This window comes from Lepus europaeus, chromosome 13 (assembly GCF_033115175.1).
Source record: "Lepus europaeus isolate LE1 chromosome 13, mLepTim1.pri, whole genome shotgun sequence".
NCBI lineage: Eukaryota > Metazoa > Chordata > Mammalia > Lagomorpha > Leporidae > Lepus > Lepus europaeus.
The window spans coordinates 48352836-49506268 of NC_084839.1; the positions used below are offsets into that span (position 1 = coordinate 48352836).

General features: G+C 37.8%; 1 long non-coding RNA gene and 5 pseudogenes across 1 annotated transcript; 3 read left to right on the forward strand and 3 right to left on the reverse strand.

The window, feature by feature from the left end:
* Positions 1–11065: 11065 nt before the first annotated feature.
* LOC133773066 (large ribosomal subunit protein eL29-like) lies at positions 11066–11888 on the reverse strand (annotated as a pseudogene).
* A 102299-nt stretch (positions 11889–114187) lies between these two features.
* LOC133772179 (uncharacterized) lies at positions 114188–600346 on the reverse strand. The gene is made up of 4 exons (XR_009867760.1): positions 600295–600346; positions 461933–462101; positions 241679–241764; positions 114188–114397 (listed from the first exon to the last, which is right to left on the reverse strand). It is a non-coding gene; the product is annotated as an uncharacterized LOC133772179 (long non-coding RNA).
* Positions 600347–605947: 5601 nt separating this feature from the next.
* On the forward strand, positions 605948–606363 carry LOC133772326 (TP53-regulated inhibitor of apoptosis 1-like; annotated as a pseudogene).
* Positions 606364–1099260: 492897 nt separating this feature from the next.
* Positions 1099261–1101670, reverse strand: LOC133773067 (serine/arginine repetitive matrix protein 1-like; annotated as a pseudogene).
* Positions 1101671–1106723: 5053 nt separating this feature from the next.
* LOC133772327 (transcription factor IIIA-like) lies at positions 1106724–1120687 on the forward strand (annotated as a pseudogene).
* Positions 1120688–1151926: 31239 nt separating this feature from the next.
* LOC133772328 (centromere protein H-like) overlaps positions 1151927–1153433 on the forward strand; it is a 9701-nt pseudogene continuing 8194 nt past the window's right edge.

Genomic DNA, 1153433 nt, shown 5'->3' on the forward strand with positions numbered 1-1153433 from the left:
ATTAAGCTCTCAATGACATTTAGAAAGTAGATATGCTTCCTTTTTACTATTTTGGCTGATAGGCAAGGTGGTAGAGTTGAGAACGCCAAGACACTATTCAAGAGATCAAACTGCATTTCACATTCTACTTTCTAGTTTTGCAGATGTCAGAGGTAGTTATGGTGCAATAGCAGCTCTTGAATGCAAGTTAGCAACACTGGAGGGTTCTTGAACACGACGGTTCCAGTAATAGGCCTCTGACTTTCATTTATCCATCCTTTCAAACAATTGTGTACTGCATTTCTCTATTAATTCTGTTTCAAACCTCTTTTTTTTATATTCCCTAAAATGTTTTCCTTAACAGCACTAAATGTTGATCAAGTTAACATGCAGATCTTATTTGTTTATGTGCATACTGTTTACTTTGTGTCTGTAACCTTTAGAATGTAAGCTCCTAGAGGACAAGGGCATGTCTTATTCAGCATCATACAATTGTTCAACTCTAAACAATTATTACCATGAAGTAGGGCTAATGGAGCTTGATAGAACACACAAGTGACAAATTTATGCAAATAGACTAAATTTAATCCATTCAGGAAAGAGGCCAGAGGTGTCGAGACTACAATATTTTTGGTGTTGATCTTTGTGTGCTTACTTTGGATTTATGGAGCTTTAGGGAAAGGAACTGTTTTCGAAGCCAAAAGCATGATGCCTACATTTTCATTTTTTGGAATACATAAATGTTAACAGTTTCTGCTGAGTAGGTTTTCATTTAGGTGTCAACGAATCCTTATGAAAAATATGAGAGCTGGATTAGAAGCTTTCATCCATAGCAATGGTTTTCAATAAAGTTATTGCTTTTGTGACAATCTGCATATTCATCCTGGTGAATCAAATCCTATTTTTCTAACTTGTTTTTTTGCATGAACAGTGTGGAGAAACTTACATTTTTGGCAATTCTGCAATCTTCTAAGTTGCTCCAGCTCGAGCATGAACCTTCCTTCTAAGAATGCTTGCCTCTCCTCTCATTTCTTTCTTTTCAAATTATGAATTAATATCACGCAACAGGATAGGTAATTCTCATTATGCTATCATCATTCACAGAATGAGCTTACATTTTTCACTAAACTACTTTCTTGCAGAAGTCAGCTTCAGAAAAATACTTCAGTCGAGTATTTTGAAATACTTGACTTCATCAGATGGAAAGGATCGTTCTAATCCAAAGATTGTTGCTCTTCCCTTTCCCCTGCAATACTTAATCAGGTCGCTGAGGCCTTTTTGTATTCTTTTCTTCTTTTTTTTTTTAATAATGTATATGATGCCCCATCATGAATGTATACATTCTGAGGGTTTGGGAGTTGCTGCTGTTATGCATGGCTTATGATGTTCTGTTGTCCTTTCAATTTTTCTTCCATTTATAAAAAAATAAAGTAACATAATTACGTAGTATCCATATAGATATTATAATGGTATTTCTGAAAGTCCATAAAAGTGGAATTAAAAGATTAGTGTGTTTTGGTGAAAACTTTTAGAAATCCATAATTTTTTTCATATGTATTTCTCATGAATTTTTCAACTAACCTCATATACATTTTAACTGCTTTTCTTCATAAATTAGAGATAAAACCAGGGCTGGGTATTTGATGTAGTAATTAACAAGCCACTTGGATTGCCTACATTTCATACCAGAGTGCCTGGGTTCAAACCCTGACTCTGCTCCTAATTCTAGCTTCTTGCTAATGTGCACCCTGGGAGGGAGGGGTGATGGCTTAAGTGGGTAGGTCCCTGCTACCCATATGGAATCCTAAATTGAGTTCTGGCTTCTGGCTTCTCCCTAGCTCAGTCCTGGTTGTTGAGAGCATTTGGAGAATAAACCAAGAGATGGGAGGTTTCTCTGTCTCCATTTCAAATTAATTAATTAATTAACTTTTGAAAACTGAAAAAAAAAAAAATTCTGTTTGGCTGTTCCAAAAGCTGAATGAAATAGAAAACAATCAAATTAATCTTTCCCTTCCTAAGGCAATTTTGTGAGCTCTAGAACAAAGAACAGTTTTAGCCAATAAAACCTGACTCTCTCAAGTGCAGCAGCCATATGTGGGTCATTGCAATAGACGGGGAAGCTGGAAATTAGAGGATTGATGTTATCCATGTCCATAGGCTTTCATGAACTCACTCAGTGCTTCTGTGATGAGTAGCATATAGAGTACAACATGCTAAATACACACAACATGTGAATTTTGGTGAGCATAACACTTGGTATTCACCAAACACAGCTCTCTGGGTACTTCTTTTATGTTGGGAAAAAAGAGAATATAAGAATACGTGTTTAAGAGTTCTCTATTTATATTGGAAGAAATAGAGAAAGGAGACTGTGACCAAAGATTAAAATAAACCACCCAAAGAAGGGCAAAAGGAGAAAAGGATAGAACCTAAGGCAGGCAGTGCATTTCCAAAACACTGATGAAATTTTCACATTATGTTCTTTTTTCCAAAGAAATAAAAATTCCTTAGTAGTAAAAGAAGATTGATTTATCATTACAGATATGGAAGAAAAAGCAGAAGAAGCAATTGGTTTCTTCTGGTACATCTAATTCTTTTTTAAAATATTTATTTATTTATTTGAAAGTCAGAGTTACACAGAGAGAGGAGAGGCAGAGAGAGAGAGAGGTCTTCTATCCGCTGGTTCACTCCCCAGATGGCCTCAATGGATGGAGCTGCGCCGATCCAAAGCCAGGAGCCAGAAGCTTCTTCCAGGTCTCCCATGTGGGTGTAGGGTCCCAAGGACTTGGGCCATCTTCCACTGCTTTCCCAGGCCATAGCAGAGAGCTGGATCAGAAGAGGAGCAACCGGGACTAGAACTGGCGCCCATATGGGATGCCGGCGCTGCAGGCAGAGGATTTTTTTTTTTTAAATAAAAACTAAAAATCTGTATTGTATTGCAATGTGAAAATAGCCAAATTATATTTTCTGTTGTCAGGAACACTGTGATAGTCCATGTGGGGCAAAGATCAAATAGAAAATTCTTAACCATATGAAGTAAAATCCATTCTGTCTTATATTTCTTAAGTTCAAAAGGGAAGAAAGGAACTATTGCAACCTTTTACAGTTGCTGCTAAGTGGCCATGTATATGTTCCAGTTAAAGTTCTTGTTAAACTTGAAGAAATTGGTAGATTGTAGATATAAGGAATTGAGGAAGTGATGGTGAATAGGATTATCTTGTATCAGGCCACTGGGAGTCTTTTTTGGAAAAAAAAATGCTATTATAAAAGATTGCTTCCTAAAACAGGGGCTATTCTACAACATACAAGGTGATTAAAATGGTATATTAGAGCAATGATCTTGATACCTCAGGTCAAATAACTATGTGTTTTCCTTTAGAGAGAAATTGACCCAAGAATGTAAGTTAAACCCTGTTCTTCAATCAACATGTCAGAAAACTGATAAAATAACAAGAAAAAAATCACAACTTTTTAAAATTCATAAAATAGATTAATGCAGCAAAAGGAAAAGCCAGAAGGGATCATGAAAATCATGTAATTCAGCCCTTTAATTTGGTAAGAAAGAAAATTAAACCTGGAGAGTAACATGCATCACAAATATGTTAATTGACTTACATAGTTCTAAAATAGTCATTTTCAAAATTCAGACTAAAAATCAATTCAACTATTTTTACCCCATAACACTAGATACTAGCAATAGGCAGAATAATTCTGAAGAGTCACAGATTCATGGCAAATGGTCTTTTGATCCACATGTATAATAAGCCTGTGTATAAGTTTGGATAATAAGTTTTCACTTACATAAATACTACATTTTGTATCTATTTAGATACTAGTGTAATTTACTGGAAAGCATTTATAATTATTGTCCAATGACTAACAGTTTTTCTCATTTTTTTAAGTTCATAAGTGATCGATTAATTTCCCATTCTGAGCAACTAATATCATTTGGCTTTCTCTCAGTATTTTTGATACATAAAAGAGCCTTCCTCCTTGGAAACATTAGGAAACGCTGTTCCTCTATGTGGATGAATTATCCTAGATACATGAGCCTTCAATGTTAGAATCTGGGTTCTGGGCTACAGTAAATTTAAAACTATGTAGAGGCCGGTGCCGTGGCTTAACAGGCTGGTCCTCCACCTTGCGGTGCCGGCACACCGGGTTCTAGTCCCGGTTGGGGCGCCAGATTCTGTCCTGGCTGCCCCTCTCCCAGGCCAGCCCTCTGCTGTGGCCCGGGAAGGCAGTGGAGGATGGCCCAAGTGCTTGGGCCCTGCACCCATATGGGAGACCAGGAGAAGCACCTGGCTCCTGGCTTCGGATCAGCGCGATGCGCCGGTCGCGGTGGCCATTGGAAGGTGAACCAACGGCAAAAAGGAAGACCTTTCTCTCTGTCTCTCTCTCTCACTGTCCACTCTGCCTCTCAAAAAGAAAAACAAAAACAAAACAAACAAACAAAAACTATGTAGAGATATTCCTTATTATCAACCAAGTTTCTACTCTTCATGCATTGCCATTCCAAAATTACTGTTTCTCTGTATTTACATGTATTACTAGGGAAAAACTGGTAAGATGAGTACAGGTTGGTGTGCTAGCGTCAATGAAAATTTATGAGACTGTGCACAATGCTGAGAAAAGAAGAAGCAAAGTCTATTTGAGCAGAAGACAGGGCAGCTCTGAGCAAACAGAGGGGCTGATAGAGACAGCGAGACCAAACTGCTGAGGTCTCACAGTTTTGGGGTATTTGTATGTCTTTGATGCATCATCTCCAAGGAGTAAATGTAGTCGTTATGTATTAGCTATTGTGAAGGCAGGGACAGTCTTAATGGAGCCTTTTCCAGCTGGCTTTTTGTTGCAACCTAAATCTTTTTTTTTTTTTTTTTTTTTTGACAGGCAGACTGGATAGTGAGAGAGAGAGAGACAGAGAGAAAGCTCTTCCTTTTTGCCGTTGGTTCACCCTCCAATGGCCGCTGCAGCCGGCGCATCGCGCTGATCCCAAGCCAGGAGCCAGGCGCTTCTCCTGGTCTCCCATGCGTGTGCAGGGCCCAAGGACTTGGGCCATCCTCCACTGCCTTCCCGGGCCATAGCAGAGAGCTGGCCTGGAAGAGGGGCAACTGGGATAGAATCCGGCGCCCTAACCGGGACTAGAACCCGGTGTGCCGGTGCCGCAAGGCGGAGGATTAGCCTGTTGAGCCACAGCGCCGGCCACAACCTAAATCTTGTTAGTTTGCAAATATTTGTTAGACTGAGTTCCATTATGTTTTGTTTAGTTTGTGTGCTAGCAAAGAGCTGCAATTTGTACGTGGGGCCAGGAGCTGTGGGAGGGAGTTAATCTGGCCCACTTCTAGTCCCAGGCTCCCACAATATTCTTTTAGAAACAGAAAAATACAATGAAATATGTTTATATTTAGTCAAACTCAATAATCCTTTTATCCACTTGTAATTTTTATTTTCAAGTCAACCCTTCTGTGAAATGTATTTTTTTTTGCCTGAATTCCTAGATATTCTAGAAAATGAGGATTCTTAAATTTCATGGAAAATGTTAGTGGCCATTTTAGCCTAGCAGTCAGGAAGTCTGTATACTGCAGAATAAGGCTTGATTTTGGTCTTTTTTTTTTTATTTTTTTTTTAGATTTTATGTAGGGTATACAAATTTCAGGCATTTCATATATACAGATTCAGGAACATAGTGATTTTTCCCACCAAATCCTCCCTCCCACTCACGTTCCCACCCTTCTTCCTTTTCTTTCTCCTATTCTCACTCTCAATTTTTGAAAAGATCTATTTTTAGTTTACTTTAAATTTTTTAAAGTGTAGAGGAAATAGGGCTGCAACCAGAGACAAAGAAAGAAAAGTGGACCCCTCCTCCCAACACAGACCTTGAAAGGTGGCTGCTCACAATTAACTAGTGAAACAGCTGCCCACTGATATACCTTGTCCAGGGGGAAGAAGTCCTAAGTTCTGCTTCTGTAAACTTCAGTCATAAATCTGTCCTAATAAATCTGCCCCTGGTATATTTCTTACAAGCATACTGGGCCCACCGACCATTGGAAGTGTGGTCCTAAATCACGTAGGCTGCAATTTAAACCTACCAATACTGCAACAGCTAAGGTATGACACTGATGAACTTATAAATATTGTTAGAAACTTGGGATTGTTGCTCAGTTCTCAGGAAATGATTCCAGCTGAGCCTGCTGGCATATTAAACAGTGGATCCTCCACTGTCTTTGGTGCTTATTTGAATGGATTTCTGTAACAAAAAGGCTATTCATTCATTTGAAAGGCAGAGTTATGGAGGGGCAGAGGCAGAGAGAGAGAGAGAGATCTTCCATCTGCTGGTTCACTCCCCAAATGGCCATAACAGCCAATCGGAAGCCAGGAGCCAATAGCTTCCTCTGGGTCTCCCATGCGGGTGCAAGAACCCAAGAACTTGGGCCATTTTCTACGGCATTCTCAGGCCATAGCAGAGAGCTGGATCAGAAATGGAGCAGCCATGTCTCGAACCAGTGCCTATGTGGGATGCTGGCACTGCAGGTTATGGCTTTACCCACTATGCCACAGCTCCGGCTCCAAGATTACTTTGTATTCATAAGATCATTCCTACAGTAAGTAAGAGTCTAAGATTTCAGTTCCTGACTCCAGCTTCCCACCAGTGCAGACTAGGAGAGACAAAAGTGATAACTCATGTAATTAAGTTTCTCTCATGCTTGTGGAAGACCTGGGTTGAGTTCCCAGCTCTTGACTCCCTCCCTGTCTATTGTCTGCATTTAGGAAGTGAACCAGTGGATGGGAGTGCTCTGTCTACCTCTCCTAAATAAGAGGGGTGGGGAGGGCAAAATATATATTATAGAAAAACTGTGCATGGATTTCAAAGTTTTGCACCAAAATGAGCTTTGAATTCTATTTTCCCATGAACTTTTTGAAGTACCCATGTATTTAGTGTGCTGTAAGTAGCTAACAGTATTGTTCAATGAGACTCACAATGTCACAGGAGGTAGTTTGAAAGCTTAGTTTTGTATAATGTTAAACTGGGTCATTGAATTATGAATCCAGGATTCTCCTGGAAAGTTTTCTGATAACATTGTCCCCTGGAACTTGGAAGTTCCTAAGCCTTGGACTGTAAGGACACATGGTTGTCTAGGATTGTATTTGTTGAGGTTTCACAATAGTACCCAAATCACTTCAAAGTGACTCATCAAAAGTCAAGTTTGACTAGAGTGAGAAGATTTTCAAAGGACTTTGATCACCTTAATTAACCAAGCCACAGGGATTCAAAATAAAGCAATTAGCAGACTTATGATACAGGATGGTGGAAGGCGAATATTATTTTGCCTTTCATAATAGAATTTTTTTAAATTATTGATTGAGAGTGACATGCTGCTTCTATCAAGTTACATATAAAAAGAGCCAATGGTGGGCCGGCGCCGTGGCTCACTAGGCTAATCCTCCGCCTTGCGGCGCCGGCACACCGGGTTCTAGTCCCGGTCGGGGCACCGATCCTGTCCTGGTTGCCCTTCTTCCAGGCCAGCTCTCTGCTGTGGCCAGGGAGTGCAGTGGAGGATGGCCCAAGTACTTGGGTCCTGCACCCCATGGGAGACCAGGAGAAGCCCCTGGCTCCTGCCATCGGATCAGCGCGGTGCGCCGGCCGCAGCGCGCCAACCGCGGCGGCCATTGGAGAGTGAACCAACGGCAAAAGGAAGACCTTTCTCTATCTCTCACTGTCCATTCTGTCTGTCAAAAAATAAAATAATAATAATAATAAAAAAAAAGAGCCAATGGAACGTAGCACTTTTTAAAAGGCCTCCTGGTAATCGCTTTTACAATCTTGGCACATTACAATTTTTCAGTATATTTTATTTACCTGAATAAACATTTTCATGTAATTGGGGGGTCCAAAAAGTGTTTCTGACACGATGATGGAGGAGCAATTTACAGTAATACTCTGAAGAGAAACACACCAGTTAGGTCAGGTAGGGCATTTCAGGAAACAGCTGACTCAGACTAGAGTTTATTTATTCATTTTTTTCCAGATGAACGTGGGCATTCTTCTCTTTCCCCTTCCCTTCTGAGATATTTCAGAGTGGACTGCTTCCTAGACTTGGAAATCCTGAAATTTCTTCCAGAACTTCATCAGCACAGTTTTATGGGTCCCAATAGCCTCCTTAGGGCAGAGCAGGGAAGATTCTTCTAAATTGCCCCTGTGAGAGGACTAGGACCATCTTAATAAGCTTATTAGATAAGGGCAAGACTATATTTTTTAAAAGATTTATTCGAAAGAGAGAGAGAAGAGACCTTCCATTCACTGATTCCCTCCCCTAGTGGCCACCAATGGCTTGGGTATAATAAAGCCAAAGCCAGGAACCAAGAGCTTCACCTGGATCTCACACAAGCATGGCACGGGCCCACGTATTTTGGACATCTGCTGCTGCTTCTACCAGGCCATTATCAGGAAGTTGGGTCATAAGTGGAGCTGTTGAGACTCAAACCACTGCCCATATGATATGATGGGATTGCAAGTGGTAGCTTAACGCATTGTATAACATTCCAGTTTCAGCAACATTTTCAATTAAACATAACTGTTACTTACAATTTTTTGTCTTAAAATCATCCCCAAATGAGACATAATTTAAGCTTGGATTGGAGTTTCTTTCTACTAACATCTATTGACTACATTCATGTCCTGAACCATGAGAGAAATTCCATGCTATCAATTTTGCAGACCAGAAAGGAGAAACAAAAGTGTACAATGCAAACCAAACATTCCACATGTAATAGTTAAAAACAACTGTATGATTTGAACTTATGAAAAACATTAAAGGTCAGACGAGATCGGGCACGTTCAGGGTGGGAGGGGGAAGCCATTGTAATCCATAAGCTGTACACTGGAAATTTATATTCATTAAATAAAAGTTAAAAAAAAATTAAAAATTAAAAAAAAAAAGAAAAACATTAAAGGTCAATGGTTAGTACAAGTTCTGGAATCAGAATGTCTGAGTCCAAATTCCTTTTTCATCATTTACTGTTTGACCTTAGATACATCATATCATCAGTAGAAATCTCATTTGTAATAACATCTATATATCTATACATCTATACAACTTTAAGGAAAGCTGTTATGAGAATAAAATGTATTGATTTCTGTAAAATTCCTGGAGGACTACTTGGTCCATTGTATTGAATCATTAATGGCTATCATCACAATGGGCCAGTGCTGAGCTAGGTGTTAGGAATGCAATCAAGAACAAAACCCTTCTGATTCCAGCCTTGTGAAATATAAAATCAATTGTTTTGGAAAAAAAATCATTTATATGCAAATGATAAATCCTTAATCACAGAACAGCTAGATAAAACAATAATATAAATTTATTGCTTTTGGTAAGTTCTAAAATATGGGTGACTGTATGATCTTTCCAGAGTAACCTGTTTGGTTTTCCATTGTGATTTCATTAGCTGGGATACATACAATGATCTCACATTGTTTTCCTTGACAGGCCTTCCTTTGGTTACTCATATTTTAAAAATTATTTAATGTGGCCCAGTTTTGAAATTGTGTAGGTAGTTGCTTTAGAAAAAATCTTTTTTCCTTCATTTGTGGAAATGAATTTCTTATTTAATAGAATTTTGTATTATTTATATAGTGTTTTATTCCAAAATGTATATTTACTACTGTTGAATTTGTGCTTGGAATCTACTAAGAAATTTTTATGGATATTTTCACTCTCTATGATTTATGAACATGGCAGACATTTTTAATATATTTACTAATATGTAATCCTCTCAGAAGAATTCTTACTTTGTCATAGTCCTAGCTCTGTTCTAGAAAACAATGCATGAACCTAAAAAGTACATTCAGTAATATGTTATTGGGCAATGCAGTCCCAAGGTGGCAGAAATCAAGAAAGCATAAATGATGTAAAACAAATATAAAGGTATATGTTCCTGTGTAGCTTCAGCTTATTGACAAATAAGGCTAATTCTTGGTTCTGCAAAGCATCTTCAGAAGCTGTATGGAGTATGGCATCCAAGAGAAAGGAAGGGAAAATATATCCTTTACCTCTTCCTGTCACCCATATCTTATCAGAAAAGTTGACTCCAAAGGACTTTAAGTATTGTGCACTTTCAAGTTATGGAACCTAACCTCTCCAGGTAACCACTAGTGTAAGCCAGGGCCCTGGGTGGCAGTGCTCCAACCTGCCATGGCAGCACTTACCCTCCTTTCTGGGTAGTACCATAAACCTATGGGGTTTCTTCACCTGTAACCACTGTAATCAGCGGTCATTGCATTTAGGAAACAAGATCAATGATCATCATCTCGCATTTTCTTTAGAACCTTTGGGAAGGGGACTTGCTGTCTTTGGCCTTCCTTTGCCTTACTATTCTCAAACCGTCTTCCTCATTTTTTTTTTCTCCAACCATTCCCCACAACTCAGAGCAGGCAGTAGGTTCAGAGCAGGGAAACAGGATGAGACTAAACCTGTGGTATTTGTATTTTTCACTTCTCAGTTAAATAACCTGCTTATGGCAAGCATACCTATGCCATCTCATTTGAGGGGATTATTACTGTTTGATGTTCGGAGATCTCCGGAGGTGTTTTCACTCTGTAAAATTATTTGAGGTACATAAAACCTGAGATGGGATTGCACCTGAGTCTGCAGCTGTTCCCTCTATCCATCGTCCCCACCTGCATTAGTCCCTATGCCCAGCTTGTCTCCTGCCTCCAGATTTTCCCGAGTAAGAGGCAGCCATGACCCTCAATATGTTTAAACTCCAGAGTATTGCTCTCAAACTTTTCTAGGAATTCTATGACACACTGCTTGGGTGCACAAGATGGTCTGAAATTTTCTTCATGTCAATGAATGTAGCTAGGGAGTACACAGGAGGCTCTTTAATCACTTACAGGAGTTTTTTCTCCAGCTCCTATCTAACATGCATGAAAGGCTGTTCCTCCATGAGTCTCCTTGCCTGCACATTTTTCCAAAAACATCTACGATCTCTAAAAAAATTTGAGCCTTAAAAAAAAATGCTGAAGTAGAATGAGGGGAATAGATCAGCTTAGTCTTCTTCTTCTTCTTCTTTTTTTTTTATCCTGTCTCGGGTTTATTTGTACAAACAGCACAGGAGGACACTAGCCCCACGCAGACAGCAGCCCAGGGGTCACACCAGTCCTTCTGCCCTTGCATTGGCAGGCATAGGCTGTTACTAGGGAGCCTTTGCGGGGGGCTGGGCACCTTTGGGAGGAGCCTGAGCCGGAACTGGGGCTGCAGGTGTGGCCTGGGCCTTGGCCTTGGTTTGGGCCTGAGCCTTGGGTTTGGCTTGGGCCTGGGCCTTGGGCTTGGCTTGGGCCTGGGCCTTGGGCTTGATTTTAGCCTGGGCCTTGGGCTTGGCTTGGGCCTGGGCCTTGGGCTTGGTTTTAGCCTGGGCCTTGGGCTTGGTTTCAGCCTGGGCCTTGCCCTTGCCCTTGCTCTTGATTTGAGCTTGAGCTTGGGCCTTGATTTGAGCCTTGACCTTGCCCTTGATTTGGGGCTCAGTCCTGGCCTTTGCCTTGGTCTGTGGCTGGGACAGCCTGAGACCCCTAGCAATGAGGGCACGGCACGCCTTCCAAGCTTGGGGTGGGCAATGTAGGCAAGTCGATCAAGCTTCCAGCTGACACCCTTCGGGATCGTGGGCTTTACTTCCTTAGGCTTGACCAGGGCCTTGATAGCTTCAGCACGTGCAGCCATAGCCTTGGCGTTGTTGGCCTGCATCTTCTTCAGGCCCTTCTTGTTGTGCTTCTTGGCAAAACGCATGTTCCTCAGGAACTTGGGGTCCACCCCTTTCAGAGACTCGTATCTTTGTGATTGTGGTTTCTTGATGTAATTTCTGTGCCATTTTCGGGACTGGTTGTGCATGGTGTGGTTCTTGGACTTGGCCATGTCAGCACTGTAACCCGCAGCTGCCGAAGCGCCTGGGACCGGAAAAGCTTAGTCTTCTATAAATATCAAGCTGTTCTGTTGAACATAGAGTTTCATATCCATAGTGGGTATGAAGTTTAGGATCCTGAGACAACAGGAACAGTTTCTTCCATTTCATATTGTAATTATTACAAATTAATTGATACATGCTGCTTCACTATGATGTAATCTATGATTGCATGACATAGATCCATAGACTGTCTTTTATTTTCTTACTATACAAAGATGTCACTTGGTTCCTGTAGCTAAAGAACAAGTAACTATCTGTGACTATTTTCTAGATAATGGTTTGCATGTGCAGGAAGAGGTGCCACCTTTGTTTACCCATCATAAAGGTCAGGCCAACACCCTTTAACAAAAGACAAGTTAACAGGAAAAGTATATAATATTATTATTTAATGATTGCTTTACATGACACAGGAGACTTCAGAATGAAGACCTAAAGCCCCAGGGAAAACTATTGTCATGGTTAAATTAAAGGGGGAGTAGTCAGCTGTGTAGAAATGTGATTGGGAAGAAAATCTGTGACCAGATAATAGACTGAGGGGGAACATAGCAGGGCCCATCTGTTCAAATTCTTCTGGGCCTCTGTTTAGCTTTCCTCCCTCTTGGGTACAGAGTTGATTTTTTTTTTTTTTTCTTAAATGGGAGTCTCAGATCTATGGTAAAACAAGATAGGTCAAGGAATTTCTTTATGGCCAGGTCTTACAAAAAAGGTTGGGGAAAGTTGGAGAGTTGGAGTCATAATTCTAGTTTTTATGGCTGGCTTTGGGCAAAACGGATTTCAGTTCTTATGGCACATCTTGGGGAAGAGCAATTCTCATTTCTAGGGCTTACCACTGGGGAAGCGAGGGAAAAGAAGAGGGCAGGAAGAGATAGAGACTGTGCTTCTGATGCCTTCCCTTGGGCATGTCATTTTCTGAGTCCAAACGGGTAATATAGTAACCACTTTCGCTGATCTCTCTGTGCAATCTTCAAAATAATATTATGAAGTAGAAATAATAGTATTATTTTCATCCTGCTGTATTAGAGTCAACTGAAAACAAATTAATTACTTATAGTTGCGCAGTAAGCCAGTGGCTGAGCTAAGATATAGACCCAAAGTGACTTGACTATTGAATCTGTTGTCTTAAAAATCATAGTGGACTATGATGGCTTGTGGCTATATGATTTTTTTGGATCAAGTTCTAGTATTTTTGTTGCACTTCAGAAGTTCTTAATCTGAGCATTATTCACACTCTTACAGAAAAATAAGAATTTTCCAATTCCCTGCATTTTTAATATTTTAAAATATGTATCACATTTTTTTCTTATGTGCAGGCTAATAGATTTCATTACATTCTTAAAAGTACATTTGATGGATTACTTTTCCATTTTGAACTCCTATTCCAAGAGAGTTTTCTATGATTCTTATTTCTTATATTTTCAGCAGTAAACATTTACATAGAAATTCTTGTTTACAGGACACTATACTAATTTCCAGAATGCAAGTAAGTTCATGAAATGATCTCTGACTCCATAGAGTTCACAATCTCATTAAAAATGCCATAATCTTTATCTATATAAAGATAGATATTATATATAGAGAGAAGAAAGAAGGGGTTAAAAGCATAATTAGCCTAAAATAATGTAGCTTACAAGAAAGCCAGTAAATGCCTTAAGAATTCAAGTATTGAATCAGTACGGGCTTCTGACTGGGAAAACATCTTGATCAGGATGCTTATGATTGGCTATTATCTAAAAGAATAATGGCCAGGAGAGAAAAAAAGCACTGCAGAAAAAGGAGACAATGTGTTCTATGTAAAGGAGGTATTTTTGCACAAATATCATTGAAGAAAGCCTTGGCATGTCCTTGTGGTAATGTGGTGAAGAGGAGTTCAATAAATTCAGTTAGGATCTAGGTTTTAAACGTCTTAACTTCTTAAAATTTAGAAAAATTCAAGATTTAGTGTGATAAGATTAGGCCAGTAGCTGGTGAGAGAAAAGAACTGGGAAGAGAAAAACAATTATGAAACTAAATAAAGAAAAATAGTGCAATTATTAGCACTTTCTGTTTATCTCTTTGACAAACCTTATCCTCATTTCCATTTCTGTTACTCTTACCTCATAAGGAAGAACATAATGATGACTGTCAGTAAATACATGAGAGTCAGGTGGTCTGGTTTGAATCTCTGCAACCTAAGAGTAATAGTATTATTTGATCCGGTTGGTTTGCGGGTTAAATTGAGTTAATATGTGTTCTTAGCCAATGGTAATTATGTGTTAGGCATCTCAAAGAGTGCCCAGCTCAGAGAAAATGTTCATTTAGAGTAAGCAATCATAATTATTTCTCAAGTAACCTTCAGAGGCTTCAAGACTTACAGCAGATAATGAATTAGTTGAGATTTTTGCTGTTATCATCTCATTCCAGTGTTTTCCAATTATAGCAATGTATTCAATACCCATAATCTTAAAACTCTTTCTCCATTAAAAGGGAATAGTAAAATAACTGTTGGAGAAAATTTTGAAAAGTAAGTAATGGGCCGGTGCCGTGGCTCAACAGGCTAATCCTCCGCCTTGCGGCACCAGCACACCAGGTTCTAGTCCTGGTCGGGGCACCGGATTCTGTCCCGGTTGCCCCTCTTCCAGGCCAGCTCTCTGCTGTGGCCAGGGAGTGCAGTGGAGGATGGCCCAAGTGCTTGGGCCCTGCACCCCATGGGAGACCAGGATAAGCACCTGGCTCCTGCCTTTGGATCAGTGTGGTGCGCTGGCCGCAGAGCGCCGGCCGCGGCGGCCATTGGAGGGTGAACCAATGGCAAAAAGAAGACCTTTCTCTCTGTCTCTCTCTCTCACTGTCCACTCTGCCTGTCCAAAAAAAAAAAAAAGTTAAATTAAATTTTAAAAAAAAGTAAGTAATGTATCAGCGAGGGCTAACATCTGGTAGTTCCCCTGTCATTATCAAGTTTTTATTTCTATATCTGTCAAGGTTCAGTCAGAAAAATAGAAAGGGTAGCAGTTATTATAGCAATGTTGCTACTAATATTTATTTAATCACATACAGAAAACCAAGCATAAAAGTAGAAACAATGACTTTTTCTAGAAATTTTAAATACAGGAAACAGCTACACATTCTCAGGGTGGGGGAAACAAAGAAGCATTCTGGGATTATTGAATCCTGGAGGAAGATTCGCCAGACCCAGTCCTCTGAGGAGGGTGTTTTCCTGCTGGGGCTGGGACCTCAGGAATTAGGCAACTGACTCAGACCTTCTCCATATCCCAGACTTCTGAGAAAGTTAGGGGGAGGTCTTAGGATGTTCCTTTCTCCAAGTACATACAATGCAGCTGTCACCAAGTGGTAGAAATCCTAATAACTAATTAATTGCTATAATGGGAACCAATTGTCTTTGGACAACTAGAGGAAGAACCACTAATAGGGTTATTTTAGCAAGAACCAAAAACAAACAGAAAAGAGCAAATCTGACACCCCTTCAATCCTCTTCTGGCCATCTGGTCTCTCTCTATATACAGGATTCAAGGTAAGGGGGGCATTTGGTATCCCCTCCACACATTAACATCAAAAGCAGAATGTAGACAGGTGGCTTTGACTTTGAGAAAGAGTAGCTTACTAATCCCCACATCAGTTTTGCCTCTTGATCTAATAATTCGTCACATGATAGTTATATAAGTAAATAAACAAATAGGAGTATATGTGCATGAGTGTGTGTTATGAATGCTTTGGTTTACAATATTCTAAATGTTTTTGAGATATAAAAACACTCTGAAATTTACAGATTTTTTAAAGATTTATTTATTTATTTGAAAGTCAGAGTTACAGAGAGAGATGGAGAGACAGAGAAGATACCTAAAAAATTATTTGTAAAGGTCAGATGTGTGTCAAGACCAAAGCTGAATAACATCTTCTGCTGTCCTGATGTTTTATGGTCTGTACTTGCACGTATTTCCTTAAAGATCACCCATTTCAGACAAAACACAAATGGGGAATTTCCTTATCAAGGATTAAATAAAACACTTCAAAAGTTGGCATAGATGTTAAGACACCACTTGACAGGCCTGCATCCTGTACTGACAAGTCTGGGTTCCAGTTCCAACTCCACTCCTGATTCTAGCTTCATGCTAATGTGTACCCTGAGAGGCAGCAAGTGTTGGTTCAAGTAGTTAGGTCCTTGCCACCTGGGTGGGAAACCCAGCTCCAGTTCTCTACTGGCTTAGTCTGGTACCTACCCTGCTATTGTGGGCATTTGAGGAGTTAACCAGCGAATTGGAGTTTTTCTTTCTTTCTTTCTTTCTTTCTTTCTTTCTTTCTTTCTTTCTTTCTTTCTTTCTCTCTCTCTCTCTCTCTCTCTCTTTCTTCCTTTCATTCTTCTTCCCTTCCTCCCTTTCCCTTCCTCTTTCCCTTTCTCTTTCTCTGCCTCTCAAATATCTAAATAAAAATTCTAATATATTATTAATGTAAGTTTTGGGGGGTATATGTCTGGAGATAAGCAATAATTCCAATTAAAATACCTTCACATTTTCCCCCCAATCTATGTTAAGTGATTGGAGCAAACCTACACTTCCCCTCAATTTTATTCTGTTGATAATAAGACATTTAATTCCATGGATGGAGAATCATACCATATAAATTGCTCAGAGACTAGTGTACTATTTATAATATATATTGTAATAGCATGAATTTCTTATCTATATATCCAGAACTATTAAAGAAATACACAACACATTCAAAACCTAAAATGATTTACAATAATACAATTACCCTGTTCTTTTGCTCAGAGTATATGAGCTGTGATATGACACGTATGTTACTTATACATTGTCTTTCCTACTTTCTGGATGATTCTCTGCTTTTAAATGGTATCTAATGCTTTAAAACCACTGCATATCCTAGTTTGCTTTTCATCTAGTCTGACTGCAGATTGAGTTGTTTTAGTAAAAGAAAGAATGTGACCACAAGTTATGGCTGGTGATAATACATCACTCGTTGAATTACACAGTATTTAAATAGGGGTAGGCATTTGGTGTAGCAGTCAAAGATGTTCTTTGGGATACCCTCATCCCATACCATAGTGGCTGGGTCCAAGTCAGTTCTGGTCCCAATTACAAATCCCTGCTAGCACACATCCTGGGAAGCAACAAGCTATGGCTCAAGAAGTTGAGCCTCCCACATGGGAGACCCAGGCTGAGATCTCGGCCACTGGTTTCAGACTGGCCCAGCCTCCTGCAGGCATTTGGGGAGTAAACCCAAGCGGAAAATCAGTGTGCCTCTCTCTCCCTCCCTTGCCTTCTCCCTTTCACCCCCTTTCCCTGCCTTCCAAATAAATAAAATATTAAATGTATTTTCTACATACACAGTTTATAGAGTTTAAGTGAAACATGAAGGGGCAAGGAAGTCATTTTGACAGGGTGAAAGGTGTACACTGTGAAAAGTTTGGGGACAGATGAGTGCTTACACATTTACACATCAACAAAATATGAGTAATATGAGTGGACAATGGAAAAACTAACAAAAGCATACAAAGCAATCAACAAGAAAGTCAACTACACTGACTCAAGGCTATAGTTGTTACCTTTCTAATTGCAATTTTAGTTCAATGCTTTCAACACTCTTAATTTGACATATAATGGGTATGATGATGTGTCAAGCTTTTGTATAAAACTAACATTGTGATATGTCATATTCCTCATACATTTGAAAAGCATTAATTATGACCTAGGCACCACCCTATTTATCAGGGAGATAACACAGAAAGTAAACCAGACTCCTTGGTTAAGTAATAAGTATTCTATCATGTTAAGGCAACTTATTAAAGCATAATGAGGGTATACAAACTACAGAGTTCTGTGGAGAAAGCTACAAGACTAGGGTTTGGAAATAGCTGACAGTCACATTTCCCAGGGTAATGTGAGAATTGTAGAACAGTTCACAGCAGAGAATATAGTCGCTGAAGATAAACTTTCAAATATTAAAAAAGAGCAAGAAAGTGCAGATGGAAGTATTCTCTCTGTATCCACTAAAATCTTAACATAAAAGGGTTGCCACATACTTTGTACCATGCAGCTTCTAAATTTGATATTTTTAATAAGATGAGAACAGAAACTGTTTTTCAAGTTTCACTATTTAGAACTTGGTACATTATCCTAATGGAACGATGTTAAAATGGAATCTTCTTTCAAGAAAAACAAATCCCATAGTTCAGCTGCTTTGGAAGTTAATGTCTTCAGTCAGTGAATGATTAGAGGCATTAACTCACTAGTGACTGAGGAGTTCTGCACTGACTAAACTCACAGTATGGATTATTTTTGGTGCATCAGGCAGGAGTATTTACAGAATCATCTGAGAACAATGTGTTCCCTATACCATATTTTTAGTTTTTTAGAGTTTACACACACACACACACACACTGCATATACAATGTCGGTCACTTAAAATTATAATGGAGCTAGAAATCCCTATGGTCTGGCTACACTGTAGCTGTGACAACGTTGTCCTGCAATCCATTGTTCACATTTGTGATGATGTGGCTGTACAGAATCCTGTTACTGTCAGTCTTATAGAAGTATAGCGATACAATTATAGATGTGCATAATACATGATAATAAGCAACTATGCTGTGGTTTAGCTATTTAGTGTACTATGCTTTGCATTAATATGTTCAAGTATATTCCTACCATTTACTAAGTCTCCAGTAAAACATTTTGCTGTATTATGACAGAAGCAGCCTTGCATAGCTATCTCATGTTCACCATTTTTACTTCATCTCTTTATTGCATCATTTTCTTTTGCATTTGATTTGATCTTATGTTGTTTGGCTCAATAAGGCCCTAGGGGGGCCGGCACTGTGGCTAACTTGGTTAATCCTCTGCCTGCGGCGCCAGCACCCCAGGTTCTAGACCCAGTTGCTCCTCTTCTAGTCCAACTCTCTTCTGTGGCCCGGGAGGGCAGTGGAGGATGGCCCAAGTGCTTGGGCCCTGCACCCGCATAGGAGACCAGGAGGAAGCACCTAGCTCCTGGCTTCAGATCAGCGCAGCACAGCCATTTGGGGAGTGAACCAGTGGAGGGAAGACCTTTCTCTCTGTCTCTCTCTCTCTCTCTCTGTAACTCTACCTGTCAAATAAAAAAAAATGCGCTAGGAACTATAAGTTATATTAATATAAATATATCATATAGCCTAGGTGTATAGTAGAATACACCATCTACATCTTATAAGCATATTCTAGGATGTTGGCACAATGATTTAATTGAAGAATATATCCCTGTAATTGATACATATGTGTATATGTAAATGTATGTCATACATATATATGGTTAATTTTGGTTGAGGAGCTGGTTCATTTCATTGTGATTAGATCATTTATGTTAAACTTTAGTAAGTTTAACTACACTTTGATTTAAGCTGCATTTCCAAAGAACCTTAAAATGAACAATGCACCTTATTAACTTTTTCTTAGAAAAATTCTTCATGTCTTTAATTACCATCCTGGTAACACTACACTTCTTTCAGTTCATAGAAGGGTGGTAAATTTGTGGTAAATTTGAAGTTTGAAAATGACTAGTTTCTGCAGCATATGCACTTAAAATTTAATTTGCTTCCTTAAACTGTTACATTCTTGGAGAACAGCTTTTATGTTATTTGCATTCTTCTGAACAATAAATTGCCATGTCCTTTACTAAATAGTGGCAAGAACTGAAAAATTCAGAAAGTATTAGAAAATTTAGAACAAGTGCTTTCCACTCCAGGATAAATAAGTATACTGCCTCATCTTAGTGACAGGCCCATAAGGAAGCTTGGATTAGTAATGGATTATTCAGAACATTTAGAATCTCCAGGACGAAGAGCTCTCCCAATGGTCATCATCAAGAATGAAATACTAAGATACATCTCTAGAAAAAAAAATCCCTGGATGTATATATGCACTCTTGAATTAGGGACAGTTTGACAAATTTTACTATCATATAGGAAATATAGATTCAAATTCTGTGTTTAAACATGTTTATCAACACTTCTCAATTTCTGTGGTTCTGTTTAAGAAATTCCATTTATTTTAAATCATAATTATTCTATTTCTCAGATCGAATTTTTAAATTGCCTCAGTAGAAGAATTAAGGCATAATAATCAAAGAAATTAAGAAAAACTACCAAAAAAAAACCAAAAAAAAAAAAAAAAACAAGCAATTCTGGCTTCATTCCTGACAAGATGAGCATAAAAAGCTGGCTACTTTCCCAAGGCTTAACCCTGGAGATACCACAAAAACAGGAGGGAAGCTGACAAATTTCAGAACATGAAATCCTCGAGAGGGACAGAAGCTGGAAGATCCCTGCTGCCAGATTAGAAGAGAGCCTGAGGCACAAACGGAGAACAGAAGAAGAATATTCATCCTTTTTCTCTTTCTCTAGATGTTGATGATGTCTCTGCTCATGTATCACCACTTCAAAAATACACAAAATAAAAATAAACAACAACAACAACAACAACAAAAGACTAACTACCAAATTAGAGGAGAGAAAGAGTTGTGGGATTGCCAAACTAGGTATGCTGATGGGCAAACAAGAAATGGTAGGGTTAGAGTGTTCAGCCTCAAATATTTCATTCCTGTCCGTAATTCCTTCTGCCCTTAGTGTCAAGGTGATTTGAACCCAGATATATGATCCTGGATGTCAGAGTGCCTAGGGATATACTGGAAATCTGCTGGTTGAGCATGTGTTGAATGCAGGAAAATGGTTTGATGGCTTGAGTTGATGATCTCAGATTGTGATAAAAGAGAACCTCCACATTGAGGAAACCACCACCCATCCCACTTCCTAAAATCACATTAGCATATATAATTTGGAATATGGATGATGCTTTTTTTCTGAACTACACATTTCTAATCAATTCCCTAAAGGACTATGGACTCACAGGATAATATCATCAGTTTGTAGAATCTAAAGCATAAATCAGTCAATAAATAAATAATGCTAAAAGAAAAAGAGAAGGAATAAGACAAATGCCAAAATTAAATCATCATATTTCCATCAAATCAAAATAAATTATATATATATATCAAATAGATTCATAAGAATAATAGAATATGAATCAGAGATAAGCTATCATAAGAATTAACTAAATTAATATACGTAATATATGAAAATGTCAGAAGATTTCTAGCAAAAAGATAAGATGGATGATAATGTAATACTGAATGTTAAGCCAAGATCTTTGTACTGGTGAGTTTCAGAAACTTTCAAGGAAGAGATAATCCCATTCCCTTACATATTATGCCAGAAAGAAGTTGTATTAGTCAGGGTTCTCCAGGGAAGCAGATCCAATATGATCTACATAAATGTACAAATTTATGACAAGAAGTTGTTTAATGCAAATATGGTGGCAGGCATGTCCAAAATCTGCAGTGTGGGCTGGCAAACTAGAGACCCAGAAAAGCAGATGATATAGGTGATACCCAAAGTAAGTCGGGATAATTCTCTTTTGTGTGAGAGCTGGCTTCATGGGATATGTTTTTTTATTTTGTTCTGTTCAAGCCTTCAACAAGTTGGTGAAAACTCAAATACAGCATAACGAACAATCTGCTTTTCCTGAAATCCACTGTTAAATGTTAATTTCATTCCAAAATACCATCCAATGGTAGACATTTGATACAGAGTTTAAGACATGCTTGAGACACCCACACGTGGTATAGGAGTGCCTGAGTATAGTACCCAGTTCAGCTTCCTATTCCAGCTTTCTGCTGATGTAGACTCCAAGGCAGCTATCAAAGCCCAAGTACCTTAAGTCCCTGCCACCTACGTGGAGTTTTCAGTGTTTGACTTCAGCCTGTCTTGGCTTTGGCTATTGAAGCATTTGGGAGTGAACTAGCAGATGGGTATGCTGTTCTCTTTCTCTCCCTCCATGCCATTCAATAAATTTTTAAATTAGACATACCCTCCAAATTGATGTACAGGATTAACTTTCACAACAGAAAAAGATCATAATTGAAAACATAATTTTAAACACATTTGCAGTCAAATTTCTAAATGATGAGGAGACTATGTCACATGCAAAGTATATTTTTTTTTCTACACTGGCAAAGCATATGCGAAGAATCGAAGTCATTCTTTCACATAAGGGTTAGATTGCAGGTGCTTTTTGACACCTACACATGGAAAGCATTTTAACATTTTCTTTTTGCATTAATTAGAAACTGCCAATAAGCTGAATATTTTTTTTGAAAATTTTGATATAAAAAAGAGATCTCCCTTCACATGATTAATAAGCTACTCAAAGATCTTTCCTCAGTTTTAATTTGATTTAAATTAACTCTGTAAATGGAGATAAATATACTTCTTACTTGATATTTTCTTTAAAAGTGTTTACACAATATTTGAGTCTAAAGGGTTATTAAAATTTATCAAGTACCAGTATTTTTTAACCCAAGTCTAATTAGCTTTACAAATTATAGAAATACAGTATACAAATCAAGAAATGCACTAAAATGTATAGGTCAATGAGTTTGGCATCTGATCATCCTCATAACTAACACTCAATGTACTACTCTGACTTTCCCTAATATTCCTCCCTCTCCATTTTTTTTACTGTATGAGACAGGAGTATGTTATTTACAATGTATTATTTAGCAAAGCATTATTTATAAACTTTATATCAAATGATCTGACATTTATACAATTTTTATTCTCTCTATATTAATCACTAAAATAAGAGAAGAAGCATGTCACATATTTCTTCAGGGGTCTTGCTTATTACACTTAACATAATGGTCTTGTTGCACCCATTTTGTTGCAAATGTCAATTCCATCCTTTTTTATGGCTAATATTATATTTTGTATGTATGCCATATTTTCTTTATCCAGTCATCAATTGATGGACATTGATGGTAATTCCATATCTTAGTTATTGTAAATTGAGTTTCTATAAACATGGGGATACAGAAAACTCTTTCATATGTTGCTTTCATTTCTTTTGCATATTCCCAAAAGTGCGACAGCTGGGTTATATGATGGATCTATTTTTAGTTCTCTTAAAAATCTCTATACATTCTTCCATAATGGTTTTACTATTTTATATTTCCACCAACAGTATATTAGGATAATTTTTTTCTCTAGATCTTCACCAGCATTTGTTATTTTTTGATTTTGGGGTGATACCCATCCTAATTGGGGTAATGTATGTTTTTTACTTGGATTTCCCTGATGGCTAATGATCCTAAGCACTTTTTCATATGTCTATTGGCCATTTGTATTTTCTCCTTTGAAAAGTGCTCGTTCATGTCCTTTTCTCATTTCTTAACTGGGTTGTTTGTCTTGTTACTGAGTTTATTGAGGTCTCCATATATTCTAGATATAAATCCTTTATCACTTGCATAGTTTGCATATATTTATTCCAATTTTGTTGGTTTCTTTTTTGTTGATTATTTCCTATGCTGTGCAGAAGCTTCTTAGCTTGATGCAATATCATTTGTCCATTTTTGCTTTTGTTACCTGTGTTTCTGGGGTCTCATCCAAGAAGTCTTTCCTTAAGCCAATGTATTGTAGAATTTCTCTGTTTTCCTCAGGTAATTTTATGGCTTTAGGTCTTTAGATTTTTGATCCATTGTAGGTTGATTTTTGTATGGGATGTAAGATAGGAGTCTTTTTTCAAGCTTCTGCATGTAGAAATCCCGTTTTCCCTTCATCATTTGCTAAAGAGACCTGTCCTTTCTCCATGGAGTGATTTTAGGTCATTCACCAAAAATTAGTTGATTTTGGATGTGTGTGTTAATTTCTAGGGTTTCTATTCTGCTCCAATGGTCTACCTGTCTATTTTTGTGCCAGTATCAAGCTCTTTTGAATATAACAGCCTTCTAGTATGTCTTAAATCTGGTACTTGCTGCTTCTGGCTTTGTTTTTTCTGTTTGAGATTGCTTTGGCTATGTAGAATTTTTGTGTTTCCATATGAATTTTGGATTGTTTTTCTAGCTCTGTGAAAAATGTCCTGGGTATTTTGATTGGGATCAATTGTATCTATAAATAGCTTTTGGAAGTATGAACAATTTGATATTAATTCTTCCAGTCTATGAACATTTTTGTACCTTCTATCATTAATATTTTATAATTTTATTGTAGAAATATTTCACAACCTTGGTTATCCCTAGAAAACTAACATTATTTAATGCTATGAAATACAGTAATATAATGTGCTGCAAAAATTGTCTAAGGAGAAAAGTCACGTGCCTTTCCCAAGTGCAACAGAATTCAACAAATTCTGCTGTTTATGGTTAAAAAATATCAGCCAAAATTGAGCAACTCATCTTGTTGAGGTTTTCTACCAAAGTGTATGTATGTGTGTGTGTTTGTGTGTGTGTGTCATATAAACTAGAAGCCTAATAGTTAAGTTGAAAAAGATTGCTCAAGATTTATTACCTCTAAGAGAAAAATTATCCATCATTCTCATTATATCCAGGAAACTGTAGCCAAAGTAATAAATTAGAAGAAATAAGAAACAAAAGCATAAGATCCAAATTAGAGTTGATTGCTTTTGCTTATAAAATATACTAATGATTACATATATAGTCCCTAAATTCATCATATATGTTATTCAACAATAAATTTAAAAAATCCGCAGTCTGAGAATTTTATTTCTTGTATATCCATGATTTCACATCAGACAAACTGTCTCTGACAACTAAAAGTAGCAGGCAATAAATAAAAAAATTCTACTAGACAGTATTGTGAGTGACTATAGATATTGAAAGAAAGGAGGGGTCTAAATATTTTGAAGAAGGAAATTGTCCTGAGTCAGTCTCCCATGCCTGAAGCTTTTAGTCTAGGGAGAGGTTTTACAGTTCCAATATAAAATGTGTTGATTTATTGGACCACATATTTCTTGTGGAAACCAGAGCATCTTGAAACTAAAGTGGTAACACCCAAGAAAAAAGAGAGTCTGAAAGTGAAAACCTCAATTCTTTGATGTAAATTTTTGTGAAACTTTGGTTAAGACATGAACTAGAAGTTAATTTGGGAGATACCACAAAATTCAGGCAAGCTTAAACAGACCCCACCCTCCATATGCACACAACCACTCACTCACACATACATACACACACACAGTTTGGAGGAATTTTTAACATAAGGTCATAGTGTGTGCAATTTATCCACATTATCTACTTTTGAAGAAAAAACAAAGCAAAAAAAAAAGATACACTCATCAGAACACAATAGAATTTAGAGCTTCTAAAATACATTATAGATAATGTACAGAATGTAATTTAAAATTTCTCAACATATGCAAAATGAGAACATAACTATTCATAAGAGAAAGGCAATCCATGAAGACAGTCCCTAACATGAGTCAGATGTTGGAACTAATAGAGAAGAGTTTTATAGTAAATAGTGTAATTATGCACATTGAAGTGTGGAAAAATATGATTATAATAAATAAAAACTAGCAAAAACCTCAACAGAGAAATGGAAAATATAAAAAAGAACTAAATGGAAGTCCTAGAAATACCAATTTTCTATACCATCTTCCAGATAATAGAGACCAAGAGAAATTAGTTTCTATGAAATCAGTGTTAGACCAAACTAATTAAAGTCCTTATTACATTCAATGAAAGGAACATTATAGAACATTAATGAAACTACATGTAATGAATGGAACATTATAGAACCAACATATCTCATATACCCATTTGCAAAACTGCCAACAAAATATTATAAAATTGAATCAAATTTCAGCTTTGCAACCATACTCCTCCCAGAACCCAAAGACTTTGGATTCCCAGAAGCTGCCTGGCAGGTCACAGGAATAATGCCGCTGCATCACCAGTCGGCTTCATTTATGGTCGGAACTACGACGGTATCTGATCGTCTTCGAACCTCCAACTTTCGTTCTTAACTAATGAAAACATTCTTGGCAAATGCTTTTGCTCTGGTCCGTCTTGCGCCGGTCCAAGAATTTCACCTCTAGCGGCACAATACAAATGCCCCAGCCGTCCCTCTTAATCATAGCCTCAGTTCCAAAAACCAACAAAATAGAACCGCGGTCCTATTCCATTATTCCAAAAAAAAAAAAAAAAAAAGAAATTGAATCCATAAAATGTACAAAAATAATTATTTGACATATTGAAGTGGGAGGGATCCCACTAATAGAAGAGTGTTTCAGCGTTTAACAACCACATGATTCAATGCATCATATCAACCGATTGAAAAAAAAACTCATGTTAATAATATTTGTATCCCATATTGAAACACTGATTTGAACTTCAGCTGCTTGGTATCTGAAAAAACTCACTAATGTACTTGGGAAGGCTCACATTGGCAACCTGCCTGGCCCAGTTCAAGCTGTTGTGACCAAGGAGAGACACCTGCTAAGAGAGTTGCAAGTGCTGTGGCAGGCCACCCTGGGAAAGCTGCAGGCATCAGCATGGAGTCTCACAGAAGAGCTTTTTGGGCAAAGTTCAAAAGACCCTTGAGGCTTGGAGACAGTTACCTGGATTTCTAAGGGTGTTTTGGACAAACTAGCACTCATAAAGATTGGTCGTGGAGCAATGTCACTTCAAAGAACCTCTACTAAGCCAATACTTAGTGGAAAGGTGGGGTTGGAGATGCTGCAGAGAGCCCTCACCAGGGCAATACCTAGTGGAGCTGCAGGAATAGGATGTCCAACTGTGAGAACTAAAGCACTGACTATGACAAGCAAAGCTGCAGGGGCAAGGATGCCCAAGTTGTGGGAACCCAACACCACCACAGTGTGCTCAGAATTCCAGATGTGGAATTTTCGAATGTCATATTTGATTGAGTTTGTGGAGTCAGGGCAGAATGTTATGGAATGAACAGAACTTAATTTTCCAAACTCATGGTGATGCTTAACCTCTAAAGTTTTTTGTTAAGAGATAGCAGGGGGGCTGGTGCTGTGGCTTAGTAGGCTAAGCCTCTGACTGTGGCACCACTATCCCTATGGGCACTGGTTGATGTCCTGGCTGCTCCTTTTCTGATCCAGCTCTCTGCTTATGGCTTGGGAAAGCAGTGGAAGATGGACCAAGTTCTTAAGCCCCTGTACCCATGTGGGAGATCTGGAAGAAGCTCCTGGCTCCTGGCTCCTGGCTTCTGGCTTCAGATCAGCCCAGCTCTTGCCCTTGCAGCTATTTAGGGAGTCAACACTCAATAGAACTTTCTCTCTGTTCCTCCCTCTCTCTGTAACTCTGCCTCTCAAATAAATATTTTAAAAAATTTAATAGGGATAAGGGTAGAGACTTGATCTAACTATGTTGTATGGGAGGTTCGTGTCTTGGGAGTCTTCACATCACTGGGTCTAGCCCTCAGAAGGTAGTTACTTGTGATAAGGTTAATTATTAGGTTCAGCCTAGTTTCTCCTTCTGCTTCCTGGTTCACCATATGATGGTCACTCTGCATGCACTCTACCAGAGCCAACTTCTACCAGATGCCAGAGCAATGGAGCCACCTGATCCTGAACAGTGAACCTCCAAAATGTAAGACAACATGAACTTTTTCCTTTCCATAAGACTCCTCCTGGGTATTTTAATTAAAGTAATGAAAGTTAACTAATCTAGTAAGGAATGGATATGATTCCTCTTGATTCTAGAACTCTGTAATAGTGATGCCCCTGCCTTGCTACAATTCATAACAGTTTTATAATTTATTTATAATAAAAGCATTCCCTGTGTTTAATACTTTACATATGCAATATTGTCTATGTACATAAGAGTTTGTGAGCTAAGTACACATATTATCCCTTTACATCTAAGAACACACAGAGAATTAGTTTGAGAAAATAGGTCTCTCCTCTTTCTGTCTCCCTGTCTCTGTCTCTCTATAAGTATTTTTACATTATACTCTCTACTGTATTTAATATAGCTCCTGTATGTTGCTGGGAAATATATAAATAAAAATAAAATCTTTGTCATCCAAGAAAACAGTAAAACTCCTACAAAAAGGTATCTGAGAAAGAAAATAGTTTTATTATTCTATATCAAACCTGAGTTAGAGGTACATCATAGATAATCCATTAGAGAGATTGCAAAAACAGAAATTTCACTCTGTTATTACTAAGCAGATACTACCCATTACCTGTCTGTTTTCAAAATAAATAATTAGTCTTCGAGTAAAAAAGATTTGATAGTAACATTTTTCATGCATGGTTTATCCTAGATTCACATGGTATTTAGGGTAGTCATTTGTGTTAATTGGCTTTAAGGAAAAATAAACATATTATGACAGAAGGCCATTTTTCAATTTGGAGCAAGGCTCCTATCCTCTTATAGAAAGGGGTGGGCAGTGGTGGGTAGGGATGCTATCTTTTTGAGAATTACATTTTAAAGAGATGATTCATTGGTTCTTGAGAAAGACATTCCTTGTGTGTTAAAGCCAGCAAGATCCCTATTTTGCTCTTCAAAAGATTGCACATATTTCAAAGAGACAGAGAAAGAACTTAGAATTACTAGTTTTCTAAAGAAAAATTTCTCAGAAAGAAATGAGAGGAGACTTTTTCCCTTTTTGTACTAGGAATTTTCTTTTCCTTTTTAAAATTTGAATATACCTTTATATAGTCTATAGCTTGTAGAATACAAGTTACTATATATTATATACTACTGCACAGATTAATTCATATAGTCTAAATTAATGTGCATCTAGACACAAGTGAATTGCATCTTTGGGGGAGTCAGGGTAGATATGCACTACTTAATTTGTTTTGATGGATTTTATTAAGAATTACAGGAGAGTAAAATAGAGAGAGCTGAGAGATTTCTACCCTTTAAGTACTAAAGCATGTAAAAAGCTACTACAGTGACATAGTTTCCTAAAATTGGAGGTGTGGTGGTAGATTGGAACATATTTTTTAAAAAAAAAAATCTTGGTGTGGGAGAGGAGAGGCATAAACTAAAGAAGAAAAACGTTATACAGTGAGTGTATTCAAAGGCTGATCAACAGTAGTGAGAAATTAGAATGAGTGTTTCTAAACAAGGTTTAAAAATGTGTGTTGGTGAAGAACAGAAAATTCATAAGGATGGAGAGAAAAAGAGGAAAAAACTCTTTAAGAAAGTAGTAGCTTCTTTGTCATTTTTAAAATGACTTAAAATAAATCACAGTAATTAGGATAGCTTGTTGGTACCAGATTCCTAGGAAATTTATTTTATTTTACTTATTGATTGATTTTTAAAGATTTATTTATTTATTTGAGAGGCAGATTTACAGAAAGGCAGAAGCAGAGAGAGAGAGAGAGAGAAAGAGAGAGAAAGAGAGAGATAGGTCTTCCAGCCACATGTTCACTCCCGATATGGCCACAATGGCCGGAGCTGTGTCAATCCAAAACCAAGAGCCAGGGACTTCTTTGCAGTCTCCCATGTGGGTGTAGGAGCCCAAGGACTTAGGCCATCTTCTTCAACTTTCCCAGGCCATAGCAGAAAGCTGGATCAGAAGTGGAGCAGCTGGGACTCAAACTGGTGCCCATATGGGGTACCAGCACTGCAGATGGCAGCTTTAATAGCTGTGCCACAGCACTGGCCCCAGAAACTTATCTTAAATATCCAGGGGATGGGTGAGTTTTGAAGATGAAAAACAAATGCATTCAAGGATACATTTTATAAATAACAAGGTGCAGTAAGCATATAGCCATAATACTCTTCTTCATAGCAGCTTTTTTTTTTAAAGATTTATTTTATTTATTTGAAAGACAGAGATACAGAGAGAGGTAGAGACAGAGACAGAGGTCTTCCATCCACTGGTTCACTCCTCAAATGGCCGCAATGGCCAGAGCTGCGCCAATCCGAAGCCAGGAGCTTCTCCCCGGGCTCTCATGTGGGTGCAGGTGCCCAAGGACGTGGGCCATCTTCTACTGCTTTCCCAGGCCATAGCAGAGAGCTGGTTTGGAAGAGGAGCAGCCAGGACTAGAACTGGCGCCCATATGGGATGCTGGCGCTTCACCCAGGGCTTTAACCCTCTGCGCCACAGCACTGGCCCCCATAGCAACTTTTAAAAAATGGAATATTGTTAGTCTTTGAAAAACCATCTACTTGCCTATTTCATGCTCCTGAACTTATTTCTAGTTCCTTTCAGATAGATAACTTATTATACAAGAAAGTGGAAACATGGATGAGACATGAGCAGATATGCTTTGGAGAATATTTGGGTAGTATTGTCTAAGTGTTTAAACAACTTATTCTATGGTTTGATGGGATTAGTTAAAAACCAAATCATGTTGGTAAGTGAAAATGTGATGGGACTTATTTTCTTTTAGTTGGTAGTTTCTCATGTGAGGGAAGTTGTGGGGTTCTTGTCTTTACACAAGAAAGAATTCAGGAGTGAGACAGAGAGCAAAGTAATAAGGTTTTATTGGGGATAGGGCATCCATCAGAACGGAACGTATGGAGAGAGAGTGCCCAGTCACTTGGACTGGGGGAAAGCAAGTTTGCATGGTTGAATGCAGAGAATACACCTCGCAGGCCAGGTGGGTGCTCAGCAGAGAGCTTAGAGGGCAGTTTTGTTCAGACTCCAGGTTTTTAGGGGAGTTTCTTTACACCCTCCCCGCTTTCCACCAGAACGAAGGGTTTGTTAAGAGCAATTAGTGAATTCCTTCCCAGGTTTGCTGGCACTGGGCAGAAGGGCAGAGCAGAGTGACGTCCCCCAGAGCATCTCTGAGGGTTTTCGGGACTCATGTTATCAAGCAGGTAACCCACTTGGTCCTGAGGAGAGAGAATTCTCCTGGGAGCTTTCCTTGGGAGAAGGGCTGGGACCACCTGGAAGGTTCTCAGGGTCTGGGCAGGACTTTGCAGAGCAGAGCTGGACTGCCATAGATGTCAGCAATGCAGATGCTGGACTCCTGCAGATGTCGGTTTCCTAGGGCCCTTTCCACACACACATAGGCTCATTTCTAACTTCCTACCTAAAAGTTTGAAAGTTGAAGTTTTCTATGGTTTAATACTCCTAATGCTATATAACTCTAACTGAAAATAAAGCTGAAGAAATTTTTTTATAACTTGGCTTCTATAGAAGCTGAAGAAAACTGGGGAAAAAAAGATCAAGAGCAGGAACACAAGCTGCAGTGAGTGTTATTTATTTATCTATTTTTGGTTCAGATTATGGCTAAGGAGGTTTTTTGCAGCCTCAATTGATTTAGGGAGAAAAAGCACTAATGATTATAGACTCTGATGATAGGAGAAAAACCTAACACATTAAGGAAGTCTCATATTTTCCGAGACTGCATGACAAACGCTGTAATGAGTAAGTCCAATAAAAGTACTTTAGCCATCTTTTATGTTTCAATTTTAGTATTAATAATTCAATTCCAAATATATGTATTACCCCCTACTGTTTATATTTTTATTAAAATAGTAATCTAAATAGATTATAAGTGACAATAGATATGAGATAGCTTTTCAAAATAGGAAGTGAAAGATAAGAGTTCACCCACATAACCATCAAATGAAGCAGTCATTATTGCTAAAAGGAAAAAAAGAAAAATTGACCATAGTATTGAACCTTTTTTAATTAGTCCAAAACAGTTTCCCTCAATCTTTGGTTTACAAATATTTAACAAATATTTTTACAATATATTTAACAAATAATATATGGCAAAGTCAAAAGATAGAAAATACAGCAATACAAAAAAATTAACACAGAACTCAAAGCAATAAAAGAATTAAAAAGAATATAGGATTAAAGAGTATAGCACTATCTTTGTGTGCTGTTTTAAACCAAGCAAGATGTTTAACCTAAAACAGTATCAATAAAATCCATCTTCTCCAGGGTAGGATGATAAAACAGATCAAGAAATGTTTGTAAAGATAAGATTGGTCTTAAAAAGACTAGCACAGTGCCCGAGGGGATTTCTCTCACTCTAGCACTGACCAGCATACAAATGGTTCAACTAGCTAAGGGGGAGTTTCACATCCAGAGAATGAATTGTTTCCAGGCAGAAATCTGTATATGAGCAAAAAAAAAGAGGGCTTTAGGAAATGAGCCAATGATATTCCAAACAGCTTTAGCCTTAGTGAGAAAAACAGACATATGTTACCCTTTCCATGGCCTGAAGTATGAGGACTCTATAGAGCCTCTACACATTCTTTCATTGCAAATATATTTGAAAAGCAATTTATAAATGCTAACCTTCTGAGTTCAAATATTTCATGTAAATTCCTCAGGATTTGAAACGCCCTTAATGTGTTAGGCTTTTCTCTTCTCATCATAGTCTTTGAGACATTAGTGTTTTTCCTTCCTAAATCAATAAATCAACTCATATTTTCTGAGACTGCATGACAAATGCTGTAATGAGTAAGTAAAATAAAAGTATTTTAGCAATCTTTTATGTTTCAGTTTTAATATTGATGCTATTGTACCCTACTCTTATATGAACTTGAGTTAAATATAGGCTGTTACAATATCTGGTCCACTCTCGTACTCTGAATTTCCATTTTTGGATTTTATAACAAAAATGTACTAGAAAAGGAAAAAAAAAAACAAAAACAAACTCAAATTAGAATTTGGTTATATTTTTTAATCACAAATAAAAAGTTCTTTAAGAATTATATATGCTTAATGTCTATATTTCTCACACCTTCTTGAAGTTATTTGTGCCTTTATGGAATGCTTTGGCCAATGGGAAATAAGCTGATGTTATTAGGATGGGAGTGTAAGCCATTACTGTGCTTTTTCTCACATTTCAAGAAATTCAGTTCCTGACTGATAAAACACAATACTGCACAGGTTGGCAGAACAGGGTCCATGGGCCACATCTGGCCAAGTGTCTAATAAATCAAGTTACAACAGAGCAGAATTCCATCCATTCCTTTAGGTGTCTGTGCTGCTTTCATGCTACAATGATGTAGCTGAGTAGTTGTAACAAAAATCATAAGGCCACAAAGCCACAATCATTGTCTTCCCTTTGGCCTGAAAGATGCTTTCTGACTCCAGCTCTAGAGAAATTTTCACACAAACTTCAGGAGAAATATTTAGAGGTGACCAAGTGTTCACAACTGCCACTTCTTGCCCTCTACTTTGTCTGGACTGTACTCCTGGCAGGCTTTTCTCCTGTTTTTGCACAGGTCTCCCTTTTTGCAGGCTCACTGCAACTATTATGAAAAGACTGGATTCACTTTCCGAGAAAGAGAGCATTTATTATTAACTACAGGCATATGGGAGGAAGGAGCAAGTCATGTCGAGGCCCAAATCAATCTCTTCTTACTGAAAAAGGTTGGGGATTTATGGAGGTAGGGCAGTTGGGCTGAACTGGGTGAAACAGTATAACAGACCTGACAGGTACCAGGAAAGGAGTAGGGAAAATCCTGTGAGCATGAGCCTTAACAAATCATCTTCAAAGATGCTACTAAAACACCCTTGGAGAAGAGTCACTTAATATGATAATGAACCTCACTTAACATGATAATGAACCTGAGCATAACTCCTCCCTCCCTCTGAGCTGGTCTGCGCAGGCTCCAGTTATAGATTGACTACAGCTGGTCCTGTTCTGTTTTGTCAGGAGAGAGCTCCGCAGATTTCTTTCCTCCCTACAAAGGGATTGTTGTCCCTTTCAACATTACTGCACAACAGGTAGGCAAAAAACTATGACGGGCTGTTAGTTTGTTGGGCAGCCAGGGGAAGCTTGCTTTTCAGCTGGAGAGAGGGCTCCTTTGCTGTCGAAGTATTCACTTTCTACTGGCTCCTGAACTCTGCGGAAGTCTGAGCAACAAAATGTGTAACTATGCTAATCCCGCATTGGACCTGAAGCTGGAGTAAGTACCAAGTGAAATAGACCTGTCTCTCATCTTTAGCTTCTTCTGAAAATCAGCTGGCTACAGAAAGACCCTTTCATGTCACTGTTACTCTTGGAAGTAGAATTTGCTCTTTAAAAATTCTGCTGAACTCCACTTGTCCCTCTGAACGCCTTAAGCAAAAAAAAAAAAAAAAAAGCCTTTGCTATTTAATTTTTATATGTGTTCGAATTTTTCAGATGTGGGCCTTCTCCTTATTGTAATAATTTCTTCCAATTAAAGCCTCTAAGTTCAGATTTGGTTTTATTGACAGCTTCTGGTGCCATGGCTTAGATGGAGTGCTGATGGACCCTCACGCTCCACTGCTTTTACTCGATCACTCCTGTGAGCTTCTTTCCTGGCTGGATAAATTGTGATCCGTGGTGGTGACTCAAATCTTAATCTAGTGCTCTGACCACTTGTGCAAAGTAGCTTTATAGGGAGTTGCTTGAATTCCTTTATATTGGGATTTTCCTGGTTTCTTTGTGGTTAAGCACGGTTTGTCCTAGCTCTCTTCTGTTCTAGTGAGACTCTTGATGGATGGAACTATTGTTGGCTTATTTAAATAGGGATTTAATATCTGACCCTCTGATAACCAAGGAGATGCTTCCTGGACAGAAGTGTTCTTGAATTTTCGGAGTGGGCATTTACAACATGGCTCTCCAGTGAAATATTCTCACTTATTTTGTGAATCTCCTTTACTTTTTCATGGTTTGTTGCATAAGAATTGCGCAGAAAAATCCCTTTAGCTCTTTAGCAAAGCTTGCATGTGGGACCCTTTGGCTCTCTAATGAGGAATGTATGTGAAAGTAATTTGTTACTCCTGGATCCTTTCTCCATTTGATTCTGCTTCTTCCATGGGTAACCTACTGAGATTGAAAGTAGATTAACTGCTGCTGATCATGTGCTTTAGAAGTATGGCTTTAATTTGGCCCAGTGCTTTCAAAAATAGTTAAATTTTACTAAGGTAACTTGGAATTGCAATGGCCAGTTCGAAGCTTTTGGGACCCACTGAGTTCATCCACTTTTCAGATAGCTCTTGAATCCTAAGAATATTGACTTATTTGTTTTTGATATGAAGCAGGTGTAGCACTGTTCTCCCAATCAAATCGCAATCAGGCCTTCAATAGTCTCGGTCTACCTTATTGGGGGCTATGCTATTTAGTCACTCAAGGGCCACCTGTTCCTCAATGCTACTCTGTTTCTTCCCCTGACTCTGATGCCGTTATTCTCAACATATGGGTCTTTTCCTTCTCTTAAATTACCTGCCTGTGTTTCTCTTCCATTCCCCTCAACCCCAGGCACTTCCAACTTCTCAGTTCCCCTTTGTGACCCATGATCTCAATCTTCCTTCTTGAGTGTTAGGACTCTGAAGACGAGAGGCTTTTGGGACCCAACCACCACTCTCCAGGTGATAATTTTTAAATGTTTGTCTCAATCTAGACCAAATTCTGCAATTATTTCCCCAAGCTTCATATAATTTCTACATAATGTAGGTTAATTTTAGTGGCACACTCTCTGGAGGTGTCATATCTCTATTAATTGGTTCAACCACTAATAAGGCCTGGAAATACTGCCGAATTGTTTTTAAAAAGCTAAATTTGTCATATTTAAGAGAACTTAGAAAAGACCCCTGAGGCTTATTAACAAAGGTAAAGAGATTAATGAAAAGCTCTTAGACTCCTAATAAATGTTTAGAAACATGATTTGAGTCAAACTCTAGATGACCGCATGGTGTCTACTTTGGTTATCGGCCTTATTAATGGACTTTATATAGAACAGAGAGGCAATTTACACACATCACATAACTGTTCCAGTGTTTCCACTCTGAAGTTCCTGCTTTAGCATAGCACTATGAGAATACACAGGCTGATAAAGATACATCTGCACAATGCAGACTCGTGACTTTTTTAGTTAAAACAACTTTAGGGAAATTGTTCTAAGAAAATATGGTAACCCTCACCTTCACCAAAATCTTTAACAGAGACACATAAGCATATTGTGTCAAAAGAAATGATAAAACATACCTCCTGCAGCAAAAAAAAAAAAAAAATGATAAAACATTTTGGCTAAGATCAAGTATAGAAAGAAATGATAATGGGCTAAAGAATACTGAAGGGCAGAGAGATAACCACAAATCTGAGTCTCAGGAAGATCTGCTCCTGATTGAATGATCTGCTCCTGACTGGCCTCAGATAATACCACCAGTGAATGGGCACCTACTATCTCTCTGATAGACACCAAAGCTACCTACTCTATTCTCAGAACCTCACAATTTTCCACCATAATACCTGAGACTGTGCAAATATTCCCTATGTTACAATTAGATAATTTTCTGCATGTTTTCCCATTTTAAAGCTCATTTCTGTGTCTCTTGGGCCTCATAATGCCCAAAATAACTTTTTATTAAGTTCAACAGTTGAGTTCATCTACCTTCTAACTGGAATGTAAGCATTTCATGTTTATTCCAGGAAACCACAAACTTAATTCAAACCACAGTTGTATTTGTGCTATGCCATATCTTGAACATTTACTTTATGTATTACTCAAGAAATTTTTCTTTCTTATGTATATAGCACATTTTGGTTTCTCAGTTCTACTCTTAGGAAATTCTTTTAGTCATTTTTATGTCACTAGCCATCATGTCAAAATCTCACTCCTCCCATTCGCCTCCCTTTCCCAGGTGAAGGGCAACAGCATGATTGTCTTACAACCACTCAATGCTCTCTGAGCACAACCTTTCAGAATCCTACTTGCAAATCCAGATATTACCATCTTTGTTAACAGTGTATATCTTATCGTTTCAGAGGGAAATTCTTAGGTATAATAAATAGGTACAGATTTTAAAGCTCCCATAGAATATAAGCAAAGTCTAAAGTCAGCTAAAGTTACCGAACTTGTGGTTTTCAGAAGAGCCTGATTTTGGCTATTTTGGCTAAAGACAAAAGATTTAACTTTTGTGTAAAATGTAGATATGATTTCAACATAGGATATGATTTTAATATATTACTAAAAGCCAGAATATTTAAGACAACAGCTAGGACACTAATTAAAAATGGATCTTATATCTGATCTTCTGAAAGCTTTGTTGTGGCCAGAAGAAATAGTGATATTTAAGATAGAGAATTGGATGAGTGATAAGGAAAACAACTAGACTCATTGATATGCTGGGCTGTTGGCTCATAAAGCTCTTCCACTATCACCATAATCAGATAAGATCTTGAATACACTCCTGATTAGACTCAATCTTCTAATTTAAGTAATTAAAACCTTCTTCAAAGCCCCATGAACATGCAAAGACTGGCTGGAAACAAGTTGGGTATCCTATCCAACTGGATGGTATTTAAAAACATCTAGATAGCTCCTTGAACTCACTCAGTCTCTCAGGTATGGCCTTCATAATATCACTCACCATGGAGGCTAGAATTAAATCATCATCTTTGCCAATTGGGAAACCTCAGTCCCTTTTGGGAGTAAGTTGTGACTCTTGGCCCCATCTGTCAAAAACATTGCCCTACTGAAGCTGAGAAGCTATAGCAAGGAAAATAACCCTTCTAAATGGATGTTTCCTTCACTGGTAATTACATTTATTTATCTCCCTAAATTTCATGAATGGGAATATGTTTTTCTAAAAATTTATTTATTTATTTGAAAGGCAGAGTTACACACACAGAAGTATCTTCCATCCAGTGATTCACTCCCCAGATGGCCACCATAGTTGGAGCTGGGCCCATCCAAGCTAGGAGCAGGAACTTTATTTGGATCTCCTAGTTGGTGCAGAGGCTTAAGTACTTAAGCCATCCTTCACTGTTTTCCCAGGCACATTAGCAGGGAGCTGGATCGGAAGTGGAACAGCTGGTGCTCAAACTGGCACCCATATGGACTGTGAGTCACAGCAGGTGGTGGCTTTACCTGCTAAGCCACAGCACTGGCCCCTAGAACATGTTCTTACTATTATATGTAAATTATCTTATCAGTTTGACACTTTCCCTTGCTCAGTAGACTGAATATTTGTGTCATCCACAAAATTCACCTGTTTAAATTGTATCCCCCAAGGTGTGGGGTGGCTTTTGGGAGGTGACTAGGTTATACAGGCAGAATTCCAATGAAGACAGTGTTATGAAATAGGCCCAAGGAGTCTCCTGGCCAAGAATATTGGAAATATCCAAAAAGACTTGACTGCTGCAGCAGATGATGTGGGTCACCTTCATGCTTGGAACTTTGCCTTGTGAGCCACACAGGAATTTATTAGAACCCTGCATCTTCCACAATCTGGTCCAGGAAGTATCTCTGATTGTCAACAGTCTTACCAAAATTATAAAATTGCTAAGGAACTACAGCACTGCAGTTAGGCATTCTTCACAATTATCTGGGATTGTACACAATCCTAGCTCCCCAAGATGGTACCTGCACAGTGCTTGAAAAAAAAGACTTCTGTGCACGCTCATCTCTTGAATCTATGCTGTCACCAAAAATACTCAAACTGCAAACTGAAATTTGTCAGATTGCCACTGTTTATCTTCACTCTACTAACTGAATTAAGATGCTAATGGCCCAACATCTTAGAATTTTGGTCGGCCTCTTCCAAATCTCAGATCTTGGTTTGAATGATGTATTCTTAATTTATTATCTGTTCTTTTAATTTTATTCTTTTTAAATACCTATCACTAAGACCCCTTAATAGCTATCAATCTGAAAACATGCTCAATATATAATACAAGGAAAAAGAGTCCTTTAGGGTCAATGAGAATGTGAAAGTCTTTCCACCCCTGAAAACTATTTGAACTCACTTCAATCCTTTAATGGCTCTTATTTAATTTGTTGTAGTTTTTAAAAATAGACTTTGTCTCTTAAACAACAGAGGGGATTGGCCAAGTGTTCACAATGATCATTTCTTACCCTCTGTTTTGTTTCATTCGAATGTTAGGTTTCTCTCCAAGTCCTGAGATTGTGGTTAGTGCTCTGGAATTGTTCAAGGACAAAAGAGTGGAATTTCTTTCTTGATCAGCGTCTCCAAAGAATGGATTTCCACAGTGATACCTTCTCTTTATAAGACACTATGGGCCATTTCTCACTGTGCAGTTTCCCCTTAAAAATTCTGTGTATCCTTAATCTATAAAATGGGAAACTTTCTGTCTGAGACGTTTGAAGATTTCTTTTTTCTTTCATATTTATTTATTTGAAAACAGAGTGATGTGGCAGGGAGACAGAGATGCAGAGAGAGAGAGAGTGCTGCCATTGGCTTGTTCACTCCTGAAATGGCCACAAAAGCTGAGGTGAGGCCAGGCCCGGCTGAAGTAAGGAACCAGAAATTCTATCTGGGTCTTCCATGTGGGTGCCAGAGACTCAACTTCTTGAGCCATCATCTGCTGCCTGTCAAGGGCATTCCCAGAAAGCTAGAACAGAAATAGAGTAGCCAGGACTCAAAGTTGGATTCTGACAAGGGATGCTGGTTTGATAAGCAGCACTTAACTTGCTGTGCTACAACACCAGATCCCACTAGCAGATTTCTGAAATCAGTGTTTTCCCTATCACAATGGTCTTTCTTGTAAATAAAACTTCTCCTTTCTGGTTTTGTTTTTCTTTGACAGCAGTATTCATTCCTACACAATTTGTAATATAAAATTTTAAAAATTGTAAGGTGAAGCAATGGATAATATAAATATAAAGAAGAACAATATAAAAATAAGATTATGGTTTATTAATTCTTAAAATGGAATAATATCTAGGAAATAAAGTGAACTAGAACCATACCTATTGTAAAACAATAGTTCTTGAATGAAAATTGTTAAAGACACACCATGTGGAAAATGCATACCGTGATTTAATTCATGCAAAGTTTAAACTCGCCAAAATACTCCAAATATAAATGTATATTCATATTCACACATGAAGTAATGTATAACACATATCAGCTTTGAGGAGAAAGAGTAGGACATGTTCAGAGAGAAAAGTAGTTATAAGTTTCAGTGAATATTTCTGCAAATAAATAAATACAAGAAAATGTAAATATTTCTTTCACATGGAATCCAGGCACATGCAAATTTCTTATGTTCTTTGTTTTGGGTGTTTCAAATATTTTGTGATAAATCAAAACAAGAAGACACTCTAGTGCACGGATTGCTGACAGGTAGAAAGTTTTCTCTGAAACAAATGCAAGTGCACGATTTGACCTGCAGCTGTAGCCCTGTATCTGGAGAAGAGATCCACAGACAAGTTCCCAATTCCTTGCAGTCAGTTCTCAGGAAAAATAAGCTAGTTTTTTAATCAATTTGGTGCATTTATTAAAGGCAGAAACTATACATCCATGGATTTTTCCAATAACAATTTCTATTTTATTGAAATGTAAAAATCCAACTTGTTTTGTTTTAAACTAGATGATGATTTAAGAGAGGAATTTTTGTGTTTCCTTTAGTTCTATTTGGTTTTCCTGGCTAAGAAAAATCAGTATGTAGTAGTGAAACCTTTAAATGTTTTGATCATATACATCTTGGAATATTATTTTAAAGATATATACTTTCTCACATATTTTAAAATTTGATGTAGTTTCTAAAAATCACAAATTAAGTAAATGTTAAGAATATATTTTCTGCAACCAATATATTCTATGAGTATCTCATTTAATTTATAGGCTTTCACCCATTTGCACAAGTGAATGACTTAGATGGAGGTAGCAATGATTACAAGTGGAATTAGTTGTGTTGGGATTCACGCGATGATACCCCAAAACATATCACCTAGGCAACCCGAGTATTGTAAAGTGAAAGAGATTGAGAAAAATCACAGGAGGAGGAAGGTTTCTTTGACCTTCTGCTGCTTCCTCTCTCCTGAAGCAGGCATAGAAAATCTGCCCTCGGCCTTCTCTACTCAAATGCACAGTAAAATGTAGTAGACCTTCCCCTGAAGTAGGTATAAGACCCTCATTCCAAAGAGACCCTCCTGTTACACAGGCGGAAAGAATACCTTACCCCTGAGGACTCAGATCACAGAAAAGAATCTGAATAAACAGGCTTTGTTGTTCTCCAGTCACTACCCCTTTGTGATCCAAACATGTTTCTCCATGACTATCCACTTTTCATCAGACTTGGCATACAATATATGCAGATTCTCCTGGTTTTTTTTTTTTTTTTTTGGACAGGCAGAGTTAGACAATGAGAGAGAGTGAGACAGAGAGAAAGGTCTTCTTTCCGTTGGTTCACCCCCGAAACGGCTGCTGTGGCCAGCACACTGCACCGATCCGAAGCCAGGAGCCAGGTGCATCCTCCTGGTCTCCCATGTGGGTGCAGGGCCCAAGCACTTGGGCCATCCTCCACTACCTTCCTGGGCCACAGCAGGGAGCTGGACTGGAAGAGGAGCAACCGGAACGAACAGAATCCGGTGCCCCGACCTGGACTAGAACCCCGAGTGCCGGCACTGCAGGTGGAGGATTAGTCTAGTTAGCCGCAGTGCCGGCCATCCCCTGTTTCTTTTGATCTTCATTTCCTTATGGACACTTCTTGTCTCCTAAACCTCCTAAATAAATTTGTGTGGTTTTCTCCTGTTTATCTTTGTTTTATTTCCAGATCCAGTCAAGAAACCAAAGAAAGTTAATGAAAACTTTCTTCTCTTCAGTAGAAAGTCTTTGTTTTGTTTTATAGTAGAGGAAAAAACCAACTTTGTAAAAAGGAAATCAGATTGTTTTCTTTTTATGGAGTACTTTGAGTTTCTTGCTGATTTTGGATATGAACTCCTTTTCTGGTATATAATTTACAAATGTTTTCCCAATCTCTGCATTTTCTATTCACTCTGTTAATTGTTTCCTTTGATGTGCAGAGCTTTTTAGTTTGATACAATTCCATTTGTCTATTTTTGCTTTTGTTGCCAGTTAGAGACAATATGTTTGTTAACTGGCACAGCTCATTCCTTTGGCTGCTCACTTTCTATGCACACCCTGCTTCTATATTTGAACTCCTTTATAACAACTAAAGCATTGTTTTCTACTAGCAAGATATATTTATTTTTGCACATTTCACATAGTTTTCGAACTTTCTCCAAAAGGCATGTTCTCAATAGTCACTATATCCATTAATTAAGTTGCAGAAAAGCTAGCTTCCAAAAATGCTGTATAAAATCATAATGGAAGTAAAATGAGAAATAAAATAGCATATAAATAAACACACACACATATTGTAAGCAAAGAGAAAATAAGCAGAGCTATTGCTGTCCTCATTTTCATGGGTGGTCAAAAGACCTAGTTGATTTTGGAGGTTTCATTCTTCTGCTACCTTTTCCTTGTTATCCTCAGTATAAGCCAGGACCTAAGGTGGTTGGTGTTTTTTACCTAACTAAATGACTCAGAACTTTATTCCAAGGATCTTTATACTCAATTATTATACCCCCAGACCCAGTTATGGTAGTTTTTCCTTCGCTTTACTATTGGAAATAGAACTATTAAGAGAGACCAGAGAGTCCTCCACAGATGGTATTGTGGCAGATGGTATTGCCACCATGGTATAGCAGTGATCTCATGTTTCCTTTGTAATTGGGGTCAAGTATTCTGACATTAGATTACTTAGTATCATAGTTCATAGGGTCAGACCCACTTCTTGATTCCCAGGCCATGTATGCTATGAGAAATTAGCAACATAATTGTCTAGGATTCAAAGCATGCACTGTCTTGCATACTATAAGACAGAAACTGATCTTTTCAGGAGGCTGTCTATGAAATGGTACTATATCAATAAGCTATTTCATCTTTGCAACCAGTTCAACTCCTTTCTAGTGATGTGGAATGTTTTAAATTTGCTTGATTACAAGGACATCAGCACATTGCTGCACTGGTTGTGGTGAAATAAAGTTCTTGTCCAGGAGAAATGATGTATGTAGTGTCATGATGGTTTACAAGGCATTCTCTGAGTTTTAAGAGGGGCTTCTGCCAGAAACATTACGAGAAGAAAAAGCCATATTCAGAATATGTGTCTTTGTTATAGTTTGGATATTTGTTTTAATTTTTCACAAAGACTCATGTGCTAAAGGTTTGGTCTCCAGAGTCTTTTAATTGTATCAATAGGGTACAAACTTAATCCAAATATATTATGTAAAAGTGGTACCCTTGACAGATGATTGAAGTTGATGGTGCTGGAGTCCAGCTCCAACAGGTCCAGGGGTCCCTGAAGGCGGGAGGTGTCAGTGCAGGAAGCAATGAGATACACACTCACAGCAAGGCTGATGGCATGGCTCTGGCTCTTTAGTACCAGACTTTATCTTTATATCATGTCACATAATGATGCTTTTTACAATAACAAGTCTGTTGTCCATTTTTATCTAATTACAATTTCTTTGGTTTTCAAGGGTGTATTTAGAGCATGAGTTACAATCACCGACAAGTATGAGACACTGATTTCCAAGGACATATTCAGAGCATGGGTTACAATCATAGACAAGTGCAAGATAACAGGCAGCCTACACAAGCCAAGGCCTGGAGTGCTGTTGAGCTAGGCAGAAATTGGCTACACAAACTATAGTATTATCTTCCTAATCTGATCTTCACTAGAACCCCCAAGTTCAAAGCAGGTCCATTTTTAAATGTATCCCCTCTTGTGCAGTCCTTTCAATAACACTTTTTTTCATTTATTAAACTTTTATTTAATGAATATAAATTTCCAAAGTACAGCTTATGGATTACAATGGCTTACAATGGCCTCCCATAACTTCCCCCCCACCTGCAACCCTCCCCTTTCCCGCTCCCTCTCCCCTTCCATTCACATCATGATTCATTTTCAATTCTCTTTATATACAGAAGATCAGTTTAGTATATATTAAGTAAAGATTTCAACAGTTTGCCCCCACATAGCAACACAAAGTGAAAAAAATACTGTTGGAGTACTAGTTATAGCATTAAATAACAGTGTACAGCACATTAAAGACAGAGATTCTACATAATATTTTTTTAAAAATTAATTAATTTTCTATGCCATTTCCAATTTAACACCAGATTTTTTTTTTCATTTCCAATTATCTTTATATACAGAAGGTCAATTCTGTATATAATTAGTAAAGATTTCATCAGTGTGCATCCACACAGAAACACAAAGTGTAAAAATACTGTTTCAGTACTAGTTATAGCATCACTGCACATTAGACAACACATTAAGGACAGATCCCACATGGGATATAAGTACACAGTGACTCCTGTTGCTGACTTAACAATTTGACACTCCTGTTCATGGCGTCAGTAATCTCCCTAGGCTCTAGTCATGAGTTGCCAGGGCTATGGAAGCCTTTTGAGTTCGCTGACTTTGATCTTATTCCGATAGGGTCATAGTCAAAGTGGAAGTAGACAGAATTGGTGAGGATTCCCTCCCTTTAAGTTCTTTTGAATAGTTTGAGGAGAATTGGTACTATTTCTTCTTTAAAAGTCTAATAAAATCCTGCTGTGAACCCATTCAGTCCTGGGCTTTTCTTTGTCAGGAGGGTCTTTATTACTGATTCAAACTCTGTTTTGATTATTGATCTGTTTAGCTTTTCTATGTATTCATGTCTCAATTTTGGTAGATTATGTGTCCAGGGATATATCAATTTCTTCTGGATTCTGTTTGTAGTAATTTCTGATGATTCTTTTTATTTCTGTGGTATCCATTGTTACATCTCTTTTTCATCTCTGATTTTATTGATTTGGGTCTTCTCTCTATTTGTGAGGCTTATTGGGCCTATGGTGAATAAACTTTGTTTATTTTTTCAAAAAGCCACTCTTCATTTCACTGATCTTTTGATTTCACTTTTTGTTTCGCTTTTGTTTATTTTCTAATTTTAATTATTTTTCCTCCTACTAATTTTGAGTTTAGCTTGATGTTGCTTTTCTAGGTCCTTGAGATACACTGATAACTTATTTATTTGATGTCTTTTCAATTTTTTGGTGTAGGCATCAACTTTTATAAACTTTCCTCTTAACACTACTTTTGCTGTATCCCGTAAGTTTTGACATGTTGTATTGTCATCTTCATTCATTTCCAGGAATTTTAAATTTTTCCTTTTGCTATCTTCTTTGACACACTGATAATGTAGGAGTGTGTTGTTGAATATCCATGTGTTTTCATTAATTTATTGAGAGTTGCTTGATGGCCTATCATATGGCCTATCTTAGAAAAAGTTCTAAGTACTGATGAAATGAATGTGTATTCTTCAAATATTGAATGAAATGTTCTGTAAATATCAGTTAGGTCTACTTGGTTGATAGTGTCCATTAGCACTGTTTTTTCTTTCTTGATTCTCTGAGTGTCCATTGTTGAAAGTGGGAATATGAAGTCCCCCATTACTATTGTATTACAGTCTATGTCTCCCTATAGATCCATTAACATTTGTTTTAAATAGTGAGGCACCTTGGCATTGGCTGCATATAAATTTATTAAAGTGACATCTTCCTGTTGAATTGATTTCTTAATGATTACACACTTCCCTTCTTTGTCTCTTCTCAATTTGTTCATGTTAAAAATTATTTTGTCTGATATTAGGATAACTACTACTGCACATTTTTACTTTCCATTAGCATGGAATATCTTTTTCAATCTGTGTGTCTTCGTTATTGAGGTGTGTTTATTTTAGGCAGCAAATAGGAGATTCTTGTTTTTTTAATTCATTCAGCCAGTCTGTAAATTGGAGAATTTAGGCCAGTTACATTCAAGGCTCTTATTGATGTCACAATTTGGTCTTAACATTTTCTGTAAATATTCCTATTTTTTTACTTGAATTTCATTTATACTTTTAGTAGGAGATTTTCTGATTTCATATCCTTTCAAAACGATGACTGTCATTCTGTTTCCATGTGTAGTATATCCATAAGAATCTTTGGTAAAGCTGGGCAACTGGTGACAAATTTTTTTGCATTTCTTGTTGTTTTAGAAGGTCTTTATTTCACCTTCATTCATAAAGGAGATCTTTACAAAGTACAGTGTTCTGGATTGACTTTTTTTTTTTTTTTTTTTGTCTTCTCTTATGTCTCTCCATTCTCTCCTAGCCTGATGGTTTCTGATGAGAAAACCGCTCTTAATCTAACTGGGGCTCCTCTGAAGGTAATCTGACATTTCTTTCATGCACATTTTAGATTCTTATCTTTGTTTTATTGTTGGACGTTTGACTATAATATGCTGTTGTGAAGATCTTTTCTGTCATATCTATTAGGAGTTCTATGTGATCCCTGTATTGAACGTCCTTTTATTTTTCCAAATTAGGGAAGTTTCTTACTCTTATTGCCATGAATAGGACTTCTAATCCATTCTCTTTCTATACCTTCAAGATCCGTTAAGACATGTATGTCTGGAGGTTTGATAGTATCCCATAAATCTATAAGGCTATTTTCAGTTTTTCTATTTTCTTTTTTCCTATTTCCAAAGATTTATCTTCTTTATTATTTATATTTTATTTGAGAGATAGAGTTACAGATAGAGGGAGAGACAGAGAAAAGTCTTCTATTTGCTGGTTCATGACCCATATGGCCATAACGGCTGGAGCTGAGCTTGTCCAAAGCCAGGAATCAGCATCTTCTCTCAGGTCTCCCACACAGCAAGCACTTGGGGCATCTTCCACTGCTACTCAGTCCATAAGCAGAGAACTGGATTGGAAGAGACACAGCTGAGACATGAACCAGTGCCCATATGGTATACAGATGCTGCAGACAGAGGCTTAGCCTACTATGCAACAGTGCTGGCCCCAAAGATTTGTCTTCTATCAGATATTCTTTCTTATGCCTCAAAAAGTCTGTTGTTGAAGCTTTCCACTATAATTTCTATTTGACATATTGAATTCTTCATTACTAATATTTCAGCTTGATTTCTTCAATGTATCACTCTCAGCAAAATTTTCATTCATATTATATATGGATTTCTTTATCTTATGAATGTGTTTCTTTGTGTTTCTGAGTAATCTTATGATCATTCTTTTCAATTCTTGTTTCTTCTATCTCTACATTTATTTTTAGATGTTTATGGAAACATTTGTTGGTTTCCCCACCTAATATGTTTCATCATTTAAAGATGCCCCGTGGCTTTGTGGTGTGTCTGTTATTTTGATGAATACCTAGAGATGTGTGTTTGCTGGTGCCAGGGAGCTCTGGTCTGTGTTCAACAGTGGGGAGAGAATCTAGGGTGACTTCCAAATTGAGTGTGTTAGATCTTCTCTATTGTCAATAGGAATGAAGGTATGATCACACTTGTTGGCATAATCACTACATCATCTCCTCTCTTCCAAGGTCATCAATGCCTATACCATAGTGGGCACAACCCCCACCCACACTGGTGCATGAAACACACAAAAGATCTGTGTATTCCTCAGTGGGAGCATGGAACCCTCTGCAGTGACCCACCCCAGGCAGCGGGAATTCTGAACTCTGATACCAGAAAGTGATTGCCCAGGGACTCAGCTACCCCTAAGCCCTTTCATGCTTTCACAGAATTTCCAGTCACAGCATGCATGAATCCTACAGTCAACGTGTGTAGATGATCTGCTCTCAGCTCTGCAATCCTGCCCGTCCATGAAGAGAGCAGAGACATTCCCAGAGTCAGCTGCCTGTGGATGCTTCCCCTTGGCAGTATGAACCCCGGATTCTGTGGTAAATTGAGAGAATGGGATCACCTCACAGTACTAGGTGGTTGCCCAACTCCCTGTCAACCTTCCCACTCAAATTCAATGTCAGTAGGGAATGCGAATTTTTCCCTTTGGTAAATTGCCTGGTTTTGCATATGTGAGAGCTGCCACAGCCTCTACTGATGCCAAGATTGGGCCTTCTCCCCCCCAGTTGCTGAATGCCCTTGTATGGGAATGGCAAGAATAAAATATGCTTTCCTTTCACTGGATTATGTGGGTACCCTGCCTTTGTCAGTGTGGTTCACAAGGTTCTCCCTCAAGCAATATCACCAGTGACATGGGCTGCCTCAGTCTGCTCTCACCTCATTCTCAGAAGCTGGTGTCTCCTCCAGTCCCCAGCTGTGGGAATCATGGGTGGTTTCCCACTCACTTCTGTGTGTCTACACTTTGTATGCTGCTCCATGGCATCCTTCTTCTTTCTGTAGAAATTTGACTGCAATCTTCTCTCCAACTCTCCCCTGGGGATGCCCTTTCTCTGCTTTTATTCTGCTATGTTCCTCTCGTCAAAATTAGTATGTCTTTTTCCTATTCATCCACTTATTCATAAGATTTTTTTATCAGTAGATCTTTGAAACATTTCTCTTTTTTGATGTAAGCACTTAATGCTATAAAATCCCCTCTTAATACTGCTTTTGATGTATCCCACAGGTTTTGATAGGTTGTTTTTGTTTTAAATGATTTCAAGAAAGTTATTGATTTTTATTTTAATTTCTTCAATGACCCACTGATCATTCAGTACCATGTTGTTTAATTTCCAACTATTTATGAGTGTGCTCTTGTTCTTATTGTTGATTTTTAGTTCTATTCCTTTATGGCCTGAGAAGATACATGGTATGATTACAAACTTTTTAAATTTGCCAATATGATTGCAAGCTTTTTAAATTTGCCAATACTTAATATATAACCTAATCTGTGGTCTATCCTAGAAAATCTTCCATGTGCTGATGAGAAGAATGTGCATTTTGTTGCTGTTGGGTGAAAAATCCTTTAAATGTTTCTTACATCCATTTGTTTGATAATATTTTTGAACTCTGATATTTCTTTATTGATTTTCTGTCCATTGATGATAGTGTGGTATTGAAATCACCACTATTATTGTATTGGAATCTATCTCTGCCTTTATGTCAAGTAGTATTTTCTGTATATACTTGGTGTTCTTGTATAAGGTACATTATATTTATGATTATTATGTCTATTGCTGAATTTAAACTTTTATCAAAATATGATGACCTTTTTTATCTCTTTTACAGGTTATATTTTAAAGTCTGTTTTATCTGATATCAGGATATTTATGCATGCATGCTTTTGTTTCCAATTGCTTGGTATATACTTTTCCAAGTCTGCACTTTCTATATCTGTTATTTCATAGATTTTCTTCAGTTCAGGATCTAATTCTGTAGGAGTATTGTGTTCTTTTGGAGGTGACATAGTACTTTGCTCCTTCATGCCTCCTGTGTCCCTACATTGATGTCTGCTCATCTGGTGTGTTCGTCTCTTCTTCTTATGGAGTAGGTTTTATTATAAAAGACTTTATGGGTTAGCTGGAATTCAGGGTATCACTTGGATTACTGCTTTGGCTTTCATTCCAGGTTTCGGAGTGATTTCTTTTGTCTTAATCAATGAATATTGTGTCTATAGGTGATACAGTGGACTATTCTGCTACAGTTTGTAGGGATAGAAGGGTGGGTCTGAGATGAATAAAGGTTTTCTTGGATGTGTAGCTTTGGTACATAGAGAGTTCAGTGTCAATTTCCCTGGCAAATATGATAGCCAGGGCCTTCTTCTGGATAGCCTTAATGATGCTGGGGCTTGGGGCACTGATTGCTGTGGCTCTAGAACACGTAGTACTGTTGGACCCTTCCTCAGGTCCTGCTGAGGCTAATAATACAAACAGCCCAAGTACTAGGCTAGGATATGTAGACTCTTTTCAAGTCCTACAGGCTGACTACAAAGTATACAGGAGATTTTACTCTGGAGGGTATGAGCCCAGAGAGGTGGAAGGCAGGTAGGTTCTTCACTATTGTCCATCAGGTAGATTCTAGTGCCACTGAGAAATTCAGAATGAATTGTTCAAGTCTTGCTGTTGCAGGGAATAGTGGGTCATTACCTAAATCTTCCAGGGCAGAAGCATATTTTTAATGGACTGGTTCTGGTGTTAACCCCCAGAACCTAAGGTGAATCTCCACTTGCTCACATAGAGTGTGTGAGCATAGCTCAGGGGATAATGCAAAAAAAAAAAAAAAAAAAAAAAAAAAAAAAAAAAAAACCAACAACAACAAACCACAAAACCTCACCATTGCAGGATGCAGGGGATCTATCCTTTGCCCCAAATGTTGCCCTAACTCTGACTGTGATGCTGGTAGGAGAACAGAGGCCTCTGTTCTCTTTTTGCAAATGAGTATAGCACTCTGTGGGAATAGCAGAGGGAAGGAAGGTGGCTTCCCTGCTCCAAGTCAACTCCCCAGGCTGAGGTAAAAGTCAATGGGTGACTGTGGAATTTCCTCTCAACTAACACAGAGTTGGAGGGCGCACAATGAATTCTTCCTACCTTAAGGTGGTAAGAGGGCGGCTCACAGGTGGCAGCAGACTGCACCATGTGGCTGGGTGAAGCCACGTCTCTGACTTCTCTCCTCTTCATATTTTTCATGTACCATTAAAACATATCACGTGAGGAGATATCCTAATGTTCATGGAATGCAGATTAAAGGGTATTATCTTGGTCCGAAAGTTAGTGAAATCCATGGTAGTATTTTCAGAGTGTACATTTTCCATTAACTTTTTGAAGACCACTTATATTTTTCCATTAATACCTCTCAGGTCTAGTTGCATACCGAAAAAAAAAATATGATTAGATTAGTTCTCTCTGCTTAATAAAAGACTTATTAATGTTTATGCAGTATTTTACCTAGAGGCTGAATTTTAATTTTTTAAATATAACCCTATGTTAAATAACAAATAGTAATAAAAGAATGTTTTTGTTGTCTAGTTACCTTAAGAATCCATGCACTGTGCCAAAGAGAGATGGGTTTAAGACAGAGGGAAGAGAACTAAATTTTTTAAACCTTGCTATTTTTCCAGTTTTTGTTCCATGTAATCATTTTGTTTACTCTTGTTACCTATTTTAATTCTCATAACTGCCCTATTTAATTTACAAAATATACAAATATAAGTAAATAAATAACCTTTATTGTTAGAAGTTTATGAATGAGCAATCTATTACTTAGAGACATTTAATAATTTTCTCTAGTAAATTAAATTGGGGGGGGTGGGGTAACTGGGACTGATATCCAACCCTGCCTGACATATACACTGTTTAAAACTCTATGGCAAAATGAAATTAATTTCATTTCCCCTATCACCCTTCAGTGCAAATTAATCTTCTCTTTGGCAATTTATTCTATATTGTGAATATCAGGAATGCTTACCTATGGGGTTTTTAATTTGCTATATATCGCGTATATGATTTTCACAGAGAAACAACTGGATTTTCTAAGTGGGTTATATCATGTTGATTGTGACTCAGTTATACTCTTTGGTAAATATTATTTATGGATTTTCCCTTTGCCCTGCAAATTGAGCCATACGCCATGCACTCTAAAGTGCTTGCCCTAGAGGAACAAAAGTAGGGCAGCTTTAATAGTGTATTTTGTTTTTTAAAGTGTTGGTGTTCAGCTTATTGGAAGGCACATGACAGAACAATGCTCCCCCTTTTTCAGTAAATGATGCTACGTTTCTTGTTGTTTTCCAATTTTCTGGACCTCTGTACAGCTCCATGACTTTCCAGCTACAATTGTTACTGTGCGTGGAAGTTCATTAGTCAGTTCTCTGAATGCCCAAGGATCCATTTTATTTGGTCCTGCTGGTTTATGTATGTTCACAGTTTTAAAAAAAGTATTCCCTGGAGAGTTTTAGTCAGGAGTTATTTTTTCATTTTTTTTCCAGTTCTGTAAACTTCATTTTCTTTGCCAGCACTGCTTTCTTAAGGTGTTATACCATCTCCAGTTTTGATTTTCTTCATGTTTCCTGTAAATACAGGTTTTAAAAATTTGCTAATTTTTCTTATCTCTTCAGAGAAACTGCTCATTTGTATGCTTTTTAGTATCACTCTGACTTCTATTACTGTATGTGCCCCTTTGCCCTTATCCTAGGTTTCACATTAGAATTCACCTATGCTCACTAGCATATGAATACTTGAGCTTACATTTTTTGTCCTTCATTCTACTAAACTGTGTTATGGAATAACATCCACAGAGAGAGAATAAAAGACATTGGGGTTTATGCTTGTGTGTATATGTGTGTATGTATGTGTATGTGATTAACATGGGGAATACAAATCATGAAAGAAATTTATGTTACATACCACAGGTCCATGAGTCATTTGCCTATGCTTATAATTCATGAATAATGATCCATAAGAATTAAGCAAATCTTTATTTTTATATTAGGACTCTTTCACACAAACCTTATTCTAAAAAAGCAAAAGAGATACTGGTAGAGAGAGAACTAACTGAACCAGAGATAGCTTGGTTTCTACTGAGCTGTATTTCTGGCCTCATATATTGGCAATTACCTTTCTTTCAAAAGAAATAAAGATCTTTTTGGAAACCTACCAAAGATAATTCCATCTGCAGGTAACAAAAGCATTGGACAGTTGTAAGGTTCTTGAGAAGTCTGTAGTTACCCTCATAGTTACCTAATCTGCATGTTTTTTTCTCTGCACCTGAAGGTGCTTGTACTGTTTGCCTTTCAAATGATATTCATGTCTTTTATCAGTCTTAACGTGTCAGAGTCTTTGCTCAATACTGAATACATGGCAGGATGAGTGCTTACAATGAGATAAGCCATATCCATTTTAGAGCACACACTCAAAGAGGATATTATATGAAGTGCTTATTGGCAAAGAACATCTCAACATAGGGTATTAGCATTTATTTACTAAGAGTCTACAGTATGATCTATTTTTTTAAAAGATTTTATTTATTTACTTGAGGGGTACAGTTACTGAGAGAGAGAGACAAACAGAGAAAAAGGTCTTTCATCCACTGGTTCACCCCCTAAATGGCTGCAGTGGCCAGAATTGGATCGATCTGAAGCTGGGAGTGAGGAGCTTCTTTCAGGTCTCCCAAGTGGATGCAGGGGCCCAACAACTTGGGCCATTTTCTACTGCTTTTCCAGGCCATAGCTGAGAGCTGGATGGGAAGAGGAGCAGCCAGGACATCAACTGGTGCACATATGGGATACCGGCACCACAGGTGGAGGCTTACCCCATTATGACACAGTGTTGGCTGCTACAGTATGATCTATTAAACTACCTGTAATTGATATGAGTGAAAGATTACAATCAAAACACAGGGAGATTACATACTGGTATTTTATCATTGTTTAGGGGCATTTATATGTGTATATATATTTGATCATATATACATACATACAGAGAGAAGGGGGGAACTTAAGTATTATGTTGGAACTAATTTATAGACAAATAGCATTATATTTATACACAGCAGGGCTGTTAAATATGGTACGCATATTTTTGTTCACTAACTCAATTAGCATTGGATATCTAATCTATGTAATTTGAATCATATATGTTGTCTTTCTTAGTAAGAGTAGATAGAAAATACAGACATATCAGCAGGGAAGATAGTAGTACAAAATGGAATAAAACAGAGAATATTAGCAATGCTTTAAGTTACCACAAAAGAAAAGTAACTTTTGAGATATTTAAAACATTTTTCAAAAGATAAATGAAATACTCACCAGTATTCAGGATAAGTAAAAGAAAAACACATACACAGTTTGATAAAATGAGCATTAGACATTGCATTATGGCATAGTGGGTAAAGCTGGCATCTCATATGGAAGATGGTTTGTGTCCCAGCTGTTCCACTTCTGATCTAGCTTGCTGCTATTGGCCTGGGGAAAGCAGCAGAAGATGGCCCAAGTGCTTGGGCCCCTGCCACCCACGTGGGAAACCCAGATGAGGCTCCCAACTTCTGGCTTTAGAATTGGCCCAGTGCTGGCTGTTGTGGCCAACTGGAGAATGAACCAGCAGAGGGAGGATCTTATTTACTCTCTGTCTCTCCTCTCTCTGAAACTCTGACCTTCAATGAATAAATAAATCTTAAAAAAAAGAGATAGTACTCATGTCTGAAGTTCAAGATTAAAAAGTAAATTTTGAAATAAGGAGATAGAAAACTAAAAACTATTAAAATAAAATAAATGATAATGTTTGAGAATTGAAGAAAAATTAATATCCCCAGATAATAATGAAAAAGGCCACACTTCAGCAAGTTATTCTGGATCATAAACAAGGAAACAAAATACTATCAGTTAACTATCAACAAATACCTAAATTCAAATGCATTTTTATAAAGAGAAAAAAAATAGGCCACCATAAACGTATTACCAGCAGTACCAGGAGCTAGAAATTTCCATGTGAATAGTAAAATAATAAAGTTTCTAAATGATACAATGAGTAATAGTTTCAGGAGCTTTGAAAAGGAAAGGATTATTTAATTAAGATATAAATAACACCGGCCAGCGCTGCTGCTCACTAGGCTAATCCTCCGCCTTGTGGCGCCGGCACTCCGGGTTCTAGTCCTGGTCGGGGCACCGATCCTATCCCAGTTGCCCCTCTTCCAGGCCAGCTCTCTGCTGTGGCTAGGGAGTGCAGTGGAGGATGGCCCAAAGTCCTTGGGCCCTGCACCCCATGGGAGATCAGGATAAGCACCTGGCTCCTGCCATCGGATCAGCGCGGTGCGCCGGCCGCAGCGCGTTACCGCGGCGGCCATTGGAGGGTGAACCAACAGCAAAAGGAAGACCTTTCTCTCTGTCTCCCTCTACTGTCCACTCTGCCTGTCCAAAAAAAAAAAAAAAAAAGAGATATAAATAACACCAATCATTTAAAAATGATAAGTTGAGCTTACTTAAAGTTCAGAAGTCTTGCTAATAGAAAGACCCTTTAATCAGGTAAAAATATATATATATAAATACGAAGGAAGATGTTTGTTATGAGCTGAATTGTGTCTTGCCCAAATTTGTATGTTGAAGTACTGAACCCCAATATGATTATATTTAGAGACATGGCTTTTGAAGAGGTAATTAAGGTTAAATGAGGTCATGAAAGTGGGGGCCCATTATGAGAGAGTCAGTGTCTTTTTGGGAGGTAGAATGAGGAGTGTGCTAGCACAGCAGCAAGGCCGTGTGAGGGTGCAGTGAGGAGGTGTCCACCTGCTAGAGAGGAGGAAAGAGCATACCAGCACGTTGGCCTCAAACTTCCAGCCTCCAAAACTATGAGAACAGGGATTTCTGCTGTTTATACCAGCAAGTCTCTGTTATCCATTATGGGAGTCCAAGTGGACTGATACAATCTGCATACTACAATCTCCTGACAGAAGAGTTGTACTCAGAATGTAGAAGATAAACTCTTACATGTCAAAAAAGTCAAAGATCAACAACTTCACTTAATGTGTGATTAAGACAATCTACTAAAGAAAATATCTAAACGATAATAGGTATATGAAGACATACCCAGCATAGTTCGTTTTTTTTTGACTCTGTATTTATTTATTTTTTTATTAAACTTTTATTTAATGAATATAAATTTCCAAAGTAAAGCTTATGGGTTACAATGGCTTCCCCCTCCCAAAACTTCCCTCCCACCCACAACCCTCCCCTTTCCCGCTCCCTCTCCCCTTCCAATCACATCATGATTCATTTTCAATTCTCTTCATATACAGAAGATCAGTTTAGTATATATTAGGTAACGATTTCAACAGTTTGCCCCCATATAGCAACACAAAGTGAAAAAAAAATACTGTTGGAGTACTAGTTATAGCATTAAATAAGGGGGTATAGCACATTAAAGACAGAGATCCTACATAATATTTTTTTAAAAATTAATCAATTTTCTATGCCATTTCCAATTTAACACCAGATTTTTTTCATTTCCAATTATCTTTATATACAGAAGGTCGATTCTGTATATAATTAGAAAAAGATTTCATCAGTGTGCACCCACACAGAAACACAAAGTGTAAAAATACTGTTTCAGTACTAGTTATAGCATCACTGCACATTAGACAACACATTAAGGACAGATCCCACATGGGATGTAAGTACACAGTGACTCCTGTTGCTGACTTAACAATTTGACACTCCTGTTCATGGCGTCAGTAATCTCCCTAGGCTCTAGTCATGAGTTGCCAGGGCTATGGAAGCCTTTAGAGTTCGCTGACTTTGATCTTATTCCGATAGGGTCATAGTCAAAGTGGAAGTTCTCTCCTCCCTTCAGAGAAAGGTACCTCCTTCTTTGATGGCCCCGTTCTTTCCACTGGGATCTCACTCACAGAGATCTTTCATTTAGGTCTTCTTCTTTTTTTTCTTTTCCATGGTATCTTGGCTTTCCATGCCTACAATACTCTCATGGGCTCTTCCGCCAGATCCGAATGCCTTAAGGGCTGATTCTGAGGCCAGAGTGTTGTTTAGGACGTCTGACATTCTATGAGTCTGCTGTGTATCCCGCTTCCCATGTTGGATCTTTCTTTCCCTTTTTGATTCTATCAGTTAGTATTAGCAGACACTTGTTTTGTGTGTGTGATCCCTTTGATTGTTAGACCTATCAGAGCCATCGAATGTGAACTGACAACTTCACTTAAAATGTGCATAAGACAATCTACTAAAGAAAATATCTAAACGATGATAGGTATATGAAGACATACCCAGCATAGTTAGTTTTGAAGAAAATTCAAACTAAAAACATTGATACAACATTCTGTATCCACTAGAATAGCTAAAATTTCAAAGTCAGCCAATATCAAACCTTGCCCAGCATTTGGAGTAACTGTAACTTGAATATGCTACTGATTAAATTGTAGATTGTTTCATTGCTTTTCATTATTGTGTAACACTATCAAAGTAAACGATGTAGTTTATTCATAATTTACCAGTTCTACTTCTAGACATATGCCTGTGTCCACCAAAGAGCACATAACAGAGTGTTAATAACACTTTGAGTCATAACAGGCAAACACTGAAAAGTACACATATGTTCATCAGGCTGAATATATACATTCTGCCATTGCCACACAATGGGATGATACTTAGGGATTAAAAGAACAAATTGCTGTTAATCGTAACAACATGGGTGGACCTCACATCCACAACAATGAGAGAAAGTATTGGACCCAAAGAGTGCATAGTACAGGTTTTTATTTCTTTGGAAATTCAAGAAGAAGCATAAAGTGACAAAAGTTAGGGTATTAGGGCTATTACTGATTGAGAAGGGATTTAAGTGGTGTATGTATAATAAACTTTGATATTAGTAATTGTTATACATATGATTTTCATATATGTATAGATATATAAATATGTGCAACAATGAATTTTTAAATTTATTTGACAGAGTTATAGACAGAGAAACAGAGAGAAAGGTCTTTCCTCCATTGGTTCAATCCCAAAATGGCTGTGCCAATCTGAAGCCAGGAGCCAGGTGCTTCCTCCTGGTCTCCCATACGGGTGCAGGGCCCAAGCACTTGGGCCATCCTCCACTGCCTTCCCGGGCCACAGCAGAGAGCTAGACTGGAAGAGGAGCAACCAGGACCAGAACTCAGCACTCATATGGGATGCCCGTGCTGCAGGTGGAAGATTAATCAAGTAAGCCACGGTGCTTTTATTATAGTATTTATAGTATATTATATATACTATAAATTATATATACTATATATATACTATATATAGTATATGTAGTATTTATAGTATGACTTTTATTATAGTATTTTATAATGTGCATATGCCATCATAATTAATGAAAATAATGGGACATCAATATGACATTGGCCCCATAGACTTATAGTGGAACTGAAAAAATCTTGTTCCCTAGAGACATTATTGTCATCCTAATTGCAGTGCATTGCATTAGTCAGGTGTCTGTAGAGATGATGCTGTAAACAAACCTGCACCAGCAGTCATGTAAAAGTATAGCACTTATAATTATGTAGAGTACATAAAATGAGAGTGCATTTAAAAGTGTGGAAAATAGAATTAAAAGGTGAATTTATTTTGGTGTGAAAAAAATTTTGAAAATCCTTCTTTGATGAAATGCATTCCCCATTCATTTTTTAAGACCTTTCACATGTGAAGTTAAATGGATATGTACTGGCTTATGTATTTATTATCATTCTTAGTTATAGGGTGCTAAATGAAATGTTTCAGTTGAGATAGAGAGCCCTAGCCTATGTTACCCAAACAAAGTCTTCTAAACTTAGGCTGCAGAATTCAGCAGTGATTTCTTGTTTAACATCAGTTTACTGAAATAGCAGCTAACCAACTTTAAGTGCCTTGAGAAATAATTGAAAGGATGACCAGAGTCCTTGTTAGAGAGTAAGTGTCTATGAACTTCATTGTAATTAGGTTTAATTAGGCTATTTCTGCCCTCTGTCTACACTAACATTATTGGTCAAAGTATACCAAGGCTGGTGTAGTTCTGCTCAATTTGAATCAAAATTGCTCTTTTCTAGTTAGGAATTTCATTAAGGTCAGAAACATAATGGGAAGGACATAACCGTTGAAAAGAACTGTGTTAGTGCCCCCTCCTCTTCCCTTTTCCCAAGCCAAATGGCCATCTGTGATCATTTCTCTCCATATTCCTTGGGGCCATTTCTCTCCATATTCCCTAAGAAATTGGACCAGTTCATCTTTGCTGTATTAAACACCTGGCTTACAAGATAACTCCTGAGCCTAATACAGTTACCTATTTCAGAGCCAAAATGAGATCGTAGCCTGAACTATAAATGGTAGTAGGGCAGTGGTTAAGAGTGTGAGTTTTGTTCACAGTTTGATGACCTAGTTTTGAATTTTAGCTCCATCAGTTACCAGCTGAGAATCTTTGGGCAAGGTATTTAACCTCACTGAGCTTTCATTCACTCATTTGTGGAATGTTGATAATGCCTAGACAATAAAGTTGTGAAAAAAAAATATAGATTTCAGGATCATGCCTGCAGAGTGTTTTAAAATAGTAGTGTATATAAAATGAAATGAGGACATAAAAAGGGAACAAATCAAAATACACACTCATATCTTCTCCTGGCTAAGTGATATTTTCAGCATTAAATGAGGCCAGCATGGTGATCTTTTTATAGAAGAATCATTATATGTTTTGGATAGAGGTTAGCTGTTCTATAATAATATCTAGAAAGAATATTGAAGATCCCAAAAGAACACTTGGATTTGTTAGATTATACATTCTTCCCTGTGCCTGACAAGTACATATATTGTTAAAAATATACAAATTAGAGAAAATACCTAAGACTGTCAAACTATAAAGAAATAAAAATATTAATGACCACATTTTCTTGGGAAGCTTGCCTCCAAAGTATCAATCTTGTGATCTTATGAATTGATTCAAATATACGATAAAAACAATTCTAATTTGCTTGTGGATTTTGTGACTGCTACATTCACTAACTCAAAAAAACATTTACTAATCACTTATTTTATGCTAAATTTTTAAAAGGAAAACACAGGTGATTTTTTAAAAGATTGTTTGAAGGGCAGAGTGATAAAGGGAGAAGGAAGGGATGAGACATCTTCCATCTGCTGGTTCATTACTCAAATGATCACCAAAAGCCAGCGCTGGGCCAGGTAGAAGCCAGGAGCCAGGAATTCCACCTTGGTCTCCCACATGGGTGGCAGAGATCCAAGCACTTGGGCTGTTTGCTACTGCTATGTGAGGCCCATTAGCAGGGAGCTGGATTGAAAGCAGAGCAGCTGAGTCTCAAACTAGTGCTCTAACATGGGATGCCTAAGACACAGGCTGCAGACTAAACTGCTCTGCCCCATGCTGGCCCCTGATTTTTAGCATCATGCAGCTTTCTCCTGAGAAAGAAAGATGACACACAGGCAAACATACAAATGAATACACAAAGATTAATTTAAATACATACATGAGATCAAAATTTAGGGAACAATGGTGCACCATGACAGCTGTAGTGGGGTTTATTCTTATTTGTATAAATGTTTTAAATGAAGACATTTGGAAGAGAGAACAATTAATTCTTTTAGTATCTGGCAAAAATTACAAATATCTCAACTTCCAAAATATACTAGCAAACACCAAATCATTTTGTAATGATTCATTATTATAATAAAGGTAATTTTCAATCCAACTTTTCAAATTCTTATTTATAATCACTGAACTTAAAATTCATTGTACCTAAAGGACTCAGCTCTCTTTCACTGTGAACAATTGAAGTTCCATCTGTCACTATGGTGTCACTGATTTCATTTTAAATCCTCACATAATGACAAAAAGCCAAGATCGTTCATCTAATGACATCATAAAAATAAAAGCAAATGTTAGAAGCAATTATACAATACTAATTTATTTATGCTTTTACTAGAAAGTTTGATGCTAGATCCTTTAGTAGCAAGCAGGAAAAAAATAAGCAATCACAATAACAAATTTATATCCAAAGAATTGAAACTGGTCACCTAATTGCTGTAGAACCCCTGAACGCCGTATGGTAACTTGTAGCCATTTTATAGAATCCCTCAGCTGGTTCATTACACACTGCAAGCCAAGGTATAAATTCTGATTTTCTTTGTCAAGTCCTATGTTATGTTACTGTGACCCTTTTAAAAAACTTACTTAAAAGAACAGAAATGTGGAGGCCAAATGAAAGGTAACATGCTGTTTAATTAGCACTGATCCCCTCCTACAAGAAATTAGTTAAGCTCAATGAGTCATTGAATAAGCACTAAATAAATAGTGTTTCCTTGTATTCATTTCTTTTTCTCTTCATCTTTTCACTGATTTAAGGAAATCAATTCTTTGAGCATTAATTCCCTCTTCACCAAAAAAAACTCATCTTTTAATTTCACCCATCACCCCTCCCTCAAAGACCATAGGTACAGTTATTTATCATCTGTTGCTTTGTGGTTGTCTATGGTTTATGGGTTTGCAAATTTTCGTTGTACATTTTTTCTGATGGTTCCTATCCAAGTCTGTCATTTTCATTCAGTTGTGCTGAAGCTTTGTAGGAGTAAATAGTATTGTTAGTAGCATAAGCTTGAAGGCTTTTGAAAGACTTGTTCCAAAGTAGTCAAATCCATTTTAGTATTCAATTGCTCTAACTTCCAAGGTTAAAGTCCCATTTTTCACAGGCACAATTTTAAATGCTACAAAAGAACATGCTGGCCTGAGAAGCAGCAAGTGACTGATGATGCTATTGATTTTAGCCTTGGTTGGCTTTCTATGCGGATCTTCACAGTACTCGCCAAGCATATGAAAGGCAATCAAAATAAACTTGCTAGAGCAACAATAAAAATTAAACAGTGCTTTTAATAAACCTTGGAACTTCAGACATTTTGCATTTCCTTATTAATGTTGTAAAAATGGGTTAAACTTCCTAGAACCTCAAATTAGTGATATACAGATGGTGAAATGGCATTTTCAAGTTTGATTTCATGTAACCTATAAAGTATTCTTTTATCATTGTTATATGTTGGCATATTTAACATCCAACTGTATACAAGAGACAAGTGGCTGAGATTGAAGTCATTTATGTTTATTATTTTTATTGTAGCAAATATCTGATGTTTTTCCAGCATGAGATATTTACTTAGGTAAAAACTTTCAAAGATAAAGTATTGCTCTTTCTGTTTTCTTTAAGATTTATTTATTTATTTGAAAGGCAGAGTCAAAGATGCAGAGACACAGGCAGACACAGAGAGTTAGAGAGAGGTCGTCCATCTGCTGGTTCACTCCCCAAATGACTGCAACTGCCAGAGCTGAGCTGATCTGAAACCAGAATCCAGGAGCTTTTTCCTGGTCTCCCACTTGGATGCCGGGGCCCAAGCACTTGGGCCAGCTTCTACTGATTTCCCAGGCCATTGCAGAGAGCTGGAATTGAAGTAAAGCAGCCGGACTCAAACCGGCACCCATATGGGATGCCAGCACTGCAGGCAGTGGCTTTACCTGCTATGCCACAGCACCAGCCCTTTTCTGATTTCTATGCTGTTTGTTTATTTTAGTTTATATATTCTGTACATACAGATGCAGTAGTATTTCTATTTAGGTCACATTTCATTGTTTTAAATTCATTTTTGAATATATAATTCATATAGATATCAAATGAATATAAAAATATATTGAAGTACTGTTCTAATTTTCATTTTCTTTCATCCTATACTGTTCTAATTTTCATTTTCTTTCATCTTATCCACTCCTTTTATGTCTATTTTTATTTAGTCTCTTGTATATTATTCTTATTGTTTGTTTATGCAAATTCTAGGAAATATTTATATTTTCTCCTCCTCCTTTTCATTTATTGTCCTGAAACCCTTTTTTTTTTTTTGACAGGCAGAGTGGATAGAGAGAGAGACAGAGAGAAAGGTCTTCCTTTGCCGTTGGTTCACCCTCCAATGGCTGCTGCGGACGGCGCATCTCGCTGATCCGAAGCCAGGAACCAGGTGCTTCTCCTGGTCTCCCATGCAGGTGCAGGGCCCAAGGACTTGGGCCATCCTCCACTGCACTCCCTAGCCACAGCAGAGAGCTGGCCTGGAAGAGGGGCAACCGGGATAGAATCCGGCGCCCTAACCGGGACTAGAACCCGGTGTGCCAGCGCCGCAAGGCGGAGGATTAGCCTGTTAAGCCATGGCTCCGGCCCTGAAACCCTTTTTTTAAAAGAACATATTCCAGAGATAATTTGAGATCTTGAAAGAGTTAATCATTTTCTTAATTGTTCCATTTTATTTCCATGTACAGGTATACCCTAGATGATTGTTTCCAAATGCTGGGAAATGCAGATATCCAGCAAAGACAAAAGATGCTGCAATAACTAACCTTATATATTTGTTATTTGCACAAGTTCATGTATGTCTACAGGATAGATTCCTAAAAGTGGGTTTGCAGAATCAAAGGATGATGAAGTCCAAACATTGTTGCCAAATTTCCTATAAAGAAGTTGTCTCTCTTCATGCCGTTGCCAACAATTTAGGACAATGTCTTTTCTGTTTTGTCCTACCAAGAGATATGTTCAACCTTTTGGATTTTTGCATTTTACTTTCTTTTTAAGATTTATTTATTTATTAAAAGAGGGAGGGAGGGGGAGAGAAAGAGAGAGAGAGAGGAGAGAGAGAGAGAGATTGATCGTCTGTTTTCTAGTTCATTTCCCCAGATGGCCATAATGGCCAAGGCTAGACCAGGTCAGACTGAAGCCAAGATCTGGGAGCTTCATCCTGGTCTCATAGGTAGGTGGCAGAGGCCCACACTCTTGAGCCATTTTCCATTGTCTTTCCCAGCCAATTAACAGGGAGCTGGATCAGAAATGCATCAGCCTGAACACAAACTGGTGCCAATTTGGAATATGGCCTTTCAGGCAGTGACTTTATCTGCTACACCACAACACCAGCCCCTACCTTTTTTCTTAGAAGTAAAACATCATTCATCTGCTAAGGACTGTTTATATATGCTTATCTATGCATGATGTATATACTTTATTCATCTAAAGAACTATTAGTCTTTTTTATTGATTTCTTGGTGATCTCTCTGTAAATGTATGAAACTTTTTTTTAAATTATTTTACTATGTAGTGATACTTTTGCCATATAGAAGTATTTTTGATATATTTATGGTTGATTTTGATACTTCTTAAAATTATTTCTTGGTTTTAAGGTAAGCTCAGTTAGGAGTTAATTACTATAAAGTTATAAAGTTACCCATATTTTCTTTGTGTACATGTGTGACCTTTACATATTATATTTAAATCCTTTATTATATTTGAGATTATGTATGCCAGGAGATATGGATCTAAGTTATCTAACCTAGTTGACTCTATTTTTTTTTTATAACTTCAGTAATTTTAAATTTGTGTCAACACATGATATGAACACCAACTTTGGCCACTTGTATATATTGAAAGACTGGTAGTTTTGAAGCCATTTTCTATGTATGTTCTAAGTTCTCAATGTAACCACATAATTTGTTATGCCTAAATAATATAAGACCATAAGATTGACAAAGCCTAAGTACATGACTAAAAATTAAATCTCACACAGAGAGACCTACTTAGCAGGTCAAATAGAGTACTTCCAGCAATAAATTCTGATAGACTAGGATTGGTTGTGTGAGTTCAGTGGAAAAAGGCACTTCTGAGCATGACATTTAAGTCATCAGGCACAAAGGAACCATTTGATAGATTTTTACACATGCAATAAAAATATTTGTGTCAAAAATATAATCTTGCTTTGAGATTTAGAGAGAAAATACAAGATGATAAAATATTGACATACTTATCTAAATAACTAATGATAATGAAAATTATTTTCTAAATCAGTAATGATAATATAATGGGCATAGGTCATTCCAAAAAAAATGTATAAATGACTAAATTGTACCTGCAACAAAAAATGCACAAAACAAAAAATATTGTAAGATTAAAAATATAGATTAACTTCTTTCTTTATAACTAACAGTTTTCTCACAATTGATTGAGTGCTAGAGGAATTTTAACTTTTTAATGAACAGTTTTGTAATTTTTTTTTTTCCTGGCGAAAGTCTCCTTAGAAGTCTTCCTCTGTGGCCCTATCTTACTGAAACTAACTTCTATTCATCTATTCATCCTTCAAGTATTTGCTTGAATGTCAGCTCTTCAGAGAAATAGATCTTGTCCCTTGACTAGGTAAGGTTTCACTGCTAAATATCCTTATGCTGTCCTCCACTGTGTTTTTTTTTTTTTTATGGTTTATTTTTAAGACGACAGGATATAAAGAGAAAGTGAGAGCAAGTGAGCAGGAAACCATTCAGGTTTCCCATGTGGGTGGCAGGGATCCAAGTACTTGGGCTATCATCTGCTGCGTTCCACAATGCATATTATCAGTAAGTTGGATTGGAATTAGTGGAGATGTGACTCAAATTAGGCAATCCGATATGGGAAATGAGCTTCCCAGGCACCGACTTAACAACAGAATCAAATACTTGCCACATCTTTACATTGTTTCTATAGTACTTAGTAGTACTGTTGTGCCCAGATCGTTGGATCCCCAATTGCCGCCAGAGACTTGAACACACTGAAATGCAAGAGCAAGGTTTATTTTGGAGCACAAGCTGCAGCAGGGACCCTGTCTACTCAACCGCGCAGTGGAGGGCAGAGGAAGGCCCCAAGCTGTGCTTGGGAGCCTCTTTTAAAGCCTGGTTACGTCATCAAGGGGTGTGGGGTAACAGTGGATTGGTTGGGGTCACCTCTGGTACTTCCTGATCAAACGCGGTTGTTCTTGATTGGGGCAGACCCAAGGGATTTCCTTATATGGTGAACGCTAGCGAGTTGTTCCATTGTAACTTTTGGTTTCCCCAGAGTGAGGCTGCTTTTATGGCAATTGGGGCCTGCCTCTCCGAATGGAGGCACTTTTTCGAAACATAGCTAATTCGGCCCTTCAGTACACTATCGACTTCAGTAGCCAAGGTAGTGCCTGGCACAGAATTAGTATCCATTAAACATGTTTCAAGAACAATGAAAGATTAGGTAGCATAAAATTGTAGGTAGAGTAGACAATTAGATTGGCAGTTACGACACTCATGACCCACATCACAGTAACTTAGTTCAGTTCCTGGCTCCAACTCCTCACTCCAGCTTCCTGCTAATGCAGACTTAGGCAGTCAGAAATGATTGTTTTAATAAGTGACTGGGTACATGCCACTCACTTAGGAGACATGGCTTGAGTTGATGCCTCTTGGTCTCAGCCTGACCTACCAGCCTTCCTGGAATAAGCCAGCAGATGGGAGCGCTCTCTCTCGCTCGCTCTCTCTCGCTCAAAAAATTGTTGAAGGTAATAGTGAGTATACCTGGGCCAGTGCTGTGGCACAGTGGGTAAAGCCGCCATCTGCAGTGATGGCATCCCATATGGGAGTCAGTTCAAGTCCTGGCTGCTCCTCTTGTGATCCAGCTCTCTGTTATGCCCTGGGAAAGTGTATAAAATGGGCAAAGTCCTTGGGCTTCTGCACCTGCATGGGAGACCCAGAATAAGATCCTGGCTCCTGGCTTCAGATCAGCCCAGTTCTGGCCATTGTGGCCATATGAGGAATGAACCAGCGGATGGAAGACCTCTCTCTGTGCCTCTGTCTCTGCCTCTGCCTCTCTGTAACTCTCCCTTTCAGATAAATGAATAAATCTTTTTTTTAAAAAAAAGTGTGTATACTTTCAACTTAACACTCAGCCATAACAATTCATTCTGAGCTGTGCAAGGATAAATAGTCAACAACCTTTGACTATAACAGTGGAAAATCAAACTACCGAATGTTTAACAACAGAGAATTGTTAAATTATTGCATTATAATGGAATTCTCAGAAACTTTCAACTGTAAAGTAATAATTGTAAATATAGGAAGATAATTGTAATCTATGATAATTGTAAACTATGCAGACACCCAGATTTTATACATGATGCTTCTAGTTTTGGGAAAGAAATTCACACATAAAATGCACAGACATACATATACAAATATTTTAAAGCAATTCTGGGTGAATTTCTTGTCTGGATGATTGCTTCCTTTTTTGTTTTTGTTAATTTGCTCCACAGATCATGTGTTTATTTTCAAACAATATTTTATCTTGAATAGGGAAAATTCAAGATAGTAGTATGTCAGATGGTGGGAAATTGTAGGATATAAAAAAAATTGCACTATCATTTAAAACCCAGTTGACAGTATTGTATTATTAAAAATAGCGAGCCAAAATTTGGCACAAAGAAGGGAAAAAAGCCATGTGTTTCAGAATTACTGCATTTAGTGCTAAAATTTCAGAAATATCTTTATTTTTTTCCCTGAGGCAATGAACTCATAAAAAATCATCTTAGAGTTTTGAAAGGTGAATGCATTTTCAAAAGCTTCCTCTAATACAGAGGTTACATCAGATAATTCTTTAGTAAAGACAAATCAGTCCTTTGTGTCAAAGTTGGATTAGAGAATTTGGGGAATGATATTGTTGTCCTAGCTCAGAACTGGCAATCTGCATCCGCTGTCAGTGATCCAGAGGGTACAGTGATCAGCAACCCTGGGTCCTGATAAAAGCACCCAGTTTCTAATAGGGCAACTTTGAGAACCAAAGCTGTTGGGTTCCCTCCTACATTTGCTCCTCTTCCTGCCGAGCTGCTCCTCTTCAAGGCTCACCACAGTGGATGACTGAGCGCTGCAGCCCTGAGGGTAGCAGGAAAGGCATGTGGCTGATTGCCTGCAGGTGTCTGACTGCAGGATGTCTTCACAGTTCATTGAAAAGCAAGGCAGGTATCCTAGTGGAGCAAACCAAACACAAGGCCCTTGTCACTTCAGTCAATTTTTAGATATGTCATGGTAGGTAGTAAAATTTGCCTGATACAAAAGTTAATGAAATGGGATGGGGACAAAAGGAGGCAAGTTCGTGTTTTGAGAGATTTTGGAGAAAATCTTACAAACCAGCTGGATTGTATCTCTTACAGGAACTGGCTGCATGATGCGGGCTCATCACTGAAGAGACCTGGGTGTCCTTTTCTGTTTAAAGTAATAAATTACATATATTTGCTAATGCCTCTTCCATTGAATAAGACATACAATATCTGGTTTATTTGTAGATTTATTAATCTCCAATGTAATGCATTCATTGCTAGATTGTATAACTATCATCTCTCAATGCCTCCAAACTTACAGGAAATATCTCACCTTGAGGGGCTGGCACCGTGGCGCAGTAGGTTAATCCTCTGCCTGCGGTGCCAGCATCCCATATGGGCGCTGGTTTGAGACTCGGCTGCTCCACTTGAGATCCAGTTCTCTGGTATGGCCTGGGAAAGCAGTAGAAGATGGTCCATATGCTTGGGTCCCTGCACTTATGTGGGAGACCAGAAGGAAGCTCCTGGCTTCAGATCAGCGCAGCTCCAGCTATTGCAACCATTTGGGGAGTGAACCAAAGGAAGGAAGACCTTTATCTCTGTTTCTCCCTCTCACTGTCTATAACTCTACCTCTCAAATAAATAAATAAATAAATCTTAAAAAAAAATCCCACCTTGAAGGAAAAAAAATAACCTTTTATACTCTAATATCATCATAGGTTCATTTTATTGATACTAACTGTAATAAAGCACAAATTTTTAAAGATTTTTTATTTATTTGAAAGAGTAATATAAAGAGAGGAAGTGACAGAGAGAAGGTGCTGGGGAGAGCTAGAGAGAGAGAGAGAAAGATTTTCCCATCCACTGGCTCACTCCACAAATGGCCATAATGACCAGGTCTAGGCCAGGCTGAAACCAGGAGCTTCTTCCGAGTATCCCAAGTGGGTGGCAGGAACCCAAGCAGTTAGGACATCCTCTGATGCTTTCCCAGGCATATTATCAAGGGCCTGGTTCAGAAGTGCAACAGCCAGGCCTCGAACTGGTGCCCAAATTGATTGCTAGTGTCACAGGTAGCAGCTTAATCTGCCATGCCACAATTTGTGCTTTAGTTGATTTTTATCTTTATGGAATAAACAAGAAACTTTAAATTCTTGACTCTGAAAAGAAGTTTCTGAATTGGTTGTAACCCTAGAGGTTAGACAAGAAGGATTAAAAGCCCAAGATCTGGGGGCCGGTGACCCAGAAGAAGTCCTGGTTTCTGGCTTCCAATTGGTGCAGCTCCAGCCATTGTGGCCAATTGGGGAGTGAACAAGTGGATGTAAGACTCTCTCTTTCTCTCTCTTTGCTTCTCATCTCTCTGTGTAATTCTGATTTTCAAATAAATTTTAAAAATCTTAAAAGCCCAAGATCTGAAGTCACCATTTCAAATTAATATATGACACTATCAGCTTATTAATCATCATAGAGAAATAAAATGTGAAAGAACTGAAGAGAAATCAATTATAAACAATTGTACCTACTGGACTATTATATAGAAGTAGAAGTACAGAGCAAAGCACACAAAACATAGGCTGTCTTTTTGCTATATAAGATCATAAAAAACAATGTGATGTCAGAAACAAGAGAGGAAACATAAGTATTCTTGTTCTGATGTCGTCATGACTACAGCCAGAATTCTTTTGTCCTCCAAGAGCTGACAGTGGAATGACCAGATGTGATGACTTTTGCTTGGAAGGAGTGTCACAGGGAAAACAAATTTACTCCTTTACTTAAGTCTAAATTTACATTAAATGCTGGTGCTGGCACAGAATGAAGAAGGGGACTCAATTATGTGAATTAAAAAGTCCTACGTTAAAGTAATAGTTTTAGTGATACACAACTAATTTTATTTAATTTATTTTTAAGACATTTAGTCTTTTTTAAAAAGATTTTATTCATTTGAGGGTAGAATTACAGACAGTGAGGGGAGAGAGAAAGGGCTTCCTTTCATTAGTTCACTTCCCAAATATCCACAACAGCCAGAGCTGCGCCGATCCAAAGCCAGGAGCCAGGAGCTTCTTCCAGGTCTCCCACCTGGGAACAGGGGCCCAAGGACCTGGGCCATCTTCTACTGCTTTCCCAGGCCATAGCAGAGAGCTGGACTGGAAGAGGAACAGCTGGGACTTGAACTGGCATATGGGATGCTGGTGCTGCAGGTGGAAGATTAACCTACTGTGCCACGGTGCCGGCCCCCCACACAACTAATTTTAGATAATGTTCTCTAATAAATTCCTATGAAATTTGAGTAATTCCTACTTTGACTGCCGAGTAATACATATTATATTACAGACAAATTACTGGGCATTTAGTATTTCTTAGTTATTTTTTCTTTCTTTATTAGCCCTATTATGATGATAAATAGATATGTAGATAGATGATAGAACAAAAGTAGATAATCTTAAGCTAAAATATCAGCAAAGTCAAAGGAAGAAGTAGTCATTTTTTTTTCATTTTTTTATTTCTTGGAAATAAATATAGCTCTGGAGCTACACATCTAATGCATTTCACGACCTGCAATGTTTTTCTTCACTGGAATCCCCCATGTAGGTTCCAGTAAAAAAGTTTATCCACAACTGATAATTGATGGATAAGATTATAAATGCAGGCCGGCGCCGCGGCTCACTAGGCTAATCCTCCGCCTTGCGGCGCCGGCACACCAGGTTCTAGACCCGGTCGGGGCACCGGATTCTGTCCCGGTTGCCCCTCTTCCAGGCCAGCTCTCTGCTGTGGCCAGGGAGTGCAGTGGAGGATGGCTCAAGTACTTGGGCCCTGCACCCCATGGGAGACCAGGAGAAGCCCCTGGCTCCTGCCATCGGATCAGCGCGGTGCGCCGGCCGCAGTGCGCCAACCGCGGCGGCCATTGGAGGGTGAACCAACGGCAAAAGGAAGACCTTTCTCTCTCTCTCTCTCTGTCCACTCTGCCTGTCAAAAAAAAAAAAAAAAGATTATAAATGCAAACACTGGGAATAATTAGGAGAGTTAAAATGTTAAATTGAAAGTTAATCTTTGGCTGGCACTGTGGCAGAACCGGTTAAAACCCCAGCCTGAAGTGCCAGCACCCCATATGTGTGCTGAGTCAAGTCCTGGCTTCTCCTCTTCCAATCTCTCTCTGCACCCACGTAGGAGACTTGAAAGAAGATCCTGGCTTTGAATTGGCTCAGCTGTGGATGTTGTGGCCATTTGGGGAGTGAACCAGCAGATGGAAGACATCTCTCTCTCTCTCTCTCTCTCTCTCTCTCTCTCTCAAATAAATAAATAAATAAATAAATCTTTAAAAATATAAGAAGTTAACCTGATACAGAATAATCAGAATATTAAAGGTCTCCGGGGCTAGAAGCACAAGGTTCCCCAGTTGAGGGTGATTTCAACAGGACTGGGAGCTGAAGAGACAGATGAACAGTGACTTAGCAATATCTCATGCTGACGTCCTTATTCCCTTTTACATCTGTGAAGTTAAGACCATTTGCAGGAAGGCAGGCATTCATCATTTCTGAGAGATCAAAGCTGTTAGACAAGGTAGCGTTGAAAGTAGCCACCCCAATGCATAGCTAAATATGGCAAAAGTGGAACACTTTAATTTGAGAATGTGAAAAGCTATGATTTGGCAGCTAGTAAATGTCCAATTTCATAAATTTTTGAAGCTCTCATCACTTGAGGCTGTATTAAATGATTGAAATGTGAGTACAGGGACAACAAGGCAGAGGCTGCTACCTTGTGCAGAGTAGGTATATTCTCAGGGAGGGAGGATCTGTTTAGAGATGTGGAGTTGAACTGCCTCTTCTGTGGCACTGTTAGCTTTCCTGCCACTTGTGCTTAGTATCTCTCAAGCCCTAACTGCCTTGAAGCTAAACAACTGGCAAGAAGCCTTGGCTTGTTTATGGTATGAGGGTGTGAATGCAGATGAGGTGTGCCTTTTTGGACACTCTGTACAACTTAAACTTCCCTTCTGACAAGGGATTTCTGTTTTAATTCATCATTGCCACTTTCTCTTACATTTCTACCTAATAAAATGGATTTTGATTTAGATCTCACAACCTTGGAAAGATTTCTAACAGCTGGAATGGTTAGTCGTTATGCTTTTCAAACAATATCCTTGTTAAACCTGCAGGGCAATCTTGGAAACATTTTTATTCATGAACTATGGCAGTGGGAAGTATTGTGAATTAGTGCTTGGTTTTGGGTGAGACCCAGATTTTGTAAGTGGAAATTTTATTTATTTCACTGTAAACGATGTGGTCTATGCTTGCCTTGATATTGGTAATTATTAGTAAATAATCAAAATTCCACCAACTGAAGATAATTCATCTGCTCCTTTTTATTAAGCATGAATTGAGAATAATAATATGAGTTGTGTTTGAAGATCAAAGAAGTGCGGCCAGCACTGTGGCCTAGCAGGTAAAGCTGATGCCTGCAGTGCTGGCATCCCATATGGGTGCTGGTTCGAGTCTGCACTGCTCCACTTGTGATCTAGCTCTCTGCTATGGTCTGGGAAAGCAGTAGAAAATGGCCCAAGTCCTTGGGCCTCTGCACCCACATAGGAGACCCAGAAGAAACTCCTGGCTTCAGATTGGCCCAGCTCCGGCCATTGCAGCCAATTGGGGAGTGAACCAGCAGATGGAAGACTGACACTCATTTACTCTCTCTCTCTCTCTCTTGGACAACATCTACTCCCTATTCTTTTCTGTTACATGTTACTCTTTATTAGTCTTCATATATATTTTTTATGCTTTATGATTTACTATTTAGTTTTTTTTCTGTTTACCCAAGCTTCATAAGAGATTTTTGTTGTGTCATTTACTGCTTGTTCTCAAGCAAATAGACAATATCTGGCATAGTGTAGGTAGGTGATAGTTTTGGAATATACACATTAATAGAATTACTAAAACTGTAAATGATATCAATAATTGATATTTAGTGCCAGGTGATTAAGATGCCAAATCAGATGACTATCTTCTACATTGTAGTATCTAAGTTCAATTCCTGATTCTGGTTCCTAATTTCAGCTTCCTGCTAACATAGTCTGTGATAAACAGAGGTAATGGGTTGAATAGTTGAGTTCCTGCCATGCATGTGGGAGATGTGGATCAAGTTCTTAACTCTCAGCTTCAGCCTGGCCAAGCTCCAGCTATTGTGGGCATTTGGAAACTGAAATAGCAGATAAGAACTATTTGTCTCTTTCTGTCTGACTCTGAAATGAATAAGTAAATCTATATCTGTCTATATATATATATTTAGAAAAATTTCAATAGTACTATACATATATAACATAAAATATTAAGCTGTGATATATAAAAGATAACTATCTCAAGATAACAAGCTAGTATTTACTTTGCCAAAGATCTATGTTCTACCATTTTATTATAAACTCTTGCTTTGGAGAGTCCATTGTTTTCTATCTTCATTGAAGCGTAAAATAAGTGCCTTGTGGTAGGTGTTTGACTTGGAGGTTACAATGTTGCCTAGGATGTTGCAGCCCATATAAGAGTGCCTTCTTCTGGTCCTGGCTACTCTGTTTCTATCCAGCTCCCTATGAATGCACATCCACAGAGGCTGCAGATGATGGACCCTGTGGCCAGAGTCCACATGGGAGATCAGGACTGACTTCTGAGCTCCTAGCTTTGGCTTGGCCCCGCCTGGCTTTTGCAGGCATTTGAGGAGTGAACCCATACGTAGAAGATCTCTCCCTCTTTGTATTTCTGTCTCTCTGGCTTTCAACTAAAATGAAAATAAAAGAATGGAATTTAAAAATATGAAATAACTATCTGTATTCATGTATTTCAGAGAAGTGTTATTTAAGTGAAATTTGGACATATAAAGAGCAAACACTTCTTTGCTGTTATTATCAAATAATTTAATATTTTAGTTTTGCATTTTAAGCCTAATGATCTTGATTAGTATCAAAGCAATGGGATCTAGGAAATGATGCTTGATTATGGCTGCCATCCTTGCCTTTCAAACTTTAATGTGCATTTGAATCAACTGACTTACTGTTAACTTGCAGATTCTAGTTCAGTAGATCCATGGTGGGACCCAAAATTCTGCTCTTCTAGGGAACTTCCAGTTGATACTGTCGAGGTTTCCAGATCATGAACAGTGACGACCTACACAACATTACAGTCCTTAAGCAATGATCATTACCAAAAATAGGCTTGAAAACAAAAGACTTATAGAAAACTGATTTTACTTCATTTTATAGTTTGAAAAGTGACACCTAATGTTACAATTAAGCACCAGTTTCATTGTGCTTTTCAGAAAACTCTTACTGATATCAGTATGAGAACATCATATGATTAAACATTTTTACTGCTGTAGTGCTTCCTGATATGTTCATTATCTTGAAATAACACAAGGTACTGCATTCACTTGCAGCACCAGGTATTGTACAAAAGAGAATTCACCAGTAACACCTCCTTTCCTATATCTGGCCAATCATTCTCCACCCAAGACACTCAGTTGTAAAACTTGATAATATTTTAAGTAAACCTAAGGTCCTTTTGAACAACTTTGATGGTCTACTTTAAGTATGTTGAAAGATTTTTCAAAGGTAATTCTTTGTGAAGTCTCATTTTCAACCTGATCTTTTAGTAAATCCCTGCTAGTGATGCCATTGAAAATGAAAAGATTTCAAAATTTGAGAGAGCAAAATTTATTTTGTGAACTTTAGAAAAAATGAATGCAAATGTGAATAAAGGTGGTATTTTTATTCAATTTATAATAGACGTTGTTCACCAAGACCATAAACAAAGTCAAGGCATTTATGGTTTAGGAAAATTAACTGGCTCCTCCATAGGCCCATCTTAATTTTAATTGACACATAATATAATTCTATGAGGTACAATGTGTTACTTTGATGAATATATGTAGATGGCGATAATCAAGTAAGTATAATTAGAAATTTCATCTCCTCAAACAGTTATCATTTCTTTCTACTGGGAACTTTTGAACTCATCTCTAATAATTCTTTTTTTATTATTTTTTTATTTTATTTAAAAAAAAATTTTTTTTGACAGGCAGAGTGGACAGTGAGAGAGAGAGGCAGAGAAAAAGGTTTTCCTTTGCTGTTGGTTCACCCTCCAATGGCCGCCACAGCCCGCGCGCTGCGGCAGGCGCACCACGCTGATCCAAAGCCAGGAGCCAGGTGCTTCTCCTGGTCTCCCATGGGGTGCAGGGCCCAAGCAATTGGGCCATCCTCCACTGCACTCCCTGGCCACAGCAGAGAGCTGGCCTGGAAGAGGGGCAGCCGGGACAGAATCCGGCACCCCGCCCAAGACTAGAACCCGGTGTGCCGGTGCCGCAAGGCGGAGGATTAGCCTATTGAGCCGTGGCGCCAGCCTCTGGTAATTCTTTTTATAATTTATTGTGAAAAATAGTTTCTCTAGTGTGCTACAGAAGAATACAAACTAACCTTTTAGGAAGGACTCAAAGTATGTTCTTGATTGTGATATAATATAAAGCATGCTATAAAATTGAGAATCAATGTGTGACTTCTTATGAGGACAACTATCTTTATCTTGAGTTTCACAGCAAAATCCCAGAACATTTTATATATGTACATGAAATTTCAAACACACACACAGCACTAGAAGAGGTGATACAGAAATTGGAGAAGTAATATCTAATAAAAATTTTCATGAGAAAATCATTATAGAGGGAAAGGATAACCTTTGCTAGACATAGCATGTCCAAAAGAGCAGGAATAGTAAGGGGTAGGTGGAGTAGAAGTTTGCTTTTATGTGGAGCAAATTGAGAATGAATGGAGGGGAACAGGCAGAAGATACTGATTTGTGAGCCCCCTCAGGTGGTTAGCAAATCTTGCATTCACTTTCTGTCAGGAGTTGGGGATTTATTTTATAAACAAAAAAGAATCTGTAAAAAAATTAACATTGGTAGCAAGATAGAAGAGGGGCTAGCCAAAGACTTTCCAGAAATGCTGAGTCTAAGCCAATATATTAGCAGCAAAAATACAGAGGAGGCAAAGAACACATGGGACAGATGAGGAACACACAAAGGTTCTTCAACAAGTTCATGGAAATTTTAATTGTGAAAAAAGTATGCATGGATTTTGGAATGTTTTGCACAAAAATAAAATTTCAGTTACAGTATCCACAAAATTTTGGAGTACCAGTGTGCACATATGGTTTCTTTATAAGATTTATGTACTTATATTCAAGGGAAAATAGCAAAGTAGAGAGAGACAGAGACAGAGAGAGAGAAAGAGAGAGAGAGACATTGATTTTCCTTCCACTGGTTCACTCCCAAAATGGCCACAGTGATCAAGGCTGAGCTAGACCAAAGCCAGGAGCCTGGCACTTCTGTTAAGTCTCCCATGTGGGTGTATGGCTCAGCAAATTAGCCGGGTATTGGATCAGAAGTGGAGCAGTCGGGAACTCAAACCCATGCCCATGTGGGATGCTAGCATTACAGGGGGCAGCTTTACCTACAATGCCAGCCCCCACCCTGTGTGTGTATGTGTTTAATTGATTAATTGGTCTATGTGAGACTTCATAGGGTTTCAATTTTGTAAATTGAAATTTACTTCAAATGTAAAATGATGAAAATTGTTAATATGTGTGTGACTCAAGAAGATCTCTGTGTGACATAATTTTGAGTGTTTCTTCTTGGAAACACTTACAGTTTTGGGAGAGATTGATGAGAATGGGTTTGTCTTTCCCTTATTTATGGAAATCTCTAATATATGCCAACAATATTTTGGAACATTTTATATAAAAGTTACAAAATGGCTTTTGGGTGCATTAGCCTACTTCTGCTTTCCATAGTTTATAAATGTAATTAATATCAGCATATGTGTTATATAAATTTTACAGTGTTTTATAACTATATATCAAAAACTAACTTGTGACTATATATTGTCTCAAAAATATACTGTTAATCAGAAAGCAATCTGGATAAGAGAATAAGGATCATCCAACACAATGAAACTAGTTGTAGAAAGTTAACACAAGACATTTACTTCCATTATGCTGGCTTACTAGCGGAACATTAACATAAAAATGTGACCACATTAATTTTAGGATATTGCCGTTAATGGGAAATGCTTAAATCTTTCAATGGCAGTGAACAGGGTAAGAAAAGATTTAGTATGGTCTCAGAGAAGACAATAATGGATACCACATGTATGTTCTGATACATTTCAAATCTTCAATATGGTTGTCATAGCCTATGGCTTTTCACATACACTTATGACCTCACATCCAGTGTATATAGGTGTATTGCTACTTGTTGTTTTGCTTTTCTTTTCAATATGCTGTAAATTTATATCATATTGGTAAAACCTTATGGTTTCCTCTTTAAAAAAAAACAACTATAATAGATTTAGGCCACAATATTGTCTCTTTCCATTACTCGATGCAAGTTTCTTGATTTTCAAACTCCATATTTGTTCAATGTTGAAAAGCTTATGAGCAGAAAATCTGTACTTCATTATTGTGTCACTAATTGTATTTTTCCTCTAAATGAACACTAGTACATTCCTTAAAATCTTGAGGGTTAAGCCAAGGATGATAGACATTAACGTCATAAGAATTTTAAATAGTGAAGGAGAGAGACTGTTGAAAAACAGTTGGAAAGAACAAATGAATATTCTACAAAGTGATTTCTTTTTCTTTTTTAAAGAGTTAAAGATTTATTTATTTATTTGAAAGGCAGAGTTAGAGAAAATGTCTTCCATCTGATAGTTCACTCCTCAAATGGCCACAATGGCCAGAGCTGGGCCACTCTGAAGACAGAAGCCTCGAGTTTCTTCCATGTCTCCCACACAGGTGCAGGGGCTCAAAGACTTAAACCATCTTGTACTGCTTTCCCAGGCCATAGCAGAGAGCTGGATCAGAAGTGGAGCTGCCAGAACTCAAACCAGTGACCATATGGGGTGCCGGCACTACAAGCCGTGGTATTACCTGTTGCTCCACAGCACTGGCCCCTAAAGTGATTTCTTACCAATGAATGTGGGTTATTATTTTTTATAATGTCTCTGTGTGAATCTGGTAGTAAGATTTTTAGCTCATTACTATTTTATGAATGCAAAACAAGTTGAATTCATCTCATTATCTCATACAACAGGGATACCATCATTCCATTTTCTAGCCCCATATGTAAAATAGCAGCTTATCCTGCATGCCTCAATAAATTTAGAATTCAAATTAGGTCATGAATGTAAGTAGAGAGGAAAAAAATGCCAACATTTTTCAATGTTTATTACCTTCACTTTAAAATTCCTCTAACTGAATCACAAACTTCTCTAAAATTAAAGGTAGACACAACCCCAAAATTGGATTTTTAACTATTCAAGCCAGATGCACAAGTATTTTTTTCAACTCCAATTTTTGCTATTCTTCTAGTTTTAAATTCTCAATGATGTAGAAGGAGAAGACATGATTTATGTAGCTCTCCGTGAAATGTCTTCAATATATATTTATTACCTGGTTGAGTCTACTTAAGAGATTATTATAGTTCTATTTTGTCTCCCTGGAAAAATTCAAGATCTCAAAACTCTATAATTTTCACAATATAACTCCTTAACTGACATTGTTACTATTGTAAACAACATGAGGAGGGATCTTAAGATATTGATAGCATCAATTGACCATTCCTATTCTGTTTCCTAAGCAATTATTCTCTACATAAATTTAGATAACGCCATGTAATTACTTAAAAATTGATTTAATCTAGAATAATCCTTCCAACAACTCTATGAAGTAGGAGTTAATGTAATAGAAATTTTGTAGCTGGCAAAATTGGAGATATATAAATAATTAAATCCAAGTAAGAAGGTAAAAAGATTAGAGTTCAAATTCAAGTACATCAGCTTTCAGTAAAGTTCATAGCTATTTTTGTTATTTATCCCACTTTTTAATGAATAGGTAGAAACATGGCTATGAGTTATATTTTCCTAAGGGAATAATTCTAATTCATGTCAACCAGTTTATGACATGTCAACATGTCAACCAGTTTATTAATGATTGTTTACTATTTTTTCCTATGGATCTGGAGTCTTATTGTCAAGAAAATCCAACCCAAGTATTGATCATTATGAATTTCAGAAATGATTTACTTTTCTTAGACCATTACTATCAGCTTAATACTGCTCTGCATTTTGTCTGAATTTCATCCATTAATTCTTATAACAATCCAAAGACATAGGCACTGCTATTACCCCAACATTGAAGATAAGAAAGTGAGGCTCATTCATTTTTTAATTTTAGTAATAACATGTTTTTAATTTACATTAGAGTCAAGGGCTTAATGCTCCACTAAATAAATAATTCAACAGATAATAACTAAAAATACCCTAGTTCAATGAAAGAAGAGAAACCAAAAGAAATCATTATATCCCTAGAATTGTAAAAATAAATAGATAAATGTATATAGAGATAGATAAATGATAGATAGAGATAATTGAAAAGAAAGTGAAGCTTAGAGAAGTTGTAAGTTATATAACTAAGTTCAATTGTTTGTAAGACATGACTTGTCTGGAATACATGTTATTAACCTCATTACTTCTATTTTATACTAATATTCAGAAAATTTATGTAATAGTTCATTATTAACATCAGATTTTATTCTACAATATGAAGTAGCTGAACATTGCATCCCAAGCTAGGATTATAATCAAATTCAACTTTTTCTTAATTCTGATCACCTTCTAGATATCCATATATACATCCACTCAAGGGAAATATTAAAAGGTGAAAATACAGGCACTCACCTAAAACACAAAATTTTCCCTCACCCCAGTAACTGCATCCAAATACTGCCTAACTTGTACATAAATTATGTAAAGCAATTTGTTGTTCCCCACATAATCTTGTCTACCTGATCACAGATCCCTGACTCATTTTTAATCCTATATCTCTGCTCATCGGTTGTTGTCTCTGCTGGAAGCTCTCTGTTCTCCTGGACTTGTTCATCAGAACCCTCTCTGTTGCCATCATGGTGGGACAGTCAACTTGAATATTCAAAGTTTTCTTTTCTTTTTTTCTTTTTTTTTAACTTTTATTTAATGAATATAAATTTCCAAAGTACAGCTTATGGATTACAATGGCTTCCCCCTCCTACAACTTTCCCCACACCCGCAACCCTCCCCTCTCCCACTCCCTCTCCCTTTCCACTCACATCAAGATTGATTTTCAACTCCCTTTATATTCAGAAGATCAGTTTAGTATATATTAAGTAAAGATTTCAACAGTTTGCACCCACATAGAAACACAAAGTGAAACATACTGTTTGAGTACTAGTTATAGCATTAAATCACAATGTACAGCACATTAAGGACAGAGATCCCACATGAGGAGCAAGTGCACAGAGACTCCTGTTGTTGACCCAACAAATTGACACTAGTTTATGTCTCCAGCAACCACCCTAGGCTGTCGTCATGAGTTACCAAGGCTATGGAAGCCTTCCAAGTTCGCTGACTCTGATCATATTTAGACAAGGTCATAAAAGACAGAGTGAGGATAGTAACCAATGATCCTAAGAGTGGCATTAACCAGGTTTGAACATTATACAGCATTAAGTGGGGAAGAGGACCATCAGTACACACAGGTTGGGAGTAGAGCCATTGGAGGTAGAGTAGAAGTTATGATTATGAAGGAATGAGGCCCAAGTGCGCTAGACAGGGTCTAGAACAAAGGACAGAGTCATTATTAAAGGAGCTAAGAAAGGTGCTGTCTAAGCTACAAGTAATTTTTCTGATTGAGAGGCAAATAGAACCTGATAGAAGGGGCTTGATAATAATCTGGTGGGCTTTAGGCCTTGTAAGTTAGAGGCCCAGACCTATCTATCTCTTCACATGGGGTACATCCTAAGGGAGGTGTGAACCTCCTAGGGGAAGGCACTCTGTTGACTTTCATTACTTAGCTGGCCTGGGAGGAGAGCTGGCCAGGTAAAGGCAGGTGGCATCTTTAACAAGAAATTTACAGTTCTGCCTGCAATGTTGCTGACCCTACTTGGCTGTCCCCTCAGCTGCAGTGGTCACTTTGGAAGTACATTTTTAATTACATGTTTGACAAATGCAGCGAACAAAATATGGCTGTTTCTATTTTTATTTTTCTTTGAATAGTGTAATAAGTCTTCTGGACCCACTAGTATATATTATGCATTTCTAAGGGATTGGGAGTATCTCTGGAACAGAGGTAGAAAATGGAATCCTCATTGCTATATCAAATGCCATGTTTGAACATGGATAAATTTCTCTAAATAGGAATTTTTTTATCCATTAAATGATCTTTAAATTCTCTTTTCATTTTTATTTTAATTAATCTTAACAGTTTCAATACGTTTTGTAAATATATATCTAACAGCATAATGATAATCCCTTTCTCCATTTCTCCCTTCCTCCCTCCCACCTACATTCTTTCCTTCTACCATCCTCTGTCTTTTTAAAATTTTTGAGGCAAAAGATTTTGAATTCACATATTAAAAAGGCTTAATTCTTCACCAAATAAGTTTAAAAAGTAAAAAAAATAAAAAAGACCCTAGTTTAGTGGGTATATAGCTAATGGTTATAAATAATAATTGAATGGAAAAATAATCATTTCATAATTTCTGTCAATTGGTCATTTATAATTTTTATTAGTCATAATTTCTTTCAGTTAAATAGAACCATTGTTAATCTAACATCTAAATATTTCTTATGTGGTTACAAGATAATAAATATGTTCATTTATACTTTAAGCCATTTCCTCTCAGCAGTTTATGCACAGGAATAATTTAATGCAGACTGCAATGCAAATAATTATATACTACATTGTTTTGTGCTATATTTGTTACCAGAAATCAGGAAAAACACATGATATTTGTCTTTTTGGGATTGGTTTATTTCACTATGTATAATGGTTTCCAGTTGTATTTATTTTGTTGCAAAAGACAGGATTACATTGTTTTTTAAGGCTGAGTAGTATTCCATAGAGTGTGTGTGTGTAGCATGTTTTCTTTATCCAGTCATCAGTTGATGGGCATCTGGGTCTATTCCATGTCTTAGCAATTGTAAATTGAACTGCAATAAACATGGGAGTACAGATAACTCTTTCATGTGCTGATTTCATTCCCTTTGAGCAAATTCTCAAGAGTGGCATGGCTAGATCATATGATAGACATTTTCAGATTTGTGAAGAATCTCCATAATGTCTTTCACAATGGCTGTAATAGTTTGCATTCCTACAAATAGTGGTTTCCTTTTCCCCCACATCCTTGCCAGCATTTACTGTTTATAGATTTCTGTAGGAAAGCCATCCTAACTGGAGTGAAGTGAAATCTCACTGTGGCTTTTATTTGCATGACCCTGATGGCTAGTGATCCTGAAAATTTTTCATGTGTCTGTTGGCCATTTAAATTTCCTCTTTTGAAGAATACATTTTGAAGTCCTTTGCCCATTTCTTAAATAAATTGAGCTTATTATTGCCTTGATTATTTTGAGGATTATTCATTCTATACCCAATTTGCTTAAGGTTCTTATAATGTAAGGATATTGTATTTTATCAGATGCTTTCTCTGCATCTATTGAAATAATCATATCATTTTTATTAATTTGTTAAGTTAATGTATCATATTTATTGATTTATGTATGTTGAACCATCCATGCATAACATCAATATATCCCATTTGGTCCAGGTGAATGATCTTTCTGATGTGTTAATAAAATCCCCTGGTCACACTCTCAAGAGCCACAGTCTCTACTTGTGTTAAGATGGCACCTTATCCCTGCTTGTTGCATGGCACCCTTTTAGGGGTATAGGGAGAAAGAAACATGATCTTCCTTCTCTGGATTAGGTGGGTACCCTGCCTCCAGTTAGGACTCTAGGCTGGTCTCAAAGACAATGCAGTTCACAAGGTTCTCATGCAATATCAGCAGAATCACAGGCTGCCAACTTTGCTATCAAAACCTGGTGTCTCCTACAGCCTCTGGCTGTGGGAGTCATGGGTGGTATCATACACATTGCTGCGCTTCCATACTTTCAGTGCTGCTTTGTGATATTCCTCTTCCTTCTGTAGAATTTCCACTCCAAATGGCTCTCTAACTCTCCCTTGGGAATACACCCTTTCCTCATTTCTTCTGCTATCATCCCCTGCTCAGTATCAGCACATCTTCTCCTATTCAGCCACCTTGGAGTCCATCGTTCTTAAAACTCTTGACAGGTTATTTTCTACATTATTATCCATTATTTGCTTAACCATGCATTTTTATTTTAAAAACATCATTAAGGGACTGTCAAATCATTAGCAAGTAGTTGTTGGTAATTTTTTTCTCCTTTAGAAACATAAGATGTGGTTACTGAATTTGTGATTTTTGTCTATTTTTATCAAATTGAACCTAGAAATAATGAGAAAATGTCTTTTAAATTAACAAAACGCACAGTGCCATTGAGAGTTGATGCTTACATTTTAGAAAAAGACACTTTACTGCTAAATTAAATTGTTTGTATAGAAACAACATATTGCACTACTCTTCATGTTTTCCCTAATAATAGAATGATTTTTTGTCTGTGAAGAGTATTAGAAAATCAAGATCTGGTGACTGAGTTGAAGTAGAGGTTAAGTTCTAAATGAAAACAAATGAGAAAAGTTTGGTCAGGAATTAGGAAGACCTGAATTCTCAGTTCTACCACTAATTAGTTTGTTATTCTAGTCATTTAACTTTTTTCTGCCTAAATATCACGTTTTCTTTAAAGAGTGAGAAGTTAGTGATGCAAAGTCTTTAAAAAACATTTCAATTTTATCAGTAGTTTAAACTTACCTTGGAATTAGATTTGTGTGTATGCATGTGTAACAATATGTTGCTTATTTCATTCTCAGAAAATTCAACTGTATTAACTGTTCATACCAAGGATGAACTTGGTTATTGCATGAGCTTATAGTATTTACCTAGAGATTCTGACATTTCTATAGACTTAAGCTAGAGGTTGGAACAAAAGGCTGGATTTCACAGATTCTTAGTTTTCTTAACTACAAATTGGAGAGATTAATGTTTGCTTACCCATGAAATTGTTGTATGAATTATCTAACAGAGGAATAGCACACACTTTGGAGATCCACAATTTCTATTATTCCTCCTTGATTACTTAGATTTTTTCTATTGTGAAAGTGCTTTGTCTTTTATCACTAAGATTGCTTATCTCACAGCTTTTTGTCTTTTTACTTTGATAACTTGGAAGGTCCAATTTAGCCACTGAACAGCCTCTTTACTCATGCTCCTGCTGTTTTATTGCTTGAGAACAGGATATCTATTAACCTGCTTTAATGATCATTCCAAATACCTCTAGTTGTTTTCTTTTATTTTGAGTCCTTTTGTTTGCTTAAAAAATACTCAACAGAAATTGTAGGAAAAATTTAAGTTTTCCTGGATTTTTTAATGATCATATGTAAAATAGCATGATTAGCTGGTAGTTGATGTAAAATGAGCAATTAGATCAATTATGTATGTGTTTCTGTGATGATCTGTTTTAGTCTAATGAACATTCAAGGTTAAATAGCACAGACACAAGAAAAACCTAGAGCATATGTTCTGATTAAGCTGAAACATTTCCAAATTTGGTATGTCCCTTCCTATTGTATAATCTTGGGTAAGAATCTTTGGTTTTCTAGGCAAGACTCTATGTTATATGCAGATACTAATAATTTTCTACATATAGATATTAGATACATTAAGTAAAATAAATGTTAAGCATCATACACATGTGTGGTGCATAGTAGTTCTTCAGTAATTGTCAGTGTCTAATACTATTGCTATTTTATTGTTGTCATTATAACCTTACAAGAAATATTTCATTGTAAGAAAATTAATTTGAAGTTTAAAATGATGCTCCTATGCTTCATAGTATTCAGCATCCTTCCTAGATTCAACTTCATAAATTGACTTGGTCTTGGACACAATAGTGTTAGCATGTAATCAGGCAAAGAGACAGTGTCTGGAATGGGATGCTGTCCAGTCTAGACCATCACCTAATGATGTTGGTTTTACTGATACAGAATACGCTTGCCATATATAATTCCCCAAGTATCATAAACCAACATTTTTCACATAGTTATGCAGCAAATTTATTTGATGGCAAACTTTGAAATGAAAATGTGAGAATTTAGTCTTTATTTTTCCTGATCAGTGGAACCGTTTCCCTGCAGCAATATGGTGGAATTTGATGACAGTGCTGTTGTAGATCCTACTGAGAATATTATATAATGCACAATATATGCATGAAATGATCATTTTCAAATCTGAAAATTCTGAATATTTGTTAAGTATCTGACTGTAAATATTTTGGTGATAGTATTTGAACCTCTAGAAAGGATCACACTATGATAGTATTAAAGAGAAATAACCAGTGCCATTAGAATAAAAAAAAAAATTCAAGTGTTAAATATCTGCTTTACTTGTATGTCCTTTGTCTCATGCCTCCAGAAGCCATATGTTTTGAACAATAGAAGACTTGATTCTACCTGTGTAGATTTATTAAAATGACCAAAATTTGTTGGTATTCACAGCATTTTCTGATTACATCTAGTGTAAAGTTAACTTCCTCATTTCATAGCTTCTAGCACTTTGCTAAGAAGCTTGCCAATCCTTTATTGATAAAAACCATAGCTGTCACTATTATTTCTTTCATGTATCAAGATTAAGTCCAAAGGGCACTACTTACTCAAAACAAAACAAACATGAGACTGTTCCTTCCTGATGATTTATCTTACTCTTGCTTTCTGGCCATGTGGATTTTCCTACGTGCCTAAGGAAATGATACATAAAACTGTAAATGATGTGTGTAGACATCTTAGTTGTCATGACCATTTATCACAATCTTCCTAGGAAAGATATAATATATATTAATATCATCAATACTTTCTTCCCAAATAAATTGTATTGGCAGTTAGGAAGCTTGTGCTTGTTTTTCTTTTCCGTTTTTATTTTAAAAAGAAATGTATCTAAGAGGCAGAGTTACACAAAGAGACAGAGAGATAGCTCCCATCCACTGGTTCACTCCACTAATGCCTGCAATGGCTGGGGTCAGGCAGGGCCAAAGCGAGGCACTGCATGGCAATCCACGTCTTCTATTGGGCTGGCAGGAACCCAAACGCTTGAACCAGCAATGCTGCCTCCAAGGGTTTACATTGCAGGAAGCTGGAATCAGGAGCCACAACTGGGAAATGGAGTCAGGGAATCCTATGTGGGAGGCAGATATTTTAATTGTTAGGTCTACCACATGCCCCTGTATGATTATTTTTAAATTATCTAATATCGAAACTTCGCTGACCTTTATTATTGTTCAATGAGTCACTGTTGAGGTATATTTAATGTTAAAAGTTAATATACTCCCAGGGTTAGAATAAGCCTCTGCCGCTTCATATGGGGTAGTTTAGGTTCACATAGACTTCAGTAGGTAAATTAAAAGCCATGGTTGGAGGATTAAAACATCCATGTGTCTAATATTAGGACATTAGATAAATAAGTAATGATTATTCATAGGATATAACAATATAAAATTAGGGGGGCTGGCTCCATGGCACAGTGGGGTAACCCCCTGGGCCTGAGGCGCCGGCATCCCATTTGAGTGCTGGTTCAAGTCCCAGCTGCTCCGCTTCTGATCTGGCTCTCTGCTGTGGCTTGGGAGGGCAGTGAAAGATGGCCCAAGTCCTGGGGCCCCTGCACCCACGTGGGAGACCTTGAAGAGGCTCCTGGCTCCTGGCTTCAGGTCTGCGCGGTTCCGGCCATTGTGGCTAATTGGGGAGTGAACCATTGGATGGAGGACCTCCCTCTCTCTCTGCCTCTCCTCTCTCTGTGTAACTCTGACTTTCAAATAAATAAATAAATCTTTTTAAAAAATATAAAAGCAGAAAATACATTAAAAGCAATATATTGGCCGGCGCCGCGGCTCACTAGGCTAATCCTCCGCCTTGCAGCGCCGGCACACCGGGTTCTAGTCCCGGTCAGGGCACTGGATTCTGTCCCGGTTGCTCCTCTTCCAGGCCAGCTCTCTGCTGTGGCCAGGGAGTGCAGTGGAGGATGGCCCAAGTGCTTGGGCCCTGCACCCCATGGGAGACCAGGAGAAGCACCTGGCTCCTGCCATTGGATCAGCGTGGTGCGTCGGCTGCAGCGCGCTGGCCGCGGCGGCCATTGGAGGGTGAACCAATGGCAAAGGAAGACCTTTCTCTCTGTCTCTCGCTCTCTCACTGTCCACTCTGCCTGTTAAAAAAAAAAAAAAAGCAATATATTAAAGATGATTTTGTGTTGTCCAATGTGAAGTAATGCTATGACTAGTACTGAAACAGTATTTTACACTTTGTGTTTCTGTGTGGGTGCAAACTGATGAAATCTTTACTTAATATATACTAAATTGATCTTCTGTATATAAAGATAGTTGAAAATGAATCTTGAAGTGAATGGAATGGGAGAGGGAGCGGGAGATGGGAGGGGTTAAGTGGGAGGGAAATATGGGGGGGGGAGCCATTGTAATCCATAAACTATAATTTGGAAATTTATATTTACTAAATAAAAAATAAATTTTAAAAAAAACCATGGTACATATTTATAGAACTACCTTTTTACATTTAAGAAACATGGATTTATCTGATAACATTGTGTTATGATTTGCCTTAACAGTGTTCTGTTAAGTGTTCTTTTACTATGTACCTGGTATTACATTTTAATACTAAATAAAACAATGTATTTTGAGTACTAAAAAAATAAAAAAAATCAGAAAAAAAAATTTTAAATCAGTGTGAAAGTGTGATACCAACTTTTCAATATGTTTAAGTATGTATAAATATATAGACAGAATATAATTATTTTCAGATATGGAAGATCATAAAATAATTTGACTTTAAAAGGTTTCTGATAATGATTCTAATGGAATTGAGTTATTTGTGATTTTCATTTTTTACTATTTGCTTTCTTTATATTAGATATTTTAGAATAATGTACATATTATATTCGCTGAATTTACCAAAATGGCATGAAATGAAATTTTATCCCAAACCAGAAGCCCCATATTTGAGACTCAGTTGCATTCCTCTCCTCCATACCAGACATTTACAAGAAAGGTGAAGAGTCAGAGTTTTTACTCTGTTTGCCGGCTACAGATCTGCTACGCAAGTCCCACAGGTGTGATGTCTGTGCTGGAGAAAAGTTTCATCTAATGGGGGTTTGCCTAAGAGCTGAGGAATTTTGAGCTCAAAAAACCATAATATTTTGAGGGAGTTGGAGGAAAATCTCTAATTCTTTGTCCCAGAAAAGGATATCATCTTGATTACTTTTGATAGCAAGCAGACTAGTCCTCATCTCCAGGGGAGGTACTTGCCTCTATCTTTCAAGGCTGATTTCTGCACGAAGAACTTTGAAAACATACTACACAACACAAGTTGTTGATGTTTCTTGCTTAGATGTGGAGAAACCAGAAAGATACTAGTCTTCCAAAATCACTACACTAAATTTTGTTGTTTTCCTACTTTATTTTAATCTGTAAGCACAATTTGTGTTGCTATAAATAATAAAAGATTTCTGATTTAGAAATTAAAATAGAACATCCAGTTTTTAAATTTTTATTAACATAAACATTTTATGCATTCTATAGTTGTCAAGAAGACAACTACATTTCCCTCATTTCCTAGCTCCCCTTTCCAATCCTAAAAATGATATTTTAAATTTACCAAAGTTTGGAATTCATGCATGCCAATAAATATAGCTACAGCTATCCATTTTCATGACTCTAAAATATTCCATTGTCTGAATGTATAATAACTCAGTCACCCATTGCATTTATTCATGTAGGTTATTTTCAGATTTTTGTTTGTGTGAAAACCTGCCATAAAGACAGGTTTTCATTAATATGTCACTTAGGGCATATATTCAACAAGAGTTGTCTAGGGCATTTTAATAGTGGGATCGCAGACCATTTAAACACATGATGAACATTATTAGATACTGCAGTGACTTTTCCAGGTTGGTTGAGTTTTGCAAGCATTTTTATTTTCTATGAATGCTCATTATGTGACCTGCAGTGTATGAAAGCTTCACGGCTTGTTGTCCTTGCCAAACCCTGGTATTCCTGCTGTCTTTTTCTGCTCATTTTTCTGTATTGTTCTATTAATGATTCATGAGAGTTCTTCTTGTTTTCTTGGTACTGATTAATAATGTGTTATAATCATTTTCCCGAGTTCATGGCATGCTTTCATTCTAATTTTATTTTCGTTACTTTCATTTGGTGTATTTTCAGGATCATAATTTTCTTACATTAAAGTCAAATTTATCATTGAATTATTGTTCTGATTCATGCCTCATTATCAGTATATCATTAAGATTTTTTTTTTTTTAATTTTTAAATTTTTTTTTTTTGACAGCGCAGAGTGGACAGTAGAGGGAGACAGAGAAAAAGGTCTTCCTTTTTGCCGTTGGTTCACCCTCCAATGGCTGCCGCGGTAGGCGCACTGCAGCCTGCGCACCGCGCTGTTCCGATGGCAGGAGCCAGGTGCTTCTGGTCTCCCATGGGGTGCAGGGCCCAAGCACTTGGGCCATCCTCCACTGCACTCCCTTGCCACAGCAGAGAGCTGGCCTGGTAGAGGGGCAACCGGGACAGGATCGGTGCCCCGACCGGGACTAGAACCCGGTGTGCCGGCGCCACAAGGCGGAGGATTAGCCTAGTGAGCCACGGCGCCGGCCCTACAGTGTGGTATTTCAACACATGTATACAATATGTACAGATCAAACAGGATAATCATGACTTCTCCTTCTTTGATGTTACTTTATGATAGAAGCTTCATTTTTTTCTTACAATATATACTAGGTTATCATGAACTATAGTCTCTCCACTATGTGGTGTAACAGTAGAAACTTATACTTTTGATATAACTCTGATTTGGTACCCAATATCCAAACTCTCTTTATTCCACTTACATTTCTAAACTTCTAGTAATCACCATTCTGTGTTTAAATTTTTTTTTTTAAGCTTGCACATGGGAGGGAGAGCATGTGGTATTTGTCTTGTGTCCGGTCTATTTCACATAACATGATGTCTTTTTCCCATTCCATTCAGTTTGTGCAGTGCAGATCATAGTATTTTTTTGGACAGGCAGAGTGGAGAGTGAGAGAGAGAAAGGTCTTCCTTTTTGCCATTGGTTCACCCTCCAATGGCCGCTGCGGCCGGCGCATCGCGCTGATCCGAAGCCAGGAGCCAGGTGCTTCTCCTGGTCTCCCATGCGGGTGCAGGGCCCAAGGACTTGGGCCATCCTCCACTGCACTCCCAGGCCACAGCAGAGAGCTGGACTAGAAGAGGGGCAACCGGGATAGAATCCGGCGCCCTGACTGGGACTAGAACCTGGTGTGCCGGTGCCGCAAGGCGGAGGATTAGCCTGTTGAGCCACGGCGCCGGCCGTAGATCATAGTATTTATTTTTAATGGCTAAATAATATCCATCATGTATAAATTAATTTTTGAGGTAAATTATTTTTAATTTCCATTATAGTCAAAGGCTTAATGCTCTGCTATATAAAGAGTTCAGCAAGTAAAAAATTCAGCAGGAATTTAGGTAAGAGCTATATAAAATAATCAAATGAAAAAGTGGCTGCTCATATACAATAAATTTTAAAATAACCATAGATCATTAAACATATAGGAATATAACATTAATCATTGGTTTCATACATCAAGATATAAAACTATATTTCAATAATGTTTATACACAAAAACATTCCTTTTTCAGATTTTTTAAAAAAATTTTTCCCCTTACTATTAGTTCCCTCATATGAAGGAGAACATGTGGTATTTGTCCTTCTGTGTCAGGTTTATTTCATTCAAACTGATGTCCTCTGGCTGCAATTATTTCTGTGTAAAAGGTAGAATATAATTTGTTTTATTAGCAGAATAACATTTTGAGGTATGTGTGTATACGTGTATTTCACATTTTTAGAAGAGATTAATTTTATTTATTTGAAAGGCAAGGTAGGGAGAGACAGAGAGTGAGAGCCTATATCCACTGATTCATTCCCCAAATGGCTCCCATCGTCAGAGTGAGGCCAGGCTGAGGCCAGGAGCCAGACACTTCCTACACATCTCCCACATGGATGCAGGGACCCAAGCACCTGGACCATCTTCCACTGCTTTCCCTGGCACATTAGTGGTGAGCTGGATTGTAAGTGGAGCAGCTGGGACTTGAACCACTGGGATGCTGGTGTCACAAGTGGCAGATTTATCCACTATCCCACAATACCGACCCTTCTCACGGTTTCTTTATCCATTCATCTGTGGGCACCTTGGTTGCTTTTGTTTCTTGGCTGTTGTGGAACTGATGTAATAAACATGATAAAACAAATATGTGTTTGATAAAATGATTTCCTGTCTTTTTGATATATGCATCATAGTGGAATTGCTGGATCTTGGCTGATGCCATCCATCTCTCATTAGCCTCCAGCCTGCTGTCTCCACAAGTCCAAACACTGTGCCTTCAATTAAGTTGCAGAGTTCTCCCATCCAAGTACTAACCAGGCCCGATCCTGCTTAGTTTCCAAGATCAAATGAGATTCAAGGTGGGCTGGAGAGATGCTTGAAGTTGATGCGGAAATTGCCAATCAATCTGTGATTTTCAGAAACATTTTGGAAGATTTGGGAAAAGATGAAGGAGATGACGACCCAGTTCTTCTACCAAATGTTAATGCAGTGGTATTAAGAATGATCATTCATTGGTGTAAGTGGTGTACCCACTGCAAAGCTGACCTCCTCCTGAAGACAATGAAAACAAAGAACACCAACAGATGATATCACTGTTTGGGACTGCAAATTCCTGATAGTTGACCAAGGAACACTTTGTGAGCTTATTCTGTGTGAAAAATACTTAGCAAAGATTTGCTTAATGTTACATGAAAAACTGGTGCCAATATGATCAAGGGAAAAACTCCAGAGTTGGTTTGCAAGCGCTTCAACATAAACAATGAGTTTGCTGAAGAAGAGGAAGCCCAGGTTCACAAAGAGAATCAGTGATGTGAAGAGAAGTGAAACATGCCAGGCTCTGAACTCTGTAAGGATCATTCCCAATACTAGTTTCACGGCTCTGTTAATTTATAATTGTTAATATTAGGCAATGAGCAGGCAAATGCAGCAGTAAAGCAACTGTTTTAGCAGAATATTGTCCTCACTGCATATGTAATTCAAGCATAGATTCCAAACCTGAGTTTATTTCACTCTGATGAAAAGTTCTCTTTTCTTTGAGTAAAACTGACCTGTGGGTTCTTGATAGAAAGTGGCACTTTGGGCTTTCCCTTTCTTCTTGTAAAGTGATTTCTGCCTAGTTTATTGTCCAGTTAACTTGGGTGATCTTTTAAAAGTTGGCATTGTAAATAAAGTGACTTTCAAAAAGTTTTCTCAAAAAGAAATTAAGAAAATACTATCTTTATTCATGAGTTAGAAACTGGAAAGAGGCTACTTGAAGTAGATGCTCTGAGTGGGGCCATAAGGATGTCCTCCAACTGCGAAGGCAGTACCACTGGTATTGATTAGCCTGTGTATAATAGTGCTCCCTTAATTGCATCTAAGGACTTGTTCTTATTTTTAATCCTCTCAGCTTGAAGTACATTGCCTAGAAGTCTTAGTTGTTACCTAATATGTGAGTGTGTGAGTGTGTGTGTTTTGTGAGAAAGAAATTTAATTAGACAGTTTGTTAACTTTTCAATTAAAAAAGACACTCCATACTGCTTTCCATAGTAGCTGCACTAATATATATAGTGCCATCAGCAGTCTATAGAGTTGCCCTTTCTCCACATCCTGTCCAGCACTTGTTACTTTTTGATAATAGCTATTCTAACAAGAGTGAGATTGCATTTTATCATATTTTTGATTTGCATTTCACTGACAGCGATACTGAGCATTTTGTCCTGTATTTATTAGCCATTTGTGTTTCTTCTCTTGAAACTTGTCTAGTTATATCATTTGCCCACTTCTTAAACTGTTTTTACTTTTGTTGTTGTAGAGGTTTTTATTTTTTGAGTTCATGATATTTCTAGATATTAATCTTTTGTCGAGTAAGTGGATTTGCAGATGTTTTCTCCTCCTGTCAGCTTTCTCTTCATTCTACTGATTTCTTCCTTTGTTGTACAAAAGCTTATGGATTGAACATAATCCTGTTTGTCTAGTTTCATTTTTGGTGACTGTGCTTTTGATTTTCCTCCAAAAAATCCCTGTCTACATAATTTGCTGAAGATGTTTCCTACTAACAATTTCATAATTTCAGTCCATGAATTTATGTCTCTGCTATATTCTCAGTTGATTTTTGTGTGTATTGAGAGGTAAGGATCTAATTTCATTTATATATATATATATATGTGTGTGTGTGTGTGTGTGTATGTCATTTATATATATATACACACAAACTATCTACACACACACACACACACACATATATATATATAATCAATTTTTGCCAGCACTCATTTCTTTAAATTACTTTCCTTTCGCAATGTATATTCTTTGTAACTTTGCAAAACTCAGTTGACTTAATTTCTGGGCCCTCTATTCTGTTTCAATGATATATGAATAAGATTTTATGCCAGTATCATGCTATTTTAATTATTATAGCCTTGTAAGATGCTTTAATTATATGTCATGATGTTTTTACTTTGATTTTTTCCCTCTCAAGATTGCTCTGCTTATTCTGGGTCTTTTGTGGTTCTATATGAACTTTAGGTTTTTATTTTTTAAATTTGTAACTAATGCCATTGATATTTTGATGGTGATCATATTGGCTTTATAGATTATTTTAAGTAGTACAGACATTTTAACAATGTTCTTCCAAACCATGAACAAAATATACACTTCCAATTTTGTGTGTCTTTAATGATTTCCTTCTTGAGTATTTTATAATTTTCAGCATAGATAGCTTTCATTTCTTCTTTAAATTTTTTCCTACATAGCTAATTATTATAGATATTTTCAGTGTAATTTCTTTCTTGATTCCCTTTCAGAAGAACATTATTTATTATTTTTAAGATTAGTTTTTAAGATTTATTTATTTTGAAAATCATAGTTAAGGAGTAAGAGAGAGCAAGCGGGCAATCAAGCTTCCATATGCTGCTTTAATCCCCAGATGGCCACAATGGCCAGCGTTGGGCGAGGCTGAAGCCAGAAACCTGGAGCTTCATCCATATGAGTGGAAGGGGTTGGAACATTTGGGCCATCTTCTTCTGCTTTACCCAGGCCATTAGCAGAAGTAGAGCAGCTGGGACATGAGCTGGTGCCCATATGTGATGTTGGTGTTGCAGGCAGCAGCCTTACCCACTATTCCACAATGCTAGCCCCCACAAGAATATTATCTGTATATAAAAATGCTAGTGTTTTTTGTACGTTGATTTTGTATCTTATGAAAATATTGAATTGGTCTATCAGTTATAATAGCTTTTTGATGCAATGTCTAGGTTTTCACATATATAAAATCACATCTTCTGCAAACATAGATATTTTGACTTTCATCTTCCAATTTTGATACCCTTCATTTCTTTATCTTCCCTAATTGTTAATTCTTTCAATATTATATTGAATAAGAGTGGTGAAATGAACATCCTTTTCTTGTTCCAGAACACAGAGGAAATCCTTTTAAGTTTTTTTTTTTTTTTCTGAATTCAGTATAATATTGGCTATAGGTTTCTCAAATAAAGTCATTATAATTTTAGGTACATTCCTCCTATATTTAATTTGCTTAGGAGTTTTTATCATGAAAAGATATTGAATCTTATGAAATGCTATTTATGCAGATAAGAGTCCTCCACATGTCCCACTCAGGTTATTCTGTGAAATATAGCTCCTACAATCCCAGTATTAAAGCTGCAGATTTCAGAGTAGCTTACCTATGTCCTGTAGGTTGATCACAGATTAAATCAGGGATAGTACCAAAGCAGTTGCAAACTACTATCACTGAGATTTAGAGAAGTCCTTCCCCAGGTGCCACAGTGAGCACAGGTGTCCCTGGGCCTTAAAGAACAAATCAACCTAGAATTGTAGGATGCAGTGGGGCCTTTCCAGGTCCTTTGGGGTAAACTAAGGGGACTGTGGAATATAACTCCAACAATCACAGTTCCTGAGCTGTAAGACTCAATGGGTAACTTACTCATTTCTCACAGTTATAGTAGGGACTATGTATTAATGAGTACAGACCTAAAAAACAGAAATGCAGATAGGGCATTCTCTAGACTCTGCAGGAGAAGTGTATATGTCCTCAGGACTTCTAGAACTAAGAGACATAGTCCCAGAGCTGGAGGATGCAGGGAGGTCTGTACCCAGGGCTCACAGGATGAGACAGGCTTATACTAAGGATTGTGGACAAGCAGCCACCTACCTGAACAGAAGAACATACATAGGACCCTCCACGTCTAACCACTGAGCATGAGTTACTTGAGGAATGATGGCAACCACAGTTTCAAGCTGTAGAACACAAGAAAGGATTGAATTTAATTCCCACAGGGTATTCAAGGGTCCATTGTGGCCTGTGTCCTGGCCACTCAGAGCCTTGTGCTTAGAGATGTAAAAAGGGACATGCAGAGGTGTTTTCTTCTGGGCTTGCACACTGACTGCTCTGTTGTTGAGCCGCCAGAACCAAGTGGAACCTACCCAATTTGTACAGAGCCACTAAGCATGGCTCTGGGGCTTGTGACATACAGGATACAGAAGGGACACTTTGCCAAGTGAAGCATCATGGCTCCCTCCAGATCTGGGAACTTCTGATATCAAAGGGGCTTCTTACTGTCCCTTAAAGCAGAATGGAGTTTAGCAGCAACTGTGCCACTGCGCTTTGGGGGAGGAATAAGATGATGTGGGTTCATTTTCTGGAGCAAAACAGTTTCAAATCAGTGTGACCACTGGACCTGACGTAAGGTCACTGAGGGCTGTGGATTTCTCCTGTAGTTAGAGCTGTTGGTCCTTGGAGATGGTAGAGGGTCAAGGAATTTCTCCTTACCTTCTCCTTGTAAGATGCGTCCACCTTGGCTGAGGTACTGGGGTAGGAAGTGTGGTGTGCTTTCTTCCTCTGTGTTGGCTGTCTGAACCTTTGTGATGTTTAGAATTCCTATTATCTCTTTACTGAGGTTTTCCCTTAGTTTCCTGGATATAGGAAACTATATATATATATATAATATATATATTATATATATTTATTTATATATAATTATATATATTATATATTTATTATATTATATATTATATTATATATATTTATATATAAAATATATATAATTATATATATATTATATATATATTCCTCCTTTGTGTGGTGGAAGAGAGTGCAGGGCCTCTCTATTCAGGCATCTACAGTCTGAACCCTGTAACTGAGTTTCATATATTGCTTTTGCACTTATCAAATGTTATTTTGTCTGTTTACCAGTAGTTCCTTCTGTATTTTCTGCATACTTATAATGTCATATATGAATATTGACAGCTTTTTTCTCTATTTATTTTATAGTTCTGTTTCTTATGCTTTCATTATTAGTCTGATTTGCCTTTTCTGGACAGTGCGTGAAACAGAAGCAGTGTTTCTGCTTTACTTGATTTTGAAGAAAATGATTCTAGTATTCAAACTAAATATTGTGATTTTACTAGTTTTTAATGAATAAAAAATTAAATTGTATGTTAAATTTTATACACTTTTTCTTGCACTTTTGGCTATTATGCAATTCTTCACATTAATGTAATAAGTTACGTTAATATATTTTCATATGCTAAACCAGAAATGCATTTCTAAATTTTCTTATTGGATGGCGGATGTCAAGAGTCATGGCAAATACTAATGAGGCTATGAAATTATATAGAAAAATTTATTTTCATAACCAAGAATTTGTGACATCAAGCTGGAACTATTATTTTAAGGATTCAGCTATATTTTCTTAGTTTTTCTCCTCCCTCCTCAAATCTGAAAAGTAGAAGATGAAGCAGGTTTTTATACAAAATAAAAATGTGTGTTTATGATCTTCTAAGTTTTAGATTCAAATTTAATGTGTGAAAAGATGAGTTTCTAGGATGAAGCTGATGGCAGAAATCTAATCAATAGGTAGAGCCTGCTGTGATACAGGTCTGTTACACAGTATCTGTGGGAAACTCAGTGGTAAAGACTACGTTAATAGGAGGTACATTAGATCATCTTAATTTTATTTTTTACCTATTCATTCAATTTACATTAAATATATTTATGCATTTTTCAGGTGAATAAATTTCATGTGTAAGTATATACAGATTTCGGAGCATGGTAATACTTTCTAGCCTACCTTCCCTCTTGCCCATGCTCCAACCCTCCCTCCTCCTTCCTTATTCATAATTTGAATTATAATGATCTGTGTTTATTTTATATTAATACTATTGTATACTATTATATACTATATATTGTTAACTATTTTATAAGGTTAACTCTAAAGTAAGTAAATAATTCAACAAATAATAAGAATAAAAATATGCTGTTTCTCAAGAGTAGAGACAAGAGCTTTAAACAATCATCAAATCTCAAAATGTCCATTTCAGTCATACACATAACCTTTTTGATACTCCATTAGTTTCCATAGATTGGAAAAAAGACGGTATTTGTCTTTTGGGAGTGGCTTATTTCACTAAGTATAATGGTTTTCAGTTGCAACCAGTTTGTTGCAGGTGACATTTCATTTTTCTACCTCTGTGTACCATTCCATAGTGTATATATACACCATAATATTTTACCCAGTTTATTCCAGTTGATGGAATTGAGCAGCCATAAACATGGGGATAACAGGTAACTCTTTTATATAATGATTTAATTTTCCCTGGGTAAATTCCCAGGAGTGGGATTGCTTGGTCATATGGTAGATCTATTTTCAGATTTCTGAGGTCTCTCCATACTATCTTCCAGAATATCTGTACTAGTTTATATTTCCGCCAATAGCAGACTAGGGACCTCTTTCTTTACATCCTCAGCAACAATTACTGTTTTTTGATTTCTGTATGAGAGCCTTCTATCTAGGGTAAGGTAAAACCTCATGGTGGTTTTGATTTGCATTTTTCTGATGGCTAATGATCCTGAGCATTTTTTCATGTCTCCATTGGTCATTTGATTTTTCTCTTTTATCATTTGAATTTCCTCTTTTGAAGAAAGCCTGATAAAGGCCTTTGCCCTTTTCTAAATTGGAATGTTTGGTTTTTGTTTTTGAGTTTCTTGGGCTATTTGTAGTTTCTGAATATTAATCATTTATCAGTTGCATACTTTGCCAGTATCTTCTCCCATTCTGTTGGTTGCCTCTTCAATTTACTGAGTATGTCCTTTGCAGTGCAAGAGCTTCTTAGCTTTATGCAATCCTATTTGTCTATTTTTTACTTTATTACTTGTGCTTCTGGGGTCTTTACCAAGAAATTTATGCATATGCAAATGTTTTACAGAGTTTCCCCAATGTTCTCCTCTAGTAACTTGATAGTATCAGCTCATATATTGAGATCCTTGATCCATTTTGTGTTGATTTTTATATAAATGTAAGGTAGGGGTCTTTTTTTATACTTCAGCATGAGGAGATCCAATTTTCCCTGCACCATTTATTGAAGAGACTGTCCTTTCTCCAAAGATTGATTTTAGCTCCTTTGTCAAAGTTGATTGCAAGTGTATGGATTGACTTCTGGAGATTCTATTCTGTTCTGTAGGTCTACATGTTTATTTTTGTGCCAGTACCAGGCTGTAAATCCTACTTTGTCCAGTTGAATGACCATTCTGTGGTAGGTCTTGAAATCAGATATTGAGATGTATTTGACTTTTGTTTGTTGTTTAAGATTGTTTTATCTATTTGAGACCTCTTGTGTCTCCATATGAATTTTTGCGTCATTATTTCTAAATCTGAGAAGAATTTCCTTGGTATTTTTATTGGAATTGCAGTGAAACTTTAAAGTGCTTTTGGTGGAATGGACATTTTGAAGATATTAATTCTTTCTTTCTTTCTAAATGTTTTTCTGATTTTCATTGTAGGGATATTTTACCTCCTTCATTAAATGCATTCCAAGGTATTTTAATTTTTGTAGCAATTATAAATAGAACTGATCTTACAAGTTGTTTCGCAGCCATGATATTGTTTATATACAAAGGCTAGTAACATAGTAGCACTTCTCCCCCACCCTCCCTCTTGCCCTCCAACACTTCCTCCCCTCCTCTCAATTCCCACTCTTAATTTTTATAATGGTCTATTTTGAGTCCACTTAATGATCTTTTGTGTGTTGATATTATATCCTGCAACTTTACCAAACTCTCTTATATTTCCAATAGTCTCTCACTGAAGTCTCTTGGTTCTCCTATATATAGAATCATGTCATCTGCAAACAGATATAATTTGACTTGCTCCATTCCAAAATGTATCCCTTTGATTTATTAATCCAGCACAATGGCTGTGGCTAAAACATCCAGAACTATATTGAATACCAATGGTGAAAATGTGTATCCTTTCCTGATTCTGGATCTTAGTGGAAATGTTTCCAACTTTTCTCCATTCAATATAATGCTGACTATGGATTTGTCATATGTTGCCTTGATTGTTTTGAGGAATATTCCTTTTATACCCAATTTGTTTAAAGTTTTGTCATGAAAATATATTGTATTTTATCTAATGATTTCTCTGTATCTGTTGAGATAATCATATATTTTATGTTTATCAATTTGTTGATGTGATGTATCACATTTATTGAAATTTGTATGTTGAACCACTTCTACATACTGGGGGCAAATCCTACTTTGTCCAGTTGAATGATCTTTCTGATATGTTGTTAGATTCAATTAGCTATTTTTTTGCTGTGGATTTTTGCATCTATGTTCATCAGTGATATTGGTCTATAGTTTTTAGTTCTCTTTCTTTGTTGTGTCTATTTCTGATTTAGGAATTAAGGTGATGCTAGCCTCATAAAAGGAGTTTTGGGAGGATTCTACCACTTTCAATTGTTTTGAATAGTTTGAAAAGAATTGGAATTAGGTCTTCAGGATTCACCATATTTTATATTATAATATCAACATGTAAATTCTCATAATAACCTATTTTGTAAGTATGGGTTTGGGATTCTTCTGAACATATTGCTAAACACATATACTAGAAATGTTTTGTTTGTTTATTTATTTTTGAAAACATTCATTATTAACTTGATGGAGGTTCTTCCTGAAAGATACAAATTCTATATTCGATATATGTAACTAACTCAATCATTAATCTTCCTTTTGTTCTTGTTCTGCACATGTGCCTAACAGAATGTGAATCATGAGTATAAATCTTGGAGCACTTTTGAAAATTGCTTTTAATGTGGGGACAATGGTTTTGTTTTAACTTGTTCACAAATTTCTCAGATTTGAATGCCTTTTCAATTCTATCTTTCATGCCTGATTAAAGTGCCAACATTCTCCTAATGGCTTTTTGTATCAATGATTGTTCTTTCTAAATATGAATTTAGCAATATGTACCAGACCTTGGGAAACTCAGTTCTTTCTAATTACTTCATGAAAGTTATCTTCTTTTTTTTTTTTTTTTTTTTTTTTTTTTTTTTTTTAGTTTTTGACAGGCAGAGTGGACAGTGAGAGATAGAAAGGTCTTCCTTTTTGCCGTTGGTTCACCCTCCAATGGCCACCGCTGTTGGTGCGCTGCGGCCGGCGCACCGCGCTGATCCGATGGCAGGAGCCAGGTGCTTCTCTTGGTCTCCCATGGGGTGCAGGGCCCAAGTACTTGGGCCATCCTCCACTGCACTCCCGGGCCACAGCAGAGAGCTGGCCTGGAAGAGGGGCAACTGGGACAGAATCCGGTGCCCCGACCCGGACTAGAACCCGGTGTGCCGGCACCACAAGGCGGAGGATTAGCCTATTGAGCCGCGGCGCCGGCCCGAAAGTTATCTTCTTATTCTAAACAGACTCATATCTGGGAATCTATCTGAGATACTCTGTAAATCCTATTGTTTACCTTACTATCAAAAGTTATAACATACTTGTGAAGTAATATCTTTGATGTTTAATTAAATCTAATTAATTAAATGGGGGACATATCTTAGAAATGTGTATTTCATTCCTGTGTATATGGCATTTAGGTTTACCAAGAATAAAAATATTCATTTGGTCTTTGGTATTATTATTATTTAGTGGTAAACTCTTATGTTGGAAAGTATTTAGTGACAACTCAGGGCTCAGTAGTGCCTTCATTGATTAGCAGTCCCTTTCTTAAGCACAGGAGTAGAACTGGAGTGGAGGTGGCTAATATGGGCATGTTTTTAATATTTTATCTTTAGTTTCTGAATTACTTGCCTAATTTTCTTGCTGGTTTTTATGCAGAGAGTTAAATTTATTAGTTGAATGAATAGAATAAAAAAAAGCAAATATAAGTGAATTATATCCAAGGACCACATTTGTTGATAAATGTGACTGATTACTTTTGAAAACCATGTACCTGTTATAGCCAGAATCAAATGCTAAAATAAGGCCAGCGCCGTGGCTCACTAGGCTAATCCTCCGCCTGCAGCGCCAGCACCCGGGATTCTAGTCCTGGTTGGGGCACCAGTTCTGTCCTGGTTGCTCCTCTTCCAGGCCAGCTCTCTGCTGTGGCCCTTGAAGGCAGTGGAGGATGGCCCAAGTGCTTGGGCCCTGCACCTGCATGGGAGACCAGGAGAAGCACCTGGCTCCTGGCTTCAGATTGGCCAGCACGCTGGCTGTGGCAGCCATTTGGGGGGTGAACCAACGGAAGGAAGGTCTCTCTCTCTCTCACTGTCTAACTCTGCCTGTTCAGGAAAAAATGCTAAGATATGAGGTCATACATATGGTTTAAATATTGATATCAATATTCTTTTCTGATCCATGAGAATGATAATATTTTGGGATACCATTGAGAAGAAAACCATTCTTTGTTTCTATTGCATAGTTTCTTTTCCTTTCTTAGGCTTATGATTGATTGATGCATTTTATAATTTTGGATAAGGTAACTCAGTAACTCATTTTCCTATGAGAATTTTAAAGTTTTATACACACACACAAACACACACACAGAACTTCCCTTTTCTCTCTGTTATTCACTGATATATTACCTTTGGGGATCCTTTCTTGTTTTTTCATGAAATGGCTTAAGAGATAACAAATAATCACAGAAATCTTCTAGTGACCACAAATGTTTACTAATCTAGTTATTGAGTCTTTCTTTGGTTATATATTCTGTTTTCCTTAATTTTGCATTCCATTCTTGGCTCTGTTTTTCAATGTTTATTTATTCATTTGATTTTATTTGAAGGGCAGAGTGTCACACACATACACACACACAGGGAGGCAGAGAGGGTGAAAAAGGGACAGGGAGGGAGGGACGGAGGAGAGAGAGAGAGGAAGGGAGGAAGGGAGATAGGGAGGGAGGGAAAGAGATCAGTTCTCCTTGCAATGGTTCCTTCCCCAAATGCCTGGAATATTTTGGTCCACTACAGACTGAAGTCAGGAGCTAGGGACCCTATCCAGATCTTCCAGATCTGAGAGGCAGAACTCAAATTCCTGGGCCAGCATCTTCCTCCTCCTAGAATATGCTTTGGCAGGAATCTGGATCAGAAATGAAGGTGGGACTTTACCCCAGGCACTTTGATATGGAGTACAGGCAACACAAGAGGCAAATAACAGCATGTGCGGTAACACTTGCTGCAATTCTCCATTATTCGTAATGGCAGTGAAAGCACAGGATGCATTCTAGAGAATGTTTCCCAGTATTACTGTCAGTTAAATGGGAAATTTTCTTATATATTTTTCTCAAAAAGAGTGGAAGCCAAAAAGTGAATTAGGAAAACAGGAAAGATATGGATCAGAATCTTTTCCTTAAGGATTCAGCTTGATATCCCTTCTTGCAAAAACTCTGTATTTAACTTTACCAACTCCTGAGTTTGTACAATTTTCTGCTCTTACATGCTTTCAAAATATTGTACACTTACCTGAATCAGCATGTTTAATATATTTGTGTTCATCAGCTTATGAATTAGCTCTAGATACAGGGAAAAAGTCTCATTCATTGTTGAATTTCTAGTAACTGCCAAGTATCTAGTATATAGTCGGTTCTATCTTTGTGGTGGCAGAATAATGTTGTAATAACAAGCAAATGAAAGATACTTTTGATAACATAGTAAATAAACAGATAATAAATTTTATATTACTGAAATAATTTTATTTTTATTTCAAGATCCAGTTTTGTTTTAACTTTGGATATATACCAATACTCTATAAACCAGCACTTTCATTTTTACAATGATAATAAAAATTTTTTACAACCAAAGACTACTTTGCATTGCTAGAATACTTTTTCTTTATAAAGCCCCAAAGTGCTTTATAGTGAATGATGTAGCATTGCAATTACAATGTTTTGAGGGACAAATAAGTTACTAGCAATTTCTTACAGTTCATTAGCATCCTGCACAGATAGAGTATTGAAGATTTTTGACATTATGTGGACCCACCACTAGCAGATGAGGCAATGAAATCCCAGAGTAGTGGTATGACCTACTAAGCTATCACAGCTGATTACTTACATTGTCAGTGCCAAAATGTATGATTTTAGATATAATGGATGAACATGGAATCACTAACTGCTTGCCTTGCCTCTGTCTCTGTCAAAACAAATTGATGACAGGAAGAGTATATGAATGAAGTAGGATGATCATTGATAAGGAATTTACTACCCCATCTATAGCAGAATGTGCTGGAAGTCGCCTATTAACAAAAGGTGGAATTTGGAAGGCAAGATAGTTCCATGCCTGTGGGAGGGATTGCTTCCATATTATTCACAATTGTGGAACATTAAAATGAAATTTGCCTTCTCTTAGGTTCCCTAATGAATGTGAATAAGAAATGAACATTGGGAGGGTAACAGGAAAGGTGTAATGAGTAGTTGCTTCTCAGTAATATCATTCATTTAACTCATCTAAATTGAGGACTTTTGATGTGTCAAGCATTATGCCAGTAGTTGAGCAAATACTAACATGACTCTGATATTCGTGGTCTTAGAGATTGTGAAGGAAAATGTACATTGCTCAAATTATAAGCAAAGAATTATAAACTTAAAAAGATCTTAACTTTATTGACACAGAGATGTGTGTTCTTTAAAACTTATTACACAAAGATTTCCTTTTATCAAGGAGATTAAGAAAGGTTTTCTTTCATAAATGAGCTAAATTTGAAGTCTGAAAACTAGTATTAAGATAGAAGGAAAGACTATTCAGACAAGAAAGAATATTATGTTCAAAGACTTGGGCAGAGAAATAACTTTTTTAAAGATTTATTTATTTATTTGAAAGAGAGAAGGACAGGCAGAGAGAGAGGAGAGGCAGCGGGTGTGGGGGGGTGGTCTTCCATCCGCTAGTTCACTCCCCAATTTCTGCAAGGGCTGGAACTATGATGATCTGAAAGCAGGAGCCAGGAGCTTCTTCCAGTCTACTACATGAGTGCAGGGGCCCGAGGACTCAGGCCATATTCTACTGCTTTCCCAGGCCATAGCAGAGAACTGGATTGGAAGTGGAGCAGCTGGGACTCGAATTGTCGCCCATAAGGGATGCTGGCACTGCAGGCAGCAGCTTTACCTGCTACACCACAGTGCTGGCCCTGAAATAATTGTTTTTATCTTAAAATTTCTAATATTTATTTATGAGAGAGAGTGTGACAGACAGACAGACACCCCTCATCTTCTAGTTTACAAATGGCCAGAACAGCTTCAGAAGCAAGGTGTGGGTTGGGTAGAAGCCAGGTGCTAGGAATATGAGAATAATATAGGTCTCCCATGTGGAGGTCACAAAACCTAGTACTTAAACCATCACCAATGCCTCTCAGGGTCTGTATTAGCAGAAAGGTAACTGATAGCCAAAGCTGGAAATGGGACCCAGGCACTTCATGTGGGACATGGACATCTTAGTGGTTAGGCCAATCCAATCTGAAAGAGTAGTTTTATGTGGCTGAAAGTAGGACAGTCAAGCTAGACAGATGTGAGATGACTATGGAGAAAGAAAGAGATCATCTCGGCAGAGATAGAGTATGTTAGGTCATTTTGCTTTTACCTAAGTAGTAAGAAACATTTGAATGGTTTGGAAACCTGTCACCTACAATGTACATGGACTGTTTAGATGGAGTTCAGTCTGGATGAAATGATGACAGCCTAGGGTGGTTACTGGCACCATAAACTAGAGTGTCAATTTGTTGGGTCAACAACCGGAGCCACTGTGCACTTGCTCCTCATGTGGGATCTCTGTCCTTAATGTGCTGTACATTGTGATTTAATGCTAAAACTAGTACTCAAACAGTATGTTTCACTTTGTGTTTCTATGTGGGTGCAAACTGTTGAAATCTTTATACTAAATTGATCTTCTGTATATAAAGAGAATTGAAAATGAATCTTGATGCAAATGGAAGGGGAGAGGGAGCGGGAGAGGGGAGGGTTGCAGGTGGGAGGGAAGTTATGGGGGGGGGAAGCCATTGTAATCCATAAGCTGTACACTGGTAATTTATATTCATTAAATAAAAGTTAAAAAAAAGAAAAATAAATAAAAATAAAAAAATAAATAGGTAAGTTCTTCTCCGTGCTTTCAATGTGATTATATTAATCATTAGTAGTATATTTCTTTGTTACAGTTTATATTACATTTAGAATTCTCCCCTCATACTCTTTATTTCCTTTGTAAATCTTTCATGCTGTAATTCCAATTTTGTGGTGAATAGTTTTATGAGTTTTATCCATAGAATTTTCTTTCTTCTGCCCATTACCAGAGTTGGAATATAGAATCCTTACATTAGCCCCAAAGTTCCCCCTCCATTCTCTAATTTATAGATTACATTTATTCCTACCCCCAGTCCCTGGTACCCATGATCTCTTTTCTATTTGGACATTTTGTCTTTTTACCAGATTAGTTTTTCTTCATATTCCAAAATGTCATATAAACTGAATTATAGGATAGAAAATCTTCTTGGTCAACTGCAGTTAAATTACTTCCATGTTTTGCAGCAGTCAACTATTCATTCTTAAATCTCTCAGCAGTATTCCATTGTGTGTATATAGCACAATATGTTTATCCACCTAACCAAAGAAACCAGTTGAACTAGATGCTGGTTTAAGGATAAACAGATGTTATAAATTTTAATGTGAAGTTTTTATTTTTTTTTGTAAGTTTTCATATCTTTTGTAAAAAATCTGTAAATATGAGGGCTGAGTTATGTGGCAAATATATATTGAAATTAAAGAAACGTCTACAATGTTTTCCAAAGTGGCTATAGTCTTTTCCATTCATATCAGCAACATATTAGAGTTTGAATTGTTATGAACCATTTTAACACATTGTAGTGATTGTATACGTAGGTAACAACCATTTTAATATGTATGTGGTGGTATTCCTTTCAGTTTTAATTTGTATTTCTCAAATAACATATTAAGCACCTTTTTATGTGTTTAGTTGCCACCTATATGTATTCATTGTGAATATATCCTTTTTAGATTTTTTTTTCATTTAATGTTTCAGTTGATTCTATTCTGTTGAGTTTTGAAGACTATTTGGATGATTTTTTGCATCCACATTTATGAAAGATATTGGTCTGTTGCCTTCTTTGAATGATACTTGTTTTGGGGTTAATGTAGTGTTCTCACAAAAGAAGTGGAGAAGTATTATTTTTCTGGAGAAGATTTTGCAATACTGACGTGAATTCTTCCTTAAGTGTTTGGTAGATTTTACAGTGAAAGATACTAGATACAAAGTTCTAATTGGATATTTTTTTCAGTCTAGGTTCAGTATCTTTAATGGGCATAAAATTATTTAGATTGTCTATATGATACCAAGTGTGCATTGACAATATGTGTCAGGCAATTGGTGCATTTCATTTAAGCTGAATTTAGGGTTGTGGATTGCCACTTCTAGCCATTCTTATTTTAATATAAAGTCAGCAGGAATTCTCTGTCTTATTCATATTATTTATAAATTATGTATTATTATTTTCTGGATCATTATGGCTGAGGGGATTTTCATTTTTGTTGATTTTTATCAAGAACTAGCCTTATGTTTTCTTTACTGTCTCTACCACTGTGTTGCATATTATTGATCTCTGCTCTTTAATATTTGCTTTCTCTGCTTGCTTTTGGATTTATTTTCTTTTTTTATCTTCATGGTATATTTATTTGTTTGAAAGGCAGAACAACAGAGAGAGTAAAGAGAGAGACAGGGAAAGAGGGGCCAGGGGAGAGAGAGAGAGATCTTGCATCCTGTGGTTTACTTCCCAAATAGTGACAATAGACAGATCTGGCCACGTTGAATCCAGGAGCCAGAACTCCGTCCTGGTCTCCCATATGGGTGGTAGGAGCTCAAGACTTCATCTACTGATTCCTGGGTGAATTGGCAGGGAGCTGTTTCAGAATCTGATCTGGGTCAAAAGTAAAGCAGCTGGGTTTTGAATTGGTACATGTTCCATAATTTCTTTATCCAGTCTACTGTTGATGGGCATTTGGGTTGGTTCCAGGACTTAGCTATTGTGAATTGAGCTGCAATAAACATTAATGTGCAGATGCCTTTTTTGTTTGCCAATTTAATTTCCTTTGGGTAAATTCCAAGGAGTGGGATGGCTGGGTTGTATGGTAGGGTTATATTCAGGTTTCTGAGGAATCTCCTGACTGACTTCCATAGTGGCTTAACCAGTTTGCATTCCCACCAACAGTGGGTTAGTGTCCCTTTTTCTCCACATTCTCTCCAGCATCTGTGGTTGGTAGATTTCTGAATGTGAGCCATTCTATCTGGGGTGAGGTGAAACCTCATTGTGGTTTTGATTTGCATTTCCCTGATTGCTAGTGATCTTGAACATTTTTTCATGTGTCTGTTGGCCATTTGGATTTCCTCTTTCGAAAAATGTCTATTGAGGTCCTTGGCCCATCTCTTAAGTGGGTTGTTTGTTTTGTTGTTGTGGAGTTTCTTGGTTTCTTTGTAGATTCTGGTTATCAACCCTTTATCTGTTGCGTAGTTTGCAAATATTTTTTCCCATTCTGTCGGTTGCCTCTTCACTTTCCTGACTGTTTCTTTTGAAGTACAGAAACTTCTCAATTTGATGAAATCCCAAATGTCAAATTTGGCTTTGACTGCCTGTGCTTCTGGGGTCTTTTCCAAGAAGTCTTTGCCAGTACCTATATCTTGCAGGGTTTCTCCAATGCTCTCTAATAATTTGATGGTGTCGGGTCATAGATTTAGATCTTTAATCCATGTTGAGTGAATTTTTGTGTAAGGTGACAGGTAGGGGTCTTGCTTCATGATTCTGCACATGGAAATCCAATTTTCCCAGCACCATTTATTGAATAGACTGTCCTTACTCCAGGGATTGTTTTTGGATCCTTGATCAAATATAAGTTGGCTGTAGATGTTTGGATTGATTTCTGGTGTTTCTATTCTGTTCCATTGGTCTATCCATCTGTTTCTGTACCAGTACCATGCTGTTTTGATAACAACTGCCCTGTAGTATGTCCTGAAATCTGGTATTGTGATGCCTCTGGCTTTGTTTTTGTTGTACAGGATTGCTTTAGCTATTCGAGGTCTCCTGTGTCTCCATATGAATTTCAGCATCATTTTTTCCAGATCTGAGAAGAATGCCTTTGGTATCTTGATTGGTATTGCATTGAATGTATAAATTGCTTTTAGGAGAATGGACATTTTGATGATATTAATTCTTCCAATCCATGAGCATGGAAGATTTTTCCATTTTTTGGTATCCTCTTCTATTTCTTTCTTTAAGGTTTTGTAATTTTCATTGTAGAGATCTTTAACGTCCTTGGTTAAGTTTATTCCAAAATATTTGATTGTTTTTGTAGCTATTGAGAATGGGATAGTTCTTAGAAGTTCTTCCTCAGCCATGGCATTGCCTGTGTATATAAAAGCTGTTGACTTTTGTGCATTGATTTTATGTCCTGCTACTTTGCCAAACTCTTCTATGAGTTCCAATAGTCTCTTAGTAGAGTTCTTTGGGTCCCCTAAATAAAGAATCATATCATCTGCAAAGAGAGATAGTTTGAGTTCTTCCTTCCCAATTTGTATTCCTTTAATTTTTTTTTCTTGCCTAATAGCTCTAGCTAAAACTTCCAGAACTATATTGAATAGCAGTTGTGAGAGTGGGCTCTCAGACACAGGATTCTGGCATCCAAAGCAGCAGCTTTATCATCAGTGCCACAATGCTGGCCTTCTATTTTCTATTTTTTTCAGTTCTTAAGGTAGATTGGTTACTAATTCTTTTTTTTATTTTTTTAAAGATTTTTAAAATTTATTTGAAACAGTTACACAGAGAGGAGGAGATGCAGAGAGAGAGAGAGAGAGAGAGAGGTCTTTCTTCTACTGGTTCACTCTGCAATTGGCTGCAACGGCCGGAGCTGTGCTGATCTGAAGCCAGGAGCTTCTTCTAGGTCTCCCACGCAGGTGCAGGGGCCCAAGGACCTGGGCCATCTTCTACTGCTTTCCCTGTCATAGTATGGAGCTGGATCGGAAGTGGAGCAGCCAGGACTCAAACTGGCGCCCATATGGGATGCTGGTATTGCAGGCAGAAGCGTTAATTGCTACACCACAGTGCCAGCCCCAATATATTTTTCTTTTCTAATATAACCATCTAATACAATAAATTTCCCTCTCAGTACTACCTTATTTGATAGATCTTTGTTTATATCAGTTAAAACTTTCTAATTTTAACTTCATGATTTTCTCTTTGACCCATGAAATATTTAGAAATATGTTGAACATGAAATAATTGGAGATTTTGAAGGTATCTTTTTTCACATTTATAATTTAATTCTTAGTGCTGTTACCAGCACAAATGCGTGACACTAGGTAATTTCTAAAGAACAGAAATTTATTTGTCACAGTTCAGAGGCTGGGAAGTATAAGATTCAAGGTACCAGCATATTCAGTGGTAAAGCCCACTCTCTGCTTCTAAGATGATTCATTCTTGCTATGTCCTCCCATGGCAAAAGGAATAAATACTCCATGTCTTCACATGGAAATGGTCTCACAAAGCCTCTTTATTCTTTTCATTTTTTTTTTTTTGGTGGGGGGAGGCCTTAATCCCATTCACAATGGCAGAGCCTTCTTGACTTAATTTATACCACCACAATGGGGATTCAGTTTCTTCATGAATTTGGGAGGGATGCAAGCACTCAATTCTGGGGTACCCTAAAACCATACCACATTATTATTTGACAGAAGTAACATACATTATGTGATTTCTAACTTTTTTATTTGTGAAGATATGTTTATGCTCCAGAAAATATACTATATATAGGAATATTCCACGTGAAAAACTGTATTGTCCTAAAATGGAGTAGAGTATTTTAAATATATAATTGGGTCAAATTGACCGGTACTAATGTTCAACTTTACATCTGTTATAAGCATTTATTTTTTTCAAAATCGGTTTGCATAGCATAGTTGTTTTCCTATTAAGTCACAAGACTCATGAATGGCTACTAGCCTAATAGGATGTGTTAGATGTTATATGATGATATCTGTACTTCAAAGAAACTTGAGAGGCCAGTGTATGGCTCAGTGGGAAAAAACCCAAGCCTGCAGCACAGGCATCCCATTTGAACACTGGTTCCAGTTCCAGCTGCTCCACTTCCAATGCACCTTCCTGCTAATGTACCTGGGAAAGCAGCGGAGGATGGAACAAGTGCTTGGGCCCCTGTACCCATGTGGGAGACACAGAAGAAGCTCCTGGCTTTCACCTGGCTCAGCCCTGGCTGTTGCTACCATTTGGGAGTGAGTCAGTGGATGGAGGATCTCTCTCCTTCTGTCTCTCCTCCTCTCTGTCTATAACTCTGGTTTCAAATGCATAAGTAAATCTTTAAAAAAAAGAAACTTAAGAAAGAGGATAATATTAAAAAAGAATTGATAATTTTACATGAACTCATATTTTCAGAAAGCTTAAGTTTAATCTATTTTTTAAATATCTTTGTAACACTCCTGTTATTCATTTCATTGTAATCATATGGTTGGATTTTGCTGGTAGTTTTAAGAATAGGTTTTCTGTTTATTTTCTTTTTTTTTTAAAGGTTTATTTATTTTGGAAGTCAGAGTTACACAGAGAGAGAAGGAGAGGCAGAGAGAGAGAGAGAGAGAGAGAGAGAGAGAGAGAGAGAGAGAGACAGGTCTTCCATCCACTGGTTCACTCCCCAATTAGCTTCAACGGCTGGAGCTGCACCGATCCAAAGCCAGGAGCCAGGGGATTCTTCCAGGTCTCCCACGCAGGTGCAGGATTCCAAGGACTTGGGCCATCTTCCACTGCTTTCCCAGGCCATAGCAGAGAGCTGGATTGGAAGTGCAGCAGCCGAGACTCAAACCAGCGCCTATATGGGATGCCAGCACCGCAGACAGCAGCCTTATCCGCTATGGCACAGCGGTGGTGCCAAGAATAGGTTTTCTTATACATGATGCTATCAGAATAAATTCATACGTTTTAGGGAATTGAAAAGCATTCTGAATATTTTTGAAATAGATTTGGACTTGGATCATCATTGTGGAATAAGTTAAGACCCCACCTGCAATGCCAGCATCCCATATGGGCACTGGTTCAAATCCCAGCTACTCCATTTCTTATTCAGCTCTCTGCTAATGTCCCTGGGATAGCAGCAGAAAGTGGCCAGGTACTTGGGTCCCTGCACCCAATGGGAGACCTGGAAGAGGCTTCAGGCTTGTGGCTTCAGCCTGGCCCAGTCCCCACCATTGCAGCCATCTGGGAAGTGAATCAATGGATGGAAGAGCCCTCTCTCTGTCTCTCCTCCTCTCTCTGTAACTCTGCCTTGCAAATATATAGATCTTATTTAAATAAATAAATCTTACTTGCAAGGCAGAGTTGAAGAGAGAGAGAAGGAGAGAGAGAGAACCTCTATTCATAGGTTCACTCCTCAAATGACCATGCCAGCTGGAGCTGTGCTGATCTGAATTCAGGAGTCAGGAACTTCCTTCAGGTCTCCCATGTCAGTACAGGGGCACAAGCACTTAGCAATCCTTTGCTGCTTTCCCAGGCACACTAGCATGGAGTTGGATTGGAAGTGGAGCTGCTGGAACTCAAGCCAGAAACCACATAGGATGCTGGCACTGCAGGTAGCAGCTTCACCCACTGTTCCACAGTGCCACCCAATAATAAATAAATCTTTAACAGGCCATCGAGGAAGGAGGTATGGCCTTGTCTAAATAAGATCAGAGTTGGTGAACTCAAAAGGCTTCCGTAGCCCTGGCGACTCATGACAAGAGCCTTGGGTGATTACTGACAGCATAAACAAGAGTGTCAACTGTTAATTCAACAACAGGAGTCACTGTGCACTTACTTCCCATGTAGGATCTCTGTACTTAATGTGTTTTACAATGTGAATTAATGCTATAACTAGTACTCAAACAGTACTTTATACTTTGTGTTTCTGTGTGGGTGCAAACTGTTGAAATCTTTACTTAATATATACTAAATTGACCTTCTGTATATAAAGATTGAGGCCAGTGCCACGGCTCAATGGGCTAATCCTCCGCCTGCGGAGGGTTCTAGTCCCGGTCGGGGCACCGGATTCTGTCCTGGTTGCCCCTCTTCCAGGCCAGCTCTCTGCTGTGGCCTGGGAATGCAGTGGAGGATGGCCCAAGTGCTTGGGCCCTGCACCGGCATGGGAGACTAGGAGAAGCACCTGGCTCCTGCCTTCAGATCAGCGCGGTGCGCTGGCTGCAGTGCACCGGCCGTGGCGGCCATTGGAGGGTGAACCAACAGCAAAGGAAGACCTTTCTCTCTCTGTCTCTCTCTCTCTCACTGTCCACTCTGCCTGTCAAAAAAAAAAAAAAAGATAATTGAAAATGAATCTTGATGTGAATGGAATGGGAGAGGGAGTGGGAGATGGGAGGGTTGCAGGTGGGAGGGATGTTATGGGGGGAAAAAGCCACTGTCATCCAAAAGCTGTAGTTTGGAAATTTATATTTATTAAATAAAAGTTAAAAAAATAAAAATAATACTTTAAAACTGGAAAAAAAGAAATTAGTCATCACATAATTTTAAAAAAAATCCTTAAAAAAGAAAAAGGTTTGGTTTTCTAGTCTTAGTTATTTGTCAGTATCCTTGTTCCTGTGAAGGATTACCAAATCCTAATGTATTTTTTCCTTATTAAGTGGTTGCTTTCATCATTAATTATTTTGGGTTCAAATACTCTTTTATCAGACAGTTGTATCAATGTCCAGTGGGATACATTTTGAGATTGGTATGATCTGTAGAAAGAATATTCACACCCTATGAATTCCAAGTTTTATTTTCCTTCTTGATGGTACATATGTGAGACTTAGAAACTTTTAACAAAAATGAATGTGATTTAATACAACCAATAGTTTAAACACATTTTATTTCATGCAGCTAAGTTCTTGTTCTTGATTCTGTTCCCTTAGTAGTTACATATTTCTTTGCATTCAGAAATTGCTTTGAATCCTAATTTCTTTTTTTTTTTTTTTTTGACAGGCAGAGTGGACAGTGAGAGAGAGAGACAGTGAGAAAGGTCTTCCTTTTGCCGTTGGTTCACCCTCCAATGGCCGCCGCGGTAGGCGCGCTGCGGCCAGCGCACCGCGCTGTTCCGATGGCAGGAGCCAGGTGCTTCTCCTGGTCTCCCATGGGGTGCAGGGCCCAAGCACTTGGGCCATCCTCCACTGCACTCCCTGGCCACAGCAGAGAGCTAGCCTGGAAGAGGGGCAACCGGGACAGGACCGGTGCCCCGACCGGGACTAGAACCCAGTGTGCCGGCGCCGCAAGGCGGAGGATTAGCCTAGTGAGCCGCGGCGCCGGCTTGAATCCTAATTTCTATAAACTAAAAGCAAAGACTCTATTTTTCTCTAAAAATTCTTCTTGAATTGAATATTCATTTTGTTATTATGTTAAACTTTTTCAAAAGAAAATAAATGCAGATTTACGATACCATTTTATAGAAGATGTAAATATTTCACAACTATATAATTTTTGTTTAAATAATATTTATGGCTTAGTATGTGTGATACACCATTATAAATTCCATCATTATGCACAATAAATAATTGAGGTCAGCTTTTCTATGCCTCTCTCTCTCTCTATATATATATATTTTTATTTTTGACAGGCAGAGTGGACAGTGAGAGAGAGACAGAGAGAAAGGTCTTCCTTTTGCCGTTGGTTCACCCTCCAATGGCCGCCGCGGTAGGCGCGCTGCGGCCGGCGCACCGCGCTGATCCGAGGGCAGGAGCCAGGTGCTTCTCCTGGTCTCCCATGGGGTGCAGAGCCCAAGCACTTGGGCCATCCTCCACTGCACTCCCTGGCCACAGCAGAGAGCTGGCCTGGAAGAGGGGCAACCGGGACAGGATCGGTGCCCTGACCGGGACTAGAACCTGGTGTGCCGGCGCCGCAAGGCGGAGGATTAGCCTGTTGAGCCACGGCGCCGGCCCTATGCCTCTATATATTTGAGAAAATAGTTAAATAAATAAACAAACATGGTTACTGGTATTCTATTTATGCTCTTTTCATTCAGTGTATAAATGTGAATTTAATAATTAAAAATGAAATCTGTTGATAATTGACTAGAAAACTAAAAGTTCTTTAAGTGTGAATTTGTCATGGTTTTGAGAACATTTTAGCACATCACAAGTATTCTTCCTTGAAATCCTAGTTTAATTGGTATTTGTATCTCAAGGGGAAGCTATTTTATCTGAATAAGAAGAAGGAATAATAGGTTATACCTTATCACTATGTAGTAAGTATGAGGTGCTTCCTCTATATGGAACAGAATGTGAGAAAATTGAGAATACAATTAACTTTCTAAAAGAATACTTTTTAGGCAAGCATTGCCTACAACACAGGAAAACCTAGAAAAGATTACTAAATATTTGATGTGTCAGAGATGAAATTATAATGGAATGTATAAAATATTTAGAATTGATGACAAAAATGTATTTCATATAGACTTATTGGTTTTTACTAAGAAACACTTAGATGATTTTCTGACCTTAAAAATGTATAATAGAAAGGATAATAAATTAACATTGAAATAGATATTGATGTAAAAACAAATGTCATGATATGCAATTTATAAAAAATAGAGATTAAGCTAAAAGATATAACTTAATGAAAAGAGAAAATAAAACAATGAAGACAGACCAAAAACTAAAGACTCCAAAGTAATTGATCTTTGATTGATAAAGGAAACACATCGAGAAGGTATTCAGTATTAAAATGAAAAGGAGAACATGTATCATTGTAAAGCAGAGATTAGAAGTTGAACATAGATGAAAAAATTACTTACCAGAAACATATTGTTCAAAATCATCTCAAGAAGAAATTAAAAGTTAAATAAACACATTCAACAAGGAAATGAAATGTTTTAAAAACCCACACAAAACAAAACCACCAGTTTCAAAGAATTTCAGTCAAGTTTGACCAAAGATCAAAAATACTTTAGTTTCTAATTTATGTAAGTGATTCCAGACAATTGAAAAAGAAATAATCTCATATCATTCTAAGGAGTTTATCAATTTTATTCATTTGAAATACGAAGAGGCAGAGAGGCTGACAGATAGGTTTCCCATTTGCTGGTTCACTCTCCAGATGTCGTCAACAAGCAGATTTGGGCCATGGTAACTCACGACCTGGGAAGTCAATCTGGTCTTCTCCCATGAGTGGCAGGAACCCAATTGCATTAACTATCACCTTGTCCATTTCAGAGTTCACATAATCAGGAAACTGAAATCATGAGCAGAGCCAAGACTTGAACCCCGGCATTTTCTTAACTGCAGAATCTAACAAGGCTAGAAACAGAAGAAAATCAAAGCTCAATCCCTCTAATGTAAGTAGTGGCAAAAAGTATAAGGTAAATAATAATAATTATTATAAGGTAAATAATAATAGAATATAATAATAGAATATAATAATTATAAGGTAAATAATAATAATAGTAAGCAAAATAATGCAATATATAAAGTATATTTGATCAGAAATTTTTACAGGCAAGCGAATATATTTAAAGTAAGTATATTTATTAATATAATTCATCACCCACAGAAGAAAGAGAAACCTATAATCATTACAATAGGTACAAAGATGCATTTCATATTAGTTATTATCTGTTATGTTAAAAGTTAGAACAAAGGGGTGTTGTTAAAGTGTTTTGGCATAGAGGGTTAAACCACTGCCTGCATTAGCAACATCCCAAGTGGGCACCGATTCAAGTCCCAGCTGTTCACTTTCAACCCAATTTCTTGCTGATGCAACTGGGAAGGCAATAGAAGATGGCCCAGGTGTTTGGGCCCCTGTACCCATGGGGGAGACCTGGAAGAAGCTCCTGGCTTTGGTCTGACCCTGCCCCAGCCACTGTGGCTGTCTTATCTCAGGAGTGAACCAGTGGATGGACATTGATCTTTCTTTCTCTGTCTTTTCCTCCTTCTCTGTAACTCTACCTTTCAAATACATAAAATACATCTTTTAAAAAATTAGAACAAAATAACCATGTTTCTTAAGTAACAGATTTTTTCAGCCTGTGACATACATATTATTAGTGAAATATTAGATACTTTGCTATGAATGTCATCAAATTTAAGTTTAAACTTTTTTATTTACCATGCAGTGAAATGCTGACCACAATGTGAAAGATCTGGATCACCATAAAAGAAAGAAAAGTGTGAAGACTAACAGAAATTATCACTAACAGAAATTGTCTATATCAAATGTAAAAGAATATAAAGCAATCGGTTAAAATTAATAGACATGTGCTAGACCATTGAATATATAATTTTGGTAAAGCATCATGCATTTCCTGTATGCTAGAAATTATAAACCAGAATAATAATTACAAATCTACAGAGAATATTTCATTCATAATTCTAAAAACATATAAATTACCTATGGGGATGGATGTTTTGCCTAGCAGTTAAGATGCCTAGCATCCCATATCACAGTGCCTGGGTTTGAGTCCTGGCTCTGTTCCTGACTCCAGTTTCTGGCTGTTGCAGCTCTGGGAGGTAATGGTGATGGGCCAAGTAATTTTGTCCCTACCACCCATGAGGGAGACCTTGATCGGGTTCCCAGCTCCCAGCTTTAGCCTGGCCCAACCCTGTTAATTGTGTGGATTTTGGAGTGAACCTATGGAAGGGATATACTTTCTGTCTCTCTGTCTCTCCACTTCTCAGCTAAGATGTATTTTAGATACTCATGTGCTACATTAGCTTTGTTTTAATACCTATTATGGTTGCTGAATCCAGCTTCCTGCCAATGCAGACCCTGGGAAGAAGCAGTAATGCTCAACCAGATGTGTCCCTGCCAGCCACATGTCAGAGCTGCATTGAGTACCCAGCTGCCAGCTTTGAAGAAACCCAGCCCCAGCTCCTGAGGGCATTTGGGGAGTGAACAAGCAGATGGAAGCCATCTCTCTTTCTCACATAAATAAGTAAATTTTAAAATAATGAATCATATATGTTAAAATCTAGGGCCGGCGCCGCGGCGCAATAGGCTAATCCTCCGCCTTGCGGCGCCGGCACACCGGGTTCTAGTCCCGGTCGGGGCACCGATCCTGTCCCGGTTGCTCCTCTTCCAGGCCAGCTCTCTGCTGTGGCCAGGGAGTGCAGTGGAGGATGGCCCAAGTGCTTGGGCCCTGCACCCCATGGGAGACCAGGAGAAGCACCTGGCTCCTGCCATCGGATCAGCGCGGTGCGCCGGCCGCAGCGCGCCTACCGCGGCGGCCATTGGAGGGTGAACCAACGGCAAAAGGAAGACCTTTCTCTCTGTCTCTCTCTCTCACTGTCCACTCTGCCTGTCAAAAAAAAAAAAAATCTATATAGAGAATAAACAAAATATTATTCAAATGATGAATGACAAACAACAAAATGGCTAACTATGTTTACCAGTGGGATGAATTATGAATTTTATAAAATATCTAAAAATTCATATTGAAAGATAAAGAACGAAGAAAAAAAGAATTTGAAGAATAAGGAGAATAGCTTTCCTACACATATTTAGATTATAATTTAATAGTAAACTTAAAGAATATAATATGGCATGAGATGGAAATATCAAAAGAAGAGATTGTGTAAACAAATCTATACAGATATTAGATAAACCACAGAAGTATAATTAAATATGTTAAAGAAATAATAAATTGTGCAGTTTTGAATCAGTAAATATATCTTCCAATACAATATTTGATGGCAGTTTGAATCCATAAGCAAATGACTCAAACATAATTGTAAATATTTATATGTGATAAATGTATTTACCAGGTCTGTAACTAAAGGTTAGTCTTTTATCTTTTTGTTGATACAATAGTAGACAGTCACACTAGGAAAAAGCTATCTGGAATTTTCAGAATACTTTAATCCTAATAATGAGAAGGTAATTAAATCATATTGATAATTTATTTAAATTAGTCAATTGAAAACAAATTAAAAATACCCCACCCTACATATTAACGGAGACAATGGTAAAAGTGAATTTTCTTTACTGGTGGCAGCAGTAGAATTTGATACAACCAATTTGGGGAGTTGAGCAGCAAATCCAGAAGAGTAAATATGTACATATTTACCACAACCTTGAAATTTTTAAAAAAATATAACCAGAATAACATCTACAATGCACACAAGAAATTACTACCAGATCTTCATTATATAATTGCTCCTAATAATGAAAACAATCCATGTAAGGGGGATCAATGATTTTAGTACACATATTCAATGAAAAATACACAGTGTTGAAATATATAAATTAAAGCTAAAAATATCAACATGAAAAATATTGAGTTAAATAAAATCACCAAATACATATAAAATAATCCCTTTTATATAAAGTTTATCAAATAAAATAATACTAAAATTATTTATGAGTATACACATAGGAAATAAAAATATAATAATGGATTGAGGAAGTTATTTTTTACATCTGAAGGATGATTTAACTCCTAGAAAGACATAAACCAGGGGGCTGACATTGTGGCATAGTCAGTAAAGCTATCGCATGCAATGCTAGCATCCCATATGGGTGCAGGTTTGAGTCCTGGCTATTCCATTTCCAATCTAATTCCTTGCTAATATGCCTAGGAAAAGAGCAAAAGATGGCTCAAATACTTGTGCTCCTGCACTGATAGGAGAGACCTGGAAGAAGCCTCTGGCTCTTGCTTCTGATCTGGCCCAACTTTGGCCACTGAGGCCATTTGGGGAATGAACCAGCAGTTAGAAGATTTGTCTCTGTTTCTCCTTCTCTCTGTAACTCTTTCAAATAAATAAATCTTTAGAAAAAGAAAAGGGGCCAGCACCGTGGCTCACTTGGTTAATCCTCCGCCTGCAGCGCCGGCATCCCATGTGGGCACCGGGTTCTAGTCCCGGTTGCCCCTCTTCCAGGCCAGCTCTTTGCTGTGTCCCGGGAGGGCAGTGGAGGATGGCCCAAGTGCTTGGGGCCCTGCACCCGCGTGGGAGACCAGGAAGAGGCACCTGGCTCCTGGCTTCGGATCAGCACAGTGTTAGCCGTAGCGGCCATTTGGGGAGTGATCCAGCGGAAGAAAGACCTCTCTCTCTCTCTCTCACTGTCTATATCTCTACCTGATAAATAAAAAAAAGAAAGAAAGAAAAAAAGAAAGAAGCCAGGATCAGCTGCTGAAATGGCAGTATTGTTGCCATAAAAATATAAACCTCAAACATGGCAAAATAACTTTGGATCATTTGTAGTGAATTGGTGTTTGTTTATATATTCTCTATTTCTTATGTATGAGGTTTTTAAAAAAAAATAAGTGATACATAAAAATTGTTTTGTGGAATTACCATGTGACAATTCATTACATGTATTTTTTAAAAAGCAAAAATTACTATATTTTCCTAAATGGCCATTTTTGTTTGTACATTTAAGATAGAATTATACATTTAAATCATATTATGTTTTTAAAATGAATTATGTCAATAGTGTTGTGAGAAAGTGATTCCCTCCAGTTTTTGAAACCTATTCAAATCATTAATGATTTATTTTCTCCACTGATTGACTAAAAATAAAATCTTTCCATGTTTGCTATTCTTGTTACAGTTGGAGAAAACAGAATATTTTTGATTCCTGACATAGAGAAAGAGTTTAGATTTACTTTGAGGAAGTAAATATGTAATCTATGTTTATATATACTATAAACATATGAATTATTGTTTATAAATAATAAAGTAGCTTATTGTAATTTTACTTTGAAACTTCTGAACACTCTTCTCACCCAATTCAATATGTAGTGACAGATTTTACTCTTTTAAAATGTAGACTATGTTCTTGATAATCAAACCAGCAAACTGGGTTACATATGTTAATTTATATATATTTAAGTAAAAAAAATAAGTACCTCATCATGGTATTTAAATACTTGCCAATTTTGATTTAAGTTATAAAAGAGTTTGATGCATGAAATCAAATGTAACATAATTACAGACAACCTCTTTATACTGTCTTGTTTGTCCTGTAGTCTTACTATTCAGAACTTCATTATTTTAAATGGAAACATCCTGAAATAACAACGTAGAGGTTGAAACACAAATATATATTTCATCTATAAAATTCTGTAGAGACTGTTTATACTGACATTCATTAGTGTGACATTATTAAGAATGTTGGGAACAGACAGCCTGTGCATTTTTTTTTTCTGAAAATAATGTCTGGGAACCTTAGATCAATTAAAGATGGTTCCAATAAGAAAAAAGAATCTTGTATCTATTTATTAAGGATTAGCTATGAGGGAAAACTGTTTACTTTTTCATTAATATAAAATTCTTATAAAATCAGACATTACTATAAATCTATATAATGAAATTTTCATTTTGAGTTGCTGGTGAAGATTTGAACAATTAGATATTTTAACAATTGGAGTATGGGACAAACATTGAGTCCAACAGTTAACGCCCACACCACACAACTGGGTACCTCTGTTAAGTGTCTAACACTGACTCCTGACTACAGGTTCTTACCATGCAAATCCTGGGAATCAGCACTGACAGTTCAAGTAGCTGGATCCCTGCAGACAAGGTGGAAGACTTGGATTGAGTTCATTGTAGGCATATAAGTAGTGAACTAGTGGATGGGAGCTTTCTTTTTCCCTCTTTATTTCCCTCCTTTTGCCCCTCCCTCCTTTGCAAATAAAACAAACAAAACAATATCAGGAAAAATTGAATACAGAATTTATTAATTTTTTTCTATGTGATTATCATTTGAATTTCTTTTTTTTAAGATTTATTTATTTATTTATTTGAAAGTCAGAGTTAAACGAGAGAGAAGGAGAGGCAGAGAGAGAGGTCTTCCATCTGCTGGTTCACTCCCCAATTGGCTGCAATGGCCAGAGCTGTGTTGATCCAAAGCTAGGAGCCAGGTGCTTCTTCGGGGTTCCCATGTGGGTGCAGAGGCCCAAGGACTTGGGTCATCTTCTTCTGCTTTCCCAGGCCATAGCAGAGAGCTGAATTCGAAGTGAAGCTGCTGGGATTTGAATCAGCACCCACATGGGTTGCCTGCACTGCAGGAAGCGACTTTACCTGCTACACCAGAGCACAGGCTCCCCACTTGACTTTCTAATGTACTTAGGGGAATTTTATTCTTTAAGTTTGCACAAATGTATCAAGCATGTTTTTAACAATCTTGTATGGGTTTATGAAGTGTTGATTATAACTGAAAATCCATTGGCAAATGATGGGCAAATAAACTATAGTTCTTCTTCATTGAACAGAAATATTTTTACTCAAGGGAAGGTATGTTCAAAATGCAATAAATGAAAAAAGTAAGGAGGCTCTAGACCAGGGGCAGGTGTTCTGACGAAGCACTTAAGCCACCACAACAGGTCATGGCCCAAATATTTGGGTTCCTGCTTCCCATGTTGGACATCTAAATGGAGTTCCAAGCTCCTGGCTTTGGCCTGGCCTAGCCATAGCTATTGTAGGCATTTGAGGGGGTGAGCCATGGGATGGAAGATTGCTCTTTCTCTCCCTCTATCGCTAACACTGTGCCTTTCAAATAAATAAATCTTTTTTTAAAAATGGCATGCTTAGGCCCTAAAATAGGATCCCATATTTAATAAAAATCAATCCCTCAATAAAATAAATAAAACTAGATTATTTAATATCAAAAATCAAGTGAGTAAAGGATGAGTTTTCATCAGATCCCAGGTTATCCTATCAGCAACCATCATCATCCTAATTGACAAATTTATTCTTAATAATCTTAGTTAATGACAGTAATAGTCATGGTAAAAACACAAGATACTAATGACATGGTGTGAAAAACACATTTCTAGATATCTGAATTTCCTTTCATTTATAAAATATGAAAAAGTCTTAATTATTTACTTTATTAAAATATGAATGACACAAAAGTTTGTGGCATAGAAAATGAAAATATGTAAATTCTAGATTTTAGATATAGCTATTGTTTTTTTTTCCCCAGAGACCTTTTGTTTAAGGAATATAAACTTCACAGATTTCATAACTACAGCTTTAGGAACATGGCGATTCTTCTCTCTGTACCAATCTCCCACCAACTCTCCCACCACTCTTGCTCCTCCTTTTCCTATTCCCATTCTTATTTTTTACTAAGATCTATTTTCAAGTAAGTTTATACAGACATGATTAACTCTATACTAAGTAAAGATTCAACAAATAGTATGGGAAAAATGTTCTTCAGCATTCAAGTTAAGGGCTGTTAAAAGTCATTGCTTCTGAAAATGTCAATTTTACTTCTATAGGTTACCCTTTAGGTGTTCTATTATCACAGGTCAGAGAGAACATATGGTATTTGTCATTTTTGGACTAGCTTATTTCAGTATATTTTTCAGTTTCATCCATTTTGTTGCAAACAACTGGATTTTCTTTGTTTTTTTTTTTAACCACTGTGGATTATTCCATGATGTACATATCCCATAATTTCTTTTTTTTTTTTTTTTTTTGCCAGGCAGAGTTAGACAGTGAGAGAGAGAGAGAGAGAGAGACAGAGAGAAAGGTTTTCCTTCTGTTGGTTCACCCCCCTCCCCAATGGCTGCTATGGCCAGCGCGCTGTGCCGATCCAAATCCAGGAGCCAGGTGCTTCCCCCTGGTCTACCATGCAGGTACAGGGCCCAAGCACTTGGGCCATCCTCCACTGCCTTCCCAGGCCACAGCAGAGAGCTGGACTGGAAGAGGAGCAACGTGGACAGAATCTGGCGTCCCAACCTGGACTAGAACCCGGGGTGCTGGCATTGCAGGCGGAGTATTAGCCTAGTTAGTTGACAGGCATTTGGGTTGGTTGCATATCTTAGCTATTGTGACTTGAGCTGTAGTAAATATGGGGGTACAGACAACTCTTTCATATGCTGATTTCCTTTCCCTTAAGTAAATACCCAGGAGTGGGATGACTTGGTCATATAGTAGTTCTATATTCAGATTTCTGATCTATCTTCATACTGTTTTCCACAGTGGCTGCACCAGTTTACATTTCCACCAACAGATTAGGGAACCTTTTATCCCACATTCTTATGGGCATTCGTTGTTTGTTTATTTCTGTATGAAAGCCATTTCAATGAGGGTGAGGTGAAACCTTATTGTGGTTTTGATTTGCATTTCCTTGATGGATAGTGAATCTGAGCATTTTTTCATGTGTCTGTTGGCCATTTGGATTTCTTCTTTTTAGGATTTCCACTTTTGAAAAATATCTGTTTAAGCCCCTTGCCCATTTCTTAACTGGGTTGTTTGTTTTGTTGCTGTTGAATTTCTTGATCTCTTTAAATATTCTGTTTATTAATCCTTTGCCAATTGAATAGTTTGCAAATAATTTCTTCCATTCTGTCAGTGGCCTTGTCACTTTGCTGAGTGCTTCTTTTGAGTACAGAAGCTTCTCCATTTGATATAATCCCATTTGTCAATTTTGGCATTGATGCCTGTGCCTCTGGGGGCTTTTCCAAGAACTCTTTGCTTATCTTGCAGGGTTTCTCCAATGTTTCCTAATAATTTGATGGTATTGGGTTGTAGACTTAGGTTTTTAATCCATTTTGAGAGGATATTTGTATAAGGTATAAGTTAGAGGTCTTGCTTCATACTTCTGCATGTGGTGGTACAGTTTTCCCAGCACCAGTTGCTCAAGAGACTGCCTTTGCTCCAGGGATTGATTTTAGCTCTGTTGTCAAAGATAAGTTGGTTGTCAAAGATACATAGATTAATTTCTGGCATTTCTATTCTGTCCATTGGTCCATCCATCTGTTTTTGTACCAGTACCAGTTTTCTCTGTGGTATGTGTTGAAATCTGGTATTGTGATGTCTCCAGTTTTGTTTTTGTTGTATAAGATTGCTTTAGCTATTTGGGGTTTCTTGTTTTTCCATATGAATTTCAGCATCAGTTTTTCTATATATAAGAAGAGTATAGTTGGTATTTTGATTGGTAACATATTGAATCTGTAAATTGCTTCTGGTAATATGGACATTTTGTTGATGTTGATTCTTCCAATCCAGAAACATGAATATTTTTCCATTTTTTTGTATCTTCTTTTATTTCTTTCTTTAATATTTTATAATTCTCATTGTAGAGATTTTGACATAGTTAATTTTATTCTGAGGTATTCACTTTTTTTGTAGCTATTAAGAATAAGATTCATTTTAGAAATTCTTTCTCAGCCGTGGCATTCTCGTGTTTACAAAGGCTGTTGATTTTTGTGTGTTGATTTTATATGCTGCCCCTTTACCAAACCCTTCTAGTTCCAATAGTCTCCTAGTAGAGTCTTTTGGACTAGATATAGAATCATGTCATCTGAAATAGGGATAGTTTGCTTTCTTCCTTCCCAATTTGTATCCCTTTGATTTCTTTTTCTTGCCTAATGGCTCTGGCTAAAACTTTCAGGATTATGTTGAATAGCAGTCGTGAGAGTGGGCATCCTTGTCTGGTTCCAGATCTTTGTGGAAATGCTTCCAACTTTTCCCCATTCAATAGGATGTTGACTGTGGGCTTGTCATAAATTGCTTTCATTGTGTTGAGGAATGTTCCTTCTATACCCAGCATGCTTAGAGCTTTCATCATGAATGGGTGTTGTATTTTTGCAAATGTTACCTCTGCATCTAATGAGATAATCATATGGTTTTTGTTCTTCAATTTTTCAATGTAATTTATCACATTGATTTGTTAACGTTGAGCCATCTTGGCATACCAGGAATAAATCCCACATGGTCCGGCTGGATGATCTTTCTGATGTGTTGATAGATTTGAATGCTAGTATTTTTTTGAGCATCTCTGTGCCTATGTCTTTCAGGGAAACTGGTCTGAGTTTCTCTTTCTCTGTTGTATCTCTTTCTGACTTGGGATTTAAGGTGATTCTGGCTTTGTAGAAAGAATTTGGGAATGTTCCCTCCCTTTCAATTGTTTTTAATAGCTTGAGAAGAATTGGAGTTCGTTCTTTAAATGTCTGGTAGAATTCAGCTGTGAAGTCATCCAGTCCTGGGCTTTTCTTTGCTAGGTGGATTTTTATTACTGATCCAATTTTTGTCTTGGTCATTGGTCTGGTCAGGTTTTGTGTCTTCACGGCTCAGTTTAGGTAGTATGTGTCCAGGAATTTGGTTCTTCTAGGTTTCTCAGTTTGTTGGCATATAGTTCTTTGTAGTAATTTCTGATGATTCTTTTTATTTATGTGATGTTATATGTTATATTTCCTTTTTCATCTCTAATTTTATTGACTTAGGTCTTCTCTTTTCCTTTTTTTTTTTTTGGTAAGTTGGACCAATGGTGTATCAATTTTGTTTCTTTTTCTAAAAAAAAAAATAGCCCTTCATTTTGGTGATATTTTGTATAGATTTTTCTTGGCTTCAATTCAATTCAATTTGATTCCAGTTGAATTCTCTAATTTTAATTATTTTTTTTTCCTCATAGATTTGGATTTGGTTTGCTGCTGTTTTTCTAGGTCCTTTGAGATGCACTGATAGCTCATTTATATGGTGCTTCTGCAATTTCTTGATGTAGGCATCAATTGCTATAAACCTTCCTCTTGACACTGCTTTTCCAGTATTCCATAAAATTTGATATGTTGTATTGTCATCTTCATTTATTTCCAGAAATTTTTTGATTTCTCTTGATTTCTTCATTGACCCACCACTCATTCTGGAGCATGCTGTTCAGTCTCCATGTGTTTGCATATGTTCTAGATATCCCTGAGTTGTTGATTTCCAACTTCATTCCATTGTTGTCAGAGAAGATGCATGGTATAATTTCATTTTTTTTTTAATTTATTGAGACTGGCTTTATGGCCTAGCATGTGGTCAATTCTAGAGAAAATTCCATGTACTGATGTTAAGAATGTTAACAATATTCTGTGACTGTAGGATGGGAAGTTCTATAGACATTTATTAGGTCCATTTGGTCTGTAGTGTTGATTAACTGTTGTTTCCCTGCTAATTTTCTGTCTGGTTGATCTTTCTTTCTGAAAGTGGTGTCTATGTCTTCCATTAGATCACTTAACATTTCTTTTAAGTAGCCAGGTGCTCTGTAATTAGGTACATATACCTTTATATTTTTTAAGATTTATTTATTTATTTGAAAGTCAGAGCCACAGAGAGAGAGAGAGGTCCTCCATCTGCTAATTCACTCTCCAACTCTTGCAATGGCCAGAGCTGAGCTGATCTGAATCCAGGAGCCAGGAGCCTCCTCCAGATCTTCCCACATAGGTGCAGGGGCCCAAGTACCTGGGCCAACTTCTACTGCTCTCCCAGGCCACAGCAGAGGGCTGGATCTGAAGTGGAGCAGCCAGGACTCAAACCGGCACCCACATATGATATTGGCATTGCAGACAATTGCCTCATGCTTTGCCACAGAGCTGGCCACATATACATTTATAATAGTTAGATCTCTCTATGTAATTTAGTCCATAATCATTACATAACACCCATTTTTGTCTCTTTTAAATGTTTATGTGTTAAAGTCTATTTTGTCTGATATTAGGATGGCTACACCAGCTCTTTTTTAGCATGGAATATCTTTTTCCATCCTTTCACTTTCAGTCTGAGTATTTTTTCTTGATGAGATCTGTTTCTTACGGCAACCAATAGATGGGTTTTCTTTTTGAATCCACTCAGCCAGTCTGTGCCTTTTAACTGGAGAGATGAGGGCATTTACATTCAAGGTGACTATTGATAAGTAATGATTGACCCTGCCATTTTCCCATAAATGTTCTTATTGTTTACTTTGGATTTCCTTTGTACTTTTACTGGGAAATTTTCTGCCTTCACCGTCTTAGGTAGTGATGACCATGTTTCTGTTTTGCTGTGTGTAGCACATCCTTAAGTATCTTTTGTAAAGCTGGATTACTACTGACACATTCTTTCAATTTCTGTTTGTTATGGAAGGTCTTTATTTCATCTTCATTCATAAACTGGAGCTTTGCTGGTACAGTATTCTGGGTTGACAGTTTTTTCTCTTAAGTCTTAAGATTCTCTTTAAGTCTCTTAAGATTGCCCACCTCTGTAAGAGTCAAGATTCTGGACTTCTAAACTATATCACGATAGTCTGGCCAAGATAGGAACTGACCTTCTCTTGCACTACAGAAAGTGATACTTTTCCAAAATTACATAATGGGTTTGATTGAAAGAGGGAGAAAATAGTCAAATTCCAACAACATTCAATTATAATTCTCCATATAGGTTTTGTACCCCATGCAAATTCAGGCTTACATTCTGCATGTGATGTCTCAAAACTTGCATTCTAGCCCATTGATCGTTTCCCTAACAATTCTCACTTACTCATCTAACCTATTTCAGGCAGTCTAGATATAATAACCATGCATCATATAGCTAAAATTAAATGATGAAATCATCTCCAAAATACTAAACCTTGAGATCAATATGGATTGAAATAGTATTGCTCAGTATCCATTTAAATTTGTAACATACAAGAGGTTCAAATATTAGAAAAGTATTTATAAAGATAACTTCATTAATAGCAGCCATATTATTCCCTGAGGAAGTCTGAGCAAAATTTCTGCTTAGTCTTGTTATTAGGAAGCCAAAGGCTCACACTCTAGGTTAAATTGCTTGTATATACACTGCAGATGGAAACTGACAGGACTATTCTTCTTCAGTCACGATTCTTTATTATCTTTCCCTAAAGATCAGCATCACTGTTTCCTGTGTTATTAAAGACATTAATCTAAAAATACTTGAAATGATTGTAACAATTGACTTGCTAGTGTGATCATTGGCCCAGCCGACTGACCGTGTTAATTAGATTGGTGAGCTACAGGGAATACCCTCAGTTTGACTGTGATACTGTAAACCGGACGGTCTGCATTCCTCAGACAATGTTTGCAGTGAGGGAAAATGGGACATCTTTAGAATCAAAATCACAGAAGCTAATATTAAACTGAATAAAGTATTATCATCCATGGAGCTCTTTGTGGGCATAAATACAAATTTTAGGAAGAATTTTAAATGGAATATAATATTACTCTGAAATCATTGGACATATTTTTTAGAATGCTTTTTGCTTTGTGATTTGGATTGCGGGGGCAAGGAAAACAAGAACATAACTTCAGAATCAACATTTTACCCCTTTATTATCAGATGTTACATCCTCTGAAGTGAAAGATGGAGCTCTATGTGAACTGCTATTCATGCATGCTCTTAGAGCACAATGGTGATCATCTACAGGGGTAGTTTAATAGAAACAGTGCCTGAAGCTTTGAAGAATGATTCCATTTAGGAAAGGGAATATCAGAAACTTAATTAATGTCACTGACAACAGCAATTTTATAGAATAATATTGGTAATTCCAGGTAAGTCCCTAAAAGAAATCATGTATTATTGAATGGAAGTGTTTGTAGCACTTTAGGACATATCAGGCATGTAAGAAATTTTTGGGGGTGATTGCAGTATTTTACAAAATTCAAGTCTTCCAAATGTGAAATTTTCACATATAATCTGCTATGAAGCCTGTAGTGGGGGAAAGTACCATGATTTCTCACTGAAAATACTTCTAACAGTTCTTACTTCCACTTGGGTTCCATGCCATGTACATTCCATAGCTCAAAAGCTATATAACAGGCCGGCGCTGTGGCTTAACAGGCTAATCCTCCACCTGCGGCGCCAGTACTCCGGGTTCTAGTCCCGGTTGGGGCGCTGGATTCTGTCCTAGTTGCTCCTCTTCCAGGCCAGCTCTCTGCTGTGTCCTGGGAAGGCAGTGGAGGATGACCCAAGTGCTTGGGCCCTGTACCCGCATGGGAGACCAGGAGAAGCACCTGGCTCCTGGCTTCAGATCAGCATGGTGCGCCAGCTGCGGCAGCCATTGGAGGGTGAACCAACGGCAAAGGAAGACCTTTCTCTCTGTCTCTCTCTCTCTCATTGTCCACTCTGCCTGTAAAAAAAAAAAAAAAAAAAAAAAAAAAAAGAAAGAAAAAAAAGCTATATAACAGAAATAAAATGCCATTCTTTTGCTTACCTTTGAGTAAATTCCAATGTTTTGAGATATCCCTGGCCTACCTGGTACATTATTTGTCAGACTTAGCTATTAGCAGACATAAGGTGTCCATTTGGTTGGGGTGTCACCAAATAATCAGCTCATGAAAAAGTTGTTCAGGGGAAGGCTTTATTTACCTTTATTTACTGGAAACAATAAAGAGACAGTGGTAAGTTCCCTGAAGAAACTGCCTACCTGAAAAGCAGTTTGCTAGAGCGTTTGTGGAGAGTGTTAATAAAGTGACCAGTTTTTAGCAAAAGGGAGAGTGGGAGTGCCGTTCCTGCTTATAATATATACCTTTATTCACTGAATGTTCAGAAATATAACTTGTTCTGACTTCTCGGAGCTTTCCTTGTTTGTGATAATCTTTGGGCTCTCTGAGTACAATGTTGCAATATAAGCTTTTCTCGAACATTCTCTGAAAAACAAGTTCAAGTTAATAGACTTTGAAATTCTCTGCTCATGTTCTAGAGTTGCTCTTTTGCCAAAAGCTCATGCTCTTGGTTACAGATTGGACTCTAGGGATTGCTAAACCTCCCTACCCTTTTCTGCTGCATGAGCTACACATATCCATCCTCATAATCCGCTACTTCCTGTGATTCAGAGGTTAGCTTCAGCTTAGTTTCTCAGAGCGGCTCTCAGAAACTACCTAATCTTAATAGGTGCTGCTTGTTATTTTTCTCTTAAGCACTGTGTTCTTCATAACAATACAGTTAAAAGTTATATATTTTTAATTATAATATAGGGTAAGCTGCTATGAAAAATAATAATGAAAAGTTGACCCAATAACACAATAGCTTAAATAAGGTAGAATTTTTTTCTCTTTCCATTAACAGTCCAAAGTATGATGTTAGTTTGGAAGAGATACTGTGCAATCTTCATCATATGGCTGTTAATCTTTGAGTTCAAGACAGTTTCATTTTTCAGCAATATATTAACAAGTAGGAGGAAGGAAAAAAAGATGGAAACAGAGTTTAATACTGGAAGCTGTAGGCAATAATTCTATTTTTTTGTCCAAATGTAAATATTTGGTCACACTTAGTTGAGCAAGAGGCTAACAAATGTAGTCTAGCATGTTGGCCACACACCAGACTAACTCAAAGGCAAGAAAGAAAGGTGGAATAAGCAGTGGAGGACAAATAACAATTTGTCACAAGTTATTTTTTAAGAAATGTTTAATATTTGTATTTTCTACTAGAGTGTAAATTCACAGCAGAAACTTAACTCTTTGGTCGACGTCTATAGTTCTCCTTCTGAAACATAGAAGCTCGTTAATAACAGTACTTCAACTGAGTAAATAAAATGAATTCATGACATTTAAAACAGCTTGTCACATTCTTTCTTACAATCCTCATAAGTATTTGATGGTTTGAAACTGAGATACGGGTTTATATACGGATTTTTTTCTTCTTCTTGTTGTGAGATCCAAAAAAGAGTATGAACCTTTACAAGTTACTTCAAAGCTATGTTCCTAGTATATATAGCATACATTGGGCATTACATGAGTGAGAGCTGAATTAACAAAGTATTTTTAAAGTGCAACCAACCATTATTCATATTACAGGAATTTTGATAAGATTGGGCAACTGACACATTTTTACAGTTTTCTTGTTGTATTTTCTTTTTTAGTGTAAAGAACAGATTTCATGTGTTTTAATGACATACTGCTCTCTCCCTGCCTCCATGCTCCTTTTCTATCTTTTAATTTTTGCAGTAACATACTTTGAATTTACTTTATAATCACCGGCTGAATACTCCACTATGTGTAGTGTTCAACAATTAAAAAGTAGAAAGACCATTGTTCCACAGGAGTATTGCTATGGAATATAAGCAATAAAAGATATCAGTTTCACTCTTACATATTCAGTTGGTTTTGTGTATGTGTGCATGTGTCTGTATGTGTGTTTTCTTGGTGGTCTATTTATTAGCTACCTCAAACCAAAGAGGAGAATAACTTGCCCAAGATCACAGATCTGAAAAATAGTGAAGAAGAGATAATCATCATTTATAAGGTAAATAGTAAGCAGACACACTAGTCAGTTTTTGAGTATCATTATCATAAATGCTACTCTTCTTTTAGAGAATGTCAGAAGCCCAAACAATATAAATTTCTATAGTCAATGCCCATAATCGTATAAAATTATAAAACACATTTTTATTCAATATTTTAACTGACTTATCAGCCAACTCATCATGTTTCACAACACTTTGTTTAATTAAGAATGTTCTTTTTAAGGTGGGCATTTGGGCCTGTTAGTCTACCTGAGTTTGAATCCTGATTTTACCTCCTTATTCCAGTTTCCTGCCAATGTAGATACTAGGAGACAACAGTGATGATTCAATAATTGGATTTCTGCCACCCAAGTAGAAGACATAGATGGCATTCCTGGCTCCTGTGTTAGGTCATGGCCCAGGTCTGACTGTAACTTTTGGGAAGGGAACCACTGGATAGGAACTCTTTCTAGATCTGTCTCTTCCTCTGCCATGCAAATAACTTTTTAAAATTAAAATCAGTATAATTTTCTTCAGATATTGTGTTTTTAGAAATATTAAATTGCCAGTATATTTTGTTTTAGCTCTGGTGGTGATTTATAGTCAATTGAATTTTTATTAAATTATTACCATAAGCAAGAGCATTAACATGGCTGGGGGAAGTACTGCAGATGTGTCATTCCTTCTTTTAGGTAAAACGAATTATTGTTGAATGACTTCTGAAAATGAATGGAAAAGAATATGCTAGTGAAATAAAGTAGCTTGTACGATCTTCCTCTGCCTTTGCTAAATTTCATCTCCCATAGTGACTGAGAGTGATGTGATTAGGGATTGCCTTGTGGGTCTGCAAGACCATCAGTTGTTGATTTACTGGCCAGACAGGTCTATTATATCATGAATTTGAAGGTATCGATGCACCTGTATACATCATTTCTTTCATCAAAGAATCCAATATCCTCTTGTACTCCAAGGAGTTTGAGCTATTGGAATTTTATCACTGCTCTCTACTTCAATAATTCTACAGGTTCTCTATTAGCATGTCCAATTAAGACTTGGTTAAATGAAGATTTTTATATACCTTGGCTACTTGAGCAGTAGTGATTATCTTTCTTATTCACTCACAGTGCTTCTTTCACTGATGTGTTCTAATAACAGAATAAGAATCATTTCTAAAAACAGATAATATTACCAATATTTATATTACCACCATTCTTCCTCTTTATTGTTGTATTCTCTTATTCTGTCAAAAATGCTATATAGTGTTTGTTAGCAGTATCAAAGGATTCGTGATACTGAGTGTCTGGAAGTACAGGAATACATTGCTTTCCCCCTAAGCCTTTTATACTATTAAATCAACACATGGCTTTTGAATTCTCACAGGAGGTTTGTAAGATTGCATGTTCTGCCATCAATTGCCATTTTTATCCCTCTTTTGGGATTGATTTTCTTATAGAAGAAGTCGAAACTCTACTCCTTTTGTTGGCCTTTAAATATCCAAATATTTTGTCTTGCCCTAATCTAATTGTTAAAATTAGATTAAATGCTGCCAAAAAGTTTCAGGCAAAATAGTCTTTACAGTCATAGAATTCTCACTCTGTAACTAATCACATAGCAGCACTAGCATATTGCAGACTTGATCTTTGCTATTTTGTCTTCCATTTCATATGGAAAACAGTTATTAAATAAATTTAGTTTTAAACTGTTCTTTTCATCCTCTAAACCTTACTGTAATCTTTTCTCCCTAAATTTTCTTTTTCTTCATTTGCTATATCAGTTACTTTCATGTATTGAAAAATGTTTCCTCCTCCGCCTTGTGGCGCCGGCACACCGGGTTCTAGTCCCGGTCGGGGCACTGATCCTGTCCCGGTTGCCCCTCTTCCAGGCCAGCTCTCTGCTGTGGCCAGGGAGTGCAGTGGAGGATGGCCCAAGTGCTTGGGCCCTGCACCCCATGGGAGACCAGGATCAGCACCTGGCTCCTGCCATCGGATCAGCGCGGTGCGCCGGCCGCAGCGTGCCTACCGCGGCGGCCATTGGAGGGTGAACCAACGGCAAAAGGAAGACCTTTCTCTCTATCTCTCTCTCTCACTGTCCACTCTGCCTGTCAAAAAAAAAAAATAGAAAAATGTTTCCAACACCTATTTTAAAATGATGATTCGAGTGTCCATTTCTTTGTGAGATGAGCCCAGGACACATAAATTAAACTATGGAAAAAGTGAGACAGAAAAGAAAGAAACACTAAAAAACAGCATGTTAATGAGCATGGTAGAGGGTTCATAGATAAAATAGAGGTTACCTAATTAAATTGGAATTTCAGGTATACAAGAAATTCCTTATTTTATATATATATATATATATGTATGTATGTATATGCTAAATTTTACAAAGTTCATACTTAGATTAAGAAAATATTTTGTTTATCTAAAATTAAAATTTATCTGGATATCTTATACTTTTTTTTGTTCAGTCTGTCATATACAATGTGGAACCACCATGACATGTTTAGCATAATCTTGAGAAACCATTTGGAACTTGTCCCAACGTCTTCTCGGAGAACAGGCTGACTCCTTTCACATTATTGTTACGGTCGCTTTAATTATATTATATATTAAGATGTTCCCTAACTTTCTTCCCAGCTTCATTCATCTTTGCTTGTTTCAGCAAGCTCCAGTATGTAGAACTTAACAAAATCCTCATTGAGAAGGTCGACACTTGCACCTGAAGAAACAATATCCATCTCTAACCATGGCGCCATTTCCTTGCGACTACAGATCACAAGGAAGCACTGTCTCCATGGCTCTGTCTCCCAGTGAGTTCCATATTCATGGCATGTTTCTTACGCTTTGTTAAGTCCAAGGGCTGGCAATTCTTTTTTTTTTTTAAAGATTTATTTGTTTATTTCAGAGGCAGAATTACAGACAGGCAGAGGCAGAGAGAGAGAAAGGTCTCCCATCTAATGGTTCACTCCCCAAGTGGCCTCAATGGCCAGGGCTGGGCTGATCAGAAGCCAGGAGCCAAGAGCCAGGAGCTTCCTCTGGGTCTCCTACACAGGCTCAGGGCCCAAGGACCAGAGGCATCCTCTACTGCTTTCCCAGACCATAGCAGAGAGATGATTCGAAAGTGGAGCAGCCGGAACTCAAACTGGCACCCGTATGAGATGCCGGCTCTGCAGGCAGCAGCTTTACCCGCTATACACACGGGGCCGGCCCTGGCAATTATTTTCAACACATTTTGATCCCTAGGCCTCTTAACATCATTGATTTATCCCTTTAAATCTTCATCCTTCAGTAAATCATTTGTTGAAATATTTTCATTTGAATTATAATGAAGTAAAATTAATTTCATTGAAGACTTTGTGTGACATTGTATGGAAGTTTTTGTATTTTTCTGAGTATACATTTTATCATTTATCAAAATCAGGCAAATGGAAGACATAGAGCATACACACACACAAACACGCACACACACACACAAACACACACGTTGGGGAGGTGGAGAGAAAGGGGGAGAGGAAGAGGGAGAGATTGGTTTCCGATTAGTTGTGGCAAAGACCCTATTCTTTGACAAAAACTTGAGTCAGGATACTGAGCCCTCTTTTTCTGAGTAGGTCCAGGCCATGAGCTCTATTCTAAGCCCTGTGGTCTGCCTATTTAGCACAGTTTTCATGAGAGACCTACTAGAGAGTTTAGGGAAAATCTTCTATTCTTGATATCTGACCATCCTAGAAATATGACCACATTTCTTATCCTGCACCTTGGACATTTTTTAAGGGCTTGGTTCCAGCAATATCTCATCAAGTTGTTATCCCAAAAACCTCTTATTCATGATGTTTCCTCTTAATAATTTTCCATCCACCAACACCCACTTTGCCTCTCTCACCCTGCTCCTTGGCAGAGAGAGAGAGAGACAGAGAGAGAGAGAGACAGAGACAAACAGAGGTGTTCCATCTATGGTTCACTCTCCAATTGGCCGCAACTGCCGGAGCTGGACTGATCTGAAGCCAGGAGCCAAGAGCTTCCTCCAGGACTCCCACGTGGGTGCAGGGGCCCAAGGACTTGGGCCGTCCTCTACTGCTTTCCCAGGCTATAGCAGAGAGCTGGATGGGAAGAGGAGCAGCCAGGTCTTGAACCTGCACCCGTATGGGATGCAGGTTAACCAGGGTGTTAACCCGCTGTGCCACAGTGCCAGCCCCTAAAATCTACTTTTCTAACTTCATCTTTTCTTGACTTTGTATATCTTCTGTGGAGAAATGGCTATTAAACTCCTTTGCCCATTTTTATCAAGTTTTTTTTTGTCTCCATAATATTTCAAATATTAATTCCAATCAAACATATAAGTGGCAAATATTTTATTTTTGTGGGTTACTTTTTGCTGTGTTGTTAGTCATTTAATGCAAAGATTTTTAAAATTTAAAATTTCCCTATAATCTATTTGCTATTTTTTTCTTTTGTTGCCTGTGCCTTTGGTATCATATCCAGGAAATTATTGCTTGATCATGAATCTTTGTCCTGTATTTTCTTCAAAAATTTTTATAACTCTAGGTATAAAATTCACATCTTTGATCTATTTTGAATTAATTTTTATGGTGTTATGTAAGCATTAGACTTCATTATTTTGCATGTGAATATCAAATTTTATAGGAAAATGTCATTATTTCCTACCAAATACAGTACTACTTTGACCACAGCTTTTCTTCTCAGAGACAAGGCTAAAAGGCTATTAAACCACACACTCTTCTTTAGCATGTGGATGTCCTGTTTTCCCATTAACATTTCTTGAATAGACTTTCCCCATTGAATGGTCTGGGCACCCTTGATGAAAACCACTTGGCCATATGTATAAGGCTTTATTTCTGGGCTCCCTGTTGTGATCCAGTGATCCATATGTCTGTCTTTATGCTAGTATCACACTGTTTGATTACTGTACCTTTGTAATAAGTTGTGAAATCAGGAATTGAGTCATATAGCTTTGTATTTCTTTTTCAAGATTACTTTGGCTATTCAAGCTCCTCTGAGACTTCATTTGAATTTCAGTACTCATTTTGTTTCTACAAATGACATCATTGGTACTTTGGGAGATAATGTATTGAATAATAATTTTGGGTGGTACTGGCATCTTAACACTATTGTCTTCCATTCCATGAATATGATCTGGTTTTCCATTTATTATATCATCTTTACTTTTTTTTTTTTTTGACAGGCAGAATGGACAGAGAGAGAGAGAGATAGAGAGAAAGGTCTTCCTTTGCCATTGGTTCACCCTCCAATGGCCGCCACGGCCAGCGTACTGCGCTGATCCGAAGGCAGGAGCCAGGTGCTTCTCCTGGTCTCCCATGGGGTGCAGGGCCCAAGCACTTGGGCCATCCTCCACTGCACTCCCTGGCCACAGCAGAGAGCTGGCCTGGAAGAGGGGCAACCGGGACAGAATCCGGCACCCCGACTGGGACTAGAACCCGGCGTGCCGGTGCCACAGGCGGAGGATTAGCCTATTGAGCCGCGGCGCCAGCCCCTCATCTTTACTTTTTTAAAGATGAGGAGTGTTTTGTATTTTCATCATACACACTTTACACTTACATTGTTGATTTCTAAGTATTTCATTCTTTTTGATGCTAATGTAAATTGAAATATTTTCTTAATTTTCTTTAGAAATCCTTCATTATTAGCATAATATAATGCAACTGGTAGGTGTGTCAACTTTGTATACTGATACTTTCCTGCATTCATCCTCAGAGATTGGCTTTTAAATACAGCAAAGGATTTTAATCAATTTTACTTGATACTAAAATACAAACTACATAGTACTTGGTTGGTATGACAGTAAAGATAAACATGAAATAAATAGATGAAAAAAATGAAGTAAATCTTGCACTAATTGTATCATAAAGAAAAAGTATTCATAGTGTATCTTTTAGATAAGATTATATTTGATATAGATATGGGAGAAACACCAAGTCATGTTCTTAGAATTATAATTTCAATTGTATAAGGAAATTTGTCGTAACTTCTAACCAAATATTGACCTACTCTGACCAAACTTCTATTTCTTTGAGACCAGGATAAAAGATTATTGCATCAATGCCATAAAGATGCAGTGAAATTTAATCCAGTCAACTCATTGAGAATGAGTACATAATTTATAAAATCTTTTCTAAATATAAATCAAACATCTATTTGAACTAAAATGTTTAGATATAACCTTCATTTATTTTGATATGCTTTATGCTCTGATAACACTGTATTGATTATTCTTCGGCAGTAAATTATTTACTGCCAAGTTTAGCATTGGTATATGAAGAATTTAACCATTTATGTATAGTTCGCACTCTAACTCACACATCCTTAAGTTGTGTGTTAGAAGTTTTATAAAATGGCAAAAAGCCTTCAATATGGAATTATAGATTGAAGTTGCTCCATTGGCATTCAAATTGATATACTATGCAATGTCACTTATCCTAATATTTTTCAGTATTTGTTCCAAAAATGACATTTACTTGCTCCTGGTTCAGGTGCTTAAAGAAGTAAAATTTGTTTCAATGAGATAATGAGATATCATATACTCTGATATATGATATATATATATCATATACTCTTTCTATATTTTAGTACATTGTGAAGATGAAGTTTGTAATTCCATTATTAACTTCCTGGAGCATATAATTTCTAAATTGAAAAAAATGCACATATTTTCATATTTTATGTATACAATATGAAGTATCTAGTGGTACACACATAAGATATTTAATTATACCTTTGAACAGTTTGTGTCACTATCTAAGATTTCATATTTTATCCTACATGGTAGATTTGGTAAATATGGAGAGAAAAATAACAAAGTATATTGTTCACAGTAAGTAAATTATCTGTTAATTATATTCTATCCTGGTAGTTCCATCCCTAAGAAGCTGTCTCGACAAATGAAGAAATTTTAAAAATAAGTAGAAATTATCTATTTCATTCTCCCTATTCTTAGTAGTTACCCTAAGACATGCCTACATGCATGACTGCAGATTAAGGGGTATGTGGGCTTCCATTGTTATACTGATAACAAATTTACATGCAGTCAACAGAATGGTCTATGTGACAGTTGCCTTGATGGATCACTCACTGTGATTACTTAGTGTTTGATGGTTTCTTAATATTGATAGATATATTGATATTTAATGACTGTTAAGCATGAGGTAAACTGTCATAGAAATTTCATCCATTTAATTATTTTTAATTAATTTGAGAGGTAGAGAGCTAGAAGATGAGTGAAAGAAAAAGACCTTCCATTCCTTGATTCACTCCCAGATGCCCCCAGTTTAGGAGATTGGAACTCAATCCAGGTCCCCCTTGTGGTTGCCAGGGACCCAGCCATCTGAGCCATGATCTGCTGGTTCTCAGGGTTCACATTAGAATCAGGAGTGGAGCCAGAATGCTTACCCAGGCACTCTAAATGGGATGCAGGCATTCCAGGCTGCATCTTCATTACCTTGCCAAATGCCAGACCCCATGTGTATTCTTTATGCCAGGTAGAACCTAGGCATTATACAAGTAACCAGATACTTGCTCTCATGATAAAAGTTTTACTATTTTCACAATTTTAGTAATCTAGTGTTTCTACTATATCTGGCAAAGTATAATTATGAATGACAATACCAAGAATAATAGAATTAAACGATAAATTTCTATTTGTTTCAATACTAGACCATGTTGAAATAGCATATAGTGGGTGAATTTACAAGGTCTGTTTTTAAAACAGTGTGGGCCCCACAAATATATTTATTTTATTTGAAAGGCAGAGTTACAGAGAGAAAGAGACATGGGGGGAGGAGAGAGAAACGGATAGGGAAACCAGATTGATTGATTCCATCCACTGGCTCACTTCCTAAATGACTGAAAAATCTAAGGCTGGACCAGACTGAAACCAGGATTCAGGAGCTTCAGCAGGGTCTCACATGCAGGAGACAAGTGCCCAAATTCTAAGGCCATCTTGCACTGCTTTAAGTTGGTAATAATCAAACCTGTGAGAAATAGAAATATGTTATTGATTTTAAAAGGAATGCAGTGTTTTCTTTTTATTTTTATTTTTTATTTATTTGACAGAGTTAAATAGTGAGAGAGAGAGAGAAGGGTCTTCCTTCCCGTTGGTTCACTCCCCAGGTGCCTCTCCCTAGTCTCCCATGTGGGTGCAGGGGCCCAAGCAAGCACTTGGGCCATCTTCCACTGCACTCCCCGGCCACAGCAGAGAGCTGGCCTGGAAGAGGAGCAACCAGGACTAGAACCTGGCGCCCATATGGGATGCCAGCGCCGCAAGGTGGAGGATTAACCAAGTGAGCCACAGCGCCGGCTGCATGAATGCAGTGTTTTCTCAATTAGATTTTAGTTTCCTTTCAGTAATGAATTGATGTATCCTTAACCAATGCAGATATGGGGATAATCTGGATTTACTTTGATCCTCTGTCAGCTTGACTGATAATTTCTTTGTCCCAATAACTCTTTAATCTTGCACTTATCAAATCAGATCTTACATTTATCAAATGATGAAGAGGTCCATGAGCTTGTGCTGTGGTCTATATCAGTTGCTGTGGTGTGACTGGCCACTACAGCTCTCTCTCTTCAGCAGAGAGCTCTGTTTGAATATGTTTCAAGTACTCACAGGTACTTCTCTCAGCACTCTTCCAACCACAGCAACAAATAAAGGAGATTATGTTCAGGAGGTCATATGGGATATCAGGCTGTTTCTTTCCATTTGTCAAGGGAGGTATCTGTATGTATTACAGTGACAAGAACACACGTCCTTTACTGCATAAATGAATGCATGGGTGTACTCATTAGTCATATCTAATCCTAAATAATCCTAAATCTAATCCTAAACAACTACCAGTCTTTTTGTTGAATCTTCATGTTGATCACAATGTGGTTTAGATGTGTTAAAGTAACTAAATGCAACAGTTTTAAAGTATTTTTATATTGAAAACTTAAAAACTGTGGTAAACTGTTGCAGTTGATTTCTCAACAATGTTGCAGTGGATTCATTTCTGAGAGGAGCAGCATGGTGGGGGCAAGAGGCACGGAGTCACCACACAGACCCCGGGAATCGGGTGAAAGCAGGCTTGAGGCGAGCAGCCGGCAGGCTCGTTTATTACAGTTGGAACAACATCTTATATAGCCAAGACCAGCCAATCTGGTCAAGGGGCGGTCTGTGCCCCAACTAATCACAGCCTGTTGCCAGGCAGGCTCCGTTGCCAGGTGGGTTTCAAAGCCATTCCTGAGTAACTGACACTCGCTTGCCAGTGGCCACCTTGGCATGGCCTTCTCGTTCCACCACAGTAAACTACATTTTTTTTTAACTTTTATTTAATGAATAGAAATTTCCAGTGTACAGCTTATGGATTACAATGGCTTCCCCCCCCCCATAACTTCCCTCCCACCCGCAACCCTCCCCTCTCCCGCTCCCTCTCCCCTTCCATTTGCATCAAGATTCATTTTCAATTCTATTTATATACAGAAGATCAATTTAGTATAAAGATTTCAACAGTTTGCACCCACATAGAAACACAAAGTGAAACATACTGTTTGAGTACTAGTTATAGCATTAAATCACAATAGACAGCACATTAAGGACAGAGATCCCACATGAGGAGCAAGTGCACAGTGGCTCCTGTTGTTGACCCAACAAATTGACACTCTAGTTTATGGCGCCAGTAACCATCCTAGGCTGTCATCATGAGTTGCCAAGGCTATGGAAGCCTTCCAAGTTTGCCGACTCTGATCATATTTAGACAAGGTCATAAAAGACAGAGTGAGGATAGTAACCAATGATCCTAAGAGTGGCATTTACCAGGTTTGAACAATTGTACAGCATTAAGTGGGGAAGAGGACCATCAGTACACACAGGTTGGGAGTAGAGCCATTGGTGGTAGAGTAGAGGTTATGATTACAAAGGAATGAGGCCCAAGTACGCTAGACAGGGTCTAGAACAAAGGACAGAGTCATTATTAGAGGAGCTAAGAAAGGTGCTGTCTAAGCGACAATTAAGTTTTCTGATTGAGAGGCAAATAGAACCTGATAGAAGGGGCTTGATAATAATCTGGTGGGCTTTAGGCCTTGTAAGAGGCCCAGACCTACCTAACTCTTCACATGGGGTATATCCTAAGGGAGGTGTGAACCTCCTAGGGGAATGTACTCTGTTGACTCTCATTACTTGGCTGGCCTGGGAGGAGAGCTCTCCAGGTAAAGGCAGGTGGCATCTCTAACAAGCAATTTACAGTTCTGCCTGCAATGTTGCTGACCCTACTTGGCCGTCCGCTCAGCTGCAGTGGTCACTTTGGAAGCTGGGCTGAGTGAAGGGCTTTTCAGCTTAGAGCCAATAAGATCTGTGGCTCTGACCTGGGCATTCTTCGACTCCAGGGCAGGTCCATTTCCAGTGATCCAACTCTTGGCAGAGCTGCCAGGGCTCTTCACAAGCTGACTTCTGCTGAAGCCCAGGCTTACCACATTGAAAGCCACTGCAGTGGACTGGCCTGTTGGGTCTCCTTGAGGGCAGATCACTGTACAGAACAGCCATTAATAGGCCTGCCACCCATTGCTTCTGATGCCTAGCTTTCTTTTCCTCCTGGTTTGTGTTAAAGCAGACCAGAGGATGCAAGTCAAGGGAGTGCCCAAGTCCCATCTCTAATCTTCGGTGGCCTGAACTACAAGTCTACAGTCACAGGCATGTTCTGTAGTAGTTTTTCTAAGGTAGACAATGCCCATGAGGAAAATTATATTTTCACTTTAAAACTTTCTTTCCCTTTGGTCTGAAAGGGAGGTTGAAACAGTTTGCTAAGTATTCATATGATATTGCTGTTGTCAGCAAGTGATCTAGGACTTGCTCCCTCATTTCTCTATTCTAAGCCCAACTTGTTCTTTCATTTCTCTATTCTCTTCAAGGTAGGAAACTAATTCTATTATGAAGGAATCTGTAGGATGCACAATTTAATCTTAAGACCTTATAAAAGAGATGGCTAACATTTTTCTGTAATAGCATAGCCAAAATAAGAACTTAAATAATAATCTCATAGCTAGATTCACTTCGCCATCAGCGAAGTATACAGTAAGTAGTAAACTACAATTAACATTTCATACAAACACCATTTTATATGATGGGAATAAAGCTATCTGCTTTAAAAAGCAAAAGAGAGAAAGACTTCTCACTCACTTTTCCTATGCAGAGATCTGTCTTGCTAAAGCCCTTGGTCATCCTGAAGGCAAAAGAGTACGTCTTTGGGGCTGGCATTTTGGCACTGCAGGTTAAACTGCTTGTAATGCTGAATCCCATATTGAAGTGCTGGTTTGAGTTCTGGCCCTCCGCTTCCAATCCAGCTTCCTGCTAATGTGCCTATAAAGGTAGCAGAAGATGTTCAAGTCCTTTGGCCCCTGCAACCCATGTGGGAGACCTAGATGAAGCTCTTGGTTTATGGTTTTGACCTCGCTCAGAACTGGCTATTGTGGCCATTTGATCAATGCACCAATGGATGGAAGGTTCATCTCTCTTCTACGCTCTCTATTGTCTAGGTTTTCAAATAAATAATAAAAAACTAACCTTTATTGATGAGGTCTATTTTGCCACAAATGACATAAAATGTACTTAATAATTTGGTTATATTTAAAGAAAAACATTCTCAAAGCAGCTTTTGTGTGTCAGATTTTTCCTTTGTTAAGCAGATTAAAACAATACTGAAAATTAGTTTTTGTAACACTTAAGAATTATAGACTTATCGGTCAAAAATAATACTGATAAGTATATTTTAGTGAAACAATGCTGACATCCAGTGACTACTTAAGCTAGTACATAGATCATAAATAGCATAGCACATGAGAAATAGTCTTCATTTATTTAAAGGTCTAGATCAGGTGAAATACTACTATTATCTCCCTGGCTGATCAATGTAACTAGTTCAGAATCTAGGAATTATCTCAATAGTTACCATTTCTGAAGTCTGCATTATCAATGGCTGCTATTCAATAAGTGCCTATAAAATAATTTATGTTAATGTACCTACCATGATGTGCTGAAATATTTCCAAATGTAGAGTGGATTCAAAAATATATAAACAGGAAATGTGGGGAAATAGACACTTTCTCTTTGTGAGAAAAAAAGAATAATAATTTGTGTTATACTCCTTTATAAATATATATCCATATATGTGTGTATTAACAACTCCTATCAGTGAGATAATTTCACTTGATAAAATAATGCTTTAAAAGCTATGTTCATACATAAACAAATATAGTAAATAGTAAAATTTAATAGACATTCACTTCTGGTGTAGCAGTTTTTCATAACTCATCAAGTTCTAACATATTATTTTAAATAGTTGAAAAATAGCAAGCCAATGACAATTATTTTTAAAATTTTATTTAGATGAAAAAGTTACAGAGATAGAGGGGGAGGGAGACAGAAGAGGAGAGAGAAAGAAAGAGAGATGTGGGGCATTTTCCATCTGCTGGTTCATTTTCCAAATGGCCACAAAGGCTGGAGCTAGGCCAGGCCAAAGCCAAGTGTATGAAACTATCCGGGTCTCCCACATGAGAAGCAGGGCCCAAGTATTTATGCCTTCTTCTACTTTCCCAGGTGTATTAATAGGAATTTGGACTGGAAGTAGAGCAGCCAGGGCTCCAACAAAGGTCTCATATGGGTTGCTGGCATCAGAGATGGCAACTCAAACTGTTGGATCAAAACACCAGCTTTGATAATTATTCTTGAAATAAAATTAGAGCTTATTTTTAACTTTCAGTTTCTGGTATGGGTATAAAAACACAATTTCTCTAGATCTACTCAATGGTTAGTTAAAAATACAAAAACGGGGGACCAGCGCTGTGGTGCTGTAGGCTAAGCTTCCAAACTGTGACAATGGGAACCCATATGGGCGGTGGTCCATGTCCTGGCTGTTCCTCTTCCAATCCAGCTCTCTGCTGTGGCCTGGGAAGGAGTAGAAGGTGGTCCAAGTTCTTGGGCCCCTTTGCCCACATGGGAGACCCAGAAGCTCTTAGGTCCTGTTTTCAGATCTCTGCAGCTCTGGCGATTGTGGGCATATGGGGAGTGGAACCACGGATGGAAGACTTTTCTGTTGATGGTAACAACTTATTAGTATCTTACTAGTCAAAAATGTGTCATTCCAAATTTTAAAGTTGTAAGATAGCTAACTATTGATATTTGCCACTTTCAGCAGTACCTATTTTCTTTGACTTTGAGGCTGGGAGAGAGATGTGAAAAGTCTTTTATGTCTTTTAAATATTTAACTTATTGTTGTAAAGTAACTGGCTAGAGTTTAAAAATGGAAAAAAAAGCATTTTTAAAAGATTATTTATTTATTTGAAGGGCACAATTACACAGAGAGAGAAAGAGAGTGAGAGATCTTCCATCCAATGGTTCACTCCCTAATTGGCCACAACAGCCAGAGCTGCACCAATCTGAAGCCAGGAGCTTCCTCTGGGAGTTCCCATGTGGGTGCATTGGCCCAAGAACTCTCTAGTCAATAAAACAAAGCAAAAACCTTTCTTTATTACTTACATTAAGAAATTTCATAAAGATGCATTTTAAATCATCCTTATTCACCTCGTCAGTAGGGTTGAAAAGAGTTCATGAAAATTAATTTTAACAAAAATTATGTCATAGAAAGTAGCATAGGAAAAATATAAGACTACGACAGAAATATAATTGTCTTCATTCCAATCCATTGTGCTATTATCTAGATTCCTGCAGCCTACGTATCACCTTTGTATGATAGAGCCAAGGGTTGGGACTTCCCATTTTACCTAAATGGAGTCATTCAAGTGTCCAGAGATTTAAAACTAGTCAACATTCAATCAGTATTAATTCCTTAATAGGTCATGCTCTATTGAACAACATTAAAAAGAAAGATTGACTGCTAGTTTCTGATTCAAGAGTATTAGGTGTACTGGATTATTTGCCTTGTCTTCATTTGGGTAGAACCCTTATTTCTCAACTGGAATTATGGCTATCTAAATCAAAGAACCATGTTTTCCCCCAGTCACTTTTTTATAGCAAAAATGTACATGTTATCTGTTCAATAATTATTTAGCTGAATAATCAAATGATTTTTCTAAAGAGAAAAGTAATTTTGCACATACCTCCTGTAGATGAGCCTCAAGAGAAATGATTTAATGAATAATAAATCATAATAGAGTATTTACTTGCTATTTATTATGCAATTCATATACAAAGACACTGTATAAAATATGTATTTTGCATACTAAGTTAGATGGATTGTTTCTGTGCTTAATATTCTCTAATTTCCAATTAAATTTTCACTACACATTTAATTATATCACAGGTCATTTTAATTATTTAGGAGTAGCAATAGATTACCTGTTTTCATGGTACATCCTCAGGAATTACTTATGATAAAGACCACATAAAGCGTAATTGTCTATATTTTCCTGTTCAGAATGATCTCTCATAATATACATTGTTTTCTTAATCTAAGACAATCACCTTTTTCAAATATTTTAAGAATTGCCTTTATCTTGATAATGGAAAACACCCAAGATGCTGAAATTCACTAATGAAGTAATTTATGACACAGACTAATCTGACCCTGTGTTGTTGATGAGCTTACCAATATTTTTAAGAATACATTAGCTGGGTTGAATGGTAGGGATATATTCAGGTTTCCGAGGAATCTCCAGACTGACTTGCATAGTGGCTTAACCAGTTTGCATTCCCACCAACAGTGGGTTAGTGTCCCTTTTTCCCCACATTCTCTCCAGCATCTGTGGTTGGTAGATTTCTGAATGTGAGCCATTCGAACCGGGGTGAGGTGAAACCTCATTGTGGTTTTGATTTGCATTTCTCTGATTGCTAGTGACCCTGAACATTGTTTCATGTGTCTGTTGGCCATTTGGATTCCCTCTTTTGAAAAATGTCTATTGAGGTCCTTGGCCCATCTCTTAAGTGGGTTGTTTGTTTTGTTGTTTTGGAGTTTCTTGATCTCTTTGTAGATTCTGATTATTAAACCTTTATTGGTGGCATAGTTTGCATATATTTTTTCCCATTCTGTCAGTTGCCTCTTTACTTTCCTCACTGTTTTTTTTTTTTTTTTGCCATACAGAAACTTCTCAATTTGATGCAATCCCAATTGTTTATTTTGGCTTTGACTGCCTGTGCCTCCAGGATCTTTTCCAAGAAGTCTTTTCCTGTGCCTATATCTTGCAGGGTTTCTCTGATGTTCTCTAATAATTTGATGGTGTGGGGTTGTAGATTTAGATCTTTAATCCATGGTGAGTGGAACCTGGATATAACCCTACCATACAACCCAGCCATCCCAATCCTTGGAATTTACCCAAAGGAAATTAAATTGACAAATAAAAGAGCTGTCTGCAACTCGGTGTTTATTACAGCTCAGTTCACAATAGCTAAGACCTAAATGCCTTTCAACAGAAGACTGGATAAAGAAATTATGGGATATGTATTTTATAGAATACTATACATCAGTAAAAAAAAATGAAATCCGATCATTTGCAACATAATGGAGGAATCTGGAAAACATTATGCTGAGTGAATTAAGCCAGTCCCAAAGGGACAAATATCATATGTTCTCCATGATTGTTGACAACTATCTGAGCACCTAAAAGGAAACCTGTTGAAGTGAAATGGACAATATGAGAAACAATGACTTGATCAGCCCTTGTCCTGACTGTCGAGGAACAACTTACTGCTTTATTCCTTTTAGTATTTTTTTTTCATTCTATTTAATACCATTGGTTTAACTCTTTAATTAACACACCATTATTCTTAAGTGTTGAAATTTAACTGAAAAGTGATCCCTGTTAAATATAAGAATGGGAATAAAAGAGGGAGGAGATGTACTGTTTGGCCCATGCTCAATCAGATTTACTTCTAATGGTATAGTAGGAAACATGCCAGAGGATTCCAAGTCAATCCCATCAAAATGGCAGGTACCAAGGCCATCTCACTAGTCAAAGTGATCAGTTTCAGTTCATAATTGATCATACTGATATGATTAAGAGTCAAAGGGATCACATAAACAAGACTAATGTCTGCTAATGCACTAGAATTAAAAAGAAGAGAATGATCCAACATGGGAACTGGGATACACAGCAGACTCATAGAATGGCAGATGTCCTAAACAGCACTCTGGCCTCAGAATCAGCCCTTAAGGCATTCAGATCTGTTTAAAAAGCCCATGAGAGTATTTCAGGCATGGAAAGCCAAGACACTCTGGCAAAAAAAATAAAATGGCTTAAATGAAATATCTCTGCGAGTGAGATCCCAGTGGAAAGAATGGGCCATCAAAGAAGGAGGTACCTTTCTCTGAAGGGAAGAGAGAACTTCCACTTTGATTATGGCCTTGTCTAAATAGGATCGGAGTTGGCGAGCCCAAAAGGTTTCCATAGCCTTGGCAGCTCATGACAAGAGCCTCGGGTGACTACTGACGTCATAAATAAGAGTGTCAATTGTGCACTTACTGCCCATGTAGGATCTCTGCCCTTAATGTGTTGTACTATGTGAATTAATGGTAAAACTACCACTCAAACAGTACTTTATACTTTGTGTTTCTGTGTGGGTGCAAATTGTTGAAATCTTTACTTAGTATATACTAAATTGATCTTCTGTGTATAAAGAGAATTGAAAATGAATCTTGATGTGAATGGGATGGGAGAGGGAGTGGGAGATGGGATGGTTGTGGGTGGGAGGGAGGTTATGGGGGGAAAAAGGCTCTATAATCCAAAAGTTGTACTTTGGAAATTTATATGTATTAAATGAAAGTTAAAAATAAAGTACATTAGTAAACAATTTAACTCTATGTCTAGGGACAGAGGAAACTGAATTTAGAGATTGACATGGCATCTTTCTAAGATAAGTCCTTGTCTATGTGGCAAATAGATGAATCTATAGCTCTCTTGAGGTTAATTTGCATATTATCTAATATTTCTATGCTGAGAAAGGACAGACATCATCCTAATTTAGAGATACTTAAAAGTTTCTACATGCAAGACCAAATATACAGGCACATGATCATTGCTTTTGTCTTAGATTGCATCTTGAGACTTAGATTTGAATTGTATTTGTGCTACTTATTATTAATAAAAGTTGTCTGACTAAATACTACCAGAACACAGAAGAAATAAACACATGTTCCTTAAATGTTTATTCAAAATAATACAATTTAATATAGTAGTATATATTACAGGTTTTGTTTTTAAAGTGATTATAGGAAAGAATCAAGTATTTGTTTAAATCCTGTATGTATTTAAACACCATAGATGTTTACACAGTGACTCCTGTTGCTGACTTAACAATTTGACACTCCTGTTCATGGCGTCAGTAATCTCCCTAGGCTCTAGTCATGAGTTGCCATGGCTATGGAAGCCTTTAGAGTTCGCTGACTTTAATCTTATTCCGATAGGGTCATAGTCAAAGTGGAAGTTCTCTCATCCCTTCGGAGAAAGGTACCTCCTTCTTTGATGGCCCCGTTCTTTCCACTGGGATCTCACTCACAGAGATCTTTCATTTAGGTCTTTTTTTTTCCATGATATCTTGGCTTTCCATGCCTACAATACTCTCATGGGCTCTTCAGCCAGATCCGAATGCCTTGAGGGTTGATTCTGAGGCCAGAGTGTTGCTTAGGACCTCTGCCATTCTACGAGTCTGCTGTGTATCCCGCTTCCCATGTTGGATCTTTCTCTCCCTTTTTGATTCTATCAGTTAGTATTAGCAGACACTTGTCTTGTTTGTGTGATCCCTTTGACTCTTAGACCTATCAGAGCCATCAATTGTGAGCTGAAATTGATCACTTGGACTAGTGCAATGGCATTGGTACATGCCACCTTGATGGGATTGTGTTGGAATGCCCTGGCACATTTCTAACTCCACCATTTGCGGCAAGTCAGATTGAGCATCTTCCAAATTGTACATCTCCTCCCTCTGTTTTTCCACTCTTAAATTTAACAGGGATCACTTTTCAGTTAAAATTTAAACACCTAAGAATAATTGTGTGTTAATTACAGAGTTCAACCACTAGTACTAGAACAACAACAACAACAACAACAAATACTAAAAAGGATAAAGTATTACATTGTACATCTAGAGTCAGGACAAGAGCTGATCAGGTCATTGTTTCTTATAGTGTCCATTTCACTTAACAGGTTTCCCCTTTGGTGCTCAGTTAGTTGTCACCGATCAGGGAAAACAAATGATATTTTTCTCTTTGGGACTGGCTTAATTCACTCAGCATGATGTTTTCCAGATTGCTCCATCTTGTTGAAAATGACCGGGTTTCGTTGTTTCTTACTGCTGTATAGTATTCTACAGAGTACATGTCCCATAATTTCTTTATCCAGTCTACTGTTGATGGGCATTTGGGTTGGTTCCAGGTCTTAGCTATTGTGAATTGAGCTGCAATAAACATTCATGTGCAGATGGCATTTTTATTTGCCAATTTAATTGCCTTTGGGTAAATTCCAAGGAGTGGGATGGCTGGGTTGTATGGTAGGGTTATGTTCAGGTTTCTGAGGAATCTCCAGACTGACCTCCATAGTGGCTTAACCAGTTTGCATTCCCACCAACAGTGGGTTAGTGTCCCTTTTTCCCCACATCCTCTCCAGCATCTGTTGTTGGTAGATTTCTGAATGTGAGCCATTCGAACCGGGGTGAGGTGAAACCTCATTGTGGTTTTGATTTGCATTTCTCTGATTGCTAGTGATCTTGAACATTTTTTCATGTGTCTGTTGGCCATTTGGATTTCCTCTTTCGAAAAATGTTTATTGAGGTCCTTGGCCCATCTCTTAAGTGGGTTGTTTGTTTTGTTGTTGTGGAGTTTCTTGATTTCTTTGTGGATTCTGGTTATCAATCCTTTATCTGTAGTATAGTTTGCAAATATTTTTTCCCATTCTGTCGGTTGCCTCTTCACTTTCCTGACTGTTTCTTTTGAAGTACAGAAACTTCTCAATTTGATGCAATCCCAAATGTTAATTTTGGTTTTGACTGCCTGTGCTGCTGGAGTATTTTCCAAGAAGTCTTTTCCTGTGCCTATATCTTGCAGGGTTTCTCCAATGCTCTCTAATAATTTGATGGTTTCGGATCGTAGATTTAAGTCTTTAATCCATGTTGAGTGAATTTTTGTGTAAGGTGATAGGTATGGGTCTTGCTTCAAGCTTCTGCACGTGAAAATCCAATTTTCCCAGCACCATTTATTGAATAGACTGTCCTTATTCCAGGGATTAGATTTGGATCTTTGGTCAAATATAAGTTGGCTGTAGATGTTTGGATTGATTTCTGGTGTTTCTATTCTGTTCCATTGGTCTATCCATCTGTTTCTGTACCAGCACCATGCTGTTTTGATAACAACTGCCCTGTAGTATGTCCTGAAATCAGGTATTGTGATGCCTCTGGCTTTGTTTTTATTGTACAGGATTGCTTTGGCTATTCGAGGTCTCCTGTGTCTCCATATGAATTTCAGCATCATTTTTTCCAGATCTGAGAAGAATGCCTTTGGTATCTTGATTGGTATTGCACTGAATGTATAAATTGCTTTTGGGAGAATAGACATTTTGATGATATTGATTCTTCCAATCCATGAGCATGGAAGATTTCTCCATTTTTTGGTATCCTCTTCTATTTCTTTCTGTAAGGTTTTGTAGTTTTCATCGTAGAGATCTTTAACGTCTTTGGTTAAGTTTATTCCAAGGTATTTGATTGTTTTTGTAGCTATTGTGAATGGGATTGATCTTAGAAGTTCTTCCTCAGCCGTGGCATTGCCTGTGTATACAAAGGCTGTTGATTTTTATGCATTGATTTTATATCCTGCTACTTTGCCAAACTCTTTGATGAGTTCCAGCAGTCTCTTAGTAGAGTTCTTTGGGTCCCCTAAATAAAGAATCATATCATCTGCAAAGAGGGATAGTTTGAGTTCTTCCTTCCCGATTTGTATCCCTTTAATTTATTTTTCTTGCCTAATACCTCTGGCCAAAACTTCCAGAACTATATTGAATAGCAGTGGTGAGAGAGGGCATCCCTGTCTGGTACCAGATTTCAGTGGAAATGCTTCCAACTTTTCCCCATTCAATAGGATGTTGGCCGTGGGTTTTTCATATATTGCTTTGATTGTATTGAGGAATGTTCCTTCCATACCCAGTTTGCTTAGAGTTTTCATCATGAAAGGGTGTTGTATTTTATCAAATGCTTTCTCTGCGTCTATTGAGAAAATCATATGGTTTTTCTTCTGCAGTCTGTTAATGTAGTGTATTACGTTGATTGTTTTGCGAATGTTGAACCATCCCTGCATACCGGGGATAAATCCCACTTGGTCTGGGTGGATGATCTTTCTGATGTGTTGTTGCATTCTATTGGCCAGAATTTTATTGAGGATTTTTGCATCTATGTTCATCAGGGATATTGGTCTGTAATTGTCTTTCAATGTTGCGTCTCTTTCTGGCTTAGGAATTAAGGTGATGGTGGCTTCATAGAAAGAATTTGGGAGGATTCCCTCTTTTTCGATTGCTCTGAATAGTTTGAGAAGAATTGGAGTTAGTTCTTCTCTAAATGTCTGGTAGAACTCAGCAGTGAATCCATCTGGCCCTGGGCTTTTCTTTGTTGGGAGGGCCTTTTTACTGTTTCAATTTCTGTGTCAGTTATGGGTCTGTTTAGGTTTTCTATGTCTTCCTGGCTCAATTTAGGTAGGTTGTATGTGTCCAAGAATCTGTCCATTTCTGATAGATTTCCCTGTTTGCTGGCATACAAGTCCTTGTAGTAATTTCTGATGATTCTTTTTATTTCTGCGGCGTCTGTTGTTACGTTTCCCATTTCATCTCTGATCCTATTGATTTGGGTCTTTTCTCTTCTTTTTTTAGTTAGTTGGGCCAATGGGGATGTTTAATGAATAATTGTTGGACAAAATAAAATTTTAATTCTGACCATATATGTAAACTGAGCCATATATTTTCAAATGTACAACATATGTCTGGTGTTCAAAAACAGCTTCAGAAGGAGATCACTTGGAGCAATGGTTGAATTGTCACTGGGGATGCCTACATCCCATATCAGAGTGTTACATTCAAGTTCCAGCTTCATTCTCAACTCCAGTTTCTTGACAATGTGCACTAAATTAATGGCTTTAGTATTTGGATTCCTGCCACCCATATGGGAAATGGGGGTATAGTTTCTGACCCCCCCCCCCATCTGCAGGATGTCTAAACTCTAGATATTGCAGATATTTCAAGAGTGATCCAGCAGACGGGTCCTTTCTCTATCCCTCTGCTTTTTCAAATACATAGATAAATATTAACAATAAAAACAGATAAAGACAAACTGTAATATAAAGGATAGAACCAATGAGACTGTTGAGTATCAATAGATTCAACAAGATTAGGATATAATCATAATGACTATTGGCTATACATTTTTATTCTTAAATGATTTTTCCAAGATCCTGTTCTTATTAACTCATTTAATGTCAAACAATTTTAAATTTTTTGGTATACTGAACAAATGGCTGCTCCCACCTTACTATGTATTATTACATATCACCCATGTATATGTTAATGTCTTTTGTGAGTATATTTGTCCCATTTCTTTAGATTACATGTTATAATTTTTTGGTAAATCTCTGTATTATGGATTTTGAAATTCATGCATACAAGAGGATCTTCAAAGAGTTTATGGAAAATGAGAATCATGAAAAAACTTTCTATGGATTTCCAAATTTTTTGCACCAAAATAACTTAACTTTACAATCTCACTTTTTCATGAACTGTTAAAGTATTCTTGCAAAATGAGGCTTTGTGAGCAATAAAGTCACTATCCTGAATTCCTCAGCTTCATTGTATAAGTAGGCATAAACATTATCTAAGCAATTGTGTGGCTGTGTTGCAATAAAACTTTATCAAGACAGATAGGAATAATTATAACTATTGTTATAGTTTGTCAGTTTCTAACTTCAGTAATATTGGTTTAAGCATGATAGATACAGAGATGTTAGTTAAGTATTTATTATGTTTTCAGACTCTATAACCAGCATGCAGCCATGAATACACATTATGTTGAATCTTATCTCTAATATATTTCTCATAGTATCTTCTTTGACCAGAGACAGCTGCATTGTACTCTAGTAGCTTTCTAGCATAGTTTCCTCATGAGATTCTGATTGTATTTCAACTATCTGAGAAACTCAAATGGCAAACAAACATTATATTTCTGAATCCCAAATGAGTAAAGATGTTGACATCTTAGTTAATATTTAGATGAACAAAGCTATTTTCACATATACTTTCCAGGCACCCACTTTACCTTGTACATGAGACAAGTGGAAGATGGAAATTTTATACAGAATGTCAAGAACCACTTTAGAAAATGTGATTCTATGTGAAAGTGAATTCTGGGAGAGTCTCTATTATATTTAACTGGCAGCTTGACTGCTGAGCAGATGATACTAATACAGAAGGTGCTGCATAAATTTCTCATTAAAACAGAAACATGGGCTTTTTATGTGAAAGCAATTTAATTCCCTATGCCAGTGTCTGCAGTTGGTTTCTCAGTGAACATCAAGTTTGAAAAGAGAAACTATATATGTACTTTTACTGTTATGATTAAAAAGCTTAAATTATATCTTTGGGAAAATACATAAAAATAATATGTTTTCACATGCAAGATGATACTTGATGACAACATTTACCTCTATTTCTACCTTCAAAATGTAGATATAATTTCATTCTTTATAGGTTAATTTATTTATTTGAAAGGCAGAGTTAGAGAGAAAGAGAGAGAATTTCTTTTATTTGAGGGTTCATTCCCCAGATGGCTGCAATGGCCAGGATGGGGCCAGGCCAAACCCAGCAGTCTGGAAATCCATCTGTGTCTCATACCTGGGTGGCAGTTTCTCAAATACTTGGGCCATCTACTGTTGCTTTCACAGGGTGCATTAGCAGGGAGTTAGATAGGTGGTAGGATAGCTAGAACTCAAAGTGGTGCTCACATGGGATGGCAACTTTGCAGGTAAGGACTTAACCTACCACATCACAACAGTGGACCCTAATTTCATTAGAATGTTTTGTTGCAATATATTGAGTAGTTTGGGATTTTCATTAATGCTGGTAAAATTCAAACTTTGGTCTTTCATACTTAAATATGAACTCACATTTGCCAAATTCACAGACAGATTAATTTTCTTTCCTGCCACTATACAACAGAAACTCATGAACACACATATGCAAACACACATTCACTGTGAAAATGGGCATCCATCCCAGTCTTGGATCATAACCTACACCCCCCCCCCCCCGCCGGAAAGCACACAACTTTTCATGTGGAAATAATTCCTCTACATTCTACCATCCCGTCCCTGAATCTTCTAAGGGCATGATCCTCTCATGCGCTTTCTGAATCCTCAGTCTCCGTCTCCATCTCTATTTACCTCTTCATGTCTGTCTGAAAATCTAATAATTAACTAGGAATTTCTGCCTAACACATTGAATCTTCTTTAGTCATTGTCTTAATTTTATCCTTTCTTTCCTTACTGAAAAAAAAATAGTCTGTATTTGCTATTCCTGTTTTCTTTTAAAATAATCAAGATTCTGTCATTAGTTGGACCTTACATATCTGTGTGATAGTTTGTTTAGATATTTCAGGACCATTAATCCTTTAAAAATCTCATGAAACCTCCAAATAATGTATATTCTTAAAGAATTCTTTGCGTATGTTTAGTTATCAGACCCCTTGACATTCTCCTATCACCAAAAGTGATACATCATCTTAAGCTGAGGACCCTTTCATTCATTGACTCCCTAGATTAAGACACAGTCTGAGGCCGGCGCCGTGGCTTAACAGGCTTATCCTCCGCCTTGCAGCGCCGGCACACCGAGTTCTAGTCCCGGTTGGGGCGCCGGATTCTATCCCGGTTGCCCCTCTTCCAGGCCAGCTCTCTGCTATGGCCTGGGAAGGCAGTGGAGGATGGCCCAAGTCCTTGGGCCCTGCACCTGCATGGGAGACCAGGAGAAGCACCTGGCTCCTGGCTTCGGATCAGCGAGATGTGCTGGCCGCAGCGGCCATTGGAGGGTGAACCAACGGCAAAAAGGAAGACCTTCTCTCTGTCTCTCTCTCTCACTATCCACTCTGCCTGTCAAAAAAAAAAAAAAAAAAAAAAAAAAAAAAGACACAGTCTGAGTCATCCTGAGTCATTAGTCAGTAGCCTATCATTTTATGACTCACTGATCTTCAACTGGACATCTTTACTTAGGTGTTGAATATTCAATATGTCCTGGATAACTCATCATATTCCTTCTAAAACTGTCTCTTCTCTTATTTCCTACATTACTATGGGCAAAAACACTGGGAGTCATCCATACTACTTTTATTCTCTGCATATGATCTGTGAGGAAGCCATTTTGAACACACTCCTAAGTATCTCAAGTCATTATGACCTTTTTTACCTATTGCTACAATTTCCAAGAGTATCATTCTCACCCACATGATCATAACTGACTGTCATTATTACTTTATACAGTTTTCATTCTAAAATCATTCTCAAAAGTATCAAGTATTCAAGTATCCCACATTTAAAGTAATACAATCAGCTTAGCTTAGCTGTAAGGGTATTTTAAGTCCTACCAATAGTTTCAGCCTCTTGTTCTGTCATTCTATTAGACCTACCCTACCTTTTAGTGAACTGTGTATCATTCATGAAAGATAAAATGTTATTTCTTTTATTTATCTGGATTTTCCCTTTTCCCTGACCACCAAAAAACTAAATATTGAATGTTGGTGACCAGCAAAGGATGGCAAGGGAAAATAGAAAAAAAAATTCTCTTAAAATTTCTGGAATCAGATGATAAATATTTAAGGACATAAATATATTTATCATGAATTACATTATACAATGTATAGATACATTGAACCATAGCATGGCATGCCATATACACATAAAATTTTTATGTATCAGTTAAAAATAGAAAAAAAAGTAAACAAGTGACACATACTTACCAAAATCCTGACATTTGAACTTCTGTTATTACAAATTACAATACTTCAAAAAGTTTGTGGAAAATGAAATTAAAAGATAAATTCACTTTGGTAAAAAGATTTTTAAAATCCTTATAGTATTTTTCATCATATGTGGTTTTGACAACCTTTCTCAAGTTCCATTGTACAAAATTATTGAAAATATGCTATTAGAGAATTGGTAAGAACAGCAAGCAAATTAAATTTTAGGAAGTCAAACTGTAGAATGTAAAAAAAGGAAAAATAACAGGAAGTTTTAGTTTTTAATAAAATGAAAAAAAGATTTTATAATGTGTCTATAAAGACAAAATTATTATTAAATATTCAAAGAAATCTTCCAATAGCTGAAACAGTTTCTTCTATTTTTCTTTAAAATTCATAAATAAGTAAAAGAGACCATTCTTTGGATTGATGTATTAGGTTAAAGTAAAATAATAAGGTCGGATTTACTTCTCTTTTTTTTTTTTTTTGACAGGCAGAGTGGACAGAGAGAGAGAGAGAGAGAGAAAGGTCTTCCTTTTTGCTGTTGGTTCACCCTCCAATGGCTGCCGCAGCCCACGTGCTGCGGCCAGCGCATCACGCTGATCTGAAGGCAGGAGCCAGGTACTTCTCCTGGTCTCCCATGCGGGTGCAGGGCCCAAGGACCTGGGCCATCCTCCACTGCATTCCTGGGCCACAGCAGAGAGCTGGCCTGGAAGAGGGGCAAACGGGATAGAATCCGGCGCCCCAACAGGGACTAGAACCTGGTGTGCCGGCGCCGTGGTGGAGGATTAGCCTGTTGAGCCATGGCGCCGGGGATTTACTTTTCAAAGTATTTCATTTCAATTTTTTTTTAGTTTCTCTTTCTCTCTCTCTCTCTCTCTCTCTCTCATCTCTCTCTCATCTCTCTCTGAATCTGTGAATATCCTAAAGGGAACAGTATGCATTTAATGCCTCATATTCTTGTTAGGCCGGCGCTGCAGCTCAATAGGCTAATCCTCCACCTTGCAGGGCCGGCACACCGGGTTCTAGTCCCAGTCGGGGCGCCGGATTCTGTCCCGGTTGCCCCTCTTCCAGGCCAGCTCTCTGCTGTGGCCTGGGAAGGCAGTGGAGGATGGCCCAGGTCCTTGGGCCCTGCACCCCATGGGAGACCAGGAGAAGCACCTGGCTCCTGGCTTTGGATCAGTGCGATGTGCCAGCCGCGGCGTACATGCCGCGGCGGCCATTGGAGGGTGAACCAACGGCAAAGGAAGACCTTTCTCCCTGTCTCTCTCTCTCACTGTCCACTCTGCCTGTCAAAAAAAAAAAAAAATTAATGCCTCATATTCTTGTCAAAAGGCTGTTAGTTTCTTTAAGCCCTAGACATGGACATTTCATGTGGGAAATGTTGCCTGCTTCTGTCAGATATCCTTGGGGAAACATAGGCTGCAGGTATCACTTATTTAATACAATTTATTCTGTCTGAATTCCTTTTTAGAAAAAGTTTATTTTCATCTACTTGAAAGGCAGAGGAGGGGAGAGGGAGAGGGAGAGGAAGAGGGAAAGTATAAGTGTGTGATCTGCCATCTAGTGGTTCACTCCCCAAATACCCACAACAGCCAGGGCTGGGCCAGGCTGAAGCCAGGAGCCCAGAAGTCCATCTGGGTTTCCCACACCTGAACTCATGCACTTAAGCCATGATCTGCTGCTGCCTCCTAGGACGCATTAGCAGAATGCTAGGTTAGAAGTGATACAGCAAAGACTCAAATATGGTGTTCCAATACAGGATGTATATGTCCCAAGTGGCAGTTTAATACACTGTGCCACAATGCCTGCCTCCTGCTGCTGAATTCAACTCTCCACTTTCTCAGCATATATTTGAAGCTTCATGGCAGACATTTCTCTATTTTTTCTGTTTTTATGGATTTGGTAGGGGCACTGGTTTTCAATTATTCCACCATATATAAAAGCAAAAACAGCTCTGACTTCAATTTTTTCTTTAATTTTATCTGATGACAGTTCTTCTTTGTCATTCCCTAATCCTTACACTGGAAAACTGATAAACTGGGAAACTTAACGAAGATAGACTTGGGTAGGGGAGAGTAAAAACAGATGGCAGAGATACATTTCATTTTGAATTGTGACCTTTTCATATAATTTTTCTAATTTTGCATAAACCCTGTTGTTTATATGCATTATGGATTAATTTTCACAACTTTATATGCTCTCTATTAATGAGAACCTTGTGAACTCAGTCTTCAGGTTTCTATTGTCTCCAATCAAAAGCTACACTGATTTCCCTTCTAACTCAGAGAAATATAATTGAAGATTAAGACGGCCAGTGAAAAAGAGAAGTCCCAGGACAATAGGATTAACCACAAAATAATTTTAAGTTAAAGTTTCTTGAAAAACAAGAAGCACTATATCTTCTTATCAGTTATTCTACAATATTTTTTTAAAAGCCAGTGAACCTTTAAATAGTTTTAGTTTCTAAATACAATCATATTGGCAAAATCTCTGATATGAGATTCATTGAGAAAAGCAAATACTTTTGAGTATTTATCATGTGTGTGGAATTCAATTCTGATTTTGTCATTTTCTATTTTATGCCTAAGCAAATTTCTAATCTTTTTTCTGTCTCATTTTCTACTTATTTAGAGAAAATACTAATCTCTACCTCATAAAAGAATTAAATAAGATACTACAACTTAAAGTACCTGTAGGTCTTTTCTGATAGATTGTAAGGCTTATATAAATGTTAGCTGTAATTATTGTTCTTTTAAATTGTTATCTTTTACGCACTGTTTTGGTGAACAAAATTGACCAACATCCTGAATGAATGGAGCCTACTCCCACTTAGGAATGACAGACAATAAACAAGTAAACAGATAAATCAAATTATACTATGATGTAGAAGTACTATGCAGCGTGTATGGAGTAGTAGACTCAGTCTGCATGGAGGGTAACAGGGTGTTTAAGCCCCATTCAGGTACAGTATTTGGGGAAGCCCTCTTTGAAGGCTTGATATTTGAGCTTGGATATAAAAGTGCTGGCATTGTGAGGATGAGACGTGTAATATTTCAGGTAGAGAAATGAGTAGGGATAAACAGTATCCGATGGTAATGAGTTAGATGTTTCATGTAGCAAAAAAAAAATATGGAAGCATGGGCTAAAAAAATAGTTTGAAAAAGTGGGATAAGAAAGGGGATATGCAAAATATAGACAGAATGTCTGTTGTTGATGATAATATAGTGCAGTCTTCCCCCTTCCCCAACGTCTTCACATTATGTGATCTGTTACCCATTACTTGCCACAACCATTATATGTGGTGAAATAAGCCAGCCCCAAAAAGACAAATACCACATGTTTTCCCTGACCAGTCGTAACTAATAAAATACCAAAAATGTAATATATAGGAGAGAAATTGATAATTGTTGGCAGCCCTTAATCTACTGATGAGGAACAATGTTTTTTTTTTTTCTTACTATTCGTTGAACTCTTTACTTGGTGTGTAGGGTTAATCTCATGAGCATAAAGTAAACTGAAAGTAGATCATTGTAAAAATTAAGAGAGGAATAAGAGAGGAAGGAGGAGGAAGGGTGGGATTATACACAGGTGGAATAGTAGCATGGGAAATATCACTGTGTTCCTAAATCTGTATATATGAATTACATGAAATTTGTATACCTTAAATAAGAAAAAAATATAAAATGGCTATTGAGACAGAAAAAGAGAGATCTCAATTTCAGTTAATTTTCATTACAGTATATTGCTATACTTGTTCTGCTTGTTATTAACTTACTATTGTTAATATCATACTGTGCCTAATTTATAAATTGAACTTTGTGTATGTGCATAGCAAACCATATAGCAGATGTGGAGTTCAAGACTGTTGTGCTGTGCTTAGGATTTGTCCCCAGTGTTTCACATGTGTGAGTCTGGTCCTCACTGCCACAGCATTGTGTAGTACGGCCTTTAAGAGATGAAGATTAGGTCCTGAAGAGGAGTGGATGCTTTTCTCCTGAGTTAGGTCTCACTTTTGGGACTGGAGTGTTACTGAAGTTACAAAGAAAGTTTGGCTTCCTCAACTTGTTCTCTTCTTCCTTCCTTGTCATGCAATCAACCCCCCTCTCTTCCTTCTCTCTCTTGCTTCTTGTGCATGTGATTTTGTCTTCCATCAGGTCCTCAACAGAAGCTTGCGCTGGCACCATGGTTTTGAACTTCCAGAACTATGACCTAAGTAAACCTCTTTTATTTATGTATTTTCTTATATCAATTATTTCTATTATAGCAACCTAAAAATGGACTGACAGGTACTGTCAGCATTTCCAGGTATCCATTGGAGGTCTTAAAACATACCCCACACAGTCAGGTGAGATTATTATAACTAATACTGGACTTGCCCTCCTAATACTCACAGCTCATAAACTTGACAAGCTTATAATACCTTTGGTTTTTGGGAAGCAGCCAAAATATGTTGTGTCTGGTGATTATATAGCAGGTCTTGCTATTGCAATTCCACTAGTGCAGTGCAGGGAGGTGGGAGCCAAGCAGCCAAATTGAGGAGGTCATCTTACTGAGCTAAGGCAGAGATGATGGTTCAGGGCTTCCCAAAAGGCTGATAAATGCAAGGGCCAAAAAGTAGCATCTGTGCCAGGGAGTAAGGAAAGGTGGAAGGGTGACTAAAGCTGCATCTGAGATCCGATGACAGATTTTTGGCAGAGAGCTGGGCATCATATACACTACATAAGAATCCATTAAGCCTAGCAGAGAGTAGCTGCTTTGGGGCTGCAAACTGAAGAGAGATTCCAGAGGTCATATATTTTAGAGAAACTTTGTGTGCTGGGTTCGTGGAGTCTCTTGAGCCTTCAGAGAAGACAGAAAGACCTGGGCATTGATACTATAGAAAGGGCTGATCCCCAGAATAAGATTTAGAAAAGATTTTCTGCAAAGATACAGATAGTAAATATTTTTTCCTGTGTTTGTCAACTATCTTCCACCAAACATTCATCAATGTAAAACACATGCTAAGCTGTGGGTGTGTAGAAATGGGCCATGAGATTTTGACATCTGGTCATAGTTTGCTAACCTGTACTATAAGGTATGAATTACTGTCTAAAAGCAAAACAAAAATAGTGCACATGTTTAAGAGTACCACTGTCTGAATGAGCATTAAGATCACAACATAATTTAACTGCTTCTGAGGGCAAAGTCAATATTCTCTAATGTAAAATCATATATTTTATAACTCACTATAGTATATAATCAACAGTGTGAATCATGGACTAGAAAATATGTATAAAAGCAGAAAAATGTGATCCATAATAAAGAAAAAAAAGGAGTCAATATAAACAGATGTTAAAATTAGCCAGATGTTGAAGTTAGCAGACAGGAATTTTAAGCATCTATTATAAACATGTTCAAGGACTTAAGAAAGAGAATGATCATATCGAGTGAACATATGGGAACCCTCAGCAGAGAAATAAAAACTATTAAAAAGGTACCACGTTGATATTTGAGAACTGAAATATAAAACATAGGAAAGGAAAAATTCACTTAATGAGCTAACAATGCGCTGGAGATGCTAGAATACAGAGTCAGTGGCTGGAATATAGATTGGTACAAACGATGGACTATGAATAACAGAGAACACACACTAAAATTAACCAAACACAGTCACTGTAACAGGCAGGGTAGTAATGACCAGACAGTACAATTATATGAAATGAGAGTTTTTGAAAAATAGAGTTGCTTAATGGGGCAGAAAAGTATTAAAGAACTAATGAGAGAAAAACTCAAACACAGTGACAGATATTTGCAAGTTTAAGATACGTAGATCTTAGTTAATGTCAGATAACGAAGAAGAACACTCATAAAAATCAGAGGACATGTTATGAAAGCAAAAGTATGATCTAAATCTAGCTGATTTATTTTCAGAACCAATGGACTAAATATAACAGATGACAGCTTCAAAAAGATGAAGAAAAAAAGTTATCAAACCAAAATCCTACAAATGAGGTAGAACTCCTTTAAAATGAGGTAAAATAATTTTTAAAAATTGAGATAAAACTAAAAGAATTCAGGGCCAAAGGTCTACACTGTAAGAAATGTCAAAGGATGTTCTTCAGGATAAAAGCTAATGAAAATTCCTACGCTTAGGAATAAAGAGCAATGAATATGGAAAGTGGAAAACACATTTTCAACTATAAGTAAGTCACTGTGTCTTTCACCTTTTTGATATTTAAAAAATAGAGCACCATCAATCATATTAGGTTGGAGAAAATCTATAAGAGCCTACATAGAAAAATCCAAGGAAATCTGTAAAAATAGCTACTAGAATAGATTAGTTCAAATCTTTGTAGGACACAAGTAAATATTCTGAAATCTATATTTCTATATCTCAGCAATAGAAAATTGGTAGTTTAATATTAAATGTATATTTTCATTCAATTATATAATTTAATAGTTATTTCAATTAAAGCCCCTTCCAAATATGAGATCATTAAATAACACACACATAGTATTAGTTCTAAAGAAACTATCAACCATGCTAAAAAACAAAAGAAAGAAAGGATGAAATAGAAGAGATATTCCATATCTATCCAAAGACTCAACTAAATTCCAATCAAATTTCAGTTGAATAGTATGTTGATATCTGTTACTTAATTCTGATATTAATGTGACAAAGGAATTAGAGTAAGCCAAATGAATTATAAAATAAAGCTGGAGGATTCATACTATTAAATTCCCATATTTATTATAAAGCAACAGTGATCAGGACACTATTATTTCAGAGAAACAAAATATATATTGGTCAACAGCACAGATTGGAGAGTCCTGAAACAGGTCCACATTTGGATTCTTACATTGTCAATTTTTTTTTTTTTATAAAGTGTAAAAGTGACACCAGTAAACACAGGTAGTCTTTCCAATGGTGCTGGAAAAACTATATGAAAGAGATGTAGGATATCAGCTTTGTAAATGAAAAAGCAAAAATAATTATTAAAAACTGATAAACCTAAAACCAAATTTAACATTTGCTTTATGAAAAGTCACAAACTGGCAGGAAAATCTTTGCAGATCACTTATTTGACAAAAACTCTTATCCAGGATATATGAGGAACATTCAAATCTTAATAATATGGTAAACAATATTTCCATTAAAATAAAACCAGTGTACATAAATATGTCATCAAAAAGAATTAGAAGTGAAAATATGTCTTTGCAGAGATGAATAATATCAAAGTAAAACCTAAGGATTCCAAGTGCTGATAAGGATGTAGAGTAGTGATAAATTTCATAAATTGTGACTAGATAAAGAAAGTGGTACAGCTACTCTGGAAAAAATTTAGATAATTTGTTTTACATTTAAACATAAACCTATTTATAGCTGAGAAATTCCATTCCCAGTTATTCATCCTAACTAAATTGAAGCTTATCTTTATCCAAAAATTTTACATGTGTGTTCATTGAAATTTTATTCAATATTGTCCAAACTGGCAATAACCCAAGTGTCCTTCCTCAGGTAAATGGATTTCTGGTGCATGCATATACCATAGTCTCAGCAATAGAAAGGAACAAACTTGTAAGACAGGTAACTTGCCAGATTATCAAAGGTATTTTGTTAAATCAAAGAAGAAATAATCGAAAGTATAATTCTGTATGATTCATTTATATGACATTCTGGAAAAAATTTAATTATAGAATATTAAAATGTCAGTTGTTACCAGAGACTCAGGATGGGATGAATGACTACAAATATGCATGAGGGAATTTAAGATTTATTTATTTATTTGTATTTATTTATTTGAAAGGCAGAGCAAGAGAGGCACACACAGAGATTAAAATAGTGTTAAGTGTGGAGAGAGAGAGAGAGAGAGACAGGGATCATCCATTCTTCCATTTGCTCATTCACCATCACTACTCTCCTCCAAATGGCTGAAACAATTAAGGTTGGGCCAGGCAAAAGCCAGGAGCCAAGAGCTCCTTCCTGATTTCCCAGCTGGGTGGGAAGGGCTCAGGTACGTGAGCCATCATCCACTTCTTTCCCAGGCACATTAGCAGAATGATAAGTCAAAAATGGAGTAGCTGGACTTGAACTGACACTCTGATATGGGATGCTGGTGTTGTAAGCTGCAGGAGAACCTGCTGTGTCACAATTCTGTCCCCAATATGAGGAATTTATGAGGTGTGATGGTACTACTTTAAGTATTTATTACTGTGGTGATGACTGGATCGTATGAATTTGTCAAAGGCATAAAACCATATATCCAACAATGACTCTATTACTGTAGTATGAATAAAAATGACTGATTCACATTTCTCTATTAAGAAATCAGTAAAAAGACCATAGTTCAGCAGAAATATAGGCAAGGACTATAAACAATAATAAAATGAGGGATCCAGCATTGTGTCACGGCAGGTAAAGCCACCATCTATGACCAACATCTTGTATGGTCATCAGTTTTTATCTCGGTTGCTCCACTTCTAATCCAGCTCCCTGCTAATGTCCTGGGAAAAACAGCAGAAGTTTGGAGGTTTGGGCTCCTGTCATTCACATGGAAGACCTGGCTAAAGCTCCTGGATTCTGGCTTTGGCCTGGCCCAGCCCTGTCCATTAAGCCCATCTAGGGAGTGAAGCAGTGGATGGAATCTCTCTCTCTCTTCCTCTCTCCTCTGTAATTCTGACTTTCAAAAAAAAACTTTAAAAAAATCAAATGAAAAGATGTCTACTTCATTCATACACAGTTAATTTCAAAGTATTCATTGATCATTTAAACTTTAGTAGTATATTTATGTAAATTACCACAAATTTAAGAAAATGATATCTGTATATCCATATATTTTAACTACTACAAATATAATAAAATGATGTTTTTCTTTGCACTTTGGCTTATTTCACTTAGCATAAGTGAAATCCACTTTATTGCAAAAGTCAGGATTTTATTCATTTTTATGCCTGAATAATACTCCATTTTGCATATGCAACATATTCTTTATCAAATCATCAGTTGATGGTAATATAGGTTTGCTGCATTTCTTAGCTATTGTGAATTGAGCTGCTATATACATGGGAGTGTGAGTAACTGTTTCATATGCTTCTATCATTTTCTTTGTATTCATTTTTAGGAGTGGAATAGCTAAGTCATATGGAAGATCTATTTTTAGACTTCTGAGGAATCTCCATAGTGTTTTCCATTATGATTGCTATAGTTCACATTCCCATGAACAGTGTATTAGGGTATCTTTTTCTCCATATGGTCATTATCATTTTTTATTTTTTTATTTTGGGTTAATAGCCATTCAAACTGGAGGGAGTTTATATCTCATTGAAGTTTTTATTTGCATTTCCCTAAAAGCTACAGATCCTGAGCATTGTTTAATTTTGTTTGTCGACCATTTGTATTTTATCCTTTGAAAAATATTGACTAATGGCCTTTGCCCATTTCTTAACTGGGTTTTTTGTTTGTTTTGTTGGCAAATTTCTTGAGCTCCATATATATTCTGTATGCATAGCTTCCAAAATATTTTCTCCCATTCTGTCAGTTTCCTCTTCACCTTCTTGGTTGTTTCCTTTGCTGTGCAGATGTTTCTTAGCTCAATGTAATTCTATTTGTCCATTTTTGCCTTTGTTTCTTGGGTATTATCCAAGAAGTCTTTGCCTAGGCCAAATCTTATGGCATTTCCCCTATGTTTTCCTGTAGTATTTTGGTCATAGTATTAGATCCTTGATCCATTGTGGGTTGATTTTAGTACTAGTTGTCAGCTAGTGGACTTATTTCAAGCTGCTTCATGTAGAAATCCAGTTTTCCCAATATCATTTGTTGAAGAGAATGTCCTTTTTCTGGGCAATGATTATCATTCTTTGGCTGCAGATGTGTAGATTAATTTCTGGGTTTTTCCAATCTGTTCCATATCCATTTTTGTGCCAGTACCAGGCTGTTTTGCTTGAATACTGGTGTCCTGATGCCTCTAGCTTTGTTTTTATTGTTTAAGATTGTTTTGGCTATTTGGATTTTTCTGTGTTTCCATGTGAATTTTAGTATTTATTTTCCAGATCTGTGATGAATGACCTTGATATTTTGATTTGGATTGCAGTTAATCTAAATTGCTTTGGGTAGGAATTTTATCAAACATTTATCTGAGACATAGTCACAATGATACTGTATACTATATTTTAGAAAATAAAGGAATAATTACTTTATGATTTGTTTTATGCAATTAATAACCATGATGCAAAACATGCCCATGAAATATTTAAATCAGTAAAACATAATACTATCGAAGTAAATACCCTTAATAAAATGAATGCATGATAATAGTAATAAAAATGAATGCATTCTTCAATAACATTATCATGCAAAGAGTGTAATGTTAAAAAAGGAGAAGATATAATGACAAAATGAAATTAATCCCTGGAATAAATATTAATTTAAAATTTGAAATAATTGATATAATTTAGTATAATAAAATATATCAAATAAAGAGCTTAAAAAGATTCAGTAATAGCTTTTCAATCACACTTAAAATTCTGATTTGACTTGCACTATACAGCTCGAATTTCAAATTGTTTAACAGTAGCATTTTCATAGATGTCCTTTGTCTCATTTGGAAAGTTTATTCCACCTAGTTTTCAAAGATTTATTATGTATATGTGTTCATTTAGTAAAATTATTTTATTGGTACACCTCCCAAAATAAGCCCTTATGAATGAAAAGCAACAGGAATAAAAAATGTCCAAATTTCTGAAAAACTTCATTTCACATTGTAAATTTAGCACTACCCAGTAGAATATTCTGCAGTGATGTAACAGCTACAATAAGCACTGGTCAATACAGTGGTTGCTAGCCATTTGGGAAAGTTAAGCCCTTTTAATGTGGCTAGTGTCTTTAAGACATACAATTTTTCATTTAATTTGATTTAGTTTATTTTTCAGTATTTCAAGGTTAAGAAAGTTAAAATATGTCCTTATTTTTTCCTAACTTCCCATTTCTCAAAAATAGTTCACACAGGTTTTGTTGTATCACCATGACATAGGCCACAACAAACAATAAAAAGAATAAGTGAAGTGATATTTGTCACACATATCACACATGGCTGATGTTGAAGTGTTAGGTGCTTTGCTTCTTTACATTCAACTGAACTTATTCAAAATATTTCATTTACATTTGACCAAATGAAGGTAAAATATTCCATAAAGTTTGCTTTACAGAGTACTTTTCTGTAATGTCTGGTGTACCCATATTCTTATTGATCTTGCTGAAGAACAATAAAATTGTCTAAATAGAATGGCATTTCAGGAAAAATGTCTTGTAAATCCCGTATATCACTGATGGGACCTTCTGTGTTAATCCGTATAGTAGAAATTTTGTTATGTAAAAATAGAGATGAATAAAGTAAATGAATCAACAATGTTCTGCTATAGCTATTTTTTAATTTTAGTTTTTTAAAACATTATAATATGTCTGTAAGTTGAGGAACTCTGTAAAATATATAAATTTTCTTTCCTTGCTTAGAGTATAAAGCAAGCTATTGCTTCAAAACATGTTGCACTGCGCAATCCCCAGATGCTTCTCTCAATGCATCCTGGCTTTAGAAAGGTCATCGGTCTACAAGAAGTCAAGAAAGCCCGGGCGAGTTTCCTGTCTTGACTTGGCGTTAGTAGTCACACTGTCAAACGTGGCCTTTAGAGAGAGTATTGACCTGGTGGGAAACAGGCAGTATAGCTGGAGTCTCTGTGGAGGAAGTCACTACATGAAAAAAAAAAAAAAATCCTTTGACTGCCTGTCTGCCTGCATCTCAGAAAGATTCTTTACATGTCAGATTTTTTTACTTTCATTTAGAAAAAAAAAAGAATAAAGAAGCAAATAGATTCACTCAGCAATATGCTCATTATGCGAACTCATAAATGTAAAATCTTTAGAATGTACCTCTCAGTTTAGCCTACTCTATTGTTCATGAATTTGAAGGTGATAAAAAAGGAAGCACTGGAATGTGGAAACAGACAAGTTGAACACCAATTTCACATTCTGTGTTCTCCATTCATAGTAAAGATGAGATCATCACTATTTTGGAAAGTCTTAGTTTTTAAAAATTTTTTTTTTAATTTTTATTTTGACAGTTACAGATAGTGAGAGAGACAGAGAGAAAGGTCTTCCTTCCATTGGTTCACCCCTCTAATGGCCACTATGGCCAGCGCTGCGCTGATCTGAAGCCAGGAGCCGGGTGCTTCTTCTGGTCTCCCATGCTGGTACAGGGACCCAAGCACTTGGGCCATCCTCTGCTGCCCTCCCGGGCCACAGCAGAGAGCTGAACTAGAAGAGGAGCAACTGGGACAGAATCCAGTGCCCCAACTGGGACTAGAACCTGGGGTGCTGGGGCCACAGAGGATTAGCCAAGTGAGCCACAGCACCAGCCAAAAATCTTAGTTTTCAAAAGACATGTATAAAAAAAATCACTGGTGAAAATTGTTAGGAAAATATTTTCTGTATAAAACTAGTACCTTGATAAACACTTTTTATCATGCTTATTTCTGATTTGCTTTCTGCAAATGGAGTGTTTTTTTCTAAATATGTTTTTATCCTTAGTTTCATATTAAAAATCCATAAATATATTAAAAATTATGAATTTTTCTATATTTTCTGAGTGTCTATTATATTTACAGAAATAAAGTTGAAACTAAACTAATGAGGATATAATAGAAGAGAGGCAGTTATTTCTGTACTGGCCAGTTGAATGTCTTTTCATATTTCATCCTTTTTCGCTGCTCTAAATAAAATGACACAATTAAGTGGACTCAAGAACACATTTTTTTGTTTGTTTGTTTTTTTTTTTGACAGGCAGAGTGGACAGTGAGAGAGAGAGACAGAGAGAAAGGTCTTCCTTTTGCCGTTGGTTCACCCTCCAATGGCCGCCGCGGTAGCGCGCTGCGGCCGGCGCACCACGCTGATCCGATGGCAGGAGCCAGGTGCTTCTCCTGGTCTCCCGTGGGGTACAGGGCCCAAGCACTTGGGCCATCCTCCACTGTACTCCCTAGCCACAGCAGAGAGCTGGCCTGGAAGAGGGGCAACCGGGACAGGATCGGTGCCCCGACCCGGACTAGAACCGGGTGTGCCGGCGCCGCAAGGCGGAGGATTAGCCTGTTGAGCCACGGCGCCGGCCTAAGAACACATTGTTTTATCTCCATTTCCTCCATCTAGCATACACTTTTGCCTTATATTTTCATGACGTGCTGTCCCTTGGCTGGTCAGTTTCTTTCTCAAGGACCCCCTTAACCCAACTCTGTAATTAATTGTTAAGAAATAATCCCCTCAGGCCAAGTGTCATTCTTATTCCATTTTATAGCCTATATTTCATTTGCTTTTTACTTAAAGCATTTTTAAAGATTTATTTATTTATTTGAAAGAGTTACAGAGAGTGGAGAGGCAGAGAGAGAGGTCTTCCATCCGATGGTTCACTCTCCAATTGGCTGCAATGGCCGGAGCTGAGCCAATCCAAAGCCAGGAGCCAGGAGCTTCTTCCATGCCTCCCACACGGGTGCAGGGGCCCAAGAATTTAGGCCGTCTTCTACTGCTTTCCCAGGCCATAGCAGAGAGCTGGATCAGTAGTGGAGCAGCCGGGTCTCAAACCAGCGCCCATATGGGATGCTGGCGCCTCAGGCCAAGGCATTAGCCCGCTGTGCCACAATGCTGGCCTCTTTAAGCATTTAATATCTTCTGGTATATTACACTTACCAAGTCTCTACACTAGAAAGTAGATAAAAAGATGGAAGGGATTGTCTGCTTTTCATTCATTTCTGTATCTTCTAAAATTTTACAAATAGTGGGGTCTCAAATATTCTTATGAAATGAATATATTTTACCAGCTTTATTATTTGTTTTGCAAATAAAATACCTATGCTGTCTTATTTGATTTTTCTATAGTGTATATATGTACATACACACTAGTAATTTGAGACTTGATAGATTTTATTAAAAACTGAATAAAATGGGCTTAATAGGAACTTAAAAGCCTCAGGTGATGGATTGTTCATACACTTTTATTCAACATTATTATCTTTCACTATAAAATGATAATATATTTTCAGATCCACTCTTGGCAAAGGCTTTGTATGCCATTTGAATAAATGTGGTATATATGATTTTATGTTACATTATTCAAATTTCTGAATTTCGAAAATTTTATTTGTATATTCTAATATGGATACATATACATGTATTTATTTGGAAAAGTCATACATTTAGAGATGCTGATAGTTGATGGTCGTTATCATTGCACATAGTATTCATAGCAATTACTCTTTATAGGAAAAGCTATTATAAGATTACATGTTGGGGTGGGGTGTTTGGTGTGTTAAGATGCCACCTGGAACTCCTGACCCATATAGGAGTGCCTGTGTTACATTCTGTCTCCGTTCTGATTCCAGGCTCCTTCTCATGTACACCCTAGAAGGCTGCAGGTGATGGGCCAGGAGCTCAGGTTCCAGTCACCTACATAACAGACACATAATGAGTTCCCAACTTCTGGCTTTGACCTGGCTCAGCCCTGGCTATTGTTGGCATTTGGGGAGTGAACTTGTATATGGCAGATCTTCTTCTGTCTGCCTCTCTTTCCTTGTATGTATGTCTCTGTTTTCTAGGTAGGTAGCTAGGTTGCTAGGTAGCTAGGTAGCTAGCTAGATGGATAGATGGATAGATGGAAAGATGATAGATATAATATATCAGCTAAAGTCTAGTGCCTGGCTTCAATATATGTCTGGTATTTTTCATGAAAGGAGAGAGAAGAGGGCTGAGAGAGTGCAACATTAGATATGTATTGAATGCAATGGCGAATATGTTTTAGATCTCAGCTGGTATAAATTTTATAATTTCTTCCTTCAATAATTTTGGCATAAATATGTGCTATATTATAGTTTTTTAATTAAATAAAGTTCACCAAAATTCTGTTTTATTCTTGTTCTTCATCCCTTTAATAATTATGTTATTTTAGTATCATCTACATTATTCAGTTTTAAAGATGGATTATTTTTCATTCTAATAGTGTATACACCTTAAATATATTACATACTTTTCTGTGTAATAGGTTAGAATTTTTTCATTTTCAAATATTTTACAATTTTTTGAGAACATATCTGGCTTGTTCTTGCAAAAACCATCAAAGCTCTCAGTATTCACCCTGCTTACAAGCTAAGAAGCTAATCTGCAACAGTTCCTGACCCAAAAGACTCCCGAGGGATGAAAAAAAAGAATTGCATAAGATGGATTATCAGCATTTTTTGCCTGTTACGTGAGCCTTGACTCCCACAGGGCAACCCAAAGATGGGTTACACTTGCACATGCAGTGAGTTATGTTAAAAGAGAGAAGCACCAAGATTAACATTTTAAAACTCAGGTTGGGAATATTCTGGGGTGGTTGTGATATGTTGGAAAGCCCATCTTCCATATTGAAATTTCATACTGAAATTCCTGGTTTGTGTCCTGGCTCTGCTCATAAGCCTCACTTCCTGCTAAGGTACATCATGGAAAGCAGCAGGTGATGAAGTGACTGGTTTTTGCCACACACTTAGGAGACTCAGATTGAGGATACTGAAAACAGCAGATGAGATATCTGTCTCCTCCCACTCTCCTGTTTCTGTCTAGCTGTCTTTCAAGTAAATAAAGTTTTATAAAATAACTCAAAATTACTATAATTATTTTTTCATGTATTTCTTTGAAACACAGGGAGAGCGAGAGAAAGAGAAAGACCGACTGAGACCCTCTGCTGGTTCACTCTCCAATTAGCCAGGTTTGAGCTAGTCAAAGTCACGAGGGAACTCATTTCAAGTTTCCTATGTGGATATTAGGAACCAAATTATTTGATCTCTGACCTTCTGCCTACCTGGGTGCTTATAGGGAGGAAGCTGTAATTGGGAGCAGAGCCAGGATTTAAACATTGGCACTCCTGTAAGAGATGCAGCTTACCAAAGTTATCTTAAAAGGTACCAAATGTGCTTGCCCAGAACTCAAAATTTTCACTATGGGCAGTAAATATGGAGAAAGACACAATCTCTATTTCCGGTGTTGTGAGAAAATCCACCTTTAGCTCTGGAGAGACTTTTTTAATGTTAATCCATTCTATATTCACAGGCTTAATTCACTACAAACTATAAAATTCAAAAGTAGAAAAACCACACTTCTACAGGAATATAATTAAAGGTAAAAATGGAAATTATATCAGAAAATGTTTCATTTGTACACATTTTTATATTCTATATTAACTGCTACATATCAGAGAAAACATGGTATTTACCTCATGAGACGAGCTTATTTCACTAAACATAATATTTTTAGATTTATTTATTTATTTGAAAAGCAGAGTTAGAGAGAGACAGAGGCAGGGATAGAGGGATGTTTTCCATCTGCTGGTTCACTTCCCAAATGGCTACAATGGCCAGAGTGGGGCCAATCCTAAGCCTGGAGCCTGGACCTCCCTCTGGGTCTCCCATGTGGGTCAAGGGTCCAAGGACTTGGGCCATCTTCCACTGCTTTCCCAGGCACATTAGCAGGGAGCTGTACAGGAAGTGGAGCAACTGAGACTTGAACAGGTGCCCATAGGATACCGACACTGCAGGCAGTGGCTTTACACACTGCATCACAGTGCTGACCCCAAGCATAGTGTTTTCCAGTTACATCCATTTTGTTGCAAAAGACAGGATTTCATTCTTTTTTATGGCTGAGTAGTATTCTGTAGTGTGTGTATATATACCACATTGTCTTTATCCAGTTATCTGTTGATAGACATCTGGGTTAATTCCATATCTTAGTTACTATGAATTGAGCTGCAGTAAACACAGGGGTGCAAATAGCTCTTTCATATGCTGAAATCTTTTACTTTATGGAAATTCCCAAAAGGGGATGACTGGCATATTGTACATATTTTCAGATTTCTAAAACACCTCCATATGATCATCCATAATGGCTTACATTTCCACCAACAGTGGATTAGGATACCTTTTCTTCCTCACATCCTCACCAGCATTTATTGTTTGTTGATTTCTGTATGGGAGCCATTCTAACTGGGGTGAGGTAAAACTTCATTGTGTTTTGATTTGCATTTTCTTGATGGCTAGTGATCTTGAGCATTTCGTGTGTCTTTTTTTATTTGACTTTTTGAAAAATGCCCATTCATGTCCTTTGCCCATTTCCTAACTGAGTTTTTCATCTTGTTATTAATGAGTTTCTTGAACTCTTTATGGATCCTGGATATTAATCCTTTGTCAGGTGCATAGTTTGCAGATATTTTCTCCCATTCTATCACTTGCCCCTTAACTTTGCTCAGTGCTTTCTTTGTATTACAGAAGCTTCTTTATGTAATCCCTTTTCTATATTTTGGCTTTGATTTCCTGTGTGTCTGAGTTCTGTTTGAGAAATCTTTGACTATGCCTACATGTTGCAGAAATTTTTGCCTATGCCTACATGTTGCACAGTTGCCCTGTTATTTTCCTCTAGTAATTTGATGCTATAAGGTCTTATATTTAGATTCTTGATCCATTTTCAGTTTTTTTTCTATAAAGTGTAAAGTAAGAATCCTGTTTCATACTTCTGCATATGGATATTGAGTTTTCCAAGCACCGTTTGTTGAAGAGGCTGTCCTTTCTCCAGTGATTGATTTTAGTTTCTTGGAACAAGTCAGATATTCCTTGGTTGTGGATGTGTGGACTATTTTCTGAGGTTTCTATTCTGTTCCATTGTTCTATATGTCTATTTTTGTGCCAACATGAGGCATTTTTGATTGTATTTCCCTGTAGTATATCTTGAAATCTGCTATTGTGATGCCACAGGCTTTGTCATTGTTGTTTAAGATTGCCTTAGCTAGGCAGGGTCTCATGTATTTCCATATGAATTATAGCATCATTTTTTCAAAATTGGAGAAGATTGTCATTGGTATTTTGATTACAGTCTCATTGAACCTGTAAGTTACTTTGGGTAGTATGAACTTTATTTATTTATTTATTTATTTATTTATTTATTTATTTGACAGGCAGAGTTAGTGAGAGAGACAGAAAGGTCTTCCTTCCGTTGGTTCACTCCCCAAAATGCCGCTACAGCTGCCACGCTGTGGCCAGCGCACTGCACTGATCTGAAGCCAGGAGCCAGGAGCTTCCTCCTGGTCTCCCATGGGAGTGAAGGGCCCAAGTACTTGGGCCATCCTCCACTACCTTCCTATGGCCACAGCAGAGAGCTGAACTGGAAGAGGAGCAACTGGGACAGAGTCCAGTGCCCCAACCGGGATTAGAACCCCGAGGATGCTGGCGCCGCAGGCAGAGGATTCACCTAGTGAGCAGTGGTGCCAGCCAAGTATGAACATTTTGATGATTTTAATTCTTCCAATTCATAAATAAAAAATTTCTTCCATTTTATTTGTATCTTCTTTAATTTCATTCTTTAATGTGTTGTACTTTTCATTGTAGAGATCTTTCACATTCTTGGTAAAATGTATTCTGTAGCATTAAAATTCCAAAGAAGTAAAATCTTTTGTACCTGTTGTGAATTGTACAATCTTAGAAGTAGGTCATAAAAATTATTAATTAAATTAAAAATTGACTTGTTCAAGATTTATTGAATTTCAAGTCCCACTGGCAGTTGCCTTGGCAGGCCAGAACACATGATTTTTGCTGGGTTTATAAGGCCAATGAGCTGGGACTTTGTCTATCAGTGAAAAGAGCATGCTTAGCAATCATTTGTTTACAAGTAAACATAGTGGTTTGTAGGGAGGGAGATGGGTACTGACTGGAAAGGGGGCATGAGGAAGTGCTTATGTTATTTTTTGGTTTTATTTTTTATCAAGATGATGACAAAATGAGTATGCTGAGTTTCTGAATAGTCATTGCATTGTAAAAATATGTGTACTTTTCAAAATATATCATGGTTCAATAAAAATGTGTAAAGATACATACTTTATTTGCATTTCCCTGATAGCTGGTACTGTTGAGCTTTTTTCATATATTTGTTGCTCATTTGTGTTTCACCTTTTGAGAACTTCTGTATTGACGTCCTTTGCCCATTTTTCAAAAGGACCGATTATTTTATTGTTAGAGTTTTTAAGATGCTGATATATTGGGGTTATTAATCCTTTGTCAGGTGGTTTGCAAATGTTTTCTCCCATTCTTTTGGCTGTCTCTTCACTCTATTGATAATTTTGCTTTGTATCTTTGTCAAACCAAAATGTTTATAGTAGCATAACGAATGTTATGCTACTATAGTTTTCTTTCTTTCTGTTTGTTTGTTTTACAGGCAAAGTTAGAGAGACAGAGAGAAAGGTCTTCCTTTTCTGTTGGTTCACCCCCCAAGTGGCCGCTATGGCCTGTGTGCTACGTACTACACGGATCCGAAGGCAGGAGCCAGGTGCTTCTCCTGGTCTCCTATGCGGGTGCAGGGCCCAAGCACCTGGGCCATCCTCCACTGCACTCCCAGGCCACAGTAGAGAGCTAGACTGGAAGAGGAGCAACCAGGACAGAATCTGGCGCCCTGACCGGGACTAGAATCCGGGGTGCCTGTACCACAGGCAGAGGATTAGCCAAGTGAGCCGCGGTGCCTGCCTCTACTATAGTTTTCCTTGGTGATTACTTTAAAATTTACTCTATGTGGGTGAAATGGTTATTTTTCTATTCAAATAATGTTACAACCATTATCTATATTCCCAATAAATTAGGGTCTTTTTGCTTTTTACTTGTTAAACTTATTATTCTGTAAAGTATTAAGTCTTCACTGTAATGTAATTTAAAAATATCTGATCTCAAAAACTAGAAAAAAGAAAAAGAGAAGGAAAGAAGGTGAAAGGGGGAAAGGGACAGGGAAGGAGGAAGGGAGTATCATTATGTTTTTAGAATTGTATCTACACACCAGAGTCAATCTGTTAAAAGCTAATTAAAATTAAAATTTTAAAAGGTAAAAATATTAAAATTAAAAATACTTTAAGTTTTTAAAAGATTTATTTATGTATTTGAGAGGCGGTGTTACGGAGACAGAGGGAGATAGAGAGAGAGATCTTCCATCTGCTGATTACTCCCCAAATGGCCACAACAGCTGCCATAATCAGCTGCGCTGATCTGAAGCTAGGAGCCAGGAGCTTCTTCCGGGTTGCCTACATTGGTGCAGAGGCCCAGAAATTGGGCTATCTTGCACTGCTTTCCCAAGTGCATTAGCTGCGAGCTGGATAAGAAGTAGAGCAGCCAGGACTCAAACAGGAGCCCATTGGAATGCTAGTGGCCTCAGGCGGTGGCTTTACCCAGTAAGCCACATGGTTGGCCTACTTGCTTTAATTTGAAACAATGTATTCATATTAATTTCTAAATATTTAGGGGTTTCTACAGTTTCTGTCTGCTGTCAGTTTCTAATTCAATTTTTTTCCAAAGCAATTATTTGGTTTGATTTATTTTAAAATTTAATCCTCTTAAATTTATTGAGACTTGTTTTATAGCCAAGAGTATTTTAGAGTATGGATGCAGCTGTTGAGTTACATATTTAATATAAGTCAATTTAGTTGACTTGGTTAATAGTGTTATTCTGTACCTCTGCTGATTTTCTGGCTAGTTATTCTTCACCATGAAGAGTAGATTTGTAGTTAAGTCTCCAATTATTCTATAATTTTATTTCTATCAGATTTTATAAGGTTTTTCTTGTGTATTTTGAGACTCTATTGTTAACATAGCAGAAGACATACAAATTATAATAATATATGTGACTATTTTATCAATTACAGGATGTTTATGTCTCAAATTATTGTCATAAAGCTTATTTTGTCTGATTCCAATAGAACCACTTCTGTTCTTTCATACTTACAGTTTAATCAATTTATCAGTTTCAGTTCTTTTACCTTTTTTTTCTTTTTAACTTTTAAAAATTTTTATAAAGGGAACAAATGTCATGTATTTCACATACACAGTTTTGGGAAGACAGTGATTTTCTACTCTACATTCCTCTCTTCCCTCCCTCCCTCATTGCCACTCTCCTTTTTCCCTTTTTTTTTTTTTTAATCTTTGCATTGACATAGCTTCAATTTACTTTGTGACATGGGCTTGGCCCTCCATTGTGTTTTAGTTCAACAAACACTAAGTAGATAGACTATTGTTCTTCAAGAGTATAGAAAAGGCCGGAAACAGTAATCAGCCCCAGCCACTGTGGGCATTTGGAGAGTAAACCAGTGGATGGGAGATCTTTGCCTATTTCTCGTTCTCTCTCAAATAAAAAGCTATTTTAAGTATATCTCCTGTAGACAGCATAGGGATATCTTGCTCTTTAATCTGGTCTTAGAATCTCCATCTTTTGATTGTGTTGTGCAGATAAATAACATTTACTATAATTATTGATATGCTGGATTACATGTGCCATTTTGTATCTCTTGTCTCTGTGCCTCCTGTCTTTGTTCCTCGACTTCTTCTTTACTGCTTTCTTTTGTTTTAAATAAAATTTTTCTCTAACCATTTAAAAAAAAAAGATATTGAATGACTCATCAATTCCCACATTTAGGTGGGAAATACTGTAGTTTGAGTCCAGCAAACATTAAAAGATGACACTTGTTTTTTTCTTCCCTTGGTGGCCACTGCATTTTTTTATGATTTATTCTGACATCATAAAGTTTTCAAAAGCATAAATTGTTCCTTCAGAAGACAATGAGAATTAACGATTCCTGCTTGATATTATGTATTTTAACATCTAATAGATGTAGTAGAGGAGAGAGTGAGAAAAAGAGAACTTTCATGTGCTGGTTCACTCTCCAAATGCCTATGATGACTGGGTCTGGGCTAAGCCAATGCCAGGAGCTGGTTTCTTAAATGGGTGATAAGGACACAACTTCCTGAGCCATCACCACCACCTAACGTGGTGTGCATTAAAAGGAAACTAAGTCAGGAGCTGGAGTGTAGTAACCAACCCAGGTGCTCTGACATGGGACATGGGTCTCTTCACCACTAGACTATTCTATCTATTCCCCTATCTTTATTTTATGACAACAGACTTCTCAGGCAGATTACACATCAATCTCTTAGGGGAAAAAAGGCTACCACTAAACATACCAAACAATGTGTTAAAGAAAAAATTTTATTGTCGGGAGCCGGGTACATGAGAGAATAGCAGCCTGTGCTGGAAAAACAGGTCTTAGTATAGCCTTGCAAAGATAAGCAAGTGGGAGCAGCAAATTATGTCAGGGTAGGGGATGGAGCTGACGCTTGTGATTGGGCCATCTGGACACCTGATTTCTGAGAAACCAAAACTTATCTCTGAGAGACCATAATCTATTTTATAGGATAAGAAAGTGCCAATCTTGCCAATGCCCCCCCCCCCATTCCTTTTGTGTTTTATAAGGCAAGGGTTGTATGGTAATATACCAGCCCCAAAGAAGCCCAGAGGGGTGGAGGGATGGCATTCTATCTTCTGAAGCTACTTCTTGATGGCATGGGGTAGATTCTCAAGTCATAATCTCCTGGGTAGGGAGCTGGGCATGTTCTTGTAACAGCATCTGGTTGACTGCCTTATTGCTGGAGGCTTTGGTTTGTTCCATTATTCCTGTAAGCATTTAAACAGACAAGGTACTAAAAAGGCCAGATTAAGTATAGCAGCAAGTGGCCCTAGGAGGGGCATCAACCAAGTAATGAGAGGATTCCATAGAAGAGAGGAAATTAGGGGATTGCTGAACCCTAGTAAAGACTGATATATGTGGCGATTTGTTGAAGAGTTTTAACATTTCCTTTCACCTAGAACTGTTGGTTAACATAATAACACTGTTCTCCAAGAAAGATGCAATTTTCTCCTTTTTCAGCTGTTGTAAGGTCTGAAGCCCATCTGCTACGTATTACCATGCCTGCTAGTGAAGTGATTTGGCTTTGGAGACCTCAGATGGTGTTGTCAATGGACCTGGTGACCTCCTCTTATACAGGTTGGAGTTGTTTTTGGATTTGGTTGGTTGAGACAATGTTCTGGCCCAAAGCTGTTCCTGAAATCACTATTGAGGAGAGGCAGATTGCAAAGCTGGTCCCAACCGAAACTTGGAGAAAGGCTGCCTGTCTCTAGTGGGTAGAAGGGTTTGTCTGTAGAAAAAAAATTCAATAATCTCACAACATTAAGTGAGAAACCATAATCTATTTTACAGGGTGGCACCTTAGGATGAGAAAGTGCCAATCTTGCCAATCTTGCCACCAATACACATGGGCCAGGAGAGAGTCATGTTTGTAAGAGTATGTGGTATGATTACAAAGGATTGATGCCCCAAGTGGGCTAGACAGGGAATTAGTGGAATTGATGGCTGTTTAGGTAACATAAGGAATGTTGTGCTGTAGAAGTTCATTATGATCTGTGGCTACATTAGTCACCAAACATGTTGCATTTTGTCTTTCTGAATGTAAACAAAGATGACTGACAACCCTCTGAGGATATGGAGTGGCAGTAATGGAAGGTCCCTGAATGGGAGCATACAAAAACACTGTTGGTAGAGGGCAGAAGGCAAGAATTGGTTAGCTGATGAAGTAAACTATGTGATAGATTAATGAGCTATAGCCACATTAGAGGAGGTTTAACAGGATTAATTAACTGGGATAAGTGTTTAGAAGATTCCTTTACTTTATCAGCTACCACATGTATGGTGGCTGTTGGGAGCTGAGTGTAAATCCTGATGATTTTTATAGTTTCATGTAGCTCTCCCATGTTGAAACCAGCATATATGTTTATTGACCCCTCAATCCCATTATGACAGTCCTAAAGGTAATACTTGGTTATGGTGACGGTTAAAAGGGATTGAGTGCATTGGGAGGTTATAGAGCTGTGGGTGAGCATTGAGTACCTAGTACATTCTGGTGGTATGATTTTGGAGAGTTGTTTTCTGGGGAGGCCATAACCATGGTCTATGTTAGTAGTATTTACAGGACTGTGATGGACAGCACTTTCAGTAAGTGTCCACACATGACCCCTTATTGTCTTTGGGCAGGCAAAGATACACCCATTCTATCTCCTGTGGGATAATGGGTACTTGGTCCAGTCAAAACAGTTGCAGGAGCAGGCCAGAGCAAAGTCAAAGTACAAAGTGATAAGGCCTGCATAGCCTATAATGGGGCAGAATTTAAAGGTAAGTAGTTTAGAAGGAGTGGAAGTAGAAGGAATTTTGAATTGTTATACATGATATGTCCCAGGGCAGGTCTTGGTTCAGAGTAAATGCAAAACAGTAAGAGGGAGAGGGTTACCAGGAGTTTCATTGTGTGATATGGAAGAGGGGATGGGATAATAAGAGGAGATAGGGAAAAGTGTAGATCTCAAGAGTATTAAAGTCTGGGCCGGCGCCGTGGCTCAACAGGCTAATCCTCCGCCTCGCGGCGCCGGCACACCGGGTTCTAGTCCCGGTCGGGGCACCGATCCTGTCCCGGTTGCCCCTCTTCCAGGCCAGCTCTCTGCTGTGGCCAGGGAGTGCAGTGGAGGATGGCCCAAGTGTTTGGGCTCTGCACCCCAGGGGAGACCAGGATAAGCACCTGGCTCCTGCCATCGGAACAGCGCGGTGCGCCGGCCGCAGCGCGCTACCGCGGCGGCCATTGGAGGGTGAACCAACGGCAAAAGGAAGACCTTTCTCTCTGTCTCTCTCTCACTGTCCACTCTGCCTGTCAAAAAAAAAAAAAGAGTATTAAAGTCTGAGAAGGTTTCTTAGAGGTGTGAGTCTTTAATATCTGAAAGGAGCTGGGATGGGGATATGGGTAAGGAGTGTGATATTTTTCCACAGAAGAGTTGGTAGTGATATAAAAGATAATTAGTACTTCCTGATTTGATTATTCCTGTATTAAGTGGAACAATTTATGAAAGTAGGCATGAAGGAGTTACAGATGCAAGTTGTAAAGCAAGATGTAACAATGTTTAAAACTATAAAATAGACATAATTAATAAGCCAAGTTGACATACTTGATGAATTTTACAAAATGAAAGGCAAAATGAAACCAGAAACACCTTCAAAAAACTAATTTTAAAAAAGTACAACCATTTTGTATCTCTGAAAATTGTCTTAAGGGCATAATTCAAATGATGAAACATTAATAAACTTAACTGAAATCCAGTAGAAATCATTTAGGACAGCGAGCATCTGAGGCATTTGAGGTATAACCCTCAGCTTGGTGAAAGCTCCAACAGAATGAAATTAACTAAGATTAGTTACTGGAAAGACTAGAAAATCGTATTTCTCATCCAGCAAATTCCATATTGAAGAGCTGAAGAGACAGAGGCTCCTTTCCTCTAGCCAGAATGTACACATCTACTCTAAATTCTACTCCACTGCAGGAGAATGAATGTCCTGGGACCACAGTGGCCACCATCACAGGCTGAGGGTCAACTCAAAGATGGGGTTGATGAAAAGATTAGAGAAGAACTCACTTCCCATGGCCCAGAGTTTTATAGCTCAGAATTTCATTCTGAGAGACAGGCAGTGCATAAGAAAGAGGATTTCAAAGTTCTGTTTAAATGAACTTTTAAATGAACTGAAACATAGTATAGGAATTTCAAGCTCACCTATGGTATCAGAGACAATGCCTCCTATTTTTTAAGAACAGTCAAGTTAAAAAAAAAAAAAAGACATCTAGTTTACCAGGGAGAACTAAGGTAAGATCCTGAACAAATTCAGAATGGCCTGAGAAACTACCACTTACATCATTTAATTGTATCAGATTTCTGTACAATTTTTGCCCCAGTATATTTTGGAAAAATCAGATCAGCTGGTAATTAATAGATATTAACCAGTAGTGTAATGTCAGAAGAGATACACAGCTTATTAGGGAGATCCTGCAAAGTGACACCCAAAGAGAACCCTACAAAAACCACTGCCTCCCTGGGTGGTTGTGTCTATTCCAAAGGCCGCACACTCTAAGAATCAACATGAAAGATGGCACACTGCAGGGAAAATAGGACTTATCAAGATACTAAACAAAGGAGAAAAGAAAAACAACAAAAACAAGCAAAAGAGAACAGGAAGTAATTCTTACCAAGTGTTGTTATAATGTATTACATTTCTGATTTTTAACAAAAAATTGGAAGCCAGGTATGGCTGAAGAAAGAATCACTGAGCTCAAGAATACATCAATAGAAATAGCTAAAACTAAAAAGTAGAGGAAAAGACTAACTTGAAAAGCAGAACAGAATATACAACAATTTTGGGAAAACTATGGATGGTACTACATGAATAATGTGAATACCAAAAGAAAGTAGAAAAAGAAATATAAAAATATTTGAGACAATAATTTGAGAATTTCCCTGAATTAATATCAATACCAAAACACAGGTCCAAGAAATTCAGAGAACATTAGTCAGAATAAATGCCAGAAAAATTTCATCTAGCCATATTGTTTTCAAATTACAAAGCATTGAAATAAATTTTAAAAAATCCTGAAAAACAAAACAAAAGGAAAATTCTTATTTAGGAGCAAAAATAAAAGTTAAAGCCAACTTCATTTCAGAAACATGAAAGCAAGAGAGTAGAATATTAGAATGAGATATTTAAAGTATTGAAATAATAAAAAAAAAAACCTAGAATTTTAATCCTAATCCTGAAAAAGTAAATATTTTGGTTACTAAATAATTCTTTTTTTCTTATAAGTCCCCACCACATGTCCTTATGAAACTCCTAGCAAAGTTCTGCTGCAGGTGAACCCTTAATTTTTTAAATTACTAATTTATTCATGGTGGTGTCAATTGAAAAATAATAAGAATGCTTAATTGAATTTAAATTTTACAGTATATTCTCCTATTTCTCAGGGGTTACTCCCTTTAAAAAATTACATTTTAAAGAAATACTAATATTTTCCAAACCCTGTGAATGTTTAAAATAATATAATTTAAAGCCTCTTAATTATTCACAATATCTATAATATAGTAAAAATTACCTCTCCACCCAAAATAATATCATGTGACCAAAACTGACATAAAAAATAATAAAAACACATTAGTGATAGTGGAATCAGATGACCGAATGTTAATATTTCTTAAATAAGGGAGAAAGTATTGCAAATAGGCCAAATAATAAATTCTAACAAGGAATTTATAACTGTATATATCAAAGAATATGGAACTTAGAAATGTTATGTATGAGGGAAAGAACTCATACAGGTTTAATCACAGGACAAATACAGCAAAATATTAAATAAAGACATATCAATGAATGATTCTGAAATTGAAGTAAAAAAATAAAATATACCAAAGGCTACTAGCAGTATATGACCTCAGTAAAATAGTCTAATGCAGGTTTAATTGTAGTAAGAGAAAGAAGAGGTGATAGATATGGTGAGTCAACAATATTAAAAGAAATAGATAATAATAATAGGTGGGTATATCAACTCACAAATGCATAAAGCTATAAATAACCCAATCATAAACAATAAAAATCATTATAGATAAACACCACCTTGTAAAACCATGGAAAACAGAACAAAACCAGAAACACTGATAAATCTCTGGAAAAGATCTTCTCAATGAAAGGGATGAAGTTTATGAAAGTTAGGAAAAAAATGGAAGAAAATGCCTATAAAATGAAAATCATTGTCAGTTTAGAAGTTCATGCTGAGAAAACAAGAGCCTGAAACATCAATAGATACATTCACTGATACAGAAAAAGAATTTCTTCTGAGAAAAATAATCACATAAACACAGGAAATATTAAAAATCACAAGAAATAATGAGTATGAGTAAATAAAAGAGTAAATATGAATAAGGGTTGTCTTACCAATTAATAGTTAGAATGCTTTGTGGATAAAAAGACATAAAACAAAAATGTTAACAATGCAAAGTTTGGGGATAAGTAATTAAAGTAAACTTTTCAAAGGGTATAGCAATTCCATTGGAATTATAAAATTAATAGGTTGCATATGATTATAACAAGTTAAACAATATTTTAAGATTAAAGCATGAATCTTTAAGTATTAATACAAAAATAGTAGAAGTATTAATACAAAAATAGTAAAAGGAAAATTAAATAACAAGTTATATTTATTTTACCTAGAAGACAATAACAAGGCAAGAATGATATATTGAGAAACACAAAATAAACATAGTAGATATAAATTCAAATAATCTGTATATTCTCAAAGTATCAAATACTCACTGAAAGACTATGACTGTGAACTGCTTAAAAATATTTGTTTCTTGGTTCTAGCATTGTGGTGTAGCAAGTAAAGCTGCCAGCTTTCACAGCAGTGTCTATATGAACACCAGTTCAAGTCCTGGTTGTCCACTTCTGATCCAGCTCCCTGCTAACATTCTTTGGAGAGTGGTGGAAGATGGTTCAAGTAACTGGGCCCTTGCTACCCATGTTGGAAACCCAGATCAAGATTATGGCTCCTGGCTTCTGACTGGCCCAGCCCTGGTCATTGCAGCCATTTAGGGAGTGAATCTGAGGATGGAAACTCTCTGCCTCTCCCTCTCACTCTGCCTTTCAAAAAAGATAAAATCCTTAAAAAGTAATTAATAAAGATATAAATAATCTCTTTGTAACTGAATTACAATAAATAAATCTTTTTATAAAGTATTTCTTTGCAAAGCATATGTTATATACAATAATGGAGAATGTTTGAAAATGCAAAGGATTTAATAATATACAATAAAAGGAGAAAATTAAAACTTGGTTTTGCTCTCTGGTATCAAATAATGTAATCATTTATGTAAGAAGCACTAGAGATGAAGATACATTTTATGAGAAAGGGATCAATAATCTAGGTGTATATGATGATTTTACCTGAATATGCCCTGGTAATTTAATATAGATAAGCAATATTTAACATAAATAAAGAAAATGAAGACGGTAGTCACATATATAAATCCTGTGGGAGATAACAAGTTACAGAAAATTCACATAAGTAAAAAAAGAGATGCAGTAAGAAAAGATAAAATAGAAAATAAACACAGTTGAAAACGTGAACTAACAATATGTAAAACAACTATTCAAAACATTTATTCAATGAGTACATTATATATATATATATATTTGTATGTCTTAGATCATAAAGGAAATTGGAACAAAATTTAGAGAATGAAATAATTTATTTTCTTACAGAAAGTTCAGCTAGAAATAAATGATAAAAAGATAATTAGAAAGTCTCCAATTGTTTGTAATTAAGCAACATAATCTCAAGCAACCTACTAGTCAGAGAAGAAATAAAAATAGAAAATATGAAGTATTTTAAATAGAAAAATAATAAAAAGTACAGCAGTGAATGACTTGGGGGAATGGCAGAAATGATGCCTAAGGAGAATTTATAGTCTTAAATGTACATATTACAAAAAAAAAAAAAAAGCAAACCAACAATCTACTAATGATGCTATGAAACATGAAAAATCCAAGAAAATGAACAGCAGAAAAATTATATTAAAATGAGAGAGTCTTTGAAAAAGTAGGCAATGCTAACAGAATGCTGGCAAGAAGGATCAAGGAAAATACAGAACATTCACAAGTTATCAAATTGGAAATACGAAGTAAGAACACTCCAGACCCTGCAGACATGAAAATGAACATGAGTAGATATTATTAACACTTTACCTTGACACATTTGACAATTTTTGAGGGAAAAATATTCCTTGAAAAGTATATTTCAAAATTGATACAAGGATATTTCAATAGCCCTGAGTACATATTAAAAGTACAACCCTGTTACTAAAATCCTCCCCAGGAAGATTGCTTCACAAGAATATTCTATCAAACATTTAAGAAAGAAAAAGAACATCTAGGTGGAACTAGTAAGAATTTACATGGGGTAGCTAGTCTAACTGTCAGAAAGCTTCAAACGCTGCCTCATTTCTCCTTCTCCTCCCTGTCTTCCCCTGCCTCCTCCCTGGATTGGTTGGCCAACTCAATGACTTGATGTACATATCCTTCCTCCTTTAACCTTATAAGGTAGGGATTGCCCCTGGCTTTACCTCTTCTTTGTGCCTTTTGCCTGAGGTGTATCTCCTCCTTTCTCTCCATGTGGCTTTCTTTACCTCTTCAGTCTCATTTCATGATTCACAAATTATAATTTGTTGCTTTCTTTCCCACTATTGGCACTAAATAGCAGAAAGGAGAGAAATGACCTAGAGAACCTCAGATTCTCAATTGTGAATTGATATAGCTTTATATTTCAGCCATTCAGATTTTGGTTCATAAGTGTATGCTTTGGATTTTACAAAAATCCCATTCTGATAAACCTCAATGAAGTTAATGGAAGGAGAGAGTAGTGTGACTCTTACTTCTTTTTTGGCCACAATTTCCCATAATCTCTTAAGGAGTTTAGGGTAGTCATCTTTTCCAGATTTCCACCTTACCTCTAATATTGTACCATTTCACTTTATGTATATTAGAAACTGGGGTGGGAGAATCAGCTATGTGGGTTATTATTATTTTTTTTACATTTTTACTTATTTGCCTTATACCCCTTAATCTAAAAGCTCTGTTCAATGCAGCTGGAATTCCTTATCCCTCTCTTCCTTTTCCCTTATATATTGAAGATATCGAGTAGGAGAAAATTACACAACCCCCAATCTCTTTCACTAGGCATTAAAATTCCTTATTTACCTTACCCACTTCATTTCTTCTCTCTACATCTACTTTTTACCCTTAGTGACCCAGGAGCATAATGCACAGGGGAAGCTACTCAATCTCGACTTGGCTCCACACTTGGTTTCTCTTGCCATCATCTGCTTTATTCTTGTTTTTCTCTCTTCCTCAGATGTGAGTAATAGAACAGTCACATGCTTCGGGGGACCTTTAACTGTATTATTCCTTTCATTTATAAAAAACACTAAACATTTGATTCCAGAGAACCAAAAATACCAAACACTATAATGATCATGCCTTCTGCTCATACTTTTTCTCATTTTCTCTCTGTCTTGCTAATGCTTTTAGGAAAAAAAAAAGTTTTTTATATAAATTAAGTTTTTAAAGTGCAATAAAAATGAAATCAAGCAAAATTTCAATAGTAATTCTAATTTTATGAGTGTATGTTTGTATGTACATGCATATGTGTGTAGTCATTTCATGTAACTGCGTAACTTTGATACTAAAAATCTCACGTGGAACTTTTTTTTTTTAAATTTTGTGTTTCATTTATGTGAAAGGCAAAATATGGAGTAAGGTACCCAGAAGACAGCAGGGAGGAAGCACCATCTTAATAAGGTGAGTAGATCCTGCTGTGACCTCTGGGAAACTGGGATTTTATCAGATTGATTATCTACAGTCCACCATGACTTTGAGTCTGGCATGGAGGGTTGGTAGGGGCAGGGCACCCACTTAGGACCTTGAAGTGCTCTACTCCCTCACTCCATCATGGTACCTGGACTCGACCTATCAACAACCCCTATCTGTTAGGCAGGTGGCTCTGGGAACACCATGGTTCTTTCTCTGGATACAGGAGGCTTGTGGGGTTGAGAGTGGACCTCTGCTCCCTGTGACTGCAGGTGACTTGCTCCCTGTGACTGTTGGAATTCTGTGACTATGCATAGGACATTCAATAGTGTGTGGCTGGTTCTGTGGGCAGTTGTCTGGCTTCAGAGATTCAGTTTTCCATACTCACACTAGGCATATGCAGATCCTTTGTGTCATTCATGTGCCTGCATGGATAAGGTTCCTAAGCACTGTGGACTCTAGTATGGCTGGTCCACCTTGGCAGAGAGAGGCTGACACTATGATCATGCCAGCTGATACAATCATACACTCCCAATACTGAAGATGGAAGAAAACTACCATGACCAGTTTGGGTGTTACCCTGGACTCTTGCCCCACTTTCAAGCACTGGCTGAAGCACCCAGACCCTCCCTGTTCATGCCTCTGTATATACACTGATGGAGCAGATACTCCACTAAGCCACAGAGTACGTTTCATATATAAAAGCCAACAAAAGAGAAAACCAACAAGTCTTTCCATAAATGCCTAAAAATAAATGTAGAAATATAAGAAATATAAACAAGGAAGACAACATGACTCCTCAAATGAAGCATAACAAGATTTCAATATTAGAATGTGAGGATGAACACATTGATGAAATCCCTGAAAAAAAAATTCAAAGGGATGATCATAGGATTACTTAAAAACACAGAGAAGCAAATGCATGAGTTGAAGATACTGAACAGAAATCAGACTGAAATACTGGAAATGAAGAATTCAATATGTCAAAGTGAAAATATAGTTGAAAGTTTTAACAGTTGCCTCAGAGGGGCAGAAGAAAGAATATCCAAACAAGAACAGATATCCTAGGAAATAACTGTCAGACCAAAAAGGAAAAATTAGAAAAACTGAAAATAGTGTTTTAAGAATTATGGGATACTATCAAACATGCATGTGCTAGAAATTCCTGAAGGTGTGTAAAGATAATGGATTAGAAGACCTATTCTGTGAAATAATTGCATATAACATCCCTTATTTGGATACAGGGACATCCAAGTAAAGGAAGCATATAAAACTCCTAATAGACATGACTGGAAAAAATCTTCACCATGACACATCATTGTCAAACATTCAATAGTCAAACATAAAGAATATACCCTAACATGTGTGTTAGAGGAATGCTAGATTACTTTCAGAAGATCTCCAGAGAGCTGATTTCTCATAAGAAACCCTACAGGATGGGAGACAATGGGGAGACATAGTCCAAGTGCTAAGAAAAAAAACTGTCAACCCAGAATACCGTACCTAGCAACCTATCATTTATAAATGAGGGTGAAATAAAGACCTTCCAAAACAAACAAATTGAAAGAATATGTCAGTACTCATCCAGCTTTAAAAATGATACAAAAAGATGTGATACACAGATACATAGAAAGATAATAATCATCATCATAAAAGAATGTGAAGGCAGAAAATCTCCTAGTGGAAAGTACTAGTAAATCCAGAAAATAAATGGGAATGTTTATGGAAAAATGTCAGGACCAAGTCATTATTTGTCAATAATAATCTTGGATATAAATGGCCTAAATTATTCAATTAAAAGATACACACAGGCTAAATGGATTTAAAAAAAAAAGAGCCACATAGTTTCTGCCTACAAGAAATATGCGCCTTCAGCAAATACATGCACAGACTGAAAGTGAAAGAATGAAAAAGATAAACCACGCTAACAGAAAGCAAAACAGTTTTTGAATTGAATTTGTTACATTAAACAAAATAGACCTTAACACAAAAACTATTAAAAGAAACAAAGGCATGTTTCAATCATTAACAGATCATTTCAAAAGGAAGATGTGACTATAGTAAATATATGTGCACCCAATACCATTGTGCCTGGCTATATAAAACAAATGCTAATGGATTGAAAGGGAAAATAGGTTCCTATACAATAATAATGTGGGACTTCACAACACTCCACAGATCAACTAGACTGAAAAAAAAAAAAAAAGAAAGACAACGGAACTAATTTACACTATGGACAAAATGGACCTAACTGGTATCTTCAGTACATTTGATCCCACAGCCACAGAACACACATTCTTTTCACCCAGACATGGGACTTTCTCTAGGATAGATCACATGCTAAGTCATAAAGCAAGTCTTAACAAATTAAAAAAAAATTGAAATCATACCATGTACCTTTCCAGACACAATGGAATCAAGCTAGAATTAAGAACTTAAGAAACTATGGAAAATATGCACACACATGGAGACCAAGTAGCATGCTCCTGAATGAATAGTGGTCCATAGAAAAAATCATAAGGGAAAACAAAAAACTCATAGCAATGAATAAAGATGACAACATGGCACATTAAAATGTATGGAGGACAGCAAAATCAGTATTAAGAGGGATGTTTGTAGTAACTAGTACCTACATCAAGAACTTGGAAAGGCATCAAATATATGTTCTAAAAAGTTATCTTAAGGACTTAGGAAACAAGCCATACTTAAGTTAGTAGGAGTAAAGAAATAATTAAAATTAGAGAAGAAATAAACAACCTTCCTTTCAGATGAATTTCTCATTTACGTCATGTTGTTCTTGACTATGATCATTATTTTATGATCATTCTTTTGAATCCTTTTCAGGCATTTCATTAATCTGTTTCACCTTCACATTCCATCATTGAAGTCTTGTTGTGTTCCATTTAGGGAGTCATATTATCTTCCTGGATCATGTCTCTTGTATTTGTTTCTTTTTAGGCATTTGTGGAAACATTTGTTGGTTCTCTTTTCAGAGGTCTTTAATATTTGAAATATGCCTCCATGATTGGTGGAGGATCTGATCCTTCACTGGATATCCAGAGGGGTGTGCCGGGTGGGTCCAGGGAACTCTAGCCAGTGCTTGAGGGTGAGGCAGCATCCTGAGTGACACCCTAGTTGTGTGATACGCCTCTTCTATCAGTAGCAGAAAGAAGGGTATGATTGTTTTGGGTGTATAATCACAACCTGACCCTCTCTTTGCCATGATGAATCAACTTCCTAGAGTTAGACCACTGTGGTTACATATCCCATGCAGGTACATGAGCCACACAAATGATCAGAGTGCTCCTAGGGTGACCCACCCCAGGTATTCAGACAGCTCAGAGCCCCTGAAGCCAGATAGTAATTGCCCAGACACACAACCACATTGCATGCCTATCATAGTCACAGAATTCCTGCAGTCATAGCACACAGGGCTACCCCAGTCACAATGAGCAGGGTATCCTCTGTCAGCCCTGAGACTCCTCCAGTCACATGTAGGCTGGGACAGCCTTGACTCACCTTAATAAGATGGTGCTTCCTCACTGCTAGTCAATGGGCACTCTTGGGAGTATCAGAAGAAAGCAATGTGCTCTCTTTCACAGGGTTAGGTGGGCACAATGCCCCCAGCTAGCACTCCAAGATGGGCTCTAAGTCAGTTTAGTCCATGAAGTTCTCCCTCAGGCAATATCATCAGTGACATGGGCTGCTACCGGCTCTTCTCACCTTGCTCCAAGAAGATGGTATCTCTTCCAGCCACCAGCTACAGGGGTCACCAATGGTGTCCTGCTCAATGCTGTGTCATTGTACTATCCCCACTCTTGAAATAGTTCTTTAAAAGTCTGGCAGAATTCAGTAGTGAAGCCATACATTTTTCAGCTTCTCTTTGTTGGGAGAGTCATTATTACTGATTCAATCTCTGTTTTGGTTATAGGTATACTTAAATTTCCTAAGTTTTCATGACTCATTTTTGGTAGATTGTAATGTCTAGAAATCAAATCATTTTTCCCTAGATTTTCCAATTTATTGGCACATAGCTATTTGTAGTTAATTCCTGATAATCCTTTTTAATTCTGTGTCATCTGTCATAACATTTGATCTTTCATCACAGGTTTTAGTAATTTGTGTCTTCTCCCCCTACCCCACTTTTTTTGTTTAGTTGGGCCCATAGTGTATAAAATTTGTCTCTTTTTTTAAAAATCAGCTCTTCATTTCTCTCATCTTTTTTTATCTTGTCTCAACTTTGTTTATCCTCTAATGTTAATTATTCCCTTCCTTCTACTAATTGGGGTTTGAGTTGTTATTGTTTTTCTAGGTCCTTGAGATGTATTGATCATTATTTGATGCCTTTCCAATTTCATGTTGGCACTAATTGCTATAAACTTCCCTCTTACCTCTACTTTTATTGTATCTTAGGTTTTGGTATGTTGTGTTGACATCTTCATTCATTTGTGGGAATTTTTGTATTTCTTCTGATTTCTTCTTTTTCTCATTGTACATTCAAGAGCATATTGTTCAGTTTCCATGAGATTGTACATTTTCTATTGCTTCTTAAGTTGTTAATTTCCAGCTTCACTCCATTTTGGTCAGAAAATGTACTTGATAAGATTTTAATTTTTTTTTAATTTTTGAGACTTGCTTTATGGCCTAGCATATGCTCTATCCTAGAGAAATTTCCATGCTCTGATGAAGAGAATGTGAATTCTGTGACTATGGCATAAAATGATCTGCAGATATAAATTAGGCCCATTTAGGCCGGCGCCGTGGCTCAATAGGCTAATCCTCCGCCTAGCGGCGCCGGCACACCGGGTTCTAGTCCCGGTCGGGGCACCGATCCTGTCCCGGTTGCCCCTCTTCCAGGCCAGCTCTCTGCTGTGGCCAGGGAGTGCAGTGGAGGATGGCCCAAGCCCTTGGGCCCTGCACCCCATGGGAGACCAGGATAAACACCTGGCTCCTGCCATCAGATCAAGCGCGGTGCGCCGGCCGCAGAGCGCGGGCCGCGGCGGCCATTGGAGGGTGAACCAACGGCAAAAGGAAGACCTTTCTCTCTGTCTCTGTCTCTCACTGTCCACTCTGCCTGTCAAAAAAATAAATAAATAAATAAATAAATAAATTAGGCCCATTTAGTCCATAGTTTAGATTAGCTTTGCTGTTTCTTTGTTGATTTTCTGTCTAGGTAAGCTGTCCATTGATGAAAGTGGGGTGTTGAAGTCCCCTATTACTATTGTATTGGAGTCTTTCACTCCCTTAAGGTTTATTATCATTTGTTTTAAATAGCCAGGTACCCTGACATTAGGTGCATATACGTGTACTATGACCACATCTTCCTGTTGAATTAAACTCTTACTCATTAAATAATGCCCTTCTATGTCCCTTTTAACAGCTTTTGTGTTAAAGTTTATTTTTTTTCTGAAATTAGGTTGGCTACACCTGCTAATTTTTGCTATCCATTAGCATCAAATATCTTTCTCCATCCTTTCACTTTTAATATCGTGTATCTTTGTTGGTGAGGTGTGTTTCTTGCATATAGATGGGTCTTATTTTTTTTTAATCCATTCATCCAGTCTGTATGTTTAATTGGAGAATATATGTCATCTACATTTGAGGATATTATTGAGAAGCAACAAGATGGTCCTGCCATTTTTCCATAAATATTCACGCTATTTAATTTGGATTTCATTTGTATTTTACTTGGTCATTTTCTGCCTTCACATTCTTTCATAATAACTGTATTTTTCTGTGTAGCACATCCTTAAGCATCATTTGTAAGGATGAAGAGTGTTGACAAATTCTTGCAATTTCTGTTTTGCAAGGTTTTTATTTCACCTTCATTCAAAAATGAGAACTTTGCATGGTACAATATTCTGCATTTTTTTTAAGACTTGGACCATCTGTCTCCATTGTCTCTAGCCTGCTGAGTTTCTGATGAGAAATCAGCTGTCAGTCTAATTGGAAATCCTCTGAAAGTAATCTGGCATTTCTCTCATGCACATTTTAGAATCTTTTCTTTATGTTCTACAGTTGAATGTTTGACTACAATGTGCATGAAGATCATTTCTGATAATATCTGTTAGGAGTTCCATGTGCTTGCTGTACTTAGATGTCTCTCTTACTTTCTCCAAATTAGGTAAGTTTTCTGTACTTCATTGAATAGGCATTCTAATCCATTCTCTTTTAACACCTTCTGAAACTCCTAAGACATATATTTTAGGTTGTTTGATAGTATCCCATAAATCATGAACACTATTTTCAGATTTTCTCCTTCTCCTTCTTCTCTTTCTTTTCTTTGTCTGAGATATTTCCAAATATTTGTCTTCTAGCTTGGATACTCTTTCTTCTGCCTCACAAGGTCTGTTGTTAGGGCTTTCAACTGTATTTTATATTTGACATGTTGAATTCATTCATAATATTCCAGTTTTATTTCAATATTTCTATAACACAGAAAATTTTTTTTATCCATGTCATGTATGGGTTTCATTGTCATTAATTTGCTTCTCATTGCTTTTGAGTAATCTTATGAGCATTCTGTTGAATTACTTTTCAGGAATTTCATCAATCTCTTCTTTACATTATAATATTGAAATGTTGTATTTTTTGAAGAGTCATATTGACTTCCTTATTAATATTTCTCACTTTTCTACATTTTTAGGCATTTGTGAAACCACTTGTAGGTTTTCTCCTCTGATGGCTTTTAACTTGGAAATGTGCTTCTTTGGCTTAGTAAAGTGTCTGCTCCTTCAGGGGAAATATAGAGGTGTGTGCTTGGTGGGGCCTAGGAGCTCTGGTCAGTGCTCAGGAGTGGTACAGTAGTCCAGGGTGACACCTTGGGCATGTTAGATCTCATCCATTGTCAGCAGAGGGGAGAGTATGATCACATCAGCTGTTGTGGTCATTGCCTCACCTCCTCTGTACCAAGGTGATCAGTGCCCAGGTTGAACATACAGTGGCTACATATCACACACACACACACACACAAAGAATCTGTACAGTCCTTAATGTGAGCACAGAACCCCCCCATGCAATGACCCACCCCAGACACTCAGGGAACTGTGAGCCTCTGAAACCAGACACAGTGATTGCTCAGAGATCCAGAGATGCAACTACACTCTACACCCTAATGTACAGTCACAGAATTCCCACAGTCATATAACACAGGGCTGCCACAATCACAGGGAACAGGGGATTCACTCTCAGCATTACAAGTCTGCTCTATCTATGGAGAGATCCAAGGTGTTCCCAAAGCCAGCTGCCTGCTGGAGTTTTTCCTTGGCAGTTTGAATACAGCTATCAGTGATATACAGAGAAGGGGGCTCACCTCACTGGCTTAAGTGGGTGCCCTTCCACCTGTCAACCCTCCAGGCCTGACTCAAAGTCAGCAAGGAACATGGATTTACACCTCAGATGAAATCCTTTAGTTACATGTATATGAGCCATGCAGCTCGTCCTCACCTGTTAAGAGGGTGCTTCCTCCTTAGAATTTGCTGGGAGCCCTTGTTAGGGTGATGGCAGGCAGGCAATGTCCTCTTGCTTTACTGGGATATGTGGGCATCCTACCCCCTAACAGTGCTTCAGGCCAGACTCCAATTCTATGTGGTCTACAAGGTGCTCACTCCTTCAGGCAATGCTACCAGTGACACAGGCTGCCAGAGTCTCCTCTTAGTTTTTTAGAAGATGGCATCTCCTCCTGATGCTGACTCCGATACTAGGAGGGGCAGAACAGAGGAGCACTGCCCGACTTTTGCTGCTGAGTATGGTTCTCTGCAGGAGTGCGGGTTAGGAAGGAAGGGAGCGAGCTGCACTGCTCCAAGGCTGGCAGTTGCTCAGACCCCAGTCAACTCCCCAGGCTGAAGTGAAAGTAAGTGGGTGACTGTGGCATTCCCTATGAGCGAAGACTGTGAACAGTGGGGCACACAGCTAATTCTTCCTACCCTGGTGTGGAATGATGGCAGGTCACAGCCAGCAGTGGCTGCAGCAGTGTCTCTCTCATCTCTCCTGTTGTCCTATGGATTCCGTTGTTTTTTGCAGTTCTCTGCTGAAAATTTGTTAGTCACGACCCTGGAAATGCAGTCCTTCCTCTGTTCTTCTCATATCCCAGAGCAGCTGGCGTCGGTGGGGATATACTCTATTCAGCCATCTTGGATTGCTGTAACTTTCAAAAACCAAATGTACATGTATGTGTTTCAATATCCTCATATGGGACCTCAGATATGCCATATTGGGAAAATAACAAATTCCTTGAATGATAATGATAATTCCTTTATTGATATTTCAAAATGATTTCACACTTAATTGAATTTAACCATAGTAGTTGAGTAACAGGATAAATAAACAGAAAACCAAAACCATTAAAATTCCTAATAAACTTACAACTTAATTCAGCAAATTACAGTTCCAACATTTTCCCCTTTCACTGTATAGCTGAAGAAAGTAGGTGCATGAAATATCACTGGTACTGGTATCTTTATTAAGACCCAACACCAAAAACAGGCAAGAGGCAGAAAGGAAAGCAGAAAAAGAAGAATGAAATCAAGAAAAGGAAAAGCATGAAAAGTAGATGGCTCTTTCATGTATCATTGATTTAATTATTATTGATTTAATTATTAGGTTATGCTTGCCAGGCTATCCTACACGAATTTGAGGTTCAGAGAAACTCAGAACTGTATTTTACAACATCTGTCCTGAAAGCTGTGGTACTAGCATATGAAAATATGGCAACTAAATATAGTAATCTTTGCTAAAGTAGAGTACTCTGGTCAGACTCTTAATTCCCTAACAGAAAATAGGTGAGAGAATGCTCAGTGTTCTATTTTTCTGATTCTCCACTTTACCTCATATAAGCCATCAGTGTGGCAGAAAATTAAACACTTATTTCTTTTTAATTAAAACACAGCGTCCAGATATTTCAAAGCTTTTTTTTTTAAAAAAAAATTACTCCTATATAGGCTAAAACCTATATAGGCTAAACACCCTAGTATTAATATTTCCCACTAACTTTTCCATCAAATGTTATCAAAATTGATTTGGTATAATTACCAGTAGCTTGTTTTAAAATGTCTAATACAAATGGAGTCTAATTGTTGGTAAATTGCTAAAGCTGGGCATTTGAACATCATTTTTATGTTTTAGCAATGCATAAAGTTCAAAAACATATAAGGCCCTGTTTTAAAGATTTTAATTTTCAACCACTTCCATTTATTCTCTTTTGAGAGAAGCGACATTTACTGTGCAGTTGAAGACTCTCCACTGGTTCTTTTTAAGACCTTGTGAAATCTCAGCCCAGTTAGTCTCTTAAACAATGTCCGAAATTGAACGGGAAAAAGTATTTACTACACATCTAGTTACAAAGTTGTTATGAGAGGGCCAGCATCGCGGCTCACTAGGCTAATCCTCTGCCTTGCAGCGCCAGCACACCGGGTTCTAGTCCCGGGTCGGGGCACCGATTATGTCCCGGTTGCCCCTCTTCCAGGCCAGCTCTCTGCTGTGGCCAGGGAGTGCAGTGGAGGATGGCCCAAGTGCTTGGGCCCTGTACCCGCAAGGGAGACCAGGAGAAGCACTTGGCTCCTGCCATTGGATCAGCGCAGTGCGCCGGCTGCAGTGTGCCAGCCGTGGCGGCCATTGGAGGGTGAACCAAGGGCGAAAGGAAGACCTTTCTCTCTGTCTCTCTCACTGTCCACTCTGCCTGTCAAAAAAAAAAAAAAAGTTATGAGAGCAGAGTTAATATTGAATGCTTTGAAATTATGAAACCAGAGATGCTTATGTTGCAAATGTAGTCCATCCTGAAATGAATGTAAAAGATGGAATTGGATTTGACCCAATGAGTGAAACAAATGAGCATATGATTCAAACTCATGGTATTTTTTTTTTTTGGACCAGGGTATGAATAAGAACAAAATTTAAATCAAGTAAATATCTACTAATTACCAAAATTCAATCATTAAAGTCAAATTTTACACTTCCACGCTATTTTGCAATTTCATTAGCATTCATTTCCACTATTTCTGTAAGTAGAAGAACCTATCTTCACTTCTCTGTCTCTCCACAAGATATTTTATAAGAAATTGTATTGGGAAAATAGCATAAATTAGCACATAGTTTGACACTTTTCCTTTTATAATAGAAAATAAGTAAACTTTAGTCCCCAGTACATAAAGGTGCATAAGCCTCTGGTAAACACAAGTTCATGTTATTTCCTGTTTCTTGGGAATAAGGCAAAGTAGAAGTGTTAGTTATTTGAGTGTTTTATTGATGTGTTTGTTTTATAATTATATAGTCTTAAAATCAGATATATTGATGGTCAATATTCATAGGATGGTTACTTTCATGAGTCAGAAATCTGTTAAAGGTTTTCTATTTATTTCCCACCTAGTTCTCTTAATAGTACCTGTGGGGCACATGTTACTGTTGGCCCTATTTTGTGAATGGTACAAGTGAGACTTAGAGTGACTTACTCAAGGTTGTAGAGGTAGAGAACTGTCAAATCAGGGTTGAGTTTGGGCAAGCTGACTCTATGTGCCAGAAACATAATCATCTTATCTCCTCATCATAATATCTAATGATAATGGCAAAGAAAAAGGAAATAATTTAAGTATTCTTATACACTAAAGAAACATATGTCTTGTCAGTAGCTCTCAAATGTGTTCCAAACTAATTTCACAAGAAGAAGAAGAAGAGATTGGGGAAAGAGGAGGAAGAAAAAAATGAAATGGTATGCCTTTTTCATTCTCATTGACTCCGGAGTTTACTCTGTGATAATACAAAAGAGCAAATGCCAAAAAAGATGTAAGAACCCATCTGTCTTCTATTAAGTCAAATATTGAAGAGAATTTTAAAATATAAAAGAATGCCACATTTCACTTATTTTTGTTTATGAAAATATAGCTTTTTTTAATAAAATATGACACCTACTTTAAGATTTTAAATAAATAAATATAAAAATTTTAAGGAGGCTGCACAATGGGTGAAGTCACTGCCTATGACACTGGCATCCCATCTGAGTGCCAATTCAAGTCCTAGCTGCTCTACTTCCATTCCAGCTCCCTGCATATGCACCTGGGAAAGTGGCGGGGGAAGGCCCAAGTTCTCGGGCCACTACTACCCAAATAAAAGACTTGGGTGATAGACTTCCTGGCCCCCGGCTTCAGCCTGGCCCAGCTCCAGTGTTGCTGCCATTTTGTGAACCAGTTGATGAAAGATAATCTATCTTACAAATAATAAATAATATAAATGTTTAATTTTTTAAAAAAATAAACATTTTAAGTATTAATTTTTTTTTGACAGGCAGAGTTAGACAGAGAGAGAGAGACAGAGATGTCTTCCTTTTCCATTGGTTCACTCCCCAAGTGGCCGCTACGTCCAGCGCATTGTGGCCAGCGTGCTGTGCCGATCCGAAGCCAGGAGCCAGGTGCTTATCCTGGTCTCCCATGGGGTGCAGGGCCCAAGCACTTGGGCCATCCTCCACTGCCTTCCCGGGCCATAGCAGAGAGCTGGAGTGGAAGAGGAGCAACCGGAACAGAATCCGGCATCCCAACCAGGACTAGAACCCAGGGTGCCGGCGCCACAGGTGGAGGATTAGCCTAGTGAGCCACAGTGCTGGCCTTAAGTTTTAATTTCTAATGCAATAACTGTTGATACATATGATCCATAAAAACAATTGTTCTTTGGGAAGTCCAAATATTCTATCTAAAAATTTCATTTATTTATTTGAGAGGCAGAAAGAGAGAGCTCTCCTATCTATGGTTCACTCCCCACGTGCTTGCAGCAGACAAGGCTGGACCAGATCAAAGGTAGGAACCAAACACTCAATTCAGATCTACCCTGTGGGTGGCAGGAAGCCAATCTTGTAGGCCATCATTGCTCCTTCCCAGAATTTCTTTTAACAGAAAGCTGGAGTAGGAGCTGGATTCAGGTGTTGAAACCAGGTGCTTCAATTTGGGTGTGGGAGTTTTAGCTTGCATTTTAACTGCTAAGCTAAACACCCACTTTGCAAGACTTTTTATTAAAGTAGAGGAGTTCTGATTGCAACAGCTTTGATAGCCAGTATTGCAGAGCATTTCAGCGAAACATCATTTCCTCTGCCTGGGTTAAGTTAGATAGATTTATGACCTACCTTTATTATGTTTCTAGAAAGGCCTTCCCAAATTTTATTCTGAAAAATCTTCATTTAAAGTAGTGTAAGGAGCCTGCTTTTGTCTGCTCAAGGTTTGAAGAGGTCACAAATTTAAAATCAATGGGGCAGTTTTTCATATTTGTTAATCCAGGATCACTTTAGTTTGATTTGGTACTAAGTATTTTATAATAACTCATGGAGAAACTAATTGGGAGAAACCTCATTGACTGAACTGATGCTTTTAAAGTTCCACAACTTTTTGTTGCTAGGAAACAACTTTACTATCAGCTCCGAGTTTAAACATGGAGCATCTGCTTCATTTAAAGTCTGGCTTCCAGGCAGCATAGATTGCATTGAGCATTGCGAGGGGGAAAAAGCAAAGGGAAAACCAATTACTTTCTTAGAACAACAACAATGTTAAAAGTCTTGGAAGTGGAGTCTTATGCTGTATTTGTAATTATATCCTCTGGAAAGTGTTGCTGGAGGGGTTGTCTCTCTGCTAACTCATAAAGCTGAAGTCCAGGCTAGCGATCAGGATCACTCAGGTTCGAAGTGTTAAGAAAAATAGAGAACTGAATGATGGTACCTCAGCCTTGGAGAAAGGAGTAAGAGTAGAAATATACTCCATACAAGTTGACCAGTACTTTAATTCTCTTTTCTCTGAGAAAATTAGTAGTTGCTAGAAATATTCGATGCATAAAATCTATATAATATAACTTTCCTCCTGCCCCTTCTCTTATTGTTTCATATTTTAGCACCTGATGATCAGACAGTACCAGGAGAAAACAATATATGGTGGCTAATTATGTGTACTTTTTATAGAAACCACTGCAGTATCCTAGTGCCTTGTTTTGAAGAACATGCTTATATAATTACTACTGATCTTTCTATTGTTGTACAAGCAGAAACATATTTTTGCCAGTGAATGAAAAGTCCCATGACACTTCTCAAAAGCAAGGTGTGCTACTATTTTATCTTAACAAGTCAGATCCTAAAAAGCTGAATGATCTCCTCTCCTTGTTTCACAGTAATTGCACATTTGCACTCCTGAGAAGATTGCAAAGTTGTGAGAGACTTGAAGGAGAAAGTGTTTCTTCAGTATAAAAGAATAAAAACAGAAGGATGTGCAGGAAGGGTATTTTAGTTTCTCAGGAAATGTAACCCTTCTAAAAGAAGGAAACCATTTTTAATATATAGATGGTTTGCATTTTTTGGTTCCTCTGGTTCCATTTAACTGTAAAAAATCTAAACCAGTCCTCTATGACTAAACCTTTATCCATATTGCCTTACTTATGACTTTGGCCCAGCTTAAAATCTAGTGTCTGACATTTTCTCCAATTTGGATTTTCACATGAATTAAAATTTACTATTTTTACTGACAACATATAATTTATATATTATATAACATATCCTATATTTCAGAGCCAATCCATACATTTGGCTCTCCTGCTAAATCTGTTACATTTTTTATGTAGTTTTCATTTGAAATATTTACCCTTGATTTGTGCTACCATCCTATTTAAAGTTCATATAACACAGAGTTTTTGGATTTTTCTGTTATGCTTTTTGATTTTTAAGTTTCCATCTTTCTTTACTTGGATATATTTTGTTTCAGTCTCAATACATTATTAAAATTGCTTCAGTTCTCTCAGGGCAATATTATATTGATTGAATTACAATCCTGCTAATGTTGTTCTACCTAATGCAGTGTTTAATTAAAGCCTAATACATTCACATAAAAATTACACACTTTCTTTAATTTCAAAGTTTGTAATGTGAACAAAAATTTCAATCAGAAAAAATGTAGTACTCAATCTGCCTTTGGTTAATTGATAAGATTTTAAAATCTGACTTTTAATGTTAGAACTGTTCTTGGAGAATAGTTTTGTTAATAGTATAGACATATACAAAATGATAGACTCACATGAACAGTTTCACCATTTGTGTTTGATAGTCCTGGAATATGACTGATATTCTTTTTCCTAAAATAATTTTTGGAACCTTTTGAAAGAGGTTATGATATTTTGGCTTACAGCTTATCTCCCACAGGAAGCCTTCAAGATGTATCTATTTTTAAAGACATTTTTCTTTCATTTTTTATTGCTTTTCATTTCCACTACATCATGCTTTTAAATCTTACTAATTGCTTTTATAATCTTTCATAAGTTCTGTAATGTTTACATACTCTCTGAAAATTCTCTTTGGGTCATGCAGATAAGAAATTTATATTGTGGAGAGAACCAAGATGATGGCTCAGGAAGGTGCTGTGGCGCCACCGCCCCACAGAGACATGGATGTGAGCAAGTATTTGCACCAAGTCCCATTCACAAGGGCTACAGAATCCAGGTGAGGGCCGGCACTGTGGTACAGCGGGTTAACACCCTGGCCTGAAGCGCTGGCATCTCATACGGGCATCGGTTCTAATCCGGGCTGCTCCTCTTCCAATCCAGATCTCTGCTGGCCTGGGATAGCAGTGGAAGATGGCCCAAGTCCTTGGGCCCCTGCACCCATGTGGGAGACCCGGAGGAAGCTCCTGGCTCCTGGCTTCAGATTCACACAGCTCTGGCCATTGCGGCCATTTGGGGAGTGAACCAATGGATGGAAGACGTCTCTCTCTCTACCTCTCTCTGTAACTCTGTCTTTCAAATAAATAAAAATAAATCTTTTTTAAAAAAAGAATCCAGGTGAGAGACCACAGTCTCTCATTTTAATATAGTAGTAAGTGAACTAAGCAGGAAGGAAAGAGTGACACATGTCACCCTGTGAGCTCTGAGGAGCGGGGTATAGAAACAATTCCTGCTTGCAGGAGGGAGAAGGAATTGAATTTCAGTACCAGAACCACTGGGAAAAAATTCAAAGTCAGACTAAGCCCCATGCTATCAATGCCTGCCTCCATGCTATATTTGTAGATTGAGCATCCGGTGCCTGTTCCCACCCCCAGCCAGGCAGCCATCATCCCCCTTCCCCTCTTCACCAACCATGTGAAGAAAGCAGAGTGAAATGCCAGTCATGTGGTGAGGCCACCAGAACGGGTTTAGGACAGTGCCTTGGAGTTCAATCCCTGGCCTGCTGCTGCCCTGATATCTAGCACCTTATAAAGAGCATAGGCTTCTATCTTCCAGATGGTCCTCCTGGATTAAGCCTCTGAATCATCAAGTGGTGATCTACAATCCAGTGGGAGGGACTTGTTGTGGACTGCATCACTGCTGCCTTTGGGCAGGCTTGGCAGACACTCCTATGACATCACGTGGTCCAGTACCTGTAGCAAACTGTTGAAGTCAAAATGACCAGGGACCTGCCTTTGTAACTTTCTCTCAACCTCAGGCAGGCAACTGGGAGCCTTAAAATTGTGACTAGGGTCTCAGTACTAAGCTGATAAAGCCCAACACTGGGTAGATCCAAGCAGATTTCATCCCTAGGAAGCTGCCTATGGATAGTCTCTAGATTTGCCCTAGTATTCGGCAATGACTTGCTCACATATGTCTTTGAGATATTTTTTCATAGACCACCATCAGCTTCACCTGGGCCTGTGCAGATCCTGATGGTCTCTGTCCCCAGGCCAGTGCCTGCAGAGCCTCTGGACATGTTTTAGTGCCAAGTGGAGTTCTGTGGTCCTAGTTAAGCAGTCCTGTATTCCACTAAGCATCTAAAATGTGGGAGGAATGGGACACAAGGGTAGACATTTTTAAAATTAATAATCCTAGTCTCTTTTTTGTTCTCTATCTTTATAATCAATGTTAAGTTGTTATCAGTTCAAAGTATCTCATAACCAAAGGGAGTTTTTGCAAATCCCATGGTAACCACAAAGCAAAATCTGTAATAAAATTATCAATAATACTAAGCAAGGAATTAAAGTTTACTAGTAGAGAAAATCAGTTTACAATAAATTAAGACCATAGAAAAGGAAGGAAGGAAGGAAGGAAGGAAGGAAGGAGGGAGGGAGGGAGGGAGGGAGGGAGGGAGGGAAGGAAGGAAGGAAGGAAGGAAGGAAGGAAGGAAGGAAATTACAAAACAAGGATAAAACAGGCAGTAGTAAGACTTCACAAATCAACAATTACTTTAAATACCAATGGACTATATTCTCCAATTAAAATATATGCAGTGACCAAATTCATAATGAAAATGAGACCCAACTATATGCTGCTTACAAGAAACTCACTTCTCTAAGGACAAACGTAGATTGAAAGTGAAAGAATAGAATAAGATTTTTCATGTAAATAGAATCCAAAAGAAAGCAGGAGGAGCCATATATCTATCAACTAAAGTCAAATTTAAATCAAAATCATTAGGAAGAGACCAGAATTGTCATTATATAATAATAAAGGGTTCCATCCAGCAAGAAGAAATAACAATTATAAATATATCTAGTAACAGAGCAGCACAAATACATATACCAATTTTCAGACTAATAGGAAATGTTTAATACACCATTTTCAGAAATGAACAGATCATTGATAAGGAAAAATTAACAAAGAAACAACAGTTAAATTGTATCCTAGATCATTTGGACCTGACAGTCATTTATTGAACATTTTATCCCACAATTGCAGGATACACATTCTTCTCTATAGCTCATGAATCATTATATAGAATAGATAATATCTTAGGTCAAAAAACAAGTCTCAACACATTTAAAAGAATAGTAACCAAGGGTCTGGCACTGTGGTGCAGTGTGATAAGCCATGGCTTGAGAAAATGGCATTCCAATTCATGTGCCAGCTGAAGGCCCTTCTTCTTCCAATGAAACTTTACTAATTCACCTGCTAAGGCAACAGGTGACAGCTCAAGCATTTGGACTCCTACCACCATTGTAGGAGATCTGGATGAAGTTCCTGCTCCTGCCTTCAGCCTGGCCTATCCCTGGCTACTGCGACAATTGGGGAGTGAGCCAGCAGATGGAAGAACTCTCTCTCTCTATCCCTCTTTTCCTCTCTTACTCTGCCTTTCAATTAAATAAACCTTTTACAAAACATAACTCACACTAAGTATTTTTCTGATCACAATGTAATAAAATGAGAAAGCAATAACAAGAGAAACCATGGAAACTACGTAAAGACATGAAAGAACAACTCGCTCTTGAACAACCACTGGATCAAGGAAGAAATCAGAGGAAATTTAAAAATTTCTTCAAATGAATTTCAATGTAAACAGAAGAAAACATAGCCTATAAAATGCATCAAGAGCAGTACTAGAACAAAGAATTCAACAGCAGTTAAGAATGTACCACCCAAAATCAAACAACTTATCACTGCCCCTCAAAGAATAGAAAAATGAGAGCAAATCAAATATAAAATTAGTAGAAAGAAATAATGAGAACAAAAATAAATGGCATAAAACCTAAAAAATACCAAAAATTGGTGAAATGAGAAGCTGATTCTTTGAACAGATAAATAAAATTGATAACCCTTTTATAAGATTAAATATAAAAGCAAGAGAACATATGATATTTAATATTGTGTTCTCCCTGATTGGTGACAACTAACTGAGCACCTAAAAGGAAACCTGTTGAAGTGAAATGGACACTATGAGAAACAATGACTTGATCAGCTCTTGTCCTGACTGTTGATGAACTTAATACTTTATCCATTTTAGTTTTTATTCTACTTAATACTGTTGGTTGAACTCTGTAATTAACACACAATTATACTTAGGTGTTTAAATTTAACTGAAAAGTGATCCCAGTTAAATATAAGAGTGGGAATTAGGGAGGAGATGTATAATTTGGGACATGGTCAATTGGACTTGCCCCAAATAGTTGAGTTAGAAATGTGCCAGGGGATTCCAACACAATCCCATTAAGGTTGCATGTACCAATGCCATCTCACTAGTCCAAGTGATCAATTTCAGTTCACAATTGATCATACTCATAGGTCCAAGAGTCAAAGGGATCACACAAACAAGACTAGTATCTGCTAATACTAACTGATAGAATAAAAAAGGTAGAGAACGATCCAACATGGGAAGCGGGATACACAGCAGACTCATAGAATGGCAGATGTCCTAAACAGCACTCTGGCCTCAGAATCAGCCCTTAAGGCATTCAGATCTGGCTGAAGAGCCCATGAGAGTATTTTAGGCATGGAAAGCCAAGACACTCTGGCAAAAAACAAACAAACAAAAAACAACAACCTAAATGAAAGATCTCTGTGAGTGAGATCCCAGTGGAAAGAATAGGGCCATCAAAGAAGGAGGTACCTTTCTCTGAAGGGAGGATAGAACTTCCACTTTGACTATGACCTTGTCTAAATAACTAAATAAGATCAAAGTCGGCGAACTCAAAAGGCTTCCATAGCCTTGGCAATTCATGACCAGAGCCTAGGGAGATTACTGATGCCATAAACAAGAGTGTCATATTGTTAAGTCAACAACAGGAGTCACTGTGTACTTACTCCTCATGTAGGATCTCTGTCCTTAATGTGTTGTCCAATGTGAATGAATGCTATAACTAGTACTCAAACAGTATTTTACACTTTATGTTCTGTGTGGGTCCAAAGTGATGAAATCTTTACTTAATATATACTAAATCAATCTTCTGTATATAAAGATAATTGAAAATGAATCTTGATGTGAATGGAAGGGGAGCGGGAGACAGGAGGGTTGCAGGTTGGAGGGAAGTTATGGGGTGGGGGGAGCCATTTTAATCCAAAAGCTGTACTTTGGAAATTTATATTTACTAAATAAAAGTTTAAAAAATAAATGCAGAGAAAGAAACATAGAAAAAAGCACACACACACAGACAGACAGCAGATCTGCCATAGGCTAATTTATTTCCCAAACACCTGCAACAGCTAATGATGGGCCAAGCTAAAAGCAGGAGTCCAGAACTCAATCCAGAACTTTCAGATGTGGGTAGCATGGTAGCAATACCAGAGTTATCACCTTTTATAGTGTGTATTAGCAGGAAGTTAGAATGGAACCATAGCCACAGCTTGAACCCTGGCACTCTGACATGGGTTGTGGGCTTCCCAAGTTGCATTCTAACTCTGTGCCAAAGGTCTGCTCCAAGAGTATCACAACATGAATCACAGATAGGAGGAAACTAGAGAAGTTTATTAGTGTTTGTGTATCATCATTATACTGTCACCATAGTCATTTATACAATCTGTTACTATTTGTGTTCATTATCTACTACTAAATTGAAAATCACCATAAAATTAGTGGTTTAAAATAAAAAAAAAAGCAAGAGAACAGACTCAACTACATAAAATCAGAGATGAAAAGTAGACATTATCAGATACCACAAAAATACAAAGAATTGTTAGAGATTACTAGAACAACTCTATATGACAACAAATTACATAAAATAGAAGAAATGAACAATTTCTTGGGCATGTGCAACTTACCATGACTAAATCCTCAAGAAATAGGACACCTAAATACACCAATAAGAAGCAGCAAGATGGAATGAGTAACAAAAATTCCCCTAAAAGAAAAGCCCAGAACCAGACGGTACCACTCCTGAAATCTACAAAACATTTAAAGAATTAACACCAATCCTTCTTCAATTATTTCAAAAAAAATAGAAGGAGGAATTCTTCCAAACTAATTCTGTGAGGTCAGCTTACCCTGATACCAAAACCAGTCAAGGACACAACAAAAAAAGAAAGCTACCAGCCAGGATCCTTGATGAATATGGATGCAAAAATCTTCAACAAAATACTAGCAAATTGAATACAACACATTAAAAAGATTATTCATTGTGATCATTAAGGATTCATTCCAGGCATGCAAAGATTGTACAACACACATAAATGAATAAATATGATACTGCATCAACAGAATGAAGGACAAGAATCATATGATCATCTCAATAGTTACAGAAAAGGCATATGATAAAATTCAACATCCCTTCATGATAAAAACTTTAAACAAATTAAGTCCAGAAGCACTGGCATCCCATATGGGCACTGGTTCAAGTCCCAGGTGCTCCACTTCTGATGCAACTCCCTGCTAAGGACCTGGGAAAACAGTGGAACATAGCCCAAATGCTTAGGCCCCTGCACTCATATGGGGGATCTGGATGAAGCTCCTGGCCCCTGGCTTTGGATTGGCTCAGCTCTGGCCATTGTGGCCATTTGGGAAATGAATGAATGGATGAAGACCTCTCTCTCTGTCCCTCTCTCTGTAACTCTGCTTCTCAAATAAATAAATCTTTAAAAACAAAATTTGTATTCAGTTGGGAAAAAATTTAAGACTTTTTCTTTAATGTCTAGAACAATATAGGGATCCCTGCTTTCACTACTTTCATTCAACATAATATTGTAAGTCCTAGCCAGAGCAATTATATAAGAGAGATACAATGGTCATCCCAATCAGAAAAGAGGCAGTTAAATTGTCACTGTTTGCAGATAACATGATCTTGTATATAGAAAATCTCCAACACTACACTAAAAAGCTAATAAAATAAAAAAATGAGTCACAGGATAAAAAGTGTGCAAAAATCAGCAGCATTGTTATATATCAATAGTTAACCATCAAAAAAAAATAAAGAAATCTCATTACCAACCCTCCAAAAATAATACCCAGGAATAAATGTAATAAAAGACGTTAAACAGCTCTACAATGAAAAATGGAAATCACTGATAACTGAAATTAAAGAGAATACAAGAAGTGCAAGGAAATTTTGTTTTAATGGACAGAAGAATGATCACTGTGAAAACATGTATACTGCCCAAAACAATTTACAGCTTCCATTCAATTCCTATCGAAATTCCAATGACATTTTCACAGAAATATTTTTAAAAAGTTACCAAAATTTGTATGGAATAACAAAAGATACTGAAAGATACTGAGCACAAAGAACCAAGAAAGTGGCATTACACTATCTGACTTTAAAATATATTATAGCTATAGTAATTAAAACAGTATGGATTCAGCATGCCAATAGATTCATAGGCCATAGGAACAGAACAGAGACCTCAGATGTAAACATTTATATATACAGCAATTGCTATTTGACAAAGGTATAAAGAACATGTATTCAAAAATGGATAGCCTTTCCAATAAATAGATCTGGGGAAACTAGTTATCTACATGCAGAAGAATGAAGCTATACTCTTATGTCTTTCCATGTATAAAATTCGACTCAAAATGGACTGAAGATCTAAATGTCAGACTTAAACTCTGAAACTACCTGAAGAAAATATAAGGGGAACTCATCAGGATATGGGAATGGATAAGGACAGTTTGAACCAGATCTCCAACAATGGAAACAAAATTAAAAATAGATTTCATCAAACTATAGATCTTCTACATGGTAAAAAAAAAAAACAGATTGAAGAAAGAATCTGCAGGATACAGAAAATATTTCAAGCTATACTTCTGACAATGGGTTAATATCCATACTATATAAGAAACCCAAACAATTGAATATCAATAATAATAATAATTGAAAATGGGTAGATCTTAACACACATTTCTCTCTCAATGATATACAAATGGTTAACAGACATGAAAACAGTGCTCAACATTATTAATAATTTGGGAAATACAGCTGAAAACCACAGTGAGATATAATCTCACTCCAATAAGATTAGCTACTACAAAAAAGACAAATGATGACAAGTTTTGGCACTTTTACACTGTGGAGAGAATGTGAATTAGTACAGCTATTGTAGAAAAGAGTATGGAAGGTCTTCAAAAATCTAAAAATAGAATTACCATAGGATTCAACAATCCAAGTACTGAGTATATATGCACAGGAAATGAAACCAGTCTGTCAAAGACCCAGTTGCACTCCCATGTTTATTGCAGCACTATTCCCTTCCCAATAGCCCAGAAATGGAAAACCAATCTAAAAGGCCATCCACTGATAAACAGATAAACAAAATGTAGAATATAAATATCATGAAATGTAATCTGCCATAAAAAAGATTAAAGCTTGTCATTTGCAACCACATGGATGCAGTGGAAGATTATAAGTGAAAGAATTCAAGCACAACATAAAAAATGCCACATGATCTCATTCATATGTGGAACCTAAAAGAAAGTGATCTCACAGACATTAAAAATATTATGTTGGTTACTAGAACTGGGAAGGGAAGGGAAGGAGAGAAGTAGGAGTGGAGAAATATAGATTAACAAGTACTAGGCTAGAGTTAGGCAAGAGTAAGAAGTTCTGAGATTCTAGTGCACTAGGATATTTATAGATAATTCTAGTATACTGTATCTTCTTAAAAAGAAATATGTTTTTTATCATAAGGAAATATAAAATGTTTGAAAAGATAAAATTTAATTTGAACACATTACAGTGTATACTTGTATCAAAACATCATAGCAGAGCAGACTTCATTAATACATGTACTTTTTAATGTCATTTAAAAAAAAATAAATATTTGTTAACCTTAAAGAAAGAAGTAGAAGAGGATACCAAAAAATGGAAAAATCTTCCATGCTCATGGATTGGAAGAATCAATATCATCAAAATGTCCATTCTCCCAAAAGCAATTTACAGATTCAATGCAATACCAATCAAAATACCAAAGGCATTCTTCTCAGATCTGGAAAAAAATGATGCTGAAATTCATATGGAGACAAAGGAGACCTCCAATAGCTAAAGCTATCTTGTACAACAAAGACAAAGCCGGAGGCATCACAATACCAGATTTCAGGACATACTACAGGGCAGTAGTTATCAAAACAGCATGGTACTAGTACAGAAACAGATGGATAGACCAATGGAACAGAATAGAAACCAGAAATCAATCTAAACATCTACAGCCAACTTATATTTGATCAAGGATCCAAAACCAATCCCAGGAGTAAGGACAGTCTATTCAATAAATGGTGCTGGGAAAACTGGATTTGCACGTGCAGAATCATGAAGCAAGATCCCTACCATTCACCTTACACAAAATTTCACTCAACATGGATTAAAGACTTAAATCTACGAGCCGACACCATCAAATTATTAGAGAGCATTGGAGAAACCCTGCAAGATATAGGTACTGGCAAAGACTTCTTGGAAAAGACCCCAGGAGCACAGGCAGTCAAAACCAAAATTAACAATTGGGATTGCATCAAATTGAGAAGTTTTTGTACTGCAAAAGAAACAGTCAGGAAAGTGAATAGGAAACCGACAGAATGGGATAAAATATCTGCAAACTACGCAACAGATAAAGGGTTGATAACTAGAATCTACAAAGAAACCAAGAAACTCCACAACAACAAAACAAACCACTTAAGAGATGGGCCAAAGACCTCAACAGACATCTTTCCAAGGAGGAAATCCAAATGGCCAACAGACACATGAAAAAATGTTCAAGATCACTAGCAGTCAGGGAAATGCAAATCAAAACCACTATGAGGTTTCACCTCACCCCACATAGAATGGCTCACATTCAGAAATCTACCAACAACAGATGCTGGAGAGGATGTGGGGAAAAAGGGATACTAACCCACTGTTGGTGGGAATGCAAACTGGTTAAGCCACTATGGAAGTCAGTCAGGAGATTCCTCAGAAACCTGAATATAACCCTACCATACAACCCAGCCATCCCACTCCTTGGAATTTACCCAAAGGAAATTAAATTGGCAAACAAAAAAGCGGTCTGCACATTAATGTTTATTGCAGCTCAATTCACAATAGCTAAGTCCTGGAACCAACCCAAATGCCCATCAACAGTAGACTGGAAAAAGAAATTATGGGACATGTGCTCTATAGAATACTATACAGCAGTAAAAAACAATGAAACCCGGACATTTGCAACAAGATGGAGGAATCTGAAAAACATCATGCTGAGTGAATTAAGCTAGTCCCAAAGAGACAAATTTCATTTGTTTTCCCTGATCGGTGACAACTAACTGAGCACCAAAGGGGAAACCTGTGGAAGTGAAACTGACACTATGAGAAACAGTAACTTGATCAGCTCTTGTGCTGACTGTTGTTGTATAATGTAATACTTTATCCATTTTAGTATTTTTTTGTTCTAGTACTAGTGGTTGAACTCTGTAATTACACACAATTATTCTTAGGTGTTTAAATTTAACTGAAAAGTGATCCCTGTTAAATATAAGAGTGGGAAAAAGAGAGGGAGGAGATGTACAATTTGGGACATGCTCAATTGGACTTGCCCCAAATGATGGAGTTAGAAATGTGCCAGGGGATTCCAACACAATCCCATCAAGGTGGCACGTACCAATGCCATCTCACTAGTCCAAGTGATCAATTTCAGTTCACAATTGATCACACTGATAGGTCTAAGAGTCAAAGGGATCACACAAATAATGCTAATGTCTGCTAATACTAACTGATAAAATCAAAAAGGGAGAGAACGATCCAATATGGGAAGTGGGATACACAGCAGACTCATAGAATGGCAGATGTCCTAAACAGCACTCTGGCCTCAGAATCAGCCCTTAAGGCATTCAGATCTGGCTGAAGAGTCCATGAGAGTATTTTAGGCATGGAAAGCCAAGACACTCTGGCAGAAAAAAAAAAAAGAAGACCTACATGAAAGATCTCAGCGAGTGTGATCCCATTGGAAAGAACGGGGCCATCAAAGTAGGACGTACCTTTCTCTGAAGGGAGGAGAGAGGAGAGAACTTCCACTTTGACTATGACCCTATCGGAAGAAGATCAAAGTCGGCGAACCCTAAAGGCTTCCATAGCCTCGGAAACTCATGACTAGAGCCTAGGGAGATTACTGACGCCATAAACAAGAGTGTTAAATTATTAAATCAACATCAAGAGTCACTGTGTACTTACGTTCCATGTGGGATCTGTCCTTAATGGGTTGTCCAATGTGAAGTAATGATATAGCCAGTACTGAAACAGTATTTTTACACTTTGTGTTTCTGTGTGGGTACAAACTGATGAAATCTTTACTTAGTATATACTGAATCGATCTGTATATAAAGATAATTGAAAATGAAAAAAAAAAAAAACAAAAACTTGGGGTTAAATTGGAAATAATATAGAAAATTAATCAATTTTTTTAAAAAATCATGTAGGATCTCTGTCATTAATTTGCTGTACACTGTGATTTAATGCTATAACTAGTACTCCAACAGTACTTTTCACTTTGTGTTGCTATGTGAGGGCAAACTGTTGAAATCTTTACTTTATATATACTAAGCCGATTTTCTGTATATAAAGAGAATTGAAAATGAATCTTGATGTGAATGGAAGGGGAGAGCGATTGGGAAAGGGGAGGGTTGCGGGTAGAAGGGAAGTTATGGGGGGGGGGCATTGTAATCCATAAGCTGTACTTTGGAAATTTATATTCATTAAATAAAAGATAAAAAAATTTTTAAAAAAAGATAAAAAGAAAAAAAAATAAATATTTGTTGATACCAAAAGAAACCCTGTCAACCATATTGTGTTAAGCTTGGACAAAGCATTCAGTACACAATAAATGTGCAAAGATATTGATAGGATTATGTTTCTATGACTCTTAAAGTGATCTAAAATCCTGGGAAAGAGTTGGTATAAAAAAAGTGTACAATGGGTTAGCATTTACAAAGTCTCGAGACACCAGTTGGGATACTACATCCCACATCTGATTATTTAACTTAAATTCCGAACTAAGGCTTCTGATTCCAACTTCTTAGTAATGTAGACTCTGGAAACTGGCTGTGATGGTTCAATTGACTGGGTTCCTGTCCTCCCAAGTGTTCAACTTGGGTTGAATTCCTGTGTTCTGGCTTTAGCCCAAGGCAGCCTTTGACCATTTTAGATACGTGGAGAGTAGGTTAGTGGATGAGAGCTCTGTCTCTTTCTTTGCTTCTCCCTCTCTTTGCTTCTCAACAATAATGTGCAAAAACATTTTAAAAGTTTATTTATTCCTTATAAATAACATTACTGGAGGACTAGGTTGAAGAAAATAAAAGTAATTAGCTTAATCTCAAATTATGATTTTAAATTTCTTGTGTTCTCACTCAAATATTTTGGTTTCATTTAAAGGATTAATGTTGTAATTGAGAGGAAACCAGTTTAATTAAGATCCTTTATCCTGTGCACACACTTCTGTTATCTTTCATTACATAGCCCAAATTTTAAATTATCTTATGAGATATGAAATACTCTCTCCTGCAGACAATTTGAAATCTCAGATTTTTATTTTTATTTTACTAACAATGATATTATTGAGGATTGATACAAATCTTAACTTTTAAAAATCCACAGTTTTTGCATGTTTCTCACATATTTCATTTTACCTGAGCAATGTGTAAAAATAACACATTTTTAAGTAAGAAGTTCAAATGAAGAAATTGAACAAGATTTTGTTGCACAAATAATTAGTCACTCTGTTAAGCTCTTCCTTCTCAATCACTAAATGTTAATAAAAATATCTCTAATTCCAAAGTACCTTATTGATTTTCCTTAAATTATTTGAATTATTTCACGACATGTAATCAAACAAGTTATTTTTACATAGTAGTGATCTGGTGGCCAGATTTCTTCTTCTTCAATTCCTTTTTTAATGTAGATCTACCTTTTGACCATTATCATTTTTCTACTTCCTGGAGAATATCTTTTCACATTTCCTGCAGAGTAAATTGGCTCAAAATAAATTCCCTCAGTTAATGTTTACTCAAGAAACTTTCTTCTTCTGTCTTTATTTTTAAAAATACTTTTACTAGATACTAAATTCTAGTTACTGAAGATTTTTCTTTCAGTACTTTAAATTTGTCACTACATTCTCTTCTTGCATATATAGTTCCTGGTAAGAAGTATACTTTAATTCTTATCATTGCTGCTGAGTAAGTAACAAGGTTCATTCTCTAGCTTCTTTCATGATTTTCTCTGTGCCTGTTTTCCCACACTTTGGGAAATTGGCTAAATGTAGTTTTTTCCTGCCATCCTATGTGGTATTGTCTGAGCTTCCTGGATTATTGCTAATTTCCATTAAATTTAAAATGTCCTTGCTCATTATTTCTTCTATTGATCATTACTATTTCAGTAATACTACCTTTAAATTCAAATATTTATTTTCCCTATGCATCATTTTTTTTGTAACACACATTCTGCAAACTTTTTTCTGTGCACCAGTTTGAAGATTTTTTGGCATATAAATAAGCTTACCTTTTAACTCCATTTGTCATGAATTTTTATTTCTTTTTTCTTTTATTTTTCATTTCGGGAAGATTTCACTAACCTATCTTCAGGCTTGCTGATTCTTCCCCTCAGCTGTGTCTGAATCTGCTGATGACTCCATGAAAGAAAGACATTGTGCTGGAGAGGGTTTGATTTCTAGCATATTTTAATTCTTTATTTTCTTCTCTCAGCTTATAATACACTTCAGTTATGAATGTTGTCTTTTCCACGAGGATATTGTCATATTAATCACAGTCACTGTAAATTTCCTGTCTGAGAATTCTGGCATTTGTGTCATAAACTGAGTCTGGTTCTGATGCTTGCTTTGTCTCTTTAGAGTGGTTTTCTTGTATTTCTGGATACTTTTAAATTTTTGTTGAAAGCTAAACATATATTATCAAGTAGTGACTACTGAGGTTAATAGTTCTGTAGTGTGAGGACCTATGCAAGTTTGGCCAGAGTTGGGTTTTGTTTAACATGGTTGTAGTTGTGAGTACCAAAGGTTTCAAATTCCTCTAGAATCCTGGACTTTTGGGCCCCTGTGTACTTCTCCTCAGAGACAGCCTGTACCATGGAGCTGTCTCAGCAATAGTACATTACTGTTACTCTGCAGTCCCATGGTAGAGTTGGTGAGGTGTGGGAGAGGGAAAGTTCTGTTCTTTCATTCAGTTTCTCTTTTAGTAGAAAGAGCCTCTAACTTGTGACCTTCCCAGGTGTTTGTGAATAGTGTCTCAACCCCTAGCATATCAGGTAACACAGGAAGACCAGAGGCCACTGGGTGAATGGAATGCTCTTCCTTGGGATTTCTGGGACAAGACTCTTGCACAAGGTTGTGGTTCTCTACCACAGCCTTGAGGGAATGTTTCTCAAATGTTCACAGTAAGACCATGTAGTTTCTGGAGTTACAGCCCACAAAATATGGGGGTTCTCCTGAAGCTGAAGCCCCACAAGCTTTCTTGCTCTTCTGCTATTCCATACTCAGCCTCCAGAAAGTCATCAAAGTCGCCATTTAAGTGTTCCTGTGAGTGTGTGTCTCTAGCAGTTTCTGCTCAAAGTAAGCAGATCTTGGCCACAACTCTCCAGATTTGCCTTCTCTCCAGATGTCAAGGAGGGCTGTTCTTTATCCAACAAAACCCAGTTCTCAGATGATTCCAATAAATCTGAGTTTCAGTTTGTCCAGCTTTTTCTTTTGGTTGCTGTAAGGACTGGGATGATGACTCTCACACTCGTTATGTAGAGTTGTTACTGACTTTTAACAACACACATTCATTTGAAAGAATACCTATTAATTTGCTCAGCAAACAATTATTGAATACCTACTGTATTCAGGCATTATATTAAGTAAGTACAATGGTCATCAAGAGAGGGCTATGGGAGGATTTCTCTGTAACTCCTTTCTACCAGCAAAGCAGATGGTGACTTTATTGCTGTCCTACTTATTTGAAGAAGTGCCAGGATCATCTAAAATATAAACTATGTTCTCCCATTTCAGCACGGCTGACACACTGTCAGATGTGTAAATTCCACGCAGAGGTATTTGTTTCCTCCTCCAGGTGTCAGGCTGTTGAGTGTGATTTGTACTTCCTGCTGCTTTGCTTCAGGCAAGAGAGGAGGTGACAGCTCCAATTTGAAGACATGGACTAATTGCAGCACACAGCCAAGGTTTTCAAGGAATGTGCAAATATCGAAACTCAGTTTCATAGTATTATTATCCAATTATACGGTGTGTATTTATGAAGCTTTATCATCAAAAATAGAAATAAAGATGATGAACATAAACAAAAATAAAACCAAAGTAGGCACCATGCCCAGAGAGCCAATGCAATAAAGTAAATTCAGCAGGAAAATACTGCCAGTGAGAAAGAAATGTCACACACACACACACACACACACTGTGAGGAAATACTTTCTCACAAATTAAAAAAGGATCAAACCTCTTAGCTAAGAATTTCCACAGAAAAAGACCTTAACAAATATCTGCACAGACCCTCTTAATTTTGAGATTATAAAACTGATAATTAGAAATTACATTATACTTGGTTCAAGGTCTGAACAAGCACTTAGGTTTCTTGACTGACAGTTTGTGATTTTGTTAGGTAGGAAGTCAGATATGAGCTTATGTGTGCATGACAAAGGCCTAAAGAGAAGACATCTATGTCCAGCATATGAATCTCAAAGTTATCCTGATAATGTTTCAGGGGCAGCCCAGTATTTGCATCCTGCCCTGCCCCTTCTACCCAATAACCTGCCAGGTGGGGGTCCCGCCCCTTCTGCCTGATAATCTTCCAGATGCAGCCCAGTATCTGCATTTCAAATACCCTGTTCCCATCCTGATTCTCCAGGGGATCTTACTCACCCTTCCTCTAACTCAGGGTGGTGCCAACCAGGATTCTTCCTGTCTGATACCTTCAGGGGGAAACCCAGATAGGAGTTTTTTAGTACTTACATCCATAAAGTCTTTTGTTTCAGGAGGAGATGTGTGAAGACAAAGACCCATCTCCTTAAAAACCCCCTCCCTCAACCGGACTGCGTGCTCAGTCCTCTGCCTCCATGCTGAGCTGCCCGCTTGGCCTGGCCAGGTACATCCCACTCAAGCATGTAACCTCGTTCTTCCCCCAGTCTGAACAACTGGGCACTCTTTCTCAGGTTCTGTCTGGAGAGGTGCCCATCCGTTCTTATGGATGTCTCTTCCCTAATAAACTTTGCTATTTTACTTTCCACTACTCTCTGTCTCACACCTGACTTCTTGTGTGAAGACAAGAACCCTGCCATTCACCGGTAACAATTTCATCTACACAAATATATGGTTTTATGTTCTTCTTAGATGAATCATATTTGTAATTCTTTAGGAACCTAGAAGCCATGGGATTGATTAAGATAAAATAATTAAGAAATTAAAATAATCCAGGGAAAAAGTGCAGACATCAATAGAAGTAACTAAGGTAGATTCAAAAGAGTATTAAACATGCTTCAGAAGGCTACTTAGATAGAGAGCTTTCATTGTATGATCATATTTTTCATAACTAAGGTAAAAGTGAGTTTGTAATATCTTGTTCAGGTATATAACCCCATTAATTCAAATTTCAAAAAAATCTAGATACTACATTAAAAGAACACACAAATCAATAAAAATTCTTCTCTCCCAATTAAAGTTCTTTTAAATAGAATGATTTGTGGTTTGATATACATGTTACTAATAACTGTTGATAAATAGCTTTGAAAGAGTATTTGCTTTGGTTTCACTCCCAGCAGTACTCATCTGCCAAGTTTTGAAAATGCCAGAGACAGAAACACTAAGTATTCCTGACCAACTAACACTGATTTTTCTAATCATGAAATTTTTCTCAACTATGAAATTCTGGGATGACTCTTCATTTTAAATACCCACATTTTGTCTCTGAAGAGATTCTATGTGTATTTCAGCTTCTAAACTGACGATTTAAAATCCTTGGGATGGCAAAGAAATCTGGGTACTTTATATTACTAGGTAAACATGAGATATTTATTTCTTGCATGTATTTTTCCTTTTTCTGATTATGAATTGAGTATTTCAATAGATTTAAATATAATAAAAATTGGGATACATGGGTGTATGCAAACAATGGAGAAACCACAGAGGAGTGGGAGGTAGGGAAGACAAACCAAGGGAAGCCAGTAAAAAGTAGGATGAGGGGTAGGTGTTGTGGCTTAGCAGGTTAAGCCTTCACCCATGATGCTGGTATTCCATATGGGTGCTGATTCAAGACCTGGATGCTTGATTTCTGATCCAGCTCCCTGCTAATGTACCTGGGAGGACAGCAGAAGATGGCCTAAGTGCTTGAGTCCCTGCCCCAAAATGGGAGAGCCAGAAGAAACTCCAGGCTCCTAGCTTTAGCCTGGTCCAACCATGGCCATTGAGGCATTTTGGGAGTGAACCAGGAGATGGAAGATCTCTCTTTCTCTTTCTTTCTCTTTCTTCTCTCTCTCTCCCTCTCACTCCCTCTTTCTATCCCTCCCTTCCCTTTCTCCTCCTCCATCTCCTCCTCCTTTCTCTATAAATCTGCCTTTCAAATAAATAAAAAGTCTTATAAAAAGGAATGGAGAGTGGTTATGGACCCCACAGAAGGACAGGATAATTGGCGAGTGAACCCACAGAGTTAATTGATAGGGAAGAGAATTATGACAAATAAACAGACCCAGGCAACTTTTGTAAACAGGAGATCAATGTCATAAACTAGGGGCTTCAGGGGTGAAATGTAGACTTGGCAGAACCTTGCAGTAGAATAAAATGACAGACCCAACAAGGTGGTGGAACAGAGAAGGGCATAGTGCTCTAGGCTAGGGTACAGATAAAAAAAAAGCATATGAAGATAGGAAGTATATTCTCTGGGTAGAGTTAGAGAGAAAACCACAGTGGAAACTATGGAAAGAAGAGGGACACCATGATTTGGTGTGGAAGGTATGGACATGCAGCATGAACCCAGACACAACACTTGACCCCAACAGCCAAGAGCAGGAGAAAGCACCAGCTTTGGTGAGTGTGGTATAGCAGCCTGCACCACTAATGATATAGATGGAGAGAAAACTGTAGAATGATTCTGGCCTGGAGCCCTAAGAGTGATAGGGTGCCCACTGACCCCATGAAAAAAAAAGGGAGCACATTTCTTTCTCCCCATCCACCCATAAAGGCACCCCATAACCAGCTGAGAGAGGGCAGGTGCCATTTTCGGCATAAGCAGCAGTTGCAGAAGCTCTTGTGTGCACACACAGCAACTGGGTGGGACAAGACATCATCTTGTACCTCCAACAACAGCTCAGGATTGTGCACCCATCAATGGGCAGCATTCAGCCAGTGGCTAATGAGTGTACATATGACCAGAGAGTCTAGGACAGGGGAAAACCTATGTTCCCCACTGACTTTGAGTCTGGCTGGGAAAACTGACAGGGGGCTAAGTACCCATGTAGGACTGTGAGGTCCCCCTTGCCTCAACATATCACAGGCTCTGGGGCTCAAGCTACCCAGGCAGAGCACCCACAGGTAGCTGGCTCTGGGAGCGTCTCTGTCTCTCTGTAGATGGGACAGGCTAGTGTGGTGGAGCAGATCCTCTGCACCCCATGATGGTGGGAGCCTTGTGTACTGAGATTTCACTGTGACTGCATGAGAGTGTACAAGGTGTAGTTAGGTCTCTGGACAATCAATGTGAGCAGTTTCACAAGCTCAGAACTCCCTGATTGCCTGGGGTGGGTCATTGCAATGGAATCCATTCTCACACTGAGGACAGCAAAGATCATTTCTGTGGTTCATAAGACATGGATGAAGGTTGCACCCACTGTGGGCTAACATCCAGGCATTGATCACCGCAAAAGAGAGGAGGTGAAGGAGTGATTACACCAGCAGATGTTATCATATTCTTTTTTTGTGCTAAAAAGAGGAGATCTACCATGCCCAACTTGGGTGTCAACCTGGATACTCACCTTACCCTGAAGCAATGACCAGAGCTCCCTGGCCACCCAGCAAATGCCTCTGGGTATTCACGGAAAGACCAGAGACCCCCACTAAGCCACAGGGGCATAGTTCAAAATAAAAGCCCACAGAAGAAAAAACCAATAAGTATTTGCAAAAATGCCTAAAAATAAATGCAGAAATAAAAAAAAAAAACAAAAAACAAGAATTAGGACAACAACATGACCCTCCCATAGGAACACAACCACACTTTGATATTAGAATGTGAAAAGATTGATGAATGAGCCAGCGCTGTGGCACAGTAGGTTAATTCTCCACCTGTGGCACCGGAATCCCATGTGGGTACTGGTTATAGTCTCGGCTGCTTCTCTTCCGATCCAGCTCTCTTCTGTGGCCTGGGAAAGCAGTGGAAGATGGCTCAAATCCCTGGGGCCCTGCACCCTCATGGGAGACTGGGAGGAAGCACCTGACTCCTGGCTTTGGATTGGCACAGCTCCAGCCATTGTGGTTATTTGGGGAGTGAACCAATGGAAGGAAGACCTTTCTGTCTCTCCCTCTCACTGTCTGTAACTCTACCTCTCAAATAAATAAAATAAATCTTTAAAAAAAAAGGTTTTTTGAAATGCCAGAAATGGAATTCAAAAGATTAATCATAGTGTTAGGTAGGTAGTCAGAAATTTAGCCTATATGTGTTTGAGAAAAGCCTGAAGACCAGCACCTACTGTGGAAGCTCCAGAAGCCCAGCATTTTGCACTTCCAATTCCTGCTCAGACCCTGATAACCCTCCAGGTTGTCCCAGCTCATCCTCCAAGGAAAGCTCCCAGGAGCATTTTCTCTCAGGACCAAATGGGTTACCTGATAACATGGGGCAATGACACCTTCACAGATGCCCTGAGGGAAGCCCCTCTACTCTGCCTTGGTGCAGATGGACTCCCCATCCTTTGTCTTGGAGGAGAGGGGGAAGTGGGTAAACAGACTCCCTTAAAAACCTAGGGAGTCCAACAGACTGTGCTCAGCCCTCTGCTCTCTTTGCTGAGTTTCCCGCCTGGTGTGCCCACGTGTATCCTCTCCATTCAGACATGTAAATCTGTCCCTTCCATTCTGACAGATGCCCTATCCCCAATAAAGCCTTAGCACTTTGCTGTCTGACTCATTCCTGAATTCTTTCTTGAGTGAAGACAAGAACACCACAGCTTCCACGGCCTTTTCTATGGTGACAATAGGATTACTCAGAAGCAACAAGAAGCAAATTCACAAATTTACAAGATCCATACATGACAAGAATGAAAAAATCTCCCATGAAATTGAGATTTTGAAGAGAAATCAAAATGAAATATTAGAAATGAAGAATTCAATATGTTAAAAAAAATACAAAGGAAAGCCTTAACAATAGACTTGATGAGGCAGAAGAAAGAATATATGAATAGAAGACAAAACTTTGGAACAAATAGGTCTTAGGAGTTTTTGAAGGTGTGGAAAGAGAAAATGGTTTGAAAGATGTATTTAGTTAAATAATTACTGAAAGCTTCCCTAATTTGAAGAATGAAAAGGATGTCCAAGTATACGAGGCACATAGACCTCCTTATAGACATGATCAGAAAAGATCTTCACCGCAACCCATTGTAATCAAACTTTCAACAGTAAAACATAAGGAAAAGATTCTAAAACGTGCATGAGAGAAATGCCAGACTACTGTCAGAGGATCTCCAATTAGGCTTACAGCTGACTTCACATCAAAAACACTACAGGCTAGCACAGAACGGCAAGATATAGTCCAAGTCTTAAGAGAAAAAAAAAAAAAAACTGTCAACCCAGAATATTGTACCCTGCAAAGCTCTCATTTATGAATGAAGGTGTAATAAAGACCTTCCACGGCCTCCGCCGTTGCTTAACAGGCTAATCCTCCCGCCTTGTGGCACCGGCACACCAGGTTCTAGTCCCAGTTGGGGCGCCGGATTCTGTCCCGGTTGCCCTTCTTCCAGGCCAGCTCTCTGCTATGGCCCGGGAAGGCAGTGGAGGATGGCCCAAGTCCTTGGGCCCTGCACCCACATGGGAGACCAGGAGAGGCACCTGGCTCCTGGCTTCGGATCAGCGAGATGTGCCGGCCGCAGTGGCCATTGGAGGGTGAACCAACGGCAAAAAGGAAGACCTTTCTCTCTGTCTCTCTCTCTCACTATCCACTCTGCCTGTCAAAAAAAATAAAAACAAAAAAAAGACCTTCCATAACAAACAGAAATTGAGTTTGTCACCACTTGTCCAGTCTTACAAAAGATGCTTTAGGATATTCTACACACAGAAGCACAGCAAGATAATCATCATTATGAAAGAAAGTGATGGCAGAAAATCTTCCAGTAATATACAAAGGAAAACCAAAGCAACTGAAAGGAATATTAAATACCTTCAAAATGAAATATTAGAAATGCATAATTAAATATGTAAAAAAAAATACAAAGGAAAGCCTTAACAATAGAAACAAATTTAACCAAGGAAGTAAAAAGTCTCTACTATGAAAATTACAAAACATTAAAGATATTGAGGAGGACACAAATAAATGGAAAATTATTTCATGTTTATGGATTGGAAGAATTAATATCATCAAAATGTCCATATTACCCAAAGTCATTTATAGATTCACTGTGATCCCATTCAAAATACCAATGACATTCTTCTGAGATCCAGAATAAATGATGCCAAAGTTCATATGGAAACACAAGAGATACAGAATAAAGAAAGCAATCTTTAAAAAAAAAAAAACAGATGGAGGCATTACAGTAACAGACTTCAAGATGTACTACAGGAAAGTAATGATAAGATAGAATTGTACTGGCAGAAAAATAGAAGTGTGGACCAATGGAACAGAATAAAACTCCAGAATTCAACCCACACATCTACAACCAACTGTCCTTGACAAAGGAGCTAAAAATTAATCTGTGGAGCAAGGGCAGTCTCTTCAACAAATCGTGCTCAAAAAACTGGATCTCCACATGCCAAAGTATGAAACAAGACCCCTACCTTACATCTTACACAAAAATCCACTCAAAATGGATCATACACCGAAATTTATGTCCCAGGTTATCAAGATACTAGAGAACATCAAGAAGACTTTGGAAGACATTGGCATAGGTAAAAAGTTATTGGACAAGACCCCAGAAGCACAGGTGATCAAAACCAAAATTGACAAATGAGGTTGCATCAAATTGAGAAGCTTCTGAACTACAAAAGAAACACTGAGCAAATGAAGAGGCAACCAAAATAATGGGAGAAAATATATGTGAAATATGACACTGATAAAAGATTAATATCCAGAACCTCTAAAGAGCTCAAGAAACTCATCAACAATAAACAATCTAGTTAAGAAATGGGCTAAGGATTTGAACAGGCATTTTTCAAAAGAGGAAATTCAAATGGACAACAGACACATAAGATAATGCTCAGGATCACTAGCCATCAGAGAAATGTAAATCCAAACCACAGTGAGGTTTCACCTCACCCAAGTTACAATGACTCTAATATAGAAATCAACAAACAATAAATGTTGAAAAGGATGTGGGAGAAAAGGTACCCTAATCCACTGTTGGTAGGAACATAACCTGGTGCAGCCATTATGAAAGACAGAATGGAGATACCTTAGAAAACTGAAAATTGATCTCTCATTTGACCCAGCAATCCCACTCCTGGCAATTTACCCAAGGAAAATGAAATCAGCATATTAATGAGTTATCTGTACCCTCATGTTCATTGCGTCTCAATTCACAATAGCTAAAATATGGAATCAACCCAAATGTCCATCAACTGAAGACTAGACTAAGAGATTATGGCATATATGCACTATGGAATACACTTATTTTATGTTAACACTAGCAACATTCACCAAAATGTGAAGGAACTCCCAAAAATAATTTTGCTATGCTAGTGATCATAATTGATCGATAACCTGTAGGTGGTGTTAAAATCCATTGATTTGGAGCCTGCGCTGTGGTGTAGCAGGTGGGGTTGCTGCCTGCAGTGCCAGCATCCCATATGGACACTGGCACATGTCCCAGCTGCTCCACCTCTGATCCAGCTCTCTGTTATGGCCTGGGAAAGCAGCAGAAGACGGTCCAAGTGCTTCGCCCCTGCACCCGTGTAGGAGACCTGGATGAAGCTCCTGGCTCCCAGCTTCAGATCAGCTCAGCTCTGACTCACGAGGCCAATGGGGGAGTGAACCAGTGGATGGAAGATCTCTCTCTCTCTCTCTTTCTCTGCCTCTCCTCTCTCTGTGACTCTGGCTTTCAAATAAATAAATCAATCTTTTAAAAAAAATCCATTGATTTAAGTTCTCCACCCTTGGCATTTGGTACTTTATGTATGGGTTGTGGTTTTTACTTTGATTTCTGTAGTTACTAATATTGTAGAAAGGAAAGTTTCTGTGAGGGTGAGTGACTGGGTAGTTTTGTGGCTTGCTGTATCCAGTTAGCTACATCATTGTATATAGGATTTGATTTATTATGTATAAACAGTAAATGCTGTAGTCCCCAGGGACTTTATATTCTTAAAATTACTCTTGCTGAAGATTTTACTATGGCCCTGCCAAATACCTAGTACCTCTACTCCCATCTCACCAAGAGAAACCCTATCAAAAAAAAAAAAAAGCCACAAAACCCACAGGTGTTCTGAAGCCATTTGTCCTCTCTCCCCTCATTAGCCATGTATCAGCATCTCTGATTCCTTAGCAGATTTCACAAAGCGCTGCCCACCAGGAGAGGGAAAGGTAATGATATGTGTTTGTCTTAATGTTTTGCTCACATTTCAAACTTGTCCTCAATTCCAATAGGTAAAAGGAATTGTTAAAGCATAACAAAAGCAAAGTAGAAAGAAATGTTAAATGGTAAAATGAATAAAAAAAAGTCATTAGGTGTAAAAAAAAAAAAAAAGTGGGAAAGATTCCCAGTGCTGAATTACATCATAAGTCTTTTGGTTTCCTAATGATATTAAAATGTCAATAACGATGCTATAAAGAAGAATCAAAGAATGAAAGATGAAAATAAACTAACATATATTGAAAATATATCTACAATGGTTTACACAATTGCATGAGACACTAATTTTAGTTGCTGAATTATAGGATAGAATATCTTGTAACTACTTTCAATTACACAGTCAATGTTGATAGTTTATTGAGTTATTGAATGATTACCAAGAATGCCAAGATAATTACTCAAGGCTTGATTCAGACTCAAAATGTCTCTGCAGCTGTAGAGGCTTCTACAGCCTGTGGATTTTTCTTTCAATTGCCAGCTGCACAGACTTTCCTCCAATTTCAATTCCTAAGCCTGATTCTGTTCATATTCTGTACCTACATCCCCATAAGTGGATTCATAAGTGGAAATAGAATTCTTGATTCTCCTAGAAAAGAATTATTTGGCATTCTGTCATCTACCTCTAGAGTGGCCTCTCTTCTCAGCATTATCTTCCTTTTTTCTTGACTCTTCAACCACGTATGGAATGGTTGTATTCTCTTTTGTGTCAGTTCTCCCTCCCAAGACAGCCTTCTCAAAGTATAATGGTTCTGGGTTACTCTTTCCAGTCAAAGAACACATTAAAGTGAATCTTAGACAAAGAGAGGAACAGAAAAATTCATTCCTATCATTAAAGGAAAAAGGTATAATAACGCCCCTAATGGACTGAATCCTCAGGACTTTGCCACAGGAGGTGATAGGTTGAGCCAAGGAGGAAACAGGCCACCATGAATGATAGCAGAAACAAAACAATAGGATTTGATAGACTCTCATGCCCCTAAAATATCATATAGAAACCATTACAACAAATGCTTAAAAGTATTAAAATATGAGAAAAGAAATAAACTGAAAAACAGATACTTAAAAAATAACAAACCAAGCAGGTTAGTAAAACAACAAAATAGAACCCTATGGATATATTAAAAATAAAAAGGAATCATTGATGTTTAATGTAGGAGCTAACCAGAAGATTAGATAACACTGGACAGAAAATGCAAATCCATATAACAAATCTCACAGTACCAAGAAAAAAAATAAGCATACATATAAAAATAGACTGTATCTTGCACATCTTATGTGAAAGTATTTGCAGATTAATCTAGATTTATGTCAAGAAATTTCATGTGAAATTTCATTTAATTGATAAATGCCAAAACGATATGTTAATTTGATATCCATTTGTGATAAATGTATTTATTGTCAAAGGGATAAAACGAAATTTTCAAAATGATAAACTTAATTTTGTATTTAGAAATAGCTTCCTATATAATAAAACAAATATATAACAAAGCTGGCATTTCCTACAAATATAAAGAATATTTAAGAGGCTGGCACTTTGGTGTAGTAAGTCAAGCCTCCGCCTGAAGTGCTAGCATCCCATATGGGCACCAGTTCCAGTCACAGCTGCTCCACTTCTGATCTAGCTCCCTGCTGATAGCCTCAGAAAGCAGTGGAAAATTGCCTAAGAGCTTAGGCCCCTGTGTGGGAGATTTGCAAGAAGCTCTTGGATCCTGGCTTTGGCCCAGCTCTGGCTGTTCAGCCATCTGGAGAATGAACCAGCAGATAGAAGACCTTTATCTCTGCAACTCCCTCTCTGTCTGTAACTCTGCCTCTCAAACTAATAAATAAAATATTTTTTAAAAAAACAATATTTGAAAAAACAATGTTGCAAAACATGATGCAATGTTTGTCTAGCCATGTGGAACAAAATATTAATAGACTCCCTACTTTTGCCCAATATAAAGAAAACTCATACGCTGAAGTCTAAATATATTGGTTAAAAACACATAAGTCTTAAAAAGTATGATTTAATGTTTTTATTTATTCATTTGAGAGTCAGAAAGCAACAGACAGATACACAGAAAGTGAGTTACCATCCATTGATTCACTCTCCAAATGTCTGCAACAGCAGATCACAGTTGGGAGCCAGGAACTCAATCCAGGTCTCTCTCATCTGGGTGGCAGGGACCCAACTACTGGGGCCATCACTGCTGCCTCTCAGTATCAGCAGTAGCCAGAAGCTAGAAATGGTATATGGAGCCAAGGACCCAGGCCACTTCACTGCTAAGCCATACCCACTCCAGAAAATAAGATTCTTCTAAGTAATAATCATTGTAAGGCTAGGTGTCCCTAACAAAGCAGGAAAAAATACCAAACAGAAACCAAGACAGGAAACATGGTTTGGCTACTTAAAAACATAAATTTTCTTTATTTCAAGAGATACTGCAAAGTTTAAATCAAATGAAAATGAGTTATTTTCAAATCACTCAAGTTAAGGTCATTAATGTTAGCAACATATTAATTGTCTGTAACACTGACAACAAACTCCAAAATGGCATCATACAAAGCCTGGGTAACTCAAAATTAACAGATGGCAATAACCACAGAAAATGTATCTAATCTATCTACTACGCATGCAAAGACTAATTTTAAGTCAATATATCTTTCTCCATTAAACGTATGTATATAAAATTAATTTAAAATAGATCTTAGTTAAAATAAGAATGGGAATAGGTGAGAGAGGAGGCAGAAGAGTGGGAGTGTGGGTGGGAGGGTAGATACAGTGATAAGAACCATTACGTTTCTAAAGTTGTATTTATGAAATGCATGAAGTTTGTGTACCTTGAATAAAAGGTTTTGGGAAAAAAGAAAGCAACAGAGGATGGTGCAAGTGCTTGTGTTTCTGTACCCACATGGGGAGACCCGAAGCTCCTGCCTCCTGGCTTCTGCCTGGCCCTTTCCCTGCTACTGTGGCCATTTGAGGAGTGAACCAGAAGATGGAAGCCGCCCTGCCCCCCATCTCTCTGTCTCCTCTTCCTCATTCTGTATAATTCTGACTTTCAAATAAACAAATAAATCTTAAAAAAAAAAATTGTGTAAGTTAAACATATTGTTAGCATCCAGTACTGGGAAGAGTGAAATTAAATTAAATGGGCTTTTTCATCCACTATTGGTAGGTACATAAACAAATGCTTAGTTGGGCAATTAGAAATATCTATTAAAATTTAAAATATATAAAATTTGAGATTATACTCATTTTCTATAATGCACCATATCCAATTTATTATTTAAAAAAGTAAAACCCATCTGCTCACCTTGAAAATATATCCTTGTGCCAGTCAGACATACTGTAATCTGCAGCTTGCACTAATGACAAATACATTGAATCCCTAGAGTCTCTGTGTCCAATCTCTCTCGCTGGGGTATGTTCTCATCAGAGAACCCAAATCAGACCATGCCACCGTGCTCCCCTCATGACCCTAACTTCCCTTTAAAATCTTCCTGTATCTTCTTTCACACCTAACCATAAGATCTAATGTCCTTTTTCCATGAACTACAGGATCTCTCATTATACAGTCCTTTGTAATTGTCTGATTTTACTGACTCTAAGTTTTATCTACTCTTCTCTTTTCCCTTGCTCATTGCAGTCTATTCATATTAACTGAAAAAAGCCAGTTACTATCTTTGATGTTTATTGTCTGTGTTACTCATAATCATGCATATAGTTTTACATTTGGGGGAGTTGCTACAATAATCTATTAACTTTCTTTAATTCACATATCCCAAAGGTATTTTGCTATTGGATCCATCTTACCTGAATATTATATTAACTTTATAAGGAACATAATAGTAAAGAAAGTAGAATGGTTCTTCATTTTATGTTTTAAGCAATATGAATCATCATCTTTTTTATTTTTATTTTTATTTTATTTTTTTGACAGGCAGAGTTAGATGGTGGGAGAGAGAGAGACAGAGACAGAGAGAGAGAGAAAAAGGTCTTCCTTTTTCCATTGGTTCACCCCCTAAGTGGCCGCTATGGTTTGGTGCATTGCGGCTGGCGCGCTGCACCGATCTGAAGCCAGGAGCCAGGTGCTTCCTCCTGGTCTCCCATGCGGGTGCAGGGCCCAAGGACCTGGGCCATTATCCACTGCACTCCCGGGCCACAGCAGAGAGCTGAACTGGAAGAGGAGCAACCGGGACAGAACTGTCGCCCCAACCGGGACTAGAACCCGGGGTGCCAGCACCGCAAGCAGAGGATTAGCCTAGTGGGCAGCAACGCCGGCCTCATCATCTTTTTAAAAATATTTATTTGTTTACCTGAAAGAATTACTTAGAGAAAGGTAGAGAGAGATCAATCTTCTATCTGCTGATTCGTCAAATGATTCACAATGGCCAGGGCTGGGCTATAATAAAGTAGGAGCCAGGAGATATATTTGGTTCTCTCACATGGGTGGCAAGGGTTCAAACACTCAGGCCATTTTCCACTAATTTTTACAGGCCATAAGCATGGTGTTAAGTTAAAAGTGGAGCGCCAAGACATGAACCATTGCCCATATCAGATACAGGTATCACAGGTGGCAGCTTTACCTGTTATGCCACCACATCCAGTAGTTCTGAATCTTCATGTGTGGAAATTCAAATTTGGAACAACCAAAAAGGAAAAGCAATGGGCTCCTTCTATTAATATAATTTTGAATTCTTTTCTGACACCTTCCTATTGTGGGACATATACAAATGTACAGTAGCCTATTGTCCAGGATTTCAACAATTACAACAATATTGCATATTGCTTCAAGAAAAGACAGAACAAAACAAGAGAAAAATAAAATTAGAATTCATTGAATGTGCCAGCAGAAAATTCTATTTTCTGTTTATTTGACCCATCACCACTTTCATGTACTATTTTGCTTAGCTTTTTGGGAGCATTGGAGATTAGTTTATCCACAGAATGTAGTAGCTAAAAATATGCACAGTGATTTTATTCTAACAATTTCAAAGGGGTTGGCCTTCAGAATTATAGGAACAATCCACTATCAGAATTTTGCTTTCTATTTAATAAATTTGTTTACCAAGTGTTTGCACAAAAATAAGTTTACTATGTGTGATGTATTGAGGAAATCATGGAAGTGAACATTATTTAACACTAGTTAAAATAATTTTAAGAGTGTCAAATATCTTTCCCCTGCCAAGTTAATACACTTATTTTTAAATTATAGCTAATATAAAGTGATATTAGATTTAAGACTCTATGAACAATCAGCTGTGTTAGAATCAATCTTTTCTTCATTGGCAAAATTATTTGTATTCATTAAAAATGATATGTGATTTCTTCTAAAGATGTGATTAGTATTTAATCTCATTTTCCTGATAAAAGTTTCTTGCTCTATCTTATTAGTCTCCATTGATTCTGAACTATTTTGTTGAATTTAACCTCTGTGTACATTTACAGATTATAATACTTAGAAATCCCTGCTCAAAGTGAATCAGATTTTCAAAACATAGCCAAACAAAGTATTCATTATTGGTAGAGTCAATATTTTTAGGTTAACACAATTCTCTGGACATAATAAATTCATTGCCAAATGATCTAGTGGTTTTTAGTTCAGATCATGTGCTTCAGCAAGGGGTAGCACAGCCATAACAAGAGAACAGCATTTCTAGTTGCTTTTTTTCTTTCTGGAGCTAGAGATACTATCATAAGATATGGGCAGAAAGAATGCTAATTGATTACCAGGAGCAGGCAGAAGAGAGCAGGTCTTATCCTGTGCCTCATTTATTTACCTGATCCCTTAATGAGACCAGGAAGTCCTCAGGGTAAAGACCCTATACCATTCCTCTCCACATTCAGTCAGCAATGTGTCTGGCCTAGTGTGAGAATTGGTGAATGAATTAATTGCTACTTAGGATGATCTGAATTATTGCAGTACTTGGAAATAAAGATTATGGTTAAGGAAAAACCCATGATGATGCATTGCAGTCTAAAATCAATGTTTATCACGGCTTATTAAAACTGCATAGCCCCCATAGTCCTATTTAAGTTTCACTGAGGTAAGTGTTATTATAACTCATAATGAATGGGTTCTGTTTCTATGTATCTGTGCATAGGAAAGAACCTATGGCTATAGATAAATTAAGCAATGCCAACTAGGAAGTGTTTTTGTGTGGGGAAGGAGAGAGGGAGAGGGAGAGGTTGGGAGGGGAAAGAGAGAGAGAGAGAAAGAGAGAGTGAGAGAGCGAGAGAGTGAGAGAGCGAGAGAGCGAGAGAGTGAGAGAGCGAGAGAGAGAATCTGTCCATTTGAATTGGCAATGGCCCTACTAAGGATATGTCTTTGTTTTTCACTGAAGTTTTTTTAAGCCCATCTTTCTCTGATTGCCTGATTAGGTTGACTGCCTACCAGGTGTCCCTTGAAAGGGTTTATATTTTGAATTCTGTATTATCCTCCCAATATGAAAGGCCTATAGCTCTCTCATTGTTTAACTTTTCTATCTTAGTTTCAAATAATTGATGTAACTTTGAGAGAGTTTGCCAGCAAGTTCCAGAACTAACCTCCCAGGATACTGAAATGAAAGGAAAGGGGCCATGGAAGAGCATTTGGGATTTCATGAAAACTCTAAAATGTTATATTTTTATCCTGGAAAGTAAGTCTATAGCTCTTTATTACCTTTACAGTGGAAATCTGTGACTGCTTCAAACAATTTAGAAACATTTTTACCTTATTATCTGTGCTGTTACAATTACCTGCTCTCAAAGTGCCCAATTTCTCTATTTTTTTCACTACCTAACCAAATTCTAAGCTTTAATCTAGTATTACATCTATGAGCATTTACCCACAGGTGTCTTAACAATCCCTGAAAAGCAATAGCTCCTATTATTTACTTATATGATCTTACATTGTCACAACATTTTTGTGTAGACATCTCTCCAGTTAGATATCAAGTTTTGTTAAAAAAAAAAACAAACTGGACATTCTCTGTCTCAAAAAATGAGCCACAGTGAACCAATATATACTAACAAGTACTTTACAAATAATGAAATCTCTTTAGAAATTTTAAGATAGGATAAAATAGTACTTTATTTACTCATATAGCATTTTAACAATTTACATAAATCATTAAGTATATGGAAATTAAACCTTAAGCCTATGAAAAGAAATTTGAATGGGAGGTGCTCCAAGATGGTGAAATAGGGAGGAGTTCACTGATAGTCCAGGAAAAGATAGTTTAATAAAAGTGGAAATAGCGAAGTCTCAGGGAAGAGTTAGGGAAAAAACTGCAGAGGGACATGGTGGATCTACGTGGAGGACATGGGCACTCACAGCTCAGGAGCCCAGCTACCAAGCATCTTCTCCCCTGCACTAGCACTAGAAATGGAGGTGAGGCAAAACCACAGTAGCCCGAGATACTGGCAGAAAAGCAGCAGAAATAACCTAGAGGGAACCAGGCTTGAAGCCCTGTAGGGGAAAGTACACCAGCCTAACTAGAGGAGAGAAAAAAACAAAACAGATGGTAGGGCACGATTCTCTCTCTCTCCACGCACCTTACAAAGCTGAGTGAGACAATAGAGCAGGCACCATTTTGGACATATGTAACAGCTGCACCAGCTCGGGGCTGCACCCACCCTCAACCAAATAAAAAAAAAAACCTTGACTCTGGCTGTGAGTAATAACAGGAGACTAGGACCTAGTGAATGTGTGGAGCTTATGAGGCAGGACTGTGAAAAAAAAAATGAGGGTGTGTGGGAGAACTCACAGTGTGGCTGAGACATGAGTAGTTTCAGTGTGAGATGCACAAACTTGGTAGCCTTGGCTACCTGGTGAGAGACATTACAGAGGAATTTGAGTTTACACTGAGGACTGCACAGATCCTTTGTGTGGTCCTTGGGACAGAGCAGACAAATATTACAAATATTAGCGCTCAGGCACTGATTGCCTTCAAGGAGAAGAGCTCAGCTGAGTGGAATTACTTCCCTTCTGAATAAAAAATGAAAAGAGGGAAAGAAGATTTACCACACCAAACCTGGGTGTGTCACCTTTGGCACGCCCTTAACCCTGAAGAATAGAACAGAGCTCTCTGGCTACATGCACCACAAGCCTCTAGAGATTCACCAAAAGCAGACACTCCACTTAATCTAGTGTCAGAGAATAACAAGAAAAGCCACCACAGCGAGAAAAAAAAAAGATGAAGAAGTCAAAGAATATCTCCACAATGCCAAAAAACAAATGCAAAAACTGAAGAAACAAGAAAAAGAAAGACATCATGACGCTCCCAAATGAACATGACACTCCAATAAAAAAATTATAAAGATGATAAGATAGAAGAAATGCAAGATATGGAATTCAAAAAATTTGTGATAAGAACATTTAGAAGGTATCAAAAACAAATGCATGAACTACAGAAATCCATACAGGACAGGATAGAAAATCTCTCTCATGAAAATGAAATCTTAAGGAGGAATCAAAATGAAATGAGGAATTAAGTAGAACATGAAATTGAGATATTGAAGATGAATCAAAATGAAATGAAGAATTCAATAGAACAAATAAAAAACACATTTGAGAGCCTTAAAAACAGAATCAGTGAGGTAGAAGAGAGAATATTGGACTTAGAAGACAGAGAACAGGAAAGTATACAGTCAAACCAAGGAAAAGAAGAGGATATTAGAAATCTAAAAAACAGGGAGCGGGAAAGGGGAGGGTTGTGGGTGGGAGGGAAGTTTTGGGAGGGGGAAGCCATTGTAACCCATAAGCTGTATTTTGGAAATTTATATTCATTAAATAAAAGTTTAATAAAAAAAATTGCTTCAGGGCAAGATGGTGGAATAGGAAGGGAGCACACTATTAGTCAGGGGGAAGAGACAGGTTAATAAAAGTGGAGATACCGCAGGGTCAAGGAAGACTAGGGGAAGAAACTGCAGAGGAAACTCTTCTGGAACTAGTGATTCACAGTGGACCTGCGTGGAGAGCATGGGAGCCCAAGTTCGGGACACCAGCGGCGGACTCAACGCACCAGCGCTGGAACGCGAGGTTAGCCAAACCTCAATAGCCCGAGACACCAGCGGGAAAGCGGAAAGAGGAGACTAGAGGGAACGAGGCTTGAAACTCCATGGGGAAAAGTTCACCAGGCTAACTAGAAGAGAGAGAGGAAAAAAAAAAAGTGACCGATACGGACACGAGTTTCTCTCCTTCCACTCACCCCTCAAAGGCGACCAAGACAAAGAGCAGGCGCCATTTTGGACATACGTCATAAGCAGGGCGACCTCAGGTCTGCACCAGCCCTGAGCCTAGCAGAAAAACCTGACTCTGGGGGGAGGGGTGACATAACAGGAGATTAGGATCTAACTTGGCAACCCAGTGGCAGACTGCAGGAGAATTGGAGCCCACACTGAGGGCAGCAGAGATTCCCTGTGTGGTCCTTGGGAACGAGCTTCCAATCTCTGGCTCCTGTGGGTATATCATTTGCCTGTTAACTACCTCCAATTACATTCAGCTGTGCGGAATTACTTCCCTTTTGAATCAAAAACAGAGAAAGAAAGATATTTACCACACCTAACCTGGGAGTGTCATCTTTGACACACCTTCAACCCTGAGGAACCAAACACAGCTCTCAGTCCACACTCATCTCAAGCCTCTAAGGCTCCACTGAAAGCAGACAGTCCACTTAATATAGAGCCATAGTGTAAAAAGAAAAAACACCACAGTGAAGAAACCAAATATCTCCAACATGCCAAACAACAAACGCAAAAACCGAGGAAACAAGAACAAGGAAGACACTATGATGCCCCCAAATGAAAAAGACACCCCAATTCAAGATTATGAAGATGATGAGATCGAAGAAATGCAAGAAGTGGATCTCAAAAAATTGATAAGAACATTAAGAAGTTCTCAAAAACAAATTCTTGAACTACAGAAATCCTTAATGGACAAGATAGAAAATCTCTCTCATGAAAATGAAATATTAAGGAGGAATCAAAATGAAATGAAACAACTAGTAGAACAAGAAACTGTGATAGTGATGAGAAATCATAATGAAATGAAGAATTCAATAGATCAAATGGCAAACACATTAGAGAGCCTTAAAAACAGAATGGGCAAAGCAGAAGAGAGAATATCAGACTTAGAAGACAGAGAACAGGAAAGGAAACAGGCAAACCAAAGAAAAGAAGAAGAAATTAGAAATCTAAAAAATATTGTCAGGAATCTACAGGATCCTATTAAAAAACCCAACATTCGGGTTCTAGGAGTTCCTGAAGGCATGGAGAGAGAGAAAGGATTAGAAGGCCTAAAAGTGAGATACTAGCAGAAAATTTCCCAGGTTTGGAGAAGGACAGAGACATCCTAGTACAGGAAGCTCATAGAACCCCTAATAAACATGACCAAAAGAGATCATCACCACGACATGTTGTAATCAAACTCACCACAGTAAAACATAAAGAAAAGATCCCAAAATGTGCAAGAGAGAAACGTCAGATTACTCTCAGAGGATCTCCAATTAGACTCACAGCAGACTTCTCATCAGAAACCCTACAAGCTAGAAGGGAATGGCGAGACATAGCCCAGGTACTAAGAGAGAAAAACTGCCAGCCCAGAATATTATATCCTGCAAAGCTCTCATTTGTGAATGAAGGTGAAATTAAGACTTTTCATAGCAAACAGAAACTGAAAGAATTTGTTGCCACTCATCCAGCCCTGCAAAAGATGCTTAAAGATGTGCTACACACAGAAACACAGAAACATGGTCACCAATATGAAAGAAGGTAAAGGAAGGAAACCTCACAGCAAAAGATCACAGGAAGCTCAATTTCTCTTTGACATAGAATTAAACTCTGATGCTCTGTTAAAGCAATGTGTTAAAGTAATCTATTATGGGTTATTAAAATATGTGCTTATTTTCAAAGATTTGAATAATCACCTTGTAACAATGATCAAATTTGGTCTATGTTATGTCATGATTTTAAGGAATCTTATTTCAACCAGATATTTTGGATTTTGAGCCTTCTTGGCATTCTTGACAGGCATTCAAAAAATCAAAGTTTCAAACAATCTGGTCTCTAAAATTTCCAGTAAATCCTGGACTTTGGTTTTTCCATTTTGGGCCCAACTGAAAAAATCGAAGGACCTATGTCTCTCATCTTATAGAGACACCAACTAATCAGGTTATTGGGATTATATTAGAAGTACTGTCAAGATGTGATGTGGTACCAAACTTTAAGTTTCTATAATGGAAAATGCTATTAATAGAAATGTTTGAGAATTAAAAAGTCTAATGATCTTGCGTTACTAGACATGATAGTTATCTTAATGAGAAAGCTCCAGAGGCCTAAAAAGGGTTAGATACTTGTAAAATCCTACAGGTGCTTTCAAAAATACTGTGAAGTAAGCAAGTGCCTCTTGTTGGTGGATGAGTTTATAATTTTAAACATGGCGACTTAAAGTCTTTTGTCATCCACAGTTATATATGATTTGCTGCTCATAAAACTAAAGTGTTGTTGGTTCTGTGTTTAGCTGTCCTCCTATAGGTTGCTATGGACTTTTTCCAGCCACTTCTATTGTATTCAGTACTTTGGGATGGCTCTGTAAACAGATGAAGCCAATAATGTATTAACAGTACCAACTCAGAGAAAGTATGGTTAACTGAGGTTACTAAAAACAAAAAGCAATTCAAATCAATTGGCAATCTACAAAAAGAGTTAAAGATTTTAAAAGCTATTATTAAAATTGCTATATTGGTCTATTATGCTATGTTATATGTGTGTACATATTGTATGTCCACATGGGGAAATTTTATTAAGAGTTTTATTTTAAATGGCTTATAGATAAGATTGTCCATAAATTTAAGCTGCTAAAATCAATCAAAGATACATTTTAATTTGTGTGACCTGAATCTGTGTACCATATGTTTTAAACTTGTTGGTAGAAAGAAACTAAAAACACGTTATACGGTTGTGCTTAAGTTTACTGGTTAAACAAACTACACCATGTTAGATATTTAAGAGGTGTTTTCAAATACATGATTCTTAAAATTTATAGAAGGCATTGGACCTTCTGGTAAATGTTTTCTTAAGTTGTTATCTAATGGTTGAAACGGTTTGCTAAGTATTCATGTAATATTGCTAATGTCAGCAAGCGATCTAGGACTTGCTCCCTCATTTCTCTATTCTAAGCCCAACTTGTTCTTTCATTTCTCTATTCTCTTCAAGGTAGGAAACTAATTCTATTATGAAGGAATCTGTAGGATGCACAATTTAATCATTAGACCTTATAAAAGAGATGGCTAACATTTTTCTGCAATAGCATAGCCAAAATAAGAACTTAAATAATAATCTCATAGCTAGATTCACGTCGCCCTCAGCGAAGTAAACAGTAAGTAGGAAAAAACCTCCCTTTCAGACCAAAGGGAAAGGAAGTTTTTAAGTGATAATATAATTTTCCTCATGGGCATTGTCTACCTTAGAAAAACTACTACAGAACATGCCTGTGACTATAGACTTGTAGTTCAGGCCACCAAAGATTAGAGATGGGACACGGGCACTCCCTTGACTTGCATCCTCTGGTCTGCTTGAACACAAACCAGGAGGAAAAGAAAGCTAGGCATCAGAAGCAATGGGTGGCAGGCCTATTCATGGCTGATCTGTACAGTGATCTGCCCTCAAGGAGACCCAACAGGCCAGTCCACTGCAGTTTCTTACAATGTGGTAAGCCTGGGCTTCAGCAGAAGTCAGCTTGTGAAGAGCCCTAGCAGCTCTGCCAAGAGTTGGATCACTGGAAATGGACCTGCCCTGGAGTCGAAGGATGCCCAGGTCAGAGCCTCAGATCTTATTGGCTCTAAGCTGAAAAGCCCTTCACTCAGCCCAACTTCCAAAGTGACCACTGCAGCTGAGGGGACGGCCAAGTAGGGTCAGCATCATTGCAGGCAGAACTGTAAATTTCTTGTTAGAGATGACCCCTGCCTTTACCTGGCCAGCTCTCCTCCCAGGCCAGCCAAGTAATGAAAGTCAACAGAGTGCCTTCCCCCAGGAGGTTCACACCTCCCTTAGGATATACCCCATGTGAAGAGATAGATAGGTCTGGGCCTCTTAACTTACAAGGCCTAAAGCCCACCAGATTATTATCAAGCCCCTTCTGTGAGGTTCTATTTGCCTCTCAGTCAGAAAACTTAATTGTAACTTAGACAGCTCCTCTAATAATGACTCTGTCCTTTGTTCTAGACCCTGTCCAGCGTACTTGGGCCTCATTCCTTTGTAATCATAACCTCTACCACCAATGGCTCTACTCCCAACCTGTGTGTACTGATGATCCTCTTCCCCACTTAATGCTATAGAATTGTTCAAACCTGGTAAATGCCACTCTTAGGATCATTGGTTACTATCCTCACTCTGTCTTTTATGACCTTGTCTAAGTATGATCAGAGTCGGCAAACTTGGAAGGCTTCCATAGCCTTGGCAACTCATGACGACAGCCTAGGGTGGTTACTGGCGCCATAAACTAGAGTGTCAATTTGTTGGGTCAACAACAGGAGCCACTGTGCACTTGCTCCTCATGTGGAATCTCTGTCCTTAATGTGCTGTACATTTTGATTTAATGCTATAACTAGTACTCCAACAGTATGTTTCACTTTGTGTTTCTATGTGGGTGCAAACTGTTGAAATCTTTATACTAAATTGATCTTCTGTATATAAAGAGAATTGAAAATGAATCTTGATGTGAATGGAAGGGGAGAGGGAGCAGGAGAGGGGAGGGTTGCGGGTGGGAGGGAAGTTATGGGAGAGGGAAGCCATTGTAATCTATAAGCTATACATTGGAAATTTATATTCATTAAATAAAATTTTAAAAAAATTGAAAAAAAAAGAAATCTAAAAAACATTGTTGGAAATATACAGGATACTATTAAAAAAAACCAACATTCAGGTTCTAGGAGTTCCTGAAGGCATGGAGAGGGAGAAAGGATTAGAAGGCCTGAAAGTGAGATACTAGCAGAAAATTTCCCAGGTTTGAAGGAGAGACACATCTTAGTAGAGGAAGCTCATAGAAACCCTAATAAACATGACCAAAAGAGATCCTCACCATGACATGTTGTAATCAAACTCACCACAGTGAAACATAAAGATTCTAAAATGTACAAGAGAGAAACGTCAGATTACTCTCAGAGGATCTCCAATTAGACTCACAGCAGACTTCTCATCAGAAACCCTACAAGCTAGAAGGGAATGGCGAGACATAGCCCAGGTACTAAGAGAGAAAAACTGCCAGCCCAGAATATTATATCCTGCAAAGCTCTCATTTGTGAATGAAGGTGAAATAAAGACCTTTCATAGCAAACAGAAATTGAAAGAATTTGTTGCCACTCATCCAGCCCTGCAAAAGATGCTTAAAGATGTGTTACACACAGAAACACAGAAACATGGTCATCAATATGAAAGAAGGTAAAGGAAGGAAACCTCACAGCAAAAGATCACAGGAAGCTCAATTTCTCTTTGACATAGAATTAAACTCTGATGCTCTGTTAAAGCAATGTGTTAAAGTAATCTATTATGTTCTCTTGATGGCTGTTAAATTCTAATTGTTCAAAACAGCTGAATTTTTATTAACAGCTATGGATTATTTAAATATGTGCTTATTTTCAAAGATTTGAATAATCACCTTGTAACAATGATCAAATTTGGTCTATGTTATGTCATGATTTTAAGGAATCTTATTTCAACCAGATATTTTGGATTTTGAGCCTTCTTGGCATTCTTAACAGGCATTCAAAAAATCAAAGTTTCAAACAATCTGGACTCTAAAATTTCCAGTAAATCTTGGACTTTGGTTTTCCATTTTGGGCCCAACTGAAAAAATCGAAGGACCTATGTCTCTCATCTTATAGACACACAAACTAATCAGTCTATTTGGAGTATATTAGAAGGACTGTCAAGATGTGATGTGGTACCAGACTTTAAGTTTCTATAATGGAAAATGATATTAATACAAATGTTTGAGAATTAGAAAGTCCAATGATCTTGTGTTACTAGACATGCTAGTTATCTTAATGAGAAAGCTCCAGAGGCCTAAAGGGTTAAACATTTGTAAAATCCTACAGGTACTTTCAAAAATACTGTGAAGTAAGCAAGTGCCTCTTGTTGGTGGATGAGTTTATAATTTTAAACATGGCAACTTAAAATCTTTTGTCATCCACAGTTACATATGATTTGCTGCTCATAAAACTAAAGTGTTGTTGGTTCTGTGTTTAGCTGTCCTCCTATAGGTTCCTATGGACTTTTTCCAGCCACTTCTATTGTATTCAGTACTTTGGGATGGCTCTGTAAGCAGATGAAGCCAATAATGTATTAACAGTACCAACTCAGAGAAAGTATGGTTAACTGAGGTTACTAAAAACAAAAAGCAATTCAAATCAATTGGCAATCTACAAAAAGAGTTAAAGATTTTAAAAGCTATTATTAAAATTGCTATATTGGTCTATTATGCTATGTTATATGTGTGTACATATTGTATGTCCACATGGGGAAATTTTATTAAGAGTCTTATTTTAAATGGCTTATAGATAAGATTGTCCATAAATTTAAGCTGCTAAAATCAATCAAAGATACATTTTAATTCATGTGACCTGAATCTGTGTATCATATGTTTTAAACTTGTTGGTAGAAAGAAACTAAAAACATTTTATATGGTTGTGCTTAAGTTTACTGGTTAAACAAACTATACCATGTTTGATATTTAAGAGGTGTTTCCAAATACATGATTCTTAAAATTTAAAAAAAAATAAAAAATAAAATAAAAAGATAGAGAAGAGAATATGGACTCTGCAGCCAAACACCTTGGTTCAAACCCTGGTTAAGACACTTATTACCTGTGCAACCTTCCAATTTCCTCGCTCATAAAATGGAGGAAATAGCAACGACTAGTTCATTGAGTTGTTTTGAGGATTGAATATGATGAATTTTCTTACTGGTTTAAAAAAACACATATTATTGACTACAAACCTGTTTACTGTTTTTGGGGTGGGGTGGGATAGCAGTCACTTCTTAAGAGCCTGCTAGAATTAGGAAGGAAAGCCTAACAGTCTTTAGGGAATAGCAGTTTTAATGGAAAAGAAAACTTCTCAGAAAAGTAGATCATTCAGCATGGATGAACTAAGTCAAAATTCAAAATGAAAGTTGTATTCACCTAACTTATGTGGGAAAGTTGAAATGATATTGAAAGTTGAGGCAGGAGTTCTATTTATGTCTGTTTGTGGAGATAGAGAAGTGAAAAGATGGGGAGTTTTATGGTGCATTTGCCAGGATAAACATGTTTACCAGGCAATTAGATCCATATTTTCTAACACTGGGTAAACTGAAATTATCAGCATTTACAATCCAATTAAGTAACCTTATGATACTTTTCTGGCACGAAAGTATTGCTATTTTCACTTCCCAATCTCAAGTTATACAGAAGTTAACATTTTAGACGTAAAATTGAAGAAGGAAAATCTAATCACGCTGAGATTTCAATCTCATAGCTGATATTCAAGAGAGAAAGAACAAAACACCATTATTTATGTTATCTATTTTCTTTCTACCCTGCCCAAGCAATATTCACAGGGTTCATAATGGCAAAAAAAAAAAGTGTGGAGAGAAATTTAGACTTATTCAGAATCTGGTTCTATTATTTTAGTTGTGTGTGTGTGACTATGAGTAAATCAGCTCTGAGTTACATCTTTCCAATTACACCTACGGCATAAAGTTTTCTGAGAATAATGAAGATAAAATATATCTGACATTGCACAATACCTGGCTCCTACTAGGTAATGAAGCATAAACCAAAGGTAGCAGTAATGTTTTCCATTTAAAAAAAGCAAAGAAAATTTATTTCCAAGATCCATACCTCAAAATCTATAGGAAATATATCAGACCCTTGGAAGATTGGTATTTCTATGCTATTTGTACAAAGAAAGCCATCAAAAATATATGCCCAGTTTAGTTAAATTACATGCCTCATTATCTGATTTATTAAACATTCATATTGATTTTTTTCTGTTTTATTCTTTTTGGGTTAATAAGTATTCATTCCTAAATCCAAACAATAGGGGTCTGCAATGGGTGCAAGGTGGGTGGAAAGACTATCAATAATATTGAAACTTAAAAGTACAGGCTGCATGCATTGTGAAGGTTTTGGGGCTACCCTGAGATACCAAACTTTCTTTGTTTATGATTTTAGGGAGGCAGATAATATATATTTAAGCTAATGGTAGTGAGTTACAGCAGAAGAAAAGTAATCACCTGAACCAGAAACATTGTCTGTAGGGAAAAATGCATTACCGTGAAAGTTAATTTTAATCATTCTTTTCTGCTAGGATTCAGGTTATGATTTACTAAGGATCCCAATATGGCATAATGATATATTTAGCAGCAATCATATTTCCAGAAGATAATCTTTCAAAGCAAGGCAGTATAACCAGCATTCATGCTGTAAGAAACTACAGAGTTAAATACCGCTTGGAAAGTCATAGATCACACTAACTCAGACTTCAGCAGGTAGGACTGAGTATTTCTTTGTTTAAGAGTGAAGAGAGACAACTGAGACAAATATATTGAAGTGCCCATATTACTTTCCAATATCTATCAGATAGTGAAGACATATGCTCTTTCCTGGAGGTAGTTATAGTTAACCTTCATGGAATAGAATAGCAACAAGTATACCCATTGAATACACTGAAAAATGTAGTTCCTAACTGAGCATATAACAAGCACTAAAATAGGCCAAGTATTACTGGAACAGGGCCCCTTATATTGAAATTTCTATGCATTCAAATGATTTTCCCATATTTAAAAAATAAAATTATGTTCTATATGAAAAAATTCCACTAGTGTTAATAATTTCCAACATCCCAGAGTTTAATCTGTTATTTGAACTATTTCTATATATGGATAAACAAAGCAATAGTATACTACTTAACTAAAGATATATACTATACTAGTCAGTTATGCTATCATAACAAGCAATCTCAAAATTTCATAGACTTACAAAAACAGACATTGATTGCTATTTATATCACACTATGGTTGCTGTGAATATGCTATTCCATATGTGTTTTAATTCCAGGATCTAAGAGAAGCCTCTGGAACATAATACTCCTATAGCATAAGGAAATGAACAAATGGATTGATGGAAAACACAGTAACTTTTAAAGACCCACTCAAATGTAGCACAGGTCATACCTGCTCACATTCCATTGGCCATGATTCATCATTTGGTCAGGTGTAACATCATGGAGATATGGAGTCCTCCACTGAAGATTCTTATACTGTAATACAAAAGGCAAAAGGTGAGAATGCATATGCCTCTTACAGGAAAAAAAATAATTGGAAATAATATAACATACTGAACATATATTTTCTAGTAATCAGTGGTGTCAGCCTTGTCATAAGTCTTCATTTCTAAAGGACACAAATGGGTAAACAATTAGAGATCATAGTTTTTATTGAAATTATTCAGACTGTGGGGTAAAAGAGAACTCAGATGACCAAACTGACCAACACAGACTTAATATAATTCTTTCTGTATATAAAATAGTTAAAAAGATTTATCTTAAAGGGTTAAGAGATTTGTAAACAGCCTAAGAGAAGCTTTAATATATTTGATACATAGTACTATATATGTCAATAAATTTTATTTTCCATCTGATTCTCTATAGAAAGCCCATTAAACAAAGATTTCTTATCCCTGAAATAATCAATATAAATCAGAAACACTTGAATACATTTTATTGGGCTGTAACAGTGGAGATAAACCCTAAAATAATACAACATCTTTTAAAAATCCACATATATGGCCTTTGGGGATTTTTTTCTCACACAAGAGAATAAAAAAAAAAAGGACAATGGAGAATGCAATGCTAAAGGCTAGGATGAGTAAATCTCATCCACAGTATGTTATCTAAGTTCTTTTTTCAAGCAAATGATTTAATGACTAGCAAATAACTTCTTAAAACTGTATTTCTTGATGTGATTGGAAGGAGAGAGGGAGAGGGAAAGGGGAGGGTTGCGGGTGGGAGGGAAGTTATGGGAGGGGGGAAGCCATTGTAGCCCATAAGCTGTACTTTGGAAATTTATATTCATTAAATAAAAGTTTAATAAATGAAAAAAAAAGAAATGGTACTGTTAAAAAAACTGTATTTAACATAATATCATTACTAATGAAAGGCTGAATAAATAAATATAGCAACAATAATATTGAATTAAACATTTCTTTTTACCTCTGTAGCTCTTTCTCTAAGCTACATTCTACAAAAAAATTATTTAGCATGATCTAGTTAAGATTCAGGATGTTAAATTGTCTAAAACCAAAATGATAAGATCGATTCAGTTGTCCACATTGTTAACTGTCTGACACATTTATTTTATATTAAACCTTCTCTCTGTGTTTCCAAACTTGTAGAAAAGAATTGGTGTAGAAATTTAAAAAAAAATCTGGTCTTGGAAGCGATAGGTCAAGTCATTATGCAAAGGATTATAGGCTACTTCATGAAAGATAGTGACTTAAGATTCCCCTCAGTTTGACTAAGCCTGAGACAGGCTTCTTTGTAACTATAGGCTCCTGACCTCCCTTGTCCTAGAGCATTTACTTTAGAAAATTTGCAATTGTAAATCCTTTCTCTGATCCTTTGAGGTGTAAATCTTCCTCCAACCTCATGCCAGTTTTACAACCTAGGAATATCTTTCTTAAAGACCTTGGAGGCATTCTTTTGAAATGCAATCATCAGGAAAGGTAAGGACTCCTATTCTCCAGTCTTGATGGGAGGCTAGGATCCTAACATTGATAAGTACCAATTAGCAAACACAGATGGCATAATCACACTGAAGAAGTCTACCCCATTCTTGTCCTGAAGCATGTGTCCACTAGCTCACCCCAGGGCTTAACACTCTCCAGATTTCTGTCTCTAAATGGTTGAATTCAATCTCACTTCCTACAATACTCTTGACCTCTGTTTCAACAGTCTTGAATAAAATCTTCTTTGCATATTTCACTCCCTTAAGTATTGTTTTTCTTTGACAACAGAAATAATTCCTTTACAGGTTGTTGTAAATATAGGCCTAAATATAAAAGTAGGAAAATATAGTAAAACACCTTTTGAAGTTTTAATTTCATCAATGGGGAGACAGAGTAGAATGACTTTTAAGATATTTGAAAATGTCATAAGATAATACCTGCTCCAAAACAATAAAATTTACTCATGAGGACTGCAAGATGTCCAGCGCATAACAAATCTTCCCAGGCAAACGAATCAATTAATTCACAAGCTTTTATTGGGATTCTGCTCCCGGGCAAGGTTCCCCAGTCCCAACAGAGCAATGGGGGGGGGGGGGGAATCGCACATCAGAGGTTGGGAGGGCTCCTTTTATAGACACAGGGAGTGGGGGTTAAGGGTCGAGGCAGGTCTGATCCTCATTGGTTGACCTTTAGGCACCCCACCCATGGGGACCTTGACAAGGACTTTTCTTCCCCGGAAGTACAGGTAGGGACTCTCCATTCCCGGAAGTATAGGCCTTCTCTCCTTGCAGATCCCAAAGCTACCAAGGACTTTACCTCACATCCCACCCCTCCCCCCACCTTCCAAAAATATACAAACTTTGAAAGTGACATCCTTTGCTGGACAATGGCTCACACTTCAAAAAGCAGCCAAAGAAAATTAAGTTTACTAGAGGCCACCCAAATGTTGTTCACTCAATTGGTGTGTGTCAGTAAGAGCACCGAGGTGTAAATCCTTTTCCCATTTCAGAAAGACAGGACTTCTATACTGAGATGGAGTGCCAAGAGCAGCATGATCGTATGTTGTCACCTGGTAGTTTTGCCCCCAAAAAAGTAAACTGAGATAGGAAATAAAACAGATGCTACTGTAGACAGAGTTGGTGAAGATGCATCATCTGAAATGTGTGACTTGCTTAACAAACTGTTGGTTCCCTGCTTGATGGGAAGTCAGATAACATCTTTGGAAGTCCCACATTTAAGGTGTTTATGACCTAATTCAATGAGAGATTCACTTCAGTGCTACTGTTACAATCTATAATCAAGAAGCAATTAGTGCATGGAAATAAAGGGTCTTATTATTGCTGGGCTATTGAAACAAAGGTCCTATAATTGAGAGTGGAACAGAGTGGGAGTTGTAAACTTTTCTCATTTTATGGTAAATTGCAAACTCTATCAAGCTGTGTGGATTGTTTTGAAGTTGTTGAGAAGAAGTCCACTGGGGTTGAGAGATATGCTCAGTGCCCACATAACCTTTTGCTTGTACCATGTATAAATAAGTAAATAAATCTTTCCAAATCATATATAGTCTTGATATTCCTTTAGTGTCTCAAAAATGGAAAACAACAAGCTTAGGGTCAGAAGGGACCACTACTTTCAGTCAAAAGAGGAACCATGAAACTAGAAAAACTTTGCTTTTCATCTTATGCTGCTGACAAATTAAAAATGGAATGGTTTCTTATGAAAAATGTCTATCTCTTCTATATCGCCTTCCATTTATCTACAAGTTTATAGTGTTTCTATTATATGCTTATTATCTTCAGTTGGAATACAGCTATAGTGTAGCTATTATAGTTGTGGGATTCAACAGATACACAGATACAAAAAGCAACATACAGTTCAACCAAAATTTTTGTTTCAGGTTTTTATGCCAAAAAAACCATTCCTCTATATCAAAGAATATTATATGCATTTTCTTCAAAATATTTACCTTCTTCAAAAAGTCCTATCTTATGAAAGGAAAGAATGAGAATTGAATGTTAGAGGAAACTTGAGTCACCCTACAGAGACAAATCCGGGCTACTCTTTGCATCTGCAAGTCCTTCAGCAATGGTATGAAACTCTTTGGGAAGCAGTTTCTACAAGGTTAGAGCCAATTTCCAGGAGAAAAATTATATCTAACAAAGTAAATAAGAATATGAAAGCTTTTAGTATTTAAACTTTGCATCAGTTCATGAGAATTAAATTGTTAATAATATAATTATTAGTCTTTTTAGAGAACTAAGAATGAATACCTTTTAGGTACCCTTAATAAGAAGATAAATTGTATAAAGTAAAAATGACAGTATATGAGTGGTCTTCAAAAAATTCATGGAAAATGAAAACTATGAAAAAACTGCATGGATTTTTTTTTAAATTTGCACCAAAATATATTTATTTTTTAATTCTATCTTTCCATGAACTTTTTATGTATTTATTTTTAATTTTTTTTTACAGGCAGAGTTAGACAGTGAGAGAGAGAGAGACAGAGAGAAAGGTCTTCCTTCTGTTGGGTCACCCCCCCAAATGGCCTCTATGGCTTGTGTGCTGCGCTGATCTGAAGCCAGGAGCCAGGTGCTTCCTCCTGGTCTCCCATGCAGGTACAGGGCCCAAGCACTTGAGCCATCCTCCACTGCCTTCCCAGGCCACAGCAGAGAGCTGGACTGGAAGAGGAGCAACTGGGACTAGGACCCGGGATGTCAACACCGCAGGCAGAGGATTAGCCAAGTGAGCCAAGGCGCCGGCCTCCATGAACTTTTTTTTAAGATGTAGAGAGGACAGACAGAAAGCTCTCTTTTGCTGGTTCACTCACTGATTTTTGAAATTTCCAGTGCCAAGACCCAAAATGCAATCCAAGTCTCCCACATGGGAACCAAGAACCCTATTAGTTGGGCCATCACTACTGCCTCCCAAGGTCTGCACTGGCAAGAAGCTGCAATCAGGAGCCAGTGCTGGAAACTGAACTCAGGCACACCCATGTAGTATGTCAGCATCTTAACTATTAGGTTAAATATCCATTTTCTCAATGAGTTTCTTGAGTACCCTCATTACCAAAGCTATCTGGTTCTGAGATTGTATTTATGGAAAGCTTTTTAAAATTACTGATTGTATATTTTTACATGTTATAGGCACATTAATATGCCTATATTATAGGGAAGGAAAGAGAAGGGAAGGGGAGGGGAAGTGGGGGGAGAGGAGGGGAAAGGGAGTGGAGAGGAAGGAGAGGGGAGGGGAAGAGAAGGGGAAGACAGGAGAGGGGAGAGGAGGGGAGGGGAGAATCCTCTATATTTTCATTAATACAGAGGGAACTGAAAATCTACAAATGTTGACTCCATAAAAGTTGACAGTTACCACAAGATGGCTAGGGGGATGGAAGGACAGTAAGTGTTGATTAATAGATATTAATTTATAGTTTGATGTGAGAGGTTCTGGTGTTCTATTGCATAGCAGGTTAACAGTAGATGATAACATAATACAGGAATAATATAGTTATGTATTATAATTATATATTGCATTAAAATGTATACTCTATAATATATATAATTATACATAATAGTACATATATTACACACATAATGTAATATGTATATTAAATATATATAACTAAATGAAAAGATTTTCTATGTTTTCAATACAAACAAGAGATAACAGTTTGAGGAGATTTGTTTACCCTGATTCATACATTGTATAATGTATACGTGGGTCTAGTCATCACATGGTAATCCTTAACATGTTCACTTATAATGTAGTAGGTAAAAGTTACAATAAGACAATAAAGTCAATTATTACTAACAATTATCTATTATTTTTCCAATTACATCAGTTTTTGTTCCATGAATTTGGTGGTGTTTCTTATCTAAGTGTATGTATTTATAATTTTTTAATCTCCATAATTCACTGATAATTTTATCATTATAAAGTTCCAATTTTCTCAGAGCTACATTTTTATATTAAATTCTATTTTCAAAAATATAAGAAAATTCTATTTTGTCTAATATTAGTATAACCATTATAATTGTCATATTCTTGCTTTTTGATGATATATGTTTTTATTTTTACTGTTTCTAAAAGATTTATTAATGTCAGGGCCGGCGCCATGGTTCACTTGGTTAATCCTCCACCTGTGGTGCTGGCATCCCATATGGGTGCTGGGTTCTAGTCCCAGCTGCTCCTCTTCCAGTCCAGCTCTCTGCTGTGGCCCAGGAAGGCAGTGGAGGATGGCCCAAGTGCTTGGGCCCCTGCACCTGCATGGGAGACCAGGAGGAAGCACTTGACTCCTGGCTTCGGATTGGCACAGTGCACCGGCCGGCCGTATACGCCATTAGGGGAATGAACCAACGGAGGAAAGACCTTTCTCTCTGTCTCTCACTGTCTGTGACTCTACCTGTTAAATATATATATATATATATATATATATTTAACATTTATATATATATACATATATATATATATGATTTATTAATGTCTTTGAAAGAGAGAGAGAGAGACAAAGAATAAGAACAACAGATCATTTGCTGCTTCACTCACTAAATGGCCATAACTGCCAGAAGGTCTGGGCCAGGCTGAAACCAGAAGCTAGAAATTTCACCTTGTTCTCCTACATGGGTGGCAAGCGCCCACGTACTTGGCCATCATCTGCTGCCTTTCCAGGTTCATTAGCACAAAAAATCAGCAAGTGCTGGCTAGCTTGCTGTATTGCAGTATCAGTCTCCATCCTTTCACTTCTTGTCTTTATGTATCTTTGAACTTACTGTGTTTCTATACAGTTGAATTTAAAAAAAAAAAATACAATCTTATAACCTCTGACATTTGATTAGCTATTTTATGTATTTACATTGAGTTTTGTGTTGATATTTCTGATTTTGTCTACTATCTTTTGTTTTCTATATATCTCATTTTAAAACAATTTTTCTGGCCGGCGCCACAGATCAATAGGCTAATCCTCCGCCTGCGGCGCCGGCACACCTGGTTCTAGTCCCGGTCGGGGTGCCGATTCTGTCCCGGTTGCTCCTCTTCCAGTCCAGCTCTCTGCTGTCGCCCGGGAGTGCAGTGGCACATGGCCCAAGTCCTTGGGCCCTGCACCTGCATGGGAGACCAGGAGAAGCACCTTGCTCCTGGCTTGAGATCAGCGCAGTGTGCTGGCCACAGTGGCCATTAGGGAGTGAACCAACGGAAAAGGAAGACCTTTTTCTCTGTCTCTGTCTCTGTCTCTCTCTCTCTCTCACTGTCCACTCTGCCTGTCAAAAAAACAAAACAAAACAAAACAAAACAAAAAAACCTAATTGTCCTATTCCTTCTTCACTCATCTCTTTCTCATTAAGTGAATCCAGTGGAATCTTTTGAAGTCTTTCTAATCTTAGGTTAAATTCTGACTAAATATGTTAAATAAATAATTTTTATTAGTCACATCTTCATGCCTAGATTTTGCCAAATTATCAACAATACATGTTAATTAGAGATTACTGTATTAACTTTCTAAGAGTTGAGTCAAAACAACACTTAATTCAGAGTGGCCTACTCAGAATTCCACATCATATAAGACTTTGTCTACATTTCATTTGTATATTTAATAGATTATTTCTTATTTTATAAGATTTCTCCAGTTTTCCTAACCATTATCAAAGGAAAAACACAAATAAACATCACATAAGATAAATATCTGATAGTATCAGTGGTTGTAATTTTTGATCATTATGTACTTAGAATCACTTATGCATAATAAGAAAAGGTAAGATTCCCTCTATGTGCAATTGGTTGATTACATCTTGTGTTTGGATGAATTTACAGTGATGTCTCAATTATAGTTTGAGTCCATGAATATTCACCTTGTTTCTGTCTACCAAAGTTCAATTTATTTGGATCACTAAGAGGCATCACCTCATTTTTATTTCATTTCAAGAAAAAAGTTAAACTTAGTTTGTGATTCTAAAAGGCACTGATTTTCTAAATGTCTCATTCTTACAGTCTAACAAAATGTGTAGAAACACTGCCCACATATAAAGACACACATGCAGGTGATCATTTCTAAGATCAAACAGTTTTCTTCTTTCCACAGTGGCATACACTAACACAGTTGGAAAATTAAGCCTATGGTACAATATATTCCCTATTATTCATTTTAACAATGAGATTATGAATTCAACTGTAATATAAGTGGGACTGAAATAATAAAAACATGTTAGCTATCTTGTTGCTATTTTAAAGTCAAACTATATTCACAGGTTACAAATAAACTATCTCCTAAAATTTACACTTACAGAGATGGAGAAAATAAGATGAATTTCATATGCTCTGCCAAGTTACAAAATCGAAACTAGAGGATCCAAGATGGCTGAATAGGTATAACCACACTTACTTAAGCTGCTCTGGGAAATGCAAGGAAGGACTATATTTCCAGGGGGTTGACTGATAGAAATATTCAGTGCAGAAGTGAAAAAAACAAAACAAAACACACTGTGGGGCAAGAGGAGAGAAGGCAGACACTGCTGCAGCCTGCCACAGAGCACACCCAGCTGCCAGCAGTGAACCCCCATCTTACTATACCAAGGAGGAAAAATTTGCCTTGCAGCCCAGTGCTCATAGTTTTAGGGAATTCCACAATCACCCACTGACTTGCACCTCAACATGGAGAGCTGATTGGGGTCTGAGTAAATGCTGGGCTTCGAGCAGTGTAGCTACCTTGCTTCCTTGATCTTCCTGACTCCTGTAAAGCATTATGCTCTGAGGCAGAACATCACACAGTGTGACTCTCTTCTCCTACCAGCATCATAGTCAGAGTTAAGGCAAAGGACAGATCTCTTGCATGCTGCAACATTAGCCCCAGAGATATGCCCATGAACTCTACATGAACAAGGATTACCTTGGTTTCTGGGGGCTAACTCGGGAAGCAGTCCATTACAAAATCCACTCCCACCCTGGGAGATTTGGGTAATTATTCCACTATCCCATGGAACACTAGAACAGTAAGAATTCACTCTAAATTTCTCAGTGCCAATGGAGTCTACCCAGTGGCCATAGGGAAGCGCATACCTGTTTCCCACTCTCGGGATTCATACTCTCCAGAGTAAAATCTCCTGTATTCTTTGTAGTCACCCTATAGGACTGGAACAGAGTTCAAATCACATCCCCTAGCACTAGAACTAGGGCTAATTGGTATTATAAGCAACAGCAACAGCTGGCCACTCCTAGCAGGATCTGAGGAAAAGTCCATTCATATCAAACAGTCCTAGAGCCAAAACAATTGGTTCCTCAAGCCCTAGTATTATTCTGGCTTGCAAGTAGGATAAGAAGCCAACCCTCCTTGTCTCCCTCAGCACTAACAATAAGGCCCTGGCTATCACATTTGTCAGGGAGTCTGATACTGGACTCTTGATTGACCAAAGATACACAACCAGGGCCTGGCACTATGGCATTGCAGGTAAACCCGCTGCCTGCAGGGCTGGCATCCGATATGGGTTCCAGCTCAAATCCCAGCTACTCCACTTTCTATCTAGCTCCCTGTTAAAGCACCTGGGAAAGCAGCAGATCATGGCCCAAGTGCCTGGGCCCCTGTATCCACATGGGAGACCTGGACGAAGCGCCCGTCTCCTGATTGCAGACCAGACCAGCTCCAGATGTTGAGGCATTTGGAGAGTAGACCAGCTGGTGGCAGATCTCCCTCTCCCTCTCCCTCTCTCTCTCTGCCTCTGCTTCCCACTTTTTCTATCTCTGACTTTCAAATAAATAATTCTTAACAAAATACACAACCAAGGAAATCCTTATTCATCTCAAACCAACCCTCTATCCTATGAACTTCAACACACTGTGTCATAGACATAGCTGACATTGATAAATATAAAAGGACTCACTCATAGGCTGCAATCCTGGTAACCTACAACCAAACCATCAAGCTAAGTGATACCCTGAATTCCAGCTAAGCCATAAACTCTTTTAAAATAAAACCTACTCCGTGAAGAAGAAGGGAACAATACTAGATGGGCAGACATCAGAGACATGAAGAAGCAAGGTAGCCCGAGACCTCCAAAATAACACAATAAATGAAAAGAAAATTATGACTGAGATCTCTAACAGCAGGATAGATCAACTGTAGGAAAAATTTCTAACCTTGAGGGTAAGAATTCTTAAATAACCCAATTGGACAAAAACAAAGAGAAAAGAGTTAGAGAGAATGCAGAAAGTCTACACAAAATATGAGATATTATTAAATGACCAAATATCCATATTATAGGTATTCCTGCATGAAAGAAATGGAAAATGGCATTGAGAATCTGGAAATGAAATCCTTGAAAATTTCACATGACTTGACACTTTGAGAAGGGATGACTTGAGCTGAACTTGTCTTGACTGTCAAGGAACAGGTTTTTTTTGTTGTTGTTGTTGTTTTTTTTTCCTCTTCATGCTATTTGTTGAACTCTTTACTTAACATAGAGTTAATCATATGTGTAGAAAGTAAATAGAAATTGTAAATAGAAATGTGTAGAATGTAAATAGAAATTGAGGATGGCTGTCAATAAAAATAAGAGTGGGAATAAGAGAGGGAGGAGGAAGTTTGTAACTGTAAAACTGCATAGTTCTGTATACATTCCTAAGGACTAACTTCTAAGGATACAGTTTAAAAATGTGTCATGGGACCCCAACTCCCATTGAGCTGGGTGATAAAAATGTCACCTTAAATGTTAAAGTGATCATATTAAGTGTTAAAGTGAACATACAGGTAAGAGTAATTGTTAAAATAACCATATAAATAGGATCAAGTGTGTGGTAATTATATTAGATAGAATTAAAAAGGAGAGAATGTTCCAACATGAGAAGCAGTCCACACAGCAGACTCATAGAATGATAATTGCTTTAGGTAACACTCTGACCTCAGAATCAGCCTTTAAGGCTTCCTGGTCTGGCTGAAAAGCCCATGAGAGCATTTCAAGCATGGAAAGCCAAGACACTGTGGCAAAAATGTTCCACATGAAGGATTTCTGTGAGTGAGATCCCAATGTAAAGACATGGCCATCAAAGAAGGATGTAATTTTCTCTAAAGGGAGGAGATAGCTTCCACTTTGCTAATGGCTTGTCTAAATACTTACTGAGTTTTTGGATTCAAAAGGTTTCAATACCCTAGGCAGCTCATGTGAAGAGCCTAGAGTGGCCACTGATGTCATACATAAGAGTGTTAATTGTTAAATTAACAACAGGATCACTGTGCACTAACTCCCCATGCAGAACCTCTGTCTTCAATGAGTTGTATTATGAAAGTTAAATCTGATACTTGTTCCCAAACAGTTCTTGTGTGTGTGTATGTGTGTGTGTGCAAATTGTTGAAACCTTTACTTAGTATAGAGTTGGTTTTCTGTGTAGAGAGTTAATTGAAAATGAATCTTAATGGTAAATGGGACTGGGAAAGGGAGAGGGAGGAGGAGGAGGGGTGAGAATGTGGATGGGAGGGTGAGCATGGTGGGGAAAATAACTATTTTCCTAAAATTGTACATATGAAATTTGTATTCCTTAAAAATAAATTAATATTTTTAAAAAGGAAAGAGACATAGACATCCAGATACAAGAATCTCAAAGAACCTCAAGAAGACTCAACCAAAAAGGGTCTTCTCCAAGGCATATTTTCATCAAATTGTAAAAGTTAAAGACAAGGAGAGAATCCTAAAGATAGTAGGAGAAAAGTGTCAAGTTGAATGTAAAAGGAAAATCAATTAGATTAACAGCAGACTTATCAGCAAACATGCTACAGGCCAGAAGAGAGTGGGATAATATATTCAAGGCCAAAAAACAACCAAACAAACAAACATGGGGCCCCCTGTGGCACAGTGGATAAAGCCACTGCCTGCAGTGCAGTATTCCATATGGGTGCCAGTTTGAGTCCTAGCTGCACCACTTCTGATCCAACTCTCTGCTGTGGCCTGGGAAAGCACAAGATGGCCCAAGTCCTTGGGCCCCTGCACCCAGATGGGAGACCCAGAAGAAGCTCATGGCTCCTGGCTTCAGACCAGCACCGCTCTGGCTGTTGTGGCCAATTAGGGAGTGAACCAGCTGAAGGAAGACCTCTCTATCTCTGACTCTCCTCTCTGTGCAGCTATGCCTTTCAAATAAATAAATAAATAAATCTCTTTACAAAAAATAAAAAACTTCCAACCAATGTTATATCCAGCAAAACTATCCTTTATAAGTGAAGGGGAAATAAGTTATTTTCCTAAGCAAAAACAGAGAAGTCACCACCACCAGACCAGCCTTCCAAGAAATTCTGAAGGGAGTCCTGCATGAGAATTAAACATTATGAATATGCATGATACCACCAAATTCACTAACAAAGCAGATAGAAGCAGCATACAATCAACAAATGACAGGTCTTAATTTTTATTTATCAGTACTAACCTTGACAGTAAATGGATTAAATTCATCAACCCAAAGATTTAGGTTGGCTGATTGGTAAATAATAATAATAATAATTTAAAAATAAAATAAATAAAATATGACTCCAGTATATGATGCCTACAAGAAACTCACTTCACAAACAAGGATACAAACAGACTGAAAGTGAAGGGTTAGAAAAATATATCAAAGGCAAATGGAACCAAAAGCAAGCAGGCAGACATAGCTATCCTGATATCAGATAAAAAAGAGAAATATCTCAAATTAAAGATCTGATGATGCATCTTGAAGATTTAGAAAAACAAGAACAAACCAAACCCTGTTTTGGAAGTAGGTAAGAAAAAATAAGGATCAGAGCAGAAATAAATGACATTAAAACAAAAAAAAAACATTAAAAAAAATAAAGATCAAGAAAACAAAACATTTATTTTTTGAGAAGATAAAAAAATAGATAAATCTTAGCCAAACTAACAAGGAAAACAGGTTAAAAAACAACTCAAATAAAATAAGAGATGAAAAAGGAGACACTACAAATGACACCACTGAAATACAAAGGATCAATAGAATGAAGAGACATCCAACAGACTGGGAAAAATATTTGGAAACCACCTACCTGGAAAAGGATTAATATCCCAAATATATCAGCAACTTAAAAAACTCAACAACAATAACAACAAAAAACAATTGATCAGGTTCAGAAATGGACAATAGACTTCAATAGGCAGTTCTCAAAATAAGAAATACAAATGACCAATAAATGTATGAAAAAAATGCTCAGTATCACCAGCCATCAGGGAAATGAAAATCAAAACCACCATGAGATATCACCTCACCTCTGTCAGAATGGCCAAACTCAAAAACAGAGAGTAACAAAAAAAAAAAAAAAAAAAAAAAAAAAACAGAGTAAAAACAGAGAGTAACAGAGAGTAGCAATGATGTAGAGAAAGGGGAACACTTATACACTGTTTATGGGAGTGTAAATTAGTGAAGCCACTGTGGAAAACTAGGTGGAGATTTCTTTAAAAACTAGAAACACACTTGCCATGTGATTTAGCAATCCTGTTAATGGGTATATAACACAAAAGACTTGAACACTATGTATCAAAGAGATACCTGCACTATCACGTTTATGGCAGCACAGTTCAAAATAGACAAAATATGGAACCAACCCAGGTTTCCATCATCTCATATATGCATAAAGAAAATGTGGTATATATACACAATGGAATATTATTCAGCTATAAAAAAGGATTAAATTCTATCATTTGCAGAAAAGTGGATGCATGTTGAGTCAAACAAGCGGGACCCAGAAAGACAAATACTGCATGATCTCCCTTATATGTGGGAGTTCAAATTTAAAAAAGAAATAGAAAGGTATCATTTATCATACTGCTGCACATATTGTTTTGTAAAACTTTCTTTTATAACTTTGTCAAACCAATGCTTAAGAATTGTATACTATTATAGTTTTAATAATTTGTGATTACTTTAAAATTTATTGTATATGGGTTAAATGGTAATTTTTCCATTCAATTATTCTAATAGTCATTATCTATATTCCCACTAAACTTTTGCTATTTATTTGTTAAACTTCTTATCTTGTAAAGTATTAAGCCTTTTTACTGTAATGTAAATTTAAAATCTGTTATCTCAGAAACTGAAAAAGAAAACACAGAAAGAAAGGAGAAGCAAGGGGAGAGATAGTGGGAAGGAAGAGAGGGAAAGAATATCGTTATCTTCTTAGAATTGTATATACAAATCACATTGAATCTGTTAACGAATTAAAAATTAAAATTAAAATGAAGAAATTTTTTGACATTTTAGCTTTTTGAGATAGTATGCTGTTTATTAATGTGCTTTTCTATATAGCTATTTTTATTTTCAGAACTGTATCAAAATTATAATATCTTGCAATATATGACATTCAGACATCATATTCAATCTGTTTCCAATCAACACTGAAGTAAAGGGGGAGATCAGAATGGCTGAATAGGGAAAAGGCATACGGATTCTGACCACAGGATGATAACAGGAAAAAAGAGGAGGAGCAACAGCCATCGGGGACAGTTGCAGAGAAGTCTGCAGTGGAAATTATACGAAATGAAGAGAGATGCTGTGAAACAGCAGGGACAGAACAATTAAGCAGCAGTAGGACACCACCAGTGATTCCAGCAGCTGGTGGGCAGAGGGGACACCATCTTCTTGCAGCCAGACACCCAGGAATCAGCAGGGAGGAAACACGGTTTAAACAGGGTGAGTAGAGGCAGCTGAAGTCCGGCATGTGACAGAGGGATTTTATCAGAGGGATAAATCCACAGTCCCTACTGACTTTGAGTCTGGCCTGGAAGGTTGGGAGGGGCAGAGTACCCTGAATTCCTCCCTCCCCCTCACTGTATCAACATAGCAGGACTTGCCAAGGCACAGCATAGACCAACTTCTATAGTTAGGCAGCTGGTTCTCTGAACACTGCAGCTCTTTCTGGGGATGACGGAGGCTTGTGCGGCTGAGGCTGAATACACTACTCCCTGTGACTATAGGGATTTTGACAGCAACATGGTATGGCTGGGGTTTGGGGCAACCACTGCATATTGCTTCAGAGGTTACAGGTTCTTCTTTTTTTTTAAGATTTATTTTATTTATTTGAAAGACAGAGTTACAGAGAGAGGTAAAGACATAGAGAAAGGTCTTCCATCCACTGGTTTACTACCCAGATGGCTACAATGGCCAGAGCTGCGCCAATCCGAAGCCAGGAGCCAGGAGCTTCTGGGTCTCCCACGTGGGTGCAGGGCCCAAGGACTTGGGCCATCTCTACTGCTATCCCAGGACATAACTGAGAGCTGGTTCAGAAGAGGAGCAATTGGGACAAGAACCGGTGGCCATATCGGATGCCGGTGCTTCAGGCCAGGGCTTTAACCCACTGTGCCACAGAGCCGGCCTCCCCAGGTTCTGAACTTACACTGAGGAACACACTGATGATCTGTGTGGTTCATGAGCCAGCATGGATGAGGTGCCTTGGTGCTTGGGACTCACCCTGGGTTATTGGTTCACTTTGGCAGAGACCTCTCTGATCATGCTAACCAAAGTGCTAATACCCTCCCTCTACTGGCAATAAAGGAGATCTATCACACCCAACTTGGGTGTAACCCTGGACACTTGTCCCACCCTTGACTACTAGCCAGAACTCATTGGCTACACACACCATATGCCTCTGGGTATCCACTGAAGGTGAAAACATTCTACAAAACGACGGAGACATATTTAAAATATAAAAGATATCAGAGGAGAAAACTAATAATTATTTAAACACATGCCTAAAAATAAATGTAGAAATATAAGAAACATGAACAAGGGAGACAATATAACTCCCCAAAAGGAACACAACAAAAGTTCAGTATTAGAATGTTTTTTTTTTTTTTGACAGGCAGAGTGGACAGTGAGAGAGAGACAGAGAGAAAGGTCTTCCTTTTGCCGTTGGTTCACCCTCCAATGGCCGCCGCGGTAGCGCGCTGCGGCCGGCGCACCGCGCTGTTCTGATGGCAGGAGCCAGGTGCTTCTCCTGGTCTCCCATGGGGTGCAGGACCCAAGGACTTGGGCCATCCTCCACTGCACTCCCTAGCCACAGCAGAGAGCTGGCCTGGAAGAGGGGCAACCGGGACAGGATCGGTGCCCCAACCGGGACTAGAACCCGGTGTGCCGGCGCCGCAAGGCGGAGGATTAGCCTGTTGAGCCACGGCGCCGGCTAGAAATATAAGAAACATGAACAAGGGAGACAATATAACTCCCCAAAAGGAACACAACAAAAGTTCAGTATTAGAATGTTAAGAAGAGATTGATGAAATGCCTGAAAAGGAATTTTTTTTAAATTATCATAAAATTACTCAAAAAAGAAAATGCATGAGTTATAGACATCCATAAATGACATACATGAAAAATTCTGCTGGTAGATAGAGATACTAAAGAGAAAACAAATAATAGAAATGAAAAATTCAATGTCAGATGAAAAATACAGTGGAAAGCCTTAATAACAGATGGGTCAGGAAAAGAAAGGATATCCTAGCTAGTAGACAAATATTTGGAAATGTCTCATTCATACAAAAAGGAGGAAGAAGATAAGGAAAAATTAGAAAAATTAAAAATAGTTTTTGAGATTTATGGGATATTATTCAGTAGCCAAAATACATGTCTTAGGAGTTCCTGAAGTGTGGAAAGATAGAATAGATTAGAAGATATATTAGTGAAATAATAGAAAACCTCACTAGTTTGGAAAATGTTAGGGACATCAATGTAAAAGAAGTTTATGGAACTCCTAATAGACTTTATCAGAAAAAATCTTGACCAACATATACTACAGTCAAATTTTCAACAGGATGACCTAAAGAAAAGATTCTAGAAGGTGCTTGAGAGAAACACCAGATAGCCTTCAAAGGATCTCCAAGTAGACTGAAAGCTGATTTCTCATCAGAAACCATACAGAATAGGAGAGAATGGAGAGAAATTGTCCAAGTCCTAAAAGAACAAATACTGTCAATCCAGAACACTGCACACAGAACTCTCACTTATAAATGAAGGTGTAACAAAAGCCATCCAAAACAAAAAGAAACTGAAGGAATTTGTCATGAATTATCCAGCCTTACAAATGATATTTAAGTGTGTGCTACACAAAGATCGTCATCATCATGAAAGAATGTGAAGGCAGAAAATTTAATAGTAAAAGTAAAAAAGGGAATCTAAAACAAACATTATGAATACTTATGGAAAAATAGCTGGAACAAGCTGTTACTTATCAATAATGACCTTAAATATAAATACCATTACTACTCCAATTAAAAGATACAGTCTGATTGAATGGATTGAAAAGCAAGACACATCTCACCAACAAAGATACTCACAGACTGAAAGTCAAAGGATGGAAAAATATATTCCATACCGATGGAAAGCAAAAAAATTTCAGTAAAATAAACTTTACACAAAAACTGTTAAAAGGGACATAGAAGGACATTATGTAACAATTAAGGGACAACTCAACAGGAAGATGTGAGTAACATATATGGAACCAATGCCAGAGTACCTGGCTATTTAAAACAAACGTTAATGGATCTAGAGGGAGACACAGACAACAATCCAATAATAATGGGGGACTTATCCCACTTGCTCCAATGGACAGATCAACTATACAAAAAATTCAATAAATAAACAACAGAAATAAACTACACTATGGACTAAGTGGACCTACCTGATATCTACAGAGCTTTCCAAACTGGAGCTGCAGAATACACAGTCTTTTCAACAGTGCATGGAACTTTCTCTATAATAGACTATATTCTAGGCCATAAAGCAAATCTCAGAACATTCAAAGAATATTTAAATCATACCATAATCTTTTCTTCTCAAACTATTCAAAAACATTGAAGGGGGGGGTCATCCCAAACACCTTCTATGAGGCCAGTATCACTTTAATTCCAAAACCAGAAAATGATAAAGAAAGAGAATTATCCACAATGTCCCTGATGAACATAGATTCAAAAAAGTTCCACAACATTCTAGCTAATTGAATCCAACAATACATCAGGAAAATCATTCCTTCAGACTGAGTAGGATTTATCCTTGGTATGCAGGGATGGATCTACATATGCACATCAAAAATATGATATGTCACATTAACAAATTAAAGAATAAAAACAATATGATCATCTCAATAGATACATAGAAAGCATTTTAAAATACAACATTTTTTTCATCATAATAACCTTAAACAGCATGTGTATAGAAGGAACATTTCTCAACACAATCAAGGTAATATATGAAAAAAACACAGCCAGCATCTTACTGAATGGGGAAAATTTGAATGCATTTCCACTAAGAATCGGAACCCAACACAGTTGCCTTCTTTCACCATTCCTGTCTAAGATAATTCTTGAAGTTTTAGCCAGAGCGATTAGGCAAGAAAATAAAATCAAAGGGATACTAACAGGAAAGGAGGAAATAAAATTATCCCTGTTTGCAGATGACATGATACTTTATATAGGAAACAAAAGATCCTATTAAGAGACTACAGGAACACATTAGGTGGTTTGGTAAAGTTGCAGGATAAAAAAAATCAACACTCAAAAATAAATAGCTTTTGTATATGCAAATAATGCCTTGTCTGATAAAGAGGTTGTATGATCAGTCCCATTAATGACAGCTACAAAAATTATAATTACTTGAAATAAATTTAACCAAGGATGTAAAAGTTCTCTATGATGAAAATACACAAAATAAAATTAATAGAAGACATAAAAAATAAAAAATAAAAAATCCCCATGGGTTCATACTACTCACTTTACACATTCGATATGATCCCCTAAAAGTACCAAGGACGTTCTTCTCAGATCTAAACAAAACAATGCTAAAATTCATATGGAAACACAAGAGACCTGAAAAGATATTGTAATCTTAAACAACAAAAACAAAATCAGAGGCACCACAATACCATATTTCAACAATACTATTGGGCAGTTATACTCAAAACAACCAGCTTCTGGCAGATAAACAGAAATTTAGACCAATGGAACAGAATAGAAACCCTAGAAATTAATCCATGCATCTATAATGAACTAATCTTTGACAAAGATCAATTCCTGGATAAAGGATAGTCTCTTTAAAAAATGGTGTTGTTAAAATTGGATCTATACATACAAACATGTGAAACAAGACCCTGCCTTACACTTTATACAAAAAGCAGTCACAATGGATAAGGGATCTCCATATATAACCAGATATCATCAAATTACTAGAGGGAAACATTGAGGAAAGTCTATATGACATTGGCATAGGCACAAACTTCTTGGAAAAGACATCAGAAGCATAGGCAATCAAAGCAAAAAGGAACAAATGAGATCACATTAAGCTAAGAAGCTTCTCACTGCAAAGGAAACACCCAGCAAAGTGAAGAGGCAGCCGACAGAATAGCAAAAACTATTTGTTAACTATGAAACTGAAAAACGGTAAATATCTACATCTATAAGGAGCTCAAACAATCCAGTTAAGAAAGGGGCAAAGTACATGAACAGGCATTTTTCAAAGGAAGAAATATATAAATATATATAATGAATAAATACTCAGGATCACTAGCCATCAGGGAAATGAAAATAAAAACCACAATGAGGTTTCACCTCACCCCAGTTAGAATCATTATCATCCAAAAATAAAAAAATAATAAATGTTGTTGAGAATGTGGAACAATGTGTGCTCTAGTACACTGTGGGCATGTAAAACAATGCAACCATTATGGAAGACAGTATGGAGATTCCTCAGAAAGCTGAAAATAGATCAATTGTTTGACCTGTCCATTCAACTCCTGGGAATTTATGCAAATGAAATAAAATCAGCCTATGAAAGAGTTATCTGTATCCCCATGTTTATTACAGCTCAATTTCAATAGCTAAGAAATAAAATCAATCACAATATCCAACAACTGGATAATGAAAATGTTACACACACACACACACACACATATATATATAAATAAACATACACACACACACACACACTATGGAATACTACTCAGCCACAAAGAATGAAATCCTATCTTTTGCAAGAAAATGGATACAACTAGAAACTATTATGCTTAGTGAAATAAGCCAGTCCCAAAAGACAGATATCATATTTTATCTCTGGTATGTGGTGGTTAGTAGAGAATACAAATAGTGTATAGGAATTAAATGGATAACATGTAATTTGATCATTATATTTAGCCCCTGTTTATACTTCTGTGAAACTCTGGTCTTTCTACTTTTTACTTTTTGAGTATTATGGTTAGTGGTGCATTAAGCCTGTGTTTTGATTTTGGATTTAAATTATGATTTTGCATAAAATAAAGGGGAAAATAGGGAAAGAAGTGGATTGAAGGTTGAAGACAATGATGGAGGGTAGTATGGTTATCTTGGAATTCTACCTATGAAACATCTGTAATCTTGTCATCTTTATATTAATAAAAACTTAAAAATAAATAAAAACTTAAAAATTAATACAAGCTTAAAAATACCATAGACTATTTCTTAGTGCTATATGAGCAAAGTGTTAAGGTATAAAGAACAAGGAGGAAATTAATTTTGCAAATTTGAGATAGTACCAAAGAGGATGTGAAATAAGTTTCTATTTTAAATATAAGCAGATGAGAAACAGGTAAATAAAACAGCACAGAATATTAAAGTTCATATCAATATTCGAAACAAAAAACAAGAGGAATTTAAGCTCATATTAAGTGAATGAAATGAGGCAAAATCTTGCAAAGAGAAAGATTTAAGAAGATTTTGAATGTTATTAAAGTTAGACTTCACTCTGTTAGCCCCAGGAAGTGTATTTGCAATTTTTCTACTTGTTACACTATGTGAAATTACCTGAAACAGGACAGTGAGAAGTGGAAACAGAAATCATGATGCAAAGGGTATTTTAGAATTAGACTCAATAGCACCTGGCAATCTTCCAAGTATCACACTGTCCCTCATTTACAATGCTGCTCTCATCATTCCTCCAAGCATTGCTAAGGAGAAATCTCCTAACACGCAGCTTTCACTATGTTATTCTCTTATGCAAAACTACACTTGTCTCTCTATAATGGAAGGCAACGTCATCCTGTCTTCTTCAATTGGCATCCAAGAACTAGAATTACCTAGCCACATTACTTTTTAGTCCTGCTAAATCTCTAAGTTTACCTGTATTTCAATAAAATGGCCTCTCCCTCTCTCTGAAATTACACTTTACATTCTGCCTCTTCTCCACTCAGTGAAGTATTTCTAATGCATACAAACTCAAACCAAATGTGACTTCTTTAATAAAGGTGCATCCAAAATATTCAACTAAATATGCTTTCTCCTAAATTCCCATGATATTCTGCTCATTTTTTCTTATGAAAGAATTACTTCATATATCATCTCTCTTATAGAATCTTCATATAACAATGTCTTCATTTTATATCTAAGACTCAGTATCAGGCATAGAATAGTTGCTTATAAATGCTTATTTTTTAATCTTTCTCCAATCTTTTTGTATTTTTAAAATTTTTATTTACTAAATATAAATTTCCAAAGTACAGTTTATGGATTACAATGGCTTCCCCTCCCCATAACTTCCCTACCATCTGCAACCCTCCCATCTCTCACTCCCTTTCCCATTCCATTTTAAATGTTTATTGAATTAATAAATGAATGCACCTGTTTGTGTCCCATTAAACTCAATATAAAATCCAAACTTCTATATTTACCTAAAAGGCTTTGCCTGAACTGGACTGCTTATCTTTCTAAACTTGTATACTGCAAGCTACCTTTGAATTGGCTGTCAAATCCAACCTGTGCTCACGTTATGTCTTTTGTATTTCTTGACCCTTTCTATAGGGATGTTCAACTATCCAGGGAATACTCAACCACTGCTCCATGTCATTCAGACTTCAGCTTCTTCCAGTGAGGCTTTTGGTAACTGTGACAATCGCACCCAATTACATAATTTTGTCTTTTTTTTTTTGTATTACCACTACCTACCTTATAAACTCCTAAATTATTATTTGTTTTCTCCCTAGTTTCTCTGAAATCTATGCTCCACTACAACAGAGGTCATGTCTTTCTTGTCATTTGTGTACCCCTCCAGCCCATCATTTCTAAATCTCACTACTCAACCTATATGTGTTGGTTGAATGCATTAGATGTGTTATACCTTACAAATTCTTTCAGCTAAATCTAAATTAATAAAGTAAATTGGGTAACCTAGAGATGGAAATACAAAAAGTTACTTAATGGTTTCCCTTCTCCGACGCATGCCTTAGGGTATCAGTTGATTGAATAATTTTAGAAGACTATTTTGTTGAAGGTTTCCTGAAATATCCAAAGGGAACAGTGATCAAATCAGAACTTCCCAGTTGCAATCAACCAATGGTCTGAAATTCCCAAATCAATGATCTCTCCCTTTGAGAGGAGAGATCACTAACATGACTTGATAATCAGTCCCAGGAATTGGTTTCCATGTCATGTCAAAATTTTATACACTAAATATAGTATGTTTCTGTAATTGTGTTATTTCTTATCCATTTAATGCTGCTATCCTTTTAATTTAATTTTCAAATTAATTATTTTTAATGTTCTGTATGTATCTTACTGTATTTGAGTCCTATAGTGGCTTACATTCTTATGAGTGTTAGTCAAAAGATGGAATTACAACTCATATGCAAAGAGCTGGACTGAATTAGATGATAATATCTATGATTAATGACTTCAAAAAAAGGTGAAGAACATCCTGTCATTTTTAATCCCTCTGGAGTTACCTCTATAAAAGCAATAATGTATATATTCTTTAGCCTTCTCTATTTTTTTTTTTTTGCAGGCAGAGTGGACAGTGTGAGAGAGGGACAGAGAGAAAGGTCTTCCTTTGCTGTTGGTTCACCCTCCAATGGCCGCTGCGGCCAGCGCACCATGCTGATCTGATGGCAGGAGCCAGGTGCTTATCCTGGTCTCCCATGGGGTGCAGGACCCAAGTACTTGGGCCATCCTCCACTGCATTCCCTGGCCACAGCAGAGAGCTGGCCTGGAAGAGGGGCAACCGGGACAGAATCCAGTGCCCCGACTGGGACTAGAACCCAGTGTGCTGGCGCTGCAGAGGCGGAGGATTAGCCTAATGAGCCGCAGCGCCGGCCTAGACTTCTCTATTTTAAACCAAGATAAATGTAGTGCAAAATAGAAGGTGTCTAGACAACTGCACAAAGGTTAATAATTTAGTAACAATAGGTACATATAATAATCACTAACAATGTTATATACTTTGTACATTTTTTATTTAATTTTCACAATATCTTGATGAATGCATATTATTAACATTCTATTAACACTTCAGGGAAGTAAGGCATAGAAAGGTCTAAAAAATTACTGAGATCCTACAACTAATATTTGGCAACTTTTCTTACATTCAAAGATAGGTCTTTTTTAAGTGCATTACACTGTAGTGTAATGATCAGTTCTATTCATTGAGGAACATTCCAAACATTCTACAAATGACCTAAGAGCCCACAGGATCAGGACTCAATTTATTTTATTATTCCAACACAGTTTATTATGTTTCTATGTCATGTTTTACATATATTCTCTTTTTATATAATTATGTAAAATTTGCACCAATTTCCAAATTTTACTCAGAATACCTCAACACTCAGTGCTAAATGACTGGTCATGAGTTTGTGATATAGAAAAGGGAAATGGTATATGCTAGCTCACATTGAAGCAAAATAAAGGTAAATAATATACAGCAGACACACATACACACATATTAAAAACTGACAAAAGCAATGGAATCTTGATATGATTGTTTCTATTTTACAAAGTCAAGTGAGAAATAACCACCAATATGTAGTATAGGCCTTCAACAAAGGCCAATCAAAAGCCTATAATAAACGATTCATAGCAGGATGCAAAGAGATCATTCCTACTGAGGTAAACAGAGAAGCTTCCCTCTGTGTATGGTATTTTAGCTGGGTCTGAAAAGGCCATTTCGGCATCAAGCACAGTTGCAAAAGCAGGTGAAGAGCAGGGAAGTACTAGCATATCACACAGTCAGCTGCTTTTGAGAGGGCAATAGTACAAGTAAATGCAGCTGAAATATACAGTCTCTTTCACCATTTAAATCATTTTGATCTTTTCTTTTTAGCAGTTTGTGTTTTTAAATAAGGACATTTAATACTTTTCATATTTGATGACTAGAAATAAATATCAATCTCACTTTTAGTTTATGCAAAACCATCCTTCCTCTGAAACATCTTTCCACAGATTTTAAATAAACCAAATAAAACTACATGTTAATATATTGACTCTGCAAGATCTTAAACCTCAGTTTTTTCTCCTTTTAATTGTTGAATTGATCAAGTATTTTGAAAAATAATATGGTGAAATAAGCAAAAGTGGATATAAAATTGTCTCTTATTTTTAGGGAAAATGAGCTGCTATATATTTTTTTATTTGACAGGTGGAGTTATAGACAGAGAGACAGAGAGAAAGGTCTTCCTTCCATTGGTTCACTCCCCTAATGGCCGCCACAGCCGGCTCTGTGCCAATCCGAAGTCAGGAGCCAGGCGCTTCCTCCTGGTCTCCCATGCAGGTGCAGGGCCCAAGCACTTGGGCTATCCTCCACTGCCCTCCCGGGCCACAGCAGAGAGCTGGAATGGAAGAGGAGCAGCCGGGACTAGAACCCGGCACCCATATGGGATGCCGACACCACAGGTGGAGGATTAACCAAGTGAGCCACAGCGCCAGCCCTGCTATATGTTTTATCTCTGTCATTTGATATAGTGGCCTGAGATAGAATTTCCTTGTACTACTACGAGCTTTATGGATTAAATATATAATGAAATACAGTACAGCTTGGGATGCATTTAATAGCAAATTGGATAAATACTAAAACTACTGTGGTAAGATATATTGGATTTTTCTCCTCTGTTCCTGGCACAGAGTTCCTGAAACTCTTGGAATTCCTAAATAATAGGAGTGTCTTGTGTTGAGATCCTCTGATCACATCAGAGTTTGAACTAATGAGGTGACAAGAAATAGGACCCCAAGATAGACTAAGGATGTGACCAGTCACCACAAAGACCAAAGGATTACACAACTGGAACTTGGCAGTCCAACCCAAGAATTAATGGGAAGAAGGGAGAAGGGACTGGAGATAAGACACCATGAAAAATTCTTGAGCAATGGAATTTTGTGGCCTTCCAGGTCAGTGTTCACATGGGAAGGTGGGGCCAGCCTATATGGGAGCTCCTCACCATCTCCCATCTCAATACCTTCCCTATATATCCCTTCCATCTCAGTATTTCTTAGAAGTACCTTTCATAATAAATGAGGAAGTATAAACAAACTGTATCTCTGAACGTCACTAGCCACTCTACTGAGTTATCAAGTCCAAAGAAGGGGAAGTGGAACCTCCAATGTTTAGCCAGTCGGTCAGATGCACCAGAGGCTCTGACTTGTTATTGATATCTCAAAAGGAGGCAGCCATTTGGGACTAGCTTGTGAACTGTGATGCAAACTCCGAGTAGATTTTATCACAACTGAATCGACTTGCAGCATACCCAGCTAATGGAGAACTGCTTACTACAGGAAAAAATAAACCACTTCTTTCCGAAGTGTCCTGTATGAGAAGGTGGAAAGAAAGCTGTGTGCCCTCAGAGCTGCTGCCATGATTTAAATGTCGTTTGCGTACCAAGAGTTCCTGTGCTGGAAGCTTGGCCCTCAGAATGAAGATGACAAGAAGTGATTGACAGCTTAAGAGGTGGAGCCTGGTGGGCGGTGTCTAAACCTCCAGAGGATTAACGCTCTTCTCTCTGCTTTTCTCCTCCGAGTGCTTTTTTGTTCTCTCAGGAAGGCAGAGCAGCCTATTGTAGGAGAACCTGACACTTCCCTCCTCTTTTGCTTTCTTACTTACATGCATGCCCCATCTTCATAGAACTGGTTTCTTTTTGCTTCTCTGCCACGTTGTTAATGTGCCAGGGAAGCCTTCTTGAGATGGCAATGCCATGCGGTTTGCACCCTTCAGCCACCAGAATGCAAGCCAAATAAATGTATTTTGTTGTCAAGTATCTAGACTTGAGGATGTAGTTATAGCAACACAAAACACATTAGATAGATACTAATTAACACTTAGCACTGGAATAAAATGCCAATCAATTGAACAAAAATTTTTCATAATTTAACTGTTGTTTGGCAACACTATGGGCATACACTTAAAATTCATCTTGAAGAGCCACTTTCAGAAAAGGTAGAAGACTGAACGAAGCTCCTGGCTCATAGTTTGGGATTGGTCCATTGCGCCCATTTGAGGGGTGAACCAGAGATGGAATACCTCTCTCTCTTTCTCTATCTCTCTCCCTCTCCCTCTCCTCTCTCTGCAACTCTTTCAAATAAATAGAATAAATCTTTAAAAAACAAAAAAAAAAAAAAAACCCAAAAAAGAATGTGTAAATAGGGGAAGATACAGCAGACTCCTGTTCTCATGTTTCACTTGTTTCAGTTATCTATAGTCAAGTGCAGTCTGCAATGTTAAATGAAAATTCAGAGATTTTCAATAGTATAGGAGTCTGAGTAGCATGACATCTCCCATTGTCCTGCTCTGACTTGCCAGGACATGAATCATCCTTTTGTTCAGTACGTTCACACCACATATGCCTCCTGCCGATTAGTAACTATCTCCGTAATCAGATAGTATCACAGTGTTTATATTCAGGTAACCTTTATTTTACTGAGTAATGGTCTTGAAGTTTAAGAGTATTAATACTGGAAGTTTTATTACAGTTCATTTCTTATAACTTTTCCATTTATTATTAGGCATTACTATTCATTTCTTTCTATGCCTAATTTGTAAATTAAATTTTATCATACATATGTATGTATGGGAACAAATGCAATATATAGAGTTTGTTACTATCTATACATTTGATACGTACTGGGAATCTTGGACCTTATATTCCTTGGATGAGGAAGGGCTGCTGTATACAGCAAAACACAAGATAAAATTTGTCACCACACAATTCGAAAAATGTAGTTTGTAGTATTAGGCATTTACAGAACACGTTTAAAAGAAACATAGCTTTCCTATTAATAAAATAGATAAAGATCATATATAAATTTAACTTCGCAAGGCCAGTGCTGTGGTATAGTAAGTTAAACCTCCACCTGTGGCACCGGCATCCCATATGAGTACCAGGTCGTGTCCCAGCTGCTCCACTTCTGATCCAGCTCTCTGCTTATGGCCTAGGAAAGAGTTGAAGTCGGCCCAAGTGGTTAGGCCCCTGCACTCACTTGGGAGACCCTTAAGAATCTCCTGGCAACTGGCTTTGGCCCGACTCTGGTGGTTAGGCCATTTGGGGAATGAACCAGTGGTTGGAAGACCTCCCTCTCTCTCTGTATCTCTGTGTCTGTGCCTCTCAAATAAACAAATAAATCTCTTAATACAGATTATAAAAGAAAACAGCAAATGACATGTAGATGAGAAGCAGGAGACCCTGAGAAATAAAAATGCAAATGTTGGAACAAAACACAAAAGAAAAAATCTCCAAATGATTTTGGTCAAGTGTTCCCGATGACTTGTAATATATATTATCAAAAGTAGTATAAGTACTACGTTGCATATTAATTTAATTTTTAGTGTGTATATAGTATGCTTTAACATTTTCTTGAGCAGCTTATCTTCCTGCATTGAAAAAAGCAACAAAGCCCATTTGGAACAAACCATCTCCTGCCGCACTCCTGTCATTGGGAACAGCTAATTTTCCCACAGTGGTGACAACTGAGAGCAGCACAAGTTAATGTACATCCCACAGCACCTTTGCTTACAGACTGCTGACGATGGCAATGTGAATTCTACAATGGGACCATCTCGTGCTGCACACTTGCAACAATGGCAGTGCATCTATCACAGGAGCAGGGTAAGCCGCATTCTGTCCCAGAGGATCAAGGTACTGAAGGTACTGGAGGATGGTCCTGGTTTGCTTCAGTGTCAGTGTGAGCAAGGCCCCTGACCCATGCCTATGACATCAGGTAGGACAACCAGAGTCTAGCAGAGTCTAGGTGGGGATCCATCACCAGCTCTTTCCCACTGGAAACCCACTTGCAACTTCAGAAAGCACAGAAGAGCAGAACACAACAGTATCATTGCCAATGTTCTGAAAACTATTATTTAAATTTGAATGGATTTACATGCTAAGCTCTGTAGCATAACTGCTTGCTAGAACAGAAGTTTTAAATAGCATCAAGAGTCCCCCACGATAATGTGCAAAATGTGAAGGTTCAATTGAAAACCTCTTATAATGCCAAGAACTAAGAAAAAATAACTTGAAAGAGAAAAGACAATCCATTGACATCACCACAGAGATTATTCACATGTTAAAATGTTTGTGACAAGGATTTCAAAGCAGTCATCATACAAGTGCTTTAGGAAGCAGTCACAAATTATCTTGAAACAAATGAAGAAATAGATAGTCTTATATAAGAAATAGAATTCTAATGGCAGGTATTGTGGCATAGTGGGTAGAGCCACTACTTGCCATGCTGGCATCCCTTATAAGCATCAGTTTTTGTCCTGCCTGCTCCACTTCCAATCCAGCTCCCTGCTAATGACAGGAAAAGCAGCAGAAGATGGTCCAAGTGTTTGAACCAGTTGATAGAAGATCTTTGTGTGTGTGTTCCTCTTTTTCTGTAATTCTGACTTTCAAATAAATGAATTTTAGAATTGTAAAAATAATCACAAATTTTAGCATCAAAAAATACAACAACCAAATACCTCATTGGATGTTGTCAAAAGTGAAGTAGAGATGACATGGGAGAAAATCATTAACTTTAAGCAAAGATCAATAGCTGACTCAACCTGAACTGTCCTATCATCATAAAACAAATTTATTTTCCAATTACAAAGCACCTTCCAAGTCCCCCAAAGATTCTAGGCATAGGTATTTTCACTGGAGAACTTAAAGTATTAGCACAAATTCATTCATTCTTTCAGAGGGGATACATTGATATAACAAAATAATATTTTATTTCAATTTATTAAAAACATGACTTTTAAAATCACAACTAAAAATATAGTTATCTCCAAGGATTATCATACTGTCAAAAATTTCTTAAGTTGTGACCTCAGTTTTCTCATCTGAAACTAAAAAGGATTAAAATTCTCAAGACCTTGAATCTTTATTATTATATGAGCACAAAGCACAGGTGGTAATGGCTGATGGAACGAAAAAGTCAGAAAGGCATCTAAGAGTGTAGAAGGAAAGAAATGAGTCATTTGGAATTCTTGATTCTTGGAGAAACAATGTACATTATCTAAGACAAAGTGTTCACATGCCATCTTTCCAAATATGAACATATTTCTCTTGCCCTGAAATATGTGTAGTAGGTCAATCTGAAAACAAAAGAAGTTTGCTGCTGATCTGTCAAATTAGTCTTTGAGTGCAATAGAAGAACCAAGGGGATTCTCAGGGCTTGGCAGCTGGGTCCTTGTCAGCAAGCCACCTCTCGCTTGGTTGGCAAGATTAAAAATGGTTATTGCCTTAGGAAGTCAAGGGTGGCCTGGAGGAAACAGCCTGAAGGAAGCAAAAATGCAGCACCATGAAATCAACAACATGGCACAAAGAAGGTTCTTTGGTTTGTAGAGGACCTTGGAAATTTTGTTTTGTTCAGAAGGTGCTATATCTAAAGTGACAAGTTATAAAGTAAACAAGCTCACCAAAATTTCAGGAAATATTTTGAATGTCAGTGTTTGTTTTGTGTGTTGTCACTATAACATCTTAAGAAATAAAGACTTGTGTCTTTCTTTGACTCAGTCTTAATATTTCTTTTATGTTAAAACATCTATAACTAAAGCGATGATTAGCACAGTAAGTTTCCATCTGCGGGGCTTCATTATGCAAGAGGACACATTTGTTGCACTGACTAGGATTTTATATCTATTTAACATAAATCTTCACTTCAGCTGTAATTTAAAAACGCAAATGCGGGGCGGGGGGGAGGCACAATGGACAGGCGTGTGGCACAGCAGTTAGTTCACCACTTGGGATACCCACATCTCATGTCAGAGTGCCAAGTTGGAGTTCTGGCTACTCCACTTCAGGCTCCAGCTTCATGATAACGTGTACCCTGAGAGACAGCAGCTGATGGTTCCATTACTCGGGGTCCTGACCCTGTGACTTCAGCTTGTCCCCAACCTGGGTGTGAACCAGCAGATGGAAGAGATTCATTCTCATCCTCATCCTCATCCTCATTCTCATCATTCTCTCTCCCTCTCTCCCTCCCTCCCTCTCTCCCTCTCTCCCTCCCTCCCTCTCTCCCTCCCCACTTCCCTTTCAAATAAAATGAAAATGAAAATTTGAAAGAAGGGCAATGATCAAAAAAATATTTCATTTGTTAGAGAATCTGTCTACAGTGAATAAATCAGTTCTCCCACATATATCTATCCATGAATGTACATGGATGAAGCATTGAGACAAACTAAGCTGTAAAAGATACAAATGTAGGCTGGTGCTGTGGCTCACTTGGCTAATCTCCCACCTATGGCGCCAGTACCCCTGGTTCTAGTTCCAGTTGGGGCACCAGATTCTGTCCCGGTTGCTCCTCTTCCAGTCCAGCTCTCTGCTGTGGCCTGGGAAGGCAGTGGAGAATGACCCAAGTCCTTGGGCCCTGCACCCACATGGGAGACCAGGAGAAGCACCTGGCTCCCAGCTTTGGATCAGCACAGTGTGCTGGCCGCAGCGTGCCGGCCATAGTGGCCATTTGGGGGATGAACCAACAGAAGGACGAGACCTTTCTCTTTGTCTCTCTCTCTCTCTCTGTCTAACTCTGCCTGTCAAAAAAAAAAAAAAAAGGATACAAATGTAAAGGACAGTAAGCAAGCATTCCATTTGGAATAAGAAGGGTGTTTCTGATTAGAAGATATGTACTCTGATAGGCCTGTTGAAATAGATGTGGGAGAATATCATGGGATCTGGTTAATGGTGGGAAAAATAAAGCCTCATGAAGACTTGCAAAAATAAACTCAAATTTTATGAACTGCAATGACTGAATAATTAAAATCATCAGTCTGCATGAGAATCATCTCCACACACCACTACTGTATCCTTACAAAGGAGCTATTTTAAACAGGATATAGAAATAGCATACATACCAATAAATGTGGTTATATGTAAAGAAATAACAAGACCCATTTGATTGATAACAGACTTAGAATATTTCTCTCCCTTGTAATCTGTTTTTGTTGTTGTTGAAATATCTTTCTTAAAGATTTATTATTTGTTTGCAAGTATAGGCTATGGTGGCTCATGAGCACATACACCCAGGGGATTTTAACACATGGACAAATCTGTGGTACTCATTGACTTTTGAGTCTGGCCTGGAGGGTTGGCAAGAGACTGAGTGTCCACTTAGGACTGTGAGGTACTCCTCCACCCCAATTGTACCAGAGTCATACAGACTGAAACTACCACAGTAGAGCAGAAACAGGCAGCTGGTTCTGGGAACTCCTCTTCTCTCTTGATGGACAGGGCTGGCTCACAGGGCTAAGAGTGGATCTGTTGCATGCTGTGGCTGTGGGATCCTTGTGTGCTATGACTATGGGACTGTACGATATGGCATTGGGTGTAACTGTTTCTGGATAGTTTCTCTGTCATGATTCAGCAACTCAGAGTTCCCAAAGGCCCATGCACTTGGGCCATCTTCCACTGCTTTCCCAGACCATAGTTGAGAGCTGGATTGGAAGAACAGATTGCAGAGGGTCCCATGCTCACACTGAGGACCAACACACAAAATCAATTGCTTTTATATACCCAGGCAAAGCCACGGTTGAAAATGAACTTGTCAATCAGAACCATTCACAATAGCTTACAAACACTCAAGTACTTTGGAATAAATTTAACCAAGGATGAGAAAGATTTCTACAATGAAAAGTAAAAACCATTTTAAAAAGAAATAGAAGACACACAAAAAAAGTTGAAAAATCTTCCATGTTTGTGATTTGGAAGAATTATTTTCATAAAAATATCTACACTACCCAAAGCAATTTACAGATTCAATATGATCCCAATTAAAACACCAATGAAATTCTTCTAAGATCTAGATAAAAAAAATGCTAAAATTCATGGGGAAACACAAGAGAACATGAATAGCTAAAGAAATTCCAAACAAGGAAAACAAAGCCAGAGAAATCACAATACCAGATTTCAAGACACAATACAGGGCAGTTATAATCAAAACAGCCGGTAATGGCACAAAAATAGATGTGTAGACAAATGGAAGAGAACAGACACTCAGAAATTAATCCACCCATCTACAACCAACTAATCTTGGACAACGGAGCTAAAATCACTCCCTGGAGAAAGGACAGTTTCCTCAACTAAATGGTACTATGAAAACTGGATCTACATGTGCAAAAATATGAAACAAGAACCCTATCTTACACCTAATACAAAAGTCAATTCAAAATGCATTAGATGTCTACATTTATGATTGTTACCAACAATTTCCTAGAGAAAAACATCAAGGAAACTTTTTAAGACATTGGCATAGGCAAAGACTTCTTGGAAAAGATCCCAGAAACACAGGCAATGAAAACAAAAATAGACAAATGGGATTACAACCAATCAAAGAACCTTCTGCACTGCAAAGGAGACACAATAAAGTGGAGATGCATGTGAAAGAATAGTGGAAATATTTGCAAACTGTAGAACTGATAAAGGATTAATACTTGAGATCTTTAAAAAGATCAAGAAACATAGCAACAAAACAAAATCCAGTTAAGAAACGGGCAAAGCACATGAACCAGGATTTTTCAAAGGGAGAAATCCAAATGGCCAACAGACACATGAAAAAATGTTCAGGATCACTAGCCATCAGGAAAATGCAAATAAAAACCACAATGAAGTTTCATTTTACCCCAATTAGAGTGGCTATCATCCAAAAATAAAAAAATAATAAACATTTTAAAGATATAGGAGAAAAAGTACCTTAATACGCTGTTGGTAGGAATGAAAAGCTGTACAGCCATTATGGAAGACAGTATAAAGATTCATCAGAAATCTAAAAATAGATCTTCCATATGTCCCAGCCATCCCACTCCAGGGTTTTTTCCAAACAAAATGAAATCAGAATATGAATGAGTTTTCTGTACTTCAATGTTTATTGCAGCTCAATTCACAATAGTTATGATATTGACCCAACCCTGCTATCCATCAACTAATGACTGGATAAAGAAAATATGGTGTTATATACACTATGGAATGCTACTAAACCATAAAAACAATGAAATCCTGTCTTTTGCAACAAAATGGTTGCAACTGGAAACCATTATGATTAGTGAAACAAGCCAGTCTCAAAAAGACAATATCATTTGTTTTCTCTGACATATGGTAGTTAATATAGAATATAAAAAGTAAGGAATTGAAATAGACATTTTGTGATATTATTTTTACCTCTTATTTATAGTCCTGTTTAAACGTAATCTTTCTACTTTTTAATTATTGAATATTATGGCTAGTGGTGAATTAAGCCTGTGATGGTAGGATGGTTTAAAATTATGTCTTTGCCAATAGACTTTAACACAAAACTATTAAAGACACAAAAAAGAGCACTTTATAATGATTAAGGGATCAATTCAACAGAAAGATGTCCCTAATATAAATGCATATGCACCTAATCACAGGGCACTTGGCTTTTTTAAAGAACTGTTAATGGATTTAAAGGAAGCCAGGAAGCGTAGACTCAAATACAATAGTAATGGGGAACTTCAATACCCAACTTTAAGCAATGGACAGATCATCAGCAAGGAAACAACAGACTTAATGAACACTATATACCAAATAGACCTAACAAGTATCTACCGAGCTTTCCATAATATAGCCAAAGAATACACATTTTTCTCACCAGTGCATGAAACTTTCTCTAGGACCGACCACATGGAGGCCCTAAAGCAAGTCTCAGCAAATTCAAAAAAATCAAAATCCTACCATGCATATTCTATGCCACAATGTAATGATGTTGGTATTCAACAACTCAGGAATCTCCAGAACATATGCAAACACATGGGGACTAAACAGCATGCCCCAAAATGAGCAGTGGGTCATCAAAGAAATCAAAAGGGAAAGAAAACATTTCTGGAAATGAATATTTCAATACAACGTATCAAAACTTATGGGATACAGCAAAAGCAGTGTTAAGAGGAAAGTTGATTGCAGTTGGAGCCTATAACAAGAAATTGGAAAGGCACCAGATAAATGAGCTCTAAATGCATGTCAAGGACTTGGAAAAACAACAGGAAATCAAACCCAAAATAAGAAGAAAATTAATTAAAATTAGAGAAGAAATCAACAAAATCAAAACCAATAAACCTATACAAAAGATCAGCAAAGAAAAAGCTGGTTTTTCAAAATAAATAAATAAATAAATAGAACTGACACACCATTGGCCCAACTAACCAAAAAAAAAAAAAAAAAAAAAAAAAAAAAGGAGGAAGAAGACTCAAATCAATAAAATCAGAGATGAAAAAAGAAATGTAACAACAGACAACATAGAAATAAAAATCATCAGAAATTACCAAAAAGAGCTGTACACCAAAAAAGGGATAGAAGAAATAGATAGATTCCTGGGCACATAGGTTGAAATAGATTAGGTTTGTGAGCTGGAAGACCACACCTTCACCACGCCCCTGTGTGTCCTCATCCCCCTACCTGGGTGCCAACCAGCCAATCAGGTTAATTAACCACTCCCCTTTGGAAGTGGGTTAAAAGCCTGGGGCACAGTGTGTTTAGCCTGGCTCTTTTTCCCTGGCCTCTTGCTAGGAAGGGGGCTTGCTGTAACCCCATGCCTCCAGGGCACATTGCCTTTGGGCCATGTGCTCTAGGCTTCCTGGCCTAGATGCTCTTCCACCCGGCTGCTTCCTGGTGCTTGGTATTGACCCCTAATTACCTCTCACTCTCCTATGCATCTTTCTCACTAAATAAAAGCTTAAAATGTACCATGCTGCCTCGATTATCTGTGCTGGTAGTTAGAATTCTTCTCTAAATATTAGGCAAGAACACTCTTGCGCTTATTAATATCGGGGATTTAGTAATAAGCCCATGGTGAAATCGTAAGGCACCCCAAATTCCGGTAGTGCATGTGGCACCCCGGATAGCATTTCTAGGGAACTTTAAGGGGCCACATTTCAGGGTAAATTTTAGGGGGGTCTTCTCCAATTTCAATAAGACCTACCTAAACTGAGCCATGAAGACATAGAAAACTTAAACCAACCCGTAACTAATACAGAAATTGAATCAATAGTAAAAACTCTCCCAGCAAAGAAAAGCCCAAGACCAGATGGCTTCACTGCTAAATTCTACCAAACATTTAAAGAACTAACTCCAATTCTTCTCAAGAATTCAAAACAATTGAAATGGAGGGAATTCTCCCAAATTCTTTCTATGAAGCCAGCATCACCTGGATTCCTAAACCTGAAAAAGATACAACAGAGAAAGAAAACTATAGACCAATTTCCCTGATGAACATAGATGCAAAAATCTATAACAAAATACTAGTCAATCGAATTCAAAAACACATCAGAAAGATCATCTACCCAGACCAAGTGGGATTCCTTCCTGGTATGCAGGGATGTTTCAACATTTGCAAATCCATCAAAGTGATACATCACATGAACAAACAGAATAACAAAAATCATAAGATAATCTCAATAGATGCAGAAAAAGCATTTCACAAAATACAACACCATTTCATTACGAAAATTTTAAGCAAACTGGGAATGGAAAGAATATTTCTCAATGCAATCAAGGCAATTTATGACAAACCCATGGTCAGCATCTTATTGAATGGAGAAAAGTTGGAAGCATTCCACTGAGGTTCAGAACCCAACAAGCATAGCTTCTTTCACCATTGCTTTTCAGGATAGTCTTGGAAGTTCTAGCCAGAGCCATTAGACAAGAAAAATAAATCAAAGGAGTACAGATCGGGAAGAAGGAAGTCAAACTAGTGCTATTTGCAGATGACATGATCCTATACTTAGAGAATACAAAAAAATCCATGAAGAGGCTACAAGAACTCACAGAAGAGTTTGGAAAGGTAGCAGGATACGAAATCAACACACAAACATCAACAGCCTTTGTATACATAGACAATGCCACAGCTGAGAAAGAGCTTCTACAATCCATCCCATTCACAATAGCTACGCAAAATATCAAATATCTTGGAATAAATTGAACCAAGGGTATCAAAGATTTCTACGAGAATTACAAAACATTAAAGAATGAAAGCGAGGAAGATACAAAAAAATACAAAAAAAATGGTATTTCAACGTGATACCAATCCAAATACCAAAGACATTCTTCTAAGATATAGAAAAAAATTATGCTGAAATTCATATGGAAACACAGGAGACCCTGGATAGCTAAAGCAATCATATACAACAAAAATAAAGAAGGAGGCATCACAATACCAGATTTCAAGACATACTACAGGGCGATTATAATCAAAACAGCCTGTACTGGTACAAAAACAGATGGATAGACCAATAGAACAGAAAGAAATGCCAAAATCAATCCAAGCATCTACAACCAACTTATCTTTGACAAAGGAGCTAAAATCAACCCCTGGAACAAGGACAGTCTCTTTGACAAATGGTGCTGAGAAAACTGTATCGCCACATGCAGAAGCATGAAGCAAGACCTGTACCTGATACCTTTCACCAACATCCACTCAAAATGGACTATGGATCTAAATCTATGTCCCAACACCATGAAATTGTTAGCGAACACTGGGGAAACCCTAAAAGTCATCGGAGTTCTTGAAAAAGACCCCAGAGTCATAGGCAATCAAAGCCAAAATCAACAAATGAGGTTACATCAAACTGAAAAGCATCTGCATTGCAAAAAACAAACAAACAAACAAACAAAAACAAAACAAAACCAAAACTTAGCAAAGTGAAGAGAAAACTGACAGAATAGGAGAAAATATTTGCAAACTACACAACTGATAAAGGTTTAATATTCAGAATATATAAAGACCTCAAGAATATCAACAACAACAAAACAAAAAACCCAGTTAAGAAATGGGCAAAGGACTTAAACAGATGTTTTTTCAAAAGGGGAATCCAAATGGCCAACAGACACATGAAAAAAAAATGCTTAGGATTAATAGTGGTAAGAGAAATGCAGATCAAAACCACCATGAGGTTTTACCTCACCCCAGTTAGAATGGCTTTCATACAGAAATCAACAAATGGCAAATGCTGGTGAGGATGTGTAAAAAAAACGTATCCTAATCCACTGTTGGTGGGAATGTAAACTGGTAAAGCCACTATGGAAGTGTGGAGGTTCCTCAGAGTTCTGAATATAGATCTTGCACATGACCCAGTCATCCCATTCCTGGAAATATAGCCAAAGGACATGAAAGCACCATATGAAAGAGCTATTTCTACTTCCATGTTTATTGCAGCTCAGTTCACAATAGCAAAGCCATGGAATCAACCCAAATGCCTGTCCACTGAGGACTGGATAAAGAAATTATGGACTATGTACACAATGGAATACTACACAGTAGTAAAAAAGAAATCAAGTCCAGTTATTTGCAAAAAAATGGATGAAACTGGAAAACAGCATACTTAGTGAAATAAGTCACAAAGGAACAAATTCTTTATGTTCTCCCTGACATGTGATAACTAATAGAGCACCTAAAAGACAACACATAAAATAAAATTGATACTTTGAGAAGCAATGATTATGAAAAACCCTTCTCTTTTCGAGGAACAGTTTCTTATTCTATGTCTTAGCTTATATTTTCCTTTATAATATTTTCCTTATCTTTTTGTCTTTCATATGATTCATTGAATGCTGTACTTAACATAGAGTTAATCATATATGTAAAAAGTTAATTGAAAAAAGATCTTAATAAAGAATAAGAGTAAGAATAAGAAAGGGACCAGGAAGGGAGTGGGAGTGAGGGTGAGAGGGGAGGCACAGTGGGAAGAATGACCAAGATCATAAAGTTGTATTTGTGAAATGTATAAACGACACAACCACAAAAACAGCATAGTCCTGCATACATTCATACAGACTTACTTCTTAGGGTAGAACCTAATAACTAGTCATAAGACCCCCCAAATCCCTCAAGCTGGCTGATAAAAATAGCAACTTAAGTGTTATAAAGGTCAAATGGATAGGAACAAGCAGTAAAGTGGTCATGTGGATACAATCAAGAGCTAAAGAGTTCATATTAATAGGACTAAGTATTTGGAAAAAAGAACAGACAGAATTAAAAAGGAATGAAGGCTCCAACATGGGAAGCAGTCCATACCGCAGACTCGTAGAATGACAATCACTTTAAGTAGCACTCCAACTTCAGAATCAGCCCTTAAGATATTCTAGTCTGGTTGGAAAGCCCAGGAGGATCATTTCAGGCATGCAAAGCCAAGACACTCTGGGAAAAAATGTCCTACATAAAGAACCCCTGTGGGTGAGACCCCAGTGGAAAGAGTGGCCACTGAAGAAGAAGGTACTTTTCTCTGAAGGAAGGAGAGAACTTTCACTTTGCTTATGGCCTTGTTGAGCTACTGTACCAAATGGCTTCCATAGCCAAGGAATCTCACGTCAAGAGCCTTGGATGATCACTTATTTGTTAAATAAACAAACAGTAAGAGTCATGCTACACTAACTACCCACACAGGATGTCTGTCCAAAAAGAGTAGTATCATGAGACTTAATAGTAAAACTTGCTCTCAAGAATCACTTTTTTTTAGTGTATTAGAAGGAGGATATTATTGTGTCTCATAAGCTATCATGTATAAGAGCTCACAAAGTATATATCACCCTTGGGTTCATTTTTAAATACAATTACATTTCAAAAAAGGAAGAATGGGAAGAAAGGAAGGGGAAAGAGTAAGGAAAACACCATCAAAAAGCAATATCCAAGAACAGCCCTTGTTTAAACTGTTGAGGAACAGTTCTGTTAGTTTTTTTAATTCAATTCTTTCTTTTTTTATTTCTTTTTCTTTACTTTCTTGGACCAAACAAGAGAAGGGGAGGGAGAGTGGGTAGGAAGTCAGAGGCAGTGGGAAGAAATACCATTATCCTAATGTTATATTTACCAAATATATACAAATAAAAAATTATGTCTTTGCATAAATTAATGAAAGGAAAAGAACGGTGGGAAGCAGGAGAATTGAGGAGGGAGGAGAGAATGAGAGAAGTATGGTTATCTTCTTAGAATTGTGCCTATGAAGCAAAAAAATTGTTGTCATTACAGTAATAAAAACAGATCAAAGAACAAAAATAGGAAAAAATAGTAAAAGGCAAGAATTTCAACTCAAAAATGAGCAAAGGATCTGAATAGGTTTTCTCCAAAAAAGGTATCCAAATGACCAATAAGAGTGGAAAAAATACTCAACATCATTAGTCAGGGAAATCCAAGTCAAAACTATGATTAGATAGATTCCATAAGACACTTACCAAAAAGTTATAATTAAAAAGGTATACAGTAGGGGCCAGTGCAGTGGTACAAAAGGATAAACCCCCTCCTGCAGTGCTGGAATCCCATATGGGTGCCAGTTATAGTTCTGGCTGTTCCACTTCCAATCTAGCTTCCTGTTAATGTACCTGAGAAAGCAGTGGAGGATAACCCAAGTACTTGGGCCCCTGCACCCACGTGGGAGACCCAGAGGATACTCTGGACTCCTGGCTTTGATTTGGCCCAAACTTGGCCATTCTGGCCATTTGAGGAGTGACAAAGCTTATGGAAGATCTTTATCTCTCCATCTCTCTCTTTGAAATAAATATAGATTTTATCTCTATATATTAATTATATGAAACTTACATAACAAATAAAAATTTAAAAAAGAAAGTTCTATGCATGATCAACATTTTTGCACCAAAATAAATGTCTATTCAATTTTTTCTTTAAACAAATACATAAATATTTACAACAGTTATGCAGTAATAAATATTAAAGGGGGTGTATATAAGTCAGAACCCATTTGCACTGATGATAGGAATTTAAAATCGTGGACCATTTTGGAAAACACTGTGACATTTCCTCAAAATATAAAAATAGTGTTAGTATTTGTTACAGAATCTTTACTCACAGATCTATACTCATGAGAAATTACAAAGATTTCCAAATAAAACTAAGAAACGAATAGGTATTGCAGGCATTATTCATAATAGTAAAAAGGTGAAAATTATGCAAATGTCTATCAAATGACAAATGGATAAAGAAACTTTGGTCTATCCTTATAATTAATTCAGTTTGTCATGAAAAGGAATAAAATAATAATGTGTATTGCAATCTGAATAGTCCTTACAAACATTATTCTAAGTAGAAGAAGCCAGTCACAAAAGATCATATATTACATCATTCCAGCCATATAAAATATCCAGAAAAAGAAGCCTATGGAGACAGAAAACTAGACTAGTGGTTGCTTAGGGCTGCAAGGGAGCTGATAGGTTAGATGAAGAAATGGGAGTAAAGAATAAATGATATGGAGTTTCTTTCTGACTGGAGTGATGGTTTCACATATCTGTTTTCACACTAAAACCCATTGAACTGCATGTACACTTATATGTAAGGCATAGGAGTTATATCTCAAAAGCAAAGCAAGTAAAAAAATGAACTGTAGCCACTCAGTTAATTCCTAACATTTTCTTCATACATGGCTGAGATAGGGACTTATTGGGATGGAGATGGAGAAATCATTTTACCCAGTCAGGCGAAAGCATGAATATACAGAAAAGTGAAATAAGTAACAGATGTGACTTCCCTTTAGAAATTAAAAGTGACTCACTGACAAGAGCTAATGTGATAATGCTTTATATCAGATAATAAACGACAGGGAAGAAATAGGATGTGAAGTATTTGATAAAGCTTTGAACTCTAAAATACATAAAGATGTTTAGCATCAGAGATATGCAATACAGAAAACTGTTGAATGCTACTGATTCATCAAGCTTCTGTAAGCAGTTTCAATTGCAATGCTACACTAATTTTTTGTTTTGATTCATTAATATGTTTTATACACTGTTAGGTTTTCAATGAATATATTACAAAGTAATAATTCTAAGATGATAAACATTAAATGAGTTAATTCCTAGTTAATTACAATAGAGGTATAACAATTTATTGGGAGACGAGATAATATAGATGTATTGAAACATAATGGATACTTCTCTGAACTTCATTCATTAGGCTTTCATATACTCATTTCTATTTAATTACAACTAAATCACCACCATTTATTGCCAAGTGGATTCACTTTCAAATAATAGCCTGGTTAATACTGAATTAAAGTGCAATCCTATGGAAGTCCCTACATAAAAACAAATGAATTAACTAGGAATAAATTTGTCACTATAAGTACTAGCAGAGTTACAATTAAATCATTATTTCAACATATATGCAAAAACATTTTAGGGATGTGTGCTCAAAAATGATGTATTTAAAAAGTTAATTTTGCTTCCCTAAGTGATTTTTCATATTAGCACATTTCTCTAGACCATTTGTCATCTGATCCATTTTCTATTGAATTCTCTTGCCCCTGAATGAAAGATATTTCAAGTCATAGATGAAAATGAAGTATAAGTAATTCAAAGTGATTGGAGCAAAAGCATCCATCACTATAATGAAAATCACATATGCCAAACTCAACTGAAGAACATTTGAAATTCTTTTTCTTCATTCAAAAATGTTGCATTTGTAATGGATTTATTTATTTAAGATTTAAAGTTTCTGAGAAATGCATGAATAAAAATTTATTGTAAATTAGGGAGTTATTGTTTTTTTTTTAAATGTGGTATCTTTTATATTTAACCACACTTACTGTAGTGCAATAAACACACTGCTGATTTCCAAGGATAACATTTTGTATGGTGATTTTCCTTCCTAAGTATTTTGAGAAATATTTTGGCAAATTGGCTGTAGTTTGCAACTAAATCATATATTTGAACACAGACATAGATTGGAATTCTGGTTTCTTCATTTTTCCCCAAATCTTAGTACAGTGTTGGACAGATTAGATCTAAAACTTATGTGTGACTTAATTGGTGAGGTTTCAGTTATCAACAACTAGGGTTTGGGAATATTCATAAAGAGGTACAGTTTCAAACTTAGCTGAAATTTCTGGGAAACAGCAAAGCTCTCATCACCTGAGGTCTCTTTGGGTGCCCAGCTGGCACATTGGATATGAGGATTTCTCTTTCTTCCTTGATGTCTAGCAACTGAAGACTTCTGCTTGTCATTGCTATCATCTGAAATGGATGTGCTTTCTTTTCCTCTTTGAAGGCTTCCAGTTTTCTATTCTAATTAACTTCTTGGTTGGTAATTAACTGTGACCAATGTTGAGAAACACAGACTCTTCCTGCATTGCAATCTTATTTAGAGATCAACTGCCTCCTCTAGATAGGGTCATTTCCACTGGCATATTTCTCCAATTCTAGGTCTTGACTATCTACTCTGCACTAAGCCAGATCCCACTTAACAGCCAAACACAACTATTCCCTTGCCTCTGTATGTTGTATCTTACTGCACTTCAAAATAAAAGCAAGCCCATTTCACACAATGTTATAATATACGGTATGAATCCTCTCAACTGGACCATGAGGTTTACCCAGCTCAGTCTTTGTGTTTGATCATTAGGCATTACCAAGCAATTTCAGATGAGCTTGAATTGCATACAGAGGGGAAAATGTGAGACAGAAGCAGTTTGAAAGCTTGGAAAAGTGCCCCCCCCCCCAAAAAAAAGAATGGTTCTGAAAGCTTCCTTTTACCTTATAAGTTTGATTGAATATAATAAGATGAAACATAAAGGAATAAAGGAGACAAGAAGAACATTAGATATTAATGTGTTATTAATGCATAAGGTGACTTACTGTATTTACAGGATGATCCCTCCAGCTTACAATGAAAACAATTCCAACATACAGTAAAAAGCAAGTATAATTGCTAGTAACATGCATGAAAACTTATTTTTTCCCACCATTTCCTTAGTTATAAGTCAGATTTGCTCTTTCTGGTAATTTACACAAGTTTCATAAACAATTGCCTTTCCCATGGAACATTTCCTCGTTCTTGATTAAATGCATCTTTCAGACATCATATACAGCTTTATTTTCCTATGATGTTTATTTGTAGCTACTAGAACATTTATTTTATTCAGATCTAAATAATGAATTGATGTACTAGTGTGCGATTACTCATCCATTTGGCACTACATACTTGCTAGGAAATGCAGCAAAAAAGTTGGAAGTTACCAATTCTATCCAATATTGTGCCATTTGAAGGTAGTTCTCCACACACTTGAGGCACTGAGGGATCAATTTCATGGACACTTCCTAAAACATTGCCATTTTTATATTTCAGCTGTAGATCATCCTGCTTTACTTTCTTGACAAAAGTAAATAAATAAAATTTAAATTTCAGAAGATAACTCTGTTATCACCTATGGTTTTCTAAATTTCTCAGCAGCAGAATTTTAAGATATACCTACTACTTAATAGTTTTTACTTAAGTACATGCCTTTTCTATATTTGATCTACAAATGTAATTTTGTTGTCTTCAACAACAACAAAATTCTACCATGGTGGAAAAAGTAAACCAATTCTAGAAGGAAACTATGGGTGAATCATTGTCATTATGAGCTGCACATTAGAATTCAAATCTTTCTGTCACTCTGATTCAGTGATCTGTGGAAAATTATTTCACCTCTTTTAAATCCTTCTGTAATATCAAGGTAATAATACTGTTATCAAAATGTTGTGGGAATTACATACTGCAAATAAAAGAACACTGCAACTGCTGGGTTGGAAGCCCTAGATTATTTTATTCTGAATGGTTCTCAGGGACAGACAACCGCAATAGTATCATCACATTTGTTGCTAACAAGAAACACTTGTATACTAGAAAACACAGGCCAGGGAATATTAACCATGTTCCATTTATCAAAATATAATTTGTGTTACAGATAATTTGCAAAAACATTGCAAAGCATAATTATGAATGCTTTACCTAGATGCAACAGTTGTGCACTTTGCCTGCTTGTCTTAATGATTCTGTGTGTTTGTGTGTATATTATGAATTATACATAATTTATGTAATACTGATATAATTATATATTTATCTGAAATACTACTTTAGGAAAGGATTATATAATTTATTTTTTTAAAGATTGATTTATTTACTTGAAGGTCAGAGTTACACACCAAGAGAAGGAGAGGCAGAGGAAGAGAAGGGGAGGCAGAGCAAGAGAGAGGAGAGAGGGAGAGGGAGAGGGAGAGGGAGAGAGAGAGAGAGAGAGAGAGAGAGAGAGAGGGGTCTTCTATCCGCTGGTTCACTCCCCAGATGGCTGCAATGGCCGGAGCTGCACTGATCCGAAGCCAGGAGCCAAGAGCTTCTTCTGAGTCTCCCACATGGGTGCAGAGGCCCAAGGACTTGGGTAACCCTCTACTGCTTTCCCAGGCCATACCAGAGAGCTGGATTGGAAGTGGAGCAGCCAGGACTCCGACTGATGCCCATATGGGATGCTGGCACTCAGGTGGTGGCTTTACCCATTACGCCACAGCGCTGGCCCCAGGATTATATAATTTAATATACACAATTATTTCTTAAACATTTTGAAAATCGGATTGTGATATGCAAGGGTCTATAATGTATATACTAGGGATCTGAGTGTTCTTTTCTGTAACCAACCACTGCACAACTGATATTATCAGGTGGTTTGTCATTTACACAATGTTATTATATAACTCACAAACCATATTCGAATTGTATGCAGTGTTCCAAAAATGCCCTTTGTAACAGTTCTTTTTTTTTTTATCATTTTACCCTGTGTTTTAGCCTTAGTTTGGTTTTAAGGACAGTGACATTTTTGACACAGACTATTTGTAGAATTTGGCTTCTGTTGTTTCTGCATGACTAATGTTATGCACTTTGACCAAAAATAACCATATAAATAATGCTATTCCTTTTTAATGCATGACATCAAAAAGTATATGATGCTGGTATATTACCTTTGATCATAATGGTAAGTTGGTGTCTACCAGATCTCTTCACTCTTGAACTACTATTTTTATTATGTTGTAATTAGTAAGTCATTTGTGGGGAAATAGTTTAAAAATCTTATTTATCACCAAACTTGCTTCTAGTTTTAACATCCACTGATGAGTTTTATCTAGATAATAATTCTGATAATTACCAATCTATGTTATTCTTTCTAATTGTATCATATGAGCTTTCTATCTTCCTTCATGGGTTTAGCCCCCTTTCATTTATATATTTATAACTGGACAGAGGCATCAATCAATTATAATCTATTACTGTAAGTATTAATTTTAATGTTCAAGTTATCTTAATTTTGTCCAATCTGAGCTTTTTAAACTAAGGTTTATAAATTTTTGACATATTTTCACATCCTATTAGTATTTTCTTGTTTTCTGAATCAAAAAGATGTTTCCACTTTTTCTTGTATTGTACTTTCATATCCAAGCTCTGGAATTGGGGAGTATTCTGCAAAGATCAGATTCCTTTTAGGGCAGACTGATATTTTGTGACCACAATCAGGGCTCTCTGTCCTGATTACTAGAGTGCTATTTTATCTCACCTCTCTCAGTAGCAGGGCTAGAAAGTATCTGTATGTGAATACAATATAGATATATCCATGTATCTTCTTCTACAGCTGAGCTGATACAATGTCTATAATTCCAGTTCAGCACCATAGGGTGCATTTTACCTTTTCTCCTTTCTGTGTTTATAACTTCCATTCCGAACAGTGAGACTTTGGTTCCTGTTACGCTTAATACATGTACTTATTTTCTCTATTGTGAAAAACAGAAAATAATTCCAGTATTGCTATATCATACCACAAACATATAACTATAGAGTTTAACATTTACTCTTTGAGACCAGCATTATTGTATAGCAGGTAAAGTCACTGCATACAATGCCAGCATTACATATTGGCATCTGTTTCATGTTCTTGCTGCTCCAATTCCTACCCAGGTCCCTTCTAATGGCCTGGGATAAGTAGTACAAGATGGCCCAAGTGCTTAGGCCCTGGCCACTTAATGGCAGACCTGGAAGAAGCTCCTGGCTCCTGACTTTAGCCTGGTCCAGTCCCAGCCATTCTGCCAATAGGGGACTGAGCTAGTGGGTGGAATTTCTCTACCCCGTGTGTGTGTGTGTTTGTGTGTGTGTGTTCCTCTCTCTCTCTGTAACCCTTTCAAATAAATAAATCGTTTTTTAAAATTTACTCATTAAGACAGTGTGAGGGTACTTCAAAAAGTTTGTGGATAAAATGGAATTAAAAGATAAGATTATTTTGATAAAATAAGTTTGAAATATATGCATCAGTTGTTCATAATAGGCATTTCCATGAAATTTTTGAAGACTATATATATATATATATATATATATATATATATATATATATATGATGGAAGGACACATAAAAATTAAAAATAAGAAGATGGGACCAGCGCCATGGCCACTTGGTTAATTCTCTGCCTGTAGCGCCAGCATCCCATATGGGTTCCGGGTTCTGGTCCCAGTTACTCCTCTTCCAGTCCAGCTCTCTGCTGTGGCTGGGGAGGGGGGCAGTGAGGGATGGCCTGGGTGTTTGGGCCCCTGCGTCCGCATGGGAGACCAGGAAGAAGCACCTGGCTCCTGGCTTCAGATTGGAGCAGCACCAGCCATGGCAGCCATCTGGGGAGTGCATCAACAGAAGGAAGACCTTACTCTGTCTCTCTCTCTCACTGTCTATAACTCTACCTGACAAATAAAAAAAAATTAAAAAAAGAAGATAAAATAGGAAGTAAAAACAACATCAGAAATAACTTCATCTCTTTTCTTACACATTTTCTTTGGTAAATTTGTAAATATTTGAAATGTTGTTTTTTTAAAAAAAGTTTCTTGCTGGTTTTATAAATCAGGAAAGTATTTCTTAAGGACTTTGGAACCATCCCTTTGAAAGTTAAACATCAAGAAACCAGGGCCCTGGGTTCTGTGGGAGACAAGGAACATAACTGGATCTGGCACCTTCCCAGGATGCAAAGCTATCCCTTTCATAAGGATAGGAGAAGTTAATTTTTTCTTTCTATAAAGTCAATTAACTGACACTATTATGAGGATGGGGAATAGGGAGAGTATAGAGGAAAGTATACCTATGAAATACATGAAATCTGTCCTTGTTATATTAGTAATTTTTTAAAAAAAATTAACACAGATGATCACCCAAATACTAGGTAAATTTAAGATGTTCTAAATGTGAAAAATACTATTATCAAGTCCTCTTGTAGATTATTGTTTAACTTAAGGACATATTCATAATAGGTTATATCTGTCTGGTTATATGAATAGGTGAGATTTCTTTATTTCTCTAAAAAATTACTCACCATTTATTTTATTTGAAAAAAAAAATAGACCACAGACAGAGAGAAAGTGAGGGCCAGATCTCCCATTCACTAATTACTCCTTGACTGCCCAAAATAATTGGTGCTGGGCTGGGCCAACACCAGGAGATGGGAACTCAGCTATATTTGTTCAACAGTGTTAAAACTGTGTTCAAAAGCTTCTTGAGTTAGTATTTATACACTTAAGATGGTTATGCATAATTTTGAAATATAAATAATTTGTTTTGGTTTGTATTCTATTTTAATTGTTTGATTTCCTAAGTTTTTTGGTATTCTTATTTAAACATTTTATTTAAGGTATACTAACTTCATGCATTTCATATACACAAATTCAGGAATGTAGTAATTCTTCCCATCCTTCCTTCCCTCACACCCCCACTCCCACCTTTCTTTGTCCTCCCTCTCTTATTCTCATTCTTTCTTTTTACAAAGATCTATTTTCAGTTAACTTTACACTCATAATATTAACCCTACACTAAGTATAGAGTTTAGCAAATAGTATGAAGAAAAAAAACATTATCTCTCAACAGTCAAAACAACTGCTGTTCAAAATCATTGCATCTCAAAGTGTCAATTTCACTCCTATAGATTACCTTTTAGGTACTCTATTTGTTACCACAGATGAAGGAGGACATGTGATATTTGCCTTTTTGGGACTGGCTTGTGGTAGAATGAGAAGGCCATGCCAAGATGGCCACTGGCAAACGAGCGTCAGGTACTCAGGAGTAGCTTCGGAAACCCCTTGGGAAACCACCTGGCAACAGAGCCTGCCTGGCAACAGGCTGTGATTGGATGGCTTTGGAAACCACATGGCAAATGAAGCCTGCCTGACAACAGGCTGTGATTGGATGGCTTTGGTTACTGCCTGGCAACAGGCTGTGATTGGTTAGGGTATAAACCGCCCCTTGACTGGATTGGCTGCCTTGGCTATATAAGCTGTTGTACCAACTGAAATAAATGAGTCTGTGGGCTGCTTGCCTCTTGCCCACTTTCAACTGACTCCCGGGGTCTGTGTGGTGATTCTGTGCCTCTTGCCCCCACCACATTCCTCCTCTCAGAACGAATCCACTTCAACACTGGCTTATTTCACTAAGTATAAGAGTTTCCAGTTTTATCCATTTTGTTGCAAACAACAGAATTTCATTTTTCTAACCACTGTGTAGTATTCCACTGTGTGTATGTATATCACAATTTCTTTATCCAGTCTTCAGTTGATGTACATCTGGGTTGATTCTATATCTTAGCTACTGTGAATTGAACTGCAATAAACATGGGGGTACAGATTGCTCTTCCATATGCTGATTTCATTTCATTTTGGAAAATTCCCAGAGATTGCTGAGTCATATGGTAGGTCTACATTAATATTTTTGAGATACCTCCACACTTTTTCCACAGTGGTTTCATCATTTTACATTCACACCAACAGTGGATTAGGGTATCCTTTTCCACACATCTTATCTAGCATTTGCTTGTTGATTTCTGTATGAGAGCCATTCTTATTGGGGTGAGGTAATACCTCACTGTGGCTTTGATTTGAATTTCCATGATGCTAGTGATCCTGAGCATTTTTTCAAGTGTCTATTGGCCATTTGAATTTCTTCTCTTGAAAAATGCCTGAAGTCCTTTGCCCATTTCTTAACTGGATTTGTTTGTTTTGTTGTTGTTGAATTTTTTGAGGTCTTTATAGAATCTGGACTTAAACCCTTTATCAGTTGCATAGTTTGCAGATATTTTCTCTCATTCTGTCCATTGTCTCTTTACTCTGCTGAATGTTTCTTTTTTTACGCAGGACCTTCTCATCTCATTTGTCAATTTTTGCTTTGATAATCCGTGCTTCTGAGGTCTTTTCCAAGAAGTCTTTGTCTATGCCAATTATTTTCTAGAGTTTCTCCAATGCTCTCTAGTAATTTGATTGCATCAGGTTGTAGATTTAGGTTTTTGATCTATTTTGAGTGGTTTTTTTTTTTTGTTTGTTTGTTTGTTTGTTTAAGATGTAAGGTATGGGTCTAGTTTCATACTTTTGCACATGGAGATCCAGTTTTCTGAGCACCACTGGTTGAAGAGACTCTCTTTTATCCAGGAATTGATTTTAGCTCCTTTGCAAAAGATAAGTTGATTGTAGATGTGTGGATTGATTTCTACCAAAACTGAATCATGAAGACATAGAAAACCTAAACTGACCAGTAATCAAGATGGAGACTGAATCAGTAATAAAGACCATTCCAACAACAACAACAACAAATTCCTGGACTGGATGGCTTCACTGCTGAATCTATCACACATTTGATGAAGAATTAATACCAATTATTCTCAAGTTATACAAAATCACGGAAAGAGAGGGAATCCTCCCAAACTCCTTCTGTGAAACCAGAAAAAGATACAATAGAAACAGACAACTATAGACCAATTTCCCTGATGAGCATAGATGCAAAAAATCATCAACAAAATGATAGCTTATCAAATCCAACAACACATCAGAAAGATCATTTACCCGGACCTAGTGGGATTTACCCCTGGTATGCAAGGATGGTTCAACATTCATAAATCAATAAATTTGATCATCCAATAAGAAACAGAAGAACAAATACTACATGATTACCTCAATAGTTGCAGGGAAAGTATTTGATAAAATACAACATCTTTTCCTGATGAAAACTTTAAGCAAATTGGATATAGAAGGAACATTCCTCAACACAATTAAGGCAATATGACAAACCCACAGCTAACATCTTACTAAATGGGGAAATAGTGGATGCATCCCCACTAAGATCTGGAACCAGACAAGGATGCCCACTAGCTATTCAATAAAGTCCTGGAGGTTGTAGCCAGAGACATTAGGCAAGAAAAAGAAATCAAAGGGATGCAAATTAGGAAGGAGAAAGTCAAACTCTCCCTATTTGCAGATGACATGATTCTATACAAATGGGATCCAAAATACTCCGCCAAAAGACTATTGGAACTCATAAAAAAGTTTGGCAAAATTGAAGGATATAAAATTACCATACAAAAATCAATTAGCTTTTGTATACACAGACAATGCCATGGCTGAGAAAGAACTTCTCAGATCAGTCCTATTCACAATAGTTCCAAAATATTAAATACCTCAGAAAAAATTTAACCAAGGATGTCAAAGATCTGTATGATGAAAATTATAAAGCATTAAATAAAGAAATAAAAGATAGGGCCGGCACTGTGGCATAGTGGGTCAAAGCCCTTGCCTGAAGTGCTGGCATCCCATATGGATGCCAGGTCTAGTCCTGGCTGTTCTTCTTCTGATCCAGCTCTCTGCTATGGCCTGGAATGGCAAAGGAGAATGGCCCAAGTCCTTGGGCCCCTGCACCCATGTGGGAGACCTCAAGGAAGCTCCTGGCTTCTGGCTTCAGATCGGCTCAGCTGTGACCATTGCGGCCATCTGGGGAGTGAACCAGTGGATGGAAGACCTCTCTCTCTGTCTCTTCCTCTTCCTGTAAATCTGTCTTTCAAATAAATAAAATAAATCTTAAAAAAAGAAAAGATGACACATAAAATGGAAAAATCTTCTATGTTCATGGATTGGAATAATTAGTATAAAAATATCCATACTACCAAAAGCAATTTACAAATTCAATTTAATCTCAACCAACATACTAAGGACATTTTTCTCAGATCTAGAGAAAAAGATGCTGAAATCCATATGGAAATACAAGAGACTCAGAATAGCTAATGTAATCTTAAACAACTTATAGCAGGAAGCATCACAATTCTAGATTTCAAAACTTACTACAGGGCAGTTATAATCAAAGCAGCCTAGTACAGATAATAAAATATACGTGTAAACCAATGGAACACAATAGAAATTCTAGAAGTCAATCTACACATCTACAACCAACTTATCTTTGACTAAGTTTATTTCTGAGTATATGGGGCTTCAGTGACTCCTCCATCAAAGCTATAGAAAAAGTTATATGGAAATAAATGCAATCTTAACCCCCAAAACCTTCAACTTTATTTCTATCCACCCCTATAGTTTACCAATTTCTTTAATATATTCTTTACATATTCTGAGCTTTTGCACAAATCAGAAAATACATGCATATATTTTTGTTTTCCCTTCTTACAAAAATATTAGCATACTTTATGTGCTCTTTTGTACTTTGCATTTTGTACTTACTATATAGATATTATTACAAACCAGTCTATTGATACTTCCTCAATTTATTCTTACAACTACACTGTAGCATGCTCTATGAATATACTATATTTAATCATTCTCATATATAAGCATATAGACTATCTACAACATTTTACAATTACAAACAGTGCTAGGAAAAGTAAATTTGTGCATAAGCATGCCCATGTTTGTTAGATTGTAACTTCATTCTAAATTCCTAGAATGGGATTGCTAAGTCAAAAATTAAACAAATATATTTTTATTTAGATATTGCAATAGTGCTCTCCATAATGGTTATAAGAATTTGTATATCACAATCAATATATGAGTTTAAGTTTGCCAATTTTCCAACAGCTTCACCAGTATAATGTATTATTAAACTTTCAATTTGTGTCAATATGATAGTTTAGAAAACATCTTTTTTTTTTTTTTGGACAGGCAGAGTGGACAGTAGAGGGAGACAGAGAGAAAGGTCTTCCTTTTGCCGTTGGTTCACTCTCCAATGGCCGCCGCGGTAGGCGCGCTGTGGCCGGCGCACTGCGCTGTTCTGATGGCAGGAGCCAGGTGCTTCTCCTGGTCTCCCATGGGGTGCAGGGCCCAAGCACTTGGGCCATCCTCCACTGCACTCCCTAGCCACAGCAGAGAGCTGGCCTGGAAGAGGGGCAACAGGGACAGGATCAGTGCCCAGACCGGGACTAGAACCCGGTGTGCCGGCGCCGCAAGGCGGAGGATTAGCCTGTTAAGCCACGGCGCCGGCTTTAGAAAACATCTTGACATAGTTTTAATTTATATTTGTCTTTTAATGAGTAAAGTTTAACATCTTGCAAGAGGCTTAGAATCATTTCTATATATTTTATATAAATTACCTCTTTATTTCTATTGTTTTTTTCCTACATGGTTTTTCTTTTTTAAAATATCTATTTAAAATTGCATATTGGCCCTTTGAGATAAATACTGTAAATATTATTTTCTAGGTTGCTATTTGCTTTTTAACATTGCTTAACATATCTTTCAGATTGGGTTCCTCAGGAAGCATACAGAGATTCAAATATAAACTGGCCCATAGAAGATTTATTACTGAGGGCTCTTTGAATTTGGAGAATGAAGAGAGGCAATTGTTATGGTGTCTCTTCTCCTATTCCTACATGTTTCTTAGTATAGATCACATCCATTATTTTAAGAGAAAAATGATAATAACAATAAATATAAAACAAAAAAAGGATGCACGTTCTGTTAAGCATGCCTCTATACTCATTAACATCACTATAAATAAATGGCAAAAATAGCTAAAACATCAACACTTGAAGTCATCTTAGATTAATTAAAAAAAAAATCATCAGAGGCCAGGACTGTGTCCTAGTAGGCTAAGCCTCTGCCTATGATTCCAGCATGCTATAAAGGAACCAATTCATGTCCTGGCTTCACCTTTTCCAATCCAGCTCTCTACTGATGGTCTAGGAGAGCAGCAGAGGACAATACAAGTGCTGGGCCCCTGAACCCACATGGGAGACCTGGAAGAAGTTCCTACCTCCTGGCTTCAGATAGGCCCAGCTCTAGCCCTTGGAGCCATTTGGGGAGAACCAGTGGATGGAAGACCTTTCTCTCTCTCATTTATCTCTAACTCTACCTCTCAAATAAAGAATAAAAAATTTCATAAAATATTTTGGATGGTCTTGCATCAGAAACACTAAGAAAGTTAAAAACACTTGTCAAACTTAAGAAAATCAGGAAAAAATTAATATATATAATATATATATATACACACATGCATATTCCTGAGAGTTTCTATATTTTAAAGAGTTGAATCAGTAAACAAAAACTTCCACTTTCTACTGTTTCTCTCAAGGATCCAGAAATATTTATAACAACTCCTTTGCAGGTAATAAACTGTCTAATAACAACTACAAGCTGTCCTTGACTGTTGACAACCTTGTGCTCACTTTATTCTGGTAGAAAACCCTGATTATCATATAGGTTGCTAGACTATCATGGTATTACTCACATATTTATACATGAAATGCATTCAGTTTGAGAACAACAGGAATACCCATAAAAAGAAGGAAGCCATCACAAAACCCTCCAAAATCGAGAATTAAATGGCTTCTATCTTTTCCCTTTTCTAAATATCTTCAAGCAGACCAGAAATCACTGTTAAGACCTGGGATTTGAAGTCCCCCAGTACTATTGTATTGGGGTCTAAGTCTCCCTTTAAGTCCCTTAACAAGTCTTTTAAATAAGCTGGTGCCCTGTAATTAGGTGCATATACGTTGATAATCGTTATATCTTCCTGTTGAATGGATCCCTTAATCATTATATAGTGCCCCTCTTTGTCTCTCCTAACAGTTTTTGTGGTGAAGTTTATGTTGTCCGATATTAAGATGGCTACGCCCGCTCTCTTTTCATTTCTGTTGGCGTGGTATATCTTTTTCCAGCCTTTCACTCTCAGCTTGTATGGATCATTGTTGGATAGATGGGTTTCTTGTAAGCAGCAAAAGGATGGGTTTTGTTCCTTAACCCAATCAGCCAAGCGGTGTCTTTTAACTGGACAGTTCAAGCCATTAACATTCAATGAGACTATTGAGAAGGAGTAACTTTGCCCTGCCATTAGCCAAAGATACTTTCTAATATATGGTTTGAGATTCCTGTGATCTTTTGCTGTGAGGTTTCCTTCCTTTAACTTCTTTCATATTGGTGACCGTGTTTCTGTGTTTCTGTATGTAACACATCTTTAAGCATCTTTTGCAGGGCTGGACGAGTGGCGACAAATTCTTTCAATGTCTGTTTGCTGTGAAAGGTCTTTATTTCACCTTCATTCATAAATGAGAGCTTTGCAGGATATAATATTCTGGGCTGGCAGTTTTTCTCTCTTAGCACCTGGGCTATGTCTCGCCATTCTCTCCTAGCTTGCAGGGTTTCTGAAGAGAAGTCAGCTGTGAGTCTGATTGGAGATCCTCTGAGAGTAATCTGGCATTTCTCTCTTGCACATTTTAGGATCTTTTCTTTGTGTTTCACTGTGGTGAGTTTGATTACGACGTGTCGTGGTGAGGATCTCTTTTGGTCATGTTTATTAGGGGTTCTATGAGCTTCCTGTATTAGGATGTCTCTGTCTTTCTCCAAACCTGGGAAATTTTCTGCTAGTATCTCACTAAAAAGGCCTTCTAATCCTTTCTCTCTCTCCATGCCTTCAGGTACTCCTAGAACCCGAATGTTGGGTTTTTTAAGAGTATCCTGTAGATTCCTGACAGTATTTTTTAGATTTCTGATTTCTTCTTCTTTTCTTTGGTTTGCCTGTTTCCTTTCCTGTTCTCTGTCTTCTAAGTCTGATATTCTCTCTTCTGCTTCGTCCATTCTGTTTTTAAGACTCTCTAATGTGTTTGTCATTTGATCTATTGAATTCTTCATTTCATTATGATTTCTCATCACTATCACCATTTCTTGTTCCACTAGTTTTTTCATTTCATTTTGATTCCTCCTTAATATTTCATTTTCACGAGAGAGATTTTCTATCTTGTCCATGAAGGATTTCTGTAGTTCAAGAATTTGTTTTTGAGAACTTCTTAATGTTATTATCAATTTTTTGAGATCTGCTTAGAGACTGCTGGAACTCATCGAAGAGTTTGGCAAAGTAGCAGGATATAAAATCAATGCACAAAAATCAACAGCCTTTGTATACACAGGCAATGCCACGGCTGAGGAAGAACTTCTAAAATCAATCCCATTCACAATAGCTACAAAAACAATCAAATACCTTGGAATAAACTTAACCAAGGATGTTAAAGATCTCTACGATGAAAACTACAAAACCTTACAGAAAGAAATAGAAGAGGATACCAAAAAATGGAGAAATCTTCCATGCTCATGGATTGGAAGAATCAATATCATCAAAATGTCTATTCTCCCAAAAGCAATTTATACATTCAATGCAATACCCATCAAGATCCCGAAGACCTTCTTCTCAGATCTGGAAAAAATGATGCTGAAATTCATATGGAGACACAGAAGACCTCGAATAGCCAAAGCAATCCTGTACAACAAAAACAAAGCCGGAGGCATCACAATACCTGATTTTAGGACATACTACAGGGCAGTTGTTATCAAAACAGCATGGTACTGGTACAGAAACAGATGGATAGACCAATGGAACAGAATAGAAACACCAGAAATCAATCCAAACATCTACAGCCAACTTATATTTGACCAAAGATCCAAATCTAATCCCTGGAATAAGGACAGTCTATTCAATAAATGGTGCTGGGAAAATTGGATTTCCACATGCAGAAGCTTGAAGCAAGACCCGTACCTATCACCTTACACAAAAATTCACTCAACATGGATTAAAGACTTAAATCTACGACCCGAAACCATCAAATTATTAGAGAGCATTGGAGAAACCCTGCAAGATATAGGCACAGGCAAAGACTTCCTGGAAAATACTCCAACAGCACAGGCAGTCAAAACCAAAATTAACATTTGGGATTGCATCAAATTGAGAAGTTTCTGTACTTCAAAAGAAACAGTCAGGAAAGTGAAGAGGCAACCAACAGAATGGGAAAAAATATTCGCAAACTATACTACAGATAAAGGATTGATAACCAGAATCTACACAGAAATCAAGAAAATCCACAACAACAAAACAAACAACCCACTTAAGAGATGGGCCAAGGACCTCAATAGACATTTTTCGAAAGAGGAAATCCAAATGGCCAACAGACACATGAAAAAATGTTCAAGATCACTAGCAATCAGAGAAATGCAAATCAAAACCACAATGAGGTTCCATCTCACCCCGGTGAGAATGGCTCACATTCAGAAATCTACCAACAACAGATGCTGGAGAGGATGTGGGGAAAAAGGGACACTAACCCACTGTTGGTGGGAATGCAAACTGGTTAAGCCACTATGGAAGTCTGTCTGGAGATTCCTCAGAAACCTGTACATAACCCTACCATACAACCCAGCCATCCCACTCCTTGGAATTTACCCAAAGGAAATTAATTTGGCTAATAAAAAAGCCATCTGCACATTAATGTTTATTGCAGCTCAATTCACAATAGCTAAGACCTGGAACCAACCCAAATGCCCATCAACAGTAGACTGGATAAAGAAATTATGGGACATGTACTCCATAGAATACTATACAGCAGTAAGAAACAACGAAACCCAGTCATTTGCAACAAGATGGAGCAATCTGGAAAACATCATGCTGAGTGAATTAAGCCAGTCCCAAAGAGAAAAATATCATTTGTTTTCCCTGATCGGTGACAACTGAGCGCTAAAGGGGAAACCTGTTAAGTGAAATGGACACTATAAGCAACAATGAACTGATCAGCTCCTGTCCTGACTTTAGATGTACAATGTAATACTTTATCCTTTTTAGTATTTGTTGTTGTTGTTGTTCTAGTACTATTGGTTGAACTCAGTAATTAACACACAATTATTCTTAGGTGTTTAAATTTTAACTGAAAAGTGATCCCTGTTAAATCTAAGAGTGGAAAAAGAGAGGGAGGAGATGAACAATTTGGAACATGCTCAATCGGACTGGCCGCAAATGGTGGAGTTAGAAATGTGCCAGGGGATTCCAACACAATCCCATCAAGATGGCATGTACCAATGCCATCGCACTAGTCCAAGTGATCAATTTCAGCTCACAATTGATAGCTCTGATAGGTCTAAGAGTCAAAGAGATCACACAAACAAGACAAGTATCTACTAATACTAACTGATAGAATCAAAAAGGGAGAGAAAGATCCAACATGGGAAGTGGGATACACAGCAGACTCATAGGATGGCAGATGTCCTAAACAACACTCTGGCCTCAGAATCAGCCCTCAAGGCATTCAGATCTGGCTGAAGAGCCCATGAGAGTATAGCAGGCATGGAAAGCCAAGATATCATGGAAAAAAAAAAAAAGACCTAAATGAATGATCTCTGTGAGTGAGATCCCAGTGGAAAGAACGGGGCCATCAAAGAAGGAGGTACCCTTCTCCGAAGGGAGGAGAGAACTTCCACTTTGACTATGACCCTATCGGAATAAGTTCAAAGTCAACGAACTCTAAAGGCTTCCATAGCCCTGGCAACTCATGACTAGAGCCTAGGGAGATTACTGACGCCATGAACAGGAGTGTCAAATTGTTAAATCAGCAACAGGAGTCACTGTGTAGTTACACCCCATGTGGGATCTGTCCCTAATGTGTCGTCTAAAGCCAAGTGATGCTATAACTAGTACTGAAACAGTATTTTTATACTTTGCGTTTCTGTGTGGGCACAAACTGATGAGGTCTCTACTAATTATATACTGAAGTGATCTTCTGTATATAAAGAGAATTGGAAATGAAAAAAAAAAAAAACAACCTGGTGTTCAAATGGAAATGGCATAGAAAATTAATTAATTTGAAAAAAAAATTATGTAGGATCTCTGTCTTTAATGTGCTGTACATTGCTATTTAATGCTATAATTAGTAATCCAATGGTAGTTTTTTCACTTTATGTTGCTATATGGGCAAAATGTTGAAATCTTTACCTAATATATACTAAACTGATCTTCTGTATACAAAGAGAATTGAAAATGAATCTTTACATGAATGGAAGGGGAAAGGGAGCGGGAAAGGGGAGGGTTGCAGGCGGGAGGGAAGTTATGCGAGGGGGGAAGCCATTGTAACCCATAAGCTATACTTTGGAAATTTATATTCATTAAATAAAAGTTTAATAAAAAAAAAAGAAAAAAAAAAAGACCTGGGATTTGAGAGGAAAGTGGAGAAGATATAACTATACTCTTAGTATTTTCCAAGCATAGGATTCTGCCAAAGTGCAATCTGGGGATTACCTACCCACTGGCTGGTAGCAAGTGTGATAGTGCACAAAAAGACTCCTTTGAAATATCTTTCGTTTTACTTTTTTTTTTCTCATAAGTAAAGGAAACTAAAATACTCATTGACCCCCTTTCTTCAATCTTGATATCCCTACTTCCGCTATTTATTACCATATTGGATATATCATTTCAGACCTTGTTCTGTGCACTAAACATATGCACATACATGTCCACTCCAATATTTTTTCATTATCTAGGTCACCTACTGAAAGCCTGCCTTGGGCAATTCAAATTGTACACCCAGTCACATACTCATTTTAACCCAGTTGAAGTGAAACAATACAGTTCAATGGAAATGAAAAGTTATAGAGAGTTTCTCAGTAGTTCACAATGTGAGAATGTGGAAAGAATATTATGCTTTACCTTCCCAAATGGTGAGAGTAGTTGAAGTGAAAAGGAAAGAGGTTGATATATGTAATTCTTTCCTTTCCTCTTTCTGTTTCCTTTTGCTGTCTTAATCAGATGTCTTCAAAAAGTTCATGGAAAATTCACATTAAGAACACTGTGCAGTTGAAAGAACAAGCCATCAAAGAAGGAGGTACCTTTCTCTGAAGGGAGGAGAGAACTTCCACTTTGACTATGGCCTTGCCTAAAGAAGATCGGAGTTGGCGAACTCAAAAAGCTTCCATCGCCTTGGCAGCTCATGACAAGAGCCTCAGGTGATTACTGACGCCATAAACAAGAGTGTCAATTGTTAAAGCAACAACAGGAGTCACTGTGCACTTACTCCCCATGTAGGATCTGTCTTTAATGTGTTGTACCATGTGAATTAATGGTATGCCTTGTACTCAAACAGTACTTTATACTTTGTGTTTCTATGTGGGTGCAAACTGCTGAAATCTTTACTTCGTATATACTAAATTGATCTTCTCTACATAAAGATAACTGAAAATGAATCTTGATGAAGAATGGGATGGGAGAAGGAGTGGGAGATGGGATGGTTGTGGGCGGGAGGGTGGTTATGAGGGAAAAAAGCCAGTATAATCTAAAAGTTGTACTTTGGAAATTTATATATTTTTTTCATTTTCAATTATTTTTATATACAGAAGATCAATTTAGTATATATTAAGTAAAGATTTCATCAGTTTGCACCCACACAGAACATAAAGTGTAAAATACTGTTTCAGTACTAGTTATAGCATTCATTCACATTGTACAACACATTAAGGACAGAGATCCTACATGAGGAGTAAGTACACAGTGACTCCTATTGTTGACTTAACAATTTGACACTCTTGTTTATGGTGTCAGGAATCTCCCTAGGCTCTAGTCATGAGTTGCCAAGGCTTTTGAGTTCGCCAACTCTGATCTTATTTAGACAATGTCATAGTCAAAGTGGAAGTTCTATCCTCCCTTCAGAGAAAGGTACCTCCTTCTTTGATGGTCTGCTCTTTCTAGTAAGATCTCACTCACAGAGATCTTTCATTTAGGGTTTTTTTTTTTTTTTCCCAGAGTGTCTTGGCTTTCCATGCCTAAAATACTCTCATGGGCTTTTCAGCCAGATCCGAATGCCTTAAGGGCTGATTCTGAGGTCAGAGTGCTGTTTAGAACATCTGCCATTTTATGAGTCTGCTCTGTATCCCACTTCCCATGTTGGATTGTTCTCTCCCTTTTTTTATTCTATCAGTTAGTATTAGCAGACACTAGTCTTTTTTATGTGATCCCTTTGACTCTTAGACCTATCAGTATGATCAATTGTGAATTGAAATTGATCACATGGACTAGTGAGATGGCATTGGTTCATGCAACCTTGATGGGATTGTATTGGAATCCCCTGGCACATTTCTAACTCCACCATTTGGGGCAAGTCCGATTGAGCATGTCCCAAATTGTACATCTCCTCCCTCTCTTATTCCCACTCTTATATATATATATTTTTTTTAATTTTTGACAGGCAGAGTGGACAGTGAGAGAGAGAGACAGAGAGAAAGGTCTTCCTTTTGCCGTTGGTTCACCCTCCAATGGCCGCCGCAGTAGCGCGCTGCGGCCGGCGCACCGCGCTGTTCCGATGGCAGGAGCCAGGGGCTTATCCTGGTCTCCCATGGGGTGCAGGACCCAAGCACTTGGGCCATCCTCCACTGCACTCCCTGGCCACAGCAGAGAGCTGGCCTGGAAGAGGGGCAACCGGGACAGGATCGGTGCCCCGACCGGAACTAGAACCCGGTGTGCCGGCGCCGCAAGGTGGAGGATTAGCCTGTTGAGCCACGGCGCCGGCCCCCACTCTTATATTTAACAGGGATCACTTTTCAGTTAAATTTAAACACCTAAGAATAACTGTGTATTAATTACAGAGTTCAACCAATAGTATTAAGTAGAACAAAAAAATTCTAAAAGGGATGTAGTATTAAATTGTACATCAACAGTGAGGACAAGGGCTGATCAAGTCACTGTTTCTCATAGTGTCCATTTCATTTCAACAGATTTCCTTTTTGGTGCTTGGTTAGTTGTCACCGATTTTTCATTTCAATTCACAATAGCTAAGACCTGGAATCAACCCAAATGTGCATCAACAGTAGACTGGATAAAGAAATTATGGAGCATGTACTCTATCTAATACTAAAAGCAGTAAAAAAAAAAAAACAAAAAAACAATGAAATCTGGTCATTTGCAACAAAATGGAGAAATCTGGAAAGCATCATACTTTGGAAATTTATTAAATAAAAGTTAAAAATAATAACAAAAAGAAAATAAACAAAAAAGAGTGCTGTACAAAGGAACCAGTGTTGTGGTTCAGAGTTAAGCTGCTGCTCATGGCACTAGCATCCCATATCACGGTGCTGATTTGAGTCCCAGCTTCTCCACTTCCAATCCAGTTTCCTGATAACATGCCTGGGAAAACATCAGTGATGCCCTAGTAGTTCGGTGCCTGCCACTGATGTGGTAAACCTTGATGGAGTTTCTGACTCCAGAGTTTGGCATGGCAAACTTGGCTGTTGATGTCATGGGGAGTGAGCCAGGAAATGGAAGACTGACCTCTCTCTCCTCCCCCCACCCCCCGCAACCCATGTGTGTGTGTGTGTTTGTGTGTGTGGTATCACTTTGCAAGTGTGCCTTCCAAATACATAATTCTTTTTTGAAAAAAAATTGTATATGACTTTCAAAATTTTCTGCACCCAAATAAACTTATTTTTAAGCTCTTTCTCATGAATTTTCTTAAGTATACTTGTATGAAATAGTCCTGATAGATAGGCCTTCAGGAAGTCAAGATACTACCTGAATTTGATCTAAAGACAAAAATAATTCCAAAATAGGAGATGACAGTGTTTGTCCTTCCGTTGGATGTCTGACATTATTATCTCAAGCAGCAATATTATGTTCCTGGGACTTCAGTGAGTAATACTGTCCAAAGTCATTGTTAGAACACTTTTTGTAAAATACTTGAGCCCAGCATTAAACTAGAACGTCACCAGTCCCTACATATATTTCCAACATAGAGAGCATTAGACATAATCAAATCTCCCCTGGATATTGCAAGCACATACCTCAAATAATAATACAAGAAGATATCAGAAGTGCCATTGGATTCAAGTTGAGATCATAACACCTACCTTCATCTCACAGATGTAGGAGCCCAAGGATTTTACTTCAGATTTGAGCAACAGTTAGGGTCTTTCCCACTGGCTGTCTAAAGGGATAGTAGAGTTGTGATAAAATGGTTATCCTATATTTTGGCATCTTTGTTCACATCTCAGCACTGAATGCTTAAAGCCATTTTGTATTTTATTCAGAAAAGAAAAAAGACAGATGAAGTCATCTCCGAAAGGCCCAGCACTCAAGGACAGGGGAAGGTGCCAGAATCCACAGAGGGCTTAGCACAGCTCTCTTTTGCTACAATTGGCCTGGAACAACACAGATGGGTTGTGTGCGAGGTGATGAAATGCCTGGGAAGGTGAAATGACTCCTGAGGAGAAGAGCTGGCAATAACAAACAAGGCATTAAGTTGGCAAAGGAAGTGAAAATTAAAACTCACAAACTCTAACTGGAGCCACTGAGTATATACAGCTCCCAAGTGTCCAACAATTTTAGTTGGCTTAAATAGTTTTAATAATTTACAAAAAGAGGTAAATGTACTTACATGAATCAGTACTTAAATCATTTTACTTTATCCTTTTCAGTTAATTTTATTAAAGATCATTTTATCTACACTTACTTCTTCAATTCATGTAAAACAAAAGTGGCACCCCTACCACAATAAATGCTCCAAATAACTCTAACTAACCTGCAATCTAGTTTTAATTAAGTTTTATCTTGTGATAATTTTACATTTAAATGCAATTTTAGGAAATAATCTAAAGAGATCCTTTGTATATTTTACCAGTCTCTCCAAATGCTAAAATTTACCTTTTAGGCATTAAACATTTTTATATTATAATTTAATTTCAACTATTTCTTTTTAAAAGATTTATGTATGTATTAATTTATTCATATGAAATGCAGAGTGGCAGAGAGACAAACAGTGAAGGAGAGAGATCTTCCATCACTTGGCTTCCTTCCTATATGGGCACAAAAGCTGGGACTGGACTAGGTTGAAGCCTAGAGCCAGGAACTACATTCAGGGCTTGTACTAGGGTGGCAGGAACTCAAGTACTTAAGCCATCATCCTCTACTTCCTAGGCATGCTAACAGGGAACTCGATCAGAAGCAGAGTAGCCCAGGCTCCAACCAGGACTCCAGTATGGGATGCACATGTCCTGAGCACAGGTTTAGCCAGCTGGGTCACAATAGCCACCCATCTTGAGATAGGTATAAATGTTATCCCCATTTTATGGGTAAACAAAATGAAATTCTTAAGCTAGTAATACATGATCTAGAATTGAAAGCTATCTAGATAATATGTACCAAATAGATTTGAAGTGGGAGAGATCTCTGGGAAGCCCTCATAATGGATATCCAAAAATTGTGAAATACTGGTATCCAAAATAGTGCTCAACTGAAAGAAAAAGGGAGTGGAAATGCGTAAAGAATCATCAGGTGATGATGCTTAGAAGACTTTTTCTAGTGCGTTGTGCAGCTTGGTAGGGTTACAATGTATAGGAAGAAAGAAAAAGACTGTGGCTGGTGCTGCGGCACAGTGGGTTAAAGCACTGCCCTGAAGTGCCGGTATCCAATACGGACGCTGGTTCTAGTCCAGGCTCTTCCTTTTCCGATCCAGCTCTCTGCTTTGACCTGGGATAGCCAAGTCCTTGGGCCCCTGCACCCACATGGGAGACCCAGAAGCTCCTGGCTTTGGACTGGTCCAGCTCCAGCTGTTGCAGCCATCTGGGGAGTGAACCAGCAGACGGAAGACCTCTCTCTCTGTCTCGACCTCTCTCTGTAACTCTGTCTTTCAAATAAATGAAATAAATCTTTAAAAAAGAAAGAAAGAAAGAAAAAGACTATTTACATTGATTCTATGAGATTTGAGGAGCCGTTATAACAAAATGGTGTGATTTTAATAAATATAATGAATAACATAATAACAATTTATATTGCATCAGTCAATGGGCTTAATAATCATTGAATACTTCAGAAAGTCTGTGGAAAGATGGAATTAAAAGATGGTGATTTATTTTGGTGTAAAATATTTTGAAATCCATGCAGTATTTTAATAATATAAATTTTCCATGAATTTTTTTAAAAACCCCTCATAGGCATTGATTTCAAAAATTTTTGCAACTAATTAAACTTTATCCTAATTTTCCATGAATTTTATGAAATCCCTTCATATTACCTCTTTTATATTACATAATAACCCTTTTTTATAAATCCCAGGAATATGCTGATTGTGAAAAATACTGTTACTACAATTAGTAAAGTAGGTCTTTAGGCTTAATTGAAATGGGTAAATAGTGAGGGAAGCACAAGGAAAAATTGTCAACTCTCAGTGACTTTATCCATGAACGGGCTGACTTATAAGCAACAGAAATTTACTTCTCGCATTTCTAGAGACCGGACCAGGGTCACAGAAAGGGCCTGCTGTGGGCCTGCTTCCTCATTCCCAGATGCCCCTCTTCTCGCTGTGTCCTCACGTAACCTCACGTAACATTAACTAATTGCTCCATGAAGCCTGCACTTTCATGATTTAATTGCCTTCCAAAGGCCTCAACCCCAAACGCCATCACGTTGGGGATTTGGTTCCAACACTAGAATTTGTGCGGGGTGATAAAAACTCAGTCAATAGGACTTAGTTATTCATGATTTGATTTTTCATATTCTTGGCATTCTTGCCCCCAGATTTCAGTTGACCACCTGTAGATGGAAAATTTAACATAGGGGCTTACAGAGAATTATGTGAATATGTGAATATGCTTGTGGTCTTTGCTAGTATTAACACGTGGGCATTGATTTTTTAATTGCTCCCTTTGTTATATATTTGCTGTAGGCAAAAATAGTAATGTTTGGTTTAAAATGACTTTTTTTCCTAGTAGACACTTAGATGCAATTTCTTGATGTACAAAGGTGTCAAAGCAGGCGTTTTATACTACTAAGACACAACTGTCACCTTGGCAGCTACAATTTTAAGGCTGCATAGATTTCAAGATATACCGGAATTTCAGACAGGCTTAAGTGTGGAGAAAAGATCCTCTCGGGATTCAGTGAAAGTGAAGAATCATACATTGTAATTATTAACCTATCAAATCTTTTAAGTCAGGAGATGAACTAAGCAGAGCGAATACACTATCTCAATTAATTCTGTACACCAGATAGTTTTATGTTCATTTTCTTATCTAATTATTGAAGTTTGGAGTTAACCTTCCTCAAAAAATCAAAGAAATGGTCTTGGTACAGACTTTCCTGAATAGCTGACCTAGCCCTTCACCTCCCCTCCAGACATTTCTCCTTCTGCACATAAATCATTTCTCCTCAAATTCATTCACACACGTCTCCTTAGAGCAACTTTTTAAAACTACTTCCTTAAAGTTTGATTCCCTAGATGCCGGCTTCTGTTCTGGTGTGTCTTTAAAGTTGCTCATGTAGTCTAAACTTTGCTGTGTTCATGGAATATAGCCTTAGGGGCAAGTTGTGCTACTTCTCGGAGTCAAATTTTGTCCTTCATCAAAAGTCAACAGGTACTTCCTACAGACACCTCAGGACACACGTTAGCAAGTTAAATTTTCTCTAGCACATTGTGGGTAACTTTAACTGTAGTTTTAAAGCCATGGCTTTCACATAAAAGAACAGAAGTTAGAAATTAAAAAGTAGCAAATGTCTTTCTTCAATGGCCCAAGACAGGGGCCACTGGTTACAGAAGAATTACCCTGGGGGGAAAATATTTTCCCAGACAAAGGCAAATTTATGAGAGCATCGATTAGAGAATGGAAATAATCATTACTGTGCTCACCAACACCCTTTTCCTTCAAGGGAGGGCTATAAGAGAAAACACAGGATGTCCAGATGAATTTTAATTTCAGATAAGCAATAGATACTTCAGTATAAATGAATTATTGTTTATCTGAAATTCAAATTCACCTGATTATTTGCATGTTTATTTACTAAATCTACCAACTCTAACCTGGATATAAGAATGATACGCTTCTCAGCCCCAGAAATCAACAGACAGGTGACCAATTTTAAAATGTGAACAGAAATAGTGCGTCAGTCCCTCGTAGCAGTTGGGAAAGCTTCTTCACAACTTTCCAGTGTCGCTCTTTCTCTTCCAGGGCTAATGTGGATGTGTCATAACATTTCTTACCATGGACAGAGCAGAAAATTGTTCGAATCATTAAGCATCTTTCTCTCTTAAAAATACATAGAGCATTAAAGAATTGAAAAAAAGCCAACTTATCTAATTTTCCCCTTAATATTTGTTTAATTTATGTTTAGTATCTTGAATTTTCTGAATTCCCACTTACAGGCTTTAGCCTACTGGTCTAATGCTAATCTCTCAGTAAGAAAGTCAAAGAATTTGTAACTCCATCCGAGGAAAACAGGGGAAGCATGGTGCATTAAAAGTAATAACTCTGGTTTACAGATACAGCCTCCTCAGAGTGATGTAAACTAACTTTCTTACATGTTTATAAGTGTTTAATATATATTTTATATAAAATACAAGTCACTAAAATGAAATTAATACTTTAGGTGCAGGATGAGTATAATACAAAATAAATAAGAAATGTGAACCACACTTGGCATAGAGTATATCAAATATATTTTCCTCGACTAAGTGTCTTACTGAAAAACATGAATGAACCTTGAATTAAATAATCAAGTAAAAAATATAACTCCTAGAATTATCAGTTCCAGGCCTCAGTTCTTAGTTTCTATAGAATATCATTAAGCAAATGCTATACAATCATCCTTTGTTCACCTGCTGAAGAACAAATGCTAGGAATATGGAATATAATTTAAAAATTAGCAACTTGAAATAACACAACATGCTAAGCTTTCTCCTGCCGAGGGATGGATAGATATTATGAGAGCTTTAGAGATCACAACAGAGAAATCACAGCTTGTTTTATAGTTAAAAGTATATCAATTTTCAGGGACAATATTTTCTTTCTTGCACACGTAGTATCAGAATCTGAAGTATGACCTATTCCTGAAAAGCTGATATGGCCTGGGTGTTAATCCAAGCATAAGCATATACTATACAATTTCTCTAGAAAGGAATTTCTGAGAATTGGGCTTTGCTTTCCAACCTGAAGATCAGACCTCTAACTTGAAAATGCAAATTTGGAGTGAAGAAAAGCCAGCAAATTCAAACTGATGTGGAAAACTCAGCATATCGATTGCCAGGTTTCTAAGCCCAGGTTCAGGACAGAAGGCATGAGGCAGAGCCATGCTCAGGTGCATAGGACAGAAAGAGGCAGCGCCTGACTGGGAATCAGAGGGTCTGTAGCTTTCTGGACGGATGATTTTTGCCAAGTGATCGCACATCATACCTGCATCCCGAGGTGTGTGACTGCCTGCTTTCTTGATGGGCTTTAAGGAAGTTACACTTTGAAGGGACACAGATGGAAGAGCTTTCTTAGAAACCTTGAAAATGTGTTTCAAACATAAAACATATACTGAGTTCAGAGTCATATTTTAGCTTAAATGGTCCTATGGAATGTTTGCTTTCTAGGACGACTACCTCCAGTAAGTTATTTTTTATAATACTGGCATAAATAATATATTCATCTTGTAGATTAAAACATTAATAATATGTATTAAAGCATGTTCAGTTTTTTCATTTTAATATAAATGAAAACATCTTATAAAATCTTGAAATATGAGAATTGCAGGATTTCAACACAGCATCCATGATGCCTGATGGATCTCAGTCCTGATTGTTACTGCCTGACAACATTCCTTTTCTTGATGATTTTTACCTAAATCAGCACACTTTTTGCATTCCAAAGAGTCAATCAAATAGTTTTTTCAACATACAGAGAAATGTCATTGGCAATGATGGAGCTTTAATGGTTAGTAAGGGAGGAGTGACTGCTAATGAAAATCAGTGCATTTAATGAGTTGGTTTCTAATTTGAGACCAAGACTTATGCATTAGCATATACTCAATATAGTGCTGGATTACTACATTTGAAGAGAATATTAAAATATAAACCCTGCTCCTAATTACAAGACTTTAAATATCTTTCATATTGACCATAATCATGCATTATTATAATGGGGAAATATGCTGAGCAACTGAAATTCAAAATTTCTTATAAAGAACTATAATCCTATAAATTCCAATCAATGTTGTTGGGTTGGTAATCTACCTAGTAAAGCTAATCTCTACTGCCATAAGCAAATGTTTACTGATTTCTTTCATGAAAGTTGAAAAGCAGCACAAGGAATACAACTGGCCATGACCCCCACTACAAAAGTGTAGCTCCCCTGTTCCGGATTGTAATTAGGATTATCTTTGCATTGGCTCCTTATCTCTCAGCACAGACTCTTCTTAAATGGGAAATTCAGCTATCTGGAGACGAACAACTGGCTAAGTCATTACTCAAAATTTTTTGTCCATCCCTAGCTAATTCCCTGATTAGACAGTTGGCCAAATGCCAGCTGGTTTTGACCTGAGTTTACCTGAGAACTTATTCTTTCCTCAGAATCCTTAAGAGTCTTATTTGAGATCAAGTTGGTAGGCTAGATTTGCTAATGGTTCTTATCAGGCTTAGATTTTGGAACTGCAGGCAGACATAGTTCTATATTGGTTTTTGGAATTCTTCTCTGGCCCAAATATCTACACTGTATCTAACAAATAACAGGGTGGATATGAGTGGAAAGGGATCCAGTATGTATCAATTTATTTGTAAGAATTTTACAATTCCTATTATTCCCAGCATATTTCTATGAGGCAGTTCCTCCTTTTCTGCTAACAAAAGGACTGAGGTTGAATGCATTTGTGGACCATGCTCCAAATCACGTATTAAGTAATAGAGTTGGGTATTGATCTAAATTTAAGAGTTAAGAGGGGTGCTGATGCTGTGGCACAGTGGGTTAAAGCCCTGGCCTGAAGCACAGGCATCCCATATGGGTGCCAGTTCTAGTCCCGGCTGCTCCTCTTCTGATCCAGCTCTCTGCTATGGCCTGGGATAGCAGTAGAAGATGGCCCAAGTGCTTAGGTCTCTACACCCACTTGGGAAACCTGAAAGAAGCTCCTGGCTCCTGGCTCCTGGCTTCAAATTGGCTCAGCTCCAGCTGTTGCGGCCATCTGGAGAGTGAACCTGCTGATGGAAGATCTCTCTTTCTGTCTCTACCTCTTTCTGTAACTCTGTATTTAAAATAAATAAAATAAATCTTAAAAAGAGAAAGTTAAGAGCACATACTTAAGACCATACTTTGTGGGTACCTATTCCCATCTTAGTCTTTCTAATACATTAACATACCTGCTGCTTTTTATTTCCGTCTTAGCTGTTTGCACTTTCTGTTCCCTCCTCCTAGAACAAGCTGTCTGTAAATGTCCTCATGATTTAAATTTTGTCACTTTTATGCCTTTGCTTACATGTCAACTTCAATTTGTCCATCAATAAATATCTACAGAGTACTACTATGAGGTAAGCACTATTCTAGGAACTTCCAATAAACCAGGGAACAAAACAACAACAACAACAAATGCCCCTGCTCTGATAAAGTTTATATTTAGCAGTGAAAAGGAAAAAACAGATAATTTAAAACCAAGTCAATTATATAATATTAGAAGTTGATGGTCTTATTTTGGAAAAAAAAAAAAAAAGAAAAAAAAGGACCATGCGGATTCAGGAAGATGCAGTTTTAAATCAGGCAGTATGATGGGGTTTATGTAACTATCAACATATCAACACAATTTGGATATGGAGCATGAAGGGAAAATATAACAGGAATGAGAAATTCAAAGTTTTTGGCCAAACTACTGGAATTATGAAATTTTCAATGACATCTCTTGATTCCTAACTCCCTACCTACCTTCCTATCTTCCTACCTCCCCACCCAGGTCACCCAACCTACAGGATTTTCCGGAGAGGGGATTCAGTTGTCTTTTTATCTGTCACAAAGGCTTAAATGAAGAGTAATAGAAATAATATTATGCATGGTTTGATTCCATCTGAATCAGAAAAAAATAAGAAAAAAATGCAAAGACTCTTTCTTCACTGAGTTGTAAATATTTAAAAACTTATCCACAAACTAGTAGTTAAGCTGTGGTTTCCTGTAAAGTGTGAGCACAAAAGCTGCTCTCTGATGGTAGGAACAGTTAATGCGAGCTTTCTACTACTCCATAAGGCTTCCCCTTCCTATGTCTGGGCATTTGTGTGTAAAGGAAGAGCAAGCAAGCAAAACTGAATATTCTGGTGTCACATATTGGTAAGCATTAAAGTACAGTCATTCTTGCTAAAATAGGTTAATGCCTTTGTAGTAATTTGTCCCCAAACGAATATGAATACCTAACATCCAGTATCTGCAACTAATTAGGGCTAAAATACATTTCTGAATGCTTAATCCAGTTATACCTATATTACATTCTGTTCTGCTTGAATAGTTTCATTCTGCTGTGATATAGCAAGGGATATATGAAAAGAATTATAAAGCAGGGGAAAAGTGTGAAAATTACCCAGCATAGTTAGCTTATCTTACACAGTATTTAGTTCCTTATAAATGAATTTTTGGAATGAATTATTCTTCATTAACTACATTGCAGCAGAAATGGCAAAGGACTCTCTCTTTTTCCACTTAAAACACTAATTAATACTTGTACCACTACTCTAAACTAGTTTAATGCAAATTCTGTATTGTAATATCCTACCAATATGTGTTAATAATTCCATCATTCTTATTCCTTTATCAGAAAATTTCACATTATCAGCCTGTCCCTACATTCAAACAAAAGAGTAGAGATACTGTTTAACTCCATTCCTCTCTTTTAGTATTCATGTCCCCTGACTTCAATGCCCCATTTTCTTTTCTAGTATTCTTCCTCCAGCCCAATCAATCAGCCTGAAAGAAGTTATATATCCAGGTGCATGTTCTACATTATGACAAATGTTGGGGGAAAAATATATATACATATATTTGATTAACTTATTTGTTGGAAAGACAGAGTGACCGAAGGAGAAAGAGAGAGAGAGAGAGAGAGAGAGAAAGAGAGAAAGACATCATCCATTTGCTTGTTCAATCCCCAAATGGACACAAACACCAGAAACTGGCAGGCCAAAGTTAGGAGTCTGGAACTCCACCTGGGTCTCACACATGGGCAGGGCAAGCATTTGGGCTATCTTGCCCTGCTTTCTTAGGTGTATTAGCAAAAGATGAATCTGAACTGGAGCAGCAAGGACTGGGACCAGAGGCCATCTGGGATGCTGGCCTCACTAACAATGGCTGTGCCACATGCTGCCTTGAGTGAGCTAGTTTTCTATCTTGATTGGATACTGGTGATGTGATCTGTTGATTTTGAAGCATTTATGGAACATCCAGAAGGAGATGTCGAATGACCTTGATGCTTGAGAAGAGGTTGGGGTTAGATATACTGATGTGAGCTCATCAGTAAATAAAAACATGGAAATTGTTGAAATGAGCTAGGGATGTGATATTATAGAATGAGGAGAGAAAATCACTACAGATGGAGTGAGGAAGATACTAGCCTCTATTGGCAGCAAAGAAAGGTTTGTAAAGGATTCAAAGAGAAGAATCAGCAGAGGCAAAGTGGAATATATTTTTCATTATTTGTCAAGCAATAGATAACTGTAGAAAATTGAGTTTATCTGGTGTGTAAGCTTTGTCGATATAATTATGAACAACAGAAAGGAATGATTTCCATTTAAATTAATCCGATATTTAGGCAAATTGTGTAAAGAATTACATAAAAGCTTCTGAGGGTATTTTTCTTTCCAGATATTTACTCTGTACAGCAGTCTGTCCATGCCATCTCCAAAGATAGCACAATTTTCTTGTCCCTCCAAATTTCTAAAGATTTTTGGACAATTTTGTGAAAAGAATTTTCTTCCTCATTGTGTCAACATAACATTCTGTCCACGTATCTATTAAGGTCTAGATTATGCAGTTTGAGATCTTTGGAGTCAGAACTCAATATTTTATGTTGATATAACCAATGCCTTTGAAAGTGCATGCCACAGACAAGAGATGCAAAAAAAGAGGTCTGTTAAAAAATTGGTATCCTTGAGAACTATATCCAACTGTTTCCTGCATTTTACATTGATCTCCATCTCTGGAAAGACAAAATCAATGCAGTGCTCATTTGTGCAAATCAAGATTGAGTGGTGAGAGAAGACTGGTTCCTGTTGGCTTTGTTCAAGTCCTTGATCATCTCTCTGAGGCATCAGGCAATTCTTTTTTCAGTTTTAGAGATCTCAGTGGCATTTATGTCAGGCTTAGCCATATATGTTGCCTTGTATTTTTATTCATATTCATAGGAAATCCTAAAAAAACAATTTTGAGTAGGTGGGTGGTATTATGGGTATAACATAATGGAATCAAGAAATGGAAAAAGCGACATAAGGTCTTGCAAAGGCTAAATCTTTCTATAATTGTGTTGTCACAAAGTGTGTTTCCAAAGGCCATCCATGGTCTCTGAAATCAACTTTTTCTCTTGTAGCTCAGAGTTTCAAATGTACAATATCCTAGTAATGTGGTTTCAAAGCCTCAAGATCTGAAACTATTGTCTTCCAGTTCCCAAACCGCTCTCAGATACTTCCAAAAGGACAGCCTGGGATTTGAGTGGCAGCCATGTCCTATTATCTTTTGTCATATACTAAAAACAAAATTCTAAATTGAAAGAATTTAAATATGAACACTTGGAAAAAAATGAGTGGACAATGAACAAACTCAGATTATTTCCTCCCACTTCAGTGTATTAGTGATTGAATCTGAAAATCACTTAGCATAATTTTAGGGGAAAATTATGCATTTCAAACTCAAATTTTATAGAAAGTTTTTCATAGAGAGTTGTAGAAGAAGACAAAATGGAAGAAAGCAATATTTACTGTCATCACAGTTAGTATAAACAACCAAATAAATAAGCTTAGACATGGCCACACCCTTATCTTTAGGCATGAAATGGTCAACCATTTTTCTCTGAGCTGTTATCAACCACAGATGAATTGCCCCAGTTGCATACATCTGTCCTTGGGTATTTATTTTTATAGTCTACTCAGTCAGACTGACAGATTCCTGAGAGTTGTGGGTAACACAAAGATCTGGAAAGCTGGATAAAACAACAAGCAATTGTTCGTTTTAATTGACAGACTATAGACAAAATACAAATAAACTAGCCTAGAATTATAGTTAAAAGATTTTAACGTACCTCTTGTTAATATAGATCTGCATTTTTTTCCTTACTTCTACAAATACAATCACCCATAATTCTATGCCCAAAATTTTTAGTAGATCTCCTGTAATATACTGCCAGATAGTTTTCCTTAGCACAATTCAAATCCGATTCCTTTTGAGAACGTAGGATTAGCTTGACCACTATATCCACTCTGTTCTCCAGGGTGAGATAATATTGGAAAGAATTTTTCTAAATATACTCCTTCCAAAAAGAGAAGAAAACTTTTTTGAGTTTTAAAGATAGAAAAAGGCTTTTCCTAATTCTACCTCCCTTTGGCACTTAGTTCACTGAGTTCCATCCCTAATATAAACCAGCTTGTGTAGAAGTTAAGTCTTCTCTGAGCTGGTATTGTGGCATCACCAGTAAAACCATCTCCTTTAATGCCAGCATCTCATATAGACTCCAGTTCAAATCCCAGCTGCTTGCTTGGAATCCAGCTTGCTGTCTCTCCCTCTCTCTGTAACTCTGACTTCCAAATGAAATTAAATAATCTCACAAAAAGATTAACCAAAAAAAAAAAAAAAAAGAAGTTAAACTTTCTCTCTAAATTCTTCTCATGCAGACGAATTCCCTGTCCCAAAGCTTACACTTAGGGAACTGTATTAAGAAATACAATTTAGACAGAGCTCTAACCCTTGTTACTCCATGATCTTTCTTTTTTAATTGAGGTTATTTTTTATTTCCATCCTTATGAAACTTGTATCTGATTCTCAGTTGTTTTGGAACTCAGAAGGTAAGAAAGATGCTTATAAGTATCATCCACAACAGCAACTGGAAAAAGTTATTTCATAAACCTTAAAATTCTCATAATTAAAGTATACGTGCACTACCATTGCAGAGAGGGGCATCACATGTTCTTAATGAATTTGCATAGAACAGTGCTGTCCAATATGGTAAATATGGTAACCACCAGCCACACATGTCTACTAAGCATTTGAAATTTACATAATATGAATTGGGAGGCACTATAACAAACACATCAAGTTACAAAATATTGGTTAATAAAAAGTAAAATGTCTCAGAAATTTTTATTGAATACATGCTGAAATGGCAATATTTTAAGTACATTGGACAAAATAAAATAAAAATAATTTTATCTATTTCTCTTTAACATGGCTGCTAAATACCCCAAATTCACACTTTATTTCTACAGGACAGCTCTGTATTAGAATAATCAAGAAAGTACAGGGTTGGCGCTGTGGCTCAGTAGGCTAATCCTCCACCTGCGGCATAGGCAACCCATATGGGCACCAAGTTGAGTATTGGCTGCTCCTCTTCCAATCCAGCTCTCTGCTATGGCCTGGGAACACAGTGGAAGGTGGTCCAAGTGTTTGGGCCCCTGCACCTGTGTGGGAGACCCAGAAGCAGCTCCTGGCTCCTGGCTTCAGATTGGCTCAGCTTCAACAATTGTGGCCATTTGGAGAGTGAACCAGTGGAACAACTCTCTGTCTCTCCCTCTCACTGTCTAACTCTACCTCTCAAATAAATAAAGAAAATCTTAAAAAAAGAAAGAAAGTGCCATTCTGTTCCAACCTGAGGATGATTATCAATATCTGGCAGATCCTAGACAAATATAATTAAAATAAAATTTAAAAAAGCAAAGAATGGTAATCAGTGGCATCATTGTACATTACCTAAAATTGATTTCTTCTGGGGGACTCTTCTGTTTGGGTTTATTACCATTAATGTACTTGATTCTTTGTGACTATGCATAGCATTTCTACTAAAATTCCAGTCATAAAATGAATCTATGTTTGTCTCTTGTTGTTGCTGTTATTGTTGAGGCCAAAGTAATTAAACCCATATGATGTTCTTTACTGTGGAAAATAATTTCTCTGTTTAAAAGGGCAAATGGAACAATTTCCCCCATTCTTTTCTCAGAGCATTTCCTTGGAAACAGTAAATTTGAGTTTTTATGATAATCTCTAAAATAAAGATAATCTCTCTAGGATTAAGCCAAGTCTCCAGTTTTCACAATATAGAAATACTTCTAAAGCTGTGGGCCACTTAACCTCCATTTATGCCAAAATTCACCTAAAGAAGTAGCTCCAGGGTTTTCATTATATGTGCTGTAGACAGGTCAGAAGGTGCAGCCTTTGTCTCTTTGGTGGATAAAACAACTCCTTTCTTTTTCTTTACTTTATAAAATGTATGAGATTTTGCCCCAACTTTGCATTCACTGCTCCATTTCCTTGTATACATATACATCTATTCATACTTACTCTGTCATATGTTCTAATCTTCCACATTGGCACGGACAGAGATTTTTGTTGCCAGGATTACTTCCTAACATTATTTAATCTATGATGATCTGAGTCAGGGTAGACAAGTTCCTACTAAATAACCCAGCACTAAGGAATTAGGGTAGGAGTGAGGGATGGAGGGAAGGGATATCATTATGGTCTTAGAACTGTATCTACAAGTCACATTGAAGCTGTTGGAAACTAATTAAAATAAAGAACCAGTGAGAAAAATATATCAGATCCCCAACTCAGAGAAATATCTGACATTCTTTGATATTCCGGATACAATGCTCTCAGTCAACTAGCTTCATTGGAATTCAACAAAAGTATTTGAGTAGATGAAAATTATTAAAAAAAAAAAAGGGAAAGGGAGCATATTCTCAATGTATTTAGAGACTAAAAAAAAAAAAAAAGCAAAACAAACAAACAAAAAAATCAAACAGCTGTACAGGTAGGTTTCTCCCAGGATGCAATATCTACTTCTTTGAAAGGGATAAAAGATGTCTACTTTACAAACTAAAATTTCCTTACAGTATAATAAGTCTGCTGATCCTGTATCAGGGCAGTTTTAAATATAACTATTTCCATTAGTATTTGCCTTTCTGTTCATGGGATGAAAAAGGACCGAAAGGACCAAATGAATTAGTGTCCAAATGCTAAGATTTCTACTGTCTTATCTGACCAATGTGGGAAGAACTCATTTGACATAGCCTCAATTTTAATGATTCATTCAGAAAAGCAGGCAAATGTCTGTTCAAGGAACTTGATTGTTATTTACCTATCTGGAATTTACTTCCAGACACTGATTTAGAAATAGTTCATACTTACCCCATATGCTAGATGTATTTAGGACTGGGCTATATTTCTATCATGACTCATTCAAACAAAATTTCTGGGTACCTTGAATACAATGAAGCATCCAAAATTCTCTGGGATAGAAAAGAATTTAATATAGCACTGAGTCAAGGTACATCAAAAGTTACGTTTGTTTTTCCTCACCTCGGTCACCTCAGGCCATTCTCTTGGTGTCTATCTACTTATTACCTCTTCCAGGATAATATTGCCAATCCATTGCCAGAACCAGGTTCTCAGAGTAGGTGGTAGAAATTTTAATTACTGTTTCAGCTACTTAAAGAAAACTTGGGGCCTGCACTGTGGAGTAGCAAGTACAGCCGCCGTCTGAAGTGCTGGCATCTCATATGGGCACCGGCTTGAGGCCTGGCTGCTCCACTCCAATCCAGCTCTCTGCTATGGCCTGGGAAAGCAGTAGAAGATGGCCCAAGGACTTGGTCCCATGTGGGAGACCTGGAAGAAGCTCCTGGCTCGTGGCTTGGATTGGTGCCGCTCCAGCCATTGCGGCCAAAAGGGGAGTGAACATCTCTCTCTCTCTCTCTCTCTCTCTCTCTCTCTCTCTCTCTGTGTGTGTGTGTAAAACTCTGGCTTTCAAAGAACAAAAAATAAATAAATCTTAAAAAAATAAAACTTTATATTTCATTCATATTTTTGTAGGTTAAATAAAATAATCATATTTAAACCATGATATTTTTCAAAACAAGTCTTCCACTTTTCCCTCATTCTGTTTTGTTATTTTTTTGGCTACTTTAGTTGCAAGAATTCATTATTTTAAATACCTCTGCATATGTTCATGGAGACAAAAACATTAACCTGTCAACTTCACTGGACCACAGGGTTCATTGGCTAAGCATTATTTGTGAGTGTTTCTGGCTGAGACTAGGATCAGAATTGATACACTGACGAAAGCAAACCCCTCCCCCCATCATTCATCCTCTCAATCCCTGCCTTAAAGAGATGGGAATCACTCAGTTCATTGGGGGCCTGAATAGAACAAAAAGGCAGAAGGGGGAACTTGCTTTCTCCCTTTCTCCCCAGCTGCTTGAGCTGCATATTGGTCTTCTCCTGCTCTCAGACTGGGGCTTACATCAACAGGTCTCCTGATTCTCAGGCCCTAGGGCTTGGATTAGAATCTGTATCTTCAGCTCTCCTGTTCTTGATCTTATTTGCTGATACTAAAATAAAAAACTGGTAAGTATCGTTAGCATCTTAGAACTGGCAGCCCTAACAGCCCATATGGGCAGTGGCTTGAGTCCAGGCTGTACCACTATGAACTCAATTCCCTGCCAATGCACCTGGGAAAGCAGCAGAGGATGGCCCGAGTGCTTGTGTCCCTGAATCCACGTGGGAGACCTACAATAATCTCCTATCTCCTAGCTCAGGCCTGGCCCGGCTCCAGCTATTGTAGCCATTTTGGGAGTGAACCAGCAGATGACAGACCTCTCTCTCTATCTATTCCCAACACCCCAGCTAACTCTGCCTTCCAAATAATTGTGTTTAAAAATTTTTTAAAGATTTAAAAAAATCTTATTTTAAATAATTATATCTATGAACTAGGTCAAATCTTTTTGCTTTGTATTTGTATTATATCACATTAACATGAGGGTTGATGAGAACTATGTTGTAGTAACTATCATGCACTTGCTAAGACCCTGAGAATCTAATATACGAATAAATATATTTTAAAAAACATAACTTTGAAATTAAAACTAAATAGATAATAATTAAAAGCATATGAGGAAGTACCTACAGTATGTGTGGTTTTAACAAAACACTGGCTAAGGATGGAGTTTCAGGGCGGGGCTTTATTATTGTCCAATTCCTTGACTTTTTTGGAAATATCAGAGGTATCTTGACTTCAGAGCAGCAGTGCCAGTCATAGTAATTTTACTACAGTGAACCAGTGGTCACCACAGCTTATAGCCTGCAGCCATTGTTTTGAAGAGGTTGGGCTTTTGCAGTGCATGGAGAGGGAAGGGGATGGGCCATGCCTGGGAACTTACAGGGCAGGCTAATGAGGTCAGCTCCTCCTTGCTAGCTACCTCTCCCTCATATCAGTTTCAGATATTAATTAAAGTTTTTAATTCACTTTGAGCTTGTTACAGTGTGTGTGAAGGGTACAACTGCATTGTTTTACATTTGGATCTCTGGTTTTCTCAGCACCATTTATTGAAGGGCCTTTCTTTACACTATTGTATGGTCATGATACCCTTGTTGAAATTTAGATCAGATATAATGGGTTGTTTCAGGGACCCCATTTTATTTCTACATCTATATATGATATTCTATATATGTTCTACATGTATGATGTTCTATGTAATCTACTATTTGAATACGTGGCTTTGTAATGTTTTTTGAAACCAAACAGTGTGATAACTTAGATTTGTTCTCTCTTAATTTTGTTTTGGCTCCTCAAGGTGTTTCATTGTGATTTTTACTTCTGTAAAAAATACCATTGGGATTTTGAGTGAAAATTCAACTGAATTTATAGATCATGTGGTAGTATGTTCACCTAAAAATGTTAATTATTTCACTCTTGGATCCCAGTACATCTTTAATGTATTTATTTCTGTATTATTTTATTTTTCAGTATTTTTGAGTTTTCTCCTAGATGTTGGATTTTCTTACTTCATTACTTTAGAAACTTACTCATCTCTATGTGGTGAGCAAGCCAGCAGAAGCCCTTGGGAATTTAATATATAGAAATTCATGTTCCACCTTTACACTGACAGATCATAATCTGATGTGACAAGATTCCCAAATGATTCCTTTACACATAGATGTTTCATCAACACTATTCTGGAACAGTAGTAAAGAAGCTTTTAAATGCTTCCACTGAAAAACAAAATGCTAAGTTTTGAAGTGATGGGTTTGTCAATTAGCTTCATATAATTACTTTACAATATAAATATATTAAAACATATTATAGTACATAAATATATAATATATGCAAGTATTACTTCTCAACAGGAACTGGCTTTAAGAATGGAAGATGATTTGATATTTAAGGAGCCTCAAACCAAGTAAACTTCTATCTAAAGTTTATGAAGCAAAAATGGAAACCTGAAAAATGTACCCATAAGGAATTCTAATAATCTTTTATTTTTTAAAATGAATATAAGATTCCTGTCTTTCTTAGCTTTCACTTAACTGTATCATATAGTGACTTTGTAATACTTTCTAAACTTTCAATATTTTCTTATAGGTACATTTTCTGATCTGGAATATTATACAGAGGGTCACATAGATGAGGTAGTTAATGACATGTGTGGCCGAGTACCACGGTTATTGGAAAGGGCTTCTGCACCTACTGACTGAACAGTGCAGCTCAAAAGGGAAGAGTGTGGGCTTTGGATGTGATGCTAACAACCCCAGATCCCACTGCTTCTCTTACTGACTGTACAATCTTGGGAAATTATCTTAGATTTCTGAGCCTTTATCTTCTTATGTAAAATTGGAAAAAAATATAACAACATCACAGCTTGTTTTGAGAGTTTAACACATGTAAGATGCTTTAAATGTGGCAATTATATGGCAAGTCCTTTTTAGGTGATTCTGTTTATTTTGATAAATCTTCACTAGTGACAAATATTTCATGACAATTAACTTTGAATTAGGGTTTTCCTGGTAAATATTGTCTCTCCACAACCCTCACTTAACAATTTAAATTATTACATTGTATCTTTATAGGTGAACAAAAGCAAAACCCCCCAAATTTAATATGCAATGCTATAAATATGGAACAGATGTGTAAAGTGTCCGAGAATAAATAGAGAAGAGCAGCACACTAAAGACCAAATTAAAAATGCTTCCTTCAAGATCCAGTTCAAACTGCATCCCTTCTATAAAGTCATCCTCTTCTGAATGGCTAGAGTGGACTCGGAGGCAGTAATTCCATATATATTATCTCACAGAAAGAAAGAAGAGAAGTGGAGTAGAAGAATGTGAGCCATAAAGTACACATATCCAAGAGGCTGGGCCATGTCAAGTGGCCACGCACTGAGCCAAAAATGGGGGTGTTCAGTACAAAAAGGCAAAAGAGATAATGGACAAAGACAATGGCATACAATATTACCAATGCTGAATAATGCTAATTTTTCACAATGTAAGTATAGTTGGAGTCAAAAGGATGGAGACAGAGAAGTTAGTAATGGAAAAAAGGGAAGGGAAAAACAATAAGGGGTGTGTTTGCCAGATCTTACCTAAAAGTTCTTCTATTTATAGTCATTTAGGGTAAGCATATCAATTATGGAATATTTTGTGGAAAAAAAAGCAAACACAAAAAAGATAAAAACTCACAAGAAGTAGGAATTGTCAGGGGTTTGACATGGCATCAGATTTGGCAAAAAAAGACAAATAGAAAGAGGCAGTAAAAAACAATGTAAAAACAAACAGCGAATAAACGTGTACAGGTGCTTGGATGAAAGAGACATTCATGTAGTTATACTGAAAGGGAGATATTTCAATTAACATAGAGAAGTTTAGACTAAACATGAAATGAATTGGAAATGAAACATAAAGTATGATGTTCTTAAAACAGAATATTTTTAATGTTTATTTATTTTTATCTACTTAAAAGGGAAGAGAGAGAGAGAGAGAGAGAAATCTTCCATCCCCAGATGCTCACAATACTTGGGGCTGGACCAGTCTTAAGCCAAGAGTCAGACTCTTCATATAGGTCTCCTACATGGGTGGCAGGGGCCCAAGCACTTGAGCTGCCTTCCTAGTGTTTGTATCATCAGGAAGCTGGATGGGACTCACAAGATTAACTGAGACATGAACCAGGTCCTCTGACACAGAATGCAGGTATTCCAAGTTTAAGCCAAAACAGTCACCCAAAGACAGAGGAATTTAAGCACAGCATTGATTAGGAAGATCCTAAGGCAAACAAATTTAGGATTGACTTGGAGAAGACAAGGATAATCACAAAGGAGACCCACAATGGGCACTGAAGACAAAGCAAGGGGGGAGGAGTGGAGAAAAAGGTATGTTGCCAGGGATGTTCTTAGTAGCAGATGGAGAGGGAGAGGGAAAGGAAGAGACAGAGGGAGATGGAGAGGGATAATTAGCAGGCCTTGGGTACCAGATATTTTGAAGCTATAGATCTACTGTGTCCATACATTTATCGGTTCTAAGAAGGAGTGGACAGAGGCCCACAATCCCAATAGAATCATACAATGCACCTTATCAGACCACAGTGGAATGAAGCTGGAAACTAGCAACTCAGGAATCCCTAGAGCATATGCAAACACATGCAGACTGAACAATATGACCCTGAATGAACACTGGGTCATAGAAGAAATCAAAAGAGAAATCAAAAACTTTCTGGAAGTAAATGAGGATAACAACATCACATATCAAAACTTATGGAATAAGCAAAAGCAGTGTTAAGAGGAAAGTTTATAGCAATAGGTGTCTATATCAAGAAATTAGAAAGGCACCAAATACATGAGGTTTCAAAGCATCTCAAGGATCTAGAAAAACTACAGCAAACCAGACTCAAAACTTGTAGGAGAAGAGAAATAATCAAAATCAGAAAAGAAATAAACAGAATTGAATTAAAAAATCACAAAAAATCAGACAAAGATCTGGTTTTATGAAAAAATAAACAAAATTGACACACCATTGGCCCAACTAACTAAAAAAAGAAAAGACCCAAATCAATAAAATCAGAGATGAAAAAGGGAATGTAACAGACACCACAGAAATAAAAAAGAGTCATCAGAAATTACTACAAAGAGTTGTATGCCAGCAAACAGGGAAATCTATCAGAAATGGATAGATTCCTGGCACATGCAACCTACCTAAATTGAACCAAGAAGACATAGAAAACATAAACAGAGCCATAATTGAGACAGAAACTGAATCAGTAATAAAGGCCCTCCCAACAAAGAAAAGCCCAGGTCTGGATGGATTCACCCCTGAATTCTACCAGACATTTAAAGAAGAACTAACTCCAAATCTTCTCAAACTATTCAGAACAATTGAAAAAGAGGGAATACACCCAAATTCTTTCTATGAAGCCAGCATCACCTTAATTTCTAAGCCTGAAAAAGATGCAGCATTGAAATAAAATTATAGACCATTATCCCTGATGAACATAGACACAAAAATTTTATTTTATTAATTCTGGTTAATAGAATGCAACAACACATCAGAACCATCCACCCAGACCAAGTGGGATTTATCCCTGGTATGAAGGGATGGTTCAATGTTTGCAAATCAATCAATCATTGTGATACACCATATTTACAAACTCCAAAAAACAATCAAATACCTTGGTATAAACTTAATCAAGGACGTTAAAGATCTCTATGATGAGAATTACAAAATTTTAGGGAAAGAAATAGAAGAGGATACCAAAAAATGGAAAAACCTTCCATGCTCATGGATTGGAAGAATCAATATCATTAAAATGTCCATTCTCCCAAAAGCAATTTATACATTCAATGCAATACCAATCAAGATACCAAAGACATTCTCAGATCTGGAAAAAATGATGCTGAAATTCATATGGAGACACAGGAGACCTTGAATAGCTAAAGCAATCTTGTACAACAAAAACAAAGCTGGAGGCATCAAATAACAGATTTCAGGACATGCTACAGGGCAGTTGTTATCAAAACAGCATGGTACTGGTACAGAAACAGATGGATAGACCAATGGAACAGCATAGAAACAACAGAATTCAATCAAAACATCTACAGTCAACATATATTTGATCAAGGAGCTAAAACCAATTCCTGGAGCAAAGACAGTCTATTCAACAAATGGTTCTTGGAAAACTGGATTTCCACATGTAGAAGCATGAAGCAATACCCTTACCTTACACCTTACACAAAAATCCACTCAACATGGATTAAAGATCTCAAACTATGACCTGACACCATTCAAATTATTAGAGAATATTGGAGAAACCCTTCAAGATATAGGCACAGGCAAAGACTTCTTGGAAAAGACCCCGGAGACACGGGCAGCCAAAGCCAAAATCAACAATTGGGATTACATCAAATTGAGAAGTTTCTGTACTGCAAAAGAAACAGGAAAGTGAAGAGGCAACCAACATAATGGGAAAAATATTTGCAAACTATGAAACAGATAAAGGATTAATAACCAGCATCTACAAAGAGATCAAGAAACTTCACAACAACAAAACAAAAAACCAACTTACAAGATAGGCCAAGAACTTTAAAGACATTTTTCAAAAGAGGAAATCCAAATGGCCAACAGGCACATGAAAAATTGTTCAGGATCACTAGCAATCATGGAAATGCAAATCAAAACCACAATAAGGTTTCACCTCACCCTGGTTTAGAATGGCTCACATACAGAAATCCAACAACAGATGCTGGCAAGGATGTGGGGGAAAAGGGACACTAACCAACCATAGGTGGGAATGCAAACTGGTAAAGCCACCATGTATGTCACTTAGGAGATTCCTCAGAAACCTGAATATAACCCTACCATACAACCCAGCCATTCCAATTCTTGGAATAACTAAAGGGAGTTTAATATGCAAATAAAATAGCTGTCTGTACCTCAATGTTTATTGCATCTCAATTCACAATAGCTAAGACATGGAATCAACCTAAATGCCTTTCAATAGAAGACTGGATAAAGAAATTATGGGATATGTACTTTATAGAATACAGCAGTAAAAAAAACAATGTAATCTGATCATTTGCAACAAAATGGAGGAATCTGGAAACATCATGCTGAGTGAAATAAGCCAGTCCCATAGGGACAAATACCATATGTTATCCCTGATCAGTGACAACTAATGAGCACCTAAAAGTAAACCTGTTGAAGTGAAATGGACACTATGAGAAACAGTGACTTAATTAGCCCTTGTCCTGACTGTCAAGGAACAACTTACTGCTTTATCCCTTTTAGTATTTCTTTTGTTCTACTTAATATTATTGGTTGAACTCTTTAATTAACACAAAATTATGCTTAGGTGTTTAAATTTAACTGAAAAGTAATCCCTGTTAAATATAAGAGTGGGAATAAGAGAAGGAGGAGATGTAGAGTTTGGGACATGCTCAATCGGACTTGCCCCAAACAGTAGAGTTAGAAACATGCCAGGGTATTCCAATTCAATCCCATCAAGGTGGCATGTACCAATGCCATCTCACTAGTCCAAGTGAGCAGTTTCAGTTCATAATTGATCATAATGATAGGATTAAGAGTCAAAGGGATCACATAAACAAGACTAGTGTCTGCTAATACTAACTGAAAGAATTAAAAAGGAGAGAATGATCCAACATGGGAAGCTGGATACACAGCAGACTCATAGAATGACAGATATCCTAGCACTCTGGCCTCAGAATCAGCCCTTCAGGCATTCAGATCTGGCTAAAGAGCCCATGAGAGTATTTTAGGCACGGAAAGCCAAGACATTCTGACAAAACAAACAAACAAACAAACAAACAACAAAAAAAAACAAACCTAAATGAAAGATCTCTGTGAGTGAGAACCCAGTGGAAAGAACTGGCCATCAAAGAATGAGGTACCTTTCTCTGAAGGGAGGAGAGAACTTCCACTTTGACTATGACCTTGTCTAAATAAGATTGGAGTTGGCGAACTCAAAAGGCCTTGGCAACAAACGACAAGAGCCTAGGTTGATTACTGATGCCATAAACAAGAGTGTCAATTATTAAGTCAACAACATGAGTCACTGTGCACTTACTCCCCATGTAGGATCTCTGTCCTTAATGTGCTGTACAAAGTAAATTAATGCTATAACTAGTACTCAAACAGTACTTTACACTTTGTGTTTCTGTGTGGGTACAAACTGTTGAAATCTTAATATATACTAAATTGATCTTCTGTATATAACAATAATTGAAAAAGAATCTTGATGTGAATGGAATGGGAGAGGGAGTGGGAGAGATGAGAGGGGTGCAGGTGGTAGGGAATTTATGGGGGGGGGGGAAGCCACTGTAATCCAAAACTGTACTTTGGAAATTTATATTTATTAAATAAAAGTTAAAAAACAGAGTGTTTAAAATATTTCTTTAGGAATGTGTTGTGGTGCAGCTGGTTAAGTTGTTGTTTGGGATGCCAGCATCCCATACCAGAGTGCCTGGTTCAAGTCCTGGCTACTCTACTTCCAATCCAGCTTCCTCCTAATGTGCTTGAGAAGGCAGCAAAGGATTACTTGTGACCCTGATACCCATGTGATAGCTACAAATGGAATTCTAGGTTTCTGACTTCTCCCAGGCCTATTTCCAGCTGTTGTGGGCAGTTGCAGAGTGAAACAACAGATCTCTCTCTCTTTCTCTGCCTCTCTCTTCTCCCCTCCCCAATTTCCTGATTGTCCCTCTTTCTCTCTGTCACTCTGCATTTCCTATAATTTTGCTGAAGGACAATGCCATCAGTATCTGCTATTTTAATGGCACTTCCCTCTGGCTGAGGAATATTTTCTTAACATCTCATGACAAGAGTGAGTCCGAGTCCATTGAAGTTTTATTAAACAAGTGACTCAGTATTAAAAATAGCTTCTTCATTGAAATTCAGGATTTCATCATTCCCAATGCACTTAGATGAGAACTTGGTCTTTCTTCTTTAAAAAAAAAGCAATCAATTTTTTTTCAAATTACAAAGAAATTAAAATATAAACTTAACCTATGAAATTACTCTGTGAGAATATTATTCCAACATGTTGAGCTGAATCACAACTCTAATTTAAAGTAAAACATCTGGCATTAATTTTTTGCAACAAAATATTCTTTCTTTTGTTTGAGAAGAAAAGGATTCTAAATATATTCTGAATATTAAGTAGAGTAGCTCTGCCATAGAACTACATTAATGAATTAAAATTTAATTATTGTATTTTTAAAAATATATACAATTACAGCATTCTTCCCTTTGAAGCTTTCAGCATTTCACTACCTTTAGAATTCAGTTAATTAGAAGTCTAAAATTAAAATTATTGCATTAATGGAGGTTTCATTATTTTTCAAAGGGGAATTCTTAGATCTTTTATTGATACTGTTGCTTGTGAATAACCTATCAGAATAAATTACTTTTCCTCTTTGAGATTTTTGAAACCAACTAATGACCTTAATTTGTCCTGGGGTTTAACCATCTGATGGCAAAACAAAGAGAAAAAAGTGCATTTAAGATTGAAGACTAGATAGAAAGACAGGGAGAAAAAAGAAAGGAAGCAGAGAAGGAACAATACAGGGATGAGTATCAACTTATCTGAATGATTTCAAATCAGTGAGAGGAAAAAAAAGTTAGGTAAACACCTCACTGGAAACATCAGGCCCAGGAAAGACAAGGTGGAAAAGGCACTTTACCTGAAATGGGTTTATATGAGAGTACAAATATGAAACAAACAGTGAGAACTTCACAGCATATTTTACTACTGCTATTCTAGGACACCAGGTGCCAGGATTTTCTCAAAAGATAACTGGGTCAAGAGAAAAATTCTATAGAGATTAAAATTCAGGGGTCAGCCAGAAAACAGCGGAGTCTGATCCAGTTACTCTGCTGTGAAAGCCAAACCTTTCATCTAGAACTTCTAGTCGGCTCTGTGCTTCACTCTTAAATGGGAATTAGTGTCCCAAGGCCACCAAAGTGCAGAACAACAAGCAACCAGGATAGCACACTGACCCAAATATACTCATAAATCAAGAAGCAGGATGGCGTGTGTTAAGGAAATACTCTAGGTGATAACACAGGTGTCACGGGCAAATAGGGCACATCAGTTTGTCCTACAGCCATAGAACTAGGGGCCCACTATGCCTGAAACAAAACCACAACATCACAAAAGTGTTGTATTGGTCCATGTTGAAAGCAGGTGCACAATACCATCACTAGATATGAAGAAGAAATACTTAAATAGAAATTATATGTCAGTAACAAAATAAGTAAAAATGAGGCAAATTTCCAACTTTGGAAAAGAAAAATTGTTGAATAATAGGACATGCTATTGTAGTTCACCAAATGGCCCTACTCTGATACATACTTAGAAAATTGTAATAGCCTAGGGTTAATTAATTTAACCACATTAGATAATATGACTTTTAAATTGGCTCCTAAGGAGTGAGCAGAAGGAATTTGATAATGTGGCTATATTGGGGTTGGGTCCTATGGACAAAGATATTATACTAGACCTTCCAAATTCAATAGTTGAAACCTAAATATTTAAAAAATGAAAAGATCAATTTGGTATGGATTTAACAGGATTTGGCCTTGCAAACCCATGCAGATGTTTCAACTCCAGTGTTTTTTATGCAGGGTGGATGCTTGCTCTAATTTTGGCATCTGAGCAGTGGGCCTGTTGGGAGGCTTTTAGGTCACTGGGACTTGATCTCAAAATGTAGCTCTTATGAGTGGGCTGGGAGCATAAGCCAAGCATGTTTCCAGCTTCTGCCTCTGCTTCCTGGCTCACCCAGTGACTGCTCCTCCATGTATGCCCTGGCCCTGCCAGTTTCCACCAGACACCAGCCAGTGGGGCTGCCAATCCTGGACTGTTACCCTCCAAATTGTAAGCCAAAATAAGACTTTTCCTTCTCAAAAGGCTCCCAAAAATATTTCCGTTAAAGTTTCAGAAAGCTAATTAATATACAGCATAAGCAAGTGATTCAAAACTGTAAAATAAAAGATGGATTTGAGGAGGAGGAGGAAGGGAGGGAGAAAGGAATATTATTATGTTCCTAGAATTGTTATCTACATACCACATTGAGCCTGCTAAAAGCTAACTAAAATTAAAAATTTAAAAAGAAACATTTTAAAGAACAGAAAGTTGTAGCAGAGAAAAAGCATGGAAGGGGCATTCAATCTTCTATATTAACCTGAGAGTCCCCTTCCACTTGTTAAAGAAGTATGTGTGCTGCTTTGATTTAAAAAAATATAATGGAGACCAACTTCTGGTGTATGGCTCAGCAAATGAGGAGCCTAGAAGTCATCATTCAGTCCTAACAAGTAAAAAGATGAACAGACTGAAAAATCAACAGCTCATCTTAGCTCTATCAGAGATGTAAGGTCACAGGACCAACTCTGGCTCCCCAAATTGGAATGTGACAGTTGAATACAGAGATGCATCACTTATTAGAGCAAAAACCTGGGGGAATCAATACTAAATAGCAGAAATTCAAATTGTGACTGGCAGATTGCTGGAGGCTCAATGTGGACAAATCTGAGAGTTTAAGAACCCCTGGAAGGCCCAGTCTTAGGTGAGCACACCCACACTTTTGTCAGTTTTACCTATCGGATCTCTATCAGCATCTCAAACTGATTGGAGAAAAATCCCCTCTTGTTTCGGCCAGGGGGAAGTACAAATATAAACATTTTGAAACATTCCAGAACATTCTGTGGTTAACAAAGCTTGCGCTTAAGAGGGACTATTTTATCAGAAGCAGAATGAACCATTGGGGTTTTCTCAGATTCTAATTCACTTACTGAAAGAGAAACACCAAACTCTAGTCTGCTCTAGCCACCTTGTCCCACCTAAGGCGGAGAAACACTGTGAAGTACCTGTGAAATTCACAGTGCAGGGCCACAGACCCACCAAAGTTAGAGACTTAGTCATAGGCCTAACAGAAGGTTTCCCCTCCACCACACCACTAAAGGCCCATTTACTGTGGCTACTTCTACCCAGTATATCATGCTCAGCTTTTAACAAAAAATTATCAGACATTCCAAATGCAAAAAGGAATGAGTAGAATACTTTTATCAAAATTGCAGAAAGTCTTTCTTTGTGCATAATTTTAAAGCTCATGATAAGTATCTAATCCAGCAATGAGAAGACAAAGCAAAACCAGACATGTCATCAATTTGGTATCTGCTGGATCACAAAAAAAAAAAAAAAAAGATAAAGGATAGCCAATGATTACTAAGGAATATAACAGACAATTAAATAATATAGTATATCACCGTATCACTTTAACTCGTTAATGACAAGCTGACACAATATCAAAGAAATATTTGTTTCTAGTCAACATTATCTAAAAGTGGTATACAATGAAAACACATACAGAGCAGTACCACCACCTGTAATATCCTTAATCAAAGATGTTCATACTTAATAATTTTCCTGTTACATGCCTCAGCATATTAGGAACAATTTTGGTCTTTACAGAAAGAAAGTAATTTTTAAGACTCAAAGAAAAATGTTTGTATATGAATCTATTTACCAGGATCCTAGTCAATTCTTAAAATATAACAGAAGTGATAATTATGGAATATAGGCTACCAACAGGAATGAATCAATATTTTATCCCCATTTCAGATTCACAAATTAAGGCATTCAGACCTTGGCTCAAGTTGTGAGTGAGCATGAAATCACTAAGTGGACTATTCACAGTTCCAAAAATCAGGTTATTTCTAGTTTTCTCCATTTTCTCTTTTGGGCATCATGCCTCACAAATCAGGAATCCATTACATAGTATATTGCCAAACAAACAGGGGTCTGTCAAATGGGTGCCGATCTGGAACCCCGCTGCTCCACTTCCTGTTCAGTTCCCTGCTAATGTGCCTGAGAAAGCAGTGGAGGATGGCCCAAGTGCTTGGGCCCCTGCACCCATGTGGGAGACCTAGAAAAACTCCAGGCTCCTGGCTTCAGCCTGGCCCAGCCCTAGCCATTACAGCCATCTGAGGAGTGAACAGAGGGTGGAAGATCTCTTTCTGTTTCTCCTTCTCTGTCTGTACCTCTGCCTTTCAAGTAAATAAATCTTAAAAAAAAAAAAAAATTGTAGATTCTTTTTCTTCTTTCTGAAGTCACATAGGAATTATGAACACCATCTTCATAGGATACTTTGCTGCTCACAAATATAGCTTCCAGTTGGATGATTTCTTTTTTCTAAAATTTTTTTGACAGGCAGAGTGGACAGTGAGAGAGAGAAAGTTCTTCCTTTTTCCGTTGGTTCACCCCCCAATGGCCGCTCCTGTGGTGCACTGCAGCCAGCGCACCACGCTGATCTGAAGCCAGGAGCCAGGTGCTTCTCCTGGTCTCCCTTGCGGGTGCAGGGCCCAAGGACTTGGGCCATCCTCCACTGCACTCCCTGGCCACAGCAGAGAACTGACCTGGAAGAGGGGCAACCGGGACAGAATCCGGTGCCCCGACCAGGACTAGAACCCGGTGTGCCGGTGCCACAAGGCAGAGGATTAGCCTAGTGAGCCGTGGCGCCGGCTGGATGATTTCTAACGATTGTTAATAAACCATCATGACCATCACCCCTTAAGTCTAAGGCTACAGCTATACTTTTGCTTTACACAGGAACAAAGCTTTGCATTTAGGAGTGCTCCTAGCAGAGGTTTTAAAATCTGTGTTGTATTGTCTAGTTTCCCTGAAATTTAAGATACAGTGATTTGTTTCAGATTTGGAAATGTACATATTTTTATTACTAAGCAAAGATATATTATTTTAAAGTAATTATTTCTAAATAGCTAACATTTATTTTATTTTTTTAAAGATTTATTTATTTATTTATTTGAAAGTCAGAGTTATACAAAGAGAGAAGGAAAGGCAGAGAGAGAGAGAAAGAAGTCTTCCATTGGATGGTTCACTCCTCAATTGGCCGGAGCTACACCAATCCAAAGCCAGGAGCCAGGAGTTTCTTCTGGGTCTCTCACATGGGTGCAGGGGCCCAAGGAGTTAGGCCATCTTGTACTGCTTTCCCAGGCCATAGTAGAGAGCTGGATCTGAAGTGGAGCAGCGGGGACTCGAACTGGTGCCCACATGGGATGCCAGTGCTGCAGGCGGTGGCTTACCCACTATGCCACAATGTCGGCCCCAATAGCTAACATTTATTAAACATGGTATATGTCATTATAAGTGACCTACAGATACCATCTTATTTTCACACAGCCATGCTATTGGAATATTAGTATTGTCACTATAAAAATAAGGAAATGATGATTGTTCCAATCATTAAAGTAGCAGGAGAGTGATCTAGGATTCAAGACAGTCATTTTAACTCTGAAGCTTGAGATTTCCTTTATTTTATTTTAGTATAAATTCTTAGCATCAGAATGCTCTTCTTCAAAAATTTAATATGTTAATACAGGTTGCTTGTTATAAGAACAATGTACATCAGATCTTTAGAAATTATTCATCTGCTTAAGGCACATCTTATGCCCAAACTATCAACTGTTATACTGGAAGACCAGTTCAGTGTATTATATTTGGAAAATATAGAAAATATTAGAAAAATACAGTTAACACCACACTTAAATTTTCCATCTAAAACTAACAACTATAATGCTTAAGTGGATTTTTCTTCTTATCTTTATACTGTGCATGTCTGAAAACCAGAATCACAGGAATAGAGTTTTAACGCTCTGTTAGTTTTAACTAACAGAGGTTTTGTTTGTTTGTTTCATTTTAAATTACCCAGTCTTCCTATTCATTTAATAGTCTTTGGAAACATAAATGTAATAGCTACAAGAAAAATTATTTTTCACTGAAGTAAGCACAGGAATTGTCACACAATTCTTTATGTCACTCAGCATGTGGAAACACAGTCTTCTATCACTTTTTTCCTCATTTTAGGAATTTAAAAAAATTTTTATTTCCTCTTAAGTAACCAAATATATCAGTGGAGCTGTACTTTGCATTCCATCTGTGGTCTTTCATTTGAAGTAGTTCCTAAGCAGGAGGAAACATTTAGCTCAATTTAGGGAATCTAACACCATCTTTTGCTGAAATTCCCAAGCGTATAGCCTAGGGAATGGCCCTTGCCCTGTGAAAGCAAACAGCTGCAGACTGGAGAGCTTCAGGAGGGATCCTCTAAGCAAACGGTAGGATCTTCTTTCTAAAGGGCAACTTCCCACCCCACCCTTTCGGCTCCAAATGATAATTTTACTCATTCATACTCCACTGGGAAAGGTATGGCTGGAGACCAAGACGAATACAGCACCAGAGAAGAGAGCATTCGTTCCATTTGACACTGAAGGAGTTCTGGGTGGCACACTTCTGACCAGAATACTGAATAGATTCTCTCTCAAAACCTAAGCTATTTTTGAACACTTGCTGCTCATTTTCTTGATCAATATTTCCTCCTTGGGGCAATGTAGATCTCTACGGTGCCAAGAGTACAATCAAAATCAAGAATTTATTTTATTTTCCTGTTTAATTTTTTTCCCTGTGCAGAAAATACTGTGACTTATATGGATTTCAGTAAAAATAATCCAATAACAAATCACTGGAGGAACAAATGCTAAATTATACTCTCTCTACATTGAATATGATGGCAGTTGATTAAGATCATCCATGGGACATTCTAAAAATGCATATGAAATAAGCTGGTGGTGGTGAATTTTAAGGGCTAAAGAACAAGACAAGGAAAAGTCATCAGTCAGTCAGATGTTCAAAAATACACAATAGAGAAGCCTAATTTAATAAATTTAGTCAAAACCCATATCCGATTTTCATGTACTGTGAGGTATAGTGATACTTAAAAGCAATATAATCCTTTCCACATATGGCATAATACTGAATGTAATAAAAGATATAAGCACAAAAGGAAAGATGCTTATGTTACATTCTTAAAAAATAGTATGGGCTTAATTTAGACCAGTGTTCTGCCCCTCTGATTCCCTCCATGAAAACTGTGTTTTACTACACTCTTTTTGTCCTTCCCTTTGCAGAATGTTCCACATGGAAATAACCCTCTTACATGAGGCTACTTCCTTGACTTTAGTCATTCCACTGAATGACAAATAGATTTTTGACTATAGCCAGACAGTCATAGAACCCTCCTGCAGGCCACAGTAATTAGTGCAACCTGGTCCTTCCTCAATAGATCTCATTAGAATTATTCCCCCTTTCTTTTTAAAATTTGAAATATTAAGCTGTTTGTAGCCTTGCTTCAAAGTTCTAAGTTACAAATGGGAAACAATGAAGCCAACAGGTAAATTAAGGAAATTTAAATTAAAGAGACTGGAGTGTAACTATAAAGGCTTCTAAAAAGAGGTGTTCAGTATTTAGGAAGTATGGAGTAGTAGGAAAAGAGAGATTTCAAAGGGGAAAAAATGATCTGATGCAAAGACCACCTAAACAATTCAATAGACAGTCAATTAAAATGAGTAATTAGAACACAGGTGTTAAAATATCATCACTTTTAGTTCCTTCACAGTAGAAATATGGCAGGTTAGTTCTAAGCACAGTTCTGGATTTGAATGCCTAGTACCCAAACCAAGATTCTGGGACTTGCTAGCTTTTTTCATTATGCCAAGCTGGTTTAATTTTTTCTGACTCAGTTTTCTCGTTGGCAAAATGGGAGAAATAACAACACCTCATAAAATCAGTCACGAGCTTAAAAATGTATAAGTGATCATAGGTAAGTGCCTGGTGCATAGTTTTCTCAATAGGATGTACTGAATGATTGTGTTATTTTTATGTATGGCTACTGTTCCTGTTGTCCACTACAAATGTCTTTGTTCTTGAAAAAATATTTCTATTTGGGCCATTAGTAGAATTTGATCTGAAAATAATGATCATGGATGATTTAGCATATTCTTTTAAGACTCTGACAGGTTTAAAAATGATTTATTGTATATTCACTGTGTAGTAGGCACCTTTCTAGAGATTCAAATACCAAATAAAAATTATACCATTATATAGGAGGAGTCTAATAGTGATTCAGAACAACAGTTCTACCAGCAAACAGCCTAGGTTCAAATGCTGGCTGCTATTCTTCCTTCACATTCAACTTCAGAAAGTTATACATCTGTTTTTATTTCCTCTCTGTAAAGTTTAAAAAGCAACTATAGAATGAGTGTGAAACTGATTTAAGATAAAATTTAAAGAATTTAAAAGAGTATCTGACATATGAATATACTTCAAAAAGTTTTGGGAATGGAATTAAAGATAAATTTGTTTTTGCACAATAAAATCAATGTACAGTTTTTTTTCATAATTAGCATTTTCCATGAGTTTTTTTTTTTTTGGGGGGGTGAACATATATTTCACATAGCTAAGGTAAAAAACTGTTTAGCATTATTATAACTAATATATGGAAAGAATTAAAAATAGCCCAAAACAAATAGTAGTATTGATTAGCAATTTAATTTACTGAATAAATGGACTGGGGAAAATACCTCTATTCACATGATAAAATGGAACCGCAAAATACTAGACAATCAATGACAAATTATATGCTTCTATACTTTCAGTTCAATAGCTTTTTAATGGTCTGAGGTGAAGCTGGAAAAGATACTGTATGAAAAATATCATGATAGAAGGAATGGAACATTTTGATTGAGGCATACTTTATCATTTATATTAAAAGGAAGAAATAAGAAAAAGCAGAAAACATATGAGGTAATTGATAAGAGATCCACATTGCATAATAGCCTGCTGTGGCATCTTTTATAAAGAGTCTCCTATGAAATCATTCTGAAGCTGTAGGAAGACTATCTGTTGGGTTTTTTTGTTTTTTGTTGTTTGTTTGTTTTATGTTTCTGTAATTCTTTCCTTTACAAATAAAAAAAAAAAACACCAGGTTTGTTTATTTATTTATTTATTTATTTATTTGAAAGGCAGAATTACAGAAATAGAAGGAGACAGGAGGGGAAGGAATCTTCTATTCACTGGTTCACTCCCTGGGTGGCTGCAATGGCCTACATTTGGCCAGGCCAAAGCCAGAATCCTGGAACTCTGTGCAGGTCTCTCAAATGGGTGCAAGGACCCAAAGACTTCAACCATCCTCCGCTGCTTTCCCAGGCACATTAGCAGGGAGTTGGTTCAGAAGTGCAGCAGGCAGTACTCTTAGTAGGCGCCCATATGGAATACCAGCATTGCAAGCCCTCACTTATCTCACTGCACAACAATGCTGGCCCCTGAATCTCTTTCTTATGTAGCAAGACTAACCACTCCTGATCTATTACATTTAACACATTGTGTTACAATATGAAAATTAGCAGGTAAAGTTTGAAAGGTTGGCCTTGAATATTTTCCATTTTACATATTACGTTGTTTTATAATCTAAATAAATATATTGAATCTCAGCATTTGAAGATTATAGTAGCATTTCCAATTTTCTAGGTCCTTACAATGGATTTATATTAATAATTCACAACGGTATGCTAAATAATGAAAGCTCTGCCAAAGTGTCTGTCATGTCATCCAACCTAGACCCTTCCTGAAACCTGGCCTTGTTTGTTGTACACAAATGTTATTGGCAGAACTCCATGGGAAAACATGTTTCTGCCAATCAAACCCCAGGAGGCGGGGGCAGCCTGCTGATGGATCTACACTAAAGATTCAATTTTGCAAAACATAAAATTCTGTGATAAATATCTTCTGAAACAAACTGCGGTAGCCCAATATTGAAATGTTAGTAGAAAATGAATTAACTATACAGGCATGAATGTTAAAAAGTGTGAGGTGAGTTGGACGACACATAGAATTACATGTATATAGCTGGTTATGGAATAGTTTTAATAGTATACTCTCATTTGTTAACAATATATATATATATATATATATATATATATATATATATATATATATCTGAAAAGGAGCTGGGGAAATGGGCACCAAAGCCTGACAGTTTGGAGGGCAGTAGTCTTGAAAGTGGAACGTCTCTGGGAGGGTGGGTAAGATGATCCATTAGGGTATGAGAAGAAAAGCACTTGAACTTGTCTTATTTATTTTATTTCATCTTTCAAAAGCAATTTTGGTAGATATTCTTTAGCAATTTGACACAGTTCTTCTCTATTCCTGGTGTACTTAGAGTTTTTATCCTAAGTGGGTATTGAATTTTGTCAAATGGCTTTTCTGAATCCATTGCTATGGTTTGTGATTTGTTCCTTCTTATCCTATTGATGTGATACATTAAATTAACTGATTCTTAACAAAAAAGTGTGGAGTGTGGGGAGGCAGAAACTTTACTTAAGAAGGAGAAGAATTTACAGAGAAAATATATATTACCCCCTAGAATCAGGGCTATATGAAGTATGATTTTGTGATTCTTAATACATTCCTAGAATCAGTGAATGACTAATTAGGAGATATTAAAAACAGGAAGAGAGGGACATCAGCAAGATGGGAGAAGAGGAAGTTTTGGTTTTTCAGCTCTACACAAAAATATTGATTTTGGCACATACCCATCAACAAGAATACTTTGGTGGGAATCTCAAAGTCTACTTGAGACTTTAACACCCCACTGGAACAAAAAATCCAAGAGTGTACACATTTAAGAGGATAAGCAGAGCAGTTTCCATTTACCTCATCACCCTTCCCCCAAAGCAGCACAACAGTGTTCTAATCATTTCTCCCCCAGAGGAAAGTGAGAAAGAGGCGATAAACCTGCTTCCTGAGCCTTGCAGGACACCCAAAATTTCATATCTTCCCAACACTGAGGGGGATCAGCACTGACGAATCACCAGGGACAGCCAGGAGCAGAGAGTGGGGAGGCAGCACCCAGAAATCAGTGTGCCATATTCAGTAGCTGGCTATAGATCCTGCTCTCCACCAAAATGCCAGACGACAGAGGAAAGATAAACAAACTGGCAAATCTTTAATTTTATGGACTAAAAAAAAAATAGGAAGACAGATAACTCAAATTATAAATGACAAGGGGATATTATAAATGATACTATAGAAATACAAAGGACTTAAGAAAATATTAGGAACCATTATGCACCCAGATTGGATAATCTAGAAAAAAATAGATAAATTCCTAGAAACATATAACCTACCAAGAATGAACCATGCTCAGATAGAAAATGTAAGTGTGAAGAGGGATTCAGTTGGGTCAGTCACACCAAGGAATGACTGCAATTCCAAGAGTGGCTGCAGGACAAGGAAGGAATTCAGGAAATGAGTAAACGGGATCCCTAAATGGTGTGAACCCTGGAGATGGCAGCGTCCACACACAGGAACAAGCTGCATTGGAATTGTACCCCCGTCTTCTTGGTGGGACTCCACATTGCTGGGGAAAGGTAAACAGGAAACCTCATTGTACACTATCAGTTCCAGCTACAAGAGAATCCCACGTCCTCACAGGCTTACGTTAAACCAAGCTAGAGGAGTTGCATGGCCCCTGCACAACTGCTACTCTTCAGGATAGGAAGCCATACCAAGCATTCCCAAATCTCACGTCCCGAGCTACAACAGCATGCTGCCACCTTGAAAACAGAGCCGCAGATAGAGTTCCTCCTGCCCTAGGGACCAGGAGAGAGTGACAGCCACAGCCAAAAGCCCTAATATGAGTTGTGCTTGCCTCCTGGGGCCTGCAGACAGAATCTTTCCTGGTCCATACCTCAGGCACTGAGGCTGCCACCATCATCGTAACCACTGCCCCATGCAGGCCTGTGTTCACGTACCTCAGGAAGACCACGTCCACTACAAAGTCACAGCATTATCTCTATACAAACACTTGCAGTAGTCCATCGAAGTTTTCAATACCACTGAGTTTGACTGCAACTGAATAAAGTATCTGGAGGGTACACTTCTGTGCTCAATCAGAGCGAAAGCCAAAGCACATGTCCAAATGACACTCGATGGCTGAACTAAATAAATAAGAAACATCCAAATAAGAAAAGAAGTAAAGTTGTCTCTTGCTTCCCAAAGACATTATCTTATATATAGAAAACTCTAAAGATCTCATCAAAAAACTACTAGAATGAATGAATTCAGTAAAGTTTCAGAATATAGAATCAAAATACAAAATCAATCACATTTCTAGACACTAAGAAAGAGCTGCCTGCAAATCAAGTTAAGAAAGCAGTACTCATTTACTGTAGCATCCAAAAGAATGAAATACTGAGGCGTAAGGTTAGCCAGGTTGAAAAAGATCTTTCTATGGTTTGAATATTTGTCCTCCTAAACTCATGCAAGATTTTAGTCCTCTAAGTCTTCTAGGTGCCAGCACTGTGACATAGTGGGTGAAGCCTCAGCCTGCAGTACTGGCATCCCATATGGGTACTGGTTCAAGTACAGGCTGCTCCCCTTCAGATCCAGCTGTCTGCTATGGCCTGAAAAAGCAGAAGCTGGCCCAAGTCCTTGGGTCCCTGCACCCTCGTGGGAGACCGAGAAGAAGCTCTTGGCTCCTGGCTTCAGATTGCTGCAGCTCCAGCCATTGCAGCCATTTGGGGAGTGAACCAGAGGATGGAAGATGTCTCCCCCTCTTTCTCTGCCTCTGCCTCTCTGTAACTCTGCCTTTCAAATAAATAAATAAATCTTCAAACAAAAGTCTTCTATTAATGGTATGAAAAAGGTAGAAAGTTAATTAAATTATAATTTTCAGGGATGAGACCTTTCGGAAGTGATTACTTTGGATTAGTTTATTAGGGTGGGATCATGATTGAATTTTGGTGGCTTTATAAGGACATAAAGATGCCTCAACACCTGCTGTGCTGTGATGTAGCAAAGAGGGACTCTAGCGAAAGCCTAACTCATGCTGTTTGGACTTGTGAGCTAAAATAAACTATTAAACATTGATGAAAAATAAAGAAGTCAAAATTTATGAAAGCACATTCTATGTTCATCTATAAAGAGTTAATATTGTTGAAATATCCATGACCAGCGCTGTGGCTCAATAGGCTAATCCTCCACCTACAGCGCCAGCACACGGAGTTCTAGTCCCAGTCGGGGTGCCGGATTCTGTCCCTTTTGCTCCTCTTCCAAGCCATCTCTCTGCTGTGGCCCAGAAGTGCAGTGGAGGATGGCCCAGGTCCTTGGGCCCTGCACCCCATGGGAGACCAGGAGAAGCACCTGGCTCCTGGCTTCGGATCAGCGTGGTGCGCTGGCTGTGGCAGCCATTGGAGGGTGAACCAATGGTAAAGGAAGACCTTTCTCTGTCTCTCTCTTTCTCACTGTCCACTCTGCTTGTCAAAAAAAGGAAAAGAAATGTCCATAATTTCCAGAGCAATCTGTATTTTCAAAGTTAGGAGTTTTAAGACATGCTACCTCTAATTATGACACCATGGCACCTGAAAACAGAAAAATCAGAAAGGTCTCTTTGACCTTCTCATACCACTCTTTCCTAACCTTCCTCTGAATTTAGCAATAAGACTGTTTTCCAGAGGGCTTATCCCTAAATGCAGAGGAAAGGAATAAAGATACAAGGTACCAAGAAAAATCGGACCAAATAGGCCTTGTTAAGTTCATCCCAGTTTATTATCATTAGATTATTCCCTCCTGTCCTCCAATCATGCTTGTTCATGACTGTTCATAAAAATGTAGAGTTTTCACTGAATTGAATGCTCATGTGTCACATAAAATGTCTATTAAATAATTTTGCTATGGTCTTCCTTGGTTAATCTCCCTTTTGTTATAGAGGTTCTGTCATGAAACCTAGTGACCGGTGAGTAAAGAAATTTCTCCTACAAATGCTATCCCTGTTAAAATTCTAATGTAATTTTTATAGTTGTAGAAAAAGTTCCTAAAATTTATCTGGAATAATACAAATCCTTCCAAATCTCCAGCAAGAAAAATGACGTTGGACGAATCACACTTCCTGACTTCAAATCACATTACAAAGCCACAGCAATTGAATAGCAGGATGCTAGCATAAAAATATAACATACGAAAAGACCAGTGAAGCAGAAGAGGAGGTCAGATATAAATCCAAACACGTGTGGTCAACCAACTTTTGGCAGAAGTGCCAAAGACAAACAATGGGGAAGGTACAATGTCTTCAATAAATGGTGTTGAGAAAACTGGATATTTACATGCGAAAGAATGGAATTGGACTCTTATGCCATACACAAAAGTCAGCTCAAAATTGATTAAAGATTTAGCATAAGACCTGCAATCATAAAATTTCTAGAAGGCAAAATGGGAAAAGGCTCCTTGTCATTGGTCTTATTAATGAGTTTGTTTTTAATATGACACCTTAAGCACAGGCAAATGTACCATAAATGTACCAGTAGGGTGATTCCAAACTAGAAAACTTCTGTACATTAAAAGAATCAACAAAATTAATAAACCTTGTAATTAAAATATTTACAAACCATTTAATATCATATATATGTGATAAGGGATGAGTAACCAAAACGCATAAGGAATTCGTTATAACCAAATAGCAAAAAACAAAACAAACCAAAATAGAATTTCAAATAACCAGAATTAAAATAGGTAAAGATATGAGTAAATATTTTTTTCAAAGAATATATGTAAGTGGCTAATAGGGATATGAAAAATGTCTAACACTAATCATTGTAGAACTCAGAGAACTCAAAATCAAAACCATAATAATTTGTCACATCACAATAGTTAGGATGGAATCTAAAGAAGAAAGAAAGAAAGATAGAGAGAAAGAAAGAGAGAAAGAGAGAAGCAGGGAGGGAGGTAGGGAGGGAGGGGGGAGAGAGAGAAATAGAGAGGAGGGAAGGAGGGAGGGAGGGAGGGAACATATTTTTGAACAGAACATGGAGAGAAAAGGAAACCCTAATACAATATTGGTGAAAATGTGTTGGTACAGCCATATTGAAAACAATACAAAATTTCTTCAAATAGTTAGAAATAGAACCACCACATGATTCAACAACCCTATCTCTGGGTATGTATAAAAAGGAATTGAAATCAAGATTTTGAATTGATATCTAAAATCCGCTGTTCATTGTAATATTATTCTGAACAGCAAATGAAATATTGAATGTCCACTAACAGGTGAGTCAATAGTTTGGCATATATAATACAGAATATTATTTAACGTTAAAAAATAGGAAATCCTGCCATTTGTGAAAACATGGATGATAATGAAGATATTATGTTAGGTAAAATAAGCCAATCATAGAAAAACAAATACTACTTGATCTCACTGCTATGTCGGTCTTTGTGAGTTCCCGCTGCTATAATAAAATATCATAGACTGGACAACTTATAACCAACAGGAATTCAGTCATCTGGGAAGTTTATGATCAGAGCATGGCAGATGAGTGTGAGGGGAGGACCCGCGTCCTGGTTTCTAGATGGCATCTTTGCACTGTGTCCTCTCCTGGGGGAAGGAATTAGCCAGTACTCTTGGTATCTCTTTTATGAAAGTATTAATTCCAATCACAGGAGCCCTAACCTTATAACCTAATCATATCCCAAGGCCCCAACTTATAATAAAACTACCTTAGGGGTTATGAATTTTGAGAGAACAAAAGCAGGGATTGGGAAATTTTTGGGGGCCAAGTGTTATTTACATATTTAAAACACCATTCATGTACCAAATGAAATTATCAACTTAAAAATTATCCAGCTATAGATTTATTTAATTTTGAGGCCCATGTGCTGTTGCCTTGGCAGGGCCAGACCAAATGATTTTGCAGGCCTTATATGGCCTAAGCGTTGGATATTCCCCACCTGCAATAAGTTATAGGCATGTGGACTCTACAACAAACTCACACAAGGCAAAGTAGAATTGTGGACAAGTAGGGCTCAAGTGAATGGGAAGTGAAGAGGCGAGGTTTAAAGAGAAGAGGTGATGCTCAAGGCTTCACTTACTCAAGATAAGCAAGTTCTCATAGCTAGCAATACTGTATGGTATACTTAAAAGTGTTCACAGGGTAGATTATATGGGAAGTGCTCTTACCAAAAAACGAAGCTAAAGCTAAAACTTCAGTAATGAAGGGGGCAAGCAGAAACTTTGGGAAGTGACAGCTACGTTCATGTCCTGGGTTACAGTGATTGTTTCATGGGTGTATACTTATCCCCAAAGTCAGCCAAATGTATTCTTTAATGTGTCTGCCTTTTATATGCCAACTATAAGTTAATTATGTGGTCAGAGAAATCATTTACTTTAAAAATAATAATTAAAAAATAATAGACAGAAAGGAGCTGTATATGTTTCCTGAATGGTAGTTCCTTAAAGCCATGGTTTTCCACCTCTGCTCACACATCAATATCCTCTGGGAAGCAGTTTTAAAATTCCAAGATTATCTGCTGCAATGCCTTTAGGGGGAGGAAAGGCTGTGGCATGAGCATCCAAATTTTTCTTTTATCTCATCTAATGTGATTCAAATGTGATTGAAACCACTACTTTGCCATTGAATTCTCAACAATATGGATTAAGGAGTAAGTAAAAGGTAAGTGGGTTTGTGACTTTTCAAACCCAACCAAATGAAAAGGATTGACCTGGATATTTATCTAGAATTTCTAACAGAAGAAAGGTTTAGGATGCTGACTGACAGGTTCATTTCTCTAATTGACTGAATTAAAAGTCTTCATGTTATGAAGGCACAGCAGAGTGTATAAATGTGTCTTTGATGAGAAAATGATCCTGTTTCATCTAGGCAATCTTTAATTCATGTTTCTAGTTCTTAAAGGCACAATCCTTGACACCAGAATTTTTATGAATAGAAACACTGAAATTTTCATATTTAATTCTGCCATGAATAAACTTCAGATCCAGGACAATAATCTCATACTCTTCAAATTTCAAATACTGAGATGCAAAATGTTATTTCCCTATGAGCTCAAAGAATCCAGCACCAAGCTTTTCCCTGACATGGACTACCATAGTAGTCCATGGAAAAAATATTCTCCAGTTTCCCAGCTCTTAAAAGTATGTTCTTTAACTTTTCCAGATACAAACCTCCTAATTAATTATATCATTCTGTCTCCTCCCAACAATTAATCTGCCATCAAATCCCATTATGTCTTCCTGAGAGCTATCACTTAGGTTCTATATGTACTTCTCTTTCCACAAACCTCTTCAGTTCCTTGTTGGAAATAACATTCATCTTCTATAGGTAAAGAGTTTTACAAGCTAAATGTCATCCAAGTCTCCTTTTAAGAGTATATAATTTTTTCTATATCGCTGATTAAGGCAAATTTCAAACTCTAACATGCTGCTTTTTAGCCATGGAGAGAAAGTCAAACAGTATCTCAGCTTCTAATATTTACTCACTGTCCTGGAAAATCACCCAAAGGAAAATGAAGTCATTGAGTGATCTGAAGTCTGAACTCTGTCCTAGACCCTATTCTGTTTTGTTACCACATGGATAGCTGGAAGGACAGGATGTTTGGGTGAAGTACATCTAAGTACAAACGATGGCTTTGTTAATTACTGTGTGACCATGCACACATTGCTAAGATGTTCTATGTTCAGTTTGTTTTCAGTGTGAAATGTAGACTAATAAAACTCAACTTGTTAAATTTTAAGAGTTTTAGGGGCTTATCTATCACCTATTTTTATACACATTTGCTGTACATGTGTCTTAAACATAATAGGTCCTCAGTAAATGGAAGCTCTGGTTACTTCATTTTCTCTCTCTGATTTTAACATGCCTTAAAAATCATTCTTATTTCTCAACAATGAAAAATCTGCACTTAGGAGAAAATGGAAGTTTTTCTTCAAAGGGGTTAATTTCCTTTTATGAGATTCAACAACTGATGGCTGAGGTGTTACTTCTTGTTTGCAGCATAAGTTTAAACCACAGAAAACATCAAAACCTAGCCTGGCTTTGTTTAGTATGTGTCATAGCTCAGAGATTCAAAGGATCTTTGCTTTTTAGCTTCCAAGTGAAAGGGGTTTGTTTATGATGCCTACAAAGGTAAGAACAAAATTTGCTAATTAGAAATTGAAAAATTTAAGTCAATCAGCAGGCCTTTGTTGTTCGGTTTTGATCATGGCAAAAGGAGGAGTTTTGCATTTGCCTAGACACATACAAAAGGCAATTTGTTAAAATAGCAAAAGAGCAGCAAAGGCTGTCTGTTTTTCAGCTTACTCTGAATACATTGTAGGTAGAAAATGGAGGCTTTTTACGAGCTCAACTAATCATATTTTGGGGACAAAGGGAGAATCTGAAAACGCAAAACTTATTTAGGCTTTACAAACATCTGTGTTCCTTCTCCTAATAAAAACAGCACCGGGGACAAATTCTTTGCCTCTCAGTAAGGGACAGTGTTAATTGGTATTGGGGGCAGAACCCATTTGTAAGTGGAAGGAACTCCAGTGACACTTCCTCCTCTTTCCTGGAGACCTTTCTGTATGTGAGGCATCAGGGAAGTCGGTACTGCTGACAGGTAAGGAGGACAGACTGCAGGCAAAGAGGCAGAAAGTGCAAGACAGCTGTGTGACAAAACAGAGTTCAGGAAAACCACATTTGCCTTTTAATTGTATTTCATGTACCTGAATATCAGGAATACATATATTCATCATTTAAATAGATTGGAATAACTGATGACATGAAATTACTGAATAGGAAAGGTGAGAGGGAAAGACGTACCTCCCCTGCACCCCCCTAGAAACTGCAGCAGCTGGAATCTGCAGGGGCCACATGTGTCCCAGAGAATGGGAGAGAAGGTAAACATGAGGCTCCTTTCCAGGTTACACACTGAATTGTTTCAACTCATTTGTCATTTAAAAGAGAAAACTGAAGATTTGCCAACACTGTTCCACGTCTTGTTTTCCAATGTTTTCCTATTCTGACCCAGATGTATTCAAATTTTCCATTGCGGACGTACAGACACAGAATTCTCTCCCTTCTCCAACTTAGGATCCTCCTTTGTGGAGGGAGGCTCTTTCACACTCTGGCTCAGCATTGCCCAGGGAAAACTTTCAACAGCGCAATTTAAAAATATGTATGCATGTACCAGGAGTTTCTCTGATATAATTAGTGGAAAGTGATCAGATGTGTGTATAAAAATATCAACTGAAATGCTAATTACAAACTAAGAAAAAGGAGAAAGATATCCTAATGTCCAACAACATGAGATTGGATAATAAAAAAAAATCAAAAGAATGGGTGTTATACAGCAATTCTAGGAGAACATATATAGAAATGAATAATAGGAGAACATATATAAAAATGATTAATAAGCATTAACGTGAATTATATAATGTGTGTGTTGGATGAAGCCATATTGAGATAACTATATATTTATTTATAGATATAGTATATAATGAATAACTATATGTAATTGCAAAGATAAACACACACTCAGTTTGTTATTAGTAGTTGTATCTTTATAAATAGAGTCTCAATAATTAAAATAATTTTTCTTCAAATGTTAAATATTATTTTACAGTGACTATGCTCTACTCAGTGAGTAAAGAAGCATTTTAATGGTTAAATATGCATACCAATAATATATATTTTGTGTTTCTTTAGCCACATTGTAAGTTCCACAGTGGTAACATCTTTTATGTCTTGGTATCACTCCAGCCCTCTTTACCCTCATAATTTTTTTTAAGCTTTATTTATGTATTTGGAAGGCAGAGTTACAGAAAGAGAAGGAGAGAGAGAGACAGACACACACACACACAGACAAAGAGAGAGGGTGGAGAGGGAGAGGGAGAGGAGAGAGAGGAGAGAGGAGAGAGGAGAGAGGGAGAGAGGGGGAGAGGGAGAGAGGGAGAGAGGGGGAGAGAGAGAGAGAGAGAGAGAGAGAGATTGATTGATTGATTTTCATCCAATAATTCATTCCACATGGCCACAACAGCCATGGTTCAGCCAAGCCAAAGCCAGGAGCTGAAATTCCAGCCGAGTCTCCCACATGGACGCAGGGGCCCACTCCCTGGGGCATTCCTCCTCTGCTTTCCCAAGCACATTAGCAGGGAGCTGGGTCTCAAATGGAATAGCCAAGACTAAAGCCTGTGTCCATATGAGATGCGGCTGTTGCAGGCAGTGGGCTAATCCACTATGCTACAACCCCAGCATCTCATCCTTATATTGGTAATCACAGCTTCAGATAATCACATCATAGTCTAAGACATTTCAAGCTGAGTTTTGAATTATTTCTAAGAAAGAATATTCCCAGGACATCCTTCCAATTCTTATATGAAATCCCAAAAGAAATAACTCTGGGAACGCTGCAGAGTTTCTAAATTGCACAAAGATAAAGCAATAAGTCCCCCGAAGCTGAACTTCCAGTTCTAAGGGAACTCTGGTTCTGAGAACAGGTGCTGGGAAGCTCTGGAGGCCATTTTTTGGCTGTCCTGTACTTTGCCTCTACTAAAGACATTCTCCTTGTCATTATTTTTCTGATTCAGGCTTACAAATGCCACGCAGGAATCAGAGTCACTAGATAGTCTGCACACATCTCCCAGGAGAGAGAGCAGAGGCGAGAGCTCAGGCAGGGCACACCTGCTAATGAAGCCTGGCTTTTAACCCCTGATGAGGAGCTGCATGACCCGCATCCAGCAGAGCGGACTCGGCTTTGAGGTGAGCACCAGCAGCCCTGTGAACATCTTAAGAGCAAGCCTGCCCAAATTAGATCTGGAGTCTGCTCCTAGTAGCGATATTGTATAAGCTGGACATAATGTGTGAGTATTCACATCTCATCATTTGAAAGAAGAAATAACTTCCCTCCAGTCAGGTGCTTGTGTTGAAATAAAGGATGGTAGCTCTCCTCCATGCAGCATCGTGCTATTGAATGAGATGTGGAGTCGCACTATACCTTCCAGGGAATTCTTATCTTGTATGCTTTGTTTTGTTTTCTTCTAGACCTTCATATCAGGCAGCACAACAGTTGTACATTTCCAAACTGATTTGGAGGCTGACATATTTAGATTCTCAGAGGCAGGCCTCATAAAACAAATATTCATCAAGCATCTATGAAAGGCTATGTGCCCTGCCTAAGGGAGATAGGGAACAAATGACATGGTGTTAACCTTAATCAGTCTTCAGAGAAGATGAGGGGACAAAACATTATGACTAAAAGAAAAACTTAAACAAACAGTTTCTGGGATACCTCTATCAAGGATTATAATTGGCAGGTATAGCACATAAAACTATAGGCTATCTAATTAAATTTGCATTCCAGGTATATAAATGAGTTATTTCGAGTGTAAATATGTTCCAACTATTTTATGGAATGGACTTAAACTAAAAACATTATTTGTTATTAATCTGGAATTCAAATTTAAATAACTACTCAATATTTTATACAACAAGTCTACCAAGACTGATTTCTAAACCATTTCTGAATAGAAATTATAATTAAACAGAATTAAGAATAATAATAGAAAGTATAGAAAATTAGTTTAAGATTCATTCAGGTAATAAAGAGATCAATTTAGTGCAATAAAAATGGGTAAAAAGAATAACAACAGAGTAGATGTGAAACTAATCCCTTATTAAAATCTTGGTTTGGAATTCCCTCTTGACAATGTAGTCAGGATTCCATTATAAAAGGAACTGAATGTATTCATGTGAGCTGAAGGAAACTGCATTATGTACTGTTCAGCCCAGGTTATAAATGGAAGCACCTGGTTTATTGATATTGCCGCAACTGGCCCAATGTGTTACCCTGTAATTTTCAGCTTGCTCTATTTGGTTAAAAAAAAAAAGAGGATATAATTAGTATACAAATGATGAACTAATCAAAACCGAAAGCATTATCTTTTAGAAAAACTAATGGTATCATTTATTCATTAATATACTTGTGAAAGATTAAGAGTTTTCTTCAAACAAATTTAGTTCTTTCAGTTGCAATTTGTAAGATATAAGAGAATTTGACTGTATGGATTCACTCTATTTAAAAGAGTAAGAGAAACTACTGCCTTTATGAATTTGAGTTATTAGGGTCACAAGAGATATTTAAGGCATAGGGGTATATAAGACATAGGAGATAGTTAAGACATAAGGAGATATTTAAGACATATTAAGACTTGCTTGTTAGGGTGTTAGGGCTGTTCTCTCTGTCATTTTAAATGCTTTAAAGACATCAGATGGGTAAAATCTATAATGCTGTTTTTAAATGCTCAATAAATGTAACTAAATTTGTAAATGAGATTTCTTTTAAGGAATCTTAATCTATTTAAGAAATAATACGTAAAAAGTATTTCTTTTTTATACAACAGTGACTACGTATGTGAATGGAACAAAATAATAAGTTAAACTTAAGTACTAATAATAATAAATTAGAGCATAAGCTCATTTAGGTTTATAATTTAAGTATATTGGAGACAAACTAAACCCAAGCAACTTTAATAGTAGTTTCCATGTACATTCTATGGATATTAAGCACTCAAGTGGCAATAAACATTATTTTTATTCCTAGATCTCTTAATACTCAAATCAGTTCTACTATGTTTTAAGAATAAATCTGATAGCTGGCACTCAATAATTAAGGGTAATTCCCAAACCTCTGATTAACATCTTTCGCTTTTTGATATCCAGAATAATTACTGTAGGATAAATTAGACAATCTTTTTCAGAATTTCTTAAATTAAACTACTATCAATGAATTAAACTCCAATTTTCCCCAAATCATTTCTTTTATATACCTGTTATACTGATGTATCAAAAACAACATTATCCACCAAATAAGCAGAAAAAAAATTCGCTTAGTGGAACAGAAGAAGCAATATGTGGCTTCAGAAAATAACCTAATCCTTCAAATCCTCAGGTTCTTCCTCAACAGACTTAGGTGACCAAATTTGACCCATAAATCTTTCTGCCAAATTTACTGGGAACTATTTAGAACTTCAGATGTCTAGGCCTCAATAATTAGTGTGTGTGTGTGGGGGAGGAGAGACAGGAATATGAATTTTCAAAAGTCTCTCTAATAAATTGTTTTAAATTTTTAAAAAAGTTTTAGGGCCAGGCATTTGGTCCAGTAGTTACAATGCTTCACTGAAGCTCACATTGCATCTCAGCATGCTTGGTTTGAGTCCTAGCCACTCTACTTCCAATCTAGCTTCCTGCTAATGTGCACAATACAAAATAGCAGATTATGCCTTAAATACTTGGGTCCTTGCCATCCATGTGGGAGGTCCAGGTTGAATTCTGGGCTCTTGATTTCAGTATGGCCCAGCTCTGGCCATTGCAAGAATTTGGGGAGTGAACCAGCAGATAGAATTTTGTCTCACAGTTTTTCAAATATAATGAAAATAAATCATTTTGCTAATTTTATTTCTTTAAGGGACAGATAAAGACAGTGACACAAAGACAAGGAGATAAAGAAAACTAACATCTACTGGTTTACTCCCTGGATGTCCCCAATGACTGTGACTAGACCAGGGCCAAGGTAAGAGCCAGGATGTAGGAACATAATACAGTGCCTCCCCACCACCACTGTGGATGGCAAGACCCCAAATACTTCAGTCACCACTGCTGCATTCCAGGCTCTGCGTTGGCAGCAGCTAAGTTCAGGAGTCAGGGTTGGGAGGTGAACCCATCCACTCCAATATGAGATGTGGGAATATTAACTGCTAGGATCTACACTCCCTCCTCTCCAGCTAATTCTAACAATTAGCCAGACAAGAATGAGGAATGTTAGCTTCCAAAACCCAGTGCTGCTCATCTAGTTTTATAAACCATATGTTAATAGGTCTAAAGGAGATACAAGTGCTAATACAATATCTGGGGACTTCAATACCCCACTTTCATCAACTATCAGAATAACCAGACAAAAAATCAACACAGAAAAAATACAGTAATCTATACCTTGACTAAACGGACCTAATAGGCCTTTAAAGAACATTTGATACCATAGCTGCAGACTGCACATTTTTCTCATCAGTACATGGTTCATTCTCTAGAAGACACCATACACTAGGCCACAAAACAAATCTCAACATATTTTTAAAAAATGAAATTATAGCATGTGTCTTTTCTGATCACAATGGATTATAACTGAAAATTAATTAAAAAAAATAGATTGACACACTCCTGAATGAATAATGGGTCACTGAGGAAATCAAAAGGGAAATTTAAAAACTCCTTGAAACTCATGAAAATGGAAAAATAGCATATTGAAATTTATGGGATACAGGAAAGGCAGTACTAGAGAGAGGTTTATAGCAATAAGCGCTTTATCAAAAAAGGAAAGCTATCAAATAAACAACACTGCATCTCAAGGACCTGTGGCAACAAGAACAAAGCCAATGAGTAGAAGTAATGAAATAATAAAAATTAAAGGAGAAGGCCAGCGCAGTGGCTCAACAGGCTAATCCTCAGCCTTGCGGCGCCGGCACACCGGGGTTCTAGTCCCAGTCAGGGTGCCGGATTCTGTCCCGGTTGCCCCTCTTCCAGGCCAGCTCTCTGCTATGGCCTGGGAGTGCAGTGGAGGATGGCCCAGGTGCTTGGGCCCTGCACCCCATGGGAGACCAGGAGAAGCACCTGGCTCCTGCCTTCGGATCAGCGTGGTGCACCGGCCGCAGCGCGCCAGCCGCAGCAGCCATTGGAGGGTGAACCAATGGCAAAGGAAGAACTTTCTCTCTGTCTCTCTCTCACTGTCCACTCTGCCTGTCAAAAAATAAATAAATAAATAAAATTTTTTAAAAATAAATATAAAAAAATAAAGGAGAAATAAGCAAAACAGAAAATTTAAAAGTATACAAAATATTAATTTGAAAAAGAGTTGATTCTTTGAAGAGATAAACAAAATTGATAAACAATTAGCTAAACTAAGAAAAATAGAAGACATGTCAATAAAATCAGAGATGAATAGGGAGATTTAGAACTGATTACATAAAAAATACAAATAATAAGTATGATGAAGGATTATAACCAACAATATGCAACAAGTAGAAAACTTAAAGGAAACAGTCACATTTATTGGATATAACTTAACAAAATTGAATCATGAAGACATTTTGAAAACCTGAACAAATCAACAAACAATGATGAGACTAAATCAATAATAAAGAGTGGCCCAATGAAGAAAGGCTCAGGAATAGATGGCTTCACTGCTGAATTTAACTTTTAAAAAGAATTAACATCGGCCAGCGCCGTGGCTTAACAGGCTAATCTTCCGCCTTATGGCGCCAGCACACCGGGTTCTGGTCCTGGTTGGGGCACCGGATTCTATCCCGGTTGCCCCTCTTCCAGGCCAGCTCTCTGCTATGGCCCGGGAAGGCAGTGGAGGATGGCCCAAGTCCTTGGGCCCTGCACCCGCAAGGGAGACCAGGAGAAGCACCTGGCTCCTGGCTTCGGATCAGCGCGATGCACCGGCCACAGCGGCCATTGGAGGGTGAACCAACGGCAAAAAGGAAGACCTTTCTCTCTGTCTCTCTCTCTCACTATCCACTCTGCCTGTCAAAAAAAAAAAAATTAACATCAATTCTTATCTAGTCCAAGAAATTGGAAGAGAGGGGACCCTTCCAAATATTCTACAAGGCCAATATTATCTGAATTCCAAAATCAGGTATGAAACAACAAAAAACTTAACTATAGACAAGTAGCTCCAATGTAACAAAATACTAGCAAACATGTCAAAAAGATCATTTACTACAACAACACATCAAAAAGAGCATTCACTCTGAACAAGTGAGATTTATCCCAGGAAGGCAGTGACGCCTCAGCATAAGCAAATTGACAAATGTAACGCATCACTTTAACAAAATAAAGGATCAAAATTATGTGATAATCTCCATAGATGCAGAATAAGCACTTGGTAAAAGATGACATCCATTAATAAGAAAAACTTTGAAAACATTGATATAGAAGGAACATATCTCAACATAATAAAGGCTACATATGACAATACAATACTGAATTGGGAAAAGTTGGAAACACTTTCACTAAGAGTTAGAATCAGTTTGGATATTCACTCTCACTATTCTTATTAAACACAGTGCTGGAAGATTTATCCAGGGTCATTAGGCAAGACAAAAAAACAAGAAGCATATTGATGGGAAAGGAGGAAGTCAAATTATCCTGTGTGTAGATGGAATGATTCTTTTAAAAAGGAACCAAATACTCCACCTAGACATTAGTAGAACTATTAATGAATTCAGCGAAGTTTCAGGATAGAAAATCAACACACAAAAATCAGTAGAATTTCAGTATATCAACAATGATCTCATTGAGAACTTATAAGCATATACCCAAGAGCTATACTAAATTAAGTATCTTGATGCAACTGGAAACTTTATACTTGGTAAAATAAGCTAGTCTCAAAAAGACAAATATATTTTCCCTGATCTGTTGTAACTAATAGAGAAACAAAAATGTAATGTATAGGAGTGAAACTAAATTTTTGAGCTTCAGTGATTGTTTATAACCCTGAACAGTGTTTTTCTTTGTTTTCTTACTACTTGTTGAACACTTTATTTAGTGTAGGGTTAATTTTATGAGTATAAAGTAAACTGAAAATAGATCATTGTAAAAATTAAGAGAGATTAGGAGAGGAAGGAAGAGGAAGGGTGGGAGCGTGGGAGGGAGAAGAGGGTAGGGTGGGAAGTACCACTGTGTTCCTAAATCTGTATACATGAGGCTGGCACCATGGCGCACTTGGCTAATTCTCTGCCTGCAGCACCAGCACCCTGGGTTTTAGTCCTGGTCGGGGCGCTGGATTCTGTCCCGGTTGCTCCTCTTCCAGTCCAGCTCTCTGCTGTGGTCTGGGACGCAGTGGAGGATGGCTCAAGTGCTTGGGCCCTGCACCTGCGTGGAGACCAGGAGGAAGCACGTAGCTCCTGGCTTCGGTGCAGCACGCCAGCCATAGCTGCTATTTGGGGGGTGAACCAACAGAAAAGGAAGACCTTTGTCTCTCTCTCACTGTCTAAATCTGCCTGTCAAAAAAAAAAATCTGTGTACATGAAATACATGAAATTTGTATACCTTAAAAAATTTTTAAAAACAGTTAGTATCTTTGGATATATTTTCCCAATGATATGAAAGACTACTACAATGAAAACTACAAATCATAAATGAAAGAAACTAAAGAAGCCACAAAAAATGATGCCACTCATGTTCTCAAATTAATATCAAAATGTCCATAGTAAACAAACTGATTTTTATATTCAAATACGAATGACATTCTTCACAGAATTAGAAAAAAATCCTAAAATTCATATGGAAACACGAAGAAATGTGAATAGCTCAAGAAATCTTCAAAGATGAAAATAACGCCAGAGGCATCAAAATACCAAATTTCAGCACATAAATAGAAATATTGTAAAGAAAAGAGCATAGTGTTGAAATAAAAATAAACACATAGGCCAATAAAATTCATGAGAATCTCCAGAAATAAATACATGCATTTTCAACCACCTATTTCTTATACCAGTGCTAAAATCAGCCCCTGGAGAAAGGGCAGGGATGTTAGGAAAACTGGATTTCCACATGCAGAAATGTGAAACAAGACCTCAACCTCCTATATGCATGGATAAAACATCAATATTCAGAATACAAAAGGAAGTCAAGAAATTCAACCAAAACAAAACAATAAATCCAGTTCAGAAATGGGCAAATAATCTGAGTAGACATGATTTTCTGAAAGAAATATAGATGGCCAAACACAAGAAAAAGTGTTCAATATCACTGGCCATTAGGTTGAATGGAAATAAAAACCACAGTAAGGTATTATATCACTCCAGCTAGAATGGCTATTTTTGACAAGAGAAAAACTAGCAAATGCTGGTGAGATTGTGGAAAAAAGCAAACCTTAAAATACTATTGGTGGGAACATGAGTTAGTAGAGCCAATATAAAATTTCCTCAAAAACTAAAAATAGATCTACAATATGATCCATCTATCTAACTTCTAGAAATATTTCCAATGTAAATGAAGTCAGCATATGAAAGACATCTGTACTGCCTTGTTTATTTCAACTCTATTCACAATTGCAAAGATCCAGAATCAAGCTGTATTGCCATCAATGAATGAATGGATAAAGAAAATGCGATGTACATACATAATGTGATACTACTCAGCCACAAAAAGAATGAAATACTGACATTTACAACAAGATTGATATAACTGTAGATCATTATGCTAAGTGAAGTAAATCAGATACAGAAAGACAAATACCACATTCTTTCTCTTACATATGGAAGCTAATATATATTAATTATTATAGCAAAATACATTAATATATATTAGTTCATATATGCTAAAGACTTATGGATGCCAATCTATTTGGATATTTAAATGTTTTCTTCAATTAATTATGCTCCTTATATAATGGTATATCCTTCTTCTTCATTTTATGACCTTTATCAGGAATTCCAATTATATGATAATGCTATATCCATCCCTACTTTCATAAAAAGAAACAGCATGTATGTGTATACAATGTTTGCAAATGAAGCAAACACAGCAAAAATGTTAGAAGTTGTTGAATTTGTTTGTTCATTGACCTCTGTGCTTTTCTGTATTACTTAAGAGACATTCGATAAAAGGAGAAAAAATTCCAAATTTCCACATTCCAAATTGAACATAGTCATTTAAAAAGGAAGTCATAAGCTAATGAACCTGGAAAAGTATCATTTAAATTGACAGTGTAAGAGAATGCCTGTTAAAACACATATTTTATTAATGCATAGAGTCACATTTTTGCTATGACAACTCACAGAGCATTCCATGGCGGATGTTCTACAAAGTTAACTCATCATAGATATCTATCTTATGCCAATGAGGCATTTAAAGGAAAGACCTTGGAGTCTTTAATAAATGTTATTATGGCTTCTCAACTATGTTCTATTATTTCCAGAGAACGTGGGAAGTATTTAGAAATTTAACATTCATTGAATGGTATCATTTCCGTAAGTTTCCAACCACTGGGGCAAAAGACCTGTCTACAAAAGTATGCCTCTAATGTATTTTTCACCAAAACATGAAGAGAAATAAAATAGAATGAAGGTATCCCCCACATTAAGAAGTCCAGAACAAAGGCAAACTTATTTCAAACACAACTGATTCTTAAAGTAAATACTGTACAATGATGCCTAAGATGCTAAGTAAACATTGTGTGGGAGCAGGTAGGAGAGCCTGGGTAAGTCCAATAACTTTATCCTAGTATTTTAGAAATATGCCTGTTCTTAATGAAAAATGATCAACCACAGCTTCATTTCAGTTTATTACCACCCTCTACAACCCTACCCCCACCACACACACACACACACACACACTGGAAAATGGATCAGTGCTTTACGGAAGCTGGCTAATTTTATCTTAAACTGAGAACAGATCCACTCTGTACTAGAAAACAGAAATTTCTATTTCTCAAACTGTGGCATATTAAAAGCCTAGAAGACTTGCCTGCTAAAAACAAACAGTAGTGTTGGAATGTGTGTTTTAGACACACACATACAGATGTACACTGGCAAGTTGTAAGATGGGTTTAGAGGCTAAAACTCACCAGAAGAGGAACGAAAAACAGAAATGGATCTTCTTCTGGAGGGCATTTTGGCATTTGCTAAACCTGGGAAGATAAGCAGTGTTCTTCATTTCTTCTGGAGGAGCACAGAAACAGTCAATGTCCAGGACTTTAAGTAGGTTGGTAAAGAAAAATGAAAAAGAAACTCATGCCTTCCCTCAAATGAGGAAATCCCTGTGTTGGTGCTCAGTAGAGAGAAAACATACATTTCCTTGAATATTTGTAGCTGTACTCTGAACTTCAAGTATATTATAGCCCATTTTCACTTTTCCCAGATGTCCAGAAGGGCTTTAGGTAGGAAATTTGTTGGAAGTGGTTTCCAACTGGTGGTCATCCAGACAGAAGCAGACATGCTCTCCTTCTGTGCAGAACTCCATAATTCCCACAGAGATTCAAAATACATGAAACTGTGCTGGAAATCACAACAAAACGTGGAAATAAGACATCATGACTTAAAAAAAAACAAAAAAACTGCAAACAGTAGTGTCCATGAAGACTACTCATAATGCAAGACTACTCATATAGGAATCATAAGACAAAGTTGTAAAACTAGTATGTTCAATATTTACAAGAAGATATTGAAAACATAAGTGAATTTTGAGAAATCGTTTTTATTTTTAAAGATTTATTTATTTATTTGAAAGTCAGTGTTACATACAGAGACAGAGAACTAGAAATATGAATAAAGGAAGATAGTGAAATGTATTATTCCTTTGAGAAAGACAGCAACATGGCACAAGAGACGTACAGGTATAAGAAATGTTTTGGGGAGAAAATGTCTGTGAGATAAAGAAGGAGCAAGAAAAGGTTAAAAAGAGCCATGATGCCAATCTGATACCAGCAAAGGATGGGGGAAAGGGGGAGAAATGGGTGGGGAAGATCTTAGCTTGAAACACAGTTTGAAAATCCTTTGTCCAGGCTTATGGGGATTCCCTGAGTCTTGTCTCCTATTAGCGTACTCCTGTGCCCCAAAGAAACTGGCTGAGAGTTGCACCCAGCCAAACCCAGGCATTGACTAGTAGCAGCCCTGGGGAAGCACTACTAGAGAAGTGCTTTTGGACAAATGTAGTAGAGTTGATGCAGAAGGAAAGCACCCATGGCCTCAATTTAGTGGCAAGCGATTCAGCTCATCAGGTCTAGGTAGTAATTATGTACTCAGATGCATTAAATGATATTGTGAAATATGCATAAAATTTGGTAAAACTAGTAAAAGTACATCTGCATAAAGGGATATTTTTACTAAGTTCACCCTATAGTTCATAGATACTAAAGAAAATTAAATCAGTAAGAGTTTAGGATATATGAATAAGGCAAAACAGAATTAAAAACTGTATAAAAACTGAATGCATGAAAATAAACTCATTTTTCAAAGCAACTCATGGAGAAAAGAAAAATAACAGAGTGATAGAAAATATTTTAATAGAAAAAGGAAAATAAAACATGTTAAATTTGTAGAAATCTACAAAAAACTAGTATAAGGATGAAAATATCAACCTATATGTTTATTAGAAAAGTTAAAAAATATAATAAGTTTAACATCCAAGTAATGAAGTTAGAGTAAACAACTGTAAAATAAATTTGAAAATTTAGAAAGGAAAAATATTGACTGTCAAACATTAATAAAATAGAGTGCAAATATAAAATGGCTAATTAGCAAAGACAATCTACAGGACCAATGAAAACCAATAAAATTGACAAACTTCATTAAGGTTGTTTTAGAAGGAGAAACAGCAAAAATAATATTAGAATAAAAAGGGGAGACAGGCAGCATTAGAAATATAGGAAGATATTATGGAAATATGCCAATATACATGACAACAAACAGAAATGGAGGTTTTTATTTATGATAAATCATTATGATGGACAATTTGAATAACAAAGAAATTAAAGCAGTGTCTTCAAATATCTCTCAAGAGAAACATTTCTGCATGGGAGACCAGGATGGTCAGCCTTGGCTGTTGCAGTCATTTGGGGAATGAACCAGCATAAGGAATATCTCTTTCTTTCTATCTCAGTTGTGAACATATTACTCTGTCTTTTCAGTATTATTCATCACACAGTAAATAAAGTCTATGTTCTTTATCAAATATAATGTTAATGTTAGTCATAAACTCATGTTAAAAATTCATAGCATTAAATGATTCTATATTCTCAGTTCCCTTCTAAATGCTACACATGTAGGATCTCATTTCATCTCCACAGCAGCCCTATGAAGCTTTATCAATCTTTTATCAACAAGAAAAGTAGGTCAGTTATTTGAATCCAAGATACTTGTATTCTTTTTAGTTAATGTGTTTGATGTTATCAATCATGATATATTTTTATATCCATCTATTATCTATATATCACTGGTCAATGCTACAAGAAAAAATAATTTTTAAGAAGATTTATTTATTTATTTGAAAGGTAGAATTACAGAGAGGCAGAGGCAAAGGAAGGGAGGGAAGAGGAGGAAAAGGAGGTGGAGGAGGGGGAGGAGAGAGAAATGATCTTCTGTCCATTGGTTCACTCTCCACATGGCCACAATGGCTAGGGCTAGGTCAGGCCAAAGCCAGGAGCCGGGAGTTTCTTCCAGGTCTCTCACATGGATGCAGGGGTCCAAGTTCTTGGGCCATCTTCTTCTGCTTTCCCAGGTGCATTAACAGAGAGTTGGATTGGAAATGGAGCTGCTAAGACTTGAACCTGTGCCGATATGGGATGCTGGCACTGTGGACAGCAGCTTAACCTGCTGTGCCACAGAGCACCAGCCCCAAAAGAAATGATTTTATAGATACCTCACTCAAGGAAGTCAAACTGTAAAGTGATGTGATGATGTAAACACACATAGACATACTAGAAAATAATGAAAATTGAAAATGCTATACATATTCTCAGAGGTTTATTACTGCGATTTGTGTTTTCAGAATTTACACAGTGAAACAAAAATAAACTCAAACAAAACTGTGAACTTCAGAGGTAAGGGAGGATTGGTCTTCATGAGTTGAAAATTGTTAAAATCAAGGAAGATGTTCTAGTTAACTTTGTTGCTATCTTGTCTTTGTACACAGTAGGGATTCAATTACAAAAAGATTAAGAACTCGTGAAGAAAAATAAGAACTTCATGATGAAAAAAAGTCTCAATTGAATTGGATATAAGTTGCTACTAAAATGTGTGAACTCCTCAGACATTAGAATTTGATAAGTATAGATTGAGCTGTTGGGGACTTGAAATTTCTTTCACTTTCCTTCTTGCTTTTGTTCTTGAAGAATGCATTGCCTCACAGAAGACCAATGCATGAAATAAGGTACTTCTTTATTTACATTATTCTATATACATTTTCTAATTTCAAAGAAATATATGAAAACATCTCAAGAAAACCACCCTATTAGAAAATATTAGAAAATTTCATCATGAAAGCTTGAAGAGAAATCAGTTCTCATATCTAAAATTTTATTTAAAAATGTAGTTGTAGGCCTGCGCCGTGGCTCAATAGGCTAATCCTCTGCCTGTGGCGCCCGGCACACCGGGTTCTAGTCCTGGTCAGGGCGCCGGATTCTGTCCTGGTTGCTCCTCTTCCAGGCCAGCTCTCTGCTGTGGCCAGGGAGTGCAGTGGAGGATGGCCCAGGTGCTTGGGCCCTTCACCCAATGGGAGACCAGGAGAGGCACCTGGCTCCTGCCATCGGATCAGCGCGGTGCGCCGGCCACAGTGGCCACTGGAGGGTGAACCTACGGAAAAAGGAAGACCTTTCTCTCTGTCTCTCTCTCTCTCACTGTCCACTCTGCCTGTCAAAAAAAATGTAGTTGTTATACTGGAATAAGCAGACAAATACTCTAGGAAAAGTGGTTTATGTGGGGGCTGAGGTAGAGAAAATGTAATATAATGCTAAGAGAAGGCCCGGCGCTGCGGCTCACTTGGCTAATCCTCCACCTGCGGCGCCAGCACCCCGGGTTCTAGTCCTAGTTGGGGTGCCAGATTCTGTCCCAGTTGCTCCTCTTGCAGTCCAGATCAATGCTGTGGCCTGGGAAGGCAGTGGAGGATGGCCCAAGTGCTTGGGCCCAGCACCTGCATGGGAAACCAGGAGGAAGCACTTGGCTCCTGGCTTCGGATCAGTGCAGCACGCCGGCCATGATGGCTATTTCAGGTGTGAACCAATGGAAGGAAGACCTTTCTCTCTGTCTCTCTCACTGTCTAACTCTGTCTGTCAAAAAAAAAAAAAAAGTACAGAGAAGCCCCTTCCCCCCAAAAAAGTAGTACAGGAATCAACATGATGGCCAAAGCTTGGCTCATCAGGCAATAAAATAAAGTTTGACATTACTAGATTTTAACTAAGAAATAATTCGTAAATAACAGAGTAAATACATAAATGGATGACAAAGGGCAACCCTCAGAGGAAAATTCCAATTAACATGTACAGAAAGAATAAGGGAAAGAGAAAGTCTTCATTAGAAATCCTCATCAATGATAACTGCAAGAAAAATACATCAATGAGTGCTAAAAATACTGGAGCGATATTGAATGAGAAACAGGATATTTCTCTTAAAATAACTATCCCTAAATCAAAGAGAGAAAATCTTAGTAAGCAGTGAAGATACCTAGCAGGTAGTAATAGCACCTGTAAGAAGAATCATCATCTTGGATTTCCTGATAGTGAACTGAGGTCATAGAAACTGGATGGCATTCTACCCAATAGGACATTGCAGTGTATAGGTATTGAGCCAATTGTGAGAAAATATTGCATAATCACAAATTGAAGGGCAATTATAAAACACTGACCAGTAATCTTCAAAAGTAGTTAGATCTTGAAAGACAAACTGAGTAACTGTCATAATAAGGAGGAAACTAAGGAATTATAGCATCTAAATGCAATGTGATATCTGAATTGGATAAGGAATAAACAATATTAGTGAAAGAAACTGCTAAAATATGACCAAAGTCAATAACAGTTTTCTGGTTGCTATTTTAATTTTTGAAAATAGTTATTGTTATGCTGCTATTGTTTTACATTGTATCTTTATGTATATTTGAATTTTGATATTTAATTATATATCTCATAATTGCATAAAGGCTTTCTCACCTTATTTTCATGTTCTGAACAAATTTTTGTGGAAAATATCATAGCTTTCTACTTAAGGGAACTCGGGATAAAGAACTTCATAAATTTCTGGAGGTACATTTGCTTTTGGCACAATTCGCAGCCAGCAACATAAACCTGCTTAGCCGTTGTTCAAATATACTAATGCCAGCATGAGTATGACTCATGAGACCAAGACATTCTACACACTGGTTCCATTCAGACTCCTTAAAAAAGTGTGGTAACAAAAGTTCAATTCTTTATGTTACAAATCTAAAACCTTTATTATTCTATTATACAGTGGAAAAGGTTGGTCATAGTTACAGTTTCTTTTGTATACCTCACCACATGCTTTTTTCCAATACCATGGAAATGTTACAAAATCTGAAACCCATGCTAAAATGTAGAATACAGAATATTCTAAGTATTCCCATGATTTTAAATATCCTGTGATCTATAAGCTTATAAAATCTAAAATAAAATAAAAAGTGGGATGTCCAAATTATGAAAATACACAAGTGCATTCAGAAACACACATGCACACACGCAAACACACACACAGACATACACAGGGAGTTCCGGCATACTTCAGTATGATAAAGAAACATGACTAGTAAAAAGGCATGTTATTTTAAAGCAAGCTACGATCATAACTCTGATAAACTATAAAGTGAGTATGTGTTTGGGATTTTATCTAACATATTAATTAATAGTGGAGCTAATAAGTTATTTAAACCATTTCAAAAGTAAATCCAAATAACACATGTATATACTTAGGCAAATATATTGCAGGCAATTTAGTAAACCTACTACAATGCTGACATGAATTTACAAAGAGATGTAAAACAGATCAATATCCAGAGTGAAATTCATTTGATTTTTCTCTGAATACAGAATCATTTGGATTGCTATCAGTTTTCTGCACAGAATTGTAAATAGCATAAAGAAAAAAAAGTAGATAGCCAAGTCATCTTTTTGGTTGGTTTCATTCTAATTCACAATTTTATAATACCAGGTGAGTCGATGAAGTCTTCCAGCTTTCTGCAACTGGTTCAATCTTTCATTCATTTAGTACATGTGAGAGACTATGCCAAGCCATGAACTTAGAAAGTGAGGAGGGTTTAAGTTTTACCCTGCTGCAAGCTAACATGTTAGCCTGACACAGCTTCACCTATATATTGAGAAATACCAGGTCCTAGGTCAAAAACACAGCTAACTTATCACAGAAAAAAAGCAGCTGAGAGAACAGTATCTTTGTCCCAGTTCTCAGTGCTCCTTTCCCAGAACAAGGGGAGAAAAGCAGGTGCTTACCAGGGCAGGGACTCAGCATTATAAACTGCTGATGCATATGGCCACCCTGTCCTCCAGAGGGAGGGATTACTCCTTTAACAAATCTCTGTGGGAGGAAGAAAAGCTATCTACATGGAAAGAGATTTTCAGAAGACATGATTTCTCGCTTCCAAGGCTTTCAGTTATACAAATATCCTTATCAGCATCCTTTGTTCCAAAGGCTAGAATATAATAAAATCATAGAGAATCATCTCATATAATAGCTAGAAATAAGGATTTTCAATATCTGTGTACTATAGTATAACAATCACAAAAGATATATACCTTTGGAATCTGTGGTAGATTGGTTCCAGAATCCCCACAGGTACCAAAATCTATGGATGATCAAGACCCTGATATGAAATGGTATAGTACCTGCATCTAACAACAAAATCTTCATTGTGCTTTAAGTTATCTCTAGATTAATTATATTACTAACATGTAAATACTATGCAAATAGTTGTGCTATAGTATTTAGGGAATAGTGACATGTTTGGTATGGTTGCAACCATCTTAAACGTAATTATATAACACACAACCCTTAGTTGAATATTCAGATGTCTGACAACCTGCAGATATGGAAAGCCAACTATACTTACTTTTTTTTTTTTTTTTTGGACAGGCAGAGTGGACAGTGAGAGAAAGAGACAGAGAGAAAGGTCTTCCTTTGCCGTTGGTTCACCCTCAAATGGCCGCTGCGGCCGGCGCAACTCGCTGATCCAAAGCCAGGAGCCAGGTGCTTCTCCTGGTCTCCCATGGGGTGCAGGGCCCAAGGACTTGGGCCATCCTCCACTGCACTCCTGGGCCACAGCAGAGAGCTGGCCTGGAAGAGGGGCAACCAGGACAGAATCCGGCACCCCGACCGGGACTAGAACCCAGTGTGCCGGCGCCGCAAGGAGGAAGATTAGCCTATTGAGCTGGGGCGCCGTATACTTACTTCTAATGTCCCTTTGTACTAGGGTTATGGGAGCCAAGAAGAAAACAAACACCTAATCTATCAGTGGGAATCTGAGGCTCTCCCAAAGAAGCCAAAACATTTGAGCTGAAATGGAAAGAATGGTTTAAGAAATGGCTAAGCAGTCTCCAAAAGACAAATATCATATATTTTCCCTTGTCTGTGGTAATGAATAAAAAATGTAATGCATATGAGCAAGATTGACATTTTGAGATTTGATTATTGTTTACAGCCCTCGTCTCTACTGTTGAGGAACATTTTTATTTTCTTCTGTTTGTTGACTTCTTTACTTAGTAAGGTGTTACACTAATGATAATAAAGTAAATCGAAAGTGTGTCATTATAAAAATTAAAAGAAATAAGAAAGGAAGGAAGTGGGAAGGTAGGAGCGTGGGCAGGAGGGAGGGTTGGGTGGGAAGAACCACTATGCTCCTAAATCTGTATATATGAAATTTATTCACCCTATATAAATAAAAAATGGAAAAAAAGAAATGGCTAAGATGGTCAACATAGAAAGCATTACCAGTGCAAGAAACATTATGGTCATTAGAAAAGAATATGGAAAGATCTTGTGAATGAGAAGCAGTTCAATGTCCATTCGTGAGGTACCAGGAGACAGAAAATGGTGGGAGAAGAGTATGAACACAGAAGTGTAATGCATATGGTGAAGTATGTTGTGAAATATGGGAAGTAATAGTGTATTATCACTCTGCCAATGTGCAAACACCAAAGAATATTGGTCAGGAGATAAAAAAAAAATCATGTTTTCAGGTGTAAAGAATTTCCTATCGGCCGGCGCCGTAGATCAACAGGCTAATCCTCCGCCTTGCGGCGCCGGCACACCAGGTTCTAGTCCCGGTCGGGGCACCGATCCTGTCCCGGTTGCCCCTCTTCCAGGCCAGCTCTCTGCTGTGGCCAGGGAATGCAGTGGAGGATGGCCCAAGTGTTTGGGCTCTGCACCCCAGGGGAGACCAGGATAAGCACCTGGCTCCTGCCATCGGAACAGCGCGGTGCGCCGGCCGCAGCGCGCTACCGCGGCGGCCATTGGAGGGTGAACCAACGGCAAAAGGAAGACCTTTCTCTCTGTCTCTCTCTCTCTCACTGTCCACTCTGCCTGTCAAAAAAAAAAAAAAAGATAAAAAAAAGAATTTCCTATCAAAAAAATTATTGAGATTAGGGGAAGGCAGGCTGGCAAATAGTTCCTTTTTCTGATGAATACTATTAAAATCTATAATATATTGGTGCTTTGGTTGATGTATTGTTATTATTTGCACTGATTATATTGAGAAATACTCAATATTCTTAGATTTAAACCTATATTTGATTATGCCAGCTTCTAGAACTAAAATTTCAGTCTCTTATAGCTGGGAAAATAAATGATATGTATAATAAGTTCATATTTTTATCAGTAATAGATTTGTATACTAAACTCAAGATTTTTGTCATCTAATGAAAATATTATCACATTTTCCCCATTGTGAAAAAATATATAAAGAATCAAATGTAATTACCATGAAGCATGAAAACATATTCCTGTTTGAACTGGATTACCAGACATGGAGGCCTCCTTTTCAGTGTATTTCTTAATGGAAACTACTGCAACAGATACTTAAATTTTGTGATGGAGGAATAATCCCTGGAGAAAATTAAGTCGGACTGATGGTCCTATGTTTCACATAGAAGATAACAATAAGTTTAGGCCAAACCCAAAGCAAAAATCAAGAATATATTTGACTGAGATGAAATGGAAAATGGCATCTTTCAGCAAACTTTAATTCACTATAGTTTTAAGTTAATTTTTAAAATCTGACCAAGATGGGTTTCATGATCAGATCAAGATGTGTGTGTGTGTGTGTACACACAAACCTTTAATATATATATATATATATATATATATATATATATATATATTTTAATGCTTAACACTGCCTCTCATTCCACCAAAGTTGTAAATGTCTTTAATGATTCAGAAGAGAAACGTATTTTCTTGCCTCTTTGAGGAAAGGGTGTATAGACAATAAAGTGTCTTCTCTACTAAGTGAGGTCTAATAATCAACAAGGTTATATTAAAATGATGATGATTCCCAGAGCACCCAGTTCTGACTATTCTTCATAACTCACAGGACCCCCTCAATACCATTTATTTCCTTGCAAATATTAACCCTTCCGTGTTGTATGAGTAATGGTGGAGGCATACAGGAGCAACGCCTATAATGAATCCAACAGATGCATCCTCATTCCTAATTCCATTGTCTATACCCTGATAATAATGTAGCAGAGAAGTTCCAATTCTCTCTTGCTAAATGCTGGTTCCATGTCTGTGTGTCTGTTCTGTCGATGAAACTCCATATGCCTGTGCTTTCTCAACCAGTCTATACTTCAGTCTCAGCAAGACCATCTCTGAAGCACAGACTCAAATCCTCCCTATGGAATGGCAGGTTAAGCTGCCTGCAGTGCCAGCATCCATTATAGGTGCTTATTTGAGACCCAGCAGCTCTATTTCTGATCCAGCTCCCAGCTAATACACCTGGGAAAGCAACTGAAGATGGTCTAAATGCTTGGGGCCCTGCAGCCACATGAGAGACCCAGAAAATTTTCTGCACTCCTGGCTACAGCCTGGTATAACCCTGGGCATTCTGTTATTCCTGTTATTTCTGCTTCTTGTTTTAATGCCAATGGTGTTTTTCCTTCTCAGGTTTTTAATATCACTGCTTACTCATAGTTGGTTTTATTTAAATTAAGGAAACTATACTCTAAATCTTAATCTCTACTTGTTTAAAAAGAAAAGCTTTATTTACTTATTTATCTGAAAGGCAGAGTTACACAGAGGTAGAGGCAGAGAGAGAAAGGTCTTCCGTTCGCTGGGTCACTCCCCAGATGGCTGCAATGGCCAGAACTGGGCTGATCTAAAGCCAGGAGCCAAGAGTCTCTTCCAGGTTTCCCATGCAAGTGCAGGGACCCAAGGACTTAGGCCATCCTCTACTGCTTTCCCAGGCCATAGCAGAGAGCTGGATCAGAAGTGGAGCAGCCAAGACTTAAATTAGTGCCCATATGGGATGCCAGCACTGCAGGTGGTGGCTTTTCCCACTATGCCCCATCGCTGGCCCCTATCTATTTCTTTTGTTGCTGTTAAAAATTTGTTTATTTGCAAGTCAGAATTACAGAGAGAGAGAGGGAAAGACACACAGGGAAGAGAAAGATCTTCCATCTGATAGTGCATGGCCTCAATGGCCAGGGCAGAGTCAGGTCAAAGCCAGGAGCCAACAGCTTCATCCAGGTCTCCCACATGGGTAACTAGGATCAAGTTCTTGGGCCATCTTCTGCCATTTTCCCAGGCCATTATCAGGGAGCTGGATCAGAAGAGGAGCAGCTGGGACATGAACAAGCACCCATATAGTTTGGTGACATCGCAGGCAGATACTTGTACAGGCTATGCCACAATAGCACCGCCCTCACTCGCCAGCCACCACAATCACTATCTCTATGGAAAGCAACTGTCATGTAGCTTTTGGTTACCATTAACTATATTATTGTTAGCAATTAATAAATAATAAAATAATGTTATTTTCTGACATATATTCTATCTGCTTGGAACAATTGTAGTAATTAATCGTCTATCATTCACTATCTTTTCTCCAGACTTGATTTATAATCAAGTGGACAGTGGAATATACAACAGTAGAATATAAGTCACTGTCTATAGTGGAAAAGTATTTAAAATTCTCTTGCATTAAATGCTGCAATTTGCATGAAGAGTGAGTTAAATGTATAAATGCTTATGTTTTTAAGAGAGAAATGAATCTGTAGGCAGTGAGCAAAGATCAAGTCACAAAATCATAGAATGTTTCCTCCTAGAGAAGAACTCAGAATTTTTCTAGTCCAATCTATTTCATTCACAAATGAAAACTATATGATTATTGATTAGAAAACTATAGCCTATGGAAAAATTATAACCAGCTATGATTTTATAAATAAAGTTGTATTTATTTTGTATTTTATTGTATATTCTTTTATATGTTGATGTCTGTTTTGTACTACAATGGTGATATTGAGTAGTTTGAACAAAGATCATATAACACACAGAGCCTAAAACATTTGTTTACTTTCTGGCTTTTTCAGAAATAGTTGGCAATTGTTCTAGTTAGCATGTATTACTTGTTCCTGATCACACATAAAATAAGGGGAAAAAATGGATCTTGATTATACTTCCTTACTCCTAAACTATGCTTTCTATTTTACCGTAGTGCCTCACTATGTCCAATATTTCAGTGTTTCAATGAAGAACTTAGAAACTACATCCAAAAGTGGTAACAAGTCAGAAAGTAATTGTAAGTGCAAATGGAATTTATCCTATGCCATTTTAAGAGCTTGAATAAGTTCAACATAAATACTGATCTTCCATTTGACTTTCAGAGAAAACACCATAGATCTCATATGTTTATAACTTTTTGTCCAATTTCAAAATTCATTTTATAAAGTTATAATATCATGTATTGGTAGTAACAAATAAGACAGTTATAGTTTGTAGACTGTACTAATACAGGATATATCTATGCTAGAAAAATATCATAACTCCTTGGGTTAAAGTGTCATTAAGTTATCTTTGCCATTTTAATATAAAGCTCAAACTCACTATCCAAAAATTTTCCAAGAACAAATACTCTCAAAGGGATCATACACTAGAAGTCAAAATTATTAAATCTTAAAAACTCCGAAGTAGACATTTCAAAAAGTGTGGCCAATGAACCAACAATCTGAGCATCACACTAATTCTTGAACTCTACCTCCGAGCTCCTAAAATCAGAAATTCTGGAAATAGGATCTAGTTATCTACATTTTAAGAATATTTTCAAATAATTTTGCAGGCATGCATAAAATTTAAAAATTCCATATTGAAATAGGAAATATAGATTCAAGAATTTTAAAAAATTAAAATTAAAGCAGTAGGCTAGTAATCATGATTACAGATAATAATTTGCACATCATTTATTTCTAGCTCATAGCCATGTTAGTTAACATACTTTTTTTAATGCTTTTTTCACTTGAGGGAGACAAATTTCATGTATTTCAAATATACAGATTTAGGAATATAGTGATACTCCTACACTATTCTCTCTCTCCCACCCATGCGCCCACCCTTCTTCCTCCTTCTTCTCTTATTCCCTCTTTTAATTTTTACAATAATGTACTTTCAGTTTACTTTATGTTCATCATATTAACCCTACACTAAGTAAGGAGTTAAACAAATGGTGTGAAGAAAAACAATACTACTTCTCAACAGTATACACAAGGGCTATAAACACACCTTTTTTAAAAGTTTCAGTTCAAGGGGCCAGCATTGTGGTGTAGAGGGTTAAGTCATGGCCTGCAGCACCTGCATCCCATATGGGCTCCAGTTCAAGTCTTGGGTACACCACTTCCAATGTAGCTCCAAGCTAATGTGCTTAGGAAAGCCCCTGCCACTCATGTGGGAGACCCAGAAGACGCTCCTGGCTCTTGGCTTTGGCTTGACCCTGGTTGATGATGCCATTTGGACAGTGAACCAGTGGATGGATAACATTCTCTGTCTCTGTAACTCTATTTTTCCAATAAATAAGTAAATCATTTTTTTAAAGATTTTATTTTATTTATTTGAGAGGTAGAGGTACAGTGAGAGGTAGAGACAGAGAGAAAGGCCTTCCTTTCGCTGGTTCACTCCCCAAAGGGCCGCAATGGCCAGAGCTGCATCTACCTGAAGCCAGGAGCCAGGTGCTTCTTCCTGGTCTCCCATGTGGGTGCAGGGCCCAAGCTCTTGGGCCATCTTCTACTGATTTCCCAGGCCACAGCAGAGAGCTGGACTGGAAGCTGGGAATAGAACCTGAGCCCATATGGGATGCCAGCATCGCAGGCTAATGATTAATCCACTGTGCCAGGGCGCCGGCCCCAGTAAATCATTTTAAAAGTAAACACCCCATGGGAGACCAGGATAAGTACCTGGCTCCTGCCTTCGGATCAGCGCGGTGTGCCGGCCGTGGCGGCCATTTGAGGGTAAACCAACGGCAAAGGAAGACCTTTCTTTTTCTTTTTATTTTTTTTAATTTTTTTTTTTTTTTTGACAGGCAGAGTGCACAGTGAGAGACAGAGACAGAGAGAAAGGTCTTCCTTTGCCGTTGGTTCACCCTCCAATGGCCGCCGCGGTAGGCGGGCTGCGGCGCTGATCCGATGGCAGGAGCCAGGTGCTTCTCCTGGTCTCCCATGGGGTGCAGGGCCCAAGTATTTGGGCCATCCTCCACTGCACTCCCTGGCCACAGCAGAGAGCTGGCCTGGAAGAGGGGCAACCGGGACAGGATCGGTGCCCCGACCGGGCCTAGAACCCGGTGTGCCGGCGCCGCTAGGCGGAGGATTAGCCTATTGAGCCGCGGCGCCGGCCAGGAAGACCTTTCTCTCTGACCCTCTCTCTCTCTCACTATCCACTCTGCCTGTCAAAAAAAAAAAAAAAAAAAAAGTAAACACAAACATCAGTTTTAGTCAACAACTGATAACATTCAAAGAACCTTGTAAATGATGATCAGCATGTTGATACCAAATAACCATTAGTAGGGAATGATACAAGCAAATTGCATTAAAGGGTCGTCGGATTCAGTTTGATAGCTGAAGTGTTTAACTTTCACTCTCCCCTCTTCTACTTCTGCCCCCCATTTGGACAAGTTGATGGAGAACACTTGTGTTTCTTCTGTTAGGCTTGGTAAGAAGAAGAAACCACAAAAGCCCCTCTAGCATATGCTCTCAGCCAAATCCATCAGCCTTAATCCATGTGTCAACTCAAAGCTAATGCCATGATCTTGTTCTCTTGAGTCATTATGGACCTGCTTAAGAGCTTCTGTTTTCCCAAGGAGATTTATTTTGTGAGTACTAAACTTCTTCATATCTTGTTGGTGCATGTATAGCAGTGCCAGTATTGACATCTGAACTAAAGTGGGTGGTGGAAAATCTAATTTTGCAGGGTAACTAGGACACAAATTCAAACTTATTTTCCTTCAACTAAAAATAAATTCACAGACACAACTTGAAAAGTCCCATCAAGAATTATAAACTTCTCTTGTAGCTTTCAGGCATAATATATTATATATATATTACACACACACACACACACACATATATATATATATGGAATTTTTGCCTTTATTTTAAAAGCATGCTCAGAAGCCGTATTCTCCCAGCAAGGAGATTCTAGCACCTCAAGACCACTTTATTAAATATTTGTGCCACAGGGACTGAGAAATGACTGCATGCACTATAGAAGAAGTTACTGCTCTGGTATCCATGATGCTATGAAACAACTGGGAGAAAACTAGTGCTAGCGGCAACATTCAGTAGCTAATTGTTCAACTCTCCAGTTCACATTGCTTATAGACATTGCATCTGCTTATGGGGTAAATCAAAATGAATAAAGCTCAGCTGGGATTTTCATACTAGCAATGTATTTTTTTTTCCTTTTGTGATGCTTCCTGGAAAAATGTTAAAAATAACTCAAAATCCACAAAATGCCAAGGGAAAAACAAAATACCAAAATGAAAACTACACACAAAATAACTCATTTCAGAATGCCTCACATTATGGATATTTTGTTGCGCTTTTCAACTGTTAGTTTTAATTGACTTTAAAACAAAAACCTCAGAAGAGAAATAGCATAGAAACCAATCCTCTGATGAGAACCAGACAACAATTTCAGACCTTATAGATAATAAAATATTTTATTACCTCTTCCGTTGTTTTTCAATATATTTTCTTTGCATTAATGGTGGTATAGTAGATTCAAAGTGATTCATTTCCATTGTTTCTAACAAGGCAAGGTAGCTGTTCAAGTTTTACCATTGAAACCAAATTCTGAAAATTAAGCAGTAGGGTGTTTGAGTGCTATGAAACTCGTATCACAACACAGAGCCTAGATTCTTCAGATAGGCAATATGTACTTCCATGAACACCTGGAAACCAGAAACTTAGCACTTGGACTTAGATTCCACTGAAGAAAATTAGACATCAAATTGTTCTTTCATTCTTTGATTAACTCAAATCATAAAACAGAATATAGTTTGCTTAAAGATAATTTACCTAGGGGCCAGCATTGTGGCATAGCAGGTAAAACTCCCTAACACTCCTGCCTGCTACATTTGATGGAACAAAGACATATGCCTCAGCCATTCTTGCTCATTGCCCAAAAGGTAGATAATCATTGAAATGTATTTCTTGCCCTTGAAACTCAGTTGGGTCTCACACCCTATTGCCTTCATACCCTACCCTCTACAGCCACCTGAAAGACCACTTGCTCGGAACACCTGAAAGATCAGTTCTAGGAATTCCCCTCTGCCTGCTGCCTCCTACCCCATCCCCATCACCAGCCCTCCTAAAATATAAAACTGCCCAGCCTCTGGGGTCAGGGCCTTCTGCCACGTGTTCCATCAATGTGCATGCCAGCAGTTGGTCACCTACCTTTATGAGTTTATTTTCTCGGAATAAATTCAATCTGGCTATACTCATACACTGCCTCCTCTCTATTCTGTGCCTCTTTTCCTGACATTTTGGTGTCCCATGTGAGGAGGCACCAATCTGCAATACTTTTCCTAACAACACTGGCATCCCATTTTGGCGCTTGTTCATTATCTGGATGCTCCACTTATGATCCAGCTCCCTGCTAGAGGCCTGGGAAAAGCAGCAGAAGATGACTCTAGCATTTAGGCCCCAATCACCAATGTGATAAACAGGGTTGAAGCTCCTGCTTCCTGGCTTCTTTCTGACCCAGCCTACTGGGGAGTCAATCACCAAATGAAGACTCTCTCTGTCCCTTCCACTCTATCACTCTGACGTTCAAAATATATAAATAAGTCTTAAAAAGAAATAATTCTCCCAAGTGTCTAAGATAAATTCTGTATCAATGAGCTAGAAAAGACAACATTTTAGATATAGCAAAGCTTATATGTTTATAGTCAGCAGTATCATTCAGGCATGTTAATTCACATTTATGTCTAAATTATTCAGAAACTGAAGAAAGAGTCAAGAGAATTAAGTTAGTTTAGGAGAGCTCTGTGTCATTCTAAAGAAAAATAGAACTGTGTTTAATCCACTATGTTTATTCTGAAATAGTCCATCAAAAATCAGCTTACAGGAAATTTTTCAGCAAAGGATTAAGGAGTTGAAGTTAGAGAGGTGTGAGTGGTAATGATAGAACTATCAAAACCAAAGGATTTCCAGGAAGTAAGGGTGCTTAACAAAAAGAAAAGAGAAGAGAAGCTGCTTCAAAGGGCTCTAAATATTGTTGGAGAAAATATGATGTTTGCTTTAGAAGGAAGCTCTTAATAGATAATAAGCTCCTTAACAATTGCTTGATGTTTGAATACACAAGAAAGTACATACAGACCTAATTTAATAAACATGAAAGAGAAGTAATTTATCTCTCATTTTCTTGATAAGTAAATAAAGTAAGATCTTATTTCAGCATTGCTATCACAGCAGTTGAGACAATTATTTTAGAGGAGACCAATTTCTTAATTTTTATTATAATAGTCTATACATAAATGAATATATGAATTACAACTATTTTGATGTTTTATTCTGCCATCTACCTTGCTTCTGCTGCAATGGTTTCTTTGTTTTTCCATTACGTTTATTGGTGTCTGTCTTCTATGCTAGTGTCATTCCTCAAAATGTCAAGTTGTCCTTGGCTTTTTATTCATTTTTAAGAAATTAAGGTACTGTGGAAATTATTGGGAGCTTTTTGTGCAGAGGCTTTTACTGAGAATCATTCAGCAAATAACTCACTATTTTATTGGGTTTCTCTAAATTTCATTGCACTTTTATCTTGGGATAAAAGATTTAAAGAGAAGTCATCCACATTTTTTTTTCCAAGTGCTGAGGAGGAACATACTGGAAATCTTGGAGCTTCACTGGAGAAAGGGATGAGAAGGTGAGTGTAATTTGGTTGTTTGGACAACCGCTTATTAACTATGTGATTATTCCCATCATTTCTACTATCTGGCAACCATGGGCATTGTGCGTCTTTGGTTTCATTTACCTCAAGTCACAGGGTGGGCAGTTGACACAGAAGTTGAGACTGCTTAGGATGCCCACATCCCATATAGGAGTGCCCTGGTTAGAGTCACAGCTCCATTCCCACTCCTGTCTTTCTGCTAATGTGCACCTGGGAATCAGCCCCTGATGCCCCAAGTGGTTGGGTCTCTGACACCCATTTGGAAGACCAGGACAGAGTCCCTTCCTGTCATCCTTTTTAATAAATTAAATGAAATTAATCCAGTTTTTTCTCCACCTCAGATTGGGGAGGAGAGTGGGGAGGCAGTGACTTGGAAGGCAAGGGCTTGGGGGAGGGGAGGTGTTACCTGAGGCATCCTATTGTTCCTGATTCAGAACTTAATCCAATACTGCAGTGTGAAGCTCCTCTCCTCTGGGTATCTATTCCTCCAACTCCATCTTTAGTATGAGTCAACTTGTTTCTTATTTTTTGCCTAGGGTCAGCAGGCAAATTTTATTTTATCTCCATTCTGTCCATTCAGAATTTATGGATTCATCTATCCTCTATTTCCAAAATTTTCCAATGGCTCTCCCTTCTCCCATTCTCCTTCTCCTTTTAAATTCATATATTTTCAGTTTGGTGAGTTAAAGTACACTAGAAATAAACATGTGTTCAATTTTCCAAATTAATTAGAAATCATCAAATTACCTTTAATTCCTTAGCTTCTATCTCTCCCCTACAGATATCATTTTTATTCACTTTCCTAAACTCATGAAATCCAAACCATGCTTTTATCTCTTAATTTTTGCTACCCACTTTCCTCCGTTCTTCCAGAATGGTCTTTCTTCTTATAGCTCAATATTCTGTTCATACTTAAAAGCCAAACTACACTGACATTTTGTGAAGCTACTATCTGTCTTGAATTAACTTCTATTTATTCTGTGTTTAGCCTCCAACAGTGCCTGTAATAAAACCACAATTATTTTGTCTGAATACAGGCTTTATTTTCCTTTTAGATTTTATTCTTGAAAACTAAAACCAATTCATCTCAGTCATCTCTGTAAAGTTTAAATAGCATAAGTTCTACAATCCAGTTATCTAAAATTAAATTAAATTGAATTAAAACAAGTTCTAGGGGCAAATGTGGTTGCACGCAGGACTTAGTAGCAGCTTGGGATACCTATATCCTATATTGGAGTGCCTGCTTCAAATTCTGCCTCCACTTCCAATCCAACTTTCAGGAATATGCACCCTGGGAAGCAGCAGATGATGGCCCAAGTACTTGGATCCCTGCCAGGCATGTGTTCTCAAGTTCTGAACTTGGCCTGGCCCTGCCCTGACTGTTGCGAACATTTGGTGAGCAAACTAGCAATAGATCTATTCATTCATTCTCATTCTCTCTCTCTCTCTCTCTCTCTCTCTCTCTCTCTCTCTCTCTCTCTCTCCTCCCCTCCCTCCCACTCTATGCCTTTCAAATACATAAAAATGACCATTTCAAAAAAATTGAACTCTAAACCTTTACAAGATACAGCATTTCTTTTTTTTTTTTTTACAATTATATTTATTTATTTGAAAAGCAAAGTTACACAGATAGAAAGAAAACACATAGAGATCTTCCATCTGTTTGGTTACTCCCCAGATGTCCATGATGCCTAGGGCTGGGACGGGCAGAGGCCCGAAGCCTGGAACTGCGTCCTGATTTCCTACATGGGTGACATGGGCCCAGCTGCTTGGGCCACCTTCCACTGCTTTAGCAGGCACATTAGCAGGGAGTTGGATCACAAGATTAGCAGCTGGGACTCAAGTAAGCCCCCATATAGGATGTCAGCATGGCAGGCAGTAGCTTAATCTGCTGAGCCAAAATGCTGGCCCCGAGATGGAGCATTCCTTCTGCTTCTTCATTTTTTTCTAGAAGCTTGAAATTTAAGCACTTTGTGCAGTGACAACTAAAGTCAGAACCTCATCACAACTTCTGCTTTTGATAAAAATCAAATAATAAGTATTTACTGAGACTTTACTATTGAGTGAAATTAAATTCACATTATGTGAATGTCACCTAATACTTGGCGTTCTTTTTGGAGTTGAGAAAGTATATAATTAAGGTAAGGTTTTAAATTTATTTTCTTTAACTTACAGTAGAATTGGGAATAGAAGACCCAAACACAGTTCGGCACATGCTCAATCACACTTGCCCCTAAAAGTAGAGTTAGAAACATGCAAGGGGATTCCAATTCAATCCCATCAAGGTGGTATGTACCACTGCCAGCTCACTAATCAAAGTGATCAGTTTCAGTTCATAATTGATCATGATGATAGGATTAAGAGTCAAAGGGATCACATAAACAAGACTAGTGTCTGCTAATACTAACTGATAGAATTAAAAAGGAGACAACGATCCAACATGAGAAGTGGGATACACAGCAGACTCATAGAATGGCAGATGTCCTAGACAGCACTCTGGTCTCAGAATCAGCCCTTAAGGCATTTGGATACGGCTGAAGAGCCCATGAGGCATGGAAAGCCAAGACACTCTGGCAAAAAAAAAAAAAAAAAACCACAACAACAACCAACTAAATGAAAGATCTCTGCGAGTGAAACCCCAGTGGAAAGAACGGGCCATCAAAGAAGGAGGTACCTTTCTCTGAAGGGAGGAGAGAACTTCTACTTCGACTATGGCCTTGTCTAATTAAGATCAGAGCTGGCAAACTCAAGAGGCTTCCATAGCCTTGGCAACTCATGACAAGAGCCTCGGGTGATTACTGACTCCATAAATAAGAGTGTTAATCGTTAAGTCAACAACAGGAGTCACTGTGCATTTATTCCCCATGTAGGATCTCTGTCTTTAATGTGTTGTACTATGTGAATTAACAGTATAACTAGTACTCAAACAGTACTTTCTACTTTGTGTTTCTGTGTGGGTGCAAACTGTTGAAATCTTTATTTAGTTTATACTAAGTTGATCTTATGTATATAAAGATAATTGAAAATGAATTTTCATGTGAATGGGATGGGAGAGGGAGCAGGAGATGGGATAGTTGTGGGTGAGAGGGAGGTTGGGGGGGGGGAAGCAGCTATAATCCAAAAGCTGTACTTTAGAAATTTATATTTATTGAATAACATTTTAAAAAAAGGAAGACCCAGACACAGAAATTCAAGGCAGTAAATAAAAACTCAAATATTGGAGGGCGCAGATAAACTGAGAAAATGGTATGAGTATAATCCTTCTTAATAAATGGAGAATGGGGCCAGCGCCCTGGCACACTAGGTTTATCTTCCTCCTGCAGTGTTGGCATCCCATATGGGCACTGGTTCTAGGCCCAGCTGTTCCTCTTCCAATCCAGTACTCTGCCATGGCCTGGGAAAGCAGTAGAAGATGGCCCAAGTCCTTGGGCCCCCGCACCCACATAGGAGACCTGGAAGAAGCTGCTGGCTCCTTGCTCTTGGCTTCCGATTGGTGCAGCTCTGGCCATTGCAGTCATTTGGACACTGAACCAATGGAAGGAAGACCTTTCTCTCTGTCTCTCCCTCTGTCTGTAACTCTACCTCTCAAATAAATAAATAAAAAAAATCTTTTTTAAAATTTCAATAAATGGAGAAGAACAAAATAAGGAGAATGAAATCCGGGGAAAATAGAATATTTGAATTCCTAGAGGAACTCTGAGATTTCATGGGGGGATTCTTCTGACCAGAGAAGCAATGGGTAAATTTTGGAGAGTTGTAGAGAAATATAAATTAGCTAAGAACATTTACATTATCATCAGAAGAGAGGAAAACATGGACTCACAGGCATTCATGACTAAGGAAACAGAGAATTGCTAGTCAGAGGAATATGATGATATTGATACTTGAGAAAATTCACACCAAGCTTTCTAAAGAGTGACTATGTAGGCAGAGCATGACTGGAAAACAGTCTCAGGCCAGGCATTAGAGATCTCAGACTGAATCCCAGAAGACAGTATTGGTACGACAGCCAGAACAGGACTGAGAAGCACATGCCACCGAACATGCTTTCAATTGTTCACACCAACTAGATGTGCTCTGTAAAGGAGCTACCTTGTCAAGTTGCTTGCTGATGAAGTTCTATAGGATGGGCTCAATGACATCAGTTTAAGAATGGCGGAAGGAATTTGATCAAGCCCTGGGCTGAGTGCTAACCTTTTGTGCTAAGGCACTAATTTTTTTAAAAATTTGGCTTCCTATTGTTCTTTGCTTTACCTAACATATTTGATTTCCAAATTAAATGATATCTTTCTATGGAATTTCATCACATTTTAAGGTACTAGGGAGCTAAAAATATCAATACTAATAATCATCTTTTATTCATAAGACTAACTTTTCCTTTTCTTAAAAGATCATGCCTGATGTTTTAAGATCATGGCTGATTATCCATACTGTATGAAGCATCCATATAGGCTCTGAGTAAAGCCTGTGTCTGCTTCTCTTACAGTTCTACCAGCTCACATATTTGTCTTTTCTTAAAGTTTTACCTTTTGTTTCAGTGAAAATGACCCGGGGGATGTGATATATTTCAATTTGATTTTAACTCAAAATGGCTAAGGGTAAGTAGGTGTTTGGGGAGTGTAGGTTTCAATAGGAGAAATGTGATGAAAATAAAATAAAAATCGGGACTTGGATAGCTGGCACAGGCACCAAGGAAAAAAGGCAAACAGTACACAAAGCAAAAAAGTAGCAGTATTTCTGCCAAAATCTAACTTTCTTCAATTTGCAGTTCCAGGTGGATCCAGTCAGAAGTTAATTACAAGACCAGATACTAGCCCATAATGATGGTAGCATTTTATAAGGATATCTTCCTGAAACAGGAGATCCACTGCTTGTGTTCTTAACAGTTTTGTCCTTTCTCTCACTTCCACTCAATTTGATAATTTCATGTAAGCCTGCTAGGGACGGCCAGGCTAAATCTCTCCTGACATCCTCCATGACTCAGAGATCATCATTCCCTGTCTCTGGGATCAGTGGTCTAGGATGACCTGTGATGTTAAAAATGAGACATTGTGCCAATTCCAAAGTTCAAGCAGAGGTTCACCTCTAAATCTATTTCAAAAGAAGCTTTTGATACTGGGGATATGATGTATCCTGAGTCCATTGCTTTTAATAATTACCCCATCTGCCTTAATCTCAATTCCCTTTATCACTATCAGTGAAAAAAGTCACACACTGGAAATGAGATCTGTCAGGTTGGAGGTCGTAACCAAGTGAACCCTTATCACATCTTTAGGTTGGAATTACATTTCTTTAAATATTGCTTCAGGAGGGAATCAATAGGTATAAATAGAAAATGCTAAAGTATGAGAGAAACAGACTTTGAGTGAAGTCTTAAAGTATACAGATCATAGAGAAAACCTTTCCAGCGGCCTTATTTCTGCTTCTGGGGACTGAAAAATATGAGCCATGAAGTTTAATTGCTTTATAGGAACATTTGCTTACATCTTCTTACATCCATAATTGCTTTAGCTAATGCAAGCGTTAAAATCTTAATGTGATTAGACATTTGTTTGGATGAACTGAAAAATGTGATATAAAGAAATGATAACACAAGGGTGCAAGAAATGTACTAGTTTAGAAATGACATCAAGAGTTATACATTCCAGCAGTGCTGGGTCCTGTGATCCTTAATTTGCATGTTAATAATTAATATGCATGCCCTAATAAAGCCAGCTTCTATGTACCACATTCAGTATGAATTATGCAGAAATACTTCAAAAATGTCATTAATAGCAAAGGGAATCACCACCCTCCCAAGATCATAGAAAATAAAAGTCATTTGCTTCAAAAATGAAAGAAAATAGAAGATCTGATTAAAAAGTTTAGGAAAGTTTTTTTTATCAACTATTTTGTTTTTTACCTTCTAGGGACAATATTAGCCTTTAAGAATATGAAAATGCATATCAGTCCATGGAAAAAGAACACTGAGAAGTCACACAAGTATCAGAACTGTCAAACAGGAAGTTGTAAGGGGCAAACTCAATGAGTCATACAGCTCCAAAAAAGGAACACTTTAATAAAGAAGTTAAGTAAGTACATCAAGAGAGGAAAATGGTCCGGTGTTGTGACTTAGCAAATAAAGTCACTGCCTACAATGCCAGCATCCCATGTTCATGTCCCAGCTGCTCCACTTCTGATCTACCTCCCTGCCAATGGCCTAGGAAAAGCAGCAGAAGATGGCCCATGTTGGGCCTTTGCCAGCCATGTGGGTGACCTAGATAAAGCTCCTGGCTTCCAGCTCTTGGCTGTCGTGGCCATCTGGGGAGTGAACCAGCAGATGGACAATCTCTCTCCCTCTAACTCTTTCAAATAAATAAAGAAATCTTAAAAAGAAAAGATGACAAGTGTGTCAAATCATAGAGAAAGAGTATTATGGTTTGAATAATGCCTGGGTATACCCCCAAAGGCCCTGAGAAGGCACCTGCACAACCAGCTTTTACTATGCCTTTATTATCCATTGTACTAGTGCTATCATTATTTCAATGTAACCTAAAGTGTAACCACGTTAGCTTGTTAGGCAACCATTAGTAAAAAGAAGCAATGCTAGACTTTATAATATGTATTATGTTAGATGATGAGCTAAGAAATCCAGTAACTATATTAAGTTGATTATTGTACGACCTGAACCACTGCCCATTCCTGGCACTCGTTATTGTACACTCCCCTTCCCTCCATCTGGCCATATGTGACCCTACCCTGACCCAGGCCCAGGAATGTAAAGTAATTATCTATACCTATAGGGTTCAAAGCTTTAGATAACAACCAGCCACTACCCCCGGAGCCACTACCCCCGGAGTGAGCAGCTGCAATGCCGGGACTTATCAGAAGTGTCAACTTGATCTACAGCATCCCCTTAACACTTGCTTGTAAGGGATAATAAAAACTCTGTAACAATTAGGCTTGGGGCTTCTCGGAGGGCTTCCTCTCCTGGAGGCACTGAGAGGCCCGAGTTCGAACTCAATAAAAACGACCCTGCTTATTAGCTTCAACTTCAGTCTCTGGTAGTGTGACTTTCGGGGGACCAGGGACTTGGGGGCATAACAGCCCACATATTAAAGGTATGGTCTACAGAGTCTTACATTAATGGCTAACACAATAATGTATTAATGTTTAAAAGATCAATATACTTAATTCCATGTTTGTGTCTAGGAAATGAGCCCAGTAAAAAATCATTAGGTCGTTAAGGGCAAGCCTTTGGAAAGCAGCTGCTGTGAGATGGTTGGCTATATAGGCTCACTTGGCCCTAACGGGTCCCTGTCTGCTTCCTGGCTCACCTCATGATCATGTGTCCACCACTCTCTAGAATCATCATATGCTGAAACCAATGTGATTACCCAATCCAGACTCAAAATCCTAAGAAGATAAACCATTTTATTATATTTATTAGTGAGTTGTGTTCATTTTAAGCATGTAGAACTAAATTTTCACAGCAAAAATAATAATAATGTTGATTCTGAAGCTTTGCTTGGCATGACCACATGATTCTGGGAAAAATATGTATTTTTATTAATTAAATATGCATGTAAAGAGACACTTAGAAAAAAAGTTATCCTACTGGCACTATGAGTTTGCTTCAAGGGGAGCAAATACCTTGAAAACTCAGATCCTTGACAGACATGCAGAATGCAAAGGTAATCTCTCTACTGTATTGAAGACTGCAGTTAGTCAATCCATAACATTTATGCCTTGATATAACCTGCCAGATAGTGATCAATTTCAACATATGGAGGCAAAATCAAATCATTAAAGGTTCCTCCAGGTTTCATCTAGTGAATTAATGATAATGGATGAGGTGCCAGTTAACGATTCATACCAACAAGATTAGTCCCACTATGTTCTCAGCATACGAAAAATTGCATTAAAGCAAAAAATGCTTATTTAGCACAAACAAGATAAAGATGTAGCGCATATTGATTATCCTTTCCCAAAAAACTTAAAACCATGAGTGTTTTGATTTTTTTTCAGATTTGGAAATACCTGCATATACGTATTGAGATACCTTGGAGATGAGATCCTTGTCTACATAGAAAATTCATTTATGTTTAGCTTTCATCTCATAAACACCATCTGAATGTAATTCTGTAGCCTATTTTAGTGTTTCTGTGTTTTGACAACAATCCATCAGATGAGGCCTCTTTGACATTATGTTAATGGTCAAAAAGATTAGGACTTTTAAGCATTTCAGGTTTTGGATTTTTGGGTTAGGGATGTACAACCTGTATAAGATTTCTAGTTTTCATATAAACAATATAAACTTCTGATATCTTCATTATTTTAGTAGATTATACAATGGCAAACACAACTACCCCAGAAGAATAGTAGTTTATTCATTATCTTATCATCACCTAACATCTAATCACTACCTAATAGTATGTTCATTATCTAATAATCACCTAATGGGAAGTACTGAAGGGTCATAGAATTGTATGATTGCATCTGCAGTTGATTACTATGTAGAGAAAGATACTAAATAATCTTTTACTCACAACCAGTGTGGACCTCCTACTGTATTGTCATAATCATAATATCATTTCAGCAACTCTCTTCTCATCATGTTTTTGGAAGAACTTTTGCATCAGCCTGAATGAACTACTTAAACATGCTATGTGCAGTTTCCTATGTTTATGAAGTAATAATATATATTCCCTGTTAGTACATGATTCGGTTTTTAAATTGAATTTTTTAAAGTCAACCCAAAGGCCTCATGTGTATCTCAATTTTCTACATGAGGCTTCTTTCAACAACATCCCATAATTTTTATTCCTCATGGAAACCCATCCAATATTAAATGGTAGAAGATGAATAACATTCAATAATCAAATGACACTTCTACTTCTTTCTTTATCACTGAAAACTGAGGCAAGGCAAAGAGATATCCTTGCCCTTTTTGCTTCTTACATATTAAACCTAAAGGAAAACCCTTTAAAATAGTAGATGGCAAACATACAGTTACCAGGCAGGAACAAACAACCATCAAAAGACTTCATTTACAATCTCCATCCTGTCTGGGCTGCTAAGGGTGGGAGCTCAGGAGGAGCTCCCTTGCTATTCTCATGGTAAACTGGAGATTCCTAAGGAAGGAGGGCAGCCTATTTGTTCTTGTTAATATTTTACACCCCAAGTTCCATCATGATCCCCTATCTATGAACCCATCTGACTCTTCACATTCCCTCTTCTTGGAGATGGAAGCCCTAACATCTGTTGGAGGGAACTGGGCAATGATTGCTCTGGCTGCTTCATGCTGAAAAGGGGCATCTGGGAAGGGGAGTCAAGACAGGGTTGCAGCAGGAGGTGGCTTCTCCAGGGGGATATGATATTGATTTTAATAGGCAATTTATTATGTTAAAAGTCAGGAGAAGGTCATGTGCCATGTTTTTTGTTTTGCTCATCTCTGTTCTGAGCACACAAATGAATACACACACATACTTCTTCTATGTTTAAACTTCTATGTTTGACCACCATAGAAAACATCAGCATTTGAGCCTCATTTACTCAATATCATCAAGGAATGAAATAAAGGTAAGTGGTCTAGAATGAGGTGAAAGAGGAACCATATTAAAAGGAAAGATGTTCCTCCCCATACCACACCTTCCCCAGTCTATTAAGTTATCAGAAGTAGAAGAGAGCTGGTATCACCAGGTAGCTAGTGGCCTTCTCTTTTTTTTCTTCTTCTTAAATTAATTAATATATTTGAGATGCAGTGTTACAGAGAGTGAGAGGGAGACAGTGGGGTAGGGGAGAAAGAGGAGGAGAGAAGGAGACGGAAGGAGAGAGAGAGAGAGATCTTCTATCTGCTGGTTCACTTCCCAAATGGCCATAATGGTTGGTTCTGGGCTTGACCAAAGCCAGGAGTTAGGAAATACAGAACTGTGTCCAGCTATCCCACCATATGGGTGGCAGGGGCCCAGGTTCCTGGGCCATCTTCTTCTGCTTTCCAGGGAACTTTATCTGGAAGCTGGATCAAAAGTGGAAAAGTGACTAGCATTGTGGCATAGCTGGTAGGACCACAACATCTGATGCCAAAATCCCATATGGGCACTGATTTGAGCCCCAGCTGCTCCACTTCTGAACCAGCTCCCTGATGGTGTGCCGGGGAAGGCAGTGGAGGATGGTCCAGGTACTGGGACCCCTGCCACCCATCTGGGAGATCCTGATGGAGCAACTGGTTTCAACCTGGCCCAGCCATGGCTGTTGTGGCCACTAGGAGAATGAACCAGTAGATACAGGATTTCTCTTTGTCTCTCCCTTTCTCTGTAACTCTGTCAAATAAATAAATATGTTTTTTAAGTGGAACAGCCAGGACTTACACCAGTGCTCACATGGGATGGTGGCATCTGAGGTGGCAACTTAACCCACTGTACTACAATGCTGGCCCTGGGCCACTTGTTTCTATTTAGAAGAAATTTCCTGCATCTTAGGACAAATATGCAAAATGGTCTCACTGCTGAGAAATCTGCAAAGCAATCTAATAAGCCTAAAAGCATAAAGAAAAAAAAACTATCAGAGCATACTGAGATGCAGATAAACAGGGGCAAGTACTTAAACTTCTCAAAGCCATCATTTCCTTACTTGTGAAATCAGGAAAACAGTATGTGCCTTGGCAAGTAGATTTAATGATATAATACACATTGAATACCTATCCAATACCTGGGGATAAAGCATGGCTGCTTTTGTTATTAATATAGCAGTATAAACTCATATTTTATAATTACTTGAAAGGGTAAATTTTAAAGACATATTAATTATTTTATTTGGCTTCTTAAATCTTTGTGATCATTAGTATCACATAGTCTGATGCCACTAAGATTTCTGAAAATCCTAAACAAGTGTTTGCCTAACATTTTGGTCCATAGCTCTGTCCAGAAGTGTGAAGCTCCCAGAAACCTAACTTCCAAAGTAAGTAACCCTGATTTCGCTTCTTAGTGCTGATCTACATTTAGAGATGGATAAGGCAAAGTAATTACTATTCTACAGCCTAAGTAGTGGAATATATTTATTCTGATAACTCCAATAAAAGATAAAAAGTGACAACACTGGGAATAGAGAAACAATCATGAAGAAATAGTGCAAGAAAGAAAACTCAAATCCTGAGTTTCAATAAAAATATCGATCAGCCTGGGTAATAAGAGGTAGCCAGCAGCAAGTGACGTTGTTCAGCATATAAGGTTAACTGAAAAAAAATATAGGGGTCATAGACAAAACATCTGAGTTAAAGGCAGGAGATGTCAACCCTCCAGAAAGCACTTCAGACAATAGATTTAATAGCTAGAAGGACAATGTATCAGAAGGATTCAAAGCTGTTAGAAGGATAAAAGCCCCCAAGTAATGTATTTTGGGCTCAAACTTCAGAAATTTCTTAGTTTGGGAGAAGAATTTAAACTAAGTGGAGTCAGACAACATTAGCATTAAATATGGTATCATACTAGAAAAAACAAACTAATCCTACAGTCTGGTTTCACATGGAGACATCTGGCAGGGAGTTCCCTCTCCTTCCTAATGTCAAGATGATAGAGCCATGAGGAAAGGGGAGAAAGGAAGCTCACATTTCAGTGGGAGGCAAGAGATTAAAAACATCTCAGGGAGCTTTACGCTTCCAACTGTTCGGAAAGAGGGCGGCAGGATTCAGGGTAAGGTGAAACTGCAGGACCATTTTCCACAGATCACTGCAACAGGTTAATGCTGTCTGTTTTACCTAGCAAGAAGAGAGTGCTCAACTATCTTTAGAATCTGGTGGCAAAATAACTGTTCCAATGATAAAAACAGAATATGTCTGGCTAACCTAGAGCTTTGCATTAAAAAAAAAAAATTCGTACCAAATTAACATTGTATTAAAAACAACTTGAAGAAATCCTTAAAAATAATCACAGTCAGCATATATGTTACAACGAGTGCTTGGAGACCAAGGTAGAAACAGCATCATGCAAAAGTTTGCTTAGATTTAATGCTGGAGGAAGTGAGGGAACAAGTGAAATCCTCAGGAGTGAAACGTTCAGGCAATGATTTATAATAATTACAGAGAAGACGAGCTCTGAGTGCTTAAATTATGAGTGTGTTCATCTCCTTGAATCTGTAAAGCAGTTTTCAGATAAAATAAGCCATTTAATTTCTCATAGACAACACTCTTACATTACACAGGAAAGATTCTCTATCAACAGGTATTTCTACAACTTTGTTTATGTGCCTGGACCCAAGATAAACAACAGGAGAGGTAAAGGATAACTGAGAAATAATGACCTCTGAATTTGAATTGCTTATGGTCTGGCTGAGGAGTCAAAACTGGTGTTAGAAAATTATTGGAATGCAGTAAAAATAACAAATAAATTCCAGTGGGTAACAGGTTATAAACCCAGAAGAAATTATAAACAAGAGTACATACAGGAGGCAGGAGTAGGCAGAGAGGGAAGACCTGCCTCCATTGAAGAGGTAGACTTTGACTTGAGTGTTGTTGGCAGAGATATTCTAAGCAAAACTGGCATTGTGTGGAATGAGAAAATATGTTGGAGAGGCCATAGGCAAAATAGAAGAACCTAACTAGAAATGCTATATAGAGTGATGACATGTAATGCAGTCCATAGGCAAAATAAGAATGAAATGAAAATGGAATATATTGGGAAATGATTCTGAGTCTGCTACAGAAATCATTAGCGGGAAATGTGCACTTTTTTTTTTTTTTTTGACAGGCAGAGTGGACAGTGAGAGAGAGAGACAGAGAGAAAGGTCTTCCTTTGCTGTTGGTTCACCCTCCAATGGCTGCTGCGGCTGGCGCACCGCGCTGATCCGAAGGCAGGAGCCAGATGCTTCTCCTGGTCTCCCATGGGGTGCAGGGCCCAAGCACCTGGGCCATCCTCCACTGCACTCCCGGGCCATAGCAGAGAGCTGGCCTGGAAGAGGGGCAACTGGGACAGAATCCAGCGCCCTGACCGGGACTAGAACCTGGTGTGCCGGCGCCGCTAGGCGGATGATTAGCCTGTTGAGCTACGGTGCCAGCTGAAATGTGCACTCTTAATATTAAAATATAAATTCATTCAAAAAATGTAGTTAGAGCCAGTATTATGTCCAAAACATAAGTTCAAAATCTGTGCTTCATCTTTACTTTCCTGGTAATTTTCTTAATTCAGGTAGGAGTGGCTGTTCCATTACCGAGGGGCATAGTGAATGCTTTTTCCCAACAATTTTCCTTTTGAGTTATATGGAAAGGATTTCTGGATCATTGCTTTTTCAAAGTTTTCAAGTAGAGTCAATTCACAAATAGTGAACTGACAGATTCTTGAATAATCATATTCACTCCCTCTTTCTGCCCTCCACATCCCCAGCATCATTTCAACCCTCTGTAGAACACCTACTCTATTGCCTTCCAGAGAGCCAGTCAGTTATCTGTGACCACTGAACTCTTTCAATTGACTGCAGATTATTTACTTTATCTGTCACTTCTCAGCCTGCCCTCAATTCAGATTATAAAAGTTCTGATCTGTTGTCCTCCAGTTAGAATGTCCAGTTCAGTCCTTATAGAGTGTGGTTACAAAGAAGCACTATTAAGTTTACTATTCTCCTAGCTTTGATCCTGAGGGTGTTTTTCTTACATCACACACTCCTCTGATATATTTCTTGGCTATTCAGTTAGGGTGGGCACTACTGGAGAAGAAAAGGAGGCAGAAAGCAGAAGGGGAACGGGAGATGGGAGGAGAGGCAATGAGATGGAAAGAGATCTCAACTGCTAAAATGAACAATTCAGAAAGTGTGCAAGACCACTGAGGCAGCCACATGTTTTACAGCCATCTCTGACACATCAGAGTGTGCAAAGAATGGCACAACTCCTAGTTTAAGGTTAAGCATACCAAAACATATCGGGGACAGATATTCTTATAAATGAAATACTTATAAAGTGAGACTATATTTATACACTTCTAAACCATTTTACAGAATATTATAATACAAATCATAAGAAATTATTAATGGAAAAATAGTTTAGGAAGCAACTTCAAAAATTACAATTTATAGACTATATCCAAGTGGCATTAAATTTATTCTAAAAAATATTTTCACATGTCAGATGAGATAGGAGGATATTTTCAAGATTGTCTGAGACATTATTCCAAAGACCAATGTCCTTTTGGCTTGGGAATTGTATCAGATCTGTAAGAATTTTATATCAATTTTAAAAAAAATAAAAATAAAAAACTTTTTTTTTTGTAATTCTCTCTGCTAGTCCTAATTACATAAAATGTTGAAATAATTTCTACAAAGGTTATACCTTTCTCACTAAATGAATTTTTTTTTTTTTTTGACAGGCAGAGTGGATAGTGAGAGAGAGAGACAGAGAGAAAGGTCTTCCTTTTTGCCGTTGGTTCGCCCTCCAATGGCCGCTGCGGCCAGCGCAACTCGTTGATCCGAAGCCAGGAGCCAGGTGCTTCTCCTGGTCTCCCATGTGGGTGCAGGGCCCAAGGACTTGGGCCATCCTCCACTGCCTTCCCGGGCCATAGCAGAGAGCTGGCCTGGAAGAGGGGCAACCGGGATAGAATCCGGTGCCCCGACCGGGACTAGAACCTGGTGTGCCGGTGCCGCTAGGCGGAGAATTAGCCTGTTAAGCCACAGCACCGGCCTAAATGAATATTTTTATGTCTCAAATATTTACTGAGCATTTGCACTGCTTCAGAAATTGCTATTCAATACCCTAAGATATTTCTTTTGACATGAAATGTATGTGGGTAGATCAAGGTAAGTTCCCAGCAAGGTGGATTTCAATCATGTGGATTTTGTCCCAGCTCTATCACAGAGTAACCTATAATCCTGGACAAGCTACACAACTTTTAGGAGTCTTTTCCCAAAGGAACATGTAGAGCTAATTGACAGTAAGAAAAATCAGTACATGGATCTTTTTAAATTGATTTGATATTTCTACTCAAGTAAATTAACATCTTAGTGCTGCATCATTGTTTTGAAATAAGTTCAACTCTGAATTCTTAAAGGTAACCACAAAATCCATCCATTGAGGAAAAAAAATAAGCAAAACATACTAATATTTTTGTATTTCAAAGCACAAAAGAGCACTAAAAGTTAAAAAGTGGGAATATCTATTATATCACACCTGTAATTTGTTCAAAATGCTTACAAGAGATCACATAAGGTCATGGGAGTAGAGGACAGTGTTAGGAGGTTTAGAAAGTATGTGTTACTCACTGTTAATCTAAAGTGTTCATCAAAATGGTTAATAAATCTGGAAACAATGAAAAGTATGTAAGTTAAAATATTAAAATAAGAAGAATAAGATCCAGAGCAAAAGCCTATATCAGAACAGAAAATGATTAACTTCAAAACAGAGGAATAATTGGGGCCTATACAGGCACATTAATTCAAGATGAGTTGATGAGTGAGCTCACAAAATGCCAGATATGATTTGGCTTGGAAATGCAGAAAGAATATTAATACATGGGAAGAAAAATCATTCTGAAAGGAGATACCATATTCTGTTGACAGTGGGAGGAAAATGAGCAACAGTGTTTTGGTAGGTTATGTAAGTCATTTCTGTTTTCCTCAGCAGTTAGAGTCAGCGTACAGGAGTGCCTCTCTGTTTACCAACAAAGGACCACGTGCTGGAAACAGTCAAGGGGCTCCCGGGTTATCTCAGACCAAGTGAATAAGAGCCATACTCTGCACGCTCCTCCTCTACCACAAAAGGACACAGGGATCTCCTTCACTGCCAATGGAAATTGCCTGTGAGCCCAGAAAACTGGAGTGGAGAGAAACTATGGCTCCCTGCACCTTTGTTGTTCTCCTTCCACCTGCTATTTACCAGGAAATCGTTAGCACTCTCAGAATCAGTGCAATGTTCAAGCCTCCAGCTCTCTTGAATAGCTCACTGTTGCAAACAAGGGAATGCAGCCTCTCAGGGGCTATCTGCCTGTAAGTTTAATAAGTTTAATGCCCTGAGACTTGCTCTGGGACACCAGTAGGGAGGCAGGTAAATTGACCTGACTTTAACCCCTAGCTTTTAACAGAGGCCACAATCCAGGTGGCACTCTTCACTTGCGGACTCAACAGCCTAAATACCTTTGTTTTCTTATTAAGATAACACATTAAGGTATTGTGATAACTTAATGGGATTTAGTACTCTATTCATTCCAGTGCAGATGCACTTAACTAAACATATCTGCAAGTAATTATTTTAAAGGATAAGTGAGTGTTTTGACAACAATAAGGCAAAGCTTTCCATAGTAGAGCAGCATTAAACTTGGGGTTTGTAAAATGACTAAATGGGGCTTTGAAAGTGCCTATGGTATTCAAGTCTACTACTGAAATGCTCGCATGCCAAGTGGATTATTATTTTCACTACTGAAGACACAGGGGTCAGATCAGCTCTTGCTTCATATGCTCATTTTAGTGGCATCATCCAGCACTACCACGGCTAATTTCCTGGGCTTATCTCCCTCTAGTCACTGCAGGAATCTCTGTGAGAAATGTCAATTCTTTCAGAAAGTGAAACAGTTATGAATATTTTTATGTGTAGATCCTTGTATAAATGCCTTTCAAGAAAACAGATAAAAATCAACTCTAAGGAAAAGACATCTCATTCCATGGCCTTTCCAAGGCCAGCTGTGTAGCATGACCCACACAGCAATTCTGTTAGTGAGGAAGATGACTTAGGACAAAATGCATTCTGATAACTATTCTAAGCTAAGAGTAGCAAACACAGTGTCGAGATGGTATCCACAAAGAATTATCACTTCTGCTCCTTCCCTCCAGGCTTCCTCTGATGCCTGCTGTCCTATAAAGGAGTGTCCCTGCCTACTGCAACAACTAAGGGAGGACATGTTTATGAAACTCAGTCCTTTTTTTAGCTCAGTTACCATTTTGGAAAATCTAGGGCAGTCTATGCTTGGAACAGGGCCCATGTTAACTGCTTTTCTGTGACTCACTAGCCAAGATGAAACGAAAGGATGTACCTTAAATCTTACTATGTCTGTCATGGGATGGGAAAGAATGACAGTGATAACAGTGTTAGCTGTAGAAACACCAGCTCTTATGGTGTTGGGAGATGTTACAGACTGTCTAACTATGCCCTCTTCAAATCCACCATAGTATGATGGTCAAGGGTTAAGGCTTCAACATAAGAATTTGGGGAGTATAAATTTGAAGATGTGGCCTGTGGGAGGTAACTAGGATTTTACTAGGTTGTGAGGACAAGATCTTCATGATGGGATTACTGACCTTATAAGACGAAGATCTCTATCTCTATCTCTGTCTATCCTCCCCATACCCCCACCTTCATCTCTCTGCACATTGAGGTAAGGCCATGTGAGGACACACGGAGAGGGTAGCCTTATGCAAGTCATGAAGTGAACCTTCACCAAGGATGGAACAGGTCAGCAACTTCATCAGGGACTTCAGCCTTCAGAACTGCAAGAAATACATTTCTGCTGTTTACTGTGATTTTTTTTTTATAGCAGCCCAAGTAGACTAAGACAGGGAAGGAAGAATCCTGGCCTTCATTTTCTAATAAAGAGATATCAGCTGATACTTGTGGCCTTTCTCCATGACCTTCATTCCTCCCCAAAGGAAAATCTTTGCTGACCGAAGTCTGGAGAAGGAACTGAGCAGGTGTGATTGGCAAATACCCGGGCTCCTTTCTTCAGAGCCTGCCCATTCACATAATAAGCACAGTCTAGTTCCATCTCTGCTCCGTGGTAGGAGACTGCCCCTTTGAAGGAACTCTGAGGTCCACAGTTCTAGGTGGGGAATCAAATTAAATCAGGAATAAAATTGTACCACTATCACTTAGCCACAACTATAAAGCTATGTCTCCAATCAGTGTTTAATAATATTCACATCTGTGTCTGATACGCACACTTACCATGTAATTGATTCAGAAATCATGAGGGGAACAGGGTTATTATTTATGGACCTGAAAAGGCTTACCAATTATGGCAACCAATTCTCACATTTATGACTCGTTTACTATATTATGGATACCGTATTGAATTCTCAGTATTATAGTATACCCAAACTCTGAAAACAGAATTTTGGGGTTCAATTCTGATATGCCACATGTTATATAATTTAGGACAAATTACTTAACCTCTCCGCCCCTCACTTTCATGATCTCAAACAGGAATTATACTAGCTCCTACATCACAAGATTATTCTCAAAATTAAATGTGTTATAGGTAATATGCTTAAAACATTTTCCATTACACCTTATATACCTGATACATATTAACCATAACTCCTTACTCTATGCAAAAAAGAATTTACTTTATCTTAATGATAGAACTTTAACATAGAAAAATTAAGTATATTTTTCAGGAAGTTCTCAGAGTTGGCAAATCACTGAAGCAGGATTTGAATCCAGATCTAGCTGTCTTTTCTTCCCAGATAGGATGTCTATCATGATGGACTTCTAGAGAATTAAAGGAAAAGGGGGAAAGGTAGCTGACGTCCCTCATCTGCTTGATTCGTCCTCACAGGAATACATGTCCTGTGTGTCATATTGTAACAACTTTCCTCCGCTCTCTTTAATGAATGCCTCTCCTTTCTTATCATCAATAAGCAAATACCCATAATTATGTTTCAAAATTACTCCCTTCAAGGTTGTCTCTGAAGTTAGATCTGAGTTGCCCTTCATATATTTACCAAATGTTTCCATTCTTAACATAAAGACCTTTACTCCTCCCTTTCCTGTCAGTATGAGATAACTCATAAAGGCATTCTTTGTAGTTGGAAATTTTTGATTATGGTATTGCTATTTTAATGACAAATTTGAGTAATTTAAAATAAATCTTGGTGAACACAAGTATGGAATTTTCCCTGTGAACCTAAAGATCCTGTTGGGTCAGATTCCTTGGCAATGAGGGCATGTTCTGCCCGGCTTTACTTCTTGCTGGATCATTCTTTCAGTTTAGTGACATGCTTTAAGACTAAAATCAATCCATAGTGAAAGGAAATATCATAGGGATATGAAAAATTGAGGTACGTACTCTTTCACTACATATTCTCTGTGTCCAACCCTGATTGACAATTTAATAGTTGGATTTACTATCAGTTTGCTGATTTGTACAACCAATAAAGAAAATTAAGAAAAGCTATATAATGCCTGGCAGCAAATTCGTCACCCAGCAATCAGAGGAAAAAATATATAGGTTGGCCTATGAAAGAAAGTACTGGTCTACTTCAGTCATAAGAAAACTCCTTGGAGTGGAAGGGACCAGGTACATACAGGTTAAGAAAATCAATTCAAAAAGATGAGATACCAGTAATCCCAATAACTCATGATTTGTCTTTGGTCTTGTGGGACATTTTGCCAACCCATTTACCAATGCATGTAAAAGACTTCACTTCCCCTCTTACATTTCCAGTAGTTTTATGTAGCCCCTTCAAAAACAGAGAAGAATGAGGCCAACAAAGTTGCCTTGCTAAGGAAGGGCTTGGCAGAAAGCAACAGCTCTCCTAATTCTTGATGCTAACTTTCACCTGCATGAAAATTCTGAAGCTAAAAGTAGAAGATTGTCACCAAGAGTAGACAGGTAGGTTGTCCAAGGTTATTAAATATGTCTACATGTGACAGTAATTGTTCCTATTATTTATCCTTACCTGAGTGATAAGGACTTCTTAATTAGTGCCTGAGAAAGTAAATGAGGATTTAACTGACAGCAATGGTGTGCATGCTTTGCTATAGTGAAGTCAGTCATATAATGAGGCATAAGCAATTTATTACTTTACTCAAACACAAACTATTAGATTGTTACAACACATACTCAGAATATCACCTATCTCCATTAAAAACAATGTGGGCCGTCAGCAGGCATGTGATATATGAAATTTCCTTGACACATCCTTACTTTCAGTTTATGCTTTCTTTTAATAAAGTTTTATGTAAGGTAACACTAAAAATGTCAATGAATAGGGAAAGAAATGTGCCTCCCTGCATCTAAAATGATTTTAATTCTTCCTTAAGGAAATACAGCGGGCAATACAGGTTATGCTGCAGTTTTGAAAGACTATAAACCATGTTATGGAAGAGAGTAAGTGGGAGAAAAATAATAAATGTAAAATGGCAGCTACTAGAGAAGAAAATATTTAAAGAAAAAAACAACAGTGGGGGCCAGCGCTGTGGCATAGAGGGTAAAGCCGCTGCCTATACGGGTGACAGTTCAAGTTTAGGCTGCTCCACTTCTGATCCAGCTCTCTTCTATGGCCTAGGAAAGCAGTAGAAGATGGCCCAAGTCCTTGGGCCCCTGCACCCATGTGGGAGACCCAGAAGAAGCTCCTGGCTCCTGGCTTTGGATTGGCACAGCTCCAGCAATTGTGGCCATTTGAGGAGTAAACCAGTGGACGAAAGACCTCTCTCTCTCTTCCTCTCTCTCTCCCTGCTTCTCTATAACTCTGCCTTTCAAATAAATAAATCTTAAAAAAAAAGACCAACAATGAAGGTTTTCTGTTTCAGTTCCAAGAAGCTCTCATTTCTTTGACAGAATTGTCTTCTTTCAACTTTCCTGCTCGAAGGCAAATTAAAACCAAACTGTCTCTATCATCCTAATTTCTCCAAACAATAAAGAATAAGATGGGCAGTTTCTCTCTTGATCCTTTTGAATGGAATGAGGAGAAAAAAGTCAAGACATCTTAAGTAATCATGTCTATGAAACAGAATTTCATTAAGAAAATGTGTTATGTGGAACAACTATTTTAACATTGGGATTGGTAGGCATATACCCCATGTGTGTTCCTGAACAATTTTTATTTAGTGATATTACTGGAGGAACAATCATTAAAAGTATCCACTTTAAAAATATATATAATCATTTAAATATTTATTTATGTCTTATATTCAAGTCATTGAAAGAAAAAGGCAGAGAGAGAGAGAGAGAGAGAGAGAATTTTATTCCATCTGCTGGTTCACTCCCCAAATGGTTACAACATCCAAGGCTGGGCCAAGCCAAAGTTAGGAGCCTGGAATTCCATGCGGATGGCAGGGACCCAAGTAACTTTGCAATGAACTTCTGCCTCTGAGGATGCATTAGCAAGAAGCTGGATTGGAAGTAGAGTAGCCAGGACTGGAACCAGTATCACAATGCCTGCCTCACCACATTTTTTTTCCAATATCCACTCCTAAAACTTAATAGATAGACATTTGTTCTTGGGCAGAGAGTAAATGCTTTTATATATTTTTCCTACTTATTGACATAATTAGCCTTATTTTTATCCTGTTTTCTCATCTACATCATAATATAGAATACTATTTTCAACTCTATTATTGCATTTATGATTTCTTATTAATTTGGTAGCATGACTTCTATCTAAATTTATTATAAATTGCTTGTAGAGAAGTCCATATTACATTTATTTTGTACCACCAAGTGGACAGGACAACACTGAGCCCACAGAAGTCCTATTAATATATCTGTACATTGATTGATTTATATTCAGAAATCTAGAACTAAGGGATCACATGATACCTGCTTTATAGAGGATGATTGATCTTCCAAATGCTGTTGTAGAGGAATACATATTTGACACAACTGAATATGAATGTTTCCACATTTTTACTAATATGATAGCATTCAAAACCTTTATCTAGAGGCCAACTTATAAATTTCTTACACTAAATATCTCAGGTATTTGAAAATCATAGATATTTGGCGACTAAATCTCTTTCACTGCGCATTTCTCTTTTTTTTCAAAGATTTATTTATTTACAGCTGTGCAGAATTACTTCCCTTCTGAATCCAAAAGAGAGAGAGAGAGAGAGAGATTGATTTACCACACCTAACCTGGGTGTGTCACCATTGGAACAACCTTAACCCTGAAGAACCAAACAGAGCTCTCTGGCCACATCCATCTCAAAAAGCTCTATAAAAGCAGACAGTCCACTTAATACAGTCATAGTATAACAAGAAAAAAAAAAAAAGCACAGAGAGGGAAGAAGAATCCAAAGAATATCTCCACAACGCCAAGCAACAAACACAGAAATTGAGGAAACAAGAACAAGGAAGACATGATGCTCCCAAATGAACAAGACACCCCAAGCCACGATTATGAAGATGATGAGATAAAAGAAATGCAAGATACGGATTTCAAAAATTTTATGATAAGAACATTTAGAAATTTTCAAAAACAAATGCTTGAACTACAGAAATCCTTACTGGACAAGATAGAAAATCTCTCTTGTGAAAAAGAAATCTTAAGGAGGAATCAAAATGAAATGCAGAAACTAGTAGAACATGAAAGTGTGATAGTGAAGAGAAATCAAAGTGAAATAAGAACTCAATAGATCAAATGACAAACACATTAGAGAGCCTTAAAAAGAGTCAGTGAAACAGAAGAGAGAATATCAGAAGACAGAGCACAGGAAAGCATACAGTCAAACCAAAGAAAAGAAGAAGAAATTAGAAATCTAAAAAATATTGTAGGGAATCCACAGGATATTATTAAAAAGCCCAACATTCGGGTTCTAGGAGTTCCTGAAGGCATGGAGAGAGAGAAAGAATTAGAAGGCCTTTTTAGTGAGATACTAGCAGAGAACTTCCCGGGTTTGGAGAAGGACAGAGACATCCTAGTACAAGAAGCTCATAGAACCCCTAATAAACATGACCAAAAGAGATCCTCACCACGACATGTTGTAATCAAACTCACCACAGTGAAACATAAAGAAAAGATTCTAAAATGTGCAAGAGAGAAACGTCAGATTACTCTCAGAGGATCTCCAATTAGACTCACAGCTGACTTCTCATCAGAAACGCTACAGGCTAGGAGGGCATGGCGAGACATATCCCAGGTACTAAGAGAGATAAACTGCCAGCCCAGAATATTATATCCTGCAAAGCTCTCATTTGTGAATGAAGGTGAAATAAAGACCTTTCATAGCAAACAGAAATTGAAAGAATTTGTCACCACTTTTCCAGCCCAGCAAAAGATGCTTAAAGATGTGTTACACACAGAAACACGGTCATCAATGTGAAAGCAGGTAAAGGAAGGAAACCTCACAGCAAAGGATCACAGGAATCTCAAACCATATATTAGAAAATATCTTTGGGAAAATGGCAGAGCAAAGTCACTACTTATCAATAGTCACATTGAACATTTATGGCCTCAACTCTCCAGTTAAAAGACACAGATTGACTGAACGGGTTAAGGAACAAAACCCATCTATTTGCTGGTTACAAGAAACACATCTTTCCAACAAAGATGCATGCAGACCGAAAGTGAAAGGCTGAAAAAAGATATTCCATGCCAACAGAAATGAAAAAAGAGGTGTGTAGCCATCTTAATATCAGACAACATAAACTTTAACACAAAAACTGTTGAGAGAGACAAAGAGGGGCACTATATAATGATTAAGGGATCAATTCAACAGGAAGATATAATGATTAACAATGTATATGCACCTAATTACAGGTCACCAGTTTTTTTAAAAGATATGTTAAGAGGCTTAAAGGGAGACTTACCCTCCAATACAATAGTACTGGGGGACTTCAATGCTCCACTCTCAGAAATAGACAGATCAACCGGACAGAAGATGAACAAGGAAACAGCATTTTAATTGACACTATAGCCCAAGTGGATCTAACAAATATCTACAGAACTTTCAATCCTACACATAAAGAATTTACATTCTTCTCAGCAGTACATGGAACCTAAACTAAGATTGACCACATACTAGCCCATAAAGCAAGTCTCAGAAAATTCAAAAGAATTAGAATCATACCATGCAGCTTCTCAGACCACAGTGGAATGAAGCTGGAAATGAGCAACTCAGGAATCCCTAGAGCATATGCAAACACATGGAGACTGAACAACATGCTCCTGAATGAACACTGGGTCATAGAAGAAATCAAAAGAGAAATCAAAAACTTTCTGGAAGTAAATGAGGACAACAGCAAAACATATCAAAACTTATGTGATATGGCAAAAGCAGCATTGAGAGGAAAGTTTATACCAATAGGTGCCTACATCAAGAAATTGGAAAGGCACCAAATAAATGAGCTTTCAATGCATCTCAAGGATCTAGAAAAAATGCAGCAAACCAGACCCAAAACTTGTAGGAGAAGAGAAATAATTAAAATCAGAGAAGAAATCAATATGATTGAATCAAAAAATACAAAAAATCAGCCAACAAGGAGCTGTTTTTTTTAAAAAATAAGCAAAATTGACACACCATTGGCCCAACTAACTAAAAAATGAAAAGACCCAAATCAATAAAATCAGAGATGAGAAAGGAAACGTAACAACAGACAACACAGAAATAAAAAGAGTCATCAGAAATTACTATGAGGACTTGTATGCCAGCAAACAGGGAAATCTATCAGAAATGGATAGATTCCTGGACACATGCAACCTACCGAAATTGAACCATGAAGACATAGAAAAACATAAACAGACCCAAAACTGAGACAGAAATTGAATCAGTAATAAAGGCCCTCCCAACAAAGAAAAGCCCAGGACCAGATGGATTCACTGCTGAACTCTACCAGACATTTAAAGAAGAACTAACTCCAATTCTTCTCAAACTATTCAGAACAATTGAAAAAGAAAGAATCCTCCCAAATTCTTTCTATGAAGCCAGCATCACCTTAATTCCTAAGCTCTAAAAGGATGCAGCACTGAAAGAGAATTACAGACCAATATACCTGATGAACATAGACGCAATAATCCTCGATAAAATTCTGGCCAATAGAATGCAACAACACATCAGCAAGATCATCCACCCAGACCAAGTGGGATTTATCCCTGGTTTGAAGGGATGGTTCAATGTTTGCACATCAATGAACGTGATACGCCACATTAACAAACTGCAGAAGAAAAACCATATGATCATCTCATAGATGCAGAGAAAGCATTTGATAAAATACAACACCCTTTCATGATGAAAACTCTAAGCAAACTGGGTATAGAAGGAACATTCCTCAATATAATCAAAACAATTTATGAAAAACCCACGGCCAACATCCTATTGAATAGGGAAAAGTTGGAAGCATTTCCACTGAGATCAGATACCAGACAGGGATGCCCCCTCTCACCATTGCTATTCAATATAGTTCTGGAAGTTTTGGCCAGAGCCATCAGGCAAGAAAAGAAATTAAAGGGATACAAATTGGGGAGGAAGAAGTCAAACTATCCCTCTTTGCAGATGATATGATTCTTTATTTAGGGGATCCCAAGAACTCCACTAAGATACTATTAGAACTCATAGAAGAGTTTGGCAAAGTAGCAGGATATAAAATCAATGCACAAAAATAAATAGCCGTTGGATACACAGGCAATGCCAAGGCTGAGAAAGAACTGCTAAGATCAATCCCATTCACAAGAGCTACAAAAACAATCAAATACCTTGGAATAAACTTAACCAAGGACATTAAAGATCTCTACGATGAAATTACAAAACCTTAAAGAAAGAAATAGAAGAGGATACCAAAAAATGGAAAAACCTTCCATGCTCATGGATTGGAAGAATTAATATCATCAAAATGTCCATTCTCCCAAAAGCAATTTATACATTCAATGCAATACCAATCAAAATACCGAAGACATTCATCTCAGATCTGGAAAAAATGATGCTGAAGTTCATATGGAGACACAGGAGACCTTGAATAGCCAAAGCAATCTTGTACAACAAAAACAAAGGCGGAGGCATCACAATTCCAGATTTCAGGACATGCTACAGGGCAGGTGTTATCAAAACAGCATGGTACTGGTACAGAAACATATGGATAGACCAATGGAACAGAATAGAAACACCAGAAATCAATCCAAACATCTACAGCCAACTTATATTTGATCAAGGATCCAAAACTAATCCCTGGAGTAAGGACAGTCTATTCAATAAATGGTGCTGGGAAAATTTGATTTCCACGTGCAGAAACAATAAGCAAGACCCCTACCTTACACCTTACACAAAAATCCACTCAACATGGATTAAAGACTTAAATCTATGACCTAACACCATCAAATTATTAGAGAACATTGGAGAAACCCTGCAAGATATTGGCACAGGCAAAGACTCCTTGGAAAAGACCCTGGAACCACAGGCAGCCAAAGCCAAAATTAACATTTGGGATTGCATCAAATTAAGAAGTTTCTGTACTGCAAAAGAAACAGTCAGGAAAGTGAAGAGGCAACAGACAGAAAGGGAAAAAATATTTGCAAACCATACAACAGATAAAGGGTTAATAACTAGAACTACAAAGAGATCAAGAAACTCCACAACATCAAAACAAAGAACCCACTTAAGAGATTGGCCAAGGACCTCAATAGACATTTTTCAAAAGAGGAAATCCAAATGGCCAACAGACACATGAAAAAATATTCAGGATCACCAGCAATCAGGGAATGCTAATTAAAACCACAATGAGGTTTCACCTCACCCCGGTTAGAATGGCTCACATTTAGAAATCTACCAACAACAGATACTGGTGAGGATGTGGGGGAAAAGGGACACTAACCAACCATAGGTGGGAATGCAAATTGGTAAAGCCACCATGGATGTCACTTTGGAGATTCCTCAGAAACCTGAATATAACCCTACCATACAACCCAGCCATCCCACACCTTGGAATATCCAAAGGAAGTTAAATATGCAAATAAAATAGCTGTCTGTACCTCAATGTTTATTGCATCACAATTTACAATAGCTAAGACCTGGAATCAACCCAAATGCTCATCAACAGTAGACTGGATAAAGAAATTATGGGACATGTACTCTGTAGAATACTATGCAGCAGTAAAAAGCAATGAAATCCGGTCATTTGCAACAAAATGGAGGAATCAGGAAAACATCATGCTGAGTGAATTAAGTCAGTTGCAAAGTGACAAATATCATATGTTATCCCTGATCTGTGACAACTAACCGAGCACCAAAAATGAAACCTGTTGAAGTGAAATGGACACTATGAGAAACAGTGACTTGATCAGCCCTTGTCCTGACTGTTGATGTACAATTTAATACTTTAACCTTTTTAGAATTTTTTTTTGTTCTACTTAATACTATTGGTTGAACTCTGTAATTAACACACAATTATTCGTAGGTCTTTAAATTTAACTGAAAAGTAATCCCTGTTAAATATAAGAGTGGGGCCGGCGCCGTGGCTCACTAGGCTAATCCTCCACCTTGCAGCACTGGCACACCGGGTTCTAGTCCCAGTCGGGGCACCGATCCTGTCCCGGTTGCCCCTCTTCCAGGCCAGCTCTCTGCTGTGGCCAGGGAGTGCAGTGGAGGATGGCCCAAGTGCTTGGGTCCTGCACCTGCAAGGGAGACCAGGAGAAGCACCTGGCTCCTGCCATTGGATCAGCGCGGTGCGCCGGCCGCAGCGCGCCGGCTGCGGCGGCCATTGGAGGGTGAACCAACGGCAAAGGAAGACCTTTCTCTCTGTCTCTCTCTCACTGTCCACTCTGCCTGTCAAAAAAAAATACATATATAAGAGTGGGAAAAAGAGAGGGAGGAGATGCACAATTTGAGACATGCTCAATCGGACTTGCCCCAAATGATGGAGTTAGAAATGTCCCAGAGGATTCCAATACAATCCCATCAAGGTGGCATGTACCAACGCCATCTCACTAGTCCAAGTGATTGATTTCAGTTCACAATTGATCATACTGATAGGTCTGAGTCAAAGGGATCACATAAACAAGACTAGTGTCTGCTAATACTAACTAGTAGAATAAAAGAGAGAGAACGATCCAACATGGGAAGCGGGATACACAGCAGACTCATAGAATGGCAGATGTCCTAAACAACACTCTGGCCTCAGAATCAGCCCTTAAGGCATTCGGATCTGGCTGAAGAGCCCATGAGAGTATTTTAGGCATGGAAAGCCAAGATACCATGGAAAAGAAAAAAAAGAAGAAGACCTAAATGAAAGATCTCTGTGAGTGAGATCCCAGTGGAAAGAACAGGGCCATCAAAGAAGGAGGTACCTTTCTCTGAAGGGAGCAGTGAACTTCCACTTTGACTATGACCCTATCAGAATAAGATCAAAGTCAGCGAACCCTAAAGGCTTCCATAGTCTTGGCAACTCATGATAGGGCTTCGGGTGATTACTGACTCCATAAACAAGAGTGTCAAATTGTTAAGTCAACAACAGGAGTCACTGTGTACTTACTTCTCATGAAGGATCTCTGTCCTTAATGTGTTGTTCAATGTGAATTAATGTTATAACTAGTACTCAAACAGTATTTTACACTTCATGTTCTGTGTGGGTGCAAACTGATGAAATCTTTACTTAATATATACTAAATCGATCTTCTGTATATAAAGGTAATTGAAAATTAATCTTAATGTGAATGGAATGGGAGAGGGAACAGGAGATGGGAGGGGTGCGGGTGGGAGGGAAGTTATGGAGAGGAAACAGCCATAGTAATCTATAAACTGTACTTTGGAAATTTATATTTACTAAATAAGAGTTTTTAAAAAAAGAGTTATACAGAGAGAGGAGAGGCAGAAAGAGAGAGAGAGAGAGAGAGAGAGAGAGAGAGAGAGAGAGAGAGAGAGAGGTCTTCCATCCACTGGTTCACTCCCTATTTGGCTGCAATGGCCTGAGCTGCGCTGATCAGAAGCCAGGAGCCAGGAGCTTCTTTCAGGTCTTCTATGCAGGTGCAGGGACCCAAGGACTTGGGCCATCTTCCACTGCTTTCCCAGGCCATAGCAGAGAGCTGGATAAGAAGGGGAGCAGCCAGGTCTCAAACTGGCACCCATGTGGGATGCTGGCACTTCAGGCCAGGGCATTAACCCGCTGTGCCACAGCACTGGCCCCCATCTGTGCCTTTCAAATAAATAAATACAAAAAGGAAAAACTTATTTTAAAAAGAAATATTACATAAAAATATTCAAATAATGTTGCAATATTGTATTTTCTTAATTGGAAACTGAAGATATTTCATAGATTCAAGAACTGCTCTAACCTGAGCAGAAATGAGAAGTTTTGACCTCCACCCACTGCCACCTCTCACACTGAGCCATCAAAAACATTTTAGAGTGACTCTGGGCTGTGGAAATTTGGTTTAAAAGCCTTTACTTCACAGGGGTCTGTAGTTGATGCACTGTTCTGACCTTCTTCGGAGAGTTTCTCTCTTTCACTAGACTCACTTCACGAGAAAAGGTGCTGCTAAAGCAGAGGTTGGCCGGTAGCCACAGTGTTCTGTTGCCAAGGACAGTGAGGCAGTCTCGCCCTCAGGGTGTGTGGCAGTTACAGAGAGAAAAAAAGAGGTTTCTGTGCAAGTAAATCCTTCTGAGATAAAAGATGGAAAATTCCACAGTTTTACCTGAAGTACTTCGCCATGGCATTCCATAAGATTTATAAAACAAAATGAAACATTTCACAGCCACTTCTGCCTGTCCTTAAAAATGGCATGGCCCTACAATGGATATGACAATAATTAATTATATCTTAATTAAATATTATAGTATAATTATATATTAATATTACATAAAAATAAACTGGATACAAATGATAAATATAAATAATACATTATATATAAAATGTAATTATAACTAACCAATTATATCTTAAACCAAAGGTATTTAATGCTAAGATCTTCCTTCACAAAATATTTAGAATATTTCCAGCAACAAATTATTTTTAAAAATACTTAAATCTTGCTCTTGTTCTCTTGTTCTCATATCTATTTCTTTAATATCTTTTCCATGAACTACTATTGCCTGATCAATACAGTTCAATATATGTAATTAAAATCAAGAAAGAGTTCAAATCTAGGCTACCAAATTCCTTTCTGGCCATTAATCAAGAGTCATGGCCATTAATCAATTTTAAATTAAATACATTGATAATAAAACATATTTAAATTAAAAATCAACTTATAACTCTATTAGGGAAATAGATTCTATAGAACTGAGAGGTAAATAACATTTTTTAGGTGCTGGCATTGTGGTACAGGTGATTAAGCTACTGCTTTGGAAGTCCACATTGCACTTCTGAGTGCCTGGAGTTGAGTCCTGCCTCTGCTTCCCATCCAGCTTCCTGGGATGCAGCAGATGACGCCCCAAGTTCTTGGGTTCTGACCAACCAAAAGGGAGACCTGGATGAATTCCTAACTCTTGGCTTTGGGCTGGTCCAGCCTTGGCAGCTGTGGGCATTTGGACAGTGAACCAGTAGATGAAAAATGCATATTCTCATTCATTCTCCCTCTCTCTCTCCCCCTCTCTCTCCATCAGCTGGTTCACTTCCCAAATGGCTATAATGGCCAGAGATAGGCCAGGACAAAGCCAGGGCTTCATCTGCTATCCTACATGGGTGGCAGGGACCCAAACACATGGGCCATCTCACACAGCTTTGCCCAGACCATTAGCAGGGAGCTGAAAGAGAAACAGCTGAGAAATGACCAGCACCCCTAGGGGATGCCAGGGTCTTGGCTGCAGCTTTATATATATATCTTTTAAACAAATATATATATATATATCTTTTATGTATATATATATCTTTTATGTATATATATATATCTTTTAAATATATATATATCTTTTAAGCAAAACATTATTTAACTATGGAAGTAATCAATCAGTTTAGGTTAATGAAAGAAATTCTATATCTCAGGATGAAGGTACATATCTGTATGTAACATTTAGGTTAGGAAACAAAGAAAAAAGTATCTCTATAAAGATTCTGTGACTGACTCAACCAGTGTACTGATAATCTGACTTCCTTCTGAGAAAGTAAATACCTTGCTAACTTTATTTTATTTTATTTTATTTTTAGAGGCAGAGTGGATAGTGAGAGAGAGAGACAGAGAGACAGGTCTTCCTTTGCCATTGGTTCACCCTCCAATGGCCGCTGCGGACGGCGCATCTCGCTGATCTGAAGGCAGGAGCCAGGTGCTTCTCCTGGTCTCCCTTGCAGGTGCAGGGCCCAAGCACTTGGGCCATCCTCCACTGCCTTCCTGGGCCATAGCAGAGAGCTGGCCTGGAAGAGGGGCAACCGGGATAGAATCCGGCTCCCCAACCTGGACTAGAACCCGGTGTGCCGGCGCTGCAAGGCAGAGGATTAGCCTGTTAAGCCACGGCGCCGGCGCTAACTTTATTCTAAACTCACCATCAAACCAAAGAGGAAAGATGCCTCTTAAATGAAGAAATTAGTGACTGCGAAGACTCTAGAATAAAAATCATACATTATAAATCCAAGTAATTCTTAATAGACTTTTTCACACTACCTAAACCATCTAAACATCTTGAATCAAAAAAAGAAGATGTTAAAAAGCAATTGCAATTGAAATCCTCTCTCTCTCTCTCTCATAACTCTGTCAAAAAAAAAAAAAAGCAACTGAAAGTGGGGGTTGGGCTTAAAAGTCAGGATACAACTTGGGACACCAGCATCCTGTATCAGAGTGCCTGGGTTTGAATCCTGGCTCTGTTCCTTATTCCACCTGCACCCTGAGAGGCAGATGATGGCTCAAGTAACTACATCTTGGCCACTCAAATGGGAGATCACGATAGAGTCCTCAGTTTCTTGTTTTGTCTTGGTTCAGTCATGTCTCTCCAGCTGGCTTTGAAATAAGTGATATATATTTCAAAATTTAAAGTATCAATTGGTTCAAAATAATGAGATATGACTTATATTTTTAACATGTCTTTCATAATTAAAAAATCATATGTATTTGAAACTTTGCAAAATTTTTAAAACTAAAATATAAACTACTGGTCATAATAACCTCTAAAATAACTGTAATCAAAATGGCAAACAAAAACAAATGTTGGCAAGGCTCTGCAGAAATTTGAATCCTCATATATTGCTGGTAGAATTGAAAATGGTATAGCTGCTTTAGATATTGGTATCTACAAATGTAAAAAGAGAATGAGTGGAAGACTCACCAATCCATTCCAATATATGAGTATACTCAGGAGAAATGAAAACATACCTTTACATAAAATCTTACACACAAATGTTCAAAGCAATATGATACATTATAGCTAAAAGAGTGAAAACCACCCACTGTTGATCAATGAAAGTGGTATATCTATACACTGGAATATTATTCAGACATACAAAGGAGTGGAGTGCTGAAACATGCCACAACACAGACAAACCTTTGAAACATTCTACTAAGTCAATAAAGACCACATGTGTTTCCATTTATGTGATAAATTCAAAATAGGAAATTCTGTACAGACAAAATATTAGCATTTGCCTGGGCCTGGAAGAGTTAGGGGAAAATGGAAAGTGATTGCTAATGCACATGGATATATTTTGAGGGAAATAAAAATATCATAAAATGGATTGTCGTGGGGCCAGTACTGCAGTGGAGCTAGTAACGCTGCAGCCAAGATCCTGGCATCCCCTATGGGTGCTGGTCATTTCTCAGCTGTTTCTCTTTCAGCTCCCTGCTAATGGTCTGGGCAAAGCTGTGTGAGATGGCCCATGTGTTTGGGTCCCTGCCACCCATGTAGGATAGCAGATGAAGCCCTGGCTTTGTCCTGGCCCATCTCTGGCCATTATAGCCATTTGGGAAGTGAACCAGCTGATGGAAGATCAATCTCTCTCTCTATCTCTCTTTCTCAATCTCTCTGTAGCTCTTTCATATAAATCAATAAATCTTTAAAAAGTGCATAATGGTAATGACTATACTACTCTGAATGACCCCAAAAATCCACTAAAATGCATATTTTGACCAGGGACAATGTACAGAAAATCTAAACTTCATCAATTCTAAAGAGTCTCTGATAAAACTTTCATGTTCTTTACTTTGTCCCTAGTTATTGTCAAAACACTTGGAATTAAAAGACACCAATTTTATCAATCCATCAGATTGATCCAGAAATTAACATGGTCACTATTTTGTGAATAAAATGAAGAAATAAACTGAACGATTGCATGGGCTGTTTATATATCCCAATGGCTTAATGTCTACTACCATAAGGAATTAACAGGAATATTTTACAGAAATATAATGCAGATTTTTGTTTCTAAACTAGCATCAGAACCTGAGATAGTTTGTGTGTTATATAATATTTAGGAGATATTTTTCTTTCCCAAGTCCTTTAAAGGAAATCCAACAAGAAGGAAAACGAAGCTATTTTGTTAGATGCCTGATTGATTTGTACATAACCTTTAGACCATCTCCAAGGCTACACACTTGGGATTTAAAGTCCAAGTGCTTTGTGATTCAAAAGCCAAGTTTTCTTCTATATCCAGAGTCCATTGTCAATTTCTTTAAATAGCTGGAATATTTGAATTCATTAGGAGTTCTTCACAACAAATTATCACCAAAATCCTTTTGGAAAATGAGTCATTGTTGGTTGGAACAACAATACAATAATTATTTTGTGAGTTCTTATCTGACTATTTTAAAATCATATGTACTCTTATTTGACCTGAAGTTGAAAGTTAGCCACTGGTAAAGATATATTTCATTTTTCTATTGGGTTGAATGAAATAAACTCATGGAATTTTTGAGAGGTCACAGATTCATATTTTTTAAAAAAGAAGTATAAAAGTAAATAGCACAGGGTTTGAATATCAATTTTTGCCTTTTCGACCTTGGACAAAGTAATCTTTATCCTAATCTTCACTTAAAAGAACAGGATTACTTACTGATAGAATGCCAAATGAAACTCAACCATCAATGTTAAATCTCTGTGATGGTCACTGAGACGAGTCCACCTGCTTCCAGATTACACCAATGGTATCTGAGAAGGTTGGAGCTAATCAAATGGTACCTCGAGGACAGGCACTTTACCTGCTGACAGGCCTGTGCACCTACCACAGGATCAAGCTCCCTCTGACCTTCCCTTATTCCTCCTCCAGTTCCAGGGGTGGTTTTCTGCAAAGTCCCCTTATCTGCCTCAATGTCAGATCTGCCAAATGATTCATCAGTTACCTCTGGTCCCTCCCCTGAGTTTCCATGAACTAAATCCATATTGCAGGAAGAAGAATGAAGTGTGTCAACACCTAAAGGTATGTGCTTGTCACATGTCATTGTCCTCTTTTTCAATTTCAAAGAGAATCATTTGGCATTGGTCATTCCGCTGCTCCAACAGACTTTATCTCAGGCAATTGTATGTTCCCCAAACCCACTGAGTTTCTTCCAAAATCATTTCCTATTTCCTTAACAGTTGCTATCCCTTATTTTATTTTTATTTGATAGCAAAAGAGTCATGTAAGTGTCTGCATAATTTTGGACTGGTGGGTAATCACACATCACTGATTTTTCCCTAGTGCTGTGAACCTGCCCCTTTTGCCTGTCAATAAATGCATGTGCCTTTTCTCCTACCTACTCTCTTTGTGAGTTTATTCTAGTGAACTTTCAAAAGGTGAAGGGGCCATTTTTCTTTGATCTTTCAAAAGCAATGGTTGGGGACTGGCATGGTGGCATAACAGGTAAAGCTGTCGTCACTTGTGTTGCCAGCATCCTGTATGGAGTCCATGCTGCTCTACTTCTGATCCTGCTCCCTGATAATGGCCTAGAAAAGCAGCAAAAGATGTCCCAAGTTTTTAGGACTCCTGCCACCCACGTGGGAGATGTGCAAGAGACTTCTGGCTTTGGCCTGAACAGTCCTGGCTGTTATGGCCATCTGGGAAGTGAACCAATAGATGGAAGATCTCTGTCTCTCCCTCTCTCTCTGTAACGCATTCAAATAAATAAATAAATCTTTTTTAAAAAAGTTTGCTTTTCTTTTCATTGTAACATTAAAAGTTTGAAATAATAAGCTGAATTAAAAGAAAAATATCACAATTTAGAAAAATAAAGACAATCTTAACAGTGTTAGATTAATATGAAAATGCAAAAAGTAGAAATGTTCATATCAATAACGGTCAAAAGTTTGTTGGGATACATTGACAGTTCATAATGATGGTAGGTAAACTACTTCTTTTAAATCCTACTTAGTCCTTTAGATACAATTTTTAATGGCAACAGAGTTGTAAAAGGATAACTTAAGGTCAGAGAACAGACTTTGAAGAAAATTAAATTCAAAACCAAGACTGGTATTAAATACATTCACTCGAAATGGACATTTTGATATTCAATGACTGCTACAGCCCTTGTCTCTTCTGTTGGGAAATAGTGTTTTTTTCCTTCATACTATTTGTTGAACTCTTTTACTGAGTGTAGGGTTAACCTTCTATCATTAAACAAAATGAAAATGTACCTTTGTAAAAATTAAGAGCTGGAATAGGAAAGGGAGGAGGAAGAAGGGTTGGAGTGTGGACAGGAAGGATGGTGGTAGGGTGTGAAGTGTCACTATGTTCCTAGATAGATAGATAGATAGATAGATGAAACACATGAAGCTTATATAACTCAACATTTAAAAAAAGAAAAAAGTACATTCACTCAAAACAATATACAGTGCCTCCCAATTGTGTGTTTTTCTATCAAATAACATGTGCCAATATTTTCATTGTGTAAATGACGCTTTGGCAAGAATTGTTGATGACCAACAGTAAAAGAAAGACAATAAGATGAGTTACAAGACATAGACTATATAAACAAAGTTTTCAAGTGTAGTTTTGATGAAAAAAAGGTACATCATCATCAAAATAAAATTTCAGTTTGTATTGTCAATTTTTATTTTCTACCTTAGAAATAACTGAAAGAAAATGTAGACACATATTAAAGGTATATAAAAATCCTTTCTAAAAAGATAACAACATTTTACAAAAGATATTTTACTAATACATTTTCCATCTCTATAGATGACTCCATCCTGCACTTTCATATGAATGGAATCATGTAAGGTGGAGTCTTACTGAGATGGTTTTTTTTAGCTAGCATAAGGTTTTCAAGGTTCAACCACTTTGTAGCATGTATCAGTACTTCACTCCTTTTAATGGCAGAATAATATGAATCCTAAGAATATACTGCATTCATTTGTTGTGAAACATTTTTGCTGTATTGTCTCCCTTAATTCTTTTTTTTTTTTTATTGATAGGCAGAGTGGACAGTGAGAGAGAGAGAGAGACAGAGAGAAAGGTCTTCCTTTTGCTGTTGGTTCACCCTCCAATGGCCACCGCGGCCAGTGCATTGTGCTGATCCGAAGCCAGGAGTCAGGTGCTTCTCCTGGTCTCCCTTAATTCTTTAACCTTTATAGGAATCTCCAATTCATTCATTGGAAAATTAAAATAACTTGATACATCACAATTGATTATTAAATGGAATCTCTGGGACTTAAATATTGAACCTGTATCCCATAATAGTAAGCTTCACTACTTTAAACATGTTTACTATATGTCAACCAAAAATTTCACTTTCAGGAATTTCTAAGAAATAAGCAGATATTTACGAAAAATAATGGTATGTAATGATTATTTACTATATCATTTACAGAGGTAAAATTTTTAACATAACTTTACTAAACGTTAATTGTGGTTTTGCTTAAAAAATTATGGGACACAAATGTCAGAGAATATTGCAGAAATTACTGCTAGCAATTTGCTGTTTGATACACTCTCCTGATGTTGAGAGCAAGATGCAGCTCCCAGTCTACCACAAACCCACAAGGAGAAACAACTTATACTTGATAGTGCACCATGTTGCTAAGCTAGGATGTTCAGAAGGTTATGTGTATTTGATGAATTGTCAACTCACAATATTTTCAACTTACAAGGGGTTTTTCTGGGTATAACTTCACTACAAGCTAAGAAGCAACTGCGTACACACAAATATATCAACATATAGATAGATATACATAAAACTAATGGCAGAAATATTTTGGGTGTTCTTTATACTGTTTCAAAGTTTTCTCTGTATTTTACACCTATCTTACAAGAAAACCAAAAAGGTTAAAGTATGTGGAAATAAATGCTTTAAAAGAAAACAGTGACACAACAACACAAAGAGGAATGTTTTGTCAAGCTTTATTTCCGTGGGATTGTGGAGCAGTTGGAATCAGAGTAACCATTTCAGATTTATCCTGGAATGTGAGGCTGGTGACCTAAAAATCATTCTAAAACTCTATCTACTGAGTGTGAAAAAGTGATTTCTGTTTATAGACCTCGGCCTACTTTGAAAAGAAGAAAACCAAAATCATCCTAGAAAGAACCAGATGCTTAGCAATATTGAAATGTGATTGCTGGATATGGGTCAGAATCCTTTTTCCACTTTCAGGTACTTATTTAACCCCCTCTCCACACACACACACACCTAGTTGAGCACATAATTAGAGTTCGGAAAGCCTGCAAAAACCACTCTCTTCCCAGGGGACAATTCATGGACACATCAGTTGCACAGTATTTCAAAATCACTCATATTGCACCTTCTTTGTAATAGCCTATACTTACTTAACAGTCCTTGTCCCCCAACTCTAGACAAAGTGAGACAATTATCAGGAGCTGACTTAACTTTCCATAAGCAATATTTCAGATTTATCCTGGAATGTGAGGCTGGTGACCTAAAACCCCAGGATGCAACACGGGCTACCACGTCGTGCCCTGTCGTACCACAAAGGGCAGCTATGCTAAATGCAATTCTTCATTCAGCGTATAGTGAAATATTTCTTCTGCCTTACTTGAAAGACATCCCAGCACAACATGTCACTCTGTTTCTCCAGTATTTGTATTTTCTTTATCTGAAGTGTAGCAAAAATGCTACAATGACGCTTCCTGGAATACACCCTCCAACTCTAAGCCAGATTATGGACTGGATATGCCTGCTACTAGATGCTAACTTCACTGTTGTGGTAATGATGCCAGAAGCAAAGAGGCTACTGATGAATCTGTACAAGTTTGTAAAATCCCAGATCTCTGTTTATTCCGAGCTTAACAAGATAGAAGTAAGTTTCCGGGAGCTACAGAAATTAAATCAGGAAAAGCATAATAGAGGACTGTATTCAATCGAAGTACTGGAACTCTTCTGATACACCAGCTTTCCTTCATGTGACTTCGTAGTCATCTGAACAAAGTGCTGTTTGGTTTGTGAGCATCTCACAGCATCACAAATCCCTGGACCGTCACTTCCTGATGCTCCTAGGTAGGACTGCAGGCTTCACTGAACCTGTTCTAGATTGTGGACATTACGGGCTTGAACTTCTGAGTATTTTTTAAATATGTGACTGAACTGCTTTTAGGTAAACTTATTTCTGTATTGATAAAAGTTTAATTTTTTATCATGTAAAAAAAAAAAAAACTAAAAGCTTCTGGTGGTAAAAATGCCATGTTCATTGTTAAAGTGATCATATTAAGTGCTAAAGTGAACATAAAGATGGGATTGTTAAAGTGATCACATAAATAGGATCAAGTGCCTGCTAATAATAATAGAGAGAATTAAAAAGGAGAGAATGTTCCAATACAGGAAGTAGTCCACACACATATTCATAGAATGACAATTGTTTTAATAACACTCTGACCTCAGAATCAGTGCTTAAAGCTTCCTGGTCTGGCTGAAAGGCTCTTGAGAGCATTTCAGGTATGGAAAGCCAAGACACTATGGCAAAAAGTGTTCTACATGAAGGCTCTCTGTGAAAGAGACCCCAGCAGGAAGAAGTGGCCATCAAAGAAGGATGTAGCTTTCTCTAAAGTGAGAACTTCCACTCTGCTTATGACCTTGTCCAAATACTGACGGAGTTTGTGGACTCAAAAGGCTTCCATAGCCTAGGCAGCTCATGTCAAGAGCCTTGAGTGGTCACTGATGTTATACATAAGAGTGTTAATTGTTAAATTAACAACAGGAGTCACTGTGCACTAACTTCCCATGCAGGACCTCTGTCCTCAATGAGCTGTATTATGAGAGTTAACCGTAAAACTAGTTCTCAAACTGTTTTGTGTGTGTGCGTGTGTGATGGCGGAATAGGAAGGGAGCACACTATTAGTCCGGGGGTCGAGACAGGTTAATAAAAGTGGAGATACCGCAGGGTCAAGGAAGAGTAGGGGAAGAAACAGCAGAGGAAACTCTTCTGGAACTAGTGATTCACAGTGGACCTGCCTGGAGAGCGTGGGAGCCCAAGTTCGGGACACCAGCGGTGGACTCAACGCACCAGCGCTGGAACGTGAGGTGAGCCAAACCTCAATAGCCCGAGACACCAGCAGGCAAGCAGAAAGAGGAGACTAGAGGGAACGAGGCTTGAAACTCCGTGGGGAAAAGTTCACCAGGATAACTAGAAGAGAGAGAGGAAAAAAAAAAGTGACTGATACGGACACGAGTTTCTCTCCCTCCACTCACCCCTCAAAGGCGAGCAAGACAAAGAGCAGGCGCCATTTTGGACATACGTCATAAGCTGGGCAACCTCAGGTCTGCACCAGCCCTGAGCCTAGCAGAAAAACCTAACTCTGGGGGGAGGGGTGAAATAACAGGAGATTAGCATCTAACTTGGCAACCCAGTGGGAGACTGCAGGAGAATTGGAGCCCACACTGAGGGCAGCAGAGATTCCCTGTGTGGTCCTTGGGAAAGAGCTTCTGATCTCAGGCTCCTGTGGGTATATCATTTGCCTGCTAACTACCTCCAATTACGTTCAGCTGTGCAGAATTACTTCCCTTTTGAATCAAAAAAAGAAATAAAGAAAGAGATTTACCACACCTAACCTGGGAGTGTCATCTTTGACACACCCTCAACCCTGAGGAACCAAACACAACTCTCAGTCCACACTCATCTCAAGCCTCTAAGGCTCCACCGAAAGCAGATAGTCCACTTAATATAGAGCCATAGTATAAAAAGAAAAAACACCACAGTGAAGAAACCAAATATCTCCAACATGCCAAACAACAAACGCAAAAACCGAGGTAACAAGAACAAGGAAGACACTATGACGCCCCCAAATGAAAAAGACACCCCAATTCAAGATTATGAAGATGATGAGATAGAAGAAATGCAAGAAGCAGATCTCAAAAAATTGATAAGAACATTAAGAAGTTCTCAAAAACAAATTCTTGGACTACAAATTGTTGAAATCTTTACTTAGTATAGAGTTGGTCTTTGGTGTACAAAGTTAATTGAAAATGAATCTTAATGGAGAGTGAGACTAGGAAGGGGAGAGGGAGGAAGAGGAGGAGGGGTGGGAGTGTGTCTGGGAGGGCATATAATGTAGGAAGAATTAATATATTCCTAAAGTTGTACTTAAGAAATTTGTATTCCTTAAAAAATAAATTAAAAAAGAATGTATTAGATATTAAGAAAAGGGACTAAAGCTTCTATATCACTTCTGAATCATGCAGATACAGAAAAAGAGAAAGAACATCTCTAAGACAACTTCATTTTCACTTAGCAACCTCCTTATCGACTGGCATGCCACCGTTAGCAAGGGACTCACTTTAAAGATTCAGACCTAGAGCGACAGATTCCAGTGCTTATAAAGATATATATTATAGAATATCCTACAGATTATAAAATTAACACAATATATGGTTCTTCATCTGAAATTCTAAGAACTGACCCATCTCTGAAAATGAAGACATTCTGCAACCACTCCTTTTGTAAGAAAAGCTAACTTGGCCCAAACTGACATGGAGCTATATTAAAAATACTTATTAGGAACATCCCAGCCAAACAGTATTGTGCTCGCTTTCAGGAGGCTGTCTCAGATGCCACTGAAGCTGGAACCTGATGTAAAGAATACCTATTATGTAACCTCAAATAGAAAAGTTTTCTAATCCAAAAAATATTTGGTCATATTGTTTTTGTTTTAATTCTTATTTTCATTTTACTTGAAAGGCAGAAAGACAGATGAAGAGAGATCTTCTATTTGGTGGTTCACTTCCCAAATGCCAGCAATGGCCAGATAAGGGCCAGGAGAAAGAATCCCAGAACTCACACTCTCAGTCTCCCACATCGGTGGCAGGTACACAAATACTTGATCCATCACCCGCTTCCTCCCCTGGTAAGCATTAGTGGAAAAGTGGATGGGAAGCAGAATAGCCAGGATTCAAACCAGACACTTTAATATGGGATGTGGGCAACCCAAGTAGTAGTTTATACTGTTGCACCAAATGCCTGTCATGGTCGCATTTGTTTTGAAAAGGGAAATGAAGATTTGGGTATTCTAAATTCAAAAATGCTAAACAAAAATATGAAAAATAAAAGCAAGGTGTTATACCACTAACCAGAACAAGTGTGAACATTTTGATGTACAATTTTTACTAATTTTCCTATAGTTACACATGTCTAAAGAATATATAAACATATATAATTTTTTACTTCATTTAAGACTGTATTATGAACCTCTTTAGTTATAAATATAGAGCTATCTTATTATAATGAAATGTAAATTTATGACATATTTAACCAAACCTCTACTTTTTACAATATCAAGGTTGATTCAAAGAAGTTACTGCTTTAGACAACATTGTAATCAATACATTTCTTAAATACAAATTATTTCAATAGGATAGATTTCAAGTGAGGTTGCTAGGAAAGAAAACATGACTGTATTAAATTTTGACACATTTTTTTTCAAATTGCATTTCAGAAGCACAAAACCAATTTATGTCACCATATTCAGTATGAAACAGTGTTCATTTCCCCACAGTATCATCAGCACTGATCACCTATTAAATAATTTTTTAAAAGATTTATTTATTTATTTGAAAGTCACAGTTACACAGAGAGAGAGGTCTTCTATATGCTGGTTCACTCCCCAATTGGCCACAAAGGCCAGAGCTATGCAGATCTGACGCCAGGAGCCAGGAGCTTCCTCTAGGTCTCCCATGTAGGTTCAGGGGCCCAAGCACTTGGACCATCTTCCACTGCCTTCCCAGGCCAGAGCAGAGAACTGGATCAGAAGTGGAGCAGTCATGTCTCGAACTGGTACCCATATAGGATGCTAGCACTGCAGACAGCAGCTTTACCTGCTACACCACAGTGCCAGACCCCATATTAAATAATTAACATAAGCCAAACACACTGTGAAAAATTCAGCTTTAACTATACTGTTATCTACAGAGCTTAAATATGTTAGAAAACCAAGAAACCCAAGGAAAGAAATTTACTGAGATGACAACATGGCTTATTTCCTTTTGTGCCTTTTATTTCCAAACAGAGACTACTTTAACAGATTATTAAAGAGCACGTTACTTTCTACTGCCTTTTTTTCAAGTGAGAAAGCACTAAGAAATATTTGTGTGTCTAAACACTTTAAATAGCCAGGCTTCAGAATGAATTAATCTGGAAGTGTTTTATCAGATATAGTAAAAATACCACCTCCCTCCCCAGTCTTTTTAAAATGAAATTAATTTATTTTCTAAGACACAAAAGAATACAAAACTCACAGGAAAGGTACACAGAACTGTGTGTGTTCTGCGATGAGCTGTAGTGTACTCAAAGGAGGGAGGACCAAGGGGTTAAAGAAACATCTGAAGAAGCTTGGTACCTAATTTTCCTATTATTTGATCTTGGTATATTTGCTTGACTCGTTCTGTGCTTCAGAGCATCTACAAGTAACATGATAGTAATTTAATCACCATCACAATGAATTGTGAAGATTAAGTGAATCAGGTAAGAAGATAATCAGGGGCTGGTGCTGTGGGTAAAGCCACCACCTGCAGTGCTGGCATCCCATATGGGTGCTGGTTTGAGCCCCAGCTGCTCCACTTCCCATCCAGCTCTCTTCTATGGCCTGGGAAAGCAGTAGCGGATGGCCTGCATCCTTGACCTCTTACACCTTCATGGGAGAGCTGGAAAAAGCTCCCAGCACTTAGCTTCAGATAGGCACAGCGCCAGGCATTGTGGCCATCTAGGGAATGAACCAGCGGATGAAAGACCTCTCTCTCTCTCTGTCTCTCTCTATAACTCTGCTTTTCAAATAAATAAATAATTATTTTAAAAAAATAATCAGTAAGCTCCTAAAAAACACATGATCACTATTAGTTGATTGAGAATAAGGTGAGTTCTAACGATTTTACCCTAATCTTTCTGTATGTGTACTTATTACTGTTGTAGTATTCATCTCATTTGATTCTGTTCTGCAAAAGCATTTGGACAAAAACAGGTTCTGTTCAAATTGCTGCTCTGTAACTTAATGGTCTGTCCATCCTTTAAATTTCTCATGTGTAAAAGGCAGATTTTTATGTCTACTTCACTGCGTGGTTTTAAGAGTTAAATGATGGAATTTAACATACTGAGCATGGCTCCCAGACCCACTGTTCACTCTTCTCAGTATTGCTGATGTTGTGCAAAGTTTCTAACCACTGCCTCACATGCAGATGAAACCATTCAGTGCCAATTACTGTTTTGCTCTTTCTCACCAGCTCATGGTTACCTTAACTGGTCAGCTATTGCAAGAGGACTGGACCTAGTAGAAATCTCAAAGGACAAAGTGGCAATTAGTCAGCCAGACTAGACTACAAGCACATACAAACTTTTAAAAAATATGTATCCTGGGGCAGGCATTGTGGAACAGCACACTAAGACACTGTCTGTCATGCCAGCATCCCATAGGGCTCTGGCTAGAGTCCCAACTTCCAATCCAGCTACCTGTTAATGTGCCTGGGAAAGCAGCAGAAGATGACCCAGGCATTCATACAGCTGCTTCTGGATTGAATTCCAGACTCCTATCTTTGGCCTGGCCCAGCCCTGGCTGTTGCAGTCAACTGAAGGTCAACCACTGGATGGAAGACCTCTTTCCCCCATCTCTGTCTCTCCCACTAGCTCTTTAAGCCTACTTTTTAGATAAATGAAGAAATCTTTTAAAAAGTGTTTCTTACTGAGAACAATCTACTCCTAAGATACCTGCTAAACATACAGAATACAGCAGAATATAAATAGACTATTACAGAATTGCCACAATTATCAGGAAACCCCAAACAGAAATCTCAATGGAGTAATAAAGCAATTATTTCCAAATTAGCTAATGCTCACACCTACAAAAAAGGAATTTTAAAAGTCCATACTTTCAATAAAGTGCTTTACTCCCCAATGGAAATATAAGATTCATAATTAAATAGTTATAATCTTGTTACTGTAAGTTCAAACCCATCAATTTCAAACATAATAAATATATAGCAATTTTATGCCTTTGCATCTCCTATGCATAATTACTATATATTTGCCAAACATTATTTGATACTCCAAAAGCACGGCCATTGATATTTAAAGAGCCATGACTGTATCATCAAATAAATCACACTTGTATTTGCTCAATTACCTGGAAAGCTTGAGTGCACAATGACATTCAATCTAAGTCATTACAGCAAAAGAACATTAAAGTGATTCTAGCATTCAAATATCTTTAAAGTTTGGATTAACTGTCTTCATGGAAAGGAAAAACAAAGCTCCAATTTATTTATGGAAATATTGCCCTTGTAAAAGTCAGGGGTGAATCTCTGAGGAATCAGTTTCTTAGCTAGTCCAATAAACCGTTTGCACCCTTTTACTTTCTCAGTCTGAATCACAATGGCATGGGTGCATAGGACAAAAAGGCACCAGTGAGCACTGTCTGTGTGCTTTAGTAGAAGACAGACAGATGACAGAGCAGAGCAGCAGTGGCATCACGAGCATTAACCAAACTGCGTTGTGGATCATGCTCCTACTTATAAGAATTGTTCCTGAGAAGGAAAGAGGTTTATTTTTCTGGACATAAAGACCTCAGGTTTGCTTTGGTATAGATGGTCTCCCATGCCCTCTCCTGACATTTTACCATTTGGATTTGCTCATGTAACAGTGCTATGATTTGTATGAAAAAAATGCATTCTGAGTGACTGCTGAGTGTGATAAACAGCTTCAGTATTTTAAGACTATTAAGGAAGGAGTACTCAATTATTTCATCTAAGACATCAGTATGCAAAAGAATACCATGTAGTTACTATATTTGCTAAACTGGATAGAATACAAAATAAATTTTTTAGTTTATGAATATGAGGTCAACACCTCTTTCCAATTTCTGCAGAACAGTTTTGGAGCATGTTGTAAATGTAAGGATTCAGGAAGAGCTCAATTCATCATTAATACTCTATTGTTAAAGGAGGGAATTTAACATAGGCATATAAGTAAAGCTTCATGTTTTCAAAAATGTTTCCTAATGTGAAACTGAAAACATTCAGCCCTAACTTCTTTCACTTGGATCACTAGACTTATTCATAGCATCCAAATTATTAGGGATTCAGATTAGGGACAAGTGGGTTTACTCTAATTTCTCTGTTATGGTTCTCTTAACACAGCCATAGGCAGAAAGTAAGGCAAGGAAATGGGCTGGCATGTGAGGTTAGTGCTAGAGGCTATTCAGTGTCTGCATGGGCAAGGCTGGCTGTTTAAGTAAGAGGAAAGAACAGAGAGGATCAGGCTAAAAGCAAGTAGAGATCAAGGGCTGAGACAAAGATCTGCTTGCCTCCGAGTGGAAGGGAATAGTCCAGTACCCTGCATAATACTGGGTGGTAGTGGAAGTGTGGGTGTGGATGAGGTAGCAGGAGTATAAAAATATGATCCTCACACTTAAAGGAAAAATCCATTTCTGCTAAGTGCAAAAGACCCACACCCACATTTTGTTATGTAGCAGAAAATGATTTTTATTATCTTTTAATTTTCTGAACTGAATAGGTTTACAAACCTCATTGCTTGGGGCTTTGTAGCTCATTCTTTTTCCTAGGAACTCCAGAATACTATTTGAGGGAAGGGTTCACTTTCCTCTTTATGTTAACACTGATTTTCTAAGAGACTCTCTCTCCAGTGTTGAAGTGAGGCACAACTAGGTAAGCTTTGTAATACACCACAAAATAATAGATCTTCCTACAATAGCATAAGAGACTAAAAATCATGATATAACTGAAAAGAAATTGCATCCCAGTATTAGTAACTAGCCATCCTCCTCCCATCAACATGCTATCTCTTATGAGCTATCCAAAACAATTGTTTCTAACATATGCTACTGAAGTAGGAAGAACTTCATTACTTCAAATTCAAAAAGATACTTATAAGATCTAGGAGCAACTTACTATATTATTACTTTTAGTATTTTTTGTTCTACTTAATACTATTGGTTGAACTCTGTAACACATAATTATTCTTAGTGAATTATTCTTAGTGAAAAGTGATCCCTGTTAAATATGAGTGGGAATAAGAAGGGAGGAGATGTACAATTTGGGACATGCTCAGACTTACTCCTAATGGTAAGGGGTAGAAATGTGCCAGGGGATTCCAATTCAATCCCATCAAGATGGCATGTACCAATGCCATCTCACTAATCAAAGTGATCAGTTTCAGTTAACAATCGATCATGATGATAGGATTAAGAGTCAAAGGAATCACATAAACAAGACTAGTGTCTGCTAATACTAACTGATAGAATTAAAAAGGAGAGAACAATCCAACATGAGAAGTGGGATACACAGCAGATTCATAGATGTTCTAAACAGCACTCTGGTGTCAGAATCAGCCCTTCAGGCATTTGGATCTGGCTAAAAAGCCCATGAGAGTATTTGAAAGTATTTCAGGCATGGAAAGCCAAAACACTGTGGCCAAAAAACAAACAAACAAACAAACAAACAACAAACAAAACACCTAAATGAAAGATCTCTGTGAGTGAGATCCTAGTGGGAAGAATGGGCCATCAAACAAGGAGGTACCTTTCTCTGAAGGGAGGAGAGAACTTTTGATTACGGCCTTGTCTAAATAAGGTCAGGTTCTGTGAACTCAAGAGGCTTCCACAGCCTTGGCAACTCATGACAAGAGCCACGAGTGATTACTGACATCATAAATAGGAGTGTCAATTGTTAAATCAACTATGGGATTCACTGTGCACTTGCTCCCCATGTAGGATCTCTGTCCTTAATGTATTATACTATGGGAATTAACGGTAAAACTAGTCTTCAAACAGTACTTTATACTGTGTTTCTGTGTGGGTACAAACTCTTGAAATCTTTACTTAGTATATACCTAGTAGATCTTCTGTATATAGAGATAATTGAAAATAAATCTTGATGTGAATGGGATGGGAGAAGGAGTGGGAGATGGGATGGTTGCAGGTAGGAGGGAGGTTATGGGGGGAAAAGCCATTGTGATGCAAAAGTTGTACTTTGGAAATTTACATTTATTAAACAAAAGTTTAAAAAAAGATACTTATAACAAAGGAAATAGTACATAGACAGCAAAGCTAGATAGGAGCCTATAGTTGTGTGACAACATTGCCAGTTTGCAATCGTGTTCTTACCCCTTGCATTCGTGTTCTTACCAACCCAGTTTGTCATCAACAGTCTGACTTCTGAGCTTTGAGATAGAATTAAGAATTAGGAAGGTGTTTCTTCTTCTTCTTCTTTTTTTTTTTTTTTTTTTTTGACAGGCAGAGTGGACAGTGAGAGGGAGAGACAGAGAGAAAGGTCTTCCTTTGCCGTTGGTTCACCCTCCAATGGCCACCGCAGCAGGCACACCGCGCTGATCCAAAGGCAGGAGCCAGGTGCTTCTCCTGGTCTCCCACGCGGGTGCAGGGCCTAAGCACTTGGGCCATCCTCCACTGCACTCCCTGGCCACAGCAGAGAGCTGGCCTGGAAGAGGGGCAACCATGACAGAATCCGGCGCCCCGACCAGGACTAGACCCTGGTATGCTGGCGCCGCAAGGCAGAGGATTAGCCTATTGAGCCGCGGCTCTGGCCAAGAAGGTGTTTCTTTCATGAGACATAAAATACATCCAAACACCCAACTCTGGCAATGTGCATTATTTATTTGATTAGATCAGTGTTAGAATTTTTAGGCAGCAAAGGATCCCTGTACCTTCAACTCCCTGGATCAAAGCACATGATAACTTCTTCATCTGCAGCTGTTAAGTAATAGGGGAGTAATGAATGGTTGGATGACAGGCCGAGAGGGAATTCTGGGATTAGCTGTTGCTACTGTTGGCAACTGATATCAGGGACCAATCATTGGAGGTAGGCAGTTAGAATAACCAAGAAGAGGATGGTCTGTGCAGAGCAAGAGACCTCATTTGTTACAAATACACCACAAGAAGCAGGGCCCTTTATCTGCTGGCGGATATGTCTCCCTAGTCATTTGCAACAAAATAATGGAAATATGTCTTCCTAGTCATTTACAACAAAATAATGGAAAGTGCTTGTATTTCTGCAGCTTCTCAGGTGAGTTTGAAGAAAACTATACCAAGGCAATGACTGCCAAATCGGAATGATGATTCTACTTCAACTTGATTAACCAGTGATAGTAGGAATTACCAAATTTTACATGACATGACTGTTTGATAGTTTTAACACAGATAGCTTGTTCCTAGATGGATATAACAATGCATAGCGGGGATTATATCTCACAAGCAGCAATCACTTTAATTCTAGCTCTGTTTCCCCATTTCACTGCCCTCAAATCACAGTCTTCCGTTCTGAACACAGCATGTTTCTTTTGCCATAGAATATGTCAGAAGCTTTTAGCCCAGGCAGTTACTGTTGTAGTATCAAGATCCCTTGCTGCCCATAATCCTTCCTTGTCTTTTTGTAATTTCTCATTAACCAGTCTTCCATTTCATATTTGTAACTGACTACTCTCAATTTGCTTACCTGAGACTTAGATCCCTAGTCATCTGCTCTCATGTCTGACCTTTCCAATTTGTCTACTTGGCTGTGCTGCTTCTTTCAAAGAAATTCAATATTCAGTATTTCTGCTAATTGAAGGAAGAATAAAGAAGTCTGATCAAGCAGTCCCTTCCTATGATCTACTTCCATCAGTGTTTCAGGAATTTGACTACTCAAAATGAGATTAAAGATTTTAAGTATATTTGTTTAAAATATACTTAAATATATTTATTTGGGTAGGAGAACATGAACTTAGTTATTGGTGAAATTTGTCACCTAAACTCCAGAATTTCAAGAAAATAAGAGGTCAGCAAATTCCTGAAATAGTCTATGGCTTTTATACTTTCATAATACCACAAGCATCTAGTCTCCCTATAGTATTACATAAGTACATGAGAGAGTGTTTTCTGAATCTCTGTGTTACCACTTTCTCACAGGTAATTGAAATGGACAGTTAAAAATTATTATGATAAGAACTCAAGTATTCTTTAAAGTCTTTTTTATTAAAAAGAATGAAAATCTCACTATGGTTTAGGTCAAAAGCTAAAAATTACTTGAGGAAAAATTAGAACAATATATCTTTTCTTCTTATTTAAACAAAATAATTGTTAAACAGACATACATAGACACAAACAAATATTCATGTGCATCCTTTCTTTAAGGCAAATCTTAACCTGAGATTTCTATGTAACATTTCCATTTAATACCCACACTCCAGGTCTACCCTTTTTCAGTGGAGTTTTCATGTATTGTATAATCTCACACTAGTACAGATCATTGGCCTGAATCCTCAGAAAAATGTATACCACCACCACCAGCTAGAAGAACTCCCTAAGCTTCTAGAAGTTGTCCATTGGAGCATACTTCAAAAAGGCATTTGAATGCATTATTCCAGAGCCAGCACCACCAGCATCCAGTTTGAATGTCAATGTGTTCTATCTGTCACTGTCACTGTCACCTTCATCTAGGTATCCATTTTCTCCTTCACCAGTATTTTTGTTTTTATTAAACTTATGTCTTCTTTTATATAGCCTTCTGGGGACCTTATTTATACATGACTTTTTGTTACTGTTGTTGTAGTACACAAGGTGAAAATAAACTAAGTGCAAATAGTAAATTATCATACACCCTCATTTATACAAAGTTATGCAAGGTGACAAAAAATCAGCAGACACAAAGAATGATTTTATAAACTTTCAAACTCAAAGTTAAAATGGAAAAATGTTAGGTTTACACTCTAGCTCAAAGCTACATATTCCTTTAAACAACCGAGGCTTAGGGAGCTTCTACAGGAACATGGTTTTAATTTTGAAATCAAATATTTCCCTCTCCTCCAAAATCACTTAACTCCTACCCTTTTATGTCTTCTTTCAGTTAAGAACAACATAATTCTCCCAGTCACTCAGGATTGAAAACTACAGACTTAAATTTGAGTGCTAGTTTCTTGCCCCTCAATAGCTTGTCAAGTCCAATCAATTCTACGTCTAAGAAATACATCCTACAATGTCCTCCTCTTTATTCCTTCTGCCCTATTTCAGGTTTCCCCAAATCTTCAGAACATGTCTAAAATTTAAGTGGCATCCCGTGTTTTCTCTTCCAGTCCTGCCCTTCCAATCTATTTGGCAAGCAAATGACAGTGTCATTTCTCTCACCTGGGCCTTTGTTCAACCTTGTACCCAGGGTAGACTCCCATCTTTTCTGTTTCTGTTTCACAATCATCCTTCAGATGGGATTACAGATACCACTATGTTAGTAGCCTTCCCCAATTTCCACAAGTGACAATCACTTACTCCTCTGAGTTTCTCTGTACTTAATCATCATAGAAGGTTGGTGTCTCTCTTTCTGTCTCTCATTATTCATGTTTTTTTTTTCCTGGTAGACTGTAATACCCATGAAGGCAAAAACAATGATTAATCCAACTTGATTTTCCATCATGTTATGGAATATAACTGGATACCTAATACATTTAAGTTAAAAAAAATACATAACAAATTGGCACCAACACTTTAATAGATCAATTTGTCCTTGGTGCGGTCTAAGTAACAAATAGGTCCACATGAATAGGGAATGAATCAGCAGAGCCATGTGAGAGGATTTTTTTTAACCCTGTTTTACATTATTGCCATTACCTGGTCACCTTTGTCATAAATGCTCTTGGCTCCACTCTGAATGGATCAGAAAGATGTATTCCCTCTGTTTAAATCCCTCTGTTTAAAAGGGACATTTAAAAAGAGTCTGGCCTTGTATGAAATTCTAATAGGGTAAGGTGGCAGGGAAGGAAGCTTATTTCTTGTTCCACAAGTCTAGTCAATATGACAGTCCCATTAATGCAGTAAGTTAGCTTGAAACTGCTTTTTCAAGTGGAATGTTATTCACTACAGACCTTCAAAATCAGTATTCAAGTAGCCTGTTCACACACCTAGTTCACACCTGATGCAGCTTAGAAATAACCGGACAATTTAGCAGTGCATTAATAAACTAAGAGTTTAGCAGATTTTTACATTCATTTGCAAGTTCAATGAAATCTGAAAAATCAATTACAGAAAAAAGAACTTAAAGCAAAATTGGGGGTGGGAGGAGTGCAGAATGGAGCCTTTCCTACTACATGCACATGAAAGCAGGGTTTAGGAAGCCAGCCCTTCACATGAGGCAGGCGCTGCTCCTCTGCTAGCCCTGGGTTCTCAACCGCAGAACTTCCAATGGCTTGTTGACAAAGAAAACAGGAAAAGTGGCTTTTTCATGGGGAAAAGCAAAATTTATAAAGCACAGTTTATTAACCAATGTAATTTCCAGATGACTGCCTTAGGCAGAGGAATACAAATGGTTTAAAAAATAAAACAGAAACCTTGTATAGAGATATTAGACCTTTCTGTGGAGGCAAACTATCAAGAATCAGGGTTCACTTTCTCTAGGAGACAATCTGAGGAAAACAAGAACCGCAGGAGAATTAAAAATATCAAAGCTCAGTGATTTCAGTGTCAAATACTGGAGGTTTAATGAGTACATGTTTGCGAATAATGAGTCAACAAGAATTTCTGAATCTTGCTTATATTTTTACACTTTTGTTGCCATCCTGCATGAGAACTTTAAATTCAAAGAAAACAACAGTGTTTAGAAAAGATTTTTATTTTCCTGAAAACTAAACACTAAGGAAGAAAGGAGGGAGAATCCATAGTGTAGCCCCAGTGAAAATTCTCTCTTATCAACTTGTTTGTTCACAGAAGAGGAAAGCGAAAAATGCAGAGTGAAAGTGAACATCTGATGGAAGCCACTGAGAAAACTTCAGGTCAAACAAGTTGAATTGAGTGGTACGGACTGAATTGTGCCCTTCCTCCTCACCTCTCAATTCACAGGATGAAGCTCCAGCTCCCAATGACTGTTCTGGGAGATAGGACTGGTGAGGCAGTGACAAAGATCAAATGAGTTCATAATGGAGGTCCCTGATCCAACAGGATTCATGACAATGGTGGTTAATTTTCCATGTCAACTTGACTGGCTAAGACAATCTCAGATGACTGGTAAACAATATCTCAGAGTGTCTGTAAAGACAGTGTTCGAAGACTCTGGTATTTGAATTCATGAACTGAATAGAGCGAAGGCCAACACTTACATGGATGGAAATTATCCAATCAATTCAGAGTCCAAACAGAAAAAAATGCTGAGAGGGGAACTTCCCTTGCTCTGTTGGAGCCGGGATATCCATCATTTCCTACACTGTGACATCAGCACTCTTGATCTGAAGCATCGTGGTCTCAGCCTGTGTCCCCTAGTTTTATGGCCTTTGGCCTGGGAATTACGTAGTTGGCTTCACTGGTTTTCACGTCTTTGGGCTCACACTAAATTACACTGGTGACCTTCCTAGTTCACTAGCTTACAGATAGCAGTTCATGGGGGCTTTTCAGCTTCTAAAATCATGTTCGCCATTACTATTATATAGATACAATATATTACATATTAAATTATTATTAAACATATATATCTTCTATTGATACTGTTTCTGTGGGGGAATACCAACTGTTATTGTGGCCTTTTAAGAGAGAAGGCATTTGGTACAGTAATTAAGACCCTGCCTGGGACGCCCACTTCCTATATCATAATGTCTGCAGTTGAGTCATGACTATATTCCCGATTCCAGCATCTTTTTTTAAAAAAAAGATTTAGTAAGTTATTTGAAAGGTAGAGCTACAGAGATGCAGAGGAAGAGAGAGAAAAGTCTTCCATCCGCTGGTTCACTTCCCAAATGGCCACAATGGCCAGAGGTGGGGTGACCCAAAGCCAGGAGCAGCCCCTCATTCCAGCTTCGTGCTAATGTACATCCTGGGAGGCAGCAGGGATGACTCAAGTACTTGGGTCCCTACCATCCACATGGAAGACCTGGATTGAGTTCCTGGTTCCTGGCTTTGGCCTGGTCCAGCCTCAACTGTCATGGGCATTTTGGGAGTGAACAAACAGAAAAGATATCTTTCATCATCATCTCTCTATTTTAAATAAAGAATTAAAGGAAGAGGAAGAGAGATCACCCCTATTCTTCCACCATGTGAGGGCACAGTAAAAAGAAAGCCATCTTGAAAGTACCTACTATCTTCCTCCAGCTTGTATCTTTGACTGAAGATGAACCATGTCTTGCAGTCTATAAGTCAGAAATAGAGCCCTCATCAGGAACTGTATAAGCTTGCATGCTGATCTTGGACTTCTTAACTTCTAGAACTGTGAGACATAAATTCATGTTGTTCTAGGCATCCAGTCTATGGAATTGCATTATGGGATTTTTTTTTTTTGACAAGCAGAGTTAGACAGTGAGAGAGAGAGAGACAGAGAGACAGAGAGAAAGGTCTTCCTTCAATGGTTTACCCCCAAAATGGCCGCTATGGCTGGCGCTGTGCCGATCCAAAGCCAGGAGCCAGGTGCTTCCTCCTGGTCTCCATGCTGGTGCAGGGCCCAAGCACTTGGGTCATCCTCCACTACTTTCCCAGGCCACAGAAGAGAGCTAGACTGGAAGAGGAGCAATCGGGACAGAATCCGGTGCCCCAACTGGGACTAGAACCCAGGGGCTGGCACCAAAGGCGGAGGATTAGCCAAGTGAGCTGTGGCACCAGCCGCATTATGGGATCTCAAGCAGTCTAATGCACCCAGATAAACTGACAATTTGATTCCAGCTTAAGGAGAGAGAAATTAAAGATTCTTCCATTGCTCAAATAAATAAATATTTATCAAAGCTCTTACCTGTCAGTCATTGTGTTAAGTACTAGAATTCAAATGATAAGCCACAAGCCAGTTTCCTTATCTTTAGGAGGTCAGAGACCGGTTAGGAAAAAATCAACTATTATTTAAGCAATCACAATGCAATACAATTAGCAGCTACAACAAATGCTTTGAAGAAGAATTAAAAGGAATTGTTGGCTGGCGCTGTGGCTTAACAGGCTAATCCTCCGCCTTGCGGCGCCAGCACACCAAGTTCTAGTCCCGGTTGGGGCGCCGGATTCTATCCCGGTTGCCCCTCTTCCAGGCCAGCTCTCTGCTATGGCCCGGGAAGGCAGTGGAGGATGGCCCAAGAGCTTGGGCCCTGCACCCGCATGGGAGACCAGGAGAAGCACCTGGCTCCTGGCTTTGGATCAGCAAGATGCGCCGGCCACAGCAGCCATTGGAGGGTGAACCAATGGCAAAAGGAAGACCTTTTTCTCTGTCTCTCTCTCTCACTATCCACTCTGCCTGTCAAAAAAAAAAAAAAAAAAAAAAAAGGAATTGTGGGTGGATAAAGCCAGCGGGGTCTAATCCAGTGTGAATTCTCAGGCAGGACTGTGAGGAAGGAAAAAAGGAGCAATCAGTATGAGCTGACATGGCTGCAGAAATGGAGACAAGCAAGAACAGTGCCAGACAGAGCGCAAGCTGCAAAATTGGGGAAAAGACACATGTAAAGGTCCTATGGAGGGAACACTGCAGTCCAATCAATTCTCATCATCCAAGATTTTGTAATTGACTATCATGAACCCTAGCATGTGAAACAAAGGCTTCTTGAACCAGCATTTTGGCATAGCAGGTAAAGCTGCCATCTGTGAGCCCGGCATCCCATATGAGTGAAAGTTTGTGTCCTGGCTGTGCCATTTCTGATCCAGCTCCCTGCTAACTGCCTGGGAAAAGCAGTCAAGTGTTTGGGCTCCTGTCACCCATGTGGGAGACCCAGATGAAGCACCTGGATCCTGGCTTTGGCATGGGCCAGTCTTGGCTGTTGCAGCCACCTAGGGAGCGAATCAGCTGATGAAAGATCTATCTGTACCTTTCTCTAACTCTTTCAAGTAAATAAATCAATCTTTTTGAAAAAAATTAAAAGCTTTTGAGAAAATAAAATGATTTCCTATATCAGGAAAAAAAGTGCCTTTTGTTACCAAAAAAATAAAATTATATTAAAATTTATCAGAGGCATCCCAAAGACTCAAAGACTCAAAGCCAGTGTGGCACAGGAGACAGTGACTAGCATCTGAAAAAATTACCAAGCAGAGATAAAAGCAAAGTGGATCCCCTCAACTTTTATTGAGGTCCTGAGCTTCCTAACCTAAGTGACTTGTGTTGTCATGGGAACAAATCTAGTGAATAAATCAAGGAGTTAAAAATAAGCATGAGAATGGTGATAACAAACTTGACTTGCTAAAGAAAGGGACCAGTGTCAGGTTTCCTGGGACAGGTCTCTGTATTGCTGGAGGAAGTGAGAGAAGTGTCCTCCCCCAGAAAGGAATCTGCTTGTCTCAGCTCAATCTAGCTCACCAGGCCATACAGGCTGTTGTTGCTGCCACCCTAATAAATGAAGTCTTGGAGCACTTCCCTTCCCAGGATTCAATTGGCTGTGATTACAGAGTGTAGTGGAATCATGCACTGGTTTCTTTGGTGAATGAAGAAGACATCACCAGAACAATTTGTCAGGAAAAGCAACGATTCAAGTCCAGCAGTTTTTCACGAAAGCAACCATATGATTTTCGGGACCTCTTAAGAAATTCTGCCAAGTGGTGATTTAAAAATAGAGCTCTGGCTAGACCACTGAAGCATCATTCACTTAGCCCAAGGTTTTGTCTGTCATTCAAGATCAGACAGACCAAAGGGTTAACATTAACAATCTGATCAGTCATTTAAATACTGATATAAGTTCTTAGATCCTTTAGTAAAAAGAGATTTTGAAGGGAATGTGGTAATTTGCAGGTCTGTGGCTAATGAGATTTAAAGGTATAAAATAAGAGGAGGCTGGTGAGGTGTAGCATATCGTACGTTAAATGACTATAGATAGTCTTGATTCCATCCCTCAATATTCTCATTTTTTCCCATTTCTCATCTTCCTTACATATTCTTTAAACAGCAATCACAAAGCAGTTTTCACAGTAGATTTTGTTTTCAGAGACCTACTTTGAAATGTTAACTTCCTTTATTTCCAGCAGCAGGACTACAGTTCCTTTTTTAAAAAAAATCAAAATCATTCTCATTGGAAACTCCAGTGCCTCTGAATCTGAAGCATCCGAGGAAGTGGTCTGGGAGAGAAATCAGGTTTCAGGAGTTTTGTTTACAGTTTATTGATTAACAGTAAAAAACAGAAGTGAACTGGGACCCTGTCTCTGAAAAAGGACACCCAAGGAAAGCCAAGCAGAGGAGCTCCTGTTCACTAACACGGAGCGGCAACTCTGAGTGGAAAATCTGTTCCACAGTCCACTCTTTTCTGCCTGTGCAGCACAGAATGAGAAAATGAACTTTTCTTTCCTCCAACCCAATAGCCAGAAGATATTCACAAAGGCCTCTTCATTAGTACCAATGTATTAACTACCCGAAAAATAGGTCACCAAGCTAAAGCAAATCACAACGGCCTGGCAAACAGACGAGAACTACAAATGCAGATCTTAGACTTGACTTCTTACTAACACAAAGGTAACTCATTTCTTCTGAGAAGCCTTCAGCTGCCTGCTGGAAAAGAGTTAAGGAGAAGCGCCTGATCAGTGTGCGGGCATCATCCCAGGGGCCACTCTGCTCTGGGGCTCTGGTGTCCCTTCCTTGCCCTGCGTTAGGCCACCGACATCAGCAGGTGACAGATTTCCTGTAGGGGTTACTGAGCGTCCTATCTTACCTACTTAGAATATGACAATATTCCCCTTTTACAAGAGATCATTCCTTAAGGTCTGGCTAATTCTTGACCTAGTAAATAGATCTTGATTTTTATAAACACTCTGAGCCGTCAGTCCTCAGAGTTGTTTGTAGAAAAACCATCTAAATGCCTTGGGACTCTGTAACCATGAAAGGGGAACAGCATCCTTTCAGCCATAATGAGATGGAGATTGTGAGAAGTCCAGAAGCAGCTGACACGTACAGAATGAATACTGGGTTTACTGCACCCACCCTGTGAGAGGTGTCCCCTTATTATTCTGGCTTGTCAGATGAGAACATGAGGTTCAGAGATGTGATTGGTTTATCCACAGTCACACAACCAGTCAGAGGAAAAGACACAATTTGCTTTTGTCTACTTCTACTGCGTTCTTACAGGAGAATTCCTATAGGGGAACAGGGAATGACTTACTGGAATCAGACTGTACTAGAAAGAATAAATTAGGATTCAGTCATGCAGAGGTGGCTGAAGAAACAGTTTCTCGTTTCACATCAATTTAACATGACGGAAAGCAAATTGGCTTTGGAAATAGGAACTCTTCATTCAAATTTCAGTTCTGCAAGAAGCCACTCAAAGCGAAGTCAAAGAGAAGAGAAAGGAAAATGTTATTTCCTTTTATCCTTACCACCCAATATCTAAAGCAGGAGATAATCAATTAATGTTACACAAGCACTGGAATAAGTACTTGAATTTTCTGGAAAACATAACACTCAGACATATAATGTCTCAGGTCTACTTTACATAAAGTATGGCCAACTTGCCTTTGAATCACAGCAAAGAAAGAGGTGGTAGTTGGTTACTGTGAAGAGTATAGTTTGTGACGCCTAATCTTTTCCTATGTATAAGTGCAATTGTTACCATCAGAATCTACTTAGACCGAGCCTTTATTTTTCATAATACTTACCAACATCTCAAACGTATTATGTATATTTGGTAAATTAGCTTTTGGAACAGATAAAAATTCACTTACACTAGCTCTAAAATAGTTTTGGGAATTAATTATGATAATCACACATTGAATCTCCCCATGAACAGCATAAATATTTGCACTTAGCTCACTTTTGCTGTTTTCTTTGATACCGACATCATGAAGGAAAATGAAAGTACACAGAGTTATCAAGAGTTTTTCTGAGGCCGGCACTGTGGTGCAGCAGGTTAAAGCCCTGGCCAGAAGCACTGGCATCCCATATGGGTGCCGGTTCCAGACCCAGCTGCTCCACTTCCGATCCAGCTCTCTGCTATGGCCTGGGAAGGCAGTAGAAGGTGGCCCAGGTCCTTGGGCCCTGCACCCACCTGGGAGACCCAGAAGAAGCTCCTGGCTCCCAGCTTTGGATTGACGCAGCTGCAACTGTTGCGGCCAATTGGGGAGTGAACCAGTGGATGGAAGACTTTCTCCCTCCCACCCTCCCTCTCTCTCTCTCTTTCTCTCTGCCTCTCCTCTCTCTCTCTGTGTTACTCTTTCAAATAAATAAATCTTTAAAAAAAGTTTTTCTTCAGAATGAATGTTTCTTGGCCATAAAAGAAATTACCCATCAGAAATAAAATTACAGTTTTAGAAAAAACGTTATGAGAGCCTATTTTTTTGAAGATTCTATTTTTATTTACTTGAGAAGTAGATTTACAGACACTAAGAGGGAGAGACACAGAGAGAGATATTCCATCTGCTGGTTCACTCCTCAAATGGCTGCAACAGCCAGAGCCTATTAGAGGTCAGGAGCCAGGAGCTTATTCCTGGTCTCCCACGTGGGTGCAAGGGTCCAAGTGTTCAGACCATTTTCTACTTCTTCCCAGGCCATAGAGGAGAGCTGGATTGGAAAAGGAGCAGCCGGTACTAGAAACAGAGAGCCTATTTAATCATGCCTCCTTTTCCCTCACAGAGAGGAAAGAATTGATGTCTAGACAGGACAGAGGGTGGGAGGTAGGGAGGAAGAAGGCAGACATGAATTTATTATTATTCAAGTAAGTTACTTTGGGAGCTGATAAACTGCTGCCTGCCACCACAGCATACCATTTGACCACCAGTTTGCGTTCAGGCTGCTCCACTTCTGACCCAGATTCTTGCTGATGTGCCTGAGCAGGCACTGGAAGATGGCCCAAGTATTTGGGCCCCTGTCACCCACATGGGAGATCCAAATGGAGTTAAGGGCTCTTGGCTTCAGCCTGGCCATGTCCTGGCCATTGTAGACATTTGGGAAGTGAACCATTGGATGGAAGAGCCATGGACTGCTCATTTTCTCTCTCTCTCTCTCCATTTACATATCTCTACCTTTCAAATAAGTAAGTCTTTTTGAAAAATAAGTTCATTTGTACGTAAAAAGGGTGATTCTACAGTACCGAGGTTAAAAAAAGAAACACAAATCTTATTTTGAAACAATGTTCCAGATCTAAGAGAATAAATGCACGTCATTGCATGCATCCAACTGAGGACTCTAAAAAACAAGTGCAGCAGGCAAACTGGGGAAGTAATTTAAAACTCAAAATACAAACATCCTGGTGTCATGTCTGTATTTTACTTTTACTTTCATTCTTCCAAGGCAATTTTCAAGGGCAATCAATATCTTAGAAATATGCATGGACAGTAAGCAGAATTTCTAAGAGGTAATCTCATCTAGGTTGTAACAAGTGTGTATTTTGTGTGTGAGGGGAGGGGGAGGAGTGGCGGTGGAAAACAACGTGTAGGGAACATGCATTATTTCTTTTTTCTTTTCTTTCCAGCTCCTGTTACAAGAAGTGCACAGAGAGTGGGGAGAAAGTTGGAACGTGGATCCAAACCAAGAAGGGAGAGAGGATCTTAGAGATGGGGAGTGTTCAGAGAACAGCAAGGAAGAGGAGACTCAAGAAAGGGAGCCCATGAAATGATGATGAATTCATGATCCCAGCACTGAGCTAATACACATGAGTCTGATCTTTAGGAGGCACACAGAAGTCTAAGAACAGAACCATGGGATGCATAACTCTTCCTGTCTAAGACTTGCCTCGAGTTGCATTCATTTTGGAACAGACATCGTCAACATGGGAAAAGTTTTGAAAACAACTAACAGTGGAGTCAAAGTTCACAGAATGCACTTGGGAACTTCTAGCCTGAACCTAACTAGGCCAACTACTTACTATTAAAAAAAAAAAAAAAAACAAAAAAAAAACAAAAACAAAAAAAAAAAACAAAACAAAAACACAAACTATATTCTCAATAGGATTTAAACAAGATCCACATCTCATAACAAAATATTCAAAGTACCTGAGAAAACCAAGAAAGCCCAACAAATAAAAAAGCAATCCATGAACAAAGAACAAGGAAATACAAACAGAGTCTCACAGGAAATGACACTGACATTAGTCAACCCCAACCAGTTCTCCTAACCATTGTCCATGAATGAAGGGCAAACACCCTGGAAACAAAGAGAAAGAAAAATTCTATATTAAAGATAATCATTTTAGAACTGAACAATGTGATAAACAGAATGAAAAATTCACTGGATGAGCTCAGTGGTAAAACCAATCTGTAAATGAAGTTGAAGACAGATCAACAAAAATTCCTGAATCTTAACAGGAGAGAAAAAGTAATTTAAGAAAAAATCTGTTACCTTTTGGAAAATATAATCTGGTCAAATTTTTGAGTAGATTTATTAGACTTACTCCCCACCATAAATTCATTAAGTTAAACATCATAGCACAAAACTAAAATTGGAGTGTTATGTGGCGGGATGTCTAATGCATATATTTGTAATTCGTGTTAAAAGAAGGGGGAGGTAAAGAAACATGATTTTAAGGCATCCACATTCTATTTTAACTGATAAAACATTAAGTTAAAGTAGACTCTGAAGAGTTTAAGTATGCATTTGGTAATGCCTTGACTAGCCACCTGAAAAACAAAATTATATAAAAACATAGCTCATAAACTTAATAAACAATATATGCAGAAAATTTGATTTTACAAATAAAACAAGTACGTAAAACCAAGAGAAAGGTGGCTATAGCTCTAAACACGGTTTATTAGTTTCAGATAAATGAAAATATTTAAAATTATTTTACTTCTAAATTACTAGCTATTCAAATTGCAAACATAATTTCAGTTATGTTTTTGATATTGAAAATAAATGCAGAATGAATTGTTTTATACCCTTTGTAAAAGCTCCAAAAGTTGGACATGGGTTTGTGAGATAGTGGGCTAATCTGCCCCTTGGTGATTCCAGCATTCCATATCAGAATGAGTCCCACTGCTATGCTTCTGATCCAGATCCCTGCTAATGCACCTGGGAAAACAGCAGATGTTAGCCTGAGTACTTGGGCCCCTGCCACCCATGTGGGAGACCCTGATGGATTTCCCAACTCCAGGATGTGGTCTGGACCAACTCCATCCTTTTCTGACATTTAGGAAGTGAGCCAGTGGATGGGGGAGGGGAGGAGGACTCAAGCAAGCAAGCAAGCTCGCTCTCTCATCGGTTTCTCCTGTCACTCTTCCTGTCAAATTAAGTAATTAATTAATCTATCATCCATCTATCTTAAGAAGCTCCAAAAGTGTTCTTTATCTTCTTTATCTTCCTTTAATATGACTTTTCCAGTTAGGAAAGCTAGATCTATTCAAAACAGTTTGAGTACCTAAAAACAGCAAAACAAAATGCTTTGGGTGATGCTTAAACTATTAAAATTTATTCTAATCTTTAGTAGCCTACAATGAATTTCAGATTTATGGTACGTGCATATTAGACATAAAAATAATAATTAAGAATTTCAAACTACAAATAAATAGAATGGCACGGACTGAGAGTTTGCTGTTTAGCTAGGAAAAATCAGTGCGTTTAGAATGGAGTAACAGAAGAGGCTACAAGGAGTTGTGTGGGCAGAGGCAAAGTGCCAGTGACGACACGGAAGTATTCTGGAGTCTCGGAAGAACTGTGACCAGAACTGAGTGTATAAAGCTTCCCAGACTGACAAAAAAGGAAAGACACCATCCTCTGAGCTTAGCAAAGGGAATCAAAATAATAACATTTGATGCAGCCAAACCATCTTCCATCCACTTCAAAATTGAAACCTGTATACCTTTAACTAAAAGTGATGACAAAGAACCCAAAATAAATTCAAAGATTTTTTTATTGGATTCTATTCCATTACTACTATAGCACCTCCGGGACTGAAGAAAACCTGTTTGTTGAGGATTTCTTGAAAAAATAAAGGCTCCTTTCTAATGCTACAATGCATAATGCAGGGGATGGGGATTATTTTGGCTTTCTTTCACTCTCATGTGCAACAAAACAATTCCATGATATTAGCAAATGAATAATTTATTTAATGTAAATGCGCACACCTGTTCTCAGAGTAAAGCTGACATTTTCACTTACTGTGAAGTAAAGGCTTATAAACTAAATCTCCATAGATATCCCTAGCCCATGGGCTTTTTGTTTTGTTTCTGTTTAATTGAAAATGTCTATTTATTCATCAGTCCACTATGTAAAATTATTGCTTATATGTAAATTTAAAATGTAATATAATAAGACTAGAGGAAGAAATGGAGTTTCTGAGGGTTGATCCCTTCCCTTTACCCCAAATCCAAATTAGTACCCTTTTTTACCACTGGTTTCTGAACATACTAAGATGTAAAACAGAATGGCATCTGGAGGCCAAGATACTGCTAATTTTAATTTCAGTGCCAAGTTAAGGTTACAGCTTAGCTATAAGAACTAAGCAGACTTCCAACTTTGAAACTGAAAATTAGACAAACTGACCCACCCAGTCTCTATTGTGGTCTAGGGAAGCAGAAAATCTCTTTGGAAAAACCGAACATGTGCAGTTAGTGGCCAGCTGACTTCAATCATCAGAGGAGACAAAAGTGATAGATCTGAGCTGAGCAATCCCATTTCTTTCTTCCTAATTTCATCAATCATGTATGTTATTCTACTGCCACTAGTAACTATAAGTGAAGGGACAGCCAGATTTCATAGACAGGAAACATGAAGAGTGAGCATTAAGTTTTCTCCCATAAAATTCTCTCTGTATTTTCTTCAAAACAAACATGCTCCTCCATAAAGGCCGAAGTCAAGCAGGAGGAATTCGGTGTCCCATTTGGAAGGCAGAATCCACAGCCTATCAGGAAATCCTGGACAACATTCATTAGCCTGCATCCTCACTGCCAACCACCCTCTTTGGAAATCATCCTAGAAACACTGGTCGTCACTTTAGATTCTGCTACAATGGACAGGAATAATGTATTTTTCCAAATCAGCTCCAAGGTCACTCTGTACCCAAGAGGGAAAATCCATTTCCTAGTCAATTTGCCATCCCAAATCGCAGCCAACCAATTAACCATGTAGTATTGCAGTTAGTCTGCTCTGACATTAAACACATTCCAATAATAAAAATACAACGTCCCCAAGGAGGTAAAAAACACACACTTCATTATCCAATTTCAAGGGAAAATGAATACATCCTTTTGCAAGTCAAAGTCCCCAAAACATTAACACTCAAATGCCTAAGGCTTAGACATTAATATAAACATGAGTTTATATTAATCATTTGAGTAAAAAGTATAAAACTCCAAGTTTGTAAAAGTGCAAACCCCATCTTTTATAGCAAAATTTTGGCCATGTGGAATTGGGGTTCTTCAAGCAACCTCAGAAAGGGGTGTATTTTCTTTGGGATCATAGTTTGCAATGCCTATTCTGATATACTCCAACTTTAAGCATCCCAATGAGGAAATAGGATATGCATGACTAGTAAGCACCATTACCACAACTGCCAAATAGACAAAGCCAGTACTCGGGCCATAAGGACATTGTGCCAGGTAGCACCTTGTTCTCAGAACTTAGTGCGGAAAGGCCACATAGCAAAGGGAGATGAGGTCTGTCCAGGTTCAGCCTATTTGAGATTGTGGGTCAATATCTAAATGTCTAGACTCCAAAAGTCCCAGGATATAGGTTGGTCAGTGGCAGTGGACCTGGCACTCAGCACCTGCCTCCCTGCTACTTGAAGCCCTAGAGCTGGTCATGATGACCCCATTGCTCCAGTGCTCCGCAGCACCACCAAATGCCCCGGAGGAAGCCCCACTCCGCCTGCCCATACACAATGCCTTGGCTGCAAGGCTATGGCTTCCAAGATTCTCTTCCTGCATCTCATGAGGAAAAGGAACATACTGCAAAATTAGCAAAGCTGCAGAACCCAGGAAGTGACTGAATCAGGAAAAAGCAGCCTGCTAGGACAGCTGGGTCACACAGGGCAGTCGTGTGAACTGCTATGGTCACCAGTGTAGGACAAGGATGGGGGCTTGCCTCTTCTTCCGGTAAGTTGAACCAGATCATCCCTTAATGTTCTGTCATTAGTATATACCATTCCTTCAGATGAAATACTTTGCTACCTCTCCCCTGACCTAAATAAACAGATTGAGAACACGATTTATTATTTCCCTATGTGTATGCCATAAGGTGGGCAGGTGGAGAGGGGTGGGATAAGAAAGATGGAGGAATGTTTCTTTCCCATGGAGTATTTATCTTAAATTTCTTAACATCCATTTCTTCGTGGAGTCAAATGACTTCTGAATCCTAGTACTTGAATATGAACATGACACGCTGGTGTATTGTGTTCTGTTTTCTGCTCTTTCTTTTTGTTTTTTGTCACCACTGCTTGTGACAGATACTGAGGCCTAAGGCTTTCTCCTCATCTCCACACTTGATTTAACTGTAAATCACTTTTAGTGAACTACAAAAATTACTGTTGTTGCTTCTGAAGCTTGCACCTAGGGAAATGGTTCTCAGAGTGGGGTCCTCATAACAGCAGCACCAGCAGCACTGGAACTCTGTTAGAAATGCAGAGGATTAGACCCTACTGAGACATCTGGATCAGAAACTTTGGGGATGTGGCCTAATAATTGATATGTTAACAAGCTCTCCAGATAATTCTAATGCATGGGCACGTTTGAGAATCATTACGCACTCTGCAAGAGGAGCTGACAAACTTTTCCTATGAAAATCTAGAGGGCCATATGGTCTTTGTCACAACCACTCAAGTCTACAACTGTGGAGAGAAAATGACCTTAGACAAATGGGTGTAGCTGTGTTCCAATAAAACTTTATTTACTAGAATAGCCAGCAGGTAGATTTGCTCTGCTGACTCTAGTTTGCTGACCTCCACCCTAGGGAATTAGAATAGAACAATACTTCTGCCTGTGTCACTCAACACACTGTCTTTATTCTACTTTTCAATACCATGAACTTGTGAAACATGTTCTCTCAGGGCAGAGACATGCCACCGATAATAACTCAATCATCTTGACATAAATCTGTGAATTCTTTCAGAATTATTCATTCTTATTATATAAAAAAGCTACATTAAAGATAAGATTAATTCCTTCCACAGTTTTTCCTTGGCTCTATCATGGAATTTGGAGCAGTCATCTGGCAGTGGCTATTTGTGCCTGGCCCTAAGACTTGAAACTAGATTCTATGAACTATACATCATAGCACTATACGAACTTGGGTTCTATAATGTTTAGTCTTTTTTCTATCATATAATTTTTGCCACAGATAAAACTGTTATGAAAAGTCCAGCCTATGCATTAAGCTGTGGTTATACACACCTGTTGAAATCCAATGAGGATCCAGTGTTTTGGCCCAGTGGTCACGCCACTGTCTGTGATGCTTATATCACATATCAGAGAGCTGGTTCAAGTCTTAGCTGCATTGTTTCTGATTCAGCTCCCTGCTAATGAGCCTAGAAAGTAGGGGAAGATGGCCCAAGTACTTGGGTCTCTGTCGCCCATTTGTGAGACCAGAATGGAGTTCCTGGCTCTTGACTTTGGCCTGGCCCAGCCCAGGCCATTGTAGTCATTTAGAGAGTGTACCAGAGGATGGAAGATCTCTTTCTCTCTGTCTCTTCCTTTTTCTCTGTAACTCTGCCTTTCAAAAAAATTTAATCTTAAAAAAGAAACCTATTCAGCCATTGGTACAACTGAAAAATTTTGTAATTCCTGTACACCTTTGCTGATGCCAGCCATGTGAGTCATGTGCCTCTGCTGGGACACTCTTGGTTTTGCTAGATTCTTTCATGTCCTTGTCTGAGGCCTTCATAGCCTTATAAAATTGAGCCGCCCTTAGAATACCCTACAACGCAAATCAAGCTATAGCAGTTAAAAACTGTTTATCTATAAACCTCTAAAAACTTCCAAATCAGAACACCCTGAAAGTCTGAAGTCCAAAACATAGTCATGATACCATCAAAATTGTTTCAATATATCCTTCCCTTTTTGAGATGTGGAGAGACACAGAGATAAAGACAGACACCTCCTATTCATGAGTTACTCTCTAAATACCCACACTGGCAGGGAGCTGGGCTGAATCAAGGAACAAGGAAATCAGTTTGAGTCTCCCAGATGTGAGGCAGTAACCTGACCACTTCAGCCATTATCTGCTGCCTCCTGGGGTCCATATGAGCAGGAAACTGGGATGGGAAGTGGAGACAGGACTCAATCCCAGGTACTCTGATATGGGACACTGGTGGTCCTATTCAGTTTCTTAAACATTAGACCAAATGCCTGCCCTACTATGTAATTTTTTTCTCTAAAATCCAACTTACTTAATTCTCGATGGCTGAAGCAATGTACCGAGTATTAAATTCTCTTGAGAGATTTAATAAATGGCTTGCTTCTTTCATATGCATGATGTAAATGTATTGAAAATTAAAAGAGTAGCTATCAATTTTATTGACAGAGTAGCTATCAAACTTATTGCTTATAAATTCCAAATTAGAAGAAATAATTTAAGTGTAAGAGCATAGTGGGCTAACAATCCCAAAAATGGGTGGAATTATACAGTCTTAAGACCCAAAGACTCAGACCCTTCTAGACTCACACCAACTCCCTACAAAGGCAGAACCCCCCCTTGGTGAACATTAGGAGATGCAGTCCCTCCAAAAGCCTCCTCTAAACAGAAGCTCAAAGCTAAACTGTGTGTAGCTTGTTTACATTCCAAGTTAACCTAACAAGCAAATCATTGCATGCCATTGGGACAGACTGAGTAAACGGATAGAGTAGAAAGAGATAGTATCAGCTGAGCTCTTTCTACATTGGAAAAAAAAGAATATATTAGGAGCAAGAAGTAATTGTCCAGATCTTGTTTATACATTCACCTTTTGGGTTTTCTTAAAACATTTTTATTTATACTATTTATATTTCATATAAACAGTTTTAACAGCATAATGATATTTACTACTCTACCCTCCCTCCCTCCTTCACTCCCACACCCATCCTCCTTTATTTCTTAGTTTTCTTTTAATTTTTACAATGATGTGCATTCAATGGATTTTATAATCACAAGCTTAACCCTCCACTAAATAAAGAATTCAATAAATAGTAAGTAGAAAAACCCCTGATGAGCATTTTAGTTGGTTTTATTTTTTGTTGCTGTTATGACTAAAGCTGCTATGAACAAATGTCTAATAGTTTTGTGGACATACTCTCTTGTGTAAATAACCAAGAGTAGAATGTTGGATAATAGCATTAGTATTTGTTTAACTTTGTAGAATAATTTTTTAAAAAAATGGTCAACATAATGAAGACATAACTGAGAGAACAGGAGAAAATTCTGCAAACTGTGCATCTGATAAAGGATTAATATCTGGAATATGTAAGAGGCTGTAGAAATGTAACAATAAAACAAACAATCCTGATAAAGAAATGGGTAAAGGATCTGAACGGACATTTTTCAGAGGAAATATACACAAGCACATGGACAAATGCTCACTATAAGTAGCCATCAGGGAAATAAATGCCAATCAACACCACAATAAGGTATCATCTCATTCTAGTTAGAATGGCTATTATTAAAGGTCAAAACCAGCAAATTCTGGCAAGGATGTGGAGATAAGGGAACTCTAACCTGTTAGTGGGAAGGCAAATTAGTACAGCCATTATGGAAAAGAGATGGATATTCTTCAACAAACTAAAAACAGATCTACCGTATGACCCAACTATCTCACTTCTGGGAATATATCGATAGGATGAAGTCACCATACAAAAGAGATACCTGAACTCTCATGTTTATCGTAGCATTATTCACAAAGGTCAACCTAGATGCCTATGAGTGGGTGAAAGTATAAAGAAAATATGATATAACATACACAGTGGAACACTAGTCAGTCATAGAAAGAATGAAATTCTGATATTTACAACAAAATAGGTAGAACTGAAGATCATTATGCTAAATAAATTAAGCCAGACACAAAAGAAAAAAATGTTTTCTTTCATATATGGAACTTAATATCTATATCTGCATATAAATATCTATCCAACATGATTGTATTATTTTACTCTTTCGTTAGTACTAGATATGTGTGCCATTTATAAATGACTTTGTTTATCCATTTGTCTATTTTTACATTATCAACATACTATCTTGTCATTTTACCATGTCGTGAAATAAGTTAGTATAGTTTCCCTAACTTCAATCTTTATTTTCAAGTTTGTTTTGGCTATATGAATCCTTTGTATTGATCTATAAATTTTAGAATCAATATCAATTTCTGCTGAAACATGGTGTGAGCTTCCTATTGGGGCTTAATAATATTTATAAGTCAATTTGAACAAAGCTGACTTTTTAACACTTTTCAGTATTATAAACAACAAACATGGTATTTCACTCCAGTTTTTAAATCTTATTTAATCTCTTGGAAGAAATGTTTTATAGCTTTCAATGTAGATGTTTGTAGAATTCATACAGAATTTATCTCTCTATATTTTGTGACTTTTCCATGCTGGTATAAATCAGATATCTTTCACCACTTATATAAAAGTCCAATTATCTTTGTATATTTGTATTCCAACAATTTGTTAATATAACTAATCATTCTGGATTTTAACCAATTGCCTAACATTTTCTACATAGATAAGTGTTGTCTCTACAAACAATTGGTTTTAATTTTCCTTTTTAGCTTCTATGGCTTATTTTACTTGCATTGTACCTCTAGTGCATTGATGACTAAAAGGGATGAGAATGGTTAAATCTTGCTTATTTTGAAAATTTCCAACTTCAAAGGAAACATGAGTTTTTCCTCTACTGATTTTAACTTAACTTTTAGTTTTACAAATAAATCTTATTTAATTTGTGTAAAATTTTTCACTCACATTTCTAGCTTGGTATGACTATGGATCACAAATACTGACATTTATGATCAATTTGCTTCTGTTGAAACCAGCTTTTCTGCCTGTTTATCTATTTACCTACCTAGCTATCATATGGAGAGTGTTCCTCTTCTAATACCTGCAATACCTGGAAAAGAGCTGGGCCAAAGCCAGAAGTCAAGAACACAATCCAGTCTCCCATAGGTGTGGCAGGAGCCCATCACTTGAGCCATCACTGCTCCTTCCAAGGGTCTACATCAGCAGAAAGCCAGACTCAGGAGCTGGAGCTGAGATGAAACCCAGGTACTCAGATGAAGGGCAGGGGCATCCTAACAAGAGTCTAATCACTAGGGCAAATGAACACCATGAGAGAGCTTTCTTAGCATGGTAAACACTGCTCTTAGTATAGATATAAGAAGAATAAATTCAGACTTACTATTTTTATGCATATTTTTATAGACTTCATTTTTTTTCCAAATTGAGTTTTGAGACTTCTTGCATTTAAATGGAACTTGTTGATAAGTTAAAGGCCTTAGAATTGGAAAAGCAGTCAAATCAGAAAGAACGAAGCAAAATTGTGAAGTGTTAACACTCTATATGGAACAAATGACTAATCTTTTAAATGACATATTCTTAATGTCAAATTTACATCACTTATAATCAGTCACTCATTTCTTTATTCATTTTTTATTGAAGATAAGTATACCCAGTACTTGTTATATTTTAGGACTCAATAAGTTCAGTTGTACATTAATAGATGCATGTAGAGAAAAAAAAATCCCAGAATATGAAATGAAACAATAATAATTTTCTCTAAATAGTATGACTAGATATGGCTTATTTTATTTTCTAAATAACTGTGTTTTATGAATTTTCTTCAAGAGACTCTAATATTGTTTTAACCCAGGGAAACTATATTTAAAATCATGCTAAGATAAAGACAGTAGAACCCCTGAGTCGTCACTTGCCTGAGACAGGAGTTCATGTACAGTTTGGCACATTGCCCTGTACTGATGCATAGTCTCTGTACTCTCTGGTCCAGTATCATCTGGAGCATCATCCATAATGTTTCTGCTGGTTAGCAGACAATAGTTTTCTCCCCTTTTAGCATTATACAAAGTAGTAAATTATACTAGGTATAACTGTATCATACATAGTACTTCAGCATATGACAAAACACGTCGGGGGATGGGAATTTGTTTCTACACTTGATCTTAGCCAAAAGGCCGAGAAGTGATTGGGAATTTGTTTCTAAGGACTAAAGCCAATTCCACTGAACACTTATCCTAAAGCACATTCAATCTTATATATTCCAAAGCCAAAATGACTTCCAGTAGAGAACATCAGAATACCTGTTTACTAATTTCTAATTTTTCTAAACAGATTGCTTCTTTCTTCCTTAGCGCCCTGCTCATTGGCTCAGTCCATTGGATCCACTGATGGTATTAGAAGGACCAGGGATATGTGATAATCATACATTCCTTTCCCAAGGATTTAACATCTAACCTGATGAAATTCCAAGTACTGAGCATATACTGGGAAATGGCAAAGCAAAGACTTGCTTCTATAGTTTCCTTTCTAGTTGAGGGGAGAGATAGAAAATAAACAAAGGAATACCTTGTAATTTATTTTAAGTACCCAAAAGGAGATCAAACAAACATGTACCAGAAAGTACTGTCCACCCACGAAGGGGTAGAGAACTTATACTAAAGTTAAATAATAATTATTAGAAAAACCTGGGCAAGAGAAATCTGGGCTAATGCAACATTAGGTAAGAAAGCTTTTTTTGAGGGGGATGGCACTGTGGCACAGTGGGTTAAAGCCCCAGCCTGCAGCGCCAGCATCCCGTATGGGTGCCGGTTCGAGTCCCGGCTGCTCCACTTCCAACCCAGCTCTCTGCTATGGCCTGGGAAAGCAGTGAAAGATGGCCCAAGTGCTTGGGCCCCTGCACCCACATGGGAGACCTGGAAGAAGCTCCTGGCTCCTGGCTTCAGATCAGCTTAGCTCTGGCCGTTGTGTCCATTTGGGTAGTGAGCCAGCTGTTGGAAGACCTCTCTCTCTCTCTCTCTCTCTCTGTTCTCTCTCTCAGGCTCTACCTCTCTATGTAAGTCTGTCTTTCAAATAAATAAATCTTTAAAAAACAAAAAAAAGAAAGCGCTGAGATAAGTAATAGCTCAGTGGGTCAAGACACAGAAATCGGCTGGTAGAGTGAAACACAATGGCAAAAGAAGAATAAGAGGAAATGTTTTAGAAGTAGACAATGGTGACCCTTGTATGACTTGCAAAAATACTGTAGCACTTGGTATATTATTAATTTCCTTTTCCAGCTTTTAACATTCCTTATTGACATATCATCTTATACCTTCTAACTATAACTCATAATTATGGGAATAAATTTTGGGAATAAGTATACAATTGTGGGAATAAATATACAGTAGAATAAAAATATGACAGAGGGCTATATTCATTCTAAGGTGGGTTAAAGGGCAAATGACATTTGAGATTCCAGGAATTTGTTTCATTTCTTCCTGCTCTCAGTTTCAGACTGCACTATGTCTCCTCTACTGGGTCATGAGTACAAGCTATTGACTCCCTATACCTTCATTTGCTCATCAGTTAAATACAAATAGCAGGAGTGGACATTTGATCTAGTGGTCAAAATCCTAGTTAAAACACCCATATCTCCTATGATCTAGGTTAGAAACCTGGCTGACTCCTGACCCCACTTTCCTGCTAATGCAGACCTGAGGAGGCAGTGCTGATGACTCAAGTATTCGGCTTTCTGTCACCCACATGTGTGACCTGATTGAGTCTGCAGCTTCAGCCCAGATCAGGCCTGGCTGGTATTTGGATATATGTAGGTACTTGAAGAGCGAACCAATGGATGGGAGTGGTGTCTGTCTATTTCTCTTTGTTGCTCAAATAAATTTAAATAAATAAATATAGATAGTGACCCATGGAATAGCAACTGGGCAATCATGATGTGAAGCTTTAGTGGAATAAAGGATGTCAAAGAAGGTTAAAGATGTAGAAGTGCTAACGTGAGAATGAGGAGCTGGTGCCTACATAGGCGATGCTAACCTACCAAAGACCTGTTACAAAACAGAAACTTGAGGTTTTTTTTTTTTTTTTTTTTTTTTCCAGTTAGGAGACTGTCCAAAGTATCAGTGATCTTACCATCTTTATTAGCTTCTAATTACTGCTGTGCCAATTACCACATACTTAGTGACTTAAAATAACACAAACGTATACTCTGACAGTTCTGGAGGTCACAAACCAGACAATCTCAGAGAGTTAAGATGATGGCGTTGGCAGGGCCATGTTTCATCCAAGATGCATCCGAGGGCAACTTACTGCCTTGCTTCTTCCGGCTTCTGGTGACAGGCAATAGTCCTTGACAAGAATGATTCCTTCACCTTCAAAACCAGCAACAGCAGGGTGGAACTTCCCCAAGTTCCCAACTCTCTGGATCTCTCTCTTCTGCCTCCTTTATTCGCCTACAAGTATTCTTGTGATTTATATTAGGCCCACCCAAATAAACCCGATCAACTTTTCATCTCAAGATTGACTGATAAGCAACCTTAATTCTAACTCCAGTGTTAACTCCCCCTTTCAATGTCACCTAATACAATCACAAGTTTCAGGGATTAGAATGTAGACATTACTGGGAAGCCATTATTTCACATATCACAACACACTAGAATGGTTTATTAAGGAATTCTTACATAGGCACTCATAGATAAAATAGAGCAACTGAGATTATCATGTCAAAGGAGAGAATATTCCATTTAAGCCTGATATGTATACATAGAGAAATAAATTGCCCCAAGGTGAAAAAGATCTACTCTTTCTGAGAACAGCACAAACCTTTCAGTATTTAAGACCTCCTGAAAAAGCACACATAAGGTGAGAGTTAAAAACAAGAAAGCCTGAATTCTATCAATTAGAGGTTTTTCTTCATAGGATTTTCCAGTTTCTTGCTCTCCTACAATTGTTCTATAGCCTGAACCCAACCAAGTCCCACTGTTTTTATCAGTTCATTGTAAGAAAAATTATTTTGGACCAAATATCTACAGTTGCTTTGCCTATGCTAACATATAGTCATGACAAATAAAAATCACTCCCTAATGCCAAGAGTGTGACAGATCAGGGACTTAAGTGTAACGTATGATCTCTGCATAACTAAAATTTATTAAAATCATCAGCATCAAATATTAATCATAAGCACACTACCCACAGGGCTTTCTATTTTAGGCAATGAAGATAAATGGATACAAGACATGGTTTCTGCTCTTAAAGGCCCGACAAGCTCTTTGGGGTGACAGGATCCATACATAAAATGATAAGTAAAAGTGCAAGGCAAAATGCCAAGATAGTGGCTGAGGTAGTGCATGCTACAGAGAAGGCACAATTTCAGGGAAGGCAAAAATGTCACTGAAACAGAGGGCATTCATTGCAGGCTTTAGGGAGCTTCAGCTCTGTTCCTCTCCTATATGTAAAGAGAAGCAAGTAAGTAATTCCAAACAAGAACAGAGTGATGGGCAAAAAGGAAACTGGGTAAAATAGATTCTTCAGAGGGACAATGAGAGATCCATGTTGACCAGCACAGGTGATATATGTAGACAACAGAAGGAGGTCAGCTTGAAGCTGGACTGCACAAGTATCCACCTCAGAGTGATGAACTTGACCCTTAGGCTGTAGAGAGGAAAGAACTTTGAGTAAGGATATCAGTGAAGAACCAGTCCAGGAGGAAAAGCCAACAAAACACATCAGTGTGAGGTTATGACTATACAGATATCCCTAATTATATTACTATCTATTTCATTATCCTGATCTAAATTTCTATATCTATCCTATATATGAAGAACTGTATAATTTGACCTATTTCCCCTATTAAACAATAACCCCTTTGGTCTAGAGGATGATGCTACTTCATGATTATGAAGATGAACCATAACACCAAAAGATACCAATAAAAAAACGCTGGCTTTTAATGTGTGAGCATATCGTCTTATACTGCTACAATTGAAAACAGAAAGAAAGAATGCCTTTTTAAGCCGACTGCCTTCCTGTAAAACAAATACTCTAGTTAACACATTTCATGAACAGCTGTCTCCTGGGAGTGAGTGGGATACATATCCTTCATGCAGATTTCCGCTGGCTCCTGGACACCTGCACTGCACTCCCGTGACGTCTGCCCTTCGCCATCTTCCTAGTCCTCATGGGCTTGTGTGGTATGAGGGTGTGGGTTTTAGTGCTTCCCAAATGCCGTCAGCTCTGGTGGTTTATCTCTAAAAAAGGCAGGGTTATAGCTCAAACTAATGAATGTGGTAAGAATCAAGTTAATATTCAATAGTGACTGAAAACACAACCTGAAAGTGAATGGAGTTTATGAATAAACAAGACAATAAAGGAAAAAAAAAAACCCATTACCAATACATGTGAGGCTTTCTATAGCTTCCCACTGGAGGATGATTATTTTGTTCTTACATGTGTCTTTTAACAGTACTGATGGCAACATAGATACAGAGAATGAAAGAAACCGTAAGTGCATTTACAAAAATACTTTGAAGAGAAGCATCTCATTTCTAACTCAAAACAAAAGTTCTTATGTCTTCTTGTAGCTAAGACACAATTTCAAAACACAGTGATACACTGTACGTATATCAAATGTTAGGGTGCTGGGCCAGTGCCGTGGCTCACTTGGTTAATCCTCCGCCTGTGCCGCCGGCGTCCCATATGGGTGCCGGGTTCTAGCCCTGGTTGTTCCTCTTCTAGTCCAGCTCTCTGCTGTGGCCCCGGGAAGGCAGTGGAGGATGGCCCAAGTGCTTGGGCCACTGCACCTATATGGGAGACCGGGAGGAGGCACCTGGCTCCTGGTTTTGGATCGGCCATTTGGGGAGTGAATTAATTGAAGGAAGACCTTTCTCTCTGTCTCTCTCTCCCACTGTCCACTCTGCCTGTCAAAAAAACAAAACAAAAAAAACAACACTGTACTTTATATTGCCCTACTAAAAATGAATTTGGGGCCAGTGCTGTGATGTAGTAGGTTAAGCATAGGCCTGCAGTGCCGGCATCCTAAATGGGCACCAGTTCGAGTCCATGATGCTCCACTTCTAATCCAGCTCCTGCTAATGACCTGGGAAAGCAGTAGTAGATGGCCCAAGTGCTTGGGCCCCTGTACCCATATGAGAGACCCAGAAGAAGCTCCTGGGTCCTGGCTCCTGGCTCCTGGCTTCGGGTTGGCCCTGCTCTGGCCATTGTGGCCATTTGGGGAGGAAAACAGCACATCAAAGACCTCTCTGTCTCTCCCTCTGTCTGTAACTCTGCCTCTCAAGTAAATAAATAAATCTTTAAGAAAACAAATTTGTAAGTTAAAAACCTTCCCACAAAGATAACTCCAGACATAATGCTACATTGAAGCATTCTATTAAACATTTAGGGAAGAAATAATAATAATTATATATAGTCTGTATAAGAAAAATTAAGAATATGAAAATTTTTCAGCTAATTCTGTGGGACCAGACTTTTATACGGAAACAGAAATGGTGTAGATCCATAATCCTAATGAAAATAGACGTAAACCTTCTACACAAATGTTAACATTACACAAAAAATAGAGAATGAGCAAGCAAGTTTTACCAGAAAAGCAATGTTGATTTAACATTCAAAAATATTAGTCACTATATCATGTTAGCAAATTAAAAAGGTACAACCATATAATCTCAATAGACAAGAAGAATTCATCAAAATTCAACAGGTGATACTGATAAAAATTAAAAATGGAACAACATAAAAAACTTCTCAGCAAAACTAGACCTTCTTGACTTGCTAAAGAACATCTACAGAAACCCCACACTACAATGATGCTTTAGAGGCAGGCCTGTAGCTTACTTAGCATGCATACAATGTCAGAGTGCCTAGACTTCATTTCTCACTCCAGCTCCCCACTAATGCAGATCCTAGGAGAACAGTGGAGATGGCTTTAGTAATTGGGTTCCTGCAACCCACAAAGGAGGTCTGAATTGAGTTTCCCAATCCAAATGCACCCCAATGTAGCCCCCGCCCTTGCCAATGTAGGCATTTGGGAATTGAACCAGCATATAAGAATTTTGTCTCTCTGTCTCTGTCTTTGTCTCTATCCTTCTCTCTGTGTTTCAAATAAGTTAAAATTTAATTTTAAAATATAATTTAAAAATTATATTTTACAGTAGAAAACGAAATTATTTCCCCCAAGAAAATAACAAGGGAAGCCAGCATTATGGCATAGGAGGTTGAACCACCACCTGCAATGTTAACATTACATTCTGGTGCTGTTTCCTGTCCCAGCTGCTCTGCTTCTGATCCAGTTCCCTGCTAATCCTATTGGGAAAACAAGGGAAGATGGCCTAAGTGCTTGGGCCCCTGATACCCAGGTGGGAGACTTGGAATAAACTCCTGGCTACTGGCTTCAGCCTGACCGGGCTCTGGCTACTGCAGCCATCTGGGGAAAGGGACATAGATGGAAGATTTCTTCCTCTCCTCTCCTCTCCTCCCCCTCCCATCTCCACATCTCCCCATCCCCTAACATCCTAACTTTGACTTCAAAAAAATAAATATTTTTTTCTAAGGATGACAAGGATGTCCAAGAAAATCACAAGAATGTCAAATCACCCCACTTCTATTCAATATTCTTGTGGAGGATTTATACATCATAATAAAGAAAGAATAAAGAGCATCCATACAGAAAAAAAGACGCCAAAGAGTTTTAATTAACAGACAATATGAAGAAAATCACTTAGGGTCTACAGAAATTATTAGAATTAATGAATTTAACAGTTCACTAGAATACAAGAAAAAGAACAAAAATCAATTTTATGTTTCTGTACTTCAAAGAACAATTAGAAATTAAATTTTAAGTACTTTCACAGACAATATGAAAGCCCATGAAATTTTACATTCATCCAATTTCATCAAATACTTGTAGCTTATTGTCTATCAATTAAACTTCAAAAACTGTAAAAAAAATAAGCTACAGAAATTAGACATGCACATTTAGGGATTAAGACAATAAGCTAAATTGTGATCATCTCCATAGAAAACAACGTGTTGATTATCCTTACAGGGAGAGAGTTATTTGACTGGGACATAGTTGATGGCTTCAAGAATTGCTGATAAATTTCTGTTTCTTAACAAAGTAGTGGCCACTTAGGTGTTTGTTTTATTTTAGTTCATGCAGCTGTGTACTTTAGATTAATTGTTGGTGCTATAAATATTTTAAAAATTCAAAATATGCAGAAATTGAATAAAACCAAAAGCATATTTTGGAACTTCGGTAGGAATTCAACCTAGGCCTTATTTTTCAGGTATTTTAAGAACACAACTTTCCCTCACAGCTATCTCAATATTTATACTATTCACATCTCTATGGTTTATTAAATTCACCATACTGTGAGGAACTCCAGTATCATGGGATATAATTTGCTTTGTTTAGAAACTTGGATTTAGATAAGATATCTTATTTGTTTTTTCTCTATACTGCTTGCAATTTCTTTTAATTATGTTTGTTCTAGAGTCAATATTTTCTATTTAATTAAAAACTTTACTATGTCACCAATAGTGGTTGAGTCAAAATAGAACTGTTTTTGATGTAGTATTTTATTTTTTCTTAACGGTTTTCACTGTTTAATTTAAAAACCACAAAAATATCAGTTTTCCTAAAATTAATTAACTAATAACAAAATAAATCTTTCTTTGTAACTTTGAAATTTTCTACAGAGTATAACATTAAAAATAATATTTTAAGGATGGTCACTATGGAATATTATGTAGTTTTCTAAAGACTACCAGTTGCTGACTACAAGTTAGATCTGTGCTATGACAACAACTGTGTGCTGTGGAAGAAAAGCTTAGTCATTCTTATGGCTCCACATAAAGGAGCAGAGTTGGGGGAGATGAAGACAATTCAGACACCATTGGATGTCCAGCAAAATACGCTAACCTTTAGTCCACAGCACGGAGCTGAGGCTGTGCTATGGCTGACTGTTTTTGCACCAGAACTAATAGCGCCGATAGCGGAGAAGCAAGGAGCTACATTCCCCCATAATCTCTAATTCCCCCACATCCAGAAATTTCCCTCAGAGCTTACTAGTAAGTTTCCCACAGCTTCTGTCACCCCAATCATAACCATAACCAATCCTTTCCTGGTCTCTCCAAAAATGGTGGAAAGCAGAAAAACAGGAATGGGTGGAGTTGTAAGAAACACACTTAGGATCTTCCTCTTATTAGGAGAATACCCCCAAGCTCAACACTACCACCAAGTCAGTTCAGAAGGGTGTCTAAGAAAATAATTTGTGCAGATTGGAGCTACTTATGAGATAAGGAGACAGACTCACTGCACCTGGCAGGCTCTCCCTAAGCTGAGATCCGCAGGCCTAACCTGGAATGCTGTGCTGTAACCCTGGGGTCAGACAGGGGGATGTTATCAGTGTTGTTCAAAGAACCTGACAGATGTTTTCAGAAATTTAGGGTTATATCTGAAGTTACAGTGTGGAACCTATTTCCTATCTGGAGATTTCTAAAGTTGAGAGAGGTTTAAGAAAGCAGCTCAGTGCATAGGGTCAAAAAGAGACACAGTATCGTGCGTCCTCATATCCCGTGGAGGATATGGAAGAGGAGCTAAGTCATTCTCATGGCCCCACGTAAACAAGCACAGTGTTTTGGAGATGAAGACAATTGGAAGACGCCATTGGGCATACAGAAAAATATGCCTGCATTTAGTGTATAGCACAGAACTCAGGCTTCGATAGGGCTGACGCATTGTGGCTGGATTTTCTAACTGCCCCTGAAGTAACCAGATAATCTTGTCAAAATCTATGCCATAGAAATGAAGTCATAGCAATAAGGAATATTAGAAATAAGTCATAGAAATAAGTCAAAGTGTGCAACCTCTGCCCAAGGCCCTTAAGAAGTTTCTGAGACTAGTCCACGATTTTGTCCTTCTTGCTAATGATAAAGTGACAATGCACAGAAAAACCTTAGGTCAAATACAGGTAAGACATCAATCAGCTTGTCTAAATGACTATGTGGAGTTAATCTATGCGACCTATATGGGACTACTGGGTAAGAGGTAAATGAATTTCTGTTTGAACTATTTAATCTGGATTTTTCCTCATTAGAGCACATTTTAGCATTTGTCCACTTTAATTCAGACAGCGTAAACTGTAGGTCCAAATTTTGATATGATAATTGTAATTAGCAGGACACCAAAAAGCTATAACCAGTATCTCAAAGTGAGACACACTTTGCTATTCCTAACAAAGTGAAATTAAACCCTAAGATACACATTTCCTTTTGAATATTCAAGTACGCTTTTGCCTCCAATTGACAAGATCATTATAAAATACATCAAACTCTTTAGAGAAATGCATACCAAGTTCTCACTTGATTTGCTCCACAAGGTTGTGGAGAATTCTAGAGCAGAGCAAGGAGGAGAATGAAAATCTCTAGGGAGGATACCAATCATTAAACTGAGATTTTGTGTTTGCAGAGCCAAGACATAGCTACAGGGGAATACCACCGAGGAACATTAAAGAAACATCAGGCTGACTAATAATAAGAATTTCCATCGAAATCCATCTAGCAAATCAAGTGAATCTGCAATAAATATAAACCCACATGCAGCAGTCTCTCTCCAGGGAAATCTAGCATTTTCCCACCAGACAGGATTGTTCTGCATAGCAGCTCTTTTGCAGGAAGGATGACAGCTTGTCTGTTTTGCCTACTGGGATCAGATCAGAATGTCAGCTATGCTACCAGTCAAGGTTCCTCTTCACGATAACTGAGGTGACAATTTGCCAAAAGGGAACATTCACTCAGCTGTACCTTCGAAGGACTGGTCATTACTGGTCATGTATGGTGTATAATTCGTTGCCTCATAATCCTAGCTAACTTATGACCTACAGGCAATAAGTAATATGTTGATTCCTGAATAGAAACTGAGAGAATTGAATGACATGAGCCCTAAAGACTTTGTCCAGTACAAAATAACATAGCTGTCTACTTCAATTCCTCTGTAAACCTATTATTCCGTCTCCGAAGTTTTCGTTTTCTCTTTATATTATTTTGATTGGACTGTCCTAGTGAAATGAGAAATGTGGGGTCTAAGAAACTAAATTGCATAGCATGCAGGGTCCTGTCATTTTCAAGAGAAATGAAGAAATTAAGTAATTTGAGCAGTTCTATTAAGCACATTACACACACACACACAATCTGAACAAACTATTTGAACTACCCTTGTACTGATGGAAAGGCCAGCCTTCCACTTCCTTGCTTCCAAAGATAGGGTTATCTTCTTTCTCTTGGCTAGTGTCACATTTTACTCCATGCCCTTTCCTAGCACATGTAAAATATATATTTTAACACACTTTAGTTTAATGTAGGAGCTTGGCAGAGGCTGGGAGCTACCAAAGAAAAATTGCCTAGGACAAAGTTAAACAGGCAAGGACGATCTTATTCAAGACTATTGTAATAGAGGGGAGATGGGGCCGGCACTGTGGCGTAGTGGGTAAAGCCGCCACCTTCAGTGCCAGCATCCCATATGGGCACTAATTTGAGTCCTGGCAGCTCCACTTCTGATCCAGCTCTCTGCTATGGCCTGGGAAAGCAGCAGAAGATGGCCCAAGTCCTTGGACCCCTGCACTCTTGTGGGAGACACAGAAGAAGCTCTTGGCTCCTGGCTTTGGATCTGCACAGCTCCAGCCGCTGCGGCCATCTGGCGAGTGAGCCAGCAGATGGAAGACTTTTCTTTCCCTTTCTCTGTCTCTGTCTCTCTGCCTCTGCCTCTCTGTAACTCTGTCTTTCAAGCAAATAAATAAATCTTTAAAAAAAATAGAGGGGAGAGTTGGAACTGAACTCGATCAGTGGGAAAAAGGACATAAAGATGCTGAAACTCTGGAGTGGACCAATGGCAAGGTCCTGGAAGACACTGGAAAACGCTGGGAGCTGTTGATCAATAGGATGCGTTGACTGTATTGCTTTATTCCTACATTTGCAAATGCTTTTCTCTATTAATAGGCCACCTGTGTTTACTAATTACCTCTTATACAGGCTAGACTTTTATCTTCTTTGAGATAATGTCTCTATCTTCCTTGATGATGATGTTTCAAAGGCATAGCTCCCTGGTCCTTGAGAAAAACATTCCTGGGTTGTAAAATTAGCTAGGGGCCTGGAAAAGATTTATACACATTTCAAAGGGTCTTAGAGAATGAATTTGCAATTTAAGTTTTCCAGAATAAATGGTCTTAGAAAAAGGAAGTATTAGAATTAAAAAGAAGGCTTTATTGTTTAGCCAAGCTGAGGAAAATATTAAAGCTCTCTTGACCAAATTATATTTCCACTTATTACTTCATGAGGAGTTATTAGGGCTTTACCATACATGCAATTCTCAGTGTGGAATTTATGTTTGTTATTTAGAAAAACAAACAAAATAGCCGTGTAACATGCTTTACATGTATTTTACCATAATCCACTGGTGATATTATCATTTCCATTTTTCAGAAGCAAGATGTGAGGAACAAAAGCAAACGTCTCAAACTACAGAGCAAATAAATGGAAAAATCAAACTTTTAACCAGATATAATTCCATGTCTTCTCTCTTCACTACACTAAGCCATTTCTCATGGTAAAAAACAATCCTTGTGTTCTTCTAGAAAATAAAAATCATATTATTGTAAAATCGATATTTTCCGGCTCTTCTGAAGAAAATTTAGAACTGTTACGAAAATCATAACTCTGTTGTAGAACTGGGTTTTTCAGGCATGGCACTATCGACATTCTGGGGCAGGTAATTTGTGTTATATGGGACTTTCATGGCCTGTGTATTGAAGGATGATTAAAGGATCCCTGACCTCTACCAACCATATGCTGATAGCACCCCTAACAAGTGATGAGCAAAAAATGTCTCCAATTAGTATCAACGTCACTTGCAGGGTAAAATAGCCCCTACTGAGAACCAGTGGTTTAAAGGAATGGATTTGCACAATATTCTCAGTGGCAAAGCACTCAAAAGAGAAATATTTTATAGGACATGATTTTTAGAACCTGGATGAAGGTCAGCCTTAGGTACTAGAGCTACACCCACTTGATCTTGTCCCCTCATCTATCTCTTCCTTATGCTTATACCAATCTCTAGGATTCCAGCATTTCTATGTAGAAATGGCTGCTTAAACAGAACTTAGATCCTTCTCTCCAGATGTTGCCAAACATGGTTTACAATGCATTTCATTTGCCCTTCCTCTCATTAAACATAGACTTCACAGTTGTATTTTTGTTAAGGTAGGTAGGCAGAGCTATTATCAGGGTTTTTTTTTGTTTGTTTGTTTGTCTGCTTGCTGGCTTGCTTTTGTTTTTAAAACCTCATTCAGGCCAGCAAAGGGACTCCCACGGTTCAGCAAAATGGCTGTTAGATCCACTGGGGTAAATCCAGTAACTCATTTACCACAGAGCTATCTCCAGCATCCAGCAGTGATGCTCCCAGCATGCAATGGATTTGGCGCAGATTTCATTAATGGCAAGATGGACCGTTGGCTTGACTGTTCCCTAAATTAGTGTGCAGATTGTAATCATGCTAGAAGAAAAAGCTATCTTTTCTTTGGGGTTATTATTCTATAATGGCTATTTCTTTTATTATAATTGTAATAGTCCATCACTTCCTGGTTTACAAAGGTAAAAAATTCACAGGGTAGGTTAGTCCCTGTGGAGAGCATGTTTTATATTTCACCATGCTTCAGGAATATTGGCATAAATTAAATTTCATACTGATTGGCTAAATTCAGAAGGTTTGGTTATTTTTTTTTCAAAGTTTATTTACATTAGTACATCCATTTTGAATGCTCCTGTTTTAAGAATAGATTACTTTTAAAACCTTGTATATAACAATAAATGAATGTTGTTAGTATATACTCCAGGCAGTGTATACTGCAAAGGATAAAATGCAGTGTATGTTGGTATAACTTGGAGGTTAATGAAATGTCTGTGTTAATCCTCCAAAACAGCTCTTAACTGTCAAAGTACTTGAAACCTCATCATTATTCATTAAGTTTCCTTTCTGGAATTCACAATATCTTTAGTCACTAACAATCCATAGAGAATGAATTTACTAGTTTTTCGGTTTGGCTTTAAATTTATGCAATACTTGAAAGAATACAACAAAGTCTGAAATCGGGTAATTTGGGGAATAAAGGGATATTATTAAGTTGTTTCAAAGCTTAAGTGCTTATATTGAATAAAATTTTAAATACTAGACTATCCTCTTCTAAATTGAACAATATTTAAAAGGAAAACTTCAGCCAATTTTCCTTTATCTTTTTTTTTTTCATTTAAAAACAATGCCAACTCTTAAAACACAAAAGTTCTCAAGAATTTTTGTTGGTGTTGCTGTTAATATAGAAAAGAAGCAGTGGGAGAAATAGAGAATGATGTTCACCTGAACTTATGCATATTTATTGGTAAGTTGTTGTTATTATTTCTATTTGTTTAAATTCTAGATTTGAATTAATCAATGAAATACACTCTGATCATAACTCAATAGAATCAATTACTGTTTTGTTAATATTAGTGAAGCAGACTCCTGGTAAGGTAAATTCAGATTCACAATCAAAATTGTTATTTTTCCTAATGACCTTTACTTCTTATTTCAAATTTCAGGTGAATAAACTAAGAGTAACTTGGGCTATAATCATGACTCATACAACTATAAAATTAACACATCAAAGATTTTGTTTAACCTATGAATTAAGGAGTGAACCAATAAGTAAACTAATTTCAAACAAGAATTCAAATTCCCATATATATTGGCAGATAAAGAATGATAAAAAGGAGCATTTAATGGATTTAAAACAGATACATTACACAGTGGGGCAAGGAAGTTTGTCCATTGTATTTCCATCAAGCATAATTTATTTGTACATCTGTGGACCCAGAGTTCCTGAACCCTGGCTTTGGCCTGGTCCAGCCCAGACTACTGCAAGCATTTGCAGAGTAACCTATGATTGGGAGATCTCTCTCTCTCAGTCCCTCTTACTCTCTGCCTTTCAAAAAGATTAGAAAAATTTTAAATGCTAGGTGATAGCTATTGACTTCAATGTGTAGCCAAGTTTAAGAGTCTGAGGTGTCTTGGTGAGCAAAGTTCTCCCATTATTGTACAACATGGATCCGGAGGTGACGGATGTCATAATCCAGCTCTGGTCAGAGAGATGAAAAGTTAATTCTTCTAAGAGAAAGATTCTGGGGAAACCATTGCTTTCCTCCAGAAGGATATCAGACACGGTTGGTATTGCTCCTTAATCTCTTTCCTCTGCCTTAAATGCAGATGTAAGGGCTGAAGCTTTTGTAGCCATCTTGTCATTGTGATGAGACAAGCACAAGGTAGAAACTAACAATGACAATGTAGATATATCAAAGAACAGTAGCCTGACTGCATTGTTCAAAAGCCCAATCAATGCAGAAATAATTGCCTTGCTAATTTTTTTCTTAAAGGAAACATTTTATTAAGCTATGTTTCTTTTGAGTTTAAATCACTAAGACCCACAACTTAACACATTGCTAGGTGTTTTCTACAATATAACTTTTTGTTCTCATTCTTACATGATAAAGTAAAAATCTGCAACCCAGTATTCTCTCTCTCTCTCTCTCTATATATATATATATGCATGTATACATATATATGTATATATATACGCACATATATACACACATATATATACATATATATGTATATATATATAGAGAGAGAGAGAGACACACACAGATATACATATATATACACACACATACATAATAAATATTTACACACAGGGAAATCATATTGATAGTCAAATTTTAAGTATTAGCCTGCAACTTGTTCTTTTTACCTTACATTTGTTATTTTTCTATAGTTACTTAAATTCTAAAATATAATTGTTTTTAAAGATTTATTTCATTTATTTAAAGGACAGAGGTGAGAGAGAGAGAGAGAGAGAGAGAGAGAGAGAGAAAATTTCTTCTCTCTTCTGGTCCACTCCCCAAATGGGTGCAATGGCTTGGGATAGGCTATGCAGAAGCCAAGATCCTGGAATTCCATCCAGATCTCCCATTTGGGTGGCAGGGGCCCCAAGTACTTTGGCCATCTTCTGCTGCCTTCCCTGAAGGCAGTAGCGAGGAGCTGGATCAGTAGTAGAGCAGCCAAGACTCAACAGGAATTCACATGGGATGCCAGCATCTGCATCACAGTAAGTGGCTAAACTTGCTGCACCACAAAAAGCTCAAAGTATGCAATTCTCAGATGTCAATTAAAAATGTCAATTATGTGGCCAGTGTTGCAGCATAGCAAGTAAAGTTGCTGCCTGTGACACCAGCATCCTATATGGGTGCCAGTTAATGTTCTGGCTGCAACTTCTAATCTAGCTGGGAAAAGCAGCAGCAGAAGGCCTAAGTGTTTGGGCCCTGCCACCCATGTTAGAGAGGTGGAAGAAGCTCCTGGATCCAGCCTGGCCCATCCTTGGCCATTTCAGCCATCTGGGGAGTGAACCAGTGGATGGAAGATGCAAGGTGTCCAGCACGTAACAAATCTTCCTAGGCAGACGAATCAATTAATTCACAAGCTTTTATTGGGATTCCGCTCCCGGACTTGGTTCCCTGTCCCAACAGAGCAGGGGCCAGGGAAGTCGCACATCAGAGATTGGGAGTGTTCCTTTTATAGATACAGGGCATGGGGGTTAAAGGTCGAGGCAGGTCCGATCCTCACTGGTTGACCTTTAGGCACCCGTGGGGACCTTGACAAGGACTTTTCTTCCCCGGAAGTGCGGGTAGGGACTTCCCATTCCCGGAAGTATAGGCCTTCCCTCCTTGCGTATCCCAAAGCTACCAGAAGATCTCTGTGTGTCTCCCCCTCTTTCTGTGACTTTAATTTTCAAATAAATAAACAAATCTTAAAACAAAAACACCAATCGTGAGCATCATGGCCATTTCACCAGTCAATACCCTTCATACTCCAGGGATAAAGCCTGAAACCAGGGAAAAGGATGGCCATCTCTCCTCTCAACTGGCCCCTTCTTCCTGTGGAATCCACATTAAAAAACTTTGCTTTACCCTGCCCATTTTTGTCTCTGAACTGTAATTCATAACCCATCAGCATAAAAGAATTCAGGCAATCTGGTGGCTGTCAGTGACATCTTTTATCCTTCTGTCTTATTTTATACTTCAGCATAAACTGTGTTTTGACATGAGCACTGATTTCTTCAATACCTTCCTATTTTCAAAAAACAGCCTCAGTCTTCCCTCTGATTGGCAACACAGGAGTTACTCTCCTGAATCTGCTTTCATATCTTATAAGAGAGGATTGATAATGTAAATTCAAAATGACTGCACTTGATAGCATTTGTAGACATCACAGTCTCACCAGAAATAACTCTCACCACTGTCTGGTCTTCATGATTTGTCTTCCACTTCTCCTTTGTATTATGAAGCCATTACATTTGAAATATCTTTTAATAAATTTGTTTGCTTGTTTGATCTTTAATAATAATGGGTCTCTACTCCTAAGGATGTGTCCATCCCCTAAGCTCCCTAGATGAAGGTCAATGCCTGGTCTTTGTTTTCGGAAATGAGATCTGTCACCAGAGGCTGAGCTGGACATGCTTGTTAACTTATTGTATACTTCAAGTCACTATAAATTTTCAGAAAGTTTGCCTATGTCGAGGCTCTAGTCTCTGTGCCCTTTCCCAAGCTAAGTAGTTTCTTATAATTTAGGTTTTATCTTTAACATTATTGATAGAAGTGTTCTCTCACAACAAACCCTCATGAATATTTAGCATGGCTGATATTGTAATGGAAATTGACACTAGTGACTTGTCATCTACTTAACAGAGCTCACTTTAGGGCATTCCTCTAAGAAAACATTCTCTACTGGCATAAAAATAGGGTAGATAGAGAGGTTGATTCATTTGGGATTATTTTGATTTTTGTTTGTGTTACTGGATTTGAAACTAAAGCAAATATGACTGGGCATTGTGTAGTCCCATTTTTGATCTTCCTCTTTATATTTACCGGTAAATTCAACTACAGCTAACACAGAGCAAATATGGAGTCAGCTTTTTGATAGTTGGGTACTTTCCTCAATTTCTGCCATCAATCACCACAGTAAAAGTTGATGGTGATAATTAACTGCCCCATAAGCACCTCTACATTTACAAAACACTTAATAAAGAAGTATTTAACTACACTTTGCCTTGCCAGATTGCCTTGATTCTGAGCACAATGCTTGCAAGCTGTACCTTTTCTGGGTAACAAACCTGCAGTCCAAGATAGATTATCTCTGTCTATGCTAAAGCAAATTGGAAAGAAGTTGGTACTAACCAAGTTTCATAGATGCTTATCAGCTAATTGTTGGTCAAGGTGTTTGCTGATTATCTCTCATGGAGTTTAGGCTCCTGTCCTCTTTCAGAGACTGGGACATAACAGACCCTTTCTTGGTGATCACATTTCAAAGAGATGGCTCCCAGGGCTTTGAGAAAGATATTCTTTGTTGGAGATTTATAATTCAAGGGGCAGAGAAGAGATTTACAACCACTTACTAGTTTTTGTTTGTTCTTGTTTTAAATAACTGGGGCAAGGAAAGAATAGAAGCCTATAGTTCCAGAGAAACCTGTTAACTTATTCTAACTGAAGGGAATGTTATGGCTTTCTTGGACACCCTCATGATTTCTATAATTCATTCTAGTCATATTCTTGAACAAATAGAAGTTGGCAATGACAGTACTGAATAAGTGAGAGAAGTTATGTTGATGTCCAGAAACAAAACTAAGTGCAATTTGAACCACTATCAATATCCTCCAATCTCAGGACCCCGAATTTCCATGAGTAAAAGAATGCAAGGAGGAAGACTTAGGAAACTAGCAGAGATATCTTTATTAAGTGATGGTAATGAACTAGCTTCCAGTTGATCTTTTAATGAATAGCAAGTAATGACTCTTAGGCAAGAGACCTTACCCTATGTTTTCATTCTACTTATACAAGGAAAGCAGTTCATACTTGGCCAAGGCAGGATTTCCCTCAGAACTCACTAGGTCCACATAACAAATTATTCATCACTTTTAAATGAGTCTGTCAGATATCAATGGTGTAGTTTCAGTAGTTGGCAAATAGCTGCTAAAGTAATCTTCCGTACAGACTTACTTTACAATAAGTTCCTCAAATACATGATTGCCTGCTATGTAACAAAGACAGTCACCTCAAAGAATGAACAGTCACTGATAAGCTACCATATGCATGTTACTATGCTGTTAGGAATGCGAAGAAGAAAAAGATGTCTTAACAACTCTCAATTAACCTACAGCTCCTAAAGAGGTTGCATGTATTACCTTGGTGAGGCAATATACAATATATGCCATGTGTTCCCCTGGAATTGGGAATGGGAAAATAGATGCCCTCTGTGTTGATCAGAAAAGTCACAGAGGCAATCATCCTTAAGTGAGACTTTAAGGAAAGTACTCAAGAAGGATATAAGCAAAGGCAAATAGTCAGAGTTCATTTAGTTCAAGCAAAATTAATGGAAAATTTCCTCAACTACATCACAGGGTGTTATCTTAGTCAGCTCAGGTTATTGGGACAGAACACCAGATTCTGGGTACCTTAAAAAACAAGAATTTCATTCTCACCATTCTGGATGATGCAAAGGTGAATATCAAGGTGCAGGTGGATCCAGTGTCTGTTGAAGGCCTTTCTGGTTTGAGATACAAATCCCACTAAGATTTAGGGTTGCACACTCATGACATTATTGCTTCCTGAGGATCTTCTCTCCAGATCTTTAGGGATTTAGGCTTCAACCTATGAATTTCGAGGAGACACAAACATTCAGTCTATAGCAGGTATAGATAGATGAGATGTGCAAGGCAAAGGGTCACAGATGGGTACCTCTACACACAGAGCACCAAATGCAAGAAAAAAATGGGTGCAGAACAGAGAGGAGACAAACTCAAAGCCAGACCGAATTTATTCAGAGTAAATAAGCTTGTAGAGGTTGGACACCTGCCAGTGTGTACACAGATAGACCATGTGGCAGAGGGCCCAGACCCCAGAAAGCTGGGCCTTTTTATATCTTAGGTGGGCTAGAGGTGTGGGTCAGGGGCAGTAGGCTGAGGTGACCTCCATACTAGGTCTTCAAGTTTGGCCCACTGACTTCCAAACCTAGGGAAGAATGCAGGGGTGGGGTGGGGAGCAATACAGGGTGTGAGACTGAGTTGGTCTCTTGAAAGAAGACAGGGGTAAGGAGAACCTAAAATGGCTGAGGCTGAGTCCTTGTTCCATCAGGATGTAAGGGAATAAAATTAGAAAAATACATAGAACAAAAATGTTAAAGATTGTGCTGTCAAGGTAAGAATTAGATGGATTTTTTTGTTTGTTTCTTTGTTCAATTATTCTTTCTTTACAAATAATAGGAAGTCTTTGAAGGCTTCTGACTGATGGTGCTAAAATAATTAACAATGTATTTTTTTAAATTTATTTATTTATTTAAAAGTCAGAGTTACACAGAGAGACAAGGAGAGGCACAGAGAGAGAGGCAGAGACAGAGAGAGGTCTTCCATCTGCTGGTTCACTCCCCAGTTGGCCCAATGGCCAGAGCTGCGCCGATCCGAAGCCAGGAGCTTCTTCCGGGTCTTTCTCATGGATGCAGGGGCACAAGGAATTGGACCATCTTCTACTACTTTTCCAGGCCATAGCAGAGTTGGACCGGAAGTGTAGCAGCTGGGTCTTGAACCAGTGCCCATATGGGATGCCAGCACTACAGGCAGTGGCTATACCCACTGCACCACAGCGCCGGCCTCAATGATGTATTTCAAATTATCTGTTTGGGGCCAATGTTGTGGCATAGCAGGTAAAGCCATCTCCTATAATGCTGGCATCCCATATGGGAACTTGCTCATAGCCTGGCTAAACATTTCCAGTCCAGACCCCCACTGATGGCCTGGGAAAAGAAACACAGGATGTTCCAAGTGTTTGGGACCCTGCTATCCATTTGGGAAGCCTGCAAGAAGCTCCTGGCTTTAGCCTAGTCCACCCATGGCCATTGTAGCCAACTGCGGAGTAAACCAGCAGATGGAAGATCTTTCTCTGTCTCTTCCCCTCTCTAACTCTGATTTTCAAATAAATGAATAAATATTTTAAAATTTATCTGTTTTGCATATGAAAAAGTGGATTATATGAGGCAATAAGGACCTTGTAGCATTAAAATTAAAAGGAGTAGACAAGTTATTTGAAAGCTAGAATCCTCATGACCAAGGATAATCAAGTAGAAAACAGATCTTGAACTACAGAAAAATTGTATTTCATCATAAATGATTGCTAACAAAGGTTTCTAGTAAATTGAACTGCTTTGAAAAGTGATATAATTAGAACTTTGCATGACAATGTTTCCATAACTTTATGTGAAATAATATTGACAAATCTTAAAAATCCTGTGTTTTAGGGGCGGGGCCAAGATGGCGGATAGTGAGGACGTGCGCCTTAGTTTGGGAAAATAAAGTTTCATAAAAGTGGAATTACTGTAGCCTCAGGAAAAGACTCAAGAAAAAAACTGCAGAGGAAACACTTCCGGATCTAGTGGATGTGAAACAGAGGACTTACAGGGAGCCCACCGCGTGGAAAACCAACCGAGATGAGCCGAGTGGCGGGAGATGAGCCAGAGCCACAGAATCTTGCCAGCGCGGGAACCGGAGGAGGGTAAGACAAAGACCTCAGAAACCCGAGACATTGGGGGGGGGGGACAGAGGCCTCTGCCTTCACTCACCAAGCAAAACAAAGAGCACCGCGATTTTACATATGTAAAGTGCAGTCAAACTCAGTAACTTTAGCAAAAACAGGGAAATCTATCAGAAATGGACAGATTCTTGGACACATACAACCTACCTAAATTGAGCCAGGAAGACATAGAAAACCTAAACAGACCCATAACTGACACAGAAATTGAAACAGTAATAAAGGCCCTCCCAACAAAGAAAAGCCCAGGACCAGATGGATTCACTGCTGAGTTCTACCAGACATTTAGAGAAGAACTAACTCCAATTCTTCTCAAACTATTCAGAACAATCAAAAAAGAGGGAATCCTCCCAAATTCTTTCTATGAAGCCAGCATCACCTTAATTCCTAAGCCGGAAAAAGATGCAGCATTGAAAGAGAATTATAGACCAATATCCCTGATGAACATAGATGCAAAAATACTCAATAAAATTCTGGCCAATAGAATGCAACAACACATCAGAAAGATCATCCACCCAGACCAAGTGGGATTTATCCCTGGTATGCAAGGATGGTTCAACGTCCACAAAAAATCAACGTAATACACTACATTAACAGGCTGCAGAAGAAAAACCATATGATTCTCTCAATAGACGCAGAGAAAGCATTTGATAAAATACAACACCCTTTCATGATGAAAACTCTAAGCAAACTGGGTATGGAAGGAACATTCCTCAATACAATCAAAGCAATATATGAAAAACCCACGGCCAACATCCTATTGAATAGGGAAAAGTTGGAAGCATTTCCGCTGAGATCTGGTACCAGACAGGGATGCCCACTCTCACCACTGCTATTCAATATAGTTCTGGAAGTTTTAGCCAGAGCTATTAGGCAAGAAAAAGAAATTAAAGGGATACAAATCGGGAAGGAAGAACTCAAACTATCCCTCTTTGCAGATGATATGATTCTTTATTTAGGGGACCCAAAGAACTCTACTAAGAGACTACTGGAACTCATCGAAGAGTTTGGCAAAGTAGCAGGATATAAAATCAATGCACAAAAATCAACAGCCTTTGTATACACAGGCAATACCACGGCTGAGGAAGAACTTCTAAGATCAATCCCATTCACAATAGCTACAAAAACAATCAAATACCTTGGAATAAACTTAACCAAGGACGTTAAAGATCTCTACGATGAAAACTACAAAACCTTACAGAAAGAAATAGAAGAGGATACCCAAAAATGGAGAAATCTTCCATGCTCATGGATTGGAAGAATCAATATCATCAAAATGTCCATTCTCCCAAAAGCAATTTATACATTCAATGCAATACCAATCAAGATACCGAAGACATTCTTCTCAGATCTGGAAAAAATGATGCTGAAATTCATATGGAGACACAGAAGACCTCGAATAGCCAAAGCAATCTTGTACAACAAAAACAAAGCCGGGGGCATCACAATACCAGATTTCAGGGCATACTACAGGGCAGTTGTCATCAAAACAGCATGGTACTGGTACAGAAACAGATGGATAGACCAATGGAACAGAATAGAAACACCAGAAATCAATCCAAACATCTACAGCCAACTTATATTTGATCAAGGATCCAAAACTAATCCCTGGAATAAGGACAGCCTACTCAATAAATGGTACTGGGAAAATTGGATTTCCATGTGCAGAAGCTTGAAGCAAGACCCATACCTTTCACCTTACACAAAAATTCACTCAACTTGGATTAAAGACTTAAATCTACGACCCGAAACCATCAAATTATTAGAGAGCATTGGAGAAACCCTGCAAGATATAGGTACAGGCAAAGACTTCTTGGAAAAGACCCCAGGAGCACAGGCAGTCAAAACCAAAATTAACATTTGGGATTGCATCAAATTGAGAAGTTTCTGTACTGCAAAAGAAACAGTCAGGAAAGTGAAGAGGCAACCGACAGAATGGGAAAAAATATTTGCAAACTATACTACAGATAAAGGGTTGATAACCAGAATCTACAAAGAAATCAAGAAAATCCACAACAACAAAACAAACAACCCACTGAAGAGATGGGCCAAGGACCTCAATAGACATTTTTCAAAAGAGGAAATCCAAATGGCCAACAGACACATGAAAAAATGTTCAAGATCACTAGCAATCAGAGAAATGCAAATCAAAACCACAATGAGGTTTCACCTCACCCCAGATAGAATGGCTCACATCCAGAAATCTACCAACAATAGATGCTGGCGAGGATGTGGGGAAAAAGGGACACTAACCCACTGTTGGTGGGAATGCAAACTGGTTAAGCCACTATGGAAGTCAGTCTGGAGATTCCTCAGAAACCTGAACATAACCCTACCATACAACCCAGCCATCCCACTCCTTGGAATTTACCCAAAGGAAATTAATTTGGCTAATAAAAAAGCCATCTGCACATTAATGTTTATTGCAGCTCAATTCACAATAGCTAAGACCTGGAACCAACCCAAATGCCCATCAACAGTAGACTGGATAAAGAAATTATGGGACATGTACTCCATAGAATACTATACAGCAGTAAGGAACAATGAAACCCAGTCATTTGCAACAAGATGGAGGGATCTGGAAAACATCATTCTGAGTGAATTAAGCCAGTCCCAAAGAGACAAATATCATTTGTTTTCCCTGATCAGCGACAACTGAACACCAAAGGGGAAACCTGTTGAAGTGAAATGGACACTATAAGAAACAATGACCTGATCAGGTTTTGTCCTGACTCTAGATGTACAATGTAATACTTTATCCTTTTTAGTATTTGTTGTTGTTGTTGTTGTTCTAGTACTAGTGGTTGAACTCTGTAATTAACACACAATTATTCTTAGGTGTTTAAATTTTAACTGAAAAGTGATCCCTGTTAAATTTCAGAGTGGAAAAAGAGAGGGAGGAGATGTACAATTTGGGACATGCACAATCAGTCTTGCCCCAAATGATAGAGTTAGAAATGTGCCAGGGGATTCCAATACAATCCCATCAAGGTGGCATGTACCAATGCCATCTCACTAGTCCAAGTGATCAATTTCAGTTCACATTCGATGGCTTGGATAGGTCTAAGAAACAAAGGGATCACACAAACAAGTGTCTGCTAATACTAACTGATAGAATCAAAAAGGGAGAGAAAGATCCAGCATGGGAAGTGGGATACACAGCAGACTCATAGAATGGCAGATGTCCTAAACAACACTCTGGCCTCAGAATCAGCCCTTAAGGCATTCGGACCTGGCTGAAGAGCCCATGAGAGTATTGTAGGCATGGAAAGCCAAGATACCATGGAAAAGAAAAAAAGAAGAAGACCTAAATGAAAGATCTCTGTTAGTGAGATCCCAGTGGAAAGAACAGGTCCATCAAAGAAGGAGGTACCTTTCTCTGAAGGGAGGAGAGAACTTCCACTTTGATTCTGACCCTATCGGAATAAGATCAAAGTCAGCGAACCCTAAAGGCTTCCATAGCCCTGGCAACTCATGACTAGAGCCTAGGGAGATTACTGACGCCATGAACAGGAGTGTCAAATTGTTAAGTCAGCAACAGGAGTCATGTGTACTTACATCCCATGTGGGATCTGTCCTTAATGTGTTGTCTAATGTGCAGTGATGCTATAACTAGTACTGAAACAGTATTTTTACACTTTGTGTTTCTGCGTGGGTACAAACTGATGAGATCTTTACTAATTATATACTGAATCGATCTTCTGTATATAAAGATAATTGGAAATGAAAAAAAAAACCTGGTGTTAAATTGGAAACGGCATAGAAAATTAATTTTTAAAAAATATTATGTAGGATCTCTGCCTTTAATATGCTGTACACTCTTATTTAATGCTATAACTAGTACTCCAAAAGTATTTTTTTTTCACTTTGTGTTGCTATATGGGGGCAAACTGTTGAAATCGTTACCTAATATATACTAAACTGATCTTTTGTATATAAAGAGAATTGAAAATGAATCATGATGTGATTGGAAGGGGAGAGGGAGCGGGAAAGGGGAGGGTTGTGGGTGGGAGGGAAGTTTTGGGAGGGGGAAGCCATTGTAACCCATAAGCTGTACTTTGGAAATTTATATTCATTAAATAAAAGTTTAATAAAAAAAAATCCTGTGTTTTAGATTCCAAACAAATATGGCTCTTTTTATTTACTGTTTTAGAAAATAAGAAAAACTAAGATATTCTTTCAAATAATACCAAGTCTTAAAATAATGAAACAATAATCCACATTTCAAATTTGATGTTTCCATATTTTGAAGACTCTTACAACTAACTTAAATGTCTCCATTTTAATACTGTCATCTGTTAAACTCTCTATATTTTGAACTTTTTCATATCCTGCACAGGAAAGAAAAATGGATTTTGAAAAACATGAACTTTAGAAGAAAAATGAGACATTAAAGAGTTTGCCATGTGCTCTGCTTGGTGCAACATATTCAAACACAAATATAGATATATACTTTGTCTACATGCAAACATCTCCAAAATTCCAGCAAAGAGGTTTCAAGAAAAGAAATGAGACAAGCAGACCTATCTACTGGAGTATCAGTCTATTTACAGCATGCACATGAAAAGTAGCCTGCTGTGGAATATTTTCAGGATATACTTGAACTGGAATAATGAATGACTATGAGCAGTCTTTGTCCTTAGAAAGATTGAATCACTATGCTCTGTGAGCTTTTGTTACTTAAAATCAACAATTTTTGCTCTGAATTACATCCTAAAATTATGACACCAATCTAATGTAAAATTCAATTGGTTCAGCTAGCAGAAGTTTCAACAATTATCTATGTATCAGCTAAAAGCTTACAGGGATGTGCAGTAGCTAGAACAATCTTCTGATCAAATCAAGCAATAATCTGCTGAAAACCAAAAATAACCAAGTAGGCAATCATATAAATTGCAAAATTGTCTTTCTTTGCACCGTGATGCTGATGCTTTTCCCAAAATGATTTGAAGTCCATGTCCCACCTCTTGAATGTCGCTTGTTGTTGGCATTTGCATTGGCCTTAAGAATACCACAGATCTGAAGGTGAACCATTTCTGAGTCTATGATTCTACACAACTTGTATGCATCCTCTTTTTTACCCTCCCCCAACCAAAGATATGAGAGCAATCCCAGCCTGGCTTCAGAAGATAAGAGACCATGTGGAACTAAGGTCAATATGGATCAGCCATTCTTAGACTGCTAGCTGAATGCTGAAGTTTAAGTTAACTCAAGCAGACACCAGAAGAAATCCAGGGCTGGATGTAGCCTAATTCACTAATTTACAAAACTGTGAGATATATAAATAGTTGTCTTAAACCAATAGGTTTGGGAATGGTTTCTTAGACAGTAATAGTTGAATATAAAAGATACATATTTAAGTAAGTATAGATTTTTAAAAATACAGTATTTTAAGATCCAAAATCTTCAACTTCGCTAGTAACTAGAACAGCATTATAAATATACCTTGTAAATTTTACTAAGATTCCCTGCAACCCTCCAAAAAAACCACTGGAGCCATCTTGCTAAGTAACCTCAAAGTTATATTCACTGAAAATTATATTTTTTCTGATTTCTTATTTTCATAGCAAAATTTCCATGTAAAACATTTTTTACATCTCAGTATTGATGGTTATTGATCTTGCATTAGTAGTTTAAGATTAAATAAATTAAGAATATATTTTTAAAGTCACATAAACATGCAGACAGATTTTTTTTCTTCATGTTAAATTTTCTTCAACTTTTGTTTAGAACAAATGACAAATTCTTTCTTCACTTTAGATAACTTCACTTAATCAAGTAGTATATAAGAGAAGTAATATTGGGATAAAATAGAAGGTTGTAATCCTAGTCCTAGAAGACAAATTTTGAAATAATTATCAACTCACTTCCCTGCTATTGTCCCATTCATGAAGGAAAGAGATCAGTGTACCCAACCACTTTTGAGGTTCATAACGTAAGTCGACACGTCTGTAAGTACATCATGAAGTATACAGTATTACATAAATACCAGGCAATACCATCATCACATTAAGGGAGAGACTCTTATAATTACTCTCATAAATAGAGAAACAGGACAAAGATTTACCTCCTAGTTAAAATGAATCACTTTACTTTTTGAGATACAGAAAGCACTTTCTTGCCCTCCCCTGAGAAGCTGAGGGGAGGTCACTGGTGGGCCCTCCACGTATTGCATTGTCAAGCCCACAGTCCATTAATCAACTATGAAATTTAAAAAGGCCACCTTTCCTCTTAGAGATGTTTTTTAAAATGAAAACTGCTGCCCTGGGTGACTATTTTCTGGTTAATCTGAATATTTACTGCACTATTTCTTACACTGTCATCAATCTTCCACAAATATATGAAGTCAAGAGAGGCTTATAATTATATTAGTTTCAGTAAAACCAACAAGGAAGAAAGGAGGGAAATACAGTGTGGGAGAGACGGTGTGTGTGTGTGGGGAGGGAGAGAGAGAGCGAGCGAGAGAGAGCAGTAAAAGGATAGATAAGTATCCTACAGCAATAAAACCTTATAATGCATTTTTTTCTGATAAATTGTGTTTAAGTTTAAAAAAAAACACAGATGGTAACCCTTTATTAACTTTGTAGACTTATAATTACTGGATTTATATTTATTCTTTAGTAGAAGTACTTTCCTTAGAATAAAGACTGACAAAATCAGAGCTTTCGTTTCTATGTTCACACTGGTCATTTTTCTCTAGGGTGGTTGTATGCTGAGCCAAGCCTCTAATCCCAACTATCTATAATGAAACTACGTGTTATGTTATGAATCCTAGTAGGAAAGTAGAGAATTAAGCTGTCACATAAACAGCTCAGCAGCCTGCAAGCTCACGAAGTTGCACTCTCATTCCTACTTTCTCGCACTCTCCGGCTTCCCACAACCTCCTTTCCCTCCCTCCCAGCTCAATTATGATCAAAACTTTTTCATTTCTTTAATAGAGCTAAACTTTTGAGAGGCAGTTAACAACAACACTTCAATTAAAATGCTCAGGGGCTGGTGGTATGACATCACGGGTAAAGTTGTAGCCTGTGATGCTGCCATCCCATGTGGGTACCAGTTCAAGTCCCAGATGCTCCACTTCCAATCCAGTTCTCTGCTAATGTGCCTAGGAAAGCAGTGGAAAATGCACCCATATAGGTGGCTCAGAAGACCCTGGCTCCTGGCTTTGGCTTGGCCCAACCCTGGCCATTGTGGCCATTTGAGGAGTGAACCAGTGGGTGGAAGATCTCTTTTTCTGTTTCCCCTTCTGTCTGTGACTCTTTCAAATAAATAAAATAAATCTTAAAAAAATTAAAATGTCGGCCGGCACCGCAGCTCACTAGGCTAATCCTCTGCGGCGCTGGCAACCGGGTTCTAGTCCTGGTTGGGGTGCCGGATTCTGTCCTGGTTGCTCCTCTTCCAGGCCAGCTCTCTGCTGTGGCCCGGGAGTGCAGTGGAGGATGGCCCAAGTGCTTGGGCCCTGCACCTGTATGGGAGACCAGGAGAAGCACCTGGCTCCTGCCTTGGGATCAGCGTGGTGCGCCGGCTGCAGTGCACCACAGGAGCGGCCATTGGGGGGTGAACCAACGGAAAAAGGAAGACCTTTCTCTCTCTTTCTCACTGTCCACTCTGCCTGTCAAAAAAAAAAAAAATTAAAATGTCCCTAAGAAAATTCATAGAAACTCTAACAGTTCCTTAAGTGACAGCTAACAAATCCTTTCTGAAAGCAGCATGTCATAGACAAGAAGCAAGCTGATGAGATCATTAGGCATCTTGATGGATAACTGAGAAGGACAATGATAGTAATATAATGCCACTGGTTTTGATTTCAAAGATGGATTTGATGGACTTCATAGTTTTGGCAAGGAGTTTCCATACTTCCCAGGTAATGTGGTTAAATTAAATAAAACAGTTTGCAATATAGCATCAAGTTCACAATCCAAAAGGAATAAGCTTTTATTAGTAAATTTGTCAACCATTTTTGTGGGGAGTACAATGTGGAGCTTAGTAACTTCTAGAATGTTCTTTATATCCCAGACATTGCATGGCATAAGCCTAGTCCTCAACCTTCAAACCCAATGGATTAAAAGTTTGCCTTCATATACATAGAGTATTTTTAATTTATTTCACAAAGATCAGAATTGGGGAAAGGAAAAGTCAAATTATAAATTGGTCTAAAAGGCTGAATCACCAGCAAAAGATTAAAAGGCAATAGAAAAGAAGGTCCTGGGAGGACAGTTGGTGTGAAATGACCTGGAACAGATCTTCTTACCCACAACAACCAATTACTGTCTACACTGCACTTTTCTAGCACATACCTTAAGCACTTGCAGTTCTTGATAGATTCAATCATTTCAGTGAGACACCAGGATGTGCAATGGATGCTAATTATGGCTGGCCTGGGAACCGAACATTATTCTCACACACATATGAAGACAAATTCTACATTCAAGGTCCACAGAAATAAGTCAAAACCAAACAAAAATTTCCATTTCTGTTCAAATTTTGATAACTCGACCGTACTTATCCTTTCATGCGGCAGCTCTAATAGCAGCCAATTAGAAGCCAACTCTAGCTTCCCTATTGTATCTGAGCAGCAATCCACAGGGTAATTACATGAGCCCTGTGGTGAGAGTTTAGCTAACAAGCTTCTGTAGGGTGAAAATTTTATTATTTTGCTTGTGGCAAGGTCTCAATATGAAATCAAAAAAATGAATCTCATTTTTTTGTGGTTGAATTAATATAACCATTTGAAACTATAACTCTGCCATGTGAAAGAATTAGACCCATTTTATTCATATTTTGTGATGTTTTGCCAGTTTTTCATTTAATTCACGCTACAATTTTATGTAAAGAAGAGACTTTATGGTAATATATTGACAGCCATTGCACTTCAGAAAGGAATGATTAAAACAGTCCTGAAATAATTAATCATCTCTTTAATAAAACCTTACATATACTGCTCGGGGTATAACAGACATACATTGAACCACAGCAGAGTTCACCAGGCAGAAAATAATACTTCTCATTAAATCAGTTTTTGAAAAACTTTGGGAGATGAAAATGGGTTTACTTCATGCTTAGCCACTTTGATTCCACTACTTACTCTTCCTTATAATTCATAGGAAAAAATGGCTTACTGTTTGATACATGGGTAACACTACTATCTGAACAGTTTTATGGCTTGACTGAAAGGTAAGCCAGAGGTTAAATACAAAGTTTTAATTTAAATTAACACAAGGGGACAGCGCTGTGGCATAGTGGGTAAAGCTTCCCTCAGCACCAGCATCCCATACGGGTGCTGGTTTGAGACTCGGCTGCTCCACTTTCAATCCAGCTGTCTGCTGGCCTGGGAAAGCAGTGGAGGATAGCCCACGTCCTTGGGCCCCTTACCCACGTGGGAGACCTGAAAGAAGCTCCTGGCTCCTGGCTTCAAAAAAACATAGCATATCACAGAACATATCCAAATCAATCTGACTGCACAAATTCTGCACTAACCCTTTGTTCGTCATTGATGTGTATCCTTCCTTTCCATATATTTAACAATAATCCCCATAAATTGAGGCAGTGTTACTATTCTTTCCAATCTCCAAATTCTTAGGTTGGTATAAGAGAAACTGGACAGTGACATTCACGTTCCTTAGCTCTGAATAGAATTCATTCATAAATGACTCACGCATCAGTGTGCAGCTTTTCCAAGACACTTATATATTTTCAGTTAAATTTAAAAATGTAATTGTAATCTTAAATTTCTAATTTAATAATATTTACTCTCAAATTCAGGTTAAGGTCCTGGCTCTTATTTTCTTTATTTTTCTATAAATTGAAGCCAGTCTACTATAAAGAGTGGCAGAACCAAACCAAAAGATCTAAGATTAAATCCAATTCCCTGTGCCATCAAGTTGACAATTATTCAGAAGTAGTTTTCTTAGGGGCTTGAAACGGGCACCCAGGGAGAGGAAGATCGTGGATTGTATCTTTAAGCTATTCTACTGTTTAACCATTCACACACACACACCATATGCATGCTCACACACGCATTATTTTACCACATTTTAAACCACCAAAGCGACAAATTGGGTTGCCTTTATTATCTGTTTTCAAATGTAGACTGCTGAGAGGAGGTTTAAATTTTTCATTCAAGATCCTGGAACAAGTCAGAAGAAGTGAAACTAAAATCTAGGTCTCTGAACTTGCAGTCCATTCCCCTTCATGTGGTAACACATCAGTCATGCCTGTAACAGCCATGAGAGCTTTGGAAGGATTTCAAATGTTACTAGTGGCAGTATGCTTGGGATTTTGGAAGACAAGTGAGCATATACTCAACAGAAGATGTCAGAAAGCGTGCTGCTCCCTGGGGAAGGAGATAAAAGGTTGTGGCCCCTTTGTAACACCTATTATGCTGTGGGCTGTCCATTCTTTAATGGATTAACCATCTAATTCTCAAAGGTTGTGGCCTTAATCTCAAGGCAGTTAATTTCTGGGCTAGAAACCCTCTCCTCTCTCCCAGTGCTGGCTCCCCATGGGCAGGAAAAGAAAACACTTTCATTCTCTTAATGAAAAGAGAATGGATGTTTTCTTTTCAAAAAGATATAACTGTGTAGATGTGGAACACTGCCCAGGAATCACAAGTAACTCATGTGAACTCATGATGAGAAACCTTATGAATCAAAATAAAATGCTAAGCTTACCATTCTAGGAGGAAAAAAAAATCACAGAATAGTTTTTTTTTTTTTTAAATAGCCACCATGCATGAATTTTTCATTACTTTTGAAAGCATCTGTATAGATTTTTTTTTTTTAGCAGAGAAATTCTATTGTGATCATTTTGGTGTCTCAGATACATGAATGCAGTAAAGATTTCATATTTTGTAGCAGAATGGTAAGCTCATATGAGATTACTACATGAACATTTGAATTCTAAAGATACCAGATCTTGAAATATTCCTCAAAATCAATGTGTGGTATGATGAACCTTTATTGAAACATACATGATCTTCAAATGTTTGTCCAGTAGAATTGATTACTCTCCAGATATGCTATAAAGCTAATTTCAATATTCCTTCATTATCAACTTCAAATCTGCCTTCATCTCTTTGTGGTATTGGATCCTGGTCCTTTTCTTTCATGGTTATTAACTTTTTAACTAAATAGTTTCTGAAATAAGATTCATAGAAGGTATGTTTTTAGATTTTTCACACCTGAAAATGCTTCTTTTTTTTTAGCAACCATTGCTATTGGTAAGCATAGGCTACATATGTTAAGCTGCTACATGACAACAAAGTCTATTTAGATGTGGGCATTCCTACAGTGATTCTCTATTTTTTCTTCTGTTTCTTTGCCTTTATCTACTACTTTCTTGGAGATTCCAAATTTATTTTCACACCATTAAATACTGCATGTTTATTAGTCTATTTTTATTCTTTTTAGACCTTTTTATTTTCTCATCAATACTGCTTACTAGCTGCATATCAACCTATTCTTATTTCATGGATATACTATCTTCATTGCTCTGAGGATATTAATAAGTTTTTCTAAGTCATCTTACTGTGTTTCTTTTAACTGATGTACTACTCTTCATGTTTGTTTTGGTATCCATGTGCATTTAATATTCCTTAATATTTTGTGATCCTTGGCTGCCTTGAAATTTAAAAGTTAACTAGAAATCAGTAGTGGCCCATACATTTTGTCAACTGTATGTCTTTAGAGAGCAGAATTGAACTTTCAGGTTGGAAAAACATTATATGAGAAAACTTTGAAGTTTGTGGAAGCATAGAATTAACAAATAAAATATACAAATTTTATTTCTCAACATAAACCATATTGAAGTTCAAGAAACTCTTTTAAAAATAATGGGTATCGGCTATTTAGTCTAGCCCTAAAAAAAAAGTGCGGTCCTGAAAATTAATCACGTTAGTATAGTCTTTTTGTACATTATTAACCAAAATGAAAAGGATTGCCTTTAAACACTTTTTTAAGATTAGGAAGCCACAAGATGTTAGGAGGAGACAACTCCGGACTGAAGAGTGGATGCCCAATAATTTTGCCATTGTTGATGTCAGAAATAAGCAAGAGCAGTGTTGTGGTGGGGGACTTTCTGGAGAAGTTTTCCCAGATGTTGTGTTGCTAGAGCTTAACTAAGTTGCTCAAACACCTTTGTAACAAACACTTGTTATCCGTGTCAGAAAGTCAACGAGTGACACATCTTGTGTATCCCAAAAAGCTGTTGCCATGACCTTTGCTTTTGACCGGTGTGCTTTGGTTTGGGCTGGATGAATTCTACCTCCTGGTATCCATCACTTTCATTGAGATTTGCTTTCAGGATCAAACTGGTAAACCCATGTTTACATTCTTGTTACAGTTCTTCACATAAATGCTTTGGGATCTTCATCTCACCAGTTTAAAATTTCCATTGAAAGTTCTGTTTCTTTCAGCTGCTCTGGGTAGGACACTTTCGGCATCCGCCAAGCAGAAAGTTTGGTAGATTTTAATTTCTCAGTTGAAATGTCTGTGATATTGGCTATGGTTTTGCTGTTAATATTTAGTTTTCTTTAATTAGGACAGGAAAGAATATATTTTCCCTTGTCAACTGGTATGGATGGACTGTTGCTGTGGACTTCATCTTCCTAAAATCTGCTATCCCTTGGTAAACTGCCCATTTCTTTGGGGCATTGTCTCCATCAACGATTAGCCAATCATAAATGATTTCACCATTCTTTCACCAAAGCTTCATCATAAATTTGATGTTTTTCCTGTTTCAGTTTTAGCAGAATTCATGTTACTTTGACAGAGGCTCTTATCTTTCTACATGCCTTGAACCAGATCCTGTTCAGTCATGTGTTATAACAAGTTAGAAAGAGCATATCTTGGTGCTAAATTCTTTGAAACCTATGCATAGCTTTTTTTTTTCTATGAACTTTTTGAAGAACATTCATGCATATATTTAGGTTCTTTTCCTTGGGCTTATCTGATTGAAAATGATAATAATTATAATAAACATTTATCTAAGGCTTATACCAATGAGTTGTAAGTACTTAGAAGGTAATATTTTAATTCATTTTTATGACCCCATAAGAAAGGTATTATTTTTAAACCTAGTATTACCAATGAGAAACTAAGTAACTTGCGCTAGGTCACACAGCACTGGTAGTGTGCAAAAGGCAGCCTGGCCCCAGTGTTCCCTACAGCATGTTGCCTCTTGATTTCCCACGGAGAAGGGAACTTACCCAGACATTTACTGATGACAGGGCTAGGATTTTACCATTCTCTGTGAGGGCAGGTTTTCACTTAATTTCCCTGCTTTTTATAAAGTAATCCAACATTGGTTGGAATTATCTCCTGTACTCACCTGGTTCAGAGATGTTATGTTTTATTCTTTCTAGGGAATGGATCTTGAAGTTTCTGCAGGAATACAGGAATGCAAGAATACTGCTTGAAAAGGAGGGAAGATATCGGATCAAAGGCTCCTTAAATATAGTTTCAAATAACCCTTTCAGGATTACTCCTCTCTTATCCTCACTTCCAGTAGTGCTGGTCCCCAGTTCATGACAGTTGGTGCATGTGTGTGCGACAGTGCTCCTGAGCATTCATCATTCACAGCTCAGACTTCAGTTTTTTTTCTAAGTTGCTAAAATATTTACCATATGTCATTTTGGTTTACAGTTCCTCAATTTTATTGTTATCATCTCCTTTCCCATTCTTGGCAATTTATGCTTTAAAACAATCTCTACTTTTTAAAATGGAGTTTTAGTAGGGAGAAGGAGCAAATATGATTTCAAATAGTTAATGTCAACTGGAACTTATTTATGTTTTTCTCATTCAAAAGCACCTATTTTATTTTACTTAATGATTTATGTATGTATTTATTTGAAAGGCAGAGTGATAGAGAAGCAAAGCAAGAATACACCACACACTCTCCACACAGATACACACACACACAGACACGGACACGGACACGGACACGGACACGGACACGGACACGGAGAGGGAGAGGGAGAGGGAGAGGGAGAGGGAGACGGAGAGATCTTCCATCTGCTGGTTTACTCCCCAGATGTGTCAGGGCTGAGCCAGGAACTACATCTGGATCCCCCACAAGGATGCAGTACTTGTGCATTATCCTCTGCCTTCCTAGGCACATTAGCAGGGAGCTACATCAGCAGCAGACCAGCTGGGCCCCAGATGTGATCATTGCAAGGGGTGGTGCAATGGTGGCCCTCCAAATCACCTATTTTAGATGAACAGTATTCCTAAAGCAAGCATTGGAACTAATCTTATATAAGGAAAATTTAGTATAAGCTGCCACACATGGAATTTAGAAGGGAGAATTTTATTCACTGAACAGTCATGTCCTACTAGGCAATGGGATAGGCAATTTAATCAATTTCACTTTTTAATTTGTTCACTCAATAAATATTTATATACCAATCTTTACGCAGAGGTTCAATTAAGCAGGAGTTTCAATCATGGGAGGTCTTATTCTCAGGGAGCACTGACAACATTTGGATAAGTTTTGACTGTCACACTTGGTGGAAAGAGGTGCTCCTGGCATCTAGTGGGTACAGGCTAGAGATGATACCAAACATCCCACAATGCACAGAACAGTCCCTACAACAGAAAGTTATCTAGCTCAAAGTGTCAATAAGACAAATGTTAAGAACAAAGTTTCCCAAAAATGAAAACCCTTTGAAATTATAAAGATCTGGTTGCTCATAGCAGCACTTCTTCAGCTCCTCTGATATTTGATTTCATCAAAAACAGTCTCAGATGCATTCCTTTGAACACTTCTCAATATTTGCTTTGTGTCAGAATATTGTAGATGATAGGAGTCATCTGCCACAGCAGCTGCAGTGAAGATCCACAAGGACAAGCCAGGTAATCTTCCCCATCCTTGAGAAAGAGTTATCAGAATGACTATGGTCAGCTCACTTCAGCTTGCAAAGCAGGAGGTAGGTTATTCTTCTAACAAAAGCTAGCTCACCATGGGAACCTGAAAGCCCACTCCATCTTTTGTGAATTAAATAACTGTCCTAAGGAACAGCATCAAGGCACAGCAGGCCAGCACCCCCTATCAGAAATCAGTTCCTGGCTGGGGCTGTGGCTCACTAGGCTAATCCTCCACCTGCGGCGCTGGCACCCTGGGTTCTAGTCCCGGTTGGGGCTCTGGTTCTATCCCCGTTGCTCCTCTTCCAGTCCAGCTCTCTGCTGTGGCCCGGGAGTGCAGTGGAGGATGGTCCAAGTGCTTGGGCCCTGCACCCGCATGGGAGACCAGGAGGAAGCACCTGGCTCCTGGCTTCTGATCAGCACAGCGTGCCGGCCGCAATGTGCCAGCTGTAGTGGCCACTTAGGGGGTGAAACAATGGAAAAAGGAAGACTTTTCTCTCTGTCTCTCTTTCACTGTCTAACTCTGCCTGTTAAAGAAAGAAAGAGAGAGAGAGAGAGAGAGAGAGAGAGAGAGAGAGAAAGAGAAAGAGAGAGAGAAAGAGAGAGAGAGCGAGAGAGAGAGAGAGAGAGAGAGAGAATGAATATCAGTTCCTGAGAGAGAGATCAGCTCCTGTTCTGACTGCCCTGCCTCTGATCCAGTTCCCTGCTAATGTTCTGGGAAAATCAGCGGAAGTTGACCCAAGTGTTTAGGTTCCTGCCATGCATGTGGGAGACACAGATGGAGTTTTGGGTTCCTGACTTTGGCCTGAACCAGCTCTGGCCATTGTGGTCACTTGGGGAGTGAATAGCAGATGGTGGAACTCTCCCAGCCCCTTCTCTCTCTCTCCCACACTCCTTCATTCTATCTCTGTTGCTCTGCCTTTCAAATACATCAGTCTTACAAAAAGAGACTCAGCCTCATTATGCTGAAAAAATGCCACAACTGAAGGTTTCTAAAGTTGTGATACTTTCAGAAGAATGCCTCAGAAAAACAAAGTTTATTTAGAGAAGAACATATAGTTTTCTTGAGTCATAAAAGATTTATTGTGTGAGGGATTTGTTATACCAGAGACCAGAAATACTATAACAGAATCCATCTGCCATAAAATTGTACAACTACTTTCAAATATAATGAAAAATTCATAGCTCAGTGTTTTGTGGGTTTGTTTTTTTTAGCAGAGTTGGTATCATTCTCAAACAGAGTGAGAAGTCATAAGTTCCAACATTTTTTAGGATTAATGTGAACAAAAAGACATTTTATTTTCCTGTGAAACCTATGATTGTGTAATTTTACATAGGTATCTTTACTGCTCATTCCTGACCATCCTCATCCTCCTAGTTTACGTGAGTCCCAAGACACTTTCACTGTTTTCCTATTATGCCCTTTAGGTTATGGGTCTTCATCACAAGCCGTGTATGTGTATGTGTGTGTGTGTGTGTGTACACACATGCACATGTGTACGGATACTGGGGTAAGAAAAGGGATGTATTATTTCTCAGATTTTAAAAGAACCAGGAACTAAGTACTGAAATTTCAGCCTTGTCCAAGTTGCCCTATTTCTATTAGATTTTAAAATACAGGCTCATTAAATTGACCAATTTTCACAAAACTGCCAGCAATTTTGAGAATAGTATGATCACTTTTTTTAGGAGACCTCAATTAAAGTCAATACTTCTATAATTATGTCATTCGCATTTTGGCCCATTTTCCAACATAACTATAAAAATGAACATGAAATTACCTTCTACTATCTTGTCTAAATCTTTATCTTTCCCTCCTGAATATTCGACTAATATAGTAAGTCCTATGGCACATCAAAATATGATAAAAAGGAGTTGATTTCTCCTCCTCAGAATAGAAATTCAAAACAACACAATGGTTACTTGTGCAAAACCTGTAATTTTCTCCAAGCTGAACTAGAATAAGTGTTGCCAGGCCAAGAAGGAAACAAGATTGGTAGGTATTTGTGGCTCAATTCAGAAATACTTAATCATTGCAAAAATTTTAGCTAATCCTTTGAAAAGGAAATCAATTTCCTGGGAAATTTTATAATTCAGGCTGTACACTTTTACTTAAGTCCATTTCATCCTTAAATGAACATGAATCTTTTTCTCAAACATATTGTACATTTCCATAAGATTCAGTTAAAACTTTCTATAAAATTAATGAAAATGTGATTCTAAGAGGTCCATCTAATATAATCAAAGCAGTTTGCACTCAGCTTTGAATGACAAGATATCTCACTTTATCTTTCCCAGAAAGTCTTCATCACTTCTCATCCCCGCTCAGGTGGCAGGCACGCCAATTGCCTTAAAATTCACAGGGACCATGACTTGAGAATTGAACTGCTGATCATGGCTTTGGTCTGATTAGTTTTTATAACTCTTTATTCCTTCTCCAGGTTTTGTGATGTTGACTCTGCATTTGTGAATACTCTATTTATTTAAGGGGGATTCTATAATATACCCTTTGCGAACTCAGACAAAAACCAAAAAACTGCACAAGTATTCTGAAACAGAAACAAGATTTCAAGCTGAATTTTATCTTTCTCTGGAGATATAGTTCACTAAGTAAAAAGGAGAAGAAAATACATTTCCAAGGGTGATGATTTGAGCTGGCAGCAAAAGCTCTGTGATACAGCCCAGGGCTCTGCAAGAAATAACATGGAAGAAAGAGGGCCGTGCTTTCCTGCTAGCAATAGTGTAATGCTTCGCATTCCGGGCTCAGGAACCAGATTTCCAGCCTCAAATTCCAGCCCTACCATGCAACCAACTGTATAAAATAAGGTTATTTATTTAATGGCTCTTAGCTCAATTTCCTTATATGAAATAGAGGAAAATAACTAACTCCTTCAGAGGTTCTAATGAGAATTAAATGAGTTAAGATGTGTTAAGTACATAGCATCAGGACTGACACCAGCATGTGTCCTGTGGCTGTTTTCTGTCATTGTTATATCAGTGGAAAAGGCCTAAGCTGAGTGTAAAACACAAAAGGATCAAGTTCCTGGCTTATGCAGTCTATACTTGACAGACCTGGAAATTTTAACCATCTGAAAAGTTTTCCAACTATCATGAGGGTAAAACAAAGAAATAAGAAGAGCAGGCACTGTGGTGCAAAAGGTTGAGCCGCTGCTTAGGACTCCCATACCCTGCATTAGGGTACCACTTCAAGTCCTCACTCATGCACATGCATTCCAGCTTCCTGCTAATATGTCTGGTAAGGAAGTAGATGATGTCTCAAATACTTGAGTTCCATGCTGCCCATGTGGGAGACCCTGATGGAGTTCCTGGGTCCTTGGCTTTGGCCTGGCCCAGCCCCAGTTATTGCAGGCCTTTGGGAAATGAGCTAGTGAATTGAAAATCTCTCTCTGGAATGTCTCTCTTTCTTTCTCTATATATCTATATCTCTATTTATAATATATGGCATATCTATCTATCTATATAGATGAATTATGTCTCATATATATATGTGTATATATATACATACATACATACATACATATATATATATATATATATATATTCTGCTTTTTAAGTAAATAAATAAATCTTGAAAAGAAAGCAACATGAAGCCAATAGAGATTTGGAGAGCTGGAGATGTGTCCATTGTTGAATCCTATCAAGGAGATGGCTTCTCCAAGAACAACATCCATTTCCAGCAAATCAATACTTCACCTTCCTCTGTCTCAAGTCTGCATATATCTAAATGCCTTACCAACTTTCCTTAAACATGTGAGACTCTAGAAACTTGATTAATTCAATTTAGGTAGTGGGCTTTGGGGAATATTTTTGTTATTTATTTATTTAAGCAGCAGAAATTAAACATGCCAATTGAAAAAAAATCAGACCATATTGGTCATAATTTCAGATTTGCCCTCGATTTTTGTGACCCAGGATAGTTACTTATTCTTGTTGAATATCTCTAGCACCTGTTTCATAGTTTTGTTTGTGTATAGGATTAAATGATTTTCTCAATGTGAAATGCTTACTGTTTCTTTATAGTGCGCAGCACATGGGAAGTACTCAAATTATTGTTTGGTGTTTTTATTTTGGATCATTGTTGCTGTTGTTTTTCACTTCACTTATATCATGCCACAATGATAAAAGTATGCAAAATATCAACATGTAGCCACCAGAAATAATCCCACGACATGACTTGAACTTTTCTTTGGCAGTTCCTCCCCATTAACGAGAAATGTAAGAAAACTTTGAAAATTATTTCCTACACTGTGCTGAGCAGACTATGTTTGCAGGTCTATGTATGCTTGATAAACTACGTGATTTTGCATATAGTATCCCACAATGTCTCAGAATAATCTGATGTGACATAGGTACCATTCTTCCCATTTGTGTAGACCAAGAAAAGTCACCTCTCTAAAATCATAGAGCTAGTCAAGGTTAGAACAGAGATTTCAAACTAAGGCTCTATGGCCCCAAATTTATTCTTTTTTAAGGTATAAATTTTGAGGCATTTAAAAACAAACTCTCTGTTCAAACCTATTATCATTCCTCATATTCTCTAAATTGTTTATACTATACACACATGCACATACATAACATACATAAAATCTATGTATATTAGTACATAACATCTTTGTACATTTACCCAGTTGCTATTTTTTTTAATTTTCTCTAAATTGTCACATAAGCCTCAAAGCACAAAAGCAAAGGCATTTGTCCACAAATTGTACAAAGATCAGCTTTGAAAAATTTCAGAAATGTACCAGATATCAAGTCTAGTGCATCGTCACTCCTCTCAGTACATATGAGGCACTGAGGTAGCACTTGGAGGAGAGAAAAAAGCAAGAATTACTCTGAAGAAAATTTTCTCATGCTAAATACAGAGTTTTGTCCCACTTTCCTCACCTTGAACTAAATGACACAGCCCTTAAAATACTCTCCTGAAAAGTCTGAGTTGTAATCCCTTAGCTTTGCAAATTATAGCAACAAATTCCTGATCTTTATAGAAAATATCTAAAGGAAAGACTTGGGGTTGTCCACAATATCAGAGGCCAGAGATGGATGCCTCAGGGGTAGCCTGCGTGTTCCGGATTTAGCATCTGTCATCTGGTAGTTTCCCGCAGCCCAGAATAAACAGCATGGAAGTTTGTGAGGTTAGAGTCATCTAAAAAGATTATGCCTAATAGGTCTGCTAGTCAAGGAGCTACAACAACTGAGAGTGTCCTCCAGAGGAATTTCAGAGGAGTTGAAGACTGAGTAGCAAAAACAGCCTGCAGAATGTATTTCTGTATCAGACACCATTGCAGTAGGAATTCAGAAAAGGAAAGCATTAGTTTCCAAAATGCCAAAATGACCCATGAAATGCCGTTGAAAAGAAATATAGCATTTGAAATTATTATGATCAAGGGCAGATTATGGTCACCCTAGCCATTAAATGGTTATTGGGAGACAATTCTTCCAGGCTTCTGTCGTGGCTATGTGAACTTTGAAAAGCAGCACTGACAACCTTTCATTCCAAATTATCTTTTCAAGGATACTTATAAAGTAAGAGCATGTAGAGAGAGAGAGAAACTGTTTCTTTGGAGCATAGGGCATGTTTATTGACTGCCCAACAAGATGGAGATAATCTCTTTGTTCAGAAAATAGGTCAGGCAGGTTTGTGTGTAGCTCATTAGAAAAGATGGAGTTCCATAAAGTCTGCACTTCTTAACTGTGAACCTGCTTCCTGGAACAGCATCCCTTTTATTCCACTCTTTTTCACTCTTCTGGAAATTGGAGGTCAGGGAGAATCACCACAAACATGAAGTTCATGCTCATTGTTGTTCTGGCAATAATATGATACTTTGTTTCCAACACAGGCATTGCACCTCTTCTGAGAGTATCCATGAAGCCGTGGCAATCTAACTCCTTACATCTCAGTGCACAGTCTTTGACCATCCACAGTTCTTGACAAAAATCTTCCCCTTGCTTCCCCAGAGCCCATCTGAGAGGAGACTGAAAACAGCTCCCAGTCCCCGAGAGAAGGAAAAGGATAAATAAATGAAGGGGAAGAAAACTATCTTGTCTACTGTGAAGCTAAAAGCCTCAACCAAGCAGGGAGAAATTTTGGGTAGGGATACAATATTGATGTTGTGGCATTACATGGAAATTCCTTTTTTTCTTAAATATTTATTTATTTCATTTGAAAAGCAGAGTTACTGAGAGAGTAGGAGAGACAGAGAGAGATCTTCCATCCTCTGGTTCATTTGCCAAATTGTCACAATGCCCAGGGCTGGACCAGGGTGAGACCAGGAGCTGGAACACCGTCTGATTGTTCCACTTGGGTCATCTTCCTCTGCTTTCTGAGGCACAGAAGCAGGGAGTTGGATTGGAAGTAGAGCAGCCAGGACTCAAAATGACGCTCATATGCAATGTCTGAGTCATAAGTGGCTTGACCAACTGTGCCACAATAATTTCACTTTTTAATACATTAGAAAATTTAGTACATTAATTTTTAATGTATTACAATTGTCACAGGAAACTAGTGAATCTGCCAGATATTCCAAGGGCAAGAAAGGGAGATTTGACTCATGATCATTGAAATCTATGCCAGGAAGCTGAGAGAGCAGGCACATGTTAGCTCTCTATCAAGTTCAGTTTGTTCCAGATGGTAACACAAACTGATAAGTACAGATATATGTAGAAATATTTAATATTTGTTGAATGAATAAAATATAGTAGGTACTCTTCTAAGACTTTTGTACTTGATGATTCATTTAATACAACCGAAGAAGCTTGGTATCAATGAGGCACAGTGCAGTTAAAATAGGTGATCACAGTTACACAACGAATAGAAAATGGAGTCAGGGTTTGAACAACTCTATTAAAAATATTTTGTTCTACATACGTGACTCTACAATCAAGACATTTTCACTTTAAAGAATTACAACCCATCATCATTAAAAATACTGTAGCATCCATTGTCAAATTATGATTTTCACTTCTAATATTTTTTGTCTAACCCACTCCCCAAGGATTTAAAAAAAAGCAATTGACCTGGGAGGGGCTCCCCAAAATTCTCCCTGCAAAACTGTACATAGTATCCTAAATAATACATTACAAAATACTCAATAAATTGTGGATAAATGAATGAATGTTTCAGTTATCTATTGTTGCCTAACAAATTATTCCAAAGTTGGTGGCCTAACATAATACTTTATGACTATCTTATACAGTTCTGACTAGGATAAGTTTGGAAGACATTCCTTGATTTCTATCATATGTTTGTGATTCGATAATGGCTAAAGTCACCTGCAGGTTCAACTAGTTTAAGTATTCAAAATAGGTCACACACATGGCTGCCAATTAATGCTAAGTGTTATCTAGAGATCATCTGGGGATGCTGAACAGAATGACCTATCCATGTAGTCTGGATTTTTGCAGCCTGATGGATGAATTCTGAGAGAGAATAAAACAAGAGCCAGTTTCTCAAAGAGTAGGAAGCAGAAGCTGTCTGGCCAGTTAGAACTAAAACTATGTTACTTCCTCCAGGCCTAGTTATAGTCAGGAGCACTGGGCACTTCTGCTTTCATGGTCCCTTCCTTAATCAAATAAGTGAGTAAATAGATAAGTAAACCCAATAAACACATAAACTTAACTATACATTACGTGACAGTACTGATGCATACATTCAAACGTATTTTAAAACTCAACATTCATTTTTTCTTCTGATTTTAGAATAAATGAGAACATTTTCATGGGTCCCTAAAAATATCACAGGTCTTAGGCGAGATGCTAGCTGTATCTGATGGATTAAGTTGGCCCTGATCTTTGCCACAGTCTATTGCTCAAAGCAATCACAGGGTCCACTAGATTCAATAGGGTGGTGAGATAAACTCCAGTTTCTGATGGGAAGGACAAGGTAACCCTGCAAGTAGTATATGGATGGGAAATACTGTCATAATAATTTCTGGAAAATAAGTCTATCGAAATGAACATGCTTCTGAAAACACATGCCCTTTTGCCATCCTCTTGGAATGTATGTACAGCAACCTAAGACCTACTATATCAAAAGGCACTGAGAACTCTTAAAATAATATTCATGAATATTCAGGGTTCTCAGAAATTCTGTAAATCAAACATTCCATTTTCAAAATTCTCATATGCAAAGATATAAACACATAAAACTGCTAAGTTTTTTATTATTAAGTAAACTGAAAATATGTCATTGCAAAAATTAAAAGGAGGGAAGGAGGGGGGAGGAGGGAGATACTATTATATTCTTAAAACTGTGAATAGGAACACATGATATTTGTTTCTTTATATAAATAAAATATTTTAAAATACTGTTATTGAAGCACCCATAACTTCACAGATATGTTCAAGAAATTTAAATGGGTTCATGAAGAAATATTCACCTCCACGTGCAAGTCAAAAAACAACAAAGTAATTGATGTTATGCTAGATTGTTTCAATTTCAATGCAACATAGAAACTTAATGGGGTAAACATGTGTTCATACCATCAAAGAAAAGTTTCTGGTGACTATCAATGTTGTTTAATGGACCTGTTTTGTTCTACCTCAAAGACTGAAGACAATCCTTTCCATGTCCTCAGAAATTTAATTCTCTCTCTCTCTCTCTCTCTCGCTCTCTCTCTCCCCACCCCCCTCCAATACACATGAGTACTGTGTCCAGTTTGAGCTTCAGAAACATTTTCTAAATAATACCAGATGAAGGTGACAAAGTAGAAATTCAGTGCATTAAAGATTCAATACATTAAATGTATTTTTCTCTTTTCCTTAGATATACAAGGCCTTATTATTTCTTTTTTATTGGTTAATATACTAGACTGTAATCTATCTTGTAAGTTTACATACCCATGTTATTTCAAAAATACCAATTATAATAGCACAGGGTATATTGGAAGGCTACAAGAAACAAATTGACTGGTCTGTGGAAGTCTGGCTTTACAAGTATGAAACGAAAGCTATCGGACTGGCACAGTGGGTTAAATCCCTGGCCTGCATCACTGGCATTTCATATGGGTGATGGTTTGTGTCCAGATGCTCCACTTCCAATCCAGCTCCCTGCTAATGAGCCTGGTTATGTAGCAGAGGATGGCCCAAGTTCTTGAGCCCCTGCACCCTCATTGGAAATCCAGAGGAAGCCCCTGGCTCCTGGCTTTGGATTGACTCAGTTCTGCCATTGTGGCCATTTGAAGAGTCAACCAGTTGATGGAAGACCTCTTTCTCTGTCTCTATCTCTCTTATCTTTCCAATAAATAAAATAAGTATTTAAAAAAATCTATTTGAGACAAAGACAGCAAAAAAAAAAATCATACAAAATAGTCATTTCCAAATTAGCATTAAAATGGAAGAGGCTTCTAAACAATTTCCAAAACATCACAGAAGTTAGACTAATGCTTAAGATGATAGCAAAAATTTCAACACTAATTTTGATATTCCAACTGTAGAAGAAATTAGTCTTCTATCCATCTAGTGTATATCCTTTCAGAAAACTTATTCCCACCATTGTTTGGGTGAAAGTGACATCTCTACCAACTCCCTCACTCTCAAGATATGGTTCAGACTTCCATTTCCATCTTATCACCTTACCTCTACTGTCATAGATTCAATTTGTGTGTGGCTTTCATCAACTGATTAGACTCAGGGATTTTTCTGAAATAATTCTAAGAAACAGGTAATAACAGCAGATATTTAGTGAGTACTTCATTATGTATTAAGCACTTTCTAAGCATTTCACATGTATAAAATCATTTAATTTTCCAAAAATCCCTAAAAAGGAGTAACATTATTAGCCACATTTTGTATATGAGGCAATTGAGGCACAAAGTGTTTATCTATTTTATCTACTAAGTATAGTTCTCTACTGGAATGAAAGCATTCTACCAACAGAGCCTGTGGACTTAACCATTATGCTTTCCCATCTTTGGGGCATCAAAACACAGAGTCACAGGAAAACTCTAAGGCGATCACCAGAAATGATTACTTTCAATTTGTCTAGGATGGCTAAGTTCATTATCAAAGATACAAACTTAATACTTACTATGATTAAGTCCATATAATTACAGATATATTAATAAATTGCGAAGTTCATCTTTTCAAATATTTAAAGACACACATTATACTGGTTTGAAGCTATTACCATATGCAAGCCCTAAGAACTTTTGAATTAGACATTTACCCACTAAAAACCATCTTTTCATTTTACTGGAATTAGGAAAGGGATCAGTTTCTCTCAGCTAATGAGAAATTTGTTTCTTCCCGGTATGAAAGTAACAAAACACAACTCACTGTGCATTAGCGCAGACCTCTCTGTTTCCAGCGCTCACTCTGCTCTAGGATTTAGAGAATCGGCATGCTCAATGATCCTCAAGGTTCTCCAGAGAAGCAAACTCTGGTTTTTAAAGGTGTCACATTGAGAGTGGCTGAAAACCTATACTTGTTTTGTCAATAAATCAAAAGCTTCAGTCTCTTGGGCTGTCAGTCCTATCCCTTTCTTAGCTACTATATTCACCCTAAATGATAAATCGATAGGCCAATTCAAAAAGGTGTTGGCAGTTACAAAGAGCGGTATATTTGTTGGTGCTAAACTTTGCACTTCTTGTGGGCTCTCTGGGCACAAATGATAGTGCTCTCACAGATCTGTACAGTTAAGAGAGACTACTTTATAAGTGCATATGACACATCAGGGTCTGTAAACAAAAGTTGCTTCTTTTCTTGAAATCAATCCTAAAACTCAAGTTGTGAAGTCACAGTGTAGAATGGTGTGGATCTTGAAGAGCCCAAGGTTGGTGCCGCCTTTGATCTTTTTATTTCAGAAGGCTACTTATATTTTGTATTTCACCTCCCATTTCCATTAAGGTCAAATTTTTAACTCTCAGGTAAGCTCTAAAGGTACTGACTAGGTTAAAAAAAATATTTCATTGACAGCATTCCTCTACATAGGCTTGTCACCTTTTAGTCCCTCCATGTACGCACTCCCCTTCTGCAGTCTCTTGTTATCTAAAATTACTAATGTCTCCACAAATACTCTTTTTCCTGTGATATCTGTACATGGAAGAAACAAGGAATTGTTATTCCTGCAAGGAATTGATAGTCACCTGAAACTTTTCTTTGATGTTTGTTAGAACTGTGTTCTAACAGTCTGGTTTCCTATTAAATGTTCACTTCCTTTCTGGCTGTAACATGTAGAGCTAAATACTCAAACCACCATAACAAGTACCAGGAGGAGGTAGCGATGCAGCATCAACACAGAAGCATCTTTGACCAGCATCTTAGGTTTGCATTTACTAATGAATGACAGTTCCTTGCTAACATTTATTTTTCCTCAGCTGTATTCACACATTTCCTAAGCTTTTTTGTAAAATTTTTAGCTTCTGTTGTTCACCCCTCACTAGCCCCAACTTTAAGATTCATTTTTCTAATTATTGGTATGGAGTGCTGTGTGTAATTCTTTTTCTGAATAACATGAGGTTTTGACATCTCAAAATCATTTCTGAGAAAAGATGCTCAGGCATAGTCAACTGTTAGATGGCAGAGGGAGCATGACTTTGATATGCAGACAAATCACTCCAGAACCATGCTTCCTCTAGATGGCCCTTGCTGTCCAAGAGGTAGCATTTTTCTACTTAATTATCTCAGCACCAGGAATCTGGCAACTCGGAACAATCCTGTAGCTTAGAGCCTGCTGAAATTATTCTACGCCGCCAGTTCTACACTGTGTCCTCTGTCCTGCCTCATGTTTCCTATGGAAACCTAGTAAAAGCTTTGGCCAAGGCTTTCCTGCCTTGCTCCAGCCTCTTCTGCCTCCTGACCACACTGTTCCTTTTGCATGAGGCCCACTCAGCTTGCTGTGCCTCCTGTGTCTAGGATCTGTGAGTATAATACATTTTGTTTTCCCAGATCTCTTCTCTTTCCTCTTGTGGTAGAACCTGACTGGCCATCATATAAAAGGACACAAAGCAATTTCCACTGAAACTAATTTTCTCTTAGCTACCAGAAACGTTACTTAAAAATAAGTACAGACTTCTATACTAAATGAAACTGACATTGGGGAGAATTGTTGTAATTGTAGCAAATAATGCTAAGTATTGTAATAAAATTATGTTCAAATGAAGAAGATCCATCCCTGTGTCCAAAGAAAGCTTCCTGAAATTGATGCTATGTCAAGTTCACAGATTGGAGGAAAGACATTTTACATAAAGACAACACAGTAAGCAAAGCATGGAAACACAAAAGAATGCTTGCCATTTGTGGACATTAGTAATTTTAGATGGCAAGAGACTGCAGTAGGGGAGTATATACAAGGAGGGACTAAAAGGGTATGTAGAGAAATGCTGTCATTCAAGCCTTTTTTTTTTTTTTTTTTTAAGCAGACTGAGAGGGGTCAGGGGAAGGAGGGAGAAAAAAAGAGACAGAGAGAGATCTTTCATCCGCTGGTTCTCTCCCGAAATGGCTGTAACAGCTATGTAAGGGTTAGGTTGAAGCCAGGAGCCAGGAACTTTATCCTGGTCTTTGTTATGGATGACAAAGACGGTCCAGGTACTTGGGCCATCAATCCATTGCCTTCACAGGCACAATAGCAGGGAGCTGCACTGGAAGTGAGGTAGCTGGGATGTGGGTGGGTACTCTAATATGCTATGCTGGTGTCCCCAGCAGTAACTAAACCCACAGTGCTGCAAGGTCAGTCCCTCAAGTCTGTCTCTTGCTTTTTCCATCATAAGGACATGAGTGCTCATACCATGGTGATCAGTCTTTTTCTGCTGTAACACATATGGTAGATCAAGTTCTCTTGAAAGAAAAAAATCTGGGAGCCAGTGCTGTGGCACAATAGGTAAACTGTCACATGAGATGCCAGCATCCCATATGGGCACTATTTGCAGCCTGGGTGCTCTACTTCCTATCTAGCTCCCTGTTAATGGCCTGAAAATCAGGGAAAGATGGCCCCTAGACCCATGTGGAAGACTGGGATGAAGCTCCTGGCTCCTGGCTTCAGCCTTACCCAGCCCTTGCCCTTGCAGCCACCTGACGGGGGGGAGGGGAGTGAAGCAGCAAATAGATTTTTCTCTCATGCTCTGTGTCTCTCCCTCTTTTTCTATGACTCTTTCAGATAAATAAATCAATCTTAAAAAAAGAAAAACATCCCATGAAAATATTTAATACTATTATGATGCTAGCTAAATTTAACCCTTTCCAATGCATAAAAATACTGTAATGAATGTTGCGAAGCAAAACAGTATTAAAGAATTATTTTAGAATCTTTTTTCTTATGCTAAGCATACAAATCATCCAAAAACTTTAAACCTTGTTTTGAAATAAAGATCGAGAATGCCTAGAAAAAAATGTGGGTTTGGGATAGGCAGCACATTTAAGGTAGACTACCAGCAGAAAATTATTTAAATTGTTCAACTGAGATTGTATGAATATCAGTGGCAAGGGAGACAGAAAAAGGCTAAATACACTTTGGAGGCTAAGGTTTGTTCATGTGGAAGGAGAAGAACGAAATCATAAGATTATAAAGTTTAAGCTGCTGTTTTGATGATTAAGTCATTGTTTCTTGAGAAATAGTGTAAATATGAAGGGACTTAGAAAAGTTAATGGGGAGAATGGAATTAAAAAATAACACACATTTTCCATGAGCTGTTTGAAGATGCTTTACATCAATGGCAGATTTAGAGGTGGAAGACGACTATGGTAAGAGGTAGATAAATGTATCACTTCGGAATGCATTTTGCTGCAACTCATGCTCTCCAGACTAACAGTAAGTTAAGAAAATGTGAGTTTATTTTGCTTTCATAGTGAAGTCTGGATGCCGGCAGATGTTGGAGTTGGTCCTCTTCTCAATGATACCTTCAGAGATGCAGGCTCTTTTCTTTTTCTCTTATGATTAAAAATTTTTGAATAACATTTTAATTTATATTATAGCCAAAGGCTTAATGCTCCACTGAATAAAAAGCTCAACAAATAAGAAATAAGAAGACCATTGTGTACCAGAAGTGCAGGCAAAGGCAACAAACAATAGTCAAATAAAAAGACATTCAGGGCCGGCGCCGTGGCTCAATAGGCTAATCCTCCGCCTTGCGGCGCCAGCACACCGGGTTCTAGTCCCGGTCGGGGCACCGATCCTGTCCCGGTTGCCCCTCTTCCAGGCCAGCTCTCTGCTGTGGCCAGGGAGTGCAGTGGAGGATGGCCCAAGTGCTTGGGCCCTGCACCCGCATGGGAGACCAGGAGAAGCACCTGGCTCCTGGCTTTGGATCAGCGCGGTGCGCCGACCGCAGTGCGCCTACCGCGGCAGCCATTGGAGGGTGAACCAATGGCAAAGGAAGACCTTTCTCTCTATCTCTCTCTCTCACTGTCCACTCTGCCTGTCAAAAATAAAAAAATAAAAAATAAAAAAAAAGTTCAGCTTCACCCATATGAATTTTATAATAGTCACAGATCATTACAACTATAGTAATATTTAAATTTTAACAATTTGACAAAGATTTAAAACAAAACACTGTACTTGCAGCAAAATTGATATACAAAGGTATTTCTTTCTTTTTTATTTTGGGCTTTTAATTTTTTTTTTTAATTTTACCTCCCACATACAAGGGAGACGCTGTGGTATTTAAACCCATTATCCTTATTATGATTGTCTTTGATCAAAATATAGCAACTACATCTCCAGATAATCTTTCCCTTTTCAAAGCAAGAAGAAAGAAAAATGAGTTAGGATGGGTATTTGGAAAAGGAAGCTTAGAATGAACCAAAATAAAAATAATATGTTGGGAACATTAAGCATATGAGCTGTTCATTAAAAATCCACATAAGAAATGTGTCTTTTCTAAGAGAATTCCAGTATAAAGAAGGATGTTGGAGATGAGAGCCATGGATGACATCAGGTGGAGTGAGACTCTGGAGATAAGAAAGGTGAAATGAGAGAACAAGAGGATGTACAAATGGATATTTGCTCAGAAAAGGACCCAAGATTTGGGGACAAGTATCAGCGTTGGATGTTTTGGAAGGAAAGCTAGAATAAAGTGGAATGCAGAACCTCAAGGGAAATTTTCTCAGAACAAATTGGTCAAGAGTATCACAGGCCAATAAGGGGCAAAGTAGGAGAGTGACCAACAGCTTAGCAGCAGTTCCACAGACTGGTGGTTTCATAAGAACAATTTTCATGGAATTTGAAACAAGTACTAGCTTTCTATGTATTGAGACATATATGAGAAGTATTAAATCAAAACCAGTGTAGGAAACAACCTCCAAAACCTGATGAGAAAGCAAAAGAAGGAAAAATTCAGAGTCAATATGGGCTTTTTAAACATGAAAGAACAAACTACTCTAGTTGGGAGATTAGAGAACAACTACAGATGAGGGGGTAAAGGAGTAAAAATCAATGATTGAATCTAGAAAAGAGATTGATTTATCCAAGTCCCATTAGAAGTGACTATTTGGATCGAGAGCACAAGTGGGTTCAGAGTTTCAGAAAAAGCTTATTTTCTTTTTTTAAAATAATTTCTGAATTAATCTTCCTTAAATGATCACATATCACAATTATAATAGAAAAACAAACTGTCTTTGTGTTTAGCTCATGTGAATCTCAGAATCAAGTACAGACAATGCCTGCCAAGGAGCCAAGTGCAGTGTCTGGCGTGCATTCACTTGCATGGCTCCTCTGAGATAAGAGGTAAGAATACAGGGTTGGGGATTGATTTAGCTACATTTAGAAATAAGCACAAAGAAATCTAAATGAATTCATTCATAAATTATTGAAGTGCTATCTCTCAAAATGATACTAGCTTTAGAATAACTTTAGGTAAAATGAAATAAAAAATTAATGCATTCTCTGATCCCTCTAAAGTGGGGGTGTATCTACAGAGTAACTTAAAGTAATGCATAATATCTAGATCTTATGAAAGAATAGCTCATTTCAAAACATGAGGTGCTAGAAGTTCTGGTACATGGCTGAAATGGGAGTTTTCATCAACACTGCTCAGCCCCCAGCTTTGGAAGCCCAGAAATTACCATTTGAGAAGAGTGGCAAAGGCACTCATTTATTGTTTATTATCCTTCAACAGGACAAAAAATGAAAGTAACACTAAAATACTTTTTCTCTAGTGATACCATTTTCCCTGTTAGTCTGAGAGATACCATCTCTGGATTCCTGGCAGGGAAAAAAAATAACTTCTAAATTTTCTAACTGTAGGTTTATTAAATTCTAAAAGCAAGTTTACACAAAAGATTTCAGAACATAAAAAATGTCATCACATATATAGTGCAAAATCCAGCCCAACCATTTCAAAATGACTCAATAGCCTTCCATTATACTTTATACTTCGGACTCCAATTATCGTTTCATAGCTGCATGGGATAAGATAAGTGTCCATTTACTTGAGAGGTATGAAACCTTTACATTACTCACATAATGCTATCCCTCAAGTGTGCTATAGGATTGCTAGCTGAAAATAGCTTTCTTTTAGCAAAAGAGGAGATAAATTTTCTTTCATTTTTCTACTTTGTAGGTATCTATTAAATAGACCAGGAAGGAAGATCCAAGTTTTGTCTTGGCCTTTACTATATCAAATCTGTAGAGTACCAGTCCCTAAGTTGCTGGATGATGAGGCATCTTTCATGAAAAAAAAATCCAAGTCTGATCTATTGCTTCCCCAGAAGTAATATCTTCACATCCTGGATGAACTTACCCATACTACTCACACATCCCTCCTGTCTTCCTCTATTTCAAAATAAAAGAACCCCCATCTTTTCAATTATAACTTAAGCAATTTCCCAAGACATTAAAGAATTTGACACCACTAATGTGTATGTGATGAAATAAGTCTGAAAACATCACCCATTTCACCTATTCTGGCACTCTGTATTCAAGACCAGCTAGAAAATCCAACAGCAACAGTGACCTCTACTAGAAAGGATTTCCTGAGAGACACTGAAATGTAAAATAAATATCCACCTGTAACAGAAAGCTTTATGGACATTTTCTAATTATAAATATAACCAAAAATACTGATGTAAATATATATAGAAAATAAATGAGTAGGACAATATAATTGTCTCTTCACATTGGCTATACTGAGAAAAATAGAAGTAGTGACATCTTAATACAGTTATACTTTATCACAGGTTCAAGCTGAGCCTTTTGGGTAGCTACTTTAATAAAACCAAATTATTTGCGAAGATAATGAGGAAAACATTATTTGAGAATAACGTGCACATATTTCTCAGGATAGCCATGAGGACAGCCCCAAATCCTGTGACCATCCCTGCCCAACCCTGGTGGCTCTCCATTTTCATAAACATATCTTTCCTTAAGTACAATCCCTAGAGTATAATTCCCAGGACTCCTTGACATCAGGTGTAGCTTCCAACAGGAATGTTCATGTGCAGGTGACGTGAAAAACTAAAGATTGTGTGACTGGGGAAGTTCTTATGTTCTTTAGGTTTTGGGGTTTGCTGCACCAGTTATAGAAAAAGGGCTAGCTTTTGGTTCTTGACTTCATGGATTCAATTGACTAGCAAAAGTAGCAAGAAGTTTCCACTAAAGCAGTTTGGGGCTTTGATAGGCATTGCTCTTATTTCAAGTTGAATGTCATCCAGGCTTAGTACTGGATCTTCTCAGGAATTATGTAGGGTACCAAATACTCTCTTCCATTTTCCACTTTAACTGTCTGGAATGGATTTTCTCATTTGAACAAAACACTGCTTGTACATCTGTAATTTCTAGATGGAAAATTGAAGACAAAATTGAGAAGTACTTACTTGATGGACATAGCTTACTACAGAAGTCCTTTACTATTTCAGAATTTATAAATTTGGCAATGAATTTTGCTGTTTTGTCAATATTATCTTGACATCATTTGATTTGCCAACTGTGAGTAGACTTGTTTTTCATAATAAAAATGTATTAGTGTAAGGCCAGCATTGTGGTGTAGTGGGAAAAGACGCCATCTGCAATACCAACATCCCACATTGGCTCCAGTTCATGATCTGGCTGCTCCACTTCTGTTCCTGCTCCCTACTAATGGCCTGGGAAAGCAGCAGATGGCCCAAGTGCTAAGGCCCCATACCACTGGGAGACCTGGATGGAGCGACTGGCTCCTAGCTTGGATGTGACTGGAGAGTGAATCTGCAGATCTCTCTCTCTCTCTCTCTCTAACTCTGCCTTTAAAAATAAATAAATAAATATTTTAAATATGTATTAGCATAAATATCAAAGCATGTGATTTTTTATTTGTCAATCTATTTTTCTCAGAGATATATTACCTCTGGATAATTTTATTATTATTAATTTATGTTCAACGACCTTCTAAGATAATTTATATCCATTTCTATAATGATTTTATATCTCTAAAATTTTAATATTCTGAGCCTATATGAGCAGTTTCTCTGATTTCACTTCTAACACCACACTACCACCAAATGAAATTTAGAGTACCATAAGTGATAACCCCTCATACAGACCTAAATACCCCCTAAAAATTTATAGGGAAAGGCAAAACAGAGAAGTCCAAATTACCTTCCATATTACAATTCTACTTACAATTTGATTGATTACTTATGATGCTTAATTTCTGCCTCAGAAAAATGTAATTGCCACGAGGATGGGAGTCTTTTGTTTTGATCACTGATGTAACCCAAGCACCTCAAGCAGTACTGGAACACCTTTAAATTAATATTAATTGAATGAAAATTGTTGGCTGCACCAACCTTCCAAATAAGCGGAGAGCTGCTATCTCTGTGACTTACTTCTAGGTCATAATCTTCCACTTGATAAATCTTTTTTTTTTTTTTTTTTTTTTTTTGGCCAGGCAGAGTTAGACAGTGAGAGGGAGAGACAGAGAAATCTTAATAAAAATTGATCTCTTATCCATGTAACATGAACAATGCTGAGTTTTCTCTCATTTTTAACCAATAAACTTTTACTTCCAAAATACTCAAAATAGTAGCTTTTGCTATTTATTTCCATTTTAATTTTTCCCCATATCCCTCCCCTTCAACTGTATTTCAACTGAACTAGGGGAAAAAGGCCAAGTAAAAAGAGAAAGAAGTCCATACACTCAATAAGCACTTCAGGATATTTTGCCCATCTAAAATATTTTCTGATAGAGAAGCTTCTATTACTAGTGTATGATGCCCCCCTTATCCATTGTGGTGAAGTCTACGTAATGCCTGGCTTATTCTGCAGCCTGCAAGGCAAACTGTGGCAGAGTCAGAAGTGGGGCTGATACATAAACACATACACACATACACACATACAAACACAGGCATGTTAAGTGCTTATAGCAGTCCACTGGTATGGGTGTTAAAAGCCACACTTTAGGAGATACAAATGGCAGCCCATCTTCCATTTTTAGATAACATTTTAAATTATATGTATTCTGGCCGGCGCCGCGGCTCAATAGGCTAATCTCCGCCTGCGGCGCCAGCACCCCAGGTTCTAGTCCCAGTCGGGGCATCGGATTCTGTCCCGGTTGCCCCTCTTCCAGGCCAGCTCTCTGCTGTGGCCTGGGAGGGCAGTGGAGGATGGCCCAAGTCCTTGGGCCCTGCACCCACAGGGGAGACCAGGAGAAGCACCTGGCTCCTGGCTTTGGATCAGCGCGATGCGTCAGCCGCAGTGCGCCGGCCACAGCGGCCAATGGAGGGTGAACCAATGGCAAAAGGAAGACTTTTCTCTCTGTCTCTCACTATCCACTCTGCCTGTCAAAAAATAAAAAATAAAAATAAAAAAATTAAAAATTACATGTATTCTAAAAAATAAGACCTTAATAGCAATATGGCATTTTATTTGCACTATATTTGAATTAACTATCATTCACTGGTTTTGCAATCATAAAGCCAAATTACAGTATTTCATGTGGCTTCATCAGAATGAGCAAACTAGAACAGCTAATGAGAGATGACCCCAGCAAGATGGAAATTTTTTTTCATTGTGAACTTAATCACAGAAGTGGCATTCTATCACTTTTGCCACAATCAATTAATTAGAAGTGAGTCACTAGGTCTTGCTCATGCCCAGGAGAAAACTATACAGAATTTAATATCAGGAGCTGGGGCCACTGGGAGCATTGGAGAAGATCCTAGGACCCTGTGGGTGCTGCAGAGACGTGAAGTAGTATTTCAACTGTGGGTGACTATGTTCACAATCTACTTTAATCTCCTGCCTCTTAACGGGAAATGCCAGAAGTGGAGCACAAATAAGATGCTTCCTATCATGACCTCATGGCATTAACATGCATCTGTTTCTTATGTTTATTCCATTTCTTATTGCTCTACATCTTCTCATTTTTAGAGGGGTTAGTGTTGGAATAGATGCTTCTACTTTGTACTCTACTCTCTACCCCATCTTGGGCCATTTATTCTTGTCTTTCATAGAACTATATTAAGGAACTGAGTCACAAGAGAGACTCACATTCTTCCACGTAGTATTTTTTTTGTCACGTGTCCTGGAGCTATTATTTAACGTGATACTCACAACCACTAATGGAAGTAGGGGTCAATCTCATTTCACAGACCAGAAAGCTGAGTCTCATAAAATGTAGATGAATGCCAACATCATGCAGCTACTGAGTGAAAAACCTGAATTTAATCTCATACCTATGGGAATTCAAAACTCAGGCCCTTAAGTTCAGCCTTCTCAGAAAATCTTGACCTTGATACAATTTTCATATGTTCTTATTACATCTGACACACTGGAATATATGATTCACTTCTCTTGTATTAAAAACAATCCCACTTTGGTAATAACTTCTACCAAGATTTGAGTAATTCTTTATTTCTGACTCTGTATTATATTTGGTATGGTAAAATCTTTACTTACAAATGAGAGAAAGGAAGACACAGAGTGGATAATTAGTCTATCTTTACATAGTCATTTTTGAGTAAACTGTCAGACTTTATTCATTTGCTCTTTCCACTAACATATGCTACCTCTTGATTAGTTTCTTCTTGCCTGTGAAATATCTGTGATTAAATGACACAGGATAACTGTGGCAACTCTGACGTGTCACCTTCCAATCCATCCTTCATTCATTATCTCTTTAATTTGCTAAGCAGTCACATATTTTCACTTACAACGTGGCAACATAATTCATGCCAACTTCTCTCCTTAGGGCTGATATGACCTCAGTGCTTAATACAGCTTCCATCTGTTACATTTTACATTTCACCCACTATTCTCCAGACCAAAACCTCCTCAGCTATTACTGGCTGACCTCAGGGCTCCTCACATAGGCCGTTTGCCGCGTGCATTACCCACAAAGTCAAGGTTTGAAGTCTATGTCCAGTACTGTCCTTCACCGGTGCTCTAACACGTCACTATTGCCTGGTAGTCAGGGACTCTCTTATCTCTGAAATGTGAATGTCCAGAACAGAGGGTAAACCATGCCTTCTCACTCTAGCTAGTCTTCCAGGGCCCAGTTTCAAGTCATTAAAAACTCAGGTTCATCTATTGAATCTTTAGGCATAAGGCACAGTGGGAATCTTCAGAGAACATCTCACATTGACTCATCTGCTCCCCAGGCATCCAAAGAACGAGGGCAAAGTTACATATTATCACGGCATTTATTGAGCCTGAATCGGTCCTCTGTTTGTGGGAGAGTATCATCTATGGTTAAGTTGCCATTTATCTTATCCTTTCTCTAAGAAGTCTCATTGCTTCTGCTGGAGTTTTGTGAAATTGTTACACTCTTTAAAAATCATTCCCAACTCTCCTGCATCTCCTTTGATTTTGTACATCCACTGTTAATCACCAATTAGAACTGCACCCAGCACATCCAGGGCAACTGAGAAACACAGCTACTGCCAAATGTGTCGTTCTGCAGCTAGCCATGCACACCTGAAATTCGGATTTATTGTCCTATTATTTCTTTATTCTGCTAACATTTAGCTTTATGTTTTAATAATATTCACGCTATCAATTCAGATAAAAGCTTGTGTAGTCACAGTTTTGTTTTTATTGTCAAGGAACAAATTTATAAAGAGCTATATCCTCACATGGCTATTTCTTAGGACAATAAGCAGAGCACATAAACTCCTTTTAAGTAAAAGATTCTATTTACTTCCATAAAGGAAGATGCTCATACGATTCAATCATTATCATGTTCACCTGTAAATGCAAACTGCTATGTTTTCCTGAAGTGCAATGTAGAATAACTAGAAACAGCACATGTTCCCAACAGTGTCTACTGCAAGAGGTCTTCAAAAAATTCACAGGAAATGTAGATTATGAAAAAAAAAGCCAAGTATTTAAAAACATTTGTACCAAAATAATATGTTTTAATTATTTTTTCATGAACTCTTTGAAGTACCCTAATGTTGATTGCCATCAACTTCATCAATTGATTTAATTTCATTTTCTCTCTGATTTATTGTCATTCTATTGATGAAATAGCCAATGAAGCTTCTTGGGCAGAAGAGCAGATGGGAAGACTATCTAGGTTTTCATATCTGGAATGGAATATCTTACTTCTTACTAGAAGCCATGGGTAAATTGAATAGTTTTCTCTGACCTTCAGTTTACTCATGCAAGAAAACCATAATAATAACAATAATTTTCTCACATTGTTATTGGGAAGATTAAATGAACCAAATTGAACAAAGTGCCAGATAACATCTCTAACACTAGAATGTGCCCCTGTGTGGGCCAGCGCTGTGACATAGTAGACTATGCCTCCACCTGTGGCGTCAGCATCCCATATGGATGCAGGTTGCTGTCCTGGCTGCTTCTCTTCGGATCCAGATCTCTGCTAGTGCACCTGGAAAATCAGTGGAAGATAGTCCTAGTGCTTGGGCCCCTACATCTGCATAGGAGACACAGAGCTCCTGGTTCCTGACTTCTGATTGGCCCAGCTCTAGCCATTGTGGCCATTTGAGGGGTGAACCAGCAGATGGAAGACATTCTCTCTCTCCTTTTGTCTTTAACTCTACCTTTCAAATAAATAATTAAATATTTTAGAAAAAAATAATATTCTCCTGTGGCATTATGCTGAGACATCATCTCTACCTGCCCATGTCTGGGCACAACTCAGACTCTGCCTGTCAGCTTCTTTTTTCAGCCATGGGAGCAGACCCGCAAGTATAGAACACACTAGAAGAGACTGAGTTAACATCCCTGGATCAGTTCATGACAAATTAAAGAGAGGCTATAATGAATAAATCTTCCAGCTTCACCACCATTAGGTGAGTTAGTTCTGAGGCATGTTCTGTACCAAACCCCAGGATTCCTCAGTGGGATTAAGTTCCATTTGTCCTCAATAGTAACTTTGTGGATGAACAATATCATCTCATTCTTTGTTTCACTTTTCCCCTCCCAAATGCTGTTTTCCTGGATCACCTCCTAAATGGGCAACTGTCACAATATTTGCTACCAGGAAAACCCTTATGTAGACAACCACCTGCTATGATCAATGATGTCCCCATAATATACTGCTCTATTTATAGAGGTATGCAAAAATAAGTCTGGAATATCCTGAGATTATAAAGTTAGTTCAAATTCAGTTCCCACAATACCCAGTACCACCAGCATTACAACAAATTAATGTTAGTAAAAAGAAAATTTCCTTGTCAATTTTCTAAGTATCCTCTCAAACTCATGGGTCCTAAAAAAGCATGTAGCTGATGCTATGTGATAGTATTACCACATGTCTGATACTTCTGCTGCTCATGAGTATACCCAGATATTGGAGAGAGGTTGTAAAGTGAATTACAACATTCTGATCAGAGTGGAATTCACTGAAGGCAATGCCATAAAGACAGAAAGATGAGAATAACAATTGTCTCATCTTTTTAACATAGATAATCATATGGAAGACAGCCTTTAATGTCACTTATATTCCATTAATGTTAATAAGAACCTGATATCAAGAGCGGCAAGATGGCGGAATAGGAAGGGAGCACATTGATAGTTCAGCAAGACACACAGGTAAATAAAAGTGGAGATACTGCAGGGTCAAGGAAGAGTAGGGGAAGAAACAGCAGCGGAAACTCTTCCGGAACTAGTGATTCACAGTGGACCTGCGTGGAGAGCGTGGAACCCCAAGTTCGGGACACCAGTGGCAGACTCAACACACCAGCGCTGGAACGCGAGGTGAGCCAAACCTCAATAGCCTGAGACACCAGCGGGCAAGCGGAAAGAGGAGACTAGAGGGAACGAGGCTTGAAACTCCGTGGGGAAAAGTTCACCAGGCTGACTAGAAGAGAGAGAGGAAAAAAAAAAAAGTGACCAATACGGACACGAGTTTCTCTCTCTCCGCTCAACCCTCAAAGGTGAGCAAGACAGAGCACGCGCCATTTTGGACATACGTCATAAGCAGGGCAACCTCAGGTCTGCACCGGCCCTGAGCCTAGCAGAAAAACCTGACTCTGGGGGGAGGGGTGAAATAACAGGAGATTAGCATCTAACTTGGCAACCCAGTGGGAGACTGCAAGAGAATTGGAGCCCACACTGAGGGCAGCACAGATCCCTGTGTGGTCCTTGGGAAAGAGCTTCTGATCTCAGGCTCCTGTGGGTATATCATTCGCCTGCTAACTACCTCCAATTACCTTCAGCTGTGCGGAATTACTTCCCTTTTGAATCAAAAAAAAAAAAAAAAGAGAGAGAGAGAGATTTACCACGCCTAACCTGGGAGTGTCATCTTTGACACACCCTCAACCCTGAGGAACCAAACACAGCTCTCAGTCCACACTTATCTCAAACCTCTAAGGCTCCACTGAAAGCAGACAGTCCACTTAATATAGAGCCATAGTGTAACAAGAAAAAACACCACAGTGAAGAAACCAAATATCTCCAACATGCCATACAACAAACGCAAAAACCGAGGTAACAAGAACAAGGAAGACACTATGACGCCCCCAAATGAAAAAGACACCCCAATTCAAGATTACAAAGATGATGAGATAGAAGAAATGCAAGAAGAGGATCTCAAAAAATTGATAAGAACATTAAGAAGTTCTCAAAAACAAATTCTTGAACTACAGAAATCCTTAATGGACAAGATAGAAAATCTCTCTCAGGAAAATGAAATATTAAGGAGGAATCAAAATGAAATGAAACAACTAGTAGAACATGAAACTGTGATAGTGACAAAAAACCACAATGAAATGAAGAACTCAATAGATCAAATGACAAACACATTAGAGAGCCTTAAAAACAGAATGGGTGAAGCAGAAGAGAGAATATCGGAATTAGAAGACAGAGAACAGGAAAGGAAACAGGCAAACCAAAGAAAAGAAGAAGAAATTAGAAATCTAAAAAATATTGTTGGGAATCTACAGGATACTATTAAAAAACCTAATATTCGGGTTCTAGGAGTTCCTGAAGGCACGGAGAGGGAGAAAGGATTAGAAGGCATTTTCAGTGAGATACTAGCAGAAAATTTCCCAGGTTTGGAGAAGGACAGAGACATCCTAGTACAAGAAGCTTATAGAACCCCTAATAAACATGACCAAAAGAGATCCTCACCACGACACGTTGTAATCAAACTCACCACAGTGAAACATAAAGAAAAGATCCTAAAAGGTGCAAGAGAGAAACGTCAGATTACTCTTAGAGGATCTCCAATTAGACTCACAGCAGACTTCTCATCAGAAACCCTACAAGCTAGAAGGGAATGGCGAGACATAGCCCAGGTACTAAGAGAGAAAAACTGCCAGTCCTGAATATTATATCCTGCAAAGCTCTCATTTGTGAATGAAGGTGAAATTAAGACTTTTCATAGCAAACAGAAACTGAAAGAATTTGTTGCCACTCATCCTGCCCTGCAAAAGATGCTTAAAGATTGTTACATACAGAAACACAGAAACATGGTCATCAATATGAAAGAAGGTAAAGGAGGGAAACCTCACAGCAAAAGATCACAGGGAGCTCAATTTCTCTTTGACATAGAATTAAACTCTGATACTCTGTTAAAGCAATGTGTAAAGTAATCTAAAAACAAAAAGCAATTCAAATCAATTGGCAATCTACAAAAAGAGTTAAAGATTTTAAAAGCTATTAAAATTGCTATATTGGTCTATTATGCTATGTTATATGTGTGTACATATTGTATGTCCACATAGGAAATTTTATTAAGAGTTTTATTTTAAATGGCTTATAGATAAGATTGTCCATAAATTTAAGCTGCTAAAATCAATCAAAGATATATTTTAATTTGTGTGACCTGAATCTGTGTATCATATGTTTTAAACTTGTTGGTAGAAAGAAACTAAAAACATTTTATATGGTTGTGCTTAAGTTTACTGGTTAAACAAACTACACCATGTTAGATATTTAAGAGGTGTTTTCAAATACATGATTCTTAAAATTTATAGAAGGCATTGGACCTTCTGGTAAATGTTTTCTTAAGTTGTTATCTAATGGTTGAAACGGTTTGCTAAGTATTCATGTGATATTGCTATTGTCAGCAAGCGATCTAGGACTTGCTCCCTCATTTCTCTATTCTAAGCCCAACTTCTTCTTTAATTTCTCTATTCTCTTCAAGGTAGGAAACTAATTCTATTATGAAGGAATCTGTAGGACGCACAATTTAATCTTTAGACCTTATAAAAGAGATGGCTAACATTTTTCTGCAATAGCATAGCCAAAATAAGAACTCAAATAATAATCTCATAGCTAGATTCACTTCGCCATCAGCGAAGTATACAGTAAGTAGAAAAAACTTCCCTTTCAGACAAAAGGGAAAGAAAGTTTTAAAGTGAGAATATAATTTTCCTCATGGGCATTGTCTACCTTAGAAAAACTACTACAGAACATGCCTGTGACTATAGACTTGTAGTTCAGGCCACCGAAGATTAGAGATGGGACTTGAGCACTCCCTTGTCTTGCATCCTCTGGTCTGCTTTAACACAAACCAGGAGGAAAAGAAAGCTAGGCATCAGAAGCAATGGGTGGCAGGCCTATTAATGGCTGATCTGGACAGTGATCTGCCCTCAAGGAGACCCAACAGGCCAGTCCACTGCAGTGGCTTTCAAAGTGGTAAGCCTGGGCTTCAGCAGAAGTCAGCTTGTGAAGAGCCCTGGCAGCTCTGCCAAGAGTTGGATCACTGGAAATGGACCTGCCCTGGAGTCGAAGGATGCCCAGGTCAGAGCCACAGATCTTATTGGCTTGAAGCTGAAAAGCCCTTCACTCAGCCCAACTTCCAAAGTGACCACTGCAGCTGAGGGGACGGCCAAGTAGGGTCAGCAACATTGCAGGCAGAACTGTAAATTTCTTGTTAGAGATGCCACCTGCCTTTACCTGGCCAGCTCTCCTCCCAGGCCAGCCAAGTAATGAAAGTCAACAGAGTGCCTTCCCCTAGGAGGTTCACACCTCCCTTAGGATATACCCCATGTGAAGAGATAGATAGGTCTGGGCCTCTTAATTTACAAAGCCTAAAGCCCAACAGATTATTATCAAGCCCCTTCTATCAGGTTCTATTTGCCTCTCAATCAGAAAACTTAATTGTAGCTTAGACAGCACCTTTCTTAGCTCCTCTAATAATGACTCTGTCCTTTGTTCTAGACCCTGTCTATCACTTGGGCCTCATTCCTTTGTAATCATAACCTCTACTCTATCACCAATGGCTCTACTCCCAACCTGTGTGTACTGATGGTCCTCTTCCCCACTTAATGCTGTATAATTGTTCAAACCTGGTAAATGCCACTCTTAGGATCATTGGTTACTATCCTCACTCTGTCTTTTATGACCTTGTCTAAATATGATCAAAGTCAGCAAATTGGAAGGCTTCCATAGCCTTGGCAACTCATGACGACAGCCTAGGGTGGTTACTGGCGCCACAAACTAGAATGTCAATTTGTTGGGTAAACAACAGGAGCCACTGTGTAGTTGCTCCTCATGTGGGATCTCTGTCCTTAATGTGCTGTACATTGTGATTTAATGCTATAACTAGTACTCAAACAGTATGTTTCATTTTGTGTTTCTATGTGGGTGCAAACTGTTGAAATCTTTATACTAAATTGATCTTCTGTATATAAAGAGAATTGAAAATGAATCTTGATGTGAATGGAAGGGGAGAGGGAGTGGGAGAGTGGGAGAGTGGGTGGGAGGGAAGTTATGGGAGGGGGAAGCCATTGTAATCCATAAGCTGTACACTGGAAATTTATATTCATTAAATAAAAGTTAAAAAAATTAAAAAAAAAGAACCTGATATCAATTATTATAGATAATGACACAGAAGCTATTATTCTGAAGATAAGGACATTATAATCCACAGGTCACAGAAGTTACTTGGCTTGAAGATATCAATATTGGAAGCATAGTATCAGAGAGTTAGAAGACTCTGACCAATACTTCCACACTAGGACCTACGCATCCTAAAGTCAGCTTTTGGAGAATATCTGGAGCCATGAAGAGCTCACCGTTTCACTACTTCAGACACAATCTGCCTTTCTCCCTCTTCATTGGTTCTTACTCTACACTATAGCTAGAGATACAGTCAGTGATCTTTTATACAACTGCTTCCACATAAACAGGGTAAAGTAGCATCCTTCTATTTTAATAACCTGCTTCAAATTATAATTGCTGACCAAATAAGTCTAGTTCTGTTCTTATATTAAGACTACTATTTCCTACTTTTTCCTAAATAAAAAGTAATATTTAATGGATAGCTTATTGTAATTTATGATTGCTGGTAGTATAATTTTAAATTATCATAGTGATTGGCACCCAATTTAAAGATTCCTAGAAAGACAAAGATATCCTACAAATTCACTTAGTCACAGATTCTTAAGGAACTTAACTGAACTATAGGAAGATAAGTTTTCTGTAATTACCTAATTCAATAATTTGAAAATTAGGATTCTAACTAGGATATGGGAATTTTCACTTAGAGCTTATTGAAATTGAATCTGCAGAATGTTAACTAGGCATTTAACACAGAAGAGCTGACCCTCCACAAATTCTTTACTTAATTATGACCTTGATCCTGTAAGTTCCAATATACTAGGAAACATCGGTGCCAAGTATTGTGAGCAGGGGCATGGGAAGATCAGTCAAACAGGCAATGACTCAATGTCCCTGATTCATAGATTTGAGCCAATAGTATATGAAATAAAGAGTACATATTTTGTGGAAAGAATTTAAAGACAGAAAACTTGGTTTTCATTTATAATATTACCCTTCAAAATATAAGTGATTTTGGAGGGAAAAAAGTGGCATTTCAGTTTCCAGATTTGTAAAATAAAACAAGCCTTAAAATTATTCTTATTATCTCAAAGCAATTTTTAATGCCTAAGTCACACAGAATATTTTAAAATCTTCTGTTCTGAAATGCTGTGCAAACTTGAGGAATCTTCAAAAAATACACAGAAAAAATTACACATGGATTTCAAAATGATTTTGCACCAAAATAATTTTACCTTTTAATTTTATATTAAAGGGACACAAATGTCATAACAATGGAGTAGAGAATGAAGAGGGAACCATTAGTAGAGGATATTTCAACATATTTTCAGATAGTAATGATCAGATGGGAAAAGGTAGCTGCTAAAGGAGGTATAGGAAGATAAGCCCACACAGTAATTGTAGGAAGAATCAGTGGAAGACATAATCAGACTACTAAAACCATGGAGATGACTGATACTCATAAGTGTAAGGTGATTTGAAAGATTGGAGTAAAAATTGGTTTCTATGAAAAATTTGGTTCTACTGAAAATAAAGTATGCTATTAAAACTGAAAAGAGGACAGATCCCACATGGGACGTAATTTTTCTTAACTTAGTATATACTGAATCGATCTTCTGTATATAAAGATAATTGAAAATGAAAAAAAAAACTTGGTGTTAAATTGGAAATTACATAGAAAATTAATCAATTTTTTAAAAAAATATCATGTAGGATCTCTGTCTTTAATGTGCTGTACACTGTTATTTAATGCTATAACTAGTACTCCAACAGTATTTTTTCACTTTGTGTTGCTATGTGAGGGCAAACTGTTGAAATCTTTATATATACTAAACTGATTTTCTGTATATAAAGAGAATTGAAAATGAAAAAAAAAAAACTGAAAAGAGGGATTGCTATCAATTCAACCACAATTAAATACCTTAATTCTGCAGAAATTTCTCACAGCTGTCTTCTAAGACAGGAAGCAAGGAAGAATAGAAGGAGGGAGGGAACAAAATTTTAAGGCATTAGGATTGGCCTATAAAGGAAACAATCTAGTACTGTTGGGTTTTATATCATAATTAACAGCTCCTAGCTGCACATACACCAAGACAAACTTAGCAAATGTAGAAACAACATTCAGTCAGCTTCTATTTTTATTGTCTACTCCTAAAATATAAATAGACAAATGAGTATTCTCTGTAATTTGATGAAAGCCTATGTCTTAAAATATTTGGGATGAATAAAAAGAAAAAAAAATCCTTCAGAGAACTTAGACATAAAAATATCTAATGCAGAGGAGAGCGGTTTGAGAAGATACTTCCTCAATAAATTAAGTTCATGTTGCCATGTCCCATAAACAAGAAAATATTAAGAGTTTGTGTAAAAACAAAAATATTCACCAGTACAGCAAATTCATCACAGAGAATCAAGTAAGGCTAATTACTGAAAGGTTTGTAAGTTTTTTATTTTTGTATTTTTAGGCTTTAAGATTTATTTATTTATTTGAAAGTCAGAGTTACACACAGAAAGGACTTGGGCCATCCTCTACTGCTTTCCCAGGCCACAGTAGAGAGCTGGATCACAAGTGGAGCAGCCGGGCTTCAAACTGGCACCCATAGGGGATGCCAGAGCTTCAGGCCAGGGCGTTAACCCACTGCACCTTGGTGCTGGGCCTGGAAGTTTTTTTTAAAAAAAGATATACAGTAGCATTCTAAGAGTTAACAGTTTCTACTAGGAATTCTAAAAAGGAGAACTAAAAGAAAAATGGAGATGAATATTATCATAGAAATAATGAGAGAACATTCTTTTCCAGATTAAAAGATTAGAAATGCCAAACATAATTAAAAATATGCATATGCGAAAGACTATTAACAATTTGGTCATCCAAAGAAACTCTTAACTTTGGAGGTGGAGAAGGTTAAGGCATAGAAGTTCATTTCTTAAAAGTAAAAATGGTGGTAACAATGTAACCATTTCTTCAAAGTACTAAGGAAGGAAATACTCTCCAACTATAATTTTATTTCTGTTCAAATTATTACTGAGTTGTACTGTTAGGAGATTCTGGAGTAAGTGGATTCAATGCAGAATACAGGGAGAAGAATTGGGAAGACATTTCTCAGGGAAGAGAATTTTAGGGCAGGTCTGGAGAGAAACCAGGGCAGATCATGGCAGGAAGATTAATAGCTCTGAGGCAGTGGTCTCCAGAGTAAAGAGAGGGAAGATAAAGCCATATAGCTGTGTTTGAGGGAGTATGGGGTGTTAAACAACTGAGGATAAGATGTAAGAAAAAATAAAAGCATATATATCATCTAGCAAAAACAAAAACTATAAAGGGGAAGGAAGGACAGGAGAGGAGAGAGGAGTGAGGATAGAGGAGAAAAGAGAGAGGAGAGGAGATGAGGGCTCTTGATTTAACCCTGAAGTGAACCACATAATCAGATAATATTCTTACCATGTTCATTGACTGAACTAGACAGGGACTTAATCCTTTTGGAATATAGAGGACAGTATTTAAAAAGCTAAAAGAAATCTGTTTATCAAGGTAATGAGCTGAAAGATCTTTTGTAAAACCACTGCAATAAATATAGCTTAAGACTTAGTATTTATGGCTAAGAAGGGACTACCTGTAGTAAGTTTAATAATAGTTAAAATGATTACATTTGAAAATAAAATCTAGGGAATCAATGAAACTGAGAGGAAGGCTGTTATCTTTTCATGAAAAGTCTCCAGTAGCCCTCAATTTTTAAAAATTATATGTATTTTAATCACAGTTTAAAAAATACACTGTGAGAGTATCAAGTATATATGCAAACTCTAAAGAGTAGAGATGTTAAAATGCTTCCAGAAGCTATGCAGGCATAGGAGGAATGGAGTTTTGGCATTAACACATGACAGATTTTTAAACATCATTAAAATCACACTTCCTCCCAACATTTCAGAAATATTCATTTCAGTTACACAATATATAATTTCTTTGTTTAGCCATGAAATTTATCTCTTTCTTATTTAGAAATAATTTTAGGTTTACAAAAATGATAAAACATACTACAGAGTCCCCACATATACTTCACCTAGCTTCTCTATATGTTAACATCTTATTTGACCACCATAAAATCATCAAAACCAGAAAACTAACATTGACTCAATAAAATATAATCCATAAATCTTATTTGAGTTTCACCAATCTTCTCACTGATACATATGTATTTTCATAATTGCGATGCATCTAGTTTTCCAGTTACATTTAGCTGTCATAGCTCCCTGTGCTTTCTTTTTGTTTGATACTTTCTCAGTCGTCTTCCTTTCGTATTTCATGAGCCTGAGTCTCTTGAAAAGTCAGCTGTTCTCTACAATGTCCCTGAATGTGCGTTTGCTGGAGGTAATTGCAGGACTAGACTGAGATTATGCGTTTTTGGTAAGAGCACCCCAATAGTTCTATTTGTTGCCTTTTCAGTGTGTCATATTGCACACTGCATCTCTACGTCTCCTGCATAGTGACTTTACTTGGATAGATTAGTATCTGTTAGGTTTTCCACAACAAGATCTAATTACTCCTTGCGTGATTCATGAACATTTGGAAGACAGTGGTCCTCAGCCTTTCTGAAATACAACATTTGAACTGTTATTAAATGTGTGCCATGCATAAAGTGATATTTATTTCTAAATTGAAGTATTTTGCAATCTTTTCTTAACACTTCTTCATTCACTAAGTATCTTTTCAAACATTTAGGATACTCTCCATAAAATCCTACCTTCAGTATGGTGGTCAATTATGTCGTTAACTGTAGGCTCACCGAAGCTAATATAAACCTGACCCCATCCTGCATAATATCTGCAGATAGGAATAGTTAGCCCTAAAGGCCATTTGGCCTTCAACAAAATAGAGGATTTAGTTGATCTTCTTAGTTCTCACTGGTGACTACTGGGGAGACGGGGAGCATTTTGCTGCCCTCTGAGTGAGCTCTACATTATGAAATCTGTGCACAACAGAGCGGGCCAGAGATGTGCAAACTCTCCTTAGACAAAATATTCTCAGATCAGCCTTCCATAACTGCAAATTGATTGAATTTATTAACATACTTAAAGGAAGACTGTGTCAATCAGAAAGGGTCTAACAGTCTATGGAAGCACAGAGAAGAGTCACTTTGCAAACATTAGCAGCCTCAACCCAAGCAGCATCCAATAGAGAGTCTTGATCTCCTTCAGAATGGCTGCAACAGGCTTGTTATAATCAAAACTCCAAGTACTAGAATTAATTCCTCTTGCTTGAGCCTAGAGGGTAAATTGTGTATTTAGGACACAAATAAAGCAAATTGGAAAAAAAAAAAAGGTGTTGAAAGACTACTAGTTTGCTATTTGATGTTTCAGTAAATGTTTAAAAGTATGCAACTTGGGAAAAATAAAAACTGGTTTGGGCTTTCATATTTTTGTGGCTTTTATTTTCTACATTTTGAATAAGATAAGGGCAGTTAGGAGGCACTTGAAAATGCTTATGGCCTCTAAAGGTCTTAATGTTGCCCTCCTCTGATCCCATGTTCACTAAGCCATCTTGGTGTTGTAATTTAGCTTGCTATGTAGGAGTTGTTATACTGTACCTGGAATAGAAAGTTGACATTAGTATTCTCGTCCATGTTGTAGCTATTTTTCCTCATTGTAAATCACTAAGCAGGCATTCTGATGTTATGCATTTGTCAGTGCGCTTGTTTCATTTGAGCCTGCCCCCTGAGAGATGGGGTGCTCTCAGTGAATGGCAATAGCAGGTCTCCAGGTCTGTCAATCTGAAATCCAGAGTCCAGTCAATGTAATAAACAAAGGGAGAATTGCTGCAGAAGTGTCATATTCTTCCTCTTGGACACACTTTATAATTCAAATTTTATTTTTAGCGTCTATCTATGTTTGGGGCTTACCTCTTCGAAATCAAAACTCTTTATCAAGAAAGTACCATATGTTCATCTCTGAGGAAATAGAAGAAATACGAATGCCTAGCAAAACAAAACAATGTGGATTTCAAGTCCACATCTGCAAGGATGGATGTAGTCTTAACTAACCTCTGAGGAATAAGCTAAATGAGGAAAACCGGCTTGGAAACAAACAACATAGTTACTAAAGTTAAAACTCAGACTCATTCCCTGAATACCAATATGTAGCGGTCTTTCTGTATTTAATAATCTCTTATTATAAGGAGTTTAACTTAGAGTTTTGCACATATGGTTATCTGGTTCACGATAACTGCAGAAATATTTTCTTATCCATTATGAACTACAGGCTAGGAGGTGTTAATTTCATGTAAAATAAGTTTCTTAATAGTAATATAGATATAAAGCAGAGTCAAGGTTTTTAAAGAAAGAGAGTTTAGTCAGAAAGAGTGACAGAACAGACTTGGAAAATACAGTTCAGAAATGGGGTGAAATGTAGAAATGACCAAATGAAATTTGTATGTGAGAAAGCAAGAGATTGCAAACCCGGCAATAATCGACAGGTAGATAATGAATAGCCTTGAAGTCACTTTTGTGATCTTGACATTTCTCAGCAGAGGTAAGTAGGGGACCTATAATTTTCAAGATAATGGATGCTTGATGTATCATAGGTACTGCCATCTTTTTCACAAAGAAGTGAATGGTTTCTACTGTCTCAGAACAGAGGAGATTCTGAGGATACGGAGGCAAACTGAAGTTTGGTAGGTTTTAAAAAAAATTTTAATAAGTCTTATTTGTTTTCCTGAGTGTCCCAAATTCCCCTTTAAGGGAAATGTAATCCATTAAAAAAAAGTCACTTTGTTAATCAACCTACAACCATATATTGAGAACCTATTATCAGGGAAATTAGTCAAGATTGGAGAGGGGGAAGTAGAACTCAACAAAATGGGAGTCGGTCTTTATCCTGGTTATAATCTAGTTACAGAGACAAGACTTTCTCACATGAAACTCCACCTACAAGTGGATGACAGAAAGCTGAAAGCCCTCAGCAAGAGATTGCATCTCTCTAGGTCCTTTTTTCTTAAACTCTAACCCTAGAGACTTACATATAAGTGGAAAGTTTCTGAAATATGGAAGGAGTGTGTCACGCAATTGGAAATTCAAAGAGAAGTCAGTTCCATGTGGGATACTCAGGGAAAACTTGAATGGACTAAGCCCTTAAGAACAAACAAGTGCCCCAATATTAAGGAAAATCAGGTGACCAGCACAGAGTTCAGCACAGTGCATAACAATAATCTTTTCTCCTCCTAAAAAAATGCAATGGCTTTTTCAGCTTCACTCGTGTCATCTCTTGAACATCCTTTTTAAAGTAAACTTATGTCCACCACCTACTTTTCAAAAGCAGATGGGTCTTCAGGGTCACCTTCTGCAATTTCTCTCTTATCTACTTATTTCCTAAACTTCCTCTGCTCCTGCCATATTAAACTGTTCACTCTGTCTTGAACTCCAGATCTTTTCTGGTGCATCCATAGCTCTTCCTTTTGTGCTTTGAACGTCTTGTCACTTCACCTTGCTTGTCTGGCAAACATGTCAGAATCATCCTCCAGGTGACCAGCTTCCTCTATGGAGTCTTTAATACCTTTTCTGTGGCTCCTTGGAAGCTTGATTACTTCTTCTTTGGACCATGACCATTTGGTGCACATACATATCTCTGTGGTCACCTTTCTCATGCTGCATCCCAATCACTTCCTTGCATAGCTGCTTTCTTGTTTTCCTGTGGGTTTTCTGTGAATTAGGTGTTCTAGATTTCATCTTTCATCATCCCATGAGTACTCGGCAAATAATAGATGCTCACCAAAGCCAATGAATACCCACAAGTGAATAAGTTAGGTGACTCCTTAAGGTGCCTATTATTTATCCCTCTCTCTTGCATTCAAAATTAAGACTGAGGGCTCATGCAGAGTGATGCTCTTCTTTTGTTTGCTAAACTTACATATCTAGACACTATATTTGCCTTCAAAAACACGGTTCAATAATAGATTGCTAAGTAGGCATAAATGAAAGCAAAATGAGAGCTCCATGAAACCATGGCCTTTTTACAAGAAACACATTTTATGAATCATTGCCGTTTTGAATTTCTAGCCTGGCATTTTGTCCTAAGGGCTGTCGCTCACTAATGACTTGGATAAAATATGCAAAAAGGAAGTTATCAGATCTATCAATTGTGCTTACCATGAAAGCTATTGTCACTTCCCCCCACCACTAACGTTAAATAAAGGCCAAGTCAGATTATGATTTTGTTAACATTTTTCCTTTTAGAATAAGCAAAACAGTTGCCAAGTAGAGCAGAAAGTATTGCTTTTCACACTACTTAATGGCCTGATGACTGCCTGGGAGGGACAGACCAGCTTTTTGGAATCGACAGCCTTCTCACTGCCCAGGACATGTCAGGCTTGATGCCATCCCTGCCATTTGAGAATAATGAAACTGCATCATTCGTTGGAAATAAGAAGTCACTTAATGAATAGGAAAGTGGGCAATCATAACCAAGAAAAGTGCTTCTGTAGCATTTCACAACATTAAAACACATCTAACTGGATTCCTTCTTGTCCTTTTGTTACATTCTTGCCATTTCTCTAAAGTTCGTAACTGACACTTCTTATTTCAGTAAAAAAAATTTCATTTGCACAGTCATCTCATAGTCTCTCTCGGTCTATTTTAACTTCTCAACCATTATAATATCCATAATTATATGCATATGCACAGTATTCTAAACATTGGAATAAAGGCCATTTTAATCTCCTAAGTGGTCTATGCAATGATCTTAAAATTAATTTGAAAACAGTATTTTAAAATTGTTTTACATAAATTCTATTATCCTTAAAGAAGCAGTATAACTCCAACATTCGGATATCATTTTGAAACTTTTCCCTATCTAATTATCACTACTTACAGATAAAAGTACTGACATTTTATCAGGATCTATTCATTAAAATGTTGAACAAAAACTTAAGGTAGGAAACCAAAAAGGGGGGGGGGGAGATTGGAGAGAAATTAGTATATAACTTAAAGGTTTTGAATTGTGGATTTTAGTATGACTTTATGTAATAATTTTTTTGTAATCTAAATGGATTGTGATTGTTTACATAATTAGTATTTTAAATGAACAATGCACCAGCATACTTCCAAAGTACTGAAAGAATTGAAATCAAATCCAAGATTCACTACTCTTTAGATCCTAGATTTTAATTTATTCATCTAAGGAAGAGAACAAAATATTTGAAGCCAATTAGCTATAGAAGGGTATCTCATTTTTTAAAGAAAATTCTCAGCCATATTTACCTAAAATAATGCCTTTACCCTATTTATTTTTTCTTTCTGGTACTCAAATATACATACAGTGGATCTTTTCACTTTATGCTCCATTTGTTTGAATACGTCTTACATTTTTTCTATCTTTGTGTCCCTCTATTCTCCATTCTAGAGTTCAAACTGAAATTACATGTAAATTACTTATAACCTTGTAAAATATAAATTCTGTCTTAGGTCTGGGGTGAGGCCTGCATTTCTGCCTCTTTGACAAAGCCATCCGTTTGTGCTGCTGATCAATGAAACTTTGAGTAGCAAGATTCTAAGTAACTACCTGATTTGTCTTTCTACTTGCTAAAGCTCTTTTCAGCAGTGTTTAATTTCATGGTAAATCCATCTACTAAGTTCTGAATTTTATCTTTGTTTTTTGGTTTTAGAATCTCCACTTCATTATTTTCCAAAATTGGTATTTTATTTTTTATAGTTTCATGCAGATACTTAAAAATGTGTACCTTATTTCTCTAAATGCATGAGTAGCATTATTACTTTAATAGTTGGCTCATCTTGGCCAGCGCCGTGGCTTAACAGGCTAATCCTCTGCCTAGCGGCACCGGCACACTGGGTTCTAGTCCCAGTTGGGGCGCCGGATTCTATCCCGGCTGCCCCTCTTCCAGGCCAGCTCTCTGCTATGGCCCGGGAAGGCAGTGGAGGATGGCCCAAGTCCTTGGGCCCTGCACCCGCATGGGAGACCAGGAGAAGCACCTGGCTCCTGGTTTCAGATCAGCGCAGTGCGCCGGCTGCAGCGGCCATTGGAGGGTGAACCAACGGCAAAAAGGAAGACCTTTCTCTCTGTCTCTTTCTCTCACTATCCACTCTGCCTGTCAAAAAAAATAGTTGGCTCATCTTTCCATTATGTTTCTCTTATTTTTGTTGCTTATCTTTTTTGTTTGTTATCTTAGTATTTGGAAAATTAAAGGAATAATTTGAGGCAGAATAAATCTCCATTTTACAAAGCCTGGCAGATTTACTGCTTATTTCTATGATATTTGACTGCCACTCCTTGCTATTTTCAGAGAATTTCCCAAATGAGCATCCTGGCTACACCCATATAAAAGGAAGTGTACTCCAATTCATCTCTCCTGGAAGTGTAAAGTGCAGTCATTCAAAGGCACTTAACTTTCATCCTCTTAGTCCCATTAAACTACAAAAATGAAGTCTTAATTTCTCAGCCTCCTCTTTACAAAATGGGAAAATGTTCAAATAAGACTTGACCATATCATTCTCTTAGCTGAAAAATTCCGTGCCTTTTTTTTCCTCTCATGATTTTTTCAGTTTTCCTGAACAGATGTTATAAATTTCATTATGTAAGAAGCAGAAATTTCAGCTCTATACACTTTATCTATTTTTTTTAAAAGTTCAGTATTACCTTCCCCTTAGAAATACACCATATTTTCCTTAAATATGTATCACTGGTGCTTTGCATTCAAAGAAGCTGCAAGCACATGGTAACAGTTAGCTTTTTATCACTACAACAAAATACCTGAAACAACATACTTAACAAAGAAAGAGGCTTATTTTGGCAATCAATTTTGTAGATTCACAGTTCAAGATCAGGCATTCACTACTGATCCAACTTCTCGTGAAAGCTTGAAGTGTGAGCACGAATGTCAGTCTATGTCTTTCCGTATACAGCCACTGTGACTTGATGGCTCCACCCTAACAACCTAATCAATTGAGTCACTTCCTAAAGTCTTACATTCAAATACCTTAATTGGTTAAGTTTCTACCCTCTTTGTACCATTAACATGAGACTATAGAAACTGAACCTTTACAACATCAGCAAAGGCATTCAACAACTAAGCCAACATCCAAACCACAGCAGACCTCCCCCGCACTTCAGTGCCTTGGCCCTTTTCTAGCTACTCCATACATTTTTGACCTGTTCATTCATGGTCAACTTGCAAGCATACTTGATACTATTTAACAAGGATTTACTGGACTGTAACACTGTGCTCAGAGTACTGGAAATAAAGAAAAACACAAATGCCATAGTTACTGTCTTTAAAAGGTAAAATATTATTCATAATGACATCAGAAATGGAGAAGAAATTCATGAAAAATAATTTCACAGAAGGAGCCTCAGTAGTTGCTGGATTTTGAACATAGAGAGAGTTAGAGTGAGAGAAAATAAGGCAGGAAGGGGTTAAAATGGAGTCGCTTGGCTAACTGCATATTGTTCTGCTTTTGTATAAAATAGCTGGGCTTGCAAAATGCTTTTTTTAAGATGACTAAACTTTAGCTGAACTTGTAGCATGTGATGTGTTAATGCCTTTATGAGATAATTGAGCATGTGACAATTATTTTAGGAGCTATGTTGAGTTTTTGGTCATGATGACCCCGTGTTTATGCTTGCTCAAGGTCTTTTGTCCCCTTACTCTGGAAAAACCCATTATCTTATGATAATTCGTCATGCTGCGGTTTATCTTGTGATTCTCTGTAATGCTATGGAGATATGCTAATGTTGTGGTTTTAAGCCTTAAATACTTTGAGCGGTTGATGATCGGGGCCTCTCTTCTCGCACTGCACTAGAGGGTGCTGTTGTGCTTAGAGTTGGCCCATCTGCGCAGATGTAATAAACTTCCTCATGCACTTGCAGCGATTGGACTGGAATTCGTGTTTCTGGGGTCGGTAGAAGTGTGAGATACCTTTCGGGGGTCTTACAAGAGAATGAGAGAGAAAAAGTACCATATTAAATATGACTTTGAAATTGATACCTAACAAGCAGACAACAAATGCTGATTAACTCAATCAATGTCTTTAACATTTTCAAGTTGAACCTCAGTAATATAAGGAAGAATTGAAGGAACTCAGGGTATTAGTCCTTCAACATATAGAGAAAATGTGAAAGAACAAAGTTACAACGGAATACCAAACTCCCAACTTCCCCTATGATGACTGGTAACTTAATTATCCCTAGTAATCAGCTTCATAGAAAAAAAATACACAATCAGGTAGAAACTAATCACATCTAATTTCCTTAGGTGCACAGTTAAAGAAGACATAGCCAGGTAATATTATCAAGTAGAAATTACACCTAGCCTGATTTTTGAAAGGTAATGTTCGCTTTCTAGAGGCAGTCTTTAGCTGTGTTAATCTTCAAAATGGGTCAGTTCTGGAAGCAGTGAAAGTAAATAGAAAAATCCACGTGTAGAACATGACCATAATACAGAGCACTCTGTTTTATTAACTCCTGAGTGAAATCCTTGATTGGAATGAGAAAGGAATATATGAATACAACCTCACTGGGTCGCCCCAAGCATGTCTCTATTCTTCCTCGGTATGTTTCTTTGCCTATAAAGTCAAGAAATTTGATTTAATAATCTCTACATCTATTCTGGTTCTAACCTTGCTTTGTATTTTTTTTTTTTTAATTTTTTGACAGGCAGAGTGGACAGTGAGAGAGAGAGACAGAGAGAAAGGTCTTCCTTTGCCGTTGGTTCACCCTCCAATGGCGGCCGCGGCTGGCGCAGTGTGGCCGGTGCGCTGCGCTGATCCGAAATGCAGGAGCCAGGTGCTTCTCCTGGTCTCCCATGGGATGCAGGGCCCAAGTACTTGGGCCATCCTCCACTGCACTCCCTGGCCACAGCAGAGAGCTGGCCTGGAAGAGGGGCAACCAGGACAGAATCCAGCGCCCTGACCGGGACTAGAACCCAGTGTGCCGGCGCCGCAAGGCGGAGGATTAGCCTGTTGAGCCACGGCGCCGGCCCGCTTTGTATTTTTTTTTTTTAATGAGATAATCAGTCAGGAGCAGCCAAGAGAGAAAATCTCCGGAAAACAAAATTTATGATACTCACCAATCCTCCAGACAATAAGCACAGCAGGCCTCAGAGGGCCACGGGGGAATCACTATGGTGGTCAGGAGGCAGTAGAGATGTGAGGAGGAATTTGATGCAAGAGTTTTTATTTGGGGGCCAGTGCTGTGGCACAGCAGGTTAAGCCATGGCCTACAGTTCTAGCATCCCATATGTGCGCCAGTTCATGTCCCTGCTGCACCGCTTCAAATCTAGTTCTCTGCTAACTTGCCTGGGTAAGCAGCTGAACATGGTCCAAGTCTTTGGGCCCCTGCACCTACGTGGGAGACCCAGAAGAAGCTCCTGGCTCCTTACTTTGGTCTGGTCCAGCCCTGGTCTTTGCAGCCTTTTGGGGAGTGAATCAGTAGATGGAAGATTTCTCTCTCTGTTGCTCCTTCTTTCTGTAACTCTCAATTTCAGATAAATAAATAAATATATTTTTAAAAGAGTTTCTATTTGGATACTTCTGGAAAGGCAAAGCAAAGAAGGTCAAACAATTTAGGATTGGCTAGTTTGGAAACATTCAGTGAGCTCTAAACCATAAGGGTGGTTCTTAGTTACCTGATACCTGGGGCTGGGATGACTAAAACAGAGAAATACCACCTCTTGGGTGTGAGGGTCAAATTCAGGAAGTGTGGCTGTGGGGCAGTTTATTTTGCACATCAAAGGAACACTCCCATCTGAGCCTTTGCTATGTCCAAGAACTGGTTATTCTGGGAGGGGCAGTCTTCTCCAGAAAGGTTTCTTTAGATATTGAAATATATTACCTTAAAGAATACACACACAGGGATCTTCAAAAAGTTCAAGGAAGAGGTGTATTATGAAAAATCTATGCATAAATTTACCAAATAAACAACTACAAATTCTATTTTTCATGAAGTTTTATAAAAACGATTTATTTATTTATTTGAAAGACAGAGTTTCCAAGAGCAAGAGAAAGAGACAGAGACAGAGATAGAGAGAGAGAGACCTTCCATCCTTTTGTTCAATCCCCAAATAGCAGTATTGGCCAGGGTTTGTACAGTCGGAAGCCAGGTCTTCTACATGGGTGCAGGATCCCAAGTACTTGAACCATCTTCTACTGCTTCTCCCAGGTGCATTAGCAGGAAGGTGGTTTAAATATGGTGCTGTTAAATCAATGCTCACATGGCATGCTGGTGTCATAAGTGGCCTAATGAGCTCCACCACAATGTGGGCCCCTCCATAACTTAGAAGCCCCCTTGTATATACAAAATATAACTTATTCATTCAGTATCTGTACCAAATTATTAGTCAGATATTATAGGGAAATTCTATACCTGAGAAATCCCTACATTTCAAAAGTTGTTCATGTTAATGAAACTTACATTATTTTTATTTTTTAATTTTAAAAAATATTTATTAATTATGAAATTAATTATTAATATGAAAATATTATTAATTAATTATTAATATGAAAAGAATTATTAATTATGAAAGTCAGAGTTACAGAAAGAAAGGGAGAGGCAGAGGGAGAGAGCTTCCATCTACTGGTTCTCTCCCCAGGATGCATCGTCCCACACTGGACAAAGCTGAAGCCAAGATCCAGGAGGCAGGAGCTTCTTTTGGGTCTCCCTTTAGGTGGCAAGAGCCCAAGCATGTGACCCACCTTCTACTGCTTTCTGCAGGCTATTAATAGGGAGCTGGATTGGAAGTGGGACATGAACTGGCATGCATATGGAATGATGGTTTTGCTGGTTCACTCCCCACATGGCCCCATGGCCCCAAAGCTTGCAGCTGGACTGCTCTGAAACCAGAAGTCTGGGGCTTCCTTCAGGTCTCCAATGTAGGTGCAGGGACCTAAGGCCTTTGGCCATTCTCTGCTGCTTTCCCAGGTGCGTTAACAGGAAGCTGGATTAGAAGTAGAGCGTTTAGGACTCAAACCAGTGTCCATAACGGATGTTGGCAATGTGGGCAGAGTCTTAACCTGCTGTTCCACAGCACCAGCTCCATTTTACCTGGATTATTTAATGCAATCTCAAGATTCAATGTTCTCGCTTCTGTGGAATGGGAATTGTCATTATTTTCTCAGGAAGTGTTTTAGTCCATTTAATGCTGCTGTGCCACAGTCCCTGAGGCTGCATAATTCATAAAGAAAAGAGATGTGCTTCTTACATCTCTGCAGGCTGGTAAGTGCAATGGTGAGGAGTCTATCTGTCAAGGAGTTCCTCATTACATTATCCCATGGCAGATGGGAGGGCAAAGAGAAAGCAAGGGATGAAACTCATAGCCTCCAACCCTTTAAAAATAACCATTGATCCATTCATGAGGCTGGAGCACTCGTGGCCTAACAACCTTCCATTAAGCCACATCTCCCTATACTGCTGGATGGGAATTAAGTTTCAAACACTAGCCTTTTGGGGAAAAAATTCAACTCAGAGCAATATGGAACCTGAAATGCTAGGAAATAATTTGCCCAAGACCACAGAGTTGCTAAGTGTGGAGATGAGATGTAAACGTGCACATCTTCAAGTTATGAGTCATGTTTATAATATCATACTGCCTTGACAGTCAATTGTTACCACTTCAAGTGAGAGCAGACATAAGAACTATCCCCCCAATGCCACCACTTTTGTCTGCAGGTCATACAGACCAAAGTAAATGCATTCTTTTATTTTTTTCCAATTTCTTTTCCTCATTGTCCCTGTTATGTCTGTTCCTCCAGTACACAATGAGTGTGATTGTGCATTGTATACTTAAAATGGCTCAGGCAGCAAGGTCAATGCTGGAGAAAGTAAATATACAATTATTTCATTGGAAAAGATTCAAATTGTCCATATTTAACAAGAGTCCTCTGTTTGCCATTATCTATTGCTGTTCCAAGACACCTGGCAGACATTTTGTACCTGAAAATCACTCTTAATTCCTTCTAAAGGAGCTCCCAGGGCCATGGAATAAAATTGTCTGTTTTACAAGTAGTGTCCTTTTCAAATAGCAGGTAATCCAGGAAGCAGTATGCTATACAACTTTATTACTCAACTCTTCCTCATACACACACCTAGGCACACTCTTGCCACTATTGCTACCACTCCAAACTAGAGCAGAAGCTAACATCAAGTGACCTAAAAGATGACATAATCCCATAATATGGCTCTCTGACACCATTTGCCCAAGGCCCAAAGCCTTGACAGGAAGGACACCCCATCATCTCAAGTCTTTTCTACCATATATGACTTTGGTGAGAACAATTGCACCCATCTTTGCTGTTGTTAGTTTGCCAGTTTCTCTGGGTTCATTAAGATTACAGAAGATAAACTTCTACTTTTTGCAGTATATGTAAATCTTACAGGGAAAAGGAATTAAGGAAATGCAAATCAAACCACAGTATAACGGTTTTCATTTTGCATCCTCCATTTCTCCTCAGTAAACACTAATACTTTCATCATATATGAATTTTTAATTGAGGTAAGTGGGTGAATTAGAGTGCTATCTGCTACTTTATGTTGGAAATTGCTTCACACTCAGTGTGCATATCAATTATGAGAATAATAAGCTCCCTGTTTACTTGCAAAAGAACAAAATGAAATGTCAGTTTGCAGTTCAGAGGTGGTTTTGCCATTGGCTGCTGCCATATTCTTTTTTTAAGCTTTTTTAAAAAGTTATTTATATATTTATTTTTGTATCTGACATGCAGAGTTATAGACAGTGAGAGAGAGAGAGACAGAGAGAAAGGTCTTCCTTCTGTTGGTTCACTCCCCAAATGGCTGCCATGGCCAGAACTGCGCCGATCCAAAGCCAGGAGCCAGGTGCTTCTTCCTGGTATCCCATGCGGGTGCAGGTCCCAAGCACTTGGGCCATCCTCCACTGCCTTCCCAGGCCACAACAGAGAGCTGGACTGGAAGAGGAGCAACCAGGACTAGAACCCAGCGCCCATATGGGATGCCAGTGCCGCAGGCAGATGATTAACCTAGTGTGCTATGGCACCGGCCCCTGGCTGCTGCCATATTCTTGAGTGGCATTGATGTATTAGAGAAGTTACTGATGCCTTGTTTCATGCACTTATGAATCTTTAACATGTGAGTTGCATATATTGTCAGGAAAAACCTCTTAAACACAAGGTAATAAAAATTTTGATATTGTTTTATTTATGATTGGGCAAGGCAATAAGGCTCTTTTATTACTTTCCCAAATTCTGTGTTAACTATTCCAACTATGTATGTTTTAGGTAAAAGACTACTACAGTATTTTCTTTTGAAAGGAATAGTTTCAAAAGTTATAGAATAGATCAAGATTTACAGTTACCGAAAGGAGGGTGTTTTAAGTGCAATGCTGTTACTATAATCAGTAGCATGCAAATTGTGTACTCCAGGGACCTGAAGGTACAACTCTAATTTTAGAGATTTCCAAGTAAAGGAATAGAGCTATCCATTTGCTAAGGTTTACAGATAATATTACATAAAATTTTGAATAGTTTGTGATAGCACCAAATCCAAACTAGTAGCAAAGATATTGGAACATTGCTTTCTATTGTTAATAGAAAATATGTCTGTCTTAATGAGATATAGTCCAGTATTGCTCGTAACAACATATCCCACTCTACATTCTAAATGCACTCATTATATTTTTAGAGCATTTTGTTTGTATTTTTTTCCTCTTCTGTCTTTGATATCCCTAAAGTAAATCATTTAGTGGATGGGCATTTGATCTAATGGTTAGGATACCTGTGTCCCATATCAAGTGCCTGGATTTGACTCTAAGCTCTGGTTCCTGATTCCAGCTTCTTGCTTATGCAGACCATGGGAGGCAATAGTGATGCAGCTCAAGTAATAAAGTCCCTGCCTCCCACATGAGAGACCTGGATTGAGTCCTTGCCTCTCAGTGTCAACTTTTGGCCCAGATATGTTGCAAACATTTGGAGAATAACCCCATGAATGGGAGCATGCTCTTTAATAATTTCTTAAAAACTTTTTAAAAAATTTGGATAAATTAAGCTCTCAGGACAACAGAAATCATTCTAGTGAATGTGGCTTACAGACCATTTTCATTATATATGCTACAAGACATTCTATTTTAGGTATATGGTAATGGGCAGTGCTGAATGCCAGGTAGTGTTCCAGGAGCTTTACATATTTTTGGTGACCTTTGTAGGTAGATATTATTACCACCCACATTTAAAAAATTAGGAAACAGAGGCATGGACAAGAAAAATTACTCCTTCACACAGATAGCAAATAGGAAACATTCATTTTGATCCACAGAGTCCAAGGTTAGAGACTGTGTACTTTTAACTATGGTGGCCATATATAATGTAATACTGAAACTAAGATAATTTTAAGAGTTAAAGGGAACCATTTTCATAATTATATTGGACAATGGGTCATAAGAGGAATGATTCTAGACACACTGGAATATTGACAATGTCAATCTTTCTTCTACGCTGACCCAAATTTATTACCACATTTATTATGTTGCAAGATGGGACATACAAGTAGGGAATTATAACCCTGTGGTAAATATAGACATTTTATCACTTAGGAAAGCAGGATACAGATAATCAGTAAGTGCATCCAGTAGTAATGAACCCATTTCTCAGTTTCTACCACAATGCAGAATACAAGATCCTGTGATGCATGCCAGGTTAATTACATATTTTCGAATGTCCCCTAACTTCTTTGTTAGAGAGAATTAGTTATATCCCACACACTTAGAAGCAATTTACTGCTGTGGAAATGAAAATCAACTTCACAAATTCCTGTGCCACAGTTGCCCATTACAATAAAAAGTTAATGGTGACAAATCAAAACAAATTAAGCAGTGTCAGCTTTGTTACCCTTCCACCATATCAGCATTGTTTCCAGAATGCAAAAAAGGCTAAATGATCTTTAAGGTAACACCACAATGGTTCTTTTGATGAAAATATATCTAAAACTTATTTCTAGCTCATTGAATAGAGTTACATGCTAAGAGACTGATGGAGTTGTTTCCAAGGACAATGAGAATTTAACTGAGAAAAATCTCATTTATAGTGAATAACTAAATCTCAGTTGATGCCTGCAGAATTTAACTACTCAAGAATCAGAGCATTTCTCACACATGGGAAATTTTCTTTAAAGGAAACATACGAAGCAGCCATAAGTCAAATGTAGGGTCATTATGTGTGCAAATGAGCTCTTGTAATAAATGAGCTTAAAGAGACTGAGCTTTAAACAAGCCACTTGCAATAAATAGGAACATGAAAGGGCTGTAAGACTAATCAGAATGAAGGCTCTATACTAACCTACCCAAGTGCCCCTCTAAAAACCCATGTAAATTCAGTCATCCTTTGAGCTTGCATGTCATGGACTATCATGTATCCTAGGTGAACTATAAAAAGTAGTCATTTCAGTAACTTTGCCACTCGACAAAGGGAGGAAGGAAATATTGTTATTTTCTTAAGCAATTATGTGCACATAGTCCTTTAATTAAAGGTAAATATTGAATAGGAGAGGATATCAGAAGGATTGGCAGCACAGAGATCCGTGAAAATCTCTCCATGAAATCAAAGGGAAAACTGATTTAAAAAAAATGTCCAAATTAACTGGAGATTGAGATACCCATAACAGGATTTTAAAAGCTCTGAACTAAACTTGAGAGAATAGAGGACCATATGACAAGACAAGGGGGAATGTCCACAAAAAATGAAAGATTCTACCTTCAACTCTTCCCTAACCATCAGACTTGTGCAAGTGTTGAAATCATGCCCCATTAATGTCCAGGACTTTATGTTCAGATTATCACAAATTACACCTATATGAATCCTCTGTGACTATCAACACAGATTTATAATTATAACCTTAAATAATTTTATTTTAAATCAATGAGAGAAATAAGAATTACAACCAAAATATATACTTACGCTGTCTTTTATAGTACAAACTTAATTGCTATACGTTAAGTATTAATTATAATCTTCTAGACAACTGCTAAAGAAATAATTATTTTAAATGTAGCAAAATGAACAAGGAAATTTAAATGATGCACTAAAAAGTATGTAACATAAATAAAAGCATTAACAGAGGAGTTCAAAAACAAAACTTCATATTAGACAACAAGGTCCATGATGCAAGTTCTATCTTATCAATGACTACTTTAAATAGAAATGGATTAAGTACTCCAATAAAAGGGCAGGGATAAGAAGAATGGAGTAAAAATGCACCCAACTGTAAATGAGTGAAAACTATACCAAATAAATAAATAAAGAGAGCAGGACTATTATAATACCAGACAAAACAGACCTTAAGATAAAACATTCCACTGGAGATAAAGGATATTTCCTGATCACCAAAGTGTTAATCCATCAAGAAAACCTAATAGTTACAAACACACACGAGCTCCACAAAATAGCTTCCAGACACATGCGGCAATATTTGGCAGAATTGCAGGGAGAAAAAAAAATAATAGTATTTTGAGAAGTCAATATCTTATATTAACTAATGGATTGAACCACTAACCAGAAGGTCAACAACTTAAACAACAGTATTAGAAACATACAGTATTAGACATATAAAGACATCTACACAACATTCCACAAACAAAAAATATATTTATGTATTTATAAATACATAATACTTAAATGCATGTGAAATACTTAGATTCTTAGATCCTAAATTATCCCATGAAATAAGTCAAGCATATTTTAGAATATTTTAAATAATAAAGTGTTGTCTAATAAAAGTGCGAAGATTCTAGATACAGTATCAGAAGGAAATTGAACATATTAAAAATATGTGGAAATGACGTAACAGACTCCTAAATAATAATTAGTTTAGGAGAAAATTGCCAGGAAAAGTAGAAATTACTTCAAGATAAATGAAAATAAGTTAACAATAGTTGCACTTATAAAATATAACAAAAAGCTCCCTGCCCACAAACAGCTTTGATCTCAACAGATGAGACAAACAAAAACACCATCAATTTTCATACAAGCCAGTTCCCTTAGGGGTCACTACTCTTGGGAAAAATGCATTTCATCAGTGTCAAAAACTGCCTTTCATTACAGTTCAGGACAATTTTTGTATCATCATGTGATACAGTTTGACCAATAAACCATTTGAGAAAGGAAACGTGCAAAACTGTCAGCAAAACAATAGATGCACTAGTTCTGCAGGCTCCCTCCTATACAGAGGCAGACTGGGGCAACTTATTATGCTGGACCTAAAGGATGCACCATATTCCGGGTGAAGAATGCTCCCCCTTGTTGTTGTTTTGTGTTTGTTTATGTTTTTAATTTTAATGTGAGGAGACAGAGAGGAAATGAGGAAGAAAGGGAAAGACAGTGCTCCCATTTGCTGGCTTGCTCCCCAAATGCTTTCAATGGAGCAGAGCCAGGTTGGGGTGGAGATGACGGGCAAGGCTGGGATCTGGAAACCTAAACACAATATCCCATGTGGGTGGCGGGGACCCGAGTACTTGAGCCATCCCTGCTACCTCCCGGGGTCCACAGCAGCAGGAAGCGAGAATCAGGAGCAGAGCTGGAACCTGAACCCAGGTACTGTGACATGGGATTTGGGTAGCTTAACTACTAGGCCAAACACCTGCCTTACAATTCTTTCTTTTTCATAAATGTGTGTGTGCATACATATGTGTGTGTGTGTAAAGTAATTGTTAGTGAAGGAATACTTAGAACACTTTGAGCAAAGACAATATGCTTTGAGCCAAGAAAATCCACATTTTTGTACTTCCAGTACTGGGAACCCAGAGTCCTTGCCTGGTGCTAGGCCCATGGTCCCAGATAATCAGGATTTCTAACTGCACCACTCCTTTCTTCCTTTTCCTATCTGAAAGAGGAAGTAATTTCACCCTGGGAGGCTGTCATGGGTATAAGGTCCAAGACTGGATTCTGCTAGCTCATTGTTTAGGCAACATGGTGAGTAACTGTGTGTTTAGCTCCATCCCAGATTTGATTCAAAGGATTTTTATTATTCACCAAGTTTATATTCTCCATTTCATTTTTACTTGTATCTATACACTATTCTTTTCAGTGTATAACAAAGACTCCGGGTATTGTATTTTAAAACAAGGGGAAAATGTGGATGATTGTCCATGATGACGACCACATACTGGCAGGCTAAATAGATGCCATCCTCCGACTCTCAGTCTCTCTGGAAACACTATTTTCATGGTACATTTAGCAAATGCTTTATTATAATTGAACTTCTATGAAACTACATATTATGCAAATAAATTAATTATCATTTGTAGCATTACAATGGCTAGTAAATCAATTCATAATTATATGACACTTAAAATAAATAGAATAACACTCTTTAAATTTCCCTGCTGAAGTACTAATGCATAATATGCTCAGTAGCACAGCAATAAAACAGTAAAAGGCGAAGCAGCATCACACACTGGATCCCGAGTACTGAGCATAAAATGAAACCACTGTGACTACAAGCTTTGTTCTCTGTCCCCTTACACAAAAGCCTTTTGAACACAGAGGCACTACCTACGAATCCATCCAATACACTTTTATTTTCATAATCAGTAGCTACTATCTGAACATGGAAAGAAAAATCTTTCTTGACATTCATGATTCTCTGGTCTGGAATGTTGTTTCCACGAAGCCTTCTGCACTGAGACTGGTTTGCCAAACAAGAATAATTGCTATGGTAAAATAAAAACAACAATAATGGAAACTTCTATCCTACATTGCACTTCCAAAACACATAAGTGGCATACAATACTGTTAGTGACACTTTCCTAGACATATCAATGGAGAAAGCCTCTTCAGAAATCAAGAAATAATGCAATTCTGTAGATAGATGAACTGGGACCTTTGAGAGATAGGTAGCAAAAGCATCAATATGGAACCATTCTCTATTTCATATTTCTTTATTCCCCTGTCAATATCTAAAGATCTTATAACCCAAAGAATTCCTGCAATCCAAATGTCCAGGGAAGCATTTGACCTACCCCAGATGGTCATGAATTCAAAGGCCTTCAGTAAGTAAAAGAGCAAGTTTGGCTTATTTTATTTTATTGCTACAATAGAGATTGCACATGTACATGTACACGAGGAGCAATGCTCCAAAGAGCAAATGGAATGCACAGTGAGATGTGGTTTTGTCATGCTTGGTTGGCAATGTTTTCTCTATTCCATAGTAAATCATAAGAATGGCAGCAACATGCTGTCAGAATGCAAGGTAAATAATATTTTTTCTAAGTCCCAGGCACTCTAAACCTCTAGATGAGAAGAAAACCAATTTAGAAGCAGTTTTATTTTGTAGAATGTGGTCACAAGTGCACAGAACTAACAACAGGGGGCTAGGCTCTTCAAACTGCTTATCTGTGGCCCTGGAAAATTCATTTAAATCTTCCAGTTCTAAAATCTGTGGAATAGAATGTATTGGGAGCCTATTGGTCTACTTCTGATAAAATCTGTCAGTTTAACATTAAACATTAACATAAATAATTATTAAATTTCAAATGCAGTGAAGTTATGAATAGAAATTTTATTTGTGAAATTTCCTATGTGATTTATGCATTTTCTAATTTAGGAGCACCAAAGGGCAGTCATTGCTGACACCTTATAATATTTGTCAAATACCAATCAATAATATGAACACTATAAACACTTTTCTGAACTAATACAAAATATACTAGGCAATACAAATTTTCATTCAATCATTCTTTCATTCAAAATATTTTGGGGGTCTGGGCTAAACTCTATGCTAAGTATTGGGAAATATAAGAAGGTGTGTATATTGCTTTCTGATAACATATTCTCATTAAGTTATTATAAACCAAAAGTAATTTGACTACTTTGCTTTCTAGTATGTCTCTAAATCATATCAGGATGATGTTTAAAATGGGCTCATATTACCAGGAATTGCCATATTCTTTTTTAAAAGATTTACTTATATATTTGTTTGAGAGACAGAGCATCAGAGAGAAAGGGAAACAGGGAGACAGGGAGGGAAGGAGAGACACGTCTTCTATCTGCTGATTCACTCCCCAGATGGTCAAAACATCTACGGCTGGGCCAGGCTGAAGCCCCAACGCGAGGATTCCATCCAGATCTCATGGAGTTCTTGGGCTATCTTCCACTGCCTTCCCAGGCATGTTAGAAGGAAGCTAGATTAGAAGTGGAACACATAGGACTTGAACTGGCACTCTGATATGGGATGCCAGCAGCTTAACCCACTGCACTGCAACACTAGTCCTTTACATGCATTTTTATTATTTTAAAATTTATTTTATTATTTTTTAGCATATAATACTTTGTTTTTTCAAGTTAATGGGGTATTAATACAAACAGAAGAGACTCAATGTAGTTCATAGATACAGTGTCAAGAATATAATGATATATTTCCCCATCTCCCTTTCTCTCTCCTGTAACAGAGAAAATCTTAGTGACAGAAATATCCAGAATTTTAGATTCTTGGAATGAGGAGTGTAAATATTCCATTATTCTGTATTTCTGAGAGTCAGAAGGGGTAAACTATTTAAATAGCAAATTGCAGAGAATCCTAGATTTGTCACTGAATTTACTGTCCAAAGCCATGTCTCCTAGTGAGTAGGCTTTATTATCATGAATGCTATTTCTCAAATAGCTCCACTTCGGGACAGGGATGAAAAGAGTATGCTTTGTTTGGTTCATTTGTTCTGGTGGTTCATAGAGAGCCATGAGGTGAGGTTGGTGTGTTCAAAGTGGAAAGGTAAAAATCCTTTCTAAAACAATAACCCCAGGGTTAACATTTCTTAGTCAGTAGAGTAAAAGTATTATAGAAAGAATATGCTTTCTTCATGTGAAACCAGATTATGGTCTTGGGGTGAAGTGTGGCCTAGAATTAAAGTGCTCATCATATTTGTGATTTCTCTGATAAATGGAGTCCATTCCTTTCTTCTTTAGAGGAAAATGTCTAACATAGTGCTTTTAATCCTAAAGCAAAAAGGTTAGTAAAATAACAAAGGACCATGGACTAATTATTGGATGAAAAATGGCAGAGTTTCTCAAGGAAGAGGCACATGGTCATGTAAGAGGAGACAAGGATTAAAAGAAAATTTGAAAGAAAAATGGCAGATGATTAAGGAGATTGACAGCAAGGTGGGGGTCCATATGAGGCACACTGAAGACTTACCATCCACTGAGAAATATGCATGAACAAGTGAGTTAGATCCAGGGTATACACACTCTTTATTATTTTGTGGATATTGGCTTGGACATTGTGTACCATCTGAGGAATTCAGGCACATACATTCTTGGGAAGTTTGAAGCTCTGATCTCCAGGTGGTACATTCGGTGGAAATGAGCCTGGACAATCCTTGGCCCTCATCTAATGGAATATTAAGCATGGAAGTCAAAACACCGGAAGAAAATTCCTAGAACATGATAGAAACATTGATTGAAAGGGCAGCTCTTCCCATCTCTGACTAGTGAGATTTCACTTTCACTTACCCTGGCCTAAAGGGGAAGGTTTAAAGGCAGAACTGGGAAAATAGCACTAAAATATCTATCCAAGAACCTAGTTGTGGAGAACCTTTTATGTTTTTAAAGATTATTCATGGAAGTGACTAGAGCCTATTTTGAGAATACTGTCTAGGGAACTACGCCAAGGAAAACCTGATAAAAGAGGCTCAGGAAGGGAAAAAACAGGATTTTAAAAATGTAGTCTCAAAAAGACAAATGTTCAAAAAACTTAAAATACCAAGAATTTGCATGGGTCAAGGAATCAAATGTCAATAACCTAATCCCTTTTACAAGCAACGCCAGGTAGAATGGCCAAAAAGAATATGTAGAAAAGGTGCTGTCTATGGAGTAAAACAAGAGTCCCTGAACTCCCAGCTACTGGTTCCATTACCTTGACTTCCCAGGCAAGGTAACTTGAGCTTACTGTATCCAATGTAAACCACTGTCCAGGCTATTTCTGTTTGGTCCATGATTTCTCCTCTGGGATAATCTATTTACATTTAAGTTAGTTATAAAAACATTTTTAAAGTTTCATTTATAAATGAGTGAGCAAGGATCAAAAGGTCATTTTTTAAATTCTGGTGTTTTGTTTGATAAAATGCAACTGACTTTATAAAAAGGTGATACCATGTTTTTCTAACCTAATCTTAGAGCTAGGGGATTTTTGGCATGTGGTAAGATGACAGAGTTGCAAGCCTTAAAGTTGATCAGGTAAGTATGCAGAACTCAGTTTACTTGTGAGTTGTGAATATATCATTTTCTCTAAGTCCCAATACTCAACTTCTATTAGAAATAAAGAGTGTCTTCTCGGATAAACCTCTAGGGTTCTCCTCACCTCTCCATTTATAGGGCACTAGTTTTCATTCCTGCATTTAAGCTAGAATACAGATGTAAACGCCAAGGCCTGTGGCTAACTTACCACTTGGCAGTCATCTATGAGGGGCAGTGACTTCCTAACTTTATTCTTTTCAATGGATAGGATACTAAGCAAACAAATATAGCCAAAGCTCTGTTCCAGTTGAACTCAAGAGCTTGAACATGTTCCAGTTGCTTAACTATCAGGAATCTCATCTATCTATTCTTTCTTTCTGCAAGGAGCAACTGTAAATGGGTCACACTTTTGTTGGTTTTGTATATTATTCTCCCAGGAAAGGTTTAATATTACTAACAGTTCTTTATTTTTTTATTTGACACATAGAGTTAGACAGTGAGAGAGACAGAGAGAAAGGTCTTCCTTCCATTGGTTCACCCCCACAAATGGCTGCTATAGCTGGAGCTACGCCAATCCGAAGCCAGGAACCAGGTGCTTCCTCCCAGTCTCCCATGCAGGTGCAGGGGCCAAAGCACTTGGGCCCTTCCTCCACTGCCTTCCCCGGCCACAGCAGAGAGCTGGACTGGAAGAGGAGCAACCGGGACTAGGACCTGGCACCCATATGGGATGCTGGCGCCAGAGGGGGAGGATTAACCAGGTGAGCCATGGCGCCAGCCCCAACAGCTGTTTATTTAATGGAGGTGGGACCACCACTTGTTCAACTCACCATTGGAAGTAGTCACGAGAAAGTAAGTAAATAGCCAATAATTGTGTTCAGGGCAAGTTGTCATATCTGCCTCTTTGCAAACATTCTCACTTTTTGCTCTTAGAGGTGAATTTTCCTTTTCAGCACATTAACTTGCTGCTGGATCCAAAATAAATAAATAAATATCATGTAATAAATTGTTTAATAATATTGTAGAGAAAACCATACTATCTAGGAAACCCTGTGTGTTTTCTCTCTACCAGAGAGAGACTCTAATGAAGAACTGATATTCTGTTTTTTTTCTTTGCTAGTCTGGCTACAGGTTTATCTATTTTTATCTTCTCAAAAAGCGTTTTGTTTGCTTGATCTTTTCTATTTTTTTTTTTAGTTTCAATTTCATTTGCTTGATACTTAATATTTCTCATCTATTGATTTTGGTTTTTTCTTTAAGTCTTCAAGTTGTGTCATTACATTTTTAATGAGATAGTTCTCTTTTTTATGTAAGAACTTTATGCTATAAACTTTCCTATTACTACTATTTTACTGCATCCCTCAGTTTTGTTATGTTCTGTTTTCATTCTCTCTTATTTCAAGAAAGGTTTTGATTCCCATTTCCATTTCTTCAATGACCCATTGACCATTCAGTAGCATGTTGTTTAATTTCCAAGTATTTATGAATGTTCTACTGTTATTCTTGTTGTTTATTTCTAGTTTTATTCCTTTATATTCTTAGAAGATACATGGTATAGTTTCAGTCTTTTTAAATTTACTGAGACTTGGGGCCAGCGCTCTGGCTCACTTGGTTAATCCTCCACCTCCGGCACCGGCATTTGAGTCCCGGTTGCTCCTCTTCCAGCCCAGCTCTCTGCTGTGGCCCGGGAGGGCAGCGGAGGATGGCCAAAGTGCTTGGGCTCTGCACCTGCATGGGAGACCAGGAGGAAGCACCCAGCTCCTGGCTTCGGATTGGCGTAGCTCCGACCGTAGCAGCCATTTGGGGGATGAACCAATGGAAGGAAGACCTTTCCTCTGTCTCTCTAATAAATACAAATTAAAATAAATATACTGAAACTTGTATTGTGGCCTAGTACTTTGTCTATCCTAGAAAATGTTCCACGTGCTGATAAGAATATGTATTCCATAGCTATTGTGTGAAATGTCCTGTAAATGTCTGCTTTATCCATTTGCTCAAAAGTATGTTTCAACTCCAATGTATTTTTCTTGACTTTCTGTATGGATAATCTATCTGCTGATGAGAGTGGGGTTGAAGTCACCATTATTGTATTGGAGTCTATCTCTCCCATTAAGTCTAATAGTGTTTGCTGGATATATCTGGATGGTCTTTTGTTGAGTGCATATATATTTATGATAAGTTTTATCTCTTTTTACAGTTTTTGATTTAAAGTCTGTTTTACATGACCTCAGGATAGCTATCCCTGCTCATTTTTTGGTTTCTATTTGCTGGTATTTATTTTTTTCAGCTCTTCACTTTCAGTCTGTGTGTATGTTTGTTTATGAAATGAGTTTCTTGTAGGCAGCATATAGTGGTGTCTTGGTTTTTTTATCCTAAGTCTTTTAGATGGAGAATTTAATTAATTTACATTCAAGGTTAATATTGATAGATACAACAACATCTGTAATTTTCTGATTTGATACTGATTATACCTGCTCTTAGGTGAATTTTGTGTTTTCATGATGTTTATTTCCAATAAAGGATGCCATTAAGAATTTCTTACAAGGTCTGGTGGTGGTGAATTCTCTCAGTTTTTGCTTATTTGTAAAACAGTTTATTTCTCCTTCACTTAAAGATTTATTTATTTTATTTGAAATAGTTACACAGAGAAAGAAAGAGAAGCAGAGAGGGAGAGAGAGCGCTTCCATCTGCTGGTTCACTCCTCAATTGGCCACAATGGCCAAAGCCAGGAGCTTCTTCCAAGTCTTCCACACAGGTGCAGGGGCCCAAGGACTTGGGCCATCTTCTGCTTTCCCAGGCCATAGCAGAAAGCTGGATGGGAAGTGGAGCAGCTGGGATTTAAACTGGCGCCCCCATGGGATGCCGACCCTGTAGGTGGCAGCTTTACCTGCTACACTATAGCACAGGCCCTTCTCCCTCACTTTTAAAGGATATCTTCACTGGATATTATATTCTTGGTAGGAAGTCTCTTTTTTTGAAGTCTTTGAATATATTATCCACTTCTGGACTGTAGGGTTTCTGCTCAAAAGTTTGATGTTATTGCAGTTGGTTTTCCTTCACGTGTAACTTCATGCTTTTTTCTTATTGTCTTTATAACTCTCTCCTTGTCCTTAACTCATGACAATTTGACAACGATATGCCTTGGAGATTTTAGGTCAAATCTGCTTGGGGTCTTTTGAATTTCTTGTATCTGGATGTCCACGATTCTTTGAAGACTTGGGAAACGTTCAACTACCATTTCATTTAGTAGGTTGTCAATGGCTTTTTCCTTTTCTTCTTCTTTAGGAACACTGATGACATGAATATTTGGTCATTTAATGTTATCCCATATTTCACATATATTTTCTTCTTGTTTGTAATTCTTTTCTCTTTATTTTATTTTTGTCTGGTTTATTTCAAAAGGCTTGCCCTTGAAGTCAGAAATTCTTTCTCCACTTGGTCTATTCTGTTAAAGCTCTCCTTCATAATTTTATTTAATTGATATTGAATATTACCTCCAAATATTCTATTTGGTTCTTCTTAGTGATTTCTATTTCCTTAGTAACATTTTCATTCATGTCACTCATTTATTTCCTCATTTCTTTAATCTGTTTTCTCTTGCCTCTCATTCATTTTCCTTACAATAATTATTTTGAATTCTATGTCTTTCATTTCATACACTTCATTCAGTTCATGATCTAATTCTGGAGAAATATCATGTTCTTTTGGAGGCATCATGCTACCTTGCTTCTTCATGTCTCCTGTGTCCCTATGTTGATGTCTGCCCATCTCTTGCAATTATCCCTTCTTTAAGGAGTTGATTTAATTGGAAAAGAGTTTATGATTTAGCTTGAAAGCAGGCTATCACTTGGACTGTTGCTTCGGCTTTGATTCCAGGTGAAACAGGAGTGAACTCTGAATGATTTGTTTTGTCTTAATCAATGTCATTTTGGTCTAAATGTGACACGTTGGCCAAGTCTGCTGCAGTTCAAAGGGATAGAAGTGTGGCTTTGAGATGAATATAGCTATGCTAGATCCACAGAGAATTTGGTTTCAGTATCCCAGAGGGTTTTTTAAAACATTGTTTAAAGAGTACTGAGCCTATTACTACAATGCTTAAATCTTTCTGTTGCTTTCTCATTGTTCCTAAAACACCAGCCTGAAATCTCCACTACAGTCTACATCAATGGCCTTGCCTGGAATGTTTTTCTGTTACCTTCTCACCTTAATTCCAGGCCTCAATCTCCTTGGTTTGCTGCAGCTAAGGGGCACAGCTTTCTTTTGTTTTCCAAAAATGTCAGGCACATGTAATCTTTCAAGGCTCTCTGCATACTTTCTTTGGTTCCAATCATCTCCTTCACCTCATTTACATTCTTCTGATGTAAGGTTAAAGGACCCTTTCTCAAAGACCTTTCCATTGTTCAAATTAAAGTTATCTACATCGCCTTGTTGCTCTGAAAACATCATGGCATGTAACATAATTATTAATTAATTTGTTTTGTTTTTGACACGCAGAGTTGGACAGTGAGAGAGAGAGAGAGAGAGAGAGAGAGAGAGAGAGAAGGTCTTCCTTCCATTGGTTCACCCCCCAAATGGACACTACGGCCGGCATGCTGCTCCGATCCGAAGCCAGGAACCAGGTGCTTCCTCCTGGTCTCCCATGGGCTGCAGGGCCCAAGCACTTGGGCCATCCTCCACTGCCTTCCCAGGCCACAGCAGAGAGCTGGACTGGAAGAGGAGCAACTGGGACAGAGTCCGGCACCCCAATCCAAACTAGAACCCGGAGTGCCAGCGCCGCAGGCAGAGGATTAGCCTAGTGAACCACGGTGCCAGCCTCATTAATTAATTTGTATAATATGCACTTACATGTTTATCTTTTTATCCATTCTATTTGTTACCACCTTGAGATCAAGGATCTTATCGTTTCAGGTAACACTGAATCTGAGAATCTAGAATAAAACTTGGCACACAGAAGACTCAATATTTGTTGCATGAATGGAGTTTCACTAAACTCTGTAATGATTTTAGTACTGAAGTCACATTAGTGAGAGGGCTATGCATGTCATAGAGTTTAGAGACAGAAGACCTTTGTCACCTAATCTTATTTCAGTAGGGAAAAAAACTGAGAGTTGATATGTACAAGAAATCTGACTAAAGCTGCCTACATCACAGTTACATGGATGTCCCCGGGCAAAATTACAAGTCCCCATGGACTTCTGAGCTAAGCAATTTGTCAGTGTGTTAAGTTTTTTGTATCACACTCATTTTCAAAAGTTAAGCATGATCTAAATTGAAAAACTAGCTTTGGGTCTGTATTCTTTCGAGAAACAGAGTAATTTTTTTTCAAATGGTATCAACAATTAGATAAGAAGGCCACATTTCTTCCCAAATCACCCCTGGAAGAATTATCCAAGAAACCACGAAACTCCAGAGCAACTATGAAACAACAGAAGACTTGGCTTATCCTGTGGGGTATACATCTACAGTTTTCTATATATTTTCTACATTTACCAGGTAGAAAGAAGTAACCCAGGGTACACATTTACAAGCCTATAATTCTGGGAGCATGAGTAGAGAATAGAATTGTCATCCTGATGTAATTCTGAATGCCATAAATATTCAGAGTTTGATATTTACCTTTGGTAACATAGGACTAAAATTCTCAGTTGAATTTCCATCTTTTCCTAAGAATTCTTCTGAGAAAGGCCCAGAATAGGAAGAATGAATGAGGATATTATATACTGTCTATGTATTTTATAATATATTATTTACAGGTAAACTAATAGATGGCACAAAACCAATTCACCATTAAGTCATATCAGTATTTCTGGATCATCAACATACTTTAGTCAAATACAGGTATACTTATGGTTTATCAATAACCTCCTCTTATCCCTTTATTTTTATAATCTGTCATTGAACTTTTTCATTATGGCTCCATAATGCATTTCTCAGCTCACAGTACTAGGAGGGATTTTGTTTATATTAACATCCAACAGGGAAAATACTATTATACAATCTAATATTTTGTTGAAATTAAATTTAATCACTTTCTTCATCAAAATAACTATTTGCTGCATAATGAAATTACACAAATGCCACCTCAGCTGCATTATAAAGACAAGCATAAATCAAGAAAATGACATCAAATTTGTGCAGATTAAAATAATTATTGTGAAAATTTTGAAGTACTTAATGTCATTAGAACACAATCAGGTTTTTCTTAGAAACATTTTTCAGCAGAAAGACATATCTGGAGGTGAGCTAAGCCATCTTGTTGCCTCAGATAACATTTCAGAGATCACAACATCCATCAAAAAAGTCAAGAAATATGCCTGGAAACTTAAAGAGAAGCCAAAGGAACATAAGTTTATTAAACCCATAACCTTCTAGAATAGTCAAGCCTCAATTTCTGCCAATATAGCCCTTCTTTGAGGTTGTTTCTATTTTGTTTGTTGGTTGTGTTGAGAACCTTTCACTCACTAACATCACATAAATCCTGAATTGAAATCAGGAAGGGAAATCGAGTCTTTAAACTTTAAATGTGGGTAATTGAATTATAAGAACAAAAAAGGGAAAAATTGGAAGAATTGATATCATCAAAATGTCCATACTATCAAAAATAATTTACAGGTTCAATGCAATATCAATTAAGACAATAATGGCATTCTTCTCAGACACAGACAAAAGGTTGCTAAAATTCATATGGAGACGCAAGAGATCCTGAATACCTAAAGCAATTTAAACAACAAAAACAAAGCTGGAGGCATCAAAATACCAGTCTTTAAGATATAATACAGGGCAGTAATAATCAAAATAGCATTGTACTGGCACAGAAATATACATAAACCAATAGAACAGAATAGAAACCCTAGAAATTACTCCACGTATCTACAATCAAGTCATCTTTGACAAAGGAACTAAAATCAAATCCCTGAAGAAAGGATAGTTTCTTCAACAAATGATGCTGGAAAAACTGGATCTATACATGCAGAAGTATGAAACAAGACCCTTACCTTATACCTTATACAAAAATCCACTTAAAATGGATCAAGGAACTACATCTATGACCTGACACTATCAAATTACTACAAGAAAACTTCAGGGAAACTCTGTAAGACATTGGCATAAGCAAAGATTTCCTGGCTGATACAGAAGAAACACATCCACTTAAAGCAAAAATAGACAAATGGGATTATATCAAGCTAAGATACTTCTGCACTGCAATGAAAACATTCTACAAAGTGGAGAGGCAACTGAAAGAATGGGAGAAAATACTTGCAAACTATAAATCCGATAAATGATTACAGTTATCCAGGATAAATAAGGAGCTCAAAAAACTCATACAACAACAAAAAAATCCAGTCATGAAATGGGCAAAGGATATGAATAGGCATTTTTTCAAAGGATGAAATTCAACTGGCCAACAGACACATGAAAAAATGCTCAGGATCACTAGCAATCAGGGAAATGCAAATAAAAATCGCAATGAGATTTTACTTCACCCAACTTAACATGGCTACCATTCAAAAAATCACAAAAAATTAAATGCTGGTGAGGATCTGGGGGAAAATGTACCTTAATCCAATGCCGGTGGGAATGTAAAGAAGTGCAATCATTATGGAAGACAGTATGGAAATTTCTCAGAGATCTGAAAATAGATCTATAATTTCACACAGCCATTTTGCTCCTGGGGATCTACCCAAATGAAATGAAAGCAGCACATGAAAAAGTCATCTGTACCATCATGTTTATTGCAGCTCAAGTTACAATAGCTCAGATGTAATCAAACCAGATGTCAATCATTTGATGAATGGATAAAGAAAATGTGGTGTATACACATACTATGAAATACTACTCAGCAAAAAAAAAGAGATTCTGTATTTTGCAACAAAATGAATACAAACAGAAACCATTATGTTCAGTGAAATAAGCCAGTGCCCAAAAGAAAAATAGCATAGCTTTTCCCTAATTTGTAATAACTAATATACAGAATACAAAAATGAAATATATATGAGTAAAATTAACATTTTGAGATCTGACTATTGTTTATAACCTTTGGCTATAATCTTGAGGAACAGAAGTTTTTCTAGTTACTACTTGCTGAATTCTCTATTTAGTGGAGGGTTAAGCTTGTGATTATAAAATAAATTCAGAGTATGTCCTTGTAAAAATTAAAAAAAAAATAAGAAAGGGAGACTGCAAGCATCAGTGGGTAGGAGGATGGGGTGGGAAGCATCATTGTGCTCTTAAATATATATATATATATATATATATATATATATATATATATATATATGAAATGTATTTATAAGAGAAATAAGGCATTCAATAAATATTAACTATTTAAAACATTATAAGCACTGCTGAAAAATAAAAGTACCAAATGATATTCTGAATAAAGGAACACTTTTATAAGGTAAAGTGGGAAATTAATGAATCTAAACAGAAAAAGTAAATAAAGTACCAATGAGTTCTATGCACTTGGTTGCTGCCCAACAGCTAGTGTTCTAGCCCACTGTTTGATATTCTATAAAACTGTCTCCACATAAATAAATATGCTCAGTGGAAGAATTTCAAACAGAGCAGAGATCTTGAGAGGAATAAGCAATTTAGCATATCAATTACTCACTGACACAAAATGGTTGATAATGTTTCATATCTGTGTGTGTGCTTATGTGTATAATACAAAATGACAAATAATTTTAACTTGTTTTATTTTAATTTATAAATCATTTTGCAGCATTAATGATAGATGAAAGTCATGTCACAGTGGGCACTGCAGTGTAGCAGCATAAGCTGCTACATGGGACACCTGCATCCAATGTCAAAGTGTCTGGTATCAGCTATTCCACGCCTCTAATCCACCTTCCTGCTAATCACTTGGCGTGTAATGAATGCCAGTCCAAGTACATGGTTTCCTGTAACCCATGTATAAGACCTGGATGGAGTTCCTAGTTCTAGTCTTTTGCATAGCCTAATCCTGACAGTTTTGGTCATTTGAGAAATGAATCAAAGAATGAAAGATATTTTGGAAGATTCTCTCTTTCTCTTTCTCTCCTTTTCTAACTTTAAATTATAAATAAATATAAATGTCATGTCTTGGATAGCATCATCATTCAGGTCATAGGGAAAAACCTGCACTATCTTGCAAGGTTATTCTGAACTTGAATGACAAATAGGTAAGATCTAGTCTTCCCCTTGGTCATTAAAATAACACTTTGACCTTTGTCAATAAATCACAATGTATTTTATTTTGAACCATCTCTCTACCATCATTAGCACTTTAGCCTGCGATGAACATTTGGCCACAGTGTTTTTAAAAGAAGGCTAGTCTGAGGCCAGAGTGTTGTTTAGGACATCTGCCATTCTATGAGTCTGCTGTGTATCCTGCTTCCCATGTTGGATCCTTCTCTCCCTTTTTGATTCTATCAGTTAGTATTAGCAGACACTTGTCTTGTTTGTGTGATCCCTTTGACTCTTAGACCTATCAGAGCCATCGATTGTGAGCTGAAATTGATCACTTGGACTAGTGAGATGGCATTGGTACATGCCACCTTGATGGGATTGTGTTGGAATCCCCTGGCACATTTCTAACTCCACCATTTGCGGCAAGTCCCAAATTGTACATCTCCTCCCTCTCTTTTTTGCACTCTTAAATTTAACAGGGATCACTTTTCAGTTAAAATTTAAACACCTAAGAATAATTGTGTGTTAATTACAGAGTTCAACCACTAGTACTAGAACAACAACAACAACAACAAATACTAAAAAGGATAAAGTATTACATTGTACATCTAGAGTCAGGACAAGAGCTGATCAGGTCATTGTTTCTTATAGTGTCCATTTCACTTAACAGGTTTCCCCTTTGGTGCTCAGTTGTCACCGATCAGGGAAAACAAATGATATTTGTCTCTTTGGGTCTGGCTTAATTCACTCAGCATGATGTTTTCCAGATTGCTCCATCTTGTTGCAAATGACCGGGTTTCCTTGTTTCAGCCCTTAAGGCATTCGGATCTGGTTAAGAGCCCATGAGACTATTGTAGGCATGGAAAGCCAAGATACCATGGAAAAAAAAAAAAGACCTAAATGAAAGATCTCTGTGAGTGAGATCCCAGTGGAAAGAACGGGGCCATCAAAGAAGGAGGTACTTTTCTCCGAAGGGAGGAGAGAACTTCCACTTTGACTATGACCCTATCGGAATAAGATCAAAGTCAGCGAACTCTAAAGGCTTCCATAGCCCTGGCAACTCATGACTAGAGCCTAGGGAGATTACTGACGCCATGAACAGGAGTGTCAAACTGTTAATCAGCAACAGGAGTCACTGTGTACTTACACCCCATGTGGGATCTGTCCTTAATGTGTTGTCTAATGTGAAGTGATGCTATAACTAGTACTGAAACAGTATTTTTATACTTTGTGTTTCTGTGTGGGTACAAACTGATGAGGTCTTTACTAATTATATACTGAATCGATCTTCTGTATATAAAAATAATTGGAAATGAAAAAAAAAACCTGGTGTTAAATTGGAAATGGCATAGAAAACTAATTAATTTAAAAAAAATTATGTAGGATCTCTGTCTTAAATGCGCTGTACACTGTTATTTAATGCTATAACTAGTACTCCAACGGTAGTTTTTTCACTTTGTGTTGCTATATGGGGCAAACTGTTGAAATCTTTACCTAATATATACTAAACTGATCTTCTGTATATAAAGAGAATTGAAAATGAATCTTGATGTGAATGGAAGGGAAGAGGGAGCGGGAAAGGGGAGGGTTGCAGGCGGGAGGGAAGTTATGGGAGGGGGGAAGCCATTGTAATCCATAAGCTGTACTTTGGAAATTTATATTCATTAAATAAAAGTTTAATAAATGAAAAAAATAATAAACAACCCCATTATAGAATGCATTAAACATTTGAGCAATGTCAAAAAAAAAAGGCTAGTCTACATTGAAGTGTGCCAAAATCTATGTCCTTTCCTACTTATTCTTCATAAGAGTGATGATAAAAAAAAGATTGAGAATAAATATCTAGAATGCCCACTCTCCACTTTAATGTGAACTCTACAATTCAGAATGTAGCCAGTAACATTTGAGAGAATCAAGCCAATGTTCGCATTTTTCTCTCACAATTTGGCTATCCAAATGAGATGAAAAGAACTATTTGCCTTGGGAGAAGTCCACTGAGAGCATGGACAATGTGGTTGTTCCAAATATATTTTCAGCTGCTAAACATATCATTACTCAGCTTCAATATAAAAATGTCTACAGGGAAATGTGGTTCCAGCAGTTGCTGATGGACAGAATAGAGAACAAAACCAACTTTGTATTTCAGAGGAAAAAGTAAAGGGGTTGAAGTCGAGAACATTTATTGGTATCAGGTTGCATAAACAGAGCTGAATTTCAGGAACTAATTCCAGGCATTTCTCATCTCTGGAGGCTCTGTACCTTCAATTCTTCGCTTTTTACTTCAAAGAAGACTGCTCCCAGTAGTCCAATGTGAGAAATTCTCACTTACTAGCCCAGATTTCTAATCTCCCCTCCCTCAATGTTCCTTTGCACTCAATTCTCCTCCCTAAAGAATTCTCCTTTATTGTTATTACTGCAGTTCATTTGGGTTTATAAGACATTTTTTAGAATGTATTTTATTACAAAGAGATAGAAATGCAATAAACCCTTAGCCATTCTGGTAAATGACTATTACACTCCCTGTATGGTCAATTTTGTCAACGTGTAACTCAAGATAACAGTGTCAAAGGAACACTCTGTTTTTAAAGACATTGATTAGAAATTAGCAAAGTCATCATTTCACTTCTAATAAATCCAGACGCTGCTCTGTCATCCTTTTTCTTCCAAAATGTCAAACTCCCCTAAAAGAAAAAGAATTTTTCTTCCCTTTTAAGAATTCCAATCTCACTTGTTATATGAGCCAGTTAGCCCTGAGCGTATGCTGTCTTAACCCAGTTCATCTTTTTTAAAATTGTTCTTATTTGATGTTTCCAATTCAATTATAAGGTACTCGATGGTAGATATTTTCTGTACTCTTTACAGCATCTTTCAGCATAAACTAGATGACTTTATCAATAACTATTATTTAATTAAAAACTACTATTTAATTAATTACTATTAATTAATTATACTATTAACTGATTTATTCCACTATTCTCTATTGTCTTACTCTCATTCCAAGTTTGAGGTAACTTATGTCCTTCTTTCCATTTATGGTGTTTACAAAATATCAGTATGGGTAATAAAAAATTTTCCCTCCTTCAGTCATTGCCATCTTCTGTATTGGAGCTGATCATATAAATATAACTGTAACTCAATACTTTATTTTTCAAATATAACAAAAGTTTAATAAATACTAAACTCTAGGGGCCAGCACTGTGACATTGTGGGTAAAGCCACGGCTGGCAGTGCCAGGATCCCATGTGGGCGCCGGTTCGAGTCCCAGCTGCTCCACTTCCGATCCAGCTCTCTGCTATGGCCTGGGAAAGCAGTGGAATCTGGCCCAAGTCCTTGGGTCCCTGCACCCTTGTGGGAGACCCAGAGAAAGCTCCTGGCTTCGGATTGGCCTTGCTCCAGGCATTGCGGCCATTTGGGGAGTGAACCAACGGTTGGAAGACCTTTCCCTCTCTCTGCCTCTCCTTCTCTCAGTGTAATTCTGACTCTCAAATAAATAAATAAATCTTTCAAAAAAACCTCTATGTGAGGCATGAAAATAAACAATTATTTTAACACAACACTCACATTACTGTATGAAAAGGACACCAATATTTAACTAACTTGAAAATTCAATTTTGATATGTTCTTGTGGTAATTTATACTGTTGATTCTCTCTTTATGATTGTGCAAAAACAATCCTTTTACAATAAAATTCATCTTTTAAAATCCATGATTTGACATATTTTACAAGGGAAAAAATGGATGAAAAAGTGCTTCTATGACAATTCCAGTGGTATGAGCTGCTCCTCAATCCCCCAGGAAGGGCTCAGGTTTGGGAGGGAGACAAAACACAAGTACAACTAACGATGATGATGTGGGCAGGAAGGTGGCTAGCAAGGATGAACTGAGATCTCCAGCCCTTCTCTGTATGATCTGCAGCCTCACCTGCATGGTCCAAACCACACTGCCTTCCATGCAGTGGAAAACTGAAGCTTTGAGGTTTCGTTACTCAGAGCTGGTACTAGCCAACAGTTAAGAGCATGGCTGTCAGCTGCATCACTGTGATGCTCTTTAGCTCATTATAAATTCACTTTAATAAGGTTCCATTGCTGACACAGCTACCTCTATTGCACAACTGATACCAGGATACTTCTGAGTTAAAAAAAAAAAAAAAAAGGCAAGGAAATGGGCAGTACTCGAGTCCCACCCAACACTCAGCCTATTAAACCCTGTCACAAACTCCATCCCCTATACCTTAAAAACAGACAGGGGTCTTAAACACTATTGAGTGGATTGCAGTTGTCTCTCTTAAACATGCCCACACTCCTTTATGGGTGTACACTTTCATTTCATTTTTCATTTTCATTTCTGTGCTAGAAAACTTTTATGCTTACGTTTATTCTAAGATTCTATAAAGTCTGTTTTCCAAGGCAACTGCAAACTAAAATTCTGAGAAGCAAAATCTCAATACTTTGCTCCTAGTGTCTGGAGTCAAACTGCCAGATAAGCACACTGACTGTCCTTACTTGGGCTTAGCCAACAACAGAGCAAGTAATAAATGGCCCAGATAGAAGGTTTGGGGTCTTTCCAAGTGACACCAACACTGGTTTTGTAATCACCACTTATCCTCTGTGACCTAAAATACATGGATTTTGTTGCCAGGGCTCTCTTAATTCAACAAACATAAATTGAATCTCTGCTACATGCTAACATTTTGTAATAAAGAGTAGACATTTCCGACATGAGCAGACGTGACACCACTTCCAAATAACAGAAAATACAGTGTAAAAGATATATACACCCATTAATTGTTTCACAGTTTGTTCCTCAATAAAGTGAAATACCAGCTAAGACAATCAAAGACCAAGGCAGGCCTGAGAGTGAGGCTAGTGTTTCAGTTTCAAATGGCACAGCATGGTGGAAGGTGATGAACTGATAAGCAAGTCTATGCACTATGTAAAACATCTATGTAAAAAGGCACTGCTGAATTAACCTAACAAATTTATAGTATGGGCTAGGATTTTTCATGCTCTTATTCTTATTGGAATTTAACTGCTGACAGCTGTGAAATAAAAAGAAACCAAAAAGTTAAACTTTTTGAAAACATTTTGGAGGGTCAGGTCATGTCCTCAGACTTCAAAAAAATCAAGTTTGTGCTGAGTCTTGAGGGAAAAGGTTTCAAGTAACATGCCTAAGTTAAAGAAAGCCTCCTCATCTTAGCCTGCTTATGGGAGTGCTAAGGAATTGTACAAGTATTTTACAGACAGAGTAAAAAAAAAATTAAGGCAGTAATATTAAACCTATTTCAGTGTGATACCCCAGTATTTGAGAATGTTCCATTTTTGTGTGAGATAGAAGCTGGTTTCTGTCATCTTACTACAGACTAAATTATGAGCAATATCTTCAATTAAAAGGAAAAAAAACCAGCTCTCTGACAAACTCCTGTTGCATTTTATTCTCAATTCAGAGACAAAGAAATAAGATGATGGATTATAGTTCAAGAAATTAATACTATTGAGAGTTAATAAAATAACAAATAATAGAATTCAATGAATAGTTACAATTCTCTGAAGGACATATATATGTATGTGCATATGTATATAATGTGAGTCCACAGAATAATGTTATTTTGATATACATTTTGATATAGTTGTTACTGATTTTTAACAGTTTGTAAAACTTTTCTTTTAAAGGATTTCTTAAGACAATAATAATTTCATATTTGTAAAATTACTATCACTTGAAACTTTATGATCCAACTCAAAGTGACTATGACAGAGAGAATACTATATAGAAAGCACAGCATGTCTTTAAAAAGACAGTCATAGGGATGACTTTGACAATTTTAAAACAAAGTCAGACTTTCTTTTAATAGCTACTTGTTTTCAAGAAATAAGTCCCGGGTTAGAAACAAGGATGCACAGTGAAAGAAAGTGCTGAGGGTTCAATCCTTAATGGCAGACTGTCTGACTTTAAATACTATATCCCTCCCTTATCACCCACATGACCATGGATGCCACGTTTCTGTACAATGCTTCACTTCTGAAAAACAGGGACAATCATAGTACTTACCTTGTAGGGTCATTGTAATGTTATAATAAATTAATGTGAATAAAGTGCTTATCAAAGTGTCCAATACATAGCAAATAATAATATTCATGTTTTCTAGCATCATTAAAACTGGTTTCAACCAGAAACAAAATGGTTACCCGTGGAAGATCAAATTTTCATGTAACTTTAGCTACCCAACATAAACTGAGTGTTATCTGATACACCTAAATGCTAAATCCAGTTCAACAGAACTCCATCAGCAGGTGGCTACAGTACAACCACAATCAGTTTCAATTAAACCCTAAGGAAGGCACCTCCAAGTGTTAATTTGTATTCCTGGTATACCTACTCTTGCTGCATTGATAAAAAAAAAAAAACACTGAACTAAAATTGGCATATTTGACCCTGTTTTAAAGAAAAGTGCTCATGATAATCTGGTGCTACCTGGAAGTGGGGGACTGTAATGTGTTTCACTATTTTCTTTGACAAAGGTTATTCAAGGACTTGAAATGCATAAGGTAGAAGACTGTGGCAGAAATCACAAGTATCTCTTATATACTATGCAAAATTTTATTCCAAAGTGTGTTTCATACATCACTGTTCCCTCACAATTTAATAAATTGTAAAATTATTTTGGAAAATTTGGGAATAAACAAGGTTAAGTAGGTTTCTTTATTATAGAGCTTTTCAAAGTCTACAATACATTGGGGTGCTTTCTGAATTTCCAAAAGGACTATGTAGCAACAGCATATCCCAAATTTATTTGATCATGAAAACCTATGTATTTTGTCTGAATTACTTTTCTTTTATTATTGTGCTACAGGGAAACATTCAATGGAAAATTTGAGCAGATGTTTTGAATACAAGTATCTAGACAGGAATCAATCATGTAACTAGTGATGATAAAACTGTTGCTATTATGGTTATAAAGAAATTGAAAATTCTTAAATCAAAGGAGGCCCTGGATAAATAGATTTGTTAGCTTTGATGTAAATATATTGTTTGTTAGAATCCTTAGCTTCAGGAGAGCTAGTTTATAGAGGAAACAAATTATCAACCAAAGAGTACTTATATTCCCATATTCTCAGTATCTCTATTTACTAGTGTTCAGTTCAAAACAGTTAAAAAAAAATGCTGTTTGCTGGACACATAGTTCTAAGGAAATAGTGAAAGTCTATTCCGTCTTACAGTCAGGCATATGAATATGCCATTAACTTATTCTAAATTCTGGGAAAAGTAACAGTTTTATCAAATACACTACATATATGAACATCTGCAAAGTAAAGGCACATTTTTTTTTGTTTTCAGAACATTTTAAACAAGGAGATGGCATTTAGTTCATAGAAAGTGACAAGTTACCAGGTAAAGAAATGGAACTGTCAATCTGTAACCTGTACCTGAAGATACAAAAGTAGCTAATTGAACAGTCTTGATTGATTTGGTTTGTTTCCATAGTTTTAGGGTTAGGGGAAAACAGGGAAATCTGAATGATAGGCATGGCATATTACTTACAAATAAGCAAGTGCTTTGGATCTAGGCAATAATGGGAAATTAGATTTTTTCTTCAGAAGAAAATCATTAAACTGTTAACTGTATTATTTCAGAGCTCACAAAATCTGCCATTTTAACAAGTAGTTCTTGTGTAGTCTATCCTATGACAAAAGTATTACTCACTTCATACTTCTAGTATCTCCTCTCCTTTGTCTGTATATGTCTTTCTAAATTGTACCAGAGACATCTTTTTTTTTTTTTTTTTTTTTTTTTTTGGACAGGTAGAGTTAGACAGTGAGAGAGAGAGACAGAAAGAAAGGTCTTCCTTTTCCATTGGTTCAGCCCCCAAATGGCCACCATGGCCAGCACACTGTGCCAATCCGAAGCCAAGAGCCAGGTACTTCCTCCTGGTCTTCCATGTGGGTGCTGGGCCCAAGCACTTGGGCCATCCTTCACTGCCTTCCTGGGTCACAGCGAAGAGCTGGACTGGAAGAGGAGCAACCGGGACAGAATCCGGCACCCCAACCAGGACTAGAACCCGGGGTGCTGGCACCACAGGGGGAGGATTAGCCAAGTGAGCTGTGGTGCTGGCCACCATAGATATCTTAAGAATTAAAAATCATAATCTCTAAACTAAGCTTTCACAAATGGAAAGAAAGTAAACTTCTGGACTGAAAGAGATATCCTTTAAAATAGGCTAAAAGGGCCATCACTTAGTCTAAAAATTAGGGAACTGGTTGAGATAGAATAGCTCAATTTGATATCCAGTTCCAACTGCTGACTCCTTCTACCAATGCAGACCCCTGGAGTCAGTAGTGATAGCTGAAGTCATGGGTTCCTGACACCCAAATGAGAGACCCAGATTGAGTTGTGAGCTTCTGGTTTGGTGCAGCCTAACCCCAGTGATCACACACATTTAGAAAGTAAAGTAAACTAGAAGGTGGTATCCCTGTTTCTCTCTCACACTATTATTCTGATTTTCAAATGAACAAATAAAATTGTAAAAGACCATAAGCTAGTAAAAACATTTTTTTTTTTTAACAACCAACATTGTTGTCTGATACAGGCAGTTATATGAGGTTTTTTGTCCCAATACTAAACTTAAATTTTTGATCAGCCTACAGCTGTTCATCTGTTACTAGTTAACTGACCATTATAGAACATGTTTAGCAAAGATTAAAAAATGTATTTGCTCAATGGATATAGTAAAAGCGGAACCATATAGCTTCTAAAATTTTAACTTTGTGTGTGCTACATTAAATAAATATATGCAATCACTTCACTATTTAGGCATTATAGGTAGCAAACCTGCAAATTCCAGCTACAGGAAAGGGAGTCACATAATCAGATTATACTCAGCACCTCATAAACTAGGAAGTCTACCTTCTGATTCATACAGAAACATTTATTTTTAGAACTTTTTATAATTAAGAACTGTAAACACATCAATGGGCCAAAGTTTTGCATATGAGTGCTATAACATCAGAATGATTATAGACATCGTTAACATAAAGAGTAATAATTCATTGATCAACGTCAGTGAAAACCAGAAATCCATGTATACAAGTATACATACACAAGCACACTACATACATACACAACCATGTGTGCCTTAATAATGAGAATATGTTCTGAAAATGCAAAACTAGGCAATTTTATTATGTGAATACTGTACAATGTATTCAGATAAAGGCTACATAATTTAACCTACTACACACCTACGCTATAAACTTACACAGAATGTTACTATTCTGAATACTGTAGGCAACTGAATACAATACTAAACATGGTGTATCTAAACATAGAAAAATTATGAAAGATACCAGCTGATGGGAATTTTTTAGCTCCATTATTATCTTTTGAAAACACTGTCTTACATGTGGCCCATTGTTAACCAAACCACTGTAGTGCAGCACATGATAATGACTTTTTATTTTCAGTCAAAAATTGTTAAACCTGAAATAGTAGAAAGCATTGGTAGAATTTCTTGATTAAAATATTCAGTGCTCATAATAATAAACACATACAACAAGGCTTAGCTAAGGCAAATATTCAAAATATGCTAGTTCTTGATGGCAATAATACTTGCTTTCATTTACTAAGTTCTTGTTTTCAGTCAGTGTCAATGCTAAGCACTTTAGGTAATTTTATCAACCCTCACAACAAATCCTTAAGATGCACCTAACAATTATTACAAACAAGACTTAAACTCCAGAGCTTGTCCATGGTTAACAAAGCACAGTTAACAAGGTGGCAGAGCGAGGATGAAAACACTCTTTTCTTAGGCAGCAGTTCTTTAATCTTTATACTCTATTGCTGAGAGAACACTGATTTGTGCCTTTCTAATAGTACTTGTCACAAATACACATCAATATAAAATTACTCATGAATAAGTCATCATAAACAGATCAAAAATGCCTTAAAAAATCAGGAAAAATGTCTTTTTCTTTATAATTTCTGCCACAGATCTGCAGAGTACCCCTTTTCTATAGTTAATATTCTAATGATGGCTAAATTAATGTTTGTTCCAAAAATGTTTCAAATGATTTTACAATTGCTCAGTCAGATAAAAATGATGGAGACTAAAAAAATTATAGAAAGAATTTACTATTCATTTCCTTCTATTTCCATCCTGCTGACCTTAAAGTTTTAGGGCTTCTTTGAGTTATTAAGTGACTGAGATTATAAATCAAAATAAAGTGAGTTCAGAAAGAAGAAACAGAGAGAGAAAGGGAGTTACATGATAATCTGTTAAAGATTTTTAACACGTAGTCTTATTTTATAGTTTTTATACACTCACTTTATATTAATTCTGTACTCTCTTAGGTTTGCAAAAATAATAAAATTTAATAAATAATAAAATATTATTAATAAATAATAAAAAATAATAAAAATTAATATGTTCTTTTCCTACTCCACGTGACATTTTAGGAATCATTCCACAGTACTTATCACATTGTTATTGGAGACACCTGTATAATTTCCTGCCTCTGGAGCTCTTTGAGAGCAGATCTCTGCTGTATCTTTACATAACTTCAATATAGTCACTGTATATGAATACGTGAATTAATGAATCAATAAATAAATTTATTTTTATTGTGCTAAGTACCATGAACAAAAAGTGGTTAAAATACAGTCTCAGCTACTGAGACTTTATAATCCACTATGAAAGTGTAAGATATAAAGAAATAATTATTTTAAAAATAGCTGTAATCCTAGAGTCATGCAAATAGGAACAAAGAGAAGGAATACCTAATAACAAAATGGGATCCTTATGAAGTTTTTGTGTGTGGGGTGGGGAGTCTTGAGAGACTTCCTATTGAATATTGCCTGAGTAGACCTTTGATAGATAAAGGAAAGAGTGTGGTGACAAAGAGAAAACTTAGAGAAGAAAACAGGAGCTGGCCATAAACTTGAGAAATGATATTTCTCATCATATTTGGTGGTATTGCATATGGCAGATTATAAATAGTCATGCTTTTGGGAACCTTAGAGAAAAGTGTGCTTAGAGGAGAGGTTGGACAAAGGATCAGGTTGACCTCTTGAACAGGAGCTCACATGTCATCATTTCAGTGCTAGGAAATCACTCAACCATTGAAGACATTGTCAGATTCATGTGTGAGTGAGCTATTGTTGAATGGAGCTCCTCTACTAATTTTAGTAACAATGGTGACAGCCTACACTAGGGTAAACATAGGAAAGAAGAGGTAAGAGCCATATAGGAGAAAAGTCATTCGATTCTGTGAGACATACTCGTGCAGTTATTTTAGGATATTTACCACATCACACTACAGTCAACCATACTTGACTCAAGTGAAAATTAAAATTTGGTCAGGTGTGGGAGCTGTATGAACAGGAAAAGCAAGCAGGAACACATGCCAGGCTTGTGGTTTGGCTTATTGGGAGGACAGTGATATTGACAGAGAAAATATAGAGGGATAATTGACATTTGGACAAGGAAAAGGTTCATATTCTAACAGTTTTTTTTTTAATTCTTACTTATTTGGAGGGCAGATAAAAAGAGAAAGATCTTCCATCTGCTGCTTTATTCTCCAAATTCCCACTAAGGCCGGGGCCAGATCTAGGAACCAGAATGGCATTCCAATTCTCCCACATTAGAGGCAAAATCCAACTACTTGAGCCATCGCTACTGCCTCCCATGATTTTCATCGTCAGGAAGCTGGAGTCAGGAGCTGGTGTTGGGAGCTGAACCCAGGCAAACGGATGAGGGTCACAAGCATTGTGACTGTTAGGCTAAATCCTATTCTTAGGGACTGCTTACTGATCATTTTTTTTTTTAATGTTGACTTCTAGATTTCTACACCATGTCAAGATAGCAATGTTCCACAAGTAGCTGGTTATGAAGCTCAGCATGAGTGTGAAAATCAGCCCAGATGTCTGGAAGCAAGATAAAGATCCTACTGGCATCTGAGTGTTGAAATTCCAGTAGATGAGAAAATGCAATGGAGTGTAGAACAAGAACAAAAGCGGTATGAGGAGGTAGCCTTGAGGAATAACTAGTTACTAGGGGACACAAGAAGAGCTCATGAAGAAGATACACATGAAAAGATATGATAAAGGGCCGGCGCTGTGGCACAGTGGGTAAAGCCGCCTCCTGCAATGCCTGCATCCCAAATGGGTGTTGGTTCAGGTGCCAGCTGCTACACTTCTGATCCAGCTCTCTGCTGTAGCCCGGAAAAGTGGTAGAGGATGGCCCAAGTCCTTGGGGTCTTGCACTCGTGTGGGAGTCCCGGAGGAAGCTCTTGGCGCCTGGCTCTTGGAGCTGGCCAGCTCTGGCCATTGCAGCCATCTGGTGAGTGAATCAGTGCATGAAAGATCTCTATTTTCTCTCTGCATCTGCCTCTCTGTAACTCTGCCTTTCAAATAAACGAATATTTAAAAAATATGATAATACATGGTATGGTAATATATGCACTAGAATCAGAAGAATTTTATGAACCAATAGAGTAGAAACTTTTAATATTAGAGAATATCAAATGGTGTCAAAATTAAATAGAAATCCAATAATATTATCTTAAAAATTTTGCTCCAGATTTGAAAGGTTGAGAACCACAGATGGCCTTGCCAAGAAGAGTTTCAGGAGAAAGCGTAGGCAAAGTCAGGTTACCATGGTAAGGAGATAAACCTCTTGAAGATTCTTACTATTGTCTAGGATATTAAAGTCTCAGGAAGTACTGCAAGTGAAAATAATGTTTATACTCATTTGTTTATTCTTAATCTGGCCCTTTACACATTACTGATATACATTGTTTTAAAATTCCATGAATATAATGAGATCTGTGTTCATTAGGACACTTTTTTTAAAAAATATGGATTATATACACAGTTAACTATACTTAAAATTAAAATGACAGGTGGAAAGAAATCATCTTAGAGGGAGGGTAATGGAGATTTTTGTAATGAAGAATAAATTATTCCTAGAAATTCATCAGTGACAGCTTTAACATTTCCCCAATTTGCAGTGATGCCTTGACAATTGGCTCAAATGTATATAGCAAAAAGAAAAAAAAATCATTGAAAAGAGGATTAAAACAATATTTCTTTGGGGAGAACATTTAGATTCACTTACTGCTATAGTTTGGCTACTAGTTTAGGCGTTTCCCAAAGTCCTAAGCATTAAATTCTTCATTCCCAAAGTCTTAAGTTAATGGTTAATGGATTAATGTTAATGATTAATGAAAAAGGCATAGAAACTTAATCCAATAATGAAGTTTGGAGTTAGGGCCTTTAGGGAAGTATTCAGATGGGACTAGGTTGCAGAAGTGGAGCCCAAGATCACGTCATGGTGACTTTACGAGGAGAGACCACATAGGAATACTTGAGTCTTCTCCCTGTCCCTGGTTCACCCCGTGAATCTTCTTCCACATGTTCTCCACTATCTACTACACATATCAAATGCCTGATCAATGGGCCTGCCAACTTTTGAACTGCAGACCTACAAAATCATTATCCAAAATGAATTTCTTTCACAATTAACCTGTGTTGGGTGTTATAGTAACCAAAAGGTGAGTAATACACTTATCTAAGTTTAAGTAGAAATTAAATAATGTCATATTCTATTACTACGAGCCATACAATGAAAATGCTAATGTAAGAAGAGCAAAACACTTCTATCATTCATTGACAGCCTACTACAACTTGCTGGAAACAGCTGTTTTTTCTTGTGAAATATCTTTTATTGGACTAGAAAATACAATATCACTAAGTAGCTAGACACCAGTACACTTAGAGTCCATTAGTTAACAAGAATATTAGTTACTTTTCATCTCTACTCTCTTTTCCTCCAATTATTTATGTATTTATGTGTGTTCGCATATGGGATACAAAATAATTTTGTTTTTCTTATTCAGGAGCAAAATAATTTGCTGGGATGAGAAAAATATGGGAAAATACAACACACATCAGAACAAAACAGATAATGTTAGAAACACCTAAATAGCACGAATTGATCCATCACCAAAAGGCATTTTTTAGTGTTATCAGACACTACAGACTCTCTATGAACCACCATCGCCCATTTTGTCATAAAGAACATTAAATCTAAATAATTTTCCATTAGTTCCTGGGAGAACTTAAAGCACCAGTTTGGAAACCTCTGAAACAAGACTGGATTGTTTTCTTATAATTTGCATTTATCAGTTCCTAGGCACTGATTTAATCCATCCTTACTCATCATTAAAGCCAGAAAACACAAGACATAAATGAGCCAATGTGACTTCTTTAGCTAACAGATAAAATGTTGATTTAAAAGGTTGTTTAACTTCCATCTACATCTCCAGAGATGCACAACCCTAGAAATTAGCTACCTTGTTGTGGAGAAGTCAAGAGCCAGATGAAAAGGAACAATTGTGGGTGTTTTGGCCACAGCCTCATCTAAGGTAATAGCTACCTTCTAGCACTGGCCATCAGAATAATAAATGAGTATGATTACATTCCCTGGCATTTGAGTTGTCCCAGAAGATGGGTTTTATCATCAGCTGTTAAACAGATGTTAAAACAGAGAGGGGAAGACAGAGATCTCCTGTCCAGTTGTTCACTCACTCCCCAGATGCCCTCAATAGTCATGGTTGAACCAGATGAAAATCAAGAGCCGGTCTCCTGTGCGGGTAGCAGGTACCTAAGTACTTAAACCGTCACCTGCTGCCTCCCAATGTATGCATTATCAGGAAGCTGGAACTTTGAGTGGATGTGGGGCTTGAAACCAGACTTCCAGCATGGGATTCAGGATCCCAGGAATGTTCTAACCACTAAGCCAATGCCTGCCCCTTAGAAGATATTTGATGGAGCCCAAACTACCTTTACTAAATTGTGTTCAAATCTCAGATCTTCAAGTGAAACAGTTATGTCAATACTTTATTTTAAGTCATTAAATTTGGGGTATTTTCCACAGCAATAGACAGCCATAACATCTGTTTTACTTCAAAATATTACATGCTACAAAAGAGATAACACTTTAAAAATACTGCAAAAAGGGGCAGGTATCATGGTATAGCTCGTAAGCCCTCCATCTACAATGTCTGCATCCCACATAGGTGCTGGTTCATGTTCAGGTTGCTCTAATTTTGATCCAAATCCCTGCTCCTATTCCTGGGAAAAGCAATGAAAGATGGCCCAACTGTTTAGGACCCTGCACCCCTGTGAGAGAACAGACAAAGCTCCTGGTTCTTGGCTTTTGCCTGACCCAGACCTGGCCATTGTGGTCATCTGAGTTGTGAACCGGTGGGTAGAAGATCTCTCTGTGTCTCTTCCTCTAACTCTTTAAAAATAAATAACTATGAGAAACAGTGACTTGATCAGCCCTTATCCTAACTGTTGGTGAACTTAATACTTTATCCATTTTAGTATTTTTTTTTGTTCTACTTAATACGATTGGTTGAATTCTTTAATTAACACACAATTATTCTTAGGTGTTTAAATTTAACTGAAAAGTGATCCCTGTTAAATATAAGAGTGGGAATAAGAGAGGGAGGAGATGTACAATTTGGGGCATGCTCAATCGGACTTGCCCCAATTGGTAGAGTTAGAAACGTGCCAGGGGATTCCAATTCAATCTCATCAAGGTGGCATGTACCAATGCAATCTCACTAGTCCAAGTGACCAGTTTCAGTTCACGATTGATCATAATGAAAGGATTAAGAGTCAAAAGGATCACATTAAAAAGACTACTGTCTGCTCATACTAACTGATAGAATTAAAAAGGAAAGAATGAGGCCGGCGCCGCGGCTCAATAGGCTAATCCTCCGCCTTGCGGCACTGGCACACCGGGTTCTAGTCCTGGTCGGGGCGTCGGATTCTGTCCTGGTTGCCCCTCTTCCAGGCCAGCTCTCTGCTGTGGCCAGGGAGTGCAGTGGAGGATGGCCCAAGTTCTTGGGCCTTGCACCCCATGGGAGACCAGGAGAAGCACCTGGCTCCTGCCATCGGAACAGTGTAGTGCGCCGGCCGCAGCGCGCCAACCGCGGCGGCCATTGGAGGGTGAACCAATGGCAAAAGGAAGACCTTTCTCTCTGTCTCTCTCTCACTGTCCACTCTGCCTGTCAAAAATAAAAATAAAAAAAAAAAAAGGAAAGAACGATCCAACATGGGAAGCAGGATACATAGCAGACTCATAGAATGGCAGATGTCCTAAACAAAAATCTGGCCTCAGAATCAGCCCTTAAGGCATTCGGATCTGGCTGAAGAGCCCATGAGAGTATTTTAGGCATGCAAAGCCAAGACATTCTGGCAAAAAAATAAAAAAATAAAAAAAAAAAAAAACTAAAGAAGATCTCTGCGAGTAAGATCCTAGTGGAAAGAACGGGGCCATCAAAGGAGGAGGTACCTTTCTCTGAAAGGAGGAGAGAACTTCCACTTTGACTATGGCCTTGTCTAAATAAGGTCAGAGTCAGCGAACTCAAAAGGCTTCCATAGCTTTGGCAACTCATGACAAGAGCCTACGGTGATTACTGACGTCATAAACAAGAGTTCAATTTGTTAGGTCAACAGCAGGAGTCACTGTGCACTTACTCCCCATGTAGGATCTCTGTCCTTAATGTGTTGTACAATGTGAATTAATGCTATGACTAGTACTCAAACAGTACTTTACACTTTGTGTTTCTGTGTGGGTGCAAACTGATAAAATCTTTACTTAATATATACTAAATTGATCAACTGTATATAAAGAGAATTGAAAATGTTTCTTGATATGAATGGAATGGGAGAGGGAGTGGGAGATTGGAAGGATGTGGGTGGGAGGGAAGTTATGGGGGGAAATGCCACTGTAATCCAAAAGCTGTACTTTGGAAATTTATATGTATTAAATAAAAGTTTAAAAAAATAAAATATTTTAAAATATATACTTCAAAAATAAAAATAAAAATAAATATTTTTAAAAAATACTGCAAAGAGTTGAAATAATTATATGATTATTGTTACTTTTCCTTACAGTGACTGAGCAAGCACTCCAAATAATTTGTTACCATATCCCCAATCCTTGCCACAAGAATAAGGTCCACAAACCTGCAGCATCAATTTCACCTCAGAGATTATTAGAAATGTAGAATCTGAAGTCCTACCACAGACCTAACAAATCAGAATCCAAGATCTCTGGGCGATTCTTCAGCATATCAAAGTTTGAGAAACATTACAGAGGAGCACCTGAACCCCTCCATGATTGTTTTACAGTACCAGTGGGTCCATGATCAGTAATATCCATTTGGTTAGCCTAAGGAGGTTACCATCTGTGAACAGACACTAGTTCCTGGTCTTCTACACAGACAGAAATGTTGATCCAATAAGAAACTCTGCATTTTCATAGGGGGAATTTGTGAGAAATAAAAGCCTTCAAAAGCTCTGTCTCTCTTTCAAGATGAGTGGAAGACTGACAGAGGCGACTCAGCATGATCTGACAGATGGTATATGTCAGATGGATGAGTGAAAAAAAAAGAAAAGGAGCCTTTCATAGTACCTGATTGTAGTTTCACCAAAAAGCTGTCTTTCAAGCAATTTACTAGTCTGCCAGTCTCCAAATATTTTGGATCAAAGGTTCACAATTCCACTATTTTGCCCATAATTGGTTAGCAGCATTGCCAAATGCTGGCATGGTTAAAAGTGAGCATCCCTATATATGCATGTTCCTAATTAAAATGGCTGGTTTCAGAAATGAAAACAAACCACAAATAAGGTACTGTAAGATCACAGGCTCTTCAAGTTCAAGTTAACCTTGTATGCACATCTCAAGATTACTAATTAAATATTAATTTTTAACTCTGGCCCTTACCCTTAATCTAAAAAATAGTTTAAATAGTTTTACTTGGAAAAGTAAATTAAATAGGTTTGTGCCAATGTTTAGATACTCTAAACATTAATAAAGTTTTTACAAATATGATTAGGATTTTATAATATACATACACACATATATATTTATATGATAACTAGCAGTCAGGTATGGTTATTAAATGTTTGGAATATAGCTATTGTGATGAAGAAACTGAAACTTGGGGTTTATTCAATTTTATGTATTTAAATATTTTCAATAGTATTATTATTCAATTTTATGTATTTAAATTAAATTTAACTTTGCTTCAAAGAGTGTAAGCATGATGGGCTGAGAGTCAGGCTCTGGAAAATCCACCCTCCAATAATGATGTTTAGGAATCTTCTTTCACAGGGCAACTTATTCCCATCTCCAGATACACCAGGACAAAACGCAAGATGATGGAGTGACTAGAGGCCAATGAGAAGTCAGGGAAGCCAGATTAGGATCTTGAACACTGATCTCTCATTTGAAAAAATAGAACATTGACATTTTCCAAGTTCTAAAGCACGTTCCAGTTATAAAATTATTGTTTTGCCCCTTTTCTGTACCCTATTTTTTCGCAATTTAGTAGCATCTTGAAGTTTCTTCTAACCTTGCCAAATTCAAAAACACCATTTCCAATCTGCAATTTCGTGTTCCCTCTCATAAGCCAATTAAGGATAATTTTCTTGTAGTTGTCATTTTCTCCTTAAAAGAGACAGGTAGAATACTTTTCTAGTTGCTGATATTAATTGCTAAATTAATTTGAATTAATTGCAAAATCAACTCAAAGCATGACTCTGTTCTTTGTATTCTAATGTTTTCATTCATGGACATTTTGCCTTAGGATGTTCCAATATTCTCCTTTTTTTTTAATAATAGTTGCTTCCACAGCTATATTAACAAATACTCTCTATGCCACAGGCAGCTGTCCTTGCTACTTCACACTGCATGTGAATGGGAAATAGTGATGTAAAATCCTCCAGTTTCTGATAATTTCTCTTTAGTTCTCTACTCTTCAATTTTACTAGGGCTACTTTTATGAGTGGTACAAATACACTTGCAATATCTTTTTTTTTTTTAAGAAGAATCAAGTCTGAATGACATATATTTCTTTCCCATTCCTAATTATCTTTTTAACATGTTTCTATTCACTCTCAATCAATCTCTTTTCCTATTAAGCTTCTTAGATTAAAAATAAGACAGTTATTCATCAATTTCCTTTGGATTATTTTAGTTCTCCATGCTCTTCTGCTAACATTCAGATTAAACCCAATTTAAGAAAATTTGTATCCCTTCCAGTTTAAGAAATGTGCTTAGGGATTTAAGCGATTTGAAGATGTTCCACTTTTTGAAACAGATTTCCTACAAGGTATCAAATCCACTGAAACATACTTAGAGCATTAATTTTCTGAAAGTCAATACTAATCTGCTTCCTACAAATATTGTATTTTAAAAATCTTGGTCTAACAACAGGGAGCAGAAAAGAAAATATCAAGAATAATACACAGGTTCCTGATAATAAATAATAGAATAAAAGCATCTAAGTCCAACCTACTGTTTTAGTCTGAATGTTTGTTTCCCCCCAGAAATTTTTTTTTAACTTTTATATAATGAATATACATTTCCAAAGTACAGCTTATGGATTACAATGGCCTCCCCCCCATAACTTCTCTCCCACCCGCAACCCTCCCCTTTCCCACTCCCTCTCCCCTTCCAATCACATCAAGATACATTTTCAATTCTCTTTATATACAGAAGATCAGTTTAGTATATATTAAGTAAACATTTCAACAGTTTGCCCCCACATAGTAACACAAAGTGAAAAATACTGCTGGAGTACTAGTTATAGCATTAAATAACAGTGTACAGCGCATTAAAGACAGAGATCCTACATGATATTTTTTAAAAATTGATTAATTTTCTATGTAATTTCCAATTTAACACCAAGTTTTTTTTTTCATTTTCAATTATCTTTATATACAGAAGATCGATTCAGTATATACTAAGTAAAGATTTCATCAGTTTGTACCCACATAGAAACACAAAGTGTAAAAATACTGTTTCAGTACTAGTTATAGCATCACTTCACATTGGACAACACATTAAGGACAGATCCCACATGAGATGTAAGTACACAGTGACTCCTGTTGCTGACTTAACAATTTGACACTCTTGTTTATGGCATCAGTAATCTCCCTAGGCTCTAGTCATGAGTTGCCAAGGCTATGGAAGCCTTTTGAGTTCGCCGACTTTGATCTTATTCTGATAGGGTCATAGTCAAAGTGGAAGTTCTCCCCTCCCTTCAGAGAAAGGAACCTCCTTCGTTGATGGCCCCGTTCTTTCCACTGGGATCTCACTCGCAGAGATCTTTCATTTAGGTCTTCTTTATTTTTTTTTCCCCCCCAGAGTGTCTTGGCTTTCCATGCCTGAAATACTCTCATAGGCTCTTCAGCCAGATCCGAACGCCTTAAGGGCTGATTCTGAGGCCAGAGTGCTATTTAGGCCATCTGCCATTCTATGAGTCTGCTATGTATCCCGCTTTCCATGTTGGATCGTTTTCCCCCCAGAAATTTAATATTAAATTGTGAAGCTATTTGAAGGGGATGAGATCATGAGGGCTTCCATCTCCTAGATGGAATTAGTATCCTTTTTATTATTTTTTTTTATTTTTGACAGGCAGAGTGGACAGTGAGAGAGAGACAGAGAGAAAGGTCTTCCTTTTGCCATTGGTTCACCCTCCAATGGCCGCCGCGGTTGGTGCGCTGCGGTCGGTGCACCACACTGATCCGATGGCAGGAGCCAGGTGCTTCTCCTGGTCTCCCATGGGGTGCAGGGCCCAAGAACTTGGGCCATCCTCCACTGCACTCCCTGGCCAGAGCAGAGAGCTGGCCTGGAAGAGGGGCAACCAGGACAGAATCCGACACCCCGACCAGGACTAGAACCCGGTGTGCCAGTGCCGCAAGGCGGAGGATTAGCCTAGTGAGTCGCGGCACCGGCTGGAATTAGTATCCTTTTAAGAGAACTCATGCTTGGGGGTTTCTTGAGACCCTCCACATCCCGTATCAGTATCAGCTTCTCTGCTTCTGATCCAGCTTCCTGCAAATGCACTCCCTGAGAGGCAGTAGGTGATGGTTCAAATACTTGGATCCTTGCCATCCATGTGAGAGACCCAGATTAAATCCCAGCTCCTTGCTTCACCCTGCTTCCTTCCTGGGTATTTCAGGCATTTGGGTAGTGATTCAGACAATGAAAATCTGTCTTTCTTTCTTTGCCTGTCTGCCTTTCAAATAAAAGTATGAAAAGGCCTGCAGGAGCTTAACCTGTTTGTTCCTTCCACCAAACGGAACCACATCCATAAGGTGCAATCTGTGAAAGAAAGAATGATTTCCCACCAAACACTAACCTGCCAGAGCTTTTATTTTGGATTTCCAAGCCTCAAGAACGATGTGCAGTACATTTCTATTATTTTTTTATAACAGCTCAAGTGGAGGATGGCCCAAGTACTTGAGCCTCTGCACACACATGAGGAACCCAGAAGAAGCTCTGGGCTCCTGGCTTCAGACTGGCCCAGCCCCGGCTGTTTCAGCCATTTGTCAAGTGAACCAGTGAATGGAAGATTCATTCATTCTCTCTCTCTCTCTTCTTCTCTATCTCCCCTTCTCTGTATCTTTACCTTTCAAATAAATATATAAATCTTTTAAAAAATGAACATAATGATACTTCCCACCCTTCCTCCTCTTTTTGTTATTTTTCTTCTAATTTTTGTAATGACACACTTTCATTTACTTTATAATCACAAGCTTAATCCTCCACTAAATAAAGAATTCAATAAGTAGTAAATAGAAAGACCACTATTCTTCAGAAGTATAGCCAAAGGCTATAAACAATAATCCAATTTCAAGATGTCAAGTTCACTCATGTGCCTTACTTTTTTTGTATTCTATATATTAGTTACCACAAATCATAATTCTACATACTGTTTACCACAAATCATAGAAAAATAATATTTTTTTGTCTTTTGGGGAATGGATTATTTCACTTAGCATAATAGTCTCCAATTATACCCATTTTGTTGTGAAAGACAGGATTATATTCTTTTTTTTATGGCTGAGTAGCATTCCTTCATGTCTATATATCACAGTTTTTGAGTCATTAGTTGATGGACATCTGGGTTGTTCCGTATCTTAGCTATCATTAACTAAGTTGCTATAAACCCAGAGAATTTAGTTCAAAATGCTGGGGAGCTCAGAAATCCTCTGAAAACTGTTTCAAGCTTGTGTAAGCCACATCTATGTTGCTGTGCTCTCCTACCTCACCCTGACAAGAATTCTAGCTGTATCGGGACTTTTTTTTTCATTCTGTTTATCAACCTTGCTCTCATTCTTTCTGAATAATTAACAAACCTGTGTACTCGTATTTGCTCTTATTATTTCTTTTCAAATGATAGTCTCTGCCACTAGTGTGAACAGCTGCTTTTTTTTTTTTTTTTTTTTTTTTTTGGACCGGCAGAGTGGACAGTGAGAGAGAGAGAGAGAGAGGTAGAGAGGTCTTCCTTTTTCCATTGATTCAACCCCCAATGGCCGCTGCGGCCGGTGCACTGCACTGATCTGAAGCCAGGAGCCAGGTGCTTCTCCTGGTCTCCCATGCGGGTGCAGGGCCCAAGGACTTGGGCCATCCTCCACTGCCTTCCCGGGCCATAGCAGAGAGCTGGATGAACAGCTGCTTTTACAGTTTTACCTGTAGCTCAGCTCTTCTTAGTCAGACAAAATATATGCATCCCTTTAACTCTGCCCTTTCAATATTTGATTTTTCAAAGTTATCACCTCTATCTTTACCGTCCTCCACGCAGAACCTGTGGGAGTAGCCAGAGTTCCCATTGCACTAGGCGTAAGGAATCTAGCTGCTTCCATCTCACTGAACACAGGAATCTGGATCCACTCTCCAGGAGTAACTGTCCACTCTGCTTCAAGTTCCTCTAATTATTCTTCTCATTCCACAGCAATCTGTTTTCATGAATCACCACACAATGACCAAGCTTCATGGGTCATACAGCGTCCTCCAAACTCATCCTATGCTGATTCTCACGCCCTCCAACCAGAGCCAACCCCTTACACTCGCCTACCTCACTCCCAGATGTCTTATTCAGGCTTCAGGAACTCATTGTTCCTGATCAGTGACATTTGGTACAATTTCATGATTTTTCCTCAATTTAATGTTCATTATGAACTCTCAAGAGAAATCTGTCTAACCTCTGAAAATGTTTCCTGTTTTACATTTTAGGTGAGTACTAGTTTTGCTTCTAGGCAGTTGACAAGATTTCATTCTTTAACTCCATCCAGTCATTGCTCTTTTTGCCTCTTGCCACATCATCTGTGAAACATTCTACTACAAGGTCCAGCTCCAAAGTCCAACTGCAGAGGTTCAAATGTCAACTCAACCCATTTTCTAGCATTTCACCCTTGGACACTTATTTTAACTCATTCTGCTCAGCTCAGCTGCTTAATTTTTAAAATAAAATGACAAAAGCATCTTATTTAGAATGATATTAAATCATCAATAAAGATAAGTAAGTTAACATAAACAAGGTACTTAGCAGTGTTACAGATATCAAATTTTATAAATCTAATTTTGTTACTGATTTAACCTTTAAAAAAGAACTGAAACTGAATGAGAACATAATTTTCTTTTACTCATTCCTTAAAATTTTTTCATTTTCAATTGTTAAATAAAATGCATACGTATTAATTGTGTACATGTATTAAGAAATATGTGCATGTTATGAATAAATTGAGCTTACTATCAAACGTAATCTTTGTTTTCATGGTGAGGACATATAAAATCTACTTTTAGCAATTTTTAAAAATATACTTTATGAGCTTATTTTGAGTCACCATGTTATACAAAAGTTCTCAAATTTATTTTTGCTATCTAACTGAAATGTTATAGCCTTTGACCAACACCTTCAAATGTATTTCACTCCAAAGCACTCCTTGTCTTTTTGTCAAAATAACTACATCTTCTTAATATTCCTGTTGCATAGAACTCTCCTTGGGAAACCATGATCCTGAATTTTTCATAAAAACAAAAGTTCAAGAAAAGTGAAATGCACTAAGATTACCATGGCTAGTAGAGAAAATCCTAAAAAGAATTCAGGTCTCCTAGGACATGAGGATACTAGAATTTGATACAGAAAAATGAAACTCATTTTTTTGTTATATGTCCTAAGTGAAAGCTCTTTCCAAATTAATCAATGCTCCACAAATGCTATTTCATATCATTGTTCAAGAAAGCAATCATTGACTACTGTTTGCTTTCTCTGGTTTAAGTTATTAGCCTTTTGTATTGCAACTAATATTTAAACTTATAATATGTAAATATTAAATGACATTGGACAAACACAAATACATGTAAGTATAATGCATATCCCCATCAAAATATAGGGCATATTAATCACTCATACCATTTTCCTGTCAATTTTTCCAACTCAGAGGAGCAACAATTTTCCTAATTTTTGCTTATTTGAATATAGCTTAGTTTTCTTCTCATAAAACTTTATACAAAAGGCATCAGTTTTATACATATTTTCAGCTTCTTTGAATCAGAATATTATGAAATTTATTCACATTATAGTCAACATCAGTACTTTATTTCATTTTATTGGTGAGCAGTATCCCATGATATGAATATATCATGATTTTTAACAAATTCTCTGTCAATAGTTCTTTGAATTTTCTCAGGATATCATTATAGGTTCTTCAGAGAAACAGAACCAGTAGAAGAGTGTGTGTGTGTGCATGTGTGTGTACATGTGTTCATGTGTGTAGAGAGATTTATGGTGTATTATATGGAACTGCCTCTTGTTCACACAGTTATAGAGGCTGATAAGTCCCACGATCTACTATCAGGGAGGCAGAGACTAAGCAGACTGCTAGCCCTGTCTGAATGTTTATACTCCCCACACCACCAAATTCATATGTTGAAATTTCATTGTCCAAGGTGATGGTATTAAGAGGCAAGGCTTGTGGGAAGTGATTACGTCATAAAGGTGAACCTTCATGAATGGGACAAGTTGAGGCCTCACAGAGGCCTCATAAAAGATGTGTGGCCAATTCCCTCACGTAAATAACTTATAAAAGAGACTTAGATCATTCTCCTATATAACGACACAACCAGACGTCATCATCTGTGAACCAGAGAGCAGGTCCCCACAAGACACATCTGTGCGCACCTTGATCTGGAACTTCCCAGATCCTCAAACTCAGAAATAAATATATGCTGTGAGTGTGCTACTCAGTTTAGGATTATTTTGTTCTATTGGCCCAAATACACAGCACAGTGATAGTGTAGTTACACTTCTAAATCCTAAGCCCGAGAACCAGAAGAGTTGATGGTGTAAGTTTCAGTCTAAATTCAAGCCCAAAGGCAGGACAAGACCAATGCCCTAGCCTGGAGGTAATCATAGAAAGTGAACTACTCTCTGCTGAGACTTTTGTTCTACTTGGGCCTACAACAAACTGGATGAAGGCTTCTCATGTTAGGGAAGGGAATTTGATTTGTTCAGTCTACAGATTCAAACATTGATATCATTTGAAAATTCCCTTACTGGGGTCTGCGTTGTGGCATAGCCAATAAAGCTGCTACCTGTGGACACCAGTATCTTCTTTAGGTACTAGTTAACCTCCTAGTTGCTCCACTTCAAATCAAGTTCCCTGCTAATGGCCTGAGAAAATCAGCAGAGGATGGACCAAGTGTTTGGGCTCCTGTGTCCCACATGCAAGATCCAGATAAAGCTACTGACTTTGGCCTGGCCCAGCCCTGGCCATTGCAGCCATCTGGGGAGTGAATGAGCTGATGAAAGCTCTCTCTCTCTTTCTCCCCTTCTCTCTCCTCCCCTATCCCCACACTGCAAATCAATCGATCAATCTTTCAAAAAAATGCCTTCATCACCACACTCAAATAATGTTTAACTTATTACCTAGGCACCCTGTGAGTCTGTCAATTGACAAAACAATAAACCATCAAATTTATTTTGAAGCTACTATAAATTACACTGCTTTAAAATGCTGTCAAAGTATTTTTATCGATATATGTTTTCATTTCTCACCAGCAAATTTTTATAAGGGAAATTGCTAGGTTGATTCCCTTTCCACTTTTAGATGTTATAATGCACATTTACTCTTATTGTGCTTTTAATCTTAACTTTATTAAATTTCATTTTCTTGATGTCAAATGCAGGTGAACTTTTTTTAATAAATGGATTGGCTGTTCAAATATGCTGATTAATGAAGTATTTCCTCCAGTTTTTGTTTTTCATTGGGTTATGTTTTTCATTTTAATTGAATGTGTTTTATTTAAAACACTGTGTTTTATTTCATTTTATATTCTGGGTACAAAATATAAAAATAAAGGTTTTACTAATATAATCTACCATAGCTTGCCTATTTATTATTTAATGAGGTGTTTTGATGGGGACGCATTTTAAAAATTTACATGAACTCTAATTTTTTCCCCTGTGTTTTGTATTTTCTGAGTCTTGCTTAAAAATCTTTGCCTACTCTCAGGTTCTAACAATATTCTCCTCTATGTTCTTCAATGAACTAAAGAGTTTAGTTTTTAAATTTAGCATTATACTACATATCAAACTGAATTCTCCATATAGGATGAAGTACAGGTTAAAGTTTTTTCCATATGACTATCTCATTCAGCACCATTTGTTGAAAATTCTTTCCCTATTTGTTTTATCTTCATGAGAATTTATCTATTAATTAATTATAAAGTTAAGAAAATATTCAATGGTACTTGTGGAATTATTTATTTAGCTTTAGTTTTAAAGATTTTTTTTTTTTACTTGAAAGACACAGGGGCTGATGCCATGCATAGTGGGTAAAGCTGCTGCCTGTGGTGCCAGCATCCCCTTTGGGCACCAGTTCAAGTCCTGGCTGCTTCACTTCCAATCCAGGTCCCTCCTAATGTGCCTGGGAAAGTGGTTGAAGATGACCCAAGTGCTTGGGTCCCTGCGTCCAGGTCGGAGACTTGGAGGAAGCTCCTGGCTGCTGGCTTCGGACTGGCCCAGCTCTGGCTGCAACAGCCATTTGGGAAGTGAACCAGAGGATGGAAGACCTCCCTTTCTCTCTGCCTTCCCTTCTAACTCTTTCAAATAAATAAATAAATATTTATTTAAAAGGGGGGGGGGGAGTTGGGGTAGTCCTAGCTACAGAGAGAGATTTTCCATCTGTTGGTTCACTCCCCAAATGGCCACAATGACCAGGGCTAGATGAGGCTGAAGACAGGAGCCAGGAGCTTTATCCAGGTCTCCCACATGGGTGGCAGGGGCCCAAGCACTTGAGCATCTTCTGCTGCTTTCCCCGGGCCATTAGCAGGGAGGTGGATCAGAAATGGAACAGATGGGACACAAACCAGCGCCCATATGGCATGCTCATGTTGCAGGTGACAGCTTTTCCTGGCTACACCACAATGCCAGCTCCTCTCTATTAGTTTTTACATGTATTTTGCAGCAAGATTTATTTTCTGAATTTATTTTTATGTATTTAAAAGATAGAACATAGAGATAAAGAGAGTGCACAAGCACATGAGTACTGTCTTCCACCTTCTAGTCCACTCCTCAAATACCTGCAACAACTAAGGCTGTGCCAAGATAAAGCCAGGAGACAGGAATTCCATTTGGGTCTTCCAAATAGATGGCATGAACTCAAGGACTTGAGCCATTATCTGCGCCTCTGAGGGTGTACAACGGCAGGAAGTCAGACTGGAAACAGAAGCATGACTTGATCTCTATCATTCTTATATGGATGATGTGGGCATCCCAGAGGTTTAACCCATGGTACCACAACGTATATTTCCTTTTGTCTTCTTGAAGTCTAATGTTCCTTTTGGCATTGTAAAATGTCCTATTTCTGATAATACCCCTTACCTTGAAGATTATTAGTTTGACATGAATATAGTCAGCTGGCTTCTTATTACTAATCTTGGTATGGACCAAGTATTTCATCCATTTAGTTTTAACATATGTGTGACTCTTTACATGTAAAGTGAATTTCCTTAACTAACATTTAATAATATCTTGGATTTTCTAAACCAGCTTGACAAATTTCCCATTATTTACTTTTAATTGTGACTTTTTATTTCAGAATATTTTCCCTTTAGAAAATGAAATTATAGAGTTGCACAGTGTTCTCATATACCACCCACCCAGCTTACCTTATTAACATTATATCTTAATATACCTGCCAGAATCTAGAAATCACAAACAATGTTCCCTGATAAATTTCTCTTTAACTGGGGTGTTTTTTTCTTAATATTTTAAGAAATATTTTTAAGAAACCTTTTTTGGGGGTGCAAATATTTTAGTGATTCATTTTTTCTTTTGATATTCCAAACTTTAGAAAGTTTTAGGAAACACTTTCTACTACTTTCTAAAACAGTCACTGCAGAAATTAGAGTAAACATCCTTATTGTAACATCTTAGGTAAAATATAAAAATTTTCCAATCATGCTTCCTTTTATCCATTGTATTTTATTCTACTGCTATGTCTAAATACCTTACAAATCCAAAAAGACTCTATTAGTAGTAGTATTAATTTAAATAGTTATATATATTAGGAAAAAATTAACAAAGTCTCATGAATTCAATTTTCTTGCAGTTCACCACCTCTGCCAAGAGTCACCTTCTTTGCAGTGTACGTCCATTTTCAGTTTTTGTCTACTACTTTCAGGCCAACTGTTTCTAAATGCTTTCCCAGAGTATGAAAATTTTATCTTCAGAGGAATACATTTAATATAAGCTCTTCTGCCATTACTAAAATTAGAATATTTCTTTGTTTTATTTTAAAAGTTGAGTATTTGTGCTTAAAAAGTTAGTCAACTGAAATATTTTTCTCCTTTGTTTCCCTATATAGTGTGTGATTGTGAGTAGTACAAGAAATACTATCAATGTTACCAGTGAACAAAACTACTGTATTGTCTATCAGTGAGGTTAGAATTGCTTGGAAAGTGTACTGAGGTTCCATGTGTGCTGTCATTGTTGGATCAACAAATGATCCTATTACCAAGGACAGTAACTCTTCATAGATATTCTTTTGTTAGTTTTCACATTAATGAAGTTTCTTGGTTAGCCCTGTGACTTAACTAAAAAAAGATACATCAGTGAATCTTTGGAACCCAAATACAATGTGGATTTCCTTTAACAGATAACAATTGTCCAGCTAGCCTCCCCTTTTTCTTACAGCTTCATGGTTTTCCTTTATTCAATATAAAAATAATGAAACGTGTACATGCATTTATATGATGGAAGTTGATGAATTAGCAGTGAAATGATCAGATATCCCCGAGTCCCTAGAAGGAGAATCACTGGGCCAGTGTACAGTAAAATGACTCCATACAAAATGTACAATTATTTCTGACTCTTTGCTACATTTACTTTTCCTTTATTATTTAGCTATGGAAACATGACATTTTTATTTCCTCATTTTATGAACTGTAGATATGCAGCCCTGCTAGAGCTCCAGATAGACTAGAAAACTCTTACCCATCACAAGAGTTTATCAGCTACTTTCCTGTATACTCACTGTTCTGCCCTTTACATTAAGTCTTCCACATTGTGTTAGCCAATCGAAGTTTGTCATGCCTATATGTTGACCACTGGTGTAGGCTTCCAAGAAACCTATGTGCTTTATATAAGTCTATTCACACATGTATTACTTGCCCTCTGTCTAAACACTTGCCTGACTATTGACCTTTCCTAGCAATATTTTTTTTTCCCTTAGGGATGTCATTCCCAATGTTATGGAACTAAAGTATAATATAGTGCAAAGAAGAAGTGTGTGATATTTTCCCAACCAACAAATAAATCACCAAACATGGTTCAGAATCACAGCATTAGGTATATTCACTTGGATATTGTAATAGTTTACCTTGTGTCCTCATGTGTTTCTCTATTGATGTACATCCTTGGTGTCTTTTTGTATTTCAGATTTCCTCTATTTGTAGGTAGACCAATGCATTGGATTAAGGCTCAACCCAAGGGTCCAATTTAATTTAATCATTTTTCAAGATGCTATCTTCAAATATGGTCATATTCTAAGATATTGATGGTTAGAACTTCAAGATATGAATTTAAGAGGACACAACTGAGTGAATAGAAGATATCATCGAACCTAAGCAAAATATCATCTCCTTTCTTTAAGCCTTAATTTTCAGAGTAATTATGTTAGGACAAGAATGAGCAACCTTCTGTAAAGATGGAGTGCAGGCATAGAGTAGAACAAAGCAGCATGATTAACTATGATTACATATAAGAATCAAATTGATGTTGTATTTATCATTTCTGTTTAGTAGAAGAGGAGGCTACATTTCCAAGTCACCATTGGCCAGAAGTGGAGAACCAATGTGGTCTTTGCAGATATGTCTTTGTGATCGATGTTCATCACTTTTTTAAGGGCCAGAATCTTCACAGCTTTCTTGTATTTAGAAAATTTATCATCATACGACTTTTGGCAAAAGACAGAGTCTGCCTATAATCACAAATGTTAAAATGAGCCAGAATTTCAAAGGCATGAGCACAATGCCTAAAATCTATTTACTCTGAAGTTAGAACAGGGAGATGGTAAGCAGGAGAACCAATCATGGAGAGTACATTTGATCAGGTGACAATAGCATCAGCCGTACCAAGCAAGTTTCCAAGGGCAGTAGCGGCAGCTTGCAGAGCCAAGCACTAACATATGGCAACTCTACAAGCTGAGTCTTAGGTTAAACAGCAGCAGTGTGCATATCCAACTGGCTTTTGGACATGATTTTGACTTTATTCTAGTTATTGCATATCTCCCCCCACCACCTATTCTACAAGTCAGCTTTAGCCATCTTTATGACAATTATTTAAATAAATTCCTTGTTTTAAATTAACCAAATTAGTTTCTGTTACTTAACAATAACAATTCAAATAAAGCTCAGTCTTAAATGAGTCAACATCTTACAACAGTGGAATGTGTGAAGATGGAGAGAAAGACGACCTTCTAAAGTCTTTGAAGTAAGTCTTTAAGGCATATTGCTGTATAAAATGCGCACACAAAACAAGCCCAAATTCATCACCATTGCTTAAAATGGTAGAATTTCTTCCATTTTTAAGACTACGTAGTACTCCACTGTGCTTATATACTACATGTTCTTTACCTATACACCTATTTAAAAATGATTAGGTTGATTTCATATCATGGTTATTGAGAATAATGCTACAATGAATGAGATAGTGAATTTATCCCTTCAGTATATTGAATTTGGTTCATTTACACATGCACACACATCCAGAAGTTGGATTATGTGACAAAAGTACATGATCTCACTTAAGGGTAGAACCTAATAAGGTTGAACTCACAGATGTACAGAGTAGAATCCACAGGGACTAAGAGTTAGGGAACGTGGTTGATCAAAGGACACAAAATTTCAGATACACAGGATAGAAAGGTTTTGAAATCTTTTGCACAATAGTGCAATCAAAGTCAATAAATGTATTGCACATTTCAAAATAACTGAAAGAACATATTTCAAATTTTACCTTAAAATAATAGGTTAGCAATTCAATGATATACTGAACTTGATTTAATCATCTTACACTCTATACATGTATCAAAAAAATTAAAAAACACCACACTGTGCCCCATAAATGCATAGTCATGATTCATCCATTAAAACTGATAAGAAATCATACCATAATTTAAAAAATTTTAAAAGCTAAAGCAATAAATTATTTGTAAGTAGAAAAATTGTTATTAATGTCTTCATTCTAAAAATAAAAGACAGGCTCCAGCTTTTTCATTGTTATTTTTAGTTCAGATTAAACTCTACATTTATCTAGTAGGAATCAAAATCAACTATCTTCAGTCAGCAGTGCATCTACTTTTCAGTACAAAACAAAAATTTCCAGAAAATATGAGAACAAACAGCATTAAGGTAATTCAATTTATAAAAGATGGTAAATCAGGGCCAGCACCGTGGCTCACTAGGTTAATCCTCCACCTGTGGCGCCAGCATCCCATATGGGCACCAGGTTCTAGTCCTGGTTGCTCCTTTTCTAGTCCAGCTCTCTGCTGTGGCCCGGGAAGGCAGTGGAGGATGGCGCAAGTCCTTGGGCCCTGTACCCATATGGGAGACCAGGGAGAATTGCCTGGCTCCTGGCTTTGGATCGGCGCAGCGCCAGCCGTAGCAGCTATTTGAGGGGTGAACCAACGGAAGGAAGACCTTTCTTTCTATCTCTCTCTCACACTAAGTCTATCTGTCAAATAAAAAAAAAAAAGATGGTAAATCCAAAAGTATGTGGAAAATATAATTAAAAGAACTTTAATGTGGTGCAAAAATTTTTGGAATGCATACCAAGGGTTTCTCGATATACAGTTTTTGAAAACTCCTAAGATACAGGGTTAAAAATTTTTTCACCAAACCAATTTTCTTTAATTTCATTAGAGTAAATGTAAAGTACACATACACACACACACATACTTCCACAGAAATATATACATATATAAAATGTCTGTAAATTATTTTAACTTAATACTGTATATATTTTATTTATTATTTTTGAGATAACATTTTAATGTTCCACTAAGTAGAGTCCAACAAATAGGAAGTTAAAGAATAGTTTTATTTCAGCAGAAATATAGGCAAGGGCTATGAACAGCAATTAAATTAACATATGCTGAACTTTATTCATACACAGTGCTTGAAGATTTTTCAAAAGTAAAGTACCTTAGTAAAACTGATTACCAATATCATCCTTTCTACTCAGCATCTCCATCAGAATTCTCTGTGTTCTTTGACTTTGGAGTAGTCACAGGTGCTTTTGTGATTTGGTTATAAGAAAGTTCAATAAATGATAGAGAGATACTTTTGGTTTGGATTTAACAGGATATATTTTTGTGGTGTGCAGCCATGTCATTATACAGTTAAGTTCTTACTGGTAATTGCATTATTGTTTGGGACTTGAGGAGTGCCTGTATCTACAATGGATTAACTCACATGGTATTGGGACAGGGAGGTGCAAGGCCAGTGGCCATTCTACAAAAAGAAAGCCATGACAGTGTTTGGCAAGAAAAGCATATATTTATTTGAGTAGAAAAAGATTTTAAATTGATAAGCATAGGGGCTGGCGCCGCAGGTCAATAGGCTAATCCTCCGCCTGAGGTGCCGACACACTGGGTTCTAGTCCCAGTTGGGGCCCCGGATTCTGTCCTGGTTGCCCCTCTTCCAGTTCAGCTCTCTGCTGTGGCCCGGGAAGGCAGTGGAGGATGGCCCAAGTGCTTGGGCCCTGCACCCACATGGGAGACCAGGAGAAGCACCTGGCTCCTGGCTTCAGATCAGCGCGGTGTGCTGGCCACAGCGCGCTGGCCACAGCGGCCATTGGAGGATGAACTAACGGTAAAGGAAGACCTTTCTCTCTGTCTCTCTCTCTCTCTCACTGTCCACTCAGCCTGTCAAAAAATAAATAAATAGATAGATAGATGGAGAAGCATAGTAACTTACATTCTAGGGGGGATTTTTTCTTGCAATCAGATGTGTGAAACTAGAAGGAAATATCCAAAGTATCTCTCCAGTATTCCTCATCAATATCCAGTCAAAATTGGAATTCTCTTCTGTTATATATGCAAAATTTAGTAAAGGGAATTTTAATGTACCACTTTATTTTTTGATTGTTTTCAGAACTCCTGGTTTTATAGGTCACAATGCCATATGTCAATAAGACTGCATTAGCAAAATGCCAATAGGTCTACATTAGGTAATATATGAACAACATTTGAGTATTTTTTCTTCAAACCTTGCCAACTAATCTAAAATATGGGAGTAATTAGATATGAGGTTCAAATAAATTATTTTTCACTATCAATATCACTATTCTGATTAATGATCCCAGAGAAAGTGCTTTACATTTTCCCTGTAAAGTAGAATTACAAAATTGTAATCATATGGAAAGGAGATGAAAAGAACAGCCACTGAGGAAAACAATACGTTTCCTCAAAAAACTAAACATAGAACTACCGTGTCATCCAGCCATCCTACTTCTGGATATTTATCTAAGGGAAATGAAATCAGTCTATTGACAAGACATCTACACTCTAGTGTTTACTGCAGCATGATTCAAAGTAGCCAAGAAATGGAAGCAACTTTAGTGTCTGTTCACTGCCGAATAAAGAGAACGTGGCACATATACACAAAGGAATACTCCTCAGCTATAACGGAAGACCATCCTTTTGTCATCTGCAACACCACAAATGGAACTGGAGGTCATTGTGTTAAGTGAAATAATCCAAGCGCACAAGGCAAGTGTCAGATGATTTTACTCACATGAGGAGTCAAAAAAGGGGTGGGAGTTAACAACAGGAATCACTGTGCATTTACTCCTCATGTAGGATCTCTGTCCTTAATGTGTTGTTCAATGTGAATTAATGCTATAACTAGTACTCAAACAGTATTTTACACTTTATGTTCTGTGTGGGTGCAAACTGATGAAATCTTTACTTAATATATACTAAATTGATCTTCTGTATATAAAGATAATTGAAAACGAATCTTGATGTGAATGGAATGGGAGAGGGAGCAGGAGATGGGAGGGTTGCGGGTGGGAGGGAAGTTATGGGGGGGGGGGAAGCCATTGTAATCCATAAACTGTACTTTGGAAATTTATATTTACTAAACAGAAGTTTAAAAAAAGGGGGGGGGGGGTTGGGGTATGTCATAGAAATTAAAAGTCCAAAGGTAAATAGCAGAAATGGAAGGGAAGGAAGATGGAGAAAGATGAAAGGTTGATTAGCAGGTACTATGTTATAGACAGATAGGATTAAATGTCCTGGGCTTCTGTTGCACAGAACCGTGACTGTAATTCACTGTGTATCTATAACAAACAAGCAAAACAAAATCACGGATTTAGGGTGTTTTCACCATAGAAACATGTTAAATGCTTGAAGAGATATCTACCCTGACACAACACTACACAAAATACATGTACTAAAACATCACATGATTCCCCATTAGTATGTACAATTTTCATATATTTGTAAAAAAAATTTTAAAGTTTTAAAAAGATTATCAGACAAATATGTAAGAAAAAACAAATCATTTCAGTTAGTTAAGAAATAATAGTATTCTGATAGGTGGTAGACACCGGACACAATGGTTGGGGTGCCACTTGGGGCACTCGCATTCCTGGTTCAAGTCTAGGCTCCTCTGCTCCTGATCTGGCTTCCTGCTAATGCACACTCTAGGAGGCAACAGGTGATGATTCAGGTGCTTGTGTCCCTGTCTCCTCTATGAGAGACCCAGATTGTGTTCCACTTTGTGCTCCGTGCTTTGGCCTAACCTAAGCTTGGCTGCTCAGGCATTTGGGGAATGCACCAGCAGATGGAAGACCTCTCTCTACCTCCTTCCTTCTTCCTCTCTCTATCTATATTTCTCTAAGTCCCTCTGTCTTTCAAATAGTATAAAATTAAATAAATTTTCAAATATCCGAATTATTTTTGAATTTGTAATAACTGTGCTATTTCTCAATTTCATTTTAAATTTTTTGGGTAATAACTGAGTATAATAAAGTACAATATAAAATGGAATACAATAAAGTGTCATCGGTTTTGGAATACTATACACCATAAAATAATAATCACCACAACCAAAATAATAAACATTTCCATGATGTTCAATGTTTTCTCAATGATCGTTTTCAATTCAGTAGCTGACCAGGCAGCTACTGGTCAGACATTATCACTTAGTTCATATTATCTAAAATTTTGAGTAGAGATAGTCCTCAAACAATTTAGCTTGACTTAATGATTTTCAGCTTTAAACAGTAATAAAATGATGTGCATTCAGTAGAAATCTCACTTCGGGTGCTGATCTTTTCCCCAGCATAGTAACACACAGCATGAGATTCTCACGAATCTGAGGAATAGCAATGAGCAGCAGCTCCCAGTCAGGCACACAACCACAAGGTTAAACAATTAATGCTCTAAGTTTTGATCAGTAGGTTAGAGATATAAAGTGCACTTAAACTTAGGATGAGTTTATGGGGATGTAAATGCATTGTAAGTAATGAAGCTTCTGTAAATGCAGTTTATATCTTTTTTTGCATGGTTTCTTTCATTTAGCATAATGACTTTGAACATGCATGGTTTCACCTGGATCAATGGTTGGTTCTTTATTGTTGCAGAGTGGTATCCTATTACACAAATAGACCACATTTCATTTCCCTACTTATCCATTCACTTACTAATGGACATCCAGATATTCTGGTTTTTGGATTTGCAAATAAAGCTACTCTGAACTTTTGGGTATGGTAAGTGTGTGCAAATACATTGTAATTTCAATTGCAGAGCCACTTAAAAGTAGAAACGGAAATCATATGAACTGTGTATGATTATATTTTAAGAAACTAACAAACTGAACCAGAATATTTATACCATTTTTCCATTCCCACTAGCAGTAAATGTGAATGTCAGTCACTCCACCTTCTCAACAGCACTTGGTATGGGCAGATTTTCTTGAATTTTTGCAAATTGAATTAGTGTGTAACAGAACTTTATCAGGGTTTTATTTTGAACTTTCTTGTTGATTAGTGATATTGAGCATTGTTTCATGTGCTTGTTATCTATATATTTTCATTTTCAAATTACATGTTCAAGTCTTTTAAATTTTTATAAAGTGAGTTGTTTTATTTACACTATACATTCTGAGTGCAAGTTTCATTTGATATATAAATACTAGCCTCATGATTTTTTCCCCTCACTGTGGGGACTAATGGAGTTCTCCTTTGAGAACTATAACCTCTATATGTCTGGAGCACAGATATCTCCTTCTCACATCCTTTGTAATCTGAGGGAGAAATCCTACGGTGATGTGGGGGTGGACACATGGCAATCTGGGATATGTATTCATGTAACTTTGTTTCTGTTGTATTGGACATGTTCAATCCCAAATGTATCACTTTTATTGTATAATGGATTTTTCCTGGATCCAACTGGCATTATGAATTGGTAGTTCCGACAAACACAATTTGAAATGGACAGCTGTGACTGCCAGGCCTCTTGATGGACCCAGATTAGGAATTCCATCGCTAGCAGGACTATTATTCTCTTCTGTACATGGCATCGTCTGTGTAGATTCTTTCTGTTATAAGCTAATTTTAAATGTGGCTGGCGTTTGTGGCATGGTGACTAAAGTCACCACCTGAGATGCCAGAAACCCTCCTGGACCTTGGTTTGTGTTCTGGTTGCTCAGCTTCAGATGCAGCCTCTGCTAATGGCCAGGGAAAAGCAGCAGAAGATGGTCCAAGTGCTTGACCCTCTGCCACCCCAATGCAAGACTCCGATGAAGCTCCTGGATTCATTTGGCTCATCCTGGACATTGTAGACATTTGGGGATTGAACCAGCAGACAGAAGACCTCTTTCTGTGTCTGTCCCTCTCTCTCTGTAATTTCAAGTTTCAATCAAATAAATAAATCTTTAAGTTTTTGTTTTTATTTTGGGGAAAAAAAACTAATCTTGACTTCTTTTCCTATCACTAACACTATCAATATTATCATGTCTGTTTGGTCTTCTTTCCCATGAAGCCAGGCTATTGCATCACAAATCTGGCCTTACCAAAGTGATTTCATTTTATGCAACCAAAGCAACTTTGGGACAACAGTTCTTGATGTAGAATTTTCTCCCTGCATTATAGAAGAGGCCCACAGACATTATGCTTTCCTTGTTGTGATTTAAAGTAAAATATGCAATAGTGTCCTTCATTTGGGATAGGAGATTCCAGGATGCTCTTGATGACTGGCCAAGGAAGCCTTATTAGGTTTATCATCCAATCTTTGAAGAACTGTGTGTTTTATGAAGACTTGCAAAATAGCAACCACTTATTGATCATTCCACTTGAATAGGTGATATACTGAATCCACGGGTTGTTCTACAGGGTAACAGGAGAGCACTATGCCTCTTTAGAGTCTATTTTGAAACAGAGATTGAGTTGTAGTTTTTTGGAAAACCCATGAAGGGATATTGTCCATTAAAGTGAATACCACTAACTTACGATTCTCTTTTCTGATAAGAAAGGAAAATTGGATTCATCAAGCCAGAGGTAGCATATTACATACTGGTAACTATGTTTGATCAAAGCATATCTTACATGGGGACTACAATTAGGACCACTAGCTGATTGATTTGTGGAAATCTACAACCACTCTCCAGAATCCATTAACTTTATTCAAAAGTTAAAGTGGTAAATTAAACAGAGTTCTGATGAGCAGCACCAGACTTGAACCCTTTAGGTCTGTAGGAATGGTACTAATTTCTGCCATCTTCTTATGCCCTAATTTACTGTTTTTTATTTCTTTTGTCTTTTTTGGGAGAAAAGGACAGCAGGGGAGAAATTTCACTTGATCTTTGCTACTAGAGCAACTTCTGTCCCAAAGACCAAGGATCCTATGTGAGGCCGACAAACTATTAAATATGCTCATATTCATTATACATTCAGAGAACAGAGAAACACTATCTGCTAGGACTTCATTTGTTCCTTACTCCACTCTGTAATCCCCCGCTGTAATTGAGAGTCATAACGTTACATCAGTCTTCTAAGTAACAATATTAACATGGACCTTGTATCCAAGAATCTTTGAATGTTTAGAAATTTCTCTTTACTTTGTGCATATTTATTGGGGAGTATCTCTAAAAACTTTTTTAGGCCAAGTACCAGAGGAAGCCATTGCTGTGTATAGCTACTACAGTGTTGCTATGTACTTCCTACTGAGGACCTGGTCCCTTTGATCAATATATTCTATATGGGGCCAGTGCTGTGGCACAGCCAGTGAAGCTGCTGCCTTCAGTGCCGGCATACCGTATGGCGCTGGTTCAAGTCCCAGCTGCTCCACTTCAGATCCAGCTCTCTGCTGTGGCCAGGGAAAGCAGAAGACGGCCCAAGTCCTTGGGCCCCTGCATCCATGTGGGAGACCCAGAAGAAGCTCCTGCACCCTGGATTTGGATCGGCACAGCTCTGACTGTTGCAGCCAATTGGGGAGTGAACCAGCGGATCAAAGACTCTCTCTCTCTCTCTCTCTCTCTCTCTCCCCCCCCCCCACCTGTGTAACTCTGACTTCCAAATAAATCAATCTTAAAAAAAAGAAAAACTTAAGACCTTATTGCTCAATATAGTGAATGGGGTTTAGAGCTTCAAAATAAGAATTTAAAACATTTATATTATATATACTATATGCAAAAACTAGAAGCTGGTTCAGTTACATTGGAGAAGGAATTATTATTTTTTATTTGGATTAAGTTCATTCAAATACTTAGTCATCCACTACAGGTTTGTTTTTGATGGTATAAGTAAAGTAATTACTCTTTTGAATGCCTTTCTATTTTGATCAAAAATTTCTTCATAATGCAGATACTTCTTTCCCTAGCCCAGCAATGATGGCATCTCAACTTCTTTTACTGTCAGTCACCACTTTTCCATGCTTCTAAATCCTTGCTAGTAGAGTTTTTTAACATTTACAGAGGCTCTTATTAGGAAATTAAATCTTTATGCCTAAGAAAACGCTCCCTAATTGATAAATTGCCTTTCACTCAAACTTTGATCAAAGCACTTTCAATAACCAATCTCACCAGTATGTACTGGCTATATCTGGTAACACCTTTGGGTATAGTACTTTCTTTCCAAAAGCACATGCAGAACGTCTCAGCTGTGTTTTTTGTTAAATACTTTAGTTAATGATAAAGACATTATATACATATATATATATATATATATATATATAGACTCCTAAAAGACAGATACATTTTAAAATTTTTGTTTAGTTTTGGAGTATACGTGTGTGTGTGTGTGTGTGTGAAAAAGAGAGAGAGCAAGTGGACCTCTACCTCATCTCCAAGCTGTGGGTAGGTAATAAAATCTGGAAGAATTAGACAGTAGGATTTAACATTTTCAAGGGAATCAATTTAGATAACTCTCACATGTATCATGGCCATTTTGTTCTAAATCAGGATTTTGATCTTAGCATATCAGATTGGATTTTGTTGGGAGTTTTATATTTTTGAACCCAATTACTCGCACATTTAGGTCCTGGGCTTGATCCTTAGATCTCCCTACTTATCTGAAGCAGATGTTATATAGGCTATCTTCTGGATTACATAGTTTAATTAAAGATAAATGCTTCACAGATTTTCCTAATTTATTGCAAATACTCAAATGAGTATAGAAAACTTACTAAATTCTACTCCATTAATATTTACTATTCTCCTCATATTTCTAAAACTCCTCAAACATCACAGTTCCTTTCTTGCAGAGTATTATCCCAATTTATTATTCATTTACAGGCTAATTTTACCCACACCTTCATCAGTAACTATATACCACCAATAGTCAGCTGAGGAGAACTTAATTTCAAACACAGATAGGAGTGATAGAGTTCCCAAACCCCCATCTTAGCACATATTTTCTCAGACTACACCTGGGACCACCTATTACAAGTTTAATCATCCAGGAATCAGATCATGAGATAAATTGAGTAAAGAGGACATTAAGAATAACCCATAACCCTTAAGAGTGATACTTATGGTACAGAGAAGAAGGCGCATCAGGATCTAAATTTAAAACCAGATACCATCAAATTACTAGAGGAACACATTGAGGAAATTATGCAATTCATTGGCATAGGCAAAGACTTGTTGCAGAAGACTCCAAAAGCACACAAAATTAAAGCAAAAATAGACAAATGGGATTATATAAAGATAAGAAACTTCTGAACTGCAAAGGAAACACTTAACAAAGTTAAGAGGCAACACTTAACAAAGAGGCAGAAAAGGAGAAAATATTTGCAAGGATTAACAGCTAGAACCTATAAAGAAATCACGAAATCCAACAACAAAACAAGTGATTCAGTCAAGAAATGGACAAAAGAAATGAACAGATGTTTTTCAAAGGATGAAATTCAAATGACCAACAGATACATGAAAAAATGCTCAGGACCACTTGCCATCAGGGCAATGCAAATAGAAACCACAATGAAGATTCACCTCACCCTAGATTAGCTATTATTGAAAAATCAAAAAACAATAGATGCTGGTGATGATGTGGGGGAAAATGTACCATGACACACTGCTCGTAAGAATATAAATTAGTATAGCCATTATGGAAGACAGTACAGAGAATCTGAAAGTAGATCTACCATATGATCCAGCATTCCCACTCTGAGAATGCACCTAAATGAGATGAAATCAGCATATGAGCTATTTGTACTCTCATGTGTATTGCAGGTCAATTCACAATAGCTAAGATATAGACTTGACCCAGATGTCCATCAAGTAATGATTGGATAAAGACAGTGTGATATATATTTGTGCTATGGAATACTACTCAGCCATAAAAGGAATGAAATCATGGCTTTTGCAAAAAAAAATGAATGCAAATCTAAACTATTATGCTTAAGCCAGTCCCCAAAAGAGAAATTTCATATATTTTCCCTGATTTGTGGTAAAATATAGAGCACAAAAATGCAATATTTATGGCAAAATTGACATTCTGAGATTTGATCATTGATTACAGCCCTTGTCTATACTTTTGAGAACCAGTGGTTTTTCAACTTCTTATTAAATTATTTATTTGGTAGAGAGTTAAAATTGTGATTATATAATAAAACTGAAATTATGTCATTGCACAATTTTTTAAAAGTTCGCCTCAAATAATCTATTTAAAAGACAGTTAGAAGTACAAAATTGTTAATTCATAAAAAAGATAATTTACAAAAATAAAAATATTATTCAAACTTTACCAAGACATACTTTTCATAAATCGACTGAGTATCTGCATAAACCAAAGAATTTTTGGATGAAGATTATGTACTTATAAATTACATGTCTTCAGATTGTAAAGTACTCCTTCAGATATTAGATGCCAAATTCCATGCAATAAAATACCATGTCCTAAATTCCTGTTTATGAAAATTATTTAGTTGGTGTTTTGCACTGAAGAAATGTATGCATACTATTTTAATTAAGCATTTAATGGTTTTAATTTTAATTGTTTTAATTACATATGGGAATAGTATCATTAATACAATAAAAAACTATAAAAAAAGATCAGGTCAAAGATGGCATTGATAAGAAGGTGCATGTTTTTCCATAAATTAAATTCTATCTGTTCTTCTTGAGTCTGATTTGTTTCTTCTTCACTGAAGTGGCAGATTAAACTTGGCCACAAATTTAAGAGGTAGGTGGAATTCCCTCCAGTTATTTATAATATCCTGCAACTTAAAGAATATGGTACAAGTAACACTGAGCCAATTAGGGTGCCAGATTTGGGGAGGTCTGTCAGCTTCCACCAGGGTCTTTTGAAGCACTAAAGCATGTAAGAAGTCTCACCATCTCCTGGGGAGGTCTTATGAAAACACAAGTACATGAAAAGACTGTATCAGCTGCTGAGCTCTTTCAACATGTCACCCTTATAACCTCACAAGTCAAGTCATCTTGTTTCTTAATATCAGCCTAATTTCCAGCTATCATCCAATGACCTTGGTGGTGAATGAATATAATGCAACACTCAGTGAGGTGAGAATTCACTGCTCAAATCCCAGACCTACAAATTAATGAAATTTCATAAATGTTTTTATTGAAAGACATAATTTTTGTGGATAGCTTTGTTTTTAAGAGATTTATTTATTTGAAAGTCAGAGTTACAGAGAGAGAGAAGGAGCGGCAGAGAGAGAGAGAGAAAGAGAGAGAGAGAGAGTTTTCCATGTACTAGTTCACTCACCAATGGGCTGCAATGGCTGCAGCTGTGCCAATTCAAAGTCAGGAGGCAGGAGTTCCTTCCAGGTCTCCCATGTGGGTACAGAGGCCCACGTACTTGGGGGCCATCTTCTGCTTCCCCAGGCCATAGCAGAGAGCTGGATCAGAAGTGGAACAGCTGGGACTCGAACCAGCACTCATATGGGATGTGGGCACTGCAGGCCATGGCTTTACCTGCTACATCACAGCGCCAGCCCCAATGGGTAGCTTTTTTTATACAGCAGTGTATCCCTGGTTATATATCATTTGTGTCTCAGTCACAAAAGTTACTCAGATATTTTGTATCATAAATGGTTGCTAAGAAATAGATTTACTTGTATTTTATCTATCATTTATTATGTATATTCCATATTCTAGAGATGATACTTTGTATATGTTGTCTTATTCAATCCTGAAAACATAAGTTAAAAACAATGTCAATTAGAGAGAGAGCGGCAAGATGGCGGAATAGGCAGGGAGCACACTATTAGCCCGGGGAAGAGACAGGTTAATATAAGTGGAGATACTGCAGGGTCAAGGAAGAGTAGGGGAAGAAACAGCAGAGGAAACTCTTCCGGAACTAGTGATTCACAGTGGACCTGCGTGGAGAGCGTGGGAGCCCAAGTTCGGGACACCAGCGGCAGAATCAACACACCAGCGCTGGAACACGAGGTGAGCCGAACATCAATAGCCCGAGACACCAGCGGAAAAGCAGAAAGAGGAGACTAGAGGGAACGAGGCTTGAAACTCCGTGGGGAAAAGTTCACCAGGCTAACTAGAAGAGAGAGAGGAAAAAAAAAAAGTGACCGATACGGACCCGAGTTTCTCTCTCTCTGCTCACCCTTCAAAGGCGAGCAAGACAAAGAGCAGGCACCATTTTGGAGATACGTCATAAGCAGGGCGACCTCAGGTCTGCACCAGCCCTGAGCCTAGCAGAAAAACCTGACTCTGGGGGGAGGGGTGAAATAACAGGAGATTAGCATCTAACTTGGCAACCCAGTGGGAGACTGCAGGAGAATTGGAGCCCACACTGAGGGCAGCACAGATTCCCTGTGTGGTCCTTGGGAAAGAGCTTCTGTGGGTATATCATTTGCCTAACTACCTCCAATTACCTTCAGCTGTGCGGAATTACTTCCCTTTTGAATCAAAAAAAGAGAGATTTACCACACCTAACCTGGGAGTGTCATCTTTCACACACCCTCAGCTCTCAGTCCACACTCATCTCAAGCCTCTAAGGCGCCACCGAAAGCAGACAGTCCACTTAATCTAGAGCCATAGTGTAACAAGAAACAACACCACAGTGAAGAAACCAAATATCTCCAACATGCCAAACAACAAACGCAAAAACCGAGGTAACAAGAACAAGGAAGACACTATGACGCCCCCAAATGAAAAAGATACCCCAATTCAAGATTATGAAGATGATGAGATAGAAGAAATGCAAGAAGAGGATCTCAAAAATTTGATAAGAACATTAAGAAGTTCTCAAAAACAAATTCTTGAAATACAGAAATCCATAATGGACAAGATAGAAAATCTCTCTCGTGAAAATGAAATATTAAGGAGGAATCAAAATGAAATGAAACAACTAGTAGAACAAGAAACGGTGATAGTGACGAGAAATCATAATGAAATGAAGAATTCAATAGATCAAATGACAAACACATTAGAGAGCCTTAAAAACAGAATGGGCGAAGCAGAGGAGAGAATATCAGACTTAGAAGACAGAAAACAGGAAAGGAAACAGGCAAACCAAAGAAAAGAAGAAGAAATTAGAAATCTAAAAAATATTGTCGGGAATCTACAGGATACTATTAAAAAACCCAACATTTGGGTTCTAGGAGTTCCTGAAGGCATGGAGAGGGAGAAAGGATTAGAAGGCATTTTCAGTGACATACTAGCAGAAAATTTCCCAGGTTTGGAGAAGGACAGAGGCATCTTAGTACAGGAAGCTTATAGAACCCCTAATAAACATGACCAAAAGAGATCCTCACCACGACATGTTGTAATCAAACTCACCACAGTGAAACATAAAGAAAAGATCCTAAAATGTGCAAGAGAGAAACGCCAGATTACTCTCAGAGGATCTCCAATTAGACTCACAGCAGACTTCTCATCAGAAACCCTACAAGCTAGAAGGGAATGGCGAGACATATCCCAGGTACTAAGAGAGAAAAACTGCCAGCCCAGAATATTATATCCTGCAAAGCTCTCATTTGTGAATGAAGGTGAAATTAAGACTTTTCATAGCAAACAGAAACTGAAAGAATTTGTTGCCACTCATCCTGCCCTGCAAAAGATGCTTAAAGATGTGTTACACACAGAAACACAGAAACTTGGTCACCAATATGAAAGAAGGTAAAGGAAGGAAACCTCATAGCAAAAGATCACAGGAAGCTCAATTTCTCTTTGACATAGAATTAAACTCTGATGCTCTGTTAAAGCAATGTGTTAAAGTAATCTATTATGTTCTCTTGATGTCTGTTAAATTCTAATTGTTCAAAAACAGATGAATTTTTATTAAGAGCTATGGGTTATTTAAATATGTGCTTATTTTCAAAGATTTGAATAATCACCTGTGACAATGATCAAATTTGGTCTATATTATGTCATGATTTTAAGGAATCTTATTTCAACCAGATATTTTGGATTTTGAGCCTTCTTGGCATTCTTGACAGGCATTCAAAAAATCAAAGTTTCAAACATCTGGTCTCTAAAATTTCCAGTAAATCCTGGACTTTGGTTTTTCCAATTTGGGCTCAACTGAAAAAATCGAAGGACCTATGTCTCTCATCTTATAGAGACACCAACTAATCAGTCTATTTGGAGTATATTAGAAGTACTGTCAAAATGTGATGTGGTACCAAACTTTAAGTTTCTATAATGGAAAATGCTATTAATACAAATGTTTGAGAATTAAAAAGTCTAATGATCTTGTGTTACTAGACATGATAGTTATATTAATGAGAAAGCCCCAGAGGCCTAAAGGGTTAAATAATTGTAAAATCCTACAGGTGCTTTCAAAAATACTGTGAAGTAAGCAAGTGCCTCTTGTTGGTTGATGAGTTTATAATTTTAAACATGGCGACTTAAAGTCTTTTGTCATCCACAGTTATATATGATTTGCTGCTCATAAAACTAAAACGTTGTTGGTTCTGTGTTTGGCTGTCCTCCTATAGGTTCCTATGGACTTTTTCCAGCCACTTCTATTGTATTCAGTACTTTGGGATGGCTCTGTAAACAGATGAAGCCAATAATGTATTAACAGTACCAACTCAGAAGAAGTATGGTTAACTGAGGTTACCAAAAACAAAAAGCAATTCAAATCAATTGGCAATCTACAAAAAGAGTTAAAGATTTTAAAAGCTATTATTAAAATTGCTATATTGGTCTATTATGCTATGTTATATGTGTGTACATATTGTATGTCCACATGGGGAAATTTTATTAAGAGTTTTATTTTAAATGGCTTATAGATAAGATTGTCCATAAATTTAAGCTGCTAAAATCATTCAAAGATACATTTTAATTTGTGTGACCTGAATCTGTGTATCATATGTTTTACTTGTTGGTAGAAAGAAACTAAAAACATTTTATATGGTTGTGCTTAAGTTTACTGGTTAAACAAACTATACCATGTTAGATATTTAAGAGGTGTTTTCAAATACATGATTCTTAAAATTTATAGAAGGCATTGGACCTTCTGGTAAATGTTTTCTTAAGTTGTTATCTAATGGTTGAAACTGTTTGCTAAGTATTCATGTGATATTGCTATTGTCAGCAAGCGATCTAGGACTTGCTCCCTCATTTCTCTATTCTAAGCCCAACTTGTTCTTTCATTTCTCTATTCTCTTCAAGGTAGGAAACTAATTCTATTATGAAGGAATCTGTAGGACGCACAATTTAATCTTTAGACCTTATAAAAGAGATGGCTAACATTTTTCTGTAATAGCATAGCCAAAATAAGAACTTAAATAATAATCTCATAGCTAGATGCACTTCGCCTTCAGCGAAGTATACAGTAAGTAGAAAAAAACCTCCCTTTCAGACCAAAGGGAAAGAAAGTTTTAAAGTGAGAATATAATTTTCCTCATGGGCATTGTCTACCTTAGAAAAACTACTACAGAACATGCCTGTGACTGTAGACTTGTAGTTCAGGCCACCGAAGATTAGAGATGGGACACGGGCATTCCCTTGACTTGCATCCTCTGGTCTGCTTTAACACAAACCAGGAGGAAAAGAAAGCTAGGCATCAGAAGCAATGGGTGGCAGGCCTATTAATGGCTGATCTGTACAGTGATCTGCCCTCAAGGAGACCCAACAGGCCAGTCCACTGCAGTGGCTTTCAAAGTGGTAAGCCTGGGCTTCAGCAGAAGTCAGCTTGTGAAGAGCCCTGGCAGCTCTGCCAAGAGTTGGATCACTGGAAATGGACCTGCCCTGGAGTCGAAGGATGCCCAGGTCAGAGCCACAGATCTTATTGGCTCTAAGCTGAAAAGCCCTTCACTCAGCCCAGCTTCCAAAGTGACCACTGCAGCTGAGAGGATGGTCAAGTAGGGTCAGCAACATTGCAGGCTGAACTGTAAATTTCTTGTTAGAGATGCCACCTGCCTTTACCTGGCCAGCTCTCCTCCCAGGCCAGCCAAGTAATGAAAGTCAACAGAGTGCCTTCCCCTAGGAGGTTCACACCTCCCTTAGGATATACCCCATGTAAAGAGATAGATAAGTCTTGGCCTCTGAACTTACAAGGCCTAAAGCCCACCAGATTATTATCAAGCCCCTTCTATCGGGTTCTATTTGCCTCTCAATCAGAAAAATTACTTGTAGCTTAGACAGCACCTTTCTTAGCTCCTCTAATAATGACTCTGTCCTTTGTTCTAGGCCCTGTCTAGCGTACTTGGGCCTCATTCCTTTGTAATCATAACCTCTACTCTACCACCAATGGCTCTACTCCCAACCTGTGTGTACTGATGGTCCTCTTCCCCACTTAATGCTGTATAATTGTTCAAACCTGGTAAATGCCACTCTTAGGATCATTGGTTACTATCCTCACTCTGTCTTTTATGACCTTGTCTAAATATGATCAGAGTCAGCGAACTTGGAAGGCAGCCTAGGGTGGTTACTGGCGCCATAACTAGAGTGTCAATTTGTTGGGTCAACAACAGGAGCCACTGTGCACTTGCTCCTCATGTGGGATCTCTGTCCTTAATGTGCTGTACATTTTGATTTAATGCTATAACTAGTACTCAAACAGGATGTTTCACTTTGTGTTTCTATGTGGGTGCAAACTGTTGAAATCTTTATGCTAAATTGATCTTCTGTATATAAAGAGAATTGAAAATGAATCTTGATGCAAATGGAAGGGGAGAGGGAGTGGGAGAGGGGAGGGTTGCGGGTGGGAGGGAAGTTATGGGAGGGGGAAGCCATTGTAATCCATAAGCTGTACACTGGAAATTTATATTCATTAAATAAAATTTAAAAAAAAATAAATAAAAATAAAAAAGAAAACAATGTCAATTAATTATCAATGTTTCGTGGTGACAAATGTGTCTTCCATACTCTGTGATTCTAGGCATGGGACTTGGTGAATCACATTTTCAGACTCACTTTCTAGTTGGATTGTGATTAGGTTTTGCCATTAGGAGGCACAAGAGAGAGACCACAAGGTAGGAAAAGGAAAGGAGTATGGATTTGTCGAGAGTATGAATTTCAGAATTTCCAAAATGAGCCTCAGAATACTCTTGGAAATATCAGAAGGGGCAATCACCTGTGCACGTCCTCAATGTTTTTAGTACTAACCCTATAGGGACCCTCAATGTTTTTATCACTAGCTCTATAGAGATCCTCATCCAAGCTCCAAAGATGTGCTTTGTAAATATGCATGTCAAGATACTTAACAAATACATGATACACTACAGGTAAACTTCAATTTCTTCTCTTTCCAGTAAAGATTCTTGCCCTCCAAAGGAACCCCTTCCATAAGGCTAGTAGACATTTCTTATTTAAGAGCTATTATTAAGGCCTATTTTATCAAAAATTATATATAAATATCGATAAAAGCATCATAATGCACCATGTTTGTCCAATGATTTAACTGGCTCATTGTACCCACAATTTCTCTCATCATCTTAAACCTATCAGTTAGAATGTAAACTTATGAACTGTTTCTTTTATCTGATATATAGAATTCCATTATATATACGTGCATATATATATACATGTGCATATATATAGATATATATTCAAATTATTGCTTCTGCCGGTTTTCATTTCAGAAATCCTGTCATTTACTAGGTTGAAGAAAAATAATTCACTTTTCTGAGACCAATGTTTTTATTTAATTGAAAAATACATTTTTCTGTTTTCTTTTTGCTATGTAATCATTTTCTAGGAGTGATAAGAAACTGTCATAGCCAAAGGTTCCAAATGTCAAGTTTCCATTAAAGCAAAACATATATCCCCCGAAGAAGACCTTCTTGTATAGTGCCCTGAGGATTTTGTGTCTTGAGGTCATTGTGCCACCTCTAAAGTCACTGGCTCAGATATAGCAAGAAAAGTGTTCAACACAACTGAAAATTTCACCTCTGAAACAGATATGTCAACTGATTGCTTGCAGTGTCTTTTCCAGCCTTGGCTAATAACACTTTACTTACCCTAAATAGAAACCATACAAAACATCGACTGCAAGATCTCCTGATACCAAATTCTACCTCTTTTGAGAAGGAACAGCTGCAAAATGGTTGCATTGGATTGAAATATAACACGCGGCTTTCAACATTGATCAAATTCTAAATATTGGCAGAAGTAAATGAACACGCTAGTCTTAGCAAATGTATTTCCTTTCAGGTAGCTATTTAGCCCAGTTTGTCCATGACAATCATAGTTCCCTTGGGCTTTGACTTTGGAAGTGTGAGACGAAAAAAAAAATCCAAATTGGAATAATGAATAAAAATATTGTTTCAAGCACAAATTATTTAATCCCAGTGTTACAATGTATTACACAGTTGCCTTCTCTATGTCGTGGTAAAAAACTATTGAATAGTTGACTACGGCACCATTCCCATAAAACTTACAAAAAGCTTTAGAGTTCACTGATACTGCAAAGTGATCACAAAATCAATTGTTCAAATCAGGGCATTTTAATAGTGATAAGGGAATACTACAAATAATTGTACCAAGAAAATGAAAATGGAATGTGCTTCTGATAGCTTGAAAATATTGAACATTCCTCTCTGTGCTAGAACAAGTTTATACTGTACATTAATGTAAGTCAATTAATCCTCACAAGAGCACTATATTGTTGATGCCATCATTTCCATTTTACAGACAAAAAAATGAATAGCAAAGAGGTTGAATGGCTTACTTTAAATATACCACATACCTGATCATTAATGTTTGTGGTTTAAATCTAAAGTTTCTAATTCTTGATCATAAGTTTTAACTGCTTCATTCTATTTTCACTCTAGATCAATAACATATCCTACCAAAGAATAAATAACAAAGCACTTACAGGATGATTTTAGTGGTTTTAAGGGATTTAACTACTAAAAAACTTTTCTCCCACCTGTTTAAAATGGTGCAATCTTCATTTTGCATAGAGAAAATTTTAAAGGAAGTAAAAACAACAACAACTAACTGGGGGTAAGAGAAAACACAAGTACTTTCTCCAAAGTGGTTCAATTAAAATATATTTATTGAACAAAAGTAATCCCTCATAATTCAAGATTACATATTTACAAATTTTCCTAGTAGATCAACATATTTGTAAACTTCAAACTAACTATTTGGGGGGCCCAGCACTGTGGCACAGCGGGTAAAGCCGCCACCTGCAGTACTGGCCTCCCACATGTGCGCCGCCTTAAGTCCTGGCTGCTCCATTTCTGATCCAGCTCTCTGCTATGGCCTGGGATAGCAGTAGAAGATGGCCCAAGTCCTTGGGCCCCTGCACCCATGTGGGAGACCTGGAGGAAGCTCCTGGCTTCTGGCTTCAGATCTGTGCAGCTCTGTCCATTGTGGCCATCTGGGGAGCAAACCAGCAGTAGGAAGGCCTTTCTCTCTCTGCCTCTCCTTCTCTGTGTAACTCAAAAAAATAATAAATCTTTAAATAAATATGGGTGCACATTTGTAATCATTTGTGGAAATGAACTGAGCAGTGAAAAATGTGTTGCTTGCTATGCATGTTCCCAGAGGAGATCAAATCAAGCAGCAATGGTCTCTTCTTGCTTCCTCTGTCAGTGCACACGTCCTTCCAGTGGTCTGTTTAGTGTGCAGCATTCTCACATTGTCATATTTTGGTCAAAACAAAAAAAAGAGGGTTTCCCTGCTCTTTCCTGATACTTCAATGGTATAAGTAATGAACCTCTATAAACCCTCTAGGTTTTGTTATGTGGTATAATCTGTTCTAATACCCAAGACAGTTTTTAGTGGGAGTTCCATCTGTCTCTGCAGGTAGTCCTAACGTTAATATACATTTTGTCCTTCAATGATATTATGTACTTTATATAGCAGATCTACCCTAATTTTGAGGAATAAGGTACACAAAAGACAGATTTCAGAAAAGGAATAAGAATGGTGTGTGCTGAGCTAAGTTTCTGAGCTAAAGATTGTACTGTGGCCTTTAGCTAGTTGAGGTATATTTACCCAACATGCTAGTAAAACACTGTGTACATAACATTAGAATGATAGGTTGCATTTTACTTCTGTCTTTAACTACTGCTCTATATTTCTTCAGTCTCTGATTCCTTTCTTTTTCCTGCTGAGAAGATAGGTAGAATTTATAGACATTTTGCAACTTTTCCAGAACAACAAGAATTTATCAAAACGAAAACCTGGCATATAGCCAGAGTGCTTCTTTCAAACCACAAAACATCCAAATCTGCAGGGGTTAGAATCTAAACTCTTGATCTAAACACATGTAGGTCTTTGTAATGCTCTTTAAGTAACACACTGTTAACTAGCCCTAGGCATGAATTTTTACCAGGCCTAAAAACACACACAGATACACAGAGGCATCAGTCATCCTGGAACTCTTTCTAGTTTACAGGTCAATCCCTTAGGTCTCTCCAGACCATTAAGGCAAGTCTAACACTTACATCTCACTCTAAATTACAAAACCACCCACTACAAAATGGAACAGATGCCACCATCAAAACGTGTGTAAATCCCCCAATATCATCCAGAATTTCTCTACAATTTCTATTTTGATCAAAAAAGCTGGCACATGCCCTTGCTCCCATTATAAAGTTTGTTAAATGGGGTTCAAAAAAAAAACCTTTCCAGACATAACTTAAAATGCTTGAATTAAGAGCATCATTACCCAATATTTTTAGATCGAAGACTTGCTCAGATTCAACATTCAATTCAATATTGCTCACAGAAGTAGGTAGAGAGGCCTCCACTGCCATACTGTTTATGTATAATAAGGCATAGATTTATTTTCTGTAGCATATCTTCACAGAAAAAGTTTAACTTGTTAAATATAAAGCGTTTAACATTAAATATGCATTCATGATATTTTTGGTTTCTTTATGTAAGTAGCAATAGAGAAAAGCAAAAAGGAATGTGATATATGGGATAAGAAATATCAAGTGAGTACTTTAATTTTTGATATTTGAAATACTGAATCAGACAAGTTACAGAATTTAAAATCAACAACAGAGGATTCATTACAATATATTAGCTATTACTTGCTAGGTGACCTTGGGCAAGTTGCTAAGGATTTCTAAGTTTTGACTGCCTCATCTGTAAGATGCACCTTATTGAATATAGTATATTTCTAATATTATGCATAGTGTCATATACATGAACAATCTTCAATAAAGAAGAATTGTTATCATCATTCAATAATGATAATAATCCCAAAATGTCAAAATTTCCTGGTAAAAACATTGTGTGAATCCTTAAAGTGATAAAGGTAGATGACTGTTTTCTCTATTTTGTGTAAAAGCTATATGATAGGAGAATTTGTCACTGGATATATTCATTTACTTGACTACTTTCTAATTTTAAGATTACTTCAAATTTAAACTACTTTTTAACTTTAATAAATGAGAAAAAAAAAACAATGTGTAACTTATGGCCTGAGCTAGTAATGTGAATCTTAAGAAAATGTCTATTCTCTCCCAAAAGTTAAAGTATATGGCAACAATTCTACTTGAAAAAAAAAAATCCAGTGCATGTAAGTTGCAAACTTTCAAAAGAAATTAGGATCTACAGAGAATATTTGTTCTTTGTATAAACTACTTTTAATTCCATGTTTTATCCTGCTAAAATAAGGGTTATTCTAACCCCAATGGAGTACAAAGAGATTCAGATGGTTTTATCATCTCTTTTAAATTATCTTTCTCTGCTTTTATACAATGGGATAAAATTTGCTCCTTAAATGAATAAGACATCAAATTGGAACTTGATAAAATAGTTTGAGCCATTGGATACAGGCTATATAAAATTATTTGACCCTTGTCTTTTTTTTTTTTTTTTTTTTAGCTTACTTTAGTTTCAGTAGTATTTTACATTACTTGTGTTTCAAATCAGGTATTTTTTTGCAACTTCACAATTTATGTAGAGCAATTCTCCTACTGCTCTTATGAAATGTTGCTAATTTCAAGGTAGGATCAAGTCTATATTAATCCTTATTTTGAATTTGCATAATTTAGTGGGCTGGGCACTTAGAAATCCAGCTTTAATACCAGACATAACCTTCCACCCTGATCACTGCCATAAATCACACATCTTTGAGTTTTTATTTGCAACTGTTGCTCTGTCATGTAGGAAGTGCTAATGTAGTTGAATTGAAAGACAATGAGTTTGGACTTTAGAAATATTAAGCCTCAATCCCAAAACAATACTGTATTTTTTATGTTAACTTCATTGTCCCAATTAGTAAATGTGGAAATGCCTCTCTTGCATAACTGTTATCATTATGAAGTAATGTTATCAATGGAAAGTGAGTCTTGCTAAACTGAACATATTTTTAAATTCTCCAGAATTTCAGTACATTTTCTATCTTTACTTGTACATGTATTACTCACATAGATTTAGATAAAAAATATCTTCCACATGAAAGTTTTCATTAAAATACAGTATTAGTGAAAGCTAAATAAAAAAATATTATTCAAGAGTAAATTAAACCACACTGGTACAACTAATGTGCTCAACAATATGTTATATTAGCTGATGATTGACATCTTTATATTGTTCTAGACTTCTTCATTGAAGTCCTTTCTGGTATAGCTTAATATTGTTTAAATATGTTAGATACTTTTTCTCTTGAGGTCAAGTAATATATATTTTTCTTCTTTTGAATCCTTAAAGTATCTGGTTCAGTATGGGGAATAACAAGAGAATAGGCATTAGTTAAGTAGTTCAAATTCTAACACTCCTATTAAACTCAAAATGTTAGATTTAACATAAAACTTATATAATCATTATGCTTAGTGAAATAAGCCAGTCCCAAAAAGACAAATACCCTATGTTTTCCCTGATCTGAGGTAACTGATACAGAATACCAGAAATGTAAAGGAATGCATGAAACAGATATTTTGAGATCATCTCTTCCGTTGAAGAACAATGTCTTCTTTTAAATTTCTTCATAGTATTTGTTGAACACTTTTATTTAAGGTAGGGTTAACTAAAAATAGATATTTGTAAAAATTAGGAGTGAGAATGTGAGAGGGAGGAGGAGGAAGGGTTGGAGTGTGAGCAGGAGGGAAGGAAGGGGGCGAAGTGTCACTATGCTCCTAAAGCTGTATATATGGAACACATGAAACTTGTATGACTGAAATAAAAATCTTAAAAAGCAGGAATTTAAAAAAAATAATAATTTATCTCTTTCTTGGAAATATTCTACACTTAAGATGCCAGTTTTTATACTGTAAAGGTTGAACTGGGATGCAATTTCCTTCTCTTACTATGCCTTATCTTACTTTCCTTATCTTACTATGCCTTTTCTTGAACTTCTGACATTAGCTGTCACTCACTGTCTGAAGAGCTGACTCTAAGAATGAACCAATATTTCAGATCAGGACAAATATAAGTTGTGTTGCACGAGGTAATGTGGCTCTTTACCTCCCAAAAGGTTACCTTTCCATGAGCTCACTCTTTAGGAGAAGAGAGATTTCCCTGAAAGAGCATTTTACTAGTCAACACCATTTTGCATTTCAGTTTTCAATACACTGAAAATTCATGTAGTCACACCAGAAAGCATAAAACTAGTTCTCTTGGAATCTCAAACACAGCAGTGAAAAACAAAAGTGTTATTCCAGGTTTGAACTTCTTGTGAGAAAAGGGAAAAAGGAAAAGTGAAAAATGAAGAATTTTAAAAGATGGCATCAAGAGAAAGAGGAATTATTGTGAAACTTGAGGAAATAGCATATTTCCAGAGTATAAAGCACAACTGTTTATAGCCTTAATGACAGGATTTTTCAGAGTTGCTTATAATGTCTAATATTGACAAAGTATATATTAAATGAGTCCTTTTAAGTCAGGGAATCACAGTCATATAGAATTTATTAGCCTTAAAGCAATCTATTTTTCCAATGGAAGTAAGAAAGTGGGACCTAGACGTCCTAACTGAAGTGCACCTTCTAGATCCTCTCCATGTTCTTTTTCCTTTTGACAGTACACAACTGAGTCACATATTAATCAGGATGGTGAGGCTAATCATAAGTTTTTGTTAAAAATATGAATTTTATGTAAAAAAATCAACAAAAATGACCTATTGTGCAATAAAAACAAATAATTAAGCCACTTACTTTTAGGCTTGAAAATTCCATAATTCCCAGTGCTGAATCTTCAACCAGAATTGACTAAATCTAGCCCAACTGGACTAAAGTAAACCATAACTTCCACCTTCTAAGAATAAAAGAAATAGTGACTTTCTAGAGTATTTCATCTGAGTAAGACAGAATTCTGCTGAACTAAGAAGCAGGGCATGGATTACAACTATAAGCAGGTAAGAGTGAAATTAGATTGATCTCCACCTGAGAACAGACAACCATGCCCCTGTCCCAAATGCACACAGTTGGATAAGAGGTAGAAGGAAAATTATCGAAGGCAGGATGATTCCTTGCACATCTTGGTAAACTCTTACACTTTACCTCACATCTCTTCTTGATGAAGAGTTACTGTATGTTGTGTATCTCCCTGTGTAAAATGAAGATCCTTTTGCTTAATTTGCAATGGACTAAAAGGGAGCATTCAATTCTTACTAACCAATGAACCAGTGCAGAAACTTAAGTCCATCATGCTTTTTTTGACATTTAAATGATCATCAGTTTAGTTTTAGCCTAATATTTATAAGAGCAATCTGAAAATGGAGTATCTTCACAGGACAACGTAGAGGAAAGAGAAGAGGCTCTCACAGAGAGAAAACTGAGGTTTTCTATTTTCATAAAAATAATATTATCTTCATTAATACAATATTGTAAGTAGTAAACTGAATAAAATTTGAATTCTTTTAAAAGTTTGCATTCAAGGGCCACAGTGATGGCATAGCAGATAAAGTCACCATCTTTGATGCCAGCATCTGTTCATGTCACGGCTGCTCTACTTCTCGTCCAGCTCCCTGCTATTGTCTGGGAAAAGCAGCAGAAATAGGTCCAAGTGCTTGGGTCCTTGCCATACATGTGGGAGACCCAGATGAAGCTCTTGAATCCTGGCTTCAATCTAGCTCAGCTCTGACCCTTGCAACCATCTAGGGAGTGAATCAGCAGATGGAAGCTCTCTCTGTCTCTCCCTCTCTCTAACTTTTACTTTCAAATAAATAAATGAGTCTTTTAAAAATTTTGCATTTGGAAGTCATTCAAAATGTGTAGGAAATTTTCAATAGTTGAGGCAGAGTTGGAACAGACACAGAACAGACAAAATATCCAGCCTGAGACTTTAGCATATGCTTTGTTTTTGAAATCTTTTAACCATCTGGATCTGATCTATGTAGTACAAATGACTTGGGAAAATTAATACTACATAAATTCAACCTCTAACATGTTCCATTTTTGAGCTTTACATTATTTAACAGAGTCCTAAATTTTAGGTAAAAAAACAATCCTTGTCAAAAAGTTGAATATGAATATGCATTATAAGTTTTTGTTCGCCCCCTGGTATCTATCTGCCTTCCTGATGTGTAATCACATCTCCTCCAAGGAACAAAATTGGCAATACGTTCTGCTGAAAACTTCATTTCCCTTGATTTATGACTAGTAAGACAACCTGCCATTGGCAGCTAAGGTTAGTGTCCTCACTTCTATCTAAATGAGACATAGTTGGCAGCAAATGCAGATGAAGACTGAGATGGGGGCAGGGAACTAAAAAGGGATACAGTAAAGGCTGGAAAGAGAGAACATAGAGATAGAGGGAATAATGAATAAATAAAGAGAAAATAAAACAAGAAGTTTGGTGTAACAGGAAAAAAAAAAAAAACCACAGGCTCTCTGCTCCTCACCTCAGGATAATTTAGAAATAATATTTAATCTCATTGTCCTCATGTGTAATTCCAAGATTAGACCCTACCTGACCGAATTCCTAGGATTGCTCTAAGAACCAAATGTGTCAAAACACCATAAATATACATACTCAAACATTTTAATCTCTATTACACGCAATTTCTTTTGAGTCTCAGACTGGATTCCAGTTTCTCAATCAATTTGCTTTCACAAAACCATGCTCGTAAGTAAATATACACGTACATATACAGATGAATATGAAAATAAGGCATTAACAGCTTCACTCTGATTTCCAAGGAGCAGGTAGGAAGAAATAAGAATCTTAAAAAAAAAAAAAAAAAGACATAGCCTAGCATCTTAACCACTGAAGCCCATGCTGTATATGCGCCCCCTGCAGAAATTCTCCTAAGCTGTGAGTTCCAGAGAGGACTCCCAATGCCCTTAGAGTAAAAGACAAACTGAAAGCCAATGGCAGAATTTAGTAGAGAAATAATTATCTGGACAGTGAATGTCTCTAAGCAGGTGTGCAAACATTCAGCTGACACTGTCTTATTACTGTCTTTCACCCATCTATCATATATGCCTGAACTCCAAAACAATCAAACTTTAGATGCTGGTCACAAGAATATTCCAAATGACTGTACTGCACAGCTGGATAGTCTGAGTAGTTTTTTTTTTTTTTTTTTTATGTTTGACTAAAGCAAGGTAAGAATGTTTCAACACCACAGTTGTATTGCTGACTTAAATTTCATGGCTGGTCCCAGTCTCCATTCAGTTGAAGGATGGCCATTGAGAAAATGTAATTTCTTTCACTTGGTACAGAAAACTATGAAAGGATACATGTGGCATCATAAAAGTAAAAAAATAGCATATCAAAAACAAATTTTACCTACTTGGAATCTCCATCCCTCTTGTTCCAGAGCTTCTTGTCCAGGGGTGACGAACCTGGAAGAGAACATGAGGGATTATACATGGATTGTAAAAGGAAAAAAAACAATGTCTATACCTTCCCACTCCTTGTAATTTATTTCAACTTTAGCCTTCAGTTCAATATATGGAAATTACAGGTTTTTTAGAGTACATTGTCTTTGAGCTTTCTAAGTTGGAGAAAAACTAGAGAATAAAACATGGTAAAATTTTTTAGGACCACACTAATTCAGATTAGAGTCAATGTTGGCATAAACAGAAACAGACATATCCCTAATTATATACAGCTCTTAATTTTGGGGGGGGTTAATGTTTGACAGAAAAATCACTTTATAATAATAGGCATTTAAAAAAAATCATTAAAGTAACAATGTCTTTTTACCTGCATTCATTTTGCTTATCCAACAATTCTTTCTCTAAGATTGAATTGCTTTTATATTTGAATTATTATATAAAGGGGTTATATTTCAAATCCTATTTTCTCAATAACTTGTCTCACTTATTAGAATACAGTTATGTGTACTATGTGTGAGAAAATTATAAAACTGACATTGCAAACAAATATTATCATTGCTAGATTTTCACTAAGTCACTATGAACTTCCCAATTAATGAAGACTCAAATCCTTAACACATAATTTGTTGGACTTTCAGAGCGCTTCCATTTTCTGGCTACAGGAAAAATCCTTTATGCCACTACTTTTCTCTAGAGCTGTACTGTTAACTCTAGGTGTGCAATGAACAAAGAGTTTTGACAAGTCCATGGCTTTGCATAGCCTGTTTCTTGGCCTGGAATGCTGGATTCCAAATCCTTGTCTTTTCCAGTAAGGCTATTGCTCATTTTCTTCTCTCTAGTGGCAGCAACTTTTCCTTTGAAGCCTTGCCCAGTCTCTGAGAGAAAGAGAACTGTCAGTATTCTGGTCACACACCACATCTGTCTATTATAGTACTCCGTATGGTTCCCTGTGATTAGTTTCCCTGTGTCTGTTTCACGCAGCAACTGAGCTTAACAAGGACAAACAGACTCTCCAGCTTTTTAGCCTATGACAAACACCAAGACTAAACTCCCGATAGTATACTTTGGAGAATTATGATTTTAAGATTTTTAAATTGAAACCTCAATTACAATGTCATTCATGACTCTAAATTATAGGTGACTAGTGAGGATGAATGCTATATCTGCATTTTACACAAAGATGGTTGGATTCTGAAGAAGAGTTCAAAATAGTAGGGATTTCTCTATAGTGAGAATCTACCCATTAGAAGCACCCCTTGGGTAGCTATCTGTGCCCTTCCAATTTTACCTCCACCAAAGGTAGCATTTGACAAAGGACTACATTACTTGGAAAGATAAATTAGGAGGAAGAACAGAATTTTGAGATCAAAAGAGAAATATATAATGGGAAAATTTACTGTATATTACCATTTCCAAAGATAGTCTATAATAGGAGAAAAACCTTCTGCAGTGATATATTTAGAGGGTGAAATAAAATGCTTGGGGCATTGAAGATAAATGTTTTAATAGGAAGCAGAGAGACTATGTAAAATAGTTTAGAGATTAAGCATATATTAAAACTCCTTTTGTGGACAATAGAAGCCAAAAACAAACCACAGACTCTAATTAGATGGAAGTCAACAGAGATTCTAGTTCTTGAATCACCAAAGCCTCTTGAATCTTCCAGTGCTATCCATTGGAGCATTACTTTTTTTTTTAATCAAAAATGGCTCAAAATGCTCAGCCTGGCTGAAAACCCTGGGTTTCTAGGCAGGTTGCCAAATCTGTCTTTCATCTCAGCCACACACATACATCCCACTTTTGGTTTCCCATCTCTTGCTGTTGAGGCTGTTTTCTTTGACTAGCCCCTCATTTTTTAATCAAAGTTAAAGTGGCACTGTAGTTCCAAAATTCAGCTTTCAAAACCATTATAGAGATAAAAACACACACACAGCTGGGCTGTCAGATTTCTCAAGAGGAATCTTTTGTACTCTTCAATGAAATGAAATGCCACTCTCCTTTTTTCCTTCCACAGTTAATTGATGAAAAGGTTTGACCAATTATAGAGAGTCATATAACTGAATACTCACTATTCATCTGTTCATCACATAACCTAATCAGTCATTGGGAAATGTTGACCTACCCACCATCTTATTATATTGACTGTATGTACTTACAAACCATTATCATGCTATATCATATACTTGAATTAAGAAATAATTCATTAATTCTGTCCTCGATCATGAGTCTATACATAAATAATAATCAGCACCACTTCACAGCAAGTGTTGGGTTTTAATTTTGGACTCCAAAATCTTCTCAAGATTTTTATAATCTTGTATTCAGATTATTTTTATAATCTAGATTTTTATAATCTAGTATTCAGAAGCTATTTAAGAATCTGAAGTCATGGATATGAAAAAATCATTTATAAAGATAAAACTTTGCCCCCAAAATGAAACAAACACACCACCTAAAGCCAATTAAATCATTTAAAATATAAACAATGATTCTAGTGGTAAATTTAAAAATTAAAATTAAATCATTTAAAATTTTAAATTTTAGTGGTAAATTTAAAAATTAAAATTAAATCATTTAAAATTTTAAATTTTAAAATTAAATCATTTAAAATATAAACAATGATTCTAGTGGTAAATTTAAAACCAAAAGCTATTATTTATGAATATGAAATATGAGACTTTTTCTGCTAGCATTATATAATAAGAATTGATTTAGAACATATAATTAAATATTGTTAGGGCTTTACAAACAATGTGATCACTTGTAAAACAGGACACACTTTTATTAAGTGCTAAAATACAGGAATGAGTATACAAAAGCCCAATAATAATTTCTTTAACTATTTCCTCAAAATAAAATTCAATATACCTACACTAAAAACAGTTGCAGTTATATCTATGCTATCTAAAAACACTTGACATGCACACTCCTTAAAACAATGTGTTTTGGGCATCAAACAAAAGGCAATGATGCCTTCAGTGTTTAAAGCAATAGAATATTAAGATGAAAGGAAATCCTCTAAACAAGAGGTTAATTTCTTCACTCAGGAACTTAACTGAGTTCAGGATGGGAAGTGCTTCAGTCAAAGTGTACCCCTCAGTATACTGAAAGAGAGGGGGGAAAAGTAAGTAGGAAAGATCATTGACTAGCAGCTATGTTCCAGAAATGGGGCCCAGGTAGACCTTCTACTGCCTCTGTTTTTATGTGATACTCTAGCCACATAACCCTGGCTATGGTAGACTTAGTAAAACGTGCTACTCTGTGAACATATGACATTTACATACTAGTTATTTTGCTACCTTTCCCCCAGCTTCCTTTGTCTGATTGGTTAGCTTATCTTTAATACACAGATCAGTCTTCATCTTTTGTAGAAAGCGTGCCAGGTGCTCCTGAGCATTTGGCCACTCTCCATGCAGATATTTCTCCCACCACACTCTCAACATGGGTCATGTGCCCATCTCTTCCAAGAGACTGTGATCTCCTTGGTAGCGGAATCTACATTATTTACTGCCAATTTCTAGACTCATTAAGTGACATTCACCAAAAAGTTAGCATACAAGAAAAACTCTGGTTTAGTTTTCATCTGCGAATGTCACCTCAGAATGCCTAGGATCTACCTTCAAGGCTAACTTAGTGGGTATATTATTTTCTAAAATGTCTGATACTTAAAAGTACAGATTTTGCACATCAATCAAAACATTCTAGCTTTGGAGTGGTACTTTTTTCATTTTCAATACTGTGGTGTCTTGTGGTATGAAAACTAACAACTTGGCCAGCGCCGTGGTTTAACAGGCTAATCCTCCGCCTTGCGGCGCTGGCACACCGGGTTCTAGTCCCGGTTGGGGTGCCGGATTCTATCCCGGTTGCCCCTCTTGCAGGCCAGCTCTCTGCTATGGCCCGGGAAGGCAGTGGAGGATGGCCCAAGTGCTTGGGCCCTGCACCCGCATAGAAGACCAGGAGAAGCACCTGGCTCCTGGCTTCGGATCAGCAAGATGCGCTGGCCGCAGCGGCCATTGGAGGGTGAACCAATGGCAAAAAGGAAGCCCTTTCTCTCTGTCTCTCTCTCACTATCCACTCTGTCTGTCAAAAAAAGAAAAAAAAAAACTAACAACTAAAATTAATGTAAGAGCCACTTCTCTTTAAGAGGAAGAGAGTAACAGGAGTCATCTCATGTCAAGCTTTTCCTCTAGCCCCTTCAAATACAAGTTCTCATTTCATCTTTGTAACCACTTTTCATTTATCCAACGCATATTATCAACTTTTCCACAACAATACAATTTTCTTCGACAGTAGAGCTATATGTACAAGATATTTAATGTCCCAGGGCCGGTGCTGTGACATAGCAGGTAAACCTGCTGCCTGCAGTGCCAGCATCCCATATTGGCACTGGTTTGAGTGACAGCTGCTCCACTTCTGATCCAGCTCTCTGCTAATGTACCAGGGAAACCAGCAGAGGATGGTCTGAGTGCTTGGGCCACTGCACCCACATGGGAGACTCAGAAGAAGCTCCTGGCTGCTGGCTTCAGATTGGCTCAGCTCTGACCATTTTGGCCATTTGGGAAATGCCCCAGCGGATGGAAGATCTCTCTCTGTAACTCCCTCTGTCTGTAACTCTACCTTTCAAAATAAATAAATAGTAAAAAAAGATTTTTAATGTACTGAACATCACAATGTTTACATTAATGTAGTCTACACATATTTAAGCACAAATATTTTTTAAAATTGTGTAAGTAATGCTAAGTACCATTAAGAGTAGAAAGCAGTGTTGGGAGATAGACAAAAAGAAGTTCCTTTTTTTAACGTTGTCAAGAAAATGTCTCCAGATTAGATAACATTTGATTATACCTGAATTATAAGAAGGGGATAAGTATAAAAGCATATTAGTGAAGGATATGACAGGTTGAGAAACCAGTGTAATGGCTCACTATGTTTAAAAAATAATGAAGAGCATAGTTATAAATAGAATGACATGGGAAAAGTAGGCAAGGACCAGATCATGGAGGCCCTTGTAGATAATTATACAGTGTTTGATAAAACTCATTTTTCAAAGTCCATTGCTGCTGCAGAGTGGAAAGTAGGCTTTATGGGGACAAGGGTGGAAACATTAGGGCAGTGAAGCTGTTACATAAACAAATAAGAAGTTATGGAGCCACTAATTAAAATCAAAGATTCTGGTGCCAGTGCTATGGCATAGTGGGTAAAGCCACCTCCTGCAGTGCCGGCATCTCATATGGGTGCCGGTTCGAATCTTGGCTACTCCACTTCCAATCCACATCTCTGCTGTGTCCTGGGAAATCAGTAGAAGACAGCCCAAGTCCTTGGACCCCTGTACTTGTGTGAGAGACCTGTAAGAAGCTCCTGGCTCCTGGCTTCAGATCGGCCCAGCTCTGGCTGTTGCAGCCATCTGGGGAGTGAACCAGCGGATGGAAGACCCCTCTCTTCCTCTCTGTCTCTCTGCCTCTGCTTCTCTGTAGCTCTGCCTCTCAAATAAATAAGTATTTTTTTAAAATTGAAAGGTTCAAGGTATTTGAGAGATGCTGAAAGATCATATTGGAAGTTAAAGCTAACCTGTTAATGAACTGGATATGAGGAGTGGAATGGAACATGTTAGGGAAAACCAAGGATAACTCCCAGTACTTTGGCCTGATAACTGGTAGGATCATAAAATGACTTTACAAACCAGAGAAAGAAAATGTTAATGAGGAGAGCCAAGAACAGAGTGGCCAAACTGTTGGATGGATGACCTGTGTTAAGTCACCAAGACTAAAAAGAGATACTGGGCAGCCAGTGCCTTGAACAGCATTGGGGAGGCTTGTACAGACATGCAGTGGTGAGTATGACCAGTGCTTCAGTCACTGGTTTGCTGAGAAGTTCCTCGAGGAGGGCGGCTCTGGGGATCCATGCACCAACCTCTTCAACCGTTACCAGCAGTGCGTTCACAAAGCAATAAAGGAGAGATTCTTATTGAAGGACTGGAGTTCATGCGCCATAGCAAGGAACAGCCTGAAAACCCTTCTTGACCTTGCAGTGGTACCCCTCCAATCAGGAAACTGAGGGCCCTGCAGTGTGTCCACTTAGATTGTGAAATAGCCCCTGGGCTTGATGCAGAGTTTAGGAAAGAGTGCTTTCCTCCCTTTGTTATCTTCCTCACTTGTAAAAGATGACGAACCAACCGCCACTCTGCTTTGAGATGATCTTTCACTTGCTCCAGCATCTTGCAGGAACTCACAATTTATTGGGACTACGGGAGCAAGAGTTGGCCTAGCATCATCTTTAAATGTGCCTTGTAGGGAAATAATGATAAACTAGTCAGATGCTCAAGGTTGCCTGCCCTCTTGAGTTTTGTTGTGAATGATATGACATACCCTGTACTGGGGTCACTCTTCATCAGAGCAATTGGCTAGGGTGTCTCTTTCTCTCAGGAAGCTAGTACTCTAACAAGCAATCTGGGCACAATGGTTTGATCAATGCTTTGGGTATAGAGGAACAGTTCCCTGCCTTAACAAAAGATGTCAGAGTGAGAGGTGAAACCTTCAGGAATGTGGCAGTGATCACCATTTCAGAGCTCACACTCTATCTCAGAAATGAAGATATGTGGCATAGTCATGAAAGAGGAACCTAAATTGCAGATTTGCTCTGGCCAGCGTTCAACCCGAGTCATTAAATTAAGCCAACTACAGAACCTAAAAATGCCACATGCTGCTTCTGGTTATATAAGGGGGAAAGGTATTTGCTTTTTTGGGCCTTGTTTACCTGCGCTGCGCTGTAATGTCTGTAATCATTAAGATGGAATAAATTGTAACATTTAGGATCTCGAAAAGAGAGAGAGAGATACTGGTAGAGATCAAAAAGGCAAGCATTTTTTCAGTTTTCAATAATGGCAGGTTTTGTGCAAGTGGTCAGTATGCGGCAACAATGAGGCCTATTAAACAGTAGAATGCAAACTCAGCAGCTCCGAGAAGCTGGGGATTTCACGTACAAGGTAGAAAATTTGTTAGAAAAAGCCACTTGGGGCCAGGAGCAAAATTACCCTTCTAGAGTGTTGTGGATGATGCACACCTAAGAAAGAGACAGACCAAAACCATTTTGACTTAAATAGGCTACAGGGGAAAGCTGGCACACACGGCGCATTTTCAAAGTTCTTCTGGGTCAAGGGGGTTTTCTGGTGGTAAATTTCAAAGAGCACTGTGGGTGCAGGGTGGACGTAGTGGAACAGCACCTTAAGCCATCCCATATCAGATTTCCTGGGCTTGTGTCCCAGCGCCACTTTCCCATCCAGCTTCCTACTGCTGTACACACTGGGAGACAGCAGGTGGTGACTCAAGTAACTGCATCGCTGCCAACTATGCAAGAGACCCAGATGGAATTCCAGGTTTTTGTCTTTTGTCTGACTTTGCCCTGGCTGTTGAGGGAATTTGGGGAGTGAAACAGTAGAAAGAAGATTCTCTACCCCCCCCCCCCCCGCTGTTCTGCCTTTCAACTAAATGAAAATAAATATATTATTTGAAATTTTGGGAGTAACTAGGGCCAGCATTGTGATATATTCAGTAAAGTTTCTGTCTTTGTTGCCAGGTATCCCACATCCATTGGTTTGTTTCCTGGATACCCCACTTTCAATCCAACTTCCTGCTAATAGCCTGGGAAAACAGTGGAAGATAGCCTAAGTTTTTGGGTCCTTGCCACAGACATGGGAGACCCAGATGAAGCTCCCGGTTTCAGCCTGGCCCAGTGCTGATTGCTGTGGCCATCTGGAAAACAAACCAGCAGATAGAAGATCTCTATCTTTCCCTCTCTGTAGTTCCAACTTTCAAATAAATACATAATTTTTTTAAAAACTTTGGGAGTCAGAGAGGATCAAAAAATGAGGTCAGATTAAATTATAAACAAATTCATGTGTTGATAAAAATGTGATTATTACAAACAGTTCGCAAGACGTGTTTTTGGTATGGCCTTTCAGAATGCTCATCCTAATTGCTAACAGGCTGAAATAGTTCCACATTTTGTAAATAGTCATTACCCTGAGCTCCCACAGTGTCCTCTGTGGTCCCTTTTCTCACACTCTCAACCTCCCCATGATTTTCCCTGAGACTTCATTGCTTTTTGGATTTAGCAAACATAAAAGGGCATCATGAGGCACAACAGGCTTCCAGGACTCCTTCCAGGGCAATGTCTGACATCTCTCTTGATTCATTAGTACATGTAGGCTTAATATTTTGAATACCTCACTTTTTACCTGGCACACTCATTATGGCGTCTGGGTGATAACTGAGGTGAATTGCATTATGATTAATGATAGAATTGATCTTACTGTTCTCTTAAGTGAAGGAACATAGTCTTTTCACATAAGAACATTTACAAAAGATTTATTCTTTCAGCCAAAGTGATGAGGGTAATAGTATGGAAAACAAGAGGAAGCATACTCATTTGTTTTTTAGAGAAAGAGATGACAAGAGAGAGGGGACAGGGAGAGAGAGATAGAGTGAGAGATAGAGAAAGAGATCTTTCATCTGCTGGTTCACTCCCCCAATGACCACAATGCTGAGGCTGAGCTGGGCCAAAGCCAGGAGACAGGAGCTTCTTCTAGGTCTCCCACATTGAGTTGGGCCATCCTCTGCTGCTTTCCCAAGCCATTAGCGTTAGCAGAGAGCTGGATTAGAAGTGGAGCAATAGGGGCTCTAACAACACCCACATAAAATGTGGGCACAAGAGGCAGAGGCTTAACCTTTTACACCACAGCACCGACACTGTAAACACACTGTTAATGAAAGCACTGGAAGAATCATATTCCTTCATGGTAACAGCAACCACAACACATAATAACTAAATCCCGAAAGATGAGGTAGTTTCATTAAGATAACCAATGCTTACTACCAAGACTCCATAGTACAAGTGTTAATAGCTCTTGTTAGACACAAGGGCCCAAGAGCTTATGAGCTACCTCAAAAAATTCATAGAAAATTGAGTTAAAAGATACTTTTAATTGCAAAATACTTTTGAAATTCACATATATAAATCGTCTGTAAAAAGTTAAAAAAATATGTATTAAAAAACTACCCATGGCTTTTAAAAGATGTTGAACCAAAATAAACTTAATTTTTAAAATTTCATTTTACACAAACTTTCATAGTCCTTTGTCTTGTATCGAGGAATTGATCTGAAATACCAATGTAAAGCCTTTGAATTTCCTTCAACATGCACAGCAAGCCTGCATGTTCAATAGCATGGTACTATAACATGAATATTCACTAAAATTATAGAATACAAAGGAACCTTAAAAACACCATATATGACAACCTTGCTGAACAGCGGTATCCCACAGATAGATTGCAATACAGAATTTGCAAACTGAAATGAAAGAGAAACAAATTTAATAAATCCCACAGAACACGTAAACACTCAACATAATAAACACAAGCTTTATTAACATGCTATGAAGTGGTCAAACAGATTTTATAAGCTTCACTTCTTACGACTATCTTGTAGAAAATAGAACCTGATTTTGCAAAATAACTACTTATATTAAGCAAATTACCTATATACTGGATTACAGCACGGAATGGAAATTTTTCCAAAATATCTTCCTCACTCAATTGAGTTCGATTCAAAATACGAAGAAAAAAAGGCAGTGGAATAAATCCATTGAAAGAGATAATGATACTTAATGGTAGATTTTTTTAGCAAGTGCTCTAACCACAAAACATACAAGTCAAAATACATCTTAAAAAGCATATAATTAATGCTTTGGCCTTCTTAGAGCTACTTCAAGGAATCAGAATCATTTTATATAGATATCTTCAATATTAAAGTGGAGCCTTCAAGATGAGACTAAGGTGATAAAAGAGATTGAGCCACATGATTTCTGTGAAAGGTTCTAATTAATACTCAAAACAATTTTTGGGGGCCAATAAGGAACACTAGTTATGTAAAAGATGGATGCTACTGTTCACAGATGCTATGAAAATAATGTCTATTTCTCCTAGACAAAGTATTCTTTGAAGTTCTAAACTCACAAACATCAATCATCCCAACTGAATCTTTATCATACTATATACATGTAACAGCTCTGGGTATTAGAATTTAAGCAAGCTGTTTTGAACTCTACCGTTTGGGGCAAGTCCAAATGAGCATGCCCCAAGCTTTACATCTCCTCCATCTCTTATTCCCACTCTTATATTTAACAGGGATCACTTTTCAGTTAAATTTAAACACCTGAGAAAAATTGTGTGTTAATTAAAGAGTTCAATCAATAGTATTAAGTAGAACAAAAAAAAATATTAAAAGGGATAAAGTATTAAGTTGTTCCTCGACAGTCAGGACACGGGCTGATCAAGTCATTGTTTCTCATAGTGTCCATTTCACTTCAACAGGTTTCATTTTAGGTGCTCGGTTAGTTGTCACCAATCGGGGAGAACATATGATATTTGTCCCTTTGGACTGGCTTAATTCACTCAGCAGATTCCTCCATTTTGTTGCAAATGACCAGACTTCATTTTTTTGTTACTGCTGAATAGTATTCTATAGCGTTTACTGTTGATGGGCATTTAGGTTGATTCCAGTCTTAGCTATTGTGAACTGAGCTGCAATAAACATTTAGGTGCAGACAGCTCTTTTATTTGCCAATTTAATTTCCTTCGGGTAAATTCCAAGGAGTAGGATGGCTGGGTTGTATGGTAGGGTTATGTTCAGGTTTCTGAGGAATCTCCAGACTGACTTCCATAGTGGCTTTACCAGTTTGCAGTCCCACCAACAGTGGGTTAGTGTTCCTTTTTCCCCACATCCTCACCAGCAACTCTTGGTAGATTTCTGTATGTGAGCCATTCTAAACGGGTGAGGTGAAACCTCATTGTGGTTTTGATTTGCATTTCCCTGATTGCTAGTGATCCTGAACATTTTTTCATGTGTCTGTTGGCCCTTTGGATTTCCTCTTTTGAAAAATGTCTATTGAGGTCCCTGGCCCATCTCTTAAGTGGGTTGTTTGTTTTGTTGTTGTGGAGTTTCTTGATCTCTTTGTAGATTCTAGTTATTAATCCTTTATCAGTTGCTTAGTTAGAGTTAGAAATGTGCCAGGGGTTCCAATTCAATCCCATCAACGTGGCATGTACCAATGCCATCTCACTAGTCAAAGTGATCAGTTTCAGTTCATAATTGATCATAATGAAAGGATTAAGAGTCAAAGGGATCACATAAACAAGACTAGTGTCTGCTAATACTATCTGAAAGAATTAAAAAGGAGAAAATGATCCAACTTGGGAAGCGGTATACACAGCAGACTCATAGAATGGCAGATGTCCTAGACAGCACTCTGGCCTCAGAATCATCCCTTAAGGCATTCAGATCCAGCTAAAAAGCCCATGAGAGTATTTAAGGCATGGAAAGCCAACACAGTCTGGCAAAAAAAGAGACCTACATGAGAGATTTTTGTGAGTGAGATCCCAATGGAAAGAACGGGCCATGAAAGAAGGAGGTACCTTTCTTTGAAGGGAAGAGAGAACTTCCACTTTCACTATGACCTTGTCTAAATAAGGTCAGAGTTGGCAAACTCAAAAGGCTTCCATAGCCTTGGCAACTTATGACAAGATCCTCGGGTGATTACTGACGCCTTAACAAGAGTGTCAATTGTTAAATCAACAAGAGTCACTGTGCACTTACTCCCCATGTAGGATCTCTGTCCTTCATGTGTTGTACTATGTGAATTAATGGTATAACTAGTACTCAAACAATACTTTACACTTTGTGTTTCTGTGTGGGTGCAAACTGTTGAAATCTTTTTTAGTATATACTAAATTGATCAACTGTATATAAAGATAATTGAAAATGAATCTTGATGTGGATGGGTGGGAGAGGTAGTGGGAGATGGGGTGGTTGTGGGTGGGAGGGAGGTTATGGGGGGAAAAGCCTCTGTAATCTAGAAGTTGTACTTTGGAAATTTATATTTATTAAATAAAAGTTAAAAAAGAATTTAAGCAAACTGTGATTGAGGCACTCTTGACTTATTTCATTTTAGTTTAATTTGCACTAATGTGCCCTGTTTTGCTTTCAAAATTGTCCTGATTTGGAAAATAAAGTACATAGATAGGCCAATTAAAAATGATATGTGGATCACCTTGCCAATTAAAGACAAAGAATCAACTTTTGAATAAAAAATGAAGGCATCTCAAATGCCAAAAAATACATCAGCACAGAGAATTTAATATGATTCTTCTGAATATATACTCACTTTCTAAATAAGAAAAAATAACCTGGAAAAGCGTTTTAAACTTATCCATTCTTTTGTCTCTCAGGAATGAGGATGCTTTCCAACTGCCCCATCTACCTGTATGGTTGATTTGTGATGGGTGATGCATTTTAGTGATTAAGGCAAAGGCAACAACATCAGGGAGATCAGAGTTCAAAACCATGGCTATGTGAAATTGGACAATTGAGTTAACGTCTCCTAAGCCTCAGTTTCCCATTTGCAAGTTGGGAATGATAATATCTTCTCCTTATAAGTGAGTAGATAGAGTTCCACAAATGAGAACTGACAACATAATTATCATTATCATATGGGCATCATCATCCCATCCAAACCAACTCACGCATGCGGTCCCTGTAGTTACTCCCTCCCCTATTAAAATCAACTACTTCCCACTCATACCTAGATCTTTTGTTATTTCTTTTTAATTTTTTTATTTGACAGGTAGAGTTATAGACAGTGAGAGAGAGAGACAGAGAGAAAGGTCCTCCTTCCATTGGTTCACTCCCCAATGGCCACTAAGGCCAGCACTGTGCTGATCCTAAGCCAGGAGCCAGGTGTTTCTTCCCGGTCTCCCATGTGGGTGCAGGAGCCCAAGCACTTGGGCCATCCTCCACTGCCTTCCCGGGCTACAGCAGAGAGCTGGACTGGAAGAGAAGCAACCGGGACTAGAACTGGTGCCCATATGGTGGAGGATTAACCAAGTGAGCCACGGAGCCAGCCCCCGATCTTTTGTTATTTCTAACCTAACCCCCCCAAAAAAGAAAGAAAGAAAGAAAGAAAGAAAGAAAGAAAGAAAGAAAGAAAGAAAGAAAGAAAGAAAGGATGGAAGGAAGGAAGGAAGGAAGGAAGGAAGGAAGGAAGGAAGGAAGGAAGGAAGGAAGGAAGGAAGGAAGGAAGGAAGAATCTGATAGACTTTCCTTCTACCAGCAGGAAATCAACCATAGAAGATGGTCATCGCAGGATTCCAAGATGGCTGAATAGGGGAAAGTTAGGATGATTTTTAGGAGAGGAAGACAGCGGGAAAACAGGGGACTGTATTTCCAGAAAAGAATTGGAGAGAAGTTTGAAGTAGAAATTCTATAGAAAAAAAAAAAAAAAACACCATGGAGCAGGGTGGAAAGTGTGGATGTGCACAGCAAGCAGGGATTCCACACAGGAACTCCGCAGCAAGGGCTGGAGGAGTTACCAGGTTCTGAGGCGGAGGTGAGGGCAGCCTGCATTAGCCCATGCCAGTAGTGATACTGCATGAAGGAGAACCTCACAGACTCTGAGTCCAGCCTGGAGCCCTAGCAGGGGGCAGGGTTCCCAACTAATCTAGAGCAGGAAAAGCACATTTCTTCCTCCCACTTCCTCAGAAAAGGGCACCTGGCAACAGACAATAAGAAGGCATCATCTTGGTGCTGGAACAGGCTGTAGTAGCACTCCTGTGCTTGACCTGGGGATCTTACCAAGGGAAAAAACAGTGTCTTCCACTGACATTGAGTCTGACTGGGAGGGCTGAAGGGGACTGGGCACTCAGGTAGGATTGAGAGGTGCCCTCATACTTTCAACCTACCACAGGTTCCAGGTACCAAACTGCCACAGGCAACTGGCTCTGGAAATGACTCTGCTTTCTCTGTGGATCGGGTGGGCTCATGGGGTGGAGAGAGGGTCCTCTGTACCCGATGACTGTTGAAGCCTAGTGTTGTGACTGTAGAACACCTGTGACAATATGATAGGGCATGTGCAGCATCTGGGAAATCATTGTGTCTGGCTCCAGAGGCTCTTAGTTGCCTCTGCCTTTGAACTGCCTTTCAGTTGAGAATATGAAATATTTCAACAAATACCTAAAAATAAATCAGAAATAAGAAATAATAGCAAGGAAGACTACATGACTCCCTCAAAAGAACACAACAATACTTTGATATTAGAATGTGAAGATGAAGAGATTGATAAAATGCCTGAAGAAAATTCAAAAGAGGGATCATAGGGCTACTTAGAAGCAATGAGATGCAGATCATGAGTTAAAGAAACCCGTACATGACATTGATGAAAAACGTTCCTGTGGGACAGACATTTTGATGACAATACAAACTGAAATATCACAAATGAAGAATTCAATCTGTCAACTGAAAAATACAGTAGGAAGCCTTAACAACAGATTTGGTGAAGCAGAAGAAAGAATATCCAATTAAAAGACAAATATTTGGAAGTATTTCAGGCAGACAAAAGAAGAAATTAGAAAATTAAAAAAGTGTTGGATATTTATGGAGTACTTTAAAAAGACCTAACATACATATTTTAAGAATTCCTGAAGGTGTGGAGAGTGGATTAGAAGGCCTACTCTGTTAAATAATAACAGAAAACTTTCCTAATTCAGAGAAACAATAAGACATCCAAGTCTAGGAGGCAGAAAGAACTAATAGAAATGACCAGAAAAGATCTTCACCACAACACATTGTAGTTAAACTTTCCACAGTAAAACATAATGGAAAGATTCTAAAATGTGCATGAGAGAAACTCCAGATTACCTTTAGTTAGACAGGCAGTTAGACTGATGGCTGTCACATCAGAAACCCTTAGGCTAGGAGAGAATGGAGAGATGTGGTCCAAGTCTTAGAAAAAATAAAAACTGTCAACCTAGACGCTTACCCTGCAATGTTTTCATTTATGAAGGTGAAACAAGAGCTCCCATTACAAATAGAAACTGAAAGAGTTTGTCACCACTAGTCCAGCCTTAGAAATTTTTTTAAGACTATGCTACACAAAGAAAAACATATAGTCATCATTTTGAATGAATGTTAAAGTGAAAAACCTCCTGGTAAAAATACAGAGGATGGGTTCTTGCTGTGGTGTAGTGGGTTAAGCCACCGGTTGTGGTGCCATCATCCAACATGGGCGCCCATGCAAGTGCCAACTGCTTTTCTTCTGATCCAGCTCCTTGCAAATGCACCTGAGAAACCAGTCAAAGATGGCTGTAGAACTTGGGCCCCTGCAACTGCATAGAAGACCTAGAAAATCTTAGCTCCTGAAGCCCAAATTCAGCCATCATGGCCATTTGGGGAGTGAACTAGCAAATGGAAGATCTCTCTTTTGCTTTCTCGCTCTCTCTCTCTCTCTCTCTCTCTCTAATTAAGCCTTTTAAATAAATAAATAAATAGTTTCAAAAATTCAAAGGAAATCCAAAACAAATAATAGGAAGATTGCAGAAAAATGGCAGGGCCAAGTCATTACATATCAATAGTAAACTTCAATGTAAACGGTCTAACTTCTCCATTAAAAGATACAAATTGGCTGGATGGATGGAAAAACAAGATCCACCTATTTGCTGCCAAAAGGAAACACATCTCACCAACAAAGATAGATGAAATTTAAAATGAAAGGATGGAAAAAATATCTCATGCTAGTGAAAAGCAAAAGCAAGCAGGTGTATCCTTCCTAATATCAGACAAAATAGATTTTAACACAAAAACTGTTAGATAATACAAAGAAGGGCATTATGTAATGATTAAGGGATCACTACAACAAAATGTGAGTATAATAAATGTATGTGCGCCCAATACCAGGGCACCTGGCTATTTAAAACAAATGTTAATGGGAGAATTCAATACCCCAATTTCATTAATGGACAGATCGACTAAACAGAAAGTCAACAAAGAAACAACAGAACCAATTGACACTATGGACCAAATGGACTTAATGGATATCTACATAACTTTTCACCCACCCCCCCCCAGTTGAAAAATACATTCTTTTCATCAGTGCATGGAACTTTCCTTAAGATAGATCATATGCTAGGCCATAAAGCAAGTCTTAGCAATTTTAAAAAAATCAAAATCATGCCATGGATCATTTCTTAAATAATGGAATTAAACTGGAAATTAACTCAAGAATTTCTAGAAACTATGCAAACACATTAAGACTGAACAACATGTTCCTGAATGAACAGTGAGTCACAGAAGAAATCAAAAGGGAAATAAAAAATTTTCTGATATCAAATGAGATGACAATACAGCATATTAAAAAAATGAGATAACCTGGTTGCTCCTCTTCCAGTCCAGCTCTCTGCTGTTGCCTGGGAGGGCAGTGCAGGACGGCCCAAGTCCTTGGGCACTGTGCCCGCATGGGAGACCAGGAGAAGCACCTGGCTCCTGGCTTCGGATCAGCGTACATGTTTCATACATGTAACAGGATTACAAACAGTAGAGACTAAATCAGAGTGAACCAATGTTATCACAGATTATAGTGTTTCTAAGATATTTTGAATATTAGGGCAGTTGTTGGTTTTCAATAGGTAGAAGGATACTTACGTTTTGACACTATATGATATGGGAAAAGGACTTTAAAGCCAGTGTTTGTGTGTGACATGCATTGTATGTTCTGACTTTTCATCTACAGGTTAACATTTGAACTACTTCAGTAATTGGACTTCTGCAGTTCAGAGGTCTTAGAAGGGAAGCTCTAGGGCCCAATGTTTGGAGGGAACTCTGCTGTTACATTTTATATACCTGTTTTGGTCCATAATTTAGTTTTAACTTGTACAGATTTATTCTAGTTAAGCCGTAAGTGTCAATGTGTAAATTTGTTTTGATTAAAGAATTTTTCTATCAAACTACTAATAAATTACCTCTTTGCCACTTTCCAAGAAGGTATGGAATCTTGGATTTGCTGCTAAGGAAACAATTTCTTAATTAACTGGTCATAGAAATTAATCAACCCTGTATCCCCAAACAATTCAAACAGTAAACTCAAACTGGTAAAAATGAAGGAAATGTTATTTAAAAAAATAATAAAATAAAAATTGAAATAAATTTAAGGAGGTGAACAATTTAAATAATGAAAATTATAAAACATTAAGGAAAGAAATAGAAGACACAAAATAAATGTAAAAATGCTTCATGTTTGTGGATTCGAAGAATTAATGTCATCAAAAATATCAATACTACTGAAAGCAATTTACAGATTCAATGCAATCCCAATAAAAACACCAATGGTAAAATTCTTATGGAAATAAAGGAGACCCAGATAGCTAACGAAATCTTAAATAACAAAAACAAAGCCAGATGTATCATAATATCAGATTTGAAGGCATACTACAGGGCACGTATAATCAACACAACCTGGTACTGGCACAAGAGTAGACATGTAGACCAATGGAATAGAACATAATCCCCCAAAATCAATCCACACATGTATAATCAAGTAATCTGTGATTAAGGAGCTAAAATCAACCCCTGGAAAATTCACAGTCTTCAAAAAAAAGTGTTGTGAGAATTGGATTGCTATATATAGAAGTAGGAAATCATAGGGCCGGCACCGTGGCTTAACAGGCTAATCCTCCACCTTGCGGCACCGACGCACCGGGTTCTAGTCCGGTTGGGGTGCTGGATTCTATCCCGGTTGCCCCTCTTCCAGGCCACCTCTCTGCTGTGGCCCGGGAAGGCAGTGGCCCTTGGGCTCTGCACCCGCATGGGAGACCAGGAGAAGCACCTGGCTCCTGGCTTTGGATCAGCGCAGTGCGCCGGCCACAGTGGCCATTGGAGGGTGAACCAACGGCAAAAAGGAAGACCTTTCTCTCTGTCTCTCTCTCTCTCACTATCCACTCTGCCTGTCAAAAAAAAAAAAAAAAAAAGAAGTAGGAAATCATACCCCTATCTTACGGCTTAAAAAAATCAACTCAAAATGATCAAGGATCCAAATCTATAACCTGATATGATCAAATTTCTAGAAGGGAGTCGTGGAGAAACTGTATGACATTTACAGAGTCAAAGACTTCCTGGAAAACACCCCAGAAGCAAAGGCAAATGAAGAAAAAATCAAATGGGATTATAGCATGCTAAGAAGCTTCTGCACCACAAAGGAAACACTCAATAAAGTTAAGAGGCAATTGACAGAATGGGAGAAAATATCTGCAAACTATGAAACTGATAAAGGACTAATATCCATAAACTATAAAGAGCTCAAGAAACTCAACAAAAAATAAACAATCCAGTTAAGAAATGGGCAAATACTTGCACAGGCATTTTCAAAAGATGAAATTCAAATGGCTGACACATGAAAAAATGCTCAGGATTACTAACCAGCAGACTAATGCAAATCAAAGCCACAATGACATTTCACTTCACTCCTGTTAGAATGGTTCTTATACAGTAATTGTAACAATAAATACCAGCAAGGTTAACAGAAAAAGGTTTCCTAATTCACTGCTGGTAGCAATGCAAACTAGTACATTGCGGAATACAGCATAGAGATTTCTCAAGAAATCTGAAAATACATCTACCATATGACCCAGCCATCCTACTCCTGAAATTTACCCAACAGAAAAGTAAGCAGCCTAAGAAAGAGTTATCTGTACCCCCATGTTTGTTGCTACCCAATTCACAAAAACTAACGTATGAAATTAACCAAGATTTCCATCAACTGAAACTGGATCAAGAAAATATGACACATATACACTATAGAATATTACTCAGCCAAGAAAATGATGAAACCTTGTCTTTTTCCAACAATATGGATGTAACTAGAAACCATTATACTTAGTAAAATAAGCCAATCCCAAAAAGACAAATATCATATGATGTCCCTGATCTGCAGTATTTAATAGTGTATAAAAAGTGTAATGTATAGTTATTTGCATTAGAGTCTGCAAAAATTTATTCCTGTGCATGAACATTTGAGAGTTAATGTCTTAACACCTAAATTAACTTAATTATTATCTTGTAAAAACTCAGGAAATATTTAGATGCTACATTGTAATGGGTAATATCTTATCAAAATATATTTTGAATGACAAATTGAAATAAAACCCTGTATATGCTTGAAATGGTAATTTTTCCATTCAACTATAGTTTATAGACATTGCCTATGTTCCCACTAAACTAGGATCTTTTTTCTTTTTACTTGTTAAACTTATTTGGTGAAGTATTAAACCTTACGCTGCAATGTAAATTTACAATACATTATCTCAGAAGCAAAAACAAATAGAAATAAATGCAGAAAGGAGTGTGAGAGGGGGTTAAGGAAGTATGAAGGAAGGGAATATCATTATGTTCTTAGGCTTGTATCTACAGATAATATTGAATCTGTTAAAAAATTTATAAAATTAAAAAAATAGAAAAGAACATAGTCATGCCTTATTACCTCATCTTTTCCATCAATTCCCCACCAAGTGAAATTTTTTATTCCTTCTATTACAATGCAATAGTTCCTCAAAGAACCAATTTTTTCAAAACTTAGAAGCCAGTTCAAAAATCTTTGCACGTCCTCCAAGAAGAGCTGTCATTGATCACAGAGATATTTGGAAAAGACTGACCTTCATGATATCTTTTTAGAGGATACTCATGTTTCGTAGCCAAATCAAGCCTATGCTTTGACTCTTAGGAATCAAGAGGAGCCACTGGTGCTTAAATCATGTTCCTTTCTGGGCCATGAACTTCCCAGAGGAGCTTTTTAGGACCCTAAGTAGCAGCAATTAGGAACACATGTACACATATATTCACACACTCTTCTGCTCCCACCCCCAGTTGGGATACCAACAAGCATATTACTTAGCAAATCTAACATTCTATACACAACCCTATGCACTGTACTTATAGATAAGATGATTGCATAATATTTGTGGAAGAGAAATCAGGCATCCAAGAATGACAGTGAGTAAAATAAACTTTACACTCAGGAAAGTACACAGCAGCACCCACTTACGTAAGACTATTTGTGTCTTCATGTACTCTTTTGAGCTTAGGCATGGCTAGCCTTAAGTGCTGTAGATGATACAGCTATACATCCACAGTATGAACAGGATACACTTACACAACCCACAAACTGAACATCCAAATTGATGACCCTAAGATTCTCTGTTGCCTAGGTCCTATCATTCCCTCCATTTTCTCCACTACTTGCCACCTTGTAATTTATACTCTAGTATTACCAAACTGTCTGTATGAGTGGGTTTTTTAAATGTTCTTGGAAAACATTCATTATCTTTTAATCCCATTTCAAAAATCTTTGGATATTATGAAAGCAAATTTTTAGGAGGAGAAAAAAACATAGAACATATACCAGTAGTTAACTTTTGTATAAAGTATGGACTTTGATAATGATGTATCAATGTAGGTTCACTGTTAATATTTTCGTTTACATTTAAAAAACCAAGCTTAATTCCACAGACTTTTAGTTTCATATCAAAGTTGCTCAAAATACAAAATAGCAATAATTGTACATACTTATGAGTACAATGTAACATTTTAGTATATGTACACTATGTGTTCTGATCAAATCAGATTAATTAATATTTCTACTTTTTTGCAATTAGTTTATGTTGGAGTATTAGGGCTCTTCTTTTATATTAGCTCAGAAAATACTTACTGTGAACTGTAGTCACCCCACTGTGCTGTATAACACTAGACATGTACTCCTTTTATCTAGCTCTGGCTTGATACAAGAGCTCCAATTATAGCCCTGTTATTCTTCCTAAACACATAGTCACTATTCTATGTTTATATCGAGTTACTTTTAGATTCCACATTTGAAGGAGAACATGTGGTGTTTATTTATGTTTCTGTCTTGTTTCACTTAACATAATGATTGCCAGTTCCATGCATTTTGGTAGAAATGACAGGGTTTCATTCTTTTTATGGTTGAATAATATCCGTTATATAACTAAACCATATTTTCTTTTGCCATCCACATTATGTAGACACCTTGGTTGATTCCATATCTTGGTTTTGTGAATAGTGTTACAACAAACATGGTAATGCAGGTAACTCTTTGGTTTAATGATTTTATAGCCTTTAGATATATGCCAAGTAGTGGGATTCCTGCTTCATATGAATATTCTGTAGCTTTGAAAGCTATATCCTTACAGTTTACCATGGTGGCTATACTAAATCACATTCCCAATAATATGCTTAGAATTTATCTTTATACACATCCTTGTCAGTAATTATTACATTTTCTCTTTTTAATAATAGTCATCCTAAACAGCGTAAAGTATTATCTCATCATGGTTTTCATTTACAGTCATCTGATGGCTAATGATGTATATGAGCACTTTTTTCATATATTTGTTGGCCATTTGTATATATTATTTTAAGGAATGTGTATTCACATCTTTGCCTATTTCTTAACTAGATTGGTTGTTTTTTACTGTCGAATTTCAGTTCTTTATATATCCTGGATATTTTTTGTTGGGCAAGCACCTTGAAAATATGTTCTCCCATTCTGTCATTTGTCTCTTTTTTGGTTTCCTTTGAAGAGCTTCTTAATTTGATTTAATCTCATTTGTCTGCTTTATGTTTAGTTGCCTGTGCTTTGTGTTCTTATCCCCCCCCACCACCAAAAAAAAAAAATTACCTACAACAAAGTCTTCAAGTGTTTACTCTAAATTTTCTTCTTGCAATTTTGTATTTTCAGGATGTACATGCATGTCTTTGATCCATCCTGAGTTTATTTTATATGCTGATGTAGGAATCTAGCTTCATTTTTCTGTAAATGAATATTCAGTTTGCCAGTACTATTCATTTAAGAGCTCCTTCTTTCTCTAATGTACATTATTGGCAGCTTTATAAAAAAGTTGACTTTGTATATTGATTAATTTCTTGTCTCACTATTCTATTCCATTGATCTGTGAGGTGTTTTTTTTTTTAATGCCAGTATTATTCTGTTTTAATTACTGTGGATTGACAGTAGGCTTTCAAGTCAGGTATTGTGATGCCTCCAGATTTTTTACGTATTTTTTCTCAATATTACCTTGGCCATTTTAGGTCTTTTGCAGTTCCATGTGAATTTGGAGACTGTCTTCTATTTCTGTAAACAATGTCATTGGTATTTTGATGGGGATTGCACTAAATCCATATGTTGTTTTGGCTAATATGAACATTTCAACAAAACTTATTCCATTCCAGGAACATGGAATGTTTGATTGTTATGTCCTCCGATTTATTTCTTTGGTGCTTCATAATTTTTACTGCAGATTTTTTTACTCTTTTGGTTAAATTTATTCCTAAATATTTTTTGGTAACTATTGCGAGTAGGATTGCTTTCTTACTTTCCCATTTAGCAAGATATTATTTGTGTATTAAAACGCAACATTTTGTAGGTTGATTTTTGTATCCTTCAATTTCACTGAATTGGCTTATCAGTTTTAACACTTTTTGGTGGAGTCTTTTTCTCATGTATCAAGTCATGTCTTCTACAGCCATGTATATTTTGACTTCCTTCTTTCCAGTTTAGATGCCCTTTATTTTTTTTCTTCCCTGATTATTCTTGTGAGACTTCTAATACTACAATGAGTAAGAGTTGTGAAAGTAGATTCATATCTTCTCTAAATCTTAGGGGAAACAATTTTTGCTTTTCCTCATTCAGTATGATACTGGCTGTGGATATTATTGGTTATGGCCTTCATTATACTGAGATATGTTCTTCTGCCTCTAACTTACTGAGTTTGTCATGAAAAGACATTGTCTTATAAACCAATAATTTTCTGTACATATTGACTATATATTACATTTATTTATATTTCAATGTCAAACCATCCTTACATCTTAGGAATAAATTCCACTTGATCATTAATGTGATCATTTTGATGTATTCTTGGATTTGGCTTATAAATATTTTGTTGAGAATTTTCAATCTATGTTCTTTATTAATATTTAATTTTCTTATTTTACTTTTTCTTTGGTTTTTGGTAGCGGAATAATATTGATCTAATAAAGAGTTTGCAGTATATTCATTTTAAATTTTTTGTAATACTCAGAAAAGTGTTCTAGTTCATTCTTTTTGCATGTTCTATGGAATTTACAATGGCTCTGGACTTTTATTTGATGGAACACTTTTAATTGCTGATTTAACCTTGTTGCTTTTTATTTTTCTATATATAGCTCTTCCGGCTTTAATTATAGTAAGTTGTGTGTGTTCTGGTATTCAGTCATTTCTTCAAAATTTTCCAATTTTTTAGCATATAGCTGTTTCTTAGCATTCTTTATATATTTCTATGATATCAATTGCAACACCTCCTTTTCTATCTCTACTTTATTAGTGCTTTCTCTCCCTTTTTTTGTTACTCTAGCCATAAGTTTTTCTATTTGGGTTATGTTTTCAAAAAACACCTTTTCATTTTGTATATCTTTCCTGATTTTTTTTAAAATTTTGTTTCATTTATTTCTGCTCAGATCATATTTATTTTTTGACTCCTACTAGCTCAGAGTTTGGTTTGTTCTTATTTGTCAGTTCCATGAAGTCCATCGTTAGATTTGAAATCTCGCTTTTTTAATGAATGCATTTACTGGTATGAATACTATTCTTCATAATTCCTTTCCTATATCACAGGTTTTCCTTGTACCACAGATTTTCATAGTTTGCATTTTCATTTTTATTATTTTTTAACTTATTTGTTAATTGATTCAGGGATCCATTGGTCATTTGGGAGCATGTGGGTTAATTTCTATTTTTTTTTTTTTTTATATTTTCGATTGTTGTTGCCAATTTCTAGCTTAATTCTGTCATGGTGAGAAGATATTTTCAATTTTTTTAAAAAAATTGAGATTTGTTTTATGGCATAATATATAACCTATTCTGAAAAATATTCTATGTAGTGTTGAGAAGTATGTGTACTCTGCAGGGATTGGATGCAATGTCATATAAATGTCTGTTAGGTACAAATAATCTATAGTATCTTCTAAGAATATTTGTTGATTTTCTATATGGAAAATCTATCTGTTAATAACAGTGGTGGCTGAAAGCCCATGACTGTTTTTGTATGGGAGTCTACCTCTCCCTTTAGATTTAGTAATATTTACTTTATGTATGTGGGTACTTTGATGTTGGGTGCATGTGTATTTATAACTACTACATATTCTCTTACAGAACCGATCTTTTTATCAATATATAATGGCCTTCTTTATCTCTTTTTATAATTGTTGCTTTAAAATAAGTTTTATCTGATGTTAGTATAGCAACTCTTACTTATTTTGCATTTCCATTCAATCTTTTCCATATCCTCACTTTCAGCCTATGTAGATTTTTACCTCTGAAATGAATTTCTTGTAGGCAGCATATAGTTGGGTCTTTTACTTCATAATCCACTTAGCCAGCCGATTTCTTGACTAGGGGATTTGATCCACTTACATTCAAGGTTAATTTATCTCTCATGCACCAAATTATTATTTTATGGATTTCAAATTTATTAATATAAAGAATATATTTCATATATTCTATAGATATGATTCTAAGCATATAATGGTATTTTCTTCTCTCCTTCCCTCCTCCTTCCTTTTTGCTTGTAATTTTTTGCAATAACATACTTTCAATTTACTTTAAAGTAAATTCAAAGTTAATATTCCTAGGTAAGAACTAACTCCTAGCATTTGTTACTTGCTTACTGATTATTTTACATATTCTTTGTTTCTATCTGCTTTTTATTATTATTCTTAGTATCTTGGTAACTATGTCACGATAAGTTTAATTGTTTCCTTTATCTTTTGTGTATCTGATCTCAGTGAGTTTTTGAACTGTTGTGTGTTTTTGTAATGGTTGTTATGATCCTTGTACTTCTACTCCAGAATCCCCTGAAGGATTTCTCACAGGACAGGTCTGGTAATGATAAGCTCCCTCAGTTTTTGCCTAACTGAAAAGGCATTATTTATTCTTTGTTTGTACGACAGCATCATTAGATACAGTATTATTGGTTGGCAGTTTTGATCAGGACCTTAAATAAACATTGCATTCTCTTCTCCACTGTTAAGGTTTCTATGGCGAAGTCTGCTATGTATCTAATGTGTTTTCCTTTATATGTCACTTGATGCTTTTCTGCATCTTTAGAATGCTCTCATGCTGTACCTTGGAGAAGGTCTTTCTTCGCTGCAGAGGTCCTTTGAGCTTTCCTGAATCTGGACGTCCATCTCTCTTTCAAAAGTTAGGAAGTTATTATCTGGTATCATCTTATTAAACAGATTCTCAGCGTGTTTTCCATCTATTCACCTTTCTTTGTTTCCAGAATATGAATATTTACTTGCCTAATAGTATTCCATATGTTTCTCAGTCTCTTTTCTTCTTATTTTTTTTTCCTCTGACTGGCTTATGTCAAAAGATTTGTCCTCAAAGAATTTCTCTCTTCTTCTTGGCGAAGTCTATTGTTGAAGTTCTCAATCATATTTCTATTTCATTGATTGAAGTCTTCAGCTCCAAAATTTGTAATACATTGTAATGATTTCTAGCTCTTTGTTGAATTTCTCATTCATACTATGCATTGTTTTCCTTTTTATTTGAACTAAATATTAAATTCTCTTGCACTTCATTGAGTTCTCTTAGCATATTGTTTTGAATTCTTTTTTTATCCTCTCAAATTCCTTTAAATCAAGATTTACCTCTAGAGAAATATTCACCTTGGGAATCATGTTTCATTGGTTCTTCATGTTTCCTGAGTCCCCTCATAGCTGTCTGCACATCTGGTGTAGGGGTTGCTTCTAGTAATGGGCGTGCTTCCCTGGAAAGTTTGTTGTTTTTTGTTTTGTTTTGTTTGTTTTTACAGGATGTGAGCTGCCAGTTCTTTGGCTTTCGTTCTAGCTGTACTCAGACATGCAGCCCCAGCGTCCTCTATTTAGCTGTTATCAACAATAGCACTTTCTATGACTGTTGCCGTTATCTAGTCTGCAGCAATTTTTGGCAGTAGTGATGTGACCCTGTAGTCAATGTAGGCTTCCAGAAATGGCTTTTCTCAGGGCATATGGAGTTACATTTCATGCTGAAATGTGTGATGGATATAGAAACATGGCACTATGGGACACAGAGGGTACCATTCCTGGGCTCTGGTAGTGAGTATACAAGATACCAGGACTACAGCATTAATGGCCATGGCTTGGGACTCTGTGCTCTGGATATGACCTACCCCACATGCTGTTATGTTAGCTTGAGTGATTCTGAGTCTTATAACACCAATATCCAGCCAGTGTTGCAGCTTACTAGGCTAATCCTCCGCCTGTGGCGCCCACACCCAGGGTTCTAGTCCCTGTTGGGATGCCGGATTCTGTCCCAATTACTCCTCTTCCAGCCCAGCTCTCTGCTGTGGCCTGGGAGGGCAGTGGAGGATGGCCCAAGTGCTTGGGCCCTGCACCCGCATGGGAGACCAGGAGAAGCACCTGGCTCCTGGCTTCGGATCAGCGCAGCGTGCCAGCCGTAGCGGCCATTTGAGGGGTGAACCAACGCAAGGAAGACCTTTCTGTCTCTCTCTGTCTAACTCTGCCTGTCAAAAATAAACAAACAAAACAAACAAATAACACCAATATCCATTGTTCCAGTACAGAGGAATATGGAGAAGACCTCACACCGCCCTCACAGTGTAAACAAACTTACGCTTGGGTCTATGCACTGTATGTGATCTTGGAGCACTGAAACAAAGACTGTCCTTTCTTTAAGTCCTGTGAAGTGAGCTCCGGTGCCCCTGGGCCTTATAGGATCAACAGTCAAAATCCTCGAAATTCAGGATGTAGTGGGGGTAGTTTCCAAGGCTCCAAGTGCAGCCCATGCTGGGGATTATGCACTAGGAGGTATATTTACAGAGCTGCGAAAAGCAGATAGGGCCTCCTAATGTCCTACAGGCTATGATCAGGTGACTCTGAGGACTACAGCACCACCAATCACATTCAGAAATTCTGGGTGCAGTGGCCACTTTACCAAGATTTTATACAGTGTGCACCAGTTATGCTGGGGACTGACCTGGCTACTACAGGTCTGGGGCAGTGGAACACAGAAAGGACCTTTGCCAGATTACATGAGCCAAGCAGGGATATCAAAAGGCTTATGGAATCAATAGCACAGTCCCTGAAATGCAGGACATGGCAGGGTCCTTACATAGCTCCCACGGTATAGGTGTGGGTTAGCCTGCAGGTTGTGCATTGGCAGGTAGAGCCTTGGAATAGCAGAACAGATGCAGCATTTCCCAGATCCCTTGGGAGTGAGCTCAGATGACTCCACTGAATACAGCTCCAACAGTCAGAATCCCAGAGCTGCAGGCTTGGAAATACGTTACTTAGCTCCCACAGGATGAACGCAGGCAATGCTGGGGATTGTGCACTGACATCCTTGAGTTTGGAGCAGAGGAATACAGAAAGGATTTCCCCAGGCTCCCTAATTTAGTGCAGGTACTTCAGGGATAGTTATTACCAGTAACTACAGACCCAGAGACCCAGACCTGCAGAACACAGAAAGACATCACATAGAGGTGCAAACGTAATGTTGGGGTTTCTACCCTGGCCTCCCAGAGCCCTGAGGGACTCTGTCAGGTCCTGCTTGGGTTGTGTACTTGCATTGACTGCTACAGGTAATGAACCCCAAGAAGCAAAGCAGAACTTTCCTAGAGATCACGCAGCAAACAAGATTCAGGGGTTTGCACACAGCCATCCCAGCTGCGGGATTCAGAGGCCTCCCTCTGCCATGCGCAGAGCACTGGTTCCAGTGGGGCTGCCTACTGGCATTGAAGACAGAAAGGAATCCAGCAGTGGCTTTGCTGTAGCAGCTCTGGTCCAGGGCTTACAGAGGGGTGGAGATAACGATATAGGTCCTCTTTTTGGAGCAAAGCAGTTGCTCGGCCCCAGCCAGCTTCCAGACTTGATTTGAAGCCTTTGGAGACTTTTCCTATAATTTGGGCTTCCTGTCTACAGCAGTAGGGACCCAGCCAGGTGAGGTACCCGCTCCTGCCCCACCAGGAACTAGGGTAGGAGTTGCAGTGTGTTTTATTCCTCTCTCAGTGCTTTTTTTTTTTTTTATTTGACAGGCAGAGTTAGACAGAGAGAGAGAGAGAGAGAGAGAAAGGTCTTCCTTCCGTTGGTTCACCCCGCAAATAGCCGCAACAGCTGGAGCTACGCCGATCTGAAGCCAGAGCCAGGTGCTTCCTCCTGGTCTCCCATGCAGGTGCAGGGCCCAAGCACTTGGGTCATCCTCCTCTGCACTCCCGGGCCACAGCAGAGAACTGGACTGGAAGAGGAGCAACCGGGACTAGGACCCAGCGCTCATATGGGATGTCGGCGCTGCAGGCGGAGGATTAACCAAGTGAGCCATGGCACTGGCCCCATCATCTCTCAGTGCTTTCTGAGTCCCGGTGCCATTGAGGGTTCCATAAGATTTTTAACCTTTTTATTTTACTTATTATATAAAGGCAGAGGCCAAGGCAGAGAAACAGAGGGACAGAGACAGAGACATTCCATTCACTCCTTAAATGCCCACATCGGCTGGGTCTGGACCTGGCTGAAGTTGTCTTCCACATGGGTGGCGGGGACCCAAGTCCTTGAGTCGTCACTGGCTTCCTCCCAGAGTGTGCACTGGCAGAAAGGTGGATGGGAAGCAGATGTGGAACGTCAACCCAGGGCCTCCAGTATGGGATTCGGTGTCCTGAGTAGTGACTTCACCATCATGCCAAATACCCATCGCCCCCTCTTCAGTTCTAATGAAGTTTTCCTTCAGTCTACATTCTGGAGACCTGTCCCGTCCTTTCTTCCTCTGGTCCTTCTCTGTGGCGATGGAGAGTGCAGATGCCTCCATTCAGCAACCCTGAAACCCTCTCTCCTCCATTTTTATTAACGTACTGCCTCTCTCAGAGCAGTTTAAGCTCACAGCACAGCAGAGAACAAAGTCCAGAGATTTCCCATATATCTGTTGCCCTACATAGGAACAGTTTCTTTCACAATCAAAATCCTGTACCACAGTGGTACATTTGTTACAAGGGATGTTGTCAGTTTTTAATTTATCCATTTTGGTGTAAACATTTCAAACTATTTTTGATTTTTTTGAGGCTATGATTTTATCTGTTTCCTGACCATTTTACATGCTCTTTTGTGACATACCTATTCAATTCTCTTGCTCAAAGCATTAGTTGAGTGATTTTTCCATATTGGTTTATGGATATTATTTCTATTATCTGGATATGGATTTTTAAAATATATGTAATGGAAATATTTTCTCTAGGCTATACATGTTATCCCATCATCCAAAGCACATGGCTCATTTGCAGGCTATTACTATAATATATGCTTTTTGTGTTTGTTTTATGTATCACCTGGCCTTTGATGGTATGGCTAATAACTCTATTGAAGGCTGCATACTATGTATGAAAAAATATAGCAACTCTATATGGTTGTTAGCATTCTCTAGAGAAGGCTTAATTTTCTCCTCAATTGCAGACAGAAAATGAGCAGATCACTTTAATTTTGGGAAATCCGAACTATTTCTGTTTTGTATTTTGTTTTCTACTGGAGCATGGTACTTTTGGGATTTTAATTGAATGCTTCGGGTGTTTATACTAGAGTTTTTGCCCCTGATAGGTCCCCTCTCTGCTCCATTTTTTGCCTCCCCAGCTCAATGAGACTGGTAAATTCTCTGCTTACATATTTAGCCTCTTCACAATTGCTTTCTACTCAATTTCTCTGAGTATCATTCTGTGCATGTGTAACCTTGGAGTATAAAATTGCCTTGAGAAGAAATTGTCTGCTGAACTTTAGGCTCACTTTTCACTCTGTCCTTTTCTATAGGATTGTGTCTTCTTAAATCCTTGCTATGTGAGAGTCATACACTATTTTTTTAAATCTCTGCAGTACAAGAAAAAGCTGCAATTCCTAGGGCTGTACATTCAGTTCAGTATCTGGCCATACAACAAATCAACAAATATCCTTCAGGGAAATATGAAAAAAATTATAGCACACTGCATATCCTGCACATCACCTTCTTGATTAAGAAGCTGAATTATATTTAATGTTTCTACATCTTAAAAGCAAAGGAATTAAAAACATGAAAGATTTTTTAATGTGCTTGATGTGTTTAACATGGAAGCATAATCTAATACATATGAAACACTTCTACACAGTCTGCCCTTCCATTAACTCAGTTTATATTCTCCCCTTAATTTTTTTTTGACAGGCAGAGTTAAACAGTGAGACAGAGAAAGACAGAGAAAGGTCTTCCTTTGCCGTTGGTTCACCCTCCAATGGCCGCTGCAGCCGGCGCACTGCACCAATCTGAAGCCAGGAGCCAGGTGCTTCTCCTGGTCTCCCATGCGGGTGCAGGGCCCAAGCACTTGGTCATCCTCCACTGCCCTCCTGGGCCACAGCAGAGAGCTGGACTGGAAGAGGAGCAAGCAGGACAGAATCTGGCACCCCAACTGGGACTAGAACCTGGGGTACTGGTGCTGCAGGAGGAGGATTGGCCTAGTGAGCTGCGGTGCCGGCCTCCCCTTCATTTTAGATTCAAATCAAATGCCACATTTTCTATGATTTCCTTTCACACACCAGTAGTCAGAATTAGACATTCTGTTCTCCCTGTTCATTATTATTCTAGATATAGACCTATGAAATAAAAGACATCCTCCCCTAGGGGTGGGGTGGTGAGGGGAACAGTCATCAGAATGTGCACCCATGACCCTGAACTTTGGCTAATAGGCAAATATTTGTAGGTAGGGTTGACAGGGTAAATAAAGGATACCAAGTTACATTTGAATTTCAGCTAAACAAGAAAATGGTGCATAGGATATATTTTTACAAAAAAAAAAAAACTTGTTTTATACCTGAAATTAATATTTAACTGGGCATCTATAGTTTTATTTGCTAAATCAGGCAATCCTACTTGCAAGAGATATCAACAAAATATACCGGCCAGTGCCGCAGCTCACTAAGCTAATTCTCCACCTGTGGCGCCGGTACCCCGGGTTCTAGTCCCGGTCAGGGTGCCGGATTCTGTCTTGCTTGCTCCTCTTCCAGTCCAGCTTTCTGCTGTGGCCCAGGAGGGCAGTGGAGGATGGCCCAAGTGCTTGGGTCCTGCACCCGCATGGGAGACCAAGAGGAGGAACCTGGCTCCTGGCTTCGGATTGGTGCAGCATGCCAGCCGTAGTGGCCATTAGAGGGTGAACCAATGGAAGAAAGACCTTTGTCTCTCTCTCTCTCTAACTCTGCCTGTCAAAATACCTTTTGTGGGATACAGTGTTTATCCTGGGCATCCAAGTTCCTTCGTAGTCCAGGACAGCAATAGGAATGTAAAGAAAAGTAGGTCTGGCCGGCGCCACAGCTCAATAGGCTAATCCTCCGCCATGCAGCGCCAGCACACCATGTTCTAGTCCCGGTCAGGGCGCCGGATACTATCCCCATTGCCCCCCTTCCAGGCCAGCTCTCTGCTATGGCCCGGGAATGCAGTGGAGGATGGCCCAAGTGCTTGGGCCCTGCACTCGCATGGGAGACCAGGAGAAGCACCTGGCTCCTGCCTTTGGATCAGCACAGTGTGCCTGCTGCGGTGGCCATTGGAGGGTGAACCAACGGCAAAGGAAGACCTTTCTCTCTATCCTTCTCTCTCTCTCACTGTCCACTCTGGCTGTCAATAAATAAATAAATAAATAAATAAGAAAAGAAAAGTAGGTCAACCTTGGAACCAGGGCATGGGTGAAGAACTCAGCAACCAAGGCTGTCCTTCATTACCCATGCTTGACATTAAACTAAGAGGTCTGAACATTTAATATTGAGTTTGTTCCCCTGAATTGTTATGGACGTACATCAAGATAGCAGGGTAAACTAAACTTTAATTATTTTGAACCATAAATCTTAGCACATAGAGTCTAGATTTGTGATGTTTGCCTCCAGTTTTATTTTTGTCCAACCCTGAGAATATTAGACCAAGACTATTGCCTCTATTACAGGATTTAATCCATATTAATTTATGTTAGTTTACTTATTTAGTTGTGTTTTCTTTATGAAATCATATAGAAACATTAAATTCCTCGACGGCTAAATGACACTCCTTTCTATACAGTGAGATGCCTGGAATTTTATACTCAGGAAATTGAGGGCAGGGAAATGAAATAGCTGAGGACACCTGTCATGTGTTACCAGCCCACTTCAAGGTGAAGAGTACACAGCAGATTCTAGAGGGATTTTATACATAATTCCTATGCCTCAGTTACCTAATCTGTAAAATCAGAGTAGTACAGGACATCTTGTCAGTTAGCAAAAAGATCAAATGAGTCAATGCATGTAGAGCAATGAGAAAACTGTTTGGAATTCATTTAGTAGAGGATAAAACTTACAGTTCAACCTCTGGCCTTTGGGAGTAACACAGACCCCCTGCTGAGATCATCCTGACTTGCCGGTACAGCTCCTACTGTCAAAAATGTTGATCATTCAAAATCCAGGCCCCTTTCTGTGAAAGTCTGGAATTCCTTATCTGTGAGTCTGCAAATGTGTTGTGTTCACCAACACCTCGGAAACATTACCTGGTTTCTAGTTCTAAACCGAGAACTGCCTGAAAGCAAGTTAGAGGCACAAAGTTTCACAGCAAGCGAATATAAAGAAGTTTGAAAAGTTTGCATTGCTATAATGTAGCTGAGGAATGTGACAAGGGAATTAATTTAAAAGTAAGAAATATGCCTGCTTCACAGAAAATCGCTTGCCACCCCAGGCTGTGTTCTTGCTTATAATAACTGTACGTAGTCTTCCTAATAGGTTTCTTTGTACCTTGGCTACAGCAGATTTCTAAATAGATAAAGCACTCCTTTAAAGAGACAAATGGAAATTACTCTTTTAATAGTTTCTCCAAAGACGCTGATAAAAGTTATGGGCGGCTGCTGTCTGCTGGGTCTGAGACTCCTCATTCATCTGGCATCTGGACCAGCTCCAGTCCTGTTCTTATCCAGTCTGCTGTCAGTCAGGATCCCTCTTTGACCCTGGCAGCCATTTACCCAATTCCCTGAGGCGGTAACTATTTTGCAGATTCCAGTTATTCTGAGACTACTATCCATGGGGAATTTGCCTTTTCTAAAGTCTGCTGCCCTCCTTGTGGCCAGCACTATCTTATGTGTCAAGCAATGAGAACGGGAGATAAAAGAGTATAGGAAACTGTATCGTCCTCAGGGACCTTATGGTCTAAATGAAGACTCAAAATATTTACACTTGAAAACAATTTCAGCTGAATGTATGAAGCTCTATACCGTCAGTCTTCAGTGTGAAAAAGCAGTATCAAAACAGTAATAACGACGGTGGCAGTGCTACATAGCGAAGCCCAACACGTCAGCACTTACGACATGCCAGGGATTACTGCAAGCGTTTTACATGCATCAAGGCCAAGGAAGGTCTATCAGCTTCCTAGGGTCACTGTAACAAATTACCACAAAACCGGTGGTTTGAAACGACAGAGACATATTCTCTCCTAGATCTGGAGGGCAGGCACTGAAATCCAGGATTGACAAGTCCGTGCTTTTGAGAGCTCCAGAGAATTCCTCCTTGCCTCCTCATAGCTCATGGGGCCTCCTGTAATCCTGGGCTTCCCCCTGACTTGTAGCTGTGCTACTCCAGTCTCTGGCCTAGACATCAGATACCTTCTTCCTACCACTTTCTCCCACCTTATTATACAGAGACACCAATTATAAGATTTAGGGTCTTCTTTCAACCACTATGACCTTGTCTTATCTAATTCACCTCTGTACAAAGTCCTATTTCAAAATGAGGTCATATTCTGAGGTGCTGGGTAGGTGTGAGTTTTGCAGGGATAGTACTCAACTCTTCACAGAAGCTTAGACTGAGCCTAATTAGGAAAAAATGATCATAAACTTCTCCTGAAGATATCGATCCTGAGACATGAGTGCCGGTAATGGAGCCAATACTCTGTGCCATGCACCCTGCCAGGAGCCAAGGGAGATTCAGTACTCCGCCTGTGTTAGTATCTGTTAGACATGGCTTTATAGATATGAAAAAGGGCAGGTATTAAGAGGCTTAAGTAAGATAGACTTTTATTGTTTTCTTTCCCTTTTAATTAAAAGTGGCTTTCAGGAGGAGGCTATTGAGGGTAGAGCTAGTGGCTCTGCAGCTCCATCCAAGCACCTATCTCTGAAGACAGTCATCATCAGAGCTGGCTGAGTGCAGGTGGCTGAGGGAGCGCCACTAATCCAGTAGCATAAAGGGGCAGAAGACACATAAAGGTCACTTTTCTCAGGGGAGTTCTCCCATAGCACTTCCCTTTGGTAACTTAGTTACGGGGCCAGACGGGGCCAGAGTTAACTGCAAGGGAAGTGCGGCCTACTGCACTGCCTAAAACAATGTTGGGATTGTGTCAACAAGAAGGGTGGGAGTGCAGATGGGAGGGCGGGCAGGATGGGAAGAATCACTTTGTTCCTAAATTAGTATGCATGAAGTTTGTATACCTTAAATATAAGGTTTCTAGGTAAAAATAAAAATTAAAAAAAAGACGAGAAGTAAAAGGAATATTAGAACTCTACTCATCAGTACTGACTTCAAGGAACAAAAAGTCCATTTGGGAAAGAAACTAAGTTAATGGAGGTACTAGCTTCCTATTGCAGCTTTAATAAATTGCAGTAAAGTTAAAATACTATGAAGTTATCACCTTACAGTTCTGGTGTCCAGATCCTGAAATGAGTCCCACTGGGTTAAATCAATATGTTAGCAGGGCTGCATCCCTTCTGGGAGCTCAAGAAGGAACCCATTTCATTACCTCTTCAGCATCTGGGGTTTGCCTGCATTCCTTCCCTTTTGGCCCTAGTTTTCCTCCCTTGAGGCCAGAAAGCTTGCATCTCTGACATTGCTCCATAGTCATATCTCCTTCTGACTTCAGCTACCAAGAGTTCTCTTTCAAGGACCCATATGGTTATATTGCATTCACTTGGATAATGCACCCATCTCAAGGTTCATAACATAACCACATCTTTTGCCATATAAAGTAGCATCCAAACAAGTTCCAGGAATTAGGTTATGGGCATATATGGGAGAGCATTTTTCAGTCCACCACAATAGTCAATTTAAATATCATAAAATTGGAAAAAAGTTGAAGTAAGTATAGGTATATATGCAATGGAATCCAGCTTCATCAATAAGCATGATCAGCTTGGGTAGAAATACTCCAATATAGAATAGAGGCTTCATAAAAGGATTTAAAACAAATTTATATTTGAAGGGAAGAGAAGGGAAACTTAAGTTCTTACGCATCAGACCTACATATTAGACATTCACTTATACACAATAGAGAAGTATAGGCAATTCTTGATTAAAGGATTAGCAATCTAGGGATAGATAAAGATAAATCTGCAAAAGAGATTATAAAAGAGAACTGTTAACAGATTAGCAGGCTACTATAGAATTTATGCTTAACTGAGAGCATCCCCAATTAGGCTATAGAGAAGAAAGAGACTTTTCTTCCTGTCTTTCACAACAAAATGGATGCAATTCAAAACCACTGTACTCAGTGAAAACAGCCAGTCCCTAAAAGACAAATACCATACATTCTCCCTGATCGGTAGTATCTAATAGAGTACAAAAAAATGTAATGTATGTGAGCAAAATTAACATTTTTGAGAAATGAGTATTATTTATAGCCCTCATCTCTATTGTTGTAAAAAGGTGGGTTTTTTTCTCTCTTCTTACTATTTGTTGAATTGGAGGATTAATCTTGTGATTACAAAATAAACTGAAAGTTTGCCATTGTAAAAATGCAAAGAAAAAGAAAGGAAGGAGGCAAGTGGGAGGGAGTATGGGTGGGAAGTATCATTATACTCCTAAATCTGTATATGTGAAATACATTGAATTTGTTGACCTTATACAAAAAAAAATTGTTTAAAAAGATTAAACAACACTTTACAATTTATCTAAATGGTAGCAATAAAAAAGGAGGTGACAGATAAGAAAAAGTAAGGCAACTCAAAATTGACTCTGAGGTCTTAAACATATGCTAACAGGGAGAATTGCATTGAGAAATAGTTCATAAGAAAAGAGGGAAAGCAACTTGTTATCATGAACAACCATTTCCTCATCAGCTAAGCTTCATATTAAAGAGCTGTCAGAGATATTTGTAAGTGAAAAACCAAAGCTTTGTCTTTTCACATCTAGATAATGGAGAACAGTTATAGTTTGCATTTCGGTTTGTTATTTGAGTTTGCTTCACTCCTCATATTGGGTTCCTTGCTTTCTTTTTTCCTTAAGATGAGTCTTCCCATCAACAACAAAGATATATTGCTATGGACTGGATGCATTTTGTCTCTGAAGCGACCATGTGTTAGATGCTTGGCTTTTAATGGGGTGGCATTGAGATGGTGTAGAATTTAAGCAGTGGGGCTTAGAACAATATAATTAGGCTATTGGGCATTGCTGGCCCTGGAATGGGATTAACATAGTCTTCATGTAACCCCAGTTAGTTCCTGGAAGAGAAGACTGCTACAAAATAATGAGCCTGAACCTGTATCTGGCTTCTTGTCTTGCCATTTGATCTCACATTCTCTCACAGGTTCCTGCCACTGTCATACCATCCACTAGAGGTCCTCACTACAGCTGAGACAGTGATAGCACCATGACCTTGAACCCCCTAAACTGTCAGCTAAATAAACCTCTTTTCTTTACTCATTACTGAGCCTCTAGTGGTTTGTTTTAGCAATGGAAAAGGGACTAATACCGAAACCCTCATTTGGCACATGAAAAAATGCAGGTAAAGCAGGAAATAATTGCAAAATCTGGCCTGTAAAATAATGCATGACTAGAATAATTGCCAAGACTATCATTAAAATAGTTTTTAAAGATACATTCTATTTATTTTGAAAGAGTTACAGAGATAAAGAGAGGGAGACACAGAGAGGTTCTCGATCTGCAGGTTCACTTCCCAAATGGACACAACATCTGGGGCTGGGACAGGCTGAAGCTAGGAGCTTCTTCTGGGTCTCCCACATGGGTAGAGGGGCCCAAGGACTTGGGGATCTTCTGCTGCTTTCCCAAGAGCATTAGCAAGGAGCTGGATCAGAAGTGGAGGAGCTGAACTCGAACTGGTACCATAGGGATGCAGGCACTGCAGACTTATCTTAACCCTCTATGCCACAGTGCTGGCTTCAAAATACTTTCTCTTTGGCTACAGAATATTAATAACTCAACTGCAAGAAGCATTTATATCAAGGATAAACCACAAATTCTTTATTGGATAAGCCCTTGAAAAAATTACTGAATTAAACTGCACTTTGTGAAAAATGTTGTTTCCAGAAAGAATTTTAGTATAATCAAATTTTTGTGATTTTTCAAGTTAATTATTTCCATAATTATCTTAAAAACATGCTGCATCTGTCATGTTTTAAACTTTATGTGGATTTTCAGACACATTTAAGGGAACATGCCTAAGAATATCTCTTAGTGTTGACACAAGGCATTGATTTTAGGTTCACAACTACAGAATAAACAAGGACTCCGATTCTCCAACAGCTTCTCTTTTTTCCTAACTTTGCAGGGTGAAAGTGCTCATGGTGGCACCTAAGGAATATGCAATGATTAGCAGAAAGCATGTGAGGTGTTTATAGTGCAAAGAGAAAGTTATTTACCTGGAGGAGGAAAAATGGAGTCACCAAATACCCAGGCATGTTGGTAAGCTCACCTGAAACATCAAGGACTTCTAGAACAGTTGAGAAGAAATTGGCATGAAACTAAAGTCTATTTTACATAGATAGAGATCACAAGCTTGAAGAATTTATTTGACCTATATTACCTTTAACAGAGTTGTTTACACTCCAGGATAACATACTATGAAAAAATTAAGTATTTGTGCACAAATGACAATAAAATGAGTTATGTCTTTAGGGCATGCTACCTACGGGCTTTTGAATGTGCAAGCTGAGCTTCCTGCACCCACTCCCCAACAAGATGGCTTCTTTCCTATTTTAAATGGAAAGCTCTAGAATTAGACATTTCTGCTTCAAACACAAGCTCTTCTATCAGAATCATAAATTTGGGCAAGTTATTATACTTCTTTTGGTCTCAGTGTCCTCATTTTTAAAATTAAAATAATAAGAATATGTTCTCCACGGGATTTGGAGAAGACTTAAAGAGAATACATACAAAACATTTGGTAGAAGCTTCAAAGACAGTACTCAACAAATGCTGGGGAATTATGACATGGAACCTTAAGACAAAGCTTACCAAAGTCACCTCCTCCTACTATTCCAACATTTAAAAAGAGAGAGAGAAAGAGAGGTAGAGACTTAGAGAAACACACAGAAGAAAGTAAAAATAAACTAAATTTCTGTTCTCCTTTTATAGCATTATTTCATTCAATAGAAATATCTCCATGCCCAGGCAGGAGCCTTCAGCATTCTAACAGTTTACCACCAGGCTGACAGCTGGGTGACTGTGGATATAGAGATCTGTGAAAAATGTTTTTGCTGTCAGTGTAAATTAATATTTACCAGCTTATGTCTGTGGCAGCCCTTTGGCAGGGGGCATGCAGGGGTAAATATTGGTTTTACTTTCTAAAACCAGAGGCTCTAATTATAAACCAAGAACCCACATACCTTAAATGAATAGATTAATTAATCATAGAGCCTCGTTAAAAGTCAAGCTATCCATTAGTTTAAATAGCTATCATATGAACTCATAATTTATCAGAGCTCAGTCATTCTAACAGGACTTTTTTTTTTCAAAGTTACAATCAAATGACTAATTACTACCTAAGTCCAGATTATTCATTCAGGCTCTTAAACATTAGACAATTTGCCACTGGTCAAGAAGAGGAGAGTGAATGTTTTATTCTTATGATTGGTGTCATGTTATAGATTCAACATCTCCTCAGTGTTGGTAACCACACAATCCCATCACAATGAATCATTTTTATTTTTAATGAACCACTAGAACATTAATAATTTTATGATCAGTGAAATATTCCAAAAAGTGAGGCCAAGGCCCTTTATCTTTGGTGAAATGAAAAAATGTGGGATTCATTTCAGTGATCCAAAAGCCATGCAAAAAAGATATTGGAAAGTCTAATAAGCTAGCAAGTCAAAGAATTAACTGAATAGAAGCACAGAAGGAGAGCCAACAAGAATCTCAAAACACTGTAATATGCAATTTATTTATTTGACAGAGTTAGTGTTAGTGAGAGAAAGAAAGAGAGGTCTTCCTTCCATTGGTTCACTCCCCAATTGGCCACTACGACTGGCATGCTACACCTATCGGAAGCCAGGAGCCAGGTGCTGCCTCCTGGTCTCCACAGGGGTGCAGGCGCCCAAGCACTTGGGCCACCCTCCTCTGCCTTCCCGGGCCACAGCAGAGAGCTGGATTGGAAGAGGAGCAACCGGGACTGGAACCCAGTGCCCATATGGGATGTTGGCGCCGCAGGCAGAGGATTAGCCAAGTGAGCCACAGCGCCGGCCCCAATGTTGCATGCAGTTACCAACCTTTAAGGAAGGAATGGTCATTTGGAAAATCTGTAGAAAAAAAACTAGTGTGCTTTTGGAAGACTTATTCTGTCTGTCCTAAAGGAGTGAACTGTAATGGAACATAGACATAGCTATCTTCAACAACCACAACAAGATGAAAAGGTAAGAGCTGAAAATAGTAAAGGATGGGGGCCAGTGCTGTGGCACAGCCAGTTAAAGCCCCAGCCTGCAGTGCCAACAACCCATATGGGCACCAGTTCAAGTCCTGGCTGTTCCACTTCTGATCTAGCTCTCTGCTATGGCCTGGGAAAGCAGTAGAAAATGGCCCAGATCCTTGGGCCCCTGCACCTGCATGGGAGATCCAGGAGAAGCTCCTGGTTCCTGGTTTTAAATCAGCTCAGCTCTGGCCATTGTCATCATTTGGAGAATGAACCAGCAGATGGTAGGCCTCTCTCTCTCTGGCTCTCTTTTTAACTCTTTCAAATAAATAAAATAAGTCTTTTAAAAAAATAGTAAAGGATGTCCATCTCATTCCATTGGAAACTACTTGGAGGCAGGTCATCAAGATGCATTTCTTGATGCAAAGATTTAATTTTGATAAATATTTATAAATGTAAAAACTACAATGAATCAAAAAAGTTAGTCAAAGTTGTAGGTGAATTGGCCAACATATAAACCTTGCCTATTACTCTGTAACAAATTATTTCTTAAAAAGTGGTTTAAACAATAATTATTGCTAATTCTAGCCATTTGGGGAGTTGGAAATCTGAGTAAGGCACAGCTGAGTGCCTCTTCCTCACATTCTCTTCACAAGATGCAGCAAAACTGTTGGCCAAGGTTATGGTCTCATCTGAAGTCCTTGTTGTGCAGTATCTGGAATACTGATAGTTAAGGCTCTGATGTTTTAGCCTACAAGCCATTTTGTATTAATGGTTGCATTTGGTAGGTTAACTTGAAGGCTAATTTTTTTTTTTTTTTTTGGTACATGGCTATCTCATGGTGTCATCAAAACTTGTTAGAGAGAGAGCGAGCAAGCGAGCACGAGAGAGTGAGAGCGAGAGCGAGAGAGCAAGAGAGATTATGTATTCCCCAGGGACTTATCTTAGTAATGTTATTGAAAATAAATTGACAATGTTTGCGAGCGAGGTCTCTTCTAGACCCTCTTATTTTTGACCATTCATATGCACTTTATCTTCAAATCTACACCACACTGCTTTGATTCTGTAGCTTTGAAACTAAATTATTGAAAAGTCTTGAAATAATTGATATAAGTTCTGTGACTGTTCTTTTTTCAAAACTGTTTTAGTTATTCTATGTCTTTTGCATTCTGATCTTTTAAGTTTAGCTTGTCAATTACTGCAAAAACTGTTGAGGTCCCACATGGGATTGAATTGTACCACTAAATTATTTGATGTTTAACTCATATTTTAACTGCATTAACTATTCCTATCCATGAACATAGTGCACCTCTGTATTTATTTAGGTCTCTGTTAAATTCTCTCAGTTATATTTAATCATTTCAGTCTATAGTTCTTGAACACCATTTATTAAAGATATTCCTAAAGATTTCATAATTCTGATGTTTGGTTTTTAATAAAGTCTCAATTTCTATCCAATTGTCTAATGTTTGAGTGTAGAAATAAAATTTGTGCTTTGATTGATAGTCTCTGAAATTGTTCCTGGGTCTGGTGTTGAGGTCTAGTGGATTAAGATGCTCCCTGCAATATCGACATACCATGTGAGTAGCAGTTCAGTCTCTGCTGCTCCACTTTCTGTCTAACTACCTGGTGCTACACCTGGGAAAGCAGCAGAAGGTGGTCCAAGTACTCCAGCCCCTGTCACCCAAGAGAGAGATCCAAATAAATTTCCTTGTTCCTGGCTTCAGTCTGACCTAGTTCCAGTCTTTGTGCCCATTTGGGGATTGAACCAGAGGATGAAAATCTGTTTCTATTTGCCCTCCTCTCTAACTTTGCCTTTCGAATAAATGAATCTGTGAAAAAAGATAAAACAATTATAAATTATTCTAATGTCCAGGTATTCATGATTTTGTGTTTAGCTGGTTACAGAAGCTTGGTTCTAAAGAACAGAAAGTGGAAAAAAAATTAACTATGCTTTACCCAGATTCCTAGCTCACTGAATGATTAGCTAACAAATGTTTATTGTTCAAACCACTATATTTTTAAATAACTCACTATACAATAATAGCTAATGTTTATATATTAGCCAATTAACCTCTTGTTCTAGATACTTTGTAGAGTCCTGATGATTTTCTGCCTGTGTGATGATGGCATTTATAAATACACACTATTCAATTTCTTTCCAATTTGTATGAGTTTTATTTTTCTTCCTCTATTGTACAGGATAACACAGTGAAACTGACACCACAGTCACTTGTATAACCCTTCATCACCTCAAGAAGAAAACTCATGTTCTTTTTTACCCTAATCTTTCTGTTCATTCCTAACCACTAATCTATTCTTTCTCTATAAATTTACAAATTATGGACTTTACTATTAATGTAATCATATAATAAGTGATCTTTGGTTAAGTGTCTTTTCACAGCACAATATTTTCAATGTTAGTTCATGTTGTAGCATGTATCAGTGCTTTATTCATTTTATTGGTTCAGTGATATTCCATCCTAAGGACACAACATGTTTTGTTTAGCCATTAATCTGTTGATGTATATTTAAGTTTTCCCTTCCCTTTGGCTATTATGACTAATGCTGCTATGAATCTCTGGGCACAAGTTGTTATATAATATATTTTTGATTCTTTTCAATATACACTTGGAAATAGAACTTCTGGGCCATATATCAACTCTGTCTAACCATTTATGGAATTACCAGGTTTCCAAAATATCTTGACAATTTTTCATTTCTATCAGTAGTGTATGAGGGTTTTGATTTCTCCACATCCTAGATAAGACTTGTTATTCAGCCCTGTATTTTAGACTCTCCAGAGAATATGAACACCTTAGAATTCCGGGCAGGCAGTTGTTGAGGACTGCACTTTCTCAACTCAGCCTCTTTATTTTCATACATGTGTTCTCATCACCCATTTTTCCAGAGTACCTGGTGCTACATTGTTAAGTGTGTATTAAGTACTGTGCATTATGACCATTTTTTAATACTTTTATCTGGAATGTGGCTGTCAAAAGTCTGCTTTCCAGATTACAGTATTTGTTGGTGATGTCACTTTGCTCGTTAGAAAATGTTGCATCACAAAATTAGGCCTTTCTTATTAAAAAATTATTTGTTCAAAAGGTAGAGTGACACAAAGAGAGAGAGAGAGATCTTTCATATGCTAGTTCATTCCTCTAAATGGCCACAACAACCAAGGGTAGGCGAGGCCAAAGTCAGGAGCAAAGAATTTCAGCAGGGTCTCCTACATGGATCACACGAACTCAAGTACTTGGGCCAATACCCACTGTGACCCAGCCATAGTAGTGGAAATCTAGTTAGGAAGTAGAGAGTGTCAAGGACTTTAGGCACTTGAGTATGGGATGCTGACAACTCAAGCAGTGGCTAAACCCACTAGGCCATGCACTTATACCACTTTTTCTTTAAAAATCTATCTATTCACTTTGGTTTGATATATAGTCAAATTGGCATATGTATGGAAATAATTTAATTTAGCACAAATTTTTCTTCATAATATCAATTCAAATCTATAAGTCAAAGTACTAAGGAAAAAAATAACCAAATATATTTTCTTTCTTTCTTTTTTTTTTTTTTTTTTTTACAGGCAGAGTGGACAGTGTGAGAGAGAGACAGAGAGAAAGGTCTTCCTTTTTGCCGTTGGTTCACCCTCCAATGGCTGCCACGGCCAGAGCATCATGCTGATCTGAAACCAGGAGCAATGTGCTTCCCCTGGTCTCCCATGCGGGTGCAGGGCCCAAGGACTGGGGCCATCCTGCACTGCCTTCCCGGGCCATAGCAGAGAGCTGGCCTGGAAGAGGGGCAACCGGGATAGAATCCGGCGCCCCAACCGGGACTAGAACCCGGTGTGCCGGTGCCGCAAGGCAGAGGATTAGCCTGTTAAGCCACAGAGCCAGCCATATTTTCATGTTCTTTAGGGCCAATACTTAAAACACTAATATTATTGGGTTAGAAAGTTAGACTATACATGGTTTCTTATTTTACAGATAACAAACTCAAGACCAAGGATGTGGAGAAAAAATACCCTAGTATAGGAATGTAATCTAGTACAAACATTGTGGAAGACAGCATATGGAGGTTCTTCAGAAATCTAACAATAGATCTGCCATATGATCTAGCCACCCCACTACTGGGATTTTTACACAAAGGTAATGAAATCAGCACATTAAATAGTTATTTGTGCCCACATGTTTATAGCAGCTCAATTTACAATAGCTAAGACATGGAATCAACACAGATGTGTCTCAACTAACAACTGGAAAAAGAAAATGTGATACACACACACACACGCACACTCATGCACGATGGAGTAATACTCAGCCATAAACAATGAAATGCTGTCTTTTGCAACAAAGTGAATGCAACTGGAGACCATTATGCTCAGTGAAAAAGCCATTTCCAAAATGTTATTTTTCATGTTTTCTCTGATATGTGGTACTTTATATAGAATATACAGAAAAATTGAAACTGCTATCTTATGATTTGGTTATTTCTGACAGCCCTTGTCTATATTCCTATGGAACAGTGGTCTTGCTACTATTTAATTGTTGTACATTATGCTTCATGCAAAGCCTGTGATTGTCAAGTAAACTGAAAATATACTATTCTAAAAATAAAGGAAAAAAGGAAAGAAAGGCAGGAGGTGGTTCCAGGAGGAATGGGGCTAGAGACGTATTGTTATCTTCTTGGAATTTTGTCTGAAGTACATGAAATGTGCTCTCTTGATATTAATAAAAATTTAAAACAAATAAATACATAGCAACAAAATTACTCTGCCATGGAAAACCCACAAACAACAACAACAAAAAATGTGTGGATGTGTTGTCATGGGGTTTGTGCTACAAACCTCTGGAACTGATGAGTCCTTGGCAGAATATAGCAATACACATGCAGACATGTGTAGGTTGAAGGAGAGTTAGCCATGTCTATATAGACAAGCTCATAGGCAGCAGATAAAAACATGCAAAAAACAATAAATGAAAGAGCTTTTAAATTTTTAGCAAGATATTTTCCCCCGCTGGGGGAAAAAGGAGTAAGAAAATGGAGAAATGTGCTCCCAGTGACCCTAGTTAAGCCACAATTTATGCTGATCTGCACATTTTAAGCATCTGGATCATAACTACACATATAGGAAAGCACTTTTCATCATGGACTCTTCAAGTATCTACAAAATTGCTAGTAAGAAAGTAAAATTAAATTATTACTTCTTAAATATCTTTGCTCTTCAAGGTACTACATTACATCTTTTCATTGTCCACACAAAATTTTCAAGATTAAACAAAAGGAAATTGCATCTAACCCATCCACTTATAGGGCAAAACACACAGGGAAGAAATGACTATTTTATGGAACTGTTAATCTATTTTGTTGTAGAAACTGTCATATTAAATTGTGGGATACTGTCCCAGATACTACAGGAGTCATTATGCAATATGTAGCTTATGCCCATAAGTGATTCAAAAATTGAAATTTTCTGATTTTTGAAATGTATTTGGCCCCTAAAGATTAAGATGAAGGATTTTGCATTAATAGTACACATGACTGGGAACTCTTGAACTCCATTTAATTAATAACAATTTCTAAAAATGCAAGTGTTCAGAAAAAATGTTGAACAAAATCCATGTTAGATTTTAAATTATCTTTGTTAAACAAGCTGTATTCCAGAGACAATTTATCCTGTCAAATCTTTTATAATTTCTTGTCAATCTACCAAAATATTATTCACAAATTCAGACCACATCATGTTCTTAATAGTTATTTGTAGTTTCTGATTTCGGATGGCATGTGTTGAACTGGTTTATTATCAATAGCTGATTGTTTTTTGTTATGTGGCAAATAGTCATTTTGTAGAATTGTTATTTATTTTCTCCAGGATGTAGGCACACAGGAACCAGAAGCTAAATGATTCTTAGACCAGGAATTATACTTCTCCCTTAGACACTTTGACAATGAGACAGTCTCTGATGCAGTACTACAGACTGGCTCTGTGGGCCTTGAAGAAAGCAAATGAATATCGACTGTGGTGATGGAAATGACACATTTCAGGAGAAGCCCCAGTGTTCACAGAAGGCAGAAACTGAGCAGGGATGACACTGGCATCACGCTGTGAATACAAAAGGAGCTGCGAGCTGTCAGGGAGAACAGGAGTTTTAATTCTCAAATACTCTTAATGACTGACTTTTTCAGAGATAGCATGGCTCGTTTTGCAACTGCAACTTAGGTAAAAAGACAACACAGGTCTCTGTTTTCCTGTGTATCCTTTCCTTGAAGTGTCAACAGCAATTACTATTCTCCATACCGAACTGATGAAATGTGAATCTCGTGGCACAGCTGGTAAAGCCACGACCTGAAGCACAGGCATCCCACATGGGTGCCGAATTGGAGTCCCAGGGCTCCACTTCCAATCCAGCTCCCTGCTAATGCACCTGCGGTAGCAGTGCAAGATGGCCCAAGTGCTTGGACCCCTGCACCTCTGTGGAAGACCAGGAAGAATCTCTTGGCTTCAGACCTGCACAGCTCCAACAGCTGCAGCCATTTAGAGAGTAAAGCAGTGGATGGACAATCTCCCCCCTCCCTCCTTGCCACCCCGTCAACCTCTCTAAGTCTTTCAAATAAAATAAATGAATCTTTTTTAAAAATCTGAGTCCCAATAAAGTAGGTCACTGTAACTGATACTTCTATTCTTTGACAGCAACCCTGTGGATACTGAATAAAAAAAATGAGAAAAAAAATTTCCCAGAAGCACTGTTTGTGTTGAACAAAAGAACTGAGTAGCATAACAGACTTATCTCTACATTATAATATCAGATGCTAATATTTTCAAATAGCTTGATATTTTGGTTTATGTTGCCTAAGTAAATCTATTTTTCAATCAAAATCTTCAAGACAGTTGCAAAGTACCAGTGATGCCACTCTACTGCAAACTCAATAAAGAAATGAATTACTTTTTGTGATTTCTTGTGCGGTTCTTAAATTAGCCACAGTAGCAGTGCCTGGGAATTTGTTAGAACTGCCCAGTTCTATCAGAGTCACCCCTATCTGCGGGACATGGATTTTTGAGCTGGACAAGCCCCTGCAGGTGAATGTAGCAAGCTGAAGTTCAACAACCATTGACTTGTACTATCAAGGTATAGAGGAGTAACTCAACTGGACTGAGAATTCTTGGCTAGATTGGAGTTCTCTCCAATGTATTGCACAATGTATTATATGCACAATGTATTGATATATAAACTGAAGCCACCACGCCATCCTGGTTGGACCCTTTCAGTGAACAAGGAACAGGGCCCTCACAGAACCTCCTGGCTATACTTCTCAAAATGATCAAGTTCCAGAAAGGACAAGAACTCTGGAAAAGTGCTCCATGGCATTAGGAAACAGATGACCCATTTCTTAAAAGCCACGAGGGTCTGTAGCTCTGGAGGACAAAGTAATTAGGGGGAATCAAGTCTCTTTAATTTGCATAGTAGGTAATTATCATCTGTGTTAATTTTACATTTACCTCCATGAAAGAGTACATTGGTACTTACAATATTATTTTGAAAGTTTTAGCCAGTCTTTAGCATGTCAAGGGGAACCAAGAACCACGATATAATAAAGATTCTCACTACCTGGGGCCAGCGTGGTAGTCAAAGGCAAACAGTGTCACTAAACCTCAAGATTAAGTAAAATTCAAGACGGCAGGTGTCACCAAGTGAGTGACCTTGGTTATTGGATATTTAATCCTGTGCCCAACCTTGTCTGTTCTAAGTTTTCTCTTATTTAGAGAGCAACATTCCTTTACACCTGACAAGATCCAACAAACCTGTATTCGACAATGATGAGGGTCAAATCAGCTTTTCACTTCCAATGAAGAAGTCCAATTCAGGGTAAAAGAACTCAGAGAGAAGTAGTATGTGTGTCCTCAGGCACAAGCAATGAGAAGGTCAGATTCCCACAGATCACCACGAACTTATTCCAGCACAGGTACATGGGTACCTGATGGATTGCAGACCCTTCCTAGATGCTGCCTGGTTACAACTGACTGAAGAAAGAAGTGAGACTGAATAAGCCCTAAAGGTGAGTACCGAAAAACACAAGCAAAAGGAAGATTCAATTCAAAAGAAAAGCAGCAGTGGACCATTTCATTTCCGAATAGCACTTCATCCAAAGAAGCTGAGGATACTATGTTATTTCAAAACAGAAAAGTAAAACTGTGATAATAATGAGACTTATAAATAAGATAAGGAGGGATAATTATTTGAAATTAGAATGGAGTATTCAAATGTGGGATCCGAGTCAACTTACATTTTCAAAAACTTAGGTTGCAAACTTTTTACAACATAAGCAGGGTCTTGGTATACATTGTATATTTACATTGAGAATTTCATATATTTATAATAAATTATAAATGTCAATATGAAATCATGACTTAAAGGGAAATATTTTAATTATATCATTAAATTTGCCAGCATCACAATATTTTGTCTAGCACCAACATTCATACATACTGCTACAAAGCTTTGTTCTCTGTTTTCTATTAAAAGAAAGCAGTGGTCTTTGGAGAGCAGTTTGTTTCCATGCCCTAGTAAGGAGAAAAATCAAAATGATTGGAATATCTTATTATTGTCATAAAGCAAAGGAAGTAGGATCTGAAATATGCTTGGAAAGGAACCAAAGAGAGAAAGAACCCTAAATACATGAACACCAACTCCACTTGCCAACATGACAATTGAACATACAATTAGAGTAGTAACCTGGGAAAAGGCTATTTTAGTGAAAATGATAAAGTATATATGTGACATGAGAGAGAAGAAGGTTAAAGTTCCCAAGGAACACACAGAAAAAGCTACAGGATATGCAATTCATGCTATAAGTATCTCCTGTTCACTTTTGGTTATTATCTAGGTCTATAATCTTAAAGGACTATAATCCAAACTGGACATTTTTAAAATAAGCTTCAAAAACAAGGTCATATTTTTACATAAATAAGACCCTAAGCCATGAAATCCTAATGAAATAAAACCTAAAGCTATATCATTTTAAGAAAGAGAAATTTATGTGATTGGCTGAGACAGGAAGCTTCAACAAAAGGTCATCAACACAAAACTCAGCTTTTCAAACTAAATCATCTTGCTAAAAGTAGAGAGACCAGCCCTATAATCAATCACGTTAGAATCATCCTTGAGCTAACATCAGCCAGATTAAATAAAGAGTGTTCTTTCTCTTTGGGGATAAGACTACTATAACAGTAAGCTTACACACGTACACACACAGTAATTCAATCTGATAGCAGTATTTTGGCTCATTCTTTTAAAATTATTATCAAATTTATGTTTTGCTCTCAGGTATTTATGATACTTAAAAACACATCATTTACTAGCTTGTATAAGACCAAGCTATCAACTTTAAGAAATAAATTTAGGTACTCGCAGTTAATTTTAATTGATAGTTTTACAAATTCATGCTGAAGGTTTTTAAGAGTTAACGAGATTTTGACAGATTGTGGTTGTAGTTTAGCAGTGTTTATTCAGTGAGCCAATTTAATACTCAGAGTCTGAATAGGGAAAAAATGATTCATTGGCCATATAATTAGTATATTTGAATTATTAATCTATTGTTTACTACAACTACAAAGCCCAACTCATTGAGCATAAATCAAGACACAAGGAGTCTGGAAAGTTCTCAAGGCAAGAAAGTCCTTGGAGAAAAAATAGCTTTCAGCAGATCTGAATCAGGAAGAGAAGTTTACATGGCCTTGTAACTTATTTTTTAAAGAAGATAGCAATATAGAATAAGGTTTTAAAAAATAATTCCTTAAAGGTGATAAAGCAGATCTTTTGGTTCTTAGAGGAAAGTGTCAATTCTTTGAAAAATGCATGTATGTGAAACATTTCACTCCCTAACAATATGAGACAAATGAAGTGTTGCTACACTTGCTGGTTGGTTTATTGAAGACATCCATCACATAATGATGGTTTAATAGATTTGCACATCTGAAATAACAACTTGATACTTTCATAACAATGTTCAGGTATAGCCTAAATTTGCAGACAATATGAATCAACCTGAAAAGCACAAATAAACTTCCTCTTGAGAAAGCTAGAAGAAATATCAGAAAATATAGTAGTCTGTTATTTTACAGACAAGAGAGCTAACTGAAACAAATTTAGTGATGTATCCATGTTCTCACAGCTACTTAATAACAGACAAGACCACATCAAAAATGTATGACTCCCTGTGTTATGGTCTTTCTCCACCAATTCTCATTTTAGTTTAAAAGTTTCTACTTGGCTCTATTGATAAGGTGAGGGGGAAAGGACCACTGTGAGAAATTGTCTGCTTTGAAAGAAACTGGAAATTTTTAGTCTTATTATATGTACACCCTTTACAGCTCTTGCCCCCTAAATCACATGAAAGATTTCTCTAGAAAAGTAAATGATCATAATGGAAATAATCTACAGATACAGTGACACTGAGGTTCCTCCATGCACCAGGCCTCTGGTGCATCATTTGATTTTAGTCGTCAAAATATCTCATAAAATTGCTAGAATAAGGCCATATCACCCCTAACTTTTTAAAGGACACTGAGGTGGGTTGGCCTCCCTGATGGAGTTTACAAATTCAAATGTCTGCAGGGTCACAGAATTCAAAATAAATATGCAGCAAAGTCCATTTAAAGAAGGACGAAGTGGTGGGACCTTGGCATTTGAAAAGTTAAGCTCGGGCCAGCACCGTGGCTCAACAGGCTAATCCTCCGCCTTGCGGCGCCGGCACACCGGGTTCTAGTCCCGGTCGGGGCACCGATCCTGTCCTGGTTGCCCCTCTTCCAGGCCAGCTCTCTGCTCTGGCCAGGGAGTGCAGTGGAGGATGGCCCAAGTGTTTGGGCTCTGCACCCCATGGGAGACCAGGATAAGCACCTGGCTCCTGCCATCGGAACAGCGCGGTGTGCCGGCCGCAGCGCGCTACCGCGGCGGCCATTGGAGGGTGAACCAACGGAAAAAGGAAGACCTTTCTCTCTGTCTCTCTCTCACTGTCCACTCTGCCTGTCAAAAAGAAAAGAAAAGAAAAGTTAAGCTCGTGTGAAATGCATTTTCAACTTATTAAACATACATATGTGAATGGGTAAATACATATGTAGTCATTAGATGCAGATTAGATAGACAGACTATATATTCTATTCAAGCCAAACACTGTTGTTAGCCTTTTCACAGCAGGATTATCCTGTCTGCTTCAGCATTCAATCTGTTGTTTTGATTGATGTATATGGAAAAAAAAAATGGGCTTTTATAGTAGCACTAAAAAAGGGAGGGACTTCATGGATACACTGAAATTGCTTCAGCCCCTGGCGTCCACAAATCACACTCTAAGAGCTATGGTCTGTGCTCCCATCATAAGAAAGGAAACTGGAGTAGAACTTGTTAGCTCAGATCAGCTTCAGATGCTCATCAAAACTTCTGGAATAATCCAGATCAAAACAGCAACGGATTTATCACCACATGTGACTGTCTTTGGTTCCCTCCTTTGTGCATAGATCTGCCATCGCCCTTCTTGCTCCTGTCAGACATCCATATAACTTGTTGTTTTTCTTCTGTTTCATGCTGCAATAACCAACATCCATGGCTACTTACCCATTTTCATTACCTGAATCAGAATGTCTCTCTTTATTTCTATGCGTATCTCTCTTTTTTTGCCTATCTGTATAAAACCAGTGGCTGCAAACAGTATAATGTAATTTATGAATTTTTTTCCATATCTTTAAAATAAGAGGCCATTGTAAAACACATTCTGATTTGCTCACAAGTGATAATCCTACTGAAGTGAAGAGATAGCCAAAAACAAAGAGTTGAAGAATGACAGAATAAGTACAGGTCAACAATGAAGGCAAATATTAGTCTTTGCTCATCAAAATCCTACACTTTGTTTAGGCTGATGGAACAAGACTATGAATACATGATAGAAAGAGTTGGCAACCATGTCAAAAAGCAGGCAGGCTCATAGACTTGCTCATTCCTTTAGGGCTTTATTATGACAACCACAATTACATGCTTTCTAGGTCTCAGTCAAGGCTGTAAGCCTTACTGTAAAGATGAACTATGAAAAAAAAATCTAAGGCTGCTGAAAGATTCTAACAGATTGTTCCAATTCCCTCCCACCCTCAATAGATCATGCTTGACAGAGAATAGGATACTGGTATCTTTCCAAACCATGCACACGTACACATGTACACATATGTACACATACACATAGACTCAAACTATATGCATACACACACATTCTTACACAAAAACAATCTTTTGTCTTAAGCTATCAGTTCCTTAAATATTTTTAAAAATTCTCTTGATGATGCTCTTTAAAATTTGAACTACACCAGCTGTCAAGAATTTAAAAACAAAGTGTGTTTATCATTGTCAAACTTGTTTACATGAATCAAACAACAATGTTACCACAGAAGGAACATTATCATCTTTTTTTTTTCTCTTCCCTCCCTTTTCCTTCCCAAGTTTGAAAACAAGGTCTATGATATTGAAGATGCATCAATTTGCTGAAACAGGATTTTTTTCTAAAAAGAAGGTAGGATGTTATGACAGCTCTCCACTTGGAAAATTTCAGGTCTGTGAGAGGGATAATGTGCCTCCATAAACTGAGGTGAGAAGGGAAGGAATGACCAGGGTGCTTGAAGAGGATTATCTGTATTTTTTTTTAGAATGGTTGACTTGTCACATTTTTATTTACTTAATGTTTCTTTCTGCATCTTTTAAAAAGCACAAATAAATCATATATGCCAATTTTACAAACCACTGCAAGCTGGCAGTTATTAATTTATTATATCTTAAGAAAGATACTTTTCAGCAGCATTGGATGATATAGAAGACCTGTTCTGCCACGCCCCAGTCTTTCTGCAGTTTTTGTAACACCTCTGATAATAATCAAGAGAAGATTCCAAACAGATTTCTCTACGATAAAGTTTGTGTAGCCTGTAGTATGCAGAATGACCTCTTTAAGGCCAATGATACATACCAGAATTTACCATTAAATAATGATGTGGATGCTCCACTTCCAATCCAGCTCTCTGCTATGGCCTGGGAAAGCAGTAGAAGACGGCCCAAATCCTTGGGCCCCTGCACCCATGTGAGAGACCTGGAGGAAGCTCCTGGCTCCTGGCTTCGGACTGGCACAGCTCTGCCTGTTGCGGCCAATTGGGGAGTGAACTAGCAGATGGAAGACGGCTTGTTCTTTCTCTCTCTGTCTGTCTGTCTGTCTCTCTCTCTCTCTCTCTGCCTCTCCTTTCTCTGTGTAACTCTGACTTGCAAATAAATAAATAAATCTTTAAAAATAAATAGATAAGCTTCAGAAAGAAACATATATATTTTGTTGAGTTTTATCAATATCAGGTTAATTTTGTACTCCTGAAGAGATCTAAGTACTCCTGAAGAGATCTACGGGGAAAAAGTTAGATGGGGCTGAAAATAACTCAGGCTTTTTTCAAAATGTCTTTATTTCCAACTTAAAATGCTGCATAGTTCTAAACTCTGAGTCGTCTGCCACAACTTCTCTATTCTCGTTCAGATGGAGAACTGACCATCATTACAACATGATTCACCACTAGGATGTCTTCTCAAGAACTGGTCACTGTTTCACTCCCTGGCTTTAAAAGAAGAAACAGCTCATTTCCCTTTATAACATCACCTAGCCACATTATAAATTAGGTAACCAGGAAGACTGGTCAGAAACCAGGGTTTTATTTATAATCCTAATTTATAGCTGGCTAGGTCTCCTGTAGGCATGGTAAAGGGTCAGAGGTCCCTTATTTACAGGGATTCATGGCAGTAAGAGGAAATCATGAATTCTGTAAAAACTGCAAACCAGACTCAGCTATGCCAGCCTTACCTATCACTATGAAGAACCAACTGTGAGGCAAGACGAAAAGAACTGCCACACAGAATAGCACCCCCTGTAAACTACAAAGAAGTCCCTACCCATCCATTTCCTGACAATTAAACTGCTTTCCTTTGCTTGGAAAATCAGCCTTCAGCCCAGAACATGGAAGCCATTGGACTGTACCCTGACAGGAGACAGCATGACCCAAACACGCATCAGGATAGGAGACCTTTTACAATGCAAAACTTTAATCAGGTATAAAGGGAGATGGGAAGCTTTACTGTGAACCCTATAAGTGGACAGATAAATGATATAAGGTGACTGACATGTTTGATCTTCCCTGGAAGGACATACTTCTCATCGGTACCATCTCCGATCACAGGAGAAAACAGTGTCAGACTATGCCCATGACCATGGATTTCTAACTCAAAACACCCCTGACATTAGAAACAAGCTTTAAAAATTAGAGATGAGGCCAAGCACCCCCCTGGCTGACATTCTCAAGGCTGCTTCTGCCTCTATGGCCTATTTTAACAAAGACCAAGAGAAAGAGGAGCAATCTATACAGATGGAATAATATAAGGATAAGCAGCAGGCTCAGCTGCTTTAAGCAGTGATTTGTCATTAAAGGAATCAAAAAAACCAGTTCAACCCCCAAATAGCATCTGTTATTGACATGGAAAGCTAAGTCATTGGGCAAGCAGCTGTTATGACAGAAGCCAACCTCTTTTTTTTTTTTTTTTTTTGACAGGCAGAGTTGACAGAGAGACAGAGAGAGAAAGGTCTTCCTTTTTCTGTTGGTTCACCCCGCAATGGCCGCCGTGGCCGGCGCACCACACTGATCCGAAGCCAGGAGCCAGGTGCTTCTCCTGGTTTCCCTTGGGGTGCAGGGCCCAAGCACTTGGGCCATCCTCCACTGCACTCCCAGGCCACAGCAGAGAGCTGGACTGGAAGAGGGGCAACTGGAACAGAATCCGGCGCTGCAACTGGGACTAGAACCCTGGGTGCCGGCGCCACAGGCGGAGCATTAGCCTATTGAGCAGCGGCACTGGCCAGAAGCCAACCTCTTAAAGAGTCAAAAATCAGATAACTGGAAATGGAATTATCCTGACGCTCAAAGGACTTCCACGTCAGAAGAGAGATCCTGCTGGCTCTGAACTGAGAAAATCCTATGCTCTTGCCTGGCTCTCAAGCTGACCATTTCTATTCAAAGGACAGAGCCTAGAGTCATTGTTGATGTAGCAGGTAGGACGATGATTTTTTTTTTTTTTTTTTAAGATACAGTAGCCACCTACACTGCTACCTTCCTACTCAGGCCAGCTCTCTACCAAGCACAGGTCAGGTCATGAAGTTAATGGCGTGTCTTTGCTAAGGAGGTTCAAATAGCTTATATGATAACTCTTCTAGTACTCCACGTGCAGAGATAAACCTACGGGTTAATCTCACATGGACCTGACCAGGCTTTATAGCCCACTTAATTATCACGAAGCTAAAAATCTCTCCTATCAATTCCTTTCTGCCTTTAAAAGACTTAGCAAACAGAACATCAAGTAACAGCTAACCTGGACACTGCTATCACAGACATAGACAGCCCCACATATTTGGACAGGCCCTGGCCAAGGACCAATCTCTTAAGGGGTGGGGGATGAATGTCATCAAAGAAGGAGGTATTTTTCTCTCAAGGAAGGAAAGACCTTTCACTTTGCTTATGAAGGAGTTTGTGGATTCAAAAGGCTTCCATAGCATAGGTAGCTCATGTCAAGAGCCTTGGGTGATCACTGACATCATATATAAGAGTGTTAATTGTTAAATTAACAACAGGAGTCACTGTGCACTAACTCCCCATGCAGAACCTCTATCTTCAAAGAGTTGTGTTATGAGAGTTAATAGTAAAAGTTGTTCAAAAAATTTACTGTGTTTTAGTGTATTAAGTGGAGGATATTCTAATGTAAGTTTTAGTTATGTCTAAGTGCTCACTGGGTTCTTCTTTAAAGTTAATTAAGTTTCTCAAAAAAAAAATGCTTAAAAAAAAGAAGTGAAACTAAGATGAAATGACTTTGAAAGCCCTTGTCTCAATTACTGAGGAACAGTTTTTTTTTTTTTCATACAATTTGTTGAACTCTTTACTTAGTATAGAGTTAATCTTCTGCGTATAAAGTAATTCAAAATAGATCTTAGTTAAAAATAAGACTGAGAATAGGACGAGGAGGAGAAACAGGGGTGGAAGTGTGGGTGGGAGGGCGTGTACAGTGAGAAGAATCACTATGTTCCTAAAGTTGTGTTTATGAAATGCATTAAGTTTGTCTTCCTAAAATAAAGGTTTCTTTGGGAAAAAAAGGGAAATGTTCTAAAAAACAGATGATTTGCTAGTCTGTTCCCTGACCAACGACCAGTTTTAGTCAACTAACTAGTGCTCTTAACTTCCTAACAGAATGCTACTGTTGAGTACCCAGGAAAAAACAACTGATCTGTTAGGAGGTAAACTATTTAGGGCTCATCCTCACCTGGGGAACAGAGTCTGACTACAGAGGCATTGTTATGCAGCGATTGCTATACTTACAACCTTAAGATAGTTCCAGCATTTCTCTGATAAGTTATGAATCCCTATGTATGTAGAGAGAGTGAAGCCCATTTATCAGACTCTAAAGACAAAGCCCGAACAGGAGCCCCTCCTTTGGGAAAGAGACTAAAACACAGCCACCACCCAGTGAAAAGCTGCCTTGACTAGGGCCCCCACAGTAGGGTTGCTAAACCCAGTTCTTCAAAACATGCAGGCAGTTAGTTATGTGAACTGTAGCCCAAGTGAGTATCTTTGCCATGCTGCAAGAAAAATGTTGGTTTCAGGTCCAACTGTCAGGTGCAAAACCATATTCACCATTTCTTGGATGAGGCCAAAAAATCCCAAGACTAGACCAAATAGGGTTGAAATTTCAGCATTAGGTTATGGAAACCCAAGGTGTTGCCTCTCCTTGGCCTTATAGCTCTTTTACTTTTACAGCTTCCTTTTAGACCATGTGTTTTAACTACTCTCATTCAATTTGTCTCTAACGAAATATAGGTGATCAAGCCCCAGGTGGTCATGAGGCAGGGCTTCTGGCCTATCCCATCTATCCCATCAAATGATGTAACCAGCTCTCTGGATCATGCATTTCTTAGGACACCTCCAAACACCACATGATAGATAGCAGGTGAAAATGACCCTAAAGCAACTCTCTACCTATAGACCAGCTTGAAGAAAATACAGAAGACAGGCCTTCACCCATGTCATCCCCAAAAGATTATGAGTTACTTCTTTTGATAGGAGGAAAGTTAGATAGCTGGGAAGACATTGGCGTATATGTGTAGGAGGGGCTGAAGAAAATGGAAATTTTGTGTAATGGAAATGAGGACATAAGCCTTGACAGGGGACAAGCAATTTCATACCTAAACTGTTGCCTTTTTAAATAACCTTGTTAGATAGGTTCCAGCACTCTCCCAGGGGCTGCTTAGAGGAATTTTCCCTGCCAGGCACCAAGGGGGTTATTAGGTCCAATAACCCTATGCTGATGAGGCCCTGGGAGGATTGTCAGGAACTCCACACCCAGATAACCCTCGATCCAGCAATTTCCCAGAGGAGGAAGAGGGGAGGAGAAATGGGGGGACCATACTCATATCCATAAAAACACCTGTCTGAATCCAGACTGGGCTAGCAATTCTTTCCTGAAATGCTGACCTGGTCTGTCAGTGTATTCTCATCATTAAACGTGGCTAGAGTACTTAATGCAAAGAAGTTCATCTATTTCAATTTGGATATAAAAGGTAGAGAATAGTTTTGCAATCTTTCTCTTTTTGACCAGAAAAAAGACTTTTTACACGAATAGATAAAGCCATGCAGATTTCCCCAGTTAATAAATTCTTCCTTTTGGTAGATCTGATTCAGTGAGAGGGACCTCTATCCATTTCCTTATAAATTATTGTGATAACTGAATTCCTTTGACAGTTGAAAATCTCAAATTATGCGCAATCAAGTCACCAAAGCAGCACCATCCCTATCTGCAACAAAATTTTCACATTCTTGTTTTCTTCTTCAGGTAGAAAATAAAATATGTTAAAAACTATTTAAACCAAATTTTCCTGCTCATTTGTATTAAGCATTCCTTGAGGAAAAGTACAAGAAAATTCACTTGAAGCACTTTTATTTCCAAATATAATCTTCAATATAAAATTCTGTATTGAAGGCAAAAGAAGCTAATAGAAATCACTAGATTTTAATTTGTGAAAGAAAGTATGTTTCTAACTATCCAGTTTCTAGCAGGAACAATTGTTGGAAAGATTATACATACACTGACAGCATGTGTGATCAGCACCCAATGCAATTCTTTCTGGTGGCTCCTGAGTCACTGTCTCTGGTCCATTTATGTTTATAATAATCTGAAAATGTCAGTGGATATCTTTGTATACCTCACTTGGATAGCTTTTCGTTACTACAGTGAAATACGTGGGGTGAGCTGCTTACCAGAGTTTTATTTAGCTCACAGTTTTGGAGGTTCACAATCCAAATGGTGTGACTAGGCTTTGGCTCTGATAAGGGGCCCCAAGTGCATAGAGGAAGGATTTCATGCAGAGCCATGAAGTAGAGAGAGAGAGATTTGGCCCGAACTCAGGCTTTTAAACAATGCACTTGTGGAATTACCTTCGGAGGGCACGTTCTCACATTGCCCCACACCTCTCACTGCCCAAAGCCTACACTAGGCCCAACCTCCTAAAGTGTCCATCACAATCCAACAACCAAGTCCTCAGGACCAAGCAACCATAGCATATGGACCATTTGAAATCCATCATCCAAATATTCAGACCATAGCAGTATAGTATTTTTTCTTTTCTTTTTTTTTAAACTTTTATTTAGTAAATATAAATTTCCAAAGTACAGTTTATGGATTACAATGGCTTCCCCCCTATAATTTCCCTCCTAGTCACACCCCTCCCATCTCCCTCTCCCTCTCCCAACCATTCACATCAAGATTCATTTTCAGTTATCTCTATATACAGAAGATCGATTCAGTATATATTAAGTAAAGATTTCATCAGTTTGCACCCACACAGAAACACAAAGTGTAAAATACTGTTTCAATACTAGTTATAGCATTACTTCACATTGGACATCACATTAAGGACAGATCCCACATGAGATGTAAGTACACAGTGACTCCTGTTGTTGACTTAACAATTGACACTCTTGTTTATGGCATCAGGAATCTCCCTGGGCTCTAGTCATGAGTTGCCAAGGCTATGGAAGCCTTTTGAGTTCGCCGACTTCAATCTTATCCAGACAGGGTCATAGTCAAAGTGGAAGTTCTCTCCTCCCTTCAGAGAAAGGTACCTCCTTTTTTGATGGTCCCATTCTTTCCACTGGGATCTCACTTGCAGAGATCTTTCAGTTAGATCTTCTTCTTCTTTTTTTCTTTTGCCAGAGTGTCTTGGCTTTCCATGCCTAAAATACTCTCATGGGCTCTTCAGCCATATCTGAATGCCTTAAGGGCTGATTCTGAGGCCAGAGTGCTATTTAGGACATCTGCCATTCTATGAGTCTGCTGTGTATCCCGCTTCCCATGATGGATCGTCCTCTCCCTTTTGGATTCTATCAGTTAGTATTAGCAGACACTAGTCTTGTTTGTGTGATCCCTTTGACTCTTAGACCTATCAGTGTGATCAACTGTGAACTAAAATTGATCATGTGGACTAGTGAGATAGCATTGGTACATGCCACCTTGATGGGATTGTATTGGAATCCCCTGGAATATTTCTAACTCCACCATCCCATATGGGCACCGGGTTCTAGTCCTAGCTGCTCCTTTGATCCAAAACCAATCCCTGTAGTAAGGACAGTCTATTCAATAAATGGTGCTGGGAAAATTGGATTTCCACGTGCAGAATCATGAAGCAAGACCCCTACCTTACACCTTACACAAAAATTCACTCAACATGGATTAAAGACTTAAATCTATGACCCGACACCATCAAATTATTTGAGAACATTGGAGAAACCCTGCAAGATATAGAAACCGGCAAAGACTTCTTGGAAATAAACCCCAGAAGCACAGGCAGTCAAAGCCAAAATTAACTATTGGGATTGCATCAAATTGAGAAGTTTCTGCACTTCAAAAGAAACAGTCAGGAAAGTGAAGAGGCAACCGACAGAATGGGAAAAAATATTTGCAAACTATGCTACAGATAAAGGATTGATAACCAGAATCTACAAAGAAATCAAGAAACTCTACAACATCAAAACAAACAACCCACTTAAGAGATGGGCCAAGGACCTCAATAGACATTTTTCCAAAGAAGAAATCCAAAGGGCCAACAGGCACATGGAAAAATGTTCAGGATCACTAGCCATCAGGGAAATGCAAATCAAAACCACAATGAGGTTTCACCTCACCCCGGTGAGAATGGCTCACATTCAGAAATCTACCAACAATAGATGCTGGAGAGGATGTGGGGAAAAAGGGACACTAACCCACTGTTCGTGGGAATGCAAACTGGTAAAGCCACTATGGAAGTCAGTCTGGAGATTCCTCAGAAACCTGAACATAACCCTACCATATAACCCAGCCATCCGACTCCTTGGAATTTACCCAAAGGAAATTAATTTGGCAAACAAAAAAGCTGTCTGCACATTAATGTTTATTGCAGCTCAATTCACAATAGCTAAGACCTGGAACCAATCCAAATGCCCATCAACAGTAGACTGGATAAAGAAACTATCGGACATGTACTGTATAGAATACTATACAGCAGTCAAAAACAATGAAATCCGGTCATTTGCAACAAAATGGAGGAATCTGGACAACATTATGCTGAGTGAATTAAGCCAGTCCCAAAGGGACAAATATCATATGTTCTCCCTGATCGGTGACAACTAACTGAGCATCAAAGTAAAACCTATTGAATTGAAATGGACACTATGAGAAACAGTGACTTGATCAGCCCTTGTCCTGACTGTTGATGTACAATGTAATACTTTTTCCCTTTTAGTATTTTTTTGTTCTAGTACTATTGGTTGAACTCTGTAATTAACACACAATTATTCTTAGGTGTTTAAATTTTAACTGAAAAGTGATCCCTGTTAAATATGAGTGGGAATAAGAGAGGGAGGAGATGTACAATTTGGGACATGCTCAAGCAGTATAGTATTTAGTCTTCACTTTTTTTTTTTTTAATTTGACAGATAGTGTTAGACAGTGATAGAGAAAGGGAGAGAAAGAAAGGTCTTCCTTCCACTGGTTCACTCCCCAAATGGCCACCACAGCCGGCACTGTGTTTATCTGAAGCCAGGAGCCAGGTGCCTCCTCCTGGTCACCCATGCAGGTGCAGGGCCCAAGCACTTGGGCCATCCTCCACTGTCCTCCCGGGCCACAGCAGAGAGCTGGACTGAAAGAGGAGCAACCGGGACTAGAACCCGGCGCCCATATGGGATGCCGGCGCCACAGGGGGAAGATTAACCAATTGAGCCACGGCGCCTGCCCCTAGTCTTCATTTCTGAATACATTTGCTCCAAAGGAGAAACTTGAAATCATCGGTTCTGTGTATGAAACCAAGTAGAATTTTATGAAGTAAATGTCCTCAGTTCCATTTCTATAATGTAATACCAGAAACTACCTACACTGATGTACTTATAGCTAATAATTTTGACATCGCTGTACTTTCAACAAAATATCCAAAATTTCTCCGAAAGCAATTAAAGACATGATCTAATCAGTGATACCTGTCAGTATTTCATAATTTGTGACAATTATTTGTCTCAGGAAACTCGTTTCTGTTCAAGGAGCAAGAACAGGAATAAGGTCACCACATACTCTAATATATAGTGACAGTTAACAAATCTAAAACATAATGAAGAGGCACCGGGGATAAAATTCAATATTGGTACAACATCCCATTTTGAAAACTTGACATCTTGTTTGAACTTTTTAAAAGCTTTACCATTAATGACTTTTCTAAGTAATTATAACAGGTGGGATATTTTGTTCTGATTATTAAACACTGAGTTCAAAATATATTAGCATCCAAATGCTTTGTTTTCCTTAAACATTCTAAAGAAAATGATGCTACACAAAAGATTAAGAGTGTAAACAATATGCTTTGTGACCAAAGGGTATACAGGGCACATAGGAGCACACAGAAATGTGTAGTCTGTTTTCTGTACCCAACACACCCATAAAGGACAGGCAAAATCTGTTTGATTTTTAAGTTCAAAGTAACGATTTCTTGGGGCTCTCAGTCATTTGTCTAACTATCCTGGCTGCTGTTTATCATCTTGCTGGAAGCAGAAGACCTGATTGAATGTGTTTTTCTGAAAGCTCCAGAGATTATTAAAGTCCAATTGTCAGCCCCATAAATCATCCTAAGTTTTTATATTACGTGACTCTGAAGCATCCATGCTATTAATTGCAGATTTTCTTCTAAAGCTTTTAAAAAAGCCACAGTGCAATTCTCAATCCCTCTGTGACTTTGCCTGCCATTCATAGATTGAGTAATATCCCTAGCAAGGCTATAGAAGTTTAAATTTTATTAGAAATCTAGCCAAATAGTGGCTGACTGAATAATTTGCCATCTGATTTCCCAATGATTGACAATATTATCTATATAATTGCAAACCTTATGACACTCTCCCCTTCTCTTTTACTTATTTATTTCCAAGGTTTTTACATTTTTCATTTTTGCCCTAAAATATTTATCAATACAATGTCATGTTATTCAAGATAACAGAGATTCAAATCAGCAAACATTAATTAAGGTACTACTATACTCTGGGCTCTATCCTACATTATCAATATTTGCAAAACAAAAAAGTTTGAAAAAGCTCTTCCTAGAACACGATGACAATACATTTTTCTACAAAACATCAGGGTTCCAATAAATGTACAGGGGGTTACAAAACCACATAAACCACCCTAGAATCCCCATTGTGATACAAGAAATATAAAAGTACTCAAAGGGAGCATAAGCAAAATATAGAAGAGAGAATGATCTTTTGTGGGAATGATAGCAAAAACAACCATATAGGAAAGGATATTCCATACTAGAGGCTTAAAAAGAACCGTAGGATTACTTTCAGCCAATTACAGGATCTCCCATTTGAAATTTTCTCCCTCCCAACTTTCCCCACCCCAAAACTGAGAAGGGCAATATCAGTTCCCAGATTGCCTTTCTGATTGGCTTTCTGGTCTCAATACTAGACATCTGCTTGCTTCCTTTTTTTTTTTTTTTTTTTTTTTGCCTCACCTTACTCAGTCTTCTAATCTACTCCATCACAAAGTGATACACTACAATGAAAATCTGATCATGACACTCAGAATCCCTGTAGCGCCCATGGCCTGTAGCCCAGGAACTTCAGCATCCTACGATAGTACAGAGATCTGGCCGTGGCTTTCTTTCCAAATCCATATCAAGGGGATCCCCAGCAAGCAGCCTCTGAAGTCAGCATGCTCTCATTCCTCCACATCTTACATGCATTGCTTCTCTGAACTTGTACATCTTTCCTCTCACCTCTGTGTCTCCCTGAAAATCATCACTGTTCTTTAAAGACTCATCTCCAAAGGTCTCCTTCCTGTCTTTTTAAAAACCTCTCCTCTTGACACACATGATCAGCATCTCCTGCCTACCAGCTCCATAGCACTCTGCATGTAACTCAGTGGAAGCACTTACTGCATTGATCATAATTTCCATCCTTTCTTATAAATCTTAGTTCTAAATATTCTACCTAGTTATCATTAAGCCATCAAGTCCTACCAATGGTTCAACACATTAATAAATGAATGAAGAAAGAATTTCAAGAATATGGGGGCTAGGTCAATAGTCATTTATATAGAAAGGTAATCAGAACCAAAGTAGACACTATTAATGATCTTCATAATAGTAATTTTTCAGAAGAATATAGTGGATTGAGAAGTGAGTCCTAATGAGGAAATATTGGGACAGTGTTGTGTGTAGCAGGTTAAGCCACCACATGCAATACCAACATCTCATATCTGAGTGCCAATTTGAGTCCTGGTTGCTCTGCTCCTGATCCAGAATTCCTGCTAATGTGCCTGGGAAGGCAATGGAAGATGGCCCAAATATTTAAGTTCCTACCACTCAAGTGGGAGACCAAGATGGACTTTCTGGCTCCTAGGATTCAGCCTGGCCCAGCTCTGGCTTTTGTAGTCATTTGGAGAATACACCAGCAGATGGAAAGTCAGTCGGTGTCTGTCTGTTTCTGTCTCTCACTCTCTATCTCTGCCATTCGAATAAATAACAATCTTTATTCAAAATCAAGATGGAAGGAAGGAAGGAAAGAAGGGAGAAAGAAACAGAGGGAGGGTAATATCATTATAGAAAGTATTATATTTTATAATTATATCTATGGACTACATAGAATCTGTTTTCTTTGTATTAACATCGTGTTAACATGAGAACTGAAAAAAAATTAAAAAAGAAAAATTTTCCAAATGTTAAGGCTATAGAAAGGCAAATGATAACACAACAACTTGTATTAGTAAATAAATAAGTTTCAAAAAGTGAAAACAAAATGAGTAAATAACAAAAGGATATCTTTTGGTCATATCTGTAAAAACAAGAAGAATGGAATAGAAAGAAAAATATTGAAAATATAATAAAATCTTGGAAAAACATATGGAAAAAGAAATCAAAGGAGATAAAGACCAGGCACAAACCACATGAGGAGATTAGACTTGGATAGCAGGGATATTTCCTTATAGACAGGTGCTATGGATTCCATCACATGGTGAAGAAACAGATAAATTCAGAATCAGAAGAAACAGGATTTGGGCATTCAGACATTTATCCCTGATGGTCCTACTGTTTATTTGATTCCCTGGCATATTAGAGTGCAATAAATACTTCTTGAATGAATGATAACTACCTTTCAAGAGGGAAGGGTTGACTATTAAAGTATAAGAATCTGAGAGAATCATAAAGCTTTGGGAGAATTTAGAATAATGCTGACAAGAAATAGATTGGGTGGAATCAAGTTTAGAGCTCCAGGATATCCATTAGGTAACCCCCTAAAAGTTTAAGTATCAATAATAAGGACTATAACTGTAAATCATATGATAGACCATGAATGAGAGTACCTATAGAAACATTTGCTATTTTCCTGAATCTGTAATATACAATCTCAATAAAAAAAAATACTACAGTACAAATGCAAATTCAAGGCAAATCTTCTAGGCTCCCTTTCCACCCAGATAACCAATCTTAAGATCTTCCTACGTGGGAATGCTGGAATTGCCCACAGACATCAACCATGCAGAATGAAAAAAGAGAATAAACTAAACTAGAGCAAAAAAAAAAAATTAAAAGCATAGCACACAGGCCAAGTTGAAGGTGAAGTTCTTTAATATTTAGTGGTATCAATTGGTACGGTTTTAGAATTGCCAAGTTTGGGCGCTGGTAAGGCAAACGCAAAGGCCTGAAGGATTTGAGGATTCTGACAAGATTGGCTTTAGCAATGTTTGAAAAGAAGTCAAAAGCCTTAGAGGATACAGCAGAATGGCCAGTTGGGGACCCAGAAAAGCACAATTTATTCTATTAAATGGGGAATTAATGCTATGGAGTTTTTTTTATCAGATTTTTAATGGGCAGGTTGGAAGATCTGAACAAGATTAAAAGAGTCAGGTAACTTTGGAAGGGGAAAAGCTAATGATTAGAAACCGATACAAGCAGCTGAAATGAGTTTTAGAAGTTTAAGGATAATTGCTCCATGACTTTTTCTTTGCTGATATTTTTCCTAACTCACGTATTACATCACACTTTGATTCAGCAAATATTTTTTCAGTGCTGACTCTGTGACATACTCGGTTAAATGTGTTGGGATGCCACATTGCACAAAGGAATAAGATGCCTGCTCCTTTAGGACTTAGTATTCCAGCCTGCAGAAGAGAGATCATATATGACAGAACACAGACACAAGGAGAAAAGATCATTGAAAAAAAAATTATGAAGCGGGAGATCAATAAAGACCACTCTGACAAGTTCCAATGTGACTGAGCACTAATGGATATCAAGGAATCAGTCAGTGTCCAAATAAACGTAGAAACAGAGATAATAACAGGAACAAAGATCGCAAAGCAGGAATGAACTTGCAATGTGTCTATGGCACAGAAAAGAGGTTGAAAGAAAGGTAATGTGCTCAAGGAGAAAGGAACGAGATGGAAAGGAGTACCAGGCAAGAGAGAAAAGAGTACAAGAGAGAAAATTAGTTTTGAGAGACTGTCCAGTCTAATGACAATATAAACATTACCCTATCTGAAATAAGAAGCTACTGAAGGAGTGGGATAATCTGAATTATATTTCCAATAGTACTTTGAGCTTTCTTTGAAAAAAGGGATTAAAAAAATAGGAAGGTAATTGTTAGATAATATTGTACTATTCTGAAAGATGGTTCCACTGTCTACAATGGTAGAGTCAAAATAAAGAAGTTGATGAACTCCAAATATTTTTTACAGATAAAACGAATGAACAACGTGTTTAATTTGATGCATTTGTTGTAGATATGATAGAAAATGAGAAATAAAGAATCACCTTCAAGTTTCAACCTTGACTATCTAAGTAGACAAAAGATGCAATTTATTGAAAAGGGAGACAACTGATTCAGTTCTACTGGGCTAGGATTGAGTCCAAAAGACAGAGTCGTCAATCTATGCCTAAGCCACAAAGGATGCAAATAATGATTGTAAATTGAAGCCCCTTTTGAAGCTCTTTCTCTGCTTCTTACCCCTATAGCATGACTTATGACCTAACTCCCAGTTATCCAAGTTGGAAAATTGTTATCAACAGTGACTTTTCCATTTCTTTAACATACGACATCTAGTCTGATACCAACTGATATGGATTTTATGTAGTTTTAAAAAGTTATTTAGATTTTTTAAATCTATTATTATTTGAAGGCACAGGGAAACAGACAGTTTCAGAGATTTTCTATCCCCTGCCAATGCAACAGCCAGGACTGGGGCAGGCTGAAGCCAAGAGTTTAGAACTCAATCAATGGTTCAGGACCTTTCAGTCTTTAGCAGGTCATTGCTTAGCACCCCAATTTTTTGTCTAATTCTAGATTTCACCTTTTCTGTCCTTGTCTTGTAAACTACATGCTAGTGCCAAAGTTGTCTTTTTAAGTCAAGTCTAGAAGTATTTACATACTAACATGGAACTGAAATCAGCCAAGCATTATGATGACTTCAAATTACTATGAGTTAATGTTAAAATCCACAGCATGTAAAATAATGGACTATTCCAAGGGTCTATTATTAAGGCAATGGCAATTGGTGATACATTTTAACTACTATGAGATAGAATGAGAGAAATAGGCTAATACTATTTTTACATATACATGCATAGGTTTTTGTATTTAGCTATATGCATTTGCCAGTTATTCTTTACTGAAAAGGACTAAAGAGTATTTTTAAAGATTCATTTATTTATTTGAAAGGTGAAGTCACAGAGAAAGAAGGAGAGACAGAGAAAATCTTCCCTCTATCAGCTGGTTTACGTCTCAAATGGCTGGCATTGAGCCAGGGCAAAACAAGGAGCCTGAAACTCCATCCAGGTCTCTCATGTGGGTGGCAGGGGCCTAAGAACTTGGGCCATCTTCTGCTGCTTTCCCATGTGTATTAGCAGGAAGATGGACTGGAAGCAGAGCAGCTGGGACTCGAACCAGCACCTAAATGGGCTGTTGGCATTGCAGGTAGCAGCTTAAACTGCTGTGCCACAGTTCTGGTGCCAAGGCTAAAGATTATTTTGATATTAGGTCCTTAAAATCTGTTTAAAGATTTACAGTTAAGAGTTAGACATCTAGGATAACAGCTGGGCTGGGTCATCTGTGACAATGCCAACCATAACAACTTCAGTCATAATTATGGATAGAGAAGATGTTTCCAATCAGCAGAGAAATCTTCATCCAGAGATTGTACATAATGCTGAAAAGGACTCCTTGTGAGAAAATGAAAGATTTTATATATCGTATTCCAGATCATTAGATATGTCTGCTTTAGAGATCTAACATCATGTGAGGTTCTGTTTTAATAAAACTTTACTTTGCCAAAACCTTGTCAGAGCCTTATCCATCCAAGGGATACTTGGGTGTTCTGTTGGATGTTGGAGCAGAATATGCAATCACTGTAAAACAACCAGTATAATCTATTAAACAAGTAACTGAGTTGTACAGTTTTATCACACTCAATAATATTTTTGCATTTTCATATACTTTTTCCCAAATATGCTAGTTCTCATTCCAAATAGTTTATAAATGTGTTTTTATACCAGGAAGTTTGTCAGTCACCTATTTTTTTTTACAAACATCCAGAAGATAAATAAGAGCTATTTTGAATATGTTTAAAATTAAAACAATTGTTTCCAGGGTCAACCCCTAAATTAGTATCAGCTACTCTGAAATTAGAAGAAGGAATACCAGAAGGAGGTAGAAAGCAGACTTCGGGGTTGCAAGGAGGAGATATAGTAGGAAGAGAACATATTAGAAATAAATTTGTCATGCTGAACAAAGTAGTAAAGGATGAGCCTTAAGAAGAGAGATACTGCCAGAGCTTTCTGAGATGATATAGAACCTCATAAGGCTTACAAATCAGAAACCCATAAGACATTATAGAAGCAGCCTTCTAAATATAAAGCAAAACACTTTGAGTTCTCCTGAATTTGCTTCTAAGTTAACCTCATAAAATTACCCTTAATTTAAAATTTCACAGTTGCTCCCCCAATCAGTGAACATTAGAGGTGCATCCAGTCATTACTATCTCTCAGCATTACATACAATTTAGATCTGACTTAGGCAATGCAGTGTAAATTCTTTCTCTTGAATCTTACCTACAGATTCTAATTATCCAACCAGAGTGGTTAACAGGGCAGAGAGAACTTACTATCGAAAGAAGGTTTCTGCCAGTTGCCAATTCACTCACCATATACCAGCTAAAAAGGAATCTAATATTTGATATAAAATAATTTTTTCTAAATTCTTCCCGGGATTCAGTAAATCCACTGAAAATTTCGTGGTAGTTGAGACTATGAGCACCAAGCATGTTTCCAAATACAGTCTGACATGACAGTGCAGAAAGCATTTCCCATTTTAATATTCTGATGCCAGCAATGACTGCGGAGGTGTAGTTTGCATTCAGAATGTGCAGTCACAGAAGCAATGTGATCTAAAGGCTTGTCATGTGTTAAATGGCTCACAGTGTTTTGCAGACAACAGAAAGGTTTACTTGCACAAAGTACTAGAATTAATGCATCAAGGTAGGTGACAAGTTCTTCAGCTGATACATACATCAAGGAACTGAGTTCCTCATAACCAACCTGTCATACTTGATTATGTTCCAGGAAAATGTCCCAAGTACAAATGTGACTTTGTTTATTAACTCTAACATATTAAATGCAGTTTGCTGCTAAAAATCATTCACTTTGTTATATAAGAGAATGTATCTCCATAAAGTATATAATGAGAATAATTTAAACAACATTAACCATAAAGAGTCTGGAGAAAATATTGCAATAGTTTACATTAAAATGTCATGAGATCAGAGAGGCTTAGAACACATTATTTGATGAAGTCTCCTTTTATAAGTCCATTATATTTGTAGCAGGGTAAACTCTGCCCTAAAATATTCTCTCATAAGCAGATCAATGCAATCTTAAGAATTCTTAATGCAGACATTCTGAAATGGTTCATTTGGGCTAATGACAAAGAACAACAAAGGAGCGGAATCGTGTCTTCCTGAAGCAGAAGAAATTGCCAGGTGCTTGCTGAGAAGCTGGTTATGAAAACCAGTGGGACAGTGTGACCTTGCCAAGCTTTTGTGAATGGTGCATATTCACACAAAGGCAGTAACAAAGGCCCCAGGATGGCGTTAGCCAATGTCAGCAATAGGTTCAGTGTCCTGTGACATTTCCAAAGGAATGGGGGCTAACTCATGAAAGCTGAGTAAACTATGAATAGCCAAGGTTAAAGATCAAATATCGACCCCTCATCTGAGTGTGCAAGGACAAATGCAGCTAGCATGGTTGTACCATGGTCCTAGTAGGCCCCAGCTATCTTTACCTGTGGGTTGACTTGCACCATGGTCCTAGTAGGCCCCAGCTATCTTTACCTGTGGGTTGACTTGCACCGTGGTCTTAGTAGGCCCCAGCTATCTTTACCTGTGGGTTGACTTGCACCGTGGTCTTAGTAGGCCCCAGCTATCTTTACCTGTGGGTTGACTTGCACCATGGTCTTAGTAGGCCCCAGCTATCTTTACCTGTGGGTTGACTTGCCCAGGGAGATGTTAGCTGCAGTCTTTCTAGATCCAAGCTACTCCTTCTTGGCTGTATTTCATAGACACTTGGAGAACTTTCTAACAACTAATGCTTTGGTCCCAATCTCAGAGTCTGAATGAATAATGTGAGTTGTGATCAGGAATTTAAAAATTTCCCTGTCTATGTGATTCTAATGTGATAGGAAGGCTCATGTCACTATCTTGGAGACCAGGCCACAGTGAGTGGAAGGGCATCCGAATGACTAATGATTTCCCTAGTAGAGGGAAATAAACATAAACACAGCTTTGGGGGGGGGGGCTTAATACATTTTTATTTCATTTAAGGTATACAAATTTCATATAGTTGATATATACAGATTGAAGAACAAAGTGATACTTTCCACCCTATGTTCCCTCCTGCCCACACTTACACCATTCCTCTTCCTTCCTCTCTTATTCCCTCTTGAATTTTCTTTCTTTCTCTTTCTCTCTCTCTCTCTTTCTCTGCTTCTCTCTTTTTTTCTTTTTTTGACAGATAGAGTTAGACAGTAGAGAGACAGAGAGAAAGGTCTTCAATCTGTTGGTTCACCCCCTAAATGGCTGCTACGGCTGGAGCTACGCCAATCCGAAGCCAGGAGCCAGGCGCTCCCTCCTGGTCTCCCATGTGGGTACAGGACCCAAGCACTTGGGCCATCCTCCACTGCCTTCCTGGGACACAGTAGAGAGCTGGACTGGAAGAGGAGCAACCGGGACTAGAACCTGGCACTCATATGGGATGCTGGCGCAGCAGGAGGAGGATTAACCAAGTGAGCCATGGCACCAGCATTCCTCTCTTTAATTTTTACAATGAGCTACTTTTAGTTTATACACATAAGATTAACCCTACACTAAGTAGAGAGTTCTAAAACCACTCCATCAGAGGGACAAGAACTTAGAATTGATTGTAAATTAAATAGACAAGGAAGGAAACAAGAGAAAGTAGCATATTATTATTAATTGGGAAGTTTCTTCCCAACATCCAGTGGGGTGGTGGCTAAAAAACAAGTAATATCAGTTTTAGAATGTGTTAAGACTAGGATTTTCTATGAGTACCTGTCAAGTTGTATATTGAGAGTAAGAATGTGATAAAGACAGAGAGATAAAGATTAAAGACAGGAGCAGATAGGGACAGGGAAATAGAGATAGAAAGGCAGCAGGGGCTTTGGACAGGAAAAACGCAGAGGTGTGGCTGAAGTTAGGGATGTGCCTATGAGGGGCTGTGGATGTTGTGATGCATGTAGCTGTGATGTAAATGTAGCTGTGGTTGTCAACAGGGACAGAATCAGAGAAGGTCACCAGGTCTTGAAGAACAGCCTTAAGAACATGTCATTTCTCCCTTCACCAAACATTTCAAGCTATGTTGATGAACTATACTCCAGTCCTGAATATCACTGTGATTTAAAACGGAAGTTTTACCATGACACACTTGGAGAAAAAAGAAAAACTTTAAAAATAAAAGAATGATTCTTCGAAGCAACAAAACAACACAGCATCAACAACACTGACCATGATAGCAGATACGTTAAGCAATGGGAAAAAATAAAAGAGTTGACAATAGAGTGTCAAAAGAAGTAAACTTAATATTGTAGATGGAAGCATAGAAAACAGGGTAGTAAATATCAGTCTCAGTAGGAAATCACTCTTCTTGCTTTGGGATGAGATTCTGATTCTAATGGGAAGGCTGCCCTCTCTCCTTGCTGACAGGCCAGTGCTACTAACACAAGTGTCTTCTCCATCATTAGCAGATGGCAGGAGAATTAGATATCCATTCCACAAATTTTTGTCTTTGAGTCTCCAGCCACAGCATTGATGTATGAGACAGTGATCAACTACAAGCTAATGGGTGAATGCTCCCGTAAGAGAAAGTAGAAGGGCAGAACCTGGGCCTCAATTTTCAAAGAAAGAAATCTACTCACTTAGATTCTGATTTTTACAGCCAGGATCTGTTCTCCCAGTAAATTCTTCTACAGATCTCAGAGCTATAAACCTTAAATTGCTAACAACAGCCGTGCTTGGCAGTCCATCTTTATAGCACCAAGGTCACATGAGATTTGCATAATTAACAGTTCTAATTTATTTTTTTCTTCAAAAATCAGAGTTCTGATTGAAATAGAAGTATAATATTCTTGTTCTTCAAATGGTTTCATTCTGGTTTGCAATTGTTTTTAGGTACTAGAAAAGTGTAATAATTAGGATCCATTATCAAGATGATTGGAACACTGAATCACTATAATGGCCTCTGTCTATATAAATCAAGGTGTCAGGCACATACAAATGATACTTTTATAGCCATTGCTGGAATCCAAATTCAAGGAAACCAAATGAAGCTCTTTTCTCAAGCAGTTCACACCTCCAAGAATATTAAGTGAACTTGTCTTTTGTAGAGAGAAAGCTGCAAGCATTTTTCTCTAGAGTAGCAAGTGGAGGGTGATCACACTCAAACGGGGCCAGCAGATGGTGGGGCTCCCCCTGCCAGATGCTCCAAACCCCCAGGCACCTATTGAGCAGGGAGAGGATCAGCTGTGTGCTCAGTTTACCAACTTCTCCACGAAATCACAGCACAGTCTCTCACTCTAGGGAGCAAGCAATAAAAGCAAGCTTTGATAAGGGAAGATTTTCCTGAATTCTTTTTGGAGAGTGAGTCGCTATACCAAAACCCGAGGGTTTCCATGCGATCATTTCTTTCTGACTTAACAGTTATGTCCCTATCGCTTATTTCAGTGTTTTTACCACACCCATTTCCTTTACAATACACACACAAGTGACTTCCCTGGAAGATATTTGGGGATGATGCAAGAGGATGAATGAATGAGCCCATATAGGACCACAGTACTGGGTCCTTTGCAGGGCTGTACTTTTTGTCAACACAGGTCAGAAATGCTATAAACAAGTGGGTCAGGACCAACCACTAAACAACATCTCTATTCTGTTACAGCTCTTGGCTCAGCCACAGATACTTGCTTCATCGTTGGCCATAGCCTAGAACTCAAAGACTCTTCCTCTTTGCACACAATGCATCAAAGGCCTCTGCAGCTCTGGATTCCCAAACAAGCAAGCCTCCTCGCTACAAAGACTGTACATACTAGTTGACCTGAGATGATCTGTTTTTGTAAATTGTCCTTGCATATGTATCAATTGTACCTCTTTCACCCTGTAAAATTATCCCTACTTGGAAAGTATATAATCATCCTATTTTATAATTTTTCTTTATAAAACCATCCCTCACTTCTGCTGACAACATCATCACACAAATCTGTATGATATAGATCTCACTGACATAGTGAAAAATTTTTAAAACAACAAAGAATTTTAAATGAAAATCTTTAGGCTTTTCTTATAGTCCAGGGGGGGAAAATGTTACATTTTTAAGGGTGTCCCTTAGTTCCTAGTTTTGCTCCCCTGTACTTAAGACCACACTATGTGGTTCACACCAGTGGTTAACTGCACATATGTAGTATAATGGTGTCAGTCTCCATCAATTCCTCTAAGTCATTCTAAACAGATACACAATCTTAATGAAAATATCTTCCTTATCATGTAGGGAAGGCAAACAACTTAGAGACAGGTCCCCTCTTTTTCCAACATGTTGCCATAATGAGACTCTTGTGCACAGAAACCCTGTACCCTCCACCTTCCATATCTCCTGTGAGAGCACCTTGAGCTCTCTACACAGCCAGATTCCATACACCTGTTCAAGGAGATAATCTCACTCTTCTCTTTTCTGTACTGAAGAGAGTAATTCCCATTTGTACATTTTTTTTTCAAATCCAATTTATCTAATATATTACAAAATTATCCTTTGAGAATAAAGCAAACAGTGTGCTATGGAAGCATCAACTAAACAGTTCAGCAAGGATTTAAGTGTGCTAAGTCCAATCTTCCTTGAAGTTTTCTTATCAATATTAGTCTATCACTTCTTTAAGCACCTAGCAAATAATTATCAGAATACCTCTCCACAAACATATGAACACAACAGTATCCCAAGGTAACTACCATTTTCCAGAAATAGCAGAATCTAAAATCAAAAGGAGAGAGAACTGTTTTTCAACTCCCCTTTAATTGGCTATGTCCCTGATGTCCACAGTGGAGGTAGCATGCTATATATCTCATGTTGATTCACATCAGTTGTATTTTCCTATCCTGCCAGGTTTCAAAATGTGTCCCCTTAAAATTGTGAAGAATGAGAAGTAAACAAGAAATATCACAGAGCCTACCAATATTTCCTTCATTAGAATCACAAAGATGCAGCTAATGATTAAGTACTCCTTGAATACTGGAAAAGTGTATATACAAAGTACACTCTTACTCTCTAGCCATGTTAAGGAGGGGCGATTTCATATGCTTTGTTATAATTTTGAAGAAAAAAAGTGAAAAGGCTAAGATGTACTTCTCCTTCTATTTTTTTCTTCGAGTTTTGTAATTTCCTCCTCCACTTAAACATTTGCACATTTATACTGCACAGGATCTTACATGCAGTTAACGGGCAATGCCATGAAAAATAGGAGAATGTCTTAGAGTAACTATTTTCAGAGCAAACATATCATAAAATATATAAGAGGTCTTGATAAAGTTCATAGAAATGCATATAAGAAAACAATGCATGGATTTCACAATGTTGCTGCACCAAAATGAACTTATCTATTTTAGGAAAACTTTTGAAAGTCACGTGGTATGCTGAATCAGGTGAGTCGTTACACTTATTAACACACACACTTCATTTCTATGAAAAATACGCCATTAGGGCAGCATGAATGAGATACAAACAAGGAGATATAAATTTAAATTTTGGATCCGCCATTTTTTTTCTGTAATATTGGATAAGTTACTTAAACTCAATTGTTTCAGTTTATAATAGATCTAATACTCTTTTTCTTGTCATGTTCTTAAGAGAATTAAATGGGACAGCAAATCAAAGCATCTAACATCATGAGTATTCATGGTGTCCGCTACTGGGCACTTAACCACATTCAAACTCTACCTAAATATAAACCCTCCTGCTTTCTTCCCATCCACTTCCTGAGAAAAATACCTCAGGACCAGCCTCTGTGAATCACAAGTGGTTGCTCCCTCTCCCTTGGTTGCCTACAATAGCCACTGAAATGTCAGGGGTCTGCTTCAGAACGACCCTCGTGCTTCTCTCTCCGCCATTCCTTTGATGACTGCCTTGTTCCCTTCTCTATTATTGCTCTTCTGGATTCTTAGGATTTTCACTGGTCTTTACTCGCCTCAATACATCGTCCTTCCCAATTCTCATAAAAATGTCTCTTGGGACTATAAATATAGTCACATATTTGACCTCCTTGCTCCTTGACATAATTCTATAGGCTTTTTCCTTTATTTATTTATTTATTTTTTTGTTGGCTGCAGAGTTACTTTAGTTCATTAGCATGACATACAGGTTTTTTTTCCCCCCCTCGTTGATTCTTGTTCTTCTGCCACTTTTCAAGAAGCACTCCTCAGGCAGCTACTAGACGCTCTGCCCTACATGTGCCATACTTTTTCAAGCCTCTGGGCCTTTTCACATGCCATTTCCTTTGAAATAATTTATTTAAAAATTAATTATTATTAACCCTAAATCATTCATTTGACTCAACTGAAAATACTGCATTGGGGTTGATTTCTCAGATGTTTATATTCAGAAGCTACTTTCAATAAGTTTATTAAAGCAGTACATGGGGAACTATTTAAATGTTTATTGCTTGAGGCCAGCGCTGTGATGTAGCGGGTAAAGCCGCCATCTGCAGTGCTGGAATCCCATGAGGGAGTCGGTTCAGGACCCAACTGCTCCACTTCTGGTCTAGCTCTCTGCTGTGACCTGGGAAAGCAATACAAGGTGACACAGGTCCTTGGGCCCCTGCACCCGCATGGGAGACCTGGAGGGGGCTCCTGGCTCCTGGATTCGGATCCGCGCAGCTCCAGCCATTTCAGCCAACTGGGGAGTGAACCAGTGGATGGAAGACCCCCCCCCCTCTGTCATTCCTTCTTTCTCTGTGTAACTCTGACTTTCAAATAAATAAATCTTAAAAAAATGTCTATTGCTTAACTAAATCAAGAGCACAGGTTCTTTTTTTTCTCTTTGAATCTTCTGTACCTAACACAGCTTCTGGCACCCTGCCTAGCTCACCTCCTGTGCAGAATGAATACATGAGTGAATGAGCAAGTGGAAATGAAATATTTATTTATTTGAACTGACATGTGTCACAGCATCATTGTAAAAGAAGGGCTGGTGGTTGTGAAGTGAAAATTCTGTGGACACTTAAACCTAAAGAGTGGATATGTTGATAACTACCATACCAGAAAAGAAATGTCAAAATGAGTATGCAATTTATTTTAAATGTGCCCAGCTTGTTTCAGTTTTAGGAGGTATTGCTACTGTGTTTATCAACATGCTTACATCTAATGAAGAATAAAGACTCACTGGTTACCCTGAGGTGACCTTCTAGAAAGCAATGTGTTAGTGTGAAGGAATACACCAATGAGCCAAAGGCTAGGATGATCATCCCTGATTCCTTCAACAAATATTTTTGTGAGAACCTAATATAAACAGGCACTGATTTTCCGTAAAAATATATTCAGAAGCTACTTGTAAACAAGTTTATTATAGCAGTATATGGTGACCTATTTAAATGCCTACTGCCTAATTCAAGAGTACTTTTTTTTTAATCTTTGAATGTTCTGTACCCTAGCACAGCACCTGACACCCTGCCAAGCTCACAGCCTGTGCTGAATGAACACATAAGTGTTCATTTAATGGGACCAATGACAGTTGACATACTGCAACAGCAAAAAGAACCCCAAAAGTGATGTATCATAGGAGAGCATTGGCGTGTTTACTTCCTACATAAATTAATTTTCCCACTGCCCTGAGCATACATCATCTTCCCAGGCAAGATTTCACTGTGGCAAGACCTTCCTCTAATTTAGCTTCATACATAAAGAATGTAAAGTATATCCAGGTGATATAATGTGGTGGGGAGTTCCCAAGATCACTCCTGTCATTCATACATTCATAAATTCTACCCTTGTAGAAATGACTGCCATCTACTACAGACGACCCCTTACATGAATAACTGGCTCGTGGACAACAGACACTATCTGAGTCCTGTCAAGGCAATAAACTCTAAACAACTACAGTAGGGAGAAGCAAACCAGAGTGCATTTTTGTAAATAAAGGTTTATTAGAACACAGGACAAGTCCATTTATCTGTGTCTTGCTCCTGCTTCCTTCCCCAGGGCAAGCTGAGTAGCCTGTCAGAGGCTGTATGGCTCCCAAACCTGAAATATTTACTATATGGACCTTTACAAAAATCTGTGGACTCTTCTACTATAGAAACTAGGCTATCAATGGAGCTCTATTTCTAGAATTTTCATAATATAAACATACTAAAACAGAGCAAGGGCTGGTGTTGTGGCACATCAGGTTGAGCTGCTGCCTGTGAAGTCACCATCCTGTATGAACACTGGTTCGAGTCCTGGCTTCTCTGCTTCTGATCTAGCTCTCTGGAAATGTGCCCACAAAACAAGAAGGCCCAAATTCCTGGATTCCCCACCACCACCACCACCTATGTAGAAGACCTGAATGGAAGTCCTGGGCTCTTGGCTTTTGCCTGTCCCAGACCTTTCTGTTGTGGCCATTTGGGGATTGAACCAGTGGCTGGGAGACTCTCTGTCCCGCTCCCCCTGTAACTGTCTTTCAAATAAATAATATTGCTTAAAAATAGATCACATCAACAGGCTGAAAGAAAATTTAAATATATACAATGATACTTCAAAAAGTTTGTGGAGAAGAGAGCATTGTGACAAAGCAGGTGAAGCCTCGGACTGCAATGCCAGCATCCCTTATCAGAGCACCACATTGCATCCTATCTGCTCTGCTTCTGATTCAACTTCCTGTGACTGTGCCTTGGAATGCAACAGCAGATGGCCTCTGCTACTCATGTGTGATAACAGGATGGAGTTCTGGCTTCTGGTTGGCCTAGACCTATCTGTTGCTGCCGTTTGGAAAGTGAACCAGTGGACGGAACATCTCTCTGTCCCTCTCTCCCTCTCCATCACTCTGCCTTTCAAATAAATAAATAGATAAATAAATACATGCATCTTTAAAAATTTTTGTGAAAAATGCCATTAAGATAATTTTATTATTTCAAAAAATTTTGAAATTCAGTTTTTTAATAAGCATTTTCCACAATCTTCCTTAAGATCCTTCATATGCATAGATTTTACACTATTTGGAGGAAAAATAAACTTATTTAATTCAATTTTCACAATCTTTTGGAATAAAATTTATTTATCTCATATACACATAAGATGTACAGATATGGTATATACACACATATATAAAAGATATATAAACTTTACTTAATGTGTCAAAATTAAACACAACTTAAGAGCTACAACTCCCTTTTGGGTAGTAGCTTTCTTAATGAACAAGGGCCCAGGTTGATAAAGACCCATTAAACATGAACATCTTCTTTTCTGAAATTGTGTAGTAAGCAGAGCCTTCCCTCTTTGCTTTAAAAAAATTTTTCAAGGTGCATTAAAAATTACCACTTTCTTCTAAAAAATATCATTTTGTGACTTGAGGTTTGTTAATGACTTTGCAAAGTTTTGAAGTGCTAAGTCCAGAGACGGTTCCTTGCTGTTGTCTTTATGCCGTGGCTGAAGCATTAGAGCAGTTTGAAGGTCACAGACTGACTTTGTGCCGATATCAATATTGCAGTCATTTTGCAGACACATAATGACGGACATCATTTTGGAGACCTGATAAGGAATTATGATTATCCTAAGGATACACAGGAACAAGTCCAACCATGGGACAAACAAGCAGACTTCAAATGCCCACAGTGACTTTAACTTTTCAAGCATCCTTATCTATGACCTAAATTCTTCTTCCTAGAGCCAGACTTTCAATATTCCGTATATAGCCTATTAATTTTTTATTGTAATACTAGCACATCAGAAATGCTGTATCATAAAATACACACTATGGAAAATTCTATTTGTCCTAAAGGATAATTCAGACATAGCTCTAACACATTTTTGCAATCGCCCACACATTTTTAGTCTGCCCTATATTTGGGTCTCTGGAGATTAAGATCCCCACATTGATCCTGCCCACACACACACTTCTACACTGCCTCTCTGGCCCCTCACTGACAGATCTGGGTTGGTGTTTCTTTGTATTGGCTGTACAAGCTTATGGTGTTATTTTCATGAAGGCAGCACAGAAGTTTTGTTTTACACATTCCACACCTCTGATCTTGGGCAAGTGCTGGGTGTTGAGACCCTTTCTTAGGGATTTATGAAACCTCCAATACTGTCCCAGGATTTTTTGTCCTTCAAAGGGGACCTATATATCTACTTTAGGATGCCTCTCGAATTCTTTAAGGGGGACTACCCAGAAGGGCAGGGGGAAAATTAACTTATAAGTAGTAGTAAGGATAAGTATAAGTAGTAGTAAGGAAATACCAGGATATAAAAAAAGTTTAATTTAAAAAACAACTAATTTAAAAAATAACTAATAACTAATTTAAAAATAACTAATAATTTAATTTAAAAATAACTTCTATTTACATCCAAAAAGCCCTTTGTTCCAAGAGGAGCAGAGGTGGGGAAGCCAGACCCATCTCCTTAAAAAACCCCAGCCTCAACTGGACTGGGCGCTCAGCTCTCTGCATCTTTGCTGAGCCGCCCACCTGGCCTAGTCAGGTGTAATCTCTCCATTCAACAGATATCCCTTCCCTAGTAAACCTTGCTATTTTACCTCCCACTAAAAAAAAAAATTCATCAATTGGTTTTCATTATTCATAAACTAGTAATGATAAAATGATGGTAATAACAATAAAGTCAAAATAAATGTATTACAATGCTTACTCTCAGGCCAGCACAGCAGCTCACTAGCTTAATCCTCTGCCTGCGGCACCAGCATCCCAAATGGGGGCCCGGTTCTGGTCCCAGTTGCTCCTCTTCCAGTCCAGCTCTCTGCTGTGGCCCAGGAAAGCAGTGGAGGATGATGACCCAAGTGCTTGGACCCTGCACCTGCATGGGAGACCAGGAGGAAGCTCCCGGCTTCAGATCGGCGCAGCACGCCGGCCATAGCAGCCATTTGGGGGGTGAACCAACAGAAGGAAGACCTTTCTCTCTCTCTCTCTCTCTCTCTCTCTCTCTCTCACTAACTCTGTCAAATAAATAAAAAATTAAATTCTTACTCTCTTCAAGTCATTATATTAAATTTTATTGGTCAGGGGATGATCTACAGTCTATGGACCAATGTTCCTTTTTTGTAAATAAAGTTCTATTGAAACACAGGCACAATCATTAGTTTATGTGTCAACTATGTCAGCTTTCATGCTTCAATGACATAGATGTATAATTTCAACAAAGACCATAAAGCTCAAACTTACTCAAACACTTACTACCTGGCTTTAAAAAAAAAAAAAAAGTTTTGATGGCTCTTGTATTATCTCTATTAATTACTGCACAGATTGTGTACTCTAAGAACCACTATTATTCTTATATATATGAGAAAACTGAATTCAGAATTTTTCCATAGTCACAAAGTAGGTGGCAGGGCCTAGGCTTTGGAATGTGTTTGTACCTCAACCCTCTGAAGCCCTGCAAGGTTTTACTGCTCCCTTCACAAATCATTTCCTTCTCTGATCCTCAGCTCCCCTCCTGTGCAAATGACGGCTTTGGATTAGATGGCAGCCACGGTGTTTCCCATCTACAGCACTGAGTATGTCCAGCCTGTTGTGCTATTTCTAACAAAGACAGAGTCAGTTTATGACAGGAAGCAAGCTATTCATGTATGCCAAAGGAAGTTTTCCAAATGCCTCTAAGGAAACAGACTTCACATTAATAACTAGAGAAGCAAAATTAAATCATCACTGACTGGTTTGCCAAGAAATAATATCAGATGACAGTTCTCTATTATTAAATCAAATGAATGCTTTGTATTCTCTACTACCATGAATGTAATTAGTAGTTCCTGGGGTCATCAAAGAAGGAGTTACCTTTCTCTGAAGGGAGGAGAGAACTTCCACTTTGACTATCACCTTGTCTAAATAAGATCAGAGTCGGCAAACTCAAAGGCCTCCATAGCCATGGCAACACATACAAGAGCCTAGGGAGATGACTGACGCCATAAACAAGAGTGTCAATTTGTTAAGTCAACAACAGGAGTCACTGTGCACTTACTCCTCATGTAGGATCTCTGTCCTTAATGTGTTGTACATTGCGATTTAATGCTATAACTAGTACTCAAACAGTATTTTACACTTTGTGTTTCTGTGTGGGTGCAAACTGTTGAAATCTTTACTTAGTAAATACTAAGTTGATCTTCTGTACATAAAGAGAATTGAAAATGATTCTTGATGTGAATGGAAGGGGAGAGAGAGTGGGAGAGGGGAAGGTTGCAGGTGGGAGGGAAGTTATGGGGGGGAAAAGCCATTGTAATCCATAAGCTGTACTTTGGAAATTTATATTCATTAAATAAAAGTTAAAAAAAAAAAACTGTAAAAAAAGTAATTAGTAGTTCCTGGAAAACAGGTCCTATCAACACATAAAATTTTTAAAAGTTATTGTTGAATATCACGAGGTATCTTTAAAAACCAGAAAACACTTCACTTCTTGGCCTTTTGGCTAAGATCAAGTGTAAAAACCAATAAACACAATAGAAAATCCTCTGACCTGCCCAGCTCTCCAGTACCTTCTGATGTGACCAGGTTTAATTTCCTAAGAGTTCCTATCCCTTCCAGTCATGGGAATTCACGTAGAGCCATTTACGCTGCTCTTTGGTTCAACTGTTGTAAGATTCATTTCTTGCTCTACCTCTGCTATGCTCCATATCACACAGAGGCTAACTCCTGCAAACTCTATTGCCTGGGACCCACATAATTGCTACTGGATGGGTTCTTCTAGTGGAAGGCACTACCTAGGGCAGCACCTCTGACAATGATTGTTTCTTCTTTATGACTTCAACTTAGTTCCTCAGTGTTTACCTGTCAAAAAAAAAAAAAAAAAAAAAACCAGAGTGGACAGTGAGAGAGAGACAGAGAGAAAGGTCTTCCTTTGCCATTAGTTCACCCTTCAATGGCCACCACAGCTGGCGTGCTGTGGCCGGCACACCAGGCTGATCCGAAGCCAGAAGCCTGGTCGCCCATGGGGTGCAGGGCCCAAGCACTTGGGCCATCCTCCACTGCCTTCTCAGGCCACAGCAGAGAGCTGGCCTGGAAGAGGGGCAACTGGGACAGAATCCGGCGCCCCGACCGGGACTAGAACCTGGTATGCCAGCGCCGCAGGCGGAGGATTAGCCTAGTGAGCTGCGGCGCCAGCCTCCCAGCTCCTTTTCAGTTTCTTGGTGCTTATCTCAAAATCTGCATAATTGGTCACTGCATTAAATAGCTTAAAAAAAAAAAAAAAACCACTTACAGGGTCTTGTGTCTTTCTATATTTCCCCAAATACATTCATGACCATTGATCAGATTTAAATTATGCCGGATTTTATAACAAACATCAGCCTCAACAGGCAAACCTCAAAATGTACAAATGTCTCCAGTCTAAACTCAAAGCATCCTGAGGCTTCTTCAGGGGGAGCCCCGTTTCTCCTAGTAGTTAAAATACCGATGACCACTCGCACATTTTTCTAAACTATTAAACTCAGAGGAAAGTTATCTGGTGAAGACTTATTGTCATAATATAATGTAATATAGAAGAAAATTATGCACACAATACTCATTATGCAGGAATTTATAAGTGGCTCTGGGCAGATAGTCATGAAATTATTAAGTGACATGCTGAAGTGTGAGATTATGCAATGACTATTATTATAATCTGAAAGGAAATAAATCACTATAGGTGAAAACAGGAAAGATTTTAGGTCATGAACCAGGTCAAAGTTGAATGCCTCAGATGGACAATGAATAGAAGAAAGAGTATTCTTATGGGGGGGGGGGGTATATACAACAGTACAGCCCAAATCTAAGCTAATAATTACTCATTTACATGTGAGTAGCAAGTATGCTGAAGTTAGAGATAATGATTAGACACTTATTGATGGAGAAGAGAGAAAAGTCCACTTATAAAAACAGCATTGCACAAAGAAGTACTGATTTTGAAGTCAGGCTGAGCTAAGTTTGGATCCTGCCTCTGAATTTACTATTGTCATGACCAAGCATCCATTTCTTATTTTAATCCTGTCTATCTCTCAGATTTTAATTTGTCTATCAAATGTGAAATAAGAATTCCTTATAAGATTTATATTAACATGAGAAAAAGCAGCGTTCATAAAATATTTAACAGGGTATCTAATTGACCATGGAAACTCAATTAATGATAGTTGGTGTTGGTATCACTATAGTCATGTTTGAGTGTCATCCAGTAAGTCACCAAGTCATCTCCTAAGGGGATAAACAACAGATGACCTACAAGGATCCAAGAATTATTGTGAGGGCTAAATGAGTCACTGTTATAAAAGCATTCATGAGAACTGCCTGGAATAGAAATGTTTCATTAGGTATTTATCGCTGATATTTATCACATATATGTGATCTCAGGGGTATTATAAAAACATATGATCTCTGCTCTAAAGAAGTGTGCTGTTTAATATAAGAACCTAATGAGCAAAAAGGAAAGAAAAGCTAGCAGCAAAACTGTGTGTGTGTGAGAGAGAGAGAGAGAAACAGAGAGAGAGAGAGAGAGAGACTGCCAACAAAGTCCTATGCTGAAGTAGGCTCAGCAATGCTGCCTAGATTGGGCTGGGTGTCTAGTGAAGACAGATAGGAGAAGGTTCAAACCAGAATTGGGGAAGAAACTCTTAAGAAACAGTACCAATGCCTGGTCTACTATGATACGGAACTCGAACCAGGTACGACTTAAGTGGAACATAGCCTGGTTGGAATGGCTGTTGTATATTGCTGAGTTTACATTTTTCTGTATGTAAACAGTACAAAGTCTATAGCTGATGGTGAAAGGGACTGGGTTCAGAGAAGTTGCCCGAAAGCTTTAGGCATGTGTGGACAATTATTAAAGAACTTAAAACAGCCATTATTTGAGTGGTGTTATCACAAGTTGGGCATTTACCCAAAGACTTCCAAAGATAATTGGCCTTGTACGAGCTTTGTGGCTGTGAACAGCTTACAATCAAACCTCATTCTCAAGTTATGAACAGAATATGTGGACCAGGTCCTAAACATGAAGACCTACTCCAGCATTTTCAAGGCAACTATTAGATGGAGGCAAGAGGTCTGCCTCTGCTAAGCTATCCCTCTCCCAGGTGCAGTAGACTGCAACTGCATCACTGGGAACCTTGCAAAGGGAGGACAGTATTTACAAGTTACCCTGCCCCTTGTGCTTTTACCATACTTAAATGATCCTTAAGATTATAGCTACTTTCATTTTTCTTTTTATTAAACCAATTACCATGACTTAGTGATACAACTAAAGACAAGATGACACTATTTTATGAAGGGCATATATTTTTAAGAATAATAATTGAGGGGGCCAGCGCTGTGGCACAGCGGGTTAACACCCTGGCCTGAAGCGCCGGCATCCCATATGGACACCAGTTCAATCCCCGCTGCTTCACTTATGATCCAGCTCACTGCTATGGCCTGGGATAGCAGAAGATGGCCCAAGTCCTTGGGCCCCTGGACCCACGTGGGAGATCCAGAAGAAACTCTTGGCTTCAGATCGGTGTAGCTCCAGCCATTACGGCCATCTGGGGAGTGAACCAGCGGATGGAAAACATCTTTCTCTGTCTCTACCTCTCTCTATAACTCCGTGTTTCAAATAAATAAAATAAATCTTTACTAAAAATAATTGAACCAATTCCTGTCTATGAACAAAATTAGTGGTACACAGAAGACTAAGATAAGACCATTTTAGAATGTTGTCCTATGGGAAGATTTATTTAGATATTGTTTTAAGAATACTATGATATGGCCGGCGCCGTGGCTCAACAGGCTAATCCTCCGCCTTGCGGCGCCGGCACACCGGGTTCTAGTCCCGGTCGGGGCACCGATCCTGTCCCGGTTGCCCCTCTTCCAGGCCAGCTCTCTGCTGTGGCCAGGGAGTGCAGTGGAGGAAAGCCCAAGTGTTTGGGCTCTGCACCCCATGGGAGACCAGGAGAAGCACCTGGCTCCTGCCATCGGAACAGCGCGGTGCGCCGGCCGCAACGCGCTACCGCGGCGGCCATTGGAGGGTAAACCAACGGCAAAAGGAAGACCTTTCTCTCTGTCTCTCTCTCACTGTCCACTCTGCCTGTCAAAAAAAAAAAAAAAAAAAAAAAAGAATACTATGATATAAATGGAGTATACCTGCAGGAAGCCTATCTGAAGGCATTTTTTTCAGTTATTAGTCATTTTGCTTTGTCATTTATAAATGGATAAAATTATGAGTTGTCTTAGTATGGCATAAAAAGAACAGTAAGTTACATAAGCAGCTGAGGTCAGACTGACTCCTTAAACCTGTGGAGCCTGAACTTAACCAGGTAGATAATTACAGTCTGTAGTCGGATTTTATGAAATTCAGTTGATATCAGAATTGGTATTAGGAGGAAAAATAATCTCTCAAAGAGTCAAAAAATATATAGTCTGCTCCTCTCCCCATATAAGCACAGTTAGAGCGATAGATAAAAATACATTTACTAAATAGTCATATTCACAGACAAGCAGATTTATAAATGATCATGTTGTATGCTTTATGTCATTGTCAATTAATAGTCATTGGTAGGATCTAGTTCTACTTTATGTGAACTCTAAGACTACTGTCATTGAATTCTTTATTTTCTAGCTTCTCTAGCTTCTTATCTATAAAAAAAAGAATTTCAATAAATAATTGATATCAGCTCTTCAAGTCCTCAATTTCTTGATTATAAGAATAGCCCCATTGTACAAATATATAAAGGCAATTCTACTACCTGAAATGTCATTCAAATGGAAATCTAAACATTTTGAAATTATTTTATTATTCTACTCTATACTTTGGTATTTATTCATTTATTCATTCAATATTTGGGTCAATCTAAAATGCTTTCTGAACGCTACTTATGTTAATAACTTTTTGCTTACTGTTGTGAAATGGAATTTTTTCAGGAAAACATCTTAGATTCAAAGATTTTCATTTTATTCATGAACTGTATTACTGTTAGGATATAGATGTAAATGTGAACGGTATCAACCATTTATTAACAATGAAAAAGACACAAACGATATGTCCCTTGTAGTACAGAGCCAAGCTATGAGAATACAATCATGGCTTTATAGGCAAATATCTCTTACTCTTTTCCCAGAAAATACCTCATTAAATATGTCTCCTCTATAAACTGTGAACTGCTTTGAAGCTTTGAATTTTTTAGTTGATTGTCCAGAATATATGGAGCTCATTAAAACTGAGGGGTCAAATATATGAGCAACAGTGCAACTTAAAAAAAAAAAAAAAAAAGGATGGTTAGAAAAATGTTATCCAGTAAGTTGCAGGAGAGTATTATTACTTTCTCCAAACTCTCTGTAGAAAATACACATATCAAACTATAAGTTTCCAATAAGCAATTTGTTCACTGAATATAATAGAGTAAAAAACTACTAGTATATATTTAAAACAAAAAGTTATAAAAGATAAATAAAAACAAAATTGGGCGTACATTAACAATAATTCAGATTGATTGATGGGTTCCTGGGTTATTTTATACCATTCTCTCTACTTTTGCATATGTTGAAAAATCCCCATTGCAAGTAATTAGAAATAAATAGGTAGGCTGTGTAGGAATTATTTATGATAGCTGCCAAGCTTTGCCTTGGTGATCACATACCCTGTGGCATAGGAAGTATAAAATAGAAAATTAATTAGTAGTGACATTCAAGCATAAGATTATCTTAGACCTAGGCAGTATCACATCACATATTGATACTATTTTAATTGAAATGATATGGGTAGTACAATCAGGTTCTCACAAGGACATGTGTGGAGACCACCAGTCACAGCACAAATTCCAGTTGAACTTATGGTATGTTGATAAGGAACTAGCTATAGTGGAGAGAGGGAGATATGAAGGGAGAGCTGTGGAGCCATTTCATGGACTTTTGGCTGAGATACTTACTGTATGACCCCTTTTTGATGTGAGGAATGTTTGCTATCTACCAATAACCAGTATTAAAGGAGCCGTACTGAAGTAAGGCATTGAAAACCCCATGAAATATAAAACTTTTTAAAAGCTGCCTACTGTATATGTATTTCCCACCCCTATAAAATTCTCAATCTAGTAAGGTGCCAGTCTTCTTACCTGCAACATACACAGCCTGTAGAAGCTCCTATAGTCTGAAATGTACAGGATTCACGTGAAATACCACAATTTACCCTACCAAGAAACTTTACTGATTAAGTCCCTGTTGACTATTTGGCTTCCTACTGGATTTCAATCCACTATTTGAATTGGACAAATTGCATCAGACAATACCTGATATTACTCAACCAGATAGGATCTCAAAGTATACACAATAAAAAAGCAAGCAGCTCTCATGGTTTTGTTCCCTTGAGTTCACAAACATATGGAAATAAAACATCCAACAATCATTTTAGCTTGACTTCCTGGGCTTTATCTCCAGTTGGGATGCTTGCCTACTTGTAATTTTTTTTTTCCCTCTTAGGTTGCCCTTGTTCTCGATTTGAAGCTTCTGTTCACCTGGATACAGAGGATGGATACCCATAGACTTTATCTGCTCCCAACACTAATCATGACAGCCATAAAGGTAGATAAACTAGTGTCAGAGTATTTTAGAAAATATTTTCTAATGTCACATATACAATTTTTTAAAATGATTTGGTATTCTAAATTCAAAGAAACAAAATACTAAGAATAAAGGATGATTAAAAGTGTGAGAGTTCGTGTTTATATATAGCAAAGAACTAAATCGCACCTTACATAACAAGACTTTGATATTAGAAAGATTAATTTCCTGGAGTCACATTAAGAGGTTTCCTCCTGACAGACTTTTCAAATGGCACAGAATTAACTTCAGGGAGAAACTCTATGAGAACCCAGCTCTACCTACTAAGGGAGGTCTTTTCTCTTTTTCTCTTTGAATTGATTCTTTGGTGAGATGGCAAGAAAAAAGATCTTTAAAATAATTCATTTGAAAATGAAACCATATCAGAAATTCTGACTTTGTGCCATTTCATTTACAACTTGGTATAATAATTCCCCTTCCAAATGTGTCCGTTTCTAGCCTCTCCTCACTCCATCTGTCTGGATCAGAACTGCCAAACCACTACCCCACTTCTATACTCTTCACTAGCTAACCTCAGTGTATTCTCAGTTTTCTGTCCTGTGGACTTTCGTAGGTGTGGCCATTTAACATTCACCTATCAGATTAGTTCCTTTCCAGAGTGTAGGATTAGGTACAAATATTCATAGAAATAAATACTCATAGAAAGATTAAAATTAAAAAGGTCTGTTCAGAGATGGGCATTTGGCCAAGTGGTTGAGATGCAAACCAGAATGCCCATATCCCACATTGGAATACTTGGATCAAATTCCTGGATCCTGAAACCAATTTCTGCTAATGCAAACCCTGGGAGGCAGCAGTGAAGGATCAAATAATTGGGTCACTGCCTGATTGTAACAAATTTGGTTTGAGTTCTTGGCTCCCGTATTTGGCTTGATTCAGCTATTTCCATTGCAGGCATTGAGGTGTGAATCAGTTGGAGGGATATATATCTCTTGCATGTCTCCCTTTTTCTGTTTCCGCCTCTCAAATATTTTAACAAAATATCTGTTCAACAGGATTTGCTTATCGATTGTATTTGGAGAGTGAGAACAAATATGAGATGACACTTAGTCCCGGGCATCTCAATAGGTGACTGGGTCTTCATTAGCTCTTTGGAGTTTTAGGTGCATATGAGACACACACTTTTAAAAAGAAAAAAAGTGGGCCGGCACCGTGGCTCACTTGGTTAATCCACTGCCTCTGGCGCCAGCATCCCATGTGGGCACTGGGTTCTAGTCCCAGTTGCTCCTCTTCCAGTCCAGCTCTCTGCTGTGGCCCAGGAGGGCAGTGGAGGATGGCCCAAGTGCTTAGGCCCCTGCACTCACATGGGAGACCAGGAAAAAGCACCTAGATCCTGGCTTCGGATCGGTCCAGCGCTGGCTGTATTGGCCATTTGGGGAGTGAACCAATGGGAGGAAGACCTTTCTATCTGTCTCTCTCACTGTCTGTAACTCTACCTGTCAAATAATTTTTTTTTTTTTTTAAAAAAGAGCAAAGCTGGCTATTGAATATGTAGAATTAGATACTGAGGATTTGTAATTTAAGTTTTTTGGTAAGATTTATTTATTTGAAAGGCAAAGGTAAAGAGAGAGAAAAAGAGAATGAGAGGGAGAGATAGAGCTTCTATCTGCTGGTTCGCTCCCCAAATGGCCACAACCACTGGACTAGGCCATGCCAAGGCCAGGAGCAAGGACTTTCTTCTGGGTCTCCCATGTGGATGCCAGGACCCAAAGTCCTGGACCATCATCCACTGCTTTCCCAGCTGCGTTAGCAGGTAGTTGGATTAGAAGTGGAGCAGCTGGGACTCCAACTGGAACCCATATGGATTGTACCTCTGTAGGCCATGGTTTTAACCCACAGCACTACAGCACTGGTTGCTAAGTTCTTAAGTATATATATCCCATACGATTGTTTTCTGTCTTATTAGCTAGTATATTCATAGAAACCAGCACAAGCCTGAAATTATGTTGAATGAGTGAACAAACAAATTCTGGACTCTCCAGATGCCAAAACACCACTTACCTAAATACACTCATGCTCTTCTCAGCTTCTACTAAACATGATTTGTTGATAATGTTGCATTGCTTCATATATAATTAAAGGTGCCTTCAAGCTACAAAATCAAGTTATACTTAAACTAGCACTTATATTCCTATGCCGCCTGACCCTAAAATTCTGATTTCTGTTGTCATTCTTACTGTTTTCCAATATAAGCCATGGAGTCCATCTAGGCTGGTTCATTCTTTCACCAAAGAGGCCTTATGGTTTCTGACTACCAAGGCCCTTCACAGAGGTAACAGCCACCTGGGCTGAGTTCTTCTCCTTCTTTACGCTGATGTGCCCATTGAGGGCAGCCCACAACTCTTCTAGAACATTTCCAGACCAATCAGGTCTCAATGATCACATCTTTGAAGTAACTGTTAGGACTGGAGTACTCTTGTGCTCTTCTGGAGATGTCTCCTTCTACTTTGTATCAAGCTATTGTTGTTGTTGATGTTGTAATGCTATTGAAAATACCCTTCTCTTTGTTTCTCCACAAATTCTTGCATCTTGAAAATAATTCTTTCTGTTTGCCTTTGTTTCCTCTAAATGTCTTGTATACTGCAGTTCAAGAATGTCTAGTGTCTATGTAACTGATTTCCTCATTCCCATGAAAACACTTTGATAGCACTATTAGAAAATTGGTTTAAGTAAGAGCAGAAAAATTAGGAAATTTGTTATATATGGTCATATTTTATATTTGAAAATATTTTGGTTAACTTAAAAACTATAAAAGAATACATAAATTTGTCTTAATTGCTACCAAATACCCTTACACACATATATTTGTTTTGCTTTATAATGTAGAAAAAAATAAATTTCTACATACTATCAAATTCATTAAATGTAAAGGAACAGTTATGGTTGCCATGTGAACAGCTGTCCTTTGGGACTGAGGTAATATCCTGGGAGATGTCTCAAAGCTGTCCCACTTATCTAGCATTATAGCCTGTTGCCTGGAAATCAGTCTATGAAAAATTCCAAGCTGAATTAATTGAGTGAACAGTACACAGTGAGATTAGTGAACTTTGAATTACAGAGGAACAATAAATTTATTGTTTCTAAAATAACATAATTGAATATTTTAATTATTTGAATTTACTTATGGATAATAAAAAATCTAACAGATAAGTTCACATATCAACTTTCTCATATAGAAAAAACATAGATCTCAAAGTCTAAATTTCAGAATTGCTGATAGATCTCTGTATTATCCAGTTTATATATAGCGACTAGAATTACTAGTAGATACAGAAATTACTACAGAATACTTCTCATTGGATTCACAGGACAAAATAAAAAAGTGATTTGAAAATCTGAGAACAAAATATACTTCCAGTTCAACATGGTACTCTGTCCTATTGCCTTGCCAGACCCTCCAAAATGTCCGGCAATTTATTAAAATGAGTATTCTCTTGTATATAATAATACCCACAGAGGAGAAAGAAACCCGAAACTTTGGGAAGCCTCTAAAAGACACAAAGCAAATGGGATGAGTATAAAGAAGGAGACTATAACCTGAAATATAATGTGCCCCATTCCCAGAAGTGGTAAACCCTGAAATTAGGTACTCAAGGTTCTTCAACAACAAAATTTAATGAAAATAAACCACAAAAATTACTACAAGGAAGGTCTGCATCTTGGAATCTTCTTCTCTGGGGTAAAGCAACAATCAGTATACTTAACTTCACTCAGATGGAAATCAGGAAGTATGAGAACTGTGACACTATGGAGTACTCATAGCAAAAGCAGTGGCTGTGCAAATATCTCACCTCTCTACAAACCTCATCTCACCTCAGATCAGGGCACAGTGCCAGCTAGAAAGATATTGCTAAGCAAGGTGCACATCTATAACAAATCTCTTAAAGGAACTATTCTTAAAAATGAATATATAATCCAATGTCTAGATATCTTAATATAATCAATGACAATAAGATGGACAAAAATTTAAATAAAATTCAATTGATAGTAAATAAAATACACTTAGAATGTCTAAAGACTATTATAGTAATAACCAAAGAAGAGGTAATGCTAAGTGCAACGAGTAAAATTTATAGGAACTGAAAAAGGCCTATGTGGTTGGGACACAATACAGCCAAGGAGGTAAATCAGGTAAGAGTTTGCATTTCATTCTGAATGTAATGGGAAATCACTGGATGGTCTAAGTGAAGGCTGGAAGGAGAATTAATATATTTTATAGTTTTGAAAACTTTTTTTTACTATTTTTTTATTTAGTAAATATAAATATCCAAAGTACAGTTTATGGATTACAATGGCTTTCCCTCCCCCCCCATAATTTCCCTCCTGCTTGCACCCCTCCCATCTCCCGCTCCCTCTCCCATTCCATTCACATCAAGATTCATTTTCAATTCTCTTTATATACAGAAGATTGATCCAGTATATATTAAGTAAAGATTTCATCAGTTTGCATCTACACAGAAACACAAAGTGTAAAAATACTGTTTCAGTACTAGTTATAGCATTACTTCACATTGGACAACACATTAAGGACAGATCCCACATGAGGAGTAAGTAGACAGTGACTCCTGTTGTTGACTTAACAATTTGACACTCTTGTTTATGGCATCAGGAATCTCCCTAGGCTCTTGTCATGAGTTGCCAAGGCTATGGAAGCCTCTTGAGTTCCCCGACTTTGATCTTATTCAGACAGGGTCATAGCCAAAGTGGAAGTTCTCTCCTCCCTTCAGAGAAAGGTACCTCCTTTTTTGATGGCTCTGTTCTTTCCACTGGGATCTCACTCGCAGAGATCTTTCAGTTAGATTTTTTTTTTTTTTTGCCAGAGTGTCTTGGCTTTGCATGCCTAAAATACTCTTATGGGCTCTTCAGCCAGATCTGAATGCCTTAAGGGCTGATTCTGAGGCCAGAGTGCTATTTAGGACATCTGCCATTCTATGAGTCTGCTGTGTATCCCGCTTCCCATGTTGGATCGTTCTCTCCCTTTTTGATTCTATCAGTTAGTATTAGCAGACACTAGTCTTGTTTACGTGATCCCTTTGACTCTTAGACCTATCAGTGTGATCAATTGTGAACTAAAATTGATCATGTGGACTAGTGAGATGGCATTGGTACATGCCACCTTGATGGGATTGTATTGGAATCTTTATGCTGTTATTTACAGAGAAATCATTTGACAAAATACAACTCTTTCATTATAAAATCCTTTAATAATTGGGTGTAAGAGAACCATACCCCAACACAATAAAGACATTATGTGACAACCCATAGCCAGCATCACACTGAACAGGTAAAAGCTGAAAGCATTCCCACTAAGATCCAGAACAAGATGAGGATGTCCACTCTCATCACTATTATCAACATACTTCTGGAAGTTTTAGTTAGAGCCATCAGAAAGAAATCAAAGGCATACAAATTGGAATGGAGGTCAAATTATCCCTGTTTACAGATGACATAATTTTTCATATAGGGGAATGAAAACACTCCACTAAGAGACTATTAGAACTTATAAGATAATTCAACCCAGCTGCAAGTTAAAAAAAAATCAAAACACAAAAATAAATACCATTTGTTCATACCAGGAATTCTGTGGCTGACATAGAACACAATAGCCATAAAAAATCAAACACCTGGGAAAATTTACCAAGGATGTGAAAGATATTCACAATAAAATTCCAACACATTAATGAAAGAAACAGAAGACAAAGGAAAAGAAAAATCTTTTCATGTTCGTTCATTTGAAGAGTATCATGAAAATGCCACTGCTACACAAAGCCATTTACAGAGTCACTGTGATTCCAATCTAAATATCAAGGATTTTCTTCACAGAACTAGAAAAAAAATCCTAAAACTCATGTGGAAACACAAAAAAATGTTGGATAGCCACAGAAATCTTAATAAAAAGAAAGCTGGGAGGGATTATAATATCATATTTCAAGATACATTACCACCAAATTGCCCTGGTACTGGCATAAAAACAGACATGTAGACCAAAGGAACACAACAGAAACCCCAGAAATTAACCCATGCCATTAGAACCAACTACGGTTTGACAAATGAGCTAAAATCATTCCCTGAAGAAAGGACAGTCTATTCAACAAATGCTGTCAGCAGACTAGGATTGTCACATGCAGAAGTTTGCAACAAGATTCCTCCCGTACATGCTAGATGAAAATCAACTCAAAATGGATCAAGGTTTAAACTCCAGGAAAAAAAAACAACATCTAACAACTAAAGGAAAACATAGGGGAAATACTACCACACATTGGCCTACGCAAATACTTCTTGGGTAGGATCCCAAAAGCATTGGGAATAACTAAATACCAATACATGAGATTACACCAAGCTAAAAAGTTTCTATACAGCAAAGAAAATAAAATGAAAAGACAACCAACAGAATGGGAGAAAATATTTGCAATCTATGCATTACACAAAGGGCTAATACAAAGATTATATATGGAACTCAAAAAAAAAACTCAACAAAATAAAAAATACAGTTAAGAAATTGGCAAGTTAAATGACTACACATTTTTCAGTGGAAGAAGCAAAAATGCCCAACAGTCAATGAAAAAATGCTTAGGATCAGTAGCCATCAGGGAAATCTGAACAAAAACCATAAAGAGATATCATCTTATTCCAGTCAGAATGACTATTATCCAAACATCATAAAGAATGCTGGAGAGTATGTGAAGAAAAGGCACCCCAATAAACTGTTAGTAGGAATGCAAAGTGGCACAACTACTGTAGGAAACAGTACGGGGATTCCTCAGAAAACTAAAAATTTGTCTTTCATACAACCCAGCTCTCCCATCTCCCAGAATATATCCAAAGTAAGTGAAATCTGCATGAGAAAGCGATACTTGCACTCTCATGTTTATAGCAGCTCAACTCATAATAGCAAGAATACAGAATCAGCCCACATGTCTATCAACTGATGAATGGATAAAGAAAATCTGTTATTTATACATGAAGGAATATTACCAATAACAAGAATGAAATACTGATCTTTGCAACAAAATAGATTGAACTGGAGATCAGTATGCTGGCTGAACTAAGCCAGCCACAAAAATTAAAATATCACGTTTTCTGTTATTTGTAGAAGTTAACACAGATAGAGCATGGGTAGGAAGGCTATGTTACTAGCTTCCTACTCTCTGTCTGGTAAAGTGAGATGGGTCAATTCCTACATGCTTAAGCCATTTATAAAATAAATGTATATATGTCATAGATATGTGTCATATAAACATATATATACACACAGTATAATAGATAAATTCACAGAAAATGAATAATATGAAAACACTATGGATGGATTTCCAAGATTTTGGCTCCCAAATAAACATATTTTTAAATATAATGTTCCATGAGCTTTTTGAATGGTACACATTTACACATATATTTATGTGTGTGCATGAATATAAACATTAAATCCTATAGAGTAGTGTGTTTTATGCAACTGAAGAAAATAAAGAGTTCATAATAGGTGGGAATATTTGGATAAGACATAGAGAAAGACCATAGGATTTGAATTGCCTGTGAAAAATACAAATATCGTCCATTGGAGGAATCTGGAAAACATCATGCTGAGTGAATTAAGCCAGTTCCAAAGGGACAATATCATATGTTCTCGCTGATCGGTGATAACTAACCGAGCACCTAAAAGTAAACCTGTTGAAGCGAAGTGGACACTATGAGAAACAATGACTTGATCAGCCCTTGTCCTGACTCTTCAGGAGCAACTTAATACTTTATCCCTTTTAGTGTTTTTGTTGTTGTTGAGGTTGTTCTACTTAATACTATTGGTTGAACTCTTTAATTAACACACAATTATTCTTAGGTGTTTAAATTTAACTGAAAAGTAATCCATGTGAAATATAAGAATGGGAGTCAGAGAGGGAGGAGATGTACAATTTGGGACAAGCTCAAGCTGTTGCCCCAAATAGTGGAGTTAGAAATGTGCCTGGGGATTCCGATTCAATCCCATCAAGGTTGCATGTACCAATGCCATCTCACTAGTCAAAGTGATCAGTTTCAGTTTACAATTGATCATACTGATAGGTCTAAGAGTCAAAGGGATCACATAAACAAGACTAGTGTCTGCTAATACTAACTGATAGAATTAAAAAGGAGAAAAGGATCCAACATGGGAAGTGGGAAACACAGCAGACTCATAGAATGGCAGATGTCCTAAACAGCACTCTGGCCTCAGAATCAGTCCTTAAGGCATTCAGATCTGGCTAAAAAGCCCATGAGAGTATTTTAGGCATGGAAAGCCTAGACACTCTGTCAAAAAAAAAAGACCTAAATGTAAGAACTCTGCAAGTGAGATCCCAGTAGAAAGAACGGGGCCATGAAAGAAGGAGGTACCTTTGGTACCTTTCTCCGAAGGAAGGAGAGTACTTCCACTTTGACTCTGACCTTGTTTAAATAAGATTGGAGCTGGCAAACTCAAGAGGCTTTCATAGCCTTGGCAACTCATGACAAAAGCCTCAGGTGATTACTGACACCATACAGAAGAGTGTCAATTGTTAAATCAACAACAGGAGTCACTGTGCACTTACTCCTCATGTAGGAACTCTGTCCTTAATGTGTTATACTATGTGAATTAATGCTATAACTAGTATTCAGACAGTACTTTACACTTTGTGTTTCTGTGTGGGTACAAACTGTTTAAATCTTAGTAAGTACTAGTAGATCTTCTGTATATAAAGATAATTGAAAATTCATCTTGATGTGAATGGAATGGGAGAGGGAGTGGGAAATGGGATGGTTGTGAGTGGGAGGGAGGTTATGGGGGAAAAAGCCGCTATAATCCAAAAGTTGTATTTTGGAAATTTATATTTATTAAATGAAAGTTAAAAAAGAGATAGTTCTTCATCTCATTCAAATTATGTTCCTACCCCTAACTCACAGTCAATACTTAACTCATAAATATTTGCTCTTTTACAAGTATTCACAGATTTCATTTTTTCAACCTTTTGCCACGTGCTATATTCCACTTCTCAGCATATTCTTCATGACCGGTTCCTGGCAATTGTCTGTAGCCCATGGTTTAACCCTCTCTCCTAAGACCTAATGTTCATTATTAATCTTATCCTATGCTCTTTTTAAAGCACACTTATGGTCAATGTTGCTGTTTACTCTTCTATGTTCCCATGCTTATTAAAATGGAAATTTTGCATGTAGTCAAGTAGACAGTAAAAAGAAAGAATTCTGTTTTCTGATGGTCCAGGAGTCCCTGTTTTGTCTGTAATAAATCAGAAAGACACTTAAACAGAGGGAGTACTTTTAAGAAAGCAGAGAGTTATAATTTCTTTTGCTTCTAACTTAGAGTTAGGAATCAATAAAGAGTATAATAGCTGTCTGAATATTTCTGCAGTAGCTAGTAGTTAAATACAGACGAAAGTGGCCAGTAGATTTTCATGTTTTATAAAGCAGAAAAATATTATCAAGTCAGCACTTCATATGTGGTTTTTAGACATACCCTTTCTATCATTAAACCCTAAAATGTCCATGAAATGGGCATTTAAAATGTTTATATTGGGGCCAGTGCTGTGCCATAGCAGGTAAAGCCACTGCCTGCAGTGTTGGCATTCCATATGGGCAATGGTTTGCTACTCCACTGCTCCACTTCCATTCCAGCTCTCTGCTATGGCCAGGGAAAGCCCTAGAAGATGGCCCAAGTCCTTGGGCTCCTGCATCTGTGTGGGGAAGAAGTTCCTGGTTCCTGGCTTCGAATTGGCCCAGCTCTGGCTGATGCGGCCATTTGAGGAGTGAAACAATGGTGGAATGATCTCTCTCTCTTCCTTTTCCTCTGCCTCTCTGTAACTCAGCCTCCCAAATAAATAAATCTTTTTAAAAAAAATTTTTTGTGTGATCTAAGGAATAAAGTAGCCTCTCTAAGTTTACTTAATTTAGAAAGAGGTGGACTTGAATTCAAACTTAATGTCTGTGATATTTTTCTTGATCTTACCATCATTATATTTGGAAACAAGCCACAATTGGCAGTTAAAAGATTGTCATTTATTTTGCAAAACTTATTTTAATAATTTCCTCTTCTAAATTTGAATGTCTAAGTAGAAGAAACAAGGTATTTTTCTGTATAAGCAGAAAACAACTAAATATTGATATAAAATTTGTTATTAGCATTTTATCTCTAGTTCAGAATCATATCAGAAAAGAGCTTGTTCTTATTGTTGATAGGAATGGAAGGAAACATTTGGTTTGGTGGTTATTAGGACTGTTCAGACAGGGGAAAACTAATGACATGGAGGATTGTGTCTTAGAATAAGAAAACCTCTTAGATCAGGAACTCTGGCTATGTTACTAGCATTTATTCAACTGCTAATCAATATCAGTGCCAACATTTTATCAGTCATCTTAGTCTTTCTATATACTCACAGGGTAACTTCTATAGGTCCAGCTACCCCAACCTGATGGATAAAGGACAGTTGCAACTATGTCTGCCCATTTCTGATGACAATAGTTAAGTATTACCCTTGTCCCACTTTGTTCTTTGTTTTGGGATATCTAGTTTTCTATCATCTTTTTTTAAATAAACTGTCTTTTCCCCATTATATGGTGTTAGTATCCTTGTCAAAGATCATTTGAAAATATATGTGAGTCAGAACAATGTCCATCTGTTATTTTTCCAGCCTGTCTAGTATAGGCAGTTGCAGGGTCTTAGTCCACCCATACAGGATGGACAGGGTCTGAGGAAAGGTAAGTGCACCGCTAACCCGTTCCCCAGCCTCCCGATCCCAGAGACAATCAGACACAGTGGGGAGCCAAGTCTAGTAGCAAGGACTCATTTACTTTTTGCATAATAGTACCTTTTATAGCACAAAACTGCAGAGTCATTGGGGCAGGGCTAAGGACCAACCAATCAATTAAAAAAATCACCTTATGGGGGAATTTCTATAGGACTAGCCCTATGTCTATACACTTGTTACTAGTTTTGTTACCTCCCCTGATGTTGCGCAGCCAATTAGTTTTAGTGGTAAACAACTTTGGATTCCGCCCATCTTACTTCCTCTGGGCGCCATCTTACTTGGCTCCACGTGGCTCTGTTCCACGCAGCTCGGGCGGGGGCACCTGGGGGCAGCTGCGCATGCAGAGCCCCCCGGGCCGGGCCTGGCCTGGCTGCGCCATGGCCGCGCTCATGCCCCACAGGCAGTCAAAGAGGAGGAGACTGAAAATATCCTTGATGTATTGTAAAAACATTCTAGAGTCTACTGTTATTTATATAAAAATCCTGATGGCAAATAGCACATGTAAGGAACAATTGAGTTAAGAAAGGGACAAATAGCTTCAATAAACACTTCTCATAAGAAGAAATACAGAGGTCAATGAATATACAAAAAATGCTCAACAAATCATAATCACAGTGATACATCACCTCACCTCTGCCAGAATGGCCAAAATCTAAAACAGGAAAAGTAAATGCTGGCAAGGATGTGGAGAAAAGTGAACACAGAGACACTGTGGGTGGGAATGTAAATTAGTGCAGCCACCATCGAAAAGAGTGTGGATATTTATTTTTTAAAAAATCTGGAAATGGTCCTGCCATATGATCCAGCAATCCTACTACTGGGTATATACACAAAAGATTTGAACATAACGATTTTTTTTTCTTTTTTGACAGGCATAGTGGACAGTGAGAGAGAGACAGAGAGAAAGGTCTTCCTTTACCATTGGTTCACCCTCCAATGGCCGCCGCGGTAGGTGCGCTGCGGCCGGCGCACCGCGTTGATCCAATGGCAGGAGCCAGGTGCTTCTCCTGGTCTCCCATGGGGTGCAGGGCCCAAGCACTTGGGCCATCCTCCACTGCACTCCCTGGCCACAGCAGAGAGCTGGCCTGGAAGAGGGGCAACCGGGACAGAATCCAGTGCCCCGACCAGGACTAGAACCCGGTGTGCCGGCGCAGCTAGGTGGAGGATTAGCCTATTGAGCCGCGGCACTGGCCGAAAATCATGATTCAAAGAGATACCTGCACCACCGTGTTTACAGCAGCACTGTTCCCATTAGCCAAAACATGGAATCAACCAATGTATTCATCTGATGATGAATAAAGAAAATATGGTATATATACACAATAGATTATTATTCAGCTGTAAAAAAGAATGAAATTCTACCCTTTGCCATACAATAGACGCAATTGGAGGACAGCATGCTGACTGAAATAGGCCAGACATAGAGAAACAAATGCCACATTTTCTCCCATGTACGTGGGAAGTAAAATTTAAAAAGAAAGAAAAAAGTAAAGAAATACTTGTGTGTATCAGTATGCTGCAAGTATAATTTTGTCAAACATTGTTTAAATATTTCTCAAATATATAAAATATATAGTTTTAATGGTCTGTAACTTCATTAAAATTTACTGTCGCAGGGTAAAATGGTCATCATTCCATTTGATTTTTGTTCATAGTCCTTTCTCATCTTCCCACTGAAGTAGGACCTTTTACTTTTTATTTATTGAATTATTTATTTGGTGGATGATTAAACTATTAACTATAATGTAAATTAAAAATATGTTAACTCAAAAACTAAAAGAGATAGGAGAGATATGAAGGGATAGAATATTACTATATTAGGATTATATTTATGAACTAATTTGGATTAGTTCTTTTTGTAATAATATCACATTTACATGAAAAGTAAAGTATCAGTGATAAAAATAAGAATCAAAACAAAGCAAAATTAAAGCAGTGAAGTGGCTAAATCTTCATTTTTGTTACCATCTCTGAAAGATAAATCTAATCCCCTAAATGGGGTGAATGACAGGACAACAAAAACATCATCACCATGGTATTGTTGCTGACCAAATTTTAGATTTTCAACTATTTGATTTCTCTTTCTAGGTATTTTTCATTAATTAAAATAAGATGGAGTAGTAGCAAAATCTCAGGATTGGCTTGCAGGACCACTCTGTTAAACTGTTAAGATGAAAGTAGACTGTGAGGTGAGGGTGCCTCTGTGTTAGGAGATTCGTGAACAGAGGATGAAGGACTGATGATGTACATGCCACATAAATGTCAATCATAAATCAAAAGGGGTAATTTTCCTCCTGATTTCCCTCATTATTTTAGCAAGCAATTCTTATAAATTTGTTTCAGATAGAAAGGAACCATCACAATATAATGAAGGACCATATAAGATTATGAAATATGAAATTACAGAAAAAAATGAGGTTTTGTGTTCTTACAGTATTTATCTACCCCAAAATCTTATATCTCTGTGCTTTTACTTATTACTAAGATACATACAAAAATGTTTGGACCAGTAACTTTTTTTTTTGACAGGCATAGTGGACAGTGAGACAGAGAGACAGAGAGAAAGGTCTTCCTTTTCTGTTGGTTCACTGCCCCCCCAGTGGCCGCTGCAGCCGGCATGCTGCAGCTGGCGCACCGCGCTGATCTGAAGCCAGGAGCCAGGTGCTTCTCCTGGTCTCCCATGTGGGTGCAGGACCCAAGGACTTGGGCCATCCTCCACTGCACTCCCGGGCCATAGCAGAGAGCTGGACTGGAAGAGGAGCAACGGGGACAGAATCTGGCGCCCCAACCGGGACTAGAACCTGGTGTGCCAGCACTGCAGGTGGAGGATTAGCTTACTGAGCCATGGTGCCAGCCAAAGACCAGTAACTTCTAATAGTATTCTGGCTCTGTTTTCTTCAATAAACCATAGACATTCTTAAAACACATCTGTTCACCTATTATTATTATCATCCAACACCCTAAATGACAACTTCCCCGCATCTGGTACATAATTATTAATTTTGTTGCAATTTTAAGAGAATACAGTAATTTTAAGCACATACAGTAGTTTTAAGCATCAACTCTTATTACTGCACCACATAAATATATGCACCTCTAGCATCAGATTACAGAACACAGGACACTTCCTTTCTCTGTTTACTGAGTAGCCTAGTCAGGCCATATGAAGTCAATCGTTGCTATGACAACGTATTAAGCAGTGAGAAGATAACATATCTGAATACAGAAAATTTATTTACTCATGGTCCTTTTCATTTGAAAGGATGCATAGTCTTACTTAGAAAGGATATATGTGCATATTTTAATTACCAGATATCAATTTTAAATATTTTTACTAAGGAGTTAGCTTATCATATTCACTCATTAGGAAGTAAAAACATCAGCCAATCTACTTATTCTCCAAGAGGTTGTATTCACCTCTTCATTTATTTTGCTTTGTGATTAAAATTGACATGGGTAAATAACACATCTTTATGGATTCTCTTACTTCTGTCAGAATGTGAAATAGACCCATATGTTAAGAATGTAAATAAGTTTTCACTATGACATATTGCAATAAACATTTTATTATTCAATAGTCAGGGGAAGCTGAAACATGGTAATATAAACCAGGGAATATAAAAACAACACAAACCCATATTCCCAAATGTTATAAGCCAACCATTCAAATTTGTCCTGGATTGAAGCCACGTGTACAGAATACCTGGCACACAGAAATCTATTTTTGATCAATTTCTCAGAAACTACAGCTTTTTTTTTTCATTTTAAAACTGCAAGTCATCAATATAGCTGATAGATGGTTAATTCCTCTTTGCTCATATAATAGTTGGCTTTTTTACATTAGTTGCAATACACGAACTATGTCTACTGGTCAGTTAAAAATTTTGAGGTAAATATTTGGATATATTTATTGACCATCTTTACTATTCCACAATGAAGCACACAGCTCTGAAAGTGCAATGTTTAATTCTCCCCTTATTATAAGAGTTCACAAACTAGGAATACATTGTAAGCACTGATAATAGTAGATACTCAGAGCAGCTTGGGAAAAACATGGATTCCTTAGCATAAAATAATGAATGATATATGAAATGTGCTGTTTTCAAATTCAAAATAAGCTAATTATTTATAGTTAAGTTGAGGCAAAATATCTAATTTCTAGAGATAGTTGATTATTAGTTAAGTAGGGATGATTTTAATATACATGCAATTATTTATATGAGCACACTGCCTGATAAAAATTGATTAAACAAAAGAGGAATTTAAGGGAAATTCTGAAAGTCTGATTTTTTAAATGTCCGATTTACCAATTTCAACTGAGTAAGCAAAGAAGTGGGAAGAAGTGGTGGTAGTGGTGGTAGCTAAAGAATTTTTGGCCTGATAACAGTAGCATTCCCAGAGAATTCAGTGAGAAGACTGCTCTAAATCAAATCATGTAGGTGTCATTTAAGGATGTGTATCTTCCAAATTGGAACTACATACGTCAATCATCTTCAACTATATGTTAATTCAGCAGTAAACACATAAGCACAGGGCACATAGTATTTCCCATATATTTAAAACAAAATTTCGGCAATAGGCAAGATGGCGAAATAGGAAGGGAACACAGTGATAGTCTGGGAAAAGACAGTTTAATAAAAATGGAGATACTGCAGGTTCAAGGAAGAGTTAGGGAAGAAACAACAGAGGAAACTCTTTGGGAACTACCGGTTCACAGTGGACCTACGTGGAGGGCATGGCCACCCATGGTTTGGGACCCTAGCCATGGGATCTAGGCACAAGCACTGGAAAGGGAGGAGCCAGAGATCAGAAACTGACTGCCTTCAATTCTGCTCAGCTATGGGGAATTATTTCCCTTCTGAACCAGAGAGAGAGAGAGAGAGAGAGAGAGAGAGAGAGATTGATTGATTTACCACTCCTAACCTGGGTGTATTGATTTGGCATACCCTTAACCCTGAAGAACCAAACAGAGCTCTCTGGTGACACCCATCACAAGCCTCTAATGATCCATCAAAAGCAGACAGTCCACTTAATCTAGAGTAATAGTATAATAAGAAAAACACCACAGTGAGGGAAGAAGAAACCAAAGAATATCTTCACAATGCCAAGCAACAAATGCAGAAACCAAGGAAAAAAGAACAAGGAAGACATTATGATGTCCTCAAATTAACAAGACACCCCAATCCAAGATTATGAAGATGATGAGATGGAAGAAATGTGAGATATGGATTTCAAAATATTTATGATAAGAACATTTAGAAGTTTTCAAAAACAAATGCTTGAACTACAGAAATCCTTATTAGACAGGATAGAAAATATCATTCGTGAAAATGAAATCTTAACGAAGAATCTAAATGAAATGCAGAAACTAGTAGAACATGAAATTGTGATAGTGACGAGAAACCAAAATGAAATGAAATAAAGAATTCAGTAGATCAAATAACAAACACATTAGAGAGCCTTAAAAACAGAATCAGTGACGCAGAAGAGAGAATATTGGACTTAGAAGCCAGAGCACAGGAAAGTATACAGTCAAACCAAAGAAAAGAGGAATTTAGAAATCGAGAAAATATTGTTGGGAACTTACAGGATACTATTAAAAAACCTAATATTCGGGTTCTGGGAGTTCCTCAAGGCATGGAGAGAGAGAGAGAATTAGAAGGCCTTTTTAGTGAAATATTTGCAGAGAACTTCCCGGGTCTGGAGAAGGACAGAGACATCCTAGTAAGGGAAGCTCATAGAACCCCTAATAAACATGACCAGAAGAGATCCTCACTATAAAACGTTGTAATCAAACTCACAGTGAAACATAAAGATTCTAAAATGTGCAAGACAGAAACGTCAGATCACTCTTAGAGGATCTCCAATTAGACTCACAGCAGACTTCTCATCAGAAACGCTACAGGCTAGAAGGGCATGGCAAGATATAGCCCAGGTACTAAGAGAGAAAAACTGCCAGCCCAGAATATTATATCCTGCAAAGCTCTCATTTGTGAATGAAGGTGAAATAAAGACCTTTCATAGCAAACAGAAAGATTAAAGAATTTGTAGACACTTGTGCAGCCCTACAAAAGATGCTTAAAGATGTGTAACACACAGAAACACAGAAACATGGTCATCAATATGAAAGACGGTAAAGGAAGAAAACCTCCCAGTAAAAGATCACACAAAGTTCAAAGCATATACTAGAAAATATCTTTGGGAAAATGGCAGGGCAAAGTTACTACTTATCAATAGCCACATTGAATGTAAACGGCCTCAACTCTCCAGTTAAAAGACATAGGTTGGCTGAATGGGATAAGGAACAAAATCCATCTTTTTGCTGCTTAAAAGAAACACATCTTTCCAACAAAGATGCATGCAGACTGAAAGTGAAAGGCTGGAAAAATATATTCCATTCCAACAGAAATGAAAAAAGAGCGTGTGTAGCCATCTTAATATCAGACAAAATAAACTTTAACACAAAAACTGTTAAGAGAGACAAAGAAGGGCAATATATAATGATTAAGGGATCAATTCAACAGGAAGATACAATGATTATCAATGTATATGCACCTAATTACAGGGCACCGGTTTATTTAAAGGAACTTAAAGGGAGACTTAGACTCCAATACAATAATACTGGGGGACTTCAATACTCCACTCTCAGAAATAGACAGATCAACAGGACAGAATTTCAACAAGGAAACAGATGTAAATGACACTATAGACCAAATGGATCTAACAGATATCTACAGAACATTTCATCCTACATCTAAGGACTTTACATTCTTCTCAGCAGTACATGGAACCTTCTCTAGGATTGACCACATACTAGGCCATAAAGCAAGTCTCAGCAAATTCAAAAGGATTAGAATCATACCATGCAGCTTCTCAGACCATAGGGGAATGAAGTTGGAAATTAGCAACTCAGGAATCCATAGAGCATATGCAAACACATGGAGAATGAACAACATGCTCCTGAATGAAAACTGGGTCATAGGAGAAATAAAAAGAGAAATAAACTTTCTGGAAGTAAATGAGGATAACAGCACAACATACCAAAACTTATGGGCTATGACAAAAGCAGTGTTAAGAGAAAAGTTTATACCAATAGGTGCCTACATCAAGAAATTGGAAAGGCACAAAATAAATGAGCTTTCAAGTCATCTCAAGGATCTAGAAAATCTGCAACAAACCAGACCCAAATCTAGTAGGAGAAGAGAAATAATTAAGATCGGAGAAGAAATCAACAGGATTGAATCCAAAAGAAATTACAAAAAAATCAGCAAAACAAGGAGCTGTTTTTTTGAAAAAATAAACAAAACTGACACCCCAGTGGCCCAACTAACTAAAAAAAGAAGAGAAAAGACTCAAATCAATACAATCAGAGATGAAAAAGGGAATGTAACAACAGAAATAAAAAGAATCATCAGAAATTACTACAAGGACTTGTATGCCAGCAAACAGGGAAATCTATCAGAAATGGATAGATTCCTGGACACATGGAACCTGCTTAAACTGAACCATGAAGACATAGAAAACATAAACAGACCCATAACTGACACAGAAATTGAATCAGTAATAAAGGCCCTCCCAACAAAGAAAAGCCCAGGACCAGATGGATTCACTGTTGAGTTCTACCAGACATTTAAAGAAGAACTAACTCCAATTCTTCTCAAACTATTCAGATCAATCGAAAAAGAGGGAATCCTCCCAAATTCTTTCTATGAAGCCAGCATCACCTTAATCCCTTAGCTGGAAAAAGATGCAGCATTGAAAGAGAATTAGAGACCAATATCCCTGATGAACATAGACGCAAAAATCCTCAATAAAATTCTGGCCAATAGGATGCAACAACACATTAGAAAGATCATCCACTCAGATCAAGTGGGATTTATCCCTGGTATACAGGGATGGTTCAATGTACGCAAAACAATCAACATGATACACCACATTAACAGACTGCGGAAGAAAAACCATATGATTCTCTCAATAGATGCAGAGAAAGCATTTGATAAAATTCAACACCCTTTCATGATGAAAACTCTAAGCAAACTGGGTATAGAAGGAACATTCCTCAATACAATCAAAGCAATTCATGAAAACCCATGGCCACCATCCTATTGAATGGGGAAAAGTTGGAAGCATTTCCACTGAGATCAGATACCAGACAGGGATGCCCCCTCTCACCACTGCTATTCAATATAGTTTTGAACATTTTAGCTAGAGCTATTAGGCAAGAAAAAGAAATTTAAGGGATACAAATCGGGAAGGAAGAACTCAAACTATCCCTCTTTGCAGATGATATGATTCTTTACTTAGGGAATCCAAAGAACTCTACTAAGAGACTATTGGAACTCATAGAAGAATTTGGAAAACTAGCAGGATATAAAATCAATGTACAAAAATCAACAGCTTTTGTATAACAGGCAATGCCATGGCTAAGAAAGAACTTCTAAGATCAATGCCATTCACAATAGCCACAAAAACAATCAAATACCTTGGCATAAACTTAACCAAGGACGTTAAAGATCTCTATGATGAAAACTACAAAACCTTAAAGAAAGAAATAGAAGAGGATACCAAAAAATGGAAGAATCTTCCATGTTCATGGATTAGAAGAATCAATATCATCAAAATGTCTATTCTCCCAAAAGCAATTTATACATTCAATGCATTACCAATCAAGATACCAAAGTCCTTCTTCTCAGATTTAGAAAAAATGATGCTGAAATTCATATGGAGACAAAGCAGACTTCGAATAGCTAAAGCAATATTGTACAACAAAAACAAAGCCAGAGGCATCACAATACCAAATTTCAGGACTTACTACAGGGCAGTAGTTATCAAAACAGCATGGTTCTGGTACAGAAACAGATGGATAGACCAATGGAACAGAATAGAAACATCAGAAATCAATCCAAACATCTACAGCCAACTTATATTTGATCAAATATCCAAAACTAATCCCTGGAATAAGGACAGTCTATTCAATAAATGGTGCTGGGAAAATTGGATTTCCACGTGCAGAAGCTTGAAGCAAGACCCATACCTTTCACCTTACACAAAAATTCACTCAACATGGATTAAAGACGTAAATCTATGACCCAAAACCATCAAATTATGAGAGAGCATTGGAGAAACCCTGCAAGATATAGGTACAGGCAAAGACTTCTTGGAAAAGACCCCAGAAGCACAGGCAGTCAAAGCCAAAATTAACATGTGGGATGCAACAAATTGAGAAGTTTCTGTACTCCAAAGGAACTGTCAGGAAAGTGAAGAGGCAACCGACAGAATGGGAAAAAATATTTGCAAACTATGCGACAGATAAAGGGTTGATAACCAGAATCTGCAAAGAGATCAAGAAACTCCACAACATCAAAACAAACAACCCACTCAAGAGATGGGCAAAGGACCTCAATAGACATTTTTCGGATCTGGCTAAAAAGCCCATGAGAGTATCTTATGCATGGAAAGCCAAGACACTCTGGCAAAAAAACAAACAAATCTAAAAGAAAGATCTCTGCAAGTGAGATCCAAGTAAAAAGAACAGGCCATCAAAGAAGGAGGTACCTTTTTCTGAAGGGAGGAGAGAACTTCACTTTGACTATGACCTTGTCTAAATAAGATCGATGTCCTCAAACTCAGAAGGCTTGCCTAGCCTTGACAATTCATTACAAGAGCCTAGGGTGATTACTGATGCCATAAACAAGAGTGTCAATTTGTTAAGTCAACAACAGGAGTCACTGTGCACTTACTCCTCATGTAGGATCTCTGTCCTTAATGTGTTGTACTATGTGAATGGTATAACTAGTACTGAAACAGTATTTTACACTTTATGTTCTGTGTGGGTGCAAACTGTTGAAATCTTTACTTAATATATACTAAATTGATCATCTGTATATAAAGATAATTGAAAATGAATCTTGATGAAAATGGAATGGGAGAGGGAGCAGGATTTGGGAGGGTTGTTGGTGGGAGGGACGTTATGGAGGGGTGAATCCATTGTAATTCATAAGTGGTACTTTGGAAATTTATATTTACTAAATAAAAGTTTAAAAATGAAACAAAATTTACTAGCATAGGTGACACTTATTAACTTAGATAATAATGATTAAAGAATGGAATAGAAACATTTTTGAAATCAGAAACATTTTGGTGGGATGCAAGAAATAGTTGAAGTTTATGGTGAAAAATGAAAACCAAATGATCATATTGGTGTCTTCCTGGCCATAATGAAATAATGGGGAATGTGTGTATTAAAGGATAAGCCCACAGGAAAACAAAGAGCAATGGCACAAGTTGAAGAGAACGTTAAGAACATTGTAGGTCAGCAAAGGTACTTCAAAAAGTTCATGGAAAAAAGATGTTTATTTTGCTTGGCACACACAAAAAATTGAAATCAAAGCATACAATAGATCTTCAAAAAGTTCATAGAAATATATATTATTTAGAAACTACAAATGGATTTCAAAAGTAAAGGAAATTATATCAACAGTTGACACAAAACAGTTAATAAACCTCAATATAAAATAATGAAAAATGAAGGTAATTATGCTAAATGAAACAAGCCAGCCTCAAAGATAAATGATGCTTGTTACTTATATGCTCAATCTAAAGAAGTCAAACTCATAAAAACAGAATAGAATGGTGGATACGAAGGCTGAGGGATGGAAAAAATTGGCAAATATGAGCAAGCATTGAAAATACGTAAAATCTGGATGTCTAATTATAACATGTTGACTATAACAACATCTTCATACACTTAAGTTCTACTTGTACAGAATATTTCAAGCGTTGTCCCCACATTCTTTTGTGACAATGGGTTGTTTGGTGTAATATGTAAGATCCTGGGTATGATGCTCATATCCCATATCAGGGTACCTGGTTTCAAGTCAAGATTCTGGCTCTTGACTCCAGCTCTCTGCTAATGCAGACCCTGGGAGGTAGTAGGTGATGGCTCAAATAATAGAGTCTTGTCATCCATATGGGATACATGGATTGAGTTCCTCACACTTAGTTTCAGCCTAACCAATGGAGGCTTTTGGAACATGACCCAGCAAATGGAGGAGTTGTCTTTCTCTCCTTCCTTCTCTCCCTCCCTTCCTCTCTCTCCATCTCTTAAATAATAAACTGAGAGCACAACCACATGAGGTGTTGAATGTGTTAAATACCTCGATTGTGGTAATCTTTTCACAATGTATTTGTATATGAAATCATCACACTGAATACCTTAAATATATACAATTTTCAATCAGGGTAGTGAAAAAGATAAAAAGAGAAAAGGCAAGAGCTACAAAAAATGAAAAAAAAAATGCTCAAAATTTATTTGTTCCCAACAGAAACCTGGAATTATCCCAACCAGATGCACTAGACGCTATGTGCTAGAGCTGAATGGTCAGTGAGTTAACTGATTCACAATCTGTGGAACACATCTCAATAGTGTCCTACATTCTGTACTGCTGGCACTGATGTGTTTCTTCAAGCTAAAGAAAAAATTTCTAGAATATAGTAGTGAATCTGCTGTGGGATATTCTCAAATTGAATTCTGGAGTCAATCTTAAGATTTGTCTCAGATTGAGAAGATATTAGACTGATTGTATACCTGAAAAGAAAGAGAGGGCCATCACATGTCCCAAATCTGTACTTTCACATAAGCTCAAAATCTATCAGATTCTGAATTTGCTGCCAGGAAAACAGAGTATTTATTAATGATGAAAAATATATTCTAGAAAATTATACCACTCTTTTAAGAACCTTACACTGTGAACAGATCACTAAGATATTTCATGGGACAAAGAAAACAGCCTGAGAGAAAGACTTAAGAATGAAAACAACACCAAGATTAACCCTCAAGACAAAAGCAGGTAGGGAGAAAGCCAGTAGGACTTTTTACATAGTTATCAAGAGTATCCTCATCAATACACATAACCATAAACAGGCTGCTATAAGTAAGAAGTAGATTTCTTGGAAATTATGATTCTAAAATTAGGATATCAAGGAATAAATGGAATAAGTAGTATAATTAAGGAGAAAAAAAGCACTAGAAATGTAGAGATATTCCCAAAATTCCATGCAAAAATGCAAAGCTATTAATGTTCTGAAAGCAATTAAGAGATATGGAAGATGCAAAAAATTAAAAATGAAAAATCAAATAATCCAATACCAAATTCAAAAATAAGAAACAAAAAGAAAAATGAGACAGACCTTGCCTTCAAACAGAAGTGTACATTTCATTTAAATAAAATCCACTTGTCTTCTTACAATACTCATAAATACATCTTCAAGATGTGATATTGTACCCCTGATTCAGAAAAGATTATCACAGAATAAATAGTACATTTTTGTAAAGTTTGCTTATTTCAGGAATTTAATCCATTCATTGTATCGCTGTCACCATTACATCAAGTTTATTTCATCTAGTTTTTACATCTAGTTATATTGGTATTTATTACAATACCGATCTATATGTGAAATAGAAACAAAGAGCACATAATGATTTAAATGTACTAAAAGTTTTATAATGGATTTGTGTCTCCTCCAAAATACATATTGAGGATTAATTTTCAGTGTGGTGTCATTAAGAAGTGGGATCTTTTGTGAAATAGCTAAATTACAAGAGCTCCACCAATATGAATGGATTAAAGCCATCCTTAAAGAGGCTTTATAGGAAGTTCACTCCTTTTGCACTTTTGCCTTCCGTTATAAAAGGATGTAGCATTCCTCCCCACTAAAGAATACAGAAACCACGTAATGTTTGGAAGAAGAGAGCAGACCAGAAATTAATGCAAATAGCTTCATCTTAGACCTCAATCTCTAGAACAGTGAGAAAATAAATTTCAATTATTTATAAATTATCTAATCAGTATTTTTAAAGTAGCTCCAGAGAACTAAGTTATCTGGAAGTAGTGAGTAGTCTAGACTAGTTAGGAGCAGAAGCTTGCTCTGTAACATCACTGAAAGACATATTAACAAAGCTTTTGCCATCTTCAAGGAATCCAATTCAAGTCCATCATAGACATCTCCAAATTTCCAGTCAGAGGAAACAAAACGAACATCTAGGAGCCTCCACAAGAGGACTGTAGGGGCCAGTCTTGGAAGTGACACATACCCCTTTTCCCATGCCCTCTTGGCTAGAAGTCATATGACTAAAGTTAACCACGCAGACATGTGTGGATTTTCATTAGATTCTAGACTCATTTTTTTTTAAGATTTATTTTGTTTGAGTGTCAGAACTACAGAAAAAGAGGGAGAGATAGAGAAAGGGAAGAGAGAGAGAGAGAGAGATCCTCCATCTGCTGGTTCACTCCCCAAATGGCCGCAATGGCCAGGGTGAACCAGGCTGATGCTGGGATCCAGGAGCCTCCTCTAGGTCTCCCACTTGGGTGGTAGTAGCCCAAGCACTTAGGCCATCTTCTACTGCTCTCCCAGGCACATCAGCAAGAAGCTGGATCAAAAGTGGAGCAGCTGGGACTTGAATCAGTACGCATATGTGATGCCAGCACTGCAAGTGGTAGCTTTATCCATTACTACACAATGTGGTCCTATCTTATTTTTCAATATCTATATATTTTGTTCTTTTATCCTCTATTATCTATGCTAATCATATTATTGGCTTTTCTCCTACTATGTCAGATGTTTTAATTTTATATTTTACTAATGCTTATACTAAAATTTATATCTAACATATAAAAAGGCAGTTGCATATTAATATCACAAATTAATAGCAATCTAGAGCCCCATCTTCATTTAACACAGATCATTAGCATTAATTATTTTCTCCTCCTCCAAGTTTTTATTTAATTATCCAGTAGTCTTACTTTGTGTCACTTATAAACTATGTCTACTTACTTATTTAACCTAATAATTTCATAACCTCATTGTTTATTTATCATTTATCTTCTCCTCCAATGATTACTCATCTTCTGTTTGCTGTACTATTTTATGAATAATTTACTTTTCAAAGACTAGTTGATGATAAATTTCTAGGGACTTATGTACAAAAATGTCTTTTTCTCATAAATGGAGGATATCTGGACTGCCTTAGTAATCTTAAAGCCAAAATCTGTTATGTGAAATGAAAGTAACATAGTAGTCAGAGACAAAACACCAACAGAGAAAAGTGCCATCAAACAGAAAAAAAAAATTCTTCTCTGTAATTGAGATAGTCCCATTTCACAGATATACAAATATAGAGTATATGGGTACCTGGTATGACAAATTCAAGAGCTTATCCTGTGATAAGTGCACAGAAATAGCTGAAGAAAAATTTACAGGAACTAGTAACTAGTGTGTATTATATATTATGTATTCATTTTTGCACTTAAAAAGAAAATACATCATTATTAATCACAAACTACTGAAAAGGTTAAAATATATATTAATAATTACTAATTTTTAACATGGCAAAGATCCATAGTCTTCACTGAGTTCAGACCCTGTAAGAAATATTTTCTATATATTATTTCTAAGATAATCAACAATCCAGCAGGGTCTGGATGATTAATTCTACTTTACCCATGAGGAAACAGATACATTATGATTATCGCCATCATAGTTATGTGGCCAATAAAGAGAATCCCAAACTAGCTATGTCTAACTTCCATGTTCTTCCCAATAAAACATTTGTCTTATTTCAAATTTGATTGTACTTTACCTGATTGTCCTTGAATCAGGTTTGACTACTTCATTGATTCATTATCCAATGTGCTACTGACATTGAACACTTAAAATTCAGTCATTTCAATATATTGTAAATGTAAAATACAAAATGGATTTTAAAAGAGTACAAAGTGTAAAAACACTCATGAGTAGTTATTGATTACTTATTGAAATAATATTTTGGGTAACTGGAAAAATATAGAACTATTTTAACTATCTTTTTAATTTTTTGAATGTGATTGCAAGGAAATTTTCAATTACACATGTGGTTCACATTGTATTTCTCTTTGATAGTGCTATTCTACAAAGAGCTAGATTTTTAAAAATATAAATTAACTACAGGATAACCTAATTGGTCATTACCTATGGTAATTGCTTAACTAATCCATTTATTCATTATTTCTCAAGAATATTCAGCAAATGGGGCCTATCTTGTGGCACAGCAGGTTAAGCTGCTATGACAGCATCTTATTAAGGATGCCCATCAAGTCTCGGCTGCTCTGCTTCTGATCCAGCTCCTACTAAAGTGCCAGGGAAGGCAATGGGTGATGCCAACTACATGGGTTCTTTCTATCATGTGGGAGACCCTAGATGGACTTCCTACTTGTTGACTTTGGCCTGACCCACAAATGGCTGCTGAAGCTATATGATGAATAAACCAGCAGATGAAAAATCTTTCTCTTTCAATCGTTTTTTCTTTTTGTTTCAGCTAGGCACTGCGCTCATGCTTTTGTTTTTATATTATTGTGATTATTCTAGGATTAAAAGCAAACTCGTGGTTCCAGATGCTAAATATATTGCTCTAATTTCACATAGGGATAAGCACAGAAATAGAATTTAAACCTGCCTTTTTATATTTCTTTCTCTTTGTTATGTCAAGTATTCCATGTTTTGAAAACTAACTCCAGGAGTTTTATATGGTCAGGTAGCCTAAGCTCTTTCCCTATTATTTCTTGGTTTCTATTCCTTTTTAGTTTTCATATATTTTGGTCTTCAAAATCTTACCTGTATATTTAAAACAATCTAATTACTGGTTTAATCCCCACACTTAGAATATGCTAAGGGCAAGTAACAGACTAGCTGCTAAAAATGCCACTAGTAACTCGCACATCTCATATTGAAATTTTTTGTGGTTGAAGAGTTGGTTCTGTTGATTCCAGCTTCCTGTTAATACATATTTTGAGAGGCAACAAGTGACAGCTCTACTGATTGGGTCCCTGTCACCCGTGTGTCAGGTCTGGATTGAGTCTGTAACTCCTGGCTTTAGCCTGGCCCAGTCCTGGATATTCTAGGCATTTGGGGACTGAACAAGGAATGGTAGCGCTCTCTTGTGCTTCCTCATGGCTCGCTCACTCTCTCTCTCTCTCTCTCTGGATAAAAATAATAAAATATAATCCAACTAATAGATAAATGAGAACTTCAGTTTTTCAAATAATTAGTACTATGTTCTAGGGTTTACATGGTAATATCGAAAGTATTAGCAGTCAAAATCGAAGAAAAAGAAAAAACTAAGATACTCTAAAATCTAAACACTAATTACTCTTTTACTACATCTTTCTGTTTCTAAATTTTATTATCCAATCAAACCAATCTAGCACATATGCCAAAACTGCATTTATTCCTTTATATCACATAAATTTATTTGGATAAAACATTCAACTAACAACTGTTTTACTAATACAGTCCTGTATCTCGTTTCTGAAAGAAATTGTCCTTCTTCCCAACCCTCCATTTTTTGTATTTATACTGTGGCATTTGTGAGCATTTGTTTCCAATGAGACAGTTGAGTTTATGATATTACAACTTAAAAGGACAATTGTCAATATTAGTTTGCAACAAAATAATAAGATTTGCTGATATGTAATCTACAACACACCAACATATACATACACTCACATATATGAAAAGCAAAAATAAAAGGAAGAAAAAATGCTTAAAAACAATAATGGAGTTTTCAGTTGTTCCTTACTTTGTAAAGTCATCCACAGCCAAGAAATATAAAATTCAGAACTTGGGGCTTGCATGCAGAATCAGCAACCCATTACAATTCTAGGCTTCAGATCAGCTACACACCCTGTCACCAACCACCTGTCTGGACTATGAGAGTTCTGGCAGGTTATTTTCTCAGTGTGGATGAGTCAGGATTTAAAGTGACCTTGACAAAATGAGACGAGCAGTCTACACATCAGATAAAATGTCTAATGAAATGAATACATTGTTCAATAGGAAAAAAATATACAGACCATTAACCAACCAGCCGTACACCTTTATTGTCCTTCTCAATTGCATCTCCCCCTCATTTAGATTAATGTACAAAATGTTTTTAAATAAAAGCTTTACATGTAACTCTATTCCACAAAATATACAAATGCATGTCATTTTCAGTAATTGTCCTTATTTCTGCAACTTCTTAAGTTATAGAGATGCTCTTCTCTAAAACACATATTGAAAATATGGATGAGAATGATGTATCATCTCTCACTATTACTTTTTCTTATTCAACATGGCCATGAATGAATATTTAATGAATATTCAAACTTTGTCCAAGATTTATGTCAAACATGTTAAATACATATAGAATAAGTTTGTTTTGAACAAAAAGCATGGTCCTGCTTTCTAATATGTTAAAATCAAATTAATATGAAAATATCAAATCAATCCAAGTAACACAATAAAAATACACATAAGCATAAAGTTAAATAATTGTTGGGCATGAAGTTACCACTCAAGTATACCATTGTTAATCTTTTACTAATTATATTTCTGCATAACACAGCCAGGATTTTGTATGTGTTATCTATCATCCATTTTCTTTGAGAAGTACATTGTATCTTTCTTATTCAATATAGACTCCCATATTTAACGTAATACTTTTTTTATCAGGGCATTTGATGTACACCCAATTTATTTTACCAGCCAATTCAATGGGCATGTAGATGTCAGCAAACTTCTGAAATGATAAATACTACTAACAAAAAATTGCATGCAACTATATATTGCTCAAGAATCATAACATAGGTTTCTACTCCAGCAGCACATACACTATTTAAGCTTCTAAAAGTTTTTAACTTGGGCCTGTCTTCTGGTGTAACAGGATAAGCCAAAGCCTGTGATGCTGGCATCTCATATGGATGCCAGTTTGAGTCTCAGCTGCTCCACTTGCAATCCAGCTTTCTACTAATGTGCTTCAGAAAGCAACAAAAGATGGCCCAGGTAGTTGTTCCCAAAGGAAGCTCCTGGCTCCCAGCTAGCCCAGCCCTGGCTGTTGTTGTGGCCAATTCAGGAGTGAACCAGTAGATGGAGGATCTCTGTCTCTATCTCTATCTCTAACTACCTTTCAAATAAATAAATTTTTAAAAGTCTTAATGTGTTATGTATATGTAGAAATATGCATATGTAACTATAATGGATTTTCACATAGAGACTACCCACATGAACAAATTCACTTCAAGAAGTGCAAAATGGAGAGGAATCTAAGATAGCTGAATAGGGAAAAGACACACCGATTTTGAACTGGGAATACCAAACAGGCAAGGATTTGTGTTCTTGGAAGATAATTAGAGAGAAGTGTTCAATAACACATCAACCGAAATAAGAATCTGTGGAACAGAAAAGTTTGTACAGACATGCAGCAGCTGGCAGATACCACCATCTCCCGAAAACAGAAGCTGGCAGAGGCCATCCTCACAGAGCAAGGGGAGAGGAGTCTGCAGAAGCTTGTGTGCTGCTGATGCTCTTGTCTGAAAAAGGAACTCACAGTCCCCACTGACTGCATCCAAGTGGATGAGCTGGTGGGGTTGACAGTGTGCCCATTTCAGCAGAGGGCATGTTGCTTCCCTCCCCTGCCCCACTCTGGTGCCTGGCAACCAGTGGAAGAAGCACCACTTTCTCAGAAGACAAGCGGAGTCTGGCCTGTAGATTCAGCAGAGAGCAGGGTGCTCATTTGGTACTTTGCACCTCTCCCAACAAAGCACCACACTCAGGCACAGGGTGGCTCTCTCTCTGTCAGTGGGGAGGTTTGCAGAGCAAAGCATATCCCCTGCAGCCTGTGACCTTGGGAATCTTGTTTGTGTGATAGATAGAAAAGATGCTAAAAAGTGCAAAAGACAAACGCCATGGTACCTTTAAAAGATCTCCTATTAGATAGCAGATTTCTCATCAGAAATCCTATATACTGAGAGAGAATGCAGAGATATAGCCCAAGTCCTTAAAGAAATAAAAAAAAAAACCTGTTAGCCCAGAAAACTGTATACAATGTAGCAATATTTTATAAATGAAGGTGAAATAAAGACCTTTTAAAACAAAAATTGAAAGAATCTGTCACCACCCAGCCAGCCTTGCCAATGATACTTAACTGTATACTACACACAGAAACAGAGAATGATAACCAGCATCATGAGAGAATGTAAAGGCAGAAAGCTTCTAGTGATAGTACAAAGGAGATCAAAACAAACAGTAGGAACATCTATGGAAGAATGGCAAGACCAAATAATTACTTATTAGTAATAACCTTGAATATAAATGGGCTAACCACTCCAATCAAATGATACACACTAGCCGAATGGATGAAAAAGCAAGATCCACCTATAGACTGCTTAAAATAAAAAAGCACCAAAAAAGATACACAAAGACTGAAATGAAAGAATGGAAAAATATATTCCATGCAAATGGGGAAAAAAAAGCATTGTGGCTATTCTAAAAATACCAGACAAAATAGGGGCCCATAATGTAGCATACCTTATAGGCAATGATCTATGTCCTGGCTGCTCCTCTTCTGATACAGTTCTCTGCTTATTGCCTGGGAAAGAGTGGAAGATTCCTCAAGTGCTTGGGCCCCTGTGCCCATGTGAGAGACCTGGAAGAAGCTCCTGGCTTCAGATTGGCCCAGCTCTGGCCACTGCAGCCATTTGGGGAGTGAACAAGCGGATGTAAGAATTTTCTTTCTGTCTCTTCCTCTCTGTATCTGTAACTCTACCTAGAAATAAATAAAATCTTAAAAAAATATCAGACAAAATAGTCTCCTACATAAAAGCTGCTACAAGAGACAAGGTCATTATGTAATGATTAAGGGATCAATTCACCAGGAGGGTGTGACTATAGTAACTGTATATGTACCCAATGCTAGAGTACCCAGCTGCTTAAAACAAATGTTATTGGATCTAAAGGGAGACATATGTCCCAATACAATAATAATGGAGAATTCAAGACCTCACATTAATCAATGTACAGACCAACTAGGGAAAACAGCAAAAGAGAGAAACAATAGAGCTATTCTAAAACTCCTTGAAACAAGTAAGGATAACAATATATCATATAGAAATTTAAGGAATACATCAAAAGCAGTGTTCAGAGAAAAGTTTATAGCAATTGGTGACTATATCAAGAAATTTGGAAAATTCCAAACAAATAATCCAACAATGCATCTCAGGGAACCAAAAAGAAAAAAAAAAAAAAAAGAACAAACACAATCCCAAATTGCAGGGAAAGAAACTAGAGAATAAAAGCAATTGAAACAACAACAAAAAAATACCATTAATGGCCGGCGCCGCGGCTCACTAGGCTAATCCTCTGCCTTGCGGCACCGGCACACCAGGTTCTAGTCCTGGTCGGGGCACCGATCCTGTCCCGGTTGCCCCTCTTCCAGGCCAGCTCTCTGCTGTGGCCAGGGAGTGCAGTGGAGGATGGCCCAAGTGCTTGGGCCCTGCACCCCATGGGAGACCAGGAGAAGCACCTGGCTCCTGCCATCGGATCAGCGCGGTGCGCCGGCCGCAGTGCGCCAACCACAGCGGCCATTGGAGGGTGAGCCAACGGCAAAAAGGAAGACCTTTCTCTCTCTCTCTCACTGTCCACTCTGCCTGTCAAAAAAAAAATACCATTAAAATCAGTGAAATGAAGATATTTTTAAAAATTAAACAAAATTCATAAATCATTGGCCCAACCAACCAAGAAAAATAGAGAAGACCTAAATTAATAAAATCAGAGATGAAAAAGCAGATATTACAACTGATGCCACCAAAATTTAAAAAAAAAAAATCATTAGGAACGATTACAAACAACTTTATGCCAATGAACTGGAAAATATAGAAAAAAAATGGAATAATTTCTAGAACATACAATTACCAAAATTGAACCATGAAGATACTGATAATTTAAATAGACCAATAATCAAGATGGGCATTTAATCAGTAATAAAGAAGCTCCCAACAAAGAAAAGACCAGGACCAGACGACTTCACTGATTATTTCTACCAAACTTTTAAAGACCTTATCCCAATTCTTCCTAAAGTATTGAAAACAGAAAGGAAGGGAATCCTCCCAAATTCCTTCTATGAGGTATCACCTTAATTCCAAAAGCAGAAAAAGATATAACCAAGAAAGAGAACTACAGACCAATATCCCTGACCAACATTGACATAAAAATCTTCAACAAGTTAATAGCTAAATGAAAGCAGTAACACATCAAAAAAGATCATCCAATCAGACTGAGTGGGATTTATCCCAGGGATGAAAGGATGGTTCAACATACACAAATCAATAAACGTGATAGCTCATATTAACAAACTGAATAAAAAAACATTATGATTATCTCAATAAATGCATAGAAAGTGCTTGATAAAATACAACATCCTTTCATGATAAAACCTTAAGTACACTGGGTATAGAAGGAACATGTCTCAACACAAACAAGGCAATATATGAGAAATCCTCACAGCAGCGTACTGAATGGAAAACCCCTACACACATTTACACTAAGATCTGGAACCAAACAAGAATGCCCACTTTAACCACTGCTATTCAATATAGTTTTATAAATTTTAGACAGATCCATTAGGCAAGAAAAATAAATTGAAGGGATACAAATTGTAAAGGAGGAAGTCATATTATCCCTAGTTGCAAAAGACAGTATTGTATATATAGGGAAATCAAAGGATTCCTCTAAGAGTCCATTCACAATAGCTATACAAAAATTAAATACCTTGTGATAAATTTAACCAAGGATGTGAAAGATCTTTACAATGGAAATTATAAAACATTAAAGAAAGAAATAGAAGAAGACATCAAATAATGGAAAAATCTTCTATGTTCACGGATTAGAATATAATCAAAATGTCCATATTAGCCAAAGCAATTTACAGATTCAGTGCAATCCAAATCAAAAAACCAAGGACACTTTTTTCAGATCTAAAAGAAATGCTAAAATTTATGGAAACACAAGAGACTCCAAATAAATATAATCATTTTAAACAACAAATGAATCAAGATATATCACAATATCAGACTTCAAGACACATGGCATTTATAATCAAAATAACCTGGTTCTGGAACAAAAATAGGCACATGCAACAATGAAAGAGAATAAAAAGCCTAGAAATTAATGCACACATCTACAACCAATTCATCTTTTAAAACTAGCTAAAATCAATTCCTGGAGAAAGGACAGTCTCTTCAACAAATTCTGCTGGGAAAATTGGAACTATGCATGTGGAAGTATGAAACAGGACTGCTACTCTATATGCAAATCAACTCAAAATGGATCAAGGATCTAAATCTATGACCTGATACCATCAAACTACTTGAGGGAAACTCTGCAGAACATTGCAATAGTAAAGACTCATGAAAAAGACCCCAGAAGCATAGGCAATGAAAACAACATTAGACAAATTGGCTTTATCAAGCTATGAAGCTTCTGTACTGCAAAGCAAACACAACAAAGAAGCTACCAATAGAATGAGAAAAATATCTGCAAACTATACATCTCATAATGGGATAAAGCCAGGATATATAAAGTGTTCAAGAAACTCAACAACAAAACCAACAATCCATCAAAAAGAGGATAAAGAACATAAACAGGCATTTTTCAAAGTATGAAACACAGCAGTCTCCTCAAAAAAATGTTCAGGATCATTAGACATCAGGAAAATGCAAATAAAACCTGCAACAAGGTTTACCTCACCCAAGTTAGAATAGCTATTATCAAAAAATCAAATAATAAATGCTGGCAAGGATATGGAAAGCAGAAATCAAAGTACCCCAGTACCCTAATCAGCTGTTGGTAGCAAAGTAAACTAGTGCAACCATTTGAAAGGCAGTATGGTGGGCTGGTGCCGTGGCTCAATAGGCTAATCCTCCACCTGCAGCACTGGCACACCGGGTTCTAGTCCCAGTTGGGGCACCGGATTCTGTCCCAGTTGCTCCTCTTCCAGGCCAGCTCTCTGCTGTGGCCCGGGAGTGTAGTGGAGGATGGCCCAAGTGCTTGGGCCCTGCACCCCATGGGAGACCAGGAGAAGTACCTGGCTCCTGGCTCCAGATCAGCGCGGTGCTCCAGCCGCAGCAGCCATTGTGGGGTGAACCAACAGAAAAAGGAAGACCTTTCTCTCTGTCTCTCTCCCACTATCCACTCTGCCTGTCCAAAAAAAAAAGTAAGGCAGTATGGTAATTCCTGAGAAATCTGAAATAGATCTATCATATGACCCAGCAACCCCACTCTTGGGAATATACCCAAATGAAATGAAATCACCATATGAAAGTGTTATTTGTACATCCAGGTTTATTGCAGCTCAATTCACAATAACTAAGATGAGGAATCAACCCAGATTTCCATCAACTGATGATTGGATAAAGAAAACATGGTACACATACACAATAGAAAACTACTCAGCCATAAAAACAATGAACTCCTGCCTTTTGCAGCAAAGTTAACGCAACTGGAAACCATTATGCCTCACAAAATAAACCAGTCCACAAAAGACAAATATCACGTTTATTCTGATACGTTGTAATTAATATAAATTATGAATGACTAATGGACAGAAAAGCTGTATGGGTGAAACCATTATTTTTCCATTCAATTATTGTTTATAGCTGTTTGTCTATATTCCAATTTAATTAGCGTTTATTTTTTTGCTTTTTACTTCTAAAATGTCTTATTTAGTGAAGTATTAAGTTTTTTTTAACTACAGTGTAAATTTAAACCTTGTTATCTATAAAACTAAAATAATAAAACGGTAGAATGAAGGATGGTAGAAGAGAGGGAGGGAGTGAGGAAGGGAATATCATTATATTCTTAGACTTGTATCTATAAATCATTTAATCTGTTAAAAAATAATTAAAATTAAATGAAATTAAAAGTTAAAAATAAAAATAAAAATGATTAAGAATGACTGGCAGGGCCAGTGCCGTGGTGCAGTAGGTTAATTGCCTGCATAGCTGACATCCTATATGGGATCCAGATCTAGTCCCAGCTGCCCCTCTTCTAATCCCACTCTATGCTATGGCCTGGGAAAGCAGCGGAAGATGGCCCAAGTCCTTCGGCCCCTGAAGCTGCATGGGAGACCCAGAAGAGGCTCCTGGCTCCTGGCTTCGGAGCTCCAGCCATTGTGATCATTTGAGGCGTGAACCAACCTCCTTCTCACTGTCTGTAACTCTACCTCTCAAATAAATAATCTTTAAAAAAAAAAAAAGAATGAGACTGGCATCTTAAGATTTGATTATTGTTAAAAAAAAAAAAGATTTGATTATTGTTTTAGTCCTTGTCTATACTCCTATAGAATAGTGCCTTCCTATTTTATTTGTTTAACCTTACAGATATTGGTACATTAAGCCTGTGATTATAAAGTTAAATGAATTTATGTTATTCCAAAAAATTAAAGGAATAGGTTTTGTGAGAGAGACTGAGGGACGGAAGGAGGGGTAATTATCTTCTTAGAATTATATCTACAAAATACATGAAATCTGTTCTCTTTATATTAATAAAATTTTACAAGAAACACAATATAACCCATAACACATCAGCCTCATCATCACCATCCCTTTAGAAGGCAACCATTATGTTAACATTATTGTTTTTAGAAAACAGAATGCTTTATGTAAGCCAAATGACATGGTAGATTCTCTTCTATATCCAGCTTCTTTGTGAAATATATCTATATTGTTGTATCTATGTATTGCTCGTTCTTAATGCTGTGTGGTTTCTCCATGTTGGAAGTAAAGTACAATTCGCTTACCCACTGCCTTTGGTAGACTTTAACTTAGTGAATATTTGGGAAGTTTTCGGTGCTGCCATGGACATTCCTGTGCCTATCCTTTGTGAATGTGCACATGCGCATTTCAGACAATTATGAAAAGAACGTTTAGGTGATAGGGTACATACATCCAACCTTAGTATATCCAGTCTATAGTTTTCTATTGATTTGAATTATTCCAAAATTAGTTGGTTAAAACTAATTATTATCTCAGAATTCCTTTGGGTCAGGAATCTATACACACCACATCTTACCAAAATGCCTCGACAATCAAGCTAGGTCAGGTTTGCAGTAATCTCAAGTCTCAATTAACTACCTTCACCATTTAACAATCTGTAAGATTCAGTGCATCACTGAAGAATCCAAATGGCCTGTGGTTAGAGTTCAGATTTAGATACCTAAGTACTCAATAACAATTCCTCACACTTCGTCTGATACAATATTTTCTTCATATTCTATTAGGAAACACACATGTCAAATGACTTGTACATTTCAAAAGTCAGTAAAGACATAAATTTATATATTTTTCTTGATTTCACTTAACATATCTTGTTTTTATCCTATGCCACAATTTTAGGTTACTGTAAAAGCATACTTAAAGAAATAATAGATACAATACAAGCCAAAAACATATAATGGTTCAAACACAATAGAAGTTTGTTCTTTCTTCATTACCTAAAATAGGAGTTCTCAATCAGCAGAGGATGCTTGTCTAAGTGGTGACTCGGGAACTCAGCATCCTCTTACCTTGTTGCTGTCATCTTCAGCACACAGCTCAAAGATGGTAAGGCTTGTCTTTACCCAACTAGAAAGGATCACTAATGGAAGAGCTTTGATTTTTCAGAGATTGCTTATAATAGCCAGTTTCTTATATGAAGAGCTTTAATTTCTGAGATTGTTTTTATTAGTCAGCTTCTCATATTAAAAAGTTCACATCATTGAGAGTTTTGAGTTTCAAGTCCAGGCTAGCATGGTCCCATTGAGTTGCCTTCTAATCAAAATGGTAGATGACAATGGCAGAGTATGTGTGGAGGAAGGATCACATGGTGAACCAGAAAGTAGAGAAAATGGTTGGGCCTAATTGTGGCTTTTATAACCAATCCTCTCATGAGAATTACCTTCCATGGGCACACCTTCAGTGACCTAGGGACCTAACACTAAGCCTACCTCCTAAACATCCTAATTGGACGAAGTTTCATAAGTATCATTTAACTATGGCTTTGTAATTTAAAGTCCTATAAGAATTTTGGATCCAAATTTTTTAACTTTTTTAACTTTTTTAAAAAATTTTTTAATGAATGCACTTTTCTTTTTTTTTTAAACTTTTATTTAATGAATACCTACCCTCACACCCTGACTCCCATCCCCTTCTTCATTATGGTTCATTTAGTTTATATACAGAGGATCAACTCCAAGTTAAGCACTGATTTCAACAATTTGCACCCACAAACACACACAACATATAGAATACATTTTGAAAACAAGATTTGCGGTTAATTATCACAGTACAACTCACTAAGGATTGGAGGTTCTATAAGGACAGTAAGTGCACAGTGACTTCTGTTGTTTCTTTAACAATTAACACTCTTATTTTGACAGCAGTGACCACCCAAGGCTCTTGCCATGGGCTGCCAACGCTATGGAAGCCTTTGTGACCACAGACTCCATCAGTATTTGGATACAGTCATAAGCAAAGTGGATGTTCTCTCCTCACTTCAGAGAAAAGTACATCCTTCTTTGATGAATTACCAATTCTCCACTGAGGTCTCACAGTGTCTTGGCTTTCCATGCCTGAAATACTCTCATAGGCCTTTCAGCCAGACCAGGAAGCCTTAAGGGCTGATTCTGAGGTCAGAGTGTTACCAAATGTTTTTCATAGCAGTGGCATACTTCATTTCTGCTCACATTCTATTTTTTGGAGCTTGAGATTCACATCTATTTTTAAGAAAGTTTGGAATAAGTAATAAGTTAGGAAGAAATAAGAGTAACATTTGGGAAAGAGCTAGCTAGTTCTTGAAAAAAAAACTCACTATATTGTTCATTTTGCTTTTGCTTTTCAGTTAAATCTCTTTAAGAAAAGTAACACTAACTATGATAAACTATAGAACCTGGGCAAAATGGGACAGAAGTCACCAGGGGCAAATTTCCTTCATTCTTGAGGTAACTGTGATGCCATGAGAGTAGATGTGAAGGCCAGGAGCACTGTGTGCTCACTGATTCTTGATCCCCATCCATAAAAATGTATGTTCACCCAATCACTTTTTTTAGTTTATTTAGTAGGGTTTGAGGATACTTTCAGTTTCACCAACTAACAGGAAAATCCTCTTGGTGCTCACCAAAGAAACTGAGTGATGAAGATAATTTTTTAAAACTTTTTCCCTATATAGCAACAGGTGGCTAATCATGAGCAATAACCCTGAGTAAAGGGGAAATGTGAGACTGACATTCAGCTTTTCATTTGATAACAGAATGATTGCAGCTGTCCATGGTACTTCAGAAACTTCAGTTGGAGGGAAAAAGTGGCTATTGTTCTAGCTGTCACGTTTCAAAGGAAACACAAACAAATGGTTATGTTTCTGCCTGCCTGTCTATGGATGCCTAGTTTAGACAAGCCTCAATTCTCTTTTAAAACAGACTTAGAGGAAAAAAGCCTCCTGTCGCTTTGGAGCAGTAAAGTGAAACATTTTCGAAAGTGGCCCCAAGGACACAGATAGTGCCGAAAATCCTTGAGAGTAAGATGAATTACCAATTCTCATTATTCAGTTGGCTTCCATTGAAGACTAACGGATAAGTAATTTTCCATACTTCACATTACCCAAGGTTCAAGGGATATAATGCAATGTTAGTAATCTATTGACTAAAATGTTATTTCCACAACAACTTTTCCTCTAAGTTTGAATAACAAATATGCATTAAAAGTAAGCAAACAATATTTTTCACTATGTAATTTATAACCGATGCTGCCTGAATGCAAGAAGGATAAATATATTTATCTTTTTAAAAAGATAAATCGGGTGGCATGTATATTTCCTTTATAAAACAGTACTCAACAAACTTTGAGGTAAAGTTAATGTCATTATTCCAACCAGGCTTGGTTGTCAAGAACATTTAAACAGTGATAAACAAACGTTCTAAAATATCTGTAAGGATGTGTGCAGAAAATTTCTGGAAAAAATACATTTTTTTCTTAAACAAGACCATAGAGTGGAGAAGCCTAGGAACTGCAGTGAGACTGTCCAAATGGGCCATTGAAATGCTTTCAGTGAACTTTTCCTTGTGCCTATGATGCTTGTCCACCAAAAACCATAAAAGAAACAAAGTGAAAGAATAAGAAAACCTCAACCAGATATGCTTGCCCATCTACATATACTCCTTTAGCACCAATCTTAGACAGTTTGCTACTCTACTCTAAGCAACAATTTATAGGCAATAAATTAGGGAAACATAGTCGATGACAGGTTACATCATTGTTTCCGTCTATGTTGTCCTCTCCCTGTGTTAGAATTACACAGCCATTGTTGTTTATCATTTGAGGATGCAGTGCCTCTCAGTGGATGGACAAAAACTTCTTATACCATTCATATGAGATTAACACTGTGACTTGAATGCACTTATGTCCATCTCTGTGAAGATTCATGGAATTGTATGTATTGACCTGAATTTCCATCAGGAGAAAAAAAAATAGCCAAATCAAGCTAATTAGAAAAAAGATGCTCATATGGCAGGAGGAGATGTTTGTTAACAAAAGCTGTTGAATATACAGTCTAGTTATCCATGCATTTAACAAACATTGGGTTCTTAATGTACATTTTCCTAGAAAGCACATTGGAGTACAGAACAAACCAAGATTCCATTCCTGTTTACTTAGAGCTTCAAGTTATCTTCTAATTCTTTGCTTCCTTTTCTATATGACATGACTATCTCAAGAAGTTTATCCCTGAACTAGACCCACTGAGTTGGCCAAATTTGCATACAGTGTTCTGTCTTATTGTCAAAATTTAAAACAAAAAATAAAAGTATGGTAGACAATGTTTTATGGGCATTCCCTCAGCTAGAGATGGCTGTGATGACAAAATTCGAAGATATTCCTCATGATCTATGGTTTCTGTTTTCTGGTGTTACTCCTATGACTTATTATATTATGGCAAAGATAATTTTTCAAACATAATTCAGAGTAACTGGCCCTAAAAAAATAAGGGAGATGGTCCAAGTTAATCTACACACGAGTCCTTTAAAAGCATAGAGTTTTCTCTAACTGGCAATGGAAGAGGAAGTCAGAGTTTGAAATACAAGAGACATTCAAAACTGGCTTAAAGATGGAGAGGGCTATGTGGCAAGGACCTGAGAGTGACCTCTAGGATTGGAGGACAGCCTTTAAGCAACAGCCAGCAATAAAATGGGCATCTCAGCCCCATAGCAAAGGAAATGAATTCTGCCTACAGCCAGTGAGCTTAGTGGAAAATTCTTTCTGAGAGTCTGCACGCAGGAGCAAAGCTTAGCTGACATCTCGCCTTCAGCCTTCTGAGACCTTCAGCAGAGACTCAGGCAAGCCCACAATATACTTCTCACCTACTGAACTATGAAATGATAAATGAATGTTGTTTTAAGTTGTTGAATTTATGGTAATTTGTTATACAGCAATAGGAAAGCAATAGAGTGATCAGATTTTGATTTAATATTCAAGAGTTGTCTTGATTTGAGTTAAAATTCAGTGCTAGTCTTCTAAATAAGTAGAGTTGGTAGCCACATATAAATTCAGCCACCAAATCAATATGATTTCTTGGGAACTGGAGTGGCTGTTCTGACCCTAAAGCTCCCTCATTTGTGCACCAGTGCCTGAAATCCTTCGAATTGTGAACAAAGCCTTTCATTATAAAATAAAGCTTAAATGGAAATCTTCTTCAGAAAGGAATTTCAATGACTTAAATTTATTCATACTAGATACCACAGGGAGTCCACACTGATGGCAGATGCTCTTCTGAGAGCAAGTCTTGGCCAAAGGACATGCAGAAAATCTGCTGCACAGAATACTGAGTGTGGCATTGAAGAGGGGTTACAGAGTGGATAAAGGAAGAGAAACAGCAGAACAACAAAAACAGCAACAACAAAAAACCCACTGACTACACAATTGTGACTGCCTGTCCCCCTGACTCCAGGCTGAACTTAAATTAATGAAGTGAAACTTTTTCTGCTTCCTTATGTCTATTTACATTTCATTCCTGCAGCAAATTTCATATATATATATATATATATATACACACACACACACATACACACACATATACACACATATGTATAATATGCATTCTCTTTCCTTCTCACTTGGTAACAAAACTGGATTTTGTTAAAGTAAAAGAAGTGTTGACCCCCAGGCAGAGTCGATGATGTAGCTAAACTAATCGCAACACCTCCATGCTTTTTAGCCTCCCTTGTATCTTGGATGGTTATGCATCCTCAACTGGTTCATAAGCCTGCTATTGGGCACAGCTTCCAGAACGAGAGAACCACATGCCATGGTCCTTCATCTCACCCTGAACATGGTCATATTTGTTCAAGCCACAGCAGTGTTATGAGGTGAACTATCACCCACTAAAATTCACTCTAACCCTCGGTACCTCAGAATCCAACTGTATTTGGAGAGAGGGGCTTTATAGAGACAATCAAGATTAAATGAGGCCATTAGAATAGACCCTAATACAGATTACAATTTTCCTTCTAAGATGAGATCAGGATACAGAAGCACACAGAGGGAAAACTATGTAATGACATCAGAAGTCTACAGCTATCTATAAACCAAGGAGAGACATTTAAAAGAAACCAATACTGTTGACACTTTGCTCTTAGACTTCTTGCACCCAGAACTCTGATAAATGTATGTCATTTAAGCTACTTAGTCTGTGATGTTTCGTTAGGGCAGACTTAGAAAACTAATACATATACAAGCAGTCATCTTCTGAGATGAAGAAAGGTCCAAACAATTATAAAGGTATTGGGCATGACATTGAGTGGCTCAGAGTTAGCCTTTCTCTGGACAACATCATGGGAGAAAAAGGTAAACTTGTTTCTGTAAGTCACCATGTTTAGATTTCCTGCAGCTTCCAATCAAATATATTTTCATGTGATTTAAAGGCTCATACTTTTAATCTCCTTTTATCAAAGGACATCCAAATATGAATGGTTCATAATATGCTCATTGAGATTAGGCATTCTGTGATTAGTTGGATGCAGATGTGAGTATTTTGGAAGATTGGTCTATTCGTTTTATGAATCCTACCACCAGTTTATTTTATGATACCTATTTAAACCTAATAAAAATAAATCAGGAGGCCTTTGGATAAATTGGGTGATACTGATATTTAGAAAAATCACAAAGGACTAAGTTTTCTATTGCAATAGAGTGATTCCTTCCTTGTTTCCTCAATGGTATGTGCAGAGTTAGTGACACAACAGATGCTGGGAAATGTGCTCCATTTCAAAAAACCAGGAACACACTTTGTAGCACTTTAGTGTCCCATGTTGAAAATGCTCATAACATTTATTTGGGCTTATCTGGGCATTGGAAATCTCATCAGATATAACATGCCTGAGGATTTATAGATGAAGGTTGGATGCGGTGGACCCACTCATCCAGGTAGAATGAGCTTCTGTGCTACTGCTTTTCCGGGTTCACTGATGCCATTTACCAAACCCTGGTTAAGCTTTTCATTTAAAAAACAAAATACCTATCAGAACTCAGTAAAGAAGACAGTCTTCTGTGACAGAAAACACACTTCTGAACTTAAGGTCCAACACAGTCAATTTTCATCAGATTGATGTGTCAGTGGCATTCCATAAAACATGCTTGAAATTTTGGTCATGGGTTTTAAACTGAATTTTAAAAAAGAGGGTTTGCATTTGAATATTCTTACTTGTTTTGTTCAGCTTACATCAGGAATAATAGAATTCTCCACTACAAGTTGTTTTATGCAGAAGATTGAGGAAACATGTCGTGCTTTTATGTCCCTCCTGTCTACACTAACATACTTGAGCTCAGAGGCCATCTGCAACATAGAGTTCTGGAATGCAATTGAGGTTTCCTCCTAGAAATCTATCAGTCAAGAAACTGCAAGGCAACCTCTCCCTGCCTTTCCCCAGTCTCCCTGATTTATAGAGCAACATAATTGATAGAAGAGTAGCTCCCTAAACTCAGAGATTTCTTCCCATTGACTCATTTATCACATGATCAAAGCCTTCCTTGGCTGTCAAACCAACTCTTATTTCAGATATGCTTGTTGGAGGCTTTACCTCCGTCATTTACCAAAACAGCTGTACAAGAAGCTCAAGGCTGCAACAATTCCCCTATTCAGGTGTGCAGAGAATCACTCTAAATCCTATTTAGAGGATAAGAATGTGTCTGTACTGTAACTTTGGTGGAACCAAAACGGATAGTATCCGCCCCATCACTCTCACAATGACAGAGTCATCAAATCCGTGGGTATTATTTTTGTCAGTCAACCAGTTTATCAACTTTAGCTCCTTTGTTACAGTAAACAAATTACTTGCACCTTCACACTAATTATTAGCGAACAATGGATTCTTCAAGACACCCATACCATTTTTCAGGAAAGGACTGATTTTAAACTCTTTCAGTAACCCTTGGCAGCTGGTGTCCAGTGGCCCCTGGAAAGCATCACTATTTATCTTACTCTGGCTTGTTAGGTGACCATTTGCTTTTCCATCGTTGCTTACAATCTTCTAATTAGGGAGAGCTTGATCTGAATTTGGAATTGCTATTGCTGAAGAAAGAGAAGTGGCTAATTGCTTTTCATCCAAATGCCAGAGGAATGCAATAAGGCGAAAAAGGTCAGAGCATTTTATCATCTCTCAGTCCCTAGAAGGATCAATAAACAGCTTTGAGTGACCACTCTTCTGACAGCACTTTCTCCCAAATAGACAATAACCATTGCGAACAAACAGAAACACATAGATTTTTTTTCCTTCAATGGGAGATAATAAGGAGGACACTTCATTGAATCTCTTGTTCCTATAATCTAGACATTCTAGACAGATGAAGCTTTTAAAATAAACAGGTTAATAGGAAAATAGGTTTTTATATTTTTAGCTAGGCTCTTATAAATCATCCCATCTGTCAAGTCAGACACTAAGGCAACTTAGTATCTACATTGCAGAAACATGATCAGCTCCGAACAGTTCTATTCTACCTACCTTGCCTGCCTTGGCCCTAGATGCAGCTACTATAATGTCGTCTGGACTGTGACTGTGCCTCTAGCAAAGTCTCTGTCATTTTACCTTTCAGTTGAAAGCAGAGTGAAGAGATGGCATATATAAAACTGCCACTCCTCTGCTTTGGACCTTTCTCTGACTCTCCATTTGCCTCAGAATAAATTCTGAACTCCAGAACACAGTATCTGACTGAAGTCTTTCATGAACTTACCCTACTTTTAGCCTCATCCTCCAATACGCTCCCTCAACAGCTACAGTGAGTGATATGGAACATACTGAACTCTCACCCTTTTCCAGAACCTTTATACTTGCAGCTTCCCAGGCTAGAATCTCATCCCACCTCCTTCTCCAATAGCCATTTATTTTTTCAACTAAATCTCTAACCTTTCCCTCTTAGCCTATCTCCAGAAAATTGTTGTGCCTTCATGTACTTTATTCTGTAGCAGACTATTTCTACTTGTATCATGGAAACACCACATATTAAAGTGCTCTCTTTGATTTCTACACTATAAATCCAACAGGTCAAGAGCCATGTCAATTTTCTTCACTCTTCCATTTTTAACAATAAACTCCCTGGTTGATTGCTGGACATTTTTGTTATTTTATTTTGCTATGTAGCCAAATGTTACAAACTTAGCTGCTCATAATGCATATGTTTATTATCTCAGAGTTCCTGCAGGGAAGAAATCCAGGCTCAGTATAGCTGGCTCCTTTACTCAGTGTCTTAAGATTGAAATCAAGGTGTCTGCTAAACTGCATTATAATTGGGAGCTTGGATTCCTCTTCTAAGTTAATTCAGGTTGTTGGGAACCTGCAGTCCTTTGCAGTTTAGGAATTTGGTCCTTGTTTGCTTTCTGGCTGTCTGTTGGATGCTCCTCTCAGCTCCTCCAGTCTGCTCTCCACTCCTCCTACTTGACCCTTGCAGCAGGAAAATCACCCTTCAGCCAGCTTTTTCAGACTTATGTCATGCCATAATCACCATGGTGACTATCCCATCACCTTTGCTGTACAGTACAGCATAACCTCATCTAGTTGCTATCCTTAGTATCCCAGGTCCCACTCAGACCCCCAGTCAAGCAGACGGCATCTTAGAAGGTGTGTATTTAAGCCACAAAATTTTCAGGGACATTTTAGAATTCTGACTACCAGACACATGCATGCTTAATAAATATTTACAGAATTGATCATGTAAGAAAACACACCGGGTTCTAATCCCGGTCGGGGCGCTGGATTCTGTCCTGGTTGCCCCTCTTCCAGGCCAGCTCTCTGCTGTGGCCCGGGAGTGCAGTGGAGGATGGCCCAGGTCCTTGGGCCCTGCACTCCATGGGAGACCAGGATAAGCACCTGGCTCCTGCCTTCAGATCAGCGCGGTGCGCTGGCCGCAGCACGCCTGCCACGGCGGCCATTGGAGGGTGAACCAACGGCAAAGGAAGACCTTTCTGTCTCTCTCTCTCTCACTGTCCACTCTGTCAAAAAAAAAAAAAAAAAAAAAACACACTTAAATGCTTCATGCTTCAGAGCCATCACAGACATTGGCTGTGTTTTGTTTTTTTTTTTTTTTTTTATTGCCACTCCAGTTTCCCCAGTGAGAAATAGTAGCGATCCATGCCAACACTGAGGTGTATCAAGTTAACCCTCTGCTTGTGAGGGCAGCATTCCATACAGGAGCACCAGTTTGAATCCTGGCTACTCTTACTGCATTTCTGCTCCCTGTTTAATGCACCTGGAAAAGGAGCAGAAGATTGCCCAAGCACTTGGGTTCCTGCTAACCATGTTAGAGACTGGGATGAAGTTCAAGGCTCCTGGATTCTCACTGGCCCAGCCCTAGCCACTGCAGCTAGGCGAATGAACCAGTAAATCAAAGAGCTCCTCCTCTGTCTTTCCTTCTCTCTCTGTGACTCTGCCTTTCAAATAAATAAATTAAAATAGTAATAGTAATGAAATAAATGATAAACCCTATTTACATACTTCTAATTGATTATAGGAGATACCACATAAAATGTCAATAGCTACTATTTATTGTCCACTATGTTAGATACTTTATTAATTCAATCCTCAAAATGGCCTTGAAGTGATACTATTTTTTTCATTGTATCTCAGATGGGAAAATTGAGATTGGAAAATCACCTAATTATCACTCAAAGTCACACAGCTAGAAGCAAGTCAGGCTAAGCATTGTACCCAAATTGGTCTGATCCCCTATCGTTTAATCTTAATCACTTATAAAACTATATGTTCGGCCAGTGCCGCAGCTCACTAGGCTAACCCTCACCTGTAGCGCCAGCACTCCGGCTGGTTCTGTCCCAGTTGCTCCTCTTCCAGTCTAGCTCTCTGCTGTGGCCCGGGAGTGCAGTGGAGGATGGCTCAAGTGCTTGGGCCCTGCACCTGCATGGGAGACCAGGAAGAGGCACCTGGCTCCTGGCTACATAGCGGCCATTTGGGGAGTAAATCAACAGAAGGAAGACCTTTCTCTCTGTCTCTCTCTCTAACTCTGCCTGTCCAAAAAAAAAAAAAAAAAAAAAAAAAAAAAAAAAAAAACCTATATGTGAACATCTAAAATGAACACCACTGTATGAAGATGGCTCACTGACATTATAATAGTTAATTTGACAAAGTGCTCATATTACCAGTTAAAATGTACATTAGGCAGGGGTCAGTATGCTATGTTCCACGGGCCACATCAGCTCCACTGTCTGATTTAGTACAGCCTGTAAACTAAGATTTTTTTTTTGTAGATGAACATTTACAACTCTTTTGATGATAGGGAACACTAATACTGAACCCCAATTAAATGAAACTTAGCCTTGCAAAGCAGCAGCCCATTGTGCCATTAGATTTGTATTACAAAACATTACTTAACGTTCCATGTTTAATTCACCACAAATTATACATTTTTTCTTGTCATGTAAGGGCTTACATAATATGCTTGATTTTGCTTCTTGGCCCCAAAAGTCTAAAACATTACTTAGCACATTAGAGATAAATTTTGCTGATATTTTTGAGGCAATTCAACTGGTAACAAGCATTGATAGGCAGAGTCTGGTGTCTAACAAACCCTTTCAAGTCAGGAGAGCAGCCCACTGAAAATACCTATACAAAAAGGTAAAGACTTGTATGTGTATTATTCCAAGGCTACATGTTAGCATCTGCTTCGGTAGCATAGAGCACTCCAGGCCTTTCCCTAAAGCTACTAAACTTGGCCTCACTATTTCTGTGTAATTCACATAACCCAAAACAAAGAACTGGCCCAGAAGTTCCCTTTTTTTATTTTTTTCCAAGCACAGGAGTTGGTTTCAACATGCAGACTGCATCTTTGCATAATCATTGAAACAGAAACACACAAAGCAGCAGAGGTCAGCCCATTCATATTCACTAGTGAGAATTTCTCCTACTTGGTGGATGTACCAAACTTTCCCTGTGACCTCAGCAGATTTCTCAAACACAAACCTTTATCCTGACATTTATTACATCATGTTGTCCCTTAAGACGTCAAAGCGCAACAAGAGGGTCAGTTTCCAAGGTGCCAGAATAAACAGTTGCTCTAAATGTAGCATGAGTGGTAACATCCAACACTCCGGCCGCTCAGTTTCTAGGCAGCTGAATGCCTCAGTCTGCTGCAGGAGCCTCGTATTTCACATTAACCAGTCGTTTCCTCCGGCCAATTTCCCTTCTCAGGAAGCAGAAATGTCTATGAGGCAGTTGTCAACATCTTATGATTCCTTGCCTGAGAGCTTTGTTCACACTATTCTCTCTGTACAGGAAGCTTTACATAGACTTCAAGACAGCTCAAAGGAAAATTCTGGCATGAAATTTTTCCTAGTTCTTTGAAGGAAAAAAAAGAAATAGCCCCATCTTTGAATAATCACAGCTCCTAGTTGAACATTTTGGGTTGATAGCATTATGTATATGCTGGTATTTCAAAAAGTTTGTGGAAAATTAAAAGATGTTTATTCTGTAAAAAGATGTAATTCATAAATAATTTTCCCTTTAAAAAGCTCATGAGAAATATATATTATTGGGAGAAAAAACTACATATGGATTTCAAAGTTTTGCACTAAAAGAAACCTATCTTCTCTAATTCTACTTTCCACAAACCTTTTGATGTAACCTCACAGTTTATAATTGTGTGTATCATATTGCATCTCACACAAAAACCCTGTCCATGGGGTTACCATGGCAATGGAATTAAAACCTAAATTCTCCATCAGAATCAATAGGCCTGCCCACCTCTCCTACCCCATCATACACCAAATCCCATCGCCCACTGAGCTCTGGTCCCCTGGCCTACATCAGTGCTTCCTGAGCACTCTATATTTGCTCCTGCCTCCAGGTGGTTGCATTTCTCTTTGACCCTACAAGAACACACTGCCTGCAGACATTTCTATTTACAGAAGCATATGCTGGATCAAGAGAACTTTTTTTTTTTTTTTGTAGTATCTCTGAAATGGACCAATTAATTATAGTCTGATTCCCCCTCCCCAAAAGAACATGACCTCCATGAGAGAAAGCATTTTGTCCCTGTTATATGCCAGTTACACCCAAGACCTAGTCCTGTTGACAAACTATTAATTTTTCAAAGAATCAACCAGAACTTATTTTCATTCCTTTTAAGTGATTGATTTTAAGCTCGTTCAAGTCATGAATTTTATGTATTTTTCTCACTTTTGCACTCTCTACAGGGCCCAGGAACAAGGTATTCCATCTAGTGTGTAATCTAAGTATTGGTTGCTTTGTTTTTTAAATATTTTCATTGGAAAGGCAGAGTGACAGACAGGTATCTTCCATTGGCTGGTTTACTTCGTAAATGTTCACAGTGACCCAAAGTCAGGGATACAGAATTCCATCCAGATCTCCATATGCGTGGCAGGGACCCAATTTATATGAGCCACCATCCGCTGCCTCCCAAAATGTTCATTAGCTGGAAGCTGGATGGGAAGCAGGGTTGGAGCTTGAATCCAGGCGCTCCAATAAGGGCTGCAGGAGTACCAAGCTGTGACTAAACCTGTTGCTCCACAGGCCTACTCCATGTATTGAATTTGGACTTTTGAAGTACTCATTAACACTTTAGATTAAAATACTTTAATAACATCTTTGCAACCAACTTAGGAAACCCAAGAATGATAGAGTCACTTACTATTGTCTAATCCAAAAATACAAGCCAGAGAAATCTTCTAATACTTTTTGGTAACAAGACTTGGCTCCCCAGAAAAATACTTTCATTATGCTCATTTTGCCTGATCTTCAGAGAAGTTAGTCTTTAGTAAAGACTAATTTTAATATTAGAAAGCTAAAATACTACACAAATGTTATCACTAGTTTGTATATAGGTCATTCATAATGCTTTGTCTATCACAAAATGACTTTATAACACAAAGCATTTTGAGGCAAAACCAAATTTATTTGATTTTTTTAAAGTTTTAATAACTGCCTCTCCACAAAATACAGGAAAACATTCATTATCGAACTAATTGCCTAGGATTCTGCAAACCAAACTCAAGTATTTTCTTTTCTTTTGGGATACTTCCACAATGAAAGGACAAACAGAATTTGTCATAATCATTTCCTTCACTCTTTGAACTCACCTTGGTACTCACCTAAGCATGATGCCCTGTCTAAACATGCTACTAGAAGTGGTGTGCAAATGAATCCAACCACAGTCGTCACTGAGAAACTCCCAGAATGACCCTGTTTGACATGGTTAAAGCTACCTCCTCTGAACTAAAGAAAATTTTTATGTTACTCTATGTGTATTTTTAAGAGGGGATATTTTATACAGGTTAATATACTCCATAATGATACAGAATGAATAATATGACTTGATCCTCAGTACCATGTTGTTATTGGTTCTAGGATCCCCACAGAGAACAAAATATATAAGGGTTGCTATAGTTCTTAGTTAAAATGATACTGTAATAAAGGCTATGCACACCTTCATATATGCTTCCAATTTTCTAATTATTGTATTTATTTGAGGGGCAGAGAGACAAAGAAGATGCAATTCTTTCCCACTGGTTCACTACCCGAATGCCCACAATTCCCAGGACCAACACCTGCAACTGGGAACACAATCTAAGTTTCCCACGTGGTAGCAGGAACTCAATTACTTGACTGTTCCCTGTTGGCTCGTTAAGTCTACTACTGTGGAAAGCTACAGTCAGAGGCTGTACCAAGGAACTGAACCCAGACACTGATGTGGGAAGCAGACATCTTAACTATTAAGATAAATGCTCACTCCTGCCCATATATTTTATATATGTAGATTATTTATAATATCTAATATAATTTAAACATTATATATTGTTTGGAGAAAAATGACAGGGATTTTTTGTATATTTACCACAGATGAATTTTTTTCCAAACGTTTTTGATTCCCAGTCACTTGAATTCACTGGCACAGAACCTAGAGATAAAGAGGGGCTGGAAATGTTGGCAATGTTCACAAAATCTAGGTGGTAACGAACAGTAAAGAGTTAGCATGTTGCAAAGAGAACAGTCCTGGGCATTAGACAGTTCTGGACCCAACCTGTTCTTTGCCATCTGATGGCTAACGTGATCTAAGATTAGTCAGCTGTTCCTTATGGCCATTTTTCAGATAACAATATAAATATAGCTTACTTTGAATTTTGTAATCACAGAAAGGTAATTCAAAGATTATTAAAAAGAAATTTGCTTAACTTAATCCAATGATCTCATCACTTTCTTTGACAACATTACAGGATGAGGACTGGTAATACTGAAGTATACTGAGTTCTTACTGGTTTGTTGTTCCGTGTCACATACCATTCACTCTGTACTTGCTGTATTATACCATAATTATCCATGTATGTGCTTTTCTACTAAACTACATTCCTACAGGATAAAATCCTTTATTCTTTTCTGTATCCAGCACAGTAAATGAAGTGGATCAATAGCTATAATCACCTCCTTCTGGTCTCTTCATTGTATGCATCTACATGAACTAAAGCTGTGTCCAGGTTGGGAGACTGTGTATCAGACTCCTTCCTTGCAATGAGATTCAATACTTTCTCATTTTCACTCAGAAATGAGCTAAGGCACTTTTGTGACCTTTCTGAATCAATTGACCTTGAGTGTTTTCGGGCCACAGACAATATTACTAGAGGAGAGATGAATGGGCGGAGAAGCTCCTTTTTTCCCAGTGAGTTCCTGGACTGGTGGTCTGCTGCTTTGTGGCTGGAGAAGGCAAATTAGTAATTCACACTAAGTGGAAATTTGTTATTGTCTCTGAACTGCACATTCACAAATTATCAGGAGATGACACAGACTGACTGAACAAAAGTGGGAGCTGTGTTAGTGCTTTTTTCTCAGTGTCTCTGAAATAAGTATGGATGTAAAAATGCCTGTTTTATTACAGAGGCCCCTAAGCACCCAAATCTTTAAAAAGAACTTCAATCCATCTTCTGTCTAGGATATCTCAGTTCAGATAATCAATATTTTATAGTTGAATGTGATGTCATGACAAGAGCCTAGGGTGATTACTGACGCCATAAACAAGAGTGTCAATTTGTTAAGTCAACAAAAGGAGTCACTGTGCACTTACTCCCCATGTAGGATCTCTGTCCTTAATGTGTTATACTATGTGAATTAATGCTATAATTAGTACTCAAACATCATTTTATACTTTATGTTCTGTGCGGGTTCAAACTGTTGAAATCTTTACTTAATATATACTAAATTGATCATCTGTATATAAAGATAATTGAAAATGAATCTTGAAGTGAATGGGATGAGAGACAGAGTGGGAGATGGGAGGGTTGCGAGTGAGAGGGAAGTTATGGTGTGTGTGTGTGGGGGGGGGGGAAGCCACTGTAATCCAAAAGCTGTACTTTGGAAATTTATATTTATTAAAGTTAAAAAAAAGAAAATGCAAAAATAGGATATGGTAGACTTTTTATGCTCAGCTCCAACAGGTCTGCCGCATCTGGAAGAAGTGGATGGACATCCTGACCTGAGAAGTACAAATTACTTCAAAGAAGTGGTCAATCAATTCATTTCAGAGAGCATCATGAGATGATTTGAAAAGGTTTGCCAATCTACTTCTCCTGATGCTTTCCATGAGGTCTTCCTTAGAAAAGTAAAAATGCTGAAGAATCCCAAGTTTGCAGTGGGAAGACTCATGGAACTTTTTATGGTGATAGTAGTAGTTCTGGAAAAGCCACGAGGGGCGAGACAAGTGCTCAAGTCAGGTGCACTGATGGCTATGAATCACCAGCGCAGGAATCTGCTTAAAAACTAGACTTTAATAGTGACAAATCAATTGTCTTACTGTGATGCTTCACTTTTGAAAAATTAGAAGACAGAAATAATAGGACATATGGGAACTTAAGCAGTTTCTCTGAGAAAATTAAAAACAAAATACCTTGGCAGAAATTACAGGAGTGGGCAGGGATTAGCTACTGTATAAGTACACAGGTGCTGCAACCAGGCCTGCATTTTTTCAAGGTCCATCTTGCTTCCTTTCAAAGTTAATGTAGGGACAAATTTAATGTTGACTGATTTGATGAGCCAAACTGTTCTTCTGAACTTTCCCAATATAGTATCCAATTGAGTTACAGGAATGCTACTTGAGAAGAGCAGAGAATTTATCCTAAGAGCTTCAAGGCAAGAAAGTTAATGACCACAGGAGACTCCAAAAGGAGTTTCCCTTGCTCCACAGCTTGTAACTTCATTGTCGGAGGGTTTTCCTCTCATGCACAATTTTTATAGTAGTTTTCTCTAGTCTAAGATGGAGGCAATCTAGGAAAGATTTGTGTATTTAACAGTTATCCCTTCATATATGCAAAATGGTATGTTCCTAACCTAAGAACATTCAATAATGTCATGTTACACACTTGCCAGATGTAAACTATTAACTTTTTAAGAAACCATCTGTATTCTCTCACTCTACACACACACACACACACACTCACATTTAATTGCATAAAGCCATCTTTATAGGAAAAAACAATTGCGCAGATTAACTATAAAAATGGCTTGTTTTATTCTCCTATGTGCCTTCTATCTGTCTGGAAAAAAAATCAAGTTATGAAATCAATACCTTTTGTTTCCTAAAATAATTGTTACTCAGGTTTTTTTTTTTTTTTTAAAGAGATTCACAGTATCCTTCCTGCATTTTTTTAAAGTGAACTAATTTCATGCATTTCATAAAAACACAGATTTCGGAGCACAGTGATGCTTCCCACCTTACCTTTCTGCCTACCCATGTGCCAACTCTCCCTCCTCCGTTTCTTACTCTTTTAATTTTTACAGTGATCTGTGTTCCACTAACCAAACAAATGTAACGTATTGGAGCAAAATTGACATTCTGAGATTTGGTTATTATTTATAGCCCTGTCTATACTCTTGAGAACAGTTGTTTTTATAATTACTGCTTGCTCAATTCTGTATTTAGTGGAGGGTTAAGTTTTTGATGATGAGGAAAACTGAAAGCATGTCATTGTAAACATTTTAAAAAAGCAAGAAAAGAAGGAGAGAGGATTGCAGCAAGGTAGGGAGGACTGGAGGGAGGGGTGCTTTTAAAACTGTATATAAGGGGGCTAGTGCTGTGGCGTAGCCAATAAAGCTGCCGCCTGCACTGCTGGCAGCCCATATGGGTGCCGGTTCAAATCCTGCTCGATCTCTCTATCTGCCCCTCTGTAACTCTGCCTTTCAAATAAGTAAATATCTTTTTAAAAAACTGTATATGTAAATACATGAAGTTTGTTTCCCTTTTGTAAATAAAAAAGAAAGCAAATATACAGGAAAAAAAAAAGTATAAAGAGCACTGTTCTACCGGAGTATAGACAAGGGCAAAACGTAATCCATATTAATGACAGCATACCAGAGAAAACATCTTATTTGTCTTTCTGGGACTGGCTTATTTCACTAAGTATAAAGGTCTCCAGTCACATCCATTTTGTTACAAAAGATTTCATTCATTCAAGATAATGCATCATTTTATAACATACTATATGTAATATGCCTTTAATATATATTCCATAATATAATTACACATAAGCATTAAAGCTACATTTTATATATTTTACACAATTTAGTTTTGCATTAAATTTCATCTTTTATACAGTTATCATTTTCCATGTTATTTAGCTATTATTTTCCAGCAAACAAAGTGTTTGGATTCAGTTCTTTTGTACTTCCTATAGGCTGACCCAGAGTTGTATTCAAAACAGGTGCTAATTTCATGATTTCTATTTAGTTCATTAGTGTAAAACAAGTTTGCATTATCCTATTGTATATCTACATTGTTTTCTAGGAAGATAAATGCAGTGTCTTATTTATGAGTATACCCAGATCATGGACAAAATACAGGTGAAGAGACTGAAGTCAGGAAATTTGAAGCATGGTAAGTGGGACCTTTAAGAAATGTTTTATTCATTACTAGTGGTTATACTTTTTAAAAAAAAATTAATAATTGTACATATTTCTGGGGTTAAAATGTGATGTTCTGATCATGTACACATCAACTCATCTATCATTCTTCAAAGTAAAAAATATTAACTTATCAATTTAATATATATTACTATTAATACAGCCTTTCAAAACAAGGTGATTATGATTTTTGGAAAGTGGAACATGAATCTCAGAAAAATTCTTTGAATTCTTATATTAATTTACAAAATAAAAAAAGACTTATGAATGGTGCTCATGTTCGGATGCCCTGGACAGTGAAGTTACTCCGGTCAAGTTTATCCTTTAGACAATATGAAAGACCTTTCTATCTTGGAAACTACTCCACCAGTACAATAGATCTTTTTGGAATAAGGAAATGTTAGCTATTGATTTCCTCTTAGATCCCAGACTTTCTCAGCCTTCAGTTGTATTTTCAACCACCTTTTTAAACATATGTTCATCACTTAAATAAGCCTAAATATGTTAATTTTGAAAAATGTGTATCTAAATATGGAACAGATGGATGCATTGATGATATTTTGTTGGCAAGGATTTCTCAGCATTTGTCTTCCTAGTGACCCATGCTTTATCTTCTTTGTCTGATTACATGCCAACATGGTGAAAGTTAAATGGTGGGTCAGTTTCACAGAAAATACAAACATTTACATTTTGCTGCCCTGTTCCTAGTTTCTCTATTCAGAGTATAGGCAGGTACCATTTAGCTGGCAGTGGTGCAGGGGAACGAACCAGGCTGTTGGGGCCAGAAGGCCTACATTCAGCATTGCTCCAATAATTGTTAACATCATGACCTTGATCAAGTAATTAAATCCCGTTTCATTCAATCAACAAGTCCTTCTCTTTGTAAGATAGTGTTTTAGATTCTAAGGATGGGAAATTGAGCTCAACGCTGAGCATTTCTTCATCTGTATTTTCAATTAACTGGAGAGCATAATTGCAGGATAGGAAACTAGATGTTTAATTTCATTGTTATTGTCCAATGGAATAAACACAAAAGCATCTCACTGAACTCTAAAGGAGTATATAGCTATTTTGTATTTATTACATATGCACACAATTTTCTATATTCAAAATATCTTAGATAGGCCTAAAATGTCAAAGTAAAGCTTCTGAATAATAAATCAAGTTCTATATTATAGTGCAAGAAAAATATCAAGTAGCAATCCATATAAATAATCACACTTAATACCAATTCCTTTAATCCCAAGTACAATTTTAGCTTGAAAGAGTTTTCAGTTCAGTTCCTATGCCTTGTTCACAAATATCTCTATAAAAATATATACAATAGATTGTATAGATTCCAATTATTTTCTGCCTCTCTTTCTGGGATAATTATATCTCTGTATCCCATTGATAGCAAACTTATCTCTGAATTTGATTTGATGAATAAAATGTGAGTAGAAGTGATATATTCCATTCATAAGTATTCAAGAGTCATTGTGAGTTTATCTCTTATTCTACTCTGCTAAATCATTACATCTTCTAGACTAAGAAATAAAAATTTTGCAGATGAATCAATAAAATTAGCACACTAAGTTTCTTTATATGCAACCATGTACAAAATTACATTTGTACATATCACTAAACTTATTTTTATTGTTTGTAAATTCAAAGAAAAACTGATCATTAAGACTAAATATAAGATTTAACATTTTAGGTTCCCTTTTTACCAATTAAAAATATTCCCTTCTATTCCTAGTTTATGAGATTTTTTACATTGTGAATTGATGTTGCATTTGACAAATGTTCTTTTTTCATTACGATGAATTATATTTTTATTCTTTGTTCTGTTAGTGTGATAAATTGCCTTGATTGATTCTGTGATGTTCAACCAACTATTGGAAGAATTTAGATATTCATGTAAAGAAGAGACTAACAGATTATCCTTGTTCTATGGAGGAAGAAATCATGGCACAGAGATAACAGTATATTGCTTAAGGTCACACAAAAAGTAGGTAGTTGGGGCTGGAGCTGTGGTGTACAGGGTTAAGTGTCGGCAACCCACACAGGTTCAGGTTTGAGTCTTGGATGATGCATTTCCATTCCAGCTCCCCGATAATGTGCCTGGGAAGGCAGCGGAAGATGGCCCAAGTCCTTGGCCCCTGCCATCTATGTGAGAGACTCTAGAAGTTCCTGGCTCCTTGTTTCTGCTTGGCCCAGCCCTGGCTATTGTGGCATTTGTGGAGTAAGTCAGTGAATGAAGATCAACTGATCTCTCTTTTTCTGTATCTCTGCCTTTCAAATAAATCAGTCTTTTAAGAAGTAGGTAGTGCAGTCAGAATTTAAACCCAAATAGCCTGAGCTTACAGATCTTATACTTGTCCATGGAGCTGACTAACACTTACAGTGCTGGCACCTCATGATGTGTTACCAGATAATATGAATGATGGAGCAATAAAGCTGTAACATCTGTAGTGGCCATTACAATTAAAAAACAATCACAAAGAAATCTTTGGACAAACCTGAATGAAAACATCCCAGGAATATGCTATGAATGGAAACAAAATATGTCAAATGTGCTAAATTGAACTAACTTAATTATATCTTTATGTCCTTAAAAGCTTTACCTGATGTATCAAGAGGCTACACAATTCCTTGTATTTGCAATGTATCAGCATAGAAAATGCTCTAAATATAAATCAATACCAAAGACACATTAATGCTGTGTTATACACTGCTATATAAAATCAAAGATTCTAAAATTATTAACTTAAAAACAACAAGCATTTATTAGCAGCTCCAGGAAATTGTAAAGGTCCTGAGCCAGGGAGTTTGGTTCAGGGTATCTCCTGGAGTTGGGGTTAGGTATCAGCTGGGGCTGCAGTGTATAAAGGCTAGCTTAACGCTGAAGAACCGGCTTCTAAACTGGCTGACTTAAAAATGTGATGATAGATGGCCCCAATTCCTGACTGCATGGCTATCTTCCTAGAGCTGCTTGCATATTCTCACAAAAAAGCTGCTAGCCTTCCTCAAAGATAGTGACTCATGATAGAGAACAACCAAGATGGAAGTTACTATTTGTTTCTCTGTACATGATAACCTCCACTTGGCTTTTTTTCTGCACTTGGATTCCTTTTTCTGCACATCCATCTCTGGTGTTCCTAAACTCAAGGGATGCTCCATTCTTTGAAGGGGGGAGGGGTGAGTATCAGAAGACTTATGGAAATAGTTTTCAAACCTCAACAATTGGTAAACACTTTTTAATCCTAAAATCACCCTGTCAGATTTTACTCTTAAATCACCTTTATTACTGTAACTGAGAAATCTGTACCTTTTCTAAATTATTTATTTCAGAGGCAGAAACAGTCATCTCCCATTCATTGGTTCACTACCAAAATGCTTACAAGTATTAGGGCTGAGCAAAACCAAAGACTGGGAGCAGGGAATCCAATCCATGTCTCCCATTTGGGTGGCTAAAACCCCACTACTTGAAACATCACTTAACTAGCTCCCAGGGTCTGCATTAGTAGGAAGCTGCAATCAGCAGTTGAGACTGAAAGCTAAGCACTCCCGTAAGGGATTCAGGCACCTCAACCAGAGGCTTAACCACTGTGCCAAATTCTGCTCCAGAAATCTGTGCCCTTATCATCCACAGGTATATATAGTCAGTTTCAAAAAGCCTACTATCACTTTGAGTCTCTTATTTTAAATTAGATTTTGAGAGAAAGGTACCTTGAATATATTTGGATTTAGCACAGAATAGTCCATTGCTCAATTAAATAGGGGTTATTAGTCTTACAGCCTTCTTAGTTCAGTTATATATTTTTCTCAGTTGTAGCTAAGAAACTACTAATTTGAAAAAAGATGGACTCTTATTAACCACTGCAAATGTAAACTTTCCTCCAGTTCAGCCTAAGCTGAAATAAGTTCCTTGTATCATTTTGAAAGTATTACTTTTACTTGAGAAAAATATCCATTTTCTAAACCAAAAACTATTTTTCAAAGTGATATCATATTGGAAAAAGAGGAGAATGTCAATTTCCACCTGTGAAAATTACCTGCCATTGGCATGAAGAGATATGATATTTGAACAGAAAACATTTATTTCAACATTTTCCCCAGGTAGAGAAAAATTGTTTCCTACACCATCCTTTAAACACGTAGTCCACATCAGAACTGTAGCCAGCTAGGAAATAATCTCTAGCCTATATACCCACAAATTGTTTTCATATATGCAGACTGCATCTGGTTACTGAAATCAGCTTTCTTCTGAAGGCTAACCATTCATAATGACTGTCCTCACTACAAATAGGCAGTTGAAGTTATCAAAAAATTGATAAAATATATTGTCAGGCACAATGTTAAAGGACTTTGACAAAATCTAAATCAAAGGAATAAGCCATGAATTTTTTAACTAGGTGAATAAATGAAATCTTAATTTTTACAAAAATGAATAGAATATCATGATGAAAAAGAATAGCAAAGATAAATATCCAGCTATTCAGCTTTCAGAACTTTAGCTCACATTGAACCTACTTGGTAGCCATGTTTAGGACAGAAAAAAAGAATAAAATCTAAGTAATGGAAGAGAGTGTCTGTAGTTCTCTTACTTTGCATTATGGCTAAAAGAAAAATAGTGCCTGCAGCAAAACTCTTTCAACTTCATTGTGAAATAGCATGCTGTCAACAAGATATCACAGGTATGAACTTTTGATGTGTCATAAGCATGTCTTAGAAACACAGGTTCTCTTTTTTAACTTTTATTGAATAAATATAAATTTCCAAAGTACAACTTTTGGATTATAGTGGCTTCCCCCCCCCCCATAAACTCCCTCCCACCTGCAACCATCCTTCTCCCATCCCATTCTTCATCAAGATTCATTTTTAATTATCTTTATATACAGAAGATCACCTTAGTATATACTAAGCAAAGATTTCAACAGTTTGCACCCACACAGAAACACAAGTATAGAGTACTATTTGAGTACTAGTTATACCATTAATTCACATAGTATAACACATTAAGGACAGAGATCCTACGTGGGGATTAAGTGCACAGTGACTGCTGTTGTTGATTTAACTATTGGCACTCTTGTTTATGGTGTCAGTAATCACCCCTGGCTCTTGTCATGAGTTGCCAAGGCTATGGAAGCCTCTTGAGTTCATCAACTCCGATCTTATTTAGGCAAGGCCTTAGCCAAAGTGGACGTTCTCTCCTCCCTTCAGAGAAAGGTACCTCCTTCTTTGATGGCTTGTTCTTTCCACTGGGATCTCACTCACAGAGATCTTTCATTTAGGTCATTTTTTTTTTTTTTTTTTGCCAGACTGTGTTGGCTTTCCATGCCTGAAATACTCTCATGGGCTTTTTAGCCAGATCTGACTGCCTTAAGGGCCGATTCTGAGGCCAAAGTGCTGTTTAGGACATGTGCCATTCTATGAGTCTGCTGTGTATCCCGTTTCCCATGTTGGATAGAAACACAGATTTTCTTAGCATACCTGTTCAGTCTCAAAAATAATGGAATCAGATGTGTTTCACATTACTTCTATCATTTCACCTCTGCCTCTCAGTGCTTAGTCTTTATCAGACATTACTTCAAATACAGAGTTTCAGAGATCCTTGGCTAAGAATATAATAGCATACCACTATATCATATGTGCTAACGATAAAACCACAAGACTCATATGTACAAGACTAGTACTAGTCTCCTTCTTTAATTAACTGATCTATTTATTATAAAGTGAGCAAACTTCATGTATTTCACATACACAGATCTAGGAGCATAGTGATCCTTCCCACACCACTCTCCCTCCTCCTTCCTCCTTCCTCCTTCCATCTGTTAGACAGTTGAGAACACTGCAGCAGTCTCAGCAATGGCCTTGCTGCCCCCTAGAGTGCATCTGCCTAGAGAGGTTTCCGTTGTCAAACAAGGATTTCGGGGAAGTGGGTGGGATTCTACTGGCCTTTTATGGCAGAAAGCTAGAGAATCTTATCTTTCTGAAATCTGCTATAAAGTCTCATATAAACCACAGGAAAGTACTATACAATGCTTCTGAACGCCCAGAAAAGCTACATGAAGGGAAAAAAATGCTCACAATTATCAAAACCCAGAATCTAACTTCTTAAGTAGGCAAAAAACATTTTTTGCAGCGTTTTAATACACATTGGATTTTCTAGCATTGCAACTACATTTTTGCACCAAAAAATTTTCTACATACTTTTAAGTCCACACACAGACATACACACACACAGACAGAAACACAAAAAAATTCTCTGGGAGCTAATTTTTTAGCCAGCAAAGACTAAATGTCAATATTTAATTCCAAATTCTTCCTTTTCCTGGCCTTTTAAAATATAAACCGTGACCAGATCGTTGCCAAGCCCATATCTCCCAGTCATTATTTGAATAATAAACTTGTCTAGTACTCAGGAAGCCAACAATGAGGAGCTAAATTAGTGCCTCCTAACAGATGTTTTCAGCTAGAATAGCACAAATACACTTCATGGAATCTTTTTTGGAGCAATTCATGACTTTTTCAAGCTCTGATCCATATTCACAGGCTTGGTAACTGAAATGTGAAGGAAAACAAAGCCAGGAAAAAAAGGCGCCCATTCTGCAAGTAATGTTTCAAGGCCTGGATCATAGCCAGTGAGAAAGGCAGAATATCTGCTGTCTGTTTTCCACTTCTCAGTGAGTTTCTGTGGTTTGCTTTTAATCCAAGCAGCTTCACTGAGAAATATGGAAGAGTGACTACATCCTATGGAAGCAGCAGACACGTCCTACAGGAATAGTTTATAATAGCATGCCAGTATTTAGCTTTTTTTTTCTTTTTCAAATTGTCTATTTATTTATTGACAGGCAGAGTGGACAGTGAGATAGAGAGAGACAGAAAGGTCTTCCTTTTTTGCCGTTGGTTCACCCTCCAATGGCCGCTGCGGCCGGCGCATCTCGCTGATCCGAAGCCAGGAGCCAGGTACTTCTGGTCTCCCATGCGGGTGCAGGGCCCAAGGACTTGGGCCATCCTCCACTGCCTTCCCAGGCCACAGCAGAGAGCTGGACTGGAAGAGGAGCAACCGGGATAGAATCTGGCCCCCCAACCGGGACTAGAACCCGGTGTGCTGGTGCCACAAGGCGGAGGATTAGCCTGTTAAGCCATGGCGCCGGCCAGTATTTAGCTTTTTAAGAATCCCATAGTTAATATCTACTTTAAATTCAAAAATCGGTGGACAAAGACCACAAAGATAGAATATAGAATATTCCATGGACATTATTTGGGTAGAGTTTTTTTTCTTTTTTTAAAAAAAAGCAGAACTTCACTGTGCTATTTGGTCCCATCTAAGAGGTCATAAGCTGGTGCAGATCCCTGAAACAATTCTAGCTATGTACTAATTTCTTTCTTCCTGTTTCCCATGGAGTTTATCTAGTGTTCTATCAATAAAATGTTATGCAAAAACACTAGTCTACCTGTCAAGAACTAAACTAAAACATATTTATTTAGATAGTGATCTGCTTTCCAAATTTCAGTTGTTAAAGGAAGCCATAGAAAAATACCTACAATTAGTTCCCTGTAAGAACTTCTGGAGATTTTAAAGTACCTTCCACAAATTACTTCATCAGTCTTTATAAAGTAATGTCCATTTTATAGATACATAAAACAGAAACAGGAACTGGACTGGATTTGTTACAGCAATAGTTAATCTAAGTTTTCAATTCTCAGTCATGAACCTCCAGTTTAAAAAAAAAAAAAAAATCTGTCTCCACCAGCCTATATTCTGGGAAAATCTAATACTGCTAACACTCAAACAAGCATCTCACAGAGACTTTAAAGTGACCTTTAAGCGGTGGGTGTGTGGTGCGGTGGTTAAGACACCGCTTGGGTTACCATATGCCTACCAGAGTGGCTGGGTTCAGATCTCTGCTTTACTTCTGATTCAGCATCCTGTAATGTGCATCTTACTAAGTGGCAGGTGATCATGATCGCTCATGTATTTGGGTCCCAAACAATGGTGACTTGGTTGGAGTTTTGGGCACCTGGTTTCAAGCTGGCCCAGCTCTGGCTGTTTCAGGCTTTTGGGAAATAAACCAGTGGATGGGAGACCTCTTTCTCTCATTCTGCCTTTCAAATAGAGAATATTTTTAAAATATTCTCTCAGTGTGAATTAAAATTGTTATTTTTATATCTTTCCTTTCTAGAGATCATTCAAATCCATGCCCTATGGAGTAATTTTTGGAACCTATCTTGTGTGTTCTGATAGAATGTGTTGGAATATGAAGCACACTAATTATTTCAAATTAATATATGTAAACTACCAATGTATTACTTATACCATTTCTCTCCAACTACTTCATTCCCATTCTGTAAATCCAGAGGAAGGTCAAGATAGGCAACATAGCAAACTTAAGGAGATGAACTTGGAACACACACCCAGGTCTAAGATCCATTTTCAGTATTTATCATCTCATGGCCTGCAGAAACACCACTAAAAGATTTTTGTGCTACCTGTCTAAATCTCCTCTAGCCCTCCAACGGGGTTTACTTTTAGCCATTTTTACATTAGTCAGTTACAAAATAGGTGGGGAAAGCTTGTAACAAAGAAAAATGCCACCCTGTTCCCACCATCCACTGTCAAATACACGATCTTGGTGTTCAAGACTCACCTGGGAGACTGGTTCATTTTATTGATCCTGTTTTTTTTAATCCCAAGAGAACTGATCAGATTATGTCTCAGGGTTTCATCCAAAAGGTTAATTTACCTTCTTTCAAGTGCATTTCCTCCAAAATGGCTATATCCACTGGTTTTCACTCCATGGCTTATTTTCTCCTAAGGCTTGGGCAAAGGACTGACAGTGGAGTGGAAGACATCATTTTTGTCCTACCAACTTTGTTTTATCTAGTGAGACTACAAGTGGCCACTTTAAATACCAAACTATTCTTTTGGTATTTGTGTACTTTATTATTTTAAATTAAAGCATACACCTAGCTATCAATAGATCTGTGCTATTCCTTGATTTTAATGAATGTCCAAGGTTAGCTTTCTCTGCAGCAGCAGTACCACTAAACTGGATATGTTCATTTTGCACCTCATACATATTGCCATATTTCTAAATCTTGCTTATTACACCGGAGGCTGATCTTCTGGCCTCAGGATTCTCTTTAAAATCAAGCAACACCAAAAGGAGATCAGGGGAAAGCTGCCCTGCAACTCCCTCAGAGCACTGAAAATAAACCCTTACTGGCTAATTGTTATTTAAATTGCCAGCTGTCTCTAATGGTACTCTGACTTAGAAATTAATTTTTAAGCCCTCATCTTTATCACAAAAGTTTAATGTTATAGAAGTAAAATATATACAGGTATTATCTCAATTTACAAGTTTGCATACACACATAGCATTTGGAGGCAGAGTCAAACTGAATAAAATCTGATTCTATTCAGGTTCAATTATGACATAAGTCTAAATTATGGATTTAGCCAACCAAGAAATAAAGATACTTTAGCTGATATTCCAGAAGGGTATGGTTTTCAGAGATGTTGAAGATGAGATTTAATGTAGGTCTAAAGATAAACATTCTTTTATAATGGCTTCTTTATAAATGCCTAATGGGACTATTTCCATTGTTTATTTTTGATGTATAAAACAATGGCAATTCATTCTCTCTGTATCCCACTCAAAATACAGAAATCATATACCCTCTACAATTCTGATTTTTTAGTTTTTAAATATTTTTGTTATAACATTTTTTCTAATATTTTCCTATTGATATCATTATCATTTTCTTACGTGAAAGTATCAGTCCAGGATAAAGTATCAGAGACTTGAGTTTTAATATCCATTGTTAAAGACGTGTTTCTTCAGTGGCTTTCTTATGATCTTGTGCCTCAAAAATATCCTCACCTGGTAAAGAGGAATCTGTAATTTGTGGCAATCTCCTTGGATTGTTTTAAAATTAAAACAAAATAATGTAGTTTAAAGAACTGAGAATATGTAAAGCTATATACAAATGTGAAGACTTTTAGGATAAGTATAATTTGGCAAATGAAGTTATTATTTATTTGTGTGAGCAGAGTACCTAATGCAATTTCATGCATCTGAATTAATAGGAAGAAGCAGTGACTTAAGCACTTTAAATATTTTTTTTGTCACTCACTTGGCCCATTTTTTAAAAATTAAGAGTTATCCTGTATAGCTCAAGTACTAGAGTGAATTCTCTCAATTCTTGTTTCTAGTTTCTCATGGGTCTTAAAAGACAACAGAAGAAAATATACGCAGGTTGGACTGAAAGAACATAATGGATTTTTAAAACAAGGTGGCTTGGTAGCTCAACAGAATGGAACTAAGAAGAGTTTTCTCTGTAATTTCTCCATCTGAATCACACCTTGGGAGTATAATATATTCTAGTAATCAGAATCAGAGGACAATGAGTGAAATTCTCAGAACAGAATGTGTCCAATTTTGTCTTTGCATGGACCACAAGAGATTATTCACATCAATAATGAATGTATACATTCTAAGTTCACAAAAGCAAAAACCAAATATATTTTAGTTCAAATCTTCACAAACATGTGCTATTGACCTTTGCTTGTCTCAATTTCTCATTCATTCCAAATACATTCGTTTATGTTGACTTACCATGTGCCAGGCAAAACTCTAACAGCAAGAAATTCTGTGATAAGCTTTTTATCTTTTAAAGATGTTAGACATAAAGATTTTCAAGCTCTTAGGGAAAACAAACAAACAAAAAAAAAATCAACTAAATGATGAAAAAGTGTATTTTTATTAGGGTTTAAAGTTGTAAAGAGAAATTAAGTGATTTGGTGAACAGTACCTGACTTGAGGGTCTACTCAAGTGGCCTAGTGGCCTAGCAAAGCCTTTTTCAGGATCAACATTTGATGTGAGATGTGCATGAACAGAGAGAGCCAATCCAGGGAAGAGATGAAACAGAAAGTCTCAGGCAAAGAAACAACAAAAGTAAAAACCTAGAGGCAGGGCTAAAATCAATGTGCTTTTTGAATGAAGACTAGTGATTAATGGTAAAGAGTACATTATAGGAGGTAAGAAAGGTACACAGGGGGAAGCCCATAATGAGCCTTGTGATCCATGGTGAAGACTTCATGTATTTTTCTTAAATGCAAAAATAAGCAAATAAAATGTTTTAGGGAATGACAGCTATTCAATCAACCAAAGTTTATTTTATTTTATTTTTTATTTTTATTTTTTTGACAGGCAGAGTGGACAGTGAGAGAGACAGAGAGAAAGGCCTTCCTTTGCTGTTGGTTCACCCTCCAATGGCCGCTGCGGCTGGCGCACTGCAGTGATCCGAAGCCAGGAGCCAGGTGCTTCTCCTGGTCTCCCATGGGGTGCAGGGCCCAAGGACTTGGGCCATCCTCCACTGCCTTCCCGGGCCACAGCAGAGAGCTGGCCTGGAAGGGGGGGGCAACCAGGACAGAATCCGGCACCCCATGGGGACTAGAACCCTCAACCAAAGTTTATTTAACACCATGGATATGCAAGACATTGCTCTAGGTGAGGAATTTGCATTATAAATAAAAACCCTATCCTTGACCTTTGGGATGTTCCTCTAACTGTTGTGGAGCGACTAAAATAGGAACACTATTCGAGATTACTCTGTGTTTAGATAGGAATACAGGCAAGAGTTGGTAATGATTTAACTAGTTAACAAGAGAGACACCGATTTAACTTAATCAAATCATAGTGATGTGGGCAATGACTATAGTAGCTTCCAATCCAGGTTCTTGCCTCCCATAGAGCTAGAAATACTAAGTTGAAAGTAGGATTTTATTCAAATCGGAGAATTTATTTAACATTGAGGCAATAAACACACATATACACACAAGTGTGGGCTGCCCCACAGAGAAATAAACATGAGTAGGTCAAAGAGTTGCCCACAAATGAGGGAGTGACGAAAAAAGTCGTACTCTAAGTATGGGAGAAGTCAGTCCCACACCAGCGTGCAGTAGAAAAGAGAAAAGGAAATACCCAAATGTATTCGCAGTAGAGAGAAAACCAGAATGGTACCTCTAAGTAAGGAACATGGAGAGAGGAAAGCTCTCTCTGCCACCTCTTTTTATAAGGAAGGGGGTGGTACCCGAATCAAATATACAGCCGGAGTAGAATATGAGCAAACATCCTTGTCCTGGATGTGATAGGTGGATCCTGAGAGGATGGGCATACCAAATCAACAGTTAATGAGATACCATCATTTTGCAGGGACACCAAAGTTCCAGCTCATCTGAACTTAAACTAGATATACCATGTCAGCATGGTCTTTGAAAGACCTGTTGTAAATGCTCCCAAATTATAAATACTAGTATTAACGAACAGCAGATGGATCATTTCAAATTTCACTGATTGGAGAGATGAGAGTACCATCACTCACCAGTTCCAGAATAGAGGAATAGAAGTTGCAAATAACTAGATATTTACAGATGACAACTTGTATTGCTAAGACAAGAGTAAGAACTGACAATAGGAAGTCTTTACACCCGGGTAGTGATCTCCGAGCATCTGGAGCTGATCTACTTCTGGGTCTTCAGCCAAGATCCCCAGAAGTTATCTTTACAACAAAAGCTACATGGAGATGAATTTTTGCATTTTACAATAGAACCATGCCCAGCTAATAATAGATTATATTAGGCATTTGGTCCAATCTTCTCAATTCATGGATCAAGTCGTTAAGGTCCTAGGACCAGCATTGTGGCATAGTGAGTAAAGTTGCCACCTGCAAGGCATCATCCCTTATGGGTGCTGGTTCATTTTCTGGCTGCTCCACTTCTGTTCCTGCATCCTGATACTGGCCTGGAAAAAGCAACCAAAAATGACCCATTATTTGGGCCCCTGTCACCCATGTGGGAGACTCAGATGAAGCTCCTGGCTTCTGCTTGGCCCAGCCCTGGCTGTTGCATCCATCTGGAGGGAGTGAATCAACAGATTCAGTGCTTGTGTCTCTGTCTCTCCCTCTCTAACAGACTTTCAAATAAATAAGTAAATCTTAGAAAACCAAGTTAAGCTCCAGAGAAGTTCTGATCATTGGAAGATATACAACTACTTAGTTGCAGAATTACAACTAAAAACCAGATTTCTAGGCTCTGTTTAGGGCTTTCTTATAACTCTTGAAATTTGGCTTCAAGGTATATTCTATGTGCGAATCATCAAAGCTATGCACTAGTTAGATTTTCTTAATTGTTGTGCAAGCAAATAAAAGAAGCAAACAAAAATTCTGAAAATAAAAGATCTAGATTTTGAAAATTTTAGCCTAATAGTTCTTATAAATATTTGAGCTTTTAAAAATCTTAATGACATGAAGTTCAAAATCTTCTAATCAAAAAAATGAAAACAGTACAACAATGAAATCACCTTATAATAAGTTAACTATTTTACTTTTATTTTCAATGATTGGTATATGTAAATATATTCTATTCTACAGATAATAACATGAAGTTTCTTTTTTTTACATTGAAATATTTTATTGAAATTTTGGAATACATATTAATTTTAAATTTAACAGAATCCAAATAATTTGTAAAAATAATTATGTGAACATGAAGTTTCATTAAGTTACAGTTATCTATCAACAACATAGCTGATCCAGATTTTGCTGTTAAGAAAAATTACAGTGCATTTATAAATCCCATGTCATAAAAATCTGTTCATTACAATTTTAATTCCGCAGTTATATTGCATCTTTTTCAAACCTAAGACAATTATTTTAAATACAGATTCGGTGAATCCTGAAGTCATTTTTTCTTAACTTTCATAAGAGCATGTATAAAACATAACATCCCAATGTGCACATATATACACTCTAGCAATTTGGAAATCCAGTATTTATGACAGACTTAAGAAGTAACACCATTCCTTTCTGGCTGCACTGGGGAGCAATATGAAAACGACTATTTTTCTGTTTTCCTGAGCAGGGTACCCACAGGGTACTTAAATAGTTGATTTTCTCTTTTGCCGTCTCTCTAGGTTAACAACAAAAATATATTCAGCTACCAAGAAACTAAAAAGGTTATTTATGTTTTACTTGTCAAATCTGTATTTCCCAAATAGCCCCTGAGCCAGATTTCAAGAGGAGGTAAAGGTAGGGTGGTGAATATTCCATATATACTTAATTTATAATTCTAATGAGGTACAGAGTCCTTTTTCCTGCTATGCCTAGGAGGCCTCTACAATGGCAATAATGGTGTCACTGTGCTTCAACTTCTTTCTGTGGAATCCCACAGGGTCAAATGGCCTAACTGAATGACTTTAATTTTCCAGTAGAAGACCACGGCATATTGGCTCATTCATATCATCAAAAGTCTCCACCACTGTGCCCTCACTTCCCCATCACAAGTCATGCTACATATGCTGTATCTACATGGATGACAAATCCCTGGAATAAGACCTAACCAACTCTAACTTGGATTCTTTTCCTTGTTTCTGAAAGCTGAACCAAGGAATTTTTTATCTAGCAGAAACATATTATTAGAATAGCAGAAGGATAATAAAAATTAACTCAGATTTTCTTATCTAAGTATTCAATCACCAATAACTCCATGACAATTACTTTATTTGTTCTCCACTTTCAATATAAGACAACTTCTTTATCTGTTACAATCCTATGATCTCTCACATATTCATTAACTACAGGAAAGCAGAACAAACCATTTTTTTAAAGAACATTTCTTGGTCAACAAGAACAAAGTGATCCTCTGAAGCCAAAATCTTGTTGAAAACAGAACCCAGAGAGGTAAACAGAACACCAAAACTACGTTTCATATTAGAGTCCTTGCCAGCTGCTGTTGATTTTGACCTTTAAATTCAATGGGTGGGGGCTGTCAAGGTAGTAACAGATAGAGACGGAGCCTTGGAATCTCCCCAAATGGGGAGTTGAACAGAAGACTCCCACATTTAAATGGTACCTTAAATATTCCTCAGTGTAAAGATGACCAAAATAAATTTAGGTTTCCCTTTCAGGTAAGAAGCAGAGAAAACTGCCTTTTAAAATTTTAGTTCTGGGTTGGAAAATAAATTTGTCCCTGAAAATGCAATGTCACAGCTGGCTCTCGTGATGTCAACTATCAAAAACCTCCAATCCCTGAATTTAGTTCAAATTTACTTCAAGTGCCTAATACATTGAGGAGTTTGACAAAAGCAGGAGAAAATGCACACTGAAGGACCAGCTTCTAACCCAAGTACCAAAGGATCCCAACTGATGAGTTTTTCAGGAATCTAATAAGCACAGCAAGTCATCACAGAATTCATAAAGAAATAAAACTCCATCAACAAAAACCACAACCATCAGAAACAAACTGCAAATACTCAGGGACTAAACTTATCCCAGAGTAAAAAATGAGCATGTTTAGTATGTTCCAAAAGATAAAATAGGGACCTGAAAACAATGAGCAGTAAGCATATATGAAAATAAGTCTTTAACTATAATGTGAACTAAAAATAAATTATTTCAAAAACTAAGAAGGAAAGGAGACAGGGAGGAAAATAAAATTATGTTCTTGGAATTATTCTATAGAAAAAGACATTGTGAAAAGAAAGGATATATAAAAGTTACAAGTATAATTTTAAAGTTCAATGAACATATAAACATTAGACTGGACATTGAAGAGGAAGAAAAGAGTGTTGGGGAACAAAGAATGAGCTAAACAAATTATCCAGCCCTCAGCGGGTGACAAATGTTAAAGACATGAAGTTGGAGTAAAAAAGACCTAACAAATATAAGAGTTTTAAAATGAAATATCACAGCTATGTTTCGGGAGCTCATTTTCTTTTAAAATTGATTTGGAAGGCCAAACAATAGAGAAAGAAGACAGAGATCTTTACTTCTCCAAATAGCCACAGAAGCCTGAAATCTGGGCCAGAACAAAGCCAGTAGCGAGGGGCTCCACTTGGCAGGCACCCTAGTACTCAGGCCCTATTCTACTGCTCTCCCACTTTAGCAAGAAGCTGGACCTGAAGCAGAGTATCCAGGATTCAAACTGGTACTCTGATATGGGTGACAGCACCACAAGAAGCAGCTTAACCCAATGGAACTCATTTTTTTATAAATATAATTTATACTCAAGTATAAATCTAGACGTAATGAAGTTTCCAAATAACCAAGAAAAAAATTATGAGACCAGTCTCTAGACATATAGTTAAAAACAAAAGTGTATCAGAAATAATGTGCTTCTAAATAACTTATCAGTGTGAACAAAATCATGAGAGAAATTTGAAAATATTTTAATGGAATGAAATCTGAAACTATTACACATCATATAATATACACTGGAAATAGTTTTTAGATGATTTTAATGATTATAAAATTAAATTATGACATTAAAAAGTTGAAAATCAAATAGCTAAGCCTCCCTCAAGATTTATGAAAACAATGTTTTAAATAATTAAATTCAATCACTTTTTAATTCCTCATAAGTGGGATCAGGTGGTATCTGGCTTTCTGTTCCTAGCTTGTTTCACTTAGACTAATACCCTCTAGATTCATCCACGTTGTCCCAAATAACAAAACTTTGTTTTTTGGTTTTTTTGTTTTGTTTTTTTGAAGCTAAATAGTTCCCATTGTGGAATGAATGATAAAGAGCAGAAACTAACGAAGCACAAATATACACAATTTGAAAGAGACTATCAATGAACTAAAAAAATTAATAAACTTACAACTGACATTAATCAAATTTAAAAAAAAAAAAGAAGGTACAAATATCAGCTATCCACCTTATAATGACAAATGAGACATGAGTTCAGGGATTGAAGCTTCTATTAACCACTGTCCATCAACAAACAAAAACTAAACTAGAATCCCTCAAGAAAAAAAAAATCAAAATAACTACAAAAAGAGAAAATTCAAGTGACCAATGTTAAAATACACTTATAACTTCAATAAAACATTCATAAGCAAGAACCCAAATGCAAACTAAAGGCTATTTTTAAATTTCGCTTCTCTGCCACAAGTACTCCACAATTTGGACACAAGGACACCGTGTGCTTGATAATCTGACCCAGCCCCATCTGTTCACAGCCAGGACTGGACGTAGACTGCATTCCAGTCTAAGGTGAACTACTCACAGACTGCAGATGCCAACGTCGCTTCCTGTCCTCCGCTCCCGGCCTTTGTTCCTGTCTGAAACCTGCTTTGCCTCTTCTTCCCCTCCTTCTTCTTTTGAACGCCTGCTCATCAGTCATGATGTAACTCAGGTGTCAACGAGCGCAGGCAGCCTCTGTGATTGCCCCCACTTGACAACCGTGTGGAGTAAAGTCTCTCCAGCCTTTATCCATAATGAAGTGATTCCAGGCCTCTCTGAGCGCATCTGTTACATGCATTTGGGCTGTCTACTTCTTGGCCACCTCTGTGAGCCAACGGAGAGCTTCTGAGACAGGCACTCTGACTTCTGACCTTATTATTCCATGCTGTTATTAAAGATCCACCAGAGTGTTTAAAACGTGATGGTTTATGCTAGGCTATCTGATAATTGTTTAATGAGTGCATGCTATTTGACTTGATATTAAGGTGTTGGTTTTATTATTCATCGTTTAATTTATTTATCTAATGGCTTTTATCAGCAAGCAACTTTCTGCTTGATTTCCCTGTAACATTTTGAGGAGGCAGGAATACATCCACATTAGAAGTTAAGGTCTAGTTGATCAGGCATTTCACTGTAAGCTTAAGGTTTGGCATTGGGGCTTTTATAATGATATCTTATTGGTATAGTAATAGTAGATAAGGTTTCTTGATCCAATTGCTAACAGTCAGATCCAGGACCACTGTACATTGACCAAGATACTGTTACCTTTCCAGGGTTTGAGAAGTCAGCCAGACAACATTTCTATACACAAATCTCTACACCTGGAGACCCCTTCCTTCTAAAAACATCAGTCATTACAACATTCCTCAAAACTAAACTGAAGGTGCAAAATATCATTTCTTTATTAATTTTAATTAATTTTTATAGTATTATTTGAAAGGCAGAGATACACAGAGAAAGAAATAGACATACAAAGATCTTCCATTTGCTGGTTCACTCTCCAAATGCCTACAACAGCCAGCGCTGGACCAGGCAGAAGCCATGAGCACAGAAATCAGCTAGGTCTCCCACACAGGTGACAAGGACCTAAGCACTTGAGCAGTTACGTGCTGCCTTCCAGCATCTGCCTTATCAGGAAGTTAGAGTCAGAAGCAGAGCCAGGATTTGAACTGAGGCACTCTGATACGGGATGTGGACATCCCAAGCTGCGTCATAACCACTGCTCTAAACTTCGACCTTATTTTGCAGCTTCTTAAGGTTGCAAACAGATTTTTGATTGCAAAATGACTATTATGTTCTTTATAGAATGAGAGAACAGTGCTCTACCTACAAATCACGATGCCCCCATATTTAGTTAAGCATTGAGTGAAATACAGTGAACACCTGTAATGCTTCAACAACCGGAGTCTTCAGACTACTTTAATGCACTTCCTAAATTACTTGTTCCATAATGAATCTTTCCTAGGATGTTCCTGGATCCCACATGCCATATTTGTTCAGACACATCTTAGTCTCGATGTGACTGCAGCTTAAGCCACCAGGAAGGTATCATTACTTAGAACTTAGCTATCCCTGCCTCCCAAGTTTCAGCAATAGTGAGATTTACGACTCAGTACACCTGTAGAGAAGAAACTCTCAACACTCTTCGTTGGCATGTTTCAACTCTTCTTGCAACAACTGCTCGGGTTTACAATTACAACCCGTTTTCTTTCTTTACTTTTTCTGTTAGCTATGGACTTAAACAAGCCTCCCTTTCTTTCAGGAGAGAAAAACAAGAAGGACTATCCACTCTGGGATGCAATAAATATAAAATAACAGAAGACATATCCCCTCCCCTCAAAAATGTCAACGTCTAGATGGAGAGATAGAACATAGGTGCATAGAGAAAGCACTACTTTCAATTTATAAAGGCAGGAATGCAAAAAAACAAGCCAATTATTTCACAACTAAAGTTATTTCTATTTCGAGCTTCCATTCCAGAGGGCAAAACAACATAAGTCTGAGCTGATTCAAAAAAATCCCACTGACATTACCTGGAATCAGAGGTGAACATCAAGCATATATATATATATATGTATATATATATATATACACACACACACATATATATATATATATAATTTCTCATATATAATTTCTCTAAACCCCACAAAAGGAGCTCTGGGGACTTGGCTTCCCTGAGTTGTCCGTCAGTCAACTTAGATCACTTCTGCATCACCTCTTGTTTCCAACTGCATGCCTCTCCAAGTGTAATGCTCTCATCTACTTCCGAGCTAATAGTTTTATCCATAGATATATTAATGGATGCAGTTTTCATCTATGGTAGTTTTTCTTCATGAAACTCTCTGAAACTAGACCTTGACACACCCATTGCCTTGTGGGAGGAGTGCTGCTTTAAACAGCTTCAGAGAGCACGAGTTTTGAAGCACAAGATAGAAAGATGCTGCAGGCATTAGAAGGGGAAGAGATCATTTCCAGCTGAGCAAGGCAGGGAAGGTGCTGGGGAGGAGGTGGGAATGCTGATGGACATTGACGATCGGAGAGATGGTGAAGGGTGGTAATAAGCATGGAAGTCTGAGATGATATGAGAACTTTATACAAGTGTATGGAGTACATGTTAGAATATAAAAGCAGGTTGCAGTGTCAGATAAACTTGATTAAGCTCATTTGGTCTTGACACAAGTTGGCTTAGTATTCTTGGTGATATTTCATAGTGTTTTTGAACATGCTTTTGATTTCTAAATCACACTGTTTTCCACTTCAGTGGTCCTCAGTTGACCCACTAACTTTGATGGTGGAGGCACAAGTGGGCTTTGACCTCTTCTGGTAATTTCAGTGCATGACTTTCTTCCTTGCTAAAATGTAAGTTCGGTGTGGGCAAGCATTTTATCATATTTTCACATAGGATGATCCCTTGCACTTAGTACAAATTCAACTTCTTTCCCAAGGACAGAAATCTAGGAAACTACCTTCTGATAACATAATGTTGGTTTCTAACTTAATGGTGAACACTTTGCAACCAAGTTTGCCTCAAAAACTCTGTACAGCTTGTGCTGTTTCTTGATCTTCTGTCACGGACATCTAGATTCTCAGTGCACCACTTGTGCAAATTCTCATTGAGTGCAGAACGTAAGAACTCTCTTGACTCCTGTGGCATCTGATGTTCTGCTTCATCTTCTCTCTACCTTTTCCTCAACTCATATCTACTTGGTTTTCTCCACAGAAATGGATTTTTCAATATTATCTAAATCAAATGTTATCCTCAATGGCAGCGCCTTTAGGTATGCTTAATCTGGACTTTCCTTAATCTGGGCTGCCATCTCTCCATTTCTTTGCCAGGACAATTCCTGTTCTCTTTTCAAAACTCGGCTGATTTTTTTTTCTTTTCTATGGAGTACTTTTTGACTTCCACTGGCAGTTTCTCACTTCTTTCTGGGTCTCATAGTTCCCCTATACTTTGCCATTATCTTGGATCCTATTTAAATATAATTATCAGTTTTACATCCATATCCTTACTTGCAAATAGTAGTCATATCTTATTCTCAGCAGCTCCTTGAAATAGCGCAACAAATAGCATTTGTTCTACAAATATTGAAGAAAAAAGCGAATGATTCCACCAACTGTGAAAGCTACCACTGGTCAATCTTGCCACCAGGTCCAAAAATCTTGCCCCTGCTTCTGTCCCTGTATGACTACAGACCCTCACCATGGCACTTGTGTTCACTGCATCATACCTGTCTCTCTGTTTCTCTATTCAACAATTACATAGAGTACCACCATGCCTGTAGGTATGCTATTATATGTCATGTAGCAAAACTCTTCAGTGATAAAGGAGAAGGAGGAGGAGAAAGAAAAGGTGGAAGAAGAAGAAGGGATGGACGAGGAAGAAGGAGGAAAGAAAAATAGGCCATTGAGTATACAATTTGTAAGCAGAGTGAGAAAATATCCAAAGTTCAATTATCTGCCTTTCTGGGTGCTATATTCTCACATGCTGCCTTACAGCATAGTGGTTCCTCCATTCTGAGTGTGATACAGAATCCGTGCTTATCCACTACAAAAAATAAAGGGCTCTGTTTAAGAGAGCTGTTTAAGCTTTTGTCCCGCACTGAGCACTTAATTGTACCAAGGGTTGGAGTGCAACTTCACACAGAGGGGGTTCTTTCCACTTCAGGAAAAGGAAAGCATTAAAAATGAAAAAGCAATTTAGCCTGCTTATGATTTCCTGTATTCCCCCACTGATTGCTAATTATCAGAAGATTTGTGTGCACAGAAGTTTTAACAGCCTCACTGTTTCCTGGTTCTCTGTCCTGAGGCCAAGGCATTTGTGTGACATTTCAGACATGACACCTGTTCAGGTCAAAGATAATCCAAGAGTCCTGTGTCGCATGCCAGATTTCTCTTGCCCACTCAGGTAGAACATTGTAGCAAGGAAAATCCTACATTTAGATCCAGTATTTCAGGTTGTGAGAATGGATAGGAAAAAGCCAAAGGTTCAGGAAACAGAGAGCAGAAGTGTTTGAAACCGAAAGGCTATTTATTTTTACTTGCTTTTCTGCCTCTTTTTCTCCATATTGGTTGCTAAGAGGCCACTACTCTCTTTTCACCACAGGGAAAGACCTGGGATGTGTAGTTTTTTCTCAAGAAAAGGCTTGTTGTAGAGAAGGTGGACAGGGTAAATTTTAGACTCTTCAGAAAGCCCATCCTGCTATTACAAAGACTTGCTCCTCCTCATTTAAAATGAAGAATGCTTTCTCCCACTGTGGAATATTTCCTAAAATGAAACTTCCTGAAAGAAACAATACTATAATGAATTCAACTCTCTAATGTAAACACTTGCTGACAGGGCCTTCCTCCAAAATTTGTTTTAAGGAAAGTTATTGATGACAAGGATAAGGGAATCACAGAAAACATCACATTTCTCAGAGAGGGAGCCCTCCAAAACTATACCTGATCAGCAAGCGGAGTGGCAACGAATGCTGGCAATCTTCCAAGGATGTGATGGGGGACACCATCTTCCCTGTTCCACCAATCACAGCGTTTTAAAAATAATCTTGGATTTAAGAAAAAATACACAGGGACAGTGGTTAAGACACTGCTCAGGACACTCACATCCCATAGAGGAGTGCTGCTTCCATTCCCAGCTGCTTTGTTTTGGATCCAGCTTCCTATCAGTATACACACTGGGAGGGAATCAAACATGTGGGAGACTCAGATGGGATTCCATGCTCCCAGCTTCAGCCTGGTCCTGCCCTGGCTGTTTTCAGTTTGGGGGAGTGAGCCAGTGAATGGAAGAATGGAATCTCTCTCTCTCTCTCTCTCTCTCTCCCTCTTTCCCTCCCTCCCTCTTTCTATCCCTTCTTCCATCTCACGCTCACTCTTCCTTTCAAATAAAATGAAAATAAATGAAAATATTTTTAAATAAGCAAATTTTTTAATAAAAGAAATTTTAAAGAATTTTTCTATCTTTCTCTAATTCCCACTAATCTCCCCAACTCCAATGGCAAAATAAATTTCAAATGTAGTAAGAACTTCAGAATGATTTACAAGGAGGCATTGAAAAACAGAATTGTAAGGGCCAGCACTGTGGCTTACTAAGTAAAGCTGCCACCAGCAGTGCCAGCAATCCATAAGGGCGCCAGTTCGACTCCCAGCTGCTCCACTTCCAATCCAGCGCTCTGTTATGGCATGGGAAAGCAGATTTCCCAAGTCCTTGGGCCTCTGCAATCACATGAGAGATCCAGAAGAAGCTCCAGGCTCCTGGCTTCAGCCTGGCCCACCTCTGGCCACTGTAGCCATCTGGGACTGAAGCTGCAGATGGAAGGCATCTCTCTCCCTCTCTCTCTGCTTCTGCCTATGTAAATCTGCCTTTCAAAGAAATAAACAAATCTTAAAAATAAATTGTACAATTTGATGAATTGAGAAAAATTCTGGAATTTGGAATTTTGTCAGTCGAAAATATCGAGGACAATATTCTTAGTTGATGAGGGTCTTTATGGGGGAAATACTGAACACAGGAAGGGAAATAAATTTAATCATGTAAGATTTCTTTATCAGTGCAATGCATTTTGAAAAATCTCCACCTCTGTGCTTTTGCCATTAAAAAAGAAATTAGAATTCTCCTTTCTTTTATTCAAATTTATTTTTATTACATTCTTCATAGTCTAATTTTGATTAAAAAGAATTAGTTGCCCATTGGAGAGCAGTTGTTCTTCAATTCCAATGTGTAAAAGGATTTTAGGAGCTTATTTCTTAGAGACTCTGGGGCCACATGGCTAGATAAGTTAATTTTAAAACTTTGTATAATGGTCCAGAAAGCTGTATGTCATTAATTATCAGGTGATTCTGATGCAAGCCATTATTAGGATGCCCTTTGAAATCTGATCCAAGTCTCACTAACTATAAATAGATAATCTATAAAAAAGATAGATTGATAGATAGGTAAAAAGATAGCCATATCCTAATTAAGATGAGCTTTTAAGAAGGTAAATGTCCAAGATCTAATCTCCAGATCTTCCCAATAAAAATCTCCAGAAGTGTGTTAGGTGGTGGCTGGCAGGGGGTGATACATGGGACTAGGTCATCTATTTTTGCTAATTCATATTCACCAAAGCTGGGCTGATAACCTAACATATGGACAGGAAAAAGAGATCCTACGTATTTAATGATTTTGATTAAAGGGAGACTCCCTTGAGAAAGGTATTCCTAGGTTGTACAAAGAGTATGGGGTTAAGCACAATTGCAGGTTTTCTATGGTATTTATAGCATATTATAAGAAAAGGAAGGCCAGTATGTAAAGTCATGTCTAAGCTTTTGTCAAGCTGAAGGCAATGTTGAGGCTGTCTGGGTCATGTCTGCCACCTTTCTTGTCTCTGCATTTGTCTGCTAACCCTGACAATGATCCCCCAACTCTCCCATGTGACTGGCACACTTTGATTTCTCTCCATTTTTAAGTCTCAAGTCTTAGCCTTGTGTGTCCTACCCTGATTCCTCCAACTCCCATTAATTCTCCTTAGCAGAGAAAATCTCAGAAAGTAGAATTTCCCTCCTCAAGAGTGAGGATGAATAATCACTGCTAATGATGAGTGCTTAACCAGCAGATCTTTAACCTCCATATAGTTGAGTAAATTAAACTTGGAGAGTTTCTAATGAAGAAAATTTGAAAGCTCATGTATTATATGCTGCCTAAAACTGCTGATTCTATGCCAACAGCAGATGATCATTCTCTGCCAGCACAATTTAGTGTGTGCAGTAAGACATAGAGCATGTTCTTCCTATAATCCCCAGACTGTCTAGAACAAATGGAGGCTATTGTAATGATGACAGATATAACTTTTCTCAAAGCTCTTTCAAAGAAGATCAAAGTTTTGAAATTATTACAAAATAATATTTAAATAATTATATGGCAATCTTGGTAGGGTAGTGGGTTGGAGGTAGTAGGTTTATATGCCAACTGGATGGCTCTGCTGATAGAACAAGAAAAAATTGAAATGACTATAAACCATCGAGGAAATGTTGGCTGTCAAAGAAGATTTCAGTGAGAAAAGCCCAATTTCTTGAGATATCTTTCTACTTTTTCTCCTTTTGTTGGAGGTTTTTTTCTTGCAGAAAAGTAATAAAATAATTATAATCTGAGATGGAGATGAATGATCAATTTATCATTGTGTATGTTTAATGTGATATACTTGCACTAATAGTATGTGCTTTCTAATTAGGGAGTTATTCTGAAGGCAGGAAACAATTCATTTTCTCAATAAAAATATTTTACACCAAGATATGGAACCTTAAAAAATTTAATGAGCTCTGCAGCTGACAGTACAGCAATTAAAATATGAGTGGAAAAAAATACGTCTGTCTTATTGACAATCTGGATGATTGGAGATATCTCCCTTATCATATGGAACATAGGTCACATTGTATATTAGTTGGAAGAATCTTCAATTTACCTCAAGGGGAAAGAAAGCTAATTTTTACAACGCGACAATGGTCCTCTACAGTTCTGGCTGATATACAAACGTTATATTCATTTAGAAAGTGCATATTGCTTGCAGTGGGTTAATAGGGGTTTTGAAGAAGGCTGGTGAATTTTGAGGAGGCAATTTTACAATTGAGAGTACAAGTGATTATGTCGATTTAGTGATTAATGGAGCAGAATTGACCTTTTCCAATAACTGGCCAATAGGATTATAAAGAGGGCAAGCTTTTCTCAGTGGATGATTTCACCTGAGTTTGACAGAAACTATGTAACACAAGGAATTTTCCACATCTCAATCCAATAAACATATATTAAACACTACTCTGCAAACAGCACTTCATTGAGCACAGGTATACATAGACAGGTGCTGAGATGAAAGAACTTGGATTTTATCCTAAAATGAAACTCTTGATTACCCCCAGCTCTACAACGTGCTTCTCACTTAGCTGTCTGCACCTCAGTCAATGCCACCGTCACCCACCCTGTAGCCAAAGCCAGAGCTCTGGAGTTGCCCTTAGTCCATGTTTGTCCCTGATCCTCTCTAACCCCTCACAGATATCACCAATTTCTCAGAAACCCTATTGACAGTGCCCTCAAAATGTAGCCTGAATATGTCCAGTACACTCTTGTGCAGTGCAAGCCACCACTCTTGACACATCCCACAGTTAGCAATTTCTTTAAAGATCATCCCATTTTCATTTATGTCCTTTCCTTTACAAGCCATTTTCTACCCAACAGTCAGAGTGATCATTTTAAAGACAAAAATCAGATCCTACCTCTAACAGCTTAATATCATCTAAGATTTCACCCTTGTACTTGGAAAAAAAAAGTCTAATCTTCTTATCAGGTCTGCATTATCCCACATGATCTGATCCCTACTCACTTTCCCAATCTAACACCATGCTCTTTTCATTTCTCATTTCACCTCATTCACACTGACATTTCAATGTCTGAAACATGTAAAGATGGCTTTTCTTTCAGAATTCCCACCTAGATAATTTTTAGAGCAAACCTTCCTCTTCATAAGCAGTTATTTCCTAGTCAACTTATATTCTTAAATACATATTTCAAGACACATTCCATCACTACCCATAATAACTTTGTTTCCTTTCTTCTTTGACTTTGTTAATCAGTAAATTATAGGAGCCATAGGACCAAGCAGCACCATGTTAAGATCCATCTGACAGCATAACTCCAAAAATGCCTGGTGTTGACAAGCAATAGAGAGGTTAACAAACCTTGTGCGTTTTTATTTAAGTGAAAACAAAGCAAACAAAATAAATGGGTTAAATAGCACATGTGATTTATTGCACATTCTTATGGCCTCCTTCTATATTCCCATGTGCATATAACTACACATATCATTGCTCATCAAATGCATATGAATTGCAAATTACTCTCATAGGAAAAGGCACTCATAAATTCATAGACTTTCTGCAATGACATACAAACTATACTAATTTCAGTTCTCTGTGGGTGTCAAACTAAGGATCTAGCAAGTGAAAGTTACTGATTCTTTCACTACATATTTTGATATTATTTTGTATCCTAAAACCAATGCATTATATTTTAATTTGAAACATTTAAATGGCACTGAGTCAATACTGAGCCACTTGCATCTATAACCATGCAGAATATTCTTCTACACTTTGTTGCAGGCTTCCTTCATCAAGACCAGTTTGTGAGACTCCATTAAGGAACAGCACTAGTATCACACAGCCCTTGCCTTGTGCCGGTTACCAGTCCCCACATTATGGTCTAAATGTTCATGTCCCCACAAAACACACGTGTTGAATCCCTAACCACTGATGTGATGGTATTTGTAGATGGAGCCTTTTGGAGGCAATCAGTTTTATACCTGTTCATGGGAGTGGAGCCAGCATGAAGGAATTAACACCACTGTGAAAAGAAGAGAGCAATCACTCTGTCTACCATGTAAGAACATGGCAAGAAGGTACCATCTGAGCCCTCATGCTCTCAAAAGAACCCAACAATGCTGGCACCCCTGCTCTGTAATTGCTAGTCTCTCAAACTGTATAATTATGAAAGCATAAATTCATTATATTAAAGAAAAAAACACATTGGCCCTGGAGTCAGAAAGGTTTGGGTTTGAATTCTGGTTCTGACGTGCTAGTTGTTGACTTCCAAAAATGTTATTAAAACTTTCTGGGGTTCAATAAATTCCCACATTTGTCAAGTAGAGCTGATAATATCTTTTTCATTGGATTACTGAGAATTAAAAGAACTACTGGTATATAAAGTCTCACATTAAAGCTCAGAAATTTTTATCATGTTATCATTCTACTTTTCTAATATTTTCAACATTTTTCCTGACCTTAGCCATCATTAAGCAATATTCTCTAATCTACAAGAGCTCACTGTGCATGCAACGCTGAGATAATGGTTCAGACAGGAGGAAAATTAGAGAAGAAGGATGAGAAAAGCTTTGGGAGAGCCTCACGGAGATTGTTTTAGAAACCACTGCCAGCTTTAAGGAGCTTTTGAAGGGTGGGCATCAATTCTTTACTTAAAGAAAATTTGGACAAACCTGCTGAAAGAGGTCACATGTCCCCTCAGTCTCAGCACTATGGTGAGAAAATCATCATGCCATCAATTCTCTCTTTTGATACCAACAGCTTATTGTGTGGGGTTGTTAAGGGGTAATTAATAGGGGATTCTCTCTAGTACTACCAGTAGTAATCGCTCCTCAAAACAAATAGAGGTCCATATGGACAAGCAATGAATAGAGAAAATGCTTAACAAGGTATTTTTTAAAGCAACAAAAAAATGCAAAAGACATTAAACTTTCTACTGGAAAGGATTCCAATGTTTCCCTGGCAGAAAGTGTAAGACCCCCGACAGGTGTCTCACACTTTTACCGACCCCAGAAACACGATTCCAATCCAATCGCTGCAAGTGCATGAGGAAGTTTATTACATCTGCGCAGATGGGCCATCTCTGTGCAAGAAGAGAGGCCCCAACCATCAACTGCTCAAGGTATTTAAGACTAAAAACCACAACATTAGCATATCTCCATAGCATGACACAAAGGATCACAAGATAAACCGCAGCATGACAAATTCTCATAAGATGCATGACAAATTTCCAGGGTGAGGGGACAGAAGACCTTAAGTAAGCATAAACACGGGGTCATCATGACCAAAACCTTGTCATATGCTCAGTTATCTCATAAACGCATTAGCACAATCATCACATGCTACAAATTTAACTAAAGTTCAATTAGCTCATGAAAGCATTTTGCAAGCCCAGCTATTTTGTACAAAAGCAGAACAATATGCAGTTAGCCAAGCGACTCCATTTTAAACCCAGGCTGCCTAATTTCTTTCTTTAAACCTGTCTAATTTCCTTCATTCCCCCCTTTTCTTTTTGGTCAAATTTTAATCTTAAAATTTTAGGAATTACTTTTTAAATTTTGTCCCATATTGGTAACAATTCCTTTGTTTCATAGGGGAGTCTGATCAGAAAACAGGTGCAAGGAGGGCCACCATATCCCAGAAGGGGCCACGCGGGCCACACAACCTCAGCGGTACCAGATATTACCTCCCACGTGATCTTCATTGGGATATGTGGGCTGCCCATCACCGGGGTAAAACAATACAGCCAATCTTATAAGCACAGAAGCAAATCTGCAGGGTAGGGGAAGTAGGCCCCGCAGAATACAAAGTTACAAAAAGGCATCAAAATTCAAAAACAGAAAATACAACAGAGACAAAAAAAAACAGAAAACACATTCCTAAAGAAGTCATACAAATTTGGATTAATACCTGGTGCCTGTTCAGCTGAATTGACCCAAATACTTTCTGTGACTTTCACACACCCTCTTCGACTTACTTTAAACATTTTACCATTTCCATTTCAGTCTAGAGTAAACTAGCCATCCGGATAAAGTCATTCTGACAAACCATGTCCTTTCCTTATATAAAAAGCTCTCTCTCTTTTAAACCCTTTTCACCAACAATACTCTTTTCTTTTATGTCCTTCATTTTTAAACTTTGGCACTGCTGGGTCAGGACCAAGGTATGGGTGATAAACACTTCTACTTTTAATAAACTAAAGAAGTCTATTCATTATGCAGGGTCAGCAATACTTCTTCTTTAGCAATAACAGTATCACACAGATCTATTTGGTAACTTCCAGAAAAATCTCTTAACCAGAATTATATATAAAGTAGAGCCTCTTCCACTTCTTGCTGGATGGAAAAGGTGACGTTCTGCAGCACTCTGGACGTCTTGCTCGATCCCAGTCCAGGCTGCGGCGTAGGCAAACTCACAGTCACTTATCTTCTGCTGCTCGGAGAGCAGAGCCAGGGACTGCTTCTTCAGGAAGCCCTTTAAAGCCCTAAAAGGCAAACATTTAAGCAAAGCCTGGCAAAATAGGGAAGTTGCAAAAGTGTAGCAGCATATAAAAAATATGTAGCATTATAAAAATGTGTAGCAGCAATTTGACCCAGTCTCCAGTGCCAGTCCCCACCATTAATTATATGTTTTTCCTAACTATATCCCCAGTACCTTGGCTACCGCTACCACCATCTGACTTACCCTATAAACACAATGTAACTTTCTATTTCCAACACCTGTGCCACCATCTGACTTACCCTGGAGACGAAGGCCGGCCCGGTGTCTGACCCCAGTACCTTTGGTAGTCCAAATCAGGGAAACATTGGCACAATTCTTCTTCCTGGTCGATAAAGCCTCTGTCCATTTTGAGTTCCCCGTAGGTAGTGGCGAGAGCGTACCTGCTGTTCTTGTGCATTGCCACCCGCTCCTTTTTCTTAGCTGCACGGAGTGCATGGTCCATAGCGATCAGCCCTGCCTGCCGAGCAGAGTCCTCGGGGGGTTGAAGATGGAAACCCAGACGTGTCCCAATGAGGGAGGGGCCGAGGGGCCGCTGTCGCCCAGTCTCACCACTCCGCTGCTGTCGTCTTTCCTCTCGCTGGCTTGCAGAGGCCGTTTTCGGTCAGTTCAGTCTCGTGTGGCAGTCGTACACCACTTGACTCTCGTTGTTAGTCGGACCTTAGGCAGACTTGTCCTTTTGGGCACTTTTCTGTGCTTTTGCCAGTCTCCGGGGGTCCCTGCTTACCCTGATTCTCCCTTACTCTGCTTCCTGTTAACTGTGGTGGTCAGGATCCTAGTTAGTTCCTCTTTCTTAGCCCATTTTAAACTTCCCCTTTTTTAACTAAAAAACTTTAACCCCTTCAGCTAAGCTCCTCAGGAGAGTCTGGCAGTAGAGACTGAGTCTTTTACAGAATTCCATTTAAGTAAAGTAAAATTAATGTTAATAAAACAGGCCCTGCAAGTCCTGTCAGGGCTTGTCTTCCCAGTTATGTGGAGGAGGAGGACGGCCAGTTAGAACGGGCCGGGGGTCCTCCCTCCTCTGCTTCATTCTAACTGTTACATTTTTGTAGGTTTGTACAATCTTAACTATTTATTTCCCTTTTGGCTAGACCTCCCGTTTGATCCACATTTGAACTAGCAATACATTTGAACTAGCAACGCCTGGTTGTTTAGCGTTAGCTGGACGGAGACTTCATCGGTCCCTTTTAAAGGATCTGGCTTCTGAGCCAGAGACTGGAGCAGCTAGAAAGAAACATGTTTATAGCTGAAGTTTAGCATCATTTTACATCTTGGCACCACTTTTAATTTAAACAGCCGATCAGGATGAGAGATCTCTTTTTGACATCTCCAGGGGCCCTCTGGGGGTGTCAAAAGTTCGGATAATTTAGAACTTGGATTTTTAGAAAGTCTGTTAAAGGTGCCAAGAGAACTTAGAGTATCTGGTCAAAATAGAATTCCTTAACATCCTGAAATAGTAGCCATTTATTAGTCAGGGTAATTTTTACACTTTTAAACCAGATTTGATCATAATACTTAACAATGCTTCTTATTAATTTAAACTTAACAAAAACAGTAGAGTACACAATAGATCACTTTGGTAAAACATGAATTTTATGTCTGTTGTTAAGTAAACCAGAAATAAAAACCTTGAACATAAGGGTTTACATAATTTAGAACTACCCAACAGAGTCAAAAAGAGCTTATAGGACCTAACTCTAAAAATGGCAGAATAACTGATTCAGTAGACACTGTTAAAATAGACATTACAATTTTTGCAAAAACAGATTTTAAAACTTAGACCATTTTTAGGTATTTTGTTGTAACAGAAGATCAGACTTTAACTTTAGGTCAATGTAATTTTGGCATTAGCACTTAACTTAAAGAAAGCTCTGTAAACAATTCCAAAGTTGCAAACCTTTTAAAACTTTTTATGACTTGCTTACATTTTCTGAAACTTTATACCTGTAGTTACTTTTACATAGTCTTAAATTGTTATGTATAGACAATCTATGAAAATACATGTTAACAAACTCAAACAGTCTCTCCTATCGAATTTAAGATGTAAAAAGTACAATACATTTTTTTTTTTTTTTTTACATTTTGCTTAGCATTGATGCCTAGATGGCTTAAGACACTGAGTTCTGAATTAAAAGTCAAAATTACATTTCCATGCTTTTAAGTAACATAAGAATAACTCCTCCTGAACAGCAAACATGGGCACAACTTTGAAAAGACAGCATAGGTCTGACACCATTTATAACATTTTAATATATTTTACATAATCTAAATTGACTCAAGCAGCGGTTACTTTAACAAATTTTAGAGTCTCATCCTTTGAGAGTTCCAGGGATCCGACTGGAAGCCCAAAGTTGGAAGACTCAGTTTAGAATTTAAGCTGTCAGAGTCAAGCAGTTTGGCCAACAATTAGTACACTTCTAATCAATTGGGTAATCACTCAAACACTGAAAACAGATAAACAACATAAACAACTTCGCGTTGCAGTTTTCCCAATTAAGACTCATAAAGTAAGACTCAAAGATGTAGTTAATTCCTGTCCCATATTGAAGGGGAAAGACAAATAAGGAAAGTATATTAAAACGCAGAAAACAACCACAAGACTCACAAATCACAAGACTTCACAAAGACACTGCGCACAACACTGGAACAAGACCTGCGCGCCCTAATGAGACGAGACCTGCGCGCAACAAAACTGAAACCAAAACGGGAGTGGCTGCTGCCACCAGCTCTTCTCCCGGGGAAAAAACCCTACTGAATCCTAACCAGAGCTTCCGATGAGAGCGAAGCGGCTGCCACCCGCCACGCTCCCCTGGTAAGCTTAATAATGGGAGCGAAGCGGCTGCCACCCGCCAGGCCCCCCCCAGAATACCGCCAATGGAGCGTCCTCCAAGGGCCTGAGCCAGGGGTCTTGACACGTCTGTCCTTCCTACTACTGGCTCTTTTCAGATACAGGTCCTGCAGGCACAATCTCAGTAAAACATGAACCTCCGGTACGTCAAGCGCCCCGGGAAAAAAATAAAAAATCAACAAAATCAACAGAACACAAAAAAACACTTAAAACAGCAAAAACTTACCTCCGATTGGAAAATGGAGCGTGGGTCTGGGGTCTCGAATCTCGGTGGGACCTCCAAGAATGTAAGACCCCCGACAGGTGTCTCACACTTTTACCGACCCCAGAAACACGATTCCAATCCAATCGCTGCAAGTGCATGAGGAAGTTTATTACATCTGCGCAGATGGGCCATCTCTGTGCAAGAAGAGAGGCCCCAACCATCAACTGCTCAAGGTATTTAAGACTAAAAACCACAACATTAGCATATCTCCATAGCATGACACAAAGGATCACAAGATAAACCGCAGCATGACAAATTCTCATAAGATGCATGACAAATTTCCAGGGTGAGGGGACAGAAGACCTTAAGTAAGCATAAACACGGGGTCATCATGACCAAAACCTTGTCATATGCTCAGTTATCTCATAAACGCATTAGCACAATCATCACATGCTACAAATTTAACTAAAGTTCAATTAGCTCATGAAAGCATTTTGCAAGCCCAGCTATTTTGTACAAAAGCAGAACAATATGCAGTTAGCCAAGCGACTCCATTTTAAACCCAGGCTGCCTAATTTCTTTCTTTAAACCTGTCTAATTTCCTTCAAAAGTTACTTTAAGAACCATAACCAATACCTAATCGTCCAATATTCCGATTTGGCAGTGGTAAATGGCTGATGATTTCTTCCTACCAACTTGCTGACTCCATTCCTCCAGACAGGGGATCTGTAACCTGACAGTGATGGAGGGCAAGGGCACTCAGAGCTTAGCTCTTGCAGCACTGGTTGCCATGACTACACCCTTGCCAACCCTTCACTTCACAACTAGGCAAAGTCTGCAGCTTTGAATCAAAATTAGCTTATTTCATTTTCACTGGAATCAATTCTAAACAGATTCTTACATGCCTAGTCAGAGGCAATAGTCTTGCTCTTAGTATAACACCATATTGTATTGACTATAAACACTACCCACCCACCCCCACCGACCCTGCCCCATCAAAAGAGTTTGTTATATTTCTAGGTCCACAGCACTGATGAAACACATCCCTGTTAAGACCAGCAAGGTTTCAATAGCTTAAAATCAGCTACAATTCTCAGACCAAGCTAGAAATAGGTTACCAAATCAAAAGTACAGATTTTGTACACATTACTCAAAAACTACAGATTTTGTTCTTACATTGAAAAACAACTAAATATTTTTTCCTTTACAACGTAAAGATTGTTTTTAAATATAACCTAATAAGGATAGTTTAATATTAATACTTTTCCTTGACATTAGTGTAGAAAATACTAGCCAGAATAGAAAAATATTTTAATGATTCATAAAAGTACAAACAAGCAGAAGGAATCATGCTTGCCAGCCCTTGGCCCTCACCATTCCATTTGCTGCCACTCCAGCTAGAACGTGTTGTAACTTTGTCAATCTCATAGGCAAATAAAACTAATCAATCACTAATCTCGATTTATTTCTCTTGGCACAGCATAAAAAATGGGGCATACCGCGTTATTTTAAAGCCAAAATCTACTTATCTATTTCTCCACTGATATATTTAACATTTGTTTATTGACCACCAACCATGTGTTAGGCACTGGCATATAATACATGGTTCTTTCTATAAAAAATCATACAGGGTATTGTGAAAATTCACCAGTAAGGAAACTAAAGGTTGCCTATAATTACAGCTAAATGGAGGCCTGAGGAAGGAAGGCACGGTTACTGTGTGGACACAAAAGCACCTTTACCCCTGGAATTTGCATAGGGAGTATTTGGGTTGATTTTTTTTTAAGATTTATTTTTATTTATGTGAAATACAAAGTTACAGAGGGAGGAAGATATATATATATATATATATATAGAGAGAGAGAGAGAGAGAGGTCTTCCATCCACTGATTCACTTCCCAATAGCCACAATAGCCAGAGCTGAGCTAACCTGAAGCCAGGGCCAGGAGCTTCTTCCAAGTCTTCCAGATGGGAGTTGGGATCTAAGGACTTGGGCCATTTTCTTTTGCTTTCCCAGGCCATAGCAGAGAACTGCATCAGAAGTGGAGCAGCTGGGACTAGAACTGGCACCTACATGGGATGCTGGTGCTTCAGGCTGGGGATGTAACCTGCTCTACCACAGTGCCAGCCCCTGGGCTGATTCTTAATGGAGAGTAGAAGTTTGGCAGCTTGTTGAACAATGGAGGGCTATTTGAGACAGAACAGTGTGCACAGCCAAGAGACGGGAAGCAGCACAATGCTCTTGCTTCACGGGCACTGAGTGGCATGTTTGGAAATACAACTGGACAAGAAACACCACGTCCCAGAAGGCCTGGCATGCACACAAGTATGAATGTTGTGGACCAGGCGAGGAAGAAACATAGGAAGGTCTTAAGAAGTAGAGAATAGGATTTGATTTGTGTTTTAGTCATAGTTTGTTGTTGTGGATCCTAAGATATCATATATAACAAATGGGACAGGGAAAGAATACAAATATGTGAACCTTCTAGTGAGTTATGAAGACTATGTGGGAAGGGATAGGATAAGCTCAAATGGAGATGGGGAGGTGGGGACAAATGTAACAAATATCCAAGAAATGTGCTTGAGGGAAGCCTGGTTCCAGTCCCAGCTCTTCTGCTTCTGTGTAGCTTCCTACTCGTGTACACCAGAGGATGACTCAATTAATTGGGTTCCTGCCACTACATGGGAGACACAGAATGAGTTCCAGGCTCTTGTCTTTGGTCTAATCCTGCCCTGGCTGTCGGGAGTGGACCAGCAAATGGAAGATCTTTGTCACCTCTTCTCCCCTCCCCACCCCTCCCCTTCCTTCCTCTTCCCTCCCCTCTCCACCTCTCCAGCTCTCCTTTCCCTCTCCTCTCCTCTCCTGTCCTCTCAACTAAAGCAAAAACAAACAAATAACAATTTAAGAAATAAATGTGATTGATAGGAATTATAACTATTAGCATATAGAGGAAAGGACATGGAAGAAATGGGGTCACACTTTACTGAATTTCAGTACTACAGTGAATTATGGCCCTTTAATTATGCATTTGAAGTATAATTATAAACTCATTTAGGACAACTTGAATTTGTAATATCAAGGGATTAAGGACATCTTAATTAAGTAGATCCTGAATCTAAATAGGAAAGTTTGATCCAGTGGCTGGCATTGTGGCATAATGAGTTAAGTTGCCACCTGTGACACATGCATCAAACTTGGCACCAGTTCAAGTCCTGGCCATTCCACTTCCAATCCTACTCCCTGCTAATGTGCCTTAGAAAGCGGCAGGAAATAGTCCAAGACTTGGGCCCTGCATGCATGTGGGAGATTGAGAAAGAAGCCCCTGACTCCTGGCTCCTGGCTTCAGCCTGGCCCAGCCCCAGTTATTGCAGCAATTTGAGGAATGAACAAGCAGATGGTAGATCTCTTTGCCTCTCCCTCTATCTGTAATTTTGCCTTTCAAATACTATACAAAATCTTTTTTTTTAAATGTTTGATCTAGAGACAAAGATGTAGGTGTTATCAAACATAACTAATACTAAACTGCAGGGAGAACCACTAGAGAAGGATTATGCAGTATTAGAAGAAACAAGGGCAACAAAGTGAAACACAGGGTCTGCTGACATTAAGGAAGGTAGAGAAAAAGAGGATCAAGCAAATGTTAGAAAAGGCAGTTGGGGGGATGGTTAAATAGTGAGAAAGAAAGCAGTTGGTACTCACATACAGATGATCTCAAATCTGCTATGTCACTCTTAGTAATTGAGACCCACACATATCCTCAGTGTCCCCACATTAAATACACTGCAAAGAAGCAAGTGCATTTGCCATCCAAAGAGGCAAACACAGTTTATATCTCAGCATCACACCATGGGTCTGAAATCTTTGCACAAAAATAGCAACTCCAAGCTTTACAACTGCTGAGCCAGTGTATTTTATTAGGTCCAGCAGCAGTCTAACTGTGGGCACCTGCACTCCAGTCTTTTTTATCATACTAAAACTTTTATATGAGCACACAATTTCTCTGTTACCTGCATTCTCTGTGGATAGCCTTTCCTTCTTTAAGACATCTGGAAAATAGTCATTTGGTATGGCAATAAAGACTATTATAATTCTTCTGGTAAAGTTCTAATTTAAGAATCATATGAGGTTTTGTGATTAATATAATTGTAACAGAGATAGTATGAGTCATATTTAACCACTGATAATTTGGCATGCCATTGCTCTGTTCTAACTATTCCTTTTTCCATGGACATACTTTAGAAACAACAATAATAATAATTGATAAAAGTAATAAATCTTGGGCAGGCATTACAGCACGTTAAGATGCCACTTGGGACACCCATATCTCATACAGGAATGTTGGTTTGAGTCCTGGCTACTATGTTCAGATGTAGCTCCTTGCTATTGTACCTGTGAAGGCACTGGATAATTGCCAAAATATCTAAGACCTTGCCATCAACTTCAGAGAGCCAGATGGAGTTCCAGGCTCTTGGCTTCGGTCTGGACAAGCCCTACCTGTTGCATACATTTGGGGACTGAACCAGCAGGAGATATCACATCCCCTCCAGCTATCACTGTTACTCTGCATTTCAAGTAAATAAACTTTCTTAAGAAATAAATTTATGATTAAAGGTAGAGAAATAATCTCTTAGTGTTTAAAGTGTTTAAGATAGGACCAAGCAAAGCTAACAATTTAGTATGAATTATTTGTGTTACATACTTAAAGAGTACATTTTAAAGGAATAGACAGAATACAATAGAATAAAATTATACATCTTCTTGAAAGGCAGAGCAACACAGAGAGAGATCCTCCAAACTCTGATGTACTTTCCAAATACCTGCAACAGCTTGGGTTGGGCTAGGACACAGCCAGGAGCCCAGAACTCAGTTCAGGTCTCCCATGTGGGTCACAGGGTCCCAAGAACTGTCTCCCAGCATGCAACAGCAGGAGGCTGGATCAGAAACAGAGTACTCAGGACTCAAACTGGTGCTCTCATATGGGATATGAGATATTAAGCTGATGCACAACAACACCTGCTACAAATGATACATATTAATGTGTAGGAGAGATCTGTATAAATACATATGACTAACAGTAGAAAAGGGATTTATCTCAAGACAGAGAAATGACACTTGAGTCTAGGGATATTTATAACAAGGAAATGCAATAATTAGAACATATTAGGACAAAGAAAGCATCTACCACTAACTACTGGAATATTTGAGCAATAATAGCATTTATAAATGGTATTATAAATTATAAATTTTTATACCATTACATATAATACCAATATAAATGTTATTATATATGCCATTTAACATTCAGACAGGAGGCCAGCACAATCTAAGGCATATCTAGACCTTATTCCCATCATTTTCATTGGATCATCTTTAACACCGGAATATGAATAATGTCCTTCCCATTGGACTTCATTTTACTCATCATAATTTACCCAAAGTAATGTTACACAAGATCGTTGGCACAATCACTTACTTCAAACTCACTTATCACAGATCTTTTCAACAAGGATCCTTTCAAGAGGCTACAAGTACGCCAGACATGCATCTTCTCTGTTATTAGTACATAGAACTTGGTTAGTCCAAGGAAGCAGCCTCTCAGTGTCAACAGCCTCTTCTATTTACCTGCAACTGCTGCCCAAGTTTGAACATATTATCACATCATATCATGATGTGGATGAATAAATAAATTGTTAGGAGGACCAAATAGATTAAAAAAAAAAAAAGTAGGTTAAGTAGGCTAAACCAAATAACTCCAGCCTAAGCAAACTCCTGCTTGCTTTTCTTGTTATTGACTCAGAATCAATATCAATTTTGAGGGATAAGGAGGTGGGGATGGGAGTGCAGGACCTAAGAGTTTCATTGCAATACTCCAAAAATGATGTAACTGAAGTAAACCAGAGAACAGTAGTCTCCAATGTGAAAGACTGTGTCTTTCAATTAAGCCCCCAGTTAAACACAAGCCTAGAGCTCAGGCATTTGACTTTACCCTCTACTTACATTGTTCCATTTGTGCCACATTTGTTTCTTATCACTTACTATTTAATTTTTTCTACTTGTAACAAGACCATATGCATTCTCTCCAACTAAAACTTCTCTCTTCCATATACAATCTTTGGATAAGTTATCTTCTGTTTGGGATCTCTCTTCTCAACTCGTCAATTTTCCAACAAGAAGATATTGACCAGATGTACCAGTCAGGAAACAAAAGATGCTGTCAAAGTAACAAATCACCCCATCATTTCGGCTGCTCACAACAATAAAGATAATTTCTCACTCAGGCTACATTTCCGTCATGGTTTAGCTAAGGTTCTGCAGCACGAACTTTTTATTCTGGATCCAGGTACATTTTTCATTATGGGAGCAAAGAAAAAGAAGGTCTGATAAAGAACAGAGTGGTTCTTAAAATGTGTACCTGGGAGTGACATTTCCCCAGCCAAACCAAACTGACTTTACTGTGGCAGGAAATTATACTTCACCCAAGAGAGTGAAATGTTTATAATACAAGGTAATATACTTTATCACAATCTTATCTTAGACATTTTATTTGCTCTTCTTTTATAGTTTCATTTTCCCATCTGACCTATTCTACTTGCTCTTTCAAGTAGCTAATCTTTATCTTAATAGTCCCCCTCCCTTACTACTGAGGATACAAATCTTGTCATATGCATCTTTTTCAATGATATTTATTTCATAAATTTCCAGGTCATATGGCTTTCTGATTTTTACTAGTGTCTATATATTTTCTACACATTGATTTATAAATTAATTTACATGTTAATTATACTGGGCCTTTATCCATTACAAGTTTTCATGATTTGTTAGTTTCACTTTAAATTCATAATTTGAATATTTGGCTTTGAAAGCTTTTAACCACATATTTTAAGTAAATCATCTCATAATGCTTTCTATCTTTGATATTACTTTAGAAAATCATCAAATTCAAGGAGACAGATATATTAGTTCTCAAATTACAACGTATATTGTTCCATTTATTAATTTCCCTTCAAATTATTCAGTTTTCTTCTCATGACTTGTTACTTTTTTTATTAGGTGTCTCTTAACATAGGGGGCTTTTTTTAAACTTTTATTTAATGAATATAAATTTACAAAGTACAGCTTATGGATTACAATGGCTTCCCCCCCCTCATAACTTCCCTCCCACCCGCAACTCTCCCCTTTCCCGCTCCCTCTCCCTTTCCATTCACATCAAGATTCATTTTCAGAATGAAAATATACAGAAGATCAGTTTAGTATATATTAAGTAAAGATTTCAGCAGTTTGCCCCCACATAACAACACAAAGTGAAAAAATACTGTTGGAGTATTAGTTATAGCATTAAATAACAGTGTACATCACATTAAAGACAGAGATCCTACATGATATTTTTTTAAAATTGATTTTCTTTTTTTTTTTTTTTTTTTTGACAGGCAGAGTAGACAGTGAGAGAGAGACAGAGAGAAAGGTCTTCCTTTTGCCGTTGGTTCACCCTCCAATGGCCGCCGCGGTAGGCGCGCTGCAGCCGGCGCACCGCGCCGATCCGATGGCAGGAGCCAGGTGTTTCTCCTTTTCTATGCAATTTCCAATTTAACACCAGGTTTTTTTTTTTTTTCATTTTCAATTATCTTTATATACAGAAGATCGATTCAGTATATACTAAGTAAAGATTTCATCAGTTTGCACCCACACAAAAACACAAAGTGTAAAAATAGTGTTTTAGTACTAGTTATAGCATCACTTCACATTGGACAACATGTTAAGGACAGATCCCACATGAGACATAAGTACACAGTGACTCCTGTTGTTGATTTAACAATTTGACACAAACATATTTTTTCAATTTACATTATAATCAAAGGCTTAATGCTCCCACTAAATAAAGACTTCAAGAAACAGAAAAGTTAAAAGACAATAAATCAACAGGAAACAAGCAAGGGCCATAAAAAGCAATCAAATGAAAAGATGTCAATTTTACCCAGGTGCAGTAAATTTCAAGATAGTTGCAGATCACCAAAACTATAGTGGCATATAACTGCTAACATTTTGCCCAACAAAGATTCAAAACACAGTTTGCCAAAACACTATATTTGCAGCAAAACTCATCCACACAGAGAAATGGGAGATTATTCAGCTATAAAAAAATGAAATTTTGTCATTTACATCAAAATGATTGCAACTGGAAGAACATCTTTTTCAGTAAAGTTAGCTGGATACAGAAAGACAAACTCCACATGTTCTCCCTTATATCTGGGAACTAAAATTAAAAATTAAAAATTTGAAAGCCAAAACAGAGACAAAAAGAAAGAAAGACATGCTTGTGTGTAACATAGGGTACAATCAAGGACGATATTTTGTTGTTGTTGTTGTTGTTGCTGCTGCTTTTAACATTATATTTCCTAGCAGGTGATTTTATACATAGAAAGAGCATTAATTTTATACACATAAAATAACTTACTTATTACCTAGAGGTAATTTTCAAGGACTCTGTGTTTTCAAAGTGGACAATGGCCTGAAATTAATAACTGATAAATGAATAATACTTCTAGTCTTCTTTTCCTAATATTTACCCTTTTTTATTACTACATTGGTTGTGATGTTTAAGAGGCATTTTAGCACAGTATACATCCCCCCATTATTCATTCATTCAATGAACTGCTAAATCTTGCCAACACTAGCTCTAAAACATCTCTCCTGTTTTGTTTTTTTCTGTGTGCCCTAATTCAATCACTCTTCAAAACTAACTGCTCTTTTTGATTCATAACGATTTCTCTAGGGGGAATTCATTGACCTCAGGCTATATTCTAGGAAATGTTAAGGGAAATTCTTTGGGCAGAACGAAAAATGACACCTGAAGAAAATTCATAAAAGGTAAATATATGAGTAAGTATAAAATGCTACTCAACATACAGCTTGAGGGGGCCAGCACTATGGTGCAGTGAGTAAAGCTGCCTCCTGTGACACTGGCATACCCTATGGTGCTGGTTCCAAATCCACCTGCTCCACATCTATCCAGATCTCTCCTAGCGCTCCTGGTAAAGCGGTGTAAGATGGCCCAAGTCCTTGGGCCCCTGCACCTACATGGGAGACCTGGAAGAAGCTCCTGGCTTTGGTCTGGTCCATCTCTGGCCATTGCAACCTTTTGGGGAGTGAATCAACAGATTAAAGATCTCTGTCTCTCCCTCTCTCTCTTTTTCTGTAAACTCTGCCTTTCAAATAAATAAATCTTTTTTTTAAAACATACTACCTAAACATTCTACATGCATAGAAATAAAATATATAATAGCAATAGCTCAAAAACTGGAGTTAAAGCATAATCATATGGTTATAAGCTTCCTCTACTGAGTGCAATGTGGTATAATGTTCTTTGTAGGCTCACTGTAAGTTCAGAGATGCATATGATAAAACTGAGAACAGTGGTTCTACATTAGAAGTCTTTTACTCTTAAAATATTGTTTGAGTGGGTTCTATCTATCAGCATTTATTTTATAAATTACTTTCCAAATATTCTTTAATAATAAACTATCATAGTTCCTTCTGGCTATGATAACAAAATATCATAGATGAAGTAGATATAAATAGCAGAAATTTCTCACAATTGTGGATGCTGGGAGTCCCAAACCAGGATATCAGCAGATTCAGTATCTGGTTAGTGTCTGCCGTCTGGTTTGTAAACAGTGCTTTCTAGCTTTGTCTTCACATGTTAGACAGGGTGAGAGATCTCCCTCATGTCTCTCTCTTTTTTTTTTATTTCTTTTCTTTTTTTTTTTTTTGACAGCCAGAGTGGACAGTGAGAGAGAGAGACAAAGAGAAAGGTCTTCCTTTACTGTTGGTTCACCCCCTAAAGGCTGCTGCGGCTGGCGTGCTGCGGCCTGCACACCACGCTGATCCAAAGCCAGGAGACACGTGCTTCTTCTGGTCTCCCATAGGGTGCAGGACCCAAGGACTTGGGCCATCCTCCACTGCACTCCCGGGCCACAGCAGAGAGCAGGACTGGAAGAGGAGCAACTGGGACAGAATCCAGCGCCCCGACCGGGGACTAGAACCCGGGGTGCCGGTGCCACAGGCGGAGGATTAGCCTATTGAGCCATGGCGCCCGCCCCCTCATGTATCTTTTATCAGAACTTAATCCCACTTTTGTGAGTTCTACTTTCATGCCCTAATCATGTCCCAAAGTCCCCACTTCCCACTACCATCACATTCAGGGTCAGAATTTCAACATACAAATTTTGGAAGGATGCAAATATTCAGATCATAGTACATCTCAATATAAATACAGATATACATATGAAATTATTATAATTTCTAACAAAAGTAGTGAAAATATAATTATTTCACATTCTCAATATTTCTTACTATGTCTCTAAGACAGCTAGAATCTCATATCTGCAGTTACATTAAATCTGCCTGAACATAACATGGCATGTAGCTTCGAGAAAAACTCCCAGGATGTGTCAATTATGGGAGGGAAAAATACAAAAAAAATAATTATATTACTCTAAATGAAACTTTGGCTTCACAGATTTCTTAAGATGGCTGAAGGACCTATGAGATACTTTACCAAAGAGCAAAAATAAAAGAAACAAAAAGAGACAATGGTAAGAATTAAGTGAAGGTGAAATATAATACTAAAGATCACTTGATGCAAATAAAAAAGAAAAAATGAAAGGCAGAGAAAGAAAGAATTAATAGAACACAAAAGAGCAAATAGGAGCAAAGCATCAAGGTGGTAAATTTAAACCATAAAGGTAATTACATTCAATACAAATGGATAGGACATTAATAAGTTAAAGACCCAACCACATGCTATCTACAAGCAGCTCACTCAATACAGGCCAAAGACAAATTAGATGTAAAAGGATGGAAACAGATAAACCACAGAAAGACACAAATCATAGGAGCTGGAGAGCTCCCTGCACTAGACAGCACTGCTTCATGAAGTCTCCATCTTCTGGTCACGGTTGTGAAAGCTGAGAGAAGGCAGAGTCGCTTTGTTCTACCTGAGTTGTGAATGTGTCTTTTGGAAGAATAATTTTTGCTATCCTACCCATATCCAAATATGACCATGAAAGTAAGATGAGAGAATATTGATTTGGGGGATTATAAATAAATTTTAGTGAGTAGGCAAACTCACAAATGAGAATCAACCATACCTTCTTACTCCTGGTAAGTTACCTTTCTTGTTACGAAGTCTATATTTTCTGCCATTAAAATAGTCACTTTATTTTTCTTATGTTTCAATGAAATATAATCATATGATGTGGAGCAACTTCTGTATATATTTTATATGTTAATAAAACCAATCTTTAAAGATTCTTGTACATATGCTTATCCAATGAGGAAGTATTACAAAACAAAACTCAAAGTGAAGCCAAATCAATCAACACTGAAGACCACCAAAAGGAATTCAACTTATTCTGGGAGTGTATACCAGGAAAAAAATTAAAAAGCAGATTACAAATTCTTACAAATTAGCTAGGAAAACAAAGTACTGTATATATAAATGCATCTGAGATTTCAAAACGCTATGCACAAATCTGTTAGCGCTATTCTTACTTACATTGTATTATACATTTACTTTTATGCAATTTATTAGCATGCTGTTAAATCCTTAAGGGCAAGAAATAGGTTTTATTTAACTATGTAATTTTAGTCATGAAATAAATGCCTGATCTATAGTATGTGGTAAACATACTGATTAAATAAAGGATCATAAAACAAGACAGTATTTAAGAGCCCTGTAACCAGAACCAATTCATCATATTGAAGTCAGAAGAAGGAGAAACCATTTTTAAACTGTTGTGATTATAGAAGCTAATATCTTGTCTACTTTTGGCTACATGATTCGTATTACAATAAAATGCTTTCCCTCAACTTCATAAGAGGTCAGAGTTTTCTTCCCTGGTCTAATGAGGTGATAGCTGGGGATCTTATTTTATAAAGCAGGTATATAACAGCTGAAAGAAAATAGCTCATTTTTCTTTGATGATATTGCTGAGCACAGAAATTATGCAAAGCAAGCACAGAAAATTCTATGTGTATTTCAAAGTATTATACAGAGGCTTAAAATAATTTTTCTCTCACATTTAGCTATCTTGAATATAGCCTGGAGCGCCGATAGCTTTCTATAGGTTATAGTCCCTGAAAATATTCCTTAACTAAGAGTGAAATGAAAGCTCATCAAAAAGAAATGTCATGGCTACTGCACTTGAACTTCCAGATTTCACAGCTGCCCGTGATTCCTCAATCAGAGGCTCAGGGAATCTGAGCTCAAACAGCATCTGCTATGTCCAAAGGCAGAATTGGTAAATGATTAAACAAATGGTGTTTGTGATCCTGTGTTTTCCCAGCGAGCCAAAAGTGACTTCATATTATATTCAGTTGGGGTGAGTGTGGTGTGGTGTGGTGTAGGGTGTGTGTGTGTGTGTGTGTGTGTGTGTGTAGGTTTTCTAACCCCGGCCTAGCCAAGAAAAAGAATGTTATCTCATCTCAGAGATTCCTGGTTACTTTCCTGTGCAGAGACTCATCTGGACAAATGGTGAAGGGAAGAACAGACAGAAAAAGAAATTTCCACAAATCCATGTTGGTCTAAATAACGTAATCACCAAAGTGTGCATTTCCAAACCACTCAGAATCTGATGAGGAATTCATTGCAACGCTATAAGCAGCAATGGCTTCTACATTCATGTTCATTGAGTACTCAGCGTGTGGAGAGGAGGGAATTGAGCTAAAGACTAATGTCAATGCCACCCGTCATTTTGGAGCTCGTGTCATCACACTAGGTCCTAGAAACAGTGCACATTCAGCCTCAGAACAAGAAGTAGATTTGTAGGGAATTTCTAACTACCATCAAGATGAGTGAAGCACATCTTAAATATCCTGAGATTCTCCCCAATGGAGGTTAGATTATTCATACTGAACACTAAACTCTGAAAACAATGGCATAACATAAGTACATAAAGCATATATATATATATATATATTTTTTCACCATGGTACATGACTAATGCTAGTCAAGATGGGGTTGCAGAGGGAACTCTACTCCATCCATGCAAAAACGTCTCTGATGTCTGGAAAATCCCATTTACTGGACATGAGGAAAGCTCACTGGAGAGTTGCATACTGACCATTCAGCATTTTGTCTCAGAGGCAGGCACTGCGGCATAGAGGGTAAAGCCACCTTCTGCAGTGCCAGCTTCCCACATGGGCACTGGTTCAAGTCTCAGCTGTTCAATTTCTGAGCCAGCTCCCTACTAATGTGCCTGGGAAAGCAGTAGAACATGGCCCAAGTGTTTGGACCCTTGCCAGCCATGTGGAAGACCCAGAAGCTCCTGGCTCCTGGCTCCTGGCTTCCATCCGGCCCAGCCCTGGCTGTTGTGGCCATTTGGGGAGTGAAGCAACACATAGATCTCTTTCTGTCTCTCCCTCTCTCTCTAACTTTCAAATAAAATAGAATTAATCTTTTTAAAAAATCTCTTTATGCCTCTCCCTCTTTCTGTCACTCTGCCTTTCTAATAAATAATAATTCAAAAATGTTTTGTCTAGGGAGGAATTTTCACTGCTGCTCATGGCCCACTGACCAGAATGCCCACATGGTTCCTGTAAAGAGTATGGGGACTCCACAGAACTGATGGAAGATTTGGTGTGCCTATCAGTGTTCATGACAGCGAGCACTACCAAAATTCAGTCCTTACTGTGTTCTAAGCAGTTACGTACAATTTCTGAAGATATTCTCACAATGTCCTGTATCAAAGATATCGTTGTCTATTGGCAAAGGAGGAAATTTAGGGATAGAGAAGTTTGGTAACAGACATTTCAGAATGCTCACCTTTCCCCATCCATTGCGCATCATCTTCACCAAGGAAGAGCTGTGGTTATGCTTTTCCAGAGCTGGCCCTGCACCTGTGCTGTCCTTAACAGAACTTTGTGAGTGACCATGTTCTCACCCATCTCCAGGCTCTCCCTCACCAATAGCACTTCCCCTTATACAACAGTTACTTCACGGCTGAAAACCACAAAGGGTTCCCGCACCTCTAACCATTCTCAAGTTCCCTTTCCCTTTAGTGTTAAGCTTCTCAAACCATGGCCTATACTATTTTATCACTCACCTAAAAACCTTAAAATATATTCTCTACTCTCACCAGAGTTATCCACGGTAACTGCAGTGATACAGGAATTGGAAATCATGAGGAAGCTGAATCATTATCAGAATGACTTTTAGAACTCACATTTAAATCCCATGCCTGTATGGCCATGTAACCTCTGGTAAACCATTTCATCAAAGAGGCTCCTGTTTTCCTGTTTCTCATTTTTAAGTAATATTTGGGCTGCTGACCTCACATAGTAGTCAGATGGATTTAATATATCAATGTAAATAAAAGTGTTTGAGAAACCATCAAGCAATTCAGAATATTCCTTCATGGTTTTCATTTTCAAATGGAATTATTTCTTGCTGTTCTTTGACTGTTTTAACACATTATGACTCTCCAAAACACATTCCAATGATATCCTACTCTCTCTCAACTTTTGTGAATTTTCTCCATTTTTTTTCTTTCAATCTATAAACATGGTCAAATTTTTGCCCTAATTACAAATTCCATCATAGCTCATTATCTCCTGCTTCTCCCCTCTACCATCTCACAGATATTCCCCATGAGGATGCAGTCTTTGCCACCATTGTGTGCCCTCCCATCTGCACAGGGACTGATTGCTTTTCTGATACATAGGCTTATCTTTTTTAAAAGATTTATTTCTTTATTTGAAGGTCAGAGTTACACAGAGAGAATAAGAGACAGAGAAAGGAGAACTTCCATCCGCTGGTTCACTCCCCATATGGCTACAATTGCCAGGGCTGGGCCAGGTCAAAGCCAAGAGCCCAGAGCTTCCTCCAGGTCTCCCAAGTGGATTCAGGGGCCCAAATACTTGGGCCATCCTCTGCTGCTTTCCAAGGTGCATTAGCTAGATTAGAAGTGGAACAGCTGGGACACAAACCTGTACCCATATGGGATGCCAACTTCACAGACCTTACCTGCTACCCCAAATCACTGGCCCTCATGGACTTATCTTTTTTTTTTCTTTTCTTTTAAGATTTATTTATTTACTTGAAAGTCAGAGTTACACAGAGAGAGAAGGAGAGGCAAAGAGAGAGAGAGAGATCTTCCATCCACTGGTTCACTCCCCAATTGGATGCCACGGCCGGAGCTTCACTGATATGAAGCCAGGAGCCAGGTGCTTCCTCCGGGTCTCCCACATGGGTGCAGGGGCCCAAGGAGCTGTTCCATCTTTTACTGCTTTCCCAGGCCATAGCAGAGAGCTGGATCGGAAGTGGAGCAGCCGAGACTTGAACCAGTGCCCACATGGGATGCTGGTGCTACAGGTGCCAGCCACATACATTTATCTTTTAACCACATATTTCTGCTTCAGATCTCCAGTCAGTTCCAACTTGTCAAGTCCAATGAACATTTTTAAACTTCATCTTCTTTGAATTTTTTGTGACTGATGGGTTGACAGCTCCTTGCTTGAAATTCTTCAACTCTGTAGTCATTTTTTCTCAGATTTTTCCTCCAAATTATCCTTTTGCCATATTGAAAGCATTATGGTCATCAGGTTTCATCATCAGTCTTCTTCCCTACTCATTTTAAAAATTTACCTCTGATTTATTTCATCTCCACTCATGAGTTGACAGAAGTTAACTCCCTAATGCTGGAAACTTCTAAAGCTATATCTATAACCTAAAGCAAAAACTCAAAATCCACCCCTCATGTGTCCCCTGCATGAACTGCATTCAATTATTTCCCCAAAACTCTACAACAGGAGCCCTCAACTCCAAGAAGACCTAATGGTCATTGTCTCAGACATAGCTGAGCTGCACCTCTGCTCCAATTCCCTTGCTTTCCTCCTTCCTCTTTCGCCTACACAAACATTATTGATGGTTTGTGCATTGCTGATTTCCCAAGTCCTTCTAACAACTTACCTCCTGAATTTCTTTAATCCATTAGTTTCTCTAAGAAACATATTAAGACATCCTTCCAGTGTCTTTTTTTCTTAGAACTTCCTCAGTGCCCAAATGTTTATCCCAGCATTTGTGTTTTATATATGGTTCTCCCATCCAGCCGTGGTGACAGAATCAGGCAGTAGTGAACTGTCCATGATGAACCAGACAGAAATTCCATCCTGATAACCAGAATTGGAATTCAAAAACAGCTCATCCTCTGGCCCGATTACTTGAATGAAAAACATATAAAGTTTGGGAAAACAGAGACCATTTCTGGCCATGTGTACCATGAAGCAGAAAAATGCTGACCTATAGAAAGAAGCAGGAAAGTAGACAGTAAGTATGCAGAGGAGTGCAGAGATGAGATTTGAAGGCAACTGCTTACCAGCTGTCCAATCTCTGTGAGATCTAGCAGCACACGCAGTGTTGGGCAAAGCTGTTTTGCTATCCTTCCAATTCCCTCTTTTTTAAAAACTTTTATTTAATAAATATAAATGTAGTAAGTACAACTTTTGGATTATAGCGGCTTCCCCACCAGTAACCTCCCTCTCACCCGCAACCATCCCATCTCCCACTCCTTCTCCCATCCCATTCTTCATCAAGATTCATTTTCAATTATATTTATATACAGAAGGTCAACTTGGTATATACTAAGATTTCAACAGTTCCCTCTTTGCTTCATAGCTTGAAATCATGTCTAATACTTTCATAAAAAATTAAATGTAACCAAAACTCATCAGTTCATTGCACCCATCAAGTTTTACCTACTGCTATTTCAGGTGTATAGGTTGTTTCCTTAGTTAGAAGGCAAAGCTTCTCTAATGTGGGAATTCTGATTAATAGTTTTGTCTATTTTTAAAGTCCTTCTAAAAGTGCCCTTCACAGTATGTACTATGGGAACTCAACGAAATCCATGGAGTTGAAACACTCTGTTGAATTTGACTCGGCTTACCCCCTTCATTGTCTGTCATAATGTTGTGAACACATCTGGTAACTCTAATATTGTAGTTAAATGAGTGACTTATTAAAATTCCCAATTCTCATGTCCATTCCTTTCAGTCTTCTCATGCACTTCTTAAAACAAAATTGATGAACAGGTAAAAGAGAGGACTTCAGTTCAGGCAGGGAAAAGAGAAAAAAGCAAACCCTTCAAGACAGAATGTTAATAAGCAACTACCTCGGAGAATAAAATTTTCTTATTCTATTATTTTTCACCTTTGCTATTATTTTCTCAATTTTCAAAAAAGTTGTGAAGAGAGGTTATGCTCAAGAAATCAAACCACAAATATCATGTACCAAATAACTCTTTGCTTTGAATTATTTGCAGACCTTACTAATTATATCCAAATCTGTTTCAATCACCACTGAATGGAAAGAGGTTAAGATTAGGAAGTTAAACTGGAGACTTCTCTTTGCTCTGTTATTTTTTAATTACATGACCCTGGATAAGCTACTTAAGACTTCTGCATATCAGTTTCCTCAGCTGCCAAAGGGCAATAATAGATCACACTGGGAATCTCACAAGAAACTTTAAAGATGAAAAGAAATAATAAATCAGAAAAGGTTTTAGAAACCCATATTAAATGTGGTCATGGGAAGATTAATAATCAAATGCTACTTAGCAATTTTAATAGAACTTGGCTGAACATGAAAAGACACCTTCAGAGATTTAAGATAACCCTAAACTCATAAGATTCTCTCTTCTTTGGATCCTTTTCTTAGCCCAAGTTTGACTTCACTGCCATTTATCCTCCCCAACCTTTTCCAGGTTTCTCTTGAGGCCAGAGTGCCATCTGTGTTGAATTGTGCAATAATTCTATGCTATGGACAATTTCCCTGAGAAAACAGAGCCAAATGCTGACTCTAGGACAGGTCTTGGAAAGAGAAAACCTCCAACTTGCAAACTCATAAAGTCAGTCCCTTGTGGCTGCCCTTACACTGTGCTTATGAAGACCTAAAGGAGGACATAATGGTCCAATGATAGACACTCAGTCTCACAACTTATGTGGCGGATGATCACTATTATCAGTTGGAGGTCTCTAAGCTGAGGTTTAGAATTCAGGTTCAGACAGTTTTAATCACTAGGATGATCCCTTTTGACTCATGCCTTGGCAAATTACTATGGAATGTCTTTGTAAGGATCCATATTTATTTCAGATGATAATGAGGGAAAGACAATATTGATTGCTCTTGATGGTTTGTTCTGTTGATTTTGAGCAAACGCTGATGAAATTATACTGTTATTTTACTGATAGACAGTGTGTGTGCTGGAGATTTATGGGAAAGAAAATTGTTCAAAAAATTAATTCTGGGCCGGCGCCGTGGCTTAATAGGCTAATCCTCCACCTTGTGGCGCCAGCACACCGGGTTCTAGTCCTAGTCAGGGCGCCGGATTCTATCCCGGTCACTCCTCTTACAGTCCAGCTCTCTGCTGTGGCCCAGGAGTGCAGTGGAGGATGGCCCAGGTCCTTGGGCCCTGCACCCGCATGGGAGACCAGGAGAAGCACCTGGCTCCTGGCTTTGGATCAGCACGATGCACAGGCCGCAGCGGCCATTGGAGGTTGAACCAACGGCAAAAAGGAAGACCTTTCTCTCTGTGTGTGTCTCTCTCTCTCACTATCCACTCTGCCTGTCAAAAAAAAAAAAAAAAGTAATTCTGAAGTCTTAGAAGTTAAACCCTGCATTCAGAAACATGACTGCTCTTTCTCCTTTAAATCTGATGAGTAAATGCAGATATGCCTTGTCTGTGAAAATGCTCTCCAACCAATTTCAATACCTTAATGAATAATAAATAAATTTCATTTCCTTCTGATCCTTTCTCTACATGCCAGCCAAAGCGGTCTTTCAAAAATTCAAATCTAATCATGTCACCTCTTGATTAGAATCCTTCAACAGGTCCCCATTGCTCACAAGATAAAGTCCAAATTATTACATTTTTTAAAGAGAGCTTTATATTGAGCCATCAATGTGGCATAGTTGGTAAAATTGCTGCCTGCAACACCAGCATACCATATGGGCACCAGTTGCTGTCCCAGCTGCTCCACTTATGATCCAGCTCCCTGCAAACTGACTGAGAAAAACAGCTGAAGAAGGACCACATGCTTGGGACCCTACCACCCACATGGGAGACCCAGAAGAAACTTCTGGTTCCTGACTTCAGCCTGGCCCAGCCCCAGCTGTTGTGGTCATCTGTGGAGTGAACCAGTGGACTGAAGACCTCTCTCTCTCTCTGTTTCCCTCTCTCTTTCCCTACAGTGTGTGTGTGTGTGTGTGTCTCCTTCTCTCTAGGTAGCTCTTTCAAATAAATAAATAAGTCAAGATAGGGAGGGAGGGAGGGAGGGAGGGAGAGAGAGAGAGAGAGAGAGAGAGAGAGAGAGAGAGAGAAACTTTATAACCAGTTTCTGATTATCTTTCCAGTTTTTTCTCTATACATGCTTTGTTAGGTACCTTTTCTTTGCACTTTCTCCATGGCATATGCAACCAACTACTCTGGATTCTAGTCCCACTAACTCTCTTGTAAACTCCTAAAACTACCATGCCCTGATCCTCACTCTTAAAAAAGATTTATGAGTCCATAATTCCTTCAATATATCACTCAAGAACCCTATACTTACCCCAACATACTTTTTTAAATCACAGATAATAATTAGGTATTCAAAGTCAGTGTCACATAATACATGCATTATTTAGTTCAGACTGGCAATAACGTGACTCAGTAAATACCAGAGGGAAGGTCTATGAAAGATGGCTAGCAGAGAGGGAGCAAGAATGGAGGGAGGATGTGAGACACGAGGGAGATGAGGACCACTGATCTGGCTTACTGATGACTCAGCTGCCATTCTTCCTTTCTCCTTTCTCAGGTTCCCACTGAATCCCAGTTCTGGAAGGAGCAGTTGGTCTCTGGCTTCCTCCATGCTCCAGGCCTTCCTCAACTCTGCTCCTTCCCTTTCCAGCAGGTAGACAAAAACCCTAAATCAGTACTTCCCCTTCACTGCTACATTTCTCTCATGTCCTCTTATAATGTTTCTATCCAAAGTTCTTTGGTGATGAGATACTTAAGCATCAAAAAGCTTCTCATCTACATTAAATGTTGTGGACCTCTTTGGTGATTTCACCAAAGAAACACATTCCATAATGAAGAAGGAGCACAGAGTCAATACCTTGGGGCTGTACTTACCACTCTACTATTGATAAAGATCTTAAAGCAGGACATAATGTCTCAGTGATGAAAACCAGATCTCACAAACCCAATGTGGGGAGTGACCACAATTATCAGACAGAGGCCTCTAAGCTCATCCTCAGGGTTGAGTGACAGACACTTTGAAATGTGTCTGGTTTTCACCAACTAAGGTTGACTGTACAAGGAGAGGCATTAGTCAAGTTTTGGCTAATTGCCATAGCATGCTTTCAGAAAGATCCATTTCCATTTATAATACTGAGGTAAGGACAATATTGATTGCTCCTTAAGGTTTGTCATCGTTAGAACAAATCCAGATGACATTATAACAATGTTTAGTTGTGAAAGATAAACCCCAGAAAGACTGAATAGCCAAATGTGAAACTGGGATTTAATTTTAGCCAAGTTACAACAACCTGAGGGCATTGATTCTTTTCCTTTAACTCAAGCGTCTCTTACCTCTACATCTACTTCATTAGAAACATTCAGTGTGACATAAATAGCAGAATGAAGTGTCACAAGATGTCTTTGTTTTTCTTTCTTCCTTTTGAAGATTGATTTATTTATAAGGAAGAGTTACAGAGAGAGAAGAGGAAGAGAGAGAGAGATTTTTTTCATCCACTGGTTCATTCCCCAAATGGCCACCATGCCCTGGGCTGAGCCCAGCCAAAGCCAAGAGCCAGTGATTCCATCCAGGTCTCCAACATGGGTACAGAGGACCAAGTATCTGAGACATCCTCTGTTGTTTTCCCAGGTTCATTAGCATAGCACTGAGTCAGAAATAGAAAAGCCAGGGATTTGAACCTGTGCTCCTACTGGGTGCTGCAGTCACAGGCAGTGGCTTAAACTGCTGTACAACAGAGACCCCAGAAGATGTCTTAGGGAAATCAGACTTGGTTTTTATCAACTGCTCCTTTGTCCTTTGAAAACCATATTAGTCAGCTATTCATCACTACCACAAAACTATCTAAGACAAGCTATTTCTGAAGGGAGTTGGCTTATTTGGACTTACAGGTTTGGAAGTTCATAGTTTGAGATGAGAAAGATGCATTGGTTTGCCACCTGGTGATAGCATTCTTGTTGACACAAGGCATCACATGGCAGGGGTGAGCTCATGTCTAGGTTTTTCCTCATAAAGCAACTATAATTTGATCATGAGGGTTTTGTGTATCTAATCCCAACAGTTATCTAATCCACTGTACTCACTCCCCAAAGGCCACACCTGTACATCATTATTGAATTAATTCTCTGCCCTGTTAATACCATTGACATAAGACGTTAGGGACCGAACTTTTAACACATGACACTTTTGGGGATTTTCAACATTCCAACCAACATCTACACTCTAACATCCACAAAACTATGTGTTGAAGAATTAATCACCAGTGTGATAACATTTGGAGATGGATGGAGTCTTTGGGAATTAATTAGGTATAATGAGACCATGAAGATGGAGCCCGATATTGAAAGCCCTGGATCATCTCTCTCTCTCTCTCTCTCTCTCTCTCTCTCTCTCTCTCTCTCTCTCTCATGAAAATACATCAAGAAGGTGGCTGCCAATAACCAGGAATAGGGGCCTCATCAAACACCCAATCTACCAGATTCTCATCTGGGGCTTCCTAGCCTTCAGAGTTCTGGGACATAAATGCTTGTAGTTTGAGCCATCCAACCTAAAGTAATTTGTTATAGAGTCCCTGATTGACTGAGACACTTTTTATTAAGAGAAATTACTACCCACAACACAGTATTGGCAGATACTGTAATTCATTATGGAGTCATAGATGCTGGAGTAGGAGCCTATAAAGGGAAAGAGGAATCATCCTCTAAAGAAAAGGATCAAAATGGGGAGGGACTTCTGGGAGCATAATACAGTAACAAACAGCAGAATCATTCCTTCCTCCAATATGTCTAATTTGTGCCTGTCAACATGTGCCTGGAAAAAAAACATCAAATTGCTTGCTGGATTTGTAGACTCTGAGACTTAATGGACCTTGACAAATGGTCCTGAAAGTTTCTGATTATACCACTATTCTGAATTCAACTCCCTCCCTTGGACATAAACTCATAAATGCAACAAACTTATTCCCTTAACTTTGCATATGCTAATGGATTTTAAATGCAGATAAAAGGCATGCAAAATTGAATTTAAGAACATCCTTGGGCTTTTCTTTTCCTCCACTTCTGCCATAAATTCACCTGGAATGCTGTCAGGGGAAGGAAGTCTCACCTAAGGAAGATGAACTTTGGAGTCCTGGGGATGATTTACCTCATGCTGATGCTCATTTTAGTTGGTGCATTGTTGTTGCCTGCAGCTGTGGTGAAGAGGCAAATGTTTCACTACTGACTAAATCCAGGTAGAATAAGGACAAAATGTAACATAATTGGTTAGTACAGTCATCATTACAGGAATGTGCTACTGAATGCAGAGATAGAAGATATGAGCCCAGCTTTGATAATGCAAATATGGACATTAGTACAGAATCATCATGGAACTGCAAAAAGGAATGATAGCTATCTGGATATCTGCTGAAAATTTCAGTTTTAAGAATGCAGAGCAACTGACACATCATTGAGAATAACAGGTAACTCATGGACAGACACGAGAAGAAGGCCATAGGTAAGAACAAAGGTAGCTGCTCAGTAATGTAACTGAAGTCCTGTCAAATGGAGCCAATTTCTCTCTTGTAGAATCTGATCCAGTGTCTAATATCATAGTGTGGGGCAGTACCAGTGTCATTTTTTTTCTTTTCATGAATACTTATCTCACCACTGTTTCCTTATGTCTGCTTTCCAATTTGTTGCCTCAAAAAATGAAACCCAAAGCCAAGCATCTTGTGATGATTTAAGTTTATTAAGATTTCAGTGTAACAGTATAGATCATCAATGACAAGACACTCCATCACAACCCTGGCTCACTCCTCAGTACTCCTACCCCGGCTTGTCCATTCTGTCCCTGCAAACACTGGTTGGGGAGAAGTCTGGCCAGAGCAATTTCTTGACCTCAGACCTTCACGAAAAAGTGAAGAATACATTTTTTTCCATCTACTATGTAAACTTTTCACTAGGCTAAATAAGACAACTCCAATCTTTCATCCATTTCTTTTTTTTTCTAAATGATTTTTAATTCATCTGTGCTTTCAACAACTCTGATAAAATGTTGAAACTATTGATTAATAAAACAGTTCTGTATAAGACTAGAGGGGCTGGAACTGTGGTACAGGGGTAAGGCTACCACCTGCAGTGCTGACATCCCATATGGGCACCAGTTTGAGTATTGACTGCTCCTCTTCTGATCCAGCTCTCTGTCATGGCTTGGGAAAGTAGCAGAGGATAGACAAGTCCTTGGGCCCCTGTGCCCACGAGAGAAACCAGAAGAGGCTCCTGGCTCCAGGATTCAGTTCAGCCCTACGCCAGCCATGGCAGTCATTTTGGGAATGAACCAGAAGATAGAAAACTCTCTCTCTGCTCCCCCCCCCTTTTCTCTCTCTCTCTCTGCTTCTGCCTCACAGTAACTCTTTCAAATAAACAAATTTCTTTAAAAAACTAGAAATTAACTATATATATGTATATGTGTGTGTGTATATATAATATATATATACACTACATACAGTGGCAAATCAAAGAGCTGCCAAAATAATTTGAGTACACATCCAAACTCAAAATAAAAGTAATACATGATATTTTGTAACACATTTTCTTCATTGTTTTAATGGTTTTAAGAGTGAATTTTTTAAATTAAAAATAAAAATCACTCACAATGTAATATCAGCATGCTTAAATATCAATATGCTTGCAATTGCCATGTTACTTTAGATTTATGTCTTATCAGAATCACATATGACAATAATTCAATAACAATAGCAATGTGACTAGGTTTCTTCATGTAGGTATTTGATGTGAATCATACTGGTCAAATTTACATACACAAATGCATAATTTTTAGCTATTAGAGCTATAATTATCTAAACTTTTCAGTATATCACTTCCTTCTGTTTAAGTATATAAAGGGCAACTATTCACTAACAATAATTGTAACATCCATATTAGTACTTCAATGATATAAAATTTTATTTTAAAATATTTTATTCATCTAAATAAAATAAAATGTAACCATCTGCCAAATACTACTGGAATTTAGCTGTTCCAGTGCTTTTATAAAAGAGCCATAAATTGTCTACAGATTACAGCTTTGTTTTCTTTGAAAGGAGTCGATTCAAAGATAAAAATTTCCAATTTTTACTTGGAATTTTCCCCTAAAAGAAGCAAGAACCTAAGTTTAACAGGAGTAAAACCCAATACAGCCCATCAATACGTAACATTTTCTAGCCCTTTCACAGCACAACTAATCAATAAATAGCACACAGCACACGGTACAACTACACTGCAGGGGAACATAAGTGACATCAAATTGACCACCCACAAAATAATCTCAGTCACCAGAGGAATGATATAATTCTCTGTAAATGAAGCATATCCTATATTGCAAGGCATCTTCACATTAAGAAATAGAAATTTCTAGAAAGAAATGAAACAGTCTTCAGCCAGCAAGACATGTATCACAGCTACCCAAAATCTCTGCTGTGTTCTAATTTCTACAGTCATTTTGTATATTGTCACTGAGAACCATCCTCTTTTTCTGTAGACCATCAATACTTCCCTACCCCACAAACACAGTCCAGTAAATTATATTTGAAAGTATTGTATACTTCATTCTCAATACATTGCAAGTTCCACCATGGAGGTATATCCTTCTGGCTTGCCCACTTATGAATCATGGGCACCAAAACCAGTGCCCAGCACATAGCATTGCTTGATGAGTATTTGTTGAGGAATTCCCTGAATCTCCTTACATGCTTAGTCATAGATTTACAGAGATTACAGTATAGTACTTTTATTTGTCATCCTAATTTTTTTTTACTCCCCATTGTTTATTTGTTTGCCTTAGATTTAAGGTTTTGCAGGATTTTATCTACCAGATCGCGGATAGTAAGCAACAGTCTTCCCTATATATAAGTGTTCAAGTGTCTATGCATTTTATACCGCTCATCCAAAATGAGCATGAGATAAAACAATGTCACCACACTGAGTTCATACATGATTCTAGTTCACACAAGAAATGCTATTCAGTTTCCATTGTTATATTGTCATGAACAAATACACCAATTCTATTTAACAGATTTTCTGAACTAACAGAATTAATTAATGTACTTTGTATTTAAATGGCCTTACAATTAGGAGCCATGAGTGAATATCAGTGGATCACAAGTTACATACATATATGAGTATTTACACACATATATATTCATTTGTGGCAAAGTATAGTATATGTACAGTGCAATGACAAGTTTGAAATTCTGAACAGATTAAAGTATTGGCTTATACTGTAATAAATGGAACACAGATAACTTTCATGGAGAACCTGAGTTCATAAAACACTAATTAAAACTTGGTCATAAATTGAGTTTAGTATTAATGTCAATTAGCAAACCAAAGACGTAATGACTGTGGTGAACCATTTCAACTTTATTGGCATCATAGCTATTATCAAGTTGGTTTTGGTGGTGGTATAATAGAGGGTTAGATTTCACAAAGCTCCCAGTATTGCCAACCAGGTGCCAGAAGTCTCTGGAATGTGACCACAGGTATCCATAATATTAGTCGGATCAAAATACTGGTTCCCAGAGATATTTTTCTGGTGCTTTTGGTCAAAATTAATAAAGAAGTGTTTAGCAGGCACTATCTATGAATCCAACCTTTACAAGAAATTAGAGGATATATAACAGAAATAGACATCAATCTAAATTTATATGTGATCTGGTTGAAGAGAGGGGAAAGTTAAGAATAAGAATTTTAAAACATTGTGCTTTCTTTTCTCTTATGCATCCTTTTTGCCACCTGTTTATAACTAAATCTGCGATGATCCCCATTGCTATCCATTGTGCCAGTTAACATCTGTCTCTTCCCTTTTCTGTCCCATTAGTTTTGCCTTCCACATTCATTCTCACCAACACCAGTAGAGTTAAGCTAAAACTCATGTCTGACCATGTCATTCCCTTGCCTAAAATATTTCAATGCCTCCCAGATTTGAGTTATTTATTACTATTTCCCTGGCACCAACATAAGGCCCTAGAATTTGAACTTCCTTTCTTATTTCCATATATTAATTCCATAGAATTCCTCACTTTCCTCTTTGTGAATATTGTACACCTCATTTTATTTTGCTACCCTTCCCACCAAAATATAAGCTATTTGAGGCCAGCAAAAGAGCAATCTCCTTTGTCCAGGTGACTGTCTACACTCAAATATCAGCATGTCAATTCATAATGGCTTATGATATGGTACAGTCACAAACTCATACCATTATATTTGAGAGCATCTTTAGGATTTACTTGCTCCAAAATAATTTTGCAGATGAATAAAGTGTGATTCAGAAAGGTTAAGTGACTTGTTCAAAGTGACAATTGCTTATCAGCAAGGTTTAAAGGAAGAATGCTACTGTTAAATCTTGTTCTTAGGTTAGAATACAGAAGAAATAAGCCAATTCAAAGTTGAATTTGTTGCATAAAAATAGATTATATATACACATACATATAAATAGAAGAAATAGGAATTCAATACCACTAAATAATAGTTTTAATAATAGTTTTAAACAATGCGTAAGTTCAAAACCAGTTATTTCAGTGTTAAACTTTAGCTGAGAGTTAGCACTGCTTTATAGCAAAATTTTATACAATTATATTACTGAACCAAGATTAGGAAAATAGTTTAATTTAGTGCTGGCGGTGTTAAACTATTAAATTCTACTTAATCTTCCAGCAGTTGCTAGCAAATGCTACTGCCATTTATTTTTTATTACATTTATTTATTAATATATAGAGAACAGACTATGAATTTCAAAGATAAAATTCCAGGAATACAATGTTAATTTCCTTCTCCATCCTTTATTTCCCTGTTTTCTTTTCTTTTTTCTTTTTTTTTTTTTTTTTGCAATAACATAGTTTCAACTCACAGGCTTGTTTCTCCTCTAAATAACGAGATCTGTAAGTGAAAGGCAGATTGACCACTGTTGAGGTACAGACAAGGTGTACAGACAACAAAATCACAAGATGTCATAAAGTTGTTTTTTTTTGTTTTGTTTTTTTGTACTCTCTATATTAGGTACTACCAATCATAGAACCATAAATGCTTACTGAAATAAGTCAGATCCCAAAAGACAAATATCTTATGTTACTGTGATTTCTAAGGAAATGGGGACTGGAGGAGACACCATCTCCTTGCAGCAAGGTAGAAGGAACCCATAGCAACCCATGACCCTAGTGACACTGCTGGGGGGAAACCTCATAGACCACACTGACTCTGAATATAACCTGGAGTACTAGTGGGGTCAGGGTGTCCACCTAACACCTGAAAGGAGAGCAAATTGCAAATTGCTTTCTTTCCGTCCTACTAGGAGCACCCAGCAACTAGCAAGGAGGAAGCACCATCATAGTAAGGCAAGTAGAGACTGCTATAGTCTGTGTGTGACTAGGGGATTCCATTAGAAGGATAAAGTTGTGGTCCCAACTGACTTTGAGTCTGGCCTGGAGTCGGCGAAACCAAAGGCTTCCATAGCCTTGGCAACTCATGACTAGAGCCTAGAGGGATTACTGACGCCATAAACAAGAGTGTCAAATTGTTAAATCAACAACAGGAGTCACTGTGTACTTACGTCTCATGTGGGATCTGTACTTAATGGGTTGTCCAATGTGAAGTGATGCTATAACTAGTACTGAAACAGTATTTTTACACCTTGTGTTTCAGTGTGGGTGCAAACTGATGAAATCTTTACTTAGTATATACTGAATCAATCTTCTGTATATAAAGATAATTGAAACTGAAAAAAAAACCTGGTGTTAAATTGGAAATTGCATAGAAAATTGATCAATTTTGTTAAAAAAAATATCATGTAGGATCTCTGTCCTTAATGTGCCGTACATTGTGATTTAATGCTATAACTAGTACTCCAACAGTATTTTTTCACTTTGTGTTGCTATGTGAGGGCAAACTGTTGAAATCTTTATTTAATATATACTAAACTGATTTTCTGTATATAAAGAGAATTGAAAATGAATCTTGATGTGAATGGAAGGGGAGAGGGAGTGGGAAAGGGGAGGGTTGTGGGTGGGAGGGAAGTTATGGGGGGGGGGGATGCCATTGTAATCCATAAGCTGTACTTTGGAAATTTATATTCATTAAATAAAAGTTTTTAAAAAAATCAACACACAAAAATTAATAGTCTTGGATACACAAAAAAATTTCATGGCTATTTCATACACTATTGGCCCTAAGATCAGTTCCATTTACAATAGCTACAAAAATCACCTTGGATAATTTTAATCAAGAATATGCTAGATTGCTACAATGAAAATTATAAAACATTAAGGAAAGATATAGAAGAAGATACCAAAAAATGAAAAATCTTCCACTTTCGTAGATTAGAATAATTAATTTCACCAAAGATCCATACTTCTGAAAGCAATTTACAGATTCCATGTGATTCCAATCAAAACACCAATGACATTTTTCTCATATCAGGAAAAAATGACCCTAAAATTCATATGGAATCACAAGAGACTCAGAACAGCCAAAGCAATCATAAACAATTAAAGTAAATCCAGGTATCACAATACCTGATTTCAACTCATATTACATAGAATTTGTAATCAAAACTGCTTGGTACTGGCAGAAGAATACACACGTTAACCAATGAAACAGACTAGAGATCCCAGAAATTAATTTATGCATCTACAACCCACTAATCTTTGACAAATGAGTTAAAAATCAATCCCAGAAAAAAGTCTGTTCGACAAACTACACTGGGAAAATTGGATTTAAACATGCAGAAGAATAAAACAAGACTACTACATTATACCTTGTACAAAAATAAAATCAAAATAAATCAAGGATCTAAAGCTACAACCTGACACAACCAAATTACTGGAGGAAAACATAGGGGAAACACTGTAAAACATTGGAATAGGCAAAGAGTTCTTGGATAAGACCCCAGAAACACAGGCAGTAAAGGCAAAAATAAATAATGAGATTACATCTAGCAAAGAGTCTTCTGCACAGCAAAGGAATACCCAAAAAAGTGAAGATGCAACCATCGAAATGGGAGAAAATATTTGCAAACTATGCTTCTGATAAAGGATTAATATCCAGAATATGTAAGTAGCTCAAGAAACAAATGGCCTAAGGATATTAACAGCATTTTTCAAAGTATGAAATACAAATGGCCGACAGACACATGAAAAGATGCTCAGTATCACTAGCCACCAGGGAAATGCAAATAAAAACCACAGTGAGGTTTCCTCTCACCCCAATTAGAATGGCTATCATCCAAAAATCAAAATATAACAAATGGGGTGAGGATGTGAGGAAAAACTACCATAATACATTGTTATTGGGACTGTAGAGTTCTACAACCATTATGAAACACAATATGGAGGCTCCTCAGATATCTGAAAATAGATCTACCATATGACCCAGCAATCCCACTCATGGGAATTTACTAAAAGAAAATGAAATCATCATATTAATTATCTCTACCCCCAGGTTTGTAGCAGCTCAACTCATAATAGCTAAGATATGGAATCAACCCAGATGTCCACTGACTGATGACCGGATACAAAAACTACGGTATATACACATGATGGAATACTACACAGCCACAGAAATAATTAAATCCTACCTTTTGCAACAAAATGGATGCAGCCTGAGACCATTATACTTAGTGAAACAAGCCAACCCCTAAAAAGACAAATATAATGCATTTTCCCTGATGTGTGGTAACTAATACACAGAGTATAAAAATGTTATGTAGAGTGTAAGTGCCATCTGGAGATTCAATTTTTTGTTTATAGAACTCATCTGTTCTATTGAGGAACAGTGGTTTTTCTACTTACAGCTTGTTAAATTGTTTATTTAGTGTAAGAATAAACTTGCAATTATAAAGAAAATTAAAAGTATGTCAGTGCAAAAAATATAAGAAAAATAAAATGAAAAAGGGTGGGAAGGGAGTGCGGGGCATGAGCGCGGCCATGGCATGGCCAGGCCAGGCCTGGGGGCTCCGCATGCGCAGTTGCCCCCGGGTGCCCCCGCCCGAGCTACACAGAGCGGAGCTGCGCGGAGCCGAGTAAGATGGTGCCCAGAGGAAGTAAGATGGGCGGAATCCAAAGTTGTTTACCACTAAAACTAATTGGCTGCGCAACATCAGGGGAGGTAACAAAACTAGTAACAAGTGTATAGACATAGGGCTAGTCCTATAGAAATCCCCCCGTAAGGTGATTTTTTAAGTGATTGGTTGGTCCTTAGCGCTGCCCCAATGACTGCAGTTTTGTGCTATAAAAGGTACTTCTACGCACAAAGTAAATGAGACCTTGCTACTAGACTTGGCTCCCTGCTGCATCTGACTGTCTCCGGGATCGGGAGGCTGGGGAATGGGCGAGCGGCGCACTCACCTTTTTGGACCCAGTCCATCCTCGTTCGGGTGGACTAAGACCCTGCAAGGGAGGAGGTAGGGTGGAAAGTATCATAATGCTCTTAAAACTGAATATTTGAAATAAATGCAATTTGTTCTCTTTTTATAAATAATATTAAAAAAACAAAATGGGATGTATGATGTACCATTAACATTTTATGGATAAAACCTTGAGAGCTCTAACATGAGAAAAACTTATCAATCAACTATGAGCTCTCTTCTGCCTGTGCCTACAGAAGAAGGCCTTACACAGGTTTCCCCACGTAATTCCCCACCTTCTGGCGACTCAGAAAGACCATTGAGCAAGGTACAACCAGATGCTTTTTCAGAGACGTAAGCATAGGTCAATGACACAAAAAATAAGATAAGTACTTCTCCATGACTGGAATTTAGATACAGTTTCAAGGGGAATAGGTATAGGGCTAGAAGTTCTGAACTGACTGAGAAGTTTTTCTATTGTTAATATTTTTCATTCTAACAGAATGGTTCCTTTGCAAAGCTCCAGAAAATGTTTTGCATAGCAATGTCACTGTGGAGGGGTTGGCTGCCTGGAGTTCTGCACTACACAGGGGCTGATAGCAGGCTCCAAGAAAGGGTGGAAGATGCTCAGACTATTCGTTTTAATTCTAGAAAAGATGGTTCCAACAGTCTCACTTCTCTGTGTTTATTTTTCAATAAAATGGAAACCAGGATCTCAATGAGATGACACTCCTATGTTCATCGCAGCATGATTCATAAGAGCCAGAGTAGTTTAAAATATATTTTGATAAGTGAATTAATAAAGAGCATTTATATATGTAAACAATTGAATATTATTCAACCACAGAAAAGAAGGAAATTTTGTAATATATGACAAATGATAAATACCGCAGGCATTATACTAAATGAAATGAAACAGTGACTGAAAGATGAATATCTAAAATAGTCAATTTCATAGAATCAAAAAATGGAGCTGTAGTTTCCAGGGGTGGGAAAGGGAGAAATGGGGAATTACTAATTAAAGGTCATAATGTTTCAGTTCTGCAAGAGACCTTCTATACAACACTGTACCTATAGTCAAGAACAATGTATTTATACACTTGAAAATATATCAATAGGGTAGAACTCAAAAGTGTTCTCCACACAATAAAGTATTTTTAATGAAGCTTCTATTTCTTGACTGTAAACCTAAATTCTTACCTGATAAACTTTAATGCTGTAATGATTTTAAGTTATTCTAATAAAGTTATTTAATGATAAAACCACCATTGACCCTGCCCTAAACACAACCCTGCTCACCCTCTGCTACTGATAGCCTTAAACCGTTGCCAGTTACACTTCTGCCTTCCAGATGAACCATGCTGTTGGATAGATGAGAACAAAGAATCAAAAGTGGATATAGCTTAAATGTGTTTTCAAGAAAATCCTGGATTCACCACAAGTGGAAGAAAATGATACTACCCATTACGTTGATAAGCTCCAAGAAACTAATTTAGTTTTGGGGCTGGCATTGTGGCATAGCAAGTAAAGCCATCACCTGTAGTGCTGGCATCCCACATGGCTGCTGGTTCAAGTCCCAGCTACTCCACTTCAGATCCAGATCTTTCCTATGGCCTGGGAAAGTAGTAGAAGATGGCCCAAGTCCTTGAGCACCTGCACCCATGTGGGAGACCAAGAAGAAACTCCTGGCTCCTGGCTTCATATCAACACAGCTCTGGCCATTGTGGCCAACTGAGGAGTGAACCATGGGTAGAAGATCCTCCCTCCCTCCCTTCCTCTCTCTCTCTCTCTCTCTCTCTCTCTCTGCCTCATCTCTCTCTCTCTGTAACTCTGACTTTCAAATAAATAAATCTTAAAAAAACAGAAACTAACTTAGTTTCCTTTTTATAAATTTGTTTTTAAATTTTGGATTAGCGTGGAATACTTAAACATTTGTAATGGGTGCACCACAACACGCCAACACACAGACAGCTTAAACCAACCATACTTAACAACCAGATTTCCCCTTTCCTTACATTTTCTTTGTTTCTGAAACTGAGCAGCTCCTCTGTTCCAGTTCTTTATAAGTGACTTTGTATATTATCCTGAGCCATGGTCACCCCAAAGGATTTGTACAGAAGTTTCTCAGCAAAGGAAATACAAATGATCAATGAATGCATGAAAAAAATGTTCAATATTACAAAATATAATGGAAATGCAAATCTAAATCAAAATGAGGTAATATTCTAGTCCAGTTAGTTTTCTGCTTTTCTGAAAATATGTTGGTTTCCTATACTCTAGGAAATGAATTTGTAAGATGCCCCTTGTTTACCTTAAACTGCCTCTGAAACTCCATTTCTGGTTAATGAGTCTAACTGAGGAGACTAGTATGGGATGTTGATATTTACATTTGCCTTCCTTACGTACAGTGTAGATGTTTCTGTCCTTGGCATTATTGAGATTTTGGTTCTGTCACTTTAAGTATATATGAAAAACAGTTGACTTGGCTAGCTTTGTCTTTCTAAAGACACTTCAAAGTCATCACTTCTATGGAAGTCATTGTATAAATCTACTTGACTGTGATTCTTCTGAATATCTTCTTTAACTTTCTGTGTGTCCTTTCCTAATCTTCTATGCCATGTTGAAAAGTATCCTCTACTGATAATGTACTATTGATGGATCTGCAGTAGTCTATTCCCAGCCCTTTATAAATCTTTTTTTGAACAATAAAATTATTCATAAGATCCTTCCCTGAATATATTATACATAATCTCAAAAGTAACTCATTTCCTCATTTTTCATCCATCCTCTCCCTCAAATTTAAAAACATTTCCATTTTAAATATCTCTACAAAATAGTAACAAACATTATTTTGCTATACTCAGATGAAATAAGTTTAAAAACAATGTTTTTATATTGATATTATGAGGCATTTCTAAGTTATTATTTTAACAATTAATAAAAGTTATTCTAAATAGTCTATTAATTTAGACCTCAAATTCCTACTTTCTATCTTTACTTTTATTGTATTTAAATGCTGAGGATAACATTCTATTTGCTTTCAGGAGTATATAAATACATAGTCTTAAATTTATTGTTGTTGAAAGCACTGATGCCATTATTTTTTGGCAAATGCAGATACAGAACTTTCTTATTAGCTTTATTTTGTCTTTGTTTACCTTAAACTTTGGCTTATAATTCTATATTTAATACATTAACCAAAAAATTTAAAGCCTTAGTGGCGTAAGATTCCTAGAAATATTCCCTTTTCTACAAATAATAGCATTTCAGTAATTCTTAGTCCTTTAAAATTAGCAGCTAACATAACCAACCAACTGCATTCTATGGCTTCCTACAGTGTTCCCCTCAACTCCTAAAGCAAAGCCACAGATAATGATATCTCTTTGAGGGCTTATTGCTAAAACATTTATTTTTACAGTCACAAAATTCAATAATCTCTACTATTTTTAACTCACAACACAGCACATTAATTATTGCCAACAGTTGTGCTGTGTTGAAAAGCATGCACTTCAAAGCTAGATGTGCCTGAATTCAAATGCCAGCCAGCTCTGTTACTTACTGGTTGTGACAGTATGAGCAAAATAAACTTCTAAACTTCAGTTTCTTATCTATGAGATGGGTGATGATAGTACCTACACACAGGTTTATTTGCAAGATTAAATAAAATAATTTAAGTAATAAATCAGCATATTATGTATACAATCTATGAATAGTAATTAAAATGGTTTATGTTCCTAAATGAATTTTAAAGTATCAGTTCCGAAGTATTTTTATATCTACATTGAAAAATATTAATGGATTGGCCGGCGCCATGGCTCAATAGGCTAATCCTCTGCCTTGTGGCACAGGCACACCAGGTTCTAGTCCCAGTCAGGGTGCCGGATTCTGTCCCGGTTGCCCCTCTTCCAGGCCAGCTCTCTGCTGTGGCCCGGGAAGGCAGTGGAGGATGGCCCAGGTCCTTGGGCCCTGCACGCCATGGGAGACCAGGAGAAGCACCTGGCTCCTGCCTTCGGATCAGCGTGGTGCGCCGGCTGCAGTGCACTGGCGGCAGCAGCCATTGGAGGGTGAACCAACGGCAAAGGAAGACCTTTCTCTCTGTCTCTCTCTCTCTCCCTGTCCACTCTGCCTGTCAAAAAATAAATAAATAAAAATTAAAAAATGAAAAATATTAATGGAGAGCTAATTTTTACATAGATCATTTTAGCAACATTACTGTTTCTCTCTTTGAAAATCTGTAGAATTGAAAACTTTTGACTTTCATTAAAGTATCTATTACTTTTCTCTGATTCTAATGTCAATTAATCCCACCAAAGAAACATATGACAAAAACTTTCACTCTCACCAATTATTTATTTAGTAGCTCCACATAAATTAGATAAAGTCTTGACTAAATAATTTTAATTGAATTACTGCAAGATCATTTTATAATCTAAAGGTAAACCCAAGGTGAATTAATTTGTAATTTCCAGCATATTATTCCACATGTTTAAACTTCAGGGATGTGTAGTTATGATCATTTTGCCTTTTCCCTCTTTGTTTTAAACATTTATTCATTTATTTGAAAGAGAGAGAGAAGGAGAGACAAATATCTGCAACAACTAGGGGTTGGCCAGGCTGAAGCCAGGAGCGAGGAGGTTCCCAGTCCCCTGGTCTGGTTTCCCAAGTGGGTGCAAGGGAACATGTACTTGAGCCATCCTCCACTGTCTTCCCAGGAACATTATCAGGGAGTTGGATCATAAATGGTGCAGCTGGGACTCGAACTGGTGCCCACAAGGGAGGATGGCACTGCTTGACCTGTTGCACTGCAGCACTTACAACTGTTGATAGTAAAACTATTACACTTAGTGAAATGATTCAGTCCCCAATAGACAAATATCATGTTTTCTCTGTTTGAGTTTAGCTAATATATTAAAGTTAAAAAAACAATAACATAACATAAAAATATTTTAAAGAAATATTACACATTTTAATGATCTGATTTTGCCCCTTCCCATTGCTTTGAATTGTTACAACCTGACTATATAATTAAATTTCCAAATTAATGATTATTTACTCTTTTTTTTTTTTTTTTGACAGGTAGAGTTAATGAGAGAGAGAGAGACAGAGAGAAAGGTCTTCCTTTTCCGATGGTTCACTCCCCAATAGCCGCAGTGGCCGGTGCACCGCACTGATCCGAAGCCAGGAGCCAGGTGCTTCTCCTGGTCTCCCATGTGGGTGCAGGGCCCAAGGACTTGGGCCATCCTCCACTGCCTTCCCGGGCCACAGCAGAGAGTTGGCCTGGAAGAGGAGCAACCGGGACAGAATCTCATCTAATGGGATTGCAGGTTTTGGTGTATTAACTGTTAGGCTACTCAGCCATTCATGGATTTTAAACATTACTGTCTTCTGGGAAACTGGTGCTATGTCTAATGTAATGCAATCTTATTTCTTCTCTACATAATCCTCTCCTAGAACATGTGCCAATAGTTTCACTACTTAGCTTAAATACTTTATGATAGAATTTATTAACTGCTTAAAACTAATGTTGTGCAATTATAATTAAATCCCAACCATTTTTTGAGAAAAACTGTATCTTGAATTTTATTGTATTTATTATATATCAGAAGTGTATTATGGACCTCATGTAAATGAAGGCAAACATTTGGATCTTCTTTTCTGCTTCCATATTTTCTCCTGGTGAAAAGTAAGAGTTAAACATGCAGTTAAATCTCCATGACATGTAATCACTCTGAAATCGAATATTCTTCGAGTTTACTATCTAAATTATTCAAAAGCTGTGAAGAACGGATTCAAGATTTACTCCTGTGGAAAATAATTCTCTGACCCAAACCTCATATAGTATTCTTTCAAGATGATACAGTAATTTGTTCTCACTCTAGTTTTGAATATACAGTGTGCAATTTACCCTCTCTCCCATAAGATAACTACTGACAGAGAATCAAAAAAAGAAAAAAGTATCCTGGTGGAAATTATGTCTGTGGGCATATGTTGCAGCTGGAAGTGGAGTGGTAGAAATAATTTTAAAAGCTATAAACCACAAAAAGTTGTCTGAGAATAGCTAAGCCTAGTTTATTTCTAGTCTCCCTCAACCATCATCATTTTATATATACTTCTGTATTCTCGATCTTATTGGAAGAATCTAAAATACATTAACCATTGCCAGTGGGAACCAGGTGTACATTATTATGATACTTGGAGATACTACATTATCATGAGGATTACAAGGGTAGATGTTGCCAAAAAAAATCATGAAATTTGAAGCCATATATACCTAATTTTTAATATAATTCTACTGTCTCTTATCTATACAGCCTTAGAAAATGCATATAATACTATATAATTCTTATTTTTCTTATCTTTGATTAAAATAAAATCTATATAAATAATAATGATACTTCTCTCTTGAGTTGTTGGGGTAATTTATTGAATGCAATATAGATTCCATGGTATCTGGCATAAAAAGTTGATTGTTAGCTATTATGTGTCAGAACATATCTTGGTAACTCTTCTCCACATTGTTTTACTTCTACACTTTATCTCAGTATTTAGATTTCCTTATCAGTACCTCAGTGAGCTAGTTTTCTTGCATATTTTCTGTACCATCAACTGTTTCCTTGACATATCTTTACCCTAAAATGAGAAGTACAAACATCAATGTACTTCTTCAATAAAATCAATGTATAATCAAATTCTGTACTTTAACCTTAACATTTAAGAGGTTTGGATTCAGTGACTTTTGTCCTGGAAACAGGTGATAGAAAGATACTTGTATATACAACTTGATAAATAAGAAAAGTACCTGGAGTTTGGATGGAATACTTTCTTGAAGCAACAAAATTCCTCTAGGCAAAATGGATAAGATCAAAAGTAATGTTTGAAATTCACAGCATATTTTATCATGCCTTTGCCTTATTCCTAAAGGTGTTTTCATGGAATTGGAACTTTGGATTTGTACTTTGAAAAAAATATACTCAATACAATGCAAGTTGTCTATTTTAAAAAAGCTCTTTGAATTGATTAAAGTCAATATACCAACTAATTTTTCAATTGAAATAGAAATTACAAAAACATTAAATTACTAGTAAGCATAAAGAGGAAACAGAGTTAATTAGTGGTTGAAGAATTTAAGTGATTTCAGGTATAGTTAGGGTCAAATGTGTTGTTTACAGTTACATTCAAACACTTGGCTTCTTCAGGACATTCTTCAGCAAATGAATGGGCAAGGAAATAGTAGAATTCATAAAGGCTGCACAATAAGAAATAAACCTTCAAGTAATATAAACACATGTATGAATCTTAAATGTGTATTGTTCAGCTTTAGAAACTAGTGTGAAAAAGATATAGATTATATGATTCTGTCTATATGACATTCTGGAAAAGGATATGCTATACAGATGGTAAATAAATCAGCGGTGTCAAGGGATTTGGGAGTGATGGAGGTTAGAATAAATGAAACATGGGCCCTATAGTAGGGAAGTGGAATTACTCTGTAAATACAGTAATGGCTAATGTATGAGAATATGCATTTGTCAACATGCATAGAAATATATAGCACAAAAAGTGAACCTTAATGTACACACAATATTTAAATTCACTTGGAGGCCAAGGATACAAAGATTTCGGACTATGGCAAAAGATCTAACCATTTCACAAATGCATGAAAGAACATGCAGAAGGCATTAAAAGGAAGAAGTTTTGATCTTTAAACTTCTAAGTGAACAGTATATGCAAAAATAAAGGCAAAATGGAACTAATCATAAGTATTATAGCTTCTCACATGCTTCTTGAAAAACAGCTCTGAAAAGATTACACACAGATCCTGAAATTCAACAGTTATATAGATGTGTGGCAGCTGGGGGGACCCTGGTTCTCCCTGATAGGATTAGAGGTTACAGACAAGCAATGGCAGGAAGCTAGAAGGGTGCTTGTAGTAGCAAATAAGAATTGAATTAGCTGAGCTCATGTTTAATTTAATATGAATCTAGATTAATATAGAGAGAAATATATATTTATACTATATGTGTGTTTATGATTTGGCAAGTTCACATATATTTCCTAGGTCTTTCACCAAAGAAGGCCCAGAAGTAATGATATCCCGATAGCAATGAGCAAATCTAGCACTAAGATTCTGGTTTCTCAACTTATTCCTCAATACAAGGAGCCTGTGCTCCTTGGAGGAATGGGTGGTCCTATGACTTCGGCAGGAAATGTAAGTAAAACAATATTCTTAAGAATATCAATTGTGGAATATGTCAAAGGATGCAAAAGAAACAACTGAAAGGGTTCATAATGGCCAACATTGGAACAATTTGAATGATAGTATAAAAAAGGTTGTATTCAATTATAAAATATAAAACAATATCAGGAACCCATACTGATATGAATAAATGAGATAATACATAAATAACTGGGGAAGAATAGACAAATCTCCCATTCAGAAAATTCCAATTAACATAGGTACATAGGCATTCCTTCTGATCTCACAAAATTGGAGCAAATCCCTCCGCCAAGTGCGGGATGAGTAGAGTCTTTCTTTCAAAAAGTATAGTATGGAAACAGGTGAGGGAAAAGGATAAACAGAATAAAATCTACTTTACCCACATGGTCAGATTAACATTAACAGCGATTAGCCAAGTTGGCAGTATTTATTCTTAAAAAGATGTGATGAAAAATGGTTTTATGGTCTTCATAAAAACTCATTAACTATTTTGCTTTCAGGTATTAGAAGATCAAGGAAAGAAATTAATCAAGTTCTGACATTAAAACAACTATTCCTATTACCTAAACAATATTTTATCATTTGGTATTATCATGGATTTTAGACACCTTACAATTGAAGGTTTTAGTCATAAGCTAAATATAGGAAAAAATTGCTGTGAAATTCAAAGTAAGACCTAAAGTTTTTCAAGTTTTTCTAATTCTTCTCTTCTTATCCTTACAGATCATCTCCACTGTAACAACAACTTTTTCTGAAGAACATTTTTTATTCTGTTATTCTCTTGATTAAAATCTTTCCTGTCTCCCTACACCCTTCATATTAATTTTTAAAAAGATATTTTAATGTGGGATTCAAATTTCTCTGTAATATGACTCTTTTTGGTTAAGCCATGTCTTCTAAAAACACATGTTCAAGTCCTAAACCTGGGTACCTGTGTATATGACCTTATTGGAAGTAAGGGCTTTGCAGACATAATCAGTGTAAGATGGGATCATGTTAAACTACCAGTGACTCTAATAACTGATATCCTTAGAAGAAGAGGATGCAGAGAAATCCATGTAACTTAGAAGACAGATGTTGAGTGATGAATCTATAAGCTAAGAACACCAAGGATTCCAACTATGAGAAGCTAGGAAGAAGCAAAGCAAGGATGCTTAGAGCTTTCAAAAAAGCAATGCCCCTGCTAACATCTACTTCAGACTTCTAGCTTCCAGAACCATAAGACAATGAATTTTTGTTCTTTTAAGCTTTACAAGTTTGTGGTAATTGTATGATAGTCCTGAGAAACAAATATAGGCTCCTATTTAGCTTTCCAACACAAAAACCAGGTTAGAACGGTTCATATGACAATTGGGATTGATCTAAGGGCATTATATTAGTGGAAACCAAATGTGTGTATGTGTAAACAAAAGATATATTTGTATGTGCGTGTATATCAAAAGATCATATTTTATTTATGTAACATTTTAAAAATAACAAAATTATAGAGAGGGAAAACAGATTAGTTGTTAACAGGAAACATTTATTGAAAGATAGAGGGGCCAGCGCCATGGCTCAGTTGGTTAATCCTCCACCTGCGGCGCAGGCATCCCATATGGGCGCTAGGTTCTAGTCCCGGTTGCTCCTCTTCCAGTCCAGCTCTCTGCTGTGGCCCAGGAGGGCAGTGGAGGATGGCCCAAGTGCTTGGGCCCTGCACCCACATGGGAGACCAGGAGGAAGCACCTGACTCCTGGCTTAGATCGGCACAGCACCAGCCGTGGTGGCCATTTGGGGAGTGAACCAATGGAAGGAAGACCTTTCTCCCTGTCTCTCTCTCTCTCACTGTCTAACTCTATCTGTCAAATATAGAAAAGAAAAAAGAGTAGACATAAATTTAAAGAGGAAGAGCAAGGGAGATCCTTGTGGTGATGCAGCTCTATATCCTAATTGTGGTAGTGCTAACATGAATCTACACATGCAATAAAATGTTAATAACTATACACATATATTGTACCAATATCAAATTTTTGGCTTTAATACTGTGCTGTGATTATGTTAAGATATAACTACTAGGGAAAACTGGTTAAGGACGGATAGATCCTCTCTATACTGCCTTTGAAACTGCCTGTGAATCTTTTTTTACTTTCAAATTAAAAGTTAATTAAAAAAAACTCTGAAAATGAATTTCATTTACCTCCTCATTCCCTTAAGAAAAATCAGCTTTCAGAACTTACTTCCAGCAACACCCAGGTCTTTCAAACCCATAACTCTCACAGCATCAAATTTTTCATCTGTTCTAACCATTCTTTATACACACCCTTAGGCTGCAATAATTATTTCAATTATGGATAAGAATTATACATAGAAAATTTTGAAAGGAAAAGGAAAATTCCTTGAACATGCCAATGGTTGAGCTAAAAGATATGGAGAATGTTTGTCTACTTTGTTCTGGTTTGGAATGGTGGTGATATACACAGAAGTTTTTATTGGATTATTGGGTATGTCTTCCCAATACATAAATGTAGATGCATTTTGCTCCTAACCACATTTTCTTTCAAATGCCAAGTCATTTTAATATACTTTACTTTTAGAGAATTTTTAGATCCACAGCAGAATTGATCAAAATCTCAGGTCATCATTGTAGTAAAGCAGGTAACACTACTGCCTATAATGTCAGCATCCCATATGAGCACTGGTTCAAGTTACCAGCTACTCTACTTCCAATCTAGATCCCTAACAATGTGCTTGGGAAAGCAGAGAAAGATGGCCCAATTGGACCCCTGTACCCATGTGAGAGACCCAGATGAATCTCCTGGCTCTTAGTTTAGGGCTGGCCCAACCCCAGCCATTGTGGCCATTTAGGGAGTGAACCAATGGATGGAATCAATCAATCTCTCTCTCTCTCTCTCTTTCTCCCTCCCTCCCTCCTTCCCTCCCTTTTTCCCTCCTTCCAGCTCTATAATCCTGCCTTCCAAATAAATACAAATAAATCTAAACACATAGATCAAAATCTTATTCACCCCTTCCACCACAGGTGTATAGGCTGCCTAATATCAGTATCCTATACTGAAAAGGTACCTTAATGAACTGAGACTGGCAAGACATTCTCACTCAAAGTCCTTATTTTACAAAAGAGTTCATGCTTGATGCTATATATTTTATGGATTTTGACTATGTATAATGACATATACTCACCATTGTAGCATAATACAGAAAAAGGGGTTTCACTGCCTTAGTCTCCAGACTTTTAGCTTCTCCAGAATGTAATATAATGAGGACAATATAGGAAGCAGCCTTTTCAGATTGGCTTATTTCATTGATAATATGCATTTGTTTACTCCATGTATTTCAATAGCTTCATAGCTCCCTTCTTTCTGATACTGAAGTATACTCCATTGTCTGGATGCACTACAGTCTATTTATCCATTTAGCTACAAGGACATTAGGATTGTTTCTATGTTTTGAGAATTATGAAATAAGCTGCTATAACCATCCATGAGCAAGATTTTGATTGGTCAACGATTTTAAACTTATTTAAGCAAATATCAAAGAGCACAACTGCTAGCACATTAGGTAAAGTACGGTTGGCTTTGACAGATTTTGTGCTAATTTTGTGTCTTCAACACTTTACCTTGAATTCTACATTGATGAGTATGTATTATTGCATAATAATTACAAACACTTTAATTAGATGAATTCCTTTAAGAAAATGTAGGAGTTTGAGTCTTTTTGGTTTTTGTTTTTAAGTTAAGATGTGTCCTTATCATCTTTATTACTTAGTTTCTAATACATAAAAATCTTTCCAAAAATTTTCCTTGAAGCATTAGGTTGATTGAGTATTCTAAAGCAAATGGATCACAGGAAAAGTAAAGCATATAACCAAGAATACTCTGAAAAACTGGTAGTGCTGTCTAATTATTTCAACAAGTTATAACTCTGTGCATTTTCAAGTGGCGTTTTTCTCAGAGGATCCCCTAAGAGTGGTTTATTTATCATGCACTTATCACAATCTCTATTATTGGACATTTTTCAAAATTAAGAGTGCTGCCTGACTGCTATTTTATCCAATTAATATTTATAACCCAGGATAGCTAATTCTTTCAGACGTTGAGCCCAGTATCTGCTTAATGATCTGTTTCATGTCTTTGTTCTTTTCTCTAAAAGGTTTGCTGGGCTATACATCTAAAGGAATAGTGGCATCAGATTCTTACAGCTTTAAGAAAAAGAGCACACAGAATAATTCAGATACAAAGAGAATTAAGATGGGATACCAGGTCATTTGCCCAATTGCTATAAATAACTCTCGGGTTTAAAACACTATATCTTTAATTCTTCAAGGTACTACACACTAATTCACTGGATCCAGACAAAAGCATTAATCAGTACCAATAAACATTTATTGGACAAAAAATGTGAAAATGTGTACAAAATGCTATTTTAAAAAATTATTTAAGGTTATAAATTTCATGTATTTCCTGTATAGAGATTCAGGAACAAGGTGATACTTCCCACCCTACCCAACCTCCCATTCACTTCTCACCCTTCTTCCTGTTCCCACTTGATTCCCACTATTAAGTTTTTACAAAAAATTATTTTTATTTTACTTTATACTCATAAGATTAACCCTACACTAAGTAAAGAGTCAAACAAATAGTATGAAGTGAAAAAAAACACTGTTCCTCAACAGTAGACAAGGTCTGTTCAAAATCATTGAGTCTCAAAATGTCAGTTTCAGCCCTATAAATTACCTTTTGGGTACTCTATTAGTTACCACAGATCAGGGAAAATATATGGCATTCATCTTTTTAGGACTGGCTTATTTAAATTGGTATAATGATTTCAAGTTGCATTCATTTTGTTGCAGAAGACAGGATTTCATTTTTTTTTTACTGTTAATAGTATTCCATAGTGTATATATACCATAATTTCTTTAACTGGCCTTCAGCTGATGGACAGCTGTATTGGTTTCATAATTTAGCTATTATGAATTGAGTTGCAGTAAACACAGGGACACAGATAACTTTTCCATATTCTGATTTCAATCCCTTTGGGTAAATTCCCAGGAGTGGGATGGCTGGATCACAGGGTAGGTTTACATTCAGATTTCTGAGCTATCTTCATCCTGTCTTCCACAGTCGCTGCACCAGTTTACATTACCACCAATAGTGGATTAAGGCACCTTTTTCCCTACATCCTTACCAGCATTTATTGTTTGTTGATTTCCATATGAGAGCCATTCTAACTGTCACAGATTAAACTTAATCATGGTTTTGATTTACATTTCCCTGATGGATAGAGATCCTAAGCATTTTTTCAAGTGTCTGTTAGCCATTTGAATTTCCTCTTTTGAAAAATGCTCATTCAAGTCCTTTGCCCATTTCTTATTGCCCATTTTGTTATTGGTGAGTTTCTTGAGATCTTTATAGACTTTGGATATTAATCCTTTATCAGTTTCATTGTTTACAAATCTTTTCATCCATTCTGTCTGTTGCCTCTTCACTTTGCTGAGTGTTTCTTTTGCAGTACAGAAGCTTCTCAGCTTGATGTAATCCCAAAATGCTAAAATTTATTTTAAAATAGTTTCTTCTGGTGCTTATAATATTATCAGCTAATAAAGAAGGCATGCTTGGTGACTATTAAACAAAAATCTTGCAAAATTACATAGCATATGCAAAGAGAAGCTTAACTTTATCTTTAAAGAGAATAGAGAAATGCTAAAATTTATTTTAAAATAGTTTCTTCTGGTGTTTATAATATTATCAGCTAATAAAGAAGGCATACTTGGTGACTAATAAACAAAGTCTTGCAAAATTACATAACATATGCAAAGAGAAGCTTAACTTTATCTTTAAAGAGAATAGAGTTAATGTATCTCATAATTGTAGATCTAACATAAACAGCACAGTTACTTCCACTCTATTTCTCTCCTTCAATCCACCTCCTTTATCTCTTTATTTGCTTTAATTTTTGCAAATCATAATTTCAATCCTCTCTATAATCACAGGCTGAGTTAACTACTAATCATAATAGTAAATAAAAAGTAGGAAGGCCACAGTACCACAGGCATATAAACAAGTTACCTGCCACACCCTACGGTGCAATCACAGAACTCCAACAGTCACGTTGTGCAGGGTTACTCTCAGCCCTGCAAGCTTGCCCCATCCATGGAAACATCGGATTCATTCCCAGAGCCATCTGACTGTCAGCAATCTGCTTTAGCAGCTCGAGTCCAGGTCCACACAATAGACCAAGCAGAGGGCAGTGCTTCATAGGCTTAAGTGGGCACCTGGCCCCCTGCCAACCCTCAAGGCAAGATTCAAAGTCAGTGGGAACCAAGGATTTATCGCTTGTATGAAATCTCCTAGTCAAGTCAGAGCAGACTCTACTGGCCTTAATAAGATGGTACTTTCCCCCTGCTAGTCACTGGGCAAATTTGGGGGGGGTAGGAAGATAGCAATGTGCTTTCCCTTCACAGGATTAAGAGGGCACCCCATCCCCCACTAATACTCCAGGCCAGACTGAAAGTCAGTGTGGTCCATGAGGTTCTCCCTCAGACAATATCACCAGTGACACGGGCCAACTCCTCTCACCTCATTCCAAGCAAATGGCATTTCCTCCTGCCCCTAGCTGCGGGAGTTGTTGGCAGTGTCCCCGCTTCCTGCTGCTTGTCCACACTGCTCCATGGCATCTCTCATCTTTCTATAGAATTTCCACAGCACACATCTCTCCAAATCCCCTGGGAATGCAGTACATTGGCTTTTCTTCTGTTATCCTTCCATGATCAAAATCAGAATCTCTTTTCCTTATTCAGCCACCTTGGATCTCCAGCTTGACTTTAAAAGTATGCTCCAGTTCAAGCTCCACAAAGTTTATTCAGAGTTTACGTAGTAACTTTAATCTAACAATCCTACTCCTTTTGATAGAGTAGAATATAGCATAAAGTCCATTTTTGTACTGGGAAGAGTTCCATCTCTTGGCTGATTATGGACATATATATATATATTTATACATATATATACATTACATATAAATATGTTTATTTTTTAAGGATTATTGAGATGAGGAACCACTGCATAGACCACAGAGAAAAGGGAGTGAATGAACCATGAATCAGTTCTGCACAAGGTTTGGGGTCATTACCACTAGTATAACGATGCCCTTTTGGTGCTGGCATTGTGGCACAGTGAATTCAGCTGCCACTTGAGTTAAGCTGCCAACTAGGACAACAGCAGGTTGAAGTCCCGGGTGCTCCACTCCCTAACCAGTTCACTGCCAAGGCACCTGGAAGCAGCAAATGATATCCCTGCCACCCATGTGGGTGACCTAGATAGAGTTCCTGGCTCCTGGCTTTGGCCTGGCACAGTCTCAGCCACTGCAGCCATTTGGAAGTGAGACAGTGAATGAATGATTCTCTCTCTCTCTCTCTCTCTCTCTCTGTATCACTATCTCTCCCTTTCTGTATATCTGCCTTTAAAATAAAATAAATAAAGCTTTTTAGTGTGCCCTTTGGTGTTAAGAATCTTCACCAGATGCTCTGACAATTATTTTATATTTTTTGTTCTTGTAGAACATTCTTGTTCTAACTATAATGTGATTCAATGACACTAAATAAGACTGTCTTAGAGCCAGTTAGTGTTTTTAGATGTCCCTTTTCCTGTATCATCTGGAGTAGTAATCAAATGTATCCTACTGTACTCAACAGCGGTAAATGTATCCTCTGTACTCAACAACGGTAAATTGAATATATTTTCCTATGGCTTGTCTTTGCAGATGTGCATCTCTTAGTTCAAATTTAGAATTTTCCTAAATCACTAAACTAATGATTGACTAGAATTCGGCTTCTGAACATGAATCAAAATGTAAATATCTCAAATATTTCTCCATTTTCTAGGCTCTCCAAGTACTTCTTCAACAATGACACTTTAAACTTTATTAAAATCCCTCACTGTAGATGTGTTTAGTAGTGTATTCCCATTTCTTACTTCCTCTTAACCAACCAGTTAAGCTGTTTTACCACTGAGGCAGCGCCCTAACTAACGGGAGAAGCTTCCTGAAACCTCTTATACAAGACTAAAAGCACATATCTTAGCCAACTAGTTATGATCTGAGCATATCTTAGCCAATGAATTATGATCAATTGAAAGCAGAGAGGTCTTCTTTAATTATAGTTGAAGGAAATCAAGTTTAGCTTATTTCTTTAGCCTATTTCTTCCTCCTTCCTTATCACTTGTAATAAAGATATTAACACTGTTTGCAACATATATTGTAAAGAACAACAGAAACTATACTTTTAGCAAGATGGTCAACCTGTAATAACATCAAGTAAATATAAACACAGTAATTAGCATCTTTATTTCCTTTCTATTTGTATTCCTGCCAAAAAGCTTTCTTCGAAATTATATTTCAAGAAAGTAGATTTGTTCCAAACTCTACACTGAGCAAATAACTGCAAGTGAATTTGAAAAACAGCACATAGCTTAGAAAAATAAATGGTATTAGAAAACAAAGAAACAAGATACAGACAAAATAATTAAAATTTTAAAATATGGCATAATTTGCACAGATATATTGCTCTTTACAAAATTGACTCAGGTGTTGTGAAATAAAGGAAAAAGGATGAAGTTTTCAAAGCAGAATCCTCTTATTTCAAGCTCAGAGACCTAGAAGAGATAACTTCTCTGACTCCACACTTTCATCTCTGACACAGAGATAATAATGCCAAATACACAAGTTATTTTAAGGACTCAATAACCTGTATAGGTGAAAATAGCACAGCACTGGCCATAAAATTGTCTCCTCTAGGTGCAGACACCTAACAGAGAGTCAGCTGCATATGCACATGCCCAAAATATTTCAGGTCTCTTATAGTTTATGAATCTAGAATATAAAGATTAAAGATTTTAAATAGTTTAATAATTTAATTTTAAATAGTTTAAAGATTTTAAAAAGTTGTCACTTGGTCCATGGCTCTATTCTTCACATTTCAATTAGCATTGCAAAAACACAGATATAATTAGATTCTTTAATATATGATTCTTTAAAACACCAGTTGAGGCCAATTTGCTTATTATTTATAATTTAGACATAGGAGTGGTAACTGTACAAATAATGAGAAAATTTACCAGGAGAACCCCAATGAACAAGAAAGATGCACTGCTTTCCCAGGTGCATTAGCAGGAAGCTAGATCAGAAGTGCAGCAGCCGGACTTGAATAGGCACATATATGGGACACCAGCACTTCAAATAGTGGCTTTACCTGCTATGCCACAGCACCAGCCCCTAATGGTGATTTTAATAGTCTTGCATCAATATACTTTCAGTTATGTACATATAATTTGAAACACCTAAATTTACAAAATAGCCGTCCACTACATTCTTTCATAATCCCTTCCTCTATGCCTTCCTCACTTGAATGCTAAGAAATTTTTAGGATTTAATTTATTTTTTATTTTTATTAATATAAAGAGAACAGATGTTATGTATTCCATAAGTAAAGTTCCAAGAATATAACCACACTACCCTCACTTCTCTGCTCCCCTCCTCCAACTCCCATACCCCTCTCCCCTCTCTTCATCAGTTTTTGCAAAGGCGTAATTTTAATCCAGTCTATATACACTGACTTAATTCTCCACTAATCATAATATTCAACAAGTAGTAGGGATACTACAGTTCCACAGGAGTACAAACAAGTGTTAAAAACCACAATCATACTCCAAAATGACCGTATTATTCCTGTACATTTTTTGGTATTCTAATTTTTAAGTTTAAATAGACCAAGTTGACAAGAATCTCTCTCAGCATTTGTTTACAATGACTTCTAAATAGCTAATAGGTAAGTGTCTGAGTTATGTAAAGACAAAGTAAACAGGGGTCAGTTACAATTAAATCAGTTAATGTGTTTTTTGACTGAAGAATAACTAGGACATTTATTACTAGTATCATGTATGTAATTTATTATATTTTAATTATAAACAAAATACAAGTACCTACTGATTCTCTCCTGTATGCCGCCACTGCTGAATTTCATTTTCATAACAGATAAGATTTAGATAGAAGGGACATAAATTTGTCTCCAGTTTTTTTTTCTAAAATATTTTAAACCATAATCAAAACCTTAAAATTTTTGAAAAACTGAAATTGTTAAGTTGGACAGGAAAGTTGACTCCGAAGTACTCCTAAAAGATGCAGAAAAATAATCTTGGAGACAAATGACTGTATTAGTTACCTGTTGCTATATAAGAAACAGCCACACTGGAAGCTTTGGTCTGAGTCTTCCTCACACAACATCTTTCCAAGCTGCTCAAAATGCCTCTACCTCACAAGCTTCATTGTTCCAAGTGATGGTCAGCATGTAACTCCTTCTCCTTTTTATTCTCCTTCTAGAATAAATGCTAGTAAGTTTGCTTCATTCTAAATTTCCATTTTCTCCTTTCTAGAATCAAAAGAAAGTAAAATGTGTGCTGATAAATTGGTTTTGCTATCAATAACTAGAAGGAATTTCTGCATGATTCCTTATTTTAGTTTAACACATTTTTCTTCATTTTACAAAATAAAATTTCTGACATTACTCCGGAACTGGTTCAATTATCACAAAAATAAAATTGACACAAAGTCAGAATCATGCAGATCCCTAGATGGTTACTGTAACTTAGCTTATAAAATAATAATTTAAAACTGGATATTTCTGCTAGCAGCCATCACTTGCACAGCCTGAAATGTCAGAGGCTAATTTTTTTCTAAATGATACAGAAATATATGTCCTGAATTTTGGATGCATAAATCATTCAAACGTTAATAGTTTATATTCTGTAAACAAGTATTTTTTTCAGACTTTGGGGTATCAATGAAAAATATATCTTCATCATATCAACTAGCAAGACATATGCTTATTTTTATGGAATGACACACATACCAAAAGCTTATTTTGAGATGCAAAATTTTGTTCATCTATAAAAACCTGAATACTGATGATTAAAGCATAAGCAAGCTTTCTAAAAATGAAATAAAACACCTATTCCACACCAGTGTATTATATGACATGTATCAAGTTAATAAATATTTCTTAAAATGTTACTACAAGGATCCCAATGAAAGTTGGTAAGTAAATACATTAAGCATCTACCACAAGTTTAAAATTAACCCTCAACATCATGGAAACAGTGCTCCTATGAACTCAAGAATGTTCTTACTGCCCTCCTGGATTTCCCAGACCTTCTTGCTCATGAAAATGTTATTATGTGCTGCATAAAAATCACATATGCCTATGACCTTTTCCCTGACCTATGGATCACCACTCGAGGGGACCGCCTGGAAGTCTGTACTTTTATCAGGAACCCTAGATTATTCTTTGCATGGAGCAGGGTAGAGAGATACTGATTTAATCCCTACTTAAGTGCTTCTATTTCAAGTTATTTATCATCTCACCAAAAACTTTTTTAAGAGTATTAATTATGTAGAATTACACTGTTGAGTTGAGCCAAAATTCTTCTCCTGGAACATCCACCACTGGCCCTAGGTGTGCCTCCTAGATCATCATGGCTATATCTAAAACCCTTTAACCTAGGGAAGTACTTCAAATGTTCAGAGTACTGCTTGTTCATGCCTCCATCAACCATTAAACTAATCCTTTTCCCAGACTGCAAAATCCCTCTTTCCTCAAACACTCTACAGCATGATTCTCAGATCATTCACAATTCTCCTGTTTGATTCTCCACTCCAGCCTTCTCACACTCACCAACACCATCCTTGCATAAGTTCATACCCAAAATGAGATCCAGCCCCTTCATGGCATCTGACCAGCAGGAAAGCTGCATGGTCTATGGAACAGTCTAAAGCCTCAGGAACTCTTCTTCATCAGACTCGTTACACTTTTCAGCTCAATTAAACTTAGAATCACATGGAAGGTCTCTGCCTTCTAGACTTGAACTGCTCTTCACACATTGTCAGCTCCCCTACCTGGAAACACTTACCCAATTAATGTCTTCAAACCAAGGACTTCACATTGAATTCTATGACTTTTCATCTTCATTATGATCTACAGTTGCTCCAGTTGCCAGGCTCTGTCGGGAAGACAAATGAGCTAGATATCAAAAGAATCTAATACAACATTGGCTCCCAAAAAAAAAAAATCTTAAAAAAAAATTAAAAAAAAAAAAAGAATCTACCAAGCTTCGTGGCCCAACTTCACACTCCAGGCTTTCTCCCCTCATTTGCAGAAATGAAATTTCCACAGTAAAATAAATAGTTATAAGAGGAAATAATAATAATAATGATGATACACTATTGTTTATTGACTACATGTAGGAAACATACTAAAACATTTTTTGTCTAGATTGTTGTATTTAATCCTCACAATAACCCTACCAGGTGGGTGCTATTAGTACTCACATACTAAAAGCAAAGGATATGTGGTTTTAAAAGAAAAACAAGCAATCTACCCAAGCCAATGGATAACAGGCTCTAAAAATACATCCAAAATAATCTGATTTCAGAAGCCATGCTCAACCATGACGCTACATAGCCATCTCATAATAGTATATGGAAAACAAAATGTAACTAAGTGACAAACTGAAGTTCAGGAATTAGATTTGCTTCATGCCTCCACCAATTATAAACTCAGATGGAAAATCATCTTACTCATATTTCAGAAAATTATGAAATAGAGTTAGATGTTCTTCAGGATCCCCAGAGTAAAGGTTTGTCTCCATCTTAGAAGTTAGCCCAATTTATTATAATAGATCATTTTGCCTTCATAATTGTTTTTCATTTTTTATTTATGTAAGGTGAACAAGTTTAATGAAATTAACATATACAGATTGAAGAGCATAGCGATACTTCCCACCCTACACTCCCTTCTGCCCATACTCCCACCCTCCCTCCTCTTTCCTTTCTTATTCTTGCTTTTTAATTTTTTTCAATAACATACTTTCAGTTTATTTTATAATCATAATCTTAACCTCACACTTAATAAAGAATTCAACAAGTAGTAAGAAGAAAATACACTACTCCTTAACAGTAGAGACAAGGGTTGTAAACAATAATCAAATCTCAAAATGTCAATTTCATCATATATATTCTATTTTTTGTTTTGTTATGTGCCCTATGTGTTTCTTGATATCTGAGACTATCATTCATCCCTTTACCCACAGCCCATAGTGTAAATCACGGCACAGGACAGAAAGTAGACAGTGGAGATGCACTGTTGAATGAATACATAAAGACATACCTTTATTGAGATTTGCAGTTATACATACACTTAAACCAACAAAAAAACTTATTTAAAAAAGAATTTATATATCTTAGAGAATATGTATCACAGACATTTCACCAAACAGATGAAAAAAGAATACCAAGTCACCTCTTAATTTTAAACTTACATTCATATGTATTGCAAGTTTTAAATGCTAATAGTTGTTCAAGACTAAATAAATAGCAATATGAAGGAAGATCTTTGAAGTTTCAAAGTTCAAACCAAGTGAGTTTCAAATTGCCAGGAATCATTCCTATTTTGAGTCAGTGAGAAATAAAAACGTCTTGACAAGGCTTCAAATCAGAAGGTAGATAGCTATGGAAGCCTCCATTGGAGATGCCATGTTCCAAATTAAATGTTCACTTACATACCTTTATCCTTCACATGATACTTTATTTACAGTTATAGCTAATTTCCATAGCTCCAGCATTCAGAAGCATGGATTGTGGCAAAATTTAACCACTCAATTCTGTTCTTTCTAAAAACAATATTGTTAGAACTACTTATTTGTTTTCCTTTCACTCGAAGTTTACAGAAAACTAAATTTAGGTCGCTATTCCATCTTCCACTTCCATTGCTCATCTTGTTTTACAGCACACTATACTCTGTGTTTGAATTAATAAGTGGAAAAATCAGATGGGTTTCAAGGATTCATAATCATAAGATAAAACAGAAGCCTTAACAAGAAAGGTCATTCACTTTCTTGTTGGTTAGTGCACTTCAGAAAATTAGACACTTTTTCTGCTTGAAAACAGCCATTAAGCCAAGAGTGGTGAACTTTTCATTTACCTCCACAGAATTATAACAAAAAACATGAAAATTATATACAAATATTATTGGATTTAAGTTCTTGATTTCCTACTTTCTAGCTGAGAATTTTAGGGCAATTGATTTAAACCCTCTCACTACAGTTTCCTTGTCTATAAAATGGGATTAGTATAATTCCTACCTCGTTGACACTAATATAATATGTGTACTGTTTAAAGATATCTACTTCACAAAAATTGGGAATATTAGATGTTATATTCCAATGATGATAATGATATTGATGATGATATCTTATCAAACTCACAATTACTACAGAATCACTCACCAAGGATAGAGCTTGAGTACTTCACATGACTGTTGTGCATAATAACCTACAGGTGTGATATCTTTTGCATTCTCCTAAAAAGCATGGCAAAAATGTCTTATTTTCCCCTGTTTTACATTTGAAGGACCTGAGATTAACTTACTACCATTGCCAATTGTAAGTGCTTAAATGTGCCAAGAAATTATGCTATACATTTTACCCATGTTTCCTAATTTAATTTTTGTAAAGACTTTATGCAGTAGATATTAATATCACACTTATACCTGAGCAAAAAGGCAAAGAGACAAAAAGTGAATTTCACTAAACTACAATGAAGAGGAAGATCCAGGATGTGAACCTATGTTATCTGCTTCCGAAACTCATGTTGGTCACCACTGTGTTGTCTTAGGACTTTTCACTTATAAGCCAAGGAAAAAAAGACAACAGGTTACTTATGAAAACTGAGTCTAGCCTTTAGACTAGAAAACTGAGACTTTGAGTAGTAGCCATTGAGACTTTCATTATCAACAGAAAGAACAGAGACAATAACTTGGAAATGGCAGAAATACAGGACTCTCCAGAGAGCCAGAATGAAGGAATTATAAGATTGGATTCATAGCAGAGACAGGCTGATCCCAGTACCTTTGCTGAGACAAACCACAGCTATTTCTACCACTTTGATCAAAATCCAAAGTTTCCAAAGAGCCCAATTAACAGTGCAAAAACCATATATGCATTCAGGAGTGGCAGACAGTGAGAAGAGGGCCAAGGATAGAAAGCCCTCAGGAATAAGTAGGTTTCCACAGTGGGAAAAGCAGGAACCTAGATGTGCCAGTGATCAAGAATAAGGGAGACATAATTCACTTCCCCCAAGGGAGAAAATTGACACTAGATTTCCCCAAACAGCACATGTCCTAATATTCACTATAACGTATCTTCAAGAAATAAATGTCAGGAAGAAAAATAGAAGTTGAGTATCAAAGAAGTAAAAGCCACTAGTAAGAAATGACCACAAAAAGAAGTCTACCTGGGGGCGGAGCCAAGATGGCGAATAGTGAAGATGCACATTGATATCATATGATATCAACACAGGTTGATAAAAGAGGAATTACAGTAAATACAGGGAAGGGCCCAGGGAAAAAAAATGCAGAGGAAACTCCTCTGGATCTAGTGGAGGAGACACAGACGACCTGCGGTGAGAGCAAGGACGCTCACGGCTCTGGCTCAGAGTCTACACATCTGCGCTGGAAGGGGAGGTGAGCTCAGTAATCCAAGACATTGGCTAGAGAAGCGGCAGACAGAGAGGGAACTAGGCTGGAAGCTTCGCAGGGAGAGCTCACCAAACTAACTTCAGGAGAGAAGAAAAAGAAATAGGGGTGGGGGGGACCTGTATGGACGAGTTTCACTCTCTGCCCACCTTGCAAAGGCGTGCAAGAGACAAAGAGCAGGCACCATTCTGGATATACGTAAAAGGTGCGTGCCCTCAGGACTGTGTGTGACGTCAGAGCTGTGTGCAACCGGGCCGCGCGTGAACTCAAAGCTGAGCTCGAACTAAGTCAAACAGAAAATCCTGACTCTGGGTGGCGGGGGCGGGGTTAGGATTTAATAAAAGGGTAGAGCTAATGAACTGAGGTGAGGGAAAAAAAAAAAAGAGACAGTGGGTGAGAGAACTCGCGGAGGTCACGTGAGTACTCTCCAGAGATGCTACAATTTGGTAACTTTGGCAACCCGGTGGGAGACTGAAGGAGAAATTGAACCCACACTGAGCACAGCACAGATTCTTTGGGTGATCTGTGGGGGGGGGGGGGGGGGAAGCAGACGATTCCTATACCCACAGAAGCCAGAGATTGGAAGCTAACGACCATCAATTCTGCTCAGCTGTGTGATATTACTTCCCTCCTGAAAATAAATAAATAAATAAGAGAGAGAGAGAGAGAGAGAGAGAGAGAGAGAGAGAGAGAGAGAGATCTACCACACCTAACCCTGAAGAACTAAGCAGAGCTCTCTGCCCACATACATCTCAGGCCACCAAGGCTCCTCCAATAGCAGACAGTCCACTTAACACAGTCATAGTATAACAAGAAAAAAAAAAAAAAAACAGGCCGGCGCCGTGGCTCAACAGGCTAATCCTCCGCCTTGCGGCGCCAGCACACCAGGTTCTAGTCCCGGTCGGGGCACCGATCCTGTCCCGGTTGCCCCTCTTCCAGGCCAGCTCTCTGCTGTGGCCAGGGAGTGCAGTGGAGGATAGCCCAAGTGTTTGGGCTCTGCACCCCATGGGAGACCAGGAGAAGCACCTGGCTCCTGCCATCAGAACAGCGCGGTGCGCCGGCCGCAGTGCGCTACCGCGGCGGCCATTAGAGGGTGAACCAACGGCAAAGGAAGACCTTTCTCTCTGTCTCTCTCTCTCTCTCACTGTCCACTCTGCCTGTCAAAAAAATAAAAATAAAAATAAAAATAAAATAAAAAAAAAAAACACTGTAAGGAAATAATTCAAAGAATTCCTCCAAAATGCCAATCAATAAACACAGAAACTGAGGGAACAAGATCAACAAACACATTATGATGCCCCCAAATGAACAAAACACCACAGGCCAAGATTATGAAGATGATGAGATAGAAGAAATGCAAGATACAGATTTCAAAAAATTTATGATAAAAACATTTAGAAGTTTTCAAAAGCAAATGCTTGAACTAGAGAAATCCTTACTGGACAGGATAGAAAATCTCTCTCGTGAAAATGAAATCTTAAGGAGGAACCAAAATGAAATGCAGAAACTAGTAGAACAGGAAAGTATGATAGTGAAGAGAAATCAAAATGAAATGAAGAACTCTATAGATCAAATGACAAGCACATTAGAGAGTCTTTTTTTTTTTTTTTTTGACAGGCAGAGTGGACAGTGAGAGAGAGAGACAGAGAGAAAGGTCTTCCTTTGCCGTTGGTTCACCCTCTAATGGCCGCCACGGTAGCGCGCTGCGGCCGGCGCACCACGCTGTTCCGATGGCAGGAGCCAGGTGCTTATCCTGGTCTCCCATGGGGTACAGAGCCCAAACACTTGGGCCATCCTCCACTGCACTCCCTGGCCACAGCAGAGAGCTGGCCTGGAAGAGGGGCAACCGGGACAGGATCGGTGCCCCGACCGGGACTAGAACCCGGTGTGCCGGTGCCGCAAGGCGGAGGATTAGCCTGTTGAGCCACGGCGCCGGCCCTAGAGAGTCTTAAAAACAGAGTCAGTGAAACAGAAGAGAGAATATCGGACTTAGAAGCCAGAGCACAGGAAAGCATACAGTCAAACCAAAGAAAAGAAGAGGAAATTAGAAATCTAAAAAATATTGTTGGGAATCTACAGGATACTATTAAAAAACCCAATATTCGAGTTCTAGCAATTCCTGAAGGCATGGAGAGAGAGAAAGGATTAGAAGGCCTTTTTAGTGAGATACTAGCAGAGAACTTTCTGGGTTTGGAGAAGAACAGAGACATCCTAGTACAGGAAGCTCATAGAACCCCTAATAAACATGACCAAAAGAGACCCTCACCACAACACGCTGTAATTAAACTCACCACAGTGAAATATAAAGAAAAGATTCTAAAATGTGCAAGAGAGAAATGTCAGATTACTCTGAGGATCCCCAATTAGACTCACAGCAGACTTCTCATCAGAAACCCTACAGGCTAGGAGGGAATGGCGAGACATAGCCCAGGTGCTAAGAGAGAAAAAACTGCCAGCCCAGAATATTATATCCTGCAAAGCTCTCATTTGTGAATGAAGGTGAAAGAAAGACTTTTCATAGCAAACAGAAATTGAAAGAATTTGTTGCCACTTGTCCAGCCCTGCAAAAGATGCTTAAAGATGTGTTACACACAGAAACACGGTCACCAATATGAAAGAAGGTAAAGGAAGAAAACATACCAGTAAAAGATCATAGAAAACTCAAAGCATATACTAGAAAATATCTTTGGGGAAATGACAGGGCAAAGTTACTACTATCCATAGTCACATTGAACGTTAATGGATTGAAATCTAAAGTTAAAAGGCAAAGACTGGCTCAGTGGATTAAGGAACAAAACCCATGTATTTGCTGCCTACAAGAAACACATCTTTCCAACATAGAAGGCCTCCATAGCCTTGGAAACCCATGACTAGAGCCTAGAGGGATTACTGATGCCATAAACAAGAGTGTCAAATTGTTAAGTCAACAACAGGAGTCACTGTGTACTTACTTCTCATGTGGGATCTGTCCTTAAATTGTGGTCCAATGTGAAGTAATGCTATAACTAGTACTGAAACAGTATTTTACACTTTGTGTTTCTGTGTGGGTGCAAGCTGATAAAATCTTTACTTAATATATCAAATTGATCTTCTGTATACAAAGATAATTGAAAATGAATCTTGATGTGAATGGAATGGGAGAGGGAGCGGGAGATGGGAGGGGTGTGAGTGGGAGGGAAATTATGGAAGGGGAAGCCATTGTAATCCATAAACTGTACGTTGGAAATTTATTTTTACTAAATAAAAAATTTAAAAAAAGAAGTCTACCTGAAAAATCAGTGAATTTAAATAATTAATTGTTACATTCTCTTTGATGGACTGGACATAAAATTAAACAATTCTTGTAATTGTTTTCATGTGAATATACTCTGTCCAGTACTACTATTAAATATTACATTTAGCATACTCAAGCTACATGCTATGGCAGTTACTGAGGGTAGGACAATAAATCAAGCATAGGAATTTGCAGTCTATTGGAAATATAAATATGTATGCAGAAACTCACAAATCAGCACGGGGAGTGTCATCACATAACAAGGGGCTATGGGAAAAGTATCAAGGGATATTCGGGGCAGCCCTTAACCCAGCCCTCCCAACTCCAGCATTGGTGGGTTTGATCTCAACACTGAGATTCAGCTGCAACCTGCTAAAAAACTGTTTTCACTTAAAAAAAAATTAGTCATAGCTCAAAACAGCCATGTTGCTTCTTGCTAAAAAGTCCAATTCCATTTTTTTTTCTTTTCCCTAGAAATTTTTTATTTAAGGTATACAAACTCCATGCATTTCACAGATACAACTTCAGGAACATAGCGATTCTTCCCCCCATACTTGCCCTCCCACCCACACTCCCACCCCTCTTCCTCCTCCCTCTCCTATTATTTTTTACTAAGATCTATTTTCAATTTACTTTATAAACATAAGAATAACTCTATACTAAGTAAAGAGTTCAACAAATAGTATGGAGAAAAAAACTGTTCCTCAACAGTCAAGACAAGGGCTATTCAAAGTCACTGTATTTCAAAGTGTCAATTTCACTTCCATATATTAACTTTTAAGTGCTCAATCACCTACCACAGATCAGGGAGAACATATGGTATTTTTCCTTGGGATTGGCTTATTTCACTAAGTATGATGTTTTCCAGTTTCATCCATTTTGTTGCAAACGGCAGGATTTCATTTTTTTACTGCTGTGTAGTTTTCCACGGTGTACATATCCCATAATTTCTTCATCCAATTCCATTTTTAAAGGTTTATTTATCTGGGGCTGGCACCGTAGCTCAACAGGCTAATCCTCTGCCTTGCGGCGCCGGCACACCAGGTTCTAGTCCCAGTCAGGGCGCCGGATTCTGTCCCAGTTGCCCCTCTTCCAGGCCAGCTCTCTGCTATGGCCCGGGAGTGCAGTGGAGGATGGCCCAGGTCCTTGGTCCCTGCACCCCATGGGAGACCAGGAGAAGCACCTGGCTCCCGCCTTCGGATCAGTACAGTGAGCCGGCTGCAGCGCGCCAGCCGCAGCGGCCATTGGAGGGTGAACCAACAGCAAAGGAAGACCTTTCTCTCTGTCTCTCTCTCTCTCACTATCCACTCTGCCTGCCAAAAATAAAAAATAAATAAATAAAATTTAAAAAAAGGTTTATTTATCTGAAATGTTGTGTATGTGTGTGTGAGAGAGAGAGAGCAGTGGGAGAGAATATCTTCCATCTGCTGATTTATTCCCCAAATGGCTGCAAAGGCCAGAATTGAGCTGATCTGAATCCAGGAGTGAGGAGCCTCATCCAGGTGTCCCACATGGGTGCAGGGGCCCAAGGACTTGGCCCATGTTCCTCTGCTTTCCCAGGCATATTAGCAAGAAGCTGGATCAAAATTGGGAAGTTATGGGGGGGAAAGCCATTGTAATCCATAAGCTGTACTTTGGAAATTTATATTTATTAAATAAAAGTTAAAAAATAAAATAAAATAAACAAAAACACAAAAAAAACAATAGTTTTGGTATACACAGATAATTTCATGGCTGAGAAAGAATTTTAAGATCAGTCCCATTCACAATAGCTGCAAAATAATGTAAAAACCTTGGGATAAATTTGACAAAGGATGTTAAAGAATTATATAATGAAAATTGCAAAACATTAAAGAAAGAAATAGAAGACACAATAATGGAAAAATTCTTCCATATTTATGGATTGGAAGAATTAATATCATCATAATGTCTGTGCTATCCAAAGTAATTTATAGATTCAATGTATTCCTAATCAAATTACCAAAGACATTCATCTGAAATCTGGAAAAAATGTCCTAAAATGCATACAGAATCATAAGATATCCTGAATAGATAAGCAGTCCTAAACAATAAAAATAAAGCTAGAGGCATCTCAAAAACAGATTTCAAGACAAAGCAGATAAAATCAAAACCCCCTGATACTATCATTCCAATAGATATGTCAAACAGTGGAACACATTGGAGACCACAGAAATTAATCCACATATCAACAACCAACTAATCTTTGTCAAATGAGCTAAAAGCACTCCAAGGTGAAAGGACCATCCCTTCAATAAATGATGTTAGTAAAATTGGATTTCTGCATACAGAAATTTGAAACAAGACCTGTACATTATGACTTATACAAAAATAAACTCACAGTGGATAAGGGATCTAAATCTAAGACCTAAAATCATCAAATTACCCAAAGAAAACATAGGGGACACACAGCAAGACACAGGTATAGGCAAAGATTTCTTGGATAAGACTGACTCAGAATAAAGACCAAAAAAAGAAAAAAAAAAGACAAACTGGATCACATCAAGCTAGAAGCTAATGCACAGCAAAGTAAACACAACCAAATAAACAATTGACAGAATGTGAAAAAATATTTTCAAACTATACATCTGATAAAACATTAATATCCATAATATATAAGGAGCTGAACAACAATAAAACAATTCAGTTAAGAAATGGGCTAAGGATGTGAATAGGCAGTTTTCAAAGCATGAAATGATATTCAGGATCACCAGCCATTATGGAAATACAAATCAAAATCACAATGAGATTTCACCTCACCCCAGTTAGAATGGCTATCATACATAAATCAAAATTAGAAAATGCTCTCAAGGATGTGAGGGAAAAGTAACCTTGATACATGGTTGGGAAAGAAGACAATATGGAGAGTCCTCAGAAATCTGAAAATAGATCTACCATGTAACCCAGTCATTCTACTCCTGGGAATTTACCCAGAAGAACTGAAATCAGCATATGAAGAGTTATCTGTATTCTCATGTTGATAGCAGCTCAACTCTCAATAGCTATGACATGGAATCAAGCCAGATGTTCATCTACTGATATCAGGATAAAGAAACTATAATATATATATACTATATATATATATATATATATATACTCAGCCATATATAATACTCAGCCATAAAAAATAGATAAAATACTGTTGTAAACAACAAAATAGATGCAACTGGAGACCATTATCCTTATTGAAATAAGCCTAGCCAAAAAAGACAAATATCATATTTTTCTATGATTTTTGGTAACTTATATACAGAGTATAAAAAAGTAATATATATGAACAAAATTGACATTTTGAGATTTGATTATTTTTTATAGCCCTTGTCCATGCTATTAAGGGAAAGAAGTTTTCCTACTTATTGCTTGTTGAATTATTTATTTCATGGAGGGTTAAACTTATGACTGTAAAGTGAACTAAAGCATGTCATTACAAGTTATAAGAAGAATAAAAAAGAAGAGGAGAGAGGGAAGGTAGAGTGGGAAGTATCATTATGTTCTTAAGAGTATACATATTAAATATACAAAATTTGTTTCTTTGCTTAAATAAAAATTTTAAAAAGAAAAGAAAATAGCATTTTCTAATGGCAGCTATTTCAAGAGAAATAAATAAAAATCTAAATGCTGTATCCTGACTCTGAAGGATATGCCTTGAGATTTAATCTCTAGGATAATTGGTCATCTGAAAGTCTGGTCATACTTTGTTTCTCTCTATCTCCTTCTTAGTGGGTGTATGCTTGTGTGTGTCTACCTGTCTCTCAGAGTAAATAAAGTAGAATAACAATATTAGCATGTCCTTATATTTTATATAACACTTTTGGTTTATAAAACACTTTCACGCATTATCTCATACCATCTGCATGGCAAATGGATAAGAAAACTGAGACTGAAAATTGAAGAATGAGTGAACCTTTGAATTTAGGTAGTGTTCTCCAACCCAAATCTTCTAATTGAAAACCCAGGCTTCTTTTGTATTCTATAGCACAGCTCACCCCAGCATTTACAGAGTTAAAAACCTGTATCTTAACCACTAGTCTCTTTGCAGTTTCTGCATTCTTTATTTTCTGCTAATTACCACACTTGCTGTCAACACCACATATTTTTGGGAAAGTGACAATTCAACTTCCTTCTCAGATTTTTCAAAGCTTCCTCTCCAAGAAGAAAGCAGGTTAGGAGCAAACTATGGCATGGACTGTGGTAAGGATTTCTTCCACAATGGGCAACGTACCCGCCCTTAACTTTAAATGAATTCAAAGAGAATAAAAGTAGCATAGCTTGGAAAATGTACCATGTAAAAACCTAAATCTTCCTCTATGTGCCAACAAAGTTGACATCTTTTGGCTGGGTCTAGAGTATCACTCCACCAATAAGATATGGGAAGAATGCTTTTAAATAAAAACGATTCTCCAGGCGGTTAAAATGTTATCAGAGGACTGAAACTGAACATAATGCATGAGGGCTTCAAAGCCATTCTTGCTGTTTAGCTGAAGGAGCTGCTCCATTAGCTCGGCTAATTGTACACTCTGTTATCTCCTGTGGATTGTCACTGCAGAAGAAAAAGATGCTGCATTTTAGCTCCCAGAAACAGTCTCTGAGACTGCTGAAGAGAGACAAGGGACAGAATATATGCTGATTACTTTATTTGGACACTAGATCTTTGACTAGAAATATTGTGCACAGATATAAATATCCACTAGACACGTCTTTCCACAAGCAATCTGTATTATAATTGGGAAAACTGATCAAGAATAAGAGCAGAGAAAAAGGAAAGTTTGCCTACATGTATGAAAAAAATAACATCTGGGTGGAGTTTATTTAGTAAGGCAGCATATAAATAAGATGAGCACTAACACTATATTTAATGAACGATAAAAAAGCAGTTAGAAGAAAAGTTTTCCTTTTTATATTTGTGTTTTCAGGTTTGTACTGCTGATTTCCTAAAATACCAAAATAAAAGGCACATCTCATGTTTCCAATTCAATTTAAAGATATAGACACCCTTGGGCTAGTTATTTAGTTAATTATTATTAAACACACACACACACACAAAGGGGTGGGCTTTGTAGCACAGTGCCTCAGGCATGCCTGTATCCCATCCAAAAGTTCCAGTTCAACTCCAGGCTACTCTGTTTTAGATGCAGCTTCATTCTAATACATCCTAGAAAGCAGCAGAAATTGGCTCAAGTGCTTGGGTCCGTGCCATATTGTTGGAGACTTTGCTGGAGTTCTGGCTTCCTGGGATCAGCCTGGTCCCACCCTGTTGCGGGTATTTGTGGAGTGAATCAGGGATGAAAGAACTACTCTGTGTGTGTGTGTGTGTGTCAGTGTTACTAGACTCTGTCATTCAAGTATATGAAAGTAAATGAATTAAACACTTAAAAATACATTTGAAGCCAGATCCACATATTATACCACACATAGATATATTTCATCTGAAATATATTTTAAAATAAAGTGGAAAATGCCAATATAATGTGAGAAAGATCCTCTCAGCCAAAACGCAATAGAAGACAACAAAAATTAGGCTAATTCTCTGCCTGTGGCGTCAGCAACCCATAAATATAGGTGCTGGTTCGAGTCCCAGCTGCTCCTCTTCTGATCCAGCTCTCTGCTATGGCCTGGAAAAGCAGTGGAAGATGGCCCAAGTGCTTGGGCCCCTGCACCCACGTGGGAGACCTGGAAGAAGCTCCTTGCTCCTGGCTTCAGATCAGCACATCTCCAGCCATTGCAGCCTTTTGGGGAGTGAATCAGTGGATGGAAGACCTTTCTCTCTGCCTCTCCCTCTCACTGTCTATAACCCTACCTCTCAAATAAATAAATAAAACCTTTAAGAAAAATTTAAATATAAAAATATTAAAGATTTGCATTCCAAAAATCAGTTTAAAATATCTAAAAGTTAAAAAGAAAGATAGAAAATAACATTGAGCTTTATACTGAAGGCTTGATCTAATGGAAATTCTCAAAATAAGAGAAACACACTAGAATCAAGTAAAAATAAATAATTTCATTAATGAAATCATATAAGAGAAGTAAAGTAAAAGTCAACACCCTATCAGCATATAGAAAACATTTAGCCTAATGAATAAATGGAAACATAAGCAATAAAACAACTCTTTAAAATGATTTTCAACATAAAAGCACATAGATTATTTTTAATTATTGATTAATGAAAATAAGACATAACTGGATATGTGAAATAGTCAAAAGAGTACTGATGAGAATTGACACTGGTAAAGTTTTCTAGATGGAAATTTGTCAATAATTTTCATAGTTCCTTAAGAACATTTCTATTTATGGTTTCTATAAGTCTACTTCCAGAAATCTATACAAGGAAATAATCTGTAGATAAATATTTATATTTAAGTAAAGTTACTACAGCATTATGTAAAACAGCAAAAATTTAGGAAACTGTGCTTTTTATAAAACAGTTGGGTTTTATTCAGTGCAAATGAAGGAAGTGTATACATGATGCAAAAATAATTTCGTAAGTCATCATTCTGAAAAATATATTTGGAAATATCTTGCTAGCATAAAATGGAATACTCTGAGCAACTTTTAAATATTTTGGAAATACATTCTATAACTGAGAAATGTATTTACAATATGTTGTTAAGTAAATAAATGTAAGCTACAAGGCAGCATGTTAAGTATGAACTTATGTTTGTTAAGAAATCAAATGATAACAGCTGCTATAAACAGGTGGTAGTAATTCTTAGCTCTGTTTCTCTCATTATCTGTATTTTCGCAATTAACTGATTTGAGATACATTACTTTTAAATAAGAAATTCAAGAATATATTAAGAATTAAACTCTTGAAAAACAAAATGTTCCTAATAATCAGTGTTTTACATAATGTGTATATGTGTCTGTGTGACTGGAAAAATATATCAAAATGTTAATAAATTTTCTGTGTAACAAGTTTTTTTTCTCTCTACAATTAGAACTCTAAAACCAAGCTTTGTAAATAAAAATATTGTATGATTCTCATTGAATAAATATGCAGCAATTCTCACAGATAAAGAAAAAAGGGAATAAATAACTGAGTAGAGAGAAAATAAGCTTTGACCAGAAACTAAAAGTTGAATGAGAGCTTGAAATTAATAAGGAAAGCCACCTCTGATGGTGGTGTTCACTATGTGGAAAACTTGATCATTTGTTTCATGTAAATGTTTTGAAGGGAACAGGTCAGCAGAAATATCTAGATTCTTCAAAATATTGACAATCTAATGGGAAATTCCTACAAAATCCTAGCTCAAGGGCGACATCCACAGCATAAAGATGAAGTAAAAATAAACCTTCCCTACACCAGGAAATAAGAAAACATCTCAGTCTCAACCTTAGCAACCAACATAGTAGGAAATTTCCCTAAAAGATTTACAGCTATCAGCAAGCTCTCACATGGGTTTGAGGGAAAGTGCCTAAATCCACACTGTGGAATATAGAAAACTTTCAGATGAAAAATAAAATTTAAATTTGTCTTCAGTTGTTAGTATCATCAAATATTTTCCAAAGCAAACATGTACCCTATATAGAAAAATACAGTGTAATCCAGGCTCCAAAGAATTATCAAAGATATGTTTTCATGATACATGAGCTAACAAGCCAAATAAAAAAGTAAGAATCTGCAGAAACAATAATCATAAATATCAAATAAAAAGATTGGAGATTGAATCAGTAATAAAGACCCTCCCAACAAAGAAAAGCCAGGATTGGATGGCTTCATTGCAGAATTCTACCAGATATTTAAAAATCAAAACTAATTCCGCTTCTTCCAAACTACTGAAAACAATTGAAAGGAATGCAATCCTCCCAGATTCCTTCTATCAAACCAGCATTACCTTAATTCTTAAATCAGAAAAAGAACTATAGACCAATATCCCTGATGAAAATAGATGCAAAAATCCTCAATTAAATACTAGCTAATCAAATCCAACCACACAACAGAAACATCATTCATCCGGAACAACCTGAATTTATCCCTGGTATACAGGGATGCTTCAACTTACACAAATCAATAAATGTGGTAAATCACATTAACAACTTGAAGAATCAAAAACAAATGATTATGTCAATAGATGCAGAGAAAGCATTTGATAAAAATACAACATTCTTTCATGAATTAAAAAAACTTTAAAAAAATTGGTTATAGATGGAATATTCCTCAACAAAATCTAGGCAATATATAGCAAATAGCCAGCATCCTATTGAATGGAGAAAAGTTGGAAGCATTTCCACTAAGATCTGGAACCAGACAAGGATGCCCACTCTCACTATTGCTATTCAATATATTTCTGGAAGTTTTAGCCATTAGAGTTAGAGACATTAGGTAAGAAAAAGAAATCAAAGGGATATAAATTGGAAAGAAGGAAGACAAATTATCTATGTTTGCAGACCACATGATTATTTATAGAGGAGACTCTAAAGACTTCTGTAAGTCTATTGGAATTCATAAAAGAGTGTGGTAAAGTTGTAGGACATAAAATCAATGCAAAATCAATATCCTTTGTATACACAGACAATATCATGGCTGAGAAAGAACTTCTAAGACTAGTATCATTCACAACAGCTAAAAATAGCATGGAATAAATTTAACAAAGAATGTGAAATATCTCTACAAGGAAAATTACAAGCCATTAAAGAAAGAAATAGCAGAAAACACATTAAAGGAAAAATCTTCCATGGTAGTTGATTGGGTAGAATTAATATCATCAAAATGTACATACTACCCAAAGCAATTTACAGATGCAATGCAATCCCAGTGAAAATATTAATGACATTCTTGTCACACCTAGGAAAAACAATGCTGAAATTCATATGGAAACACAAGAAACTGTGAATAGCTAAAGCAATGGAAAAAACCAAAAACAAAGTGGGAGGCATCACAATACCAGATTTCAAGACATACTTCAGGGCAGTTATAATCAAATCAACCTCGTACTGTTACAAAAATAGACACGCAGGGGCCGGCACCGTAGCGCAGTAGGTTAATCCTCTGCCTGTGGTGCTGGTATCCCATATGCATGCTGATTCTAGTCCTGATTGCTCCACTTCCAATCCAGCTCTCTGCTGTGGCCTGGGAGAGCAGTAGAAGATGGCCCAAGTCCTTGGGCCCATGCACCCACGTGGGAGACCAGAAAGAATTTCCTGGCTCCTGGCTTCAGATTGGTGCAGTTCCAGCCATTGCAGCCATTTGGAGAGTGAACCAATGGAAGGAAGACCTTTTTCTCTGTCTCTCCCTCTCACTGTCTATAACTCTACCTCTCAAATAAAATAAATAAAATCTTAAAAAAAATAGACATGTAGACCAATAGAATAGAAAAGAAAGCCTTCCTAGAACTAACATATCATTGACAAATTAACTAAAATCAATCCCTGGAGCAAGGCCAGTCTCTTTAACAAATGGTGCTGGAAAAATTGGATTTATACAAGCAGAAGAATGAAATAAGATTGCCACCTTACATCCTATACAAAAATAAAATAAAATAAATCAAGGATCTAAAATTGCAAGTTTGTATGGGAAAAGCATACTTGGAAAAGACCCTAGAATCACAGGCAATCAAAGCCAAAACTGACTACTGGGATTATATCAAGTTAAAGAAGTTTCTGCACAGCAAAGGAAACACTCAACAAAGTGAAGAGTCAACAAACAGAATGGTAAAAATATCTGTAAACTATACAACTAATGAAGGATTAACATCCATAACCTATAAAAAAAATCAAGAAACAACAACCAACTAAACAATCCAGCTAAGAAATGGGCAAAGGACACAAAAAGGCATTTTTCAAAGGATAAAATACAAATGGCCAACATATAGGTGAAAAAATGCTTAGGGTCACTAGCCGTCAGGGAAATGCAATTAAAAACCACAATGAGGTTTTACCTTTACCCAGTTAAAATGGCTATCAGCCAAAATCAAAACAAAAATAAATGCTGGCGAGGATGTAAAGGAAAACATACCCTAAACCACTGTTGATGGGAATATAAACTTATACAACCATTATGGAAGACAGTATGGACATTCCTCAGAAATCTGAAAATATACAGCACATGAAAGTGTTATCTGTACGCCCATGTTTATTGCATCTCAATTCACACCAGCTAAGACAGAATCAACCCAGATGCCCATTATCTGAAGACTGGATAAAGACAACATGAAATATATACTCTATGAAATACTACTCAGCCAAAAAAAAAGAATAAAACTCTGGTTTTTTGTCAACAAAATGGAAGCAACTGGAAGCCATTATTACTAGCAAAATAAGCCTGTCCCAAAAAGGCAAATATCATGTTTTATCTGATTTCTGGTAACTAATATACAAAGTATAAAAATTAATGTGTATGAATAAGAATGTCATTTTAAGATTTGATTATTATCTATAACACTTGTCTATACTCTTGAGGAACAGTGCTTTTTCTACTTACTACTTATTCAGTTCTTTATTTAGTGGAGTCATTGTAAATGTTAAAAGAAAAAATCAAAAAGGAAGAGTATAACTTTAGTTTATTTTATAATCAGAGGCTTAACTCTCCACCAAATAAAGAAATGAGCAATTAGTAAGTAGAAAAAACACTGTTCAGCAGAGAATATAAAGACAAGGGTTATAAACAATAATCAAATCTCAAAATATCAATCTTGTTCACAAACATTATTTTTGTATTCTGTATATTAGTTACCACAAATCATAGAAAACATATATCATTATGCTCTTAAATCTGTACATATGAATTACATGATTTCTGTTCACCTTATATAGATAAAAATATTTTAAAACAGAAAAAATACATGATGAATCTTTAAAATATTTTCAATAATATAAAAAAAATCTAAAGAAGAATACACAATTTTAAGTGACTTTTAACATGTACTCAGAAAAGAATAAAACGTGGTTAGAGGTTGAGAGAATGGGGAAATGTTGAACAAAGGGTACACATTTTCAGTTATAAAATGAACAAGTTCTCAACAAAAGCAGGTAGAAATAAACATGGGGCAAATGATAAGATGAGCAAAGCAATTACATAAATACAGTTCAGGAGATAGTTTTTCAATGGTGAAGAAAGGAGATGGGGCCAGTGCTGTGGTGCACTGGGTTAATTGTCTACCTGTGGCACCAGTGTCCCATATGGGTCTGGTTCTAGACCCAGTTGCTCCTCTTCCTGTCCAGCTCTCTGCTGTGTCCTGGGATAGCAGTGGAGGATGGCTCAGGAGCTTGGGCCCCTGCACCTGCATGGGAGACCAGGAGGAAGCACCTGGTTCCTGGCTTCAGATTGGCGCAGCTCCAGCCGTTGCAGCCATTTGGGGGGGTGTGCTGGCAGAGGGAGGACCTTTCTCTCTGTCTCTCTCACTGTTTGTAAATATACCTGTCAAACAAACAAATAAATCTTTAAAAAAGAAAGGAGAAAGATTAGTGAGGGAAAATAAATGCATTTCCTGATTCCTGGTAATGCTCAGCTTCTTAAGTATTGATATGGTAGTATTGGCAACACACTTCTTCTTTGAATCTACATGTTATAAGTATTCCCCTATGTATCTTTACTATTAAAATAAATTTGTATTCATGAAATCCTTCATTTGTGTAACATTTAAATAGCTTTAAACATTTCATAAAAAAACTATACAGCATGTTCATCCTCACCTAATATTTTCCTTTCAAAAAAAGCAGTATTTTAAATTAATCAAAATCTTTTTAAAATCATATAAATTAAGAGAATTCTATGTGGTTCAAGATTATACCTCAAGGTTCCTCACTTCTCTTCCAATATACCTCCTACTTACTGTTCATTCTTACTTTGATTGAGTGGAAACTTCACAAGTACATAGTGTGTACTTTATGCAGTACTTTATATTCTGTGACAGTATTCCTAATTTAATAGCTTCAGCAGTTCTTTATGTTCTGGCTTAGTACAATGTACACTTTTTCACTTTTAATATTTAACAATAACAATGAAAAAAATGTTGGACTTAAATATATATCCTTCTAATTTGATCACTTGAAAAATCATGCAATACCACTGCTATTGAGAGCTGTATTATTCTAATTACATTATTAAAAATAAGAAGTTATACTTTATTTTGTATCTCTCTTTCTTTTAAAAGGTCATATTTTGATACTGATAATCTCTGTATAACTAAACTGGAGAGTGAGGAAAATCAACATACGACATAATGTTTTTTGTTTAATTTTGTTTTCTCCTTCATCTTTTCTTATTTTTTACTTTTAAAATATTTCCAGTAGTATATTTAGTTTAAAAAAAATGATTGAATACCAATAAGGTAATTCTGCTGCTGTTGTTTTGGGCCAGATCAATCTGAAATGTTTTGTGTTTTGGTTGATAAAGCATAGCCTCAGACCTTCCCCCTTTTATTTCAAAAAGTGCCATACTTGCATCTAGTTTGCTACTCATAGCTATGATAAATAATTGTTTTCTATGTGAGAAAATAAAGACTTGCATCTAGTAAGACATGGTTAAAATATTTTCTGTATCAATAAAAAATACAAAGAAAGTTTTAAAAGGGAATCATCAGCGACTTCTGTTTTGATGAAGTATGCAGAAAATAGAGATCAATATTAAGATCAATATTAAACTTACAGCCAATAGCTTTGAAGATATATCTTTAAAAATAAATGAAAGATGGGATCCAAGATGGCTGAATAGTGAGAGGCTGCAGTGACCTCAGTCACGGAAAAATACCAGAAAAATAAAAAAAGCACCAATCCCCAGGGGACTAATTGTAAGAAATTTTAAGTGGAAACTAGACAGAACATAACAAAGAACCCACAAAGTAGTAAGGAGAGGACAGAGACACCACTGCCAGCCACTCCTGCATCTACTCAACCGGCTCCAAGGTGGGAAGTGCCATCTTCCCAGAGCAAGATGGTGACTTTGACTGATGGAGAATTCCATGGTCCCCACTAGCTTCCAGTCTGGCCTGAGGAGCTGGTTGGGGTCTGGATATTATCTTTGCTCAGTGAAGTCAGGCCATGTTGCTTCCCTCCCCTCTACCCACAAAAGCTCCAACCTCTATTTGTCCTGACTCAGGGAACAATGGGCAGTTCCAACATTGCTGGAGGTCACTAGGACTAGGATGGTGCAGCTTGCAAACTGTAGAGCATGCTCCCTCTCTTTGTGACTGTAGGAGCTCTGTCATAGGACACAGAGCTGAGAGGTTCATGGGTTGCAGTTGAGTGCCTATATACCTGCTCAGTTTGACTGTGAAGACTTAGAGCTCCATATTTGCTGGAGATGGATCTCTTGCATGGGTCAGGAGACACACTACAGAAGGTCAGCTCTTTGGTGCTTATGTATGGGGGGTGAGGTGTGCTGGCACGGTGGGCACAATCTAGATTTTGAATCATCTGGTTCACCCTGATAGACAAAAGGCCTAGGACCATGAACACACTATCTAGCTCCAAATCCATCTCCCCTCACTGAGTGTGGCCAGAGATATGCAAGCGTACTCAACTTGGGTCTCACTCTGAACCCTCGCCCCACCCATAAAACATGAACAGAGCTCTCTTCCTTCCTCCTCTGCAACAGAACACACCCCAGGAATTAAAGTGTAAGACTTAGGCACTCCACAAAGCCAGAGGGGCACATTTCCAGGGGGGAAAAAAAGCCTTCAATCAATAAAATGAAAAAAACCCATCCCTGCAGACGTGCAAAAATCATAGAAACCAAAGCATGAAGGAAGGCAATATATCTCCCTGAAAGGAACACAAAATTCATTAACATTGGACCGTGAAGAAGGGAAGACTCATTAAATGCCCAAAAAAGAATTCAAACAAATTATTGTAAGGTTACTAAAAATACAGATAAACAGTGATGAAATTAGGAAATCATGGACAAAATAGTCAACAGAGATACTAAAGCAAAACCAAACAGAAATATGAGAAATGAAGTATTCAGTAAGTCAAATAAAAATATCATGCAAAGCCAACAAACTTAGTGAGACAGAAGAAGGAATAACCGATCTAGACGACAGATCTATGCCAGAAATATGTCAGACCAAAAATAGAAAGCGGAGGAGGAGCAGGAGGAAGAGAAAGGAGAAGGGGAAGGAGGAATGAGGAAAGAGGAGGAAGAAAGAAGGAAGAAACTAAAAAGACCAAAAAACAATGTTCAGAATATATAGGATACAATTAAACAACCAAATAAATGAGTATTAGGAGTTCCTGAAAGTATGGAAAAAAGGAATGGCTTAGAAAACCTATTCAGTGAAATAATAGCAGAAAATACACAATTTGGAGAAATACATGAACATCCAAACATAGGAAGACAACCCAAAATAGGCATGCTCAAAAATGTTCCTCACCATGGCACATTATTGTCAAACTTTCAAAAGCAAAACATAAAAGAGAATATCCTAAACTTTGTAAGACAGAAATGACAGATCACCTTTAATTAAACTCCCATCAGATTGACTACAGATTTCTCACATAAATCCTATAGTTCAGGAGAGAATGGAGTGATATAGTCCAAGTCCTAAAAGAATAAGAAAAAAAAAAAAAAAAACAGCCAAGCCAGAATATTTTACCCAGGGAAGTTTTCATTGATAAATGAAGGTGAAATAAAGACCTTTCAAGATAAGCAAAAATTAAAAGAATTTGTCCTCACCCAGCCAGCCTTATAAATGATACTTAAGATGGTATTACACATAGAAACAGAGAAAGGCAATCAACATCGTGAAATAATGTGAACACAGAAAACTTTTTAATAAAGGAACAAAGGTAAATCAAACCAATACTAATAATTATGGAAAAATAGCAGGACCAAATTATTACTTATCCTGCCCATCAATTATCTCCATACAAGAAACAAACTTCACCAATAAAGATACACATAGACTGAAAGTGAAAGGATAGAAAAAGATATCCCATGCAAATAGAAATCAAAAATAAGCAGGAGTTGCTATACTCAGACAAAATGGACATTAAGACAAAAACAAGAGGGTCATTATGTAGATATTAAGAGATCAATTCAACAAGATGTGACTCTAGTAAATGTATACACATCCAATTTTCATGGTACTTGGTTTTATAAAACAAATGTTGAGACAATCCAAATAATAATGAGGGGGTTTCAACACTTGACATCCATCAGCTGACAGTTGACCCAATATCAACTAAGAAACAACAGTGATAATCTCTATTATAGACAAAATGGACCTAATAGGATATGTACAGACATTTCGTCCCACAGCTGCAAGAATAACATTCTTTTCATCAGTGCCTAGAACATTTTCTAGGAGAGACCACATACTAGGCTATAAAACAAGCCTCAACAAATTCAAAAAAATAAGTCATACCATGTGTATTTTCTGACCACAATGGGATGGGGTTGTATGTAAATGTAAGTTGTATTCAGATGAAGTTTCTAATCCTGGCCACATTTGAGTGCCAGGAAAAGGCAGAAAGATACTATAAAAATACAGCAAAAAGGAAAGTGAAGGAAAAGAAGGGAAACAAATGAGAGGCAGAATAGAGGGAAACAAATGAGAGATGGAATAGAATACTAAATGATGAAAGCTGAACTAAGTAATTTAAGAACTGGAATTATAATAGCAACTGTCTATAAGCATGAGATGTGGCTCTTTTCTTTCCCTTTTCTCCTTTTTCCTCCTCATCCTCCTTTTCATCTCCATCCTCTTCCTCACTCTCCTTCTTTTCATTCTCCTTCACCTCTTCCCTCTTCTGCCCTCTTCCCCATCCTCATCCTCCTCTTCTTCCTCCTGTTCCTCTTTTTCTGTTTCTTCTTCATCTAAAGCCATCAATCCTATAAGATTCCTATTCTTGTGACCCCATTTAATCTTAATTATTTGCAGAAAGCCCTATGCCCAAGTATTTTGAAAGACATTTTGACTTCAAAACAAAACAAACAAAAAAACTGAACAGAAAAATTCAGCCCATAATATTCCAACACTATTTCCCCAAATTCAAGTTCTTCTTACATGCAAAATATGTTCATTATAATCCAGTAGCCCTAAGTCTTAAACATTTCTGCCTTAATTCTTTTTAAAAATATGTATTTAGTTACTTGAAAGACAGAGTGACATAGAGAGGGGAAGGGAGGGAGGGAGGGAGAGAGAGAGAGAAAGAGAGAGACAGAGACAGAGACCTTATACCTGCTGGTTCACTCTCCAAAGGGCCATAATGGCCAAGGCAAGGTCAGATCAATGACAGAAGCCTAAACTCTATCCAGGGCTCCCACTTCGGGAGAAGGGGCCCCTGTACTTGGAGCATCCCCTCTGCTTTGCCAGGCACATTAGCCAGGAGTTGGATCAGAAGCAGAGAGGTCAGGACTTAAACCAGTGCTTTGATATGGGATGCCATCATCAAAGTCAGAGGCTTAAAGGGCTGCACAACAATGCTGGGCCTCATTTCAGGTTTAAGTCTAAAGTTCAATGTGTCATTAAACATCATGTGAATCAGATATGGATCAGATTTGGAACAGGATTAATCCTGAGGCAAAATTCCTCTCTAGACATGAACCTGTGAAACCAGACAAATGATGTACTTTCAAAATATAATGGTCACACAGATATGGGACAGATATTACCACTACTTTAAATAGAAACCGTATGAAGTAAAGGAGTTTGGGGTCTCAGGAAAGTGAGAAACCTACCAATATAAATTCCAGCAGATATTAAGATTCAAAAATAATCTCTGTTACTCTGCCCTCCAGACTCACTGAGGGAGCAGCATTACCCAAAAGTTCTGAGTGGAGGTATTGCCTTCATGGCTCTGCCAGGCCAGGTCCTACCCCTAGCATGGGAAGTAAGGAAATCTTCCACCCAAGGCTTCATAGAGAAGACTGCTGAAACTGAAGTGGTGACACTTAGGATCTCTGAATCACCTTCTGGGTCATTTTCCCTCTTCTTGATTACATAGTTCTTTCATGCCATTTTGCCCAATGTGAGAAGCCTGGTATCCTTCCTTCATTTCTCTCTTCTTTGTCTTATTTAGTTCAAATTGTCAAAATTCCGGTTGGTATAACTCCATAATTTTTTTTAATTGATAGTTAAGCCATACTCTCATTTCTTTCAGAACTTGCCATCTCATTTCTTAAAAGATGGTTAGGCTGAGAATTTTCCATATCTTTGAATTTTGGTTTCTTTTTACTTAACAACTCCTTCTCAATTATTTTTGTCTTTTTTTATTCCATGAGTACTCAGGAGGAACAAAAAAATCTTCTTTAATATTTTTGTCAAACATAGCCTCAGCTAAATATCCAGTTTCTTGCCAAGTGACTCCAGATCCCATAAAGTTGGCAGGTACTAATGTCACTTTACTAGTTAAAGTGATCAGTTTAAGCTCAGAATTGATCATAATGATAGGATTAAGTGTCAAAGGGATCACATAAATAAGACCAGTGTCTGCTAATAATAATTGATATAATTAAAAATGAGAAAACGATCCAACATGGGAAGTGGGATACACAGCAGACTCATAGAATGACAAATGTCCTAAACAGCACTCTGGCCTCAGATTCAGCCCTCAAGGCATACAGATCTGGCTAAAAATCCCATGAGAGTATTTCAGGCATGGAAAGCCAAGACACTCTGGCAAAAAAAAAAAAAAAAAAAAACACTAAATGAAAGATACCAGCGGAAAGAACAGGCCATCAAAGAAGGAGGTACCTTTCTCTGAAGGGAGGAGAGGACTTCCACTTTGATTATGGCCTTGTCTAAACAGGGTCAGAATTTGTGGACTCAAGAGCATTCCATAGCCTTGGCAGCTCACGACAAGAACCTCGGGTGATCACTGACGTCATAAAAAAGAGGGCCAATTGTTAAGTCAACAACAGGAGTCACTTTGCAATTGCTCCCCATGTAGAACCTCTGTCCTTAATGTGTTGCACTATGAGGGTTAATGGTAAAACTAGTCTTCAAACAGTACTTTATACTTTGCGTGTCTATTTGGGTGCAATCTGTTGAAATCTTTACTTAGTATAAACTAAGTTGATCTTCTGTATATAAAGATAATTAAAAATGAATCTTAATGAGAGGGAGTAGGAGATGGGATGGTTCATGGGTGGGAGGGTGGTTATGGGGGGAAGAGCCTCTATAACCCAAAAGTTGTACTTTCAAATTTATATATATTAAATAAAATTTTTCTATTAAAATAAATAAATAAATATCCAGTTTCAATATTCAGAGGATCTTCCTTCCATACACACTATAACACAGTTCAGCCAAATACTCTACACTTTATAATAAGTATTTTCCTTCTACCAGTTTCTAGTAACATGTCTCTCATTTCTGTCTGACACCTTATTGAATCATAAACCACAAGACTCTTTTAGCCTCTACCAAATATCCATTTTCAAAGCTGCTTCCATGTGTTTAAGTATTCAATATATAAAAGAAATTATAGGACATCGTCTCACATGATTATGGAGACTGAGAAGTTCCAAGATCTACAGTCAGCAAGTTAAAGACTTGAAAGTTCCATTGGTATTTTTCCAATTCAAAGATGGTAAATTTAAGGCCAAAGAAGAGCCAAGTTAAGATAATGCAAGGAGAGCATGGTAAAGGGATATTTGGGATATAGGGAAATCACAAAGCCTGGTGGAATACTCTAGAAGAATACTTAGTACCAAGAGACCATCAGTGATGGTCTAAGTTGAACTGCTGCAAGGAAACCAGTGTAGCAAATACCAAGGCTTCCTGACCTCCAATATCCTGAAGAGAAGCCTCATTACTGAACCCAACAAAAAGCTTGAGGGTAAGGAATTTCACTGGGTAAAAATCTGATTCTAAGTTGGATACAGAAAGGTAAATAGAAACATAACACAAAATCTATGAAAGTAAAATTTATGCTACAATAAAATGAATGCTTTTTCTGAAAAACATAATTATAAAAATTGACACTAGCAGTGGAGAAACTAATAAATTTGAAAATTTGTGGGAGAATTAGAAACATTAATAGACTATTACTGGGGCTGGCACTGTGGCATAGTAGGTTACTCCCCCTTCTGTGGCGCCGACATCCCATATGGGCACCGGTTCGAGTCTCAGCTGCTCCTCTTCCAATCCAGCTCTCTACTGTGGCCTGGGAAAGCAGTAGAAGATGGTCCAAGACCTTGGGCCCTTGCACCAGCATGGGAGACCAGGAGGAGGCACCTGGCTCCTGTCTTTGGATCAGCACAGCTCCTGCCATTGCGGCCAACAGGGGAGTGAACCAGTGGAAGGAAGACGTTTCTCTATGTCTCTATCCCTTTCACTGTCTGTAACTCTATCTCTCAAATAAATAAATAAAATCTTTCAAAAATACATTATCACAACAAAAATAACACTTGGTCTAGATGGCCTGATTGTCATATTTCCAAGATTTCAAAAGATAATTCTACATCTTTATACAGGAAAATATGTTCAATGTATATTTAATTTATTTTTTAAAGATACACCAATTAAATACAAACCTTAGATAACAGGAAGAAAAAAATAGGGTATGTTTCACTTTATTTTAAAGATTTGTTTTTCCACTTATTTATTTGAAAGGCAAAGTGACAGAGACAGAGAGAAATCATCCATCTTCTGGTTCATTCCCCAGATTTTCACAACATCCAGGTCTGAGCCAGGTCAAAGCAAGGTGCCAGGAACTCCTTTTAGGTCTCCCATATAGATGGCAAGTGTCTAAGTATTTGGGTCATCATTTGTTACCTTCCCAATCACATTATTATGCATTGGAAGCAAAGCAGACGGAACTGGAACCAACACTCTATCATGAGTCACAAGCAATGACACAAGTCACAGATGAAATACTGCATGACAGTGCTGGCCCCAATATCTCTCTTTTGCATACAAACATTTTAAATTACTAACAAACCAGATGCATTATTTAAAAGAATAAATGTTTTTATTTATGTACCAAGTTACAGTAGTTTTTGCACTACTTACAAGATCTGCAAAAATGATTTAATAATTGAATTTATATCATAATAGATATCATATTAATAAGATAAAAATAATAAAGCTACCTGATTATATCTATATATAATAAAATTTTTAAAATAAAAATAAACAGTGCTTTCTACAAAATCATTCATAATAACTGAAAAAGATACAAGTCTGTAAGATGAATAAAATCTAATACTTAATATCCTATTATAAATTTCCCTATTAAAATTTAAAGAAAAAAATGACATTTGAAATAAACCATTATTATTTTACAATCATTAATTAGATGCCAGACACAGGGGAGGAAGGCATCTGAGATTTAAGATCCTGTAGTCACCAAGTATATAAGAGATGAGCCATCTCTCCTCATTCTGAATTCCTGATTCATGGAATCATGGAAAATTATAAAAATAGTTGTATTCTTTTAATCTGCTTGTTTGATCCAATAGTTTGTTGGATATTTTAATCCAATAGTTTGTTAGGCTGACAAGATGTGAATCAAAGACTGGATTCAGTGGAAGAGGAAGAAGCCAACACAGAGAAAAAAAAGACCACTAAAATATTGGAGAGGAGTAGAGGGAAGGGAGGGAAATGGGAGGAGAGGTACGAACAGTGCCAAATAATATACTCCTGTTGCTCACTAATTTTAAAATATTGATGTAGTCTAAAGTTAATATTGGAATGGTAAAGTTCACTTCAGTTCACACAAGTTTCTTCTGTTTTCCTGGAGGAGAAAATTTCATGATAAAACTAGGATACCAAAGTTTATAATTGGCAGATATATGAGCACAAAAGAAATTAAAATCAAACATTACCAACAATGGGTATAAGTCACATAATCAATCATTACTATTTTCATTTTAGTACTTTTACTAACCATGTTACCATTCATAGATCCATCTTCAGAAAGGAAATTTACATTTCAGAATACCTACGAGATTTCTTGAATTTGAATCTGTTAGCTACCCAGGAAAAAGGGTCTCATTATTTCTGACCTAATGAAACTACTAGTGTTCCTGCATCCCTTTTTATTTTATTTTTTCCAGCTATTTCTTAGACTGAAAAAAAAACATAAATTTTTCTCTTAGTACTACCCTTTCATTAACCACTTATGCTTACTATATTATTTTACAAACTGTTGTGACCACTTACAAAAATGCATCTCATTATTTTCAATTGGACTCACTGGATACCTTATGTATAAATTGCATCATACTGTATTACAATAAAAATCAATAAACAGAATTTAAACAAGTTTTACAGTAGAAGAGACAAAAAAAACCTGAGAAATCACTTGTCACTCAATCATTTTAAAGTTTACTTGATGTCAAATTAAAGGCCACTGGAGCTAGTGCTGTGGCACAATGGGTTAAAGACCCAGCCTACTGTGCCGGCATTTCATATGGACACTGGTTCAAATCCCAGCTGCCCCACTTCCAATCTGGCTCCTTGCTAATGCACCTGGGAAATCAGTAGAGGATGGCCCAAGTCCTTGGGCCCCTGCACCCATGTGGGAGACCCAGAAGAAGCTCCTGGCTCCTGGCTTTGGCCAGCCCAGCCCAGACCCTGGCATTGCAGCCATCTGGGGAATGAACCAGTGGATGGAAGATCTTTCTTTCTCTCTGTCTCTACCTCTCTCTGAAACTCTACATTTCAAATAAAATAAATTTTAAAAAATATTCATGGCCAGCAAACATTTTGGCAAGTACACAAAAAGCTTGATCAAATAGATCAATGTAAATATCTCCTACTTTCACTCAATGACAAAGTCACCAAAACTTAAATGGGAATTTAATAGGGAGATTTATTCCAAAATATTAATTAACTGATAATTCCTTTACAAAGACTAGGTAATAAGATAACAATTTCATACATTTGAGAAAATTTTTTCAAGTTTTTCCATATACATGGCTCATTTTGAAAACTGAAAGTAAAAGACTTTTAAAATGCTGAAATGTATTACAGTTTTTGAAGTGTTCCAAATATTGTGCCTGGTAATTAAATAGCCAAATCTTATGAAAAAATATTCTTCTAAAAATAAGAGCAAACATAAGCATTTAAGACTAGGTATGTTAAATATGATAGCACTTGAATCAAAAGAAATGTATAAATGTACATGTAAAAGTATATTTAAGAAATCATAGTCTTTATGCCTGTAAGTCTTTCATTTTACCCATAGAATACCAGTTAAATTTCACTTATTATGCACACTCACACACATATACATTAAACCTAATGTTTACAAATTGAAGATAGCTTTTACAGTAAATGACTCCGATTTGAACTATTTTTCAAAATATTGGTTAATGTCTCCCAACAGAATCAAATTCCAGGTGGACAAAGTTGGTACATAAAGTCCCCAACTCTTTCATCCCTGGGCCAGGATAATTTACAAGTACTAAATACTTGATAACAAACCCTTAAATGACTGTCTTTCCTCTTTCATTGTGCTATTTCCTACCAATATTCTTCAGTATCACTTCCCAAATACACTATCTGAGCACAAATGTTTATTCCAACATTTGATTTTGAAGAATCTAGACTGTGATAAGTTGTTTTACACTTTTAAATTTTTGTTGCAATTTTATAATCTCCCAGGTGTTCACCAAGGCATTAATTCTAATTTTTATTGCATCTATTTTTTAACTGTAAAACATAAATATTTTCAAAGTTAATACTGAAAAAAGTTAGCAATCTTACCTCCATTTTTATTCCTGCATCACTGAGGTAAACCCACTTCTCAAAGCTATAGTATAATCCATCCACATCTTATTCTGTGAACATAGAAATACATATGAGCCTATAAAAGTAAATTTTTTAATTCTTGCTTTTTTTTCCTTCAATAATAGGTAAAAACTTGTATTACACTGGATTGTAATTCACATTTTTTTTCTTTTTCTTTTTCTTTTTTTTTTTTTTTTTGACAGGTAGAGTTAGTGAGAAAGAGAGACAGAAAGAAAGGTCTTCCTTCCGTTGGTTCACCCCCCAAATGGCCACCATGGTCGGCACGCTGCAACTGGCACTGTGCCAATCCGAAGCCAGGAGCCAGGTGCACCCTCCCATGCGGGTGCAGGGCCCAAGCACTTGGGCCATCCTCCACTGCCTTCCCGGGCCACAGCAGAGAGCCAGACTGGAAGAGGAGCAACCGGGACAGAATCTTGCACCCCAACCAGGACTAGAACCAGGGTGCCAGTGTTGCAGGTGGAGTATTAGCCTAGTGAGCCTTGGTGTCAGCCTGTAATTCACACTTTCTTAACTGTCACTGAGGTAGCAGCAATTCTTCTTATCAGTTTCTATCCCTTTTTTGTCTGTTGAATTTTAATACTATTTTTAGAGAGTCTTCTTCATTACCCATATCAAAAGACTTGCCCTGGGGCCAGCATTGTGAAGTAGAATGTTAAGTGGCCAGTGGCAGGGCCAGAATTCCATATGCACACTGGTTTCAGTCCTGGCTGCTCTACTTCTGATCCAGCTCCCTGCTAACGCACCCAGGAAAGCAGCAGAAGATGGCCAAGTGGCTTGGACCCCTGCACCCACATGGGAGACCCAGAAGAATCTTCTGGCTCCTGGCTTCAGCCTGGCCCAGCCGTGGCCATTTCAGCCATTTGAGGAGTGAACCATCAGATGGAAGACTTTTGTCTCTGTAGTCTCCCTCTCACTGCCTGTAACTCTACCTCTCAAATAAATAAATACAATCTTTTAAAAATATATAAATAAATAACATCTTTTAAAAAAGAATTGACCTATATGATATGTAAATTGACAACAAATTAGTTGTATTTAAAATAAGTCTCAAAGAAGTAAGTTCATAGATATATACACATATACATGTGTGTTTATACATATACATTTACATACAATATTCATGGGAGCATTTATAATGGGTTAAAAGTGACATTACAACTCCAAGAGGAAAACTGGTTTATTTAATAAATGTCATTGGCATAATAAATAATGTCTTAGAAAATAAACTCAGACCCTTGCCTCACAGCAATGAATACTGAGTCAAGAGAGAAAAAAAGGAGAAAATGAAAAAGAAATTAAAAGAGTAAAGGCTCTTCAGTACTCTGAATCAGAGGCTCTTCTATGAAAGCGAGGTTATATAGTCTCTCACATGGAAGCTGACGTAATGAATGTGAAAGCTTTGCTCAGAAGAACAGTATAATCTGTACTGCAAAACAGAAATATTATTATCATTTATCCAATGCTCCACTTTAGAAGGTGCTTCGCAGTTACAGCTTGTGATCCAATGGTAAGGTGACTAAATGCTTCTCTCAGATGAGAAAACACAACAAAAAGAAAAATTCTTGTACCTCTGTTAACACAGTGCAGGTCATTTGCATAAAAAGAATATGAATGAGAAATTTCTCCAGCAGATTGTAAGATATAAGGTGAAGCAGAGAAAGTTTGCTTTCTTCTCATTAAATCAAAAAGAAATTATTCATCGCCATGAATGCAAATCAAAGCTTTCCAAATGGTGTGGTCATAACATAGTAATTAAATGTTTGGGTGCCAGCCAGATTCCTTCATTTCCCTAAATTATAATAATTACAATTGACCATTACTGATAATTACAGTGATCAGAGTCAAATTCCAATCGTTCATTTTCTTTTTTTGTAATGTACCTTTCTTCCAGATAAACCATCAAGTTTTCTTTATCCTTCGCAAATCCTTCCTGGCCTATTGCCTCATCCCTGCACAGAACAGCTCTATCTACAGCTTTTCCTTGATTTTTATTTACCTCATGATGATCATCGCTTTTTTGGATTTTCCCCAGTGGCTTATCAGTCGCTCTCTGGCTATAAAAGCATTATATTAAGGTAGAATTAAAAGATTAAATATGTAAATTCCTGTTTCAAAAGGGTTGTATATATTCTGAGCAACTGAGTCATTTTGTAAACTTTTATTGTATCAGTAATTAAAACAAGAGTTGCCAATCAAAGGTGCTAACAAATTTCTTGAGGACAACATACAAGTAAAAGAAATGATTAGCTAGCTCTTTCAGTTTTCACTGACACCATGTTTCTAAGCCCATTCAAATCTGTCAGTTTTCTAGCTCAATGGCATCAAACGGTGGTTTCCATTGTGGGACTTTAGAAGTACCTCTCATCATGAACAAAATCAACTCCAGATGGATCAAAGATATAAATATGACATAAAACTAAGGAAATGTTAGAAGTGCTAGGAGAAAACATAAGGGAACATCTTCAACGACGTTGGTATAGACAATGACATGTTGGATAAGACCTCAAAAGCAAAGGCAATTAAAGCAAACTAAACAAATGGGATTATATCAGATTCAGAAGCTTCTGCACAGCAAAGGAAATGATCAGTTAAGAAACATCCGACAGAATGGGAGAAGATACTTCCAAGCTACTTATCCGACAAAGGAAGAATATCCGGAATATTCAACAACTCAAAAAATTCAACAACAGCAGCAGCAAAAAAACAACCAATCAAGTAAAGACATGGCAAAAGACCTGAAAGGCAATTTCAAAAGAAGCAATGCAAATAGTCAACAGACATATGAAAACAAATGTTTAATATTGTTACCCCTCAGGGAAATGAAAAGCAAAACCACAAAGAAATGTCACTTCACCATTGTCAGAATGGCCATTATTAAAAAAAAAAAGAAGGTAAAAAATGCTTGCGAGGATGCGGAGAAAGTGGAAGTCTTTTATTTATTTATTTTTGACAGGCAGAGTGGACAGTGAGAGAGAGAGACAGAGAGAAAGGTCTTCCTTTGCCGTTGGTTCACCCCCAGTGGCCGCTGGGGCCGGCGCACCGCGCTGATCCAGAGCCAGGAGCCAGGTGCTTCTCCTGGTCTCCCATGCGGGTGCAGGGCCCAAGCACTTGGGCCATCCTCCACTGCACTCCCGGGTCACAGCAGAGAGCTGGCCTGGAAGAGGAGCAAATGGGACAGAATCCGGTGCCCCAACTGGGGCTAGAAACCGGGGTGCCGGTGCCGCAGGCGGAGGATTAACCTAGTGAGCCGCGGCGCCGGCCCGAAAGTGCAAGTCTTATAAACTATTGATGGCAAGGCAAACTAGGGCAGCTGCTGTAGAAAACAGTTTGGAGATTCCTCTAAGAAATAGAAATAGAAGTGCCATATGACTCAGCTATCCCACCACTGGTACATATCCAAAAGACTTAAAATTGTTGTCTCAAACAGATAGCTGCCTCACCATGTTTACTACAGCACTGTTCAAAATATATATAGAATATATATAGATATATAGATAAAGAATCAACCAAGGTGTCCATCATCTGATAAACAAAGCAAATGTGGTATATACACACATACATACACACACACACACGCATATTAGCTAATAAAAGGAAATACCATCATTTACAGCAAAACAGATGGAACTGGGGGACATGTTGAGTGAAATAAACCAGACACAGAAAGACAAATGCCAAATATTCTCTCTCTCAGCTGGCGCCGTGGCTCAGCTGGCACACCGGGTTCTAGTCCCGGTTGGGGCGCCGGGTACTAGTCCCGGTTGCTCCTCTTCCAGTCCAGCTCTCTGCTGTGGCCCGGGAAGGCAGTGGAGGATGGCCCAAGTGCTTGGGCCCTGCGCCCGCATGGGAGACCAGAAGGAAGCACCTGGCTCCTGGCTTCAGGTTGGTACAGCGCCGGCCGTAGCGGCCATTAGGAGGAGTGAACCAATGGAAGGAAGACCTTTCTCTCTGTCTCTCTCTCACTGTCTTTAACTCTCTCTGTTTCTCTCTCTCACTGTCTAACTCTACCCGTCAAGAAAAAAAAAAAAATCTCTCTCATATGTAGGAACTATTAAACAACAACAACAAAGAAAACGAAAAACTCAATCTGAATACAGAATGTTGATTTCTGGAGACTGGGAGGTAATTTGTAAAATTAAAACTATTCTGAAATTAAATGTTAACAAAACAAAAATGGAAAGTGGAAAATATCCAGGTATTATAAAATGATTATACACACGCACATATTTTTTAAAAGATTTATTTATTTATTTGAAAGTCAGCAATACAGCAAGAGAAAGAGAGAGAGGTGAGGCACCTTCCATCACCTGTTTCACTCCCCAAATGGCCACCATCATCAGGGCTGAAACAGGCCAAAGCCAGGAGCCAGGAGCCTTTTCTGGGTCTCCCATGTGGGTGCAGGGGCCCAAACACTTAGACCATCCTAGAGAAATAAGGGCTGGAGCCGGCACCCATGGGGGACGCTGCCCTTGCAGATGCGGCTTAACTTCCTGCACCACAGCACCAGCCCCATGCACTCATTTAATTACTGACACGAGGAGTCCAGAGCATGTGATTCCACTTGCACGTAATGTATGTATGTGAGAAAATATTAAGTGAGGTAAAATTCATTTAATTTATATCACTACCAAATAAAATTCCCTACACAAAGTAAGTAAGAATGTCAAATGGTTTCTAACAGGACTGCCATGACCCTAATCTTTCAAGTCCCAGGAATAGTCAAAAAGTTCTGGGTACAATTCTCTGAACACACTCCAATTTTTGGATGTCATTTTAAGCTACTTATAAAGAAAACATCAAAATATTATAATAAAAATATTGCTATTACAAAATGTCCTACTGTTTTCTCTATCCAGTGTGGTTAGTAGCACTTAAGAGAAAGTTTTTTTAAATAAAATGTGCCAATAATCCACAATTAAACTACATCTTAAGTGAAAATGTAAAATTACCAAAGTAGCCTAGCTATCATTTTTATCATGTTTATTCTGTGAAAGACTGAATATTAACTCAGAAAGCTCACAAAGAGGCAAATGTAGTGTTATGTACAATTTGTACATCAACTTCTAAGATTATTATATACCTTTCTATTTGTATTAATATGAAAATATTAATTCATGCTACAGGAATATTACTTCAACAAAAGAACACAAATAAAAGTTTCAATTGCTTTTTAAAGCCTGTGTCTTAATTCTACAGGCAAGATTTAGTTTCCTTGCCCAACAGCAATTACTTTCCTCAACTAAATTCTTTAGACTTGACCTTGAACTAGGACCCATTTGAAATGTGATATCAAATACTTTTGCTAAAGTAAACCATTGAACCTTTTTAACCTGTAAATTAACTCATTATGAAATACTGTTTTTCTTTCCTGCTTGTATTATTAGCCACTGGTATAACACTCTTTATCTAGCAACTCTGGTAGCCTCATCCAATGAAGAAGCATCTGACAGATTTTCATGATATAAAAATGTCTATGCATTCAACAAAATTTGTGGCCACTCCATTAACCACATGAATATTATACTGGAATGAGTGAAAATCAAAAGATAAGAGGCCTGATATAAATAAGTAGTCTAGTCTCTGTTCTAGGATCATAGAAAATAAGTTGTATAAGTAACTTCAACTCATGTCCTCCTAGGTTATACTAAGCTGATAAAAGTATATATACTAAAATATGTCTGTATATACATATAAGTTTGAGGTGTGTTTTTAGGATAATTCACTGATTTTAACTACTGTAGGAACAAAGAAGTTTTTTGATCTTTTTGGAACCCTATAAAAATTAGCAGCAAATTCATAAACCACTTGATAGCTTAATGCTTAACTTGAATGCTGTTATAAGGTTTGATGCTTCTAGCAAAAAAAAAATACATATATATATATATATATACACACACACACACACACTATGGAATCAAGGGACAGCTATTTTGAGGAATTTGCTTACGTGCTTGTGCAGGCTGGTAATTCTAAAATCTGCAGGGTAAGTTGGCAAGCTGAGGATCCAGGAAGAGTTAACACTGGAACTTCAAAAGGAAGACTTCTGGCAAAATTCCCTCTTTCTCAGAAAAGGTCAGTCTTTCCTTAAGGCCTTCAAGTGATTGTATGAGGCTCCACTTATGGAGTATAATATTTTTTACCCAAGGTCTATTTTTATTTAGGGCAGGCATTGGGCCTAAGGCCTTAGCCACCTCTTAGAAGACTGCATCCCATATTTGAGTGCCTGGTTTGAGTACCAGCTCCACTTCTGATTACATTATCCTGGTAATGCTTACCCTGAGATGCAATGGGTGATGGCTCCAGTACTTGGGTGCCTGTCTGCATGTGGGAAACTCGGTTTGAGCATCCAGCTCCCACCTCAACCTGACCAAGCCCTAGCCCTAGCCCTAGTCACTGGAGGTATTTGGAGACTGATCCAGTGGATGTAAAATCTCTCTCTTTGCCTCTCAAATAATCAAATACATAGGAGGCTACAGATTTAAATGTTAATCTGGGCTAGAAAGTACCTCAACAGGAAGCTCCAGGCTTGTTCTACTTAATAGCTGAGCACTATATCCTCAACAATTTGTACATAAAATTGAACATCTCTCTCTCCTCCCAACATACACTTTTTTCTGAATCTTTTGAGAATAAGTTGCAGATCTCTTCATTTACTTTGAATCATTTCTGTGTAAATTTCCTAGCAACAAGGACATTCTCTTACATAATCATAAACTAATTATCAAAATCAGGACATTAACTTTGACACAATGAGGTATCTAATTTACAGGTCTTTCCAGAGTTCATCAGTTTTCCCAATCATACCCTCTATAAGAAAAAGAAAAAAAACATGTGAATCATTCAGTTGTCTTTTCTTTTTAGACTTCTTTAATCTACAAAAGTCTCAGCCTTTCTTGGTCTTCCAAGACAGTATCCAGCAATACAGTACAGTTATATTAGAGAATGTCCCCTAGTTTGGGCTTGTCTGCTGATTCCTAATGATGACATGAAATGTTGACCCAGGCAAAGTGATCTATCATGATAAAGGATTTACACATCCACACTAGAGTAAAAATGAATAATAAATATTATTTTTAATATGGAACTGAGTATGGGAAAAAAAAACCATTAGTTATCAGTGGGAGAAAGAATGCAGACACTAAATTCATCATATCATAGTCAGAATCTTTTAGGAGATGCAGAAAAGACAGTGACCCTGGAGTTAGATCTGGAATTATGACAGAAATGTAGGAAAAATGAATTAAATTGACTTCCCATAAAGGTGTGACAGGAAAATAAAATTAGTCATTCATTCATGCTTTCTTTAATAGTTTTCTCAACTAACGTAAAACATTTCTTACTCAGTGCTAGTCTAGTATATATTTGTGTGTTCCATACCCTTGCAAATTACATAGCCTTGACACTGATCAACACAAGGCATCCTGTGAGTTGAAAACTGACTTGTGTCATTCCAGTTTATGACACTTCAGAACTGCAGCCATTTCTTTCACCTCCACCTGCTGGGCTTCCTGTGGCTTCTGAAGTGTTGCCATGTAGAAACCTGCTTTCCAGAAAGCCCTTCCTGTAGGGAGCAGTTAGGATCAGCTGTTCTCTACAAAAGTTTGACACCTACCGGAGTTAAGAGTTCAGAGATTGGATGACTTTAATGTGGTCAACCTTTTGCAATGAGAGTTGAAAACAGGGTTATTACAAGGATCCCCTTGTGTACTAAAGCTTAGGGAATAAAGAAGATCAGTAGAAACTGAAGCATCTTTAAAAAGAAAAAAGATACATTTTAAAAAATATGAACAAACTAGAAGACAACAGAATCCCAGCTGAGGCAATCATTACATTTTATGGATGCTCAGTCTAAAGCATTTAAATTTAACAATTAAAAAGACACCAGGGAAGAAGGTAATGTTCCGTTTTGGTACTTTAAACCTGTTGTTTATGTTTCACTGAGTGAGTTCTCAAAATTTTCAGCTGTTCCTGATTAAAGCCAGAGGTGCCAATATTTGAGATCTGGAACAAGATTATGAATCAAGAAAAACACGCAAATTACTTTAAAGAAACAGGAGAATTACCAAAATTTCAGAAACTCAAAGATACTATCCTTTCCTACAATAAATCAGAATGCAACTTTCAAAGAATAATGCCTACTCCTGATTCTTGAGCCTTCTCTTTATTAACCCCACCAAACCCAGAGCATGCGAAATGTAAATGTTTTCTTATATGTAGGATTATTGGGCCCAGTCACACAATAATTTTTTTTTAATTGTAATAGTACATTTATGAAGGAAACAAAAGGAAAATATGGGCATTCTATCACTTCAGTAATAAAATTTTCTCTTTCAGTACATGCAATATGTCAATGCCAGGAAATATCAGTTAGGCACATGACCTTGTCATAGATAATATACAAATTAATTAATCTGGCATGATCACTCTTTTGTGATAAACTTAAAAAGCAAAGAATTAAGCACGAAAAATCTACTCTATTTATATGCAGTTCTGCTCTGTTTCCACATCCTCTTTTCCACAATATATACCTATAAAAATAAATAAAAGCAAATATTCAGGAAGGGGAATGTAGTAAAACCTTCATAGCAAAGATAACATATATAAGATAAATACAAGATAAATACCAAGAAGGCATGAGCTTAATCATTTTGATAACTATGGCCAGCAAGTAATAGTTACAAGAGTCATCTACATAAGTAATATTTAAGTAACTCTCATAAGCCATGCACTGTAATTGAGGCTGGGAATAGCAGCAGTGAAACAGATGGTCAAAATTCTTATGTATCACTTATCTGAAATATAGCAATGGAAACTATACAAAAATATAATAAACCAGGAAACTATGAGAACTGGCAAATGAGAAGCAACATGCACCATTTGTGTGGCCAGGAAAAGCCTTTCTGTGGAGGTGACCTTTAAGCTACAAGCTAACTAAAATGAAGATTCAGCCATGAAATGACTTAAGAGCAGAGCATTCCTGGTGGAGAAAAAACTGGTTGAGTGGCACAGCTCTGCTGGAGGAAAAAGAACGCTGGCCCTTAGCTCAGCTAACACATGCTTTCTAAATTCACTGGTATGTGCCCTCTGCATTCAAAACAACCAAAATAGTCCATTCAGCTGTGTGTAGGCACAATTCACTTTGGGACTAGCCCCCTTTGGTGTACAACACGGAACTAGGACAGGAGACTGTATCATGGTCCTTTTTGGTAAATCTCTGTTGAATTCCTCTTTAGAGGTTTATGGGCTATCTTTGAATAACTCCTAAAATAGTGTCTTTGTAAAAGTCTGTGGAGATGGATATCAACACTTGGCATGCCATCTGCACAGAGCTAATTATATACACTTTGTTATTTGTCACTATAAGATATTTCAGAATGAAATGTGCGAACCATCTGCCAACAACTTTATTCACATTTCTTGGATCATCAGCAAGAAGCTTTATACTTCTCCTCCCCCCTCCTTCCCAGAGAGAACACAAATTGTAATGCTCATGAGGTGGGTAGATGAAAAATTCTAAAAAAGACTTTGGCATGTACCAGAAAATAGGAGATATTTTCAGTGGAACGTCCTAAATCATTTGTATCCATTACTCTGCCGTATGTCCTTGATATAGTGTAATATGAACTAAACCAAACTCCCCAAGTGTCAGACAGATACCAGTGCTTTGGCCATCATTTACATGACTGTTGTGTGAAGAACAACAAAGAATTCATGAGCTTAAAATAAGTTGAAGTTTTCCATTTGATTATGTAAATACATGGTTGTATGATCTCCAAATTCTCCGAATCACATTTTATGCACAAAGGCAAAACCAGCTTTTGTGTTTTGAAAAACAGGTGCACAATTATTTCTACAAAGGAAAAGAGTCATTTGCAGTGATTTGGGGGTGGGGAGATGATTGAGCAATTACAGACGTGCATGCTAATTTTGTTCCACCCTTGACCACTTTCTATTTGTAAAATGGGAAGGCCTTTTTGCTCTCTTTAATAGGAGAAACAAGCTACAGACACAAAGAAAAGGAAGTCGGACAATTTATGCTTCTACCAGTGGACATAAACTTTGCACCATTTGTTTTTCTCACTGAACACTTCTCATGGCTAGCATTTAATAAATATCTAGAAAGTTAAACTCATATTTTATTGACATGGAGTCTTCTAAACATCCCAAAAGAAAGTCAGGAATTCCATATTATGTTGGCAACATACATGATTTTTTAAAAAACTCTTATTTAGTAAATATAAATTTTCAAAATACAGCTTTTGGATTACAATGGCTTTTTCCCCCCCATAACTTCCCTCTCACCCGCACCCTTCCCATCTCCCGCTCCCTCTCCCATTCCATTCACATCAAGATTCATTTTCAATTCTCTTTATATACAGAAGATCGATTTAGTATATATTAAGTAAAGATTTCAACAGTTTGCACCCACACAGAACATAAAGTGTAAAATACTATTTGAGTTCTAGTTATAGCATTAATTCACATTGAACAACACATTAAGGACAGAGATCCCACATGAGGAGTAAGTACACAGTGACTCCTGTTGTTGACCTAACAATTTGACACTCTTGTTTATGGCATCAGTAATCTCCCTAGTCTAGTCATGAGTTGCCAAGGCTATGGAAGCCTTTTGAGTTCGCCAACTCTGATCTTACTTAGACAAGGTCATAGTCAAACCATACATGATTTTTAATTCTACTTTCTATAGTCCATTCAGAAAGAAATTTGAGAGCTGAAGATGGAAGATTAAAGCAGCACTTACTTTGATTCGCAAATTCAGCTCACTTTCCTGATACTTGTGGTTCCCTCAAAAGCAAAAGCGCCATGTATTCATGGTCATATAAAATTAGAGCATGGATTGTTCTAGAAGGCATAAAAGAAAAAGCTAAAAGAAATACTGCTCTTCATTACTTGAGCTACTTTCAAAATTTGACTTCTGAAAAGTTTCCAGGACTGAAAGCTATAATCACCACTACACACAAATTTCTATTTCCATAATTAAATTTTATAAATAAAATTGGCCTAAGTATATGTATCCATACTTTTTAATATATCCACATATATGTACAACCATGTGTGTTTGAGTCTATGTATATACACCACATTGTTTTTTTGTATTTAATGTCTATATTTTAAGGATCAGATGAAGAATCACTAATTACAGAAAAACATTTTCATAATTCAAAGTCAGAAAAATGTCAATTTCTTTTGAAAATTATGTCATGGAAACTACTTGGGAGGATGAATAATTTTACTCTACTTTATAATTTGATAGGACTACTGGTAAACAATTAGAATAGTTAGTATAAATTAATTACAGCCATGTATTAGAAATTGTCTATCAGAATATCCATAGCAATAATATGTAAAAATCTATCTAGATAATAAGTGATACCAGATTACATTAAAACAGAATCAACGTCCTGATTAAAGGGTGTATACACATGAATCAATATCACATGGACACAATGTTAAGTGTAGATTCCATTCCATATCCCATATTTGGCCATTTTGTTCATCAAGCCCATGAAGGCTTTGAATACGAAACATTAATATGCTTATTATTTGTTTATGGAAAGATGCTGAGAAATATCCAGCACAGGGGATGAACTGGGTTTAAAACTAAGCAATTAAAAAATAGGACAAATTTATCACAAATTAAACAAACAAAAGTAAATGTAGTCTGTGTTTTCTCAAAACTATGCAAGCAGAAGTACAGTATAAGCAATAGCATGAATACTTGTCCTGCCACTTACTCATTGCAAAACCAGAAGCAAGTTGCTTGATCTCTCAACCCCCCAAACAAAGAAACTTCAATGTTATTGAGTGTATCTGGAGGAGAGTAAAGACCAGCTGATGAGTGGGTGACTGTGGTGAGAGTGAAATTAAAATGACTGCTGAGGATTCTGAGGCCCAAAGAGAAAAACACTCGCTGGGGACCAATGCAGGCTATTTTCAAGACCACCAAAGTCGGAGAGATTAACAGTACCAACTGAGAGAAAGTATGGTTAACTGAGGTTACTAAAAACAAAAAGCAATTCAAATCAATTGGCAATCTACAAAAAGAGTTAAAGATTTTAAAAGCTATTATTAAAATTGCTATATTGGTCTAGTATGTTATGTTATATGTGTGTACATATTGTATGTCCACATGGGGAAATTTTATTAAGAGTTTTATTTTAAATGGCTTATAGATAAGAATGTCCATAAATTTAAGCTGCTAAAATCAATCAAAGATACATTTTAATTTGTGGGACCTGAATCTGTGTATCATATGTTTTAGACTTGTTGGTAGAAAGAAACTAAAAACATTTTATATGGTTGTGCTTAAGTTTACTGGCTAAACAAACTACACCATGTTAGATATTTAAGAGGTGTTTTCAAATACATGATTCTTAAAATTTATAGAAGGCATTGGACCTTCTGGTAAATGTTTTCTTAAGTTGTTATCTAATGGTTGAAACGGTTTGCTAAGTATTCATGTGATATTGCTACTGTCAGCAAGCGATCTAGGACTTGCTCCCTCATTTCTCTATTCTAAGCCCAACTTGTTCTTTCATTTCTCTATTCTCTTCAAGGTAGGAAACTAATTCTATTATGAAGGAAACTGTAGGATGCACAATTTAATCTTTAGACCTTATAAAAGAGATGGCTAACATTTTTCTGCAATAGCATAAACCAAGTCCATGCAACTTAATAGGGAATAAGAAAACTGAGTGGAAAATTACAGGAAAGAGAAGTCTGGATTAAAAAGAGAAATAACTTGGGCCGGCGCTGTGGCTTAACAGGCTAATCCTCCACCTTGCGGCACTGGCACACCGGGTTCTAGTCCCGGTTGGGGTGCCGGATTCTATCCCGGTTGCCCCTCTTCCAGGCCAGCTCTCTACTATGGCCCGGGAAGGCAATGGAGGATGGCCCAAGTCTTTGGGCCCTGCACCCGCATGGGAGACCAGGAGAAGCATCTGGCTCCTGCCTTCGGATCAGCGAGATGCGCTGGCCGCAGCAGCCACTGGAGGGTGAACCAATGGCAAAACGGAAGACCTTTCTCTCTGTCTCTGTCTCTCTCTCTCACTATCCACTCTGCGTGTCAAAAAAAAAAGAGAGAGAGAGAAATAACTTTTTTTTTTTTTACCTGAAACTGAATAAAAAATAATGTCTTCATGAAGTACTGCATTTCCTCTCCCCTAACTCTTCTGTTAGGGGCTGGAGAGCCTATGACTGCACATAATGACTGCTGACTTATATATTCTTGAGAAGCTCTATCATGTTTACCACACTCAAGACAAAGTGGCCAACTTTGTATAAGCTGCTATTTGAAGTACAACAGAGACCTTTTGATAAAACAAACTAACAACAACAACAAAAAACAAGTAACAACCAACATCACTTTGTTCCCAAAATCGAACAAAATTTGTATTGTTCCATTGGAGCAAGATCTTGAAGACTCTTGTCAAAGTGGAATATTACCTGGCAGAGATGATTTTTACGTATTACATTTAGAGTGAATTTATTTCCCAACTGCGCAGAGAAACATATATATAAGCTAAAATGGGATTCATTTTTACATGTAAAATAATCAATTGGAAAGATGATCTGAACAATAGAATCCAAAGGGCAATGTGATTTCTCTGCTTTAATGTCTTTCTATTCAGGAACAGATTACTTATTTATGAGATAATGGACTAGTAAACCACTGCAAAATACTCACGCCACAGAGGTATCACCAAGTCCTCGACCACACAGACAGAAGAAATAATGTGTATGATTACACTAAAACATTGCTATTTTCTTTTTTTTTTTAATTTTATTTATTTATTTATTTATTTGACAGGCAGAGTGGACAGTGAGAGAGAGAGACAGAGAGAAAGGTCTTCCTTTTTGCCACTGGTTCACCCTCCAATGGCCGCTGCAGCCGGCGCATCGCGCTGATCCGAAGCCAGGAGCCAGGTGCTTCTCCTGGTCTCCCATGCAGGTGCAGGGCTGAAGGACTTGGGCCATCCTCCACTGCACTCCGGGGCCACAGCAGAGAGCTGGCCTGGAAGAGGGGCAACCGGGACAGAACCCGGCGCCCCAACCGGGACTAGAACCTGGTGTGCCGGCGCCGCAGGCGGAGGATTAGCCTAGTGAGCCGTGGCGCCAGCCAATATTGCTATTTTCAATACAGCCTGTGATATTGCCTTACTCTGTGTGAAAAAAAGAAGAAAAGAGAAATACCCACTTTTCATGACTATCTGGAACTTAAATGCAATTGCCAGTGCTATTTAGGACAAAATATAAATGGAAAAGAAAAGAGGGCATAAACACTCAGCATCCAAAATATAACTACTTTTGAAAGAGATTTTAAAAGAAACTCTCTTAATATATTTGCATATAGATACGATCACCTTGACATTTACTATCTACTGACTAATTAGGATATAAACATTACTCTTTTTATATGATGCCTTGGGAAGCAAAACTTTTTTTTACAACATAACAATCATAATGGGAGCTTCTAAGTGGCTTAAAAATGCATTTTCCCCCTCATTTGCCATTTGGAAAACTGAGACAGCAAACATGCTAGGAGAGAAAGATGCCAGAGAGCAGTGATACAGCTCTTAGACCCTCCAACAGCCTCTTCGCACTCCTCTACAAAACCGAGCAGCTGGGAACAGTTACTCAGCAGGAATTTGGGGAGATCGGGTTTGAAGTGTGTCTAGGGAATAAGCAATAGCCTGAGGAGAGGCAATTCGTCCTCATTAATGCAGAGAGTCAGAGATTTTAAGATGGACTGAACAGGAGAGAGAGACAGAGAGAGAGAGAGAATGAATTCAGAGATGGTTTAAATACAGAAGAAAAGGAAGTCAAACGCATTACCCAGCAGTGCTATTCCATTTTACTGCACTCAGTGTAAAGGGCATGAGGAATATTTCGAGAAGTTCCCCTGAGTTAGATATTTTTTTCTGCTCTTGCAGCCCATCATTTCATTTTGTTCAGAACAAACACCTGAACTTTTTCCAAGATAACTGATCAAGAGCTTACAAGTTCGTATTATTCTCATAAGCTTGATCCAGCCTCCTCCACACATGGTGATACTGGAATATATATCTGTTATTTCTTTGATCTGAAGGGTCATTCCGCAACTTGAAACATCAAAGGATAGGAGAAGCTAGTGAATTCTTTCTCTTCAGCAATTACTGCACGGGTTCCATTTTGCTTCTTTCCCTCGCACAGTAAGATCACACAAGATGCATTTAGTGAATCTTCTCACAAGCCACAAAACCAGTGCTTGACAAAGGCAAGCTTTTGGAATACAAGAGCAAGTGGTCAGAATTCTGGAGAAGACATCGATATAGTCCTCAACACCAAAACCATGTGATTTGGGGGTAAAGTGTTGCCTTTTCTGGGCTTCTGTTTTGACTACCAAATAACAAGTATCCTTAATTCAGTGCTTACTAATGGCTCTTGTACTTATAAGGCTTTATTATTCTCTAACTAACCATGTAATATGGAAATAAAATAATGATATCTGAATAATAGTCTGCTCATTCAATTCTTTGCACTGCAACTTTCATATTTACATGTTTAATACATAGTGAAACAGTATATATTATAATCTTACATAAAATTTTTCTGATGATTTTTCAATGCACGAAATTCTTTTTTGTAGCTATGAGAAAAGTAGAAGCTTAACAATTCTACTAAAACAGAAGATATTACAATCTGTTAAATGAATCATACATGCACACAATCAAAGCTACTATTTCTTGCCATAAAAATAAATCTTAATGACAAAGGGATGGAGAGATGATGACATAATAATCAAATAATAATGGAATACACAATGAGGTATGTTAAAGTAACAGTAAAATGGATCTCAAAAGTATGTAAAAACTTTCAGCAATTAAAAATTAGGTGTAAATATTGGTTAGTTTTAAGAAAAGAAATTAAACTTTGAGTTATCTGTGAAAATGTATGGATAAAGCAAATGATTCCTTTAAATACAAGTAATTTTCTCAGCTATAAATGATCATATTTTGTGGAATGCAAGAATAACTTTATGGTAATAACTACTGGAAAACTCTAGCAAGATTCTAGGGTACCAAAATTATGAAAGTAGTCAAATGATGTCCCAGTCTTAAGATTATGAAGACTATAAAAGAACTCACTGAACTGATAGGCAGGAAAAATCTGGAGAAATTATTAAACATAGAAATCTTTTCACCCTCAGAAAATACTGTAATATTCTGTATGAGCCACAAAAGTGATAGCTCATGCCAAATTAAATTTTCTTTATTTTTTTAAAAGGTCTATTAAGATTGTTGAGGCAGATTATATTACATATAGTATGCTGTACTACCATCTTGGTTCTATTGAATTTAACATTTTCATCAATAACCTCAATGAATAATTGTTATTTGTGGAAAAGCATGATGAATGTTATAGCAGATTAGGGTAGACATAAGATGAAAATAATCCAAACATGGGGAAATTAAGCATGCGTAAAGATAAGCTCTGCATTGAGAAACAGAACAATTGCACATATCTGCACAGAGGCATGCCTTGAAAGAAATTCTTATGAAAAGTCACAGTTAAGAGTAGCTTAAGCTAGAAGTTGGCCTAGATGTGTTCTAAAAATATATATACAGATGATATCAACTAAAGACTCGGAAACAGAGAGAATGAGGTCTCCTTTAATCAATATTCATTCTTAAAAGACAGACATGAGGCCGAGACTTTGGCATAACGGGCAAAGCTGCTGCCTGCAGTGACAGAATCACATATGGTTGCAGTTTCAAGTCCCAGCTGCTCCACTTCTGATCCAGCTCTCTATGGCCTGGGAAAGCAGTGGAAGATAGACCAAGTCATTGAGTCCTTGATCTGCGTAGGAGAACTGGAATAAGCCCCTACCTCCTGGCTTCAGATCGAGACCAGCTACTGCCATTGCAGACATTTGGGGAGTGAACCAGCAGATGGACAACTTTCTCTCTGTTTCTCTCTCTCTCTGTCTCTCTCTACCTCTGTCGAACTCTGCCTTTCAAATAAAGACATAAATCTCTTTTTAAAAAGAAGACATATAAGACAGTATTCTCACAATAGAATGGACAACCAAGATCAGATAGTGTGTTAAGCAATTTATTTGTACATTCTCATTTAATCACTTAAATGACTGATTAACTCTTGATGATTATCATTGACTTCTCTCATCAATTCCAAGAGATGGACATTTTCCATCCCTAGTTAACAATATAGAAAATGGTTGGGGCCGGCGCTGTGGTGCAGTGGGTTAACACCCTGGCCTGAAGTGCCAGCATCCCATATGGGCACCAGTTCTAGACCCAGCTGCTCCACTTCCTATTGAGCTCTCTGCTATGGCCTGGGAAAGCAGTAGAAGATGGCCCAAGTCCTTTGGCCCCGGCACCCACGTAGGAGACCAGGAAGAAGCTCCTGGCTCCTTGCTTCGGATCGGCGCAGCTCTAGCCATTGCAGCCATCTGCCTCTGCCTCTCCTCTCTCTGTGTAACTCTGACTTTCAAATAAATAAATAAATCTTTTAAAAAAAAGTTTAGTCATGACTTAAAGCCATTCCAGTTACAATAACATTCACTTATACAATAGCAACACTATTAGGGAGACTATAGAGCTAGAAATCTGAGTCAAGTTTTTAGATAAATTGTGTATTACAGGTGATAAGAATATAAACATCTTTCTTATGGTTAATGATATGGCTTCATACCACCCTCCCACCCTGAGAAATGGCTTAAAGAAACATTGCTCACTATTTTCACAAAGAACTCAGTATCTGTTAGTATCTTAGTAAATATGTTAACTATTACTCAATATTAAAACAAAAAATTATTTTAAAAAAGAACTTGTTGGGTCTTAGTCCACCCGTACAGGATGGACTGGGTCCGAGGAAAGGTAAGCGCGCCGCTCGCCCGTTCCCCAGCCTCCTGGTCCCGGAGACAATCAGACGCAGCGGGGAGCCAAGTCTAGCAAGGACTCAGTCACCTTTTACATAATAGTACCTTTTATAACACAAAACTGTAGAGTCATTGGGGCAGGGCTAAGGGCCAACCAATCACTTAAAAAATCACCTTATGGGGGGATTTCTATAGGACTAGCCCTATGTCTATACACTTGTTACTAGTTACTGATGTTGCACAGCCAATTAGCTTTAGTGGTAAACAACTTTGGATTCCGCCCATCTTACTTCCTCTGGGCGCCATCTTACTTGGCTCCGCATGGCTTCGTTCCGCACAGCTCGGGCGGGGGCACCCTGGAGCAACTGCGCATGCGGAGCCTCCGGGCCTGGCCTGGCCTGGCCTGGCCTGGCCGCGCTCATGCCCCACAGATTCCCCCTTTTTGTTTTAGCACGCGATCCCTGTCTTAGGTTGCCCCCAGCCGTCCTTGCCCTTACCCGTCATTGGTAACCCAGGCAGCTTGGCCATGAGCCCTGTCTTAGGTTGGTGCAGGACGCTGGGTGCTTTACCCGTCTTGGGGTGTCGCGAGACTTGTAATTATGGGGGCGTGGTGAGCTTTCTCCACCGCCTGTCTTAGGTTGTTCCGGTCCATCCGGAATCTTACCCGTCATTGGCAATGTGGAGAGCACCGGGGGCGCTTCCCCAGTTCAGGGGATCGTAGCCCTCTGTGGCTAGCAGCCTCTGGTAATGAACCTCAACCTGTCTTACCCTTGTTGCCTCTATGCGCTGTTGTATAAACTGTACAAGCCTATTTATTATGCATGGGCCAATAGCAAGGATTAAAAGCAGGGCAAGAAGCAGTCCAAGAAGAGAGAAGAGGTAGGGAAAGAGTCCATTAAGGCTCGTCCAAAAGAGGCTTTCTTGGAGTTCTCTTCGTCTTTTTCAGGTCCTCCTGAAGTGTTTTGATGATCTCGTTTGGGTCATCGAATCCCCCGTCACTGGGCTGGGCCCTTCTTGTCAGGATCACAGTGCATCATCACCTGCCTCTGGATCTCCATCCATTTCTGGAAGAGGAAAGACAAGGGGATCTCCCTCAGGGGCAAACTGCTCCCTGGGTAGGTTGTTACTTGCATCAGGCATAGGCCTGATATTTCTGGCCAGTATTCAAATTGGAGTCAACTCCCTTATGGGGAACACACAGCCAAATCCTCTTCCCAACTGAATCAGTGGGTCAGGCCCTCTCCAGAGTCAGGTGAGAGGGTCTCTCCATCTAACAAGCATCTGAGGTTTAGGGGTTAAATGTCCCCAATGTTTTTGGAACCTTGACTCCCTTGACCCTTTCAAAAAATTTAAAATATTGATGGTAAACAAGGCCTTATGTAACTGTAGATGGGGGGTAGCCACTCCCCCTTTTTGTTTTAATAACTTTTTTGAGGCATTGATGGTTTTTTTCCACCATAGCCTGTTCCTGTGGGTTGTAAGGAATTTTAGTAGAGTGTTGAATCATTTTACGTCTTGGCAGTACTTTTAATTTAAACATTTCAATTGGTTATTACTGGTTATTATCTCTAAAAGATGAGAGACATATTTTTTGACATCTCCAGGGGCCCTTTTGGAGATACCAAAAGTTTAGAGAATTTAGAACTTTGATTTTTAGAAAGTTTGTTAAAGGTGCCAAGAGAACTTAGAGTATCTGGTTAGAATAGAATTTTTTAACATCCTGAAATGATAACCCTTCATTAGACAGGGTGATCTTAACACTTTTAAACCAGATTTAATTATAAAGGTATTTAACAATGCTTTTTATCAATTTGAACTTAACAGAGACAGTAGAGTACATAATAGATTACCTTGACAGAACATGAATTTTGTTTTTTTTTGTTATTGAATAAATTAGAAATAAACACCTTGAACATAAGAGTTAGTACACAAAATCCTCACATAACTTAGAAATATTTAACAGAGCTAAAAAGGACCTAACTTTAGAAATGGCAGAGTAACCCATTAAGCAGACACTGTTAAAATAGACGTTACAGTTTTTTGCAAAAACAGATTTCAAGATTTACGACTTAGACCATTTCCAGATATTTACTAACATTAGTGCACATTTTTAAAAACCTCATTGTTGTAACAGAAGATCAGACTTCAACTTTAGGTCAATGTAATTTTGGCATTAGCACTCAAAAGAAAACTCCGTAAACAATTTTAAAGTTGTAAACCTTTTAAAACCTTTTATGACTTGTTTACACCTTCTGAAACTTTATACTTGTAGTTACTTTTACATAGTCTTGAATTGTCATGTATGGACAATCTATGAGAATACATGCTAACAAACTCAAACAGTCTCTCTTATCGAATTTAAGATGTGAAAAGTACACAATACATTTTCCCACATTTTGCTTAGCATTGATGCCTAGATGGCTTAAGACACTGAGTTATTAATGAATACCACACCATTAACTCATCCTGGACAGCAAACATGGACACTAGTACATGTTTACAACTTTGAAAAGATCTTTATCGTTAAGAGAAACAAATTTAAAGCATAAAACTGAGCAAGTGAGCTACCAAGCAAACCGAAGGGCTTTTGCGTTAACTTAATTCTCTGAACCAATCTGTATTGGCTTACTTTAGTTAACAACATAAAGGCTTGTATACACAGAATTTACTCATTTTCCTAAGGCCACTCTAGCTGGAAAGCAAGAACATGAATACAGCACAGGTCTGACATTATTCACAACATTTTAATAACCTGAGTATTTTAACCAAAGCTGTGGGGTAGATCTGATCAGAGTTAGGTAATCACTCAAACATTAAAGACAGACAAATCTAATGAAACACGAAACCTTTAAGACACGTGCAAACTCTTAGATAAGTTAACTACAGCAGCACAGAAAAGAGCTGGTCGTCATCGTAGGAGCCCATTGCTTAGGACAGGGAAACACATCTGAAACAAAGCCGCAGGGAATGAGACTTCCATAGTGCTGGAGAAAAAGTTTCATTAACTGCAAATAAAGACTCATTAGGTTGGAAAGGGTTAATGGATTGAGGTTTTTGTTCTTTTAGGTAAGGCCAGTGGTAGCCAAAGGCATTTTTTTTTTTTTCCCCCTCCTAGTGAGGACAGCACTGAATTGTAAATGGAGAGGAAAAAAGCAGCCCAAGGACTAGTCTCCCTAGAGTATCTAGCTGTGGCCTGCACGGGTGCAACAGGCTACACTGACTGAAAGAGAGTGCAGAGAAAAGCCATGGTCCCCCATTTACAGGGAAGACCGAGCACGCTGGGGCCTAGCAGGACTGGCTGTGGGGTTGGTAGGCAGGCTGTTTACAAGATGGCGGCGGGCGATTCAAGGGAGGTGAATAACCATAAAGGGGTGGCCACATGGGCGGAATTGGAGGCGCAGTGCGTTGAGGCAGTGCTGGGCTTTTAGGGGTTGCCGCCACACCTGAAAGTTCCACCTTAGTTTTAACTGCCTCTGGGGATTTATGAGCCTCCCTCAGGCCAGCGCAGGCCTCTTGATGATTAGCATTTATTCCTTCCCAAACAAGCATTTTAACAAACTGGTCCCGAAGGTCCCCAGCCAGCAACTTACAACGGAGACTGTGTTCGACCCTAACTACAAAATTTGGCAGTGACTTTCCTGGCTTTTGTCGCACCCCTGCGATGGGAGATTCAGTGGGCCCCTCATCCAGCTTGTACCAAGCATTAAGTCCTGCCTGCCTCACTTGTTCACGGTACGGAGCAGGTAGCACAGCTTGCTGGATCCCCGTAGAGAACTCTTCCCCCGTCCCAGCCAGCATAGCATATGTAATAGGGATAGCTGGCTGGGCTGCTCGGTTAGCTTCGGCTCTCACCCGGCAATCCTCCTTAAAGAAGGCGCACCACTTTATGAACTGGAAACTCACGAGGACTGCCTTGGCCACATCCAACCAGCCCTCGGGGACACATGGGTGATAAGCTATATCTTGCAGCAGGGTTTGGGCCCAGGGGGAATTTGGCCCATCTTCCACCACTGCCTTGCGAAGCTCCTTTAAGTCCTTCGCTTCCCAGGGATACCACTCCAGAGCTCTGTTGCTGCCTGGAGCTAAATTAACAGGGTAGGCCTGAGGCAGCAGGTTCCCTGGCCCAGAGTTCAATTTCCTATGCTGCTTTATGTCCACCGGATAGGCTTCCGCAAAGGTCGCCTCATTTCTCCTCTCCCCTCCTGGGCAATCATAAGTGCCCAGATCACAAAGCTCCCTCTGTGGCTCTACATAGGGGGAGGCTGCCTCTGCCCCGGGGAGGTATGGGGGTGGTCCCGGCCCTTCTAGGGTGGATGGGCTAGGCGGGACGATTTTTACTTTCGTTTTTACCTCAACAGTTCGTGCCTCCACAGGCTCTCTGCATTCCTGATCAAACTTAGCCCATTTTCTCTCCCCGCCATCTTCCTCTGAGGCTTTAGGCTCTCCCAAGTCCTGCACTTCCTCTTTCTCCCTCTCGCCCTCCGAAGCTAGGGTTATAGCATCTGGGTGGAAGGATGCTTTAAGGGCAGTATCAAAGTGTCTCTCCCTCTTAAGGGTGAGTTTTTCCACCCATGACCAAGTGTTCCAAGAAAAGAGATTGGCCGTCTGAATCCAAAGGGCCAAGGTTATGACAGCTACCCAGACACTTTTTAACATATAGCGTAAGGCCTTTAAGGCCAGGTCCTTTTGGGACGAAACTGCATAAACCATACTAAGGTTTTCACTTACCCTGAGAGACCGCTCGGCCTCGGCCGAAAAGTAACTGTTCATGCCCCACGTTGGGCGCCAGATGTTGGGTCTTAGTCCACCCGTACAGGATGGACTGGGTCCGAGGAAAGGTAAGCGCGCCGCTCGCCCGTTCCCCAGCCTCCTGGTCCCGGAGACAATCAGACGCAGCGGGGAGCCAAGTCTAGCAAGGACTCAGTCACCTTTTACATAATAGTACCTTTTATAACACAAAACTGTAGAGTCATTGGGGCAGGGCTAAGGGCCAACCAATCACTTAAAAAATCACCTTATGGGGGGATTTCTATAGGACTAGCCCTATGTCTATACACTTGTTACTAGTTACTGATGTTGCACAGCCAATTAGCTTTAGTGGTAAACAACTTTGGATTCCGCCCATCTTACTTCCTCTGGGCGCCATCTTACTTGGCTCCGCATGGCTTCGTTCCGCACAGCTCGGGCGGGGGCACCCTGGAGCAACTGCGCATGCGGAGCCTCCGGGCCTGGCCTGGCCTGGCCTGGCCTGGCCGCGCTCATGCCCCACAAGAACTCAATAATAATTAAATTTAAATGAAAGTATGACTTATGTAATATATAATATATACATTATATATACTTATATAGTATATATGTATTATATATTATATATACTGTTTTATTACCGTTAAACTGAAGTTTAGATATATTATGTATATATACTGTTAAACTGAAGTTTAGATATATAATATATATATTTAACAGTAATAAAACAGTATTACTTCAAGATCTGATAAATTGCCTGCTAAAACATCTAAATATTGTAAAAAGGTAATCAATCACCTCATTATATAATTATGGGAAATTTCTTTTTTAAATTTTTTATTTAAGGTAAACAAATTTCATATAATTCATATATATAAATTTAGGAACATAGTGATATTTCCCACTAAGATAATAGTTAACTACAGAGAGTAGACACAGACAAAAGTCATTTCAATTTTCAAAATATAACATCATCCTGATTTCTAGGCAATAAAATGATCTTTAGGGGAAGAAACATCATACTAAGCCTCAAAATAATTCTACATAAACTATTCACACTAAATGTTCAGCAAATATGAAAGCAGAATACCATAAATGTAAGTTAGCTGTGACAAAATTCAGTAATATCATATTTAAAAGAGGACTGAAATTCTCAGATGGAGATGCCAAGATCTAGGTGTGGTGGTCTGCATGGAGGGAAGAACTGCTAGAGTAGTGAAACTAGTATACGATAGTATAATATCATCCTTATACACTTGTATAGACCTATCAAATACACAACACCCAGAGAGACTTCTAATGTGAACCATGATTTTTGCTTATAATTGTATGTCCATATAAATTTACCACCAATTATAACAAATGTACCACTCAAATGGGGGGTGTTGATAAGGGAGGCTACTGCATGTGGGACAGGGAGTAAGAGGGAAATCTCTGTATCTGCCTTTCATTTTTTGTGATGAAAAACAATTACTCTTAAAAAATGTCTACTAAAAGTTCTTAGTCAATGCCAGTTGGATTTTAGACCAAAATAAAGAAGCTTTTAGAAAAGCAGAGAAGACTATCGTAAAATATCATAAAATCATGGAAGGGAAACATTTTTGTCTACAACATAAAACCCAAAGCACTAAACGCAAAGATGAAGACTGATACTTTTGAATTAATTATCCCAAAAGGTGTTAAGTGAATTACAGAGCAATCCATACAATGGAGACAGTGTTTGCAAGTCATAAACCAGTAAAGGAAGTGTAAAATAGAATATAGGCATGATACAATAGAATATATCCAAATGGCCAATAGTCAAATGAAAAGATGGTCCTCTTCATTACTCAACAGAAAAATTCAAATTAAAACCAAAATGATGTATCACTACACACCCATCAGGATACCTGATTAAAGGCTGACTATAAAAGTGCTAGCAAGGATGAGAAGAAACACGCCACGAAGCTTGGCATTATTTACTGAAGCTGAAGAGGCACCCTTTAGGACCCAGAAATTTCAAACAAATTTTGTTTTGCAAACAAAATTCACAGGCACCAAGAGGTTGAGAAAAGAGTTTGCATTATTCACAGTCAAAAACTGGACTCATACCAAATGTCCATCTGCAGTTTTTTGGATAATTTAATTAGATTTGTCAAGTAGGACATAGTAACAGTAATTAAAATGAATGGAAAATAGTTATATGTGAAAATAATGGATGAAATTTACAAATGTAATGTTAAGCAAAGAAGTCATATAGAAAAAGTGGAAATCAATTTATATAGCTACTTTATACAAACATATATATATGTAGAGAGAGAGAGAGAGTATGAATATTTCACATTGAAGGTGTTTTCCCACCAAAAGTAAACAAAACATAAAATACAATGTTTATAATATTTATCAAATGAATAAACCTAATTCATTTATTAATGTTCTCCCTATATTAATGAAGATGTAAAGTTAACTGTACTTCAGAGTTCTTTAGCTCAAAAAAGGTGCTCATTGAGCATAAAGAGAATGAAGTAAAAGTGGTTTCACTTAACAGTGCTCTCTGATTCCATCTATTTTATTCCAAATGTCAGAATTTCATTCTTTTTGTAGTTTGACAATATTTCATTGTGTATATATACTACAATTTATCCAATTATACATTCTATGAAAAACTGGAAGAGAGGAGCTCTTCTCAAATAGAATATAAGGAAATAAATGTCTGATTGCCTGGTTTCATTGTTATATGCTGTGCATATGTGTTGAAATATTGTCCTATACTTCATGAAAAAATATAAGCATTACAGGTTAATAAAAACTCTTTAAATAATGAAGTAAAATATATTTTAAAGGATAAAATTTTAATGCAATAACACTTATGATCACAATGTGCCCAAAACCCAAGTGCTTACTAAGAACTATCATTCATTATTTTTGTTTGTTTGTTTTTTGAAAGTTAAAGTAATTTATCCAAAGTCAAACAATTAAAACCTGAGAGAGACAGAATTCAAATGATGGTAGTCTAATAATGGTCTATGCTCTTTACTAACAAACTATTAATTTTAAAAAACTGTTAAGCCATAAAATAAATAATTTTAACCTCTACTGAGACAACTGAATTTTTTTTGCAAATCAATATAATGAAATGCATTTAGAGTTTGTCCTATGCTGTGAGTGGTTTACAGTTTACAACAAGCCTAAATCACATAAAGAATTTTTTTCAGTTTATTCATATAAGGTGAACAAATTTCAAGTATTTCATATATACAGACTTAGGACCATAGTGATGCTTCCTTCATACTCTCCCTCTCATCCATGTTCACATACTCTCTGTTTATTTTATAATAATAAACTTAACCATTCATTCTTGAAAACAACTCCTATTTTATACATGAATAACCAGAGGCACAGCAAAGTTAGAGTGTACCATAATCACAAGTGGCACAATGAAAAATAAACACAGCTCTGATTTAAAAGCGTTCAGAGTATTTAGTCTTCCTTGCATCACCTCATTTAATCTTGTTCGTTTGCAAGGAAAGGGTCATTATTTCTATAGCATAAGGAAAACAAGAGCCCTGGAGAGGTTCAATCACATGTCCAAGGTCACAGAGCTGGAAGTGTCCATGCTTCTGTTGGCCACACCACACTATCTTTTTAGCAAGGCAAGCAAGACCTTTTTATTTTTACTCCATATAAGTGCACTAAAATAAATTAACATCCTTGTTTATGCTAAGTAGTTTGGTGGATAAAACATGCTACATTGAGCCATTTGACTTGATTACTGCAAAATGCAAGATGTATCCCTATTTCCTAAATAATAATTGAAAGGTAACTTAAATTTTTCTCTGGTTTATTTTATTGGCTGCCTACAACTAATGGTTTTATATTTGGGATACCTGAACCCTGGGGCCTACACAGGACTGGTCTGGGGAAACCCTTTTTGAAAAAATAATGCTAAGCAACTAAACAGACAAAGAATCAAGAGTGCTTCTGGAGTATAGGTGGCTGATCCCTTGGACAGCAGCAGAACCCTGAATTTCTAGAGTGTTTTATCACAAATGGGAAACATGACATTGCAGGAAACCATACAAGGAAGATAGAAGGAAAAGAAGAGGAAGCCAGGCAGAGAGAAGTGGGAAAGGGAAAAGGAGTATTGACAAGACAGAACTAAGGAAAAGTATAAGGCCATAGCCAAGGAGAGAGAACGAAGCTTTAAAATGGAATTTTGAATCTTTGATCCATTGACGAGGAAGAAAAAGCAAAGAATTAAATAACACCCCTGCCCTAAAGATGAAGGGAAAAGTGAGTCAGAGAAAGAGATGATGATGGGAACCTGCCTTCTGAATTCTGCTACTTTGCAGAATCACACCACACTTTCCATGACCAGCAATTAATCACCATTCTTCTCTACCTTTCTCAGTTTGAACTGGAAAACGCCACCCCACGTCCAGCATGATGTTACAATGAAAGGGCTTCTTCCAGCAACTTGCCTTATAATTTGGATGAATTACAGCTCATTCACTCAATTAAATAATGTGATGCCCATTGGTGTCCAAAAGCTTAAAAGCACTTGCTTCCTTGTTCTGAAAATAAATGGTTAGTTACCAAATTTTTATTTCAGAAGGGCCTGTCACTATTTGACTCACTATAGCACAGTGAATCTGGTAATATTAGTATCAAAATACCTGATGCAAATCTTAAAATGAGTTTCATTCAATATTTCTTATCATCTTCCTTTTGGGTTCTTCTAACTGCACTAGCAATCTTTTACTGACGTGATAAACAAGACTGTCAATTGTTAAATCAACAACAGGAGTCACTGTGCACTTACTCCCCGTGTAGGATCTCTGTCCTTAATGTGCTGTACAATGTGAATTAATGCTATAACTAGTTCTCAAACAGTACTTTAAACTTTGTTTTTCTGTGTGGATGCAAACTGTTGAAATCGTTACTTAATGTATACTAAATAGATCTGTATATAAAGATAACTGAAAATGAATCTTGATGTGAATGGAATGGGAGAGGGAGCAGAAGATGGGAGGGTTGCAGGTGGGAGGGAAGTTATGGGGGGAAAAAGCCACTGTAATCCAAAAGCTGTACTTTGGAAATTTACATTTATTAAATAAAAGTTTAAAAAATGAAAGAAGAAAAAAAAAAACCAATCTTTTAATGAGATGTACCATCCAGAAGGACAGGTTCAGTTCTACCAACTAATTTCCTATAGATTCCTATTTCAACAAATGTCCTCTCATTATTGGCATTTGTCTTGTTTGCAAACTCTGTCTTGTGTTGATTGTAAATTTGCATTCACAAAGGAAAAGAAAATGAAGTTAACATCCTATATTTTTACAAGGTAACACAGGAAGATCAACTGTTTTCTGAATAGAAAAATATAAATATCTTTGTCAGGTAAGGAGAGTATTCTCCAAGGGAACCTCAGTAATGGAGAAATAAAAATCCCTTAAAATACAAAATTATGTTCTAAAATGTATAAATGCTAATAAATAAGAAGCACACATTTAAAAATACTTGTATTGGATTTCAGAAAACGAAGGAATAATGCTAAGTGATAGAGCTGGCACTGTAGCATAGAAGGCTAAGGCCCTGCCTGCAGTGTCAGCATGCCATACAGGCGCCAGTTCATTTCTTGGCTGCTCTTACTCCAAACACACTCTCTACTTATGGCCTGGGAAAGCAGTGGAAGATGGTCCAAGTGCTTGGGCCCCTGCACCTATGTGGGAGGCTGGAAGAAGCTCCTGGCTCCTGGCTTCGAATGTCTTGGCTCAGGTCATGGCTTCCATTTGGGGAGTGAGCCAGAAGATTGAAGACCTTTCTCTCTGCCTCTCCCTGTCACTCTACCTCCCAAATAAATAAGAGAAATCTTTAAAAAAATACTAAGTGATATCCATATCTATAATGGTGATTATTATGTAAATGTTTTCCTGACTCTGATTTCTTCCAAATTTTCTCTATAATTTGGAAAATATATTTTGAGCTAAAATTGCAAAGCCACTATCAATTAGGTCAGTTCAACTGACAGCCACTGTATTTCATCTGAAACAAAAGGTCAGAAAAATTTATATCCAAGTTAGTATCTAATATGTCTGCTGATAGAAAAATGTGGATAAAATCACCATTTTCAGAATTGAGAGTAATGGGGTACCCAACATTCTTTGTCTTCATTACAAGAGAAAGACTCACATGTATTTCCGGTGTCCAATCCCATTAGAGAGTGGGAAAGGATTCCAACTGAAGTCCACTAAGGAAATCCTTGTAAATCTTTTAAGGAAAAGACTGAAGTTCCTTAGTCTGCTACATGATAACCAAGTAGGACATCCTCAAAGAAATTCTGCATATTAAAATATCAACCAACCAACCCTGAATGTGTGAATTTCAGAATCAACAAATCATTACTAAAGTCCAACATAACCCATATTAAAATTTGAATTATTTTCCTTACACTCAAATATTCCCCCAACCATTAGAGAAATAAAACTACATACCTATCCATATAAATGTATATTATCAAAGGGAAATTGGAATCAAAGTTATTACAAAATTTTCATTAAGTGAGACATTTCCATAGGCTTGGGTAATAATGAGTGTCTATCAAGGAATTGATACCTAACTGAGATGCATTTATTCAGTTATTTGAGATGTTTGTTGTGTATCACCCTCTGAAAGATGTTGGAGATATAGCAGGGAATAGGAAAGTTATCATGGAGCCATGCTTTATATATGTATTATTCAACTGGAATAAGTGGGTAATAGATACATAAAAAAAAAAAGCTATAGGGTCTTGTGCTATGGTGCAGTGGATAAAGCTACTGCCTGTAGTGCCAGAATCCCACATGGGCACTGGTTCAGGTACCAGCTACTTCACTTCCGATCCAACTCTCTGCTATGGCCTGGGAAAGCAGTAGAGGATTACCAAAGTCCTTGGGCCCCTGCATCCAAGTGGGAGACCTAAAAGAAGCTCCAGTCTCTTGGCTTTAGATCAGCCCAGCTCTGGCCTTTGCAGCCATTTAGGGAGTGAACCAGTAGATGGAAGCTCGCTCGCTCTCTCTCTCTCTCTCTCTCCCTCTCCCTCTCCCTCTCCCTCTTTCTCTCTCTCTCCACATTTCAAATAAATAAATCTATGTGCTAGTTCTTTCTGAAGATAAGAAAAGTGAGGGAAAATTCAGATCTCATATGACTTGTCAAAACACGTACTTTTATTACAATTGAAATGGAAAGTCCTTCAAGGTGTCAAACCCAGGATATTATCTGGCTTAATATTTTAAGAGATTATTCCATCTATTAAATGAGGTGAAGAAGAAGAAGAAGCAGGAACGATTCAGAAGGCTATTTCAAAAATCCAGGCACACGGGGACAGTTTTGGCAAACAATTCCTCAGCTGACTCTCAATGAACATTGACTGCTAGTGCAACAGCTTGACAGCTTTGTGTAATCAACTCCCTGTGGGTCCAGGACCTGTGATTTTCTTCTAACCATTAAGACATGGTAAAGGTGAGATGTCACCCTATGATTACATTCTAATATATGGCAAAGATGGTGAGATGGCAATGCTCCAATTACCTTACCATACTATGACTTCATTTTGCTAGCAAAGACACTGGAGAGACTGCCCCTCACTATCTTTGGGCTAGTAAGCTCCTATGAGGTAAGTGCTCATGCTGAAGAAGCCCCTGTGACAAGAATCAATAGAAAGGCAGTTTTGAGCAAGAAAATGAACAAGCTGAGGGCACTCAGAAGAAAAGCTTTCTTCCATCCACCTCAGAGAGGTGAGACTGCCACCACGGAAGCCAATGCCTGAAAGGAACCAGAAGAAGCAAGATTCTGAAGAAGTAAGCCCAGTCAGACCCAGTACAACAGTGCTTCAGAACTGAGGCGTAGCCGTGGTTCAAATCAGAAAGATTGCATTGTAATCAATGGTGCAATGAGGAAAAATTAAGACAGACTCCAAAGACTTTTGCCTGGACAACAGAATAAGTGCGAAAACCAACCATGTAGGAACTGAAATTTTCAAATGATCAGGTGAAGATTTAAAAATAACTGTTTTGATGCTGATTTGTAGCGCAGTAGGCTAATCTCTAATTACAACACTGGCACCTCATGTCAGAATGCTAATTCAAGGCCTGGTTGCTCCAATTCCAGCCCAGCTCCCTGCTAATGTGCAGAAGACAGAAGTGGAAGAAGGACACCCCTGTCACCCATGTGGGAGACCTACATGGCATTCGGAGCTCCTGGCTTTAGCCTGGACCCAGCTTGACCACTGCTGTCATTTGGGGAGTGAACCAGAAGATGGACTATCTCTCTCCCCATCTCTCTGTCACTCTGCCTTTTAAACAAATCAATCAATCCCTAAAAATATTATCTTTTAAGAAAACTCAGTATATTTCCAGAGAATACACAGAAAAGATAACAGAGATTTGATAAAAAGATGGAAGTAACTAAACAAACCAAACAAACTACCGAGAAGTACATCAAGTGAAATAAAAGCTTGATAGAAAGCTTTGTATTGATAGCAGAATAGGTCAAACAGAAGAAAGAATATGTGAACTCAAAGATAGGCTATTTGAAAATACACAGCTGGAGGAGGAAAAAGGAAAAGATATAAAGAAATTAAGAAAGCTTATGGGAAACTTGGAATAGCATGAAAAGAGCAAATATCCAGGTTATTGAAGGTGAAGTAGGACTACAGGATTCCAAAGGTATAAAAAGTATATTAAAAGAAATAATGACAGAGAACCCGCTAACCCTAGAGAAAACCACACAACTGTCTAGGTACAGAAAGGTTAAAGGTCATCAGTAAGATTTAACTCATCCAGGTCCAAAAAGAGAGGTATCATAATGAAGATCTCCAAATTTAAAGATGAAAAGATTCTCTAACCTTCAAGGACAAAGAAGCAATTAACACATATAAAGGGTTCCCAATTTTTCTGAATGAAGACTTCTCAGCAGAAACCTTACATGCTAGGAGGGAGTAAAAAAGACTTTCACATGCTCAAGGAGGAAAATTGCCAATCAAGAATACAGTAGCCAGTAAAGCTATCCATCAGATATGACAGAGAGAGAGAGAGAAAATTTCCAAAAAAAGTGAAAGAATTTCTTTCCCCCAGACATGTCTTACAGCAAAGTCAGAGAGAAGTCTGAACTGAAAGAGACACTGATGAGTAAGGACTTTTATGTTTATTTTTAGCATTTCTCTAAAGTGAAGAGCATCAGTGTATAGATCAATCTGATTGACATATGCACAGTGAAAGGGAAGGGGCACTGACTGGGGCAGCAGCAGAGTTTGAGAGTAGAAGACCTGGTTTTAGATTCTACGTCTGTGTGAAGTTCCATACCCTGCCATTTTATAAGCTCTGTGATAACTTAGCATTGATTGCAAAGTTAGGGAAAGAAACACACAAGTAGCAAAGAAATAAGAAATGCTAATAAAGAACCCTATTTTGAGCTTCATTATTCCCCACATTTCAGTTGGTAAAACATTTGATCTTTTTCTATATTGGCTATCTCTTAACATTTTAGTGTAGTAATTAAAAATGATTTTTGGACTTTTCACTAAAGATATCAGAGGTTTTCACACCACATCTACAGTATATGAACATTCTGAATTTGTTTATATCGGTACTTTCACAATGACCCTATCGGAACAATATCAAAGTCAGCGAACTCTAAAGGCTTCCATAGCCCTGGCAACTCATGACTAGAGCCCAGGGAGATTACTGACGCCATGAACAGGAGTGTCAAATTGTTAAGTCAGCAACAGGAGTCACTGTGTACTTACACCCCATGCGGGATCTGTCCCTAATGTGTCGTCTAAAGCCAAGTGATGCTAGGACTGGTACTGAAAGAGTATTTTTATACTTTGCGTTTCTGTGTGGGCACAGACTGATGAGGTCTTTGCTAATTATATACTGAAGTGATCTTCTGTATATAAAGAGAATTGGAAATGAAAAAAAAAACAAAACAACCTGGTGTTAAAATGGAAATGGCATAGAAAATTAATTATTTTGAAAAAAAAATTATGTAGGATCTCTGTCTTTAATGTGCTGTACATTGCTATTTAACGCTATAATTAGTAATCCAATGGTAGTTTTTTCACTTGATGTTGCTATATGGGCAAAATGTTGAAATCTTTACCTAGTATATACTAAACTGATCTTCTGTATACAAAGAGAATTGAAAATGAATCTTTACATGAATGGAAGGGGAAAGGGAGCGGGAGGGGGGAGGGTTGCGGGCGGGAGGGAAGTTATGGGAGGGGGGAAGCCATTGTAACCCATAAGCTATACTCTGGAAATTTATATTCATTAAATAAAAGTTTAATTAAAAAAAAAATTATAAATTTTAGTCTGAAATTATTTGAAGCACATAAAAAGGCAATTCACATAGCCTATAACTAGAGAGAGCAGAGGTTAAATTATTAAATGTATCACAAAAAAGACACAAATGCAGATAGTATTTTTGCAATTTTACATAACTTAAAATATTCTCCCATTAAGAAGCTGAGTAAACTCAAAATTTTAAAGCATACTAAGACAATGCAGTGAAATCACCATTATTTCTTCCTCCTTCATGTGGGCAAGGGTTCAGTTGTGATCATAGATATCTTCATTTGAAAATGCAAAAGTTAGTCAAAATATCTATTCCAGTGTCTAAGCTTTATGACATCCAGTTCTCCAATTGATTTTTTTTACCTTTTAGCCAGACATGGGGACACTGTGGATAGAAGCTTAAGTAGACCTAAGCACACTAACACACATACTTCTGTTCAATATCACTAATGCGATGAACCTACACAACTGCATTCTCACAGCTGAAACAAAGCAAAATTCCCCTGCTAAAATGCAACTATTGATAAGGGAATGCACCCCAAAACTTATTCACTAGTCTACCTCATTACTTATCAAGCTGTTATTAATGACATTAAAACAAATATTATAAACTGTACCACATGTTGTAAAGGATTAATCTCACTTAACATCCACAAAAGTTCCAAATTGTGATTTTAAAAGATGATTTGTTGATAGAGAAAGATGAAAAATATTGCAACAGAACTGGATTTTTTTATTTAATTTTTTAAACATTTATTTAGTAAATATAAATTTCCAAAGTACAGCTTTTGGATTACAATGGCTTTTCGCCCCCATAACTTGTCTCCCACCTGCAACCCTCCCATCTCCCACTCCCTCTCCCATTCCATTCACATCAAGATTCATTTTCAATTCTCTTTATATACAAAAGATCGATTTAGTATATATTAAGTAAAGATTTCATAAAGTATAAAATACTGTTTCAGTACTAGTTATAGCATTAATTCACATTGGACAACACATTAAGGACAGAGATCCCACATGAGGAATAAGTACACAGTGACTCCTGTTGTTGACTTAACAATTTGACACTCTTGTTTATGGTGTCAGTAATCTCCCTAGGCTCTAGTCATGGAAGCCTTTTGAGTTCGCCAACTCTGATCTTTTTTAGACGAGGTCATAGTCAAAGTGGAAGTTCTCTTCTCCCTTCAGAGAAACGTACTTCCTTCTTTGATGGCCCTTACAGCAGTCAAAAACAATGAAATCCGGTCATTTGCAACAAAATGGAAGAATCTGGAAAACATCATGCTGAGTGAAATAAGCCAGTCCCAAAGGGACAAATATCATATGTTCTCCCTGATCGGCGACAACTAACCAAGCACAAAAAAGGAAACCTGTTGGAGTGAAAGGGACACTATGAGAAACAGTGACTTGATCAGCCCTTGTCCTGACTGTTGATGTACAATGTAATACTTTATCCCTTTTAGTATTTTTGTTTGTTCTACTTAACACCATTGGTTGAACTCTGTAATTAACAGAATTATTCTTAGGTGTTTAAATTTAACTGAGAAATGATCCCTGTTAAATATAAGAGTGGGAATCAGAGAGGGAGGAGATGTACAATTTGGGACATGCTCAATCAGACTTGTCCCAAATGGTGGAGTTAGAAATGTGCCAGGGGATTCCAATACAATCCCATCAAGATGGCATGTACCAATGCCATCTCACTATTCCAAGTGATCAATTTCTGTTCACAATTGATCACACTGATAGGTCTAAGAGTCAAAGGGATCACACAAACAAGACTAGTGTCTTTGAATACTAACTGATAGAATAAAAAAGGGAGAGAAGGATCCAACATGGGAAGTGGGATACACAGCAGACTCATAGAATGGCAGATGTCCTAAATAGCACTCTGGCCTCAGAATCAGCCTTTAAGGCATTCAGATCTGGCTGAAGAGCCCATAAGAGTATTTTCTTTAATTTTAAAAAATATATTTTCTTTATTTGAAATTTACAAAGACAGTTAGGGGGTAGAGGTAGAGACAGAGAGAGCACTCCCATCTGTTGATTCATGCCCCAAATTCCCACAACAGCTAGGGTTGGACCAGGCTAATGTCAAGGACCAAAGACTCAATCCAGGTCTCCCACATGGGTGGCAGGGAACCAAGTACTTAAGCCATCCCCTGCTGCCTCCCAGGTGTTCACATTAGCAAGATGCTGGAATCCAGAGCAGAGCCAGACTCAGACTCAGGCTCTCTGATAGGGGATGGCAGCATCTCAAGAGGCTCATAGCCACTGTGCCAACCATCTACCTATACATTTTATTGACAATTAATATTATGTAAGTATATATCTTTATTCTGTGCAACTTAATGTTTTAATACATATATATTTGCCTTATGAAGTTATTAAAAAAGCTGATTAAAAGATCTATCACTTAACATAGTTCATATTTTTATTGGGTTATTTGCTTTCTGGCTATTGAGTTGTTAGAGTTCCTTAAAGGTTTTAGATAACAGTCTCCTCTGAAGTACATTATTTGGAAATGTTTTCTGCCAGTCCATGGATTAGTTATCTCTTCATTCTATTAATTGTCTCTTTGCTATACTTTTTATTCTGGTGCTTTTTCTGCCTGTGCTTTTGGGGTCCAAAGCTAGAATTTGAACCCAGTACTAATTCAAAAAAAGCATTTTGGGGGTGGTTCTGTAGCATAGACCTGGAAGAAGCTCCTAGCTCCTGGCTTCAGATTGGCACAGCTTCTCTCTCTCTTTGCCTTTCCTCTCTCTGTGTAACTCTGACTTTCACATAAAAAAACTTTTTTAAAAAGCATTTTTGGAGGGTGAACCAACGGCAAAAGGAAGACCTTTCTCTCTGTCTCTCTCTCACTGTCCACTCTGCCTGTCAAAAATAAAAAAAAAAAAAAGCATTTTAGATAAATTTTTTAAGATTTATTTTTATTTCTTTCAAAGGCAGAGTTACAGAGAGAGAGAGAAAGAGAGAGAGACATCTTCCATCTGCTGGTTCACTCCCTTAATGGTTACAACAGCTAGGGTTGGAACAGATGGAAGCCCAGAGCCAGTAGCTTCTTTCAGCTCTTCCAAGTGGGTGGCAAGGGCCCATGGACTTTGGCCATCTTCTGCTGCTTTCCCAGGTGCATTAACATAGAGCTGGATCAGAAGTGGAGCAGTGGAGACTTAAAATGGTTCCCATATGGGATGCCAGCACTGCAGGCATCAGCTTAACCCCCTGTGCCATAATGCCAGCCCCTAATTATTCAGTAGTTAAAAAGATTTAACACTTAAAATCATATGGAAATACTACCTCCAAAGAAGATGATACTCAGAAAGTTAAGGCTCATAACATATCATATCTTTGCTAGTACTGTTTTTGTGTAATGAAGAACAAATACATTTTCTCAATACAGTTTAAGTATAACACACAAATCTCCCATTTTCTGGAGAGCTCACTTCCTCTTTTTCTTCTGTACTATTGTATTATTCCCTCATTTCAGGGAAGAATCAAATATGTAGTCTTGGAGTTATTACTGGTCCTATTTTTATCGGATGCCCTCAAAACAGGAGTTCCAATACAGGCTTAAATTAATAAGAATCTGCAAAGTTTCTTCACTGTGTTACCTGACATTTCTCTACCTTTGACTACAACTCCCAAGTCACTGGCTGCATTGGAAGAAAAGAGTGAGAAGGGGGAGGGGAAGGGGAAGAAAAAGGGAAGATGAATACAGATGGAAGAAAAAGAAGGGGAAAGAGGCCAGCACTGTGGCTCAATAGGCTAATCCTCTGCCTGCGGCACCAGCACCCCGGGTTCTAGTCCCGGTCGGGGCACCAGATTCTGTCCTGGTTGCTCCTCTTCCAGGCCAGCTCTCTGCTGTGACCAGGGAGTGCAGTGGAGGATGGCCCAAGTGCTTGGCCCTGCACCCCATGGGAGACCAGGATAAGCACCTGGCTCCTGGCTTCAGATCAGCGCGGTGCACTGGCCGCAGAGCACCAGCCGCGGCAGCCATTGGAGAGTGAACCAACGGCAAAGGAAGACCTTTCTCTCTGTCTCTCTCTCTCACTGTCCACTCTGCCTGTCAAAAAAAAAGGGGGGGGGGGAGATAAAAGGAGCAAGAGATTCAGCAAAGTGTTCAAGAATTTAGAAATAGTCTGTAATTAGGGATTTGAAACCACAAATTAAATGTCAGTGAACTTCCATGATGATACAAGAGAGATTCAGAAATATATAAGCTGAATATTACCAAACGACAAAACATCTCATGTGAAATTGCTATCATTCTCAGCATTGCTGTACCAACAGTGTCTATAGTTCCAACATAAGGCATTCTTTCTATAAAAAGCCATTGACTTTCTGCACAAGTTTTAAAACCTGTTAACTATTACATAATAGGAATTTATCCCAAAGTTTTTCTCAAGTCTAAAATTAGCACCAGATTCTTTTAATGCTCCTTAATTTTAAAATATTTTAGATAGTAGACAGAAAAATAAAAATTTAGGAAGGAAATACACAGTCACAACTAATATCACCAAGGTGCAAGTTATGAGATCTGGATTGGTTTTCAAGAGAAAATACTGATGATTAAATTATTCCTACCAAAGGGGAAAATTTTTGAAAATTTCCCTGAAAAGGGGTTTAACAGAAAAAACCAGGCCGAAACGAGCAGCTGCTAAGAGCTTCTTCCAGGTCTCCCATGTGAGTTGCAGGGGCACAATAACTTGGGCCAATTTCCACTGCTTCTCCTGGTTCATTAGCATGGAGCTAGATCAGAAGTGGAGCAAGCAGGATATAAACAAGTGGCCATAAAGAATCTAACAAGTGTTAGATGTGGCAGCTTTATCTGCTACACCATCATGTCAGCCCAGAAATAATTCTTAGACTCACCGTGGTTTGCACATGTTCCCCAGGAGTTTTATTTGCCAAAAGCTTAATTCCCAATGAGGCAGCATCGGAAGGTGTACAGGTCCTGAGTGCTCCACCCTCCCCAGTGACCAAGGCCAGACTTGTGAGATGGGTTGCTTCTCACAGGTATGGCTTTGTTATAAAAGCAAATGCTTTTGCACAGGATGTCTCATTCTCCTACCATGTAATGTCTTCCACCTGGTTGTGACACAGCACAAAGGCCCTCACCAGATGCCATCACATTGCCTTTAGATTTTCCAGCCTCCCGAAATGTGGGCTAAATAAACTTCTTTCCTTTATAAATTACCCAGTCTGTGGCATCCCCTTATGGCAACAGAAAACAGACTAACATATGCTGCCTTCATATTCATTATGTTACCATCTTTTTCCAATGCTTGATATCCCAATCCTGGAAATCTTCATTAAACTAGGGCTAAAAATAATCACAGAACCTTGTTTATGCTTCTATGGAACTGTGGTCTTTCTACTTATTAGTTGCTGAATATTATGGTTAGTGATGCATTTAGCTTGTGATTATAGAGTTAATTGAAATTATGTTTTTGCAAAAATTAAAGGGAAAAAAGAAAGGAAAGAAGGTGGGTGACTGAAAGAGGGAGAGAGGGTGGGAGAGAAGTGTGCTTATCTTCATTGAATTGTACCTATGAAATACATGAAATCTGTTTCTTTATGTTAATAAAAATTTTTTAAATACCAGTCTTTAATTCTGCAATACAGTGAAAAACAGAAAGTACACAAAGACTTTTTTTTATTATTTGACAGGTAGAGTTATAGACAGTGAGAAAGAGACAGAGAGAAAGGTCTTCCTTCCATTGGGTCACTCCCCAAATGGACGCTAAGGCCAGCGCACTGTGACTATCCGAAGCCAGGAGCCAGGTGCTTCCTCCTGGTCTCCCATGCGGGTGCAGGGGCCCGAGCACTTGGGCCATCCTCCACTGCCTTCCCCGGGCCACAGCAGAGAGCTGGACTGGATAAGGAGCAGCTGGGACAAGAACCCGGCACCCATATGGGATGCCGGTGCCGCAGGCGGGGATTAATCAAGTGAGCCCCAAGGCATTTTTCTAGATAAATGAAAGTTTATGGAAGAAAAAAGATACACATAATGAATGGGAGAGGAATGTACAGAGGGAGAAAGAGAATATCATTTTATAATTAGAACTGTATCTATGAACTACATTCAATCTTTGTATTAATAACAAACACATTAATGTGAAAAAGTTAAAAAGACACATGGATATAGATTTAAACAGACTCTTTTATAGTCCTTATTGCATTATTTGTCTCAGATGATATAAGTACTATATCAAGGAGACTAAAACAAAAACAAAATGAGAACTAAAACCATAACAGAAAGTAGTAAGCAAATCTGAAATGCAAAATTGCTCTGAAGGTCAATGTTAATATCAGCACTGTAATGAAGACACTTGGCCTTGATAGAAAAGCAAAAATGGAGACTACATGGCAGATTCCTGCATAAGAAAATCTGAAAAAATATCTTTTGTTAGACAGAAAGACTTCTTAATCCACAAAATGAATACGACCAAACTGAAAATTTTTTTCACAGCAAAAAAGTGGAAGACATAGATATTTATTCATCCATTGAGCAAATATGTTTTGAGTATTTGCCATGAGCTATGGATAATGATCTGTGGGAATAGGATAGAAAGGAGGAAGAAGTGTGGGAATGTAGGTGGGAAGGTGGGTAGGGTGGGAAGAACAGCTATGCTCCTAAATCTATGTATATGAAATACATGAAGTTTGTATACATTAAATAAAATTTAAGAAATAAAAATTAAAAACTGAAGGCCAAATTAAAAAAATCTAAACAAAATATTCATCCTTACAGAACTTATATTTTAATTATTGAAGCTAGGGTGCAAACTAATAAATCATTATTCTATAATAATAAGTGATCTGTTGTGAAATAAATTAAAGAGAATGAAAAGAGACTGACGTTGTTAAAAGTGGGTAAAAATGTTAGAATAAGTTGTTATTCTAAATAAAATTATAAGAAAAGATTCAATAAGAAGGAAATCTTTCATCAAACACCTAACATAGGGTATTGAGCTTAGGATTTGTAGGAAATGTATTTCATTAAGTTTATTGTCCTGAGGGGAACATAACTGGTTCCAAAGGAATGATAATGTGCTTGTAGCAAAAAGAGAAAAAAAAATGAGTCAGTGATGAGGTCAAGGATGAAAAGCAAGCAAACATCATACTGAGAACTCGAAGTCTGTTATAACGACTTTGTCTTGTATGCTGAGTAAGGTATGAAGTCATTGGGGGTTTTAGACATAGAAGCAGTACAGCAGACTGGACAGTGGTCATTAACACGTCCAAGTCCTAATCCCCACAGCTGAGTATTATCCTGTAGAGCAAAAGATGTGATAAAAGATGCTCTTCTGGATTAAACTCAGACAGATGGGATCAAAATGCTACTTCTTGTATCTTTATAACAGAGAAGAAAGGAAAGTTCATGCTCAAAAGAGAAGACAATGTGCCCACAGAGGCAGAGATTGGAGTACTGTGGCCACAAACCAAGAAACATCTAAGGTCACCAGAAGACAGAAGAAACAAGGAACAGATTATCCCCTGCAGCATTTGGAAGGAGTACAACTTTTAAAATACAGTGATTTCAGATATCTCATCTCCAAACTACACAAGAATAAACTGCTCCTTTGGTAAGCATGAAGTTTGTGGTAATTTCTTACACACAAAAAGACTAGTACAATACCCTAGTTATAGAGTCAACTTGGCTCGAAACTGAAATTAGATTCTACCAAAGCAAAAGGTTAATGTGAAGAGAGCATTTAGAAAGTTAATACAAATGAGGAAATGTAATGACTTTGGACCAGAATGGTAGAACTGGAGAGTAATAGAGATATATTTGAGAGATATATGGTCAACATGTTTTGCAAGAGAGGAGTCAAGGATGACTTCAAGTTTTACAGAATAACACCATTAAGAGTCTAAGAAAATTAAATTATCAATGTGTGTGTATGTGTGTGTGTATGACAAAGCTATCTTTCAAAAATCAGTTAAAAATTAATACTTTCATTTTTTTAAAAAAAGGAAACCATAGAATATGCTTAGAAAAAAATGAAAGCCTGAAATACATTAAAAAGGAGCCAAAAAATTTAAACTGAGAACTTAGACCATCAATATTAAAAACTGGTTTTTAAAATGTCCTTTATTAATCATTAGTAGCAAACCACAGACTGAAGAAAACATAATTGCAATATATGTTTCTGTGAAAGGACTTATGCAACAGATATATTAAAAATACTTTTTTTGAAAAGCAACCAAAATTTTGGATATTTCACTAAAAAAGTAAAATAAGTGGTCAATAAGTATAAAAAAATTACTCAAAAGTCTTAGTCACTAAGGAAATTCAAAATAAAACCACAGTTATATACTACTGTATATCTACTGATAAGGAAAATATTAAAAAGATACACAAGCTCTTGGCTCTTGGCTCTTCTCCCTTGGCTCTCTTGGTTCTGCTCTCTAGTCTCCTCCTCTCGTCTCTCTTCTCCCTCCTCTCTGTCTCTCTCTTATAGCCTCCTTCTCTCTTTCCCTTTGCCGCCCCTTCACTCTGGTCTGTAGGGTGTTCCCCAACAAACCCTTTCCCTTATTCCAATGTTCAGTGTGTTTTGCGAAAGCTAACATTAAAATATAACATTGGTGCCATGACTCGGATAGCCTCATATTGGTAATCCAGCGTCCCCCAGTGCTCTGGGGTCCTGGATTTCGCAAAGCACAGCCCCAGAACTCCTTCTACACCAATGAATGTTCTGCGATCTCCATCCAGACATTGGCCTTCCAAATTTTGAGGTAAGTCGCGGAATGAAAATTCCTCAGGGCGACTGCTATTTGAGTGGTGGTCCACTGTCGTATGTAAAGGTTGTAACTGGACTCTAGCCACCACTCCTACTTCTCCTACTTAAGGCCTTGAGCCTCTACGGACACTGTGTCCAGGCAACAGTGGGTTGTGAGTGACGACTCCATCTCTGTTCGCCTCTTTACAGGCTAGGCCCTGGGCTCCAGCGGGCACTTGGGTGATGACCCCGCCTTCTGCTCCCATTCCTCTGTTAGTCAGATGGCCAGGACTTCAAGGACGCTTGCTGTCCACCGATCTGACCTACTGAGTCACCATGGGAAATTTCTCCTCCCGCGTTCCATCTGATTCTCCTCTTGGTTGCCTTTAAGTAATATGGTCCCTCTCAAATTGACCCCGGCCCTCAAGCGGAGATGCCTAATCTTTCTCTGTAATCGGGTGTGGTCCAAGTATGACCTTGATGGTCAACTGGGATGTCCCCTCCACAGTACCTTTGACGCTGATATCATTCAGGACCTTTATCACTTCTGTGAGCATTGGGGAAAATGGAAGGATATTCCATAGGCTCAAGCCTTTTTCTATCTTTGAACTAACCTTCCCTGTGTACTTCTTGCTCTCCCGCTCAGATCCTTCTGGTCTCCAAGACTGCCACTAGGGGTCAGAGGCCTGAGCAGAAAATCTCGTTTTCTACCTCTAACCTTGGTACCGCCACTACCACAGCCTCCTTTGATCCTGCAGATGAACCTCCCTCTTATTGCTCCAATCTACAGGCTCAGCCACCTCCTGAAGCCTCAGCGGCTGAAGTTCCAGTGCCATTATCTCCCATGCAGCAGCTGCAGAATCCACCTGGCTGGGTCATCACCTCCCCCTCCTGCCGAATTCCAGGGGGCGGTGTCAACCTCTTCTGTCCTATCTCAAGCCCCCTGCTCCTCTATTCCTCAAAGCCATTCTCAGTGTACTTCCTCCCTAACTCCTGCCCCCACTCTCACGGTATCTCCCCCTCCCACCTAGAAATTTAGACTTTTATCTTAGAATCAGTCCTGGCCCAAAGTCTACTATGTCTATCAGTTTGAGAATGGCTGTCTCCATGGTTTCCAACTGGTCTTTTGTCCCTCTCTTGTCCCAATCTTACCATAAGAATAGCAAGGGAATGGTAGTCCCAACCTTTTGGGCTCTCTGCTTATTGAGAAACAAATTAGGTATTCCACCCTTCTGACGGCTCCTTTTGTTTTATCATGAGCAATCCAGACAGGAGGATCAGGTTTCCTGCATGGACCTGGCCCACTGTAACTAATTTTGCTTTGAATCTAGGAAGATCACTACCTTTGAAAATATTGCTTTGTAACTTGCTGAACTTATTTTGCAATTTATTTTAACAGGTTTCTGGGTAATCAGTACTCAATGAAACAGCAGTGGGTAATTAGTACTTGTTTTAGACGAACGTAATTTTAATTTCAATTAAATTCAGATAAAAATATATCAGCATCCTAAGTCATTTAGGTGTAACTGCTAATTTAAATTGGGTAAAGGTGAATGAAATAAATATGTATAAATGTAAACTTTTGTATACTCAACATGTTATATTCTATAAAAAACTATTTGGGTTAGTTTATAAACTGTCTATGAAAATAGTTCAACACTGTTTAAAGTAACTCGGGCTAAAATTTGATGTGTTACCTTAATCTTGTTCTGGAAATGTTAAGCAGGTTATTTTAAAATGTAAATCAAGGACACTGGCAGATGGAAAACATCACAAGTATACTAATCTATTTCTCTTTGACATAGAATTAAAATCTGATTCTCTGTTAAAGCAATGTGTTAAAGTAATCTATTATATTCTCTTGATGTCTGTTAAATTCTAATTGTTTAAAAACAGCTGAATTTTTATTAAGAGCTATGGGTTATTTAAATATGTGCTTATTTTCAAACATTTAAATAATTACCTTGTAACAATGATCAAATTTGGTCTATATTATGTCATGATGTTAAGAATCTTATTTCAACCAGATATTTTGGATTTTGAGCTTTCTTGACATTCTTGACAGACATTCAAAAATCAAAGTTTCAAATAATTCAGACTCTGAAATTTCCAGTAAATTCTGGACTTCGGTTTTTCCAGTTCAGGCCCAGCTGAAAAAATCAAAGGATATATGTCTCTCATCTTGTAGAGACACCAACTAATCAGGCTATTTGGATTATATTAGAAGTACTGTCAAGATGTGAAGTGGTGCTAAATTTTAAGTTCCTATAATATAAAATGGCATTGATACAAATGCCTGAGAATTAAAAAGTCTAATGATCTTGTGTTATTAGACATGATGGTTATCTTAATGAGAAAGCCCCAGAGGCCTAAAAGGGTTAAATGCTTTGTAAAATCCTACAGGTGCTTTCAAAAATACTGTGTGCAGTAACCAAATGCCTCTTGTTGAGTTTATAATGAGTTTATAATTTTAAATATGGCAACTTAAAGTCTTTTGTCATCCACAGTTTTGTATATCAGATTTGCTGCTCATAAAACTAAAGCGTTGGTTCTGTGTTTAGCTGTTCTCTTATAGGTTCCAATGGACTTTTTCCAACTACATCTATTGTATTGAGTACTTTGGGATGGCTCTGTAAACAGATGAAGGCAATAATGTATTAAAGGTACCAACTGAGAGAAAGTATGGTTAACTGAGGTTACTAAAAACAAAAAGTAATTTAAATCAATTGGTAATTTACAAACAGGAGTTTTTTTTTTAAAAAAGCTATTATTAATACTGCTATGTTCTATTATGTTATATGTGTATATATATTGTACGTCTACATGGGAAAATTTAAGAGTTTTATTTTAATTTGGCTTATAGATAAAAGATTCCTTATCAATTTAAACTATTAAAATTAATCGAAGATACATTTTAATTCATATGACCTGAATCTCTGTATCATATGTTTTAAACTTGATGGTAGAAAGAAACTAAAAACATTCTATATGCTTGTGCTTAAGTTTGCTGGTTAAACAAGCTACACCATGTTGGATATTTAAGAGATGTTTCCAAATATATCTATTCTTAATATTTATGGGAGGCATTGGACCTTCTGGTAAATGTTTTCTTAAGTTGTTATCTAATAGGTGAAACTGCTTTCTAAGTTTTCATGAGATATTGCTATTGTCAGTAAGCAATCTGGGACTTGCTCCCTCATTTCTCTATTCTAAGCCCAACTTGTTCTCTCATTTCTCTGTTCTCTTCAAGGTAGGAAACTAATTCTATTCTGAAGGACTCTCCAAGGTGCACAATTTGATTTTTAGATCTTATAAAAGTAATGGCTAACATTTTCTTTAATAATAGTATAGCCAAAATGAAAGCTTAATTGTAATTTCACAGCTAGATTTACTTCGCCATCATCGAAGTAAACAGGGAAAACCTCCCTTTCAGACCAAACAAAGGGAAAGAAAGTTTTAAAGTGAGGATATAGTTTTCCTCATGGGCATTGTCTACCTTACAAAAACTACTACAGAACATGCCTGTGACTGTAGGCTTCTAGTTTAGGCCACCAAAATTAGAGATGGGACTTGGGCACTCCCTTGACTTGAATCCTCTGGTCTGCTTTAACACAAACCAGGAGGAAAAGAAAGCTAGGCATCAGAAGCAATGGGTGGCAGGCCTATTAATGGCTGATCTGTACAGTGATCTGCCCTCAAGGAGACCCAACAGGCCAGTCCACTGTAGTGGCTTTCAATGTGGTAAGCCTGGGCTTCAGCTGAAGTCAACTTGTGATGAGCCCAGGCAACTCTGCCAGCCAAGAGTTGGGTCACTGGAAATGGACTTGCCCTGGAGTCAAAGGATGCCCAGGTCAGAGCCACAGATCTTATTGGCTCTAAGCTGAAAGCCCTTCACTCAGCCCAGCTTCCAAAGTGACCACTGCTGTGGAGCAGACAGCCAAGTAGGGTCAGCAACATTGCAGGCAGGACTATAAATTTCCTGTTAGAGACGCCACCTGCCTTTACCTGGCCAGCTCTCCTCCCAGCCCAGCTAAGTAATGAAAGTCAACAGAGTGCCTTCCCCTAGGAGGTTCACACCTCCCTTAGGATGTACCCCATGTGAAGAGATAGATAGGTCTGGGCCTCTTAACTTACAAGGCCTAAAGCCCAACAGATTATTATCAAGCCCCTTCTGTCAGGTTCTATTTGCCTCTCAATCAGAAAACTTAATTGTAGCTTAGACAGCACCTTTCTTAGCTCCTCTAATAATGACTCTGTCCTTTGTTCTAGACCCTGTCTAGCGTACTTGGGCCTCATTCCTTTGTAATCATAACCTCTACTCTACCACCAATGGCTCTACTCCCAACCTGTGTGTACTGATGGTCCTCTTCCCCACTTAATGTTGTATGATTGTTCAGAATTTCTCTATAGACAAACCCCTCTACCCACAGGGATGAGTGGCTTTTCTCCCAGTCTTGGCTGGAACCAGCTTTAAGCCACATCCATCAAACTGTCCCCATAAGGGTCCAGAGACACCCCCCTCCCCATTTCCTCTCCTCTATAAAATCCTCTCATTACCTGGTTAACACTACTCTTAGGATCATTGGTTACTATTCTCACCCTGTCCTTTATACTACAGTGTTTGTTTAAGTGTTTACAAATAATGTGATAATGGAACAAACCAAGGCCTTCAGCAACCAGGCAGTCAACCAAATGCTGCTACAAGGATATACTCAGCTCTCCACCCAGGAGACAGCTGCCTGAGACATCACCCCTTGCCAGCGAAGAGTACCTCGTCACCCCATGTCAGCAGGAAGTAGCTCTAAAGACAGATCATCGTCCCTCTACCCCTCTTGGACTTCTGGGACTAATGTAATCCCATACAAATCCTGCTTTATAAAAAACAAAAGGGGGGAATGTTAGGAAACTGGCACAGTTTTAACCAGGTGGCTACAAGGCCCAGTTATCTGAACCAGGCTCCACCCCATCCTAATGGTATTCACTGCTCCTGCTTCCCTACCCACCCTCAGGCAAAGCTTTAAAAGGGCCTGTTCCTGAACATGTGCTATCTTGACTCTTGGCTCTTCTCTCTTGGCTCTCTTGGTTTTGCTCTCTAGTCTCCTCCTCTCGTCTCTCTTCTCCCTCCTCTCTGTCTCTCTTATAGCCTCCTTCTCTCTTTCCCTTTGCTGCCCCTTCACTCTGGTCTGTAGGGTGTTCCCCAATAAACCCTTTCCCTTATTCCGGTGTTCAGTGTGTTTTGCGATGGCTAACATTAAAATATAACAGTAACAATAAAGGTAATTAGGAATAAAAAAATTTAAAAAAAGATACACAAAATATGAGCTTTCAAATAATGCTCTTTGGATTATAAATGTTACAGACATTTTTATAGTTCCTTATAAATAAATTACAATTATGCTATGACCCAATAATTTTACTCACAGTGCTTTAATTAAGAGAAATAAAACTGCATGTCCATAAAAATATGTGTTCAAGAATGTTCATAAATGTTTTATTCCTAACAGCCAAAAACTAAACAAGCCAAATGTCCAACAGGAGAGTAGAAAAATGGTTGTGGTGAATCCACATAATAAATGATACCCATACTATTCAGCAATAAAAGTGCATGAAACTCGCCTAAACATATCCTATTCGAAAACTGAAAACAGGAGATAATTTATAAAAGCAGAGAACAAAGAAACATAAACAAGAGAACAAAAATTATCAATTGAATTCTCATCTGAAGCAATGGAAGTCTAATGACAAGGGAACATCTTAAAGAGCTGACAGAAAAATGAAAAATCAGCCTTTAAATAAACAGCTAAAATGAAAGAAATATAAAGTCATTTTATTTTAAAGGAAAACTGTAAGAACCTGCTACCAATATAAGTACATCTGCAGTATATCCAGGGTATAAAAAAACTTAAGGAATGATCTTCATACTGAATAAAAATTTGAAAAGATGACAACTTGAGTAAACAGGAAAGAAGGAAGAACTTGTGGGGAAATACAAAGATTACTCTTTGCTTCATTTTTCCTATGTGAAAGAGAATTACTATATAAAGAAAAATTAATAACATAGATTTTTATATATAACCATACAGAGACATAAAATAAGTAATAGCACAATAACAGGAAAAGATTAATGAAATTATGTAGTTTTAAAGTTATATTATTAAAGAAGTCATTCCTCAATGTGTACAGTTCAGCTGTTTTTACTTCACGGGGCTATGCAACTATCACCATTGTCTAATTGAAGAACAACATCCCAAAAAGAAACCCATACCCACAAGCATTCCCCATTAGTCTTGAAGTTTTCTTTTTATCTCTCAATAACATATCCCAGGTGAGTTTTGTACATGTCAGGCCCTAGACCTTCCGTAAGCCATGCCAACCCTCAGTGAACCTTGGACATGGAAATAGGATTTAGAAACTACAAGTTGGCGTTGGTGATGTTTATTCTACTGGGTTGCCATTATATCAAGGTTTTCTTGGTGGATATAACTGGGATGTAGGAATGTTTTGTGGGGAAAAAAATCACATTATGGTCTTCAATTCAAACAACATTCAGAATTTTTAGTTAGCAGCAGTTATATACTGCATTTCTTTTGCCTTTAAAGAAAACCCAATATCAACATCATTACTTATTTTATTCAATGATACATATGAATTTTAAATGTAATATTAGTATTACCATTGCTAGCCATAAAACTGTGGAATAAAATGTTTACTTAAATCTCAAAAAACAGAGTTTTTGTTATATATAAAGTATACAAAATTAATTCAAAGTAAACTATAAGAAATTATGCATTATATTATTATTTCCAATAAGGACCTTAAAATTACAAAAAGGTATAACTAAATCATAATAGAAAAAATAAAGTAAAATTTTCAAAATTATTTAACCCTAGAAAATGTAAGAACAAAAGAACAAGAGGATTTAAGAAAATAGAAAATAAATAGCAGTATGGTAGAATTAAACATACTGTATTACATTAAATATTAATGGGATATACATCCAAATTAAAATTTTCAGACTATATAAAAACATTATTTGTTTTATAAATACACAAGAAATTGCAAGTAAAAGAATAGAAAAGGAGAGCTCATGTACCCCCAATCTCTTGTTAACTGTGGGTATACAATTATAATAAAACATCTATCTCTAAAAGTTCATTAAATAACTGTTCTTTAACTGTTCTTTCAGGGTGTGGTAAAAAAAAATAACTAGGTCTTAAATTTGGAAACTGCAGAAAAGCAACTAGGACAAACTACAATTTAGGAACATACTTGAAATCTATATCTGTTGGACTAAATATAGTTTGTCTTTAATTGCTTTTTTTATATTTATAGCAAAAAAAAAAAAAATGTGAATCATTGCTCCCACCATGTGGCATTCCAAGGCTTGCTTTCATATGAGACAAGTACGGACTAGATTTTCAGTTGTCCTGGGCTCATCTTTGTATTATATCAACCAAAATTAGATACAACATTTTTTGCTAATTCGTGATCAAAGATTTGAAATGGAACAGAGGATTCAATTCATGTAGACGTAGAGTTAGAGACAGAAATGCCAATAATATAAATAGGAGATTGTGAAAGACCAATGGTTATTCTTGCATTACATTATCTTTATTCACAACACTAAGTCAGTCCTGAGAACAAAGAAGCAAAAACAACCTCGAAATCTTTCCTTAGTATATACTAAATTGATCTTCTGTATATAAAGATAATTGAAAATGAATCTTGGCTGGCGCCATGGCTCACTAGGCTAATCCTCTGCCTATGGCGCTGGCACCCTGGGTTCTAGTCCCGGTCGGGGCACCGGATTCTGTCCCGGTTGCTCCTCCTCCAGGCCAGCTCTCTGCTGTGGCCCGGGAAGGCAGTGGAGGATGGCCCAAGTGCTTGGGCCCTGCACCCGCATGGGAGACCAGGAGGAAGCACCTGGCTCCTGGCTTCGGATCAGCGCAGTGCGCAGGCCACAGCGCACCGGCTGAGGCGGCCATTGGAGGGTGAACCAACAGCAAAGGAAGACCTTTCTCTCTGTCTCTCTCTCTCTCACTGTCCACTCTGCCTGTCCAAAAAAAAAAAAAAAAAAAAGGAAAAAGAAAAAGAAAAGAATAATGTGTTATAAACCTGTATATAATCAAACAAAATTATTTTTATCTGTCTGCATTTCTAACATTGTGGAAAGTGACAAATTAATTAAAATTGAAAGTCCTAACGAAATACAAAAGATGGATTTACAAATAAAAATCAATGTAAAAAATACTACACTTATTTGATGATCTAAATGTAGTATCTTCAAAGATAAAAATATAATTGTCACAATATGAAGTGAATCAAAATGTGTAACCATGCAAATAAATGATTATAATACATTGTTATGAATCTATATGAAATTTTAAAATCTTTTGTATGAAATTGCTTGGCTCTTTACTGGGAATTTGACTAAACATAGAGACTGTGGCTACTAATAAAATTTTTACAGATGATTAGAAGCATCTTTTTTAAATATTTTTATTTTATTGCCACATCTGAAATTAAATGGGCTAGATTAAGCGTTCCCTAAATTTTTAGCCCAAAGTGTATGGTTACACACAAGCATCCTTCAGAAAAGTTTGTGGGGGCTGGTGCTGTAAGATAGCAGGTAAAGCTGCCACCTGCAGTGCTGACATCCCATATGGGTGCCAGTTTGAGTCCCAGCTGCTCCACTTCCAATCCAGCTCTCTGCTATGGACTGGGAAAGCAGTAGAAGATGGTCAAAGTGAATGGGCCTCTGCACCCACGTGGGAGACCTGGAAGAAGCTCCTGGCTCCTGGCTTCAGATCACACAGCTCTGGCCGTTGCTGCTATTTGGGAAGTGAACCAGCAGATGGAAGACCTCTCTCTCTATCGCTCTCACTCTAACTCTGACTTTCAAATAAATAGTCTTAAAAAAAAGAAAAGTTTATGGAAAATAGAATTAAAAATATACTTACTTGGGTTCAAAAAAATTTTTAACTACATATATATGAGGGATCTTCATAAAGTTCATGGAAATTTAACTAATTTATGAATTATGAAAAAGTATTCATGGGTTTCAAAAATTTTGTACCAAAATAAACTTCTGTTTTAATCATATAACTTTATGATGTATAGTGTGATAATTTAATACATATATTAGATGTGATGGTTAAATTATGTTTGTCAAGCCTTCTGGCCTTCTGTCTCTAAATAATTGTTTTGGAACTTTTAATATAACACATTTTTTTTCCTCTTTAGGGATTTTATTAATTAAACTTTTAAAAATGTTTTGACTAACACAATAATTGTACATAGTTACGAGGTACATTGTGATATTCAATAAATATACACAATGCACACCACAAATCTTTTGAAATCCCCTGTCCTTAGCACTAAAGGTTATGTTTCTCAGACAAAATCATTTGCTATTGCTAATATTGATATTTTAATTTATAAAACACTTAGCAAGTGGCAAGGAACTTTAGATGTGTATTACTTCTTTTGAGTCTCACAATCAACCTGCATTATAATTATTACTCTGTATCTGAGAATTAGAAAGGGCTTGATTTACTCAACATGACAGAATTTTTATCAAATCATAAGCAAATGTGAAGTATTCAAAGTCCAGTATAACATACACATGCATACATACAACACTCATTTTCAGTCTTCCATGGATACCTCTGAAGGTACTATGGACCCATTAACTTGGTTTGTTGTGACAGACGATAGCTAGACTCGTAATAATCATTTCTAGACTAGAGAAATATAATGTCAGAGAAGATCTAACAAAATATGAATGTTAAACTAGTTTGATCAAGTACCTGTTTTTTGGTTAGCAGCATTGAATGAACTTTAAAGATGAATGGACTTTGTGGTCCACAATCTTGTCATGGGCTGAACTACATTGCAAGAATTTCCATACTGAAATCTTAATCTTCAGTACCTCAGACAGAATGTGACTGTATTTGAAGATTTTTAAATAGGTGCTTAAGTTGAAATGAGGTCAAACAGTGGGTTCTTCTAATTCAATATGGTTAGTTTTTCTAAGAAGAGCAGATTAGGACATAGACATATAAAGAGGGAAGTTTCTGTGATGACACAGGGAGAAGACAACAACCCAAGAGTGAAAGAGAAAAGCCATAGAAAACACCAACCCTGCCAAAAACTTCATCTCACTCCGCCAGCTCCCGAATTGTGATGACCATAGCTTGAGCCACCCAATCTATGGTAGTTTGCTTTCTCAGCCCGAGCAAATACAAATGTCATCTTGGTATTTGGTGGTGGCTGTATTGAGATCAGTGTCCAAGGAGCTCAAATGACTTAGTCATTGTAATAAAGAAAGATACTAGAAGAACTGAGCTGGAACTCAAGTCCCTAGAAACCAATATCAATTTTAAATCAAAATGTATGAAAAAGAAAAAAAATGGACAGTTTTCTGTGAGCACAGTTTGAAAAATCTGCATTGAGAAGGTAGATAAATTACGCAAGTATGAAGAGAGAAACTTGCGCAATAAGTTTGGTTCAGACTTTCCCTTATGACTTTAAATAATAAGTCAACCATAACTATAAACAATGAACATACAAGGGTAAGAAATGTTTTCTGTAGTTGATAAAATAAGATATAGTTGCTTTAATTTTATAATTTGAATAGAGAAAAGTAACAAATAGAACAACCAGGAGGAAGAATCAGAAAGGATGATACAAAAAACGATGAAGGTAAATCTTCATCATAGTAGGAAGCTTAACGTACAAATCCAGAAGTAGATATTTAAACATGAATTAATGGATGAAAATAATAAACAGAAGAAACCAGATATATGCAGAAATCATTTCTTTAGGAGTTCTGGGAGAAGAACTAAGGAATTATGGGAGCCAGCCTATGACATAGCAGGCTAAGCCTCTGCCTGTGATGCCAGCATCCCATATGGGTGCCAGTTCATGTCCCAGCTGTTCCACTTCTGATTCAGCTCTCTCCTTACGGCCTGGAAAAGCAGTAGAAAATCGTCCAAGTGCTAGGCCTCCTGTGCCCACGTGGGAGACCTGGAAGAAGCTCCTGGCTCCTGGCTTCAGATCTGCCCAGCTATGGCTGTTGTGGACATCTGGGGAATGAATCAGTGGATGGAACACCTTTTTCTCTGTAACTCTGCCTCTCACATAAATAAGTTAAAGTCTTAAAAAAAAAAAAAAAAAAAAAAAAGAAGAAGAAGAAGTAGGGTCAGCACTGCAGCTCATTTGGCTAATCTTCTGCCTGCGGCGCCGGATCTAGTCCCGCTTGGGGCGCTGGACTCTGTCCCGGTTGCTCCTCTTCCAGTCCAGCTCTCTGCTGTGGCCCGGGAGTGCAGTGGAGGATGGCCCAAGAGCTTGGGCCCTGCACCTGCATGGGAGACCAGGAGGAAGCACCTGGCTCCTGGCTTCAGATCAGCGCAGCACACTAGCTGTAGCGGCCACTCGGAGGGTGAACCAACGGAAGGAAGACCTTTCTCTCTGTCTCTCTCTCTCTTTCTAACTTTGCTTGTCAAAAAAAAAAAAAAAAAAAAAGAGGGAGTGTTTGTGGAATTTATCTTCTTTTCACATACCCATCAACAGGAATAATAAAGTCTTTTAATATATTCTAAAATCATGTAATTCAGAAAAAATAAGAGCAAACAGGACAAAAGTCTGTTTCATGCTGTGTTCTATTAAAATACAGGTTCCACCAAGTCCTTTCCCAGTCTCCTCTAAAGTTTCACTAAGTCAAAGGGGCACACGGTCACACTCATCGGCCTGTATGTGATCCCTGCACCTCCCTCCTTCACAGCTGAAAAAAATCTTTTAAAAGCAAGCAAGTGAAGCATTTTGTATACCATGGCGGAAAATCTGTCCTCTGAAGTGAAGGGCATTGCCTTTCCTCAAAATTTCATTTTTGTGATAATAATTCAATTCCAGGCCTCTCCATCATTTATTTTACTTCCCTGGGATGTTGAAGAAATGAAATAAAGCATGTTTTTACTGTAAGTATGAAGCCAAAAAGAATTGGCAATTTTGCTCTCTAAAAAGGAAGTTATGAAGGATGTATTAAATACCATAAGATAACACAAAAATCCATTCCCCTTTAAGGATATTAAGATCAACTATAAAAAAGTTTCTTGAAAATTATGTGTCAATACAGAAAATAAGATAATACAACTTTAATAAGTTTTCTGTCATAAATTTATAGAATATAAAGCATCTTTTCATAACAAGCACTTTTCTGGAATAATTTGTACATCCTATAGAAATATAGTTGTTACATTTCAATTCAACTCTCGCTTAAGGAATATAGATGTTTTCACCAAAACAATATGCAGCATGTAAAGCCAATACATCTTCTATTCACAGCATCCTAGTTTTTATAATATTGAGGAAAAAATATGTAGGTTATTTTCACACTAGGAAATGAAAAGGTAATTAATCTATTGTGTCTTTGTAAATACATTAGAGTTGTCAATAAGCAGTACAAGTTTGGTTCATGGCAAAAGATCACAAAATACATACTCTCTTAGGCCTTGATGCATAAGGAAAATATGGCATGCATTGTCCTGTCATTATTCACTGTAGTACAACTATCTGCACAGTACCTTTTCCACAGGGACACTACCATTTGGCTCTCTTCTTTCTGAAGCTCTACCAATTTAATGGAACTGTTTGGAAGGTTTCACTCCAATACTTTCAAAGCCACCAAGTTTATATGATCTGAAGTAATTTAGAAACACCGTACAGCCAGCTGGAAATTTTAGATACAAAACAAGTCTCTGAAGTCATGGGGTCTCCTAAAGGACCACATTTTATAAGATAATTTATAAAAGCACTAAAACCTGCTTACTTTTTAGCTCTCTGACTAGCTAAACCATCATGGCAAAGACAAGTACCAAAACTTGGCAGACACAAATGCTATAGAGAGTCTGGCTAGCATGAGAGAGAGCACACTCCTGAAGATTTGGGCTGTGGATTTAAACTCAAATTCTGAAATTGTGTCCAGCAGAAACTGCTTTCTTAATCCCTCCTAGAATAGAAAACACCCACCAATGACACCAATCAAAACAAGTAAGCTCCTTTTGGACCTTATGAGGATAAGGACGAAACTCTCATATATTCCAAAAATTATCTATTTCTTATTTACAGTAGACTAACAGGCATGCATGGTTTTGAGACTACCTCCACCACCTTTGTTTATGACAATGTTTATATGTTTTCTGATTCAAATAGGCTTATGTCTCTTTAATTATACATCTCTGATTTGGAGATATGAGCTGTAGAATAGACATTCCTTCTGAGACATGAAACTTAAAGAGGAAATGATCAAATGGGTCACATCATTAGATCTCTGTTCATAAACACTAGGAACCAATTATAAAGTATTTTGGTTTTGCTGAAGCAAAGATAACACAGTATCAGAAAAATTACAAGAGCACTTTAATAGATGAATTTTTTATAGCATTCTCCATCTCCTCACTCAATCACTGAAGAAAAATTTCTGTTTTTAGATATGCAAGTGCAAAGAACTGTAACTCATCAGATAAAAAGTTTAATGCAGGTTATAGTTTCAAGTTGAGAAAACATGACAATATTCCTTAAGGGAGATTTATTACCTTTTTGAGTTATTTCTATTGATTTTTCTTGGCTACACACCTATGTTTCTTGCTGCACCACAATATTCTATTTTCTATTTGGATACTTATATTTTCCATCTACCAACTGCTAACTCAAGTCTTTAATAAATTTTTAATGGATTTTTAGGATGACCTTAGCAGACCAGGCCTTTGTTTCCTTCTTTAAGATGAACACTCCTTTCAAGTAATCTCCAGAGATAGGGGCCAAGGTCAGATTCTCCATTTTTAATACAAATAGGAAAATAAATTGCAAGGTTAGCTGCAAAGAAGCTTAGATTTTATACTTTGATCTACAAAACAATGCCATAATGCTCACACTGTTGATTTTTAGAATACCATTAAATAATTTGACTTCAGTGACTGAATAGTATAAATGAATTAAAACTGAATATGTATGGATTTCATGTTAATTTTATTTAAGGTATACAAGATTCACATACTTCATAATACAGATTTAGAAACATAGTGATACTTCCCACCTTACCCTCTCTCCTGCCCATGCTCCCATCTTTCCTCCTCCCTTGCTTATTCCTGCTCTTATTTTTACAAAGATCTATTTTCAAATTACTTTATATTCATAAAGTATATGTGAAATGTATGAAACGTGTATATCTTAAATTTAAAAAATCAATTGCAAAAAAAAAAAGATTAACCACACACAAAGTAAAGAGTTCCATAAATAATATGAAGAAAAACTGGTTCTCAACAGTAGGACTAGGGCTGTAAACAATCATCTATTCTCAAAATGTCAATTTCATTCCAATAAATATTTTAGGTACTCTATTAGCTACCACGGTTCAGAAAAAACATATGGTATCTATCTTTTGGGGACTGGTTTATTTCGCTAAGTATAATCATTTCCATTTGCATCAATTTTGTTGCAAAAGACAGGATTTCATTTGTTTTCTTAGCTGAGTAGTACTCCATAGTGTATGTATACCATAAGTTCTTTATCTAGTCATCAGTGGAAGGATAACTGGGTTGATTCCATATCTTAGGTATTATGAATTGAGTTGCAATGCACATGGGGGTACATACAACTGTTTCCTATGCTGATTTCTTTTGATTAGGATAAATTCCCAGGAGTGGGATTGCTGAGTTTGGTAGTATATCTCTCTTCAGCTTTCTAAAGTATCTCCATACTGTCTTCCAAGGTAGCTGCACCAGTTTATATTCCTACCAACAGTGGGTTAGGGAACCTTTCCCCCAACATCCTTGCAAGGATTTATTGTTTGTTGATTTCTGTATGAGAGCTATCCCAACTGGGATGAGGTGAAACCTCATTGTGGTTTTGAATTATGTTTCCCTGATGGCTAGTGATTATTTTTTTCATGCATCTATTGGCCATTTGAATTTCCTCTTTAGAAAGATGCCTGTTCAAGTTTTTTTGCTGATTTCTTAACAGGATAGTTTGTTTTGCTGCTGTTGAATTTCTTGAGCTCTTTATAGAGTCTGGATATTAGCCTTTAATCAGTTGCATTGTTTGCAAGTATTTTCTCCCATTCTGTCAGTTGTCTCATCACTTTGCTGAGTGTTCCTTTTGCAGTACAAAAGACATAATCCCATTTGTCAATTTTGGCTTTGATTGCTTGTGTTTCTGGGGTCTTTTCCAAGAAGTCATTGCCTATGCCAATGTCTTGCAGAATATCCCTAATGTTCTCTAGTAATTTGATGGTATCTGGTCATACATTTAGGCCCTTGATCTATTTTGAGTGGATTTTTGTGTAAAGTATAAGGTAGGGATCTTGCTTTATACTTCTGCACATGAAGAACCAGTTTTCCCAGCAACATTTGTTGAAGAGACTATCCATGTACCAGGGATTGATTTTGGCTCCTCTGTCAGAGAATAATTGGTTGTAAATGTGTGGATTGATCGCTGGAGTTTCTATTCTGTTCCAGTGGTCTACATGCATTTATTTTTGTCAGTATCAGGCTGTTTTGATTATAACTGCCTTGTAGTATGTCTTGAAATCTGGTATTATGTTGCCTCTAGCTTTGCTTTTATTGTATAAGTTTCTTTTAACTATTCAGGGTTTCTCGTGTTTCCATACAAATTTTTTTTTTTTTTTTGACAGGCAGAGTGGATAGTGAGAGAGAGAGAGACAGAGAGAAAGGTCTTCCTTTTTGCTGTTGGTTCACCCTCCAATGGCTGCTGCGGCTGGCGCATCTTGCTGATCCGAAGCCAGGAGCCAGGTACTTCTCCTGGTCTCCCATGCGGGTGCAGGGCCCAAGCACTTGGGCCATCCTCCACTGCCTTCCTGGGCCATAGCAGAGAGCTGGCCTGGAAGAGGGGCAACCGGGATAGAATCCGGCGCCCCAACCGGGACTAGAACCCGGTGTGCCGGTGCCACAAGGCGGAGGATTAGCCTGTTAAGCCACAGCGCCGGCCTCCATACAAATTTTAGATTTGTTTTTTCTTGATCTGAGAAGAATGTCATTGTTGTTTTCATTGGGATTTCATTAAATATGTAAATTACTTTTGGTAGTATGGATATTGTGATGATATTGATTCTTCTAATCCATGAACATGAAAGATTTTTTCCATTTTTTTGTGTCTTCTTCTATTGCTTTATTTAATGTTTTGTCATTTTCTTTTTTTTCCCCAAAGAAATCTTTTATTTAAGGAGTATACATTTCATAAGTACAACTTTAGGAATACAGTGATTCTTTCCATCATACCCACCCTCTCACCCCCACTTCCACCCCACCTTCTCCTCCATCCTCAATCTCAGTTCCATTCTCTATTAACATTCATTTTCAATTAACTTTATACACAGAAGACCAACTCTATACTAAGCAAAAATTTCAACAATTTGCACACATACAGACACACACACAATCACAAAGAAAAAAAACTTCTTGAGAACAGATTTTACAGTTAATTCTCATACTACAACTCATTGAGGACAAAAGTCCTGCATGGGAAGTAAGTGCACAGTGACTCCTGTTGTTAATTTAACAATTAACACTCTTATGTGTGACATCAGTGATCACCTGAGGCTCTTCCATGACCTGCCAAGGCTATGGAAGCCTTTTGAATGCACAATCTCTGTCAGTATTTACACAAGGACATAAGCAAAGTGGAAGTTCTCTCCTCCCTCCAGAGAAAAGTACATCTTTCTTTGATGGCCACTTTTCACAGAGATCCTTCATGTAGAACAATTTATTGCCACAGTGTCTTGTGTTTCCATGCCTGAAATGCTCCCATGAGATTTTGAGCCAGACCAGAATGCCTTTAGGGCTGATTGTGAGGTCAGAGTGCTATTTAAAATGACTGTCATTTTACGAGTCTTCTGTGTGGACTGCTTCTGATGTTCAAACATCCTCTATTTTTAATCCTATCTATTATTATTGACAGACACTTGATCTTTTTTTATATGATCCATTTAACACTTAATCCTATCTTATCATTTAACACTTAGTATGATTACTTTAACACTTAAGATGGCATTTTACCACCCAGCTTAATGGAATTTGGGATCCCATGGGAAGTTTTTAAATTGTACACTTAGAAGTAAGTGTAGGAATGTATGAACTACATACAGCTTTACAGTTACAAACCTCCTGCTCCCTCTCTTATTCTCACTCTTTTTTTTTACTGAGATCATTTTCAATTGCCTTTATACACATATGATTAACTCTGTGTTAAGTAAAGAGTTCAACAAATAGTATGGGAAAAAAAAAAAAAAAGCTGTTCCTTAACAGTCAAGACAAGGGCTGTTCAAGTCATTGCTTCTCAAAGTATCAATTTCACTTCTACAGATTTTCTTTTAGGTGCTCTATCAGTTATCCTAGATCAGGGAGAATATATGGTATTTGTCCCATTGGAACTAGCTTATTTCAGCTCACCAAGTATGATGTTTTTCAGATACATCCATTTTGTTGCAAATGACCAGATTTCATTTTCTTTACCACTGGGTAGTATTCTATAGTGTGCATGTACCATAGTTTCTTTATCCAGTCTTCAGTTGATGGACATTTAGGTTGATTCCATGTCTTAGCTACTGTGAATTGAGCTGCAATAAACATTGGCAGGTGCACATAACTCTTTCATTTGCTGATTTCATTTCCTTGGGTAAAATCCCAGGAGTGGGATGGCTGGGTCATATAGTATTTCTATATTCATATTTCTGAAGTATCTCCATGCTGTCTTCCATAGTGGTATTACCAGTTTACATTTCCACCAACAGTAGATTAGGGTACCTTTTTCCCCACATCATCTCCAGCATTTGCTGTTTGTTAATTTCTGAATGAAAGCCATTCTAATCAGGGTGACATGAAAACTCACTGTGGTTTTGATTTGCATTTCCCTGATGGCTAGTGATCCTAAACATTTTTTCATGTGTCTGTTGGCTATTTGGATTTCCTCTTTAGAAAAAATATCTGTTTAAGTCCTTTGTCCATTTTTTAACCTATTTATTTTGTTGTTGATGAGTATATTGATCTCTTTATATATTCGGGTTATTAATCCTTTATCAATTGCATAGTTTGCAAATAATTTTCCCATTCTGTTGATTGCCTCTTAACTTTCCTGAGTGTTTCTTTTGCAGTACAGAAGTTTATCATTCTGATATAATCCCATTTGTGAATTTTGGCTTTGAGTGCCTGTGCCTCTGGTGTCTTTTCCAAGAACTCTGCCTGCTCCAATGTCTTGCAGGGTTTCCCCAATGTTCTCTAATAATTTGGTGGTATCAGATCATAGATTTAGGTCTTTAATCCATTTTGAGTGGATTTTTGTATAAGGTATAAGGAATAGGTATTGCTTCATACTTCTGTATGTGGAAATCCTGTCTTTTCAGCACCATTGGTTGAAGACTATCCCTGCTCTAGGGATTGGTTTTAGTTTCTTAGTCAAATATAAGGTGGATGTAGATGCTTGGTTTCATTTCTTGTATTTCTGTGTGGTTCCATTGGTCTATCCATCTGTTTTTATACCAATATCAGGATATTTTGATTATAACTGCTTTGTAATATATCATGAAATCCGTTATTATTATGCCTCCACATTTGGTTTTGTTGTATAAGATTGGTTTATTCAAGGTATCCTGTGTTTCCTTATGAATTTCAACATCATTTTTTCTATATCTGAGAAGAATGTCTTTCGTATTTTGAATGGTATTGCATTGAATATGTAAATTGCTTTTGGTAATATGGAAATTTTGATGATACTGATTCTACCAATTCGTGAACATGGAAGAATTTTTCATTTTTTAAATGCCTTCTTCTTTTTCTTTCTTTAATGTTTTGTAATTCTCATTATAAACATCTTCAGCATCCTGATTGAATTTATTCCAAGGTATTGATTTTTTTGTAGCTATCATGAATGGGATTGATCTTAGAGGTCATTCTCAGCTGTGGTATTGTCTGTGTATACAAAGGCTGTTGATTGATTTTATAACCTGCTACTTTACCAAACTCTTCTATGAGTTCCAATAGTCTGTAAGTGGAGTATTTTGGGTCACCTATATATAGAAACATGTCATCTGCAAATAGGGATAATTTGACTTCCTCTTTCCCAATTTGTATTCATTTGATTTCTTTTTCTTGCCTAATGGTTCTGGATAAAACTTCCAGGTCTATATTGAATAGCAATGGTGAAAGAGGGCATCCTTATCTGGTTTCAGATCTCAGTGGGAATGCTTCCAACTCATCCCCATTCAATATGATGCTGGTAGTGTGTTTGTCATAAATTGCCTTGATTGTGTTGAGGAATGTCCCTTCTATACCCAGTTTGCTTAGAGTTTTCTTCATGAAAGAGTGTTCTATCAAATGCTTTCTTTGCATCTATTAGATAATCATGCATTTTATTTCTTCAATTTGTTGATGTGATGTATCACATTGATTTGCAAATGTTGAACCATTCCTGCATACCAGGGATAAATCCCACTTGGTCTGGGTGAATGACCTTTCTGATGGGTTGTTAGATTCGAATGGCTAGAATTTTGTTACGGATTTTTGCATCTATGTTTATCAAGGATATTTGTCTGTAGTCCTCTTTGTTGCATCTTTTTCATGCTTAGTTATTTTTTGAAAGATTTATTTGAAAGGCAGAGTTACACAGAGAGGGAAGAAGAGGGGGGGTGTCTTCCATCAGCTGGTCACTTCCCCAATTGGCTGCAACAGCTGGAGCTGCACTCATCCAAAGCCAAGAGCCAAGCGTTTCTTCTGGGTCTCCCATGAAGATGTAGGGGCCAAAGGACGTGAGCCATCTTCTACTCCTTTCCCAGGCCATAGCAGAGAGATGGATCAAAAATGGAGCAGCCAGGACTTCAAACGGCACCCAAATGGGATGCCAGAACTTCAGGTGTCATCTTTACCCACTATGCCAGCTCCAGGTTTAGTTATTAAGGTGATGCTGGCTTCATAGAAAGAATTTGGGAGCATTCCTTCCCTTTCAATTGTTTTGAAAACTTGAGAAGATTTGGAGTCAGTTCTTTAAATATGTTGGAATTCAGCAGTGAAGCCATCTGGTCCTGGGCTTTTCTTTGTTGGGAGGGTCTTTATAACTGATTCAATTTCCATCTTGGTAATGGATCTGTTTAGGTTTACTATGCCTTAATAGCTCAACTTAAATAGAGTGTATATTTACAGGAATCTATCCATTTATTCTAGTTTTCCCAGTTTTTTGGCATACAGCTCTTTGTAGTAATTTCTTATAATTCTTTTATTTCTGTGGTGTCTGTTGTTATATTTCCTTTTTCATCTCTAATTTATTGATTTGGGTCTAGAGTGTCGATTAACTCTGCTGTTTCCTTGCTGATTTTCTGTCTGGTTGTACTGTCCATTGCTGAAAGTGGGGTATAGAAATCTCCCAATTTATATTGTATTTGAGTCTATGTTTTCTTCTAGATTCCTTATCATTTCTTTTAAATAGCCAAGTGCCCTTAATTAAGTGCATATATGTTTATAATAGTTACATCTTCCTGTTGAATTGATCCCTTAATCATTACATAGTGCCTTTCTTTGCCTCTTTTAACTGTTTTTAGCATTAAAGTCTTTTTGTCTGAATTTGAATGTCTATACCAGCTCTTTTTTTTGGTTTCTGTTAGCATGAAATATATTTTTTCATCCTTTCACTTCCAGTCTACATGCATTTTTGTTTTTGAAATTTGCTTCTTGTAGGCAGCAAATAGATGGGTTTTGTTTTTTTATCCATTCAGCCAGTCTGTGTCTTTTAACTGGAGAGTTGAGGCCATTAACATGCACGATGACTATTGATAAGCAATGACTTTATCCTGCCATTTTTTCCATAAATATTCCTATTTTTTACTTTGGATTTCCTTTTTATTTTTACTGGGAGATTTTCTTTCTTTATTTTCTTTTATAGTGATGATCATGTTTCTGTGTTTCTGTGTGTAGTACATCCTTAAGCATATTTTGCAAGGCTGCACAGGTGGTGACAAATTCTTTCAATTTCTGTTTGTTATGGAAGCTCTTTATCTCACCTTTGTTCAAAAATTTGAGCTTTGCAGGGTATACTATTCTGGGTTGATAGTTCTTTTCCCTTAAGACTTGGAATATATCTCTACCTTCTCTCCTAGCCTGTAGGGTTTCTGATGAGAAGTCTGCTGTTAGTCTAATTGGAGATCCTCTTAAAGTAATATAGCATTTCTTTCATGCACATTTTAGAATCTTTTCTTTATATTTTATTGTGGAGAGTTTGATTACAATGTGTCATGAAGATCTTTTCCGGTCATGTGTATTAGAAGTTCTATGTGCTTCCTACACTTGGATGTCCCTTTCTTTCTCCCAAATTGAGGAAATTTTTGTTATTATTTCACTAAAAAGGCCTTCTAATCCATTCCCTCTTGCCACACCTTCAGGAACTCCTAGAACCATATGTTGGGTCATTTAATAGTATCCTGTAGATTACCAACAGTGATTTTTTTTATTGTCTAATTATTCGCTTGTCTTTGGTCTGATTGAATAATTTCCTGTGCTTTGTCTTCTAAGTCAGATATTCTTTCTTCTGCTTCACAGATTCTGTTGTTTAGGCTTTCCACTGCATTTTTATATGTTCTATTCAATTCTTCATTTCCAACATTTTATTTTGATTTCTATTTAAGATGATAACTTCATGGAAGAAGTTTTCTTTCATGTCATATACAGATTTCATTATTTCTTGCATTTGCTTATGATTACTTATAAGTAATCCTATGATCAATGTTTTGAATTCCATTTCTGGCATTTCTTCAATCTCGTCATCTTCACTATCCAGTATTGAAGTGTGGTGTTCTTTTGGGGGCTTCATGCTATCTTCCTTATTCTTGTTTCTTGGATTGGTGCATTTGTTATTTGGCATTTGTGGAGATATTCATTGGTTTCTTCTTTGTCTTTTCTCAGTGGCAGCTTTTATCTTTGTACTATTCCTCTGCAGATTAGTGAAGTGTCTGCTTTCAGTGAATACCTAGAGGTGTGTGGTAGGTATGGCCAGGGAGCTCTGTTCAGTTCTCTAGGGTGAAGGGTGTGTCTGAGGTGACATACCCAGGTAAAGTATGGTAAATATCCTTTTTTTTTTTTTTTTTTTTTTTTAGTCAGATGGGAGGTTTGTTCTTGTCTGTTGGTGTAGACTCAGCTGAGCTCCTCTCCTTCAAGGTAACCAGTGCCTGGGCACTAATCCCATTGGGTATTTTATTCATCTGCTCTGCCACAAGGACCACACAAAGGATCTGTGCAGTCCTTAGTGTAAGCTCAGATTACCCAGCAATGTCCCTCACCAGATAATCAGGAAGCCCTGATCATGTGGAACATCCCACAGTAACTGCCCAAAGTCCCAGCTACACCCTGAGTCCTCCCATACAGCCTCAGTGTTTTCACAGTTCCGATACATGAGCTACCCACAGTCTCGAGCACCCAGCCTCCTATCTATTTTCCCCATCAGACTCAGGAGTCTTTGGCTGGTTGCTGGATGTGGACACAAGCTGGCACAGCTGTTACATATGTCCAAAATGGCACTTGCTCTGTAACAGCTTGTTATAGGATGCCATTGCAGGGTGATAGAGTGGGAGAAACATGCCCCTCCCCTTTGATTTTTCTCCTCTAGTTTGACAGTTACACTATCCCCCATGGGACTCCAAGCCAGATTTCCTCTAGGCTCTTCCTGCAACTCTTCGCCAGTGGCTTGTGCTGCTGTAGTCTTGTCTTACTTCACTCTCCAGCACTGGTGTAAAGGCTCTCAGCTGCTGGGGTCCTGAGTTGTGCATGTCAATGCTGTCCACATAGGTTGACTGAGTCCCTATAATTAGTGTAGTTTCCTCTGCTGTTTTTTTCCTAATGCCTTATGAGACTGAGTCCCTTATGAGACTGCACTATTTCCATTTTTCGTTTAAGCTTTCTTCTGCTAGACTAGAACAGTAAGCTCCCTCCTTGTACCACCATCTTATTCCAATCCTCTGTAATTTTCATCACAGAGACCTTTGACCTCCTTGGTTAAATTTATTCCAAGATATTTACTTTTTGTTGTTATTATGTGGGTTTTTTTTTTTTTTGACAGGCAGAGTGGACAGTGAGAGAAAGAGACAGAGAGAAAGGTCTTCCTTTGCCCTTGGTTCACCCTCCAATGTGCCGGCCGATGCATTGTGCTGATCTGAAGCCAGGAGCCAGGTGCTTCCTCCTGGTCTCCCATGCAGGTGCAGGGCCCAAGCACTTGGGCCATCTTCCACTACACTCCCGGGCTATAGCAGAGAGCTGGCCTGGAAGAGGGGCAACCGGGACAGAATCTGGTGCCCTGACCAGGACTAGAACCTATGTGCCAGCGCCGCAGGCGGAGAATTAGCCTATTAAGCCGCAGCGCCAGCCTGTTATTACGGTTTTTTTAAATTATTCCTGATCTAATAATAAGGCTGGGAAAAAAGTTAAAGTTATATATAAGGTATGGTGCACAGTAAACATCTGTCAAAGTGTTATTAAACATATAGTAATTGTTCTACTGGACTTTTTAAAGTAAAATTCTGTTGAGAAAAGAAGGACCAGCTTTTGGCTGCTATAAAGCATGATCTAAATTTTAGGTCACCTAAAATACAATATATGGTATAGAAATTTTTCCACTATCACAAGATAATAAGTATGGACACATGGACAGTGGTGATCTTAAAACAGTCTAAGAAGCAGCTATTTAAAAATAAAAGATAATTAGACATTTTTATCAACTGTTCAAGATACTATGAACTCATGAATATGAAAAACTACCTCATCATCACCACCACCAAAATGACCATGGCCTACCAACTGTCCATGAAAACTTCTAAGAATGAGAAAGATACTCCTTTGCAATACTCCATACAATTTGGATAATTAATTTCTTTCTTTTGGACCCTAAATATGTTTTAAAAAAAATTGATTATATTTGGTTGAGTTTTGATCTCTGAAGATTTGCAGTTAGCTAAGTACCATGATACTTCTTCACATGAACTCTTATGTCAGCTCATACCTTGACAATGCTAATATCTCTAGATCATATGCAAACACATGAGGACTTAATAACACATTCCAGAATGAACAGTGGGTCATAGAAAGAATCAGTACCTAACTCTAACTGTAAAATAAAAATAAACATTCAGCACAGTGAAGAAGCAACCTGCAGAATGGGAGAAAACATTGCAAACTATGAAACAGATAAAGGGTTAACATCCAGAATATATAGATATTATAGATATAGATATAGATATAGATATAGATATAGATATAGATATAGATATATAGATATTATATATATGCATAGTCAGAGCTCAAGAAATTCAACAACAAAACAAATAATCCAGCTAAGAAATGGGCAAAGGACTTGAACAGGGAATTTTTAAAAGAATAAATCCAAATGGCCAACAGACACATGAAAAAAATATTCAGAATCACTAGCCATCAGAGAAATGAAAATCAAAACCACAATGAGGTTTTACCTCACCCATGTTAGAATAGCTCTCATACAGAAATCAACAAATGACAAATGCTTGTGAGAATGTGGGGGAAAAGGTACCCTAATCCACTGTTGGTGGGAATGTAAACTGGGACAGCTACTGTAGATGACAGTATGGAGATACCTCAGAAATCTGAATATAGACCTACCATATGATCCAGCCATCCCACTTCTGGGAATTTACCCAAACCAAAAGAAATCAAGATCTGAAAGAGTTATCTATACCCTCATGTTTACTGCAGCAGAATTCACCATAGCTAAGATATGGAATCAACCCAGACGCCCATCAACTATTGACTGGATAAAGAAATTATGGTATATGTACACTATGGAGCCCTACTCAACTGTTAAAAAAGGTGAAATCTTGTCTTTTGCAACAAAATAGATACTTAGTGCAGGGTTAACTTCATGATCATTGAGTAAACAAAGTAGATTTTTGTAAGAATTAAGATTGGGAATGGGAGAGGGAAGAAGGGTTGGAGGGAGGGTTGGGTGAGAAGTATCACTTTGTTCCTAAATCTGTATATATGAAATATATGAAACTTTTGTAACTTAAATAAAAGTTTAAAAAAAACGAATTTGAAATTTTGAGGGTTGGTGCTGTGCAGCAGCTGATTAAGCTGCTCTGCAGTGCCAGTTTCCCAAATGGACACCAGTTAATGTCCCAGCTATTCCACTTCTGATCCAGCTATCTGCTCATGGGTCTTGTAAAGCAGTGGAGGATGGCCCAGATGCTTAGCCCCCTGCATCCTCATGGGAGGCCCAGAGGAAGCTCCTGGCTCCTGGCTTTGGCTTGGCCCAGCCCTGATCAATGTGTCTGTTTCAGAAGTGTACCAGTGCACGCTCTCTCTCTCTAGCTCCCTCTCTCTTTCTCTCCTTATCTCAAACTTTCAAATAAATAAATAAACTTTTTAAAAGGGAACTTTGAATTTTCCCTATGGTTTAAATCAATGTTATAATAAATTTATAATATTTCATTGTGAAATATTTTAAACACAGAAAAGCCTAAAATAAAATAAATATTCATGTTCCCACAAACTTTAACAATCTTCATGTTTTGCTGACTTTACCTCACATATTAAAAGAAATCAGATCAGAACAACTAAAACCTTTACAAATGCATCTTGTGTGACCCTCCCAAATCCTATCTTCTTCCCTTTTTCTACACAACTAACCACCATAGTCAATGTTTTGAATCACTCTGCATTTCACAGTGTTTCTCATCTATACTTATCTATAGCACTTCTGGAGTAATACTTCATAGATTTTAAATTATATGTAAATGACATTCTCTCTTTTCTTTCTGCCTATTTCTGTCACTTTCAGTAACTTTATTCTACTTCACTTCTGAGATTTTTCAGGGTGATACATACAGCTCCACTTGATTCATTTTAACTGCTGAATAACAATAGCAACAAAAACCTTGCAATGAGATCTGTTTACTGGAGACATGTGGGAGAGTTTCTCTAGGGCATAAACCAAGACATGAAATTACTTGGCTGTAAGAAAGAGGCATCTTCCGTAATTAGCATTCCAAAGGGATTGAGTCAATTTACATGCACACCAATAGTGCACATAAGTCCCCATTGTTCACTCTCTTGACAATAGTTGGTATAAGGCATTGTATTTTTTGTCAGTCTGTTGGGAATTATATTTCATTGTGGTTTTATTTGCAGTTCCCTAATTACTAGTAAGGCTGAGTGCCTTTGCTTATGGTCCTTGGCAATTCAGCACTGTTTGTGAATTCCTTGTTTATATGTCCATTTTCTCTTAAATTTCTGGTTTGTTTTTCTTATTTCATTTTTACTTTATATATCCCCATACAAAATCATTCAAATCTCCTCAAAGTGTGGCTTATCCTATAACTTTACTTAAAGTTATAGGGACAGTTTTAGTGCTAATATATTTAAATTTATGAATATTATCGTTTATGGTTTGAGCTTACTGTATCCAGTCTAAACAATTTTTCCCTGCTGAGGGATCATAAAAATAATCTATATTGTCTTCTAAAAGTTTTAAAATTCTGGATTTCACATTGATGTTTTAAGTATTTTTGGGATGTAGCCATGTGTATATGAGATAGAAATCTTAGGACATTTTTCATCCACAAAGATAAGCTTTGCTCCAGTACCATTTATTAAATACGCTATCCTTTCACTGCTGATTTATACTGTCACCTCTGTCTCTTGTCATATTTTCACATTTGAATGGTTTATTTCAGGGCTCCCTATTATGTTCCATTATTCTATTTAATCCTTGAAATAAAACCACACTTTTTTTCTCACATTGCCAAATTGCTATATTTTATAATTAGCTTTAGTGTCTAATCATGTTCTTCTCCTTCAGAACTGCCCTAATTGCACTTGGCTTTTTGCTCTTCTCTCTGCATTTTAGGATCAATTTGTGTAGCAAATTTCCTACTGCAGTTTAGATAGAAATTGCACTAAATTTATGGGTTAATTAAGTTTAAAAATGTACATTACATGATACCAAACATGGCAATTTTCTATGTTTCCATTTATTCAGATTTAAAAGCTTCTTCAATAACATATTTTTCTCAATAAAAGTCTTGAATACTTTTGTTCAATTCATTCTGAGTTAGCTTTTTATTCTACAGACCTTGGAAAGAATATATTATTTAACATAATGAGTACTAAAACTTTAAATATATTTTAAATACCATAAGACTCTCCCAAGGTGATTATGGAATTTTCAAATTTTCTTGCACTTCTCTTCATGAGGACAAGGATTTTTCTCTGACATTTTTTTTCCTCAATGTCCACAATGACACCCAACATCTTGTAGACATTAAATGAATAATTATTGAAAACCACTGATTTATATTTTTCATTAATTAATTTTAAGAAATAGTGTCCCTATTTATCCTGCATATGATTCTTTGCATGAAATTTTATTTTGTCTGATATCAATTTTGACATAATAGATAACAGCTGTCTTTGAATTCACACCACCAAATACATTCTTTTTCATTCCTCTATGATCAAACTTTCTTTGTAATTTTGTTTTGGGTTTTTCTCTTGTTAAATGGTATGATATTTTACAATAATATCTGATAATTTAATTGAATGTGTTAATATTTACCTCACTGATTTCTACTATCCTAATTTCGCCTCTATTTAATAACCTTTCTCTTTGTTTTTATTTATTGCTTGTATTTCTTCTATCAAAATTGATAAAGCATTATATTTTCACTTTGTTGGTAAGTTGTCATGGAGTATGGTTTATTGGTATTAAATACAATCATATTTTGTGTAGTTATCACTACTGTTCATTCCAGAATTCCTGATATCATGCAAAATAAAAAACTCTATACTTATTAAACCCTAACTTTCCCCATCATTTCAACCCCTAGAAACCACCATTTGCATTATGAATCTATGTATTTAATTACTTTATGTACCTCATTCAAATGGAATCATACAGTATTGAATTAGACTGGCTTATTTCACTCATATTGTCTTTAAGGAGGTTCATTCATGTTGTAACATGTGTCAAAATTTCCTTCTTTTGGGGAGGAATACATATGTATTCCGTTGTACATACTCCACATTTTGCTGTCCATGAATCTGTTGACAAACACTTAGGCTGCTTCTACCTTTTAGTTACTGAAAATAAGTTTTTTTATAAATATAAATATAAATATATAAAAATATTTTATATTTTATAAATATAAATATAAAATAATTATAAATATAAATGTAAAAATACCCTATGACTCTGATTTTGGTTATTTGTGGTATATACTCAGAAGTAGAATCACTGGATCAATGGTAATCTAATTTTTACTATTCTGAGGAACCACCCTAATGTATCCCATAGTAGTTAAACCATTTTACAACCCCACTAAGAGAACACAAAGATTCCAATTTCTCCATATCCTTACCAATATTTTTTTAAATAATAGCTCTCTCAGTGGATCTGAAGTGTTAATTGTCCTTACATTTTTAACACTCATATTTAACTATACATTTTTTTTTTTGACAGGCAGAGTTAGTCAGTGAGAGAGAGGGAGAGAGAGAGAGACAGGTATTCCTTCCGTTGGTTCACTCCCCAAATGGCCGCTACGGCTGGAGCGCTGCACTGATCCAAAGCCAGGAGCCAGGTGCTTCTCCTGGTCTCCCATGCAGGTGCAGGGCCCAAGCACTTGGGCCATCCCCCACTGCCCTCCCAGGCCACAGCAGAGAGCTGGACTGCAAGAGGAGCAACCGGGACAGGATCTGGCGCCACAACCAGGACTAGAACCCGGGTGCTAGCGCCACAGGCAGATGATTAGCCAAGTGAGCTGCGGTGCTAGCCTTAACTATACATTTTTATTATTTTAAAATTCTTTTTCTAAGTTCTAAAATTATTCTAAATTTTCATATTGTTCTAAACACACCAGAGATCCAAGAACAATTTAGCTATTTAAGATTATCTTGCTTCCTTTCCTTCTTGTCCATGTTATACATATATTTTTAAAAATTTCTTTTGTGAGAATATGAACTTTACATTATTAATTTTTGTGCTTACAACATTTTTTCTCATAAGATAGTTTTCAGGAAAGTTCAAAGTTTCAATTGTTGTAGGTCTGAAAAAATTTCTGAATAACACAGCTGAAAATAAAATGCTAGGCTGAATATTGCATTATTGCAGCACTTGCAAGGCATTGATTGATTTGCTTTTTTCTAGTATCTACTGGTGTTGGGAAGAAGCCATATGTTCATCTGAGTACCATTCCTTTTAAGTAAATTTCTCATTTAAAAAACTATTTATTTATGTATTTGAAAAGTGGTGAGACAGAGATAAACAGATCTTCCATTCACTGTTTTACTCCCCAAATGGCTGAAATGACTTGGGCTGGGCCAAGCCAAAGCCAGGAATCCAGAACTTCATCTAGGTCTCTCACATGAATGGCAGTGGCCCAAGCACTTGGGCCATCATCTGCTGCTTTCCCACGCACATTAGCAGGGTGCTGGATGGGAAGCGGAGCAGTTGGGACTCGAGTCAGCACTCTAAATGGAGGTGTCAGCTTCAGAAGTGGTGGTTAACCTTCCATGCCACCATGCTGGCCTGTGAAGGAACTATATTCCTATCTTTCTGGTTTCCTCCCCTATAATTAACATTCCATAGTTTCTTATTAATCTGTCCCATTGCAGATTTATTTTATTCATCCATCCAATCTCATGACTCATAAATTTAATTCTGGAAATTGGTGGATTTGCTTGTTCAAATATTGATGTTCCACATTTTTTTGTTATCCTCTGCAAGGCTCCTTCTGTATCTTCTAACTACTCATTTATATTTTTTGTCCCTATGCATTCGAGTGAATTTATCTACAGTACCTTCTGGTTCACAATCTTCCTCACCATGTACAATTCAGAGTTTGTTTAACCTGTTAAAATGTTTAAATATTTTGATGTCTATACTTTTTATTTTCTTATAGTTAAAAATTTAATATTTATTTGAGACATAGAAAAACAAGGAGAGAGAGAGAAAGAGAGAAAGAGTAAGCTGTCATCTGATTGTTCATTACCCAAAAACCTACAACAGAATAGCCAGCGTTGAAGCCAGGAGCTGGGAACTCAATCCAGGTCTGCCAAGAGTGGCAAGAAGTCAATGCAAACCATCAATGCTGTTTCCCAGGATCTGCATGATCAAGAAACTGGATTCAGAAGACAGAACCAGGACTCAAAACCAGGAATTTCAACGTAGATCACTTGTATCTAAACAGCTAGACTAAACACCTGATCTCTAATGCTTATTTTCACATTAGTATTTGTCTTTATTTATTTGGTTATATATTTCATAACATCATGGTTTTAAAAATTATATTTATTGGGGCTGGCACCGTGGCACAGTAGGTTAATCCTCCACCTGAGGTGCCAGCATCTCATAACAGCACTGGTTTGAGTCCCGGCAACTCCACTTCCAATCCAGCTCTCTGCTATGGTCTTGGAAAACCGTGACAGATGGCCCAAGTCCTTGTACCCTTGCACCTGCATGGGAGACCTGGAAGAAGCACCTGGCTCCCGGCTTCAGATCAGCCCAGCTCTGGCCATTGTGGCCACATGGGGAGTAAACCACCCGATGGAAGATCTTTCTCTGTCTCTCCCTCTCATTGCCTATAACTCATCTGTCAAATAAATAAATAAAATCTTTAATATATATATATATATAATTATATTTATTTTCATTTTGACAGGCAGAGAAAGAGTGAGACAGAAACAGAGATCTTCCATTTGATGGTTCACTCCCCCAAATACCCACAACAGACAGGGCTGGGTAAGGGTGAAGTTGGGAGCCTGAAATTCAATCTAAATCTCCCACATGGGTGGCATGGACACAAGTACTTGAATCATCACCTGCTACCTCCCAGGTGTACAGTAGTAGGAAGCTGAAACTGAAAGAAGAGTTTGCACTGCATCTAAATTCTTTAGGTACAGACATCCCAAGTGGTTCCTTAGGGCTGCCCCAAACACCTGCCCCCAGCATCATGCTTTTTGATAAAAACTGTCCTGAAGCATTCTATATAAACATATATCTATATATGACTACTTAAAAGAATAGTTTCTTTGGGGATAAATTCGTGTTAGCTTAGATGGGCTGTCTTTTATATCATTACATTGATTCATGTATTTGAAACTGGTTTGCAAGCTCATTTTGAAAACTTATTCTTTTCTTACAGTGTTTTGTCTTTTCTTCTTTCTCCCATCCACATTGAGAGGATGTGAACTTGTTGCCTTCCAACTATTCAAGACCTCTGGGTCTAATAAGGGAATTGTGGAACTTCATCCCATTGCATTACTGATAAAACTGTACCACCAGTCAGTGAGCCGGGGAATAGCTTAGTTCAGCCCTGGTTGGGAGGCCGTGCTGGCCATACCTGTTCTGTAGTTCAGCTGCTTACTTACACCCTGTAATGGAATGAAGACTTGTATCCCCTTCCCAAAATTCCTCTGTTAAAATCCGAAACTCTAATGTGACTTACTAAGAGGCAGGGCTTTGGAAGCTAATTCTAACATGAGGACAGAGCCCTTATGAATAAAATTATTGCTTTCATGGAAGGGACTCAAAGAGCCCTCTCTGTCTCTCTCTCTCTCTCTTTCTCTCTCCTCTCTCTCTCTCTTTCTCTCTCTCCACATAAGAATACTAGAAGAAGCCAATGGACTACAACCAGGAAGATGGCCCTCACCAGAATCCAACAATTCTAACACCCTGATCTCAAACTTCAAGCCTCCAAAACTCTGAAAAATACATTTCTGCTATCAAAAAGACATCCAAGGCTACTTTTATTTTGGTACGTTAGTCCAAACTAGATAACACACACCCAGTGTTTCATATAATGCTCGGCTTTTATTTTGTTTTAGTTTAGTTTAGTTTTTTTTTTTTTTTCTCCCAGTCTACTTTCAGAAGCTTCCTGCCTGCACCCTACCCGAATTCTAACAAGGAGTCCTCTTCAGGGCCTCATCCTCCATGGAGTACTTTAGCCTCCTTTCCATTTCAAGGACCAAAAAAACCACAATTTTCTGCTTGAAGTCCCAGGCCAGTAGGTGTGTGGTCCAGCTACATTCGCCATTTTCTATTTCTCTTCTGTTTCAGATCTTTGAAAATACTTATTCTTTTTCTATTTTTGCTTTGTTTTACTTTTTAGTCCAGTAATGTATTTTCTTATTTTGTCTTATCATAGTTTACCCATGTATTCGAAATGGATTAAATCAACTCAGTCTTCCATCTTGACAAGAATTCTGTATCATAATTTTGAAACATGAGCCCATTTTCCCACTTATGATCTTCCTAGTTTATTTTTTTGCATTTAAAATTCTTTAGATATACTTGTGCTTCCAGTTACAAATCTGTCAAATTATGAATGATGCTGTCATTCCCACATTACTATATGAATACCTGTTATTGAGAACATTGTAAGAAATTCTCAGGTCTCTACTAAGATGCAAACACCTAAATAATTCCACTTCTATATCATTACTCTAAAAGAAAATGAGTTAACTTTGACCTTTTATAATTAGTTAATTACATAGTTTTCTTTACAAAATTTATTTGGAAGAATATTGATATTTTATGCCAACTATTACAATTTTTTTATTTTTATCAATGTAAAAGGAATATATTTCATATATTTCATAGATGTAATTCTAAGAATATAACCATACTCTCCTCCCTTTCTCCCTCTCCCTCAGTCCCTATCTTTCTTCCCTTTTTTAATTTTTGCCAAAAAAAACGTAATTTTAATTTAGTTTATATAAACACAGGATTAATGCACCACTAAACATAATATTCAACAAGTAAAAAGTAGAGTGATCACTGTCCCATAGAAGTGCAGACAAGAACTGAAAAACCATAATCAAATAAGATGGCCATTTCATTTTTAATTATTTTTGTATTCTATATTAATTACCACATATCAGAGAAAATATATTTGCCTTTTTGGGACTGACTTATTTCACTAAGCATAATGGCTTCCACTTGTATCCATTTTGTTGCAAAAGATAGAATTTTATTCTTTTTTTATGGCTGAAGTATTCCATAGTGTATATATACCATGTTTTCTTTATTCAGTCATCAGTTGATAGACATCTTGGTTGATTCCATATCTTGTTATTGTGAATTGAGCTGCAATAAACATGGGGATACAGATAACTCCTTCATATGTTGATTTAACTTTGGCTTGGTAAATTCTCAGGAGTGGGATGACTGGGTCATATGGTAGACCTATTGTGCGTTAAATATTATTTATTATAACAGGAATTTTCTAAGCAGTTTTTGGTATTACATCTCCCAAACTCTGCAATTTCTTAAAACTTGAAAATGGCTGTTTTCTCACCTCTGCATTTTCATTCTGAAAAAGTAGCTCAGTTTAAAATGAAGGTGCCCTGGCCGGCGGCGCGGCTCACTAGGCTAATCCTCCACCTTGCGGCGCCGGCACACCGGGTTCTAGTCCCCGTCGGGGCACCGATCCTGTCCCGGTTGCCCCTCTTCCAGGCCAGCTCTCTGCTGTGGCCAGGGAGTGCAGTGGAGGATGGCCCAAGTGCTTGGGCCCTGCACCCCATGGGAGACCAGGAGAAGCACCTGGCTCCTGCCATCTAATCGGTGTGGTGAGCAGGCCGCAGCGTGCCTACCGCAGCGGCCATTGGAGGGTGAACCAATGGCAAAAGGAAGACCTTTCTCTCTGTCTCTCTCTCACTGTCCACTCTGCCTGTCAAAAAAAAAAAAAAAAAAAAAAAAAAATGAAGGTGCCATGGCACCAGGGCTGTGGTGTGGTGGATAAAGTCACTGCCTGCATTGCTGGCATCTCATATGGGCACTGCTTCATGTCCCAGCTGCCATTGTTTCTATTCAGTCTCTGCTACGGCCTAGGAAAGCAGCTGAAGATGGCCCAGGTGTTTGGGCCCCTGCACCCTCGTGGGAGACCCAGAAGCTCCTAGCTCCTGGCTTTGGATTGGCCCAGCTCCAGCCATTGCAGGCATTTGGGGAGTGAACCAAAATATAGAGGATATTTCTCTCTCTTCCCCCTCCTCCCCCTCCCCCTCCCCCTCCCCTCCTCCTGTCTCTCTTTCTCTCTCTCTCTCTCTGTAACTCCGCCTTTCAAATAAATAAATAAACTTTTAAAAAAATGAAGGTACCCAATTATGCATTTTGGTATTACCTCTCTCAAACTCTAATTCCTTAAACTAGAAAGTGGGTCTTTTCCCACCTCTGCATTTTCATGAAACCTCCTTCATTCATTCTGAAAAAACCATTTGGCTCACTTCATTCTGAAACAGTAGCCTCATTTAAAAACGAAGGCACCAAATTATGTATCTTGAGATTTCATTTTCTCTTGTTTAGGTTTATTTTTGTATATTTGTCAATTGTAAACCTATAGATCTTGGTAAGGAAGGACAAATTCTAAAGGTAGTTGAATAAGTAAGCTTTCTCACATCTCCAAATTGTGTAGCAGTTTTTCCAGTGGTATTTCAATTTTCTCCCTAACCCTTTTTCTAGTCTCAAGCAAACTAAAAGTATCCCAACTACCCTTTGCAATACATCCTTTCTATGTAGTATGTCTATATTTTAAGTGTTCAATTCAATCTAATGAATTTACATTAATTTTTAATCAAAATCCAACAGAATAATTTGGGAAGACTCTCTATGAATATTTTTAGCATATGTAATATTTCATGACAAAGGAGAAGTTCCCAAAATGATCATAATTATAGGATTTTTTACAGCATGGATTTCTGTCTACTAGACACCTGAGATTCTATTTTACAAAATCTTGAAAAAGCATGATCAAACAGCTAAACCCTGGAATTTCAATATGCATGATCATTAGAAGATATCAAAAAATGTATCATATTGTAATAGTAGTAATAGCATTGATATCTAACACTGGGCACACTTGCCATGTACCAAAGGACTTCTTTAAGTATGTTATATAGAATATGTCATCAAATGTTTTTTTGAAAGTTTAATCACTTAATTTATTTAGTTGAAAGGCAGAATGATAGAGGAAGAGAGAGATCAAGGTTCCATCCACTGGCTCCTTCCCCCAAATGGCCACAACAACCACCTCTATGCAAGGCCAAGCCAAAAATTCCATTCTGGTCCCCCAAATGAGTGACAGGGGCCCTAATCCTCTGCTGCCTTCCTAGGGACACTTAGCAGGTTTTCAGACTGAAAGCAGAGCAGGTGGGAATTGAACCAACACTCTGAATGGGATGTTGGCAGTGCAAGTGGCAGCCTAACCCAATACGCCACAATTCCAGCCTCTCTTATTATATCTTTAAATCAACTCTGAAGTAGAATACTCTACAATAGGAAAAAACTTTTATAATATATTGGGTTGAAAAAAATCTCATGTCCATCTTGAAACTCAGAACGTGCCATTATTTAGAAATATGGTCTTTCCAGATGTAATTACTGAAAGTGAAGCAATACTGGATTAGGGTGGTCTGTAATCTTACGGCTGCTATGCTTACAGAGAAAACGTGAAGATGGAAGCAGAGGCGGCAGTGACCCATCAGCAAGCCAAGGAACATCAAAGTTTCCCATAATCAAAAGAAAGCTAGAAACAAGGAAGAAACCTCCCAAAGGGTTTGCAGAGAGAGCATGGCCCTGCCACACCTGGATTACGGTTTCTACCATTCAGAACTGTTCAGGAATAAATTTCTGTTACTTTCCAACTGTCTTTTATGACAGCCTTGGGAAATAAATATAGGTAAGCACTCCTTGTTACCCTATTCTTTAGATGGAAAAACCTAAGTTCAGGAAGATCAGGTAATTCCTCCAAAATCACATGACTTATAGCCAGCAAAACCCAGAAAGCCTAACCACAAAGTCAGGTAGGGATGTGTGTGTGTGTGTGTGTGTGTTTTATGTGTATGTGAGACAGAGGGTAGAGACAGAGAAAGAAATGTGCACACATAAATGTGCATATAAGGGGGCCGGCGCCATGGCGCAGGTTAATCCTCTGCCTGCAGCGCTGGCATCTCATATGGCCACTGGTTCTAGTCCCGGCTGCTCCTCTTGCTATCCAGCTCCCTGCTGTGGCCTGGGAAGGCAGCAGAAGATGGCCCAAGTCCTTGGGCCCCTGCACCCGTGTGGGAGACCTGGAAGAAGCACCTGGCTCTTGTCTTCAGCTCCGCCTATGCGGGCAACTGGGGAGCAAATCAACGGACAGAAGACCTCTCTCTCTCTGTCTTTCCCTCTCACTGTCTGTAACTTTACCTCTCAAATAAATAAATCTTTAAAAAATAAATAAATGTGCATGTAAGAATACACTTATAAATATGTGCACAGAAACATAAACAATGCATGTGTAATTCCAAATCATCAAAAATCCTACAGATGTGAGTCCTATGAAACCTCAAAGATAGACAAACCTTTGAAGGATTGTCTCATCAAAGGTTTTTTTATCAAGGACATAGAATTTATGTGGGACCTTAGAGTTTGACAGACTTAAATGAAGCAAATACAATTGATGTGTTGGAATGGAGAGTGGATCACAAGATGGAATGAGAGGGGGTCAGTGATGTGACACAGCAAGTTAAGCTGCAGCCTGAGATGACAACATCCCAAATCAGAGCACCAGTTTGAGTCCTGACTATTCTTTCATCCCAGCTCCCTGCTAATGTGCCTGGGGAGAAAGCACATGATGGCTCAAGACTCTGCCACCTAAGTGGGAGACCTGGACAGAGTTCCAGGTTTTGGCTTCAGCCTGGCACAGACTTGACTGTTGTAGCCATTTAGGGAGTGAATCAGCAAATGAAAGATCTAGTCGAGCTTGCTCACTGGCTCTCTCTCTCTCTCTCTGTCATCCTGCTTTCAAAGAAATTTAAATAATCCTTTTTGTTTTAAAAAAAAGATGAAATATTAGGGATGTTATACTATTTTGGCTGTCATAAAATCCAAGGAAGGGTAAAAGTAAACATATAATTCGAACGTGGCATAAAGGGAAATGGAGGAGTACCATGTACACTAGATAAAGAAAGGCAAAACCATAAATTGCTATTAGATGTCAATGTAAAGACGTATTTATTTTTGCAAAGAGGACTTATTGGAAATTTAACATTTGGAAGGCTAATCTGGTCACACAAAGAATATGGTCTACAGAGGAAAAATATTGATGAGAGAGAAACTATTTCAGAAACCAAGAATCTGGGGGCCAGAGTTATGGTGTAGCAAGTTAAGCATCTTCCTGCGAAGCCAGCATGCCATATGGGTGCCAGCGTGAAACCTGTCTACTCACTTCTGATCCAGCACTTTGCTAATGTGCCTCAGAGAGCAGCAAAGGAAGGCCCAAATGCGTGTGCCCCTGCACCCATGTGAGAGGCCTGGAAGAAGACCTGACATTGACCTGGCCTGGTCCCGCTATTGCTACCATTTGGGGAGTGAACCAAAGGATGGAAGATCTCACTTTCTCTCTCTCTCTCTCTCTCCCTCTATTTCTCTCCCCCTTTCAAATAAATAAATAAATTTTAATGTTACAAAAGAAACTAGAGGAATTGATTTCTGATTGGCCTTCTTAGTGGAGACAAAAAAAGCAAAATATATAGAAAGAATTTATTTGTGATTTTTTCAAAATATAAAGATAAAAACAGAAATAGGATTAGAAGAAAAATGATTATTTTAGCAAATCCAATTTTACTACCTATATCCACAATCATCTTAAATATTATCCCTTCTTGTCACAAAAAAGGAATTGATTCAAATTGTTGTCTTTAAATTATCTTTCTAGGAATGGACATTTGGCCTAGAAATTAAGACACCAATTAAAATGTTCATATCACATATCAGAATACTTGGATTTGATTTCTAGTTGCAACTCTTGATTCTAGCTTCCTGCTGCAACACATATCCTGGAAGGCAGCAGGTAATGGCTCAAGTAGGTGGTTCCCTGCCACACTCTTCTTCACATGGAAGAACTGGATTGAGTTCCTGCCTCCTGGCTTCATTCTCAGCCCAGTCCCAGCTGTTGTGGGCATGTGAGGGGTGAATCAGCACCAACTGTGGGAAACAGTAGAGAGATTCTTTTTAAAAACTAGAAATAGGGGCAGGTGTTGAGACTATGCTGTCATTTGGGATGCCCCCATTCCATATCAGAGTGCTGATTCAGTTCCCAGTTATTCTACTTCCAACCCAGCTTTGAAGTGTCCTGGTTGGCAGAAGATGATGGTTAAAGTGCTTGGGTCACTTCTATCATCTACATGGTGGACCAAGATGAGTTCCTGGATCCTGGATTTGACCTGGTCCAACTCTGGCTTTTGACAGCATTTGTAAAGAAGACCAAAGGATGAATGACTGGATAAATGATCTCTCTCTCTCTCTCTCTCTCTCTCTCTCTCTCTCTTTCTCTTTCTTTCTTGAAGTGAGACAGTAGGAAGGAGTCTCTGGTGACACAGCACAGAGGGAACACTACAGTTTACATCACCTATTACATATTTTATGTGCAAATAGAAGAGAAAGGCTTTGGAGTCCAAACATAAAATGATGTCAAAGAAGAGGAAATACCGATTACCCTGATTTTAGCAGTATGTATTACACCCCATAAATATGTATCATTATAATGAATAAAAGTATTTATTGACATTTCCATATTTCATAATTTGCCTGTGTGTCTGTATATGCACATGGCAAATCAGGAAAGTGTTCACCATATTTCAGGAAGGAACATTGACCTGGTCAGCAAAAACTAAGATGTCTTATATTATATAATAATTATTCTTTCCCAAGGTTATGAAAAAGAACAGGCTTCTTTCCTAGTACAGAGCTAAAACATATGAAGTAAAATACAGTTTCAGTGGCAACCTATTCCAAGGATTTTAATTTTTTGCCAGAATATTCCAAAGCTACATCCAAATGCCTAATTAAAGTTGACTGAGTAGAAAACTGCAATTATCAATAAATGTTTCATCAATATAAGAAAGTCTTTTCCCTTAGTTTATCTCTCTTAAAGTTATGAAGACAATATAATGAGGACATGGTTATATGGGACCATATCTGGCTTATAAGATATTTGAAACATTTAGTGACCTCACAAGACTTGCCTAATTGATGGAGTGGGCAGTGTGGATATATTTATCCCACACCACAAAACTTTCACAGAAGGCTTTGTGATCCACATCTCTCTCTACATTGCAAAATTATCTATCATTATCTTCCCCATCCCATCACCATAACAACCAGTTCTAATGTTTTCCCTAGTATCTAGTATCAACAGATAAGAAAACCAACAGGCTTAATGGTTTTACTTAAAAATTATGGGACAGTGAAAAATACAAGATCTGACTCTGATTATGTGTATACATACTTTTATCTGAAAGAATGGACACTGACATTGTCTTATTTTGTAACAATATATTGAGGTATTTCTTGAACATGTTTCTCAGTAGCTTAATCTCCATGTTTCTCTAATATGCATATACTACCAGCATTCCCAATATCAATAAATATCCTCTCAACCATACCATGAATGTTAAAATGATATTTTAATAAAAAAAATGAAAAATAGTTTTCTTTTGGACTATGTCCTTGTATTATGACATAGAATATTGATAAATTGATACTAAATATTAGGAGTTGTAATTACTGTCCTTATAGCAGGTTTTAATCTCTATTTGAAGACATAAGTATATTTCTCTCATCAAATAAAAAATACCCCAATAAAATGTTTTCACAAAAGAAAGAGGAATTTCACTTGTGGAGTTCACCTTTGAAATTTCTCTCTTCCTACTCTTCAAAATCTCCTGGAGCTAACATATACTTATGTCAAAAATTACATCAAGCCCAACTAGTGTGTAAGCTTCCCAAAGTCAAGGAACACACTACAGAATCTATTTATATATCCATAACGTCAAACACAGTGTTAAATAGAGTAAATATTTGCTGATTTAAAAGGGGAAGTCATTATTTCATTTTTTTTATTTGTTTATGAAATTGTCTAGTATTCCTCAAAAAATCAAGGAAAATTGTGACCCCTGAACTAGGACATTTAAAGGGAAGGACTTGAAGACAATTTCCATGCATTCCTGATAACACAACCATTATTCACTTTGTAATTTAGAAATTCACAGCAATAGTTTGATTTCAAATACCAGTCTAAATAACAGGCTCATCACTCAAACTCTGAGTGCAGATGGTTGACGTGTGAATCAGTCTGGCAAAGAAAGGTTCACATTTGCTCAATTTGGAAAGGTCATCATTAAATAGATCCCCTACTAAAGGATCAACTGTCTTTAAAAACCCAAGTACCACCCAAATATGTCATTGTTTTCTAATTATTGCTTTAAGTATAGAAACATAAGTATCCTCTTGAATTCTAAAAATAATTACTCTTACATTTGTATATCCTGATTTTCTACATAGTTGTTTTGAAAAGCCGGGGCTGTGGCATAGTGCCAGCAGTGCCAGCATCCCACACCAGCACTGGTTTTAATCCCAGCTGCTCCTCTTCCAATCCAGCTCTCTGCAATGGCCTGGAAAAGCAGTGGAAGATGGCCCAAGTCCTTGGGCCACTGCACCCACATGGGAGACCTAGAAAAAGCTCCTTACTCCTAGCTTAGGACCTTCAGCTCAGCTCTGCCCATTGCAGCCATTTGCGGAGTGAACCAATGGACAGAAAACCGGAAGACCTTTCTCTCTTCTCTTCTCTTCTCTTCTCTTCTCTTCTCTTCTCTTCTCTTCTCTTCTCTCTCCCCCCCCTCAAGCTCTCACTCTCTCTCTGTTATTCTACCTCTCAAATTAATAAATAAAATATTTAACAAAGAAAAAAGAGATAAAGCAATCTCTCAGAAAACCAAACCAGCACCAAAGATGTATATCCATGCATATCCATAAACAACCTTCATAACAAGTTCAATGTCACAATTGCTTAAACTTTGGGAGCTTATAAATTAACTTAAAATCTTTTGAAAAATAATACGCAATAAAGGGGGTAGGATCTTTGAGTCCAACATAACTAGATTCTACTCATGGTTCATGTACTTGCTGACCCTAAATTTTTAGGTAAGTTACTTTGGACTCATTTTCTCACTGGTAGCCTGTGAGATCACTGATTTTGTCTGATAAAGTGGCTCCTGGACTCGACATGATAACATGTAATTTAGTAACTAATACAGGACCTGATACATAATATCTACTCAATAAATTATAATATCCACAACTTCAGAGAGGAGAGAAGGTCTGAGAAAGAAAGAGAAATGGAAGGAAAAGAGATTTTCTCGAGAAGGGCTTTGTTTTCTTCTTAAAAGAAATGGCACAGGTGGCCTGGTCGTAGGTCACTGAGGAATCCAATAACAGGCCAGTTTTCACACGCAGCTTGATTGACTAAGTTAATAAAGGAAGAGAAAAAAGAACTAAAGGAAAGAGAAAAACAAGAAAGAAAAAAAGACTCAACTTTAAAAAAAATTAATTATTTATTTGAAAGGCAGAGTTACAGAGAGGCAGAAGTGAAGAGGGAGAGAGAGAGAGAGAGAGAGAGGTCTTCCATCATCTGGTTCACTTCCCAGATGGCCACAATGGCTAGAGCTGTGCCGATCTGAAGCCAGGAGTCAGGAACTTCTTCTGGGTCTCCCAGGCAGGTCCAGAGGCTCAAGGACTTGGGCCATCTTCTACTGCTTTCTCAGGCCTTAGCAGAGAGCTAGATTGGAAGTGGAGCAGCCAGGACTCAAACAGGTGCCCATATGGGATGCTGGCACTGCAGGCAGCAGCTTTACTCACTAGACCACAGTGCCGCCTCCAGAGTTACACTCTAACTCAGGCACATATAAAACAACTTAAGTATGAAGAAGCTTCAAAAAGTTCAAGGAAATGTAAATTATTAAAAATTTTACACATTGATTTCAAAAATTTTTGTGACCAAATATCTCTTAAGTCCTTTTTTATAACTATTTTGAAGTTTTCTCTTTTTAAATTTTTCTTAATTTTATTTAATGTATACGAATTTCATGCATTTCATATATACGATTTAGGAACAGAGTGGTTCTTCCCACCATCCCGTCCCTCCCACCCACACTCCCACCCTGCTTCCTCCTTTCTCTGTCACCAACATTAATCAATATTAACAAATATGGATTGAGTTAAATAAACTTTGAAAGACGAAACTGGATAAATGTGAACATAACAACATCTTCAAACCATTTCTAAACTAAACCTATAAAGCAAAATTGAGGTAAGCTGCATATATGAGTACCAGAACCCATCATTCTTTGTAATGGATTCACAACTATTTCAATCTTTGGTATCTCATGCCTAAATCTCAGATCAGTGAAAGCTACTGGAAAAATGGTAGTTTCCCTTGGTTTGATATTTATTTCCTCCCATTTAAAAAAAAAACCTGTATGTTCTTTATTGCCAATTATATAAACATAGATCTACAAGAGAAAAAATAGGTCATCCAAAAGCAGAGTTTTAAATGTGCACTCAGGAGCAGGCATTTAGCTGAGTGGTTAGAAATGCCCGTATCTCATATCAGAGTTCCAGGGTTCAATCCCAGGATCTGGCTCCTAAATCCAGCATTCCAGTTTATGCGGACCATGTGAAACAGCAGTGATGACTCAAGTAACTGGGCTCCTGCCATTCACATAGAAAACTTAATTGTGTTCTTGGCTCCTGGCTTTGGCCCCAGCTCAACCCAAACCATTCTGGGCATTTGCAGTATGAACAAGCAGAGAGGAGTTCTCTCTCTCTCTCTCTCACTCTCTCTCTCTGTCTTATGTTAATAAACAAATATAAATTAATTAAAATTAAAAAGTATACTGAAAACAAACTGGTTTGGAAAGAATCAAAAGAATAAAGAATAAACTTTTATGAATTCTCAATCAGGTGACTATGAACATATATTGTAATTACATACTGCCCTTAACCAGTGAAGTTTCCATACAAGTTGATTATGCTTTTAAGTCACTGGGCTCTAAATTGATTCTTATTATTTCAGAATATTGAAACATTTATGACTTAGGAAACAGCTGCAACTCATAGATGATTTTCAAATGAACTAAATACAGAGAGTTGGGGAAATGAATCATGAACATATGCAAATACATACAGACAATTCAACTCGCTGGGTTTTAGATGATGCTTGATTTTTCTAAAACGTTTCCTTTAATTGTATCTCATGTATTAAATGGATTATGTCTAATTTTCTAAGCTGCTTGCCTTTGCATTGGTTCATGTTATGTAGTTTCATAAAAAAAATTAGAAAATATCAGGTTTTATCATTACATTAATTAGAACCATGCTTGTGTGGAGGAAATTGTAATTTAGTCATCTTATTGGGAATGAATCCATAGTTTGGTGCTAAAAAGTTTACTCTGGACTCACATTTAAGTACATTCATATGTAGAAGACCATTTACATGGAGATATCTGGAAACAGAACTTCAGAGTATGTTCTAAATAGTAAATAACAATGGTGGTATAAGGAGGGAGCTTACTGCTCTAATCTAGGGGAGGATAGTTATAAAAAGAGGACAGAGGGTAATCTCAGGGAAGGTTTAAAGAGGAAATGGCAGACAAAACTCCACACAAATGGGGGGAAACTGTGGACCTACTGGGGGAGGGGATGTGGGTGTGCATAGCTCAGGACCCCAGCAGCCAAGATTGTCAGCACCAGCTTTGGAATGAGGTGAGATCACACTGTAGCAACCCAAACCATTGGTGATAAAGCTATGGGAAGAGCCTGGTGTGGATCTGGCTTAGAGTCCTGTGTGGGGACAATGTACCTGCCAACCTAGAGGGAAAAAAAGTGGGGGCACAATTCTCTCTCCCTGACCACCCAGCACTGTAACTAACCAAGAGAGGGTGGACACCATTTCAGACATACGTAACAACTGTGCCAGCTCATGTCCCACCCAGCAACCAGCCGAGAGGAGACACCTGAATATGGCTGGGAGACTTGACAAAGGGCTGGTTGCTTGTGACTGTGGGAGCCTTGTGTGCCGGGACTATGAAAACACTGTGGGTATGTGGGACAGCAAAGGGTGTGGCTAGAACTTTGGGAAGTCACTGTGGGTGGCTCCACATGCACAGGGCTCCCTGATTCCCTGGTGAGGGTTATTGCTGCAGGATCTGAGTTCACACTAAGGACTGCACAGATCCTTGGTGTGGTTCTTGGGGCAGAGCAGATGAAAACTGTACCAACTGGGGCTAGTACCATGCATTGGTCTCCTTTGAGGAGAGGAGATGAGAGTGAGAATACTTCAACAGAGCAGAACAAACCTCCCCTCTGATTAAAAAAAGAAAGAAAGAAAAGAAAAGAAGAGAAATATTTACCACACCCAACTTTGGTATCACCTTGGACACTCATGTTACCCTGGAGCACTGAGCAGAGCTCCCTGACCACATCCTACACACACCTCTGGGTATTCACTGAAAGAGCTGACACTCCACTAAGCCACAGAGGTGTAGAGTACAAAGATAAAAGTCATCACAGAGGAAGAAAAAAAAAAGTATCCCCACAAATGTCAAATAATAAATGCAGCAATTCAAGAAACAAGAATAAGGAAGACAACATTTCAGTACTAGAATGTGAAAATGAAGAGATTGACAAAATTCCAGAAATAGAATTCAAAAAATTGATCACAGGATTACTTAGAAGTAATCAGAAGCAAATTAATGAATTGAAGAAATCCGTAGATGACATGAATGAAAATTCCTCCAACAAAAAAATGACATTTTAAATAGAAATCAAAACTAAATACTGGAAATGGAGAATTAAATAGAACAAATGAAAATTATGGTGGAAAGCCTTAAGAACAGACTTGATGAGGCAGAAGAAAGAATATCCAAGTTACATGACAAAATCTCTGGAAATACTACAATCAGACAAAAAAAAAAAGAAGAAGAAATTAGAAAAATAAAAAGCATTGTTAGATTTATGGGATCCTATCAAACAACCCAACATACAAGTCTTAGGAATTCATGAAGGCATTTAAAAGAAATGATAATGGATCTAAAATAAGACATAGACTCCAATACAATAGTGAGGGGGGACTTAACTACTTCAATTTCAGCAATGGACAGATAAACCAATAGAAAATCAGCAAGAAAACAATGGAGTTAATTGACACTATAGACCAAATGGATCTAACAGATATCTATAGAACTTTTCATCTTATAGATGGAGAATACACATTCTTCTCACAAGTGCATGGAACTTTCTCTAGGATTCACTACATGTTAGGCCATAGAGCACATTTCAGCAAATTTTAAAAAGTTGAAATCACACCACACATCTTCAGTGACCACAATGGAATGAAGCTGGAAATCAAAAACTCAGAGTCACTAGAATATACATAAACACAAGACTGAACAACATTCTCCTGAAGGAACAGTGGGTCAGAGAAGGAATCAAAAGAGAAATAAAAAGTTTCTGGAAACAAATGAGGATGACAATACAATACATCAAAACTTATAAGATACAGCAAAAGCAATGTTAAGAGGAAAGTTTATAGCAACTCATGCTGATATCAAGAAATTGGACAGGCACCAAATAAATGCATCTCAAGGACATAGAAAAACAACAGCAAACCAAACCCAAAACTAGTAGGAAAAAAGAAATAATTAAAATTTGAGAACAAACAAAATTGAAACACAAAACAATACAAAAGATATGCAAAATATAAGCCAGTTTATTGAAAATATTAATAAAATTGACATACCATTGGCCCAACTAACCAAAAAAAAAAAAAAGAGAGAGAGAGAGAGAGAAAGACACAAATCAATAAAAGTAGCAATGAAAAAGGAAATGTAACAACAGACAATACAGAAATAAAAATAATCATCAAAATTACTACAAAGAGTTGTATGCCAACAAATAGAGAAACCAAGAAGAAATGAATAGATTCCTGGACATATACAACCTACCTAAATTGAGCCATAAAGACATAAAAAACTTAAACAGATCAATAACAAGACAGAAATTGAACCAGTAACAAAGACCCTCCCAGGAAAGAAAAGCCCAGGAGTGGGCTAAAATTCACTGCTGAATTTTCACAGACATTTAAAGAACTAATTCCAGTATTTCAAAAACAATTGAAAGAGAGGGAATCTCCTCAAACTTCTTCTATGAAGCCAGCATCACCTTAATTCCTAAACCACAAAAAAGATACAACAGAGAAAGAAAACCATAGAACAATATCCCTGATAAACAACAAAATACTAGCCAATTGAATCCAACAATATACATCAGAAAGATTATCAACAGAGACCAAGTGCGATTTATCCTAATTATGCAGGGGCGGTTCAACATTCACAAATCAATCAATGTCATACATCACATTAACAAATTGAAGAACAAAAATCATATGATTATCTCAATAGATAAAATATAATACCCTTTCATGATGAAAACTTTAAGAAAATTGGATATAGAAGGAACATTCCTCAACACAATCAAGGCAATTTTTGACATACACACTGCCAATGACCTATTAAATGGGGAAAAGTTGGAAGCATTCCTACTGAGATTCGAAACCAGACAAGGATGCTCACTCTCATCATTGCTATTCAGTATAGTCCTGGAAATTTTAGCCAAAGCCTGTAGGCAGAAAAAAGAAATCAAAGGATAGAAATTGGAAAGGAGGAAGGCAAACTATCCCTATTTACATATGACATGATTCAGTATATAGGAGATCCAAAATACTCCACTAAGAGACTATTGGAACTCACAGAGAGTTTGGTAAAGTAGCAGGATATAAAATCAACACACAAAAATCAATAGCCTTTTCATACACAGACAATGCATGATTGTGAAAGAACTTCTAAGATTCATCCCATTCATAATAGCTAAAAAAAATCAAGTACCTTGAAATAAATTTAACCAAAGATGTCAAAGATCTCTGCAAGGAGAATTACAAAATATTAAAGAAATAGAAGAAGACATTTAAAAAATGGAAAAATTGTTCATGTTTGTAGATCAATATCATCAAAATGTACATACTACCAAAAACAATTTACAGATTCAATGTGATACAAATCAAATACAAAGGACATTCTTCAGAACGGGGCCATCAAAGAAGGAGGTACCTTTCTCTGAAGGGAGGAGAGAACTTCCACTTTGACTGTGACTCTATCGGAATAAGATCAAAGTCAGCGAACCCTAAAGGCTTCCATAGCCCTGGCAACTCATGACTAGAGCCTAGGGAGATTACTGACGCCATGAACAGGAGTGTCAAATTGTTAAGTCAGCAACAGGAGTCACTGTGTACTTACATCCCATGTGGGATCTGTCCTTAATGTATTGTCTAATGTGCAGTGATGCTATAACTAGTACTGAAACAGTATTTTTACACTTTGTGTTTCTGCGTGGGTACAAACTGATGAGATCTTTACTAATTATATACTGAATCGATCTCCTGTATATAAAGATAATTGGAAATGAAAAAAAAAAAAACAACCTGGTGTTAAATTGGAAATGGCATAGAAAATTAATTAATTTTTAAAAAAATATTATGTAGGATCTCTGCCTTTAATGTGCTGTTCACTCTTATTTAATGCTATAACTAGTATCCCAACAGTATTTTTTTTTTTCACTTTGTGTTGCTATATGGGGGCAAACTGTTAAAATCGTTACCTAATTTATACTAAACTGATCTTTTGTATATAAAGAGAATTGAAAATGAATCATGATGTGATTGGAAGGGGAGAGGGAGCGGGAGAGGGGAGGGTTGTGGGTGGGAGGGAAGTTTTGGGAGGGGGAAGCCATTGTAACCCATAAGCTGTACTTTGGAAATTTATATTCATTAAATAAAAGTTTAATAAAAAAAAAAAACACAAAGGACATTCTTCTCGTATACAGAAAAAAATGATGCTGAAATTCATATGGAAACACAGGAGACCATAAATAGCTAAAGCAATCTTGTAAAACAACAACAACAACAAAAAAAAAAAAAAAAGAAAGAAACTGGAGGCATCACTCCAACAGATTTCAAGACATAATACAAAGCAGTTATAATCACAATAGTATGATACTGGAACAAACACAGATATATAGTACAATGGAACAGAATAGAAACACCAGAAATCAATCCATGCATCTACAACCAACTAATCTTTGACATAGGAGCTAAAATCAATCCCTGGAGTAAACAGTCTCTTCAACAATTGGTGCTGGGAAAACTGGATCTCCACATGCAGAAGTGTGGAGCAAGACCCCTACCTTACACGTTATACAAAAATCTACTCAAAATGGATTAAATACCTAAATCTGCAGCCCAATGCCATTAAATTATTAGAGAATACTGGGGAACCCTGCAAGACATTTGCATAGGCAACAAGTTCTTGGAAGAGACCCCAGAGGCACAGGCAATCAAAGCCAAAATTCAAATTGGGACTACATCAAATTGAGAAGTTTCTGTACTGCAAAAGAAACACTCAACAAAATGAAGAGGCAGCCAACAGAATGGAAGAAATATTTGCTAACTATGTAACTGATAATGGATTAATATCCAGAATATATAAAGAGCTCAAAGAACTCAACAACAACAAAACAAACAACCCACTTAAAAAATGGGCAAAGGACTTAAACAAATGTTTTTCAAAAGAGGAAAACCAAATGGCCAACAGAAACCTGAAAAACTGCTCAAGATTACTAGCTGGTCAGGGAAATGCAAATCAAAACCACAATGAGGCTTCCCCTCACCCCTGTTAGAATGGCCTTCATATGGAAATCAAGAAACAAAAAGTGCTGGCAAGGATGTGGGTTAAAAGATACCCTGGTCCACTGCTGGTGAGAATGTAAACTGGTACTGCCACTGTGGAAGGTAGTATGGAGATACCTCAGAAATCTGAATATAGACCTACTATATGACCCAGCCATCCCACTCCTGGGAATTTACCCAAGGGAAATGAAATCAGTATATGAAAGAGTTATCTGTACACCCATGTTTATTGCAGCTCAATTCAAAATAGCTACAATATTGAATCAACCCACATGGCCATCTACTGAAGACTGGATAAAGAAATTATGGGATATGTACACCATGGAATACTACACAGCAGTAAAACAAAATGAAATCCTGTCATTTGCAACAAAATGAATGAAACTGGACATCATACCTAGCAAAATAATCCAGTCCCAAAAGGACAGATGAAATATGTTCTCCCTGTTCTGTAATTACTAATACCTAAAAGGTAACCTATAGCAGTGAAATTAACACTTCCAGATGCAACGACTTTGAATAGCCCTTGTCTGAACTGTTGAGGAACAGTTTTTTTTTCTTCATATAATTTTGGAACTATTTACTTAGCATAGAGTTAATTGTATGTGCATAAAGTTAATTGAAAATAGATTCCAGTGAAAACTAAGAATGGGAGTAGGAAATGGAGGAGGAAGAGGGGTGGAAGTGTGGGTGGGAGGGCAGGTATGGTGGGAAGAATCAGTATTTCCTAAAGTTGTATTTATGAAAAATTATTATACATTCAAAAAATAAACAGTAAATATACTTAGCAATTCTCTTACTAACACAACTTCTTAACTGTTTCAAGTATAAAACAGTGGGAAATCTAAACTATTCAATCCTTTATTGATCTGTTCCTTTATATCATTATCAATTTTATGTCTAGAGTTTTTAGACTCAAGATTTAGCACTCATTAATGAATTACTAGTTGAACAAATGTTTGTGAGAAATGACTATGAACTTTGCACAGTACTAGATGGTTGTACTGCCAAGAGGAAAAAGACAAATTTTTCTATCAGTCGAGAACTTATTGTCTGCCCAGGAAGGTAAATAAGTAATGAAAAAAGTAATTTTATGTTTGCAACAATAAGTATCTGAATGGAGAGAGGAGGCAAAGAGGACGATGCTTGAATAGAGACATAGATATCTATCTACGTGGAGTGGCCAGAATGGCTACAGAACGGAATATTGAAAAAGAAGATATTTCCTACCATGGAAAATGTACAGGGAAGGCATAAAGCAATGAACCTTACAAAAATAAAGGAAGTATGAGTAATTCAGGTATTTTTAGTAGCAGTATTTACCTTCAGAATGAGATATAATGGAAAGAAGGATACACTAGGCAAGATGAGACCAAGGATGGCCTGATAAACCACACTGAAATGTTTGGAGCTTTGGAGGATTTTGAACAGAGGGATAATATATCATATTACTTATTATTTAAGGTTTTCTATGGTTAAATGGAGGATTTTCCTTGAGAAGGCATAAGATATTGCTAGTGAGAACAGTAATGTAGCATTGAAAGAATGCATGGAGAGGGATGGGAGTTGGCACAACAGATATAATGGCACTTAAACACTTGCATCCCCGGAGTGCCTGTTCTGCCTCTGATTCTAGCTTCCTGCTGATGTACACTCTGGGAGGCTGAAGTGACGGCTCAAGTACTTGGATCCCTGCCACCCGGCTGGAAGATCCAGATTCATCCCAGGTCCTGGGTTAAGCCTAGACCCTTGCAGACTGTTGTGGGCATTTGGGGGTGAGCCAATAGATTAAAGCTCTCTCCGTTCCCCTTTCAAATAAAATGAAGCAAAATATTTTTAAATAAAATAATCCGATGAGAAAAGATAAAGACCTTGAAATGAAGCACCAGCTGTAGGAATATAAAGAAGAAACAGATAAGAGATAGTTAACAGGTTGAAAGGTAGAATAAAAATCTGGATTTAGGATTTGGCACATTGGGTGGCAGTTTATGACATTCACAGGAATAGGAAAAGGAACAAAACTATCAGAGTGCACAGGAAAATTTCAATTTTTAACTTCTTGAATTTGAGGTTCCTGTAGAATATCCAAACAGCAACACCCAGTAGAAAATTGGCACTTACTTTTCATGCATTTCAGTCTTTTATATGTCTGTGAAGCAAACATAGATGATGTTTAGAAGCTCTCTCAAATTCACACTAAATACCAACAAAACAGCAATTCTAAGTGGAACCTGCTGAGACAAGAACAACTATGATGCCTTGTAGGAAATTTATCCTGTCTACCAGAGAAGGAAAACCTAGCTATTAGAGTACAAATGGGGTCAAATCTTGGCTCTGGTATTTGCCAACTGTATGAGCTTAGGGAATTTATCCAGTCTTAATAACATTGCCTGTAAGAGAAGATAATAATATTAAAATCAGGTTTGTTCAAATAAATATTTTACATAAGTTACAGAAAGTATCAGATCAGTGACTTCTCCTTTCTAAAAATACTATCTAATTTCTAATCATTGTGATTAGTTTACTATTTCAATCCAATAGTTTGTTTCCTGATGAAGTCTGCACACAGAACATGTATATCTTTCTCTTTTTATTTCTTTTATTTTTTACACATTTATTTATTTATATTGAAGTCAGAGTTGTACAAAGACTGCTACTCACTCTTGATATTTTCTTTCCCACTTGGCCTACCCTTCTTGGGAAATGAAAGTAGAAAACCAAAGGTTTGTGAGTTGGCATTGTGTTATAATGGGTTAAGCCGCCACTTGCAGCACCAACATCCCACATGGGTGCTGGTTCGGGTCCCAGCTGCTCTGCTTCCAATGCAGCTATGTGCTAATGTACCAGGGAAAGCAGCAGAGGATGGCACAAATTCTTGGGCCCCTGCAACCACATGGAGGCCGGGATGAAGCTCCTGGCTTCTGACTTCCACTTGACCCAGCCCTAGCTATTGTAGCCATTTTCAGAGTGAACCAGCAGATGAAAGACTCTCTCTTTCTCTTTCTCTCTCTCTCTCTCTAACTCTGCCTTTCAAATAAATAAAAAATAAATCTTAAAAGAAAACCAAAGGATCTTTATTTACCTTTCATGTTTGACTTTAATGAGTACAACATACTGGCCGGTGCCACGGCTCAATAGGCTAATCCTCCGCCTTGTGGTGCCGGCACACCGGGTTCTAGTCCTGGTCAGGGCACCAGATTCTGTCCCGGTTGCCCCTCTTCCAGTCCAGCTCTCTGCTGTGGCCCGGAAGTGCAGTGGAGGATGGCCCAAGTGCTTGGGCCCTGCACCCGCATGGGAGACCAGAAGAAGCACCTGGCTCCCAGCTTTGGATCAGCGCGGTATGCCAGCCGCGCAGCAGCCATTGGAGGATGAACCAATGGTAAAGGAAGACCTTTCTCTCTCTCTCTCTCTCTCACTGTCCACTCTGCCTGTCAAATATAAAAAATAAAAAATAAGTTTTAAAAAAAAGAGTACAATATACCACACAGGAAATATTTAGCTACTACATACTCATTGGTTTTATTTCACTGAAAGAAATAATGGATGACTAATTGATAAAAAATTGTATATCGGTGAAAATGTCATTTCTCCATTCAGTTATAGTTTACAGCCATTCTCCATATCCTCACTAAACTAGGGTTTTGGTTTTTTTTTTTGGTTTTTTTTGGTTTTTTTTTTTGCTTTTTACTTGTTAAATTTCTTATTCAGTGAAATATTAAGCCTTTTTACTGCATTGTACATTTAAAATGTGTTATCTCAAAAACTTGGAAATAAGGTACAAGGAAACAAGTGGGACAGAAGGAAGGTGGGAGGGAGGGAATATCATTATGTTCTTAGACTTGTATCTACAAATCATAGTGAATTTGTTAAAAAATTAATTCAAGTGAAAAATTTTAAAAAGTATAGAATATCAATGCAGAAATGGGTTCAAAGATTTTATTTGGATAAATCTTTGTCAGTTTTCAAAGCCTTAGGTCCAACAAATCTATGTTGTGTTAGGCCACAGCACTAATTTACCTAGCCTTTTAACTTCTTTGTAACAAAGTGATGATTATAAATTTTCTGTGATGAACAATGTGAGTCATATTAGGATCAAAATATTGAAAATGAGAGTAATTTCTACTCTACCAATCTCCATTTACTAAAATCAAGGTTCTAAGTAAACCATAAATCCTATCTTAGAGATTTCTTGGGGATGGCAATTTATAGTTCTGTCTTTACATTCTAGAACCCAACTCCTGAGCCTCTTATGAATTCAGACCTTTTGACTCCCATTTAAAGGAACTCTTAGAGAAAACATTTGCAAAGTATAGACATTTTATAAGTGTTTACCTGTTGTTCACTTATAAGAAACACCAGTTTTAAGGACACTAAGAGAGGTTCCAACGAAAGCATATGGACATCAGAAAATTATGTTCCCTTTTGATCATGAACAAGTCATCTGAAAGTGTCCCTTGAGACATGAGATTGGCCCAGTTACTTCATTTTCAAACAGAATTGATGGAGCATTAAAGCCAAAAGCATCTGGACCAACTAGACAACCCAATCAGCTTATCTTTGCACGAACTATGACAGACACCAAATGTAACTCCAAAAACATCAAAGCAATTGCCTGTGGATTCTGCCAATAGAGGGAAATGCTGCCAGTAAAAAGGAGCAGTCCTAGCTTAGCAGCCGGAGCCTCTAGCTGATTGTTAAACATGAGCAAATATTTGAAGTACAAGGTAATGGTGATCAGTTTGGGGATCACAAAATGGGAATATTCAGTAAAAATGTGTTTGTTACTCATGTTAAAAATCTTTCTTGCCAGAGGCTGGTGTTGTCGTACAGCAAGTTAAGCTCAGCATCCCATATCAGATTTCTGCTTTGAGTCCCTGTTGCTCAGCTTTGGATCCAGCTTCCTGCTAATGAACCTAGGAAAGCAGCAGACGATAACACAATTACTTGGATCCACACCATCCAGGCGAGATACCTGCTTGGAGTTCCTGGCCCTTGGCTTTGGCCTGACCCAGATATGATTGTTGCAACCATTTGGGGAATAACCAGAGGATTAAAGATCTCTCTACTACCACCACCCTCGCCCCATCACTCTGCCTTTCAAATAAATAAATAGATGTTTGTTCTTTTAAATCTTTCTTGCCTTGCTAGATCACCAAATATTTTGTATTCAACAAAAATAGTTCTGTATCAACAGGCACATCCTATTCAACTATTCAATTTTTCAATGTGCTTTCTTTAAGAGTCAAGGGAAGACAGTGATAAAGGAAAAGAGATTTGTACTAGATGACTTAAAGAAACTAATTTTATTTTCTTTGTGTATGTCAAGAAAATAAATTGAATAAATTGCTGATCTCTTTAAAATGTAACACTGTGGAATTGAAATAGTTAAAGAAATCAAAGCTATTCAGAACTACAGAAGTCACAGGAAGGATCTTAGAGGTCCTCTGTTGGTATTCCCATTGCAGGCAGTTTTCACAAGTCTCTTCTTGTGTACCTGCAGATATGGGAACTACCCTAGTTATAATGGTACTCATATCATCATTACATGGTCTTCAGTGTTCCATGTTGTCAATCTAACTGCTATTTGATGCAATAAAAACCAACCAAGGGTACTGCTTCTTCCATGTTATGGAATTCAATTCTCTTTGGAAATGAGGATTGACTGGGTCAATCTCATGTCTCAAGGGACACTTGCAGATGACTTGCTCATGATCAAAAGACAACGTAATTTCCTGATGTCCATATCCCCCCTTCCTTCATCTAATATGTGACAATTATGATTTCTGACTTTGCCTTCTTCCTTAGGACACGCCTCTAGTTCAGGTAATTGATCTTGGATAATTACTGACTCTTTATTATCTTGTTCATCTTCCACTCCATAACTGAAAATTTGGTGAGGGTTCAGTTTTAAGACATTCTCAGATTACTGAACTTAATAAATATAGCGGAAAAGTTTCAGTTTTCTAAAGTTAGCTGTGTCTCTTTCTTAGGCTATGTTTTGAGTTGGCTTGCTATGTTGACTAGCATGACCTGTGCTCTATTCCCACTAGAGTATATAAATCTGCTTTGCATTTCTTGCATTTCTTTTTGACAGGCAGAGTTAGACAGTGAGAGAGACAGAGAGAAAGGTCTTCCTTTCTTCGTTGGTTCACCCCCCACATGGCCACCACTGCCAGCACGCTGTGCCGATCCAAAGCCAGGAGCCAAGTGCTTCCTCCTGGTTTCCCATGCAGATGCAGGGCCAAGGACCTGGACCATCCTCCACCGCCCTCCCGGGCCACAGCAGAGAGCTGGACTAGAAGAGGAGCAACCGGGACAGAATCCAGCGCCCCAACCAGGACTAGAACCTGGGGTGCCAGCACCGCAGACAAAGGATTAGCCTAGTGAGCAGCGGCACTGGCCCACTTCTTGCATTTCTAAGAATTTCTTCATCTCTCTGGACAAACTGCTAGCTTCTTCCAATTCCAGTAATCCCTTAAACTTTCCCTAGACCTACCTCATGCTCACTTTATCACTGATCATCTCCAGCACACTCCAGTCTCATTTCTCTCTTTATCCTAATTCCAATCCAATCTCATTCCAATCTCACCTTTCACTCACATCAGAAGGACTTCTCCAAGTATCATTTGCTCCATTTCAGTAAACCTTATAACATCTTTAACGTTAAGCAACAACATGTCTTTTTATACCAGAACATGTGTAACTTGGATCTTTATAATTCAACTGAAATGGTCCAGTACACACACATAAGAAATGGTATCTAGAGGTGAATGAAATATTGCAGGTATTGAGATCCTCACAGAGAACAAAGGGACTATTATTACTCTTGATCAAGACAACATTTTCATAAATATAATCTAAATTATAATTTTCTGAGCAGTAGTAATATATCCAGATTGAACTTTTAAGTAAGTTAAATAATGAAGCCTTAATCCCAAAAATATGTTACAACTTAGCCAGTTAATGAATGTGCAATAAATCACATTAAATGATGTCACTGTAAATGTTTCAGGATAATGTTATAGTCCAGGGATAAGTTTACATGAAAATAGAATGAACAATTTGACCATGTTATATTTTCAGGTTTAGCTAAATTATTCAACTCTTCCCTAACATATTCATCACTCAGTCAATGATTATTTATTTATTCCTGAATTTAAGCTTTTTTCCTAGACAATAGCTTGAGATGAGTATCACATTAAGCTGCCCAACATGGCTAGAAGAAAAGTTTTGACAGCAAATGAGTGAGAAGCATAAATAAGAACACTAACTATTGAGAATAAACAAGCAAAAAGGCTACTGAAAAAAAAGTTGAGAAAAGCATGGAAAACTTCAGCAGATCTACCATTTCACTAACTTTAATTGTGCCCACAACAGTGGTGAAATCTCCATGCACTACTCCTTGAGCTTCCCAGGAAGACAGACAGAAAGATAAAATACATGAACGACAACATAATTTTTCAATGGTGAAAGCCTCAGTGTTTAACAACATAAAAGGAAACATGGCCATCTCTCACTATTTTAGGTTTCTTTGGTATTATTGAAACACAACAAAAAGGGTCATTTGGATAATATGTACTGTGTTCATTATGTTTCAAGAATCTAGAGTCATTCAAATTAGTCTTACTTTCTGCTAGCTTCCTATGTGAGAAAGACTTAAAGATGCAGAAGTAAATAGAGAGGTGATTCTAAGACTTGTATTCAGGATTCAAGGGATCATAATGAATTCAATATTAAAAGTCAGAAATATTCAGTGCCATGGCTACAGATTTCCATCTACATTTATCAAGTAATAGAAGCCTACAGTATCAAGTTGGATTGATTTTTGCAATGGAAATATTTTGCAAAAATGATCACTGAATAGCCTGGCCCAGCTGTCCTTGTATGATCTTTTTGATTGTCACATTGAAAATCACTAATAACTATAATGAACCTCATTCCATTAATAGAATCCTTTAGATTAAGATTTGTTTCTAAGAATTAGATCTTTCCAACAACAACAATAGACACAAGAGTGACATTCCCTCACCATGAATAAAACACAGGAAAAAATTCCTGTTTTTCATTGAGATGTGAATACATTTATACACAAAATATTCAACAGAGATCATTGAATCTGTAGTGGTAGAAGATAGAAAATAGAAAAACCAATTTTCTCTATTTCCTTTTTCAGAAAGAACTGCTCAGACTGCTACAAAAGCTGACTCCTCTATTACTTCTAGATACTCAGAACTGAATTATATGCCTGTGTCAAATCTGATGTGATATGACATGATGGAATGGGCTGTCCATGTGCTGTGACATGTTGTCATGACCATCACTCAGAAATGCACTTAATGATACATACATGCCCTATGATTTCCATGATCTGACAAGAAAAAGATCAGAGTCAAATGTCACTGAGCTTTGCTATCTCTGTAGCAAATAAACAAGAAGGGGAGGTGGGAGATTTAAGAGTGAGTTACTCAAAGCTCAAAACACAGAAAATCACCACCACCAAGAAACCATGTAGGAAATTAGCAGGAAAGTAAAATGGCTGCCCCTAAAACTACACAGAATGATTTACGAGAATGATAGCGACACTGCAATGTGTGCCCTCCTGCTACTCTTTGCCTTCACACCACTTGGAAGAAACAGCTTGCTTGTGTATAGAGAAAGAACATCTGTAGGCTCTTTGAATGTTCCATCCAGGTATTACTTAGTATTTGGGTTCCTAGCAAATAGTGGATGCTTTAAGTAAAGATTTACTTGCACTTCCAATTCCTTGCAGATATGTTTCAGTTGATGGCCAAGTCTTCATTATGACAGTTTATCTTATGGTACACATTGGTGAAAGAGAGCCTGGAATTCACTGGGAATTAAACCTTGCTCCCTGAGTGACAGAGATGTCTTCCCCCATACAAAGAAATTTTGATTTCTTATGAAATGGGGGAGGAAGAATTCTGTTTTGAAAGCTACTGAGTTGATGAAATTTTCCAATTGTGATCTATCTCCACAAAGTTTAGAAAAGACCAGTCAAAACAGTCATTGAAGCTGATTTTTTTTTTTTTTGTCTTCAATTCTGTATGAAAGTGCTGGAAAAATTGATCCACTGTGGGGCATGAGCGCGGCCAGGCCAGGCCAGGCCCAGGGGCTCCGCATGCACAGCTGCCCCCGGGTGCCCCCGCCCGAGCTGTGTGGAACGGAGCCACACGGAGCCGAGTAAGATGGCGCCCAGAGGAAGTAAGATGGGCGGAATCCAAAGTTGTTTACCACTAAAACTAATTGGCTGTGCAACATCAGGGGAGGTAACAAAACTAGTATCAAGTGTATAGACATAGGGCTAGTCCTATAGAAATCCCCCCATAAGGTGATTTTTTAAGTGATTGGTTGGTCCTTAGCCCTGCCCCAATGACTCTGCAGTTTTGTGCTATAAAAGGTACTATTATGCACAAAGTAAATGAGTCCTTGCTACTAGACTTGGCTCCCCGCTGCGTCTGATTGTCTCCGGGACCAGGAGGCTGGGGAACGGGCGAGCGGCGCACTTACCTTTCCTCGGACCCAGTCCATCCTGTAAAGGTGGACTAAGACCTTGCAATCCATCAGCACAATTTTTAAAAAAAATTTTATTTAATGAATATAAATTTCCAAAGTACAGCTTATGGATTACAATGGCTTTCCCCACCATAACTTCCCTCCCACCCACAACTCTCCCCTTTCCCATTCCCTCTCCCCTTCCATTCATATCAAGATTCATTTTCAATTTTCTTTATATAAAGATTAGTTTAGTATACATTGAGTAAAAATTTCAACAGTTTGCACCCACACAGAAACACAAAGTGAAAAATACTGTTTCAGTACGAGTTATAGCATTAAATTACAATGTACAACACATTAAGGACAGAGATCCTACATGGGGAGTAAGTGCACAGTGACTCCTGTTGTTGACTTAACAAATTGACACTCTTGTTTATGGCATCATTAATCACCCTAGGCTTTTGTCATGAGTTGCCAAAGCTATGGAGGCCTTTTGAATTCACCGACTCTGATCATATTTAGACAAGGTCATAGTCAAAGTGGAAGTTCTCTCCTCCCTTCAGAGAAAGGTACCTCCTTCTTTGATGACCTGTTTTTCCCACTGGGATCTCACTCATGGAGATCTTTCATTTAGGTCTTTTTTTTTTTTTTTTGGACAGAATGTCTTGGCTTTCCATGCCTGAAATACTCTCATGGGCTTTTCAGCTGGATCCAAATGCCATAAGGGCTGATTCTGAGGCCAGAGTCATCAGCACAAATTTAAAAAAAAATCATTTGTCCCACTGAAATTTATGATTTTCATCACATTATTACTAATGTATATCCCCTTCTTGCTTGAGGTTTCTAGACTGTCTGATTGGGACTTAAGTCTGATGCTTCTTACTGTCCAATATTTTAAAAGTGCATTTCTCTCCCTCAGGCTATGTTCTTATATGAACCTGGAATTGGCCAGCTGTATTGTTCCCTTTACATGCTGAAGCTTTAACCTTGAAGATTTTAGATGCAGACAACTGGCCTGTTGACATTGGCTTCCCATCATTACAGGTCAGCTGACGAAAACCTCACCTGGGTCTTTACTACATACAAATAGCACCAGTGTTCTATTTAAAGTACCCTCAACTTCACACGATTCATAAATCAATCTGTGACATCCAAAAGTGAAATGTTCTAAGATTACACATCTGTCAATCATACATTTCAAGTCATTGTTCTTTAGCTAGAAAGTCCTGTTCCAACTTGCTTATGGGGTACATTGGAGGTAGAAGAGTTGACATTAGCTAAAGACGATTGTCTTGTTACACTCCAAATATAGTTGAAAGAATCTATCACATGAATTTACATGAAAAAACCTCTTTGGTTTTCTTTTTCAAGTTCAAATTATTCTTGTAGAAAAGGAGAGAAAAATAAATATCTAATTGATCTAAACTGATTTCTTCATATTATTGTGAAGGTGGGGGAAATTATTTTAAACTTGCTTCACTGATCAAGACTTTTATACAGAAACTAGTATTTTCCATGTTGTGTTTGTAATACTGAAATACAAAAGTTCACTGTAGATGAAGAGTTAAGTTTTTCAAATACTTTGAAATAATAAATAAAAATTTCTTCTCTCTTCTTGCATCACAAATTTTAAGATAGACCATTTCTCCATAGGAATCACAGTCTGATCAGCACAGTTGCTAAGTGCTTCCAAAACAGGAAAGCAAATGAAAGATGAAAACAAATGTAAAATTAGAGGTATCCTGTTGAATAATAAAAGCATTCCTTTTATCTTAAGAATTACTGACATGCCAAACTAGAGCAGTGTAAAGCCATAGCAATTTACCTTGATCATCCCCTTCAAACAAATTGTATTTTTATTTTAAAAGTTATATATGCACAGAAAGTCCATGAAAAGCTCAGCAATGTGCATGGGCTTAAAATGAAAATGTGACAAGTTTCCATTTTCTCTTCAGTGGTTGCACTGGAAATAAACTCTATTGAATGATTCACCGGACTTTTGATTTCAGTTGGAGTGTTGGCCCTTGCCAAACCTGGTGAAGTATATCTTCCATTAACTACTACAGCACTTTGTAGGAAACAAATTTGAAATTCACTTCTCAAAAACACATGCTCATATTTCACCAACTAACAAGGGCAACATCTATAAGTTTGTGGGATCTCCAGAAGCACTGGAACTTTTTTAATAGAAAGAAGATAACTGCATTAATGTATTACTCATGAATGAGACCAAAAGATCTGGTTAGAGGACTTAATCATGTTATTGAGCATTTGCATTATCAGTCACTGTGCAGATACACTGCTGCCTTCAATGCTACAAAGTAGGTAGCCTAATACATATATTGTACGGACATGAAAATTAGTGCACTTAGAATAAGACAGTAAGCACATTTGGTTGGGATTTGTCTGCAAAGCCATTTCTTTACATTAAAAAAGTTTTCCTCTAAGGAAGGAATTAAACATTAAACATTATTTAAGTGGCCATCATGAGACCTGAGTTTGAATCTGTGCTTTACTGATACCTAAGAGACATTGGGCAATTATGCCTGACCTGAATTTCTTATCCATCCATAAAGTAGTAATTGTAATCATGTTTACTTCATAGATGTGAAGATCAAATGATTTAAAATACATCAAAGCTTGTGAAAATAACTAAGAACATGCAATATTGCCAGCTATTATTCTTTGTGGACCGTCATATTGTCACTTGTAAATTGAAACAATCAAGAGAGGTTCAGTTATAATTTCATGACATTCTATCTCACAATTTAGCAATTTCTTTATTTTTGCCTTACTTTGAATTGTTCATGACCCGTGACTAGTGCAGGGGTGACAAAAGGAGAGCCTGACTCATCAACAACTCATTAACAGCAGGTCAAGTTCAGCAAAGAGAAAGTACATGAAACAAATCAAGGCCACTAGCCATTGAGCCAGCACTTAACTCTTTTCCCAGAATTGTCTGTGGCCTTATTTTTGGTAATTCACACAGCACATCTGATTTATTACCTACTATTACTAACAGTATTCATAGGGTGATAAAAAGCTTTGCCTTCATTTATTTTACATTATAGTATAATACAGTTCTAAGTTAACAAAACAGGAAAGAATATAATCTCAAGTAATGATAGCTGTTTGAAAAAATTAACATATCAGCAGGCAAAGAGAAAGACTGGGCCCACTTCCAAATGTGTGAACCAGCAAACAAGACCTTTTCCAGGATGTCAAATTTCAGCAGGGAACAAAAGGCAGTGAGCAACAGAGCCACCAGAAAATCTAGGTGAAAAGAATTTGGAGGTGAGGAAATGGGGAACGCCACAGGCCTGCTGTGTGAATAAGGCTGGTGTGCTCCAGTAACAGCAGGACCAGCTACGGGGCTGCTGTGGAAGGACCGAGAGAAGGGACAAACACAAGACTGCTGCGAAGCACAAACTCCTGTTCCTGTGGGGTCTTACAGCCAAGGCTGCATGCTTAGGGGTCATAGCCTTGTTTTAATCGTAACCAGCAGCGAGAAGAGCACTTTGAGCACAGAAGAGCCATGAAATAACTTATAATTTTAGAAGGCCACTGTCGACTGCATAGAGATAAATTGGAAGAGGAATGAGAATGGAGGCGAGGGCAATAGCAGGAGACCACTGCAAACCTCCAGGTGAAGAATGGTGGTGTGAGGGGCTGGCGCTGTCGTGTAGCAGCAAAGCTACCACCTGCAGTAAGGACGCCGGTTCCAGTCCTGGCTGCTCTACTTCCAATCCAGCTCACTGCTATGGCCTGGGAAAGCAGTAGAGGATGGCCTAAGTCCTTGGGCCCCTGCACCCACGTGGGAGACCTGGAATAAGCTCCTGGCTTCTGGCTTCAGATTGGCACAGCTCTGGCTGTTGCCATTTGGGGAGTGAATCAGCAGATGGAAGATCTCTCTCTCTCTCTCTCTCTCTCTCTCTCTCTGCCTCTCTGTGTAACTCTGACTTTCAAATAAATATTTTTTTTTTTTAAAAAAAGGATGGTGGTGTGGACTACAAGGGTATTAGTGGTCAGTGTTTGCTTTGGGGCTATATGATGAAGGTATGATTGGCAGGACTTACTGAAGTGTCAGCCATAGTGCAAGAGGGAATGAGAAAAATCGAAGAACAATTTCAAACTTGCCACTAATCCATATGGGGTCTGGAGAATACGTAGCAGATGATAATTCTTTACCTGCATGTCCATCTGCATACCTTCTCTCCTTAGAACTCAGTTCTTTTTCCCTGCTGGGCTTTCTCAAAATCTCCAATTCTCCAGGTAGGCCACACTGAACCTCTTCTCCATATGACTCCAATATCAGAGGTCAGGTTGAAAGTAAAGACATAGCATAGGGAAAAAATAGTCTGGAGACCCCAAAACAGTTATGCCAGCTCAACATACCCAGAATACACTGAAAGTTTTCTGAAAGGAACAATAAACCACAAGACACTAACTGATGGGCAAGGCCTTGTGGTACAGGTGAAGCCACTGCTTGGGCTACTGACATCCCATACTGGAATATCTGAAATTGAGTCCTGCATGCACTTCTGATCCAGCTTTCTGCTAATGTACATTGTGGGAGGCAGCAGATGATGGCCCCAGCACCTGGGACCCTGCCACCTATGTAGGTAACCTGGATGGATGTTATGTCTCCTGGTTTCGCTCCTGCCCAGCCACAGCTACTGGAGTAATTTGGGGAGTAAATGAGAAGATAGAAGATCAATGTGTCTCTCTCTCCCTCTCTCTCTCTTTTCTCCCTCCCTCCTTCCCTCTCCATCATTCTAGCTTTCAAATTAAAAAATAAGCAATTTTTTAAAGGAAGTTAACAGAGTATCTGCTACATGCTTAACAGTATCTTTAGTGCTATAGTAATTTTAAAAAATATTAAAACTTAACCACCCAGAAGTTAAAATTTGATTGAAAATCCAAATAGCCTATATACAGTACAATGTTAACAAAATGAAATATCATGATCTGGTAACCTCTTAAAAATACAAGAATTCAGTGTAGAAAATGTTAGACGAGCTATCGTAAGATAGTATCTGGCACAGGACTGGCATAGCATACTCTTAGTCATTTGAAAATCTTATCAATTAATTTAGTTAATTCACCGATAGAACAAAATTCATTGATATTAATAATATGTTACAGGAGGACTTAAGGAAAAATTAAATTTACTCCTTAAGTTACTTTGTGCAAAAAATAAGAATGCATAAAATAGGCCGACGACTATTGGATGAATGAGGCAGCCCTGACACAGGCATCATGCCATTTAATTCAAGAAAGAATACAGAAGCTCTATTCTTGCCTTTTCTGCACATAGAAAGCTTTTTCTTTTCATTGTTTCTCTCCCTTCATGGGACAGATTTTTTGTAAGAGGACTCAATGCCCCTCTGGGGTTACTGTAAGCAGAGGACAGAACAGCCCGCTTGTGGCTCTGTGCACACAGGGAGGCGAGGGTGGAGACTCTCGGACAGGCACAGACCTCCATCCTCCCTAAGCTTCCCCGGGCCCCAGCAGGCCTGGATGGGAATTCTACCTGGCTGGCAAGTTTGAATATTCACGACCACCTGGGAAAATAGCTGAAAACTTATTTCCTGCTTTGACCTTTGGTATCTCTCCTACTGCTGGAAAGAGAAAAGCCACAATTATTTACCAGATTGCCAACTTCTATCTAAGCTGATTTTATCTTTGCCCTTATCTTTACACCAAATAACAGAGGAAATGAACCACAGATCGGCTGAAAGGTGAACCTGAAACACAAAGTGGTTTAGCTGACAAGAAGAATTTGCCCAGGTAATCTCTTTTGTGTTGCAAATTTCAATTTTGAAGTTGATCTGTTGTCACTTATGCAAATAGCAGTTCCTTTCTGACACTTTCAACCAAAAGGCAGGGTACATTATATGTGCCTTTCCCTTGTCCCCATCACTCCCAGGCAGCCTGTCAATATTACTGCGATTAAGAAGAGGACTGGCTCCCTGCCCTGTCTCCTCCCATTCCTTCAAATGGAGCACCATACCTCCAAGTTTCCTGTAGAAGGAGAGGCCCCAAACAGGTGTCACTGTCAGAGACTCAGCCAGCCTCACATTCTACTCCATCCACAATGTGAAAAATCAAAGTCTAATCCCTATAGCATATCTGAGCAGCTTGGGGAAATTCACTGGTGTAGCATAGGGAAATCACAAGGCTGAAGAAAACACATTTCACACTTCAGAGGGACAATTTTAGTTTCTCTGGATGACCACCAATGGAAAAGTTATTTTCCACATAGAAATTCTTGCAACTCCTTCTCTGTTTGCTAGAACATACACTTTATTCAGACATCTTTTCCTTCTCTCTGTGTCCTCCAAACCACCATTAGCAAATGGACCTGGGAGTTCCCTCTCATTCTTGGGACGTCTCCCATGGTACTCTAAAGTATGAGTTTTCCGTGGGATACCTTTTCTCCCTTTTATAGTTGAAAATCTGGAAAGCCATTGCAGGCACGCATTGGGGCCTCTCTGAGCAGTCAGGTCATATTCCATTTAGTGAGAAAGCCTTTGATTAAATCAGCTTTCTTTTCACCTACTGTGACAGTCCGGGGGGGGGGGGGGGAATATGTCTGTCTCACCGGAATAGTTCAGTGGCTGCAAGCAGGTACTCCAGTGTTGGAATAGAGCTGCCTCTCTGAACTAGCTCTTAGGTCAGAGAAAGAATATGGGAAATTGGCTCCAGAGGGGGAAAAAGTCAGAGTTCATAATCTTTCACTGCGATCTTTGGAGCAGCCAGGGCCTTGCTTAGAAACGCACACATGCTTACATATACTCCCACATTCGCCACCCAGGCAAGTTTGATATTCAATGCAACACACAGTTGCAAATTCATGGAAACAGGATAGGCTTTGAAAACTTAGTTGCAAAACAAAAACAGAAAGGAACTGAAACAACAACCAGCACCTACTTTTTCCATGAGGCAAAATCCCTCTAGGAACATACATGCTGGCAAGTTGGTATGGTTACTGTTAAAGAAAAATCACACTATATGATGAAGGGCAACAGGAGTTGATCTTATTCTGACAGTATCAGCAGCACTACGGGACGGAGCACAGATCAGGTCTGAACGCTCTGCTCCACTCAAACACAAGGACTTGAGAGAGCTGGTGGAAAAGAACTAAAGGATGTCAGCTGGGAGGATGACCAACAGGAAGTGTCCAGCATATTGAATTGTTAGAGTTTGCAATGGTTAATCTCTGCGATTGCAAGGCCTGTTGCTAATGGGCACTTCGGGAAGCTCGGCCCCTACCCTGCCCCAGAGACGGGGAGATAGGGATATCCTCTCCTTGAGTGTTTACTTGTCAAAGGAAGGATTCCCAGACCCTTGACAAAAGCATTTCCTGGGTTGTAAATTTGCTAGAAGCTGGGAGAAGATTTACAACTCAAAAGAAAGGAGGAAGTATTGACAATTGCAGATTTTCTAAAGTAAAAGCTCTAAGAACAGAGAGGTCAGGGACCTGCAGGAATGAGAAAACTTGATCTAAAGTTAAGCTGCAGAGACAGTTCAGGAGTCTTAGTCATTATCCAGCCATTCCCAGCTGTGCCTGGAGGACTTCTCTCTCCACTGTGGCCCCTTCCTTCAGCAGGCTGGAACACGCACTTGGGGGACCCAGTTTAGGCCATACTCCTTAGTGTTTTTCTATTGTTTTATCAGTTGTGTCAGCTTCCCACAGCTAAAATTCCTGTTACCCCTCTATATTCTTAGCAAACTTTTTATCTTAGTTTTAGCAATATCATCTTCACTTTAGTGCAAAAGTGTTTAGCACAATTTTTTTTAAACTAGTTGCATCTCTTTTTGTTTATTTTATTTTATTTTTATTTTAATTTTTGACAGGCAGAGTGGATAGTGAGAGAGAGAGACAGAGAGAAAGGTCTTCCTTTTGCCGTTGGTTCACCCTCCAATGGCCGCTGTGGCTGGCGCATCGTGCTGAACCGAAGCCAGGAGCCAGGTGCTTTTTCCTGGTCTCCCATATGGGTGCAGGGCCCAAAGACTTGGGCCATCCTCCACTGCCTTCCCAGGCCATAGCAGAGAGCTGGCCTGGAAGAGGAGCAACCAGGATAGAATCTGGTGCCCCATCCAGGACTAGAACCCGGTGTGCCGGTGCCGCAAGGCGGAGGATCAGCCTGTTAAGCCACGGCGCCGGCCGTTTAGCACAATTTTTAAAAAATTCTCTGCCGGCGCCGCTGTAGCTCAATAGGCTAATCCTCCGCCTGCAACGCCGACACACTGGGTTCTAGTCCCGGTTGGGGCGCCGAATTCTGTCCCGGTTGCCCCTCTTCCAGGCCAGCTCTCTGCTATGGCCCAGGAAGGCAGTGGAGGATGGCCCAAGTCCTTGGGCCCTGCACCCCATGGGAGACCAGGAGAAGCACCTGGCTCCTGGCTTCGGATCAGCGCGGTGTGCTGGCTGCAGCAGCCATTGGAGGGTGAACCAACGGCAAAAAGGAAGACCTTCCTCTCTGTCTCTCTCTCACTGTCCACTCTGCCTGTCAAAAAAAAAAATTCTCTGGCCAATAACATGTGTGCACCCTCAAGGCCACCTCAGGCCATCTGGTTAAGGTCTAAGAATTTGAGTAACATTAGGAATAAAATAATTTATTTTATATGAGATAAACGTTAGTATCATTGTTTGTAACTTTAAATATAATTAGGAGCTGGCCTTGTGACTCAGCAGGTTAAGCCACATTGGCCCATATTCAAGTCCCAGTTGCTTTATTTCAGATCCAGCTTCCTGCTAATGAGTCTGGGAAAACAGCAGAGGATGGCTCAAGTGCTTGGGTCCCTGCACCTATGTTGGAGACCCAGATGAAGATCCTGGCTTCTGCCTTAGGTCTGAGCTCATCTTGGCTATTGCTGCATTTTGAAGAGTGCTGGGTCTTAGTCCACCAGTACAGGATGGACTGGGTCCGAGGAAAGGTAAGTGTGCCGCTCGCCCGTTCCCCAGCCTCCTGGTCCCGGAGACAATCAGACGCAGCGGGGAGCCAAGTCTAGCAAGGACTCATTTACCTTTTGCATAATAGTACCTTTCATAACACAAAACTGCAGAGTCATTGGGGCAGGGCTAAGGACCAACCAATCACTTAAAAAATCACCTTATGGGGGGATTTCTATAGGACTAGCCCTATGTCTATACACTTGTTACTAGTTTTGTTACCTCCCCTGATGTTGCACAGCCAATTAGTTTTAGTGGTAAACAACTTTGGATTCCGCCCATCTTACTTCCTCTGGGCGCCATCTTACTTGGCTCCACGCGGCTTCGTTCCGTGCAGCTCGGGCTGGGGCACCCTGGAGCAGCTGCGCATGAGGAGCCCCCGGGCCGGGCCTGGCCTGGCCTGGCTGCGCTCATGCCCCACAGAAGAGTAAACCAGTGAATGGAAGATCGACCTCTCTCTCTCTCTCTCTCTCTCTCTCTCTCTCTCTCCCCTTTCCTCCCCTCTTTCTCCTTCCCTCCCTCTCTCAGTGTAATGCTGCCTTTCAAGTAAATAAATAAATCTTTAAATGTAAACATATATAAATACACACACACATATATATATATATATATATATATATATATATGTAAAATGAGTCAAAGAGGTGCTTAGTTTATCAAACTCCCAAACAATTGATACTAGCAATTGGATTTTGGATTTGAGTATATTTTCCTGCAGAAAAGAGTAACATTATGTATAGGTATTTCAGATTTTATACATATAAACAGAGAAATACTGTAGACATTTTAGTTTTTATATATACATGTATATCTATACATATATATATTTTAGGTTTACTATATATATATACATATATATATACACACACACAGAGGAGAAAGAAGCAGATTGTATACTTTTCAGTTCATGTGTTTGCCTGCATGTGTATGTGTATGTGTGCGTGTGTACAAACCTGAAATTTTTTTTTTTTTTAAATTTTTGACAGGCAGAGTGGACAGTGAGAGAGAGAGAGAGAGAAAGGTCTTCCTTTTGCCGTTGGTTCACCCTCCAATGGCCACCACGGTAGGCGCGCTGCGGCCGGCGCACCGCGCTGATCCGATGGCAGGAGCCAGGTGCTTATCCTGGTCTCCCATGGGGTGCAGAGCCCAAACACTTGGGCCATCCTCCACTGCACTCCCTGGCCACAGCAGAGAGCTGGCCTGGAAGAGGGGCAACTGGGACAGGATCGGTGCCCCAACCGGGACTAGAACCTGGTGTGCCGGCGCCGCAAGGCGGAGGATTAGCCTATTGAGCCGCAGCGCTGGCCCAAACCTGAAATATTACTTCTTTCATCAAGGAAAACAGATTCAAATCCATTCAAGATCTAGTGAAAAATTTGCGCAGCTCTAATATTTCTTTAAAAGAGATTGAATATGTAGCAAACCAGAAGAAGACAACTGAAGAAAATTTGAAAACTCTATTATATAATTTCTGACACTTTCTGACTGAACATAGTTACTAAAAACTTACTATTTAAACTTTGGGAATTCACAATTGACTCAAAAATAGTTAAATGCATCAAAATTTACAGAAGCAGATTGGAAAGTTAGTATAAAAATACAGTTACAAAGGAAGAATAAGTTCTAATGTTCTATGGCACAGAAGGATGATGGTAGTTCACAATTTACTAAATATATTATGAAAAACTAGAAAAGAGGAGTTCCAAGTTTCCCAACTCAGAGAAATGATTACCATTGTAAGACCCCTTAAGCAGGCGTCCCACAAATTGACCGGACCCCAGAAACACGACCTCCACTCCAACCGATGTAATAACAAGAGGAAGTTTATTTCATTTGCAAATGGGCCGTCTCAATAGCACCCTCTAGTGTAGTGCAGAGAGAGCGGCCTCGAACATCAGTTTTCCAGGGTATTTAAAGCTTAAAACCACAACATTAGCATATTTAGTCGTGTTACAATTTCATTGGATATGTTAATGGTTACTGGGTAAGGGGCTAAGGAAGGGGGCAGTTCGGGCAGTTTCCCAAGCAAGCAGGGCGGGGGCGTGCAGAAAATACCCTGCATACTTTGCCGTCTGCCGGGACCTACAGATAAGGGGCGGTTGGGTGCTTCCCATGCCTTTATCTGGCGCCTTATCTCGAACTGAAGCTGCCTGCCCTTGACTCATGGTTTCGGCCCAATTTCCAGGAACTGTTTTACTAGAGTTCCCTAAGATCCTAGTTTTTTTAGCAGGTAAATTTTCAGAAGTCCTTCACCATGTGAGGGGATGGATATGTCCACTACCTTGATTTGATCATTCTACATGATATGCATGTATTGAATTATCACACATGTACTGAATTAACCCCATGAGTATACACAATTACTATACGTCAATTTAAAAAGATAAGACTGCCAAAGGAATAGAATAAGAAAAACAGACTCTTGGCAAGTCGTTTCTCCTTCCACCCTGCTTGAATGAAAAAGTTGCTCAGTTAAATCATTCAATAAGATTGTTAATTTCTCTTACAAAGGCCACAGAAGGTTCATGGCAATAATCTGTTAATAAGGTGTCTGTAGGTTTTGAATTCATCTTAGTGTTTTGAACGCCTATCCTGGGGAGGAACTGTGCTAAGGAGTACATGAGGAATGAAACACAATCTTTCCTGCTTAAGTTTTAACACAATAGAGAAAAGCAGTACTGAAATAGAAGCAATTAAAGGCAGAAGGCATTAAAAAGGCATAAAAATGACAATGATGCCTCCCAGGGCTCAGAAAATTAAAGGTCTTGGTAAGAAACTTCATGGAAAATATGGCATTTGAGTTAGTTTTCAAGGATAATTTCCCATGTGGGGATCTAATCCACAAGGAATACGCCTGAACCACCACACCCACCCAACCCTCCCTGACCCGGAAGTGTCCCTGAAGCCTTATCAATTCCCACCTGGAGCACCTAGTCCAAACAAAACTAACCTGAACCTGAAGAGACTCAGACAAACTAACCAGTGTGGCATCCATTAGTCATCTGTTATAAGTTAACTTGAGTATTGTTGTTAAAACAGCAGTGTTAGTAAAAAGACACACAGTACTAGAGAAACACCCATCCCACCCCTCACTTCCCAAGTTCTTTTTTTGGCTACATTTCTTTTTCTTTTCTTTTTTCATTCTTATTCCTTTTTTTTTTTTTTTAAAGCTATCCTTCAAAAATTTCTGCAAGGAAAATCGACTCCTTAAAAATTGCACAGTAAAGCCTGTGCTGTGGCTTAACAGGCTAATCCTCCGCCTTGCGGCACCGGCACACTGGGTTCTAGTCCCGGTTGGGGCACTGGATTCTGTCCCGGTTGCTCCTCTTCCAGGCCAGCTCTCTGCTATGGCCCAGGAAGGCAGTGGAGGATGGCCCAAGTCCTTGGGCCCTGCACTCCATGGGAGACCAGGAGAAGCACCTGGCTCCTGGCTTCGGATTGGCGCGATGCGCTGGCCGCAGCGGCCATTGGAGGGTGAACCAACGGCAAAAAGGAAGACCTTTCTCTCTGTCTCTCTCTCACTATCCACTCTGCATGTAAAAAAAAAAAAAATTGCAGAGTGAGACAGGCATTGCACAGCTAGGTAAGTGGTCACTTGAGATTGCCCACATCTCATTGAAGTGCATGGGAACAGGTCCCACTTCCACCTTTGATTCCAGCTTTCTGCTGATGTGTACCCTGAGGGTAGCAATGGTGGCCCAAGTACTTGGGTCCATGCCACACATGTGGGAGACTCAGATGGACTTCCTGGCTCCTGGCTTCAGTCTGGGCCACTCCCAGGTATTGCAGGCATTCTGGTGGTGAACTAAGGATAGATCTCTTGCTCACTCGTTCTCACACTGTTTAGCCCCTCACCCTTGCCTCTGTCTCTCTGCATTTCAAATAAATGAACAAATCTTTAAAAACACAGGTTATAGTACTTGGAATGTACCCAAAGTTCTGTTCAGTAGAGCCATAAAAATGGACATATGGTGATCTAGAGAATAGGATCAGGGGGTCATACACCATGGTCCAAGGGCCACATCTGTCTGAGGCATATTTTTTTGAAGAGTAAGGTAAAACTGGTTTAGATGTTAGTAAAGGTTATTAAAAACAAAAATAAAAATGAAAACCAGCAAAAAAAAAAAAAGGAGAATATGTAATAGAGAAAAGTATGTGCCCACCAAAGTTTAAAACATTTACTATCTGAATCCGGCCTTTGACAAACAACATTTACCTACCTTGGTCTAGACTTTAGACACCTAAGGTTAGTAGCAGAGCGATCTACAGTGATTCAGGGTTGACCCACAATATTAAGATATTTTAAACAAGTAGTATTAAATGCCCTTGATCATTTCTACATAGTCACAATTGAAAACACACAAAATGATACATAAAGAAATGCTGAGGCACAGAGAAAAGATGAAAATGGAAAATAAATCCAGTTCTCCAAACCTGAGTTCTTTCATTATAACTTGTAGATGAGATATGCTGATCATGCTGATGATTATTTAACAGGATTTTTTAGGGGGCAACACTGTGGCATAGCAGGTGAAGCCACCACATGTGATGCTGACACATGTGATGACCCAGACTGAAGCCAGGGCACCAGGAAGAGTCCTGGCTGCTCTACTTCCAATCCAGCTCCCTGCTAATGTGCCTGGGAAAGCAGTGAAGAATGGCCAAGGTGTTTGGGCTCTGTACCCACATGGGAGACCTGGAAGAAGATCCTGGTTCCTGGCTTCATGCTTGACCCAGCCCTGGCCATTTCAGCCATCTGGGGGAGTGAACCAGCAGATGGAAGAACCCTCTATCTTTCCTTCTGTGTCTCTGTAACTCTACCTTTCAAATGAATTCAAAAAATATTTAAAATAGAACAGTATTGATTAGGACTATATATGAATGGTGTGGGGGGAGGGTAGGGAGAGAGACACAGTTGGGTATGGGGAAGATTGATTCCATACTGTTTTAAGACAGATGATGCAGGAATAATAGTCCCTTTGAAATGTGTAATTTACATGAACAAATCCCAGACAGTTCTCACAAGCATAAGGCAACAATCGAACAAATAAGAAGGGGCCAAGAGCACATAAGATCAGAAAGTAGTTATGGTGAGGCTGGTCAAGCAGTGCACAAAGGCACACTCTCGAACTGTCTTAAACACAATCATAGAACATATTAGAAGGAAAGAGGATTTCCATACTAAGAAGATAAGGAAAAGAGGACAGAAGATATTAAGGGGAAAAAGAAGCCAAGAGCGAATTTCAAAAGTAGCAAGAAACCAATTGAAATTGTAAAAAACTCAAGAACATGATGTATAGTAAGCCAAACTGAAAGCTTTGAGAAGTTTTTTAAACAGTTTAGAAAGCTTATTTTTCATTTAAAATGTTCACATTTATTAATACTGTTAATAATATCATTAATGAGTGGTCAACCATAGTACTAAAGATGTATTTAACTCAAATAATGCTCATGGTAATTCTATGAGGCATGAGATGTGAAATATTAACAACAACCCTTTACAGATGATATCTTCCTGCTCAGAGAGGGGGGATGAATGTGGGGTCAAATGCAGATCTTACTGCTAAAATGAATTGTCTTAGCCCCTCTGGTGCATCGTCTCTGTTCAAAAGGAACTTGGCAGTCTATGACAACAAACAACATAAGAGTAGAGCAGAAATAACAAACCCTGTAAGAAAAAATAACTATTACCAATAACAGTGCTTAGGAATGAAGGTTTGGGGGGCGGGTCCCTTTTGAAGGCTGCGGTTAGATGCTGATGAGGAACAGAATGGCAAACGTAGCCAAGTAACAGAGGGAAAAGATTAATAAACCTCTTGTTACAAAGTCAGACACTTGTAAAGGCCACAGGATTTTTCTTTTCCCAAATAATAAAAAGGGTAGAAAGCCTTGCATGAGTGAAGTTAGGTGTTTTACTGTGTCAGTTATCCTTCTCTCCCTGTCACACACACTCATTTGTTTTTCCTTTATTTTCTAACATGTAAGGAAAAGGAATATTTCATAAAGCGTATCAAATACAACTGATCAGTCAAGTCTTTAGACAAATATTTGGATACCAGAATGTTGATAGCGTGTGATTTGATGTTTCTGAATTACCATATGCTTTTATTGTAAACAGGGAGTGTTTCATTTGTTGTGATACATTCTGTGTATCACTCTGTGATACACACAGTGATACATTCTGCTGACTATCTCTGACGTTGTAGTGAGTCTGATACTTAAGGGGAAAAAGTAACTTCAAAAATATTCCCAACCTTAACTGCCCGGCTTTGGAGACAGATGCTGTTTACATTTTACCACCTACTGTTACTATGCTGTCTTTCTCAAACTCATTCCAATTATCATTGGGCTAAATCAAAGCAGCAAATAAAGTAATGTGTTTCTACCTGTGCATATTGATTAATAAACTTTTTTAAACTCCTCATCTTGCTAAATGGCTAAACAAACACTGCTAGAATCACAAACGTATAGCACTCCGAGTTTATATCTCAGAGTGCAAACCGTCTCACTACAAAAGCTTGAAAACAATCCTTCACACCACTGAAGCCTGGCTGGGGCTGCGTGGGATGATGCTGCAAAGGCTGTCACGAATAGCTCCGACATCCCAGAACTGTGTCTGCCTGACGGAGCAATGTATACAAACCCGTTTCTGGCTTTTATTGGGCTGCACCAAGTGCACAATTCTCCAGTGAGCCCAGGAGTCAGAAACTGTCAATTACAAAGAAATGCTTGGCAGACTGAATGAATATTTGTGTGTAATTATCACAGCATCCACCAGCAGCAAAACCTCCAGAATAGTGCACAAAAATGTTAGTGTCCTTTCGTCACATAAAACACCCATTTTTACGCTGTGTGATATCAATGCTTAACCGAGGTGATGAGGCAGGATGCAGGCAATTTATTTTGCCAGCCACATGTGACCCACGATGCTACTCTTCACTGAGCAACAACTGCTTTGCCAAAAGCATTATTTTCAAACAGCTAAGCATCTCAGCTTTCTTTTGGCCTTCCTAGAGGTCCTTCTCCCCCAGCTTTATTGTCTAAAGGGATTATATCAGGATGTGCTTGTATTCTTTTTCAATTTTTATTTATTTGAGAGGCAGAGAGAGAAAGACACAGAAAAAGCTTCTGTCCACTGGTTCACTCCTCAAATGGCCAGGACACAGCTGGGAGCTCAGAACTCAATCTGGGTTTCCCACATGGATGGCAGGGGTCAACCTGCTTGGTTCCTCACCTGCTGCCTCCCATGCACCACATTATCAGGAAGTTGGAATCAGAAACAGGAGGTGGGACTCGCACTCATGTGCTCTGATATAGGAGGCTGGTACCCAACCTGCTAGGCCAAATGTCCACCCCTGCTTTAATTTTTTTTTTTTTACTTTTTATTTATTTGGGAATCAGGAAAACAAAGAAAGCTACCATCTGCTCATTCACTCCCCAAATTCCCACAATGACCAGTGCTGGCGGAGTGGAAGCCAAGAGCTGAGAATTCGATTCAGGACTTCAACATGGGTGACAGAAATCCAATTACTTGAGCCATCACCAATTCCTCTCTAGGTCTGCATTAGCAAGAAGCTGGAATCAGAAGCCAGAACAGGGAGTTCAACCTAGGCACTTGGTGTGGGGGGCAGGAATTTTAATTACTAGGCAAAATGCTGGTGCCCAGGATACGCTTACAAGTTCTCATACCATAAGCCTTTCAAGCTCCTTTTCCTCAAATACAAAAATGGAAGAGTGGTACACAAGTGTATTCTAGCTCAGATACTTTATAGAATTGTCACACCTGTATTTCCTTTCAGTAAAACCTTCAAAGAGAAGTCCTCAAACTTCATTGCCCAGTGGGAATATTGGCAGTGGCACCAGCAAACCACTTGCTTTGTATCAGCTCCTTCAGCTTCTGAATGAAGAGCAGAATAAGAGTATTAGCATCTTCCCTGCAGAGTGATAAGGTTCTTTTCTGAGCCACAATCCATCCAAAAACAGTATCTTTTCATTTGTTTCTGAACACAGACACTCCTTCAAAAACTTCGTGAAAGAACTAGCTCTTCTTGCCAGAAAAAATGTATTCAATATTAAAAATAAGTGTATATATGTATATTAGACATGTACATGTAACACAGAGTTCTACAGGGTCCCTGGCTCATAAGATTCCTGTGCTTGTTTTAATACTCTGCTGCTACCATCTTGAAATTTTTAATAATATTATCTTTGAACTTGTGTTTTGTAAAAGAAGTGTAATGGAAAGTCTGAGGCATGGGCAGAGAAGAATGTGAAATATCCATGTCTGTAGTCTTTGGCACTCATTTGCATAAAACATTCACAATGTCTCATGATAACAGAATTTCAGTGGACAGAAGATGCTTTGGAGTTCATCAAGTTTCAAAGCCAAGACAAGGTCAATTTATTGCCTCCGTTACTGAGTAAGCAGGGAAGGCAACATCCCAACTGGTCTTGCTATCAATTCAAACCAGAACTTTCTTCAAATGCAGAAAGACTGGTAATCTAAGAAACACAACCAAGGAACTTTATCTAATCTCTTCTTGTTTCTGTTACTTCCCTGTATTAGCTGACCACCTACACTAAACATGGTAACATAGAAAGAAAACATAGGGCAACCCACAGATCTTTTCCTTTATGTCCTTTCTTACAAATCAGAGCACAATAGGCAGTGAGTGTTCATAGATTATGTGCACACCAAGAAATGTGTAAATGAGTTGTTAGTTTTCTGCAATGTTTTTATTCTTCTGATAAGAACACAGTACATATACACAATGAAAAAGGAATTCTATAAATCTGGCAATTTCATGTACATGTCAAACTCATATTTGCATTTAAAGGTACATGGCACAATATAAATATGAAGGGAAAATTCATGATAATAATTTTTTTTATTTTATGCAGTGATTTTTAATTTTGTTTTTGTAGGCATATAAAAATCACAAACATTTATGGGGTACCACCTAATATTTTGATACATCAAACCATGGTAACTATATCTCCTCAAATATTTAACATTTCTTTATGTCAAAAATAGTCAAAATCTTATCTTCTAGGGTTTTTTAAAGAAAAATACATTGGGACCAGTGCTGTTGCAAAGTGGGTAAGGTTGCCCCCTGCAGCAGCAGCATCCCATATGGGCACAGGACCATGTCCCGGATGTTCCACTTCCCATCCAGCTCCCTGTTAATGTGCCTGGGAAAGTAATCAAAAATGGCCTAAGTGCTTGAGATCCCATACCCATGTGGGAGATCTGGAGGATGCTCCTGATTCCTGGCTTCAGATCAGCGCAGCCCCAGCTATTGTGGCTACTTGGGTGATGAACCAGGGGATGGAAGATTCTCTCTCTCTCTCTCTGTTTCTGCTACTCTTCCTTTCAAATAAATAAACATTTTTAAATTAAATATACGTTACACTAACATTTGTTATAGTGGTTGACTATATGCGTCCTAGAGTCCTACCATGAATCCTAAAACTTCTTACTTCCATCTAACTATAACTTAGTACTTGTTAAACAGTCTTTCCCAAGGCTTCCCCTCCCCCTTTACTCTTAGCTTCTGGTAACCAACAACATACTTTTAACTTCTATGAGATGAGATCATTTTTAAACATTTTTCATATGTGAGATCATGCAGTGCTTGTCTTTATGCCCTTAGCATCTTCACTTAATGTCCTCCAGTTATACCCATGTTGTTACAAATGACAAGATTTCATCTTTTTCATGACTGAATATTATTCTTTTTTTTTATTAAACTTTTATTTAATGAATATAAATTTCCAAAGTACAGCTTATGGGTTACAATGGCTTCCCCCTCCCAAAACTTCCCTCCCACCCACAACCCTCCCCTCTCCCGCTCCCTCTCCCCTTCTAATCACATCACGATTCATTTTCAATTCTCTTTATATACAAAAGATCAGTTTAGTATATATTAGGTAACGATTTCAACAGTTTGCCCCCATATAGCAACACAAAGTGAAAAAAAAAATATACTGTTGGAGTACTAGTTATAGCATTAAATAAGAGTGTACAGCACATTAAAGGCAGAGATCCTACATAATATTTTTTTAAAAATTAATTAATTTTCTATGCCATTTCCAATTTAACAGCAGGTTTTTTTCATTTCCAATTATCTTTATATACAGAAGATCGATTCAGTATATAATTAGTAAAGATCTCATCAGTTTGTACCCACGCAGAAACACAAAGTGTAAAAATACTGTTTCAGTACTAGTTATAGCATCACTGCACATTAGACAACACATTAAGGACAGATCCCACATGGGATGTAAGTACACAGTGACTCCTGTTGCTGACTTAACAATTTGACACTCCTGTTCATGGCATCAGTAATCTCCCTAGGCTCTAGTCATGAGTTGCCAGGGCTATGGAAGCCTTTAGGGTTCGCTGACTTTGATCTTATTCCAATAGGGTCACAGTCAAAGTGGAAGTTCTCTCCTCCCTTCAGAGAAAGGTACCTCCTTCTTTGATGGCCCCGTTCTTTCCACTGGGATCTCACTAACAGAGATCCCCCATCCAGGTCTTCTTCTTTTTTTCTTTTCCATGGTATCTTGGCTTTCCATGCCTACAATACTCTCATGGGCTCTTCAGCCAGATCCGAATGCCTTAAGGGCTAATTCTGAGGCCAGAGTGTTTATTCTAATGTGTATGTACCATATTTTCTTTACTCATGCATCACTGGATAGACACTAGGTTGTTTCAATTTCTTGGTTATCCTGAATGTTGCTGAAATAAACAGAGGCATGCAGAGTGGTTTCATTTTCCTTGGATATATATCCAGGAGTAGAACTGTAACTGTGACTTTCAAAAAAATAAATCTTTAAAAAACGAAACATGCAGTACACTAGCATTAGTTATAGTCAACCACCATGCATCCTGGAATCCTAACATGAATCCTAGAACTTCTTACTGGTCATACGGTAGTTCTGTTTTTAGTGTTTTGAGGAACCTACATAGTGTTTCCACATGGCTGTACTAACTTACATTCCTACCCATAGCCCATAGGGATTTCCTTTTCTCCACATCCTGACAAAACTTGTTATCTTTCGTATTTTTAAAAAATATTTTATTTATTTATTTATTCATTTATTTATTTGAAAGTTACACAGAGAGAGAAGAAGAGGCAGAGAGAGAAAGAGAAAGAGAGAGAGAGAGCGAGGTCTTCCATCTGCTGGTTCACTTCCCAATTGGCCGCAATGGCCAGAGCTGTGCGGATCCAAAACCAGGAGCCAGGAGCTTTCTCCAAGTCTCCCACATAGGTACTGGGGCCCAAGGACTTGGGCCATCTTCCACTGCTCTCCCAGGCCATAGCAGAGAGCTGGATCGGAAGTGGAGCAGCCAGGTCTCCAACTGGCGCCCCTGTGATATGCCGGCACTGTAGGCAGTGGCTTTACCTGCTACTCCACAGTGCCGGCCCCTTGTATTTTTGATAAAAGTGATATCTCATTGTGGTTTTGATTTGCATTTCCTTGATGATTAGTAATGTTGAGCACTTTGTCATGTACCTACTGGCCATTAATATGCCTTCTTTCTGATAAATGTCTGTTTAGATCCATTGCCATTATTTAATGGATTATTGGTTTGTTATTGAGTTTTTAAGTCCCTAACATTATTTAGTGACTTTCTGTCAGATATAAGATTTGAAAGTATTTTTCTCTCATTCTGTATGTTGTCTCCTCATTCTTTAACTATTTCCTTTACGTATGGAATCTCTTTGGTTTGATAAAACTACCTTTGTCTCTTGCTTCTGTTTTCTGTGTTTTGAAGATCTGATCTTTGCACATTCTAATGTCCTGAAGTGTTTCCTTTATGTTTTCTTCTAGTCATTTCAAAATTTTAGGTCTTATATTTAGGTCTTTAATCCATTTTCAGTTTAGTTTTGTGCATGGTGAGAGATAGGGGGTTTAGCTTCATTCTTTTGCATGTGGATATCCAATTTTACCTGCATGATTTATTGAAAGGATTACCCTTTTTCCAATGCATGTTCTTAGCACCTTGTCAAATAACCTGGTTGCAGATACATGTGTTTATTTCTAGCATCTCTATTCTGTTACACTGGTCTATGTGTTTGGTTTTATGCCAATACCATTCTGCTTTAATTACAGTAAGTCTGTAACATTTTAATGTCATAGTGTAAAACTTCCTTCTTTGTTCTTCTTCAATATTTCTTTGGTTAATCAGGATCTTTTGTGGTTCCATGAAAATTTTATTGGTAATTTTTCTAGTTTTGTGGAGAATGACATTGGTATTTTGATAGAAATTGCATTGACTCTGTAAATCACTTTGAGTAGAATGGATATTTTAATGATATTGATTCTTCCAACTGACGAACATACAATGTCTTTGCATTTCTTTGTATCCTTTTCAATTCCTTTCATCAGTGATTTATAGTTTTCATTATAAAGAACTTTCACCTATTTGGCTAAATTTATTCCTAGGATTTTCTATATATTTTAATTACTTTCATTTTTTAAATGCAAAAAAAAAAAACTTGGATGAAAGAAAAAGCTTTACTATTTTAGCACCTTAAAGATACTACAACTTACTTTAAAAAGCACTCTTTTATGTTTTTTGAAAACAAAGTCACACATTTTCATTTCATTGCAAAATTCATTAACCCTGTCCCTAATTCAGGATTATAATTTTACGACATTCCCAAATGCTTACAAGTTGGAAAATAAGAGAATGTACATGTGCATATGTATTTTCTAATGTTTTAGAATCTTAATGCTGTATATATATATATTAAATATGTGCATATGTATTTAAATATATAGTTAGGAATAAATATATCATCTAATAAGAGAGGGTCACAGAATAGCAAGATAGTCAAAATAGGGGAATATTTAGTCAGCAATTATAGATAATGTCAAATGCAAAGATTCTGTTGCTGAATTAATTTCTTTTTTCTAACTTCCTATATCTCCACCTGATGGGGCTCTTAAAGTGTCCTGTGACTTAAGATGGCTCTTATTCCTTTTTAAAAGAATAATTTTATAATATAATCAGTAACCAAGAGAAAATGAATTTCAAGGCTTACATGCTAATAAGTGAGATTGCTCTTTAATTATACAGAGCTCTCAGAACAGTAATTGTCTGTGCTTCAATGTTCTACACTGTTTTTAAATGAAGACACATGAACAAAACATTATATTTATCTAGTTGATTCTATGAAGTAAATTCCATTAATGTTTCTAAATACTTTATGGATCTTTTCTAAAATTAATCTCCAGTAGAATTTAAAGCATTTAAATTATTTCTGTTCTCAGAAACCTGTGAAATCCTCATCAATCATTTTTTCCAGAAATCGGCCAAAAGCAGGCGAACTTGGACTGCAATATTGAGAAGCAAGTACACTAGACAGGTGGTACAGTCTTTCCCTGATCCCTGTTCATTCCTGACTAGCAGAAGTGCAAGCAGGAAAGATGGATTATTTGGTCCTTGATGCCTAGAAGAATCTAATGTATTTAAACTCATCCTAATGCCAGCATAACCATGGCATCCTTTTAATACATGGATGGCATATATTTCATGCTGAAACCCACCTGGCTAGTGGCAGGTGATGTGAAAAAAGAAGACCTAGGTTTTGCCCCAGTTTCTGACATGAATTGCTGTGGTTTGAATGTGAACTTCAAAGTTTTTGTTTTTTTTTTTAAGATTATTTTTAATTTATTTGAAAGTCAGAGTTACACAGAGAGAGAAGGAGAGGCAGAGAGAGAGAGAGAGAGAGAGAGAAAGAGAGAGACAGAGAGAGAGGTCTTCCATCCACTGGTTCACTCCCCAGTTGGCCAAAATAGCCAGAGTTGCATCTATCTGAAGCCAGGAGCCAGGAGCTTCTTCCAGGTCTCCCACACAGGTGCAGGGGCCCAAGCACTTGGGCCATCTTGCACTGCTTTCCAGGTCATAGCAGAGAGCTGGGTCGGAAGCGGAGCAGCTGGGACTCGAACCTGTGCCCATATGGGATGCCGGCACTGCAGGCGGCAGCTTTACCCACTACGCCAGAGCGCCAGCCTGCAAAGTTTATGTTTTGGAAACTTAATCCCCAGTGCAGCTATGACAGGTGATTTTGTCAATACTACTCTTCAGAGGTGAGTATGCCAGGTCCGGTGTTGTGATGTAGCTGGTAACGCTGCCACCTGTGACACCAGCATCCCATATGGGTGCCAGTTTAAATAATGGCTGCTCTATCTATGATCCAGATCTATGCTAATGGTCTAAAAAAAAAAAAAAGCAACGGAAGATGATTCAAGTACTTGGGCCCCTTCTCTCCACGTGGGAGACCCAAATGAAGCTCCTGGCCCCTGGCTTCTGCTTGGCTCAGCCCTGGCCATTATAGCCATCTGGGGAGTAAGTCAGTGGATGAAAGACCTCTCTCTCTGTCTCTCCCCTTCTGTCTCTCACTTTGACTCTCAAATGAATAAATAAAACTAAAAAATTGAGTTTGGCCCCTCTCACTCTTGCCCTCTCTTGCCCTTCTGCCTTCCTCCATGGCATGATGTAGCTTGAAGACCCTTGCCAGATGTATCAACCATGTGCTAAGATTTACAGCCTCCAATACCATGAGCCAATAAATATCTGTTCATTATAATTACTTAGTCTTAGGTATTCCTTTGAAGCATAAAAAACCAGAGTAGAACACTAATTAAGTCCACTGTACATTTTAAGTTAGACACTCATTTCTATGCCTTCCTCTCTGAAGGGTGGGTAATGACATGTATCCTATCCAGTTTTTTTGATTGGTTATAACAGTCAAGAGAATATTTGAATGCCTCTTATGATAAAATCATGTCATATGACAATTTGTAATAGCTTATTAAAAAATTATTTCACACTGTGATTTTTCAGCTAGTATTTGGTTTGCTTCTGTCAATTTGAAAATGTTCCCCCATGCCTATGTTTCAGTACTGAGCTAAACAGCAATATCTCTAATACATCGGTTAATTTGTATATGACATTGGTATACTATTGACAAGTAATTTGATATTTCCAGTAAAAACATAGGAATAGGATTAAATATAAACATGTTATTATGTATCTGAGCAGATGAATGCTAAGGTGTTAGCCACTTCTCTGGAACTGGCTAAAGCAAATTAATTAATAACCCTATTTAAATAAATAGATTAATTCTATCCAGTGTCCCTCTCAAGACCTAGATCAAAGAGAAGACAATAAAGAGAAGTCAAAGGAGCCAAAGCTCATTCAGCTGTAACTGCTAGACTCTGTTGGATGTTTTGCTTTCAATTCTATTTCTTGAGTCAAAAGACAAAGTGGCTTCATTCCAAATAGATAAACAGAGCAGAATGTTGAACAAAAACACCCAAGGATATTTTTTTTAACCTATACTCTACATATCGAGACTACTTAACGTCATATTGTATAATTCAACATTGATATTAGGACATCAGGAATTTGCTATGTGGAAAAATTGCAAATTTTGTTGACTTTATCATCATTTAGAGTTTTATTATAACTCATTGGCCTGCCACCAAATCTCTATACCATATTTAAGCATTTGATAAAAGTTTTCCTAATCCTGTCATGGATAAACTGAATAAAATTTTCCTAAAGTAAGGCCCAGAAAGCTCCTAAGTGTTTCTGAAATCACGTTTGATTGGGAATCATTAAATTCATAGTTCTAGGGCCAGCACTGTAGCATAGTGGGTAAAGCAACCTCCTGTAGCACCAGCATCCCATTATGGTGCCAGCTCCCTGCTAATGTGCCTGGGAAAGCAATGGAAGATGGCCCAAGTCCTTAGGCCCCTGCTCCCACGTGGAGACCTGGAAGAAGCTCCTGATCCCTGGCTTTAGATCCAAACAACGCTGGCCATTGTAGCCATTGAGGGAGTGAATCACTGGATTGAAGATTTCTCTCTCTCCCTCTCTCTAACTGTGTTTCAAATAAATAAATCTTTAAAAATAAATTCACAGGGGCTGATGCTGTGAATTAGTGGGTAAAGCCACCACCTGCCGAGCCAGCATCCCATATGGGTGCCAGTTTGCATCCTGGCTGCTTTACTTCCCATCCAGCTTTCTTCTGTGGCCTCGGAAAGCAATGAAAGATGGCCCAAGTCCTTGGGCCTCTTCACCCACATGGGAAGCCCAGAAAAAGCTCCTGGCTCCTGGCTTCGTATCAGCCCATCTCCAGCCACTGGGGCCACTTGGAGAGTGAACCAGTAGATGGAAGACCTCTTTCTCTCTTTCTGCCTCTGCCTCTGTAACTCCACCTTTCAAATAAATAAATAAATCTTTAAAAATAAATAAATAAATAAATAAATAATTTGACAGTGTTTGGTGTGGAATGAGTAGATGAAGTAAACAAAGACCATGGCCTTCCTAATGTTGAGGGATAGCTGCTCATTTTTATCATTTGCTTATTTTTTTTTATCCACAATACCACCTCTTTGAACTTAAGGGTTACATATTATTGATAGATGTTTTGTTTGATTCACTTCAGCTAAACTAATTTTAACTTCATAGAATAAAATTGATTCTCAGGCTTTAATATGCACAAGAATCTCATAGAGGTCTTGCTAAAATGCAGATTCCCGGGACCCATCATTTACTATAACCCAGCAAGATTATGTAGGAAGAAAGATCTGACACTAACAGAACCCTCGATGCTTTAAACCTTATATGTACTTGGAGCAAAGCTGATGTAGCATGTGCAATGTGCTCTAAGAGCCTACCCTGCTTGTGCATGATGATCTGTACTTTGTAAAGAACTGTAATATTCACGCTCTCATTAATCCTTACAAGCTGGGAGACAGGCTAGATATTATTACTCCCACATTGCAGATGAAGTTCAAAATGTGACAATATTATATATCAGGTTCAGAAATCAAAACCCTTACATGTGCAATGATCTTCCCAGAGGTAAAGACAACAACAAAACAGGAAAATTATAATATATGGATCAAATCCTAAATCAGATGCTTGCCTGCCTAATAATATTCAGATATTAATTTCAAAGGAAATGCAAAGGAAATTTAGATGTGTTGAATGTTTTAAAATCCAGATTCAAATTCTCTTCCTCAATTCAATTCAACAAATACTTTTAGAAAATTTAATTTGTGAGAGAAACCATAGTATTTGTTAATATTCCAAAGTTCAATCAATCATAAAAGAAACATATATTAATCAAATACTAGAAGTGTAAGGAATATGGAAAAAACACAGTGGAGGTGTCATGGACTGAATGCTCACATCTGCCTGGTATATTGAGACTCTAGCCACCAGTGGAGCTGATTTTGGAGACGACACCTCTAAGAAAGTCATTAACTCAAATTCTGTCATAGGGTAGGTTGCTAATCCTATAGGATTAATGTGCTTACAAGAAAAGCCCTCGCACTCTCCTCCTCCCTCACCCTCTCCCTTTCTTTCTCTCTCAGTCTGCCTGCCTCTCTCTCTTTCTCTCCCTCTCTCTCTCTCTCTCTCTCTCTCTCTCTCTCTCTCTCTCTCTCCTCAAATCTGAGGAAAGGCCATGTAATAAAGAAAGCAGTCATTTACACGCTTGAAGGGAGCTCTCACCAGAAACAATCTGCCAGCTCCTTGATCATGGACTTGCAGCCTCTAGAACTCTGCAAAAATAAAGTTTCATTGCTTAAACCAAGCAGCCTATGAACTTTTGTTGTGGTATCCTTTGTAGACTAACACAGGAAGGCAGGCCTGGATTCCAGGTGCCAGGTTGAATTCAGCCTAAAATTCAGAACCAATAGTACATCTCTCTTGACATCTAGAATAATCAAGCTTGCCCTCCTGCAATTTGTCTCTCTTCTCGTTTACCTCCCTCTTCTATTCACACATATAAGCTTCTGCAGACAAATAGCCACACTCATCTGGAGACCAGGAAACCAAGTGCAATTCCTGTGTTTTCGTGAGTAGTGGCTTGCAGTTCTCTTTCAGCCCACAGAATTGTTCAAACAAGTCAATCACATTTACCCACAGGACCTAGAAGTCATTCTAACCTCTTGATACTACAAAGCCTGCTTCGCACAGCTCATGCTTATTCACTCAGTTCCCAATGCAACCCCTACATGGCCCTGCTTGGGCTGTCACAATGTTCTCCCTTCAACTGGGACTATGTGGGATTAATAAACTGCATCTGTCCATGTTGAGTGTCATTTTCAGCCGTCTCAAAGTCACAGAGTGGGATCCAGAGAGACAGTGCTAGATCCGTCCACCAACATAGATATTCAAAAGGCCCAATGTAATGGAACCAACTTTTATCGTGGGGTTAATTAAAACTGGTTTTTAAAATATTACTGAAAATCAGATTATCCAGCCTGATCTTTAGAGCAAGTGTTCTTAACCATAGAGAAATGTCAACCTCCCTTCACACATTAAAGGAGGTCTTAAATGAAGTGTTGACAAATTATTTTAAAACTGGCAATGTCATGATTGACTCTCATTTCTGAGGGATTTTTACTAATCCATTGGACATTAATTCCTTTTTCAACTTTTAATCCATGCACTCTAAAAAGAGCTCACAATCTGTTAATAAAATGGATAAACATGAGGAAACCTATATATTGAAGAAGAATACTATGTAACAAATAATTTGAAAGTAATACATTATCTGCAACGCATAGAAACATTTACTACATAATGTTTGGAAGGACTGTGCTTTTGTATTTTTAATTCCCTCAAAGAGGTGCACATCTGTGCTGCATTTCTTCTGTTTCCCCACCATATGGCCCATGGGCTGCTTGAAATTGACACATTCAAGTGCCACCAGCATGGCTCGAATGAAAAAGGCTTTGTAATTCAGCCTCTGTGATCTTTTATATAAATATTGCTTTGAGTTGGACAGCAGAAAAGCCCATGGCAGCACTATAATGCTAACTTGACAGACACTTTACAACCTCTGCCAATATCATACTATATCAGAATCTTGCTTAAGCATGAAAAAAGAATGTCCTAGAAATCATTTAACATGATGAAATAGTCCCCAAAGAGATTTAGATTTGATTTTCCAGCCACAAAGTATTTCTCCATCTTTTTCATGATCCCTACTGAAAATGTGAAAGCAGAGAAGGGACCATTCTACCTGGAAGTACCTTGATTCCTTTAGGATGGGGAGAGCTGTTGCTTGGGCACAGGGCTCTTGAGATCTCTGCCTCACCTCTCACTGGATCAGGACCCTCAGAAAGTTCCCATAAGTCTCTCCACCTTTACTTCATTTTTAAACAGAAACTATTTCAATAATTCAGTGTTGTATAAGGAATGAGCCATTGAAAATATGCAAATCCCTTTGAGTACTACTTTCATTCTAGAGAATGCTCAATAAATATTAGTCACTTTCATTACGTTATTTTAGGCTTGATTGCTCTCCTTCAAACTGTGGTTAAACTAGTACAGGCTGGTTTTTTCTTAGACCAGAATAAAATCATCCAATCATTGCCAAAAAGGATCTTGAAGATAATTTAATCCAGTCATTCTTGTGGTTGAGGGATGGAAACACAGATAGTGTAAACTTACCCAAAGTAACAGCAAAATAAAAAAATACAGATTCATAACTCCAGAATCCCAAAAATTTGAGAGTAGAAATTGTCCATTCATAAAGAACTTTCAGTAGGTCTCATGTAATTTTCTACCTACAAGATAACCATATGCAACCTCTGTGTTAGAGGAAACCTCAAGTTCAGGTTTGCTTCTTACTTTAGTTTTTCCTTTATTTGAATAGAGTTTAGCTTTTGCTAATCTTTTTGATGAGAAACATCTGGCTTGCACATACCTAAATAGATTCATCTTTCTATAACAGCTTCAGTGGCCAAACAGGGAAACAAAACCTAAAGCATCATTTTAAATGTGAAGTCTTATAAAATTAGCTTTCAAAAAACCTCTATCAATCTGTAGGCTAGCATTTGCTGAAAAAAGTTCAAACTGAAATCTTTTTCCAAAAATTTCAAAGGTTACATTATTCAGATAGATCTAGTATTATTAAAAATACACAAAAAAACCACATCCATACATTATTTCTTTTAAAAATTAAGCAATATCATAGAGAAGACATAAGGATCTAAAAATATTAAGGTATCCAACCAGTAAGTAGTTAAATGTGGCTAATCAACTAGAGTATTCAATTGCATCAAATTTATTTAACAGTTTAGCGCAAAGAGAAAAATCAATCAATCCGATATTACTGAGAACCCATACCACAAAAGCAGCATGTTTAGGGAATCTACCAAAATTTTTTCATTTTGCTCAAGCTAAAATATGTCCATTCCACTCATATTTGGAATCTAAACATTGGTGTATGAGTTTTGGGTTTACCTTAGCCAAGATGAGTAGTTGCTAAACATCTTTTTTTAAAAGGACATGATGGTAATCCAAGATGGCTGAACAGTATGAAGCTGCACTGTCTTAAGCCACAGAAAGATACCAGAAATAAAGAAAGGAAGGGCCTCATTCCCAGGGGCCTGATTGTGAGAAATTGTTCAGTGGAGAATGGACAGAAAGAGAAGAAAGAGGGCAGGCGCTGCTCTGTCATTAGCATGCCATCCGTCACTCCTGCATCCAGCTGCAAAATGGCATCATACTGCCGCAAGCTGGGAAGACTGCTCAGCCCCTGCCACTAGTGGCTTTGATTGAGAGAAAACTCTACAGTACCCACTGTATCCTAGTACAATCTGGGGAGCTGACAGGAGTCTGAGTGACAACTTTGGTCCATGAATACAGGCCACCTTTCCTTCTGCCTCTTCACCAACAAAGTGTCAGACTCAATTTGCTACAGTGGAGTTGCAAAGGAACTCTGCTATGTGTGCAGGAATGGCAGGCAATCCCATTGCTGCTGGAGGCTACTGGGGATGGGGCAGCCTGAAGGGCGAAGAGCCAAATCCCTGCACCCTGTGACTGTGGGCGTTCTGGGTATAGGATGCAGAGATGAGAGGGTTGCAGGTTGTGAGTGTGTGGGAGTTAGGTTCCTGTGCAGCCATCCAGTCTGACACCAGAGACTTGGAGCTTCCTGCATGCTGGGGACAAGATATTGTGAGGGGGTCAGGAAACACAATGGGAGTGGGTCAGTGCTCTGGATGGTGTGGTAAGATGGATACGGTACATTGCCACAGTGGCTTCATTCTAGGCTGTGATTCAGCTGGTGCACCCTGACACAGAGGAAGGCTGGGAGTGTTAATACCTAGCTGCCTCTAACATTCTCTCCAACTACTGATTATAGTTAGAGGTGCTCCACCAGGGCCAAGTGTCACTCTAGACCCTTAGCCCATCCACTGATAATAGCCAGGGATCCCTGGGCACACCCAGCACCGCTGGAACTCAAGTATAAGCAGTACGCACTCCAAAGATTCACAGAATAAAGCCTTTAATTAAAAAAAAAAGAAAGAAATCCTTCAGAGACATAGTAACAAGAAATTCCCTACACATTCCAAAGTTAACATAGAAACACAGAAAGTAACATGACCACCCAAATAATAAAAATAATAATAATAAAATAAATACACTAATAAAGCAATATTAGACTGTGAAGAGGGGAGAATGACAAAGCCTAAAGAGGAATTTAAAAGCATGACTGTGAGGTTACTCAAAAATATGGAGTCGCAAATGTAATAAGGGAATCAGTATATGACATCAATGGTAATTCTTCAAAGAGAAATATTTAAGAGAAACCAAACAAATATTAGAAATGAAACATTCAATAAATCAAATAAAAAACAGAATTGAAAGCCTTAACAACAAACTTGGTGAAACAGAATAAAAAATATCCAATTTAGAAGACACGTCTCTCAAAATATCTCAGTCAGACAAAAAAGAAGAAGAAGAAATTAGAAAGACTGACAACAGTATTCAGAATCTACCAGATATGTTTAAATGACCAACTATACGAGCCTTAGAAATTTCTGAAAGTGTGCAGAAAAAACAATGTCTTAGAAAATTCATTCAGTGAAATAATAACAAAAAAAATTCCCCAATTTGAGAAAGATGGGGACATTTAAATACAGGAATCCCATAAAAATCCCAAGTAGGCATGATCAGAAAAGATCTTCACCATGACACATTACAGTCACATTTTCAAAGTAAAACATAAAGAGAATATCCTAAAATTTGCAGAAGAGAAATGTCAGATCACCTTTAAAATAACTCCCATCAGACTGACATCAGATTTCTCAACAGAAACCCTACCTGCCAGGAGAGAATGGAGAGATGCAGTCCAAGTCCTAAAAGAAAAAAACTACCAACCCAGGACACATCACCCAGTGAAGCTCTCATTCATAAATTAAGGTGAAATAAAGACCTTCTAAGACAAGCAAACATTAAAACAATGTGTTGCCACTTGGCCAGCCTTACAAATGATACCTAAGCATGAAATACACACAGAAACAGACAATCGCCATCATGAAGGAATGTGAAGACAGGAAACTTCCTTCCAAACAAACAAAGCAGACTCAAAACAGACAAGAAGAATTTACAGGAAAATAGCAGGACCAAGTCATTAGCTATCAATAATAACCTTCAATGTAGATAGACTAAATTCTCCAAAATATCTCAAAGATACAACTGGGGCCAGCGCTGTGGCACAGTAGATTTATCCTCCGCCTGCCGTTCTGGTATCACATACAGGCACCATTTCTATTTCTTTTCTTTCTTTCTTTTTTTTTTTTTTTTTTTTTTTTTTTTTTTTTTTTTTTTTTTTTTTTTTTGACAGGTAGAGTTATAGACAGTGAGAGAGAGACAGAGAGAAAGGTCTTCCTTCCATTGGGTCACTCCCCAAATGGCCGCCACGGCTGGCGTTGGGCTGATCCGAAGCCAGGAGCCAGGCGCTTCTCCTGGTCTCCCATGCTGGTGCAGGGCCCAAGCACTTGGGCCATCCTCCACTGCACTCCCAGGCCACAGCAGAGAGCTGGACTGGAAGAGGAGAACCCAGTGCCCATATGAGATGCCAGTGCCACAGGCAGAGGATTAACCAAGTGAGCCACGGTGCCGGCCCCAGCACCATTTCTAGTCCAGGCTGCACCTCTTCCAATCCAGCTCTCTGCTATGGCCTGGGAAAGCAGCAGAAGATGGCCCAAGTGCTTGGGCCCCTGCACTTAGGTGGGAGACTCTGAAAAAGCTCCTGGTTCCTGGCTTTGAATCGCCACAGCTCCAGCAGTTGTGGCCATTTAGGGAGTGAACCAGCAGAAGGAAGACCTTTCTCTCTGTCTCTTCCTCTCACTCTCTGTAACTCTACGTCACAAATAAATAAAATCTTTAAAGAAATAAAAATTTAAAAAATAAATAAAGATACAGACTGGGGGGCTGGCTCTGTGGCATAATGGGTTAAGCCATCTTCTGCAGCACTGGCATCCATGCAGATGCCAATTTGAGTCCCAACTGTTCCACTTCCAATCCAGCTCCCTGCTAATGTGTCTGGTAAGGCACAGAAGATGGCTCAAGTTCTTAAGCCCCTGCATTCACATGAGAGACCTAGATGAATTTCCTGTCTCCTGGCTTTGGCCTGGCCCAGCCCTGGCCTTTGCAGCCATTTGGGAGTAAACCAGCAGATAGAAGACTCTTTCTTTTTGTCTCTCCCTCTAATTCTGTTCTTCAAATAAATAAATTTTTAAAGATATATAGACTGGCAGAATGGATATAAAAATAAGATCCATCTATATGCTTTTTCCTTCCTACATCTATAATATAAAATTGTAATTTCCATATTAATTTCACATGGATCTTAGAAAACTATTATATATTTGAATCAGAAGTAAAGTAGTAACATCTGTACCCACATCCTACTTTTACAGGAAGAGAAGAGGGTGGGGGGGGTAGAAAGGTATGCACTGACATATAAAGAAAGGGAAATGCAAATTTGCTATATTCTTATAGATGTTGGTAATAATTTTTTATTAAATATTTTGTTTTATTTATTTGAGGGGTAGAGTTACAGACAGAGAGAGGGAGAGACCAGGATAAAGGTTTTCCATCCACTGGTTCACTCTCCAGACAGGCATAACAGCTAGAGCTGTGCCTATCAGAAGCCAGGAGACAGGATCTTCTGGGTCTCCCAAGTGGATACAGGGGCCCAAGCACTTGGGCCATCAGCAACTGCTTTCTCAGGCCATAGCAGAGACCTGGACTGGAAGAGGAGCAGCTAAGACTTGAACTGGTGCCCTTATGGGATGCTGGCACTGTGAGCGGAGACTTTTAGCCCACTATGCCACAACACGAGCAACAAAAATTTTTCATGATAAAATTTTGAGCCAAAAAGATTAGTTACAATACAAAGAATGCTACAGAAACACAATTCAGGTTTCTTTTAACTAAAGCATAATTTTTTTTTTTTTTTTTGACAGGCAGAGTGGACAGTGAGAGAGAGAGAGAGAAAGGTCTTCCTTTTGCCGTTGGTTCACCCTCCAATGGCCGCCGAGGTAGGCGCGCTGCAGCCGGCGCATCGCGCTGTTCCAATGGCAGGAGCCAGGTGCTTATCCTGGTCTCCCATGGGGTGCAGGGCCCAAGCACTTGGGCCATCCTCCACTGCACTCCCTGGCCACAGCAGAGAGCTGGCCTGGAAGAGGGGCAACCGGGACAGGATCGGTGCCCCGACGGGGACTAGAACCCGGTGTGCCTAGTGAGCCGCGGCCCCGGCCTAAAGCATAATCTTATGTTTAGCTTTTCTAGCTTTAAAAACTTGACAGTGGTATGTATTATGATGTTTATCCCATAAATACTTATTTATCAATTCCTAAGTTCAATTTACTCTGATTTTATTGGTGATGGAAAGGTAAGGAAAAAAACAGTCTTTGTTCTCAAACATTAGGTTATAGATGCCACTTACTATAAGAAGTACAAACTGTTGTACATTTAACAGAAGAAAGCACTTATATAAAATGTCAAACCATGTGAAAACAATGATCACATTTTTCCTTTCACTGGGACTTTAATTATTTTGCAACTTTATATTACAACTGAGAAAATCCTATACAAGTCAAAATTAAGTGACTTCATAGAAATCTTTAAAAAGTTTCTAAAGGTTCACAATAATTTTCTCAAGTCATCTAAGTCCATAACAAATGGATCTGAAATCTCTGTAGATTTTTCTGCACATAATGAATTTTGATAATATGGTAAAGGTCAGGAACTCAAATAAGGTACTCATGATGCTCATTAATTCCAAACAGTATGAAATATCATGCTATTTAATATCGTTTTTCTCTTCTGAATGCCCTTTCCTTAATTTTCAAAGCAAACAATTAATCCTCTGCTTTGCACCAACATGTTTTGATTAATAAGGATTTTATAACTTATGAGACAATCCAAGAGCTTACTGCATTATATAATGGGATAGTCAACATAGAGGATTCTAGAAGATTTAGTATGAAACTTTTCATATAATGGAAAGTCATTCTTTTATTTCCCCACAGAACTAAACTGTAGATTACTCTGAGAATATTTACCAGGTAAGTAAATATATTAATATATTAATTAAAGTAATATGAATTTTAAAAGAAAGCCTCTGAAAGCATACTTATTTTGCAAAATGCTGCAGTCAATTTGGCATGGGGAAAAAAAAGGTGCCCTTAACCTCTGAAGGAATAGCAACATTAAAATAAAATTTTAAAAATATCATTGTTAGAAAATTGTGTCTAATATTTAAAAGTCTTTGCCTATTCAATACAATATCATTTGACAAGACTTAACATCTGTATAACCCTTCAAGGAAATGATATCTGAAATACTAAGAAACCTTAATTAAAGCGACATATCTGTGTCTCTTTCTCTTCCTGCTCCAAAGGAGAATTACATCTTTATTTAAAAATCTTTCCCTTTGATTTCTATCTACTTGCTTTTCATAATGCATTTGGAGCTAACACCATACCCAGAATATCAGCAGCAGTCTAATCTTCATAAACCTTTGTAAGATACATAGAAGTCTTTGCTATTATTAAACATGCATCTCCACGTTGACTTGCATTCGAGAAGATGTGAGAGTTCAGGGTCTAGTAGGAAAGTAGATACATTTAAAGACTTTGAGGGAACAGAGTGAAACTATAAAGAGAATAAAGAATGTAGGCTAGAAGGACAGGATGGGGGTGGGAATCACAGCCAACATAGAGAAAGAGGTCACATATGCTCGGGAAAATATTTATGACTACTCTTTGAGTCTTCAGTCTCAGTAGAGAGGAAGAATGATGGGAAGAAAGTCACATTAACCCTACCCCTAGTGACTCCCATCATCAGTCCTGGGTTCTAGACAAATTGGCCTTACTGTCACCACCCTTTCCTTGTGCTTTGTATATGGCTATGTTTTTCTTTACATTTTCCCTCTCCTCAAAACTTTCCTCCTTACTCTACATTGGCTTCTCACATCTCATCCTTCAAAGAATCGAGGGTCAATTCTACTCCTCAATAAAACACACTCCATCATACCTCCTAGAAGTGATCTTGCCTCCCAAAGGCTCTCAGAGTCCTTAAGTCCAGCCTCCAAATCTGCCACAGGCTTACAACCCAAGAAAATATTTTGTTTTCCTACACATACCATCCTTTTCCACCATTTCTTTTTAATTCCTATTGCTCACCAAGATTTTCTTTTGAGGGGAAGTAGAATTTGAGTATTGCCCGCATTATACATATATCATGAGAGAGATAGATGAGAATTACAATTCAAGGATAAATGCTCAACTAGGAACTCTGATGTGAACCTGGGCAAGACTTGTACAGGGTAAAATAATTCTTCAAGACTAGTTGTAGAAGGTGATTCATACAGAACACGAGCCCTCACTCTTATTCAAGCGACAGAATGTTACAAACTGATATATGTATTATTAATACACTATTCTATGAATAATTATTCTATGAGTAATGCAAACAATTTTAAAACAAAATATTAAACAAAACAGCGTATAGTAAGAAAGCCACAGCATATATTTTCAAAAATCCTAATCTGTCCAAATAACTGATTCCTTTCTCAACATTTCCTGTTGACTATTCATTGAAATTGTCATGTGCTAAAGCAGATTCCAAAGATTTGTGGAAGTGAGTAGAGTATGGAAAGAACATACTAAGTTGAGAAAAGTTGATTCATTAATTTTATTGATTTATATGGATTTTACAAAGAGTCCTCTTTTTTCCTTTTCTGGGAGTGTGGTTGAGAATCACTGATTTAGGGCAACAGTAGAAAATGAGATTATATAGATGGGGAGAAATCAACTAATACTAGTCTGTGTCTAGCCACATAGACTCACACAAATATTTACTGCTGCCTCTTTGCCTGAAGTCTCAGCAGAATTTAATGTGCCTGCACACTGAATTCAGATATGCTACTTTAAAATATATATTTCCTCCATTTTTCCCCTAACCATTTTCTTCTTGCCTAGTTGATTGGTGTAACTGTGTAAGCATTTGGCATTCTAGCTGAATGAGAATGAGATGAAATGGCAGCTCTCCCAGCCCTCTTATTTCACAACACAGAAGTAAAACTGGCAATGCAGAGAATGTCATAATTCAGATGTGTCAGTCCTAAAATGTTTGAAAGTAGCAGGGAGCAGGAATACCACCGCCTATTTGGAACCACAGATAAGAACAGAGATACTCTATCCTGCTGTCCAGAGTGACATCTACTGGTATCATCAAGTTCAAGGCATAACTGTAAAACATTTCTCCCCCTTTCCTTAATAAAAGCCAAGACATGCAAAGATATGTAGGAGTTGAAAGGACAGTCAATCTCAGAAGAAGCCTGTGTGGGCCCGGAGCTTCACCAGGAACTAAGATGTTATTGTACCAGCTTCCAGGAAAAAGAAGCTTTTTCTTGAGAAGAAAAAAAGTTCTAGAACAGGTAAAATGAAGAAAAACTTGGATAAAATCACATTTTTTTCCCATTTGAAGAGCAAACATTTCCTGATCTAAATTCTAAAGCTGTCAACATTCTACATTTACCAAAAACAGTCAATTCCCCCATTCTGATTAAGGTGGCAGTGTTCAAATCTGCTAAAGCTAAGTGAACCACCGCAAGCATGTAGTTGTGTACAACCATACAGTGAGGACTAGCACTAACCGCTGAGGGGTCTCTGGTCTGCTTCAGCACGGAATCCACTGGACTGCTCAGAGTTGCCTCCAAATATGTCCTTATTCCACGTGTGAAGTAGCTCTTTTCAAGCAATGAGAACTTTATACAGTGCTATGTACTACGTATTGTGCGGAGAAAAGCTGCACAAACTGGGGCCACTGCCTCTTAACAATTAATGATATTTTGGGGAGTAAATGGGATATACACATGCGAAAGTACCCAACACTACGTAATGACTGTTCAGTGTCCAACAAGAGGCCACTGGTGCTGTTCCTTCCTTCTGCTCCCCATTCTGTGGAGGCTTTTCTTTTTCAAACCACTCTGATCTCCGCAAAATAATCAAATACGAATGCTTACCTGTAAGTGATATTTTACCCTTTACCCTAAACTTACCACCTTTTGCTGTTAACAATCCAATTTCTTCAAAGACTATTATACTTTACTGTCTCCTTTTGGTCTAGCACAATCCATTCTAATCTATTGCAATAGGGCTCTGGCTCTACTATCTCATTCAAACACAAAATCTTACTAAGGTAGGAAATAACTTCCTGTCAAATCCAAAGGCGACTTCTCATTTGAATTTATTCGTCTCCTTTTTGCTTGACTTCTCTCTCTGCCTTTGGTTTCCAAGTCACCTATTCTTATGACTTCACTTCTTCATCCCTAAATTCTCCTTTTAATTGCATGTAAACTATCCATAAACATTTGTATGAAATACTGTGTTGGGCACTGGGGAAATATAGTTGAATAACATGCTTTCCCTTCCACTGATTCCTCTTAATACAATTTTCTTAAATGCTTCTGATCCATGGGTTTTTCTGTCCTCAAATCTCCACTCATTTAGTAGTCTCTATAAAAGGGGTTCATTTAATTTCATTGGCTGCAGGCTTTATACAGATTATTATTAGATCTATGTATCCAAGGCTCCACTTTGTTGCTCTCCAGTATTTGGTTTTCAGTTATCAACTATACAACTTTATCTGGATATCCCACAGGCATACATACTCCAACATCTGAATCTTCATTATCTTCTTCCACAATACGTGTTCTTATGCTCATGTTAGAACACTGTCTTAAATTTCTCTTTCTCTTTTCTGTAATATGCAGCTGAATAACATGTTCCATTCATTCGGTAAAAAATTGTTTTTAAGTTCATTTTCCACTTCCAAATAATTTCAGTCTAATAGCCTCAATCCTCCTGCTCTTCAGTCTCTCCTTGTTACCTTCAAAACCTCCACCAATTATTTTTTTCCAAAAGTGAAATGTGATGATGGCCTTTCCATACTAAAATGACTTAATTGAATCCCTAAATACATAGAATAACTTTCAATTTCCTTAGCAATTTGTTTTTTATTCTTCATAATCTTCTCTGTCCACCACAACCCACCTCTCCAGAATCATCTTTCAGATACTTCTCAAACTGCAGACATGCTGTGCACTTCACAGTTTCCCAGACATGAGTGGTTATTGGCACATGGGGCCTTCTTGTACAGCTTTTTTCAGAGAATCAGGTTACTAAGGCTATTTGAGCAACTCCAAAAACTAAACCTAGGAGCATGATCTCTGAGTAAAATTCAAGAGAAGCACGGAACAGAGGGTAAGAGGGTGACACACCAAGCTGAAGTTACAAAAGTTCACTCAGATTATTTCTCCAGGAAGTTTTACAAAGGGAGAAAACCCTTGAGAAATCAAGGTCACTGCTGACTTGCCCAATGCATTCAACTACAATAATATGAGATGAAGAATGTACCATAGGAAAAAAGTCAACCAATGCTACTTGAGATTGTCATCTTGAGTTGGTCTTTGAAACCATAAAGAAAAATTGAATCTTGTTTTTAAAAGACCCATGGTAATATCAGTATAGACATCAGATCAACTTCAATAATCTACAGAAAAAATCCTTCACTGCTGCTATGTTTTCAACCTTTATTGAAATTCACAAATATGCTCCTGGAAGAGGCTAACAATATTATAAGGGAATTTTTCTCTTCTATTAGTAGTCAACATGAAAAACATTAGAAATTATAAGCAAAACAAAAAGCTTCTCAAGAAAGTCACAGCCAAAATGAGAAATTAAGTAATATCTAATATATGGCATGATTTTGAATAACTGATGGCATGCACAGAAAGAAGAAAATTACTTGGCTTTGATTCCTAGAACATTCTCCCTTGAGCAGCACAATTTTAGTGACCAATATTCATTCATAATACTGGGCTCTCCAACAAATACTATTACTGAGCACTTACTATGTGCCATGCATTTTACCAGGAGGGTTACAAGTTCTCATTTAATTTCCCTAACAACACAATCAGATAGATACTACTTTATGTTATTTTACAGTGGAGAAATTGAGGCACAGAGAAGTTAATTTATCCAAAATAACAAAAACTGAGTCAGAAGGTGCTATAGTTCCAGGACCTGCTTTTTACCAATGAAGAGGACATAACTTCATTGGTTTTCAATTTTTATAATTAAGTACAAAACCAAGCACAGAAAACATAACTATGATTATAGGTCACTATTAATGTCATACAGCTTGATGGTGGAAGACTAATGGAGTGGAGAGAAGGCTGAAGGAAAAAAGGCATATGTCATTTTTCTTCTTCTAAATGGGGAAGAGGAGGCATTGTATATTTTCTAAAGTTGATTTATTGTGATATGTAACTTTTTTATATTATATGTCAGTGTCCTTGTATATATGATTACAAATGTTTTGCACAAACATAAACTTATCTTTTCATTTTATTTTCCATGAGCTTTTTGAAGTACCCTCATATGCAAGTATGCATGTGTGTGGATATGTGTGTGTGTGGACTGATGTGATCCCATGCACATGAAACAGAGAGAAAATGACAGATACAGACAAATAGTTATATAGAAAGTGAGATGTTAATGTTCACAATGTTTATTGCTAGAGAGTGATTTCAGTTTTCTATTTTAGTCTTTCTGCATTTTCATATTGCTTACAATATATATTATTTTGTCATTTTATACACATTATTAGGAGAGTAACAATGGAGATTGTTTGCTGATTAATTTTTTAAAATTAATTTCTTTAGTGACCTCAGTAGTGCCAAGATCTCTTCGAGTTAAATAAAATTATATTTACCTGACAATGCTACCATTACATATTTAAGTGTCATTCAGGTATATACATTTCAGATCTTAAGGAAAAATCATTCAATATATGACTTTTATTAAAATATAAAGTTTATCTGGCTTGATTGTGAATTTTCAGGACTATGAGACTACTTCAAAAAGTTTATGGGACAATGGAGTGTAAAGATAAACATTTTGATGCAGAAATTTTAATCCACCCAAGCCTTTTTTATAAGGTGCATTTCTATGAATTTTTTGGAGTACCCACATACAAACAAGAAAGTCTTTTTCACAATGGCTACAATTAGGATCCCATGATCTTATGAGGCCTGTGTGACAACTATCATTCACCAACCCTGACAATAAAATCACTTAGCAGACAATAAGAAAATTCAAATAAACGGACACAACCCAGAATTTCTAGGGAGATATAATAGTGAATTTTATAGCAGCTGAAAGCTCAATAAATCATTCAATACAATCCTTTACCTAAGGCAGATAAAATCCTATTATTAGCATTTCACAGATAAATCAGCTGAGACCTAGGGAGGATTAGTTACTTTCCTCACATCAAGCACATAATGAGTGAAAGAAAGGAGTTAAAACCCAAGCCACTCGCCTTCCCTTGAAAGAGCTTCTCCTGACAGCACTGTGTGTCACTGGGTCACAGCGACAGAGTCACACCAATGTCATGCCATCAGAGTCGCTCTCCATGTTACTTTTGTCCATAGCATGTCAGCAATACCACGCATGTATAGTTTATCTCTCACCTGGATTTCCAAAAGTTGTTTCCTGAGATGTCAGAGTTCCAGTTCTATACTGAAGCTTCTCCAAATGTCTTTCCTGGAAGTGGTCCTTTAAACTTAGATTCATAGCTCCTTTCTCTTAAAGCTCATAGGCTGTGTCTTCATCGCTGCTTCTAAAATATTCTAAAAAAAAAAAAAAAAAAAGAATTATTTGTTTATTTGAAAGTCAAAGTGACAGAGAGAGAGAGAGAAACAGAGAGAAAGAGCTCTTCTATCCACATGCATTTCCACATAGAAATGCATCCAGACGGGTGCAATGACCAGGGCTGGTCCACACCAAAGCCAGAAGCCAGAAGCCAAGCGCCAGGCGCATCTTCCAGGTCTCACAAGTGGGTGGCCAGGGGTCCAACTACTTCGGATACCTTCTAATGCTTTTCCCAGGCCATTAGCACGGGAGCTAGATTGAAGGTGGAGCAGCTGGAACAAGAACCAGTGCTGATTTGGGATTCTGGCATCAGAGGCAGTGGATTTACCCACTATGCCACAATGCTGATCCCTAAAATTTCAATGGAAAATATGAATTCTCCTTATCATCTCAATATTACTCCTTATTCATATATATAGATCATGCTTACCTTCCAATTATATTCTCTCACACTTTGTTTGTCAGTTGTAAAGCCTTCTCATTTATTTTGCTTAGGCATGACACTTGTGGGCAAAAATCCAGACTGAGAACCAAAGTCGCATTTATTCACTCAGTTAATAAATACCTTCTATTTTTTAAAGATTTATTTATTTATTTGAAAGTCAGAGTTACTCAGAGTTACACACAGAGAGAGGAGAGGCAGAAGCAGAGAGACAGAGAGAGAGAGAGAGAAAGAGAAAGAGAGAGAGAGAGATCTTCCATCCAATGGTTCACTCCCCAATTGGCCGCAACGGCCATAGCTTCGCTGATCTGAAGCCAGGTGCTTTTTCTGGGTCTCCCACGTTGGTGCAGGGGCCCAAGGACTTGAGCCATCTTCTACTGTTATCCCAGACCATAGCAGAGAGCTAGATGGGAAGTAGAGCAGCTGGGTCTCCAACCGGTGCCCATATGGGATGTTGGTATTTCAGGCCAGGGCGTTAACCCGCTGCACCACAGCGTCAGCCATCAGCCGGTCCCAGTAAATACTTTCTAAATGACCATTAGGTGTTAGATTCTCAGCTCAAAGCTGGAGATTAGAGAAACAGTAAGGCCAGTGACACATTCCCTAACTCGAAACATCTCACAGCCTTGTGAATGTAAACTGTTAGGCATGTTCAGTTAGTCATTGCACCATGCACTATTGCAGTGCTGTACTGTCATCAATATTTGTGGAGAAGGGCTATACTACACAGAAGAAAGCGGTATCAATGCCAAATTACATGTGAGCCAGGTTTTTAAATTACTATAGAATCACCAGGATGCAGTTCATGGACCTTCTAAAGAGGAGGAACATAAATTTGGGATAAAAAAAATCCCAGTAAGAGGGAGCATTATTAACATTATCACTAGTATTATCACCATTGTTTGATGCAATTTGCAATAGAAGTATGTGGCAGCATGTACTAGATTACAGTACTGAAATGTTGCTGCCTGCAACAGAGACACAGCCCGAAGTCAAACCTGAGTAACTTGGCTCCCTCTGTGAACTGTCACCCTTGAATTAACCAACACTTCGTGGCTCCTGTGGCATCTTCTCTGTGCACAGAATTTCATTTTGAAGGACACTGGGAAGCCAACAGTGACACAGCAGAAAGCAAGCTGCCTACATTCCACTGCTGCAAAACCCTCCTTTGGAGGAGATGGAGAAGCTGAGAAAACAAATAAAAGTTGTTCTGAAAGGAGAGGCAATTACATTTTTGCCAAACATGACAGGAAGCTGAGAACTGAAGCAGACAGAGTAATGTCTATCTTTGGCATACCAGACAGGGAGGAGAAGACTGTATGTCTTTGATGGCAGACTTTATTTTAAAGGTGCTAACTGACATTTAGAAAGGACATAAAAACACAGACAGGAGAGAGTTCTTCAGGCTCCTGCTGTCTGGGCTGCAGAAGCTCCCCGAGTGCCCCCGGGGTTTTCATTTTCTCAGTCTAAGGCTAAGGCAAGATAAGGTAGGGGAAAGAAAAGGAGAAAAACAAAACAAGCCTCTATCTTAAAGCAGCCAAACAAGTCCACATGATGCATTTAAGTTGAAAGTATAAACAGAAAGACAGTTCCTGGCTCCTGAAAGAGGCTGCAGGAAGGAATCTCGGTGGTTAAAGAACAGCAGTTATATGCCCAGCATCCAGTCAGTCAGTTAAGTGCTCACAGGTTTCCCTAGGTAAACCTGTGCCAGTAACAGAACAAGCACAAACACTCAATCCTAAGGCCACCATTACTCAAGTCTTAAAGAAATTCCCCTGTAGCTTTCCCAAAGGCACTCTGACAATTGCATGGATGCAAACAGTCAGGAACCAAGCAAGCGGAGCTGTCTGAATCGTCAGCTCTTTTCTCTTACTTCTCCCCTTTATCCCCTGACCTTTCGCTGTCCTTCTCACTGAAGGCACAGCCTATCTTTATGATCTCTTGATCCTCCTAAAACATTTCAATCTATCATAGATGTTAGATTTGAATAAGTCATATATCTTCTTCATGCCTTGGAGTTTTGCATGACCAAGATTATTCCTCTATCCCAGGGCCATACAGACATTCCACCATATCTTTTCAATGGAGAGAGTAATAATTGCCTCCATATTTAGGATTCAAGTCATTATGGCTGAGGAAATAAAGAACAGAAACCGGAACAGGTAGGTAGCCAGCCAATGAGTTTATGATTAAGAGGATGGTCTATTTCCAGTTCTACACTGACCAACGTGGTTTAAGCTCAAGGTACATCTATACAGATGAATAAAAGGAGAGGAAACACAGGAAAATATCCTCTATATGCACTGCATCCTCCATGGCTTCCAACAATAGGACTGTTTGTGAATTCTCAACAACTGGCATTTCCCATTCACCACCAGCAAACTCAGTGTGTGTTACACTCATATTATCACTCCCCAGTATTTACCAGGTCCCCACTCCGAGAAGGAGTCTATGACAGAGGATCCAGGAGAGAAGAAGGCACTGTGCTAGCCTCAGCAAAAATGGTATTAGTAAACACCAGGAGAGGACTAGCAGAAAGGGTTTGGAGAAGTAATTCAGTTAAAGACATTGACCAGAGGAAATTTACCCAAATGGGAAAGTTTTAACTTCTCTGAAGTCGGTCAGAAAATTAGAAATAACCAAGAGAAGACAGTGACATGAGTGTAAATCCCAGGACAAAGGTTATTTTCTCTCTATGTCATTTTAGACATCTTGCTATGTGTAAAGACCTACAACCTGGAGAATAAATGTATTCAGGAAGTGGTTCAAGGCTTCCAGCTAAAGCCTGCTTCTGAGTCAGGAACAAACTACTCAATTGCTCCATAACCTTAGAAGCACAAACTATAATTTAAATGGCTGAAACAGAAGCAGATTCATCTATACACTAAAATAGCTCATCTTGGCCCTGGAAAGATTCCAAAAGAACAATTAGAAAGGTAAGAAAAGAGAAAAGGAAAAAAGAGAAAACTGGTTTCTTTATTTCTTAGGTGACTAATGTAAACCCAAAAGCTTGAGGAAAACAAAAGTTCTGCACAAATTACAAAAAGCCTTCTCAATTGTTTTCAGAAATGCAATTTACCATGAGAAGAAATCCCCTAATTTCCCGAGATGATAAAAGAGAAGGCCAGCTTCTTAATTGCCTGGTTGCTAAACACATTAGGAAATGGATGGAGCTTTAAGACTGAGATTCTAGCCAAATATTATCTTTCATCTTTCTACTTTCTTTCAAAAATATAGAATATTTGAAGGAAATATGGAGCTGCTTGTTGTACTGTAGAAAAGGAAATACAGCTAGAGAAAGAACGACTCATAAAAAATTACAGATAAGGAGTAACAGCTAGGAACCTAAATACCTAAAGATGGTTTTACAAAACTAAACTGAAGTAAAATTAAAACTTACATTTTTAATTCATTATTGGGAAATTGCTGTAAGCAGCAGAAAGGAAGAACTCTCTTCCCATTATTTTGCAAAGCCCAGAGAGGAGTTCTGCAGACAGTTTCAGCACTTTACACAATGCCCAGAAGCAGCAGATCCCTGCAGAAGAGGTCACATACTCATAGGCTCAAGACATAAAGCAGATAGATTCAAGTCAACAGGAACATCAAATTAGTTTGCTGGTTATTGAGTGGAGAGGGCATCCTTAGGCCCTGGTCCCTGAACTACTGCCTCGGCCACAAGACTAAGGTCTGATATCAATCTAGAGGAAATATCAATTCAATCAAAAAATCATAATGATCCAGATGAGTCATCTATGTTTTAATTTTCTGAAGGTTGAAAACAAATAAATGAAAGAAGTGCCTTTCATTTTTCAAAGATAAGCTGAACATTCTTATACCCCTTCTTAGATATTTATGAACTTCCTTCTCTTTCCTCAGATACTGATGGGCAAAAAGTATTTATATTATGAATGCGTGTGAGGTGATTCATATCTGTGAGATGAGATGACACACAGGCAAGGGAGCTGACTAAATGACATCTTTGGGTTCATCCAGTTCAGAAATATTACAGTTTAATGGCTCTTATAACTGTTACTTTAAATGGCCTTGCTCCAGAAAATAATACATATACAGCCACGCATCACTTAATAATAAGGATATGTTCTGAGAAACGCATCATGAGGTGATTTTCTCATTGTGTGAACATTCTAGAGTATATTTATACAAATCAAGATGGTTACAACATCACCAGGAAATATAATCTTATGAGACCACCATTGTATATATGGTCCATCAATGACCAAAATATTATTACACAGTTCACAACTATATTAAACATTCAGCATTTTTCAAAGGCACATTTTAAGTCCATATTATATCCTCAGACAATTGAATGAGTGAATTGTTTTTATACAAAAAATATTTACAACATAATATAATAGGTTTCCCTAGAAGTCTTTTATTATTTTGTAATTCCATTTTTTCTATGAAATTTCTAGTGAACAAAAAAATTAAAATCCATGTGTAGTTTATTCAAAATACATTTTCCACGAGCATCTTGAATACCCTACCTATTTCCATTCATGTTTTGAAAAATAGATTTTATTTAAACACCTAAGAATAAATGTGTGTTAATTAAAGAGCTCAACCAATAGTATTAAGTATAACAAAAAAATACTAAAAGGGATAAAGTATTAAGTTGTTCCTTGACAGTCAAGACAAGGGCTGATCAAGTCAATGTTTCTTATGGTGTCCATTTCACTTCAACAGGTTTCCTTGTTGGTGCTGGGTTAGTTGTCACCGGTCAGGGAGAACATATATTTGTCCCTTTGGGACTGGCTTAATTCACTCAGCATGATGTCTTCCAGATTCCTCCATTTTGTTGCAAATGACAGGATTTCTTTTTTTTTTCCAACCCAGGAGCCTGAGGGGACAAACTGGCCACCAAAGGATCTGACCACCTCACTATAAAAGTGGGAGTGACCCTGAGGGGCTAGTTGTGGGATGCCATAATTGGTCTCATCCCTAGTCAGCTTCTACATGATGATGGTCTTGTCTCCAGGGGCAGACAGTATGTCTAGGCACTGCAGGGTGGTAGCCATCTGTGTAACCCAGTCATTGCCACCCTTGAGGGTGCCACAAAGCATTATCATCTCATGCCTACAGCAGTTTTGAGTGTCACAGCAGCGACAAGGATGACACTAGATAGCACAAAGAGAATGGCAGCACAGCCACTCCTTCTATGGCCCTGCAAAATCAGTGTTTTATTTTTGAACATGTAAAAACAATTTTATGGTTCAAAAGTAAAAAATAAAACATTCCATCCCTATTACTTTGACCCCATTTTTCTCATCCTCCTATTAATTTCTGGTTGATTTTGCTAGTGCTTCTTGTATCTATGTAAATAAATGTGCATATTTTTATCTTTCTTTTTTAAATTTGCTTTCATTTTATTTGAAAGGCAGAGAGAGAAAAACAATGAGACAAAAATCCATCCACTGGTTCACTCCCCAAATGCTCACAATAGTCAGGCTGGAACAATTCAAAGCTATAAGCTTTATCTGGTCTTCCAAGCAAGTGCCAAGGACTGAATCACTCGAGCCATCAGCCATTTCTTTCCCAGGGTGAACACATTACCAGGAAGCTGGATTGGAAGCAGAGTAACCAGGACTACACCTGGCACTCCAAAATGAGATGCAAACTTCCCAAACAGTAATTTTTAAACATTTATTTATTTGAAAGTCAGAATTACAGAGAGAGAAGGAGAGGCAGAGAGACAAAGAGAGGTCTTCCACCCACTGGTTCACTCCCCCATTGGCCCAATGGCCAGAGCTGAACCGATCCAAAGCCAGGAGGCAGGAGCTTCCTCCAGGTCTTCCAATGCAGGTGCAGGGGCCCAAGCACTTGTGCCATCTTGTATTGCTTTCCCAGGCCATAGCGAGAGCTGGATTGGAAGTGGAGCAGCTGGGACTCAAACTGGTACCCAAATACCATTTTAACGGCTTTGCAACATACCTGCCCCTATTTTTCTTTCTTACACATATTCATATCCCCATTCACTAAGTGGTTTGTTTTCACTACTTTGTTTTATTCTGATTTTGTGTTCTTTGTCCATCTAAGAAGCTTAAGTTTTGGCCGGTGCCGCGGCTCAATAGGCTAATCCTCCACCTTGCGGCGCCAGCACACCGGGTTCTAGTCCCGGTCAGGGCGCTGGATTCTGTCCCGGTCGCCCCTCTTCCAGGCCAGCCCTCTGCTGTGGCCAGGGAGTGCAGTAGAGGATGGCCCAAGTCCTTGGGCCCTGCACCCCATGGGAGACCAGGAGAAGCACCTTGCTACTGCCATCGGATCAGCGCGGTGTGCCAGCCGCAGCGTGCCAGCCGCAGCGGCCATTGGAGGGTGAACCAACGGCAAAGGAAGACCTTTCTCTCTGTCTCTCTCTCTCACTGTCCACTCTATCAAAAAAAAAAAAAAAAAAAGAAGCTTAAGTTTTATATGTTGGTTACTTTTTAAGTATTTTTTATAACATCTTTTGAAATGGAGCAGCCAGGACTTGAACCAGAGCTCATATGAGATGCCAACGCTGCAAGCAGCAGCTTTATCCACTACATCACAGCAGCAGCCTCTAAAAACAGTCTTAAATACACGTAAGGATTTATTTTTTATCAGCTTTAACTGGTTCAAGGACAGCATTTAACTCCCTTCTCCTGCTGTTTCTAATGTTTTGGTTGTGTCATTTTTACATCGCTTATAGTGTTAAAGATGGCATACCATTCTTTAGCCCTTATCAAACATTTTGTTTCAGATATCCTAGAATTAAAAAGAGCTACCAGACAGATTATTCTCAGAGGTTTCACACATTCCATAGTTTTCCCATGTCCTTTGTATTTGAAAGACAACTTGAATCAATTAATGTCTTTGAATCGTTTCCTTTCTTGATTATCTTGAAAATGCAGCTACACTATTTTCTTGTTTTGTTTCTATTTGTTTTTCTCTGTAAATGACTTAGTTTTCTTTCTTGGTTATGTTTAAGAGATAATCACCATGGGTCAATATTATTGGGAAAAATAGATTTTTTACTATGTAGATTCCTATCTTTAGTTAAATAAATTTTCTTGTATATCGTTTCAAACACTGGTTTTGCCCCATTTTGCTTTTCTTCCTCTGGGATATCAATGATATAACTTATTTCTTTTGAGCTTATTTTCTATATTTTTTTAGTTCTCTTTAATGTCTTCAATTGAGTTCTCTTCTTAGATTTTCTCCATTTTGTCATTCATATTCCCCGTGGTACTTTCAATCATGATCCTTTGGCCACTGCAATGAAATGAATTATGTCCCCATTTCCCTCCAAGTTCATGTATTGAAGTCACAAATGTGAATGTAAAGGGTACTTTCAAAAAGTAAGTAGAGGCCGGCATCACAGCTCGATAGGCTAATCCTCCGCCTGCGGCACCAGCACCCCAGGTTGTAGTCCCAGTTGGGGTGCCGGATTCTGTCCTGGTTGCCCCTCTTCCAGTCCAGCTCTCTGCTGTGGCCCGGGAGTGCAGTGGAGGATGGCCCAAGTCCTTGGGCCCTGCACCAGCAAGGGAGACCAGGAAAAGTAAGTGGAAAATAGAGTTGAAGCATAGCTTTGTTTTGATGCAAAACATTTTTTGAAAGAAACTTATTTTTAATTCTTTTTGTCCACAAACTCTTTGAAGTACCTTTTGGAGACTAGGCCTGTAGAAATAATAAGGTTAAATGAAGTTATAGGAGTGGGACAGCCACCCAATAGAGATGGATGGCAACTTATAACGAGAAGCAGACATACGCACTAAGGAAAGGCCGTGTCAGTAAACAGTGTCTGCAAGCCAAAACGAGTGTCCTCACCAGGAACCAACCCAGCTGGACCTTGATCTTGGACTTCTCAGCCTCCAGAATAAAAAGAAAAGAAAATTCTGTTGTTTAAGCCACACAATCAGTGGTACTTTGTTATAGCAGCCTGAGCCGGTAGAAAGAGCCTTGTCATTCATTTTTAGTTTTTGAGATGATTGTCATATTCTTCATTTCTCTCCTGCATTTTGATCACTTTAATTGCGTAGTTTTCTAATGCTTATCTATTTGTAGTCACAGTTTTAAATTTCTAATCCATGATACTATTTTGTAATTGCAATTGTTACCTAAATCCTACTTTTAATTAAAATAACATGAAATATCTGTACATTCTATGGGATTCAATGCAATATTTCAATACATATACATAGCATAGATCAATTATACTAGGCAATTAGCCCTTTTAAGTCTTTTATCACAAGTTATAGTCACCCTACTATTCTGCAGAACACCAGAGCCCATTTCCTTCACCCACCTACATTTTTAGTACCTATTATGCAATCTCTTCCACTTTGACCCTCCCAGCTTCCATTAGTCACTAATTTAAATTTTCACATATGGCAGAAAAAATGCAGGGTTTGTCTTTCTGTGTCCAACTTATTTCACTTAACTTAATATTCTCTAATATCATCTATTTTCCTGCAAAGTTCAAAATTTCATTCTTTTCATGGCTGAATCATATTCCTGTGCATGTGCACACATGTGCACACCGCATTTTTTATATTCATTTATCCACTGCTGGACATGTATGTTCCAAATCTTAGCTATTATGAATACTGCTGCAATGACAAGGGAGTGCAGAAATCTCTTTAATATACTGACTTCATTTCCTTTGGTTATATACAAAGAAGTGGACTAGCTGCATCATATTGTAGATCTATTTTTAGTTTTTGAGAAGCGTCCATGCCATTCTCCTTAATAGCTGTACTGATTTCCATCCCTGCCAAAAGTGTACTAGGAGTCTCTTTTCTCTAAATTCTCCTCAACAGCATTTGCTTTTTTGATTTCTTCATGACAGCCATTCAAGATGCTATCTCTGTGACTTTCCTTGGATACTGGTGATGGATAGTGATTCGGCTCATTTTTCCAAGTATTTATTAGTCTTGTGTATTTCTTTTTTTGAAAAATGTTTACATTGATCTTTTCCTATTTCTTCACTGGACTATTTGGGTTTTTGTTAATTTTTTTAGTTCCTTATATACTCTAGATATTAATCCTTTATAAGTTAAACAGTTTACAAATATTTTATCCCAATATGCTAGTTGTTTCTAACTATGTTTATTATATCCTTTGCTGCACAGAAGCTTCTTAGTTTGATATACTGACATTTATCTATTTTAGCTTTTATTGCTTGTGTTTTTGTGGTTTTATAAAATAAACTGTTGACTATGCCAATGCTGGGAAGTTTTTGCCTTCTATTTTCTTTTAGTTTCATAGTTTCAGGTCTTACAATAGGTCTTTGACCCACTTTGAGTTGACTTTAGTATAGAGTGAGAGGTAGTAGCCATGTTTTAAACTTCCAATGATGGAAATACAGCTTTCTAGCACTATTTATTGACAGACTTTCATTTTCTCCAGAAATTGTTTTGTAAACTTTATAAAATATAAGTTGGCTACAGATACCAAATTTATTTCTGGGGTTTATATTCATTTCTATTGGCCTATGCGTCAGTTTTGAATCCATGCTGAAGTGCTATTTTATACTTCTCTTTGTTTTATAGCTATAATTATTCAAATGTTTTATTGTTTCATATTGTTTACACTATTATTCTCACATTGTCTCTTAGAGTTTCTTTGTATAGATGCTGTGTTCCAATTTCACTTTTCTTACTTATTTGTGTTAGATTTTCCTGGCCCAACAATAAGTAAACATCCCGCTCAACTGGGGGAATAAGTTCAGATGGGTCTCGCACTTTTCCAAATCAGCATTTCCTTTTTTATAACTACAATAAAGGATACATTTAAAAAAAAATACAAACACACACACACACACACCATTTTTCTTCTTTTTTCAAATTCTTTGTCAATATTACTCCAATAATGCTATTATCTTCAGCCTCATTCTTCTTTCTCTTAATCACAGTCTTCCAAGGAGACCCTCCACCTCCCGAGGAGTCTTCCTCTGTGGAATTGCTATCTTCTCTACATTGCCAGTTCTTGTAATGGCACCTTCCAAGTCCCCTTCTGCTAACTCTTCAGCAGCCAATGCCCTGATCCACAAGGCCTTAGATATGTGTTTAGTATTTCCACTCAGGTGTGAGCCCTCTTCTGTAGTTGATATGACATGATTCCTGTGTTCTATCACCAATTTCATTCTCCAGATTTAACTCATTCACGCAACATCTGCTGAATCTCCTTTGGGTGTGAGCTCCACAGATGACTTTGTCTATAGTGTTTACTACCTTCATTTACTCATAGGTTGAATAAATGTCATCTAATTATAATACAATCAAAGGCTGAGGTATTTTTATTTTATTTTTTCTATGGATATGGAGGATGGAGGTATGGTAGGTGGATAGATATCTATTATCCTTTTTTAGAAACCCAGAATATAACATATTTTCAAATAAATTTTTAATAACTTTTTAGAGAGCCTTTAGTTACAGAATTGAAACACTCCTGGCTAACACTTCTGTTGAATAACATGAAAAATGAGAGCTGTCTTTTTCTGAGTGAAGCCATTTCCAGACCCTGAATTGCATGTTTTCTCAGATTTCTGACTTCACTGCTCTTCCTTACTGGTACCACAACCACGTCACATGCTGTTGCTCTTTTTGTCTTTTGAATGTGAAGCACAGTATTTTAATTATAACATGTCTGAATAAATTTCCAGAATTTCCAACTGACTGGGCGCAAACTATTGTCACAGCCTCTCTATTCCTTTGCCAGAAATTCTGACTGGTGTGAACAGGCCAATGTCTACCATATGCCATGTTTTTTAGTTTCAACATGAGAGTTAGTTAATCTTCATGGTAAAATTATTTGTGTTGAGTCCTTTGAATAAGTCTCCATAACTCAAATATTTTTGACCATAGAATATAGATAAGCTATAAATCAAATTCTAAATTAGGAATGATTATTAGATACCTAATGTATGAATGAGACTACACAAAGAAGTGGTAATATGATTACACTGTTTTTCCCTTCAAGGAGATCTAAGTCATTCTCTATCTGTCTCTCTCTCTCTCTCTCTCTCCCCATCCATCCCCAACCCCTCCCAATATACATATTATGTATGTATGTATGTACATCTCATGCTTTTTATTCATATATAGGTATATCTTTGTAGATACATATACAGGTATATATTCATGTAAAAAGCATAGTGCCATAAAAATATATAAATAAAGTATATTCAGAGTTAGGCAAAGGAAATGGCTTAACAGTAGTGGCAATTCTGAAAAGACTTTGTATAAAATATTGCCTTTTCCATCTAGGAGTTTTCAGATATAAGAAGATCAAAGAAAGTACATTTAATAAAATAAGGAGAACATTTAAAGAAAAGGCTTGGAAATGGGGAAGTTTGTGTTGGAGATGACAAATAGTAGTAGTTTTGTTTGACTGAAACAGAATTAATAAATAGACATAATAAATAACATTAACAAGATGGGTTGAATCATAGAATTCAAGATAAAACATTCGACTCTTATTTTTAAAATGTGAGCCTATTCAAAGTTTTGAGTTATTTAAGGGTTTCCCAACAATTAAAGCAACTACAGCTAGCAAAATTGACTAGAACAGGGATAAACTAGAGGCAGAGAAACCAGTTAGAGGTGATTCAGATTTTCCAGACAAGAAAGAAGAAAATATGTCTCTGTACATAAACATAGAATATAACAAGCAATCTTTATACAAAATTACACTCCTTTTCCATAGAAGAAATGTTTGACCTGAAAGCTTTATAGAGTATATGTTATTTAGGCATCTATAAGAAAGGAAATTTATTTCTGATTTAGTCATAAAACCTGAGACCTTTGATTTGCCCAAATGCCATTCTCCTGCTCAGTCATCTATAGAATAAATAATGCACTCTGCATTGTGTCAGAGCAGTCTGATATACTGAATTCACATGTAGAAATCTGAACTTAACTTCTCCAATAAAGAAACTAAAAATAAAATTCATTCTAAAGCTCTTTATTCCTCCTTTTCTCTCTCACTTATTATAGTTAATTGTATCTCTTTCCCCTCAAAAACCAATTTCAAGAGGTTAACATTGCCATGTAATTATATTTTATCTTATGCAAGGATGGTCACTGACAAATCTAAACTAATCCAGGATTTTGTTAAATAAAAATTCCAAATAGGGTCACTGAGGTTGAGTACAGTGATTTTATCCTTTCATCAAATCAAATATGAGGGATTCACTTCTGCTAAAATTACCTTTGTGGGTCTTTGCCTATAGAGCGATAAAGGTCACAGATGATTAAAGAATTTGTGGCAATAATGGTGTCTTCTGCAGCTGCAATCTGAAATGATCAAAAAGTTGAGAGCAAGAAGGGGCTTAAATGGTTCAATGGAGATAATACGTCTGAAAAAAACAAAATTCAGCCCCCGTGTTGAGTGATTTTTATTCCAAGCAGAAAGGAGGCTGTAGAAGAGTGACTTGAAATGTTTCCCTCTGAAATTACGAGAATATGAGAAATAAGTTTAACAATGGAGACAAAACATGAAAGTAAAGCAAGAAGAAATCCTAAGTGTGGAAATCTGAGTCATTTAAAGAATCAGGGAGCTTCATCCATGAAATGTATGGGACATGCACTTGTCTATAACATAAAAGAAAGGTCAAAGAAGCAACATTCACTGGCTTCCCTACAGGACCTTACTTAGCTGGGCATGTAGTAGTGTCGAAAGGTTTTGTCCTCTAATTGGGCTGGGGGTTCCCCAAGGGCAGGAATACTCCAATAATTTTCTTTGTATCTCTAGCACCAAGCAGAGGGCTATGCTTTGAGTGTGCTTAATCTAATATATATAAATTGTCCTTAGAACTTAACTTCCCTTCGTATGAGAACTGAGTTCCTTAAGAGCAAAGATTGTTTTTTATTCACCATTGTACCCTCCAACAACTAAAGCCTAATGGATCCATAATAAATATTTGTCATATTCTTCAGACATGCAAACATGGAAAATTAAGTGAAAATATAAATGAAAAGAAACTGACAATACTGAAGGTCAACTGATTCAAATCTACTCATTGTTTGCTACATATGCAGCACTGTGCTGTCTGAATCTTCTAACACTACTGCTAGGATTATCTGGTATTTTTACTTCATATATGGTAGCTAATACATATATATCACTAGACACTTAATTAAATGCAAAAAATTGTTTTTCTAGAGTTGGTCAGGTAACAGTATCTCAGAGGAATAAAATAATTCAATAGGTATGTCACTTTCTAGAATCATGATTCCTTTAAGGGGGTTTATTTTTTTATTATTTTTTAAATATCTAAGAAGTAAAGTTCTAAGATAGTAGTGGAAGATTATTCAGACCCAGAAACAATGAAAGGCAAGAAGAGAAAACCAAGTAATTATACACTCTTTAAGCATACATACATGTTCATGTGTGCATGACATAAATATACATACGCAAAACACAACACTTCACTCAGACAAGGTAACATCCTTCCGTGAATCAAAGCATATAGTCATATTTGCCTGTAATTTCCATGGCTGTGATCTTGTAAGAATCTTGGTAATTTTTCAGTGGGACTGGTAGAAAATATTATCTGAAGATGTCTTCATGATCACACATTGCAGAAATCATCTCCAGGAGGCAAGGTAGATGTAAGACAGATGCAGCAGGGGCTGGCACTGTGGCATAGCAGGTAAAACCACCACCTGCAGTGCCACATCTCATATGGGCACTGGTTCAAGTCTCAGCTGCTCCACTTCAGATTCAGCTCCCTGCTGGTATGCTTGAGAAAGCAGTGAGAGATGGCCCAGGTCCTTGGGCCCCTGCACCCGCGTGGGAGACCTGGAGGAGGTTCCTCGCTCCTGGCTTTGGATTTGCCCAGCTCCAGCTGTTGTACCCATTTGGGGAGCGCGCTCTCTCTCTCTCTCAATCTCTCTCTCTCTCTCTTTCTCTCTCTCTGCCTCACTGTAATTCTGCCTTTCAAATACATAAATAAATCTTTAAAAAATGAGAAAAGACAGATCAAGTGGTCTATTGCCTTAATAAGGCTTACTCCATACACAAATGATATGCTCACCAAACCAAAATGTCATAGTCTCACCACCAGTGTCTATAATGCCATGAAATTAGGTACACAAAAGATTAAAAATTTGAATTTATTAATTAAAAGCTAGAGTATATTTTTTGCATTAAATAGAAGAGTTCCCAGCATGCATTGTTCTTTTTAAACAAGTCCATTCCCAATTTCAGTTTCACTCTAATGTGGACTCTAGTGGCAGGATTATGGCTCTAATAGCTGGGTTCTGGTCACCCACCTACATGGGAGGCCCAGATTGAGTTTCTGGCTTGTGGCTTCCTCCCTCCCACCTCACCACCATTGTAGACATTTGGGAAAGTGAACCAATAGATAGGAGTAGGAGCTTGCTTGCTCACTCTCTCCACTTTCTCTTCTCCTTCCCCTTTTTCCCCTCACCCCACGGCTGTCACTCTTATCTCTGATCTCTCAGATAAATAAAAATTTAAATAAAAATAGAATCAAGCTAACAGCTTAGAAAGATAAAAAGTATGCTAAAGGACTTCACAGAAAGTATTGACTCTAAATGTAGAACTAAGACTAAACCAGTTTATTATAGATATTCCTTCTTATAGCACCAACTGTAGTTGCAGAGCTCTAAAAACCTTTTGGACAACAGTCAGTAATTTTTCAAAGTCATGGCCATGTTATAATTGTAACACTATGGTTAACCTTGAACGATAAAAGAAGTTGGTACAGAAGGAAATTGAAGGAGTCAAATGGCTTAAGAATCTCCTCAAGTAAGGACTAGTAGGCAAGGTAACTTAAAGGATAAAAGAGGGGATAAAGGAAGGATATATGTGCAAAAGGTTAGGCACAGGGACTTCAGAAAATCATTACGGAGTTAAGAAGATGAGCAGTCACTTTAGAGCTATGCCAAGGGCTTCATAATGTACCAACTCAGAATTAGTTTATTACTCCCACATAAACAACCACCGGGGTTCCTTATTGCCAATCAACTCAGCCATCTCATTAACAAGCAGCAAAAATCAAGAAAAATAAGTTAATAATACTGTATCTTAAAATTAAGACTAAGAGTCAAAGTTATAAGAGTTCATTTACAATCTGCACAGCATAATAGAACATTGAAGATATATACCTACTTTACTGTAATAGAAAATACAGACATATGCAGACTCTCACACTTTATTTCTGCATATAGACAGGAAATCTACTAAATGATAAATGAGGATATGAAAAAAAGACCTCACTCCCAAAAAAAGTCTAATGTATTCTCTGATTTGGGGTTTTAGAAATCAGATATATTATCTTTTTAAATTCCATCTGGAAAAGTTTCTTTGCTTTGCAAAATTAATGTTTGGATGATAAAAAGTAAATCAACCAACTAAATTTAGTCCTTTTGACAGGAAAGAAATGAAAGCAGAGACCCTCATCTTTGGCATTTTTGAAAATGAAGAGATTGCAATCTTAAATTTATGATGTAGAATCTGTAAAGGTTCTACCTATTCTCATGCTACGTGGATTGACTACATACAGCAATTATTTTCAAGCATGGCAGTAGGAAGTAAAAAGAGGAGATAGGAAGCGAGGTTCTGCATTTCAAGCAGCTTTTTTGGAGAAGAGAAAATCTTACATAGGCTATAAACATAAAGAGACCAAGTGAAGGAAACAGACTACATGATGGAAAAGCAGAAAGAATTTTAAATGTCATTGCAAATGACAGCAGCCACAAGGGTCCCAAGTGCATCAATGGGTAAACAGGATCTCTCCCTACCCATCCTTTTCTGCTCACATTAATTAATGTTGATCCACCCTGAAGCAGTGAGCAGATGCTGCCTGGTTGCTTCTAATGTCCTCCAGGGGGCAATATTAGATGAAAACCCTTAGTCCTTCCAGCAAAACTGATTGAACATTCTCAATCCAAGAAAAATGCTTTTCAGCTTTCATGCGCCAATTTATCCAAACAAAAGAGACTGAGGGAATGATAACCAAGTAAGCTTTTCTAGGCAATGGTCAGAATAGAGTGAGGGGATACTAAACTGATTGAAGTGTTCAAAATCCTAAAGTTAAAAAAAAGTCATATAGAAGACAATATTCTTTAGTACTTGAGTGTTATCATCTCCTTTAAATAAACAAAGCTAGGAAAACTCTGTCACAACAGAGGGACCTCTCCAAAATCCACATGGAACAACCTTCTGCATACCTGTTCTACCCCTTCCATCTCTACGTAGCCTTCAAATTGCCTAATTCCCACACTCTCCATAACTTTCTTCCCTTTGGTACTCAAATCCCCTGGGTAAATGCCTTACATCCTGATCCAGTACTTCCTCAATATGATGACCCAATTCTCCAGTTTATGTACTCAGCCAATATCATTCTATTACTGATTTTGCATACCATCTGGGTTTTAATGTCCCTGAAATTCCAGATAAGGGATAGTGCCATTGAAACAACTCAGACCAGGATTTTTCCCCAGCCAGGGAAACGATATCAGAAAGAAGCTCCTATCTCCTAAGTAAGGAGTGATTTATACTCCTTTATTTAAATATTTTTGCAATCATCTAAAGAGCCTCCTAGAACATGTCCCTTATTTCTTGAAGAAGTTAGCAATGTCTTCATGATAATTCTCCCCAATACCACTCCTATAATAACTGTTAGTGATTTTAGTGGTCACTAAGTAACTATGCACTAATACCCTGGGGACTCTTTACTTGAACTTCTCCTTTCTAATGACCTTGTCCTTGGCCTAAACCTCCATACCCACTCCTGTGGTCAAATCTTGACATTACTGATAATGGTACCCCTTCACTAAGTTTGATTTTAATCATCCCACTTATTGATGCTCCTAAATTCAAACCTCTTTTGTATTAGATTTCATGTTCTTTCTCTAACCCAGAACTATCATGCTGTTTCCCTCAATTTTCTACACCCTTCATTGTTCCCTCTTTTAGGTTATTCCTATAAATATTCTCACAGTACAATGTCTCCTATTTAAAAATTATGCTTATTAATCCTATACCCACCACCAACTTAATAAAATAGCAATAAAATCTATCTCACTACTATAAATCTATTCTATTTCATTTTTCACCATAACAATACGATGAAAGAAATTATAATTCTATCAACCAGCCATCTGAACTAGAGTATAATTTTTACAGTGAGAGAGGCAGTGAATATTTTATTCCATTAAACACAAGTGATGCTTAGACCAGGGATTGGAGACCATGGAAGACACTGAATTAATAACTGATATTTGATGGAATGAACGGATCTTTCTTGAAAGGTTGAAGACATCTTAATGAGTTCCTTCACAGTGATGATGGTAACAAGACCTAGAGTTCTACTTATATTAGCTTCAATTGTCTTGACCAAGATCATTTATTAATTTTCTTTTATTTGTCTCTCTAGCATGGTAGATTCAACCAACAAATTTTATACATATTCTTGTTCTTTTAAACATATCCATAGCGATTTCTTTTTCCTTGCAGCTGACCCGATTTTCACTGTTTTGTTGCCTAATAAAACCCACATGCCCATTTGGCTTTGTCTTAGTCCATTAGGGCTGTTACAGCTGAATACCATAGATGGGATGGCTTATAAACAATAGAAATTTATTTCTCATAGTTTGGGGGGCTAGGAAATTTAATACCAAGGTGCCAAAAGATTCAGTGTCTGTTAAAGTCTTGCCTCCAAATCCACCTTTTCTCCAGGGCCATGTCCTTGTGTGGTAGAAATGTGCAAGGATGGAAGGGCATTCTCTCAGGCCTCTTCTTTTTTTTAAGACTTATTTATTTATTTGACAGTAAGAGTTACACAGAGAGAGAAGGAGAGGCAGAGAGAGAGAGAGAGAGAGAGAGAGAGAGAGAGAGAGAGAGAGAGAGAGGTCTTCCATTTGCTGGTTCACTCCCCAACTGACCACAACGGCCGGAGCTGTGGTGATCCAAAGCTAGGAACCAGGAGCCTCCTCTGGGTCTCCTACATGGGTGCAAGGGCCCAGGGACTTAGGAAATCTTGTATTGATTTCCCAGGCCATAGCAGAGAACTGGATAGGAAGCCGGGCAGCCGAGACCCAAACCGGTACCCATATGAGATGCTGGCACTGCAGGCAGCAGCTTTACCCGCTACTCCACAGCACCAGCCCATCTGAGGCCTCTTCTATAAGGACATTAATTCCATTCATGATAACGAAAGACCTGATCATTTTCCAGATGTCCCACCACTGAATAGCATCATACTGGAGATTAGTTTTCAACATAAGAATTTTGCAGAAACACAATCTTTAGCAGATTGTGTTTTGATCAGATTAACATGACAAAATACCCATAGACAATATGAGAAATCATCACAAACATACAACCCAACAGTGGAAAATTAATGTTTCCAAGTGTAAGTGGACAGAGAGAGGATACTATGATTCATGGGTTACATAAGCATTATAGTGTTTCCATTTACATCCACAAGAATAATGGTTTCATGTCTGTTTAGGATGCCCACATCCCAATTCAGAGTGCCTGGGTTTGAGTCCTGGCTCTGTTCTTGATTCCAGCTTTCTGCAAATAAACATGCTGGAGGGTAACAAGGATGGCTCACGAGGTTGAATACCTTCACCCATGTGGGAGATCTGGTTTGAGTTCTCAGCTCCAAGCTTCAGCCTGGCCCAGCCCAGGGCATTTGCGGACAATTGGGGGAGTGAACCAATGAATGGGAGCTTTCATTCTCTCTCTCTCTCTCTTTCTGTTTCTGTCTTTGTTCTCTTAAAAAGTTATGGGCATTAAATAAAAATTTTAGATGAATAATCTGATAATCGGATCTTATAAGACACACTAGCCATAATCCATTCTGGATTCTGGGTACTGAGTTGGTGGAATAGATGGTGCTGATACTATTCATTAGTATTGGATTACAGAGAAATATAATTAGTATAGGATAAAATGCCTGTAATCTGCTTAAACTATGTTGATATTTTCCAAAATATCCCACAACTAGTCTGTAAATCAATTACAAATAATAGTGGTTATTGAGATACTATGAAGCCCCAGGTATTGCTTCATAATAACACGTCTCTGTTATTAAGCAAGCACAATAAGCTATTTTGTTATTCCATGATGGAACAGCCAATAACATGATAATTCACACTACTCTTTATCTTGCTTGTCGAGAAATATAATAAAAATAACATTCTCTTTACTGAAAGTATTTACTCAAACACTGCTGTTATAGAATAATGCCATTTCTATTGATAAGGTACTTGATTTGAGAGCAAAAAGTGACACTTAAATATTTACAATGTGATTATTTATACACAACTCTGATCAACCTTAGAAATATTTCTGTGAAAGCAAACAGCAAGACAAGTCATGCTGGTAGTTTGAAGACAGCAATATTCACTATTCATTGTTAGACTGTGTTTAATGTCAGACATGAATCATCTAGAAGCCTGATTAAAACTATAAATAGAAAACAACTACCCAGCATTTTAATCAAAATAATTCCTTTAATGTTACCTTATAGCCTTCAAAATAAAAGGTGGCTAATAAGAAAAAAGCAATCTCATGAGGATGACTTATTAAAATCAAAAGAAACTACTTAGTCTCAATTCTTCATGAAACTATTAACCCCTAAAATAGTGCTGCCACGAATGTGCTTAAATCACAAATATATACATTTTACTATAATGAAGTTCACTCTTGAACTCTGAAGGAGTGGGAAATTTTTTAAGTTCTTATTTATCAATCTACTTTGACACTGGATATTATATAATCAATAATTTTTTCTTCTAAATATATATGCTCAAAAAAATTCATGCTATAGACCCCTGCCCTCCACTATCATAGATCCTTGTAGGGCTGAAGAACACAGATGGTAATATGCTGTTAAAGACAGAGTTTGTAAGGATAGGAAACCTGCTTAAAGTAACCAGTGATGCAGCTACATTACCTTTAATGTTAAAATCGCAGGGATGGAGTAGGCATTTACCCTGGTAGTTGAGACCCTGGTTAAGACATCTGTATTCCATATCAACTGATGCAAACCCTGGGAGACAGCAGTCATAGTTCAAGTGATTGGGTTCCCCCTGCTCACATAGGAGTCTTAGATTGCATTCCTGGATCCTGGAGCATTTGGGGAGTGAACTAGAGGGTGGGAACTCACTTGTATGTACTGCTTTCTCTCTGTATGTGTGTTTCCTCTCTCTCTCTCTCTCTCTCTCTCTCTCTCTCTCTCTCTCTCTCTCACACACACACACACACACACACACGTACACACTCTTTCTCAAATTCTTTTAATTTTTAATCAATCTTCTGTTTTTTTTTAAAAAGACGCAGAATAATTTTTACTGTGCTTTTTTATTTAATAGATAAGCAGCAATATAATTAGAGTAAAATTTACCAAAAGGCCACACTTAAGAAACTCCAAGACTTTTCATGAACCAGAGGATATAGAGGATAAATGGAAGTCAACACCTTTCATCAGGACCCCATGACTCCACATTCAATTGTATTGTTCCCTTCATCTACCATGCAGTGTTGGTGATTTGTATTTCCAAATATCTGCCTTCTGATATTGTATTTCTGATATGTGGAACAAACCACTCTGCATCCCCAAATGGGAAATTCACACTCTCCTCTTCTTCAGCTCATGTGATCTCCTGAAATGTCTTACACCTTCCTCTCATACCAAAATCCAAAATTCTGCAAGACTTGAATTTATTCTTTTTTTTTTTTGAGACTTAAACTACAAAATAGAGAATAACAAATTAATTCTAAAATAGTCTGTTGCCCTTTCCACTGTTGAAGACTCAGGATCCCAGGAAGATTATATAACTTGTTCAAGCACAAGAGGCAGATGTAGACTGCATTCCCAGCCCAGACTCCCCTACCCCCGGTCCACATCACTCCATAATTTCTCCAGCTCATTGATCTCCTTCCTTGATGTCCCCTTGCCTTGATCATCATTGCATTTACTTGGCAATAACTGTGCACTGCCAGTGGCCTCTCGTTCTATGGTCATGTATGTGTACCCAGTTTAATCAACTGGATTATAAGGTTTTCCCCCACAGCTTTGGGAACATGTAGTGGCCTTCAAAAAACTTTTCTTTCAATTTCCCTCAGTATCGGCAATAACTGGAACCATTTCCTCTCATGAATAGCCATGATGCCATGCAACTGAAATTCTATGCCAGTAACCTGTAAAATCAAACTTATTTAGCTTTACTTTTAAAGCTCTAACACATGATTTATTCTTTTTAACCAGTATAGATTGTCCCTGTGGAGATTCCATATTAGAGTTCAAAATTCAGGAATATTTTTGTATTTTATATATAATATATATTACAGTATGTTATGTATTATATAATAATATGCAATATAATATTGCAAATTATAATATATAAATATATTTAATGTATTTATAATTATATATATAATATGATATATTCAGGAATTGTTTCTTTAAGTTATCCAGCATTAATATACAGTTCCAAAACACCCCTGCATGAGACAAACTTAACATCTTCACAACATCAACACACTATGGCAGTAGCCACTAGTCACCACCAAGATTGTCCAGTGGACACTACATTCTAGGCAGTGTTAATATATTTTGATTTTATACACACACACACACACACAAACACACACTCATTTATAACCAGACTGCCTCTCTTTGTTCTAGGATACAGGAACAGATAACAAAAATAAAATACTTTTAGGCTTTCTGTGTCACATGAACCCTGTCGTAGCCACATAAAAACAAGCACAACCACTACGTAAATGAATGGGCACACCTATAATACAATGAATCTTTGTTTACAAAAGCAGCACATTTGGCCCTGGTTATAGCTTTCTGACCCTTGTTCTTGACCAGTGTTCTTTTAAATTGCAGATTGTTCTATATCGTGTGTACAAACTATGCCCTGTGAATTACAAGAAGCATTTTTAAAACTGAAATAGGATAGACCAGAATGGGAAAATCACAGCATACAGTACACTATTAGAGTTGGTATATTTTATTAAACTTTTAGCTTTTCATTTGTATAGATTTGTGCACTGGGGCTTGCTGCATAAAGAATACCTGGCTGAAAATCATGGTAATCTCAAAAAGTTTGAAAATCACTACTTTAGCCATAAGTTAGTATCTGCTCTCAGAGAATCAACCTCTTGGCCTAGACAGTGATTTTAAACTACAAATTTAAAATTTGTGAGTTAAGCAATAATCATCTTTACACTATCCTCTCAAAAGAACCAAAATCTTAAGGTGGCTCCAGATGAGTAAACACTCAGAGCTAAAGGACAAAATTGAAGGGGACAAAAATGTGGATTCAAGTTATTAAGCTGAGCAAGGAACCAAGTGATGCTTTGACATGTGGCAATAAAATGTGGGCTAGAGGTGAGGCATTCATAAACATTCCTTAGAGAATTCCCCTGACGACAGGTGTGCTGATGTTAAAGAACCTGACAAGCCTGAGCCTCCAGTTACCCCCTTCTCTGGTGAGGCAAAGATTCTGGGTTGTCTCAAGTCTGCTCTCCTCTACTTTCTATGTGGCTGCTAGTGCCACCCCCAGCTGGTCAGACCTAGAGGTCCAGAGGATCTTGGTCACCATTCAGAGCAATAGTCGACACCATGCTGCCATAAGGACCACATGTGTCTAGGATTTTCTCCTCCCCACAGAGACCTAGAGCAGAGTACAACCATTAAGACATTGTGTGGCAGGTGGACAAATCCATCTATCCTTGCCTCTGTTGCTCCCTGCCAGTCAAAGCCGCTTCACAGAACTCTGCACCAGAGCACTTCCTCCTTTTATGTCAGACAATTGAAGCTCTCATTGATTTATTCCTTTCCCTCCCCATCTCCCACCCTGCCACACACCAAAAGTGTCCGGAATATCTGGGTCCCAGGTGTCCAACTTCCTCTCTTGGCTCTAATCAGAGCTCTAATTCTTATTCATTAACTTTCCTCATCTTCAGGATATATCTGATCTCTGTTTTTCTTAAAATTTAAAGTTTTCCAACCTTATTTTGATGTGCCAGGGAAAAGTTTTCATAATACTACTATTTTGTAAAATGCACTTGGTCTGACACTTCCGCTTAAAACTCATGTTAAGGCAAGAGCTCTGTCAAAGGCACTGCCAGGAAGCGTTTGCTTTCCTCCAGGAAGCTCTGCAAGATTCATGAAGTTGGCTTTGCTTCTTCCCCTAGCACTGACTGCCTGGTGTTGCGGACCTGTCTCCAAACTGTGATTTGAGGCCTTTGCTTTATTTCTTTCTAGGCATTCTTGGACACTCTGAAGCTCTATTTATCTTTTATCTCCTTGGCAAGAAGAATGACTTCCTGTTTGGCATTGAAGTTGGAAACAAGATGGTATGAGTTGACATTAAAACACTTCCAGTATTCTATTCACACCCAACACAGTGAACCTTAAATCAGGTCAATTATGCTAATGCTAAAGACAAATGTACACAGAATCACCAGTACTACTATCATCTTCAAACAGCATTTATTATATATTACTTTGTTTATCGTATGGCAAAAAACACTTAACCACCATGGATACTGTGCTCTTGAAAATTACAACCCAATATAGATAATCATAAAGTGAATTCAGGGGATATAAAAGAATGCTTAAGCCAACACATAAATAAAATAGTGGAATACACTCATACTAGGCAGGAAAACATTGTACTCTTATGATTTGTTTAACCTTAGCTACAATTCTCCAAGGAGAAAAGCCAAAAAACAATATTTTTTCTAAATACATAAGTTATAAGTATCAACGTTTGTTTCAGAATTTATCATGAACCAGACCCGAGATCTCACCAAACTCATCTGATGCTGCTATCTGATATATATGAGGTAGGATAGCTGAATATTCCCAGATAATCTTATTCCATCAGTCTCAAAACAACAGAATGGATCCTAGTGCTACAAATTGTAATTTCCAACACTCTTGAGAATTCTCCACTGGGTACCAAGTGGGCCATGGATCTGCAGTCCATTGAGCATTGCTAAACTCCTTGTTAGTCACTATTTTTTATTTTTCCTCACATTGGGCTGTCTAGACTATGATAATTCCCAAAGATAATGGCTTTAACCTTTATTTCAGACATAGCAGTAGTTGTTATTTGTAATTGCTTGATTCTTAGCCTGTAGACAAATTCGAAGTTGACTGAGGCCACGCTGGTATCTGTGACAAATCTATGCTCTTTGGAATTATTTTATGAATACATGTTTTTCTTGCTGTTGGGGTAACTTCAAGTTAGTAAAGCAAAAGTATTCCTAGAACTTAGCTGCTTCCTGACCACAACATTAGAATGAGCTACATGTAAACAGCTTTAGGGGGAAAAAGAGCAAAATTGGAGGATATTTAACACCTCTGCTTGTAAAGGTTTAACTACGTTTACATTCTCTGAAACTTTGTTATTAATGCTGCCTTTCAATGATGATCAGTCAGCTCCATCTGTCTTAACCCTGCCAACGAATCAGACAGTCTAGACACAGTAGTAAATCATGGCTGCTGCCATGTTTGTCGTGGAAGTATATTCTTTGTAATTATTTTTCCCTTAATTTCTGACTAGTATTCATGGCAGAAAATGACATATATTAATGATCTTCTTACTCACAACTTCATTAATAATGGGAAGAAGTTAGAAGATAGAATTTCTTTATAATGCGAGCAGTTTTCATTTAAATTGGAACAAAAATGCAATGTTTAGTTACATAATAATGTGAAGGAAACTAGAGATAATATGTGGTCAAAATATACTAAATATATTTTTCATGAAAGTTAAACATGATTGTAATAAATTAGAGAAGATAATTTCAAAAAACAGAGAATAATTATTTTTAAATATAGGAACACTGAATGTTACAAAGTTACCAATTATCTCTGAATTCTCAGAGCAACAGAATCATTCCAAACAAAATATAATTATAATTTATATCACATATGACATTTGGGAAACCAATAAAAATAATTAAGAAAGTAAAAAGTAAAATTTATTTAGAAGAAAAAAAACTAGGAATAGACAAAATACTCCTGGATAAGATCAAGGTAAAGAGACCAACACAAGTCAAGATATATTACAAAACAATAGTAATCAGGACAGTGGAGTCTTGATCCACAGATAAGTAGGTCAAAAATAAAACAGGCTGTACGTTTTTAACCTATGTAAATGTTATCATGGTGCAGGTAAAGTTTGATGTGTTTTTTTTACTTAACATTATGTTTTGAGATTTACTCCTGTTAATATATTCAGATCTAGTTAACATATTTAATCTATATAGTATATCACTATTTGACCATATTATTATCATTGTGCAGACTTAATTTTAAAAGGTCCCACTGATGTTCATTCAGTTTACAATTTATACAACAGCATGATGAACACTTTTAGTCTTTGTGCATAAACATTAGAGCATATCTGGGAAAATATTCATAGAGAAGATATAGCCATCTTCAAAGTTCTATGTTACCAAGTTGTTTTATTTGGGAATTACAGTAATTTATACTCCTAACAGAGATCATCTTAACCCTTCCCTTCATCAATTTTGTGCTTTTAAAATTTTTCTTTTTGGTCCATTTCATAAATTTATGTTTTATTTTTGCTTTAATATTATTATCCTGTACTACAAGTATCTCTTCCAGAGAGACATTTAGTTAGTTACTAATCTAATGAAATCTGTCAATTTCTTGTGTTTTTGTGAGTTGCTTTAAAAAATTTCTGTCATTTCTTAAATATACAATATTCTACTGAACTATTTTTATTTTGATATGTTTCTGCTTTATATGTTGCAATCTCACCTAGAATTATTTCTGTGTATAATGTCAGATTGGATCTTATTTCCTCTTAATTTTCATATTATTTCTTATTTAGATAGCTAATTTTGCTGGTTTCATTTACTAAACAGATTGTCCCTGCTCGTTTTTAATATGTTTTCCATGTATCAACTTTTCAAATATGTAAGTGTGAATTAATGGATTTTCTATTCTATTCTCCTGGAGAGAGAGGAAATCTTATATATTGTAACCCTTTCTCCTTGATAATGTGTAATACTCTTACATTTGCAAGTATTAGTAGGACCTTATTTGGTAGTTTCTACTTGCCATTCATTTCTTTCTTTCTTCTGATCCCTTTTTCCTTCAATTATATTGATAGCTTTTTTCTTCCTTACTACATTTTTGCTTCAAAGCTAAGAATCAATTTTTTTTTCCTTTAATGCTCTCTTAAATGTCAACATATGCTCTTATAGGTTATCTTTTTCTAAAAGTCTAAGTTCTTCAACTTTATATACTCCTCCTAAGGATATGAGCTCATCACCATTGAACTTTAATATCTCTTATTATGTGTTAAAATTTAATCTTACTGTATTCGTTTGGGGGTGAGGGAGGTGGCAAACAACAGCAGTGACAAGATTTCATGGTTGTTTTTTTATATTTCTGGCACGATAGTGTTGTTTATAACTAATGCCTTTCCTCTGAGTTCACTTTTCTTCTTTCCTTTATAAAGCACTCTGGGTAGTCAGCTCTCCAAGTCTTTGTCTATTTTTTTTTTTTTTTCTGTCTTGCCTTCATTCCTGAAAGAGTGGCTGGCAGGTATGAAATTCTAGGTGGACTGCTGTTTTCCCTTCATTCCTTGAAGGTAGTGCTTCTCAGTGATGCTGAGGGTCAGAGGCAGCCAGAATTGCCTCTAGACAAGAGATGGGGAAGGGCTGTGGGCCGTAAACCCTTCTCTTTTCTGTAAATCTTTCACACTTTAAGCCAACTGAACACTTGTGCTACATGGAAACCCATCCCTTCCTCCCCCACACCAACAAATACAGAGCCCCTCCTCTGGGCCAGCTTTTGAGCTAGTCACAGCCTCATAATCCTCATAATCCTCTAATGACTTCAGTAAAAGCAGCAACTGCTAGGAGAATTTAACTCTTAAAACTTTAACGTAAGAGCAGGGGTGTGGTACAGCAGTTAACACAGCCCTTGGGATGCAGGTATTCCATAACAAAGTGCCTGCTTTCAAGCCATCTTTCTGCCTCCAATCCTACTTCCTGCTGATGCACACCCTGGGAGACAGCAGGTGATGGCTGAAGCACTCAGGTCACTGTCACCCATTTGGGGAAGCTGACTGTAGTTCTGGGCTCTGGCTTTGGCCTGACCCAGTCCCAGCTGTTGCATCCATTTGCAGAGTGATCTAGTGGATGGGAGATCTTCTCTTCTCTTCTCTTCTCTTCTCTTCTCTTCTCTTCTCTCTTTTCTCTTCTCTTCTCTTCTCTCTCTCTTTCTCTCTCACTAGTGTGTACACTCACGTGCATACAATGCTTTTCAAGTAAATACAATAAGTAAATAAAGCTTTTAAAAAATCTTATTGCAGTGGCTAGCACTGTAGGGTAGTGGGTAAAGCTACCACCTGTAGCACAGGCATGCCATATAGGCACTGGTTCAAGTCCCAGCTGCTCCATTTCCAATCCAGCTCCCTGATAATGCACCTGGAAAAGCATCAGAGGATGGGCCAAGTGCCTGGGCCCCTGCATGCATGGGAGAGGCCTGGAAGAAGCTCCTGGTTCTGGATAGTTCCAGCTCCAGCTGTTTTGACCATTTGGGGAGTGAACCAGCAGATGAAAGATATTTCTCTCTCTCTCTCTCTCTCACACACACACACACACACAGAGAGAGAGAGACACACACACTCACTCTCCCCTCCTCCAGTGTGTGTGTGTGTAATTCTGCCTTTTAAATAAATAAATAAATCCTTTAAAAAAACCTATTGCAAACTTCAGTTTATATCAGTATGGTAGACTGAACCAAATGACACCATGATCTTACCACAACATTAACACACACTACATAAAATATAACAAGCACTCAGATGCTTAATCCAAACAAGCAATAGCATAAAAAAGGGCCCTCGAAGAAATAAGCACACTGATTGAGGAGGTCTGGGTGACAGGGCTCTATAAAAATTTCCACAAAGCTGATTCCACAAAGCCACATGAGCCACTGCCTTCTTTATCTGAGGTCCTTTGACATGAAGCTTGCATGCACACTTCAGGCTTGCACACATTTGGACATTTTCTAGGGTCAGGTTGGCCCTATGCTGAGTTCAGGGTGTGCAACCAATCACAGATAGCCCAGCTCTGTAGCTGTAAGCTTGGGTAGGACCAGTGCCCTTGTTGCATGTTGCGGCAGGTATGAATACTGTCAAATTTCCCTAGACTATTGAAAAATTGAAACCTAGATTCATCTTCATCTCACAGGCCTACGATGGGAAAAGGTCATTTATCTCAGAAAGCAAAGAAGAACTTGGATTACTTTGTCAGGATTTTTATTTCAAACTGCCAGATTGATTCTTTATGTATGCCTACATCTAGGCATAAGTTGTAGCAATCTTATTTGGAAAGAAATCATATTTAGAGGGGGAAAATCTCTGCCTCTGAAATTGGCTATTGAAATGAAGTTGCACTTCACTTTAAAACCTGCTATTCTTGCAACTCATTGATTTCCAACTCAAAACTTCTGTGCATACTTTGGTTAGTATTCTTTCAGTTGCAAGTGACAAAAAACCCAAACTCAAACAGGCATAAATGAATAGGGGGATTTCTTGGGAAAAATTAACCTAAATTTCTAGGTAATTTTTCCAGAGGTTCAAAAAGTCACTGGGACTTGGCCTCTCCCCTGATTTTTATTTTATTCTCTTCCACATTAACTTCATCATCACGATCCTTATAGTGACAAAATAGCCGTGCTTATATATTCATCTCTGAGCCAACCACTGTTGCTATGGGAATATAATGTTTGGCCAGATCTGAGTCATCTACCCATCAACAGAGAATAGGGGAGAGTTCCTCAGAAGAAAAATGGTCTCATTTATCCAAAGAATAGTGAATCGGTGCTGCACGACAAGAATAGATGCCATTGCAACCCTTAACAAAATTGAGTAATGAAAGCAACTAGCATACTTGTGTTGTCATTTGGCTGTGCCTAGGTTCTTATCTCCAGTGCAAGAATCCAAGGATGAGACTTAGGTAAATGTTGAGTAAGATCTGATGCTAGCAAAGCAAAAGTACACATTTGCCTGGGATGTGAGCAATCCTTTAAGTGAGCCATGCCCAATAAGGTTTGAGGGCATCCCTTTATGATATCTGGAAGAACTGGATATTCATAGAGGGTGGTGTTGGGGGCAGGTTCATGCCTTTTTTGGAAGTATCATGGCATCAAGTGTGATGGAAGTACTGGTTTCAGGCCATGGCAATTTTACTATAATATTATTATAATTAACTAAAGGTCATTGTGGGGATATGGTGGGCAACTTTCAGTTAATACTGTTTCTGGGAGGTAGTTTTGCAGAAGTGGCTGTTTTGTTTAGCACAGAAGGTAGAGTTGTTTTGTATGATGTAGGCAGGGTCATGGTAAGGGGCTAGTGACATCAGATCTCCCCCTTGCTAGCTACCTACCTCTATTACTTGGGTTTAATATATAAATTAGTATAGTGGTTCAGTTAACTTACATTAAACATTTTTATAATTTAAAAACTATACTGATAGAAAGCTTTCTATGCATCAGACAATCAATTTCAGTAAAATGAATTAGACAAACAAATGAAATCCCACAGGCCTTATGAACAATTGGTTGGTGACATTTTATAAAGATGGAGAGAAGAGACATTAAAAATCAAGTATACAAATTCAGCTTCCTCCCAAAATTCTGGTCTTGAAACACACAAAAAAAGCTAGCATTAGTGCAATATTACTCTCTGGTATTTGTTGCTTTTATTTTTTACATTAAAAATTTATGTGTGGTTCCTAAGAGAGCTAAAGTAATTAGAGATGAAAAATCTTTAATTTTCAATGATTCATACTCCCTCCCATCTCTGTAGGATTTCATAGGAAACTGCTTTGACATATAATCAGCTGTAAATTACTTTAATGGCTTCTCTACCACATTTAACTCCTACCTATGAAAGTGATTTAGTTCCTTAATTTGTGCAACACCTGAACACATAAACATCAATACCATTCAGAGATATAGAAGAATGTCATTTTCTATAGCACTTAAAAGCAAATTAAATTTGTCTCCAAAAAATATTAGTCACTTTAACTCATCTCCATGTAATCAAATAGCTGCAATTAGATTAAATAGCACTGAAATCTCTGCAGACATTTTCATAGATAAGAATTTTAATAAACATGAGACTAAGTATTGTGAAAATAATACAGTTTCAAGGACAATGATTTCTAATATATCTGGAAATTAAAACTAACACTTGCTCTGTGTGTGTGTGTGTGCATGTGTAGAGCATTATATTCCCTAAAAGCATTTGAGTGCACTAACAATGTGAGTTCATTTTAAAACATTGACTGATGAGGATTTTATTATACATTCTAAGTCTTTTCAAAATATATATTTTTCTCAAAGTAATAGAAATTCTTACCTACCATACTGGATTCATTATCCTTATCTATTTGAATTTCAAGTAACCTATCAAGACCTTGAAGTATCTAGGCTAAGTCTAAGACAAAGGTCACAGGCAAATGTACTCTAAAAAAATGTTAGCATATAGAACATTTCTTCATATGAATCATAAACCTATATAACAGTCATCACCATATTGTCACTTTTATACTCTATTTTTCTATCTCACAAATGTTCAGTACATTAGGAAGTGTCTTTTACTTAAAACTCTGACATTTTCAAATTGCTAAGATACATGTAGTATACACATTCACACACATACACCAATATATAAATATCACAAGCCTATTACCTTATACTGGTGTGGTAGACTGAGACAAACATTATTCAATCAAAAGAGAAAATTTTAAAAAATACAATTCAGTAGCAAATTTCATATGAAGCAACAACATGTACAAAATTTAAAATGTTCAATACAATGTAACTAATAGGTCTGGGCCCTGGACTAGAAGTTAAGACCTCACTTGGGTTGCCTGCAACCCATAAGACAGCGCCTGAATTGCCATCCTGGCTATGCTCCTGAATACAGTTCCCTGCTAATGCACACCCTGTGGGGAAGCAGATGCTGGCTCACATGCTTGAGCCCCTGCCATTCACATGGAAGACCCGGACTGAGTTCCCAGCTCCTGGCATCAGCTCCGGCTACCATATGTGTTGGAGCAGTGATCCGCAGATGGAAGTTCATTCTCTCCCTCTCTCTCTCCCCTTTCCAAATAAAGAAAACAAATAAATAACATTTTAATGGCATCTAACTATGTATAAATATTTGGGAAAACTTGCTATGAAAAAAACCAGAATAAAAAAGCAGAAAATCTTAGCCTTGAAACTAAATATAAGAATAAATTGGGATATATTTCTAATTGTAAATAGATATTCAGTTAAATTATAACATTAATATGTAAATGCTGGAAAACTAGTTGAGATGAAGAGGTACAAAATAGTGAAATAACAATTACATTCTAATTCTTAAGAAGAATAGGTTGAACACATGAAGGAAAACAATACAAGCTCTCTAGAAAGCCTCTCTCTGCACAGCCTCAAACCTTTGCTATTCACCTGTGCATTTACCTGCCAGCTGGGTGCCTCTGAGAGCCTCAATCCCAATTAGCACTGAATACTCAGACATTTTCTGGCTATCTTTCCAGAACTTTTCTAGTCATTTTTTTCATAGCTCCTTTCTTTGTACTTCCAAGTACTTTGTTCAAACTGTTTTCAATAATAAAATTAGCCATAGCAATTTACATTATGTAGCACCTACTGGAATCCTATTAAGTTCTCTACAGATTCATGACAACCCTATGATATGCTACTATTTAATTTAAAAAGGGCATCTGAGGCCTACTGTGATGCAGTGACTGCCCATGGTCACAAAGTTTGTATGTAATGGGCACCAGGTTTATACCCAGGAGACTGACTTTACATCACATCCTAATATCCCGAATAATAATGATAATAAGAATACTATCCTGGCAATAACAAACTCTAGTACTGAGCATGTTGGGTTGTGTTTAGTCTGCCTCCTGTGCTGGAGGCAGGCATTCAAGGAAAGAACATTTCTTACTCAAATATAACATTATAGACACTCATATGTCTACTGAACAAATAAAGAAGCCAATGAATAAATTCTTACTAAACCACTTACTGATTGAAATGTCTCAGTAAAAATAAGACAAGACTTGTATTCTAAACAAAATCTAGCAGGCCTGGCATTCTGTTCTTTTTTACTACATTGTGTGTATCTGTGTGCTTACACATATACATAAATACATATGTAAACACATCAGATTTTATTAAAAACAAATGGAAAGGTATCCAATGTACAATAAAATTGTATCACCTGTAAATCTCCTTTTTAAGTGACTTTCTATTTCAACTCTTTCAAAAGAAGGATTTCCTTTAAATGGGAAATCTGAATTCCATCACAAAGAGGAAGCACCATGTGCTCACTGTATTCTGCCTTTTACAAGGTTCCTTTTTTTTATGAATACTTGGCCAGTAGAAAGATAGACTCCAAAAGAAAATATATTTCAGGCATGAGGGAACAGAGCTATGCTAGACTAAAAAGAATGGAAAATGAAGCCTCCATCTCCACTGCGCTGAAAGGCATCATTTGCAAATGTCCCATTATCACTGCACTTCTGTTCCAGAGTCCATGTGAATGGAAACAAGCAAAGAACTTTCATATCTGAAAGAAAATTATTCACTTCTGAGTTTAAATAAAACTAAACCTAGAAGAATTCCACTCTTTTCATTATTTGGATAACATGACTTGATATTCAAATAGTATCTTGTATGTCTAGTAGCAAGCTATTTCTAATTAGCCATTTTCATAATTGCATTTTTAAACCCTAGTACCTAAGGTACTGCTAACATTAGCAGTTCAGCTACAAAATCTTTGTTTACTGCTGGCAACATCTATGGTAAAGATGATGAGAGTTTGGAAACCCAAATTCCTTTGGGCATCTGATAAAAGCTATGAATATTCTTCTTTCAAAATTGCATAAGTATATGGATAAACACAGTTTGCATGACATCTTGTGGAGCTATAAATGCCATAAAGTCATAGACTTCTCCTTAAAACCTGAGCTCTGAGAAAAACTGAAGTCTTTCTACTTTCCCAGTCCTTTCCTATGGAAGAACTACTCTGAAATACATGGAAACCATGGAAGCTTCTGGAAGACACAGAAAGCCACACCACTAAGTGGTACAACCTCCAGTGTAAAGGGTATCTAAAAAATTAGATTTGGTCAAATGTTTACTTCTAAGCCTTGAACCCTCTTCTGCAAGATTCAGTCCTTCATTCAAAAAATATTAACTGAACACCTACTCTGGGACCCCTGATACTGCTACCCCAGAGAGTTCAAGGAAAACCTATGCATAAGGAGTAGAACAGCCTGCTGGGGTCTGACTGCATCAGGACTATGATGATCCTTATGTTCATCACAGCCTGTGTCATCTTTCTGGCATTAGCAGCCATATAGGTGGCAAAGCCCAAGTCTCTAACAGCAATCGGGTATTTGTGTGCCTCCATATCCATAGTGCATGAACTCCTACAGACTAGTAGAACAGTAGATGTGGAAGAGCTTCAGTTAGAACATATCCTAACCAAACCAATGACCATGGTAAATTTTCAATTCAGATGTTACATATCCTGCCAAATTATGTTTATCCAAAAGGGATGGAATGCATTAAACCCATCTAGTCATTCAATCACGAGGAAATCTATACTGTTGTATATATTTTTAAATGATGCTATTTTTATTTACTTATTTTTATTTGTTATTTAAGGTACACAAATTTCGTGTATTTCTTATATATAGATTTAGGAACATAGTGATGCTTCCTACCCTATCCTCTCTCTCAACCATGCTCTCACCCTTCTTCCTCCTCCCTCTCCTATTCCCATTCTTAATTTTTACAGAGATCTATTTTCAGTTTACTTTATATTTTAAGAGTAATCCTACACTCAGTAAAGAGTTCAACAAATAGTACAAAGGAGAACAACACTGTTCCTCAACAGTAGAGACAAGGGCTGTAAATGATCATTGAATCTCACAATGTCAATTTCACTCCTATATATTACATTTTAGGTATTCTATTATTTTTAAAATATTTGTGAAAGCTATCTGGAATAACAGAAATTAAGGGTAACTCATTAGACTCGCATATTGATTAAAATTACCTGTGAGTTATTATATGTGTATGTTATTTAGAGCTACAACTTTCTTTTAACATAGTGAATGAATGTTTAGTATGCATACAACGGAACTGCAGAACAATCCTTTCACTGGGGAGAAATGAGACAATCCACAGAGGAAGTCTTGGGAAGACTAATCAGTTTTCCCAGTTGCTCATTTGCCTTGGCTCATGTAGAAATTAATGTTAGGAAAATCGGAAAGGTACAGCACAGCTGGAATCTAGCAGTTTAATTGCTCTGCACCAGAGACCAATGGTTCAGCCTAAGTCTTGAGTGTGCCCATTTATGCACCAAGGAAAAGGGCAGTGCCCTTGCAAAGCTCTGTGACCTTGACAGCTGTGAACAGCCAACCAAGAGAATTGTATCGAAGGAGAAAGGGTATAGATTTTGCTGAATAGGAATCTATTTTTAGATCTATTCATTGCCTCTCTTTAGATTCATTACAATTTTAACTCATATCCCAGAACATTGTTTCCAAGGAAGCACTGATTAATGTTCTCCATGGACAAACAGAACAGAAACAAGGCACATTCTGGATGATTAATTCTACTTTTAGCCATGCTCAGGATGGGAGGTAGCCCCTGATTATAAACTACAGCCTTGTGAATAAATGCATACCCCTTTAGACACATTTCAGCAGAAGCGCTACAAAGAAAGACCAGCTAATTCAGGCAGGTTCAAATGACAGTAGGTGTGTTTTTTTGTTTTTTTGGTTTTTTTTTTTTTGAGGTCTGTTTCATTTCCACAGCAAGGCCAAATCCCAAACATATTCTGGGTATTTTTCCATGCTATTCTGGTATTTTTCCATGCTATGTGATAACACAATGTGGTTCAAGATAAAGAAATGCCATTCAATTTCAGTAGAAGTGTTATTCTAAGTAAAACTGATTTAATTAAACAGTAATCAAATTACATGGACTTGTCTAAACTGCTTTTGTACTGGTTAAAATCTATACTACCTCAGAGAACAATGAGACTAATTTCTAAAATTTCATGGAAACTATCTTGAGTGAAATTAAATATAGGAAAGTCATTCTCTGGATACATAAGAAATTGAATTGAATTCAACTAATTGACTGCCTAATCTTGTATTTTAAAAATAGGCCTGGAATTAAGGTGGGAATAGGGATTCTGGTCATGAGTTTTTCTAACAAACTGGAGAGAACTGGACAAATCACAGATCTTTACTTTCTCATTTTATTGAGTTAGAAAAATATCACATAAGTAATGCTATAACTAGTACTGAAACAGTATTTTTACACTTTGTGTTTCTGTGTGGGTGCAAACTGATGAAATCTTTACTTAGTATATACTGAATTGATCTTTGGTATATAAAGATAATTGAAAATGAAAAAAAAAACAAACTTGGTTTTAAATTGGACATTGCATAGAAAATCAATCAATTTTTAAAAAAATATCATGTAGGATCTCTGTCCTTAGTGTGCTGTACATTGTGATTTAATGCTGTAACTAGTACTCCAACAGCATTTTTCACTTTGTGTTGCTATGTGGGTGCAAACTGTTGAAATCTTTACTTAATATATACTAAACTGATCTTCTGTATATAAAGAGAACTGAAAATGAATCTTGATGTGAATGGAAGGGGAGGGGGAGAGGGAGCGGGAAAGGGGAGGGTTGCGGGTGGGAGGGAAGTTATGGGGGGGCGGGTGGTGGAAGCCATTGTAATCCATAAGCTGTACTTTGGAAATTTATATTCATTAAATAAAAGTTAAAAAAAAAAGAAAAACATCACCTGAGACAGATAACAGGAGTAAAACTGCATTTACCATGCTATACAAAAGAAGTTATATTACAAATTTTTAGCAAAATACTAGATTAATTCCTTGAAATAGAACATCAAAATATACTCTGGTCTCCAGTTGCTTCAAGGGAGTTTCCTACTCAGTTTTTTTGAATCTTCAAAAGGAAGTGGGGAAGGCATTGTGTTGTAACAGGTTTAGGTCTCTACCTGCTACACCGGTGTCCCATATGGGTGCTGGTTCAAGTTCTGGCTACTCTACTCCTGATCCAGTTCCCAGGTAATGGCTTGGGAAAAAGCAGTGGAGAATGGCCCAAGTGTCTGAGCCCTGCACCCACCTGGGAGACACAGAAGAAGCTCCTGGCTTTGGCATCAGACTGGCCCAGCTCCAGCCACTGTAGCCATTTGGGGAGTGAACCAGCAGGCTCTCTCTCTCTCTCTCTCTCTCTCTGTATGTCTGTATGTGTGTGTGTAAAACTCTGCCTTTCACATACATAAATAAATCTTAAAAAAAAAAAAAGAAAAAGAAATGGCGGAAGGGAAACTGATTCTGTCCCATGATTCTTTGCAGCAGTTTATGTGAAAATTTAAGGGAGATTATCAGGCTCCTGAAAGATGTTTTCTTGTCATTATCCTAATACTAACAGGAGAAAATAGAGCATCTGGAGAGAAACAGGGAACTACAGACTGTATTTGCAAGACAATTTTGTCTTTATTTATATTTTACTTCTCAGCTGAAGAGATGTCTCTCTGAATCCCCAGTGAAGGAGCAAGAGCTGCCTAAATAATAATTAACAATGACCATTACTACAAGATTTGTTGGAATGAATTCTTTTTTACACTAAGCATTGGAAGTAATCTCATCTTTTCAATCACTACTCCAAGATAGTGTCAAATGGGTTTCAGCATTAGAAGAGAATCTAATTTCCTTTGCTGTAATAGGTGATAAGTATATTTATTAAGGTAGAAAGGAGGAAAGAAATGGAAGTAGAATGAAACATCAGGTATCTCTAGATATTCAAGAAAACCCAATGATTTATTTTCTGATGTTTGAGAGAAACGATTTATAGTCATTCTAATTCATCTATATTAGTTATCTATTTCTGTGTAACAAATTATCCCCAAAAAGCAGCAGCCTAAAACAATAAGCATTTATGATGTCCCACAGTTTATGATAGTTGAGAATCTGGGTGGAACTTCTCTGAGTGGTTCTGCTCCAGTTTTCTAATTAGGTTTCAATCATCTGGGGCAGTAGCCATCTCAAGACTCAACTGTGTTGGATGGGAATGGGGGGAAGGGCTGGAACAGCAGTTGAGTCACTGCATAAGATGCCCACATCCTGTAATGGAGAGCCTGGCTCCCGTCCCTGCTTCTCTGCTTCCCAGCCATCTTCCTACTAATGGACACCCTAGAAGGAAGTGGATGATGCTTGACTCAGTGTTGTGAGAATTTGGGGAGTGAATCAACATTGAAAATATCAATCTCCCCCTGTTTCTGTCTCTCTCTCTCCCCTACAAATAAGATAAAAAGTTAAATATGTCTCAGCTGGTACTAGAGTATCTGCTTACAAGTACATCTGTGTGGTTGTTGGCAGGCCTTCCCTTCTCTCTGATTTTGGGAGTTTCAGTGTCTTACTGCATGAAACTTTGGAAAGCGCTGTTCTTACCATGGTACCTTACTTTCTCCAGAGCAAAATATCTAAGAGAAAGAACTGGTATCTAAGTTAGGAGCTGCAGTCTTTTATACCGTAACCTCAGAAGTGAGTTGGCATCATTTCTGCCCAATGCTGTAGACTCACTATGGTACAATGTGGGAGGGGATCAAAACTATCAGGAGGTGAGGATCACTGGGTGCCATTTTTGAGGTTGGCAACAGCTCATGTAATTTATAAGAGACCAGGAAGAAAGTGGCTGTAACCTAACACAGAAAAGACTAGAAGCTCAGCTGGGAGGATCCAGGCACAAGGATACTGATCATCAATACTCCCCCTACCACCCAGTTCTGTCTGTTCCTTCTATAAGAGGAATATGTTTCCTCTCTCTGTTTGTGAAATCTACATAACTGCATTGGCTAAGCTGGTCCATCTTCTCCAATTTCTAGTTTAAATCCACCAAACATATAGTGCTTGGTGGATTTAAGACACAATTTCTTGCCTTTCAGAGAACACTATCTCTCGGGCTTTCTGCCTTTCCCTGGACATAAGTATGAAGCTGTTTTCCTGGGCAGGCAAAGAAAGGAAAATAAAACTTTTTTTAAGGTAATCAGAAGTGATGTTCAGGAAAGGATGATCAAATTAATGCTCTTCCCAGAAGAAAAAAATAAAAAAACCTCCAATATCAGGTTTGTACTTGGCTTCTCTCTGGCCAAGAAGATACCCACTGCAACCTCAAGAACAATTCTTTCAATCAGCACTTGGAACTTGAACTATAGGAAGGCAACCTGACACTTAGAAAATGGGATTCTCCCTTTTATTATGATTTACATATGAGATCATTACAGAATAGCCTGTGATGTTTTCAAGGGAAGATAGAATTATGATAATACTGCAGTGAAGAGGCACATTGCTATTCAAAACCTGTATGTACCAGTGATACTAAGCTAGGACACGTCTCAAGGGATGGATCCCTGCTACTTGCCTTCCTCCTCTTGTCCCTGTGCATTCTGATAAGCTTTCCTATAGGCTCAATCCCCATCTCCTGAGCTAAGAATTATCATCAAATTAAGTCATTGTGTCGTCTCTTAAGTGTTTAAGGAAGAATATCTTTATCTGTTGATGGACTCAAAAATCACTATTTTCATGAGATGTAACTCACATTAAAGAATTTGTTTACTTATTTGCTGATATTTCAACTTGCTCCAAAAAAGATTAACTGTAATAAAATATAACAAAATTAACATGAACTAGTTATGAAAGAAACAATATGGAGAAACCAAGCCTATGAAGCATAAAATTGAGCAAGGAATGTAGTTTCTACAAACAGGCAACAAATTTGGCCCTAAACCTTCTAGTAGCTTGCCAACCTGAGAAGGGAAACTTGGTTTCAATTCAATTTCCACGAAAAAACACTAACAAACAATTTTCTTTAAATAGTCCCAATTATTCTTAAACTAAGATCAAAACCAGAGTTTTACTGGGGATTCATAGAAAGAAGATATTACCTTTATCTGGTTTGTATACTGACTTAGAGCTCTGTAAAAATGAGTCTGCAGGTTATCATGTAACAGAGACTGTGTTAACTTTATTTGTTCTTCCTGCACATTTCCCAGACTCCCTTGAGATTAGCATGAGGATATACAACTGGTCTGGCCAGTACAGTGATGCACTTTCCATCTGGGTCTGGCTATAACACCTTTCTGCCCTTTTTTCCAAAGTGACTTTGTATGCCCATGTTTAAGATGGCAGTGCCATACAATGACAGGTAACTATCCTTAGCTTAGAAAACTGACTCCAAGGAGAACCATTACCTCTATTAGACCATTACACGAGCAGGAAACAATTTTAGAGTGTTAATTTCCATGGGTAAAACAACAAACATGTTCAATATAGAGTCCTTATTTCCAGATCTCTCTAGATAGGGTTCAGTCAATGGGGCATCATTTAAAATACTTACAAGAGAAAAAATACACTCTAAATCTTTCACACAGTCTACTCTTTACCAAATGAGTGTTAATAAATCTTGATGATGATGATAATGTGAAAATAGCAATAACCATAAATAATAATATCTAAGACTTGGATACCATTTACTATGTAAGCTCTTTCACTATATTAACACATTTAATCCTTTTTTGCATATAACCTGTACATATCCTTCCATAAGTTTTATTTTTTTAAAGCTTTTGCTTAATGAATGCATTTTTCATATGCACAACTTTAGGAATATAGTGGTTCTTTCTCCCATACTCACTCTCCCACCCAGACTCCTGTCCCATCTCCTACTTCCTCTCCCATCTCCTTTTTCATTATGCTTCATTTTTAGTTTAATTTTATATACAGAGGACCAACTCTATGTTAAGTACAGATTACAACAGTTGGCACCCACTTACACACACAACATATAGAGTACAGTTTAAGAACAAGTTTTGTAGTTAATTCTCATAGTACAACTCATTAAGGATGGAAGTCCTACATGGGGAGTAATTGCACAGTGACTTCTGTTGTTCCTTTAACAATTAACACTCTTATGTATGATGTCAGTGATCACGTGAGGCTTTTGCCATGGGCTGCCAAGGCTATGGAAGCCTTTTGTGACCACAGACTTCATCAGTATTTGGATACAGCCATAAGCAAAGTGGAAGTTCTCTCCTCCCTTCAGAGAAAAGTACATCCTCCTTTGATGGCCCCTTCTTTTCACTGAGGTCTCACAGAGATCCTTCATGTAGGATATTTTTTGCTACAGAGTCTTGGCTTTCCATGCCTGAAATGCTCTCACAGGCCTTTCAGCCAGACCAGGAAGCCTTAAGGGCTGATTCTGAGGTCAGAGTGTTATTTACAGCAAACATCATTCTAGGAGTCTGCTGTAACACATTTAATCCTATTGTCCACTATTGAGATGAGGAACCATAGGAGAAAGAAGATGAGTGACTTGTCCAAAGTCACTCAGTAAGGAACATCAACAAAATCAGATTTAGAGCATGTGACTCCAGAGTTGGTGCTCCTGGCCTCTACACTGCACGTTATTTCATTCGGTGATGATAAAATTGGCATTGAGCTCTATGAAATATTTCCGGTTCTCTAAAGACCCTAAAATACACACCAGCTTAAGAACAGTTGGCATCTTTTTGGAATATTGAGGAACCTAATCAATAACTAATATTCATAGATGTCCACTCCAATTCATAAAAATTATTGTAGACAGAGCCAAAATTGTCTTTCAAAGGAAATTCCAGTATATCTTCATTGCATTCATTCATTGGTTTGGTATAACAAACCCTATAACTATTTTTTAAAGATTTATTTATTTATTTGAAAGTCTGAGTTACACAGAGGCAGAGAGAAAGAGAGAGAGAGAGAGAGAGGTCTTCCATCCGATGGTCCACTCCCTAATGGCCGTAATGGCCAGAGCTGCGCCGATCCGAAGCCAGGAGCCAGGAGCTTCTTCCAGGTCTCCCACGCGGATGCAGGGGCCCAAGGACTTGGGCCATCTTCTACTACTTTCCCAGGCCATATCAGAGAGCTGGATGGGAAGTGGAGCAGCCGGGTCTCGAACCTGCGCCCATATGGGATGCCAGTGCTTCAGGCCAGGGCGTTAACCCGACGTACCACAGTGCTGGCCCCCATATAACTATTTTTAAAATTTTTATTATTTAAAATTTTATTATTTAAAAACTTTATGCATTTCATATATACAAACTTAGGAACATGGTGATTTTTCCCACCCTACCCTCCCTCCTGCCTGTACCTCCACCCTTCAACTAACATAGTGTAATATTATATTTGTGCTAGTTAGCTTGAGTTTCAGTTGGGTGGCATTCAGTTGCCCTAATTTAACATTACAATGAAATACAACAAAAACCTATCTTCAGAGCACAAATAAAAAATAAAATTGGCATTTCTTGGTTACTCTAAAACCAATATATACATTCTTAGGTAATCTAGTCACTGACCAATATGAAGCATCTCAAAAGAATGTCAGTATAACACTCTAAGGTTCTATAGTCAGTTCTCTTTGCAATAATAAATCTTTTAAAAAACAAATATAATCTTTCTTTTAATTTAAGTACCCTATTGGGGGCCGGTGCTGTGGTGCAGCGGGTTAAAGCCCTGGCCTAAAGCACTGGCACCCCATGTGGGTGCCTGTTTGAGTCCCGGCTGCTCCGCTTCCCATCCAGCTCTCTGTTATGGCCTGGGAAAGCAGTAGGAGATGGCTCAAGTCCTTGGGCTCCTGTATTCCCCTGGGAGACCCGAAAGAACCTCCTGGCTCCTGGCTTTGGATTGGCACAGCTCTGGCTGTTGTGGCACTTGGGGAGTGAACCATCAGATGGAAGACCTTTCTTTCTGCCTCTCCTCTCTCTCTCTGTAACTCTGACTTTCAAATAAATAAAATAAAAATAAAAAGATTTTTATTTTATTTATTTGACAGGCAGAGTTATACAGTGAGAGAGAGAGAGACAGAGAGAGAGGTCTTCCTTCCGCTGGTTCACTCCCCAAGTGGCCGCAACGGACAGAGCTGCACTGATCCAAAGCCAGGAGCCAGGTGCTTCTCTGGGTCTCCCATGTGGGTGCAGGGGCCCAAGCACTTGGGCCATTTTCCACTGCCTTCCAGGGCCGCAGCAGAGAGCTGGACTGGAAGAGGAGCAGCCAGGACTCGAATCAGCACCCATATAGGTTGCCGGCGCTGCAGGTGGAGGATTAACCTAGTGTGCCACAGCACCAGCCCAATAAATAAATCTTTAAAGAAAAAATAGGTCTACAAGTCAAAGGGATCACGTAAACAAGTGTCTGCTAATACTAACTGATAGAATAAAAAAGGGAAAGAACAATCTACCATGGGAATCGGGATACACAGCAGAATCATAGAAAGGCAGATGTCCTAAATAGCACTCTGGCCTCAGAATCGGCCCTTAAGGCATTTGGATCTGGCTGAAGAGCCCATGAGAGTAGTTTAGGCATGGAAAGCCAAGACACTCTGGCAAAACAAACAAACAAAAAAACCTAAATGAAAGATCTCTGCGAGTGAGATCCCAGTGGAAAGAACGGGCCATCAAAGAAGGAGGTACCTTTCTCTGAAGGGAGGAGAGAACTTCCAATTTGACTATGGTCTTATCGAAATAAGATCAAAGTCAGCGAGCTCAGGGGGCTTCCATGGCCTTGGCAACTCATGACTAGAGCCTGGGGAGATTGCTGACACCTTATACAAGAGTGTCAATTTGTTAAGTCAACAACAGGAGTCACTGTGCACTTACTCCCCATGTAGGATCTCTGTCCTTAATGTGTAGTTCAATGTGAATTAATGATATGACTAGTGTTCAAACAGTATTTGGCAATTTGTGTTCCGTGTGGGGGCAAACTGATGAAATCTTTACTTAATATATACTAAATTGATCTTCTGTATATAAAGAAAATTGAAAATGAATCTTGATGTGAATGGAATGGGAGAGGGAGCGGGAGATGGGAGGGTTGTGGGTGGGAGGGAAGTTATGGGGGAAATTTATATCTACTAAATAAAAGTTTTAAAAAAAAGAAAAAATAGCCTATTAGCTTCATGCATTTTTTTGCTAAAATGAATAACAATGAGTTTTCTAATTTCAATCCCTTTCTCAGTCTCAGATCAAGTGGGCCACATTTAATCTCACCTAACCTAATTCATTTTTCTATAAAGGAAAATGACTAAAAGGCTCACAGTGGCCAAAGAACTTGTGCCAGGCCCAGTGCCTATTTTTCCAAGGCATTCCATAGCCTCATGCTGTGCCATAAATAGTTCCCAGGGGTACATTTAAATACCGAGCCTGCAAAATACACTCAGCCAAGAGGCAGTAGTAAAGTACACCCGTAACTTTTGAACTTTTATCACTATAAAATAAACGGAAGCAGTATCAGTTGGGGTGGGAAACACTGGCTGCTGAAATACATGCAATAAGTAAATGCTGAGGGGGACATTTCAGCCCCAAATCTCCCAAAGTGGCCTTTCCTATCAGATGGCATAATAGAATTTTTGGACACCATCCTTGATATCCCGAGGCCTGAGCATAGTCATCAGTGATCTCTCAGATGTTATGAATTCACCAGCAACAAGCTTGGAACACATCCCATGTTTGGAGCTACCTTGTCTGTCACCGGGTAGCCCGAGGCACTGTTTTCCCAAATGCAAGCCCAGCCTTTGTGGGGGCCCTTTTCTAGCTCCTAGTCACCCCCAAACATTTCAGTAATTCAGCTATTTTGAAGGCTGGGTTGACACCTGACAGCAGACTGATAAATAGCTTTGTAAAGAAATAACAAACAAGCAAGTAGCATCCAATACAATTTCTGTCCCAGATTTTAGAAAATTTTGCCTGAAGAAAATAAAAATCTTTGTGAATGCATGCCAAAAATTAAAAAAAAAAATTGCATATCCAAAGGTAAGAGGTAGACTCAAAAGCCTTAGGGGTTAAAAAGCAACACACAAGTTTTTATTACTGTCATGTGTTCTGTTAAGCACACATTAGTACATATTTTATGATTCTTCTTTAAGTCAGAGAAAGAGGCTTCCTGACTTTAAAAAACAAATGGTCTCCATATGGAATTTGCAATGTCAGCATTTTTTCAAAATATAAAACTACCTGACCTCTTTCAAGATTATAGACATTTCCAAGGGTGAGGTTTAATGGAATAGGGGTTACCCCAGGAGAAACCAAGCATCTGAGATGACTGAGATGAGTTTTATGGACTGAATATTTGGTCCCTCCCCTAAAGTCAAATGTTGAACCCTTAGCCCCCAGTATGATGATCTTTGTAAGTGGGGCCTTTGAGAGGTGATTCGGTTGAGACACGGCCCTAAGGGTGGTGTCCTAAAGATGGGATTAGTGCCCTCATAAGAAGAGACAACAGAGCACTCCCCCACCACTTTCTCTGTCCTGTGAGGACACGGAAAGACAGCGGTCAATGCAACTCTCCCAAGGGGTTTTCACCAAACTTGACCAGGCTGACCCCTTGACCTCAGATTTCTCAGGCTCCGGAACTGTGAGAAGTAAATATCTACTCTTTAAGTCCCCCAGTCAATGGTATTTGGGTTCAGCGATCTCAGCTGGTGAAGATATAGGGGTTGCGGTATCAGTCACCAGACCAACACATAGGGATCCAGGGCAGACAACCTGAAGGACATGGGGTCACTTCTCTTTCTTCAGGGGATTACAGCATCTGCTGCTCAAAACTTCTGTTGATACCATTTAAACCTGCAGCATCACCAGCCAGTGCAATTGCTCTCGACTTTAACCAACTCCATATTCAAATGACTGTCATCTAGCCCCAGAGCAGAAACCCTGGTACTGACTGGGGAAAAAATCTAGACATCCTTTCTAGAATTCAGCAACGTGGAAAATTTCATATTATGAATATGTAAAAGGTTTAATTTGTATATACACAGCACTTGCCTATCATTAATTATTTTGTATCTATGGGAGAAATACCTCAGCTTTCTCTTCTTCCCCTCCAAAGTTGTCTGACTCTGAACCTTCCTAATTCTTTTCCTCCTTTCTCCATTATACTGTCGTTTCTTTTACCTATGGCTGACCCTTAATTTCCTCCCCAGAGCAAGTCCTCTTTTTCAATAATCTTTCCCTATCTTTCCTCCTTACCTACTTATTCTTTTCAACTAGATTCAAAGTATAATCACCCACTCCCCATTAAAACTCAAAATAAAACACCACACACATACACATACAACCCAAACCTCCCTGACCGCAAGTCTGTCTCTCTTCCTCTTTTCTGAACTAACCTTCTAGTAAGCAGTTTACACCTTCCTTTTCCCTCTGCATCTCCGGTCTCTCTTTAACTCACTAAAAATTGGCTTCCATTCTTGCTGTGGAAGTGTTTTATTTGTGGACATTTTAGTTTCCTTGATGTTTCCACAGCACTTAAAACTTTCACCAAAAAGTTCTTCACTCATCTTTCCTCACTGAGTTTTCTCTGAAGTCTTTCCTCCTTTGGCTTCTGCTATACCCCCTCTCAACCAGGTTCCCTCTTATGGGTGGGTCACTCCATAAATATAGTGATCAATTAAAAAAAAAAAAGATTCATTGAGGCCGGCGCCGCGGCTCACTAGGCTAATCCTCCGCCTTGCGGCGCCGGCACACCGGGTTCTAGTCCTGGTCGGGGCACTGATCCTGTCCCGGTTGCCCCTCTTCCAGGCCAGCTCTCTGCTGTGGCCAGGGAGTGCAGTGGAGGATGGCCCAAGTGCTTGGGCCCTGCACCCCATGGGAGACCAGGATAAACACCTGGCTCCTGCCATCGGATCAGCACGGTGCGCCGGCCGCAGCGCGCCTACCGCAGCGGCCATTGGAGGGTGAACCAATGGTAAAAAGGAGGACCTTTCTCTCTGTCTCTCTCTCACTGTCCACTCTGCCTGTCCAAAAAAAAAAAGATTCATTGATTTATTTGAAAGGCTGAGTAACAGAGAGGCAGAGGCAGAGAGAGAGAGGGGAGAGGTCTTCCACTCCACAAATGACCGCAACGGCTGGAGCTGGGCCGATCCGAGCCAGGAGCCTGAATCTTCTTCTGGGTCTTCCATGTGCATGCAGGGGCCCAAGAACATGGGCCTTCTTCTGCTCTCCCAGGCCATAGCAGAGAGCTGGATTGGAAGTGGAGAAGCTGGGATTTGAACTGGTTTCCATATGGATGCCAGCACCACAGGCAGTGGCTCTTCCCACTACACCACAGCACTGGCCCCTAGTGATCTAATTTGATGATTCTAAAATTAGGTCACTTGAGTTTGAGTACCTACTCTGCCACTCACCAACTCCATGATTTCAGGTAAGTTAGCCCTGTGACGTTCTGTCTTCTTCTGTATAGCACAAGGATAATAGCAGTAACTGTGTTAAGGAATCACTTAGAATTATAGAAAATTCCATCTGCAAAGCACTTGGGTAAGTACCTGATACCTGATTGGCAGGTAATCAATAAAATAGAGATGTTAATGCCATTAAATATTTATGGTTCCTTTGCTTTACCCCTATTACTCTGACTTTATCTCAATCTCAATTAAACCTAGACTTTATCTATTTCTTAGATACTCATTAGATGATAATGACTCAAGTATCCATGCTTCCTTCTCTAAGATCAAGTCTTATAAAGCCACAGTTTATTGAACACTTCTTGTCTAACAAAAAGGCAAATAGCAATCTCCACACAGACAACACTGAATTCACTATCTTTCCCTCAAAATCTTCCCCTTCATTTATTCCATCCTCCGTATACAGAAGCATCGCCTCTCACTCACTCCCCCTGTACCAGAGATCTGACTCAATCACTCTGCAAATCCTGGTGATTCTATTTCCTAAATATTTCCACATATCTCTTAACTGTTTCCCATTGTCTCTAACACAGCTGCCACCACATTATTCCCACTCCAAATCATGTCATTAACCTCTACCTAGAAAGATTTTTCCCTTTAAACCACATTCCATTGTTGCCATTTTATTGTTTATTTCTGTATTAAAAATTATCCAATAATATTTTCTTTATAAAAGATGATTCTTTGATTTAGTACAGAAGAGACCTATCTCCCCCACTCTTTCAACATGACCCACCACCACTACCCCAGAAGTGCTCACTGATCCACTATCTCATATCACCTGCCATCGGGCTTGCTATAACCTAAACCTAGACATTACTCTCTTCATGTTTCGATGCATGTCATCTCCTCTAGCAATTAGTCTTGACAGCTTCCCTCGATGATGAAAGACCTAATCCCCCTTTGTGAATCAAAAGCCCACTCAGTTTAATGATTACACAGCATTTTTAATTTTCTAACTCTATAAGAAAATGTTACATTTGATTTCCTAAAGCTAACTCAAGTTTAGCACATGAAAAATGTTTAGTAAGTATATGTTGGAGACTCAATTCTCATAATTCTGTCATGGAATTTGTTTATTAATTAATCTCATTTTATAGAAGAAGAAAAAGGCAAGAAATTAAGGTCAATGTATCTTGGAAGTCCTATAACTCAATGGTTTAGAAAGAAAGCAAATTAAGTCCAACAAAGGTTAGCAGAGGACTCTAACTATATTAATTTTCTTTTTTTTTAAAGATTTATTTTATTTATTTGAAAGAGTTACAGAGAGAGGTAGAGACAGAGAGAGGTCTTCCATCCGCTGGTTCACTCCCCAGATGGTGGCAACAGCCAGAGCTGCGCCGATCCGAAGCCAGGAGCTTCTTCCGGGTCTCCCACACGGGTGCAGGGGCCCAAGGACCTGGGCCATCATCTGCTGCTTTCCCAGGCCATAGCAGAGAGCTGAATCGGAAGAGGAGCAGCCAGGACTAGAACTGGTGCCCATATGGGATGCTGGCACTTTAGGCCAGGGCTTTAACCTGCTGCGCCGCAGCACCGGCCCCCATATTAATTTTCTATTTGAGTTATTTTGTTCAACTGAAAGGGTTTACTTTGAGCCATATATTTAGGTCAATATTACATGAGAAACCTGTATCTATTAAGAAGATTTAATAATAAATGTAATGGTCACATATTTAAGCTTATGCAGTCTTTCTTGACCAAAAGTTTTCTTAAATTTATTTCTATTATTTCATATTGGAAAGAAGTTGCCTCTTCCAACCCTGCACCTCTTTAAATTTATGAACTTTCTATACCTTTTACTAAGCTTGCAAATTGGCCATTCTTACTTGAATTTATCTTTCTTAAATTATCTTACCAAAGTAAACAGCAATCAACATGTTCTAACACTTTTTTTCTACCTCTTTATGTAGAGATACAAAGTAAATTTATTAACTCTCTTCCAAATTATCACTGGAGATAATTTATCATTTGCCAAAACTCCAGTGATAGCTTTCTACTGACCAGTATCTAACCAATAATTGAATGTTGCACACATATTACAGGCTTTGATGCAGAAGTCTCCAATATAATATGTCATGTTTATTTTGGTCAGTGTGGACTTTATTATGTTGCAGTAATAAACAATCCTGATATTTCTGTTTTAAATTTTATTTATCATTTACGTTTACATATTCAACATGGGACTGAATTGTGAGCTCTGTTCATCATGTCATTCAGGATGCAAGCTATCCAAGATTCCATCTTAACACACGCTCCCAACATCACTATGGCAGGGTGGGGACATAGCAAAAGGAACTTTAGATTTCAAGTTTTTGCTCATTTTAGTAGCCAAAGAAAGTCATGGATCTGTGTGACTAGAAGGTAAAATCTTGTCTGAAATTAAAAGAAACAATATATTTGTAAATAGTCCTAACTTTTAGCCAGTGGTGTGGTGCAGTGAGTTAAGCCACTGCCTGCAATGGCAGCATCCTATATAAGGGCTGGTCCAAGTCCCAGCTCCTCCACTTACTATCCTGTTTCCTACTAACATGCCTGGTGAAAGCAGCAGTGTTGACCCAAGTGCTTGGGCTCCTCCCACCCACATGGAAAATTGAGATGGCACTCTTGTATTGGTTCCTGGCTTTGGCCTGGCATAGCCACAGATATGTGGCCATTTGGGGAATGAACCAGCAGATAGAAGATCTCTCTCTGGATCTCTCTCTCTTTTTCTCTCTCTCTCTCCTCTTTCTGTAACTCTAACTTACAGTGAGAAGGAGAAACAGAGAAAGCCTTCCAACCACTGGATCACTCCCCAAATGTCCACAACAGCTGGAGCAAGTCAGGAGATAGGATTCTCCTCTGGGTCCCTCATGAGGGTGCAGGGGCCCAGGGACCCAGGCCATCCTCCAATCTTTTCCAGGCCATAGCAGAGAGTTGCATCTGTAGAGGAGCATCCGGGACTAGAACCAGTGCCCATATGGGATGCCAGCACCACAAGCAGAGGATTAACCTACTGCACCACAGTGCTGGCCCCCAGGGTTATACTTTTATAGGATATGGAGGCAAAGGGGATGTTTCTGGTAGCACTTAACTGAATATTTAAGTGGGAGCAGAATTTGGGTTGGAGTTTGCAAACCACCCATCCATACCCTTTTGTTGGAAATCTTGGAAATGTCATGGCATCAGGTGCATGGTGGGACTGGAGTCTAGGTGCATCATGGGAATGGGTGTGCCAATCATGGTTATTTTGTAATCATCAGGCACACAGCCTGAGGCAATGTTGGATATTTCTAACTGGTAAAACCCCAGAAGCTGTGCCTTCCCAGATGAGGGTGGAGCTTGGACAGTGCACACAGAGCTGCAGTCAAGCTGCAAGTAATCCTCAGGTTTTTTCACTTGCTGCCTCCCTGCCTACATTAGCATTATCAAAAGTCTCTGGCAGGCACCACAGCTCACTAGGCTAATCCTCCGTCTGTGGTGCCGACACACGGGGTTCTAGTCCTGGTCGAGGCGCCAGATTCTGTCCCAGTTGCTCCTCTTCCAGTCCAGCTTTCTGTTGTGGCCCGGGAGTGCAGTGGAGGATGGCCCAAGTGCTTGGGCCCTGCACCCCATGGGAGACCAGGAGGAAGCACCTGGCTCCTGGCTTCGGATTGGCGCAGCGCACCGGCCGTAGCAGCCATTTGGGGGGTGAACCAACGGAAAAGGAAGACCTTTCTCTCTGTCTCTCTCTGTCTAACTCTGCCTATCAAATTTTTTAAATAAAAAAATAAAATAAATCTATGAGGCATATTAATGAATGATAAATGCTTGTTACAGGAAGCATTGTGTAAAACAAGCCCATTTATGTGAATATATATGAATATATTGTGTAAAACAAGCCCATTTATGAATATATATATATAAATGAACTTAAAATGCATGAAAAACCATCTTGAAGTATCTTCACTAAACCCCTAACAAGAGTTACCTCTGAAGAATGGATAAATATTTGAGGTTGCTCAGAAATGTTCTAACATTTACAAAGAAAATACATTATGTACAACCTTGTTATTAAGAGTAAATGTTGGGGCTAGCACTGTGGCATAGTGGGTAAAGCCATGGCCTGCAGTGCTGGCATCCCATATGGGTGCTGTTTCAAGATGTGGCTGCTCCACTTCCAACCCAGCTCTCTGCTATGGCCTGGGAAAGCAGCAGAAGATGGCTCAAGCCCTTGGGCCCTTGTACCAGCACCTGCGTGGGAGATTCGGAAGAAGCTCCTGGATCCTGGCTTTGGATCAGCACAGCTCCAGCAGTTGTGGCCAATTGGGGAGTGAACCAACGATGGAAGACCTCTCTCTCTCTCTCTCTCTCTCTCTCTCTGTCTGCCTCTCCTTCTCTCTGTGTAACTCTGACATTCAAATAAATAAATAAATTTTCTTTTAAAAAAGTAAACGTTAGGGCAGGCATTTGGCACAGCAGTAGAGATGATGTTTGGGACATCAAAATCTTATACCACAGTGCCTGTCTTATGTCCCAGATCCTGCATTTATGATAAATCCTCTGCTAATGTACATCCTGGGAGACAGCAGGGGATGCTTCAAGTGACAGGGTCCCTGTCACCCAAATGGGAGACCTGCATTGAGTTTCATTTTCCTGGGTTCCGCCTAACCTAGACCTGGCTATGCTGGGCATTGAGGGCATGACCCAGCTATGTCTCTCTGTCTTTCAAATTAAATGAGAAATCTTTTTAAAAGTAAACTTTAACAAATAATACTAGCAAATCACAATACATTGGCTGGTAAATTTTTATTAGTATGAGAAGTTTGAATAATTTTGATCTAATTTCCTTTTTAATTTCTACAGTATTGCAAAGAAGTAAGCTTGTAAACAAATACTATCCATTAATACTGGAGACACTTTCTTATCTTAAAAAAATCAATAGTTCCTTCAATAGCTCTTGCAACATCCTTGAATAATTAGGATTGCCCTCTCTGATAATGTTTGTGCTGTTTAGAGAAGCATGCACACAATTTGCTCTGCTTTAATTTGTTTATCTATTGAATGAGGTTTAATTTTAATTATCCAGTAGCCATTAGCATTCACGTTTATATAGAGAGGAAAGGCAAACTTAAATGTGCACTATCTTAATATCACTCTATATTACACTTACCAGTGGGTACAATAACTTCATAATTTTTGCAAGAGTTTAGTGATGCAAATAAAAACATCCAAGCTCCCTTTGCTCTAGGCTTGTGGATAGAGCTGAGTATCAAGAGCATTTTAGAAGCTCAAATCAGTGGAGCAAAGTATTCTAAAATATCCTTGCAAGGAAGTGAAGCAGGTGGTTGCTTTTAGGGCTGCCTTTTCTTGGGAACCCCAGTATAATACCTATTTCAAATGTTCTATCCTGTTGTCTCCAAGGGCCATTAAAGTGCTCACAGAAATTCCAACCTAGGAATGTGACCTACATTGCAGTCAGTAACCAAGCTTTCTGAATCAGTGATACAAGACATATAATCTACAGTATCTAAGATGCAGACTGAATGAGCTTGAGTCTGAGATGGGTTATCTGTTAAGGCACCACAAATCCCATCAGCTATGGAATAGCACAGGACAAATTTACAGGCTGGGTCAGGTTGAACCCCTGTGTGAGAAATGTTAAATGGTGTTAAATTTTTGGAGAAAAGCCAGACTCCTCAGAAGTTATTTCCAGAAATCTGTCCACAGGAGACAAGAAAGATGCGGGAAGGTGGGAATATTGTCATCCCACCCTGCTGGCCTCCTCTACAGTGACCCCTGGGAATACAGCTCCGGAGCATCCGAGGTGACTTAGCTAGAAAATGGGAGGGACTAGATCCACATGCACCCCTAGCTCCTCTGAAACACCATACAGAAAAGCTGATGGAGGAGCCCTCTTGTTGCTTCCTTTTCCAATCTGGCTTTACTGTTCAAACTTTCCTAGTCTCCCTTAGGCTCCCTATTCTGCTACTTTTCTCTAAATTCTCAGAAAATGGCACAACCTTTTTCAGTAGAAAAGCAGAAGACTTTCTGCTTCTCTCTCCTCCCACCCCCAAAAACTCCAGTTTGTAGAACTTGTTTGCATATATTTACTCTCTGCCACATCTTAATATTCATGGAAGAGGAATCACCTCTAAACAAGAAAATTCTTCCAACTGTGCTCCAGATCCATATTCATTCATTCATTTTTTTCTCTCTCTCTCTACTTTTCTCCCTCCCTCACTCCTCCCTCCTTCTTCCTCCCCTCCCCCCGCCCCGCTTTCTCCTTCTCTCCCACCCCTCCACCCCCCTCTCCTTTACTGGGACTTTATTCCAGACACTTTCCTTGGTTTGCCTGGCTTCCCCACTATCTTTTCAATCATACAAACTTGTTCAGCTTCTTCCTCTTCCTGTGTTCCCCTCTATCCATCATCCTCTATAACAACGCAGAGGATAGACTCAGTCCCAGATGTTCCCACTTCCTTACTGTCCATTATTTCTCAAGGCAATGTGTTCTGGCCTCATGCTCTCACCCGTAAATCCTAAAAACAGCTCAAAGTTCCTGCTTCACTGTACTTCTCTGAAACAATTAACTCTAATGATTTATCCCTCTTAAGAATGCAATCTTCCTGGTTTCCATGACACCCTTCTTCTTTGTCTCCTATTTTTTTTTTTTTTTTGACAGGCAGAGTGGATAGTGAGAGAGAGACAGAGAGAAAGGTCTTCCTTTTTGCCGTTGGTTCACCCTCCAATGGCTGCTGTGGCCGGCGCATCTCGCTGATCCGAAGTCAGGAGCCAGGTGCTTCTCCTGGTCTCCCATGCGTGTGCAGGGCCCAAGAACTTGGGCCATCCTCCACTGCCTTCTTGGGCCATAGCAGAGAGCTGGCCTGGAAGAGGGGCAACCGGGATAGAATCTGGCGCCCCAACCGGGACTAGAACCTGGTGTGCTGGTGCCGCAAGGCGGAGGATTAGCCTGTTAAGCCACGGCGCCGGCCTGTCTCCTATTTTCTGACCAGTCTTAATAGAATTTCAGAGTACAATACATAGTACCATTCTCTTCCCCAGCAAAACAGTTAGCCAACTATAGACAAACTCAGGAAATAGAAATACTAACTTTTTATAAATATATACCATGTAATAATATGATTTAGATAAAGGTTTCTGAACCTCAGCACTACTGACACATTGGACAGAAAAATTCTTCATTAGTGGTGTAGGGTTGTTGGGTGCACAGTAGGACTTTTAGCAGCAACACTGACCTCTATTTCCTAAATGCCTATAGCACTCTCTCCTCTCAATTACATCAACCAAAAAATTTCTTCAGGCATTGCTAAATATACCACTGTAGGAGAAGGGTATGGGCAAAATCTCACCTAGTTGGGATCAATGATTAGATATGCAGAGCCAACTTGGCTTATTAAGACTCTACATGGGATCTTAATAAACCTACTTATGTACTCAACATGGCTCCATCAGAGCTGGACAGCCTCAAGGTGTCCCATTGAGATAAGCTTCTTACTACAAAACATATAGCAGATAGAAACATTCACTTTATAGAGGAGTAATCTCAAAAGTAGAAAAAGGGTATAGGGCTCCATTCAATCCATCTAGGAAGAATAAATGAGAGTACAAAGGTATTTGAACTCCTGTATCCTCTCATGCTAGTATCTCTCAGAATTCCATTCACTGCCCTCTTCTCAGTCTTACTAGGCAAACTCACACTTGCAATAGCTTCAATCATAACCTAAATGCTGATAAATTTACATAATTAGCCAAGTTCACTTTATTTTTGAACTTCAGACATATATGCCAAACTGCCAACTGCACATCTGGTCTTAGGTGTCCTTCTCAATGCATACCCAAGTCTGAACTCTGGCATTCCCTAAAAGAAACCCCTGCATTAGTGAGTAGCAACATGTCCATTCTATGTTCAAAGCAAATGTCTAAACATCTTTGACCAAATGCTAGCACATGGATCCCTAATATCCAATTAGTGTCTATGTCTCATCCATTCTCTCACATAAGTATCATCCATAATCCATCTTATTTTCTCCATCCTTGATTTATGGTCTCATCCATTACCAATATGATTGCTATAAAAGTTTTTAGTCCCACCCTCATTACCTACCATGTCTATTTTTTATATTTAAACTCAAAGAATGAACTTCAATAAGTTCATGGACAATGGAATTAAAAGATGTTTATTTCAATGCAAAAATTTTTTGAAATTCATGCATAGTTTTCTTTATAAAATTCATTTTCTGTCTACTTTTTGAAGATCCGTCTTCAATAACACAAAAAAATAAGTTCAATACCTTACTTAACTCTTTGTGTCGTTGTCTATCACATTCAGGGCAATGGACCTGACCTCACTTGACCTTCCCCTCCAATTTTAGCTGTTAGTCCCATCTCATGGTCTGTTTCATTTATAGTTCCCCAAGGTGCCCCTTCATGCTTCTGTGCCTTCTGTTGGCCTGACCCATGTAATTCTCTGGAATACCTCCCCTACCCACTATTCACCTACCACCATCTCAGTCTTCAAAATATCCAAAGAAATTACTGATTCCAGAATACAGTTTGATAAGAGGTCAGGTATGGGTAAAATATATCTTCTCTTTATTTCATGGGTAATCTACAATTTCTTTTTTCAGATATCATTATAATCTATTTCTAGATTCCCATTTGTCTATCAGTTTTTTAAGAATTGTAACCATGTGATAAACATTTTTGTTGAGTAGGCACTCAATAAATGTTTTCTGATAGAATAAATAAGTTACTTTTATTGATTGCTACATTTTCCCACTTCTATTGTTGCACTGATTAAGATAACAAATTTAGAGTTTCTTTCCCCAGTGTACATTTTATTGCAGTGCCTATCAACAAAAAACGCTGAATGATAAATAAAATTTATCTGAAGGGCATACCCATCCAAATGAATGAAAAGCCTCTTACATGCTCTTGTGAGGAAATACATTAAAGAGCAAAGCACTCAAACCCTGAGTCATCCAGGCTTTTTCTTTCACAATAAATTTGTGGCACATTAGTGTTTCTGTTATGAAAAAAAATTTTTGTTCTGTTTTAAATGAATTTCTCCCACAAAATTCTCAGAAAAGTTTTATTTTCTTTATTAAAGTTTCCCTAGGGGTGAAGAGACAGAAGAGCTTTTTATCCAATGTGGATATGAGAACTAGTCTTTAAATGAAATATTAACTTGGAAGAACACTAAAAAATTAAAAATTTCTTTTAATAACAGTTTTACAAAATATGTGATAATATTTACATACAGTAAAAGCTAATTTCCAATCACAGAATCATTAACTGAACACTATAAACTACCGATGAGCAACAAAAGATAATAAAATTGCATATGTTTCCAAATTCCAATATGGTAAATGTGGTGTAGCACTTTCATTAATCTTTTTGAAAGAATGGTACCTTTAAACACTCTTCTTATGTTTAATGCATTCAATGCCTCATGACTCTTGGTAAGAGGCAAGGCATACCTCCCACTACAAAAGCCAGATGTATTTTTCCCATCCTGCCATAGACATGGGTACACACTATGACCAAGCTTCAGATGGGATTGGTTCATCTCTGAATCAATCCAGTAAAATCAGGCCCCATATTATCCTTTCCCAGTGAGAGTGACAGTGGCTACAGGCAGTTTTTGGATATGGCTGGGGCAGCAGTGGAGATTTTAGTGGTAGTCCTAGTGCTTACAATTGGGCTAGGGTCTATAAAAAAATCACAGTACCTATTCCTCTACTTGAGAATTGATTTATCCTCTAGAGCACCACTGAGAAAGATTTTAGATATTGTTCCTGGTGGTTTAGTCTCTATGCCTAATTATCCAGTACCTCCAGACACTCTGAGCTACCTAATTCTCTTTAACAAATTCCTTTCACACTTTAAATAGTCAGAGTTATTTTTTATTGTTGGCAACTAAGAGCCCTGGTACAGAATAAATATCTCTATGTATATTAAATATCTCAAAATTTTCCCTTACTACAATAGAATGGAAGGATAGTGGGGGGAAGGGAAAGAAAATAAGACTGGTGGATATAATCCAATAATTCAGCAATTATACAAATGTTATTTCTAGGTTACTGTGTCATAATAATGTAGAAAATGCTTGCAAAAATGTAGATTCCTACCACAGACTTACTGATTCCAAATCCCTGCAGGTAAATTAAGAAACTACATTTCTAACAAACAGTCTAAGAACTACTACATACAGTAATGTTAGAGGAGCTACTACCATAAACTGAGAACTCAAATTTCAAGGTTACTCTTTACTTATCTCTGACCCCATCAATCCTGAGACAGAAGAGGGGACTTGCAAGATGGCAGAATAAGGAAAAGGCATACTGCAGCTAGGGATAAATAGGAAAAAAAAGTGAAGGAAATACATTCTCAAGGGAGAGTTAGACAAGCACAGGAAATTCTATGAAAGGAAGAGGAACACCATGGATCTGTGTGAGATGTGCGGACATGCAGAACAAGCATGGACACAACACACGACTCTAGTACCTGAGAGCAAGAGAAAGCAGCAGCTTTGGAGAGTGAGGTGAGATCAGACTGCAACAGACCATTCCACTGGTGATAAAGCTGGAGAGAAAACTTGGTGTGAATCCAGCCTGGAGTCATAAGGGGGAATGGGCACCCACTAGTCCAGTGGAAAAAAAGGGGGCACATTTCTCTCTCATCTTCCCTCCCCCCACAACAGTGCCTGGTAACCAGCTTAGGGAGGGCAGGCACCATTTTGGTCATAAGCAGTAGCTAGGAAGCTATTGTGCACATACCCAACAACTGGCAAGGGTGAGATGCCATCTTGTCAGCAGTAGTGCTGGCAGAAGATCAGGTGTACACACCCAGCAACCAGTGGAAAGAAGGCAATACTGTGAATGAGTAAAGGTTGTGGCCAGCAGCTCTTGTGCACTTGTGTTATTAAGGGCTTCTACCACAGGGAAAAGTCTATGTTCCTCACAGACTTTGAGTATGGCTGGGAGGAATGACAGGGGTCTGAGGACCTATGTAGGACTGTGAGGTGCCCTCAGCCGCTCAACATATCACAGACTCTTTACCAGGCAGAGAACCCACAGGGAGCTGGCTCTGGGAATGTCTCTGTCTCTCTGTGGATGGGATAGGCTAGCAAGATGGATTAGGTCCTCTAAACCCTATGACTGTGGGAGCCTTGTGCGTTGAGACTGTGGGAATTCTGTGATTGCATGAGACAGTATAGGGTATAGCTAGGTCTCTGGTTAATCACTGTGAGTGCTTCCACACACTGAGATCTCAGTGATTGCCTGGAATGCATCACTGTGACAGGATTCGTGCTCACCCTGAGGACTGCACAGATCTTTTGTGCAGTTCACAGCAGTCCAGATGAATATTGCATCTCCACTGTGGGCTAACACTCAGGCATTGATCACCTTGGAAGAGAGTAAGTAAGGGTGTGATCATGCCAACAGAGGTGATCAAACTCTCCTTTCTGCTAAATCAGTGATGTGAAGTGCTGGTGTTTTGGGGAAAAAAACATACAAAATTGATACTCCATTGGTACAAATAACAAAAAAAAAAATTCCTGGACACATACAAACTACCTAAATTGAGTGATGAAGACATAGAAAACTTAAACTGACCAATAACCAAGATGGAATAATAAAGACCCTCCAACAAAGTAAAGCTCAAGACCAGATGGCTTCACTGTTGAATTCTAACATACATTTAAAGAACTAATTCCAATTCTTTTCACACTATTCAAAGCAATTAAAAGGGAAGAAGTCCTCCCAAACTCCTTTGATGAAGCCAGCATCATCCTAATTCCGAAAATAGAAGAAGAAGCAATCAAGAAACAGAACAGTGATCAATATCCAGGATGACACAGATTAAAAAGTCCTCAACAAAATACTAGCTAATCAAATCCATCAACACATCAAAAAGATCATTCACCTAGACCAAGTGAGATTTATCCCTGGCATGCAGGAATGGTTCAAGATTTGCAAATCAATAAATGTGATACATTACATTAACAAACTGTTTGAAAACCATATTATTATTACAAGAGATGCAGAAAAGTTATTTGATAAAATACAACATCCTTTCATGATGAAAACCTGAAGCAAATCAGGAATAGAAAGAACATTTCTCAACACAATCAAGACAATTTATGACAAGCCCACAACTAGCATCTTAGTGAATGGGGAGAAAGTTGGAAAAATTTCCACTAAGTCCAGAACCAGACAAGGATGACCACTCTCACCATTGCTATTTAATATAGTCCTGGAAGTTTTAGCCAGAGCCATTTAAGGTGGTCAAAGAGCTCTATGATGAAAATTATAAATCATTAAATAAAGAAATAGAACAAGTCACAAGAAATGGAAAAATCTTACATATTCATAGATTGGAAGAATTACTATTATCAAAATGTCCATACTATTGAAAGCTATTTTCAGATTCAATGTGATCCCGATCAAAATGTCAATGACATTTTCCTCAGATCTAGATTAAACAATCCTAAAATTCATATAGAAAACAAGAAATCCAAAATAGCTAAAGCAATCATATACAACAAAAACAAAGCCAGAGGTATCACAATACCAGATTTCAAGACATCCTACAGGGCATTTATAATCAAAACAGTTGGTACAAAACATACTGGTACAAAAACAGATGGGTAGACCAATGAAACAGAATAGAAATCCCAGAAAGGAATCCAAGCATCTATAACCAACTTATCTTTAACAAAGGAGCTAAAATCAATCATTGGAGCAGGGACACTCTCTTCACTAAAAAAAACTGGATCTCTGTGAGCAGAACTATGAAACAAGAACCCATCTTACACCTTACAAAAAAATCCACTCAAAATGGATCAAGGGACTAAATCTATGGCACAATATGATCAAATTGCTAGAGAATATTGGGGAAACACTGTAAGACATTGGCATAGACAAAGACTTTTTGGAAAACACCCCAGAAGCACAGGCAATTGAAGCCAAAATTGACAAATGGGATTACATCAAGCTGAAAAGCTTCTGCACTGCAAAAGAAACACTCAGCACAATGAAGAAGCAACTGACAGAATGGAAGAAAATATTTGCAAACTATGAAAGGACTAATAAGCAGAATCTATAAATAGGTCAAGAAAGTCAACAACAACAAAACAAACAATTCAACTAATAAATGGTCAAAGGACTTTAACAGATATTTTTCAAGAGAGGAAATTCAAGTGGCCAGCAAAGAAATGAAAAAATGCTCAGGATCACTAGCCATCAGGGAAATGCAAATCAAAATCACCTCATCCCACTAGAATGGCTTTCATACAGATCTCAACAAACAATAAATGCTGGAGAGGATGTAGGGGAAAAAGGTACCCTAATCCATTTTGCTGGTGGGAATGGAAACTGGTGCAGCCAATGTGGAAGACAGTATAGAGATAACTCAGAAATCTGAAAATAGATATACCACATTACCCAACAATCCAACTCCTGGGAATTTACCCAAACAAAATGAGATCAACAGATGAAAGAGTTATCTGTACCCCCACGTTCATTGCAGCTCAATTCACAATAGCTAAAATATGGAATAAACCCAGATGTGCATCAACTTTTGTCTGGATAAAGAAATTATGGTATGTATACACTGGAATACTACTCAGCTATAAAAAAGAAAGAAATTCTGTCTTTTGCAACAAAATGGACACAAATGTAAATCATTATACTTAGTGAAATAAGCCAGTCCCAAAAAGAGAGATACCCTATGTTTTCCCTGATCTGTGGTAACTAATAGAGTACCTAAAATGTAAGGTATTGGAGTAAAATTGATATTTTGAGATTTGATATTTGTTACATCCCTGATCTCAACTGTTGAGGAACAGTGTTTTTTTCTTCATACTATTTGCTGAACTCTTTACTTAGTGTACACTTCATCATATGACTATAAAGTAAACTGAAATTATATCTTTGTAAAATTTAAGAGTGGGAATAAGAGAGGGAGGAGGAAGAAGAGTGGAAGTATGGTGGGGGAGGGAGAGTGGAAAGTATAACCATGGAGAGATGGAAAGTATAACCATTCTCCTAAATCTGTATATATAGAATACATAAAATCTGTATACCTTAAATAAAATTTAATAAAATAGAAGTGCTTTATATAGAGAATTATTAAAAACTATAAAAATCCAATGTTAGTCTACCTAAAATCTATTCTCCAATTTTATTTTTTTCAGATTTATTTATTTATATATTAGGCAGAGCAAGAGTAAGATAGAGTGATCTTTCATCCGCTGGTTCACACCTCAAATAGTCACAACAGTCATGTCTGGGTCAGGCCAAGCCAAGAGCCAGGACCTCCATCTGAGTATCCCACATGGGTGGCAGAGGCCCGTGTAATTGGGCCATTTTCCTCTGCTTTCCCATGTGCATTTGTAGGGAGCTAGATCAAGTGTGGAATAGCCAGGACCTGGAGCAACACCCTGATATGGAATGCTGCATCACAAGCAGTGGCTTCACCAACTGTACCTCAATGATGTCCCCTGGCTTTTAGTTTTTTTTAATGCATTTTCAACATTTCAACATTTGACTGAGATTGTCTCTACATTTCCTAGTCTCCTTGAAATTACTTGAAGTCAGACAACGATTTCTCACCAGGGAAATGGAAATGGCATTGACATGTGCCACTTCTAGCCCAAGGCAATAACAATCCAACTGAACTTCTACAGTTCTCTCTTTTCCCCTACCATGAACTAGGGAGGCTGAACGTTCCCTATGAGACAGCCACAAAGGGTGAGGCCTGGGTCGCTAAGCAATAATGCAGATGTCAGTTTCTAACGCCATTCTGGAACAAAGAATGTGACTGACAAATGGCCTTTTATTGTACCAAATCCCTGAGCACTTACAGTCCTTTTTCCATACCATAAGTAAATTAATATAAATGTTTTTTCATATAAGAATTTTCTAACATAAGAATTTCTTCAAATTTATGGCTTGTGAGCTGAAGGAACTAGAGTGGGGAAAAAAAGGGAACAGACAAGTGAAGGTGAAGGTTAGTTGTGCCCTTTCCCTAACGGAGACCGGCTGTGAGCACTCATGCCTACTGCCACAAAAGAAGCAGAATTAGCTCACACAAACATGGATACCCTCTGCTCTGGAAGCTTGTATAGTTTTCTGTATACCAGAAACTGAAACCATACAGGGACTGATTAAATAATAATCTCCTTTAAAGTATTTTATTTTTAGAAAAGCCCATGTTCTTCATCATGTTATACCCAGAACTTTGGCTTTATATGCCTGAGTTTAATCCTACTGTTTAAAAGCCCAGGTGAGGATAAAAAATACTTGTAGAAAAATCCTCAACATGTTATTAACTAAAGCAAATTCATTCATAATATATTTTGTCTAGGGTTCTATGTGTCCATAAACATTTTTTTTATCTTTTATTTAATGAATATAAATTTCCAAAGTACAGCTTATGGATTACAATGGCTTCCCCCTCATAACTTCCCTCCCACCCACAACCCTCCCCTTTCCCGCTCCCTCTCCCCTTCCATTCACATCAAGATTCATTTTCAATTATCTTTATATACAGAAAATCAGTTTAGTATATATAAAGTAAAGATTTCAACAGTTCGCCCTCACATAGCAACACAAAATGAAAAATACTGTTGGAGTACTACTTATAGCATTAAATCACAGTGTACAGCACATTAATGACAGAGATCCTACATGATATTTTTCTTTAAATTGATTAATTTTCTATGTAATTTCCAATTTAACACCAAGTTTTTTTTTTTCATTTTCAATTATCTTTATATACAGAAGATCGATTCAGTATATACTAAGTAAAGATTTCATCAGTTTGCACCCACACAGAAACACAAAGTGTAAAAATACTGTTTCAGTACTAGCTATATCATTACTTCACATTGCACAACCCATTAAGGACAGATCCCACATGGGACGTAAGTACACAGTGACTCTTGATGTTGATTTAACAATTTAACACTCTTGTTTATGGCGTCAGTAATCTCCCTAGGTTCTAGTCATGAGTTGCCTAGGCTATGGAAGCCTTTAGGGTTCGCTGACTTTGATCTTATTCCGACAGGGTCATAGTCAAAGTGGAAGTTCTCTCCTCCCTTCAGAGAAAGGTACCTCCTACCTTGATGGCCCCGTTCTTTCCACTGGGATCACACTCACTGAGATCTTTCATTTAGGTCCTCTTTTTTTTTTTTTTTTCCAAAGTGTTTTGGCTTTCCATGCCTGAGAAACTCTCATGGGCTCTTCAGCCAGATCCAAATGCCTTAAGGGCTGATTCTGAGGCCAGAGTGCTGTTTAGGACATCTGCCATTCTATGAGTCTGCTGTGTCTCCCACTTCTCATGTTGGATCCTTCTCTCCCTTTTTGATTTCATCAGTTAGTATTAGCAGACATTAGTCTTGTTTGTGTGATCATTGCCTAGATGCAGGGGTCTAAGGAGCAGGTTAACATGTAACAGGCAGAGGAAATGGCGGTAGGTAGAAAAAACTTGAGGGGTTGGTAATTTAGCTAAGTGGGTTAAGCCATTACCTATGATTTCAACACCCCATATGAGTCCTGGTTGCTCCACTTTCAATTCAGCTCCCTGCTATGCATCTGGGAAGGCAATGAAAGATGGCTCCAGTGCTTGGGCCCCTGCCACACATATGGGAGATCGAAATAAAGCTACTAGCTCCTGGCTTCAGCCTGGCCCAGCCTTGGCCCTTGCAGCCGTTTTGTGACTGAAGCAGAAGATATAAGAGCTCTTGCTCTCTCTCCCTTGCTCTCTCTATCTCTATAATTCTGCCTTTCAAATAAATAGATATATCTTTAAAATATGCAGAAAAAACATAGAATATTTGGAAGATTTAGAGAACAATGTAAGATTACAGGAAAAACAAAAATTTATTCTGTCCATGTACTACAGATAATAATATTGTTGCCCAGACGTGTTCAGAACAGGAAAAGAGTATTTTCTAGAAACTTTGTTCTTTTCCTACTATTTTGTTACTTAAAGTTAAAATACTTCTACTTAAAAAAAGAAACCCAAAAAGTGGCCAAATACTATACATAATGCTATTCTTCTTGAGAATATTGCTGGAAGGATGCATGTGTTCATTATTTTTGCTATGTAACAATATGATCACAAGCTGAGCAAAGTTAAACCATTATATGGGTATGGCATGGCTTTTCAAACTTTGGAATCAGATCAGGCTCTCATTTTTCCAAGGTGTTTGGGTTATCACAGTGAACACTTGTCTACAAAAACATAATTTAAAACAATGTGTTATAAACTGTAACTACCTTAATCTAATAGTGCACACAGTATCCTATAAAAGTTGAGTACTTGGTTTCCTTCAGAGGTTTAAAATATCCCAAGGTACTCCTGTAAGTGTACTTAAGTAATCTGGGGCACCAAGGTACCCAATTAGGATCTGTGTCAGAGATGTAATATTGAAGAAAATGAAAAATGCACTATCAAAATCTATATATCCATTTACTATTTCCTATGGGATATTTTACTAAAGCAAACGTTCAAGAAAATCCAATTTGACCACTGGTATATTAAGACCTCAAAGCAGGGGGAAATATACAAACAAACAAATAAATTAAATTCTAAAGTTCCTAACAAATTTAGTTTTATTAGTGGAAGACACTAATGTATAACATCTTAGAAACTGCATATGTTCCTAAAATTCTACTGTATTAACAAAAGTTATCTACCCTTTGCTTCTAATGCTTTATTATTTGGAATAAAACTAAAGTTGCAAGCATTCTGGGCAGGTGGGTTCTAAGTCAATCACTACTTATGGAGAATTTGAAAGACTTACTTGGAAAAAATCAATCTTTATCAAAGAAGAGAATAATGCCCAAATTCTCACTCCAGGTACACAAAAGAGAGGATTTAAACACTACTCACTCTCTAATCTTGCTATATGCTCAGTGATAGAATTTGTTCCTATAACAGCACGTGTGGAGCCATTAAACTCTTCTGAACACAACTGGCCATTGTCCTCCGGACCTTCCTCCTCAATCTAAGGATGGAAATTTCTCCCAGCAGACACAGTACTGAAGCTACCAACAGTCTCCTGACCCAAAGTTCTTCCCTGTGGAGAATGAAGTTAGTCAAGTCCTATAGAGGGAGAAACAAACTGAATTCATTTAACTGAATTGCTACCTGACCAATAAGGTTCATCTCCAAGTACAAGTGCAAGTTTAAAGTCAGGAATGCTATCAACAGGATGAATTATGCTCTTAGTCTGCATGGCAGAGCGAGATGCTGATCATGTGATTACCAAAAGGTGAACTAGTGAATAAAACCTTTTTTTCTGAACTGCCTTGGTCTCCATTCCACATTTTTTAAAAAGTAGCTTGTCTTTGTCTAAATAGTTCTATCCATCTCTGTAGCAGAGTTTCTATCATACAATTGCATGATTAGAATAATAAATCTTTTGGCATATGAAAAGTCTGAAGAAAACATTTCTTTCCTGTGACATTTTCAAAGCATCAGTGTCTGTATTACCTGTCAAGTCTAAAGTCACTTTACAGAAATAAATTAGGAAGTATTTCGACACAAAATTCACAACAAAGTAAGCCACAGTTTCTAGAATGTAACAAGAGCTGAGTGTCAATCTGTCACATCATAGTATCTGTTGCTAGAATGGAATCAGGGTTGACTCGTGAACCAAATCCAACTTAGCAAATGTGTTGGTTTCTAAGGATCTTCTGCACAAATAAATACAAATCCGTGCTTTTGCTTAATAGTACCTTTAATGATGTACCACATTCAAGGTCTACCTAGGCTCCAAAGAGTAAGCCTATTTTGTTGTGATAATATTCATCATTGCCTTCTAGGCACTTGTTAGTCTCCGTTGCACCACACCTCACTTCACAAATGGGAAGTAGCATAGAAATACATACAGGTGTTGGACTCAGTTCAGCCTAGGCTTGATTCCAATTTTGCTGTTCCCTAGCTATGAAACCATAAGCAATACACTTAACCATTCTGAATATCAGTCTCCTCTTGCATAAACTTACTTTACATTGTTATTTGTAGAAGTAAACATATAGCGTGCTCAGTAAATACCACCTACAAGAATACTTCAGAAAATTTTTACAAAATTGAGTTGAGAATTTGTTGTAGTGCAAAAATTTTGAAAACCATGCATAATTTTTAACATAATGCATTTTCCATTAAGTTTCTAGGGACTTGCCATATGCATGTATTTCAAAAATTATTGTACTAAAATACTTAGTTTTTAATTTTGTTTTTCCATGAATTTTAAGTATCCCCATATGACACATTTTAAATATGTCTCACCTAACTTGTCTACAAGTTTAAAAACTATAGAAGCATAAGAAACTTTCCTGACCCCGAGGCATCTTCTTCCAGACATCCTTTAAGATTACAAGAAACAATCATCTAACCTGAAGATTCCAGACCTATTTTATTCAAGGCAAAGTTGGGGATGTGAAATCTTCCCTAAGTTCACAACAGAGTGCTAGAGAGAGAAGCTCAGAGATGAGTATAATTTAACAACCTAAAAACAGTCAGGAAAGTCATGCCCATTTGAAATCCTTAAAGACCTGAATAACTAGCAGTATGTCAAAAACATAAACACTGTTAAAGTAGCATGCTCTCATTTGTAACAAATACAAATTTTTCTTGAAGATATTAGAACGAAGCAGAAAGGACTTCCTGAATCTAAAATATTAAAACATGAAAAGAAATGGCTAATTTTATATTTCACAAAATCTTTTTTCCTAAAATTTTTTCTTATTTTATTCTTAAGTATGATGCATTTTTATTTATTGAAACTTTATAATTTTATACTTGATCTCATGAGATTTTCTGTTTGCAAATAGTTCAGAAACATTTTAGCTAAAAGATTCCAGTAGCTAATCAACACTGAGCTATGTACTTTTTCTCAGAAATCCTAATGTTAATCAAGAATATTACTAATGAACTGTTAAATAACTTGAAGGTAAAGAACAAAAATAAATTGCTCATTTTGGTGAGTTGATATTTTAGGGTTATATCTGAAAAATTATCATGGGATATTTAACCACAATTATGTAGATTCCATAAAGATGGAATTCAAAAAACTGGATTTTGCCTCCTGTTAATCCTTTTTCCATTCAGTAGAATAACTGGCTAAATCCACTAAGAGAATTTTTTTCACAAAGCACTTAGAAATTAACAAGTGACATCATCATTAATTAACTCAGATGATGTAATATGCATCAAACATGACAACTGTGAAAACAATAGACATACAATTATTTATCTTCTTACAGAAAAAGGATTTATGGGCATGGGATATACTTGAACACATTTATATCCTATTATTATTTTGTATGCTTTCTGCATAATTCATCTGTAATGGAAAAAGACAGAACTCTCATCTTTTATGAGGTTGCACAATTTCCTTAATCAGAGAATCTAAGCAAATGATAAAAACCAATTTAGAATGCATTACAGAATGTTGCCTGTGAACAAAGTGCTCTTCAGAACTCAAGAATCCCAATATTAATACGAGGAATGCATCTGGATATTTACATTGAATAGAAGTTAGCGAGAATGTTCTTTCAAATAAAAGGAGACAAAATAAATGTTTTAACATAAGTATTTCCCCAAAAATATCCTTCAGTAATATCGTTACCAACATAGGACTCACTACCTGCCAACCTCAAAGCATTTTGCTCAAGCTTGCACAGTCAGTCTGGGCACAGAGTCCATGTTCACTATATGGCTCACCTCTTCTAGGTATTTTGTTTCACTTCAGATCATATAAAAACTGAAGACCCCAATAAACAGTGGGCCTTCTTGTCTGACACCTTGATACACAATGAAGTTTTCTTAGGTATTAACCTCAGTGAACACCATACACCTGGTCTCTAAATGAGTTCTTAATTGACACATGTGTTGTCATTCCCATCTTAGAAATGTAAGGAATATTCCATGCTACAAATACAAATAGTGACAGACTGAATGCAAGATGCCTGTTCTCTACCATGTCAGCTCATTTTTTAAAGAAAAATAAATATGCCCATAAAATTTTAGATTATGCCCCAAAATATTAACTAACTGAAGATAATTGGTACTTTTCCATTCCTAATTTAGTTTTCCTACTTTTATTATAATGAACACATATCAATTACTATTTAAAAAGATCTCAGAAAAACCTAAGATTGGTGTTAAGAAATTAATGCAGCTTATACAATACAAAAATGTATGATTCTCTGCATCAACATGAAAGGATAAAAACAAGTAGTATAACATTCTAAGTTTTATCAGATTAACTTCCAGGTTTTCATAATAAATGCTATTAAAGATCACTCAGCATTCTAGAAAGCACTCTCCTAAAAGTACACCAAAAAAAAAAAAAAACAAAAACAAAAAAACAACACCTTTATGTGATAAGGAAGTATCTCTTTATTAATGAAAAAAGAAGTTAAGCAGTTTTTTTTTTAAAAACTAATACCTGATTTCTGTTCAAGAGTCAGAAGGGTTAGACACAATTATAACTAGAAAGAAACCAGATGTGATATCTAAGTTGCAGAGCTCGAATGGCTAAAACTCATAATATTGCAGCTTTCAAATATTGATGAATGTCAGTAGAAAGAGCAGTAGCATGAGAAATGATGGGCTTCGGTGGATGGGTTTTTGAAGAAAAGTGAAATTTATAATAGAAAATTGAATCTCAAGCTTAATAGAATAGCCAAACTTTCAATGGGTGATTGAGAAGGGATAAGTGAAGTGAAAAAATTAAAATGGTTTCCTACAAAGCTAAAAATACAAAATAATATGCACTCTACCTAGTATAATGTGTAGCATACAAAAACATCAAGTCACACTACTTATTAATAATACATATAAAGAATCTTAATATCCATAAAGGAAACTCGTAAAGAAGAAAATTCAATTTATCTAGAGACAGAGGCACATCCTTTAAAGAAATCAAAAGATAGAATCATGATTAAGGGTGAGCATTTGGAATACCATTCCCAGTTCTGGCTCCTGACTCCAAATTCCTGCTAATGCACACCCTGGGAGGCAGTGGTGATAGGTCAAAAAACTGAGTTCCTGCCATTGCCTTCCTGTATTGTTGCCAGCTCCCAGTTTAGGATCCCTGGGCCTTGCAAGTATTTAGGAAATGAACTATTGGATAGGCGCACTCTGTATGCTGTGTTTCTCTCTCCCTCTCCCTCTCCCTCTCCCTCTCCCTCTCCCTCTCCCTCTCTCCCCCATTCCTCCCTCCCCCTCTTCCCCTTCCCTCCCCTCCCTCCCTTCTACTTCTCTCCATAAATAAATACCACAAGAAGAAACAAACAGCCCTTCCTATCAGGAGCATGGAGCATGGTATAAAAGTATGAGCATCACCACTTCCTTCAATTCACTTTTTTTTTTTTTTTTAAATGAAGCCCATTTTACATGTCAAACTCTTCCTGGATATTCAAAAATTTTAAGTTGTGTATAAGAAACATTTCAAGCAAAATATTTAAGAAATGTTCATCTTATGCATAAACAAGATTCCTTTCATGTACACATAGGCCTATCAAAGAATGCCCAAGAGTATGGATTTAAACTCTCAAGGGTTCCAACCAAAAAGGATATAAATCTAAACATTCGTAGTCAAATTCAAGGTGAAAATAAAATGTTGAACAATAGCAGGGCTCTTGAACCCCCAAGTAATATTGTAGTAAAAGGTACCAAAGTAACCAAAAAATATATTTTGTGAGAAACACAAATATAGTTGTGTAACCCACAGTTCTATTTCTATTTCAAGAAAAATAGAAGCAAAGAGAGATCACTAAATGCTTTCTTGCTAAGAAATCTACTGCTTGCACTTGAATTATATGAGCCCCACTTCCTCCTACACATAGTCATTCTCTCCACCCTGTTTCTGAGTCGCTGGCAAGATCCCAAATGTGGCATCCCCTAGGCATCATGATATCTTTCTTATACTATAACATTTTATATTCTCTTTGTGATATTGGGAAGAGGCTAAGAATTAACATCCAGGAAGTTGCACCATACTAAATGCTTAATGTGTATTCTTTCATTAAATTTGTTGATCTAAACTTCTACTAAATATTCATGTGAGTTATCAGGCAATTCTTTCTTAAAAATACAAACCCCTCTAAAAGACTTGAGCCTTTCTCATCCACTGTTTTGAAAATATAAGGTAAGTTTTATGAAGGGAGGAAGAAGGAAGGGAGGAAATGAGGGAGGCAATTCTGGGCCACTATTTATGACGCCCTATGGACATCCCTCAACAGGATGCCCCAGAGAGTAAAACAGGCAATGTGTCTGAACATCATGGTGCTTGAGGAGAGCAGTATCAGGAAACGAGGGGAGAGTGCAGAAGAAAACATAGGGGAAACACTTCAAGACACTAGTTTAGGTGATGACTTCTTGTATAAGCAAAACTAGACAACTGAGATTATGTCAAATTCAGTAGCTTCTGCACAGCAAAGGAAACAATCAATAGAGGGAAGAGACATTCAACAGAATGGGAGAAAATATTTACAAGCTATGGATACGAAAAGGGATTAATATACAGAATATACAAGCAACTCAACTCAGCAGCAACAACAACAAACAACTGTGTTAAGAAATGGATGAAGACAGTACCACATTGTGTGGTTTATGGAAGTTTTGCAAATAATAAAATATAAAATCCAACATTTTCAAAAGACAGCAGTTTTTTGATATTTGAAGTCTCTTGAGATTGAATATTAATTTGCACATAGGCTTTTCTATTTATGCTAAATATATCTTTAGAATTTTGATAAAGATTGCATTTCATTACATCTGTAGGAAAAAAAAAAAAAGAATTGGGCAAAGGACCTAAACAGACAGCTCTCAAAAGAAAAAACACAAAGGGCCAACAAGTATATTTTAAAAATGCTTACACATTCTTACGGACTTACCTATAAGAGAAAAGTTAAAAACTTGTCATGGGACTCCAAATCCCATTAAGCTAGGTAGTACAAATGCCATCTTACTAGTTAATGTGATCATTTTAAGTGTGTAACTGATCATATAGATAGGAATATGTGTCAAAGGGATCATATAAATAAGACCAAGTATCTGCTAATAACAGTAGATAGAATTAAAAAAGAGAGAATGGATCTGTGCCGCGGCTCACTTGGCTAATCCTCCACCTGCGGCACCAGCACCTGGGTTCTAGTCCCTGTTGGGGTGCCAGATTCTGTCCTGGTTGCTCCTCTTCCAGTCCAACTCTCTGCTGTGGCCCGGGAAGGCAGTGTAGGATGGCCCAAGTGCTTGGGCCCTGCACCTGCATGGGAGACCAGGAGGAAGCACCTGGCTCCTGGCTTCGGAATGGTGGAGCACGCCGGCAGCAGTGTGCCAGATGTAGCGGCCATTTGGGGGGTGAACCAATGGAAAAGGAAGACCTTTCTCTCTGTCTCCCTCTCTCTCACTGTTTAACTCTACCTATCAAAATAAATAAATAAAAAGAAAAATAAATTTTAAAAAAGGAGAGAATGATCCAGCGTGGGAAGCAGTCCACACAGGTGACTCCTAGAATGACAAATGCCCTAAATAACACTCTGACCTCAGAATCAGCCCTTAAGGCATTCGGATCTGACTAAGAAGCCCATGAGAGCATTTCAGGCATGGAACACCAAGACACTGTGGCAAAAAAAAAAAAAAATGACCTACATGAAGGATTCTGTGAGTGAGATCCCAGTGGAAAGAAGGGGCCATAGAAGAAGGTAACTTTCTCTGAAGGGAGAAGAGAACTTCCACTTTGCCTATGGCCCTATTTAAATACTGATGAAGTTTGTGAACTCAAAAGCTTCCATAGCCTTGGTAGCTCATGACAAGAGCCTCAGATGATCACTGACATAATAAATAAGAATTTCATTTGTTAACTCACAACAAAAGTCACTGTGCGCCTGCTCCCCATGTAGGATTTCTGTCCTTAATGAGTTGTCCTCTGAGAATTAATGGTAAAAGTTGTCTTCAACCAGTACTTTATACTTGTGTTTCTATGAGGGTGCAAATTGTTGAAATATCTACTTAGTATAGAGTTTGTCTTCTGTATATAATTAAAAATGAATCTTAATGAAGAATGGGACAAGAGTGGGAGTAGGAGGCAGGATGGGAGTGGGGGTCAGAGGGTGGGTATGGGGGGAAGAACTGCTATATTCCTAAAGCTGTACCAATGAAAATTATATTTATTAAATAAAAGCTATCTTAAAAAAATCAGATTTCATTTCAAAAATAAATAAATAAAATTTCTCAGTATCACTAGCCATCAAGAAAATGCAAATTACTGGCCGGCGCCATGGCTTAACAGGCTAATCCTCCGCCTTGCAGTGTCGGCACACTGGGTTCTAGTCCCGGTTGGGGCGCTGGATTCTATCCCGGTTGCCCCTCTTCCAGGCCAGCTCTCTGCTATGGCCCGGGAAGGCAGTGGAGGATGGCCCAAGTCCTTGGGCCCTGCACCCACAAGGGAGACTGGGAGAAGCACCTACCTCCTGGCTTCGGATCAGCGAGATGCGCCAGCTGCAGTGGCCATTGGAGGGTGAACCAATCTCTCTCACTATCCACTCTGCCTGTCAAAAAAAAAAAAAAAAAAAAAAAAAAACCAGAAAAGAAAAAAGAAAATGCAAATTAAAGCCACAATGATATATCAATTTACCTCTATCAGAATGGCTGTTATCTAAAACGCAGAAAGTAACAGATGCTGATGAGGATGTGGAGAAAGGAGAAATCTTATACACTGTTGGTGGGAATATAAATTAGTTTAGCCACTGTAGAAAACAGCAGGAAGATTTCTTAGAGAACAGAAATGGAACTGCATATGATCCAGTCATCACACTACTGGAGGTATACCCAAAAGACATGAACTCATTATATCAAAGAAATACCTGCAACATCCTATTTATAGCAGCACTGTTCAAAATAGCAAAAATACAAAATCAACCATGGTGTTCAACATCAGATGAATGGATAAACAAAACATGATACACATACACACACACACACACACCATAATATTACTCAGTGCCACGCCCACAGCTGTGATACCCGCGTGGCAAGATGTTGCTGCGTCGGGGGTCTAAAGCTGCAGGGTTTTGGGGTGCGCGCTCTGTCGGAGTTTAGCCTCAGGCGATTCCTGTGCAGTCCGCGGTTGTAATGACCCCCGACTCACATTATGGAAGCCAAGACTGTCCTTGCTAAATTTTGGGGGACACCGTGTCTCTGCTCTGCTGATGATCTCATTATGCATTATCTACCAGCTGTGTTTACACTTTACTGCTTACCCTCATAATTCTCAGAAACTAAAAAATCAAAAAAAAGAAGTTTCCCGTAAGCCAGGAATGCAAGTCAAAACATGTCATTAGGTTCCCATTGTAGTAACAGAAAAATGTTAAGGTTACTCAGAGGTTATCTCCAGGTACCTAGAGGGCAAGCAAAACCTTGGACAGTTATTCCCCTAAACAGTTCAGTAAGTGAAACTAAGTCAAAGGTCAATTCTCATCCTCAGTAAGTGAAACTAAGTCAAAGGTCAATTCTCATCCTCAGTAAGTGAAACTAAGTCAAAGGTCAATTCTCATCCTCAGTAAACGGAACTAAGCCAAAGGTCAATTCTCATCCTCCGTAAATTGTCTAAAAACAATGTCCCCACTAAACCACTCATATGACATCATTGTTTTAACTCATTTTGTCAACCTTTGTGATAAAAGTTTTTCATTTGCCTGCAGCATTGTTCTTTACTATATAAACCCAAGCCTTACTACAATAAATCGCAGCAGTAACATACACATAACGTGTGTGTCTGTCTGTCATTTCCCCGCCGATTTCTGGCTCTCCTGATTCTTCGTTCCCTCGTTCTCCCTCGGTCTGAGACTCCGCGAGAGCCGGTCCGCGGCAGGTGGCGCCCGAACAGGGACCTGAAGGACAGGTAATCTTTCTCTTTCTCTCCTCAGAGTTAGAAACGGCTCTTACGAAGGATCTGCAGTCCTGCCAGCGAAAGTTTACCGGTTAAGCGTAAGTAATCTTGGGAACCATGGGGCATTCATTGTCAAAGAAGGAAAAGATGCTAGTGGTCATGCTACGGAAAATGCTGACTAAATCCGGATTTCCTGTCTCGGTAAGAACAGTAAAAACTTTTACTTCTTTTCTCAGAATGGTTAGTCCTTGGTTCCTGGAGGGAGGCTCTTTAATCTTAGAGGATTGGAAAAAGGTTGGCAAAGAAATGCGTAGGTATGTGCGAAACCAAGGGGAAAAAACCTTGCCCCCACAAGCATATCAACTTTGGTACCAAATTAGAGAACTTTTGGCGGAAACCACGCAATTTGAAGGCTTGTGCCGTGAGACAGCCTCTGATACAGGAAAAACTACAAATTATAAAATACCAGATTGTGGTCCAGGGGGTTCCAGGCAGCGTACTCCTTTGATGGCCTCTGCACCTCCTATGGTGTATAATGCCATAAAAAAGGATGAGAAGGAAGATGATGATTATAGCGAAGTATATTGGAAAGAACTGGAGGATGAAGAACGAGAGGAGGACGAGGAGGATGATTATAGAGACCACCATAGGCCTCCTCCTATTCCTATGCAATCTATGATGAGGAAGCCTTCCAAGCCTAGAAGGCGCCCTCCTCCATTACCCCCTCCTCCAATGGGCTTTAAAGGTGCCATAGCTGAGGCTCGAAAAAATGGGGATGTTGCCTTTGGCATCTTTCCTGTTGTAGAGACCTCTGAAAATGATGAAGAACCTACCTGGGAACCCCTACCTTTAAAAACGCTCAAAGAACTTCAGAGTGCGGTAAAAACTAGTGGTGCTACCGCGCCTTACACTTTACAAATTGTGGACATGCTAGCCAGCTTATGGCTGACCCCTTATGATTGGATGCAAACAGCTAAGGCTACTCTTAATCCTGGGGATTTTATCCTTTGGAGAACAGAGTATGAGGATAAGTGTAAAGAAACTATTAACCAAAGTATCAAGAAAAGAGGCCCTAAGCCTACAATGTCTATGCTTATGGGGTCAGGGGAATATGCCCCCTTAAATACTCAGCAAAAAATTCCAAAAGACATTTTAAAGTTAATAGCCAACAATGCAATATACGCTTGGCGTAACATTCCCCCTACAGGAACCAAACCAGGAACATTGGCAGGTATTAGACAGGGAATGGAAGAGCCTTATCAGGATTTCATTTCCAGATTAGAAGAAGCAGTAACGAGGATGCTGCCCCCTTCCGAGGGGACAGACATGCTCTTAAAACAATTGGCTTGGGAAAATGCTAATCCATTGTGTCAGGATTTAATTCGGCCTATTAGAAAGACAGGAACTATTCAAGATTATGTAAAAGCATGTTTAGATGCCTCACCAGCTATAGTCCAGGGAATGGCCTATGCTGCAGCTATGAAAGGTCAGAAGTTCAGTACATATGTTAAGAAAACATACGGAGGAGGCGCCAAATCATCATCTATAAATGTTTGTTATAACTGTAGTCAACCAGGGCATATGCAAAGGGAATGCAAACATCCTAAGGAGGATGCTAAGAAGCAAGGGCCGCCGGGGCTGTGTCCTCGGTGTAAGAAGGGAAAACATTGGAAAAATGAGTGTAAGTCCAAGTTCCATAAAGATGGGACTCCTTTAAAAGAGAAACAGGAGGAAACAAAAAACTAGATGAGGGGCGGTCTCCTAGCCCCACACCAAAGGGAGAGGAGTCAGCAGGACAAGAAACATCAATTAAATCCTAAAGCCCCGAAATTTACTGTACATGATTTGCCTAGGGCAACACCGGGTAGTGCAGGCTTGGATTTGGCAAGTTCAAAAGACATTATAGTGTCCAAGTGGGACGGAGTAACTTTAGTGCCCACTAATGTAAAAGGAACCTTATTGCCTCAAACTGTAGGATTAATAATTGGCAGAAGTTCAAATTATACAAAAAATTTTGAAGTACTTCCTGGTGTCTTAGACGCGGACACTGAAGCAGACATAAAGATAATGATCAGACCTCTAAAAGAGACTATCCAAATTCACAAAGGACAAAGGATAGCTCAACTTTTATTGCTGCCTTATGTAAACCTGCCAAACAGGATTCTACAAAAAAGCAGGGGCCAAGGCCAGTTTGGCAGCACTGATGAGGGTGTGTTTTTAATGCAAGACCTTGGCCAGCGTCCATTCAAAGTCGTGTCTCTCAATGGCAAAAAATTTAAAGGGCTCCTTGATACCGGAGCAGACAGAACATGTATTGCTTCCTCGGATTGGCCCTCAGCTTGGCCAATACATCGGACAGGCTCCTCATTGCTGGGTTTGGGGACAGCTAATGGTGTCCTGCAAAGTTCAGCAATGTTAAAATGGACTTGTGAGGGTAAGGAAGGATATATACAGCCTTATGTTCTTCCCTCTTTACCATTTACCCTATGGGGAAGAGATTTCTTGGACGCAATGGAAGTAAAATTGGTAACAGCAGACAATTTAAATAAACAGCATTTTATATAGGGGCCACTGCAGAAAATTTGGTAGCAGATAAAATAGAATGGCTGACTCAAGAACCTGTGTGGGTGAGTCAGTGGCCCCTAACAGAAGAAAAAATACAGGCTCTTGAGCAGCTAGTACAAGAACAACTAGAAAAAGGGCATTTAGTAGAATCAAAAAGTCCTTGGAATACACCAGTATTTGTTATAAAGAAAAAATCAGGTAAATGGAGGCTCTTACAAGATTTAAGAGCAGTCAATGCAGCCATGAGGGACATGGGTCCTCTGCAACCTGGACTGCCATCTCCGGTTGCTGTTCCTAAAGGATGGAAAATTATTGTTATAGATCTACAAGATTGTTTCTTTACTATAAAATTGGATCCAGCAGACTGTAAACATTTTGCTTTTAGTGTGCCTTCATCAAACTTTAAACAACCTTATAGAAGGTATCAGTGGGTTACTTTGCCACAGGGCATGAAAAATTCTCCTACTTTGTGTCAAAAATTTGTCGATAAGGCCATGCAAATAATAAGGAAAAAATATGCTACTGCATATATAATTCATTATATGGATGATATATTATTGGCTCATAAAAATTCTGCTATACTAGATGATTTGTTGTATGATACTATTCAAACCTTAACTGCTCATGGCTTGGTTATAGCCCCTGATAAGGTACAGAAAGATCGACCTTTAAATTATTTGGGACAAATTATAAAAGATGATTATATTGTTTCACAAAAGATATCAATTAGAAGGGATAGGCTAAAAACATTAAATGATTATCAAAAATTATTAGGAGACATTAATTGGCTAAGACCTCATTTAAAGATTACTACAGGAGAATTGAGTCCCTTATATTCCATCTTGCATGGTGACTCTAATCCTAAGTCTCTAAGGACATTGACGCCAGAGGCTTTACAGGCATTACAATTAGTTGACAAAGCCTTATCTAAGGCACGTGTACATCAGATAGATTATGTTGTGCCCTGGTGTCTTTTGATTTTTGCAACAGCTTATACGCCTACAGCTTGCCTATGGCAGGAGGGAGTCTTGGAGTGGCTTCACTTGCCTCATACACAGGCAAAGATGCTTGCAGATTATCCTTATTTATGTGCTTTACTAATTACCAAAGGTAGAGCTCGCTCTAAAGAATTGTTTGGCAAGGAGCCAGCCACTATTGTCACACCCTACAATAAAAGTCAAGTAGAGGAACTAATGCAAAATAATGAAGATTGGGTCATAGCGCTGCAAAACTATGCAGGGCAGATAAAGTATCATTATCCAAAACATCCTATCATAGAATTTGCAAGACACGTAGAATTGGTATTTCCAGTCTGGTTTTCGCCGCAACCTTTAGCTAAAGCTCAAAATATTTTTACTAATGGGTCATCTTCAGGTTGTGCTGTGGTTTATTCTGAAGAGCACGGTGTGTATGTTAAAAGTGGTAAAAAGACTTCCGCCCAGCAAGCGGAAATTAAAGCAGTCATATTGGCCTTTACAAAGTTTCCACAACCATTTAACCTTTATTCAGATTCTAAATACGTGGTTAATTTATTTCCAGCCTTAGAGACAGCTCTCTTATCAGGAAAATCACCCATTCTTACTCTATTAAAACAATTACAAAAATTAATAAGAGAAAGAACAGCAAAATTCTTTATTGGACATATAAGAGGCCATAGTAAATTGCCAGGGCCTCTGGCAAAAGGAAATGCCATAGCAGATATGCATACCCAGTCTATTGTAGCTACAGTGCAGGAGGCATTAGAAAGTCATAATATTCACCATCAAAATGCAGCCTCTTTGCGAAAAATGTTCTCTATTACTAGAGAACAGGCAAGACAAATAGTAAAACAATGTACTCATTGTCCCCCAGTACATCATCCTCCAAAAATGGGTGTAAATCCCCGAGGTTTAAAAGCTAACATTATTTGGCAGATGGATGTAACTCATGTGTCTTCTTTTGGTAAGTTGGGATATGTACATGTGACTGTTGACACCTTTTCTCATTTTGTGTATGCTTCTGCTAGAACGGGAGAAGCAGTAAAAGATGTTATTCAACATTTAATTCAGTGTTTTCAAATTATGGGCATTCCTTCTCAAATCAAAACTGATAATGGACCAGCTTATATCTCTAAAGCATTTGTAAATTTTTGTGCCCAATGGCACATAACTCATATTACAGGAATTCCTTATAATCCTCAAGGACAGGCAATCATTGAAAGAACTCATCAAACATTAAAACTACAATTGGAACGCCTTCAAACTGCTAATTCTTATTTCTCACCCCATCATATATTGTCTCATTCATTGTTTGTTTTAAATCATTTAAATGCTGATGAAAAGGGCCTTACAGCGGCCCTACGACACTGGGACAGGGAGGTCTATAAAACCCCCCTGCCCAAAGTCCTCTGGAAAGACCTGTTAACAGGAATGTGGAAAGGTCCGGATGTGCTAATCACCTCGGGGCGAGGTTATGCTTGTGTTTTCCCACAGGATGCCGACTGCCCCATCTGGATCCCAGATAGACTCATCAGGGCGGTCCCCGGCACAGCGCCGCAGGCAGCGACAATGAAAAAAGCAGAAAAAACGCATGGAACATCAGATGAAAAAATTGAAAATAATCCAGCAGAGGCAGAAAATCACCTGGACGATGGTCCGTCGCCTAGCTCGGAAAGCCAAGAAGCTTCTCGCTGAGCAGGGGAAGCCTCGCACAACCTCTTATCTTTTTGTGGCTTTTCTTGCCTTGATTTCAACTCCAAAAACTGAGGGGACTTCATATTGGGCTTATGTTCCTAATCCACCTATTGTGCAACCTGTGGGGTGGCTAAATAGGAAACCTGTAAAAGTGTAACAATGTTTTCTACTCGTTGTCATAGTAACTTTAAGTCAATCTGTGTTACTCCGCTACCATATAATTCTTCAGAATCTTGGGAGAAAGTGAAAGCGCATTTACAGGGTGTCTGGCATGATAATGATGTTACACATGATTTAAACGCTTTGCAAAAGAAAATTGCTGTTGCTAGTCAATCAAGGCTACAAATAGGGGATTTGCAAGATATAGCTACTAGTTTAGAAGCAGAAATCAAAAATTTAAACCCCATAAATTGGAAAAACTACCTCATTTATATAGGGATAGTGGCATTAGTAGTATTGCTAATTATAATTTTTCTTCCTGAAATTCTAAAATGCATATTTGATTCTTTACAGAGCGTCCAGCAGGAAGTCTTCGAGCTTCATTTTAAAAATAAAAAGGGAGGAATTGCCACGCCCACAGCTGTGATACCCGCGTGGCAAGATGTTGCTGCGTCGGGGGTCTAAAGCTGCAGGGTTTTGGGGTGCGCGCTCTGTCGGAGTTTAGCCTCAGGCGATTCCTGTGCAGTCCGCGGTTGTAATGACCCCCGACTCACATTATGGAAGCCAAGACTGTCCTTGCTAAATTTTGGGGGACACCGTGTCTCTGCTCTGCTGATGATCTCATTATGCATTATCTACCAGCTGTGTTTACACTTTACTGCTTACCCTCATAATTCTCAGAAACTAAAAAATCAAAAAAAAGAAGTTTCCCGTAAGCCAGGAATGCAAGTCAAAACATGTCATTAGGTTCCCATTGTAGTAACAGAAAAATGTTAAGGTTACTCAGAGGTTATCTCCAGGTACCTAGAGGGCAAGCAAAACCTTGGACAGTTATTCCCCTAAACAGTTCAGTAAGTGAAACTAAGTCAAAGGTCAATTCTCATCCTCAGTAAGTGAAACTAAGTCAAAGGTCAATTCTCATCCTCAGTAAGTGAAACTAAGTCAAAGGTCAATTCTCATCCTCAGTAAACGGAACTAAGCCAAAGGTCAATTCTCATCCTCCGTAAATTGTCTAAAAACAATGTCCCCACTAAACCACTCATATGACATCATTGTTTTAACTCATTTTGTCAACCTTTGTGATAAAAGTTTTTCATTTGCCTGCAGCATTGTTCTTTACTATATAAACCCAAGCCTTACTACAATAAATCGCAGCAGTAACATACACATAACGTGTGTGTCTGTCTGTCATTTCCCCGCCGATTTCTGGCTCTCCTGATTCTTCGTTCCCTCGTTCTCCCTCGGTCTGAGACTCCGCGAGAGCCGGTCCGCGGCAACTCAGCTATAAAAATGAATGAAATCCTGCCACTGGCAGCAAAATGGATGGAATTGAAGGACATCATGTTGAGTGAAGTAAGCTGGCCACAGAATGACAAATACTATATGTCTTGCCTTATATGTGGGAACTAAAATTTAAAAAATCTCACTCTGAACACAGAATTTTGATTAAAGCAAGGAGTGGTGAGAGGGATGAAAAGATTTTGGATAAAAAATTTAGGAAGATTTCAGTTTCATTAATTAATTAGGATAGAAATACTAGTATGAGATGTTACTAGGAGTACAGGGTAAGGGAAATATGACAACTCTGTATTACTACCTCACAACTTTTTTTTTATGAATTTAAAAATATTCTGAAATAAAACATTTTCAAAAAAGGTGGGAGAGGATTTTAAAAAAAAATTCTGTGTCAGAAATTTCTTAGGTCCCTAGAACAGAGTCAGGAAAATAAACCTTTATATTTTCTTCTTCTCCCTTCTAATTACAAAAAAAAAAAAACCTATCACTACTTCACTGAATGGGTGCCATATCATATGATCAGCTTAAGGCTGACCAAGGACTTCATTTGACATATTATAGTTAGATATGCTTCCTGATTTTAAGCAACTATCTGGCTTCTAGCTTAATTTTTAGTATCCTATTCACCTGTAATTTGGGAACTATTTTAATTAACTATACAAGTAATTACTTATTCCCAAGGAAGAATTGGGGTCCTGAGAATTTCTGTGGTAGAAATTTTTTAATCAAAAGTGTGGACTGAGATCACAAATGAAATTACAAAAGCCTTCATATTTTTTTTCTATTCTCTGAAATAAGATAATAGCACCATCCAACTAAATAACTTCATATACATTGTAAAGTAGACATCATGGGGACTGCATAAGGAGCTTTCATTCATCATTCTTTGTTTCAGAAACTATCACTATTTCCTTTGGTTAGAATTTCATTATATTCTTGCCATTAATTTAGTTTCATTATATTTAATTCTTTCATTCTTCTCCCACTTCTCTGACCAAAGTTCAATGTTTTTAGGATTTGATGATTTAAAATACTTGACTCAAAATCCAAGATGGCTGAATAGTAAGAAGCCTCACTGACCTCAGCCACAGAAAGATTCCAGAAAAATAAAGAAAGCACCACAGTCTCAGGGAACTGAAAAATTTTCAAAGGAAAATGGACAGAGCAGAACACATGCCCTATGGGGCACAGAAGACAAAGGACAGACTCACCCCTGCCAGCTGCACTTCCAACCACACCTGCATCTATGCAACTGGCTCCCAGCTGGGAAATACAATCTTGACAAGAAAAGGTAGGAAGAAGATGCCATGGTTACCATTACCAATTCCACAGCCCCCACTGATTTCAAGTACAGCCTGGGGAGCTGTTTCAGGATGCAAAGGAAAGCAAACAGTAGTTAGGAAAGATGTGGAGGAAGCTATAAGCATGAGAATAAATTCTTGGTTCTGAAGCTTAAGAAAGAATTGTTTTGAACTGTAAGCAATGGGTTAATACACTGATGTCACATCCTAATCCTTTGAATCAAGTTTTCTCTGTTATTGTAACTGACCTAAATAAGAATAATTTTATGGGTCATGGGGAAGGTTTCTTGTGTTTTTTTCTGCTGTCAGTGAGTCTTGATCACTTGGGAGAATTGAGTTTTAAAGATGTTAATATTACTTGCCTATTTTAAATGTTGGAGTGATTACCTATACTCTGTAAAATCTGGCCCACAGCTTTGGTTAAAATGATCAGGTTAAATGGATTGTTAATTTTATTCTGACCAAATGGCTTGAACCCATGACAATTCTTTAAAGTTGTAAACTAAATCTTCTGACTTTGGGGCTTCCAGTCAAATCCCCGAAACACTGAAAGGATGAGACTCTCAACGTGGAGAGAGAATAGTCACATGAGTTAACTTAGATTGTGTAAAATACATTGCTGGGTGATGAAATGATGCCAAACCTATGTCGTGCTTCCAAAGCAGACCCATCACCCATGACGTGATAGCAGATATCTTGGCCTCCATGCTGTGTTGGGCTTGATGGTGAGGGTAATGGGGATTTCTGCTCTCCCTTGTCCCCAGCTTTTGACCACAGCCACAGTGGCACTGAGACAGGGAGCTGGCTGCCCGCCCCCACTGTACTGCTGACCCACCCCTTCCAGTTGGGTACCCAGCATGTTCTGACTCTATGGTGGGGAAGGCGGGGGATGTCACCATCAACTTAGGAGTCAGGCAGGGGAATTCCCACCCCTGGACCCAGAGCCCACACCACGAACAGGGAAATGCCGGGAGGGCATGTGACAGGCACACAGACATGTTTTTCTCGCTACAGCTGGCTAAAGAGAAAGGAAAAAAGGCTAAACAGATGCTTTTGCCCTGCCCAAGCTGGCAGTCTCAGCAAGCAGGCCAGATCTTTAGAGGGGAATTGACAGGCTCAGGGAAGCTAAACATTCAATAGCCAAACATTATCCAGTCGTAGTATGATTGAATATGGAGGTCCAGCCAGGTGAAAAAAAAAAAAAAAAGGTGGGGGGTGGTTCCAAAAAGAGCTGGAGATGATATGAGTACTAGATAATGTAGTTATGTGGTGAATAAATCTACAAGTCACGTGGTGATAAACCCAGGAACTCAGGACGGCTAACCCATAGGCTGCTTGGTTTAAGTCCAGAAGCCCAAACAAGCTGTGGTATTCACTGGCTACACAGGGCAGGTCCAGAAGTCCTGGGAAATTTTTGTGCTACACAGTAATACTAATTCACCCTAGAAATCCATGGTCCATAACCCACGGACTGTGTAGTGAACACTGGTTAAGTCTGCAAGCCTAGCAAGTAGAGCTACACAGTGACCGTTGGTTAAATCTGAACACACAGGGAAAATGCATTGGTTCTTTCCCAAGGGAGAAACAATCAGAGAACCTGACTTACTGCCCCATTTCTCCCATTCCTCCTCTATTCTTCCACACGGGAAATCAATGCTCTATGTCACACAATTCTCCACTAGGATGCACAGTTTGAAACCAATACTCTAGGGACAATACTCTAGGTCACCTGCAGTGACAGCATCCCATATGGGCCCAGTTCAAGTTCTGGCTGCTCCACTTCTGATCCAGCTCTCTGCTATGGCCTGGGAAAGCAGCAGAACATGGCCCAAGCCCTTGGGCCCTTACACCAGTGTGGAAGACCCAGGAGAAGCTCCTGGCTCCTGCCTTCAGATCAATCCAGCTAGGGTCATTGCAGCCATTTGGGGAATGATCTCTCACTTTCTGCCTCTGCCTCTCTGTACCTTTCAAAAAATAAATAAATGAATCTTAAAAAAAAAAAAAACAATACTTCAATCTTTCTTTGTAACATGGCATGGCCACAATATCAATTAGAGGGCCAAAAACTGTGGGATAAAAAAAAAATGAGAGCTTAAATTATAAGATTTGGGAGCAGTGTCTTGGCATAGTGGGTTAAACTACCTCCTGTGATGCTAGAATCCCATATGGGCTAAGGTTCATGTCCCAGCTGCTCCACTTCTGATCCAGCTCCCTGCTAAGGCCTGGAAAAAGCAGCACAAACTGGTCCAAGTGTTTGAACCCCTGTACGCACATGGGAGACCTGGAAGAAGCTCCTGGCTCCTGCCTTTGTCCTGGCCCAGCCCTGGTCATTGTGACTATTTGGGAAGTGGAGCCATCATTCTCTCTACACTCCCTCTACTCCCCCCTAACCTGTACTCTGAATTTCAAAATAAATAAATCTTTTAAAAATTTTTAAGATTTTACAGGTAGATCTATTCTGCTGTGAATGCAGTAAATGGGCAGAGCCCCTCTTTTCAAACCAAATTACAAGGGAGATTGGATGTTTTTCTGATGACCTCAAAATCTACATACAGGTTATGAAAGGTGGCCATTATGTTTGATCTTACCTGAAAGGACAAGCCCTCCTCACAGACACCATGTTAACTCACAGAGAAAGTGTCAGAGCAGCCCCATGACTATAAATGTCTAGCTTGGGCTGCCCCCAATATTTGGAATAAAAGCTTCATAAATTAGAGATGGGACTGAACACGCCGTGGCTGACTCCTTTAAGGCTGTCTCCATGGTCTACTCTAACAGAGATGAGGAGGAAGAGGGAGTGAACTAGCCAGAAGGAGCAACAAGGGCCAGCATTATGGCACAGTGGTAAACTGCTGCCTGTAATGCTGACATCGCATATGGGTGCCAGTTTGTGTGGTGGCTGCTCCACTTCAGATCCAGCTTCCTGCTAATGGCCTGTGAAAAGCAGCAGAAGGTGGCCCAAGTGTTTGGGCCCCTGACATCCATAAGGGAGACCAGGAAGAAGCTTCTGGCTCCTAGCTTCAGCCTGGCCAAGCCCTGGTAGTTGCAGCCATCTAGGGAGTGGACCAGCAGATGGAAGATCTCTCTCTCTCTGACTCCCCCTCTTTCTCTGTAACTCTGACTTTCATGTAAATAAATAAATCTTTTATTTAAAAAAAAAGAAGAAATGTACAAAACGCTATTCAAAAGACAAGTGAAATAGGGAAGTCACTTTTCGGAAAATAAACTGAATTGATAAATCATTGTCCCAACTAACCAAAAAAAGGGGAGACAGGAAGAATATTCAAATTAATAAAATCAGAGGTAAAAAAAGGAAATGTTACAATTGATTCCATAGAAATACAAAGAATCATTAGATATTATTACAAAAAGCTATATGCCAGAAAATTAGAAAATATAGAACAAATGACTAGGTTTCTGGATGCATAAGATCTTCCAAAATGAAAGCACAAAGACATAGAAAACCTAAACAGACCAATAACAATGCTGAAATTAAATCAATAACAAACAGAGGAAACCGCAGAACTGGATGGCTTCACTGCTGAGTTTTACCAAACTATTAAGGAAGAGCTACTCCCAATTCTTAAAATACTCAAAACAGTTGACAGGAAGGGAAACTTCCAAATTCATTCTATGAGGCCAACACTACCTTAATTCCAAAACCAAAGATTCAACAACAAAAAAGAGAATTATGGATCAACATCCCTGATGAATATAAATGTACAAATCCTCAACAAAACAATAACAAATTAAATCTAATAACACATTAAAAAAGATCATTCACCAGATCAAATGACATTTATCCCAGGGATGCAGGGATAGTTAAACATATGCAAATCAATAAACATGATACATCCCATCAACAAAATGAAGCTTAATTATTATTATCATATAATAATATCTCAATAGATGCACAGAAAGCATTTGATAAAATGCAACATCTTTTCATTGTTAAAAAAAAAAACCTTTTAAATAGGTATAGAAGAAACATACCTCAAAACAATCAAGACACTAAGTGCATTACTAGCCCTCTTCCATACATATACACACATACAAACACAGTGCTGTATGAAATGCTGTTGAGGGAAACAAGTGTTTGGGGAATTCTCTCTGTCATAAGTCTGAAGATGAGGAAAGCTACAGAGATTTTATTTCCTGAGAGTATAAGCTGAGTGCCCCAGAGGCTCAGCATCCTAAATAACAGAATTCTAAAACAACGGCAGAAGGTAAAGAAAAGGTCAAAATTAATTAAAGTGTTGGCCTTTCTACAAGATGATATTTTTAAGACAGCTACCGTTTAAATAGAAATAGTTTTCTGGAGCTGTTTTTCTAGGAGAAAGGTGCATTTATTGAATTATACATACATATTAGAGGTCTATAGTGAACAAACTATGCCCATGGAAAGAGATGAAATTTTATAAATACATGTATGACCATATAGGAAAAGGGACTTTGCAGCCAAAAAACTAGGTCCTGGAGGATATGGATTTCCACTTGCTGAATGGCCTTATGCTTCAAGTAGCAGATTTTCCCACTGAGTCTGGGACTGTCATTCGTTCTCAGTGATGTGTAGACATGACCTTTATTAGTGAAACAGAGTGAAGGGAGGGGCCTCAGGTAATCTAAGACAGATAAGCAGAAGCTCTGGTGCAAATTTTATAACTTTCAACTTATTTATAAAAGTTGTCTTTTTAAGTTATTTGAATTCAAGAAGAGTGAAGCAATTATTATTTCTGTCACTTGAGGATCCAAAGAATTCTTCATTAAGGTTCCAAGAGAGCTTTGGTTCACATTATCAAGATGTTTTTAAAATGAAATGTATACTTCATTTTTCATTGAAAAATATTTTAAAGATTTTAAAAAGATTCATTTATCATTGATTTGAAAGGCAGAATTACAGAGAGGCAGAGGACTTCCATCTGCTGGCCCACTCCCCAGAGGGCTTCAATGGCCAGAGTCTGCGTCAATCCGAAGCCAGGAGCCAGGAGCTTCTTCAGGGTCTCCCACATGGGTGCAGGGGCCCAAGGACTTGGGCCATCTTCTACTGCTTTCCTAGGCCATAGCAGTGAGCTGGATCAGAAGGGGAGCAGCCAGGACTTGAACCGGCGCCCAAATGGGATGCAGCACTGCAGGCGGTGGCTTTAGCCACTACGCTACAGTGCTGGCCCCTAAACAGATTATTAACATGAAGTACAAATAAAGGAAATTAAAATAATATATATTTCAGTATGCTCAAAAGCTTGTGCATTTCCACTGGAAGACATAGTGAAGAACTGTCAAATGTTTAAATTTACTTTAATTACTTTGAATTTGTAAAAAAGAAAATAAAAAACTATTCTGTATATTGAAAAAATGGAAAAGTGAATAGATAACGGTATAAAAAAGAAAAAAATCTAGTGATAGAATAGTCATAACAGATGAAACTTTTATATTTTAATTTGAGCGGCAAAGTAACAGAGGAAGAGCTCCCTTCTGCTTGTTCACTCCCCTAAATGTTTACAAGGGCTAGACAGCCAAAGCTAGGAGCCAAGAACTCAATCCAGGTCTCCCACATGGTAGCAGGACCCAAATATATTTCAACCATCACCACTACCTAAAATAGCAGGAAGCTGGAGTAAAGATCAGGAGCCAGGACTTTAACCAAAATACTCTCATGTGTGACAAAGGTGTTCTAACCCATGTCTTAACTGCTAAACCATATACCCACTTCAAGATGTATTTACATACAATAAAATAAAGGGCAAAGTAACCTTAATTGAAATAGGATTCATATGACAAATTATACATTGCCAGAGAAGAGAGTAACGGAGCATGACATTCCTTCAGAGAAACCAAAGGGCCTGCATGAAAGCCCATGGAATGTTTTCAATCTGTGTTGCATGCAGGATTATTCTTTGTTGTGCAAAGGTATCTGTGCATTGCAAGATATTCAGTGTCCTTAGCTCCCACACTCAAAATGCTAGCGCGCCCCTGAAAATAGTAACAGTCTCAATCTAGACTTTTAATATTTCCTTTTTATAATATTTTTAATGTCACCATTGCTACTTGGAACCAAAGTCATTGATCATATACAAACTCTCACACATATGAATTTTTAAAATTCAATAATGCAGCATTTATGTGGAATGTCTACCATGTAGGAGAAATAACACAGAAGTGGTTTATAATAAAATACTACAGATTTTTCTATATGTAAATGCTTCAGAACAGCTGGCTGGAAGCTGTCATGACCTAATCTGATATTTACGCCAGCATTAATGAGTCAACTTGAATTTAAAAAGTCACTTGGAGGGGGAGTAGAGGAAAATGAAAGAGCAAAGATAAGGGTATGCACTCAAATAAAACCTAATTTGGGATAAGTCATAAGAGAATGCACTCATGTGTACATGATGAAAGAGCAAAATGATCTTACTGAAAAATTAGACAACAGGCTAAGACAATTTACAGATGGTTCAGTAATAAAATATGAGTAGTATGGTTTTCTGACAGACAAGTTGTACAACCAATAAAAATGTCTTACAGGGATTTAGAAAGTTATACAGAATAGGACCTAAGTTTTGATTGTGTGGAATTGTCCATGTACTGTGGCACAATTGTAATCCTCAGTTCCAAACACCAAGTGATGGACGCAATCCTGAAACACAGTAGAACAGCCTTGATGAGAAGCACTGACCTGGTCAATGTTTACCATCCTCAGATTAAACGTAATCTCTCACCACCATAAGGAAGGCTAGTGTACTGGCTTCAATTCCTTCCAAATCCCTACCTCTCTTCACTTCAGCTCCCTTGAAACCCAGGCTTTCTCACCATGATGCTTGACTAAATTGTAATTAGCTTTTCGAAGTCTAATACTCAAGATTAAGAATAGAAGCTCCATGAGGAAAAGGACTATTTTGTTCACTGTGCTACATCCACTGCCAGTACAGTACCTAATGCCTTCCGTGTGTGTGATAAATATACTTGCACTTTATTCAGATTATTTACTTCAATGGAATAGTTGCTATCTTTCTTGCTCTTCTTTAACCTATATATAGACAAATTAGAATATAAAATATTTTAAATAATTCCAACACAGGGCACACCATGAAGAATAAGATGGGGTATGCATTTGGCACACACTGACTATAACAGGACTTACTGTGTAGCTTCAGTATTGTTTTATATTATCAGAGGACAGATACATAGATCAGTAGAATAGAAGAGAGAATCCAAATAACTAAATAGCAAAGAAAAGGAATCGATTATTGAGCTGCACAACAATCTAGATCTCAGAGCTAAAATATTCCCTTTGTTTTCTCAAGGCCAATCTGCAAAATAGATTAGTGTCAATGATTAATAATGGTGGGATAGAAGGAGATGGGTATGACTATAAAGGAATAATACAAAAGATGTGTGTGGTGATGGAATAATTCTAAGCCTGATAATATCTAGATATTCTGAGTCATTTTGTACATTTGTGACAAATTGTGTATAAATACATATGAATACCTATGTTAATTTCTTGTATTTATTGTTGTACTTTAGTTACATAATATGTCACTGCTGAGGAGAAGGGAGAGTGCTCATGAATACAAGAATTCACTGTAATTGCTGCAACCTCCTATACATCTATATTCTTCTCACAAAAACAAAACAAAACAAACAAACAAAAAAAAACATCGATTGGGACACCAGTGTCACAACTTGAGAAAACATATAACTCTAAAGAAAACAGTTACTAAAATGTTCACAGTTTATGAGGATATTTGTTTTTAGCCACTTTACAGAAATAAAAGTTCAAGGAAACACTGTTGGACAAGGGGATAATTGTGACTTTTTTTAAACTATATAAAACTGAAAAGAACAAAGATACAGCACTTGAAAAGATGAAAAATTCTAAAGGCCATCAAAGATACTTTAAGAAAAATTTAAATTTCCTCATAAAGTTTAAAGTTATCAACTCAAGTCTACAAGGTAAACCTTCCACCTAACACATGATTATTAATTAAGTCCACATATTATCACTAACTAAAAGCCATACTTTACTCAAATTGCCTGAGCTTTTGCCTAATATCCCTTTTGTGTTCCAGGACTCCATCTAGGACAGCACAGCACATTCAGTCATGATGTGTCCTTAGGCACCTTTACACCAGGACAGTTGTCCCTGACAGTGTTGAGGAGCACTGACAAGTATTTCATAGAAGGTATCCGTATTTGGATGTGTCTGATGCTTTCCTCTTGATTAGACTGAACTATGTGTTTAAAAATCAAGACTACAAAAGGAATGTGCCATTCATATCACATTATATCAAGATTACAAACTATGAACATGATTTATAATTGTTGGTGTTGACCTTTGGCACCTGGCTGGGGCATGTTTGTCACACTTGTCTACTGTGTAGTTACTCTCCCTCCACTCCGCCTTTCTTTACTTGACAATTTGTAAGGAAGTTGCTAGGCAATGCCCACACCTATATGGTGGGGAATTATTCTCCACATCCTTACGTACAAAGTTATCTACATAAATTACCTGAATTTCCTCTACAAAGTAGAGTTATCAATTCTCCCTAATTTATTTATTTATTAAATCACTTATTTAAATCAGTATGGACTCAAAGATACTTGTATTTTATACTTTGTGATATAATCAAATATTATCTTGATGCTCAGCTCTTTCAGTTTTAGACATTAGAAGGTCTTTGAATTGCCTACTGTGACCTTTTGAGAAGCTTAAAGTTTTCTTTTGTTTCTTGCATTTTTTATTCATTTATTTGAAAAGGAGATGGGAGAGAGAGGAACTCCCACTTGACAGTTTTTTCCTAAATGTCCACAGTGGTCAAGGCTGAGCTGGGTCAAATCAAGGAGCCTGGAACTGAATCCATGTCTTCTACATGGATGGCAGGGATCCAACATCATCATCTACTGCCTTCCCAGGGTATGCATAAGGAGGAAGCTGGAATCAGGAGCCAGAGGCAGATTGTGGACACAATCATTCATTGTGATGTGTGAGTCACAATCAGCATCTTTATCTCCAGGTCACATGCCAACACATTTCTGGTACTTTCTTACTTCCTGGTACTGCAAGTTGCTTTAAGCTTATCTTGTACAGTCCTCTTTCAGTTCTAGAATCAGCCAATTATCCAAGACCTGGTTCATTTTATTGGACAATAGTATTAAAAATCCAGATCTGGGTATGTTCATTACTTATTACTGGGGTACATTAATTCTAGGACATCTCAGCTGGCAAGGAAATATGTGCACACTAAGTCATGAATAAAAATACATCTACAAATGTGTCTATATATGTCTGTATTAAGAAAAACATGAGTTCTTTCTAATGTTTCCAGCACTAATCCATTACCACTTGTTTTGTTACAGCTTTCCCTCATTGTTTATCCACAGCCTCCCACTCCAACAGTGAGAAACCATTCACCAGCTCCTTTGTTGAGTTTAGTTCCAGGATATATGTATCATCTTTCCAAAATTGTTAACATGTACACAAAATGTATGTCAAAGAGCTATAACACAAGCAACAGCTATTATATAAAAGTTCAAATAACCAATCAATACATTAATTAATATACAATTTATATTTTTATCATCAAAGTTAATCATTTACTTTAAAAAACATTCACATACTTTTGATTCAATCTTCAGTAGTTATCAATTTAGGTTAATGCACTACAACTTTATGTATCAGCCAGAACCTAGAACCAGGCAATATTTTCATATAATAACAATTGTAATCACTACACCTTTAATTTAAATTTACAAGTTGCTATTTCCAACAACAGATGTATAGGTGACATTCTGATACATAAAGCCACTAATTATTCTCATCTTAAGATATTGGCTATTTTTTCACATCTGAGTAGTACTCCAAAGTGTGAATATATCATAATTTCTTTATCCAGTCATCAGCTGATGGATATCTGGATTGATTCCATATTTTAGCTATTGTGAATTGTGCTACAATGAACATGGGGGTATAGATAACTCTTTCCTATGCTGATTTCTTTTAGTTTGGATAAATTCCCAGATGTGGGGTGGCTGAATCATATGGTAGGTCTATATTCAGTTTTCTGAGGTATTTTCATATTGTCTTCCACAGTGACTGCACCAGTTTACATTACTGTGAATTAAGGTATCTTTTCCCCCACATCTTTGCCAGTATTTGTTGTTTCTTAATTTCTGCATGAGAGCCATTCTAACTGTGGTGGATTAAAACTTAATTGTAGTTTTGATTTGCATTTCCCTGATGGTTAGTTATCCTGAGCATTTTTTCATGTGCCTGTTGGCCCTTTGAATTTCCTGTCTTGCAAAATGCCTGTTCAAGTCCTTTGACCATTTCTTAACTGGATTGTTTGTTTTGTTCTTGATGAATTTCTTGAGCTCTTTATATATTCTGGATATTAACCTTTTATCAGTTGCACAGTTTGCCAATATTTTCTCCCATTCTGTTTGTTGCCTCTTCAACTTACTGAGTACTTCCTTTGCAGTGCAGAAGCTTCTCAACTTGATGTAATTCTGTCAATTTTGGCTTTGGTCGCCTGTGTTTCTGAGGTCTTTTCCAAGAATCTTTGCCTATGCCAATGTCTTACAGCATTTCCTATATATTATCTAATAATTTGATGCTATCAGTTCCCTTTTCTTGCAACAAAATGGATGCAACTGGATACCATTATACTTGGTGAAATAAGCCAGTCCCCAAAGACAGATATGTTTTTCTGAGCTGGGGTAACTAATAGAGTACCTAAAATGTAATGTATCAGAGTAAATGGACATTTTGAGATTTGATGATTGTAGCCCTTGTCTCTACTGTGGAGGAAGTGTTTTTTTTCTTTATACTACTTATTGAACTCATTACTTAATAAAGGGTTAAACTGAAAATAGATCTTTGTAAAAAGTAAGAGTGGGATTAGGAGAGAGCGGAAGAAGAAGAATTTGAGTGTGGGCCGAAGCTATGGTATCACTATGTTCCTAAATCTGTATATGTGAAATACATGAAACTTGTGTGCCTTAAATAACATTTTTTTAAAAAAAAAAAAAGATATTTCTGGGGCCATTCAAGATGGTGGAATAGGGAGGGAGCTTACTGATAGTCCAGGAGAAGATAGTTTTAAAAAAGTGGAAATAGTATAGCAGTCTCAGGGAAGAGTTACTGAAAAAACAGCAGAGGAAACTCTTCCATAATTAGAGGGAAATGGTGGATCTACGTGGAGGACATGGGCACCCACAGCTTGGGACTCCAACTGCTGAGAGCCTCCACATCAGCACTGGAAAGACAGGTGAGTTGGAACTGCAGTAGCCCAAGATACTGGAGGAAAAAGTGTTAGGAAGAGCCTAGAGAGAACAAGGCTTGAAGCCCCGTGGGGGAAAGTATACCAGCCTAACTACAGGAGAGAAAAAATAAAAGGGAAAGTATGGACACAAGTTGATAGCTCAAATACTAGGGTCCCTGCCACCCACAAGAGAGACCCAGATGCCTGGCTTTGGCCTAGGCCTTCCCTAGTTATTGTAGGCATCGGGGGGAATGAACCAGTGAATGGAAGTTCATTTTTTCTCTCTCTGTCTGCTTTTAAAATATATAAAAATGCATAAACTTTAAAAAATTTATCTTTTGTAGTACTTCTATTCCTTTAAATGAAGTGATATGGGGAGCTTCCATTGATTTACACAGTAAATGGCCAATCAATATTTATTGAAGGGTTGATGAACTAAATGTATCTGGTAAGGTGAGTTGTTGCTTTTCATCTATATTACTAATACAAAGATATTAGTCTTTACTGTAATTAAGAGTTTAGTAGTGAACATATGTTTTTCCTTCCTCTAGGAATTAAAACCAGAGTTATTTTAGACACTGGAACTATTCAATATTATAGGTACTAGCCACACGTGACTATTTATACTTAATCAAAATTCAATTCCTGAGTAACAGTAGCTACAATTTCAAAGGCCTAGTTCACTCATGGGGTTTAGAGGCTGCCCATTTGCAGTTTGGGGTTTAATCCTTTTTTAAAATTGTTTTTAATTTACTTTTTAAGAGATACAAATTTCATAAGTACAACTTTAGGAATATAGTTATGGGACTGGTACAGAAACAGATGGATAGACCAATGGAACAGAATAGAACCAGAAATCAATCTAAACATCTACAGCCAACGTATATTTGGTCAAAGATCTAAAACCAATTCCTGGAGCAAGGACAGTCTATTCAACAAATGGTGCTGGGAAAACTGGATTTCCACATGCAGAAGCATGAAGCAAGACCCCTACATTACACCTTACACAAAAATCCACTCAACATGGATTAAAGATCTAAATCTACAACTGACACCATCAAATTATTAGAGAACATCAGAGAAACCCTGCAAGATATAGGCATAGGCAAAGATTTCTTGGAAAAGACCCTAGAGGCACAGGCAGTCAAAACCAAACTTAACAATTGGGATTAACAATTTAGAAATTTATGCACTGCAAAAGAAAAACCCAGGAAAGTGAAGAGGGAACCAACATAATGGGAAAAAAATATTTGCAAATTATGCAACTGATAAGGGATTAATAACCATAATCTACAAAGAGATCAAGAAACTCCACAATAACAAAGAAGCCACTTAAGAGATGGGCCAAGGACCTCAATAGACATTTTTCAAAAGAGGAAATCCAAATGGCCAATAGAAACATGAAAAATGTTCAGGATCACTAGCCATCAGGGAAATGCAAATCAAAACCACAATGAGGTTTTACCACACCCCAGTTAGAATGGCTTACATACAGAAATCAACGAACAACAGATGCTGGCTAGGATGTGGGGCAAAAGGCACACTAATCCACTGTTGGTAGGAATGCAATATGGTAAAGCCATTATGGAAGTCAGTCTGGAGATTCCTCATAAACCTGAATATCGCTCTACCACATGACCTACTCCTTGGAATTTACTCAAAGGAAATTAAATTGGCAAATAAAAGAGCTGGCTGCACCTCAATGTTTACTGCAGCTCAATTCACAATAGCTAAGACCTGGAATTCACCTAAATGCCCATCAACAGAAGACTGAATAAAGGAATTATCAGAAATATAATCTATAGAATACTATAAAGCAGTAAAAAAAAAATGAAATCCAGTCATTTGCAACAAAATGGAGGAATCTAGAAAACATCATGCTGAGTGAATTAAGCCAGTCCCAAAGGGAAAAATATCATATGTTCTCCCTGATCGATGACAACTAAATGAGCACCTAAAAGGGAACCTGTAGAAGTGAAATGGACACAATGAGAAACAATGACTTGATCAGCACTTGTCCTGACTGTTGAGGAACAACTTACTATTTTATTTCTTTTAGTATTTTTTTGTTTTACTTAATACCATTGGTTGAACTCTGTAATTAACACACAATTATTCTTAGGTGTTTAAATTTAACTGAAAAGTGATCCCTGTTAAATATAAGAGTGGGAATAAGAGAGGGAGGTGATGTACAGTTTGGGACATGCTCAATCAGACTTGCCCCAAATGGTAGAGTTAGAAACGTGCCAGGGGATTCCAATTCAATCTCATCAAGGTGGCATATACCAATGCCATCTCACTAGTCAAAGTGATCAATTTCAGTTCATAATTGATCATAAAGATAGGATTAAGTGTCAAAGAGATCACATAAACAAGAATAATGTCTGCTAATACTAACTGATAGAATTAAAAAGGAGAGAAGGATCCAACATGGGAAGCAGGATACACAGAAGACTCATAGAATGGCAGATGTCCTAAACAGCACTCTGGCCTCAGAATCAGCCCTTAAGGCATTTGGATCTGGCTAAAAAGCCCATGAGAGTTTCTCAGGCATGGAAAGCCAAGACAATATGGCAAAAAAGTGTCCTAAATGAAAGATCTGTGTGAGTGAGATCCCAGCAGAAAGAACAGGCCATCAAAAAAAGAGGTACCTTTCTCTGAAGGGAGGAGAGAACTTCCACTTTGACTATGGCCTTGTCTAAATAAGGTTGGAGTTGGTGAACTCAATAGGCTTCCGTAACCTTGGCAGCTCATGACAAGAGCCTCGGGTGATTACTGATATATATAGGAGTGTCAATTGTTAAATCAGCAACAGGAATCACTATGCACTTACTCCCCATGTAGGATCTCTGTCCTTAATGTTTTGTACTATGTGAATTAACCGTAAAACTAGTACTCAAACAGTATGTTATACTAGTGTATCTGTGTGGGTGCAAGATGTTGACATCTTTACTTATTATATACCAAGTCGATCTTCTGCATATAAAGATAATTGAAAATGAATCTTAATGAAGAATGCGATGGGAGAAGGAGTAGGAAAGAGAAGGTTGCGGGAGGGAGGAAGGTTATGGACGGAAAAGCTGCTGTAATCCAAAAGTTGTACTTTGGAAATTTATTTTTATTAAATAAAAGTTTAAAAAAAGATATTTGCTATAGATACTTGGAAATGGGTAAAGAAATATGGTACTTCTGTATGCCTCAACCATTTTTATGCCACCACTGAAAATTCATTTCAGAATTTTAAAAATAAACCTTTGAAAATTTAGTCTTGTGCACTACTATTGGCTCAATGCCACTGTGTAAAGTTAATCTCTGTTAAAATAGCAACATTCCTTTACTGATCACATATTTTTGCCCAGGCACTGTTTAGATAAAGCTTTACATTTATTTTGTACAGTCTTGACACCAGACCTATGAGGTAAATAAACCTTCCCTATTTTAAAGACATATGAGAATAATTTCAAAGAAATTAAATAATTTATCCAAAATTGAATACCCAGGAAAAAGCAGAACTAGGCTGTCTGATTTCAAAGGCTCTACCCTTTCTACTGTGGCAGGTGAAGCATTGCGAAAACTGTCCTGGGAAATCAATGTCCATGCATGCATACCCAACTCCTATTTGTATAAGCAAATAAACAAATTTAGAATAATAAAAAAAAAAAAACCACGTTCACAGTTTTCCTAATTTCACTTGGGACTTTGTGCAAGAAATAAGCTCAGATCCCAAAAGGAAAGTAATTCTAACACAAGACTCTGTTTGGTAAAATCAGTAACCATATCAATATTCATTTAGGTCATCTCCAATTCTAAATGGAAAATAAATCCAGCAACACAATATAATGGTTCTCTATCAAAGCAGAGGCTTCATAATTCATTAACACTTGTCTCAGTGCTGCTTTCTCAAAACCTCTACAAGGTAGTGTGAATAGATGAAAGATGATTTCAACATTTTTTAAAAAGTACAAATAATTCAGACAAAGAGTTCTTTATTTAATGACTACTTGTTTACAGTGCAAGCTAATTTTAATTTCCTTGTTTTTTTAATCCCTTGACAAACAGCTTGTGTTTTGCTTGGGCCAAAGCAAAAATGCAAAGTGTTTAAATAACTTTAAATTGTTTCTCCTCACACATTTAGAACATACTATGTCCTCATAGTGCTGAAAACTTGGGATGAGGAAAGGGGAAATACATATCAGCTATAAAACACAACACATTCTCCAAATTAGTTCCAAACATTTTTGAATTTTGTTGTTTTATAAAAAGAAATTTTTATTTAAAACTTGTTTTAATACTACAAGTGCATCCTTTTCTTCATTTGAGAAGGGTAAATCAAGGAGATGCAATATGCATAAGGAAGATAGTATTTGTCTACCTGGATGTTGTGAGACTGTAGGCAATCTGGTTAAACACCCAAGGCTTGTGCACAATTTTAATTAGTTACAAAGACTTTATCAAAACAAATTACATTCTTTGGTCTTTTATGACTATGCCAATATTGAATAAGCACCCAATTTAAAATGTCTAACGCAGGGTTTAGTAAAAGCATTTTCTTGGTATAACCACATATCACATTTCTGAGAAATACATTGTTAAGAATTTCCTCATCTTGCAAACATTAGAGCATATTTACACAGACCTACAGCTCATTGCTCCTAGATTAGAAACCTACACAGCATGTGACTGTATTAATGCTATAGGCAACTGTAACAAGATGGTAAGTATATGTGTACCTAAAAGTAGAAAAATTACAGTAAAAAATTGCATGAATAAGATTTAAAAAAAATAATATAGCGGTTTCTGGCACTTAGTATGAATGGTGCTTATAAGACTGGAATTCAGTGAGTGGTGAGTCAATTTGGAGGCCTAGCATATGACTGTACACTACTGTGGGCTTCATAAACACTATAACCTCAGGCTACACTAAATTTATAAGAACAACCCTTTCTTCGTAATATATTTTACTTTATAAACTTTCTAATAATGTGTAAGTGTTTAACTCCTTTATACTACTCTTCTATAGCACTTGTATAATCCTCATAGGACACTTAGCTTAAAACTCAGATTTTACAGCTATACACACTGAGTTTTTTCCTTATAACCTTATTCTATAATTTACTTATCTTACCATTTTTACTTTTAAAATTTTCTGTTAAAAACTATTACAGAGGGGCCAGCACTGTGGCACAGCAGGTTAGAGCCCTGATCTGCAGTGCCAGCATCCCATATGAGCACAGGTTCAAGTTCTGGCTGCTCCATTTCCAATCTAGCTTGCTGCTGTAACATGGGAAAGCAGAAAAAGATGGCCCAAGTCCTAGGGCCCCTGTACCCACCTGGGAGACCAGGAAGAAGCTCCTGGCTCCTTGCTTTAGATGGGCTCAGCTCTGGCTGTTGTGGCCATTTGGGGAATGAACCAGCGGATGGAAGATCTTTCCCTCTTTCTCTGCCTCTGCCTCTCTGCAACTCTCCCTTTCAAATAAAAAAAAATAAATCTTAAAAAAAAAAAAAAACGATTAAACACACATATTAGGCTAGGCGTACACAGGGTCAGCATCACCAATAATCATGGTCCTTTACTCTCATATCTGTCCCATTGGAAGCTCTGCAGGGGCAATAACATGCATGATGCTTTCATGAAAACAATGCCTGCTTGGGGCTGGCGCCATGGCTCACTTGGTTAATCCTCCGCCTGCGGCACCCCATATGGGCGCCGGGTTCTAGTCCCAGTTGCTCCTCTTCCAGTCCAGCTCTCTGCTGTGGCCCTGGAAGGCAGTGGAGGATGCCCCAAGTGCTTGGGCCCTGCACCCGCATGAGAGACCAGGAGGAAGTACCTGTCTCCTGGCTTCGGATTGGCGCAGCACGCCAGCTGCAGTGCGCCGGCCATAGCAGCCATTTGGGGGTGAACCAATGGAAAAGGAAGACCTTTCTCTCTGTCTCTCTCTCTCTCTGTCTACAACTCTGCCTGTTAAATTAATTAATTAATTAAATTAAAAAAACAATGCCTGCTGAAATATATCTGAAGGACCTGCTCAAGTTGTTTTACAATTAATGTTTTTAAATATAAGCAGAAAGAGTGCCCTGTAAATAAGGATTAAAGGTATAATATAGTATACACACAACCAGTAAGATAGTCGCATAGCATCACTATCAAGTATTAAGTACTGTACAAAACTGTAAAGGCTGTGTTTTTGTTTGTTTGTTTGTTTGTTGACAGGCAGAGTGGACAGTGAGAGAGAGACAGAGAAAAAGGTCTTCCTTTTGCCGTTGGTTTACCCTCCAATGGCCGCCGCGGTAGGCGCGCTGTGGCCGGCGCACCGCGCAGATCCGATGGCAGGAGCCAGGTGCTTCTCCTGGTCTCCCATGGGGTGCAGGGCCCAAGCACTTGGGCCATCCTCCACTGCACTCCCTGGCCACAGCAGAGAGCTGGCCTAGAAGAGGGGCAACTGGGACAGGATCGGTGCCCCGACCGGGACTAGAACCCGGTGTGCCAGCGCCGCAAGGCGGAGGATTAGCCTAGTGAGCCGCAGCGCCGGCCAAAGGCTGTGTTTTTATGTGACTGATGGTGTGGGTTTGTTTATATCAATATCACCACAACATCATGGGTGACACATTTTCTATGACCTATGGCTATGATGCCTCTAAGCAGAACTTTTCAGGTCCATTATAATCTTAAGAGACCACCCTCGTATATATGGCCCTTTGTTCACCAATACATTGTTGTGTGGTGCATGACAGTCTGTGTATAAATAAGCCACATTTATAATTGGGTAATTGTAAAATACCCCTGGAATGAAACCCCATAATAGAGAATTCAATGGGCCCATAAATTCAGATTCTGAATTCCCAGCATATTTAAAAAGCTCACTCTTCTGTGGTTGTACTGGACTCTTAGAGCAGAATGAGTAGTGGCAGAATCTAAAGAAATTTATTCAATATAACCAGATGCTTAAAGAAATAGACTGGCTACATAAGGTAACAATGGCAAATGTAGGTAGGGATTATGTCAATTGGGAAAACCATACAAATTTTTTTCATATTTAAATGTAATTAATCACATGTATATATACAGTCTTAGCCACACTAATATATAACAAATATATAAAACACCAAAAAAAAAAAAGCATCTGTCAGTAAGTATTGAGTATTGATGTTGATACTGCTTCATTAAGATTCCTTTTAACTTGCTATTTATGATTTTTTTTATGATTGAGCACAGCCTAGCGTGGCCTTTTGTTCTATACACTTTTGGCAGCAATAGAAATGCCTAATGTTGGTGCTGCTCAGTGATGTAATGCTGATATTAATCTGAAAAGTGACAAAGTCAAATATCATAATCCTGAATACTTAAATCATCAAATTCTTAAACTTAGAATCTTGAAAGTTTAAAATCTCAAAAATCATAATTCCAAGGGCTGAAATCCTAATAACCAAAATCCTAAACATGATTCCCTAGAGGGGAAAGGTTATATAGGAGGGATAGGAAGCCAAATCCTTGGCCCAGAGAGGCCAAAGCACCATTTGTATTGGCTTTTCTTCCAGTAGGTACAATTCTAGGATATTTTAATGAATTAGAGCTGTGTTTGCATGAAGAAGCCAGTGATGTTACTGACTGGTTGGAAATTAATTATGAGCTCAGAAAGATAAGAATATATCTAGGAAATGGTGTTCCTGTTTGATTGGCAATGTTGTTTCTCTCAAATGTGTAGTTTCTTTTATATTTTTAATTTCATTTATGGTATGCATCATGTACATAGACTCAGGAACACAGTGATCCTTCCCACTCTACCCTCCCTCCATCTATGTATGAGTGCCCACAGAGTGGATATGCACTGACCCAAAACAACACAGAAGCATGGCACAACTGATTAGAAATTTCAACAAGGATTACTCATGTATAACAACTCACAAAGAATTTCAGAAATAGCAGCACTATCAAGAAAAGAGATATAAAAGTATTTTTTAAGGAGAACCAAGCCATAAAAGACCAAAACCAGCTATTCATCAAAATAAAAGACTTAAAGATATAGCTAATAATCATGATAGTTGTCAAGGTCTCATGGCCTGCTCTAGTGTAACTACCCAAAATTGATCCCTATTTCATACCTTTTCATACATCAGATTTTCTTTGTAGTTTTTTTAATAAATTAAGGAAACTTCCATCTTCTCAGTTCATTTCTCACTAGTTTCAAATCACTAGCATTATTTATTATAATTTGCTTTGCCATCTTCAAATCCAATACAGGAGATATACATGGTGTAAAGACTTTCGGAGAGTGCTAATTTACTTTATGCATTTTTTCCAAGTTTGCATCAACAAAACTGTATTATCACAACACTGACTTTGTGTGTAAGCACTGTGCATGTACACAAAATATTGAAACTTCCTAATAAATGAGTTTTTTGGTAAATTGCATTCCTGAAAGATAAAATTTCTCAAGATCTCTGCTCTTTGGGCAATAGCATATGTAGTGGTGACCCATCATAGTTTTGACTGATCTTATCAAAAGAATTGAATTATCTGTCACATATTTCAGATGACTCCAGTTATAAGGCTGGATGTTTGTAATTACTAATCATAATGATAAACATTTATATATTTTAATTTTGACCATTTTTTTAGTAAGGTAGTTTATCTGTTCATACCTGTTATGCCCATGCAACTATCATCAGTATACCTAAGTGTTTATGCTTACAAAAATACATATGCATGAGATTATTGCCTATTTTGTTGTGTAAAGTGTCTTATGAAACAGTCATCTTTTCATGTTTCTCAAATAAACTCTCTTTTTAAAGTTTTTTTAATTTATATACTTAAAAGGTAGAACGAGAGAGAGCTATCTTCTACCCCTAGGTTCAATCCCCAAATGGTTGCACAAGCTGTTAATAAGCCAGGCTGAATCCAGGAGTCCTGAACTCCATCTAAATCTCCCACAGGGGTGGCAGGGACCATCATCTGCTGTCTCCCAGGATGTATATTAACAGGAAGCTTAATCAGAAGCAGAGTGGCTAAGACTAAAACTAGAACTCTGACATGGGATGTAAGCTGCCCAAACAGCAACTTAACCTGCTGCACCATGATGTTCACCCAAAAATTCTCATTGCAAAATACATGTTTTTAAATATATTGTAATTCTTTTCAAAATTGTGTATTTATAACTTTTTCAGAACTTTAGAACTTAGAGATTTGGTCTTTTGAGACTTCAACTTTTGAGACTACAACAAGTAGGATTGCGTTTTTTAGGATTAAGTCCCATAACTATATTCCTAAAGTTGTACTTATGAAATTTGTATCTCTTAAAAAGTAAATTAAAAACAATTTTAAAAAAGGATTAAACCCCAAACTGCAAATGGGCAGCCTCTAAACCCCATGAGTGAACTAGGCCTTTGAAATTGTAGCTACTGTTACTCAGGAATTGAATTTTGATTAAGTATAAATAGTCACATGTGGCTAGTACCTATAATATTGAATAGTTCCAGTGTCTAAAATAACTCTGGTTTTAATTCCTAGAGGAAGGAAAACATATGTTCACTACTAAACTCTTAATTACAGTAAAGACTAATATCTTTGTATTAGTAATATAGATGAAAAGCAACAACTCACCTTACCAGATACATTTAGTTCATCAACCCTTCAATAAATATTGATTGGCCATTTACTGTGTAAATCAATGGAAGCTCCCCATATCACTTCATTTAAAGGAATAGAAGTACTACAAAAGATTATTTTTTTTTCATAAAACAAAATTTTATATAACTGAAGGATCCTTCCTGGGACTAGTTAATTGCCTTTACAAGAAAGAAAACAAACAAACAAAAAAAGAACACCCTAGAACAGAATAGAATGAAATTCCAGTGTTCCAAATCAACTTGTTCCACATGGACAGAGACCCACAGTGTCCTGGCAAATGACGTGGCTTTGCTTTCTGTCTCTTCCGAGAGCTCCAGTCCTGACTCACTTCAGCAGAGACTTCACAGGCAACAGGAAAGATGTGGCATTAAAATACTCACTTATACTTTTGTGTAGTTCAACAGTGGTCTTATTTCCGGGCAAGCTTACAAACCATGAGGTTGGAAGCATAACTTCAATGGGTGGTAAGAGACTCAAATGAGAAAAGGTAAAGAAAGAAAAGAAAAAAAGAGAGTGAGAGAGGAACCCCTTTGGGAATAGCCAGGGGGGCATTTAAAGGAGCCATAAGAATGCCAACGATATTTAAACCCCCGTTTTTTTTTTGTTGTTGTTGTTGTTGTTTTTGTTTTTGGACAGGCAGAGTGGACAGTGAGAGAGAGACAGAGAGAAAGGTCTTCCTTTTGCCGTTGGTTCACCTTCCAATGGCCGCCGCGGTAGGCGCGCTGTGGCCGGCGCACCGCGCTGTTCTGATGGCAGGAGCCAGGTGCTTCTCCTGGTCTCCCATGGGGTGCAGGGCCCAAGCACTTGGGCCATCCTCCACTGCACTCCCTGGCCACAGCAGAGAGCTGGCCTGGAAGAGGGGCAACCGGGACAGAATCCGGTGCCCCGACCGGGACTAGAACCCAGTGTGCCGGCGCGGCAAGGTGGAGGATTAGCCTAGTGAGCCGCGGCGCCGGCCTTTTTTTTTTTTTTTTTTTAACATGGTGAACTTCAACCTAGCAATTATTACAACAAATGTTATAGTCTAAAGCTCAAACACATTTTAGCAATTTTGAAATTGCGTGCAAACCAAATAAAATTTATATCATAGCAAACATTTCCACCTAGGACTGTGGGGACACTTGAGCCTTCCGCATGGACCGCAGGGCGTTCTCCCGCAGGTGCTTCTCTAGGTCATCAAGGTTATCTTCAGCTTCACTTTCAGTCTCCTTCTTGGGCTCCAGCGCAGCCTCTGCTTCCTCCTGTGCTGAGGTGGTCCTGGCAGCAGCGACAGCTGCAGGGGTGATGGCGGCAGCAGCCGCGACAGCCGCCGCTGCCACCGCCTTCTCCTTCTTGTGTTTCTTGTGCTTTTTATCCTTTTTGTGTTTCTTGTCCTTCTTTTTCTTTCCACCTCCTTCTTGATCTGAATTCCTTGCCGGTGATGGGCTTGGTGTTGGGCTCTTAGCCTTTGTGACCGGTACCGCTGGTGACCAGTTTGTAGAGGGCGACTGAGACTGGACAGGGGACGGAGGTGCTGGAGGTTTTTTAGCTGCTGGCTCAGGAGATCCAGACACAGATCGGGAGGATGAGACCCTCCTTACAGACTGTGGGCTTGGAGAGGCAGTCTTTTTTGTCTTTTCAGGCTCCGGAGTCCGGGAGACTCTCCTAACGGGCCTAGTACTTGGAGATGGAGACTGCCTTCTTCGGGGTGAGGACAGCGGTGCGCTCCGTGCGGTGGAGGGCTGGAGGAGGTCCGAGGAGGCCGAGGGGAAGGGAGTGCCCTTTGTTTGGCTGCGGCGAGCGGGCTTCCCGGGTGCAGTGGCTTGGGGAACAGCCTTTCCTAGGCTTGGATGGCAAGGAAGGCGAGCTTCTCGGTTGGGGAGGTGGGGAATGCGAGACTCGCCGCTTTGGTGGTGGAGATGGCGCTGCCCTCCGTTTTGGAGGGGTGGAGGAGAAGCCGTCCTTCTCTTGGGAGGTGGAGAAGGGGTGTATCTCCTCTGGATCGGAAGGGAGCACCTCCGAGGGGAAGGCGTGCAGGTGGAAGAGGCCTTCGTCGGGCCCGGCCGGGCGGTGCTGTAGGAGAAGGAGAGCGCCGCCTTCTGGTGGGTGGTGGTGAGGGACTTCTCCTCCGTCTGCCGCGAGGGGACGTCTCTTCCCAGCGCTTTCACGGTGAGGGAGAGGCACTCCCGGAAGGGGAATGTCTCCGCCGCCTGCCTACCTCACAGTTCTCCACGTGGGATCTTCTGGGTCGCTCATCTTCGGAGGAGGAAGAGGAGCCAGCGTCAGATGAAGATCTGCTGGTTCTGCCGTCTGGACTGGCGTCTGTGCTGCCGCCATTTTGCCACCTTTGTCCTCTTCTCGTTCAGATTAATTCTACTTCTCTAGGTTTCGGTGCTGGTGAAGGGGAGTCTCTTTTCTCAGTACCTTTATGCTTTGTCACTTTACCTGAAGTTCTCCCTGGAGACACAGAAGCACGGCTTTTTTCTCGTACGGTTTGACTGCTGGGGTGCTGGGGAATGGCGAGTTTTTGGTGGTGGAGCTGCCGGAGGGGGTGGCCTGTGCCTTCGCCTTGGAGGACTCGCAGAAGGAGGCAGCCTGCGAGTTTTTTGAGGGGGACTGGATGTCCTCTTAGGAGCTTTCTTTGGCGGCGACCGGGAAGGAGATGAAGAGGATGAGGAGCTGCTCCCAGACAATGATGCTGATGAACGTCGTCTTGGTCGTACTGGAGATCTACTCCTCCTGTGCCGTGGCGGAGCAGGCATTCGTCTCGGAGGAGTTCTTCTGCGAGGGGGTGGGCGCCTTCTTGGGCTTGGCCGTCTTCTAGGAGAGTATGATCTTGATTGGGATCTACGGCGCCGTCTAGGTCGAGTGTGAGAAGGAGAGTGAGACCGCATCCGTGACCTTGACTTGGGACGTGACCGAGATGGCGCTCTGGTCTTCTCCTTTTCCTTTTTGGAATTTTTTTTCTGGAGAAGGTTCTTTAGGTTCTGGTACAGGTTCAGGCTTGGGAACTTTTCGGATGTCACTAGTAGAAGTAGTCTCCTGTACTGAGGGTTCTTTGACTTTCACTGAAGGTCCTGGGAGCTCAGGAGTTCTTTCCTTCTTTTCTGGTGGGGGAAGGACTCTGGCTCTTGGTTCTGTGGCGGGGAGGTCGAGAATGACTGTGCTTTCTCCCTCTCCTGACAGGGGAAGACCGTCTTCTAGGGGAAGGAGATCTGGATTTGCGTCTTCTCGGGCTTCGAGACCGTTCCCTTTTTTCTCTGCTGCTTTCTTTTTCTTCCTTATCCTCTTATCTTTGTCTTCATCTTGCTTTTTCATAGATGCCAATTTTTCTTGCTCAATTTGCCTCTGTTTTATTTCTTCTTTCTTCAGTTCCAGGAAAGCAGAGGGGATTCCAGCGATGTTTTCTTGTGCACTTAACAGCAGAGGCCACAGTTCTCCCATAAATTCTCTAGCGTTTTTTCCATTCAAAAGCCCAGTCAGGTTGATTTGCATCATTTTAGAGTCTGGATTCTTCACTTCCAGCTGGTTGAATATAAAGATTAATTTTTTTAAAGTTTATGCATTTTTATATATTTTAAAAGCAGACAGAAAGAGAGAGAGAGAGAGAATGAACTTCCATTCACTGGTTCTGAAGGACCCCAAATCTGGGAATCCAACGTGCTCGGGTGGTCGCCCAAAGACCCAAACTCCAGACCGGTAGATGCAAGACCAAGAGGATTTTTATTAGGCGTTTGCACAAACGGGCTCCCCAGCACCACAGGCGGTCAAGAGAGAGAGAGAGAGCAGGGGTTACAGGCAGTTTTAAAGACAATAGCCACTTGATTAACATATGTATGTGGAGCTTTGGTGATTAGCTATTTTGAAGGGCAACAGGCATGCAAACTTTTGACGCAATTTTTAGCAAGGGAAGGGGTAAGTTTCTACAATGGTCACTAAGTTACAGAAGCTTATTGCAGCTCTTTTCGGACTCCTGCCTGCAAGCGTTATCGCGTGAGACAGTTACACAGAGCAGTTTCCCAAGGTTATTTTGCAGGCGGGTGGAGACACAGTTATCTTAAGGAATGTCTACTGCCAGCAGCTAAACTTTTTAACCCTTTACTATAATATTATTTTAATATTTACTTTTAGCAGGGGTCTTACAGTTCATTCCCCCCGATGCCTACAATAACTAGGAAAGGCCTAGGCCAAAGCCAGGCATCTGGGTCTCCCTTGTGGGTGGCAGGGACCCTAGTATTTGAGCTATCAACAGAGTGCACATTAGCAGTGAGCTGGATGGGAAACATTGATGGGACTCAATCGCAGTCATGCCAGTATGGGATGTGGGTGTCCCAAGTGTTGGCTTAACCCACTGTGCAAAATGCTTACCCAAGAAAGATTAAATTTTTTAAAATGTTGAGTTGCCAATTGAATGAAATGCAAGATATTCTATTTGATACTATCACAATCCTAATTAAGATAGAAAATGTGCTCATTAGTTCTGTTTTTGCATGTTGTTCTATTTATAGACTCTATGGCCTTTCTCCATAAAAATGCTATTGTTTCACAAAATTTTCCTTCCCCAGTGGCAAGCACTAGAGACAATCTATGTTTCTACATTGAAATTGCCATTAAGATTATTGAAATGCAACCCCATTGTAGTTCTATATCCACTCAGTCCAAATAGGTCATAAGAAACTCTTCCAGATTTCCATTATCTCTTAAAATATAAATATAAAATATTAGGGAAAACTACTTCACTAATGAATTTACTTCTCTCTTCTAGTAGGTGATCTTCTAGCAGGTGATTACAGGCTCTGTCAAAGCTGTGGCCTCAGCAGATTATACAAATTTGCTACTGTGAATGGAATTTTTCCAGTGAGACATTTATTAAGAAAAGGAGCTACTCAACAGTCTAAACAAAAAACTTGAGAGACCTTGACTGTAAGTTCTAACTATACATATTATTTTTCACTACTGAAAAAAATCTGACCCTGTGTTTTCTCATTTCAAACACAACTTTATCCAGAAATCCCACTAAGAGACTTCAGCATAAGAAGTTGTCTCATAAGAGCAAAATGTAATTTTAGGATGAAGAAATTCATAGCAGTCCCACTGTACGTATTGTTGAGAAGTTGAAACAACTTACATGTAACTGAAATGCCAGCACTTGGTCTAGCGGTTGAGACATGGTTTAGGAGGCTCACTCATGTCCCACACTGGAATATCTGTGTTCAATCCGAGCTCCAGCTCCTGATGCCAGTTTCCTACTGGTGCATACCCTGAGAGGCAGCAGTAGCTGCATTTCTGTCATTCAGGTGGGAAACTTGGATTGAGTACCTGGCTCCTGGCTTCAGCATTCTGGCCATTGCAGGCATTTGAGGAGTGAATTACTAAATGGGAGTGTACTCACATTCATATTCTGTCTCTCTCTCTCTCTTTCTCTCTCAAATTAAACATGCATACAGTGAAATGTGACATAACACCCGTCAGAGTGTCTGTTATGTAAAAGACCAAAGTTATTAAGTGTTGCAGATATGAAGAAAGGAAAGCTCTTCTACAGTGTTTCTAGGAATTTAAGATAGTGCAGCCGGGCCAGCGCCATGGCTCATTTAGTTAATCCTCCGCCTGCGGTGCCGGCATCCCATATGGGCGCTGGGTCCTAGTTCCGGTTGCTCCTCTTCCAGTCCAGCTCTCTGCTGCCGCCTGGGAAGGCAGTGGAGGATGGCCCAAGGGCTTGGGCCCCTGCATCCACATGGGAGACCAGGAGGAAGCACCTGGTTCCTGGCTTCGGATCGCCACAGCGCCGGCTCTGGTGGCCATTTGGGGAGTGAACCAACGGAAGGAAGACATTTCTCTCTGTCTCTCTCTCTCTCACTGTCTATAACTCTACCTGTCAAACAAATAAAAAAAAAAAAGATAGTGCAGCCATCATGGAACAGAGTATATAGGTACTACAAAATTAAAAATGAACTGCCATATGATTCAGTAATCCCAATTATAAGAATATATCCAAAGGAAATGATATCAACTGTTGAAGAGATAGCTACACTCTCATATGCATTACAATATTATTCACGATAACCAAGATAAAGAATCTCCCCAAGTATTCATCAATGGATAAATGGATAAGGAAATGTGATATATAAATAAAATAGAATACTATTTTGTCACTAGAAAGAAGGAAGTCTTTTTTTTTTTTAATGTTTATTTGACAGATAGAGAGACAGAGAGAAAGGTCTTCCCTCTGTTGGTTCACCCCCAAATGGCCGCTACGACCGTCACACCACGCTGATCTGAAGCCAGGAGCCAGGTGTTTTTCCTGGTCTCCCATGTGGGTGCAGGGCCCAAGCACTTGGGCCATCCTCCTCTGCCCTCTGGGGCCACAGCAGAGAGCTGGACTGGAAAAGGAACAACCAGGACTAGAACCCAGCACCCATATAGGGTGCCGGTGCCGCAGGCAGAGGATTAACCACATGAGAAAGAAGGAAGTTTTGATATTTGTGACAACATAAAAGAAATCCAGAGGACATTATGGTAAGTGAAATAAATTAGCTTGGAAAGGCAAATACTAAGTGATCTCATTAAAGTCGATATTTTTTGAAGTTGAATTAAAAAATCATAGCGTAGAATGAGGGTTACCGTTGCCTACAATGGTGGAATAAGGGGAGTGGGAGGAGTATATTGGGTGATATTGGTCAAAGAATACAAAATTACAATTAGGTAGAAGGAATAAACTCAAGAAGTCTATCATACAGTGACTACAGTTGTTAAGAATATAAAAATGGGATATCAAACTCAAAAGGTTCTCCACAGCAAAGGGAATAATTATTAGAGTGAAGAGACATCCAACAGAATGGAAGAAAATATTTGCCTCCACCTTGCGGCACCGGCACACTGGGTTCTAGTCCCGGTCGGGGCGCCGGATTCTGTCCCGGTTGCCCCTCTTCCAGGCTAGCTCTCTGCTATGGCCCGGAGTGCAGTGGAGGAGTGCAGTGCGCTGGCTGTGGCGGCCACTGGAGGGTGAACCAACGGCAAAAGGAAGACCTTTCTCTCTCTCTCTCTCTCTCTCACTGTTCACTCTGCCTGTCAAAAAAAAAAAAAAAAAAAAGAAAGAAAAATTTGCAAGCTATGGATCTGACAAAGGATTAGTATCTAGAATATACCACCAACTCACTCAACAACAACAGAAAAGCAAATAATCAAATGAAGAAATGGGAAAAGGACCTAAACAGACAATACACAAAAAAGGGAATACAAACAGCCAACAAATATATGAAAAAATGTTCACTATCACTACCCATCAGGGAAATGTAAATTAAAACTACATGAGGGGCCTGTGCTGTGGCATAGTGGGTAAAGACGCCGCCTGCAGTGCCGGTTCCCATACAGGCACCGGTTCGAGTACTGGCTGCTCCAACTCCAATCCAGCTCTCTGCTATGGCCTTGAAAAGCAGTAGAAGATGGCCCAAGTCCTTGGGCCCCTGCACCTGCATGGGAGACCTGGAAGAAGCTCCTGGTTCCTGGCTTCCGATCAGCTCAGTTCCAACCATTTCTGCCATTGGGGGAGTGAACTAGCAGATGGAAGACCTTTCTCTCTTTTGGCCTCTCCTCTCCTTCTCTCTGTGTGTAACTCTGACTTTCAAGTAAATAAATAAATCTTTAAAAAAAAAAAACTGCATGAAATATCACCTCACCCCTGTCACAATGGCTATTACCCAAAAAACAGAGAGTAATAAATGCTGGTGGGGATGTGGAGAAAGAGAAACTCTTATATACTATTGGTGGGAATGTAAATTAGCACAGCCACTATGGAAAACAGTATGGATATTTCTCTAAAAACTAGAAATGGAGCTGCCATATGATCTACTAATCCTACTACTAGCTATATACCCCCCAAAATATGAATTCACTGTATCAGAGATACCTGTTCCACCATGTTAATAGCAGCACTGTTCATAATAGCAAAAAATACAAAATCAACCAAGGTATCCATCATCAGATGAATAAAGAAAATACGATATATATACATATATAATGGAATATTATTCACCTATAAAAAAGAATGAAATTAAGTCATTTGCAACAAAAAGGATGGAACTGCAGCTAAGTAACAAACAAACAAAAAGCCAGAGAAATGAAATTCAAAAACAAGGCATGGGTAATGGAAGCTCAACAAAACAGTTCTCCACAAGAACATAATTCAGTTTTGACTAAGTAGAAGGAGAATACTGTATTCTATGTAATTTTGAGTATTTGGACAAATACACACTCAAAAAAGAAAACTGTTAAGGAAGTAGGCATAACTCTTAGAACTACACAGGGTTCCTATCTTCAGGATCAGGATTTTAAGCCTCAAAAACCAAATCAAAAAGTCCCAATTTTTTTTTTCATAAAGATATCAATTGGCTTTGTTTTCAGTTCAATAATCAATCAATACTTCCATAAAATAGAATGTCCCAATGAGTCCAGCAAAGGAAAGCCATTTTTATATGAGAATCAAAGCAACAGGGTCACAATTTGATAGAGATCTCAGAGGCCAGTTAGCTGAGGCCTGAGGTAAACAGTCAGGGAAACAAAGGGTGCAGAGACACAGAACTCAAGCCTGATGTGCCGGACACAGGTGGAACAAAATGCCTCACAACTCACCAGGAAGGTACAGAAACTGAAAACACCTCAGCAGTGAGGTCACTGGTGGCTAAACATGCTTACAGAACGCTGTATAAACTTCCTCGTAGCCCAAAGAACATGAACTTTCCCTTAACCGCAGGCGGCTCAGGGAACCCTCCCACAAGGGGAGTTTTTCCTTGGTGTTAACAAACTTTGCTTCTTGGCTCGCCCTTTAGTCAAGCCCTCTCATTCTTCATGGTGTACAAGACACAGACCTGAATGGCTAGAACTAGACTCATGAAACATTTATGGAGGCTCACCTGGGATTGTCAGAGTAAAGACAGACTGCTCCTGCTTCTCTTTTTTGAAGATCCTTGCTCTCCTCTTCAGTCCTCTATCAATTAAAAACACTGAGCCTCTGGATGTAGTTAAAGGCAGTTACCATGGCCTCTGGTTTTAAATCCTCAAGGTTAGGACTGCTAGGGCAGGCCTGATCATTTCTGCCCTCCCAGTCCCCCCACCTTCTGGCACTGGGAATGCTGGGCTTATTCTGCCTCAGGTTCCTTTCATGGAAAGGAACACATGAGACTGGAATAAAGGCTGGGAGCAACTGAAGGTTTGGGACTGGTGCAACACCCTGGCATTACCCAAAGGTTCCAAGACCACACCCAGATGCCAACTGCCCATTAGACTATCAGGACTGATGTCTGTATTCTATTCTCTGTCATTCCTCCTCGACCAAGTTCTCACAGTGCTCTTCTCATTTCCACGCCTTTCTCTCCTCAGGATTTCTGGTCACTCTCTGCCCTGAAACTTTTCTGTTCTCCCTTCTCACGTTCCCTTGACCCAAATCTATAAAGTAGATCTGGCACTTTTATCACAAGCTACTCACAAGATGCTAACTGCCTCCCCATCTTCAACTGTTGTGGTGCCTGCTGCACAGACTACACCAATATCTCTACCTACCACTCCTCCTCCCTCATGCTCCCCACCCCATCCTGAACTAAATGTTAACAAGCAGGATACCAGACCCCTAACATATTTTACTTCTCCAGGAGATCCCTGGAGGGCTCAGTGGCCCCAAATGTGTTCAGGTCACCTTTTCTCTGCAGGACCTTAGACAAATAAAGACAAACGTAGGTAGATTTTCAGATGCCTCTGATGACTACATAGAGGATTTCCAGACTTTAACCCAAGTTTATGAACTCTCCTGGAAAGATGTAATGTTACTCCTAATTCAGACTCTAATAGGGACTGAAAAACAGGCCGCTCTTACAGCAGCAGGAACTTTTGGGGATGAACTTTCTATGACTTTTACATCCTCCCCTGACCAGAGAAGCCAAGGGCTGCTGAATCCTACAGGAAAGTAGGCTATTCCTCAGGAGGAGCCTTACCCTAAATGGAAACCGATGATCCTATTGATGACTGGAAGCAAACGCATTTCATTGCTTGTGTCTTAGAATGACTGAGGATAACCAAGACCAAGCCCTTAATTTACTCCATGTTATCTATGACAGACCAGGGCCCTAAAGAAAATCCCTCAGTTTTCTTAGAAAGATTTAGAAAGGCTTTAGTCAAATATACCTTCCTATCTCTCATTTCAGTAGAAAGGCAGGCAGTCCTAAAGGATAAGTTTATTACCACGTCAGCCTCAGATATTAGAAGAAAGCTTCAAAACAGTCTACTGGACCTGAAAATGCATTAGATAATCTCTTAAAGATCACTACTTCAGCCTTTTATAATCGGGACCTGGAGGAGACCCAACAATGAGAGAAGGGATAAGAAAAAGGTCACAGGTTGCAGGTCTGGTAGCTGCCTCATAGCCAACCTGACCTGAGGGTCCCCAGGGGTCTTCGAAGTGCTAAGGTTGTAATCAGATGTGAGACTTCCAGAAGTAATGTTCACACCCCCATCTCCAGGAGAAAAAAAGAACCATAGCACTGTCCTACTTGCATTGGGGATCACTGGAGGACTGAATGCCCCCAGAGAATAAAGCCTCTGGGGTCAGGTTCTCCTCCTTGGATGACCCAACAGGGCTGAAGGGGCCCAAGGCTTCCCCCACAGGCTCCTCCCACACAAACCATCAACACTCGAGAGACCTGGGTGGTCCTAACTCTCCAAAGCAAAGAAGTTGATTTCCTCCTGGATACTGGAGCTGACTTTTCTGTTCTTTCAATCGCTCCCCCTCCTTCCCATAGCACAGCTGAGAGTCATCTCAGGAAAGCCCCTGGAAAGATATTTCTCCAGACTCCCAATCAGTAACTGGGATAACTTTCTTCTTCTTTTTTTTTTTTTTAACTCATATCTTCTTAATCTTTCCAGAGAACCTAACTCCCCTTCTGGAGAGAAACATCTAGGTTTGACTGAAATATCACCAAATCACCCAATTGGTGCCATATTCTATCCTTAAGTATTTCCAGAATTAGCCCCCCATGGACATGTCTAGTGACATGGCACCCCCGAGTAACTAGTTATAGCTCCATGAGGTATTTGCTTTCTCTCAGTTGGATAATTCTCTGATGAGAGAAGACTGAATCTTGTGGACAATAATCCCAGGATGTGTATTCATTTTTAAAAATGTCAGTTCCCACCACTGTTCCCGGAGAGTTACTGGTCTAATCATAGCCAGAGCAGTGCTGCTGTTGCCACTGTCTTCTCATGGGGAGGATTTACATGAGATGACTCTTCAAGCCCTGAGTCAGTCTCTAGAGTGGACATTCCAAAAATCTGGTGATGTCCTCACTGGGTTGTCTCACTTACTAACTCTTTGGCAGATGTGACCATGGACAATCATCTCACCTTAGACTATCTACTAGCAGAATAATATGTATGTAATTAATATAATTATTGTAATTAATAAAACCTGTTGCACTTAAATCAACGATTCAGGTCAGGTTGAAACTAACATCAGCGAGATCTATAAATAGGCTACCTGGATACAAGAACTCAACAATGAAAGTAAATAACATTTTCTGGTCCCTATATTGCCTAGACTTTCCTGATCACTTCCCCTCTTAGGGCCACTTGCTGTCATCTTCATACTTCTGCTGTTCATGCCTCTAATAAGCAATCAGCTCACCTGTTTCATTTATTCTCATATAGGCCATTCAGCTATAAATGATACTCTGACTCACAGGAAAATAGTTCCTTCCACTGAGGTCCCTTAGACAGATCACTCTGAGGGGCATTCCTCTGCCAATTCCCCTCACCAGCAGGAAGCAGTTAGGGCAGTCATTGTCCTTGTTCCCCAATGGCAGTTAGAGTTACCCCTTGGGGGTGGGGGAGATTGAGGTAGGATACAGCTGAGGCCTAAAGAAGACAGGGAAACAAAGGACCCATGAGATAAGAAACTTAAACCTGACATGCAAGAGACACACCTGAAACAAAATGTCTTACTACCCAAAAACAAGACAGAGAAACTGAAAACACAACAGGATGCAGTTACTCCTGGACCTGTCCAGCTCCACATTTTGACTCCCCAGCAATGAGAAAGTCATCCATGACTAAGCAACATGTTTACAAAACCCTAAATCTTCCTCATAGTCCAAAGAATATAAACCCCTAGAAAACTTCCCCTTAATGGCATCTCTGCTCAGGGACCCCTGCCACTGTGGGAACTTTTCCCTCATTTCAATAAACTTTGATTCCCTGCTCACCCTTCTTTGTGCTCCTCAATCCTCATGGTGTAATGAGACAGGAAACCAATGGCTGGAGCTAAGGACCCCTATAACAAACTGACATAAGAATAAGCAGAGACACAGACTAATACCCCAGATAAGAGTCTAAACTGACTGGCAATGATGACTTTGTCAAACATTCAGGACTCTAACAACTGTGAGGTTACAACATTTGGGAAATCATTCCAATGACATCCAGGTCTTTACTAAAAATTATTAAAACTGAATCCAGAAACTTTAATTAATGAATGGAAAATCCATTCATGAAGACACAGGGAATTTTCCCCCAGGATACATTCTTCCCTTGCAAATAAAATCCATATTGATAACATCACCAAGACTCCTTACAACTAGATAAATCCGTGTAACTAAATTTGGTCAGTGGACTTGTGGTATGATTAAAAAAAATTTGGCATTGGTCCCCAGTGCCTCACACAGATCTCCTAAAACTATTGGAACTTCTGGAGTGATAAGATTATCTTATCTTAGTCATAATGAGCTCATTTCCACTACATCTAAGTTTATGCTAATGAAGTCATAGGGTGGGGCCCTTAGATAACCTCAGGATAGGGTTTGTCACCAAAAAGCCCAAACTTTGATTACAGAGTTGGCACTTTAAGTACCATAGAATCCTGGGAGAATAGATGATCTGAAGATTGAGCTGTATAAAAACTCTTAAACAATGAAATTTGAGGATCTTTCTTATTAGTGAACATATCCATATTCTAGAAGGTTGTGAACCTCAACTCCAAGGGGGAACTAGGCCTTGCTCTCTGTACCTCTTTATCAATAATATTCATGTGTATCCTTTATAATGACCTGGCAAACATAAGTAGTTTTCCTGAGTTCTGTGAGTTGCTACAGAAAATTATCAAAACTTGGTGGTGGGAGGTGAGAAAGCCAAAATTTGATGTCAGTGAGGCAGAAGTATGGACAACCTGCAAAATAGGTATCCAAAGTAGAGGATGTCTTGTGGGACTAAACCATTTAAATTGGGGAATCTGACACTAACCACAGGAAGACAGTACCAGAATTGAATAAAACTGAATTGATAGACCCCAGTTGTTGGCAGAGGATTGGAGAACTGATACTAAACAACATATTTGGCGTCAGAAAGAACCTTGAGTATTTTAAATCAAAGAGTCATTAGAATCTTTCAGAAGGTATCCTTACAGTGCTAGGCATGCTCTTTCCTAAGAGTAGGGAAGCAAATGTAATTTCTTGAGCTCCAGAAACCATCGTGGGTCTAATTCTTAGAAGTCAAAGTAACACATAACTGAGCCACAGGTGGAAGGAACCAGAGTCTATAGGCAGTTTTTTTTTTTTTAAACTTTTATTTAATGAATATAAATTTTCAGTATACAGCTTATGGATTACAATGGCTTCCCCTTCCCATAATTTCCCTCCCACCCGCAACCCTCCCCTCTCCCGCTCCCTCTCCCTTTCCATTCACATCAAGATTCATTTTCAATTCTATTTATATACAGAAGATCAATTTAGTATAAATACTTCAACAGTTTGCACCCACATAGAAACACAAAGTGAAACATACTGTTTGAGTACTAGTTATAGCATTAAATCAAAATGTACAGTACATTAAGGACAGAGATCCCACATCAGGAGCAAGCGCACAGTGGCTCCTGTTGTTGACCCAACAAATTGACACTCTAGTTTATGGCGCCAGTAACCACCCTAGGCTGTCGTCATGAGTTTTATAAGCTCTGAACTGACTATCCCCAAACTCTACATGAAATGGAAAAAAAGAATATCTTACTTAAGCCAGTGTATTCTTGGTGTCACAAAGAGCCATTTCTAAGTCCTAATGATACAACAAACTGTAGAATGAAAGCTTTGAGTTCCCAATATGTGATTTTTTTTACTACCTATGCTATACTCAAAGAATTCGGTATAGAAAAAAGTCTATAATCAAATGTATATTGGAAGAAAAAGGACAATAGAATCTGCCTGAAACAAGAGTGTGCTTTCTTTTCATTTGATTTGGCTTTTGTTTTTTTAATGAATTGACCCATTGTTTCCACCTCTTCATTCTATTCTATTGACCCAAGAGTCCCTACAGCCTAATTCTCTCTTGTTCTTCGATTTTGCACTACAGAAATCAAGAGAACAAAATCTAACAAGTAGCATAAAAGAATCATTGACTAGCATAGATTCACATATTGTCAATAACTCATTCCCTAAATATCTCTTGCTCTTAAAGCAATGCCCAATACCAAGGAGACTCAGGGGCCTAGAAAAATTTATCAATATTAACAATTTGTAGTTAACATATATTGAGTGATACTGTGTACCGAGCCTTCTGTTAAATTCTTCACTTCCAATTTATTGTTTAATTCTCAAAACAAGCTGGTGACTTAAAATATATCTATCTCCAAGTAGAGAGGAAGAAAATAAGAAAAACAAGAGGCATTAAAACAGTTGTGCATATGATATAGCCAATAAATCAGCCCCTGGCTTTGAGCCTCAGGCAGCTTATCTCCAGAGATTACACTAACCATTATATTATATTGCTCCCTTAAAAGGAGTAGAGATCATATTATATGTTCATATTTTGTATAAGTACTCAGAAGTTTTAGGAATTGTTTTTAGGATCAACCTCATTTTCTAGACAAACATTTTCTCAAAATATCATCCACGGACATACTGGTGGTCCCAAGTAGTCTGCATACTATTTATTTCAAAGACAAAAATAATGCAGCAATGTTGTTCACATTTATTTAATACATTTCACAATGTGGATTTAGACAATCAGAACATATTTGACATTTCTCTCATCAAGAAATAGTCTATCGGCCGGCACCGTGGCTTAACAGGCTAATCCTCTGCCTTGTGGCGCCGGCACCCTGGGTTCTAGTCCCGGTCAGGGCGCCGGATTCTGTCCCGGTTGCCCCTCTTCCAGGCCAGCTCTCTGCTGTGGCCAGGGAGTGCAGTGGAGGATGGCCCTGCACCCCATGGGAGACCAGGACAGGCACCTGGCTCCTGCCATCGGATCTGCGAGGTGCGCCGGCCGCAGTGTGCCGGCCGCGGTGGCCATTTTGGGGGTGAACCAACGGCAAAGGAAGACCTTTCTCTCTCTCTCTCTCTCTCTCTCTCTCTCTCACTGTCCACTCTGCCTGTGGGGAAAAAAAAAATAGTCTATCTTCCCTGCCCATGAAACCAGTCTCACGATGGTGATTTACTTGATCAGTAGAATGTAAAAGTGACTTTGGGGACCTCCATATTTTATTTAAAGCCTTGAGGTATACACCTGGGTCTCCTGGGAAGTTGCTTTTGGATGACTAAGTTACTAAATCCACATACCCTGTTTTACATTCCACACGAAGAGACTTTCAGACTATCCGGATGAGCAGAGAGGAAGCTCTAGAATCCAGCTAATCTCAGCTTTCCAGTCATTGCTGCTACATCAACAGGAATGTGAGGAAAGCCTCTTGTAACTTTTGCTTCACCCTAACCTTTACCACTGATTACGACTAACACCTGTCAATGCCAAGGGGAGCAGAAAAACCAACTGGCAAAGTCCTGCTCAAATTACAATTCACAGAATGATGAGATACAGCTTGGTCATGAAGCTTTCATCACAGAGATTTGGGATAGTCTCCTAGTCCATTTTATGTTCCTAAAACTGAATAACACAGATCAGATAATACAGACAAAAATAAATTTACTTCTGAGCACTATGGAGACTTGGAAATCCAAGATCAAGAGTCTCACATCTGGCGGGGGCCTTTATGCTGCATCATCCCCTGGTAGAAGATGTAAAGACAAGAGAAGATGAGAGGGTGAGAACAAGAGAGGGACAAACTTGCTTTTTGAAAAAAATCTACTCTCATGACAACTAACCCACTCCTGTGGGTGATAACAGCATTAATACATTCACTAGGATACCACCTCTTATTAGGCCCCATTGTCCAACACTGTTGCCCTAAGGATTTCATTTGCAACACATGGACTTGGGAGGACACACTCAAACCATAAGAAAAAAAGTCTGTTACTCAGCAACATGTAATCAGAATAAGGTTAACTATGTTTGCCAAAGAACTCTTGTGAGATTCGTACTAATCCTTGTCCATAAATGCCATCTAGAGTGCTGTGAAGGCAGTATTCGTTAGCTTATGTTGGCCAGCATATCATCTATCTGAACCAATATATTCACATTCCTATACAATTGTTTACACTTATACTTTTGATGGTACTACAGTCCATCATTATGCACCAATCCTCCAAAGTGAAACAATGGCTCTAATGTCATGAATGAATGAGTAAAATTAAGGTTTAAAACTACAAGGTAAGAAGTACCACCCTGAAGAATGTCATAAACATAGTTATACCTGACTCCAAAAGACTACAGAAAGTGAACCTGTAAAGCTCATCCAAGTGAGTCGGTGAATGTGAGGATTTATCATAGACCGTCACAATGACAGAATAGGAGTACAAAGTACAATGATAATTATCTGAAAATTGAGTTTTCCTGAACTGGTGATTCATTCCCCTGTGCATTGTTTGTAATGAAATGTCAAAGAGTAACATGCAACCATTTTAGCAATTTTCAAGCAAAGCAGAATGACCTTTCTGTCAAATCAATGAAGTTTGTCTAGAATGAGGACTAAATGATTATATTGGTTATGGTGTTTGGTTTAAAGCACCCGTAACTGACTATCTACAGCAAGCAAACTGTGAATTTAGTTGAAAGACAATTCAGTGCTTATACAGAATCAACACAAGGCTGAGCAAACAGGCTTGAAAATGGGAAAAAAAAACAAACACATCTCTGAGGTTCTGCATTAGAAGCCAAGTCTAGAATGACACTTGAGTCAGAAATGTAGGAGCAAGTTATCAAAGTTATTATCAACAAAGCTGGGTTGCTTTATGTTGATTCCGGCAAAACCACTTCCCTCCATGTATGCCACAGGTAGGCAGTCACCAGTCTTTTTTGAAAGAGGCAAGAGCATTACTCTAAGGCAGGAGCCCTTTTGTAGACAGGCAAAAGCAAAGAGAAGATAAGACTGAGCTGAACATACGGACTTCTTTCCTCCAAACTCACAAATCACTAAGGCCCTTTTGTTCCCAATGGGAGTGGGAGTAAATACAATGGAATAAGAAAAGTTGATGCTGCTTCAGCTACTGCCATGCATCTTAACATCTAACATCATGCCTTGGATACCTGTTTAAGTAAATGAAGCCCTAGACTCTCAGATCATCTCCATGGACTTTTACCTCTGTACACCTCTGTACAGTATCTTGTATGGACCAGTTTGTGTGACCCTCATACCCCAAAATTTCTCTTAGCAGGACAAAATATAAATTCCTTATCATCGTACATAAAACCCTACATAATCTGGTCCCTGTTACCTCTCTGACCTGACTGCCTACCCTTGCCTCTCCATCGATTCTGGCTTCAGAGCTATCTTAGGAACAAGTCAAACATATCCAATTAGACTCTGTGATTTGACTGTTTATTAGATGTAACACCCTTTCCCCAGACAAATGAAAGACTCTAGTTTTCATTTAAGTTTCTGCTCAATTATCACTAATCAGAGAGCTCTTTGCTGTCCACCTTGTCTAGAAAACTTTTAGCAGTCACTCTAACCTCCATTTTTCTTCATAGTATTTATCATCTGACATGTAATACATTCACTTACTTTTTGTTATCTGCAGCCTTCTACTAGATGAAAAACTTCATGAGAACAAGGACTTTGATTACTGTTGTATTCTCAGTGCCTAGTATGGTACAAAAATGTCTTTGGATAAATGAGAGAAAATGACTGACTGAAAACTCCATGTCCTAAAAGATAGTACCTGATTGGTTGAACTAAATCCTACCCTGCTCCTAAGTATGCTAAGTTGGCATATAAAAATATCTCACCCTTTCGACTTTCTTGTAGGAAGGTGGAGCACTATGAACTAGCACGTGCCTATAGAAGCAGAGAAGGTCCATTAGAGTTAACAGTTTTGGAGGAAAGTAGATGGAGATTTCCTGAAATTTATCAGCCATAAAAGGAGTGAAAAATGGTGGCAAATAGATTTCTTGTCAGGGTTGCGGTAGGTGTGCCATTTAGCATGTTAATGAGCATGTAATGAACTATAGGTCAATCTAGGTGAGACTTGCCACCCTAAAACAGTAGGAGCCTGGTCCAGGCAGGGGCTCTGTATGTCTCCCAAGCAAAAAAAAAAAAATCAAACCATACCCTGTAAGCCTTGAGATAATAGGAAACTACCATCTCAAAGCCACTAAGACCATTAACAGATAAGTGGTCTCTCAGAACAAATGAATATGAATAGAGTAGTTCCCCATTATCTCTGGGGGATATTTTCCAAGATCCTAGTGGATACCTAAAACTTAGATAATTGTGAACTTGTATATGCTACATTCTTTTCCTATAAATCCATACCTTTGGTAAAATTTAGTTTATAAATTTTAGTTTATAAATTTAGTTTATAAATATATTTATAATTTAGTTTATAAATTAGGCTCAGAAAGAGATGAACAACAGCAATAACAAAATATAAAAAATCACAGCAATACACTATAATAAAATTATGTGAAAAAAATTACAACTGTTCACTTAAAGGAAGAATTTTTCTGGCATATCCAAATTGACAGCATCTCACACTTTGGGGCCATCATTAAGTAAAATGATGGTAACATAAACACAAGCACTACAGTACCATGACAGTGTGACTGATAAACAGGATGGCTTTTAAGTGACTAAAGGAGGTTGTGTATGCAGTGTGTATACACTGAGTAAAGGGTTGTGATCCATGTCCCAGGGAGGACAGAGTAGGGCACTATGAGATTTCATCACACTACTAAGTTCAGGATGTAAGTTAAAATTTATAAATTGTTAAGCTGTCCCATAGGATATCCACATCTCATATCAAACTGCCTAAGATTAAGTTCCACCTACACTTCCTATCCAATTTCCTACTAATGCACACCCTAAGAGGCAGCAGGTGATAGTTTCTGCCACCCATATGGAAGACCTGATTGAGTCCCAGCTCTTATAGACATTTGGAGAGTGATCAGAGAAAATATATTTCTTTATAGCATTATTGACTAAATAATAACTATATTCTATGTGACTTAATAAGTAGTATATCTCAGTAATATATTAAATAATATTTAATAGCCCTAACCTAAGTATTTTAAAATATTACATTTTTAAATACAAAGGATAATATACTGGACTTGGATAAAAGGACCAAACTTAGATATAAAAGACTCAGTCTAAGATAATTTTATTCCTCCCTAATACTTTATTTATCCACTGGACTAAGCAGATAATAGTGCATTATTGGATATATTTTTAAGGTATAACAAAATATTTCAATAGAATGCTAAATTTTGCAAAAGTAAAAAGAAACCAGAGGCTGAATATCATTTGCCCTCTATTCTAAAAACATCCAGTCTTTCTGCTTCCAGGGGTGATGTGCTCATTACAATGTCTGAGCATTTGACCAAAAGCTGATGTCTTTGTTGAATGAACTCCCCATAATTTCAGATTCAGATTTTATCTACAAAGTGCTATCACATGACAGTTGCCCTTTTCAATGATCTATAATAGTTGGTAGAGTTTTGATGTAGAAGAATGGAAGGAATAAAAATAAAAACAATAAGTATGAGATGTGATCTTTGACCTCAGGTACCTATGATAATAAGCCTATCCACATTACTCAAAAGCTGAAATGATATCATCCCACTAACTGAATAGTGTTTTAATTATATAAATATTTTTACTGGCATTTTTACTGCCACAAGCCTGGTTTTTCTTTCAATTTTTAAAAAATCAATGATTTGTTTTTATATTAAAACAAGCATTATGACCACTAACCAGTATGTGGAAGGCAAAGATTTAAGAAATATTATTCTATAACTTAAGCCAGTTTTGTAATTCTGCCCAACTCTACTGATTTTTTAAAAGAATCAACAGCACAAAGATGTTCTCACAGTGAAGGTATTGCCCAAAATATGATCACCTGCAGCACCCTGAATGCTTGTAGAACTGATTCCAGTATCTCCCATCTCCCTCAACTTTCCTACAATAATGTTCAGGATGCCCTGCCATACATTCTCATTGAGATGTGGAATTCCATGACTTCCATTCAATGAAGCACAGTTGGCTACCTGTCCAGCTCTGCCACTGGCCTTTCTTCTCTTCATTCCAGATAATCACCCTCACCTGTATGTTTCCAAAATGACCATAGCAATATTTCTAGCTCCACATACTTCTCTAGAACTTGTCAAGGTATGTAACCTATTTTGCTTCTCTTCGATCATGGGTGGGTTTTTATGACAGCCTCACTGAATAAATCTTATATGAGGATGCATGACTTGCTAGCTACATCATACATTAATTGGCTTCTAAGAGCCCCTTGCTTTGTAAAGCTTGCTCTTAGAACAGAGTTGCCATTTGCTGAGGAGTCTAAACTAGCCCATTCAGAGAAACCACATGAAGAGACCTACATGGTGAGGATCTGAAATCCCAGTTCATTGCAGTCATCATGTGAGTAAGCAAGGCTTTAGTTGATTCCAGTCCCTAATTATGAGTGGGTCAGCTGACATATAAGTAGAGTAGAAATGAGCTGTCACCATGGAGCCTTGCCTGCATTAAAGCTTCATGAGCAAAAAAGAGAAGTCATTATCTGAAATCAATGAATTTGCTAATGTTTAATTATACAGTAATAGTATCTGGAACATAATGAAGAGATAACTTGAACTAAGAAAATGAATAAGCACTCAAAAACCTTACCATCCACCAGGAAACACCTGTTTTTGCTGAGAGTCTAGGAAAAAACAACACCCTGCACAATAACAAAAAGATAGCTAACAGACTTGAAAGGTTCCAGTAACAAGAAAAAAAGCAAGAAAGAAAATATTCAAAGTAACACAAATACTCCATGAATGATAATCAATAATGATCTTGGATTTTGTCTGCAAATAAAATTCACAGGAAAAAAGAGATTTAACCAAGGACCAACCTTTCTTACCAATTGACAGAATACAGTTCAGGAAATATGGGGTGTAAGGTGTTTTTATCAAGAAATATTTTGGTGGCTGCACGTGCCTTTGCACGTGGCCATGTACTTGGCCCCTGGCGCCTGGGAGCTGAGGGCCTTGGTCACGGAGGCCATGTTGTCTCTGACCATCATCCTTGAGCATCACCGTCGCGTTGGAGGCTGCCAGTGAGAATTCAGCGCCTCGCTGTAGGAGGTTCATCTGCTCTTTCCCTGACTGCAATGCCAATTGCAACATGGCCTGGAAGCTAGACGCACACCTGTGCAAGCACATAGGGGAGAGACCGTTTGTTTGTGATCATTGGGTTTGTAGCAAGGCCTTCATCACAGACTACCACCTGAGTCACCACGCACGGATCCATCCTGGAGAAAAGCCGTTTGCACAGGAGTGACTGTGATCAAAAATTCAACACAAAATCTAATTGAAGAAACATTGGAATGCAAACATGAAAACCAGCAAAAGCAGTATGTAACTAACAGACGCTTCCTACATGGTGCACATGTGAAGACTGCCAGAAGACCTTTAGGAAACACCAGCAGCTGAAGACACATCATAGCCAGCACACCAAGGAGCCACCCTTCAAGTAGGTGTCTCTGGTGGCCAAAAACCTCCCAAGTGCCAGGTGTGCCCAGGAGGGATGTGGTAAACACTTCACCTCACCCAGCAGGCTGAAACGGCACGCCAAGGTCCACCAGGGTTACACATGTCAAAAGGTTTATCCCTTTGTGGCCAAAACATAGTCGGAGCTCTTGAAACACACAAGAGAAGCCCGCAAAGTGTCACAGATGGGGAAGATGGTTAATTTGTCTGCTCAACCAGAGGAAATAACCTGTAAAGTAGGCCAGAAAACATTTAAGCGCAAAGATTAGCTTAAGCAACAAAGGAAGACCCACACCCCGCGGAGGGATGTGTGTCGCAGGAAGGCAGTGGGCAGACCTACACCAACGTGTTGAATCTGCCCAGCCACATCCTCTCCTTCCAAGAGGAAAAGCGCCCTTTTGTGTGTGAGCGCGCGGGCTGCGGCAAAATGTTCACCATGAAACAAAACCTCACTCGGCACACTGTTGTGCGGGATCCTGACAAGATAAAGCTCAAAGTAAAAGATCGCATGAAAGATGGAGCTTGGCCTCCCGTCTCAGTGGCTCTATCCCTGCTAAGAGGAAACAGGAGCAAGAGTTGCCTAAAAACGGAGAGTTGCTGGACTGTGTTGAAGACAAGGTGCTCACAACAGTTGCACTGCTTACCCTCACCTGATTGGCACTCTGCTTTGTTTAAAGGACCATGGACCACTGAGCTTATTTCTGCCCCAGTATTAAAGTCACTAATGTGGATCGCTTGAAAAAAAAAATATTTAACAACCCAGGAATAGCTTCAGGCTCTCACCTTCAATGAGCAATGCTGGTTGCAAGAAATATGGCTGACATGGGTTCACAAGCTCCACAAAAAAAGCCTACCAACTTTATTTCCAGCTTTTTTTAAAAGATTTATTTATTTGAAAGGCAGAGTTAGAGAGAGGCAGAGCCAGAGAGAGAGAAGAGAGAGGTCTTCCATCTGCTGGTTTGCTCCCCAGATGGCTGCAACGGCTAGAGCTGAGCTGATACGAAGCCAGGGACCAGGAGCTTCTTCTGGGTCTCCCACACAAGTTCTGAGGCCCAAGCACTTGAGCCATCTTCCACTGCTTTCCCAGGCCATAGCAGACAGCTGGTTCCAAAGTGGAGCAGCCGGAGCTCGAACCAGTGTCCAATATGTCCAAAGGCCATGGCTTTACCTGCTATGCCACAGTGCCACCCCCTCCAGCTTTATATATATATATAAATATATTTTATATATATAAGCCATATATATAAATATATATATATATATATTCAGAAATACTACTGTAAGAAGTTAACGTAAGTTCACCTTATGAGGCATTCCAGGATCTGAGAAAAAATATGCAAGCCTATTATTAACCCATTAACATGTGCACATACAAGGAAAACTTATCAAACAGGAAGTAAATATAAAATTGCCAATAATTGAATAAATAAAAAATAAATCCCATACTCTCCAAAACCCAAACAGAAACAGATAAAAAAAAAAGAAGGTATGAAAAAAGAGCTGAAGAGCTGAAAGAAATTGAAGAAAAAGAAAAAAAAATCATTTAAAATGAAAAATAAATTACAAAATGCCCAAGGGAGAGCAGCAAAATTTAACAGTGAGAGATAAAAATGACAAAAATGAAACAAATCAGACTAAAAATGATACAAGATAGAGGCAAAAAATCTGAGCAAAAGCAATAAATATAAAAGAAAGTTGATGTTCCAACACATGTATGTTAAATAATGATCAATATTTAAATCAATAACCTTCAAATTTTTCAGAAATAAAAGACCTGAATCAACATAGTAGAGAGTAAACATTCCAGGTATACATGAAAAGAATATGTTTTTGAAATCTTTAGAATAGACTTTTCAGTATCTCTGATAAACAATAAGATAATCTCACAAATTTTGTTTGTTACAAATAATGTTTATTGAAAATTCAAACAATGCAGAAATGTGTAAGAAAAAAATTTCAAGTCCTCCTCACTTGTTCCCTCTTCAATCACTGTTTACAGATAACTACTATAGTGTGTTTGATTTATATTCTTCTAGATCTTTTTCTTTGCATTTACATATAAACAATATATAAGTACCAATGTACTTACTGATAGATATATCAATGTACATTTTTATATAGGTTTGGTTTTTGTTAATGGGTTTATAGTATATATATTATTTTTTAAGAAAGTTTTTATTTAATGAATACAAGTTTCACAGGTAGAGCTTTCACAGGAATATAGTGGTTCTTTCCTCCATACCCACCCTCCCACCTCCATTCCCGTCCCACATCCTATTCCTTCTCTCATCCCATTCTTCATTAAGATTCATTTTTAATTAATTTTATATACAGAATACCAACTCTATACTAAGTAAAGATTTCAACAATTTGAACCCACTTCCCCCCCAACACACACACAGTATTAAGCACTGTTTGAGAACAAGTTGTACAGTTAATTCTCATGGTACAACACATTAAGGACAGAGGTTCTACATGGGGTGTAAGTGCTCAGTGACTCCTATTGTTGATTTAACAATTGACACTCTTATTTTTGATGTCAGTGGTCACTGAGGCTTTGACATGAGCTGCCAAGATAGAAGCCTTTTGAGTCCACAAACTCTGTCAGTATTTAGACAGGGCCATAAACAAAGTGGAAGTTCTCTCCTCCCTTCAGAGAAAGATACCTCTTTCTTTGATGGCCCCTTCTTTCCACTGGGAGCTCACTCACAGAGATTGGTCACGTAGAACATTTTTTTGCCACAGTGTCTTGGCTTTGCATGCCTGAAATGCTCATATGGGCTTTTAGGTCATATCCAAATGCCTTAAGGGCTGATTCTGAGGTCAGAGTGCTGCTTAGGGCATCTGCCATTCTATGAGTCAACTGTGTGGACTGCTTCCCATGTTGGATTATGCTCTCCTTTCTAATCTTATCTATTGTTATTACCAGATAATTCGTCTTATTTATCTGATCCCTTTGACACTTAATCCTATCTATATGATCAATTAAACACTTAATATGATCAGTCTAACATATAAGATGGCATTAGTACCACCCAGCTTAGTGGGATTTGGAGTTCCATGGTAAGTTTTCAGCTTTACCCTTAGGGGTAAGTCCAAATCTCACAAATTTTAAAGGATTAAAATTTGAAAGAACTTATTTTTTAACCACAAGATACTGATTTGAAAATATAACAAATTTATAACTAGAAATTCTTTTTGCAAAATTAATGTTTAAAGGAAATAAAAATCATGTAAAATAAGAAACATTCTAAAATGAAAAGATAGCTAATAAAAATCTGTAGATATTTCTAAGGTATACAGAAAGAAAATCTGTCTTAAGTACATGGATTGGCTGGAAAAAAAAAGATAAAAGTCTACAAGGCAAGCATCACTTTTAAAAAGGGGGGAAAAACAATAAAATATACTTAAAGAAACTGGAAGAATAATAATCATGTACAAGTGAAAAATAATGAAACAGAAAACAAAAATATTTTCCAAAATTCTCCCAGAGGAAAGAAAAAATAGGAGATATTTTTACACATCTTAGCAAATAAAGATAAGTTATGGTAAAATTCAACAAGAGCATACAAAAAGGAATGTTATAGGCTATTTAAGTCATAAACAGATGCAAAATCCCAAACCAAACTTTAGCAAAACTGCTCTAATATTATAAAACAGGACAGTATGGGGCCAGCACTGTGGTGCAGTGGGTTAATGCCCTAGCCTGAGTGCCATCATCCCATATGGGCACTGGTTCAAGACCCGGCTGCTCCACTTCCTGTCCAGCTCTCTGCTATGGCCCAGGATAGCAGTAGAAGGTGCTCCAAGTCCTTGGGCCCCTGCACCCACGCGGGAGACCCAGAAGAAGCTCTTGGCTCCTGGCTTCGGATCGGTGTAGCTCCGGCCGCTGCGGCCATCTGGGGAGTGAACCATCGGATGAAAGACTGCTCTCTCTCTCTCTGCCTCTCCTCTCTCTGTATAACTCTGACTCTAAATAAATAAACAAATATTTAAACAAACAACAACAAAAAAAACAGGACAGTATGTCCTAACCAAGTGAAGTTTATACGAGGTGATTTAATTCTGGTGTAATAGAGGGAAAAATCAATTAACTAAGTAAAGAAAATACATGTAACTATCTCAATGAATAAAGAACATCTGAACATCAATCTATGATTCAAAAAGAAAGGAAAAACAGCTTAGTTCTCTAGTAAAGAACTTCTTTAACCTGATAATTGATATTTACAACAAATTCACTACAGAAAAGGTAACTTTTGAGGATGAAATACTAAAGTTATACTTTCAAGACCAAGAAAGTGCCCCGAGCTCTGTTCTCTCTGTGCTTTCCCAACCAGCCACACAATTACGACTCTTACACCAACAACAGCAGCCATGTTTATAATCCACATTTATCCCCTAGTTTTCCCATTGATGTATCCAACTACCTACCCAAGAGACACTTGGATGACAGTTTTAACATGTCCAAACTGGCTTTGGTTCCCATCATCGTCAACAGCAAGCATGATACATCTGCAGTCTACAGAAGTCTATCACTTCTGTCCACCGTTACTGCCCACTGGGTCCAAAACAATACCCTTTCTCAAATCTATCACAAAAGCCCCTTAATTAGACTCCTAGCTCTAGCATTGCTCCCTGTAGAGATGTAGCAAATCCTAGTAAGATATCAGTCAGAGGATGCCCTGTGGCTCCTCATTTCACTCAGAGAAAATGTCGAAAGAAATTTTATCTCATCAGGCCTTTCACAATGTCCCCCACCGCACACACCTCCAGCCTAATCTGCCACTCATCTTTGTGCACTCTTTAGTGACCAATCAGCATGCTTATTGCTGGGCATACTTCTATCTTGGCTAGTTTGGGAAGTTACTTTTCTCTGCTGACTCATGTTTTCCCTTAGATATACAAAGATGCCACTCCTGAAATGTGTGCTCAAATGTCATCCAAGTGAGACCTTGGATCTCTAAGAATAACACTCTCTAAAATACTATAAAGGGTATGCTATGGTTATTTTATCCGTCATCCCCACTAGCATGTAAATTACATAAAGGAAAGTCTTTTTTTTTTTTTCTGCTTTAGGGGTAAATTTATGATTCCTAGAAGTTTATCTAGCACATAAATAGACACGTAATAAATATTTTTAAATTAATGTATGAATGAATAAGATTAAGATGCTTTAAGTCACATACAAAAATTATTTCACCTGAACATCTGAGTTAAGGTCTCTCAATTGCTGCTAATCTTTACCAGTTATTTGGTTAAATAGCTATATCTTGAGTGCATCTCAAAAGTTGGTCTAACATAATGTTAAGGCAATAAATGTCTATATTAGTATTGAAGCTTCAAAAAAGTCATTCAGTACTAAATCCTTGTGTCATAAAAGACAAATGAAAATGATATGTTTTTTAACTTTATATAACTTTATTTTTATTTGTGTTTCAGAAATACAACTTTAGAAACACAGTAATTCTTCCAACTGTACCTGCCCTCCCATCCACGCTCCTATCCTTCTGCCTCCTCGTTCTCCTATTCCCAGTCTTATTTTTTACTAATATCTACTTTAAATTAACTTTATACACAGAATATTGACTCTGTTCTAGGTAAAGAATAAGAAAGAAAAAGAAAAAGAATAAAAGAAAATGTTCCTCAACAGTCTAGACAAGGGATATTCAAAGTCATTGCATCTTGAAGTTAATGTCACTTCTTTTTTATTACCATTTTTTTAAGAAATCTAAGTATCTTTAAAGAACCAAAGAATGATACATCTTTTGTGAGCATTTATATATAAATTACTTACAAGACATAAGAATATCCTCCACTGAATACACTAAAGCAAAGCAATTCTTTGTGAACAAGTTTTACTATTAACTTTCATAATACAACTCATTGAGGACAGAGGTCCTGCATGGGAAGTTAGTGCACAGTGACTGCTGTTGTTAATTCAACAATTAACATTCTTATGTATGACATCAGTGATCACCCAAGGCTTTTGACATGAGCTGCTAAGGCTATGCAAGCCTTTTGAATCCACAAATTCTGTCAGTATTTAGACAAGGCCATTAGTAAAGTGGAAGTTCTCTCCTCCCTTCAGAGAAAAGTACATCCTTCTTTGAAGATTACTTCTTTCCACTGGGGTCTCACCCACTGAGGTCCTTCTTGTAGGACACTTTTTGTCACAGTGTCTTGGCTTTCCATGCATGAAATGCCCTCATGGGCTTTTTAGCCAGACCAGAATAACTTATGGGCTGATTCTGAGGTCAGAGTGCTACTTAAGGTAATTGTCATTCTATGAGTCTGCTGTGTGGACTGTTTCCCATGTTGGATCATTCACTCCTTGTTAAATTTGTCTATTATTATTATCAAACAGTCCTATTTACATGATCACTTTAACACTTAATCCTATCCATATGTTCACTATAACACTTAAGATGCTCTTTTTACCACCCAGCTTAAGGGGATTTAGGGTCCTATAACAAGTTTTTAAATTGTACCCTTAGAATTAAGTCCCTAGGAATAGATGCAGAACTATACAGAACTATACTGCTTTACAGTTATAAACTACATACATTTCACAATTACAATGTTAGGAACATGGAGATTCTTCCCACTGTGCCTCCCACCCACATTCTCACCCCCTTTCCTTCTCCATCTCTTATTCTCACTTTTTTTTTTTTACTAACATCTATTTTCAATTAACTCTATGTTAAGGGTTCAACAATTAGTATGGAAGCAAAAAATAAAATAAAATAAAGTAAAAAAAAAAAAAAAACCTGTTCATCAACAGTTAAGACAGGACTATGCAAAGTCATTGCTTCTCAAAGTATCAATTTCACTTCTGCAGGTTGCCTTTTAGGTGCTCTATTAGTTATCACAGGTCAAGGAAAAATATATTATTTTTCCCTTTGGGAGTGGCTTATTTCACTAAGTATGATGATTTCTAATTTCATCCATTTTGTTGCAAAGGATAGGATTTCATTTTTTTACTGGTGTGTAGTTTTCTGTGGTGTACATATCCCATAATTTCTTTATCCAGCCTTCTATTGACAGGCATTTGGTTTGATTCTGTGTCTTTCCTATCATGAATTGAGCAGCAATAAACATGGCGTACAGATAGCTCTTTCATATGCTGATTTCATTTCCCTTGGTGAAATTCCCAAGAGTGGTATGGCTGGGTTATATGGTAGGTTTATATTCAGATTTTCAAAAATATTTAACCAAGAATGTCAAGGATCTCTGCAGTGAGAATTACAAAACAGTAAAGAAAGAAATAGAAGAATATATGAAAAATCCATGTTCATGGATTAGAAGAATCAATATCATACTACTGAGAGAAATTTACAGATTCAATGCAGTGACAGTCAAAACACCAAGGACATTCTTCTCAGATCGAGAAAAAATGATGCTGAAATTCCTATATAAACACAGGAGACCCAGAATAGCTAAAGCAGTCTTATACAACAAAAAGCCAAAGGCATCACAATACCAGATTTCAAGACATACTACAGGGCAGTTATAATCAAAACAGCCTGGTACCTGTACAAAAACAGATGGATAGACCAATGGAACAGAATAGAAATGCCAGAAATCAATCCAAGCATCTACAACCAACTTATATTTGACAAAGGAGCTAAAATTAATCCCTGAACCAAGGACAGTCTCTTCAACAGATGGTGCTGGGAAAACTGGATTGCCACATGCAGAAGCATGAAGCAAGACCCTGACTGCACATTTTTCACTAAAATCCACTCAAAATGGATTAAAGACCTAAATCTACAACCCAACACCATTAAATTATTAGAGAACATTGGGGAAACCCTGCAAGACATTTGCATAAGAAAAGACTTTTGGAAAAGACCCCAGAGGCACAGGCAATCAAAGCCAAATTAACAAATGGGATTACCTCAAATTGAGAAGCTTCCTACATGTGCTGCAAAAGAAACACTCAGGAAAGTGAAGAGCCAATCAACACATAATGGGAGAAATCATTTGTAAACTATACAACTGATAAAGGATTAATAACCAGAATATCTAAAGAGATCAAGAAACTCAACAACAACAAAACAAACAACTCAGTTAAGAAATGGGTCAAGGACTTAAACAGGCCTTTTTCTATTTTTTTTAACTTAAATTTAATAAATATAAATTTCCAAAGTACAGCTTTTGGATTACAGTGGCTTTTTCCTCCCCATAACTTCCCTCCCACCCACAACCCTCCCATCTCCCGCTCCCTCTCCCATTCCATTCACATCAAGATTCATTTTCAATTCTCTTTATATACAGAAGATCACCCACACAGAAACACAAAGTGTAAAGTACTGTTTCAGTACTAGTTATAGCATTAATTCACATAGTATAACACATTAAGGACAGAGATCCTACATGGGGAGTAAGTGCACAGTGACTCCTTAAATAGGCCTTTTTCAAAAGAAGAAATCCAAATGGCCAACAGACATGGAAAAATGCTCAGGATCACTAGCTGTCAGTGAAATGCGAATCAAAACCAGAATGAGGTTTCACATCACCCCCTTTAGAATGGCTTTCATAGAGAAATCAAACAACAAATGCTGGTGAGGATATAGGGAAAAGGTACCCTAATCACATTGTCAGTGGGAATGTAAACTTGTAAAGCCACTATGGAAGACTGTGGAGATATCTTAGAAATCTGAATACATTTTTGAAATGGGAAATTTCCAAAGCATTCTAGGCAAACATCAAAGATGTCATAGCACTATGTATTCACTTTCAACTCCATTATTTATTAGTAGGGGAAAAACTTTCGAAGGCATTAACTGTTCTAAAATTTAGTGTCCTGTAGAAATCTCTTTGGTGGAGATTAAATCTTTTTTTCTTTAAAACAAAAGTAATTTTTCCCAGTTTAGTGTTAAAGGATATTTTATTGAACTGTTGTTTTAAACAGTGAAATGCACATATTTTAACCGAATACATGAAGCAGTTTTGAAAATGGAAACATATGCGTAGTCCAAAACCCTATCAAAATATAGAACTTTTCAACCATCCCTAGTATAACCCTCCCACTGAATTCCTATCCTTATTCTGATTTCTTTCACTAGTAGTTAGTTCTGCCTACCCTGGACTTCATATAAAGAGAATTCTTAGCATGTACTATAAGGTATCTACATTTTTAACTCAGTGTGTTTTAGAAAATCGTACACAGGTTTGTATCTACACTCATTTTCACTGGTCAGTAGAATTCACTGTATGCATACAATTACCTACTTTACCTATTCTCCTGTTGATAGATTTTAGATCTGGTTCTGAGTTAGTCTGCATAACCTACTAGGTGTATTCTTTCTTTCTTAACAATTTCGCAGAGATATAAGTAACAAACAATTGACCCACTCAATAGAGAAGTTTCAATTTGTGCCCAGTTCAGTGGTTTTCAGTATATTGAGAATGAGCAATAATCACCACAATCAATTTTAGAACATTTCACAATTCCAAAAAGAAAACTCATTCCCATTGGCAGTCACTTGACATTCCCTCTCCAATATCTCCATTCCACACCCACTGTCCCTGCCTTAGACAAACACTAGGATCCCTTCTGCTCCATAACTTTGCCTAATTTGGATATTTCACATAATGTGTAATGTTTTATAACAGGTTTCTTTCACTTAGCATATCATTTTCAGGTACATCCATGTCACATCATGGATCATTCCTTTTTATGGTCAGATAATTTGCCATTGTGCAAATACACCACATTTTATCCATTCATCAACAAATTTGTATATTATTGTGGGTTGCACTTTTTTATTAATATTAATAATGCTATTGTGAATATTTGTTTACAAATTTTTGTGTATAACTATCTGTTTATTTTTCGTGAGAAAGAACCTAAGAGAAAAATTTCTTGGTCACATGGTACTTCAACTTTCACATTTTGAGGAACTACTGTACTGTTTTCCAAGGTAACAGCAACACTTCATATTTTGCACCAGTAGTGTATGACAGTTCCAGTTTACCCACAACCCTTGTCTATTGTCCTTTTATCATAGTCATCTGATTGGGTACAAAATTATGTCTCATTATGGTTTTGATTGCATTTTCCATAATGACTAATTATATTTAACATCTTTTTATGTGCTTGTTAGCTATCTGTACATGATTTCTGAGCAGAAGTTTATTCAGATCCTTTGACCACTTCTAATAAGATTATTTATTATCATGTATTATTTTATTATTGTCTGGTTCACTCTCCAATGGGCTGCAACAATCAGAGCTGAGTCAGGCTGAAGCGAGGAGCCCAGGACCCCATCCTGTTCTTTCACATGAGTGTCAGGGGCCTAAGCACCTTGGCCACCTTCTGCTGCCTTCCCAAGCACATTAGCAGGGAGTGGTTTGGAAGCTGAGCAGCTGAGGTGCAAACCCATGCTCCAGTATGAAATGACCAGTGTTGCAAGCAGCAGCTTAACCCTTTACACTACAACACCAGCCTGTGTTGCTTTTGATATCATATCTAAGCAACCATTTCCCAACTGAAACTTATAAATATTTACTCCTGTATTTTCTTCTAAAGATTTTATATTTTCAACTCTTAAATGTGGGAAACTGATGGTTCATTTTTAGTTAATTTTTATGTATGGGTTAAGAAAAGACAGACAACTACATCTTTGGCAAGTCGATATCTATTCAACCCAGAAATGGTCCTAGTAAAGATGATTCTTTTCCCCTATTGAATAGTCTTAACACCTTTATTAAAATTAACTTACCATAACTGTTAGAGTTTATTTCTGGACTCTCCATTATAGCTCATTAATCTATATGTCTATAGTTATTCCGGTACCACACTATTATGATTACTATACCTTAAGCTTTAAAATCAGGAAAGATGACTTCTCCAAATTTGTTCTATTGTTTTCCACAATAATTTTGGCTATCCTGAATCCCTTGAGTTTTGATATAAATTTTAAAACCAGCATATCAATTTTTGCCCCTTAAAACAGCATCTGGGATTTGATTAGTTATTTTATTGAATCTATGGAGGGACATACTATCTTATCAATTTTAAGTCTTGCTATGTCTGACCAAGCAATGTCTTTCCATTTATCCAGGTCTTTAATTTCATTTAACAATGTTTAGTAGCTTTTAAAATGTGTCTTATACTTCTTTTGTTAATTTTATTCCTATTTATTTTGTTCTTTTTATACTACTGTAAACAGAATTATTTTCATTCTCCTCCAAATTGTTCACAGCATGTACACAGAAATGTTACTGCTTTTGCATATTGATACTTTATCATGCAACACTGATTAACTCTTTCATTGGTTCTAATACTTCTCTAGTGAGGTTTCTAATATGTTTTAACTAATGTCATATCACCTGAAAACAGAAAAATTTTACTTCTTCTTTTTGAACAAGACAATTTGTGGCCATACATATTAATTTATCTTGGATAAATAAGTAAAATTGGACTGCTAAGATAAAGAGTGTATTTAATGTTATTAAACTGCCAGACAATTTCCCAAACCATGTTCTGTTTTATTAATATCATGTATTCATTTTATATTTACAGTGTATGAGAGCTCTGATTATGCACCTACTTCCCAAAATTCTGTTTCTTGTTGTTTGCAGCCATTCCAGTGGCTGTATGCAGCAATTCCTCTTTATGGCTCCTATTTGAATTTCCCTGATGAACAACAGTGTTGAACTCTTTCCATGGACACATAGGTCATTTGTTTAGCATCCTTTGTGAAGGTCTGTCTAAATCTCTTGCCCACTTTTAATTGGGTCATAACAATTTTATTATGAAATTATGGTTTATTATATAATGAGAATACTAAGTGTCATCATTCTTTACTGTAGAACTTTTTTCTAATCTGTGGCTTTTATGTTCATTTTCTTTTTTCTTTTTTCTTTTTTTTTTTTGATAGGCAGAGTGGACAGCGAGAGAGAGAGACAGAGAGAAATGTCTTCCTTTTTCCGTTGGTTCACCCCCCAATGGCTGCTGTGGCCGGCGCACTGCGGCCTGCACATCACGCTGATCCGAAGCCAGGAGCCAGGTGCTTCTCCTGGTCTCCCATGTGGGTGCAAGGCCCAAGCACTTGGGCCATCCTCCACTGCACTCCCGGGCCACAGCAGAGAGCAGGACAAGAAGAGGAGCAACCGGGACAGAATCCGGCGCCCCGACTGGGACTAGAACCTGGTGTGCCGGTGCCGCAGGCAGAGGATTAGCCTATTGAGCCACGGCACCGGCCCTTATGTTCATTTTCTATGAAGACTTTTGATGAGCAAAATTTTTCAGAAGTACAATGTATTACTTTTAGTAAGGTTGGTGCTTTCTGAATCTCATTCAGTCAATTTCTAAAGCCATTAAAATATTCTCCTATGTTTAATTTTCTAGACTTTACAGTTTTGAACTTCATGTTTAGGTTTATGATAATATCAAATTAATTCTTATGAATGGTATAAGGGTGGTAGTTTATATTTTTCCATTTGGATATCCAGTTGTTTCCTCACTTTCTTTTGAAAAATTATCATTTTCCCATGGAACTGATTTAATGTCCTTGTCTAAACCCTTTCAGGATAAATTTCAGATTTTTAAATTCTGTTTGAATTTGTTTTTGCATAGATACTACCTTGATTACTATATCTTTATAACAAATCTAAAATAACATAGTGGCAATATTCAAACTTTGTTTTGTTAAAATAGTTTTAGATATTCTAGTTTTATCAATTTCCAAATAAATGATAGAATTAATTGTTCAATTCAAAAGCAAAAATTGTTCTGAGGTTTTGATTGAATTTGTATTAAATCTAAAGATCAGTCTATAGATAACTTATATCTTAACATTACTGATTTTTCCACACTGTAAACAACTGTATACTTTTCTATTTATTTAAGTCTTTCATGGTTCTCAGATACCTCTTGTAGTTTTCATTGTAAATTTTTACACATATTTAATTAAAGTTATCCCTTAGTATTATTTTTGTTGCCTTTATAAATGGAAATAGTTTTTACTTCTTTTCCACTTATGCAACTTACATTCTGGGGGAGTGAAGAAAAAAGTGACAATAGTATGAAAATACAACTGAATGGGATTTATTTTTTCCTTTTTAATTCCTCTTCTTTGTGAATAGACAATTTCACTTCCTTTTTTCCAATCCTGATGCCATTCATTTCTTTAGCTTTCTATAATTGCCCTGGCTAGACCCTTTAATAAAACGTGAAACTGCAATGGAGAGAACAGACATCCTTGCTTTCTTCCTTGATTTAGGGGAAAGAATTCAGTCTTCACCATTCAATGTGATGTTAGCCACACCATGTTCAGAGATTGCATTTATCAAGTTAGGAAATCTCCTTCCAGCGGCACATTTCCAGGATGTTTGTCATACACTGGTGGTGAATTTTGTCAACTGACTTGTGTGTGTGTGCATGTGTGTGTGTGTGACAGAGAGAGAAAAAGATAGTCTATTGAGATTATCACATGATTTTACTTCCAAGTTTATTTCAAAATGGTGACATTACTTTTTTTTAATTTGACAGGTAGAGCTATAGACAGTGAGAGTGAGACAGAGAAAGATCTTCCTTCCCTTGGTTCACTCCCCAAATGGCCGAAATGGCCGGAGCTGCGCTGATCCAAAGCCAGGAGCCAGGTGCTTCTTCCTGGTCTTCTGTGCACGTGCAGGGACCCAAGGACCTGGGCCATCCTCCACTGCCTTCCCTGGGCCAGAGCAGAGAGCTGGACTGGAAGAGGAGCAACCAGGACTAGAATCCGGTGCCCATATGGGTTGCCTGCGCTGCAGGTGGAGGATTAACCAAGTGAGCCATGGTGTAGGCGGCGACTTAATACTTTTTGAAAACTAAATTAGCCTTCTATTCTTTTGAATTAAACTACATTGGTTAGGCTATGTTATTGATTCAATATGCTAATATCTGTTTAAGTATTTTGGCATCTGTGTTTATGTGAATGTGAATCTATAATTTTCTTACCTTACAATGCTCTATTAGTGGTAGGTATCAGAGTAACACTGATCTCTTAAAATGTCTTCTCTATTTCTATTTTCTGAAGTTTAAAGACATGGTTTCTCTCGTAAACACTCAAAGAGCTTCAATGCATATTTCTATCTCTTTTAGACCTCTTTTTATATTTAAATTCCTTTTTTTAAACTTTTATTTAGTAAATATAAACTTCCAAAGTACAGTTTATGGTCCTGTTGTTGACTTAACAATTTGACACTCCTGTTTATGGCGACAGTAATTTCCCTAGGCTCTAGTCATGAGTTGCCAAGGCTATGGAAGCCTTTTGAGTTCGCCAACCCTGATCTTATTTAGACAAGGTCATAGTCAAAGTGGAAGTTCTCTCCTCCCTTCAGAAAAAGGTACCTCCTTCTTTGATGGCCTGTTCCTTCTACTGGGATCTCACTTGCAGAGATCTTTCATTTAGGTGTTTTTTTGTTTTTGTTTTTGTTTTTTTGTTTTGCCACAGTGTCTTAGCTTTCCATGCCTGAAAAACTCTCATGGGCTTTTTAGCCAGATCCGAATGACTTAAGGGCTGATTCTGAGGCCAGAGTGCTGTTTAGGACATCTGCCATTCTATGAGTCTGCTGTGTATCCCACTTCCCATGTTGGATCCTTCTCTCCCTTTTTGGTTCTATCAGTTAGTATTAGCAGACACTAGTCTTGTTTGTGTGATCCCTTTGACTCTTTGACCTATCAGTGTGATCAATTGTGAATTGAAATTGATCACTTGGACTAGTGAGATGGCATTGGTACATGCAACCTTGATGGGATTGTATTGGAATCCCCTGGCACGTTTCTAACTCCACCACTTGCGGCAAGTAAGATTGAGCATGTCCCAAATTGTGCATCTCCTCCCTCTCTTATTCCCACTCTTATATTTAACAGGGATCACTTTTCAGTTAAATTTAAACACCTAAGAATAATTGTGCGTTAATTACAGAGTTCAACCAATAATATTAACTAGAACAAAAAAAAAATACTAAAAGGGATAAAGTATTAAGCTGTACATCAACAGACAGGACAAGGGCTGATCAAGTCACTGTTTCTCATAGTGTTCATTTCACTTCCACTGTCCAAAAAGTGACTCTAGGCAAAAGTTGGAGTCATCTTATGGGATTATATTCTCTCACAGCTCAAAGGCCTACACTGCCTGTTGAATAACATCTTGAAAACCATTCTTTCATATATTTGTTCCACTTTTATATGTGTTTAGATCTAGTACTAGAATACTTCATCATGGCCAGTATCCATTAGTATGCTTTAATTTTTATTTAATTTATTTAATTTTAAAGTAACTAATGTAATATCATCATTCAAAATTTAAAATCATAAAGGGTGCCAAATCAAATACTCAGACTGGCATAGCATTAGGCCAACCATCCTATATAAGATAGAAAATGTAAACAGTGCATTTAAATACACCCTTGAAGCATGGGTTCTGGATGTGAATTAAATTTCACCAATCATGTGTATTTTTATGAAAATTCCATTTGGAACTAGTATGTACAGTGGGAGAGACAGAATAGCAGTTTTCTTGGTGGGGATGGTAATGGTTGATTCCAGATTGTAGTGAAGGCAAAGTATACCTACCTAGAGTGAATAGTTGTGGCTTGCAATTTCTGATCTCTGGGTTAAAACTAAATCTATGCAATTCTGGAACCAGAAACTGAGTCAGTAGTTTTTTGATTTCCCAGTTTCCTGAGAATGAAAGATGTAGTATTTCCCTTAATAACCTTTATTTGTGCAGTGAGTTTTCCCTACAGATTTAAACTAGAATTTGACAGTATTTTCATAATATTGATACTATAGGGAAAATCCTGAATAGTAGCTTGATATTCCACAGATTATTCTTCTACATCTTGTTCATGTGTTCTACATCTCAGATAAAGAGATAATAAATCAGGCAAAAAATATTGATTGCTTCAAATTTTATGAAAGTCTTGAAAAACTATCATTTCATAAGTCTGACCTATAAATTCCTGTTAAATCAAAAACTATAATATAAATTATGACAAGTCTAGGCTCTTGAGACCCTTCCTAAATTTATAAATAGAATAAATTTAATATTTCACAGTAAATTGATATGACTGTTATCTATTGATAATATTTAATTTCTGCATTTGTAAAAGACTAGCTTCACTGAAATGTTTTTATGAAGACCTTTTAAATAACAAAAGGAATGCTTGTCTCTATTTCTACAAGCAGTATTCAAAAAATTTTTAGAGAATATGCATTGTGATAAAACCATCCATGGTTTTCAAATTTTTTTACATCAAAATAAACTTATCTTTTAATTCTATTTTTCCATGAATTTTATTTAAAGTACTCTCATATTGGACTATCTAACAGATCAGGTCAGAAAACAAAGGAGTTGAGGGCTGGCATTAAACTTTCACCTGTGGCGCTGGCATTTTGTATGGGCACCAGTTCAGGTCCCTGCTTTTCTTCTTCCCATGCAGCTCCCTGCTATGGCCTGGGAAAGCAGTGGAGGTAGCCCAAGTGCTTGGGTCCCTGCACCTGTGCGGGAGACCCAAAGGAAGGTCCCAGCTCCTGGCCTCAGATAGGCCCAACTGCAGCCGTTGTGACCATTTAGAGAGTGAACCAGTAGATGGAAGACCTTTCTGTCTCTCCCTCTCTCCATCTGTAACTCTACCTCTCAAGTAAAAAAATAAAATGAGTCAATTCTTCATTTTCTCTATTTTTTTTAAATATTAATGGCATCCTGTTGTCTTGGGGACATGCTCAGTTCTTTCTGGGATACCTGGGTGTACCCCAGAAGGCTCTGTATTATTATTATTATTATTATTATTATTATTATTATTATGTTAAAGGCAGAGTTACAGATAGAGGAGGAGGAGGAGAGAAACAGGAGCTTCTTCCAGGTCTCCCACATGGATGCAAAAGTCCTGGCATTTGGGCCATCTTTGTCTGCTTTCCTGGGCACATTAGCTGGGACCTGGGTTGAAAGTGGAGCAGACAGGACTTGAACCATGGGATTAACCTGCTATAAAATAATGCCAGCCCCAGAAGCAACTCTTTAATACAGAAAAATTTCTACACTATCAACATCATCTTCATATTGCGAGAGTAGTTTAAAAGAAAAAAGTATTTTCATGAGCAAATTGTCAAGGGAAAGCATGTTGCCTAGTGGTTAGGACACTTGAGTCCCACACTAAGGTACCTAGATTCAAATCCTCGCTCTAGTTCCTAATACTAGCTTCCATCTAATGTAGACCCTGGGAGGTAGCAAGTGATGACTCAAGTAATTGGGTCTCCTACCATCCACATGGGAGACCAGACTGAGTTCCTGGCTCCCAGCTTCTGCCCCAGCCTAGCCCCAGTGGCTGTTGTTGGTGTTTGGGGAAAACATCAGTGGATGGCATAACTGTCTGTCATTCATGGAAGGAAGGAAGGAAGCGGGGGGGGGGGGAGGGAGGAAGGAGTCAAAACTGCATTTAATACGGCTCACTGGCCAAACATCACAACTTGGCACCAGCACACTGCAGATCCTCTATTGTTCCCTTATGACTGTGTGGCTAACTGGGAGCTATAGCTCCTGCTACTGCCCAGCATCACAAGAGAGCATCATGCCACATGTTGCCAGCCTAGCAAAAGATCCAAATTCAAAATCTCGAGCATGGTTTCTACTATATATAACTTGTTCCATCATACAGGCAAAAAAAGCATTCAAGTCCAACCATTGTGTCAGGAACTGTCTTGCCAAGTTCTAGGGTAATATGCAATACAGATATAGATCTCCGATTACATATGTATATCTATATCTATCTATCTATCTATCTATCTATATATATATATATACACACACATATATATATATATATATATCTTTTGAAAAAATTAAGCCCCATAAATGATTTAATTAAAAATTTGTAATCATGAAAACAATCATTCGTGGCATCTTAAAATGATGGACAAGAAATTTATTAAGCTTTTCCCTAGCAGTTTGTCTCTATATGAAAGGAATAAGAGATGATATTAAATTTAAAGCCAATAAAATGGAACCTTTTGTTACATGCAAGGCATAATAATTAATATGGGGGCCTGATTTACACCTATTGGGTATTACTGAGTCAAACAGCTTAGTAAGAATCTAAGAAATGCTGAACATCTTTTCAGTACAAGTTTGAATAATTATTTGAGGTCAAAAGATGATAAAATCATAGTAATACAGGAGCTGGATGGAGTAGGTAGCAATCACCTGTACTGAGTTTGCCCTCTACTGATTCAAAGGGGTCACTTCTAAGAAGAGAGTTTTTCAGCCTCAGGGTTCACACAGAGATTACTAGCTTTTTAGAATTCTTTTTATTGTTACCACAACAAACTCCAGGTGTTACTATTATGTAGGATTGGACAACTGTGTGTACTGATAGAACTTTTTTTTAAGATTTATTTATTTGAAAGACAGGGTGACAGAGTGGAATAGTGAGTGAGAAATAGGGAGAGAGAGATCTCTACACCCACTATTCAATGCTCCAAATACCAGCAATAGCAGTGCACTAGGACAGGCAGAGCTATGAGCCCGGAATTCCATTTGGGCCTCTCATGTGGGTGACAGGGACCCAACTACTTGGGTGCTGATGGAGTCTTAAATCTTTCCTAGATGCATCTTGCATTACAGCTAGGATAGGAAACTACATTGAGAAGGCAAGCCACTTCTCTCCTTTTATCATTCTGAATTACCTTTCTACTCAATCAAGATCCTAGATACCAAGCTATTGCTTTAAAAGCAATAATAATAATTGCTTTTTTGTGACTTCTGAAAATAAACATCTGGAAACATGAGATGTAAAGTAGGTATTTTGTTCATCCTGAAAGACATTTTGCATTGTTGTGTTGCTTGTGTAGATATGAGAGACAACTGGTATTTTATTTTATAGATATTTATATGGGATTCATCTCCATCATTTGCATTTCAATGTGGAGCAGTTGTTGAAAGCATGATTTGCACCTGAAATAGGGCATGACATCTGGTGGTGAGAATGAGATATCAATAATGATAAAGCTTTTCTCACAACAAAGAAATGATCGCACAGAAGTATAAAATTATACCATGCCAATAGTATAAAATAAAAAACTATGTCTACCTTATAATTACATCATCTAAGATGACGTATGAGTGTACAAAGGCTTCAAACATTATTTGAAAATATAAATATGCTAGTCTATTAGTGAATAAAATTGATTTAAAAATATGCATTACTGTTCTTATGATAGTGTTGGTGCAATACATATTTCTTTTTCTAAAATGCTAGCCAAACAATAACAGCAGTATAAACCCTGTCAAATACTTAAATTATACACTTTATCGTGGACTCTGACTTAATGCATCAAATTACTGCTTTGAGGCATGAAATGCTTGGTATTAACCTCTCACCAGAATTCTTATGCTTTCATTCTATCATGAAACAAATAGGTAAAAAATTCTTAAAAATTGAAGGATCCCAAATATGTGCTACAATAAGTTTCTGAAAGCACTTACTTCATATAAGTCTGTGAGACATAATGAATAGTTGGGATTCAAGGAACACGTATATAAATTTTACAAATTATAGCAACAATTTGATGAGGGTGCCACTTGTTAAACTTCAGATTTCTATTGCCTTAAAACTCTTACATTCTTCTGGAGTCCAGCAATGACTTATAAAGCTGGAATCTTCAGAAAAAAATAACTTTATAAATGGACAGTTCTCATTACAGGAATCAATAGGCTTTATAATTACTTCCACACATGTACTTTAATTAATGATACTGATCACTAGCCTCACCTTAAATTCTGTTTATAGTTATATCTTTTATCTTAATTATGTCATATTCACAGTTCCTGAGTCTTTTGTCCCACATTACCTTCAAGATCTGAAAGTACAATATTGAATATTGAGTCCCTAAGCCATTTCCTGTTGTAAATAATTCATGATGGCAGTAGCAATAGCTACTATTACTGAGAATGTGTAAAGTACTCTAGAAAGAATGCTACATAATCTTTACTACAACATGATGAAAGAGCTCATTAGTTCCATTTTATATATGGATATAGGTATATAATATGCATGAAAACTAAACCTCAGAAAAGTTAAATAACTCACCCAAGGACAAACAAGTAGTAAATGGCAAAGCCAGGATTTAAACCAAGCATAACCTTGATTTATTATATTCTATTGCTTCCACAGGAAGAACCTTCTGTCTCTTCAAGATCATCAAGTCCACACATTCTGCTTTAAATTAAACAAATGAGGAAATCAATTCACCTATGACTCTATAAAGTGACCTCTACTCATAAGCAGAACAACAAGATGTCCTAGTTTTCAAACATGGTCCCAAATCATGCCTATGATCCCTACATAATTTTCAATTGTGCCTCCTTTCACTTTCAGAACTGTCCCAATTAACCTAATATAGTCAATGGTCACCTAACTCATAAGGTTTACTTTTACGCATCAATAAATGAGAGAAGCCCATCAAAACTGACTTCACCATGGAGCTGGCAATACAGTGTGTGAGGTATTCCCTTTCCGTAGCAAAGCCAATGAAATATGCTGACTCTTCTGATGAAAAAAAAAAAAAAAGACAGATAAAAATCATTTTAATGTGTTTGGAAAGTATAAACCAGTGGGTTTTTTTTTTAGTTCAGTTTAACAGCTAACATCATCCTGATAGTTGTTCTATGTTAATACCCTGTGGAGTTCCAGGAGTTTTTGAGAGCATCCTTAAGAAGAGTGATGTAATTGCATCTCATCAACACACAGTTACAAAAGATAGGGTAACTGCTAAAAATCCTGAGAAATGAGGTGTAAGGCGAATGGCCAACCAAGTTTCTTTTTGCTTAACATGTCAATGAGCATTTATGAAGTTTATCTTGAAGAATTAGAGTGGCAACCCTAGATGAAGAATTCCTTAAAGAGTCAATTCAGAATGAAGTCTCTTTTTTTTCCCTCTGAGCCTAACATAGAAACTGAGAGGTTTTTAATAAATACTTCTTGAGTAAATATATAAATGAGTGAATATAAGTCTTCCTTTCTTCCTTGTATCATCTCCATCCACACATTGAAAAGAAAGTAAAACCCGGAAACATTTTGTCAAACAATACATAAAACAAAACTTCTCTTTCTACAGTATATTAATTTATCTTCATATTTTAGCATTTTCTAAAGTCCAAGACTCTAAACAAAAAAAGGTATGTCCAGAGTGAAGGCAAGCTTATAAACTGAGAACACTGACATTCCTTCTGCTGTGAACTAATATTTGCATTATAAGAGATAAATCTAGAACTACCCTAAAATGAATTTCAACTACATTGCTTTGGGACTCACCAGAGTCTCAAAATTAAATTACTGTCCCCTGATTGCCACTGTTGAAATGGAAAACCTAAACACAGAGGTAGTCGTATTTACTTTTTCAACAGTTTTATTGAGATATAATTCACACACTAAAATATTCACCTATTTAGAGTGCATATATCATTGATTTTCCAGTAGCAGGGTTCTTCAAAAAATGTTCATGAAAATGTAATTAAAATATAGCTTTATTTGGATATAAAAATCTTTGGAATCCATACATATCATTTCATGATATTCATTTTCCATATACAAGCTGAGGCCTCCTTATGGCTTCAAAAAGTTCATGAAAATACAAATTACCTTTTAATTTTTCTATGAACTTTTTGAAATCCTCTCATGTATATTTTGGAGTTCTATAACCACAATCTACAGAACATTTTCCTTTTTTTATTTTTATTTTTTCTTACTTGACAGGTAGAGTTATAGACAGTGAGAGAGAGAGAGAGAGAGAGAGAGAGAGAAAGGTCTTCCTTCCGTTGGTTCATTCCCCTAATGGCCACCCGGCCGGCTCTGCACCGATCTGAAGCCAGGAGCCAGGTGCTTCTTCCTGGTCTTCCATGCGGGTACAGGGCCCAAGCACTTGGACCATTCTCCAGTGCTTCCCTGGGCCACAACAGAGAGCTGGACTGGAAGAGGAGTAACCGGGACTAGAATCTGGCGCCCATATGGGATGCCAGCACCGCAGGCAGAGGATTAACCAAGTGAACCACAGCACTGGCCCCAGAACATTTTCTTTACTTGAAACGGAAACCCCATACATACCAGCAAAAATTCTTTTATCTTTTCCACAACTCTAAGCAACCACTAACCTACTTTATATCTATAAATTTGCCTCCTTTTGACATTTCATATATATGACATCATATCATATATGGTCTGGCTTTTTTCACTTATATGACTTTTTCTCACATAACACAACATTTCAAAGGTCATCCATTCTGTGGCTTGTATCAATATTCCATTCCTTGTTATGACTGAATATTTCATTGTGTAATTATAACATATTTTATTCATTTATTCATCAGATGATAGACATCTGGGATTATTCCAGTTTTTTATTACTATGAATAATGCCATCAATGTTTCTGTAATATTTTTGTAGACATATATTTTCTTTTTCTTTGAGAAAGTACTAGAAGAACTTCTGTGTCATAGGGTAGCTCATTGTTTAACGTTTTCAAGGATTCACAGGCTATTTCCAAGATGATGTATGTACAATGAATGGTACATGAGAGTTGTTTTATTTTATTGTAGTAGCTTTGCATAACATGCTATAGAAATTGAGTAGATCCGGAAAGTATAATTTTTATTATTTCAGTTAATAAATGCTTGTAGAGTACCTATTAACTATCAAAGAATAAGATAACATTTCTATCTTCAAGCAAAATGAAGTCTAGTTAGAGCAAAAGAATTACTTTTGTTTATTTCACTATCTTAGATAGGGGAAAGACAAGATTAGAAGAATCTTCTTCTAAAAGTCAATAGTTTAGGTTGAGTCTTAAAGGGTGAGTAGAAAATTATTAGAATATTCCTAGGACAAGGAAAGCAGAGAACACATTTCAATGAGATTATTATTTAGTGTCTCATGTTTCCTGCCTCTCTAGTGTAATATAGCCCAATCTAATGAGGAACAAAATTTTAAAAACTGAATAGCTACATCTATATTTAACTAAGAGTTTAGTCATTTATATCAAAAACTAGAGAACTAAAGGAAACAGATAAATTTTTCATTATTATATAAATCTAGGAGTTTCATAAAAATTAGGGTGAGACATTAATTATGCTATATATTCATAGCCAACTTCAGAGTCTTTGAGTTTGTTTTTTTTCCTGCAATGTCAAAAACTAGATTACAACATATTAAACTCCTTATAAAATTATTAGATCCATTTTGTTGGAAAAACACTGTAGGAGGAAGAAAAATAAGAAAATCAGCTTGGTTTTAACCTTACATAATGTACAATCTGAACTACTCTGATTAATGAAGACATTACTCAATTGGAAGAATAGGTGAAAGAAGCTCTTGACCTCACTGAGTTAGAATGACTTCATGTAGGAGTCGCAAAGATTTTAAAATGCCAAATATATCTTTGCCATCAGCTCTCATGGCATGATGTGCACCTCAGGGAAGAAAAATGAATCTTGCAAAGTGGCATTTGAACCAAAGCTGCCTTTGGTAAAAACAAATTAGAACACATCTTTCACAAGACTTGAAATTCATGATATGATATATTAAGCGCTGCAATGTTACCCCTCTCACTATGAAACCAATTCCAAATAAAAAGAGTTTCAAGGCATGCCAGTGGCTGACACTAAAAAATGCTGTGCTACAATCATGTATATATAAGACAAACATTATCCTTGCTGGAGAGAAAACTCTAAAGACAAACAAGTAGACCAATGCACCAGTTACAATGCTCTTACTGACAAGTCATAAAATATAAAACCATGTGGCTCTTAAAGGATAGAGCGTTTATTATGTCAAATAACAAAATCTGAGTGAGGAAGGATAGTCCAGAATTAGTTAATTTTGTAGCACAATAACATAATCAAGGATCTCAGGGCTCTTTCTTCTCACAGTTTGTCATCTTTAGAGTGTTGATTGCATCTGATAGTGTGAGACCTGAGCCTGGATCAAGGTGTAACTATTTTTAATTAGGCTTCCATCTTGTAACTTGGACCTTTCCAGGCCCTGAACTCTGAGCCAGAAGCTCCTAAAAGTAATTAAATGAACTCCCCTTGCAATAAACTCTCCTAGCAACAGCTGATTAACAGATAACAAAGTTCCTGGTGTCTTCTCAGGGCAGATAAGGTGATTGATAGCTACCTGAGACCCTGCATTTCGGCCCGTACACCCCAGCAGCTCGGACCCTACGCTTCGGCCAATCAATTCAAAAGGCATCAACCCCAAAGCCGTCCAACCACCTTTAGTAGGTCCATTCCCGCCACTGGATGTACTAATCAGTTCTAAGAGATGTCCTTTAAATTTCCCATGGGATGAGATGATTTGCTAAATGGTACCATAATGTATAGAATGTCTCAAAAACCCTATAAAAACCCTGTTAACTAAAGGGTCGGGGCTCTCAATTCAGACCCGCTGCATCGGTGTTGATTGAGACCAGGCCCGGACCTGTAATAAAACTCTCGTGTGCTTTACAGCGGTATCGGCTCCTTGGTGGTCTTTGGGGACGACTGAACTGGGCATAACAATAGTATGTCGTCACTCTAGAAATCAAACCAACAAATAACCACATTGAAAGTCCAGATGGTAAGTTACTCCTCTGCAGAGGAGGGAAAGCCCAGAGCCAATATATATATGACTGCACAAGTTGTGCACCTAACAGTTCCAGAAGGATGGTCATATAATCCACAATGATTAGGGCACCCTATGGAGATGAATGATAAACAGCACTCCTATAATTTCCTTTTCCAGAAATCCACCAGCAGAAGTCTCAAAGCTGGTCACTGGGTTCCATGCTCAAGTCTTATTTGCTAATGAGACTAGGAAAGTAAGTATCTTGCATGCTCTGTTTCTATCATGGGAAGTAGGCTCAACCAAGCATACACTGTCAAAATAGAAAAGGAAAGGAACTTGTTTGAGCCAAGCAATCTATGAATTCATCTGCCCTACACTTGCCTGTAATTTAGTCTTAAACTGACCACTCTTTGGGCAAATACCTTCATCTTGTTCAATTTCCTCATTACTAAACTAGGGTTAGAAGTGCTTAACACTTAATCAGATAATAAATTTATATAAGCAGCACTGTAACATGTAACAAAAGCCACAAAAATATATTTGCCTTTTGATCTATAATGCTACTTGAGAAAAATCAATCTAAAGAAATACTTCAACATTTGTGTATGACTTATAAATATGCAATCAGATGTTAATCACTAATTTTCTAAACTATTGAACACCAAATAAGCTGCTTTGAGGATTTGGGGTCTTTCATTGAGATAATTTTGTTTATTTTTTTTTTGACAGGCAGAGTAATTTTGTTTATTTTGCTATTGTCAAATAAGCCAGTTTATTCTTTGGAGTTATAATATTCATTTATTATGTAACAACTGTCTAGGAAACAAGAATGTATTGATATGAACCCTACTGTAAGAAGAATGACACTGTATGGGTAGGTAAAACTTTCATGGTGTGGGCTCTCTTTAGAACAATTATTATTTGGTTTAAAAAAAAAAAAAAAAGGAATTGTTTCAGAAACAGTATGAAGCCAAATACTGAGAATGAAAACTGAAAATATAGTTAAAACTTTGGGGATAAGAATTAATATCAATATCCAATAATAATATTTTACTTTTGTGTATCACTACATGGTTTACCAAATGAACTTGTATCTATGTGACCTTTAAGGGAAACATTGCGATTCTCAAGTTACAGGTGGAAAAACTCCAGTTCGAAGCAGGCACTTGACTTACCTGATTTCTACCCAACTGGAAATAGATCAAATTAAACTCAGATCCAAATCTGAAGGAGAACATCAAGTCAGAAACCATGAAGTACTATGACATACTTATATGAACTACATATGCAAACAACTGTCCCTCTGAAGCCATAAATTTCATTTTTTGAAAGTAATTATCAGACTTTTAAGGGGGAAAATTCTTTTACTTACTACACAAATATAACTTTGGACAACTAGATACATAAAAACATAATTAACAATAAAAGGTCACAACAGTAAGTGCCAAAAGGTTGGAACACATGAGAGTTCTGGGAAAGATTTGTTTGTTACAAATCTTATTTGTTCTTAACACTGTCATTAACACAGGTATAAGATTATTCTTTTCCTTTCAAAGATCAGAAACCTGGCATATGAAATGACATTATACCACGTAGCAGTCAGAAAGTAGAAGCTTCTGCATTTCAGATCAAGACTACTTTCTAATAATACAAGATTTTGCTATATGAATAAATAGTCCTGGCCAGCACCGTGGCTCACTTGGCTAGTCCTCCGCCTGCGGCACCGGCACACGGGTTTTAGTCCCAGTTGGGGTGCCAGATTCTGTCCTGGTTGCTCCTCTTCCAGTCCAGCTCACTGCTGTGGCCAGGGAGTGCAGTGGAGGATGGCCCAAGTCCTTGGGCCCTGTACCCGCATGGGAGACCAGGAAGAAGCACCTGGCTCCTGGCTTTGGATCAGCGCACTGTGCTGGCCGTAGTGGCCATTCGGGGGGTGAATCAACAGAAGGAAGACCTTTCTCTCTGTCTCTCTCTCTCTCTCACTGTCTAACTCTGCCTGTCAAAAAAAATAAGTAAATAAATAGTCCTGAGAGCTGCCTTCCCTTGATCTAGAGGTACATTTCTGCCACCAAAAAAGTTGGGAGTTTCTAAGTAATAGTCCTTGCCTTAGGCAGTTCACACCAAATAGTCCCTTGGAAGTATCTTCTATTTTTCTTTTATGCAGTGAAATATGCAGGGTCATCACATTTTTCAGCTATGTCCCATAATAAAGCCATGACAAATCAAAAATATTTTAAGTTGAAAATGCATTTAGTACACCTAACATGGTGGCCATGATGGCTTAGCAACACAGTACACCATAAGGCTCTTTGTGATAGGGCATTGACCGGGAAATGCAACCACCACTGCCCAGCATCACAATATTATATCACAGAGCATGCTGCTAGCCAAGGAAAAGATCAGAATGCGAAGCAGGATTTCTACTGATTGTGTGTCATTTTCAAACAATTTAAAGGCAAAAAATTGTGAGTTGAACCATCCTAAGTCAGGGATGGTCTGTTGTACAGCCAAGGCTGATATATTTCACCTTTTAGGTTCAAAAAACAAAAATGAATGACCATCACTACATCTTTTATAAGCAAGTACAATAATATCATGATAAGGTGCAAAAATACTTGATTACTTGGGGCTAATTGGATTCTGAGACAATGCTAAACATGAGGGCATCTGATTATTTTTGAAAGGGTAAATATCATGTGTAGAAGATTTAAGTAGAAATGCACTGCAATTAGTCACTTCAGTATTTACATACTGCTTTTCTAACCCAATTATTCCAAAACTTCTTCAAGGAATATTTAAAAGGAAGCATAATTTGTTCTATAATTCCAAGCCACCTCCTTTTTCATAACCACAGTCCTATGTAGTACAAATTAAAAGGCTAGGGGCCAGCATTGTGTCATGGCTGGGTAAGCTTTAGCCTGCAATGCTGGCATCACACATGAGTACCAATTCATGTCCACTTCCTATCCATCTGCCTGCTTATGCACTTGGGAAAGCAGAAGAGGGTGGCCCAAGTACTTGAGCCTCTGCAACACATATGGGAGACAGGGATGAAGCTCATGGCTCCTTGGCTTCTGCCTGGTCCAAACCTAGCCATCATGACCAATTGGGGAATAGACCAGTGGATGGAATTTTTTTTGCAGCATTAAGCCATTTTTTCTGTTGTCACCCTTAAATCAAAAGAACACATAAATGTTAGATCATAAAAATGTGACAAGTCACTTCATTATTCAGTTTGTTCTTAAAGTGATTATCAGTGGTCTCTGTGAGAGAATACACATTTACCCTCAGAAAAGAACTAGTTCAATGTTCTCAGTCACTGTTTTTTAGAGAAAATGTTTTCATTCCTGCTGTAATATAATTTCAATCATAGTCACCCCCAAGTATTTAAACTCAAAGGAAGTGAAGTGAGCTATGTATTAACTAAAGTACATTACCAACCCTATCCACTTCTTCCTTAGATAACTAATTTGACGTTACTTCAAGACACAGCCACATGGTTTTTGATAGCTTGTTCAGGATTTAACAAGCACATAAACTTAAACAACCTTGACAACTACTCCAGCTTCATAAAATATAATTTTTATGACCACCTCACCACTTAAGTACACCTAGTCCTCAAAAAGGCTTGCGCACTTACCTAACAGAGGATACTCACAATTATACTGAGCTGCATTAAGCTGAGCCCATGCTTCCTGCTTAGTAGACATTAACAACAGGGCTACATGTATGGATTTCTGGTGTGGGTACATGGCATAGGATTCCCAACCCTTAGGAAAGACAATGGAATTCATCTAGGGTTTCTTTTTTGGTTGTGTGGTTTTAGCAAGGGAAAGTTGTAAATAAGATGAACCCACCCCCCCAATCTTTATATCACAATACTGGCAAGGATTTCCAACCTTCAATGGTACAAACGGTTAGTAAGCCATTTCATAACAGGAAACCAGAAGAGAAAACTGGAACAAATGAGCCCAATCAGCATTTTAACATTCAGAGAAGAACTTCTCTACTAAATTTATGCTCAAAAGCTTGCATTCTCATTTCTCTCCCCACCTGCTCCTACTCTAAACATGCCATCTATCATCTTAAAAATAATTCTGCATTGAGAAAACCCAAGGAAATCTTCAGTATCTTAAAATAACTCTTACTGTGACAAATCCTGATTCTGAAAGGCCTTACTGAACATTATCCTGTGTCACGTAATAGTTATATTGCTGTGCTGGTAACAAGCCTTTCCAGAGACTAAGGCCTTTTTCCAAAACTTTCTTCTCATTTCTCTGAACCACCTGGGGAGGAGACACAGTTTCCAATGCATTTTCTTCATACCCTATCACAAAAAAAAAAAAATTTTCCATAGAATCAACCACAACCAAGAATTCACCTTTCAAACAGAATGCAAGAGTTACTAGGTTTCTACCTGGACCTCAGATTTAGAAGGGCTTACCGATAATGTGCTTATACATAGAAGTCTCAAACATAGAGAAGTCCTTGAAATGAGCCTGACAAGAACCACAGAGCCTAGCCTGCTTTTCACATGGTGGTTCTGTGTGTATCTCCATATCTAACATCATCAGTATTTTTTTGTATTTTTTTTTTTATTTTTGACAGGCAGAGTGTACAGTGAGAGAAAGAGAGAGACAGAGAGAAAGGTCTTCCTTTTTGCCATTGGTTCACCCCCCAATGGCCGCCGCGGCTGGCGCACTGCGGCCCGCTGATCCAAAGGCAGGAACCAAGTGCTTCTCCTGGTCTCCCATGGGGTGCAGGGCCCAAGCACTTGGGCCATCCTCCACTGCACTCCCGAGCCATAGCAGAGAGCTGGCCTAGAAGAGGGGCAACCGGGACTAGAACCCAGTGTGCCGGCGCCGCAAGGCGGAGGATTAGCCTGTTGAGCCACAGCGCCGGCCATCATCAGTATTTTAATAAATGATTTTTATATCTGTCCACCATTGGAATACTGCTAATAGGCATAAAACGACTGAAGTCAAATATCTCAAAGTTAGGTTTGTTGTAATTTTGACTACTGATCTTCCTTTCCATACAAATAACCAGAGTAATGTTTTAAAATGGAAGGCAATTTTAAATGCTAAGAAATACAAAAAGCTGTACAAAGAATTAGTGGTCTATATATGAAGTGAACTAAAATATTGTCCGGTTTTTGAGTAGGTATTGGTATAAATTAAAAAGAGAAAAAGAATCTATTTGTCCTTGAAACAAGCAACATGTCCCTTTAACAGATCACGTTTCTTCTACTGAGGGTCCAGACTTCAAAGTGAGTAACATTAACATGACAATAATATTATAAAACATGTTTATTGTATTTAGTTTTTTAGAATCAACCTGTGTAACAAAGCATACATGACTTAACAACAAATATCTATGAAAAAATGCATCTACCTCTAATGCCACCACAAAACAAACATAACAAGACACAGATGACTATGTGAGATTTAAAAGACACCATTTGTGAAACTAAAAACAAGTGAGAGAATGATATGAACTGCATTAGGAATTTTTTGAAATAAAAGAAAATACTGATAACTGAATAGAAATATGAGCAGAGGTTATGGAAAGGCAATATGCAGAAGAAATAGAGAAATAGTCTCAAACTTAATGATCATGAACGAAATACAAATTAAACCAACAATAAGATATCATGTTGTCTACCCAGTATTAGCAGGGAAATGGACTCTCCTGCAAGTACAGGTAAGCATTTAAACTAGTAGCCCTCCTGAGAACAAGCTGGCATTACCTACCATAATTTAACATGTTCATGTTCTCAACCCTTCATTTCTATGTGTAGTAATCTGTACTAAAACTTGACTCAACCTGGCAACAAAGGTGTATGTAAAAAGACAATCAAAGAATATCTTTATCCTTAACATGTGAGTGGATGGCTACATTATGATGCATTCATTCATGAGCATTAATCTAAAGAAAGATTCTTTGGGTCCGCATTGTGGCGCAGCAGGTTAACGCCCGGGCCTGAAGCGCCGGCATCCCATATGGGCACCGGTTCTAGTCCTGGCTGCTCCTCTTCCAATCCAGCTCTCTGCTATTGACTGGGAAAGCAGTAGAAGATGGCCCAAGTCCTTGGGCACCTGCACCCGTGAGGGAGACCCGAAAGAAGTTTCTGGCTCCTGGCTTTGGATCAGCACAGCTCTGGCCATTGCAGCCAATTGGGGAGTGAACCAGCAGATGGAAGACCTCTCTCTGCCTCTCCTCTCTCTGTGTAACTCTCTGACTTTCAAGTAAATAAAATAAATCTTTAAAAAAAAAAAGATTCCTAATGAGTTTCCTGAGCCAAAACAATTATGAGTACAATGTATCTATGTATTTTTATTTAAGAAAATATCTAAACTAATATCTTTGACATAGATTAAATATAGAAATCTTAATGAAGAATGTTAAAAGTTCTACTCAACTATTAAAAGTAAATAATGATTTTTTTTTTAGTTTTAAAGATACATTATACACACACACACACAAACACACACAAATTAAATACCTCCAAATGAAGGTTTTAAGTCAAGAAGGAAAGCCCAAAGGAGGTTCATAATTTTTTAAAAGAAGGTATCCATTATTTTGTCATAATAAGTAAAAGAAAAAGTGAATTTCCTCTTCACCAATATTGACTTAGAGTAAAGCCATCCTAAACAAGTAGACAAAACAAACCAGAGATATGGGTGAAGAAAGAAAAAACTAGCCTGAACTATGGGGCCCGACCTCCCTATTTCCATGCCAGAGCTACTTAGCTGAATTAAGGTTTGCCATCTCGCTGTTCCTACACTCTAGATTGAAAGTTTGAAAGTAAAAGGGTCAAAAGTGAATTTTTCCTACTTAAATTCATTAGAAGACATGGTTTTCCTGGAATCTTTTGCTCTTCTTTAAAAGGTTTATTTGATTTGCTTAGCAGTGAAATTTTGTGCCAAGGGAAGACTAAGCTGAAACAAAATGTATCATTAGGTAAGGATATGAAGGTGAGAATCCTGTATCAACTCAAGAATGTCAATTATTTCCCAGCAGATGATACTGAAATATTAGATCACCAGAGGAAAATATTACAGTGAAAGTACATTAGACAAAATAGATTTCATTTAATTGTTAAGATAAAAAGATATATGATTTTCTTTGTTAACTGTTGGAGGAGACTTCTGAATACTTTGTGCATGCTGCATTTGACCAAGAACAAGTTAACTATATTCTGTTGGAAATGGGGCACACATCTCATCCTAGTAACTCCTCATTGAGATTTTCAAAAGTTCCAAAGAACTGAAGATGTATCAAGATATCATAAACAAACAGACAAAATGGTAACTGGCAATATTCCAAACAATGTCAAACTGTATGTCTTAAATGCAAAATGTCTGGAAATTAGTGATTTAAACAATCAGGACATAGAAACAGACCCCAACTCAGCAGCCACAGAAGCCCAGAAACTGCAAACTCTCAGAAACTATCTTTTATAGGCTCATTCCAGTTAGAATTCCTAACTTGAGTTCTATACAGAATGTGATCAATGAAAAGGCACAGAATGTATTTGATTTTATTTTAGCATAATGAAAATGGCCTTTTATTCATATTTAGACACCAAATAGATTATAAATATTGTCTTGAATACTTCGTCTTAACCAGCCTCCTGCATTAAAAAAAAAAAAAAAAAGTGTTTTCATTTCCATTTCCAAAAAAGCAACTTGAATTTAAAGAAGAAATTACATGGTAAAAACATAACAGACAAAAAACTCTGAACATCTTCCTATAAGACCACCAATTCTTCCAAGTCTACTATGTTATGTATTCTTTTTTTTTTTTTTTTTTTGACAAGCAGAGTGGACAGTGAGAGAGAGAGAGAGACAGAGAGAAAGGTCTTCCTTTTTGCCGTTGGTTCACCCTCCAATGGCCACTGTGGCCGGCACACCGCACTGATCTGAAGCCAGGAGCCAGGTGCTTCTCCTGGTCTCCCATGTGGGTGCAGGGCCCAAGAACTTGGGTCATCCTCCACTGCACTCCTGGGCTACAGCAGAGAGCTGGCCTGGAAGAGGGGCAACCGGGACAGAGTCCGGCGCCCTGACCGGGACTAGAACCCTGGGTGTCGGCGCCGCAGGTGGAGGATTAGCCTAGTGAGCCACTGCGCCAGCCATGGAATGACTTTGTAAAAAGAATACATCCTCCGCCTGCAGCGCAGACACCCCGGGTTCTAGTCCCGGTCAGGGGTCCGGATTCTGTTCCCGTTGCCCCTCTTCCAGGCCAGCTCTCTGCTGTGGCCCAGGAGTGCAGTAGAGGATGGCCCAAGTGCTTGGACCCTGCACCCCATGGGGGACCAGGAGAAGCACCTGGCTCCTGCCATCGGATCAGCGCGGTGCGCCGGCCGCAGCGGCCATTGGAGGGTGATCCAACGGAAAAGGAAGACCTTTCTCTCTGTCTCTCTCTCTCTCTTACTGTCCACTCTGCCTGTCAAAAAAAAAAAAAAAAAGTCATTCCATGATGCTTGCCTGCTTCAGCTGTTCTCTTTTAGTTTATGAAAGAAGTAATGGAAACCATTACTAATAAGGGAATTCATAGGGACAGGAGTGCAGTACAATCTAATTGAATTAATAACGACAGTTAGAATTTTCCCTTTCTAGTCTTTTCAATTCCCTGGACCCTGTATTTATGCCATTCATTCTGCACAGTTCTTCCTTTGTGTGCATTTCTCTTTTCTCCACAATTTCATCACAGGAAAATCTATAAATAATTAAGAAGAGCTACTGACTACAAAGACAAACATAGAATTTCCCTTCATCGGGGAGTGTGATGCACTCCTTTGTCCTCTCCTTC